The sequence below is a fragment of the Heterocephalus glaber genome, unplaced genomic scaffold (assembly GCF_053883595.1).
Source record: "Heterocephalus glaber isolate CG9 unplaced genomic scaffold, H.glaber_assembly_v1.0 deba00001737, whole genome shotgun sequence".
In the NCBI taxonomy this organism is placed as follows: domain Eukaryota; kingdom Metazoa; phylum Chordata; class Mammalia; order Rodentia; family Bathyergidae; genus Heterocephalus; species Heterocephalus glaber.
Genome location: NW_028258445.1, coordinates 5777935 through 6931367, shown reverse-complemented (window position 1 = coordinate 6931367; position 1153433 = coordinate 5777935). Strand labels below are relative to the sequence as shown.

General features: G+C 39.5%; 4 protein-coding genes, 2 long non-coding RNA genes and 6 pseudogenes across 16 annotated transcripts; 9 read left to right on the top strand and 3 right to left on the bottom strand.

The window, feature by feature from the left end:
* Positions 1-1702: 1702 nt before the first annotated feature.
* Positions 1703-2319, bottom strand: LOC147821442 (rho-related GTP-binding protein RhoQ pseudogene; annotated as a pseudogene).
* A 9635-nt stretch (positions 2320-11954) lies between these two features.
* On the top strand, positions 11955-84136 carry LOC110347540 (zinc finger protein 124-like). 2 transcript variants are annotated; one of them, XM_087200291.1, is made up of 4 exons: positions 11955-12108; positions 57942-58068; positions 58262-58325; positions 74760-84136. In XM_087200291.1, the coding sequence occupies exons 1-4, from the start codon at positions 12106-12108 to the stop codon at positions 74797-74799; spliced, it is 234 nt and encodes a 77-aa protein (XP_087056417.1). In that variant the 5' UTR covers positions 11955-12105; the 3' UTR covers positions 74800-84136. The 2 variants fall into 2 exon arrangements, with proteins under 2 accessions (XP_087056417.1, XP_087056416.1); XM_087200290.1 differs by lacking the exons at positions 11955-12108; positions 74760-84136 and adding exons at positions 51145-53871; positions 60012-63268.
* A 65962-nt stretch (positions 84137-150098) lies between these two features.
* On the top strand, positions 150099-220679 carry LOC101696781 (zinc finger protein 878-like). Its single transcript, XM_087200296.1, has 4 exons — positions 150099-150253; positions 201794-201920; positions 202114-202177; positions 219531-220679. Exons 1-4 carry the CDS (start codon positions 150251-150253, stop codon positions 219631-219633), a joined length of 297 nt encoding a protein of 98 aa, XP_087056422.1. The 5' UTR covers positions 150099-150250; the 3' UTR covers positions 219634-220679.
* Positions 204370-206914, top strand: LOC147821441 (uncharacterized; annotated as a pseudogene).
* A 46-nt stretch (positions 220680-220725) lies between the features above and the next one.
* On the top strand, positions 220726-251525 carry LOC101707039 (ral guanine nucleotide dissociation stimulator-like). Of its 4 annotated transcripts, none has more exons than XR_015447012.1 (6): positions 220726-224558; positions 225130-245353; positions 246777-249382; positions 250013-250087; positions 250675-250707; positions 250813-251525. XR_015447012.1 is itself a non-coding variant. In XM_087200293.1 (6 exons), the coding sequence occupies exons 2-6, from the start codon at positions 248196-248198 to the stop codon at positions 251206-251208; spliced, it is 363 nt and encodes a 120-aa protein (XP_087056419.1). In that variant the 5' UTR covers positions 220726-224558; positions 225130-248195; the 3' UTR covers positions 251209-251525. The 4 variants fall into 4 exon arrangements, 2 of the variants coding, with proteins under 2 accessions (XP_087056419.1, XP_087056418.1); XM_087200293.1 differs by having other exon boundaries at positions 225130-248249; positions 249308-249382; positions 251083-251525; XM_087200292.1 differs by having other exon boundaries at positions 225130-248249; positions 249308-249382.
* Positions 251526-369521: 117996 nt separating this feature from the next.
* Positions 369522-376949, top strand: LOC110343873 (neuronal acetylcholine receptor subunit alpha-2-like; annotated as a pseudogene).
* A 9953-nt stretch (positions 376950-386902) lies between these two features.
* Fstl5 (follistatin like 5) lies at positions 386903-1129090 on the top strand. 7 transcript variants are annotated; one of them, XM_087200320.1, is made up of 17 exons: positions 386949-387286; positions 401097-401239; positions 470764-470905; positions 537620-537653; positions 659092-659340; positions 765301-765497; positions 799957-800077; positions 880422-880588; positions 954614-954734; positions 989934-990095; positions 998634-998768; positions 1019789-1019815; positions 1031632-1031750; positions 1048306-1048458; positions 1061580-1061687; positions 1065112-1065236; positions 1126594-1129090. In XM_087200320.1, exons 3-17 carry the CDS (start codon positions 470774-470776, stop codon positions 1127294-1127296), a joined length of 2553 nt encoding a protein of 850 aa, XP_087056446.1. In that variant the 5' UTR covers positions 386949-387286; positions 401097-401239; positions 470764-470773; the 3' UTR covers positions 1127297-1129090. The 7 variants fall into 7 exon arrangements, with proteins under 7 accessions (XP_087056445.1, XP_087056448.1, XP_087056447.1 ...); XM_087200319.1 differs by lacking the exon at positions 401097-401239 and having other exon boundaries at positions 386903-387286; XM_087200321.1 differs by lacking the exon at positions 401097-401239 and having other exon boundaries at positions 386944-387286; positions 537623-537653.
* LOC147821440 (U2 spliceosomal RNA) lies at positions 531643-531797 on the top strand (annotated as a pseudogene).
* LOC147821439 (uncharacterized) lies at positions 695873-721132 on the bottom strand. Its single transcript, XR_015447027.1, has 3 exons — positions 720520-721132; positions 701191-701260; positions 695873-700118 (listed from the first exon to the last, which is right to left on the bottom strand). It is a non-coding gene; the product is annotated as an uncharacterized LOC147821439 (long non-coding RNA).
* Positions 846684-857329, top strand: LOC147821438 (mitochondrial outer membrane protein SLC25A46-like; annotated as a pseudogene).
* Positions 1038319-1047648, bottom strand: LOC110346436 (uncharacterized). The gene is made up of 3 exons (XR_002390488.2): positions 1047578-1047648; positions 1044896-1045048; positions 1038319-1038578 (listed from the first exon to the last, which is right to left on the bottom strand). It is a non-coding gene; the product is annotated as an uncharacterized LOC110346436 (long non-coding RNA).
* On the top strand, positions 1096728-1112949 carry LOC147821437 (cullin-2 pseudogene; annotated as a pseudogene).
* Positions 1129091-1153433: the final 24343 nt, after the last annotated feature.

Here is a 1153433-nt window from a genome sequence, read left to right as displayed (position 1 = left end):
TATAAATGTTTAGTGTTCCATTACCCAATCTGTGCAATTCACATAGCTGTAAGTACAAATCATAAAAATTAACAGAAGCCTACCAAAACCAAATCATAATTTAGGCAACAGCAAGTTAAATGTAAGGCAGGCTAGGGGAAATTGTGGATTAGATTATGCATGTCTAAACTGCATTAGGTGGCTCACACTTTGTCTGGCACTACTATCTGTTGTGTGGCATCTAGAACATGGCAGATCCACAGCAGACCAAACAAATAAGGTAGATTAGGTAACAGGACCAGTTATTAAGAATGTTCACCTCCAACACAGTCCTAAGGCCTGTCCCTCAGATGATAATGAGAAATGGCTCCTAAGTGCAAGGACCCGAGTTCGATCCCTGGCACCAAAAAAAAAAAAAAAAAGAAATGGCTCCAGTACCACATAAGCTTTACAGATGAACATGAGAAATGTTTCCTTTTTTTTTTTAAGCAGAACCTTTCACCTTGGGACAAATACGTACTGCCCCAAGATTAATTATATCAACATTATCTACTTCTGGCTTAATGGAATATTGTGAAATGTAATACAACTGGAGAGAATAGGTATTTGGAAGCCAGTAGTATTCTCTTTAACTTACATTCTGAGAGTGTACATAAGCTGTGGTTCTATAACTTCTGCTATAGTTGCAATATCTGTATCTGAAAGGTGACAACAGTTTTATTACAGAAGCAGCTGCTCTGTTTTAAATTCCACATAACATGCTTAGATTCTAGGTCTTACCTCTTTAACAGAAATCAATGTTCTCTTGTGTTTTGGTCAGCATACACAGTTTCTCATCATTTGATGTACCCAGCCAGTGTGGGAATTCTAAAAAAATTACCAGGTAATTCAGAGAGCTAAACTGAGTCCACGATTATGGCAAAGTCTTACCCCAAATTTTAATTTGTAAATTAGCATGTATCTCATGCAGTTTGGGGAGCATCAAACTAAATCTGCAATTGTCAGAAGCCTTGTTACAGTTTGATGCACATTAACTAAAATGTGTACATTTTTAGTGTTGATGATAAATTCAGTTATGACCTTATTACACTTTTGGCATTCTTTAAGAAAGCATTTTAAGCTTTAATATAGAAATATTTAGTTTACATTTAACTTGTGCTCAGGTAATATAATAAATGTCTTTTCGCTTTTGATCTCATACATTCTCTCTTCAGGTATGGCCCATCTCCTGTACACTTGGAGCAACCTTTGGCTACGTGGCTGGCCTTGTTATTTCACCACTCTGGATATACTGGAATAGAAAGCAACTTACATACAAGAACAATTAACTGGAGCAAAGGGAGAAGATATTTCTTTGTGCAGACTCCATAAGGGCTGTGCAGAAATGTATACAGTCAAAGCCAAGCAGTTCCATTTACAGCACTATTTTTTTTTAATGTAGTTTCAATATGATGTGATTGTAGCTTTTTGAACTATGAAAACCCTGAGAGATTGTACCTTCTAGTTGAAATAAAGCATTTATAATAGATTGTGGCTTCAGATTCTGTTTGCTGCTTCTTAGACCTTTAAGGAACATTCTTAATGAACTTTATAGAATTCTGAGGACAGGTTTTTGTTTTCTTTCAAATTTGAAACTGCTTCATTACAAGAGGTCTGGGTATCGCTGCAGCATTTCATATGCTTTCTGAGAGAAATTGACAGTTTTCTTGGCCACTGAAGTTTTTCACGTATTCAAACAGCAGTTTATACATCTTAATCCTATTCTTTTTTTAACTGTACGTCTCTTTGGAGTTAAAATGGCTATGATAGCCTCATCAAAAACAGTCTTCAATCCCTTCTGGGTTAAAGCTGAACATTCCACATAGCAGCATGCTCCTATCTCTTTTGCTAGTTTCTGTCCTTGTTCCACACACATAGGTTTTTCTTTCAAATCATTCAGTCTCGCTAAAGTTTTGGGGTCATCCTGGAGATCAATCTGAGTTCCTATTAATAAAAAGGGTACATTTGGGGCATATTCCTTAAGTTCCAGTACCCACTCTTCTTCCACATTTTGAAATGAGGCTGGATTGACCACGGAGAAGCATACGAGGAAGACATCAGTCATTGGGTAGGATAAAGGACTCAGACGATCATAGTCTTCCTGTCCTGCCCTGTATAGAGTCCTAGGGGGTACTGCTTGCCCCCGACAGTGACGTTGATGATGTAGTGGTCGAAGACGGTGGGCACGTACTCCTTGGGGAAGGCGTCATTGGCGTAGCTCATGACCAGGCAGGTCTTGCCCACCGCACCGTCGCCCACCAACACGCACTTGAGCATCAGTGCGCCTGGCCCGTGAGCCATGCTGTGGCCGGCCGGCCTCCAGGCATGGTCTCCGCACGCCGCCGAGCCGGCCAGGTTCAGCCCCAGCGCGCCTGGGGGGGCCGCCGCCGCTGTTCCCCCACCCCCCAGCCCCATGCAGCAGCGCCCCCCGCCGGAGGAGAAGGCGGGGGCGACGGGCTTGGAGTGCAGTCGCCACCACCTCTGCCTCGGTCGCTGCCACCCAGGTCCCCTCGCCGGTCCTGGTCCCCGCACCTGCTGTCCCTGCTGCCCGGCGCCCGCACCCTCTCCATGTCCCAGACTCCCAGGGGGCTCAGCCGGATCATAAGATCAGCCCCCCTGGGGGAGGCGGCAACTTCGCGGAGGGCGGCCACGGGGAGGGCATATCCCATTTTAGACATCATGTGTTGACCCAGTGAGGTTTCAGGGGGCAAAGTAGTCACTATGACACTCCGTTCTTCCACTAAATCTCTGCCCAATAAATTTACAGGTATGGGAGCTATGTAAGGACAAATGTGTCCCAATTGTTCATCAGACCCTTCATGAGGCAGGGGAATGGGAGCTTTACAAAACTTATTGGGGGACACCAAGGCCTTCAGAGATGTTTTAGTTGGTTTTTTCCCCCAAGATGACAGCCAAACACATGTACCAATCATGGACATGTTCGCGACCATGTCTATCAGTCCTGTAAAGAATTCAGCATTCAATTTAATTTTGCACATGGGCCAGTTTTTGAAAATCTCTTGGGTGAAATAAATCTCTTCTTGAGGAATTTCTGGCTGAGGATCTTCTTGGGAATTTTTAAAGTTAATATTATTTAATTTTGGTGTAGGCAAAAGCAACAATTGTGCAATATAATCTCCTTGTTGTATGACCCAAAGTTCTGTGGAACCAACAGGAAGAAACAATTCAGAGGTACAGTCAGAATCAACAATCGCTGGAATAACAGTAATGCCTTTCAAAGTTAGAGAGAATTTTCCAAGTATCAAACCAATTGTTCGGGGGAGGGTGTCCATGAATTCCTGTGGCGACAGATACTGCAGTCTCACCTCACAGCAGGTGAACTCTGAGCACCAGGAAGATCTATTCCCTCTTCCCCCGATGAGGGAAGAAATGTCCCTCTGGACACGCATTGCATCTGATTTTGTACTTGTGCATGGGACTGAACCGTGTACTGCTGACTCAGGGGGACTGGAGCCCCCTAGCTCTGATCTCCTATAGTCTCCTGGGCCCAATTTCCATTTTCCTGGCAGCAGTGTGCCACCCTAATCATATTTGGAGTGGCAGGCATTAGCCCAGTGAATGCTTTTTAAACAGCAAGGGCAAGGGCCAGGCAGTAACTTATTTTCTTTGGATGCATGACCTAGTAGCCTGGGATCAGCTCATAAAGCCACCTTCATTTTGCAGTGTTTTCTGAGATGCTCCGATTTTCCACAATTAAAACATTTTAAATCACAGTGTGTACTGCCTAACTTGGGAGATGCCTTGAGCCATCAGAGCTGAATTGTATAAAGGAGACCCAATATTTTGGCATGCCTTACTATATACTCCAAGATCTTTAGAGAAGTGAACAGGATTTATCGCCTGTTTGCAATCCATATTAGCATTTTCCTGTATCTCTGCTGCCTGGGAATTAGAAATCTGTCTCCCAATAATTTGTTGTAATCTCGCTACAAATTCTGTGTAATTTTCCAATGGCCCTTGCATGATTTGAGTAAAAGATTGCATGGATGCACCATCAACTGGCACAGAAGCCCAAGCTCTCCACAGGAGGTCCTCTAGCTGGTGAAAAAGTAATGGTGGGCAATAGGCTTGCCTGCTTAAACCCAAAAAGTCACCCATTCCCAATAACATATCAATGGTAACTTCTCTAGACTGAGCATCTCCCTGAACATTGTTATGAGCCTGTTCTCTGATTAATGAATGCAGTTCCACCTCAAAGTGGAGATACTGAGTGGGGGACAGGCACGTTTTCACAAAGAGAAAAACATCATGCGGAAGCAGAGAATAAGTCTGGAGTACATTGTCCGACAAACCCACTGTACAGGGGCTTTGTACTGTGAGACCAAAGCGACTGCATTTTGCTAATATCCACCATTCCCCTAGCCTCTCAAATTAATGGTTAAAATGTGTTTGGTCTGGGACAAAAGATATAATCTGTAACAAACCAAAGTTCCTAAGTTAACTACTCAACCATCTGTTTGCCCAGGAAATAAACATTCTGGGCCCCCTATCCATAGAACAATCTGTAGATGTCCTGACTGTCGGGACGTAATGTTCATGACTAATAGTCAGTGTGTCTGCTGACCATCAGTATGTGACAGTTGACCACCAACCTTTGCCCCTCATTTCCCTCAATAAACCTTCATTTAACCGCCTCTCAACCCACCCCCCCGATGCACCTGGCCAATCAAAAATATACACTTCATGCTTGCTAATTTTCAACCAATCATGTAACTGCTAAGTGAAAAATCTCCAAACCTTGCTGTAACCTCTATAAAAACCCTGCTAATTTAAAATTCAGGGCTCTCAATTCTGATCCACTGCATCGGTGACAGTTGGGAGCCCCTGCTCAAGCTTGAATAAATGACTCTCATGTGCTTGCATCGGAAATGGCTTTCTGGTGGTCTTTTTGGACTTCACAATCTGGGCACAACTTTTGGGGGCTTGTCTGGGATCCCTAACACCCTCAGGATCCCTGTACCGGAGGGTGGACACCGGTTGGTGAGTGTTTTTATGTCTGTATGGTGTCTGTAAGGTCTGGGACCCATTTTCTGGGAAGGTCAGCAAATGGTCTAGGTGGATTCGCTTCGAGGGCTGCCGACCCGGGATCCTGGAAGACATTCTGGATCCTTCTGGAGGGGATGGAGTGCCCCGTGAGTATGAGTCTGTGAGACTCCTGGAGGGATGGTGTGGGTTGCCTCCGCGGTACGGCGTGAGGCCTTTGTCCCATTTTCTGCCTCCGGTCGGGCGGAGGCCGGTTTTGTCTTGGTTTTCGTTTTTCTGTTGTGTTTGTTTGTCTGTTTATTGTGTTGACTTGGACTGAGAGGATGGGACAGACTGTGACCACACCTCTGTCCCTCATGAAGGACCATTTCAAAAACATTAGAGAGCGTGCTCATAGTCTAAGCTTAGAAAAAAAAAAAGAATTCTATATTTGTCCTTCTGTGTAGTTCAGAATGGCTTTCCTTTGGAAAGGGATGACCCCCTGAGGGAACTTTTGATTTACAGGTTATACGCAGGGTCTGTGGAGCTGTTTTCCATCCCTACACCGGACATCCTGATCAGGTTCCCTACGTTGTCACTTGGGAGAGTCTAATCTGCGACCCACCCCCATGGGTCAAGCCTTTTTGCCTCCACAGAAACAGCAGCCGGAGGTAATCCTGACAGCCTTTGAGAAGACTCCCAGAGAGCGCGATGAAAAAAAGGCAAACCGAGACCAAGCCGACCACACTGCTTTACCCAGTTCTTCAAGGAGGAACTGATGAAGAGCTCCTCTTTCCCCCTCCCTACTTCCCACACCCCGCTCCTCCACTCCCACCTCCACCAGTGGGAGTGGAGGAAAGAGCGCAGGTGGAGGCCGAAGCAGAGGAGCCACTGGAGGAGACGGCCTCACCCAAAAGACCTATAATCACTGCGAGGCCTTGCCAGTGGGGTTGGCAGATTCCACTGTCCTCCCATTAAGGGCAGCTGGATCCCCTGATGAGCATGGCAACCAGCCTCATCATTAATGGCCCTTTGCCACTAGTGACCTCTATAACTGTCATACTCAGCATGCCAAATTCTTTGATAAACCTAGGGATTTGATTAACCTGTTAGAAACTGTCTTGTTCACCCATCAGCCCACCTGGGATGATTGTCAACAACTTCTCCAAGCCCTTTTCACCTCTGAGGAGAGAGAAAAGATCCAAGGGCAAGCCATAAAATCAGCATTGGGAGGAACAGAGGGCCCACTTGATGAGCAACACTGGGCCCGTGTTAAGGTACAACTTCTGTCCACCCGTCCCCCATGGCAAGTTAATTCCTCAGGCAGGAGAGAAGCTCTCCAAAACTACCATCAGCATCTCCTAGCTGGTTTGAGGGGAGCAGCTCAAAAGCCTACCAACTTGAGCAAGGTAAGCGAGGTCCTTCAAGGACCTGAGGAATCCCCTTCTGCCTTTCTGGAGTGTCTGTTGGAAGCATACCGTACATATACTCCAATTGACCCAGCTGCCCCTGCAAATCGACAGGCAATTAATTTGGCTTTTGTTACTCAGTCGGCACCAGATATTAGAGAGAAACTGCAGCGCATAGAAGGATTTGAGGGAGAGAATAGGAAAAAGTTGATGGGTGTGGCAATGAAGGTGTTTAATAATAGGGATCGTTTTGAGGATAGAATGGCTAAAAAGATAAGAAAGGCGAACATTACAGCCTTGGCAGATGGAGGTTTTATCTGAAAGGAATACAGAAAAAATTAAAAAAGAGAGAATAAAGGTAAAGTACGGCCCTTGTTACAGAAGGATCAATGTGCATATAGCAAAAAAAAAGGGCCATTACAAGAGGGATTATGAAAAGTTAAAAAGAAAGAGAGAGAAAGAGACTAAGAAAGAAAGAGATGGGGTTCTTCTAGTAGATAAAAAAGATTGGTGAGGCCAAGGTGGGGATCTCCAAACACATCCACTGACTCCAGAAAGCCAGCATCTTGATCCCTTGCTAGACAGCCTGGAATACACCACTGCTTCCCGTGAAAAAGCCCGACACCTCAGACTTCAGACCGGTACAGAACTTATGGAAAGTAAATGGCCGGGTGGAGACTGTTCACCCAACGGTACCAAACCCATATACTCTGTTGAGTCTCATCCCTCCTGGTCATGTAAGGTACTCAGTATTAGACCTTAAAGATGCATTTTTCAGCCTGCCTCTAACACCTGTGAGCCAGCCCCTGTTTGCCTTTGAATCTAGACGTTTGATCCAGACACCAGAACAACCAGACAGCTGACATGGACCCGGCTGCCACAGAGATTCAAAAACTCCCCCACTCTGTTCAGCGAAGCTCTCAGCAAAGATCTGCAAGAGGTAAGAAAAGTGTTTCCCCAGGCGACTATTCTTCAGTATGTTGATGACCTCCTGGTGGTGATTTCAACCCATAAAGAATGCATTGCAGCCACCGAGGGCCTCCTGAAAACCCTCCAGGAACTGGGATATCAGGTGTCCTGGAAGAAAGCTCAACTCTACCGGACCAAGATAACCTACTTGGGCTATATTCTTGAAAAGGGAAAGAGGAGGCTGGCAGAATTGAGAGTATCTGCAATTCTCTAGATTATGAAGCCAGGCTCAAAGAAACAGGTGCGAGAGTTCCTAGGGGTGGTAGGCTATTGCAAGATTTGGATTCCTGGCTTTGCTGAGATTGCTAAACCCCTACATGAGGCCACTGTGGGAGGAAATACACCCCTCGAAAGGACTGAGACTTGCCAGCAGGCATTTCAATTGCTTAAGACTCCACTTGCATCGGCACCAGTCCTGGCATTGCCAGACTTAAACAAGCCCTTTACCTTGTATGTGACAGAGAAAAATGGGGTGGCTACGGGAGTGATTGCTCAGCTTTTGGGGCCATGGAAGCGGCCTGTGGCATAACTCTCAAAGAAGCTTGACCCAGTGGCCAGAGGGAGGCCTAATTGTTTGAGGACAATAGCAGCAGCAGCTGCTTTAACCTGAGAGGCTGACAAATTGACCTTTGGATAGGATTTAACTTTGACCACTCCCCATGCCATTGAGCCCTTGTTGAATAGCTCACCTAGCAAGTGGCTGTCTAATGCCAGACTGTTACAATATCAAGGACTCTTATTAGAACAGCCACACATTAAGTTTGCCACCACCGCTGGCCTCAATCCGGCTACTCTACTCCCAAAATCTGACGAACAAATGCCCATCCAGGATTGCCTCGAGACTCTCGAAAACTCGAGGGGAGGACTTCCGGACTTCATGGACCAGGCCCTCCCCTGCACAGAGATACCATTCTATACTGATGGGTGCAGTTTTGTTCGTGATGGTGTGCAGTATGCTGGAGCAGCGGTGGTCAGCCAGGACCAACAGGTGGAATGGAAGCAGGGGCTATCTCAAGGGACATCAGCACAGAGGGCTGAGCTGATTGCTTTAACTAAGGCTCTGGAATTGGAAAAAAAAAAAAAAAGGATGATGGCTGCCTTATGACCCCATTTCATCAGCCAGGGATTAGCCCAAAAGGCCCAGGACATGGTGAGACGATGCCCCACCTGCCTCAAGGTAAATGCTAATTGGGTAACCGGGCCCCCTGGGGTCCGACACAGAGGACTAACTCTAGGAGAACATTGGGAGTTGGACTTTACTGAAATGAAGCCACACATGTATGGGTACAAATACCTGCTAGTTTTTGTGGATACATTTTCAGGATGGGTAGAAGCATACCCCACTAAGAAGGAGACAGCAGAAGTAACAGTTAAAAGGCTCCTGACAGAAATAGTTCCCCGTTTTGGTTTGCCCTTAGCTCTGGGGTCTGACAATGGTCCAGCCTTTACAGCTCAGATATCTAAGTTAATTAGTAATATCCTTGGATTAAAGTGGAATCTACACTGTGCCTATAGGCCTCAAAGTTCAAGACAGGTAAAAAGAACAAATCGAACTTTAAAAGAGATTCTGACTAAATTATGCTTGGAGACTGAACTAGGTTGGGTAGAGCTTCTCCCTTTTGCCCTCCTCCAAATGAGGTGCACTCCCAAGCCTCCCTTCAATCTGTCCCACTTCCAGATTGTTTATGGGCAATCTCCCCCAATCATTCCATTAATAGATGTAAAATTGAAGGAAAAATTTTCCCACCTTTGACTCCTTAAATCCTTAAAAGCAGTTCATCAGCTTCAGTCGGAGCTACATGAGACATTACAAAAAAAAAATGAATAGTCCAAATAAAAAACTTTTACAACCTTTACCCTATAAGCTGAGATTTGGTTTTAATTCACAGGTTTGATTCCAAGACCCTGGAACCTCATTGGAAGGGACTGGTTCCTGCTGTCCTGTCAACTCCCTTGGCGGTAAAGGTGGCTGGACATTCTGCCTGGATACATCGCAACCATCTAAAAACAGGACACCCCATGGATGTCACAAAGGACAAATGGAAGGTTATCAGCCAAGTAGGCAACCAAAAGCTAAGGTTGGAGTGGGTTAGAGATGTTTCATCTTCATGATAATATTCTAGGGGACACTGACATTATTGCCCCCAAAAGGACTAGATCACACAAAAAAATGTATGGATTCAATTGACAAACTTGCTTAACTTGTCTGAATTCTGCTCAAATGTTAATGTAAATTTCCATTATTTGCTGGGAAGCTGTCTCACTCCGGTATGCACCTCTTTCGAATTAATATAACACTATACCCTATTTAAAGACATCCCAGGAAAAAAATCTTACTTACCTGGATAGTTATAATTGGGGGCATAACACCTGCCATAAACCTAAAAATGCTGTCAAATTATATACACCCAAGGTAATTATGTCAAACAAAACTAAATGTGCTATGTATAAAAATTGTACAACCAAATGTCTGAGGATAAAACGGTCAGAAAAGATGTCCTGCCATATAGAACAAAAAATTGTGTGTAACAATTGCCATATCTCCCTGCCCACAAGATGGTTTTATACCTGTGAAAAAAAAATAACCTTTAATTATATTCCAGCAAATTTAACCAAGACCTATTGCTGTTGAGTCGTCTAACTGTAGTGTTGCCAGAGTCTCGTTCATCAGAGAATGAATTAACACTGTACAGCTGATGGTACTCAGGTCCCAATACCAGCCAGTCTCTACACACCTAATAAAATTAACCCCCAGAGGCCCATGATTGGTCCTCTATAGCATCATGAGAAGGGGGGACGTGAGACCAAAGCGACTCCATTTTGCTAAAAGCCACTATTCCCTTAGCCTCTATTATTAATGGTTGAAATGTGCTTGCTCTGGGACAAAAGACACACTCTGTAACAAACCAAAGTTCTTAAGTTAATTGCTCAACCATCTGTTTGCCCAGGAAATAAACTCTGTGCCCCCTATTTGTAAAACAATCTGTCAATGTGCCAACCATCAGTACATAATGGTCGTGACCATTAGCCATTGTGTCTACTGACTGCCAGTGCTTGACAGTCAGCTACTAACCTTTGTCCCTCTTTTCCCTCCTAAAACCTATATGTAATCACCCCTCAACCCCCAATGGGCCTAGCCAATCAGAAGTATACACTTCATGCTTGCTAAATGCCAACCAATCATGTGATTGCTAAATGGAAAATCTGCAAACCTTGCTGTAACTTTAGTAAAAACCCCGCTAATTTGAAATGCGGGGCTCTCAATTCTATTCCGCTGCATTGGTGATGGTTGTGAGCCACTGCTTGAGCTTGAATAAACGACCCTAGTGTGCTTGCATTGGAAACGGCTTCCTGGTGGTCTTTGGGGACTTCGCAATTTGGGCACAACAACAGCATCACCAGATCATTGAGGTCTCAGTTGTGACTGGGAGGCCAAAATGGAATTATGTCTTGAAATGCCATAGCTAGCCTGTAGGCAGGAGTACTAGGCCTAATCAAATGATTTTTCCCTAAAATTATGTAGCATTGGTCCTGATAAGTTCACAGTGGAAAGAAATGAAGAAATACTTCTACATGAGAAGCAGGAAGCACAGAGAGAAACAGGTGTCAGAGAGGAAGGTGGAGGGAGAAGATAAGGTCCCTAATGTCACAACTCCAAGACTCAACTGGGCACACCAGCGGTGTGTTTTACTAATATCCTTTGCACCTCACATGCCAAACAAGATATTGATCAGTAGTGTCACAAGACTCCGGAAAATATTTTCCTTCTAACAATATTAGTGTGTTGAAAGACAGAGTTGCAACTTTTGAAGAGGGAATTATAGGGCACAAGGAGCTTACAGTCTGAAGTCCTTATTTTTCCCTGCCTCAGCACCAGAAAGTGTTCATTCAGCAATCATATGCCTCTCTTAGGCGTATATTTTCATAAATTAGAAGGGGTAAGTCAAGAGATACAGTATGGGAAAGCCTTGTCCATGAAGCCAAGAATCTTATTCCTAATTTTCTTCTGTTCATGACAGCAGGCCTCTCTCTTTTCCATTGTGTCCTGGCTTTCCTTGACTTATGACAATCTCTCACAGTGATTTCTCCATGGTGAGCTAACTCTGGAACTGGCTTAGCAGACTGGTGGCCCCATTTGGAAGAGCAACACACAGGAAGAGCCCACAGAGTCCAGTAAGAAGCCTGGGGTAGCCAGGCACGGTGGTGCATCCCTGTAAGCCCGGCACGGGAGAACCTGATGCATGAGGGTCACAGAGACCTCAAGACCAGTCAGAGATACATGGTGAGTTCCAGAGCAGACTAAATTACATAGCAACGCCCTGTCACAAAAACAAAAAGAGACAGAACCAGCTCTGCAAAGCCAGAGCAAACTTTACTTAAATGCAGGCTAGGACAGATCAGCATCCTGGGAGACAAACTGGTCAAGAAGTGTCTGGGTTATAATCTCCCATTTGATTTGTGCTCACACTGGTAAAGATTCTCTTCTGTTGTTGCTCTTCACTCAGGAAGAGGGCAATGGAGCAGGAGCCAATCAATGTTGAGGGGCGGGCCATATGAACTGTCCAATCAGATGTCCGGGGCGGGAGGATTTTGTTTCCTGGCGGCAAAACCTCACATCCTGAGCTCAGTGCTGAGAGCCGCCCCAACCTGGTAGACCGCCCGACTTTATGATTTCTACTGGCTTCAGGCTGCGTGGGAAGGACCCGAGAGAGCCCCCAGACCTGCAATGGTGACTTTGTGGGACGGGTGCCCTGATAGGGGTGGTCGGGGTGAGGTCTGGGAAGAAGTGTGGGAACAGCAATGGCGGCCGGGGCCTCCCGCTGCTCCGGAGTCAGAGTTCCTCCCTGTCTGGGTGCCTTGTACACTCTGTCCCTCCCACCCTGCCTCGGGCAGGTCTACTGTGTGTGCAGCACCCCATCTGTCCACTGCCACCCCGCCAGCCTGGAGTGCAGTCTTGGCAGCCGCAGCCCACAGCTGTGTCGCTAGCTGTGCACAGAGCCTGGGGATTGTGGGCAGACCCTGATTCTGCTGGTAATCGAGCTGGGGGCTGTGTTGTGCTGGATCCCTAGTCTCATTCGTCCCTCCAGCAGATCTGCAGGAGCTCAGTTTTATAAATGTGTGGGATAGAGGGTCTCAGAGCCACACTGAAGCCCCTCAGGCCAAGGCTGCTCTGTGATGAGAGTAGATTGCCAAAATTCCAACATGTGCCCTCAAGCCAAACTCAGGATAAGTGATGACTAATGCCCCGAGAATTGAAAGAAAGCGTCAGTAGGTGTGGTGGTGCACACCTGTAATCCCAGCACTCCGGAGGGTGAGACAGGAAGTTAGCTGGGAGTTGGGAGTCCAGGCTTAGCTACCCAGTGAGATGAAGGGCAGCCTAAAAACTACATATTGAGAGAAAACAATAAAAAAACAACAAAATCAAGAAAAACAAAAGAAAAAATATTTTTAAAAATAGATATCAGGTAAAAGGCCTAAAACCAGACCAGGCCAAAACAAGCCTTTATTAGGGGAACAGATTTGCCAGGCTGATTCTGAGCCAAGGAGAGACAAAAGCAATATGGCCAAGGCAGGGAGAGTCTTTAGAGACTGGGGTGGGGCTTGTATGGGCTGAGGGGGCATTGAGGGAGGTAGTCACTAGGGAATGGAGAAGCCAGTGATGTCACTAAGGGATAGGTGAGAGAGTATTAGGATACTCTGTAGGTGGGAACAGGGGCATGCTGGGAAGAAGGGTTTGTTCTTTGGTGGGAGCAACCATCTTGGCATGACGTCACACAGGGGAGGGGGCAAGGCACCATAGGAAGAGGGCAGCTACTGTTCTTAAGAGCTGCTGAGGCAGTGGGAGACCTATCAATAGATATGTCCAATATTGCTAGCGATGTGAGTTGGTGGTAGAGTGCTGGCTAAGCATGTAGTGAACTCCTGTGTTACGTACATAGAAATGCAAAAACAATTTTCATCTTAATGATTGATGTGCCACCTCTACTACCAGACCACTTAAGTGAGGCCTTCCCATGGAGCTTAGAATGCAAAGAGAAGTGGAGGGGATGTTAATTGTTAACAAGGGCAGGAGAAAGTGTTCCTGCAAAGGACCACTTCCAGTAGGAGCTGCATGTTACACAGTGTGGGAATCATTAAACTTGGGCATCTATACTGACATGTGATTTGATAGTAGAAAAAAAGCGGGATAGCACCTCAAATAATTGCTGTAGACCTTGGACTATAGACAGTTTTAAGTATTGAAATGCTGATTGATGTGGACTTTATATTAAAGGAATATTGTCGTAGGAGTGAAGCCTGAAATGTGAGATCAGGAGCAATATGAATGATTAGTGATAAGAGTTTTCTCTGCTGAGAGGAGCAAATGGGAGGAGAAAGAAAGTGGGAAGGGGGGATGGTGAAGGTTGTAAAATCCATGCCTACAACAGAGAGGGTCTACCCTTGAGGTCAGAGTGTTAGTGTGACAATGAAGAACTTTGTGTACTGCCACAGACTGGGAATGGGTGAAATATCACAGGCATTAAGGAAAGAGAAGACTTAGTAAAACTTAGATCAATATGTCTTCTGTTACTACTGATCAGGTAACATAATTAGCATTTATTTTTTTTTGAGATAGGATGATTCTATGTAGTTCAGGCTGGCCTTGATCTTACTATGTAGCTCAAGTTTGCCTCCAACTTGTGGCAATCCTCCTGACTCTGCTTCCTGGACACTGAGAGTAGAAGTGTGTGTCAGCACACTCATCCTTAATTGTTTTTGAGGAAACTTGGAAATTCTGTGTGATTGTCTGGCTTAAAAATTGGTGGCTGTCATCATCCAAGTGTAATGGAGAGGAATTTCTCCAGGATACAACACATTTAAGGTGTGGTTGATATTTTTATTGTACAGAAGATTTAACCTAGAACTTTTCTCTGAACTACTTTTTCCACACCTTTTAATAATTTTTAAATTTTGAGAGCAGGTCTCACTATGTTGCCCAGACTGCAGCAAATTTTTGACCTTGTTTCAGCCTCCTGGAGTGCCAAGATGCCAGGAATGTGCCACCATGCCTGGCTAAGATGGGGGTTCTTTCATCACCAGTCTTAAGCTGGATCACTGTCCTTGGTGAAATGAAACTTGAGTGAGGCGTGGTGCTGCCCACCTTTCATCTGAGCCACTTGGGACACTGAGGCTGGATTATTGAAATAGCAAGGCCAGGCTAGAGAATAGACCAAGACCCAGATCAACATATGGTAAAATCACTGGGGCTGTGTCTTCAATTAAAGTAATTTGTGTAACATGTGCAAGGCTCTGAATTCAGTCCAGTACTAAAGGATAAAAGAAAAAGTGATAATAATCAGTAGAAAATGTACTTTGATTTGGAATTTTATACTGTTTGCACACTAGTGGTCTGTGGTATAATACTTGCTCCAGATGCTGGGCAGCAGCAGTGAGTCCCTGCTGTCAGTGACAGGACACCAAGTGACAACATCCAGTGATCTACATTGCAGCACATTCAATAAACTACATGGGGTATTTAATATTTTATCATGAAATAAGCTATGTGTTACATACATTTTCTAACATACAGGTTAGTATAAGTGTGTTTATCAGTTTTAAAGGAGGCAAGGCTTAGCAAATTTGCTGATTATGTATGTTCAGTGCATTTTCAATATGTTATAGTTTGAAGTGCCTGTGGGTTGATCAAGATATTTCCCCTTGATAACTGAAGCAGAATGTGTAGACTCATTTCTTGAACTATTTGTAAAGTGGTTCTCTGTAGAATATGAAGCTTATCAGATAGTACCCAGTGTGGAGTGCTGTATTAATCAGGTTCTTCCAAGGAACTGAACTGGGATACACTATGAGTAATGTTTTGATATTTTAAAAAAGCAGTGCCATGGCTTTTGTGTTCTGGTTTTAGTTTGCTTGTTTATTAATTTTAGTATTATAGAGAGATGCATCACTCTGCTCACAATATCTTGCTTGTTCCATGAGGACAAAGAGATAGAATAGAAGTTTGACCACAAGACACTGCGTATGTATACTGCTGAAATGAAGACTCTTCCATTCCTAGTTCTATTTTGTGCTGATTGTGGGGACCATTCTTACTGCCTCAGTCTTAGAGTGTTTAGCTTTCTACTGTACCCTTTTCTGTTTTCCCATTACCTCTTCCTGACCTTAATGGACTGAACACTTGTCTGCCTGGAACAGTCACCTCCCAGACTTGAGGCTCTTTCTCCTTTGCAGTGACTTACATTACTCTAGGGAAAGAGATGATCAAAAGCCTTTGTTCTGTGTTCCATATGTGGCTGGAGTCTGCAGTCTCTGAAATTCTCCAGAGTTCTCCTGAATTCTCCATACTTAATAGAGAACTCTCTCATGTTGACATCCTCAAGAAGCCTGTGGGAATGGCCTCTGCAGAAGGGGCACAGCTGAGATAAAGCACAGAGCTTCACTTCACTCACCAATAGTCTGGCCTCTACCTCTCCACTGTGTGTCATCATAGCATAGCAAGCTGTGGAGATCTTTGTGAGGTTTTGCTCTAGTAGAATCTGAAAGGAGGTGGGGAGGGGTAGAAGAAGAGAAAAACTACCTGGCATGGTGGTGCATGTCTGTAATCCCAGAACTCAGGAGGCTGAATCAGAAGGATTGCCGTGATTTGAGGGCAGTCTGGGCTACATAGTAAGACCCTGTCTGAAAAAATAAATTAACTAATTCAAAATAAGTAAAAAAGCATTTAAGTACAGATGGAGAGATATTTGTGTCACTCATCTTGGATTTGTAATGCAGAGTTAGAAAAATGTCACCATGTGGGATCTTTTTGCCCTCTCAGGGTGCCACATCATCCAGGATCTTATGTGTCTGCTGGCCCTACTGAGTCAGATATTCAGCCACTGGTGGTGATTCCATACTTCAGAAAACATGTGCATGTAACATAATACCTCACTTGCCTTTTCTACAGTTTTTGGAAAGCAGGCTGTTCAAGTTCTATCAGTGATATAAATGCAGTGGAAATATTCTCTTTCCTGCTGCCCTAGAGACAAATTAGAGACCATGCTGCTGTTGCTCAGGAGCATGCTTGCTAGTGCACAGAGCATGTATCAATTTCAAATTGAACACATGCTGTCCATACTAGCACCAGGGGGCAATAATTCCTATTTCTCTTCCTGACAAATACCAAACGTTTTATTTGCTGAATTTTTTTGATTTGAATTAATATTCCATTCCATTTTTCCATTTATGCGTTCTTTTTCCCCCTTTCCTTTATAGGCCTTTCTCTATTTTATTTGCTTATATTATGTGTTCATATTTGTGTTGAGGATGGTTTTTTAAAAACCTATTTTCTCTTTTTGTTATTTATCACTTGTAGAGAATGAAAATACCTTCTATAATTTTTAATCCACAGGTTAACTTCATTAAGGATATTCTTTGCTGAACAGAAATCATGTTACTCTCTTTGTATCTTTTTATAGTCACCTTAACATTTGTGCCTTTACAAATTTGTACCTGAAGATTTCCCCACTCTCACCAAATGAGAAAATGATTTTCTTATGTTTTCTTCCATGTGTTACAATTTCTTATTTTGTATTTTTGCCTTATGTCTGCCTGGAGTGTTCCTTTGAAATTTTGTGATGAAAACTCAGGTTTACTCGGCCCATAATATATACATATAATTTACTGCCATAAATGTGGGATCAATCACCTGTTCCTCTTGATTTGTGCTGCCAATCATATCAAATTTCACTTTAGAATAAAGCAGATATATTTGTTGATATTTCTAATTTAGTGTTTAATCTAGTCTCGTGTTTAGTCTAGTCTAAATGTTGTCTCATATTCAGACTTAAATGACTGTAACTCTATACTGTGTCCCAGAAAATGGAAAGTAAAAATTCTCTTTAGTTTTTTATTTGAGATTTGAAAAGTATAATGCTATCCTTTGTGTTTCAGAAAGGGTTGCAATAGATGTTTGTCACATTCTTAATTGCTTCAGTAGTATTACAAATATGATTGTATTAAGAATATAATTTAAGTGTGCTGGAGATTTAGCTCAGTGGTTTCACTGCCTGCTGAGCAAGCACAAGAACCTGAGTTCAATCCCCAGTACCAAAAAAAAAAAAAAAGAATATAATTTAATGAATATATAGCGCATCATCAAATCTAAGTCTGTACATTATTTTCTATATATTCAGATCATCTTCTCCAATTTATTTTTCTTTTGGATTTTTGGGACTGGGACTCCTCACGTAGTTCTGGTGACCTTGAAGTCATTGTGTAGCCCAGGTTTGGAAAGAACTGGTGGTTTTCTTCTGCTCAGTCCACCCAACTGCTGGGATTGTAGAATGTGCAACAATCGTGCCTATTGAATTTTATCTGGGCATAATATTTTTCTCAATGATTATGTTGCAGATCTTCAAAGAATTTGTTGATAAGGTTTTCTAAAAGTGGATATATAACTGCTTGGAGAAATATGAGTATTTCTCATTAATGCCTTTACAGCAATATGTGAGGAGGCTTTTCTTGTGTAAAACAAAATATTGACACAGAGTGAGACAAGTCACAGGATGGACAATCTCTTAACTCTTTTTAAGGCTGGTATTAGAAATTTATGGAAACACTGATAAAAGTTCAACCTTCTCTTAAAATGTGTTTTAAAAAATGTACATTCTTCCCTAAAATGTTCACGATATTCACAAGTACATTCTTGCACTTTTGATTCTATTAATAAGAAATCATTGAAAAAACTTGCAGTATGTAAAAAACTCATCCTAAAACAAATCTAAAGCAAAGACCAGTTGTTTCTCTGTAGTTATTATGATTATACTGACATTCTTTTTTTTATTAAATTCTTTTATTGGTACATTGTAGGTATATACATAATTACATTTCTCATTGGGAATTGTACCTTTACATGATGCATCTTGGTTCTTATTTTTTCCCCATTCCTAGCCCTCCCTTCACGCCCTCCACCCTTCCCTATTTACAAAGACTTTATTTCCATTTTTTCCATTTCTCATCATTTTTTCCTTTCCCTTCTTTCCTTTCCCCTGCCCCTCCCACTACTCCTACCCCTTTGGACCTTTTCTTCCTATTTTACTTTATGAATTATTCATTCCAATAGTTGGTACATTTTAGGTATACAATATAATGACATTCATCATTAGAAATTTGCACCTTTACATAGTCTCTCTTGGTTCTTATTTTTCACCCTTGCCCAGCCCTCCCTTCAACCCCTCCAGTCCTCCCTATTTACAAAGATTTTGTTCCTATTTTTCCATTTTCTCATATTAACGCCATTCCCTTCTATCCTTTCCCCCAGCCCTTCCACTTCCTTCCCCATTGTCCCTTTTCTTCCTATTTCACATTACCTATTATAGATTTCATCCTTATTTACACTTTCAGTTTCTCACACCAGAGAAACTATTCAGCATTTACACATGTGTGTCCTATTTATTTCACTTAAGAGTATTGCCTCAGTGTGCATCCACTTAGCTATAAATGTCTTTAATTTCTAATTTTTGATGGGTGAGTAGTACTCCATTTTATAAAAAAGCACATTTTCTTGATCCAATCTCAAGTTGATGGGCATTTGGGCTGTTTCCAAGTTTTAGCTATTACAAACTGTGCTGCTATGAACATGGGTGCACATATATCACTATGGTATGATTGTTTTAATTCTTTGGGGAAGATCCCCAGGAGTGGAATAGCGGGGTCAAATGGGACTTCCAGTCCTAGTTCTTTGAGGTATCTCCATACAGATTTCCAGAGTGGTTGCACCAGTCTACACTCCCACCAGCAGTGGAGCAGAGTTCCTCTTTCCCCACAGTTCCGCTAGCCTTTGTTATTGGTTGATTTCATGATAGCAGCCATTCTTTCTGGAGTGAAGTGGAATCTCAGCATTGTTTTCATTTGCATCTCTTGAATGACCAGTGATGGACATTTTTTTCATGTATTTATTTGCTATTTCTACTTCTTTGTGTGAGAAATGTCTGTTCATTTCAGATGCCCATTTTTGGATTGGGTCTTTAAATTTGGGAGGTCTGATCTTTTTAATTTCTTTATAGATGAGATAGTAGACCTTTGTCTGAGGAACAGCAGGTGAAGATTTTTTCCCACATTGTGGGTTTTCTCTTCACACTGCTGGTGGTTTCTCTTGCTGTGCAGAAGCCTTTTAATAAGAAGAGAACCCATTTGTTGATTGTTTGTGCTAGTTCACAGGCTACTGAGGTTTTGTTCATAAAATCTTTTCCTATACCGATGTCTTCAAGGGTTCTACCTAACCTCTGTTCGAACTGGTTCAGAGTTTCTATTTTAATATTTAAATCTTTAATCCATTTTGATTTTAGTTTAGTGCATGGTGAGAGATACAGGTCTAGTTTTAATCTTTGGCAAGTTGAAACCCAATTTTTCCAGCACCATTTATTAAAGAGGCTATCTTTCCTCCGGTGAGGGTGTTTGGCTCCCTTGTCAAAGATGAGATGGCTGAGTGTGCCTGGCATTGTTTCTGCATCTTCTAATCTGTTCCACTGGTCCTCAAGTCTGTTTCTTTGTCAGTACCATGCTGTTTTTATCACAGTAGCTTTGTAGTATAGTTGCCGATTGGGGATTGTGATACCCCCTGCCATGTCTCTGTTACCTAGAATTGCTTTTGCTATTCTGGGTCTCTTGTTCCAAATGAATTTTTGGATTTTTTTCTCGAGGTCTATGAAGTATGCTGCTGGGATCTCAATTGGAATTGCATTAAATCTATATAGCAGTTTTGGAAGTATAGCCATTTTCACTATATTAATCCTTCCTACCCAGGAGCAAGGGATGTCTGTCCATTTTCTGATATCATCTTCAATCTCTCTTTTCAGAGTGCCATAGTTTTCAGAGAAGAGGTCTTTGATTTCTTTCGTTAGGATGATTCCTAGGTATTTCAGTTTTTTGGATGCTATTGTGAAAGGAATTATTTGCCCTATTTCTCTCTCAGTGAGTCTGTCATTTGTGTAGAGGAAAGCTATTGATTTTTGTGTGTTGACCTTGTAACCAGCTACTTGACTGAATTTGGTTCTTAAGTCTAGAAGACTTTTGGTGGAGTTCTTGGGGTCTTCTATATAGAGTATCATGTCATCTGCAAATAATGACAATTTGACTTCTTCATTACCTATCTTTATTCCTTTTATTTCTTTCTCTTGTCTAATTGCCGTGGCTAATGTTTCCAGAACTATATTGGAGAAGAGTGGTGATAGTGGACATCCTTGTCTTGTTCTTGATTTTAGTGTGAAGGATTTCAGTTTTTGACCATTTAGTATGATATTGGCTGTTGGTTTTTCATAGATGGCTTCTATCAGTTTGAGGTAGAGACCATCTATTCCAATTTTTTGTAGGGATTTTTATCATAAATGCATGTTGGATTTTGTCAAATGCTTTTTCTGCATCTATGCAGATATTCCTATGGTTTTTGTCCTTGGCTCTATTGATATAGTGTATTACATTGATTGATTTGCATATATTGACTCATCCCTGCATCCCTGGGATGAATCCCACTTGATCAGGGTGTATGATCTTCTTGATGATTTTCTACATTCTGTTTGCCATTATCTTATTAAGGATTTTTGCATCTATGTTCATTAGTGAGATTGGCCTATAGTTCTCTTTTCCTGTTGGGTCTTTCTCTGCTTTGGGGATCAAGGTGATGCTTGCTTCCAGGACTGAATTTGGGAGTATTGCTTCCCTTTCAATTTCAGTGAAGTGTTTAAACAGTAGTGGCAGCAGTTCCTCTCTACATGTCTTGTAGAATTCAGCAGTGAAGCCTTCAGGGCCTGGGCTTTTCTTAGTTGATAAGTTTTTAATTACATTTTCAATTTCATTGGTTGATATTGGGTTGTTCAGAATTTTTAGGTCTTCTTCGTTCAACTTTGGTAATTCATATGTATCTAAGAATTTGTCCATTTCTTCTGTGTTGTCCATCTTATTGCATATAGGTTCTGGAAGTAGGTATCGATGATCTTCTGGATTTCTGCTGGGTCTGTTGTAATTTCACCCTTTTCATTCCTAATTGCATGGATTTGGGCCTTTTCTTTCCTTTTTCTGACAAGGTTGGCTAAAGGTTTATCAATTTTGTTGATTCTTTTGAAGAACCAACTCTTGGCTTCATTGACTTTTTGTATCGTTTTCTTAGTCTCCATTGCATTGATTTCTCCTTTGATCTTTATAATTTCCTCCCTTGTATGAGCTTTGGGGTTGTCCTGCTCTTTTTCTGAAAGCTTGAGGTTCAGCATCAGGTTGTTTAATTGGGCTCATACTGTTTTCCTAATACGCATATTCACTGCTATGAATTTCCCTCATAAGACAGCTTTCATTGTGTCTCATTGATTCTGATATGTTGTAATATCATTGTCATTTAATTGAAGGAACTGTCTGATTTCTTTAATTTCCTCTGTGACTCATTGGTTATTCAGAAGTGTGTTGTTCAATTTCCACATGTTTATGAAATATTTTGAGTTTCTTTTGGTGTGGCTCTCCAATTTCATCACACTGTGGTCTGATAATATACAGGGGATTCAATTCCTTTGCACTTACTTAAACATGTTCTATATGTGAGTATATGGTATATTTTGGAGTATGACCCATGTGCAGCTGAGAAGAATGTGTATTCTGATTTTGTGGGGTGGAAGACTCTGTAAACATCTGTTAAGTTCATTTGTTCAAGAGTTCAATTGAGTTCTAATATTTCATTACTTATTTTTAGTCTATTTGATCTATCTATTTGTGACAGTGGGGTGTTGAGGTCCCCCACTAAAATTGTATTAGTGCATATATGACTTTTCATGTCTGTTAGTATTTGTTTTATATAGTTGGGTGCACTAGTGTTTGGTGCATAGATATTTATGATTGTCATCTCTTCTTGGATTCTTCCCTTTACAAGGATGTAGTGTCTTTCTTCACCTCTCTTAGTCATTGTTGGTTTGAAATCTACTCGATCTGCCAAGAGGATAGCTACTCCTGCTTTTTGTTGGGTTCCTGTCTCATGGAGTATTGTTTTCCACCCTTTAACTTTCAGTCTATGAGTTTCCTTTTGAATGAAGTGTGTTTCTTGTATGCAGCATATTGTTGGATTTGGCTTCTTGACTCATTCTGCCAGTCTATTTCTTTTGATTGGTGAATTGAGACCATTAACGTTGATGGTTATAACTGAAACGTATTGACTTGCCATTGTCATGACTTTTTCTTTTTGTTGGGTTTTCCCTCTTTACATTTAATTTCTTGTCATGCCAGATGGGTTCATTCTGCTTTGCTTCCTGGGGTTGTGATCCTCAATGTCTGATCCTAGGATATTGTGTAAAAGTCTTTGGAGTGGTGCTTTGCTATTCACGAAGTTCCTAATGTGCTCTTTGTCATGAAAGTGTCTTATTTCTCCATCAATTTTGAAAGATAGTTTTGCAGGGTACATCAATCTGAGTTGGAGGCTGTTTTCTTTTAGGGCTTAAAATATGTCACTCCAAGCTCTTCTTGCCTTGATGGTTTGTGTTGAGAAGTTTGCTGTCATTCTGATGGGCTTTCCTTTGTATGTGATTTGTTTCTTTTCTCTCACTGCTTGGAGAACTTTGTTCTTCTGCTGTGCTTCTGGAATCTTAACGATTATATGCCTATGTGTCCATTTTTTTGATCAATGCTATTTGGAGTCCTATATGCCTCACTTATCTGTATGTCAAGCTCTTTTTCCCTGCTTGGGAAGTTTTCTGCCATTATTTCTGTGAAGAGATTTTTTATGTCTTCTGCACTCTCTCCTGTTTCTTCATTGAGCCCAATCAGTCTTATGTTATTCTCCTTTGCATCATCTAGCAACTGCTGGATTAATTTCTCATGTTCCCTTATAATTTTGAAGCAATTTTTTTTTCCTGGTCACTATTTGCAGTCTTATCTTCTCTATCTGAAATTCTGTCCTCACATTGGCTCATTCTGCTGTGTAGACTTTCAATGGAGTTTTTCTTCTCCTGGAAATCTATTTGCATCTGTTTTATGGATTCCATTTGTTTCTTATGTTGGGATTCCATCATTTTCCTCAGCTCCTCTCTAGATTTATTAATCATGTCTTTCACTAGGGGCATAATTTCTCCTGTTATCTGAGAAAGTATTTGATTTCATTTTTTCCAGATCACCTTTTGTTGTCAGTTTAGTGGGTCCAGGTGTTTGAGTATCAGAGTGTTCCATCTCATTTCCCTTTGGGGTTGCTGTAGGTGATCTGCAAATCTGGTTTTGTGACTTATTTACATGTTTTCTCATTTCAACTGGGGCAGTGGACTGTTAGCACCTGCATGCATTACCTCCTCTGAGCTGGGTGAGGTGTGACAGTGGCTGGGAACAGCAGTAGGGATGGTGACCCCAAAGCCCTTTCCTGTGGGCTGGGATCAGCTGGAGGGATGGTGGCCGGGAAACCCCTTCCTCTGGACCAGGAGCACTGGGATGGTGGCTCAGAAGTCCCTCCCTGTGGGCCAGGAGCAGTGGGATGGATGGTGACCCAGAAGCCCCTTCCTCTGGGCCAGTAGCAGTGGGACAGAAGGTGGCCCAAAATCCCTTTCCTCTGGGCTGGGAGCAGCAGGAGGGATGGTGACTGGGAAGCCCCTTCCTCTGGACCAGGAGCAGTGGGACGACAGCTCAGAAGCCCCTACCTCTGGGCCGGTAACAGTGGGACTCAGTACCATTGTCTAGTGTTCTGGTGTCCTCTGTGTCTTTTTAGTGTGTAATCAGGTGGCTGCCTGTCTGAGGCAGGGTGATTCGGTGTCTTCCACGGGACTCAGGGCCTCAGTAGGGCATGCTCAGACACACCTGTCTGCAGCAGGCTCATACAGTGTGTGTTCTGCTCCACTGGGGACCTTGGTAGGGTGTGGGCAGACCTGCCCATCTGGAGTGGGTGACTCAGTGCCCTCCGCACAACTCAGGACCTTGGTAGGGTGTGCACAGACCTGCCTGTCTGCAGCGGGCTGCCTCAGCATGTTCTGTGTGACTCAAGGCCTAGATAGGGCATGAGCAGACCCACCTGCCTGCAGCAGGCTGACCCAGCATCCTCCATGTGACCCAGGACCTCACTAGGGCATGCACAGACTCACCTGCCTGCACCGGGCTGACTTGGTGTGTTCTCCTGACATTCATTTTTTTAAAAAACAGATTTGAGAGGTATTCCCTCATACTATGTCTTCTGATTGGAGAATCCCTTGGTTTTATTGCATTCATATAGTTTTAGTATTAAAACTATGAGAAAGACTTATTTTCCAGTTGATCTCTGACAAGATGGATCTTCCTCTTGTTTTAAGACATTGACACTTTCATCATCTGTGGATAACAATTTTGCCTCTTCCATTTCAATCCTATGTCACTTATTTCTCTTCCCTGTATTATAACATGACACATGAATTTTGGTCTCACATGGCAGAACAGTGGATATAGTGAATATCCTTGACTCATTTCTGATTGTAAAAGAATTCATGACAGTATCTTCATTTACAGTCCCATATGTTAATTTTGTGGTATATGAGCTTTATTTAGTTGTTAATCCCTTTTGGCTTTTTATTACAGACATTTAATAAATGATAGAAATTAAAATTTAGGAAACATGTTTATGCCAGGATTCAAATAAGGATTTTCTTTGTTGATTTCTATTTTTGATACCGAACAACCCTAATCTTTCATAAATATACAATTATCACTTAATTATGATATTATGGCAATGTGAGTGTGTATGTGTGTGAGTATATGTCTCTGTGTTTGCATATATGTAGTTGTCCCAGGGCATCACATATGTTAGGGACTGTTGCTACCACTTGGGTTCCTACCAAAATGAGAAGCTATTTTCTAATAAACCCTTGTAATTTACTATTTAATGTTTTATCCAGGCCTTGAAAATCTGTCTGCATAGGTGTTATAGGCTTTTCTTATAAACACACTGCCTGGTTTGAGGTAAAGATCACACTAACTTGATGAAATTTCTGCAGGGATTTCTTTTGATTGATTGATTGATTGATTGACTGATAGGATCTCACTATGTAGCCCAGTACTGGCCTTAAACTCACTATGTAGCCTAGGCTGGCCTTGAACTCATGGCAATCCTTCTGTCTCAGTCTTCCAAGTGCTAGAACTACATGTATATACCACCATGCCTGGCTCTCTTATGCTCCCCCCTTTTTATTAGACATAGGAGACCTTGTGTAGCTAAGCATATTTTTTAGGATAATGGTTACATTAGTTTATATTTTATACACATAACAAACATATTGATCATGAGGAATTGGTATAGATATATATCTCATCTTAATCTATATCTCAGTTTTATGGAAGCACCTGTAATCCCATCTGGAGATGAATTTATGAAGGGAAGGTTTTTAATTGCCACTTGAGATGCTTGCCAACTTGTTGAATTCTCCACAGTCCCTCTTATTCATATACCATATTTGAAATTTTACATATTGCTAGGAATGTATATCTACTATCAAAAATTCAATAAATGATCATTTAATTATACATTTTATTTTAAAATATCCTCCATTGACCAAATGCAGAGGTACAGTATACTCATGTAATCCCAGTATTCCAGGCTATCTACAGGATCAAATTTGGGTGGCCAACATGGGCTAATAGTGTCTCTTTCTCACAAATAAAAATATCAGTGGTCTTTGCAAATATTTCTCATTTTCATAGTGAGTTTTGAAGTCACACCTGTCTTATTATTTCTTGTTCATAGTTTTCAGATTATTGAATTCAGTTTCATTAATTTTGTTCTCATGAACTGTTTTGCTAAACATGTTTCTTAAAACCTCTATTTAATTGAATTTTTATTTCAAAATTTGACAATGTCCTTAAATTATCACCTAATTCTAAATATTTCAAAATTCATTTTGTGACATTTAAAACAAAAGATTATTTAAGAGGGAGGTTGGCATCAAAAACATTGGTGACCTGAATGTGGTTCAGTCATAGAGCATGTGTTTAGGGACATGGAGGCCCTGGATGCTCTTCCCTATTCTGATGCTGAGAAATGAAAGCAAATGTGATTGGTAAATCTTCATTCTCTACAATTTCTAAGTTTTCTGTATTTCAATTAAGATAATATTTATGCTTAGTAAGTGGAGGAAGGTAGCATATATTCTTACAGAATTTTTGTAAAACATCTCTTTCTTTGGAAATATTCTTGTTTTTTTGAATGATCTAAATATATCTAAATATTAAAACTGAAACACTAAACCAGCTGGAAGAGAGGTTAGGTAGAACTCTTGAAGACATTGGTGTAGAAAAAAATTTCATGAACAAAACCTCAGTTGCCCATCAACTAGTACAAAGAATCAACAAGTAGGATCACTTCTTATTAAAAAGCTTCTGCACAGCAAGAGAAACCACCAACAGTGTGATGAGACCACACTCAATAAGGGAAAAAATTTTTACTAGCTGTTCCTCAGACAAAGGGCTACTATCTAGAATATATAAAGAACTTAAAAAAGCAGACCTTCCAAATTTAAAGTCTCAACCCCAAAATGGGCATCTGAAATGAACAGACATTTCTCAGACAAAGAAGTAGAAATATCAAATAAACATATGAATAAATGTTTAACATCACTGATCATTGGAGAGATGCAAATGAAAGCAACACTGAGATTCCACCTCACTCCACAAAGAATGGCTGCTATGAAGAAGTCAACCAATAACAAATGCTGAGGGGGGGTGATGTTGTGCAAAAAGGAATCCTTCTCCACTCCTGGTGGGAGTGTAGACTAGTGCAACCACTGTGGAAATCAGTATGGAGATATCTCAAGCAACTAGGATTTGAGGTCTCATTTGACCCAGGTATTCTCCTACTGGTTATCTTCCCCAAAGAAGCAAACCACAGCAATATATTTGCACCCATGTCCATAGCAGTACAGTTTGTAATAGCTAAAAATTGGAAACACCTCAATAACCCATCAATTGGAGACTGGATAAAGAAAAAATATTTTAATGCAGTACCACTGAGCTATAAAGAATGAGAAATGAGAGGCATTTATAACTAAATGGATGCACATTGAGGCACTACTCTTAAGTGAAATAAGTAGGAGAGTAGTGTAAATACCAAATAGTTTCTCTGGTGTGAGAAACTGAACATGGAATAAGGATCAGAATGTATAATAGATAATGTGAAATAGAAAAGGTCCAAAGGGGAAGTCGGAGGGCTTGGGGAAAGCAAAGAAGGGAATGGAATTAATATGATGAAAGGAAAAAATTGAAAGACAGTCTATAAATAATGAGGGTGGAGGGGTTGATGGGAAGGGAGGGGAATGTGGAAAAATAAGAATTGGGATATATCATGTAAGGTACAAATTTCCAATGCTGAATGTCATATACCTAAAAAGTACCAATAAAATTAATTTTAAAAATTTGCAAACAAATAATGTACTTATGGAATAATTGATTTTACCTGCTGACCAGTGAACAAATCAAAGTAGTCCCTGTATTTGGTTAAGAATGGGAAGGATTTGATTAAATCTAGCAGTGAGGAGATGGAGCGGCCTCTTTTCTCAAATCATCATCTCTCCATTTAAAAGTCGGCAAAGGTAATTTAGCTTAAGAAACAGTGTGCAGGGATCACAAAGAGGTAATGCACATCTCCGCATTAGCTTTATCCCTTTGAGCCATCTTCCAGCTTGTTGTCCAGCTTCATCCCTGCCAGCTCATTGTCCCCTTGTGGAAAGGAAACCCAGGCTCTAGGCTTCCTGGGGTCATCATGTTCATATTTTGCTTTTCATCTGTTGTGAGGACGGTGGGGAAGCTGTGTATGCCCTACATCTCAGGAAGCCACTTACCTCTCAAAGGAAGAAATGTCTTCGAATGTCCTATACTTCAGCCAGGCATGGTGGCACACATCAGTGATCCCAGGAATATGGAGGCTGAGGCTGAGGCAGGTGGATCCCTTCAAGTTGGAGGCCAGCCTGGGCTACATAGCAAGACCCTATCTCCAAAACACCTAAAAAGATCTAATTAAGTGCTATATTTCAGTGCTTGTTACAATAGCATTTCATCTGTGTACAGCCTAAAATTTCTTTTTTTAGTACATTTTTGCAATTCATGCAGTTTACCACCATCTTGGGGAGTGGTTATGTTCCACAGCTTGTTTTTTTGTCTTTAATCCCCTCCCTCTTCTCTCCCCTTCCTCCCTTCTCCAATTTCCCATCCCCATTTTCTTTCTTACTGATGTCATGCGTTTAGCTCTTGTTATTGCATATAATGTTTACATTAATTGAGGATAATAAATCCTTGTACATGGCATTCTTTTTCTTATTTCCCCTTTCTGTCCTTGTCACCACTCTAACTTTCCCTTGGATCACTTCCCTATTGCAAGAGATCCATCTCCTATTCCCCTTCTATCCATTGTTTATTATTCTCTCTGATTGTCCTTTGCCTCACTCAAATGATACCATGTGGTGTTTAAGTTTCTGCGTCTATATTTTCTAGATGCATCTATTTTCCTACAATTGTCTCAAATCTGTCATTCTTTACAGCAGAATACTATGCTGTTATATAAAGATACCACATGATCTTTAACCAATGACCTGTTGATGGGTATTCAGGGTGTTTCCAGAACTTAGCTATTATGAGTTATGCTGCTATAAACATTGGTGTGCATGCATCACTGGAGTGTGATATATTAAGCTCTTTGGGGAGAGCTGGGTTGTATGGAATTTCTAATTTCAGTTCTCTGACAACTCTTCATACTGACTGCTATAATGGTTGTACTAGTTTACATTCACCAAAAATTTAGGGTTCCTTTTTCACCACAGCCTCATGAGCGTTTCTTATTGTTTGATTTCTTAATGATTGCCATTCTTTCTGGAGTAAGAATAGTAGCATTGTTTTATTTTTTGTTTCTCTAATGGCCGGAGATGGTGAGCATTTACTCATATATTTGGGAACCATTTGTATTTCTTCCTCTCTCAAGTGTCTGTTCTTTTCTTTTACCTATTTTTTGACTGGATCATTAATTTTAGGTGGTTTAATTTTTTTCTGTTCTTTGTATATTGTCAATATTCATCCTTTAAGGAATAGCTGGCATTTTTTTTCCCATTCTGTATGTTGTCTCTTCACTCTACTAGCTGGTCCTTTTGCAGTTTAGAAGCTTTTAATCTGACTTAATCCCCTTTGTTAATTCTTGCCATTATTTCTTGTGTGATTGAGGTTCTATTTAGAAAATTCTTTCCTATATCTATGTTGTCAAGTGTTTTCTCTACTTTATCTTCCAATAGGTTTAATGTTTCTGTTTTAATGTTTAGATCTTTGTTTCATTTATATTTCCAATTGTATGTAGTAAGAGATAAGGGTCCAGTTGCAATATTAGGTACACAGATAACCAATTTTGCAGGCACCACATGTTGAATAGCCTGTCTTACCTCCAATATATGTTTTTGGCTCCTTTGTTGAAGATCAAATAGTTGAATGTGTCTAGAGAAGTTTCTGTACCTTTGATTCTGCTCCATTGATCCTCATATCTATTGTTATTCTAGTACTCTGCTGTTTATTTATTTTTTATCACTATACCTTTGTAGTATAGCTTCAAGTCAGCTATTACTCTGCCTCCTACTTTGCACATTTTGCCAAAAATTGCTTCTGCTCTTCTGGGTCTCTTCTGATTTCAAAAGAATCTCAGAGTTGATTTTTCATATCTGTAAAGTGGGCTGGGGATTTAGCTCAGTGGTTCTGCTGCCTGCCTCGCAAGTGGAAGGACCCGAGTTCAATCCCCAGTACCAAAAAGAAATCTGTAAAGTATGCTGTAGATATTTTGCTAGGACTGCATGAAATCTGTATAAGAGTTTTAGGAGTATGGCCATTTTGATAATATTGATTCTGGGTATCAAAGAGTGGAAGACATCTTTTCATTTTCTGATGTTCTCCTCAATCTCTTCAGAGTACTGTAGTTTACTATGTAGAGGTCTTTCACTTACTTGGAGAGATTAATTCCTTGGCATTTCATTTTTCTTGAATCCCCTGTGAATGATAGTATTTTCATAATTTCCTTTTCATCCTATTTATTGGTAGTGTGCACAGATTCTAATGATTTTTGTGTGTTGATCTTGTATGCCACTACACTGATGAAGTTCACCCATAACTTCTAGGAGTGTTTTGGTGTAGTTCTTTGGGTCTTCTATATAGAATATCATGTCTTCTCCAAATAATGATAATTTGAGTTCTTGTTTTCCGGTGTGTATCCCTTTTATTTCTTTCTCTTGGGTGATTTCTCTGGCTAATGTTTCAAGTATTATGTTGAGTAGAAGAGGTGACAGTGGCTGGCTATTCAGTTCAGTGGTTCCGCCACCTGACTCACAATCACAAGGTCCTGAGTTTGATCCCTGGTACCAAAAAAAAAAAAAGAAAGAAAAGATGAAGAAGAAGAGGTGGCAGTGGATATCCTTGCCTTCTTCCTGATTTTAGGGGGAATGCATTTAGTTTTTCTCCTTTTAATATGATGCTGGCTATTGATTTGTCATAAATAACCTTTATCATATTCAGGTATTGCCTTTTTATACAGTGGGCCTTTGACCTATGAACTCAAGCAGTTCCTGAGTGCTTGTTCTAAGTCAAAACAGCTAAGGTCTGGATGTTTACCTTGGTACACACTACAGATAACAAGAGGTTGATAAATCTTGCATTAACCTAATTAACCCAAGTTGTTCATATGTCAGGCTAGTCATAACTTGGTGGTGCATGGTACCTGTTTTCTTCAGTTTTTATAGTGAAGGGGTGTTGGATTTTGTCAAAAGACAAAAATCTGCATCTATTTCTGAATCTATTCTCTACTTCTATTTTCTACATCTATTGATAAGATCACATGGGTATTTTTTCCCTTCTATTTATGTGATATATTACACTTATTAACATATATTCAACCATCCTTCCATCTCTGGGATGAAACCTACTTGGTTAGGATATATGATCTCTTTGATAATGTGATGTATTGTTTGCTAATATCCTATATTGAGGATTTTTGTATCTATGTTTATTAAGGAGATTGCCTCATAGTTTTGATTTTTATTTGGGTCTTTATCTTATTTGGGGATCAGGGTGATACTAGCTTCCATAAATATTTGGGAGCACTCCATTCATTTCAATTTCTTTGAAGAGCTTGAAGGGTATTAGTAATATAACATCCTTAAAGGGTTTGTAGAATTCAGCAGTGATGCATTGGGTCTTGGGCCTGTATAGTTGGTAGATTCTTTGTTACTGTATCAATTTCATTGCTTGTTATTGGGTTGTTAAATATCTTTATGTCTACTTGGGTTAGTTTTAGTAGTTTGTACATGTCTAGAAATCTGTCCCTTTCTTCAAAACCTGCTAATTTGTTGGAATATAATTTTTAAAGCATTTATTATCATCTGGATTATCAGTGTATGTTGTGATTTCACTTTTTAAATTTCTTCTTTGGGTTGTTTTGTTTTGAGACAGGGTCTTGCTATGTAGTTCAGGCTAGCCTTGAACTCATTATGCACCCCAGGTGGGCCTCAAACTCAATGCAGTCCTCTGCCTCAGTCTCCCAAGTGCTGATATTATAGGCCCCACACTGGATTCACTTTTTAAATTAGTAATTACATTGATCTGAGTCTTTTTTCATGTTTTCTTCATAAGTCTTGGGAAAGGATTATCTCTTTTATTTATTCTTTCAAAGAACCAACTCTTTGATTCATTTTTTAAATTCATTTAGTATCAATTTCACTGATTTCTGCTCTCAGCTTTATAATTTCCATCCTTAATTTTGATTTGGGGCTGGCTTTTTGTTTCTCAAGTATCTTAAGATTTTTCATAAGAATGTCTACTTGAGCTTGCTCTGTTTTCCTAATATGAGCCTTGTTTACTATGAATTTTCTGCTTAGGACTCCTTTCACAGTGTCCCCGAGTTTTCAATAAGTTGTACCATCATTGTCATTACCTTTGAGAAAATTTAAAAATTCCTTATTTCTTTTGTGACTCAGGAGCTATTTAGGAGCATATTGTTGATTTTGCTGAAGCTTTTGCCTTCTCCAAAATTTTTTCTGTTGATTTCTAGTTTCATTGCACAGTGGTCTGATAGCGTACAGGGGTTAATTTCTATTTTTTATATTTACTTAAGCAGGTTTTGTGGACAAAGCACCATGTGGACAAAGTACCATGTGCTGCTGAAAAGAATATATATTTTTGTTGTAGAGGGTGGAATACTATGTATATATTCATTAGGTTAATATGTTCAAGGGTGGTTCGGCTCGGAAATTTTTACTTTTTTTTTTTAGTTGATCTACTTCTTTGCAAATGTAGGGTTTTAAAATCCTCTACTATGATTGTGTTACTGTTTATTTGATCTTTTAATTTCAGCAGTTTTTATTTTATGAGTGCTCCCATATCTGGTGCATATATGTTTATCAGTTACCTCTTCTTGTTGATTGTTCTTTTAACTATTATATAGTGACCTTCTTTGTCTCCTCTAATCAGATTTTACTTGAAGTTTACCATGTCTGATGTTAGCATTGCAACTCTTGCTTGTTTTGGGGGTCCTGGTTCCTGAAATGTTGTTTTTGATCCTTTAATTTTTAGTCTATGAATATCTTTTTGGGTTAAACCAGTTTCTGGAATGCCACAGATTGTTGGATTCTTTTTTTGATCTAGCCTGCCAGTCTGTATCTTTTAATTGGAGAGTTGAGGCCCTTAACAATGAGAGATATTACTGAGATGTGTTGGTTATAACCATTGTCTTTTTTTATCTGTTGGTGTATACTTTATCTTCTCCCAATATTTTCATTGCTGTCTATCCTTTGGCTTCACCAGTTTTCTGTGTTTTGATCTGTGCATAATTTTTTTTTCTGTGAAGAATATCCTTGAGTATTTTCTCTGGAACTAGTTTAGCACTCATATGTCTTCCAAGCTGTCCTTCTCATGGAAGTACCTTATTTCTCCATCTATTTTGAGCGATAGCTTTTCTGGGAAAGGTAGACCTCAGTAGGCATCATGGCAAATTTTTTGAAAGGCATATTATGGGGGTGTATAATGCTCATGTGTATTTTTAGAAATATTTCTATTAATGAATTAATTTTATGAGTTTTATTATATTAAAGAATACGCACTTGGGAAAATAAAATATCAACAAAATAAAGTATCAAATATGTAATGAGTATTTAGAACAAACATCATCATTTTCAACATCAACTGTTTACCTACTTGCAAGATCTAAAAAATAACAAAAATATTCCTGTGTGAGCTATAATGCAAATACAAATAACTCTACTAGAGTAATAACCTTTGTTTCAATTATCACACCTAACATAGTCTTCACATATGAGAACAGCATGTGTCATACATAAGTCTCAGTGCACTGACAGCATGTGTGGTTAGATTTCTTTTCCTTTTTGGCAGGTCATACTTGTCACCTCTCTTGTCTTCCTCTTCTGTCAGGAGCTTCTTATTATATTATACAATGTGCACTTAACAGGAAAATAAAATACCAAATGTGTAATGTTTAGAATAAACATCAACATTTTCAACATCAACTGTTTACTTACTTACAAGATCTAAAAAATAACAGCAGAAATAATAGGAGAGCTACAATGAAAATACAAATCAAAGTGTTACAAAAATAATCTTTACTTCAGTTATCACACCTAAGGCAGTTTCCACACATGAGAACAGCATGTTCTATACATAGATGTCACTTATATTGACAGCACAGGTATGCTGTTTACCTGTCTTCTTTGGCAGGACACACTTGACATCTTGCTGCTCTTCCTGTTTCCTTAGGAAATTCTTGTTATGTTCACCTGTCTGTTCACTGGTCTGCTCCAGAATTCATTTAGTGACTTCTTTAGACAGATACACATTGTCTCCTTCCTCTGTTGTAATTGATCATTTATCAATTCCAGCACCAATCCTCTAAGAAAATTTTGCCCTGATAATTTGTGCATGTTTTTTTTTTGTAAACTATGAAACCATGCCTGACATATTTAAGATTGAATAAAACACAACCAATGGCCAACACTTTGTGTAGGAACATAAGAGTTGCTGCATAACTCATCAATAATATGTACTCTGACTTTCATGGTGTTATAAATTGTGACCATTTCTGGCTGCATTTGTGTTGATTCACCATCAATGTTTGTGTGTTTTTTGGTTGGTTGGTTTACAGAGTCTCACTAGTAGTCCAGGCTAGTCTTGAACTCACTGTAGCACAGGCTGACCTTGAGCTCACAAAATCTTCCTGGTAAAGCCTCCAGAGTGCTGGGATTACAGGTGTGCACTGCCATGCTTAGACTCACTATCAATCTTATCAGTAACTATGACAGTATTACTACTACTTTGACTTTCCAGATTCACCAGAGTGCTGAGATTGAAGGCACCATCCCCAGCTTCACCATCAATCTTATCATCATGGTGTAATGTTGACAGTATAAACACTATTTTGTTTTTCTTTGCTGTATAGGAGGCCAATGTATGTCTTTCTGAAATCCAAAGATTGTACTGTACATTTTCCTATTATGAACTTGGAACATTTTTCCAGAAATCTCAGCTTTGTTCTTGGAAATAATTTCTGTGCTGGTCATCTAGAGTACTTTTAGCAAATATAACATCAATGGGTAACTAATGAACCAATTATTGAGTATGACATTTTTTGAAATAAGTGCAAAAAGTAGTTTGACAATGTCAAATGGCTTATCACTGCACAAATAAAAGACCTGGTGGCTGAGTTCCAGATTAAATTTTTTAATTCAAGATGTAAAATGTCTTGTCATCTACCAGTGATAGGGAAAAAGTTTGAGACAGCTTAGTAGATTAACTATTAAAGTAGTTGCAGAAGAAAAGTGGGTAGTGTATCTCTTTAAAACTTACCTTAGCCCATTGCTCTGGTTGTTTAAAGCAATGGATGTATGACTTTTGACCTGTAGCCTTCCTACAGATAACATCCTAATTCTGAAGAACAAAGTTGCAATGCTTGCTCAAACTTGTGATCTATATGCTTTAACTGTCATGTGTTAATGACTGTAATCAGTAACAGAAACCACCTGTGTCTAACCATTAACCAGGAATTGGAATTTTACTTTCTTAACAAAGGCCACCAGGGATGAGATAATGACTAACAAAAGTATAAAAGGGGAAACTGAACAAAGAGCTATGCAGACACTGACCAGACCAGTTTCTGGTGGTCCTGCCTGCCTGCAAGTAAAACTTTTATGATTTTATCCAAATTCTGTGTCTCCAGGTATTTCTTTCTGCAATTTCTGGAACACCAGGGCAGGTATTTTTATACCATACTTGGAAGGTTTATTTGGCATATACTACCAAAACCTTCAACAACTACAAAATGATGCAAGTTGTTCATCAATTATCATATATTCAGATGGTGTATAAATTGCTGAACAGTTTGAAACAAAACTTTCCAAAAAATGGGTGAAAAGCAGCCAAATTGTTGGATTGTTTTCTCTCATTGGATCTTTCTGTAATTAAAATGTAGGCAATTTGGAAGGAAACCATATCTCTTGAGTATCATTGTTCAAAAAATCTCAACTTCACATCTGTCACGTCTCCATAAATCCTTTAGATACTGATGATTAGAATGATAAAGTCCTGCCATGATGGCTTTTAGTTCAGATAGGTGTCATGATAAATATATTTATGAGTATTATTCTTGATACATATAGAAAGTTTTATTTCATTATTAGTGTATTTCAAAACATCTTGTAGCATATCGTCCATTACGATTTCCAACATTGAATCACAGTGTTGGCATTCCATTCATTAGGTTTCACCCCTGGCAAGAACCAAATAACATTTTCTGACCTATTTCTAACATTGGATCATTCAGCTATACAGGACAATTTTGTAGCATTTTGACTAGTCAAATATTTATTTACATTACTGTTTTCTTCATCCGAATTAAGGTCTTCATTCTGTACTTTCTGTCTGTCCTATCTTGCTAACTTCTTTGGCTTACATGATCCAAGTCATTATCGGTAGCAGAGCCACCTGAAGACTCACTTTCAACTTCCTCTCAAAATTGTAAAAGCAGATTTACCTGTAACATTGTATTGAATTGGGCTAATTCTAAAAGAAAGCATTTAATTAAAAAAATATAAATACACAGAAATGTAACATGTCACATAGCAGGGGTAAAACTCACCTGTTTACACTTTGATCTTCATCTTACCCTTCTTGCCCTTCATCATAGCAAGTGGGTAAATACAAAGTTTGCTTCCTATATTACTCCAGCATAGCCACTGAGATGCACTGCTGGCTACCATTATGCTAAAGTGTATATTTTTGTTAGAATACTATGGTATGGGCATCTGCGAACCTGAGTGAAGAACTGAGGGATCTGGATTTGAAGTTATTTGCTCCTAGGCCTTGAAATACTTCACTGCAAACTCTTCTGGCCCTCTGGGTTGTGCTGAGAGGTGTGCCATGATTCTAATTGGTTTACCTGTATACATGATTTTTTTCCCTCTGGCTCCCTTTAAAATTCTGTTGTTTGCTGGGTATCTGGTAATTTAACAAGGATATGCCTTGGTGAGATTCGCCTTTCATAATTGTTTGGTGTCCATTTAGCATTGCTTAATTGTATTGAAAATTCTTTTCTCATATTTAGGAAATTTTCTTCCATGATTTCTGTAAGCATGTTAGTGAATTCATCTGTGTTATAGTCTAGTTTTTCTCTAATTTGATTAATCTTAGATTGCTCTTACTATCATCTAGTAGCTGCTGGATAATCTTCTCTTGTTCTCTTATTTTCTTTTTGGCCTGTTTGATCTCTTTATTGTACTTCACTATTTTGACCTCAACATCAGATACTTTGTTTTCACATTGGTCATTTCTGCAATGCACGAATCCTGCACAGTTTTTAAAATTTCAGGTATTTCTGTGACATTTTTTGAGAATTCCACATTCTTGTTGAATCTGTCATTCAAATTTCAAACTGTTTTCATTAGCTCATTCAGCTTTTTACTTATTTCTCCCAAGTTAACTGTGGGTATATTGAGTGAAACTGCTATGAATTTTGGTTCATTTCCTCCTTGAACTCATGTATTTTCTTCATCCCTTCTAAGGACATTTTGTACATTTTCTGGTGTTTGCTTTCTTCTCCTTCTGTGACACCACTCTGCCTATAGAGAGTTGAGGAAGTTTCAGAAATCTGCCCTCCCCGTTCCCCTCCCTCATGTATGTATCTACCTATCTATAGAGAGGGGAAGACAGACAGACACAGAGGGAGAGTCTTTTAAAAGTTATATATTATACATTTTAAGTTATATACTATCCCCTGTTTTCTTTCTTTTGGGGGGCCACTGCAGGTTGGTGACTGGAGAAGTGAAGACAGTTTGTGGTATATATGAAGATTTTTAGTAGGATATTGCCTCCCTGTGAATAATTTTCAGGTTTCTATGTCTAGGGCTAGTATTTACTCCTGTTGCTTACTTAAAATGATTTGCACCCTGTCCCTGCATTTTCCCAAAAAGCGACTTCTGTTTATAACAGCATCCACAGATTCAATCTGACAGCACTTCTACATGATAGGCCATGCAGCTACTCTTCCCCTCTTTGCCGATTCTCTATGCATGCTGTGACAATTTATTATTTGTTGCTGCTCTGAAATGAGGTAGGTGAGGTGGGGTGAGGAGAATAGAAGGTAGTGGGATGACTAGAGTTAGAAACTCAGAGGGAAATTTGACAGGGGCAGAGTGCTGTATGAGAAGAAATGGTTGATGTGGAGTCTGATTTTATTGGAGCACTTTTAGTTGACTTGAAGTGTGAGTATTGAGAGTTTTCAGAAGATATTTTGTGGGGGTAAGGGAAAAGCATAAAAGAAAGGAGGTTTACTTTGTGACTGAAGAAAGCTATATGGGTGTCAGAAGTAGCTGATAGGGAGGACAATAAGCTGGGCAAGATATGGAAGGGCCAAAGGCTTAGGATGGGAAAGAATGAGGAATAATACTAGTGAGGATTGGAGTTTACATATGTGAGAAAAAAATAAAACAATATGTTAGTGATATTGTCTTGGGGTGTGAAGTGAAGAGACTAGATAGAGAGCTGAGGTAAGAGAAAAGTGCAGAGGCCTATTAAATCAGCCAGGGAAAGAAAATATATGCAACAGTAGCAATGTAATACACACAGGAAACAATAAAAGAACATAACAACCCCGTTCATAAAAAACTCAATAAAAACACAAAAAGTTGAACAAATCTGGTGTCTGATGGGAGCATAGATTAACTATTCCCACAAGGCACTGTGTGTGACACCCAAGTAGCCTCTCTGCCAGAGAGCCTGGGAGCTCACACCCCAGTGATGATTCTGACCCTCCACCGCAATATTTCAGTGAACTCAGTCTCAGAGCTTCTTTTTTCCAGGTTACAGGCCTTCCTGCAGAGCATTACTGAGTCTGAGTTCTTGGGTTAGGAACTCTTGGTGTCCCTCCCTCTGCCTGAGCATAACAGTGGAGTTGACAGAGAGGTTCATGGGCACTTGATTGTCTGCTGAGTCAGGATTATTCCTATGCAATCAAATCAGCTACAGCAGTGGCAGGAGAATCTGCTCCAGTGGTATCTATCAGGGTTGCTTGAGAAACACATGCCATGAGATCCTGTTTTGAGTCTCTCTCTGACCTAGAGAAGAAATCCACAGTTATATTGTCAAGATCCTAACAATCTAAGTCTTGGCCAGCAGTAAATGTACCATAACAGCATTGAATATTAAACTGATTGAATCTATTATCTGAAGCCCAGGGATTTGGGGACAGAGTAATGCCAGAAAGGGTAGCAGAGAAAAAGGAAAAAAAGGTTTTTTAAGTCCTCTGTTCTGTGGTATAGGAAGGGTGGCAAAGGATCCTATTGATGGTAAGAGTATATTATATATTTAGGAGGGAATAACAGGAAAATCTGGGTATAAAATTGGTAGTGAGAATTTGGGATGGGAAAAGCTTCTATGATATACATAACAGAAAAAAGTTAAAGGGAAACAAATGAAAAAAGAGGAAAGAAAAAAATTGAGAATGAATAAAAGGCAAGAGAAGGAAGTCAGGCAGAGAGATGTGGATGAAAGTAAAAGTAAAAAATGAGCAAGAATTCCCTTGCCCTCTTTAAACTATATGGGAGGAAAAAGGCAGGAGGAAGAGAAGCTCACATACACAAACATGCCTACAGAAGAAGCAAGGGTAAAATAATGGAATAAAAGTGTGAGAAACATAGAGGAGAAAAATAGCAAGGAGGAAATAAAATAAAAACTTAAAAATAATAAAATAAAAATACTACAATGAAATAAAGAATAATACAAGAATGTGTTCTATTTTGGACATGTGACTCTTCTTATCAGGTGAGGGTTAAGGAGCAGAGCTCAGGCCAGGGCATGTTCCTGTTCATGCTGGAAGCCCAAGGTGGCCTATGACCCCAGAATATTGCAGATTGTAGAGTTCAGCTTACAGTGAGGACACAGTGCCAATGTGAGTGAGCTTCCCATCCTGTGTAACTCAGACTCAGCCTGGCCTATGAGTGCTGGACACAAGTCTGTGTTTATCAGCCCCTGGCTCTCAGTGGGATTCCCATAGTCTGCTTTCCAACTGTTTTCTGTCTCTTGTGACACTTTTCCCCATTTACTTGGGAACTTAGCAGTGTGAAGCAGCCAGGGGGCTCTTCTGGGACCCAGGTTCAGTCACTCCAGCTCTTCTGTACAATGGCATCCCTGCCTGCTCCTGCTCCACAACTATGGTTTCATGCACTTGTACCAAGGTCACTTAGCAACTGTTGGCTGTGGAACGGGGAGCAGTGTCTCATGTTGTCCCTGCTGGCTCCAACTGCACATGACTCCAGCTCTCCCTGAGCAGAACAGTTGCTAGTTTTACTTTGGCTTCCAGTTGGTGGCTAGCCGGCCACCACATGTGGCACTGCATGGTCTCTGCATGGTGTGACCTATTTCTTCTGTATCATTTAATCCTGTCTTCTTCCCCTCTGTCAGTTCCTTCATGGTTCCTGTCTACCCTTCACTCACTTTGATTCCTCTTGAAGGTATTCTTTTCCAGACTGTCCTGGAGAAGATGAGTTGCTGACGGCACTTACTGCTCTCAAGGTTGCCTACCTCCTCACAATCGTGTCTTCACTAGTAACCCCATTTTTAGAAACAAAACATAGGAAGAGCCCATTGAGTGTAGTGAGAAGATAGTGGCAGCTCTTAAATGCTGGAGGAAATCTGCTTCAATTCTGTGATTCCATCAGTATAAACAACTCAACATCCTGCAAGGAACCCTGGGCTGAGAAGAGCTTGGGTTGGAGTCTATCATATGGGCTCCTTCCAACTGGTAGTATATCTTTCTCTCTTGTTTCTCTTAGCTCAGAAGCCAGGAAATGAAGCAGCAGTGCATCAGTAAAGACGCACTGGGTTTCTGTGAGCTGGGCAATCAGGCACACTGGCCAGAGAAAGGAACACTGCTCTGTCAGGCACTCAAGTCAAAAGCTCCCAGTGTATTGCTGACAGCCATGCCAGCTGGCTCAGGTTCACTTTCTCTGTAGGTTCTACTGACTACATGCTGCATGGGAAAGGTACTGGGAGACTCAACCTGGAAACAGTGAATGTGCAGCCAAGACAGGAGTGAGGTTTGTGGTGTAAGATCTGCTAGAAGTGGACTGAGTCATCTTTGGGCCTCCTGTGTGAGCTGAAGTGTCTCCTTTCTGCACAGCGACTGCTTTTGATGTGCCCTTGGACTCTCAGATTGGGGCTGAGACAGCCCCTAAGACCTACACACCCTGCTTTGTCCTCTGCAATGTCCAGAGCTCCATCTCCGGCGACTCTGCCTGGAGCTGCACTTCTCATAGTGTGCAGTGACCATGGCAGGTTCGGTGCAAGTCTCCTGATGTGAAGAAGGGTAGTGTGTGGATGGCACTGTGTTGTGATAGATGCCCTGACTTTGAGCCCATCAGCAGACCTAGGGTTATAATTTGTATCTAAAATGTATTGCAAATGCCCCATGTATTTAGAAGTTGATTGGATTTTGTAAGCCTTATCCTTATCAGTGTATTGATCCATGTGTGATTTCAGTAGTTACATGTGTTCTTAGGGGGCATGGCATGGTTGGAGGTGTGTCTATGGTGGTTTGAGTTGGAAAAATACATTCTCATCTCTGGCAGCTCCCATCATTTTCTGCTTCCTTGTGGAAGAGTTAAGCACCTTTTCTTTGCCATCTTGCTTTTGCCTTGAAGCCAGTGGATCATGGACAGAAATTCTTGAGCCAAACAGCTCCTTCTTTAAGGTGTGGATGTTGGGTATATTGTCTGAGAAATGTGGAAGTGGCTAAGCTCTTGGTGATGCTAAGATTGGTAAATGTTTAGGAGACAGGGTCTCACTATATGTCTACTCAAATCTAGGCCTCATTGTGATGATGTGAATTGCTGCGTTTCCAAAAAGTATGCCACTTGACTAAGATCATTATAGGATACTTAAGAAGGCCATGAAAATCTGAAGAAAGGTTTAATGTTGCTGGAAATGAGTCTCAGTAGGAGAGCTGCAATTTTTGCTTAATGTCCTGTGCTACATCCACAGCAATGCATTCAGTCAAACAAATTATGTAATTAAGTATCTATATTGACAAAATACATAATTAAGTATTTATATCCATCTGCATAGAATATCAGAAGGGATGTTGTCTGTTTCAGAAAGAAATGAGTATGAGCCTGCAAAGGACAACTTTCAGAAAGCACTGTCTTTTAAACCCACACTAATAATCTCTTTTAAGTAAGACATTTCCATGTATATGTGGTTTGGATACTAGTAAAGAGATATTTGCAATTTCTTATATAACTGCTCTTGTCCATGGATAGTTGTCAACTTTGCTTTATAAAATGAAATGCTGAATGAGGTAAGAGTTTGTATTAAAGTAGCACTGCAGTAGGGGTAAAGACCCAAATGCCAGTCTGCAAGCACACCAATAGTTAGGCTACGAAAGATTGTCTGTCTTGGGAAGAGCACAGGGGAGTGGATGCAATGTGGGAAAGCAGGGAATGATGGAAAGTGGCAAATTCAACCAGAGATTTTCATTTGAGGTCAGAATGTTCTTAGTGTGACATTAAAAGTGGGGTTTTACACTGGCTTAGGTTGAATGTGGGCTAAAATAATCATAGGCTTCAAGGAAAGAGAGAAATTTAGAAAATGTTAAACTAATAAGTCTTCTCTCTCTACTGATGAGTTCACCTCATTTTGTGTTAGGGAAAATTGGAAAATAGAAAATTGTATCTGTCCTTGTGGGTGAACATTTGGTTGGATTGCATTATCTAAATGTCATGGGAAGAGCACCAAGGATTGAACACAGGACACTCACTGTGATCTATAGTTAAACTTTTCTATTCTTTCTAGTTTTGAAACTGGATCTTGTTGTAGATACTGGGGTTGAAATCTGTAAACCTCCTGCATTACCCTCCAAGATTGAAGTGATCCCAGGTTTGGATCACCAAGCCTAGATAGTTTGAAGGTTTCATTATCACTTCTATTCATCAAGATCACAGTGCTTGGTTAAATGAAGTATCATCAGTAGTTTCCATATCTAGAAAGTTAGCTGGGGGTGGTGGCACATGCCTGTAATCTTGGAAATCAGGAGGCTTAAGCAGGAAGATTGCCATGACTTGGACTATAAAGTGAGACACTGTCTTAAAAATAAATAAATAAAACCATATCCAGAATGTTGCAATTTTTGTCCGTTGAGAAAGTATGAAGAACAGTCTAGAATACATCCTTGCATTCTTCTGCTGTAGATATGTATTTGTAAATTTGAGATTAGTTCTGTATTTAAATGGAAATTGCCTCAAGGATATTTTTTCAAACTAATGACCTTTTTCCCATATTCTGGAACATAAAACCTGAAACTATTATAAAATCCCGATTAGTAGAAATATCTGTTTGTTTTATAAGCACTTTGAGGCAGTATCTTCATTTTTACATAGAGAGTGACTCATTGTGCTACCTTTGATAACTTCAGGATGATGACTCAAGATGAAATATTGCAAGCTTTGGACTGAATTCTGCACTTGAGGCATTATAGAAGGACTGAGTTCTGAATTTACTGTAAACCTAGGTGGTGTTAGTATTAACCTTTGTCCCTACTGTTTTCTGAGAGAGAATTTCTTGGTGTTCAGAAAGCAGCACACATCTAAGTTCAGAAGGGAAAGTGAACCTTCAAGTCACAGGGTAGGTGTTGATCTCTCTTGAGAATTCAGCCTGAATTGCTTCAGGTGTTCGTTGGCATGGTACTATCTTATTTCTCTATCAATTTTGAAAGAAAATTTTGTGGGGAAACATCAGTCTGGGTTAGAGATTGTTTCTTTTGGGGCTTGAAATATTTCAAGCTCTCCTTGACTTTAGAGTTTATGTTGAGAAGTCTGCTCTGATTCTTATGGGGTTTTCTTTTTGGTACTGAGAATCGAACTTGGGTCCTTGCAATTGCACAGCAGGTGGAAAAACCACTAAGCTAAATTCCTGGCCCCTTGTGGAGTTTTCTTTCCAAGTGATTTCTTTTCTCCAGTATCTTTTAATGTTCTGTTCTTGTGTTGAATTTCTGCAATCTTGACCACTATTTGCTATAGTGTAGTTTTTTATTTTCTGATCATGACTATTTGGAATTCTGTATACCTCATGTATCTGCATGTCAAATTCTTTTTCTATGCATGGAAAGTTTTCTACTATTTCTTCTGTGAAGAGGCTTTATAAATGCCCTTTGTGCTATCTTCAGATTTTTCATTCATTACCATTAATCTTATATTAGTGTTCTTTGCATCCTCTAGTAGCTGTTGGATTGATGTTTTATGATCCCTTGCTATTTTTAAGAAATCTTTCATTTGATGATCACCAACCCTGTCTTCTAATTCTGATATTCTATCTTCATATTGGGTGATTCTGCTGCATATACTTTCAGTAGAATTTTTAGTCTTCTGGATTTCTGTTTGATTCTGTTTTATGGAGTCTAGTTCTTTTCCATGATGGGCATTCATGGTTTCAGTGTCTTTCCTAAGCTCCTCTATTTGTTTATCTTTATCCACTGTAGATTCACTAGCCATTTCCTTCATTATGGTCATCATCTGTTTAATTATCTCTGTAATTATTTCTGCTTTCAATTTGTCAAGGGACTTATTCATCTGCTTTGTTACTTCCACTGCTACTATTTCAGAAAATTCAGCTGGCCAACTTTTAATTTCTTTCATCTCAGTGCCCCTGGAATTTGCTTTGTGGCAGTTGGAGGATTTGGGGTTCACCTTGCTTCCATGTTCTTTCATTTTGTTCGTTTATTTGTTTTCATCATTCAGGCCTGTAAATTGTTTATGTTAGGTAGCTTTACTACAAGTATCAAGAACTCTTTAGGTAATAACTACTTTTCAGAGATGTCTTCTAGGTATACCTGGCTTTGGACCCTTGAGTCTATCCCAGGATCCTAAATATTCTGTTCATTAGGGATGAGAGATTGCAGCCTCTTTGGCCTAGCACCCAGTTCTTTGGTGCTGGACTGTGATTTTTTTATGACTTTGAGACAAGCTAGGTGTTGGCATACAAAGATCAATTGGCATATAAAGATCCATTGATCATAATAACTATGTCACCTTTTCTAAATTAATCAGTAATGACAATAGCATCAAACACAAATTGGAAAATGACAGGCTGCAATTACCAATACTTGGCCACTTTTAACCATAGGTACAAGATTTATAGTTATATAACAACATCCAAGGCAAAGCAGAAAATTATGCACAGTAAATATCTACTTGATAGAGCAATATCACCTCTTTTCACTATAAAGCAGTATTTAGCTGAAGCAAGATATACTGTAGTTGAGTACTTACAGATTCACAAGGGTAAATGATATGCATATGGAAGCCTGAACAAAGAAGAGAAAAGAAATATATTATAATTACAACACAAGGGAAGATGTGAAGAATGTGGTAGGATTGACATAAAAGGTCCTGTTAAGGAGAAAAAGGAAATTAATTGTATTAGATAACAGTATCAGGGAAGACCAACTATGAAAAGTATAAATATTAGGGAGTGATTTAGCTCAGTGGTTCTGGCGCCTGCCTCACAATTGCAAGGTCCCGAGTTTGATCTCTGGTACCAAGAAAAATTAATAACAATAATAGGGAGTGGAAATTAAACTAGAGGAAAAAAACACTGAGAGAAAAAGTTGAAGTAGAAAGTGAAAGAAAGGAGAGAAGAAAATAAAAGGTGAAAGGCCTATTCAAACAAATAAAGTAACATTTGGAAAGAGGGAGGAGAAAAGTAATGGGAGGTAGAACTGCAACTTGCAAGAGAAGAAAAAAATTAAAACATAACAACAGAGGAGCAAAAACAGTGGGCAAAATGAATGGAGAAGAAAAACAAGAATGAGGAGGAGGAGAGAGACAGAGAGGTTCCTCTGTATTTCCAGAAGAATGTTCTTCCAGGCCAATAGTCTTTAATCTTACAAGACACATTCCTCTTTGCCCCTCTTTATAGTCTGTGGGTTTTTAATGGAGTTTTCTCAGTTCAAGAGAACCTCTCTCTATAATCCTGTTAGTGACAACTGTTCAAGCTGAGGTATCAGAGCAAGGGATGTGAGGCCTTGGTTCTGAGGCTCTCGTCATGGATTCCTGCTGTTTGGAGGCCAATACTGTTAACCTGATACCGATTCTGGTGTGAGTGGGAGTCTCCCATTTCTAGGTGGAGGCTCATGTCAACTGAGGACTCTCTGAGGAAACGCAGATCTGCCCAAAGCTCATGTGTGTGTGGGGGTTCCTGCAGGCCCAGTGAGGTTGCAGGGGCCTGTGTAGTGTCACATCTCGAGCACCAGGCAAAAGAGGTAGAACCTTAACCCTTGCTGTTTAACCAGGCAGGGGCCTGTCCTATTGTGTTAGGCAGAGACTGTGCATAATGCAGGGTGGAATCTCTGATGCACCCACAGTGGAGGCAGTGGCCCTGATGCTAAATGGACACTGACACAGTCAGGTGTATCAGGCAGAGATTCACAGGGGCTTGGATCACAGGTTTCCTGGGGACTCCAGAAAGATGGCTATCATCAAAGAATCCCCAATAATTGCTGGTGAGGCAGTGGGGGAAAAAGAACCCTTCTCCACTGTTGGTGGGAGTGTACATTGGTGCAACCAATATGAAAATCAGTTTGGAGATTCCTCAAAAACCTAAAACTACAGATTCCATTTGACCTAGGCATTCCTCTTCTAGGTATCTTCCCAAAAGAGTTAAAGGCATCACAGCACAGTGATATATGGAATAGGTGCACAATCATGTTTAGAGCAGCATAATTTATAATAGCTAAATCTGGGAAACACCCCATATGCCCATCAACAGCTGAATGAACAAAGAAAATGTGATAGTTATATACAATGGATTACTATTCACCCTTAAGGATAAATTTGAGACACTTTTTAGCTAAACAGATGCATCTGGGGACCATAATTTTAAGTGAAATTCCAGACACACAAGTTTAAATATTGCATTGTTTCTCATGTGAGAAACCCAAAATGTGAATAAGGAGCAAAATGGAGGACAGATATTGGGAAGTGGAAAAACTTGTTCAAATGGGAAGGGGGACAAGAAAGGTAGGAAGAGGAAGAAAAGAATAGGAAAAGGGGTTTTCAAAAGAAAATGGAAACAAAAACTTTTGTAAATGTAGAGGGGAAGAGGGTTGAAGAGAGTGGAAGGGAATAGGAAAAAAAGAATTAAAATATTATGATCAGGTACAAATTCCTCATGAAGAATGTGAGCATTATGTGTGGCAAACATGTACCTATACAAAAGAATAAACATATCGCAGTAGAACTAGTCACAATTTATTTGCAATAAAAATTTGGACATTCCGTCTTATTTTAGTAAAAAATATATATTTATTTATCTTGGAAAAAAATAAAAGCTCTGGCCTCTCATGTTACCCTTGATCACCACCTGGGAGTGAGTCACTTTGCCACCTGGGCATAATGAAAGTCATTGGTAATCACAGGAAAGTGTTCACTTTCTAAGTGTGAGATCCCTTGCAAACTGGTGAAGCAAGTTTATTCCCTGTCCTGCTTTCCTCTTGCTTTGTTAGTAGAAAGATCTTTGTATAAAAGGAAGTTACCTCAAGGATTTTTTTTCATGACCCAAAGATTGTGATTTTCTTGGAAGCTGAGCAGTGAGAATGGTTATGTGTAAAGAAGCAAATAATTTAAAAGTAAAATACTTGGTTTACATTTAACATAAATATCCAAAGATATTTATGTTAAAGATCCAAAGAATAATGGTACAGGTTCACAAATGAACGTTTGACAATTCCAGTCCATTTCCCTGAGAGGTGGCCATAGAATGGACTTCTGTGGGCCCGCCTTATAGCTTTACCATCTCAACACTAGCAGAATTGTACTTGGTTTAAATATTTTGTGCTGTTGGATAAATTCATGATTGGGTTTCATAGCATTATTATGATGATGGTGATGATGATGATGATGAAAAGATTACTTGTGGTTTCTTTGCCTCAATCTATTTCCCATGGAATTTTAGGAAATGTATTTCAGCCGCTTCACTCACTTATTCCACTGCCTCTGGATCTGGATTGTTTCCAGTTAGTTTTTTCTTTTATTTAGTTAAAAATATTGTTGACGTTTTTTCTGCAAATGATATGAAAATCTTGGAAAGAATGAATAAAATCGTTTGTGCAGATTATGTAACAATTCAGAATATGTAGAAAATGTAATATACGAATTTTTCCATCTGATGTTTTACAGATATGTGCTTTGTTGTGTGAGTTTGAAACACTTGGAATTATCTAATTTATTCATATTTATCCATCTAAGGATACAATCATTTCTTTATGATATTATTCGTGTGTTGAATGCATCTAGAATTGAGCCATTTTCATGTTTCTTTAACATATGTGAAGCTGTTTCTCTAGATATCATTCTGTGCAACATATGTTTACTATTGAGTTGTTTATACTGTATACTATATGTGTTGATACATAATTAATTGACCGACTTTTGTGTTGTTTTCTGCTAGTGATGTATAGCATTCTACACTGTCTTATTACTTCCAGCAGTTATTTATTGGTTTTTTAACTTTGCCAATACATAACATGGAATAGGACAATGAAGACAGTTTTGTGGGTTCCATCTGACAAGGATTTAGTTTTTCTTCCTTGTGTTTTTTCTACATCCATTGATATGACTTTAAGATTTCCATTTTGAAATTTAAATTTTATAACATAATGGGTGACATTAATTATTCAGTAATTCAATTTACTTTTTTTTTTGGTACTGGGGATTGAACTCAGGACCTTGCACTTGCGAGGCAGGTGCTGGAACCGCTGAGGTAAATCCCCAGCCCAATTTACATATTGTTAAGTTATTTTCATTGTGATCTATAATCCTGGGTGAATATTTATTAGCATATGTAATTTCGTTTGAGTGATTTGCAGTATTATCTTGCTGTTTCTTTGGTTTTCTGAAGTGAAAATATTTAAATATTAAGTTGACCTCTTTGTTCTTTTCTACTGCATGTGTTCATTTTTTGAATTTCTTCAGAAGTATTCCCAAAAATTATAACAAGATGTTCATTTTCATTGTTTAAAAATTTGTGTTTAAAATTTTTTTCTATTTACATTTTTATTAACACACATTTTCAGTACATATGATTACATGCCTCATAGGGAGTAAGTACATGTACATAAATGATTTTAATCCTTTTGAAAATCCCCTTTCCCTCCCCTTTTTCTGCCCCCTCTTTATCTCTTGGTCCCTTTTCCATTTGCAAAAGGTCTTTCATATTATCAGTGAAATACTTAAATTTGATGAAGCCTTCCATTTGGCAGATGTCACATAAAAATGATTTAATCTCCGATTGTTAGTAACTTTCTAAGTATGCTGCTTCTGTTATTTTCTAGTTTCATTCCAACATAGTGTGAGAGCTCACTTCACATGATTTCCCTTCTTTGGATATGTTGAGGTTTTTGTTATTTCTCTGAACCTGGTCTATGTTGGTGAGTATTTCATATGGTTTCTGAGAAGACTGGTGTACTCTGTAGGTATTAGATGTAGTATTATGCAATATCCAGTGAGTCCACATGAGGAATGATATTTCTCATTTATACTCTTCAATGAGAGATTTCTTTTTTATTAGTAGTACATGTTGGCAGTACATGCAGTTTACAGTCATCTTAGGGAATGTGTACATGTTCATAATACAGCTTGTTTCTATTTTTAATCCCCTTTCCTCCTGCTTTCCTCTCTCCTCAAAATCCCCTTTCTTCATTTTCATTCTTGTTGATATTATTAACCTTATCTCTGGTTTATGGCATACAATGGTTACATTTATTGAGGTTATTAGGCTCCTGTACTTGGCTTAATTTTTTTTTTGGTACTCGGGATCAAACTCTGGACCTTGAGTTTGTGAGACAGGCAGTGGCACCAATGAGCTAAATCCCCAGCCTGGCTTAACTTTATTCTACTCACTCCTCTCCCTTCCCTAATTCTCGTTCTTCTGCCCTTTTCCATTAGCCCAAGATCTATGTCCTTGTTTCTTTCCATCTGTCCATTATTATGCTCTTTGTATAGTAAGTTCTGAACTTACAAACAAGTCCTGTTCCCAGAAAGTGTTCATAAGTCAAATTCATTTGTAAGTTTGACAAATCGAGTCTCACACACCTTTGACACAAGTGTATAATGTGTATTGCTTTGCCCTTCCTACCAGTCCCTTCCACATCACCACTACTTTTCCTCTTGCTTCTGGACACCCTGGAAGCACTGTACTGCTGTACACTATCACACTGTATAGTAAGCACAGGGCAGCACAACTGTGACAATGCCTAGCAGACACATGAGGTACTTCTGTGTTTTGCTCACATCTATACATGTTAATAATGTGAGGTCTGTTCATACCTGTGAAAGTTTACAACTCAAATGTTTGTAAGTCGTGGACTTATTGTACTTTCCCTTACTCAAATGGGAAACACTACACAGTGTTTAAGCTTGTATGTCCGATTTATTTCTCTCAACATTGTATTTCCCAGGTGCATCCATTTTCCTACAATTGTCTCAAATGTCTCCTCCTTTACAATTGAGTAGTATTTCATTATGCCACATATTCTTTATCAATTGTCTATTGATGGATATACAGGCTGCTTCCAGGATTTGGTTATTATGAACTGTGCTGCTATAAACATTGGAATGCTTGTGTCTCCATTGTATGATGTCTTAAACTCTGTGGGAAAGATACCCAGAAGGGGGAAGGCTGAGTCATATGGAATTTCAAAGTTTAGATCTTTAAGCAATTTCTATACTGATTTCTATACTATTTGTAATAGTTTGTAGAATCTACCAAAAATGTAAGAGTGTTCCTTTTTCACCACAGCCATACTAACATTTGTTTTGTGATTTCTTGATGATTGCCATTCTTTCTGGTCTAAGATGGAACCTAGTATTGTTTTAATATGCATTTCACTAATGACTAGGGGTGTTGAACATTTTTTCATGTTTGTTGGCCATTTGGATTTCTTCCTCTGAGAAATGTCACTTTCAATTGTGCATTTCCTGATTTATTATTTTTTAAGGTGGTCTGATATTTTTGGATTCTTTATATATTGTAAATATTAGTCCTCTTTCTGAGGAATGGCTTGCAAACACTTTTTCCCATGTTGCATTTGTCTCTTCTCCATACTTAATAATTCCTGTGCTGTGCTTAAGGTTTTTAATTTGATGTAATACCGTTTATTGATTCTTGCCATTATTTCTTGTTCAATGTTACTTCTGTTAAAAAGCTTTTCCTACATCTGTGTCTTCCAGGGTTTTATTTATTTTATCTTCCCATTGGTTTAATGTTTTGGCTTTAATATGTAGATCTTTGATCCATTTTGATTTTGAATTGCTACATAGTGAGTGATACAACTTCAGTTTCAATCTTTTGCAAACAGATAACCAGTTTCCTAGCAGCACTTGTTGAATAGGTTGTCTCTTCCAACATATGCTTTTGGTTCCTTTGTCAAAGATCAAGTAGTTGACCATGTCTGGGGTTGTTTCTTTTTTCCCCATTCTGTTCCACTGATCCATGTGACTGTTTTTGTTACAGTATTATACTACTTTTATCACTACTGCTTTGTAGTGTAGCTTAAAGTTAGGTATATTGATGCCTCCTGCTTTGCTCTTGTTGCTCATGATCCTTTTTACTATTCTTTTTTGGTACTGGGGATCGAACACAGGTCCTTGTGCTTGCACAGCAGCAGGCAGTGAAACCACTGAGCTAAATCCCCAGCCCTCCTTTTGCTATTCTGAATTTCTTTTAGATCTGTATGAATTTCAAGATTATTTTCTCTAGATCTGTAAAGTACTGTATGTTCTTGATGTTTTGGATGGCACTGGTTAATTCCGTATAACATTTTGCAAGAGTATCGCCATTGTTTTATTTTGGAATGTTTGAGACACAATCTTGCTACACAGCCCAGTCTGGCCTTGAAGTGAGTATTTACAATAGACTGGGCTGAAACACACAGAGCTCCACTTGACTTAGCCTCCTGAGTGCTGGAATTATGAGCATGTGCCACCATGCTTCACAGGTATATGATCATTTTCACAGTATTTGTTCTGCCTATGAAGAAGAAGGGCACATGTTTCTATTTTCTGATGTCCTTTAAAATCTCTTTTGACAGAGTACTGTAGTTTTCTTTGAGGAGATTTTTCACTTCCTTGGCTAGGATAATGTGTACAGTAGGTAGTTGATTTTTCTTGATGCTCTTGTGACTGGTTTTGTTTTCATAGTATCCTTTTCATCAAGTTCATAATGGAGTAGAAAAATGCTAATAATTTTTGAGTTGCTTTTGTGTCCTGCTACATTGCTGAAGTTGATTATTCTAAGAATATTTTTAGTGGAGTTCTTTGGGTCTTTTATGTAGAGAGAGTATCATGTTGTCAGCAAATAATGGTAGTTTGAGATCTTCATTTCTTATATACTGCATCCCTTTTATTTCTTTCTGTTGCCTGCTTGCTGTGGCTAATGTTTCAAGTACTAGGTTGAATATAAGTGGTGACAGTGGGCATTCTTGAATTGTTTACAATTGTAGAGGGAATGCTTTTAATTTTCTCCCATTTAATATGATGTAGGCTATTGGCTTGTCCTAAATAGCTTTTATCAAACTCAGGCATGGTTCTCCTATACCTGATTTCTTCAGAGTTTTATCATAAAAGGACATTTGGATTTTGTTGAATGCCTTTTTTTGCATCTATTGATAAGATCGTGTCATTTATGAGCTTGCTGCTTTTCATGTGATGTATTACATGTATTGGCGTGTGTATATTGAACCATCCTTGCATCTCTGGTATGCAACTTATTTGGTTATGATGTATAATCTTTTTGATGACATGTTGAATTCTATTCACTAATAGCTTTTTTTAGTTTTGCCTGTATGTTTATTAGAGAGATTGGCCTACAGTTTTCTTTTTCAGTTGGGACTTTATCAGATTTTGGAGTCAGAGTGATACTGGCTGGCTTCCATAAGTGAATGTGTGAGTATTCAATCCCTTTCCATTTCTTTGCAGAGCTTGAGGAGTACAGGAGATACAACATCCTTGTGGGTTTGTAGAATTCACCAGTGAACCCACTGGGTGCTGAGCTTCATATAGTTGGTGTGTTCTTTCTTACTGTCCCTTGTTTTATTGTTGTAATTTGGTTGTTATTCAGTTGCTCAGCATTTTTTGTCTTATTTGGTTAGCTTTGGTAATTTGTATGAATTGAGGAATCTGTCCATTTCTTTAAAATTTGTCAGTATATTGAAATATTTTTCAGAGTAGTTTCTTCTTGATTTCAATAGAATCTGTTGTGATTTCTCTTTTTCCACTTCTATTTGGATTGATGTGAGTCTTTTCTCTTGGTAAGTCTGGCTAAGAGGGCCAGGAATTTAGCTCAGTGGTTCCAGTGCCTGCCATGCAAGTGCAAGTTTCTGAGCTCGATCCCCAGTACCAAAGGAAAAACTAAATGGTCTGGCTAAGGCCTTATTTATTTTGTTTAGTCTAAAAACTAGTTCTTTAAGTTGTGATATTTTGTATATTTTTAGTCCTAATTTCATTGATTTCTGCTTTAATCATAATTTCCCTCCCTAATTTTGCTATTGGTCTGGATTGTTGTTTCTCAAGTATCTTAATATTTCTCATAAAGTTATGTATTTGAACTTGCTCTGTTTTCCTAATGTGAGCATGGATTGCAGGGAACTTCTCTCTCTGGACTGTTTCATAGTGGCCCAAAGTTTACAGTGATTTATACAAGCATTGACATTAACTTCTAGAAATGTTTATATTGTGCCTTGATTTTTTGTATGACCCATTGGTTGTTTAGGAGTGTGTGATTAATTTTCCAAGTTCTACTTTTTTCTGTGATTTCTTCTGTCATTGATTTCTATTTTCCTACACATGGGCTGATTTTGATTCTTTTATTTATTTGAGCAGGCTTTGTGGATTAGTGTGTGATCTCATTTGGAAGAAGTACCATGTGCTGTAGAAGACAATGTCTGCTCTGCTTTAGTGGCATTGTCAATATCTATTAAGTAATTTCATATGTCCAAGGGTGTGGTTCATCTCTGAAATTTCTTTATGATTGTGTATTTATTTGATGTTTTATGTTCAGCATTATGTTTTATGAAGACAAGTGCTCTAGTATTCAATAAATCAATATTTATAAACATTGTTCTTGTTGGATTGTTCAGTTAACTAGTATGTTATGACCTTTATCTCTATTAATCAGCTTTGGCTTGAAGTTCACATTGTTTGAAATTAAAATTGCTACCCCTGCTTGTTTTAGGGCAAGTAATACATGAAATACTATTTTGCATTCTTTTTAGTCTATACATATTGTTTTGCATTGAATGAGTTTTTGGGAATCTTTCTTTTTTGGTACTGGGGATCGAACTCAGGACCTCGTACTTGTGAGGCAGGTGGCAGAACCACTGAGCTAAATCTCAAGCCCCTATTGAATGAGTTTCTTTAAAATGCAACATACTGTTGGATTCTGCTTTTGTTGCAACTGCTAATCTGTGTCTTTTAATTGGAGACCTGAGGCCATTAATATTGAGAAATATTACTTAGATGTTGATTGATTACTGTCATTGCATTCTTTCTGTTGGTGACTCTTGTTTTTGTTTTCCTGGTATTTTTGTTGTTGTTTACAAGTTGACCTTGCTTGTTTTCATTTCATCTGGGCTTTTTAGCTATATAGACACTGGTCATTTTGGTCCTGTGAGTAGTTCCTTAAATAAACTGGTCACTACATGAGGAATTGTTTAGAGTATATACCTTATAATATTCAGAACAGAGAAATGCTCAAAGGAAACTCCAACTTGGTGACTTTGCTTTTATTTCCATAACTCTTGCATTCAGGACTGTAATGTATAACAGAACATAAAGCTACAGTACTGTACTATATAGCACAATCAACAAATCACAGTCCTTCATTAAAGAAGGTATACTATAGAAAATACACATTGAGGCTCCACCACCAAGATGTGCAGTACTGTACAATAAGAAAAAACCAGATCACACATAAGTCTGAGCAGTGGGTTTTAAGTCTTAACTGTGTGTCTCATAAGTCTGAACAGTCATTAAACAGGGAGCTTGTTAAATGTGTAATGTATTAGACATATTATCAAATTAGTTCAATGAAAATTATTTGTTTTTCTTAAGAGCACACACTCTCCAATAACCTTTAAAATATGATAGAGCAATGACCAGCAAATCACCACATTAGCTGGGTTCAGGCAGTATTGAACCCATACATGTCAGAAAAAGCAGTAATACAAAGTATTCAGAAAACCCAGGGTATCTTACATATAGCCATGATATAGAAAGTGCTTATCAATAATCATGATTGCAAAACAGATCCAATCCAGATATGATCTTTAGCAAATCAAAACACCTAATCCTATATTTCCTCACATGCCCTCTCCATGAATTGTTCAAATTACATTGATCACATGGTTGATACTGCTAGAAGCTGTATGTTAAAATGCAATTTGGCTTATTAATAATGGAGCTTTTGCAGGTCATTACAAGGAGCCAATGAAACTAAAATATTGCTAACAAGATATCATAAAACCATGAACTTGATTCTCTCTGTAAATCTCACTGCAAATGGCAAATATCCTTGACAGTGAAACTGGCATTAATAAAGCTACTGCCCTGTCCACCTCTGCAGTAAACATCTCAGAGGATAGAAAGACATAAAGAAGTAGAGGAGCTTTCTAGCTTGGCACATAAGGTAAAAATTAAACACATAAACCATCAGAGTACCAAGAATAGCAGTGATACTTAATTTTTCAATTGTTTCCTATGGTTTGGAAGTGTATGTATAACCTCTGAGAAAATATGTGCACCCATAAGTTATGAGACATTTCTACATACCAAAAAGTTTCAAAGGTAAAATCACTTCTACAAGTTTGTTTATATCTGAAAATTTAACTCTAATGAATCATCTTTATTATCCCCCAAGGAACTGTTGGAAGTAAATAACCCTTAGACATGAGCCCAATAAAGAGTGCACTGATAAATGTTTCTGGGCCTTTGTTACAGCTGTTCTGCTTATATTGTATGCAATCAATGGGTCTCATAAAACCATGCTCCAAATCACTGCCTTCTGCATCAAAACAGAGAAACCACATATTTTTGAGGGTTTTTTTTGGTCTCAATATCCAAAATGTATAAAGTAGCTTATTTGTCCCAAGTATTAGACATTATAGACATAATACACAGTTTGAAGATATTTGTCTTCTCATGAATACTGTGCTTATTTGCAAAATGTGCTTAGTGAATGTGCCTAAAGTACAATAAAGTATGTGCATTCTTCATTTAATGATGAGTCCTGTTCCTGTGATTAGGTCACTAAATGAATGGGATGCTAAAGGAGGAATTGTATACAGTATGTACTTTACAATATTCAGGACAAAGAAACGGTCAAAGGAAACTCCAACTTGGTGACTTTGCTTTTATTTGCATAACTCTTACATGCAGCACTGCAATATATAACAGAACCTAAAACTAGAGTACTGTACAGTTCAGTCAGCAAAAATTAGAGTACTGTATAAACAAAGTATACTGTACAGAAAAGGACATTGAAGCTCTATCAATATGTGCAGAACTGTACAAAAAAGAAAATGGGTCATAAGTCTGAGAGGAGGAAACAACATGCCTCGTTTGTAGTACAAACAGTCATTAAAACACATCGATCATTAAAGGAGGAATATGTGTATTGGCTTCAGTGTTTCTGTCTAGGTTATTCTTGAGTACTTTCTGAAGTGCTGATTTAGTGTTCATTTGTTTTGAGCTGGTCTTTTTCATGAAATGTCTTCATTTCTCCATCTATTTTGAAAGACTGTTGAGTAAGTTAAACTATGTTGGAAGTTACTCACCTTAGGGTTTAAATACATCATTCTAAGCTCTTTTGCCCTTTAAGTTTTGTGTTAAGAAGTCTGTTGTAATTCTAACTAGTTTACTAATTATAGGTGATGTTTTTTCCTGCTTTAAATTTTTGTTATTGTGGGTTTTGGATATCTGACAGTAGAATGAGGATATGCCTTGTGAACTTCTTTACTTATCATACATTTTTGGTGTTCTTTAAGCCTTGCTTCTATTTTTAACTCTTCTCATCCTTGGGGATTTTTCTACTATGATTTCTGTAAGCATTCCTAATTCCATCTATTTTGTCTTCTAGTGTTTTGGTAACTCCATTAGCCTTAAGTTGGTCTTTTAATTGTTGTTTATTAGCTGTTGGGTAGTCTTTTCCTCACTTTTATTGTGGTCTCTTTGAGTATGATTTGTCCTCCATTTACCATTTGTCCTCATTTTCCAATGACTATTCTCCCCAAACTCCCTGGGCTGGCCATATGAGCCAGGGTGCATCCCATCATCTTTCTTGGGCTGGGTACATAGATGAAGCCTGTGGCTAGGGGTATGACATTCAGTTGATTGGTTCATCCCCACATTTCCCATTCTCTTACACCTCAGAAATTTTTATATCTTTGTGACAGGTAAGCATTTCATGAGCTATAAGATAATATATCTTTCTTAATCTAATTTTATTGGTAGTATTATCTAATGAATACTGTAGTACTTTTCATTAGCATTTTCAATTACCATTCATGAATATTACTTTGTGTTTAATTACAACTTTATCTATGAAACTAACTTCAAGTTTCACAATGCTGTCTAAAATCAGGAGGAAGGGATCTATTTCTTAAATAATAATTTGCAAATAGATGTATTTTCAATATTATGTCAGAGAAAGTCATTAAATATTCATCTACCGCAGTTCTTTTTACCCCACATTTGACCTAGTAGGCTCTCCCCATGATCCGTGCTTTACAGATAGTGTAGAAATAAAACTGGGGCCAACCAGCAGGAGAACCAGTCTTCCTATTCTGCTCTTTCTTTAGCAGTGAATTCCCACCTAGAATCAAAATTCCTGTGTGGCAAGTGCATGTGGATGAAGAATAAGTGTTTGATGATCAAAAAATGAAGTAAACATTTGTGAGACTCAGCCTCATTTCAGCTTTTTATGAGTAGATCAGAGATATTTTTTGTTCTGAGTCTCATTCTTCTTCCTGGGAATATATTTCTGCTGATTTAGGAGGCAGTGACCTTTCAGGATGTGGCTGTGGACTTCACCATGGAGGAGTGGGCTTTGCTGGATCCATCCCAGAAGAAGCTCCACAGAGATGTGATGTGGGAAAACTTTACAAATGTGACTGCTATAGGTAAGGAAGATAGATTTATGCAATCAGGGAGCATTGGTTATTACCCTTCAGTGCCATTTTCTTTACTGGAATATGGAAGTATTTTTGATAAATCTTCCAGGCATGGTCACTTTGTACCATGAATCTAATTGGAAGATAATAATTTGTATGTAATGTAGTAACTCATCATTACATTTCTTTTTCTACACTTTAGGAGGAAACTGGGAAAACCAGCAGCAAATTGAAGATGAGTACCAAAACTTCAGGAAAACTCTAAGGTAATATGCACTAACAAGAATATTCCTCAAAGGTCAGAAATATTAAAACCAAGCAAACTACACAAATGAGACATGTTAAAAAAAATACAGAAAGCCAGACTTGGTGACATGTGCCTGTAATCCCAGCACTTAGGCAACTGAGGCAGGAGGATTGGTAGGAATTTGAGGCCAGCCTGTGCTACATAGTGAATTTGAGACTGGCCTGAACAATGTAGAAAGACTCAAGAAAACAAATAAAATGAGGCCACGTTCAAATTCCTATCATTGCACAAAATTTCTCCAGAGATGAATACATGTTTAGTATCTAGAATTTGGCAATTGAATATTTGAAATATGTCAATATTTGAAATGTAGGGAGTATTGAACTTATGCCACAAGTGGCATCTAGTGCAGACCAATACACATTATTTTTCATGCTCAAGATTATAAAAGTCTTACATGAAACTGTATGTAGGTATGGATGAAAATTATATATATGTAAATTTCTGAGAGTCAAGTGCAACATATCTAATTACATATGTCTATTTTCAAAAGACTGCTTTTTTAAAATCAGACAAATTGTGAAAGTAATGCCATATGTATTTCAATGTGATATATGCATTCAGTATTTGCAACATTGGTAACATTGAGGAATTATTCAAAATCTAAATCAATGCTCCTGGTTTGATAATATCTGTTTTCAAACAATCCTCAAAAGCATTTAGTCTATTTATGTTCCAAAATACAGTACTCAAAGACACTGTCTCATGTTGGTGCGAATGTCATTGTAGTTTAACATCTATGGAAATGTGTATAGGGGTTGCTCAAAAAAAAGTAAAAGTAGAACTTCTGTTTTATCCATCTATAATTCTACTGGGTGTATTCCCCCAAAGTTAAAATAATCATATTAAATGGATACATGCATATCCATGTTTTCAGCAGTAAAACTTACAAAGTGAAACAGTCTAGACAGCCATTCAAAGATGAGTAGAAAGGAACAATGGGATAACTTGGCCAGGATGGAGCATGCATGGAAGCTGAGGCACATTCATACTTAGCCTGAGCAACTTAGTGATTGATAAGAATTAACCTCATAATAAAAGATAAATAACTCTGAGAATGTAACTCAGTGCTAAAACCTTGGGTTCATTCTTCAGCATTCTTCAGAAAATAATGTGGTGTGTGTATATAATGGAATGGTATTCAGCCATAAAGGAGAATGAAATGATATCATTTGCCAAAAAAATATGGATGGATCTGGAGCATTAAAGAAAATAAACACAGAATATTCAATATCATGTGTTGTATTTTGTATGAAAATTGCAAGATATGAATTAAGTAAAATAAAGGAGAGATGTTAGAGAAAAGAGAGGCAGACATTTTGGAGAGGGTAAAGAGGTTCAGTGGAAGGGGGATGGGTAGGGTGATAGAAGAAAAAGGTGTGAAAAATAATCAGCATATGGTGTATATGTACCACTTGTTCAAAATGAAAATCAACAGTATGTAGTATTATAAACATATCAATTCCAAACTCCCAAATGATACTGTTTTGGTAAAAGCTGTTTCTAAGCCATCGTTCAGAATGTACAGTAAACACATGATCAAATATGCTTAGGGTGCATCAAAGCAGATCTCCTCCTGGTAAATATTACTATAAAGACATTTTAAAATGTGACTGGTTGTTTTGTTTTTTACTTTCTTTGACAGAAGTGCAGAGGTAGATAAATTCTGTCAATATAAGTTGGGGTATCAATGTGGAGAGATAGATTTTATGACTCCTGATACAAACATGCATGTGAACCTGCTTGGTATAAACCTGGGTGAAAGCCTTGCACGCAGAAAGCCTCTGATTGGTCATTCATCACCAACTGTGCCGATCATACATAACTCTGGACTCCAATCATATGAGCTCCATGGATTTGAGCAGAAGCTGTCTTTCAGACATGGGAAAACCTCCACTGACTTTCAGTCCTTTCAGAAACATGCAGAGACAAATCCTGAAGACATCTATGCATACAAACACAGTTGGAAACTCTTAAATAGTAAAACTTCACTTGGTAGTCATGAAAGAACTCACATTATGGGGAAACCCTATGTATGTAAGCAATGTGGGAAAGCTTTCAGGACACTCCAGGTGTGTAAAGGACATGAACGAACTCACACTGGGGAGAAACCCTTTGTATGTAAGCAATGTGGAAAAGCTTTCAGCACACGGAGTAATTGTCAAATGCATGAGAGGGCTCACTCTGGAGAGAAACCCTTTCTATGTAAGCAATGTGGGAAAGCTTTTAGGAGACGTGATAGTTGTCACGCACATGAAAAGACTCACACCGGGGAAAAACCTTTTGTATGTAAACAATGTGGGAAAGCTTTTGGGACACAGGGTACTTGTAAAACACATGAAAGGACTCACACTGGAGAAAGACCCTTTGTGTGTAAGCAATGTGGGAAAGCTTTCAGGACACTCCAGGTGTGTAAAGGACATGAACGAACTCACACTGGGGAGAAACCCTTTGTATGTAAGCAATGTGGAAAAGCTTTCAGCACACGGAGTAGTTGTCAAATACATGAGAGGGCTCACTCTGGAGAGAAACCCTTTCTATGTAAGCAATGTGGGAAAGCTTTTAGGAGACGTGATAGTTGTCACGCACATGAAAAGACTCACACAGGGGAAAAACCCTTTGTATGTAAACAATGTGGGAAAGCTTTTAGAACACAACGTAATTGTAAAACACATGAAAGGACTCACACTGGAGAAAGACCCTTTGTGTGTAAACAGTGTGGGAAAGCTTTTAGGAGACATGATAGTTGTCAATCACATGAAAGGACTCACACTGGGGAAAAACCCTTTGTATGTAAACAATGTGGGAAAGCTTTTGGGACACAGAGTAATTGTAAAACACATGAAAGGAGTCACACTGGAGTGAAACCCTATTTTTGTAAGCAATGTGGGAAAGCTTTCAGGACACTCAAGGAGTGTAAAGAACATGAACGAACTCACACTGGGGAGAAACCCTTTGTATGTAAGCAATGTGGGAAAGCTTTCAGGACACAGAGTGATTGTAAAAAACATGAAATGACACACACTGGGGAGAAACCATATGTATGCAAGCAATGTGAGAAAGCTTTCAGGAGACAGAGTCATTGTCAAAGACATGAAAGGACCCACACTGGGGAGAAACCCTATGTGTGCAAGCAATGTGGGAAAACTTTCACTAAACTGAGTCATTGTAAAACACATGAAAGGATTCACACTGGAGAGAAACCCTATGTGTGCAAGCAATGTGGGAAAACTTTCACTAAGCTGAGTAATTGTAAAACACATGAAAGGACTCACACTGGGGAGAAACCCTATGTATGTAAGGAATGTGGAAAAGCTTTCACTACACACAGTTATTGGCAAAGACATGAAAGGGCCCACACTGGGGAGAAACCCTATGTATGTAAGCAATGTGGAAAAGCTTTCATTACACGCAGTTATTGGCAAATACATGAAAGGGCCCACACAGGGGAGAAACCCTATGTATGCAAGCAATGTGGGAAAGCTTTCAAGAGACAGAGTCATTGTAAAATACATGAAAGGATTCACACTGGAGAGAAGCCCTATGCATGTAACCAGTGTGGGAAAGCTTTCAGGACACAAGGTCATTGTAAAATGCATAAAAGGACTCACACTGGGGAGAAACCCTATGTATGTAAGCAATGTGGGAAAGCTTTCAGCACACACAGGAATTGTGAAGGGCATGAAAGGAATCACAGTGTAGAAACAGTGTGTATGTAAACAATATAGAAAAGGCTTTCAGTTACTCTAGTAGTCATCAAAGACATATAAAAAGAGGTGAAATTCACTTTGAATATATGAAGTGACTTGCACTGATATCAAAGGACAGTGCAGAGAAACCCTTTCTTTGTATGCAGAAAAAAGCTTTCAGTACACAGGTATTACTATATATCTGAAAGAATTCATAGAAAAGGAATCTGAGCACATAAGAACAATGTTGGCAATGTTTTATTTTTCTCTGCATTCAAAGTCATGATATAGTCACATGAGAGGGGAATCGTATATATGCAATAAATATGTGAATCCTTCCATTTTTCCTATTACCCAGAAAATTATGAGAGAACTAACAGTGAAAAGAAAGCCTATGTAAATAATGTATGAAAAGATTATTTTCATAACATCAGAAAACATGCAGAAACTCAAAATGAGATTTACTATAAATACCAAAAGTGAAAAAGCTGAGAATCAGAGTGACATAGACAGAGAAGCATGTTAAGAATGAGATACACTGTTTCAAAGCACACTTGTGGAGACAATATTCTTCCAATATATCTGTGGATTAATGCACAGATGAGGTAGGAAAGTGCATAATGTCAGATTCAAAAAATCACTACCTTGCATGTCAGTTTTTAGCACATCACCTTTAAGGGACATTTTAGGTGCAAACCATCACCCTAGTTGTATGGGTAAAGTACAGTTTATTTGTGCAATGAAATTTTATTGGGTTTTGAAATACTTCTTTTGTGACAAAGTAGATTAACCAAGGTCATTACATGAAGTCTGCCACACATAGACCAATGAAAGCTTGATTATATTTGTTGTTAGCATATAAAATTTACAACTTCAAAGAAGCAGGGAATTGGGTGGGAAAGTCGAGAGATGTTAATGAGAATGAGAAACTACAGTGTTTCTTTGTAAAGTACAAAATGGCATGGGCCCCATAGTGACTACGGTTATGGATGCAGTGCCACATAGCATTACAATTTGCTAAAAGTTGTTTTTATTGTTTCCTCCATGTATGCTACCAGGAAGAATGTGATATTTTCACAATATAAATAGTAACAAATTGTACCGAATGCTTTCTATGTATGATTTTCTTTTCTTGTTTAATAAAATGAATACAATAAAATTTAGTCAAAATAGCATGACTATAGTTTCACAATATGTCCACAGAATCTCTCTTTTCTTCTATTTTTACAAAAGTAATTTAGTTAATATTGTGTTTCTAAAGTATTCAGTATTAGTTGGCCCCAAGTTTGTAGCATATAATTAAACAAAGTATTCAGTATTTTAATGAAATTTACACTTGATTTGTGGGAAATGTGAAATAGTTTTTTGAGCATATAATATGGAAACAGTTGACATTATCATGAGTTCATTTCATCCCATTTTGACAGAAAATTGTTACATATGTGTGCAGAAAACTTTCTGCATTTTTAAAGCATTTAAGCTTATTTGATTTAATTGACTAACATTCTGTTTTCAAGGTGTATCCATCTTCCTACAAATGTCTTGAATTTATTCTCCTTTATAGGGAAGTAATATTCCATCATGTATAGATACCGTATTTTCTTCAGTCATCCTTGGGTTACAATGGACCAATGAATATCTTTGTGTGCAAACTTCAGGTAAAACAGCAGAAGCAGTCCAGAAAGGCAGCTGGGCTTCTAACATACAGTTAATATTAGTGAAATATTCAGAACAATCCAGACCCTTTATTTACAACAGCTGTGTGGCACTTTCCCAGCCAAACTGTGATTCACAATGGAAGTCTCATATAGATGCACTCTATGAATGTATAATGCAGACACTCCAGTGAGTGCACCCAGACTGCATTCCCTGTATGTAGTTTATACATGAACACTGAGTTCTAGGTTGCTTGCAATTACAAATATCTCCAAGAGTCATACACTTCCATTCAGTTCTTTGGGATACAATGGACCAGTGAATATTTTAGTGTGCAAACTTCACTTAAAAGAGCAGAATCATATTAGTGAAACCTTCAGAACTCTCCAGGGCCTTTCTTTGCAGTAGAACTGCATGGTACTTTCTATGGCAAAATGCCATTTACAATAGAAGCCTTATGAGGTGCACTGTATAAATTTGTAATGGAGATGGCAGATACTCCAGTGAGTAGAGTCAAACTCCATTTCCTGTAGGTAGGTCATACACAAACACTCAAGCTTCTTGCAGTTACACACTGCATCATAGGTCAAACAAATCCTTTCACTTCTATGGGGCACAGTGGACCAGTGAATATCATAGTGTACACACTTCACTTAAAACTTCAGAACCATTCTTGAAAGTGATTTAGGATTCTAACATAGAGTTAATATGAGTGAAACCTTCACAACTGTCCTGGCACTTTGCATCAGAGCTGCACGTCACCTTCTAGGCCCAACTAACCTTCACAATAGAAGCCTCATATAGGTGCACTCATCAAATCTGTAATGTAGATAGGCTGACACTCCAGTGAGTACAGCCAGACTCCATTCCGTGTATGTAGCTTATGCCCAAACACTACGGGCTCTAGCTGCTTCCAGTTACAATCTGCACCATAGGTCATACATTTCCATTCACTTCTCTGGGGCACAATGAACCAATGAATATTTTGGTCATATAGGGCCCAGGAGAGAGAGGCTCCATATGCGGGTCAGGACAGAGTGTCCATGGGGTTCAGGACAGACTATCAACACATGGGACCCAGGACATTGACTGTCCACATGGAGCCATGAACAGTGACTCAGCACCTGGGGCCCAGGAGAATAACTCAACACAGGGCCCAGGACAGTGACTCCACATGGGGCTCAGAATAGTGACTCAACAGGCTGAGGATTTAGCTCAGTCATTTTGCCACATGATACGCAGGCACAAGGACATGAGTTCGATCTCTGGCACCAAAATAAAGGTTCAGCACACAGGGCCTAGGTCAGCTACTCATCACATGGGACTCAAGACAGAGACTCAATACATGGGGCTCAAGGAAGTGACTCAACACACCCTGTCCTGGATAAAGAACATGGGTCCAGGACAGAGTTTCAATATGTGGGACCCAAGACATTGACTCAACCCATGGGACCCAAGAGAGCAATTCAACATATGGGAGCAAGGACAGAGACAAAATATGAGGGCCATAATAGCAACTCTACACATGAGGCACAGGGCAGTGACTCAAGACAAGGAGTTCAGGACAGGGAATCAGCACATGTGGCTCAGGACAGACAGTCTCCACATGGAACACAGAACAGAGACTCAACACATGGGTGCAAGGATGGAGACAACACAGTGAACCCAGGACAATGACTCCACACAAGGGTCCAGAATGGAGACTTGGCACACAGGGCCGAGAACAGAGACTCAACTTATGGAGCCCAGGAAAGGGACTGAACACATGGAGCCCTGGACAGAGAGACTCAACACGTGGCCCAGAAAAGTGACTCAAAATATGGGTCTGAGGAGAGTGAATGTACACATGGGGCCCTCGATAGAATCTCTCCACATGCTGTCCAGGACAGAGATTCAACCCATATGCCCAGGTTAGCGAATCAACACATGAGGCTCAGAACAAAGTCAGCACATGGTATTGGAAGCTGCACAAACTTCCAATCACCTGGCCAAGGGTACAGCAGCAGGATAACAAAAGACCAGACAGGATCCCTGCTGCACAAATGGGGAGCCCAGGGCAGTCAGAGCTCTTCTCAGGCTAAAACACTGTACCCTGGATCTTTCTTGGAACCTACAGCTTCTTGAAGGGGTAATTAGCAGTGCAGGGAACAGTGGAGTGAAAAGCACTGATGCGAGCAGGGTCCTAGCCACAAGGGAACAAAACATTCCAGCAAGAACAACTCATACAATGAGAAATTTGGTTTTTCCTATAGATTTCTGCCTCCATAGCAGTTTTCTGTGTGAGTCATGCTGCCCTTACCTGCACTATTGTCTTGCCATCCAAGACATCACAACATCACAGATCATTGAGACCTCTGCTGTGACCAGTGGTGTGGGGAATTGTTCTGTTCCCACACAACAACTGCTGGCTCTTCAGGCAAGCCATTGTGGGCTAATAGGGAGACTCAGACTTTTAATATGAAAAGCCAGTTTATGAATTTGTAACTCAGGTTGGTCTCCATCAACATGAGGCCCAGGACAACAACTCAATTCACAGGGCCCAGTACAGAAACTCGACCAATGGGGCCCAGGTCATTACCTTAACAATTTGGGTCCAAGGCAGGAATTTAACACAATAGTGCCCAGGACAGTGACTCAACACATAGGGCCTACGACAGTGACTCAACACGAGGCCCAAGACATTGAACACATGGGATTCAGGACAGCAACTCCACCCATGGGTCTAGGACAGTCTCAACACGTGGGACTCGGGCCAGCAACTCTCCATGTGGGGCCCAGGACTGTGGCTCTCCACATAGAGCCCAGGACAGTGAGTCCACATGTTCAGGGGCCCTGGGTGCTAGCTCAACAGGGAGATCCCTCTGCCTCCAATCCTAGAGGAACCTGTGAGAGTCAAGGAAGGTATCTGCATTTTTGACCAGGAACACATGGGAACTTCATGAATTCCTGAGAAAGGGTTAAGAGTTCTGCTGTAGGGTCAGCATAGGAGGGAAAGGCTAGGCCTTGCCTGTCACACCCAAGTCCCCTGGGCAGGACTCTGTCACTCCCTTGACACTCCCTTCTAACCATGGAGATCACCAATCAGCCACAGCTGCCATGAGCAAAATTCCCAACATTCAAGGACAGAAAGAACATCTGATTTTCCCATAACCCAGCTTCTGGACAGTCATCCAAGTGTGGGTAGGATCAGCATTCAACAGGGACAAGGGCCAGGCAGGGTGGTGCACACCTGTAATCTCAGAACTCTGGGAAGCTGGGGCAAGAAGATGGCAAGGTCAAGCCTGCCCTGGGCAGCTCAGTGACTTAGCAAGACCCTGTCTCAAACTAAAAAGTGAAAAAGGGCTGTGGCTATAGCTCAGAGTGAAGGTCCTGGGTTCAGTCCCCAGCATGGCAAAAAAAAGTAGAAAGGAAAAAGAGAAAAATGGAAAGAGAAAATGGGGTGTGGCCATTTGCAACCACAGCCATGATCTCCCCTGTGCTGGCCCAGTTGTCATCCCTGTGTCCAGATCCAGGACAGCCCCTTCCTGTCCATGTGGGCCATGCTTGGTGCTGTGTCCTGTGAGGCGCTGTGAGTCTTTGCTGGTGGGGAGGCAGAGAAACAGCGATAAACATGCAGTTTGGCCATGTGGGGAAGGGAGCCTGCTTCAGCCTCCCTTGGCTCATGGTCCTGGTCCCGCAGAGTCTCTCAGTTCCAGTGAACTTGAGCAAAAGTCAAAAGACCCCAGACTCAAGACCTCATCTAGCCCTTTTCTGCCCAGACCAAGGCTGAGATCCAGGAATCACCTGTGCATAACCAGCCGAGGATGGTGGGCAGCCCTCTCAGGCCACAGCCTGGCACTGTGGCAGCCCATCTGGACTGTCTTCCCATGGCTGGGTGACAAACCCACCTGCATGGCCCCATCAGGTGGCCACCCCTTGGCTGCAGCTTCCCAGCTGCAGCCACCACACAACTCTCAGGAAATTTGCAGTAATTCCTTTTATTGACCATCTCTATTGATTTTGTTTATGGCAAAAATATACTGCAGACGCGTTAAGTGGCTCTCATGGGCAAATTGTCTTTTAATGAATTGCACCAACAGACAGGATTTTACTTTAATCCTGGCTGAGACTTAGACTTTATGTTAGGGGCTGAACGGTTGTGGGTGGACAGGGTGCGAGCTTAGAATCCAAGGTGACATGCAACCAGTGATGGAGATTTTCCTGGGAACAAGGGAATGTACCAAAGCCTGCCTGGATGCCGTGCCAGATAAGAATAGGTCCACAAGTCTCATTAGAAAGTAAGATATGGCACCCTAAAATCACATGTGATCCATCCTGTAACTTCACTAATAAAGTAGGCAACTTTGCCGTTTTTTCCAATTTTAATGTTTGCCAGTTGGTCTCCCATTCAGAACTGAAGCAAAATACAGGCATTCCTGTGGATGATTTCCCTGGAACCAAGCTCTGCTCTTCAGAGATGAGGCCCAGACTTGGACATGATCAATGAGTGTGCTGCTGCCTCCTCCATATGCTTTATTAGATGATTTTCTCAAAAGAAAGAAAAAGCTGTGTGTGTGCATGAGTGTGTATGTGTGTGCATATTTGTATGCATGCATGTGTATGTGCACATGTGTTTGTGGGTGTGTGTACTGCAAAGTGCCTGTATTGTGGCAGCGATATTCAGAAGCATGCTTGGCAGCTCCAAGCTCATAGGCCAAGCCGTAGCTGCCCACCAATTGCCAAACTCTATGAGGATATGCTCCCTTGTGCCAGCCTTGATGATACTCACAGGGTGCTTTGTTACCAGAAGCCAGGCTTTGGTAATTGTTATAGCGTAATGGGGAAAAGTTGCAGTCAAAAAGTGTTATCCCTCTTGGGAAAATGATCCTTTGCCAAATTTGAAAATTGTAATTCCAGTAGTTTGGCAGGAAAAAAATATATACATTTTTGACAGAATTATGGATGCAGGCAATGAATCTAGAGCATACTTGAGTTCTAGATTTTAAGAAACAATCTTTCAAGGCTGACCAGATGAGAAAGGGCACTTTCCTTACACAATCTATGGGAAAAGGAGTGGCCTTTCCAATTCTTACTGATCACAACCTCAGAGTCCTCTTAGTGCTGATTGAAGGGTGGGCTCATCTCCAGATTAGTGGAGCCCAGGCCACAGCTTAGATTACATGCACTGCACTCCAATTCCAGACCAGGCTCCTAGCTCCCAGCTTTGGTCCTGCTCTGCCTATTCCCATCAGAGATGCCTCAGGGTGTTCTGCCTCTTAGGCACAAGACAGCTGCCTGTAGCAATGAATGTTTCCATGTTTCTTATTCCCACCTGTCAGACTCAATGACATAGAACCAACTGGAGACCAATGTAATAGTTTATGCCTCACTTTATTACTGGCTGGGACCCAAGCCAAGTAGCAGACTCGAGCCCTGACTGGGGGGAGGCAAACAGGTTTTATACACTTTTGAGGCCAGTAGTTTCCAGGCCTCCCATTTGAGAAAACTGGCAAAACAAGCAAAATGTACAAAAGCAGAATGTCCTGTGGTTAGAACACTTTAAAGCCACAACTCAGTATAGTTTATTTTTTTAAGGGGAGGAGATTTTTAAACTTTATTGGGAGGGTTTACCTAAAGGACAGGCATATGGGTCAAGCAACAATATGGAGTCTGTCATGTTAACTAAGGTCCTTTATTTTCCACTGATTTTTGTAACCAAATCAAATCTTTGGTTTTTTGTTTCAGAACCTTTTAGATATTTTTAAAGCTTTATAATGTTGTGTCAACACCATTAGTTTAACCATATCAACCCTCGGTCAGACATATTTAGTTAGAGGATTTTATTGCAAGGTCCTTGGAGGAAAAGCAGAAGTAAGATAGGTAGAGGACCTGTTAAAGCAGAAATTGGGGTAGATAACCACGGGGACCAATCAAACAGATTTTGAAACCAATTTTGATCTTTTTGTTGAGTATATTTAGTCTTTAAGATTTTTTAGTTTAGTTTTGTTTTGTTTTGTTTTTTGCCATAGCTAGGGTATCTCTAATAACACCACACTGGTTAGCATAGAAGCAATAGGTTTTTTTCAGGGCTATACATAATCATCCTTGTTTTATAAACAGAAGGTCAAGTCCCCTTTGATTTTGTAAAACCATTTTAGCTAGGGAATCAACCTGTTTTTTTAACCTAGAGATCGAGTCCTCCAGGTGGCCCAAATCTCTAGTTACTTGGTGGCTTAGGGCTTTAAAATTTGCATCCTGAAGGATCAGGGAGGAGGTTCCCATAGCCGCTGACCCAGCTATTTTTAATCCCACCAGAATGGGCATTAAAATGAGGCCAGCTCATTTATTTTCATAGTGTTTAGTGGTTAATCTCAGATGTTTGTGGCCCCCTTTCCCATTATAATATAAGACTTGTGGAGCAGCATATACAGTAACACAAAACAAAGTGGCAGATTGAGCTAAGACCAATTTGGGAATGTACCTAGTTAAGGCCTTGGTGTAAGCAAACCAAGCATTTTTTGGAGCCTTGTAATAAATTTGGGAGTGTGAAGTGGGGTGACTATGATACCTATGATTACACAGATCTCTGTAAGGTGATGTGGCTAACCTGTAACCCGGTCCCATCAGGCACATTGTTTCGTTTTGTTTTGGTTTTTGATATCTCCCAGCATAAGCCAAGGGTGATTTTAGTCACAGCCTGTTGAGGAAGTCAAATTTAGATCAGCCATGAGTCTCAAGCCCAGATAATATGGGGTCTTGGGGTTGAGGCAGAGTCAACCATCTTTAGCCTTTTTGGGCCTGGATTTGTTGAGGATTGAATGGACATTTGCCAACATTTTTACTGTTGGGGTAGGGTTTTTGTGTGTGTGGTTTTACAGTAGTTGGTTACACAGCTGGGGAAGTGGTGGGTTTTGGTCTTTGAGTGGGCTTGGGTATGGGCTTTAGCTTTGTTACGGGGATAGGTAGGGCAAAGTCATTGTTGGGTCCCATAGGTGGCACCTTTTGGGGACAACTTGGCTAGGGTGCCTGGATTTCTGACCCGCAGGCACTGAGAGTAAGAAATGTCACGTGGCTCATTTGTTACACAGCCAGCAATACCTAACACATTGGTAACTGTGCTTTTGCTTCTGAGATAACACCAAAATCACTTGAGCTGGGATTCCAAAGCATATACTTTTTTCCACAATTTCTTTTGATAGCAATTAAATTAGGAAAGTAAGACACTGAAAAATAAAATGATTTTCTTCCAAAGTTGGCAGTCTAAAACAGTATCCTTGTTCACCCCTAATCCCATGAATGCACCAACCATCTTGTCCATGATGTGACCACTTTTCTGGCTTATCCACTTGAGCTACTCTACTGTTTGCTTAGGGGTCAAAGGTCGGTCATGTTTCCATGGTTAGGATTAAAGCCTTACAGATCTAGACCCTGTTGGCTCACAAATTATTCTGCCTCCATTTAGCAGCTAATCTTTAATAGGTTGATCCGTGCAACATCATCCATATTCAATAGTTCATGACCTTCACAAATGGCATCCTTGTGTGGCTCACCTTCACACATCTCAGAAGCTGCTGGCTGCTCTGTGTTGTCCTTTCTCATAGACCACCTCTCTTCTAGGCTCTGGCAACTTTAGGCAGAGAAACCATGATTCATTTGTATCTGAATCCCTGGCATCTGGCCCAGTGTTTGCCACCTTGCTGACATCAATAAATACCTTTGGAACCAAATTGTTGATTTGTTTCCACTGTCTTGAGAATCAATTAATTAATTAACTCAAAAAACATCTCCAAAGAACCTGAGCGACTGCTCTGGGCCAGGTTCCAGGGTTACAGAGATGAATCAGTCCCTGTTCCTGCAGCGTTCACTGTCCAATAGGAGAGAGGCAGATAGCTAAACACAAAGTCACAATTTAATATGGAAAGTGCTTAAGTAAAGGTATCACCAGAGACACGGGTCAAAGATAGTTATTACAGTCATGCACCACCGAAAAACATCTCAGCCAACCCCAAAGATTATGATAGAACTGGAACAGGAATGCTTAGCTGAAGAAGAGGCAAAAGAAATGGAAACTGCTGGGGAAAAGAAAGAGTCCCCCTCACCATGTAGTTCACAGGAAGTGTTCAGCAGAGGCTCTTGAAAACTCCAACAAGCTCCTTAAAATGTGTGGAAACATGGTCCCCATCCCTGAAAGGTTTCATTAACAGAGAAGAAAGTCCAAGTTACACTCTCTGCTTCCAAGTAAGTCTGTACCTCAAGAAAGAAACAAACCTGGCAAACCCAAGGACACTAGGGTGGTTAAACTCAGCTGTGTCCTTGTCCTTGGCTTGGGAGCCACCTGGAAGATTAGCAAAGCCACTTCTGGGTGTGTCTGGGTGGGTTATGAAGGCATGGCCTCTGTCCCTGTCTCCTTCCTCCCTGGCACTGCTCCTTTGCTCTGCTTCCCATGAACTAAGCATCTTTGCTGCACCATACCCTCCACCATGAGGTTTCTGCCTTGGAGCCAGCTAACCAGGGGCTGACCTCTCCTGAAACCATGAGGCAAATGTAAGCTCTCCCGTTTTAAGTTGTGGGCATCAGGTATTGTGTCCCAGCAACAGGAAAGTGACAATTGCAGTCATCGATCTGAACAGTGGCACCTGTGCAGGAGCCTCAGGCAGCCCCTGCAGGAGGATTCCAGAAGAGACACCACCATCATAGGAAGTGACAGATCTATGTCTGTCATTGCCCTGAAGCTTTCCAGTGGACAAGAGGTGGAAGCGGCAGACAGAGCTATTGATAAACTTGACCCTGGGTAGGACTAAGTTAGTGTGTGTATTTCTGTTAAGAGTGTTGAATAAAAAGTATTTTAAGTAAAAAATCATTCTTAAATTTAAAAAAGCTTACAGAATAGATATTTTAAAAGTGGGCTGGAAGTGTAGCCCTGTAGTACTGTGCATGCCTAGCATGTGCAAGGCCCTGGGTTCGATCCCCAGCACCCCAAAAATAAATGAAAATAAAGCAAATATTTTTATACAGCTATACAATGTATGTGTGCTATAAGCTAAGTGTTATTATAATAGACTCAAGTGTTTAAATAATTAAGTTTAAAATAAAATTAAGTTGCTACAGAGTAGGCTAAGTTTAATTCATTGTTGAAAAAGCACAGTGCTTTGTGTATAGAATGAGCATCCTATGAGTGGACAGCGTTTATAAAGCCAGAGTGGCGAGCAGTAATGCCCTTGGACCTCACATTCACTCCCTGACTCACTCAGAGAGACTCCGTCCTGGTGAGTGACTGTGCACTTGTACCTTTTGTCTTTTTTTATGTTATGGGTTTGCAGTGCATTCTCTACGTTCAGATGTGTTCAGAGTTATGCTTACTGTGGTGTTAGACTTGCCGATATCACCAGGAACAGCAAGATGCAGTACAGGTTTGTAGGTGTGCAGGTAGCCTGGCTGCACAGTTGGCTGTACTGTGTATGACCCGAAGCTATATTCTGTGGCATTCACACAGTAAAGCCACCTGGACCACATTTCTCTAATGTTTTCCTGTCATTTAAACAATATGATCATGTATCTAAGATAGTTAAGGTAAATTTGCTCAAGGAGATAAAGTCAAAGCTAGCAGAGAAGTGGCTGATGATGTGGGTCCTGGGTACAGTCAGATCCAGTCTGAAGTCCCAAGCCCCTAAGAACATGATTGCACTTACTTATCTATTGCTGTGTCAAAAGTCACCAAAAATGTGGTGCCTTAAAACAATGCCTGTTCATTATCTCACAGTGCCTGTGGCCCAGGAATCTGGACCTGGTGTCTGTCCCAGGCCTCTGGTGCCCACTGGGGCTGGGGCTCCTTGAAAGGCTCCCCAAGAAGGAGCCACTTGCAAGCTCTGTTTGTGGCTGTTGGCAAGACTTGGTTCTTTGGAGCTACTCACTGTGGTTCTGTTTCCAGCTGGTGTGTGATTGATGTCTGTCTTCAGTTGTTTGCCACATGGTCACCCAAACATGGCCACTTACCCCATCAAAACCAGCAAAGGAGAAAGTCTCCAATAAGATGGACATGAACAGTTTCCTGGGATATAACCATGGAACTGATACTCTGTCAAGTGTATCAAATTCTACAGGTTCAAAGCAAGTCACTGAACAGGCCCACCACCCTTAGCCTAGTAGGAATTTATTATTTTGTTGACACGAAATTCGGTTCATTTTTCACTCCTATTTCCTCTGTTTTTAGCATTATTGCACCAGCATAGAGGATGAAGGAAATCTGACAAAGATTAAGTCATTCTTTGGGTTTGGGTATTATATACTCTTCAAAAATGGACAAAATCTACAATATTCAATATCCACTGCTGTATACATAGCACAGTGTGGTTGTCATGGCCTAAGTTCACTAACACATTTCAAAATTTTACAGGAAATATTTTTATTTTCTCTAGATTTTGAAGAGAGTTTAGGGAAATAAATATCTCTTCCCTCCTACAAAGGAGAAAAAAACAGTGCATTTTGGCATAATAAGGGTTCAGAGAAAGGGAAAATAAACTAGCTGCTATGGCTTTTATCTAGATGTCCTCCAAAAGCCTCATTCAGTCTTAGGTGGAGAGTTTCAAAGATGGCTAGATTAGGGGCTGGGGATTTAGCTCAGTGGTTCTGCCACTTGCTTTGCAAGTGCAAGGTCCCAAATTTGATCTCTGGTACCAAAAAAAAAAGATAGCTAGATTAGGGTGTGAATGTGGATTAAGGGTGTGATAGTGGGATTAAAGGTGTAGATAGTGAAAGCCTCATCCTGAGTGTGAGTGGCACCAATCAATAGGCTTACAGCCTGGATGGAATATAAAGGGAGAGCAAGAAGGCAGACTTGCTGCTGCTTGCTGCCTTCTGCCTACCCTGCCATCAACTCTTTCTCCTCTGTGATGCCCCTCTTCCATGCCACCTTGCATTGCAACCACCTGATTATGGATTGAATCCTCTACCATCCGTGAGCTGAAATAAATCTTTCCTCCTTTAACTTTGGGTGTTGGGAATTCTGTTTTGGGAACAAGAAAAATAACTAAGACAGCAGGTAAACACATGTCCCACTTTATTCCCAACAGAATCCATCATGGAGGAGAAGCCAACATATCAAGGCTGTGACCACATCACCTCACTTCATTAGTCCCAGAAAGGAAATTCAAGGCTCCTTTTTGGTTTGGGTCCTGGAGACTTCATCTCAAATTTCCCCAGAATTTTGGGCAAAATGCAGAGAAACTTGGGAAGCAAACAACTAAGTTGAGACTGTGGCTCAAAGCTGATTTTGACATTTGCCCTGGGATTCACTACAGCACAAAACAACTTTCATCCCATCCTCCCAGATTTCCCTCTACAGAGCACATGCTCCATGATGGGGAAAAATATGCACACACTTTTTTGTTCTTTACATCATGACATAGGCAGTTGGGGCCTTAGGGGATGAGCTTCCAACAACCAACAAAATGGGTCAAGGCTTTGGGACAGAAAGAATTGTGTGTCAATAGTAGAAGAGCTTCCCCAAGCTGGTTGGTCCCAGATGTTACTTGAAACATTAATCCAGGATGCTCATTGCTGCTGGATGGGCTCCTCCTGCCAAGAAACACACAGCAAACTCCAAGCCAAAATGAATCTGCCAGCTCAGCAAGTCTCTTCTGTGGGTCCAGACAGGATCCAAGACAGGATCCAAGTCAGGATCCAGAGCTTGGCTGAGGGCCCTGAGCAGCCCTTGCTGGGGCAGTGACAATACCTCGTGGTCACCACTGTGGGTTGCCTCACTTCATCATTCAGAGTGGGTTTTGGCATTTGGATTAGCATGATTTAATGCAAGCACAACAATAACTATCCTCAACCACTGTCTAAAGCCTTGAGGGCCCATCCAGTGCTGTTTATGAGCTTTGGGTTCCATCACAGGATTAAATTCTACTTAGTAGATCTTCCCTGTTCTCTTCTTTCCTCCTTTCTCAAGGAGCTTCATGTTGCCACTACAGCACCTGTGTGCCCCGTGTTTCTCTACTTCAAGCTCATGCTTTAGGAATTCAGAGGCTTGAGGGTCAAGCAGCAGCCTCCCTCCTGGTCTACATTGACCACCATACCGACAAAGAGTCTCAGGATTTGATGCTTGCACATCTGTCACCTCTCAATGGACTCTGAGCCCATCTTATATCTACAAAGTCCTGGCCAGCAGGAGGCGTTGCCATCTGTTACTGTTAGGAAAACTGACTTGTTGACTGTTTGCAAATTGTCTTCTTGTTTTGACACAGATTTATACCTACAGCTTCACCTTGCCCTTTCCCACCCTCCTCTTCTCTGCTGGGTAGAGTCTCACAGAAAGCTCAGGCTTCATCAGGGGTCATGTAATCCACAGGCCAGCAGCGCTTTTCAGTAATGGCCAGAGAGCAAGAATGTCACAACTGCAGATGCCACCCAGCTTGGTTTGACAATGGTTTGACTTATATTTTGACTTTATGGTAATGCAAGAGACACACATTAAGTAGAAAATACTTTTGAATTTTGATCTTTCCCTGGGCCCAAGCAGCACTATCTGTCCATTTGAGATCCTGGATAGCAGCCTTGACCCCAGCTCCTGTCAGCCATGTGCTCACTAGGCAAATAATTGACCCTGTATGGTGCAGTGTGTAGAGCTTGGTGTTTGGCAGGTTAGGCAGGGTAAGTACATTTGTGACTTAAGATATTTTCAGCTTGTCATGAGTTCCTCAGGACATAAACCCACGTGACCCAAGGAGCCTCTGTACCAATGCTTGGGGAGGTTTGTAAACTTCACAGAGCACTTGTGAACACATGGGTCTCTGTGTTCTAGGAAAATTCTACTTACAGAAGTAGCAGTAGGAAAGCCAGGTGTGGTGGCTCATGCCTGTGAACCCAGCACTTAGGAAGCTGAGGCAGGAGGATTGCTGCAAGTTTCAGGCCAGTCTGAGCTACAAAGTGAGTTCAAGACCAGTCTGAACTACATAGCAAGACACTGTCTTGAAAAAGGGGGAGGGCTAGGGATTTATCTCAGTGGTTCTGCTTCCTGCCTTGAAAGTGCAAGGTCCTGAGTTCAATCCCCTGTACCAAAAAAGAAAATAGTATTGGTAGGTAGGTACATTCTCAGGCAGGGGCCTCTTATACTCTTTTTTAACATGAGAAAAGCATCAGAGTAAGGTTTACTCTTCAACCAAGGTCATGCAGCCAGTAGACATGAGGGAAGAATCAGAATCAAGGTTCCAGACTCTCTGCATTGGGATTCTTAGCACCTGCCCTGTCTCCTGTAGTGTATCTTTGCCTCAGAGCCCTGAGGAATCTCTTGGACTTCTGTGATTGGCTCAGATCTGTCAACCACCCACAGGGTAAAAGCACTTTACTGCCTCCTGACAGGAAATTGTGCAGAAACACAACACTATGAGTGCTAGCATCCTTGGCTTGGCCCCTGGTAGGCAACACCAAGTCTGTGTGCAACACTGTGTAGATCTGTTGCCCTCCTGTAGCCAATAGGCTCATATCAGAACTTCATTCTGGTCACCAACTCCCGATCTTTTTCTCCAAAATGCCACTTCCAGCCACCAGGGACAGGGAAGAGAGGGTATGTGGAAGTATAGGCCACATCCATGTTCCCACCCCTGGAGAAGAACTGAAGGGGCATGCTTTCCTTTCACGGAGTTGGGAAATATATTAATTTGTCCTGCAATTAGATGAATGCTATCCTTTTATAGAGATAAGTACTCTTTGGGAGGTACCATTATTCATAAAGGAAAAAGAAACTATTTTGACAAATCCTTATGTGACTTTGAGGCAGTTCATGTCTCAGAGACTCAATTTGCAGATGTGAGCAGGGAAGTAAGATGACTTCCCCTTAAAGTGTTCTTGTTCAGACTGTACAGAGTGATGATATAATTTACCTAGCATGTTAGGACAGCTCTGCCCCAATGATGGAATGCTATTATTAATCATTCTAGATCAACAGGCAATATGTGAGTCTAGGTATTCAGCTACCTGAGGTATACAACATGGTCTCTACTGCATAGAAACTTGCAAATCTTGGTTTGCTTTTTCTTAAGAATTCAAGCAATTCTTTTTTTTAATTTATTAAGTTTATTGGTACATGATCACATTCATCATTGGGAATTTGTACCTGTACCTGATATATCTTGGTTCTTTAACTACTCAGTACTTCTGTTGTTCTTCAGTGTTTTTATTCAAATTAATTTAGATGTGTTACACATTGTGTTTTATTCTTTTTTTCATTATAGATGAAATATAGATGAATTTCATTATAGATGAAATATGGATGAATTTTTTCATTATAGATCATATTTGGAGACCATTCCCTATGAATGTATTTCATTTTCTGCTATTAAATTTGAGAGTCTATCTATCTACCTATCTATCCATCTATGCCACAGTCATGAAATAGCTTCACAGCTTGAGGCCATTATACAGCCTGCATTGAAGCCAGTTGCATGGAGCTTCCTGCTCCTTTGCTTGTGATCTTCTGTGATGACATCTTATCAGGAGGTTTACTGGACCACATGTGGTGTCTGTCTGACTCTCTCTTCTATGCTTTCTTGCATGGGTTTTACAATCCAGCTTCCAGCCCTCTAGTGCTACAGGCATCACCCTCTCTTTACAGAGTTTCCATATTCATGATGTTTCATCACTACAGATCAGTTAAATCCTCAAAGAACACAGCCCAAGTTTCCACTGCCACCGGATATCACCAGAGAAAAAGCATAAATGTTAATTGTGTATGCTAGGACAAACACTTCTCATACTCTTTCAAAATTTGAGAGAAGAAAATGCTTCCAAATTTATTTTCGAAGACACACTATGCCCTTGTCCCTAAGCCAGACAAGGGTGTACAGGAAAATTGTAAGCCAATATCCCTCATAAACATATATGCAACAATTCTAAACACAACGCTAGCAGGCTAAACTTAGCAGTATATTGTCAGGACCATTTACATGATTGTGTGGAGTTTGTCCCTGTGATGCCACGATGTCTGAATACATTCAAGTTGTGAAATGTGATGTCACACATTAACAGAATAAAGGGGTTAACACTATATGGTCATCTCACCTGATGCAGAGGAATGTGTGTTAACATTATACATCATTTTATGATAAATGCTCTAAACAAATTTGGCACGGTAATGTAAGTCAGCACAATAAAGGTCATTATCACAATCCCACAGCTGGCATCACCCTCAGTGGTGAAAAGTGGAAAGCCTTTACTTTAAGGTCAGAAACAACCCTCCCTCACCACTGCTTTTCAACACAGTGCTAGAAATGCAAATCAGCACAATGAAGCAAGAAAAAGAAATGTCATCCAGATAGAAAAATGCAGAAGAGAAGTTGTCACTCTTTTCAGATATGATCAATATCTGTTAGAACAAATTCAGTGAAGTTGTAGAATACAAACCAACATACAAAGTCACACATGCAATGGACAAAGACATCAAGACAACAATCTCATTTACAAGCCACAAAAAATAAAATAAAAACTTAGTTGTCTCTTTTCCAGGACAGTTTGTCCTGGTTTCAGGGGCTACTGTGGCTTCTGGATGTGAACAGACCTCTTGGTGCCACACACAGTACACCCATAGCACAGAAGCCACCTGAGAAGGCAGGCAGGCAGGGAAGGAGGGAGGATAATAGAATCATTCCCTACACACTTGACCTCCTGCCCACAGGGGTTGGTCCATTTTCTGGCCCCTCTCCCAGGGTGTTGGAGTCATCAGAATATTTACATCACTGAGCCAAATGCATGCAGGGATAAAGCCTTATCTTCCTGCCCAAGCTCTGAAAGTCTAGTACAAATATATCCTCTGTCAGGGTAGGAGGTACTCCACTCTTACGAGCTAGTGGGAATTTTACATTATTTTATTTGTTCTTCTTTTTAAAATTCTATTCCTTGGACAACAAGCAGGGGGCTGTGGATGGGTAGGGTAAAGAAGAACTGTGAGAGCAGTAATTTCTGGGGTGGCCTTCCTCAGGTGTTAATATCAGAACAAGTACTGCTGGGGCCATTTGTCTATTCCTATGGACTGCCTCAGCCTCCGTGACCCCACCAAGGGTCATGTGTGTGTTGCTTTGGCTCACTCCAGGCTCACCCAACCCCAAACCCTGCCCTGTTTTAGTCACTTTGTCATTACTGAGCCAGAATGCCTGACACCCATACATAAAGGAGGACAGATTTGTTTTGGCTCACAGTTTCAGTCCACGGTTGGCTGGCTTCAATGCAGAAATGGCATGGTGGAAGGTCGGAGCATGGAGCTGCTCATGTCATGTTGGCCAGGAAGCCAACACACAATGGAGGAACCTTCCAGGTCACACCCCATGTGACCTGCCTCTTCCGACCAGGCCCACCTCCTAACAGCACTCTCAGTGCTGTAATGCACTGATGACGGGATTAATGCACTCAAGAAGACAAACTCATTAGTAAATCACATTTAGTATGTCACTGGGAGTTAAGCACATTAGTGAGTAAAAGAAGATATGGAGGCACAAAATCGAGATTCCACCTGCTAACCACAAAAACATGCTGGCATCCTGTCGTATGAGACAAGGAATGGTGCCAACCATGGTCAGCTCTGGGGCCACTGAGGAGCAGCACACGTGGGAAACAGTTCTGGATTTTGCTGGTGGGGGTTTCAGGCAGCAGAAGCACCATCAGATTCTCATCCAATTGTGTTTCTTTCTGCAGTGGTGACTTAATGGAGCCAATATGTATTTACTAAATTTAAAGCAGAGACAGGCAGGTCTGCAGATGCTGTAGCAACATTGCCAGTTGTGTGGAATGTGCCGAATCAGCCTGCACCCTGGCAGCTGTACTGGGTAAGTTGGAGTCATCTTCACCTCCCATCAGGACCAGGACTATCTTCAGGGGAAGGGGAGCTGGAACCTGCAATACAACTCTGCAGAGTTCAAACCTACAGGAGGACAGGGAGCTCAAGTTCGGACTTGCAGCCAGAAATCTGCCTGAATCTCATGGGTCTGTGTCTAGTTTGCTGAGACTCATTGACTTATATCTGCACACTGCAACCCATGTTGTCTATTGTGACAGCAGAGACATACCCTGTAAGAGGCCCTTCATCTTCATGGTTATTTTTTATTCCCAAAGTTAGTTTTATTATTTTGGGGTTTTTCTTTTCTTTTGCTCTGCTTATCTTTCATTTTTTTCCGACTCTTTGCAAATATTTGTTTTTCTCTCCTTTTTTCTCTTTTCTTCTTTCTTTTCTCTTTCCTTTCTCTCTTACACTCGTTCCCTTGCTCTCCCATATTGTTCACCTTCCCTTGGTCCTCATTTGGAGTTCTTCTTTATTTTCCTATTATTCTCTTTTTCCTTTTTGCCTATATCCTCTGACCACACTGCTAACCTTCCCCTATCCTTCTTCCCATCTATCCCTCCCTCTCCAATTCCTTCTAACTCCCCATCCCAAAGGGTAAAGTTGTTATATTGAAGAGTTTATTCACTGTATGTTGTGTTGGTCCTGGTTCTTGATTTAAGTCACACAGCTAAAGGTGATAGATTAATAACTACCACAAATTGTCATTCTTTAAGAGGTATCTGATGCTATGGTGTTGCTGATTGTATGACTTGGGCTAAGGTGTCGTGATTGATCTAAACAGTTTTCCTTCCTGGTTTAATGAAAATGAGATAGCCTCAGAGTCATTATAGACTCAAAGCCTAAAGAACAGCTATATCTGGGAGACACCTCTGAGAAGCAATCATTCCATAAGGGTTTTAAATAGATCAACAAAGATACTTACATTAAACAACTTCATAATATCAACCTGGGAACTAAACCAGGGACAGTACCATAAACAAAAATGAGAAGGTGTTTAAGCAAGGCACAAACCCAGACTTCCACCCCACAAAAGGCAATTTCTGGGGAAAATGAGGTGCAAAAGTCTGATAATCAACCACCTGGACACCCTGAACTGATAGCACAGAAAGTAACAGATGAATGAGGCTCTAGAAAAATTCAAAGCAGAAATAATCTCCCAGACATCTACAGAGATGGTGAGCAGAGTGAAAGACATGATTAGAGGATCTAGAAAAGAAACAGATAAAAAAATAGATGAGTTCAGAAACATGCTGGAAGCCATGAATATCCAGCATAAGAAAGAAATGGAAACCATGATCACCCTACATAAGAAAGAACTGGAATCCATGAAACAGATTCAAACAGATATTCAGGAGATCAAAAACTCGAAAGTATCCACAGCAGATTAAGGGAATCTGAAGATAGAATATCAGATATAGAAGACAGGATCACAGTTAGACACCATGAAAATAGAGATTTCTTAAAACTAGTAAGGGACCATGAGAAATCAATCCAACAACTGCTAGATGATGCAAAGAAGAATAACATAAGACTGATAAGAGTCCATGAAAAAACAGAAGAAAGCACAATTGACATAAAAAAACTGTTCACAGAAGTAATAGTGGAAAACTTCCCAGACAGAGGGAGAGAATTGGACATACAGATAAGTGAAGCATATAGAACTCCAACTAGCCAAGATAAAAAAAAATCTACATCTAGGCATATAATAGTCAAGATCCCAGAAACCCAACAGAAGAACAAAATCCTACAAGCAGTTAGAGAAAAGAAACAAATCACCTACAAAGGAGAGCTCATCAGAATCACAGCAGACTTCTCAACACAAACCCTCAAATCAAGGAGAGCCTGGAGTGAAGTATTTCAAGCCCTAAAAGAACATAACTTCCAAACTAGACTGTTGTACCCTACAAAATTATCTTTCAAAATCAATCGGGAAATTAGATACTTCAATGACAAAGAACACCTGAGAAATTTCATGAACACTAAATCAGCACTACAAACAATTCTAAACAATATCCTAGAAAAAAGCAATGAAGGTCACAACTCCATGAGGCCCAACAGAGGGAAGCCACCAGGCAAGATAAGACACTAAAGGGAAAGGGGGAAAAAATAAGAAATAAAAGAGCCAACAAAAGTAAAACATCATGACAAGGATAAATCAATATTGATCAATTATAATCATCAATGTTAATGACCTCAATTCACCAATCAAAAGAAATAGACTGGCACAATAGATTAAAAAGGAAAATGCCACACTATGTTGTATAAAAGAAACAGAGCTAACACCAAAAGAAACTCATAGACTGAAAGTAAAAGGATGGAAAACAGTTGAAAAGCAGGAGTAGCAATCTTATTTGCAGACAAAGTAGATTTCAAACCAAAATTAAGAAAGACAAAGATGGTCACTACATCCTTGTGAAAAGAACAATCCAAGAGGAAGAGATGACAATCCTAAACATATATGCAACAAATACAAATGCCCCCGACTATCCAAAGAAATATTAATAGACATGAAAAACCAAATAGACACTAATACAATTGTAGTGAGGAACCTCAAAACCCCACTATCACAAATACACAGATCATCTAGACAAAAAGTTAACAAGGAAATTCTAGAACTGAACCAAGCTATTGAACAAATGGACTTAATAGATGTTTACAGAGTGTTCTACCCCACACAATCAGAATACACATTCTTTTTGGCTGTACATGGCTCATTCTCCAGAATAGACCACATACTAGCTCACAGGACATATCTAAGTAAATGTAAAAGAATTGAAGTTACCCCTTGTATATTATCAGACCATAGTGCAATAAAATTGGAGATCAATAGCATGAGAAACCACAAAACCCCAACAAACTGAATGGAAACTGAATAACACCCTCTTGAACAACCAATGGGTCACAGAAGTAATTAAAGAAGAAATTAAACAGCTTCTACAAGTAAATGAAAATGCCAGTACAACATACAGGAATCTATGGGACACAATGAAAGCAGTTCTACTCGGGAAATTCATAGCTGTGAATGCCCATATTAGGAAAACAGAGAAAACTCAGATAAATAACCTAATTCAGAACCTCAAGCTCCTAGAAAAAGAAGAGCATAACAAATCCAAAGCTCATACAAGAAAGGAAATTATAAAGATTAGGGCAGAAATCAATGCAATGGAGACTAAGAGAACAATAAAAAAAAATCAATGAATCAGAGTTGGTTTTTTGAAAGAATAAATAAAATCGATAAACCTTTAGCCAACCTTATCAAAAAAAGGAAAGAAAAGGCACAAATCCATGCAATTAAGAATGAAAAAGGTGAAATCACAACAGATCCAACAGAAATCCAGAAGATCATCAATACCTACTTTGAGAACCTCTACTCCAATAAAATGGAAAACACAGAAGAAATGGGCAGATTCTTAGATACATATGAATTGCCAAAGTTAAATGAAGAAAATATAGAAATTCTAAACACCCCAATTACAATGAGTGAAATTGAAAATGTAATAAAATATTTACCAACAAAGAAAAGCCCAGGTCCACATCGCTTCACTACTGAATTTTTTGTTGTTGTTGTTTTTCACTGCTGAATTTTACAAGACATTTAAAGAAGAACTAATGCCATTACTTTTTAAACTCATCAAGGAAATTGAAAGGGAAGCAATACTTCCAAATTCATTCCTGGAAGCAAGTGTTGCTTTGATTCCAAAACCAGGGAAAGACCCAACCCAAAAAGAGAACTACAAGCCAATCTCCCTAATGAACGTAAATGCAAAAATCCTCAACAAGATACTGGCAAACAGAATACAGAGGGTCATCAAGAAGACCATACACCCTGACCAAGTTGGATTTTTCTCAGGGATGCAAGGATGGTTCAACATTCATAAATCAATAAATGTAATATACCATATTAACAGAGTCAAGAACAAAATCCATATGATCATCTCAATAGATCCAGAAAAAGCATTTGACAAAATCCAGCGCCCATTCATGATAAAAACCCTACAGAAAATTGGAATAGAAGGTTTTTATCTTAACCTGATTAAGGCTATCTATGAAAAACCAACAGCCAACATCATACTAAATGGTCAAAAAGTGAAAACTTTCATGCTAAAATCAGGAACAAGACAAAGATGCCACTATCACCACTCCTGTTCAATATTGTTCTGGAAACATTAGCCATAACAATTAGAAAGAGAAATAAAAGGAATAAAGATAGGAAAAGAAGAAGTGAAACTGTCATTATTTGCTGACAATATGATACTTTACATAGAAGACCCAGCAGCTCCACCAAAAACTTCTAGACTTAATTGACTGATTCAGTAGAGTAGCCAGATACAAGGTCAACACTCAAAAAACAATAGCCTTCTTGTACACAAATAACAGACTCACTGAGAAATTAGGGAAACAATTCCTTTCACAATAGCATCCAAAAAAATGAAATATCTAGGAATCAATCTAACAAAGGAAGCAAAAGACCTCTACACTGAAAACTACAGCACTCTTAAAAAAGAGATCGAAGAGGATATGAGAAAATGGAAAGACATCCCTTGCTCCTGGGTAGGAAGAACCAATATAGTGAAAATGGCCATACTTCCAAAACTACTATATAGATTCAATGCAATGCCAATTGAAATTCCAACAATATACTTCCAGAACTAGAGAAAACAACCCAAAAATTCATTTGGAACCATAAGAGACCTAGAATAGCTAAAGCAATTCTAAGCAACAGAGACATGGCTGAGGGTATCACAATCACCAACTTGAAACTCTACTACAAAGTTACTATGATGAAATCAGCATGGTACTGGCAAAGAAACAGAACTGAGGACCAGTGGAATAGCTTAGAAGATGCAGAACAACTCCAGACATACTCAACCACCTCATCTTTGACAAAGGAGCCAACCACCCTCATTGGAGGAAAGATAGCCTATTTAATAAATGGTGTTGGAAAAACTGGATTTCAATCTGCCAAAGATTGAAACTAGACCCATACCTATCACCATGCACTAAACTAAGATTGAAGTGGATTAAAGATATATATATATATTAAGACAGAAACACTAAACTTGCTGGAAGATAAGTTAGGTGGACATCTTGAAGATATTGGCATAGGAAAAGACTTCATAAAAAACCCTCAGCAGCATGGGAACTAGCAGAAAGAATCAACAACTGGGATCTCACGTTATTAAAAAGCTTCTGCACTGCAAAAGAAACCATCAAAAGAGCTAACAGACAATCTAAAGTATGGGAAAAAATTTTTAGTGCCGTACCTCAGACAAAGGACTACTATCTAGAATATATAAAGAATTGAAAAAAAATCAGACCCCCCCAAATTCAAATACCCAGTTCAAAAATGGGCATCTGAAATGAACAGACATTTCTCAGGCAAGGAAGTGAAAGCAGCAAACAAATATATGAAAAAATGTTCAACATCACTGGTCATTCGAGAGATGCAGAAGAAAACAACACTGAGATTCCACCTCATCTGAGAAAGAAGGGCTGCTATCAAGAAATCAACAAATAACAAATGCTGGCAGGGGTGTGGGGAAAAGGAACCCTTCTCCATTGCTGGTGGGAGTGCAGACTGCTGCAACCACTGTGGAAGTCAGTATGGAGATACCTCAAAGAACTAGGACTAGAGGTCCCATTTGACCCAGCTATTCCCCTGCTGGGTATCTTCCCAAAAGAATTAAAAGGATCATACCACAGTGATATATGTGCATCCATGTTCATAGCGGCACAGTTTGTAATAGTTAAAGCTTGGAAGCAGCCAGAGTACCCATCAGCTGGAAACTGGATAAAGAAGATGGTTTTTTTTATAAAATGGAGTACTACTCAGCCATAATGAAAAACTAGAGTCATTTATAGCTAAATAGATGCATATCAAGGCAATACTCCTAAGTGAAATAAATAGGACACACATGTGTAAATACTGAATAGTTTCTCTACTGTGAGAAATTGAAAGTGTAAACAAGGATGAAAATGATTAAAATGTAATTGATAATTTGAAATAGGAAAAGTTCCTAAAGTGGAGGAGTAGTGGGAGGGGAAGGGGAAAGAGAAGAAAGGAAAGGAAAAATAATGAGAAAAAATAAATGGAAACAAAGTCTATGTAAATAGGGAAGGGTGGAGGGGGTGAAGGGCACACAGGGAATTGGGAAAAAATAAGAACCAAGACACATCATGTACAGGTACAAACACTCAATGATAAATGTAAATGAATTGCACACCTAAAATTACCAATAAAAGACCTAAAAATAAATAAATAAATAAATAAATAAATAAATTTAAAGCACATAAGTAAATCAAAAAGTAGCCCAAATATCTATGAATGATGATGCATAGTTCAAAAAGGTGCAGGGTGTCAAATCACATGCAAATCACACAATTGGCTAGCATTTAGCAAGTTTTGAAAGTTTAAACCTAATTGGCTGGGCCTTGCAGGCTGAACTGTAAATGGCTCTTCAAGTCATCGAAAAGAACATCTGGGATACTGGGGTATTGGGGTAACTATTGATTGATTAACTGTTGCAGGCCATCGAGAAGAGCATCTGGGACATTGAGGCAGCTACAGATTAGCTGTCACTAGGCTAGTTGTTAGGGGACTGTTGAACATTATCACAGGCAGGTGGCCAAAGTGCATCTTGTGGGGTTTTTTTGGAACTAGAATTTATGTCCAGGCCACCTTTACTCTAAAATGGGGCCAAAATTTTAAAATGGAGTCACTCAGGTCTCACATTCCCCCCTTCTCATGAGACTATCAAGGCCCAGTCATGGGTCTTGGAGGGTTAACTCTATTGGGTTTTCTGATATATGTTGATACTGTGACCTGAGAGTCAATATTTGTACTGTACTGACACATTTTCTAATGAATGAAGTCAATTTGTTAAGTAAGCAAGGTCTAAATATCAAGAGAAGCAGCAAAATAAGCAGAGGACCAAATAGGGTAGAAATCAGGGTGGTCAGCCATGGTGAGGAGTTAAATAGTGACTCAAACTATCTCTGGGCCAGTTTGTGTTCGTGTTTTTGTTTAGCTAGGCCCTCTCTGACTTTTGTCATGGACTCTTTGACCGCACCTGAATGATCTATATAGAAACAACATTGTTTTTTTAGGGTGGCACAGAGCCCTCCCTGTTGTAGGAAGACCAAGTCTAAGCCCCTTTTATTTTGAAGCACTATCTCTGTCAGGGAGGACAGTGACTCTTGTAAGTGAGAGATCGAACTCTTGAGTCTCTCAATGTCTAAATCAATGGCTGTTCTTAAATCATTATAGTGTTTGTTTTGTAAAATCAGGGAGGAGACCCCCGCCCCAGCTCTGGCTAGGCCTAGACCCAAGAGCACTGTCAAAGTGATGGCTGTTATGGGCTCTCGTTTAATCTTAGTTGGGGCTTTATCTAAGTATGGGGCATAAATATCTTTTTTAGGGTGATATATCAGCCTGGGAACTAATTGTACTAATATACAAAAATCACTAGTCTGGTTGAGCACTGTTTTATGTGTGCAAGGGGTGAGCCCCATGGAGCAGGCCCACCATCCATTGGGGGGGGGGATAAGATATCTTTTAGAATCAGGCCGGAGAGTCTGGCTACAAAGGTGTTGGTGAGTAGTTGGGATGTTACCAATATAAGCGTCACTCCTAACTACGGATTGTAGAGTCAGTCTATCTGTCTCCTTTTGTTGCCACCTGTATTGACTAGCATTTTTTTGATTTAGTAAGGTTTTTGGGGAAAGCTATTTTTTTATAGTAGGGGGGCTTGATATCATAGTACAGCCAACAAGATTGAGTAAGATCAGGTCGAGAGGCATTTAGGGTTTTAAAAGTCTGGACCATAAGCTCTCAGAGAGGGTCGTTTGGGATCTGGGCCTGGCTTTGTCTACTTTGGGCAGTAGGCAGAAAGGGCAGAGTAGTGGTAGTAGGCAGAGGAGTAGTAGTAGTCGTGGTAGTTGGGGGAGGAGGCAGGGCAGTAGGAGGAGGCTTTAGCATTGGGAAGATTGTAGGTAGGGGCCCAATAGGGCAAGACTATAGTGGCTTTTCTATTAGCCCAGAGTGAATAAGAGCCCGGGGTCATTGTTTGGTGTCTTAAGGTGGAGACCACAGGTCTTGTCTGTTTTTCACCCAGAGGCCTGTTTACCTGTTGGAGTGAATTCTAGCTGTATCAGGGAGTTTCCGGGAACCCAAGCCAAGGAAATAAGGTCTGGTCCCTTTTTTGGTTTTTATAATTTTCTCTACTGTGTAGCTGGATTTTTTATAACCATGGTCTCACAACCCCAACTGGTGCAGAAGTAAGTCTCGGGACCCCCACATGTGGCAGTTTTTTTACCCCCTGGGCACACATAAAATATCTTCTAAAGGCAACCCGGGTATACGTCTGTCGACTTTTGGGTATGTGTCTAAGAATCTTTGGCCAGTTGGCAGAGATCAAATATTAAGCACTCAGGGAACCAGGGGACTCTAGGTCTCATGGTTGAGGCCAAAGTCAAGTGGATCCCAGTCTTAGTATTGATAATTATCCAAGTCTGATTGAAGGGGACATGGGGATTTGTAGCTGTCACTTGGGCACTGTAGGTTATGGCCACCATCCAAATCAGGAGCATTTGAATCTGAGTTTTAGGGGGTTGTTGTTGCCTTTGGATACCTGTCATGATGGGATGAAGTCTGTTAATATGGTGTGTGGATCTGTGGGGCAGACGTGAGTGTAATGTATTTACGAGGTGATCTTGTCAACTTTGAGAGTGGTGGGCATTGCCAGAACAGTAACATAGGGTCTCTTTCAACGAGGCTTGAGGTTTTTCTGTTGATATCTCAGGATGAAGACCCAGTCTCCTGGCCATTAACGATGGGGCTCGGGGGGTGGCCCGGACTCATACAGGGCTTTTAGTTTGGGCCAGATGCTTTTATGAACATGTTGGAGGCTTTTTAAAGAGGATAACAATTTTTGGTCATCAAATTCAACAAGTACATTTGATTGGAGGCTGGGGACAATGGGAGGGGGTATTTTAAACATAATCTCAAAGGGAGTCAGTCTCATCTTATAGGGTGAATTGCGTATCTTATAGAGGGTGAAGGGGAGGAGAGCCATCCAGTCACTGCCAGTCTCTAAGGCTAATTTAGTTAAGGTCTCTTTTAGGGTCTTATTTATTCTCTCTACCTGTCCTGAACTTTGGGGCCTATATGCACAATGTAATTTTTAATTTGCCCCCAGAACTCGGGCTAAACTCTGACTCACCTTGGAGATGAAAGCAGGTCTATTGTCTGACCCTAGCATTATTGGGAAACTATACCTTGGCACGATGTCTTCTAGCAGTTTTTTTGTCACAATCTGTGTTGTCTCATATTTGGTAGGAAAAGCTTCTGTCCATCTTGAAAAAGTGTCTATAAAGGCTAGCAGGTATTTGTAACCATATTTTTTAGGTCTTACCTCAGTAAAGTCTAATTTCCAGTATCTGTCAGGTTGGTCTCTTCTCAACCTGTTACCAGGGTTAGCCTTATTTGAAGTAGCATTGGTCAGTTCGCAGGCCTTGTAAGTAGCAACAATACACTCAATTTTGGAGTTGGCATCTCGAATCTTGATTTTAGCATGTCTTAGGAGGTCTTGCATCTTGTGGACACCCATGTGGGTGGATCGGTGCATTTTGGAGAGAACCTGTTCTCCCAAGGCCTCAGGCAGAATGATTTTATAGTCAGATGATTTTTACCATCTTTTGAGATTGGGCCATGGGCAGTTGTTTTATCTAATTTAAGTCTGTCTCGGTGTACTGAGGTTTTTTTGGCAGAGCAGTGCCCCCCGGATCAGGCAATTGAGTGATCAACATCAGATCAGCCTCTAGGGCTATTTTTTGAGCCGTCTGGTCAGCCAAATTATTTTTTTGGGCAATCGGAGTATCGTTTTTTTGGTGTCTGGGACAGTGGACAATAGCCAATTTTTTTGGTAGCCATAGGGCTGCCAGTAAGGCAAGAATTTTTTCTTTGTTTTTAATAGTCTTTCCTTTAGCCGTTAATAGTCTTCTTTTTCTGTATATGGCCCCATGTATGTGAGTGGTGGCAAAAGCATATCTGCTGTCTGTGTACACATTTAGTGTTTGGCCCTTTTTTAGAGTCAGTGTCTTAGTTAGTGTTATGAGCTCTGTTTGTTGTGTTGACATTTTAGTGGGCAAGGGCTCAGCCCAAACGACCTCAGTTTTAGTGACCACAGCTGCCCCCACATACCTTTGGCCATTTTGGACAAAACTGCTCTCATTGGTGTACCAGGTGTCTTCAGTATCTGGCCATGGTTGGTCCTTTAGGTCCTTTTGGGTCCCCTGTACCTGAGCCAAGATGTCAGCACAGTCATGTAGCGGGGCTTTTAGGTTTGGGTCAGGCAGTAATGTAGCCGGGTTTAGGGCGGCCGGGGTCTGGAAGACAACTCGGGTCGGGTTTAAGAGCAGGCCCTGATAGTGGGTGAGGCAGGCATTGTTGAGCCATCTATCTGGAGGCTGTTTTAGAACCCCTTTAATGGTGTGGTGGGTGGTCACATGCAGTTTTTGGCCTAAGGTCAACTTATCAGCATCTTTGACCATCAGGGCCACTGTAGCAATCATTTTCAGGCATGGGGGCCATCTAGCCACAACAGGATCAAGTTTTTTGGACAGGTATGCTACTGGTCGGTGCCATGGGCCCAGATATTGGACTAGGACACCCTTGGCAACTCTTTTGTTTTCATCAATGTAAAGGTGGAAGGGCTTAGTAATATCAGGCAAGCCCAAGGCTGGTGTTGACAACAAGGCAGCCTTAATTTGATCAAAGGATTTTTGTAGTTTATCTGTCTATTGAAAGGCCTGATTGTCTCTAGTTGTCTCATAAAGGGGCCTCTCAAGCTCCACGAACCCTGGTATCTATAAGTGGTAGAAGCCAGCCGATCTCAGGAACTCTCTAACCTTCCAAGGGGAATCTGGTATGGGTATTTTAAGAACTGTCTCTTTTCTAGTGTCTGACAGCCATCTTTGTCCCTTTTTAAGCACATACCCCAGGTAGCTTACCTCGGGTTTGCAGATTTGGGCCTTTTTGGCAGACGCCTGGTATCCCAGTTTTCCTATGACTGTTAAGAGTTTCTTGGTTCCATCTAGGCAGTCTTTTCGCATTTCAGCTGTTATCAGGAGGTCATCTACATATTGTAACAGAGTCAATTGGGGGTTTTGGAGGCAGAACTCACCCAGGTCTTTGTGTAGGGCCTCGTCAAATATGGTGGGAGAATTTTTGAACCTCTGAGGTAATCAGGTCTATGTCAACTGTCTATTGAGGCCCTGTTTGGGGTCACTCTATTTAAATGAGAAAATATGTTGGCTTTTGGGTGTCAGCGGAAGGCTAAAGAAGGCATCTTTGAGGTCTAAGACTGTGTACCACTGATGGCTCGGGGGGAGTGAGCTCAGAAGGGTGTATGGATTAGGCACTGTAGGGTGGATATCTATGACCCTTTTGTTTACCTCACGGAGGTCTTGTACTGGTTGATAGTCACCTGAGTGGGGTTTCTGCACCGGCAACAAGGGGGTGTTCTAGGCTGATTGACAGGGCCTTAGAATACCCTGAGCAAGCAACCTCTTGATATGTGGAGTTATTTTTTTGTGGGCCTCTAGGGTCATGGGATATGGGCGAACTCGTGTAGGGTCTGCTCTTGACTTTATCTCTACGAACACAGGCATCTTGTGTGTGGCCAGCCCCCTGCCCCCAGTCTCAGCCCATGCTTGCGGGAACATGGCAAGCCATTGTTCTACATCAGGATCAGGAGGGGGCTGTCTCTGATGTAGCAGATATTCGTCCTCAAGGCTCATAGTTAACACTTGGATGGGCTTTCCCTCTTGGTTAAGGACCTCTGCATCCCCGGGCTGAAAATGGATTTGGGCTCTTAATTTAGTGAGCTAGTCTCTTCTAAGTAAAGGGTAGGGGCAGTCTGGTATAACCATAAATGAGTGGGTTACCGGGTCCACTCTCAAGTCTACCATTTTTTGGGTAGTCTATGAATATTTTTTCATGTCTGTGGCTCTTTGGACCCAGGAGGTTTTGTCAGATATGTGGCCATGTGATTTAAGCAGGACTGAATGTTAAGCACCGGTATCTATCAGGAACTCAATGGGCTCCCCCTCCACTTTAAGGGTTACCCTGGGCTTGGAGAGGGGCACCGAGCCCTGTCCCCCCAATCACTTAATTCGTTTATGGCCAGGACAGGAGCCTTTTAGCGGCCTCCCTGCTGTCTTTTGGGGCACTCTTTAGTTTTTTGGGGGTTTTTTGGTACCGGGGATCGAACTCGGGTCCTTGCGTTCTCAGGGCAGGCAGCAGAACCACTGAGCTAAATTCCTGGCCCTTGGGGCACTCTTTAGCCCAGTGGCCTTCTTCTTTGTAGTAAGCACATTGATTTTTTTCCCACCTGGGGGTGTTTCCTGCATTTCTCCTTACCTTCTCCTTCCACTGTAATTTTTTTCAGGTGACATTTATGTTCCCTCATCTCTCTCACTGTGGTGGCCAGAAGGATCCGAGCCAGGTTTTGGGTCTGGCGGTTGTCAGTTCTCACCTGTCTTTTCTCTGTGGTTTTCCGGTTGTTATACACTCTTTCCGCCACTGCCACTAAGTCCTGAATACTCTTTTCCCCTGATCTGTCTACTTTTTGTAACTTTCTCTTAATATCTAGTGCTGCCTGGTTGACAAAATGTATTATTACAGCTGCCTTTGTCTCATTTGCTTCTGGGTCCATAGGAGTATACCTATGGAATGCTTCCTGAATTCATTTTAGGAAGGCAGCGGGGCTTTCGTTTGGCCCCTGTTGTACATCCCCTATCTTAGCCAAATTGGTGGGCTTCCGAGCCGCTGTTTTGGGACCCCCCCAATAGAGCCTGGAGGTAGACCCTGAGTCTCTCCTTACCTTCTGCTGTGTAGAAGTCCCAATTGGGCCGGGACAAAGGAAAAGAAACATTGATAGTGTCAACATCAGTGGTGGGTTGACCATTGTCACCAGGAACCAATTTATTGGCTTCATTTTGGATTCTCTCTCGTTCCTCTGTGGTAAACAGGATCTGAAGAAGTTGTTGACAGTCATCTCAAGTGGGCTGATGAGTAAACAGAACAGTTTCTAATAGGTTAATTAAATCTCTAGGGTTATCAGAGAATTTGGTGTGTTGAGTATGCCAGTTGTAAAGGTCACTGGTGGCGAAGGGCCAGTAATGATGAGGCTGGTTACCATGCTCATCAGGGAGCCCTATCACTCTCAGCAGGAAAACGGTAGAGTCCGCTGGCCCTGCCGCCAAGATGGCACGCCGGTGGCAAGTGTTCTGGTCGGGGCCATCCCCACTGCCAGCACCCGGTGCTGGGCGCTCCTCCCCTGCTCCGGCTGGGGCTGGGACTTCTCTCTCCACCTGTTGTTGTGGGAGAGTAAAGAGAGAATTGTAGGGGGAGGGGGAAAGGAGATCTTCCTCAGTTCCTCCTTGGAGGACCAGGTAAAGTGGTGCAGTTTCGGTTTGCATTTTTTCGCCGCGCTCTCTGGGAGTCTTCTCACAGGCTGTCAGGATTACCTCTGGCTGCTGTTTCTGTGGAGGCAGAAAGGGCTTGACCCATGGGGGTAGGTTACAGATTAGACTCTCCCAAGTGACAATGTAGGGAACCTGATCAGGATGTCCGGTGTAGGGATGGAAAACAGCTCCACGGACCTTCTGTGTGATCTGCAAATCAAAAGTTTCCTCGGGGTGCTATCCCTTCTCAAAGGAAGGCCACTCCGAGCTACACAGAGTGACAAGTCTAGACCTTTTTATTTCTAAATTTAGACTATGAACGTGCTCCCTAACCTCTCTAAAGTGGTCCGTCATGAGGGACAGGGGGGTGGTCGCAGTCTGTCCCATCGTCTCAGTCCAAGTCGCCACAATAAACAGACAAACAACACAACAGCAGAAAAAAGCAAGACAAAACTGTCCTCTGCCCGATTGGAGGCAACACCAAAAAATGGGATTTCGGCCTCACACCATACTGCTGGAGTGACCCGCACCGTCCCCCTAGGAGTCTCACAGACTCGTACTCATGGGGCACTTTTGTCCCCTCCTGATGGACCTGGAAAGTCTTCCAGGAATCCTGGGTTGGCAGCCCTCGCAGGGTGTCTGCCTAGACCGTAGCCTGACCTATTCAGAATTGGGCCCCCCAGAGTGCAGACAAACAAGGAGACACCAGACACTCACCAGTCAGCATCGACCCTCCAGTATGGAGATCCTGGGGTCTTGGGGATCCTGGACGAGCCCCCAAATGTTGTGCCCAGATCGCAAGGTCTCCAAAGACCACCAAGGAACTGATTCTGATGCAAACACACGAGGGTCATTTATTCAAGCTTGAGCAGGGACTCTCAACTGTCATCGATGCAGTGGGTCAAGATTGAGAGTCCTGACTCTAAAACACCAGGGGTTTTTATAGAGGTTACAGCAAGGCAAGGGGTTTCAAAAAGGCACGGAGTTTCAAATCACATGCAAATTACACAATTGGCTAGCATTTAGCAAGTTTTGAAAGTTTAAACCTAATTGGCTGGGCCTTGCATGCTGAACTGTAAATGGCTCTTCAAGTCATCGAAAAGAACATCTGGGATACTGGGGTATTGGGGTAACTATTGATTAGCTGTTGCAGGCCATCGAGAAGAGCATCTGGGACATTGAGGCAGCTATGGATTAGCTGTCGCTAGGCTAGTTGTTAGGGGACTGCTGAACATTATCACAGGTAGGTGGCCAAAGTGCATCTTGTGTATTTTTTTGGAACTAGAATTTATGTCCAGGCCACCTTTACTCTAAAATGGGGCCAAAATTTAAAATGGAGTCACTCAGGTCTCACATTAGCTAACTATGAACTGAAATATGATCCAAAACAAACCCCTATTCCCTTAATTTGTAGTGTTGAGTATTGTGTCTCAGGGACAAGAAAGTGAGTAATAAAGATTTTGGTACCATTGCTGTGACTGTAACTCACCAGGTGGTTCAGAAGCCTTTGGAAGAAGTTCACAGCAGTTTGGAAAGGTTTGGAGATGCCAGCTGGAGAAGCAGGCCTAGAATGCTATAATCAGGGCTTGATGAAAGATTCTGGATAGAGCTCAGATTGATTGTAGATGATAAAGACCAGACTTAGGAGATTTCAGTTGAGAAGAAGGACACCATTGGCAGCTGAATCCAGGCCATGTATGTTACCCTGTGGCAGAAAATTTGTCTACATTTTGTTCATATCCCAAGATTTGTAGGAACCTTATACTAAGGGTGGAAGAATGATTAATCTGATGGAGAAAATTTCAAGGCAGCCTAAAGTTCAGGTTTATGGATGCTGTTTGCTACTTTTAGCCAGGTTGATGCTGAAAATAAGGAGCAACAGGCCATTTGAAAAGTTTTCAATTTCCCCCAAAAATAAAATCCTGTAAAGATGGAGCAAAAGAGAGCTTGGTTGATCAAAGATTACCATTAAAAACAATCCAAGTACTTTACAATAAGACAATAGAAAAGATGCCTTGAAGACATATAAGGAACCAGCAAGGCCCAACCTTTCCAAGGCTGAGAATTGCAAAAGTGACTTTGTTTTGAGAGGAGAGCCCCAGGGCATCCTGCTTGAGAAGGGCCTCCTCAATTGGTTCCCTGGGATTCAGTTCACAGTGCTCAGCCATCCAGGCACATGGAAGCTTCTGTAGCCATGATGCAAAAAGGCCTAACTACTGCTTGGAGCAGGTGGCAGAAATTGGTATCATTCACATGGTGCTATTTTCACAGGTATGCAGAATGCAAGAGTTAGTTCAGGAAGGCATCCACCCAGATTTCACCAGAAGGCCTGGGAGACCAGGCTGGGTGTTCCTGAGAGGGCAGTGCATGAAGGTGTGAGAGTTAAACCAGAGGTACAGTGGAGAACCCAGGGTGTTGGTGAAGTCAGGGACATGGAACACCTGAGTAAAGCCATGCACCCAAACATCTAACCCTAGTCTAATCATGAAGAAAACATCAGAAAAACTTAAATTTAGGGACATTCTATAAAATATCTGATCAGTCATCCTGAAAAGTGTCAGCTCATAAAAAACAAAAAAGGAAAAATTGTGAAACTATCAGTCAAGCAGAGTCTAAGAGACATAACCATGAAATGCAATGTGGCAGCCTGGATGGGACTGCAGATGGTTGTCAAAAACAAGGGGGAAATATGGATTTTAGTAATTTACATCAAGATTTCTTCAATACTTGTAAAAGTACCAAGCTAATGTCAGGTACTAATAACAGGAAATAGAACTCTTGTCACCTTAATTTTATAAGAATCTAAAACTCTTATACTATACAACTGTTACTTAAAATATATTTGATTAAGACATTTGCAGTTTTGAAACAGGATGTGAAACAATTTATCTGGAATCACCTCTCTCTCTCTCTCTCTCTCTCTCTCTCATTGAATTGCTTGGAATTTTGCACATTATGAGCCATAGGATCAGAATATGGTTTCCCTGAGGCCCATGAGAAAAATCCAATCTCATAGGTAAGTAGAAGCAGGGTGGGGCTGGATATTTAGCTCAGTGGTTCTGCTGCCTGCCTCACAGGCACAAGGTCCCAAGTTTAGTCCCTGGTACCAAAAGAAGAAGAAGAAGGAGGAGGAGGAGGAGGAGGAGGAGGAGGAGGAGGAGGAGGAGGAGGAGGAGGAGGAGGAGGAGGAGGAGGAAGTAGGGTATCCATGAGAGAGGATCACTTTCCCACAAAGCTAGAAATAACTGCCTTGTGCTAGATACCATGATGTTCTGAAGCAGGATGTTAAGCAAGTTCAATATATGTGATGTTTACATATCTGTTAAATATGTAAGTATATGTATACTCTTATAATTTAAGAATATTTGTTTTATCATTATCCCATAGTTAGCTTGAATCAGAACTGAGTTTAACGCTTTTTAAAACTCAAGCTGAACCTTGCAGGGTTTTCTACTTTTATCCTTGAAACAATATATTCTCCCAGACTACATATAGATTTGTGTTTTAGAAAAACTAGTACATTGAAAATAAAAATCAAACAAAAAGTTAGTACACTGAATTTTCCTGGAGCATGGTGAACTTTCGTGTTATACCTACATATGCTTCTTATCTGTATGTACAGCTTTCTTCATATTTTGACTAGTCTTTTTCTCCTCCACAAGAACATTATTATTATATATCTATGGTCAGTTCTATATTGCCAGTTTTCTGTATCTTTTTCATCCTCATCACATTTCCATAACTGTTCTTTTTTAAAATTTTTATTTTATTGGTACATTTTAGATCTACAATTAAATGACATTCATCATTGGAAATTTGCACCCCAAATCCCCTGCCCAGCATTTGTTATTGGTTGACTTCTTCATAGCAGCCATTCTTTCTGGGATGAGGTGGAATCTCAGCGTTGCTTTCATTTGCATCTCTCAAATGACCAGTGATGTTGAACATTTTTTCATGTATTTATTTGCCATTTCTACTTCTTTGTCTGAGAAATGTCTGTTCATTTCAGATGCCCATTTTTGGATTGCGTCTTTAAATTTGGGAGGTCTGATCTTTTAAAGTTCCTTATAGATTTGAAATAGTAGACCTTTGTCTGAGTAACAGCAGGTGAAGATTTTTTCCCATGTTGTGCATTGTCTCTTCACACTGCTGGCGGTTTCTCTTGCTGTGCAGAAGCTTTTTAATAGGAAGAGATACCATTTGTTGATTGTGCTAGTTCACGGGCAACTGAGGTTTTGTTCATAAAATCTTTTCCTACACCAATGTCTGCAAGAGTTCTACCTAACCTCTGTTCCAGCCGGTTCAGTATTTCTATTTTAATATTTAGATCTTTAATCCATTTCGATTTTAGTTTAGTGCATGGTGGGAGATATAGGTCTAGTTTTAATCTTTGACAAGTGGAAACCCAATTTTTCCAGCACCATTTATTAAAAAGGCTATCTTTCCTCCAATGAGGGTGAGTGGCTCCTTTATTGAAGATGAGATAGCTGAGTGTGTCTGGAGTTGTTTCTACATCTTCTAATCTGTTCCACCGGTCCTCCGGTCTGTTTCTTTGCCAGTACCATGCTGTTTTTATCACAGTCAGTTTGTAGTATAGTTTCAAGTTGGGGATTGTGATACCACCAGCCATGTCTCTGTTACCTAGAAGTACTTTTGCTATACTGGGTCTCTTCTTGTTCCAAATGAAGTTTTTGATTGTTTTCTCAAGATCCATGAAGTATGCTGCTGGGATCTAAATTGGGATTGCATTGAAGCTATATAGCAGTTTTGGAATTATGGCCATTTTCACTATGTTGATCCTTCCTACCCAGGAGCAAGGGATGTCTTTCCATTTTCTGATGTCATCTTCAATTTCTCTCTTCAGATTGGTATGCTTTTGAGAGAAGAGGTCTTTGATTTCTTTCGTTAAGTTGATTCCTAGTTATTTCAATTTTTTGGATTCTATTGTGAAAGGAATTGTTTGCTCTATTTCTGTCTCAGTGGGTGTATTGTTCGTATAGAAGAAAGCTGTTGATTTTTGTGTGTTGACCTTGTATCCAGTTACTCTACAGAATTTGGATATTAAGACTAGAAGACTTTTGGTGGCATTCCTGGGGTCTTCTATATAGAGTATCATGTCATCTGCAAATAATGACAATTTGACTTCATTTCCTATCTTTATTCCTTTCATTTCTTTCTCTTGTCTAATTGCCATGACTGTTTCCAAAACTATATTGAACAGGAGTGGTGATAGTGGACATCCTTGTCTTGTTCCTGATTTTAGTGTGAAGGATTTCAGTTTTTGACCATTTAGTATATTATTGGCTGATGGTTTTTCATAGATAGCTTTTATCAGATTGAGGTGGAGACCGTCTATTCCAATTTTTGTAGGATTTTTATCATAAATGCATGTTGGATTTTGTCAAATGTTTTTTCTGCATCCATTGATATGATCATACAGTGTCCTTGGCTCTATTGATATAGTGTATTATATTGATTGATTTGCATATGTTGAACCATCCCTGCATCCCTGGGATGAATCCCACTTGGTCAGGGTGTATGTTCTTCTTGATGATCTTCTACATTCTATTTGCCAGTATTTTATTAAGGAGTTTTGCATCTATGTTCATTAGTGAGATTGACCTATAGTTCTGTTTCTCGATTGGGTCTTTCTCTGCTTTGGGGATCAAGGTGATGCTTGCTTCCAGGAATGAATTTGGGAGTATTGCTTCCCTTTCAATTTCATTGAAGAGTTTAAACAGTAGTGGCAATAGTTCCTCTCTAAATGTCTTGTAGAAATCAGTAGTGAAGCCATCAGGACCTGCACTTTTCTTAGTTGGTAGGTTTTAATTACGTTTTCAATTTCACTGATTGATATTGGGTTGTTTATATTTTTAGGTCTTCTTCAATCAACTTTGGTAATTCATACATATCTAGGAATCTGCCCATTTCTTCTGTGTTTTCCATATTATTGGCATATAGATTCTTGAAGTAGGTATTGATGATCCTTTGGATTTCTGCTGGGTCCATTGTAATTTCACCTTTTTCACTCCTAATTGCATGGATTTGGGCCTTTTCTTTCCTTTTTCTGATAAGCTTGGCTAAGGGTTTGTCAATTATCTTTATTCTTTCAAAGAACCAACTCTTGGTTTCATTGATTTTTTGTATCACACTTATAGTCTCCATTGAATTGATTTTTGCTGCTATCTTTAGAATTTCCTCCCTTGTATGAGCTTTGGGTTTGTCCTGCTCTTCTTTTTCTAGAAGCTTGAGGTTCAGCATCAGATTGTTTAATTGGGCATGCTCTGTTTTCCTAATGTGAGTATTCACTGCTATGAATTTTCCTCTTAAGACTGCTTTCATTGTGTCCCATAGATTCTGATATGTTGTATTGTCATTGTCATTTAATTGAAGGAAATGTCTGATTTCTTCTTTAATTTCCTCTGTGACCCATTGGTTATTCAGAAGTGCGTTGTTCAATTTCCACATGTTGATGAAATTTTTGTGGTTTCTTTTGCTATTGATCTCCAATTTCATCACACTATGGTCTGACAATATACAGGGGATGACTTCAATTCCTTTGCACTTCCTTAAACATGTTCTATGAGCGAGTATGTGGTGTATTTTGCAGAACAACTTGTGAGTGGTGGAATAGCACCCTGGAAGGCTCTTCTGTGCTGGGTGCAGTGGTATGGAGGCCCTTAAGACTCTTCTGCACTGGGAGCCATGGTACAATGGCCCAGAAATCTCCTCTGCACTGGGATCAAGGGTAATGCGGCCGGGAAGCCTCTTCTGCACTTGGAGCTGTGGTATGGTGGCCCAGAAGACTCCTCTGCATTGAAAGCATTGGTACAGCAGCCTGGAAGCTTCCTCTGCCCTGGGAGCAGTGCTAGAGTGCCCTAGAAGCCTCCTCCACATGGGGAGCCATGGTACAACAGCCTGGAGACATCCTCTGCTCTGGTAGCCATGATTCATTGGCCTGGAGGCCTCCTCTGTGCTGGGAGCAGTGGTAAGGCAGGCAGGAAGCCTACTCTGTGCTCAGACCTGTGGTACAGTGGCCCAGAAGTGGCCTCCTCTCTACTAGCAATGGGGGTACAGTGACCCAGAAGGCTCCTCTGCCCTGGGAGTGGTGGTATGGAGGCCCCTAAGCCTCCTCTGCACTGGGAGCTAGGCTAAAGTGGCTGGGCAACCTCCTCTGCACTGGGAGCTGTGCTACAGCCAACTGGAAGCCTCCTCTTCTGCACTGTGAGTGGTGGTTTGGTGGCCCAGAAGGTTTCTCTGCCCTGGGAGCAGTGGTAAGGCAGCCCCTAGACCTCTTTGCACTGGAAGAGGTAGTATAGATGCCTGGACACCTCCTCTGTGCAGGGAGCAGTGGTACAGCAGCCCAGAAAACTCCTCTTTGCTCGGTGTGGTGCACTGGAAGACTCCTGTGCCCTGGGATCAGTGTTACAGTGGCCTTTAAGCTTCCTTTGCACTGGGAATGGTGGTATGGCAACTCAGAAGCCTCCTCTGCTCTGGGAGCCATGATACAGTGGCCCAGAAGCCTTCTCTGCCCTGGGAGCCATGGGTTGTCATCCTGGAAGCTTGTTCTGTACTGGAAGCAGTGTTATGGTGCCCCACTTGTCTCCTCTGGTTTGGGAGCAGTTTTTGGGAGGCCCAGAAGCCACCTCTGCACTGGAAGTCCTGGTATGGGAGCCTGGAAGCCTCTTCCTATGCACTGGGAGTGGCAGTACAGTGGGCTGGAAGTGGCCTCCTCTGCACTGGGAATGGTGTTACAGTGACCTGAAAGGCTTCTCTTCCCTGAGAGCAGTGGTACAGAGATCCAGAAGCCTCCTCTGCACTGTGTGCAGTGGTATGAGGGCCTGGAAGGCTCCTCTGCACTGGGAGCAGTGGTACAGTGACCTGGAAGTCTCCTCCATGCTGACAGTGGCAGTACAGTGGCCCCAAACCATCCACTTCCATGCTGGGAGCTGTGCTATGCCACCCTGGAAGCCTCCTGCATGATGGGAGTGGTGGTATGGTTACCCGGAAGCCACCTCCATGCTGAGAGTGGTGGTATGGCAGCCTGGAATCCTCCTCTGCACTGGGAGCAGTGGTACTGTGGTCCTGAAGCCCCCTCCTCTGTGATGGGAGTGGTGTTACAGCAGACCAGAAGCCTCCTCCATGCTGAGAGTGGCATTATGGCAGCTGGGAAGACTTCTCCACATTGGGAGTGGTGGTTTGACAGCACAGAAGCCTCGTCCATGCTAGGAGCAGTGGTATGGTGACACGGAAGCCTCCTCCACTTTGCTGGGAGCAGTGCTATGCAACCCTGGAAGCTCTGAGCTGGGAGTGGTGATACAGTAGCTTGGAATCTTCCATGCTGGGAGTGTTGGCATGGTGGCTTGGAAGAATCCTCCACAGTGGGAGCAGTGGTACAGCAACCCAGAAGCCTCCTCCTCTGCACTGGGAGCAGTGCTACAGTGGCTAAGAAGCATCTGCACTGGGAGTGGTGGTATGGTGGGCTGGAATCTTCCTCTAAACTGGGAGCAATGGTATGGTGCCCCAGAAGCCTCCTCTGCACTGGGAAACAAGGTAAGGCAGGCGAGAAGCCTACATTGCACTCAGAGCTGTAGGAAGGAGGCCTGGAAGCAACCTCCTCTGTACTGGGAAAGGTGTACAGCGACATCGAAGGCTTGTTGGACCTGGGAGTAGTGGCATGGTGGCCTCTAAGCTTCCTGTGCACTAGGAGTAGAGGTATGGTAGCCCAGAAACCTCCTATGTGTTGGGAACAGTGGTACAGCAGCCCAGAAGACTCCTCTGCATGGGGAGGGGTGGTACTGTAGCCTGGAAGGATCTTCATCAATGGAAGCATTGGTATGGAGTGTTGGAAGACTCCTTTGCACTGGAAGCATTGGTGTGGAGGCCCAGAAGCCTTCTCGGTCCTGGGAGCCATGGGATGTTGTGCTGGAAGCCTCCTCTGCCCTGGGAGAAATGGTATGACAGCCCGGATGCCACCTATGTCCTGGGAACTTTGGTGTGGCATCACAGAAGCCTCCTTCTCTGCACTTGGAGCACTGGGATGGTGGCCCAGAAGGCTCCTCTGCTCTGGGAGCCATAGTACGGCAGGTGGAAAGCCTCCTCTGTGCTCAGAGCTGTGGTACAGTGGCCTGGAGGCCTCCACTGTGAAGGGAGAAGAGGTACCATGGCCCAGAAGCCTCCTCCACTTCACCGGGAGTTGCTATTCTAGCCTGGAAGACTCATCCATGCTGGGAGCACCAATACAATGTCCTGGAAACCTCTGCTGCGATGGGAGTGATGGTATGGCATACTGGAAGCCATCTCCATGCTGGGAGTGATGGTACGGCTGCCTGGAAACCTTCTGCTCTGCTCTATGAGTGGCGGTATCATTGCCTGGAAGGCTCCTTTGCCCTGGGAGTGGTGATAAGGTGGCCTCTAAGCCTCTAAACACCAGAAGTGGTGGTACAGATGCCTGGATGCCACCTCTGTGCTGGGAGCAGTGGTACAGCAGCCTGGAAGCCTCCTCTGCTCTGCAAGCCATAGTACAGTGGCTCAGAAGACTTGTCTGTCCCGGGAGACATGATTTGTCAGCCTGGAAGTCTGCTCTGCACTGGAAGTTGTGTTATGGCGGCTCGTAAGGCTCCTCTGGGTTGGAAGGAGTGGTTGGGTGGCCCAGAAGCCCCCTCTGTGCTGGAAGCACTGGTATGGCAGCCTGGAAGCCTCCTCCTATGCACTGGGAATGGTGGTACTGTGGCCCAGAAGCCTCTTTCTATGCACTAGGCATGGAAGTAGGCTGGCCTGGAAGGCTCCTCTGCCCTGGGAGCATTGCTACTGTGGCCCTTAATCCTCTTCTGGCCTGGGATCCATGGTATGATGGTCTACAAGGGTCCTCTGTGCTGCGATCTATGGTAAAGTGGCTGAGAAGCCTCCTCTGCACTGCAGGCTGTGGTATGGCAGCCTACAAGCCTCATTCTCTGCACAGTGAGCAGTGAAAGGGTGGTCTGGAAGGCTCCTCTGCCCTGGGAGAAGTAGTATGCTGGCCCCTAAGCCTCTCTGCACTCCACACAGTGGTATGGCTGCCTGAACACCTCCGGTGCACTGGAAGTGGTGGTATGGTATCCTGGAAGAGTTCTCTGTGCTGGGCGTGGTGGTACAGTGGCCTTGAACTCTCCTCTGCAGTGGGAGCTGTGGTAAGGCATCTGGGAAACCTTCTCTGCTCTCAGTGCTGTGGAACAGTGGACCAGAGACCTCCTCCAAGAACGGAGCAGTGATATGGCAGCCTAAAAACCTCCTCCTGTTCACTGGGAGCTGCTATGCTAGCCTGGAAGCCTGATCCGAGCCGGGAGCACCTATATGGCTGGCCAGAATCCTCTTCCCCAAAGGAAGTGATGGTACAGCAGACCAGAAGCATCCTCTGTGCTGGGAGCAGTGGTACAGTGGCCCAGAATCCTCCTCGTCTGCACTGGAAGTGGTTCTATGCCCATGCAGAAACCCCTTCTGAGCTGGTAGCACCAGTACGGTGGAGCAGAAGCCTCCTCTTCAATGGGAGTGGTGTATGGTTGCCAAAAATCCTCCTCCATGCCTGGAGCAGCAGTGCACTGTCCCCAAACATCCTCTCCTTTGCTCGCAGTGGGGCTATCCTGGCTCAAAATCCTCCTCAGAGCTTCAAGCAGAGGTATGGTGGCCACAAAACCTCCTCTACAGGGGAACACTGGTATGGTGGCCTGGAAACCTCCTCCATACTAGTAGTGATATTATGGTGACACAGAAGCCTTCTCCATGCTGGGAGGGGATTTACTGTGAGGCCAAAAGTGAACCTAAGCAATGCCATCTTGGCCTGTGAGTGAACTCCCCTCATACCCCTCCCCTTGCAGAGTGCTGGAATTCTCCTAAAGATGTATTTTTGTAACCACCCTACTAACCCTCGCTATGCTTCTGTAGATATGCTTAATCACTCCCTGGGAACAGATTTTGCCTGGTGTGTCCCTGCAAGCACTGAAACCTGTAGCCAGAGAATGTCCTACCTTGAAAAGATAGGAGGGTTGAAAAAAAAAGCTGGGTTGCTAAAGACAATTTGCAGCTGGTTGAAGAACATGTTGACCTCTCCCTGAACTTCTTTGTTTGAGTTACCTAGAAAAGCTGTGCTGTCCCCTGCTTCTGGGCTTCACTCCTTTTAGAGGGTGGAGTCCACAAGCGTGAATAAACTCCTTTCAGTTTTCACTTTGTCTTTGTCCCAGTGTTTGGTGATTTTCTCGCTCACCTGGCATAACCTTTACAATGGCCCAGAAGCCTGTGCCATGCTGTTAGCAACAGTGTGGTGGTCCAGAAGCCTCCTCCATACTTGGAGTGGTGGTATAGTGGGCCGGAATCCTCCCCTGCACTGGGAGTAGTGGTACTGCATCCTGGAAGGCTCCTCCTCTTGGCTAGGAGTGGTGGTATGCTGGCCTGGAAGCCTCTTGTGTGCTGGGAACAGTGATATGACAGCCCAGAGGCCTCCGCTACACTGGGAGTGGTGGTACTGTGGCCTGGAAGGATCCTCAGATCTGGGAGTGCTGGTATGGTGCCCTGGAAGCCTCTTTTGTGCTGGAAGCATTGGTACAGTAGCCGAGAAGCCTCCTCTGCCCTGGTAGCTATGAGATGTTGTGCTGGAAGCCTCCTCTGTGCTGGGAGCAATGGTATGATAGCCTGGATGCCTTCTCTGTGTTGGAAGCTTTGGTGTGGCATCACAGAAGCCTCCTCCTCTGCACTTGGAGCACTGGGATGGTGGGCCAGAAGGCTTCTCTGCTCTGGGGGCCATAGTAATGCAGGTGGGAAGCCTCCTCTGTGCTCGGAGCTGTGGTACAGTGGCCTGGAGGCCTCCTCTGCAAAGGTAGGAGCAGTACGGTGGCCCAGAAACCTCCTCCACTTCACCAGGAGTCGCTATTCCTGCCTGGAAGACTCATCCGAGCTGGGAGCATGGATAGTGTCCTGGAATCCTCTGCTGCAATGGGCATGATGGCACGGTGTACTGAAAGTCTCCTTCATTGTGGGAGCGATGGTATGGCTGCATGGAAACCTCCTCCTCTGATCTATGAGTGGTGGTATCATCGCCTGGAAGGCTCCTCTGGCCTGGGAGTGGTCGTTACGGTGGCGTCTAAGCCTTTCCACACCAGAAGTGGTGACACAGACTCCTGGATGCCTTTTCTGTGCTGGGAGCAGTGGTATGGCAGCCTGGAAGCCTCGTCTGCACTACAAGCCATGTTACAGTGGCCCAGTAGACTACTCTGTCCTTAGAGCCATGGTTTGTGAGCCTGTAAGTCTGCTCTGCACTGGACATGGTGTTACGGTGGCCCGTAAGTCTCCTTTGAGTTGGAAGCAGTGGTTCGGTGGCCCAGAAGCCCCCTCTGTGCTGGAAGCACTGGTATGGCAGCCTGGAAGCCCCCTCCTATGCACTGGAAATGGTGGTACTGTGGCCCAGAAGCCTCTTTCTATGCACTAGGCATGGAAGTAGGGTGGTCTTGAGGGCTCCTCTTCCCTGGGAGAATTGCTATTGTGGCCCCTAATCCTCTTCTGACCTGGGAGCCATGTTATGATGGCCTGAAAGTGTCCTCTGCACTGCGATCTATGGTAAAGTGGCTCAGATGCCTCCTCTGCACTGGGGGCCGTGGTATGGCAGCCTACAATCCTCATACTCTGCACTGTGAGCAGTGAAATGGTGGTCCGGAAGGCTCCTCTGCCCTGGGACCAGTAGTATGATGGCCCCTAAGACTCTTTGCACTTGAAGAGATGGTATGGATGCCTGAACACCTCCTCTACACTAGGAGCGGTGGTATGGTTTCCTGAAAGACTTTTCTATGTTTGGCGTGGCAGTACAGTTGCCTGGAAACCTCCTCTGCAGTGGGAGCTGTGGTAAGGCAGCTGGGAAACCTTCTCTGCTCTTAGTGCTGTGGTACAGTTGACCAGAGGCCTCCTCCAAGAAGGGAGCAGTGGTATGGCAGCCTAAAAATCTCCTCCTCTTCACTGCAAGCTGCTATGCTAGCCTGGAGGCCTGATCTGAGCTGGGAGCTCCTATATGGCTGCCTAGAATCCTCCTCCCCAATGGAAGTGATGGTACAGTGGACCAGAAGTATCCTCTGTGCTGGGAACAGTGGTATAGTGCCCCAGAATCCTTCTCTTCTGCACTGGAAATGGTTCTATGCCCATGCAGAAACCTATTCTGAGCTGGTAGCACCTGTAGGTTGGAGCAGAAGTCTCCTCCGTGCTGGGATCAGTGGTATGGTGGGCCAGAATCCTCCCCTGCCCTGGGAGTAGTAGCCGTCTTCCACTACAGTAGAGGCGTACAGCAGCACAGAAGCCACCTCCATGCTGTGAGCGGTGGTATAACAGTTTGAAAGCCTCCTCCTCTTCTCTGGAAGTGATCCTATGCTGGGTCAGAAGCATCCTATGAGCTTGGAGTTTTAGTAAGCTGGGCTGGAAGCCTCCTCCACTATTGGAGCAGTGGTATGGCAGAACAGAAGCCTCCTCAGTGCTAGGAGCAGTGGTACAGTGGCTTAAAAGCCTCTTCCTCTTTGCTGGCAGCAGTCCTATGCCAGCTTGGGAGCCTCCTATGACCTGAAAGTCGTGCTATAGTGGAGTGTAAGCCTCCTCCACTATGGGAGTGGGAGTATGGTGGCCTGGAAGGCTCTTCCATGCTGGAAGTGGTGGTATGGTGGCCCAAAAGCCTCCTTCTCTTCACTGTGAGTGGTGTTATGCTGGCCCAGAAGCCTCCTCTGAGCTGGGAGTGGTAGTACACTGGCCCGGAAGCCTCCACTATGGAAGCAGGGTTATGGTGGCCTGGAAGACACTTCCATTCTGAGAGAATTGTCATGGTGGCATGGAAGCCTCTGCCCCCAAACCAGTGGTAAGGCAGACAAAAACCTCCTCCTCTTCTCTGGGAGTGGTCCTATGCTGGGCTGGAATCCTCCTAAAAGCTTGGAGCAGTGGTACAGTGGCCTGGAAGCTTCCTCCCATATGGGAGCAGTGGTACAATGGCCCAGAAGCCTCCTCCACACTGGGAGCAGAGCTATGTCAGCCTGGAAGGCTCATTCAAGCTCCGGGATCCACTGCTCCTATAATGGAAGAGGCTTCCAGGAAGCCGAAGGGCCACTCCAAGCTCATAGGAGGCTTCTGAACTGGCACATAATGGCTCCTAGTGAAGATGAGAATCCTTTTGGTCCATTGTACCACAGTTCCCAACGTGGAGGCTTCCAAGCTGCCACTCTGCCTCTCCCATCAAGGATGAGGCTTCCGGGCCACTGTACTGCTGCTCCCAGCTTGTAAGAGTCTTCTGAACTGGCTCTGAACTGCTCACAGTGAAAAGGATTCTTTCAATCCATCATACCTCATCTGCCATTGCAAAGAAGGCTTCCAGGCTGACACCCCTCCACTCCTGTAGTGGAAGAGGCTTCCAGGCCACTGTACTTGTGATCCTAGTTCATGGGAATATTCCAAACTGGCACAGAACCACTCACAGCAAAAAGGATGCTTTTGGCCCACCGCATCACATCTCCAATTGCAAAGAAGGCTTCCGGGCTGCCACCCTGCTGCTAGCATTGTGGATGATGAATCCAGGCCACTGTACTGCCGCTACCAACTCATAGGAAGCTTCTGAACTGGCACAGAACTGCTCCCAGTGAAGATGACAATCCTTTCAGTTCACCGTACCACAGCTCCCAGTGTGGAAGAGGCTTCTGGGATGCAAACCTGCCACTCCCATAGTGGAAGAGGATTCCAGGCTCCTGTACCAGTGATTCCAACTCAAGAGAATCTTCTGAACTGGCTCAGAATGACTCACAGCAAAAAGAAGGATGCTTTTGGCCCACCGCATCACATCTCCCACTGCAAAAGAGGCTTCTGGGCTACCACCCTGCTGCTAACATTATGGATGATGAATCCAGGCCACTGTACTGCCACTACCAACTCATAGGAGGCTGGCTTCTGAACAGGCACAGAACAGCTGTCAGTGAAAAGCAGCATGCTTGCAGTCCACTGTACCACAACTCCCATCATGGAGGAGGCTTCCAGGCTGCTGCCCCACAGCTCCCATAGTGGAGGAGGCTTCTGGGATGCTGTACCATAGCTCTCAGCATGTAGGAGTCTTCTGAACTGCTGCAGAACCTCTCAGAATGAAAAGGAGGACACTTTTGGTCCACTGAACCACAGCTCCAAGCCCAGAGGATTCTTCCGGGCAACCTACCTGCCGCTTCCATAGTTGAGGTGGCATCCCAGATGCCCTGCCACTGATCCCAGCTCATAGGTGTCTTCCAAACTGGCTCAGAACCGCTCACAGTAAAAATGAGGATGCTTACAGAACACCTTGCCACATCTCTCAGAGCAGAGGACGCTTCTGAGCTGCAACCCTGTTGCTGCCAAAGTGGAGGGGGATTCCGGGAAGCTGAATGTGTGATTCAAATTCATAGGACACTTCTGAACTGGCTGAGAATTGCTCACAGTGAAAATGAGGACACTTTTGATCCACTGTATCACAGCTCTGAGCAAAGAGGAGGCTTCCAGGCTTCGGCCCCGCTGCTCCAATAATGGAGGAGTATTCCAGGAGGCCGTGCTGCCAATCCAAGCTCATAGGAGGCTTCCAAACTGGCACATAATGGCTCCTATCAAAGTTGAGAATGCTTTTGTTCCACCACACCAGAGGTCCCAGAGTGGAGGAGGCTACCAAGCTGCTGCCCCGCCTCTACAATAGAGGATGAGGCTTCTGGGCCACTGTACCACTTCTCCCAGCTCATAGGAGTCTTCCAAACTGGCTCAGAACTGCTCACAGTGAAAACACGGATGCTTTTGTTCCACATTACCACATCTCTGACTGCTAAGGAGGCTTCTGAACTGCCGCCCTGCCTCTCCCATAGTGCATAAGGATTCTGGGGCACTGTACCACCACTCAACACTCATAGGAGGCTTCTGAACAGGCACAGAGCCATTTTCAGTGAAGAGAAGGATGTTTTCATTCCACCACACCACAGCTCCCAGTGTAGAGGAGGCTTTCTGGCTGCCACCTCACCAATCCCATATTCTAGGAGGCATCCAGGATGCTCTGCTGATGATCCCAGCTCATAGGAGTCTTCCAAACTGGCTCAGAACTGCTCACAGTAAAAAAGAGGATTCTTTTGATCCACCATACCTCATCTCCCACTGAAAAAGCAGCTTCCAGGCTGACACCCCACCACTTCCATAGTGGAAGAAGCATCTGAGATGCAGTGCTGCTGCTCCCAACTCATAAGAGTCTTGAGAACTGGCATAGAACTGCTCCCAGCAAAGATGAAAATGCTTTTGGTCTGCCGTTCCACAGCTCCCAGGGTGGAGGTGGCTTCAGGGCTGCTGCCCCAATGCTCCCATAGTTGACGAGGCTTCTGGGATGCTGTACAACTGCTCCCAGGTCATAGAAGTCTTCTGAATTGGCTCAGAACTGCTCACAGTGAAAAGGTGGACACTTCTGGTCCTCTGTAAAACAGCTTCAAGCACAGAGGGGCCTTCACAGATGCCTCCACACCACTATGGAGTGAGGGGGCCTCCAGGCCTCCGTTCTGCCACTCTAAGCTCATATGAGGCTTCCAAATTGGCATAGAACCACTCCCAGTGGTGAGAATGCTTTCATTCCAGCATACCACAGCTCCCAGCATGGAGGATTCCAGGTTGCCAACCTGCCTCTGCCATAGTGGAAGAGTCGTGTGGGCCTCCATACCACCCCTCCCAGTTCAAAGAAATCTTCCAAACTGGCTCACAACCACTCACAGCAAATGGGAGGATGCTTTTGGTCCTCTGTACTACAACTCCCAGGGTGGAGGAGGATTCTGGGCTGCCACGCTGCTGCTCCCATGGTGGAGGAGGCTTCTAGGCCTCCATTCTGGCCCCTCCATGCTCATAATAGGCTTCCTAACTGGCATAGAACCACTCCCAGTGAAGAGTAGAACACTTTGTGTCTGCCATATCACAGTTCCCAGAGTGAAGGAGGCTTCTGGGTTGCTGCTCCACTGCTCCCATAGTGGAGGACGCTTCTGGGCTGCCGTATTTCTGCTCTCAGCTTATAGGCTGCTTTTGAACTGGCATACAACTGCTCCCAATGAAGAGGAGGATGCTTTTGGACTGCCATACCACAGCTCCCAGTGTGGAGGAGGCTTCTGGGCTGCTGCCCTGCCACTCATATAGTGGAGTGGGCATCTAGGATACTGTACTGCCACTCCCAGCTTGTAGGAGGCTTCCAAATTAGCACAGAATGGCTCACAGCAAAGAGCAGGATGCTTTCAGTCTACAGTACCACAGCTCCCACCATGGAGTAGGCTTCCAGTCTGCCATCTAGGGCTCACAGTACATACAAGGCTTCCTAACAGGCATAGAACTGCTCCCAGAGAAGAGGAGGATGCATTCAGTCCACAGTACCACAGCTCCCACCATGGAGGATTCTGGGCTGCCACCCTGCTGCTCGCATAGTTGAGGAGGTTTCTGGGTCATTGTACCACTGCTCCAAGTGCAGAGGATGCATCAAGGCTGCTGATGCAGCCACCTCTTCCAGCATGGAGGAAGCTTCTTGGTCATGGTACCACTGCTCCCAGCACAGAGTAGCCTTCTGCATCACCATACCACCACTCCCAGTGCAGAATAGGCTACTGGGCTGCAATATCGTCACTCCCAGCACAGAGAAGACTTCTGGGCCACTGTACCGCTGTTCCCACCATGGAGCAGGATTCCAGTCTGGCATAACACCACTCCCAGCAAAGAGGAGGAGGCTTTCAGGCCACACTATCACTGCTCCCAGAACAGAAGAGGCTTCTGGGCTGGTGTAGCACCACTCACAGTGCAGAGGAGACAGCTTCTGGGTCACCTTACCCATGCTCCCAGCACTTAGGAGGCATCCAGGCTGGCTTACTGCTGCTCCCAGTGTGGAGGCAGCTTCTGGGCCACTGTACTGCTGATTCCAGAAAAAAGGACTATCCCTAGGCTGGGATAGCACCACTCCCAGTGAGGAGGAGGCGGCTTCTCAGCCACTGTACCACTGCTCCCAGCATGGAGGGTTCCCGACTGACATAGCACAGCTCCGAGCGAAGTGGAAGAGGCTTCTGCTGTGGCGTCCCACTGCTCCCAGCACAGAGGAAGCTTCTGGGACACGGTAACACCAATCCTAGCATGGAGAAGTCTTCCGAGTCACTGTATAAAAGATCCCAGTGAAAAGGAGCTTCTGGGCCTACATATCACTGCTCCCAGCAAAGAGGAGAAAGCTTCCAGGCCACTGCAACCCCACTCCCCACATGGAGGAGGCTTTTGTGCCACTGTACCCATGCTCCCAGTCAGGAGGAGGTTTCTGGGCCACCGTTCCACCACTCCCAGCATGGAGGAGGCTTCCAAACTGACCTAGACATGCTCTCAGTGAAGAGGAGGATGCTTTCAGTCTGGATTACCCCAGCTCCCATGACGGAGGAGGCTTCTGGGCTGCTGCCCTGCTGCTCCCATAGTGGAGGAGGCTTCCAGACCGATGTACCACTGCTCCCAGCTTGTAGGAGGCTTCCAAACTGGAATAGAACCACTCCCAGTGAAGAGGAGGATGCTTTTGGTCCTCCATACCATAGCTCCCAGCATGAAGAAGGCTTCCAGGGCTGAGGCAGCACTGCTCCCATAGTGGAGGTGACCTCCAGCCCATCTTACCACCACTCCCAACACATAGGAAGCTTCCAAACTAACTTAAAACCAATCCCAGTGCAGAGGAGGATGAATTCAGTCCACAGTACCACAGCTCCCACAATGGAGGAGGCTTCTGGGCTGCGATTCTGCAGCTCCCACAGTGGAGGAGGCTTCAAGGCTGACGTACTGCCACTCCAAGCTCATAGGAGGCTTCAGAACTGACAAAGCACCACTCCCATCTAAGAGGAGGAGGCATTCAGTCCACCATATGAGAGCTACCAGCATGGAGGAGGCTTCTGGGCTGCTGCCCCACTGCTCCCATTGTGGAGGAGGCTTACAGGCCACCATACCGCCACTCCTAGCTCATAAGAGACTTCTCGACTGGCATAGCACTGCTACCAGAGGAGAGGAGGACCATTTCAGTCCACCATACCACATCTCCCACTGCAAAGAAGGCATCCAGTCTGACATCCCACTGCTCCCATAGTGGATGAGGCTTCCAGGCCTCCATACCGCCGCTCCCAACTCATATGAGGCTTTTCAACTGGCACAGAATCACTTCCAGTGCAGAGAAGGATGCTTTTAGTCCACCGTACCACACCTCCCAGCATGGAGCAGGCTTCGGGGCTGCCATCTCACTGCTCCCATAGTGATGGAGGCATTTAGCCCACTGTACTGCTGCTCCCAGCTCATAGGAGTCTTCCAAACTGGCTCAGAACTACTCAAGTGATTAGGACACTTTCAGTCCACCGTACCACAGCTTTGAGTGTGGAGGAGCCTTCCAGGCTGCCACCTTGCCACTCCCATAGCAGAGGAGGATTCCAGGCCACTGTATCACTGCTCAGAGCTCATAGGAGGCTTCTGGACTAACTTAAAACCAATACCAGTGAAGAGGAAGATGCATTCAGTCCACAGTACCACAGCTCCCACCATGGAGGAGGCTTCTGGGCTGACACCCCACTGCTCCCATAGTGGAGGAGGCTTCAAGGCTGACGTACTGCCATTCCAAGCTCATAGGAGGCATCTGAACTGGCTCAGAATGGGTCACACTGAAAAGGAGGATGCTTTCAGTACACTGTACTACATCTCCCAGCACAGAGGAGGCTTCTGGGCTGCCACACAACCACTCCCATAGTGGAGTAGGCATTCCATACACTGTACCACCAATCCTGGCTCATAGGATTCTTCCAAACTGGATCGTAACCACTCACAGAGAAAAGGAGTGCCCTTTTGGTCCACCATACCACCTCTCCACTGCAAAGGTGGCTTCCAGGCTGCTGCCCCACCACTCCCATAGTGGAGGAGGCCACCGGGATGCCAAACTGCCACTCCCAACTCATAGGAGTCTTCTGAACTTTCTCAGAACTGCTTGCACACAGAAGGCTTCCAGGCTGAAGCAGCACCACTCCCATAGTGGAGGTGGCCTCCAGGCCACCATACCACCAGTCCCAGCTCTCAGGAGGCTTCTGGACTGGCATGGAACTGCTCCCAGTGAAGAGGAGAATGAATACACACTTCTGTACCAGAGCTCCCAGCAAGGAGGAGGCTTCCAGGTTGTCACCCCTCCGTTCCCATAGTGGAGGAGGCATCCAGGCTGCCATACTGCCACTCCCATCTTGTAGCAGGCTTCCAAAATGGCACAGAACCACTAGAGTGAAGAGGAGGACACTTTTGGTTGACACAAGCACAGCTCCCACCACCAAGGAGGCTTCTGGTCTCCCATCCCACCACTCCCACATTGGATTGGTTTCTGGCCTCTGTAGAGGTGCTCCCAGCTCATAGGAGGATTCTGAACTGGCATAGCACCGATCCCAGTGAAGAGGAGGATGTTTTGGGTCCACTGTACCACAGCTCCCAGTTCAGAGGATGCTTTCAGGGTGCCACCCCTCTACTCCCAAAGGAGAGGAGGCTTACCGGCCAGGGAACCACTGCTCCCAATTCATAGGAGGCTTCTGAACTAGCATAGCACCATTCCCAGCGAAGAGGAGGAGGCATTCGGCCCACTGTACTAGAGCTCCCAGCAGAGAGGAGGCTTCTGTGCTGCTACCCCACCACTCCCATTGTGGAGGAGCTATTCGGGCCACTGTGCTGCCCCTCCCAGCTCATAGGAATCTTGCAAACTGGCTCAGAAATGCTCACAGTGAAGAGGAGGTTTTCGGTCCACCCTACCACAGCTCCCAGTGAAGAGGCGGCTTCCGGGCTGCCGCCCCACCACTCCCATAGTGGAAGAGGTTTCCAGGCCTCCATACCACTGCTCCAAGCTCATAGGAGGCTTCCAAACTGACATAGAATTGCTCCCAGTGAAGAGGAAAACACTTTCGTTCCATCATACCATGACTCCCAGCATGGAGGAGGCTTCTGGGCTGCCTTACAACTGCTCCCAGCATGGAGTAGGCTTCTGGACTTCCGTAGCACTTGTCCCAGTGCAGAGGAGGCTTCTGGGCTGCCATAGCACAACTCGCAGTGAAGATCAGGAGGCTTTCAGGCAGCCGTACCAATGCTCACACACGGAGGAGGCTTTTGGGCTGCTGTACAACCACTCCCAGTGCAGAGGCTTCCAGGCTGCTAGACTGTTGCTCCCATCATGGAGGAGGCTTCCAGGCCAATGTAGTGCTGCTCAAAGTGCAGAGGATGCTTCTGGGCCTTCATAACATTCCTACCGGCACTGAGGAGGAGGTTTCTGGGCCTCTGTACTACTGCTCCCATTGCAGAGGAGGTTTCTGGGCTGGCATATCACCCATCCCAGTGAAGGGAGGCTTCTGGGCCACTGTACCACCCCTTCCAGTATGGAGGCTTCTGGGCCACCATTACACTGCTCGCAGTGTGGAGGAGGCTTCTGGGACAGCATAGAACCACTCCCAGTGAAGAGGAGGAGGCTTCTGGGTGGCCATACAACTGCTCCCAGCATGGAGGAGGGTTCCTGGCAGCCTTCCCACTGCTCACTGCATGGATGAGGCTTCTGGGCCTCCATACCATCACTCCAAGCTCAGAGGAGGACTCTGGACTGCTGCCCCACTGCTCCCAGCCCAGAGGAGGTTTCTGTTTAGCCATACAACCTCTTGCAGAACAGAGGAGGATTCTGAGCCACTGTACCAGCATTCCAAGGTCAGAAGAGGCTTTTGGGCCACCGTGTCACCACTGCCAGCATGGAGTTTTCTGTGCCATCGTACTGCCACTCCCAGATCAGAGGAGTCTTCCAGACAGCCATACCATTGCTCTGAATGTGGAGGAGGCTTCTGGGTCACTGTACCACCACTCCAAGTGTGAGGAGGTATACAGGCCACCTTACCACCTCTTCCAGTGTGGAGGAGGCTTCTTGGCCATGGTACTGCTGCTCCCAGCACAAAGGAGCCTTATGCATTACCACATCACCATTCTCAGAGCAAAATAGGCTACTGGCATGCAATACCATCACTCCCAGCACAGAGAAGACTTCTGGGCCACTGTACCACTGCTCCCAGCATGGAGCAGGATTCCAGTCTGGCATAACACCACTCCCAGCAAAGAAGAGGAGGCTTCCAGGGTGCACTATCACTGCTCTCAGAACAGACGAGGCTCCCAGTGCAGAAGGGAAGGCTTCCAGGCCACCATACCTGTGCTCCCAGCACATAGGAGGTGTCCAGGCTGTGGTACTGCCACTCCCAGTGTGGAGGAGGCTTCTGAGCCACTGTGCTGCTGATTCCAGTGCAGAGGATGATTCCTAGGTTGGCATAGCACCACTCTCAGCATGGAGGAGGCTTCTCGACTGGCATAGCACACCTCTCAGGGAAGTGGAAGAGGCTTGTTCTGTGCTGTCCCACTGCTCCCAGTGAGAAGGAAGCTTATGGGCTGGCATATCACTGCTCCCAGCAAAGAGGAGAATGCTTTTGGGCCACTGCAACTCCACTCCCCATGTGGAGGAGGCATTCATTGCACCATACCCATGCTCCCAGCCAGGAGGAGGCTTCTGGTCCACCATTCCACTGCTCCCAGCATGGAGGAGGCTACAGAACTGACTTAGAACTGCTCCCAGTGAAGAGGAGGATGTTTTCAGTCCACATTACCATAGCTCCCATGACAGAGGAGGCTTCTGGGCTGCCATCCTGCTGCTCCCATAGTGGAGGAGGCTTCCAGGCCGATGTACTGCCACTCCCAGCTCATAGGAGGCTTCCAAACTGGCATAGAACCACTCCCAGCAAAGAGGAGGATGCTTTTGGTCTGCCATACCACACCTCTCAGCATGGAGGAGGCTTCCAGGCTGAGGCACCACCACTGTCATAGTGGAGGTGGCATCCGGGCTGCTGTACCACTGCTCCCAGAACATAGAAAGCTTCTGAACTAACTTATAACCACTCCCAGAAAAGAGGAGGAGGCTTTCAGCCTGAAGTACCACAGCTTCCACCACAGAAGAGTCTTCTGGGCTGCTCTCCAGATGCTCTCACAGTGGAGGAGGCTTCAAGGCTGATGTACTGCCACTCCTAGCACATAGGAGGCTTCCGAACTGGCATAGCACTGATCCCAGCTAAGAGGCGGAGGCATTCAGTCTGCCATACCAGAGCTCCCAGCATGGAGGAGGCTTCAGGGCTGCTCCCCCACTGCTCCCATTGTGGAGCAGGCTTCCAGGCCACCGTACCACTGCTCTGACCTCATAGGAGGCTTCTCGACTGGCATAGCACCTCTACTAGTGAAGAGGAGGATGCTTTCCATCCACTGTACCACAGCTCCCAGTGCAGAGTAGACTTCTACGATGGCATAGCACAACTTACAGTGAAGATAAGGAGGCTTCCAGGTGATCATACCACCACTCTCAGCCCGGAGGATTTTTGGCTGCTGTACCACCGCTTGCAGTGTGGAGGAGGCTTCTTGGCCGTGGTACCACTGCTCCCAGCATAGACGAGGCTTTTGGGTCACCAAACCATCATTTCCAGTGCAGAATATGCTACTGGGATGCAATACCATCACTCCCATCACAGAGAAAACTTTTGGGCCACTGTACCACTGCTCCCAGTGTGGAGGAGGATTCCAGGCTGGCATAACACCACTCCCAGCAAAGAGAAAGAGGCTTCCAGGCCTCACTATCACCACTCTCAAAACAGAGGAGGCCTCTGGGCTGGTGTAGCACCACTCACAGTGCAGAAGGGAAGGCTTCTCAGCCACTGTACCACCACTCCCAGCATGTAGGAGGCATCCAGACCACCGTACCATTGCTCCCAGTGGGGAGGAGGCTTCTGGTCCACTGTACTGCTGATCCCAGAACAGAGGACAATTACTAGTCACATAACAGCACTCCCAGCAAATAGGAGGAGGCTTCCAGGCCATGGTACCACTGCTCCCAGCATGGAGGAGGCTTCCAGGATTCTGTACCACCACTCCCTGCTTGGAGTTGGCTTCTGGGCCACTGTACCACCACTCACAGCCCAGAGGAGGCTTCTGAGTCAGCATAGCTCTGCTCCCATCACAGACGAGACTTCTGGGATGCCATATCACAGCTCCCAGCATGGAGGAGACTTTCATGCTGCTGTACCGATGCTCCCAGCCAAGAGGAGGCTTCTGAGCCACTGTTCCACCACTCTCATTGCAGAGGAGGTTTCTGGACTTCCATACCAGCACTCCCAGCTCTTCAGAGGATTCTGGGCCTGCATAGCACCACTCCCATCCCAGAGGAGGCTTCTGGGCCTCAGTAGCAGTGCTCCCAGCTTGGAGGAGGATTATAGTCTTGCATAGTACCACTCCCAGTGAAGATGAGGAGGCTTCCAGGGTACCGTACCACCATTCCCAGCACAGAGGAGGCTTCCAGGCCATTGTAACCACTGCTCCCATTGCAGCTGAAGCTTCCAGGTCAACGTACCACTGATGCAAACATGGAGGAGGCTTATAGGCCATTGTACCACCACTCCCAGTGTGGAGGATACTTCCAGGTTGCAAAACTGTTGCTCTGAGTAGGAGGAGTCTTCCAGGCTGCTGTTCCACCACTCGCAGGGCAGAAGGCTTCCAGACCTCCATACCATTGCTTCCAGCATGGAGGAGGCTTCTGAGTCTACATAGAACTGCTCCCAGCACAGAGAAGGAGGCTTCCAGGCAACCGTTCCTCGTGCCTTGTGTGGAGGAGTCTTCTGGGTGGCCGAACAGCCACTCCCAGTGTGGAGGAGTCTTCTGGGCCACCATACCACAGATCCCAGCATGGAAGAAGCTTCTGGGCTACCATACAGCTGCCCCCAGCATGGAGGAGGCTTCTGGGTTGCCATACCATTGATCTCATGGTATAGGAGGTTTCTGGTGCTCCGTACCAGCTCTTCCAGCTCAGAGAATTCTGGGCTGGCATAGCACCACTCCCAATGAAGGGGGAGGCTTTTGGGCAGTTGAACCATCATTCCCAGAATGGAGGGGGCTTCCAGGCTGCCATGCCATTGCTCCCAACTTGGAGGAGGCTTCCAGGGCACTGTATGACACTCCCAGCTCAGAAGATGTTTCCAGGCCAGCATAGCACCACTCCTTGTGAAGAGGAGGAGGCTTCTGTGCCATCATACCACTGCTCCTATTGTGGATGAGGCTTCCATGTCACCGTACTGCTGCTCGCACTGCAGAGGAGGCTTCTGGGATGCTGTATCACTGCTCTCAGTGCAGAGGAGACTTCCAGGCCATTTTACCACTGCTTCCAGCATGGAGGAGTCTTCTGGGACACCAAACCACCAATCTGAGTATGGAAGAGGCTTCCAAGCCACACTTCCATCACTCCCAGTGAATAATAGGCTTCTGGGCCAGCATAGCACCACCTCCAGCACAGAGAAGGGGGCTTCCAGGTAGCGATATCACTGCACCTAGCAAAAAAGGAGGCTTCTGGGTGGCTGAACAGCCACTCCCAGTGTGGAGGAGTGTTCTGGGCTGCTGTACCATGACTCCTCGCATGGAGCAGGCTTCTGGGTTGAAGTACCACCATTCCCAGTGTGGTGGAGGCTTCTGGTCCAGCATAGCACCACTCCCAGTGAAGAGGAGTGGGCTTCCGAGCCACTGTACCACAGCTCTCAGCATGGAGGTATCTTCTGTGGCACCATAATTCCACTCCCCGCATGAAGGAGGCTTCCAGGCTGCCATACCATCACTCCCATTGCAGAGGAGGCTTCTGGGCCTCCATTCCAGCACTCTCAGCTAGGAGGAGGTTTCTCAACTGGCATAGCACTTCTCCCTCAAAAGAGGAGGCTTCCAGGCAACCATACCACTGCTCACACCATGTTGGAGGCTTCCAGGAAGCTGTACCACCACTCTGAGCATGGAGGAGGCTTCCAAGCCACCGTACCACAGCTCCCAGTGAGAAGGAGGCTTCCAGGCTGGCATACCAATGCTCCCAGTGAAGAGGAGGAGGCTTCCTAGCCACCATACTGCTGCTCCCATCACGGAGGATTCCAGGCCACCATACTGCTGTTCCCAGCACAGAGGATGCTTTTAGGCCAGAGTAGCACTGCTCCCAGAGCAGAGAAGGATTCTATGCCATTGTACCACTGCTCTCAACACAGAGGAGGTTTCTAGGCCACCAAACAGTGGTTCTCATCATGGAGAAGGCTTCCAGGCCAAAGTACCACTGCTCCTAGTGCACAGGAGGTTTCCAGGCCAGCATAGCACAACACCCAGCAAAGAGGCGAAGGCTTTTGGGCAGCCATGCCACTGCTCCCAGCATGGAGGAGACTTCTGGGCCAACATAGCACAACTCACAACAATGATAAGGAGGCTTGCAGGTAGCTGTACCAATGCTCCCAGCACAGAGAAGACTTAGGGCCTGCTATACCACCACTCCCAGCGTGGAGGTGGGTTCCTGGCCTCCTTCCTACCACTCATTGCGTGGATGAGGCTTCTTGACATCCATATCAGCACTCTGAGCTCAGAGGAGTATTCTGGGCTGCTCTCCCACTGCTCCCAGCACAGAGAAGATTTCTTGGCCATCATGCCACTGCTCTCAGTGTGGAGGAGGCTTCTGTTTAGCCATACAGCCTCTCCCAGAACAGAGGAGGATTCTGGGCTACTGTACCAGCATTCTGAGATCAGAGGAGGCTTTGGGGCCACTGTATCACCACTCCCAGCATGGAGGAGATTTCTGTGCCATCATACTGCCACTCTCAGTTCAGAGGAGGCTTCCAGATGGCCATACCATTGTTCTCAATATGGAGGAGGCTTCTGGGTCACTGTACCACCACTCCAAGTGTGAGGAGGCATACAGGCCACCTTACCACCTCTTCCAGTGCAGAGGAGGCTTCTTGGTCATGGTACCACTGCCCCCAGCACAGAGAAGCCTTCTGCATCACCATACCACCACTCCCAGTGCAGAATAGGCTACTGGGATGCAATACCATCACTCCCAGCACAGAGAAGACTTCTGGGCCACTGTACTGTTGCTCCCAGCATTGAGCAGGATTCCAGTCTGGCATAACACCACTCCCAGAAAAGAGAAGGAGGCTTCCAGGGTGCACTATCACCGCTCCCAGAACAAAGGAGCCTACCAGGCTGGTGTAGCACTTCTCCCAGTGCAGAAGGGAAGGCTTCCAGGCCACCATACCACCACTCCCAGCACATAGGAGGCATCCAGGCTGCCGTACTGCTGCTCCCAATGTGGAGGAGGCTTCTGGGCCACTGTACCACCACTCCCAGCATGGAGGAAGCTTCCTGACTGGCATAGCACAGCTTCCAGCAAAGGGGAAGAGGCTTCTGCTCCACCATCCCACTGCTCCCAGCACATAGGAGGCTTTCAGGACACCATATCACCGCTCCTAGCATGGAAGAAGCTTCCGAGTCACTGTACCACAGCTCCCAGTGAGAAGGAGGTTTCTGGGCTGGCATATCACTGCTCCCAGGAAAGAGGAGAATGCTTCCAGGCCACTGCAACCCCACTCCCTGCATGGAGGAAGCTTTCATGCTGCTATACCCATGCTCCCAGCCAGGATCAGGCATCTGGACCACTGTTCCACCACTCCCAGCATGGAGGCTTCTGGGCTCCCATACTTCCACTCCCATCGCAGAGGATTATGGGATCCATATCAGTGCTCCCAGCTCTTAGGAGGATTTCATGCTGGCATAGCACCATTCCCAGAGAAGAGGAGGAGGGTTCTGGGTGGCCTTACCACCATGCTCAGCCTGGAGGAGGCTTACGTGACATCATACTGCCTCTGCCATTATGGAGGAGGCTTCTGGGGCACCATACCACTACTACAAGTGTAGAGAAGGCTTTGGGCTGCTATTTAGGAGGAACCCACAAGTAAGAGAGGCAGCCAAAGCCCATCCTGGCAGTCAACCCCAGCCATGACCTCTTCTGGGCAGTGCTTCTCCCTTGGGCTCAGGTTATGTGAGGGAGTCTGCTTGGACGGGGCAGGCTGTTAGGTGTCAGAGCTCCATCCTGTGCACCCCCCTTCATCCAGGACTACTAGAATATGGATTATTGTGCACTAGTTTGCTTGGAGGTTGATCCACTGATCTCAAGCTGTAAACTTGCATCCCTCTTATTCTGAAGATTATATACATTATATATAACCTTATGTACCCTGATGTAGAGAGATTTTATAGAAAGTGTGCTCAGTGGGGACAGCAACAATAACTTTTGGCCCAAATGCTTGGCACTCTCTTTGCAGAGCTCCATAAACATCATCAAGCAGCCACTTGACAGCTCTTTCTCCTGGAACCAAAGGCAGCAGCACTGCAAAACCATCAGTGGCCAGTGTTGGTCTAGGGTGTGAGTGAGCATGGTATGGTCTCTACAGGTGAGAATTCAGGACAATCAGGGTGCGCCTAGACCAAGATCCAATAAAGGGGACTGCCCTGGATGGTGTCCTAGGCCTTCACCATAGGAATGACCGACAGTCCTGGTCCTAAAGGAGCCTGGCCTTCATTATTCCCCCTGAAGTCTGAATAGGTGTAAAGTTCCATACCACATATTTGCAGAAATATCAGAGAAAACCTTTTCTGAATCATTTAACTTTAAACCAAGCTGTGAGTGTCTTGGTTTAGTACCACTGTTTTTAATCAACTCCTCTAGGTGACCCATGTGCAGTAAATTCCAACATCTGTCCAGGCCTTCTACCAATTTCAACAACTCTCACTAGGGAGGATCCACAAAGAGTGGCCGTTACACACACTCACACAAAAAAATGTGCGAAGCTACTCTGAACATGTGTCAGCAGTGTCATCTCAAGAACATGTGACTGTAGCCCCACTAGGACAGCAGCTGTGCCCTCGGGTGGCTGCATACTATTCCAATACAAAGGGTAAATTCTTGCAGAAGCTCATCCTTCTCCTACTGGTGTGATGAGATGGGACTCAACTCCATTTCATCTCAGCCATGGGCAGAGAGCAATCTGTGTGTGACCTAACAGGTGGTGTCACCTTTCCAAGGCTGTCATAGCACAATGGCACAGGTGGTGGCTTTAACAAGAGAGGTGTATTTGCTCACGGTTCCAGAGGCCACATGTCAAGGTGCTTGCCAGAGTGATTTCTTCTGAGGCCACCCTGGGATCTCCCAATATCTGAGTCTTTGAGGGAACTGGGGTTTCAGTAGCAGATTCTCAAGACTCCCTCCCCTTAACCTAACAAGGGAAAACAGCTCTGTTGCTTCAGTCAAAAATGTTCTCCTGGGCCAAGGATGCAGCTCAGTGGTGCTGTGCCTGCCTGGCTAGTGCAACGTCCTGAGTTAGAGCTCTGGCAACACACACACACACACACACACACACACACACAAAGGTTCTCCTATCATTTTGTCCTAGGCAACTATCTTTACTGTGGGGAGGAAAGGTGGTCTCCCCAGATCCTTCCTGTCTGTGACAGGAGCAGACCACACGTCAAGTGCCTGAGGGGGAAGCTTACACAGTACTAGCTACTAGATATGGGTGGTTCTCACTTCTGACACGTGTGCCACTATGCAGCCACTTGTCATCCAGAAACATTTGTTTTCTCATCTCTACCCTGGGGACATTTTTGAGGATGCAGTGGGATAATGCTCTTCATGCAGGTTACTAAGAAAGGCAGGTGCTGCTGCTCCACAGGTAAGGAACTACCTTAAAAATGCTCTGAAAATACCCTTGTTTATCATTCTCTGGCCCTCACATCGAATTCTGTGCTGCATCCTCATCTCCATGGACACACACGCCCTCTCTCTGCACAAACAAAGACTTGAGTCCTCCTTGTCTGAGCTCCAGATCCCAACCCTCTGGTGGTGCATGGTGTCTCTCCTTGTTCTCCCCAGTGTGGAAATGAATCCACCCTGAACCTATAAGAGGCCTGTGTGATTTGAACACTCCAGCCAGGTACATGGGAGAGGTTGGTGGGGTTCCTGGTGCCATCCAGCCCAATTAGATCCATGTCATACTTCACCCCCTTCCTGTGTTCATCCTGGGACTTTGACCCTGTCCTGCCTTCTGTGGACAAACTCTTCAGTGGCTGAGTGTCTGTCCCCTCTAAAGCACAGTAGTGATGCTGCCACATGCTGTGTTTTGTAAATGTCACTGTAGCTCTTTGCACCTCAATGTACTCCTCTTAAAGTGGGGTGATAAAGGGATAAACCTCACAGGGTGTTGGGAAAGATAAAGAGGCATAGGACATGGCGAGCTGGTACCCACTGCCTCAGCCTCTACAAAGGGCCCTAGGCAGGCTTTCCTTCCTCTTGTTTGATTTCTCTATTTCTCCACTGAAGAACTTCTCTGCCCTGTGCCTCAATAGTCCACGTCCATCCATGTTTAAAACACATGTAAAAAGCAGACATGATTTCTGGATGCCAAAGGACATTTATGTTCTATTCTATTTGGTATTTTTTCCTTGATACAGACTAATCAAGGGAATCTTGTGTCCAGAAGGGAAGCCCCAAGATCCCTCAGATATTAGGGGAAGGTGTTTGGGGGTTTTACTCATTCAGTTACCCTATAGCCCTTATGTTGTCCAGGAACTTTCTAGATGCACAGCATAGCCCTGGGAACAAAGGAAACAATAACTACTGGGCCACAGCTCTCTTCAGGGAGGCAGACAATAACCATAGATCTCACAAGACACAGTCCAGGGCCACTTACACAGTGGGTGGACTCAGAACAGAGGTGTGGTGAGGAAGGAGGAGAGGATATGAGGACTTTGGCTGAGGAGAGAATGACAGAGCCCTGGAGCTCACATGTTTTATGATTCCTCTGGGAGAGGCATGGTCTTGGGGCTTCTCTGGCAAGAAGGTAAAGTCAGGTAATGCTGTGGGGGAAAGTTTGGCTGACCTGCAAAGGAGAAGGGAGGGTGGGGCTCAGAGCTGGCACCCGGAAGGCTCATCTTCAGCTCAGCAGCTGTCAGCCTGGCCTGTCCTCCTCCACACCAGCACATCCATCCCAACTCTCAGCGACAGGGCCCAGACTGGAGTGGTGCTCGGCAGACTGCTCTTGCATCTGCTTGGAGCCCAGCCACGAGTGCTCAGGTGCATGGAGTTTTGTGCCTGCCTCGCTCAGAAAGGATCATTAGTGTGAAGTGGAAACCCATGTTAGCATTAGCCTAGTGGGACAAAGTCAGCCAAGGCTAGGACAGTCACAGAGGGCTTGGGGTGGGGTCAGCTTTCCTCTACACCGAGGCACAGAGGACCACACAAGACACGACGCTGTCTCAGAGAGGCAGGGTGGAAGAAAAGCCCAGGACTCTGACTCTGCTGCTCACTCGTCTCTCCCCAGCACCATCTATTCAATTTTGGAATCCTGGCCAGAATGGTTCCATCCATGGTACATTCCCAAAATATATGCCCTCCTTTGATTTGGTCAGTGATAAGAAGACAAACTTGAGCCTATGAGCCTAAGTGGCTGGTAACACTCTTGGTGACCATGAAGGGACTTTAGTCCTTGCTCCTGAGAGCTGGGCATCCTAGCAAGCACTTGGGAGAAGGGACTGCTTGCTCATGGCTAGCTCAACCTGCTGTTGGGACTCCAGCACCTACTAGGGACACCTTTGAACCCTGAAAATTTTCCTCTTTTTTTCCATCTGCTGCATCAGCTGCCTGTAAATGCTTTTGTTGGTTAGAAAAAAGGTTTCAGGAGCTCTGATCTAGTAAACTTACAAGTTCCAGGTTCCATCTTATTCAGAGCTGATGGACTCTGCCTGATTTCCCCCTCAAAGTGCACTTTGAGGATCCACTCTCTTCACTTTGGACCTCTCTTAGGTCATTTGGCAGTGCCATTTGGGTGAGGCAAGGGCTTGCACTATTTGGGGCCATTCAGATCAATTGCAGGTCATTTTGGTGTGACAAGAGATTCAGAGGTAAAGGAAAAAAAAATTCCAGACATTTGTTTTGGTTTCATTTGGTTTAGAAAACAAAGAATATTCCTTTGTTTTGATATGCTTTGATATGCTTTTATTTGCTTTTGTTTCTTTTATCTTTCTCTTCTTTTCTTTTTGTTCCAGGGATTGAACTCAGGACCTTGCACCTGCCAGGCAGGTGCAGTGCCACTGAGCTAAATCTCTGGCCCTATCTTTCTCTTCTTATAACCACCTGTATTCTAGGATGAGCAGCAGGGTTTCATTCAGTACCATCTAAAATAATATAAGCCATTTGGGCTTCAAGTCATTCTGGGGTTTCTTTGTGAGCCAATGTAGAATTCAAGGTTCTTGAACCATTCCTACACACACACACACAAAACTTTACATTAACATTTTTTAAAAGTTTTTTTAAAAAACCTGATGGTGGGCCAGGGATTTAGCTCAGTGGTTTCACTGCCTGCTGCACAAGTGCAAGGACCCGTGTTCAATCCCCGGTACCAAAAATAAAAAATAAAAACAAAAACCTACTGGTATGTTTAAAAAGCTCTGTTATAAACTGCTGCTCAAAAATGAAAACGCTGCTGGGTGTGATGGCACATGCCTGTAATCCCAGCACTTGGAAGGCTGAAGCAGGAGGATCACTGTGCGTTCAAGGCCAGACTGAACTGCATAGTGAGACCCTGTGTCAAAAAACAAAACACTAACAATAAAATGAAAATTCTTGTGCTACTTTGTAGCTCCCTCATAAAGTTTTAGTTACCTGTAACTTAAAAGGGTGATTTCATTGTGATACACCATATATATGAAAGCACACTGATTTCATAGGGCTGTCTTTAAAAATATTCATTAAAATAAGATTGGCTAAGATACAGATGTTTTGCCTTTGCGTTTTTCTTTGTGAGAAATATTGTTTCTAAACTGGATTATGTTTTATATTAGATAAGACAGAAATTTCTGACCATCTATATCTAAATTTTAGCACAATAAAATGTCTTAAATTGACTAAGATCTGTAATAAATTAAGGCAAAGAATAAAAGCTTCAAAAAATTCAACTTCAGGTTAATTAGACAAGCAATCACCTTTGAAATATATATTTCCAACCTGCTTACAACCTGAGTCCTACCTTCAGATATGCAAATTTAAGATTAATATTGCATAAAACTATTCAAAAACATGAGAATGATATAACTTTCTAAAAGCTGATAAATTATAACTTTAAGTTTTTGTTTATGTGTGTTGGCATAAATATATATATTATGTTATGCTTATCTGTATACTTATATTTATATATTGTTTAAATGGTGCCTGTTTACTTTTATAAAAAGTGCTCAATAACTTAAAAAATATAAACCCAAATATTTCTTTGTTCACATGACTTTAAAAAAATGTTTTGAAAAGGTATGACATGGTGATGCATGCCTGTAATCCCAGCACAGAGGAAGATGGGGCAGGAGGCCTGCCTTGAGTTTGTTGCAACCCTGAGCTACATAGTGAGACCCTGTCTCAAAAACCAAAGGAAAAAAAAGCAGGCTGAGTCAGGAGAATCACTGTAAGTTCAAAGCTAGCCTGGACTATATAGGGAGACTGTCTCAAAAAAAAAAGTTTAAAAATATATAGCAAAGGTGTCCTCAACTGCTAACATAAATTTTCCCTGCATTAGCTAATCAAATTTATATTTGAGATGTTTTAACTTTAGAAAAAGTTTCGGCTTCACAAAAGTTAAAAAATACTAATTGTGGGCTGGGGATTTAGCTCAGTGGTGTCGCCACCTGCCGCACAAGCGCAAGGACCCAAGTTCGATCCCGGGTACCAAAAAAAAAACCAACTAATTGCTGGGTGTGGTTGCACACATCTGTAATACCAGCATTCAGGAAGCTGAGGCAGGACCTGGGAATTTGAGGCCACCTTGAGATACATAGTCAGTTCAAGGCCAGCTTGAATTACATTGTGAAACCCTGTCTCAAAAAAAAATTAAAGAGCATAAAGTATATAATTAAAAGTTTTGAGTTTGTTAGGATCTTAAATGTCAGAGTGAGTTAAACATTGAGACAACATAAATATGCCAATGTCTGGATATTCTTTTATTTTAAAGTTTAAATTATATAGCTTCTGAAACAGTGATATATAGCAATAGTCAATATAAAAGCTGTGGGTCGGGGATTTAGCTCAGTGGTCCTACCGTCTGTCCTGCAGGCACAAGGACCTGAGTTCAATCCCCGGTACCAAAAAAATAAATAATAATAATATAAAGGGTGCTTCTACATTTGTACTAGAGGTCCTGTTTTTTGATAGACATTAGTTTAAAATGTTAGACTTTATAACAAAAATGGCCTTTGAGTCCCTGATAACAAAATGAAAATCATGCTTTTTAATAAATAGGAAGTCAAGGCCCTGGTCTACCTATTTCCCACCTTTATAGTGCTCTGCATACCATGACTACAGTAGTTTCAGGATTAGCTTCTTCCAAAATGTTCTCAAGACTGCTTTCTTAACCAAGAGTGGTTTATGGAGCCTGACACCTTCTACTTGGTTATTCTACTAGGCAGACATTGAATTAGGTAGCAGGCCTCCCCTATGGTTTACTAAAATTTAAAAATGGAAACACTTTTAAAAGTTTCTATTTATTAAACATTATCTAATAAAAGTTTATTTGGGAGCTTTCTAAGTCTGTATAAAAAATGGGCAATTTTGTTGTATACACTAACGTGTGTCTAAATAAGCACTGTCCAGCCATGCTGTACTCCTTCCTAATTTCCTAAAGAAGCTGAGTCCACATTTATATAGACATTAACTCATTCAACTCTAAAATGATAATACAAAATAAATATTTCTCCCTACAATTCTTAGAAGTTTCCAGATTTTCTGAGCTATTCCATCTTCAATGAACACAATTAATAAAGTTCCTTTTATAGTCTTCCAAGTAGATTCAGCTCAGGGATTTAGCTCAGTGGTTCCACCGCCTGCCTCGCAAGCACAAGGAGCTGAGTTCAATCCCAGTACCAAAGAAAAAAAGTCTTAAAGTGATTGAGGATTACATCTGTTCATCATTTTGTTATTTATGCAAGCACAATTTATTTCATATTCTATTAACAGTTTTTAAATTTTTTTAAAAAATTGATGGATATAAAGAATTAACAGCTATAAGTTACCTGGTCTGTTAATGGGTTTGTTTATTCTGCCTGATGGTAATAGTTTTAAGACATAGTAAAAGGCTTGCTTGCTTCTCTATAATAAGTACAGTGCTATTATTTTAGGGTCTATATAGTCTTTGTTTAAATTAAGTACTTAAAATGAGTTTTTACTTTTAAGTCTCTTTGTTTCTACTAAAACTTAGAAGGTTCAAAAGCAATGATTTGGGTATTTCCAACATCAAATTTGTTATGCGTATGTTCTTGTTTAGATATACAGTGCTTACACCAATATATGACAGTTTGAGACACAAATATGATTTAATAACAATTTTAAAATACTAATGATCAAGTGGCATAATTTTATAAAAGTTATGTTTCTGTTATAAATTGATCATATATGTTAACAGTGTAACCTTTGAATAAAATGTTTCCAGAGATAGTTTGTTTTAAAAATATTTTTTTAAAATTGTAATACGCAAAAACAATGTTAAAATCTGTTTAAAACAATAAAGTTTGAAGGGCTGGGGCTTTAGCTCAGTGGTTCTGACACCTGCCTTGCAAGCACAAGGTCCTCAGTTCAATCCCTGGTACCCCCCCCCAAAAGAGTAAAGCTCAAGATAGAGATCTATTATTAATGAAATTTAAAGCAAAACTATTTTAAAAGGCTACAATTTGTCAAAATAATTTCTTGTGTTCTCTACTGTCTTGTTAAAATTAAATGTTGAAATAAATGTCTTTAAAAGTTCATTTTCCTTAAATATTATGCAAAGCAGTTTCTACTTTGTCTGCAAGTCAGTTTACACTAACTGCTTATTTTCTGTTTATACAGGAGGAACATGAAACTGAAATTTAGCTGCTCACTCTTATTCAGCTACCTCACAAATAAGCGCAAATGAAGTTCAATACTAACTCCAAACCTTGGAGAGTTGAGATAGTAGACATGATTTGTTATCTTTAGTAGATTCAACCATTTAGCCTGAACATGTTGACTTTTTCTCTTAAATATTCTTAGGACTTTCTCTCTAATTTTGCTAGACTGGGTTCCAGAAAAACTACTCATGTGAAAGTTAAGTGTGAGAACTACATTCTATTATATTATACAAATTTTTGCTAATCGCATACACCAAAGAGAGTCAGTTTACTAAAGAAATGGTACTGAAGTAAATCCTCACCTAAGCGGCACTACATGTCCAAATGTTTCTGACCAAAGAAAATTATACAACAGTATTTATAGATGGCTGACATTAAACTGTACATTTTACAGGCCAAATACATAGTCTAAGGGTTTATAAAATAAATTAATGCATGTACAAGATAAATTCCCCTTAAGTATTTGTGACAGTAGTCCAGGTGGAAGCAGTCATATATACAAAAACAATCCAGTTTCTCTGCTGTTAAACATACAATTTAAAGAAATTTCAGAGAGCACTGAGAAAATCTTAGTCCATTCATGAATGATGAAAAATGTTGATTTTTGAGATTTAAAATGTTTCCTTTAAAAAAACACCCAGAATACATAACCTCTGTACAAAGAAAAATATAAAATTCTATATGACCATACTTGATTACACTATATAACTTAAAATCAAGTCATTGGTTGAAAGTTTTTCTACTTTACTCATTCCCCTCACAGCATTGGTTTGTGAACTGACATTAAAATTTACTTCAGCTGCATTTACAGAACAAGATTTTATTTTCAAAATGGCATAAATTTTCCATTAGTGTAAAGACTATTTTTATCAGTCATTCTATCTCTAAAGGTTAACAATTTATAGAGCAAATGTTTTAACTACATATACTTTTTCTACTTTGTGCTCCCCATTTGTAATATTTGCAAAAGGCCAATGTCTACATAAAAATTTTTTCTCTCCCAACCCCACATCTTAGTCCAAGGTTTCCTCTGCTCTCATCTCTGATCTAATTGGGGAAGTGTGGGAATTCCAGACAGGGTATGTATGCACTTTGGATGGGAAGGCTGACTTTAAATGAGTATAAAGACAAGTAAAAGATGAGATCATTTTTTGTTTGTTTTGTTTTTGGTACCAGGGATTGAACTCAGGACTTTGTGCTTGTGAGGCAGGCCCTGGAACCACTGAGCTAAATCCCTGGCCTGAGATGAGATCATTATTAATTCAGGTATGTCCCACTGCCTCAAAAGGTATTTGACAAAAAAACACTTATTTGACAAACTGTACTTACTGACAATCTAAAAAAGATGAGGCATTCAAAGATGCTCTAACAATCTTAGGCCTGTAACAGCTGAAAAGCAAGAAGGTCATTTTACTCCACTGTGACAGTCATCACTGACTGGCACTTAAAGTTTGAAAGTGGTTACTGATAAACAAGAAGTTTAATCCAAGAGTGGTGGCACATGCCTGTAATACCAGCACTCAGGAGGCTGAGGCAGGAGGATCACCATGAGTTCAAGGCCAGCCAGGACTACATAGTAAGTTCAAGGTCAGCCTGAATTACAGAGTGAGATTCTGTCTCAAAAACAAATTTAGCTGGGGATTTAGCTCAGTGGTTCTGCCGCCTGCCTCACAAGCGCAAGGTCCCAAGTTCGATCCGCAGTACAAAAAAAAAAAAAAATACATTTTACCAGTAATTTAAACTGAGGGAAATATGGTTCTGAGGTATTCTGTGTAAACAGAGATTATAAATAAAAGAATTTGCAAATAAGTATGCTAAAGAAATTCCTAGAAATATAATTTTCATGACGATATATCACTTGCATTGTACTAACAATATTTCCCTAAAAATTAGCAACTCTCTAGAGTTATATTTCATGTTAAAATACTACTGACTTTCAGGGGAAATAATTATATTGGCTGATTGTGACATATGCCAGTTGTGAAAATTCAGCCAAACAATTTGACAAATTCCCAAAATACCTCATTGTAGTTTTTTGTCAAAACAGAGGAATGTAAAGAAATAGACTGAATCTGTAATTCATGAATTAAAAGTTTTCTCCTAGGCAGGGTAGGTGGTGAAAGTGAAGTAGGCCTAAGAATTATATTATCTTATAAAAATTCCACTGATTTCCTCACAGAGCTAACCTAATTGTAAGTGATAAACCTAACAATATACCAAGCAATAATACAAACTCCAACATAAATATTTCCTTACAACTTGAGGTTAGTGTAAAACTAGCCTGAACCTAACCAACACCTAACATCAGTGCTAACCCTGCAGCTCATCCTAACCTAATCCTGGCTCCTGGTTGTGGGCTGCCCTTTTCCCTCCAGCCTCCCTGTCCCTGCTGACCCCTCTCCACACATCCAGACCCCTCCTTACCTGCTGCACCTCACACTCCTTCTGCTCAGCATAAGGGACGCCTAGGGCAGGCTTGGTGGGAAGGTGAGGCCTGGAATTTGTGCAGCTGGGGTGGGCTTGGTGGGAAGGTGAAGCCTGGGACTGGTGAGGCCTAGAATCAGCTTGGCAGGAAGGTGAGGCCCACAGGTGCTCAGGCCTCAACCTGCCCAGGGGAGGAGGCCAAGGTCATGGTAGGAGGCTCCTCACCTGCTGAGGAGAGAGACAAAGCAGAGCTCTCTGCTGGACATAAAGCATGCCCAACTGCTGCGCTTTGGTCAGCAGGCGGGAAGGGTCCAGAGAGCAGGATGTGCATCTGGTAAGGTCATGGGAGGGGGTGGAGCCTGGCTACAGGAGAAGGGGTGTGGCCAGGCTCCTCAGCTAAGGGCATCCTGGGGCTGTCATGGGAGGTGCATGCAGGGGGTGGGCCTGGGTTCATGAAGAGGAGGGGCATAGCCCAGGAGCACCAGGATTGGGCACAGCAGGGCGAGTCACCAGAAGGCATTGAGCCTGGCTACAGGAGGAGGAGGGCCGTGGCCAGGCTCTTCAGCCATGGGTGTCTGGGTCAGGGTCATGGGAGGGGCAAGACCTGGGTTCAGGAAGAGAAGAGGTGTAGCCCAGGAGCACCAGGGTTGGGCCCAACAGGGCGGGTTATGGGAGGGGGAGGAGCCAGGGCCCCTCAGCTGTGGGTGTCCTTGAGCTCTAATGAGAGGGACAGGGCCTGGGTTCTGGAGGAGGAGGGGTGTGGCAGGGTGAGTCCGGATTAGGTGCAGCAGGGCCAGTCACTGGAGAGGGAACCTCTCAAGTGTGGGCATCCTGGGGGCAGTCACAGTAGTGGCCAGCTCTGATCCAGCAGGAATGCCCTACCAGCCTGGTCTTCTCAGCCCTTTTGTCCCACTGGATAGAGGGTACACAGGAGTCCAGCTCACCTGGGCAACTGAGGAGGAGGTTGGTGACAACAGCTGCTGACTCCACAGCATTGCCCGCCAGAGGTCACAGAATGAATCTTGCACTGTGATAACCCAGCCCGGAATGCTTGCTGTGCACCCCCAACTACAGTACCCAGAATTCTTGGCTTTACAGCCCACCCCCGGGACTACAGTACCCAGAACACTCTGCCTGTCCCAAACATAGAACTACACTACCCAGAAACCTTGGTGTGACCCTGGGGACTACATTATCCAGAAGATTATGAATGCCCCACAATAGGCCTAAACCTAAGCACATCCCCTAACCTGGTACCCCCTAATCCTCTGTGTGACTGTCACCCAGAAACTGTGTGCCTCAGCCACAGAACCACAGTACCCAGAAACTTCAGCGTGTCACCACCACCCATCATGCTTCACAGTAACCTCCCTAGAACACCACTTGGCCCATGCCTGTGGTACCAGAAAGGCACTCTGAAGGACTGAAATACTTGTTATAGTCAGTGGTTTGCAAAGAAATAGATTTAATCCAGGGCACACATAATTTATAGGATTACTTTATAATATTCACCTAAAAAGTCAAATGCAGAAGAGTGCAAGAGATCTGTCCATGTGCTGGAAACTTAAAGAATTCAGCCATCCTGGAGCCTGCAAAGTCCAGCCAAAGGCCTAGAGCCCACACAAATGTCCTCCAAGAGTCCACATCAAGGACCTACACTGGGAAGCCTCAAAGGCCAGTGGTGGATTTTAGAAAGTCTGTGCTGGCGCGGTAAAGGATCTGTGCCAGAAGGCTAAGGGATCTATACTGGAGCCAGGAAGTGACACTCAAGGTGAAGACCAGAGCTCCCCTGAAGAGAACAGCAGCCATCTCCTGTGACAGGGGGGACCCCAGCTCCCTCTCTAATGAAAACAGCCAAGTTCCTATCAGGAAAACCAGCCGCAGCAAGCTAATCTAGGAAAATAAACATCATGCATCTTCTCCTCCTAGTCTCCTTTTGTACCATTGGCAACTCTCTTCAGGTGGGTCTTCCACACCCAGAACCACACTGACTCAGTTCAGCTGGGCATTCCACTTCAATTGACCATTAGCCAATCCACCGCAGTAACCAAATGCCTCTGCATGCACACGCCTGTACTACAGTAGCCCTAAGTATCGCTGTAACACACACACCCCTTCAAGGATACCAGACAATTCCACATCTGGGACTGCAGTACCCAGAACCACCCCTCCCCCAACAAGAACAACAACAGGACCCAGAATCCTCTGGGTGCTCTGCAAGAACTAGGTACCCAGAATGATTCCCAAGGACTCTGCTACCCAGAATCCTCAGTGTAACCCATACAAGTACTACAATACCCAGAAGCCTCAGAGTTTCCGTCCTGGAGAAATATGATACCCAGAACCTCCCACAGCCCACAAGATTTCAGAACACAAAATCTTCATTGTACCCCCTTAAAGCAAAAGATACCCTGGATCTTTGGCAGGTTTTTTTCATGAACCAATGTACCCAGATTCCTTACTGAGACACGCCCCAGGACCATGGTATGCAAAATCCTTGGTGTGTTTTCAGGCTCCCCCCCAGTGGAATACAATATCCTGAATCCTCAGAGTGCCCCTATGGGATTACAGTATCCAGAACTTTTGGCATGACCTGTTCCCAGGACTACATTACCCAGAATCCTTGGTGTGGCCCCTGACTACAGTAAATAGGATCATCAGCCAGTCCCTGCAGATTCATTGCCCAGGGTCTAATGATGGCCCTCCACTAGTGTTTATAATACACCTAGCCCTCGATGAGATATGGTAGGGAGTCTAAGATTCCTTGGTTCAGTGGGGCAGTCCTTTTCTAGACCCTAGTTTCTATATTTTTAGGAGCATTATGGATACATTGAGAACATTTGCCATTTCTGTGCTGCAGATAAAAAATTTCCCCAGTGTCTTTGAATTTTGTTTTTCTTTTTGTTTGTTGTTTTTTGGTACTGGGGATGGAACTCAGAACCTTGAGCTTGCCACACAGGCGGTGCCACTGAGCTACAGCCTGGCTCTTCCCCAATATCTTTGGATTTTGGTCTTACTATTTTGCTATGGAAAACTTAATTTTCAACCTGATGTGGTGCCTGTAATCTCAGCACTTCGGAGGCTAAGGCAGTAGATTCACCACACGTTAGAATCTTACCTGGGCTACATAAATGAGTTCAAAGTCAGCCTGATCTACATAGCAAGACCCTGATTCCAAAAAAAATTCAGTTTAATGTATTTTATAGTTCAGTATTTTAAATCACAGGAAAACATTTACCTTCATTTTTTTTTCTACAAATTTTTGTGATGTTGTTTTTCATTTCTAGATCTCTCAGTTCTTGATTTTTTTTATGATTATATATAATGGCAGTACAAGTCCAGTTTTAACTTTTTCCTAGTGTCTATCAATATCCCAAAGCACAGTCATTACCTTCTGATTTGTGGTTTTATTAATGACTTAAGTACACTGCATTAAAGATTGTAATAGACCATTTACATATTTGCATTAATTTATATTTGGACATAGTCTTGAAATCCAATTCAGGCTGTCCTTGAACCCACTATGTACCCCAGGCTGGCCTTGAAATCACAGAGATCATCCTGCCTCAGTCCCTCAAGTGCTGGGATTATAGGCATGTGCCACCATGCCCAACTCTAGGACTTTTTTAAACATTAGTTTATCTATTGGTTCACGAACATCATCATAATCTTTTCATTATGGAGGGTTTATAATATATTTTAGGGCTAGCTGGACCACATTGACTTTATATTTCAGGATTTTACTGGCTACATTTACGATTTGATTTTTCTTTCTAAACTGCTGTGGTTTCAACATCTGCATTACAATTCATATTGAAATTTATTTTTCTTCATGAAATATTAGATACATGGTAGTTAGGGAGTCTTTAAAAGGTGGCTAAGTCATGAACGGAGTAATTCAGCCATAGATTAATGGCTTACTGAGCCATATGTAAAGTGGAACTCTTAGAAAAGCCAGTTTGGCCCAATGTTTGTAAGCACCTCTTCCTAAGGACTCAGCAGCATAGCCCCACTAGGAAGATGGTGGTTCCCTCACCAAGTGGCGCCCCTTGACCTTGGACCTCCAGAACCTCAGGCTGAATAAACCTTTATTCATTACAAATTATCCAGTCTGAGGTACACAGCTATAGCAACAGAAAATAGCTTAACTCATTGAGCATATACATAGACTTCTTTATCTCCAGAAAAAAATTAAATCTATTGACTGTTGTTGGAATCACATTAAAATCATAATTTTATTGCATGACAGTTTAACTAATCCTATTCTTTCATATGTAAGAACATTTGATATCATCTCATAGTTTGTATACGTTTGGAGTGAAGAAGAAAGTATCCTTATGAGGATTTTAAATGACAGCTCTACATAAATTGTGTAAATGCAGTCATACAATGCCAAATCCCTGGGGACAATTATCAAGAATATGATCACCTGGATGTTCCCAGATACTCGAAATTGTATATACACAAGATGAAGTTTACAAGTGTTGTTTTTTAAATTGTGCTTTGACTAGAACATCACCTGCAGAGACACCCCAGACATAAATAAATGTTTGATGAATGTTTTATACCTTATTCTACATGACACAGTTGCTAACTGAAATCATAGTAAGAAAAATTTGTAAGTAAATCGTTATGATTTTCCATCCCAATCTCGCACTGAATTCTGAATTAAAGCTTCAGCCTAAACAACTGAGGATAGAGCAAATAGCTGGCCATATGTATAGTAGACAGGAATGGAAACACTTCACATTGTTAGAACTACTGGATAGCGCTGTGGTGCATTAAGGTCTTGGGCAGCTTGCGCCCATGCATGAATTGTGTCCTCTCTACTCCCTGGTCCTGCAGCTCTTAGTAGGGTCAATGCTCACACTGCCTCCCCTGGGAAGCCCTCCCTCCTCACACAATGTAATTTGTACCCTATCTCTGCACTGTCCTCTATCCCAGTAATGTGATCTATTTTATTCAAAATACCTAATGTCAAAGGGTCTTTTTGAGTGGAGGAGGACACTGATCTTTTTTTTTTTCCCTACAGAATAATAAGGCCCATGAAGTCAGCATAGGACATGAAGTTTGAAAGAAAGCCCTTCAGTATGAATGTATTTCCTTCTTATGCCTACTACCAGCTGCACTTCCCTCAGTATGTCCAGGCCCCTTCTAGACAGAAGATGCTAAGGGAACCCAGAGATGCACCTTAGGACCAATGCAGCCTGGTGTAGAATGGATTACAGCACTGGAAGCCCCCGATGATAATATTTCCAGGCTGAGCTCTTTAAGACTGATAATAGCCATCAGCTCTGGATGACTGGAGGAGATACTGTTGCCATTAATGTGCCACCTGAGAATTTTTCTAAGCATTCTTGTGTTGGGACCACTGGCCAGACTACCTGGGGATGTCAACAGAGTGGAAATGAGTGTCTGAGGCCCCTCCAACCAGATTCTCTTATCTCCCTGTGGAATGAAGGATGAGTGCTGGGATTACAGACATGCACCAACATGCTGGCATGAGCCAATTTTTTTGGTAACAGGGATCGAACTTGGGTCCTTGTGGTTACAAGGCAGGCGGTGGAACCACTGAGCTAAATCCCTGGCCATGAGCCAATTTTTTTGTATTAGATTAATAGGGAGAAAAGAATGTGTGTCTATTGTAACCCAGTTTGACTTGAGTCCTTACAAAAGAGACACCAGTGGAGAACATCTGAAAGGCCATGTGAGGGTATGGCTGGGAGTCAGCTGTCTTCAAGTCAGAGAGAGAAGGCTCAGGAGAAATTTTACAGGCAGCTTTTGCTCATATTTTACCCCTCAGACATTTAAGAAAATAAATTTTTAAAGCCAAATCATTAATCTTTTGTCAGAATTAGCAAAATATTACACTATACTTTGTTGGACTATGTTTTATGTTTTCCTCTAAGGTTTTACAATGTAAATACTTAATTTACCACAGTATACTTGGAATAGTATTTAACTGATAAAATATAAGAAAATTTTGATGTATTTTTTCAATTATTAACCCTACTTCTATTCAAATCAAACTCAAATGCTAACCCAAACCATAACCCTAACTCAAATTCTCAAATTTACTCACCCTAGCCCCTAATCCTCACTCTCAAACTTACTTTAAACCTCAAACCCTAATCCTCTTCACAAGAGTAAACATATCAATCATGCTGGCTTCATAAAACTAAATTTTCTACTGTCTGACTAACCTTATTTTGACATCAAAAAGACAAGCCACATACTGGATAACTTCTCTAAAAAACACATATCTAAGAACACATTTGTATTCAAAATACACAAATCATTCTTAATGTCTATCAAACCAACTAAAAATGTGTACCAGACCAAAGAAAATATAATAATGGGGATAGCTCAGGATATAATTCAATAGTGTTCCTATACACTAATCATGAACCCCCTTAGACAGAAATCAAGAAGTAATATCATTCATGATAGCTTCAAAAAAAACACATAAACCTGGAAATTGGCCAAAAAATGAAGTAAAAATCCTCTACAATGAAAACTATGGCAGTTTGGAAAAAAAGAGAGATTGAAGAAGAAACTATAAAGTGGAATGGCATATCCTGTTTCTGGATAGGTAGAAACAATATTGTCAAAATGATGGCACTTCACAAATGATATACATGTTCAATGCAATTTCTAATCAATATACCATGAGCATTATTCTCAGAAATATATATCACACTCCTTTAATTTAAAAGGAATTTGTAGACCCTAGAGACACTAAAGCACCCCTGAGCAACAAAAACAAATCAGGAGGCATTACAATCCCAGATTTAAAGTTATATGATAAAAGTACAGTGATGAAAACATCAAACCAGATACGTTGATCAACACAATAGAATTCAGAATGAAGAAATGCTTTCAGGCACTTTCACCCACTGGATTTTGGAAAAAAGGGGCCCAGACAATACACTGGAGGAAAGACAACCTCTTCAACACATTATGCTGGGAAAACTGCTGGTCCCAAAGCAGAAGTTTAAATGCATACCCCTATCTCACACATGTTGTATTAAAATCAATTTAATTACAAACATGCTTAAGATCTCAGCCATTAAGGAAATTCAAATGACAATCACAGTGAGATTCCCTTTGTACAGAACCTATCATCCATATAATTAGGTAACAAGTGCTGGCCTTTATACATAGTGCAGTTTGTTAAAAAACAGTTTGCCACATCTGTTTGTCCGGACCGGAGTGGTGGGTTGGCATCATCTTTCTCTGGGCTCACAAAAGGCTCTACCTGTGCTGTAACGAGGAGTGCTCAAGCTCCTAGCCTGGTATCTCACTTGGCAGCAGTGCCTCCGTGTGGTGGTGGGTGTGCATGCTTCCCTGTGATCTTGACAGTGAAGAGCCTGAAGGATTTCATAGTTAAGTTGCTTTTACAGAATTAACAGGTCTCCAAAAACTAAAAAGAAAAGAAGTATACATATGGGAGAATTTTCACCAACTGAAAATTCATAAAAAAGAAAACTCAGTTAGGGGCATGTCACGAAACCTAGGAAGCCAATATACTAGGCTTACTCCCTAGCCTGAAGGCAACTGCAGCAGGGTATCACAACTGAAGCTCAGGAACAGAGGGATCCTTGAAGTGTGGTTCCTGGAGCAGCCTCAGTATTACTTTCAAGCACCATCTCAGACCTACTGAATCAGAAACCATTCCCAGCACAGAAGAGGCTTCTGAGTCACTATGCCACAGCTCCCACTGCAGAGTAGGAGGCTTCCAGGTCAACCTACCACCACCACTCCCAGCACAGAGGAGTCTTGCGGTTCAATGGGCCACAGCTCCCAGCACAGACAAAGAAGCTTCTGGGTCAATATGCCCCAGCTCCCACTGCAGTGTAGGAGCCATCCAGGCCAACCTACCACTGCTCCCAGCATAGAGGAGGTAAGCCACGTGGGTGCCACAAGAATCCTACCCCCCATCCACCCCACCCAACCCTGTCGAAATGAGAAGACATCCAAACAAGTCTCAGAACCAGATTTCTAGATCACCTACAGCAACCCCAAAGGGAAATGAGATGGAACATGCTCATACTCAACCACCTGGACTCCCTGAACTGTCAACAAAAGAGGATCTGGAAAAAATAAAATAAAAAATAATTTCTCAGATAACAGCAGAGATTGTGTACATAGTGGAAGGCATGATTAATAAATCTAGAGAGGACACAGATAAAAAAATAGAGGAGCTCAGGAACATGATGGAATCCTAACATAGGAAACAAATGGAATCCATAAAACAGATACAACCAGAATTTCAAGAGATTAAAAACTCCATTGAAAGCCTACACAGCAGAATGAGCCAATGGGAGGACAGAATTTCAGATATAGACGATAAGATTGCAATTAGTGACCAGGAAAAGAAAAATTGCTTTAAAATTGTAAGTGATCATGAGAAATAAATCCAGAATCTGCTAGACAATGCAAATAAGAATAACATAAGACTGATTGGAGTCAATGAATAAACAGGAGAGAGTGCAGATGATATAAAAAAACTGTTCACAGAAGTGATGGCAGAAAACTTCCCAAGCAGGGGAAAAGAATTTGACATACAGATAAGTGAGGCATATGGGACCCCAGCCAGCCTTTATCAAGAAAAATTGTACATGTAGGCATATAATTGTTAAGATTACAGAATCCCAACAGAAGAACAAAGATCTACAAGCACTTAGAGAAAAGAAACAAATCAAATACAAAGGAAAGCCCGTCAGAATCACAGCAGACTTCTCAACACAAGCCCTCAAGGAAGAAGAGCTTAAAGTGACATATTTCAAGCCCTAAAGGAAAATAGCCTCCAAATCAGATGGATGTACCCTGCAAAACTATCTTTCAAAATGGATGGAGAAATAAGGCACTTTTGTGACAAAGAGCACCTTAGGAACTTCGTGAATATCAAACCAGCATGCCAAAAAACTTTAGACAGTATCCTAAGAAAAGACAATGAGTATCACAACACCAGGAATCCCAGTTAAATGAATCCATCAGGCATGAAAAGAAATTAAATGCAAAGGGGGAGAATTCAACAAAAAAGAAAAAGTCATGACAATGACAAGCGAATAGATATCAGTTATAACAATCAACGTTAATGGTCTCAATTCACCAATCAAAAGAAATAGATTGGCAGAATGGGTCAAGAAACAAGGTCCAACAATATACTGCATACAAGTGCACATTTAATTCAGAAAGAAACTCGTAGACTGAAAGTTAAAGGGTGGAAAACAATACTCCATGCAACAAGAACCCGAAAAAAAGCAGGAGTAGCTATCCTGTTTGCAGACCAAGTGGATTTCAAACCAACACTCATAAGAGAGACAAAGAAGGACACTACATCCTTGTAAAGGGAATGATCCAACAGGAAGAGATGAAAATCATAAATATCTATGCACAAACACTAGGGCACCCAACTATATAAAACAAATACTAATGAACATGAAATATCATATAAGCACTAATACAATAGTATTGGGGACCTCAATACTCCACTGTCACAAATATATAGGTCAATTAGACAAAAAACAAGCAAGAAAATACAACTCAATTGAACTCTTGAACAAATGAATTTCACAGATGTTGACAGAGTATTCCACCCCACAAAATCAGAGTACACATTCTTTTCAGCTACACATGGGTCATTCTCCAAAATAGACTGCATACTCACTCGTAGAATATATTTAGGTAAGTGTAAAGGAACTTAAGGTATCCCCTGCATATTATCAGACCATAGTGTAATGAAATTGGAGATCAATAGCAAAAGAAACTGAAAAATTCCATAAACACATGGAAATTGAACAACACACTTCTGAATAACCCGTAGGTCACAGAGGAAATTAAAGAAGAAATCAGACAGTTCCTTCAATTAAATGACAATGACAATACAACATATTGGAATCTATGAGACACAATGAAAGCAGTCTTACAAGGGAAAGTCATAGCAGTGAATACGCCTATTAGGAAAACAGAACGAGCCCAATTGAAGAACCTGATACTAAACCTCAAGCTTCTACAAAAAGAAGAGCAGGACAAACCCAAAGCTCATACAAGGGAGGATATTATAAAGATCAGAGCAGAAATCAATGCAATGAAGACTAAGAGAATGATACAAAATATCAATGAAGCCAAGTGTTGGTTCTTTGAAAGAATCAACAAAATTGACAAACCCTTAGCCAACCTTATCAGAAAAAGGAAAGAAAAGGCCCAAATCCATGCAATTAGGAATGAAAAGGATGAAATTACAATGGACCCAGCAGAAATCTAGAGGATCATCAATCCCTACTTTAACAACCTATACACCCATAACATGGAAAACACAGAAGAAATGGACAGATTCCTAGATATGTATGAATTACCAAAGTTGAACAAAGAGGACTAAAATTTCTAAACAACTCAATATCAATCTATGCAATTGAAAATGTAATTAAAACTTAACAACTAAGAAAAGCCTAAGTCACTACTGAATTCTATAAGACATTTGGAGAGGAACTACTGAAACTACTGTTTAAATTCTTCAGTGAAATTGAAAGGGAAGCAATACTCCCAAATTCCTTCATGGAGGCAAGCATCACCTTGATCCCCAAAGCAGAGAAAGACCCAACTGAAAAAGAGGACTATAGACCAATCTTATTAATGAACATAGATGCAAAAATCCTTAATAAGATATTTGTAAATAAAATGCAGAAGGTCATCAAGAAGATCATAGACCCTGAGCAAGTTGGATTTATCCCAGGGATGCAGGGGTGATTCAACATATGCAAATCAATCAATGTAATACACTATATCAATAGAACCAAGGACAAAAACCATATGATCATCTCAATAGATGCAGAAAAAGCATTTGACAAAATCCAACACACATAGCCTTAGAGTCATTAGAGACTCAAAACTTATAGAGCAGCTATATCTGGAAGATACCTCTGAGAAGCAATAATTCCATAAGGGTTCTAATTACAAGCAACAAAGATACCCACAATAAGCAATTTCAAACTATCAACCCAGGAGTTAAACCAAGGACAGTACCAAAAACAAAAATGAGAAGACATTTAAGCAAGGCACAAACTCAGACTTCCACCCCACCAAGAGTAAATCCTGGAGGAAATGAGATGGAAAAGTCCCACAACCAACCATGTGGATACCTTAACTGATAGCACAGGAAGCAACAAAACAGATGAATGAGGTTCTAGAAAAATTCAAAGCAGAAATAATCTCCCAGATATCCACAGAGATGGTGAGCAGAGTGAAAGACATGATTAGATGATCTAGAACAGAAACAGATAAACAAAATGGATGAGCTCAGAAACATGCTGGAAACCAGGAACACCCAGCACAAGAAAGAAATGGAAACCATGATCGCCCAACATAAGAAAGAAATGGAATCCATGAAACAGATCCAAACAGATATTTAGGAGATCAAAAACTCCATTGAAAGTATCCACAGCAGATTAAGGGAATCTGAAGATAAAATATGAGATATAGAAGACAGGATCGTGGTTAGAGACCATGAAAATAGAGATTTCTTAAAACTAGTAAGGGACCATGAGAAATCAATCCAACAACTGCTAGACAATGCAAAGAAGAATAACATAAGACTGATAGGAGTCCATGAAAAAACAGGAGAAAGTACAATTGACATAAAAAAACTGTTCATGGAAGCAGTAGTGGAAAATTTCCCAGACAGAGGTAGAGACTTGGACATACAGATAAGTGAGGCATATAGAACTCCAACTAGCCATGATCAAAAAAAATCTACATCTAGATATATAATAGTCAAGATTCCAGAAACCCAACAGAAAAACAAAATCCTATAGGCAATTAGAGTAAAGAATCAAATCACCTACAAAGAAATCACAGCAGACTACTCACCACAAACTCTCAAATCAAGGAGAGCCTGGAGTGAAGTGTTTCAGTCCCTAAAAGAAAATAACTTTCAACCTAGACTGTTGTATCCTGCAAAATTACCTTTCAAAATTGATGGGGAAGGGCCGGGGATTTAGCTCAGTGGTTCTGTCGCCTGCCTTACAAGCAGAAGGACCCAAGTTCGATCCCCGGTACCAAAAAAAACAAAAACAAAACACAAAATTGATGGGGAAATTAGATACATCCATGAAAAAAACACCTGAGAAATTTCATGAAAACTGCACCAGCACTACAAGAAATTCTAAACAATATCCTAGAAAAAAGCAATGACGGTCATAACTCCATGAGGCCCAACAGAGGGAAGCCACCAGGCAAGATAAGACACTAAAGGGAAAGGGGGAAAAATAAGAAATAAAAGAGCCAACAAAAGTAAAACATCATGACAAGGGTAAATCAATATCTATCAATTATAACCATCAATGTTAATGGCCTCAATTCACCAATCAAAAGAAATAGACTGGCAGAATGGATTAAAAAAGAAAATGCCACACTATGCTGTATAAAAGAAACACAGCTAACACCAAAAGAAACTCATAGACTGAAAGTAAAAGGATGGAAAACAGCTTTCCATGCCACAGGAACCCAGAAGAAAGCAGGGATAGCAATCTGATTTTCAGACAAAGTAGATTTCAAACCAAAACTAATTAAGAGAGACAAAGATGGTCACTACATCCTTGTGAAGGGAACAATCGAAAGGAAGAGATGACAATCCTAAATATACATGCACGAAATACAAATGCCCCAACTATACAAAACAAATATTAATAGACACGAAAAACCAAAAAAAACTAATACAATTGTAGTGGGGGACCTCAATACCCCATTGTCACAAATAGACAGATCACCTAGACAAAAAGTTAACAAGGAAATTCTAGAAATGAACCAAGCTATTGAACAAATGGACTTAATAGATGTTTACAGAGTGTTCCACCCCACAAAATCAGAATACACATTCTTTTTGGCTGCACACGGGTCATTCTCCAGAATAGACAACACACTAGCACATAGGACATATCTAAGTAAATGTAAAAGAATTGAAGTTACTCCCTGTATATTATCGGACCATAGTGGAATAAAATTGGAGATCAATACCATAAGAAACTGCAAAACCACAACAAAAACATGGAAACTGAATAACACCCTCTTGAACAACCAATGGGTCACAGAAGTAATTAAAGAAGAAATTAAACAGCTTCTACAAGTAAATGAAAATGCCAGTACAACATACAGGAATCTATGGGACACAAGGAAAGTACTTCTATGCCAGAAATTCATAGCTGTGAATGCCCATATTAGGAAAACAGAGAAAACTCAGATAAATAACCTAATGCAGAACCTCAAGCTCCTAGGAAAAGAAGAGCATAATGAATCCAAAGCTCGTACAAGAGGGGAAATTATAAAGATAAGGGCAGAAATCAATGCAATGGAGACTAAGAGAATAATGCAAAAAAAATCAATGAATCAAAGAGTTGGTTTTTTGAAAGAATAAATAAAATTGATAAACCTTTAGCCAACCTTACCAAAAAAAGGAAAGAAAAGGCACAAATCCATGCAATTAAGAATGAAAAAGTTGAAGTCACAACAGATCCAACAGAAATCCAGTGGATCCTCAGTACCTACATTGAGAACCTCTACTCCAATAAAATGGAAAACACAGAAGAAATGGGCAGATTCCTAGATACATATGAATTGCCAAAGTTAAATGAAGAAGATACAGAAATTCTAAACACCCCAATAGCAATGAGTGAAATTGAAAATGTAATAAAACATTTACCAGCAAACAAAAGCCCAGGTCCGGATGGCTTCACTGCTGAATTTTACAAGACATTTAAAGAAGAACTATTCCCATTACTCTTTAAACTCATCAAGGAAATTGAAAGGGAAGCAATACTTCCAAACTCATTCCTGGAAGCAAGTGTTACTTTGATTCCAAACCCAGGGAAAGACTTAACCCAAAAAGAGACCTACAGGCCAATCTCCCTAATGAACATAGATGCAAAAATCCTCAATAAGATAATGGCAAACAGAATACAGAGGGTCATCAAGAAAATCGTACACCCTGACCAAGTCGGATTTATCCCAGAGATGAAAGGATGGTTCAACATTTGTAAATCAATAAGCATAATACACCATATTAACAGAGTCAAGGACTAAAACCACATCATCATTTCAATAGACTCAGAAAAAGCATTTGACAAAATCCCGCACCCATTCACGATAAAAACTCTACAGAAAATTGGAATAGAAGTCTTTATCTTAACCTGATTAAGGCTATCTATGAAAAACCAACAGCCAACATCATACTCAATGGTCAAAAACTGAAAATTTTCATGCTAAAATCAGGAACAAGGCAAGGATGACCACTATCACCACTTCTGTTCATTATAGTTCTGGAAGCATGAGCCACAGCAATTAGAAAAGAGAAAGAAATAAAAGGAATAAAGATAGGAAAAAAAAAGAAGTTAAACTGTCACTATTCACTGATGATATGCTACTTTACATAGAAGACACAGAAAGCTCCACCAAAAGACTTCTAGACTTAATTGAAAGATTCAGGAGAGTAGCTGGATACAAGGTCAACACTCAAAAAACAATAACCTTCTTCTACCCAAATAACAGACTCACTGAGAGAGAAATTAGGGAAACAATTCCTTTCACAATAGCATCCAAACAAATGAAATATCTAGAAATCAATCTAACAAAGGAAGCAAAAGACCTCGACACTGAAAACTACAGCACTCTGAAAAAAGAGATCGAAGAGGTTACAAGAAAATGGAAAGACATCCCTTGCTTCTGGGTAGGAAGATCCAATATAGTGAAAATGGCCATACTTCCAAAACTACTATATAGATTCAAAGCAATGCCAATTGAAATTCCAACAACGTACTTCACAGAACTAGAGAAAACAATCCAAAAATTCATTTGGAACCATAAGAGACCTAGAATAGCTAAAGCAATTCTAAGCAACAGAGACATGGCTGGGGGTATCAGAATCCCCAACTTGAAACTGTACTACAAAGCTATTATGATAAAATCAGCATGGTACTGGCAAAGGAACAGACCTGAGGATCAGTGGAATAGATTAGAAGATGCAGAAATAACTCCAGCCATGCTCGGTCACCTCATCTTTGACAAAGCAGCCAACCACCATCATTGGAGGAAAGATAGCCTATTTAATAAATGGTATTGGAAAAACTGGATTTCAACCTGTCAGAGATTAAAACTAGACCTGTATCTGTCACCATGCACTAAACTAAGATTAAAGAGGATTAAAGATATATATATATATATATATATATATACATATATATAGACAGAAAAACTAAACTTGCTGGAAGATAAGTTAGGTAGAACTCTTGAAGACATTGGAATAGGAAAAGACTTCATGAACCAAAGCTCAGCAGCATGGGAACTAGCAGAAAGAATCAACAACTGGGATCTCATTTTATTAAAAAGCTTCTGAACTGCAAAAGAAACCACCAACAGAGCTAACAGACAACCTACGATATGGAAAAATATTTTAGCAGCTGTACCTCAGGCAAAGGACTACTATCTAGCTTATATAAAGAATTGAAAAAATCAGACCCCCCAAAGTCAAAGACTCAATTCAAAAATGGGCATCTGAAATGAAGAGGTATTTCTCAGACAAAGAAGTAAAAGCAGCAAACAAATATATGAAAAAATGTTCAACATCACGCGTCATTCGAGAGATGCAGATGACAACAACACTGAGATTTCACCTCACCCCAGAAAGAATGGATGCTATCAAGAAATCAACCAATAACAAATGCTGGTGGGGTTGTAGGGAGAAAGGAACCCTTTTCCATTGCTGGTGGGAGTGCAGACTGGTGCCACCACTGTGGAAGTCAGTATGGAGATACCTGAAAGAACTAGGACTAGAGGTCCCATTTGACCCAGCTATTCTCCCTGCTGGCTATCTTCCCAAAATAATTAAAAGAATCATACCACAGTGATATATGTGCACCAATGTTCATAGCAGCACAGTTTCTAAGAGCTAAAGCTTGGAATCAGCCCAAGTGACCATCAACTGGAAACTGGATAAAGAAAATGTGTTTTTTTTAAATAAAATGGAGTACTACACAGCCACAAAGAATGAAAAACTAGTCATTTATAGCTAAATGGATGCATATTGAGGCCATAGTCTTAAGTGAAATAAATAGGCTACACATGTGTAAATACCGAATAGTTTCTCTAGTGTGAGAAACTAATAGTGTAAACAAGGGTTACAATGATTAAAATGAATAATTGATAATTTGAAATAGGAAAAAAGGTCCAAAGATGAAGGAGTGAAGGCAGGGGAAGGGGAAAGGAAAAACTGTGAGAAAAGAAAAAAAGAAATGGAAATTAAATCTATCTAAATAGGGAAGGGCGGAGGGGGTGACGGGTGCACAGGTAATGGAGAAAAAATAAGAACCAAGATATATCATGTACAGGTACAAACACCCAATGATAAATGTAAATGAATTGTATACCTAAAATGTACCCATAAAAGAACTAAAAAAAAAAAATTGTATTTGGGGTTTTGTCCTTCCAGAAGTTCTTACTGCTGACCATGGTGCTTTCTTGGGAAGTGGTTCTGATATGCAAAATGTTGCTGGAGTCACACTGAAACGTATTCATATGAAGAAGATTTATGAAAATCATTCATAGAGATAACTCATTTATATAGTATTCTAAAGCAGGTGTTGATATATTTGGCAGTTTATTTTGTTCACAAACTATTAATTTTACTATTGTTTTGTAGTGGGTAAAAAAATACCTGAAATACATGTCTTAAAAATAAAAGGATTTTTTAGCTCATGGTTTCAGAGAATGAAGTCAGTTGTTATTAGACTTGAATGGAGAAATAGTGGAAATAGTTCATAGTGGAAAGAAATGAAGAAAGACTTCTACATGAGAACCAGGAAGCACAGAGCAAAACAGGTGTCAGAGAGGAAGGTGGAGGGAGAAGATAAGGTCCCTAATGTCACAACTTCAAGACTCAACTGGGCACACCAGTGGTGTGTTTTACTAATATCCTTTGCACCTCTCATGCCAAACAAGATATTGATCAAGAGTGTCACAGGACTCCAGGAAATATTTTCCTTCTAACAATATTAATGTGTTTAAAGACAGAGAGTTGCAACTTTTGAAGAGGGAATTACAGGGCACAAGGAGCTTACAGTCTGAAGTCCTTAGGTTTCCCTTCCTCAACACCAGAAAGTGTGTTTTTTCAGCAATCATATGCCTCTCTTTGGCATGTATTTTCTTAAATTAGAATGAGTAAGTCAAGAGATACAGTATGGTAAAGGCTTGTCCATGAAGCCAAGAACCTTATTCCTAATTTCCTTCTCTTCACGACAGCAGGGCTCCCTCTTTTCCATTGTGTCCTGGCTTTGCCTGGGCTTGTGACACTCATAGTGATTTCTCCATGGTGAGCTAACTCTGGAACTGGCTTAGCAGACTGGTGGCCCCATTTGGAAGAGCAATACACAGGAAGAGCCCACCAAGTCCAGTAAGAAGACTGGGGTAACCAGGCATGGTGGTGCATCCCTGTAAGCCCAGCACGGGAGAACCTGATGCAGGGGGGTCACAGAGAGCTCAAGACCAGTCAGGGATACTGGGTGAGTTTCAGAGCAGACTAAATTACATAGCAACGCCCTGTCATAAAACAAAAAGAGACAGAACCAGCTCTGCAAAGCCAGAGCAAACTTTTCTTAAATGCAGGCTAAGACAGATCAGCATCCTGGGAGACAAACTGGTCAAGAAGTGTCTGGGTTATAATCTCCCATTTGATTTGTGCTCACACTGGTAAAGATTCACTTCTGTCGTTGCCCTCCACTCAGGAGGCTGGCAGTGGAGCAGGAGCCAATCAATGTTGAGGGGCAGGCCGTATGAACTGTCCAATCAGATGTCCCAGGCGGGAGGACTTTGTTTCCTGGTGGCAAAGCCACAGATCCTGAGCTCAGTGCTGAGAGCCGCCCCACCCTGTTGGCCGCCCTACTTTATGATTTCTACTGGCTGCAGGCTGCATGGGAAGGACCCGCGAGACCCTCCAGACACGCGATGGTGATGTTGTGGGACGGGTGCCCTGACAGGGGTGGTCGGGGTGAGGTCTGGGAGGAAGCGTGGGAACAGCAATGGCGGCCGGGGCCTCCCGCTGCTCCGGAGTCAGAGTTCCTCCCAGTCTGGGTGCCTTGTACACTCTGTCCCTCCCACCCTGCCTCGGGCAGGTCTACTGTGTGTGCAGCACCCCATCTGTCCACTGCCACCCCGCCAGCCTGGAGTACAGTCTCGGCAGCCGCAGCCCACAGCTGCATCTATAGCTGTGCACAGAGCCTGGGGATTGTGGGCAGACCCTGATTCTGCTGGTAATCGAGCTGGGGGCTGTGGTGTGCTGGATCCCTAGTCTCATTCGTCCCTCCAGCAGATCTGCAGGAGCTCAGTTTTATAAATGTGTGGGATAGAGGGTCTCAGAGCCACACTGAAGCCCCTCAGGCCAAGGCTGCTCTGTGATGAGAGTAGATTGCCAAAATTCCAACATGTGCCCTCAAGCCAAACTCAGGATAAGTGATAATCAATGCCCTGAGAATTGAAAGAAAGGGTCAGCAGGTGTGGTGGTGCACACCTGTAATCCCAGCACTCCGGAGGGTGAGACAGGAAGTTCGCTGGGAGTTGCAGTCCAGTCTTAGCTACCCAGTGAGATGAAGGGCAGCCTAAAAACTACATATGGAGAAAAAACAATCAAAAACAACAACAAAACCTAGAAAAAAAAAAGAAAAAAAATTTTAAAAATAGATATGTCCAATATTGCTCAGGTTGTGAGACAGTGGTAGAGTGCTTGCTAAGCATGTAGTGAACTCCTGTGTTACATACATAGAAGTGCAAAAACAATTTTCATCTTAATGATTGATGCGCCACCTCTACTAACAGACCACTTAAGTGAGGCCTTCCCATGGAGCTTAGAATGCAGAGAGAAGTGGAGGGGATGTTAACTGTTAGCAAGGGCAGGAGAAAGTGTTCCTGCTAAGGACCACTTCCAGAAGGAGCTGCATGTTACGCAGTGTGGGAATCATTAAACTTGGGCATCTATACTGACATGTGATTTGGTAGTAGAAAAAAAGCGGGATAGCACCTCAAATAATTTCTGTAGACCTTGGAGCACAGACACTGTTTTAAGAATTGAAATGCTGATTGAGGTGGACTTTATGTTAAAGGAATATTGTAGTAGGAGTGAAGCCTGAAATGTGAGATCAGGAGCAATATGAATGATCAGTGATAAGAGTTTTCTCTGCTAAGAAGGGCAGATGGGAGGAGAAAGATTGTGGGAGAGGAGGGGATGGTGAAGGTTGTAAAATCCATGCCTACAACAGAGAGGGTCTACCCTTGAGGTCAGAGTGTTAGTGTGACAATGAAGAACTTTGTGTACTGCCACAGACTGGGAATGGGTGAAATATCACAGGCATTAAGGAAAGAGAAGACTTAGTAAAATTTAGATCAATATGTCTTCTGTTACTACTGATCAGGTAACATAGTTAATATTTATTGGTTTTTTGAGATAGGGTGATTCTATGTAGTTCAGGCTGGCCTTGATCTTACTATGTAGCTCAAGTTTGCCTCCAACTTGTAGCAATCCTCCTGACTCTGCTTCCTGGATACTGAGAATAGAAGTGTGTGTCAGCACACTCATCTCTAATTGTTTTTGAGGAAATTAGGAAATTCTGTGCGATTGTCTGCTTAAAAATTGGTGGCTGTCATCATCTAAGTGTAATGGAAAGGAATTTCTCCAGGATACAACAGATTTTAGGTGTGGTTGATGTTTTTATTGTACAGAAGATTTAACCTGGGACTTTTCTCTGAACTAAATTTTCCACACCTTTTAATAATTTTTAAATTTTGAGAGCAGGTCTCACTATGTTGCCCAGACTGCAGCAAATTTTTGACCTTGTTTCAGCCTCCTGGAGTGCCAAGATGCCAGGAATGTGCCACCATGCCTGGCTAAGATGGGGGTTCCTTCACCAGTCTTAAGCTGGATCACTGTCCTTGGTGAAATGAAACTTCAGTGAGGCATGGTGCTGCCCACCTTTCATCTGAGCCACTTGGGATACTGAAGCTGGATTATTGAAATAGCAAGGCCAGGTTGGAGAATGGACCATGAGCCAGATCAACATACAGTAAAATCACTGGGGCTGTGTCTCCAATTAAAGTAATTTGTGTAACATGTGCAAGGCCCTGAATTCAGTCCAGTACTAAAGCATAAAAGAAAAAGTGATAATAATCAGTAGAAAATTTACTTTGATTTGGAATTTTATACTGTTTGCACACTAGTGGTCTGTGGCACAATACTTGCTCCAGATGCTGGGCAGCAGCAGTGAGTCCCTGCTGTCAGTGACAGGACACCAAGTGACAACATCCAGTGATCTACATTGCAGCACATTCAATAAACTACATGGGGTATTTAATATTTTATCATGAAATAAGCTATGTGTTACATACATTTTCTAAAATACAGGTTAATATAAGTGTGTTTATCAGTTTTAAAGGAGGCAAGGCTTAGCAAAGTTTGCTGATTATGTATGTTCAGTGCATTTTCAATATGTTATAGTTTGAAGTGCCTGTGGGTTGATCAAGATATTTCCCCTTGATAACTGAAGCAGAATGTGTAGACTCATTCCTTCAACTCTTTGTAAAGTGCTTCTCTGTAGAATATGAAGCTTATCAGATAGTACCCAGTGTTGAGTGCTGTATTAATCAGGTTCTTCCAAGGAACTGAACTGGGATACATTATGAGTAGTGATTTGATTTTTTTAAAAAGCAGGGCTATGGCTTTTGTGTTCTGGTTTTGGTTTGGTTTTTTTGGTTGTTTATTAATTTTAGTATTATAGAGAGATGCATCATTCTGGTCACAATGTCTTGCTTGTTCCTTGAGGACAAGGAGATAGGATAGGCATTGGACCACAAGACACTGTGTATGTATACTGCTGAAATGAAAACTCTTCCATTCCTAGTTCTATTTTGTGCTGATTGTGGGAACCATTGTTACTGCCTCAGTCTTGGAGAAAGTGTTTGGCTTTCTACTGTACCCTTTTCTGTTTTCCCATTACCTCTTCCTGGCCTTAATGGACTGAACTCCTGTCTGCCTGGAACAGTCACCTCCCAGACTTGAGGCTCTTTCTCCTTTGCAATGACTTACATTACTCTAGGGGAGATGACCACAAGCATTTGTTCTGTGTTCCATATGTGGCTGGAGTATGCAGTCTCTGAAATTCTCCAGAGTTCTGAATTCTCCATACCTTGTAGAGAACTCTCTCATGTTGACATCCTCAAGAAGCCTGTAGGAATGGCCTCTGCAGAAGGGGCACAGCTGAGATAAAGCACAGAGCTTCACTTCACTTACCTCTAGTCTGGCCTCTACCTCCGCACTGTGTGTCATCATAGCACAACAAGCTGTGGAGATCTTTGTGAAGTTTTGCTCTAGTAGAATCTGAAAGGAGGTGGGGAGGGGTAGAAAAAGAGAAAAACTACCTGGCATGGTGGTGCATGTCTGTAATCCCAGAACTCAGGAGGCTGAATCAGAAGGATTGCCATGAGTTTGAGGGCAGTCTGGGCTACATAGTAAGACCCTGTCTGAAAAAATAAATTAATTCAAAATAAGTAAAAAAGCATTTAAGTACAGATGGAGAGATATTTGTGTCACTCATCTTGGATTTGTAATGCAGAGTTAGAAAAATGTCACCATGTGGGATCTTTTTGCCCTCTCAGGGTGCCACATCATCCAGGATCTTATGTGTCTGCTGGCCCTACTAAGTCAGATATTCAGCCACTGGTGGTGATTCCATACTTCAGAAAACATGTGCATGTAACATAATACCTCACTTGTCTTTTCTAAAGTCTTTGGAAAGCAGGATTCTCAAGTTCTATCAGTGATATAAATGCACTGGAAATATTCTCTTTCCTGCTGCCCTAGAGACAAATTAGAGACCATGCTGCTGTTGCTCAGGAGCATGCTTGCTAGTGCACGGAGCATGTATCAGTTTAAAATCTAACACACACTGTCCACACTACCACCAGGGAACAATAATTCCTATTTCTCTTCCTGACAATTACCAAATGTTTTCTTATTTGCTGAATTTTTCTGATTTGAATTGATATTCCATTCCATTTTTCCATTTATGCCTTCTTTTTCCCCCTTTCCTGTATAGGCCTTTCTGTAATTTATTTGCTTATATTATGTGTTCACATTTGTGTTGAGGATAGTTTCTTAATAACCTATTTTCTCTTTTAGTTATTTATCACTTGTAGAGAATGAAAATACCTTCTACAATTTTTAATCCACAGGTTAGTTTCATTAAGGATCTTCTTTGCTGAACAGAAATCATGTTACTCTCTTTGTATCTTTTTATAGTCACCTTAACATTTGTGCCTTTACAAATTTGTATCTGAAGATTTTCCCACTCTTACCAAATGAGAAAATGATTTTCTTATGTTTTCATCCGTGTTTTACAGTTTCTTATTTTGTATTTTTGCCTTATGTCTGCCTGGAATGCTCCTTTGAAATTTTGTGATGAAAACTCAGGTTTACTCAGCCCATAATACATACATACAGTTTACCACCATAAATGTGGGATCAATCACCTGTTCCTCTTGATTTGTGCTGCCAGTCATGTCAAATTTCACTTTAAAATAAAGCAGAAATATTTCTTGATATTTCTAATAAATTTAGTGTTTAGTCTAGTCTAAATGTTGTCTCATATTCAGACTTAAATGACTGTAACTCTATACTGTGTCCCAGAAAATGAAGAGTAAAAATTCTCTTTCGTTTTTTATTTGAGATTTCAAAAGTATAGTGCTATCCTTTGTGTTTCAGAAAGGGTTATAATAGATGTTTGTCACATTCACAGTTACTTCAGTAGCATTATAAATATGATTGTATTAATAATATAATTTAAAGAATATATAGCACATCATCAACTCTAAGTCTGTACATTATTTTCTATATATTCAGATCATCTTCTCCAATTTATTTTTCTTTTGGATTTTTGGGACTGGGACTCCTTGTGTAGTTCTGGTGACCTTGAAGTCATTATGTAGCCCAGGTTTGGAAAGAACTGGTGTTTTTCTTCTGCTCAGTCCACCCAACTGCTGGGATTGTAGAATGTGCATCATGCCTGGCTATCGAATTTTATCTGTGCATAATATTTTTCTCTATGATTATGTTGCAAATCTTTAAAGAATTTGTTGATAAGGTTTTATAAAGGTGGATATATAACTGCTTGGAGGAATATGAGTATTTCTCATTAACGTCTTTAGAGCAATATGTGAGGAGGCTTTTCTTGTATAAAACAAAATATTGACACAGAGTGAGACAAGTCGCAGGATGGTCCATCTCTTAACTCCTTTTAAGGCTGGTATTAGAAATTTATGGAAACACTGATAAAAGTTCAATCTTCTAATAAAATGTGTTTTTAAAAATATAGTTTCTTCCCTAAAATGTTCACGATACTCATAAGTACATTCTTGCACTTTTGATTCTATTAATAAATCATTTTAAAAACTTGTAGTATGTAAAAAACTCATCCTAAAACAAATCTAAATCAAAGACCATTTGTTTCTCTGTAGTTATTATGTATATGTTGACCTTCATTTTTTAAAAAACAGATTTGAGAGCTATTCCCTTATACTATGTCTTCTGATTGGGGATCCCTTTGTTTTATTGCATTCATATAGTTTTAGTATTAAAACTATGAGAAAGACTTATTTTCCAGTTGATCTCTGACAAGATAGATCTTCCTGTTGTTCTAAGATGTGGCTACTTTCATCATCTGTGGATGATAATTTTGCCTCTTCCATTTCTATCCTATGTCACTTATTTCTCTTCCCTGTATTATAACATGACACATGAATTTTGGTCTCACATGGTAGAACAGTAGATATAGTGAATATCCTTGACTTATTTCTGATTGTAAAAGAATTCATGAGAGTGTCTTCATTTACAGTCCCATATGTTAATTTTGTGGTATATATGCTTTATTTAGTTGTTAATCCCTTTTGGCTTTTTATTACAGACATTTAATAAATGATAGAAATTAAAATTTAGGAAACATGCTTATGCCAGGATTCAAATAAGGTTTTTCTTTGTTGATTTCTGTTTTTGATGCTGAACCATCCTAATCTTTCATAAATATACAAACATCACTTAATTATGATATTATGGCAATGTGAGTGTGTATGTGTGTGAGTATATGTCTGTGTGTGTTTGCATATATGTAGTTGTCCCAGGGCATCACATATGCTAGGGACTGGTGCTACCACTTGGGTTCCTGCCAAGATGAGAAGCTATTTTCTAATTAACTCTTGTAATTTACTATTTAATGTTTTATCCATGCCTTGAAATCTGCCTGGATAGGTGTTACAGGCTTTTCTTATAAATGTATTGCTTGGTTTCAGGTAAAGATCACACTAACTTGATGAAATTTCTGCAGGGATTTCTTTTGATTGATTGATTGATTGATTAATAGACAGGATCTCACTATGTAGCCCATTACTGACCTTAAACTCACTATGTAGCCTAGGCTGGCCTTGAACTCATGGCAATCCTCCTGTCTCTTCCAAGTGCTAGAATTACACATATATACCACCATACCTGGCTCTCTTATGCTCCCTCCTTTTTTATTAGACATGGGAGACCTTGTCTAGCTAAGCATATTTTTTAGGATAATGGTTACATTAGTTTATATTTTATACACATAACAAATATATTGATCATGAGGAATAGGTATAGATGTATATCTCATCTTAATCTGTATCTCAGTTTTATGGAAGCACCTGTAATCCCATTTGGAGATGAATTTATGAAGGGAAGGTTTTTAATTGCCACTTGAGTTGCTTGCCAACTTGTTGAATTCTCCACAGTCCCTCTTATTCATATACCATATTTGAAATTTTACATATTACTAGAAATTTATATCTACTATCAAAAGTTCATTAAACAATCATTTAACTATACTTTTTATTTTAAAATATCCTCCATTGACCAAGTGCAGAGGTACAGTATACTCATGTAATCCCAGTATTCCAGAGACTATCAACAGGATCAAAATTGGGTGGCCAACATGGGCTAATAGTGTCTCTTTCTCACAAATAAAAATATCAGTGGTCTTTGCAAATATTTCTCATTTTCATAGTGAGTTTTGATGTCACACCTGCTTTGTTATTTCTTGTTCATAGTTTTCAGATTATTGAATTCAGTTTTATTAATTTTGTTCTCATGAACTGTTTTGCTAAACATGTTTCTTGAAACCTCTATATTTAACTGAATTTTTTATTTCAAACTTTGACAATGTCCTTAAATTATCACCTAATTCTAAATATTTCAAAATTCATTTTGTGACATATTTGAAACAAGAGATTATTTAAGAGGGAGGTTGGCATCAAAAACATTGGTGAACTGAATGTGGTTCAGTCATAGAGCATGTGTTTAGGGACATGGAGGCCCTGGATGCCATTCCCTATCTGGTACTGAGAAATGAAAGCAAATGGGATTGGTAAATCTTCACTCTCTACAATTTCTAAGTTTTCTGTATTTCAATTAAGATAATATTTATACTTAGTAAGTGGTAGAAGGTAGCATATATTCTAACAGAATTTTTGTAAAACTTCTCTTTCTTTGGAAACATTCTGTTTTCTTTGGAAACATTCTGGTTTTTTTGAATGGTCTAAATATATCTAGCACTTAGTGCATGAATATTATTAACTGACTTACAATGAATCATTTATACTTTGCATTTTTGAAGTTTGTTAAAATTTGTAACCGCAGCATGTGGATCAGAGCTGTGTGGGTGTGGGCAAGTCCCAGCCAGGGCCCCCCCTGACCCTAGCAGCTTGGAGGCACTGGCCCCAGTGAAAAGCCTGCCTGGAAAAGAGCTGTATAGGTGTACAAGCAACAGCCAGAGGCCCATCCAGATCCTCATGTAAGTGCCTGCAGACCCCAGCCATAAGCCTGCTCAGAAGCCAACTAGTCAGGTACACAACCCCTAGCCCAAGGCCCTCCCAGACAACAGCTACACAGTGCATCAGGCCCCAGCCAGAGGCATGCCCAGATACTATCTCAAGTGTGCACAGGCCCCACCCAGAGCACCACCTAGCAAACAGGCAGTAGAGTGATCCAAAAGAGCACCATTCTGAACCCAGGAATTAGCAAAGTAGTGAGCAGCAGAGAAAAGACCTCTCGGTGGCTTGCTGAAAATTGAAGCCCACTGGGTGAAGCAGAAAGTCACCTCAACAAAGGTGCAGCAGACTGCATCTGTTGAACTGAGAAGACACATAAACTAGTCTCAAAACTAGACTTCCAGATCACCTAAGGCAATCCCAAGGGGTAATGAGATGGAACCATCTGATATTCAACCACCAGGACTCCCTGAACTGGCAACAAAAGAGGATCTGGAAAAAATGAAATTAGAAATAATTTCTCAGATAACAGATTTTGTCCATAATACAAGTCATGATTAATAACTCTAGAGTAGACACAGATAAAAAATAGAGGAGCTGAGGGACACGATGGAATCCTAGCATAGGAAACAAATGGAATCCATAAAACAGATGCAAACAGACATTCAGGAGATTAAAAACTCCATTGAAAGTCTATGCAGCACAGTGAGCCAGTGTGAGGACAGAGTATCAGGTATAGAGGACAGGATTGCAGTTAGTGACCAGGAAAAGTAAAATTTCTTAAAAATAGTAAGGGACCCTGAGAAAGCATCCAACAGCTCATAGATGATGGAAAGAATAACATAAGACTGATCAGAGTTAATGAAAAAAAACAGGAGAGAGTGCAAATGACATTAAAAAACAGTTCACAGAAGTAATGGGAGAAAGCTTCTGAAGCACAGGAAAAGAATTTGACATACAGATAAGTGAGGCATATAGGACTCCAACTAGCCTTGAGCAAAAAAATCTACACATACACATATAATAGTTAAGATTCCAGAAACTCAACAGAAGAACAAAATTCTACAAGCAGTTAGAGAAAAGAAACAAATCACATACAAATGAAACCCCCTCAGAATCACAGCAGACTTCTCAGCACAAACCCTCAAGGCAAGAAGAGCTTGGAGTGATGTATTTCAAGCCCTAAAGGAAAACAACCTCCAACCCAGATTGGTGTACTCTGCAAAATTATTTTTCAAAATTGATGGAGAAATAAGATACTTTCTTGACAAAGAGCATCTGAGAAACTTCATGAATACCAAAGAAACATTCCAAAAAATTTTAGAGACTATCCTAGGCAAAGACAATGAGGATCACAACCTCAGGAAGCCCAGCAGAATGAATCTATGTGGCATGACAAGAAATTAAATGCAAAAGGGGAGTATCCAACTACAAGAAAAGGTCATAACAAGGATAAGTCAAGGATATGTCAATATGTATGAGTCGTAACCATCAATGTTAATGGTCTCAATTCACCAATCAAAAGAAATAGACTAGGAGAATGGGTCAAGAAGCAAGATCCAACAATATACTGCATACAAGAAACACACTTAATTAAAAAAAGAAACTCATAGACTGAAAGTTAAAGGGTGTAAAACAATACTCCATGTGACAGGAACCCCTCAAAAAGCAGGAGTAGTTATCCTATTTGCAGGTCAAATGGATTTCAAACCAACAGTAATTAAGAGACACAAAGAAGGCCACTACACCCTTGTAAATGGAGAAATCCAAGAGGAAGAGATGGCAATCATGAATATATATGCACCAAATACGAGTGCACCCAAAGCTCAGTGCCACCATGCCTGCCTTGCAAGCACAAGGTCCTGAGTTCAATCTCTGGTACAAAAAACCCCAAATATTAACAGACATGAAAAATCAGATAAGCACTAATACAATAGTAGTGGAGGACCTCAATACGCCACTGTCACAAATTGGTAGATCAACTAGACAAAATATAATGAAATATTAGAACTCAATGAACTCTTGAACAAATGGACTTAACAGATGTTTACAAAGTGTTCTACCCCACAAAATCTGAATACATGTTCTTTTCAGCTGCCCATGGGTCATTGTCCAAAATAGACCACATACTTGTTCATACAACATGTTTAAGTAAATGCAAAGGAATTGAAATTATCCACTGTATATTATCAGAACATAGTGTGATGAAATTGGAGATAAATAGCAAAAGAAACTGCAAGAATTTCATAAGCTTATGGAAATTGAACAGCACACTTCTAAACAACCAGTGCGTCACAGAGGAAATTAAAGAAGAAATCAGACAGTTTCTACAAGTAAATAATGCCAATACAATGTGTCAGAATCTATGGAACACAATGAAAAGCATAAGGGAAATTCATAGCAATGTATACTCATATTAGGAAAACAGATTGAGCTCAAATAAACATGATGCTGAACCTCAAACATCTAGAAAAAGAGCAGGACAAACCCAAAGCTCATACGAGGGAGGAAATTATAAAGATCAGAGCTAAAATCAATGCAATGGAGACTAAGGCAATGATACAAAAAAAAATCAATGAAACAAGGAGTTGGTTTTTTGAAACAGCAAACAAAATTGACAAAACCTTAGAAAACCTTATCAAAAAAAGGAAAAAAAAGAAGACCCAGATCTATGGCAATTAGGAATGAAAAGGGTGAAATTGCAGTGGACCCAGAGAAATGTAGAGGATCATCAATACCTTCTGTGAGAAACTGTATGCCAATAAGATGGAAAATACAGAAGGAATAAACAGATGAAATAACAAAGTTGATCAAAGAAGACCTAAAAATTCTAAACAACCCAATATCAATTGATGAAATTAAAAACATAATTAAAAACTTACCAACTAACGAAACTGCGGGTCCTGATGGCTTCACTGTTGAATTCTACAAGGCATTTAGAGAAGAACTATTGACACTACTGTTTAAGCTCTTCAATGAGATTGAAGGGGAAGCAATACTCCCAAATTCATTCCTGGAAGCAAACATCACCTTGATCCCCAAAGCAGAGAAAGACCCAACCAAAAAAGAACTATAGACCAATCTTACTAATGAACATAGATGGAAAAATCCCCAGTAACACACTGGCAAACAGAATGCAGAAGATCAGCAAAAAGACCATACACCCTACCAAGTGGGATTTATCCTAGGTATCCAGAGATGCTTCAACATATATAAATCAGTAAATGTATTACACTATATTAATAGAGTCAAGGACAAAAAACATATGATCATCTCAATAGATGCAGAAAAGGCATTCAACAAAATCTAGCATGCATTCATGATTTTAAAAAAACCTGCAGAAAATTGGAAGAGTATCTCAACCTGATATAAACCATCTATGAAAAATCAACAGCCAATATAATACTAAATGGTCAAAAATTGAAATCATTCACATGAAAATAAGGAAGAAGACAAAGATGTCCACTATCCCCACTCCTGTTCAGTACAGTTTTGGAAATAGCCACAGCAATTACACAAGAGAAAGAAAAGAAATAAAGATAGGAAATGAAGAAAAATTGTCATTATTTGCAAACCACATGATACTCTATATAGACGACCCCAAGAGCTCCACCAAAAGTCTTCCAGTCTTATTGACCAAATTCATAGAGTAGCTGGATACGAGGTCAACACACAATTAATAGCTTTCCTGTACATAAACAACAGAGTCACTGAAAGAGGAATTGGAAAAAACAATTCTTTCCCCAATACCATCCAAAAAAATGAAAAACCTAGGAATCGATTTAATGAAAGAAATCAAAGACCTCTACTCTGAAAACTATAGCACTCTGAAAAAAGACATCAAAGAGGATATCAGAAAATGGAAAGACATCCCTTGCTCCTGGGTAGGAAGAACCAATGTAGTGAAAATGGCCAGGGCTGAGAATTTAGCTCAGTGGCACCCTGCCTGCCTGGCAGACACCAGGTCTTGAGTTTTATCCCTGGTACCAAAAAAAATGCTCATACTTCCAAAATGGATATATAAATTCATTGCAAACCCAATTGAAATTCCAACAGCATACTTCACAGACTTTGAGAAAACAATCCAAAATTCTTTTGGAACAAGAAGAGACCTAGAATAGCAAAAAAAAGTCTTGGCAACAAAGACAAGGTAGGGGGTATCACAATCCCCAACTTGAAACTATACTACAAAGCTACTGGGATATAAGCAGCATGGTACTGGCAAAGAAACAAACCTGAAGATCAGTGGAATAGATTAGAAGATGCAGAAACAACTCCAAACATACTCAGCCACCTCATCTTTGACAAAGGAGCCAAACACCCTCACTGGAGGAAAGATAGCCTCTTTTTTTTGTTTTGTTTTTTAAAAATTTATATATTTATTGGTACATTTTAGGTCTACAATATGTTTACATTTATCATTGAGTATTTGTACCTGAACATGATGTATCTTAGTTCTTATTTTTTTCTCCCATTGCCTGTGCAGCCTTCACCCCCTCCACACTTCCCTATTTACACAGACTTTGATTCCATGTTTTTTCTTTGTCATAATTTTTCCTTTCCCTTCTTCCCTTTCCCCTTCCCCTCCTGCCACCCCCAAGCCCTTGAATGTTTCCTATTTCAAATTATCAATTATTCATTTTAATCATTATAACCCTTATTTACACTTTCAGTTTCTCACACTAGAGAAACTTCAGTATTTACACATGTGTGTCCTATTTATTTCACTTAAGAGTATGGCCTCAACATGCATCCATTTAGCTATAAATGTCTCTAGTTTCTCATTCTTTATGGCTGAGTAGTACTCCATTTTATAAAAAAACCATGTCTTCTTTATCCAATTTCCAGTTGATGGGCACTTGGGCTGTTTCCAATGTTTACCTATTGCAAACTGTCCCACTATAAACATAGGTACACATATATTGCTGTAGTATGATTATTTTAATACTTTGGGGAAGAATCCCAGTAGGGGAATAGCTGGGTTAAATGGGACCTGTAGTCCTAGTGCTTTGAGGTATCTCCATACTGATTTCTGCAGTGCTTGCACCAGTCTACCTTCTCACCAGCAATGGAGAAGGGTTCCTTTCTCTCTACACCCCCACAAGCATTTGTTATTGGTTGATTTCTTAATGGAATCCATTCTTTGTGGGATGAAGTGGAATCTCAGTGTTGTTTTCATCTGGATCTCTCAGATGACCAGTGATGCTGAACATTTTTTCATATATTTATTTGCTGATTTTATGTCTTTGAGAACTGTCTGTTCATTTCGGATGCCCATTTTTGGATTGAGTCTTTGAATTAGGGGGGTCTGATTTTTTTCAGTTCTTTATATATTCTTGATAGTTGGCCTTTGTCTGAGGTACAGGTGCTAAAAATTTCTTCCCACATTGTAGGTTATCTTTTAGCTCTGTTGGTGGTTTCTTTGGCAGTGCAGAAGCTTTTTAATAAGATGAGATCCCAGTTGTTGATTCTTTCCGCTAGTTCCTGTGCTGCTAAGTTTTTGTTCATGAAGTCTTTTCCTATGCCAATGTCTTCAAGAGCTCTACCTAACTTATCTTCCAGCTAGTTTAGTGTTTCTGTCTCAATATTTAGATCTTTAATTCACTTCAGTCTTAGTTTAGTGCATGGTGATAGGTATGGGTCTAGTTTTAATCTTTGGCAGGTTGAAATCCAGTTTTTCTAACACCATTTTTTAAATAGGCTATTTTTCCTCCAATGATGGTGGTTGGCTCCTTTGTCAAAGAAGAGGTGGCTGAGCATGTCTGGAGTTGTTTCTGCATCTTCTAATATATTCCACTGATCCTCAGGTCTGTACCTTTGCTGGTACCATGCTGATTTTATCACAGTAGATTTGTAGTATAGTTTCAAGTTGGGGATTGTGATACCCCCAGCCATGTCTCTGTTGCTTAGAATTGCTTTAGCTATTCTAGGTCTCTTATGGTTCCAAATGAATTTTTGGATTGTTTTCTCTAGTTCTGTGAAGTATGTTGTTGGAATTTCAATTGGCATTGCATTGAATCTATATAGTAGTTTTGGAAGTATGGCCATTTTCACTATATTGGATCTTCCTACCCAGGAGCAAGGGATGTCTTTCCATTTTCTTGTATCCTCTTCAATCTCTTTTTTCAGTGTGCTGTAGTTTTCAGTGTCGAGGTCTTTTGCTTCCTTTGTTAGGTTGATTCCTAGATATTTCATTTTTTTGGATGCTATTGTGAAAAGAATTTTTTCCCTAATTTCTCTCTCAGTGAGTCTGTTATTTGGGTAGAAGAAGGCTACTGTGTTTTGAGTGTTGACCTTGTATCCAGCTACTTTACTGAATCTGTCAATTAGTTCTAGAAGACTTTTCATCGAGTTTTTTGGATCTTCTCTGTAAAGTATCATATAATCAGCAAATAATGACAGTTTAACTTCTTCTTTTCCTATTTTTATTCCTTTTATTTCTTTCTCTTTTCTAATTGCTATGGCTAATATTTCCAGATCAATATTGAACAGGAGTGGTGATAGTGGTCATCCTTGTCTTGTTCCTGATTTTAGCATGAAAGTTTTCAGGTTTTGGCCATTTAGTATGATGGTAGCTGTTGATTTTTCATAGCCTTAATCATGTTAAGATAAAGACCTTCTATTCCCATTTTCAGTAGCATTTTTATCATGTATGGATGTTGGATTTTGTCAAATGATTTTTCTGCATCTATTGAGATGATGATTTGGTTTTAGTCCTTGACTCTCTTAATATAGTGTATTACATTTATTGATTTACAGATGCTGGACCATCCTTGCATCCCTGGGATAAATCCAACTTGGTCAGGGTGTATGATCTTCTTGATGACCCTCTGTATTCTGTTTGCCATTACCTTGTTGAGGATTTGTACATCTATGTTCATTTGGGAGATTGGTCTGTAGTTCTCTTTTTGGGTTGGGTCTTTCCCTGGTTTTGGAATCAAAGTAACACTAGCTTCCAGAATGAATTTGGAAGCCTTGCTTCCCTTTCAATTTCCTTAATGAGTTTCAAGGGTAATATCAATAGTTCCTTTTTAAACATCTTGTAGAATTCAGCAGTGAAGCCATCAGGACCTGGGCTTTTCTTTGTTGGTAATTTTTTTATTAAATTTTCAATTTCACTCATTGTTATTGGGGTGTTTAGAATTTCTATATCTTCATTTAATTTTGGCAATTCACGTGTATCTAGGAATCTGTCCATTTCTTCTGTGTTTTCCATTTTATTAGAGTACAGGTTCTCAAAGTAGGTATTGATGAACCTCTGGATTTCTGCTGGATCTGTTATGGCTTCACCGCTTTCATTCTTAATTGCATGGATTTGAGCCTTTTCTTTCCTTTTTTTGATAAGTTTTTCTAAAGGTTTATCAATTTTATTTATTCCTTCAAAAAACCAAGTCTTTGATTCATTGATTTTTTTCTATTGTTCTCTTAGTCTCCATTGGATTGCTTTCTGCTCAGTTCTTTATAATTTCCTTTCTTGTATGAGGTTTGGATTTCTTATGCTCTTTTTTTTCTAGGAGCTTGAGGTTCTGCATTAGGTTATTTAACTGAGTTCTCTCTGTTGTCCTAATATGGGCATTTACTGCTATGAATTTCCCATGTAGAACTGCTTTCACTGTGTCTCACAGATTCCTGTATGTTGTATCATTATCATTTACTTGTAGAAACTGTCTAATTTCTTCTTTAATTTCCTCTGTGACCCATTGGTTTTTCAGGAGGGTGTTGTTCAATTTCCATGTGCTTGTGGGTGTTTTGTGGTTTCTTTCCTTATTGATCTCCAATTTTATTGCACTATGGTCTGATAATATGCAGGGGATAACTTCAATTCTTTTACATTTACTTAGATATGTCCTATTAGCTAGCATGTGATCTATTTTGGAGAATGACCTGTTTGCAGCTGAAAAGAATGTGTTTTCTGATTTTGTGGGATGGAGCACTGTGTAAACATCTACTAAGTCCATTTGTTCAATAGCTTGGTTCGGTTCTAGAATTTCACTGTTAATTTTTTTCTATTTGATTTGTCTATTTGTGATAGAAGGATGTTGAGGTCCCCTGATACAATTGTATTAGTGCTTATTTGGTTTTTCATGTCCATTGATATTTGTTTTGTATAGTTGGGGGTATTCGTATTTGGTGCATATATATTTAGGATTGTCATCTCTTCCTCTTGGATTGTTCCCCTCACAAGATGCAGTGAACATTTTGGTCTCTCTTAAGTAGTTTTGGTTTGAAATCTACTTTTTCTGCAAATAAGATTGCTACCCCTGCTTTTTTCTAGATTCCTGTCATGTGGAAAACTGTTTTCTATCCTTTTACTTTCAGTATATGGCTTTCCTTTTGAGTTAGGTGTGTTTCTTGCATACAGCATATTGTTGCATTTTCCTTTTTAATCCATTCTGCCAGTCTATTTCTTTTGATTGGTGAATTGAGGCCATCAACATTGATGGTTATAATTGAGAAATATTGACTCATCCTTGTCATGATGTTTTACTGTTGTTGGCTCTTTTATTTCTTATTTTCCCCCCTTTCACTTTAGTGTCTTACCTTGCCTAGTGGCTTCCCTCTGTTGGGCCTCATGGAGTTGTGACCTTCATTGCCTTTTTCTAGGATATTGCTTAAAATTGTTTGGAGTGCTGGTTTGGTGTTCATGAAATTGCTCAGGTGTTCTTTGTTGTGGAAGTATCTAATTTTCCCATTGAGTTTGAGAGATAATTTTGCCAGATACAACAGTCTAGGTTGGAAGTTATTTTCTTTTAGGGCTTGAAATACTTCACTCCAGGTTCTCCTTGATTTGAGGGTTTGCATTGAGAAATCTGCCATGATTCTGATGGGATTTCTCTTATAGGTGATTTGTTTCTTTTCTCTGCCTGCAGAATTTTATTCTTCTGTTCAGTTTCTGGGATCTTGACTATTATATGTCTAGGTGTAGATTTTTTTTGGTCATGGCTAGTTGGAGTTCTATATGCCTCATTTATCTGTATGTCCAATTCTCTACCTCTGTCTGGGAAGTTTTCTACTATTACTTCTGTGAACAGATTTTTTATGCCAGTTGTACTTTCTCCTGTTTTTTTGTGGACGCCTGTCAGTTTTATGTTCTTCTTGTTTGCATCATCTAGAAACTGTTGGATTGATTTCTCATGGTCCCTATCTTTCCGAAATCTCTATTTTCATGGTCCTTAACCACAGTTCTGTCTTCTATGTCTTATATTCTGTCTTCAGATCCTCTTAGTCTGCTTGGCATGCTTTCAATGGAGTTTTTAATCTCCTGAATATCTGTTTGAATCTGTTCCATGGATTCCATTTCTTTCTTATGTTGGGTGATCATGTTTTCCATTTCTTTCTTATGCTGGACATTCATGGCTTTCAGCATGTTTCTGATCTCACCTATTTTCTTATCTTTTTCTGCTCTAGAGCCTCTAATCATGTCTTTCACTCTGCTCACCATCTCGGTATTTATTTGGGAAATTATTTCTGATTTGAATTTTTCTACAGCCTCATGCATCTGCTTTGTTATTTCCTGTGCTATCAGTTCAGGGTGTCCAAGAATTTGCTTATCAGTCTTTTCCACCACATTTCCCTCAGAATTTCCTTTTTGTGGCATGAAAGCCTGTGTTTGTGCCTTGCTTAAGTGTCTTCTCTTTTCTTGTTTTTGGTACTGTCCTTGGTTTAATTCCTGGGTTGATATTTCAAAATTGCTTAATGTAGGTATCTTTGTTGCTTGTGTTTAAAACCCTTGTGGAATAATTGTTTTTCAGAGGTGTCTTCCAGATATAGCTTGTGTTTGAGTTTTGAGAGCTCCAATGACTCTGAGGCTATTTTATTTTCCTTATACCAGGAAGGAAAACTAATTAGGTCAATCACAACATGTTAGGCCAAATGCCACAATCAGCAATAGCATAGCATGAAGCACTGTTTAGAAAATATCAATTTGTGGTAGTTAGTAATCTATCATATTTAACTATGTGAGTTAAATTAAAACTGAGGATCAACCCAACATAAGTTTATAGTGAATAAACTCTTCAATATAGCATCTTTCCCCTTTGGGTGAGGAGTTATAAGGAGTTGGGGAGGAAGGGACAGGTAGAAAGATCAGGAAAGCTTACCAATGAGGCCAGAAGACACAGGAGGATCACACAAACTCTAAGAAGTTGTTCAAGGCAAGAGGAAAAGGCAGAGTGAAAGAACAAAGATGTGAATAGAATCACCTAACAGCAACAGGGAGGCTAGATACCATGTTTACTTTCCTTTAAACCTAATGATAAGAGAGGGAAAGGGAGAAGAAAAGAAAAATAAAAGAGAAATCCAAATTCAGTGCAGAAAGGAACAAATGGGGAGATGAAGAACAATGTGGGACAGTGAGAGAACAAGTGAGGAGAGAGAAAGAAAAGATAACAGAAAGAAAAGTAAAAATTTGAAGAGTAGAACAAAGTAAAATTTAAGAATTAAAAATAAGAGAAAAAAGAAAAAGGTTTTCTTTTTTGCATATAGTGAAAAGTCAAAATTATGGGCCTCCTTCAGGGTATGTCTCTGCTGTCACAGTAGACAACATAGGAATCCTCGTGCATATACAAGTCAATGAGTTTCAGCAAGCCAGCAGCAGACCAAGTACAGAGGTCTGATGTGCCTGTATTATAGAGATTCTCTTTTCTTTTCCACTGACTTTCAGTTTTCATTGAGGAGCCTGAGAAGCCCTCTTTCTGTTACTAACTTCTGCTCTATCTTGCGCTCAGGACAAGGTTCTTTATAATCCCCTGTTCCTCTGTAGTGTGGGACCAGGTAGCAGAAAAGCCAGATGGCCAGAGGCGTGGGGGTGGGGAGAGATTGGGCCTTGGAGGCTCCTGGGCAGCTAAGTGGACCTCACTGTGGCATGGGTGGGGCCCAGGAGAGCCGTGGAGCTTGCAAGACAGCCTCTTTAATAGACAGTTTTGAAACAACTGGGTTTCAACTTGGCAAAGATTAAAATGACCCATATCTCTCACCATGCACTTAACAAAAATCAAAATGAATTAAAGATCTAAATATTAAAACAGAAACACTAAACCAGCTGGAAGAGAGGTTAGGTAGAACTCTTGAAGACATTGGTGTAGAAAAAGATTTCATGAACAAAACCTCAGTTGCCCATCAACTAGCACAAAGAATCAACAAGTGGGATCATTTCTTATTAAAAACATCCACACAGCAAGAGAAACCACCAACAGTGTGATGAGACCACCCTCAATGAGGGAAAACGTTTTTACTAGCTGTTCCTCAGACAAAGGGCTACTATCTAGAATATATAAAGAACTTAAAAAAGCAGACCTCCCAAATTTAAAGTCTCAACCCCAAAATGGGCATCTGAAATGAACAGACATTTCTTAGACAAAGAAGTAGAAATATCAAATAAACATATGAATAAATGTTTACCATCACTGATTATTGGAGAGATGCAAATGAAAGCAACACTGAGATTCCACCTCACTCCACAAAGAATGGTTGCTATTTAGAAGTCAACCAATAACAAATGCTGAGGGGGAGGGTGTTGTGCAAAAAGGAATCCTTCTCCACTCCTGGTGGGAGTGTAGACTAGTGCAACCACTGTGGAAATCAGTATGGAGATATCTCAAGCAACTAGGATTTGAGGTCTCATTTGACCCAGGTATTCTCCTACTGATTATCTTCCCAAAAGAAGCAAACCACAGCAATATACTTGCACCCATGTTTGTAGCTGTACAGTTTGTAATAGGTAAGAATTGGAAACACCTCAATAACCCATCAATTGGAGACTGGATAAAGAAAAAAATATTTTAATGCAGTACCACTGAGCTATAAAGAATGAGAAATGAGAGACATTTATAACTAAATGGATGCACATTGAGGCACTACTCTTAAGTGAAATAAGTAGGAGAGTAGTGTAAATACCAAATAGTTTCTCTGGTGTGAGAAACTGAACATGGAATAAGGATCAGAATGTATAATAGATAATGTGAAATAGAAAAGGTCCAAAGGGGAAGTCGGAGGGCTTGGGGAAAGCAAAGAAGGGAATGGAATTAATATGATGAAAGGAAAAAATTGAAAGACAGTCTATAAATAATGAGGGTGGAGGGGTTGATGGGAAGGGAGGGGAATGTGGAAAAATAAGAATTGGGATATATCATGTAAGGTACAAATTTCCAATGCTGAATGTCATATACCTAAAAAGTACCAATAAAATTAATTTTAAAAATTTGCAAATAAGTAATGTACTTATGGAATATTGATTTTACCTGCTGACCAGTGAACAAATCAAAGTAGTCCCTGTATTTGGTTAAGAATGGGAAGGATTTGATTAAATCTAGCAGTGAGGAGATGGAGCGGCCTCTTTTCTCAAATCATCATCTCTCCATTTAAAAGTTGGCAAAGGTAATTTAGCTTAAGAAACAGTGTGTAGGGATCACAAAGAGGTAATGCACATCTCCACTTTAGCTTTATCCCTTCGAGCCATCTTCCAGCTTGTTGTCCAGCTTCATCCCTGCCAGCTCATTGTCCCCTTGTGGAAAGGAAACCCAGGCTCTAGGCTTCCTGGGGTCATCATGTTCATATTTTGCTTTTCATCTGTTGTGAGGATGGTGGGGAAGCTGTGTATGCCCTACATCTCAGGAAGCCACTTACCTCTCAACGGAAGAAATGTCTTCACATGTCCTATACTTCAGCCAGGCATGGTGGCACACATCAGTGATCCCAGGAATATGGAGGCTGAGGCTGAGGCAGGTGGATCCCTTCAAGTTGGAGGCCAGCCTGGGCTACATAGCAAGACCCTATCTCCAAAACACCTAAAAAGATCTAATTAAGTGCTATATTTCAGTGCTTGTTACAATAGCATTTCATCTGTGTACAGCCTAAAATTTCTTTTTTTAGTACATTTTTGCAATTCATGCAGTTTACCACCATCTTGGGGAGTGGTTATGTTCCACAGCTTGTTTCTTTGTCTTTAATCCCCTCCCTTTTTTCTCCCCTTCCTCCCTTCTCCAATTTCCCATCCCCGTTTTCTTTCTTACTGATGTCATGCATTTAGCTCTTGTTATTGCATATAATGTTTACATTAATTGAGGATAATAAATCCTTGTACATGGCATGTCTTTTTCTTATTTCCCCTTTCTGTCCTTGTCACCACTCTAACTTTCCCTTGGATCACTTCCCTATTGCAAGAGATCCATCTCCTATTCCCCTTCTATCCATTGTTTATTATTCTCTCTGATTGTCCTTTGCCCCACTCAAATGATACCATGTGGTGTTTAGGCTTCTGCGTCTATATTTTCTAGATGCATCTATTTTCCTACAATTGTCTCAAATCTGTCATTCTTTACAGCAGAATACTATGCTGTTATATATAGATACCACATGCTCTTTAACCAATGACCTGTTGATGGGTATACGGGCTGTTTCCAGGACTTAGCTATTATGAGTTATGCTGCTATAAACATTGGTGTGCATGCATCACTGGAGTGTGATATATTAAGCTCTTTGGGGAGAGCTGGGTTGTATGGAATTTCTAATTTCAGTTCTTTGACAACTCTTCATACTGACTGTTATAATGGTTGTACTAGTTTACACTCACCAAAAATTTAGGGTTCCTTTTTCACCACAGCCTTGTGAGCATTTCTTATTGTTTGATTTCTTAATGATTGCCATTCTTTGCGGAGTAAGAATATTAGCATTGTTTTATTTTTTGTTTCTCTAATGGCCGGAGATTGTGAGCATTTACTCATATATTTGGGAACCATTTGTATTTCTTCCTCTCTCAAGTGTCTGTTCTTTTCTTTTACCTATTTTTTGACTGGATCATTAATTTTAGGTGGTTTAATTTTTTTCTGTTCTTTGTATATTGTTAATATTCATCCTTTAAGGAATAGCTGGCATTTTTTTTCCCATTCTGTATGTTGTCTCTTCAGTGTACTAGCTGATGCTTTTGCTGCTTAGAAGCTTTTTAGTCTGATCTAATCCCCTTTGTTAATTCTTGCCATAATTTCTTGTGTGATTGAGGTTCTGTTTAGAAAATTCTTTCCTATATCTATGTTGTCAAGTGTTTTCTCTACTTTACCTTCCAGTAGGTTTAATGTTTCTGTTTTAATGTTTAGATCTTTGATTCATTTATAATTCAAATTGTATGTAGTGAGAGATAAGGGTCCAGTTGCAATATTAGGTACACAGATAACCAATTTTGCAGGCACCACATGTTGAATAGCCTGTCTTACCTCCAACATATGTTTTTGGCTCCTTTGTTGAAGATCAAATAGTTGAATGTGTCTAGAGAAGTTTCTGTACCTTTGATTCTGCTCCATTGATCCTCATATCTATTGTTATTCTAGTACTCTGCTGTTTATTTATTTTTTATCACTATACCTTTGTAGTATAGCTTCAAGTCAGCTATTACTCTGCCTCGTACTTTGCACTTTTTGCCCAAAATTGCTTCTGCTCTTCTGATTCCAAAAGAATCTCAGAGTTGATTTTTCATATCTGTAAAGTGGGCTGGGGATTTAGCTCAGTGGTTCCGCTGCCTGCCTCACAAGCGGGAAGATCTGAGTTCAATCCCCAGTACCAAAAAAGAAATCTGTAAAGTATGCTGTAGATATTTTGCTAGGACTGCATGAAATCTGTATAAGAGTTTTAGGAGTATGGCCATTTTGATAATATTGATTCTGGGTATCAAAGAGTAGAAGACATCTTTTCATTTTCTGATGTTCTCCTCAATCTCTTTCTTCAGAGTACTGTAGTTTTCTATGTAGAGGTCTTTCACTTCCTTGGATAGATTAATTCCTTGGTATTTCATTTTTCTTGAATCTACTGTGAATGGTAGTATTTTCATAATAATCCTTTTCATCCTGTTTATTGGTGGTGTGCACAGATGCTAATGATTTTTGTGTGTTGATCTTCTGTACCACTACATTGATGAAGTTCACTCATTACTTCTAGGAGTGTTTTGATGTAGTTCTTTGGGTCTTCTATATAGAGTATCATGTCTTCTCCAAATAATGATAATTTGAGTTCTTGTTTTCCGGTGTGTATCCCTTTTATTTCTTTCTCTTGCCTAATTTCTCTGGCTAATGTTTCAAGTATTATGTTGAGTAGAAGAGGTGACAGTGGCTGGCTATTTAGTTCAGTGGTTCCACCACCTGCCTCACAAGCACAAGGTCCTGAGTTTGATCCCTGATACCAAAAAAAAAAAAAAGAAGAAGAAGAGGTGGCAGTGGATATCCTTTCCTTCTTCCTGATTTTAGGTGGAATGCTTTTAGTTTTTCCCTATTTAATATGATGCTGGCTATTGATTTGTCATAAATAACCTTTATCATATTCAGGTATTGCCTTTTTATACAGTGGACCTTTGACTTATGAACTCAAGCAGTTCCTGAGGGCTTGTTCTAAGTCAAAACAGCTAGGGTCTGGATGTTTACCTTGGTACACACTATAGATAACAAGAGGTTGATAAATCTTCCATTAACCTAACTAGCCCAAGTTGTTTGTATGTCAGGCTAGTCATAACTTGGTGGTCCATGGTACCTGTTTTCTTCAGTTTTTATAGTGAAGGGGTGTTGGATTTTGTCAAAAGACAAAAATCTGCATCTATTTCTGCATCTGTTCTCTACTTCTATTTTCTACATCTATTGATAAGATCATGTGGGGTTTTTTTCCCTTCTAGTTATGTGATGTATTACATTTATTGACATATATAATCAAGCATCCTTCCATCTCTGGGATGAAACCTACTTGGTTAGGATATATGATCTCTTTGATAATGTGCTCTATTGTTTGCTAATATCCTATATTGAGGATTTTTGTATCTATGTTTATTAAGGAGATTGCCTCATAGTTTTGTTTTTTATTTGGGTCTTTATCTTATTTGGGGATCAGGGTGATACTAGTTTCCATAAATGTTTGGGAACACTCCATTCATTTCAATTTCTTTGAAGAGCTTGAGGAGTATTAGTAATATAACATCCTTAAAGGGTTTGTAGAATTCAGCAGTGATGCATTGGGTCTTGGGCCTGTATAGTTGGTAGATTCTTTGTTACTGTGTCAATTTCATTGCTTGTTATTGGGTTGTTAAATATCTTTATGTCTACTTGGGTTAGTTTTAGTAGTTTGTACATGTCTAGAAATCTGTCCCTTCAAAACTTGCTAATTTTTTGGAATATAATTTTTAGAGCATTTATTATCATCTGGATTTTCAGTGTATGTTGTGATTTCACTTTTTAAATTTCTTCTTTGGGTTGTTTTGTTTTGAGACAGGGTCTTGCTATGTAGTTCAGGCTAGCCTTGAACTCATTATGCACCCCAGGTCGGCTTCAAACTCAATGTGGTTCTCTGCCTCAGCCTCCCAAGTGCTGATATTATAGGCCCCACACTGCATTTACTTTTTAAATTAGTAATTACATTGATCTGAGTCTTTTTTCATGTTTTCTTCATAAGTCTTGGGAAAGGATTATCTATTTTATTTATTCTTCCAAAGAACCAACTCTTTGATTCATTTTTTAAATTCATTTAGTATCAATTTCATTGATTTCTGCTCTCAGCTTTATAATTTCCATCCTTAATTTTGATTTGGGGCTGGCTTTTTGTTTCTCAAGTATCTTAAGATTTTTCGTAAGATTGTCAACTTGGGCTTGCTCTGTTTTCCTAATATGAGCCTTGTTTACTATGAATTTTCTGCTTAGGACTCCTTTCACAGTGTCCCCGAGTTTTCAATAAGTTGTACCATCATTGTCATTACCTTTGAGAAAATTTAAAAATTCTTTATTTCTTTTGTGACTCAGTGGCTATTTAGGAGCATATTGGCAATTTTGCTGAAGCTTTTGCCTTCTTCAAAATTTCTTCTGTCGATTTCTAGTTTCATTGCACAGTGGTCTGAGAGCATGCAGGGGTTAATTTCTATTTTTTATATCTACTTAAGCAGGTTTTGTGGACAAAGTACCATGTGGACAAAGTACCATGTGCTGCTGAAAAGAATATATATTGTTGTTGTAGAGGGTGGAATACTATGTATATATCCATTAGGTTAATACGTTCAAGGATGGTTTGGCTCTGAAAGTTTTAGTTTTTTTTTTTTTTAGTTGATCTACCTCTTTGCAAAAGTAGGGTGTTAAAATCCCCTACTATGATTGTGTTACTGTTTACTTGATCTTTTAATTTCAGCAGTTTTTATTTTATGAGTGCTCCCATATCTGGTGCATATATGTTTATCAGTTACCTCTTCTTGTTGATTGTTCTTTTAACTATTATGTAGTGACCTTCTTTGTCTCTGCTAATCAGATTTTATTTGAAGTTTACCATGTTTGATATTAACATTGCAACCCTTGCTTGTTTCGGGGTCCTGGTATCTGAAATGTTGTTTTTGATCCTTTAATTTTCAGTCTATGAATATCTTTTTGGGTTAGATTAGTTTCTTGAATGCCACAGATTGTTGGATTCTGTTTTTTGATCTAGCCTGCCAGTCTGTATCTTTTAATTGGAGAGTTGAGGCCCTTAACAATGAGAGATATTACTGAGATGGGTTGGTTATAACCACTGTCTTTTTTTATCTGTTGGTGTATACTTTATCTTCTCCTGATGTTTTTTATTGCTGTTTATCCATTGCCCTCACTAGTTTTCTGTGTTTTGAGCTGTGCATAATTTGTTTTTTTCTGTGAAGAATATCCTTGATTATTTTCTCTGGAACTAGTTTAGCACTCATACGTCTTCCAAGCTGTCCTTCTCATGGAAGTACCTTATTTCTCCATTTATTTTGAAGGATAGCTTTTCTGGGAGAGTAGACTCCAGTAGGCATCATGGTAAATTTTTTGAAAGGCATATTATGGGGGTGTATAATGCCCATGTTTATTTTTTAGAAATATTTCTATTAATGAATTAATTTTATGAGTTTTATTATATTAAACAATATGCACTTGGGAAAATAAAATATCAATAAAATAAAGTATCAAATATGTAATGAGTATTTAGAACAAACATCATCATTTTCAACATCAACTGTTTACCTACTTGCAAGATCTAAAAAATAACAAAAAAAATTCCTATGAGAACTATAATGCAACTACAAATAAAACTCTACTAGAGTAATAAAGCTTTGTTTCAATTAGCACACCTAACGTAGTCGTCACATGAGAACAGCATGTGTCATGCATAAGTCTCAGTGCACTGACAGCACATGTACTTAGATTTCCTTTCCTTTTTGGCAGGTCATACTTGTCACCTCTCTTGTCTTCCTCTTGTGTCAGGAGCTTCTTATTATATTATACAATGTGCACTTAACAGGAAAATAAAATAAAATAGCAAATGGGTAGGGTTTAGAATGAACATCAGCATTTTCAACATCAACTGTTTACTTGCTTACAAGATCTAAAAAACAACAGCAAAAATAATAGGTGACCTATAATGAAAATACAAATAAAATTATCACAACAATAATCTTTATTTCAGTTATCACACCTAAGGCAGTTTCCACACATGAGAACAGCATGTTCTATACATAGGTGTCACTTACACTGACAGCACAGGTGTGTTGTTTACCTGTCTTCTTTGGCAGGACACACTTGACATCTTGCTGCTCTTCCTGTTTCCTTAGGAGATTCTTGTTATGTTCACCTATCTGTTCACTGGTCTGCTCCAGAATTCATTTAGTGACTTCTTTGGAAAGATACACATTGTCTCCTTCCTCTGTTGTAATTGATCATTTATCAATTCCAGCACCAATCCTCTAAGAAAATTTTGCCCTGATAATTTGTGCATGTTGTTTTCTTTGTAAACTATGAAACTATGCATGACATATTTAAGATTGATTGAAACACAATCATTGGCCAACATTTTGTGCTTTGTGTAGGAACATAATAGTTGCTGCATAACTCATCAATAACATGTACTCTGACTTTCATTATTTTATAAATTGTGACCATTTCTGGCTGCATTTGTGTTGATTCACTATCAATCTGTTTGTGTGTTTGTTGGTTGGTTGGTTTACAGAGTCTTGCTAGTAGTCCAGGCTAGTCTTGAACTCACTGTAGCACAGACTGACCTTGAGCTCACAAAATCTTCCTGGTAGAGCCTCCAGAGTGCTGGGATTACAGGTGTGCACCACCACGCTTAGCCTCACTATCAATCTTATCAGTAACTATGACAGTATTAATATTACTTTGATTTTCTTAGCTATAGTGTAGTACAGGCTAGCCCTTGAACTCACAGGATCCTCCTGCCTCAGCCATCAGAGTGCTGAGATTGAAGGCACCATCCCCAGCTTCACCATCAATCTTATCATCATGGTGTAATGTTGACAGTATAAACACTACTTTGTTTTTCTTTGCTGTATAGGAGGCCAATGTTATGTCTTTCTGAAATCCAAAGATTGTACTGTACATTTCTCTATTATGAACTTGCAACATTTTTCCAGAAATCTCAGCTTTGTTCTTGGAAATAGTTTCTGTGCTGGTCATCTAGAGTACTTTTAGCAAATATAACATCAATGGGTAACTAGTGAACCAATTATTGAGTATGACATTTGGGTTACTTTTTGAAATAAGTGCAAAAAGTAGTTTGACCATGTCAAATGGCTTATCACTGCACAAATAAAAGACCTGGTGGCTGAGTTCCAGGACAAATTTTTAAATTCAAGATGTAAAATGTCTTGACATCTACCAGTGATAGGGAAAAAGTTTGAGACAGCTTAGTAGATTAACTATTAAAGTAGTTGCAGAAGAAAAATGGGTAGTGTATCTCTTTAAAACTTGCCTTAGCCCATTGCTCTGGTTGTTTAAAGCAATGGATGTATGACTTTTGACCTGTAGCCTTCCTACAGATAACATCCTAATTCTGAAGAACAAAGTTGCAATGCTTGCTCAAACTTGTGATCTATATGCTTTAACTGTCATGTGTTAATGACTGTAATCAGTAACAGAAACCACCTGTGTCTAACCATTAACCAGGAATTGGAATTTTACTTTCTTAACAAAGGCCACCAGGGATGAGATAATGACTAACAAAAGTATAAAAGGGGAAACTGAGCAAAGAGCTATGCAGACACTGACCAGACCAGTTTCTGGTGGTCCTGCCTGCCTGCAAGTAAAACTTTTATGATTTTATCCAAATTCTGTGTCTCCAGGTATTTCTTTCTGCAATTTCTGGAACACCAGGGCAGGTATTTTTATACCATACTTGGAAGGTTTATTTGGATATACTGCCAAAACCTTCAACAACTACAAAATGATGCAAGTTGTTCATCAATTATCATATATTCAGATGGTGGATTAATTGCTTAACAATTTGAAGCAATACTTTCCAAAAATGGGTGAAAAGCAGCCAAATTGTTGAATTTTTTTCTCTCATTGGGTCTTTCTGTCATTAAAATGTAGGCAATTTTGAGGAAACCATATCTCTTGTGTATCAGTATTGTTCTAAAAGTCTCGACTTCACATCTGTCACTTCTCCGTAAATCCTTTAGATTCTGATCATTAGAATGATAAAGTCCTGCTATGATGGCTTTTAGTTCAGATAGGTGTCATGATAAATATATTTATGAGTATTATTCTTGATACATACAGAAAGTTTTATTTCATTATTAGTGTATTTCAAAACATCTTGTAGCATATCATTCATTACGATTTCCAACACTGAATCACAATATTTGCATTCCATTCATTAGGTTTCACCTCTGGCAAGAACCAAATAACATTTTCTGACCTATTTCTAACATTGGATCATTCAGCTATACAGGACAATTTTGTAGCATTTTGACTAGTCAAATATTTATTTACATTACTGTTTTCTTCTTCATCCGAATTAAGGTCTTCATTCTGTACTTTCTATCTGACCTGTCTTGCTAACTTCTTTGGCTTACATGATCCAAGTCATTATTTGTAGCAGAGTCACCTGAAGACTCACTTTCAACTTCCTCTCAAAATTGTAAAAGCAGATTTACCTGTAACATTATATTGAATTGGGCTAATTCTAAAAGAAAACATTTAATTAAAAAAATATAAATACACAGAAATGTAACGTCACATAGCAGGGGTAAAACTCACTTGTTTACACTTTGATCTTCATCTTACCCTTCTTGCCCTTCATCATAGCAAGTGGGTAAATACAAAGTTTGCTTCCTATATTACCCCAGCATGGCCACTGAGATGCACAGCTGGCTACCATTATGCTAAAGTGCATATTTTTGTTAGAATAGTATGCTATGGGCATCTGCAAACCTGAGTGAAGAACTGAGGGATCTGGGTTTGAAGTTATTTGCTCCTAGGCCTTGAAATACTTCACTGCAAACTCTTCTGGCCCTCTGGGTTGTGCTGAGAGGTGTGCCATGATTCTAATTGGTTTACCTGTATACATGATTTTTTTTGTTTTTCTCTGGCTCCCTTTAAAATTCTGTTGTTTGCTGGGTATCTGGTAATTTAACAAGGATATGCCTTGGTGAGATTCACCTTTCATAATTGTTTGGTGTCCTATTAGCATTGCTTAATTGTATTGAAAACTCTTTTCTCATATTTAGGAAATTTTCTTCCATGATTTCTGTAAGCATGTTAGCGAATTCATCTGTGTTATATTCTAGTTTTTCTCTAATTTTGATTAATCTTAGATTGGTCTTGTTTTTATCATCTAGTAGCTGCTGGATAATCTTCTCTTGTTCTCTTATTTTCTTTTTGGCCTGTTTGATCTCTTTATTGTACTTCACTGTTTTGACCTCAATATCAGATACTTTGTTTTCATATTGGTCATTTCTGCAATGTATGAATCCTACACAATTTTTAAAATTTCAGGCATTTCTGAGACATTTTTTGAGAATTCTACATTCTTGTTGAATCTGTCATTCAAATTTCAAACTGTTTTCATTAGCTCATTCAGCTTTTTACTTATTTCTCCCAAATTAACTGTGGATATATTGAGTGAAACTGCTGTGAATTTTGGTTCATTTCCTCCTTGAACTCATGTATTTTCTTCATCCCTTCTAAGGACACTTTGTACATTTTCTGGTGTTTGCTTTCTTCTCCTTCTGTGATGCCATACTCTGCCTATAGAGAGTTCAGAAAATTTCAGAAATCTGCCCTCCCCCTTCCCCGCCCTCATGTATGTATCTACCTATCTATAGAGAGGGGAAAGACAGACACAGAGGGAGAGTCTTTTTTATTTTATATATTACATATTTTCATTTATATACTATCCCTTGTTTTCTTTCTTTTGGGGGGTCTCTGCTGGTTTGTGACTGGAGAAGTGAAGAGATTTTGTGGTATATATGAAGATTTTTAGTAGGATATTGCCTCCCAGTGAATAATTTTCAGGTTTCTATGTCCAGGGCTAGTATTTACTCCTGTTGCTTACTTAAAATGATTTGCACCCTGTCCCTGTGTTTTCCCAAAAGTGACTTCTGTTTATAACAGCATCCACAGATTCAATCTGACAGCACTTCTACATGATAGGCCATGCAGCTACTCTTCCCCTCTTTGCCTATTCTCTATGCATGCTATGACAATTTATTATTTGTTGCTGCTCTGAAATGAGGTAGGTGAGGTGGGGTGAGGAGAGTAGAAGGTAGTGGGATGACTAGTGTTAGAAACTCAGAGGGAAATTTGACAGGGGCAGAGTGCTGTATGAGAAGAAATGGTTGATGTGGAGTCTGATTTTATTGGAGCACTTTTAGTTGAGTTGAAGCGTGAGTATTCAGAGTTTTCTGAAGATATTTTGTGGGAGTAAGGGAAAAGCATAAAAGAAAGGAGGTTTACTTTGTGACTGAAGAAAGCTATATGGGTGTCAGAAGTAGCTGATAGGAAGGACAATAAGCTGGGCAAGATATGGAAGAGCCAAAGGCTTAGGATGGGTGTGACAGAGCCAGCCATCACTAGAAGAACAGTACCTGAGGAGAGGGGTGAGGATTAAGAAAAACAACACAAATTCGGTAGAAAAGGAGAGGAGAGGGAGAGCCTTCTCCTTCCCACTTTATTGAGCCTTTTATATATCCTCCTTCATTACAGCCTCCCTCCCTTCCTCCCCTCAGTGATCTCCTGACTAATTATTTTTACAAAGAAAAGGTCAAACATATCTTTACAATCCCGGGAATGTTACTTTCTTGTCCAGCAGTCATTATGTTCTTATCTGACTCAAGAATCTCAAAAGGCTCAGGGTTGTTTCAACTCTTCGCTCTCCACAGATGGGAAAGAATGAGGAATAATACTAGTGAGGATTGGAGTTTACATATGTGAGAAAAGAATAAAGAAATATGTTAGTGATATTGTCTTGGGGTGTGAAGTGAAGAGACTAGATAGAGAGCTGAGGTAAGAGAAAAGTGTAGAGGCCTATTGAATCAGCCAGGGAAAGAAAATATATGCAACAGTAGCAACGTAATACACACAGGAAACAATAAAAGAACATAACAACCCCGTTCCTGAAAAACTGAATAAAAACACAAAAACTTGAATAAATCTGGTGTCTGATGGGAGCATAGATTATTCCCAGGAGACACTGTGTGTGACTCCCAAGTAGCCTCTCTGCCAGAGAGCCTGGGTGCTCACACCCTAGTGACCCTTGTGATCCTCCACTGCAATATTTCAGTGAACTCAGTCTCAGAGCTTCTTTTTTCCAGGTTACAGGCCTTCCTGCAGAGCATTACTGAGTCTGAGTTCTTGGGTTAGGAAATCTTGGTGTCCCTCCCTCTGCCTGAGCATAACAGTGGAGTTGACAGAGAGGTTCATGGGCACTTACTTGATTGCTGAGTCAGGATTATTCCTATGCAATCAAATCAGCTACAGCAATGGCAGGAGAATCTGCTCCAGTGGCATCTATCAGGGTTGCTTGAGAAATACATGCCATGAGACCCTGTTATGAGTCTCTCTCTGACCTAGAGAAGAAATCCACAGTTATACTGTCAAGATCCTAACAATCCAAGTCTTGGCCAGCAGTAAATGTACCATAACAGCATTGAATATTAAACTTATTGAATCTATTATCTGAAGCCCGGGCATTTGGGGACAGAGTAATGCCAGAAAGGGCAGCAGAGAAAAAAGAAAAAAAGGTTTCTTAAGTCCTCTGTTCTGTGGTATATATAGGAAGGGTGGCAAAGGATCCTATTGATGGTAAGAGTATATTAAATATTTAGGAGGGAATAACAGGAAAATCTGAGTATAAAATTGGTAGTGAGAAATGGGGATGGGAAAATATTCTATGATATAGATAATAGAAAAATGTTAAAGGGAAACAAATGAAAAGAGAGGAAAGAAAAAAATTGAAAATGAATAAAAGGCAAGAGAAAGAAGTCAGGCAGAGAGATGTGGATGAAAGTAAAAGTAAACAGATGAGCAAGAATTCCCTTGCCCTCTTTAAACTATATGGGAGGAAAAAGGCAGGAGGAAGAGAAGCTGACATACACAAACATGCCTACAGAAGAAGCAAGGGTAAAATAATGGAATAAAAGTGTGAGAAACATAGAGGAGAAAAATAGCAAGGAGGAAATAAAATCAAAGCTTAAAAATAATAAAATAAAAAAATACAACCAAATAAAGAATAATACAAGAATGTGTTCTATTTTGGACATGTGGCCCTTCTCATCAGCTGAGGGTTAAGGAGCAGAGCTCAGGCCAGGGCATGTTCCTGTTCATGCTGGAAGCCCAAGGTGGCGTATGCCCCCAGAATAATGCAGATTGTAGAGTTCAGCTTATAGTGAGAACACAGTGCCAGTGTGAGTGGGCTTCCCATCCTGTGTAACTCAGACTCAGCCTGGCCTATGAGTGCTAGACACAAGTCTGTGTTTACCAGCCCCTGGCTCTCAGTGGGATTCCCATAGTCTGCTTTCCAACTGCTTTCTGTCTCTTGTGACACTTTCCTTCATTTACTTGGGACCTTAACAGTGTGAAGCAGCCAGGGGGCTCTTCTGGGACCCAGGTTCAGTCACCCCAGCTCTTCTGTACAATGGCATCCCTGCCTGCTCCTGCTCCACAACTATGGTTTCATGCCCTTGTACCAAGATCACTTAACAACTATTGGCTGTGGAAGGGGGAGCAGTGTCTCATGTCCCTGCTGGCTCAAACTTTAGATGACTCTCTTGGTACACTTCTCCACTTCTCCCTGAGCAGAAAAGTTGTTAGTTTCCCTTTGGCTTCCAGTTGGCGGCTAGCCAGCCACCACATGTGGCACTGCATGGTCTATCCACGGTGTGCCCTATTTCTTCTGTATCATTTAATCCTGTCTTCTTCCCCTCTGTCAGTTCCTTCATGATTCCTGTCTACCCTTCACTCACTTTGATTCCTCTTGAAGGTATTCTTTTCCAGACTGTCCTGGAGAAGATGAGTTGCTGGCACTTACTGCTCTCAAGGTTGCCTACCTCCTCACAATTGTGTCTTCACTAATAACCCCATTTTTAGAGACAAAACATAACAAGAGCCCATTGAGTGTAGTGAGAAGATAGTGGCAGCTCTTAAATGCTAGAGGAAATCTGCTTCAATTCTGTGATTCCATCAGTATAAACAACTCAACATCCTGCAGGGAACTCTGGGCTGAGAAGAGCTTGGGTTGGAGTCTATCATATGGGCTCCTTCCAACTGGTAGTATATCTTTCTCTCTTGTTTCTCTTAGCTCAGAAGCCAGGAAATGAAGCAGCAGTGCATCAGTAAAGATGCACTGGGTTTCTGTGAGCTGGGCAATCAGGCACACTGGCCAGAGAAAGGAACATTGCTCTGTCAGGCACTCAAGTAAAAGCTCCCAGTGTATTGCTGACAGCCATGCCAACTGGCTCAGGTTCACTTTCTCTGTAGGTTCTACTGACTACATGCTGCATGGGAAAGGTACTGGGAGACTCAACCTGGAAACAGTGAATGTGCAGCCAAGACAGGAGTGAGGTTTGTGGTGTAAGATCTGCTGGAGGTGGACTGAGTCATCTTCAGGCCTCCTGTGTGAGCTGAAGTGTCTCCTTTCTGCACAGCGATTGCTCCTGATGTGTCCTTGGACTCTCAGATTGGGGCTGAGGCAGCCCCTAAGACCTACACACCCTGCTTTGTCCTCTGCAGTGTCCAGAGCTCCATCTCTGGCGGCTCTGCCTGGAGCTGCACTTCTCATAGTGTGCAGTGACCAGGGCAGGCTGGGTGCAAGTCTCCTGATGTGGGGAAGGGTAGTGTGTGGATGGCACTGTGTTGTGATAGATGCCCTGACTTTGAGCCCATCAGCAGACCTAGGGTTATAATTTGTATCTAAAATGTATTGCAAATGCCCCATGTATTTAGAAGTTGATTGGCTTTTGTAGGCCTTATCCTTATCAGTGTATTGATCCATGTGTGATTTCAGTAGTTATGTGTGTTCTTAGGGGGCATGGCATGGTTGGAGGTGTGTCTATGGTGGTTTGAGTTGGAAAAATACATTCTCATCTCTGGCAGCTCCCATCATTTTCTGCTTCCTTGTGGAAGAGTTGAACACCTTTTCTTTGCCATCTTGCTTTTTCTTGAAGTCAGTGGATCATGGATGGAAACTCTGAGCCAAACAGCTCCTTCTTTAAGGTGTGGATGTTGGATATTTTGTTTGAGAAATGTGGAAGTGGCTAAGCTCTTGGTGATGCTAAGATTGGTAAATGTTTAGGAGACAGGGTCTCAGTATATGTCTGCTCAAATCTAGGCCTCATTGTGATGATGTGAATTGCTGCATTTCCAAGAACTATGCCACATGACTAAAATCATTATAGGAAACTTAAGAAGGCCATGAAAATCTGAAGAAACGTTTAATGTTGCTGGAAATGAGTCTCAGTAGGAGAGCTACAATTTTTGCTTAATGTCCTGTGCTACATCCACAGCAATGCATTCAGTCAAACAAATTATGTAATTAAGTATCTATATTGACAAAATACATAATTAAGTATTTATATCCATCTGCATAGAATATCAGAAGGGATGCTGTCTGTTTCAGAAAGAAGTGAGTATGAGCCTGCAAAGGACAACTTTCAGAAAGCACTGTCTTTTAAACCCACACTAATAATCTCTTTTAAGTAAGACATTTCAATGTATATGTGGTTTGGATACTAGTAAAGAGATATTTGCAATTTGTTAAATAACTGCTGTTGTCCGTGGATAGTTGTCAACATTGCTTTATAAAATGAAATGCTGAATGAGGTAAGAGTTTGTATTAAAGTAGCACTGCAGTAGGGGTAAAGACCCAAATGCCAGTCTGCAAGCACACCAATAGTTAGGCTAAGAAAGATTGTCTGTCCTGGGAAGAGCACAGGGGAGTGGATGCAACGTGGGAAAGCAGGGAATGATGGAAAGTGGCAAATTCAACCAGAGATTTTCATTTGAGGTCAGAATGTTCTTAGTGTGACATTAAAAATGGGGTTGTACACTGGCTTAGGTTGAATGTGGGCTAAAATAATCATAGGCTTCGAGGAAAGAGAAATTTAGAAAATGTTAAACTAATAAGTCTTCTCTCTCTACTGATGAGTTCACCTCATTTTGTGTTAGGGAAAATTGGAAAATAGAAAATTGTATCTGTCCTTGTGGGTGAACATTTGGTTGGATAGCATTATCTAAATGTCATGGGAAGAGCACCAAGGATTGAACACAGGACACTCACTGTGATCTATAGTTAAACTTTTCTATTCTTTCTAGTTTTGAAATTGGATCTTGTTGTAGATACTGGGGTTGAAATCTATAAACCTCCTGCATTACCCTCCAAGACTGAAGTGATCCCGAGTTTGAATCACCAAGCCTAGATAGTTTGAGGGTTTTATTATCACTTCTATTCATCAAGATCACAGTGCTTAGTTAAATGAAGTATCATCAGTAGTTTCCATATCTAGAAAGTTAGCTGGGGGTGGTGGCACATGCCTGTAATCTTGCAATGCAGGAGGCTTAAGCAGGAAGATTGCCATGACTTGGACTATAAAGTGAGACATTGTCTTAAAAATAAATAAATAAAACCATATCCAGAATGTTGCAATTTTTGTCCATTGAGAAAGTATGAAGAACAGTCTAGAATGCATCCTTGCATTCTTCTGCTGTAGATATGTATTTGTAAGTTTGAGATTAGTTCTGTGTTTAAATGGAAATTGCCTCAAGGATATTTTTTCAAACTAATGACCATTTTCCCATATTTTGGAACATAAAACCTGAAACTATTATAAAATCCCGATTAGTAGAAATATCTGTTTTATAAGCACTTTGAGGCAGTATCTTCATTTTTATATAGAGAGTGACTCATTGTGCTACCCTTTGATAACTTCAGGATGATGACTCATGATGAAATATTGCATGCTTTGGACTGAATTCTGCACTTGAGGCATTATAGTAGGACTGAGTTCTGAATTTGCCATAAACCTAGGTGGTGTTAGTATTAAACTTTGTGCCTACTGTTTTCTGAGAGAGAATTTCTTGGTGTTCAGAAAGCAGCACACATCTAAGTTCAGAAGGGAAAGTGAACCTTCAAATCACAGGGTAGGTGTTCATCTGTCTGCAAAATTCAGCCTGTGGGCAGGAGAACAATTTTTCCTTGAGAGAATGGTTCAGAAGGGTGTTGGAAAGACGAGTTTTTAAATTCCTGGCTTCAAGAGGGTTCTGTTTAGTCTCCATGTGTTTGTAGTTTTTGTCATTTATTTTCAATTTCATTGCATTATGATCTGATAGTATCCACAGGATAATTTCAATTCCTTTGCATTCACTTAAGCATGTTCTATTAGCTAATGTGTGGTCTATTTTGGAGAAAGTCACATGTGCTGCTGAGAAGAATGTGTAATCTCTTGTTTTGTCTACTTGATCTCTTTGTGACACTGTGTGTTGAGGTTCCCACTATAACTGTATTAGTATTAATCTGTTTTTTCATATCCATTATTATTTGTTTTATGTAGCTGGGTATGCTGGTATTTTATATATATGATTGTTATCTCTTCCTTTTGGATGGTTCTTTTAACAAGTATGTAGTTAACCTTCTTTGTGTCTTCTGATCAGTTTTGGCTTGAAATCTACTTTATCTGCAAATAGGATAGCTATTCCTGCTATTTCCCCCCTCATTCCAGTTGCATAGAGTGAATTTCTTTTTGAGTTAAACATGTTTCTTGTATGCAATGTATTCTTGGATATTATTTCATGATCCATTCTGCCAATCTGTCTCTTTTGCTTGGTGAACTGAGACCATTTACATTGGTGGTTATAACTCCTAGGTATTGACTTATCCTTGTCATTTTATTTTCCTGTTGTTGGTTACTTTATTTCCCTTCTATTTAGTTGCTTCTATTAGGATTCTTTGAATTTTTGTCTTCATTTTCTTTTTCTAGAAAATAGAACTACTTGGAGTGCTTATTTGGTGGTCCTGAATTGCTTCAGGTGTTCGTTGGCATGGTACTATCTTATTTCTCTATCAATTTTGAAAGAAAATTTTGTGGGGAAACAGTCTAGATTAGAGGTTGTTTCTTTTGGGGCTTAAAATACTTCAAGTTCTCCTTGACTTTAGGGTTTATGTTGAGAAGTCTGCTCTGATTCTTATGGGGTTTTCTTTTTGGTACTGGGAATCAAACTTGGGTCCTTGCAATTGTGCAGCAGGTGGCAAAACTACTGAGCTAAATTCCCAGCCCCTTGTGGAGTTTTCTTTCTAAGTGATTTCTTTTCTCTAGCATCTTTTAATATTCTGTTCTTGTGTTGAATTTCTGCAATCTTGACCATTATTTGCTATAGTGTAGTTTTTTTATTTTCTGATCATGACTATTTGGAATTCTGTATACCTCATGTATCTGCATGTCAAATTCTTTTTCTATGCATGGAAAGTTTTCTACTATTTCTTCTGTGAACAGGTTTTATAAATGCCCTTAGTGCTATCTTCAGATTTTTCATTCATTACCATTAATCTTATATTAGTGTTCTTTGCATCCACTAGTAGCTGTTGGATTGATGTTTTATGATCCCTTGCTATTTTTAAGAAATCTTTCATTTGATCATCACCAACCCTGTCTTCTAATTCTGATATACTGTCTTCATATTGGGTGATTCTGCTGCATATACTTTCAGTAGAATTTTTAGTCTTCTGGATTTCTGTTTGATTCTGTTTTATGGAGTCTAGTTCTTTTCCTTGATGGGAGTTTATGGTTTCAGTGTCTTTCCTAAGCTCCTCTATTTGTTTATCTGTGTCTATTGTACATTCAGTAGCCATTTCCTTCATTATGGTCATCATCTCTTTAATTATCTCTGCTTTCAATTTGTCAAGAGACTTATTCATCTGCTTTGTTACTTCTGCTGGTAGTATTTCAAAAAATTCAACTGGCTAACTTTCAATTTCTTTCTTCTCAGTTCCCCTGGGATTTGCTTTGTGGCAGTTGGAGGTTTTGTGATGCAGCTTGCTTCCATGTTTTTTCATTTTCTTTGTTTGTTTGTTTATTTGTTTTCAGCATTCAGCCCTGTAAATTGTTTATGTTAGGTAGCTTTATTACGAGTGTCAAGACCTCTTTAGGTACTGACTACTTTTCAGAGATGTCTTCTAGGTATAGCTGGCTTTTGAACCTTGAGTCTATCCCAGGATCCCAAATATTCTGTTCATTAGGGATGAGAGATTGCAGCCTCTTTGGCCTAGCACCCAGTTCTTTGGTGCTGGACTGTGATATTGTTTATGACATTGAGACAAGCTAGGTGTTGGCATACAAAGATCAATTGGCATATAAAGATCCATTGATCATAATAGCTATGTCACCTTTTCTAAATTAATCAGTAATGACAATAGCATCAAACAAAAACTGGAAAATGACAGGCTGCAATTACTTGGCCACTTTTAACCATAGATGCAAGATTTATAGTTATATAACAACATCCAAAGCAAAGCAGAAAATTATGCACAGTAAATGTCAACTTGATAGAGCAATATCACCTCTTTTCACTATAAAGCAGTATTTAGCTCAAGCAAGATATACTGTAGTTAAGTACTTACAGATTCACAAGGGTAAATGATATGTGTATGGAAGCCTGAACAAAGAAGAGAAAAGAAATATATTATAAATTATAACACAATGGAAGATGTGAAGAATGTGGTAGGATTGACATAAAAGTTCCTGTTAAGGAGACCAACTATGAAAAGTATAAATATTAGGGAGTGATTTAGCTCAGTGATTCTGGCACCTGCCTCAGAAGTGCAAGGTCCCGAGTTTGATCTCTGGTACCAAAAATAAATTAATAACAATAATAGGGAGTGGAAATTAAACTAGAGGGAAAAAAAACACAGAGAAAAAGTTGAAGTAGAAAGTGAAAGAAGGGAGAGAAGAAAATAAAAGAAGGTGAAAGACCTATTCAAACAAATAAAGTAATATTTGAAAAGTGGGAGGAGAAAAGTAATGGGAGGTAGAACTGCAACTTGCAAGAGAAGAAAAAAATTAAAACATAACAACAGGGGAGCAAAAACAGTGGGCTAAATGAACGGAGAAAAAAACAAGAATGAGGAGGAGGAGAGAGACAGAGAGGTTCCTCTGTATTTCCAGAAGAATGTTCTTCCAGGCCAATAGTCTTTAATCTTACAAGACATATTCCTCTTTGCCTCTCTTTATAGTCTGTGAGTTTTTATGGAGTTTTCTCAGTTCAAGAGAACCTCTCTCTATAATCCTGTTAGTGACAACTGTTCAAGCTGAGGTATCAGAGCAAGGGGTGTGAGGCCTTGGTTCTGAGGCTCTCGTCATGGATTCCTGCTGTTTGGTGGCCAGCACTGTTAACCTGATACACATTCTGGTGTGAGTGGGAGTCTTGCATTACTAGGTGGAGGCTCATGTCAACTCAGGACTCTCTGAGGAGATGCAGATCTGCCCAAGGCTAATGTGGGGAGGTTCCTGCAGGCCCAGTGAGGTTGCAGGGGCCTGTGTAGTGTCACATCTGGAGTACCAGGCAAAAGAGGCAGAACCTTAACCCTTGCTGTTTAACCAGGCAGGGGCCTGTCCTATTGTGTTAGGCAGAGACTGTGCATAATGCAGGGTGCAATCTCTGATGCACCGAGAGTGGAGGCAGTGGCCCTGATGCTGAATGGACACTGACACAGTCAGGTGTATCAGGCAGAGATTCACAGGGGTTTGGATCACAGGTTTCCTGGGGACTCCAGAAAGATGGTTATCGTCAAGGAATCCCCAATAACAAGTGCTGGTGAGGAAGTGGGGGGAAAGGAACCCTTCTCCACTGTTGGTGGGAGTGTACATTGGTGCAACCAATATGGAAATCAGTTTGGAGATTCCTCAAAAACCTAAAACTACAGATTCCATTTGACCTAGGTATTCCTCTTCTAGGTATCTTCCCAAAAGAGTTAAAGGCATCACAGCACAGTGATATATGGAATAGGTGCACAATCATGTTTAGAGCAGCATAATTTATAATAGCTAAATCTGGGAAACACCCCATATGCCCATCAACAGCTGAATGAACAAAGAAAATGTGATAGTTATATACAATGGATTACTATTCACCCTTAAGGATAAATTTGAGACACTTTTTAGCTAAACAGATGCATCTGGGGACCATAATTTTAAGTGAAATTCCAGACACACAAGTTTAAATATTGCATTGTTTCTCATGTGAGAAACCCAAAATGTGAATAAGGAGCAAAATGGAGGACAGATATTGGGAAGTGGAAAAACTTGTTCAAATGGGAAGGAGGACAAGAAAGGTAGGAAGAGGAAGAAAAGAATAGGAAAAGGGGTTTTCAAAAGAAAATGGAAGAAAAAATGGAAACAAAACTTGTAAGTGTAGAGGGGAAGAGGGTTGAAGAGAGTGGAAGGGAATAGGAAAAAAAGAATTAAAATGTATTATGATCAGGTACAAATTCCTCATGAAGAATGTGAGCATTATGTGTGGCAAACATGTACCTATACAAAAGAATAAACATATTGCAGTAGAACTAGTCACAATTTATTTGCAATAAATATTTGGACATTCCTTATTTTAGTAAAAAATATATATTTATTTATTTTGGAAAAAAAATAAAAGCTCTGGCCTCTCATGTTACCCTTGATCACCACCTGGGAGTGAGTCACTTTGTCACATGGGCATAATGAAAGTCATTAGTAATCACAGGAAAGTGTTTACTTTCTAAGTGTGAGATCCCTTGCAAACTGGTGAAGCAAGTTTATTCCCTGTCCTGCTTTCCTCTTGCTTTGTTAGTAGAAAGATCTTTGTATAAAAGAAAGTTACCTCAAGGATTTCTTTTCATGACCCAAAGATTGTGATTTTCTTGGAAGCTGAGCAGTGAGAATGGTTATGTGTAAAGAAGCAAATAATTTAAAAGTAAAATACTTGGTATACATTTAACATAAATATCCAAAGATATTTACGTTAAAGATCCAAAGAATAATGGTACAGGTTCACAAATGAACGTTTGACAATTCCAGTCCATTTCCCTGAGAGGTGGCCATAGAATGGACTTCTGTGGGCCCGCCTTATAGCTTTACCATCTCAACACTAGCAGAATTGTACTTGGTTTAAATATTTTGTGCTGTTGGATAAATTCATGATTGGGTTTAATAGCATTATTATGATGATGGTGATGGTGATGATGATGATGATGAAAAGATTACTTGTGGTTTCTTTGCCTCAATCTATTTCCCATGGAATTTTAGGAAATGTATTTCAGCTACTTCACTCACTTATTCCACTGCCTCTGGATCTGGATTGTTTCCAGTTAGTTTTTTCTTTTATTTAGTTAAAAATATTGTTGACGTTTTTTCTGCAAATGATATGAAAATCTTGGAAAGAATGAATAAAATCGTTTGTGCAGATTATGTAACAATTCAGAATATGTAGAAAATGTAATATACGAATTTTTCCATCTGATGTTTTACAGATATGTGCTTTGTTGTGTGAGTTTGAAACACTTGGAATTATCTCATTTATTCATATTTATCCATCCAAGGATACAGTCATTTCTTTATATTATTTGTGTGTTGATTGCAACTAGAATTGAGCCATTTTCATATGTGTTTCTTCAACATATGTGAAGTTATTTCTCTAGATATCATTCTGTGCAACATATGTTTACTATTGAGTTGTTTATACTGTATACTATATATGTTGATACATAATTAATTGACAGACTTTTGTGTTGTTTTCTGCTAGTGATGTATAGCATTCTACACTGTCTTATTACTTCCAGCAGTTATTTATTGGTTTTTTAACTTTGCCAGTACATAACATGGTATATGACAATGAAGACAGTTTTATGAGTTCCATCTAACAAGGATTTACTTTTTCTTTCTTGTGTTTTGTCTACATCCATTGATATGATTTTAAGATTTCCATTTTTAAAATTAAATTTTATAACATAATGAATGACATTAATTATTCAGTAATTCAATTTACATGTTTGTTTTTTTTGGTACTGGGGATTGAACTCAGGACCTTGCACTTGCGAGGCAGGTGCTGGAACCACTGAGGTAAATCCCCAGCCCAATTTACGTATTGTTAAGTTATTTTCATTGTGATCTATAATCCTGGGTGAATATTAGCATATGTAATATCTTTTGAGTGATTTGCGGTATTACCTTGCTGTTTCTCTGGTTTTCTGAAGTGAAAATATTTAAATATTAAGTTGACTTCTTTGTTCTTTTCTATTGCATGCATTCATTCTTTAAATTCTTCAGAAGTATCCCCAGAAATTATAACAAGATATTCATTTGCATTGTTTAAAAATTTGTGTTTAAAATTTTTTTCTATTTACATCTTTATTAATACACATTTTCAGTACATATGATTACATTCCTCATAGGGAGTAAGTACATGTACATAAATGATTTTAATCCTCTTGAAAATCCCCTTTCCCTTCCCTTTTTCGGCCCCCTCTTTATCTCTTGGTCCTTTTCCATTTGCAAAAGGTCTTTCATATTATCAGTGAAATACTTAAATTTGATGAAGCCTTCCATTTGGCAGATGTCACATAAAAATGATTTAATCTCTGATTGTTAGTAACTTTCTAAGTATGCTGCTCCTGTTATTTTCTAGTTTCATTCCAACATAGTTTCAGAGCTGACTTCACATGATTTCCCTTCTTTAGATATGTTGAGGTTTTTGTTATTTCTCTGAACATGGTCTATGTTGGTGAGTATTTCATATGATTTCTGAAAAGACTGATGTACTCTGTATGTATTAGATGCAGTATTACGCAATATCCAGTGAGTCCACATGAGGAATGATATTTCTCATTTATACTCTTCAATGACAGATTTCTTTTTATTAGTAGTACACGTTGGCAGTACATGCAGTTTACAGTCATCTTAGGGAATGTGTACATGTTCATAATACAGCTTGTTTCTATTTTTAATCCCCTTTCCTCCTGCTTTCCTCTCTCCTCTAAATCCCCTTTCTTCATTTTCATTCTTGTTGATATTATTAACCTTATCTCTGGTTTGTGACATACAATGGTTACATTTCTTGAGGTTATTAGGTTCCTGTACTTGGCTTAACTTTTTTTTTTTGGTACTCGGGATCAAACTCTGGACCTTGCGTTTGCAAGGCAGGTGGCGGCACCACTGAGCTAAATGTCCAGCCTGGCTTAACTTTATTCTACTCGCTCCTCTCCCTTCCCTAATCCTCAGTCCTCTGCCCTTTTCCTTTAGCCCAAGATCTATGCCCTTGTTTCCCTCCATCTGTCCATTATTATGCTCTTTGTATAGTAAGTTCCCAACTTATAAACAAGCCCTGTTCCCGGAAAGTGTTCATAAGTCAAATTCATTCGTAAGTTTGACAAATCGAGTCTTACACACCTTTGATACAAATGTATAATGTGTATTGCTTTGCCCTTCCTACCAGTCCCTTCCATATCACCACTACTTTTCCTCTTGCTTCTGGACATCCTGGAAGCACTGTACTGCTGTACACTATCACACTGTATAGTAAGCACAGGGCAGCACAACTGTGACAATGCCTAGCAGACACATGAGGTACTTCTGTGTTTTGCTCACATCTATAAATGTTAATAATGTGAGGTCTGTTCATACCTGTGAAAGTTTACAACTCAAATGTTTGTAAGTCGTGGACTTATTGTACTTTCCCTTACTCAAATGGAAAACACTATACAGTGTTTAAGCTTGTATGTCTGATTTATTTCTCTCAACATTGTATTTCCCAGGTGCATCCATTTTCCTACAATTGTCTCAAATGTCTCCTCCTTTACAATTGAGTAGTATTTCATTATGCCACATATTCTTTATCAATTGTCTATTGATGGACATACAGGCTGCTTCCAGGATTTGGCTATTATGAACTGTGCTGCTATAAACATTGGAATGTTTGTGTCTCCATTGTATGATGTCTTAAACTCTGTGGGAAAGATACCCAGAAGGGGGATGGCTGAGTCATATGGAATTTCAAAGTTTAGATCTTTAAGCAATTTCTATACTGATTTCTATACTATTTGTAATAGTTTACAGAGTCTACCAAAAATGTAAGAGTGTTCCTTTTTCACCACAGCCATACCAACATTTGCTTTGTGATTTCTTGATGATTGCCATTCTTTCTGATCTAAGATGGAACTTAGTATTGTTTTAATATGCATTTCACAATGACTAACGGTATTGAACATTTTTTCATGTTTGTTGGCCATTTGGATTTCTTCCTCTGAGAAATGTCACTTTCAATTGTGCATTTCCTGATTGGTTATTTTTTAAGGTGATCTGATTATTTTGAATTCTTTATATATTGTAGATATTAGTCCTCTTTCTGAGGAATGGCTTGCAAACTTTTTTCCCCTGTTGCATTTGTCTTTTGTCCATACTTAATAATTCCTGTGCTGTGCTTAAGGTTTTTAATTTGATGTAATACCATTTATTGATTCTTGCTATTATTTCTTGTTCAATTTGAGTTCTGTTAAAAAAACTTTTCCTACATCTATGTCTTCCAGGGTTTTATTTATTTTATCTTCCCATTGGTTTAATGTTTTGGCTTTAATGTTTAGATATTTGATCCATTTTGAGTTTGAATTGCTACATAGTGAGTGATACAACTTCAGTTTCAATCTTTTGCAAACAGATAACCAGTTTCCTAGCAGCACTTGTTGAATAGGCTGTCTCTTCCAACATATGCCTTTGGTCCCTTTGTCAAAGATCAAGTAGTTGACCATGTCTGGGGTTGTTTCTTTTTTCCCCATTCTGTTCCACTGATCCATGTGACTGTTTTTGTTACAGTATTATGCTACTTTTATCACTACTGCTTTGTAGTGTAGCTTAAAGTTAGGTATATTGATGCCTCCTGCTTTGCTCTTGTTGCTCATGATTCCTTTTGCTATTTTTTTTTTTTTTTTTTTTTTTTTTTGGTACTGGGGATTGAACACAGGTCCTTGTGCTTGTGCAGCAGCAGGCAGTGAAACCACTGAACTAAATCCCTGGCCCTTCTTTTCTATTCTGAATTTCTTCTAGATTTGTAAAGTACTATATGTTCTTGATGTTTTGGCTGGGACTGGTTGATTCTGTGTAACATTTTCCAAGAGTATGGCCATTTTTTTATTTTGGAATTTTTGAGACACAATCTTGCTACACAGCCCAATCTGGCCTTGACTCAGTATTTACAACAGACTAGGCTGAAACACACAGAGCCCCACCTGACTTAGCTTCCTGAGTGCTGAGATTATGACCATGTGCCACCATGCTCCACAGGCATATGATCATTTTCACAGTATTGGTTCTGCCTATGCAGAAGGAGGGCACATGTTTCTATATTCTGATGTCCTTTTAAATCTCTTTTGACAGAGTACTGTAGTTTTCTTTGAGGAGATTTTTTTCACTTCCTTGGCTAGGATAATTTCTACAGTAGGTATTTGATTTTTCTTGATGCTCTTGTGACTGGTTTTGTTTTCATAGTATCCTTTTCATCAAGTTCATAATGGAGTAGAAAAATGCTAATAATTTTTGAGTTGCTTTTGTGTCCTGCTACATTGCTGAAATTGATTATTCTAAGAATATTTTTGGTGGAGTTCTTTGGGTCTTTTATGTAGAGAGAGTATCATGTTGTCAGCAAATAATGGTAGTTTGAGATCTTCATTTCTTATATACTGCATCCCTTTTATTTCTTTCTGTTGCCTGATTGCTGTGGCTAATGTTTCAAGTACTATGTTGAATATAAGTGGTGCAGTGGGCATCCTTGAATTGTTTCCAATTTTAGAGGGAATGCTTTTAATTTTCTCCCATTTAATATGATGTAGGCTATTGGCTTGTCCTAAATAGCTTTTATCAAACTCAGGCATGGTTCTCCTATACCTGATTTCTTCAGAGTTTTATCATAAAAGGACATTTGGATTTTGTTGAATGCCTTTTTTTGCATCTATTGATAAGATCATGTCATTTGTGAGCTTGCTGCTTTTCATGTGATGTATTACATGTATTGGCGTGTGTATATTGAACCATCCTTGCATCTCTGGTATGCAACTTATTTGGTTATGATGTATAATCTTTTTGATGACATGTTGAATTCTATTCATTAATAGCTTTTTTTAGTTTTGCCTGTATGTTTATTAGAGAGATTGGCCTACAGTTTTCTTTTTCAGTTGGGACTTTATCAGATTTTGGAATCAGAGTGATACTGGCTGGCTTCCATAAGTGAATGTGTGAGTATTCAATCCCTTTCCATTTCTTTGCAGAGCTTGAGGAGTATAGGAGATACAACATCCTTGTGGGTTTGTAGAATTCACCAGTGAATCCACTGGATGCTGAGCTTCAAATAGTTGGTATATTCCTTCTTACTTTCTCTTGTTTTATTGTTGCCATTTGGTTGTTATTGCTCAGCATTTTTTGTGTCTTATTTAGTTAGCTTTGGTAATTTGTATGAATTGAGGAATCTGTCCATTTCTTTAAAATTTGTCAGTATATTGAAATATTTTTCAGAGTAGTTTCTTCTTGATTTCAATAGCATCTGTTCTGATTTCTCTTTTTCCACTTCTATTTGCATTGATGTGAGTCTTTTCTCTTGGTAAGTCTAGCTAAGCGGGCCGGGACTTAGCTCAGTGGTTCCGGCGCCTGCCACACAAGTGCAAGTTTCTGACTTTGATCCCCAGTACCAAAGGAAAAAAAACATGTCTGGCTAAGGCCTTATTTATTTTGTTTAGTCTAAGAACTAGTTCTTTAAGTTGTGTTATGTTGCATATTTTTAGTCCTAATTTCATTGATTTCTGCTTTAATCATAATTTCCCTCCCTAATTTTGCTGTTGGTCTGGATTGTTTTTTCTCAGGTATCTTAATATTTCTCATAAAGTTATGTATTTGAACTTGCTCTGTTTTCCTAATGTGAGCATGGATTGCAGGGAACTTCTCTCTCTGGACTGTTTCATAGTGGCCCAAAGTTTACAGTGATTTATACAAGCATTGACATTAACTTCTAGAAATGTTCATATTGTACCTTGATTTCTTATAGGACCCATTGGTTGTTTAGGAGTGTGTGATTAATTTTCCAAGTTCTACTTTTTTCTGTGATTACTTCTGTCATTGATTTGTATTTTCCTACACATGGGCTGATTTTGATTCTTTTATTTATTTGAGAAGGCTTTGTGGATTAGTGTGTGATCTAATTTGGAAGAAGTACCATGTGCTGCAGAAGACAATGTCTGCTCTGCTTTAGTGGCATTGTAAATATCTATTAAGTAATTTCATATGTCCAAGGGTGTGGTTCATCTCTGAAATCTCTTTATGATTGTGTATTTATTTGATCTTTTATGTTCAGCATTATGTTTTATGAAAATAAGTGCTCCAGTATTCAATAAATAAGTATTTATAAACATTGTTCTTGTTGGATTGTTCAGTTAACTAGTACGTAATGACCTTTATCTCTTCTAATCAGCTTTAGCTTTGAGTTCACATTATTTGAAATTAAAATTGCTTCCTCTCCTTGTTTTAGGGCAAGTAATACATGAAATACTATTTTGCATTCTTTTTAGTCTATACATACTGTTTTGCCTCAAATGATTTTTTTAAAATGCAACATACTACTGGATTCTGTTTTTGGTGCAACTGCTAATCTGTGTCTTTTAATTGGAGACCTGAGGCCATTAATATTGAAAAATATTACTGAGATGTGTTCATTGATTACTATCACTGCATTCTTTCTGTTGGTGACTCTTGTTTTTGTTTTCCTGGTATTTTTGTTGTTTACAAGTTGACCTTGCTTGTTTTCATTTCATCTGGGCTTTTAGCTATATAGACACTGGTTATTTTGGTCCTGTGAGTAGTTCATTAAATAAACTGGCCACTACATGAGGAATTGTATAGAGTATATACCTTACAATATTCAGAACAGAGATATGCTCAAAGGAAACTCCAACTTGGTGACTTTGCTTTTATTTCCATAACTCTTACATGCAGGACTGTAATGTATAACAGAACATAAAGCTACAGTACTGTACTATATAGCACAATCAACAAAAATCACAGTGCTTCATTAAAGAAGGTATACTGTAGAAAATACACATTGAGGCTCCACCAACAAGATATACAGTACCGTTCAATAAGAAAAAAAATCATACATAAGTCTGAGCAATGGATTGTAAGTCTTAACTGTGTCTCTCATAAGTCTGAGCAGTCATTAAACAGGTAGCTTGTTAAATGTGTAATGTATTAGACATCATATTATCAAATTAGTTCAATGAAAATTATTTGTTCTTCTTAAGAGCACACACTCTCCAATAACCTTTAAAATACAATAGAGCAATGATGAGCAAATCACCACATTAGCTGGGTTCAGGCACTATTGAACCCATACATGTCAGAAAAAGCAGTAATACAAAGTATTCAGAAAACCCAGGGTATCTTACATATAGCAATGATATAGAAAGTGCTTATCAATAATCATGATTGCAAAACAGATGCAATACAGATATGATCTTTAACAAATCAAAACACCTAATCCTATATTTCCTCACATGCCCTTTCCATGAATTCTTCAAATTATGTTGATCACGGTTGATACTGCTAGAAGCTGTATGTTAAAGTGCAATTTGGCTCATTAATAATGGAGCTTTTGCAGGTCATTACAAGGAGCCAATGAAACTAAAATATTGCTAACAAGATATCATAAAACCATGAACTTGATTCTCTCTGTAAATCTCACTGCAAATGGCAAATATCCTTGACAGTGAAACTGGCATTAATAAAGCCACTGCCCTGTCCACCTCTGCAGTAAACACCTCAGAGTATAGAAAGACATATAAAGAAGTAGAGGAGCTTACTAGCTTGGCACATAAGGTAAAAATTAAACACATAAAACCATCAGAGTGCCAAGAATAGCAGTGATACTTAATTTTTCAATTGTTTCCTATGGTTTGGAAGTGTATGTATAACCTCTGAGAAAATATGTGCACCCGTAAGATATGAGACATTTCTACATACCAAAAAGTTTCAAAGGTAAAATCACTTCTACAAGTTTGTTTATATCTGAAAATTTAACTCTAATGAATCATCTTTATTATCCCCTAAGGAACTGTTGGAAGTAAATAATCCTTAGACATGAGCCCAATAAAGAGTGCACTGATAAATGTTTCTGGGCCTTTGTTACAGCTGTTCTGCTTATATTGTATGCAATCAATGGGTCTCATAAAACCATGCTCCAAATCACTGCCTTCTGCATCAAAACAGAGAAACCACATATTTTTGAGGTGGCTTTTTTCATCTCAATATCCAAAATATATAAAGTAGCTTATTTGTCCCAAGTATTAGACATTATAGAAATAATACATAGTTTGAAGATATTTGTCTTCTCATGAACACTGTGCTTCTTTGCGAAATGTGGTTAGTGAATGTCCCTAAAGTACAATAAAGTATGTGCATTCTTCATTTAATGATGAGTCCTGTTCCTGTGATTAGGTCACTAAATGAATGGGATGCTAAAGGAGGAATTGTATACAGTATGTACTTTACAATATTCAAGACAAAGAAACGGTCAAAGGAAACTCCAACTTGGTGACTTTGCTTTTATTTGCATAACTCTTACATGCAGCACTGCAATATATAACAGAACCTAAAACTAGAGTACTGTACAGTTCAGTCAGCAAAAATTAGAGTATTGTATAAACAAAGTATACTGTACAGAAAAGGACATTGAAGCTCTATCAGTATGTGCAGAACTGTACAAAAAAGAAAATGGGTCATAAGTCTGAGAGGAGGAAATAACATGCCTCATTTGTAGTCCAAACAGTCATTAAAACACATTGGTCATTAAAGGAGGAATACATGTATGGGCTTCAGTGTTTCTGTCTAGGTTATTCTTGAGTACTTTCTGAAGTGCTGATTTAGTGTTCATTTGTTTTGAGCTGGTTTTTTTCTTGAAATGTCCTCATTTCTCCATCTATTTTGAAAGACTGCTGAGTAAGTTAAACTAGATTGGAAGTTACTCACCTTAGGGTTTAAATACATCATTCTAAGTTCTTTTGCCCTTTAAGTTTTGTGTTAAGAAGTCTGTTGTAATTCTAACTAGTTTACCATTTATAGGTGATTTTTTTTTCTGCTTTAAATTTTTGTTATTGTGGGTTTTGGATATCTGACAGTAGAATGAGGATATGCCTTGTGAACTTCTTTACTTGTCATAGATTTTTGGTGTTCTTTAAGCCTCACTTCTATTTTTAACTCTTCTCATCTTTGGGGATTTTTCTACTATGATTTTTGTAAACATTCCTAATTCCATCTATTTTGTCTTCTAGTGTTTCAGTAACTCCATTAGCCTTAAGTTGGTCTTTTAATTGTTGTTTATTAGCTGTTGGGTAGTCTTTTCCTCACTTTTATTGTGGTCTCTTTGAGTATGATTTGTCCTCCATTTACCATTTGTCCTCATTTTCCAATGACTATTCTCCCCAAACTCCCTGGGCTGGCCATATGAGCCAGGGTGCATCTCATCATCTTTCTTGGGCTGGGTACATAGATGAAGCCTGTGGCTAGGGGTATGACATTCAGTTGGTTGGTTCATCCCATTTCCCATTCTCTTACACCTCAGAAATTTTTATATCTTTGTGACAGGTAAGCATTTCATGAGCTATAAGATAATATATCTTTCTTAATCTAATTTTATTGGTAGTATTCTCTAATGAATACTGTACTACTTTTCATTAGCATTTTAAATTTCCATTCATGAATATTACTTTGTGTTTAATTACAACTTTATCTATGAAACTAGTTTCAAGTTTCACAATGCTGTCTAAATGCAATCAGGAGGAAGGGATCTATTTCTTAAATAATAATTTGAAAATAGATGTATTTTCAATGTTCTGTCAGATAAAGTCATTAAATATTCATCTACCACAGTTATTTTTATCCCACGTTTGATCTAGTAGGCTCTCTCCATGAACCATGCTTTACAGACAGTGTAGAAATAAAACTGGGGCCAACCAGCAGGAAAACCAGTATTCCCATTCTGCTCTTTCTTTAGCAGTGAATTCCCACCTAGAATCAAAATTCCTGTGTGGCAAGTGCATGTGGATGAAGAATGTGTTTGATGACCAAAAGATGAAGCAAACGTTTCTGGGACTCAGTCTCATTTCAGATTTTTTCTTTCTTTCTTTCTTTCTTTCTTTCTTTCTTTCTTTCTTTCTTTCTTTCTTTCTTTCTTTCTTTCTTTCTTTCTTTCTGTCTTTCTGGTACTGGGGATTGAACTCGGGACCTTGTGCTTGCAAGGCAGGCGCCAGAACCACTGAGCTAAATCCCCGGCCCGATTTCAGCTTTTTATGAGTAGATTTGAGATATTTTGTGTTGTGAGTCTCACTCTTCTTCCTGGGAATATATTTCTGCTGATTTAGGAGGCAGTGACCTTTGAGGATGTGGCTGTGGACTTCACCATGGAGGAGTGGGCTTTGCTGGATCCATCCCAGAAGAAGCTCCACAGAGATGTGATGTGGGAAACCTTTACGAATGTGACTGCTATAGGTAAGGAAGATAGATTTATGCAATCCAGGAGCATTGGTTATTGCCCTTCAGTGCAGTTTACTTTATTGGAATATGGAAGTATTTTTGATAAATCTTCCAGGCCTGGTCACATTGTACCATGAATCTAATTGGAAGATAATAATTTGTATGTAATGTAGTAACTCATCATTACATTTCTTTTTCTACACTTTAGGAAGAAACTGGGAAAACCAGCAGCAAATTGAAGATGAGTACCAAAACTACAGGAAAACTCTAAGGTAATATACACTAATAAGAATATTCCTCCAAGATCAGAAATATTAAAACCAAGCAAACTACACAAATGAAGCCATGTTCAAAAAATATACAGAAAGCCAGACATGGTGACATGTGCCTGTAATCCCAGCACTTAGGCAACTGAGGCAGGAGGATTGGTAGGAGTTTGAGGAGAGCCTGTGCTACATAGTGAGTTTGAGACTTGCCTGAACAATGTAGGGAGACTCAAGAAAACAAAATGAGGCCGCATTCAAATTTCTATCATTGCACAAAATTTCTCCAGAGATGAATACATGTTTAGTATCTAGAATATGGCAATTGAATATTTGAAATATGTCAATATTTGAAATGTAGGGAGTATTGAACTTATGCCACAAGTGACATCTAGTCCATACTAATAGACATTATTTTTCATGCTCAAGATTATAAAACTCTTACATTAAACTGTTTGTAGGTATGGATGAAATTTATATATATATAAATTTCTGTTTGAGAGTCAAGTGCAACATATCTAATTACATATGTCTATTTTCAAAAGACTGCTTTTTTTAATCAGACAAATTGTGAAAGTAATGCCATATGTATTTCAATGTGGTATATGCATTCAGTATTTGCAACATTGGTAACATTGAGGAATTATTCAAAATCTAAATCAATGCTCCTGTTTTGATAATATCTGTTTTCAAACAATCCTCAAAAGCATTTAGTCTATTTATGTTCCAAAATACAGTACTAGAAGGCACTGTCTCATGTTGGTGGGAATGTCATTGTAGTTTAACATCTATGGAAATGTGTATAGGGGTTGCTCAAAAAAGTAAAAATAGAATTTCTGTTTTATCCATCTATAATTCTACTGGGTGTATTCCCCCAAAGTTAAAATAATCATATTAAATGGATACATGCATATCCATGTTTTCAGCAGTAAAACTTACAAAGTGAAACAGTCTAGACGGCCATTCAAAGATGAGTAGAGAGGAACAATGGGATGACTTGGCCAGGATGGAACATGCATGGAAGCTGAGGCACATTCATGCTTAGCCTGAGCAACTTAGTGATTGATAAGAATCAACCTCATAATAAAAGATAAATAACTCTGAGAATGTAACTCAGTGCTAAAACCTTGGGTTCATTCTTCAGCAGAGAAAATAATGTGGTGTGTGTATATAATGGAATGGTATTCAGCCATAAAGGAGAATGAAATGATATCATTTGCCAAAAAAATATGGATGGATCTGGAGCATTAAAGAAAATAAACACAGAATATTCAATATCATGTGTTGTATTTTGTATGAAAATTGCAAGATATGAATTAAGTAAAATAAAGGAGAGATGTTAGAGAAAAGAGAGGCAGACATTTTGGAGAGGGTAAAGAGGCTCAGTGGAAGGGGGATGGGTAGGGTGATAGAAGAAAAAGGTGTGAAAAATAATCAGCATATGGTGTATATGTACCACTTGTTCAAAATGAAAATCAACAGTATGTAGTATTATAAACATATCAATTCCAAACTCTCAAATGATACTGTTTTGGTAAAAGCTGTTTCTAAGCCATCGTTCAGAATGTACAGTAAACACATGATCAAATATGCTTAGGGTGCATCAAAGCAGATCTCCTCCTGGTAAATATTACTATAAAGACATTTTAAAATGTGACTGGTTGTTTTGTTTTTTATTTTCTTTGACAGAAGTGCAGAGGTAGATAAATTCTGTCAATATAAGTTGGGGTATCAATGTGGAGAGATAGATTTTATGACTCCTGATACAAACATGCATGTGAACCTGCTTGGTATAAAACTGGGTGAAAGCCTTGCACGCAGAAAGCCTCTGATTGGTCATTCATCACCAACTGTGCCGATCATACATAACTCTGGACTCCAATCATATGAGCTCCATGGATTTGAGCAGAAGCTGTCTTTCAGACATGGGAAAACCTCCACTGACTTTCAGTCCTTTCAGAAACATGCAGAGACAAATCCTGAAGAAAAACTTTATGGATATAAGCAATGTGCAAAATCCTACTCTGAGTGCACTGAAGGAAATAATTCTGAAGAGAAATCCTTTGAATATAATCAAGATGTAAGACTCTTCAGTTCACCCAACTATGATAAAATCCAGGAAAGAAATGACAGTAGGATGAATACCTATACATATATAAAATTGGGGAAAAGTTTGAATTCTCACCGTGATATTCAGAAACATGAAAGAGCTCACAGTGGAGTAGACTTCTATGTATACAAACACAGTTGGAAACTCTTAAATAATAAAACTTCATTTGGTAGTCATGAAAGAACTCACATTATGGGGAAACCCTATGTTTGTAAGCAATGTGGGAAAGCTTTCAGCAAACAGAGTCATTGTCAAATACATGAAAGGACTCACACTGGAGAGAAACACTTTGTATATAAGCAATGTGGGAAAGCTTTCAACACACGCAGCTCTTACCAAATACATGAAAGGACTCACACTGGGGAAAGACACTTTGTATGTAAACAATGTGGGAAAGCTTTTAGGAGACATGATAATTGTCACTCTCATGAAAGGACTCACACAGGGGAAAAACCCTTTGTATGTAAACAATGTGGGAAAGCTTTCAGAACACAGGGTAATTGTAAAACCCATGAAAGGACTCACACTGGAGAGAGACCCTTTGTATGTGAGCAGTGTGGGAAAGCTTTCAGGACACTCCAGGTGTGTAAACGACATGAACGAACTCACACTGGGCAGAAACCCTTTCTATGTAAGCAATGTGGGAAAGCTTTCACTAAACTGAGTAATTGTAAAAGACATGAAAGAACTCACACTGGAGAGAAGCCCTATGTATGTAACCAGTGTGGGAAAGCTTTCAGGACACAAAGTCATTGTAAAACACATGAAAGGACTCACACTGGGGAGAAACCCTATGTATGTAAGCAATGTGGGAAAGCTTTCAGGACACTCCAGGTGTATCAAGGACATGAACGAACTCACACTGGGCAGAAACCTTTTCTATGTAAGCAATGTGGGAAAACTTTCACTAAACTGAGTAATTGTAAAACACATGAAAGGACTCACACTGGAGAGAAACCCTATGTATGTAACCAGTGTGGGAAAGCTTTCAGGACAAAAAGTCATTGTAAAACACATGAAAGGACTCACACTGGGGAGAAACCCTATGTATGTAAACAATGTGGAAAAGCTTTCACTACCCACAGTTATTGGCAAAGACATGAAAGGGCCCACACTGGGGAGAAACCCTATGTATGTAAGCAATGTGGAAAAGCTTTCACTACACACAGTTATTGGCAAATACATGAAAGGGCCCACACAGAGAAGAGACCCTATGCATGTAAGCAATGTGGGAAAGCTTTCAAGAGACAGAGTCATTGTAAAATACATGAAAGGATTCACACTGGAGAGAAGCCCTATGTATGTAACCAGTGTGGGAAAGCTTTCAGGACACAAAGTCATTGTAAAATGCATAAAAGGACTCACACTGGGGAGAAACCCTATGTATGTAAGCAATGTGGGAAAGCTTTCAGCACACACAGGAATTGTGAAGGGCATGAAAGGAATCACAGTGTAGAAACAGTGTGTATGTAAACAATATAGAAAAGGCTTTCAGTTACTCTAGTAGTCATCAAAGACATTTAAAATGTAAGAGGGGAAATTCACTTTGAATATATGAAGTGACTTGCACCGACATCAAAGGACAGTCCGGAGAAGCCCTTTATTTGTATGCAATATAACAGTCTTTCAGTACACAGGTATTAGTATATACCTGAAAGAATTCATAGAACAGGAATCTGAGCACATAAGAACAATGTTGGCAATGTTTTATTTTTCTCTGCATTCAAAGTCATGAAATAGTCACATGAGAGGGGAGTCATATATATGCAATAAATATGGAAATCCTTCCATTTTTCCTATTACCCAGAAAATTATGAAAGAACTCCCACTGAAAAGAAAGCCTATGTAAATAATGTATGAAAACATTATTTTCATAACATCAGAAAATATGCAGAAACTCAAAATGAGATTTAGTATAAATACCAAAAGTGAAAAAGCTGAGAATCAGAGTGACATAGACAGAGAAGCGTGTCAAGAATGAGATACGCTGTTTCAAAGCACACTTGCAGAGGCAATCTTCCCCCAATATATCTGTGGACTAGTGCATGGATGAGGTTGGAAAGTGCATAATAATGTTAAATTCAGAAAAACACCACCTTGCATTTGAGTTTTCAATACATCGCCTTTAAGGAACATTTTATATGCAAACCATCACCCTAGTTGTATGGGTAAAGTACAGTTGATTCGTGCAATTAAATTTTACTGAGTTTTGAAATACTTTTGAGACAAAGTAGATTAACCAAGGTCATTACATGAAGTCTGCCACACATAGATAAATGAAATCTTGATTATATTTGTTGTTAGCATATAAAATTTACAACTTTAAAGAAGCAGGGAATTGGGTGGGAAAGTCGAGAGATGTTAATGAGAATGAGAAACTACAGTGTTTCTTTGTAAAGTACAAAATGGCATAGGCCCCATAGTGACTACAGTTATGGATGCAGTGCCACTTAGCATTACAATTTGCTAAAAGTTGTTTTTATTGTTTCCTCCATGTATACTACCAGGAAGAATGTGATATTTTCACAATATAAATATTAACAATTTGTATTGTATGCTTTCTATATGATTTTAGTTTTTTATTTAATGAAATGAATACAATAAAATTTAACAAAAATAGCATGACTATACTTTCACCATATGTCCACAGAATCTCTCTTTTCTTCTATTTTTACAAATGTAATTTAGTTAGTACTGTGTTTCTAAAGTATTCAGTATTAGTTGGTCCCAAATTTGTAGGATATAATTAAAGTATTCAGTATTTGAATGAAATTTACCCTTGATTTGTGGGAAATGTGAAACAGCTTTTTGGGCATATGATATGGAAACAGTTGACATTATCATGAGTTCATTTCATCCCATTTTGACAGAAAATTGTTATATATGTGTGCAGAAAACTGTTGCATTTTTAAAGCATTTCAGCTTGTTTGATTTAATTGACTAACATTTTATTTTCAAGGTGTATCCGTTTTCCTACAAATGTCTTGAATTTATCCTCCTTTATAGTGAAGTAATATTCCATCATGTGTAGATACCGTATTTTCTTCAGTCATCCTTGGGTTACAATGGACCAATGAATATCTTTGTGTGCAAACTTCAGGTAAAACAGCAGACGCAGTCCAGAAAGGCAGCTGGGCTTCTAACATACAGTTAATATTAGTGAAATACTCAGAACACTCCAGACCCTTTATTTGCAACATCTGCATGGCACTTTCCCAGCCAAACTGTGATTCACAATGGAAGCCTCATATAGATGCGCTCTACGAATGTATAATACAGACACTCCAGTGAGTGCACCCAGACTGCATTCCCTGTATGTAGTTTATACCCGAACACTGAGTTCTAGATTGCTTGTAGTTAACAAATATCTCCAAAAGTCATACACTTCCATTCAGTTCTTTGGGATACAATGGACCAGTGAATATTTTAGTGTGCAAACTTCACTTAAAAGAGCAGAATCATATTAGTGAAACCTTCAGAACTCTCCAGGCCCTTTCTTTGCAGTAGAACTGCATGGTACTTTCTATGGAAAACTGCCATTCACAATAGAAGCCTCATTAGGTTCACTGTACAAATTTGTAATGGAGATGGCAGATACTCCAGTGAGTAGATCAGACTCCATTCCCTGTATGTAGGCCATACACACACACTCAAGCTTCTTGCAGTTACACACTGCATCATAGGTCAAACAAATCCTTTCACTTCTATGGGGCACAGTGGACCAGTAAATATCATAGTGTACACACTTCAGTTAAAACTTCAGAACCATTCTTGAAAGTGATTTAGGATTCTAACATAGAGTTAATATGAGTGAAACCTTCACAACTGTCCTGGCCATTTGCATCAGAGCAGCATGTCACCTTCAAGGCCAAACTAACCTTCACAATAGAAGCCTCATATAGGTGCACTCGTCAAATCTGTAATGTAGATAGGCTGACACTCCAGCGAGTACAGCCAGACTCCATTCCGTGTATGTAGCTTACACCCAAACACTACGGGCTCTAGCTGCTTCCAGTTACAATCTGCACCATAGGTCATACATTTCCATTCACTTCTCTGGGGCACAATGAACCAATGAATATTTTGGTCATATAGGGCCCAGGAGAGAGAGGCTCCATATGCGGGTCAGGACAGAGTGTCCATGGGGTTCAGGACAGACTATCAACACATGGGACCCAGGACATTGACTGTCCACATGGAGCCATGAACAGTGACTCAGCACCTGGGGCCCAGGAGAATAACTCAACACAGGGCCCAGGACAGTGACTCCACATGGGGCTCAGAATAGTGACCCAACAGGCTGAGGATTTAGCTCAGTCATTTTGCCACATGATACACAGGCACAAGGACATGAGTTCGATCTCTGGCACCAAAATAAAGGTTCAGCACACAGGGCCTAGGTCAGCTACTCATCACATGGGACTCAAGACAGAGACTCAATACATGGGGCTCAAGGAAGTGACTCAACACATCCTGTCCTGGATAAAGAACATGGGTCCAGGACAGAGTTTCAATATGTGGGACCCAAGACATTGACTCAACCCATGGGACCCAAGAGAGCAATTCAACATATGGGAGCAAGGACAGAGACAAAATATGAGGGCCATAATAGCAACTCTACACATGAGGCACAGGGCAGTGACTCAAGACAAGGAGTTCAGGACAGGGAATCAGCACATGTGGCTCAGGACAGACAGTCTCCACATGGAACACAGAACAGAGACTCAACACATGGGTGCAAGGATGGAGACAACACAGTGAACCCAGGACAATGACTCCACACAAGGGTCCAGAATGGAGACTTGGCACACAGGGCCGAGAACAGAGACTCAACTTATGGAGCCCAGGAAAGGGACTGAACACATGGAGCCCTGGACAGAGAGACTCAACACGTGGCCCAGAACAGTGACTCAAAATATGCGTCTCAGGAGAGTGAATGTACACATGGGGCCCACGATAGCAACTCTCCACATGCTGTCCAGGACAGAGATTCAACCCATATCCCCAGGTCAGCGAATCAACACATAAGGCTCAAAACAAAGTCAGCACATGGTATTGGAAGCTGCACAAACTTCCAATCACCTGGCCAAGGGTACAGCAGCAGGATAACAAAAGACCAGACAGGATCCCTACTGCACAAATGGGGAGCCTAGGGCAATCAGAGTTCTTCTCAGGCTAAAACACTGTCCCCTGGAGCTTTCTTGGAATATACAGCTTTTTGAAGGGATAAAGGGCAGTGCAGGGAACAGTGCAGTGAAAAGCACTGATGCGAGCAGGGTCCTAGCAATAAGGGAATAAAATATTCCAGCAGGAACAGCTCATACAATGAGAAATTTGGTTTTTCCTATAGATTTCTGCCTCCATAGGAGTTCTCTGTGTGAGTCATGCTGCCCTTACCTGCACTATTGTCTTGCCATCCAAGACATCACAACATCACAGATCATTGAGACCTCTGCTGTGATCAGTGATGTGGGGAATTGTTCTGTTCCCACACAACAACTGCTGGCTCTCAGGCAAGCCATTGTGGGCTAATAGGCAGACTCAGACTTTTAATATGAAAAGCCAGTTTATGAATTTGTAACTCAGGTTGGTCTCCATCAACATGAGGCCCAGGACAGCAACTCAATTCACAGGGCCCAGTACAGAAACTCGACCAATGGGGCCCAGGTCATTACCTTAACAATTTGGGTCCAAGGCAGGAACTTAACACAATAGTGCCCAGGACAGTGACTCAACACATAGGGCCTAGGACAGTGACTCAACATGAGGCCCAAGACATTGAACACATGGGATTCAGGGCAGCAACTCAACCCATGGGTCCAGGTCAGTCTCAACACGTGGGACTCAGGCCAGCAACTCTCCATGTGGGGCACAGGACTGTGGCTCTCCACATGGAGCCCAGGACGGTGAGTCTACATGTTCAGGGGCCCTGGGTGCTAGCTCAACAGGGAGGTTCCTGGGCCTCCAATCCTAGAGGAACCTGTGAGAGTCAAGGAAAGTATCTGCATTTTTGACCAGGAACACATGGGAACTTCAAGAATTCCTGAGAAACTGTTAAGAGTTGGGCTATAGGGTCAGCAGAGGAGGGGAAGGCCAGGCCTTGCCTGTCACACACCAAGTCCTCTGTTCAGGACTCTGTCACTCCCTTGACACTCCCTTCTACCATGGAGGTCACCAATCAGCCACAGCTGCCATGAGCAAAATTCCCAACATTCAAGGACAGAAAGAACATCTGATTCTCTCATAACCCAGCTTCTGGACAGTCATCCAAGTGTGGGTAGGATCAGCATTCAACAGGGACAAGGGCCAGGCAGGGTGGTGCACACCTGTAATCCCAGAACTCTGGGAAGCTGGGGCAAGAGGATGGCAAGTTCAAGCCTGTCCTGGGCAGCTCAGTGACTTAGCAAGATCCTGTCTCAAACTAAAAAGTGAAAAAGGGCTGTGGCTATAGCTCAGAGTGAAGGTCCTGGGTTCAGTCCCCAGCATGGCAAAAAAAAGTAGAAAGGAAAAAGAGAAGAAAGAAAAGAGAAAATGGGGTGTGGCCATGTGCATCCACAGCCATGATTTCCCCTGTGCTGGCCCAGTTGTCATCCCTGTGTCCAGATCCAGGACAGCCCCTTCCTGGCCATGTGGGCCATGCTTGGTGCTATCATCCTGTGAGGCGCTGTGAGTCTTTGCTGGTGGGGAGGCAGAGAAACAGCGATAAACATGTAGAGTGGCCATGTGGGGAAGGGAGCCTGCTTCAGCCTCCCTTGGCTCATGGTCCTGGTCCCGCAGAGTCTCTCAGTTCCAGTGAACTTGAGCAAAAGTCAAAAGACCCCAGACTCAAGACCTCATCTAGCCCTTTTCTGCCCAGACCAAGGCTGAGATCCAGGAATCACCTGTGCATAACCAGCTGAGCATGGGGGGCAGCCCTCTCAGGCCACAGCCTGGCACTGTGGCAGCCCATCTGGACTGTCTTCCCATGGCTGGGTGACAAACCCACCTGCATGGCCCCATCAGGTGGCCACCCCTTGGCTGCAGCTTCCCAGCTGCAGCCACCACACAGCTCTCAGGAAATTTGCAGTAATTCCTTTTATTGACCATCTCTATTGATTTTGTTTATGGCAAAAATATACTGCAGACACCTTAAGTGGCTCTCATGGGCAAATTGTCTTTTAATGAATTGCACCAACAGACAGGATTTTACTTTAACCCTGGCTGAGACTTAGACTTTATGTTAGGGGCTGAACGGTTGTGGGCGGGCAAGGTGCGAGCTTAGAATCCAAGGTGACATGCAACCAGTGATGGAGATTTTCCTGGGAACAAGGGAATGTACCAAAGCCTGCCTGGATGCCATGCCAGATAAGAATAGGTCCACAAGTCTCATTAGAAAGTAAGATATGGCACCCTAAAATCACATGTGATCCATCCTGTAACTTCACTAATAAAGTAGGCAACTTTGCCATTTTTTCCAATTTTAATGTTTGCCAGTTGGTCTCCCATTCAGAACTGAAGCAAAATACAGGCATCACTGTGGATGATTTCCCTGAAACCAAGCTCTGCTCTTCAGAGATGAGGAGCCAGACTTGGACATGATCAATGAGTGTGCTGCTCCCTCCTCCATATGCTTTATTAGATGATTTTCTTAAAAGAAAAAGCTGTTTGTGTGCATGAGTGTGTATGTGTGTGCATATTTGTATGCATGCATGTGTATGTGCACATGTGTTTGTGGGTGTGTGTACTGCAAAGTGCCTGTATTGTGGCAGCGATATTCAGAAGCATGCTTGGCAGCTCCAAGCTCATAGGCCAAGCCATAGCTGCCCACAAATTGCCCAACTCTATGAGCATATGCTGCCCTGTGCCAGCCTTGCTGATACTTACAGGGTGCTTTGTTACCAGAAGCCAGACTTTGGTAATTGTTATAGTGTAATGGGGAAAGGTTGCAGTCAAAAAATGTTATCTCTCATGAGAAAATGATCCTCTGCCAAACTTGAAAATTGTGATTCCAATAGTTTGGCAGGAAAAAAATATATACATTTTTGACAGAATTATGGATGCAGGCAATGAATCTAGAGCATACTTGAGTTCTAGATTTTAAGAAACAATCTTTCAAGGCTGGCCAGATGAGAAAGGGCACTTTCCTTACACAATCTATGCGAAAAGGAGTGGCCTTTCCAATTCTTACTGATCACAACCTCAGAGTCCTCTTAGTGCTGACTGAAGGGTGGGCTCATCTCCAGATTAGTGGAGCCCAGGCCACAGCTTAGATTACATGCACTGCACTCCAATTCCAGGCCAGGCTCCTAGCTCCCAGCTTTGGTCCTGCTCTGCCTATTCCCATCAGAGATGCCTCAGGGTGTTCTGCCTCTTAGGCACAAGACAGCTGCCTGTAGCAATGAATGTTTCCATGTTTCTTATTCCCACCTGTCAGACTCAATGACATAGAACCAACTGGAGACCAATGTAATAGTTTATGCCTCACTTTATTACTGGCTGGGACCCAAGCCAAGTAGCAGACTCGAGCCCTGACTGGGGGGAGGCAAACAGGTTTTATACACTTTTGAGGCCAGTAGTTTCCAGGCCTCCCATTTGAGAAAACTGGCAAAACAAGCAAAATGTACAAAAGCAGAATGTCCTGTGGTTAGAACACTTTAAAGCCACAACTCAGTATAGTTTATTTTTTTAAGGGGAGGAGATTTTTAAACTTTATTGGGAGGGTTTACCTAAAGGACAGGCATACGGGTCAAGCAACAATATGGAGTCTGTCATGTTAACTAAGGTCCTTTATTTTCCACTGATTTTTGTAACCAAATCAAATCTTTGTTTTTTTTTGTTTTAGAACCTTTTAGATATTTTTAAAGCTTTATAATGTTGTGTCAACACCATTAGTTTAACCATATCGACCCTCGGTCTGACATATTTAGTTAGAGGATTTTATTGCAAGGTCCTTGGAGGAAAAGCAGAAGTAAGATAGCTAGGGGACCTGTTAAAGCAGAAATTGGGGTAGATAACCACGGGGACCAATCAAACACATGTTGAAACCAATTTTGATCTTTTTGTTGAGTATATTTAGTCTTTAAGATTTTTTAGTTTTTTTGTTTGTTTGTTTTTTTCCATAGCTAGGGTATCTCTAATAACACCACACTGGTTAGCATAGAAGCAATAGGTTTTTTTCAGGGTTATACATAATCATCCTTGTTTTATAAACAGAAGGTCAAGTCCCCTTTGATTTTGTAAAACCATTTTAGCTAGGGAATCAACCTGTTTTTTTAACCTAGAGATCGAGTCCTCCAGGTGGCCCAAATCTCTAGTTACTTGGTGGCTTAGGGCTTTAAAATTTGCATCCTGAAGGATCAGGGAGGAGGTTCCCATAGCCGCTGACCCAGCTATTTTTAATCCCACCAGAATGGGCATTAAAATGAGGCCAGCTCATTTATTTTCATAGTGTTTAGTGGTTAATCTCAGATGTTTGTGGCCCCCTTTCCCATTATAATATAAGACTTGTGGAGCAGCATATACAGTAACACAAAACAAAGTGGCAGATTGAGCTAAGACCAATTTGGGAATGTACCTAGTTAAGGCCTTGGTGTAAGCAAACCAAGCATTTTTTGGAGCCTTGTAATAAATTTGGGAGTGTGAAGTGGGGTGACTATGATACCTATGATTACATAGATCTCTGTAAGGTGATGTGGCTAACCTGTAACCCGGTCCCATCAGGCACATTGTTTTGTTTTGTTTTGCTTTTTGATATCTTCCAGCATAAGCCGAGGGTGATTTTAGTCACAGTCTGTTGAGGAAGTCAAATTTGGATCAGCCACAAGTCCCAAGCCCAGATAATATGGGGGCTTGGGGTTGAAGCACAGCCAACAATATTTAGCCTTTTGGGGCCTGGATTTGTTGAGGATTGAATGGACATTTGCCAACATTTTTACTGTAGGGGTAGGGTTTTTGTGTGTGTGGTTTTACAGTAGTTGATAACACAGCCGGGGAAGTGGTGGGTTGTGGTCTTTGAGTGGGCTTGGGTATGGGCTTTGGCTTTGTTACGGGGATAGGTAGGGCAAAGTCCTTGTTGGGTCCCATAGGTGACACCTTGTGGGGACAACTTGGCTAGGGTGCCTGGGTTTCTGACCCACAGGCACTGAGAGTAAAAAATGTCACTTGGCTCATTTGTTACACAGCCAGCAATACCTAACACATTGGTAACTGTGCTTTTGCTTTTTAGATAACACCAAAATCACTTGAGCTGGGATTCCAAAGCATATACTTTTTTCCACAATTTCTTTTGATAGCAATTAGATTAGGAAAGTAAGACACTGAAAAATAAAATGATTTTCTTCCAAAGTTGGCAGTCTAAAACAGCATCCTTGTTCACCCCTAATCCCATGAATGCACCAACCATCTTGTCCATGATGTGACCACTTTTCTGGCTTATCCACTTGAGCTACTCTACTGTTTGCTTAGAGGTCAAAGGTCGGTCATGTTTCCATGGTTAGGATTAAAGCCTTACAGATCTAGACCCTGTTGGCTCACAAATTATTCTGCCTCCATTTAGCAGCTAATCTTTAATAGGTTGATCCGTGCAACATCATCCATATTCAATAGTTCATGACCTTCACAAATGGCATCCTTGTGTGGCTCACCTTCACACATCTCAGAAGCTGCTGGCTGCTCTGTGTTGTCCTTTCTCATAGACCACCTCCCTTCTAGGCTCTGGCAACTTTAGGCAGAGAAACCATGATTCATTTGTATCTGAATCCCTGGCATCTGACCCAGTGTTTGCCACCTTGCTGACATCAATAAATACCTTTGGAACCAAATTGTTGATTTGTTTACACTGTCTTGAGAATCAATTAATTAATTAACTCAAAAAACATCTCCAAAGAACCTGAGCGACTGCTCTGGGCCAGGTTCCAGGGTTACAGAGATGAATCAGTCCCTGTCCCTGCAGCGTTCACTGTCCAATAGGAGAGAGGCAGATAGCTAAACACAAAGTCACAATTCAATATGGAAAGTGCTTAAGTAAAGGTATCACCAGAGACATGGGTCACAGATAGTTATTACATTTGTGCACCACCGAAAAACATCTCAGCCAACCCCAAAGATTATGATAGAACTGGAACAGGAATGCTTAGCTGAAGAAGAGGCAAAAGAAATGGAAACTGCTGGGGATAAGAAAGAAGCCCGCCCCCCATGAAATTCACAGGAAGTGTTCAGCAGAGGCTCTTGAAAACTCCAACAAGCTCCTTAAAGTGTGTGGAAACATGGTCCCCATCCCTGAAAGTTTCATTAACAGAGAGAAAAGTCCAAGGTACACTCTCTGCTTCCAAGTAAGTCTGTGCCTCAAGAAAGAAACAAACCTGGCAAACCCAAGGACACTAGGGTGGTTAAGCTCAGCTGTGTCCTTGTGCTTGGTTTGGGAGTCACCTGGAAGATTAGCAAAGCCACTTCTGGGTGTGTCTGGGTGGGTTATGAAGGCATGGCCTCTGTCTCTGTCTCCTTCCTCCCTGGCACTGCTCCTTTGCTCTGCTTCCCATGAACTAAGCATCTTTGCTGCACCATACCCTCCACCATGAGGTTTCTGCCTTGGAGCCAGCTAACCAGGGGCTGACCTCTCCTGAAACCATGAGGCAAATGTAAGCTCTCCCGTTTTAAGTTGTGGGCATCAGGTATTGTGTCCCAGCAACAGGAAAGTGACAATGGCACCTGTGCAGGAGCCTCAGGCAGCCCCTGCAGGAGGATTCCAGAAGAGACACCACCATCATAGGAAGTGACAGATCTATATCTGTCATTGCCCTGAGGCTTTCCAGTGGACAAGATGTGGAAGCGGCAGACAGAGCTATTGATAATCTTGACCCTGGGTAGGACCAAGTTAGTGTTTGTATTTCTGTTATGAGTTTTGAATAAAAAATATTTTAAGTAAAAAACGATTCTTAAATTTAAAAAGCTCCCAGAATAGATATTTTTAAAGTGGGTTGGAAGTGTAGCCCTGTAGTACTGTGCATGCCTAGCATGTGCAAGGCCCTGGGTTCGATCCCCAGCACCCCAAAAATAAATGAAAAGAAAGGAAATAGTTTTATACAGCTGTACAATGTATATGTGCTGTAAGCTAAGTGTTATTATAATAGACTCAAGTGTTTAAATAATTAAGTTTATAAAATAAAATTAAGTTGCTACAGAGTAGGCTAAGTTTAATTCATTGCTGAAAAAGCACAGTGCTTTGTGTATAGAATGAGCATCCTATGAGTGGACAGCGTTTATAAAGCCAGAGTGGCGAGCAGTAATGTCCTTGGACCTCACATTCACTCCCTGACTCACTCAGAGAGACTCCGTCCTGGTGAGTGACTGTGCACTTGTACCTTTTGTCTTTTTTTATGTTATGGGTTTGCAGTGCATTCTCTACATTCAGATGTGTTCAGAGTTATGCTTACTGTGGTGTTAGACTTGCCGATATCACCAGGAACAGCAAGATGCAGTACAGGTTTGTAGGTGTGCAGGTAGCCTGGCTGCACAGTTGGCTGTACTGTGTATGACCCGAAGCTATATTCTGTGGCATTCACACAGTAAAGCCACCTGGACCACATTTCTCTAATGTTTTCCTGTCATTTAAACAATATGATCATGTATCTAAGATAGTTAAGGTAAATTTGCTCAAGGAGATAAAGTCAAAGCTAGCAGAGAAGTGGCTGATGATGTGGGTCCTGGGTACAGTCAGATCCAGTCTGAAGTCCCAAGCCCCTAAGAACATGATTGCACTTACTTATCTATTGCTGTGTCAAAAGTCACCAAAAATGTGGTGCCTTAAAACAATGCCTGTTCATTATCTCACAGTGCCTGTGGCCCAGGAATCTGGACCTGGTGTCTGTCCCAGGCCTCTGGTGCCCACTGGGGCTGGGGCTCCTTGAAAGGCTCCCCAAGAAGGAGCCACTTGCAAGCTCTGTTTGTGGCTGTTGGCAAGACTTGGTTCTTTGGAGCTACTCACTGTGGTTCTGTTTCCAGCTGGTGTGTGATTGATGTCTGTCTTCAGTTGTTTGCCACATGGTCACCCAAACATGGCCACTTACCCCATCAAAACCAGCAAAGGAGAAAGTCTCCAATAAGATGGACATGAACAGTTTCCTGGGATATAACCATGGAACTGATACTCTGTCATGTGTATCAAATTCTACAGGTTCAAAGCAAGTCACCAAACAGGCCCACCACACTCAAGGCCATGAGCCTCCACAAACCCTCATCATGGGCTCTGTTGTAGGGAGAACCAGTGAGTACATGCTGTGGACAGCTGCTCTCAGAGTTGTGTGTTATAGCTCCACCTGCAACCTTCCCAGAGGGATGGATGCTGCAATGCAGTGTCCAGAAGCTTCTGCTTCAGGGATGACCTCACAGGGCCATTCATCTCATCCCTCTGGACCTGCCAGCTCAGTCCCACATTCGTATCTAGAGTTCAGGGCTGAAAACCTTTGCTTCCCTGAGGCAGTGAAGTCCAGCCCCTGCTTATGCTGTGTCCTTCAGGTGCGACATCTAGAAGCCGTCATCCAACTTAGGGTGCAACCCACTCAATGAAGCCATTGTTAGGGCTGGCAGATCCGGGTTCTGCTTTTACTTGTCAGACTCAGCACTTCATTCAAATTTGTTTTTTCTTTACTCTTGTTTTTAAAATTATTTCTAAATTATCATAGATATTTTTATAAGGAACCTCAGCTTTTATTGATAAAATAGGCACTGGTTAATGAGATAATGTTACTTTTGTTTATACCTTTAATGAACTGCTCAGTTCTTCAGGAAAACATTGTACATATTTACCAACTTTTAAAATTATAATGGTTCATGTTTATTTTTGGAAATATGGTAAACAGAGAAAATAAAGGAAAATTTTCAAAATCTTACTAGGCAGAAATAAACCAAAATGAATGTTCTTCTAATCCTTTACCCATACATATATTGAAATTCACCAAAGTTATTTACTTAATTCTCATTTTATTCCCTGTTCATTTCCCCACTGAACATTATGTTGGGAAGCCATTCCTTTCTGTATCACTGAGCATTTTTTCAAAATGATGTATCCGCAGATTATTTATGCCATAATCTATTTACTACTCACTTCTGTTGGACATTTTATTTTAGTTTTTCACATTTAGAATAATGTAATGAAAATATTTTATAATATATCATCTGTATCACTGATTACATTCTTAGGATAAAGTGTTAAAAGAAGCATTATTTTGTTTATAGTTCATAAGAACTTTTGTTCAGAAGCCCATAAAAATTTGAACTCACACTGGTGATGGAGGAACACACCCATTTCCCAGCCCTGTGCCAGTATTGGGTTTACCATGTTTTTAAAAAGTGTTCTCACAGGCTCACAAAGCTAATTAGAGGAGGTGAACTTGTCTTACTTTGCTTCTCTTAAAATATCTCTCAAAAACTCTTCAGCTTCTAATTAAAAGCAAAAATGCCTGATTGAGTCAATATGTATGGACTTCCTACTTGTGTGAACAAGGACCTTGATTTTCAGTTTCTTCAAGCAGTGCCAGCTGGATCACTTTCTGTCTCAGGTAGGGAGTAAGACTTCCATGTGCCAGGAGGCTCAGAATTGCAAATGTAGCCAACAAGAAGAAAATTCACAGCTACACACCTTGGTGCAATGCCACCATCTGTCAGATACTATTATAAATAATGTCTTTGAGGGTTTTGAAGATATGCCTGGGAAATGAGGATATGGAAAGTTCCCCTGGAGTGTCAGTTCTGAAATGATTTCCAATGCAAGGTCACCACTGAAGCTAGTCTTCTCCCAGAATAGTGACTCATGGAAATTCCCATATTCCATAGACAGCTACTACTCATGGAGGGTGAGATGGTGAGATGAACATAAACCACCTCTTTGAGGTCTATGTCACTTGTAAGGTAATTAATTTAGTGGCTGGTTTGATGTCTTTGAGTTCCTTGCTTGAAGATGAGCTATAAAGGGGGAAATTTTAGTTGAATTAAGTTACCTAAGGAATAAGACATTTCCCCCCAGACTGTAGAGATGTCAAGGAACCCAGTGGGTAGGCATTCCTATGGGAAACTAGGGGCATTCCAGTGCCAAGTATTCTTGGCCAAGAGAGATGAGAGGATGTCTGGGCTTCAGGCTGGAATATCATGCAAGACCATTTTTCTCCACTTATATGCTCAAAATTTTGGTCTCTCTGACAGCTCTCATGAGAACAAAGAGCAACCAGGTCACTTTTCCTGCCTAAAATATCAGAAGTAACAGTGATTGCTTTTCCTTAGGCCATCCAAAAGAGTTCTGCAAGACAAGGAACCCACTCCCACTCCAACATCCATGAACCCAGAAGCCTCTGGCACCCACACTCCAGGCTGGCTCCCAGGCTAACTCCTCTACCCCTCACTCTACTGCATGTATGAATGGGGATATAGGCACACATGTGCAAAAGCACACATGCAAACACATGTGATGTGCCTGACACTTCCTTCATGCATGCCCTTAGCCTAGTAGGAATTTATTATTTTGTTGACACGAAATTCAGTTTATTTTTCACTCCTATTTCCTCTGTTTTTAGCATTATTGCACCAGCATAGAGGATGAAGGAAATCTGACAAAGATTAAGTCATTCTTTGGGTTTGGGTATTATATACTCTTCAAAAATGGACAAAATCTATAATATTCAATATCCACTGCTGTATATATAGCACAGTGTAGTTGTCATGGCCTAAGTTCACTAACACATTTCAAAATTTTACAGGAAATATTTTTATTTTCTCTAGATTTTGAAGAGAGTTTAGGGAAATAAATATCTCTTCCCTCCTACCAAGGAGAATAAAACAGTGCATTTTGGCATAATAAGGGTTCAGAGAAAGGGAAAATAAACTAGCTGCTATGGCTTTTATCTAGATGTCCTCCAAAAGCCTCATTCAGTCTTAGGTGGAGAGTTTCAAAGATGGCTAGATTAGGGGCTGGGGATTTAGCTCAGTGATTCTGCCACTTGCTTTGCAAGTGCAAGGTCCCAAATTTGATCTCTGGTACAAAAAAAAAAGATAGCTAGATTAGGGTGTGAATGTGGATTAAGGGTGTGATAGTGGGATTAAAGGTGTAGATAGTGAAAGCCTCATCCTGAGTGTGAGTGGCACCAATCAATAGGCTTACAGCCTGGATGGAATATAAAGGGAGAGAAAGAAGGCAGACTTGCTGCTGCTTGCTGCTTGCTGCCTTCTGCCTGCCCTGCCATGGACTGCTTCTCCTCTGTGATGCCCCTCCGCCATGCCACCCTGCATTGCAACCACCTGATTATGGATTGAATCCTCTACCATCCGTGAGCTGAAATAAATCTTTCTTCCTTTAAATTTGGGTGTTGAGAATTCTGTCTCAGCAATGAGAAAAATAACTAAGACAGCAGGTAAACACATGTCCCACTTTATTCCCAACAGAATCCATCATGGAGGAGAAGCCAACATACCAAGGCTGTGACCACATCACCTCACTTCATTAGTGCCAGAAAGGAAATTCAAGGCTCCTTTTTGGTTTGGGTCCTGGAGACTTCATCTCAACTTTTCTGCAGAATTTGGGGCAAAATGCAGAGAAACTTGGGAAGCAAACAACTAAGTTGAGACTGTGGCTCAAAGCTGATTTTGACATTTGCCCTGGGATTCACTACAGCACAAAACAACTTTCATCCCATCCTCCCAGATTTCCCTCTACAGAGCACATGCTCCATGATGGGGAAAAATATGCACACACTTTTTTTCTTTACATCATGACATAGGCGGTTGGGGCCTTAGGGGATGAGCCTCCAACAGCCAACAAAATGGGTCAAGGCTGTGGGACAGAAAGAATTGTGTGTCAATAGTAGTAGAGCTTCCCCAAGCTGGTTGGTCCCAGATATTACTTGAACCATTAATCCAGGATGCTCATTGCTGCAGGATGGGCTCCTCCTGCCAAGAAACACACAGCAAACTCCAAGCCAAAATGAATCTGCCAGCTCAGCAGGTCTCTTCTGTGGGTCCAGACAGGATCCAAGTCAGGATCCAGAGCTTGGCTGAGGGCCCTGAGCAGCCCTTGCTGGGGCAGTGACAATACCTCGTGGTCACCACTGTGGGTTGCCTCACTTCATCATTTAGAGTGGGTTTTGGCATTTGCATTATCATGATTTAATGCAAGCACAGCAATAACTATCCTCAGCCACTGTCTAAAGCCTTGAGGGCCCATCCAGTGCTGTTTATGAACTTTGGGTTCCATCACAGGATGGAACTTCACAGAGTGCTTGTGAACACATGGATCAGCTGGTTTGCTTGTTCATTTCTGATACCTGACTTCAGGAAAGATTTTTAAAACTTCCAGAATTCATCACTTTGTTCTCCTTCCTCAGACCTGGCTCCACTTCTGGGTTCTTAGGCATACCTTCTCTTAGCTATTCTGGGATCCCCTTTGGCTGTAGCAGTTCTAAGATGCTTTTCCCAAGATAAGAAGAATCTCATTTCTATCATTTCAACTAAAATTATTCATACTTGTTCCAATTGGACTTTTAAAAATGGTTTATTCATAACCAATCTGTGTGACCATGGATATGACTGCCCTTATGTGGTTTAAACCAAACAAAATCCATTCCTTAAAGTACAAATTTGAGTTCTTGGGTTAAAGGTGGAGGTGATTTCCCAAAATCACCTGGGATGTTACTACAAATACATAAGAGAAAAAAAAAAGTAGCAGACAATAAAGTGTCAGTTCCATCCATAAGCATAAATGTACACATCCAGTCCTATTCCTAAGATGATATGTTGCCTAAATCCTCACCTAATTCAGTCCCAGCTTCCATTATTTGTTATGATTCTAATTCACAAACTTAGGTGTGAAACACATCTCACTTATAGACATCCTCGACATCCACACCCAACTGATTCAGTCTGAGATCACCTAAGCTCTAATAGCCCTGATATCAACACTATTCTTGATTATCACTATTAAATGCTTATGTGAATTTCATATCTACTGCTGATATCTTAAATGCAGGTACAACTGACCAAAAAAGAAATGAGAAAAAAACAAAGTTCAGAAACTCAACTGTGCATTCATTCTGTGGTTATCAATGCTTCAAAGACCAAACTAATAGTGCCAGCAAAACAGGGTATTGGAGCAGAACATTAAAATAAAGACTCATAATCAGTCCTCACACTCTCATTCTGTGCATTATAGTGTACATTACTGAAGAGAAAAATGTCCTAAGTAAATTATAAGGTTTTATCCTCTAAATAGCTCATCAGTTTCTTATAAAAATTCTAGATAGTTATCAGGAATGGCATCCTTTTATGGTAACTACAGATTACAGATTCTATCTGAATGTCCCCACAAAGCCTCTTGCACCCAGAGGTGAGGGCTTGAAGAAGGTGATTGGTTTATGGGGGTGCTACACCAGGCTTGGTGTCAGGATGTGGGCCTGGTTGGAAGAGGTGGGTCAGGGCGAGTGTGATCTGGGAGGGTATATCTTGCTCCCTGGCTCACTCTTCACCATCTGCTCTCTCGCCACCATGAGGCAAGCAGCATTTCTATCAGTATGCCCCTCTGACATGCCATCCTGCCCTCCTGGAACTAGCTAACTATGAACTGAAATGTGAGCCAAAACAAACCCCTATTCCCTTAATTTGTAGTGTTGAGTATTGTGTCTCAGGGATAAGAAAGTGAGTGATACAGATTTTGGTACCATTGCTGTGACTGTAACTCACCAGGTGATTCAGAAGCCTTTGGAAGAAGTTCACAGCAGTTTGGAAAGGTTTGGAGATGCCAGCTGGAGAAGGACCCCTAGAATGCTATAATCAGGGCTTGATGAAAGATTCTGGTCAGAGATCAGATGGATTGTTGAAGATAAAGACCAGACTTAGGAGATTTCAGTTGAGAAGGAGGATACCACTGGCAGTTGCATCCAGGCCATGTATGTTACCCTGTGGCAGAAAATTTGTCTACATTTTGTTCATATCCCAAGATTTGTAGGAACCTTATACTAAGGGTGGAAGAATGATTAATCTGATGGAGAAAATTTCAAGGCAGCCTAAAGTTCAGGTTTATGGATGCTGTTTGCTACTTTTAGCCAGGTTGATGCTGAAAATAAGGAGCAACAGGCCATTTGAAAAGTTTTCAATTTCCCCCAAAAATAAAGTCCTGTAAAGATGGAGCAAAAGAGAGCTTGGTTGATCAATGATTACCATTAAAAACAATCCAAGTACTTTACAATAAGACAATAGAAAAGATACCTTGAAGACATATAAGGAACCAGCAAGGCCCAACCTTTCCAAGGCTGAGAATTGCAAAAGTGACTTTGTTTTGAGAGGAGAGCCCCAGGGCATCCTGCTTGAGAAGGGCCTCCTCAATTGGTTCCCTGGGATTCAGTTCACAGTGCTCAGCCATCCAGGCACATGGAAGCTTCTGTAGCCATGATGTAAAAAGGCCTAACTACTGCTTGGAGCAGGTGGCAGAAATTGGTATCATTCACATGGTGCTATTTTCACAGGTATGCAGAATGCAAGAGTTAGTTCAGGAAGGCATCCACCCAGATTTCACCAGAAGGCCTGGGAGGCCAGGCTGGGTGTTCCTGAGAGGGCAGTGCATGAAGGTGTGAGAGTTAAACCAGAGGTACAGTGGAGAACCCAGGGTGTTGGTGAAGTCAGGGACATGGAACACCTGAGTAAAGCCATGCACCCAAACATCTAACCCTAGTCTAATCATGAAGAAAACATCAGAAAAACTTAAATTTAGGGACATTCTATAAAATATCTGATCAGTCATCCTGAAAAGTGTCAGCTCATAAAAAACAAAAAAGGAAAAATTGTGAAACTATCAGTCAAGCAGAGTCTAAGGGACACAACATGAAATGCAATGTGGCAGCCTGGATGGGACTGCAGATGGTTTTCAAAAACAAGGAGGAAATATGGATTTTAGTAATTTACATCAATATTTGTTCAATACTTGTAAAAGTACCAAGCTAATGTAAGGTACTAATAACAGGAAATAGGAGAACTCTTGTCACCTTAATTTTATAAGAATCTAAAACTCTTATACTATACAACTGTTATTTAAAATATATTTGAATAAGACATTTGCAGTTTTGAAACAAGATGTGAAACAATTTATTTGGAATCACCTTTCTTCTCTACTAACCTGTTTCTCTCTCTCTCTCTCTCTCTCTCTCTCTCTCTCTCATTAAATTGTTGAATTGCTTGGAATTTTGCACATTATGAGTCATAGGATCAGAATATGGTTTTCCTGAGGCCCATGAGAAAAATCCATAAAAGAAGACTGTGCTAATCTCACAGGTAAGAAGAGGCAGGGTGGGGCTGGAGATTTAGCTCAGTGGTTCTGCCACCTGCCTCACAAGTACAAGGTCCCAAGTTTGATCCCTGGTACAAAAAAAAAAAAAAAGAAAAGCCAGGGTATCCATGAGAGAGGATCAATTTCCCACAAAGCTACAAATAGCTGCCTTGTGCTAGATACCATGATATTCTGAAGCAGGATGTTAAGCAAGTTCAATACATGTGATGTTTACATATCTGTTAAATATGTAAGTATATGTATATTATTATAATTTGAGAATATTTGTTTTATCATTATCCCATAGCTAGCTTGAATCAGAACTAAGTTTAACACTTTTTTAAAAATCAATCTGAACCTTGCAGGGTTTTCTACTTTTATCCTTGAAACAATATATTCTCCCAGACTACATATGGATTTGTTTTTTAGAAAATTAGTACACTGAACATAAAAAACAAACAAAATTAGTACACTGAATTTTCCTGGAGTATGGTGAACTTTTGTGTTATACCTACATATGCTTCTTATCTGTATGTACAGCTTTCTTCATATTTTGACTAGTCTTTTTCTCCACAGAAACATTATTATTATATTTCTAAGTTATAATAGAAATATACCACTTCTCCCAGCTCATAAGAGGTTTCCAAACTGGCATAGAACTGCTCCCAGTGAAGAGGAGGATGCTTTCAGTCTGCCATACCACAGCCCCCAGCATGGAGGCTTTCAGGCTGCCACACTGCCTCTCCCAAAGTGGAGGAGGCTTCCTTGCTGCTGCACCATTGCTCCCAGCTCATAGGAGGCTTCTGAACTGGCACAGAATCACACTATTCAAAGAGAATGGTTTTGGTAAGCCATACAACAGCCCCCAGCATGGAGGAGTCTTCTGGGCTGCTGCCCTGCAGCTCCAATAGTGGAGGAGTTTTCCAGACCACCGTATCAGTGCTCCCACCTCATAGGAGGCTTCCAAACTGGCATAGAACTGCTCCCAGTGAAGAGAAGGATGCTTTTGACCTGCTGTAACACAGATCACAGCATGAAGGAGGCTTCCAGGGGGTGGCCCAACTGCTCACCTAGTGGAGGAGGATTCTGGGCCATAGTACCACCACTCCCAGCTAATAGGAGGCTTCCGGACCTGCATAGCACCGCTCTCAGGGAAGAGGGGGATGTTTTTCATCTGCAGTACCAAAGCTCACAGCATGGAAGAGCCTTCTGGGGTGTTCCCCCACTGCTCATATAGCAGAGGAGGCTTCCAGGCCACCGTACTGCCACTCCCAGCTCATAGGAGGTTACCGAACTGGCACAGAACTGCTCACAGTTAAGAGGAGGACACTTTTGTTCCACGATACCAGAGCTCCTATCATGGAGGAGTCCTCCAGGCTGACACCTCGCCACTCCCACAGTGTAACAGGCTTCCGGGCCACAATATCTCTGCTCCCAGTTTATGGAAGGCTTCCAAACTGGCATAGATCCACTCCCACCAAAGAGGAGGATCCTTTCAGTCCACCGCTACACAGCTCCCAGCACAGAGGAGGCTTCTAGGCTCCCAAATCACCAGTCCCATGGTGGAGGAAGTTTCTGGGGTGCCACCATGCCACTCAAATAGTGGAGGAGGCTTCCAGGCCAGTGTACCACTGCTCCCAGGGCATAGGGGTTTCCAAAGCAGCATAGAACTGCTCATAGTGAAGAGGAGGATGCTTTCAGTTGACAGTATCACAGCTCCTGGCATGGAAGAGGTATCTGGGCTGTCACCCCTCCACTCCTATCATGGAGGAGGTTTCTGTGCTGCTGTACCACTGCTCCCAGCTCATAGGAGGCTTCTGAACTGGCACAGAACTGCTCACAGGGAAGAGGAGGATACTTTCGGTCTGCAGTACCACAACTCCCAGCACAGAAGTGGCTTCTGGGATGTCTTTCATCTGCTCCCATAGTGGAGGATGTTTCCGGGCCATCCTACTGCTGCTTGCAGCTCATAGAAGGCTTCTGAACTGGCATAGAAGTGCTCTCAGTGAAGAGGACTATGCTTTCAGTCTGGTGTCCCACAGCTCCCGGCTCAGAGGAGGTTTCTAGGCTCCCACCGATCCATTCTGATAGTGGAGGAGGTTTCTGGCCCATCATAATGTCCCTCCCAGCACATAGGAGACTTCTGGATGGGCATAGCACTACTCTGAGCAAATAGTAGGATGCTTTCTGTCCTCCATACCACAGCTCCAAGTGCAGAGGAGGCTTCCAGACTCCTGCCCTGCACCTTACATAGTGGAGGAGTCTTCCAAACCACCCTACCACTGCTCCCAGCTCATAGGAGGCTTCTGGATGGACATAGAACCACACCCAGCAAAGAGGAGGATGACTTTGGTCTGCCATACCACACCTCATGGTGAGTAGGAGGCTTCTGGGCTGCCAACCAGCCACTCCCATAGTGTAGGAAGTCTGCAGGCCACCGTTCCATCACTCCCAGCTCACAGAACTCTTCTAGACGGGCATAGCACCACTCCAACTGAATAGGAGGACACCTTCTGTCCTCTATTCCACAGCTCCAATTGCAGTGGAGGCTTCCAGACTGCCGCCCCACCACTCTCATAGTGGAGGAAGATTCTGGGCTGCCATACCACTGCTCCCAGCTCATAGGAGACTTCCAACTGGCATAGAATCACTCCAAGCAAAGAGGAGGACACTCTTGGCCCACTCTACTACAGCCCCAAGCATGGAGGAGAATTCCAGGCAGCCAAACTCCTGCTCCCATAGTGGAGGAGGCTTATGGGCCTCTGTACCACCACTCTTAGCTCATACCAGAGTTCTGAACTGGCACAGAAACATATTAATCAAAGAAGAGAATGACTTTGGTTCACCTTACCATTGCTTCCAGCATGGAGGAAGTTACCAGGCTGCTGCCCTGCAGCTCTAATAGTGGAGGAGTCTTCTGGGCCAGTGAAGCACTGCCCCCAGCTCATAGGAGGCTTCCGGACTGGCATAGCATGGCTCTGAGTGAATAGGAGGATGCTTTCTGTCCTCTGTACCACAGCTCCAAGTGTAGAGGAGGCTTCCAGGAGGTGGCCCAACTGTTTCCCTAGTGGAGGAGGCTTCCAGCCTGCCATACTGCCTCTCTCAGCTCATATGAGGCTTCTGGATGGGCATAGCACTGCTCCCAGGGAAGAGGGTGATGCTTTTGGTCTGCAATACCACAGATCACAGGGTGGAGGAGCCTTCTGGGCTGCTATGTTGCTGCTCATATAGTGGAGGAGGCCTCCAGGTTGCCGTAACACCACTCCCAGCTCATAGGAGGCTACCGAAATCTCACAGAACTGCTCACAGCAAAGAGGAAGAAAATTTTGTTCCACAATACCACAGCTCCCACAGCAGAGGAGGCCTTCGGGCTTACACCCTGGCTCTCTCATAGTGTAGGACACTTCCGGGCTGCAGAACTGCAGCTCCCAGTTTATAGAAGACTTCCAAAGTGGCACAGATCCACTCCCACCAAAGAGGATGCTTTCAGTCTGCCATAAAACACCTCCCAACATGAAAGAGGCTTCCACGTTGCTGCCCCACAGCTCCTATGGTGGAAGAGGCTTCTGGGCTGCCACTCCACTGCTGAAATAGTGGAGGAGGATTCTAGGCCACTGTACTACCACTCCCAACTCATAGGGGTCTTTCAAACTGTCACAGAACTGCTCACAGCAAAGAGGAGGACACCTTCAGTCCACCATACCACAGCTCCCAGAAGGAAGAGATTGCCGGTCTGCCGCCCCCACCCCTCCCATCGTGGAGGAGGCTTGCAGACTGCTGTAATGCTGCTCCCAGCTCATAGGAGTCTTCTGAACTGGCATACAACTGTTCCCAGTGAAGAGGAGGATGCTTTCTGTGTGTTGTACCATAGCTCCTAACAGGGAGGATGCTTCCAGGCTGCCACCCCACCATTTCCATGGTGAAGGAGCCTTCCAGGCTGCCACTTCACCACTCAAATAGTGGACCAGGCTTCTGGGCCACTGTACCACCACTTCCAGTTCATAGGGGTCTTCTGAACTGGCACAGAATTGCTCCCAGTGAAGAGGAGGATGCTTCCTGTCTGCTGTACCATAGCTTCCAGCATGGAGGAGTCTTCTGTGCTGCCATCCTGCTGCACCCACAGTGGAGCAGGGATGTGGGATGCCATACCACCTCTCCCAGTTCATAGGAGTCATTTGAAGTGGCTCAGAACTGTTCACAGTGAAAAGGAAAATGCTTTCAGTCCACCATACTACATCTCTTGCCACTGAGGAGGCTTCTGGGCTGGCACGCCACCACTCCCATAGTGGAGGAGGCTTCCAGTGTGTCACGACACCACTCTAAGCTCATAGGAGGTTTACAAACTGGCATAGAACCACTTCCAGTGAAGAAGCAGACACTTTTGTTTTGCCGTACCACAGATCCCAGAACAGAGAAGTCTTCTGGGTTGCTGCCCCACTGTGCCCATTGTGGAGGAGACATCCAAGATGCCATACCACTGCTGCCAGCTTGTAAAAGTCTTCCAAACTGGCTCAGAACCACTCACAGAAGAAAGGAGTATGCTCTTGGTCCACTTTACCACATCTCCCAGCATGGAGGAGGCTTCTGAGCTGCCACCCTGTCGCTTCCATAGTAGAGGAGGCTTCTGGGCCATTGTATGGGTGCTTCAAGCTCATAGAACACTTCTGAAGTGGATCAGAATTGCTCACAGTGAAAAGGAGGACACTTTTGGTCCACAGTACCACAGCTCTGAGCAAGGAGGAGGCTTCTGGGCTTCGGCTCCACTGCTCCTATAATGGAGGAGGTTTCTGGGCATCTGAAGGTCCACTCCAAGTTCATAGGAGGCTTCCAAACTGGCACATAATGGCTCCCAGTGAAGATGAGAATCCTTTTGGTCCACTGTACCACAGTTCCCAGTGTGGAGGCTTCAAAGCTGCCACCCTGCCTCTCCCATAGAGGATGAGGCTTCCAGGCTACTGAACCACTGATCCCAACTCATAAGAGTCTTGTGAACTGGCATAGAACCACTTCCAACAAAGATGAAAATGCTTTTGGTCAGCCGTTCCACAGCTCCCAGGGCAGAAGTGGCTTCAGGGCTGCTGCCCCAATGCTCCCATAATGGAGCAGGCTTCTGGGACACCATACCGCTTCTCCAAGTTTGTAAGAGTCTTCTGCATTGTATCACAAAAGCTCACATTGTAAAGGAGGACACTTTTGGTTCAGTGTACCATAGCTCCAAGTCCAGAGGAGGCTTCTGGGCTGCCTCCATGCTGCTCCCATAATAGAGGAGGCATCCCAGACACCCTGCTGCTGATCCCAGCAGGTAGATCCCCGAACTCGCTCAGAACCACTCACAGCAGAAAGCAGGATGCTTTTGGTTCACCTTACCACTTCTCCCTTAAAGGAGGAGGCTTCAGGGCTGCCACCCCACAGCTCCCATTGTGGATGAGGCTTCCAGACCAGCGTACCACCTCTCTCAACTCATAGGAGGCTTCTGAACTGGTACAGAACTGCTCCCAGTGAAGATGACAATGCTTTCAGTCCACCATACCACAGCTCCCATCGTGGAAGAGGTTTCCAGGCTGCTGTACTGGGGATTCCAACTCTAGGGCATCTTCCAAACTGGCTCAGAACCACTCCCAGCAAAAAGAAGGATGCTTTTGGTCCAGCACACCACATCTCCCACTGCAAAGGAGGCTTCTGGGCTGCCACCCCACTGCTCCTGTAGTGGATGATACTTCCAGGCTGCCGTACTGCTGCTCCCAACTTGTAGGAGGCTTTGGAACTGGCAAAAAACCACTCACAGTGAAGAGGAGGTCATTTTCTGTCCACCATGCCACAGCTCCCAGGGTGAAGGAAGAGTCTAGGCTGACACCCCGCTGCTCCCATCGTAGAGGACGCATCAGGACACCATAAACTGCTCCCAGCTCATAAGCATCTTCCCAGCTAGCTAAGAAATGTTCACAGTGAAAAGGAGGATGCTTTTGTCCCAAAGTACCCATTTCCCTGGGAGATGGGGCTTCCAGACTGCTGCTTCACCTGTTCCATAGTGGAGGAGGCTTCCAGGCCTCCATGCCATTGCTCCTAGATTGTAGAAGTCTTACAAACTGGCTCACAACAGCACACAGCGAAAAGCAGGATGCTTTCTGCCCACCTTAACACATCTCTCACAATGGACGAGGCTTCTGGGCTGCTGCCCCACTGCTTCAATTGTGGATGAGGCTTCTGGGCTGCCATACCACCTCTCCCAACTCATAGGAGGCTTCCAAACTGACACACAACTGATCACAGCAAAGATGAGGATGCTTTCAATCCACCATACCACAGCTCCCCATATGGAGGAGGCTTCCGGGCTGCCACCCAGCCACTCCCATAGTAGAGGAGGCATCTGGGATACCATATCGCCACTCCCAGCTCATAAGAGTCTTCCAAACTGGCTCAGGACCACTCATAGTGAAAAGGATTGTACTCTTGGTCTACCTTACCACATTACCCAGTGTGGAGAAGGCTTCTGGGCTGCCATAAAGCAGCTCCCAGCTCGTAGGAGTCTCCCAATCCAGCTCAGAACCACTCACAGCAAAAAGAAGGATACTTTCTGTCCACTGTACCACATCTCCTACCTCAAAGGAACCTTCTGGGCTGCCACCCCACTTCTCTCATAGTGGATGAGGATTCCAGGCCACTGTGCCACCACTCCCAACTCATAGAAGGCTTTTGAACAGGCATAGAGCCACTTTCAGGGAGAGGAGGTTATTTTCTGTCCACTGTACCACAGCTTCCAGAGTGAAGGAAGAGTCCAGGCTGACACCCCACCAATCCCATAGTAGAGGAGGCTTCTGGGACACCATATCCCCTCTTCCAGCTCATAAGAGTATCCAGAACTGGCTTATAATGGCTCACAGTGAATGGAAGGATGCTTTTTATCCACTGTACCACATCTCCCTGCATGTAGGAGTCTTTCAGAATGCCACCCCACTGCTTCCATAGTGGAGGAGGCTTCTGTGACTCTGTACCGCAACTCCATGCTCATAGGAGGCTTCCAAACTGGCATAGAAGCACTCCCAGCAAAGATGAGAACACCTTCGGTCTGCTGTACCACAGCCCCCAATGCAGAGGAGGCTTCTGGACTGCCTCCCCACCACTCCCATAGTGGAGGTGGCTTCTGGGCTGAGTTACTGCCTCCCTCAGCTCATCGAATGCTTCTAAATTGGCATAGAACTGATCCCAAAGAACAGAAGGATGCTTTTGATCCACCATGCCAGAGCTCCTGGCATGGAGGAGGCTTCCGGGCTGCCACCCCACTGCTCCCATATTGGAGGCAGCATCCAGCATACCGTAACCCCACTCCAACCTTGTGGGAGTCTTCTGAACTGGCTCAGAAACAGTGAAAAGCAGAATATTCTTGGTCCACCTTACCATATCTCCCATAATGGAGTAGGATTCTGGGCTGTTGCCCTGCCACTCACATAGTGGATGAGGCTTCCGGGCTGCTGGACTGCTACTCTCAACTCATAGGAGGCTTCTGAACTGGAACACAACCACTTCCAGCAAAGAGGAGGATGTTTTCTGTCCACCATTCCACAGGTCCTAGAGCAGAGGAGGACTCCAGGCTGACACCCTGTCACTCCCATAGTGGACAAGGCATCCAGGATGCCAAACCACTTCTCCCAGCTCACAGGAGGCTTCTGAACTGGCCAAGAACTGCTCTCAGCAAAGATGGGAATGCTTTTGGTCCACCATACCACAGCTCCCAGCGTTGAGGAGGTATCAGGGATGCTGACCTGGTGCTCCTATAGTGGAAGAGGATTCTGGGCTGTCATACCGGCAATCCCAACTCATGGGAATCTTCCAAACTGGCTTAGAACCACTCACATCAAAAGGAAGGATGCTTTTGGTCCAACATACCATATCTCCCACTGCAAAGGAGGCTTTCAGGCTGCTGCTCTTCCTCTCCCATAGTGGATGAGGCTTCCAGGCTGCTATAATGCCACTCCCAACTCATAGGAGACTTCTGAACAGGCACAGAACCACTTCCAGCAAAGAGGATGTTTCCAGTCCACTGTACCACAGCTCAGAGTGCAAAGGGGGATTCCAGGATGACACCCTACCACTCCTATAGAGGAAGAGGCATCCAGGATGCTGCACCGCCACTCCCAGCTCATAAGAGTCTCCTGAACTGGATCAGAACTGCTCACAGTGCAAAAGAGGATGCTTTTGGTTCACCGTACCACATCTGTGCAGAGGAGGCTCCTGGACTGCCACCCAGCCACTCCCATAGTGCAGGAGACTTCCAGGCCACCATACCTCCACTCCAAGCTCATAGGAGGCTTCCAAACTGGCATAGAACTGCTCCTAGTAAAGATAGGTATGCTTTTGGTACACCAAACCACAGCTCCCAGTGCTAAGAAGGCTTCTGAGCTGCTGCCCCACTGATTCCATAGTGGAGAAGGCTTCTGGGCCACCATATTTCCACTTCCAGCAAATAGGAGTCTTCTGAACTACAACAGAACCACTCACAGAGAAGAGGAGGACACAATTGGTCCACAGTACCACAGCTCCCACTGCAGAGGAGGCTTCTGGCCTGTGGCCCCACCATTCCTATAGTGGAGACCTCCAGGCTGCAATACCACCACTCCCAGCTCATTGGAGGCTTCTGAACTAGCATAGAACCACTCCCAGTGAATAGGAGGATGCTTTTCATCCACAGTACAGCATCTCCTACTGCAGAGGAGGTGTCCATGCTGCAGTACCACTGCTCCCAGCTCAAAGGTTTCCTAACTGGCATGGAACTGCTCCCAGAGAATTGGAGGATGCTTTCAGTCCCTCATACCACAGCTCCCAGCATGGAGGAGGTTTCTGGTCTGCTGTCCCAATCCTCCCATAGTGGATGAGTGTTCTGGGCCACAGTACCACTGCTCTCAACTCATAGGAGCCTTACAACCTGGATCAGAACCACTCACAGGGAAGAGCAGAATGCTTTTGGTCTACAGTACCACATCACTCACCACATAAGTGGCTTCCAGGCTGCCACCCCGCTGCTGCTATAGTGGAGGAGGCTTCTGGCTGAAGTAGTGCTGCTCCCAACACATAGGTGTCTTCTTTACTGGCACAGAACAACTTTCAGTGAAGAGGAGGATGCTTTCAGTCCACCGTACAAAATCTTCCACCATAGAGGAAGCTTCTGGGCAGATGCCCCGCCACTTCCAGAGTGGAGGAGGCATAGGGAATGCCATACTGCCACTCCCAGCTCATAGGGGTCTCCAGAACTGACTCAGAAAGACTCACAGCAAAATGGAGTATGCTCTTATTACACCTTACCACATCCCCCAGTGCAAAGGAGGCTTCTGAGCTGCTGCCTCACCTCTCCCATAGTGGAGGAGACATCTGGGCCACCATACCGCTGCTCTGAGCTCATAGGAGCCTTCCAAACTGGGTCAGAATAGCTCACAGTGAGATAAGGATGCTTTCAGTCCACCATACCACATTTCCCACACAAAAAAAGAAGCTTGCAGCCTGATGCCCCACCTCTCCCATAGTGGAGGAGGCTTCTAGGACTCTGTACCAGGACTCCAAGCTCATAGGAGGCTTCCAAATTATCATAGAAGCACTCCCAGTGAAGATGAAAACACTTTTGGTCCACCGTACCACAGCTCCCAGCATGGAGGAGGCTTCTGGACTGCTGTCTCACCACTTCCATACTGGAGGTGGCTTCTGGGCTGAGTTACCAGCACTCTCAGCTCATCAGATGCTTCTAAACTGGCATAGAACTGCTCGCAATGAAGAGGAGGATGCTTTTGATCCACTGTACCACAGCTCCCAGCAAGGAAGAGGCTTCCAGGCTGCCACTCACCACTCCCATATTGGAGGTGGCATCTGGGATGCCGTACCACTGGTCCAAGCTCATAGGAGTCTTCCAAACTGGCTCAGAACCACACACAGCAAAAAGCAGGACACTCTCAGTCCACCTTACCACATCTCCTGTAACAGAGGAGGCTTCTGGGCTGCCGCCCCACTGCTTCCATAGTGGAGAAGGCTTCTGGGCTGCTGTACTGCAGTTCCCAACTCATGGGAGCCTTCTGAACTGCACAGAATGACTTACAGTGAAGAGGAGGACACTTTCAGTCCACCATACCAGAGCTCCCAGCACTGAGGAGGCTTCCGGGCCCCATGGTTTCCATAGTAGAGGAGGCATCTAGGCCATTGTACTGCCACTCCCAGCTCATAGGAGTCTTCCTAACTGGCTTAGAACACTCACAGCAAAGAGGAGTATGCTCTTGGTCCACCTTACTACATCACCCAGCCTGGTGGAGGCTCCTGAACTGCCACACCACCACTCCCATAGCGGAGGAGGCACCTGAGATGCCATACCGTCACTCCCAGCTCATAAAAGTCTTCCAAACTGGCTCAGAACCACTCATAGTGAAAAGGATTGTACTCTTGGTCCACCCTACCACATCACCCAGTGTGGAGGAGGCTTCCGGGCTGCCGTAAAGCAGTTCCCAGCTTGTAGGAGTCTTCCAATCTGGCTCAGAACCCCTTACAGTGAAAAGAAGGATGATTTCAGTCCACTGTACCACATCAAAGGAGGCTTCCGGGCTGCCACCCCGCTTCTCTCATAGTGGATGAGGATTCCAGGCCACTGTGCCACCACTCCCAACTCATAGGAGGCTTCTGAACAGGCACAGAACCACTTCCAGTGAAGAGGAAGTTATTTTCTGTCCAGTGTACCACAGCTCCCAGCATGAAAGAAGATTCCAGGCTGCTACCCCACCTTTCCCATAGTGGATGAGGCTTCCAGGCCACTGTACCACCACTCCCAGTTCATAGGAGGCTTCTGAACTGCCCAAGAACTGCTCCCAGCAAAGATGAGAATGCATTCGGTCCACCGTACCACAGCTCCCAATGTGGAGGAGGTATCCAGGATGCTGACCTGGTGTTCCTATAGTGGAAGAGGATTCCAGGCCACCGTACCAGCGATCCCAACTCATGAGAATCTTCCGAACTGTCTTAGCACCACTTACAGTGAAAGGAAGGATGCTTTCAGTTCAATGTACCACATCTCCCACTGCAAAGGAGACTTCCTGGCTGCCACCCTTCCTCTCCCATAGTGAATGATGCTTCCTGGCCTCCATAATGCCTCTCCCAACACAAAGGAGGCTTTTGAACTGGCACAGAACCATTTCCAGTGAAGAGGGGGATGTTTTCTGTCCACCTTACTGCAGCGTGCAGTGAGGAGGAGGATTCTGGGCTGACACTCTGATGCTCCCAGAGTGGAAGGGGCTTCTGGGCTGCAGAACTGCCACTCCAAGCTCATAGGAGGCTTCTTAACTGGTATAGAACCACTCCCAGTGAAGGCAAAAACACTTTTGGTCTACTGTAACACAGCTCCCAGTGTGGGGGGAGGCTTCCGGGCTGCCACCTCACTGTTCCCATAGTTGAGGAGGCTTCTGGGACACTGTACAACTGCTCCCAGCTCATAGGAGTCTTCTGAACTGGCTCAGAGCTGCTCCCAGTGAAAAAGTGGACACTTTTGGTCCTCTGGAAAATAACTCCAAGCATGGAGGGGGCTTCATGGCTGCCTCCCCACCACTCCCATAGTGGAGGATGCCTCCAGGCCTCCATCCTGCCATTCCGAGCTCATACAAGGCTTCCAAACTGGCCTAGAACCACCCCCAGTGAAGATGAGAATGCTTTCATTCCACCATACCACAGCTCCCAGCATGGAGGAGGATTCCAGGCTGCCAACCTGCCTCTGCCATAGTGGAGGAGTCATGTGGCCCTCTGTACTGCCCCTCTCAGCTCAAAGAAATCTTCCAAACTGGCTCACAACCACTCACAGCGAAGGGGAGGATGCTTTTGATCCTCTGTACCACAACTCCCAGTGTGGAGGAGGCTTCTGGGCTGCCACACTGCTGCTCCCACAGTGGAGGAGGCTTTTGGGCCTCCATCCTGGCCCCTCCATGCTCATAATAGGCTTCCTAACTGGCATAGAACCACTCCCAGTGAAGAGTAGAACACTGTGTCTGCCATACTACAGTTCCCAGAGTGGAAGAGACTACTGGGCTGCCGCCCTGCTGCTCACATAGTGGAGTAGGCATCCGGGATACTGTACTGCCACTCCCAGCTTGTAGGAGGCTTCCAAATTAGCACAGAATGGCTCACAGCAAAGAGCAGGATGCTTTCAGTCTACAGTACCACAGCTCCCACCATGGAGTAGGCTTCCAGTCTGCCATCTAGGGCTCACAGTACATACAAGGCTTCCTAACAGGCATAGAACTGCTCCCAGAGAAGAGGAGGATGCATTCAGTCCACAGTACCACAGCTCCCACCATGGAGGATTCTGGGCTGCCACCCTGCTGCTCGCATAGTTGAGGAGGTTTCTGGGTCATTGTACCACTGCTCCAAGTGCAGAGGATGCATCAAGGCTGCTGATGCAGCCACCTCTTCCAGCATGGAGGAAGCTTCTTGGTCATGGTACCACTGCTCCCAGCACAGAGTAGCCTTCTGCATCACCATACCACCACTCCCAGTGCAGAATAGGCTACTGGGCTGCAATATCGTCACTCCCAGCACAGAGAAGACTTCTGGGCCACTGTACCGCTGTTCCCACCATGGAGCAGGATTCCAGTCTGGCATAACACCACTCCCAGCAAAGAGGAGGAGGCTTTCAGGCCACACTATCACTGCTCCCAGAACAGAAGAGGCTTCTGGGCTGGTGTAGCACCACTCACAGTGCAGAGGAGACGGCTTCTGGGTCACCTTACCCATGCTCCCAGCACTTAGGAGGCATCCAGGCTGGCTTACCGCTGCTCCCAGTGTGGAGGCAGCTTCTGGGCCACTGTACTGCTGATTCCAGAAAAAAGGACTATCCCTAGGCTGGGATAGCACCACTCCCAGTGAGGAGGAGGCGGCTTCTCAGCCACTGTACCACTGCTCCCAGCATGGAGGGTTCCCGACTGACATAGCACAGCTCCGAGCGAAGTGGAAGAGGCTTCTGCTGTGGCGTCCCACTGCTCCCAGCACAGAGGAAGCTTCTGGGACACGGTAACACCAATCCTAGCATGGAGAAGTCTTCCGAGTCACTGTATAAAAGATCCCAGTGAAAAGGAGCTTCTGGGCCTACATATCACTGCTCCCAGCAAAGAGGAGAAAGCTTCCAGGCCACTGCAACCCCACTCCCCACATGGAGGAGGCTTTTGTGCCACTGTACCCATGCTCCCAGTCAGAAGGAGGTTTCTGGGCCACCGTTCCACCACTCCCAGCATGGAGGAGGCTTCCAAACTGACTTAGACATACTCTCAGTGAAGAGGAGGATGCTTTCAGTCTGGATTACCCCAGCTCCCATGACGGAGGAGGCTTCTGGGCTGCTGCCCTGCTGCTCCCATAGTGGAGGAGGCTTCCAGACCGATGTACCACTGCTCCCAGCTTGTAGGAGGCTTCCAAACTGGAATAGAACCACTCCCAGTGAAGAGGAGGATGCTTTTGGTCCTCCATACCATAGCTTCCAGCACGAAGAAGGCTTCCAGGGCTGAGGCAGCACTGCTCCCATAGTGGAGGTGACCTCCAGCCCATCTTACCACCACTCTCAGCACATAGGAAGCTTCCAAACTAACTTAAAACCAATCCCAGTGCAGAGGAGGATGAATTCAGTCCACAGTACCACAGCTCCCACAATGGAGGAGGCTTCTGGGCTGCGATTCTGCAGCTCCCACAGTGGAGGAGGCTTCAAGGCTGACGTACTGCCACTCCAAGCTCATAGGAGGCTTCAGAACTGACAAAGCACCACTCCTAGCTAAGAGGAGGAGGCATTCAGTCCACCATATGAGAGCTACCAGCATAGAGGAGGCTTCTGGGCTGCTGCCCCACTGCTCCCATTGTGGAGGAGCCTTCCAGGCTGCCACCTTGCCACTACCATAGCAGAGGATTCCTGGCCACTGTACCACTGCTCAGAGCTCATAGGAGGCTTCTGAACTAACTTAAAGCCAATACCAGTGAAGAGGAAGATGCATTCAGTCCACAGTACCACAGCTCCCACCATGGAGGAGGCTTCTGGGCTGACACCCCGCTGCTCCCATAGTGGAGGAGGCATTCCGTACACTTTGTTGCCAATCCCAGCTCGTAGGAGCCTTCCAAACTGGCTCATACCTTCTCACAGAGAAAAGAATTACCCTTTTGGTCCACCATACCACCTCTCCACTGCAAAGGTGGCTTCCAGGCTGCTGCCCCACCACTCCCATAGTGGAGGAGGCCACCGGGATGCCAAACTGCCACTCCCAACTCATAGGAGTCTTCTGAACTTGCTCAGAACTGCTTGCACACAGAAGGCTTCCAGGCTGAAGCAGCACCACTCCCATAGTGGAGGTGGCCTCCGGGCCACTATACCACCAGTCCCAGCTCACAGAAGGCTTCTGAACTGGCATGGAACTGCTCCCAGTGAAGAGGAGAATGAATACAGACTCCTGTACCAGAACTCCCAGCAAGGAGGAGGCTTCCAGGTTGTCACCCCTCCGTTCCCATAGTGGAGGAGGCATCCAGGCTGCCATACTGCCACTCCCATCTTGTAGCAGGCTTCCAAAATGGCACAGAACCACTAGAGTGAAGAGGAGGACACTTTTGGTTGACACAAGCACAGCTCCCACCACCAAGGAGGCTTCTGGTCTGCCATCCCACCACTCCCACATTGGATTGGTTTCTGGCCTCTGTAGAGGTGCTCCCAGCTCATAGGAGGATTCTGAACTGGCATAGCACCGATCCCAGTGAAGAGGAGGATGCTTTGGGTCCACTGTACCACAGCTCCCAGCTCAGAGGATGCTTTCAGGGTGCCACCCCTCTACTCCCAAAAGAGAGGAGGCTTACCAGCCACAGAACCACTGCTCCCAATTTATAGGAGGCTTCTGAACTAGCATAGCACCACTCCCAGTGAAGAGGAGGAGGCTTCTGGGTGACCATACAACTGCTTCCAGCATGGAGGAGGGTTCCTGGCAGCCTTCCCACTGCTCACTGCGTGGATGAGGCTTCTGGGCCTCCATACCAGCACTCCAAGCTCAGAGGAGGACTCTGGACTGCTGCCCCACTGCTCCCAGCCCAGAGGAGGTTTCTGTTTAGCCATACAGCCTCTCACAGGACAGAGGAGGATTCTGGGCCACTGTACCAGCACTCTGAGGTCAGATGAGGCCTTTGGGCCACCATGTCACCACTCCCAGCAAAGAGGAGTTTTCCATGCCATCATACTGCCACTCCTAGTTCAGAGGAGGTTTCTGGACAACCGTACCATTGCTCCCAATGTGGAGGAGGCTTCTGGGTCACTGTACCACTACTCCAAGAATGAAGAGGCATCCAGGCCACCGTACCACCTCTCCCAGTGCAGAGGAACCATGGCCATGCTACAACAGCTCCCAGCACAGAGGAACCTTCTGCATCACCATACCACCACTTCAAATGTGGAATAGGCTACTGAGATGCAATACCATCACTCCCAGCACAGAGAAGACTTCTGGGCCACTGTACTGCTGCTCCAAGCATGGAGCAGGATTCCAGTCTGGCATAACACCACTCCCAGCAAAGAGGAGGAGACTTCCAGGGTGCACTATCACCACTCCCAGAAAAGAGGAGGCTTCCAGACTGGTGTAGCACTGCTCCCATTGTAGAAGGGAAGGCTTCTGGGCCACTGTACCAGTGCTCCCAGAACATAGGAGGTGTCCAGGCTGCTGTACTGCCACTCCCAGTGTGGAGCAGGCTTCTGAGCCACTGTACTGCTGATCCCAGCATAGAGGATGAATCCTAGGCTGGCATAGCATCACTCCCAGTATGCAGGAGGCTTCCTGACTGGCATAACACACCTTCCAGAGAAGTGGAAGAGGCTTGTGCTCTGCTGTCCCACTGCTCCCAGTGAGAAGGAGGCTTATGGGCCAGCATGTCACTGCTCCCAGCAAAGAGGAGAATGCTTTCAGGCCACTGCAACTCCACTCCCCATGTGGAGGAGGCTTTCATTGCACCATACCCATGCTCCCAGCCAGGAGGAGGCTACAGAACTGATTTAGAACTGCTCCCAGTGAAGAGTGTTGCACCCAGTGAGAAAAAACCAACCAGAGACTGATATTAAATCCACACAGGAGTTTATTACCGGCTGGGACCCAAGCCAAACATCAGACTCAAGCTGTGACTGGAGGGAGACAAACATGTTTTATACGCCTTTGAGGCCAGCAGTTTCTAGGCCCCCCTATGGGATAGAACTAGTAAAGCAAGCAAAAGGTACAGAAGTGGAACATCCTGCTGTTAGAACATTTGTAAAACAATAGTCAATTAATTGTTATTTCTAAAGGGACCTTTCTAAGGGGAGGAGGTTTCTAAGCTTCCTCCTTCTGAGTTCATCTAAAGAGCAAGCAGGTGGTTCAAGCAGCAATATGGAGTCTGTCTTGCTAACTAGGATCTTTCAAAGAGGATGATGGTTTCAGTCCAGATTACCATAGCTCCCATGATGGAGGAGGCTTCTGGGCTGCCATCCTGCTGCTCCCATAGTGGAGGAGGCTTCCAGGCTGACATACTGCTGCTCCCAGCTTGAAGGAGGCTTCCAAACTGGCATAGAACCACTCCCAGCAAAGAGAAAGATGATTTTGGTCTGCCATACCACAGCTCCCATCATGGAGAAGACTTCCGGGCTGAGAGAGCACCACTGTCATAGTGGAGGTGGCCTCCAGGCCACTGTACCACTGCTCCCAGAACATAGAAAGCTTCAAAACTAACTTATAACCACTCCCAGCAAAGAGGAGGCTTTCAGTCCCCAGTACCACAGCTCCCACCACAGAGGAGTCTTCTGGGATGCTGTCCAGCTGCTCTCACAGTGGAGGAGGCTTCCAAGCAGATGTACTGCCACTCCTAGCTCGTAGGAGGATTTTGAACTGGAATAGCACTGATCCCAGCTAAGAGGCAGAGGCATTCAGTCTGCCGTACCAGACCTCCCAGTGTGGAGGAGGCTTCAGGGCTGCTCCCCCACTGTTCTCATTGTGGAAGAGGCTTCCAGGCCACCATACAGCCACTCTGACCTCATAGGAGGCTTCTTGACTGGCATGGCACCACTACTAGTGAAGAGGAGGACACTTTCCGTCCACTGTACCACAGCTTCTCCCCACACCCCTTTCAGCATTTGTTATTAGATGATTTCTTAATAGCAGCCATTCTTTCTGGTGTGAGATGGAATCTCAGTGTTGTTTTCATCTGTATCTCTCAAATAACCAAGGATGTTGAATATTTTTTCATATATTTATTTGCTGCTTTTGCTTCTTTTTCTGGGTTGTCTTTCCCTGGTTTTGGAATCAAAGTAATACTTGCTTCCAGGAAGGAATTTGGAAGCTTGGCTTCCCTTTCAATTTCCTTGATGAGTTTAAAGAGTAATGGTGATAGTTCTTCTTTAAATGTCTTGTAGCATTCAGCAGTGAAGCCATCAGGACCTGGGCTTTTCTTTGTTGGTAAATGTTTTATTACATTTTCAATTTCACTTATTATAATTGGGGTGTTTAGAGTTTCTATATCTTCTTCATTTAACTTTGGTAATTCATATGTATCTAGGAATCTGTCCATTTCTTCTGTGTTTTCCACTTTATTAGAGTACAGGTTCTTGAAGTAGGTATTGATGATTCTCTGGATTTCTCCTGGATCTGTTGTGACATCACCTTTTTCATTCTTGACTGCATGGATTTGAGCCTTTCCTTTTTTTTATAAAGTTGGTTAAGGGTTTATCAATTTTATTTGTTCTTTCAAAAAAACCAACTCTTTGATTCATTAATTTTTTGTATCATTCTCATAGCCTCCATTGCATTGTTTTCTGCTCTGATCTTTATATTTTCCTCTCTTGTATGAGCTTTGAGTTTGTTATGCTCTTCTTTTTCTAGGAGCTTGAAATTCTGCATCAGGTTATTTATCTGAGTTCTTTCTGTTTTCCTAATATGGACACTGACTGCTATGAATTTCCCGCATAGAGATGCTTTCATTGTGTCCCATTGATTCCTGTATGTTGTACTGGCATTATCATTCACTTGTAGAAACTGTTTAATTTCTTCTTTAATTTCTTCTGTGGCCCACTGGTTGTTCAGGAGGGTGTTATTTAATTTCCATGTGTTTATGGGAGTTTTGCAGTTTCTTATGTCATTAATCTCCAATTTTATTGCACTATGGTCTGATAATATACAGGGAATAACTTCAATTCTTTACATTTACTTAGTCATGTCCTATGAGCTAGCATGTGGTCTATTTTAGAGAATGACCCATGTGCAGCCAAAAAGAATGTGTATTCTGATTTTGTGGGGTGGAACACTCTGTAAGCATCTATTAAGTCCATTTGTTCAATAGCTTTGTTCAATTCTAGAATTTCGTTGTTAATTTTTTGTCTAAATGATCTGTCTAATTGTGATAAAGGAGTATTGAGATCCCCCAGTACAATTGTATTAGAGCTTATTTGGTTTTTCATGTCTATTAATATTTGTTTTGTATAGTTGGGGCCATTCTTATTTGGTGCATATATATTTATGATTGTCATCTCTTCCTCTTGGACTGTTCCCTTCACAAGGATACAGTGACCATCTTTGTGTCTCTTAATTAATTTTGGTTTGACATCTAGTTTGTCTGCAAATAGAATTGCTACCCCTGCTTTTTCTGGGTTCCTGTGGTGTGGAGAACTGTTTTCCATCCTTTTACTTTCAGTCTATGAATTTCTTTTTGAGTTAGGTGTGTTTCTTGTATACAGCATATTGTTGGATTTTGTGTCTTAATCCATTCTGTCCATCTATTTCTTTTGATTGGTGAATTGAGACCATTAACATTGATAGTTTTAATTGATATTGACCCATCCTCATCATGATGTTTTACTGTTGGAGGTTCTTTTACTTCTTTTTTTTCCTTTTGCTTTAGTTTCTTACCTTGCCTGGTGGCTTCACTCTGTTGGGCCTCATGGAGTTTGATCTTCATTGTCTTTTTCTAGGATATTGCTTAGGATTGTTTGGAGTGCTGGTTTGACGTTCATGAAATTTCTCAGGTGTTCTTTGTCATGAAAGTATCAAATTTCCCCATTGATTTTGAAAGATAATTTTGCAGGATACAACAGTCTAGGTTGGCAGTTTCTTTCAGGGCTTGAAATACTTGGACTCCAGGCTCTCCTTGACTTGAGGGTTTCTGTTGAAAAATCTACCATGATTCTGATAGGCTTTCCTTTATAGGTGACTTGTTTCTTTTCTCTAACTGCCTGTAGGATTTTGTTCTTCTGTTGGGTTTCTGGGATCTTGATTATTATGTGTCTAGGTGTAAATTTTTTTTATCATGGCTAACTGGAGTTCTATATGCTTCTCTTTTCTGTATGTCCAATTCTCCACTCTGTCTGGGAAGTTTTGTACAATTATTTCTGTGAAGTTTTTTTATGTCAATTGTATTTTCTCCTGTTTTTTGGTGGACTCCTATCAGTCTTATGTTATACTTCCTTGCATCATCTAGCAGCTGTTGGATTGATTTCTTGTGGTCCCTTAGTATTTTTAAGAAATCTGTTTTCATGGTCCTTAGCCACAATCCTGTCTTCTATATTTGATATTCTATCTTCAGATTCCCTCAATCTGCTCTGCATGCTTTCAATGGAGTTTTTAATCTCCTGAATATCTGTTTGAATCTGTTTTATGGATTCCATTTTTTTCTTATGCTGGGTGATCATGGTTTCTATTTCTTTCTTATGCTGGGCATTCATGGCTTCCAGTATATTTTTGTGCTCATCTATTTTTTTATCTGTTTCTGTTCTAGAGCCTCTAATTATGTCTTTCACTCTGCTCACCATCTCTGTAGTTATCTGGGAAACTATTTCTCCTTTGAATTTTTCTAGAGTCTCATTCATCTGTTTTGTTACTTCCTTTGCTATCAGTTCAGGGTGTCCAGGAAGTTGATTATCAGACTTTTCCACTTAATTTTTCCAAGAAATTGCCTTTTGTGGGCTGGAAGCCTGAGTTTGTGACTTGCTTAAATGTCTTCTCATTTTTGTTTTTAGTACTGTCAGTTATAAGTCCATGAGTCCCAGTAAGCCAGTCACAGACCCGTGAGATTCAGATAGACTTCTGGCTGCAAGTCCCAAATTGAGCTCCCCACACTCCCACAGGGCCAAACTCCACAAGGCTCTACTACAGGTTCCAGCTGTCTTTCCCCTGAAAATAGTCCAGGATCAAATGGGAGGTGACGATCTCTCCAACTTACCAAGTACATCGGTCAGGTGTGCCTATATTGCAGAGATTATCTTCACTTTTCCAGTGGGCTTCAGTTTCTATCAGGGAGCCTGAGGGAGGCTCTTTCTCTGCTGTTCACCTCTGCAACTCAGGGCAATGGCCTTTATGTTCCCCTGTGCCTCTGTAGTGTGGAACCAGGTAGCTGCACAACCAAAAGGCCAGAGACAGGTGGGTGGGGGGCTGGCTGTTGTTACAGGTGCCTGCACACCCAAGCTGGTGGTGGTGGGCCTGTGTGTGGGGGTGTCCTCATGGCCTCCTGGATGCACGTGGATGGGGCAAGCCAGACGGAGCAGGGCGCTGATACCTGCTTCTTACCACAAGGCCAAACTGGTAGCCAATGTGCCTCCATGATGCCTTGTCTATGCTGCGCATGTCACTGGGAATTGACTACCACTGCTGAGCTTTCTTTCTTTTAGCTTCCTGCTCTGTGTCCAGAACACCATGGGCCTGCTCTGTAGCCAGAGCCAGCACCAGAGAAAGAGCTTCCTCTGGAGACAGAAGAGAAGCAGAAGCCAGCTCCACAGCACTCCTGCCTCTCTGCTGCCGCTGACGAGGACAGGTCCTTGCAGAAGGTGCTCTTAGCCTTCTCTCCCAAGCTGCTGGCAGATCAGCTGACCTTGATGGGTGTGCTGAGCAGCTGAGCTCTGTGGAGTGGGGTGGGGCGGGGGACACCCATCCTTCTCGCACTGATCTCCTCAGTCCTGACATTCCCAGTTTACCAGATCAAAGTTCCTTCTTCTACCAGCTGCATCACCTATATTCATCTCTTAGACCAAGCCACTCCTGTCCTCATGTGGATGTAAACAGTAGAGACACAGCATTCATATGCCTGCTCCACACAGTGACTATGATGTCAACTGAGAGTGGACAATTGGGAAACTGGGCAGGGACTTGGACCAACTGACAGAGGACAGTGTACACTGAGGTGCAGGCAGGAGCATGTGTCACCTTGCCATCATCCCAGGGAACCTGGCCAGCCTTATCATTTTGTAGCCATTTGAGATGCACAGGTTCCACAGCAGACACCCACACAGGGCCCCCAGTCATAGCTGTCCCAGGAAATGTGCCATTGACCTGGGCAAAGGAGCAGAGGGCAGGTGAGGTTGGAAAGAAGACAATACCTCAGAATTAGCAGATCTGAGATGTCTGCTAGTGCTGGAGTTTTGGGAGGATGTAATGAGGAAAATGCCACTGATTTTCACATGAGTGCTAGGTCCTGGGTCATGAGTTGGGCATCACCAGTGGGCAGTGGAGAAACCCCAACTATTCACAGAAGTCTCTGTCCATATCTACAGCTTGCTGATCTCCAACTCAGGCCATGGCCACCTGCCCATGGATGGCTGAAGCCATCAACTATCTGGGGTGGGTTCTGCCCATGTGGTGCTGTTTTCCTCCACAGGAGTTGTTCAAGAAGGTAGTGCCCTGGGACTGCCTGGGCTCCATCTGGACCCAGAGAAACAAAAAGGGCAAAGAACATCTGGTGCCCACTGTTTGGGCCACCATCATGCATTTTAATCATGTGGCCAACTGTGTGATCACCTCCTGCCTGGGAGGTCCAAGCATGAGGGCTGGAGACAGGGCCAGGGGGGTGGAGCACTGGATCCAGGTGGCCAGGCTAAGCTGTGAGAGGGCACTGGCAATTTCCTCTGGACATCTACAATCTGCCTCTTCTCCTCCATCAGCTCTTGGGACTGTAGGCTTTTTTCTAAGAGGTTGTATGATCCCTAGTGCCTCTCTGTCATGGGGACGCTGAACTAGACTGATATGTCATGTGCTGTGGTGGGTGCTGTCATGTGATCTAAGCTTCTTTGAGTTTAACTAAAATCTTCCTCCCTGAGAGTGCTGGCATTGGGTCACAGTTAGTCCCTCCTCTGGCTGCCTGGGTATCATCTCATCCAGGAGGGGAAAAGGCAGCTGTGGTAGCTGAAACTGGAACAGGCTGATCTCCAGCTGCCCCACCCCTACATACAATGGTTTCCTCCATTCTCTCCCTAGGAGTGCCTAAGGCTCAGGAACTTCTCCTCACTGCATGCCATCATCTCTGCTCTGCAAAGCACATCACTACAGAGGCTGAGCAGGACCTGGTGAGAGGTATCCAGGTGGGCCTGGCTTTCTCCATAACAACTCCAGGGCACACATGGGCCAGTCTATTGTAATAGATCTGACTCTGGCTCCTACATGACCCTGGGAGGGGTTTTTGAAGCCAGGGACACAGAGGGGAGCCATCACCTTGTAGGTGGGATCCCTAAGCTTCCCTGCAGTCTTAGGCCAGGGTTTCTGACTCAGGTTATTGTCTTCATTACTTTTCTCTTTGCTGAGACAAAATACCCCACATCCAAAGTTAAAGGAGGAAAGGTTTAATTTGCCTCACAGTTTGTAAACTCAGTCTAAAGTTGGCTGGCTCCAAGGAAGGGGGAATGGTACAGGAACATTGGAGAGGAGAAACAGTTGATGTCAGGGTAAGGCAGGCCTAAGGAAGCAAAACAGCAAAGTAGTGAGGATGCAGCCAGCAGCAAGCAACAACAGCAGCCCTTTCTGGTCCCTTACATTCCATCCAGGATACACACCATTCAGGTGGGTCATGCCCGCAGCCAGGGTGGGCCTTGCCCTTATGTCCACCCCAAATTATGCCAAACCAATGAGTGGACTTATTTAGTAAGCACACTCCATTGATCCCAGCATCACACCCTCTGGATCCAGCCACCTCTCAGAAGCCTGACCTGCCCCCACATAGGGCTCTGAGGGGACAAGTAGACACAAGCCATAAGAGTTACTTAACTGTCAGGCACAGCTGTACACAAGAGTCTTTCAAGTGAGCACTAGACAGCAATAGAACTGTTTGTCCAGCTGAAACCATAACTGCCAAACCTGACCAAACAGATGATCAGTGCAAATGGGGAGGGGACCCAGAAGGTCAAAGGAAAGGTCCCATCCCAGTCCTGTGGCTCTCATATGTTTTATATGAACCCAGTTTGAATTGTTCATTCAGGCAGTATGTGTACTTTGGGTTCTCAAATAAAATGAATTTGAACTCACATACCTATTATTCTGCAATTCCTCCTCACTGTTTCCCCTCTCAAACAAGAAAAGCTTCAAAAATTTCAATGAGTTGTGTGCCAAGGACACTGCAGAGAGCAGGAATCTGCTCATGAAGGTAATTTTGAGGCTCAGATCTGGGGTGAAAGTGTTTGAAACACAGAGAAAGGGGTGAAATTGGAAGAGGTTCTGTGCCAGATGCAGTTGTTTTTCTCATTTGAAGCTTTAAAATTCCAGGTGTATCTTCTGGAATCAGAGGACTGGCTGTATCTGTCCTTCCTTAGGCTGAAGGCCTGGGGCACGTGAGGCTTAAGGGATGTCACTGAGCTCTCCAGGGAGGGTGGATGAGCTGGCAGAATCAGCAGATCTCTGGCTGCCATGCTGGTCCCTCCTGCTGGAAAGTGGCTTCCCCCATGCAGTTGGCTGGAGGTGGTAAGTCTTCCTTACTCCAGCAACTTGGCCCACAATACTTTAGGAAATCAGGACCTGTTCCTCTTCAATATTCACTAAACCTCTGCCAGGAGGGGACACCCTGACTATAGCAGAGAAATCCCATTGGGACAAAGGGAAGCTCAGCTCCTGTGCCAGTGGGTACACTTGGACTGATTCATGGGTGTGCTGTCACTCTCCTCTGCTCACACTGATGGGTCTTCAGGTTCCTACTTCAGTGTCCAGTTGGCAGCAACACTGTCTCCTGACGGATGTTAGAACTATCTTGAGGATGCATGTTCAATAGTAGATCCTAACTGATCTGATTTCAGAGCCCATTTCCCAAGGAAATATGTCCTCATCACTCAGAGTTGACAACTTGGGAGGTCACATTCTCCATGGCTGAGCAGAGGCTCTGTCAAAAGAACTCCCTTGGGGGATTCACAGGAGGAGGTGAAGTTGGGCGTGGCCTCCCATCTAGCTGTGGGGCAGAGACTGCGGGGGTCCGGGACAGGCAGGAGCTTCTCAAACATGCTGTCTGAGACCCGCTGCTGTATTCCATTGTGCATGGGCATGGCAGGGTCTCCAGACACTCATCAGGAGCTCAGAGGAGGGGACAGTGGGCAGGGCTGGTGCTGGGACATGGGGTGAAAGGAGCTGAGCTTTTACTTCCAGTGGGCGAGAGGAGCTAGCTTCCCTTATACTGCTCTGGGAGAGTCTTTGTGCAGGCAGCAGTGTGGCAAGGAGCGAAAGTTGAGGTGCTTTCTCCTGGACGCTCCTCAGAGTGGTGAGGATTTCAGCAATAATTATGTAACATGGAGCCCTCAGGAGATGCTGTGGGGCAGGTGCATGTTGAGATGGGGAAGTGTGCTCAGGGTTTCCAGGCCACACACCCAGGGTGACAAAGCAAGGCAGCATGGCAGCTGGGAGTGAATGGCCAAGCATAGTCGAGTAGTAACAGAGCTGTACCAGCTGACAGGAGCCAGCTTTGTGGGGTCTCAGCTCAGGGAGACAGTTTTATAAGGGCAGAAAAGTCTCCACATCCCTGTCTAACCTGGCAGGAGGGGATCTCCAAGGAGGCCACCCTGGAGAACGACCCCCAGAGAGCCCAGATGAGGCAGCAGCAGCAGAAGAAGGTGAGTGTCCAGGGGTAGGGAAGGTCCCAGGAGTCAGAGGACAGGAGAGCCTCCCTTCCTTCAGGGACATTCCACACCCAGAGAGCAGGGTGCCTTCCTCCTCCAGCCTTTCCCTGCTGTGCTGGAGATGCCTCCATCAGAGAGGCCAGGGCAAGACCCCGGAAGGGCTGCACACAGCACATATGGGCTAGAGGTGGAGACGGGCACAGCATCATGTGACCCACACCAGTCATCCCCATGGAAGCCAGGCAGGGTGGCACGTGCCTGCAACCACAGCACTCTGGGAGGTGGAGGCACAAGGATCTCACAAGTTCACACCCAGTTTAGGCAACTTCATGCCTCAGCAGGTCCCTGTCCCTGGGTGAACAATAAAAAAGGCTGGGGATGTAGCACGGTGCAAAGGCGCTAGTTCCAGTCCTCAGTAGGAAATAAGGAAACCAGCACCAGGGAGGTAACTCGGGGTGTTCCGTGTCACAGGAAGCCCAGCAGGGAGATAGGAGGGAGAGAATTAGAAGGACTTAGTTCGGAGTCCCAGAGGGGCAGGAGACGGGTGTGTGCAGGTTCAGGGGGACTTCCACGCTCTAAGTGGGAGTGGGGCTGGGTTCTCGTCCTCTCCACCCAATGGCACAGGGTTCCATCCCCTTCCTTGGCACCTTCCTCACTGACCTGGTGATGCTGGACACGGCGATGAAGGATTACCCAGGTGTGAGTGACCCTCGCGTAGCAGCTTTGGGAACAGGATCCTGGGGCTTGGAAGGGAAGGCCCCTGTGTTGAACCCTCAGGTCCTGGCACTCGACAACCTGCTGTTATGAGTCATCCTCACACCTGGCCCTGGGTGCTGGAGGCTCCAAGTCCATCCTGCCTAGGGGTGAAGCACCCTCCACAATGACCCCAAGTCCCTCTTTTCCAAATCCTGAAGCTGTGGAGCTGCCTGGCTCCAAAGCTGCAGCGGCCCTTGACTGAGCTGGACTCAGTCTCTCCTTCAGGTGGCGTCCAAGGGAGAACAGAGAAGGTGGGGCCCCAAGGCCAGGAAGCACCTCCATGGCCAGTGCTCCCTTCCTCTCCGAGGCCTCAGTTTCCCTGTCTGACACTGACTGCCATTTGGATTTATGTCCCTCAGCCTCAGCTCCCCTGTGCTTCCTCTGCAGAGCCCAAACCTGCCCAGGGTCCTCGTCCTTCTCCATGCACTCCTGGTCCCAGGGGACCCTGCCACGATTCCAACAGGACCAAGGCTGGGGTGGGCTATTCATGGCTCAGGCTTTCTCATGCGCTTTTGCTATCTGCCTTGCAGGGCAATCTTGGCAACTTGGAGAAAATACAGAAGGTAAGCAGCTGTGTCCTGCACTTCCAGGAGGGTGGGAAGGCAGAACTCAGAAACCTCCTGGGCTGGACGCTCCTTGGCTTCACCCTCTGCATTGTGCTTTCTTAGGAGGGTTTTGTACACACAGAAAGATGGAAACCATCCCGATGGAGTGTGTGCACAGGAGATGGGACCCGACACATGGACAACTGCCTGGACATGGGGCAGTTTCGGCCCACGCCTGAGAACAGCTTAGGGCTCGGGTGGGATTGAGAGGATGGGGGGACAATTAAGGGAAAGCCCTGCAGACCATCCCTGAACTCTTCCCTCCTTGCTCACGGCCCTCAGCCCATGTCCAGTGCCAGCCCTCTCAGAAGCCGTCTGTTCCTCTTGCCCCAGGAAGCCAAAATTCTTCAGGAGATGCAGCTGTTCCCGGTGGCAGTGAGGAAATACAATTTTCAGTGTGAGGAAAATGTTGAGGTCTGGTTCCACTCGCGGGAGTGGCTCAGTGAGAATGAGGGGTGAGGCCAGGCAGGACTCGTGTGAAAGCCCAGGGTTGGGGGGCTCTCCCTGGCTGAAGGCCCGCGCCATCAGGCCCAGACAGGCTCGGCACTCAGTGAAGCCTGGGCTCTGAGCTCCCGACAGAGCTGGCTGTCATGTCCAGCTCCACTCCGACCAGCCTGGGATCAGGGTGGGGCGTCTCACCACTGTTCCTCAAGCCCCATTGTCACCAATTTGATTTGCCCTTCCAGTGCCTTTTCTTTTTTACATATCTTTAATTACTCTGTGCTTCTCTTGTTTCTGTGTTTTTATTCAAATTAATATAGATAAGTTACACATTGTGTTTTACTCTTTTTGTGATTTTTTTTCACTTTAGGCCATTTAGTCTATAGGTCACTATAGGTCAATGGAGATCATTCCTTATTTGTGTATTCCACTTTGTGCTATTAAATTTGAGAGTCTGTCTATCTGTCCACCCATCTATACCACAGTCATGAAATATCTTTCCAGCTTGAGGCCATTATAAACCCTGCATTGAAGCCAGGTGTGTGAGCTTCCTGCTCTTTTTCTTTGGGAGATCTACTGGACCACATGTGGTGTCGGTCTGACTCTTCTATGCTTTCTTGCATGGGTTTTAGAATCCAGCTTCCAGCTGTCTAGTGCTAGTGTCACCCTCTCTTTGCAGTGTTCCCACATTCATGATGTTTCAGCACCACAGATCAGTTAAATCATCAAAGAACACAGCCCAAACTTCCACTGCAACAGGGTATCACCAGAGAAAAGGCAAAAATGTTCATTGTGTATGCTAGGTCAAACCCTTCTGCCACTCTTTCAAAATAGGAGAGAGGAAAATATTTCCCACTTTACTTTAGAGGCACACTGTACCCTGATACCTAATCCAGACAAGGGTGTACAAGAAAATTATAAGCCAACATCCCTCATAAACATATATACTGAAATTCTAAAGACACTTCTAACAAGCTAAACTCGGCAGTATATTGCCAGGACCATTTACATGATCACGTGGAGTTTATCCCCATGATGCCATGATGTCTGAACACATTCAAGTTGGGAAATGTGGTGTGCACACTAACAGAATAAAGGGGCAAACACCTAAACAGTCACTTCACCTGATGCAGAAGGAACGTGTGCTAACATTATGCATCTTTTTATGATAAATGCTCTAAGCAAATCGAGTACAGGAATGTAAGTCAACACAATAAAGGTCATTGTCACAAGCCCACAGCTGGCATCACGCTCAGTGGTGTAAAGCTGAAAGCCTTTGAGGTGGGAAACAAGACAAGGATACTCACCATCAACAATTCTTCTCAACATGGTGCTAGAAATGTGAGCCAGAGCAATGAAGCAAGAAAAAAAAATAAAAGCCATCCAGATAGAAAACTGTGGAAGAGCTATTGTCACTCTTTAGACAGGATCAAAAGCTGTTCAAACAAATGCAGTGAAGGTGCAGGACACAAGCCATACACAGGACAACTGCAGTGGCAGGAAGGAAGGAAAGAAGGAAGGAAGTGAGGAAAAAAGGAAGGAAGGAAGGGGATCAATTTCCAATAAAGCTACCAATAGCTGCCATGTGCTAGATACCACGATGTTCTACAGCAGGATGTCAAGCAAGTTCAATACATGATGTGATATTTACACACATGAACATGTTAAATATGTGAGCATATGGATATTCTTAGAATTTGAGGATATTAGTCTAACATTATCCTTTAGCTAGCAGGAACCTGAACTAAGTTTAATGCTTTTTAAAAATCAAGCTGAACCTTGCAGGGTTTTCCACTTTTATTCTTGTAACAATATTTTCTCCCAGACTACATATAGATTTGCGTTTTAGAAAAATCAGTACCCTGAATTTTCCTGGAGCGTGGTGAACCTTTGGGTTACACCTACATACGCTTATCTGTGTGTAGAGCTTCCTTCATATTTTGACTCGTCTTTTTCTCTTCTCAGGAGCATTGCTATATTCCTAAGCCCAGTTCTATATTTCCAGTTTTCTGTGTCTTCCTCATCCCCATCACATTCTCATGACTGTTCTTTTTCTCTACACTGTACATATTTCCTAATCTTGGCTTCCAAATGTGTGCTCTTTATGGCCTCCAATATGAATTTCTACTCTGCCTTTATTGCTTTAGTGTTATTTATCCTTGTATACATTTAAACATATCCTAGCTTTACGCTCATTAAGATAAGCCAATTTTGGTTATGAGAAATCTGCTTCATGAGAATTTTCTTTTCATACCTGTGCATTGACTAATGAGGCAGCTCTTCAGATTTTTGTTTGCTTCTTGAAGTATCATTTAAACTTGAAATCACTCACCCTTTTTAGGTATACAGTCTTGTGAATTTTGACACATGTATGCAGCCCTTAAACAGCATCACAATACATATATTACACATTTCAATTAGTCCTTACTAGATCCTGACCCTTTACCCTCAGCTCCAGTGACCACATATCTGATTTGTCTTTATCATGTTATAGTTTCTTCCAGAATAGGATATAATTGGAATCACATAAGGTGCTACTTTTGAGTGAGTTTCTCACATAGCACAATGCCATCAAGTTATATTTTTATTCCATATGTCAATAGTTTGCTTCTTTTTCTATTTAGTAGTATTCATTTTGTGAATATATCACAATTTGCTCATCTATTCATCACCTGGTGGACATTTTGGTTCTTTCTAGTTTCTAGGGATTCTGACTAAAGCAATTACAAACATTCAGGTGTACATTCATAATTTGCCTGGTTAAAAGAACTCGGTAGCATTTCTAGGTTGTATCCCAAGTGCAGATCTGATTTTATAAGAAGCTACCAAGCTGCTTTAAAGTGGCTGGGTCATTTTGCCTTCACAGCTTCAATGTTCCTGCTGCTCCACATGCTTGTCAATGCCTGTATTTTCAGTTTATTTATCATCATCATTATTATTGTTGTTGTTGTTATTGTTGTTATTTCTTTTTGTTTGGGTTTTTGAAGCAGGAGCTCCCTTTGTAGCTTAGGCTGTGCCTGAACTCACTATGTAGGCCAGGCTAGCCTCAAAATCCCAGAGATTCTCCTGCCTCAGCCTATGGAGTGCTGGGATTACAGGCATGTACAACCATGCCTGGCTTCAGTTTATTTTTAATTATCATCCATTCTAATGTGTGTTGCAGTGATTTTGTTTATTTTTCAGTGCTAGGGTTGAACTAGGGCCTTTATGCATGGTAGCATTCAATGTGGTTTTAACTTACATTTACCTAAGGACTCCTGATGCATGGAGGTTGGTACCATACATCTCTCCATGTACTTCATGTGCTTGCTTGATGTTCCTCTTTTTATTTATTTATTTATTTATTTTCTGTGGTACTTGGGATCGAATTCAGGACCTAGCAATTGCAAAGCAGGCATGGTACCAGGGAGCTAAATCCTCAGCCCTGTTTGTCTCTTTTTTGTGTGGTATCTTCTCAAATACTTTTAGTATAGATTTATTGAGATGTCTTCCTATTAAATTTTGAAAATTTATTATATAAATTAACATATCAGAAAAGTATTTGCAAATATTTTTCTCTTGATCTAACGATTATCTTTTCATTTCTTAATAGTGCCTTTCTCCAAAGTATAAATTACAAACTTTGATGATGGTATTTTCATGATAAATTGCTTTTTTATTTTTAAATGTATTACTTTTTATTTATTAAGTCTTTATTGTCTTTTTCTTAAGTTCTACTTTATCTGATATCAATATAGCCAATACACCATTTCAAAGTATGGTATTTATGATATATTTTTTCTCTTTGGGGACTTTTCTTTCTACATTTCTATTTCTATTTTTTTCTATTTCCCTTTGCACTCAAAGTTCATCTCTTTTAAGAAGAATTGGACTTGACACTGCTCTTTTATCCAGTCTGATAATCTCCTTAACTGAATGCTGTATCATTTAAATTCAGTAAAATTACCTATATGGTTAGTTTTCAGTTTACCATTTCGTTATGTGCTGTTTCTTTGTCATATTTTTCTTTTTCTCCTTTTCCTCCATTCCTCCCTTACTCTGAACTGCTATTACATCACTTTGGATATAAGAACTTTATCTTTTCAAATTTTTGTTATTGATGTCATTAATTTTCCTTCCATGTGCATTTTAAGAAAAATTTCTGTTATTATTTTTACTTTAAGCTACAGATTGACAAATATATTCTTTTATTTTTGTACCAGGGATCGAACTTGGGACCTTGCCCTTGCAAGGCAGGCAGCAGAGCCATCGTGCTAAATCCCCAGCCCTGACAAATATATTCTGTGATAGGGAAATTAGTAGTAGACTCCTGAGGGCCAGGAAAGCCATCCTCCCTACAAGCTGCCTTCCACACCAGGATAACACTTATTTATTTAAAAACTCACTTATTTATTGCAAAGTGCCAACACTGCAATTAAACCTGAGTACTGAGGTGTTAGTTTAGAGAAAATCAACTCTTATGTGATCCTCAGCTGCCAGGGTGACTTGGCTCATGTGGCAAAGGAGAGGGTTTAGGGAGCCCATCGGCATGTGCACCACAGGTTTGCCACACATGATCTAGAGGACCTCATACAACTCACATTGCTGCAGGGAGTGGTGTGGCCTGCTTGCTAATGTGGCATGAGAGTATTCAAGCCACATTTCACCTCAGCAGAAAATTTAAATATATATCCCTACACATATGGCCCATCATTCTCTAGCTATGTTCACTCACAGTCCCCTCCACTGTAAGACTTCCACTGTAGCCTAGAGACCTCACTACAGAGCATCAGGAATGCATTCTGCATCTCAGGTCAAACTTGCTCCATGTCTGAGAAGTAGCTTGTGCCTTTTACAAGAGCCTAAATCCCTGTTTAGGATCAGTATCTGAGGTTGCCACTGAGCCATTTCTTGAAGGATGTATCTCCCTCACCCTACTCGCTTACCCTGCAGTATGGTGCACACTGCCCATCAGAGAAAGGTTAGCTCATCCAGCACCGTCATTCCCTCATGAAGATGCCAGTTGAACATAAGTGCCAGCTCTGTTTCTGGGTGGTGGCTCAGTACACTTCTCAAAGCTTCTCCTACTGATGTGTTCTAAGCCATATTCACTTGCAAGGTTTTTGGCAACTACAAAACATAAAACATTGAACTTCTTTAATTTCACATATTCATCAGTAAACCTTACTTTCAGGTTCTGGTTAATGACATCAACAACAAACTATTCTCCATATTTTTCCAACAAATTTTATAGATAAAATTCCTCATTTTACTGAATTAACAGTTGTCAAAGATCAGTTCTTATTACTACTTCAGGTTTGTGGCTGGTGGATCTGGTAATGAGCCAACTCTGTGTGTGTGTGTGTGTGTGTGTGTGTGTGTGTGTGTGTGTGGCTCTGTATGTGTTTGTTTTACAACCAAACCAATGTTTAAGTGCCTTTCCTGATTCATGTGGTAGCAAAATTCTTCAGAGCACTGCACTAATACCATGTGTACTCTCAAATATGTGTGCCATGTATTTGGCACTATGTGAAAAATAACAGTGAAGTAACCTGTTTCACTGGTTACCATTCCCGACTGTCTGTTTACAGAATCCCCACTGCACTTGGGGTAGGGCACCCTATACAGTTAATCATTTAGGAGGTAATTTTTTCATACCTAATATGATGACAGTGATTTACAGCTCATAGGCAGCTTTTCTTTGGTGACCTTACTTGATATTTTCAACAATGAAATGAGAAATCAGATTGTTGTGTCTAAATTTACTCCTTTGTTCTAGATATCAGTATTCTAGTTGTGGGGAAATATCCTCATCTCTTGACATGAAAATGACTCTTTTGTCATATTAAGAAGTTTAAATTGTCATACTTTACATCTGAATAGCTGGAACATAAGACTACTCTTTATTATCTGTGGTGACAAATTCATCTTTGACTTTGCCTTTCCCCTTCAGTCTCTATGCAGTCCTAGAAGTCTATTATTTTTCTCTGAAATATGTCCTGTTTCTCTTCTTTTCATTTTCTTCTTATTGTGAGTAACTACTCTTCATGCTGTGCTCATGACATCTTGAAATAGAACAACCAATTTTTGGAACAATTGTCTTAACAAAAACAAAAACTACAGTTCAAGTTACACAAAATGCAAACATTACAGGAGTAAAGTACACTGATGGCCTTTTCAACAATGATTAAAATTACTGATTTGCACTTTAAAATTCTTCTTCAGTTACTGGGATTGAACCCAGGACCCTGCGCATGCTAGTCAAGTGCTCAACCAGTGAATAACATCCCATGTGTTCTTAAAATTTATTTATTTTTGGTACTGGGGATTAATTTGGGACTCTGCACTTTTGAGACAGGTGACAGCACCACTGAGCAGAATCCCAGGCCCTTTAAAATTTATTTTTAAGACAAGATCTCACTAAGTTGCCCAGGATGGCCCCAAACATGCAATCCTCCTGCATCAACCTCTTGAGCCACTGGGATTACAAATATCTGCCACCACCCATGGCTGGTTTGTATTTTTTCAACTATGGTGATGCACCATTTAACAATGGGATATGTTCTTAGAAATCCATCGTCAGTACTGCTGCTAGGATGTCCATGATACAAAGAGATATTATGATTTTCAAGAACCACCACTGTGTGCATAGCTGGCATTGACAGAAGTGTCACTCAGTGTATGACTATTACTGTAGGAGTGTACATTTATAAAAGATTTAATACATTTTAAACTGATACACTCATTTAAGATATTGTTCAAAGTAAATTTTATAGTACTTTTTAGGATATTTTACTATAATTATAAGTGATAATAGTTTGTCATTTTTTCCTCTATTATATTAGTAAGGTTTTGATATCAGAGTAGTAAATTTAAAATGGATCATACAACCTATATTTTTGATCATATGAAATAAAATATATTGGGAAGATTACTATCTTTTCTCTTCCGCATCAAAAAGTTTTAAAAAATACATAAATTTGTTCCTTGACTTTTAAAACCTTTAAACCTTGAAGGTTTGATGTACTTTTTCTCCAAGCCCATTTGATCAGAAGAAGATCATATTTCTGACTGCTTTCCTGATGTGGCCTGGGTCAAGAATGTCCCTGAGCCCCATGTTACGGGCTTGGACTCAGCCCGTGGTGGTTCTATATAAGCTGCATTATTGAGGCAGCCTAGGGAGAGGTTCTACTTCAAGGCAGTGCTTCAGAAGGGGGTTGTGAGTCTCTCTCCCCTCTCTATCTCTCTCTTTCTCTCTCCTCTCTTTCACCAGCCATGAGGGGAGCAGCTTTGCTCCGCCGAGCACTGCTCATCACGATGTGCTGCCTCACCAACCACAGACTGACGGCCCCAAACTGTGAGCCCAAACAGACCTTTCCCATGATAAGTTCATATCTCAGGTGTTTGTTATGGCAATGAAAGGAAGATGGATACACTTCTTTGGGGTTATCGGTCTACTTAGGTTTTCTGTCTCTTTCTGAGTCAATTTTGATAGCTGGTTTCTGGAGGACGTACCACTGGGATTCAGAGAACCCTTGTATGCTGGAGGAAATCAGAAACATGTTCACCTGTAGTTTTCCCAAATCTTGCAGGTCCCACAATTGTAATCCTCACAGGCATAGTAGATTTAGCAGGGGGTTGGTGGACATATTTTATGAGATTCTTCATGAATTTTTCCCTAGTTTTCTTACTAGATAAAAAATAAATATCCTGATGGTGGATCACAGGATAAATTGGACTCTGCATTTCCAAGTGGCTGAAATGTTTCTCCTTCACTTACCTCCAACACACTAGAATTTATAAGTTATTTTAATGTATACATAGAGCAATTCCTCCAAGTACACTGAAAATCTGTAAAATAATAAAACAAATCTCAATTACAAAGAAATATAAGTATAAACAAATATTAATATTAGATAATTGAAAATGATTTCATAACAACACACAATCAAAATAACATTTTCTAAAGGGCTTTCAGTTTATGACAGTTAATATCTTTTCTATATACTGGATATTTATGTCAAGGAGTGGTAGGTTGTGGCATTTTTTTCCCAGACCAATTTATCCTCACAAACAGACCCATTCCTAAGGTGTTAGGGATTGAACTGTCTCCTCTGCCCTGCAATTCAGTCATTGAAGCCCTAATCCCCAAAGTGACTATATTTGGAGATAGGGCCTTTAAGGAGGTAATTAAGGCTACACGAGGTCATATGGACAGAGCTCTAATCCAACAAGGCTGTGTCCCTTGCAGAAGAAGAGACCCCAGGGACAGACCTAGAAAAATCTCCATGTGAGCACATTTTGAGAAGGTGGCCATTTCAAGCCAAAGGCAGAAGTCTCATGGAAACCACTCCTGCCAACACTGGATCTTGGACTTCCAGCCTCCAGAACCAAGAGAAAATAAATTTCTCTTGTTTAATCTTTCCTGCCTTGGGCATTTTGTTAAGGTAACTGGAGCAGACTACTTCAAGTGGGTTCTTGGGATATCTTTTGGAGTATCCTGGAAGGCCAAAAGTTTTACAGATGCTTTCCCACTCATAAACATTAGCAGTGCTCATGAGAGGGGAAAATGCCCAAAGAGGGCAGTTAAGGTGTGGGGATAGAAAAGAGAGGAAAGAGTATGGAGAGGAAAGAGTGGTCCCAGATTTCACCTTGGCGGTGATGAGGGACCACCAATTCAGTTTCAATATGTTCAGTCTGAATGTTCATGTTCAGTTTGAATATCTTTTTACGGCATCAGATGGCCAAGCATCAGCCATCCCTAGACTCGACAGAGTAGGCATAGAGTAGTGTGGTTAATATAGGTTCTCTTTTACATCTGTCTCCTTCACAGTTGCCACTGGGGAGTCATTTGTCAATATCATTGTTCTTCAGCTCGAGAGAAGTTCATGGCTAGGCATGCATGTTAGGGATAAGAAGAAACTCAAGGGTGGGGTGGGATGTCTGCTTCATCTTATATTCTTGGTAATAAAAGAAAAGCTAAGTTCCACTTAAAATCTCCAAGTATTTTTGAGCTAGTTAAGAATATTACACAACTCTTAAAATTTTTGGAATTATTTGGTCTTCTTTCCAGAAGTACCTGTATTTTATTAAAGCACTATTCAAAGAGTATGGTTTTCAGGTACATTTGATGAAATTACCTTTACAGAGTCCCAGTAGCTAAATGAGCTTGTATACTTGTAGGCAAAGGCAAGCATTTTCTGGTCAAGGTGGGCTGATACTGCATCACATGTCTCAAACAAACTCATGCAATTGTCCACCAGTGGCTTCAGTTTCATGTTCAATGTATATTGTACCATGTGGATTTTCTGAACTCCATGAATCCTCCTCCTGGGTGCTGGGAGCAGCTCACCTCTTCTGTGCTGGTAGTGGTGGTGGTTCAGTAGCCAGTAAGCCTCCTCCTGGGTTCTGTGATCAGCTCATCTCCTCTATGCTGGGGGGCAGTGGTACAGGAGCCCAGAAACCTCCTCCTAGATGCTTGGAGCAGCTCACCTCCTCTGTGCTGGGGGGCAGTGGCAGTGGTATCATGGCTCAGAAGCCTCTTTCTGGGTAATGGGAGCTGATCACATCCTCTGCAATGGGGGGGGTGGTATGGAGGCCCAGAATCCTCCTCCTGGGTGCTGTGAGTGGCAAACCTACTCTGCACTGGGGGAGGGAGGTGGTACAGCATACTGGAATCCCCCCACCCGGGTGCTGGGATCAGCTCACCTCCTCTGCACCAGTGGAGCAGTTGTGTGGAGGCCTGGAATCCTCCTCCTGGGCCCTGGGAGCAGCTCACCTCCTTTTCACTGGGGGGGCAGGTACAGCTGTCCATAAGATTCCTACTGTGTGATGGGAGCAACTAACATCCTCTGTGCTGGGGGGGGGCAATTGTACAGAGGCCCGGAATCCTCCTCCTAGGTGCTGGGAACAGTGCACCTCCTCTACACAGGAGATTGCAGTTGTATGGTGGCCCAGAAGGCTCCTTCTCAGTGTTGGGAGCAGCTCACCTCCTCTGCTCTGGGTGTGGCAGTGGTACAGCAGCCCAGAAGCCTCCTCCTGGGTGCTGGGAGGGGCTCACCTCCTCTGTGCTGTGGGGGGGGGCAGTGATATGGCAGCCAGGAAGCCTCCTCCTGGGTGCTGGGAGTGGGTCACCTCCTCGGGTTTGGGAGAAGTGTTGGTACAGTGGCATGGAAACCACTGTTTGGATGCTGGGAGTGGCTCTCCTCCTCTGTGATGGGGGGAGTAGTGGTATGGCAAACCAGAAGCCTCCTTCTGTGCCATGGCAGTGGCTTACTTCCTCTGTTCTGGGTGTGGTGGTGGTATGATGGCCTGGAAGCCTCCTCCTAGGCACTGGGAGTGGCTCACTTCCTCTGTGCTGGTGGAGGGGTGGTGGTACAAAGGACCAGAAGCATCGTCCTGGGCACTGGGGGTGGGTAACCTCCTCTGTGCTGGGGATGGCAGTGGTATGGTGGCCCAGAAGCCTCCTCCTGGCACTGGGAGTGGCTCACCTTCTCAATGCTGAGGGACGCTATGGTACAGCGGCCCGGAGGGCTCCTCCTGGGTGCTAGGAGCAGCTCAACTCCTCAATGCTTGGTGGGGCTGATGTATGGTGGCTTGGAAGCCTCCTTCTGGGCACTGGAAGAGGCTCACCTCCTCTATGCTGAGGGGGGCAGTGATAAGGAAGCCCAGAAGACTCCTCCTGGGTGCTAGGGGTGACTCACCTACTCTACCCTATGGGGGGCAGTGGAACAGCAGCCCAGAAGCCTCCTCCTGGGTGCTTCGAGTGGCTCACCTCCTCTGTGCTGGGAGTGCAGTGGTACATTGGCTGGGAATCCTCCTCTTGGGCACTGGGAGCGGCTCACCTCCTCTGCGCTGTGGGTGGCAGTGGTAAGGCATCCAGGAAGCCTATCTGAGCCCCTGGGAGTGGCTCATCTCCTCTGAGATGGGTGTGGTGGTTTCAGCAGCCCAGGAGCCTCCTCCTGTTTGCTGGAAGTGGCTCACCTCCTCTATGCTGTGTGTGTGGGGGGGTGGTATGCCAGACCAGAAACCTCCTCCTGGGCACTAGGAGTGGCTCACATCCCCTGCACTGGGGGTGACAGTGGGTATGGCAGCCCAGAATCCTCCCACTGGGAGAGGCTCACTTCCTCTACAATGGGTGTAGCAGTGGTACAGCCTCCTGAAAGCCTCCTCCTGAACCATGGGAGTGGCTCACCACCTCTGCCCTTTGGGGACCAGTGGTACAGTGGCCGAGAAGCCTCTTCCTGGGTGCTGGGAGCAGCTCAACTCCTCTGTGCTGGGGGTGGTGGTGGAATGACAGCCGAGAAGCCTCCTCCTGGAAGCTGGGTGTGGCTCACCTCCTCTGTGCTGGGGATGGCAGTTATATGGTGGCCCAGAAGGCTTCTCCTGGGTGCTGGGAGTGGGCCACCTCCTCGGGTTTGGGAGGAGTGGTGGTACGGTGGCCCAGAAACCACCTCCTGTGTGCTGGGACTGGCCCTCCTCCTCTGTGCTGGGGGGTGGGTTGTGGTACCACAGACCAGAAGCCTCCTCCTGCATCATGGCAGTGGCTCACCTCCTATGTGCTGGGAGTGGTGGTGGTGGTATGGTGGCCTGGAAGCCTCCTGCTGGGCGCTGGGATAGGCTGACCTCCTTTTTCCTGGAGGTGGCAGTGGTACAAAAGGCTGTAAACCTCCTCCTGGACACTAGGAGTGGCTCACCTCCTCAGGGCTGGAGGTGGCAGTGGTATGGCATCCAGGAAGCCTCTCCTGGCCCCTGGGAGTGGCTCACCTCCTCTGCAATGGGGGTGGCATTTGTACAGTGGACCAGAAGCCTCCTCCTGGGCACTAGGAGCAGCTCACCTCCTCTGTGCTGGGGCTGGTGGTGATACAGCAGTCCAGAAGCCTCATGCTGGGTGCTGGGAGTGGCTCACATCCTCTGCACTGGGGTTGGCAGTGGAACAGTCCTCCTGGGCCTGTCTTTCAAATGAATACCTGCCCCTTGTCACACCACCACCCTGATTGGCTGACCATACTCAGTCACACCAGACATTCTCCTATGTGTGTCTGCTGTCTGTGAATCCAACAGGGTGAAAACACATCTTTGTCCCATCAGCACACATGCTAGACTGAGCAAGGCTCTGCTATGGCCCCAGAAGGGTCTCAGTGTCTGTCTGTCTGTCTGTCTCTCTCTCTCTCTCTATTTCTTTCTTTCTTTAGAAACACATTTATTTTCTGGAATGGCTTAGGTTCATAGCAACTTTGAGCAGAAGGTAGAGAGTGCTCCCAGGTCACTGGCTCCACTGATAGATGACAGATGAATGCACACTGATAGATGACAGATGAACACACACACAGGCACACACAGCCAGAGTGGTCCGAGAATCACTGTCACCCCAGCCACCTCAGTAGTGTCCTGCCTCCAGGACCTAGCCATATTTCTACTCTGCTCTAATCTTGTTTGTTCGTCTCTGAAGATGGGAACCAGAGTTTCTGCATTCGGGAAGGCTGACCGAAAACAGTTGGATCAAAGATTGGCCTCAGCATGACCACTGAGACAATCAACCCTTCCATTCCTACCTCCCTTGGAATCCCCTATCTGCTGAACACCACAAGGCTCACCCCTTGGGGCCATGACAGTTGACAGTTGCCATGATGATGATCCAAAGGAACCAGAAGAAGAGAGGCTCTGCCAATATTCCTAGAAAACTTCCACCCCATTTTCAGAAAAGACGTGACCATTTCTCCCCTCCTTAAGCCCAGCAATGCCACCACCACCAACACCCCCCCACACACACACACACACTTCCTTTTCTCCTACTTCAATCACCTCCCAGCAAGGCCCTCCTTCCCTCCCTCTTCCCCACTTCCCTCCTGGGCCAAAAAGCACATCTGTATGTAAATGTGAATGCCCTCCCACTTCTCACATTTTAGGCCAAGAACAGAATTTTCTCCTCAGTCACTGGTTCCACAACCCCATGAGGGGTTAGAAGGACCTATTGTGGGGGTCGGAAATCCATAGCATGAAATCTGACTAACTAAACAGACCGGTCTTCACACTCCCCCAACCAGAGTTCACAAGAGGGCTTGCTCCCCTGTCCATCCCTGTCTTTCAGCAACCAATGTTGCCTGAGCCCTCTGGGATTTCAGTTCTGCCCTTCCTAGAAGGACAGACAGTGTGAATTTCATGTCACCCACAAGTTCAAGCCCAGCCTGGGCAACTCAGGGACTCAGTGAGACCCTGCTGTGAGACAGAGAGAGAGAGACAGAGACAGAGAGACAGAGACAGAGAGACAGAGACAGAGAGACAGAGACAGAGAGACAGAGACAGGGAAGGGAAGGGAAGGGAAAGCTGGGGAATGTCGTTCCATGTGGTGGAAGCCTTGGATTCAATCCTCAACTGCCCCAGAAACATACAGAAAGACAGAAAGACAGACAGAGGGACAGACTAAAAAACAATCAAATGAAAAAGACAGTGCTGGAGAAAGCCCTTGCACCTTTGCTTCATTTCACATTCATCTCATCTCAGCTCTTTGAAGTGGCACCGGGAGACAACACTCTACATTTGGTCCCAACCACCCAGAACAAAGGTCCCTCCTAGGTGCTCATAGTCCCGGTTAGGATAACAGCAAGGGGAAAACCCAAGGACCTCCACAACTGGGGGCTGAGGCTGGCTCTGTGTCTGCCTCCCCCTCCACCATCCTGCCCTCCTCTTCCCCAACAGAGGGGCTGCACTTCCCTCGCAGGTGGGTGTGGGCAGACCAGGTGGCCAGCTCCTCTCTGGCACCTCTTTCAAAGCAACTTGAAAAGCCACTCCATGAGGTATTTCCACCACCTCCCTTGTGAAGATCTCCCAGAGCATGGCCCAGGAGGAGAAGATACAGGACACAAGAAGGTATGGGTGACACTCACACACACACATACACACACACACACACACACACACACAAAACCTGGTGCCCTTTCCCTCAGTGGTTGTTCCCCCATCTGCAGAACAACAGATACCACCAGGCCCTGGGATAAGCTGGGGAACCAGGGAGCCCTAGTGCGACAGGCCAAGGCTTGCTGCCAGACAGGAGTGAGGGAGGGGCACAGAAACTGCTGCTCAAGGGTGGTCACCCCAAACCCCACCACTTCCACTCGGACCCCGTTGGGGATGTGTGCAAGTCAGGATGAATGTGTGCACACTTGGACAAAGGGGGGACTCAGCCAGGCGTGGCACATGCCCATCATCCCACCACTCACTTGGGAGGCTCAGGCAGGAGGATCGACACAAGTTGAAGTCCAGCCTAACACTAACTCTAACATTAACTCTTAACCCTAACCTCTAAACCCTAACCCTAACACTAACCCCTAACCCCTAACCCTAACCCTAACCCTAACCTCTAAACACTAACCCTAACACTAACCCCCAACCTCTAACCCTAACCCTAAACACAACCCTAACCCCTAAACCTTAACCCTTAACCCCTAACCCTAAACTCTAACCCTCAACCCTTAGCCCTAAACCCTAACACCAACCCTAATCCTACCCCTAACCCAACCCCTAATGCTACCCCCTAAATCCTAACCCTAACCCTACACTAATCCACACCCAACCCCTGAAGCTAACCTGAACCCTCACTAGAGCACAGAGCTAAACACCAACCCACACAAAACATAAACACAAACCGATACACAAACCACAACTTCAAAGTAAAACCCTTAACTCAAACAGAAACTGAACACCAAACTGTAAACCCCAAGCATAATGTGAAACACAGACCCAAACATTAACCATAATCCTAAACCAAATATATATCTGAATATATCCCAGGACATTAACCCTGTATCTGAACCAAAACAAACCCAAATCCTAACACAAACCTGAACAAAAACCCAGAATCGAACCCTAATGCAAGCCTGAACACAAATCTGCACACATACTCCAACATAAGCCCCGTACCTCATGCAACCAAAACACAAACACAAACCCCTACACAAATCTGAATACAAACTCAGAATGGAACCCAAACACAAAACTGAACATGATCCTGGACTTAAACTCTAACTTGACCGAAAACTTGAATCTGAGGTGTAACCCAAACACAAATGCCCAACCTAGTATGATGTAATTCACAAAAGTAAATATCAATTATCTTGATATATCAAATACATATATGTAAATATCAATTGTGTATCTATTATATATCAATTACATAAAATTGATATATTATGCATTACCAGAATTCCTCATTTATTGACTAGTTTCTGTTCCTGCAACTAAATCATTAAATGAATTGGCCAATAGATTAGGAATTGTATATGGTATGTACATTACAATATTCAGAACAAAGAAATGGTGAAAGGAAATTCCAATTTGATGACTTTGCTTTTATTTACATAACTCTTACATACAGCACTGTAACATACAGCAGAATATAAAATTACAGTACTATACCATACAGCACAACAAATATTACAGTACTGTATAAAGAAAATGTACTGTACCAAAAAACACATTGAGGCTCTATAAATAAGTTGTACAGAACTGTACAAAGAAAAAGACAGGCTGTAAGTCCCAACAGCAGGTCATAAATCCTGTGTGCCTCAGTCATAATGCCAATCATTAAACAAGTAAGTCATTAAATGAGGAATATCTGTATATACCAATTACACATACATATGTATACATCACATTTCTATTATATATCAATTACATAAAAATATAAATTGTATTTAATTGATATATTATACATAGGTCAATTGTTATGTACCAATTATGTAAGTGTATCACTATATCAACCATTTTGATAACCCTAAGCAAAGTAAAATTTGAACTCTATGACCTGTTTTAATATCAATAAAACAAGCCAAATACTGGATTATTCCTCTAAAAACAAATATTGGAAAATAAATTTGTATTCAAAATACAGAAATAATTCTCAATGTCAAAAATTCAACAAAAAATGGAAAATGTCTGAACCAGACAATACCACATCATACATGATGTGACAAATACAATCATGACAAATAATTCAAGGTATAAAATCAATATTGTTCCTGTGGACAAAGCATGATCCCACTGCAAAAAGAAATCAGTAAACACTCCCATTAAGGACAGCTTTAAAAAAATAACAAAATGAATGTAACAAAGAAAGTAAACATCCTATAAAAGAAAAACTGTAGTAGTCAAAATAACAGAGAGGCTGAAGAGACTAGAAAATAGACATACCTTGTTCCTGGCCAGACACAGCCAATCAATGTTGTCAAAATGTCCATATTCCCAGATTTTTTTTTTTGGTACTGGGGATCAAACTTGGGGCCTTGTATTCCCTGATATTTTTAATGCAATTGTCATCAAACTACTTTCAGTGTTCTTTACAAAACTATAAAGTATATTTCTATAATTCATAAGAAATCAGAGGGCTGGGAATTTCGCTCAGTGGCACTATGCCTGCCTCGCAAGCCCAAGGTCCTGAGTTGGAGCCACAGTACTGGAAAAGAAAATAAGAAAAGACCAAGAGTAGCCAAGGAACCCCTGAGCATAGGAGCAAAACAGGAGAAATCATTATTCAAGGTTTAAAGTTATGTCACAAACTTATAGTGATAAATGTATCATGGTACTGGCACAAAAACATACACGTGGACAGCAATAGAATTCAGATTGAAGAAACAAACCAAGACACCTTTAACCACTTGATTTTGGACAAAGGGACAAAGAACATACAATGGAGAAAGACAGCCTCTTCAAAGACTGTGCTGGAAAAACTCGTGATCCTAGTATAGAAAATAAAATCCAGACCCATTTCTCATACATTCTCCAGAAAAACCAAATAATAATAGACAAGAGAACTAGACAATAAACCAGAAACACTGAATCTGATGAAAAATAAAACAAATAAAGCTCTTGAAGACATTGGCAGGAGCAAAGAATTTCTGAACAACTCAATTGCACAAGAAATAATATCAGCAATCAACAAATGGGATTATGTCAAATTAAGATTTTTACAGCAAAGAAAACAACAGACTAAAGAGAGAAGCTCTGGGGTGGGAAAATCTTTGTCAGCTATTCCTTGGACAGAGGACTAACATTTAAATTGTATTTTAAAAACTCAAAAACATCAGACACTCAAAAATAAAAGACCAAATTTTTAAAATGAGAACTCAAAAGTGAATAGACACTTCACAAAAGAAGAATTTATGGCCACAAAATGCAGAAAAGTCTGTTCAATATCTTTGTCCATTAGAGAAATTCAAATCAAAACACACTTAAGTTTTGGCTTGTTCCTGTAAGCATGCTTCAGGAACTCAAAAATAATACAGGTGGGGTTGAGCAGAAAAGGGAACCATTCTGCAAAGTTTATTGCAAGAAGAAATAGTACAGTCACTCTAGAGATTCCTCCAAAAAACTAAAACCAGAGATCCATTTGGTGCAGGTATAACTCTTCTGGGTATCTTCACAAAATATGTAATGATATCTTACAGAGATACATGCATTCTTTATTTATAGTAGCAAAATTCGTAATACCTAAATTTTGGAAACAACCTACATATCCATCAACAGACAAATACATAAGGAAAATCAGGTATATATACAAAATGGAGTACTACTCACCATAAAGGGAGATAATTTTCACTTAGGAGGCTGAGGTGGGAAGATTACTGTGAGATCAAAGTTAGCCTGGTCTTCATAGCCAGTTCAAGACAAGCCTGAATTTTAATGAGATCCTGTCTCCAAAAAAGAGATAAATTTGATTCATTTGTGGAAAAATGGATGCATCCTGAGACTATAATGCTAAGTGAAATTAACCAGACACAAACGGTTAAATATCTAATAGTTTCCTTTATAGGAAAAACTAAACAGAATTTAAAAAGCTACATAAAAGACAGGTGAAATGAAAAAGGGATGTAGATTTTGTGAGATGAGAAAAGGACCTGGGATTAGAAAGAGGGGAAGATTGGGAGTAAAAATGATTAAGGTGCAATACGTACATGTGCCAATTCCCCAGGATAACTGTAATTATTATGAATCGTATGTGTACACCAATGAAACCAACAACAAAGAAGATGTTGGCCCAGACTACAGTGTAGGATTAACTCTGCCTATCTCTCACTGAAAATGGGATCTGCTTTTATTCTCCCATCTTTTCTACCCCCATCCTTACACAACCCCTCAGCAGTCCAAACACCTAACCTCCTTGGGCTCTATCATGGGGCCCAGACCCACAAGGCTGGAAGGTTTTGCATAACACAATGGCAACAACACACAAAACTTCAACAGCCCAGAGGATGAGTTGACCATGATTATACAGCAGTCCATGTCTCACAAAGGAAGAAACATCTTCTCAAACTGTACCCATGGCCACTAGAAATTATGGTACCTAACCCTATCCAATTAAACCCATTTATTCTGTGATCAGACTGGCTTCCCCCTCCTTGGTCAGTGCTGTCTTCCCTCAAAAGAAGCCCCAAAGTTTCACATTCCTGGGTGAGTGCCAGAAATACAGGGCTGGGTCTCTTTTCTATTCCTCTCCAATCATAGGATCCTGTCCAATCACCTATCTTCTATTATCCTCTATGGCACTCTCCTGCTTTCCCCTTTTGGTTTCTGCTCCTCACTTGCTCCTCCCTCCCCACCTGTGGGTACACTGGGGTGAAACAAAGAAGCCTCTGCCCAGAAGAGCTCACTTCCCAGTAGGGTGACAGGGAAAAGCATACTGGAAAACAAAGGCAGTGGGATGGGACTTGGAAGTCATGGACACAAAGGCTCAAGTCACTTCCCCAGGAGTAGAGGAGTCTCCTAAAATGGGGACAGAAAGGAACATGCAGGCAGAGAGGGTTCAGGAGGAGCCTGTGGCTGCAGAACCTGGGGCTGCCCTGAGCTGTGAAAGGGCAAGAAAGGAAGGGTGGGAATCCACACAATGAAAACTGAGGGCTGCCCTGACAAACCCCAGAGCAAAAAGGTCCAGGATGGGAGGCCCGGGATGATTTTAACCAGAATCAACAAATCCAGCAAGGAATTAGGAGCTGTGAAAAGGTCATGTACCCCACAGGTATAAGAGTTCAAGCAGAGGTGACTCTGGGCTGTGGAGAACAGTGTGCACTCACCTAGTGGACCTTGGGCCAGAAAATACATGTCCAGGTCAGGGGGAGATGTGGTGGAGAAACAAGGTCAAAGTGGTGTCAGTGGGTATTTTTCTCCCTATGCTGATGACGTCCTTCCAGCTGAATAAAAATGTGAAGTGTTCACATACAGCAGCTGGTCAAGGCAAGGGGCTAGTCATGGCTTGTATCTAGATGTCCCCCTAAAGCCTCATGTGGTCACAGTGGGCTTTATGGAGGTGGCTGGATGTAGTGTGTATGATGCTCTGGTGAAAGGTATGATACTCAGATTAAGGGTACATGATTACTAAACTAGTCCACTTTGTTTTAGCATAGTTCTGGGTGTGGATAATGGGAAGGCCCACCCTGCACCACCCAAAAGGCAGGTACCTGGGAAAGGATAAAGGGAGAAGCTGTCACCTCTGCTGCTGCTTGCTGCCTTCTGCCTACAGTGTTTCTCTTCTGTAATGCCCCTCTGCCCTGCCTCCCTGCCTTGGAGCCAACTGACCATAGACTGAAATGTCTCCAAGCTGTGAGCTGAAATACACCCTCCCTCCTTTAACTTCAGGAATTGGGTATTCTGTCTAAGCAAAGCAAAAAGTAACTAACACAGGCTGTTGATGATCTGTACCATGGGGAATGGCAAGGAGTGCTCTCAGCAGGTCCAGCTGTTACAAACTTAGGAATGAGAGAATTCAACAGCTGGATATGACTTTTTCTCTCTTAACTGTATGACCATGGTCCTGTGGGCCATCATCTCAGTGAATGTTGACACTGAGAACTGATGACTCAGACAAATACCGTAGTCAGAATGTGAAACAAATACCCCACCCCTTTCACATGAAAACAAAAACATGCTTAACTTCTCAGTCATTAAACAAATGCAAACTAAAACCACAGTGAGGTTCTCCTCCACTCCTACTACAGCACCTATCATCAATATAATTTAAGGTAACAAGTGCTGGTAAGGATGCAGAGAAACTGGAAACCTTACACATGGTGCAGCCTCCAGGTGAAATACTTAGCCATTTCCTCAAAAAAGTAGAATGTAGACTTATGATACTACTCAGCCTTCCCATTCCTAAGTAGATACACAAAAGAACAGAAAATATGTATTCAAACAAAAATGAATATGTTCTTTATCTCTGACAAGGTCATGGCAATGGAAAACAGTCCCACAACAAGTTTCAGAAAAGAAAGCCGGATCCAAATGGAAAAAAGAATTCTTCTCCTAAGTGAGATAAATGGTGAAACTGAAGTTGGACCATGGACTGGACATTCATACAAAACCCTTTAATTTCCTTACATGGGTGCTCTCTGGTGGTTACCTGGGAGTGCCTCTACTTTGGGTAAAATACACTGCCATTTTTCTTACAGACTTGCAAATTAGGAAAGGCAATGACCACTGGAGAAGGTGAGTGGATAAACCATGGGGTACTCATAACATGATTGCAGATGTCCCATAAGTTTGAAATTATTGAGAAATAAAATATTTTTTCTATCATCATTATTATTCCAGAAAAGAAACCTCAAACATCACTATAGCAGGGATGGGGATTTAGCTCAGTGGTTCCGCCACCTGCCTCACAAGTGGAATAACCCAAGTTTGATCCCCAGCACCAAAAAAAAATCACTATAGCAGCTAAGTGTCCTAGTGAGCTTTCTCACTGTGAAGAAACAACTCCTGACACCCACAACCTAAAGAAGGGGAGGTTCAATTTGTCTCTTATTTGTGGAGGATTCAGTCCATGGTTGGCTGGACCCAAGGAAGCAACATCATGGAGAAAGTGTGTGACAGAGTAGAGCTGCTTGCTTCATGGTAAACAAAGAAGCAGAGCATGGAAACAGTGCCAAGGATGTTGGGGTGAGGGCTGACATAGGGATGTCAAAGTCATACCTTCATGACCCATAGAGACACACAAAGAAATGTGCTCCACCAATACCCTAGGTAGATCTCCAAGCCAATCAAGGTGCCACTCAATCCTTAACTGTCACAATAACCCTACCAAAATGCAGCCCACTCAGAGTGTAAAGCCACTGTCCTTCTGTATGGAAATTAGAATGAGGAGGAAAATGAATGATAATAATATGAAACACCAATGTATGCGTATTTTGTTAAATTTAAATGCCACTCTCTTAGTTCCTTTTCTCATTGCTGAGACAAAATACCCAACACCCAATGTTAAAAAAGGAAAGGTTTATTTCAGCTCACAGTTTGCAGAGGTTTGAGTCCACAGTCAGCCGGTTACAAGGCAGGGTGGCATGGCAGAGGGCATCGCAGAGGAGAAATAGTGCAAAGCATGGCAAGAAGAAGGAAGCAAGCCCGCCTCTCCCTTTTCTCCCCTCCAGACTCCCCGCCTTGTGGGTGGCACCACCCACACCCACGGTGGGGCTTCTGTCTTCAGTAAATCCATTCAGCCACACCCAGCACCCTGCTAATCCCAATCAGTGGAATAATGTAGTACCACACACCCTTAACCCCAGCATCACACACCCTTGATATGGCCAGCTCTGAAAAGCCTCACCTACAGTGCGAGGCTTTGGGGAAACATTGGATACAAGCTGTAACAGCCGCTATCTGGAAATTATATATTCAAAGCCCATCGTGTGGACATTGCATTAGAAATGCCCCTCTCTGAATATTATCATAACATTATGAAGTGGCCACAGTGTGGCTATTACACTTAAGAGACCACTCAAAGGATAGTATATCACTACCTGAGGGCAATGTCTGAGGATTATTGTACATAAGTACTGGAGAGCACTGCAGGGATAGTATCAGAGAACACAGAAGATATATTAGTACTATTGGTTGGTGTATAGATATAAAATTAGTATTACAGGCCACACTGTGGACATTAAATGAGCACTAAAAGCCACAGTGTGGATATTACATTAAGATGCCACTTGCTGGGGATTTAGCTTAGTGGTTCTGCCACCTACCTTGCAAGCACAAGGACCCGAGTTCAATCCCCGGTACCAAAAAAAAAAAAAAAAAAATACACCAAAAGATGCCACTGGGAGCCAATGTGGTGGAATATATCTGTAATCCAAATACTTGAGAGGATTAGGGAAGAGAACTTGAGTTCCAGGGCACCTAGACTATATAGTGAGATGCTGTCCCCCCCCCAAAAAAATTCTGCTAGTTTATATTAGCCTGAAAAGTCCACAGTGTGGATATTATAAGTCACAGAAAAACTAGTATATAATTGATAAATGGCCATGGTAAGGATACTATCATAGTATTAGGGGCCAGTATGTGGATAATTTATTCATATGAAGAAGCCACTGTGTGAATGTTTTATTAGTATTAGGACTCCATATTGTGATATTATGTTGCTAAAACAGAGCTACAGTATGGATATTAAATTAGTATTAGAAGCCACAGAGTAAGTGTTCTATTAGCTTTGATGTCATTCTGTGTACATTAGTATTAGATGCTGAAGTGTGGACAACAATAATAGAGTCTGATGCCATTCCACTGCTCCTAGGGCAGAAGAGATAAGCTAATCCCAGCACCCATGAGGAGGCTACCCACCACCATTCCACTGCACCTAGGGCAGAGGAGGTGAGCAAATCCCAGAGCTCAAGAGGAGGCTCCCCCACTGCCATTCCACCACTCCTAGGACAGAGAAGGTGAGCCGTGTGGGTGCCAGCAGCACACACCCACCCTGTGGAAATGTGAAGACACATAAAAAAGCCTAAAAAATGACTTCCAGATCACCTACAGCAACCCCAAAGGGAAAGGAGATGGAACAATCTGATACTCAACAACCTGGACTCCCTGAACTAGCAACACAAGAGGATCTGGAAAAAATGAAATCAAAAATAATTTCTCAGATAACAGCAAAGATTGTGCTCATAGTGCAAGACATGATTAATAAATCTAGAAAGGACACAAATAAAAAAATATAGAAGCTGAGGAACACGATGGAATCCCAAAATAGGAAAAAAATGGAATCCATAAAACAGATGCAAACAGATTTCCAGGAGATTAAAAACTCAATTGAAAGTCTACACAGCAGAATGAATCAATGTGAGAACAGAATTTCAGATATAGAAGATAAAATTCCAGTTAGTGACCAGGAAAAGAAAAATTGCTTTAAAATTGTAGGGGGCCACTAGAAAGCAATTCAGCAGCTGCTAGATGATGCAGAGAAGAATAACATAAGACCGCTTGGAGTCAATGAAGAAAGAGGAGAGAGTGCAGATGACATAAAAAAACTGTTCACAGAAGTGAATGCAGAAAACTTCCCAAGAAGGGGGAAAGAACTTGACATACAGATGAGTGAGGCATATAGGACTCCAACTAGCCTTGATCAAAAAATATCTACACATAGGCATATAATAGTTAGGATTCCAGAAATCCAACAGAAGAACAAAATTCTACAAGCAGTGAGAGAAAAGAAACAAATCACATACAAAGGAAAGCCCATCAGAATCACAGCAGACTTCTCAATGCAAACCTTCAAGGCAAGACGAGCTTGGAGTGACATATTTCAAGCCCTAAAGGAAAACAGCCTCCAACTCAGATTGATGTACCCTCAAAACTCTCTCTCAAAATTGATGGAGAAATAAGATACTATTGTGATAAAGAGAACCTTAGGAACTTCAAGAATACCAAACCAACACTCCAAAAAATTTTAGACAATGTCCAAGGAAAAGACAATGAGGATCACAACCCCAGGAAGCCCAGCAGAATGAATTCATTGGGCATGACAAATTAAATGCAAAGGGGGAGAATCCAACAAAAAGAAAAAGTCATGACAAGGCTTTTAAAACTTAACTTCATCTCCCTAATGAGTGTATAATTCAATCTTGTTATTGTACTGAATAGTATTTTTCTGATTAAAGTATTGCACACCTTTCCTTGTGCTGTACTGGCTACTTATCATCTTCTTGTGTCGACTTTTTAATTGGGTTGTCTATCAATGAGCTGTAAGAGTTCTTTATATATTCTGGTCATAGGTTATATGCATTGCAAATATGGTCTGTTTAAGGACTACTTTTCATTTTAACGATGTCATTTAAAGTTCTAAATTTTGATGGAATCCCATTTATCAATTTTTTCTTTTATACATCATGTTTTTTGTATCCTAGGAAGTTCTTGCATACCCTAAATTCATAAACATTTTCCCTTATAATTTCTTCTTAAAGTTTCATAGATTTAGTCTTTTATATTTAGGTTCATAGATCCTTTCAAGTTATTTTTATGTGGGGAAATAAAGGGTTGAGATTTTTATCTGTATATAAGGTTTTTATATACAGATACCAGGTGTTCTAGTGCCATTTGCTAAAAGGACTATCTTTTCCTCTGCTCTTGAATTGAGTTTATATTCTATAAAATGGTAATGTTAAATAATCTTTCAAAACTCAGTGGACCATATATGTGTCGTTCTATTTCCAGATTCTCTGTTTTATTCCAATGATCTATATGTCTTTCCTTACACCAACACTGCCTTGATTACTGTAGATTTAGAAGAAGTCTTAAAATTAGGTACTAAATGTCTTACAACACTTTTTTTTCTTTTTCTTTTTACCTTCCTAGGTCCTTTGTTCTCCTACATAACTTCTAAATTTCAATATCCAATTCTTCATTTATAGCAAGTATACATAGACCTGAATTTTTACATATACCTTGTGTTTTCTAATCCTGCTAAATTCAAATTCAAGTTCTAGGGGTTCCTAGAGATTTCTTAGTATTTTCCCTGTAGAAGATCATTTTATCTACATATAAAGACTTTCCTTCTACCTTGCCAATCCTATCCTAATTGTGCAATTTTATTGCCAGACTATTTTGGTTGGGGCCTGTGTTTCAAAGTTTAATGGACAGATGAAGAGTAGGCATATCTGCCCTTGTTCCCCACCTTAAGGAGAAAGCATTGTATCTTCTCCATTCATATAAGGCATTTTTGCTGTAGGTATGGAGTACATGTCTTTAATCTGTTGAGAAGATTCTGTTCTACTTCTAGTCTCCTGATAGCTTTTATCATGAACATGTAGAATTTAGTCCAATACTTTTTCTCCAACTAGTGACAGGATCATATGGCTTTTTCCTTTCCTCTGTTAAAATGATGACTTTTGGGGGTGGATCTTCCAATGCTGAACCAACACTGCCATCCCTATAACAAAACCACTTTCTACATACTGACAGATCTGACTTCTAATAGTTTGTTTTTTAAACAAATTTCTACCTATGTTCATACTTTTTTCTTCTATTATCTTTATCCAGTTTTAGAATTAGCACAATGTTGATTTCCTAAAATGAGGGGAGAAGTGTTCCTTTTTTTCTGCTTTAAATGTTTGATATAGTTTATCAGTTAAAATGTATATGAGCCTGGTGTTGTCATATAGGTAGGTTTTCAAGCTAGGAATATACTTTCCTTAACAGGTGCTATTCAAATTTTATATTTCCTCCAGAGTTAGATTCATTAATTTGTCTTCTAAGGTACTTCTTACAAGGTGTCAAATTTATTTCAAAACAGATTTTTGTAATATGCTTTCTATATCCTTTTAAATTCTGTGAAATCTGTGGTAATGTCTCCTAGATCTTGATATTGTAATTTAAAAGATATACAATTGATATTGTGCAATAGGAAGTAAATATCTAAAGGAGCAGGGGAAGTGGGAGGGGTAGGGGAAAGGAAAAAAGGGAAAAGAAAAAATATGAGAAAAGGAAAAAAATGGAAACAAAGTCTTTGCAAATAGGGACGAGTGGAGGGGGTGGAGGGAGGGCAAGGGAAGGGGAGAAAAATAAGAACCAAGATACTCATGCAATGGTACAAGATCCCAATGATGTATGTAACTGTATTTATACCTAAAATGTACCAATAAACTTAATGGGGAAAAAATAATAGAGGCTGATCTGTGGATATTAAATTAGCATTAGAGGAAGCACTGTGGATATTAAATTACTATTAGAAGCCACTATGTGAGTATTAACTTGTGCACAGTGGAGTTATACATGCAAGACTGTCCCTACCACCCAATGATGAGACACTCATGCATGTACCACCAATGGTTCAAGCCAGCAAGAGAGGGTTAAATTATTAGTACAACCAGCTTTGTAGATACTAAGTTAGCATTACATTATACTTTGTGGCTATTCAATTTGTATTAGAGGACATTCTGTGGAAATAAAGTTAATATTAGAGGCTCTCTCCTGGATATTAAGTTACTATTAGAAGCCACTGTCTGGATATTAAGTATTAGGGGATGGGCTGTGGTCATTACATTCATATGACAGGCACTTGTGGATATAAATTTATAGTAGAGGCCATTCTGTGGATATTATTAGGCATCACCTTATGGATAGTAAGTTACTGTCACATACCACTGTGTGGATGTTAAATTAGTATTACATGCCACTATTTGGATGTAAAATTAGTATTAAAGTTTGTTCTGGCAATTTAATTACTATTACAACCTCTCCAGGGATATGGAATTAGTAATAGACAACACAGAGCGAACATTAGTAAGATTGCGTGCTACTATGTGGATATAAAATAAGTATTAGAGGCTGCTATGTGCATATTAAGTATGTGAATCCACTCTGTGGAGAGTAGTGTTAAAGGCCACTCTGTACCTTGGTCCTAGAGGCTGTTCTGTGGATATAAAATTAGTAATAGATGTCATTGGATATTAAATAAGTATTAGAGCTCATTCTGTGTATACTAAACTAGTATTAAAGTCCAAACTGTGGATGCTGAATTATTATTAGAGGCCATTCTGCAGCTATTAAATTTGTATTAGAGGTTGTTCTGTGAATGCAAAATTAGTATTAGACACTGTCATGTAGATATTAACATTATTAGATTCTGCTCTGTGGACATTAACTTACATTACAGGCTGTCCTGTGGATATAAAATTAGTGTTAGGCACCACTGTGTACATGTTACTATTAGTATTAGAGGTTGCTCTGTGGATACAAAATTAATATTAGACACTACCATGTGGATATTAACAGTACTAGATTCTGCTCTGTGGATATTACATTATATTACAGGCTGTCCTGTGGATATAAAATTAGTACTAGGTATCACTGTGCACATATTAATATTAGGGGCCCACTCTTAGTAGTATTGGTCCCTCTGTTGCTTTGACACTAGTATCAGAGGCCACTGTGTGGATAGTACTTCAGTATTGCAGGCCACAGTGGGCAAATCTCATCATTTACTCCAGGCCACAGTGTGGCATTATGTTAGGGGTGTCCAGTGGAAACAGTCATCGCTGTGAACAACTTCTGCATGAAGCCCTTCCTCTGCTGAGTTCTCTGGAGACCTGCACTCAGGCCACAGACAAGAATCTTTGCACTCATGGTTGTGCAAGAGACACAGGCACTACTGTTCCCATGCTTAAACCCTCCCCCTTAGTCCCACCCCAGGGTGAAAATGAGTCAGCCTCAAGTCCATATGAGCCCAGCAGTGTGGCGACCATCAATGCAGGCACACTGCAGAAGCTGGTGAATCACCTTGTGGCTGCCCATGGAAGAGACAACCCTCTTCTTCATGCCCACATTCCTGTACACCTACACCTACAAGCTCACCACTACACAATAGATGCTGAAACTGCTGTTCCTAAGGTGTGCTCCACATCCAAGCTCGGGGGAATTGCCACATCCTGGCAGGCCCTTGGAATGCTCTGCACCTCTCTGTGTCCCAATCTGCTCTGTGAAAGCTGGGGCGATCTGAGGATCACCATCCGAGCATGTAGGTGAGACTAAGAGGGCTGAGGCTCAGAAGCACCTGCCCCAGGCCAGGGTCTGTCAGGGTCAGTGACCCAGGGCTGTGGAACCTCCCCTCCACCATGAAGAAGCTCTCTACCTGTGTCTGCTTTAACTGAGTCCTCAGGCAATTCAGTTTCCCTATTTGAGGGGCAGGTACTGGGGATAGAACTCAGGACCTTGCACTTGGGAAGCAGGCACTGGTGCCACTGAGCCAAATCCCTGGCCCCAGTTTCCCCATTTTTGAATGAATCCCAACTCTGGAGTTCCCTACCTAGATAGAGTTAGAGTGGAGACTCCCCCTCAGAGTAGAGTGAGGGGCTCTGGTCCCACTGAGATATCTGGGTAGGAGGTGGCAGGGTTCTTTCACTGAATACATGTGTATGAAGCACCTATCGTGGGCATGCATGTTTCCAGACACTTAGCATCTAATTCTGGGAGAAACAGACAAACCTCTCAGCATTCCCCTGCTTCCATCCTCATCAGGGAAGGAGAGAGTTTCTAGACCTCCTGGCGGGTAGGGGCACTAAATCAGGATGCCAAGAGGACACCCTCTCCTGACCTCCTCTATGTATGGATTCCTTCATCCCAACTGTGAGGATGAGTAAATCAAGAAGTGAGAGGGCCCATCTGGCATGTCCAGCCAGCCCAAGCGGGTGAGCCAAGCAGTGTGAAGATCCCCAGCTCCATTCCAGCCCTGCCCAAGCCACGGTGAGGTCACAGGCACGGCTTGGAGCCCCGGCCCCAATCTGGTGCTCTGCCTAGCCATGCGGGCACCTCCAAGGCCCATTCCACCCAACCTCCCTGGCTGTGGCCTTCCGGTTCTTCTGCTACCTGGTCCCACGCTACAGAAGCACAGGGGATTATAAAGGCCCTTGTCCTGGGCGCCACAAGATAGAGCAGAAGTTAGCAACAGAAAGAGGGCTTCTCAGGCTCCGCAATGAAAACTGAAGCTCAACAGAAAAGTAAAGACAATCTATACAATAAAGACACACCAGACCACTGTACTTGGTAAGTTGGCGGGATCATCAGCTGGAACCATTACCTCCCATCAAAATCTGCACTATCGTCAGGGGAAGGGCAACTGGAACCTGCAGTAGAACTGTCCAGAGTTCAACCCTGCAGGAAGACAGGGAGCTCAACTTGGGACTAGCAGCCAGAAATCTGCCTGAATCTCACAGGTCTGCTGCTGGCTTGCTGAGACTCATTGATTCATATATGAACATGGATGCCTACATTGCCTACTGTGACAGCAGAGACATACCATGAAGGAGGCCCATCATTTTTATTTTTTGCTATTTGCAAAAAAGAAAAAAAAATTTTTTCTGTTATTTTTAATTCTTCATTTTTATTTTTTTCTACTCTTTTCAAATTTTTACCTTTTTTCTCCTCTTTCTTTTATCTTTTCTTTCTCTCACTCTCTAACTCATTCTCTCCCTGTCCCACATTGCTCATCTCCCCATTTGTTCCTTTCTGCACTGAATTTGGATTTCTCCTTTATTTTTCTTTTCTTCTATTTTTCCTTTTCTTGATCATCATTAGTTTTAAAGGAAAGTAAATATGGTATCTAGCCTCCCTGTTGCTGTTAGGTGATTCTGTTCACATCTTTGTTCTTTCATTCTGCCTTTTCCTCTTGCCTTTAACAATTTCTTAGAGTTTGTGTGATCTTCCTGTGTCTTCTGGCCTCACCGCTAACCTTACCTGATCTTTTTACCTGTCCCTCCCTCCTGAATTCCTTCTAACTCCCCACCCCCAAGGGGAAAGATGCTACATTGAAGAGTTTATTCATTATAAACTTATGCTGGGTTGGTCCTCGGTTTTAATTTAACTCACATAGTTTAAAGTGATAGACTAATAACTACCACAAATGGTCATTTTCTAAGCTGCGCTTGATGCTATGGTATTGCTGATTGTATCATTTGGGCTAACATGTTGTGATTGATCTAATCAGTTTTCCTTCCTGGTATAAGGTAACTAAAATAGGCCCAGAGTCATTAGAGTCTCAAAACCCAAACACCAGCTATATCTGCAAGACACCTCTGAAAAATAATCATTCCACAAGGGTTTTAAACACAAGCAACAAAGATACCTGCATTAAGCAATTTTGAAATATCAACCCAGGAATTAAACCAAAGACAGTACCAAAAACAAAAATGAGAAAACACTTAAGCAAGGCACAAACGCAGGCTTCCATGCTACAAAAAGGAAATTCTGGGGGAAATGAGGTGGAAAAGTCTGATAATCAACCACCTGGACACCCTGAACTGATAGCACAGGAAGTAACAAAGCAGATGCATGAGGCTCTAGAAAAATCCAAATCAGAAACCCTGAACCAGCTGGAACAGAGGTTAGGTAGAACTCTTGAAGATATGGGTGTAGGAAAAGATTTTATGAACAAAACTTCAGTTGCCTGTGAACTAGCACAAACAACCAACAAGTGGGATCTCTTCTTATTAAAAAGCTTCTGCACAGCAAGAGAAACCACTAGCAGTGTGAAGAGACAACCCACAATGTGGGAAAAAATTTTCACCTGCTGTCCCTCAGACAAAGGTCTACTATCTTGAAACTATAAAGAACTATAAAGAACTTAAAGACCCAGTCGAAAGCTGGGCATCTGAAATGAACAGACTTTTCTCAGACAAAGAAGTAGAAATAGCAAATAAATATATGAAAAAAATGTTCAACATCACTGGTCATTCGAGAGATGCAAATGAAAACAATGCTGAGATTCTACCTTACTCCAGAAAGAATGGCTACTATCAAGAAATCAACCAATAACAAATGCTGGCAGGACTATGGGGAAAGAGGAACCCTGTTCCACTGCTGGTGGGAGTGTAGACTGGTGCAACAATTGTGTAAATCAGTATGCAGGTACCTCAAAGAACTAGGACTGAAAGTGGGACTTTCAGTCCCATTTGACCCAGCTATTCCCCTGCTGGGTATCTTCCCCAAAGAATTAAAAGAATCACACCACACTGATATATGTGCACCCATGTTCACAGCAGCAATTCATGATAGCTAAAACTTGAAAACAGCCCAAATGCCCATCAACTGGAGACTGGACAAAGAAAATATGGGGTTTTTTCATAAAATGCAGTACTACTCAGCCATAAAAATGAGAAATTACAGACATTTATAGCAAAATCAATGCACATTTAGGCGATAGTTTTAAGTGAAATAAATAGGACACACATGCGTAAATACTGAATAGTTTCTCTAGTGTGAGAAACTGAAAGTGCAAATAAGGACTAAGTTGTATAATAGATAATGTGAAATAGGAAGAAAAGGGGAAAAGGAGAAGGGGAAGTGGGCAGGGTAGGGGAAAGGAAAGAAGAGAATAGAATTAATATGAGAAAATGAAAAAATGGAAACAAAGTCTTTGTAAATAGGGAGGGCTGGAGGGGTTGAAGGGAGGGCTGGGCAGTGGTGAGAAATAAGCACCAAGAGAGATTACGTAAAGGTGCAAATTTCCAATGATGAATGCCATTATATTGTACACCTAAAATGTACCAATAAAATAAAATTTAAAAAAAAATAAAAAGTTTGCTATATCCTCAAAAAGTATCGGGCCTGGGATTTAGCTCAGTATTTTTGCTACCTGCCTTGCAAGCACAAGGTCCAATGTTTGATCCCCGGTACCCTCCCCCCAAAAAGTTGAGTATATATTTGCTATTCTGCTTTATGTTTCCATTCCTAGGTAGCTATCCGGAAGAACTGAAGACATGCATTCAAACAACAATGGATGTGTTCTTTACATCTGCCAAGGTCAGGGCAATGATGAACTGTCCCAAAGTGGATTCCACAAAAAGAAAATTGTTTCCAAAAAGAAAAGGAATTTTTCTCCCAGGCAGGGCAGGTGGTGAAAGTGAAGTCGGCCTAAGGGTTGCATTATCCTGTAAAAACTCCATTGATTTTCTGGGAGAGCATTAACCTAACCTAATTGTAAATGATAAACCTAACAATACAGTGAATCCTAGCCCTAAGAACTATTGTATCCTAAGAACTATTGTATCCACTACTCTCCTCCCTCAGATTTTTTGGCTTATAGGTAGTTTGTGGGTTCCCTCTTCATACAGCTGGGCTGCTGGTTTACTAGCAAGAAGATTGGCTTTTTCTCCAGTATGCAACCAAAATGTGGAACTGAGTCACAGGGTCAGAGGCCCTCCTCCTCCTCCTCCTCATCATCCCATGAAGCAACTCAGTAGGATGGCATGCAGTGAAGCACATTCTCACACTATGGCATGTGCCAAGCATAACACAAACTCCAACACTAACACTTACTTACAAACCTTATGTTAACATGAAACTAACCCTAACCTTACCTTAACCCATAAAGACTAAACCCAAGCCCAAACCCTAAACTCTAATCCAACATCCAACACCAACGCTATGCCCTGCCGCACACCGTAACCTAACTCTGGTTGCTGACTGTGGGGTGCCCTCTCCCCACCAGCCTGCTGTCCATCCTGGCCTCTCTCCACACATCTGGACCCTTCCTTACTTGTACCTCACAGTCCAGTTGTTCAGGTCTCACCAAGGCCTAGGGGAAGCTTAACAGGAAGGTGAGGCCTGGGGTTAATGAGGCCAGAGGATGCTCATACCCAAAGGGGCTGAAGCCATGGAAGGAGGCTTCTCATGTGCTGAAGAAAGACAACACCCAGCACTGTGTGTTGACCCCACTAGGCAGCTGTTTGCAGAACATAAAGCACCGTGGACTACAGGTCCCTATCTTTGGCAGGTACCTAGAGTCCCTTGGACCTCCAAGTAGGGCTGCCTCCCTCTGCACTCTCGATCTGTTGGCATCATGGAGGTCAGCAATACACTTCTTTATGCACAGAACTCTTTTTTTTCCACCAAAATCGTGTCTTGAGCAGAGATGTCCAGCAGGGGATTTTTCGCTCCTGCCAGCTCTTCTCTCTGCAGCAAATCAGTGAGAGGGACTTGAAAACTCAAGACTGCACCTTGCTATTTTAAGATTACACTTTTCCCAAATTTTTAAAAAGAAATAGTGAGACATTTGTGTATAACTTTTCTAGATTACCACATAAACTTTTTGTTTCCCTGAAATTTATTTTTATAAATAAATGCTAACCACTGAATTTTTGTTTTCATTTTTGTTCAAATTATTAACTGTTTTGAAGGCAAAATCTTAAAATATAATATGCTTCACAAATTATAATAAAAATTTTATTGAAAATATTAGATTTGTGTGTGTGTGTGTGTGTTTATGTGTGGTATTGGGATATAAGCCCAAGGTCTTGCACTGAACTACATTTCCACCCCATCCTCCCTAAATTGTCCAGCCTGGCCTTGAACATTTGATCCTCCTGCCTCAGCTTCCTGAGTAGCTGGGATTACAGGAACCACCACACCCAGCATTAGTAGATTACTTATAGATGGAGAATATAAACACTAAACATCTCCCATTCCTAATCACATTGAAATAAAATTTCAGTGTCATTCCCATGGTTAATATTAAAAAGAAAAAACTCTTAGATAAGTGAAATTTAGTAGTATCTTTGAGAAAATAAAATAAAGGATTCCCCTACCTGGCAGCACTCAGGTGCAGAGAAAATTCAAAGAGGAGTCACGTGGAACACGCCGAATCAGCCCGCGCCCTGGCAGCAATCCACTGAACCCCCACCCCCAACCCCAGCTCCTCTGGCCTCTTCTCTGTACAGCCACCTGGTTCCACACTACAAAGACGCAGAGGACACCAGACCACCAGAACACTGTACTGGGTACGTTGGAGTCATCTTCACCTCCCATCAGGACCGGGACTATCTTCAGGGGAAGGGCAGCTGGAACCTGCAATACAACTCTGCGGAGTTCAACCCTACAGGAAGACAGGGAGCTCAACTTGGGACTTGCAGCCAGAAATCTGCCTGAATCTCATGGGTCTGCGACTAGCTGGCTGAGACTCATTGACTTATATCTGCACACTGCTACCCACGTTGTCTATTGTGACAGCAGAGACATACCCTGAAAGAGGAGCTTCATCTTCATTGTTCTTTTTTATTCCCAAAATTAGTATTATTAGTTTGTTTTTTTCTCTTTTCTTTTCTTTTGCTCCTCTTATCTTTTTTTCCCTACTCTTTGCAAATATATGTTTTTCTCTCCTTTTTTTTCTTTTCTTTTCTTCTTTCTTTTCTCTTTCCTTTCTCTCTCTCTTACACTCACTCTCTTGCCCTCCCACATTGTTCATCTTCCCTTTTTGTCCCTGTTCTGGTCCTCATTAGGGTTCTTCTTTATTTTCCTGTTATTCTCTTTTTCCTTCTCACCTGTGTCCTCTGGCCACACTGCTAACCTTCCCCTATCCTTCTTCCCATCTGTCCCTCCCTCCCCAAGATCTTCTAACTCCCCACCCAAAGGGTAAAGTTGTTATATCGAAGAGTTTATTCACTATATGTTGGGTTGGTCCTCGATCTTGATTTAATTCACACAGCTAAAGGTGATAGATTAATAACTACCACAAAATGTCATTTTCGAAGATGTACTTGATGCAGTGGTGTTGCTGATTGTATCATTTGGGCTAAGGTGTGGGTATTGATCTAGTCAATGAACCTTCCTAGTATAAGGAAAATGAGATAGCCTTAGAGTCATTAGAGACTCAAAACTTAAAGACCAGCAATATCTGGAACACACCTCTGAGAAGCAATCATTCCATAAGGGTTCTAATTACAAGCAACAAAGATACCTACAATAAGCAATTTCAAACTATCAACCGAGGAGTTAAACCAAGGACAGTACCAAAAACAAAAATGAGAAGACATTTAAGCAAGGCACAAACTCAGACTTCCACCCCACCAAGGGTAAATCCTGGGGGAAATGAGATGGAAAAGTCCCATAACCAACGACCTGGATACCCTGAACTGATAGCACAGGAAGTAACAAAACAGATGAATGAGGCTCTAGAAAAATTCAAAGCAGAAATAATCTCCCAGAAATCTACAGAGATGGAGAGCAGAGTGAAAGACATGATTAGAGGATCTAGAACAGAAACAGATAAAAAAATAGTTGAATTCAGAAACATGCTGGAAGCCATGAATACCCAGCATAAGAAAGAAATGGAAACCATGATCGCCTAACATAAGAAAAAAATAGAATTCATGAAACATATTCAAACAGATATTAAGGAGACCAAAAACTCCATTGAAAGTATCCAGAGCAGATTAAGGGAATCTGATCACAGTTAGACACCATGAAAATAGAGATTTCTTAAAAATAGTAAGGGCCCACAAGAAATCAATCCAACAACTGCTAGATGATGCAAAGAAGAATAATGTAAGACTAATAGGAGTCCATGAAAGAACAGGAGAAAGCACAATTGACATTAAAAAAAACCTGTTCACAGAAGTAATAGTGGAAAACTTCCCAGACAGATGGAGAGAATTGGATATACAGATAAGCGAGGCATATAGAACTCCAACTAGCCATGACAAAAAAAATCTACATCTAGACATACAATAGTCAAGATCCCAGAAGCCCAACAGAAAAACAAACTCCTACAAGCAGTTAGAGAAAAGAAACAAATCACCCACAAAGGATAGTTCATCAGAATCACAGCAGACTTCTCAACACAAACCTTCAAATCAAGGAGAGCCTGGAGTGAAGTATTTCAAGCTCTAAAAGAAAATAACTTCCAACCTAGCATGATGTATCCTGCAAAATTATCTTTCAAAATCGATGGGGAAATTAGACACTTCCATGACAAAGAACACCTGAGAAATTTCATCAACCCCAAACCAGCACTACAAGCAGTTCTAAACAATATCCTAAAAAAAAGCAATGAAAGTTACAACTCCATGAGGCCCAACAGAGGGAAGCCACCAGGCAAGATAAGACACTAAAGGGAAAGGGGGAAAAAATAAGAAATAAAAAAGCCAAAAAAAGTAAAACATCATGACAAGGATAAATCAATATCTATCAATTATAACCATCAATGTTAATGGCCTCAATTCACCAATCAAAAGAAATAGACTGGCAGAATGGATTAAAAAGGAAAATGCAACAATATGCTGTATACAAGAAACACACCTAACTCAAAAAGAAACTCATAGACTGAAAGTAAAAGCATGGAAAACAGCTCTCCATGCCACAGGAACCCAGAAGAAAGCAGGAATAGCAATCTTATTTGCAGACAAAGTAGATTTCAAACCAAAACTAATTAAGAGAGACAAAGATGGTCACTACATCCTTGTGAAGGGAACAATCCAAGAGGAAGAGATGACAATCATAAATATATATGCACCAAATGCAAATGGCCCCAACTATACAAAACAAATATTAATGGACATGAAAAACCAAATAAACACTAATATAATTGTAGTGGGGGACCTCAACACTCCACTATCACAAATAGACAGATCATCTAGACAAAAAGTTAACAAAGAAATTCTAGAACGGAACCAAGTTATTGAACAAATGGACTTAATAGATATTTACAGAGTGTTCTACCCCACAAAATCAGAATACACATTCTTTTTGGCTGCACATGGGTCATTCTCCAGAATAGACCACACGCTAGCTCACAGGACATATCTAAGTAAATGTAAAAGAACTGAAGTTACCCCTTGTATATTATCAGAACATAGTGCAATAAAATTAGAGATCAATAACATAAGAAAAGGCAAAATCCCAACAAACACATGGAAACTGAATAACACCCTCTTGAACAACCAGTGGGCCACAGAAGTAATTAAAGAAGAAATTAAACAGTTTCTACAAGTAAATGAAAATACCAGTACAACATACAGGAATCTATGGGACACAATGAAAGCAGTTCTACGTGGGAAATTCATACCAGTGAATGCTCATATTAGGAAAACAGAGAAAACTCAGATAAATAACCTAATGCAGAACCTCAATCTCCTAGAAAAAGAAGAGCATAATGAATCCAAAGCTTGTACAAGAGAGAAAATTATAAAGATTAGGGGAGAAATCAATGCAATGGAGATTAAGAGAACAATAAAAAAATCAATGAATCAAAGAGTTGGTTTTTTGAAAGAATAAATAAAATCGATAAACCTTTAGCCAACCTTATCAAAAAAAGGAAAGAAAAGGCACAAATACATGCAATTATGAATGAAAAAGGTGAAGTCACAACAGATCCAACAGAAATCCAGAGGATCCTCAATATCTACTTCGAGAACCTCTACTCCAATAAAATGGAAAACACAGAAGAAATGGGCAGATTCCTAGATACGTATGAATTGCCAAAGTTAAATGAAGAAGATACAGGAATTCTAAACACCTCAATTACCATGAGTGAAATTGAAAATGTAATAAAATATTTAGCAACAAAGAAAAGCCCAGGTCTGGATGGCTTCACTGCTGAATTTTACAAGACATTTAAAGAAGAACTAATGCCATTACTTTTTAAACTCATCAAGGAAATTGAAAGGGAAGCAATACTTCCAAATTCATTCCTGGAAGCAAATGTTACTTTGATTCCAAAACCAGGGAAAGACCCAACCCAAAAAGAGAACTTCAGGGCAATCTCCCTAATCAATATAGATGCAAAAATCCTCAACAAGATACCGGCAAACAGAATACAGAGCATCATTAAGAAGATCATACACAATGACCAAGTCGGATTTATCCCAGGGATGCAAGGATGGCTCAACATTCATGAATCAATAAATGTAATACACCATATTAACAGAGTCAAGGACAAAAACCATATGATCATCTCAATAGATGCAGAAAAAGCATTCGACAAAATCCAGCACCCATTCATGATTAAAAACCCTACAGAAAATTGGAATAGAAGGTCTTTATCTTAACCTGACTAAGGCTATCTGAAAAGCCAACAGCCAACATCATACTAAATGGTCAAAAACTGAAAACTTTCATGATAAAATCAGGAACAAGACAAGGATGCCCACTATCACTAGTCCTGTTCGATATAGCTCTGGAAACATTAGCCACAGCAATTAGAAAAGTGAAAGAAATAAAAGGAATAAAGATAGGAAAAGAAGAAGTTAAACTGTCAGTATTTGCTGATGATATGATATTTTACATAGAAGACCCAAAAAACTCAGCCAAAAGACTTCTAGAGTTAATTGACAGATTTAGTAGAGTAGCTGGATACAAGGTCAACACTCAGAAAACAATAGCCTTCTTGTACACAAATAACAGACTCATTGAGAGAGAAATTAGGGAAACAATTCCTTTTACAATAGCATCCAAAAAATGCAATATCTAAGAATCAATCTAACAAAGGAAGCAAAAGACCTCTATGCTGAAAACTACAGCACTCTGACAAAAGAGATCAAAGAGGATACAAGAAAATGGAAAGACATCCCTTGCTCCTGGGTAGGAAGATCCAATATAGTGAAAATGGCCATACTTCCCAAACCACTATATAGATTCAATGCAATGCCAATTGAAATTCCAACAATATACTTCTGGAACTAGAGAAAACAATCCAAAAATTCATTTGGAACCATAAAAGAACTAGAATGGGTAAAGCAATTCTAGGCAACAGAGACATGGCTGGGGGTATCACAATTGCCAACTTGAAACTATACTACAAAGCTACTGTGATGAAATCAGCATGGTACTGGCAAAGGAACAGACATGAGGATGAATGGAATAGATTACAAAATGCAGAAACAACTCCAGACATGCTCAGCTTCCTCATCTTCGAAAAAGGAGCCAACCACCATCATTGGAGGAAAGATAGCCTATTTAATAAATGGTGTTGGAAAAACTGGATTTCAACCTGCCAAAAATTAAAACTAGACCCATACCTATCACCATGCACTAAACTAAGATTGAAGTGGATTAAAGATATAAATATTAAGACAGAAACACTGAAATTGCTGGAAGACAAGTTAGGTAGAACTCTTGAAGACACTGGCATAGGAAAAGAATTCATGAACAAAGCCTCAGCAGCACAGGACCTAGAAGAAAAAATCAACAACTGGGATCTCATCTTAAAAAGCTTCTGCACTGCAAAAGGAACCACCAACAGAGCTAACAGACAACCTACAATATGGGAAAAAAATTTTCGTAGCTGTACCTCAGACAAAGGACTACTATCTAGAATATATAAAGAATTGAAAAAAATCAGACCCCCCATATTCAAAGACCCAATTCAAAAATGAGCATCTGAAATGAACAGACATTTCTCAGACAAAGAAATAAAAGCAGCAAACAAATATATGAAAAAATGTTCAACATCACTGGTCATACAAGAGATGCAGATGAAAACAACCCTGAGATTCCACCTCACCCCAGAAAGAATGGCTGCTATCAAGAAATCATCCAATAACAAATACTGGCAGGGGTGTGGGGAAAAGGAACCCTTCTCCATTGTTGGTGGGGGTGTTGACCGATGCAACCACTGTGGAAATCAGTATGGAGATACTTCAAAGAACTAGGACTAGAGGTCCCATTTGATCCACCTATTCCCCTGCTGGGTATCTTCCCAAAAGAATTAAAAGGATCATACCACAGTGATATATGTGCATCCATGTTCATAGCGGCACAGTTTGTAATAGTTAAAGCTTAGAAGCAGCCAGAGTGCCCATCAGCTGGAAACTGGATAAAGAAGATGGTTTTTTTAATAAAATGGAGTACTACTCAGCCATAATGAAAAACTAGAGTCATTTATAGCTAAATGGATGCATATCGAGGCCATACTCTTAAGTGAATTAAACAGGACACACATGTGTAAATACCAAATAGTTTCCCTAGTGTGAGAAACTGATATTGTAAACAATAGTTAAAATGATTTAAATGAATAATTGATAGTCTGAAATAGGAAAAAAGGTCCAAAGATGAAGGAGTGAAGGGAGGGGAAGGGGAAAGGAAAAGAGGGAAAGGAAAAACTATGAGAAAAGAAAAAAAATGGAAACAAAGTCTATGTAAATAGGGAAGGGCGGAGAGGGTGAAGGGCACACAGGTAATGGGGAAAAAAATAAGAACCAAGATACATCATGTACAGGTGCAAGCACCTAATGATAAACGTAAATGAATTGTATACCTAAAATGTACCAATAAAAGAACTAAAATAAATGAATAAATAAATAAATGAATAAATAAGTAAATAAACTGGTTTTCCACAGAAATCCCCAAATAAAATAACTTTATAAATGCCAAAATGGAAATAAAAACAATTGTTTGAGCTCAAAAAAAATGTTTTAAATGAAGAGCCTGTAGGTTATTTAACCAACCATTAAAACAGATGAATAGGCAGACCAACAGACCAAAAAGAAGTAAATCAACTATATGAAATGCAATTGGACTTTTATATATATTGACCATGTTCAATTCAAATAATCCTCTTTATAGTTGTAGGTTTATAACTATAAATAGACTAGTCACTTAGAAGCCTCCCCCAAAGGATTATCAATTAGCTCTTTTTTTAAAGTAAGCCACAACAGTATTTCTTTTCATAGTTTAATCTACCCTGAGTACCTTTTCTGTTAATATCACAGACTTACAACCAGTAAGTCATTACAGGAAAGAGAGAGACATCTATAAATTGTTAAGTAAGATTTTATTTCCCTTTTTTTTTTTTTTTTTTTGGTACTAGGGATCAAACTCAGGACTTTGCGCTTTCAAGGCAGGCAGTGAAACCACTGCATTAAATCCCTGGCCCTCCTTACTATAACACCAAGTTTGAGCCTTTGTCTTTTTATTTTCTAATTTACATTTAGAGAAAAATCAACCTTTTAAAATCTTTTATCTTAAATTGGTCCCAAGTTTATAGAATATAACATAAAGGTGATGTTGTGGGGCTAGACATTGAATTACCCATAATCATATAAGATTTACTGTATGCCTTTAAAATACTCTTGTGTACATTTGGGAAAAGGGAAAGAAAAGAGAGGATGGTGATTAGACTTCTCTATGCATTCCTCAGATTGTTTTGTTTTGATGTTTTTGGTTTGGGGTTTAAAACAATCCTTTCTGAAAGAGTGTGTTCTGTGAGTGCTATTAGTTCTCTTGTATTTAGCTACTGGTTAGTTTTTAGAATGCAAACCATGCTTCATACTCTATTGTGTAAACAGGTACCTATCTATACATCTGTTTACATTTTCAACAGTCTTTTAAAAATCCAATTATGGGATTTGGTGTGGAACAGGGAGCAAGTAGTTTCAACTTTCTGCTCCCCTCACCCCCAAGCTGAGAATCACTCTCACTTAAAAAGAAGCCTAAGTGGATGCACATTGAAGCAATACACTTAAGTGAAATAAATAGGACACACATGCATAAATACCGAATAGTTTCTCTGGTGTGAGAAACTGAAAGTGTAAATAAGGACTAAAATGTATAATAGGTAATGTGAAATAGGAAGAAAAGGGGCAAAGGGGAAGGAAGTGGGAGGGCTAGGGGAAAGGAGAGAAGGGAATGGGATTAATATGAGAAAATGGAAAAATAGGACCAAAATCTTTGTAAATAGGGAGGAATGGAGGGGTTGAAGGGAGGGCTAGGCAAGGGTGAAAAAGAAGAACCAAGAGAGACTATGTAAAGGTGCAAATTTCCAATGATGAATGTCATTATATTGTATACCTAAAATGTACCAATGAGTAGAATGAATAATCGATAATGTAAAATAGGAAGAAATGGTCCAAAGGGGTAGGGGTAGTGGGAGGGGCAGGGGAAAGGAAAGAAGGGAAAGGAAAAATGCTGAGAAATGGAAAAAATGGAAATAAAGTCTTTGTAAATAGGGAAGGATGGAGGGCATGAAGGGAGGGCTAGGAATGGGGAAAAAATAAGGACCAAGATGCATCATGTAAAGGTCCAATCCCAATGAGAAATGTAATTGTGTTGTATACCTACAATGTACCAATAAAAGAATTTAACAACAACAACAAAAAAAGAAGCATTTCTTCAGGCAAAACCAGGAAAGGACAAACATTTACATCTTAAAGGTCCAGAAGGAGGAAGGGACAGAGGCTCTGCAGAAGACAGCGCAGTGTCTCAGCCTTTGTGAAGCACTGGGTTCTATCCCCAGGACACACAGAAAACAAAACAACCCTGAGAAACACAAGAAAGACAGCCAGTTTTTAGAGAAAGTCATTTAGGGAGACATATTTGCTATTGATTTTCTAGGCCTGTCACTATTTTCATTTCTTTTTCTTGGACAATAGGAGCAGGAGTCTCCTTTCTAATGTCCTATTTTACCACTTCTAGTACCTCCAGTCATTCCAAGATAAATAGGTGGGGTTCAAACTGCTCAGAGTGTACATCTACACCAACAAAGAATGTGCTTTTTTTTCTCTCTCTCTATCCAGATTCCATAGATGGTGAATTGGATCAGGGAGCTCACGGGAATAACGGAGTTGGATGCCCCTGATATTAACAACTGCCTAATCCTCATGCCTGGTGTAACGATATTGGGGGGGCGGGTACCGGGAATCGAACTCGGGACCTTGTGGTTGGGAGGCAGGTGGCAGAGCCACTAAGCTAAATCCCTAGCCCCTTGGTATAATGATATTAAAATCCAGAACCACAGTAATAATTTTGGCCAAGACCGTAGAAATAGCCACAGTAAACACAACTTCAAATGTAGTCTGCCTGAAAATGCAGGTTGGATAGTGAACACTGCCGTATTGTTCTGGCATTACTATAAAAGTGTCTTTCTGTTCTCACAAAGCAATCCAAGACCTACCTATCTCAAGCACATCTCCATAAGTGATGCCTGGGACAGTCGTTAATGAGTAATCATTTATTAAGAAACCAACATAATTTACTAATTTCCAGAACATATACGATCAATAGTACTTAATATCATGGAAAGTTGTACCACCCTAGAAAAGATTGTAGTTTCCACCAAAAAAAAAAAAATTAGAAGTTTTACTACATTTGGATTCAATCGTAGATCAAACTGAAAAGTACTGTCTTCAGTTATTGAGCATTTCCACCCATGAACATACTTACTGAACCACGTCTTACAATTTCATGTTCACAAATGTTTTTCTGTAGTTTAATGATGTTATCTTCAAAACTGTTACAGGATTTATTGCTAGATATTTAATACTTTTAAGATGCAGTAAATGTCAATTTTTAAATTTTGATCTATAAATGGTTTATGAATGAACTAGAGAAATATGCTTTTATATTAATTTTGTATTCTATCCCCATTAAATTCAAAAATGAATTTAATATGAGGTGGAGGGGGTGAGGGAGGGCAGGGGAATGGGGAAAAAATAAGAACTAAGATACATCATGTAAAAGTACAAGATCCCAATGATGAATGTAACTGTACTGTATACCTAAAATGTACCAATAAACTTAATGAAAAAAATTAATTTATTATTTCTGTGGGCTTATATGTAAATACTAATACCACCAGGAATTACTATCAGTTATATTACTTCCTGTCCAGTATAATTTGCTATATTGAGTGTTTTCTTGCCTCTACTGAATTAACCAGAACATCCACTGTAATGTCTGGTGAAAGTGGTGACATAGGAAATTCTTGTCTCACTCTTGCTTTCAAAATTGAACCACAAAATGTTAGAATTGCTTTAGGATTCTAAACGGACAACTGATGGGATTTATACAGCTTCCCCTACTCCAAACAATGGTTTTTATTGTTGTTTACTTGTAATCCTAAACAAGTGTTCAATTTTATTATATTTTTCTTCATTTATTGATATCACATCTTTTTGCCAAGAAACTAGTATACTCAATTATATTTCATAAACTTAATTTTGTCGGGGTATACCCTCCTGAAAATATACATCTAACTTGAAATAGAATACAATATTAGTTCAACAAGGAAAGTAGCCTGTAAACTTTGTTTTATACAATGTCATTGCTGGATATAGGTAACAGAAGTTAGCTATTCTCTTAATATAAGTTGTTTTCCCACTTTTCCTTTTTTCTAAAAGAGTTTGAGTATTGGCATGTTCCAGATTAATTATAAACTTCTTCATCAGTAATATTATTAATTCACATAAAAATTGTGGGAAGTATTAAAATATGAAGTCAAATTTCTTAATAAACCTTGTACTATAGAGATTTTTTTCCTTAGGACTGATTTGCTTACTTTTCTTTTGATTTTCTAAATTTTAAGTCAACTTTCAAATCAACTGAAATAATACTATATTTTATTTTATTTTACTTTTTGTTTGTTTGTTTGTTTTGTTTGGTACTGGGGATCGAGCTTGGGTGCTTGCGCTTGCAAGGCAGGCGGTGTAACCACTGAGCTAAATCCCCGGCCTAATACTATATTTTATATAATAAATTTTCTGTATATCTCTACAAATGACCTACATTGTAGTCATATTATGTTGTTTTGCAACATTTTTTTCCTCTTCTTGTTAGGATATATTAAGGATTGTTAATATATTTTTAACCAGAGTCAACTTAGTTTTGTTTCTCTATGTATTTCTTATAATTTCTTAAAAATCCTTATCATATCATTTCCTATCTTCTATTTTTGCATACAATTTGGTTTTCTTTTCTTTTCTTTTTTTTTTTTTTTTGTACCAGGGATCAAACTCAGGACTTTGCACTTGCAAGGCAGGGGCTGGAACCACTGAGCTAAATCCCTGGCACTGGCTTTCATTTTATACTTTATGATGAATATTTCACAGGGAGAATGTTGGCCTTTCTTCATTTAAATATACATAAGAGCTTGTAAGTAGATATAATATAAAATGTACACTGATCTCTTAAACTTCAGCTCACAACATTCGATAGGTAATATTTTCAATTACATATCTTTAACTTGTGTTTAAATCTATGCTATAAACTACAGATTGTTGAGAATTGTATTTCATAATCCAGAAACACGAAGTAATTGACATTGCTGGATACGTATATGTAACATTTAAATAAAAGTACCATATCCCCAAACCTTAACAGTAAGCATACAAATTAAGCACATAGTACACCTAATAGCCAGTCTTGACATATTTCAAAGCAAATTTGAAATCATGCTTAGTATGTTGTTATCAAAACACGCATCAGCCATAAAAACAAATTAGGATATATCCAGTAGAAAGGCAATTTCAGCAAGTCACAACTTATCATAAATTCAACTATGTCCAAAGTGGCACTTGTAGTATGCAGAAATATTCCATATTATTTTGAGGGCTGGGGATTTAGCTCAGTGGTTCTGGCACCTGCCTTGCAAGCGCAAGGTCCCAAGTTCGATCCCCAGTACCAAAAAAAAAAAAAAAAAAAAAAAAAATCCACATTGGTTTCTGTAACATCCTACCCCGTGTCTCAAGCCCCATCCTCATATTAGCTGTGTTTTAATGACACTGGACAGCGTTTTAGGCTCTTTGAACGGAGACGAAGGCAGGGGGTAGGGAAAGGAGGAGAACAGGATAAAAAAAAAGAGTAAGGGGCCGGGGATTGAGCTCAGTGGTGCTGCCGCCTGCCTCAAAACCACAAGGTCCTGAGTTCGAGCTCCGGTACCAAAAAAAAAAGAGTAAGAGTGCATTATGTACATGTACCAACTTCCCACAAGAGATGTGGCCCTTTTGTGCTGCAAACATGCTAATAAGAACGCAAATTTAAAAAATAATATTTAATGTAGTAAAAACTAAATAGAAATTGAAAAGGGGATGCTAATCTAGCCAATTCTGCTCATTCTAAAACTGTATGCCACCTCTCGTCTTTCTGATAAAATACTAATTCTGTTGCTTCTGTAAAATGCCTTTGACACTCTCCCCAAAATTGTAGATAATCATCATTTTTAAAATATCTTTTTCTACTTATATATTATCATTGCAGAAGTATGGCACAAATCATGATTTATTATATAGGATACTCCCCATACTCACCTAAGAATTCTAGGATAGCAGAGATAAATCTCTAGTCATTGAGGTTATGCTGTACAAATATGTTGTATGCCAAAGACATGCCTTTGTCTCAAACCAAACACATTCCCTCCAAGTATCTGCTTTGTGTCCAAAATAAAAAAGTAAGGCACTGGAAAATCTTTGCCTTAAGTGTGCTCTAAGTTAATTCTAAAGCATCTAAAGAGTTGCTGTTTGACAATATTTTGTTACACTTTATGATAGGAGATGGAACTTAGAAAGCATTGGATGGGGAGAGGGTTTTTTAAAAAAATGTTTTCACAGGTGTAACAAAATGAATCAAAGTGGCTGGGTATAGGGGCTGGGGATTTAGCTCACTGGCACCGTGCCTGCCTTGCAAACACAAGGTCCTGAGTTCAATCCCCAGTACCAAAAAAAAAAGTTCTCTTCCTATAGGGCCGGGGATTTAGCTCAGTGGCTCCACCGCCTGCTTCACAAGCTAAGGACCTGAGTTCGATCCCCGGTACCAAACAATAGTGGCTGGGTATAGTTGCCCATGCCTGTAATCACAGCTAATCAGTGGGCTGAAACAAGATTACCACAAGTTTGAGGCCAACCTGGGGTAACTTATGAGATCCTGTCTGGAGATACCAAACTAAACTGGTTGGAGATGCAGCTCAGTGGTAGAGGACCTCTCAATCCAATCCCCCATATCAGGAAGAGAAATGCAAAGAAAAAGGCAGATGAGAGAAAGAGTGTGGGCTAAGGGACAGAACAGGTGCGTTTTAATGGAGGGCTGTGCCGAGTAGAGCAAACTCAGGGTAAACGAGGATTGGTCCAGAGGAGATGCTCTTACCAGTAGCATGGCAATCCCATTTTCTGGACAAGGGGTGCTATCAAAATAACAGGTAGCCTTTCCCTCCTACGGAGTTTCCCCAAATCCAGGACTGTAACTCTCACTATGTACAGAATGGAAATCTGAGGGGGAAAACATATGTTGGAAAATTCTTAGAATTTTATTTACTCCTTTAAAACAAGAGGAATAAACTAAATTTGTGTATCCACAAAATTTAATTATGTAGTTAAATGGCATATTTAGTTAATAATAAATATGTGAATTTTAAAAAATATAGTTAAATAAACATGTTCCTTTTCCATTCATCAAAAAGATGGTGAGGAAAATTTTGAGATTGAAAATTGAGTTGTTCAACTTCCATGTGACCATTTTATGACAAAAACTGCATGCACAAAACCTTCAACAAGATTTTGGTTATTTGTGGTTATCAAAGTGCAACTAGCTCAAACATACCTCTCTAACTGGCAGCCCCCATTCTAGCATATCCTTAGATATAGAAAATTGTTCAACAAGTGGAACATATGGGGGAAATGTTCCTAATTTCACCTTAAGTCTAAGACCTTCTAGAAAGTTCCAAAAGTCTAGAATGTCATACTTGCATCCAGTTTCCCTTTCTAATCCAAATTCACTAGGTATTCTTAAATTGAATGTTTTTCAGAAAAGGGTATAGCTAAAAACAAACACATCATACTATAGTGACTAGTACTCCATGCTAGAGACAGAAAACATGAATGAAGACCCTTTGTCTTTAATCCCTTTCTCATAATGCCACTTTAACCCTGACATCTAATAAACTACAACAAATAACACCCTACTGAGGACTAATATGTCAATATATTTCTCAAAAAGTCAGCTTCAGTAGAAAATATTCAATCTAAACCGATTGAAGCAAATATTGTACATGTGTGTTACACAAAAGTTCACTGTGGAATCAAAACTCCCAACATCCATTTTGCTTTATGATTTTTCCCATGTTATCTATCTGTTAAATGCGGCTATCAAGACAGAAAGAGGGTGCAGAATTAAATGAAAAAAAATTCATATAATATATCCACTGAAGGGTTTGGTGCTATTTAGGTTCATAAAGGACTAGGTTTTCCTGCTGTCCCGTAAGCACTTCTTGGGAAATGTTTAGATTTTTTTTTAAATGAAGCATTAGGTGGGTGAGGCATTGGCATCCTTTATATCAAATCATATATCTTGTCTCACATTTCCTCCTTACCACTGGTAGAAATGATGGCCATTTCTACCAAGCTCAAGATTTATCTCCTTGTCAGTGACTCTTACAATTTTTTTTTTTTGGAGTAAAGATTCTAAACTTCATGGGTAGGGCACAAGTGGAATAATTTAATAAATGCACCTTGATGATAGTCTAGTTCATACAATGGAAGAAACTACCTGCCAGGGGAAAAATACCATCACTCTGTTTCTCACATGACATTTCTATTTGTTGAAGAAGCATCTTGTGGAGGGCAAGGGCTGCCACGTACACAGCATTGTGACTCCTACTTCCTGGTCATGTCAAAATGATTCACAGGTAACCATGCCAAAGAGGCATTAGGTGTACAATTCTTCACTGTGAAATCAGAAGCAGAAAAGAACAATGAAAATTATTGAACCAGTAAGTAGTGAGGTATGAGTCTTCTGGGTAATTGAAAAGGTTAGCTACGTGGACAAAATTTTTGAAGCCTGAAATCTTCTCATAGTAGTTTGAAAAAATGAGAATCCCATGGAATGAGTTAAGTATAAATTTTTCTTTTTGGTACCAGGGATCAAACTCGGGACCTAGTGCTTGTGAGGCAGGCGGCAGCACCACTGAGCTAAATCCCTGGCCCCCAAGTATAAAATTTTTCACAGCCATGTTATTATAGACAGATGGGTTAAGTAGAAATATTATAAGTAGTCAGATAGGGCTAGGTCCTGGAGAGGGTCAAGACAAAGGTGAAACACACCACAGCTGTGACCAGAGACATATCGATTGGAAAATGGGCCTCAGATAAAGACAAGATGGCCAGACCTACATACTTCCTCAAAGAACAAACACTGGGCCTGATGAAGTCTAGATAGACATCAACCACCCTGGTGGGTGACCAGAGACCTCTGGACCCACCACTTCCTAGGAGAATCTTTGTTCTTTCTACCCACACTTGTTATGTGGCTTGTTTCCCAACTGGACCTCTATTACCTAAGTGACTGTGCTTGTAACCTTATTGGATGATCATGGCTGGGGTCCATGTTGTACCTACATGGGTTTCACCCTATAAAACATCTATAAAACTTCCACTCAGGTCCCTTCCTGTCCCTCAAAAGCTTTCCTATCAATACATATCTTCATACTCTTTACCTCTGTTGTTCCTAGAATTCATTCTTTAATTTTTAGAGAACAAGAATTCAATGTCTTATACAGCTAACAGATTGGGAAATATTTCATATTTCATATTTCATCTGTCAGCACGCCACTGTGAATTTGTGATCCAGATTCTTCATGTGGCTAAATATGGCTGTATATCATAGTCTGCACCATTTAGACAATCAATATCCTAGTAAGTTATAAGCACAATTACCAGTGATGTTTCCCCAGTCAGGATAATCTGTCTATGTGTACTTAGTATATACGATGCATTTTCACAAATGCTACACAGATTGTGTTCCTCTCCACCTCTGCTTACACATCTGAGAGAAACTGATGACTTTCGTGGCCTTCTGCAATGCCAAGTCCTACCCAGGTCCAGTTGAAATGAACCATCAAGAAAACCACGCCAGGCAAGGGATTTAGCTCAGTGCTTTCTCCACCTGTTGCCCAAGTGCAAGGACTCGAGTTTGATCCCAGGTACCAAAAAAAAAAAAAGAAAAGAAAAGAAAAGAAAACCATGCCAAGGGCCAGAGATGTGTCCTTTTGGGCCATCTCATAAAGAGAAGGAAATGGGTCATTTTCTTTCAGTACAGGATCATAAGAATCAAAAGTAACCTAAAAGGCCTGGGGATTTAGCTCAGTGGTTCCACCGCCTGCCTCACAAGTGCAAGGTCCTGAGTTCAATCCCTGGTACCAAAAAAAGAAAAGTAACCTAAAAGGAAAGAAAACTGGAAACAATATGAGGAAGAGTGTTGACATAAAACACAATCTCACACCTGAACATTGCTAAGTAAAACCTTGAAATGGTACAAAGAGATACTTCTGCTTTCTCTTTCTAATCATCTCCCTAAGACTTTTTTAAAGAAAATAACTGATCAGACTCTGACTTTCAGAAAACTTCTTTGCTTTCTTTTTCTTGGGTGCAGAAAAAGTAATTGTGAGCAACCCACTAAGTCTCTGTGTACTTACTCTTTGAGATTATACACTTTGTTTTTGTTTTGTTTTTTTGGTATCAGGGATTGAACTCGGGTCCTTGTGCTTGTGCAGAAGGCGGTGAAATCACTGAGTTAAATCCCCGGCCCTAAGATTATACACTTTGAAAGATGAATAATCCAGCCTTCTCCTTTCATTGTTATGCCCCTGAAAAGGGCACCACTAAAGCTATTTTCATTTTCCCCACTCTACTCACCCTTGCCTGTGGTAAATTTGTAGAGTTCCAGCAGTGTTCCTGTTGGAGCAGAAGCTGCCCGTGATGGTTCTGTTAATACTGCTACAGATTTGCTTTCTCCTAAGCAAGTCTAACTGGGGAATCCCATCCTGTCTTGCAAGCAAAAGAAGGAAATTCTCCAGTGACTGGTCAGGAAATTATGGAACTCATATCTTTTTAGTGGTATCTTGGGTAAAAGATGAAGATTTCTGCTAATCCTTTCTATAGCAAAAATGAAAGCTAGAAAATTCTGGTAGCTGTTGGACATAAGCCTGCACAGAGAGCATAGAGATCCGCATGAAAGGACTCAATGTATGATTATCTTTCAATCTAGTACAATATCACTTACAAACTGAATGCTACCTAAGCATGAACGTACTTGCATTAGAAGTATGGTTTGTAGAGGGCAATAGAATTAGCTGAGGTTTTGAGGGTAGATTTCTTATGAATGAAGTCAGTGTCCTTACCATTGTCCAGAGAAAGTTGCTGTATCACTTTTTTTTTGGTACTGGGGATCGAACTTGGGAACTTGCGCTTTCGAGGCAGGTGGCAGAACCACTGAGCTACATCCCTGGCCCTGCTGTATCACTTTTGATAGGTGAAGACACATTGATACTATCAAGAATGAAATAGGAAGCTGATGCTCTCCTTATTTTCTCATCCTCACAATGGTGAAAAGTATATGAGGCCAGGATGTAGCTCAGCAGCACAGCGCCTGCCTGGCAAGTGTGAGTTAGGGTTTGATCCCTGGTACCAAAAGAAAATCTATCTCACCAGCATGGTAGTGCACACCTGTGATTCCAGCACTCCAGAGGCTGAGGAAGAGGACCACATCGAGTTTGATGGCAGCCTGAGGCTAGCCTGAACTACACAGTGAGACCCTGTCTCAAAAGAAAAAAAAAATATATATATATATATATATATATATATATGATTAGACACTCAGTTGGTGATACCTTTTTGTGCAGCAGGCTGAGTTAAGATAACTCATTATTAAACAACCAGTTAATTTAATCTGCCTTGGGAAGAACTGGTCCCCATAAATTATTAGATTTTATAGTTAAACATATAACTTCAGAAGATCCTTACTAATTTCCACATACAATGAAGAAAGTTTAAAAAATGGAGAAGCAGGGCTGGGGATTTAGCTCAGTGGTTCTGGCACCTGCCTTGCAAGTGCAAGGTCCCGAGTTCAATCCCCAGTTAAAAAAAAGCAAAGTTATGCATCTGCCAATATAAAAAAAACAGGAAATTCAGGTCAATATCAGAGCCCTAAAAAAAAATAATAAAAATACAGGGACATGTGATAAAAGCATGAAGCACTGGAAGTACTGGAAACTCTTAGAAATTTACAAAATACAACCCTGTAAATTTTAAACTTGTCAACCCTAAACAAATCAAAACAACTCAGGCCGGGCCTGATGGCTTATGCTTCGAATCCCAGTACTTGGGAGGTTGAGGCACGAGGAGCACCATGAGTCTGAGGCCAGTCTGGGCTATTATATAGTGAATTCAAGGCGAGCCTGAACTACATAGCAAGACCCTGTCTCAAACTAGTGGCCCATCTAATGAGCAGGAGGTTTTGAAATCCTATTCATTAAATAATACTGGGAGCTCTTTAGACCTTCAAATACCTGTAGGGAGAACGGGGAATAAAAGAGACAGAAACAATATTCATTTTGTAATGGGGGACCAGGATTCTACCTCTAGTGGATAGGCTTCAATGAACTCTACTGGGGCCCATTTTTATTATTCTCCAAGAAGCACAGGGGAGGGGGTAGTATACTATTCCAGGAACAGGGACTGCAGTAAGTTTAGGATAGCAAGATTGGGAACAAGTTTAGCATCTCAAAGGGAAAGTTAAGGTCCTTCCCCACACCAAGATGTCTGCATTTTTTATTGTCTTCAGTAGGAGTTATCTTGTCTCTGCAGTGCAGGGATCATGGCTTTCCCACAGTCAGGAAGTCTAGGTCTTTCCCATATTTCTCTGTTCCTGAGAAAAGTTAACACTGTGGAGCCTAGAATCTGGCCCCTCACCAAGCTATGCACATCATGGCTGGTCCCCAACAAAATAACACACACACACACACAATCTCATTAAATACAAAAAGGCAGTAAACAGGTCAGATAATGCGTAAGTCCATAGTCACTCATAAATTGCCCTTAGGTTATACAGGAAATCAAAACAAGAATTAGAAATTAGTAGCAAGGGGCCGGGGATTTAGCTCACTGGTTCCCGCACCCGCCTCCCAAGCTCAAGGTCCCAAGTTTGATCCCCAGTACCAAAAAAAAAAAAGAAAGAAATTAGTAGCCAGATCCCCAGAAAAATACACAGAAAGGAAAAGGAGAAAGAAAATACTGCTCTGAGAAATAATATGTAAGCACTAGATTTCCTGACCAGAAAATGGAAAGGAATAATATGAGTATGTGAAGTAAGCCTTCACTTCAAAGCAAGGGGAAAAGGTAATTTTAAAATATGTAAAATAATTCAATATTAAGAACTAAGAATAGAAAATCAGTTCAATGTAATCAGCAAATTTGATTCTAAGAGCAGTAAAATAGATTTTATTCAAAGACTGGTAAAGTAAAACAATTTTAGAAAAATAAACATTAACAACATTAAGAGAATACAATCATGAAGAACTTCATGAAAGCAATTTAAAATTCATTACATTCATCTTTATAAAAGACCTATTTTAAGATTTTAAAATTAAAATTTAATTACTCAAAATCACCAAAATGAAAAAGAAAATGAATTTATACAAACATTGATTTCATTTCAATAGAGGTGAAATAAAAGTTCCAATATATCTGAACTGGAATGAATTTACAGATTACTTCCTTCTAAAACATAAAAATAGAAGGCAGGCATGGCAGTGTACACCTGTAATCCTAGCAGCCTAACAGTTTACCAAGTCACACACGCACTTCTGGAGATGTAGCTCAATGTGAAAGCCCTGGGTTCAATCCTTGCTACTGAAAAAAACAAGCACAAAAAACTACTAGGAATACCTTAAATAAAATAATATAGAAAACAAAATCAAAGTGTGCTTTCTATGCTGTTTACATGAACTTGCTATAAATATTCAAAACAAATTTGAGCAAAGAATATACTGACCCCTTAGAAAATTTAATAGTTTTTAAAATATCCTCATATTTCTTCAGAAAAAACCAAAATGTTTATTAGAAGACCTACATATAGGGCTGGGGATTTAGCTCTGTGGGTCCCCCATCTGCCTCACAAGCACAAGGTCCTGAGTTTGTTCCCTGGTACAAAAAAAAAAGACATACATTTAGCATTTCATACTAAAAAGCATCCATTAGAGTTGAATTTCAGTTTAGGAGAAAGCTGTTTCTTCAGGATCATTATTGTGATGTAACTGCAACAAAATCTGTCCACGTTCATCCATGTGGAGAAGTGCAAGAGGTGATGAATAGGTTAAATTGTTCGATTTAATCAACCGATAATGTAAATTTATACATCACATAACATTGCTCCCATAAATATATACAATCAGTATTAATCATTAAAAATAAAGCAAGTGGAAACTCAAGTCAAAATTTAGATATTGTTTAAAGAAAAAAAAGCAGTGAGTCACAATAAGAGTGGGAGGGGCAGGCACAGGTCACCCTCTTTCTAGGGGACGCACTGCACAGACAACTATGTATCCCTCCACTTTCCCGGACAGATCTTATATTAAGAAAACTATATGCCAGGTGTGGTATCGCATGCCGCATGCCTGTAATTCCAGGACTCTGAAGGCTAAAGCAGGAGGATCTCTGCGAGTTCAAGGCCAGCCTGGACTACTTAGTGAGATCAAGGCTAGCCTTAACTGCATAGTGAGACACAGTCTCAAACAAAACAAAGCACAACAATAACAAAAAAGAAAACTATAAAGAATACTATTGATACAGTGTAATTTCTTTCCGATATTTAGGCTCAATTTTTATTATATTCATGGACATGTTTTATTATAGCAAAAGGAAACAGATTAATATCACTCAAAGAAAGAGGTACATCACCAGGTCTAAGACAAGCTTTCAGTTGTTTTCTACCAGTGCAGCCGAGAAAATCCTAAATGCTCCTAGCAGCAATGTTTGTTACTGTGCAGAAAACAATGTCCATCAGGAAAATCTCCTCAAGCTTCATGGCCTTCCTCCAACCTCCCTCCATCTTGATCCCCTTCCTCACTGATCCATGATTTTTATTTTTTAAATTTTTTAAATTTTTAATTAATTAATTAATTAATTAATTTTTTTGAGGTACCGGGGCTCAAACTCAGGACGTTGTGCTTTCGAGGCAGGCACAGCGCCACTGAGCTAAATCCCCAGCCCAGTGACTTTTTTTTCCGTAGTTTTCTGTTGACTTTTTTGTGGTGCTGGGGTTTGAAACCAGGATCTCGCACACGCTGTTCAAATGCTGCTCCACTGAGCTATACCTCGGCCTAATTCCCTTCCCCTTTGAGAACCACCTGTCTCTCTGTTTCCTATTATCTTCAGTTTCTTTTATTTTGCTTCCTTTTTATTCTGAGTATCTTACATTAAAAAATAATGTGATATTTAAGCTTGTGTGTCTTACTTTTTCCATTTTTGTTTTGTTTTTAGTTAATATCATATGTATTCCAGGCTTAAATGTAGTATGTTGATCATCACAATATTTTAGCTGCAAAAATTAGTTCAGTACAAAATTGCATGCACATACACGTACATACATGTAGAATATGAGGATTTTTGCATACCAAGTGAGGGTACTTTTTCCATTTGTAAGAGATACGGTCTACAACTTGTAGTATTTCATAAGATCTTAACATATTTTTGACTCAAAGTAATGCAAAGTTGCAGGGTTGCTGAGCCTCCTCACCCCTAGCCCGGGAAGCAGCTGCTAGAGCGGAGACAGGCGCACACCCCACCCCTCGCTAAGGACCCCGGGTGCTCAGACCCAGCCTGTGCAGCCCGCCTTGCCTGCGCAGAAAGAGAGGGGCAGAGCCAGCGCCTACGGCGCCCTCCCGAGCGTCCTAGTCACCCATCGCTCAAGTGCGCAGGACCCCGCCCCGCGGCCTGTTCCCCTACTCCTACCGCCGGAGCTCAGCTAGCCAGAGGACAGAGGACACGTGGTTGGGGACGTCAGAAGAAAAACCCTCTCAGCACTGCCAGACTGGGGGAATCCAGATGCCCCACTGGCTGCAGAACTAAGGTACCCAGAATCCTTGGCTTGATTTCCCCCGGAGTGCCATACCCACAATCCTGAGCGAGGCCGCAGGACTACACACCCAGAATCCTCAGAGCAATTTTCCCATGGACTACAATACCCAATATCCTCTGTGAGTACGCAGGACTGCCAACCCAGAGTCCTGGGCATGATTTAAATGCTGGACTACCATACCTAGAGTCCTGCTCAGGGCAGCAGGAGTATGTACCTGTGCAGTAATTTTCCCATAGATATAGTAAACAGAATTTTACCGCGGTCATAGAACTACGGTGCCCACAATCTTTGGCATGATTTCCTTCTGGACAGTGTAGACAGAATCCTCCGACGAGTCCCAGGACTACATACTCACAATCACTTTTTCAATGGACTACACTATGCAGAATCGACCACGGGCCCGCAGGACTATGTACCAGAATACTCAGAGTAATTTTCCCATGGACTATGGGGCTTGACAATCTTCACTAGGATTTCCTCCTCCACCAGGACTACCATACCCAGAATCCTTTGGAGGGCCATAGGACTACGTACCCAGAGTCCTCCATAATTTCCCCCATAGATTACAATAACCAGAATTCTTTTGCAGCCACAGGACTACGGTACCCAGAATCCGTGGGGATAATCTTACACTGAATCCATCTCGCAGACATAGGCCTGCAATACACAAAATCGTCCTCATGTTTTTTCCAACAAGGATATTACCCAGAATCACTGGCATGCCCGCCGCTAAAATGACAATACCTGGAATCTACAGCATCCTACTCTAATGACTGTGGGTACCTTGAATTTGGGGCATGTTTCCCCAAGCACTATGTAGCCTGAATACTGTGCCACAATCTTCTCACAATATGCAGAATCCTCAACTTGGCCACAGACTGCAATATCCAGAATCCCTCTCACGTTGCCTGAGCAACGACTATCACACCCAGAATCCTCAGCATTCTCCTCCAATAAGAATACCCCTAACGCCTCCTTATGGAAGCCGGGCCATGATGTCTAGAATCCCAGATTTGTTCTCCTTACCAAAGACTACATTACCCAGAATTCTTGCTTTGACCGCCCCGGAAGACTACTATACCCAAAACTTCAGGATGGTGCGATACCAGGGATCGAACTCAAGATCTTGCGCTTGCCAGGCAGGCGTGGCGCCACTGAGCTACATCCCCGGCCCTTCAAGCAGCATCTTTAAAGACTCTGGAACTCCGAGTCCTCAGTGTATTTCGCCAAAGACTATAAGTGCCCAGTATTCTCCATGACTCCTCTTCCCCCAAACCAGGGCCAAGATATACAGAATCTTCCGCGTGCTCCACAAGGGCTGTGATAGGCAGAATTTTTTGCGTTGTACTAGACTGGAAACCCAGACTCCTCGGGAGTCTCGGGGGATCCACTGCCAAGGACCTGAACACAGGTGTTCACCCGGATGCGCAAGATCAGTCCTCTCAGATCTGCTAGGGGTCGGAAGTCCAGGCCTTGGTTTCTTTAATTTTAGGAGTTTATGCATACATTGGGAACATTTGCCATTTCTGTGATACAGGTAGTTTTCCTAGTGTGTCCTTGGACTTTTCTCTGTTTTTCCTATGCAAAACTTAATTTTTAGTTAATTTTATGTGATTGATTGATTTTGAGACGGTCTCACTCTGTAATTTAGGCTGGCCTGGAATTTGTGGCAATCCTCCTGCTTCAGCCTCCTGAGTGCTGAGATTACAGGCATGTGCCGCCAGGCCCAGCCTTATGTATCTAATTTTTAAATTCTGCATTTTGGGTCGTAGTTGAGATGTTTCCTTAGTGCTTTTTTTTTTTCCTAGAGATATGGTGACTTTGTTTCTAACATTTAGATCTCTCAGTACTTTTTATCCAGTTAGATAACAGCAGTACAAATTTAGTTTTAACTTTTTCCTAGTTTATATCAATTTCTCAAATCAGTCTTTAGGATTTTACTGACTGCTTTATATACAATGTAATAAAGTATACAATGCAGCACATTTCATTTATTTTTCAACATGGGTCAATTTCTAAGGCTTACTTTTCTTTTACATTACTCTATCTAATTGTGCACCACCAACACTATCATAATCTTTTAATTATGGAAGGCTTATAATTCTCTAATATCTTTTAGAGGTAGCCAGAGCATGTTAATATTTTCAGCATTTCACTAGTTATATCTGCTGTTTTATTTTTATAAATGAACTGCTATGGTTTTAATTTTCACATCAAAACTAATATTGAAGTTTAATCCCCTTTGTGAATAGGTAGTGTCAAGGAAACCTTAGGAGGTGATTAGGTCATAAATGGATTAATCCAGTCATAGGTCAATGGCTTTATGGGTCATGAGGAGAGTGGGCATCTCTGTAAAGCCAGTTTGGCTCAGTCTTTGCATGCACTTCTATCTTCTCTGCTCGACCTCAGGATTCTACAGTGTGCCCATAGGCAAAAGGGCCTTCACTTCCAGAACCCTGGGATGAACAAATCTTTAGTCATTAAAAATTTCCAGTATGGAGTATTCAGTAGTAGTAAGAGAAAACAAAGTAAGATGGGAATTACCATCTCTGCCTCTAGAGAAAAATTAAATTGATTGAATTTTTTTTTAAGAAGCAGATTAAAATTATACATTTGTGGGCCCAGGGATTTAGCTCAGTGGCACTGTGCCTGCCTCAGAAGCACAAGGTCCTGAGTTCAGTCCCCGGTACCAAAAAAAAAATTATATATTTGTGGCAATTGACATTAAAGTAATTTTATCTTTTTGTATGTAAGACATTTTATTTCTTTATTTAGTTGAATTTTGTGTATGTGATGAGGGGGAAAAAAAAGCATCCTTAGAAAGATTTCACTACTATTTCTTCTAAAGAGTAAGGGTTAATTCCATAATGTCAAGTCCCTGAGAACAATATTTAAGAATATGATCACCTGGATGATCCCATATGCTTGGGTCTTTATAGGATTAACATACAAATCAAAACAGGTAGTTTTTTGTTTTTGTTTGTTTGGTTTTGGTACTGGGGATCGAACTCAGGACCTCGCCCTTCCGCTGCAGGTGCTGGAACCCCTGAGCTAAATCCCTGGCCCAGGTTTTGTTTTTTGTTTTAACTTGACTAGAACATGAGATACAGAGAAGCTGCACACATAAATACTGAATGAAATTACTGAAAGGAAAGCAATTCAGTCCATGATGGAAAATAAAAGATCACAAAATGCAATATTTAATGTGATCCTCTTCACTTGCAAATGAGCAATTTATTAGTTACAAGTGTTGTAAGTGTAACACACCCATATAAATGTAGCACAGACACAAAAAAAGTCTGAAACGATATACCACAATATGTCAATGGTGCTTAAGGTGGAACATGATTTTCTTTTCTTTTTGATTATCATTTTCTGAAGTTTATTATACATATATGGGTAGAATTTTTGTAGTGTTATGATTATGATTAGAAAAAGTCTGATGAACCATCACACACACACTCACACAAAAACACATATGGGCCTGTACTGCGTATAGCTCTAATGAGACAATACTGTATGGATCAGTACTTACTGTCTGCCTTTTTGGTGAATGATGAGCTCCCTGACATCAGGGACTTTTGGATACTCAATCTCTTAAAAAAGGAAAAAGGTTGAAATTCATGTGGATGTATATTATCACTTACTATAATGACCCTGTAATTATTATTACCCTCACTTTACAGAAGAGAAATTGAAGTTTAGAGATACTGTTACCTAATTAAGAAGTGACAGAGCCCAATTCAAAGTCACATGTGTCTAACCTCCAACTGATGATAGTGTTAAATGTTAAGATCAGTTAAATGAAAGAAAGGTAAGGAGAGAGAAAATCCATGCAGACCTGGAAAATGTGTAAAGTTTAAATGTAAAGCAAATAAACAATATAAAATATACATTAAGTGATTAAAATATGTACAGAAAAATGTACAACATGAACAAAAATGTTCTCTCATGGCATATTCAGGTGATAGATAAATTGCTATCAATTAAGAAAGTTATAGAAGATATTCCTATGTTGGAGGAGATGCTCTTAAGGTGATACTAGTGCCTAACCAACTTGGATTTCATATAATATTTTACTAGGACCACTGTTCTGATTTTTAATGAAGGCTCCAAGTGATGTTGTAGGAACAGAATCTTTTTTGTTTCTTTTGGCATTGTCTTTCATTCAGCAGCAGTACATCCCAGTAGTACATGAGTAAAATAACAATCAGATGAGGTTTAGCAATGGTGAAAGAGGAATCAATCACAAGAGAAAGGCCTTTTATCACAGTGAATCAGCAAAAATTATGGATGTACATCCAGTCCCACATGTTTTGTAGAATATTTGTTAATAATTAAAAGTTATGCCGTTAGTAACATCTCTGGAGCACTCTGCTTGAGTTTTATGACATCTTTGTTAAAGAAAACACACCAGTAGGTGAATACTAGGGATGTATTAAGTAGGATAGGCTCAGGGATTTATGTGTAGATGAAGTAGTTGATTTCCTCTCTGGGGCTCATAGCTAGAATAAGTTTGATAATACCCATTATCAAGTAACTGAGGAGCGTAGATACGAATTACAGAGCTCTTACAAGCATGGAATTGAGAGCTACTTATTGTCTGAGTATACAGCTCTAATGTTATGCTTACTTTGGTACAAGACCTCATGAATAAAGTTTGGAATGAAAAATGGAAAATGCAATTTGTTCATTCTTTGACTATTTCTTGGGACATGTATCTCTAACTAATTAGTGGCAAAGGAAAGCCTAGAAGTCCAGATGATGGGGTAAATCAAGGAAGAGTCAAGCATAGAACCCAAATTCTTAACTGGCAGTCTAGTGCTAGTTGCAGGTAACAACAGTGGATAAAAATGAACATCTGATGAGTTTATAGACTTACAAATTTTAAGCCTCCAAACAGCATCTGTGGCATTGACTGATAACTAAAATTTTCAATACCGAAGATGTACTATCTTCCTTCTCTACAGAAACCAAATGCTCTGAAGTCTGAAAACCGTACTCCACAGACTGCTGGGAGAACCTGGATGACTGTGTCCAACACAGCACTGTCTCAGGCTCATCACTGCCAACAAATGTGCATGTTTATTCCTGTTAGATGTTCATTGGAAAAGTACTTCAGCTTCCTTCCAGGATGCCTATATATTGACTGTGTCTGTGATAACGTCCCTGCAAGAGTTTCCCAAATGTGTCTTCTTAGTATCCAAGCTGCAGTCCCTCTGCACCAAGATCTGTGTTGCTTTACTGACCTCAAGCCACTGAATAATGCTTGCTGATCCTCTGAAGGCCTGGTCATCTCCATGGCAAAAGTCTTTAGCTATTCATATCTGTTTCCATCTGTTGCCTCAGTCTCTCTGTGCAGCCATATGGACCTTCACAGCAGAGTTTATTAATCTCTTTAGCTTGCCTCTTTTCTTCCTCATCAGCCTAGAGCCGTGATGCACGAGGCGCAACAGGAATTTTTGTCTCTTGTCCCAACAGCAGCATATGCTTCCTTTTCAACTGGAATAAACTTATTATGATTTTTATCATGTCCCCTATAATTCATCTTTGTGTTATGGCTGAATTGAACCAAATTTTGAAAAAATGGACTTAGTAGATGTCTGCAGAGTGTTCCACCTCACAACATCAGAATACACATTCTTCTCAGCTGCACGTAGAACTTTCTTCAATAAAGACCATATAATAGCTAATAGAACATGTTTAGGTAAATGCAAAGAAATTGAAATTATCCCATGCATATTGTCATAGTGCAATTGGAAATCAATGGCAAAAGAAACCACAAGAACTTCATAAACACGTGGAAATTAAATAACACCCTCCTGAACAACCAATGGATCACAGATGAAATTAATGAAGAAATCACACAATTTCTACAATTAAATTATAACAGTACAACATACTGGAACTTATGGGATGCAATGAAAGCAGTTCTACAAGGGAAATTTATAGTGGTGAGTTCCCATATCAGGAAAACAGAGGCCTCAAATAAACAACCTAATGTTGAACCTCAAGCTTCTAGAAAAAGAAGAGCAAGTCAAGCCCAAAGCTTATATGAGAAAGGAAATTATAAAAGTCTGAGAAGAGGGCCAGGGATTTAGCTCAATGGTGCTGCTGCCTGCCTCACAAGTGCAAAGTCCCAAGTTTGATCCCCAGTACCAAAAAAAAAAAAAAAAAATCAGAGCAGAAATTGATGAAAAGGAGACTAAGAAAACAATATAAAGCAGCAATGAATTGAAGAGTTGGCTCTTCTAAAGATTAAATAAAATTGACAAACCCTTAGCCAACCTTATCAAAAAAAGGAAAGACCCAAATCCATGCAATTAGGAATGAAAAGGGTGAAATCACAACAGATCCTGCATAAATCCAGAAGATTATCAATACCTACTTTGAGAGCCTGTATCCTAATAAGATGGAAAATACAGAAGAAATGGACAGATTCCTAGATACGTATGAGTTACCAAAACTGAATCAAGAAGAAATAGAAATTCTAAATAAACCAGTATCAGCCAATGGAACTGAATATATAATTAAAAACCTACCAACAAAGAAAATCCCTGGCCCTGATGGATTCACTGCTGAATTCTATAAGAAATTTAGAGAAGTCCTAGTGCTGCTACTGCTCAAACTCTTTAATGAAATTGAAAGGGAAGCAATACTCCCAAATTAATTCCTGGAAGCAAGCAGTACCCTGACTCCAAAACCAGAGAAGGATCCAACCAAAAAGAATTACAGGCCAATCTCCCTAATGAACATAGATGCAAAAATCCTTAATAAGACATTGGCAAACAGTATTCAACAAATCATCAAGAAGGTTATACACCATGACCAAGTTAGATTCATCCCAGGAATGCAGGGATGCTTCAACATATGGAAATCAATAAATATAATACACTATATTAACAGACCCAAGGACAAAAACTGTGTGATCTTCTCAATAGATGCAGAAGAAGTGTTTAACAAGGTCCAACACCCTTTCATGATAAAAACCCTGCAGAAAATTGGTATAGATGATTTTTATCCCAATCTGATAAAAACCATCTATGACAAACCAACAGCCAACATCATATTAAATGGACAAAACCTGAAATCTTTCACTCTAAAATCAGGAACAAGATAATGAAGTCCACTATCACCACTCTTGTTCAATATAGTTCTGGAAACATTAGCCAAATCAATTAGACAAGAGAAAGAAATAAAAGGAATAAGGATAGGAAAGGAAGAAGTCAAATTATCATTATTTATGGAGGACATGATACTGTATATAGAAGACCCCAAAAACTCCACCAAAAGACTTTTAGATTTGATAACCAAATTCAGTGGAATGACTGAATACAAAGTCAACACTCAAAAATCAATAGCCTTCTGGGCCGGGGATTTAGCTCAGTGGTTCCACTGCCTGCCTGGCAAGCACAAGGACGCAAGATTGATCCCTGGTACAAAACAAACAAACAAACAAAAACATAGCCTTCCTGTACACGAACAACAGACTCAGACTCATGGAGAGAGCAATTAGAGAAATAATCCCTTTCACAATAGCATCCAAAAAAATGAAATACCTAGGAATCAATCTAACAAAGGAAGTAAAAGACCTCTACATTGAAAACTACAGTACTCTGAAAAAGATCAAAAAGGATATCAAAAAATGGAAAGACATCCCTTGTTGTTGGATAGTAAGAACCAATATAGTGAAAATGGCCATACTTCCAAAATTGTTATACAGATTCAATGCAATTTCAATCAAAATCCCAACACCATATCTCATAGAATTAGAAAAAACATTCCTAAAATTCATTTGGAATCAGAAGGGACCTAGAATAGCAAAGGCAATCAGGGCAACAAAGGCAAGGCAGGGGGTATCACAATCCCTGACTTTGAATTATACTACAAAGCAACTGTGATAAAAACAGCATGGATGGGGATTTAGCTCAGTGGTTCCGGCACCTGCCTCACAAACGCGAGGTCCTGAGTTCAATCCCCGGTACCAAAATAAATAAATAAATAAATTTTTAAAAAAACCCCAGCATGGTACTGGCAAAAGAACAGACCTGAGGATCAATGGAACAGACTCTAGGATTTAGAAACAACTCCAGACACACTCACCCTATCTTTGACAAAGGAGCCAAACACCTTCAATGAAAGACAGCCTCTTTAATAAATGGTGCTGGAAAAATTGTCTTTCCACATGTCAAAGGTTGAAACTAGACCCATATCTTCAACCACGCATTAACCTAAAATTAAAATGGATCAAAGATCTAAATATTAAAACAGAAAAACTAAATCTGCTGGAAGAGAGAATAGGTAAAACACTTCAGGACATAGGAGTAGGCAAAGACTTTAAGAACAAAACCCAGACCACATGGAAAATACAACAAAGAATCAACAACTTGGACCTCATCTTATTAAAAAGCTTGTGTACAACAAGAGAAACCACCAACAGGGTGAAGTGACAACCCACAGAGTGGGAAATTTTTTTTACCAGCTACTCATCAGATAAAGGATATCTATATATATTTAGAATATATAAAGAACTCAAAAAATCAGACCCCTCAGATTTAAAGACCCAATCCAAAAATGAGCATCTGAAATGAAAAGACACTTCTCAGACGAAGAGTTAGAAACAGCAAATAAACATATGAAAAAATGTTCAACATCACTGGTCATTCGAGACATGCAAATTAAAACAATGCTGAGATTCCATCCCACTCCAGAAAGAGTGGCTGCTATCAAGAAATCCACCAAAAACAAATGCTGGAGGGGCTGTGGGGAAAAAAGAATCTTTCACCATTGTCGGTGGAAGTGTAGACTGGTGCAACCACTGTGGAAATCAGTGTGTAACTTTCTCAAAAAACTAAAACTAGAGGGCTGGGGATTTAGTTCGGTGGTTCTGCTGCCTGCCTTGTAAGCACAAGGTCCTGAGTTCAATCTCCGGTACCAAAAAAAAAAAAAAGAAAACTAGAGGTTTCATTTGATCCAGGTATACCTCTGCTTGGTATCTTCCTGCAAGAATGAAAAACATCATACTACCATGATATATGTGCACCCATATTTGTAGCAACACAGTGTGTAATAGCTAAATCTTGGAAACAGCCTAAATGACCGTCAACTGACAAGTGGATAAATAGGTGGGGTTTTTGTACAATGGAGTACTACTCTGCCATAAAGAAGGATGAGCTTCAGACATTTATAGTTAAATGGATAGACCTTGAGACCATACTCCTAAGTGTAATAAATTGGACACACATGTTTAATTACATTGTTTCTCTGGTGTGAGAAACTGAAAGTGGAAATAAGGACTGAAATGTATAATGGATATTTGGAAATGGAAAGAAAGTGTGTAAATGGGAAGGCAACAAGGGAGAAAGGAAGGAAGAGACAAGAAAAAAAGTAAAAATAGAAGAAAAAAATGGAAACAAAGCTTTTGTACAGAGGCAGGGAAATGAGTTTGAGGGGGGAATGGGATAAAATAACATAAAATTTATTAAAACACAAAAACTTCCAGGATCCACCACTTTGTTCTCCTTCCTCAGACTTGACTCCGCTCCCAGATTCTTAGGCATTCTCCCTCTTAGCAATTCAAGGCTCCCCTTTGGCTGTAGCAGTTCTAAGCTCATTTTACCAATACTAGAAGAATCTCAATTCTATCATTTCAAATAAAATTCTTTGTATTCATTCTGATTGGACTTTTAAAAAATTATTTGTTCATAACCAAACTACGTAACCATGGAAATGATTGTCCTTGTTTGGTTTAACCCAAACAGAATAAAACTACACATTTGAGGTCTTGGGTTGAGATTGGAGATGTTCTCCCCAAATAATCTAGGATGTTCCTACCAAGAAGCGTGAGGAAATGAATTGGTGGGTGACAAGTTGCTGCAGAGTTCCAACCATCCTTAGGCACAGATGTACATGTCCAACCCCACTCCTAAGAGGAAGCGTTGTGTAAATCATTACATAGTACAGTCCCAGCTTCAGCCCAACCTCCATTCTTTGTAACAATTCTAAATAAAAATGTAGGTGTGAAATACATCTCATTTATATTCATCATTGATATCTACATCGAATGACTTAGTCTGAGACCAGTCTCTAATAGCCCCAATATCAACACTATTCTTGACTATCACTATTAAATGCTTATGTGAAACATGTATCCACTGGTGATATCTTTCTGTTTTGTAATCAATGCAGGTACATCTGACCTAGAAAGAAAGGAGGAAAGAAACAAAGTTCAGAAACTCTTTTGTGCATGCATTCTGTGGCTATCAATGCTTCAAAGACCAAACTAATACTGCCCGCAAAACAAGGCATTATACCGGGACATTAAAATAAAGAATCTGGCTGTCATTATTCCCCCTAGCAACTTGAATAAGTATAAATTTCTATATCGTGTATTTGTAGAAATATCAGAGAAAACATTTTCTGTATCATTTCACTTTATACTAAGGCATCAGTATCTTGGCTTCGTGCCACTGCTTTTAACTAGCTGCTGCACGTGTCCTATGTAGCAGTAAATCCCAATGTCCTTCCAGGCCTTCTGCAGATTTAAGCTGTCACCAGGGAGGTTACACAAAGAGTGAGGCCTACATACACCCAAAAAGATGTGTTACGTACATGTACGAGCTTCCCACAATGAATATAATCATTATGAACTGCAAACATGTAATAATAATTTTTTTTTAAAGTAGACATGTGGGCCAGGGATTTATCTCAGTGGTGTCACCCCTGCCTGAGTTCAATCTCCTATACTGAAAAAAAATAAAAAATAAAAAAAGTATACATGTGGAATGTGACTATATTGTCTTAATTTAATTATCCAAAATTGTATACATATATTCAAACATCACACTGTATTCTACAATCTTTAAAAATGTTGTTTGCTATTTAAAGTTTTTAAAAGCTAAAATTTTAAAATCAAACCTATGTATTTTATACATATATATATATATATACCCATTTATGTAGATAGAAATCTGAGTAGACTTCTATCTACATAAATGGGACTGAGCCTGAATCAGAATGAAGGAAAACAGATGAGATACAGTGCTCAATGTAGAATGATTCTGAACACAAAATCATCACATTTCTTTCAAATTACCGTAAAACTTGAAAATAAAACTGACTCCTTCTGAGTAATAATTGTCTTTCTCACCTGCCAAGTATATAAAAGATGTCGCTTGAACATCCTAAGAAGAGCCTCCTGTTTTCAAGGTTTCTCTGCCTAAAGACATCAAGGGGGCAGGAAAACCACATAGCCTCAGAGAACAAAGCAATGCAATGCCATTAAAGACTATTAGCTCCTGTGAGCATAGTTTTATCTGCTGAGGTGAATGCTCGCTCAGCATGACATGTGAATCCACTGATGGAAAAACTATCTATAGGGTGTGTTCATGAAGTTTCTAACAAGGAGATTCAATGTTTTCAGTTTTGTTTTTTTCAATCTTTCTGCCTCTATTCATTTCAAATTTTCAGACTCAATTTCTGATGTCAGGATACATTTGTAAGCTATATGGTTTGAGTGTGTCCCCCAAGCCTTCATGTATTAAAATTTAATTCCAATTATGAAGTACTAAAGGGGAGTTTATCCAGCTGATTCTCATTGGATAAGGTGAGTGGAGTGAAGCTCTCATGAATGAATATTGATGACTTTATAATAATTGGGAGAGGGCTGGGGATGTAGCTCAGTGGTTGAGTGCTGGCACAGCATACACAAGGCCCAGGGTTCAATCCCCAGTGCCAAAAAATATAATAATTGGGAGACAGACAAGATCACACACTCACATACGTTGCATTTTGTCATGTGATGCCTTGTGCCACCATGGAACTCTCTCAGCAGAAGGACCATCACCAGATGCAGCTGCTTGATCTTGCTCCTCTAGGACTGTAAGCCACAATAAAACTCTTTTGTTTATAGTTTACTCATCTGGTGATACTGTGTGATCAGCAACAGAAAGAAGACTAATAGTTGTAACTTTTTGGGAATTCACTTCAAGTAGCAAGTTTCAGGATAGGACCTGAGCATTGCCAACATTATGAAGGGACTGAGTGGCTACAATTAAGGAGAAATTACACCAGCCCAATTTTCTTACGTGTCTCTAAGTTACAGTATTTTTGCCTTACCTGCAGTTTTTGTACACATGTCAACTTCCTGGCTGAACTGGATCTGAGCTCATGATTTAAATAGACTTCTGCTTCTCTATCAGACTTACTGAGCAAATCACAATAGTACCTCTTTAAGGAAGACTCATTTGTTGTCATTTCAAAAATGTACACCTGGCTAAAATGGACCTCTGTTCTTACCTTGCCAAAATTTGCATGGTCACCAATGTGAAAGAACTAAAGCCCACAGTATAAATAGCAAATCTACCACCAAAACCTATCAAGGAAATTTAAATTCAAATGCTCCTGAAATTATGTTTACTCTCACAAGAGCACTAAAACAATAAGAGCAGCATTCTGATAGCCTCCCTTGATCAGAATCCCTGCCATAATCAAAAGAGATAGCTCCAGTCCAAAATTAAAGCTAAATAATTTGTAGCTTAAGACACTCCATTCTGATGTACAGGAATATTTGACAAATTGTTAAGTTTGATGTGTCAAGCTAAACAAGCAGTCTTCAAACCATATTTACTTAGGAATGGCACAGCATTGCTTAGGCTACACACACAATAGTAAACCCAGGCCTCTTTCCAGGAGGTTGAGGAAAGGGAACATTTTAAAGACAAAAGGGAAAACTGCTACTTTGGGTGAGAATAACCTACTATTGTCTATTGGCCTTGGAGACACGAGGCAGAAGTTGGTATCAGCTCATCAGAGGAGATGTGTTTACTGGGCGAGTGTTCTGTCCAGAGCATCTGGTCTGAATTGTTCCAATCTTGATATGTTAAAACTCTGTCAGGGCATGCCTCTCAAGTGTTCAAAGTGTGAGAAATGTGTGAATTCTGCATGCAGAATGAGAAGAAATATTTTGAGGCTTTTATCTCACATAGACTCATGAGCCCACATCCCTTCATAACCTCCCAACCCTAGGATCTGACAGCATGATTTCATGTTGGAATCAGCTCTCACCGATGTCTTCATTCAGATGTCTGCTAAATTTCAGTGCCATTGATTTATTGTATTTTCTGAGATGGAAGAAGGATCCCAGTGGAGTGATAATTGGACATCAGCTGTGTCTGTGTTCAATCCAACCAAGGAGCTGTGCAGTTTTCCTTTACCCAAAGGTGTTTCATTTCACAGGGAAAAATTCACTGAAATATTGTATTTTGTACTATATTTAATAAAATTTACATTTAATATTGAAATTTTATTTTGATTGCCTATTAGATTGAGACTTATGTACATGTTCTGCTCTTCTAATGGTTACATTCCAATTCTATATTTGATGTTTTATATTAAATTAAACACATTCACCATTTTCCACCAAATCTTGTGCTTATGTTATGTTTTTTGGTACCAGAAATCAAACTGGAATCCTTGCCTAGCGGCAGCACCACCAACTAAATCCCCACCCCACTGTGTTCTCTTCTTTTAACCTGGAAGTTTCCTGATTTCTGAAGGATATTTCATCTGAATAAATGACACAATCAAATTTATTTAAAGTCAGAGAACTTTAACTCGGAGGCTTTACTTTTATCAGTTTTCCTGTTATTTTGGGAGGTCTGTTATAGTGCATTTATTGTTTCACTGTGGACAGATATTCTTTCCACATAAATCACGACTGCCCTTGAGACGGTCTTTTTGCCCTGGTGTTCTGATTTGTGAAGATGCTGCTTGACTTTTAAGTTTAAGAGAAGTGAAGTTTAAGAAACTTCACCTGAGGATTCCATTTTTAATTACTTCTCAGTTATTTCAACTCTCCTGCAACTCTCCCCAAGGAATCCCAACTGTTCTACCCAAAGTGTAATTTTATCCTCCTTTTCCACCAGCCTTTCAGTTGTTGCATAATTTATTCTCTTTGACTGTTTTCTGGTCTGTTACTTCTTAACTTTTATATTTTCATAATGTATGTTTAATTTCTTCAAGTCCCATTTAGTTATTTTAAAAAATCTTCTAGTCTCTTTAAGTTCAATATATACCACTTATGACCTATATTCTTTATAAACCATAATAATTTTATCATACATTGTTTCCTACTATGTACTATTTGTTGAATCAATAAGTATAATGGTTTTATTGGTTTGGAAATTTTTAACTCTTTTAGTGTGTTCTAGGTACTTGGAATGCAGATATTAACAAAATAAACTACATTTTTGTCATAAATTTGACAGTTGAAGATAGTTTTGTTTTGTTTTGGTTTTTGGTACCGGGGATCGAAGTCGGGACCTTGGCTTGCGGCAGGCACCAGAACCACTGAGCTAAATCCCCGGCCGAAGATAGTTTTTTTTTTCTACTTCACTTCATCGCAAATCACCATCTTCTGACAATTTGGAGTCCAATTAGAAGACACATCTCTCCAAACAGATTCTTTGTTTAATTTCTAATTTGATCAACGTCATATTTTTACATTAAATACTCTCTTAAAATACTATAAAAGATACCTGTTTGGATTATTATTGTCCAAGTATCACTAAGAGTTGAGATAGCTATTTCAACTTCCATTTGTGATATCCCACATGTGCGAAGCCCTGTGTTGGATCCCCTAACCAATTCCACCAAAAAAGAAAAATAAATGAAATTTAAATTCTTTCAAAAAGAAAGTATCCTGGAATAACTTTGCAAGAAAATATTTCTACTTAGAGTGTATTCGTTACTATTTTATTTTTTAGTGGTAATGGGGATTGAACTCAAGGCTCTGCCGAGCTAAGCAAGTGCTTTACCACCAAGCAAATGGCAGCTGCCCTCCTCCCAGGGCGGAGAAGGACAGAAGAGGCAGTGTGGCCTGGGGAGCCCGGGTAGATTCGAACCTGTGGGAACTCAAGGCAGGTTGGCATTCAGAGCTCCTCACTGCTGCCCCCACTGCGGATGCTGGTGTGCTCAGCATCCTGGCAGACACCTCCATTCTGTGTGTTACCAGTGATTTAGGCTCATATTTTTAGGTTTGTCTGCTTGCCTCTGACCAAATTAAAGGGAGCCATATATTTGGGTAAAAAAGGAAAAAGGATTTATTAAAAGCTAGCTCTGAGGAGATGGGGGTGCTTATTTGCCTCACATAATCACCTCATCATTTATAGGCGGGCAAGGGTCCATCACAGGAAGGAACAGAGGGGAGGAGGAACACAGAGATAATCTATAGCTTTACCTTAGCTTTATCACTTCCACATATCTGTAGTTTATTGTCTCCTTTGTTGTGGAAAGAAAACTGGGCTCCAGCTCTCTGGGTGTCAGCATCTGCATATTCTGCTCTTTGGGCTGAAGAGAGGTGGTGGAAGCTGTTTCTATCCTGGGCCCTGCAAAGTCACTTGTCTCTAAAGGAAAAAAAATTCCCTAACTTTGTGCAGTGTTCCTTGCCCTCAGTAACCTATTGTGAGGGCTCATTGCTCAGAGTCAGCAAGGTAGATGGCTGGAAGTGGACTTGAGGAGGAGTCCAAGCAGATGGGGGTTGGGATGCGAGGGGCCCACGTGGCCCACATCTACCTCCCTCACCTGGCTGCCTCTGCCCCAGCAGTGGAGTGCAAGAAGCCTGCAATGAGGAAACTGAGCCTCAACTGCCTGCTGCCTTGGCTCTCCTGTTGTGTCTCTGGGGTGTCGCTTTGCCCAGGGGACTGGTGAGCTCTGGGTACCTTCCTGGTTCACCCTGCAGAAGGCAGCAACTCTCCAGCCTGATTCTGTGTGATTGCAATCTATTCACAGTGGGAATAGTTCTTGTTTTATTGAATGCCCTTCAGGTGCTGGCCTACCAGTCCAAAGGACTTTTCTATCTTAAATGCCTGATGATTAGTTTGGTAGAATTTCCACAAGGAAGTAATTTGAATTACCAAAAACAATCAAGTAATATTTCCCCTGAAGTAAAGTTGGTAGTGGCAAATTTGGAAATTTCTAGAAAAAAGGGAAGAAAATAAAATGCATGTGTTCATACTTGAAAAAATTGCTAGAATTTTGGAACATATTTGTGTGGTATTCTATTTCATCATATATTAAAATGCATCCTTCACAAAGATGGAAATGTAGTGAACATTCTATTTCTAACCTTCCTTTCTTCCTCCTTGTGCTGTCAGTATTTTTCCATATCAGTTATTCTTTCCTGCCCTTTTTTAGCAGAAGTAAGTTAATATAGCTCATAAAAAGTGAAACACATAAAAAAGTTTAGGAACAAATGCCTCATCATTTTGACTACAGACTGACTTTTGACTACAGATGACTTGCAGTCATCTGCTTGGAGTTTTTTGCATACACCAACATCCCCTAACATTCAGTTGTGATTTCTGCAGAATCTATGAAGAAAATGAAAGCAATTTTAAGCACAAAACATACCTCTTTGTATGTAAATCTTTCCAGTCTTTACTAACAAATTGGCAGGCATATGTGCTTGGAATGAACATTGCTATGTGCTCAATGGCACGTGTTGAACTTTCAAAGCAGTTACACCCTTTATCCACGAAAGTGCTGTCACCAGCTAGACTTTCTCAGGAGTGTGCCCACAGTCAGCCAATTGCACTGTGTGGATGTGCACAGGGAGTTACACAGCTTCCTCATTGTTAGATTTTGGGGCTTTCTGGCTAGGTCTAGTCAGATTAATCTTCCCCAGCCCATGATAATCCATAGGATGAGATCCTGGAGGTATAATTATGTCTATATATTTTGTATGTACACATATGTGGACATACATAAACATACCATGTTCTACCAGCATAGTGTCAGATTAATTTCCACAAAGATTTTACCTGATTACACTTCCTTCCAATGGTTTGTAGGAAAGCATCCACTTAAGGTTCCCTTTTCAAAGCTCAGCTCAGTCATAACAATTTAGGAATTGGAAAACTTGCTCAATCAAATAGGAGAGATTATAATTTTTATCATGTCTTAGATGATACTTTTTTATATAAAAATGAAATTTTCTCTTTAAAGCAATCTGTTTCTTTATGACTTGTTGACATATCATGTTAATTTTTCTCTTTATCTATTTATTTCTTACTGATTTGCATCCACTCTTTATCAACTAAAGAAATTGTCCATCATTAACAGAAAAATAGTAATTTTTCTTTCTCAATCAGTGTGGTTGTAATTACACACTCATTTTCATAGAAAGTTAAGGAAAACATATCTGAATTTTAATATTACATGTAAATAACTTTATTTATTTTTAAAAATTTAACACCTATAAGTCATTTGTGGAAAAGTTCATTAATAACATCCAGCTAACCAAAGATGAAGCAAAACAGACCCCACACATAGAATGATGAACATTTAATCCATTTAAATTTAGAACTGTAAACAAAAAATTTATGTAAATATTTTTAGGATAGAACATAAATTTTAAAACTTGCCATTAAAAATAACATGGGAAATAAGGGGCAAAAAATTAAGATTGCTGATTTCTATAGCTGGCATAGCCACTAACATCCAATACATATACAATGGGGAGGGGTGTTAAGGACTGATCCAGCTTCCTGATGTTCTTTTTCAGTTCTGGAGAAAACAAACTATTTTGTGGTAGAAAAGCTAATGGATATTTTAGCACCACTTTAGGGTGTTTTTCTAAGATTGAATAAAATTAAATTCAAACACTTAATAAGAACTGCCTCCAGTATGGGATTCTTATCAAATTGTCTGTATATCCATTTTTACATTTGTACATATATAGAGAATGGAAAGGTATTCACCATCAATATTAATAATTATCAGCTTTGGATAATAGGTATTTTTATTTTCTAAGTGGTGTTTTGTTCTATTTAGCTTAAATTCTTTAAAAGAAGCATGTATCACTTTTATAAAACAGCATAGTAGGTCTTATAAATAAATTTTTAAAGACACATAAAGAAGGGAATTTTGTATCTTAGAATAATTCTTAAGCTCTTACTGGACTTGTGAAATAGAACAGTTATGGCAAGAAGTAAAGTTGCAGCCAGAACATTGTATTATCAGGATCACTCTTCCCTAACCAAAAATCAACTTTTAAAACTATTGCTAATGGGGCCGGGATTTAGCTCAGTGGTTCTGGCACCTGCCATGCAAATGCAGGGTTCAGAGTTCAATCCCAGGTACCAAAACAAAACAAAACTATTGCTAATGAAGAAACACAAACTTTAAAACGCCCTAGCAACAAACAACCAGTATGTTATTAAAAACAGTATGTTTATTTAAACTGTTACTTTTCATAATTCATTGAATTGAATTCTTTGATTAATATCTTCACTTTATTACCCTACTGGGTGCATTAAGTAGCATTACATAAAACTTCATAAACAATTAAATTAGAATCAAAAGTACAGCTAAGAACAGAGTCAATCTCTGAGAGGATTCACCATTATGCAGTGTAGTCCCTAAGGCAGCTATTTTTTTTTTTTTTAATTTCATGGGCCTCTCAAGAGCCTCAGGCTCATTTTCATTTCATTAGAGAAAACCAAGCCTGCCCTTTAAGCTCTCCCAGAGCAGCCTTGCCTCAGTGTTACCGGTTTGAGTTGATCCAGTGGTACCCGTCCAGGCGGTGCCCAGTGACAGGCCTGTGGCGCTTGGGGATCCTACGTGCAGCTTGATAAGCAGTCAGGTTTTCTAGGACTCCTGCAGGGCCCTCTGCCACATTCTCTCAAGGGTGGTGCAGGGCCGAGACCCGCAGGGCCCTTTCAGGTTTCCAGCCTACAGCACACTTGATAGGGATCCACCCATATGGTCAGCTCGCTTGGAAGTCCCAGGTGAAAATAATTCACTTTACTCTCAGCACAAGCCCTTTTTAAAATGGGGTCATTATTCTGATAGTTTATCCTGATACACCTGAAGGCCTTTCCTTTAGAAGGGCAGCTGGGGTGCCAGTGACCTCTATATGTTTCAAACAAGATTTTCATCAGCTTTTCTGCAAAGTCATCTATTTTCTGTTTATTCAATTTTTCATGTTTTTTCACCAATCTTGTGACAAAACTGCTGCTGCAATTTCACCTCTCATGATTTAAGAACAATCTATGAGGAGTCCAGCAAAATCTCTAGTCCCGGCGAGAAGTGGGCCAGAGTTAGAATACTCTTGCACATACCACAACTTGCACTCATACCTTAACTTTACTTTAAATGTATTTGGTGATACAGCATTTATTTGTGCATACTATTTAATGAGAGCATTAAGATTCTTTGAGAACCACAGTCAAAAGACTAGTTTTTATGATAATCTGGGTACTTCTCAAGTAAAGATTATATGTTTTATGCAGAAGATAATGTTCATGAAATCTTGTCATGTTTTTCTGTAATTTTTACTTCCACTGATAAATGTATTAATGACCGATCTTGTGTGTCCTATTATAGGCAGCTAAGTTATACAGAAATTAATAGGCAGTCAGGCAGGGTTGGGCTCTCAAGAGAGTTAGTGCAAAAGATGAAAACACACCAAAACTGGCAGGAGGCATATCCTTTGAAGGCCAGGTCTTAAGATAAAGATGGAGTGACCAGGCCTGTATGCTTCCCTGAGGTATAAACAATAACTTGATATTGCACTGTGATTGATATCACCTGGTCCAATAAAGTTCAAATAAACATCAGTCACCCAGGTGGGTGAGCAGAACATCCAGACCCATCCCTTCTCAAAAATGCCTTTGTTCTTTCTGTATACCTTGCTATGTGACTAGGTTCCCTATGGATCAATATTAGCCAAGCAGCTATACTTGTGATCCTATAGGTCGATTGCAGTCTGGTCCACGTTGTACCCACGTTGGGATCCCTCCTGTTTCCCAGGAGTTATCTGTTGTTCCTTAAAAGTTATTCTTCGATTTCGGAGGACACTAATTTGGTACCGAGGATCAAACTCAGGCCCTTGCGCTTGTGAGGCAGGCGGTGGAACCACTGAGCTAAATCCCCGGCTGGAGGACACTAATTTGATTTATCTAACATCTAACAGGTTTGGAGTTACATTCCTCCTATATCATTATGAATAGATTTTGCTATCAGTTTGTGCTCTTTGTCTTGTACTTCAGAAAAATCAGGATTTGAAATAAAACTTCACTGATATATCCTAAATCCTATTTTGTAGGGAAGAAGGATGAAGGAGATATTTATGGTGAGATTTCAATCTCTAAATTTATCTGATGGCTGAGTTTGAGGACCATTTATTAATTCACAGCTCTATCTGGTACATTATAATTTTAGATTAACCCACATACTCATGACTCCAGTTATTTATTCTTTGAGGTTTTTTTTTTTTTTGGTACCTGTCAGGTAAAAGGGCTGAAAACCAAGACCAGACCAGGCCACAACAAGCCTTTATTAGGGAACAGGTCTGCCAGGCTATCTCTGAACAAAGGAGAGACAAAAGCAATATGGCTGAGGCAGGGAGAGTCTTTTATAGAGACTGGGGTGGGGTTTGTAGGGGCTGAGGTGGGGTTGAGTGAGGTAGTGACTAGGGAATGGAGGAGCCGGTGATGTCACTAGGTGGTAGGAGGTGAGCGAGTATGAGGTTACTTTCTAGGCGGGAACAGGGGCATGCTGGGAAGAAGGGTTTGTTCTTTGTTGGGTGACCTATCAGTACTGGGGATTGAACTCGGGACCTTGCACTTGCGAAGCAGGCAGCGGCACCACTGAGCTAAATCCCCAGCCCTCTTTGAGGTTTTTTATTTTCTTTTTTTGTGGTACCAGAAATTGATCCCAGAGCCTTTGCACTTGTGAGACCAAAAGTGACTCCATTTTGCTAATGTGAGACCAGAATGACTCCATTTTGTCCAAAATGGAGCAGTCTCCTTTGTTCTTTCAAATTAATGATTAAATGTGCTTAATCTGGGACAAAAGACATGATCTGTAACTCAAGATTCCTAAACTCATGACTCAGCCATCTGTGTGCCCTAGAAACAAGTGTCCCGGGCCCACTATCTCTAGGACAATCTGTTCACGAGCTGACTATCCACACAAGGTGGTCATGACCATGAGTCAAGATGTCTGCTGACCATCAGTACATGACAGTAGACCACTAACCTTTGTCCCCATTTTTCTTGTAAAAACCTATACGTAATCCCCTTCAACCCCCAATGAGCCTAGCCAATCAAAATTCGACACTTCATACTTGCTAAATGTTAACCAATCATATGGCTGCTAATGACTGAAGCTTGCTGTAACCTCTATAAAAACCCTGCTAATTTGGAACTCGGGGCTCTCAATCTTGATCCGCTGTGTCGGTGACAATTGAGAGTCCCTGCTTAAGCTTGAATAAATGACCCTCGTGTGCTTACCTCGGAAACGGCCTCCTGGTGGTCTTTGGGACTTCGTAATCTGGGCACAACACACTGACCTACATCCCCAGACATTTTTTTTTTTGTGAGACAGGGTCTTGCTAAGCTGCTAAATTGCTGACTGGGTTTGAATTTGCTCCCTCCTGCCCCAGCCTCTCGGAGTCCGTGGTGCAGGTGTGTGCCACCATGCCTGGCTTGGAGATGTTCTTCATTTTAGAGAAATTTTTCACAATCTGGTTTTGTTTTGTTTTTTTAGCTTAGAATATTTGTTTAAAATATGGGGAGGATAAAATACAAATATTTTGCCTTAATATTTTCTCAGTAAGTAGACTTAAGAGTTGAGATGACTGGTGATAGAAGGGTAGAGTCAAACTCCTTTGGAGACACTTTGGCTAAGTCCCCCCGGCCCAGCATACAGGCAGCCTGGATTGCAGGCAAGTCTCCAAATGATTTCTTACGGTGGAGACTTCACAGGTATTAAAGCTATTTTTCTATGCCTTTCTTTTGTTTATTTGGCAGTTCTTAGATGGAATCCAAGGCATTGCTTGTTAGGCAAGTATTCTTCCACACAGCTATACCCCCAGGCCCTCTGGGTTTTTAATTGCCTTTAAGATGGTGCTGAAGATTAAACAGAAGGCCTCAGGCATGGTCAGCACTCCTTTACACCCAGTCCTCGTTTCTTTTTGTAACAAACAGAAAAGTTGCACCCGCTGAAGCCTGGAGCCTCCTGCATGCCTCTGTTCTACCCATCTACAGCCTCAGCCCAGGACCAGATCACATGTTGGGTTAGAAGAGTGTGTGATAGAAAGGGATAAGGGGTCAGTGTGGAGGCAACTTTCCTTGGAGGCCCAATGACAGCATCCTGCACCTTCAGCTCCTGTTTTTGGCATTGTTGGTTCATGTGTGTTAGTCACTCTTCTGTTCTCTACATCACAGGCCCTCGCAGGGTGACGTTTATCACCTATGGACCATGATGCTAAAGATTACTTGTTTTTTGCACCTTTCCCCCTTGCCCCTGTTTTTGTTAACTGTTCAGTGAAAGGCAGCAAATGGGAAGAGAACTTACAGCCTGCCAAAATTGTTGCTCTTCTGCTACAAAGACCACCAGTCTCCAAGAGGCCTAGAGCTCTTGTCTGTGTCTGTCAGAGTGGCCATCCTTGGATGACTTCATTTTTGTTGTAATGGAATTTGAAATAATTTCAAAAGGTAAAGAGGTATCCTACAGCAATTTTTCCTGAAAAGTAGTTAAGTTAGATCCATGTATTTAATGTTAGCTGATCTGGGAGGTGAAGCGGACGTAGAAAGGGTTAAGACGTATTATGTCCATGTACCAACTCCCCATGATGAATGTTGTCATCGCACATCCCAAACATGTACTCATAACATAAAAATTAAAAAAAAACAAAGCTTGGCTGAGAAAATAGAATAGCAGAGAATGTCTCTAGAGCTAATGGGCTCTGGGGATGACATTCCTCATAGATCCCAGGCCAGGGCTCCTCCATTGCTCCTCAGAGGCTCCTGAGCCTACGATTATTCCAGCACAAAGTTCTGGGAACAGGCCTGCTTTCCTACCATAGGGTAAGGCTGCCTGAAGAAAACTGAGGACAGTGCACCTCTCAGGCCTTAGGGATCCTAGTCGGCCACCCAGGTATTTCCCTGTGATTCCAACCCATTGAATTTGCATTAATGCTTCTCATTGTATCTCTGCCTTTTCAACTCCTGCTTACCTGCTAGGCTTTAAACTTTTTGCCTGAGGAAATGGATTTCTAGAGTCAGAGTGGCAGCTCCAATAAAGTACAACATGGAGAAGGCTTCCAAGAGGAACCCATCCTCACCTTGCAGCGCAGTCTCAGTGTGTCAGCTGTCTGTCCCTCCTGCACAGGTGACAGGTGGGCTCTGACCACCCACTCCGCGGAGGAAATTCCATCGTTTCCAGCTGGATTCTGTGTGACTATTCTCAGTGGAACAGGTGAGTTTTTGTGTGACCTCTCTGTGCTGGTCTGTCACTCCAATGGGCTTTCTGTTTTTACAATCCCTTTTTGTGTAACCAGTGAGTAGAATTTCTACTTTAAAAGAATTTAAATTAATTAAAATAAATTGAAGTAGTTTTCTTCTGATCTTGAAAATGTAATTTTAATTGTGGAAAATTTGGAAATTCTAGGAAAGCAACAGGAAGAAAATAAAATCACCTCTTAGTTCACACCTGAGAAGAACTGTTAGTATTTTGTTACATATTCCTGTTGGATTTCTGTCATAAAAATATTTAAAGCATACTTAACAAAGATGTAAATGTAGTATTTGATTTCCAGTCTTATTCTTTATCAAGTGTTGTATATTCCCATGTCTGTCTTTTTCTCTGCCATGTTTTTAGAAGCTATATGTTTATTTGACATGTGGAGGAATTATTGATTGATTGCTGGTTATTGAAAAAGTAGCTAATGTGATACATTTGTACCTAAAAAATTTATTTTAAAATACAAGCAGATATATGTTTATTCCTCAGGTTGTGTGTGTGTGTGTGTGCGTGTGTGTGTGTATGTGTGTGTGTGTGGTGTGTGTGATCTCCTTTTATGGAAAGCAGGTCCATTTAACCAGTTTCTTGTGAAAACCCTACCTAATAGACAGATTTGATATCTGTAGAATGAATGGAGAGCATAAAAGATTTAACATGGCTGAAGAAACGCTCCTACATTGCACTTTATTCCAGCTGATAGTAACAAACTGCATGAACAGGTGTTTGGAGTGGGCCTGGCCAAACCTTGGGCACTCATCATGTCTTTCAGACCTGTTGATGGTTTCCAGAAAGATTGTGTCTGATTGCACTTTGCCTAGAGTGCAGGAGAGTGGCCGTTTTAATGATCCCTTTTCAACATTTAGTTTCACAATGACAATCTGAGAGCCTGTAAAACTTGTCAGTTGTTGGATAAGTGGACATTTTTTTCAGTGCTGAGGATCAAATCCAAGGCCTTGCACAAACTAGGCAAGCACCCTGTCACTGAGCTAAATCCCCAGCCCAGTGAGTGAAATTTTAACTGCACCTTGTTTTAGTTGCAATGCTTCCTACTTAGCAACAATGATTGTCTTTTCAAAACATTTCCTTTATTCTTCCGATATTTTCCTACTCTTAATTTATATCTACTCCATTAACGATATTAATCCTTTGTCTGTCACTGACAGCAAAATGTTAAAATTATGTTTATTCTTAGCATTCAGCATAGTTGGAAATATAAACTCATTTTTATAAAATCTAAGGAGAATATAACAAATTTTGACAGTTTATTTGCTCCCTCCTATATAATTCTTCATGCTTACTTAGTGTGAGCCTCAAGAGTCTTTGATGCCTAATTTTGAAATAATAGTGGGCATACCCTGGGGACTTCTCCAGTGATTCCAGCATGTCCAGAGGTATAGTTCATCTTTTCAGCTGTTACATATCAGATACTTCCTCTGCTTGGCAGTATTGATGACTTTGTGTGGGTCTCATTTTCAGATTCTATTCTTTCTCACCTTTCAGAAAAATCAAGAGTTTGAATTAAAATATCATGTGATATCTTTATGGATTGAACCTAAATCCCATTTTGCTAGGAAGAAGGATGAAGAATGAGATATTTATGATGCCACTTCAAATTCTAAATTTATCTTCATGGCTGTGTTTGAGGAGTGCTTTTAAATTGTACCCTTCTAATTTTTACTTTTTATATTTGCCACAAATTATTAGTAATAATTGTTACTAGTATGATAATAACAAAGTGCTTATTACCATTTATTTCATATTAATGTAATCATTTATTGCTCCAGTTTTCCACCAGAATCTTCAGATACACCATATAAATTGCCACTGAGGAGAGATCAGCTCTCCTTCACTCATATTTCCACAGCTATCTACAGCACAGTTTTTGGTGCACAGTTTAGATGTACCACATCTTCTCTGGAAGAAAGAAAGGAGGAAAGGAAAGAGGAGGGAGGGGTAAAGAGGGAAGGAGAGGAGAAAGGGAGGTTGGAAGGAGACAGGAAGCAAAGAAAGCAGAAAAGTCACATTTATATTCAGGAGCAGAAAATCAACAGTAATGTGCCATGGTTTTATCTGTAAGACCAGAAGTCTCCTTTGTAAATTAAAAAAAAATTGTAGTTATGCAAAATTTAAAAGAATTAGTTTTTAGCAGGTATTAAGGAATTAATATAATGGGGTTCTTTGTGACATTTCCATACATGTAGATGTGATATGGCCCAAAAATATGGTGAATGCTTATATTTTTAAAAAATGTATTGCAATAAAAAATGCATTGCCATTAATCTCCCTCAAAAGTACCCGCCACTTTGAACAAATTTATCCCATTATTCTTGCCACGTGCTGAAGGGTTCTGGAGTGATCCTTAGTGAGCATCTTTAGTTTTAATGTTATGCTGCTTCGATGTCCTGAATTGATTTACAGCATTTACCTTTCAGTCGTTTTGGTTTTAGGGAAGAACCAGAATTTGCACCATTGCAGATCTGGTTAATGAGGTGTATGAGGACTGCTGAATGACAGCAACATTCAGTGCATATGATGACACTGTTAGAATGCTTCAGGAAGTGGCCAGAATAATGAGAGAAGTGGGTATGAAGTGAGGAGAAATATTTTGAGAGGGATTAACGGCAATCGTCTATTACTATAATAAAGTTTTTTAAATTTGACACCATATATTTTGATCATTCTACACACCATAAATTGATTTTATCCACATTTCCAAATACCTTCCTACTCTCCTTCTCCTTCTTCTTTCTTTTCCCTAAGTTCCACCTTTACTTTATTTTTTAAATTTTTAAAATTTTTTTTGGTACTGGGGATTGAACTTGGGTCCTTGCACTTACAAGGCAGGGACCAGAACCACTGAGCTAAATCCCCAGCCCTCGACCTTTACTTTACTTGTTTTTTCTCCTGGATGTTACATAAAAGAAACCATGCAATACCTGCTTTATTTCGCCTAGCATTTATCTCCAGTTCCCTCCATGTTACCACAACTGACTTCTCTGCTTCCTCCTGGGCACAGAACCCACCCTGCTACCCCTAAGTTACATCTTAACCCTTTTTATACAGGGTCTCACTAACTTGCCCAGGGGGACTTGACCTTCCGATGATCCCTCAGGCTCTCTCAGTGCTGAGATTACAGACTATACCATCACATCCAGCTGATTTTGTTGGTCATGTGTACTTTTAAATTAATCAGCATATTTATTCCAGTTCTTTTTGGAGGTTATTATTATTTTGGAATTTCTTAGAAAAATCAGTCATTTTAAAATCTATACTTCTTTTTTGAAGTAAGATACAGCATGAATGTTTGCATACTATTGTCCAAATATTTAGTTTAAAGTTGGAGGTGGCCATCTACTATCGATATAGTTTCAAACTCATATTTTGTTATTTTCGTTCCTGGGGATTGAACCTAGGGCCTTTGCAATGAGCCAAATCCCCAGCCTTTAAATAAATTTTTGGGAGGCTAGAATGTGCCATCCTTCTATCTCAGCCTCCCAGAGTGCTGGGATTACAGCTGTGTGCCAGATCTGGCCCACACACATCATCTGGCATCCTACATGTAGTCCTCAACACACAAAGTTTGTGTAAGAGAAATGTTTCAAAATGGAACAATCTAACTTGGTTTTGCAACTCCAGAGAGCTTTGAAATCTCGGGTGTGGAGTCACTAGGGCACTTAAACTCTTTCTCCTCTAGTCATCCAAAAGAGCCTTCCACTGTACCTGTAAGGCTACATTGTGGAGAGGGTAAGGAATCATTAGTGTAGCTGTTGGATTTTCTTGACATCCCAAGTGGTAGCCATCTGGGCCTTCAGCATCTGTCCCCATGTGGCATGATTGAATCATGTATGGCTCTTCCCAAGTTATGAGCCATTGTTTGGGGGACATTTATCATACAGACCACGATCCTAAAAACTGCCTAATGCATGGTTTTGTTTGCTTGTTTGTCTGGAAACAGGATCTTGCTACGTACCCGGGCTGGCCTCAAACTCAGATCCTCCTGCCTCAGCGGCCCAGGTGGTAGGACTACAAGTATGTACCCTCACACCATGCTTGTCCATGGGTTTTGAGTATTCTTTGCCCTGAGCCTCTCCTTTGGTTAGTTAGTCCTGGTGCTAGGGGTGTCAACCAGGTCTTGTGCAAGCACACAACCTCAGCCACATGATCCCCGCATCTAGTTAAGATTTCAGTCCTAAAAATTAATGGTGAGGAGACAGTGCCTTCCTGATGTTGTCCTGTCCCATGCCTGCACAGGCTGCAGCAGTGTAGACTGTTACAACAACCCACCCTAGACAGTTTCTAGAGCTCACTGCGGCTCTGCTGGCTGCCCCATGTCCTGCGTTCAGACGTTCAGCAGCTTTTTGTTGCAGGCCACCTCCAGACCAGTGGGCTTCTGGAGGGCCGTGAGCAGACTGGAAGGAGTTCCAGTTGGTCGCTCTGTCATAGGGCCACCGGGCTGGGCCTGAACTTCCCAAACAAATTGCCCACTGGAGCAGGCTCATGACTCTTGTCACAGAAAAAGAATTTTCAGAACATGTCAGAAAGAGGCACTGTAGGGTTTATCAGGCAAAGACCGAGTGCATAGTACACCCTCGGGGAGTGCAGACACTCAGACATTAGACACAGTACAGTTTGGAACTGAGTATATTTCTACTTTTCTTGAGGAGCTGAAAACTAAAGAAGAATGTGCCCATTCGCCTTCTCTCAAAACTAAAATAATCCTAATATGGGGAAAACAGCTCTAATAACCTTCCCAGAAGATGAATTAGGTTAGTATAATGTTATGTTTAAAGTTACCTAGTAAAATATATGTGGCAGATGCACAGGATGCACAGAGGATGTCTCCACCAGGCCTCTCCATGGCTCCCTGGTGGTTAGTCCTGTGTGCTATTGGTGTGGGGTGTGTGTGTGTGTGTGTGTGTGTGTGATGTTAGTGCACACTTGGCTTGTTATGGAGGAATAGTTTGCTTGGGGAGGGGATTCTGGGTAGATCTACGTGGTCAGGTTTTTTTCAAGACAGAGTCTCAATTTTTGACCATTTAGTATGATATTGGCTGTTGGTTTTTCATAGATAGCTTTTATCAGATTGAGGTACAGACCATCTATTCCAATTTTTTGTAGAGTTTTTATCATAAATGCATGTTGGATTTTGTCAAATGCTTTTTCTGCATCTATTTAGATGATCATATGGTTTTTATCCTTGACTCTGTTGATAGAGTGTATTACATTTATTGATTTGTGTATGTTGAACCATCCCTGCATCCCTGGGATGGATCCCACTTGGTCAGGGTATATGATCTTCTTGATGATCTTCTGCATTCTATTTGCCAGTATCTTATTAAGGATTTTTGCATCTATGTTCATTAGTGAGATTGACCTATAGTTCTCTTTTGCATTTGGGTCTTTCCCTGCTTTGGGGATCAAGGTGATGCTTGCTTCCAGGAATGAATTTGGGAGTATTGCTTCCCTTTCAAATTCACTGAAGAGTTTAACGAGTAGTGGCAATAGTTCCTCTCTAAATGTCTTGTAGAATTCAGCAGTGAAGCCATCAGGACCCGGGCTTTTCTTAGTTGGTAGTTTTTAATTACATTTTCAATTTCATTGATTGATATTGGGTTGTTTAGAATTTTTAGGTCTTCTTCGTTCAACTTTGGTAATTCATACATATCTAGACATCTGTCCATTTCTTCTGTGTTGTCCATCTTATTGGCGTATAGGTTCTCAAAGTAAGTATTGATGATCCTCTGGATTTCTGCTGGGTCCATTGTAATTTCATCCTTTTCATTCCTAATTGCATGGATTTGGGCCTTTTCTTTCCTTTTTCTGATGATTGGCTAAGGATTGTCAATTTTGTTTTTCCTTTCGAAGAACCAACTCTTGGCTTCATTGATTTTTTTGTATCATTCTCTTAGTCTCCATTGCATTGATTTCTGCTCTGATCTTTTTTTAAAAATTCTTTTATTGGTACATTTTAGGTATACAATATGTTTACATTTATCATTGGGTGCTTGTACCTGTACATGATGTATCTTAGTTCTTATTTTTTCCCCATTACCTGTGTGCCCCTCACCCCCTCCACCCTTCCCTATTTACATAGATTTTGTTTCCTTTTTTTTTTCTTTTCTCATAATTTTTCCTTTCCCTTCTTTTTCCCCATCTCCTCCCACCACCCCTACACCTTTGGACCTTTTCCTTTTTCAAATTATCAATTATTCATTTTAATCATTTTAATCCTTATTTACACTTTCAGTTTCTCACACTAGAGAAACTATTCAGTATTTACACGTGTGTGTCCCATTTATTTCATTTGAGTATCGCCTCAACGTGCATCCATTTAGCTATAAATGTCTCTAGTTTCTCGTTCTTTATGCCTGAGTAGTACTCCATTTTATTAAAAAACCCCACATCTTCTTTATCCAGTCTCCAGTTGATGGGCACTTGGGCTGTTTCCAAACCTTAGCTATTATAAACTGTGCTGCTATAAACACAGGTGCACATATATCGCTGTGGTATGATCTTTTTAATTCTTTGGGGAAGATACCCAGCAGGGGAATAGCTGGGTCAAATGGGACCTCTAATCCTAGTTCTTTGAGGTATCTCCATACTGATTTCCACAGTGGTTGCACCAGTCTGCACTCCCACCAACGATGGAGAAGGGTTCCTTTCTCTCCACACCCCTGCCAGCATTTGTTATTGGTTGATTTCTTGATATCTTCTCTGCTCTTTATAATTTCCTCCCTTGTATAAGCTTTGGGTTTGTCCTGCTCTTCTTTTTCTAGAAGCTTGAGGTTCAGCATCAGTTTAATTGGGCTGCCTCTGTTTTCCTAATATGAATATTCACTGCTATGGATTTCCCTCATAAGACTGCTTTCATTGTGTCCCATAGATTCTGATATGTTGTATTGTCATTGTCATTTCATTGAAGGAACTGTCTGATTTCTTCTTTAATTTCCTCTGTGGCCCATGGGTTATTCAGAAGTGTGTTGTTCAATTTCCATGTGCTTATGGAATTCTTGTGGTTTCTTTTGCTGTTGATCTCCAATTTCATTGCACTATGGTCTGATAATATGCAGGGCATACCTTCAGTTCCTTTGCACTTACCTAAATATATTCTATGAGCGAGCATGTGGTCTATTTTGGAGAATGACCCATGTGCAGCTGAAAAGAATGTGTATTCTGATTTTGTGAGGTGGAACACTCTGTAAACATCTGTTAAGTTCGATTGAGTTCTAGTATTTTGTTGCTTGTTTTTTGTCTAGTTGATCTATCTACTTGTGACAGTGGGGTATTGAGGTCCCCCACTACTATTGTATTAGTGCTTATATGATTTTTCATGTCTGTTAGTATTTGTTTTATATAGTCGGGTGCATAGGTATTTATGATTGTTGTCTCTTCTTCTTGGATTGTTCCCTTTACAAGGATGTAGTGTCCTTCTTTGTCTCTGTTGTGAGTGTTGGTTTCAAATCCACTTGGCCTGCAAAGAGGATAGCTACTCCTGCTTTTTTTCGGGTTTCTGTCGCATGGAATATTGTTTTCCGCCCTTTAACTTTCAATCTATGAGTTTCTTTCTGAATTAAGTGTGCTTTTTGTATGCAGTATATTGTTGGACCTTGCTTCTTGACCCATTCTGCCAGTCTATTTCTTTTGATTGGTGAATTGAGACCATTAATTGAGACCATGGTTATGACTGATACATATTCGCTTACTATTGTCATGACTTTTTCTTTTTGTTGAATTCTCCCCCTTTGTATTTAATTTCTTGTCATGCCTGATGGATTCATTCTACTGGGCTTCCTGGTGTTGTGATCCTCATTGTCTTTTCCTATGATATTGTCTAAAATTTTTTGGCATGGTGGTTTAGTACTCATGAAGTTCCTAAGGTGCTCTTTGTCATAAAAGTAACTTATTTCTCCATCCATTTTGAAATATAGTTTTTCAGGGTACATCAATCTGGTTTGGAGATTGTTTTCCTTTAAGGCTTGAAATATGTCACTCTATGCTCTTCCTGCCCTGAGGGTTTGCATTGAGAAGTCTGCTTTGATTCTGATGTGCTTTCCTTTGTATGTGATTTGTTTCTTTTCCTGTTTGTAGAACTTTGTTCTTTTGTTGGGTGTGGGAAATTGTAGAATTTAGTTTTCTAGTTGTAAGAATATGATCACAAGAAGTTTGTTAACTGAGAAAATTAAGAAGTCATTTCTGGGAATTTCCACAAGTGTGTTTGTTAAAAGAATTCCAGGAAACTTTAAGAGATGTTGTAAAAGTTTTACAGGAGATAAACATGTTTTCCTAGCTTTCTTAGTAATCATTGTCTGGGGTCAGAGGACCACGACCCAATGACTCTACGGGTGATGAGAGAGATACGATTCACTATGCCCATCTGTGATGTCTGTGGTGGGCCGGTGGGCTTGACTTCTGCTGAGGTCGCCCTGCCATCTTGATACCATCTGATAAGAAGAGGGCTGCAGTATGCTCTTAGATGTACGGATTGGTGAATGGAAATAAGGGATGTGTAAATTCGCCTGTAGCTTTTATGAGTCACTTAGGGTCACTTGTTTATGCCAGATGTTAAAACTAAAAAGACAATGACCAGAATGACTAAGCTGCTTTCCTATATGTATAAAAGCCTTACTTCTTTCCTTTGTGATTGTCGAACAGTGTCAGGAGAATCAACTGCTGTTTGTCCCCCAGGCTGTCTCCTTTTCCTTTTTTAAAGGTTGGTGCTCTCCAGGGTCTCTGGTCTCCCTCTAGAGAGACCACTGACAGTTGGGTTTCTGGAATCTTAACAATTATATGCCTATATGTAGATTTTTTTTATATGTAGATTTTATTTTTTTAGTTGGAGTCCTATATGCCTCACTTACCTGTCTGACAAGTTCTTTTCCCCTGCTTGGGAAGTTTTCTGCCATTACTTTTGTGAATAGCTTTTTTATGTTGTCTGCACTCTCTCCTATTTCTTCATTGACTCCAATCATTCTTACGTTATTCTTCTCTGGATTGTCTCACAGTTGCTGGATTGATTTCTCGTGGTCCCTTACAATTTCAAAGCAATTTTTCTTTTCCTGGTCACTAATTGCAATCTTATCTGATATATCTGAAATTCTGTCCTCACATTGGCTCATTCTGCTGTGTAGACTTTCAGTGTAGTTTTTAATCTCCTGGAAATCTGTTTGCATCTGTTTTATGGATTCCATTTGTTTCCTATTTTGGGATTCCATCGTGTTCCTGAGCTCCTCTCTAGATTTATTAATCATGTCTTGCACTACAATCACAATCTCTGCTGTTATCTGAGAAATTATTTTTGATTTCATTTTTTCCAGGTCCTCTTTTGTTGCCAGTTCAGGGAGTCCAGGTGGTTGAGTATCAGAGTGTTCCATCTTGTTTCCCTTTAGGCTTGCTGTAAGTGATCTGGAAGTCTGGTTTTCATGTGTCTTCTCATTTTGATAGGTGGTGGGGAGTGGGGTCAGGATGGTGCTTCTGGTGCCCACACGGCTCACCTCCTCTGTGCTGGGAGCAGTGGTGGCTGGTTGACCCAGAAGCCTCCTCCTCTGTGCTGGAAGCGGTGGTACTTTGGCCCAAAAGCTGCCTCCTCTGTTTTGGGTGTGGTGGCACACTGGCCCCTCTTTTTTCTTTCTTTTTTTAAAAATTTAGTACACATTTGCAATAAACAATGTATAAATTCCTCTGGGGAGTTGGTATATGTACACAACACACCTTAATTCTTTTTATGTCTGTCCAGGTCTCTGGTCTCCCTCCTCATCTCTTGGTCTTCCTCCTACTGTTCTCTTAGTTAATTGCAGCCTGCGTTTCTGCCTGTGTGCCCACCTGCTGTGCTGAATTTGCAGGGATTCTGGTGTTCTGCTACCTTCCAAAGCACCACCCCCCAGTCTGTACTTAGCCTGTGCCTGAAGTCTGTTAAAATTCTCATTGCTTCCAAACATATATGTTGGTTCTTCTGTCTCCTCACTGAGGACCTGGATTTCTTGTGGTGGAGTCATTGGTGCTAGTTTTGTTTGTTTTGTGTTTGAGACAGGGTTTTACTATGTAGCTCTGGATGGCCTTGAACTAACTAGGTAGTCCAGACTGGCCTCGAACTTGCTGTGATTGTGATCCCCCTGCCTCACCCTCCCAAGTGCTGGGATTACAGATGTGTACCACCATGCCCACCCTTGCTGGGTTTTTACATTGCTTCAGTTTTGGTGTTTTGTTTTGTTTTTTCATTTTTGTTTGGGGACTGTTCATGGAACCCAGGGCCTCAGAAAGGTTAGACAAATACTCTCTGACTATAAAGCATCTAGGTTGTTTGCACAGATAATTTTTTTTTTTTTGGTACCAGGGATCGAACTTGAGTCCTTGCAGTTGCGCAGCAGGTGGCAAAACCACTGAGCTAAATCCCCAGCCCAACACAGATAACTTTTTATATAATCTTTAAATGTGTCCTCTGAAAGATGGCTATTAGAAATACCCAAGACAGGGCCAGGGATTTAGCTCAGTGGTGCCACTGCCTGTCTCGAAAGTGAAAGGTCCCGAGTTCAATCCCAGGTTCTGCTCCCCCTCCCTCAAAAAAGCAAAGAAAAGTAATACCCAAGACATTTTATAATGGTGTCCTAGTGGCTCAGGGCCAGCATTCCATGCTCACCCCTGGACATTTGCTCTTGGTGCACTCTCCCTGGACTGTAGCTCTCTGACCTTGTGTCCAGCTGTGCCCACGGTCTATTGTAGACTCTGGCAACCCTGACAGTGTTCAGGTCCTTAGGTCATGTCCACAGCTTCTGCTTTGTCCTCATCTGTCCCACATCATTCTTAGATCATTAGCTCAGGACTGTACCTTTGTTTAGAAGGGAAGTAGCCTTCTCCAATCATAAAAACTTATAATAGCAGCACACTGGGAAGGTGAGGCAGGAGGATCACTTGAACCCAGGAGTCTGAGACCCAATATACCTACTGTGTCTCAAAAAATTGTTTTTCTGGGCTAGGGATTTAGCTCAGTGGTTCCAGTGCCTGCCTCGCAAGCACAAGGTCCCAAATTTGATCCCTGGTACCAAAAAAAATTGTTTTTCTATTAATGAGTGTTCCCCCTATTATATTTTACTATTTATTTTTCTTGGTATTGGGTATCAAACTTGGGACCTTACACTTGTGAGGTAGGCGTGGGGTCACTAAGCTAAATCCCTTACCCTTACTACTGGTTATTACTGCCTATGAAGGTATTTACTGAGCTACATCCTCAGCCCCTTTTTTACTTTTTTAATTTTTAAAAATTTTTTAATTTTAACTTTTATTTGGTACAGGGGATCAAACTCAGGAGTTTGTGCTTCCGAGGCAGGCATGGTGTCACTGAGCTAAATCCCTGGCCCTTTACTTTCTAAAAATTTTGAGACATTTTTCCTAAATTGCCCAGGTTGGGCTCAAAATTTTGATCCTCCTGCCTCAGCCTCCCAGTGTGAGGCTGGGATTAGAAATGTGCAGTGCCACACTCAGGTTGCTTGGCTGTGTTTTCACTGCCTGTTGAACAGTATATCAAAAGCTGTAGAGGGAAAAGTATTAGACAGGATGTTATTTTGCCCAGCAGGCCTCCTGCTTCTGATTCTCCTGCCTCAGCCTGCTGAATAGAAGAGACTTAAGCACACACACTGTTGTGCCTAGCCTAAAGCATTTTCTTTTCCTTTTTGTGACCCTAAAGATTAATCCCAGAGCCTGGTGCCTGCTAGGCAAGTCCTACTGTACCACTGAGCTGGATCCCAGCCCTCAGAGGACACTGGAGGCTTGGGATGCGGCCCTCCATCAGGGTGTGAGTGCTTTCTCTGCACTCATCCACTCTGTCCTCCCTAGGCCTGTGCCCTGAGATAGTGCTCTACCACTGAGCTGCACCTCCAGGCCCATGTGGTTATTAATTCCCTTTGTAATTGTCACCAGCAGTGTGATTTTTCTGAAGCTCCATTTCTGCCATTGCTAACTTTATGCCTCCTTTTTACAATATTGGGTTTGTTCTCAAGTAGTGCTGAGGTATATCCTCAGCCTATTTGTACTGTCTATTTTGAGCAGGATCTCACTGAATTGTCCCAGGTAACCTGGAAGTTTTGGTCCTGCTACCTCGGGCTCCTAGACTGCTGGGATTATTAAGCATGCACCACCACACCTGGAATCCATGCAGGGTTTTTAAAGCAGTTTTAAATGCTTTCACACAACAGTGTAATTCTCCTGGAGGTTAGTGCTGTACACTTTCTGTTATCTAGTGATGGTATATTTTTATCCAGAGTGTATAAAAAATCAACATCAATAAAAGAATTTGAGATGTAATTTCAGAAGGAGAAACAATCACTCTATTGGAAATGGAAGAGAAATGGGGAAGCAAAACCATTTTATTGGGCAAAGGAGAGAAAATAGGTAGATAGGCAGCTACCTTATTAGAAAGGTAGGGAACTCCGAGCTGGGACTCCCTCGAGAGTTGGTAGAGCTTGACTGGCTGTTTGGGGCTCTGAGACCCCTGATTTGGCTGTTGCCCTTTGCTTTGCCTGCGTGTACCTTTTTGGATAAGCACTTTTGTGGTCTCATCGTGTTGTCTAGGTGCTTATCTTGTGAGATTTATTTCAGTTACATTCAAGGCTGAATTCGTAAAAAGGGTGCTTGTGCATTTTAGTGTATTAATAGGTGAGAGAATGACACATAGGTGTCTGAGTGTCTCCGTGTGAGGTTTTTTATAATACCCCCCCCCCATTTCCTTTGTGCTTAACTGGAGATGAGGGATGGGGAACCTTGGCATGAGGGGGGAAGGCTGCCTTGTCAGCTCTATTTCTTTAGCTGCTCTCTCCAGCAGGGGTTTAACTCTATTTGCTGGAAACCTCCCTGAGGCCCTGTAATTTTTACTGCCTGTCCCCCACCTTTTCCTACACTGTTTTCAAGCAGGAAGGAAAGTTGACAGTCACTGTTTTCTGCTCTGTTTGGGCCCCAGCCTGGGAACGAAGTGGCTCTGATGTCAGTAGTTACTGGTCCATTTGAAAGGCAGATAGCAGTGAGGATTGGAGGACAGGTAGATCCTGGGCCTTAGATAGGGAAAGGCTGACTAAAGTTCATTGTGGCTGCATGAAATTTCAGTGGAGAGTTGCACTTAACCACAGATTGGAATGAGCAATAATTTTCTTTTTGGGGGAAGAGTAAGGTAATTTATTGGATTCTTTCTGCATTTCACTATTCTGGGAGCTCAGCCAGAAAAATAACTTAAATGAGCATAACATATATTTACTTTAAACATTTTCCTAGAACTAAATGATTCTTATTTGTACATACAGCTGGAGGCAAACATCTTAGAACTTTCACCTATAATTTTTTGGAGGGGAGGGTTGTTGTTGTCTTGCTGCTGGGGGTTGAACCCAGGACCATCACACTGACAACATCCTCAGTCTTCTTTTTTTTTTTGAGACAGGGTCTCACTAAATTGCTATATTGGCAAGGCTTGAATTTATGGTCCTCCTGCTCAGCCTCCCAGAATGCTGGGATCACAAGTGTGTGCTGACCTGCCTGGCTTCTGTCAAGACTGGTGCTTGTCTGTGGATTTGCCACCATGTCTGGCTATTCTCTTATTTCATTGCCAACCAGCTTCCTTTACTTCTTGGGCCCTATGGCTTTCAACTACCCCTGGACTTGACATCCCCTAGGAGACTTTCCTGAGGTCAGGTTGCCCTCTCCTGGGCAGGTGACCCAAGGACTTCAAGGAGCATGTGGGTGAGATGAAGAAGAGAAACTTCTAAAGAGAGGGTTGTGCTGGGGGCCAAGCTGGGGCAGCCTGAGACACAGCCCCTGAGCCAGGAGGAACGTCTCCCCTCCCAAAGCAAAGCAAAGGGACAGTGGCTCCCAGAGTGGTCTCTGATACGCTCATGAGATTTCTTGGCTTGGGGTTGCCAGGTTCGCATCATAGCTGGACCTGAGCATGGAGATGATAGGATGTGAGCTGAGCAACATCTGGGGCCAACTGGCCCTGCAACTGGACATGTGAGGTGAGGGCACTGGGGATGAAGGTTCCCACGCACAGGTGGATGGTGCAGCATGGGCACTGGGCCTCAGGATGCCAGCAGTTTTCCAGCTGGCAGAAAGCAATTTGCGTTCCTGTTGCACTGCCTGTGTTGGTATGTAGAACAAAGGGATCTTGGTGGGGAATGACATGGTGCGGATTATAAACATGAGGATGTGAGGCATGACAAACTATGGTGAATGCTTCAATTTAAAACTGCGTTACAGTAAAAGGCACATGACCACTGCCCCCTACAGTCCTCATTTGACATCACTCTTGCCGCTGTCTGAAGCACTTCTGGAATCCTCTTCTGTGAGTGCCTTTAGCTGTGCAGTCGTGGCTGCCTCCATGTCCTGGATGGATTCAAAATGTTTCTTTCACGGTCGTTTTGTCTTTGGGAAGAGCCAGTGTCACATGTTGCCCGATCTGGTGGACAAGGTGGACGAGGACACACCATCATGTTCCAGTCTGCCTTTCCACTGGATGGCTCGCAGCAGCAGTATTCACTGTATTTTTGATCACCAAAGAGGACTTCCATTTCTCTGTCGTGGGCCATTTGAGTGCCCCACATCCCACCCCCTGTCCTTCTGTCACAGGGCCCGTGCTGCTGGAGTTCCACTGAGGTGAGATTCAGCATGGGCAGAAAGCAGACCCTGAGCCACCCCGTCTTCCTCTGGGCCCTGCTGCTGCTGGCAGAGGCGCAGCCCCCATCCCAGCCCCTCTCCACGACCAAGAGAGAGCCATTTTCCACCACAGGTAGCTGAGGCCTCCACCTGCAGACCCTGGCCCTGAGCATTTTCCCAAGTCTCTTCCTCCATTCCTTCTAGCGGTGATGGAGCACTGTACACAAGGAAGCCCCTGGCGACCTCACTCCTGAGAGCCACCCTGCGCAAGTTACAAAGTGAGCCTCGCCCCAGAGAGCCAGGAGGATCAGTGACTCCTGAAGACCTGGGGACAGCGTGACCTTGACTCTGAACAAGCGAGCAGGTGAGAAGGGAGCCGTCCTGACCGCTGCTGCAGCCCTAGTGAGGTGGCTGTGTCCCGCTCACTCCACTGGACCGTGAAGGGGATGACACAGAGGGCACTAAGGGGACCTGGAGTACATCCTGTGCTCTGCTGGGAGCTCTTCCCGTGTCCAGACAACTGGGGGAGACCAAAGGTTAACGCGAGGAAGCTGGGCAGAAGACACGCTGCTCTGAGCTGTGACTGCTTAGGTTTCACTCACATCTCTCAAGCTCCAGCCATGACGGCCTGAACTCACTGTCCTGGAACTACCTGGCTGTAACTCCTGACTGCTTACTCCGCCTTCCTATGGACTGAGCCTTGACCTGCTAGCCACGCCCACCTGACCTCATCTCCCTCCTGTCCTGACTCAGCTGGACTCGAGTTTTACCCACACAGCTTTGCCCATCCCCTTACTACCTGGACTTTCCCTGCTAACCTTATCCATCCAGCCTTACCTTGAGGTTTTTAACCTAAAACCTAGCTTTAGCTACCAGGTTTACTTTCTTCCTGACCCTATTCACCCACATTAAGGACTCAGCCTAAATGATCCAAGCCTAATGACTGTGGGTGTTGACCCTGGGCCAAACCACCTGTCCATGCCCTCTTCCTCCAGCACCATGTCCAAATCGGCCCTTCCCCGAGCTCCTCCTGCCCACAGAGCCATGCCTTACCTACCTTCCTTTAAACACCTGGCTTCATGTTAGGTACCAGAGCTTCTTTGGCTCTTGAATATGCTCACCTCACTCAAACCTTCACCTCATTATTTCATGGTGAACTGCCTTACCTAAGGCACTTGGCCTCCTCCAGCTGCTCCTGTACCACCATGCTGGAGTCTCCTTGTCCTGAGGGTGCCCTGCCGCACTGTCCCCTCCCAGACTGGCCCCTACCTTGGCTGCCTTACCAACCTCCCATATGCCACTGGGTTTATGCTTTGGCCTCATGACATGGCTTTATGCACTAGATCTACCTCACGTCTGATCTTCTCATCCAGTTTAACATTTTGGTTTATGTAGACCTCACTTACCTGCCTGGCCCAAGATCCTGGCCTCAGGGACCCACTTTGTAGATCCCCATGATGAGCAACCTCTTAAGCCCTGACCCTTACTGACTTCAGCTTACACACAGGGTTTGTGGTTTGGCCTCACACCTGGCCAGACCTGGGAGACCTTACTATGTTCCTAGCCTCATCCACTGAGTTTCAAGTGATGTCCCAAGTGATGCGTGGTTAACTACCATGGCACCATCGCCCCTAATTCCCTGGCTCAAGCATTGCATGTCCACAGATCCCACTGGGTCTCGGCATACCTCCCTTACACAACTACTGTTATGCATTGGCTTTCCAACCTGATGTTCGTGCTTGGCCTCATTTGGCACCTGCCTTTAACCTGGGTGGGCAAAGTCTTGGCCTCGTGATCTGCTCTTAGTGGGTTGGCCAGTGCACCTGCCCCAATATCCCTGTGCCATAGAGGGCCTGCTCCTAGTGCTCCTGTGGTGCCCAGAGCACACCACTGCCCCCAGCACCCTGCACTTAGAACCATGGTCTGCCCACCTACCTTACTACACATGGACCTATGCTCGTCTCATGCGGCCTCATCAAACAGACCAGAGCTACCTTCTGACTTGTTCACTCTGAGCCAAGTGAGGCCCTAGCTTTTTGGAAGCCCCGCCCAGCTCACCTGCCCCCCAGCACCCTGTTCCTAGAGCGCCTGCAGCCAATGCTGAGCCCTGTGACTCTGGCTCTGGTTCCCAAACCCCAGTGCTGCTGCCCTCGCACCCTCTCATCACTGACTGTGACACGCCTGGCTTTCTGCTTTGCCCAGAACCCCTGGCTTTCCCTTCCGGGCCTCCTTTAGCTCCTGATTTTGCTCACCTAGCAGGCAGCCAAGGCCTGATGAGTCCACGATTAACTGCTTGGTCCAAGCCTCTGATCCACTGCCCCCTTCCCTTCGCGCCCCATGCTCTCAGTGGCCTGTGTCCTTATTCTCATGCCTTACTCGACAGCCTTTCCACACCGGCTTTCTGCCATGTGCCTAACCCCAGATTTACCCTCCACACCTACTCTAGCCCTCGACTTTTCCTCGTGGCCTTCCAAATCCCTCCCTGGTGACTTGGCCTTGGTGTCCCAACACTGCCCCCTCTCTAGTGCCCATGTCCTTAGTGCCCCTCTTCCTGAGCTCCTGTATCTAAGCCACCAGGCCTCATTCCACTCCCTGCGCTCACCCGGTTTAAACACTGGGCCGGCAGGATCCATCCCTAACAGTTTGGCTGAGGCCCCTGCCAGAATGAACCTGTCCCTGGGCCAGGGTCCTTGATGACCCAGCCCTTGGTCATGCATGCTGAGCTTAGCCAATTCCAATAGCAGCTGCCTTTATACTGTGGCCATTCCACCTGCCTTTCACCACTAGGCCCTCCATAGCTCCATGATTTTCACCATCCAGTTCAAAATCTTAACCTGGATAGTTCATACATCACTGCCTGTTCTGGTGTGAGGTGGCTCCCTGACTTGCTGCTCCACTGTACCCTGCCTCAGCAAGCCACAGCCCTGGAGCTGCCTACCCTGGATCTACTGGTTGATGCCCTACACGATACTCCACCCACCTTCAAGTATGCTTTAGGCTGATTGGTTTGGCTCCCCCGCAGGGCTTCACACACGAGACCTCATGCAGCTCCTGCTTTTACCCTGCTGGTATAGAGTCCTGGGCTAAGCACAGCACACATAATCCCTTCATCATAGCCCTGTACTGCTGTGCCAACCTGAGCGCCCAGTTCCCTTAGTGCCCCTTCCTGTGACAGACCAAGTCAGGAGGCCACATGCTTTACCCCTGCATTTACCTAGATGGATTTAGGGTTCAGCCTAATACCTGGCCTTAACCACATGGCTTCCATTGCTCCTGATGCTGTGAATCTGCTTCAAGGCCATAACATAGGGAATCCATCCGCAACCTAGGTAATGGGTGGATAACTTGGGTAATCCATCCACAACAACTGGGGCAATGGCACTGGCCTGAAGCCCCCTGTCCTCGCCCCTTCTTCGCCCAGCACCTGTGCCACTGTGAGGCCTTGTCCGAGTGCCTCTCGCTCTCAGAGCCCATGCCTTGCACAGCAGCTTTGAAAACCTGGCTCCCTGCATTACCCTCATCACCTGCTCTCATTGCTGGGCCTCCTTGTGTCTCACATATGTTCTCCCTTTCCAGAGTCTCACCTGCCTGTAACTGCCTGCCCTGAGTCGCCTGCCACACCACGGGGGCTCCTGTGACACCATGTTCCTGTGAGCCTTGGCCCAAGTACACCCTGCCCTCACTGCCCTCTGCTCCCACTGTGCCTTCCCCTCTCTGGCCCCGCCCTGAGTGTCCCCAGCCCACTGAACCTATGACTCACTGACCTCCCTACATAGTGGCCTTGATGCTTTGGCCTTACCACAGGACCTTACTGAGCAGGGCTTATTTAGGTCTGACTTGAATCACCCAGGGTAAGGTCTTGGCCTACATAATCACGTGTAATGGCCTGGTCCCGGTGCCCCTGTCCCTAGGTCTCCATCCTCTGCTTGGGCATCCTCTTTAATCCTATACCTTACCACCTCACTTTACATAAAGCTTCATGCTTTGGCCCCATACCTGGCTGGACCAAGTGGCTTTATTTTGCTCCTGGCCTCAGCAATTTCCAAGTGCCAGCCGAGCGATGGCCGCATACCAAGCTGCTCAAAGCCCCTGCCTGCTGCATCTGCCTCATAGCAGCCTGTGCCTAGAGCCCCGCTCCCGTGTCCCTGTTCCCATGCCCTTAGAGCACAGAGCACCTGCGCCTGTGTCATCTCCACTGCATTGTCCACCCTGGCTTTGTGTTTGTGGCCTACCCCTGGCCTTAGCCACCAGGCCTGAGTTGTGTACTCATTTGTGTCTTGCCCTAAGAGATCCAGGTCTAACTTCCTGGTCAAAGCTCCCTGGCACTTTTATTCTGCTACTGGCTCCTCTTCCCTTGTGCCCACCCCCACCAGTGCCCTGTGGCAGGCACTACATTCTCATGTAAGTCATTCTTGTGGACATCTGGCTTTATGCTTTGGCTTTTTTCGTCTGGCTTTCCCTTTTAGGTCTGCTCTACTTAGCTGAGAACTGAAACTGATGGGTAAAGGCTTGTCCCCAGTAACCTGTGCTAAGCAGGTTGAGACAGGTATTTGCCAAAGCTCTCTGTCCCGATGCCCTGGTCTATAAAGGCCCTGCCCCTAACGCTCCTGTGGCTGCCCAGGCACCCCATGTCTTAGACCCCAAGGCTACCTGGCTGCACAGAGAAACCTGGCTTTATGCTTTGGTCTTCCCGTGTGGCCTTTCCCTCTGCACCTTAGTCACTTACTTGACTGCTCACCCAGTGTAAAATGTGGACTGCAGAATCCAGGGTCAACACCTTTTCAGAAAGCCCCTCCCAATCCACCTGCTCCAGAAGACTGTTGCACACAGGGAGCCCAGCCCTGGCTCCCTACCCCGTGTGCCCCTGCCCTGAGTACCCACACTTGTAGTTCCTCATGTCCTCATGCCTCTTTTCTACCCACATATTGTCACATACCTGGCTTTATGTTTTGGGCTGAATCCCTGGTATCCCCTTGCAGGCCTGCTTTAGCTCCTGATATTGCACACCAGCTATGCAGTGTAGATCTGAGGAGTCCATGCATAACTGCCTGCCCGAATCCCTCTGAATCCCTCTGCACCAATCCAGCTGCTCCCTCACTTCCTGCCCCAAGGGGCCCCTGCTTCCAATGGCCTAGGCTCTTACACCCCATACCTTGCTGAGTTACCTATATATCTGGTGTTGCCCTTTGGCTTTATCCCCTGGTTTTACCAAACAGCCATAACTTAGTCAGAGATTTTCTTTATATAATACACCGTCTTCAGCTGCATGATGCAAGTGGAATGGATTTGCCAAAGTCCTCACTACCTACTGCCCATTCCTTAAGTACCACTTTCCCTAAAAGCACATTCCGGGAGACCCAGGGCCTTACCCACCTGTTTTTCCACACTTAGTTTGATGATTTGACCTAACATCGGTGAATTGCCTCCAGGCCTTAATTTGCTCCTTATTCTCACCAAGTTGAAAGTCTCTGGCCTAAATAATTCATAGTTAGGAGACTGGTTGACCGCCCTCAACTAGTCTCATGGACCACGCCTGTACTACACCTGCCCTATCACTCCCCATTCCCATACACACCTTGGCTAAACACTCTCCATGTTGGTACCTGGCTTCATGCTTTCCCTTTTAACCTCATTTTGCACTGTGCTTACTTAACCCTTGATATATCTCCCCAGGTTAAAGTTTCTGCCTGGTAAGTCCACAGTTAACTGCCTGGCTGGTGAATAAGAGTGCTGTCATAAGGCAGCTAATCCATAGTACCCTGTCTGGTGAATCGTCCACCCTAGTGTCCCTGCCATTAGGGCCTATATGCCAAGATCATTGCCCTTATGAACCAGGTTTTCTTCAGCTTTTGAAGATGCTCATTCTGATACAGGCTCAGCAGCCTTTGGGAGCCCTGGCTGAAGACATTTGTCCCACAGAATTGTTCATCCCAGTGGGAATATGACTAATGAGCTGCCCTTTGTATCCCCACCTGCAGTAGTCACACCTGCAGCACCTAATGGTCTCATACCTAGACACTACCTGTCTGGTGTGACATAACTAAGATTAATATTGGTACAAAACTCTGACCTTCCTACTGTACCAGGCTTTCTGTACCTCCCAACTACACTGCCCAGCCAGATTGTGCAGCTGACTGCTGCATGCATAACTTCCTAAACAAAACCCTCTGAGAAGATCAGAATGCTCCCTAAAACCTGCTACTAGTGGACCCTCCTTCCAATGCCCATACCTCTGCCTTAGTGCCACTGTCCCAAGTACACCCAGCCCTAGCCCATTAGGTGTTCCTAATCCCACAACATCCACCCGCCCTTCCCAAGGAGGCCTTGTTTAGCTCCTGAGTTTGCTCACCCACCATGGAATCTTGGTCTGACCTGTGAAAACATAACTGCCTGCCCGAATCCTTGAACCAACCCATCCACACCCTTGCTTCCTGCACTGGTGGCACCTGATTCCAGTGGCCCAGGCTCTTCAGCCCCATGACTTAACAGCTACTTACACACATGCTGCTAGTTTTCCCTTTTCCCCCTGGATTAGCCAAGTAGACCTCATTCTGCTGTATAATTTATTCACCCAAGGCATTGTTTTGACCTATGAAATTCATGCTAAGTGCATTTTAAAGCCCACAGTTCCCACTGCCCATGCCTTTATGGCCACTTTCTTTAACAGTGGATTTCCTGAGACCATGGCTGGCCTTACCCAGCCTTTTCCCAGCCAGCCCGGTGCTTTGCCCAGACATCTGTCAATTCCACCAGGCCTTCTTTTCACACCTGCGTCTTCTAATGCAGTTGAAAGTCTGGGCCTAAATAACCTGCTTAACAGCCTAGCTGAGTTCTTTCCCAGTGGAACTTGTCTCAGGGGCCTGCCCTTCCATATCTGCACTTAGCTCCCTGTTCCCGTATATAACACCCTTTGTCGTATCCAGTTCCCCTGGGCACCAGGCTTTATGCCTTCCCACTCAACCAACCTCTCTTTTTCAGTAGTAGGCCTCATGTTCTCAAGATACTCTTGCCCCAGTTCAAAGTCTGGGCCACAGAGAACTGCCGGGGCAAGTGTATAAGGCTCCTCCCATCAGTTAACTGCATGGGCTGGTTCCTATGGCTCCTGCCATGGACCAGCTACCCCTTGGACCCAGTCTGGGGAACACCTCCCCCTAGTGGCCCCTGCTGAAACTGCCCTTACCCCTGGAACAGGTGCTTTACCCACCACCTCTACACTCCTGGCTTTATGTCTGGCCTGAGCCCATGGCTTTACCCACCGTGCTTCATTAGGGTCCTGCGTTTACTTACCCAATACAGAGAGTTGGTCTAAGATGTAGACTTCATTGCTTGCCAATCACTGCCCAAAGACCTGATGGTGGAGCCTTTTCCTAAGCATCCTGCCCTGTAGCTCAAGTCTTTGTACTCAAAGCCCAAGCACCCTTCCCTAAGAACATAGCCTCTGAGAACAAAGGTCTTACCATCTTGCCTTTATTTTGCTGGCTTTGGTACCTGACCCATGTTTGCTCACGACTGCACACCAACTTTAAGTTCTTTGCTTTAGTTATCCACCCTCTTCCTATAACCTGTTCATACCACCTCTTTCTCCAGCATCTTGTGCCAGAGTTAGCCCTATCTTGATTCCTCAACCTCAGTGAGGCCATGCCCTACGAGTCAGCATTAACCCCTGTCTGGCTTGGCTTTGTGCATGGGCCTTCCTTACCAGGCTGCCTTAAAGACGTGGCCTTACAAACCAGGCCTTCCTTGGGTCCTTGCTTGGTCACTGGGCCTCTCTCTATGCCTAGCCACAGGCAGGGTAAGGGTACTGTCCCTAGTACCCTGTGATCCACTTTCCTGGTATCCTCCTGCATCCAATGTCTCGCCCCCTTCATGTGGAAAAGGGGCTTGATGCCTTGGCCTCACAAGTGGAAAACTCAGCAGGGGTCACTGCGCTGCTGGCTTCACTCAGCGAATTACAAGAAGTAGCGGAGTGGAGTGAGGTCACCACCTGGCTAAATCCCCTGTCAGGTGCCCCTGGAGCATCTCTGTCCACAGTGCCCTGTTCCCAGCACCCCACTTTCCCATGCCCCAAGCCCTGAGTGCTCCAAGCCCTGGAGCCCTCGCCATGCTCACCTCATTGTTCACCCCAGGCTTTGGCCCTTGGCCCTGCACCCTGGCCTGATGGAGCTTCACCCTTCCTCACCCAGTGCCGCGTTTGGGCCTGAGAGTTCCACGCTGAACGGTCTGCCCTAAGACCCGTGCCACCCTTGTCTCGCCTTGGGGGCCCATGTCCTTGCAGCCCCACACTAGTGTTTACACACCAGTATCTCAGGTCCGTGGAGCCCATCCATTACCTCAATAGGTTGTGGCATCCGGTGTCCCACTTTGTCCCCATCCCAGGCCTTACCCAGTGGCCTGCCTATTAGGCCTGGACAATACTCCCCCAGCACTGAGTCTTGGCCTTGTAATCTATGCCAAGTGACACTCCCAATGGTCCCTGCCCCGGTGCCCCTTGGCCTTGCTGCCCCTGTCCCTGGTTCCCATGCCGGTAGGGTCCCTTTCCCAAGCTGTGCATTACATGGGACCCCGTGCCTCCCCGACCAGGGCTCTTCTTATATTGCCCCTAACTATTCTCCCCAGCTTCAGTACTTTACCTAAATAATCCATACTTGACGACTCTGCTAAAGCCCTTGCCAGAATCCAGCTGGTCCTTTGTGATCTCTTTGTCCACAAAGCCCTGCCCTGGGCTCCTCATAGCAGTAAGTGCCTGGGCTTATTCCACTTGCTGTGGCACCTGAGTTTAGGTTTTGACTCCTCAACCTCCTTTACCCTGTTGGCCTTCCTTTGCTCCTGATTTTCTTCATCCAATTCAAAATCAGGGCCTGAATAGTCCACACTTCACTGCCTGCTGTGGTGCATGGGGCTCCTGGTGCACATGCCACTCTGTTTCTCCCTGCTGGAACCCTGCTGGCACTTGGCTCCTCTCAGAATCCTCACTCGCCTCCTTAGGCATCTGTTTGTTCAATTTCCCCATGTCCCGTGGCTTCACATGTGACTGTAGGCCCCTTCTGCCTATACTGTCCTGGAGTAGAGCCCCGCACTGTGGAACACACACATGGCCCTGTCCTCTTGGGCTGCCCCTGCAGTGCAAACCCACTTTCCCCAGGCCCTCAGGGCTTCTTGCCCCAGCAGCACAAATGAGGACCACGGGCCTTACCTGCCTGCCTTCACACAGCTGGCTTCAGGATTTGACCTAACACGTGGCCTTAGCCCCAGACCTTACTTGCTCCTACTCTGGACATGTACTTGAAGGTCTTAGCTGGAGTGATTCATGGACCATGACCTGCTAAGTGAGCCTGGACGGATTCCACAGATCACCACCACCTCTTCCCCTGGGCCCACTGTTGGCCCTCCTTGTAGCTCTGCATGTCCTTGGAGCCTATACTTTCCCTGCCAAGTTTACACACCAAGTCCATGCAGTGCCCCCACCCTGGCTCTTAGGATCCGCCTTCTCTACGTGTGCAACATGGGCCTTCTGACCAGGGTCAGCAGCCTTTGTGAGGCCCGGCCTGAAAATCATTCGCTCTGTGGAGTGCTCACCGGGCCGGCCGAATTGTACTGCCCTGCCCTCTGTACTCCCTGGCCCCCTGCTCCCACCCCACACTGCCAACCCTCCTGTCAGCACCTTGGGATACTGTAGGCCTAAGGCTCTGCCTGGCCTTCCCTACAGGCCTTCCATAGCTCCTGAGTTTGCTCACCCTCCATGGACTCCATCTGCCATGTGCAGGCGTAACTGCCTGCCAGAACCCTCTGCACTGCCCCAGAGTGGCCTTGCCTGACCCAGCTATTTATACGCATGTGCTGTGAACCTTTCACCTTAGCCCTTGGACCAACAAAGTGGAACTGCTTTCCCCACAGACTTCATTCACCCCGGACACGGTCTTGGCCCATGAAATCCATGCTCAGTGGCTTTGGCAAAAGCCCAGCCCCCACTACCCATGCCTTTTCTTTTCTGCCACTTTCTTTAACAGTGCCTTTCCTGGACCCCAGCAGGCCTTACCCAACTTCCTTTTCCCACCCAGCTTAGTGCTTTGACCAGACACCTGCAAATTTCACCAATTATTGTTTGCAAATCTAATACAGCTGAAAATCTGGGCTTAAATAATCTGTGCTTGACAGCTCGGCTGAGTCCTCTGCCAAAGTAACTTGTCTCAGCACACCTGCCTTTTCCATACCTTCTGTTGGCTCCCTGTTCCCATATATAACACCCCTGTCTTATCTAGTTCCAGCTTGGAAGCTGGCTTCATACCTTCCCACTCAACCAACCTCTTTCCCACTACCAGGCCTGATATTCTTGCCCCTTTTCAAAGTCTGGGCCTGATTAGCCCACAGGTAACTGCCTGAGCTGGTATGTAAGGCTCCTGGATTGGACCAGCTGCTCCCTAGAACCCTGTCTGGAGAGCCCACTGCCCTCCTGTCCCCCGCCATGACTGCCCTTGCCCCTGGAACATGTGCATTACCCACCACTTCTATACATCTGGCTTTATGTCTGACCTTACCTCATGGCTTCACCCACTGTGCCTCATTGGACTCCTTCCTGCCTTTACTTCTCCAATGCAGAGATTTGGTGTAAAAATGCACCCTTCATTGCTTGTCAGTTGCTGCCCCAAATACCTGACAATGGGGCATTTGGGCAAGCCCTGACAGTAGGGCTATTCCTAAGCATCCTGCCCTGTAGCTCACATTCCTTGTGCCTGAAGCCCACCATCCATTCCCCTAAGAGCACAGCCTGTGAGACCAAATATCTCAGCACCGTGCCTCTACAACCCTGGCTTTGGGCTTTGGCTCAGACATGGCCTTGGCACCTGACCCAGTTTTGCTCAAGACTCTGTTCAACAACTTTAAGTTCTTTGCCTTAGTTATCCATCCACTCCCTATAACCTGCTTGATGTGACCCTGGCCCCAAAACTCCTGTCCATACCACCTCTTTCTCCAGCATCTCATGCTAGATTTGGCTCTGTCTTGGTTTCTCAGCCTCACGGAAGCCATGCCTTACCAGCTAGTGTTAAATCTCTGTCTTTATGACTTCATACATTTTCTTTTGTCTCTGCACTTACAAACTTATGCACTAGGCTTTCTCTGGGTCTTGATTATGCTCACCCCATTCAGAGTCATAGGCTGACTCCTCCAAACTTAGCAGCCCCACTCCAGGCCCCTGCCCTGCAGCACATGCTCTCATAGTACCATACCCCACTGCCTCCTGGCCCAAGTGAGGTGTAACATTATCTGTTCCGAATTAAATTCCTCCTCCCTCAGCACTGCGCCCTACCAGGCTGCCTTCCACCACTGGTGTTACAGTTTGATCTTAAGATGTGGCCTTACAAACCAGGCCTTCCTCAGGTCCTTTCTGCACCATCTAGTGTAACAGTTGGACCTCTGTAATCTACGCCTGCCCAAAGGCTGGGTAAATGTCCTGTCCCCATTGTCCAAGGTCATCTGTCCCTAGCCCTCTCCTGGCATCCTCCTACTTCCTGTGCCTCACCCACTTCCCATGACACAAGAGGCTTCGTGCCTTGGCCTCCCGAGTGGCAAAACCCTGCAGGCATCATTGCACTCCTGGCCTCACCGAATTACAAGGCCGAGTGATGTAGTTCATCCAGGTGTCCCTGCCCAAGAACATCTCTGTCCACAATGCCCTGCTCCCAGGACCCCACTTTCCAGTGCTCCAAGTCCTTAGTGCTCCCAGCCCTTGAGCCCATGCCATGCCCACTGCACTGTGCACCCCTAGCCCTGGCTTTGACCCCTGGCCTTATGGAGCTTCATCCTTCTTCACCCAGTGCTGCGTGGGCCTGGCAGTTCCATGCTGAGCTGTCTGCCCTAACACCCATGCCACCTTTGTCCCACCACTGGTGCCCATGGCCTCATAATCCACCCCTACTATCCACACTCATGTGTCTGTTGCCTAGAAAGCCCATGGTTACCTGGCTTTATGGAGACCTCTGGCATCTCACTTTGTCCTTGTCCCCAGGCTTTACCCACTACACACCTATTGGCCCTGGATATTATTCCCCCAGGGCCCAGTTTTGGCCTTTGCAGTCTATGCTGAATGCCTTTACCCGGGGCCCTTGACCCAGTACTCCCTACCCACTGCCCTTCACTACTCCATACACCCTTAGGATCCCTTTCCCAAGCAGTGCATTACACGAGACCACGTGACTCACCAACCAGGCCTCTGACATTGCCCATAACTATTCTCACCCAGCTTAAGAAGTTTGCCTGAATAAGCCATGTTCGATGGCCCAGCTAAGGGCTCTGTCTCTTTGGCCACCAAGACCTGATCTGGGCTCCCCTTGCCTGAACATGCCTGGACTGACCCAGTTCGCTGTTGGCAATTGATTCAGGCTTTGGCTTATCAACCAGCCTTTCCCTGCCTGGTCTTCCTTTGCTCGTGGTTTTCTTCATCCAAGTCAAAATCGTGGCCTGCATTGTCCACACTCTACTGTCTGCTGTGGTGCATGGGGGTCCTGCCACACACACTGCTCTATTGCTCCCTCTAGAGCCCTATGGCACATCCTTCTCCCAGAATCCTCACCCACCTTTCTCAGCATCTGTTCATTTGCTTTCCCCTTATCCCGTTGCTTCATACTTATGACCACAAGCAGCTTCTGCCTTTACTCTCCCAGTATAGAGTCTGGACTAAGGAATGCTCACATAATGGCTTCTCCATACCCTGCCCTTATGCTTGGCTTCTATAGTCCAACCATCCTCTCCATGCTCCAAGCCCTTAGTGCCCCTTCTCCCAGCAGTGTAAGTCATTAGGGTCAATCCATTGCCCACCTCCTTTACACATCTGGCTCTTTGCCTGGCCCTGTCCCATGGCTTCACCCATTACACTTTCTTCAGTGACTGTCTTTATTCTCTCAATATAGTCTTGCAAGTAATCCACACCATAGTGCTTTGCAATCTCTGCCCCAATCCCTACCCCAGTTGTCCCTTTCCTTTGTGTCCTGCCCTTGTCCTTCAACCCTTTATGCTCAATGCCCTCAGTATCCCTTCCATCTAAGCACAAACTCTGAGTCCACATGGCTCATCACCTGCCTTTAGGGTTTGGCCATGTACCTGGCCTTCCCAACTGTCCTTATTTTCTCCTGGCTCTGCAACCCAACATGAAGTTCTTAGCCTAAGTTATTCACTCAGGACAATTTGGGAGAGGGCCTAGCCTGAATCCACGTCTCCATATACCTCCCTTTTCCCCTAGTTCCCTATGGTAACCATGGGTGGTTCCTTTAGCTCCTCGTGTTCTCAGAGCTCTTGCCTGACCTATCTGTCTTTAATGTGTGGCTTCCAGCATTGCCTTTGTTACCTGCCCCCATGCAGGAGGCCTTCTTTACCTCCTAAGCATGTTCACTCCATTCAAAGGCTTGGCGTGACTACTCAGTGCTGAACCACCTGCCCTGTAGCCCCTGTCCCACACCATGTGTTCCCATAGCACCATGCCCTGGTGCCTCCTGGCCCAGCTGTGCACTAAGTGGACTGGCCCCTGCCGTGACTCTCCCCCTTCCTCAGACACTGCCTTGCAGCCTTGCTTTTGTCACTGGCTTTATTCTTTGTCCTTGCCCCATGCCCTGACCCAGCAGACCTTCCTCAGGTCCTGACTCGACTCATCCAGTTTAACTTTCGACCTGTGTAATCCATCTTATCCTCGCTCACCCAGTGTCATGACTTGGTCGGACTGTTGCACACTCAACTGTCTTACCTAAACCTGTGCCACACTGCCCTACTGCTGGTGCCCATACCCCTGCACCCCCACCCCTAGTGCCCAGGCCATGGTCATTACCTCGGCTCCTTCCACACCTGGTTATAGGCTTTGGCTCTCCTTCCTGGAATCCAGTACTTGCCTATATTTCTCTCCTGACTTTAAACTGGGTGTGTAACAGACTGGCCCAAGTGTTCTCTGCTTAGTGAGTTCACCCAACCCCTCTGTCCCAGCACACTGCCCTGCAGAGGCCCTGCCCCTTGTGCCCGTGGGCCTGCTCAGGGTGCCTGTGCCTTTTCACCCCAACCCAAAGACCAAAGACCCCCGGCCTCCCCACCTGCCCTGCCACATGTCTTTGTCAACCAGACCTCATTGATCTCCTGACCCGCTTGGCCGGTATAAAGTGTACTTTATAACATCATGGCTATCAATGTCTTCCAAGGCCCCTGTCCGTGTCACCTACCTTGTCATCCTCCTGAGTCCATTTCTGTCCCTAGAACCCGTTTCCGACCCATTTTTTTGACGTGCTTGGCTTTGTGCTATGACCTTGACCTTGGCCTTACCCAGCAGACCTCTTTTTGCTCCTCACGTGCTTGTCTTGCTCAAACATCAGCCCAGTTAGTGGATTTAATGGCCTGGCGGACGCCCTGAGTCAGTCCTCCCTAGCTCTTTTCTAACTGCCTTAGCGCATATCCCTGTGCCCCTTGTCCCTGGAGCAGCACATGCTCACTTTTCCACCCGACTGCTGCTTTCACCTTGGCCTCTAGCATTCCCCTCGAGGTCTTCCTGAGATCCCGGCTTCACCTGGCACTCCGTGTTTAATGGCTTGCCAACATCCATCATCCCATCACAGCACTGCCCTTTCCCCGTCTTTATAAACCTGGGTTTATGCCTTTGCCTTGCGACCTGGCCTTTTCTACTCTAAACCTGTGGTCTTCCTGATCCATTCTTCTTATTAATCTGACCATAACTCTGGACCCTTTGTTGCAGTGTCTCTTAGTACTCCTGCTCTGGCTCCTCTGCCTGTACATCCCTGACTACATATCGATATCTGGTCCTCGGTTTCCTGGCATTAGTTCACAGGATTTATGACACCTGGAGGTAAAGTCCATCTAATTTACCTACCTGGACTCAGTAAATTTCGTATTTCTCACCCAAGCTAAAGTACAGGCCTTACTTTTCCATTTCCAAACCTTCCCATAGTGCCCTGGACTCATGCTCTGCTTGAAGCTTCCTGGACTGAAGCTCTGCCTGTGGCATGTGGCCCACCAGCCTAACCCACCCGCCCTTTAATCTGTAGTCCTTGCTTCTGTCTTGAGCCACCTGCTTTACACACATGGTCAAACCCAGTTCTCCTCCATTTGACCTAATTTTTTTTTGTTTTTTGGTACTGGGGATCGAACTTAGGACCTTGCACAGTGAGGCAGGTTGGCGCCACTGAGCTAAATCCCTAGCCCCATCTGAGCTAATTGACAAAATTCCCTTCCCTTGCCTTGAGCCATTCACCCACGGGGTGCACTTCCTACCAGAGACTGCACAGAGGGCAGTCCTATGTCCCCTGTCTCAGGGTATCTGCCTGAGTTGTCCAGCTGTACCCAGACATTCACCTCTGCCCTGTGGTTGGGCCTTGCCATTTGGCCTTACTTATGACTACATCTAGATTTGTTCAGTGTCTAACCACCACATGGCCTTGTTTCTTGGCTTTGCAAATGCCTTTTATATCTGTCTATATTGTCATTGCCCACAGGACCCTTGGTTTTGGTGCTGGTACTCCTAGAACCTCATCTCATTAGACCCCATGCCTCATGCATGCACCTTTCACACCAGGTTTTCATTTGACCTCCCCACTTAGCCTTATTTATCTCCTAACTTTACTCAGTTTGAGGCCTTGGCTTATGTAGCCTTTGTTTCACAGCTGGCTGAATCTCCCTGCCTCAAGCTCTACCTGTAGAACCCTGCCCTTAGCACTGTGCCCTTAGCTGCATGTTTGTAGCAAGCATCTCTTCCCAGTACTAGCGGGCTATGAGTGGCTCATGCTTCTTGCTTTCCTTAATTCCGCTATATTGTTTTATGTCACAAGTCAGACCAGAGCCTTACGTGACTCAAATGGGCATGCAGGTAGCAGAGTCAGGCTACCATTGCTCCTTTGCTAATGACTGTCACCAAGACCTAAGTCCTGGTCTGTGAAGTGGCAGGGCTCTGCTGAGTTACATGCAGCTGAGGTCAGTGTGACCCCAGTTAAAACCCCTTCTCCTCAATTATAGCTTCTCACTGACTTTGTGGGTTGCTTGCCAATTGCACCTGTTCCTAGTACCAGTTTCTTCTATCCTAGCAAGATAAGCAGTGCCTACTCCCTGACAGCCCTGCCTGGAGCCATCCTGCCAGGTATACAGCAGCATTTCACTAGGTGCCTTCAAAGCTACCTAGCTCTCTAGTCCTTCCCACAATTGTATTCAATAAACTCTGGATGTGCTTGGGGGCTTTTGTCTTTGTTGCCATTGAAGGGCCCTTCTTAGCAAGACAGACTCCATATTGCTGCTTGACCCACCTGCCTGTCCTTTAGGTGAACTCAGAAGGAGGAAGCTTAGAAACCTCCTCCCCTTAGAGAGTCTCTTAGAAACAACAATCAACTATTGTTTTACAAATGTTCTAACGGCAGGACATTCCTCTTCTGTACCTTTCCCTTGCTTTATTAGCTCTATCCCATAGGGGGCCTAGAAACTGCTGGCCTCAAAGGTGTATAAAACATGTCTGTCAACCCCCAGTGGAGGCTCCAGTCCGATGCTTGCCTCAGGTCCCGGCAGGTAATAAACTCCTGTGTGGATTTAATATCGGTCTCTGGTTGGTTCTCTTTTGCTGGGTTTAACAGCCATCAGCATCACTGACCAGGTCCCAAGACCCAGCCTCCTCACTCTTAAGTCTCATTTCTGTCTGCTCCTTAATTCGCCTTGTGCTGTGGTAGCTCGCAGACCAGGACCCACGGCAGAGGTCTTGATGACCTCCCGTTCCCCGTTCCCTACACATGTCCTTCATCACTTGGCCCAACCTCACTGGACTTGTGTTTCCTTGCCTGGCCTTCCTTAGCTTTACCTTTCTTCATGACTCCCCTGGTGTTAACTATCAAACATTATTCAGATGGTGTCAGTCTCCTGTCCAAAAGTCCTTGCCATAGGATCTTTGTCATAAACATCCCTTCTCCACACCCTAACAATGCTCTGATGTAGACATTCCAGATACCTGGCTGTGGAGCTTCCTGGACTGGGCTGTGCCCAGAGTGGGCATGGCAACTCTGCTCCTCTTTCTCAATCTGTGCATCCACAAGATAGCTAAGGTCAGCCTGCTAATGTCCTGGTGCAGGAGAAGAAATTTCTGGGGATTGCTCCTGTCCATCTACAAGGATATTACGGTCAGCCTGCTAATGTCCTCATGTAGGACAGGGCAATGGGCCTGTTTACCTACAAGGATACTGAGGTAAGCCTGCTGATGACCTAGGGAGAGGGGATTACACCTGTTGATCTACAAGGATACTAAGGTAAGCCTGCTGATTTCCTCGTGCAGGAGGTGGGATTGTTGGGGATTGTCGGTCTGCTGCTATCCTCTTGCAGGACAGGGCAATGGAACCCTTTATCTACAAGAGTACTAAGGTAAGCCTGCTGATGTTCTCCTGTAGGGCAGAGGAATAGACTTCTTCATCTACATGAATATTCTGGTCAGCCTGCTATGTCCTCCTGCAGGAGAGGGGATTGCTGGGGATTGTACCTGTTTATCTACAAGGGTACTAAGGTCAGCCTGCCGATGTTCTCATGCAGGAGACAGGTTTTCATCTGTTTATGCACAAGGACACTATGGTCAGCCTGCTGATTCCTCTTGCAGCAGAGGGGATTGCACCTTTTTAACTATAAGGATACTAAGGTCAGCTGGCTGATGTCCCTGTGTAGGAGAGGGAGTTGTACCTGTCGATCTACAAGGATACTAAGGGAAGCATGCTGATGTCTTTGTGCAGGAGAGAGAATTGCCAGGGATTGCACCTTGCATCTACAAGGATGCTAAGATAAGCCTACTGGTGTCCCCATGCAGGACAGGGCAATGGATCTGTTCATTTACATGAATACTGAGGTCAGCCTGCTGATGTCCTCGTGCAGGAGAGAGGATTGCATCAGTTTATCTTCAAGGATCCTAATGGTTCCAATGTTTTGCCCCATCTGGAATTCAAACTTAATTGCCATCAGTACAGTGGAGGTGGTTAAGTCCTGAGGATGGAGCACTAGGCAAGATGTCAATGGAGGGAGCTCATCATTTTCGCATTTTTGCCTTCTGCCGTGTGAAGACAGAGGTCCTCTTCTCTGGGACAGAACATCAGGATGCTGTCTGAAAGGGAAATGCAGCCTTCAGAAGACAAGTGAGTCTACTGTCACCTGGAACTCATATGTCCCAGCCTCCAGAACCTGCCTAGGTAACCCAACCTAAATTTGCCCTTATTTACCCTTTACTGGAAGCCTGGCTGTACCCACTTTGCTTTATCTGCATTCTCTTTCCCTGCTGGTTTTTAGCTTTGATCTTACCACCTGGTGTAAACAGCAGCTATATTATCACCCTGGGGTTTTTCAAGCAGTCATAATCTGTCCCAATGGTGTAGCTTCGCCCTGCCTACTCTGCTCACCTGCCCCAAGTGGGCTCCCTCCACGTTAACACACCTGCTCTCTCCACTTGCTTTGTTTTCCTCTTAACTGACCCACCTGAACTTACCCTTGTGGTCATAGCCTTACTTACCTTACTTCACCTTACTTACCAGGCCTAGGCTACCTGGTCTTATCCTGCCAGCTTTATGTGTGGCCTTGCTTATCTGGTGATTTCGGTTCATGTGTTTGCCTCTGCTGGGGACTCCACCCATGGCCTCCACTACCACTGAGGTATCCTGCCAGCCTCTTCACTCACAATTGCTAGCCTTCATTCTTGATTCTTCATGATTGGCCACTACAGCACCCTCCCAACTCCTTCTGTCCTTGTCAGTCTGGCTTTACTCACTGACATCACTGACCTTTCCTAACAGCGTGGCCATCACCCTGGGCCTCACCCTTCTGGCCTTAATCTTTAGGCTCAACTTCTTAGCCTTACTTGCCTTGCTGTAAATGCCTTTACTCTGTCCCATACCCAGCTGACCAAAGCCCATTGGCTTTATTTTCCAAGCTGACTTTAGGCTTTGGCCTTAGGGCATGATGTCAGCCATGCAACTTTATCTGGCCTCAACCTGTGGGCCTTGCCACCTGGCCGTACACATCTGACCTTAATTATTTCCTGACCTCGTCCCTGCCCCTGCCCTCAGGGCTGCTTCTCCACCTCCGAAACTGCTGGCTTCAGCTTCTTCACCTTAGCTAGCTGGCTGACCCTTGGCCCAGCTCCTGACCCTATGCCTGATTTTAGCTCTCTCGATGTATTCCAGTGTCCTTAAAACACCAGGTCCTTACCTACCTGGCTCTAACCACAGCTGTCTTCATTTTTAAGCCTTTGCCTTGTTACTCTGTGTCAGCTACCCAGCTTCATTTAGTGTCAACTTCTTTGCTCCAAATTCACTGTCCTCCTTCAGCTTCTTCCTAACCTTTCCCACTCGGCCTCATTCACCTCAATTCCACCTCCTCCCTATGTACCTGCCTTCCCAAATGGTCTTCATCACGTGACTTTAGTCATGTCAGCCTGGCTTATTCAGCTAGTCAGCCATTCACCCTCGCTAAGCATTCTGGCCTGACTTTAAGTGTTAGTCTTGTGTGGTGTTAATCACTTTACCTTATCCCTGACCGAGACCCTCACCTTTCCATCTAACTGGCTTTTCCCACCTGTCCTCACCTACTAGCTTGCCAACCTGGTTTTAAACTACTGGCCTTATCTATCTCATTGTGTCAGCCAACTAGCTATAGCTGTATTCAATATACCACTGCAAAAGTAGCGTATCTTTTTTGCTCAGTAAAGTGTTGTGAAACTTTCCTTTAATTTTTATTAGAACTTCCAAAGATTATTAGCATTAAAGGTTCAAAACTTGTGAAAGTCACAGAGCATCCCGGCTTAATAGGAAGTAGTTGCTAGCATGGAATGCTGCATTGGGCCTTTCCTACTGAGTGCATTCAAAAGTACAAGTTTTATGGGAGAAAAGTACCAGGTTTAGTCTGATTCACTGTCCTCACCAGAACAAAAGTAATGTTGGTTTCTTGGAAATGAGTGCTTTGGAAGTTTATTTTCACGGTGTGCTCGGAGCGTGCCATAGCACGTGTCTCCTGGGGGTCAGTGTGGACGTTTCTTGTGTACATCCTTCCCCAGCCTTCCCTTCCCCTTTTACAGCACCTAGCTGGGGCCAGGGAAGTACTTGGCCGCTGAGGTATAACCCAGTCTCTTGGCAGTCACCCTTTGCTCCACTTGCTGGAATATTTACTGGGTCTTCTCCTTCGGAATTCATCCCATGCATTGGCTCTGGGTCAGTCTTCCCGAGCCACACCCAGCTCAGGATGAGTAAGGAACCTGTTTGGACTTGATAGTGTGGTGACCAAATCAACAAATTAATACAGATCCCTTTTGTGTGGCTATTCTGACAATATTCTTTGAGATATCCAGTTGCTTTGAGGTACACAGATTTACTGTATCACTGCTGTACTTTTTAAAAATACAGGGACCAATCAGACGATGCTGTCTCCAATTCTTCATGAGAACTCAGGCAGATGTTTAATAGGACACCCCAGAACTGGCCTCAGCCTGAGGAGTGGGAGATACAAAAAATGCCACCAGTAAGCTCTTGGCAAGTGTGTTTGTTCTCACCTTGCAGAGTGTGCTAATTGGTCTGTACTCACTCTGCAGAGAATGTTCATTTTTCCACCTTTAATAAATGTAAAACTCAGGCTGGGAATTTAACTCAGAGGCATAGCTCCTGCCTGGAAAGCATGAGGTCCTGAGTTTGATCTCCCATAACAAAATAATAAATAAATAAATAAATAAAAAACCTTTTGAGGCCTAAACCCACCACCCCTCCCCTAGCAGATAAAAATGTCCCTTCCACATAAACTATGCCTGGGGCTTTGCATCCTGCCTATGCCCCACAGGCTGAAATGCATCCTTCCTCCTCTACCTGCTCTGCCCCAGCAACAGCTGCAACCAGAGACCCCAGCAACCTGCTTCACCCTAGCAACAGCAACCACCAGTAAGGATCTGATGGGAGAGAGACTGCAGCACCCAGTCCCTCTCCCCAGACCTGGACTATAGGGTCTCAAGTTCCCCTGCTCCTCCTCTGCAGTAACAAACAGCCTGCTTCCTCTTCCATTCGGGGCTGCCTTCTGGACTCATGGCCACATGTATGGAGACAAGGAACTTTCCCTTTAAATTTTCTTGCAGCTGGTTATGTTGGCTTCATCATGGGTCTTTTCTGACCTAATATTTGGTGGTGAAACATGGGAGTGGGAGTGTGATAAACTGCTCTCCTTTTTGAGGTCTGACTCCCACAGAATTCTGTCTCCATCATTGGTGATTTGTCCCCAGCCTGCTCACAACCTCTTCCCAGCGACCACGGGCAGTGACTCAAAGTTATCTTGTTGCTTTTGGGGGTGCCCTTGCCTCAGTCGGATCTGTAAGTCCTGGTGCTGGGCCTAACCTTCCGACACTGGGCCTGGGGACAAACAAAGTTGCAGGTTGCACTGTTTGTCTTCCCTCACTTTCTCAGTGTCTGCTTCCTACAGTGGGGACACCTGTCCCCCTGGGTGAGCCTTCTGTTCCTCTCAGGCACCCCTCAGGTAGTCAAGACATGGGCTCCCCTCAGGCCTCCCCTGGGGTGACTTCTGGCCTTTCTTGTCTACCCTGGACCTAAAGGGATTCCATAAAGCCCCAAAACAATCCTTAATAACTTCCTCCACCACTCTGGAAAGTTGAAGAGGTCCTTATTATGTAGACCTTTTATCCTTTACTCTTAGCAGTCTGTTTATTTGGCTTGTCTTGCCTTTTATCTCTTTACAGCCTGTTCAACTCTGTGTCTCTTTGTATCTCCTTATCAGGGTTTGGCTCCCTACAACCCAGCCCTGACCCAGTGGACCAGCCCCCGCCCAGAAGGCTCCATCCTGGTCCTGCCTCAGCCTCCCACTCCCAGGCCCCTTCCCCTCAGCTGGCTGAATCTGACCCAAGCCGTAACCACCATCTCCCCTCCTGATGTCAGTCCTCAGCTTCACTTGCTCTTCCTGTCTTCAAGGGGGCAAAGCCTCCACTCAGCCTGATTCCACCGTACTTCCTCTTCGAGAAGTGGCCGGATCTGAGGATTCCCCCTGGGTTCTCCTCCACTTCTCCCTGTCATACTTATCTCATCTTGAAAAACAGTGGCTGTTTCTTCACTAACCCTTTCCATCAAAAAATTCCAATACTCAACCTAATCCTTTGGCCTCTCCTGGGGAGATGTCTATGTCATCCTCACTAACACTCTATTTTCAGAAAAAAATGTGGAGGGAAGCAGCATAGTTAACAGACGAGACACGGGCGGGCCCTGGCATTGCTGTTCTTCCACACACCGGGCGTTCTCTCTGATCCAAGCACTCCTGTCCTAGGAGTCAGGTAAGTCTCTAAGTGTCCTGCAGAAGACCTTGACATTGTCATCTTGACACTCGGTCTTGATCCTCTCTGACGTGGGGACCTTCCCCTTGGCCTGGCCCTGCTAGAGGCACTGGGCTCCTGCTGGGGGCCCCGTCCCCTTCCGTGTACCTGGGGACACCCCCCGCTCCTCTATGGGCAATTCCAATTTGGCCCTCTAAGGGCCCAAAGACCTGCCTTTTCTGTCTCTTTAAAAACCCTAAAAACCCTCCATAATCTGATGCCTTTTCTGTCTTCTAACTCTTATTGGTGTAATATATTGTTAAGATAACAAAAGGATTACAAGATCTCTATGATTCACCTTGATATAAAGAATAATAAGGTATAAGAATAAGTCAAACTACAAGGACAAATATGAGATAAAAATGGCTCCTGGGTTCAATATTTTTGTCTGAGTGAGATGCCTGAAACATTTCTTATAATCAGCTTATTTGTAAGATGATTCTTAAACTACAATTAGTGTTGACTTGACAAGTCATAGAAAGTCATAAAAGTACTGTGAACCCTAGTTAAAAGATAACATCTTTGCTCTTGTTTTATTGTGGTATATAAATATAAAGATATATATATATATAAATTTTTTTTGGTAACGGGGATTGAACTCGGGTCCTTGCACTTGCGAGGCAGGCGGCAGAACCACTGAGCTAAATCCCTGGCCCGAAAGATATATTTTTGGCATGAGGGTGTGACAGGCTTCAGCTAGAGTGACAGATTACAAAACATGTTCAAGATGTTACTAAAGACCCTGGGGTGGAGGGGTGAGGACAGTTCCCAGACATGGTCTACAGTGGGTTAGTGACCCTAACCATGGAGACTGGACACTACTTCTAGGCTTCATAGGTTATATTACAGTGAGCTTCAGCTGGGCAGCTCTCAAGTAAAAGTTCATCAGGGGACCAACAAAAATCCAGCCCAATTCATGACACAGGTCACAGAGGCTTAAAGCCCATACCCAACCTACCAGGAACCTGCCTAGTGAGCTGGGGCTCAGGAACATCATCCCACTGATCCTCCAGCTGTCTAAGGGGTTCAGGTACCTCAGCTCTAACACGACTCCAAGGAAACACAGCCTCCAGCACTGTGGTAACAAAAGTTACCAGTCCAGCCACTGTGTGGCAGGGTGGTTAGCATGTATGGTAGCGCAACTGTGATGCTTGAGATCTGGAATGTCTTACGTGTTCAGAAGTGGGGCTTTTAGAGGGAGATTGGATCATGGCAGTGCTATACTCATGAGTGGATTAACACACTGCTGAATTTATCACTAATGTGCTGTTAGGAGTTGGGGCCTGTCACTGGGGCCATGACCTGGAACTGTGTATCTTCTTCCCTCTCTGCTTCTTGGCATCTGGCTGGTTGCATTCCCAAGGGCTGGTTGGTCAATTGAAGGCTCAGCTCCTCTAAACAGCCTTCAAAGTCTCTCTCCTGTGTACAGGCAGATCTCAGGGTCCTTAGGCATTCATTGGCCCAGGATTTCTCAACTCCACACAAGAAAAGAGCTTGTCATGTTCCCTCCAGAACTCTTGAAGGGTTAAATTTGTATCTGAGACCATCAGGAAGCACAGGTGGCCTGCATGGTTGCAAGTTCCAAACTAAAATGCCATTGTTCATATGCCAGGGTGGTTGTAACTCCAGGGTCCATTGAATGTCCTTTGGGAGGAGTGTGTGGGAGGCTCTGGAAGGCTCTGGAAGGCTCTGGAGGGCTGGGTCTGACTGGACTCCTCACCTTCCCGAGCTCTGTGAGGTTTCTCCAGTGGGAGGGCTGGATTCTCAGTGGTGGCCCAGGGTTCCCACAATGACAGTTCCAGGAGACAAAGTGGAAGCTGGTCCTCTTTTATCCAGACACTGGCCCAGCCTCACTCCTGCTGTCCTTCACCGGTTCAGAGGAATCCAGCTGGATCCAGGCAAGGAGGAGCATAGATCCTGCCTCTCAGTGAAAGAGAAGGCAAAGGTTGTGTGGCGTTCTGACAGGCCACTCCTTGTACAGAGTCAAAGACCAGCCCTCAATTAGCATCCTCCCCTATCCCTCAGGATATACCCAGCCACTCCCCATCCCCAACACAGAGGAGGCTGGAGTATAAGAGAGGACCCCGACCCTGCACACAGCATCCTCCTTCTGCACACTGGTACCTGCTGTCCACAGGGCAGAGGCCAATACGCAGAAAGCCACAGAACCAGAATGTGCCCTGTGTGTCCACCTGCCTCTCTGGGCCCTGGATCGTGCTGTGCTGTGTGCAGGAACTCAGTTCTAAGTTACATGCTGGATGGAAGCTTTGGGTAGATCATTTCTGACAGTTCGCCTCTGGGCTTCTAAGGAGTCTCCAGACTTCTCTTAGCAGATGGGATAGCTGGGAGCTGGAGCAAGGAAGGCACCTGACACAGGTTTCTGGATTCCCTGGGCAGGGCCCTGTCCTAGCACCCCAGCCCCTCTGTTCTGTGAGGCTTTGGGGGCCAGCTGTGGGGCACCCTGTCTTGGCCCCAGGACCTCACTCTGGCATTGTGGTGATGAGACCCCCCCTCCCTGCCACAGAAGTGGAACTAGAAGCTGGCCCGGAACCCTGACGATTTCAACATCACCTCCCTCTGGGTCCCTTCTGAGTTGATCTGTATCCCCAGCATTGTCCTCAACAAGTAGGAAGCAGAAGAGGTCTTGGAGGGACACAGGGAACCCTGGTTGGGGTGAGTAAGAGGACTTGGGAGGGGCACCCTGCCTCCCCTCACCTCCTTAGCTTATTCCTTTACTTCTTTCACTCCCATACACCAGTGTTTAATGACCACCTCCTGTATATCAGTGCCTGGCACTGTGCTATCGGGTCAGACTTGCTGAGTGTGAGGAGTCTTTGGAAAAGTGTTCAGCCCAAGGGTGGGCACTCGGAAGGATGGCAGTGTTGTAAGGGGACAAACTCAGCTGGTAAGATTACGGTTTCGTTATGTTATTTTTGGGTGCCTCATGCGCATAAACAAGAAGGACCAATCTGACGATGACATCAAGAAGCCCATCGGCAGCAGTGAGGCATCTAAGGAGAATCCCAGTGGGCAAAAATGAGTGAAGTAAGTTAATTTTGGATAGAATAAATGGAAATCTACACTTTCATTTGTGCTATCAGGTAATTTTTTTCCACTGAGAAGTCAAGTTTAAAATGTTCTTTTAAAGCAGGGCTCTAAGGAAACCACTATTTCCTTGAGAATATATGAAGTACTTGAGCCACACAATTTTGGATAATGATGGCATCCATTGAGCCCCCTCCACCCCAGGCCATGGGGTGACATCCAAGCACAGCAGAGTCGTCACCCAGCCCAAAGCCATTGGTCCCAACTTAGGAAATGCGGTTCTTGATTGATAAAACAAAGGTGGAGAGGCCCACTTCTGGCGTGTGTGTCTCCAGACAGGTCAGAAGGAAGCAAGAAGTGATCCTAACACAGTCCAGCTCTGGGCAGGCGTGGTACCCCCCACCCAAGCTGCATAAGGAAACAGCCCTCATCACAGGGTCATCTTGCATGACCAACAGGGCAGGTGCCTGGTGTCCACTGCTGCTGCAGGACTCAAGCCCAACCCATCTCTGTGCCAAGGAGCTGATGCCAGGATCCTGTACATCTCTGACAGAGGTCACGAGCAAAGTCCTGGCTTCAGATATGCATTTCAGGACTGCCAGTAAGGCCTTGGCCAGGGCAGCTCGATTATCATAAGAAATTCTTCTGAAGGATAGGACAGAGTTTAGTCCAAACACTTGCGGACATTTAATTAAGGAGAGGCCCCTCCAAGTTAAGTCAGTGAAGCATGCTTGGTTCCTCCTCTGGAATGGGAGCTTGTCACCACCTAGTGAATGTGAAATGACCAACATGCCTTTACATTTATTTAGTTATTTACTTACTTACTTTTTGGTACCAGGGATTGAACCCAGGGCCTTCACACTGAGGGATATGCCCATCCTCTTTATTTTGAGACAGGCTCCCACAGTGTCCCTGAATTTCCCTGGCTGGGCTAACTCTTGTTATCCTCCTGCCTCAGCCTCTAAGAGTGCTGTGATTACACGCACACACCATCAAACTTGGCTTAGTTTAAACATTTTTTTGTATTTGCTTCTTAATGGAATTATTCAAACAAAAGTACAAAAGTAATATATACATTTCAACCTTTAATCTATATTAACCACATGTATTTATAATGCAAGGCAGGTATTTCTCAGCTCCCCAGAAGTAGCCATTAAAGTTTCTTCATCTTTTTTCTTTTTTGTCATGACTGTGGGGATTGGATCAGGGGTTTTGCACATTGTAAGCGACCCTGAGCCACATCCCCAGCCCTAGAAGCCGTGTTTGTGAGGTGGCTTTGGTTGGTTTTTCCTGTGTGTGCTTTTGAACATCACTTGGCAAAGTTTTGGGTGTTTTTTATCCATTAAACTTATCAGTACATTTTAGCTATACTATATATATATGTTTTTGTGGGGGGGTACTGGGGATCGAACTTGGGACCTTGCGCTTGCGAGGCAGGTGGCGGAACCACTGAGCTAAATTCCTGGCCTTGGGTGTACAATATGATGACATTCATTATCGGGAATTTGTACCTTTACGTGGTGTATCTTGATTCTTATTTTTTTCCTTAGTCCCTTGCCCTCCCTTCAACCCCCCACCCCTCCCTATTTACAAAGATTTTGTTTCCATTTTTTCCTTTTTTCATATTCCTTTCCCTTGTTTTGTGTGTTTTTAAACTGTCAGAATGCTTGGGGTCAGCAGATGCATGGGTAAAGAAGATACACAGTGTAGCATTATGTAGCCATGAAGTGCATCCTGTCTGGGGGGAAAATGGATGAAACTGGAGACTCTCCAGTCCAGTGAAATAAGCCAGACTCATTGGGATCTCATGGATGACAGGGGATGCCCTGTCATGGGGAATCTAGGGGGAATGAGGGGTGTGGATGAGGCATGAGAGTGGGATAGACTTCGAGAAGAGAGGCTGGGGCAGGGGAAGTGACCCAAGTGTGTTACGTGCATGCGTTCCTGTCTCCAGCCTTCCTGATCTCTACCCTGAAATGACTCCAGGAGGCAAAAGTCTCTTCTGTGTATTCTGATTCCTAGGCTTCAGAATTGACCATTGAAACTGGAGGGGAAGGGATGATGCTACACCCGGGCACTGAGCCCACTGTGCTAGTGCCCAGGAACAGTCAAGAGACTGAGCTTCCTGTCACTATTTTTCCAGCATCACCAGAGTCCAGGTGGGTCATTGGGTGTCCAGTCCCTCAATGCCCCAGCCCCATCTCCACTGTCTACATTAGCGCCCATCTCTCCAGCCCCAGGGCACGCTGGGTGATACCCTTGCCCCATCTGTTCCTTGTTCCTGTGTGACCCTCTGATGGTGCACTGTCCTCCCAACTCACGGCAGATCCTGCCCTGGTCAAGGCAAACCTTGGGATGATGTCTCCCATTCCTCAGGCCCTAGGCAGTGATGCTGTCTCAGAAATGCATGCTACATGTGAGCACCTTTGCCACCAAAGCACTAGGTCCCATCCCAGCAAGGACCAAAAGATCCAAAGGGAAAAGCTATGATCCTCCTCCGCCTGAGGCTGCCTCACCACCCACTAGGAGGAATAGTACAATCACTCTGAAAACAAGAAGTAATCACTGTAAAACATTAAACAAAAACAGGCCAATTGCATTTACCCCAGAAGCTCAAATACGTAAAGCTGTTACAGAATTATGGACATGACTGTCAAACATGAGGTGTGATCAAAATACACAGTGAATGTTCAGGTTTTTAAAAAAAATTATTACAGAAAAAGACCCATTGGCATTAATTCCCCTCAGAATCTTCCCCCAGCTTTGAACACACCTCGTTGTCCTTCTAACTTTCCGAAGGAGTGCTGCAGTCCTCTTTCCTGTCTTTGAAGAGTGTCCAGGACTATGGTGAATGCTGCTGCTGGGCACCATCCAGTGAAAAGTCAGGCTTGGGCTGAGGATTTAGCTCAGTGGTGCCGCCACCTGCCCCACAAGTGCAAGGTCCCAAGTTCGATTCCCAGTACCCACCCCCGCAAAAAGTCAGGCTTGCAAAATTGTCACAGTGCATCCTCACCCACCTTGTCCACTTGACCTGGCACTGTGTGACTTCCAGCTCTTCCCCAACGTCAAGATGACTGAAAGGAAAAGGTTTGGGATCAGGACATGGAAACAGCCACAAGAGCAGTCAAGGACAGCGGCAGCAACAAAGGGATAAGTGTGGGGAGGATTTTGAGGGAAATGAATGGCAGTGTCTTTTTCTATGATTTTTTATTTAAACATCATGTTTCAATACAACATTTAGATGTGCAGAATGCACACTGGTCAGTGGGTAACCCACGGTGTTTTGGGGGTTGCTCTGCCTCTGGTGGACACATAGCATAGCATCCCCAGCCTGTTTCCTCTCCCTGTGAAGATCAGAGTTGGACTTGACCCACATGACCAAGGCCGAGCTCTTCTGCATGGGCACTGTGCACTGAGTACCCCTGGCCATCTGCAAGAGCTCCTGCAGTGTTCTCATCACCTTCTTCCCCTTGGGCCTGCAGAGTGGCAGGTGATGTTCAGCTCCCTGACCTACAACAAAGCCGAAATCAACCGGTGGGCCTGAAGGATTACCGGGAGAGCTTGGAGTGAGTGGTCATCATCAAAACGCAGCACGGACAAGAGTGAGAGGTACAACTGCTGCAAGGATCTACCCTGATGTTATTCCTCACCACTGGCTGCTGCTCTTCCACACCATCACCCCATCGTCCCGTGCCTGCTCATCTCCTGCCTCACCATCTTCTACCTGTCCTCTGGCTGTACTGAGATCGTGCTCTGCATCTGTGTGCTGCTCTCCCTCAGCATCTTCCTGTTACTCATCACCGAGGTCATCCGGCCCACCTTGCTGGTCACCTCACTCATTTGCTTCACTGTGATCTCCATGGCCCTCTCCTTGGTAATCTCAACCTTCACGCCACCTGCACCACCCCTCAGCCAGAACTCACACCATACCCCGCGGGTTTGCTTGGTCCTGCTGGGCTCTGTGCCCAGGTGACTGCTTGAGAACCTATCACAGCCACCACCCCTGGAGCTCCAAGGGAACCTGGCCTGAAGCTCAGCCCCTGTTATCACTGGCTGGAGACCACAGTGGATGCCGAGGAGTGGGAGGAGGAAGAGAAGGAGGACAGGTAGGTGTGCGTGGGCCTCCCAGCCCCTTCTGTGGGTGTCTTCTATGGCTGTGGTGGCCTGCACCCCAGGGCCTCATGGGCCCATGGCTGAGGCTGCATCAGAGAAGTGGGAGGTTGTTCTGTCACCTTGCATGCAGAAGGCCCTGGAAGTTGTGCCCTACAATGCTGAGCACCTGTGGTCTGAGGATGATAACACTGCAGTTTGTGGGACAGGTGAGGCCCCTTCCTGGATGTCTCTGCCAGTTCAGCAGGGAACCATCTTTTCTCAGGGCATTAGCTTGGGCCAGCCCAGTCTCCTCCTTCAAAGACTGGTTCTCTGGAATCTGGAATCAACTGTAAAAACATCTAGCTGGCAGTTCTTGAGACACTTAAACAGGCAGAAGAGTACCAGGTGGAGAAGAGAATGCCCCCTCTAGCTCAGGTCTGTAATCCCGGCACTCTTGCAGGCTTAGGCAGGAGAATTGCAAATTCAGTTTTACCTGGGGAGCTTAGCAAGACCCTGGACCAAAATAAAAATAAAAAGTTCAGGGGATATAGCTCAGTGTGATCTGTCCTAGGTGCAATCCCCAGTACTTTTCATGAGCAATATGAAACACACACACATACACACACACACACACACACAACCCTCCCTCAGCATTTTTATCTGCATGTGGGGAGGGACAAGGAGGTGCCAGGTGTATCAGCCTGGGCATCCTCACCTTCCTCCTTTGTGTTGAAGTCACCACCTCCCTTTACTCAGGGACTCGGCATTTTGTGAATGTCACTTGTTTCCTGCAAGCCCTGCAGATTCTTGGTTGTGTGATGTGGGCTCCCCTCCCTGGCCCCAGCCATGTGTACCTGTCAGAACTGGGATTCCTGTTATCAATCTGTGGAAGGAGGAAGGGCATGTGGTGATTGCTGCATGGCTTTGTTGAGTAGATAGGAAAATCAGTCTTTCATTTTGGAGCAGCAGAGTCTAGATCCCTTGGCCTGGGCCATGAGCCCAAGCTCTATAAGTCCCCTGGCTTGCCTCCAGTGCACTGTGGGTCACAGTGACTTATGTCTTCCTTCTGTGTCTCCTGTAGGTGGATGGGAAGGCAACATGGGCAGCAAAGTCTTCACCACTCTTTAACTGTAGACTGCATGGCACACCCCAGGAGGGTCCATGCCCCAAAGTGGCTCCAGTATGTCCTTGTGTCCCTGTGGCCTCCTTTCCTGGAACCCGAGAGCAGTGGCCAGCTCTGGGCCTCATGGAGGGTGAGACAGGACACGACCATTGGGAGGTTGGGGATCCTGGAGCTAACCCTGTTCCCTCTCTCACCCCACCTCTGTACCTGCACTGACCTTGGCTTCCCAGGTCTCTGGGGGCCATTGGCTCTGCCCCTGTGTTTGTCCCTACTGGAGCTATGCACAGGAAGGCCTGGCCTCTGTCACTGTGAGCCATTTTGTTCCTGCAGGTGAAGGAAGACTGGAAGTATGTTGCCATGGTCATTGAGAGGATGTTCCTGCTGTTCATCACTATCTGTTTCTTGAAAACCACTGGGCTGTTTCTTCATCTATTCCTGGCTGGAATGATCTGACTCCATGTCTTTTTTTGTTGGACCCATGTTAACTCCCCCAACCATCTTGTGACATCTTTAACTGTCCTTTGGGGTCAGCGCCATCTGCCCATGGTTCCTCTGTGGCGTCCCTACACTGTCTCAGAGGCTGCAGCCTTCTGGGCACAGTTCACCTTGACATTGTTACTGTATCCCATATTGTGATAGCTCGACGTAAAGCCCTTCTTTGGAGGCTGCAGAGCTGGAAAAGGTGAAGGCATCTGTTGTATAAGAATGTTCTTCAGAAACATGTGAGAAAGAAAAGGGGCAGACGAGAAAGGGGGAGAGAGGAGCAAGCATAAGAAGGGAGTGGGAAAGAGGGTCAGGAAGTGGAGTGGGGAGCTTTGTGGTTCTCTGCAGTCTTGGGGTCTCCTCCTTCTGCACTCCCACACACCTCTCCCTGGCAGGCCCGGGGAAACTGTACCATGATCGTGGCCCAGGCTCCATCCTCAGTGCTCTCTTAAGACCTCTGCTTAGTGGCCCTTTCTGGCCTGGGCTCTGCCGCACCCCTGTGAGTGCAGCCCTGGCCTCCTCTGCCTGCCATCTGTTCATGCTTGTGCAGCTCCCTGGGTGTGGCCTCCTGGCACACGTCACATGCCACGTCCATGTCTCCTGTCCATCTTGCATTTAGTGAAGCAGCATGTGCTGGCCTGGCCATCGTGCGGGCCCTCCTTGCCATCCACACTTCAGTGGCTCAGGCATCACCCAGGGCTCTCCAGAACCCATGTGGTTTGGTTTCAGCCAGTAGAGATGGTCCCATGGAAAGGATGGCCCTGGGCCCCTGCTCAACGGCTGCCCTTTGGTCAGGCGATCCTACTGCCCACATAGGGGTGAAGGGCTGCAGCTCACATGACCCCACTACCAAGTATCACCACATGCCCTCTTTAGCCGAGGCTCAGGTTAACAGGTCTGCACCCGAGATGACAGCTGATGTCTTCCAGGGCTGTGCTGGTGCAAGGTCAGCAGATTAAACAATGCAGACAAACTGCAAAGCAAGGGGTACAATTTTTTATTTCAGTATCTGGGCACTGGGGATCAAACTCAAGGCAGACTTGAGGCAGGGGTGGTGCAAGTGGTACAATTTTAATTCCACCATAAGTCAAGTCTAAAGATGTTATAAGAATGTTCTTTTCAAACATGTAAGAAAGGAAAGGGGTAGATGAGAAGCAGGAGTAAGAAGGGGCTGGGAAAAGGGCAGAAAGAGTATATTGTGCTCCAGAAGCCTGTTTGGCTTCTGTCTCCTTGCTTCTTCTCCTAACACTGGCTTTGGTAATAAAACAGCATCCTGTGCCCTCGCCCCTAACTAGCTTTTTCCTGGACTGTGTCCTGTGGGTACCACCCCACTGACCATGCTCACAGTGGGCTGTACACAGTGCAAGCTGCAAAGAGTTAACCTACAATTGGCTTGTTTTAAGAAATGAGTCTGACTGAAGCCTACGTGACTCATAGGAACAATGGGGATGGTGTATGAGTCAGTATCACCCCCTCCAACCGTCATGGCAGAGGCCAGAGAAATGGTCCCTGAAGCTGTGGGACTTAATATGAGATAACACAGCTAAGGTCAGGTTGACTCTCACCCCAATTCCATTCTCAAAATTAAAACCTTAAAAAGACAAGGTTGTTTGTTAACCACAACCTATATCTGGCCTGTTTTGTTCCTAACACAAGAATGCTTTGCCTCTTCTACAAACCTTGCCTTCATCAGCAACTTATCCCTAGCAACTACATGTTGTTCCTTTACCCTAACTTAACTATGATTGTGTCACCAGTAAATATCAGTGGCTTTAGCTGACCAGGGTCTTTTCTGTTTGCTCAGCACTGGGCATCCTGGCTCCTGTCTCTCTAAATCTTTTTTCTTGCACCAAGCAGGAGATTGACATCTACTACAGGGATTGCTGATAGTGTCCCAGAGCTCCCTCAAGAGAGCTATCAGTTCCAACCAAACTCATTCACCAGCCTGCTGACCCCTGAATAAAGCCTCTTTTTGGCCCTTCTGTGCATCCAGGAAAACTTGAGGGCTGAAAAGGAAGGAAAAGAGATAGCTTGGCTCCTCAGTGGGCTTGCCTGTTCTTGCATAAAGCCATTGGGAATGATGGGGCATCACTGTGACCCTAACTAGGTGTCCCTGCACTCAGGCTGGAGTGGGAGGTAGGGCTGGTGCAGATAGCAGCACCACTTCTGAACTATGCATCACTCCCTCAGATCCATACCAGAGTCCCTCAGTCCAGCCACAGCCTGAGCAGCAGTCTGGGGCAAGCTAGGGAGTGTGTCATAGTGGGTGGGGAGGACTCCCCTCTTTCCCCAAAAGACCACATGACTAAAGGTGCAGAAGTGCTGGGGGCAGAGCTGCAGGCAGGTGAACCCCACTCTTGGTCACCGCTGGTGGGCCAGATTGGCCAGTTCTTGGCCTGGTCCATGGCATCCATGGCCAAGATGTGGGAAGCCATGAGCCTCTGCTTGCACTGCTGGCTCGGGAAGCTTGCTACCTTCTGCTGCACCAGCCACATCTTGTTGCTTAGTTCTAGCAGGCCTTTGGTGAAGTGATTGTGGGTCCCCTCAGTTTGTAGATAGAACACACCCTGGAGGGTGAGGAAGGGTGTTGACCAAGGCAATCCAAGTTCCCTGAGGACAAATCAGTCTGGACTGAGTCCACAGAACAACATGGCAGATATCCCATTCTCCAGCCAACCCACCTTGACACAGCCCGAACAGAACTCTCTTCACAGCAACATCCAGACATTAGCCAATGTTCAGGAGAATGATCAGAGGAGTAGTCAAGTACATTTAGCAAGATACTGTTTTTTTTTTTTTTTGGTACCAGGGATGGAACTCAGGACCTTGAGCGTGCAAGGCAGGCATGGTGCCACTGAGCTAAATTTTATTTAGAGTTCTTATTTTATATAACATTTAACATGTACACATAAGAGCTAGACAAATTCTAAGTCCATTTCTATTGTTCCTTTTTTCTTAGAATGTAGCTACTGTATTTCCCTTAAAATAAGATGGGGTCTTATATTAATTTTTCCTCCAAAAGATGTAATTGTGCTTATTTTCAGGAGGTTTCATGTGTTTCATGTAAAACAATCTACATTTATTCAAATACAGTCACGTTATCTTCCTCTGGAACACGGGCATCACTCTTCAAACCCCGAATACTAGTCTCAATTTCTTGTAACTCCATCTTCTGTACAACCATTGGCCCTAAGCACTCATGTCCAGCAACAGAGCTCTCCTTAGATGAGCACTTCTGTTCATGTGTTCTGCTCACAGTGCATTGGCAACACAGCTCTCCGTGATTTCACCCCATGAGTTCTTCACCCCAGTCACCACCTCTTGCAGGCTGGGCTTCACAAAGTTTCCATTAAAACAAATGTTAATTAAAGACTTGAGAGGCAGGAGTGGCAACACAAATGATGCCAATTAAGAATGATAGGGCTGGGGATTTAGCTCAGTGGTTTCATCGCCTGCTGCACAAGTGCAAGGATCCGAGTTCGATCCTCAGTACCAAAAAAAAAAAAGAATGATGGACCACACGAGGAATAAAAAATTGCAAGTACCAAAACTCAGAAAATGTTTATATTTCATACAAGTGCATTAAGTATGTCTGTTACAGCACACTGTATTGTACTATGAAGATTTATGCTAGACACAACCACATCCATTCGCTATCAAGTGCTCACATTATTCACCTGTTGTGTCTGTACTCTGGTTGATCATTCACCAATAAATCTCGAGTTCATCTGTTTGCATAGGCATTTACATCTCGTCCAAAGGCACCCATTTAGGTATTTACAAATAATTATAAGCTATACTATCATTTATTTGCAGTATTAATGTCAGCAATATTGTTTATATTTAATTATATATCAGTATTATTTTGTAATCAGTGTGTTGTGTGTTATAATGGATATACTAAATGCATGCGTTTGGCTGATGATCTTAACTGGGGCTTATTTTTGGAGTATGCTTTATGTTACAAGCCTCCTAAAAAAACATGCTAGGTCTTATTTTCCAGTTTGGTCTTATATTCAGGGAAGTATGGTGTCACATTTTTGAGAAAACTGCCTTTCCATCTGGCCAAATAAGCAGATTACAAATAAAAGACTCAAATCGCAAAATGGACAATTGAAATGAATAGGCACTTCTCAAAAGAAGTACAAATGCCAAAAATGTTTAGCATCTTTGGCTATAAAAGAAATGAAAATTAAATAACTTTGAGATTACATCTTACTCCAGAAAGAGTTTCATCAAGAACTCAAAAAACAACACATGATGGCAAAGTTGTGGGAAAAAAGAAACCCTTCTACATTGTTGGTGAGAATGTATACTAGTACAACCATTATGGAAGTTCTTCAAAGAACTAAAAGTAGAAATTCTATTCAACCCACCTATTTGGCTTTTTTCCCCAAAAGAGTTAAAGCCATCATATTACTGTGTTACAGGCATAACTATGTTAGTGGCACCACAATTCATAATAGCTCCATGTTGACAATGGCCTATATTATCCATCAACAGATGATAGAAAATATGGTACACACACATACCATACTACTCAGCCATAAACAAAGATAAATTTGAGTCATTTGTAGGAAAATGACTGCACTTGGAGACCATAATCTTGAGTGAGATAAATTAGACACAGGTTTAATGTCAAGTTTTCTCTTATGAGAAACCCAAAGAATACACATAAATACATTTGGAGAGGAGAAAGAGATCTAGGCATGGAGTAAAGGGAGATGGAAAGAGAAAGTAAAAGGGATTTAGATGTGAAAAATAAGAATTCCTTGATGAGTGATATATTATGTACTAAGCAAGCATGTACTAATAAAAACAAGCAGACTATCTCCACATTTAACATTACATTCATTTCCTTACACATTATAATCTTTCTGAACTCAAGGGTTAAAATCATTTTATCAATGTCCTTTGCTGCATTCTGATCTCAAAGATTATAATACAAATTATGTCACTGTGTGCTTCTTTTGAAATATGAAAGTAATTTTTTCCTCCTTAAAAAAAAAAAAAGTGAGGGGCCGGGGATTTAGCTCAGTGGTTCAGGCACCTGCCTCACAAGCGCAAGGTCCCAAGTTCAATCCCCAGTACCAAAAAAAAAAGAAAAAAAGAAAAAAGTTAATAAGTTCAAGAGTTTGAATAAAATGTTGACAATTGATTGAATACTGCCATAGAGTCCAAGACAATACATATTCTGAAAGTGTTAAAATGGCCAACATCAGATTTGCTTTTATGTATGTATTTACTTAGTACTTTAATAACAAACAGATTTCCATTGTGATACTTTTCATCAGCATGTATTTAAATTATTGTTTGAAAATACTGTACATTCTCAAGTGCAATACTAACATTGGCCAATAGATGCCCTAAGAGTTCAACACAAGAACTAGAAGGATGAAAATTGTATAGCTGAACATCAGAAAGCTCTTAGGCTGTATTGTTGTAGTTCAATTACGTTTGTGAAATGGCTCCATATTTTCAGATTCCAAACTCTTAAGATTACCAAACTCCAAATTACTTTCCCAAATACTGATTATCAAAGAAACTTTAATTTTAAATTAATTTTAAAAACTACAGTTAGGCCAGGGATATATCTCATCCACTTAAATGATTTCTAATTTCATAAATGCTGTCTACAGCAGTATTACTTGTTGCTATGTGCATGATGTAACTCTAGGGTTAATGGAAAAATAGAAGCAGATCTGGTTGAGTCAAATATTTTTTGAATTAGCTGGTACATTGTGTTTTTCCAATTTCACTAAAATTTCAATCTTTTTGTATAACAGGCATAGCAGAGTGTACATAGAAACCTAACTGAAGGTGTTATTTTAATTGAATTTCTCTACAGATTATTTAAACATGAAATTTATTCATACAAAATAATTATTCAGCTATATTTGCTATATAAATCTAGAAAAATGTTTTTCTCTCCACCTTTAGGTTATAAAAAATGTGTTTTCAGATGATTTTCTCTACCATGTAAATGACTAAATAACTTACTTCTAGGCTAACATCCATGTCCATGTCTACTCTATTTCTAATGAAGCTATTTCAAATTACAAAGAAATGACAATATAAAAACCATAGAAATTACTATATTATTTCATTATACCACATTGAAAAATATTTCTGTAATTAATCATTTCTAGTTCTGCTCCATTACATAGAGCAACATATTTTGAAACTATCTGTATGAGCTTGAGAATTCTCTGCATGGGGGTATTGATAGATGCAGCAATTATTGAAAGCTTTATTCCTATGCTTTACAGATGAGTATGGGAAAAGCCAATTTTATTTGCCATGCCAAAACAGAAGAACAAAATGTAGCTGTAAGAGAAACTCCAGGTAGCATTACTTGGAAGTTGAATGAAGGAGCTGAATGAATAGTAAAAATGTAAATGCATGAAATCGAGAATGGATGATAAACTTGAGTCTGCTAAGTCTGTCAATATTAATTTTCCATCGTAGGTTATTTAAAGAACAGCTGTTATGTTTTCCTTCAAGTTAGAAGGTAAGACTTACAAAGTTAATGACTGCTTATCATACAGAAAATAGTAGGCTTAGGATTTTTTCACACTCAGAATCAGTGGCACAACACTCTGTAGTAGACCATTAGTGGTTATGGTCCTCTGTGTGGTCCATCTGAATATGCCTTGGGTGTAAATCATCGGCGATAATGAACAAGTCTGTTCCTTACATCTCAATGTAGATTTCTCTGTGAATGTGGTAAATTTAAACTTTTTGGTTAAGCAAAATTTCTTGAAACACGTTTTATTCTCCCTCTATTTAATCTTGCCTCAATATAAATTGACACCTATAGAATTTAGTTAACTTACCTAAGTTCTTGTGCAACTTGAAAAGTCTATACCGTGGGTGTCAAAGTTCACATGTGCATTGATCTGAGAATTAGAGTGATAGAATAAAGTGTTTCATCTACTTTCAGGGTAGAATTTCCTGGAAAGACCTCTAATCCTTTGAGAAATGTGTCATTTTGTGGTAGATTTATAGAAACAAATACTACAAATATTCTTTTTTATTGACTGTTCCTATGTGTTAATGTGACTCATGATTGAATTTAGGAATCTCTTATCTAAAGCCAACACAATATCTGCACTATAATAGATGGTGGAGACAATTCTTAAAAACCTTAATCTCAATTTGCAACATATATTGAGAGTTTTGAACAATTAAACTAATATAATCTCATGAAAAGAATGTAGTTATTTCAAATACAGTTTAGATTAATTATGTATGTATAATGAAATAGTTTTCTCCAATGTACTAGAATGAAATTTTTATTCTATAGATCTTATGTGCATATATATTGTTTTTTGAGGCAAGGACTAGCTGTGTAGCCCAGGCTGGCCTTGAACCCGCCATGTAGCCCAGGCTGGCCTTGAGCTCCCAGCAATCACCGTGACTCAGCCTCCTGAGTGATGGGATTACAGTGTGAGTCACTGATCCTGGCTGTTCCTATTTTAAAGAAAACATTTGAAAACCTTTTCAGTGGATCCTCCCATACACACATATGCAGAAAAATAATTTTAAGGTCATGATTCTTGTTTAGCTAAGAAATTTAGCATAAATAAGTTTTATGTACATTCCGCTCAATAACTTAATAGTGCATTTAAACACATTATGGCACAGTTATACAAGTAGTAAACTTTTAAAATGGAATATTAAGATAAAATGACAAATAGGGTCAGAGGGAACAAGAAATAAAAAAAAGAAGGAAATTATGAAATTCAAACAGAAAAACAACAGGGAAATGAAAATATTTTTAAAATGTGGATATACAAATAATGTTTGATTAAACTTATTTTCAGACTTTTTTCTTCATAAACTTAACCATTAAAGAGAGCATCTACCCTTTAAAAATTTCATATATGTATATGTTATCAGGATAGAGCACCATTCTGTAGAAGCTACATTACAGGTGTGAAGGGAATCTCTAACATGCCCACAGGTATGCAGATATTGCAAATTTTTGTTCTGTTCAATTCAAAATAATTTACTTATTTATGGCTCTCAGCTGCTTCTTGGCCCTGCTTTATTTTGATCTCCCAAAAGAAAGAGAGAAAATTACCTAGCCAAAATAGTGTGTCTTTGCTTTTTAACTTAAGCTAAGTCTTTTTTTGCAGTAAACTTAATAATTCACTCAAAAAATTAACCAAACTATACACTATTATTATCTTAAGAGTATAAGTCTAATGTACTACAAATACATTAAAATAATTATAATTTCAAAAGAACTTGTAAAATCTGATGACAATAGAGTAGTTCAAAAATATATATACTCATAAAGGAATAACAATGTGCTTCATAATTCCTATATATTACATTCTAATATGGCTGTGTAAATTACTTATATTAAAATCCTTATGTAGATGGTGGTCATGCAGCTTTAAAAACATTTTCCTTAAGGGTCGGGGATTTAGCTCAGTGGTTCTGGTGCCTGCCTCGCAAGCACAAGGTCCCAAGTTTGATCCCTGGTACCAAAAAAAAAATATATATATGTATATATATATATATATATACGCATATACTTTTTTCCTTAAATAGTTCTAAATAAAAAAAATATTTTCCTTGAGTATATCTACTTAATATTGTACTCATTTTTCCAGTGGCAATTTGCCATTAGAAAGCCACTTAATCATTTTTCTCATGCCTTAAATTTTGTGCTTTCAAATCACTTTAAACATGTGGACAGTAATTATATGCAGGGCTGCATGTGATAATATTATAATGGCACTTGTATAGCAAATGATCACTTAAACAGGCCAATTGCCCCTTCCTTTGGCTCCAACATGGGTAGGTAAAATTTAGTTTTTGATCTTTCCTAGTCTCCTACTGGATCCTTGTCAGTCCTCCCTTCACCACACTTCCGAACTTAATTACACTAAGATGGCTTTCTCACAGTCACAGGAAGAAGTACACTGAAACCAGATGCCAACTTAGTCCATTGATGAGACATTTATTAAGACTTTGGATTTTCATGTAGAATTTTCAATTCTAATACATTTAATTCTAATAATATTTCTGAAGTTTTGAATTCTAAGTATAGATTCACAACAGATACGTAAAGAACTTTAGAATTTAGCACAGTGTTCCTATTCTGCTACTGACGGATGTGTTGAAAGTGGCACAGCAATGCACCCTTAGCCATACTGCCCTTTAGGAGTGGAGCACACCTGACTCTTCCAAAAGGTTAGTTTGCAGTGCTTTCCTGCATACAGGGGCACCTCTGGGGATGGCTAACAAAATCTTTTTCTTTCTTTCCCTTGGTGTGTCTCTCTCTCTCTCTGCCTCTGTCTGTCTCTCTCTCCCTTAGTCACCTCCTTCTCCTCTCTTAAAGAGACAACCAGGGATTGATCTGGTTGCCCTTTTATATTTGGAAGGTTTATGTTCCAGTTTCTCTCAGGAGTTTGAATAATATATTATGACTGCTTAAATTGAATTAATAGCCCCAACAGTCTGATGACTGAAGTAAATGAAAAAAAAGGAGTATAAATTAAATAGATGACATACGTTTTGGTGGAATTGTATAAGAATATATAATGTATCCTGTATATTTCCAAAGTTAACTACCAAGTCTGCTCTGATTGTTTGGCGTTTTGGCATAAAGCAGATCAAAGTATACACATGCCATTTCCAAAAGAAGCATGTCACAATGCAATAGTAACCTAAGTACATAATCCTCAGTGGCTGTCATTATAATTACACCATACCCACCTGATCCTGCATGTCATCTTTTGTGCTGTATGATGGTGTCCAAAATTCTTATTACAATTACTTTGGGAAGCGAAGTCCTCAATAAATTTGTGTGTGTATGTGTTCAGAATGAGCATGGCACATGTCACTTACACAGTAACAAAGTCAATAGTTTTCCGAGGAAATAAAGCATGATAGATTACTCAGAATTTGAGAATTATGACTTAAGACTTTTTGAGGGAAACTGATGAATTCCACAATAAAGTCACAAAGAATGAAGTAAAGTCCAAAGCAGAAAAAAGGCATAATGTTGGGCTGGGGATTTAGCTCAGTGGCACTGTACCTGCTTTGCAAGCACAAAGTCCTTGGTTTGATCCCTGGTACAAAAGAAAAAAAAAGGCATAGAGTTGCATGCTTGTAATCCCAGTACTCTGGTAGGCTGAAGCAGGAGGCTCCTAGGCTGGGCAATTTAGTGACTTAGGGAGACCTTGTCTGAAAAAAACTCCCACTAAAATTACACAAGCGCGGTGTATTGTTGTTCAGTGAAAAAGTGCTGGGTAGGGAGAGAGAATTCCCTCAAACACAAACCATATTTTTTCCCCTCAAATTTCCTCTTTTTTTCATAATTATAAAGAAGGAATTTAGGGTTATTATGTCCACAAAGTAAATATGTGTCAGCTTTAATACTGAATCAGATGAAATTGATTAATCATATTCCCTGATGGGGAACAGACAGATTTCTTCACTTAATCAGAACACTTAGGAGCCCACAGTATAAAATGCCAGACTCCTGTAACAGGAATGACATATGTCAGTATGTGTGCATTCTGATGGAAAGCAATCTGCTAAGTGCTATGAAATATTTTGAATAAGCAAATATTAATGAAAACAATGTATTCAATTTAGGAATAATTAAGCTGTTTTATAGGCCCATTTCTTATTAGAAGTGCACCCTGGCAGCCGCTGGGAGATGTGGTGGTCTGTGCGTGAGGCACCTTCGTGGTGCAGTGAGCCATGCCAACTGCAGGGGGCTGTGGCGGTCTGCGGATGCGGCCCCTTCCACCGCTCCGCGGCCTCGCTTGCTGGAAAGCTTGTTTATCAGCGTGAGCAGTCTGAGAGATCCGGCCTGGCAGGCCTTCTTTATGCTGCTGTCAAAGATCTTCCAGCTTCACTGGGACACGAAACATCACACATGCTAAAGAACTGCTAAAGGCTATCAAACGCTCCCAGCATATCCATCTTTCATAGAACAATTAATGTATTAAACAATGAATATTGCATGACCGTCAGTATTTTGGAAGTTGAAGCTTTCATTTTTTTTTTTTATTATGAAATGACTTTAAAAACCGGGACTCTCCAATTCCATAAATCTAGACAATATATTTAAATCATGACAGTGAGTAGGGTAGGCGCTGCACGTTTCATAGACGTAAATGCAGTTGTGTCTGTGCTCGGTAGCATTCACATTTGATTTCTGGGGAGATTCGGTTCGCGGCCGACGACAAACGCTGCCAGCGTCCACGTTTCTCCACACAAGTTTCTGCAGCAGCCACTGCCTCCGTTAGCTGGAGGCCCGGGAGGGAGCAGGAACTCCGAGCACGTCCTTTTCGGTAACCGAACTGCACGGCCGGCGCACGGTCTGGCAGAGGCTGGGGCCAGGCCGGGGCGCTGCAGGGCGGGGGGCCGCTGAGCTGGACGCGGCGGGGTCTGCCCGCGCCGCCCCGAGAGCACCGGGCGGAAGCGGCCCGGCGCCCTCGCCTCCCGACCCCGGGGGCCGCGCGACGTCAGGCGGCGGGGCGGGGCGGGGCGGGGCGGCGCCTGGAGGGGCGGGGCGGCGCCTGGAGGGGCGGGGCGGCGCCTGAGTGGCCGCCGCGGGCGGGAGGAGGCGCGGGGCGGGGCGGCGCGGCGCGGCGAGGGAGCAGCTGTGCGGCGGGCGGGCGGACGCTGGCGGCCTGGACCGGGACCGGGACCTGGACCTGGACCCAGACGCGACGCCGCTGCACCTGCGGGCGACGCCTCCGCGCCCCTCTGCTCCCGCTGCACCTGCGAGGCCGCTCAGCCTGACCGCACGCGGGGCTCTCGGCGGGCGCCCGGCGCCCGTGCAGGCATCACTTCGGAGATTTCTGTAGTTTTGCATCAAACTAGTTTGATTTTTTCCAAGCCAAGACGAGATTTCTGGAGGCTTTCTTTTTAAACTGTGATCCATATACCCGCATCGTTTAGGAGTCTTTCTGGGGGACTTTTTTTGACTTAAGGTAAGAAAACAATATGCTATAAATGATTACAAGTGGGGGAGAAAGGCAGGCTGCTATCTAAGAATTTAATAAGTTATGCTAATTTTTATAATTTGAAACAGGACTTTGGCAATGATTGCAAAAATATGTTAGCAATTACTCTGTACGTTAATGTTACAAGAGCATCTGTTGGTGGCTATGTACGTGATTCTAGTGGGGAAGTTGAGAGATTTCTTTTTTGTGAAGTTAATCCTGTTACATCTTGCTTCATCGGTATGAACGTTTTGCTATCATTTTTTGTTTTGCTTTTTGTTTGTAAGGTAAAGGTTTTAGAGCAACACTCCGAGCATGGCTCAAGGGACAGGAACCATTGGATGCAGAATTCCCAAATATGTTAGCAAATGGTATTAAATCCACCAACAAGTTATTAAAAAATATAATATTGAAAAACATGGGAATGGAATAATATCTAGTTAATATTACTTTTCTTATTTAGCACGGACTGAAAAGTGTAGAGCTCTCTCTCCACATTTCTTGGAGGGGAGGAAGTAGAGATGGGCGGATTTGTACCTTCTCCGGTTTAGATGTTTTGTTATGCAGCAGATCCGAATAAAACTTACGAAACTCAGTCTGAGAATTCTGCGCCACAAGGTTCTGTGTATTTCCAAGTTGAGGGGCTGTTCTGCTGTTGACTAGTAAATGTCGCCCCCCCCCTCAGGTTAGAGGTGGATGTACATGGGAAGCTCTGATTCCATAATACAGTACAATATTAGCTTGTATTATAGACGCCACTGCTGTTGGTAATTGGATGGAACGGGAAAGCGTGGGCTGAGGGAATGTCTGGCTGTTTCAGCAATGTGTGACCGCTTGCGTGCTTAACAGAGAGCTTTTCTCTCCTGAAGAGATTTTCTTTGGAGGCTATGTCCCCTTTGTCAATTGCCAGTGCATTCTGAACGTGTATGGAGAGAAAGAATTCAGCATGGAAAAACCACCGAACAGTACTTCCTATAGCGACCAACTTTTAGGTGATAGACGTTATCTGATGCCCCTTGTACAGTGTTTATTACTCTTTATGAGTTTACTTATCAGGGATGGTAGTTTGACTGCTAAATAAAATTGTGATCTTCATTTCTGTCATCCAGTCATGTTATATTAAGTATAGATGATGGCTGGAAAAACCAGCGTGGGAGAGTATCTTTATAGTGCAGAGAGAGGGCTCCCTCTCAGCTGCATGTCCCATTAACAGGAATGGGTAAAATACAAAGAGGTTTCGTGCTTCAGGTGTCTTTAAACTGAGAAGGGGTGTGATTCCCAACCACTGGAGAGCACACTGACTTTAAATACTTTTACATTTTAAAATACGAAAATTTCTACTTTAGTTGCATTATAGTTAAGAGGATGAAATTTAGCTTTATTGCTTATGATTTGAAATAATTACTCAGTGGAGACTTTTATTTACAGCGTAGTCCTACATGACAGGGATTGCTACAGGTGGATATTATTACAAACATTAGTGGTCATATGCAATTCCCTTAAATTATTTCTATATGTTACCCTAAATAGTGTTTTTCACAGGACTCATGTCAGTCATGCTATCTAATGTTTGAGTATTGATACAAATTTTAAAGGCCAAACAAGTAGATAGTGAAAAAAAGATTCGATCCTTGGTACCAAAAGCAGACAGACAGACAGACAGACAAAAAGATAGATGATCACATAGCCAGGAAGTTTATACCAATTAATCTCCTGGAAGTGAATATAGAATAATTTTTATTACTATTCATTTTTAATTTTCCTTTCAAAAACTGTAATTACATTTAAATATTAAGATTAGAATTTCACCCAGAATTATGGCTTCTTTTAAATTTCATTTACTTTGAAGCAAAATATATATATTTTACAATTTGCTTGAAAGGCAATAACATACACAAACTTTATACTCCTTTAAATGTATTTGAGTATCTCATTAACTTTCGTTTGCTGGAAGTTTTCCAAGATGTGTATCCATATTCAACTATGACTAGTTATCATGTACTAACAGTTTTTGGGATTAATTCTGATGAAATTTGGTGTTCACGCAATGAAAGGGTTAAGCACTACAAAACATCGTTATTGCCAATAATGTTATAGGCTGCCTTCGTGAGACTAAATATATAAATAATGGTAGCATTTTGCTTGCTTTTTTCCTACACGTTTAGTTTTAATGTCTCAGTTCTGAAGTAATTGTAAACGTGTGTTCTCATGACAAACCTAAATTTTATCATGTAGGGGATACTGTTGGGTACAGAATAAATAAATAAAAATCCCAAGTCTGAAGACACTTGTGAAAAATGTCAAATGTGGCAATTCATTCATTACTCAACCAAGAAATGACCATGTTTTGGAATTATAACTTATTTATGTGAAAGCAGAGTAAATATTGAATACCACCAAGAGTGGATAGCTTAATAAAACATTGTTTATCTCTGCAGATGTAGCCTTTTTTGATTCACAAAGATGCGTTTTGACAAAGTATGCATAGAAAATTATTGAAAAAATGTAATTATATGTTACATGACATGTTCACATTGTTGTTTTTCTCGTTTCTCAATTTGTTAGGGTAGATGGATGAAGATAAAGGGAAATTAAAATGCAGTTGCTAGCCAGATTTGTTTTACCTTTTTTATGTTTCTGAGATTTAAGATGAAGGTGGATCAGTTTGCATTTTAGGCTATCAAGGCCACGTATTAATTTCTATTTACTGATATCAGCAATAGAGAAATGCAGCAAATAATAATAAACCAGAAATATAATTTGTTGAGTAATAGTTCATTTAGAAATTTCTTTCTAATCATGACTACTTTTTATCTTTAAGACTTACTTGTAAAGAGAACTCAAAGACTTTACATGGTCTATCCTATTAGTACTTCAGAAATGCCCCAAATTGTCTCAATACCTCTACTTTTTTGTTACATAATGTATTGTAAAAGTCGAAAAACTCTTGTAAACTAAAAGGTAGAAAAAATACTTCCTGTTGTTGGCATCATTTTAACAGCAAGGTAACCAATTATCCTTTACCAAACAGACTCGATCAACTTCTGCTTCAACACCTCCAGTCCCCTTTGGGTATAGTGTGAGCTCTAGGGCCCCTTATGGATATATGTCCTGGTTTTCCGATTAAATTGGTAACCACACAACCAAGTAATTGGTCCCTTTGTGCTTTAAATCACCTTGGTATTGAAGAACTTATGTTATTATAATGGATCGATAGTGTTGGAAAATCTCAGGGTGCCATTGAGCCTAAATATGGGTTTTCTGAAAAGGAATGAATTAAATAATATTATAAGTGCTTGGTATAATGAGTGGGAAACGTGTGTGTGTGTGTGTGGTTTAACACATCTATGGTATATTTTACTCTAATAAACATACAAAGGATGATCATAACAAGCTGTAATACAATATATAAATTTGAGTGGCAAGTGTATCTCCCAGTTATCGTTATTTTTTATTTAGGCTAGCATAGTTGACCACATAACACTTTTTTGACATGAAAATGCCATTCAGAAGCTCTCATACTGATTACCAAGGGAAAGGACCTCAAAAGTGAAAATCTGTCGTGAATGAGAAAACAAAATGGATGTGTGCATAATGGAGAGTTTAAAGTACTACATAAATTCTGAGGGAACGTGAGTTCTAATAAAGGATTTGAAGATTACTGTCCATGAAAGAAATACTTACAGAAGAAATAGATTTACTTCCTTCAGATATTCTGGCAAGAAGCCATTCAGTTCTGAGGAGCAGAGCCTGAGTAACCCTGCACATACAATGCTGTTATTCCTGTGTATTAATGCTTTCACGCAAGAATTGGTGAGATGTTGATGTTAATGTTGTTGTTGTTCTTTGTACCGGGGATCGAACTCAGGACTTTGCTCTTGCGAGGCAGGCGGCGGAACCACTGAGCTACATCCCCGGCCCTAGAATTGGTGAAATGTATGGAGAACAGCTTACCTCTGAAATTTCTTGTCTTAAAATGAAGTGATTAATATTACGTTAATGTGGCTTTTGCTATCAGATTATGTAAATCTCTAAAGCGAAGTGGTTGCTTAATGAGTTCATTTGCATGTCAATACAGAGAATATTGTTCTAACTTCTAACTGGTTCATAGCAGTGCTAGTGATTCTAAAGTGCAATGCAAAACTCTCAAAAATCCTTTTCTGTTTAGTTTTCTTTGAATTTATTTGTTATAACAGACACTTATGAGAAACTACTTTAGGGATATGTTTCTTTGTTAAGTAGCACCAAGGTAGCAATTAAACCATACATATCTAACTATGTTCCCTAAAGGTGATGATGAAATGGAAGTAATTTACCTTACATATTTGGACCATTTCCACAAAACATTAGATAATGTTTGTAATTATCACAAAGATCTATTTTTAAAAAATGTCCTAAGACTCTAAAAGCAGTGCTCCTTGCATACATAAAGAGACTGGTGCTACATGTTCTCTGTGATTGTGTCTTTTTTCCCTCAAATCTTCAGAAATTGCCACAACCTTGATGTCAGTCAGACTGCACTGCCTCATTTGGGGAGAAGCAGGTGGGCCTTTCATATCTCTAAGGAACAGCAGACCCAGTGAGTTGTTCCAGTAAAACTTCATCTGAACACTGAATCTTTGAGCCTGGGTTTGCCTGTTCATCTGTGGAGAGAAGGAAGGCAGAAATAGAACCATTCAAAATACTAATAGGTAGACAGAGTGCACAGTATTTTATTCATATTGCGCCATTTTATTCATGTAAAGTCATTTAACATTTATAACTATAAAGGTTAATATTATTTTCACTTTTCATATGAGAAAGCACAAACTCACATCAAACGTCTCTACCTCTCAATCCTGTGTTCACAGAACTAGAATTAAGTGAATCAAAGAACTACGCCAGGTGCACTAGACTATTTTGCAGGCTGAGTACTTCTGTTTATGGCAGGTACTCAACTGACTGTGTCTCTATTAGGATTTTATTGCCCTATAATCTTCTCTTTACTAAGTATAATGTGAATGTCTCTTATTTCTCTGAGACTTTTTCTTAATTATTAGGTTATAGTGAAATTATTTTATTGCATATTTATTTAGTATACATTGTTTTGAATGCATGATATGAAAAATGTAAAAGAATTTTTCTCTATTTATTTATTTATTTATGGTACCGGGGATTGGACTCGGGACCTTGCACTTGCTAGTCAGGCAGTGGAACCACTGAGCTGAATCCCCAGCCCCATCTGTATTTAATGTTAAGAGAATGTTACATGGTTCGATCTCCTAGACTATCCTAAATATTAGCAGCAGCCAATGTTTTCCTTTGTGTGTCAAATAGAAGAAGAAACAACAAAATAGGGAAAGTGATTTCCTAAAAGATTTTTCATCCTAACTGAACAGCAAATTCAAGTGCAAATAGATGGTTGACTTCAGCTCACAGCAAGCAGTCAACGCTTGTCACATTTTACTCTTTGAATAGTCTACAACATCAGCTAAAATAATGAATGTAAAATAACTAGCTTTGAATCATACTACTGAAAGAATTGTCGAAGGTGAGCATTTGACTGTATAGGAAGTGAGAAATTCTCGTTTCTAGTTCTTTGTGAGGTAAAGGGGAATAGTGACCCCTGTGTGTTGTTCTTTGTTTTTGTAGCATATTCGGGTTGACTGAGGAGAAAAGGTGACTACCTTTAGCTACAATTAAAGGTCAGGTCTCAGGTGAGCTGCAGAGTTGCATCAGATTCCCCAGTGAATCGCCATTATCAAAGTGTTTGGTTGTCCTCACTAAATGGATCCCCAAGGAGGGAGAAAAGTTTGATTTTGTGGATAGAGTCAAACTTTAAAGCAGAAAGATGAAGCCGTACTCTGTCTCACAACAAAAAATAAAAATGGCACGGATGTAGCTCAGTGTTAAGAGTGACCATGGGTTTAATCCCAGAACCATGAAAAATTAGAAACATGATAGAGCCTTTTATTTATTGAATACCCTATCTGTTAGTTAGCAATATTCAGGTTGGCAGTGCCCAGTGCTTCACTTTTACGATGGAGCCTGATGTAAAAGCTGATAATCTTGGGGCTTTTGCACTGTTGTGTCTGCTGAGCTCTTCCTCCCTCTCTGTGGAGCCTGCCAAGAGGCCCTTTCCACTGATAACCACATACCGTCTTTCACAGATGCCTTGCAAATGTACAGCTCTGGGTTATACCTGGACTCATCCACGTATTCGCAAAGCCTGCTGCGTGGTTTCCTCTGCCTTCATGGTGACAACCCAAGTTTTATGAATTCATCATCTCATCTTTAGCAGATCCCATACCCTGGGTTTTATGTCTCTCAGTAAGGACACGTTCTTTTTATATTCTCTTTTCTCTGAAAATTGATACTTATCTTAAACTTAAATATCACTTCTTCTACACAAATGCAGTAACTAGAAGGTTTCGTCATTGCTCCTTTTCAATGTAGCTTTATCTGGATTTCCATTCTGTTTCCTTTCCTCTTACTACTTTTACCTTAACCCAGTCTGTCCAAACTCAACCAGAAGGATTTTGACATTCTACATTGGCCTCTCTTACTTTGTTCCTTCCTGGTGTAATAATAATTAGTAGTAATAACAGTTGACATTTTGGATGACTCACATCATATATGGTGTTAATTTTGTATGTGACTTCATTATATATTCACACACCCTAAAATGGACTTGTATAGAGCTCAAGACTTACAGACATGTTGCCTACAGAGCTGAGATTTAGACCAAATTTTGTCTCAAACCAGCTGCATGATGAGATCATAATCATTATGCTCTTCTGATACAGATTTCATGCCTCTTCTGTATTTTTCTGGATTAAGCTTTCAAATTCTACTCTGTTCCAAAAGTATTGGTTTATCTCTAGATTTACTGTATCAAGTTGAAATTATATCTGGTTTTAATTTCTTTCTAATTCTATACTCTGTAAGTAGTTATAGTTTCAGTTGTCTGAAATGTTCAGTACACTATGTTTCAAAACATAAACTATAATTCCCTATCTTTATATAAACACAGTGCCCTGTCTGAACTGTTACAGTCCCAGAATCCCAGCTTAGATCCTCCTCTTCTGTATCCACTCCAGTCTCTCATAGTTGTAGGAGAAGATTGTACTCTTATGTGCTTTCCAACCTCTGTAGTTTTTGTCACAATAAATGTCATGTCAGTGTCACCCTGGATATCAATAGGATGTCCATTTTTTTAAACAAACTTATGTGCCTGGGTTCTGTTATATAAAATGTATCACAAACATAGTGCCTTAGAGACACTTATTATCTGACTTGCTTTATGAAAACAAAGAGCCAGTGGTTAGGGTATGTTCAGGTGGGTCCTTGGTTTAGAATCTCAGAATCTTAAATTTTAGCCACAGCTAGGTTCCTCTTTGAGGCTCAAGATTTTCCTCTAAGGTCACCTGTGTTTTGGAAAGATTTCTTTCTCTGCAGCCCAGAACTCATGGAGGATTGTTACTTCATGGCCAGCGAGAGATCTGAATTTCATTCTGACCTACTTTTACAGGGCTCCCCTCATCCGTCTGGCCCTACAGACTTCTCTTAAGACCCCGTTCCCTTTGTCACATCACGTCACTTTTGCTGTGTTCTTTGTTCAAAAGGAAGTTACAGGTCTTCGCTACTCACAAGGAGAGGAGACTGTGAGCATGTGGGTCCCTGACGGAATTTTTCTGGCCCTATCTGGGAAGAATTTTACTTGAACCCAGGGCCTTTCTTTATTGTTATAATGTGTTGCTTTTCAGCCCATAATTCATGACTTTACGTTTGCAGTGGAAAGTTTGAAGTTGCTTTTGTATTTTAAAATCTTGGATTCTGTTGTTCTTAATCCATTTGAAGGAAGAAGCCTAGGAATTCTTTCCATTTGTAAAAATCTTGTGTAATTTAAAGCTAATTAATTACATTGGAATTTATTCCTGTTATGCTTGTGTTTCCATTATGTAGTGTTTTATACATGTAAGATTTAATGCCTTTCCAGAGACCTTTGTACGTGTACAATTGTTTATGCTGGTTATATTTGTTAGTATATTCTGGTTATGATAGCTATATTTGGTTAATGTTTTTAGACTTTAGATTTTGGTAATTACCATTTTCTTATTCTTGTCGTTGGTCTCTGAATAACCAAAAACCTAACAAAAGGAGTCTTATTTTTACCTTGCTTCATACAGCATCTAGTCCTTCCATGTAAAGCAAGAATTAATAATATTTTACTTACAGATGAAACAAAAAATTATAAAATAGGGGAAATGATATTTTATGCTTGGTATTTAGAAAAGCATAAGAAACCTATTTTATATTTACTTTGAAAGAAAAACTCTTTCAAGAGAATGTCAATTTTAAACGAATGTGATATTTGTGGTAGAATTTTTCCTTGTTTATTTAGGTTAAAATTGGTAAATAATTGGACAGTTACATTTTTGTGTGAGTGGTATTGTTCATGGAGCCCAGGATGCTATCCTACTGAGCTACATCTCTGTCTCTCTCTCTTTTTTTTTTTTTTTCATCCCTGGGATCGAACTCAGGTATCTCTTTCGATTTTATATTTTGAGACAGCATCTCATGCAGTTGCCCAGTCTGTTTTCTAACTTGCCATTCTCCTGCTTCAGTATCCTGAGCAGCTAGGATTACAAGCATATACACAACACCTGGCAGGCCATCACATTTACAAACGTTGATTATACAGAAGAATGCCACTGCATTTATACTTTTATAGTTTATATACAATTAAAGCAATTTTGTTTTAAGCTGAGGAAAATTAGTGCATAACCCAGTTTTAAATTTTCATATTAACATTAATTTTCTTAAAATAATTAAGACTATATTTATTGAAAATAAATTCAGTAAACATACTACTTACCTAAACATTCAGCTAAAAATAATGTTACATTTTATCTTAAGATAAATAAATTTCATACAAATACAACCAATCTACTATGTGTCATGTGCTGGGGTTGAGCCCCATCGAGGGAGGTAGAGAACATGCTCTGTCCTCTCTGTGGAAAGGGGACAATCAGTAAAACAATAAGGGCAGAGTCTAGTGCCTGCCTTTGATTATGAGTGACATCTAAAGTGTGTTATTATATGAAATAGTGCTTTTATCCATGGTTACCACATTGAGGAGAATGTTACTAAGACACTATGGAGACATCAGAAAAACTTTACCATTGAATAGGAAATTAGTTTAGGTTGGAAGAATATTGTATACTGAACATTTATTTACTCATGGATAAGAACATGAACATTGTATCAGTTTGATGTGATATAATAAAGTCATTTGGGGTGATTTTTAATTTATAAAACTATTTTAAAGTTTCTGTTACATGATTACATTCCTTGCTGAGAATTAATTTATGTACATGATGCATCTTATGCACCTTTCCCTCCCCTTTCTTCGTGATCACCTTCTCATTTGAACAGAATCTCTAGCTCTGCTTCCTATTGTCTGTTTTTTATTTTGCTCTTCATATTTTGAGTTGCTTATATAAGAGAAGCCATGTGATATTTAAGCTTGTGTGTCTGATTTACTTCACTTAACTTTATGATCTCAAGGTGCTTCCATTTTCCTACAAATGACGCATATTTATTTTTCTTTATGGCAGAGTACTACTCCATTGTATATAAATACCACATTTTCTTTATCCATTCATCTGTTGATGGACAGATAAGCTGCTTTCAAGATTTAGCTATTACACTGCAAACATGAGTATGCATGTACCAATGTAATTTGATGTCTTTGACTGCAATGAGGAAAAAACCCTAGAAGGAGAATAGCCGGGTCAAATAGAGTTTCTAGGTTTCAGCTTTTTGAGGAATCCCCATACTGATTTCCGTGGCGGTTGCACTGGCTTACATTCCCAGCAGCAATGGAGAAGGGTGCCTTTTTTCTCTGAACACTCTGCATTTTTTATTACTTGATTTATCTCTTTCTAGAGAGAGATGGAATCTCCGTGTTTTTTTAAAAAAATTTGCATCTCTCTAATGGCCAGCAATGTTGAACTTTTTTAATGTGTTTATTGGACATTTTAACTTCTTCTGAGAAAGTTAGCTTCCCACTTTATTGGACACTACAATATATTTAAAGGATGTTAATTAGTTCATTATTTCCTTTTTACATTTAAAGGCTATACAGAGCATTTTGCAACTAAATTTTAGGGGTTAACATTAATTTCTGATAAAAAGTTTATAGATTTTTCGTATTGTACAGTTTGTCAGAACTTTGCTTTTTTCATAGAAAATTTAAGTGCTCTAAAATCTGTCATCCATCAAGGGCATGATTGAGTGAGCTGGTATTTATTTCAAATGGTCCATTATCCCAGACACTATGACATTACTAGAGAAATGCTTAGGATGTTTTTTGGGTTTGTACACATGTTTGAGAAAACATAGTATTTATTACTTATTATGCAGTTATCTTCTTTTTCCTAAAAAGTATTATAGCATGGAACCATGTAATGAAAAGGCAAGTAACAGTAATAAAATGCATCTAAAACTTTGCAAAATAAATGCAAAAGTTAAAGCACAGTACTTCACTCATTTGGCAAGAGTGTCAAACATTCGTGCATTTCCAAAATGTAGGGCTTCAAAGAACATGTACACAGTATCTGAACCCTTGGCAGAATACCAAAAGTTAGTGCCTTCACAAAAAAGTGAAGCTTGAAAGAACTTGTATGAATTGTTGCAAAGTTTTGCCTGAATTGTTTTCTGTGGTAAGATTTGTCATAATGCTATCAATAATTGAGATAAAAATTTAAAACAAAGAAAAAAAATCTAGAAAACACTTTTCATTTCAAATCTATATCTTTACAACGCATGATAACAATTTCAGATAAATAACCTCTGCAACTAAGAATTTCCTTTTGGGAATTTCTTCATGTCTTTTGAGGCCCAAAGAGGGTGAAATGCTTTCATTGAATTTGTTTCCTGATTGTGAATGAATAGTATGACTTAACTGATGATATCTGCAGGAAGACCTTCCCATGTTCGTACACCACTGGACATCTCGTCAGTTATGTTTTCTGGAAATCTTGGTTAACAATTGCTTCAGAATCAGTAGAGGGAGCTCAAGAAGGCATTAAGGATATTTCAGTACTGGCTTTCTAATGCCATAATATTTTCCCAGAAAAGTTGTCTTCATGTATAGGAGAAAAGATACTTTAACATAAAATAACCTTTATGAAGTTGAGAAATTCACAGTTATTTAAAAAAGTGCAGAAACTACAGAATTTCTCTCTCAATGTGTGTGTCCTGTTTATTGCTGACTGGAAATTGGCTTGATGTATAAATTTTCAAACTGTGTGAAAACCCCCCACTGTGTGCTACTCAGGCTTTTCCATTTCAGTTTTCGGATCTTAGCATGGGTTCTTGATCCAGAAAGAACGTGAAAAGAAGATGCCTAATAATCAAGAGACTTCTACAATACATCAACCGATTTAAATCTCTGATAGTCACAGGGCTGTGGCAGGCAGGATCCCCAAAATTTGTTGGTTAGCTTAACTTCATAGTAATAATTTAATTATTATTTTATTTTATGCTACCATCTTCTAAAATTTTAAAAATTACAAAAAGCTACATATTTTAATTCTCAAAAATTGTTAAATACATCTACTCTTTTCATTTAGCAAATTCATATCAAGACCTATGTCCTAACTTTTTATAAATTTGAAAGTAGCAACTATCTCAGTCTTTTTGGGGTTTTTTTGCAGTATTGGGGATTGAACTCAGGACCTTGTGCTTGCGAGGCAGGTGTTGCATCACTAAGCTAAATCCCTGGCCCTTCAGGTTATTTTTGATTGAGATTTTGCTGCATGATTTTTTCTTTTCTTTCTTTTTTCTTTTTTTTGCAGTACCAGGGATCGAACTCAGGTCCTTGCGCTTGCGCAGCAGGCGGCGAAACCACTGAGCTAAATCCCTGGCCCTGCTGCATGATTTTTTAAAAGTCCTGCTCAAAAGATAAAATAGAATTTAAAAATTTTATTTATGTCTATCAAAGTTATCAGAAAGTATTATTTTTAGTTGAAAACTTACAGTGTTATAGAATGAGCCAACACTATTCTCAAAAAAGAATTTTGATTTTCAATGACTTCATAATATGATTTCATTGTGATAGTATTCTTCACTACTCCTGAAGTATTATTTATTTTTGTATAATGGTATGTCTAGAAATTGACTTTTTCTATGTGACATTTAAATTAAATAACATGATTTGTTAAAAGTAGATTACAGTTAGATTTTAATAAAATTTTCATATATGTTGTTTGGCAGGGAGTTTTTTTGATTGCTTAGGAGTCTACAAACTTTTGAAATACACATTTGAAATTCATTTATGCTTGCATTATCATTATACAGTTTCCCCAGAAGTTGAATTACTTGTTAAAAATCACATGGTCGCTTTTAAGTTATAGAAATAGCAATTGTATTATTTTCTGGAATGATTACATCAATACTTTTGAGATATTATTTGACCATAGCATTGTATGTTATGATTTTACTAATGCTGAAATGTACTTCTTACATTCTTATTTGCATTTTTATTAGTGAATATGATGTCTTAACATATATCTTGGGGTTAATTGTTCTGTTATAACACATCTTTGTATGACTTTTAACCATCAATCCAAGAGAAAGTTAACTTTATTTTACAGTGTCTGTGTGAATAGGCTCTATGAAAAAATAATAAAGTTTACAGAGCAGTTGTGCATCAGGCACAGTTTTAGACATTTCACTAAAACTTCGACAGGACTTTTTACAGTAAGAGGCAAGGCTGAGACCAAGGCTTCTGGGGGGTTAGGGGCTGCATTGTCCCATACGGGAAGAAAACACGGGCTCCTGGGCCCTCAGCTGCTTTGTGTCTATGTGTGGAGAGCCCTGAAACTTGTCTCATAGTTTCCAGCCATTCTCAGATTTATTCAGTGTCTGCATTAGTCTTCACTAAATCTGTGTGAGGTCCAGAATGTTTTTCTAGAAAGCACCTGGGTTTATACATTTTTCTTTGAAGTAACTTAACTCTTAAATAGTATCTCATTCTAAACAAAAGATATTATTCTGATGTAATTCTGATTATTAAATGTTCTTTAATTATAAAGTTCTAGAATATTAGTATACCTCAAAACACCATAAGTTAAAGTCTCCTATAATTTAGAAGGCAAATAAAACAAATGTCATTGATGTAATTAAATGTTTTTAATTCAAGTCTATAAAATTACTTTTTGCAGTCTTTTTGATTAATATGTAATGATTATATATATATAAACATATACATATATATCCAGCATATATATAATACAAGGTGCGAATTTGCTACATGTATACAATCCTGGTAAGTATAATTTCTATGCGTTTAAGTATTTATCTCTTTTTTATGCTGGGAATTTTTAAACTCTTCTAGTTCTTTATAAAATATATGATGTTGTGAACTATGGTCAACTGACTGTGCTATACCATGTAAGTTTTGTAACTAAATGGTAGAATATCAGAATTTCTATTTCTAGAATACTCCAAAATATTTTATCTTTGTTACAGATGTCAACTTAATGTAATATTTAGACAAACTTACAAGCTGATATCATGATGTAGCATATTTACTTAGAACAGAAATATTTTAAAATATATATATATGTGTATATATTTTATATATCTATATATCTGTATATCTATATCTATCTCTCTCTATATGTATATATCCAAATTGATTGAAATCACAATACAGGTAGATGTAGATATGTAGGCAGATTGACTGACTCTACACTGACTTTTTTTTTTTGGTACTGGGGATTGAACTTGGGTCCTTGTGCTTGTGCAGCAGGTGGCGAAACCACTGAGCTAAATCCCTGGCCCTCCACACTGACTTTTAAGTGAGAAGGGTCTTTGTTGTCATGTACTTCACCAACGAAAATAGCTACGCTGAAGCCTCTTCATTTTACTTGAGATTGAAGTAAACCATATGTGAGTCTCATTTTAATTACTATCCACTTTCAGATTTATGGAAAATCCTGAACAGTTTCCTTCTATCATTCCACTTTTGGGATAATTTAATGATAACTTTTGAATACTTGAGCTCAATTTTTGAGGCACAGAATGATTATCACACAGTCATGATACAAATATGTTAAAAGGTTCTGGTTCGGACTGCAGTATTTTCCCTCAAACCACTTTGTGTAGAATAACTTCACACATTGCTTTGTTTGCTTATTTGTTTTGTGTATGTTCATTCAAGTTGTCAAGAGTTTATATGTTGTAATCATTAAAGCACTTAAAATTAATTTCATATTATATAAACTACATTCGTTTGTAAAGAGGTTGGGCAGATGATTCCCTTTTGAAATGCGAGTTCACAAAGCCAGATTCAGAAAACAAGAGTGTAGTCATAAATCACACACACTTCTACAAATTTATAGCTTATTTTGAGGTACATCATAAAATAGTTTTCAATTTTTAAGATGAACACAATTATCCTTTCTGTGGTAAGGGGTAAACCACATAGATGATCCTTTATTATTGACAATGAATACTCTAATTATATTCCTGAAATATGCAGGATTCTATTTATATACTTTATTACATACCAAACTTCCAAAACTTTAAAATTAGGTAGAATTTTCATACTTAATATGAAGATACTATAGTTTATAGAGAGGAGTATATTGATATATTAAAAGTTGAAGTATGCTGGAATGATATATTTTGTTGTTTTGTGGGGGTTTTTTTTGGTACCAGGGATCGAACTCGGGACTTTGCGCTTGCAAGGCAGGCGCTGGAACCACTGAGCTAAATCCCCAGCCCTTGGAATCATATATTTATAATAATTGAAAATGTAATAAAACCTCAAAATTAGGAGATAAAAGGATTTTAGGACAATGATAATTATCACATTAAAAATATAAATAGTGCATTGTATCTATTCTGAACTATTTGATTTTTTGAATGAAAGGCTAATTGCAGTATTGAAAGGAAAGATTTCTTCAGCCAACTTGGAATAGTCTAAGTTGTTCACCAACTCACCAAACATGGAAAGGTTCTGATAGAGTCAATATTATTTATTAGTTTTATATTTTAAATTTCTGTAAATATTTCCTAGAAATCTGATAGCATCTAAGTAATTTAGACTATGCTTAAGTAGTAAAAGTGAGTTAGTTTACCAGGTTAAGCAACAAGAAAAATGGTTAACCTAAATAGAATACATGCTAGGTGAAACACTAATTTTACAGATACAAATCAATAGGAAATGAAGAAAAACAGGCTGGAAATTTAGCTCAGTGGTTCTGCAGCCTGCCTCGCAAGTGCAAGGTCCCAAGTTCGATGCCTGGTACCTGCCCCCCCACATAGAAGAAAATACTAGTATGGATTTTTTTATAAGTTTCTAGAATGCCTCTTCAAAACAGGATAGTGAATTGAACTCCAGTAGAATGTGAAATAGTAAATAAAAATTTGAATCATCATGGATGTTTTTACTGTCATATATTTTCTTTTAGGGTTCCTATAAATATAAATTCTGTTCTAAGAAATCTTACAGCTTTTATTATGGGATATGGTAAGAAAAATCAAACATAAAAAACTTATAGTAGTAAGATCCAACTTTTACATATTGTAGGAAGTTTTTTGTGAAATGCTTTTTCTTTTTAAAAAGTTATGATTTTTAATTACATATTAACCTGATTGTTGCATATTTTTATTGGATGTAAAGTGATATAATGTTTTTAAAATACAATTTTGGGTGATTAAATCAAGATGGTTAATCCACCCATCACCTCAAATGTTGATATTTTTGTACTGAGAAAATCTGAAATGTACTCTCTCAACAGTTGAGTGTACACTACTCAGCTATTGGCAGACTGTGCAGTACAACCTGATTGCCATTATTTGAAAAAAGATACTTCTGTGATAAATTAGGGCATCTTATATTAAAAGAAATTCACATCACTTGTAGAAACTAATCTGAGATGGATACTGTTTATAAAATTTTGAAAAAAAATAAAATTACAAAACAAGTAAGATAATAAGATCCTATAGAACTATGATGACAAAATGCTTTCTTAGGTCCTGAATGGAATATTAGGAGAGAAAGGACCTTAAATAAAACTAAGAATCTTAGAATGAAATATAAACTTCAGTTCGTATTAATGTACTGCTCTTGGCTCACCAGTTGTGATAGATGTATTGTGCCAAATTAAGATGTTTACAATAGGGGATACTAGGTGTTGCGTCTGTACTATCTCTGTGACTGTTCTGCAAATTTAAAACATACACAGCTTTTAAAAATACATTAAAGAAGACTGAAATAGATGGCACGAGACTACTTCAGCTGTAGATACAGTGATTTATTCTGTAAAGTCATTTTATACTGCATAGAAAACCATAGGTTTGAACACATTTGTGTTCATTTTTATTAGAAGCATAGAGAGTATGAAACAGTTAACATTAAGAAACAAGTCTAGAAAGGAAATTCTGTGTTTAATCTTCCCAATGGAATAGATTCATCCTCTAGTTTCAGTTGTTTCAGTTAAAGTAAACTGTGACCGTGAAAGAGATTATATATTAATATAAATACAGCCACACAAACGTTAGAGAGAAATAACATTGAGTGCCTACTGGGTTGGACTCCAGGTTCCATAAAATCCATTATTACTTCCTTTGCTATAACATGTAAAGAAAAAGTTTACAAATTTAAAATCTTAGCAATAAAAGAACATCAAAATTTTAATTACTGTAGTGACATTGAAATATTTATAGTCTGTTTATCTGCTTCTATGTAGTATTGCCTATACTACCGCTTCAACGTATTTTCACAATTTAGTTGTATATTAGTGTATGCATAATAGTTGCAGTACTCAGTAGTTACATTAGTGCTGGGAGTACTGGAACATACAAAATACAATTTTCTTCCCCTTACCTTTTCCTCCCTTGACCCTTATCCGACCCCTACAAGATTTCTAAAAGGTCTGCCTCTGTTTTCTACCATGTCTTCTTTATATTAGTCTTTAATTAATTTCTATATTTGGGTTTCTCATAGAAGAGAAACCATGCTCTGTTTAACTTTCCATGTCTGACTTCACTTAGCATTACAGTTTCAAGATGCATCCACTTTCCTGAAAACGTGAGGCTTCACTCTTCACTATAACGGAATAATCCATTGTGTGTGTGTGTATATATATACTATGGATGTATAGTGTATATATACACAAGCCACATTTTCTGTCCACGTGCCTAAAAATTTCCAATAAAATCTAGGATATTGAATATAGCCTCAAGACCGACCTTGGAGTGTCTTCGTGCACACCGAGATATCCTAAACTGTACATCGCACGTCTTGCAGTGTGGTGGAAATAAGTTCTCGCCAATCCTGTTGACTCGCCTGGCTGTGTGAGCTCTCCGAGAGATTTCACTCTCATATTCTCGGTGTTAGGGTTGACACTGCAACAAGAGAAAGGACGGCAGATCATAATCTGTCCGTTTGGAAATCTCTTAAAATCTGATGCAGGATTCTCACCGTTTGCTCCTTACTGTAGTATGGCCTGCCACCCCAGTGGGGACTAGGGGGTCTCAGCTGGGACTATCAGTTTTTTTAAAAAAAACTTGATGAGGGATATCTAGCACTGGCAAGAAACACGTTTTTTTTTGTTTTGTTTTTTGTTTGGTACCGGGGATCGAACTCTGGACCTTGCGCTTGCGAGGCAGGCGGAGGCTCCATTGAGCTACATCCCCGGCCCAAAACACGTATTTTTGAAAATTACATCCCTGAGATTGTGAAATTTTTTGTTGCGTAGCCTGCACTATCCTGACTATAAATAGAGACATATATTAGAAGTACAATAGAAACCCTATTCATGCCTGGGGCTGCCTCCTCCCAGTCCATCAGGGGCTGCGGTGCTGCTGTGGGCGGGAAAAGCAGGACGGACACAGAGTGACAACAACAACGCTAGAAAAACGTTCTTGGCCTCTACTGCAGCATTTTCAGGCATGTGAGGAAATGGCAGGTGGTGTCAGGACAGATGGAAGACACCATGCGAAATGGAGCAGAATGCTATTCTGGAAAAACAAAAATGTCACACATACAGATCTGATTCAACTGTGTAGACGAGTGCACACCCAGGACTGGAACTGGGCCACACGGCCAGCTTCCCTGTCCAAGGCCAGTTCATCCCTCTAGTAGACCCCTGCAGGAGAAACTGAGGAAACTTCTCAAACAGGAATAACTCAAGCCTTGTGATGAAGTAATCTCTCACAGAATAAAGTGCATTTCTGAGAATAACGGGTCAACTAGGCCTGGAATGAAAGCTGGTTAGCATCGCCCTTCTGCTTGCTTATGGGCAAACACTGAAATACCTTCTCTGACCTCCAGAATCGGTCTTCACCACAAGGGGCGAGTGCCCCGGCTTTGTCAGGGTCTTGCTGCTGAAGCAGGTGATGTTAACCCTAGAGGTTGTCGACCTTCATTCTCACCTGGAAAAAAGACAGGTCCTCGGGCAGTAGGCTGAGGTGTGAAGCTATCCAAGAGAATGTCATTCACCACAATTCGGATGGTTTAAAGAAAATGCCAGTCCCTGTAACTTCTTTGGGTACTCTTAACTGTATACCACCCTCAGAATATTTTTGAAGATCTTTTCCAGTTAGAGATTTGCTTAAAAGGTTCTTTGTGTGTGTGTGTGTGTGTGTGTGTGTGTGTGTGTGTGTGTCATTCTTTGTGTGTTTTGACCCCTCCAATGTTCAGAGAAACTAGTGGTCAAAATGCATCTTTGCTTAAATTTTTTTTCATGGAAATTCTGTAATTCCTCTTCTCTAGAGGCAGAAGTGTATGGTTAAATGTGTATGTTTGCCTTTCCTCAGAGCATGTGTCACTAATGATCTGAAATGCTTCCTTGACACTCACACTACATTTTTTTGCATTTAACTTTATCATAATTGAAAAGTACAGATTCCAAGCTGTCTTTCAAATTATGTCTAAACAGAAATGGGGTGAATAGAGATGAAAACACAAAGGATTTACATCCCTGCATGTCTAGAGTAGGGTGAGAATTCACTGCACATCATTTGTACGTTATTGTCATTACTTCTTACCTTCAAAGACAGCAGAAGTTGCCAGTAAGACAAATCTATACCCCTAAGTAGAAAAGAAATATTTAAATTTGTATTTAATAAAAGTTTGAAGAGTTTTTAACATTGTTACCTGGTATTAATATGCTATTAACATTGTTACTTGCCTTGCATTTAAATATACACATCGATTCGTATTTATTAAAATCTGTCAAAAACTTAGCATTTGAAATATTTCCTTTTGTTTGTTTCTTTCTTGGTACCGAGGATCAAACTCAGGTCTTTGCGCTTGCGAGGCAGGTGGCAGAACCACTGAGCTAAATCCCCGGTCTGAAAAGAGTTTATCATCGCATACATCCTTCTTAGTACCTGTTCTATAAATGTACATGCCTGTCCAGATCTACGCTTGGGTATGCTGTGTGTGTGAATGTACTGTTGATAACAGCGTGTTTTATTCAGCATGGTATTGTGTATTATGGAAACATGTTTTAATCTATTGAGGATTCTTCATTTAGTACCTAGAAAAATAACTTTGTGTGAATGTTTACCTATTTGGAATAGATTTTCATTCTAAAGTAACACTTTCATAAAATTTGTAAAGAAAATTACAAAACAAAAAATAGATTTAAAAAAGTTAAATGAAGTAGATCACAATAACGTGTGCAGACTGTATTTTACTTTTGTTCTTCTGTATGTCTTAGTTTCTTGTAATGTGCATACATGTTTTTCTTCTTGGTCAAGAATTTGTTTTTTAAATTTTAATTGTTATATATCGACAGTAGTATATTTAGGTGAACAAAGTGGTGTTATGATTTTTGAACACTGCAGAAAGTTTAAGTTAGGCTAACTAATGCATCTATCACCAGAAATATATGATATTTTTGTGGTAAAACATTAGAAATTTACTCTGAGCAACACTGACATAAATGACAGGATTTAGCATATTGTGCATTTAATTAAAAAATCAGACATACTCCTTCTAACTGAGGCTTTGTACTAATCCATTTTTCAAAATGCCATGATGTTCTGGATACTCACAATCCCGCTATTGAGAAGTACAGCTTTGCAGTGGGTGTCATCTTCCAGAGCTGAGGGTTGTTTGAAAAGTTCAGTTGACTTTGATTCCATGTAATCATGCACTTTGCAGTTGAGTGATTGCATGTAGCATAGGCTACTCTGACATGTTTGATTGTAGTGAATAGAATATAGCATAAATAGTAACCTGAAAATAAGTTTCCATTTGGAATAGTCTTGTGGGAGAAAAGTTAAAATTAAATCCTCTTAGTGCATTAAAATGCAAATATAAGAAGGCAATCCAGTTGAGTTATATCGATAATAGGAACATATAAAACAAATGGAAATTCCTCCCAAATAATGAAGTTATAGCTATATAAATCACTGATGTGTGCATTTGAATTTTTTCCTTTCCTGCATGCTTGAAAGTTCATTAGCTGTGGATTGCATTAGAATGCATTTGGTTATCTCCCACAAACAAGCCACCAGGCAAGGCCTTTGCCCCACTGAGGCCAAGGAACGCTCTGCACTTGCATTCACTGTACATCAAATAAGCTTTACACACCGCCAGCAAGTTTTGTGTTAGACTTAATCGGGGGAATGCAGAAATTGGGACATCATCCTAGGGGAAGTAGTGTCTTGAGTTTTCCCAGTAAATAGTTTTGACGCTAAAATATGCTGTAACAGCAATGCTCACACTTGCTTCAACTGTATAATCTTGAGAGCAAAGGACAACAACAACAAAGTTTAGAGAAGTCCTGCTTATAAACTCTAGAAAAGCGTGCTTTGCATGTGTGTGTGTGTACATGTGTACATGCATGTGCGTGTGTATGCGCATTTCAGGTCAAGTATGTTGTCAGCTGCTGGGATTTGAGATGTAAAGCTTTAACATTCAAAGCTGCACATAATGATGTAAAATCCTAGCACCATAAACTATGTAATTTATATCAGTTTTGGAGGCTAAGAAACTATTACAGTAAAAGAAGATAATGTGCTTTAGACATTTAATTTAGTAATTATATCAATTACATATGCACTTAAGTATATATAGAGTTTACAACTGTGTTGACTACTCAGCATACAAATCTTGACCTTAAAAAATGTGAAATAGGAAGAAAAGGCCCAAAGGAGAAGGGGAAGTGGGAAGGGTAGAGGAAAGGAAAGAAGGGAATGGAATAAATATGAGAAAAGGAAAAAAATGGAGGCACAGTCTTTGTAAATAGGGAGGGATGGAGGGGTTGAAGGGAGGGGGAATGGGGGAAAAATAAGAACCAAGAGAGACTATGTAAAGGTGAAATTCTCAATGATGAATGCCATCATACTGTATATCTAAAATGTACCAATAAACTTAATGAATAAAAAAAAATCTGACCAAATACTTAAATTATATGAGGAACACTGATAATTGAGGAAAGAAATTCATAAATAAAATAGTAACAAAATAAATTGGAACTAAATGTAAATTTAGAAAGCATAAACAAATGCTATAAAAAGTCAACAACCTTGTTTTTGGTCATTGACAAAGAAACAAAGTAACTCTCCATAAGAAAATGATAAATGTTTAAGGAGATGCTGACTTGAACATTAAAAAGTATATGCATGTATTTAAATATCAGATAATGAGCCATAAATGTGTATAGCTTTCATGTATTGGTATTTCATGTATTTTAGTTTTAAAAGTATAAATTGCAGATGGTTAATTATGAAAATAAGTGGATATGTTACACTTTCTTTGATATGATCTGTCATCACATATCAGCAGTTTTCTAGCACAAAGTGTCTTATTTGAAGAAACTGCTAAACAATTATAGGTATTACATTTGAGACTAAGTTATTAAATCAGAAAAAGTTTCAAGAATGCAGTAGTTAAGTTTCTTATTAAAAAACAGATTAGTAACACCATATTTTTTATTGTTTGAAAGGCTCATTTGTGTCTATGTATTGCATTAGATATTATGAATATATAATGTTGAGTTTTGAAACAATTTCATAAGAAGGAATGATTACAACAGGTGAAAGCTGATGTAGTGAGAGTTTAAGTAACTTGATTATCATGTCAAATAGCTAACAATTGATAGATTGAAAATGACATTCATGCTGTTACAGATCTACATCTGCCTGAGAAGGCTTATTCTTTCATCACTTGTTTTTTAATAAATTTTGGAGTATATCAATTAAAGTATCACATATTCTCTTATCACTTGTGAGGTTTTTTTCTCTTTCCTGCCTCATCACTTTTTTCAGCTCTGCTTAATCATTTTCATCAGCATAAAATAATGGTGTCATTTTCTCCATCCTTAAATACAACAAACAGAACAACTCTTTTGACAGCAATTTTCCGCCAGCTATTATTCCTTTTCTCTTTATCTTACAGCAACATTTCTTGAAACGTTGTCTCTACCCACTGTCCCAAACTCATTTCTGTACATTATCTCTCAGATCTACCCTATCAAGCCCTCAATTTGAGCAGTCCCCTGATTGACCACAGTGGATTACTTCCACATCCTTCATATATGTCCTTCCTGCCTTTCAGGACATAGCCACACCTCAGTTTCCTTTACAATATTTTCTTTGCCCCAGACTCCAAAGCAGGATTTCTGAACAGAGTTTGTGAAATTGGTATTACTGAAATTCTTCACTAATTCTTCTCCTGGCATTGGTTCATGTATGGTAGAATGTATAGCAGAATTCCTGTCCTCTACTCACTAGACATTATAACACATTATATCCCATTGCTATGAGGGAAAATATCTCTAGTATTGCTGTCGGCTACAGGATAAAATCATTTCATGTGAGGAAGAGTTGCTCCAAATGGTGGAAAACAGGATGATCAAAATATACATCCAGTGAATATTTAAAAAGTCCATTGCAAAAAAAGACCCTTTGCAATTAATTGTCCTCAAAAGCACTCTCTCTTGCTTTAACCAGTCATTCTTGCCCCTTTGGAGGCAGTTCTGGAACTTTTCTTTTGTATCTTTAGGAAGGGTGATTTAAAAAAATACAGGGAAAGGTATTCCAGAGTGGGTCCAGTGGAAAGGCGAACCTGTGAATCCTTAGGGTGCGTCCTCGTCCCCCTTACTCACCAGATTGGCACCACGTGACTTCTCACTGTTTCCCAAAGGCAAAAAGACCATGAAAGGTAAACATTTTGCGTCCACTTAGGACACAGGCCTTCCCAACAGTACAGCTAACTAGAGACACGCGTGACAAAGGACCTCCAGAACTGCTTCGGGGATGACAGGAAGGATGAGCAGCGTGTTTGAAGCTGGGGGAGTATTTTGAGGGGGACTGATACTCATGTATGTCTTACTGCAATAATTTTTTTAAACACTGAACATTTTCTGATCTTTTTGATCAGCCCTTGTATCGTCAAGTTAATCCTGGAACTATTTTCTACTGCACAATTTTTGGTACTCTCATCTAAACTCACAGGTTTAAACACCTGTTGTCCACTTGGGGCTGGATCTCTCTCTTCACCTCCAGAGCTGTAGTATGTAGGGTGGCCTCTCAGCATCCATATTTAGCACCTGGAATTAATGTGTCACTTTCAGAGCCCCTTATGTTCATTCCCACCACCACCATCAAAACTGGCTTGTCCTTCAGGATCCTCTTTTCTTTCTAAATACTTGGGTCAATCCCTTGAGCTCATGCTCGCCTCCTGATTTTCTCCTACTGGTGTCATACTACTCAGTAATCCCTTTATGTTGACTTCATTACACACACACACACAACAGTGTTTTAGCACCTTCACTGCTGTTTCCCTTGAACAATATATATTGTTTCTCTCTGGATTATGTTAGTCATTATTCTAATCTCTTTGCTTTTATCTGTTCCCTCAAGGTATTACCAACACGACTGGCTGGGTGATGTGATAAAATCCTCAGTCAGGGAATGATCCAGGCTGTTCCCTACCCCTGTTAACCTGCTGACCTCACTGAATTCTTTCCTTAGGGAGATTCTTGTACCTTTCCTGTTTTTTTCCTTTTTGTAACCAGCCAGAAAATACACCAGAGTTTCCTCACGCACTGTATTAGTGATGGTATCCAAGCTGTTTTTGGCATTTTAGTGTTGAAAACAGTGCTGCTAAAAATGTTTGTGGATACAGCTCCTCATGCACATGTGTGGGGATTTTTGCAGGGGTAGATTTGCTAAGCCTTGCTGGACAGGTTGAAGAGTTCTCTTACGTGATTATCCAGTTTACCTTCTCATCAGCAGGGTTTTGTTTTCCAGTTGTTTCACATTCTCACTAATTTATAATAAGATGAGAAAATTGTAAAAATTACTAACTTCTTGGTGTTTGATGTTTGTTTACGTTCACATGAAAACAGTGTGAACATATTTTAAAATTTCAGCGGGGCTTTATATATTCTCTACTTAAAAAAATTTCTAAAAAAATTCTATTTATAGCTATGTGTTCAACTCTCTTGAGCTTTTTGACCTCGTGCTCTGGGTACAAATCTTTTGGTAACGACGTAAGACAAGGACTCTTCAAGTTATAATCTGTCTTTTATTCTTAATAGCATTCCTTGATTTAGAGAAATCCTTTTTATCACAATAAAACTTGCCATCAATGTTTTTCTATTGCTGCATGCCTTTTTGAATTTTGAGTCATCTCCTTATACAAATTTGTAAAAAAATTCTCACATATTATCTCTTAAAAGTTTTATAAATGTTTTTCACAAATAGTGTAAATTTTGTACATTTGTGGGGAAAGACATTAAAACATTTTTATATGACTATTCAGTTTTTCTAGTGCAGCTTTTCAAGAAATACTTCATTTTTTGACATTGTGTCCAAAGACTGGTCTGAAAAAGATTACCTGATTGGGAAAATTTCTCTGCTGAGTTTTCATGAATTTTTCAGACATTCTTTACCCTTTTTCTTCCATATGCAGTTTAAAGTCAGTGTATCAATTTTATGAAAAAACCTACCCCATTGAGGGGTAGTTTTTAATCAGAATTTAATCAGGGGTAGATTTTAATCAGAATTGCATTGATTCTACAGGTCTGAGGAATATTTAGAATCCTTTCAAAAATATAGTCAGTGTTTCTTTTAATTATTATTTAACATTTTCAAAAATATTTTAATTTTTTATGAGGTGCTTCTATGTGTTTGTCTTGACACTCTCAGTTTAAGAAAGTATATATTTTCTGACATATTTCTGAAAGTACGTATTTCTGAATATTCCAGTCTAAAGATTTAGAGTACTTTATTGAATGTTGAAATTCTTTTTCTTTCAGTTCAGCTTTAAAAAAAAAATCTCAATAACAAAATGTATTAGCAGCTTCCTCTGTAAGCAATCTCTGTAAGCAACTTCATTAAAAATATTTTTCCCTCAACTTTGAAATTATTGTAGATTTTATTTTATATTAATTTTTTTTTTTTTTTTTGTACTGGGGATAGAACTTGGGCCCTTGCGCTTGCGAGGCTGGTGGTGGAACCACTGAGCTAAATCCCCGGCCCTATTTTATATTAATTTTTTAAACAACACTAACTAGGACTGCAGACCAATACTAAATAGAGTGAGTGGAGAATAGGAAACGTCTTTCCTTGCTGCTGGTGTTGTTAGACGTTATTTCAGTAAATGTAGCCTTCCTGATAGGTTTTCTTTTGATTTTTTAAAAAAAAATGTCCCATTTTATGTTAGGCAGTTGCCTCTATTCTTAGTTTGTTAACAATTTTTATTGTACATTAGCCTTAATTTTATTGAGTGAATGTAGCTACATGTGCTGTGGGGCTTTAGTTACAGTGTCAGTGTCCTTCAATCAGTAAATGTGGTAAGTTGTAGCCAATATGAATCAAATTAATGAATTCAGGTAACTACTTAATTAAAATTCTGTAACTCTGAAGAGTTCTTTCCATCATATTGTGGTTACTCAAAAAAGTGCCTCCAATTCATTTTAGAGGTGGATTTTTTTTTATTTTTTATTTTTTTGGGTGCCCGGGATCAAACTCCAATCCTTGCACTTGCAAGGCAGGTGGCAGAACCACTGAGCTAAATCCTCAGCCCAGAGGTGGATTTTTGAACTTCATGTATTACTGCATTGAAGACAGAAGACATGCTGTGTCTACATCTGCTGTGTGTACAATTTTTTGGTCACATTTTAATTGAAGAATCAGATGATAAGAATGTCAAATCATCCTCCCCTGGACAACACAGACCCCAGTAAATTCCCGTCAGCCCAGGAGGTGTGGCTCCAGGGCCTGGGGGTGGTGTGCTGTCCATACAGATATGTATACATATCCGTTCTCCTCTCCTGTCATGTGTGCCTTCATACTGCTGCTCCTTGCTCTCAGACTTGTATAAAATTTTGATATCTGCTGCACATCTTTGCTCCCTTTTCTCAGACCCTACCTCCCCATTCCCAGTGAGCACTCTCTGGAAAAAAGTTACCTGTTTGTAGGAAACCATTGTCGTGGATGTGTGTTTCAAATTTCTATTATCACTAAATCTAAGTCTTGTTCTTTTTTGAAAATTTATACTCATCAGTTTCTTTAGTTAACAAATATATTCATTTGTGACAAATTAGCTATTACTTTTCTACAGTAAGTATATTATTATCTAGAAAAATTAGTAACACTTCTGGAAAATAAAACTAATGTTTTCTCTAAATCTTAACTCATCAATAGCTATTTTAAACCTGTCTTAAATGTTATTTGTTCAAGCTGGTCATGGTGACATGCATACCTGTAATCACAGCACTCTGGGAGGCTGAGACAGTAGACACTATCTTCAGTTCAATCTCCAGTAATTAAAAAAAAAGTTATTCAAGCATTTTAAAACATATTTTTAAATAAAACCAATGACTACTGCCAAGAAACAACTCACTGAACCCACTAGTTAATAAACCTTTAGCGTGATAAGCTCTGAGCTGATCATTGAGGCAACAAGGCCAAACAAATCCCAGTGCTACAAAGATATCCTAATGTAGTACGGAGACAAACTTGAGCTGTGACTCCAAATGTCATAAAGTTTTAGGTGTTTGTGTCTGTGTCATGTGGATTTTATTTTATTTTATGTGCAAATATCTTGCTGAAATTTTTGTTCCAGATGTAGAAATTGTGTTCCATGATTTTTGTAGACTCCCCTCTATCTTGGCATATGAAATCACTAGACAAACTTTAGACTTTATTTTTAAATTTGTAATTAAAATTTACTTTTTAACTCAGAATTATATCAACATGGCACCACGTAATTTGATGAATAGATACATTGTGTAATGCTTCAATACTGTTCAATGTAGCTCCTCAAACATTTCCATTTCCATGTGCTGAAAACTAGAACATCCCCTCTTACAGCATTTTTTCATTTGCTTGGTACAGTTTAGATCTACATAATGATCACATTCGTCACAGGGAATTGGTACCTTTGATATGTCTTGATTCCTTCCCCACCATTTCCTTTCCCTCCCTTCAACCCCTCTTCCCCTTCTTTCTTTATAAAAGCCCTGTTTCCATTTTTCCTTCCTTTCTCATTTATTTCCTTCCTTCCTTTCCCTCTCCCCCCTCTGGCTCACCCTTCCTTTTGAAGTTTTTCCTTTCAATGCTTAGTACACGCTCATCATTTACGGTCACCCCTGTGCGGTAGCACACCAGAACCCCTTGCTCCCAACTGAAACTTAGCCCCACTCTGAGGTTTCTCCCTGCCCTTCCATCCCTTTACTTTCCCAGCCTTTAGTAAGCCCCATGATGTTCTCAAATTTTAAAAGATTAAGTCTTTTAGATTCCACATATGCATGACATCATATGGTATTTGTCTTTCCATGGCTTATTTTACTTAATACAAAAAAAAAAGAAGCTGAGAAAAAGCTAAAGTATATTTTAAATGTATTTTCCTTTCCTTTTGGTACCAGAGATTGAGCTCATGACCTTGCCCTTGCGAGGCAGGTAGCAGAACCACTGAGCTAAATCTCTGGCCCGATTTTCCTTTTTTTATATGATATTTTTTCCAATTTTATTTCCCTTCATACCCACTATATGTAAATAGGCTCCCTGCATTTATTTAGAGCAGCCTATTTCTAAGTTTAGTCCCAAATCTATTTAGCCTTAATATGTTGTTCTTTTAAAAATATAAATTGTTATTAAGTGTTTTAAAGGCGATATATACTATAGCTCCTCTTGGTATTTCTAATATAGTACCATATTAAAGTCTCTGATAAACCTTTACAAAAATGTTTTAAATTTTAGCTTTCTTAAATTTTATTTGGCTGTGTCTATTTCCTTCCTATATGGATCCAGTTAACTTATTGCTAGTGTTGTACAAAACACACTTTGGGAAACATTATTTTAGAAAGAAAATTATAATTTCACAATAATACTTGGAATTGAATGACTCCCTTTTGCTATATACATGGCTGTCTTTACAGGCTGGATTTTCTTGGCTTACAGACTTTTTTCTCACTTACTTGAACATTGATCCAGTCCACTGCTAGGCTTCTTGGTTCACACTCCAAGCAAGTCCCATGCTCTACCTCAACTCATTTTGAAAGTGCTCTAACATCATCCCCTTCAACTATAAAATGTGAAACCTAAATCTAACACATTGATAGTATGTAATTTGTTTGCTGGTTGAATTTTCCCCAAAAGTAGAAGCCATGACCTTGTTAGTCACCCATACTAGTCTTTAATTTTCCTCCTTTTCTGCTGCTAAATAGGGCCTCATCTTTCCTCACAACCAAACTTATTTCAGTATGATTATTTTTAAACATCTCACAGAGATAGTTTCTGGTGAGAGTTACAATGTGATAGTAAATTTTTTGACTTAAGATATGCTACTTCTAAGGTGTGTTGGTGCCCAAGTGGAAGGCTGCAGTGTGTGGTCCCTTTTATAAATCACAGAAGAGAAGATCCAAGAAGGATGTTGATTTAGGAAAGATATAATAGCAATGGACATCAAAGAGTACGTGGCTAGCCAGGTGGAATGTGCAAGTTAAAGATGTAGAACAGATTGTCACTAGCAACAGAAGTCTATAGAAATGGATACATTAAGAGAGTTTTAACACCCCCTGATAGTATTGAAAACAGTTTATTGACTTAAAATTGAAATGTTTTTAAAAAGATGTAGAACGTGATCATTTACTCAATAAAATATCCATGAAGCTACATTATTTGCCAGTTACTATGCTAGCACTGGACTGCAAAGATAAATAAAATAGATATAATTTCTGACTTTGTGGAGTTAATAATACATAACTGTAGTGAAATGCTTGTGAAAAGACAAGGCAGATAAAGTATTCAGAGGTATTTGTTAACTTTAACAACAATGAAGAAATAAAGTACTCAGGTAGATAGCTTTCTGTGAAGCAGTGGGGGAAGGCATCATATTGAAATGGATTGAAATATGTATAAGATGTTTAGCTTGGGTTATATAAGTAAGGAGAAGAAATAAATGTATCAAAATATTAAGTATTATTTCTTTTGGGTTGGTGGATTACAAAAGCATTTTTTCCTCATGTTTTTTATAAATACCATGAACGCCCATCCTTTTTACAATAAGAAAAAAATAAAAACTTACTATGTAAAAAAATTATTTTGTTCTAGTTATTTCTGTGTTTTATTTATTTTTTTAACTTTTGGCACCGGGGATTGAACTCGGGACCTTGCGCTTTCGAGGGAGGGGCTGGAACCACTGAGCTCAATCCCCGGCCCTTGCTATTTGTAGATTAATACTAGGATAAACAAAGTGCTGAACAAAATTATTCAAATAAATAATCACAATGACAGTACTTGAGTATACCCACTTTGAACGGTTCATTATTCTGATTGACACTGTAATGTTCTAATTAAGCAGGTAATTGGGAAACATTCACTCGTGCTGGGCTGACGATACACACACATCAACCTACAGGCTTATAGAAGGGTTTCAAAGTGAAAGCAAAGCACATGCTAATGCTCTGCAAATGTAGAATAGCTTCAATTCCCACCAGTTTAGCAGTTAACATGACTATGTGCATGAATCCTCTAGGAAATTGAGGAGCAGTAAAAACAATCCTAGTTAACAAGAGAAAAAGCAAAGACTGCCCAGCAGACTGTGTCAGTTTTCCCGTGCTAACACTGATTAGAGACATAGTGGTGTAAACAGCTATTCCATGAGATAGATCTCTGAACGTTTATAGGAATGAAATCAGCAGCCATAATTCCGTTCTATTAAGCAGCTCCTCTGAGGACTGTGGGCAAATATCTTTGTTTTCCCTCCCTTCTAGCGTCTGAATGGGACTGTGGGACTTCAGTCCAGGAGCTAAAAATGGGGGATTAAATTGTTCATTTCTTCCAATGTTACTGAATTGTCAAAAATACACTTTGGAAACCAATAAGCTACTAAGTTGTTTTCTAGATGCCTCACATAAATTAAAAGATTTAGAAGTATTCTCAGGCTGTCTCCATTGTCATTTACTTGAAAATAGTATGGAACTGCACCCTGAAGCCATCAACTCTCTGTAGGTTAATGTATACCTTCTGAGATGGAAATCTGAAGCAGAGAAGTCATCTGTTTTAAAATTGATGCCTTTGAGTTGCTGATACACCTCTAGGTCCCTCTGACTAAAATTATTCTTCCCTAGTGAATTTCTACCAAGTCTCAATAGGCACCGTGTTGCTTAATCTACAGGATTATTCTTATTTCTCAATACTGCAGTGCAGTAACCTGGAGAGGGACGTGAAAGAAAATAAACTGGAAAGAGAGGAAGGAGCCTGGGGAATGTGGAGTGGACATTAGAATTTTGAGTTGTAGGAAAGCATGAAGGTCGTCTATGCTGGCTTAGAAGTTTGACAGGAAATTGTGAAACCACCTCAGTGGTTACCCAGTGTGGCACCCAGTTGGGCTGGCTCACAAGCTCTTCATCTCTCGAGATTAGTTGTCCTCCCTTTGCAAGCCCGGTCTGCGTGGTCCACACAGCAGGGAATGGGGTCAGGTGAGTGGCCAGGCAGGCAGTGTCAGAGAGCTCGTGGGTGCCACTGGGTGCCCTCTTCAAGAGGTGAGTGAGCTAGGATTTCAATAAATTCCCAGTATGGTCTCTGTCCTTTATCATTTTAAAGAAGCTTACTTAATATTCCATAAAAGCAGAAGCAGAAAAACGAAGCATCACTTCATGGTACCAATTTCAAAGAACCGCATATGCTAGACTTTATTAATGTAGTTAAAAATATATTACAGTTCCACCTTAGGAATGGTGCAGTTGAAAAAGTGAGCCAGTTTGAAATCAGAGCTACATGTTTAAGTCTCCAGAAGCCATTAATTTTTTTGGGGGGTACCAGGGATCAAACTCAGGTCCTTGCGCTTGCACAGCAGGCAACGAAACCACTGAGCTAAATCCCCAGCCCCGACCATTAATATTTATATTAAAATAAAATGTCACATGTAGTTCCTCTCCCCTCCTTTCAAAAAATATAATAGAACAGAGGAGAAAAGAAGAGAAAGGGAAGTAAAAGGCATTGAGACAAAAGTCACAGTAAGCCATGGTACCAGTCTACCCTTTTTGCCTGGTATGCTGCAGAAAATCACCAGCAGGAAGCACAGGAGCTGAGTTTTAGGGTGACCTTGTAATGTACTACCTGGGTGACTTTGGAGAAGATACCTGCCTTGGCTTCTCTTACTGAATTGTGTGTTGCAAGATTGGATTTTTATTCCTCTCTTACTTTTCAGTGTTATTTAGGACCATAACTATTATAAAGAGCTCAAATACATTTGAAAATACTTAAATCAGTCCAACACTCTGAGCTTCTGAATAACTATTAGAATTCCACTATTACCACATTTTTCTGTTAAACTTTGGAATAGTTTTGGAACCATTTTTACTAATAATGTTGAGGTTTAAAATATTTATAATCTTTTGATAGCATTCAAGACCCTCTTGGAAATAAAACAAGTTTGTTTTGCAGAAGGTGGAGGTGGTCCTTCCCAAAGATCAAAGAGCAAATCTCACATACAGTATGCAGCTTGCCGGTCTAAGGTTGCAGAAAAGGGGGCGGCACAGTCAGTGGGGAAGAGCTGGCCCGGCACAGTGAAGGGCCAGTGCAGATGCCATGGTCCGGGTTGCCTTGGGCCTGAGGCTTCTGATATTCATTGTGAAGCTGCCTGAGTCCTTTCCTTTCAGGGGATCTTCTTGCAGTGAGAAGCCCCTGCTGTTGTGGGTACTATACAATTCCATGGAGTAATTTTATAGCATTGTGATGCTGGATTACTATAATCTCTGTAAATGGAGTTGAGTCATTCCCACATCCTCCAGAACCTAAGTTTACCCTGCAGACTGTGACTGGAGAGAGAATGATGCCAGCAGGTGGTCAGTTTTAGAGAAGATGAATGAACTTGCTCCTAAGTATCAGAGTCCCACAATTAGAAATGCACTGGTTTTTATGTTAAATAATTTAGATGTTATAAATACAATCCATATTTTTTCACTGTATGAGTACAGGTATGATAATGGATTTATGAAACCCATACATCTGTATTTACCCAACTAATAGCAAGATGTCCTCCTCTTATCTGTCCAGTGAGAAGTGTTCTCTGCTCACTGCTAAAGTCTCCCATGGTATCTCAGCTTCTCATCCTATTCAGCTTAAGGAATGAGTGTTCAGTAAGTGTTCTTTGTTTAAGGACATTTTAAGTCTTCTGAAGGAATTTTATTATGGTTACATAGCCATTGGGCCATCACATGTACAGTAAGCACAATGCAAGTTGTGTTTCAGTTCAATTACTATATTTACAAATGTGCTTGGGATAGAAAATGTTACTTTAAAATATTATGTTTTTAAAAGTAATATTTCCTGGGCCGGGGATTTAGATCAGTGGCACTGTGCCTACCCTGCAAGAGCAAAGTCCTGAGTTCGATCCCCAGTACCACACACAGTCATATTACTTTAATGTTATTTATATATCTAATGAGCAATATGATTTAAAGATACCATCAGTAAGGGCCGGGGATTTAGCTCAGTGGTGCTGCTGCCAGCCTCACCAGTGCAAGGTCCTGAATTCGATCCCTGGTACCAAAAAAAAAAAAGTAAAGATACCACCAGTAAGATTGACATAAGCATACAGTATTAATAAATAGTATCATAGGGCCGGGGATTTAGCTCAGTGGTTCCGGCGCCTGCCTTCCAAGCGCAAGGTCCCGAGTTCGATCCCCGGTACAAAAAAAAAAAATAGTTTCGTAATCATGTAATAAGCATTGAAATTAGCCAATTTATTATTTTACACCAAATATGTGCCATGCAAATAGTAAGTGAAAATTTTAAAGGTAAATAACCTGCTTATTTACATTTCTGATACTCAGAAATACTTTCTTAGTCATCATGAATAATGAGGGTCCACACCCCTAGTCAGTATGTTCATCTTTAGCAAACCACTGCATTTTTCTGTCTCAGTTTTTTATTTTTACTTTTTATTTTATTTATTTATTTTTTTGGTAGTAGGGATCGAACTTGGGACCTTGCGCTTATGAGGCAGGCGCCAGAACCACTGAGCTACATGCCCGGCCCCTGTCTCAGTTTTTTAAATCATTAGATTAAACTTAATTATTGCTGTAAGCTGCTTAATATGGATCCTGACATAAGTATTATCATTCACCAATTGCATGCTATTGTTATTAGTATTTCATTTCATCTGTCTAGGAAATGCTTTTGTTATGTTTGTTTTAGAGCTATAGCAGCTTATGTAAACATGAAAGGCAAGAAGAACAAAAATTCTCACTTAGAGCTTTTCTTATTAAATATAGACTATGTCATTTGTAAAACATAAAGTTGTAATGATAATAAGCCTGTTTATATAAATCATGAGTATTTAGCTTATCACTTTAAAAATCAGTTGCATAGAAAGTGTTTACACTGGGCTTGATTGAGCTTTGAAAGATTATAACTTTAAAACCCATGAATCTATTAAGTAACTGATGAGGGGTTAATATTTATCATGAAACATTTTGTAGATATAATGGTAAGCTTATGGATTTAGAAATAGGCTTTTCTAAAAATGAACTCATAGAAGAAAGAACAAAAGGAAAAATTTCAGATATTCTAAACTGTGCTTTTCCCCCCTAAACTGTCAGGTATTCAAGGATAGCAGAATACAATCATTTTACAAAACCTTCATTTTATTGTTTAAAATGTCAGTGATTTCAGAAAATAAAGATGCTCAGTGCCTGTGTGGACTTCCCCCCTCTAGGTTCTTCAGAATTTTCTTGCTCTATATTTGTAATCTCACTGTGGTGTCTTCCTAAATATAGTACGCACACATTAACACTTTGAAAAGGGAATGCTGTGCCTTGTGAGGCATGGCTGTAGAAGGAATGGATAGTTTGCTCTTAAGTGCATCCTTTCTTCCCTTCATATCACCGTTGCTTATTTAGATCCAGCATTTGCATAATATAATGAAAAATTACATTATAGTAAAGTATGCAGCAGGCAGCGAAACCGCTGAGCTAAATCCCCGGCCCTATAGTAAAGCATGATGTAAGACAAGAGAGTGTGGTCTTTTTTTCATTTTATTGTTTTAAACATGGACCTAGGAGATGTCTTGACTTATTAATACATCTTTATGGCAACTTTGAAAGTTTTCACACTTCTGTGGTGCTGTGGTTTGTACATGGCTTGTGTTCTTGGAAGCGCAGGTTGGAGTTTAATCCCCATTTTGAGGTCTTAAGTGGGTTGACGTTTCACCCAACTGTGATGTTTGCAGTGAGAAAGTTGGGTGATGATAGGGTTAGACAAGGTCAGGAAGGCGGAGCCCGGGACGGATCCCTGGTGCCTCTGTGAGAAGGGAGCCCTGAGGGTGCAGTTGTGAGCTGCGACTCTCTGCCCCTGTCCCTGTGCTTCTGGTACTCTCCTCGAGAGGAGCCCGTTATCACATGCAGGCTCAGTCTGGACCAGAACCAGGAGTCCAAATAAAGCTCTTTCTCTGCAGCAGACCGGTCTGTGTGCTGTGTAATCATCGACAGAAAATAGACTCATTGCCACAACAGTGCTTACATCCCTTCTTGGAGGCACACAGCAACATATTCCATTGATGTTTCGATTAGCATGTGGTTGCTGTTTACTGCACCTTAATTAACGATGTGCTGTGTAACGTCAGATATACTATCTGTTTACCACACATTTCTTTTGTAACAAACATGGCAATTGGTAAAGATTTATTTGAAAACATTAAACTCCAGGTGAATTATCTGGAAGACACTGTCTTAAAATTTAAGGTACAAATGATATCCAGTAAGGTTACCACCATAATATAGAAAGGATTAAACTTCATGTAAGGTGTGTGTTGTGGTCAGGATTTGCAAGGGAATAGATTTAATACAAGGGCACAGAATTTATAGGATTATTGTATAACGTTCACCCACAAAGTCAAAGGCAGAGGAGTGTAAGAGATCTTGTCTGGATGCTAGAGACCTGAAGAATCCAGCCGAGGGCCTGGATCCCACAGCAGTGTCCCACACAAGTCCAGCTGAAGGTCTGGAGCCCCAGGCAACGACTCCTGTAAGTCTATATCGAGGATTTTCTCTGGGAAGACCCAAAGTCCAGTGGTGGAAGCCAGAAAACCTGTACCAGTGGGCGAAGGATTTGTGCCACCAGGCTGAGGGATCTGCACTGGAGCCAGGAAGTGATGCTCACAGCAAAGATCAGAGCTGCCCTGATGGTGACAGCAGCCATCCCCAGCGACAGTGAGAACCCGAGCTCCTCCTATGATGAGAGAACAGCCAAGTTTGCATCCAGGAAAACCACTCACAGCAAGCTTCATCCAAGAAAATAAACAACCTGATCTTCCTTATCAGTTCTCTTTTTATGCCACTGGCAACAATCCTCAGGTGGGTCTTCCACACCCAAACCACACTTCAGCTGGGTGTTCCAGGTTGACCATTAGTTAATCCACCAAAATGTGGAATTGAACAAAACAAATGGATTGGTCTAAAAAGAGACAAATGGCTTTAACAATAAGTATTGAGGCCAGATTTAACTTGGGAATAACATACTGTCAAAACGTAACCAATCTTTTGTGCGTAAAGTCACTGTTTCCTTGAAGGTCGTTTAAAAAATATTGTAATTTATGAACACCATAACACAGGTATGTATACAAAGTAATGAAATATATTCTTAAGAAGACTCGACCCGGGGTGGGGATTTAGCTCAGTGGTGGTGAGCCTGCCTTGCAAGTGCAAGGTCATGAGTTTGATTCCCGGTACCAACCCCCCTCCCCCAACCAAACAAAAAATATGCACACATACACACACACCCACACACCCACACACAAAAGAATTTTGGACCAAAAACCAACAAACAAAACACCGCAAGTATCCTTGTTCTGTTTTCTCATTCTAGTTACCCTTCTACAGCTTCCACAGTATTGGGAGTCTGGTGAGTTATTTAATGAAAATCTTCCCCAGTCCATTTTTGCTGCTACAACAAACTGCTGTAGTCGGGGAATGTTATAAATGACAGGTGTTTTATTCCTGGAGGGTGGGATATCCAAGGTCAAGACCAGTCTGGCATCTGGTGAGAGTCATGCACTTTCTGTCTGGTAGAAGATGGTTTCGGACTTTGTGCATTTTTTCGGACCTGGTGCAAGGGGAAGACCTTCCTTAAGAGGCCACTAATGCAGATGTACGGGCTCTGTCTTTATGACCCAGTAACCTCCCAATGGCTCCAGCTGCTAATGCAGGTGTGCGGGCTCTGTCTTTATGACCCAATAACCTCCCAATGGCTCCAGCTGCTAAGGCCATCTCACCGTGGGATTAACATTTCAGCACAAGAAATGAGTTAGTATGAACCTTTAGCTCATAGCAGAATCTTCTAGTCAAATTTGAAAGGACTCCTCATGTTAGGAAACTTTATGGCTAGACATAGTCCTCTGTATGTTATTTAGATATGATCTAAACATGTCACTAAAACTAGTAAGTTATGTGCCATAGAAGTTCAGTTTATCATGCTGACTCGTCTTACTCATCATGAGAAATGTTTCTGGACTATATAAACTGTAAAGTGTCTTTCTAACAAAATTGCATGTTGTAGGACATTACTTTCTGTTGAAATCAAATTAAATTTAGCATATTGATTTCTTATGTTGTAATTTTAAAAAGTCAATACAACTAGAGGAATATCTTTTAAAAAGACATTTATAAAATCTTGTTGCATAATTTGAAATACAATGGTATAAATGCAAGGAATTAACTTGAGTAAATGTTGAAAATATTTACTCAAGTATTTTTGAAGAAATTATTTGTCAACTCCTTGATATTTATAAAAGATGCCATTTGTCAATTTCTTCCTTTCTCTTGCAAGATTTTTACCTTAAAGGTCTAGCACTACCATTTATATTTACATGTACACACATATATGTACATATGTAATATATATGAATTTTGTATTGAAATTTTATGTTTAACTGTGCCCATAAATGCACAGAAAAATAATCTATTACATTTACATCACAAAAAGTTAATAAGAAATCTATAAAATTATCAAATAATAAATCATTACAAGTTATACGTACCCAGTAAATGATTTTAGAGTAGTATTTTTTAAGATGTAGTTGTTTTTTGAGTTATTGACAACTCTTGGAATTTATTTTTTGCTCTATTCAATAAATAATTATATTTGGCCCATCCTTGCTACAGCAGTTGATACAAATGAATTTCAGTGTCAGCGTGTCTCAGGTACACTAGAAATCCAAATTTCAGGAATATGGCTGTTACCGTATGTATCCTTTGAGGTTGTTCCAAAATGTAAAAGATAAAATAGTAATAGATAAAACATAAAAGAGGAGATTGAAAGGGGCATGACCATGTAGGAATAGGAGTAGCTGACCAAAGCTGGAGGCTTCAGGGAAGCAGGTGGGACAGCCTGGAGATTTAGCTCTTTGAAGATAATGACAAAGAAAACTCTGTATGCAAATCCATGGAAGGTAACACAACCAAACTGTTCAAATCCAGGCTCTGAGAGAGTACTGATTTGAGGTAGGAGAAAGGTTGTCAGTCCTGTGGCTTAATGTTTGTGTTGAGAATGACATTTAAAAATCTTGTTATAAGGGACGCTGAGTCTGAATTCTCTTGATGCCAGACTGCAGTGCCATCTATGTGGCTACAGGAGCCCAAAGGGAAGTGTGGGGAATCCAGGTGAAACACAGGCACCCACCTTCTCCCAGGCACACATCACTTCCAGGTGTGCTGCAAACAAACAAAGTCATCCACTGCTGAAGATTATTATGTCACAGAATAGAAATAAAAAATCTGACAAAATCAATATGTTTAGGGTTGCCAGATAGGTAAAAGAAAATGTCATGTCTCCCAATAACAACAATTATTAAAAATTAGAATAAATTAAAGAAAAAATTCAAGTTAAAATTTTTATTTTATTATTTAATTACTTATATTGGTAATGTTATGTATAAGATATATAATATATAATATGCTATATTTAATATACATGTATAATATGATATACACACATGTGGATCACATTCATCATAGGGGATTTGTACCTGTACATGATACATCTTGATTCCTCTTTTTTTTTCATTCCTCTCCCTTTCCTTCAACCCCTCTTTCTGTCCTTGTTTACAAAGCTTTGTTTCCATTTTATCTTTCTTTTCTCAGTTTTTCTTTTTCCTTCCTTCCTTTCCCCTTCCTCCCTTCTTAGTTCCCCTTTTCTTTTGAACAATTTCTTCCTATTTCACAATATCTATCATACATTTCGGTCCTTATTTATACTTTTAGTTTCACACACCAGAGAGACAATGTGATATGTACACGTGTGTCTGATTTATTTCACTTAAGAGTATGGTCTTGGGGCCGGGCATGTAGCTCAGTGGTTCTGCCACCTGCCTTGCAAGCACAAGGTTCCGAGTTTGATCCCCAGTACCAAAAAAAAAAAAGAAGAGAAAAAGGAAAAAATGTATGGTCTCAAAGTGCATCCATTTAGCAATAAATGTCTGAAGTTTATCCTTCTTTATGGCTGAGTAGTACTCCATTGAATAAAAAAAATCCCATCTTCTTTATCCATTCATTTGTTGATGGGCATTTGGGCTCTTTCCAAGATTTAGCTATTACAAACTGTGCTGCTATAAACATGGGTGTGCATATATTTCTGTGGCTTTTAATTCTTTCAGAAAGATATGCAGAAAGGGAATATTTGGGCCAAATGGGACCTTTAAACCCTAGTTCTTTGAGGTATCTCCACACTGATTTCCACAGTAGTTGCACCAGTCTGCACTCCCACCAGCAGTGGAGAAGGGTTCCTTTTTCCTCACAGCCCCACCAGCATTTGTTGTTCGTTGATTTCTTGATAGCAGCCACTCTTTCTGGGGTGAGGTGGACTCTCAGTGTTGTATTAATCTGTATTTCTTGAATGACCAGTGATGTTGAACATTTTTTCATATATTTATTTGCTGTCTCTACTTCTTCATTTGAGAAGTGTGCATTCATCTCTGATACCCATTTTTTGATTGGGTCTTTAAATAAGGGGTCTAATTTTTTTCAATTCTTTATATGTTCTAGCTATATGTACTTTAAGGAAAAACTAGCTAAAAATTATTCCCCACTCTTTGGGTTGTCTTTCACTCTGTTGGTGATTTCTTTTGGTGTGTGAAAGATTTTAATAAGATGAGATCCCAGTTATTATTTGTAGCATTTCCTGTGCAATCAGGGCTTTGTTCATGAAGTCTTTGCCTGCCCCTATGTCCCCTATGTCCTACCTATTCTCTCTTCCAGGAGATTTAGGGTTTCTGTTTTAATATTTAGATCTTTGATCCATTTTGATTTTAGTTTAGTGCATGGTGACATGGGTCTAGTTTTAGTCTTCAGCATGTGGAAAGCCAATTTTTCCATTGTCATTTATAAAAGAGGCTATCTTTCTTCCAGTGAATATATTTGGCCTCTTTGTCAAAGATAATGTGGCTGAGTGTGTTTGGGATTGTTTCTCCATCTTCTAATCTGTTCCACTGATCCTCAGGTCTGTATTTTTTGTCAACACCATGCTGTTTTTATCACAGTAGCTCTGTAGTATAATTTCAAGTCAGGGATTGTGATGCCCCTGGCCTTCCCTTTGTTACCCAGAATTATTTTTGCTATGCTAGCTCTCTTCTGGTTCCAAATGAATTTTCGGAATATTTTCTGTAGTTCTGTGATGTATGGTAATGGTATTTTGATTGGGATTGCATGAAATCTGTATAACAATTTTGGGAGTATGGTCATTTTCACTATATTGGTTCTTCCTACTCAAGAGCAAGGGACATCTTTCCATTTTCTCATCCTCATTGATCTCCTTTTCAAAGTACTGTAATTTTCAATGCAAAGATCTTTTGCTTCCTTTGTGAGGTTGATCCCTAAGTATTTCATTTTTCCAATGCTATTGTTTCATTATTTTCTCCCAGTGAGTTTGTTATTTGTTTACAGGAATGCTATTGATTTTTGAGTGTTCACTTTGTATCCAGCTACACTACTGAATTTTGTTATTAAATTTAAAGTCTTTTGGTGGAGTTTTTGGGGTCTTCTATGTAAAGTATCATATCATCAGCAAATAATGAGAGTTTAACTTCTTCCTTTCCTATCTTTATTCCTTTCATTTCTTTCTCTTTTCTAATTGTTGTGCCTAATGTTTCCAGAACTATATTGAACAGGAGTGGTGATAGTGGGCATCCTTATCTTCTTACTGATTTTACAGTGGAAGCTTTCAGTTTGTGACCATGTAGTAAGATGTGGTTCTTGGTCTTTGTGTGTGTCCCAAGATCCCACCTTCCCAATGTATTAAGGAAGAGAAGTTGCTGTCTATTTGGCTTAACACACAGTCCTTTGATACTGGACTTTGGTGATGATTATGGCCCCAGACCATTGCAGGGTGGTCATACAAGGAAGAGCTACTGATTACAACAGGTAGGACATCCTAGCTAATGTAGTACAATTAGCAATAACAATAGCATCAAGCACAACCTAGAACCTGACAAACTCTCATAACTATTATTTCAGTACCTTTAACAATAGGAGCAACATCTACGATTATGTAGCAAAATCCAACATAAACGAGGACCTTTTTTGCAATGAGTTTCTTCTTAGTGGAGTGATTTTACCCTAAGTGGGAAAATTTAAGAGGGATAGGGGACAAAACAGAGATAAATGAAGAGAAAATATAGTAGAGGCAAGGCTGGAGGACAACAGATGATCGTCCAAGATTTGGGAAACTGGACAAGAGGCCAGGAGAGAAAGAATGAGTCAGAAAGCAAAAGAATATTGAAGCAGATCATAAAGATGAGATAATGTTCACTCAAAAATATAAAATCGAGAGAGTTAAGAAAGAGAGCAAGAAGATGAGTAGAACAAAGATGAAGATAAAAACCTAAACAATTAAAAAAAACCCAGACAGACAGACAGAGGAAAATGAAAGAAAGAAAAAAGTAATAAAATTCCTCTGGTGTCCACAGTTCTGTGGCAGTGTCCAAGTTAGGGCCCAGACCTGAGCTGTGTAACCCTTCCAAGCCTGCAGCAGGATTAGTGCTGGGTAGGGGGATAATCCTTGCCTCCAGATGTGGGGTCTTCAGCCAGCAGCTTTCTGGATGTCCTTTGGTGGCCTGCCCATGTCTCCTTACCATGATTGTCTGTCTCTGCATGGCTCTCCTAGTTGCTGTGGTGCCCTTAGGCAGGGACAACCTGGGCCTACTCCTGTGTGCAGTTGACTCTTCCGATCTTTGCACAGCCTCCTCTGTTCTACTCCCACTGGCATGTCTCTATCCTGTCACGCTGCTTGATGTAGGGCAGGGGATGGGATTGTGCTGGTGATGCCATGGATACAGCACAAGGCTGCTCGGTTCCCCTTCAATCCCCAGCAGGTTGAGTGCTGATGTCCCAAGGCCATTTAAATCCCATGGGTCTGTGTCCTTCTCTCAGTCCACTGATTTCCGCTCACTTCTTTTACTGCCTCTGCTGTGCTGTGGTCTCTAACTTTGTTGCTAGGGGTTCCACGTACCTGGAGGCCTGTCCCTAGAGGAGAGAGCAGTTTCTTGCTCGTTCACCTCTGTGTGTGGGGGTGAAATTTGCTGCCAGGGTCTGCATTCTCTGTGTGGAGGAAGGCAAAAGAGTCAAGGGGCCTTATAGTTTAAATCTTTTCTGGGTGGCTTGAGTCAGCCTCACTTTTTCTGTCCATCAGTTTCTTGGAGACGTCACAGTTTGGCGATTCTTGCTTGGCATGCAGGCGACAGTGCTGCTGGCCGCCCTGTAGGCGGGCACCCTGTTTTATGAAGTCCTGTGCCTATGTTTTGCTTGACTTACATGGGTCTGGTTTCAGATTGATTTTAGCATCAGGATGTATCTCCCTCCCTTTCTAGCAATTACCTGTGTTTTTAGTTGATTTTGTGTGAGTAGCTCCAGGGTGGCTCCTCTTCTATTCAGCCATGTTGAGTCCCCAAAGTTGATACTTTTAAATCTCAGAATAAATTTGAAATCTTGACAAGAACATTTATACATTTAAATAAAAATTAAATGGGACTTTATTACCCATTAGAGTATGTACAAAAAGAAAAAATGATGAATTGTGAAATAGCACTGAGAAATTTACGAAGAACAAAGTAGTGGACTGTTGATTCTTATTTTTAATAAAGGTCTCTCTTGAGGAGACCTCGAACCCGGGAGAGCACTGGCTTTTAAAGAAAGAAAAGGAGACAGCCTGGGGGATGAACAGCAGTTTAATTCCTCTGGCACTGTTCAACAATCACAAAGGAATGAAGCAAGGCTTTTATACATGCAGGAAAGCAGCTTAGTTATTCTGGCTATTGTCTTTCTGATTTTCACCTCTGATGATAACCAGTGACTTTAAGTGACTCAAAAAAGCTACAGGAGATTCACAAATCCCCTGTTTCCATTCACCAACCCAGTACATCAAAGAGCACACCACAGCCCTCTTCTTATCAGATAGTATCAAGAGAGCAGGACGACTTTAGCCAAAAATCAAGCCCATGGGCCCACCATAAACATCACAGATGTGCATAGTGAGTTCTATCTCTTACCACCCATAGAGTCATTGGATTGCAGTCCTCTGATCCCAGAAAATGGTAACTAAGAAAACTAGGAAAACCTGTTTTTCTCCCTTGAGACTTTTACAAGGTCTGAAAGTTTTCTGGCATTCTTTTAACAAACAGACTTGTGGAATTTCCCAGAAATGACTTAATTCTCTTAGTTAGCAAACTTCTTGTGATCTATTCTTACAACTAGATAGCTGAATTCTACCATTTCCCACAGTGGACAAAATGAGAAAAATTAACAATGTAATATGAAGCGACCAAAGAAAAAAGACACATTACCTAAAAAAGAATGATAATTACATTAAAATGAACTAAGATAGCAAATCGTTAATGCCACAAAATATTTGAAGTTTTAAGGAGCAAATACTACCCAGCTTAGAATGATTAACTTTGCTAACATAAGCTGTCATCTCGATTATTAATTTCAATATTAAAAGTATTTTAAGACAAAAAGAAGCAAAGAGTTTTGTTCTCATATATGGCCTATATAGGCCTCCACTAAAAATCTGTAGAAAGCTTTACTTTGGTATAAATTAAAGCCTTAGAACTGCATGGAATGTGAAGAAAAGCGGCAATCCCAGAGATTAAATAACTATTGACTTCAAGTAAAACAACAGTTGAATATACAGTACATAGATATACTATTCTCATTCAGTTCAAGTAAAGTGTGTTTTCAAAATATGCTTATGGCCCAAGATTTTATCTTGTTTTGAAGAGAGATATATTGAATATTTTAGACTTTCTAGAAATCTGATAAGTTAGATCTCACCCTCAGATTTTAAAAAGAAAAAAAAAGAACTGAAGTCATCAAACCAACAGAAACTATGAAACTGAAAGCAGAAAGATACATAAAAGGAAACAGAGATAAAAACTAATTGTAGAAATAGGTTCCATTCTTTATTCTAGATAGTAGACCTTTGTCTGAGGTACAGCTGGTAAAAATTTTTCCCACATTGTAGGTTGTCTCTTAGCTCTGTTGGTGGTTTCTCTTGCGGTGCAGAAGCTTTTTAATAAGATGAGATCCCAGTTGTTGATTCTTTGTGTTAGCTCCTGTGCTACTGAAGTTTTGTTCATAAAGTCTTTTCCTATGCCAGTGTCATTGAGAGTTCTACCTAACTTATCTTCCAGCAAGTTTAGTGTTTCTGTCTTGATATTTAGCTCTTTAATCCACTTTGATCTTAGTTTAGTGCATGGTGATAGGTATGGGTCTAGTTTTAATCTTTGGCAGGTTGAAATCCAGTTTTTCCAACACCATTTATCAAATAGGCTGTCTTTTCTCCAATGAGGGTGGTTCGCCCCTTTGTCAAAGATGAGGTGGCTGAGTATGTCGAGTTGTTTCACATCTTCTAATCTATTCCACTGATCTTCAGATCTGTTTCTTTGCCAGTACCATGCTGATTTTATCACAGTAGCTTTGCAGTATAGTTTCAAGTTGGGGATTGTGATACCCCCAGCCATGTCTCTGTTGCCCAGAATTGCTTTTGCTATTCTAAGTTTCTTCTGGTTCCAAATGAAATTTTGGATTGTTTTCTCTAGTTCTGTGAAGTATATTGTTGGAATTTCAATTGGCATTGCATTGAATCTATATAGTAGTTTTGGAAGTATGGCCATTTTCACTATATTGGTTCTTCCTACCCAGGAGCAAGGGATGTCTTTCCATTTTCTCATATCCTCTTCAATCTCTTTTTCCAGAGTGCTGTAGTTCTCAGTGCAGAGGTCTTTTGCTTCCTTTGTTAGATTGATTCCTAGATATTTCATTTTTTTGGATGCTATTGTAAAATGAATTGTTTCCCTAATTTCTCAGTGAGTCTGTTATTTGTGTTCAAGAAGGCTATTGTTTTTTGAATGTTGACCTTGTATCCAGCTACTCTACTGAATCTGTCAATTAAGTCTAGAAGTCTTTTGGCAGAGTTTTTTGGATCTTCTATGTAAAGTATCATATTGTCAGCAAATAATGACAGTTTAACGTCTTCCTTTCCTATCTTTATTCCTTTTATTTCTTTCTCTTTTCTAATTGCTGTGGCTAATGTTTCCAGAACTATATTGAACAGGAGTGGTGATAGTGGGCATCCTTGTCTTGTTCCTGATTTTAGCATGAAAGTTTTCAGTTTTTGACCATTTACTATGATGTTGGCTGTTGGTTTTTCATAGATAGCCTTAATCAGGTTCAGATAAAGATATTCTATTCCAATTTTCTGTAGGTTTTTTTTTTTTATCATGAATGGATGCTGGATTTTATCGAATCCCTTTTCTGCATCTATTGAGATGATCATATGGTTTTTGTCCTTGACTCTGTTAATATAGTGTGTTACATTTACTGATTTATGGATGTTGAATCATCCTTGCATCCCTGGGATAAATCTGACTTGGTCAGGGTGTATGATCTTCTTGATGACCCTCTGTATACTGTTTGCCAGTGTCTTATTGAGGATTTTTGCATCTGTGTTCATGAGGGAGATTGGTCTGTAGTTCTCTTTTTGGGTTGGGTCTTTGCCTGGTTTTGGAATCAAAGTCACACTTGCTTCCAGGAATGAATTTGGAAGTATTGCTTGCCTTTCAATTTCCTTGATGAGTTTAAAGAGTAATGGCATTATTTCTTCCTTAAATGTCTTGTAGAATTCAGCAGTGAAGCCATCTGGACCTGGGCTTTTCTTTGTTGCTAAATATTTTATTACATTTTCAATTTCACTCATTGTAATTGAGGTGTTTAGAATTCCTATATCTTCTTCATTTAACTTTGGCAATTCGTATGTATCTAGGAATCTGTCCATTTCTTCTGTGTTTTCCATTTTATTGGAGTAGAGGTTCTAGAAGTAGGTATTGGTGATCCTCTGGATTTCTGTTGGATCTGTTGTGACTTCACCTTTTTCATTCTTAATTGCATGTATTTGTGCCTTTTCTTTCCTTTTTTTGATAAGGTTGGCTAAGGGTTTATCGATTTTATTTATTCTTTCAAAAAAACCAACTCTTTGATTCACTGACTTTTTTGTATTGTTCTCTTAGTCTCCATTGGATGGATTTCTGCTCTGATATTTATAATTTTCTCTCTTGTATGAGCTTTGGGTTTGTCTTGCTCTTCTTTTTCTAGGAGATTGAGGTTCTGCATTAGGTTATTTATCTGAGTTTTCTCTGTTTTCCTAACATGGGCATTCGCTGCTATGAATTTCTGGTGTAGAACTGCTTGCATTGTGTCCCATAGATTCCTGTATGTTGTACTGGCACTTTCATTTATTTGTAGAAACTGTTTAATTTCTTCTTTATTTACTTCTGTGACCCGTTGGTTGTTCAAGAGGGAGTTATTCAGTTTCCATGTGTTTGTTGGGGTTTTGCGGTTTCTTATGGTATTGATCTCCAATTTTATTGCACTATGGTCTGAAAATATACAGGGGGTAACTTTAATTCTTTTACATTTACTTAGACATTTCCTATGAGCTAGCATGTGGTCTAATCTGGAGAATGACCCGTGTGCAGCTGAAAAGAATGTGTATTCCGATTCTGTGGGGTGGAACACTCTGTAAACATCTATTAAGTCCATTTGTTCAGTAGCTTGGTTCAGTTCTAGAATTCTCTTGTTAACTTTTTGTCTAGATGATCTGTCTATTTGTGATAGTGGGGTATTGAGGTCCCCCACTACAATTGTATTAGTATTTATTTGGTTTTTCATGTTTATTAATATTTGTTTTGTATAGTTGGGGGCATTCGTATTTGGTGCATATATATTTAGGATTGTCATCTCTTCCTCTTGGATTGTTCCCTTCACAAGGGTGTAGTGACCATCTTTGTCTCTCTTAATTAGTTTTGGTTTGAAATCTACTTTGTCTGCAAATAAGATTGCTATGCCTGCTTTCTTCTGGGTTCCTCTGGCGTGTAGAACTCTTTTCTATCCTTTTACTTTCAGTCTATGAGTTTCTTTTTGAGTTAGGTGTGTTCCTTGTATACAGCATATTGTTGGATTTTCCTTTGTAATCCATTCTGCCAGTCTATTTCTTTTGATTGGTGAATTGAGACCATTAACATTGATGGTTATAATTGATAGATATTGATTTATCTTTGTCATAATGTTTTACTTTTTTTGGCTCGTTTATTTCTTATTTTTTCCCCCTTTCCCTTTAAGGTCTTAACTTGCCTGGTGGCTTCCCTCTGTTGGGCCTCATGGAGTTATGACCTTCATTGCTTTTTTCTAGGATATTGTTTTGAATTGATTATAGTGCTGGTTTGGTGTTCATGAAATTTCTCAGGTGTTCTTTGTTGTGGAAGTATCTAATTTCTCCATCAATTTTGAAAGATAATTTTGCAGGATACAACAGTCTAGGTTGGAAGTTATTTTCTTTTAGAGCTTGAAATACTTTACTCCAGGCTCTCCTTGACTTGAGGGTTTGTGTTGAGAAGTCTGCAGTGATACTGATGGGCTTTCCTTTCTAAGTGATTTTTTTCTTTTCTCTAACTGCTTGTAGGATTTTGTTTTTCTATATGTCTAGATGTAGATTTTCTTTAATCATGGCTAGTTGGGGCTCTGTATGCCTCACTTATCTGTATGTCCAATTCTCTACCTCTGTCTGGGAAGTTTTCCACTATTACTTGTGTGAACAGATTTTTAAGGCCATTGCGCTTTCTCCTGTTTTTTCATGGAGTCCTATCAGTCTTATGTTATTCTTCTTTGCATCATCTAGCAGTTGTTGGATTGATTTCTCATGGTCCCTTTCTATTTTTAAGAAAACTCTGTTTTCTGGTCTCTAACCATGATGCTGTCTTCTATATCTGATATTCTATCTTCAGATTCCTTTAATCTGCTCTGGATACTTTCAATGGAGTTTTTGATCTCCTGAATATCTGTTTGAATCTGTTTCATGGATTTGATTTCTTTCTTATGTTGGGTGATCATGGTTTCCATTTCTTTCTTATGCTGGGTATTCATGGCTTCTACCATGTTCCCGAGTTCATCTTTTTTTTTTTTTATCTGTTTCTGTTCTAGATCCTCTAATCATGTCTTTCACTCTGCTCACCATCTCTGTAGATATCTGGGAGATTACTTCTGCTTTGAATTTTTCTAGAGCCTCATTCATCTGTTTTGTTACTTCCTGTGGTATCAGTTCAGGGTGTCCAGGTGTTTGGTTATGGGACTTTTCCATCTCATTTCCACCAGGATTTACCCTTGGTGGAGTGGAAGTCTGAGTTTGTGCCTTTCTTAAATATCTTCTCATATTTTTTTTTATACTGTCCTTGGCTTATCTCCTGGGTTGTTTGAAATTGCTTATTGTAAGTATCTTCGTTGCTTGTAATTAGAAACCTTATGGAATGATTGCTTCTCAGAGGTGTCTTCCAGATATAGCTGGTCTTTAAGTTTTGAGTCTCTAATGACTCTAAGGCTATCTCATTCTCCTTATACTAGGGAGGTTCATTGACTAGATCAATACCAACACCTTAGCCCAAGTGGTACAGTCAGCAACAGCATTGCATCAAGTACATCTTTGAAAATGACATTTTGTGGTAGTTATTAATCTATCACCTTTAGCTGTGTGAATTAAATCAAGATCGAGGACCAACCCAACATATAGTGAATAAACTCTTCGATATAACAACTTTACCCTTTGGGTGGGGAGTTAGAAGGGGTTGGGGAGGGAGGGACAGATGGGAAGAAGGATAGGGGAAGGTTAGCAGTGTGGTCAGAGGACACAGGTGAGAAGGAAAAAGAGAATACTAGGAAAATAAAGAAGAACTCCGAATGAGGACCAAAACAGGGACAAAAAGGGAAGATGAACAATGTGGGGGAGAGCAAGAGAGTGAGTGTAAAAGAGAGAGAGAAAGGAAAGAGAAAAGAAAGAAGAAAAGAAAAGAAAAAAAGGAGAGATAAACAAATATTTGCAAAGAGTGGGGAAAAAAAGATAAGAGGAGAAAAAGAAAAGAAAAGAGAAAAAAACTGACGAATAATACTAATTTTGGGAATAAAAAAGAACAATGAAGATGAAAGGCCTCTTCCAGGGTATGTCTCTGCTGTCACAATAGACAACATGGGTCGCAGTGTGCAGATATAAGTCAATGAGTCTCAGCAAGTCAGTCACAGACCCATGAGATTCAGGCAGATTTCTGGCTGCAAGTCCCAAGTTGAGCTCCCTGCTGTCCTGTAGGGTTGAACTCTGCAGAGTTGTATTGCAGGTTCCAGCTGCCCTTTCCCTGAAGATAGTCCCGGTCCTGATGGGAGGTGAAGATGACTCCAACTTACCCAGTACAGTGGCCTGGTGGTCTGGTGTCTTCTGTGTCTTTGTAGTGTGGAACCAGGTGGCTGTACAGAGAAGAGGCCAGAGGAGCTGGGGTTGGGGGGTTCAGTGGATTGATGCCGGGGTGCAGGCTGGATTGGTGTGTTGTATGACTCACAACCTTGCTACGGCCTCATATACATTTTAACTGATAAATTATATCAAACATTTAAAGCAGAAAAGAAGGAACACTTCTCCCCTCATTCTAGGAAATCAGCATTGTGCTAATCCTAAAACTGGATAAAGATAAAAGAAGAAAAAAAGTATGAATGTAGATAGAAATTTGTTTAAGAAAACAAACTATTCGAAGTCAGATCTGGCAGTATGTAGAAAGTGGTTTCGTTATAGGGATGGCAGTGTTGGTTCAGCATAGGAAGATCCACCCCCAAAAGTCATCATTTTAAGAGGAAAGGAAAAAGCCATGTGATCCTGTCAGTAGTTGCAGAAAAAGTCCTGGACTAAACTCTACAGCTGTTCATGGTAAAAGCTATCCGGAGACTAGAAGTAGAACAGAACCTTCTGAACAGATTAAAGAGATGTACTCCATACTTCCAGCAAGAATGCCTTATATGAATGGAGAAGATACAATGCTTTCTCCCTAAGGTGGAGAACAAGGGCAGATATGCTTACTCTTTATCTGTCCATTAAACTTTGAAACCTAGACCCCACCAAAATAGTCTGGCAATAAAATGACAGATTTAGGATAGGATTGGCAAGGAAGAAGTAAAATCTTTATATGTAGATGAAATGATCATCTACAGAGAAAATACTAAGAAATCTCTAGGAGCCCCTAGAACTTGTATTTGAATTTAGCAGGATTAGAAAACACAAGGTATGTATCAAAATTCAGGTGTATATGTACTTACTACAAATGAAGAATTGGATATTGCAATTTAAAAGTTATGTAGGAGTACAAAGGACCTAGAAAAGTAAAAAGAAAAAAAAACAATGTTGGGAGACATTTAGTACCTAATTTTAAGACTTCTTCTAAAGCTACAGTAATCAAGGCAGTGTTGGTGTAAGGAAAGACATATAGATCATTTGAATAAAATAGAGAATCTAGAAATAGAACCACACATATATGGTCCACTGAGTTTTGAAAGATTATTTAACAGTAACATTTTATGGAACATAAACTCAATTCAAGAGCATAGGAAAAGGTAGCGTTTTCGGCAAATGGCACTAGAACACCTGGTATCCGTATATAAAAAGTCAACCTCGGGCCGGGGATTTAGCTCAGTGGTTCCACCGCCTGCCTCGCAAGCGGAAGGACCCGAGTTCGATTCCCAGTACCAAAAAAAAAAATAATAACAAAAATTAACCTCAACCCTTAATTTCCATACATAAAAATAGCTTGAAAGGATCTATGAAGCTAAATATGAAAGACTAAAACTATAAAACTTTAAGAAGAAATTCTTAGGGAAAATATTTATGAATTTGGGGTAGGCAAGAATTTCCTAGGATATAAAAAACATGATGTATAAAAGAAAAAAATTGATAAATGAGATTCCATCAAAATTTAGAACTTTAAATGGCATCGTTAAGAAAATGAAAAGTAGTCCTTAAACAGACCATATTTATAATGCATATAACCCATGACCAGAATATATAAAGAACTCTTACAGCTCATTAATAGACAACCCAATTAAAAAGTAGACAGAAGAAGATGATAAATAGCCAGTACAGCACAAGGAAAGGTGTGCAACACTAGAATCAGAAAAGTACTAATCAGTATAATAACAAGATTGTATTATACACTCATAAGGGAGATGAAGTTAAAAGTTTTAAAAGAGCAAATGTCAGCTTAGGTTTGAACCAGTTAGAACTTTCTAATACTGCTAATGTGAATGCAAAATGACAAAACCATTTTGGAAAACAATACAGAAATTTCTTGTATTACTATTTAGAACCAACAGTCCTGTTATTAAGTTTTTACTTGAGAGGAATGAAAACACATGTTTACAATAGATTTGTACATACAAGTTGACTATCTCTTATGTGAAATTCTTGGGACCAGAGTGTTTCAGATTTTTGTTTGAAATCCATTTGATCTGCAAAGAGCATAGCCATTCCTCCTTTTTTTTTTTCTTTCCGGGTTCCTGTCACATGGAGTATTGTTTTCTACCCTTTAACTTTCCGACTATATGTTCCTTTTTGAATTAAATGTGTTTCTTGTATGCAGCATATTATTCTTGGATCTTGCTTCTTTTTTTGTGTGTGCTTTTTTTTTCCCCATTAAGTTTATTGGTACATTTTCGGTATAAAATACAGTTACATGCATCATTGGGATCTTGTACCTTTACAAGAGTATCTTGGTTCTCATTTTTTTTCCCCTTCCCTTGCCCTCCCTTCACCCCCTCCACCCTTCCCTATTTGCAAAGACCTTGTTTCCATTTTTTTTCCTCTTTTCATATTTTTTCCTTTCCCTTTTTCCCCCTCCCCTACCACTCCCAATTCCCCTGGTCTTTTAGACCTTTTCTTCCTGTGACACAATATCAGTTATACATTTTTTAAATTACAATATTAAGACCTAGGAGACATTACCACAGATTTTTCAGAATTTAAAAGGATATAGAAAGCATATTACAAAAATCTTTTTTGAAATAAATTTGACAACTTCTAAGAAGTAACTTAGAAGATAAATTAATGAAACTAACTCTGGAGGAAATATAAAATTTGAACAGCTCCTATTAAAGAAAGTATATTCCTAGCTTGAAAACCTACCTATATGACAACAGTAGGCTCATAAACATTTTAACTGATAAATTATATCAAACAAAGCAGAAAAAAGAAGGAACACGTCTCCCCTCATTTTAGGAACTCAACATTGTGCTAATCCTAAAACTGGATAAAGATAACAGAAGAAAAAAGTATGAACATAGATAGAAATTTGTTTAACAAAACAAACTATTAGAAGTCAGGTCTGGCAGTATGTAGAAAGTGGTTTTGTTATAGGGATGGCAGTGTTGGTTCAGCATTGGAAGATCCACCCCCAAAAGTCATCATTTTAAGAGGAAAGGAAAAAGCCATATGATCCTGTCACTAGTTGGAGAAAAAGTATTGGACTAAATTCTACAGCTGTTCATGGTAAAAGCTATCCGGAGACTTGAAGTGGAATAGAACCTTCTGAACAGATTAAAGAGATGTACTCCATACTTCCAGCAAGAATGCCTTATATGAATGGAGAAGATACAATGCTTTCTCCTTAAGGTGGGGAACAAGGGCAAATATGCTTACTCTTTATCTGTCCATTAAACTTTGAAACCTAGGCCCCACCAAAATAGCCTGGCAATAAAATGACAGATTTAGGATAGGATTGGCAAGGAAGAAGTAAAATCTTTATATGTAGATGAAATGATCATCTACAGAGAAAATACTAAGTAATCTCTAGAAGCTCCTAGAACTTGTACTTGATTTTAGTAGCGTTAGAAAACACAAGGTATATATAAAAATTCAGGTCTGTGTATACTTGCTGGAAATGAAGAATTGGATATTGCAATTTAAAAGTTATGTAGGAGTACAAAGGACCTAGAAAAGTTAAAAACAAAAACAAAAACAAACACAGTGTTGTAAGACGTTTAGTACCTAATTTTAAGACTTCCTCTAAAGCTACAGTAATCAAGGCAGTGTTGGTGTAAGGAAAGACATATATATCATTTGAATAAAACAGAGAATCTAGAAGTAGAACCACACATATATGGTCCACTGAGTTTTGAGAGATTATTTAACATTAGCATTTTATAGAATATAAACTCAATTCAAGAGCCGAGGAAGAGATAGTGTTTTCAGCAAATGGCACTAGAACACTTGGTATCCGTATATAAAAAATTAACCTCAGCTCTCTTTTTCCATACATGAAAATAACTTGAAGGGATCTATGAACCTAAATAAGAAAGCCTAAAAGTATGAAACTTTAAGAAGAAATTATAAGAGAAAATATTTATGAATTCAGGGTAGGCAAGAACTATGTAGGATACAAAAAACATGATGTATAAAAGAAAAAAATTGATAAATGAGATTCCATCAAAATTTAGAACATCATTAAAATGAAAAGTAGTCATTAAACAGACCATATTTACAATGCATATAACCTATGACCAGAATATATAAAGAATTCTTAGACCTCATTAATAGACAACCCAGTTAAATGTAGATATAAGAAGATAATAAATAGCCAGTATAGCACATGGAAAGGTGTGCAACTCTAGAATCAGAAAAATACTAATCAGTACAATAACAAGATTGAATTATACACTCATTAGGGAGATGAAGTTAAAAGTTTTAAAAGCCTTGTCATGACTTTTTCTTTTTGTTGGATTCTCCCCCTTTGCGTTTAATTTGTCACGCTGAATGGATTCATTCTGCTGGGTTTCCTGGGGTTGTGATCCTCATTGTCTTTTCCTAGGGTATTGTCTAAAATTTTTGGGAGTGCCGGTTTGGTATTCATGAAGTTCCTGAGGTGCTCTTTGTCATGAAAGTATTTTATTTCTCCATTAATTTTGAAAGATAGTTTTGCAGGGTACATCAATCTGGGTTGGAGGCTGTTTTCCTTTAGGGCTTGAAATACACCACTCCAAGCTCTTCTTGCCTTGAGCGTTTGCATTGAGAAGTCTGCTTTGATCCTGATGGGCTTTCCTTTGTATGTGATTTGTTTCTTTTCTCTCACTGCTTGTAGAATTTTGTTCTTCTGTTGGATTTCTGGAATCCTAACTATTATATGCCTATGTGTAGATTTTTTTTGATGAAGGCTAGCTGGAATCCTATATGCCTCACTTATCTGTATGTCAAGTTTTTTTCCCCCCCTTGGGAAGTTTTCTGCCATCACTTCTGTGAACAGTTTTTTTATGTCATCTGCACTCTCTCCTCTTTCTTCATTGATGCCTATCAGTCTTATGTTATTCTTCTTTGCAACGTCTAGCAGCTGCTGGATTGATTTCTCATGTTCCCTTACAATTTTAAAGCAATTTTTCTTTTCCTCCTCACTAATTGCAATCTTATCTTCTATATGTGAAATTCTATCCTCACATTGGTTCATTCTGCTGCACAGACTTTCGATGGTGTTTTTAATCTCTTGGAAATCTGTTTGTATCTGTTTTATGGATTCCATTTGTTTCCTATGTTGGGACTCCATCATGTTCCTTAGATCCTCTATTTTTTTAATCTGTGTCCTCTCTAGGTGTATTAATCATGTCTTGCACCATGAGCAAAATCTTTGCTGTTACCTGAGTAATTTTTTCTGATTTCATTTTTCCCAGATCCTCTTTTGTTGCCAGTTCAGAGAGTCCAGGTGGTTGAGTATCAGATTGTTCCATCTCATTTCCCTTTTGGGGTTGCTGTAGGTGATCCAGAAATCTGTTTTTGAGGCTTGTTTATGTGTTTTCTCATTTCCACAGGAGGGGGTGCTTCTGGCGCCCAGGCGGCTCACCTTCTCTGCCCTAGGGATGGCAGCAGGGGAGCTTCCTTCTGGGTTCTGGGATTGGCTTAGCTTCTCTGCCCTAGGAGCTTTGGATGGCAGTGGGGGAGCTTCCTTCCGGGTGCTGGGACTGGCTGAGCTTCTCTGCCCTAGAAACCTGGGATGGCAGCGGGTTATTTTCCTTCTGGGTGCTGGGACTGGCTGAGCTTCTCTGCCCTAGAAACCTGGGATGGCAGCGGGTTATTTTCCTTCTGGGTGCTGGGACTGGCTGAGCTTCTCTGCCCTAGGAGCCTGGGATGGAGGTGGGGAGTTTCCTTGGATCTTACTTCTTGACCCATTCTGCCAGTCTATTTCTTTTGATTGGTGAGTTGAGACTATTAACATTGATAGTTATAACTGACATGTATTGAGTTATCATTGTCATGACTTTTTCTTTTTGTTGGATTCTCCCCCTTTGCTTTTAATTTCTTGTCAGGCCTGTCTGATTCATTCTCCTGGGCTTCCTGGGGTTGTGATCCTCATTGTCTTTTCCTAGGATGTTGTCTAAAATGTTTTAGAGTGTTGGTTTGATATTCATGAAGTTCCTGAGGTGCTCTTTGTCATGAAAGTATCTTATTTCTTCATCAATTTTGAAAGATAGTTTTTCAGGGTACATCAATCTGGGTTGGAGGTTTCCTTTTACGGCTTGAAATACATCACTCCAAGCTCTTCTCGCCTTGAAGGTTTGCATTGAGAAGTCTCCTGTGATTCTGATGGGCTTTCCTTTGTATGTGATTTGTTTCTTTTCTCTAACTGCTTGTAGAACTTTGTTCTTCTTTTGGGTTTCTGAAATCTTAACTGTTATATGCCTATGTATAGTTTTTTTTTTTCACAGCTTGTTGGAGTCCCATATGCCTCACTTATATTCATGTCAAGTTCTTTTCCCCTGCTAGGGAAGTTTTCTGTCATAACTTCTGTGAGTAATTTTTTTATGTCATCTGCACTCTCTCCTGTTTCCTCCTTGACTCCAATCAGTCTTATGTTATTCTTCTTTGCATGATCTAGCAGCTGCTAGATTGATTTCTTGTGGCCCCTTACAATTTGAAAGCAATTGTTCTTTTTCTGGTCATTAATTGCAATCTTGTCTTCTATATTTGAAATTCTGTCCTCACATTGGCTCATTCTGCTGTGTAGACTTTCACTGGAGTTTTTTATTTTTTATTTTTTAAGAAGTGTACTGTGGAGACAGAGAAATCACAAGGCCCATCTTGACATACAAATACAAAAATAAAATTCACACATGGAGGGCATTTCCAGGAGTTAATAACATACAGTACCATGGGAAGCCCAGCAGTTGGTAGAACTGTCCATATTTTTCCAAGCGCAGGTATGCATTGTTCAGGATGTAATGCTCCTCTTCTCTCTGTTCTCCTGCATGGATTTTTTAATCTCCTGTAAATCTGTTTGCATCTGTTTTATGGATTCCATTTGTTTCCTATGTTGGGATTCCATCATGTTCCTCAGCTCCTCTATTTATTGTCTGTGTCCTCTCTAGATTTATTAATCATGTCTTGCACTATGGGCACAATCTCTGTTGTTATCTTAGAAATTATTTTTGATTTCATATTTTCCAGATCCTCTTTTTTTGCCAGTTCAGGGAGTCCGGGTGGTTGAATATCACAATGTTCCATCTCCTTTCCCTTTGTGGTTGTTTTAGATGATTTGGAAGTCTGGTTTTAAAACTTGTTTAGGTGTCTTCTCATTTCAATGAGTTGGAGGGGGAGAGCGATGCCCATGCGGTTCACCTCCTCTGTGCTCGTGGGGGGACTTGAACATTTTTTCATATGTTGATTTACTATTTCTACATTGTTGTCTGAGAAATGTGTGTTCATTTCAGATGCCCATTTTTGGATTGGATCTTCAAATTTGGGAGGTCTGATTTTTTAAAGTTCTTTATATATTCTAGATAATAGACCTTTGTCTGAGGAACAGCTGGTAAAATATTTTTTCCCACATTGTTGGTTGTCTCTTAGCTCTTTTGGTTGTTTCTCTTGCTATGCAGAAGCTTTTTAATAAGAAGAGATCCCACTTGTTGCTTGTTTGTGCTAGTTCATATGCAACTGACATTTTGTTCATAAAATCTTTTCCTAAAACAGTGTTTTCAAAAGTTCTACCTAACTTCTCTTCCAGCCAGTTTAATGTTTCTAAGTTTAGTGTTTTTTAATATTTAGATCTTTAATCCATTTCAGTTTTAGTTTAGTGCATGGTGAGAGATAATAGGTCTAGTTTTAATCTTTGGCAAGTTGAAACTCAGTTTTTCCAGCACCATTTATTAAAGAGGCTATCTTTCCTCTGGTGAGTGTGTTTGGGTCCTTTGTCAAAGATGAGGTGGCTTAGTATCTTTGGAGATGTTTCTGCATCTTCTAATCTGTTCCACTGGTCCTCAAGTCTGTTTCTTTGCCAGTACCATGCTGTTTTTATCACAGTAGCTTTGTAGTATAGTTTCAAGTTGGGGATTATGATACCCTCTGCCATGTCTTTGTTGCCTAGAATGGCTTTTGCTATTCTAGGTCTCTTCTTGTTCCAAATGAATTTTTGGATTATTTTCTTAAGGTCCGTGGAGTATGCTGCTGAAATTTTCATTGGGATTGCTTTGAATCTATATAGCAGTTTTGGAAATATGGCCATTTTCACTATGTTGGTTCATCCTACTTGGGAGCAAGGGATGTCTTTCTATTTCCTGATATTATATTTGATCTCTCTTTTCATAGTGCTGTAATTTTCAGAGTAGAGTTCTTTGACTTCTTTCATTCAGTTGATTCCAAGGTATTTTAATTTTTTGGATGCTATTGTGAAAGGAATTGTTTGCCCTATTTCTCTCTCAGTGAATCTGTTGTTCGTGTTCACAAAGCTATTGATTTTTGTGTGTAGACCTTGTATTCAGTTACTCTACTGAATTTCATTATTAAGTCTAGAAGACTTTTGGTTGAGTTCTTGGGGTCTTCTATGTAGTGTATCATGTTGTCTGCAAATAATGACAATTTGACTTCTTCATTCTCTATCTTCATTCCTTTTTGTTTTTTGATTTTTGGTACTGGGGATTGAACTTGGGACTTTGTGCCTGTGAGGCAGGAGGTAGAACCACTGAGCTAAATCCCTAACCTCACTTTATTTCTTTTATTTCTTTTTCTTGTCTAATTGCTGTGGCTAATGTTTCCAAAACTATATTGAACAGGAGTGGTGATAGTGGACGTCCTGGTCTTCTTCCTGATTTTAGTGTGAAGGATTTCATTTTTTGAACATTTAGTATTATACTGGCTGTTGGTTTTTCATAGATGGCTTTTATCAGATTTAGGGAGAGACTGTCTATTCCAATTTTTTTTTTTTGTACTGGGGATCAAACTCGGGACCTTGTGCTTGTGAGGCAGGTGCCAGAACTGCTGAGCCAAATCCCCAGCCCCTATTCCAATTTTTTAAAAGGCTTTTATCATGAATGCATGTTGGATTTTGTCAAACCCCTTTTCTGCATTTATTGAGATGATAATATGTTTTTGGCCCTTGGCTCTATTAATACAGTGTAGTACATTTATTGATCCTTACATCCCTAGGATGAATTCCACTTTGTCAGGGTGTATGATCTTCTTGATGATAGTCTACATTCTAATTGGCAGTATGTTATTAAGGATTTTTGCATCTATATTCATTAGTGAAATCGGCCTATAGTTCTGTTTTTTGGTTGGGTTTTTCTCTGCTTTTTGAATCAAGATGATGCTTGCTTTCAGGAATAAATTTGGGAGTATTGGTTCCTTTTCAATTTCATTGAAGATTTTAAATATTAGTGGTGACAGTTCCTTTCTAAATGTCTTGTAGAGTTCGGCAGTGAAGCCATCAGGGCCTGGGCTTTTCTTAGTTTGTGAGTTTTTAATTACATTTTCAATTTTGTGGATTAATATTGGGTTGTTTAAAATTTTTAGGTCTTGTTCAACTTTGGTAATTCATATGTATGTAGGAATCTGTCCATTTCTTCTGTGTTTTCCATCTTATTGGCGTACAGGTTCTGGAAGTAGGTATTGATGATCCTCTGGATTTCTGCTGGGTCTGTTGTAATTTCACCCTTTTCATTCCTAGTTGCATGGATTTGGGCCTTTCCTTTCCCTTTTCTGATAAGGTTAGCTAAGGGTTTGTCAATTTTGTTTATTATTTTGAAGAACCAACTCTTGGCTTCATTGATTTTTTTTTTTTTTTGTATCATTCTCTTCATCTCCATTGCACTGTTATCTGCTCTGATCTTTATAATTTTCTCCCTTGTATGAGCTTTGGGCTTGTCCTGCTCTCCTTTCTCTAGAAGCTTGAGGTTCAGCATCACATTGTTTAATTGAGCTCACTCTGTTTTTGTAATATAAGAATTCACTGCTAATTGTAGAAACTGATTTCTTCTTTAATTTCTTCTGTGACCCATTGGTTATTCAGAAGTGTGTTGTTCAATTTCCATGTGTTTATGAAATTGTTGTAGTTTCTTTTGCTATTGATTTCCAGCTTCATCACACTATGGTCTGATAATATACAGGGGATACCTTCTGTTCCTTTGCACTTACCTAAATATGTTTTATGAGTGTGTGTGTGTTCTGTTTTGAAGAATGACCCAAGTGCAGCTGAAAAGAATGTGTATTGTGATTTTGTGATGTGGTAACTTCATTTGTTCAAGAGTTTGATTCAGTTCTAGTATTTTTTTTTTCAGTTGATCTATTTGTGACAGTGAGGTATTGAGGTCCCCCACTACTATTGCATTAGTGTTTATTTGATTTTCCATGTCCGTTAGTATTTGTTTTATATAGTTGCACGCACTAGTGTTTGTTGCATATAGATTTATGATCATCATCTCTTCCTCTTGGATTGTTCCCTTTACAACGATGTAATGTCCTTCTTTGTCTCTCTTAATCAGTGGTGGTTTGAAATCCATTTTATCTGAAAAGAGGATAGCTACTCCTGCTTTTTTTCAGGTTCCTGTTGCATGGAGTATTGTTTTCCACCCTTTAACTTTCAGTCTATGAGTTTCTTTTTGAATTAAGTGTGTTTCTTGTATGCAGCATATTGTTGGATCGTGCTTCTTTTTCTTTTTTTTTCTTTTTTGGTACCGGGGATCAAACTCGGGACCTTGCACTTGTGAGGCAGGCAATGGAACCACTGAGCTAAATCCCTGGCCTGGATCTTGCTTCTTGACCCATTTTGACAGTCTATTTCTTTCCTTTTCTTTTTTTTTTTTTTTTTGCCAGTCTATTTCTTTTGATTGGTGAATTGAGACCATCAACATTGATGGTTGTAAATGATATGTATTGATTTATCCTTGTCATGACTTTTTCTTTTTGTTGGGCTCTCCTCTTTGCATTTAATTTTTTGTCATACCTGATGGATTCATTTTCTTGGGCTTCCTGGGTTGTCATCCTCATTGTCTTAGGATATTGTGTAAAATTTTTTGGAGTAATGGCTTAGTATTAATGAATTTCCTTAGGTCCTCTTTCTCATGAAAGTATCTTATTTCTCCATCAATTTTGAAAAATAGTTTTGCAGGTTACATCAATATGGGTTGGAGATTGGTTTTTTTATGGCTTGAAATACATTACTCCAAGCTCTTCTTGCCTTGAGGTTTTGTGTTCAGAAGTCTGCTGTGATTCTGGTGGGCTTTCCTTTGTATGTAATTTGTTTCTTTTCTCTTTAAGTGCTTGTAGAATTTTGTTCTTCTGCAGGATTTCTTGAATCTTAACTATTATATGCCTATGTGTAGATTTTTTTTTGATCCTGGCTAGTTGGAGTCCTATATGTCTCATTTATCTGTGTGTCAAGTTCTTTCCCCCTATACAGGAAGCTTTTTGCCATTACTTCTGAGAACAGATGTTTTATGTTGTCTGCACTCTCTCCTGTTTCTTCGTTGACTTTGATCAGTCTTATGGTATTCTTCTTTGTATTGTCTCGCAGCTGCTGGATTGATTTCTCATGGTCCTTTACTATTTTTAAGAAATTTTTCTTTTCCTGATGTCTAATTGCAAATCTTATCTTCCGTATTTGAAATTTTGTCCTCACATTGGTTGTTTGCTGCTTAAACTTTCCCTGGAGTTTTTAATCTCCTGTAAATCTGTTTGCATCTGTTTTATGGATTCCACTTGCTTCCTATGTTGGGATTCCATCATGTTCCTCAGGTCCTCTATTTTTTAAAATCTGTGTCTGCTCTAGATTTGTTAATCATATCTTCCACTACGTACACAATCTCTGCTGTTATCTGCGAAATTATTTTTGATTTCATTTTTTCCAGATCCTCTTTTGTTGGCAGTTCAGGGAGTTCAGGTGGTTGAGTATCAGATTGTTCTATCTCGTTTCCCTTTGGGGTTACCTTAGGTGATCTGGAAGTCTGGTTTTGAGACTTTTTTATGTGTCTTCTCATTTGAACAGGTGCAGCCTGCTGTGTTTTGTTGAGGCAACTTTTGGCTCACCTAGTGGTCTTCAATCCGCAGCAAGCCACTGAGTGACCTTTTCTCTGCTCCTCACCAGTGCACCAATTCCTGGGTTCAGAATGGTTGCTTTGTGGATCCCAGGGCTGTCCTGTTTTCCAGGTGCTGTTCTGGCTGGGGCCTGTGCACACTTGCGATGGTATCTAGGCATGCCTCTGGCTAGGGTCTTCCCCACTATGTCGCTGTTTTCTGGGTGTTCCTGGTATCTGAGTAGGCTTCTGGCTACAGTCTCTGTGCACTTACCAATGGTAATGGGGTGAGCCTGTGGCTGTTGCTTGTGTTTCTGTGCAGCTCTTTTCCATGTAGGCCTTTGGTTTGGGCCTGTTTGCCCAAGCCACTGGGGTCAGGTCTTGGCCCTGGCTGGATCTGTATACAGCTGTGCTGCTCAGGTCCCCACTGTTTGCTCACTGGGTCTTGGGAATATTTTTTCTTTAATGGGGCGGCAGTGGACAGCTTCTTCACAAAATGATAATTCTATGAATTATATACTTTAAATTGTAGACATTATAAAATTTAAAAATATCAAATTTTAAAATTTAGAATAAAAATTTCAGAAGGCCCTGTTGGTGTGAAGCTGCATGTGTCACCACAAGCCTTATTGACAGCTCTACCCCATAGGATTGGCCTTCCCTATTACCCTGCTTACCATTGGACAATTACGTAATGGTCTGACTCAAACTGTAGGTTGTTTTCTCAAGAAAACCAGTGAAATAAAAAATATCTGAGTGTACTTGAGGGAAGGTTTGATAGGTTTTCCAGCTTGCATGGGGTGTTATTTTGGCTGCTCTCTGTGTGTATCAAGTCAGTTTTACAATACATTCCTTCATTGACTAGATGCAGCAGATATTTCAGCCTCCAGCAACAGGAAGGCCCTTCGGTCCTTATGGTCCTTTCTACATATATTTTTGTAAGAACAGTGGAAAAAAGATATATTTTATTAGAAATTGAGCCTGCCCAACTATGGTGAAAATTTTATATTTATTACACAAAATATTTTTGAAAAACCAACGTTGCCAAAAATCCCTGATTGTCAAGATTAGTCTAGAATGATCGGCCCTGAAACAGGTCATCTGTTGTTTGGATGACACTGATGGATTGCAATTACCTGGCTTCAGTCCACAGAGAACATCTTGATGGACTTAACTGTAAACTCTAATTCTATGTAGTTACATTCAGTATGGCATCAATCTGTACTTTCAGTTAGAACTGTTGCGAAAATATCCATTGCGAGAGTTTCAGAAGTCAAAGAAGCACCAACATCTTGGATTCATTATTCTTCAGTAGCACTTATTTCAAAAGATTGTGTATTAGTCAGCTTTGCATTACAGAAGCAGCAAATTTAAGAAAGATAAATATTCTGCTACCTGCACTACAAGTGCAAGGACTCGAGTTTGATCCCCACCCAGTACCATTAAAAAGAAAAAGAAAGAAAGATGAATAATTTATTTAGCTCATAGTTTTGGAGATTCAAGTTCAAAGTTTTGGGACTCTGGTAAGGGAGCTGGGTGGTAATGGCAGGCATGCATGTTACAGATCTGTGGTCATTTCTGGAGCCAAAAGAGAGAGAGGGAGAAAGGGAGGGAAGGATGACAGGAGTGATGCAAAAAGGGAAGGGAGGAGAGAAAAGGAGGGAAGAAAGGGAAGGAGGGAGAGAGGCTGGAAGAGAGGGAGGAAGGAAGCAAGAATGAGAGCGAGAGGGAGAGACAGAGAGCGGGCGGAGCACGAGAGAAGAGAAGCCCAGGCTCAGGCGTCCTAGCTCCTTTCCAGCGTGCTCTGCCAGTGCCCTAAGAATCTCCCACTAGACTTGAGGCCTCACAGCTTAAAGGTAAGTAGCACCTCTTAGTATAGACCCCCTAGGAAACAAAGTCTTACATATGGACCTGTGGGGACACTCTTCAGACTACAGCACTATGTACTACAGGAAATCGTTAGCAATATGTTGACTGAACTTAAATGAGTAGTTTACTTCAATTAAAGGATTTTGTGTCCATTTTCATGAAGAATGTGGAATCCTGTGGTACACCTGTGGTTGGAACACAGTAAATATCCAGTTAGTACTCTTCACTGTTCTGTCATAAAACATATGACTGCTTTTTTTTTTTGCCTTTTCTTTTTTAAAAAAAATTGATAGAATTTGTTTAAGAAACAGCCTTTAATTTTTGTTTGTCAAATTTGAAAGTATTATAAGATAAAATCTAAGTTCTTTTTTGTTGCTTGCTATAAACTCACTCATCTTTTGCTGTATTAGTTGCTCATAGTCTGTGGTTGACATTGGCCACTGGCAGCCTCTTAACTGTATGGCATAATTCTGCCAGCTTTAGATTTTCTTGGAAAGTTTTGATTACTCTGCTTTATTCAAACCACTAGGAATGAGGTTAATTTTTCAGTTGGCTGAGCTGGCTGAAATTTATCTAAAGGGCTGGTTTATTCTCCATTTACATATTTTAAAAATGAAAACATTGAGGCTTTGATCTGAAAAGTTTGTGAGAATCTGCATTGTGCAAATAGGTAACATTGTTCTCCCTTTCCTCCTTATCCTGAACACTTCAATGTACAGATGTCTTCTTTTGTCATCTTTCTAGAAAATGTCTTGGATCACAATGGCTTCTACAAACTATAGACTCCATCTATAGATTCCCTCCAGTGTTCTGAGAATGAAACTCTGAGACTCAGGTACCCTAGTCAAGGGGCAGTTTTTCCCCAGAGCATTTCAGCATTAAATACAGAAGAAATTATGTTGCTCCTCATGCAGTATTTCATCTCTAAAATGTGACAGATTTTTTTCTAGTTTAATAAATGTAGTCCTAGATCTAAGGAGCATGGGCTGCTAGAGAACTTGGTATGGAGTAGGTTGAATTTAAAATCTGTCTGACATTGAAGAATGGCAGTGAGTTTTTAAAAATAGCAAATAAAGTTTGTAACATAGTACCTTTGGGATTTTAGGGAAAGTCAGTTCCATGAGCTGCTTGCTTCCTTAATTTCCATTTTAAGTGCTCATCAAGGTAGAATGCAATAAATGCAGAAGACAGATCCTATAATAATTTTCTTGTCTCTTGAATCAAAGCAAGATCTTCAAGGTCATACATTATTTTAAAATGTTTAAAGGCCCATTTTTCACATTATAGTAAGAAATCTTATGTGCAGCTTAAATACAAGGTAGGCTAATAGATCTTTCATGCAGAGCACATGAGAAGTACAATGAGGTACATCCATGATGCTTAGGAGAAGCAATGAAACTAGGATCAATGTGATTGGCTAGTTTTAGTTTGAATGATAAAACCTGGTTTGTACTTACTCTAAAAAAGTAAAGTATTCATCTTAGTTACTTCTCTCTTGTTTCTCAGACAAAATACCCGACACCCACAAGTTAAAGGGGGAAAGGTTTATTTAGGTCACAGTTTGTAGAGGTTTCAGTGCACAATAGGCTGGCTCCCAGGCACAGTGGCATGGCAGGCAGGCATTGCAGAGAAGAAACAGTGCATGGCAGGCAGAAAATATCAAATCAAGCAAGAGAGGGAGCAAGATAAGCTACTTTCTGTCTCTTATACTGTGTCTAGGCTACTGGGATTAGGGTGGTGCCAAATCCATCAGTGGACTGGTTTAGTAATCACCCACCCTTAATCCCAGCTCCTCACCGTGAATCAGTCACACTCTAGATTCTGCCACCTCTGAAAAAGCCCCACCTATGATTCCAAAAGATTTTGGGGAGACATCTAGACACAAACCATAACAGTATTTCCTATAATTTTAGTTCATTTCTCATAATTTTCACCATACAGATATTGTTCCTTAAATTTTATAAAAAACAGCAAAAATAAAATTTGAAAAATACAGATAAATATTCTGATTTCACTTTTTTGTGGATTGAACTTAGGAAATCTATGACGCATTGGCTTTAAAAGATGATCTGATTAAGGGAAAGTAGAAGATTACCAGAAGATGACTAGAAATGTGCAGGGAAATCATGAGAAAATGGCTCAATTGAAAAGAAAAGGCCATATACAGTGGTGACTTTTATGCAGCTATTCCCATGGGTTAGTTGGTGGTAGAAGCTCGATCACACTGCAATGAGCAGAGTGATGCAAATGTTAAGAAATTCAGTTTTTGTGCAGAGCCACAAGAAGAATGATACCTTTTATTTCTTACTCCATTGTTCTTTCTACTGTAGAGAGCATGTTGCTGCTCAACATGAAAAATATTTGTCCTGAACTTGTACAGCATTTAGAAATGGTTTTAGTTCATCAAGCACAAGAAAAAGTATCCATTTGATGTTCTGTGAAAGTAAACTAACACTCAGAAATTTGACATGTAAAATAAATTTCATACAGAATTAAGAGATCTGGGGGTGGAGGAAGAGGAGAAGGGAGTTAAAAAAGATTAAGATGATACATGGATCCATCCTGCCGCTCCTGGCCCAGAGGAAGGGGCTTCCAGGCCACCATCCCTATTGCCACTCCCGCCCCCTGTCCCACCTCTCCCAGCTAAGAGGAAGTGATCCGCACTGGCGCCAACAACACCCCCCCCCCGCCCCTGCTCCCAGTTGAAATGAGAAAACATGTAAATAAGTCTCAAAACCAGACTTCCAGATCACCTACAGCAGCCCCAAAGGGAAATGAGATGGAACACTCTGATACTCAACCACCTGGACCCACTGAACTGGCAACAAAAGGGGATCTGGAAAAAATGAAATCAGAAATAATTTCTCAGATAAGAAGAGAAATTGTGCTCCTAGTGCAAGACATGATTAATAAATCTAGAGAGGCTGGGAATTTAGCTCAGAGGTTTCTCTGCCTGCTGCACAAGTGCAAGGAGTCAAGTTTGATCCCTGGTACCCTAAAAAAAAATCTAGAGAAGAGCTGAGGAACATGATGGAATCCCAACATAGGAAACAAATGGAATCCATAAAACAGATGCAAATAGATTTCAAGGAGATGAAAAACTCCATTGAAAGTCTACCCAGCAGAATGAGCCAATGTGAGGACAGAATTTCAGATATAGTAGATAAGATTGCAATGAGTGACCAGGAAAAGAAAAATTGCTTCAAAATTATAAGGGAACATGAGAAATCAATTCAGCAGCTGCTAGATGATGCAAAGAAGAATAACATAAGACTGATTGGAGTCAATGAAGAAACAGGAGTGAGTGGAGATGGCATAAAAAATCTCTTCACAGAAATAATGGCAGAAAACTTCCCAAGCAGGGGAAAAGAGCTTCACATACAGATAAGTGAGGCATATAGGACTCCAAATAGCCTTGATCAAAAAAGAAATTTACACATAGGCATATAATTGTTAAGATTCTAGAAACTCAACAGAAGAACAAAGTTCTACAAGCAGTGAGAGAAAAGAAACAAATCACATACAAAGGAAAGCCCATCAGAATCACAGCAGACTTCTCAACACAAACCATCAAGGCAAGAAGAGCTTGGAGTGACATATTCCAAGCCCTAAAAGAAAAAAGCAATTCTAGGTAACAGATACATGGCAGGGGGTATCACAATCCCCAACCTGCGACTATACTACAAAGCTACTGTGATAAAAACATCATGGTACTGGCAAAGAAACAGACCTGAGGACCAGTGGAACAGATTGGAAGATGCAGAAACAACGCCAGACACACTCAGCCATCTCACCTTCAATAAAGGAGCCAAACACCCTCACTGGAGGAAAGAAAGCCTCTTTAATAAATGGTGCTGGAAAAATTGGGTTTCAACTTGCCAAAAATTAACACTAGACCTATATCTCTTGCCTTGCACTAAACTAAAATCAAAATGGATTAAAGATCTAAATATTAAAATAGAAACTCTGAACTAGTTGGAACAGAGGTTAGGTAGAACTCTTGAAGACATTGGTGTAGGAAAAGATTTAATGAACAAAACGTCAGTTATCTGAGAACTAGCACAAACAATCAACAAGTGGTATCTCTTCTTATTGAAAAGCTTTTGCATAGCAAGAGAAACCACCAGCAGTGTGAAGAGACAACCCACAATGTAGGAAAAAATCTTCACCCAATTTTCCTCAGACAAAGGTCTACTATCTCAAGTCTATAAAGAACTTAAAAAAAATCAGACCTCCCAAATTTAAAGACCCAATCCAAAAATGGGCATCTGAAATGAACAGACATTTCACAGACCAAGAAGTAGAAATAGCAAAGAAATACATGAAAAAATGTTCAACATCACTGGTCATTCAAGAGATGCAAATGAAAACAAAGCTGAGATTCCACCTCACCCCAGAAAGAATGGCTGCTATCAAGAAATCAACCAATAAGAAATGCTGGCGGGGCTTTGGGGCAAGAGGGACCCTTCTCCACTGCTGGTGGGAGTGTAGACTGGTGCAACCACTGTGGAAATCAATGTGGAGGTACCTCAAAGAACTAGGACTAGAAGTCCCATTTGACCCTGCTATTCCACTGCTGGGGATCTTCCCCAAAGAATTAAAAGAATCATACCACACTGATATATGTGCACCCATGTTCATAGCAGCACAATTTGTAATAGCTAAAACTTGGAAACCACCCAAATGCCCATCAACTGGAGACTGGATAAAGAAAATGTGGTTTTTTAATAAAATGGAGTACTACACAGCCATAAAAATGAGAAATTAGAGACGTTTATAGCTAAGTGGATGCACATTGAGACGATACTCTTAAGTGAAATAAATAGGATACACATTTATAAATACAGAATAGTTTCTCTGGTGTGAGAAACTGAAAGTGTAAATAAGGACTAAAATGTATAATAGGTAATGTGAAATAGGAAGAAAAGGGGCAAAGGGGAAGGAAGTAGGAGGGCTAGGGGAAAGGATAGAAGGGAATGGGATTAATATGAGAAAATGGAAAAATAGGAACAAAATCTTTGCAAATAGGGAGAAATGGAGGGGTTGAAGGGAGAGCTGGGCAAGAGTGAAAAATAAGAACCAAGAGAGACTATGTAAAAGTGCAAATTTCCAATGATGAATGTCATTATATTGTATACCTAAAATGTACCGATGATTAGAATGAATAATCGATAATGCAAAGTAGGAAGAAAAGGTCCAAAGGGGTAGGGGTAGTGGGAGGGGCAGGGGAAAGGAAAGAAGGGAAAGGAAAAATGCTGAGAAATGGAAAAATGGAAATAAAGTCTTTGTAAATAGGGAAGGGAGGGCTAGGAATGGGGAAAAAATAAGAACCAAGGTGCATCATGTAAAGGCACAAGATCCCAATGAGAAATGTAAATTTGTCGTATACCTATAATGTACCAGTAAAAGAATTTAACAACAACAACCAAAAAGATGATACATGTATAAGCACCAATTCTCCATTGTGAATGTTCATTATGTATTATATGCTAATCAAAATATTTAAAAATATAGGCCCATTGAAGCCATTTGTTTTTTGACCTTGCCACATCTAAGAGAGGCTTAGGTACAGAAGAGAAGAGCTAATTCAGCCTGCTGCCCTGCAGCGATGTCTTGGCCACATCAGGGCCTAATTTAACATCATTTCACACCATGTTACAGACCTTACCTTTTAGCAAAGTAGGAGACCAGGTACATGGCAACCTTATAATGGAGAATATTAATACAAAATATATTTTCATTAACTCAGATTATTTGTTTCAAAGAAATCAGTAAGAGATGATTTAATCAGGTTTGTAAAGAATATTTTTAAGATTATCAACTGAAAGTCATTTTAGCAATGGTGGAAATCAGTAGAGAAGATTTCTCAAAAAACTATGAATAGAAATTCCAGTTGACCCAACTCTACTGCTCCTGGGTGTATTCCCAAAAGAACTCAAGAATTACAGGCATCATGCTGTTCTGATACACATACGCCAGTGTTCATAGTAGCCCAAGTGACAATGGTTGAGCTCTGTAAACAGTCTAGGGACTACTGGTCAGCAGACAGATGGACAAAGAAAAAGTGTTCCCTATCCATATATGGAACTCGAGACAATAGTACCAAAGGAAATACGCTGACATATCACATGGTTTCTCTTATATCAGAAACTTAAAATACAAATAAATGTATAAAATAAAGGAGATGTAGTAGGAAAGAAGAAGGCTGACTTTCTGAGGTGAAGAAAGGAATCGGGAGGAGTAGGCAAAGGAGAGGGAGGTAAAGGGATCAAAAAAATTAAGATATCTTATATACATGTACCTTTTCCCCAAATCACTATTCTATATTGAAACATACAATAATAAGAAAGACATATAGAAATGATTCCATTTGAGGCTACACATAATGTACCTGTTGACTACTGAATTATATTGTATTAAAAACAAAGCCAATGCCTTTTTTTGAGAGATGGAAAATGGCACACGGTATGTTGTGGGGCTTTTTCCTGCTTAAATTTGAGGCACTGGTAAATATAATTCAAAGTCCTAGTCCACTGTAGGATTATACAACTGTAAGAAATTCTTTGCATAGATGAGCTAAACCCAGTTTTATTATGTTTCACCTTTTTCAAAGGTGCTTTAAAGAAACTCTAACCCGCACTATATATAACTATCTACATATAACAGAAGACCTACATGATTATGCAACTGTGTATGTCTACCTATATATTGAGTTAAGTATTTATACACAAATTTATATATTTATATAAGTAGCTATATACTATACCTGTATCTGTAACTTTAGGAATACCCATGTATAATCTCAGTGTAGATCATTACGATGAAACAAGTGTGCAAACAAAAAATTCTCTGTTCTACTTAGAATTTTATGTTCTAATTAAACAACATGATTCTACAAAGATAATGACTTGCTTATTTAGTTTGCTTTTGAAAATTCCAGTGACTAGTAAGTGCAAGAAAGTCAGAAATTTAACATGTAAATTTATTTAGTATGAAACATTGGATATTCACAGCTTTGGGTGTATGAGATGGCACTTCTAAACAATGCTGTGAACACCAGGGCATTTGTAAATTGCATTCTTTCTCCCATTGTACAGGGGGTTCTTCAGGTCTGTCTTAGTACCTAAACAGCAAGAGTCAGGACAGCTGTACTTTAGATCCGCTTTTTATCGTTTGGTATTTCCTTTACATATACAAAGGAGGATTTAAGTTAGATCTTTAATATCTTTTTTAGTTTTGTTATATCATGTTCTGTGTTGCATTATTTTGCATTTATGTGTAGAATACTACACATAAATTTTGTTTTCAAAATGTTTTAGTGTACCAGAGAAGTTGTCATAATTTCAGCATAAATATTTTTTATAAAGTAAAGATGGTTTTGGAAAACAAATATTTGCCACCTAACATGCTTTGAATAGTGTGGCATTTTTAAAAGTACCATTTGTTTAAACCAGAACACATACATCTTTTTTTCAAACAATTCAAGATGAATACTTTTCCTTAATGCAAGCTTAATTTATTACAATGAAATACTCCTAAATTGCTAGTGAATTTATTTTATCTATATTTAGCTTTGTTTAGCTTCAAATTAAGTTGGTTACTAAAAGGTATAATTGGTTAGAATCTGGACAGTTTTCTTCATCCAAATCAATGACTAAGATTCATTGAAATGAAATTTCCCACTTCTTTGCAAAAGTGGAGTTAAATTAATGTTGATAATTCTTTTTCCTTAATGCCTAAAATTCCATTCTGATACCACATGCTAGGAGAAAGTAAATTCTCAAAGTAGTTGCCTTTCCTCACCACAACTTTGTTTATCCTGTATCTTCTCTTACCTTGATCTAAAGCATATGTGAGGAAAAGATTCTCTCTTCCAGTAGTATTTTCTAAACTCATTTACTTGTTTTTTCTCCATGATTAAGTTTTGCATAGATGCTCTCTTTATATCTGTGTCATTATATATGTGCTAAAAGTAGACCAGAACCATGAACCAAATTTAATTGGAGTCATCTTGGGTCAGATATTAGTTTAACAGTAGTTAGTGTTCTAAACTTGGACACTTCATTTCTGTAAAGTGCCCTTTCTATGCTAGTTTTATATAAGCAACAATACCTACTGAGAAACATTTTTGGAGAATTGTGTATGATTAGTGTCTTCTGAGTATGTTTAGTAGGATATATATGATCTGTTTTTCCTTTCCTGCTTTCTTTTATTGCTGTTCAGCATGGAAGGCAGTAATTCTTAGTATGCTGTTGTTTTGCTTTAAACGATGCTGGTTAGATTATCTGAAGCCATACACTGCTGGAGATTATCCATTGGTCTGATGATAAAAGTCACTAGCTTCATGAGGAAAATACATTGTTCATGAGACTGGATCCTATGGTGAAGGTTTTAGTGTTTTTGGACAAATGCTAAATTAGAAAGAATTCAGTGCCACTGTTCAGTATATTCGTGGTAAAGTTATAGTGGATCAGAGGATGAGAACAACAGCTCTGACAGATTTGCTTATTAATTACTCTTCATTGTTATTTATTAAAAATATTGAGCTCATATTCTGTGCCATATACTTATGAAATTAACTTTGTAGGTGAATACAGAGAATGCATAAGTCAGCATATAGTACAGTGGTGGTGAACCTAGGCACAGTGCTGCAGGGGGCATGCAGAGCCCGCTGTCAACACAGGCGCCGAGTTGCCTGAGCATCACTGCAGTAGCTAAGCATTTGAGCTTAATTGCAGTGTTGGCATTTGCAAATAAATAAGTGGGTTTTGGGTTGCTATAAATAAACACTAGGTCTCTAAAAGGTTCCCCATCACTGATACAGCAAGTCAAATGATGGCAAGTGTTGTAGCCATCCAATTCGATAAAAAACTTTTATCCATAATTTTTCCAAAATTACCATTTGATGATTCTCATTTTCCTTACATCCTAGAAGCACTTAACTTCTATTGCAGTGACATGTGCCTGAGGCCTTAGTCTCTGGACCTCTTTTCTCTAATTGGACCCTCCTCCTGTCTCATAGCTGGATTAGATGGTTCATCAGTGTGAAGAGCCCCACACAGATATACTACCCCACCATCTCTTTGGTGAATTCTGGGTTCCTACACCCCAATCCCTTGTTAACATCTCCACTGGACTATGGCAAGGCATTCCACATAAAGAGTAAATTATAATTTACTCTTTTAAGTGCTTTCTAATGTTGTATGGTTTAGATCTAAGATGTCTCCAAAAGTCTCATTGTGGGGCCACGATACTCAGTAGCAGAGTCACCCCTTGATGAGTTCAGTAGATCTTTTGCTGTTAGGAGTTGGGATCTCGTTGGAAGGGGCAGGTCACTGAGGATGTGGCTAGAAAGGGTGTATTTTTGTCTCTAGTTCTTTTTTCTGCTTTAGAGCCAGCTGACCATGGAATGCAACTATAAGCCAACATAATACTCTCTTCTCTTAGGTTGTGAGTGTTGGGTATTTTGTTCCAGTTAAGGAAAAGTGTCTAAGATACATATTTTCTTCAGCTCCATAAATTTACCCAGAAGGAATAATCTGGTACAAGTGCTAGACTACTGGGTTTGTTTAGGATACATAGTAAATCACTGGATAGTCTAGAAGTCAGTTTCCCTGTCTTACAGAATTTTGGGATCTCAGAAAGAAAAAGGCTATAGTGATTATTTAGGACGCTTTGCTGCTACAGAACACAGAAAAGAGACCTAACAAAGTTAAAAAGAACTTGTACCACTACCAGTATAGTGTATTTTCTTCTATGCCTAGGTAATAATGTGAGCCCTTCTGAAACTGATAACCACAGTGTTACAGGAAATGACACATAAAAGAGACTTGTCAAAGTTACCATGGAGATCAGCAAAGACTATGTAGCATTATTAGGAAAGATCTGAGAAAAGAAGGGATTGAAAGTGTCCCTGTAAAATCTGCCATAGTTTTCTAGGGGAGAGTTAGAAGCTTTCCTAAATGGAGCAGAGATAGTTGAGTGCATGTTAGGAGGAACTGCCACGAGTTTTGATTTCTCTGAAACATTTGGTGATGTTGGGGATTTCCCTTCACTTTGACACTCTTCATTTATTGTCATGATATCATCCTTTCCTTCATTTCAAATGCTGCATTATGTTCTTAAGATAGCACTTCAACAGTCCTTCTCTGCTTCGCCATCGATTAGAAGTGAGATTTCTGAGAAACCTGTTAAATTTGAATCTGCTAAATGGCGTAGCCTCTCTAAACCCTGCCACTGCAGGCAGCGTGCATGCTATGTGATATGACCAACAACAGCACCAGCAGCAACAACAGGCTGTGGCTACTGGTGTTTGAGGAAGAGAAACCTCTGTCCACCCCTCACTGTTTTCAATTCTGACACTTTAAAGTCTAAACATAGACACAGTCTTTGTAGGTACACCTGCATTTGGTTTTCTCTGACTTAATAATGAGGTCTTCATCTGATTGTTCTAAGTAAATGTGGAGATTATAAGGAGAAATCAGAGGACCATCACTGCACCCTGTGTTCCAGCTGGCTGGTCTTATGCACATGCTTTCCAGGGTTCTCATAGAGCTATAAACAAGCTGTCAATTAATTACGAAATGTCAAAAGTTACTATACTGTGAAAGTGAGGTCATGAAACAGTGTGCCTTGGGATCGATTACTGCTCATTTGCAAACGATTTCCAGCATACCTATGTGGATGAGTTACCTTTTAATGCTGTAATATTGACATCCTTGGATCTTATGGCAGAAGAGAAAGAAGACAGTGATTCCTGTCTGAGCACGCAGTAACAAGGGCCATCTCTTTGTTCAGGTTGCTATTTGCTATTCATAGGATTGGATGCAAGTGCTTTTCTTAGAAGTATTTTAATGGAGAAAATATTGCAAGGTGCCTGTTTGCAAATGATAAACACAGAAACTGATCTTGGTCCTCTGTCTTAACCTTTCAGCTGTTCGCTCTACATCACTAAGCGGTAATGACTATCTGTAATAGAAATCGAGTTCTCCTAAGGAAGAAAAAGTTGCCTTTTAATACTATTTATGTTAGGCTTTATATGCAAATAACTTTAGTTGTAAAATAACTTTTGTTTTATAACTTTTGCTGAGATCAAGCACATATTTTTTATATAACTTCATGTTATTAAGCAATTTTAGACTTGAAAATCATAGGACTAACAATGGAAAGAGTTAACCATGATTAACATTATAAAAATGTAGATTAAAATAATATAAATGGATTGCATATCGGATCATACATCGCCAAGTGATAGGGATGCAGTCTGACAAATGCACTGTTAGATGACTGTCATTGTGTGAATGTCATAGGGTATATTTACGCAAAACCAGATGATACAGCTCACTGCAGAACTAGGCTTTGTGGCAGAATTTATAGCTCCCAGGCTATGAAACTATGCAGCATGGTACTGGATTTGAACACTATAGGCAATTATTACACAGTGGTAAGCATTTATGAATCTAAAAATACCTGAGCATAGAAAAAGTACAATGAAAATACAGATGAAAGAGAAAATGGTACACCTGCATGGGCCCTCGCTCGGCAGAGCCTGCGGGACGGGGCTGCTCAGGTGAGTCTGTGGCTGGCTGGGTGAGGAATGTGAAGGTGGGGACTTCCTGCACCGCACACTTAGGCCGGGTACATTTTACCTTTTACTGAATAATAAGCTAAACTAAGCACAATATAATTCTTTTTATTTTAATAACTTATTTACCTTTGAGCATCTTTTTTGTAATAATGCTTTCCCCTAAAGCTCAAATTGGACAGCTGTACAGACTTTTGTCTTTAAATCTTTATTCTGTAGGCTTTTCTATACTAAATTTTTAAATTTTCATTTTTCCTTCTGATGCTTTCTTTGGCTGAGAACTCAGACGCAAGCACACACACACCAGCCTAAGCCTCTGTAGGGTCAGGCTAGCACCGCCATCTCCACCTCTCATCCCACTGGAAGGTGGTCAGGGCCAAGACAAGCCTGGTGCTGCCTCCTCCTGTGACGACAAGCCTTCTGGAACAGGAAAAGGATCTTCCCGTGGTTATTTATAGTCAACTCTTTTCTTTACAAGTGGAGTACAAAGTGTAGCAAATACATAAACCAGAACCATGTTACCTGTCATTATCAAGTATTATTTAGTGTACATAATTGCATGCGCTCTTCTTTGATATGACATGTAGCACAGTAGGCTTGGTTAAATGAGAAATGGGACAAATATATGAGTCATGAGTTTTGCAGCCACAGTAAGACTTCTGTGACATCACCAGGTAACAGAAATCCTTCACTTCCATTGTAATCTAGTAGGACCACCATGGTAAGATGTATTGAGGGGAACATCGTTATGTACACAGTGACATATTTTTTGTCAACTTGTAAAATTTCAGGCAGATAATTCTAACTTACTGCCTTTGAACAGAAAATATTACAGGAGAACGTTGTCGTAATTATTAACGTGTCCACTCACCAGAGATTACTGTTATCTTTGGTACCTATTCAAATTCAATAGTTATTACTTTGCTTCATGTTTTATGCTGAGTGACGTATTTGTAGCCACGTGAAATATGAAAAGCAGCAGCACAGGGTAGAAGGGAGACAGGGAGAAGGATGGAGAACTAGAAACCCTGAATGACCTGTGTGACCTTTCCTGTGACCCAGTCGAGATGAGCCACCATTGTTTTGGTGGCTCCCTCCCTCCCTTGGTTGACGAGAGAAACAGTGTAAGTATTCAGAGCCCTGTGAAGACTTTCACTCAAGCTGTTTCTTTCTCCTTCATTATTGTGTTCTGTCTTGCGGTTAAGATATCCATCCAGTTGTCTTATAAACAGATATTTACATTTGATAGATTACACATGAAAGCCAGAAGAGAGATGGATTGCAAATAAAAATATTGAATTTTCATACGGTGTGTGCTATAATGTGCATAAAAATTGCATTCCAGACTGGGGATTTGGCTCAGTGGTTTTGCCGCCTACTACGCAAGTGCAAGGACCCGAGTTCAATCTGTGGTGCCAAAAAAAAAATTGCCTTCCACATGATCCAACTGCAAGTATACATACACGTCACCTTTGAAAGCAGGATGACATTCATTTACTCATTTGTTTGCTAAGCATCTAATAGGTGCCAGACTTAAGAGATACAATGCTGAAACAATGAAAAAAACCTAAATAAAAATAACCAAATTCCTATATTCATGAAGTGTGAAGACACATATGTACTCCAGTGCAGAGAGAAGCACACAAAGCCCAGACCCTGGGGAACTTACAGATGAGGTCAGTTTCTTCAGTTCTAAGGATACACGAGAATACGTACACTGACATGCTCATCATTAAGGCTCTTGTGTGGAGAATGGATTTGTGATGTTTGTGCACAAGTGTGAAGAACAGTGAGCATGTGGCTGGAACAGCTGAGGTTGGAAGTAGTGTGCTTATGGGTTGGAAAGGAGAGGGCACAGCAGATTTGAGGGGAACTGAGTTTTGGGAAGGTGTGTTTAGGAGGTACATCTAACGGAACTCAGCAGCTGGTTTAATGTGAATGGCAAAGGAGGGAAAAGGTGTATGATATCTGCTGTATTTCTGCCTTGGGTAAACAGGTGAACAAAAGCCTGGGAAGATACAACTTCCTGTAGTGGTGTGTATACTTTGAAGAGCTGTTTTTGAGACATGAACATTAAGCTGTTAAATAGGCTAAGAATAATGATCCAGAGATAGGATGGGAAGCAATACATGCAAGTAAAACCATAAACTATGTTTATATGGCTCAGATTGAGTGAACAGAATCTGGTTCCTAGTGGGTGGCAGTGAGATTTGATAAACAATAATATTCAGTGGCAAAATAAATGAGGGAGAACCTGGAAAAGAACTGAAAATGGTACCTACAGAAGTAGAAAAGTGAGTGTCATAGACACCAAGTGGCAGTTTCTTGACAGAAGGAATGGCAAACACAGGTCTTTTAAGAAGGGAATTAGGAATGTTCCCTGGGTTTTAACATAAATGGCACTGGATGTCTGTGCTAGTGTTAAAAGTCACCTGAATGGAGTCAGGGAGGCAGAAGCATGACTAAAGTGGACTACAGTAAGGAAATGGCAAGAATGACATATAGGACTGTCAGAAAACTCGGAAAGTTAAAAAGAGAAATTACCTTCAAATACGGATGTTTTCACCATGTTTAAAGATTGAAGAAAATAATTGAGACAGTTTAAAATATAGCAAGAGATAAGACTCCAACATGGCTAAAAAGAGGAGAAGTCAAAGACACAGAGAAGAGGAAAGACTCAGAGAAGATAAACTGAACAAAGGTGTTTGGAAGAAGGGGATGGATAGAACCTCCTGATGCACAAATCTATTTCAAGGAAGAGACTTGTAGATGAAAGAAAACACAAGCATAGGAGTTTAGAGGAGGTGAAGCAGCCTGACAGGACGGCCTGCAGGGCCTCAGCCCGTGCCCTCCATGGGAACTGCCGTTTTGAGAAGTCCCCACGTAGCTAGGAGGACCCAAGCAGTGCGGCAGAGTTGAGGTACACAGGGGAGATTTGGGTACATGGGCCCTCTGCCTCATTGCTCCCTCTCCAAACAGAGGACACTGCAGCCCGGCAGCATTTTTTGCCAGTACACACCCAGAGAGCTGCTCCCTCTTCACCTGCCCCTTCTTGCTCAGACTCTGAGCAGGAAAACAAGTTAACGCTACTTATGTGTGGAGTCCTCAAAACTGGACCCCGAGCATACCCAAGTCACCACTGGAAACCTGTAATGTATCCCGTGCAAACTAGGACATTCATCTGGCACACAGAGCTAACAGTTTTCTGATCTGAGTCCATACTCAGCATCCGGGTCTCACCTACCCTACACTGAGCTCTCACTACCCTGCTCCGATTCTAGACCCACTGAAGTCTGCCTGACATGTAACACCAGTCTTCGGGAAACTGGTGTTACACAGGGTGTTCCCGGGACGGGAGACAAAGTAGAGTCTGCCCCCTGAATTTGCCAGAGCCCCAGACATAGTTCCTGCATAACACAGTAGGACAGGCCTCTGCCTGGTAAGCAGGAAAGGTTTAGAGCTGGTTCTTCTGTCCAGCACCCCAGACACCTGTGAGATCTCCCCACCCCCCAGCGCTCTGAACCCTCCCTGGGCTTGCAGAAAAGTGCCAGCATCAGTCTTAGGCATATTTATTTCTCTGAGCATTCATAGGGCTGAAAGCCAGGTCTGAAAGCCCACAAGACATTCCACACAGTCCTGGGAGCCTTGCCACAGACTTTGGAATATACATCGGGTGACCAGCATTGGTCCCCAGTCCGAAGAAATCCACAACAGGAACCTCAGAAACAAGGCCCCACACTCTCCCAGTCCAGTTTCCCACCTTTAACAGCTGCCCCAAACAGGGGACTAAAGAAAGAGAACCTTGAATTGAGTATCCGCCATGCAAACTCACACTGTACAGTGGGAAAAGAGGACCTGTAAGATCAGTACTGGCCTGAGGAACATACTCTGCTGGAATACACAGGAAATTTCTCCTCTTTTTTCTCCATTATGGGCACATGTTTTGATTTTTCACTATGTTTTTCTTTTGGTGGATGTTGGAGTTTACCACCCATTCTCTCGTTCTTGGCTTTCAATATTATTTTGTTTTATTTGTCTGATAGACCTTCCTTTTATTCTCTCTCTTCACCTTCTTTTCTCTTTCTTTCAACCTGTTCACTTAGTGTTCTTTCTTTCTTTCCCTCTATTTTAATCTCCACTTCCTATTATTTGTCCTTTCGTAGGTGATTGTTAGTTACTGTTATCTGATACCACTAATTTCCCTTTACTACTTAACAGGTTCTTCTGCATCAGTCTTAACCACATTCTTCACATTTAGCATTGCTTTATTTTTCATAATCTATTTTCTTTCTTTTTTCCATTAAATTTATTAGTACATTTTAGGTATACACTACAGTTACATTCATCATTGGGACCTTGCCTCACACTACCATACCCATACCATTTACTTTTATGAATCTATAGTTAGTTAGCTATATCTCACTATTGCTGAATACTGCTCAGAAATCAATACAAATAACAAACTCACTGAGAGAGAAATCAGGGAGACAACAAGTTTCACAATAGCTTCAAGAAAAGTGAAATATTTAGGAATCAATGTAACAAAGGAAGTGAAAAACCTATATACTGAAAACTATAGTACTCTGAACAAGGAGATCAAAGACAACATCAGAAAATGGAAAGATATTGTTGGATAGGTAGAACAATATGGCCATACTTTCAAAACTGTTTACAGATTTAATGCAATCCCTATGAAATCCCAACAGCATACCTCACAGAACTAGAGAAAAAAATCCTAAAATTCATATACAGCTGGAAGATTCTTAGAATAACAAAAGCAACTCTGGGCAACAAAGGCAAGCCAGGGGCCCTCACAATCCTTGACTTGAAATTATACTACTAAGCTACCATGTTACAAACAGCATGACACTGGCAAAAAGCAGACCCGAGGAGTGATTCAACAGAATAAAAAATGCAGAAACGACTCCAAGCACACACAGCTGCCTTACCTTCAGAAGAGGGCCAAACACTTTCACTAGAACAACAAAGGTAGACTCTTTAGAAAATGGTACTGGAAAAATCACCTTTCTACATGCTGAAGATTAAACCTAGACCAATGTCTCTCACCATGTACTAAACTAAAAAATGGATCAAAGATCTAAATGTTAAAACAAACAATCTGTGAGAAGATAGAATAGGGAAACTGCTTGAAGACATAGGTGTAGGCAAAGACTTTATGAACAAAAGCACAATCATACAGGAAATATTATAATCAACAACTGGTATGACATCATATTAAAAAGCTTTTTCACAGCAAACAACAAAACAAAAATAACTACCAGCAGAGTAAAAAGACAACCCACATAATGGGAATAATTTTTTCCAATTATTTCTCAGACAAAAGACTAATATCTAGAATATGTAAAGAACTCAAAAAAAAAATCAGACTCTCCCTCCTTTTTTACCCAGTCCAAAATGGATATCTCAAATGAATAGACACTTTTCAAGTGAAGAAGTAGAAACAGTGAATAAATATTTGAAAAAATGTTCAACATCACTGGTCATTCAAGAAATGCATAAAACATTGAGATTCCATCTCACTCTAGAAAAAATGGCTTTTACCAAGAAATCAATAACAAATGCTGGTGTGGCTGTGGGGAAAAAGGAACCCTTTCCCATTGCTTGTCGGGTGTAAATTGGAACAACTGCTATGGAAATGAATATGGAGAGTTCTCAAAAAACTAAAATTAGAGGTTCCATTTGATACAGGTATTCCCCTTCTAGGTATCTACCCCAAAGAATTAAATTCATCACACCACAGTGATATATGCACACCCATGTTTATATCAGCACAACTTATAATAGCTAAATGTTGAAAACAGCCCATCAGTGGGTGAATGTGCCTAGCATGCATGAGACCCTGAGTTCAATCCACAGTACCCAAAAAAAAAAAAGGCAGCAAAACTACAGTACCCTGAAAAAGGAGATGGAAGAGAACATCAGAAAGTGGAAAGATGTCCCCTGCTCCTGTATAAGCAGAACCCATTTAGTGAAAATGGCCATACTCCCAAAGTGACTATACATATCCAATGCAATCCCAATCAAAACAACAACAGAATACTTCACAGACCTAAAGGCAACAATCCTAACATTCATATGGAATCTGGAGTGATCCAGAATACCAAAAGCAATCTTGGGCAAAAAGAGGAAAGCAGGACACAACACAGTACCTGACTTCAAGTTATATTGCCAAACAGCAGTGGGAAAAACAGCATGGTACTGGAACAAAAACAGACTCATGGATGAATGGAATAGAATAGAGGATCCAGAAACATCCTCAAACACATTTGATTTTTGACAAAAGGGCCAAAAACATGTATTGGAGGAAAGAGAGCCTAATGAAGATATGGTGCTGGAAAACTGGGTATCTGTTTGCAGAATACTGGGACTGGATCCGTACCTTTCACCATACACACAGCTAAAATAAAATGGATCAAAGATCTAAACATTAAGACAAAAATATTGAACGTAGTAGAAAATAAAACAGGTAAGACACTTGAAGTCTTGGGTGTAGGGAAGGTCTTTCTAAACACAATCCCAGTTGAACAAGAAATGAGAGTAAGAATTAACAAATGCGATTATATCAAACTAAAAAGCTGCACAGTAAAGGAAACAACAGAGTGAAGAGACAACCTATAAAAATGGGAATATTTTTTGGTAGCTTAGAGGACTGATATCAAGAATATGTAAAAAACTAAAAAAAATTAGGCGACCTAAAATAAAAGACCTAACCAAAAATATGGAAGTGAAATGAACAGACACTTCTCAGAAGTACAAGTGGTCAACAAACATATGAAAAAATGTTCAGCATTTCTGACCAGCAGAGAAATGGAATTTAAGAGTGCCAAGCTTTCATCTTACACTTGAAAGAATGGCGATCATCAAAAATTCAAAGCATAACAAATGCTGGCATGGCTGAGGTGAAAAAGCAACCCTCTTACATTGGTTGGTGGGAATATAAACCAGTATAACGATTATGGATATAGGTATGGAGATTTCTTAAAGAACTAAAATTAGAAATTCCATATGACCCAGTTATTTGCCTTCTAGGTATCTTTCCCAAAGAGCTAAAGATAACATATTACAACCATAAATGCATACCAATGTTTATAGCAGCAGAATTCATAATAGCTGTAATCCTGTAATCAGCCTATGTTATCTGACTAAAGACAACTGGACAAAGGAAATATGTTATCTATGCATAATGGAATCTACTCGGCTATAAGGAAAGATAAATTCAGGACATCTGGAGGAAAATGGATGCTCCTGGAAAATAAGACATAGAGTGAAATAAATCAGACATACAAGCTTATATGCAGTATGATATCTCTCATTTGAGTAAGGCAAAGTACAGACAGAGAATAATAAAGGCTGAAAAGAAGGAAACAAGGGCATAGATCTGCAAATGGGAAGGGGTCCAGAACAATGAAGGGAGACAGGAGAGGAGAAGGGGAAGGAAGAATAATTAAGATATACCTTGTTCAAGAGGAACCTAGTAAGGGCCGGGGATTGTGCTCAGTAGTGCCACCGCCTGCCTCACAAGCGCAAGGTCCTGAGTTTGATCCCAGATACAAAAAAAAAAAAAAAAAGAAAAGAGGAACCTAGTGACTGCAATGGATATAAACATTATATGTGATAAATATGAGCTAATAATAATGAGGAAAGAGTATTAGATGGGGAGGGAGGTGGGTGAGAATAGGATTAAAATAAAGAAGCTGTCCTATGTACATGTATGCACTCCCCAAGCTGAATGTAAACTTCATGTACAGCAAACATGTATTAATAAAAATAAGTTTAAAAAGAACGAGATTGGGGTGGTGGGAGGGGAAGGAGAAAAGAAAAAAGGGAAAGGAAAAATTATGAGAAAAGAAAAAACTGGAAACGAAATCTATGTAAATAGGGAAGGGTGCACAGGTAATGGGGAAAACATAAGAACCAAGATGCATCATGTACACGTACAAGCACCCAGTGATAAATGTAAACGAATTGAATACCTAAAATGTACCAATAAAAGAACTTAAGGGAAGAGAAAAAAGAACAGGGTTAATTGATCTGTTAGCTTTCTCAAGAACGTGACGTACAAATTGGCTTAGGAAAAGAACTCTACTCATTCCATTCTCGTAGAGAAGGAGGTGTGTTGGTTGAAGGTGGCAGAGTGGAATATATTTGAACTCAAAGCATAGAGTTGTATGTTTTGAAAAGTTCTTATTGTATAGACGATAATAAGTTTAACATTTTATAATTTCTAAAATACAGAGCAATGGAAATTATAGGATTTTTAGTACTTTACGGCACTTGTATAGCAATATTTAAGAATCCTTTTAAATACTACTGGGAAAAATTTATTTTTTTAATCTATCCGCATAACATCTGTTTTATTCAGTTTATTTGTTGAGCACCCACCACAAAAGACTGTCTTGTTAAACTCTCAGGAATCTTTACCAGTAAATTCTAACAGATAAAATTGTTTTGGGATTTATTCATCAAACGCATTGAAGAGGAGATGAAGATATGTAAACATATTAATAATTGTATTAGGTAGGGAGACCTTGAAAATTTACCATAGTTTATTACAGTTTCGCTTTCTTATGACCTATCTTTCATTTTTTTCCCCAATACATTGTTATGAGGCCTGTATTTCTTACTTTGTACTTTGTAAGGCTGTCTGAATAAAAAATAAATAATATTTGCTATGATGATCAAAGTGATAATCTTTATTTGGATATAATTACCTACCACATATTCAGCTGGCAACTACTAGCAAAATTTTAATGAGATCTGTAAAGATTTATATATGATTGAATATTTCAATATATTTCTTCAGTATATGATGCATTTTCTCTGATTACTTGTCATTTTAAATTTGACAGGTGAGAATCAATGAAGATGTTTCAGAGCTGGTCAGCCATTTTGGTTGTTGGATTCATTCTTCTGGAATCAGAAGGAAGGCCAATGAAAGAAGCTGGATATGGCCTTAAGTTCTATCAACCTCTGCCAAGATTGCGACATAAGGTACAGTCCACATTCTGAGTCCATCTGTCCTCTCTACCAGTTAGAACTTAAGCTTTTAGTTGTCAGGTTGTTACTTAAGAGCACTTATTTTACAACATTTTCAGTGACTTCCATTTTATAAAGCATCATATTTTCAAACAAGGAATATCAGAAAATTTGTAAATTTACTATTATTGGAATTAAATATTTATTAAGGAAGAACAAAGATGGGCCACATAAAATATGTACTTAATTTTTGCATGCAGTAATAGAAATAGACCTATATAATAAATAGATTAAGACCTCGTCAGATAATTTGTGTTATTTACGTAGTAAGTTTAAATTTGGGATATTTCAAGCTAAAAATAAAGTATCATATTCTGGAGTTTGCCATAAAGATAAAACATCTGTCTATACCTATCTCTCTTTATGTAAGTTAGCCAAAAATTGGGTTTCATACAAATTATTGACTGTTTTTACTTCATCAAAGACATAATTTTAAGTCATCTGATTTGAAATTAAAATTATGTGCTGGGAAAACACTTCATGTTAAACATTTTCAATTATAAAATAATAGTCACATTATAAATCATATAAGCACTTATAATAAATCAGACTATTGCTTTCATTTTGATAATAGACCGTAATGCTTAAAATATATGCAAGAATTATTTTTTTAGGTTCAATTAAATTAATAATACATTTTACTTTTCTTGGCAAGTACAAGAAATGACATACTGATTGTGGAAGAAAATGTTTTCAACTTGTAAAATTTCTTATACCAGTTATATTTAAAAGAGATTGAAATAAATAAAACTGACTTTCTTCCTTACAGTCATACATGATATTGACATTTACATTTCTTATATTTTTGTTAAATTTTTTCATAGCTATCATATACAATAGTTAAATTTTATTGGAATTTCTATGTGACAGTAGGATAGGTTCTTAAACATACGATTTTATTTAATTTTCAAGACAATCTTACAAAGAGGGCACATATACTTTTGTTTCAACGGAGAGATTAAAATATTAGATTACTGGTTTTCTGGATCTACATATTTATTAGATATACTAATTATCCAGCCATAATATGAAGGATAAGTTTGCTAGCCAGAGAAAAAGAAAGTGAAATGTGAATGTATACCTCAGTGACATAGATCACTGTAAAATTGTAGTCATGTGAAACTACAGGAGCCCCCTGCAAAGTTGTGGTTCAGAGTTCACGGCCTCAGTGGTTCACAGATTTTTCCTTTGAAACTAGTAATTGTTCTTGGAAACCCCCGAAATTTAATGAAAACCACAAATATCCTCTGCAATTGCTTTTTTAGGGGGAGGTTTGCAAGTAGCCAATCGGAGAGTGTTATTCAGTTCTCCTTGTTGCTGATTGGCTGCTGCCCTGCAACCCATCTCAGGCAGATACACCAGCCTTCCCACGTCATATCCAGTTGCTGTACCTTGTGTAGCTGTCTCCAGAGTTCTCGATTTTGTTCTTTTTAAAGCCCCAAGATCCCTAAAATGCCACCAAAAGATCACTAAGATGACTTCTAAGTGTTTATTAATACAGCCTTACATTACATAACTGCAGGAGACATAGCATATTTAAGAGGTTAAACTATAAAATAAGGCATTTATAGGAATTTTCTTTCCATATATGGAATTTGCTGTTTTTCACAATTTGCAGGTGTTCTAGGAACGTAACCTCCACGAATTTTGGGGATGTACTCCACATGTTTTTTCTGTTTCTGGTCTGGATGTATATAATTGGAAAATTGGCACTATTTTACTGTCTTTCAGTTATACATACTATCACCTATTTCATGAAGTAATAATCAGTTTTATCCACATCCAAAGTTAAAAAATAATTGTTCATTTTTGAATGCTCTCATAATATATTACTAATACAAGAGATTGGCTCACAATGTTGCATATCCAGTAAATACTTATTCTGTGCTGTTTGTCTGCCTTGAGTTACGTATCATGAGGTCAGAACTATGCTTTGCTCTTCCCTTTGTTCCTGGTAAAATGAACATACTACATACAGTTTAATTAAATCATTTGTAGAAAAATGACAGGTAGAATGCATACCTCTATGCTTTTGTAATTGTATCTCTGTAAAATGCAATACCACAGATTTTTATGTATCAATGTGGGAATTTATAAACAATTGTGAATTAAATTTTAATGTTAAAAGAGAAATATGTCTCACATGCAATTTAATGAAGCTTTTATTTTTATTTTTATTTTTTTTTCTGGTACCAGGGATCAAACTCGGGTCCTTGTGCTTGCAAGGCAGGCGGTGGAACCGCTGAGCTAAAGCCCCGGCCCCTGAAGCTTTTATTTTTTAAAAAAGAACACAACAGGCTAAACTTTTTTGAGAGCAGTAATACTTTCCAAATCTACATAACCTCCCAATCTTCTCTATCTCTGTGTGTTTTATTCCTTAGTTAGAAACCCTATACAATATTTGGTATTTAAGAGGCAGAGATTGTTGTGATAATACCTAAGTTTCAAACAGATTTGGACAGAAGTGAGACTAAGCTATGAAAGACAGAGAGAGAGAGAGAGAGAGAGAGAGAGACATTGACAATAAACTGGAATACAGAGGAACACTGACCTGTTCCACGTCCGAGTGCCTGCCTGCCAGCACTCCACCAGATAGCCATCCACTCATCATCAGTCTCGCCTTAATCCTCCAGAACTAACTTTCCTTCTTTAGGGATTGCATTATAGGCTTTATTTCGGTCTGTGTCAGTCACTGTTAGGTTCCCAGGAATTTCCAGTCATCATTTTGCCACATTTTCCCATCCTCAGGAGGCTCCTCTGCTGCTTTATCCCAAACTGTGGTAGAAAATTGATCAGCCATAAACTTTCCTTTTCTTTTTTTTCTGTGATTTACCTTCGTCAACAAAAGTCATCACCATTTGTGCACATATATAATTAACTTATCAGATTTTTTCTTCCCTTGGGATGTGAGCTACTATTCATCTTGCCCCCATACCTAAATCATGTGGCAAACACTCAGTAAATATGTTGAGTGAATACCTCCCCCTCATGGCTGTTGTAAGGTGGAAAATGAGACTGTATATATATTTTCAGTTATGTATCAAGTCAAAGAAAATATTCTTTTCTGTCATCAGAATAAAAGTAATAGAATACTTCAAAAATTTTAATAAATTATTCTTTTAAAACTATAGTTTTATTGAAATTGCAAAAATTAGAAATATGTATAATTTTACAAGATTGAGAAAATGTGTAAGGAGATTTTTCATTGGAATTAGGTTTCAATAATGTTTAATTTAGTTATTGACTAGAAAATTATAATATAAATACTATACACAATATATCTTCATTCATGAATAGCCATGTTTATATTTGTCCAGAAAACTATTAGTACTTTGAATCTTAGCAAATATTTATATATATGTAACTCATTTTTTCAGATATTCATGTGCCAATTGATAATGAATCCCATTTTGAGAGCAAGCTGGTGAAATGTAGGACTTACTATTAGATTGTGTATTGCAGATATAAATGTAAACATATGCATACATATTTATGTTATTTGAAACTATACGTACACAAAAATGTAATTAAAATTTATCTGGTTTATCTTGAAGTAAAACTGAATAACACTAAATTTGTCATGCTAATTATAGAACCCTAAATTACAGTATACAGATGTATATCTAAGGGAGCTGATCATGTGTTTTATCCAATATATTTCTTCAGCAGCACTTATGGAACAGCAAATGAAGAAAGTCATTAGCACTGTAGAATCAAAAAAATGCAGCCACTAAATCTAAATCCCCAAAGTGGTGTTTGATGGGTTATTACTTCGTTTAAACATTATAAACTTACATCATGCTAGGTGCTTTCACATTAGTTGTCATTTAATCATGTCATAGTTCTGGGAGGCAGGAAATAGTCTTATTTATTCATGACATTTTTAAACCCTAGAGAGATAAAGTAACTTTCTCAAGGACAAAGGAGGGGTACGGCCAGAGGTGATGAGGTGAGAGGCAGATAGAAGCAGTTAGGCCAGAGATGGGGACTGTGGTAACAGTGAAGCAATGTCACTGGCTGTGGAATCACCTGATGTTATTTCAGGTTGTCTCTCTTTCCCCTCTGGAAGCAAATCCGGAGTCTTCATATCCATTTCTGAAGTGACTGTCTTGATGGCTTCAGCCAGCCTCACAGTGTAGGATTCTTTAGTGTGGTGGATTAACTAATGCTCAACTTGGAACACCCAGCTAAACTGAATCATATGGTCTGGGCATGGAAGACTCACCTGGGGATTGTTGCCAGTGGCATTAAAAGAGAACTGGAGGGCCGGGGATTTAGCTCTGTGGTTCTGACTCCTGCTGTGCAAGCACAAGGTCCCGAGTTTGATCCCTAGTACCAAAAGAAAAAAAAAAAGAGAACTGGAGGGGGAGATCATTGGCTGTTGATTTTCTAGGAGAAGCTTGCTGTGGTTAGTTTTCCTAATATGAGCTTGGCTGTTCTTGTTGTCTTCAGAGCTCTGGTCCTTTCTGTCGTGGGGAATGGCTGCTGTTCTTGTCCGGGGAGCTCTGATCTTCACCATGAGCATCACTTCCTGGCTCCAGTGCAGATCCCTCAGCCTCATGGCAAAGATCCTTCACCCCACAGGTGCAGGTTTTCTAGCTTCCACCACTGCCCTTTGGGCCTTAGGTCCAGATCCTCCATACAGGCAAGCATGAGACATTGCAGTGGGCTCTAGGCCACTGGCTGGACTCATGGAGAACACTTCCCGGGGCTCTAGGCCTTCAGCTGGACTTGTGTGGAACATTGCTGTGGGATCCAGGCCCTCAGCTGGATTCCTTGGGTCTCTAGTGTATGGCTAGACCTCTTGCACTTGACTTTGCATTTGATTTTTTGGGTGAATATTACAAAATAATCCTACAAATTATGTGTCCTGTGTTAAATCTGTGCCCTTGCAAACCACGACTACAATTAGCAAGCAAGCAATAATGGCTTTGATAATAGGCTTGTGGAGAGGAATCTGGCTGCTGAGCAGAGCACAGTAACTGCTGAATGCTATGTTCACTTATGAGAACATTTCCTGAAGTCTCCCAAAGTTTGAGCTAGGCTATCCCAAACTTAAGTGTCATGAGGCATTGCTGAGGATCAGACACTCTGTTAGCTTTATTCTGTACATTTGATTCTTTAGTTATACAGCTATTTTCATAGGCTGTATGGTTTTATCATGATTTTATAAATAAGGAAATTGGAATTCACAGTTGTTCGGTAATTAATATGCAGCAGGCAAGTTAGGCAAGAGGGCTTAGAAATATACAGTATGAATAACTTAATGTAAATTACAAAATAGGTCCTGTGTAGGAAACTGACCTGCGGGCCACGTGTTTTCTGCTTTCCTACATGCCGGTCACATGACGGTCAGGTAAATTCACATGTCTGCATCCCTTTGTGGTTGGATAAGACCCTGTATGTAGTTTTGGCTGAAGAGTGGAGAACAGAAAAGCCCCTGAAACATGTTGAAACATCGGGACGCAATTTCTTAACAATGGTAAAATCTTCCAGAACTCTTTTTTCCTCCAGTTTGACAAACAGCATCTGTCCCAGGGGGTAAATCATGCAAAGCATCTAAAGGCCTGGGGTAAATAAGCACCCTGCTGATGGGAGATTGTCCTGGAACAGGGCGAAAGAACTTGGTCACTTCCGATTATTAAGATTTGGGGGCTGGATCTCCGCCCCCGCGTCCTGCTCCCTCCCACAGAATGACAGAACTAGCACTCAACCCACCCCCAGCCCCAGGCCCTGTGCTCCGTCATCTGCACCTCTGGGCTCCCCATTTCATTTCCATTTGTGGCTTCTCGTTTTCCCTATGTATCCCTTATTTCTTCATCCTCTCCACTTTTGGCTTGTAATTACCCATCCTAATTAACTCCTGTTGCATTTGTAATCTTACAGTATGCGTGTACCAGTATTTCACCATGTTAACATGGATTTAATTGATTGGTTGTAAATACTTTTAGGATTAGAACCTTAAACGTAACTTTTCTTACAGCACTGATCACACTGCTACATTGTTTACTAATGCAGATAAAGTCAGTGTTAAGGGAAGATCTTACAAGCTCAAAAGGAATATTCTCTGAGGTGTCTAGTAGGACCACTTAAATAATTAACATGCTTGTACTTCCTTGTGCTCGGAGAATACTATGTCCAGCTTTACAGTGAAAGCTACTCCTAATACCTAGATTGAATTATGATTATTTTATGCTCTGAATGAAAATGTTTGTGAGGGAAATCACTGTGAAAAGGGGCAAATGGTGAGCAAGTTTAATCATTTCATGGTGCTGCTGTCTACAGTAGTACAGTGTAACTCGAAAGAATTCAAGTGTGAAATGTGACATTTTTGGTTTTAGCAGGAAAAGACTGATAGATATGTCTTGATGAAGAGTAGCAGGAGAAAACTCTAGGAAAAGAGAGCAACATTAAAAGAAACATCAAAACTCTTACTGCTCAAAGGCTATGAACCTTCAGGCAAACCAAAGAGTATTTGTTATTTCCCAAAAGATGAAAAATTGTGGCATGCCTTCAGAAGTATCTGACGGCTTTAGGGGTATTGCGGGAAGGCCCTTTAAGATGTTCATGTGCTTCTCAGAGGTCAGGAAATGAGGCAGTCCACCATCCTAGCACAAGGCTGGGGAAGGGATGGGGTTAAAAGAGTAACCATGAAGAATTAAGTAATAGTGCAAGGTCCTGAGTTCAATCCCTGGTCCAAGAAAGTTAAGTAATTGAATATTCAGAAGTCCAATTTACATATATTCCAAGGCATAGTCCATACATTTCATAAAGGTTGAATATTACTAAGATGAGAATATTTCTGATCAACTAATTTGTTAAAAACCAGTATGTTTTTGAACTTTCTGAGACACACATGTGAAAACCCAGTGTTAACTGACATCAACTTCTCCCATTGTTTTTGATTGAACAAGAACTATTGAAGAAAAATTTACTATATATTTTTGAACTTTTTATTTTTATTAGTACATGTTTCAGGATGTAAGGAGTATATTCCTTTTGAAGAACTGGTACATATGCATAACATATTTTAATTTTTTCATCCTTTTCCCTTCCCTCTCCTCACTCCATCTGTTCCCTTCACTTTTTTTTTGTTCTTGGTACCAGGGATTGAACTCAGATGCAGGTGCCAGAACCACTGAGCTAAATCCCCGGCCCTGTTCCCTTCGCTTCTGCAAAAGCTGTCTCTCTTTGCTGTTACCTATGAATATCTTTCTTTATGGCAGAATAGGTCTCCATTGTGTATTCCGCATTTTTTTATCTGCTCAAAAATGAAAATATAGACTGCTTCTGAGATTTAGCTATCATTAACTGTAGGGCTGTCATCATCAGTATGCATATTTCACTGTGATATGATGTCTTGACTCTTGGAAGGATACCTAGAAGGGGAATAGCTGAGTGAAATGGAACTTCTGGTTTCAGTGTTTTGAGGAATCTCTGTATTTATTTTCATAGTGGTCTCACCAGTTTACATTCCCACCAACAATTTAAAAGGGCTCCATTTTTCCGGAAGCCTCATCAGTTTTTAATTAATTTCTTGATGATAGCTATTCTTTCTGGAGTCAATGGGAGTCTTAGTGTTTTAATTTACATTTCTCTAATAGCCAAAAATTCTGAATTTTTAAAATGTATTTACTGGCCATTTATACTTTTTTCTGAGAAGTGTCTGTTTATTGCCATTGCCCATTTTCTGATTAGGTCTTTTGTTTTGGGAGGGGAGTCCTAATTTTTTGAGTTCTTTGTACTTTGAAGATATTATTTCTCTGTCCAAGGAACAGCTTGCAAAATTTTTACCCATTCTGTATGTTGCTCTTCACTCTGTTGGTTGTTTCCTTTTTTGTGAAGGTTTTAAAATTGATATGATCTAATTTGTAGATTCTTGATGTTATTTCCTATATTATTGACTTTCTGATCAGAAAGTTCTTGCCTATGTTTGTCTTAGCAAAAGTTTTATATATTTTATCTTCCAGCAGATTAAGTGTTTCTGTTTTAACATTTAGATCTTTGATCTTTTAAATTTTTCTTTAGAACCTAGTGAGAGATGTGAGTATAGAGTGAATATTTTGCATGTAGGTAGGCAATTTTCCCAGCACCATTTATTACAGAGGCTATTTTTCCCACCAGGTATATTTTTGGCATCTTTGTCAAAGATCAGATGGCTGAATGGGCCTGAGGTTGGTGCTGCATCCTTTATTCTGTTCCATTGAGCCACACATCTTATTTTTTTTTGTCAGTACTATGTTGTTTTTATGACTTTAGCTTTGTAATTTAACTTGAAATCCAGGATTGTGATGCCTCCTGTGTTGCTTTTGTTACCCAGGATTGCTTTTGCTTTTCTGGGTCTCTTCTAGTTGCATATGAATTTTAGGATTGTTTTCTCTAGTTCTGTGTGGAATATTGTTGTCATTTTAATTGGGATTGTGTTAAGTATGTATATCAGTTTTTAAAGAATGGCAATTTTGAAAATATTGGTTCTGCCCATCCAGCAACAGGAGATATTTTTCTAGATTCTGATATCTTCTTTAATTTCCTCTTGCAGCATATTGTAGTTTTCATTATAGAGGTCTTTCACTTCCTTTGTTAGGTGAATTCCTAAATATTTAATTTTTCTTGAGGGTATTATGAAAGGTTGTTTTCTTAATTTCTTCCTTGATGAGCTCATTATTATCGTAAAGGAAAGCTATTGATTTTTGTGTGTTTGTATTCTGCTACACTACTTAATTTGGTTATTAATTCTCAGAGTCTTTTGGTGGACTATTTTGTATCTTCTATTTAAATAGTGATAATCTGAATTTTTTACTTTCCCATAGGAAGGGATTTTTTTAAATTTCTCTTTTTCATTTCTTTCACTTGTCTGATTTCTCTGGCTAGTATTTCTAGTGGTACATTGAAGAGGAGTTGTGATAGTGGACATCTTTGTCTTTTTTTTCAAGAGGGAAGACTTTCAGCTTTTCGCTATTTAATATGATGTTGGCAGAAAATTTGTCATAAAGGGCTTTTATCAGATTGAGATAAGGACTTTTAATATGTATTGTTTTAGTTTTTATAATGAAAGGATGTTTGATTTTTGTCAGAGGCTTCTTTTGTGACCTATAATATTCATAGGATAATTTTGTTTATTTTGCATTTAGTTAAGCATCCTTTATTTGCTGGTGTGTGGTCTATTTTGGAGAAGGTTCCGTATGCTGATGAGAAGAATATGTATTCAGTTGTTGGGTGGAACATTCTCTAGATATCTATTCACTGCTTTTGTTCAAAAGTTTGGTTTAACTCTGATATTTCTTTGTTGTTTCTTTGTTTATATGATCTTTATGTGACAGTGGAATATTATACACTATAAATTTTTGCGCTATAAATGTGTTTATGTTTTTGTGACCTTTTATGTCCAGTGGTGTTTGTTTTATGGTTTGGTGCATGGGTGTTCAGTGCATATATGTTTGCAATTATTTCTTGCTGTTGAGTTTTTTCCTTATCCAATATGCAGTGACTTTACCTCTTATAAGTTTTGGCTTGAAGCTCACTTTGTCTGAGAATAGATTTGCTAGTCCTGCTTGTTTTCATGTTCGTGTTTCATGGAATAATGTTTTCTATCCTTTACATTTTAGTCTATGAATTTCTTTTTGTATTAAATGTATTTATTTTTGGATTTTTGTTTCTTGATCCGTTCTATGAATCTGTCTTTTGATTGGGGAGCTGAGACCATTTATATTGAAAATTACATTGAAAATTATTTTACTTATTTTTCTATTCATAGTCTGTTTTTTTCCTTCTACTTAACTGCTCTCCCTGCCTGGTATATTCATTAGACCTTTTGTCATTGTTGGCTTCATTACCTCTTTCTAAAATACCCTGGAGAATTTTTGAGTGCTAGTTTTATGGTCATGAACTTAAGATGCTCATGGTCACAGAAAGTCCTTGATTTTCCATGAGTTTTTCAGGATATATCAATCTCAATCTGCATTAGAATTTTTTTCTTTTAGGGCTTCTAACACTTCACTCTAAGCTCTTCTGGCCTTTAAAATTTGTGTTGAGACATCTGCTGTAATTTTAATGAATTTACTTTTATAAGTTATTTATTGCTTTTAAAAGAGATCCTTTTCTTGTATTCAAGTTTATGTGTCCTGGAGGAGTTCTTTTCTGACTGTGGCTATTTGGAGTTCTCTAAGCTTCATTTATCTATATGTTAAATTCTTTCCTTATGTTTGGAAAGTTTTCTGCTATTATTGCTATAAACAGGAGTTTTATGCCATTTGTTTTGTCTTGTGATTGTACTATAGGGTATTAGCCTTACAATCTAGTTTTGACACTTTGTTCTCATAGTGATCACTTCTACTGCCAGTAATTTCAACAGAATTTTTATGCTAGTGGATTTCTCTTTGGTACCTTGCATGAACTGTAACGTTTCTGCTAAAGCATTCATTCATGTTTTACATTGTTTTGTTTAGCTTTCCTACCTTTTTGATAGTGGATTCTCACTCACTGATGGTTTTATTTATTAAGTCCACCCTCTATTTATTTATACCTTCTTTGAGCTCATTGAGCACCTTATTGATCAATTTATCTCTTTTATTTTTTCAAATAATTCAGCTGTGTAGCTTTCCATTTCCTCTACCTGACTGCCTCATGGATCAGCTTTGGGAGAGTTGGGGGTTGTTGGAGCCATTTTTGTTCCTGGTCTTGTATTGCTGAGAATTATGGGTTGATTATAGTGGAAAGACATTTTGTTAGCATGGAAATCTGTTTAGTTAGTGTCTGCTTTGGGCATGTCTAACTATAGGCCTTTGTTTCTGTCCCTAGACCTAACCATTGTATTAATTTGAGAGGGGAGGATAAATGGACAGAATTGTTAATGACACAAAGGCAATCCACATATTGGCATACAGAGAAAAGCAATTAATAACAATAACTGTGCCACCCTGGCAATAGCAAAAAAATAAGCCTCTATAATGGTGTCAAAGACAAACTGGATACTGACAGAGTATATCCATCCTTAACCATAGGAAGGAGATCTATGATTATATTGAAAACATTAAGAGAAGCAAATGTTGAAGTAGAGTAAATATCCACTGAAGGCAACACTGTATCTCCATTAGCTGTGGAAAAGTATTCAATAGTAGTAGTAGAGAGTTCACTAACCATTAATGGTGATGGGAAAGAAGGAATGCAAACTCAACAGTCCAAGGAGGTTTATTGCTAAACCTGAGCAGGACCTCTCTGTACGAGTAGAGCAGAGAAGGTGTCTCTTACAGGCTAAGAAGCTTTTTATATACCATTTTTTGGGGGGCAGGCTTTTGAGGGGGTGGGTTTGAGAAATGGTAGGCTTGTGGCTTGCTGGGGTGACCTCTGTGACCTGCTGACATGTCCTCGTGGGACAGCTTGTACCCTGCTGGACAAGTCCTCTGTGACCTGTTACATAAAGTGAAACCCACATTTCTCTAAGAGGGTGAGTGGGCTCATTTGAACTGGTGGTGTCTCTGTCGGGGCTCTATCAGATATGAGGCTAGATAAAAAGAGATTGAAAGATGTAAAACAAAAAAAATATGTAATGGAAGAGGAGAAGAAGAGAAAAATGAGATCAAGGATCATATTAAGGAGTACAAAGAAATAGAATTAGGAAAACATTAGAAAAGAAAAAATGAAAAAGAGACAAAAGAAAAGGAGAAAAGAGAAAAAACCCAACCCCCATAAATAATTTAAAAATGAGAGTCTTAGGTTTAAAAAAATCAAAATGTAAAAATAATTCCATATTCTTGTAAGTGGGAAAAACAAGTATAAGAAATCTCAGGAGTTTTAACAGCAGCCAATAACAAAAATACTTTCTTAGTTACTTAAGGAGCCTACACAAAAATTAAAAGACAAGGTTGTTTGCAAAAGTTTCAGTTATGGATGATGAATAACTTCTAGAGATCTAACGTGCAGAAAGGAAACCATAGTTAATACTGGGTTACATACAGGACATTGTACTAGTGAAAAATTCTTTATTGTTCACCTCACAGACGCAAACACACACACATAGAAATAAAATGATGAGTGTGTGATATGACAGATACATTAGCTAATTCACAGTGATAATCATTTCCCTCTGCATTTCGATATCAAAACATTAAGTTATACACGCACCTTAAATACAGTTTTTTCAATTATACCTCATTAAGGTGAAAAACTCATAAGAAAGAGAAACCCTTTTCACCAGAAAGCTCTTCTATGTGGTCAGATGATAGGATAGATTACATATATTTTCTGTCTGACTAATCGATCTACCAAACCACTGAGCATCACTGTGGCACTTTCATACACGTATGTAACATATTTGGATCCTATCTGTTTCCCCATTACCTTCTCTTAGGCCTTCCTCTACCTCTTATGCATTCTTTTCTTCTTGCCTAATGAATGTTTCCCTTCTACTTCTATGTGTTATATTTATCATGCTAAAAGCCATAAAATAATACTTTTTGTATTTTAATGATAACTGTTGACAAGGGGCAGTTTTTCTGTATTCCAGTTACTGGTAGGGCATGGAAAGATGCATCTAAGCATTGCATCAGTGATTAAAAAGTGTTAAGAATTGTGAAAGGTCTGAGACTGTAGCATCTTTCCTGTTAGTAAGTTTACTTGCCACACAGTTTCATGAAGAGTGAAATAAGATACTTTTTTTTTCCAGTTCAGAGACAGACAACACTTTATTGTTCACATTAATACCGGTAGCTGGAAATCAGTATTTGAACTGTGTCTGCGAGCCAACTTTTCACTGGATAAGTGCACATGCAAAGCCGACACAAGAAAATCTATGAGTTGGCAACAAACCTGCTGTATGGGCCATAAATATAACTATTCTTTGCAACAGAGTGAAACATCTCTATTATACTGGGCAGTATGTAGTCTTGACTTTGCTGTAAACAGGCTTGCAATCTCTTTCTTACAAGGATATAAACACACTTAGCTTTTGTTCCAAAAAAGGTGTTTTGTCTATATTCCAAAGCTATTTGCTATATAAATATTCTTGAATAGATAAACTGTAGCTAATGGCAGCCAGCCTTCCCTCCTCACAAGATGTGCAAAAACCTGAGAGCTTTAACTGAATTTTCTTCCAGTACATATTGCTAAAATCGCCTGTAGTGCCGAGAGGTTGGAGCGAGCTCTAAATATGTGTCTGAGGCCAAAGCCAAGTACTGCAGGGGCAAAGCATGGGGTTGGAAAACCCAGCACAAGGTTATAGCCTTGTCCTACCTCCTACCTAGTTAACTTTGTCTTCTTAAAATCTTCTAAGGTAATAAATAAGAGTTTTGTGGATTTTTAAATGTGTTTGCATGTTTATTCTTTCAAACCAAGATATATTTGCCCATCTGAAGAAAATATACATTCACTGGACCGAATGCTGTGCTAAACTCAAACAGTGAAATAAAGGGACATATCTGACCTTTACAATTCTCCAGAAAAGGGTCCCTACAGAAGATTATATGTTGCTCCACTTGAAAAACAAATTCTGCAGGCAGTACTCTTATTACAGACCTTAGGTGGCATGCAAAGGGATGCTTCTTTATACATGTATGGCTCTACATTAAGTTTTTTTTTTTTTGGTTAAAGATTTAAAACTAGCTATAACATGAAAAAATAGAGTTGGTTTCTTCTGAAGAATTACTTTTGAAGTGCTAAAAATACAATGCATGGTCATCCTGCTTACATCTATTCCACACAAACATTGCAAAGTAGGCAGTTCAGTGAAATTTGTATAGGACGTTGCAGCCAGGCTTGCCAGTATTCCAGAGTACTTCATATCCTCCACCTGGGCATGCGTGGTATTTTCTACTGCACAAATGTGGGTTTTCTTGTGGCATGAGGGACAACGCTTTCTCTCACCTTACTGGATATATGTATATATTATGTACATTTATCTAACTAACCTTTGAAATTAATATACTGGCAAGTTGGCATTTACAGTCACCATCAACGTATACATTAATTATAAGTTGTTCTGTGCATCATTATTAAATAATCTATTGTGGATTTGACTAGCAAATGAAAGGCAATATCCTGGTTTACGAGCTTGACATTCAGAGTAGTCAAGTGATTAAAAACCCAATTGTGGTATATAAACCACAATTGAGGAAGGTGGCACTATTTTTAGTTCCTGTTACTCACTGCTATACTTCTTGCGTATAGGTGAAACCACTGAGCTAAATACCTGGCTGGTAAAGTTCTTTTTGAATGTGATGTAAACTGATTCTTTTAGCTGAAATTAATACTCAGCTTTTCTGTCTTCAGGAATAGTTGTTTATCTTCAACACTGCCTTCAACGTGACATTTCTTTTACAATTTTAAATATTTAATTGAGAAACAGAAATATAAAAGTTGTTTATATTAATTGTAGTTTTTGCCAATAAAAAAGTAAATTTAATCCATTATTTCAGCAAATGTTTTCTAACTAACCACTAGACACAAAATATTGAACAAAACATACTGAGTTGTTCTTAAGAGCACAACTTGATTTATACTATGACTGCTGGGGAAGCACACATCGCAAATGAATTAATTGAAAATACAATTCCAACCTTATTTAAATATGTAACTAGGAGTCTGTTTTATAGGGAGAACCAGTAGAGAGTTGGCTTCATAGGAAGGTGACCACAGGCAAACACATGCAGGTGACTGAAAACAGCAACATGATTAGGGTAGGAAATTAACTAGCTAGCAGGCAGTCTGAAGGTGACTGGGTTTGATTTGGTTGCTGCATGCATTAAATGCAGTGCACCCTTAAAGATAGACCTGTCAACCATTATAGAACCAATTGGGAGAAACATTTCTCTCTGTTTTCAACAGGCAATCCAGAAGTTTGTTTATGTGTTGGAATGTGATTTATTTCCTGTCTTGAGTTTGGGCCCTTTTCTGTTTATTACTTTTTAAGAATTGACTTTAATTTTAATAGCCACTTTAGATTCATAGTAAATAAGAGAGTACAAAGACTGCCTATAATCCTCCATACCACAAATACATGGATTCTCCATTATTGTGATTATGCAACAGAATGGTATATTTTTAAACAATCAGTGATCTTGCATTGATACAGTTTTATTATCCAGTGTAGTTTCCCATAGGATTCAATCTTTGTATTGTACATTATGTGGATTTTGATAAATACATGCTGATGTGTGTATAGCCTTGTAGTATCACACAGAGTAGTTTCACTGCCCTAAAAACCTACGCTCTATCTATTCATTGTTCACTCTTCAAAACCATCTGGAAGCTACTGGTATTCTCTCCTGTCTCTACAGTTTTATCTTTTCCAGAATGTCACAAAGCTGGAATTCTATTATGTAACCTTTTATATTGGCTTCTTTCATTTATAAACACGTACTTAAGATTTCTCCACATAACTTCATGGCTTGATTGTACATTTCTTTTAGAGCTAAATGCAATTCCATGTTGTGAATGTACCTCAGTTAATGTATTAGCCTAATAAGGACATCTTTGTTGCTTCCAAGTTCCAGGAGTTATGAATAAAGCTGCTAAAACATTCACAAATAGCTTTTTCTGTTGCCATAATTTTTCAGCTCATTTGAGTAAATATGAAGGAGCTCAATAACTGGATCCTAAGGAAGAGTGCATTTAGGGTTGGAGGAAACTGTCAAACTGGTTTCCAAAGTGGCTATGCCATTTTTGATTCCCACCAGCCATGAATGAGATTTCCTATTGCTCCCACCCTAGCCAGCATCTGGTGTTGGCAATGTTCTGCATTTTGCCCATTATAGCAGTTGTGTAGTGACTTCTCAGTGTAGTTGTAAATTGCAGTTCCTGACTGACATATGCTTAACATCCTTTCGTATGCTTTTTGTCCCAGTGTATCTTCTTTGGCGATGGTATATGTTCAAGTTTTCTGCCTATGTTAAAATAGAATTGTTATCATTTTGTTGTGTTTTCAAAGTTCATTGAATAATTTGGATAATAGCTGCTTTTTGGAGGACTTTCATAAATGTTTTCTGCCAGAGTGTAGCTTATTTACTGGATAATGTCTTTTACATTGTAAAAGTTTTAAACTTTAATTAAGTATAGCTGATCAATTACTTTATTTATAGATTAGGTCTTTAGTGTTGTGTTCACAAAGTCATCACCAAATCCAAAGTCATCTAGGATTTATCTTATATTATCTTCTAGGAATTTCATAGTCATGCATTTTGCATTTAGTTCTCGGTCAAGTTTGAATTTATTTTTGTAAAAAAATTAAGGTCTATGTCTAGATTTTTTTGCATGTGATTATTCAGTTCTGAAAACTCTTTTTTTGAAAAAAAAACCCTATTTGTTCTATTGTGTTATTTCTGCTTCTTGAAAAGATCAATTGGTTATATCTGCATGGATTTATTTTTGGACATTCTATTATGTTCCTATTATTCTTTCTCCAAATACCTGTCTTGATTACTGTAACTTTATAGTAAGAAACACATTTGGGTAATATCAGTTCTCTTTCCCTGTTTTCTCCTCAAGTTCTGATTTTGGGCTTTTTTGGCTCCATATAGAATCAATTTAGTAACAATTTATTAATACTCACAAAATAACTTTCTAAGAATTGGTTGGAATTGTATTGAATGATTTTGCATTGTAATCTTGCATTCCAGGCATTTACTGTACAATGGAAAGCCTAGATTTTACCTGTGTATTCTGTTGAGGTTTAGCAACTGTGTATGTACAGTTGAGCAGCAAACCTCGCAGAGGTATGAGGAATCAGAATTTTATCACCCCGAGATTTTCCTGAAGCCGCTTCCCTGTAAATCTCTTCTTCTACTCCTTCAGAAGCCACCAGTGTTGTTCAGTGTTTTATCCACATTATGGACTTGTCAGTTCTTGAATTTCATGTAAATGGAACATGATATATTTGGATATCTGACATTTTTTTTCACTTAGAATAATGTTATTGAGATTAATCTGTATTATTCTGCCCATCAGTGTGAATCCCATTTTATTGCTGAGTAGTACTCCTGTATCAGGATATGCTATGATTTTTGTTTGGCTTTATTTTTTGTTTTCTTAACTCGATTTTACTGTTGATGGAATCCTAGTTGGACTCCAATGAGTAGAGTTGCTATAAACATACTTGCTCAAGTCTTTTCTATTTATACATTTTAATTCCCATTGGTTCAATATCAGGAGTAGACTGATGATTAATAGGTAGATTTTCAAAATATAAGAATCTGCACATTTTTTTCTAAAGTAGATGTACAATTTTATATTACCAACAGCAATATATGAAATTTCCAATCGGTCCATATTTTTGGAATGTTTGCTCATCTAAGACTTTTTAATTTCAGCCATACTGGAGAGTCTATATATTGGTAACCATCACAGTGAAATTTGATTTTTCTTGATGACTCATTGAACATGTTATTATCTGAATACTGAATTTTCAAAAATTTCCCTATAAGTATCTGTTCAAATGTTTTACCTCTTGTTTTCTTTGCTAATTCAGTTACTCAAGTGTTTTTATGTCAGTGGTAGTTCAAAGTAGATATTTATTTTATATAAATATTTGCATTAGGTGTCTTTTAAAGATTTAAACCAGATACACTACTGTTAGTCACTTTACTATAATTTTAAAGAAAACAATTTTAATTAATTCGGTAAAAGGAATACACATTTGGAATAAGTTGTAAAAGTTGTATAATAGCAGGGCCAGGGATTTAGCTCAGTGGTTCCACTGCTTGCTTCATGAGCACAAGGTCCTGAGTTTGATCCCCAGTACCTCCCCAAAAAAGTTGTATAATAAATTGAGGCTATAAATTATTTTAATATACATACTTAACATAGAATGGAGGACTCTCTTAATAAAAAGTACTTTTTTTTTTTGGTACCAAGGATTGAACTGGGGACCTTGCAGTTGCAAGGCAGGTGGAGGAACCACTGGGCTAAATCCCCAGGCCTGAAAAATACTTCTTATTTTGTCAACGTTTTGTTTTAACTTTAGCAAATTTCTTAATCACTTTCCTTGTCACTGAGACACAGTACCAGATATTCACAGCTTAATGAGGAACAGTTTACTTTGGTTCCCGTGTAGAAGTTTCAGTCTTTGCATGGTTGACAGTATGGTGGAGAGCCTTGACACAAAGGAAATCTGCTCATATCACGCAGCCAAGAAGTAGACAAAGTCAAGGGTGGAAAAGGGAAGGGAGTTATAACTTTTTCTGTCATGCCCACAGTGACTGCCTTTTCTCACAAAACCCCAACTCACAACAGCAAATCAGCTATAATGCCCTTACAATGCAATCACCTTCCAAAATTTCCCACCTAGGATCACATGAGGCCTTAGGGGCACCTAGATATAAACCGTAATACTCTGCCCCTGGCCCCTAAAAAGTCACACACATCTCTTTATACAAATTCCATTTAGTCCTTCTCAAAGAGTTGTCCAAGTCTTAACAGTTCCCAAATTGGTGACATTTCCAAGTCCAAAGTCCTCTATGAGACTTACGGCAAACTGTTAGCTGTGAGCCTTCGTAAGACTTAATCTCTGCCAACATACAGTGGCAAAGGAAAAACATTCCCATTGCCCCAAGAAAGAACGGGATAAAATGAATAGGACCAAAGCCAAACCAGAGCCCAGGACAAAAATTAAATCCTGTAGCTCTGTTTCCAGCACTCAGGGCCAGTTGTGAGATTCAAACTCCACATGGCCTGGGGAGCCCCTCCCTACTACACTGCTGGTGATTGTGTCTTTCATGGCTTCTCTCCTGGGCTGACTTTCCGTATCATTCCTTGAAGTTTTCCCCCCATGTTCCATGCTCCTGGCTCTGCCAACTTCCCAGGGACTCCACCGCACTTCCCATGTTACTCCCACAGCTTCACACACTGCTCTCTCAGGGACACACTGCCTGGCCTCCCAGGCCCTCTGAAATCTGGGTGGAAACCTTCCTGACTCCACCGCTTTTACATTCTGGATGCCTGGAAAGCCACAACACCGATAATGCCAAGTTCTGCTACCAGTTCAAGCAATAGCCAGGTCCCTTTTTATCAGGGCAACACCAGCCTGAGTGCTGGGATGGTTGAGCACTGAGCACCAAATTTAGGGAACACATCTCATAGGTAGCCATTCCTGAGCATGTTTCCTTTAGGCCTTTTCTCAAAACAAAATCTTTTACTTTTGCAATTTCACTCCTACAAGAGATATGGTCTGGGTAATTCCTGATATGCCCTTAACCCATTTTTCTTATTGTACTGATCCAAGTATTTGGCTTCTTTTTAATGGTAATATTTTCAGCAACTAAGCTCTCCTCAGCTCCAATTTTCCTTCCTTGGGAAACTGAACACTTTTTAAGTGGGCTTTTTGCTGCTGATTTCCAATATGAAAATGGGTAAAAGCAGCAAGCAGTATCAATGCCACAGCCTGAATGTTAGATTGCCTTGAAATTCCAGCCCCCCCCCCGCCCCCGACCCAGAATAATTAGTTTGTTGTCCTTCATCTTAGTCTCCTGCAATGCCTCAGGACATGAGAGGAAAATGTTGACAAATTTTAAAGCATAACATAAATGCCTGGGAGGCCAACTGCTGATAGAGTCCTGTTCCCCACTGAAAATTCTTAGTTACTTTCTCCTGTTGCTGAGACCAAGTGCTCAAATTGCAATCCAAAACCCACTTATTTATCACAAAGTACCAATACTGCAATTAAACCTAAATACTGAGGTTTTCATTTAGACAAAACTCATACATTAACGTCTTTTGTCTTAAAAGAAAAACATAATAACACATGAGCCATAGGTTCACCACCACTGGTCTATGGTATCCCATTATACAAAGTCTATGATTACTTTCTCCTTTGGCGCAGTTGAGTTGGCTCCGTGTGGGAATATCATGACATCCTTGCATATGTCTTTTGTTGGATGCATCCACTCATTTTCTTTGGAGTGTAATTCCTAGGTCATAAAGCTGGCATATGTTTAGCTTTAATGGATAATTCCAGAGTTAGGTGGTTGTACCAGCATATTTGTTTCAGTAAATGATTTCAAAATGGGTCTTATGAATTATTCTAATTTTTTCTTTCTTTTTCATCTACTGAACTAGAAACAATGAGATGCAATTGTAGAATTGCTGCTGCCACCAAATATGAAACAAGACAGTTACAGGTTGATTAGATGACTTAGTATTTATCATTCAAGTGAAAATAATCTTAAAATTGTGCTTCCAGATTTCTTACTAAGTCCTTTCAAAGTCAAATACAATGAAAATTTAATATAAAATGTAGTATGTGACATCTGACTCAGAAATAGTCATTCTTCAGTCATGAATTGGCCCAAAATGACAAGTTGTAAATCTTTGTGCAAGATGCCTGCCGAGCTCTTCAGTTAGGCGTGTTAATGGGGTTACTAGCCCTGACTTTACTTACCCTATCTCATTCCCCTTTGAAGCTTTGAAATAGGAGTAAGTTAATTTTCAGTATTTGCTGGGACATCTAATTGCCAGGTTTTTATAACATCCAGTCAAACCCCCTGATGCAATGCCTGGAAGTCTTCAGCCATTGCCTTAAACCTGCAGTTATGTTAGGTTTCAGGAAAGCAGAGCCTTGCAGATCACCCCATGCAGGCTGCCTCCCAAGTGGGAGCAGTCACCTCACAATGGGACCCTGGCTGCCCCAGATCCCAGCGCAGGAGCTGGCATCTCATGATGGCAACAGAACTGCTCTCAGAAGCAGTGAAGGCTGCCACAGGCCTTCACAGAACCTGGCCCAAGATGCCCAGAACCAAGACCACCGTGACCAAGGTTTCCTGTGCAAAACCCTACCCCTTGCCTTTGTTTCCCCTTTCTATAACTCAGAGGTTGCTGTCTGCCCCTGAAAGGTGGGTCTTGGAGCTCTAAGGGCTTCCTTCCCAGCAGAGCCACCCAGATGAAAGCTCTTTCCTCGCCCTGCACCAATGCTTGTGTCCTTGGCTGACGCCATGGATGTGGTGGTTGAGCCTGGTCTGCAGACCATGGAGCTGCGACTTGTCGCCTACAACTTTGACAACACAAAATAAAAGAACTTCCTAATTTACATTTTTATTAAAGGCATTCCTGTTTTTTGACATATGAGGAATCTTAGTACTTATCAATTTAAACATTCTCATAGCCTTTGTACATAAAAACCGTAAAGTTCCTGAGATTATTTATTTCGCATAGTCTCTCAGATACGGTATTTCATATCTACACTTTTTTTTTCTTTTTTTGGTATTGGGGATCGAACTCGGGTCCTTGGACTTGTGAGGCAGGTGGCAGAACCACTGAGCTAAATGCATGGCCCCATATTTACACTTTAAAAAAAATTAAGTTTCTTGGTACATTTTAGGTACACGTTATGATCACATTTGTCACTGGGGATTTGTACCTGTACCTGATGTATCTTAGTTCTTGTTTTTCCCCTTCCCTTTTGTTCCTTTCCACCCTGCCACCTCTCCCTATTTACAAAAGCTTTGTTTCTGTTTTTTCTTCTTTTCTCATATTTTATCTTTTGTTTCTTTCCTTTCCCCTTTGAATCTTTTCTTCCTATTTCACATTATCTATTATACATTTTGGTTCTCATATACACTTTCAGTTTCTCACACCAGAGAGACAATTTGGTATTTACACATGTGTCCTATTTATTTCGCTTAAGAATATGGCCTCAATGTGCATCTATTTAGGTATAAATGTCTCTAGTTTCTCATTCTTTATGGCTGAGTAGTACTCCATTTTATTAAAAAAAACCCCTTATTTATCTAGTCACCCATTGATGGGCACTTGGTTTGTTTCCAATCTTTAGCTATTACAAACTGTGCTGCCATTAACATGGGTGCACATATATCGCTGTGGTATGATTCTTTTAACTCTTTGGGGAAGATCCCCAGCAGGGGAATAGCTGGGTTGAATGGGACCTCTAGTCCTAGTTCTTTGAGATATCGCCACACTGATTTCCAGAGTGGTTGCACCAGTCTACACTCCCACCAGCAGTGGAGCAGTGTTTCTCTTTCCCCACAGACCCATCAGCATTTGTTATTGGTTGATTTCATGATAGCAACCATTCTTTTTGGGTGAGGTGGAATCTCAACGTTGTTTTCATTTGCATCTCTTCAATGACCAGTGATGTTGAACATTTTTTTATGTGTTTATTTGCTATTTCTACTTGTCTGAGAAATGTCTGTTCATTTCAAATGCCCATTTTTGGGTTGAGTTTTTAAATTTAGGGAGTTTGATTTTTAAAAATTCTTTATATATTCTAGATAGTACACCTTTGTCTGAGGGACAGCTGGTAAAATTGTTTCCCACATTATGGGTTGTCTCTCCACACTATTGGTGGTTTCTCTGGCAGTGCAGGAGCTTTTTAATACAATGAGATCCCACTCGTTGCTTCTTTGTGCAACTTCCTGTGCGACTAAAGTTTTGTTCATGAAGTCTTTTCCTACACCAATGTCTTCAAGAGTTCTACCTCACCTATCTTCTAGCAGGTTTATTGTTTCTGTTTTCATACTTAGATCTTTGATACATTTTGATTTTAGTTTAGTGCATGGTGAGAGATATGGGTCTACTTTTAATCTTCAGCAAGTTGAAACCCAATTTTTCCAGCATCATTTATTACAGAGGCTATCTTTCGGGCCTAGGATTTAGCTCAGTAGTGCTGTGCCTGCCTCCCAAGTGTGAGGTCCTGGGTTCGATCCCCAGTACTGCAAAAAAAAAAAAAAAAAAGATGCTATCTTTCCTCCAGTGAGGATGGTGGGCTCCTTTGTCAAAGATGAGATGGGTGAGTGTGTCTGGAGTTGTTTCTACATCTTCTAATCTGTTCCACTGGTCCTCTGGTCTGTTTTTTTGACAGTACCATGATGTTTTTACCACAGTAGCTTTGTAATATGGTTTCAAGTTGGGGATTGTGATACCTCCTGCCATGTCTCTGTTGCCTAGAATTGCTTTTGCTATTCTGGGTCTCTTCTTCCCAAATGAATTTTTGGATTGTTTTCTCCAGGTCTGTGAAGTATGTCTCTGGGCTTTCAATTGGGATTGCATTGAATCTATATAGCAGTTTTGGAAGTATGGCCATTTTCACTATATTGGCTCTCCCTATCCAAGAACAAGGGATGTCTTTCCATTTTCCTATATCCTCTTTGATCTTTTTTTTTCAGAGTGCTGTAATTTTCAGAGTAGAGATCTTTTACTTTCTTCATTAGATTGATTCCTAGATACTTCATTTTTTTGGATGCTATTGTGAAAGGAATTGTTTTCCCCATTTCTCTGTCAGTGCGTCTGTTATTTGTGTAAAAGAAGGCTATTGATTTTTGAGTGTTGACTTTGTATCCAGCTACTCTACTGAATTTGGTTATTAAGTCTAGAAGTCTTTTGGTGGTGTTTTTGGGGTCTTCTATATAGAATATCATGTCATCTGCAACTAATAACAGTTTAACTTCTTCATGTACTGTCTTTATTCTTTTTATTTCTTTCTGTTTTCTAAGTGGCTAATGTTTCCAGAACTATATTGAACAGAAGTGGTGATGGCATTTTTGTCTTGTTCATGATTTTAGCATGAAAGATTTCAGTTTTGGACCATTTAGTATGATGTTGCCTGTTGGTGTTTTGTAGATGGCTTTTATCAGGTTGAGATACAGACCATCTATTCCAGTTTTCTGTGTGATTTTATCATGAATGGGTGTTGGATTTTGTCTAATGGTTTTTCTGCATCTATTAAGGTGATCATATGGTTTATGTCCTTGACTCTGTTAATATAGTGTAGTACATATTATTGATATATGTATATTGAACCATCTTTGCATACTTGGGAAGAATCTCACTTGGTCACGGTGCATGATTCTGATGTTCTCCTGCATTCTGTTTGAGAGTATCTTATGGAGGATTTTTGTGGCTGTGTTTATTAGGGAGATTAACCTATAGTTATTTTTTTTGGCTGGGTTCTTCTCAGCTTTTGGAATCAAGATGATGATTCCAGGAATGAATTCAGGAGTATTGCTTCCCTTTCAATTTCATTAAAGTGTTTGAGATGTAGTGACATTAGGTCTTCTCTAAATTTCTTGTAGAATTCAGCAGTTAAGCCATCAGGACCCAGTCTTTTCTTTGCCAGTAAGTTTTTAATTATTATTAATTAAATTATAAATTATAATTATTAATAAAATTATAAAATTATTATTTAATCAATTTCATCGATTGATGTTTGGTTGTTTAGAATATTTATATCTTGTTGATTCAACTTTGATTATTCATATGTATCTAAAAATCTGTCCATTTCTTCTGTGTTGTCCATCTTATTGAAGGACAGCTTCTCAAAGTAGGTATTGATGATCCTCTGGATTTCTCCTGGGTCTGTTGTCATTTCACCCTTTTCATTCCTAATTGCATGGATTTGAGCCTTTTCTTTCCTTTTTATTAAGGTTGACTAAGGTTTTGTCAGTTTTATTCATTCTTTTGAAGAACCAACTCTTTGATTCAGTAATGTTTTTGGTATCGTTCTCTTAGTCTCCATTGCATTGATTTCTGCTCTAATCTTTATAATTTCTTCCCTTATACTAGCTTTGGATTTGTCTTGCTCTTCTTATTCTAGAATCTTCAGGTTCAGCATTAGGTTGTTTATTTGAGCTCACTCTGTTTTCCTAATATGGGTATCCATTGCTATGACTTTCCCTTATAGGACTGCTTTCATTGTGTCCCATAAATTCTGGCATGTGTATTGGCATTGTCATTTAATTGTAGAAACTGTCTAATTTCTTCTTTAATTTCCTCTGTAACTCATTGGAGCATGTTATTCAATTTCCATGTGTTCATGAAGTTAACTTGAATTCCTCTGCATTCACTTCGGCATGTTCAATGAGTTAGTATGTGGTCTATTTTGGAGAACGACCTGTGTGCAACTCAGAAGAATGTATATTCTGATTTTGTGTGGTGGAACACTCTGTAGACATCTATTAAGTCCATTTTTCATGAGTTTAGTTCAGTTCTAGTATTTCATTTTTTAAGTTTTGTCTAGTTGATCTCGTTTGTCTATTTGTGACAGTGGGGTATCAAGGTCCCCCACTACTATTGTATTAGTGCTTATTGGACTTTTTATGTCCATTAATATTTGTTTGATATAGTTAGGTGCATTAGTATTTGTTGTGTGTGTATATATGTGTATATATATATATATGTGTGTGTGTGTGTGTATATATATATCCATATTTGTGGTTGTCATTTCTTCCTCTTGGATTGTTCCCTTTACAAGGATGTAGTGACCTTCTTTGTCTCTTAATTAGTCTTGGTTTAAAATTTATTTTGTCTCCAACTAGGATAGGTACCCTTGCTCTCTTTCTGGTTTATGTCACATGGAGTATTGTTTTCCACCCTTTGACTTTTGATCTATGAATTTCTTTTTGAAGTAAGTGCATTTCTTCATGTAGCCTGTTGCTGGATCTTGCTTCTTGATCCATTCTGCCAGTCTGTTTCTTTTGATTGGTGAATTGAGACCTTAACATTAATGGTTATAACTGATATGACCTATCCTTGTTATAATCTTTTCCTGTTGTTGGATTTTCTTTTCTCCCTTTGCATTTAACTTCTTGCCTTGTCTGATGGATTCATTCTGCTGGGCTTCCGGGGGTTGTGATCCTCATTGTCATTTCCTAGGATATTGTTTACAATTTTTTGGAGTACTGGTTTGGTGTTCATGAAGTTCCTAATTTGTTCTTCATCATTAAATTATCTTATTTCTCCATCAAATTTGAAAAGACAGTTTGCAGGATACATCAATCTGTGTTGGAGGCTGTTTTCTTTTAGGGCTTGATACTTCACTCCAGGCTCTCCTTTCACTTGAGAGTTTGTGTTGAGAAGTCTGCTGTGATTCTGATGGGGTTTTCTTCATATGTGATTTGTTTCTTTTTTCTAGCTGCTTTTAATATTTTGTACTTTTGTTGGATTTCTGGAATCTTGACTATTACATGAGTAGGTATAGATTTCTTTTTGATCATGGCTAGCTGGAATTCTATATGCCTCAATTATCTCTATGTCAAATTTTTTTTCTCTGTTTGGGAAATTTTTGGTGATTACTTCTGTGAAAAGTTTATGTATGTCTTTTGTGCTATGTCTTACTTTTTCACTGACTCCAATCATTCTTAAACTATTCTTTTTTGTATTATCTAGTAGCTGTTGGATTGATTTCTCATGGACCCTTCCTATTTTTATGAAATCTTTGTTTTTGTGTTCATTAACTGCAATCCTATCTTCTATATTCTGAAATTCACATTCACTTACCCTGCTGTGGAAAGTTTTCAATGGAATTCTTAATTTCTTGGATAACTTCTTGGATGTGTTTTGTTTTCCAGTTCGTTTCTACACTGGATATTCATGGTTTTCATAATTTTCCTCAGCTCCTCTATTTTTTTGTCTGTGTCTGCTCTAGAGTTATTAATACTATCTTTCATTATGGTCACTATCTGTATTGTCATCTGAGGAATTATTTCTGATTTCACTTTTTTCCAAGTCCTCTTTGGTTGCCAGTTCAGGGAATCCAGGTGGCTGAGTTTCATATTCTATTTCATTGCCTGGATTTGCCTTTGGTGATCTGGAAGTCTGGTTTTGAGTATTGTTTAATTGTCTTCTTATTTTTATTTTATATTTTTTGTTGTCGTTGATGTTTTTGCTTTGATTCCTGGGTTGCTGTTTGTAAATTATTTATTTTGAATATCTTTATTGATGTTTAGAACCTTTAGTATTAGTATTTAGAACCCTTAGGGAATGACTGCTTCTTGGATTGTCTTCCTAGGTTTAGTTGGCCTTTGGGTTTTGAGCCTGTAATGAACCTTAGGCAATCTCAGTCTTGGTATACCAGGAAGGACAACTGACTAGAACAGTCATGTCACCTTGGCCAAAGTAATACCATCAGTTTCAACAATAGCATCAAACAGCCTAGAAAATGACAGACTGTGGTAACTATTAATCTACCACCTTTGACCACATGAACTAGACTTGTGGTTATATATTAAAACCTAGAAACACCCAGAAATATATTTGCAGTAAATAAGCCCTTCAGTAAAGTGAATTTTCCCTCTGGGGAGATTTAGGAGTTGGGGTGGTATAGAGAAATAAAAGGAGTGGGAAAATTTGGAAGTAAGGCCAGAGGACACAGGAAGATGACACGAACTTTGGGGAACTGGTGAAGACAGGAAAAGAGAAGGAGGAACAAAAATAAGTACAGAAAAAAATAACAGCAATAGGCAAACTAGAGATCATATTCATGCTGCTATAAAAATAAGAGCAATTGAGGAAAAAGAGGACAAAACAGGAGCCAGAAAGGCAAGGAATGAAGAAGAAGGGGAAAATACAAGAAGGAAAAAAATGTCCCCTTCGAGACGTATCTCTGTTGTCAGTGGTGGACAGTGTGGGTAGTGAACAGTCTGTGTCAGCTGATCTCAGTGAGCCAGGCACAGTTCACTGAAGTTCAGTCTGGCTTCTGGCTGCAAGCCTGGAATTGAGCTCCCTGACGTCCTTCAGGCTTGAACTCTCCACAGTTTTACTGCAGGTTCGAGCTGGCCTTCCCCTGCAGCAAGTCCAGTTCCAGGAGGAAGTGTTGACCCCAACAACTCACCAGCCATTGCAGTCTGCTGTGCCTTTATTGAGGTGACTCTCTTTGCTCTCCCAGTGGGCTTCAATTCTCAGCAATCCTTGAAGAGGCCCTCTCTCTGCTGCTCACCACCACACCATCTTCAAGGATGCAGAATGATGTCCTTCTGCATCCCTGGACTGCACAGGTGTCTGGATGGGGCTCTGGCTGGGGCTGTGCCCACACGCTGCTCGTGTCCAGTGGGGGTCCTCCATATTTACACTTAAAAAAAGCAATAAAAAGCAGTTCTTGCCTCTCCCCAATCCTCCCAGGGATGACTTTAATATTGTGGTTTTGCAATACTTTCTGGTAATTGATATAACAATATTTTATTATAGAAAATTTTACTTCTTCTAATAGACTGCACCTGGGAAGCGTAATATTTTCAGAAATGTTGAGTTTTCCCTGCAGACATTCGACCCATGTTACCAAGCAGTCTTCAGGCTAGACCAAAATTTTCCAGAAGTGAAAAGTTATCTAAGAATCTGAGGATAATAAATTAAAAACCACCAAAGCCAAATACAAAAAATAGAGGCATTGATATCATTTGGTCATTTTCATGTGTATTAACCGAAACAATAAATCTTATACTATTGTAACATTTTCCCACTGGCGTAGTTTATTCCCACTTTGAGTGACACTTGACACTCATCTTGTCACTTATTTTGTCACAATCTTGTTACCACTAGTGAAGGGGACTTTCTGAACCTAGCGTTTCACTGAAATTGCCTTAGCTTTGAAGGTTTTAAACCCTCATACAATCGAAGACATAACTCAGCTATTTTTGATTTATATGCCAATTGTTAGAATTTCCAAGCATCTAAATGAAGTGCGATATACCTTATTTAATTTTACTTATAAAATTGTAGGAAAATTATCTCAAAATTGCTGGCTTCAGTTTTTGTGTTATTGCTACTATGAGGTATGTAAGTCAGGTGAAATGATTTTTGGTAGAAAAGTGGGCATCTGTTAAGAATTCTCCCTCTCAGCCAGGCGTGCTGACACATACCTGTAACTGCAGCAGTCCTGAGGCTGAGGCAGGAGGACAGCTGTGGGTTGGAGGCCAGCCTTAACTATGTAGTGAGACTTCGTCTCAAAAAACAAAATGAAATAGAAAAAAAATTTTATTTCTTACTAGTTAAAATGATAACAAATACTCCTTCCTTTCAACAGAAAATTAACATATAGTAACCTCATGGTTAAACATTAAGTTAGCTTGCTGAAAAATATTTTGTATGCATGTCAAACATTTCTTTTAATGGTTTAAGTAATTTGAAAACTACTCAGGACATGGTCTAAGAACCTTTAAAGCCATTGTTTTCAATTTTGACAGCACGTTAGTATCACTGTGAACACACAAATACAGATAATTGGCCACTTCCAATAGAGATAAAATTAGTATTTTTAGGATTGGGCCCCATCCCCAAACCCTTCAGTCTGTTGAGAAATAAGAGAAAATATATTCGTTTAAGTCACAACTGACAGCAGTGGGATATTATGAACCAAGTTACCTGTCTGAGGTTTAGATATTTAAAAATTTCCATTATTAATATAACTATTTTAGTGTGCATTGGTGCAGAGATTTCAAATGTACATAGAAATAATGCCATAGAGACAGATAATTTATCAAGCAAAGTACTTGAGGTAATTGCAGAATGGAGTGTAGTACATAGTATGGTCACTTAATCTGGTTTTGAGGAGCAGCATAAGTCAAGGAACAACTTACTTAAACTTTAAAGAAAGAATATTGAGAAAAAATTTTCATATCATCAGGCAATGCAAAATAGTAATTAATTATTATTTCTAAAATTTCAAGTTTATATACTTTCATAACAAAATACAGAGGGAAGGGCAGTGACTCAGTTTAAAGACAAAGGAGAAAAAAACAATGGAAGGTTCTGTAAACTGTAGAGAGACTTTTGGATTTTATATTCTAAGGCTGACCAGGAGCGAGCACGAAGGGTTTAAGAAGGAACATTAAAAAGTTGGTAATTCTGTAGACGTTGTGGGCTAATAAGAAAGTGTGCTATTTGTAGTGAAACATAGTCCTGAACAGAAGCGAGTTTTTACCACACCTCAGTCAGGCATCCTGGGAAAGGTTGACCGCTTTGAGCAGCAGCCTGGAGCTCACCCTGCAGTTCCCTGGGCGGGAGCTGAACTGCTCCTGACTGTGGCGATATTGCAGACTCAGTTTCCTAAGCGACCTGCTGGGAAGTGTGGCCCAGAGCCCACCCCATCCGCGTGCGCTTGCGCCGGGAACCTGTCAGAAGAGCACGCCCTGGGGCCTCAGCGGATCTGGGCTTCCTGCGATTCCCAGGAAGCGAGTGGGAGCCACTGCCTGGGGAAAGCAGAACTCGGTGCCTTCGTTTCTTTCCTTAAGGATTTAAACAAGCAGCCTCTGTTATCCTCCACAATTAAGTCGCTGTTTTTATTAAGTATCTGAGCATCTACATTACAGCTGTTTCTTCTCTCCTAACATGAAATATTATGTCATCTGGTTGTTAAAAATCATCCCGCATACCAGGTAATTTTTTCTTCTTCTTTTTCTTTTTGATTGAATATGCCTGGAGACTACTCATCCAGTTTATAGTATGTTACTTTGAGTAATCTAGGGTGAATAAAATAAAACAAAACTTTCAGTTCATGTTATTTTTCTGGCGATGTCAATAAATTTTTTGAAAAATATGTAGATATATGGAGATACGAAATGACATCTAAGACTATTGATAATTTGCTGACTAGTTAAAAAAAATCCTGAAAAGTGAACATTTAGATTATAACCCTACAATTTGTATCATAGAAATGAATTGTAAGCATATAGGTAGGTTAATATTCTATTAGCCCAGAAACCTTAGAGTTCAAAAAGTACATATTTATTCATAACTAATCACACTTGACTTATCTTGGAATTAAAACATTTTTGCTGAAATTTAATTTGCTTGATATGACACCCAAGTTATTTAAATGTCTTAAGTAATTCACACAAGATAGGGTGGATAGAAGAAAACTAAGTCAGAAGTTAACTTATGCTACTATTCATGTCTTGGAGACATGTGTAAAATTATTATTACCTCTTGAGATTGTCCTTAAACTGTTGACAAGTGAGGAACTTTAATCAGCACATTAGTCCTAGAACAATACCAACAGTAACCACAAAAACCAAGCACTATTTTCTTGGTTGACTATGTAGTTTTAACCTCAGCTGAATATATTTCATTCACCTAGATATTTTACTAGTGATTCTGCTAATTGTCCACATTTTGATTTGTGTGTAAGGAAAGTTATAGGATTCAATTGAGGGTTTGATCTATGCAATAGCATTTAACACCTACAGTGCAGCACACAAATAGATTCATAGGCTTGATTAAGGAGTATATTTAACTATTACAAAGCAGGATATTGTTAGAAAATTTAATTCGTGCCTATGCAGCAATGCCCCAGAATTGGAAGGACAGAGGTTTAGAGCATTGCTTAATTTTAATCTGAGTGCTGAAGCACCTCCATTGTTATATTTGTCTTTATTGCGTGCGCTATACCTTTTCACTCCGTTAAGTGGAACGTACCTGCACATTTCTCCCCTTCCTTCTCATTCACTTTCGCATGAGTGAATCTGCTGTAGTGGCTGTAATTGAGATTCCTATGTTTTATAGGCCGGTAAAGAAAGTTATAAGCCAATAAACAGTTGAGCATGTCTGTGTTCAACTTTCATTACGTAGAGTACTTTCATATAAGTCTCAGTCAAAGAAATTGTTATTGCATAGTTCCATTTTGGCAGAATTTGAGTTTCTTGTTCGCATTCTCTACTTAAAGACAAAAAAAGTTTGGGTTGCTTTGTTTCTTTGGAGAGAGTAGTGGGTATGATGGAGTGAAAAACATAAAACATCTGGAGTCAGGTTCTGAATAGCTACATTTTAGGTATTAGCAAGATTGCATTTCCTCCCATACTCACATTCGGTGTATTGAGAAATTTAAGTTTTTATAGATATAAATACAATTTTGTCCAACAGAAATAAGTTACTTCTTTCAAATATTTAAATAGACTTCTTGATATTCATAGGATAATGTATGATGCTAAAATACTATTTGAGCATTTAGAGTTAATTAAACCATCAGCTCTATTTCATTTCATTTTTCTTAACTATTGAATATTATTAAAAGTTTAATTTCAGCCTTATAAATCTAAAGTTATATTATTATGTTCCTAAGTGGAAGCTTTTCTTGAGTACACAGGAATAAAGTGGTGAGCTTTTTGGAAAAATTATTTTCAAAAATCTATAACTTCTAAGATTGATAAACAGTTATAGAACCAAAATAGGAAAAATAAAACCCCCAGGCAAGGTGCATTTTGGAGAAAGCAGAAAGATTTCTACAAATTCAGCATTAAAAAGTAATAAAAAAGGAATTACATTTTAGATTGTGTCAATTTTGTAAAGCATCCCACAGAGATATAAGCCTTAATGCTTAAAAATAATAATAGCATGCAACATATTCATTATGCTAGAACTGGAGATTTTATAAATATCTTCAATATTGTTAATATTGCTGTGGAATACTAACTCCGACATAGTGAGTAAATAACATTCTTTACAAAACTTGAATTTGAGAACAGCTAGAATGAAGGAAAGGAGGACAGAAGAAGGGGGAGAGAAAGAGAGAGGGAGAGACAGAGGGTCAGGGACAATATTTCGGGTAGACATTCCTAATCTGGGTTACAAACATATTTTGGATTTAGCTTGGTACCGTGTAAAATTAAATACTTCAACCATTCATTCTGATGACAGAGTAAATGCCACATTAAGTTATTAAATATTCAGAGAGAGAGGGGAATGAATATTAGATATTTCATCTAGTTCTTACACTGACAATGCCCTATGGCTACCAAGAGATTGACCTTCAGAGACCACCTGCTTAACATGCTGTACAGTTTTCAAAACACTTTATTTTTACAGTTTGTTTTTGCATGCTCCAGGATTTCTTGCTTAATGTACCAATACGTGCAGCTTTGTGATATGTTATATTGTAAAATTTTGTAGAATAAAATATCCTAAAATTAGTTGAGTATCTCAAAAGTATCAAATGCAAAGCCCTGCACTGTAGTATGTGGGAACCTGGGTCCTGGAGGGTACACTGAACCATCACTCAAGAGACAGAGCTATGCAAGGTTGGGTTACCATGTCAAGGTGGGAATTAGAGGGGCCCCAGCCCGTACTGCACAGAAATCATGATGCTGTTTTTATGCAACCAGTCCTGATAACTCTGTCTTTTAATGATCTGGTGCCTAATGCCTGGATAATAATTGTCCATGAATATTGTGAATATATATTGGATGCTGAGCTATACATGCATTAATTCACATTTAATGCAACTGAGAATATTAACTTATATTTTGCAAATATTATTATAAATGAACATTATCTTGATCAGATTTCCTTAAAATGATGCTGAGACCTTGTGTGTTTATATTCATTAGATCTTGAATTTTCTTTGTTCTTTTTCCATGAAGTATTTTATGGCATATGTAAGGAGCACTTGATAAATTAAAGACATTAACAATCTGGTGCTACTGATTATAGAAAATGTCCCAGTCTTTTAGCCTCAAAAGCTACTAGTGATATATTTTGTCCTAAATTGGAACCACTCCATGTTTGTCATTCTTTGATTGAAGTGTGTGCATATTATTCATCCTATGAGAATTAGAATGTGTCATGTGACCATAATTCATTATTAGTTTTCAGGAACTTAGCATTTTGAATACTTGCATTGCTTCTTCTTAAATGTAGAACAATCCTCAAATGCCAGTATTTATTTGTTCTCCATGTTTATTCAATAGATCTACATTAAATCAAGATCACAAAGACCATTTCTAGCCGTTTTGCTTAGAGTACACAAAGGGAGGAAGTGGTGTGTTATCTCTGTGATGAAGATTCTCGTTTTCAAAAGATGTCTCTCAAAGCACTTGCCATTGAATGAGCACCAAATAGTGGCAGCTGCTTTGACTGACATAGCTGTGCGTAGGCTTATACAATCTCACTATGAGGTGACTTCAAAATTACCAATTCAGTTTGTGTTTCATGTTTATTTACATCGCAATGTCTACTGAAACATTTCTTTGCTGGTTAATTTGTGAGTTTGGATGTCACACCATGACAGACAAGTAAGAGTATTTTTTGGTCTTATTTAATAAAAGAGAGAAAGAAATGAAAGGAAGGAAGGAAGGAAAGGAGGAGGAAAGAAACTGGATTTATTTTTAATTTGATCCTGATATCAGAAGACATGCTTATATATTCAATAGGTGGTAACTCATATATTCCCACAAGTTACTATGTTGATATTTAGAGACTGCAAATTCAAATGATTTTAAGAGTCAAATATGTAACATAAATGAGTAAATTAGTCTTGATGAGTGTTACAGAAACTAGAATACTTAAGAGGAAAGACATATGCTTAAGTTTTCTTATCATTAAAGAGTTAGAAAAAATGTTTTTTTTCTAAAATTAGGCAAAGAATAAACCAAGTAAAAGCTGGAATAAGCAATCAATAACAGGTAAATAAATCCAAAAGTAGTTTTTTTAAATTACTCATGAAATATATAATCCTCTTGTAAGCTTGACCAAGAAAATATGTGAAAAATAACAGGAAAATACCAGGAGATAAAAAGATCATAAGTAATTCTTATAAGAAATCAATCAAAACATTTTGAAAAATTAAGGCAAAATGACAATTCTCAGGAAAAATGCAGATTCTCAAAACAACCCAAATGCAGCGGAAATGTCATTCTCCAGGTACTGCAGAATAGATTGGAAAGGAGATTAGAGGTCAACATTGACAAAGCCTCCAGAACCAGATGCTCCACATGTGGGTATTATTTATTTAATGTTTAAAACCAGGTAAGGCCAATGGTATCACAATTCTGATTTTCAAAGAGAAGCAAAAATATTGGTTCACAGAACCTCAATTTTTAATTGTTGAAATCAGTTCAATGTTTATAAAATAATTTCAGATCAAAGTAACTTTACAGATTATATTGGTCACTTATCTGAGATGTCATAGATAATGATGTCTAGAAATCTTTGAAGTTTTTATTCTTGTGAATGTATTTGCATAAAATGGCCCATGTGTGTGTGCCTGCGTGTGTGTGTGTGTGTGTGTGTGTGTGTAAGGAGAGGGAGAGTACATTTCTTCCTGGTTCCAGTTTCATATTATATGCATTGTTTAACTTACAGTATCTATGAACAAAGTACCATACTATAGACAAGCTCTTATTTATTTATGACATCCATGGTGTTATTACATAATAAATGGAATACTTGTTCCACTGCCTTCCTTAGAAATGAAGACATAATCTAACCAACTTCTTATTGCCTGATCCCATGGGAAAAAAAATCAACTTTTTTTATCCACCTACATGTATTTTGCGTTTGGAAGTGCAGAGACAAAAGATCAGCTGTTGTTGCTTTTTCTATATATTCGATTTATATGAGTTTGTTCAGTGATGAAGAGAATCGTTTTTCAAATTGGCCTTTGACTAGCCAAATGCCAGGTTAGAAATAAGTGAAAATTAAATTGTTCTGGCTGCATTTTTGCCTCTGTTCCATTTCATTAGTAGAGAGGGCCCTCCCTCAGCAAGCCCTTGAAGTTCTGGTTTCACTGTGACCCATGACTTCCTGTCAGTGTGGCCTGCTCTAATGAGAACTTTGATAGTTAAGAACATGTTCATACTGCTGACCCAGGAAAAGTTCAGTGTTGTATGAAGCACAGCATCACTGGTCCTTGAGCTGCTGGCAGTAGATGAGGAGTCATTAAACATTCCTTGCTAAATAATTAGAATGCCTCCTAAAATGAAATTATTTAGAGGGCAGGGATAAAATCTACAGTCTGAAATGAACTTTCAGGCTTGATCAACCTGGTAAATTTCAATCTTTTACATTTTAATTTTTATTTTACAGAAAATCCTACGGGTGTAATTTGTACAGCATAATACTGTACAAAGCAACAAGCCTTATTAATGATTAGTTCACAGCAATACTTTTATCCTAACCCTAATTTAAGTGTTAGTATTAAATATACCAGGTCCTTTCAGTCAATTTATTTAGGACTTGTTGGTTAAATTGTGCTTTATAAATCGAAAATTTAATGTGTTGTACTATTCCTGATTCACGTGGAAATCCTTGATGAGAAATAGAACGTGTGAGCACATCGGAAAGCAGGAGGATTCTGTGCAGACTCACTTTTAAATCATTGATACTCAACATGAACTAACATGTCCCATGTAAGGAACAAGATACTAATGGGAGAAACTATCATGCGAGAAAATAGAGAAATCTCAAAACATGTTTTTAAATTTGTTTTTATTAATACGTATTTTCAGTACATAATGATCGCATTTATCGTAGGGAGTTAGTTGTATAAAATACATATTAGTTCTTTATTTCCCCTTTTCCCTCCTGTCACCATCTTATGACACATTTAAAAGGTGTACTTTATCAGACTTCCCCAGATTCTGTGGAACTAGCCTGACATGTAGGACTCTCCAAAGCAGTCCTTACATTATTCCTACAGAGTACAGAGTATGCACAGTACATTTTCTCTCCCCCACCTCTGTTTTGTCTTTGCAGTTTGTGCACAAAGGGAACATCCCTTCTTTATACCCTCCCCAAATCAGCTTATACTCTGCAGCATGAGACTTAATTATTCCTAGCATTGTTAGCACCCACATTAAATATATTGTCAGAATAAATCCTTACACACTTATCCATAGAAAAACAAATGCTATAATAAAAATGTACATAAAATTATCCTAAAGGTGATTGTTCAGTCATATCTGAAGGGGCACAGAGAATCCATCAAGCACAATTTCAATGTTATGTTGTTTCAGGAGACATTCAGTCAGGAGAGCAAAGTAGAATATTTAAATGTTCATGTGGAAGAACACAAACAATAACCACTGTAGGCAGAGTGTTGTAGCTTTCCTCCATGCAATTTGTATTATATTATTTTTGGAAAAATTATAATACTTTTTGTACATACACATTGCCTTATCCATCAAGTAAGCCAACTTGAACCTGTGGCAATCCTTAATTATAGTTTTCTTGAAGTGTATACTATGTGTATTATGATTCAGCACTCTAATGTGTACTCAAAGCAGCAATGGTTTCTTGCTCCTTGTATCAGTCTCTACCTTTTCAGAGTATCCAAAGTCAACTTAATCATTCCAATAGCTCTTATCAATTTTGTTGTATACAATATTCTTATTATATAATTTTTTCTTGTATTATTTCATTTTGCTTGAATGAATTAGGTCTTTCCAAATCCTACTCCGTTTTTCATTTATATGATTTTTCATTTTAAGAATTAAAGTGTTTTGAGGTTCTACTCTGAAGAAGGTACTCAATACATCAAAAGATGTTTGTCACTAAGCAAGTTTAAACTAACACATATGTATCCTTCATCTATTTTTCTTTTCATGGAGTTATAAAAACTTTCAACAGGAAGCAGCAGAGAGTTGGGGAAGAGTAGGGGATGAAAAAAAGATAGGAAAAAAGAATTGAAATGTATTATGTACATAAATAACTACCCATGATAATTGTAATCATTATGTACTGTAAACCTGTACTAATGAAAATAATAGTACAGAAAAATTTATAGTAGGAAACCATGTGTTCAAACCATTTAAAAATAAATTTACAATTTTCCACATTAGTTTTATATTTCTTTTTATAACAAAAGGATCAATGACAACAAAAAGATCTAGTTAAGATCTTCTCTCCATTTCTCCATGCTTCTAAGCCTGAGTTCCAAAAGTCATTTTTCCTATATTGATATGGGCACATGAGTTCCATTAGCCATAGATTTTTTTGAGGTGATATTCATTTCATTAATACATTTAAATAATCATAACTGGCTATGCTCTAACCTGAAAGGTGAATTAGAAATGTAACTACCACCTATATGTCTTATGTAAAAATATAGGAGAAAAGTTGATTAATATAAAGAAAACTGATTGATATCTCAGTAGGCACGGAATGGAGAAAAGGCTGGAAAGTTTGATAGTGCCTACAATCTGATTTCTCAACTGGTCACAGTGTGATAGGTAATGTTTAAAATATCCTTCTTCCACCAACCACTATACGCTTTCTGGATCTCTAGATACTACTTCTGTAGAATTTTGTTGTTGTTATAATTATTGCTTTAATGTTTTCTGAGGTAGATCGTGTCCAGAGTTCTTTCTTGAAGCTTATATATCCCTAGTGATTTCCATAACCTATCAGTGTTTACCAGTGCATGAGAAAATATTATAAATCCGCTCAGAGGAACTCTTGAGATCCAGACAGATATTTTGTTCCTGTAACTCGTTTTTTTGCTAATCATAATCAGTATCACTATTTGTTTCTTGCTTCAATGGCATAAAGATAAAATTGTCCAGTGACAATTTAAACATCCCTTGAATACTGGCATTACAGAGCTCCGAAAAAGGAGCAAATTTTGAGAATAGGTTACTACTAAGTGTGACAGTCAAAAACATTTCCTCAACTTCTTCCCCTTTGCTCCTTGGTATTATGCAATATAGAAAAATGGCATTGTACATTGATTACCAATTCATAGCATCTCTAATATTTTATAACATGAACTCACTAGGATTGTTTCACCCTAACCAGTAATGCAACTGAATACACAGTGCATAGACAGCATTTGGGAAGCCAGCTGCTTCTGGTATTGAGTTTATAGTTAAATCAGTGAATTCTTTTGTCACATTTATCACTTCTGTTACCCCAAAATAATTTTTTGGTCCATAAGCAATATTGTGTAGTATGTATAGAGGTAAAAGAGTCACCTGGTGAATCCCCAAAAAGATGTCAGTTCCAGAATATTGCTTATAGAAAAGGTAAAACCACCTCCAAATTATTGTCTATTCCAATATGGAAAATTTCTACAAATCCTATGGTGGAGTCTGACCACCCTAACTCCACTTGCTGCAGGGAATTGTCTGGTCCCTCTGGGTACCCAGTGAATATACTGCATATTTTCATATGGTCTGAGTTCAGCACTTCACTAAAGGCTCAGCCTACCCAAGGTGCAGATTGTTTTAGCCACTGTCATGAATATAAACTAAATTTTGAAAGTTCAAGTTTCTTGCTTCATGGAGGGAATATATGTCAAGTTTCAGCATACCACCAGCTTATAAAATAAAACAAATTTTAAAAAGACATACAGAATGAAAAATAAGGGACTTGTTCACAAAAAGTTTATATACTAGTGGGGTAGAGACTAGATACAACAACTATGCAATAAGCACAGAGTTGAAGTAATTACATCTGATATATTTTGTGGAAATTAATATGCTAATATTTATGGTGCTGCATTTATTAATATCAATTCAATGGTTATCATTAAGTTCTGCGTATAGTGCCATTAGTATTTCATATGAACACTTTAAGTCTATACTAAAATTCATTTTATAAATTATAAAATTCATAGTGATTCATAGATAAAATTTAGGAAGTACCAAAGACTAAAAATAGATAAAAATTATATATATTTAAAGAATATCATCATTGACAATATTAAACTTTCCAAGAAAATGGCATAATCACTATTATAAACATAGTAAAGGGAGCTGATTAAAAAATCTTCTTAGAAATAGGGAAATTATAAACCTATAAAATACTAAGTGGTGAGCAAAATAGTTGTGCCTTGAGAGTTACTTGGTCACTAAAGGCATAATTTATAATCACCTAAAATTAGAATTGGTTGTGTATAATTCATCTACTCTGTTATGAGTTAATTGTGCTGAACTAATTTAATTTCCTTTAATAGTAGAATAAGGGTTTTTATAAGAGAACAACGGAGAGATGTAACAATGTAAGCTTCAAAGTTAGTTTTTAGCATATACTACTTTCTCATTGTCAAGCTGAAAAATATGCAGTGGTCTATACCTAACACTACAATAATACTTAATTTTACATATGGCCATACTACTAATTTTTAATTTAAAACAATTGAGTTCCTTACAGTTTTAACCATTACATATTATCCTGGCAAAAATTAATTCATTGAAGTGAACTGTAATCACTGCAAAATAAATACTCACTTATACACTTGCTTTTATGGTCAAATATTATATGCATTGTTTCTTATAAAAAGCATATTTAAAAATACAATTGCTTAGATCTTATTTTTCTGGTCTCTTGAAATAAATGTTTTTTCACATAAAATTTTCCAGTTTTTGCAGTGGTTAAGAATAAATCATAAATGATATGTTACAATTTGACGTTTTCGAAACAGCTTAGCTGATATTTATAATTTATAATTTATCAATTATATAATTTATTATAAGAACCATACCAACAAAAACCAAATGACTTTCTGTTGTAGCTAGGGTTTTGCAGGGGAATAGATTTAATACAGGACACATAATTTGCAGGATTATTTTATAATAGTTACTCAAAAAGTCAGTGCAGAGGAGTGCAAGAGATCAAGCCGTGCACTAGAGACCCAAAGAATCCAGCCAAGGGCCTGGTTCCCACAGTGATGTCCCACACAAGTCCAGCTGAAGGTCTAATGTCCATATAATGTCTTCCATGAGTCCATCCAGAGGCCTAGAGCCCATGGCAATGTCTCATAGTTGTCCACATAGAGGATCTGCACCTGGAAGGCCCAAAGGCCAGTGGTGGAAGCCAGAAAACTACCAGTGCTGGTGGGGTGAAGGATTTGTGCCAGGAGGCTCAGGGTTCTGCACTGGAGCCAGGAAATGATGCTCATGGTGAAGATCTGAGCTCCCCTGACTAGAATAACAGTCATTCCCAGTGATAGGGAGAACTGGAGCTCCTCCAAAGATGAAAACAACAAGTTCACATCAGGAAAAACAACCACAGCAAGCTTCTCCCAGAAAATCAACAGCCAACGATCTTACCCTCCAGTTCTCTTTTTATGCCATTAGCAACAGTACTCTGGTGGGTCTTCCACATCCAAACCACACAGATTCAGTTCAGTTGGGCATTCCAAGTTGACCATTAGTTAATCCACCACATTTTCTTAAACTAGTTTACCACTTCTCAGTTTCCCGGGTCATGGAATTTCTCACATATTACATTAATGAAAGTCTTCAAAAAATCTCTGTGTGTGTGTGTGTGCGTGTGTGTAATATCTATATTTATATCTATCTTTGTAGTTGACAAGCTAGAGATCCAGACTCTAGTTTGAGACTTGGCAGGGTCTAGACCTAAGAACAATCAAGTTTCAATCCAAGGAAAGACCAGCCTATGAGTACAGCAGTTATTCAGGACGTCTCTTACAGGCCTTTTGGTTTGATTCAAGTCTCCAGTTCAGAGGATTGGTCCATGCAAATCAGAGGGTATTATGCCGTCTCTCTCTCTCTCTCTCTCACACACACACACACACACACACACACACACACACACACACACAGAATAATGGTTGACCAGTTGTCTAGTCTGGTCATCTTGTGACTTGTGGTCAAGTTGACATGTACCGTTAATCATCATATATACATATCATCTTTGATGAAAGTTTACATCCCTCTGGTAACGCTCTATATACAGTTATTTACTGTGGAGATGTTTAAAGATTGTTTTTGGTAAGGAATTCATTACTAAATAATGTCATTAGTCTAAGTGGAAAACAAGTGGAGAAGCTCATGTGGGTTTAGGAGACGCTGTTGAGGGACTTGAGCCGGGACACTGGGACAGCAGGGTGGGAAGGCACCAAAGGGAAGACAGCTGGAAAGTCAGGAAAGAGTTGATTGGGAAGCATGACTAAGGCAACTACTTGGCAAGAATTAAAACAGAAAGTGTATTTCGTTGTTTGTTAGTTTTTTTCATTAGATCTATGTGAAGAAGGATACATTTTGAAAGTTTATACACATTTCTGATAGGAGGAATACAAGAAAGAAAAAATGCTTTCAGGAGAGCTTAAATTATTTAACCAAGTTTGTATTGATGTTGCTAATCAGAGCTATTGTTTTGATACCAGAAATGTAATTCTGATAGTTTGGAAAACATATCTCTAACATTTGAAAATAAGTACTGTGAAATCAATCAATCAGTCATTCAGTCTCTGTGTTGTTCTAAACCACAACAAACACCGTACTTTTTTTTTTTGGTACCAGGGATCGAACTCATGTCCTTGTGCTTGTGAGGCAGGCACAGAACTACTGAGCTGAATCCCGGCCCCAAACACCACACTTAGTATGATTTGAGTTATGGCAGTTATGCTCCTTCCAGTTAAACTTTCTTGCATTAACTAAGGTCCCCTTCTCATGAGTCTAATCTAGTAAGCTATTTTCACTATTTATGAAGTTAAACTTGAGCTCTCTAGAATGCATTTCTACTTTCTGGGTGCTTTTGTATTTTCATGGAAGCAGAAATCGCAATGCTAAGTTCTGCTTTCTTGCTGTCCACTCTCAGTACCATTTTTCCTCTAATTTATATCCTAGTACCTTCTTGCCTTTTGTCTCCAACTAGAACCTCTTTATTTTACTTCCAGCTAATGAAGAAACAAGCAAGCGAAATGCAGCTCAGAACCACCGAAGCATAAAATAACAAATGCTGTAGTAAATATTTAGAAGTGGAGGAACGTTACTTCTCTTCAGAAATACTCAATACTCAGTTCAGGCACAGAAAAGTTACTTTGTTACAGAGCAAAAATGGAATCTTAAGTGAATTCCCTAGATAAAAATGAACCAATAGTTTGCTTATGAGCACTTAAAAGGTGTAGTGTATCAGTTCTCAATAATATTTAAGCTAGAAATAGTGTTTTTTTTTAACCTAATGTCCGCTGGCACTAAGTGGCAGGTATCATTCAAATTCACATCCTACATGGGGAAAATGGTCACATATGTTGCTGTAATAAAGTACACCAAACTAGGTGCCTCAGAATAGTAGAAATGTGTCACGCTTTAGTTTTGGGGCTAGACAGATGAGATCGAGGTATACGCAGGTTTGGTTCCTTCTGAGGGCTGTGAAGAGAAACCTATTCTTGGACTTTCTCATGGTTTCTAGGCAGAGGTTGACATTCCCTGTGGGTGGCATTTTCTTTGTGCCTTCATGTCATATTCCTTTTATGTGTGTCTTTGTCCCTGTACTCCTCTTTAGAAGGATACCATCCATACTGGATTCCGGGTTTCCCTAATGATCTCTTGTTAAATTTATTACCTCTTTCGTGACTCACTACCAATTAAGGTCACATTCTGAAGTACTGGGTTGGCACTCTAACAGACCTCTTCATAAGTGACACAATTCAACATGGAACAGTGCCAACATAAAGGAAAGGGAAGGAAATCTTAGAGAAAAACGTTAGTGGAAAGACTTTTTAAACCTCATTATTTTTCTTATTTTAAAAGAAATAATAAAAGTAAGTAAAAGTTTTCAAATATGAAGTGATTTTATATCATTTTGGTATCTCATAATTTTGATTCTGAGAAATTGAATATGCAATATTGAGCTGAGAGTATCTCCTGCAGTTATTTTATTAAGACAATTATCAATAAAAGAGCACTTCTTACTTTGCATGATGTCAAAGTGTGTGATATATTGAAAAATATTGTAAAATAAAAAAATTAATATGTGTTATGTGAATTTACCAACTCCACATAATGAATGGAAACATTATATATGGCAACATGTACTAAGAAAAAAATCTTCAAAATTTGTGAAAGGTTATAAATTTGATTCATGATGTATCACTTGATAAAGTAGCACATATATTCCAAATCAGGCAATAAATTCAAACAGCAAAATAATAAAAATCAAATAGCAATACAGAGGAATTCAGCAACATGATAGGAAGAAGTTGGACCAAAAATGAATGAAAGTACCCAGTATTAGAATATGATATATAGAATATATTATATAGGAGCAATATGAGTATATGATTGGTTGGGAGTTCAATGAGAATCTTTTTCTTTAAAAATCGTTTCAATGATGTATTTAGAAACTTGTGTAGTTGTTTCTGTTAGTTTTAAAAACCATGACAAGATGCCTGCAGAAAGAAAGCTTCACTTTGGCTCACAGTTTCAGGGATTCCACTCATGGTCACAGGGCCCTGTGTCTCTGGCCTGTAGTGGCACCGTATGCCATCGCTGGAGCACGTGGCAGCGGAAGCTGCTCACCATGTGGCACCCAGTAAGCAAAAAGTGGGAAAAGCAGAGGCTGGGGTCCTACTGTCCTCTTCAGGGTTACACCTCCAGTGGCCTAACTGCTCCCAGCAGGTGCCAGCCCCAAAGATTCCACCACCTCCCGATAGCACGATATGCTGGTGACCAACTCTGTAACACAAGAATCTTTGCGGGACATTTGAGGTCCAAATTATCATGGTGGTATTAAGTAGTAGCAGAAACTGATGAGAATGTTCTAAAATTGTGTTAGAGAACTACAATCAGCATTCCACAGCTCAAATATGAGTCTGTGAATTATAGGGTTTCTACACTGCTGTGATGCCTACAGTTTTACAATTGATCCACTGATGTGAGTATAAATCTAAGGCCACTATTACTTATACAGTTTTGCAACAGAATATCTCAACTCTAGTTTCTAAGAAAGTGAGTGATTGTGTCAGGTTATAGAAAAAAACAGTTTAGGGATAAGAACAGTAGTATAACTGAAAACACAAGATCAATTTAATCCCAAGTAAATACAAGACAACTAACTGGAACTTTCAATTGTGATATGTTTTTCTTCCATACTTCTAATTTTGAGAGAAATAAAAGAAATGACTCCCATGGAGAATATATTTTAAAGGTATTTTAGAAGAAGTATATTGAATCAGCTCACCTATTTTCTCATAGATTCCAGGGAAATTTGCAGTTTAATGAATTCCCTAGTGAATATTTAGCACAGTAAAATTTGAGAAATTCTGAAAGATACTGTCCACATCTGACCTTTCTCCAAAGTCAGACATCTGTGATTAGCTTCTGATCTCTTAGCCTTGACCTTCTTTGCAACCCACCTTTCTCCATACCCACTTAAACCGTGAGTGGGACCTGACCACATCTTTCTTGTACTTACAGGCACAAAGGTTTCTCATTTGTCATGGTTATAGCTTGTGTTATTTACAGACTATTGTTAGCATTGTATTCTGCTGTGACTCTCGACTTTTCCTGACCTTTGTGGTTATCCATGCACTCACTTGGCAGACCTATATGATATTACAGTGTTCTGAAACAGAATGCGTGTTTCAAATTCTTCTTGAAAATATTGATAATACAGTACTCGATAAATAAAATTTTATTATTTTCATTTAAATTTTCTTCTCAATTTCCAATAATGTGGTATAACTTATGTGTCTTAAACTATATTATGCTATCATGTCTTAATTTTTATTTGACTCTGAAATAATTTAGACATTTTTGAATGCTTTAACATAACCATAGGACCCGTCTGTAGGAATGTGTGTACACTACTGTTCATGATGCACAATGGCTAGTTTTTCAGTTTTGAAAAAAAATTTGATATTAATTAAAAATAAGAAATTAGTATATCACTGCTGAGGACATTTTTTTCTCTTTTACTTCTGTGGCACCAAAAAAAATTGGCCACTGAACACCTATTTGGTTTTAAATATAAAATTCTTTTCTGTCAGAGTTCTTCTGATACTTTTTAAATTTTCTAACATTGTACTGGTATTTAAAGGATATACATTTAGTACTCTGTTAATCATTTTAAATTTGTGATTTCTAACTTATTTATGTAAGAGTTCCTTCATTTGTTTTGAAACACTTTTTCTTAAATTTAAAATCAATTTAAGCACATCTGTTTAAAAAGTAACAAATTATTAAATTTGCATTTCTAATACATTATGCCATTATTTTGGATATAATAATGAATTAAATATTTGAAAATATTTAGACTCACTGTCTTTTTCTCCTTATTTTGTGAATAATGTAAATATGGCTCACTTTCTTTTGCTTCTGTTCTTTGACCCAAAGCAAGTACTATATCCTCTCTTTATTAGTTGTAGGTCAACATAAAAAGATTCTAATTGAATAGATAATAAATTGGAGGTGTAAAGTTAATTTGGTTTATCTCACTTTTAGAAAACTGACAACAGAGTCTTATGTGTTTCCCTTTTCTTTGATACCCTGCTTTGCTACAAGACCAGAGATGCAATGAAACTTCCATATACATTGTGATTCCTTCTTCTATACCTCTGTCTTGGAAAATGACCTTCTTTCCTTATTACAGATGACAAAGAACATCATTCCCACACCTACCATCATTCTCATCTTCAAGTATCCCATTACCTCCTTGCAACCTCATGACCCTCTCTGTTATAACTAAAATTAGAATCAATTCAGTATCCACACAAATGTGCAATTAATAGATACTGAAAGGTTTTCCTAACATATCATGCTGTTCTTTAGAACGAATCTGTAGCATACCGCCTTGCCATTGGCCAATCCTTCTCAGAATTGTATTTTTAAAATTAAAAAGTGCATTGAATTCTTAGGGAAATAAGTGCTTTTTAAAAGAGCAAATGTAGGAATGCTTAATAAATTAATGGGTACATTTGATTGTCTTTTAAAGCAAAGTAGTCAAAGCAGTTTTACATTATGCATAAGTTGAAAACAAATACTGGAAAAATTAGTCCATAAACCCATTAAAATAGTTGATAATTGTATGAATGATTGCTAAATTATCCCTAGATAGGTTTTGAAAAAAATAAATTTTAGCTCTTTTTCTAATACAGTGGCATAGGATATAGAGAATTTATCAGAATAGTAGCCTTCTATTATTGAGACAAACCTCGGTTAAAAAGGAATAAGTAGAAGGAAATCTTGTGCTCTGACTTAGTAAATGAGGCTCCTAGAATTGAAAGATTGGCTAAAAATAGAAGCTGTTTGCCACCTCATTTTGGCTGTGGTGCTGATCGGGCAGATGGGCCACACACTCCAGCTGGCTGTCCCAGCCCCATGGCCCTGTGCGCCCTGCTGCACGGGCTGTTGGTGTGAAGCACCAGTCCAGACCGCACTTCGCAGTCCTCTGTGAAGACACGCGCGTCAGTCTCCACCACCAGCAGAGCCTTCTCTGCGACAGTTAAACTAACAGCATGTTTGCAGTTAAGCGCTTGTAGATCTTTTCCTTTGTTAGGTTACAAATTGGAAGTTGTCATTTCCGTACACTTCCTTTTTCTTTGATTTATTTTTAGAAAATGTTTCAGACAGAATAAAACAGAAACAATTGTGACTCCAACAGAAAAGTAAGAACACTTTGACAGTAATATTTAGTTCTTCTGTATCTCTCCAACTATAATACTTTCTTCTCTACTTATTCAAATGAAAAGATTTTCTTGAATTTTGGGCTAAGCACTCCCATTCCATTCTTTGTCCGTTTAATGTGTGTATGTTAATAAAAAATGAACAATGATTTTGCACGTTATGAAATGTTGTATAATTATAACCTATTTTATTTATCGACATTTAGTCCGGTAGCTTTAATTTATTTTCTGTATAATTAATATCACAGTTAAAAATACGCTACTATGGTCATATCAAGGACAGTTTGTACCACATTTTTGTTACTGCAAACAGTTCTGCTAGGACCACTCATATATATATATATTTCCAAATGCTGATAATTTGAAGATGCATACTGAAAAAAGTGGACTTGCTATCTAATAGGATATGCATAATTTCAAATGTAATTGATATCCACAAATAATTCTAAAAGTAGGTTACTGGCTTTCTCCAACAATATCACTCACCCTTTGGTGAAAATTGTCACCACTGATTCTCATGTCTTTGTTTGTCCTATTCATACACAAAATGCTTGTAGAGTTACCTTTGGGTATTTTGTTGATTTTTCTTTAGTGTTTTAGATACTCTGGGTACTAATGCTTTATAAATGTCTTCTCCTATTGCATGTCTGCTTTTGTAAATTATTGATGAGGAAGTACACATATTTTAAAATTTAGTAACTATCAATAATTCTGTTTTTATTTTAGTATTTGTTTATTAAAATATTTCTTACCATTAGATCATATAGAGCTTACATTATCTTTTAAAAGTTAAAATGTTTCATCATTTACATTTTGGTCTTTAAATTAAATGTAATTGCTACTGAATTCTCTTCTATTCTTAATGCATATGGTTACCTGGAAGGCCAGGCATTATTCAACTACTATATAGTTGTCTTTTTCTTCACAAATATGTGGAGCCACATCTATAACATGCATATGGCCTTCCTATTGCCTCTATCTCTGTTTTGTTTAATTTACCTAATTGTCAATCCCTGTCTATCCTTCATCATGAAAACTATAAGAAGTCTTGACACTTGATGAAATATTTTCCTCAAAATTTCTTATCAACTCTTAATTATTACATATTCAAATTTTTCAATTTTAAAAATTCAACATCTTGATTGAAATATATTTGAGGACAATTAAGATGCCTATAATATTGACATGCTATGATTTCTCATCAAGTGACTGTATATATGTGTGTATATGTATGTGTTTGTATATATTTGTACTACACATATATCTCTGTGTATCCCTAAATGTTTTGCATTGTAGATTACCATGTTTTCCATCAATAATATCTCCATGATGGCAATAAAATAATTTGATACATTTGTTTTCCTATATTATAGTGACATTTAATGGTATTATTTTTATACTTATATATTCTTTGTATATAAGAATGTACTTATTTTTATATATTGATTAAATTCCCCTTTCAATTATCTTATTTCTTATTATCATTGTTAGAAAACAGAAGTTTTAAAACTCTCACAGCAGAGAAAGCATGAGAAAAAGGAAAAGAGCAAAAGAGCAGTCCTACTGAATAACTGTAAACACAATTTGATATAAAGCACAGACAATTCACTAAAATTTGCAAAGAAATTCCATCCTTTTTTATAGCCAATATGATACAGCCATACATGTTATTAATGTAAAAAATAACTACTGTGGTTTGCAAGTAAAAAGGCAGCATCATTTTCCACAGAGTTTATTCACAGCTCAGTTGATAATTGTGTTGACTACCTGTGTTAACTAGTTGGCTTGATAAAAAAATAAATGAATTATAATTTCTCCTATCTAAGTGTCAAGAGGTGGTCTCATAACTTGGAAGTAATTCTGTAACTTCAAGCTAAATCAGGTCTGTACTCTCCCCAGGGACGCCTAGTACAGGGACATTCCCTGCTCTTCTGGTTACATTTCAAGGGGATACTTCCCGGTCCCTCAGAGAGACAGTCCTGGGTCTTACAGCTGGCTTATTCAGCTTTCATAAAGATTTATATACATTGCAAAGAAACAGAGAATGTACCAGCTTGCTAAAGTAAATGTTCCAAAGAGAAGGGTTAGTGGAAAGTCTATTCTTTGTTCTCTGCAAGGATAATTAAGCCTTTTATAGTTTTTACCTTTCCTTACATTTCCATTTTAATTGAATATTATAATTGTATTTCCTTGTATATTGACAAGCATAGACTTGGTGCTATTCATTTTTGGCTCTCATTGCATCATTTATTTCCTTTTCTTTTTGTAATATTTGGAACTGTTAGTAAAATGATTAAGAGAAGTAGGGATTGTATCATCCGGAATTTTAGTTTTAAGAAGAATGGATCCAGCATTCACCTCCAAGATTCAGTTCTTTAGTTTTCAAATATTCTAGACAGAGTCTTCCCAGTTTGCTAATGAGTTACTCATATTTTTATAGTTTGCTGATGTTTCCTTATGTATATTACCTTGCATATATTAGTACAATCAATTTCTTTTACCTCTTGAAAGGTATTATTAAAATTTCTAAAATATACTCACTCTGAATAAAATCAACTTGTATATGGTTGATGTAGATATGTATATATGTGTAAAAACAAATGTATGCATCAATGAGTTGGTATTGCTAAATATCTTATCATTTTTTATCTATAAAGTTGATCTATGATTTTTTATATTGACCTATTAATATATTTATACTAGATACTCTATTCATCAAATATTATAGGAGGCCTTCTTGTTATCTTGTTGTATTAAGCTATAAATGTTTACCTAAGTCAATAATTAATTATTTTTTAATGTTTGATTAAATTCCATCAACTTTTCTGGGACAACATTAAGTATGTATTGGCTTTTTAAGTAAAATTTAAAAAATAATTATATAATTTATCTTCTAAGGTCAGATTTGATATTATTTTCTCTCTAATACACATCATTTTTATCTGAATGTTAAAATTTTCTTGCAAATTATTGTTCATGATATTTTTGTATTAATATAAAATCATATCTAATATATTTGGGTCATCTATTTCATTTATATCTATCATCCATGTCTTTGTTTTTTATTTCTTAGTCAACTGTGCTCAAAATTTATCTATAATACAATTCCTTTATACAAAGTTGTATCTTGAATACGCTTATTTTTTGTATTGTAATTTGTTTTCTGTTTTACGAACTTCTGATTTGATTATTATTTTCTACATCTATTTTTGGGGAGATTAGTTTGTTTTTGTTTCTTTAATTTTCTTTATTAAATTCTAGGTTCAGTAATTATAAGCCTGTCCTCTTGTCTCAGTATATATAATCAGGTGTATAAATTTAGAATTTTGATGTTTTAGTTTACCTCAAAGGTTTTGATATGTAATATTGTCAGTATTATTTTAGTTCTGTTTTTCAACAATTTTCATCATAAAAATTTTCCTCTTATTGATGAGTTAGTTAGAAATGAGTTTAGAAAATGTCCTAAATTGTTTAAAGTTACCATTAATTTCTAAAGTAATTATATTGTGTTGACATACTATATTCTATATGACAATTGTTCTTTAATATAATTATTTAGGTCCATAATACAGAGTATTTTAATGAATATTTCATGAATACTTCAAAGCAATGGTATTTAATTTTTATATGAAACCTTTCATGGTTATCTGTTATGTTTTAACTTTGTTGTGCTTGTCAATCTCTATTGTATATATGAATGTTAATTATGTAACACTGATAAGCTTCTTGAATGCAGAATTTCATGAACCAACCCAATTTGTTTTGATTTTCAGAGCTTTATGTTAATCAGTGAGTCCTGCCCAGTATGAGAAAATACCATCACAAAAGATGCACAAAATTTAAGTGAAATAAATCAGACACACAAGCTTAAGTATCATATGGTTTCTCTTATATAAGAAACCCAGAGTAAAAATAAAGAGCAAAGTAGAGGATCATAGGAAGTAGGGAGAGAGATGGTTCTACAAGGGGAAGAAGTTTAAGGAGGGAGGAGAGACAGAGGGAAGGGACAAAAAAGCAGAACTGGAATGTGTCATGTACATGTACCAGCTCCACTAAAGGAATGCAAACGTTGTGTCCCACAAAAATGTGCAAAAATACAAAAGGATTAAGGGATGGGTAGAGGGGGAGGGGGGGAACGGAAAGGTGATGACATAAGGAATAAAGATGTGTTATGTCCGTGTACTGACTCCACACGGGAATTTCAACATAAAGTACTGTACACATGTACTAATAAGCTAAGATAATAAAAATAAATAAATAAAAATAATAGGTTAAACAAGGAAAATTTTATGTATTTACAGTTAACTTATCATAGAACTTTGAAGACTCATCACAGTGTTCTGGGTTCCTTTCTTATTGCTTGAAAGAAAGTTTAATAAAATTCATTTAAATAATGTAAGCTGTCTTTACTCTTTGTCTAGAAATTTTCATATTTGAGTTTCAGAGTCTCTTGACAATGTAGAGTTGGTTGTATTTTCTTATATTCTTCCTGCCCTTTGTGTATTGTAAATTAAAATAATTTTTATGTTTTGCAGTTTTTTTCCAATTGTATTTTTGAAAATTTCATCACACATGGATACACACATCTATGGCTAATAGTTCAAAAATATCATCTCCATTAATAATTATCAGTCTTGCTTTTGTCTGCTTAAAGTATCATCCATCGTTTACTCTTGATGTTTTTCTACATTTTAGTCAGATTTGCCTTCCAGTTCTCTGGCCTGTTTGATCCATAATATTTCAGGTTTTTTGGTAGCTATTTTAGTCATTTGGATAAAAATGTTTCCTATTTTGTGCATGACTTCATAATTCTTTGTGTCTCCTTAAACATCTTTAATCCCCTCAGTTTATATTTCATCACCGGAATCCCTCTGTGTGAATTCTAGTGTGCACAGTGTGGTTGAGCTGGGAAGAGCAGCTACAGTCCTCGGTCGCTGCTCCCTTAACCTGCTTTGTTCAACAGAAGAGATGACTGATTTGAGATCCTTAGGCACTAAAGATCCTCCCAGATCTCCCACTTGATACAACTCTTACATGAGCTCCTTTATTCTGAAAAGTTTACCCTGTTCTATCTTTAATGCTTGATATTTTCATAGTTTTCTGCCTTTTCTAATTTCATATTGCTAAAATATCTTAAATATATTCATTAATCTTATTCTAAAATGATCATTTAGACAATTCTAGGTTTGTGAGGTAATAAATTAGCAAGTCTGTGTAACTGGCCAGCTGTCTTCAGCTGGGAAACTGGATTTCACTGAAATTATCCTGCTGCCAGCAGCTTTGTGGTTTCTGTTAGAAATGCATGTGTTACATCACCCATGGAAAGAGCACCTGTAAGGGATGGAGTTCATTAAATGTGGAGACAATAATAAATCTCAAAACCTTTCAGCGTGTTTTCCAACCATATCCTATTGTTACCTAAACCAGTTAGGGAAGTTTTTGATCTTGCCAGAAATTTTTTCGTTTTTATCATACCTACTCACTAGCGCTTTTTATCCTCCTTTTGTAGATTACTAAAGTTTTACCAAGTATTTCATGTGCAGCTTTTTTCCTAGAGCTCTTCAAGTATCATGTCAACATCTAGTTTCCAAAACTTCAACGTGCACTGTTCCAAGTGCCTGCCCTACTGCGAATCCTATCTATCTATCATCACCTATCATCTATCTATCTATCTGCCTACCTACCTATAGAATATATCTCTAGATATCAATAGATGGACAGACATCCATAGTTTCAACGTCAGAAAACTGCTTTGATTTTCAAATACCAAATTTTACTTTGGACACTAACACTAAGAGTATAGATCATTTGGTTTTGTAATATTACCATAAATAGCTATTACACTTTTGCCTTAGTCATGGTTATCGTTTATTAGTTTCATTTTGTATCCATTTTCTTGGTGCTTTTCATTACTTGAAAACCATAGAAGCTCTAGAAAAGTATTTATATCGTGATATTAAATGTGTTTGTGAAGTAAGTTCACATTTTCCATAAGGAGAAGAAAATTCTACTGATTGGTGAAGAATTCAGGTGAGATTTTGTCCATCAAAATTGTTCTTCATCTGTGGCACCCAGTGCCACCCATGTAACTTACTCTTTGTTTTTCTTTTCGTTTGGTCTCGACTATATTTTAGTCCTTAAAGTAGACTGCAGTTTTTCAAAGGAAAGAGACATTATCATGAACAATGCCCTTGGCTTCCCTGACCTCAGTGAAATTAGTTAGGATTTTATGGTGCTGTTTCTACCTACCTGCCAAAAGAAGACTTAAAACATGTCAAATATTCCTCTGCTTACTTTAGAAAGGCCCCAGAGGGGGAAATCTTACATTCTAAATGGCCATTTATCTCATGTTTTTAGCTCCAATTTCATGAAATTGAAATTACATTTGCTTGAAAATGATGCTGCATGTGCCAAGTCAGCACCCTAACCACCTATGTGTACCTCCAGATGTGGGACCAAATGGAGGAAACTACATCCTCAGTTTGGGCAGCGCAAATGAGAAAAGATATCTAAATACCTTAAAGTTGCCTGCTATATAGTAAGAATAAGTGTTTTAATCACCATTATTATTTCTAATGTTGTCCATGTCTCAAACTTCATTCTTTTTTTCCCCTTAAATTCTTTTATTGGTACAATTTAGGTATACAGTACATTTACATTTATCTTTGGGTGCTTGCACCTGTACATGATGGATCTTGGTTCTTATTTTTTCCCCATTACCTGTGCGCCCTTCACCCCCTTCACCCTGCCTTATTTCCAAACACTTTGTTTCCATTTTTTCCTTTTCTCATAATTTTTCCTTTCCTTTCTTTTCTTTCCCCTTCCCCTCCTACTTCCCCTACTACTTTGGACCTTGTCTTCCTATTTCATATTATCAATTATTCATTTTAATCATTTTAATCCTTATTTACACTTTCAGTTTCTCACACCAGAGAAACTATTCAGTATTTATGTATGTGTGTCCTATTTACTTCACTTGAGTATGTCCTCAATATGCATCCATTCAGCTATAAATGTCTCTAGTTGGTAGTTCTTTATGGATGAGTAGTACTCCATTTTATAAAAAAGCCACATCTTCTTTATCCAGTTTCCAGCTAATGGGCACTTGGGCTGCTTCCAAACTTTAGCTATTACACACTGTGCCATTATAAACATGGGTGCACATATATCACTGTGATATGATGCTTTTAATTCTTTTGGAAAGATACCCAGCAGGGAAATAGCTGGGTCAAATGGGACCTCTAGTCCTAGTTCCTTGAGGTATCTCCATACTGATTTCCACAGTGGTTGCCCCAGTCTGCACCACCAACAATGGAGAAGGCTTCCTTTCTCCCCACAACCCCGCCAGCATTTGTTATTGGTTGATTTCTTGATAGCAGCCATTCTTTCTGGGGTCAGTGAAATCTCAGTGTTGTTTTCATCTGCATCTCTCGAATGACCAGTGATGTTGAACATTTTTTCCTATGTTTATTTGCTGCTTTTACTTCTTTGTCTGAGAAATCTCTCTTCATTCAGATGCCCATTTTTGAATTGGGTCTTTATATATTTTTTTCTTCTAAGTTCTTTTATTGGTACATTTTAGGTATACAATTTGTTTACATTTATCATTGGGTGTTTGTATCTGTACATGATGCATCTTGATTCTTTTTTTCCCCCCATTACCTGTGCGCCCTTGGGGGGGTCTGATTTTTAAAAGTTCTTTTTATATTCTAGATAGTAGACCTTTGTCTGAGGAACAGCTGGTAAAAGTTTTTTCCCACATTGTAGGTTGTCTCTTAGCTTTGTTGGTGGTTTCTCTTGCAGTGCAGGAGCTTTTTAATAAGATGAGATCTCAGTTGTTGATTCTTTGTGCTAGTTCCTGTGCTACTGAGGTTTTGTTCATATAGTCTTTTCCTATACCAATGCCTTCAAGAGTTCTACCTAACTTACCTTCCAGCAAGTTTAGTGTTTCTGTTTTCATATATAGATCTTTAATCCACTTCAATCTTAGATTAGTGCATGTTGATAGATATGGGTCTAGTTTTAATCTTTGGCAGATTGAAATCAGGTTTTTTCAACACTATTTATTAAATAGGCTATCTTTCCTCCAGTGAGGGTGGTTGGCTCCTTTGTCAAAGATGAGGTAACTGAGTATGTCTAGAGTTGTTTCTGTATCTTCTAATCGATTCCACTGATCTTCAGGTCTGTTTCTTTGCCAGTACCATGCTGTTTTTGTCACAGTAGCTTTGTAGTATAGCTTCAACTTGGGGATTGTGATACCCCCAGCCATGTCTCTATTGCCTAGAATTGCTTTTGCTATTCTAGGTCTCTTCTGATTCCAAATGAATTTTTGGATTGTTTTCTCTAGTTCTGTGAAATATATTATTGGAATTTCAGTTGGCATTGCATTAAATCTATATAGCAGTTTTGGAAGTATGGCCATTTTCACTATATTGGTTCTTCCTACCCAGGAGCAAGGGATGTCTTTCCATTTTCTCATATCCTCTTCGATCTCTTTTTCCAGAGTGCTGTAGTTCTCAGTGCAGAGGTCTTTTGCTTCCTTTGTTAGATTGATTCCTAGATATTTCATTTTTTTGGATGCTATTGTAAAAGGAATTGTTTCCCTAATTTCTCTCTCGATGCGTTTGTTATTTGTGTTCAAGAAGGCTATTGTTTTTTGTGTTGACCTTGTATCCAGCTACTCTACTGAATCTGTCAATTAAATTTAGAAGTCTTTTCGTGGAGTTTTTTGGATCTTCTATGTAAAGTCTCATATCATCAGCAAATACTGACAGTTTAATTTATTCCTTTCCTGTCTTTATTCCTTTTATTTATTTCTCTTGTCTAATTTCTGTGGCTAATGTTTCCAGAACCATTTTGAACAGGAATGGTGATAGTGGACATCCTTGTCTTGTTCCTCATGTTAATGTGAAGATTTTCAGTTTTTGACCATTTAGTGTGATACTGGCTGTTGGTTTTTCATAGAAGCCTTTATCAGGTTGAGATAAAGACCATCTGTTCCAATTTTCTACAGAGTTTTTTCATGAATGGGTGATGAATTTTGTCAAATGCTTTTCCTGCATCTATTGAGATGATCATATATGGTTTTTGTCCTTGACTCTGTTAATATAGTGTATTAAATTTATTGATTTATCTATGTTGAAACATCCTTGCATTCCTAGGATAAATCCAACTTGGTCAGGGTGTATGATCTTCTTGATGACCCTCTGTATTCTGTTTGTCAATATCTTATTGAGGATTTTTGCATCTATGTTCATTAGGGAGATTGACCTGTAGTTCTCTTTTTTGGTTGGGTCTTTCTCTGCTTTTGGAATCAAAGTAACCCTGGCTTCCAGGAATGAATTTGGGAGTATTGCTTCCCTTTCAATTTCTTTGAAGAGTTTGAATAGTAATGGCTGCAGGTCCTCTTTAAATGTTTTGTAGAATTCAACAGTGAAGCCATCAGGACCTGGGATTTTCTTTGTTGGTAAATTTTTAATTATGTTTTCAGTTTCACTGATTGTAATTGGGGTGTTTAGAATTTTTACATATTCTTTGTTCAACTTTGGTAATTCGTATGTGTCTAGAAATCTGTCCATTTCTTCTGTGTTTTCCATTTTATTAGAGTACAGGTTCTTGAAGTAGGTATTGATGATCCTCTGGATTTCTGCTGGATCTGTTGTGAGTTCATCTTTTTCATTTCTCATTGCATGGATTTGAGCCTTTTCTTTCCTTTTTTTGATAAGGTTGGCTAAAGATTTATCGATTTTCTTTATTCTTTTGAAAAACCAACTCTTTACTTCATTGATTTTTTGGTATCATTCTCTTTGTCTCCAGTGCATGGACTTCTGCTCTGATCTTTATAATTTCCTCTCTTGTATGAGGTTTGGGTTTTTCCTGCTCTTCTTTTTCTAGGAGCTTAAGTTTCAGCATTAGTCTATTTATTTGAGTTCACTGTTTTCCTAGTGTGGGCATTGACTGCTATGAATTTCCATGGTAGAACTGCTTTCATTGTGTCCCATAGATTTCTGAATGTTGTAGTGGCATTATCATTTAATTATAAAACCTGTCTAATTTCTCCTTTAATATCCTCTGTGACCCATTGGTTTTTCAGGAGTGTTATTCAATTTCCTTGTGTTTGTGAGGTTCTTGCAGTTTCTTATGCTGTTGATCTACAGTTTAATTACACTATGGTCTGATAATATACAGAGGATAACTTCAGTTTCTTTGCATTTACTTAAACATGTTCTATGAGCTAGTATGTGGTCTGTTTTGGAGAATGACCCATGTGCAGCTGAAAAGAATGTGTATTTTGATTTTGTGGGGTGGAACACTCTGTAGACTTCTGTTAAGTATGTTTGTTCAAAAGCTTGGTTCAGTTCTATTATTTTATTGTTAATTTTTTGTCTAGATGATCTGTCTCTTTGTGATAGTGGGGTGTTGAGGTCCCTCACTACAGTTGTATTAGTGCTTATTTGGTTTTTCATGTCCATTAATATCTGTTTTGTATAGCTGGGGGCATTTTTATTTGGTGCATATATATTTAGGATTGTCATCTATTCCTTTGGATTGTTCCCTTCACAAGGATGTAGTGACCATCTTTGTCTCTCTCAAGTAGTTTTGGTTTGAAATCTACTTTGTCTGCAAATAAGATTGCTGCCCCTGCTTTTTTCTGGGTTCCTGTGGCATGGAGAACTGTTTTCCATCCTTTTACTTTCAGTCTATGAGTTTCTTTTTGAACTAGGTGCTTTTCTTGTATACAGAATATTGTTGGATTTTGCTTCTTAATCCATTATGCCAGTCTATTTCTTTTGATTGGTGAATTCAGGCCATTACCATTGATGGTTATAACTGATATGTATTGACTTAATCATTGTCATATTGTTTTCCTACTGTTGTCTCTTTGTAATTTTCCCCCTTCTCACTTTAATTTCTTGCCTTGCCTGATAGATTTGCTCTGTTGGGCCTCATGGAGTTGTGACCTTCATTGTCTTTTTCTAGGATAGTGTTTAGAATTGTTTCGAGTGCTGGTTTGGTATTCATGAAGTTTCTCAGGTGTTGTTTGTTATGGAAGTATCTTATTTCCCCATCAATTTTAAAAGATAGTTTTGCAGGATACATCATTCTAGGTTGGACTTTGTTTTCTTTCAGGGCTTGAAGTACCTCATTCCAAGCTCTCCTTGACTTGAGGGTTTGTGTTGAAAAGTCTGCTGTGATTTTGATAGGGTTTCCTTTGTATGTGATTTGTTCCTTTTCTCTAACTGCCTGTAGTATTTTGTTCTTCTGTTGGGTTTCCAGGATCTTGATTATTATGTGTCTAGGTGTAGTTTGTTTTTGATCATGGCTAGTTTGGGTCCTATATGCCTCACTTATCTGTATGTCAAATTCTTTTGCTCTGTTTGGGAAGTTTTCTGTCATTAATTCTGTGAATGTTTTTTTAAAATGTCATTTGTACTTTCTCCTCCTTTTTCGTGGACTCCTATCAGTCTTATATTATTCTTCTTTGCATCATGTAGGAGCTGTTTGATTGATTTCCATGGTCTCTTACTATTTTTAAGGAATCTCTCTTTTCATGGTCACTGACTGCCATCCTGTCTTTTATATCTGATATTCTGTTTTCACATTGGCTGAGTCTGCTGTGAATATTTTCAATAGAGTTTTTAATCTCCTGGATATCTCTTTGAATCTGTTTCATGGATTTTATTTCTTTCCTGTGCTGGATATTCATGGCTTCCATCATGGTCCTGAACTCATCTATTTTTAAAGTCTGTTTCTGTTCTAGAGTTTCTAATCATGTCTTTCATTCTGCTCACCATCTCTGTAGTTATCTGGGAAATTATTTCTGTTTTAATTTTTCTAGATGCCCATTCATCTGTTTTGTTACTTCCTGTGCTATCACTCCAAGTGGTTGATTATCAGACTTATCCACCTTGTTTCCCCCAGAATTTGCATTTGGTGAGCTGGAAGGCTGGGTTTATGCCTTGCTTAAATGTCTTCTCATTTCTATTTTTATTGTTGGTACATTCCTGGGTTGATACTTTGATATTGCTTATTGTAAGTATCTTTGTTGGTTGTATTTAGAACCCTTTCAGAATGATTGCTTCTCAGAGGTGTCTTCCAAATATAGCTGGTCTTTAGGTTTTGTGTTTCTAATGACTCTGAGGCAATCTCATTTTCATTATACCAGGAAGGACAACTGATTATCAATCACAACACCTTAGTCTAAGTGATATAATCAGCAACAACAATAGCATCAAGAACAGCTTAGAAAATAACAATTTGTGGTAGTTATTAATCTATCACCTTTAATTGTGTGAATTAAATCAAAATTGAAGACCAGCCCAAAATGTGTTTATAGTGAATAAACTCTTCAATATAGCAACTTTACCCTTCAGGATGGGGATTTAGAAGGAGTTGGAGAGGGAGGGATAGATAGGTAGGATAGGGAAAGGTTAGAAGTGAGCCCAGAGGACACAGGAAGATCACGCAAACTCTAGGAAGCTGTTGAAAAGAAGGGGGAAAAACAGAATGAAAGAACAAAGACAAGAACAGAACAACCTAACAGCAATAGGGAAGCTAGAAAGTGTATTCACTTTCCTTTAAAACTAATGAAAATTGAGAGAAGGAAAAAGGGAGAGGAAAAGAAAAAGAAGAAATCTGAATTAGGGCAAGAACAGTAGCAAAAAGGGAGATGAAGAACAATGTGGAACAGTGAGAGAGAGAGAGAGAGAAAAGAAAGAAAGAAAAAAATTTGAAAAGAGTAGAAAAATAAAATAAAAATTAAAAAGAGAAAAAAATAATTTTGAAAATAAAAAACAAAATGAAAGGCGTCCTTCAAGTATGTCTCTGCTGTCACAATAGACAACGTGGGCAGCAGTGTGCAGTTATAAGTCAAGCCTCAGCAAACCAGTCACAGACTCGTGAGATTCAGGCAGATTTCTGGCTGCAAGGCCCAAGTTGAGTTCCCTGTTCTCCTGCAGGGTTGAAGTCTGTGAGGTTCTACTGCAGGTTCCAGCTGCCTTTCCCCTGAAATAGTCCAGATTCCGATGCGAGGTGCTGATCCCTCCAACTTACCAAGTATGGTGGTCTGGTGTGCCTTTATTGCAGAGATTCTCTTCACTTTTCCAGTGGGCTTCAGTTTTCATTGAGGAGCCTGAGAGAGGCCCTCTCTCTGTTGTTCACTTCTGCAGTTCAGGACAATGGCCTTTATGGCCCCCTGTGCCTCTGCAGTGTGGATCCAGGTACCGACTGGCGCAGCCAGGAAGCCAGGGGCGGTGGGGGGGGGCGGTGAAGGGGGATGCTGGGGTGCTGTAGGGACCCGAAATGCTCTGGCCCTCGCTCCGAGGCCCAAGGTGGGGGGGTGGGCCCCAACGGCAGCGCGCGCAGCTCAGCTTCTCAGCGGTCATGCAAGTCTTTTTCTTAAAAACTTGAATGCACATGTTCTTGATGAAAAACAAGGAACTTTCTGATGTCCGCACATGAATTTCAACTATAAAAATCATTGTATACCTTTCATAATGAGCAGTGATTTTCTTTTAAATTTACATGTTAATTTCCATTTTATAAAAGTTGTAAACAATATTTAAAATCAGAGTGTATATAATAGAGCAGTAATAAAATAGTACTGTACAGTGAAGGGATTTGGTAGGTAAGTTCAGTTGTAGTTTCATTTTTGATTGTCATGAGAGCCTGGTGCATGTCTTTTCATACTTGCTTTTCATCTTCAGAAACGGACACAGTACTGAGAATATCCATCATCCCAATAAGTTCTTTCTGGCTTTCTTCCTGAAGACTATAAGCGTATCAAATACAAGATGTGGGTGGGGATTTAGCCCAGTGATGCGGTATCTGCCTCTCAAGCACAAGGCCCTGAGTTTGATCCCTGGTACTGGGAAAGAAAAGAAAAAGCTGAGAAGAAAAAAATACCGCTTCTCGGCCTTTGGCTAAGATCAAGTGTAGTATCAAACATAATATGAATGTACAGTAAGAAGCAATTATAGTTTTGGCACTGGAATGAATAACTTCTCACCTATATTCAATCAAAAGAGTACTCGCTATAGAGTGATATTCTGCAGCTTTTTAAAGGCTGTAATTTGTCGATACATGCATATATTTATACATGTATGTAAAAATATATACATGTAACATGTACTGTGTATATATGTACATATGCGGTGGCAAATGTCAAATTTTATATGTGCTACATATTGGATTATTAATGAACCTGGTGATATTTCTCACACATATAAGAAAATTACTTCTCCAGGAATCATTGCCACCTGGTAGTTTGGCAACCTTGTTTAATAACCTTGGCGTTCTCTGCATCTCACTCATAGCCTGTATCTGTAACTGTGTGGCATTCTGTTGTCTGTCCAGAATGGGCTCCTTGCCTCTTCCCAGGCTCCCATCACCTGCCCTGGGGAAGGAAGTCCCTAACTGGATTTTCTGGATCTGGCCTGTAATTTCACTATCAAACGCCACATTCTTTTCCTGCTGGTTGGTTTGTGTGCTGACTCTCCACTAGGCTCTCTCTGTGTGGAGCCCAGTGTGTCGAGAGTCCCACTCCCTGGCAGATGCTCTCTGAACACCGGGCTTGCTGGTGAAGACTGTAAGCACCTTTGCCCATGGGGTTGTGGATGTCTAAATATGTTATTACAGGAGTCGTAACTTCTGTGAGGAAAGAAAAAGTTTCAGATAATAAATACAGGGGCTCTTTGAAATTGAATAGCGAGGGAAATGTATTTAAATACAAGATTAGAAGACTGTGATTGAACTAAGATGAAAATTCTCCATTACAGCTTATAGATATGCATATGTGTTACCATCATTGCATAGGCTAATGCACTGCATCACACATGCCCATCTCTTTTATTTTCCAAGCATTTTCATAATTAAATTGCCACCAGTGAAATAGATGTCTCTGACAAAATGTGTGGGAGGACTGGGGAGAAGCTCGTGTGTTAATGGGCATTCGTGAGCGTAGGGCATAGGAGAGATGTGTTCTGAGGTGAGGAACAGGCGACTTACCGAATTGGTCTATTCCCAACTTCTGTGACTTTAAAATCCACATTAGTTAATAGTTCTAATAAATATTTTAAAAACAATTCAATATTTTATATTTTCACCATCTAGCACATAGGAAGAAATGGGTAATGGATGGGAGTATTCTACTGCAAATTAGCACTTACTTCATCACTCTATTGCTGGCACTTGTCTGGAAAATAATTATATCAGAAAGAAGGGAAAAGTTCTGAGTAGAAATTTAATTAGGTAGTTAGACTTTTATGTTAGCAATTTTCATGCCATAAGGGCAAACATTGGATTATAGTCTTAATAATAACATCTTCTCTTTATAAAAACCCAGTTAAAGTAGCAACCAGTGCATTCCTGTTATTTGCTATACTCTAGTTGACTAGATGTTTTAGTACCACCTCTCTTCATTTACAAAACTATTGGTCACCCTGACTTGACTTCATTTTATATAAGTCACAAATATTTCACCGTTTAAAAATAGTTACGGGGGCCGGAGATTTAGCTCAGTGGTTTCGCCGCCTGCTGCACAAGCGCAAGGACCCGAGTTCGATCCCCAGTACCAAAAAAAAAAAATTAAATAAATAAATAAAAAATAAAAATAGTTAAGAAGTCATAAGTTTTTTATGAATCCATTCTTGTCTCCAAACTACCTTTGCTAGAGGGCTATTAGCCCTCTTTAAATGTTGGGTTAGATTTGATGGAGTCTATTTGGGTAATTAATGTTTAGCACTTTGGAAATTTTCCAAGTAACATTGTAGTAGAAAATAAACACACAAAACATTTGATATTACTTAGCTTTGACATATGGCCAGAACATATATCTTACTTTAAGACAAGATCACCATATCACAGAACTTTAGAAATAATATTAAAATTGAGTCATACAAAGATATATTGGCATTCTGCTGTTATATAGACAAGAGCTAAGTTGTAATTGTAACAGTGTTTTTCAAATATATGATGTGCGGAAAGTAACAAGCAATTCTGTCCACTCAGTGGTCTTATATAATTAAATCATCACAATTTTATTCATAACTTTCCTTATGAGAAGTTAATATTTCCAACATGAAGTGATCATTTGTAAAATAAATTTTTCAGTATATGTATTTCCAGGATAAATAGTGTGACATTTTACTCATAAAAGCGCACTGGAACACTTACTACTTTGAATATTCTCAAGAAGGTTCTATTGAAAGGGACCCATACATGTCCATAGTGACTGGAGGGCTTTTATTTCTCCCCAGTGCCTAGTCTGTCACCTTTCCTTCAAGTTCACTCATTGGATCACCAGTTCCTCTTCCCCGAATTCATGTTTCTCAACACTTTGTGTTTGTAGGACATTTGAGGATATTTCCTTTGACAAGTTGTAATTACATCCAATTGCATAGAGAACTGGGTCTGACAAACTTGTATAATGAAATGTAATATCAGAAACTGTTCAGCCTATTTGACTATAGCTAAATCACCACTAAGACCAGCATCATAAATCCACAATAACAAACTCATCAGGGGCGACTCAAGAATAACAGGCTGTATTGGGTGAGATTCTTCTGCACTGCTCTCACAAAAGCAGCACCTTTAACATCTCAGAGGGTGTTGGTTGGCCACTTGCCTGGTGTATGTGAGACCCTGGCTTTCCCACAGCATCTCAAATGATAGCAGTAATACTAACAATAGTAATAATAGTAAGCAGTGCATTCTTTGATGACTCCTAAATTTCCGAAAAATAACCCAACCCTTAGCCGATGACGTTTCTTCCTGTTACATAAAATGGTATCAGACCTACGTACCAGTTATATCTGTGACAAAGCCTTTCTGTGTCTACATGCATATTTATTACAGGAACTGATCATCACCCTATGAAATTTCTCTGAAAATGCCAGGTGAACACATCACAAGCACACTGTCTCTATGGGCAGCGCTTCACGTACCCGCTATGTGCCATTTCTAGGCTTTCCAAATCGTGCTTCTCACATTCAGTTTTTACCACTTCTTAACATTTTTTGATGTTCCTTGCATTTTTTAAAAACTTCAAGTTTTCTAAGCCCATAAGTATACCAAAAATCTGAAGGCAGTTAGTCTATCTAATTCAGTAATGTGAATGGGCATTTTTAAAGACCCGTTATACTTGCACTCAGAGAGTTACACTGTTGGGAACCCCCCTCCCCAAATAATGTGTTACCTGGGATTTCATGCTTCCCTGCCCTCCTGATTTTTTCCTGTAATTTTCCTATCTATGCATTCTCTTTTATTGGCTAATTTTCAGTTTACATTTTCTCATATTGTTCTAGTATGTAGTTCTAAGTCATGCAACTCTATGTGTGTTTTGAATACAGACTGATATATTTACACATATACTGCTGAGTTCAAAGTTTATCTGCCTTGCTCAGATATCTCCCAAGACATAACTATCTGCCTGTGAGAAAGTCCAAGGTGAATATGTGAAAAACAGCAAACCCATAAACTCTGAAGTGTATAAGGATGATTCTAGGAGTCTTAACAACTAGCAGAGTGAAATCATTAACTGCAGCTCCCATGCAGAAGACAAAGAAGAGGCAAGGGAAGACCAGAAATTCAGTTTTGAACTTGACATGTAGGCTATGTTATTAGATATCTAAACAGACATCTGAAAACCGCAAGTAGATATATGAATCTTATATGCGTCCTTGGTGAAAGGGTAGTACTCAAATCCATTATCAGTAAAGACATCAAAGGATTGAGCCATATGCAAGAAAGATAAGTGCTCCATACCTAGGAGCTTGGACTCAAGGAATTGATGAGATAAGTAGAAATCATTACAGGGCATTGAATGGGCTTGACCAAAGAATTGGAAGACAAACTGCACATGGCAGTGCTAGAGGAAAAATGAAGAAAGGGTAAAAGTATTTCTTCCTGGCCATTTTCTCCTTCAAGTTAGAGATAACTCCATTCTTCTAGCAGCTCAGATGCTTGGAATCACACTTGTCTGCTTTGCCTGGTATCACAGATACCAGCATTGAGTCCACCAGGAAAGCATGGTAGCTGTGGCAGGATATCCCCATGCTCTGTTCCTACACTGTCCCAGGCCACCTGCGCTGCCCACCTGAGTTACAGGATGCCCTTGCGAGTCCCCAGTCCTGATTGTCCCCTTGCCCCTTTCAAAGTGTTGTCAACACATACAATGGTTCTGTGCAAAGGTAATCAGATAATTGTATCCCCGAGTAGAATTTCTAGTGTTCCCTCGGCCCTCTCAGAACAAACAAAGCACAGCATCCTAGTGGATGCACCATGTGCTAGCCTGTCTCATCGCTGCGAACTTCCTGTTTGCACTTCCTACTCCACTACCTTCACTCAAGCCAGTGCAGTCCCACATTGATATTTCTAACAATGTCAGAACCTTTTTATCACAGTGTACTTGCAGGTGTTTTTCTCTCATAGATCATGGTCTCCCTGTATATGTATGCTTGTATCCTATTTTTATTGCACTTGAATTTTATTAAAAATCAGTTTAGTTTTGTGGCCATATGTTTAGTTGTCTCTCTCCAGGTCAACACTGTTACCTTTAATGTTAGATCTTTCCAAGTAGAAATCATTATCATTTACGAAACACGTTCCCTGAGGCCATTGTTTAACCATTTTGTTCACTCTTGTGTAGCGTATAAAAAGTGATTCATACATATATAGTGAAAGAATGACTGAATGACTGGCTGAATGAATGGGGGTGGAAAGAGAGAGAGAGGGAGGGATTCATTCATTAAAAAATACCACTTTGGAAAATTTAAGCCTGATAATCCTATAATTATGAAAGAATAATGTATTTGACAGAAATAATTTACATTTAAATTACCAACAGGTACTTTAAATATGAATCAGAAGTAGAAACACCAATGAACCAAGTAAGGGCAGCACAGAATATAAACTGAGAGGTTGCATCAGTTAATATGGGAGAATTAGAACTCAAAGTCTTAAAATAAGAGCATTAGGTTAGCTATTTTAATAGATATACATCTGTCAATATATATTTTTATTCTCAGGCTTGGAATTTGGGATTAATGTCTGCAATAATTTAAGTTTTTCATATTTCTTTTTATTGTTACCACAAATTATTGACATTTGTGTAACTCTACAGTTCATTATATATGTGATTACCATTTTTTATTTGGAATATCTTTTTAAATTATTTTCAGTGAGAGACCCTGAGAATTTTAGACAGATTAAACTGCTTGACTCTTAATCAAGAAGATAGAGAGGGCATGATGTCTACTTTAAAACTTGAAAGAGAGCTAATTCTTCTGAGGTTGCCTGGTAACTAAGAAGGAGTATGTCAAACTGAGAGACAGGTCTAACTGGAGCAGCCTTTGAATAAATAATAGAAGTGTTGTCAATTTTAGCCTTAGAGAAGTAAGACGGGGTCCAATTCTAAGTTAGATTGAAGGAACGACAGTTGGAAAGTCTTTTGTGTCATGTTAGTGAAATTTTCCACTGTTTGCCCTTTAACTTTCACCTTCACCAACAAGCCATGGTTAATGTAGAGCAATTCAAAGCAAATTCTGAACACGTCATTTAATATCTATTGGAAGTACAGGGAACAGCCTAAGGCGTTTGAGACGTGTGAGTATTGACTTATTCACTAACCACTTTTTATTTATTAACCCATATTTGTATGATGGAGGTTTCTTAGAGAAATATATGTCTGCCAAGTGTTATCCCTACTGCAATAAAAGATTTTGCACAGTTTTTAAGGTGAGAATTGTGTCACAGTGTCTCTAGAGTAAGTGTGCCAAAAAGGGAAATAAATTTTGACTCCTTTTGATACTCTTATTTCATAATAGAATGTTGGTCACATTTATTTACTTAAAGATTTTAACCTACTTCTGTTTTAATTCCAGCAGGAAAAAAGTCAAGAAAGTTCAAGATTCAAAGGTAAGGAATGAATGTTTTAAAATAATAGTTACATAAAATTGCTGAAAGAAGAAAGTATATGTGATGCTTCTCTGAAAATAAAGTTTAGATAAAAAGTCTTCAATTCCCTTTAAAGTCATTGTGAGCCCGCGGAGAATGCCCCTGCTCCCCAGGACTCCCGTGCCAGGTTTCTCACCCTTGTCTGGTGCTCTTGCCAATGTCAACACAACTCTGTATTTGTTCCTTGTATGGTTCTGAGCAAATTTCCCCACCAAGCACTGTCCTGTGTGTGCTGGCATATCAATGGATTGGCAGCTGGAACCTTTCAAGATGTTTCCAGAACTCACGATTTAGTCACTCTCATCCCATTTTATTTTTAAGGTAAAAGTTTGAAAATATTTATATCTTACAAGTTTATAAGTCTTAGTTAAAATAATCAGTTCTAGTGAGGCATAAGATTGCTCTTTTTTTTATACGTTTTTGTTTTGAAATTGTTCTTAGTGGAAGTTTGTGGTACATGATTACAGTCATCATGGGGAGTTGGCACCTGCTCACAGGGCCTCAATTCTTTAGGGTTATCTAGCACCCCAACCTCCCCAGTCATCTCTACAGATTCTTAATGGTTTAAAAATAGGGAGTGGTGGAGGGATACATTCTTAGTTTTAAAGTTTAGTCATTGAGACAGTTAATCCATGATATGGTTTTTCCACAAAAAAGAATTCCATGAATGTATGCTCTTGCTGACCTTCTAGTGATAAGTTATCTCAGACTCACCCATTTGGCCTGTGCATGCTTATGCTTGTCTTTATTCTGCTTTAGATTCCTTGCTTACATTTCTGTTCCTAAAAGCACCCAGCCCATGCCTGACCATGAGTGAATCATTCCTTCCCTGCTTTTTGGAAAGGAAAGTGTGTTCATTTGGGTTGTGTTGAATTCCAAAAAAACCCCTAGTAATTGTGCAGAAATTTTGCTGAGCTTATATGTAATCCTTGAATAGTAAAAAGGGCAGTTATACTTCTAAGCATCTCAGTACCATCTGTGTATAATGGTATCTATACATAATGGAAAACTATTAAGCTACAAAGAAAGATAAATTAGATATACTTGTGTGAAAATTCATACGCTTGGAAATGTAACGTTAAGTGAAATAAATCAGACACACAAGCTTAACTTCTGTATGGTATCTCTCATTTGCATAAGGCCAAGGGAAAATAAAGAGACAAATAAAGGATTTATAGAAAGAGGGAGGGAGGGAGAGAGAGGGAGAGAGAGACAGAGAGAGAGGGAGAGAGAGAGGGAGAGAGAGAGAGAGACAGAGAGGGAGAGAGAGACAGAGACAGAGAGGGAGACAGAGACAGAGAGAGACAGAGAGAGGGAGAGACAGATGGGGGAGAGAGGGAGAAACAGAGAGAGAGGGAGAGAGAGACAGAGAGAGAGAGGGAGAGACACAGAGAGGGGGAGAGAGAGGGAGAGAGGGAGAGACAGAGAGAGACAGAGACAGAGAGAGACAGAGAGACAGAGAGAGGGAGAGAGAGAGAGAAACAGAGAGGGGGAGAGAGAGGGAGAGGGAGAGAGAGGGAGAGAGAGAGAGACAGGGAGAGAGAGACAGATGGGGGAGACAGAGAGACAGAGAGAGACAGGGAGAGAGAGGGAGAAACAGAGAGATAGGGAGAGAGAGGGAGAGGGAGAGAGGAGGAGAGAGAGGGAGAGACAGAGAGACAGAGAGAGAAAGAGGGAGAGAGAGAGGGAGAGTTTTTTAAATGTGAAGGATCCAAGACACTGAATGTTCAAGTAGGGTAAAGGGGAAGGGGACGTAGAAAGATGTGCATGTGTCTTCCACACGTACCAAATGCCCATAAGGAATGTGAACATCATATGTCATAAAGACAAACTAAAAATAATACTGCAGTAGCACCGATAACAATGCAAATGGAGAGAGATTATCTAGAGACAAAGAGGTAGGTGGGGAGGTGAAAGGAAATAAAAAAGAATCGAGGTGTGTTACCTACATGGACTTACTCCCTAAGGTGAATGTAAACTTTATGTATTCAATCGTGTACCCATAAAGCAAAATTTAAAAAGTCCAACTTTACTTCTACCTAAAAATTGTATTAAAAACTGATTGATTCTCACAATATTATTTTTTTTGTGTGGGCATTTGTATGTCTACTGAGGAATAAAAAAGATACTTTTTAAAAAGTTTTAGAATCATATTTTGTTCAGATGAAGTAAGGCTGCACTTCCAAGAATTTCCAAACAATTTGTGTTCATTTTTTTAATAAACTAAAGTATGACTTGCTAGTTTATATTTGAAATTATTACATATATTTATCTTCAAAGCACTTATATTAGCTCAAAATTTTAGCCTTGTGTGTTGTGAAAGGGAATTTCTACTCCAAGATATGCTGTCTCATGTGAACTTCAGTGACATTCATTTCAGGCATGCTGTGTGTTCATCTTTCTTAGGAAGGCTTCCATTTATTGGATTAATCTCAAATCATATTTGCAACTCTGATATAGAATAAATAAGTTTAGGGTAGCTTTCTTCTTGGTGTTTTAATGCCCTGGGGGTATTAAAATCATATCAAATGAAGTAGTAAAAGTTTTTTTTCTTTCTAACTGTGGTCTAGAAACATTTTTATTTTAGAATGTCAGAAAAGTTTTGAGAGATGTTTGTCAGTGCTTTTCCTGTTTCTAGGGAAACATATGGTTGAGAACTTACACATGCATGATGGCTTCTAAATTACTGATTCAGAAATGAATCAGAGATACATGGTTACATCAGGACTTCTTGCCTATTTCTATTTAAAAGAGCTCTACATTTTTTTTTTGGCTGTGGAAATCATGAAATGATATTTCACTAGAAAATTTGTCTAAATGTCAACATTACAAGAAAAAAGCAGTTTGATCCATAAAAGTAATATTTTAGTCATTTCTAGATGATAAAATTTCTGAAAATTAAATATTTTGCATTTTTGTTTAAATAGCTACATCTTCATATGACGGTATAACTCAATCTCAGCTAATAATTTCTCTGGATTTCTTGAATAATTGTTATTAGAATCTTTTTACTATAGAGTAAAAAAATGTTTTCAGAGGAAATCTTGAATCTTCAAATTCCCTGCATTCTGTGGCAATTTCTGCTTTGACACATCTCAGTGTAACATTTCAGTGATCTCAAATTGCACGGACACATAGAGCAGTCCAATGAAAATTGATCCCTCTTTTCTTCATGTACATAGAAATATTGAAAAATTTGCAGACTTTCAACTTTGTCACTAATTGGTTAATATTTGATAATCACACATGCTCTTATTTTGAAACATTGTGCAAATCCATATTTTCCATATTCTCAAATTATATTCTTATGGACTTTAACTGACAGAATGCATGCCATTGGATTCTCAACAGATTTTAGTGTCAAGATTAATTATTTTTAATGAGTGACAAGTTTCTATCTCATACACAACTTTGGAATTTACAGTTGTTTAAGACTAAAGTCCTTCTTTAAAGTCACATGGGTGGGTGGCTTCTGATTTCCTCCACCTCACTGCTCCCTGGACTTGCCCCGGGCAAACTGGGGATGCATCTTACCCCTGCATCTTCTCTCTGTTTTTTAAAAAATTGTTTTCTGCAATGATGCTTGTAAGTTGCTTGTGGTATAGGTATCTTTATTACTAATATCCATAGCATACCTCACAGAATTAGAGTAAACAGTCCTAAAATTCATTTGGAACCAGAAGAGTCCTAGAAAATTCTGGGCATCAAGGGCAAGCCAGGGGGCAACACAATCCCTGACTTGAAATTATACTACAGATCTACTGTGATAAAAACAGCATGGTAATGGAAAAAAAGAACCCAAAAAACAAAACAAAACAGAACAATCCTGTGGATCAGTGGAGCAGATTAGAAGAGGCAGAAACAACTCCAGACATGCTCAGCCACCTCATCTTCGACAAAGGGGCCAAACACTGTCACTGGAAGAAAAATGTCCCCTTTATTGTGCTGGGAAAACTGGTTTTCCACATGCCAAAGAGTAAACCTAGACCCATGTCTCTCAGCATGTACTAGACTAAAATCAAATGGACCAAAGATTTAAATATTGAAACAAAAACACTAAATCTGCTGGAAGATAGAACAGGTACAACTCTTGAAGACATTGCTGTAGGCAAAGACTTTATGGACAAACCCTCTATCTCACAGGAAGTATCACAAAGAATCAGCAACTGGGATCTCATCATACTAAAACGCTTTTGTACAGCCAAAGAAACCACCAACAGAGTGAAGAGAAAGACAAAGAAATTTAGTCAGCTGTTCCTCAAAGGACTACTATCTAGAATATATAAAGAACTTTAAAAAATCAGGCTCCCTAAGTTTAAAGACCCACTCCAAAAATGGGCATCTAAAATTGTAAAGAAGTACAAACAGCAAATAAATATGTGAAAAAATATTCAACATCACTAGTCATTGAAGAGATGCAAATGAAAACAACACTAAGATTCCACCACTCCAGAAAGAATGACTATCATCAAGAAACCAACCAATAATAAATGTCAGTGGGGCTGTAAAGAAGAAGGAACCCTTCTCCCCTGTTGGTGGGAGTGTAGACTGGTGCAACCACTGTGGAAATCAATATGGAGACTCCTCAAACAACTAAAACTAGAGGTTCCATTTGATCTAACTATTTCCCTTCCTGGTATCATCCCAAAAGAATTAAAAGCATCATACCACAGAAATATATGTGCACCCATGTTCATAGCAGCACAATTTATAATAGCTAAATCTTGGAAAGAGCCCAAATGCCCATCAACAGATGAATGGATAAAGAATATGTGGGTTTTTTTTTATGCAATGGAATACTAGAATACCACTCTGCCATGTAAAGAAGGATAAATTTGAGACATTTCTAGGTAAATGGATGCACCTTGAGACCATACTCTCAAGTGAAATAAATCAGATGTGTAAATACCATATTGTTTCTCTTGTATGAGAAACTGAAAGTGTAAATAAGGACCAAAATGTATAATAGATATTGGGAAATAGGAAGAAAATGTTCAAATGAGAAGGGGAACAAAGGGGAGGAAGGGGGAAGGGGAAAAAAGGAAAAGAAAAGAAAGAATAGAAAGAAATAAATGGAAACAAAGTTTTGTAAATAAGGAAGGGAGGTGGGAGGGGCAGAGAATTGTGAAAAATAGGGATTAAGATATATCATGCACAGTTACAAATTCCCTATGACGAATATGATCATTATGTATATCTCAAGTGTACCAATAAAATTTATTAAAGAAAAGTAGGAAAATTAAAGTGACATGGAAGATTATTGAAAGAAAATGAAGACATTGATACAAGTTTGAAATAAAAAAAGTCAGTAATCCAGGCCACCATGTTTTCCATGGTTCTTCAGTGATTATATGGATGCAACATACTATAACATTTACATTGTGTTAAAAACCCACTAAGAATTTTACAAATATTATTAGGGAATAGTTTTCTTTGTAGAATTTCTGACATAAGAATCATAATAAATTAGGCATCTTCCAGTCTTCCAATACTTCTAAAGCAACTACCTAAATTTGTGGTTGTTTTATTCATTTATATTTAAGAACATCTCTCCAGAGTTGTCAGTGATGAAATAATAAGTTTTGAGGAAGATGTACATAATTATTGGTACCTAAATAGTTTAAAACGTCCATCAGCTCTGCCAAGTTTTAAATTTTCCAAATGGCTTTAAATATCTATTGAGATCCCAAGGATACTGACATTTTTTGAAGATTTTTGCCTGCTCTTGAGTATCCACTTCACCTTTGATCTATAAATAAAAGAATGGCTTTCTGTCCATCCACCACAAAGATCAAGTTGCTTTGTTGTAAACGCCCCCTCTTTCTTTCAGTGGACACTCTTAGTTGTTCCCACTGAGTGACAAGAACTGATTGACTGAGAGACCCTGAGGGCTAGAGTTATTCCCCATGACCACCTACCTCTAACACTTACATTTGGTTCAATGCCTAATAGTTGCTGGATGTTGTGTTGAACTATTTACACACATTTCTTTGTTTTAATCTTCAATCATACATTATTAGGTAAGGTTTAGCATCTATGCCTGCTAACATATTGGGAAATTACATCCCATTTAAATAACTTAGATCAACATTATAATTCCTGTTCTATGTTCAAATGTGCCACATTTTATTTAACCAATTACTAATGGTACACTCGAAAAATTTTGCATATTGTTACTAGAAATGCTTTTTCTCTACATCATCAGTTTGGCAGATGTGAATTTTATTATTTCTGTGTTATTTTCCTTTAAAGGCATGGGCACAAGTATTGTTTCCTCTTGGAGATTTATGTAAATATTGTTCAGTGCTTTGTAACTTTGAGTGTGGCACAGTAGTGTTCTATGAGGCATATTCAGGTCTGTTGTCAACATGCCCTTGAAATACTAGTGATCTTTGACAAATAACCTAAGCCCTTCAAATATAATTGCTCTTTTATTGTAAATATTAGCATACCAGACCCTATGATATCAAAAGCCCTTCATATATCTGAAATTTTAAGGCTTATAGTGTTCTATAAAGGCATTGAACAGTGCTATTATTATGAATCTGTATCTTTCAAAATTCTATCATTGTCAGTACGTCAAATCCTGTAATTTGATGTACTAGAAAACAGTGAGCCAAACATTTACCCCATGGAGCAATATATGTAAAACAATAGAGTGAATATTATGTTGAAATTATACCTCATAACATTAAAATTTGTGTTTGGGGGAGTCCATGCTACTGAGGAACTGTCTCAGACTTTACACACACACACATACACACACATACACACACACACATGTACACATCAACACTATTTTCTGTTTATTTTTATACAATCATGTGTTGAGTCTCCTTTATTTCCCATGTTACAAATTGACAATTTAGAGTACTGAAAATATTCTGATGTATTCAGGGATATATAGATATGGATCCTCAGATTCTTATTACTAAAGATCATTGGCTACATTGCATTAATTAATGAACGTATATAAAACTTAACAATACTAATTCACATATGTGTGATTCCTTTTTCTAAGGTCATATGTCTGTATGCTTATGAAGTATGACATAGCTATCAGCATCTGTCACACTTACAGTGGAGATTGTTACAATTATGTAAAAGGAAGAGACACAATGTTTTAGTGGATCGTAGTATCACACGTTATTATGAGTGTTGAGTTCTTTGGGTTTCAGCCAAAAAACTATTAGTGAGACTAAAAGTTATTAGTAAAATTTACAAAAGCTGTGGCTTTTCCATGTCATATTCAATTACTAAAATCCCCAGGAAGCTTAAAAACCTAAAAGACGAGAAACTTTACTCCTAAAACGTATCAACCAAAGGATTTATACCTTCTTTGTTTGCTTGCTTGTTTGTTTTATTTGCAAACAGTAATGCTGGGTAAATTCCAGACAGGTGTACTTATGGGAGACTTGTGATAATGATTCATATAATTGGTTTACTGTGTGTACTTTTTATGCCATTACAATGATATCAGAACAATTCTGAGTTCCTAGGTCACCATGCTGTCCACATATGCAAATAAGGGATGAAAACATGTTCAATCCTGATTGGTTAACTTTATGTGAAGGAGAATTCAACCCTGCCCATTCCTGTTGGGTTGCTGTTTACAGGTGCCTAGGTTGTAGTTCACTGATCCGGACTAGTAGCCCAGTGATGCTCTTTTGGGACCACTTGCCTTGGCAGATGAACCGGAAATGAGCCGCACAGGCTCCAGAGCTCTGGTTCTCTCAGGAGCCTGGAGTAGTGTGTGACCCTACAATCAGCAAAGTGCTTGCAGGTGACATTCTAAGTATCTGGGACTCCTCACGGACATTCACCTTTTCTCAGTTTGCACTAACATGTAACTAAAATAAAACCAAATGAATTAAAATATGCTAATCATAAATGGTCTGAGTGATGTCCACAGATGCTTCACTAAATTATTTTCAGGAAGTACAGATTTCAGTGTAATACATTTCTTCATTTTCTCTAGGAATTGAGGTAGTATTTTTGCCTATCCTTTAAAAAATTTATCAGAATAAGTTGTTACAGTTTTAAATGGTCTTGAACGTCCTCCGGCCATGGCAAACAGGAAGACAAACATCTTTCTTCACCTGATGATTCTGTTATCATCAGTCAGAAGTTACAGTAGCTGATCATGGTTCTCATTTATGCCAAGACAGGCTCAATTTATATTGCACCAAACATATCAATTGTGCCCCCCACTTTGCATATATTTCCTAGTTTTCAGAATGCTATGAATAAGTCATCTCATCTGCTGAGTCACTTATTTTGGTTTCAGAGGTGACAGATTTTGTGACTACTGCCACCAGGAGGCAGTGCTACTTAAAGGAGGGAAGGACAGAGTTGAGGCTGGTGGTGTTGGGGAAAATATTGCGTTTAGTTTTTTTGAATAAGCAATGATTAAACAAGTAGTGTTCAGGCATGTAAGTTGAATAATTCAATATTTTTTTTTTTGGTACTGAGCATCGAACTCAGGACTTTGTGCTTGTGAGGCAGGTGGTGGAACCACTGAGCTAAATCCCCAGCCCTGAATAATTCAATATTTTAACCAACAATTTAGCACCCCAATACTAATCTTTAACTACCCAAATATATTACAAGAAGTGCCAAGTAATATCAAAATATGTTGACTTCATTTACTTACTTTGAAGAAATGATTTTACTTACAATGGTAAGATTTTGCAAAAGAATGGTTCCTGAAATGATTATATGACTATTACTTTGGGGGGGGGCAAAACTTCAGGTTTTATCTAACAATGAAAAATTTTCTCCTTGGTTTTGCCTCTTCTGGCAATTTAAATAAGACATTATACTTTATTAAAAATTTATTTTGTTGGGCTGGGGATTTAGCTCAGTGGTTCTGCCACCTGCCTCGCAAGCTCAAGGACCTGAGTTCAATCCCTGGTACCAAAAAAAAAAAAAAATTTGTTTTTTTAGTATGTGTATGTTTTCTCCCTCATGAACTTAGCATTTAATATTATCAATTTAAATATTTTGTCCATTATTTGAATTTTTAGATAAACAAGGAGAATATAAATTTTATATGAAAAAGGTTTGCAACTGCTAAAGTAATATATGTGGTGATTTCTGTGATGCTAAGCATACATACATTTCTTTGTTTCATTATCGTGGATAAGTAGTGTTGCCTAGTATGTATGTCAAACATGGAACAATTTCACTTTTAAGTAAGTATATTTCACAATTTTAATTAATTATATGGGTAATATTTTTCAGTTACTTATATAATGTGTAAGTACAGAAAAGTATATGTCACTCTACTAAAATTGATACTATATTTTAAGTGTCTGGTTCAAGGTATCCTTAAACCAGAAAATTTGGAAATTGAGTGGAAATTCTGTCCATATAAGGAAGCACCAACCTACTGCAAGATATCTACACACTTCTTAATATTTCATACCTTTGCTTCATTACATATTTGTAGTATTTCATATATCTAAATCTATCCAGAAATCCTGTCCCCCACCACCCACCTTTCAAAAATTATTGTCATTCAAAGTATTAGAGTAAGGGGCCGGGGATTTAGCTCAGTGGTTATGCTGCCTGTCTCGAAAGTGCAAGGACCCGAGTTCGATCCCTGGTACCAAAACAACAACAACAACAAAGTATTAGAATAACAAACCCGCAGTGTGAAAAGCACTGACTCCCATACTTTTCATGATATATCATGTGGGTTTAGACCGAATAGACTCAGTTATCCTTCAGCTAACATCTCTTCATCCGCCTTTCACATTGTAATATGAGTAGAGGCCACAGAATACTGACGTAAGTGTTGAGTTACAGCATATGACTTATTTGAGTAAAATGAAAACCTTTTTATGAGTTCTTTTTAATAGGTTTTGAAATGTTTGTAATCATTTTAATAAATCCACATGTTCATTTAAAAGTCTCAAAAATTCATAAAACATTAAAATTTGAGGTCAAGCCATTTTATGCCATTCCAAGTTTCAATTCACATATTTTCCAAACTAGACGACATCTGAACTATTGAAAATGAGTGTCATACTTATTTTTAGATAAAGAATATTCTTATCACATTCCTACCATGGCGCATGGAATGCAAAGATGGGGAAAAATACAAGGCACAGGACAATACTTTGAACATAAGTACGTACGTAAACCAAATTGCTGAGTACTAACTTAACGCTGTGATGATTTATATCTGCATCTAAAGGAATTTAGTGCCAACGTGGTATTAGGTGCCCTGGAGGAGCCGAGTAAGTAGGGTACATACAGGACTCACAGCTCAGAGGCAGGCGATTCCCCCGCGGCGTGGGCGCTGGAGGGGCTGCGGAAGCCGGAAACGTGTCCGCAGGGGATGGTGAAGGTCGCGCTGCCCACAGGGGCGAGCTTTTTCCTGCCGCTTTTCATTGTGCAGCCCATGCGACCATGGGTTGGTGCCACCCCTCGTGGGGTGAGCCTTCTCTGTTTGCAGCCTCCACTTCAGTCACCCGCAGGCACCGCCGGAACAGGCCTTCAACGATCCGCGAGGCCAACCGCCATCCATTCAGGTTGATGGACCACAGAAACAGCCTCAAATTTACAAGAAGCAGTCTGTTTATTGATTACAGGTTAGCCACCGTACATTTAGAATGATGGCTGTATGTCAGAAATGCTGTGCTAATGTCATCCCACTACAATTTTAAAAAGGAGATAATAATTGTAATCTCAGCTCCGTCAGACAGAAAAATGAAACGTTTATTACTCTAAATATTAGAAACAGGAGTAAGTGCTGGTGAAATAAAAGCAGCTGTGTGTCTTGGTGTGTGCATGTAATCTCAGCATTCTGGGAGGCTGAGTCAGGAGGATCACAAATTACTTCAGTCTGGGCAATTTAAGCACTTAGTGAGGCCTTGATTAAAAAAATAGGTTGGGGTTGTGGCTCAATGTGCAGGCCCTGGGTACAATCCCCAGGACCACGAGATTAAAAATCAATCATCAATCAGAGTTTCTTCCTCTAGGAGACAAGTAATACTGACTGTAGTTTTGGAGCTAGGGAACAGGGCACATAAGCAGTCACGAGAGGAGCTGGACAAGTACTTCACCCTAAATGCCGTGCAGACAGAGATGTGACAGGATGGGGAAGATCTGGCTGTTGGCTTTTGGAAAACATTATGCTTTTTACATAGGTATCAGGCTACTGTCTGGAAGGGTGGGCAGAATAGAAAGTCATGGGATATTAGTAAACCTGAAAATGTTGAAGTTGATGAGAATTAAAGGAGAAATTATGGTATGAGGAGCATATATTCATAGAGTGCATCAGAACCAGAAAAATATCACTAGTAAATCCAGTGGGAGGAACAATGCGAGCATGAGGAGACTGCTCCCGCGAGAGAGAAGGCTGAGGCCCATGGTAACAGTGCCGGTGAGGACTGTTGGGAACTAGGTAAGCAGTTTTCCACGCTGACAAGCTGCAGGCCTTTCTCCTAGCCTTTGTAATTATTATTCCATTGCGCCGTCAGAGCAGAGCAAGTGCAGAAAGCTGCACAATGACTGTCAACGTGGCTTAGGTGGGGACTACTGTGCAGTTTCTAGCTGCAGAGGGCGTTTCCATCCTGGACCCACCACCAGGTACATATGTGACTAATGACATTATTTCAAGACAGCGAACATGAGCATCTTCACTTGTAGAAATGAATAATATTAGTTCCTTCTTGATAGGCTCATTTTGATGATTAAATACCGAACAGGTACCAATAACAGAGAATGCTGGGGTTTTAGCCTCACTGGAAATTAACTGATATGCCTCATATGGATACTGTTGGAAGCATCCAAGATCCCACCTAGACACAAGAACAGTTTATCTTTCCTAGGTGTAGCAGGGGCTAAAGTGTCAGCACTTGTGCTGGTGCTAAGGTCTGTGAGTGTGGTGGAGGAAAGCATCATGTCTGATTCCAGATCTTGGTGAAAAAGCCTTTGGCTTCTCCCACTCAGTATGATGTTAGCTGTTGGCTTGTTTTATGTCCTTCATTATTTTGAAATATGCTCTTTTTTTGCTCAGAATTTTTACAAGATGTGGTACAATTGTTGTCAAATGATTTTTCTTCAGTTGTTCAGATGAGCACCTGATATTTGTCCTTGATTCTGTTGATGTGGTGTATCATGTTTATGGATTTATGTGTATTGGAGCATCCTTCACTCCTTGGTGATTCCCATGTGGCTATGATGAGTGACCTTCCTCACATGTCACTGGATTCAGTTTACTAGTGTTTTCTTGAGAGTTTTTGCATTTATGTTCACCAGAGATATTGACCTGTGATTTCTTTCTTTCTTTTTTGGTTATGTCTTTATGTACTTTGGCTATCAGCTTACTGCTGGCCTTTCAGAATGTGTTTGGAAGAATTCAAACCTTTTCTATTTCTTTTTAAAATATTTTGAGAAAAATTATTATTAGTTCTATAAATGTTGCTTAGAATTAAGCAACAAAGCCACCTGGCCCTGAGCTCTTCTTTGATGAGAATCCTTATTACTGATTGACAGTCATGAATCACTACCAGTCTGTTCAGGTTTTCTGTTTCTTTACATTTCAATCTTAGTAAAGTGTATGTGTCCTGAAATCTGACCATTTCTTCTTGATTATCAAATTTGTTGCATTTTAGCTAATCTAATGGTTGTTAATGATTTTATATATTTATTTGGAATCTGTTGAAATGTTTCTTTTTCATCTCTAATTTCACTTACTTGAGTTTTTTCTTGGATAGACAAAGTCTGTACAAGGATTTGTCAGTTTTGTTTCTCCTTTTGAAAAAATAACTATTTCTTTTTTAAATTTTTTGTTTCTATTTCATGTACTTTTCCCCTCATCTTTATATTTCTACTAATTTTTAAATTAAGTTTATTGGTAGGTTTTAGGTATACAACATGATGACATTCATCATTGGGAATTTGTACCTTTACCTGGTGTATCTTGGTTCTTATTTTCTTCCCCATTCCCCTGCCCTCCCTTCACCCCTCTGCCCCTCCCTATTTACAAAGACTTTGTTTCTGTTTTTTCTTTTTCTAATATTTATTCCTTTCCCTTCTTTCTTTTTTCCCTACCCCTCCTGCTTTCCCTTTGGACACTTTCTTCCCATTTCACATTATTTATTATACATTTTGACCCTTATTTACACTTTCAGTTTCTCACAGCAGGGAAACGATTCAGTATTTACACATGTGTGTCCTATTTATTTCACTTAAGAGTATGGCCTCAATGTGCATCCATTAGCTATAAATGTTTCTAGATTCCCATTCTTTATGGCTAAATAATACTCCATTTTATAAAAACCCCACATTTTCTTTATCCAGTCTCCAGTAGATGGGCAATTGGGCTGTTTCCAAGTTTTAGCTATTACAAATTGTACTGCTATGAACATGGGTGAGCATATATCACTATGGTATGATTCTTTTAATTCTTTGGGGGAAGATACCCAGCAGTGGAATAGCTGGGTCAGATGGGACTTCCAGTCCTAGTTCTTTGAGGTATCTCCATACTGATTTCCACAGTGGTTGCACCAGTCTACACCAACAATGGAGCAGGGTTCCTATTAGCCCACAGCCCCGCCAGCATTTGTTATTGGTTGAATTTTTGACAGCAGCCATTATTTCAGGGGTGAGGTGGAATCTCAGCATTGTTTTCAGTTGCATCTTTTGAATTACCAGTGATGGTGAACATTTTTTCATATGTTTATTTGCTATTTCTACATCTTTTTCTGAGAAATGTTTGTTCATTTCAGGTGACCATTTTTGAATTGGGTCTTTAAATTTGGAAAGTCTGATCATTGTAAGTTCTTTATACATTCTATATAGTAGTCCTTTGTCTGAGGAACATCTGGTAAAAATTTTTCCCACATTGTAGATTGTGTCTTAGCTCTGTTGGTGGTTTCTCTTATAGTGCAGAAGCTTTTTAATAAGATAAGATCCCAGTTGTTGATACTTTGTGCTAATTCCTTTGTGACCGAGGTTTTGCTCATGAAATCTTTTCCTATGCCATGGTCTTCAAGAGTTCTACCTAAAAACCTCCCTTCCAGCTGGTTTAGGGCTTCTGGTTTAATATTTAGATCTTTGATCCATTTTGATTTTATTTTAGAGCATGGTGACAGATATAGGTTTAGATTTAATCTTTGGCAAGTTGAAACACAAATTTTCCAGCACCATTTATTAACGAGGCTATCTATCCTCCAGTGAGGGTGTGTGGCTCCTTTTGTTTGTCTGGAGCTGTTTCTGCATCTTCTGATCTGTTCCACTGATCCTCAGGTCTATTTCTTTGCCAGTGCCATGCTGTTTTTAATCACAGTAGCTTTGTAGTATAGTTTTTTTAAAAAATTCTTTTATTGGTACATTTTAGGTACAGAACACAATTACATTTCTCATTGGGAATTGTACCTTTACATAATGCATTTTGGTTCTTATTTTTTTCCCATTCCTAGCCCTCCCTTCCCCATTTACAAATACTTTATTTCCATTTTTTCCACTTCTCATCATTTTTCCTTTCCCTTCTTTCCTTTCCCCTGCCCCTCCCACTACCCCTACCCCTTTGGACCTTTTCTTCTTATTTTGCATTATTGATTATTCATTCTAATCATTGGTACATTTTAGGTATACAATATAATGATATTCATCATTGGAAATTTGTACCTTTACATAATCTCTCTTGGTTCTTAGTTTTCGCCCTTGAACAGCCCTCCCTTCAACCCCTCCATTCCTCCTTACTTACAAAGATTTTGTTCCTATTTTTCCATTTTCTCATATTAATCCCATTTCCTTCTATCCTTTCCCCTAGCCCTCCCACTTCCTTCCCCTTTGCCCCTTTTCTTCCTATTTCACATTACCTATTATACATTTTAGTCCTTATTTACACTTTCAGTTTCTCCCACCAGAGAAACTATTCTGTATTTATACATGTGTACTCTATTTATTTCACTTAAGAGTATTGCCTCAATGCCATCTATGAAAAACCAACAGCTAATATCATACTAAATGGTCAAAAATTGAAATCCTTTACACTAAAATCAGGAACAAGACAAGGATGTCCACTATCACCACTCTTGTTCAATACAGTTCTGGAAACATTAGCCACAGCAATTAGACAAGAGAAAGAAATAAAAGGAATAAAGATAGGAAATGAAGAAGTCAAATTGTCATTATTTGCAGATGACATGATACTCTATATAGAAGACCCCAAGAACTCCACCAAAAGTCTTCTAGACTTAACCAAATTCAGTCAAGTAGCTGGTTACAAGGTCAACACACAAAAATCAATAGCTTTCCTCTACACAAATGACAGACTCACTGAGAGAGAAATAGGGCAAATAATTCCTTTCACAATAGCATCCAAAAAACTGAAATACCTAGGAATCATCCTAACAAAAGAAATCAAAGACCTCTTCTCTGAAAACTATGGCACTCTGAAAGGAGAGATTGAAGATGATATCAGAAAATGGACAGACATCCCCTGCTCCTGGGTAGGAAGGATTGATATAGTGAAAATGGCCATACTTCCAAAACTGCTATATAGATTTAATGCAATTCCAGTTGAGATCCCAGCAGCATACTTCATGGACCTTGAGAAAATAATCCAAAAATTCATTTGGAACAAGAAGAGACCCAGAATAGCAAAAGCAATTCTAGGTAACAGAGACATGGCAGGGGGTACCACAATCCCCAGCCCGCAACTCTACTACAAAGCTACTGTGATAAAAACAGCATGGTGCTGGCAAAGAAACAGACCTGAGGACCAGTGGAACAGATTAGAAGATGCAGAAACAATGCCAGACACACTCAGCTTTGTAGTATAGTTTCAAGTTGGGGATTGTGATACCCCCTGCCATGTCTCTGTTACCTAGAATTGCTTTTGTTATTCTGGGTCTCTTCTTGTTCCAAATGAATTTTTGGATTGTTTTCTGTAGTTCTGTGAAATATGCTATTGGGATCTCATTGAATCTGTACAGCAGTTTTTTAAGTATGGCCATTTTCACTATATTGGTTCTTTCTACCCAAGAGCAAGGGTTGTCTTTCCATTTTCTGATATCCTTTTTGATCTTGTTTTTCAGAGTGCTGTAGTTTTCAGGGTGGAGGTCTTTAATTTTTTTCATTAGGTTGATTCCTAGATAATTTCATTTTTTTGGATGCTATTGTGAAAGGAGTTGTTTCTCCAGTTCCTCTCTCAGTGAGTCTGTTGTTTGTGTGTTGACCTTGTATCCAGCTACTCTACTGAATTTGATTATTAAGTCTAGAAGACTTTTGGTGGAGTTCCTGGGGTCGTCTATTTAGAGTACCATGTCATCTTCAAATAATGACAATTTAAAGTCTTTGTTTCCTATCTTTATTCCTTGTATTTCTTTCTCTTGTCTACTTGCTGTGTCCTGTGGCTAATGTTTCCATAACTATATTGAGCAGGAGTGGTGATAGTGAACGTCCTCGTCTTGTTCCTGATTTTAGTGTGAATGATTTCAGTTTGTGACCATTTAGTATAATATTGCCTGTTGGTTTTTCATAGATGGCTTTTGTCAGGTTAAGATAAAGACTGTCTATTCCAATTTTCTGTAGGGTTTTTATAAGGCATGAGTTTTGGAGTTTGTCAAATGCTTTTTCTGCATCTATTGTATTGATCATATGGTTTTTGTCTGTGGCTCTGTTAATATAGTACATTACATTTATTGACTTGCATACGTTGAACTATCCCTGGGATGAATCCCACTTGGTCAGGGTGTATGATCTTCTTGATGATCTTCTGCATTCTGTTTGCCAGTATCGTATTAAGGATTTTTGTATCTATGTTCATTAGTGAGATTGGCCTATAGTTCTCTTTTTCAGTTGGGTCTTTCTCTGCTTTGGGGATCAAGGTGCTGCTTGCTTCCAGGAATGAATTCAGGAGTATTGCTTCCCTTTCAATTTCACTGAAGAGTTTTTTCAGTAGTGGCAATATTTTTCTTTAAATGACTTAAGCAGTGAAGCCATCAGAACCCGGACTTTTCTTTGTTGGTAAATTTTTAATTATGTTTTCAATTTTATTGATTGTTACTGGGTTGTTTAGAATTTTTAGGTCCTATTCATTCAACTTTGGTAATTCATATGTGTCTAGAAATCTGTCCATTTCTCCTGTGTTTTTCATCTTATTGGCATATAGGTTCTCAAAGTAGGTATTGATGATCCTCTAGATTTCTGGAGGATTTATTTTAATTTCACCCTTTTCATTCCTAGTTGCATGGATTTGAGGCTTTTATTTCCTTGTTTTGATAAGTTTGGCTAAGGGTTTATCAATTTTGTTTATTCTTTGGAAGAACCAACTCTTTGCTTCATAGATTTTTTGTATCATTCTCTTAGTCTTCATTGCATTGATTTCTGCTCTGATCTTTATATTTTCCTCCCTTGTATGAGCTTTGGGTTTGTCTTGCTCTTCTTTTACTAGAAGCTTGAGGTTCAACATTAGGTTGTTTATTTGAGCTCGTTCTGTTTTCCTAATATGAATGTTCATTATTATGAATTTCCCTCATAGAAGTGCTTTCATTGTGTCCCATACACTCCTGCATGCAGTATTGGCATTGTTCTTTAATTGTAGAAAATGTCTGATTTCTTGTTTAATTTCCTCTGTGACCCATTGTTTGTTTAGCAGTTTTGTTCAATTTTCATGAGTTTATGAAATTCTTGTGATTTCTTTTACTATTGGTCTCCAATTTCATTGCACTGTGATCTGACAGTATGCAAGGGATAACTTCAATTTTTTTGCATTTACTTAAACATATTCCATGAGCAAGTATGTGGACTATTTTGGAGAACAACCAGTGTGTGGCTGGAAAGAATGTGCATTCTTTATTTTTGGTACTGGGGATTGAACTTGGATCCTTGCGCTTGCACAGCAGGCAGTGAAACCACTGGGATAAATCCCCAGCCCAAGAATGTGTATTCTGATTTTGTGAGGTGGAATACTCTGTAAACATCTGTTAAGTTCGTTTTCGTCAAGAGTTTGGTTCAGTTCTAGTATTTCATTGTTTATTTTTTGTCAATCAATTTGTGACAGTGAGATATTAAGGCCCCCCACTACTATTGTATTAGTACTTATTTGATTTTTTATGTCCATTAATATTTATTTTATATAGTTCATGCATTAGTATTTGATGCTTATATATTTATGATTGTCAGCTCTTCCTCTTGGATTATTCCCTTTACAAGGATGTAGTATCCTTCATTGTCTGTCTTAATCAGTGTTGGCTTGAAATCCATTTGATCTACAAATAGGATCACTACTCCTGCTCTTTTTTCAGGTTCCTGTGGCATGGAGTATTGTTTTCCACCCTTTAACTTTCAGTCTATGAGTTTCTTGGTGAATTAAGGGTGTTTCTTGTATGCAGCATATTGTTGGATCTTGCTTCTTGACCCATTCTGCCAGTCTATTTCTTTTTTTTTTTTTTGGTACTGGGGATTGAACTTCAGATGTTGAGCTTGTAAGGCAGGCACTGGAATCACTGAGCTAAATCCCTGGCCTAGTCTGTGTCTTTGGATTGGTGAATCGAGATCATTGAGACTGATGGTTGTAACTGACATGTATTAACCTATCCTTGTGATAACCTTTTTCCTGTTGTTGGATTCTCCCTCTTTGAATTTAATTTCTTGTCTTGCCTGATGGATTCATTCTGTTGGGCTTCCTCACTGTCTTTTCCTAAGATATTGTTTAAAATTTTCTTATGTGATGATTTGGTATTCATGAAGTTCCTAAGGTGCTCTTTATCATGAAAGTATCTTATTTCTCCATCAATTTTGAACAATAGTTTTGCAAGGTACATCAATCTGGGCTGGAAGTTATTTTCTTTTAGGGCTTGAAAAACTTCACTCCAGGCTCTTCTTGACTTGAGGTTTTTTGTTGAGAAGTCTGCTGTGATTCTGATGGGCTTTCTTTTGTATGTGATTTATTTCTTTTCTCTAACTGCTTGTAGAATTTTGTCCTTCTTTTGGGTGTCTGGAATCTTTACTATTATATGCCTAGGTATAGATTGTTTTTGATCACGTCTAGTTGGAGTCCTATAGCCTCACTCATCTAAAAGTCAAATTCTTTTCCCGTGCTTAGGATGTTTTCTGCTGTTACTTCTGTGAAAAGGATTTTTATGTCATTTGCACTATCTCTTGTTCATTGACTCTGATAAGTTTGATGTTATTCTTTGCATCATCTAGCAGCTGCTGGATTGATTTCTCATGGTCTCTTACTATTTTTAAGAAATCTTTTTTTTCCTGGTCACTAATTGCAATCCTGTCTTTTTTTTTTTTTTCCTTTGGTACCAGGGATCGAACTCAGGACCTTTTATTTGTGAGGCCAGCACTGGAACCACTGGGCTAAATCCCCGGCCAATCCTATTTTTTTGGTACCTGGGATCGAACTCAGGTCCTTGCACTTGGACAGCAGGTGGTGAAACCACTGAGCTAAATCCCCAACCCCAATCCTGTCTTTTATATCTGATATTCTGTCCTCACATTGGCTCATTCTGCTGCATAAACTTTCAATGGAGTTCTTAATCTCCTGGATATTTGTTTGCATTTGTTTTATGAATTCCATTTGTTTCCTATACTGGGAGTCCATCATATCATTCAACTCTTCTTTTGTTTTGTTTGTGTCTGCTCTAAAGTTATTAATCATGTCTTTCACTATGGACAATCTCTGTTGTTATCTGAGAAATTATTTCTGATTTTATTTTTTCCAGATCCTATTTCATTGCCAGTTCAGAAATTCCAGGTGTTTGAGTTTCAGATTGTTCTATCTTGTTGACCCTTGGGTTTGCCTTTGGCAATCTGGAAGTCTGGTTTTGAGTCTTGTTTAGGTGTCTTTTCATTTCAACCATGCAGTCTACTTTGCCTTTATTGAGGTGACTCTTTGCTCTCCCAGTGGCCTTCAATTCTCAACAAGCCTCAGAGAAGCCTTCTCTCTGCTTGCTCACCACTGTGCCAATTCCTTGGTTCAGAATCTTTGCCTTCTGAATCCCTGTACTGGGCTGTTGTCTGGGCAGGATTCTGGCTGTGGCATGCACACCTGCACAGGTATTTTCCAGGCAGGCCTTTGGCTGGGGCCTGTGTGCCCAAGCTGTTGGTGTCTGGTTGGGGCCCTGGCTGGGGCCTGCGCACCTGCTCTGCTGTTGTCCATGTGGGCTTCTGGCTGGGGGCGCTTCTACTAATTTTTATTTTGGTTTATTCTTCTATTTTCCTATTTCTTTGAAGTGCAGGAATTGATTGTTTATTAGGTCTTTCTGCTTTTCTGAAGTGGTTGTGACACTTTACAGTTTCTTCTTAGTTGCTCTTGGTATATCCATGGGTTTTTCTGAGTTATTTTTCCAGGATCACTTGTTTCAATATTTTTATTTGCTTCTAAATTATTGATCCACTGGTTGTTGAAAGATATGCTATAATTTTCATGCATTTCTAAGGTTTCCAGTATTGTTATTTTTGTTGACTTCTAGATTTGTTGCCTTGTGGTCAGAAAATAAACCTCATGTGCTTTCCATTTTTTTTTTTTTTTTTTTTTTTTAGAGACTGTAGGTTAGGAATTTAAATGTCAGAATCCAAAAGAAAAAAATATGCTTCATATTCTATAAAAAAGTTAACTAGTTGAACAGAATAAAATGAAAATCTAAAAATCTTTTTCCATAAACAAGGAATTCAGGTGCTCTGCAATTTAAATAAATAATAGCTTAATATAATTTACTTCCACACCAAAGTATACAATGAAAAGTTAAATCATGAAAAGAGTGCTCATGAATTAACTAATAAAACAATAATTATTTAGTTCACAGTAAAGGGAACACGGCAAATGTTTACTTTAAAAAGTATAATGCATATGAAGTACTTTTATGTTTGCTTGATTTTACTGTTTTCTGAGTTTATTTTTTAAATTATTAAATAATTTTATTAATAATTTCTAATTTAAGTTTATTGTTCTTTGACTGGTCAAACAGTTAATAATAATGCCATTTCATAATGAGTCAAACCACCTGGGTTAAAACCTGGATTTTCTTTTCTCACAATGGGTAAAGTTGTATTTATCATATGCAGCATGATGCTTTGAAGTACTACACATATATGCTGTGTAATGAAGAAATGTAGGTAGCATATGCATTACCTCAGAAAGCACTAAAATTCAATCTTTTAAAAAAGAATACAGTATATTGTTTTTAACGACAGTCATCCTATTGTGCAATAGATCTCCTAAACTTAATCTTTTTAACTGAAATTTTATATTCTTTGTCCAATATCTATCTGGCTTTCACATTCATTAGCTATGTGACTTTTGGCAGCTTACCTAGTTAACCCTCACTTTTCTCTTCTCTAATTGAGGAACAGCCAATTGTTCCAAGTTATTTAGACTCGTACAAGGATTAGTTATGATTATATATAGAAATGCTTGAAATGGTTTCAATTTCACAGCTGAAACTTAGGAAACCATTCAATAACTGTGTGATGAGAGCTTGTGAAAGAGGGCTCACGGGTTCCCTTCAGCACCAGGATAATGGGTAGCGCTAAACTCAATCACATGATCTTCTGGAGATTGGATCTAATTTTGGCCAAACAGATTTACTCTGAACCCACTTTCTTCAACCATCTAAGGAGTTTAGTTTTATCCTGTGTGAATTTATCCATAGGCTATCCTGGGTCCTATTGCTTTGGTAATCAAAAGCAAATGTGCAGTGCTATTTATTCAAAATGAAAAGAATAGAAAGTGTACATTTTTTTCATTTCCTGTACATTTTCTCAATTATATTATGGGTTACTTTTTGGAGTTATTCTAGTGGAGTTTAAATGCATGAATTGGTTCTTGGCACATTAGCTGGAATTTCATAGGCACAGGGTAAATGCTAATTAAATAAAAATCGAATTTTAGTTTATGAATATACAAATATTTTCATGTGTATACACACATATTATTTGCACATATATTACATATTATATAATTTATAATTATTTCTATAAATTTACATAGATACAAAGTATATTAGAAATACATGTAGGAATACATATTTACTTAGATATATAAAGATTATATAATTAAATTGCTTTCCGCTTTTTGAAAAGCTACTGGGTGTAATAACATACACTTACCTACACATACAATCAGTTTCTTTATGGCTAAAATCAAGACATACAGATTTTGTCACTTTGTACACACTCTAGCAAGTGCCTTTTTCATGAAAGTCATAAAGAAAATGTTTGTGAATAGTGACAAATGAACCAAAAAGACATGTTTATGTATAAAATGTCAGTAAAATTTCATACAAAACTATTTCATGCAGCCCATGTTTAGACAATTACTACACAAAGATGGGATTTTTTTCTCAAAATCACTTTTAACAATTATTTACATCTAAATAATAGCAAATAAAGTTTTTCAGCCATCTCTTATGTGTAATATGGAAAAACAATGTGGCATTATCTACTATTAACTTTTTATTGTTACATGTAACATTTTCATTTAATTCCAAGAGTTGAAGTTTGCAAATGTGGGAGTGCACATTTTCATTATGAATGCAGGAAACGAATCAGTATCTGGATCACAGGCCATCATTGGCTAAATATTTAATGAGGACCATGCGTATATTGTGATCACTGCACGTTCTTATTTCCTAAGCAGCTTTATGCATGTATGACCAAAACTACATTTCTCTTAGAGGTGGAATAGTATGTGCTGTTACGTTTATGTCCGCGTTCATGCTCAGAGGTAAAGCCTGGAAAGATGGGTGGACTGTGGGGTGCTGTAGTGTGTTTTCTGTGGGGGGTGGGTCGTCAGAAGAGGGGTCCCTGGGGTGTGGCCTGGAGTGGCTTCTCCCTGCCCAGCTCCTCCCCCCGTGTCTCTGCTTCCTGGCCACCAGGATGTGCAGTTCTTCCTCCAAGCTCTTGGAATGCCAGTCCTGCCTGAGCCTGTTGAGCATGGCTGCAAGTGTGAGCCAAAATAAACCTCTCCTGTTTTCATTTCTGGGCGATGGGTGCTGTGTCTCAGTGGCAAGAAAAGTGACCAAGAGATTTTCTTTATTAAGAAAAAAAAACTGCAAGTTTCAGATGCAGGGAAAATAATCTATTTTAATGTGTGACCAATAAAGTCAAATTTATAGCCACACATATTTTGGACAAGATCATGAAAGTTCTGTAGAACCAACAGTAGGTTTTTGAAGTCTGATTAGAATGAACATAGTCAGCTGGGCATGGTGACGCATGCTTGTAATCCCAGCACTGGGAAGCGAAGGCAGGAGGATTCCTGAGGCAGGAGTTCTGAGGCCAGCCTGAACTACCCAGTGAGTCCCTGTCTCAAACAAACAAACACAAAGGTATTCAAATTTCAGTGACTTAATAATTGCTATTATGCATTAAAAATACATGTACCATTTAGATTTTAACAGATTTTACTGTTTCAATGTTTTATAATTCAATATGAAATTGATGGGGACAGTTTGTGAGGAAGACAGAAGTGTCCAGACTGAAATGAGGGGAAGGAAAATATGTTGCTCTGTCAACATTGAAGTTTAACTGTGGAGTCCCAGAATGAGAACAGGATCAAAGCATAATTAGTGTAGAACCTTGCACTGGTCAGCTTCGCCCTTGTTGGATACAGTAGCAGACACTCACAGTTTAAAGGAGGTGAGGTTTAATTTGGTTCAGGGCTTCAGGCCATTATCAGGGGCTCCAAGGCAGCAACATTGTGACAGTGGGGTGTGGGAGAGCAAGGACTCTTCATCCTCCAGTCAAGGCGGCCAGGAGCAGAGCGGGGGAGCAGCAGGGCACAAGGCCAGGCGGGAGCCTTAGATCCCAAGGCCACGTCTCTGCAGCCCACCCTGAAAGACCTGAGGGTGTGCTCTGCGGGTCTCCAGGGCAGGCCGCAAAACTAGTTAGACTGAGCCTCCACCTACACATTGCAAGGATTTTCTGGTTTTCTGGTACTTGAGAAGAAACACTGAGTTACATGATGGCACTAATGTTTTCTTAAAACTACTGGATACAAAAACGCAGCAAGATTGAACAGGTATACACAAAAAGCAATTAGTGCTTTAGTGTCAGAAACGATGAAGGGAGAATATTACCATCCACAACCTTATGCTTATTAAATAACCAGTCTTATTCAATATATAACAAAAGAAAAATATTTATTTGCAAACTTAAATTGTTATCACTAACTAGTGACAACGTTAAGAATCAATAGAGTTTTGAAAATTAAATAGAGCTAAATGTTCTAACAGTATAAACTATGAGATTTTCTCAGCATGTACTAATGTCCAGTGACTTCCTTAATAAATGTACTAACCAGGCGGGTCTCTGACATGACTGGTGGCTGCACTAGGGTGCAGGCACAGCACTCCACCTGCTGACACATTCTGCCTGACTCTCCTAGTCTCTTTGATATGGTTACAGCCCCTTTCTACTCTTTTATTCCCTAGGAAAGTTAAAAACAAACAAAAATTGTTTGGCCTGGGAATGAACCATGACAAAATCTGGAAGTGAGCTCAAGGCCATTGCTAGAGAATTCCAGGGTCTAGTTACCTTGAACAAGGTAGGCAGAGGGTAAGGCATGGACCTCAGCCTAGCCCTGGGAGTGACTTCTGAGCCGGGAGCAGAGACACAGAAAGAGGGATGGACTCTGCAGGTGCCCTGGGTAGCACGGGCCTCAGGCAAGATTCCCAGCCCAGACCCAGTCCATGCTGTTGTAGAGGCAGAGTAAATTGGAAAGTCCAATTTAAGAAAGGCATAAAACCTGGAAAATTTGCACCAGTCAAATCTTCATAAGATATTACATTTAGAAGAGCTGTTGCTTATGTGAAATTAGAAAATATTTTGAAAAACTCAAGTTCAGTGAATTTCTTATCAGAAATTACCCACGTGGATAAAGGACCATGCATTCTGCTGTTCACTCATGTATTTTATAGCCATTGCAGATGCTGTCATCATCTTCTTAGGCCAATTTAGTAAGTCGCACACAGGAAGGAGTAAACAAATTATGTAAACGCCCAGAAAATCATATGCCTTCCAGTTGCCTGATTTGAACCGCTTCCAGGGGACCCTGTGATGAGTCATGGAGGCACTGCTGCGAAGCCCCTACAGCTCCTTCTTACATCTCACCGTGAGCCGCGACTTGGACAGCGTTAGTGGGATGTGGCAGTACTCGGAAGTACTAAGAATCGCTTTGTCAGAGGGAAGTGCTTTTACTCTAGGAGTCCGTTACTTAGAAAGTTTGCCTCAGAAGCACGATCAAGTGCAGGTGGAGATGCTGCAGGGTCTGGCTGCCGTGGGCACTCTGGGCCCGCACTGCAGGCTGCGGACCACGCCGCTGGGGCCACCTGTCGGCCACGGGTTCTGGGGGCTCAGTCACCGCGGAGTGGCCCTGCCCGGGGTGGCGCCCGCCCTCACAGAGAGTAACCGCGCGTGGCACGAGGTGAAGAGTCAGGCTGTGTTCGCCGGAGTCGCCAGCCTCAGAGTTTTCAGAGCAGCCGCAGAGCTTCATAAATTCACAAAGTTGGTATCGCCCAGGGCTACTGACACATGACTTATAAATACTGGAAGTTTGGTCCCTCTAAGGAGCTGAAGTGGGTCGGACAAAGTAGCATCAACCCTAAGATTACTCGCTCCTAATGTGAAACCCCTTCCAGTTCTCTTCTCATTTCCCAAATTATGTCTGCTCATGTTGTAAAGCATAATTTATCCAAAGGTCTGTATTAAGATTAGGTAACATTATAAAGGTGTTGAAAATGCCAGGAACATAGAGATATCCCAAATATAATTATAAAGCTTGTTCTTATTTGAAGCCTGGGGAAACTATTAATGAAATTTAATCAGAGGACTAAATTCTCATGTAAGAATCCAAAGTCACCAAGTCCAAAGGAATTGAAACTCAAAAGGAAATCAATTACCTAACCCTGATAAGTCCAAAGGAAATAAAATTTCCCCGCTTCATACCCTGCTCAGCAGGTAACGTCAGGCCAAGTTGCCACATTGTTTCCTTCAGCAGTTGCACTGGGCAGCTGTTTTCCCCACGGTGGACTGGACTCGCTTGCAGTATCAGAGTCTGAATTAGTCCAGCATCAAGTCGAATGCTCCTCTCATTCAGAAAACCTAAAGATTATCAAAACCTGTCTTCTTATCAAATTTTATAAAGAAACTCATTTCCAGAACCTAGACCAACCTCTTCTACTCGAAACTATGTTTGCAGAACCCAAGATTTAGTTTTGAGAAAATACTGACAGAAACTCAGTTCTGCCTGAGGGCATGAGGTTTGGAGCGATGCTGCTTCCATTCATGGAGGATGCGTTGGTAGGTGCCAGTGGTTGCCTGTATCCGTGAGCTCTGGAAATAATTTCAACCTGAAGGCTCCCAACAGAAGGTTAGCTCATGGCACAAAGATGACTGTGTCTGGGAGAACAGTGATCTTTGGTGAACACTTCAGGCTTTTCTCAGATGGTGAGGCATGAGCTGAGAAACTGAGAAAAGTACAGTGAAAACAGCTTTCCCACATCTTAGTTTGTGCAGTTTCCTTTCTCATCCAGAATATTAAACGTTGTAATCTCTAACCTCAAATGGATTGCCCTTCAAAGTGCAGCTTTTCGAAAAGCTTATGTGTTTCATGGTGAGAATAAACCCAGTTATAGCAAAGGAAAGAGCGACACAGCGGGGCGAGGACAGGCACGCCCCTGAGGCCTTCCCACTTTGTCAGTGCCTGGGATTGGGTCCTGAGCCTCTTCGGCGGAAGCACATGAAGGGGAGAGAGGACGCATTCCGTGTGTGGTTCACCCATCACTCTCCTGTGGCCCCCAGCAGAGCTGCCACGGGGTGCCCAGTGCCCTCACTTCTGGTTGCTGGTGTGCTGAGCGATGGCGTGACAGGTCGCTGCGCTGTCATGAACATCACGGAACAGGAGCACTCACGGCTGCTGTCTGGAGGGCTGTGACAACTGCCATGGGATTTAGTGGGTGAGAACAGAACAGCGAAGCTGCTGTTCAAGAGAGTTAAGCAGAAAGAAAACCAAGCAGTCATCTGGGTGGTGAACTGGACTGAATCCAGTCTCCTTCCCGTTTCTTCAGCCCGGGGTTTCTGCCACACCAGCGCTGCACTGGCCCTGTCCAGTGAAGTGGTCCTACTCTTCCACTGGACTGATGCTTGCTGTCCTTCCACAGAGGCTCATTGCACTGCCCCATTGCTGCAGACTTGTTCGAATGTAAGAATTCTCCTTACTGGGGAAGGCTTTCTGCTCTTTTGATTTTAAAGTCATGCTAAGATGATTCCTAAACTTGAACCTGTCGTATTTCAAAGACGGCTGCAGGAATGTGGTAAGCTCAAGAGGCCTGCCCAGTGTTCTCCAAGCCAGTATCCCTCCTTGTAATTTGACTTCTAGTAGCATTTCTGGCTGACATATTATATGCAGTACAAGAAGATAACACTATGTTTTTATTTTTCTATTCTTCTCTTTTCAGAAAAGCCATTGGTAACCAGTTTATAAAGTTGGTCTCTTTTCTTCTTTTCCATCTAAGAAGTCAGCTCTTTCCTGGATATAAATGCTTGCCTCTTTTACTATGTCATGTTTTTATGGACCTCTTTTAAAAATATCTTTACGTAAGCATATTCTGATTCTGCCAAATGCATCCACTGGTTGAACAGATCTTTCATGCCATGCTTTCTTGGCTTAGGCAATCCCAGTTCAGTAATCTCTCCAACCACAGTGTGGACTTAACTGACCATCAACCCATGGCCTTCTTGTGTTTTCTTTTATAGTCTCCACTCCACACATTTATCCACATTTCTCTCATGGTAAGATAATCCTTGAATAGCAACTGAATATAATTTTCTAATCTAAGATTACTGTAGCATTTTTCAAATCTTAGGCATTGGGATTCCTTCCATGTATTCGAGGTAGTTCTTCATAGTTTTCTCTTTAGCTCTGAATACAAAGTGAAATTTGAAGCATCGACTCTAGGCCTAAGAATAATAATTTAAATCCAGAATCTTGTTAGTAGTATGTGACATGGCTGGACTCCAGCAGCCTTGGCTATGAAAGTCATTCCTTGTAGAAAAGGAATGTGGAAAGTGCTGGGGAACTGGCAAATAGCTGTTGTGTTCTGTGAGTCTAAAGGGTAGGGAAGAGGGAAATTCTTTTCCAACAATGAGCTCTTGCTTCCGGCAAACCTGATGTCTGTAGTATCCGTGGTCCACGGCCCAGAGGGTGGGACACTTGGGCTGCCAGAGTTGCACCCAGGAGTCCATTTCCTGGGCCTTCCAGGTCTGTGAGGGTTTGCAGGTATGGACTGGTAGTTGTTGCCTGCATACAGTGAACTTGAGATCCATGTAGCTTCTACTTTGCCTAAATGTGGGATGCTCAGCACCTTTGTGAAGGTGTTATTAAGGCTAAGGTCAGTGCACTGTGCTTAAGGCATGGGTTCTGTAGGCATGTTGGTAACGTCGTGACAAAGACAAGGGGTATGTGGACACGTCCTTCAAAACCTGCAGTGACCAGCCAAGATAGGGAGAAGATCATACATTTGACTTAAGGCTGTTCATAACCTGACATTTATTTGTATAATAAACACTGTTTCCAAAATTAAACCCAGACTCCTGGATACCGTTTTCTGAAGTCACGCCACATGCCATGATCCCAAATGTGAAAGAGTAAGTCAGTAGGAGCAGAGAGTAAAAATAAATAAGCAAATAAAAATCAAAATAAGCAGAACACACCCATTTCCCCCCAAATCCAACTCTCAAGTAAGCCCTCCCTCTGCTCTAAGGAAGAATGAAAGGGAGACAAGAAACAGCACAAGGGTTAATTGTTGTACTAGTAGAGTTCCTCCACACGAAAGGAAACACCAGGGGAGAAAGAAATTTCCTCCATCTTATCTCCAGGCCCTGGTTCCTAACATTCCTATTCCCCAGAGCTCAGGTGGATGCACTGGATATATTTAGATGATCTTGGGGAATTTTTAAATTACAATAAATGCTTGTGAAACCATCTGAGAATGCATACTTAAATGACAATATTCACAATGCTATAAGGTTAAAAATTGTCATGAAATACAATATCATATAGAGGAAAGGGTGAAAAAATCATGATTAGAAAAATTTATATGCCTCCTCCAACTTAATATTATTAAGCACTCAGGTCTTTGGTATTCACTTGCTATTGATTTGCTATATCTAAATTTCTTCTGATATAATTTAAGAAATAGTTATAGAATAAAACTTTCTGTGAGATTTTCTAGTATTGGCAAAAAGTCACTTTTAAAACAACATTAATTAACATGGTGGAATTAAAAGTCATATTTTTAGTAGTATCTACTTTTAATTTTGCCATGGATTTTCTTAAAGAAATTGGAATACTTTGAGGTATGATTGAATTGGAATTTGGAGTATATTATTTTACTTTCACTGTGATTTTCTGTTTCACTAATGACCCACGTTTATTTGAGGAGTGCTTACATTCTTCTTAGATATCCATACAAGAGAATCAAATTCTGATACCCTGAGCATTGGAATCATAATTGCTCAAATCCAGCAAAAAATCACTCAGACTTCTTTGGGTAACATGTCCCTCAGGATAGATAACTGTTTTTGCTTGCCTGTATCTGAACGGTGACATCCGACTTTATGTCTTACCCCAGGTTTCCCACAGAGGGTTTGTGACAAACGCTTTGGACGGAGGCTGGGTTTCCCTGGCTCTTGCCCCAGAACCATCACAGTGGGACTTAGCAACAGCTACTGAACATGAGTGTGACGTTTGTGGTATTTGCCTAGCATACCGAGGGTATAAAATCGTACAACATATGCCCTGTCTTCTAGAGGCTTATGATCTATTGGGTTAGTCAGAAATATGCAGGAAGACAAATATAACACTAGAACAAACAAGGCTCTTGTGTGGAATAATAAACAGCAGGTTTCTTTTGAAACTGGAAGACTTGATACAGACCTCAAAAAATGGGCAAAGTTTGGAAAGTGTGTAAGAGACGTATACTCCCCGTCAGTGGCAGGCAACACAGAGTCGCAGCAGTGAAGTGGCGCACACAGGTTCATCGAGAGGCCTGGGCTGAGAGAGGACTAGAGTCACAAGCAGTGTCTCCCAGTTTCCAGAACAAGACTTAAAATGCTCTGTCCTGCCGTTGCAGCAGATGCTAAGCCATATGCTCTGGTCTTGGCTTTAGCGGTCTGCTCTCTCCTCTGTGGCCGGTTCTTCCTCTGGAAACCCAGGCCATGTCTTGAGGATGGAGGTCCCAGGTCAGCTCTGTGCAGCAGGGTATGCAGTACCTGGCTTGCGAGTTCCCCATCTCCGGACACCATCACACCCCGCCTTTCCCGACACACACATTTCCAGTGAAGCAGGCTTTCCTGCTGCCCTTGGGGCACCATTATTCTGCTGCTTGTGAGATTTCCGAGCTTTGTTGTGTCTGCTTCCCACAAAATCTAATTAGCTTGAACATGGAGTTACCATATGGCCCAGCCATTCAAATCCTAAGGATATACCCAAGAAGAATAAAAACATACAACCGAAGGAAAGCTTTTATACAAATGTTCATAGAAGAATTAATCATAAGAAAATTAGAGACAGTATAAACGCCCATCTCCAAGTGAGTAGATAAACGTATTTGGTGTAACAGGATGATACTCTGCAGTAAGAAATGAAGTCCTGATACATGTTAACTGTAGGAAAAAAACTCAAAGCATTATACTAAGTGCAAAAAGCCAGGCATAAAAGTCTGTGTGTTGTGTGATTGGATTTCAATGAAATGACCAGAATACATTCCTATACATTTCAAATATATTTATATGAAATGACCAGGCAGAATTATACATGTAGGAAGTATATGAGTGGTTTACTTGGATTAGATGGGTTAGGGACGAGTTGGAGCATTGCCGTCTCCAAAAAGGAAATGCCCGACACACAGATGTCACCTAGCCCTCTGGCACACTAGAGTCACTGAGCTGACTGCTGTAAATGGGTGACCTGCACAGTGATGTGCTTCTCACAGGCTCTCCTGCCATTTATCCCTTAGCGTGGTAACCACGGTGCTGTGTAGCACCGTGCATGCTATGTTGGGTCTTCTGCAGTAATACAGGTGTGTCATTTAAGAAACATTTTTAGAACTGAGCATATATTTTAGTTTTCTTTTCTCTATACTTTTCCTATTTCACTACGTCAGTGTGCTTTGCACATTTATAATTTTATAGGTATATCAGCGCATTAGAAGTGGAAAAAAATTGAAATCTATTACATGACACAGCTTTGTTAGTTTGAAATATTATTGTTTCCTGAACTCCTAAGCTTACTATGTTGAGCTCTCTAAAGATCAATTAACCTACAAGGAAAAACAAAATATTGAGAACCATTCAGAATTTATACTTATGGTTATATTATCTACAAGCAAAGGATAAAAAAATTGAGGAAAGATATAGTGGGTTTGTTTCTTGAAACAAAACAAAAGCAAACAAAAACTAAACCAGGAAACTGATTAAGATTGCCTGTCAAAGCCAAGAACTAACTCCGTGTGACCCCTGCCCTGCCACGCACAGCTGGATTGTGGAAAACAAGCTAGAAGTTTGTTGAGTTGAAAGATTATTTCCATAATGTACATAGGAAGAAACACAAAATACTAAATGATGTTGAAGTCTTTCTGCTTGCACAAAACAATGTAGGAAAAAAATCGTTATTTTCTGTGTGTAGCTGTCTTATCATTGTATTTTATGTCACCTTTTAGCTTCCAGCCTAGGAATTATTTTTCAGTATTATTAATTGTACATTAAAATGTATTATTTTCCCTTCTGTTACCTTCTGGTAACAAAGGACAATAAGATCTCATGTAACTGAAGTCTAAATCCAAGGAGTGTTTTACTGGGTGGCATATTTTGTAATCATCCCTTTTGCATTATGAAGAGTCCTATTGAAACAAGTTCATTCTCATTGTGCATTGGCCTTTTCATAGAACTATGCATTTCGGTAACAATTCAGGTCATGTTCTTGTCCACCTCAGCATACTCCTCTGCTCCTGCCCTGATCCTTGCATCTGCTGAACAGACCCCTCTAGTTAATATTTGTACTACAGTTGAGAAGAGAGAGCGCAGTGAGGTGTAACTGCAGCCTGCTAAAGTGCTGCTGTCCACAGCTAGCTGAGGGCATCAGTACCTTTTTCATTTATTTCAGGGGGTCAAGGCGATCGATTCTGATTATTGTTAAAGTAATCATTTAAAACTTTGCTAAAAGCAAACACATCTGTTACTAAAGGAAGACTGTGTAAATCGAGTCCAAGTTTAGTCAATTCATCGTCCACATTAAATGTTAGAAAAAGACCTAAAGACATTCATTGTAAAGGACATTAGAGTCCAGCAATTTCCTATCTGGTCCATTGTGTTTTGCATAATGGTGTCTATTACGTGGAACCCAGATGAAAATTTTATTTAATAACTCATTGTTTATTCCTCAATAATGTGAGTGCACCCTATCGTGATTATGTCATCATTTCTATAGAAAAAGTAAATCAAATCAGAATTTCCTGTCACTTCCCCAGGAGAATGGTGCATGAGTTACTTACCATCTATGGATTGAACATGTTTCTAGCAAATAACCCAATGACCATCCTTAATTAAATACGGCTTGTTCTTAACAAAAATGCAAGTCTCCAATCACTTTAAAGCAGAAGGCTATCAATTAGAATGAGAAACACTGAATGAGTGGAAAATAAGCAGTAGCTCTTAACGTTAATGTCAGCTGTGCTGAAGCCTTGTTGGCACATATTTTTTGATATGCAACAACCACTACTATCATTATGTAAAACACATATGTCCTTTATTCTGTAATGTATTTTGCTTTTGTGAAACTCAAGTGAACAATAAAAACCACAAAAGATGAAGCTGATTGAAAACTGGTATTTTTCTTTCTCTAATGGTCTCTAATTCATGGTCATTATATTAATCCAGGTAACCAGTTTCAGTTTCAGAATATTTAACAATCTTCATACAACACATTTTCATTGTATCTTTTAAATGAATGATTGATTACAATTTACTTAAGAAAATGAAGAAATTATAAGTACAGAATTCGATGTATACCAGGTGAATAGAGAGACTGTTACCAAACCGCCCGAAGTTCATTTTAGCCACTTTGAAAGTTAACCACTCTCATGACTTCTGACAACTAGTTTAGTTTTACCAGTTTGAACTACATATATATGCAACCATTTAATTTAGATCCTTTGTGTTTCTTCTTTTGTGAAATTTCTGCATCTGTTTTTTGAAACTGTAACTTGCTCACTTTCATTGCTGTCTAGTACTCCACTGTAGAACGTGCCACAATATAGTTATGCATTGTGCTGTTGTGCATTCTCTGCCATTCACTGAGCATGGTTTCCTGTCCTGTGCAGCTTCTTCTAGCCTTTAGCTTTTGAATAATTTGGATTTGGTGAAACAGTGTGTTTCAGGCATTGCAAAGATAACATATATATATTTAATAAAATTTACTAAACTGCATAACAATTTTAGCCCTAATATGTTTCCTAAAAATCTATTCAAAAAGTTGGGGTTCATAATACTTTTATTGTTACATTTGTTATGTTATACAACATATACAGTTATATAACATAATATATGTTATATTATACTTACTGCTATATTATATTTTAAAAATCTACATTGTCTGGATTTTAAATGTCTGAATGGATATGCTACAGTTCTTCATAGCCTCTCCAAGGTAATAACTTCTGAAGGTTGGACTGTAGAGTTATTTTATTTCTTTTGTTTTATGTATAATAACTTATATGCTGTCAGCCAGTGGCAACTACCAGGTGACTGTGGGCCTGGCGCCAGTTCCAGAGGGATGGAAACATTCGTTCAAGTCCCTTGGTGCCCAGCTGTGTGACACAGTTTTGGATATCTATCAGAAAGTCAAACTCTCCAGGACTGAAGTGGAATGTTAGCAGATGCCTTGTGGACATAATTTTTAGCCTAGAAAATAATATTTACTGGTTTGAACATTTGAAGACCTGTGCAATCCCTGGCCAGAGTCATGAAGCTATTGATTTTGCCATTGTGTATTGTCTGGAAAAAAATCTGCCACACATATAGAAAACTCAGAAATGGTTCAATTCTTTTTGTGATATTGAATAGATTCCATAGGAATTGACTGGCTGTCAAAGCAGGAAATACTACTTGAAAAGGAACATGGCAAAATAAGCAAAATTATAATTGCATATTTCTAAGCCCATTCAAGTGCAGATAATACTTGAACTTGGGAAATAGTATTTCTTTCTTGCTTCCAAAGAAATACTACTTTGAATTCTTGACTGTGAATCCAATACTGAAAAGTTGACTGATAGTTATAATTTTGTTGTAGTTGGACAACAATAACATATGCAGTTTCCTCACAAGAAACAGAGAACATGTATTGTTTATAATCACAACTTTGTACACTGGTATAACAACATATAAAAGTTCCTTACAAGAGAAACAGAGAACAGACACTGTCTGTATTTTCAATATGGTTTATTCATTCATCTAATTCACATTTCTTCATAAATATCACAATTATTTCCTACTTACTAGCCTTTCAGTTGAAAAGCAGGAAATTATTTTTAAATGCTCTATTATTACTCAATTTTCTTCTATTTTTCCTTGAATTTATAAAGGATCTAGATCATTATATTTTCAATAAAAGAGGAAAAGCCTTTAAAAATACATAAGGGATACAAGGCTTTATCATTAATAAATTAAATGTGTGATAAATCTGGAATCTACCAAATGAATGTAAAATATATACTTACATAATTTTAGTTTCATTCAGACACTCAAACATCTCTTCATATTCTTGACTTAAGTCACTCATAATGACATCTGTATCATTTGTTTTGTACAGCGAATCTGGTAACTGTCCCGATGTGTGCATGCTGCCCCTAGCTGACTGTGTGAGAAAGAGCAGTGGCTTACGTGTGTGGGATGCACTCAGCGTGAGGCCGAAACAGAAAAGTAGCTCCACTTAGAATTTTGCACATGGCCGCAGAAGGGGTAGTATGCAGTTAAGCGGAGACTAAGCTTCTGAGTTTATATGCAGGTTCAGCCACTTCTGAGAGCCTTTCCCAAATGTGGCAGCGTGCAGAAAAGCGTTAGCACTGCACGTGGCTCTCCTGCCGCTCTTCGCTACCGAAACGGGTGGCGTGAGCGCCTTGTCCCTGCTTTCCCCGCCCCTTCCTGGCCACTCCCTGTGGTCTGAGGGCCTCGGGCATGCGTGGGTTTCTGATCGGAGAATCTAGACTGCTATTCTTTATGGTGGGCAGCACCAAAGGAAAAAGGAAAGGTTACCAGGGAAGAACACAAGTGCCCCTGTGGTGTTGGCAACCGTGGTGCCAGTCACACTCGTGAGCAGATGTGGAGAGTGAGTGTGGACATCTAACACGTGGGCTGGCAGTTCAGGAAAATCGGTAAGATCTGTCCAGAGAGGAGCCAGGGTGTGCAGAGTCACTTGTCCAGTAATACAGCTATTAGCTGGTAAAAGGAGGAAAACCATGTTTGCTGACAGTTACTTCTGTTGCTATTTGTCTTGACTCAGCTGCTTAGATTTTTGGGAAGACTTCGTCTGTTTCAGGGTGTTATCATTTGCAAGGTGATCACAATAATATTTGAACTATTTACATCAATTGGATTTGTGAGAAGAGAGAGTAAAATAATGAAAGCAGTAATAAGTGTAAGAGATATTAAATTAATAAATTATATAATTTGCCTATATGCAATGGCATTCAATATTTTACTATTTTTATAATTTATTACATTTATGCCACATTTTCCAGATATATAAATTTATACTTATGCTATTAAATAGGACACGTCCCTGTGGATGATAAGGACATTCATTCTATTTGTGTCGTGCCATTAATTACAAGCAAAATACACACCCTTTCTCTCTACCTTCTTTCTGCCAAGCTGCTCTGTTGTTTGCTTCTTTCCTTCCCTTCCTTTATTATTGTACTCCTTTCTACCTGTGTAGCCTCCCCTGTTCACTAAAGCATTCATTTGTTTACTGCCAGTTTTGGTGAGGCAGCATACACAACCATGAGAGCCCAGACCTCAAAGCCAGGCCCCCAGGAGGAAGCCCGAAAGGCTGAGGTTGGTATGTTGCTCACCTCGTTTAGTGGTGATGGCATTGCTTACTTCAGAGTATTGCTGGCTTTGGGGATGAGTAGAGCATACAGAATAGCATTTGTCACGTGGATAAATGTAAATATAAGGGTGATATTCCTTACCAGAAACTGTTAGATATGAGTGAATTGAGATGAGTGAAACAGTGACTGGCAGCTGCTAGTAACTCCGAGTATCTCAAGGCCTATGGAAACAAAAGCAGAGTTAGACATGAGAGCAAGTAAAAAATGAGCTGCCAGTAGAGCTAAACACTACAGTAACAGAAAACAATCCATTCGATATACTAGGAACACACTTCACATGAAGCGAACATATTTGGGTCTAGAGGTCAATCCCGTTTACTTGGTCTGAATCTGTTCGGGTCTCTGTAAGTGTAGCACTGATGGCTGCTACTCCCTGTGTGGCTGGCACAGGGCATAGCCCGAAGCAAACTAGTAGCACATGTATTTGCACTTGTTCAGCCAACAGAATTGCACACAGCTGCCTACGTAGTTGGACTGAAACTGACAGGCAGTTGAAAAGACACAGGAGATGTGAACACAGCTGTACCGGGAGTTCCGTGTGCTCAGGTTCGGGAAGGGCTTCCTCCAGGTGGTTTGTCAGCTACTGGAAACAGCAGCAGAAGTGGACCATAGGCTCTCAGAGGACGAGTTTCACTGGCTTTAAAGTCAGCCTCTTCTTCCGGAATGATTCTGAAACGTGCCATTTTAGGGCCAGGTTGCTAGTTGGAGCTGTGCAATAATGAACCAGGTGTTCTCATTAGTTATAAAAGTTACACAGGAAATCTTCAATGAGGGCTGTCTGAGTTCGTCTTTAGAATCTGTGCATATTAGCCTGTATAACTTCTGTCTTAAAATACTTGCATTTTTGAGAAAATGGGCAAATTCATCACTATTTGGAATCTTGTAAAATTTGGAAATAGCTTTGTAATTTTAAAGAATTTTCCTAGGGAATATGCGTTTCCTCCGTATAGTGCCCATGCTGTCTGAAACCCCCACGATATGTGATTCTGCCAAGTGACAGACCTTTAAAGAAAACCATTAAGAAGACCCTGCTTTTCCTAATCTACGCCAAAGCGGTGAGAAAGGCGAAGTGGGCTCTTTGTCCGTGTCTCTGTCGGGCTGTCTCGCTGTCTCTTTTCTCTGGCTCCATTTTGGCATGTATGTGTGTGCTTCCCCAGGGCTGTGGTTCTTATTTTACATACTCCAAACCCCTGTAAAATGGTGTCCAATTATAACCGTCTTGAAGAAGATAATAGCATTTCTTTTAGAAGCAACCTTTCAGTTCCCCCTTGAGATTGGAGAGATCATCGTCCAGAGGTGACTTCGCACCATTATCCGAGAATATTGCTTGGCTTCATTATTTTATTTCATAAAGTTTAAAGAAATAATCACATATGTAGGAGCCACAGCACTTTAAGTTATTTTAAGAATGTAAGAGATTCAATAAAAAAATCCAATCTAAGTTTTAAAGTATGAGCTGTTCTACCGTTATGGATACTGTATCTGTGTACCTCACAGGCACTCGTGTAAGTGCAGAGATTCTGGCTGATGTTGCCCAAAGTCAAAGCTCTTGACATCTGTTCTCCTGATAGTCCTTAAGCAAAAGAACTTCAGATCCAATGTATCAGATCAGCTCATCAAAATCAATTTCAATCTTCAATCATTTAGTACAGGCTGACCTTATGATGCCTGCAGAATTCAGCAAGAAAAGGTTACTTGTGTTTTAAAATCTACTTGTGTTTTACTGGAGAAATCAGAGGTGAATTTGAACTCTGAAATCTTTTCTAACTTTTGACAAGAGTACTGATGACTTTTATGATTTTCATGTGAATTTTTAAAGGAAGTATGTCAGGAAGTGTATGTGTTTTACATCATAATTTCATGCCAGCTATTTACAAAACTTACAGATTATATTTCAAGTTTTCATTTCCAAAATTAAGATATGATTGAGGCATGAAAGAAATTTATTGGCCATCATGGTAGCAAATTATAATGACTTCCAAATGATCATTTGTGGATAGGTAATGCATTGCAATTCCCAGAAGAGAACACTTCTTTTAGACAGTGTGCTGATGAGTACAAACGTTCGTACAGGAAGTGATTACTAAACATAGCTAAGTAGAAAGAGATTTGCTATATTCAAAAGGAGCTGATTCCAAATAGATTTATTTTTTCATCAATATGAATTTGTATTACCAAAATAAAGTTAACATTCCTTTTTCAATTATTAAATTCAGTCTTCCAGATTTAAAAATATTTCTATCCATATTTTAAATATGGCAGATATTTTATAACTTTTAGACCACATGGCATGATTTCTGTGGGCAGATTTATTCTTTACAGCAGCACATCATCTTTCTTTTAAATAGCTATTGCCATTTCTTTTAATGTGGGAGTAAAGTAAAATAAAACCTTCATGAATAATCTGTTAAGAAATTAACCTAAGGCTTTGAAATATAATGACTTATTATCGATAGCTTGGGAATTAAACATAGTTTAACAGAATTCTCATAATTCATTTCATCAATAGGCATCATCTGTCATTTTTGTAAACAGTATTAGAAACTCATATACTCTGAATCTCTTTTTAGTACATTTGATATTAGTCCTTTTTTAGCAATATAATAAATTTGAGGATCTATTCTTTTGTCATTTTTTATGTTATCTCACACATACCTTAAAACATCTTTGTTTTTGGTATAATCAGTGTTTGTAGCCTGTGATTATTTTCACTTGCAAGATCTGTGATAGTAGAGAAAAAGAGATTTAAAGAAAAAAAGATTTGAAGGAATATAGAAATAGAGCTTTGCAAATGAGAGGGGAAGAAAGGTTAGAGGGAGAAGAAATAATGGGGAAAGAGAGTATAGGATCTATGTAAACACATGGAAATTAACCAGCACCTTCTTGAATGATCAGTGGACCACACAGGATATTACAGAAGAACTTGGCAGTTCCTGCAAAGGATAATGCCAGAACCTTTGGGACACAGTGAAAACAGTCTTAACAGGGAAGGTTAGTTTTTTGTAGTTTTTTGATTTCCACAGTGGTTGCACCAGTCTGCACTCCCACCAACAGTGGAGCAGGGTTCCTTTTTCCCCACAGCCCAGTCAGCATTTGTTATTGGTTGATTTCTTGGTAGCAGCCATTCTTTTTGCTGAGATGGACTCTTAGCATTATTTTAATTTGTGTCTCTTGAATGATCAGTGATGCTGAAATTTTTTTTCATGTATTTATTTACCATTTGTACTTCTTCATCTGAGAAATGTCTGTTCATTTCAGTTGCCCATTTTTGGATTGGGTCTTTAAATTTGGAGGAGTATGATTTTTTTGAGCTCTTTATAGATTCTCGGTAATAGTCTTTTGTGTGAGGAGCAGCTGGCAAAATTTTTTCCCACTCTTTGTGTTGTCTCTTCACTCTGTTGGTGATTTCTTTTGGTGTGCAAAAGCTAAATCCAGAAGTTCCATTTGACTCAAATATTGCCCTTCTTGGCATCTTCCTGAAAGAATTAAAAGCATCATACCACAATGATATATGCACACCCATGTTTGCAGCAGGACAGTTTATAATAGCTAAATCTTGGAAACAGCCCAAATGCCCATCACTCAATGAATGGATAAAGAAGACGGTTTGTAAAATACAATGGAGTACTTCTCAGCCATGAAGAAGGATATATCGAGACATTTATAGGTAAATGGATGTATCTTGAGACCATACTCTTAAGTGAAATAAATCAGACACACATGTGTAAATATTGCATTGTTTCTCTGAAGTGAGAAACTGAAAGTGTAAATAAGGGTCAAAATGTATAATAGATAATGTGAAATAGGAAGAAAATGTTCAAATGGGAAGGGAAACGAGGGGGGAGGGGGAAAGGAAGGAAAGGAAAAGAAAAAAGAAAAGAAAGAAAAATGGAAACCAAGCTTTTGTAAATGAGGAGAGGAAGAGAGGTTGAAGGGAGGGAAAATAAGAATGAAGATCTGTCATGTACAGGTACAAAGTCCCTATGATGAATATGATTGTTATGTACATCTAAAATGTATCAATAAACTTAATTTTAAAACCTTCAGTTAAAATAGCAGAACAACAACAAAAGACAAAAGAAGGAAATTTGTCCAAAAGAATGCCCAAATCAGAAACCAGAGCAAAGTCAGAACTCAATGATGGATATCAAGGTCTTAGAAAACCAGAGCAACCTAAATTCAATACTAGTATGAGAAAGGAAATTATAAAATCGAAGCAGAAATTAAATGGAGGTTAAAAATGATACAATGGAGTAAAATATTGAAGTTTGTTATTTGAAAGAATAAACAAAACAAACCCTTAGCCAATTTTACCAAAATGGAAAGAAAATATCTAAATTCTTGCAATTTGAAATGAAAAAAGATAAACCACAACAGATCATGTAGAAATCCACAGTCATCGTTAACTACTTGAAAATCTCTAATACAACGGAAAATTTGGAAGAAATCTATAAATTCCTAGATACATATAAACTACCAAAGCTGAACCAAGAGGATGTAAAAATCCTGAATAATCCAACATCAATCAATGAAATTAAAGAAATAACAGAAAAACCTTTCCAATTAAGAAAAGCCCAGGTCCCAGTGGAATCACTACCAAGTTCTACAAGGACTTTGAAGAAGATCTGATACCCATGCTATTAAAATTCTAATGAAATTGAAAAGGAAGCAGTACTCCCAAAGTCATTCCTGGAAGCAAGCATTAGCCTGATTCTAAAACAAGAAAAGAACACAGCCAAAAAGAACTACAGGCCAATCTCTTTAGTAAACACAGATGCAAAAATTATCAATAAGGTACTGGAAAACAATTCAGCAAATCATCAAAAATATTATACATCATGACTAAGTAGGATTCATTCCAGAGAGCAAGGGTTCAATATAAGCAAATCAATAAATGTAATACACCAAAAAAAAATGGAATAAATCCACATGACCATCTCAAGAGATGCAGAAAAAGAATTTCACAAAACCCAGCATGCATTCCTTGTAAGAGCCCTAAGCAAGTAGGTATTTATCTGAATCTGATAAAAGCCATCTGGGATGCACCAGAGACCAACATATTAAATTGAGGGAGGCTGAAGGGTTTCCCTCTGAAATCAGAAGCAAGACAAAGATGTCCTCTGTCAGCACTCCTGTTCAATATAGTTCTCGAAACATTATCTGGAGCAATTAGGCAAGAGAAGGAAATAAAAGTGATATGGATAGGGAAGAAAGAAGCTAAATTATCATTATTTGTAGATGACATGATCCTCTACATAGAAGACCCCAAAACTCCTCCAAAAGACTCCTAGAACCAGTAACCAAGTTTAGTGTCATAGCAGGACACTAACTCAACACTCAAAAATCAATAAAGGGACACTTTCCTTTACACCAAGAATAAACCCACTGGGAGAGAAATTAGGGAGACAATGCCTTTCGCAATAGCATCCAGGAAAATGAAATACTTAGGAATTAACCAAAGAAGTGAAAGATGTCTACAATGAAATTTACACTACTATGAAAAAGGAGATCAAGAAGACATGAGAAAATGGAAAGATATCCTCTATTCCTGCATAGGCAGAACCAATACAGTCAGGATGGCTATACTTCCAAAAGCATTATACAGATTCAGTGTAGTTCCAATCAAAAGAGCAATATAGCATTCCTCACAGAACTAGAGAAACCAGTTACGAAATTCATTTGGGACCAGAAGACACCAAGAACATCAAAAGCAATTCTGGGCCACAAGGACAAGCCAAGGGCCAACAATGTTGGGCTTCAAGTTATACCACAAAGCTACAGGGATGCAGCAAACGTGGTCCTGGCAAAACCCTCACAGACGTGTGGATCACTGGAACAGAACAGAGGAGGCAAAACCTTCAAGCACACTCAGCTGCCTCATCTTTGACAAAGGGGCCGAATCCTTTCGCTGGAGGAAAGAGAGCCTCTTTAAATGCTGATAAAACTGGCTTTCCACATGCTGAAGTGCCAACCTGGACCCATATCTCTTACCATGCACTAAACGAAAATCAAAATACATCAGATTTAAACATCAGAACAGAAACAATCTGCTGGAAGACAAACTAGGTAAAACTCTTGAAGACATAGGTGTAGGCAGAGACTTTATGAACAGAACCCTGGTTGCACAAGAGGTAATACCAAAAATCAACAAATGGGATCACATCAAAGTGAAAATTTTGCATAGCAAAGGGGACAACCAACAGAGTGAAGAGTTGACCTAAACGTGGTTGAGACAACCCAACAATGCAAAAACATTGTTGCCAACTACTCCTTAGACAAAAGACTAATATCTAGAAAATATGAAGAACTCAAAAAATCAGACCCCCCCAAATTTAAAGATCCAGTCAAAACACGGGCGTCTGAAATGAACAGACTTCTTAGATGAAGAAATGCAAACATCCAATAAATACGTGAAAAGATGTTCACAGTTGCTGACCTTTCAAGAAATGCAAATTAAAACAACCCTGAGATTCCGTCTTCAGAAAGAATGGCTGTCATTAAGAAAGCAACCAGTAACAAGTGCTGGTGAGGCTGCAGGGTTTATTGCTCCTTGTGGACGTGCATGTAAGTTGCTCCTGTTGTGTCTGGGAGCCTGGGCTCCCTAGGCCACCCTCTTCGGGCTTGTCCCTGTGTCCTACACAGAAGGTGGAAGAGGAGCCAGAAGGCCGGTGAACCAGTACAAAGCCACTCGGAGGAGAGGAGTAGGTGCAGGATTGGGGCATGGGCCAGTCTAGGGCTGCAGTGCTGTTCAGGGGAAGGGACCCCATATCCACCCCCTGAGGTCGACACTTGACTGATTGGCTATTGGGCTTCTTGCTAGGGGTTGGGTGTCCTGGGCTAAGAGGTGAATGTGGGTGGGTGTGGCAGCCTGCACTAGGAGGGGCGGTGTCTGCCAGAGGGAGTATTAAACCCCAGCCTGCCAGGCTCGGAAGAGAGACCACAAAACCGCCTGAGCTGTCTTTGACAGCTGCAGAAGGCTGCTCTTTCTACCCCCTAAAAAGGTCCCGAGTCTTTATTTTAACCCGACCTAAGGTTCCCTTCTGTTTCTACACTATAACCACAATGGAAATCAGTATGGAGATTCCCCACAAAATTAAAAATAGAAATTCCATTGACCAGCTATTCTCCTTGTAGATATATTCCTGAAAGAGTTAAAGACATCATATTACATATATACCCTTTTTTATAGCAGCATGATTCATAATAGCTAAATCTCAGATGCAGTCTACATTAGCAGAGGAATGGATAAATAAAATGTGGTATTCATACACAATGGAGTACTACTCTGCCAAGAAGAAGGTTAAACTTGAGTCATTGTAAGGAAATGAATGCACCTTGAGACCACAGTGTGAAGTAAACCAGGCACACAAGTTTAAATATCACATGGTTTCTATTATATGAAAAATCCAATATATCAATGAAGTGCAAAATAAAAGGCAGACAGTAAGTAGGGAGAAAAAAAGAAAAAATGAGTATTGTAATCTAGCATGACTAATGTATCTAAAAGAGAACTTTCATTTAGTATAATTGTTTTATTGTTTAATTGTTTTATTTTTTGCCTGCTAGTCTGGCTGCTAGTCTGTGTTTAGGATAAAGAAGGGAAAGGAAAAACTATGAGAAAAGGAAAAAATGGAAACAAAGTCTTTGTAAATAGGGAAGGGCGGAGGGGGTGAAAGGCGCATAGGGAATGGGGAAAAAATAAGAACCAAGATGCATCATGTACAGGTACAAGCACCCAGTGAGAAATGTTAATGTGTTGTACACCCGAAATGTACCAATAAAGGAATTTAAGGGAAAAAAGACTTAAAACTATGTAAATATGATGCTGTCAAGAAGGAAGAAAAATAACTATAAACGGGTAGAGTGTTAAGGAGAAAAAGGATTGAGATGTGTTATGCACATCGCCAGTACTCCACAGTGGACGTGGTCCTTGTGAGCTGCAAGCAGGTAACGATAAAGAATTCACAAGAATAACAGAAATTCAGAGATTCCTTCAGAATGACGGCGCGGGCAGCCACAGCTCCTGAGGCTGTGGCCGGGCTGGCGCTGTGTTTTAGACGGAATGGGCTGCGGCCCTGTGGGGCGCTGCATGGAGCAACAGGGAAGGCACGGGGGGCTTAGGGCAGGTGCCGGGATGCTGGCAGCAGCCACGAACCACGGTGGACGGTGGTCTGAGAAACAGGACCTCGGAAACGACACGGCGCAGCTGAGCGGGCGGGGGCCCTGGGTGCGTCGCGAGGGCCTGCGTGCTGGGCGTCTGCAGAGGGGCCCCAAGCCTGCCCCTGCCCTTGCCCACCTGTGCGGCCCTCACAGGCACCCGGGGCCGGGCCAGGCCAGACAGCGCGTCACGAGCTCTCCTGCCCCGGAAAGCAGGCGTCATCGCGGTGAGCACCCAGTGTTTACGGTGCCTGCAGCCACACTCGGCTCTGATCGTCCATGGGCAGCGAGCCGTCTCCCCGTGCAGGTTCTGTTACCTTGGGCGGTGCATTGTATGTCTCTGTCTAGTTCCTGTGCTGTGGGAGGAAGACTCTAGTTACTACTTCTTGGTTACTTTCCGTGTCAGATCCGTTAGCGAAAGCTCCCTCTTTCCAGGTGCGTGGCTTTGCCTCTGTTCGTCTTGCTTGTGCAGTCGTGCAGCAGCAGACATCCTCACGGGGCGAGCATTGCTTGAAGGAGGCACGTCTGGAAGGGTAAAGGGCCTTGAGGTTTTGACCAGTGTCCTGAAGAGTGGTGTGACTTGGAGACCCTTGGACTAATTCGTAGAAGAAATGTGTTTTTCTTAGATATTAAAGGCAATAAAAGTCCACATATCAAAAGTATTCATTGTGTGGTGCTAGCAGATACTTTGAGAAACCATCAGCTTATTTACAAGCATACTTAGGAAACAAAAATTAATTATGTGTTAGTTAGCTCTGTGGTGCCTTGCATCCTCCTTTACAACTTTTTTTTTTTGGTACCGGGGATCCAACGTGGGTCCTTGAGCTTGCGCAGCAGGGGCGGCACCACTGAGCTAAATCCCCGGCCCTGCAACTTTGGATGTGATGCCGTAGCTTCCCTAGGACAGTGCTGATGCGGGATGCTATTTCTGCCTTCTTGGGTGCGCAGGCATCAGTAAGCCTGCTGCATTTGCTGAAGCATCAGTGTACTAAGTGGTCTCCAGAGTGCGGGCCTGGAGGGCCATAGAAGGTGCAGGTTCTGCTGCACCAAGAGCCAGCGGGAGTCCTGACTGCTACTCCCTCCCTGTGAAGCTGGGCAGCGCTCAGGCATCTCTCTTTGCTTCTTGGAGAGAAAAGGTTGCAGACCAACTGGTACTGTGGCTGTAAGAGAACTGCTTGTGAGTGTGTGGAGCCTTACACAGGGTGCCTGCCCCGAGCACACCAAATATCACTAGTATTTTCATCCCACTCTTGTTTTAACTACAGAATGAGTATTGAATTCTCTTCCCTAGACTTGCATTCTGGCAGAGTAGATCTCTTTTAATAATCTCTCATGTTACTGTGAAAATTATTGATATTTTAAATCAATGATATATTCCTAGAGAAGCAACCATATACCTAGGCAAAAAGACATCGACTAAAGGTGAAAATTAGGTAAAAGGAAATTGCTGTTATTGTTTTTTACCTCAACTTCTCCTGACTCCAGTCAGCACAGACATTGCACCAAGATTTTTGATTCAAAGCCAGACTCTTTAAAACATTCTCCAGAGCCTGGAATGGGTGTGTTGAGTAGCCTGTGTTCATAGTTTTAAAATCTCAGTTGTCAGTATGTACTCAAAGCACAAAGATGCATCGTTTTCCCACTTCCTTTTGAGTAACTTATACTAATGTTACAAATTGAGCAAAGGTAAAACTTAAAAACAAGAATTTTCAGTTAAAGTTAAATTCTATTTTCTAATATTTACCATTTATTTATTCCCTCATAAATATTTCAAATATATATTTCTTTTTTAGTTGCTCACCTTGTTAATCAGTAATAAACTTAATTTCTGAGCCTGGCCATTTTTATGGATGCAGTAACTAGTAAGGGCCTTTGAGGAAGAGTTCAGTTATCTGACAGGATCACAATGTTTTTAACCCAGTCATATCACTGAATTATTAAAAGTGACTAATTATGGACAAATAAATATTTAAAAACAAATCTTTGTATTTGAAATTCAAAGTCATGGAGTAACTCACCACTCAATATGAAAGGCAGCATTATGTTTTATTAAAACACAAGACTGTACATGCATACATGCCGCACTTTCCTGGCGAAACCCCGAAGCACACCTTGACCTGAATCTCTGGAGGCCGGAGGGACGTCCCCAAAAGAAAACCCGCTCTGCTGCTGTCTTCCCTCCACACGGGAGGCCCCGGGTCTCCAGGGCGCTTTGCTTATTGCACTCCCAGGAAACCTGACCTTACCTTACTAAAGTGTGCACACGCGCTGGGGGTTATGCCATAGCTTCTTCTGCTTTTGGGCAGGCACTCGCATCTCTGCCGAGACGATTACCCCGTTTGTTTCCTTGTATTCTTTCCTCCCGAGACACAAGACACTTCTCAGCAGCGGCCAGGTGCTATGGTTGGTCTTCCTATGTTCGCATCGCTCTTCCCTCCGGCCCCATCTTGGCTCCACATGAAGGCCACATCCTTAGCGTGACTGCAAGATCCTGCTGGCTGGCCGTCCTTCGCTTCTCTAACCTGAAGCAGGATCAGTTTACTCTCATTCATCATTGGTCCTGCCATACCTCTCCCTGCCTCTGAGTAGAAACAATTCAAACAGCTTTGTTCTGGAATTTTAACTGTTTCATATAAGGGATATATTGTAAAATTGAAACTTTCATTGAGTATTGAGAAATCTTTCTTCTTAATAAGTATTGGCTAAATGTATGAATGAGGCTCAGTGTGGCGCTCTGATGTTTTCATACATGCACGGAGCTTACGCTGGGCGTATCCAGCCTCCCTCCCCTACACTTTCAGTGTTTGGCAGTCACTACTCTCCTTCCAGATTTACTGTCTTTTAGCTTCCGCACGTGAGATAGAGCAAGTGGTACTTGTCTGCTTGACGTAATATCCTCCGATTTGGTCCACTTTGTTGCAAACAGCAGGACTTCACTCTTCCATGCTACATGGGCCTCTCCGTCCACCCACTGATGCGTCGGCACCTGAGCCGATTGCACAGCCCAACTGTTGTGAATGTGTGGCCGTAAACAGGGGCCTGCAGGCGACTCTGCTGTGCTGACTTCATTTCCTGGGCTCCTGCTCCTGCTGACTCCCTGAAAGACTTACTTCCCAGATGTCTGCATGGTTTATCCCTTCATATTCCTGGATTTCAAAGCTCGAAGGTCATCTCTGTGAGATGTACCCTGCCCTTCTTATTTATAATGAAACGCTTTCATCCCCCTGGGAATTCCTGTCCTCTTCCCCTGCTTTCTCTTCCTTCACAGTGTCCGTGCCTTCCGACACAAGCTTGTTGGTTATCCTGCTTATCAGTACCTTGATCACTGACATATGTGCCTCCCAGGATGGAGATTCTGATCTGGTCACTGCTGTAACCCTGTCCCTAGAGCACTGTTTGCACGTAACACATCTTTGGTAAATATTTTTAAATGAGAGAGAAATATGGAGGCTTGCCATGTATTTACATCCTAAATAGTAGATAGAACACATGAGGATTTCCCTGCAAATCATCATTTTTCAGCAGAAATCCTGATGTGACCAAGCAAAAGGAGACACACTGCTGGGAGAGTGTTGGTGCCCAGCAACCAAAATAGTTTCATGACTTCGACAATTTCTAATTCTGTAGGAGCTCACTTATTTTTGCTTTCCCAGAGTTCACTTGTCCTAGGTGTAAAATTAGTTGCAGATTTTTAAATCTCGCAGTTTTTCAGAAGGTGTTAGACAAAGTAACAAGTTATGTAAATATGTTTACATTAAAATGAAATGCAAAATTATAACACCACGTTAAAACATGGTTCTTCTAGTATGACTATCTTAATAACCTTTCCATTTTTCTATTCTGATGTTATATTTCTGAATCAAAAACAGTGCGATAATTTTTTAGAAAACTAATGCTGGAATTTGGTCTATGTCTAAAGAATTTGTATTCTAGTTTATTTCCATTCACTTACGTGTACGACTGCATTGCTGACATCCTGGTAGTCACGTGTACGCTTTAACCTCCCAGGGAGTGGAGAAGAATTTGAGGGTGCGCACCTAACATCAAGCCAGAGAGTGGGTCCGCAGGCAGCCTCAGGTCTGCTTCACCCTGTGCACTGTGCCTCACACATTTCATTTGCTGTGACGAGCTCAGGTGTGGGTTCTTATTTCAGCTCATATTTTGCTGAGGTTAGGATGTCTGAGAAGGAGATAAAGTGAAAATAATTTACCCAGAAAGAAAACAAGACTGAACCTTCAGGAAAATATCTAATAGTCTTAGCAACTCTGATTTTATGATGGGTTTTCGTGACTATTTCTATGCTCATTGTATTTTCTTAAAGACTACATTAAAAAGAAATTTATGCACCGGTCGTGTAATTTAACTGCAGATAAGTTAGCATCAAGTTAACTTACAATAAAAGAAGAAATGCTATATTTTATTATATTTCCATTATGCTACTGTCACAATTGCATAACTATATACATGTGTTAAAACTAGTACTGTGTAATAATTCTGGTTTTGGGTGGTGGTACTGGGGATTGAATTCAGAGCCTTTGCAATGAGCTACATCCACGGCCCTTTTTCACTTTCTTCTTTAAGATTTTGAGACAGGTCTTGCTGGGTTTAAACCTGTCATATTCAGGTCTCAGCCCTTCAGAGTGCTGCATGTGCCACCATGTCTGGCTTATTAACTTATTTATATTTAAAAATGCTTAATTCAGTCTTAATATTTTTGTTCATGAGATTATTCATTTACTACTTTAAGATGCAACAAAAGTACTTTAAAACAAACTTGATTGGGTTCTGTTTCAAGAATGTTTAGAGAAGGCATTTTGTGTAGCGTTTACTGCCTTTCCAGTATGTATCATTGTCATAGGATACGAGGAAGATCATATAGAAAGTGCTCAAGATTGGCTGCAGAGTGCGACTTCCAAAAGCACAGCTGACTGAATAAGAACCACCGTTCTGGCTCAAAGACTCACTAGACTGTGAAGAACATGGATTTCACTTGCTGCTTTGAATTTCTGAACTTGTATTTAGTTGGCAGGGCTAGAAATAACTTCCTAGGGTTTTTGCTGTATAAGTTTATTTAATACAGCTGTACAAACAACATGATTGAGAAATAATTATACTGATATTATTCTGTGAATTTGAGCGTGTAGTCACCACCAGCTAATCATTATCTGTCTGTAACTACCTACACACACACATACGCATACATTGTGCTTTCTATTTTGATTTACGAGTTTTAAGACTTGTTAAACACCCTCTAATCCCCACCACAATCAGGACACTGAGCAGCACTCTCATGCTTACGTACTCCCTACTGCCTGTCCTTTGTAAGTAAGTCTTCCCCATGCAGCCTCTGACAAACGCAAGTCTATTCTCTGTCCTTGTACTTGTGCAGAATGTGTAGTATGTAATCTTGTCAGACTGAGTTGGCTATTTTCACTCTACCTAATGTGTTTGATAATTTGCAGAATAACATTTTTAATCTATGAAGGGACATAAATAAAAGTTAATTTATAGTCCATCTTTTTAATAGGCTTTCATTCCATAGCAGTGTTTTGGCTGGTACATAAAGCATGGTAAGTCTATGTTCATGAAAAGATATACTATTTTAAGTTGTATCTTGACTGAAAGGAACTAGGATATTTTCTCCTTTAAAATGTTAGATAAATATAAGCTGTGTATTATGTTTCTGAAATATATTAACTGTAGTACTTGGGAGATAATTGAGTGACCTTTCCTAATCTCCTCTCAGTTTATTCAAATAAAGGAAGTTTTTCATGTGTGAGTTTGTCTTTTTGAGAAGTCCTAAAGCTTTCTTACATTGAATCTCCTGAGAACATTACAAGACATGAGACATGGGTCTGTTTATTTCTTCTCAGCCTTTATTTTATGGAAAGAGACTGTGCTTTTGCAGATGATTGTTTTATTTTTTAAGTTATGGAAACGGTTTAAAGCAGAGGGGAATGAGGCATTCAAGTGGAACACACGCTTGGCAGAGGAGGCATGAAGGTCAGTGCCACATCCCACAAAATGATTATAGTTTCCCTTCAGATACTTTTTCAATCTGCTCCTCTTGCTATCAGAAAAGTCAGTATTTGCATTCTGTTGCATATGCATGACCACTAGTGTTTGAAGAAAGGGCTACTTGATATATGCACTTCTGTGATTATCTTGTTTGCATTCACAAGAAATTATCCAAAAATCCTCTAATGATTCAAAGACTGCTGTAAAGGGTTGTTTCATTATTAGAATTATTTCTAGTGCAAGTCTAAATTAAATTGACTTAGTATTTTAGATTTTTAAATTTAAAATAAATCACCAAATAAGGAAAACATTAAAACTTCTAAGAAATGACTTCTTTATAAAATGTTGGAATACGTGTGTAAATAAATTTTCAGAATTTTCCTCATAGTCCTGATTCATTTAATCTCTAGAGTATATGCATTGAAGGAATTTATTTTCTTGGGGGTTCCTGCTATTTTAATGGGCTCCAACTAGCTTTAAATAAAAAATTATAATGACAGTTTTTAACTTATAAATAATTTTAAAACTTTGTCTTCTATAGCACTTGTTATCATTGAGATTTTAGCATTTCTCTGAGAAGCCCCGACTGCTAGTTACTCTAATTCTTGCATATATTGTATTCTTTCCTTGTTGTGGTTTTATCCCTTGTCAGGTTATTTTTATTATCTATCTTTTATTTTCTATTTTTCTTTTAGCTTGAATGCAACAGAGATGCCTTTGTGTTCTTACCTATCTGTGGTTTTCATTTTAACCCTCAGTGTGCGGTTGTTTGCAGGTTATAAAAGGAAACCTTGCTAATGACTTCATGAGGCAAAACTTCTCCACTTTCTTTAGAACCTGTTTATCTTTCCAACTTTGCAGAATCAGACTATGCTTTGGCTTATCTGAGATTGGAGAAATCTTTTATCTGTCAGTTTTCTTTGTTGCTTTTTAGTGTTTCTTGAATCCAGTAGTTTGTTCTCCTGAAATATAATTTGCACTATTGTCTTTGTATCTTTAGTTTGAAATTTCATACTGATATGTAGATTAAGATCTTTCACTTTGTAAGATTTACTTTCTAAGTCTGAACAATTATTAAGAAGTTGTCCTAGATAAGACCCAAGTTTCAATAAGCCTTGGTAGTCCATTCCCTCGGTGACTACTCAGCCAAACTGAATGTGACAGGTCTCCAGCAGAGGCAATGTTTTCATGAAAGGCATGCTCAGGAACCATCCTTGTCCTTCATTGAGAACTTTGATACTTTAGGTTAGAGTTTGTTGAAGCTGTTGAGTTTGGAATATTTTCAGGAGTCCGACTTACTCTAGTAGTCTTGGTAAACTCATTGGATTTTTTTTTATAGTAAGTTGTTTTATCTATGAGTTATGAGTCTTTTTTTTACAACTGAAAAATTTCTCCTCCTTTTGTAAAATATCTTTCTTCACTGCCCTTTTTACTGTTTCTAAAATCAACTGAACAAGATACGTTTATTTGGGACATTGTAGTGCTTTTGCTGAAAGGAAACCATTAAAAAAAACACCATTAGCACAACAAAACCTCTCTGAGGTATCATATAATAAGATATCATAAGTAATGAAGAAAGAAGCTAGGATTATTTTAAAAATCAGATCTACTGTTCACGAAAGCTAATTAATTAGTTTTGATAAAGCAGAACTAGTTGTGGGAATGTGTTAGATCAGCCGGAGGAGAAATTTCACAGAATGTGAGCCTGGCTGGGAGCTGTTGCAATCGAGAGAAAAGCATTGCTTTGTTTTCCAGCACAGTGTGGAAACTGAATTCAAGACCTTACCTTCCGTGTCATATCAAAGATAATTGCAAAGTTTCAAATATCATATTTCGAGAATAGCTTTTTCATGTCTTATGGTCCATCTGTGGCAGTTTCCCCAAACTCCAGGTAATCACCAAGTCTTATCTTTGTCTTCAGCAGTTGTCTTAGCAGGAATGGCTAAAGGAAGACAGAAGTCATGAATGTCAGTCATGGTGGTCAGTGACCACCTCTGTCTTACTTTCTCTGTCTCCAGCCCTTCCTCCCTTCTACCTTTTGGTGTCATGGTGTTGAAAAATTGTCCTCCATTTTTCATAATTTTATTTTATTCTAGAAAGTAAAATGTAAATGTGATATGCCCATAATTGAAGTAGTCATGACATCTCTCAGATATATGCTTTATAATGTATTTATTCTCCACATTTTCTTCTTTCCACGGTTATTCTTTAAACAAATGTTTATTTGATATTTATGGTACAGTGTGTTGCTCAGTAAGTACCGCCCTGAAGTTGTGCACTAGAAGTAGGTCCATTTCTCTACCTCAGGAGCCTCGCATTCTGTGGTTGACTTCATTACTTAGGCAGAAGAATCTATGGAAGCCTTGGAGGAACAGAGTTACATTTTCCAGAGAAAAGCACAGAAAATTTCATAAAGAAATGAACCTTCAGTAAAATGTGACAGTTACATATGATTATGCTAAGTGGTTAGGAAAAGTTACTGCACACATGACACTATGTCCCAGGGAATGTTTACTAAAACAAGGCCTGCTTTAGATGAATAAGTACACATTGATCAAATTATTAGATATTTGTAAAGTGTAGCTAGATTGTGAATAATGATAAATATCTTAATGTATGTAAGTATTCATAAGTTGCTCTTTGCTTGGGTGATTTAATATGTTAGTTTGATTATTAAAAGGAAAGTATACCACAGCGATATATGTGCACCCATGTTTATAGCGGCACAGTTTGTAATAGCTAAAGCTTGGAAACAGCCCAGTTGTCCATCAACTGGAGACTGGATAAAGAAGATGTGGTTTTTTTATAAAATGGAGTACTACTCAGCCATAAAGAATGAGAAACTATAGACATTTATAGCTAAGTGGATGCACATTGAGGCCATACTCTTAAGTGAAATAAACAGGACACACATGCGTAAATACTGAAGTTTCTCTAATATGAGAAACTGAAAGTGTAAATAAGGATTAAAAGGATTAATAACTAATAATTGATAATTTGAAATAGGAAAAGGTCCAAAGGGGTAGGGGTGGTGGGAGGAGGTGGGGAAAGGGAAGAAGGGAAAGGAAAAATTATGAGAAAAGAAAAAAAATGGAAATGAAGCCTATGTAAATAGGGAAGGGAGGAGGGGGTGAAGGGTGCACAGGTAATGGGGAAAAAATAAGAACCAAGATGCATCATGTACAGGTGCAAGCACCAATGATAAATGTAAACGTATTGTATACCTAAAGTGTACCAATAAAGGAATTTAAGCAAAGGGGCTGGGGATTTAGCTCAGTGGTTCTGCCACCTGCCTCACAAGCGCAAGGACCGAGTTCGATCCCTGGTACCAAAAAAAAAAGAATTTAAGCAAAAAAAAAAGGAAAGTGTTATCTGCCATCTAAAACTTAGTAATTAGAAATACATATTTGGTGGATATTTAAAATATACATGTATTCAAACTTATGTTCAACTATATACTGTAAGCTTCTCATTTCGATGAAACTTTGAGTCTCTTGTATTTCTGTGGTTATTTTATTTAAAAATAATTTATCTCAACAGTTGAAATTTGTGATAAATAGGTGAAATAATAATAGATGGAGTAATCGAATAAACTATAAATTTATCTTAAGAGGCTTTCAAGGTAAATATATCTTGTTTTTTTTTTGTTGTTGTTGTTATTGTTTTTTTGGTACCGGGGATCGAACTCAGGTCCTTGCGCTCGTGGAGCAGGCATTGAAACCACTGAGCTAAATCCCAGGCCCTTTCCTGTTTTTTAAAGTGCCTCATAACTACATCATTTTAATAGAGATTTTATCAAGTTTCCATAGTGTTACTTTCTTGAATAGTCAGACTGAAGAACCTTAAACTATGTTTCCTAAATTTTATGAGATGCAAAAGTAAATTAATATTGATGGCATTCTTGATTTGTGTCTTAGTTAGCTTTCCATTACTGTGAAAGAATATCTGACAATCACCATATGAAAGCATGTGCTCCTAATGATTGATTTCATTCACATGCTCCTCAGTTTGGTAATTTTGACCACAAATATGAAAAATAGGAGCTCAAAATTAAAATAGCATGGTATAGAATATAAAAGACAAGTTAAACTACCTTTGCCACTTTTTTTTTCTTTGGTACCGGGGATCGAACTCAGGTCCTTGCGCTTGCAAGGCAGGTGGCGGAACCACTGAGCTAAATCCCCGGCCCCACCTTTGCCACTTTTAAAATACTGTATTTAGTATTAAATATCTCAAACTTCATGATGAAAAACTAGGAAAATGCTTATTGGAAAACACTTTAAAATTTAGGACTTGGATTATATTTTGAGTAAAAATTAAAGATAATGAAATACAACAATTTAATATGAAATCAATTTTTGGCAAATTTTCCACAGGTCAATTGTGGGCAGACATAGAAAATATTTAAGGATGTAATTAAAAACTCAACAGAGGCTGTTTAAGAACAAAGGAATATAGGGATTTGGGTTGTAGTACTCAGAAAACTGAGTATGATTTAGTCCAAATCACATAATTTGTGGTATGTGATTTTAAGAAGTTTGATTTGCATGCCCCAAAGCTATCTTGGTGAAAGACATAGTATAAAAAACGAGGCATTAATAAGATATATCTCACATATTTTGATACAGAAATGAGTATCCTGGGTTCTGTTTTAATCAATCCTTTGCATTTTCATGAAGTACATAGATCTTTACTGTCTAAGAGAAGACACATATTCTACATTAATATTAAAATAACAAACATGAATCTCAAACCACAGACATACTTTAAAAAATTGTTCTCACAATTGATAGTTCAAAGTCATCATATTGGATCAGCAAGAACCAGGAATTATTCTCGGTTTCTCCCAGGAGTGCTAATCCCCTCCCTTACCCTCAAAGCACCTAAATGTACTACTATCAGTGGTTTATACACTTACAATCAAAGGCCAGAAGGGGAGCATTTTGCAGAAAAAATTGCTCTCTTGTGAGCCTCAAAAGTCCGTAAACACAAGTAGACCATGCTTGATACCTGCTTGGGTACAGGTCATAATAGATGGAAAAACAGATTTAGCATATACATGCTCTTGGCATGATAGAAAATAACTTACTCCAAAATACATCTATTTCTAATTGGAGGAAACTAGGATCAAATTTATAGTATCTATAGATTTTATATAAAACAGCTGCATTCACAGTTATTGCCTGAATATGCCATTTCAACAGGTAAAGAAAAATTAAATTCCAGAGCAGATTTTAATATTAATATTTATGATAAGTATTCTGGAGTAAAGGCTCATCAGGAGAAAGTATACTCAGTGATTAAAATATCAAATTGAAGACTACGTCCAAGAACCACAGAGGCAAAACCCAAACCTATATTTACTAGCAAGCGTTTCAAAACGGAAGTAGGGAGATGGATCTCTCCCAAGTGGAGGGACCCAAGAGCTGAAGGGGCAGGAGACAGGAGAGGGAAATGGATGCAAAAGTAATGAAGGTGTGTTAGGACTTGAGGCAAGGAAGGCTAACGTTACGCACTGAAGGTACGGATTCATAAACAACAAAACAGACAGATCTGCTGCAAACGGAAGAGAACCCGCGTGTGGCGGGGGTGGGAAAAGGAGCAGAACCGGACGTGAAAGGAACCACAGTGCTGCCTGGGCCTCCACCACGCCCCAGGGTGAGTGTGCTCTGGGGTCCACTGCAGACACACACTGGTAACATTTTGTAAAAGTTTTAAAATGATGACTTAGTTATATCATTATGGAAAGACAAATAGATGGAAATGTGAGGGAAATGTAGTCAATATGCACGTAAAATTTGCAAGTGCAGACGGTGCTCTTCCTGAGTTAGCCACACATTCAGAATTATGTAACCCTGAATTAAACGTCATCAAACTTTGAAGGCTTAAAAATGTTGCTTGCTGCGTTCAAAAGGCAGAGAGCTTTGTTAGATAATCCCTAGAAGTCTTTTTGCTACTCTCCTTTCGTACTGAAAACTTATTATATAACATAAGATTTTCATTATAACAGGAGAGCTTTTTCATTATCTTTTAATGGATCTAGCTTCTGGTATAGAATGTGGGTTGTGCTTGATAGTGAATTTTACTGAGGACTAAGATTTTGTGTCTGTGTTTCAGTAGTGCATGTAATTTAGTGGTTGTTTTATTAGGTCTTTTCCTGCCCTGACTCTTCAGAAAATACCTGTATGTATCTTAAACATATAAAATGTGCCATTGCTTTTTGCAGAAGCAAAGATCTTAGGCGGGCTAAGTTTTACAAAAATTACTTGAACAAAGTACGACTACTTCATTCTTATTGAATTTCTTTTGTACTTTAAAAAAAAATGAATTGATGTCTTTAGTAGATAAATTTAGAGAACAAGTAAGAAGATTAAAAAATCACTCAATTTTCTTTAATTTTCATGGGTAGCAGATGACCACTGAGAGACAGAAGCCTGAACTGTGGTATAAAAAGAACACAAGAAGAAAGTTGTGTAGAGGAATTAAAATGAGCAAAGAGGGAACAATGGAGAAAAGGCAGGCTGCCATGGGTTGGAGTGGGGGACTGGGTGCAGGGCTTCTGGGTGAGACCTACAGCCGGTTCTGTGCTCCCAAGTAGGGCTGCTTCTTCCTCAGTGTTTCCTCTCATGTCCATCTGCCTCTTGGTAATTTATTTAGTTTCTTCGACTGTCTTCTCTTTTCCGCTTCCTTTTCTCTTTCTTTATTTTCTTATTAGATCTACCTGTCTTCAGTCACGTGTTGCCTAGTGTCAAGGATCCTTCGATTATTGCAGCTATCAGAGTAATACACAGACATGGACGTGTAGGTCAGTCACTGGACACACACACTGATGTCACCCAGAAACGTGGTAACACAAGATGTATGAGGCATACTGCCTCACAATGAGCAGACATTTTTATAAGTAGCAGCAAGACCTCAAAGATAATGATTTAGCTCAGTGGTACCATGCCTGCCTTGCAAGTGCAAGGTCCTGAATTCGATCCCTAGTACCCTCCCCCCAAAAAAAGGTTAAAAAGTAAAATATAGTAATACATAAACCAGCCACAGTCGGTTTTTATAACTATGTACTGCACATGATGCATGTGCTGTATGGCTATGGCACCAGCCTAGCAGCAGGCCCGTTCCACTGTCTTCAGCACAGACCTGTTAATAAGGTGTTGGGCCGTGGCGTGAAGACCACCACAAGGTCACTTGTTGCAGAAATCTCAGCTCCCCCATAATCTTGTGGGGCCACGGTCAGACGTGCAGTCTGACAGTGCATCCTGAGATGTCCATGTGTAGCACGTGACTTTACATATGTGTGTATGCATATATTCTCAAGCTCTGTGCTGCATCTGGGCAGCAGTGAATATGTGTTGTGTGTACATGCCTGAAAGAATTTTGAGAACAGATTATAACATGGTGAACAAAATATCAGTGAACCTATAGTGACTCCTACACATACACACACACACACACACACACACACACACAAAATGGGAAAGCAAGAGAGATATTTTTAAAGGCAAAGTAATAATAAGTGTAAAGGGTAAAACGGAAATCATTAGTTTACAAGACCCGAAGTAGTAACTAACTCAGGTAGAAGTTATCAGTGTACATTGTGATCCAGTTTTATGGAGCCTGATTTGTGTCACATACAACACCCCCCCAACTTGCAGTCCTCTGAGACTCGTTTGTGCCATGTGTGAACTGGGCTCAATCTGTGTCATACATTTCTCATCCAACACAGGCCTTCATTATCCTTGGCACACGGTTTCGTGGGAGAGGCAGGAGTGCCCAGGAGCAAGCGACTGGGGAAGCTACTCCCAGCCCTCGTTCATCCCATTCACTGAGGCCCCATTGGCCAAAGCAAGCTGTGTGCAAGTCTGGGTCCAAGAAGCAAGACTGAATAAAATTCCCCAATGATGGAGCTGCCGGACTAGCTACACCTAATGTGTCCAGCTAATAGTCTGAAAATGTGTTGGGCATCAAGACATTCAGAATCCAATATCACACTATGGATGATGAATTTTATTCAGAGAGAAAAATAATATTCTTCTTCAGTAGAGATCTGGTAGTTAATAATTAAAAATTAAAAACAAAATGAGCATTAATGAAATAGCCTGATTTTATATATTTCTAATATGATGCAAGAAGAACATGGTATTACTTATATAGAAATCTTGAAAAAAGTGATTAACTTTAACTTATTAATTAAGAGAAAGCAATGAGTTAATCTAGAATGTAGAATCTCCTAGAAGACCTAGTGCACTAGTGCTCAAAATACACGAAGGGACTGAGGTTCTATTTTACACACGCTAAGAAGCTTTAACAGCCAAATGCAGCGTCTGACATTTGATCGGATTCTAGTTGAAAAACAATCACTGGCAAATTGGAAAACCCAACAACAGTTTATATACTAGATGCTATTTAATTAATGTTAATTTTATCTAGTGTTGCAATAATGGTGAATCCATGCTGAAGTCTTTAAGGGTAAAGCTTCATGATATCCATGGCTTACGTGCAAATGTTAGATGATGGGTGAGGAAACTGGAGAAGTTTGACACTGTTCCTAGACTGAGTGCTGTATTTCGCATCTGGATGCTGCGCCCAGTCTGATGCGGTGGAAAGTGGAGGAACCCTGAGCCGTGAGCCTGAGGAGGCCTTGGGTCATGGGGCCTCTTGTTGGGGTGCGGGGACACCTCCTCTGCTCTGGAACTGGCTTCTCAGTCAGGAGACCCTCCGCGCTGTCCCGCAGGCCCAGAGCAATGGGTAATGAATCATGACCCAAGATCTCTGAAACGCTGAACTAAAATAAGCCTTTCCTCTTTTCAATTTCATTTCTCTCAAGTATTTGTTATAGTGGCAGAAGGCTAACTATGAGCAACCAATTATTAATTGAATGAAAAGAAATCATACCAATTGGCTTAATGTGAATATTTGGATATTTGTAAAAGTATCTCCGAAACCTCAAGTGCTAAATAAAAGTCTATTTTTCTATTTCTTTTTAATTTTTATTTTTTTGGTACCAGGGATCAAACTCGGGACCTTGTGCTTTAAAAGTCTATTTTTAATTGGCTTATTTTACCATTCTAGAAATGTTAACAATTTATAATCAATAAGTTCACAGGAATGTAAGAATATAAGAGTATGCACATATAAATGTATCATGAATATTTCATATTTTAATTTACTTAAATGAGGTATAAATATTATATTAGGTCTAGAAAACTATCATGACTTTTGTATAATTAATAAGACCTCTTATTAGCCACTATTTTCAATAGCTGTTAGGTATCAATTACAATAAACAGTAAAAATAGATTGCCCCTGGATGTTTACAATTTAGATAGGGGTGGAAAGGCCAAAATTATTAGTACCCATTTGATACTGCCTGGACCAAGACATGAGTAATAAAGGGATTGTGCATTGTTATAACAACATCAAGACAGCTTTCAGAGTGTGTATGGTGATTGCTTGCAGTATTGTAAACAGCTGCTTGGGCCTTCTGCATTCTGTCCTTCGGTTGAATACTGCTTCATATGCAATTTTGTATCAACAGCGTCCTCTGGTCAGCTCAGTTCTGCTTTGGTGAACTGTGGCTGAGTCTGAAGAGATAATGGGCTCATTGTAATTCAGTTAATATTCCAATATTCTGTTGAAGTCCAACCGTGGGCTTAAAATAACTTAGAGAAACTAATCATTTTAGTTAACATTTTCATTAAACTAATTTTATTTTAAAAATTGTAATAAAATAAACATAACAATATTAATCTTTAAACTAGTTTAAATTTAGGTTTCATTTGTGTTAATTATATTCATGATCGCCTTTTAAAGTTTATAAGTATGATAAATTATTTTCTTCATATATCAATTAAATTATTGATCCAACATTTCCCATTTTTACTGGAATAAGATTTTTTCAGTACTGAAATATCATTTTTCATAACTTCTTAGTTTTTAATAGTAACATATCATGAAGTATCTGTGTCATATCAATAAATTTTCTTCTCCTTTTATAACTGACCTTCTCTGCATGAATAAAATGAAGAAAACCATAGTAGGCACCATGAAAAATTCAAAAGGTGGTGTTCATTTCCAGGGAACAGTAGTTGTCTTGATAGGAATAAACTTTGAATGTGGAAATTTCTCCTTGGATGGATTTGTAATTGTTACATATTTGGAAGATTTTCCTCATCTGTTCCATAGCTCCCAGGGGCTGACTAGACTCCTCAGTTCTCAAATCGGACTGCCCCGTCAAATTACCTGGTAAACATTAAACAGCTACTCCTTTTTTGATCTTTCACTGGGGGAATTTTGGTGTTGGTGGGAGAAACTCAGTGTCCTCATCTCCCTCGTAGCCTTTGTGCATAACCTGGAGTCACTTTCAGCAAGGGTAGTCGTGGAAAGGTCTCCAGGACTCCCCGTGGTGAACACAGCAAGAAGCAGCGATGATTCCCCTTCTTCCTACTCTGCCCCTTTTGTCCCAGGGAGACGCTGCTCATGTTCGGCAGCTTTCATGTCACACGCGTCGAGGTGGCAGTGAGAGGCCGGGCGGTAATTACGTGGCTCTGACCTGGCCCAGCCGAGCTGGCTCGGAGCCCAGAGTGCGGCCCGCGGAGCGCACAGCATCGTCTTGTCCCCTGGGCCGCCTGTGGCGCCTGGCCCCAGCGGGCGCAGCTCACATCACCGAAGAGAGCTCTCGGCACTGATTGAATTACAGTTCTAACGTATTCTTTGAACTATTTTGAACATTTACTAACAGACATAAAACTAAGGGCTTTCCCCAAGTTTATCAATTTTCCTTACAACCGCCTGACGTTAGACATATGTTCAAGATAAAGTGTTGCTTTTATCGTCAGTGAAAAGTTGCTCATTTCTAATGAAGAAACCAAGGCAAAATTTTGTTGGCGCAAACTCTCCGATATTTTGAAGTGCTTTATTCGTTTGCTCGTTAATCATCTCCCTTCATTTTTGTGCTATTTGCAAATTAAATATGTTACTCTTTCTGTGACACTTGTGGTTGAAGTGTTTGATAAAATGGGACTACCGTGGTGCCAGTGATACCTCCATAGACACCACAGCTGCTCTTGACTATTACAATACGCCAGAATCAATCACAGGTTTTTGTTGTGGTTATACCTGTGTGATTAAAGTGGCCATGCCAGAAAACTTTCACTAAGTAAGAAAAAAGATACGAAAGACTTTACCAAGCGATTTGCTGCCTTTGACTGCAGGGATAATTAAGAATCTGGAAAAGCATTGCCTGGGGGAAGGAGCGGCGATTGAAGAGTAGGTAAGGCTATGCGGGCAGAGTTTTAAGGTCATCCTAGGAAAGCAGGATTTCCCGGAACCAGTGTGGTGTCTCAGGGAAGACTTGGAAGTAGGATAAATGCTTGGCAAGAGAGGGAAAGTTGTTTGGACAGAGAGCAAACGGTGCGGTTGAGTTGGCCGTGACCACGCTGTGTGAGTGTTTATGCCAGCAGAGGTCTGCGAGGAGTAGGAGACCTTTGAGCGTGACGGTGCCTGTGTTGTCTGTGTCGAGGAATGAATCACCACCGGCCAGACACATACAAGGGACATGTTTGTATGTAGCGGAGTCAGTGAGTCCAAAGATAGACCGGACCCTCGCGCGTGCGACGTCCGCCGTGGCTGGGCTCTCACGCGAAACCTTAGCTCAGAAGGACTGCGTAAGAGCTCACCTGTTGGCTGGCGGAACTCCCCGCAGTCTTGAGCTTGGCTGCAGGGGCCTTGGCTCCTTGCTGGCTCTTGGCCAAAAGACTCCTTCGGTTTCTCCTCACTCTCTGTACAACAGCTCATGGTCTGTGGGGCCGGAAATAGCAAAGTGCGCCAGAAAGACTGCAGTCATAGTGCTGTGACCCCCTCTACACTTTCCATATCTTGGTGTTAAAGTAGCAGATTTCGGCTTTCACTAGGATTGAGCGGCAGGTTGGAAGGGTGGTGGTGGGGGGGGAATACCAGAAGGCAGGGGTCGGGGAGGACCACCCTCTCATCTGCATGTGCAGTGGCTTTGACTTGGTGTAGTTACTGGTGATGTAAAGAAGCAGATGGAGTTTGAGACAGAAAGCATCACTGACTGCAATGGATGTGAGTGGGAAATGGGTTAGAATGCAGAGTGTTTCCAGAGTATCCAATAGCAAACTGGAGGGAAGACATTGTATCCACTTACGAGAGAAGAGCATGCCTTGGTGGTGTCTGTGGGGCTCTTGGGTGCAGGTGTTCGAGTTAACGCGTCAGCATAGCCAGAAGCAGGCTGTTGGCATTCTTCATGTCAGCTGATAGACCATGATTAGCTCTATGTGTTCTGACTTTGGTTTAGGAAACGTATAGTTTTCATGGAGGAAACCCATGTTATTTATATACTGTTTCCCCCAGAAACAGTATTGAGGAAATTACAAATCTTACTCCATTCTTCGGACCAGCTCATAGCAATAATGCCTTGAAGTAGGTCTGCATCAACATGGGGCACAGCTTCAAGGATGAGTACAGATCCTCATGGTGAGTCATGAACACAATTCACAAATGCATCTTATGTATTCCTAGTATTATGTGAGATGTGTTTATGTCTGTAAAAAATCCTGAGACTAATGGATATTTAAATCAATTTTCTGATATTCCAGTTTGTGACCTACCTTAAAAGGCAGTTTCATATGTTCAAGGTGATAGTACACTGCCAGGGTGACTGATAATCTATGATCAGAAGACTAATTTGAGAACATGTTTGCATGCATCTCATGAACATGACCTGAGTCACTGATAGGAATGAAATACATATAAAAATACATAAGCATTGAATATTTACCATGACTACTATAATGTGGCAGTAACTGGCATATACATCAATAGGAAATAATTACTGTTTCCTAGTCAAATAATTCCTACATGCAGATGAAAAAGTAATTTCTTACTGATGAGCCTGTTTCCTTTTATGTAATTACATCACTGAGAGAGATGCACAAATGAAATAGAGTTCATAGCTGGTATTAACTCTAATTTCTGCCTGATTCACTTGAACTTCATTGTTCAAATATAACTGATATATTCACAGTTGCTTAGAATACAAATGAATTTCCAACCATCTCTTGAAATCATATTATTCTTTTTGCATGATGGAGACTATATTCTGCATAATTGTATACTTTGCCATGGGGATTTTATTTCTAGTTATCTTTTTTTTGAGACAGGATGGCACTATATTGTTCAGGCTGATCTTGAACTCACTACGTGGCCCAGCCTGGCCTTGAACCCCCAGTGATCCTCCTGCCTCAGCCTCTGGAGGGCTGGGATTACAGACAGCCCATCTTCTAATTCTTTTTTTAAGGCTCTTTTCCTTAAAGGAGGAATAAACTTTTACACATTTTAGAAAACTTTCCACTCAGTACTCTAGCTTTACAGAGGTTTTGGGCAGAGTAAAAAAATTCTGTTTCCCCTGTACAGATGTCTTTTCCATAAGGAAGCAATGTGTTCTTTCTCTTAGTTCAGTCTTACATAGGATCACTGAAAAGTTGTAACATAATTTTAAAGGACATAAACCTTTAAAAAAACATCTATTCAATAGGATGTAATGTGCCATAATGACAAATGCATTGTGACCATATCTGTATTTGTTGCTCCTTCCACCCAGACCAGGACTCTCATTGGATACAGCTAACTTGTTTCAATACTGCAGTAGGTCCCTTCGAGTCCAGAAAACTTTACTGATTTATTTATAATAAATTTACTAAATATAGAACATGTCTGTGATTTTAAATCCATAGTGTTTTAAAAATCATTGTTTCTACCAACATGGTCTTGCTGCAGGTTCTTACCGTCTCCATATGGATTATTATTATTAGTTTTTGGTACCTGGGACTGAACTCAGGACCTTGCACTTGAGAGGCAGGCATGGTGCTCCTGTGCTAAATCCCCAGCCCCTCTTCTATGTGCTCTTAATGAAGCCAAAAAATCACTTCATCCCCTCAATGGGAAACTCATTGAATCCCCGTCAAACCTAGTTCGGAAATTTAGGTCCAGAGCATGAGAGTGGGTCCCACCTTCATCTGCTCATAGCCCACATCTAGGCTTGGAACCCTACCCTATAGCAATAAAAAATTAAATTGTTTTCCCCTAACACACAGCGAACTCTTTATCCCTTCCAACTCTTCCTCTTTTCCCCTGTTTACCTTACCATATCCTCTTCTAAGATTGATGTTATCAATGAGTTCCTTAAAAGATATGCCCTCCCTCATCCTGAGACTAAGTTCTTTTTCTTCTATTTTCCTAAAGCACCCTACAAACAATAATATTAACAGACACTATTTTTCTTAGGTCCACAGGAAACAAAAGTGTATTATGCAGCCCGTTGTATTCCAGTAAAATGCAGGAGTGCATCTTGGTGCTTTGTGCAGCTGCATTTTCCTTTGCTCAAACCTAACTTCCCACTGAGAAGAGTCACCACCTGAGTTCTTCTAAAGGAAGCATCTAAGCTGACGTTTTGATCTCTGTAACAAACTCTTTTACCCTTCTGTGTTTAACTCTTTTGCATGATCTGTATAGGTTGCTGCCCTCACCCATACAGTCTTAATTTTCAATTTCATTTTTCCAAAATGCTAAAATCTTAGGTAGTGCTGTTTACTCTTACATGTGTGTTTATTTTTGTGTGTGTGCATGTGTGCACATGTTGGTTTTGGGTGGGGATCTATTGTTTTTATTCTACCCTATGCCCTTTCACACACCCCACCTTACCAACTGTAAACATAATCTATATTACAGTACCATCCTCTATTCTGCATTCCAGTGGGTTGAGGCAGCACTAATGCAAGGGCAGCCTTTGTAAGATGCTGTGCTCAAATCATGCAGTCATCAGTTTTTTGAACGTTTTCCTTGTTCATTTCAGTTTACCGACTCCTTTATCAACAGTGTGACTGTCAAATTCTTCCTCTTTTGTTTCTTTGACCCTTTTTGTTTTTTGTTGTGGTTGTTATCTTCAAATATGCCTCTGTGTATTTGCTGTTCTTATATCTATTAGAGGTTGAGTTTCTTAAAATAACTGACAGGAACCACCTGTCTTTTATGTTTTAGCCCAGACCTCCCTGTGATAGATATGCCCCAAATACTTTATGTTATATAAGTGTATGCCTTCCAAATAAAACCAAAGCAGGGTGACTCTGTGCTGTATCCTTGTATATTACAAAATAAGCATCACATCTGTATATATTGTGCACTTTTAATACATTCAATTTCGGCATTACGCAACAATACTGAACACTGGGTAGCTTATAACAGAGGTTATTTCTCACAGTTCTGGACACTGAGAAGCCCAGGGTGAATCACTGATAGATGTGGTGTCTAGAAACAGCTGCCTCCTGGTCCTGGACAGAGCTGCCTTGTGTCCACACTCGCTTAAAGGTGCAGGGTAACTGGGAGGCTCTTTGCCAGGCCCTGACCTGCTGCCTTCCGAGAGCTCTGTCCTCCCGGCCCAGTCACCCACAGAGGCCCTCCCAATACCACTGGACTGGCAGTCAGGTTGACCGTGAGTCTGGAGGGCACAAGCGTTCGGGCAATAGCAGCAGGCAGTACAGTAGGGGCAATTCTGTGACCTTATGTGCGCCAGTACCCGGCCAATTGGCGTTAGTTTAACCAGATAAAATACGCTACTTACAACACTTGGGTGGACAGAATAACTAGGAATATGTAAAGGACGGAAACAGCCAAGTCACAGAATAAAGTATGAATTAACCTGCATTGTCCCTGCGGAGATACACGGCACGCGATGAGCTGATAGCTGCACTCTGCCAAGCCAAATGCAGTCATTTTTCCCATGAAAGTGGGGTCTGATTGCCCCAAATAAAAGCCCCCAACATTTACAGTGAATCCAGTCAATGTGGCAAAAATTTCATAGTCATATCATAAGTTTAGTACTCTGGAAATTTCTTTTATCAAGAAGAAAATGTGTGTGTATGTGTGTGTGTATGAGAGAGAGAGAGGGGAGAGAGAGACAGGGTCAGAGAATGGAGGTGTAATGATCATTGTTGGTTATTAAAAATCTAAGAGAAAGAATTTTCATCTCTTTTAGCGTCCAGAGGATTAATATGTACAAGGTAATGGGAATGTATTTAGCTTTTTGTACACCAAATATTAGCTTTAAATAATCGAGGTGCTCGAGACAGTGATGGCAGGCAGAGCGCGGTGCTGCTGACACAACAGGTGCTCCAGTGCGGAGGGAATGAGTGCTTGGCTAGAGGGCTGTGGAAGGGGTTGACTACCAGGAAAATGCTCGCTGTCTGAGGTCTCTGGGGTCCTTTTGAAACTGCAGATTACTTAGTATTTTTTTAAGTTTCATCTTCTCAAATGGCTGTTTTAAATATTGCATGTAAGATTTGTATCTTTAATTTCTTCCATGAGAAAAAATGTTATATTTTCCACATACATATATGAAGTATTGAATATATAGATTAAAGTATTGATTTATAAATGCAGTGCTTTGGATTTCCACGGGTTTTTCTCTCTTTTATGGCTTACATCATGTTTGAGGGTGGCACTGCTGACAGAGGTTATAGTTAATTGTACACTGCGTCTAATGATGTTTACGTAATAATGAAGGCATACTGCTTCAACCAATATTTTACTAACGGTTTTTCAAATATGAATTTGCCTACATATCATTTAACCTTCAGAATAATATATTTCACAGAGAGAGCACTGATGTGCAGCACAATGAACTAATTACCATAGCTGCATGACTAATAGAAGGACCTGAGTGTCTCACAAATCATAATACAGCAAATCCTTCACTGCCATGTTGTTTAAAGCAGTGAAACATCAAGAGACATCCTGTCATTGTCTTCTTGAAGCATCCATAAGCACTGAAGATGATAAAAATAAAAATTTTCTTGGGAAAAATCCTCTATTTTATATTCTATATAACATATTCTTGTGAGTAAGATTTGTCTAGAAAATGGAGGTTTGGAAAGAAATTTCCCCAGCCAGCATTTAACCATGTCTTATTTGGTCCCAGATAGGAATTTTTAGTTGGTTCCTGTTTCTGTTTTCAGAAAGTAGACATGTAAACCAGAGGCCTCTTTGAATCAATGTTTCTAATGATTTTTTAATTTTTTTGAATCAGGGATAGAACTCAGGACCTTGCACTTTCGAGGCAGGTGTGGTACCACTGAGCTAAATCCCCGGCCCTCTAATGATTATTTTAAAGACAAAAAAACCAACTTATTGTACATAAAACTATGGCTCCTAATTAATAGTTCCAGTCTTTGTATTCTCTTGACATTTAAACACTTTTCATCTCCAGTAGTTTCACATCTTTACATCACTTATTAAGAAATCAAAATCCTGCAAAGTTACTATATATAATTGATTATTTCTTTATTCTTTGTATCTAGGCACCATCCTTTTTTAAACTTTACTCTTAAGGGTGTTTTTTACTGTCTTTATTTCCATTTTTTACTTTTAATTTTCTTTCCTTGGCTCTGTTTTCTCCACTCCTCCTTCTCTCTCTGTGCGCCTTTCTTCTGTCTCTGCTTTCTTTCCTTCACTCTTTCCTTTTTCTCCCCTTTCTTTCCTTATTTGTTCTCTCTTTTTGTTTCCCTATTTCTTTTTGTGCTTTATTTTTGTCAGTTGCTTTTGTTGAGGGACTGGTCAGTTCTGTTGAGGGTATATGGAAGCAGGCTCCTGTCTTATTTCTAGCACAGTAAACCTTCAAGATGTGCCCAGGAATCCATAGGCTGGAGCTTCCGAACAACACCAGAGAGGGCTACATCAAACTTCCTACAACAGCTGTGAATCTGTCTGCAGAATTTTCAATGGTAGTAACTAGATAACTATTTCAGCTACACTAACGTAAAACTAACTGCTTTGCCTCAAGTTTCCATAGCTGAGCAATGCTCTGACACTGTGGGCCTAAGACACAAATCATAAGTCAACATCATATGTAACTACTATTTATGAACATTAAAATGTGTTGATTACCTAAATAAGTGGCTTTACTTTAAAACTTGCTTATACATGTCACTTGTAGAGAAATAAATGTTTTTTAAAAACTTCAAAACTAAAATAAAAGCCAAGGATGTTTTTCTATAAAATGTTTTTATTCACTAAATTATCTTAGATCACTAAGGCAAAATTATCAGGTAGTATAGAAATAAATCACATGAGGGAGTAATACAAGTGCTGTTGTCTTGTGTTTGGTGGCTTTCTTGACTGGTAGAGAGCAGAGTCTGTTGGCCAGTGACATTTTGAACCATGAGGTTTAGCTGGTAACTGATTTCTGTATACAGAATGAAAGTCTGGGGAAACTAGGAAACAAGTGAGTAAATCTTGTATAATTTTTTTCTGTAGAAAGGTTTAGCAAGATTGCTGTAGCTAAGGTAGTTATGCTAAGTAGATCTTGTGTAAAATATTTCTACCAAACAATGCACAGTTTTTCATGTTAAGCACGGGTTGGGCATTAATTATAGTTAAGTAAAGCGTTGCCTTTGAACGTTGTCATAGAGGTATCCAAGAAGCATCATGAAGGCAAGGTTAAGAAAGAGGTTTTGTGTTCATGTACTAAAAATGCCGAGACAGACTACCTAAGACTGACTTGCTTAAACCACAGAAAATCGTCTCCTCGCAGTTCTGGAGGCCAAGAGCTGCAGACAAGGCAGCAGCAGGCTCAGTGCGTTCTGGGCACTGCCCTCAGCTCCTGGTGAGCCCCTTCTCCTGGTGCCATCACATCATTTGCTCTCCATCTTCATTGTGTTCTGTGTCTTCGTACAAAAGCACTATTCATACTGGATTAAGTCCACGCCATTGAGCTCATTTAAACTTAGAATGCAAAAGCCATCTCCAAATGCATCCTGAAGTGGCGGGGCTTATTATGTCAGCATACAGAAGTTTTTGTGGGACACAACTTAGCCAAATAGAACTTTAGAACGTTCCTGAAGTGTCTCTAAAGATTTCCTGAATAATTGATTTAGTGTTACTTTTATCATTAGCTGTCAAAAGTAACAGATTTCATGAAATCTGGAGTGGACAGGGGCAGATCTACAAGTCAGGATATATGAGCTCAGGCTGCAGGGCAGTAAGCTAGATATCAACATAAACTGAAATGTAGGCTTTAAGAACTCTCTTGCCTGCTTACTCACAGTGAAACTGCTGTGAATCAAAGAAGATATATTGTTTTCTTCTAATAGCTCCATATTTCCTACCATGGGGTTTCATTGAGCTTCGCTGTCCTTGTGTCAGTGAGTTACACACACACACGTTTTTCACACAAGATGAGAAATTTGTCCTGTACACATATGTAACATAAAGTATCACGTCCCAGTTGCTTTGCTTGTCATCTGTCTTACGTGGCTATTCGCAGATCTTTATGTTATTAAGCTAAGAATAGCAGAACCTTATGAGCTGTGACAGTGTCCATAGTCTGCTGAGAATGAAAAGAGACGCTGTTTTCCAGGCATCACAGTTGCAATTTTAACCACGCAGATGATAGGCACAAGAGTAGGAAACTCACCCCTCAAACTCCTCATCTGGTACTTCATGAACAAGGGCCTAAGGAATACTACGCTGAGCATGAAGAAGGTTGTGAATTACGCTTTCTGAGAGATTTAAGTTCTCACCGTGAGGAAATAATCATTTGTTGAGAGAGTCTTGTCAGGGGGTCCAGACTAGCCTCAAGCATGGATCCTCATGCTTCAACCTCCTGAGAACTATGATTTCAGGGAAGAAATGATAAGTTTTCGAGGAGATAGATATGTTCACTTGAATTAAACATTAAACAATGCACATGTATTTCAAAATATCACACAGTAATATGTGCATTTTTAGGATTTCATGTCATCTTAAAGTTTTTAATAAAAAATTTAATTAATGTAAGTATTCTTTCTAAGGAGAGTAGGAAATAGAGGAATTTAAAAACCACCTCCTAGTAGATGTTTGGGTTATATTCCTTCCATATTTATTTCTATTCATTCCACTCGGGCTTTCTAGAAAATCTGTGCCAAGACACTATTTGTTTAAAATAAATATTTTACATGAATAACAAATTCTATCAAAGGGAAGAGATGCAAATTAATGGTCACTTTTTCTCTAGTTAAGCCAAAATCCCATTTACTATGCAAAGGTGAAAATATGAGTTTATTCCAAAATGGATTGCTAGGTGGTCTAAGTCCCTAAGACATGGAAGAAGTCTAAATATCGTCTTGTCCTAAGAACTGGGTGCATTTAGAAGAGTGTACAGAGAAAGTGGCCTGGTCCTGAAAATAATCCTAAAAGAAGGCTCTGAATTCTAACTGAGGCTCTGAAAACAGCTCTGAAAAGTGCTGATGAGTGCTGAATGGAAGTGAAAGTCAAGTACAAGGAGAGGGGACTCACTAGAGAGGCAAGGGTATTTAGGGTTATAAACAAAGTAACAATCAATATTGCTATGAATAAATGTACTTTAGCCAACATCCCAAACAGTTAATATGATTATTAATAATCAGTGCTGTTTTGTATGTAATAATGCTTTAGGAAAATCCTGGTAGTATTAAATCAACTGTGAATGCTTTCTTTTTTCTTTTTTTTCCCCATTAAGTTTATTGGTACATTTTTGGTATAAAATACAGTTACATTCATCATTGGGATCTTGTACCATTACATGAGTCTCTTGGTTCTTATTTTTTTTCCACTTCCCCTGCCCTCCCTTCACCCCCTCCACCCTTCCCTATTTGCAAAGACCTTGTTTCCATTTTTTTTCCTCTTCTCATATTTTTCCTTTCCCTTTTTTCCCTTCCCCATCCCCTCCCCCTCCCCCTCCCAATTCCCCTGCTCTTTTAGACCTTTTCTTCCTGTTATACAATATCAGTTATACATTTTTAAAATTACAATATTAAGATCTAGGAGACATTACCACAGATTTTACAGAATTTAAAAGGATATAGAAAGCATATTACAAAAATCTTTTTAAAATAAATTTGATAACTTCTAAGAAGTGCCTTGGAAGACAAATTAATGAAACTGATTCTGGAAGAAATATAAAATTTGAATAGCACCTATTAAAGAAAGTATAATCCCAACTTGAAAACCTACAGGTTCATATACATTTTAACTGATGAATTATATCAAACAATTAAAGCAGAAAAAGGAAGGAACACGTCTCCCCTCATTTTAGGAACTCAACATTGTGCTAATCCTAAAACTGTGTAAAGATAATAGAAGAAAAAAGTATGAACATAGATAGAAATTTGTTTAACAAAACAAACTATTACAAGTCATATCTGGCAGTATGTAGAAAGTGGTTTTGTTATAGGGATGACAGTATTGGTTTAGCATTGGAAGATCCACCCCCAAAAGTTATCATTTTAACAGAGGAAAGGAAAAAGCCATATGATCCTTTCACTACTTGGAGAAAAAGTATTGGACTAAATTCTACAGCTGTTCATGGTAAAAGCTATCAGGAGACTAGAAGTAGAACAGAAACTTCTCAACAGATTAAAGACATGTACTCCATACTTCCAGTGAGAACACCTTACATAAATGGAGAAGATACAATGCTTTCTCCTTAAGGTGGGGAACAAGGACAGATATGCTTACTCTTTATCTGTCCATTAAACTTTGAAACCTAGTCCCCACCAAAATAGTCTGGCAATAAAATGACACAACTAGGATAGGATTGGCACAGCAGAAGCAAAATCTTTATATGTAGATGAAATGATCATCTACAGAGAAAATACTAAGAAATCTCTAGGAGCCCCTAGAACTTGTACTTGAATTTAGCAGGATTAGAAAACACAAGGTATATATAAAAATTCAGGTCTGTGTAGACTTGCTATAAATGAAGAATTGGATATTGAAATTTAAAAGTTATGTAGGAGTACAAAGGACCTAGAAAAGTTTAAAAAAAAACAAAAACAAAAACAGTGTTGGAAGATGTTTAGTACCTAATTTTAAGACTTCTTCCAAAGCTACAGTAATCAAGGCAGTGTTGGTGTAAGGAAAGACATATAGATCATTTGAATAAAACAGAATCTAGAAATAGAACCACACATATATGGTCCACTGAGTTTTGAAAGATTATTTAACATTAGCATTTTATAGAATATAAACTCAATTCAAGAGCCGAGGAAGAGATAGTGTTTTCAGCAAACGGCACTAGAACACCTGGTATCCGTATATAAAAAATTAACCTCAACCCTTTTTTTCCATACATGAAAATAACTTGAAGGGATCTATGAACCTAAATCAGAAAGCCTAAAAGTATAAAACTTTAAGAAGAAATTATAAGAGAAAATATTTATGAATTCAGAGTAGGCAAGAACTACGTAGGATACAAAAAACATGATGTATAAAAGAAAAAAATTGATAAATGAGATTCCATCAAAATTTAGAACTTTAAATGACATCATTAAAATGAAAAGTAGTCCTTAAACAGACCATATTTACAATGCATATAACCTATGACCAGAATATATAAAGAATTCTTAGACCTCATTAATAGACAACCCAATTAAAATGTAGACTTAAGAAGATGATAAATAGCCAGTATAGCACAAGGAATGGTGTGCAACTCTAGAATCAGAAAAATACTAATCAGTATAATAATAAGATTGAATTATACACTCATTAGGGAGATGAAGTTAAAAGTTTTAAAAGCTTTGTCATGACTTTTTCTTTTTGTTGGATTCTCCCCCTTTGCGTTTAATTTGTCACGCTGAATGGATTCATTCTGCTGGGTTTCCTGGGGTTGTGATCCTCATTGTCTTTTCCTAGGGTATTGTCTAAAATTTTGGGGAGTGCCAGTTTGGTATTCACAAAGTTCCTGAGGTGCTCTTTATCATGAAAGTATCTTATTTCTCCATCAGTTTTGAAAGATAGTTTTTCAGGGTACATCATTCTGGATTGGAGGCTGTTTTCCTTTAGGGCTTGAAATACATCCCTCCAAGCTCTTCTTGCCTTGAGGGTTTGCATTGAGAAGTCTGCTGTGATTCTGATGGGCTTTCCTTTGTATGTGATTTGTTTCTTTTCTCTCACTGCTTGTAGAATTTTGTTCTTCTGTTGGATTTCTGGAATCCTAACTATTATATGCCTATGTGTAGACTGTTTTTGATCAAGACTAGCTGGAGTCCTATATGCCTCACTTATCTGTATGTCAAGTTTTTTTCCCCTCCTTGGGAAGTTTTCTGCCATCACTTCTATGAACAGTTTTTTTTATGTCATCTGTACTCTCTCCTGTTTCTTCATGGACTCCAATCAGTCTTCTGTTATTCTTCTTTGCATCATCTAGCAGCTGCTGGATTGATTTCTCATGTTCTCTTACAATTTTAAAGCAATTTTTCTTTTCCTCCTCACTAATTGCAATCTTATCTTCTATGTGTGAAATTCTATCCTCACATTGGTTCATTCTGCTGCGCAGACTTTCGATGGTGTTTTTAATCTCTTGGAAATCTGTTTGTATCTGTTTTATGGATTCCATTTGTTTCCTATGTTGGTATTCCATCATGTTCCTCAGATCCTCTATTTTTTTTATCTGTGTCCTCTCTGGATGTATTAATCATGTCTTGCACCATGAGCAAAATCTTTGGTGTTATCTGAGTAATTATTTCTGATATCATTTTTCCCAGATCCTCGTTTTTTGCCAGTTCAGAGAGTCCAGGTGGTTGAGTATCAGCTTGTTCCATCTCGTTTCCCTTTGGGGTTGCTGTAGGTGATCTGGAAGTCTGTTTCTGAGGCTTGTGTATGTGTCTTCTCATTTCCACGGCGGGGGGCAGTGCTTCTGGCAGCCACATGGGTCACCTTCTCTGTCCTAGGAGCTTGGGATGGCAGCGGGGTAGCTTCCTTCCGGGTTCTGGGACTGGCTCAGCTTCTCTGCCCTAGGAGCCTGGGATGGAGGCAGGGGAGTTTCCTTCTGGGTTCTGGGACCAGCCTAAATTTTTTTTTTTTTTTTTTTTTTTGCTACGGGGGATTGAACTCGGGTTCTTGTGCTTGCGCAGCAGGTGGTGAAACCACAGAGCTAAATCTCCGGCCCGTGAATGCTTTATTTTTAATAAAGTAAGCATTGTTTTGCTCTAGAATAGAATAAAAACATGAAATAATGAACCAGCAATCCAAGAAGGTCTCATTTGTTACAAAGAAAGTGCTATTTTTTTCTAGGTGCTCAGGGAAACAAAATTCAAAGAAACACATCTAGATGTGCTGTAAAATTAGGAAGCATTTTATTCCAAAATGCTACTGTTACAAATAGAAGCTAAAAATCCTGTTTCACAATTTCCTATTACTATCATGCTGTGTCCTAGAAGGCAAGCATGGTAAGTTATTAATATTTATAGATTAAGAATGAAGCAAACATTATAAATTAAGTATCACCTGTTTTCATAGAAGAGCCCAGTAAAGTAACCAAAACCTGATAGATGTTTTTCTGTGGCAACAGAAAAAGAACAGCCCAAAGGAGTTGTTTAAAATATTAACCCCTGACATCATTAAATCTCACATTTTACTACATGCAAGATCCTGAAACTTCCGGAGGTAAATTACAAACAACCACAATCTAGCACTGTGGCTAAAACCACATATCTGTTCACACAATGTAGTTTCCTTGAGTTGTGACTTTGAGGGGAAACTGTAACAACCTACACGTAATTTGTGAACCATGTTGAAGGAGCTGCAGCAAAGCTCTGTGGAATTTAACAGCAAATTTGAAAAGTGGGTTGTTATTTAAATAATCAGAACCCAGTTTCCGTTCGCTGGAGTGTAATGATGTCCTTTTCTGCTAGAGGTCTTCCTGGGGCTGCTTCACCTCAGGCAGGTAATGGTCATTTCAGAATTTGCATTTAGAGACAGACTTTAAAATGAAAGGCACCACTAATTTAGAGTTTTATTTGATCACTTTTATATTTCAGGTTCACATTAGAATTCAGCAGGGTCTCAAGTCATTGTACATGTAAATTTCTAGTATTTAGCATTGATGGATTTTGAATAAAACTAGAGAAAAACAATATTACCAATGGTTATTTTTTATCTCTCCTGAAATCCTTCATCCAGTAATACAAATCCATATGTAAATCAGAATACATGGACATATATTATTAAATGCAAGTTCTCTCAGAACATTTCCATTACAGCAGTTTCCAAAGTGTTTTATTAGATGCAGGAATTAATTAAACCATCATCCGGAATATGTACAATTTGTGCAACTACCATGCATGAGCAGAAGGTAATTCCTTTTGAATTTGTTCAGTATGACCTAGTATCATATTAACAATTAAGGCCATTAATTGGTTATGATAAGTATCTTAAAAGCAAGAATAGTTGGGCAAGTTTTTGTGAAAAATAAATTGTAGAAACTATTGAATAGCATTAATTTCTCACAAAAGGTCAGACTCACTAGAAATGGAGCATTCATAGAAGCAAACACCACAAACAAATCCCATACTGTATTTTATATTACAATTTCTTTATATAAGTGTTTAAGCACATATGTTGATTTAGCTTTTTTAGTATAGTGTCTGGGTCTCTTTAAATTGAAAATGTTTCAGAAGAGAAAAATTATCTAAGGAGGAACCAAGGCTATGGTAGCATTCCAGCTGCAGCAGGCATTATGCACAATGAATAACCTTGCGATTGAGGAAACTGGCTGAGAACGCTTTAATTGCTTCGATTTATGTTTTTTAAAAATTCAAAACTAAGATGCACAATATGTGAGGGATTTAAAATTGTATCATTTAATTAACACTGTTTTTGTGTCTAGAGGGTTAGTCTCTATGAAATCTGTGTAGCAAAAGGAAACTATTTCAGAGATAGTTTAACTAAAAAAAAAGCAGAAAAAACAGTAACTGCTATGTATTGTTGTATGCTTATTTTGTCAGGTATTGGGCACAATGTTTCCCTTAAATATTTTCATTTAAATGGTAACACATCTGTGGAATAGTTATTGCATTCTCTGTATATTAGCAGTAAATTGGGGCTAAATAAAATGCAACTACCAAATGGCACAGCTGGGATTCAAGGTAAATGTTCACCCCAGATTTGCACTTCCTTCTTCATAATAAGACCTACATATCAAACGACAGTGCAGCTAGTACACATGCATACACCCCATACCCCACAAACACTTTTTTCTTTTGTGAAAAGTCTTTTATTTTAACACCTATTTTTATTTTTAACACATTAATTGTAGCTGTTAATGAAGTTTCATGTAATGCTTGCATTCATGCCTATGGCATGGACCAGTCAAATTTAACGTCCTTTTCTATTACCAGCATCCTTCCAAATCATACTAGGAAGCACGATTCTAGGGTTTAGGGGGGGCCTCCTCATATGAAAGGGTACATGCAGAACTTACCTTCTGCATCTCACTTATTTATTTTTAAATATTTCCAGTTTCATGCATTTTACTGCAAATGATAGGATTTCATTCTTCTTTGTGGCTTACTGACTAGTATCCTCTGATACATGCCTAGCATCGCATAGCCGGATTATATGGCACACCTATTTTCAATTTTTCAAGGAACCATCATACTGTTCTGAAAAATACCTGCACTAACATATTCTATCCAATACTGTATAAATGTTCCTTTTTCTCTACATCCTTGCCAGCATTTATTTTTTGTTTTTGATAATACTGGTCAAACTGAAGTGAGATGGTAGAAATCTCCATTGAGATAAAAATCCTTTTCCCAAGTTCTAAAAATTTCAAATAATTATTTGCATAATCAACCATGCTTATTAATCACATATATCTGTTTATGAAAATATGGATTTTTTTTTAAGATTCAGCTTTTAGAAGAATGAGCAACCTTCTCCGTATTGGTTCATTACTTGAGGAAAATGCATTTCACTGAAACATTAAGTAGTTTGTATCTTCATAATGCTTTAGAAAATTTTTAATGACAGAAAATTTTCAAATATAGCATTAATTGTGATAATAATAAACTGGTTGAAAGAAAAGAAATATGGATTTTGGTTTCATATTAATCATACAAAGATTTTACGTGAATTTTCTGTATCAAGACAATAAACATATCTAAATGAGTCCTTAAACTTTCTTCAGAAATAAAAGTTGTTTAGTTTTATGAAGATTCTTGAAGTTTCAATTAGTGATTTAAATACAGTGGACCCTTGACTTACGAACTCAATCAGTTCTCAAGGGCTGGTTGTAATTCAAGTTGGTTGTAAGTCAATACAGCTGAGATCTGAATGTTTACCTGGGTGCACGCTACAGATAATAAGAGGCAGATGAATCCTCCATTAACTTAATTAACCCAAGTTGTTCATATGTATGGCTGGTCTTAACTTGAGGGTCCACTGTTAATAAACTCTCCATGACAAAACTAAATTTGACTCACAGTGCCTATTTCAGTAGGATGTTAAAGAAAAAGGCATTGACTTACTGAAAATTAATGACAGAAAGATAGCCGTGCCCTTTAAGTTTATATGACAGCACGGTCAGGGCATAACCAAGGCCACAACAGCAGCGCAGACCCCTTGAGTGACTCAAAGGGAGCAGGCTCCCTCGAGCAGCAAGTGGAGGAGGCGTTCGCTTATACCAAGATGGCGGTGCCCTGAGAACTGCGCTAGCCTCTGAGGCAAATACTTTAAAAGATTCCCAGGACTACTCGCAGAGAATCACTATTTACTTCGTAATCCTTACGTTATTATATGGTTTTATGCTGTACCTTTCATAAGCAAATATTTGGAACAATGCTGTAAGAAGTTAGTAAATTTGAGAATAGGGTAAAGAAATACTTAAATATTTTGTCAGAATTTACTCATTTGACTGTTTCTATTAGATTTTCAGATTCAAGTTTTATGTAATAAAAGAAAAATTCTATTGTAATACATATAGGTGGTATGTTACCATTTATATAAACAACACATAATATATTTACATAAATAAAATACATGTTAATTTATTTGGTAGAGAACTAGTTAATTTGTTTAAAATAACACCGATTCACAGTTTGGGACAACCAAACAATTTTCATTATATCAATATGTGCTGTATAACTTTTTGTTTTCATAGATTACATTATGGGATAAAGATAATCATGTATTTTTAAATTCAAGTTTTTAGGAGAGAGAGCTTCTTTATATATTTTTAGGTATTAACTGTATTTTACAATTAAGAAATCTACATAGCACCAAATTTTCATCTTTGGAGGCATTGGTATTTCCTGTTCATTGATGAAGAAAGCTATTACTAACAGCTTTTGGAATGAAGACAGTATATAAGTTGCTTTTCACATACTCTTTTGCTTTCTAAATTAAAGTGAAATACTTTACGCATCATTCAACCACTAATTACCTCTTGAGACCAGACCTCGTGTGCCAGTTGAATTAGTTCCTCTACGACAGTGTCACTTAGAGCCCTAAAATACATTGGTCCTTTCTGCGTTACTGTAACAAAGTGTCTGAGGCTGGCTACTGTGTGAGACGTTTCCTTAGGTTACAGTTTCAGAGGGTGAAAGTCGGAGCAGCAAAGCTGCAGCTCTTGGAAGGGCTCCCTGGTTGCATCCCAGTACGGCGGGCACAAGCGAGAGGGGGCCACACCGGGCCGGGGTCAGACTGGGCCTCGCCGGGACCGTGACCCCAGCGGAAGGCACGCAAGGGCGGCCAGGCAGCTCCCGCTCCCGAGGGCAGCACCAGCTTCTGATGCGAACCGGGCAGTCAGCCCAGGGACCTGCGGAGCATTCAACCCTTTCGCAAACCGTGGGGGTTACCGCTCGAATTGACCTTTTCTTGAAGATGAGAAGCAAAATAGAACGAATTAAACAGACAAGAATATTTATCTTTAAAAGTATAAATTAAATATTGTTCACTGTTGTTATGTTTAATGAGGTACTCATTTAGAACAAGAATTTAAATCTGAAATTCTTATTTATTACACACGAACCCTCTACATTTCTTGATTTATTTTTATTCTGGCTCTTGACACTTCTCAATCTTAACTGTTTTCCCATTCCTATCTGATATTTCTGAAATTATGTTTGCTCTAATGTGCCTTCTCTGGGGCTCATTACTGTTTTAGTGCTATTAGGCTTGCACTTGAGCAAAATAGAATGTTTAAGAGAAAATTCATTGTTGTTTTGAAATGAATAGCAAGAACTAACATACAGTAAAAGCAGCAGTACAGTTAAGTAAGTTGAAAGACATTATTTAGGAACAATGAAATATATCTAATTTAGAGGTAATATTTTTAGCAAATTACATAAAATAAATATTTCTATATAGCAAGTAAACGTATATTAACCGAATACATACTGGTTGGTATTGGTTAATTTGGGGATATATATAAAATTTCATTGATTAGAATTGTGTTCAAATTCTGTATCTTTCAATTTGTATATTTTAGTATAGAGAGAAAAACTTAAAAATATTTAAAATAGATAAATATTTTAAAACGAACTGTTAGCATTTAAAGTCTGAACTTATTTAATAATATCATTCTGTAAGTATCTACCATATTTTTCTTGAATTGGTATTTCAGCATGACTTTATTATGGGACTCAAACTACTGTAGGTTGAAAAGTTCTGATAAGCAAGCAAACAAGAAACCAGAATTCATCTTGTGTCTAAACTTCTAGCCTAGTTCATTTTTCTAGGCAACCAAAACATTACTTAGTGAATTACTGTTTGTGTTAAAGGCTAATTGCAATAAATAGCACACCCCCTGAATTAGCTTTCTCAGATAGCAGATTTTCACCCAATAAATTGTAAAGCATGGAACTGTGGAGGGTAGAAGCATCATTAAAAACAGCTCAGAAATCCTTTCCATACCAAGAAATATCTCTATTGTAAATATATTTCACACATGTTCTTTTGGTTAGTGTATTTTGAAATTGCCAATATTATTAAAATTTTTACTTTAAAAACATAATTAAATTTCTTTCCACTATCATTATTTTAATTTACTATTATTAGAAATTCTGTTGTGTAGGAAGTTTACATTTTTAAGCATAAAAATATAGTTATTCTTCATTGATTTCAAACTATTTACCTAAATATATGTAAGTAGCTGAGGTAGCAAATTATACAGAATGTAGAATGACATTAGTTTTAAGTTTTTTTGTTACTAAAAAAGTAAAATACTGTATATGAAAAATATATTAAAAGTAAATGTTAGAAATATGCTCATCCTAGAATCAGTGAAATGTTTATATTTCTTTGAAAGTTATAGTTTTGCTGATCATCACACAAATAGTCTTATCATTTTCCTGAAATAATTGTTTTCTGATAGTAAAACTTCAACCCTTTCAAGACTTGCGTTTCCAGTGTAGGTGAAGGAAATAGATGGAAAAATCTGTGGGACACGGGATGGCATCGAGGAGGTAGGATAGTTGCCTCAGATGCGGCTGTCGTGTGAGACCTATTATTTTTAACTGTTTTTTTATTTTATTGGTACATTTTAGGTGTACAACATAATGACATTCATCATTGGAAATTTGCTCTTGGTCCTTATTTTCCCCCTTCCCCTGCCCTGCCTTCAACCCCTCCATCCCTCCCTATTTACAAAGACTTTGTTTCCATTTTTTCATTTTCTCATATTAATTCCTTTCCCTTCTTTCCTTTCCCCTACCCCTCCCACTTCTCCTTCCCCTTTGCTCCTTTTCTTCCTAGTTCACATTATCTATTATACCTTTCAGTCCTTATTTACACTTTCAGTTTCTCACACTAGAGAAACTATTCGGTATTTACACATGTGTCCTGTTTATTTCACTTAAAAGTATCACCTCAATGTGCATTCATTTAGCTATAAATGTCTCTAGTTTCTTGTTTTTTATGGCATTTTTTTTAATCCAGTCTCCAGTTGATGGGCAATTGGGCTGTTTCCAAGTTTTAGCTCTCACGAATTGTGCTGCTATGAACATGGGTGCACATATATCACTGTGGTATAATTCTTTTAATTCTTTGGGGAAGATACCCAGCAGGGGAGTAGCTGGGTCAAATTTGGGAGGTCTGATTTTTTTAAGTTCTTTACAGATTCTAGATAGTAGACCTTTGTCTGAGGAACAGCAGGTGAAAACTTTTCCTACATTGTGGGTTGTCTCTTAGCTCTGCTGGTGGTTTCTCTTGCTGTACGGAAGCTTTTTAATAAGAAGAGATCCCACTTGTTGATTGTCTGTGCTAGTTCACGGGCAACTGAGGTTTTGTTCATAAAATCTTTTCCTACACCCATGTCTTCCAGAGTTCTACCTAACCTCTCTTCCAGCTGGTTTAGTGTTTCTATTTTAATATTTAGATCTTTGATCCATTTCGATTTTAGTTTAGTGCGTGGTGAGAGATGTAGGTCTAGTTTTAATCTCTGGCAGGTTGTTCTCCTAGGGCTCCACCTGGATGGTTTCCAGATGTCACAGAGACTTCGAAGCTCAGCAGCCCTGGACCAGAGCTGAGAGTCCAGATAGGCTGCAGCTGCTTGAGTTCAAGGCCAGAGGACTGGAAAGGAGTAGACTGTACAGAAAACCTCTGGGTTTCTGCAGCCGCTCCTCGCCCACCTAAGTGCTCTATGGTTGCAGTCTTTTCTTCTGCATCATCTTCTTTACAGTTAATCCCATTATGCCTCACAGCAGAAGCAGAGGAGCAAAGGATCTGTGGGGGCAGAGAGAAGGAGGTGAAAGGTTGGTGCGGTGAGAGTGATCTCTGAGCTGGGAGAGGCCTAGGAGGAGCAGCCCTGCAGCGATGCGGCTCTTCCCACAGCTGTGGGCGAGGTCAGCCCTGGGTCAAACACTGCTCTGCCCTCCAAGGCAAGCTTAGCACATACCCAAATGGATCACGCTGTTTCTAAGAAACTCAATTTCAGCTAAGAAAAATAGTAATGGTAAGGGAAATACAAAAATATGAAGTGCCGAAGAAGGTAAAATTCTCAGTGCCTTTGATCCAAGCTTCTCTAGAGTGGAATAAACAATAATAGAATCTAAAATGAAACAGAATGAGTGAACATGAGTAAAAATGAGTGAAATCAGCATTAAAGTGCTGTAGGAAAACTGTAAACAGCTATAAGTGTAATTGGAATCCCGGAAGTGGAGTGGGTGGTAGACAGAAAAATTAATTTTCAAATTTATACGAAGTATAAACCATCATATGCATGAGGTTCAACAATCCCTAAAGACGAAATGAGTAGTATATACATATCTGAACAACTGAACCTTAAACATGAACTTTACAATATCTTGTGAAACATTTTAATTGTGCAGTTTAAGTATGTGACAAATGCCTATCAATTATGCCTCAAAGCTGTTTATTTTTCAGTTGGAGAGCCAGAATCATATCTAATGGTTATCTAAAATATATTAATGCACAAGGTCTAAGCCGGCATGACTGGACATGGCTTTGGCTTTGTCCACACACTGATGGGGAACATCAGTTTGCTGTCCTCCTCATTCATGAAGAAGCAGAGTAAATGGAATTAGACTCCTTCAGATCCCTGCGTGCATCCTGACTTTTAACAATCTATTAGGTAAAGGAAGTAACACAGAAGAGAGAAAAACTTCACTCCCAATGGAAAAGCAAGGAAAGCAATGAAACATTATCTGTGTTTATCTACATACATTATCTACATTTTGAGAATGACATTAAAGCATAAGTATTACAATCAGATATAAAATGTGAGAATAATGTAAGTTTGTAGAAGAGTCTATTTAAATTAACACAAAAGTATGGTAATATATGACAGGTACTTATACATAGTATATAAATTACAAATTAAGTGAAAATTTAAGAAAAGCAAACAACACCTTCTACCCATTCTTTGCACGTCAGTATATAGAAGTCAGTTTTGTGATCATATGAATGCTGAAGATAACTTGTCACTTTCTATGAATATTTTCACCATTAAAGCCACACTCTGGTGAATATTCTGTGCTGTGTTAACAAAGCTGAACTACTTTTTTCTGCCAATAGATCTTTTAAAAATGTGCTTATTGACTTCACATATGAAAAAGTTTGCCAGGTAGCACCACATGGGTCTAGTAAGAAGTACTGAATTATAATACTGGAGACTTCCCATTTTAAATACATTTTCTTCAACATTTAGTGTTTACACATTTTGAAATTTTTCACTTATCTGAAAGGTGAAAAATCAACTTGCATTTTAAATATGCCTATATTAGAAATGACTGTGATTCTTCTATAAAGTGTTTCATCAGTACCATTTCCATCATTTCTACCAAATTATATGCTATCTAAATTTTATGCTACCATTTATTTATAAGAATATTTATTTATAAGGATAATTTATCTACCGTGGGTACATAATTTATTGTGTGCTTCATGTGTTGCAAATATTTTTCTCTATTTTTGAATTTTGTGAAATACAAAAATAACCATAATTTACATGGTCTGTTCTGTCAGTATTATCTTTTGGTAAGGCTTCCATACACTTATAAAATTGCACTTTAGTGTTTTTGTATAATAGTTGTAAAGTAAATTTATGTGCTATATATAATTTTCCCATAACTTATTTTTGTGTATTTTCTTTTATTCTTATTTTTAAGTTAGGTAACCTATTCATCTAAATTAATAAAGAACTGGACTGTTGTATTGATTTTTTAAATGTTTAAAATGTAAAATGTTTAAAAAATTAATTTTGTGTTTATCTTTCAAATGCATTTACTTTTATTTTGTTATCCTTCCCTTCCTTTGTTCAACTGGCAATGTGTAGCTGAGAATCTGTACAAACTTCAGCAGCAGGGTTTATTTTATTTCCTCATAGCAAGTGGAGGTGTTCCCTGGCCATTGGCTTCCTTGCGACGATGGCTCTCTGAAGCCTTCCTGTCTCTTTCTCTTCTTCCTTCTGAGCCCTTCCTGTCTCTCTCTCTCTTCCTTCTGAGCCCTTCCTGTCTCTCTCTCTCTTCCTTCTGAGCCCTTCCTGTCTCTCTCTCTTCTTCCTTCTGAGCCCTTCCTGTCTCTCTCTCTCTTCCTTCTGAGTCCTTCCTGTCTCTCTCTCCTCTTCCTTCTGAGCTCTTCCTGTCTCTCTTCCTTCTGAGCCCTTCCTGTCTCTCTCTCTCTCTTCTTCCTTTTGAGCTCTTCCTGTCTCTCTGTCTCCCTTCTGAGCCCTTCCTGTCTCTCTCTCTCTTCCTTCTGAGCCCTTCCTCTCTCTCTCTCTTCTTCCTTCTGAGCCTTTCCTGTCTCTCTGTTCCTTCTGAGCCCTTCCTGTCTATCTCGTCTTCCTTCTGAGCCCTTCCTGTCTCTCTCTCTTCTTCCTTCTGAGCCCTTCTTGTCTCTCTCTCTCTTCTTTCTGAGCCCTTCCTGTCTCTCTCTCTCACTCTTCCTTCTGAGCCCCTTCCTTCTCTCCTTCTTCATCCTCCTCAGCCCCATCCCAGACTCAAGGCCCCTCACACCCAGGGTCTCTCAGTGTCCTGAGAATGAGGGCTGGTAAAGAGGAAGTGTTCTAATAATGTGAACTCCTTCCTTGAAAATCTTTACGTTTCACTGGCTAAAACTTAGGAATCTTTTATGTTTCTCCTACTGTCAGTCAAAGCCTTGTCCGAGGGGCACCCCCAGCAAACTGGTGGGTGTTGGTCCTGCTAAGCTAGGTTCAGTTTCCACTCCAAAGGTTCTCATCGCTGAAAACAGTTTGTACTGTCCCTAACTAGACACGAAGGCTGTGTCCTACTGCTGTTCTTTTTTTTCTTTTTCTCCTACTGCTATTATTTCTGATAGTTTGTGTTTGGATTTTTATTCATTATACTAATATTTAAGATTAATTTTTTCCAGAGTTCAACAGCATCAAAATGCATAATAAACATTCTCCTTTTGTGGGATTTCTGCATCCCTTAACTATTGGGATGTAATATTATTGTCATATATTGATTTCTCAAAAATTCTAATTTTAGTTCTTTTTTTTACTTCAATTACATTTAGAACAGATGTTTTACTTTTCACATTATTTATTTGAGGCTAATTAGTTTATCACCTGTTTGCCTTTTTATTGCCTTAATGTTAAAGAATGTGGTATAGAAATCTTCTGCTTTCAGGATTAATTAGGATTTCTTTCTTTGTGTTTAGAAACACAATTAATTTTTTGTCACTATTCCTTAGAAAACAGTTTACGTTCTTGATATAGATAAAAAGTTTTCTCTCTTTCAATTATTGTATCATTCTTCATAAATATAAAAATAAACCTTACTAATGCAAAATGATATAGTGTATAGTTTATTAAATTCACAAAATTCTTATAATGTTAAAATTTGGGGTATCATTTATTTTAATTAAATACAGTTATGAATTATCTTGCCTCATCAATTTTTATATTGTTTTTCAGTAGAGAAAAATGTATGATAATATTTTCATTAATATCTCCCCTTAAATTCTGCATTATCTGATTTGGTATCACTATCTTGGACTTAGTTTATTATTCTACATTTATTATTTTAATTTTTATGACATTTTATGACATTTAATATTTATGAGATTTATCTGTGATATGTTTTAAAGGATAGAATAATATTCGGCTTTTATTTATTTTTGGCTGTAGACATACCTGTAACACATGTTTGTTGTAGGCAAACAAAAATTGAAAATGGAAGTGGAGAATATAGTGCATGTTTACCTAACTGCAGTGTAAAACCCGAGCGTAGTGTGGTGAGAGATAGGTGATTTTTAGACAGCGAGTGTCTTAGTCCCTCCCTGCCGCTGAGACACAAAACCCAACACCACAGCTTAAGGAGGAGAGGTTTATTTTGCTCCCACTTGCACAGGTCTCAGTCCAGGTATGTTCGGCTGACTCCAAGGAAAACTGGAGTGTGGAAGGCCTGGTGGAGGGAAGCTGCTCACATCCCGGGGGCTGGAAGCAGAGAGACATGGGAGAGAGACTTAGCCCTCCAGGACTAATGCACCGATGGTCCACTCACCTTCCAAGCATAAGAGAGTCTGGGGAGACACCCAGATCTAACCCTGACATGATAGATGACAGGTGGATTCATAGATGGTACAGCTACGGACAGAAAATACTTTCCATGTGTGCTCCAATATTGCTATAAGGCTTGAAGGGATGAACTGTCAAAATATTGTTCATGTTTAAATGTTATTTTAAAATCTATCTACAATCATATCTAAATTCTGCAGTTTGTTCTTTTGACACTATTGTCCTCATATATATAACTTCATGGAAAAATGAACATTGTTATACAAAGGCCACATCGCGTAGAATATCTGAATACGTTATGTTGCATAGCCTATCAAAAATGTTTAAATTGTTTGTTTTTAAACAATAGATGTGTATTACTTATTCTTTTTTATTTTGATTTGTTTCCAAATATAAAAAGTCACGATTCTTACACCAGTCAAATAAGACCATGCTAAGCATTTCATTGTGTACAACAATCCTCTCTCCCCTTTAGTTTTTCTGCTTTAGTTTTTCTGTGATGTAACTCACAGAAAATTGCATGTCAGGTGCTTGGTTGGAAAATGTCATCTCTTTACAAAAACATCACGCAGGGCAGTTTCTACTTTGTCTGCAAGTCAATTTCCAATAACTACTTATTTTCTGTTTATATGGGAGACACATGGAACTGAGATTTAGTTGCCCAATTTTATTCAGCTACCTCGCAAATAAGCACAAAGGACAGTATCACATGGTTAACTTTGGACAATTGAGGTAGTAGGCATTATTTGTCTTTTGTAGATTCAACCTTTTAGGCCTGAAAATGTTCGCTTTTTCTCTTAACTCTCCTTAGGACCTTCCCCTCTAGTTTTGCTACATTGGGTTCCAGAAAACTCCTCGTGAAATTGAGGTGCACAAGCTACATTCTGTTGTACTGTTTGTATACTTACAAATTTGTGCTAATTGCATGGCCTAAATATGGTTGGCTTCATTAAATAAATGACACTGAAGAAAGTCCTGACCCGAGTGGCACTACATGTCCAAATGTTTCTGACCAAAGAAAATTAGACAGAATATTTATAGTTTAACTTAAGAGATAGCTGACAAACCATATAGTTTTATGTGTCAAAAACATAATCCAAGGGTTTATAAAATAACTTCATGAGGTATTACCTCTAAGAATATCATGTGCAAGAGAAATTGCCCTAAGCATTTCAAGTAGAAGCAGCCATATATACAAACCCAGTTTCTCTCCTGTTAAATATGTAATTTAAAGAAATTTCAGAGATTACTGAGAGAAATCTTAGCCCACTTAGTAGATTAGTAGAAAAATATTGATTTTGGGGTTTTAAAATGTTTCCTTTAAAAAAAATCCTACTTTTCAGCACAACCAATTTCAAATTTAAATGCACTTTTTGGAAACTGCTGCTGGAATTTACTAACTATCCATTTTACATAGAAACAATTTCAAAGTCATTTTTAGAAGAAAATGCTCTGTGGGATAATTTCGGGGTTTGAGATACACAAAGCAATTTTGTATTGTTTTCTATGGCTTCAAAATATCTCTTCCCAGTTAAAAATGTATGTGTTTGTTTCTTCTGTGTTGGCCTGATTGTGCAAATTGACTAAAATAATTAAAATGATTACTTAACTTTATTAAGATAAAGACAGCCACTGTACTGGTTAGCTGTCCCATTTCTGGAACAGAATATCTGGCAACCTCCAGTCAAAGGAGGAGAGTTCATGTTTGGCTGGGCCCAAGACAGAACCATCATGACCAGAGGGTGGGACCCAGCTACTTAGTTTGTGGTGGCATAGACAGAGCAGGAGGAAGAAGAGAGCCAGTGGAAGGTGCACCCACCCAGGGGCATGCGCCCGCCGGGAACCACCTCTCCAGTTGGGCCCCAGGCCCCATGTTCAGCTGTGTTCAGCTATGTTGTGGATTAATCCCTCGATCAACCCCTGAGAACCATCCCTCTTCAGGAGCTTCTCACTCCCATTAAATCAACAGTGAAGACTAACTGACACACCTACCTACTTTAAGAATTAGATAAAGTCTGTGAACTGTGAAATGAATCAGCAAACTACGCTTACATTTGTTTACATATACCTTATAAAGCAGTGCTCTTTATTATATATCTTCTGTATCTATAAAATAAATGTCTACAAGGCACATTCTCATATGTTCCATACTTCTTTCAAATTAAGCAGAACTGTCACAGAATTCAGAAAATTTTAAAGTTACAATTGAGAAGTTACAGATATTTATAATGATCTATAGTTACAGAGTCATATTAAAAGATTTAGATGTGTTAACTCCATTTAATGGGCAGGCTTAACCAGACTGTTCTTGAGGTTCTGTTGTAGAACTAAATCCAAACATTCACATACTACATTGCAAATCAACATGCAAATGTTGTAAACCAGAATGCACATAGCCATACTTTAAAAGTATGTGCTGAAAGAACTTCTGCAATCGCCTTGATAATACATTGTGAAGGAAAGAAACAGAAATAGTGTTTTGATCTGTGTCCAGGGCTTCAAGGCACAGATCCTAAAACATTTCCAAGATTTGTGTATTATATCTGCGAAGATAGTCTGCCTTGCCTTGGTTGAACAGTAAATGGCCAAATAATTTAATGTATGCTTAGTTCTCCACAAATCCATTTTATTTTTGTACTTTCAGAATATTTTAATTATAGATTTTATATTTTTAAGAATAAGATGGTCCCAAAAGTTATGGCCATGATGGCTAAATTTGAGTTATATAGTATTTTTAGGAGTAGTTAATTTTTAAGTGAGATTTCATTTACCTAGCCTAATGAACACTGGAAGATATTAATATTTTTATTATCATTTAATTCCTCAGTCTAATGCTTACACATTCCTTGCATATTTGTTAAACATAATGCACTTTTCTTCAAAATTAAACGAAGACATCTCCATATTCCTTTTAAAGCCAAAAGGCATCATATGCCTGCAAGAGAATGTTGTAAATGACGATTTCTTATCCTTCCTAAGTAGGTAAGAGATTAAAGCTTATCAGAACTTTCAGATGAGGGCTGGGATGTAGCTCAGTGGTGCCACACCTGCCTGGAAAGTGCAAGGTCCTGAGTTTGATTCCTGGTACCTTAAACAAGCAGCAAACCCTTTCAGATGTACTTTGAGGTTATGGCTGAAAGCATTATGCAGTACTCAGTTCCTTGTTTAGGATGAACTACTTTCACACTTAGTCTGCAGTGATCATGTGAAAATGACCACATCACATTGAACTTTTACTGTCCATATTGCTTCCCCTCCCTAGTGCTCCAGAAATATTTTTCAACAAGTCAAAATTAGAACTGTTGATCACATCTAATGTGTCAAAGTCCTGTCAAAAAGGAAACATCTGAGACCGAAGACTCTGATCAAAGCTAATGAGACAGATGGTGACATTAATGAGGATTCATAATTTCTCTACTTAACTGCTTTAGTTGTTTGTCATATTTTTATACAGCTTCTTCATTTTCAGAGATTATTTTTAATTAATGTTCTATTAAGGGACGTATGTTTTCATTGTCTTCAGTGAGTAATCACACATCTTGAGAGCTATGGATTTCAAGTAGATAAGAAATCAGTGAATTTGGTTATAGATATAGAGTCATTCTCTCATAAATGTAGTTTGAGAATTATGAGACATTCACAGTCATTATAAAGAAACAAAATTATATATAGAAGCAAGTATAAAACTTTGTTAATATTATCAGAGAATTAAAAATATCTGTTATAAATACATTAAAAGAGAGCATAAAACAACTTGATTGAGCAGATAAGGAATTAAAGCAGAGAGTCTCAACTGTTAACAAAAAAATCAAAATGTAAATGTTATAAAAATTTCATCTTGAGCTTGCAGAAACATGGACACAGAAAGGAAAGGGTCCGTGAAATTCACTGCTGCTAAATAAAAATGACTTATACAGTGCAAGCATGGAGAAAATATGAAATGGTAACTATAAACAATACATCTGTAGTTTGTACAGGACAATAAGAAATGTTCCTCTCTTTCTGTCTTTACAGTTAACTTTGTCCTAGGTAGGTGTGTTTAGGGAAAGCTGTGTAGGTGTACAGGATTCTGTATTCCACAACCTCAGGCATCCACCAGGCATGTTGCACAGTGTCTTCTGATGGATGAAAGGGACTGTAGAGCTACTTTTCTATGGGTCCTAAAGAAGATAGGAGGCACTATGCCTTGGTGGAAACTAGTATGGTGCTTAGCTCTGACGTGGAGAATTGAAGTTGTGGCTCTACAGAAGAAGCACGGGCTGAAATTGATGTGACAGAAGTGTTACATGGATGTTTTGAGTGGTGTTCACATTAAGCACGTGCAGTGTCAAAACTGAATATTTGAGATCTGTGGATTTATTAATGTATAAATTCTATCTCAAAATAAGCTAACACAAATCAAAGTATCCAGTTGAAATTTATCATATCTCCAAATATACATCTAGAAAGAAAAAAAGCCTGTGTGAGAGAAGCAATCAGTTCTCGCCTTCCTAAACTGCTACTTAGGCCTTGCTTTTCATTTCCTACCTCCTGTCTGGCGAGACATTGCAGCCTCACAGAGGCCCCATTTCCAGGCCAGCATAGTACGGTGCTGTCTTTATTTTTTGTCATTCTCTAGATGGGATACCATACGGTGCAATCTATAGATTAACGGTTAAAAATAGGAAGTCATGAAAAGTTCCCCCTTGTCTCTCAAGACCAGCGAAGGGGAATGTGGCCCTGTCGTCCTCCCATCTCTGCCCTGGCTGATTTGCTCCTGGGAGCCTCGACGTCACCGTGGTAAAGCTGCCAAGCAACCTGCCCATGCGTCACTGGAAGCGAGGGTTGCATGCCCCTCTGCCTAAGCCATTACGTGACCCTTTCTCTGGGCATGCTGACACTCCAAGAACCGGTGTCTGACCCAAATAGGCTAATTAGAAATCTTGAAGTGACATACTCCAGTAGCTCTTCTTCTGAGACAAAACGCGAGTTCCCCATGAAAGTCTAGGGGCTTGGGCTCCTCACAGCTGGGTGGATGGACTGGTGCCCAGAGTGAGGCCAATGGGAAGGAAAGAGTTCGGGAATGACAATAGATCCACAATGACATTAATGAGCCCCTTAAAAGGGGCAGGCACAAAACCAGAGTCACCACTGGGCCTCGATTACTGTGCTGATTCTCTCCTTGTATAAAGCTAGTGTGAGTGTGGCCTCTGTCAGTTACAAATAAGACTGGTCCCATTTACACAGATTTTACTCATAACTGACACTGACACTTCTCAGGTGCTGTGTTTGTGATCTGAGTCACTGGACTCTCCGTGACAACGTCTGACACACCTGGGGCCTGTCCCTGTTTCCCCACTCCTGTGTATCACTACTAAGTATCCATTAATTACTAGATGAGTTAAACATCCCTCCCTACACATGCCAGTAAGCATAAGCCATCATTTTTAAGAAAATCAACTAAGAAACAGCAATACAGGAAAGGCTATGAATATTTACACATTAACTTTTTGTCTCTTTTCTTGGAAGAATTACTAGAAACATCGGCTTATTTGCAGCTTTAATTATCATTGGATCCTTAAATTCTGCACTTAAATAAAAACTAATATTGCATATTAAATTGTAATTTTCAGTATAAGAAATGAAAAAGGCTGGTATGAACAACTATATAAACCTATTTTCTGTATATTTATGCACTATCATGAATATATGAAATATATGGCTAAGATATATCAACATCTTTCTCACTGACGTGGTTGTAAAATAAAATCAGCTTTTTTATGAATAAGAAAATTTGCATTTTAATTTTTCAGTGCAGCTTAAACAATTGTGATGTCTTTTAGGAACTTTTAAAAAAATTTTATTTTATTGGTACATTTTAGGTATACAATATAATGACATTCATCATTGGACATTTGCACCTTTACATAATCTCTCTTGGTTCTTATTTTTCCCCTTCCCCTGCCCTCCCTTCAACCCCTGCATCCCTCCGTATGTACAGAGACTTTGTTTCCATTTTTTCATTTTCTCATATTAATTCCTTTCCCTTCTTTCCTTTCCCCTACCCCTCCCACTTCCCCTTCCCCTTTGCCCCTTTTCTTCCTATTTCACATTATCTATTATACCTTTCAGTCCTTATTTACACTTTCAGTTTCTCACACTAGAGAAACTATTCAGTATTTACACATGTATGTCCTACTTATTTCACTTTGAAGATATGAACATGGGTGCACATATATCTCTGTGGTATGATTCTTTTAATTCTTTGGGGAAGATCCCCAGGAGTGGAATAGCGGGGTCAAATGGGACCTCTAATCTTAGTTCTTTGAGGAATCTCTATACTGATTTCCACAGTGGTTTCACCAGTCTGCACTCCCACCAGCAGTGGAGCAGGGTTCCTCTTTCCCCACAGCCCCACCAGCATTTGTTATTGGTTGATTTCTTGATAGCAGCCATTCTTTCTGGGGTGAGGTGGAATCTCAGCTTTGTTTTCAGTTGCATCTCTCGAATGACCAGTGAGGTTGAACATTTTTTCATGTTTATTTGCTATTTCTACTTTTTTAAAGAAATGTCTGTTCATTTCAGATGCCCATATTTGGATTGGGTCTTTAAATTTGGAAGGTCTGATTTTTTTAAGTTCTTTATAGATTCGAGATAGTAGACCTTTGTCTGAGGAAAAGCAGGTGAAGATTTTTTCCCACATTATGGTTGTCTCTTCACTATATTGGTGGTTTCTCTTGCTGGGCAAAAGCTTTTTAGTAATAAGAGATCCCACTTGTTGATTGTTTGTGCTAGTTCACAGGCAACTGATGTTTTGTTCATAAAATCTTTTCCTACACCCATGTCTTCAAGAGTTCTACCTAAACTCTGTTCCAGCCGGTTCAGCATTTCTGTTTTAATATTTAGATTTTTAGTCCTTTTCGATTTTAGTTTAGTGTATGGTGAGAGATATAGGTCTAGTTTTAATCTTTGGCAAGTTGAAACCCAATTTTTTCAGCACCATTTATTAAAGAGGCTGTCTTTCCTCCAGTGAGGGTGTTTGGTTCCTTTCTCAAAGATGAGGTGGCTGAGTGTGTCTGGAGTTGTTTCTACATCTTCTAATCTGTTCCTCTGGTCCTCAGGTCTGTTTCTTTGCCAGTACCATGCTGTTTATCACAGTAGCTTTGTAGTATAGTTGCAAGTTGGGGATTGTAATACCCCCTGCTATGTCTCTGTTACCTAGAATTGCTTTTGCTATTCTGGGTCTCTTCTTGCTCCAAATGAATTTTTGGATTGTTCTCTCAGGGTCCATGAAGAATGGTGCTGGGATTTCAATTGGCACTGCATTGAATCTATATAGCAGTTTTGGAAGTATGGCCATTTTCACTATATTGATCCTTCCTACCCAGGAGCAGGGGATATCTTTCCATTTTCTGATGTCCTCTTCAATCTTTTTTTTCAGAGTGCTGTAGTTTTCAGAGAAGAGGTCTTTGATTTCTTTCATTAGGTTGATTCCTAAGTATTTCAGTTTTTTGGATGCTATTGTGAAAGGAATTGTTGCCCTATTTCTCTCTCAGTGAGTCTGTTGTTCGTGTAGAGGAAAGCTATTGATTTTTGTGTGTTTACCTTATAACCAGCTACTTGACTGAATTTGGTTATTAAGTCTAGAAGACTTTTGATGGAGTTCTTGGGGTCTTCTATATAGAGTATCATGTCATCTGCAAATAATGCCAATGTGCCTTCTTCATTTTCTATCTTTATTCCTTTTATTTCTTTCTCTTGTCTAATTCTTGTGGCTAAAGTTTCCTAAACTATATTGAACAGGAGTGTTGATAGTGGACATCCTTGTCACGTTGCTGATTTTAGTGTGAAGGATTTCAGTTTTTGACCATTTAGTATAATATTGGCTGTTGGTTTTTCATAGATGGCTTTTATCAGATTGAGGTAGAGACCATCTATTTCAATTTTTTGTAGGGTTTTTATCATGAGTATGTGTTGGATTTTGTTGAGTCCTTTCTCTGCATCTATTGAGACGATCATATGGTTTTTGTCCTTGGCTCCATTAATGTAATGTATTATATTTATTCATTCATGTACATTAAACCATCCGTGCACCCCTGGGATGAATCCCACTTGGTGAGGGCGTATGATCTTCTTGATAATTTTCTGTATTCTATTCTCCAGTATCTTATAAGGATTTTTGCATCTATGTTCATTAGTGAGGTTACCCTATAGTTCTCTTTTTCGGTTGGGTCTTTCTCTGCTTTGGAGATCAAGGTGATGCTTGCTTCCGGGAATGAATTTGGGAATATTGTTTCCCTTTCAATTTCACTGAAGAGTTTAAACAGTAGTGACAGTAATTCCTCTCTAAATATCTCGTGGAATTCAGGAGTGAAGCCAGCAGAACCTGGGGTTTTATTAGTTGTTAAGTTTTTAATTACGTTTTCAATTTCATTGGTTAATATTGGGTTGTTTAGAATTTTAAGTCTTCGTTCAACTTTGGTCATTCATATGTATTTAGGAATCTGTCCACTTATTCTGTGTTTTCCATCTTGTTGGCTTTTAGGTTCTCCGAGTAGGTATTGATGATCCTCTGGATTTCTGCTGGGTCCATTGTAATTTTACCCTTTTCATTCCTAATTGTATGGATTTGGGCCTTTTCTCTCCTTTTTCTGATAAGGTTGGCTAAGGGTTTGTCAATTTTGTTTATTCTTTTGAAGAACCAACTCTTGGCTTCATTGATTTTTTGTATTGTTCTCTTAGTCTCCATTGCATTGATTTCTCCTCTGATCTTTATAATTTCCTCCCTTGTATGAGCTTTGAGTTTGTCCTGCTCTTCTTTTTCTAGAAGTTTGAGGTTCAGCATCACGCTTTTTAATTGGGTTCGTTCTGTTTCCCTAATATGAGTATTCACTTCTATGAATTTACCTCATAAGACTGCTTTCATTGTGCCCCATAGATTCCGATATGTTGCATTGTCATTGTCATTTAATTGAAGAAACTTTCTGATTTCTTTTTTAATTTCCTTTGTGACCCATTGGTTATTCAGAGGTGTGTTGTTCAATTTCTATGTTTTTATGAAATTTTTGTAGTTTTTTTTCTATTGATCTCCAATTTCATCGCACTATGGTCTGATAATATACTAGGGATAACTTCAGTTCCTTTGCACTTATTTAAATATGTTCTATGAGTGAGTATGTGGTGTATTTTTGAGAATGACCCGTGTGCATGTGAAAAGAATGTGTATTTTGATTTGTGAGGTGGAACACTGTATTAACATCTGTTAAGTTCATTTGTTTAAAAGTTTGATTGAGTTCTAGTATTTCATTACTTATTTTTTGTCTAGTTGATCTATCTATTTGTGACAGTGGGGTATTGAGGTCCCCCACTAGTATTGTATTAGTGCATATATGACTTTTCATGTCCGTTAGTATTTGTTTTATATAGTTGGATACACTAGCATTTAGTGCATATATATTTATGATTGTCATCTCTTCCTCTTGGATTGTTCCCTTTACAAGAATGTAGTGTCCTTCTTTGTCTCTCTTAATCAGTGTTGTTTTGAAAGCCACTTGATCTGCAAAGAGGATAGCTACTCCTGCTTTTCTGGGTTCCTGTCACATGATGTATTGTTTTCCACCCTTTAACTTTCAGTCTATGAGTTTCTTTTTGAATTAAGTATGTTTCTTGTATGCAGCATATTGTTGGATCTTGCTTCTTGGTCCATTCTGACAGTCTATTTTTTTTGGTTGGTGAACTGAGACCATTAACATTGATGGTTATAACTGATATGTATTGATTTATCCTTATTATGACTTTTTGTTGGATTCTCCGCCTTTGCATTTAATTTGTTGTTGTGCCTGATGGATTCATTTCTCTGGGCTTCCTGGGGTCATGATCCTCATTGTCTTTTCCTAGGATATTGTCTAAAATTTTTTGGAGTGCTGGTTTGGTATTCATGAAGTTCCTAAGGTGCTGTTTGTCAGGAAAGTATCTTATTTCTCCATCCATTTTGAAAGATAGTTTTGCAGGGTACATCAATCTGGGTTGGAGGCTGTTTTCCTTTTGGGCTTGGAATATGTCACTCTAAGGTCTTCTTACCCTGAGGGTTTATATTGAGAAGTCTGCTGTGATTCTGATGGGCTTTCCTTCGTATGTGATTTGTTTCTTTTCCTGTTTGTAGAACTTTGTTCTTCTGTTAGGTTTCTGGTATCTTAACAATTATGTGCCCATATGTAGATTTTTTTTTTGATCAAGGCTAGCTGGAGTCTTATATGCCTCATTTACCTGTATGCCTTTTCCCCTGCTTGGGAAGTTTCCTGCCATTACTTCTGTGAATGTTTTTTTTTATGTCATCTCCATGCTCCCCTGTTTCTTCATTTACTCTGATCAGTCTTATGTTATTCTTCTTTGCATCATCTAACAGCTGCTGGATTGATTTGTTGTGGTCCCTTACAATTTTAAACCATGTTGTTTTCCTGGTCACTAATTGCAATCTTATCTTCTATATCTGAAATTCTGTCCTCTCATTGGCTCATTCTGCTGTGTAGACTTTCAGTGGAGTTTTTAATCTCCTGGAAATCTGTTTGCATCTATTTTATTGATTCCATTCGTTTCCTATGGTGGGATTCCATCACGTTCCTCAGCTCCTCTCTAGATTTGTTAATCATGCCTTGCACTATGGGCACAATCTCTGCTGTTGTCTGAGAAATTATTTCTGATTTCATTTTTTCCTGATCCTCTTTTGTTGCCAATTCAGGGAGTCCAGGTTGTTGAGTATGAGAGTGTTCCATCTTGTTTCCTTTTGGGGTTGCTGTAGGTGATTTGGAAGTCTGGTTTTGAGACTTGTTTATGTGTCTTCTCATTTTGACGGGGGGCGGGGGCGGGATGTGTGCTGATGGCCCCCTTGTGGCTCACCTCTGCACTGGGAGTGGTGGTGCAGCAGCCCAGAAGCCTCCTCCTCTGTACTGGGAGGTCCAGAAGCCTCCTCCTCTGCACTGTGATTGGTGGTATGGCAGCCCGGAAGCCTCCTCCTCTGTTCTGGGAGGGGTGATACGGTGGCCTGGAAGCCTCTTTTAGGAACTTTTGCAGGTTAATTCTTTTTGTGATTTTTTTTTTTTTTTTTTTTTTTTTTTTGGTACCAAGGCTCGAACTCCGGTCCTTGTGCTTGCGAGGCAAGCAGCAGAACCACTAAGCCAAATCCCTGGCTCTGCCGGTCAATTCTTAAAGTGCATAAATCTGGGACATACAACTGCATAATTATATCAATAAAACTTTGTGAAACATCTCACATGTGTTCTTTTTTAATTTATGTTTTACAGACCAGATCTTTTTTATTAATACTAACAAAACACAATGACACAATAACAGCAAAATGAACCTCTTTTCTGGTTTTGAACAGTGATGCTAGGTTTTAGATTCTGGTCCCACTCAACGTTTCCACAGACCAGAGTTTGCATTCAAAGATCACTCAGAGTGCAACTGTCCTGGAGCACTTACCTTTCCTCCCAATGAGCCTGGATGGGGCTCGGTCCTGTCTGCTTTGCCTGGTGCTGGCTCAATGGTGCTGAGGACTTCTTCACTCATTGTGCTGGATTTTCAATTATTAGCATTTTCCTTTTGGAAAGTAAGCAGAATCAGATTGAAAAATAGAGTCTAGCTATTTAAATTTCTCAACATTCTTAAGTATGCTTCAAAAGTACGAAATTATTATAAGACATTATTATTTTTAACTATAATTCAAAAGTTTCACAATTGGCTATTATAAACTGATCATCTGATTATGTGAAAATGTCTCAAATTCAATCAGCAGGCTGTCAGTTTACTCCATTTTCAAAAGCTTACCAAATTTTAAGGTAATGGGATTGGTACACTAAGAAAATGGAAACATGAAAGATGTGTGTCTGCTCATTAGATCTCTACAATATTTAATAATTTTATCAAAGCTGTGTGTCTTGTGAACCCATATTAATAGAAGCAGGTGAGAGAAAGGCAGTAATTAATGCATACAGAAGTAATCACTCATGACTCAAAGTTCACATGTTTTTGGACAAAATTAGTATAAAATTTAGAAATGCCCTTTATAAAGTAGTGAATGAACAAATTAGAGTGGCCTATAATTAGTCTGACAAAGGAATCTGAAATAAGATTTCCTTTAATATATACAAGAAATAAGTGGTGAATGTGGATGGAATCCATGGACAAACAGGTTATGCTCTTTGTGGGAATAAAATAGTTTAAATTATTTTATCAAAATATGTGTATAATATTGGTAGCACTGGTCAAAACAGGAAAAAATAGGGGTACTTAAAATTAAATTATAATTTTAAATATTTATGAAAAATATAAAAATTGTCACAGTTCTTTTTCTCTGCTTCTGTCTGTCCCCCATAACTAGAGGCCTTCTGAGTTTTCTTCTCCTTTCTTAGTTTTCTCTGACCCTAAAGTCTAAGAATTCTGTGCCATCCTGCTTCAAAATTTATTCACTTCTCATTTGTATTTTCTGTGATTGGGAGGAAGAAAAGAGATGTGGATAGACTTCTCCCTCATAAGAACAGAAATTTGGAATTCTGTTGTTTGCCATGTGAGGATTCCATCAGGAACATATAATATAATATAGAATTTGTTTTTGGAAGAGTAGAACATTTCTGTTCATCTACTAATCAGAAATGCAGTTTTACTGAGTTATTTAACAGCAGTAGCAAAGTTCCATGAAATACAAAACAAGGTCCTCCTAGATACGATAAAATTGTCACATCAGGTGAACTGTGTGGAAGGAAAGGGTATAGTAGCTGACCCATCCGCAGTCCGAGAGTCCTGCATGGTCTCCAAGCTGCTGGCCTTGTATCCAGCTCCTAGAAAACATTCTTTCCCTTTTCTCTAGGTTTCAATAGAAAACAAAGAAACAACTAAGTAAATAAGCAAACAGTAACCTTTGTTTTTCATATTCTCCATGGCATTGGTTATAAGAAATAGAAAATTTAAAATTAAAGCTTGTTAATTTTGGAGAAGAGTTGAGAAAAGAAGCTATGATATGTGAAATATTTTATACAGTGAAATACATGTAAGATACATTTACGTAACATATTTTATTAAATATAAAATATTCAAAAATGAGATTTTAACTCGAGATAATACCTTACCTACATGTAGAAATCAAAACTTAGAAGCATATGGAGTCTTCGTCAATCAGGGCCCAATTTCTGGCTCACTGGACTATGCCCGTACGTGAGAGACTTCTTTCTGGACACTTTTTATTCGTGCATGTTTCCAATACATGCAGTTTGCAGTCACCTTGGGGAGTGAGTGCATGTACATAAGACAGCTTATTGTTTCTTTTCTTTTTTTAATCTCCTTCCCCTGAATCTCCTCTAATTTCCCCGTAGTGGTTTTCATTCTTGCTGATATTCTCAATCTGAGCTCACTTTGTGGAATACAGTGTTTACATTCATTAAGATTGTTAGGCCCCGTTACACGGCATGTTTTCTACTTATCTCCCCTTCCCCTCCTTGCCCCTTGCCCTTGTTCCCTTGGGCCACTTCCCTGTTGCGAGAGAAATACCTCCTTGTCCCCTTCTGCCCACTCTTCATGACTCTGTTTGTACTTTGCCTCACTCCAATGAGAGATACCGTATGATATTTAGGATTATGTGTGCAGTTCATTTCATTGAGCATTGTATTTGAATGTTGACATATAATGTTGAAAATGCAGGTCCATTCATTTTCCTACAAATGTCTCAGATTTGTCATTCTGTGTCGCCGAGCAGTAGTCCGTGATATATAGACACCACATTTACTTTATTCAGTCATCTGTTGATGGCTATACAGGCTGCTTCCAGGATTTAGCTTTTATGAATTGTGCTGCTATAAACACTGATATGCATGTTTCCCTGTAGTATGATGACTCAAGCTTTTTAGGGAAGATACCTAGAAGGGAGACTCAAGGGCAGTACGGAATCTCTCATTTCAGTTCTTTGAAGACTCTCCATACTGATTTCCATAGTGGTTGTACTCATTTGTATACCCACCTACAATGCAGGAGAGTCCCTTTAACACCATAGCCTTACCAGCATTTGTTTTTGTTTGATTTCTTAATGATTGCCATTCCTTCCCAAATAAGATGGAATCTGAGTATTGTTTTCATTTGCATGTCACTAATGGCCAGAGATGTTGAACATTTTTTCATATATTTGTTGATCATTTATATTTCTTCATCTGTGAAGTTACTGTTCATTTCTTTTGCCCATTTATTCACTGGGCCTTTAATTTTAAGTGGTTTAATTTTTTTGAGTTACAGATTGCTTTTTGACTTTTCTATGTTTTTGTTTTCCTCAAAACCGAACTTTTTTTCCACTTGAAGTAAGTTTTTTCTATTCTAATTCTTATCCACTAAATATTGTGCTTTAATTTATAAATTATGTGAGAACCCTTACTCTGTATGTAATAAAGTATAGGCTGTTTCCTGCAAAAGATTTTCAATTACGTCAACTTCTGGAAAATCTTAGTTTGCTGCTAGTATAGGAAAACCAGTTTTTCTTATCTCACATGACCGCAACACAGAAGTCATGTAGAAAAAACAAACTCAAATGCATTTTCTCCTGCCAAACCCTGACCCCAAAATGTGTGGGATTTCCCTATACTGGCACAAGAGAAATTAGTTCTGCAGTGGAGAGGAGCTGCCTGTGCCCTCTGCAGGATTACTGTGATGACATTTACTGGGAGACAACACCAGATCCTGCAGGTTGAGGGCTCGGTCTTAGGACTCCCCCCACGCCCCCGGATGTCACTAGCAAGTCTGGGTTAACTGTGCATCTGACGCATCAGCTCTAGACTGGGGTGCCCACAGTTCTGTCCTCAGAGTTGTCAGACACTGTTAGAGCACCTCACAGAACTCAGGGCCACGCACTTACACGTTCAGTGGAAGGGATCATCCAAAGCAACACGAGAAGAGATGCCTAGGGAAGCCACGTGGCAAGGAACCGGAGCTGCTTTGCCTTGCACCCCTGCCAGGCACTCCATTGTTCAGTTCCTTGCAAGCTCTCAGAGCCCTTTCCTTCAGGTTTTTGCAGAATCCTTATTGCATGGGAAAGAGAAGCAGGACCACTGTGCGGAGTGGTACCCAGACAAGGAGGGGTGCTTTGATGGGCCAGAAATGGTGGGTAGAAAACCGAGGAGTACGGGCTTCCTAACAGCATAACTTAATTTTCTCCACTTGTGTTCTACAGATAAAAAAAGAAAACCATATTTTTGAGGGTTTTATAGTGTTCTCAAAATTCATTTTAATCAGGCAATACTATCAATAAATAAACATGTAAAATATTTTTATCATTTTACTCATTCTTCTAAGTAATTGTGTTTATGAGATCACATTTATTTCAAGAGTTGTTCACTTTCAAAATGCCCCAATAAAAGTATCTAGATAGAATATATCTAACATATGAATAGTTACATGAAAGATATATCATGTACAGGTACAAATTCCCTATGATGAATATTATCATTTTGTGTATCTAAAGGGTACCAATAAATGTTTTGCTAAAACAATGCAATCTAAAAAGAACCCCAATATGTGTGTAAAATATGTTTTCACAAGACAGCTTTAAGATTCTAATTAGATACATGTGGAACCAAATTCACAAATAATTAATGGCTTTACATTACACTATGCTAGCCTAGAACTTGGAAGTGAACAAGAGGGATAAAAGGATTTTTCTCTTTATATAGCTAAAGGCAAGTACAAACAAATCAGATAAAAGTGTGAACAGAGACTCAGTTTCCCTTTTTTACACTTTTAGTGGACTTTTAATGTGACAACTTGGGATGATGAGATAATCATTGTATAACTCCTTCTGTTCTCTAATTTCTGAGATGGTGCAATCCTAAAAATTTGGTAGATGGGTTCCTCCAAACCCATCACATTATTTTAATATAAATTTATAATGATTTATAATTTTAGCTATTCTAAATTTAAAAACCTATTCAAAATTATCAATTGAATGATGAACTATAAAACTAATAATGGCAAAATTTATAGCATTGATTTGACTGAATGGGTATTGTTTTGCAAACTCAGCACTCATTCCATATATGTATGATGCATGTTACTGTGAAAAACATTCACAGGTTAAAATACAAACATATATATAACAAATTTTCTTCTCAGCTCCCCTGTTCATACAACTATATAATAGTTAGTATTTAGTATCTGTAATATCATTATGCCTGTTTGGTTAAAATACATATTATATTCTTATGTCTGCTCCTATTCTCTAATTTGACAATACCAGATAATTATATTTCACGATTTTATTTTTATGATATCAAGTATGTCTCATTTTATGAATAACCCAAGACAATACAGAGTTAATCTTTCACATTGTCTTTTAATTTTAATTTTAGATGTAAAATAAATGTGTCTTTATACTGGCAAAATATCTAATCATGAGTCTGAGGCCAGCAGAGGAAACTGCTTGTAGTCCACATTAGGATGTAGCAGTGTGATGGTGACCATAATTAAAATGATATAATCTTGCACAGTGGTAAACTGTGTTATCGACAAGCACTTTCTAACTAAACATACACCCACTCTAGAATTAAATGCAAGCTGAAAGCAGTAAATCCCACATAGTTTCATATGCAGGTGAAACTCGGAGGCTAAGCCTTATTATTGCAGAGAAAGGAATAATTAAGTAAAAGAATGTTGTAGAAAGACTGGAGTTGTTAATTGCTGCTCTGCCTCTTAAATGAGAAGTAGAAAAATTTTACTTGTCAATTTAACACAATGTAAAAAGAAAGCTGGCCATACAAGGTCTTATAGAGAAGAGAAGAAAGTCATTTATGCAGCAGGTAGTGATATAGAGGTTTTGAGGGAAAACCCCAAAATTGATGGGGCTCATGGAAATGGCACAGAAATAATATACTCAGAATGAATCACTAATATTCCAGAATTTAAACCGTGGCATTCCTTAATCATTAAAATGACAAATAAATACAAATGAATATAAAAAATTCATAAAATATTAAAGATATAAAATAACCAAAATATCTTAAAAGCAATTACAACTATAATGTCTGTAATGTGGTATTCAAAAATATCAAAATTACCCTCTCCAAAAAGCATGTGAAACTAGGGGGCGGGGTGGGTTGAGGGAGGGGATGGCGAAAGGAATTATTGAAGTACCTTATCTGCATATGCAAAACTGCCAAAATATAACCCATTATTCTCCAATATGCAGTAATAACAATGTGGAGAAAATAAAATATATGAGAGGAAAAATCAAAATATAATCAAATAATAGTAGACGACCATAGTGAAAATCTTAGATAATATTGCAATTTTTCCAATATTTAGACTTCAGATACATGAATATATTATGCCTTTGTATTTGTACAAGTAATTTAAGTAATTTCAAACAATCTGTTGTAGTTTCACTGTACAAGATTTGAACATTCACAGCTAGAATGATTCACAAGCATTTTATTTTTTTGCATATAATTGTAAAGTGACCTTCTTAAAACATATCTATTTACATTTTGGATTATTCATTTCTAGTTTGTGGCAATAGAATATATTTTTTCATATTATTGTATCCTGCAACTTTGCTTAATGTATTTTTTTGAGTTCGTTATTGCTTCAGTATATAGCGTAGTGTTATATGTGAATATAGATAGTTTTTCTTCTTCTAATGCAATTTAAGTGCCTCTTATTTCTTTCCCTACCCAAGTGCTTTGCCTAGAACTTCTAGTGCAATGTTTAAAGAAATAAAAGTGGGCATTCATTTCCCCAGGAAAATTCCACACTAATAAGGAACAAGAACTAGATTTTTGACTTATATTCATAAGGCATTCTTATGTACAATTTTCTGTTATTGTGATACCCCGATTTAATTTTATAGTAACAGTGATTTCAGTGAATGACAGGACATGCTTCCTCCCCTTCTATTGTTGGAAAAATTAAAGAAGGATTGAGTGATTGTTTCATTTACATTACTAGTTTATCTTAGTTTGTTAAGAAAGTTTTGTGTTATTATCTGTTTCTTCTTTGTAGGAATCTTTGTGGTCTATGTCTTGTACTCTTAGTAATGACTTTGAAGATAGTGATACATGATGTATTAACTATTGTTATTCTCTTATTTTTGTGATGAAATTTTGTTTTATGTTTTCATAAAATAAAAAAGTAATTTGCCAGTGTAACTGGTAAAGTCCTCAGGTATTGACTGTTTTTTTGTTAGGCGGCTTTGGATTACTGCTCTAATGTCTTCCATAGCAATTTCAGTAAGATGGTGACCCCACTCTAATTTTAGGCTTTAATAATTTGATTCTACTCTGTCTTTTTTCTGGCGGAATCAAATTAATTTTTGTCACATGTGCTATTTTTCAAGAACCAACATTTGGTAGATCGGTCTTCTCTATTGTTTTCTATTCTCTGTTTTATTTACCTACACTCTAATGTCTGTTATTTTTTTCCATCCACTGCTTTTGATTTAGTTTTGTCTTCCTTTTCTACTTTTTTAAGTTGAAGAGTTAGTTTATTAATTTGAACTCTTCCTTTTTCTTTAACATGGGCCATTTCTAGCTATATATTTGTAGGTGTTTTCACTCTTTGGATGCCATGAATTTCAGTATGCTATATTTTAATTTTAAGTTGCCTAAAAGTATTTCCTAATTTCACTTTTGATTTCTTATTTGACCTACTTTTTGTTTATGGATGTGTTGTTAAATTTCTACATATTTGAAAGTTGCCCAGTTTTTTCTTTTTTCTTTTGTTACCGATCTCTAGTTGTTCTCCATTGTGATCAGAGAAGATGGCTTGGTCAGTTCAGTATTTCTAATGTTCTGTGGCCTAAGATAAAGTGTATTCTGGCTATTATTTTATGTGTCCTTGAGGAAAATGTACTCTATTTTAGAGTGAATAATTTCTTAAATGTCTATTGGATGTATTAGATGTGTAGGACTGCATTAGTGCTTCATTTCATCATTTATTTTATGTCTAATCATTTTTCCATTACTCAAAGTGGTATATTGCAGTTATTATTCTAGAACTTCACATTCCTTCAATTTTGTCAACGTTTGCTTCATATATTACAAGGCTAAAAGATTTGGTGCATATGTGTTTATACTTTTTCTGACTGTGGAACTGATGATTTTACTGATTTCTTTCTTTGTCTCATAACAATTTTGGACTTGTTTTACTTTGTTTAATAATAATGCATTTATTCCATCTCTTTTTTTGGTTACTATTTATGTGGAATATATCTGCTCTTTTTAGTTTTAGCCAATTTGTATATTTAATCTAAACTAAGCTTTTTGTAGACAGCATATAGTTAGGTTACCTTTTTTTATTTATTGTGCTAATCACTGCCTCTTGATCAAGTTTATTCTTTTACATTTAAAGGAATTAGTGATGAGAGTACAATTTTCTATTTTTCAGTTGTTTTCTAAATTCCTTATTTCTCTCCGCCAAGCATACTGCCTTTTCCTATGCTCAGTTGATTTTTATATTGTGCAATTTTAATTTTTTCTCCTTTATCTTTATGCATGTATTTACTTTCTTGATGGTTCCCTTATTGTTCTAATTGACCTCTTGAATTTACAGTCGTCCATTGGAATTAATACAGTTGTGTCTTTAACAGGATACAAAGTGCTGTCCTTTCTGCTTTGTCTCTTCCCACTCTCTTTTTCAGTGGTTACATACTCATATGTTATATGCATATTAATATGTATTTTAAGTTATTATTACTTTCTCTCTAATCTTATAACAACAAAAAAGTATACACCACTCACAAATGCAGTAACACTGGCTTTGTATATATGTATTTAGCTTTACCACTATTCTTTTTCTTCACATGACTTGAAGATGTTTTCAAAAGCCTTTTTTATTTCTTTTATGAAGTCTCCTTTAGCACTTCTTGGAGGGCAGGTTTACCAGTATCAGACTCTTACATCTTTGGTTTGGAATGTCTTAATTTCTCTTTTGAGTTTTGAAAAAGATTTTTCTCTGATGTCAAATTCTTGGCACTGAATTTCATTTCAACACTTTATACTTATCAGTCCACTACTTTCTGGCTTCCATGGTTTCTTTTATGGAAATCAGCCCTTATCCATGATATTGTTTACAGAGAAAGTTCTTTCTTTCTTGTTGTTTCCCAGGTTCATTTTTTTCTTTGATTTTGCCAAAGTTTTATTATAATTTTGCATGTGGTTATGTTTTTGTCTTTCTTGGAATACATTGGATATTTAAATTCATACATTTTTTTCAAAAATAGGAAGTTTTTGTGTATTCTTTCTTTACACATTTCCTCTTGTTCCCTCTTTCGGGACGACTACTCTGTGTATTGGGTATGTTCAGTGGTGTCCCATATAATTCTGTCTGTAGCTTGCTAAAACCTGCTGCTGAAAGCCGCTGGTAACTTTTTGATTTTGGTTATTGTAATTACCTGAGATAAAATGTCCCAGCTCTATCCCACCTCTGAGGGGGAAGGGAAGAAGGAAGGGGGAAGTAAAAGTTCAGTATATTTACCTGCCTTTCGTTACCTTTACACAAAGTGCAGCTTGCTCTTGGTTCGTGTAAAGTTGCTTATGACAATCGATGCTCATTTGAAGGGATCCCTTGGAGCCATTTTCCTGTGCGGCTACCTGCCACCTTGTTGTGGACATTTTGTGCATAGATTTTAAATGACCCTCTCTGATGCCCTGTTTTTCTCGTAGTGGTGATCAAAAATTCACAATTATACCTTGCTACCTGTCAAACTCGCAATAAAAACTGCTACATCTTTTTCCTTTCATAAGTAACAAATTTGTTGTGCAGTATTTCTCCTTGTATTGCCATGTTCCCACCTGAGTTTGGAGAAGGTTAGCCAGTTTAAAGAGTCCAAGTGCAAACTGAGTGAGAATCTGCTGAAGGTTTTCTAGAACATCTCCTAAAACCATTGCCTCTGTAACGCTAGAACAGAATCAATCTTGTCTTGATTATTTGAGATTCAAATAAAAAGAAAATATCCTAAAATATGTATCTACAGTGAAAGAAAGCTTTTAATAATCTCAAATATTTCGAATATGATTACAAGTCATAGATCCTCAATATAAATGAGAATATGCATTTTAAGAATTCATTATCAAGCAAGAGAGAGTCAGAGGTGGTAGGGAGGGGAGTGTAAGGAAGTTAACAGAATTTCGGTGCACTATGTACATGTACCACCTCGTGATGGTGAATATAATTATGTGCTAGAAACATGTATTATGAAAATAAAAATTAAATAAAAATATTCATTATCATTCCTGTGTTCTGTTCAAATTCATGGAAATATAATTTCATATTTATTTATTTTGGTACTGGGGATCGAACTCACAACCTTGTCCTTATGAGGCAGGCAGTGGAACCACTGAGCTAAATCCCGGCCCAGTTTCATATTTATTCTAATTAAATAAAAGAAGTTTACTTTGGAAATGCAATCTCCCAATTATTGAATGATGCCAGAATTTTCCAGTGTAATATATAATGTGGTAGCACCATGGTACAAAATTTAAATTAGACCGTCAGCTGTCTAGATGGCCTAATTTTATCACCTATAACTTAGAAGTGACATACTATGCTCACTGTGATTCTATTTTCCTGTGGAAAAAGGAAGAAGAGTTTAAAGACAGTGCTTTTCATAAGGGTGAAGCTATTACATTATTAAATTAATCTTATAATCAAAGTTCTCCAACACAATGGAAATTAAGAACGTTAAATTTGATATTTAATATACACTGCAATGTTTCTATAGTTGTGTTGCATTTTTTATAATCTATCTCTTAGTTTATTATTTTTCTGCATAACACAGTTTACTGTTTCAGCTTCCCGGTGATGTTCTGTTTAATTATCGTTATATACATAATGCTGCTGTATATATGATGATGTGATTCTTTCAAATCTTTTTTTTTTTTTTTTGGTACTGGGGATCAAACTCGGAACCTTGTGCTTGTGAGGCAGGCACTAGAACCACTGAGCTAAATCCCTGGCCCTCACATCTTCTTAAGTAATATTTCAAGAGGAAAAACTGGATGACCAATTTATGGTATTTATTATTTTATAGTATATAATTTTTCCTTAATATTTCCATCTAGTTATATCTATATAAAACTTTTAAATGTATATATATATATTTTTCTAAGTATTTCAACTGTAGTAACCTTTGATGATGGAATTTGAATATTTTTGCGTAAAATATCAACTAGTGTATCAAACACTCATTCACATATCAAAATTAATAAGGGGAGCTGTGGCTCTGAGGATACAGTTGCTCTTACAAAAAGACGGTGAATGTACTCTCCTGGAACAGATATATTCAGGCATAGATATTAAACAGAATTTAAACAGATGGATCCACAGTCGTAATTTTGTCTTTGTGTTATGCAGAAGAAAACAGAGTTCTTCATAAATCATTTACACCAAAGCATGGTGCCAGGAGATTATCTGTCTCAGCACTGAGACCATGAGGGGAAAGGTATGAAGGAAACGCTCATGGAAGAGAGCATACAAGAAACTTGGACCTTCGTAATGACTAGAGTCAGATAAACACTGGGTGTTGTTAGGGAAGGGGGTGAGATATTTCTAGAAAATCGAGAGAGAGAGAGGGAGGGAGGGAGGGAGGGAGGGAAGGAGAGAGTTGAGATTTGGTTTCTAGGGTTCAAGACTTTTGCTTCTGAGTTTCTCACTGTGCAACCTTCAGTTCTTGAGGACAAGCTGGATATGAAATACCTCCCTGCAGAGGAACGGGTATCCTGGCTGACTCAGGGATTCCATGCTAGGGCCTTTACTTTCAGGGCTTTGAGTGGATTTATGACCTTTATTTCCCCTGCCGATGCTGAGAATTCAGAAACAATTCTAGTTCCTATCAATTTGTGTGGCTGAACATTTTATTTTTCTTCCTAGAAGATTGCAGAAATTTTTTGCTTTCAATATTTTGAAATTTCATATTGTTTCATGGTATGAGTTTATTATAATTCATTTTACTAGGTGTTGGGTGATCTCTCTAAGTTTGGCAACTCATGTCTTTCAGTTCTGGGAAATATTTTAACAATTTTATTAATTATTTCCTACCATCTGCCTTTCCTCTCTCTCCATCTGCACATTCTATTATTTGGTCTTAGGAATTCTGGAAGAGATATCTGTGTTCTACATTTTCTCTCTTTTGTATTATCATTTTTTCTATTTATTTTCTTTAAGATTTTCTTAACAATTATCTAGGCTTCCATTAACATTTTCATTTAATAGCTCCTTTGATTTTTAGAAAGTTTTCTTCTGGTTTTTAGTTCAATAACTAGTTATTTTTTCATTTCTATAAGGATGTAAATTATAGGTTTTGTTTTTACAGTGTTTTTCTCCCCAGTCATTCCATTTCATATCATTTTTGTGTTGGTTTATTTTCATTTATTTTCTGTTTTAAGGAGTCTTCGCATGTCCAGTTCTCATTGGCTTTCTGCTTTGATTAAAAGATGAAGTATAAAAATATGACTTAGAATTTGTGAGGATTGAGTAAGATTTTTCAACTGCTCATGTCACTGTGAAGGACATGGGTGGATGCTTTTTAGGTAACTTCCAATATCTGGTCGGAGTCCTTCCAGAACAGTCTGAATTGTCTGCTGCAGGCTGGAGACCCTCTTGTGAGGCTCTGAAGAGCAGCAGGGTGGAGAGCTGCTCATGACTGTCTTCCAGCACTTGGTGTTCTTCAGACTTGTGCCTTTCGTGTCCTGGAGAGTAAACCTCCAGTCTGCTACCACAGTTTTGCAGGGGCGGGGATCCTGCAATTTAATGACTTACAGCATACCTTCCTTTGGGCCTCTGTGTTTTTTATTCAGTGTCATTCTGATCGCCTCAGTGCTGTGGTAGATTGTGGAACATCTTGGGAGGGTTTGTAGCAAAAAGGGTCTCAGCTTTACCCACCACACAGATGGGATTCTTCTTTCTCAGGCCACCAGGTCACTTCATAATATCTAGTCTTTCCAGGTTCCAATGTTCTGTTGTTGTCTTTTCTCCAGTCATCTTTTTCCCTATATGTACCCTTCAAAGGAATTCCTTTATAGGTGTTTTGAGGCATTAATAAAGGAACACAATGATGTCCTTGCCTTCAACATTTAATAGTAAGCCAAAACTCACTGAAGAGGAAGGCATATGTGCGACAGTGTGTGCACACACGCACATACTTAGTGCAAATACTTGTTAAAGAATCTGTATTCCTTCCTGGTGTTTACAGTTCCCAGAGTCACAACTCTAGGAAATGCATGTGTATCTCATTGAAGGAAATTATGTATTGAAATGAGGTGGCTCTTTTTTGTTTTGCTTTTGTTTTTTATTTCAAAAACTCAGGAAGTCTAAGTATTTGTCATAAACTATTTGCAAAGGATATGTATGCTCATCCTAATGATTACCATTAAGATGGTTGAGAGGCCTAGGAGGAGAACCCACTGATCAGAACTACTGAGTTATCCTTCAGATGGGGCACCTGAGGAAGACTGACTTGGAAGCAATGGAAACACATGCAAAGAAAGAGGCAGAACTTGATACCCAGCAACTTAAGCCTCTCATCTTCTTTAGAACAGTCCCGTGAATGCTCTTACCAAAATGCCCAAATTTAAGTGCCCCCTTCTGGTGATTAAAAAGCTGTCTGTGGATAGGCAGCCCAGCATGTGAGGCAGAATTTTCATGAGAAACGCGCTGCATGACACCAGCTTCTTAGCTCTGTGAGGACATCGTGACTGAGTGCGTGGAGGTAGTGCAGTAAGGGCAGCTCTCCCGAAACTGAGCAGAGTCGGCTGACCCCGAGCACCCAATGCTGAGGAAATGCAGGCAGGTCTGCCTCATCAGTATTTGCGCCTGTTACTCTTTTGCCAGGAATCAAAGCTAAGAGAAATAACTCCCAATTTTCCTTCCTTCTGCTTTGCGATTTTCATCCTTTTCTTTCCTGATCCCTTAGGACACCTTGAGAAACCGAGGTCTTAAGTGGGAAGTGGAGGGCTTCCTACTTCTGTTCTTCCATAGGTTCACAACAAGGATAGGAAATGACCTACAATAGAAAACATATTCACAGAGTTCAAAATGAAATTACTGGTTGCATTTTATTTAAAAATATTGCATACATGGCCAGGATTTAGCTCAATGGTTCCAGCACCTACCTCCCAAGTGCAAGGTCCCAAGTTTGATCCTCGGTGCAAAAAAAAAAAAATTGCGTACAGAATGATTCTTTTCTGCAGTGTCATTATTATGCACCTTACCGTTGAATGATTAAGGGCTAAGTACAGACTGTGGGCTCATTTGGGAACCTGTCATTTAAGTATTGCATCAGTGACTATTAAATGGATTACAAACTTTGCATACTTTTGGTTGTTAGAATGAAACTGTAGCAGTAGCAATTATGTTGCTCTAAATAATATCTGACCTTAAAGTTGCACTTGGATGATAGATACTCTTTAAAGGGCTTCACATGGCTTAATTTATCATAAATCTATGAGACCAGTTTTATTACTATCTCCATTTACAGTGTAGAAAACAAAAGCGAAAAGAAAGCAAAACAAATAAATAAATAATCTACAGCCAAGTGAGTGACAGGACCAGATTTCAAAGTGAGGCATTCGCAATATTTTTTATTCCTTTTCTTCTATCACATTGACTTGTGTCTTCACCTGTAATTTAATGTACATGGCTGTCAAATTCAGATTCCTAGACTGGCTACTAATCTTAAGTTTTATATTTCCAATTGTCTCTCTTATATATTCCACCAGAAAAATAGGGCAAACATCAACAGGAACAAGAGACAAAAGTTTGAAGCCTGGCTCTATAAATTATACTTCTATGAACTAGGATACAACAAATGAACATTTGGAGCTGATTTTCTCTTTTTGGTAAAATAGGAAATGAACAGTACCTATTGAGTTGTTACAGAGATCCCGTGTGGTAAAATGCTAGGAAAAAACTTTTGTCAGTGTAAACAACTGCTCATTACTATTAGAAGAGAGTTTAGTGTTTCTGTTTTAATATTTAGATCTTTAATCCATTTCAGTTTTAGTTTAGTGCATGGTGAGAGATATAGGTCTAGTTTTAATCTTTGGCAAGTTGAAACCCAATTTTTCCAGCACCATTTATTAAAGAGGCTATCTTTCCTCCAGTGAGGGTATTTGGCTCCTTTATCGGAGATGAGGTGGCTGAGTGTGTCTAGAGTTGTTTCTGCATCTTCTAATCTGTTCCACTGGTCCTTGGGTTTGCTTCTTTGCCAGTACCATGCTGTTTTTATCACAGTGGCTTTGTAGGATGATTTCAAGTTGGGGGTTGTGATACCTCTGGCCTTGTCTCTGTTACCTAGAATTGCTTTTGTTATTCTAGGTCTCTTCTTGTTCCAAATGAATTTTTGGATTGTTTTTTTCAAGCTCTCTGAAGTATGCTGTTGGAATTTCATCTGGGATTGCACTGAATTTATATAGAAGTTGAAGAAGTATGGCCATTTTCACTATATTAGTTCTTCCGACCCAAAAGCAGGGGATGTTTTTTCATTTTCTAATATCCTCTTTGATCTCTTTTTACAGAGTGTTATAGTTTTCAGAGAAGAGGTCTTTGATTTCTTCTGTTAGGTTGATTCCTTGGTATTTCAGTTTTTTGGATGCTATTGTGAAAGGAATTGTTTGCCCTATTTCTCTCTCAGTGAGTCTGTTGTTCGTGTAGAGGAAAGCTATTATTTTTGTGTATTGACCTTGTGTCCAGCTACTCTACTGAATTTGATTATTAAGTCTAGAAGACTTTTGGTGGAGTTCTTTGGGTCTTCTATATAGAGTATCATGTCATCTGCAAATAATGACAATGTGCCTTCTTCATTTCCTATCTTTATTCCTTTTATTTCTTTCTCTTGTCTAATTGCTGTGTCTAATGTTTCCAAAACTATATTGAACAGGAGTGGTGATAGTGGACATACTTGTCATGTTCCTGATTTTAGTGTGAAGGATTTCAATTTTTGACCATTTAGTATGATATTTGGCCAGTTTTTCCTATTAAGTTTATTGGTACGTTTTAGGTATACAGTATGATGACTTTCATCATTGGGATCTTGTACCTGTACATGATATATCTTGGTTCCTATTTTTTCCCCATTCCCCTGCCCTCCCTTCAACCCCTCCACCCCTCCCTATTTACAAAGACTTTGTTTCCACTTTTTCCTTCTTTTCTCATATTTTTTCCTTTCCCTTATTTCCTCTCCTCTACCTCCCCACTCTCTTCCCTTCCCCTTTGGACTTTTTCTTCCTATTTCACATTATCTATTGTACATTTTGTTTGTCATTTGCTTTTTCAGTTTCTCACACCAGAGAAACTATTTGGTATTTACACATTTGTGTCCTATGTATTTCATTTGAGAGTATGAAAAAAATGTTCAGCATCACTGGTCATTTGAGAGATGCAGATGAAAACAATGCTGAGATTCCACCTCACTCCAGAAAAGTTGCTGCTATCAAGAAATCAACCAATAACAAATGCTGGCAGGGTTCTGGGGAAAAAAGAATGCTTTTCCATCGTTGGTGAGAGTGCACACTGGCACAACCACTGTGGAAATCAGTGTGGAGATACCTCAGAGAACTAGAATTAGAAGTTCCATTGGCCCAGCTATTCCCCTGCTGGGTATCTTCCCAAAAGAATTAAAAGCATCATACCACAGTGATATATGTGCACCCATGTTTATAGCAGCATAGTTTGTAATAGCTAAATTTTGGAGCTCAAATGCCCATCAACTGCTGAGTGGATAAAAAAGATGTGGGCTTTAAAAAAATAAAACGGAGTACTACTCAGCCATAAAGAATGTGAAACTAGAGACATTCATAGCTAAATGGAGGCACAATGAGGCCATACTTTTCTTTATTGTAGGTATTAATCCTTTCATGGAAGAGTAGCTAGTAAAGCATCCTCCCATTCTGTAAGCAGTTTCTTCACTCTCGTGGCTGTTTCCCTTGTTGTGCAGAAGTTTTTTAATTTGATGTGACCTCGTGTGCCTAGTATTATTATTTCCTGTTCTATTGGAATGTAAATCAGTGCAGCCAGCATTGAGGCTCCTTCAAAAACTAGAAGTAAAAATACCTGATGACCTAGCTCTCCTCCTCCTCCTCCTGGTGTGAGCATACTGTAAGCATTCCTACATACAATAAACATCAGTGGTAAAGACAGTGTGATGGAGTACTATTCAGTCGTATGAAGAAGAAAATGCTGTCATTTGCCAGAAAATGGGCGGAACTGGAGATCATCATGCTAACCAAAATAAGCTAGACTCAGAAGACCAGTATTATGTATTTTGTCTCTTATATGGAATCTGTGGGGGGATTATATGCAAGTAGCAGGGAGATGTTTGATGAGAGCAGAGAAGGAGAAAGAAGCCAGTGACAGGAATAGTAAATGGGGGTGGATAGGATCAAATTATGTCATATGCATTTAGGAAAAGACCTCAGTGGAACCCAATATTCTGTATAGTTAAAATGCAGAAATAACAGAAAATTAAGAATGTTTTTATTGTATGCTTAATTTCTTGATTTCTTTCTCATGAGAAATACTATTTAAATTCTTGATTTTCTTTATTAACAGACTATTTTGGTTCACTTTTATTTCAATAAAGCTGGAAAGTTTTAAATGATTCAAAACAATTTAATGAAACAGAATTTAAATTTAAAACAGAAAATAGTTTTCAGTATGGGGCTCTTGATTTCCGTGATAATAGCAGACAGGGCTGCTTCCATGTCCTTCCCCATTCTCCATTGGCTATGGCCACGGCTGGCCTCTGAAATCAACACTGTAATGAATCTCAGCTGAGCTGGCCAAGCTCTGCTTCTCTATGAACATGTTTGACCCTCATATTAAAATTTTTAATTTGTGGTTTTGTACTTTTTAAAAAGCATTGTATAAATATCTACCTTATTTAAGAAAAATCTAGTAACTAGGCATTAATGAGATATTTTTAATGTGTTCAATGTACTCCAAAGCCTGAAATATTTTACTATCCCAGATGATTTGGTGTAAGTCTTCACTCTTATTACATAGGGCTGTATGAAATAAAATACTGTTATTTTATTCATACTAATTGATGTGTGTTTGTATTTGTTATGTGGATCAATATGGGGCATAGAGGAGAGTGGCAGCTAACTTCTGAGCAAAAGAAAGAAGTACTTTCCCCCTTAATGTTATGCAAATCCCTTACTGAATTAAAACACTTAAAAAAATTCTGCTTCTAATCATTACAAGTCTCAGTCTTCAGAAAGAAGGTCATGCATTGCATAAGGTCCACCAATTGTCTGTAACCCTGTAACTGTCAGCCTATCCAGGTCAGGATATTCCTCCTGCTCAGTGAAGCTATCAGAGAGTGAGGTTTCCTTGGCTCCTATCCTATTTCTATTATATAAATAAGGTATTTTTCCTTTTTTTTTTTTTTTTTTTTTACCAGACAAAGTATGTAACAGTAAGTACTACAGTAAATTCTCAATGAAAGGGATAGTCTGGTTGTGAGAGAAATAGTGGCTTGTAGATGGGACTTGCCAAAGATGAAGTTAATAACTAGAAAATGGCTTTGGTGCCGGTGGCAATCAGAGTCACACACTGAAGTTGGAAAGAGTTTGGGAATTGTATCTTAAAGGTTTTTTGTGCTTTCCTTTCAATTATGCCTCAGCAAAGACCAGTACATAAGTAATAATTGTTTCCATTTTAGGTACTGATATCAATTTATCTAACTTCTTGGAATAAGACCTGAAAAAGTATTCCCCTGGCAAACATTCACATCATTATAAAGAAAGTATAATTGGAAAGGGCTCAATACCTAAATCTCTGCTCTTATTTATTTATTCATTATGTATTTTGTACTTAACTTTTTCATATTTACCTATTCTTTAAAATATGTCAAGTGAAATACATCAGACACACAAGTGTAAATATTACATGGTTTCTTTTATATGAGAAACCCGAAGCATGAATAAAGAGCAAAAGAAAGAATAGCAACCAAAAATATATTCTTTTTAGATGATGACACACTGTGTTTACCATTGTTATTCTCTAATTTTTTTAATGAAACTTTGTTTTTCTATAGAATTGTTTTATATTTTCTTTACTAATATCTACTTGTTACATTAAAATAAAAAATTTTAAAAATAAAAATTCGCATCTTTCAACAACAGCAAAAAAGAAAAGTTAGGAAAGAGCGAGATTCTGTACATGTTTTGCAGATGGGAAGAGGAGCAAGAGATACCGGGGCAGGGAGGGAGGAGACAGGAGGAGCGAAACCGTGACAGGTCGCGTACACGCCCACGGCCCGTGACGGGGGTGGCCACTGCGCCCTGCAGACGTAGACTGACAAGAATAAAATGAGCTCTCTACAGCGAGTTAGGCAAAGGCTCCAAATTCGCGAACTGGGAACAACGGGCTGCGCAAATGGATTGTGTTCAGCCGCCGAGCTCTGAGCCCTCAGTGGGGCGGATGTGTTTTGACTGAGCTCAGAAAGTGGCTACAGGAAACGTAGGTCCCAGTCATTAAAGGTCGCAGTCTTTGTTTAAACTACCACGAAGTCTGGGAGAACTTTAGGAAGGTTAGAGTTTATAGTTTGCAACAGGAAATTGTACATGAGATTTACAGTTTTTCCATATGTGAGTAGCAAAATGTCAGCAAAATATTATACATAATCCCAAATCAAAATATGTAACTATATAACTGAGAATTTTTCTTTTCCTTTCCTTTTTTCTTTCCCTCCCTCCCTCCCTCCCTTCATTCCTTCCTTCTTTCTTTTCTTCTCTTTTTTCCTAGCTGAGAGAAATTCTAATACAGCAGATACTCAAAAATTGAAGGGAGGGCTGGGCAAGGGTGAAAAATAAGAACCAAGAGAGACTATGTAAAGGTGCAAATTTCCACTGATGAATGTCATTATATTGTATACCTAAAATGTACCAATGATTAGAATGAATAATTGATAATGCAAAATAGGAAGAAAAGGTCCAAAGGGGTAGGGGTAGTGGGAGGGGCAGGGGAAAGGAAAGAAGGTAAAGGAAAAATGATGAGAAATGGAAACAATGGAAATAAAGTCTTTGTAAATAGGGAAGGGTGGAGGGCATGAAGGGAGGGCTAGGAATGGGGAAAAAATAAGAACCAAGATGCATTATGTAAAGGTACAATTCCCAATGAGAAATGTAATTGTGTTGTATACCTACAATGTACCAATAAAAGAACTTAATTAAAAAAAATTTACAAGTGCTGCTTTAGTATATGCTTCAGAATGCCTATGAATACATTTACAATGAATTTTTTAAAATAGAATTGTGAAAGGCAGGTATTTATTTTCTCCAGTGATTTCTAGTCAATATATTCCATGTGCAAAATCCATAACAAATGCTCATCCTTTATAATCATAACCACTACCTTTGTAAGACAAGTATTTTAGACCTGACACATTCAGTGCATAAATCATGTGACTTGCTCAATAATACAGTATTGTTTTTCTCATTATTATTATCTCCATCTTATTTATGTTTTTAAATAATACTTATTAAGTTCTTACTGTTTTCTAGTTAGATGAGGACACTTAGGCTTGATAATATTTTTTTTTGGTACCGGGGATTGAACTCAGGTCCTTGTGCTTGCGCAGCAGGCGGCGAAACCACTGAGCTAAATCCCTGACCTAGGCTTGATAACTTTTTAAAAACCACATTTTTTGTGGAATAAAAATAAAATATTCTGTTTTTACAGCCAAAGTTGAAATTATTAAAAGGAAACAAAAGAAGTCAAAGTCTTAGTTTAAAAGCAGTTTTACATTTTGTAGAGTTTAATCTATTTCTAGATCATATAAATATTTTTTAATTGGAGAATTTTAACTGTATGATTGTTTAATGCAGTTAAATTACTCATGTTATGTTTTGTAGAGGAAATTCACCAAATGTATTTCTCAGAAATTAGCTTTCATCAGAACTGGGTTTTGCTAAACACTATAGATAAAAGGATTATTTGCATAGGAGAAAACCTAAACAGAGTGTGTCAGTTACTGCTCATTTGACCCCGTAATGTCACAATCACAGCCCTAGTAGCCTGGCTTAAATCAGATAAATATGCAATGAAAAAGAAGTCTTCAATCCTGTTTTATGACCCAAAACTTGTTCTTTTTTTTTTTACAAATTAAAGTTAATATTTATATTTTATACACCAACAGTACATTTAAGTGAAATGCCTAAAATAACACTATGAATCAAATGTTTATATGCTACAATAATGATTCAAAGTAGTTGCCTTACCAAAATCTAGTTCCTCCCTCCGTCCTCTGTTACTACTTTAGATGTAGTATTAGTCTTTACTCTTAGGCTGTAGATTCCCATATCCACCATCTGAACCCCAACTCTGTTTAAAAATTTAAAAATTTTTATTTTAATTCAATACAGGTAGATATTGACAAAGAAAATATAAAAGTTGTTCTATGAAAAACTAATTTTTCATAACAAAAATAATTAGAGAAGAACTGGTAAATACAATGTGTTTGGAGACCTTAAAAGGGTGTACTTTTGTTGAACCCGGGGTTCACACAGAGCCTCAGCTGCTATGGGGTGCATTGCCTGTGAGGATTAACCTGTCACTCTCCTTGGTGCCCCAAGGGGGCTCCTACTTCTTCCTGTTTTCTAGGACACATACAACCCCTGTCTCACTCCTTTTGTAAGCCACGGGAAGAAATTAACAGTGACTTTTTTTGGTACTGAGGATTGAACTCAGGACCGCACACTTGCCAGGCAGGCACTGTGCTGCGGAGCTAAATCCCCAGCCTCAATGATTTTTTAAAATTTATCCTATTACAAATAAAATAAATTACATTTCTAAAAGTTTATTTCAGTGTAGATTAATTCAATGTTAAGTACCTATCTGATAAAGTTTATCTTATACAAAGATTGAGATGTTGTAGTTAAGTAGCTAATCCCTAGGATAACTGATCAAGAATCTGAAAGACCATCCATAGAATAATATAGAATTATTTTGTCTTTAATTTTTTAATGTTTCAGCTTGTTTGAATTTTTTGATCAATTTTTATTGTGCTGGAAAGACAGGGAAGTTAGAAATGATTTACCTGTTTTAAGTATATAGTCTGTTTAGGGAGCAAATGTTATTTTACCAAGATATAAGATAGCTGCTGTCATTTCTTGATTAAAATTCAGTTAGTATGGTATCAAACTGAATGCACCTAAAAAAACTTTGACATGTTAATCTGATTAAATAGATTCAAATTCAGCTGAAAGTTAAGTTCAGCATTAGTCATGGTTAATTACTGTCAGAAAGGATATGTTCTAGCTATTCATTTATAAAATATGAACTTTGAGATTGCATGTGAATTAATTAAATTCCCTTTAATTGCAGCAGCTATATGCAACACACAGCTTGTAGCTAGCATAAAATACTTTATTAACTTCTAGAAAATGGACAGTATCCTCATACAAATCTCTGTACAGGATTTGAAGATAATCTGGGAAAGATACACAAGAACATAAATATACCAAATATGACCCAAAGTTATAGCAACACATTCCCTCTAAGAGAAGAAATTTGCAGGAATTCAGAAAGCTACATTAATTTGTAACTAACTATAAAAAGATTAAACTCTCCTAATAAACCTGAGCTTGTTACTGAATAATAAAGTAAGACACTAATTCATGCATCTTAACTTATTTGATAATTATGAAAATATATGATATGGGATTTTTATAACATACACCTATGTGAGTGAGATTCCTGTTGGAATGACAGCTACGTTTTAAGCTCTATAAATGTTACATTAATAATTTGCTTCTTTCATGTTACAAATACAAGGGAAATTTTTCCTCATTTAAATCAGTCATTTTGTAGTCATAATTGACGTAGGTAAGGACTTATTTTTAATGAGGTACATTTGGTAAAAGAAAAACTTTAGGCAAATTAAATTTGATCTTATTTATTTGGGCAAAGAATGACTCATGAATTGGGGAGCACTCAGAAGGAGGAGAGGCTCAGAGAGGTTCCATACCAGTGTGTGCATGGGATCTTTCTGGGTAAACCGTGGGCTGCGGTCGAGGAGCGGTTTTCTAGGGCCAGGTGGCGATGCGGCCTTCATGCAGGTGGACAGGGTCTGACCATGGACTACCCGGGACTACCTGGAGCCCCTGCTGCTGCTGGGCTTAAAGCCAGCTGTCTGTTACCAAACGTACACTCTTAAGTTTGGTTTTGGTTTATTAGAGCACTGAGTTTGTTTGCAGTTTTATGCGTAAGCACTCAAAGTTTGGAGACAAAGTTAGTAGGCCTCCTGCTATTTAGCTTAACCTATTGAACATTAGGAAGTAAAAAAAATAATTTTTCCACTATCATATTAATGAAGTTAAACAATGCTCGTTTCCACATATGTTTTATGGTATTTTCCAAATACTTGCATTATTTTTATGATTTTGATCATAACATTAACTTATCACCTTTTCCACTAAAGAGTATTTCGCGAATTTACTTTGTCCTTTCCTTAGTATTATACTTACTCTAATTGTAAATTAAGATTTCATTAGGTCAGGGCTCAAAAATGTGGTCTCAGAAGTAGCTGTACCAGCATCACTCAGGACCCTGTTGGAAAAAGACATTTTGGATGGCAAAATCATTTCCAATACTATCAGAAAATATAAATTAGCTAATTCAGAAACTATGCTATCATAGTGTTGGTTTTTTCAGAGTAATTTTAATTTTGCTAACTTAAATTTGATATGGAAACACATGTATCAATATGAAAATAAATTTAAGGTATGAATGTCATTTATAAAACACATAAAACTAATTTTAAAAATTTGCTTGATTTTCCATACGTATGTCCGATGAAAATTAATTTCAGAAGAGGTAATAATCATAACTAACACTGAAAGGAAACTATATATGCAAAGTCTTTCTTGCTAAACCTATGGAGATTCACTACTATTATCCTCATTTTACCTTTGAGGCGTCTGAGCTGCAGCCGTGTCGGGTGCTGACCCTGCGTCCCGAGTTTGCCAAAAACGGTGCTGCAGCGTAAACTCTGGACCAAAAGCTGTGCTCTTGGTCATCATAGAGAGAAACGTTTTAAAGCCTTGTGCATCACAGTCAGCTCTGAGGAAGGAGGAGAGGCTCAGAGAGAAAGTGAAAAAAATGTGGAGAACGTTTTGAAAAAGCTCATTTGATGCAAGCATCTTCCCCGTTAAAACATTGCTGGAACTCTGGTTACCTATAATTGTTTGAGAGCACGTTTTTATTTGATACTTTGAAATGCATGTATCATTTAAGCACAGGAGCCAAATGATTTCCTATTCGTTACTTTCAGAATTTCTGATTCCGGACGACCCTCTTGGGTCTTGTAAGAGGAAGTACTGTGGCTTAGGAAGGCACTGTGTGGTCAGCGGAGAGACCAGGCGGGCAGAGTGCGCGTGCGTGGAGCTCTGCAGCCCTCACCGCAAACCCGTGTGCGGCTCCGACGGAGAGCTCTACGAGAACCACTGCGAAGTGCACCGGGCTGCCTGCCTGAAGAAGCAGAAGATTACCATTGTGCACAGCGAAGACTGCTTCTTCAAAGGTAAGACAGGCGAGGCCGCAGTCCCGCTTCCTGTTTCCTTCATACTCTGCTTGTACCTTAATGTTTCAACCAGAGAATAGTTTCATACCAGCAAGTATCTCGCATCAGCAAAGGAGAAAAGTGAGATTAAACCAAGAAGTGTCTGAGAATCTACATGGTATCAATTCTGATTCTCAGCTGTGAGACTAAAGCTAGCCAAAATATGATTCACAGTTTAATATAGCTTTAGGCATTGCACCATATGGCTTCCCAATCATGGCTTTCTGAGGGACACAGGGCAGCCAATTCCGGCTAAATCCACCTGGTGAAAAGCACCTGGAGTGGAATTGAGAGAGAAGCAACTGCCAAGCCATGCTGCGATAACATCCCCTCTCCTCCTGATGAGAAGTGATAGTTCCAGGGCATGCCGCATGATCTAAATTAGGTGGAACCTGCAGTTGCCCCTGAAATACCTGTGGAGAACTCAGACCAAACTCAGGTAGTGAATCTGGGATGGCAGTACTTTAAAAATTGAAATACTGAAATGTACTTGAAATCAGTTCTATTGAAAAGTTCTGAAGAAATTTGATATGATTTTAACATACTTTATAAATAATCATCAGGTGGCTTTAACATTCTTTATTTATAAATCCATTATTTACTCTGGCAATCATATTTTCTTATTAATAATTATGACTTCAGTTAAAGTTCTGGAGTTCATCATATAAAACTTCCATCATTCTAGAAGGTCAGTGATCAACTGATTCCTAGCCTTGGTTCCAATACCCACTTTCTCAAAATGTTCATGCAGTGGCTTTATATTTTACATATCATGTGATTGTTCATTCTTAAATGTATGGCTGAAATGTGATGCTACTCTACAATATTTGGCCAGTTACAGTGGTACCTTGATTCATGAACTTAATTCTTTCCACGATTCTGGTCACAAACTGAATTGTATGTGAACCAAATCAAATTCAACCCTGAGGTTCAATGTCGACCTTATGGGGAAATTTGACTAAGTTCTGTCCAATTCAGTTTGTGACCAGAATCGTGGAAAGAATCAATTTCATGAACAGAGGCACCACTTATGTGGTAAACTGAAGACTAAAAATGGATTTTCAATATTGGCAGAAAACATAATATGTGATAAAAATGATACAAAGGGCTTTTCAATGCATATAATTGTGTAAAATTGTTTATTTACCATAGGGAATTATGTGCAACTTACTCATTTAGAGAATTTTTTTATACCAGATTATCTTCTTGAAGATAATCTTGAAATTCAGCTCATTCTGTTTTTCTATCAAATACATTTTATTAATACTTAAAATATGATGCTTACGGAATACTTTTTCTTAAATCTGCTGCACGATTGCAGGCGAGCCCGGGTCCCGGGCCCACGCTGGGCCCCACCTACAGCCTGCTCACCCGCTGGCCTTGCCTGGAGAGCCAGGGCCTCTCCTTTGCCCCTCCCTGACCCAGGGCGAGTGAGGCCCAGTGATAGAGACCCGAGTCCCCTCAACAGGCCTCACCCAGGGGGCGCTCACCTCTAGCCTTTGGCTCATCTGGCTTTTATTCCCCCGGACATGGGCACGGCGATCAAAGCAACACAGGAGTCGCCTGCTTTCCAATACCATGAGTGCCTCTCTGGTGAACAATTTAACCTGTCTGAACTTTCCCTAATGTGCAGTCACCCTGCGTGCAGCCTGCTCCTTTGTGCTCACAGAGAAGGCCGATTGGGCCCTAATTCTCCTCTGGTCCTTGACACACGATGTCATAACATTACGTAAATAATATGTGCTAATCTGACCATATTAACGTAGAATCATATTCTCCAGCCAAGGTCATGCTCACCTGATACCCAGCAATCACTTGTATGAAAACACATGATGTTAAATACATGTGGGAAAATAATGTGGGGTAGGTAGTGTTCAGTTTGTATGGGATGCTTGGGCGTAACGGTGCACTCTCCGCTCACTCGCTCCTAATGTACACACACAAACACGCACACAAATTTGTGTGAGTATGAAATAGATGAAAGATGAGATACATTTTCTTTATGGATTTCTTTCATAAAACTGGTTTGAAAGCTTTTATCCTTCAGGCTTACACTAAGCATAATTATTAGCTCTGTGTTTGTGTTGAGATACTTTCCTATCATACATAATATGAAAATTCTATTTATATAATGTGGGTTATTTACCAAGCATTAGCATGTTTTCCAAGTCTCAGAAATTGTGGATTTTCTTGCTGTTTTGTTTTGCTGTTTTGCCTAACACGCAGCTAACTCATGAAATTACTTTAGCATGAAAGAAGTAAACAATATGGGACAAAAACAACTGGCTATCTGGTTACTGCATTTGGCCACGTTTGGGATGTGAAAGAAGATTCTGTAAAGCTGAAGGCCTGACATTATTGTCATGGCTAAAATTAATTCTGAGATCATGCATTATTTTCTGTGAATTTTCAGGAAGTTATGTTGCTTCCTACAATAGCCCAATGGAAGAAGCAAACCAAAATATTAAATCTAAGAAGTGCAAAAACTCATAGTTAATTAGATATTGTTCAATAGAAAAATAAAACAAATCAAACAGAAAACACTTTGCTACTTTGGAACTATTTAGAGGTGTTTGTGAAAACCTTACATTGCAGCTCATCAGACAAGAACCTATTAACAAGCCCAGGGCACAGTCTTTGGTTTTTTAACCAAAGTTTTGTTTTGTTTTCTTAAACAGCTTTACCTATTTGTTTAGTACTGCTGCATTTTAAAAGGAGAGTTGAGTACTGTAATTGCATGAGAAATCTTATGGCAGACAAAGCACAAATGATTTTATCTAAATCTTTCCATAAAAACTTTGTTGACCTCTGCTTTAATAAATTACTGGTACCTTACAACTCATTGTTTAAAATATTAGCAGATCTTTACTGTTCTGTAGCTCTTTGACTATTGATTCCTATACCAGACAGATTTATGTGGTGAAATTGAGTGAAACTACCCCCCCCACACACACATACACATACACACACACACCAGGAAATCTGAATAAGGCCCATGATATTATAAAAGTCAATATCCTGCATATACAGTACTCCAGTTTCCACTGGGAGAAGCTGAGTCAGAGTTCCTAGGATCTCTGTATTATGTCTTACAAATACATATTAATTTATAATCTCAAAATAATAATAAAAACTTTTAATAAAAATGAAGAATATTAGGAAATGTCTTAAAAGTTTCAAAGACTGTAAAACTTGGTTTATTCATTACTTATTTGCACCTTAAAGTAAGCCCTATTTATTTCACATCTGATATATGTTTGGCATTAATATGTAAAGTTATTTAAATAGATTATATAACTGTATGTTCTGATTCATTGATTTAATATTAGAATTCAGGAAAGACACATCTATATCTCTATATTGAAATGTCTGTATATAACAAATGTTGCCTATTTCCTTCTTATTTGTACTAAATATTGAAATGCCTCTAAGAATTTTCTTTAATGATGAATGATTTGTAGACCTATAGATTAAATAAATAATGTTTCTATGGATACAATATTTTCCTAATTTATACTCACATTAATTTGATCGTGAAATACATAGCTGTAGGATATGGATTGTTGTAGTGTTCGTTTATTCGCATCAAATACTTTGTGATGATGTTTGGCCTAACATAAATCATTCTGTTTTTATACTGTCCTTAGTTATTTATTTTTGTGATAAGAGAACTTTGTCTTGAAGTCAGTTCTCTAACAGAAGTCTTCTTAACTGCTGAATTCACATCAGCACTCACAGCAAGTACAGTCTCCTCTCACCCTGACATCAGATCATTCTGCCAAACTGAACGGGATTTACTTACTCAGAGTGAAGATGTAGCAGGGGGAAGAAACCTCCGCATATAACCTACGGTAAATGAAGAGGGAATTAAATCTTCATGAGAAAGTCAGTTGAGCAGCAATGCTTTAGCCATTTACTCTGCCTGAATAAAAGTGCCATAAAGGCAAATGTCCTGAGCACTTAAGTGCATGTTGCAAGCAAGAACAACTTAGGAAATATGGTTGTTAAAGCTGCCTGTGCACTGCTTGGATCAGATTTGATACTGCACACAGCTGGAGGAGACATTCATATTCCATTTTTTATTTTTTTAACTTGGCTTTTTAAAGAAGAGAATTGTAGAAATTGGACTATGAAAACTGGGCTGTCAATGAGATTGGAAAATCTGTCAGTGTATATGTGCTAATCCACAGGCGCTATGTGTTGATTTTTTGTCTTAACAGCTTGTCACCCTACCATTTAAAGAAAATATCAATCTAAATCAATAATCTTTAAAAATAGTGCTAGTATCGTTGTTCTGTTTTGGTTTTAGTCAGTAGTATTAAACTGCAAGTGCTAGTTGATGGTGAGACTGATATCTTGGGGAGTGATGAATGTAGTTTATGTCCTTTAAGGCCAGAATGCTAACATCAGAAGCTGTGGTGCCTCCAAATTCAGTCATCAAACCAATTTGATTAATCTTTTAAATTACGGTTAAAATTTTCTGATTTGGATGATGTGAAATCAATATAGTTCTTTTCTTTTTATAAAAAGTTTTGAATTTAACATTTGATTAAACATTTTGTTGCCTTTTCTCTCACTAATTAGAATGAAAAACAAAAAACCCCCAAAGATAGTACCCAGTATCAGACAAACTTTAGGTTGCCTTGTTCTGTACATTTACACGGTCACCATTTGTTACAAAAATAATATCAAATCCACCCCACCCTCGGTTTCTGAAAACTCTGTAAGGCATTTGCTAACTTTTACGTGATTTTTATATGTTTGCTTTCCATTTATTAGGTACGTCCTGGATAACTGGTATGTAATCTGTCGTATGAGGAACGATGTAAATGCACGACTCATACGGAGGTTGCATAGCCACTGATGTGGGCGGTAACGCCGCTCACACGTGATCGGAAGTGTCCTCAGGTCTGGGCTGTGGCACGCGGGAGAGCACTCTCGGCCTGGCACGTGTGAGGCCCTGGGTTCGGCTCCTGACAGCATGAATGTGTGCAGAGAAGGAGACAGACAGTATCTATTGAGCACTCCTGGTAGCAGCCCAGTACCACAGAAGGTAACTAGACTAGGTTGCCTTGCCTGAAAGTCCCACCACTGTGCGTCCGTAGCACGTTGTCACGTTCCTGGCGTGCAGCGGTACCTGCGCAGGACTTGTGCTCGTGGCTCCTTCCCACGTCTTTCCTTCAGCTCCCGCCTGGCCAGCACTGGCGGGGACAGGAGCTCAGGACCCCCAGCCTCTACTGCAGCACAGGCCTGCATGTTTCTCCGCTCGGTCTCTGCTGCCATGACAACCATTCCGCGCTCATGCTCCGTAAATTCCACCTTTCGTGGGAACGTCACTGTGAATATTTGACATCGGTTGGAGACCCTTGACCTCTGCATTATTTACAAAAATCAAATCACGTGTACAGCACAGTTTAACCAATTGCATAAAGAACTGTGTGATGGGCAATTGGAGGGCTTAAGACAGACTGTAACTGCCCTTTTGATCTTAGTAAGATTTAAGACTTGAATCTGTGAAGTCACACCTTTGAGGCTTAAATTAATTCCTTGCTTCTGGTAAAATTGTCACAGAGCTAATTTGCCAAAGTGTATTAGACTTACTGATGGTTGTCCTTTTTCTGTTTTTAGAACAGTATATTTGAGGAACAATAACTCTGGAAATATATTTGTTCGATTGACATTTGAAAAGCTTTTCCACTTTTCATTACCCTTCTTTTTAATTAAAGGTTAATTTTGCTTATATCAGCAATAGAATATCTATTAGATTAATAATACACAATTTTACCCCTTTTTTATCCCCCAAATTGTGTTAGAAATCATGAAGTAGATTTATTATTACATTTAATTTCTGTCAAATTTTTCTCTTTAACATATTGAAATTAAATTTAACTTTTGAATATTTGGATAATCATTTTTTTTAGCAAATCAAAATGATACTTTGTCATTTTTCCTAGTTGCAGTTGTAGAGTAAGTAATTTAGCTACGTTGTTTCATGTTTTCTATGAATGTATTGGTTTTCTATTAAAAGTTACATGCACAATGTTCAAAAGTGACAAAAAGACTATTTCATTAGTTCAAATAATTTTTCTTCTGCCTTAAGGATTTAAAAATATGGAGCCAGGGATTTAGCTCAGTGGTTCCACCGTCTGCCTCGAAAGCACAAGGACCCGAGTTTGATCCCTGGTACCAAAAAACAAATATTGAATCAGTCATTACCTGTTTTCGAACGTGTTGAATGTGAAACATCTGTAAGTATTACTTTTTGGAAACATTGTATTGATTACTATAATTGGAGATAAAATGTTCTGGAAAATGCATTTGAAATTTTTCTCTCTTAGTATGCATTACATTTCTTTAAAAATTCTTTAAAAATTCCCTTTGAAGAGTGTCCACAGATATTTCAGAAGTATTTTAAAAACTTATTAATGGTAAAAATTTTAAACCAAGTTGGAAATGGAAAAGCTTTTCATGTTATTCCTCAGCCAGTTATATGGGAAAAGATTTGGTCAGGCTCATATTAAATAAAGTTAGGCACTTTCCATCATAATAAAAAAGCATGGATAATTGGCACTGTTGCTCTTTTGATACAGATAGGTATTTTTTGCTGATTGTAGTTAATTTAAATGCAATTCTGTGGTTTAGAACCCATAAGAGGGTGGAAATATACTTGTGGTAACCCTTGAGGATCCAAAGAGCAACTGGCTACTATTAGGTGAAAGAACACAAGGAAGATACAGCTATGGGAGATAGCAGAATCGTAATTTCCATGTGCGGTCAGAATAATAAATTAAGAATCTTGGTGATTCATAGAAAAGCAAGCAAAATGATTTCACTCGTAAGCCAGTTAAATAGAAGGATTTGACAACAAGCCTTGAGTATTTTTGTGTCTAGATTAGATTGGAATTCACCAGTTGAGAGCAGCAAGGCAGAAACATGGGGCTTAGTTGAGACCTTATTGCAGTTGCCCAGAAGAAAATAGAAATAGTACCGTGTTTTCATTCAAAATGACCCAAGAATAACTGGCAAAAAATTTTAGACCATCTGGCAAATTTTGCTATGGGTTGGATATGGAGTTAATGATAATTAAAGAAATTAGCTAAGCATAAGATGATTTGAGGATCTGTTACTGAACTGTGAAATACTATGGCCTCAAGAGTTGTAAATTTATATGAGGAGAATGTAGAGTCCTACACATAAACATTGAAGATGAATTAGACTTGAATGTTTTCCAAGCAACCAAAAGAAAATGCCAGTTGTGCAGCTGCACCTGGTTCTGGACATCAAGGTGTAGCTTGGTCCAGGAGATGCACAGTTAGGAATTGTAGGAATAATGAGGAACAAAGCCAAGGGATGCAAGTGGTTGAAGTGAAGCAGAGAATGAGCACACGCAAGCACAGCCAAGGAAGGAACTTCTGCGTATTCCATTCTTCTGAGTTCCTGAAGTCGAGGTGCAAGCAAAGCAGACAGCCACACCCTCACTAGTGATGCAGGACGTCAGCCAGGAGTGCAGATACACTCAGATAAATACAGATTGTAAAGGGGCAGATGAGGAGCTCAGTTGTGCATTGCCAAAGTCAAGCGTGATGAGGAGCAGGAAATGAGCAGTGACTTAGTACCGACAAGGCCACTGTTGACTGTGGTAAGAGTGGGTGAAGCAGAGAACAGGAACTGAAGAAAAGAGAGAGAAAGATCATTGCAAGAACGTTACTCTAAGGAGGAGCAGATATTCATGGATATGTGTACCATTATCAGGAGTGAGACGGAGAATAGTATAGGGAATAGAAAAGGGGGCAAGAGAACCAGGGGAGAGTTCAGGAGTGGACAGGTGAGAGCCTTGCACCCCAGGCCCATTGTTGCAATTGCTCTACTTTCTTATTAGTTTAATTCATAGATGAAACTTTGGTATGTGTATGTATTAGGAACATCTTATATGCATATGTAACAGGATTTGGGACCTTCTGCGGTTTCTGGACCCCTGGAGCCCTTGGAGTGTAGCCTTGTGGATAAGTGGAGACCACAGGGGACTGCGCTCAAATTACACGGGAGCTGCTCCATAGGTCTGCGTACCTCCCTGATGCCGGCGTGACATTTCGTGTAGATTTGTGCGCCAAAATCACTTATATTGGCATTTGTTTAGAGCAGTAAAGCAGGTCACGCCTTCCCGAGGTATTTGGACTGTGTACAGGGTTACATTAGCTGTTTGATGTTGATGGACTTTCTTCCTATGAGTAGTCACTGTGGTGAGCTTAGGAACAAATTAAACAAAACTTGTCCAGTTAAAGCAAAAAGGGCTGTTAACAAATAACTTCCCAAAGTAGGGTGTAAATGGACAGTTGTCTTGAAACATAGCTAATGAAGTATTCCTATCGTATTATTTCTGTGGATAGGTTGTGAGTCAACATATGACAGAAGCTTTTTCCTGCAGTTATACATTGAGAAGTGCAACTGCTTTACCTAGTTCAGCAAATTATTTGGAAGTTTGAGGCAGATAAACTTTCTCTACCTAAGATTTCTAGAGTTAAATATGTTTTACCATGTGTGTACTTTAATTTTTGATTGTTTTTTTTTGGTTCTAGGGATTGAACTCAGGACCTTGCACTTGTGAGGCAGGCACCCGAACCACTGAGCTAAATCCCCAGCTCTGTGTATATTTTAGTTTATTAAATTTAATTTATTGAAAGGAAGAATATTACTTATGCTTGATGAATTTCTTAAATGTTCAAAATGCTACATGCTTGTCAAATATTTCAGGAAAATTCATCAATAATGCATCAATAAAAATGAAAGACATGCATGTGTATATCATGAAAAGGTATGTATGAACAAATACAATGTTTTAACTGTTCACTGATGACCATTTATTAATCTTAAGGCTCTCTTCAGAGATGAAACTATGATGCAGTCATTACTTTTGTCACATGGGGGGATGATTTTCTAAATGACTCAAGTGATTGCCAATTTTTTTCCCCCTTTTTCAGGAGTGTAGGGTTCTAGTAGTTTAGACTAATGTTTGTCCCTGATACTCAGGAACTTGAGATCATTCTGTGGCAAAACAAACCTCTAACTTTTGTGCAAGTATAACATTTTCCCTTAACAGGTATGTGCCATCATATATTCAGTCATTTTTATGGTCATTTTTTTATTGACAGTTTATTATTAGTATGAGATCCAAAAGCACAAAGGGAAAAGGAATCCAATAGAACCATATATAGCAAGAAAATAATTAAATAAATAAAACAAGAATATGCAATGTATGAAGAATTAATTGCATCCTTCATCATGCATGCAAACTTTGTACAGCTTTGACGGACATTGCATGTTGTTTTAACCAGGAGGCTAGGATCCTGAATAAAAATGCATGTCTTTAAATTTATTTAATTTACACTGGGGACCTAAGGATACTGATTACTTGCCTCAATGCTCAGGAGGGTTCACAGTGACACCAGTAGCACTGTATTATGCAGGAGTTCATGCATATGTGGGAGAACTAGGGAACTCAGGTAGTGTGACACTGACTTTGAGTAGAGTGAATATTACAGAGGGAGAAAAACATGTGTAATGGAGATTTCCCAAAGAACTGAAATTAGAGATTCCAGATTGCTCAGCTTTCCCCCTGCTAGGTATCCTCCCCAAAGAGCTTACATCATCATACTACAGCGATCCATGCACACCAGTGTTTATAGCAGCACTACTCCTAATAGCTACATCCTGAAAGCAACCGTATACCCATCAACAGATGACTGGAGAAAGTAAATGTGGTGTCTATATATCATGGCCTACTACTCGGTGACATAGAATGACAAATTTGAGACATCTGTAGGAAAATGGATACACTTGGAAAATATAATGTTGAGTGAAATAAACCAGATCCATAAGCTTAAATAAGGTATGGTCTCTCATTTGAGTGAGGCAGAGTCCAAAAAAGGAAATGATAAAGGGACAAGGTTGGATCTCTTGCAATAGGAAAGTGGTCCAAGGGACCAAGGGCGCATGTGAGGGGGAGGGGAAGTGAGAAGAGTAAAGATGTGCCACGTGCAGGAGCCTACTAACCCCAGTTACTGTAAGCATGATATGCCATAACATGGGCCAAGACAGATAATATCAACAAGAGTGAAAAACTGCATACAGGGGCCGGGGATTTAGCTCAGTGGTTCTGCCGCCTGCCTCACAAGCGCAAGGTCCCGAGTTCCATCCCCATTACAAAAAAACAAACAAACAAAAAACAACTACATACAGGAAAGGGAGCAGGAGGGAGGGAGGGAGGGGTGAGAAGGGGAGGGGCTAAAAAGAAAGAAAGGACCAAATTGTGACGTGTAGGTATAATCCCTCCAGAGGAGACTGCAAGCTACAGGAACTGCAGACATGTAAAATAAAACACTGCATTTGCTATGAAGATGATCTAGCAAACCACTTATGAAACACAACAAAAACAACAACAACAGCGAAAAGGAAAACATTCATAGCTGCTTGTTTGCACTGTGTCTGCAGAGTCTTGTGCACTCATGGACTCCCAGCCAGCACAGAGCATGGACCCTGCTGCACTAGCTTGCGGTGTTCCTGTGCCCTATCAAAACCCACTCTTTCTTTTATGTGTCATCACACTTAGCTTTAAAATAGTAAGTTAAGTATGTGATGCAATTAAATGCTTATTAAATACGTTCACATGAAGGATCCGCCTCGGCTCACAGCACTGGCAGTTTGCGTGAGGTATTAAAGAATGTGTAGGTTTTAGTGGGGTGAGCTTTTCAGGACTCAGAATAATAGCTATGGCACTTAGCTGTGATGACTGTCTACAAAACATGAGTGGAATTTGGGTTTTTAATTAAATTTATGTCAAAATGACTTTCAGATCCTGGAGAAAAATATGCCTGAATAATATAGCACATGTTTTGGCCTTTAAAGATTTTACCAAGTGAAAACATTTACATGATACATTGGCACAGGCTGCATAGCTCAAAAATAGCTAGTCTATTGACACGGCAACAGCTTTGTTCATTAATTCCATAGTAAACATGCGCTTCAGCTCCGTAGGAATTTGTCACTGCTGTGTCTACATCTTCTGGAAGCAGCAGGCATGGAAGCGAGGTTCGTCGGAAAGTGTATAAAGATGTGACAGCACGGTGGTGCCATGCCCTTTCCATGTAATTCTAATTATCTCAACATCAGGGTACTCGCTGCATAGATAGATAAATGCAAATCTTCTGTAGACATCGAGACATTGCTTCATGAGCGTAGCTGCCAAGTCCGCTTAAAGACTGAAGAAGCTCACTTGCAGAGTCTTGCTTTTGTTACTCGGAGCCAAAGCGCCTTTCACTTTGCCTCTCCCCTAACTCCGTCTTGCTCTCCCCACGGAGCCCACTCCATTGCCCCGCATTTGGAAGGGACACCCTTGTGTTAGTTTTCCATCACTGCCGTAGAACAGCCGAGAACGTCGACTTTTACCGGTTTCGGACGTCCGGGTCACCTGCTGCTGCTGCCGGGCCCTGCAGGGCGGACCCGAGCACTGACTGGGAGGGGAGGCGGGCACCCTCGCCGGGCTGCGGAGCGGAGAGACGTGGGCAGGACCCCTGTCCCCGCGCGGCTGTGCCCCAGTGACCTGCTGTCCTCTGCACCTTTAACTCTTCCTTCACCTCTCAGTGGGGCCGCAGGCTGGGACCAGAGCCTTCAGCCGAGGGCCCCGGGGACACAGCGGACCCGGAGTGCAGCGTCTACCGTGGCTTCTGCGGAGGCCAAGCCCCGACCACACCAGCAGCCAGGCCAGCAGCCTGCTCTCAGGAAAAACGCAGAAGGCATAAAAGCAGTACTTTTCCTACCTTCGTTCCAATCAAATTTAGGCAAACAGATCAGTTTGAGCGGGCCGCTCCCTGTTTCAAAGCTTCATCTTCTTTTCCCCGAACAAAACTTGAAGCCCTTTGTCCTGCTGACTGGTTTCCTACCCCTGGAGGTCGGTAGCATTTCCTTGCTTCACCTGAGCTCTGCTGACCAGTGCAGAAGAAGAAAAATACGGTTCGTGCCGTATCGGCGACATTCGCGCAGGCCGGCCGGGCTCGATCCCGGCTGCTTTCTTGTCGGTAGTGGAGGGGCTCAGCTGTGGGATTTCCTCAGGATGCACATGTCACATGTCTCCTTGGCAGCTTCTGTAATGGGTTCAGGTTTTGACAAAGTAGCACTTCCGAGGAGCAGTTGTGACGTCAGAAAGCGCCTGAGCAACGGAGACTAACCCAGCTTGGGGATGGTCCCCCTGACTTGTTAGCTGGGTGTAAAGACACAGGATCATCACATTCGCTGTTGGCGCTGATGTTCATGGTTTTATATTTAAGTGCCAAGGCCTGAGAGCTTGGAGGGGCCAAATCCATTAATTCACTTATGAATCTCTTAAGTGATCAGACTGAGAAGTCCTAATGAACACCGAGAAAAACTTACTCAAGACTTTTGAATTTGTGTCTGCATAAAAGTGACGTATTATTCCACTTAAGCCTATCTTAATATATTTTGAGCTATAAAGTAATTTTTGTTTTGCCTGGTTTTGTTTTCTCACTAGTTGGGCTTGAGCTCTTTAGTAATACACCTTCTGTCACATTCATACCTCTGGTTTCTCCTTTTGCCACAGCATCGGTGAAACAGAACTAAAGACTTATGGGAGTTCTGGGAAATACTGGACCAAGCAGAGCACAGTGTGGCCCTGGCCCTAGGGCATGCAGGGTCCAACTGGTCACCAGTGAGTCATCTGTGCATTTGCAGAAAAATAGACCACATGCACTTTGGGAAATTCCTATCATATTTCCCCAAGAGGGACTTATTGCTTAAAACTAATCACCCCAAATTCTCCATGAGCATCAATTAAAATTTTATATTTAATTTGGGGGTCAAATTCAGTGGGCTCACTTCTACTATTGAGCTATCTGGCTTTGAATAATATTGTTAGAATAAAAGGCTGATACTATTGTACATAAGATTCATGTAGTTCTTAAAAATGCATTTTGCTAAAATTCTAACATAAGAAGGATATTTTAATAATTACATATAAAATGGTGCAGAGGTGGAGAAAATAGTATTTCCATGTGCAAAAGCTTGAAGAAATGAAGAAAAGTGATCTTTATATGAGAAAGGTGTGATGGGTTTTGATAGGGATTAGAAATGGAAGCCTAATTATCTCTTTATTCCAGAAGGAAATGAAAATTATATCTGAATAGAAGGCAAGGGCCAGTCACATCAGTAGTGCCTTTTAAATCTCTTTAAAGGATGGCACATAAAATGAGGGAATATTAAGTCCTATAGAGGACTTAATATCTGAGCTAAAAGAAGAAAAATGAACAACATGAAAAAGATGTTAAGGCTTGGAATTTGATATCCTTTAGGAATAACACCCATTAAAGAAATATCATTTAAAAAGTCTTGAAAAGGTGTTTGATATAGTCTCCCTTCAACCTCCCTCCAGGATGAGAACCTGACTGCTCTGATTAATGAGAGCTTACCATTTAAATATGTAAGGGCAGTTAACAAAACCTTAATGTCAGCAAGTTAGCAAACTGTAAGACAGCAGCATGAGGGTGGGCTATCATTAGGTGACCCATAGTGTTATTCTTTTGGAAATTATTGAGAAAAAAGAGAAATGTTATACTTTAATTATTTTTTCTCACTTTAGCAAAAGATAAATTCAATGAAAATTTTAAAAGAAGAAAATGAGCCACTACTATGTTCAAGTTTGGCCTTGTTACCTTCGTCCATTATTTAAATGTTAGTGTCTTCCCTTGCCTGATAATTTAAAGTACTATTAAAAAACAAAAGCTCTCTCTACTGTTGTACACAACAGGATGGTCATTTGGCTAAGTTTGCTGACTCTTAAAATCATGTCTGTAGGATTCTCTATTTTCATTTAGTGAATTTAAGTGAATATATGCTTGCTTATTTGTTAGATATCATAGAATTCTGCATATAAAACTGGTTTTACAGACTGCCTTTTTGGTAGGTATATGGCTTACTAATTTAAAGCAAGCAAAGACTTGTAAATAGCTTATTATTGGTGACAATATTAAGTTGGCCCATATTTTAAGGAATTAATCTAAATTTGTGAAGATATATGTAATAAATCTATATAAAGAAACTTTAAAAAAGGGAAAGATGAGATAGAAAATGTTTCATAGATTTACTCATTTTATTTGGTTAAATCCAGTCTTATGCTGTTTTTCCATTTATGGGATTTGAATTGAATTTATTAAATTTGTTAACTTATAAGATTACTTAGTATCTTTCTCATAAGGCCTGAAGTGAATTTTAATATATAAAACAATGTTAAGCCTTTTAGTCATGATTCAGAAGGTCTCATTTGACTGGGGAAATCATCCTATCTCAGAGTTCCTACTCTTCACTCTCCCATGTTCTTGTGCCCCTGGTTCTTGCTGCTCTTAGTCTTCATGTTCTTTTTCAAAGATACCAAAACAAGCACCTTCTTTAACAGGGCCCTGATTTGCTCCTAGTGAGGTGGTTTCTGAGGTCTGCACTTGGCTCATTTGCTCCCTTCTTTGAGGATGCTTTTTATCTTCATCACAGGCTTCTCTACAGCAAAACCTGTCTATATTTTCCCTCAAAAGAGTAATGCTGCCAGAAAGGTTGCTAGGAATTTCTGTTTCCTGATTTTTGGTGGACTTTCCATTCCTGTGAAGGTGACCATCTTATAGACTATCCTTGCTCAGCCTCTGGTGCTCAGAGGCATCTTCGGAGCTGTGAGGAGAAGGTGATGACAGTTGCACATCCCTTCCCAGGTCTTAAAAGTTAAGTTTTCTACATATCAGTAATGAACTAGCTGAGCAAGAAATCAGGAAAACAAATTCACCATAATTTCCAAGCACACTAGAGATCAAGCTAACGAAGGAGTTGAAGAAACTTTATAAGGAATATTATAAAGATTCTTTCATTCTTTTCTGAAGAAGAGAATTTGAAGATGGGAAAACCTCCTATGGTCATAGATCTACAGAATTAATAATATTAAAATGTCCATATTATGAAAAGTGATCTACAAATTTACTGATATTTCCATCATAATTCTAATGATAATGTTCACAGAACTAGAAAAATCAATCCTAACACTCATATGAAAACACAGAATACCCAGAATGACCAAAGAAATCCTAAAAAAAAAAAATTGGAGACATCGCACTACATAATTTCAAATCTTATTATATAGCCATAGGAACAAAAACTTCATGATACTTACACCAAAATAGACACAAACTGATGGAATAAAATAGAGAAGGCAAAAAGAATCTCACACAACTGCATCATCTAATTCTTGACAAAGGAGACCGAAACATACCTTGGACAGAAGTCAGCCACTGTAGCAAATGGTGCTGAGAAAATTGAATATCCTTAGGTAGAAGATTGAAACTAGATCCCTAACTCTTACTGTGTGTAAAACCAACTCAAAATAGATCAAAGACTTAGGAATAAGTCCTGAAATTTTGAAACTGCTAGAAACAAACATAGAGGAAAAAGTTTACTTAAAGCGATGGCCACTGAAAATATCAAGAATCAACGAATGGGACTACATCAAACTAAAAAATTTCTGTGCAGCAAGGGAAATAACTAACAATGAAGAGAGAGCCTGCAGAATGAGCGGTCAATGCAGCCCTCTTCCCAAAGAGGGTTAATATTCTGAGTGTATAAAGCAAGAAAAGTTGACACCAAAATATCAAAGAACCCCGTCAATAAATTGGCAAGTGAATCTGACTTTTCTCACAAGAGGAAACACAAATGCTCATAAACAGTGGTAAAGGAAATGTAATGCACATAAATATATCTGTATTACTCAAAACTATATTACATTGAATTATTCAGAACAAAATTGCTTTAATTTGTAGAGAAATGGATGGAACTGGAGATTAACATGTTACGTGACACGTACGCCAAGTTCAGAAAGAAAAGTATTCATGTTTTCCCTAATCCATGAAATCTAAAAATGAGGCCATGAAAGTAGAAGGGAGACTGTTCAGAGGAAGGAGATGGGAAGAGCATCTAAGGAGGGTAACTGGGGAGATGGATTTGTTCAAAATACATTACAGTCATGTATGAAATTACACACTGAAATCCAGTATTTTGTAAAACTAATATGCATGCATAAAATATATTTAAAATCATTTAAAATGTTATAAAGGATGACAAGAAAACAATCGAGTTTATCAAGGAATTAAAATTGAGGCAACCATAAACATATTCCTAATAATGTGGAAGTGTTACAATACTCTTTCTAAAGTACTCTGGCTTATGAACTGAGTGTGACACAGCAGAAGCCACAAGCTATATCCCCCTGACTTGAGATGCACGTGTTCAGCTCCGCCCGGAGGGGCTGTCCAGGGCTGCTGCCTTGGTCAGGGGTCTGCTTCAGCCTCTTCCTTTGCTGCTCCGAGTGCTCTTTGTGCTTCACTTACAATCAGTTTTCTCTATGTAGAGTATCATGTCATCTGCAGATAATGACAGTTTAACTCCTTTGTTTCCTATCTTTATTCTGTTTATTTCTTTTGTCTAATTGCTGTGGCTAATGTTTCCAAAACTATATTGAACAGGAGTGGTGATAGTGGACATCTTTGTCTTGTTCCTCATTTTAGTATGAAGGATTACAGTTTTTGACCATTTAATATGATGTTGGCTGTTGGTTTTGCACAGATGGCTTTTGTCAGGTTGAGATAATGACCATCTATTCCAATTCTCTGTAGGGTTTTTATCATGAATGGGTGTTGGATTTTTTTGAACCCTTTTTTCTACATCTATTAAGATGATGATAAGGTTTTTGTATGCCCTTCTTGTACATGAACAGACTCACTGAGAGAGAAACAGGAGAAACAATTCCTTTCACAATAGCATCCAAAAAAACAAAATACCTAGGAGTCAATCTAATGAAAGAAATCAAAGACCTCTACTCTGAAAATGACAGCACTCTGAAAAACAGAGACCAAAGAGGATATCAGAAAATGGAGAGACATTCTTTGATCCTGGGTAGGAAGAACCAACATAGTGAAAATGGCCTTACTTCCAAAACTGCTATATAGATTCAATGTAATCCCAATGGAAATCCCAGCAGCATACTACAGAACTGGAGAAAATAATACAAAAATTCATGTGGAACAAGAAGAGACCTAGAATAGCAAAAGCAATACTAGGCAATAAAGACAAGGTAGAGGGTATCACAACCCCCAATTTGAAACTATACTACAAAGCTACTGTGATAAAAACAGCATGGTACTGGCAAAGAAACAGACCTGAGGACCAGTGGAACAGATTAAAAGATGCAGAGACAACTCCAGACACGCTCATCCACCTCATCTTTGACAAAGGAGCCCAACACCTTCACTGGAGGAAAGATAGCTTCTTTAATAAATGGTGCTGGAAAAATTGAGTTTCAACTTGCCAGAGATTAAAACTAGACCTATATCTCTCAACATACACTAAAGTAAAATAAAAATGGATCAAAGATCTAAATATTAAAACAGAAGCAGTAAACCTGCTGGAAGAGAAATTAGGTAGAACTCTGGAAGATATTGGCATAGGAAAAGACTTCATGAACAAAACCTCAGTTGCCCGTGAACTAGCACAGTCAACAAGTGGGATCTCTTCTTATTTAAAAGCTTCTGCACAGCAAGAGAAACCACCAGTAATGTGAAGAGACAACCCACAATGTGTGAAAAAATTTTCACCTGCTGTTCCTCAGACAAAGGTCTACTATCTAGAATCATAAAGAACTTCAAAAAATCAGCCTCCCAAATTGAAAGACTTAATTCAAAAATGGGCATCTGAAATGAACAGACGTTTCTCAGACAAAGAAGTGTAAATGGCAAATAAACATGTGAAAATATGTTTAAAATCACTAGTCATTCAAGAGATACAAATGAAAACAACGCTGAGATTTCACTTCACTCCAGAAAGAATGGCTGCTGTCATGAAATCAACCAATAACAAATGCTGGCGGGGCTGTGGGGAAAGAGAAACCCTGCTCCACTGCTGGTGGGAGTGTAGACTGGTGCAACCACTGTGGAAATCAGTATAGAGATTCCTCAAAGAACTAGGACTGGAAGTCCCATTTGACCTAGCTATTCCCCTGCTGGGGATCTTCCCCAAAGAATTAAAAGAATCATACCACAGTGATATATGTGCACCCATGTTCATAGCAGCACAGTTTGTAATAGCTAAAACTTGGAAACAGCCCAAGTGCCCATCAACTGGAGACTGGATAAAGAAAATGTGTGTTTTTTTAAATGGAGTACTACTGAGCCATAAAAAATGAGAAATGAGAGACATTTATAGCTAAGTGGATGCACATTGAGGCTATACTCTTAAGTGAAATAAACAGGACACATATGTGTAAATACCAAATAGTTTCTCTGGTGTGAGAAACTGAAAGTGTAAAGACTAAAAGCCAAAATAGATAATGTGAAATTGGAAGAAAAGGTCCAAAGGGGAAGGAGAAGTGGGATGTATAGGGGAAAGGATAGAAGGGAATGGAATTAATATGAGAAAAAGAAAAAATGGAAACAAAGTCTTTGTAAATAGGGAAGGGTGGCAGGGTTAAAAGGGCAGGGGAATGGGGAAAAAAATCAGAACCAAGATACATCATGTAAAGGTGCATACTCTAATGATGAATGTCATCGTATTCATACCTAAAATGTACCAATAAACTTAATGAATAAAAAAATAAAAAGCAAAATGAAACAAAATAGAAAGGGTTTTCTCTCCCAATTAGATCTGCTTCTGTCTCTGACACTGAGCGCTTGCTCAGTGGCTCAGGTTTTCCGTGCTCACCGTGTCTCTTACTTTGCCTCAGCGGCCTGAGCTCCCACTGCTGCCCACAGTTGCTCCCTAAAGGCAGTCTGTTGTGTGCAGGCTGCCTCCCTGTGCTCTCCACACAATTGTGGCGGCCCCACAAGTTCACTGCTCTTGCTTATCTATGGGTCAACACATATTGTTGTTTTTCTCTGCCCAGCGCTACCCCCACACCAAACAATAGTCCTGAGAAGGCCATTATTGGATTTCTTCAACAGTATATCTTCAGTCCATAAAGACTTTCTGACCCATAGCAGATTTCAGAAAACTCGCACTAAGTACTCACATTACTGAGTGGGTAGCAAGTGGGAAGTTTCCTAGGACTGGTGGAAGAAGTGCAGCCACCCAGTGATGCCTGTGTGTGATTGTCCCTGTTAGCAGATTTGAGATTGTAAATGACAAAACAATCTGAAGTACTGAATGAAATAAAAGTAGCTTATACAATACTGTTCAGACTTAAAATTGCAAGAGCCGAGTACCATGGCTTCTGTTAAATCTCATGTATTTGTTCTCTCTTTCCTGTCTCTTCTGCTTATCCTCAGACAGACATTTTCTCAGTTACGTTTTTTACAGATATGCAGTTAATTTTAGTAATATGTAATAACAACACAACATTAATGTTTATTTATTATTTTGAAAATGACTTCTTTATTAAATATTCCAGTGGAATCTTTAATCACATAAACAAAAATGTTAACACATTTCACAGAATAGTATAGATTTTTTTTTTCATTTACTTTTGCTTCCACATTGGAATTAGAAATCAGAATGTCAAAATGCAAAGTAAAATGGCCATTTTCCCCAAAAGGTCTTAATTTGTAGGCACAATCTGTTTGGAGTTTTTTAAGACTCCATTGTATGAAATTATCTAAATGTATGATTACCTAATTAGAAAAGTTTTAGTTTTTTCATGTTTAAGATATGAAAGGTTCCTTGTATTATCTGCTTCTGTAGTTGTTACATTATTAGATGCAAACTCCATTGTGTACATTAAAATCATCACAATTTGTTAAGAAATGAAAAGTAATTTGGTATTATATAAAACAAAATTGAATATGTGAACCTCCACCAGTTGCCTTAGGCTGCTTTAGAACTGTGGAAGTTGTGTGTGATGAGGGAGGAACGTGAAGCCCACCTTCCTGTTGAAGCAGTGCACACTGTGGAGGTCAACAGAGGGAGAGAGATGACCTGGCAACCAAGGGCCGCGTGACCGCGTGTTGGAAATCACACCATTACTTCCAAATACCCGGAATCGCTGCGGTTCATTATTTTCACCCGTGGAGCAATAATTTTTATGTTTCACACTAACATTTTTTTTTTTTTACCATTAATGATAAAGGAAATATTTCAAGTGGTAAAACAGTGAAGATACAAAAGATGTTCGTGTAATCATTGCCAGTAGTTTTGAGAGTTTAGAAGCCTTGTGGAATCCAAAGGTAGTGACAGCATATAGAAAATACTGAGATGGAACTGCTGTTTGGAAGATTAGTTACCTAGACGTGTACCACTTATCACCTGTGCGTGCCCACGGCAACATACATGGAAGAAACACTCTTTTGTCCTGTGCTTTTGTAAAACTCAGTATCATCGGGTACATGAAAGAAAATAATTCAAGAAGGACAGCAGTGGAAGCTTTCCCCATATTTCTGTCTGCGGTTGAATCAGAGGGCGGGAATCTACGGCATCCTCAGTGCTTGCCTCTGCCACTTGGATGCCAGTGGTCCCTGGTAAATAATTAATACATGCAAAAATATTATCGTATGTGCTAATCCTACTAGGTTTGTGAGGATTAAACACTGCTATAACTGGACTCTGGAAGGTCCCAGAATGTCCAGGGGTTAATGACATGGTCCTCACCTTGGCGCTGTTGGGAGCTGATTGAACCTTGACGAGGGAGCCTACTGAGGAATCTTCGGTCCCTGGGCCATTAGGACTCCAGCCTCCCTGTGCCTCTGTTTCCTGGCTGATGTGGGGTAAACAATCCGTGCTGTCACATTGTTCCTCCACAGTGCGCTGTTTCTTCACAGTCACAAAAGGAAAAGGTCAACCTGCTATGGACTGCAGCCTTCAAAACCATGAACTAAATAAAGCTTTCCACTTTTTTGTGCTGATTATCTAAGGTCTTTTGCTACAGCAATGGAACTTAATAGATTCACTATATACATACAAGCACATTGACCACAGTGGCTGGCATAGATTTACATGCACACCAAAGTGTATTTTAAACATCAACATTATTTTTTCCACTGCTTGCTGTGATATTTCTGTCCTGACATATCATGCATAATGTCTCAGTTACGACTGGTGTGAAAGAGCCATCGTTGATGATGCTGAGAGCTCCAAAGTCAATTCCAAAAAGCTGAATATAAGTTCAGCTTCATTTTTCTCTAGGTGAAATAGCTCTGAACTTAAAATTAGAAGAGGAGTTCAATTTCTGTTACTGGTACTCACTGCTGTGTGACAACTTTTGAAACTTAATTGAGCACTCAGTTAAATGTGAATCATAAAATCTACTTCCATTAAAAAAGGACATGACATATAATTTGAAAAATTAATGCTTGACTGAGAGGTAGACAGTGAAGAACAAGTTGTTCTATAATTTAAAATAGGATAATAGAAAGCAATATAGCTACGTAGTCAGGATAACAGGTCCTGAAGGCAGGTTAAGTCCAGTCTTTGTGCTGCTGCTCCCATGAGCTGAGTCTTGGGCAAGTTACCAGTTTGTTCTTAATGTCCTAACCTGCGCAGTGGGGATAGCAGCAGTATCTACCCCGCAGGACTGCTGTGTTGACTGAGCACTCGCAAACCGCAGTACTTGTGACATAGTAGATGCCCTGCATGTGTGAGCTACTGATGTGATTGTTCCCTCAGCTCCATTTGCTTCTCACAAGTACTGAAGGAGCCGAGGAAGCTTTATACTAATAGTATAGACATTCTTGAAGAAGCTTTTTTGTCTTAAGCTTCATGTACAATAGGAGTATGTTTTTAACATGTACCACACAGATTTACATATATGTGTGCATGTGTGTGTGTACACAAATACATTTTGAAGGAAATACATAGGTTGATATATGCACTTATATAACCAAAAAAGTGTATTTTTTTTTTTTTTAGTTTTTCAAATACTACATAAAGTTGGACACTGATGGCCCTATAGCAGGCCTGAGCATGATAGGAGTCACCCAGTATGGAACCTGAAACTTCGGTCCTCACTTCTTGGGCATTATGGTGTAACTGGGGAAGAAATGAAGCTGCAGTGAGACAGGCAGCAAGCCAGCCTGAGTTCTGAGTCTCACTGTGAGAGTTTATCCAGACACTCATCTGTGATTTACATTTCCTCTGCATGGACAGAATGCTCAATCTGCGTTTAAATTCCAAACGTGGAAGTGTACCCTAGCCCTCAACTTCAGGTGTCCTATAGTACAGCCTGAAGAAACAGAATAAAACATGTACCTTTGTTTTTCAACAGAGGCTAAGATTCTAGCTCTTCTGTATGGACTTAGAAAGCCTGACTCAGGTTTGCCGAGGTAAAGTGTAGGCTTGACCTGCCAGTCTGAAACTCAATTAAAATATTTGGGCACCAGGATTACTGATTCTTTAGAGAAAAGGAAAAATGCCTATTAATGAAAATGGCTGATGTCAATTTAAAGCACTGGAAATTCTTAAGGGCGACTTCTAAGGACTTACTGCTGATATTGCAAATCCGTCAGCAGTGTTCCCTGCTCCTCTGTTCTGTTTTAATAGACCTTATACAGTGATGGAGGAATTGTGCTGTTAACAGAGACTGCAATAAATATCCAATGTCCAGAAAGAGTTTTGAATTACCTGATAAGAGAAGGAAAGTGTCTTTTGGGAAAAAGACAGTGATTTTCTTTCTATTGTTCTGCTAATTGGAAAGAGTAAGAAGCATTCTGATAATCCCAGTGGCTTAGTAGCTAAGGACAATATGATGGCCTTTGCTTGCATTGATGATGACAGAAAAATGAAGCAAAACAACAATCAAAGAATTACGGTAAGGTGACAAGTTCAAAATATTAATATGGGATGATAGAACTGGAAAACAATCTTCCTAGTGTTAAAACCTAATTATGACTTTGAAATTCTGTTATCAGTCTTAAATTTAAAACAACTGCTAAATGGATCATTTCTTTTTTGTTTAGCCATTTGAGCTTCTGTTTGATAAAGGTCCTTGCCGTTTGAATGGAACATAAAAATTTTATTGGTCCCTAATGATGCCAACTACAGCTGTACAATCATCATTTTAGGGTCTGCACTTAGATCTACTATTGCTTAATCACAATCATAGAAATATCCTTGAGTGTGTTTGCTTAACCAGATGGTAAATGGCTTTATGGCGAATACATCCATCTTTTTTTACTGTATGACTAAGTGTTAAAAGAGAAATTTTAGCTATGAAAGGAAAATGCAGACTTGTATCATACTAAAAATAGTATTTTCTTTTAATCTAGTGCAAGGAGCACATATGAATGTATGTATCAAATGAATGCAACATTATGACAAACATTTTTGAAATGTATACTTAAATATTTGAATAATGCTTTTAATTAATGATAATTAAGACATAAAATAGTGGTTTACAATATTGTTCAATTCTTAATACCTTTTTTTGAAAAAAATTTCCAAGGAATTTTCCATTTGAACTATTCTCTTTAAACTTTTAACTTAAATTCTTAAAATAATATGTCTAGAAATCATATTCAGACATATTTTGATGTAACATAATAATGTTTTATATATTTAAAAGTTTAAAAATCAGATTGTAATGTGATTTGAGATTTACTGAGTTCATGTGTGATATGTTGAGTTAATTTGGGATTGATTGTTCGATTTGAGAATTTGTAAAGAGTATCTGGATAGATAAATTCAATATATATTTGAATCTATAGATTTTGTGTAAAAAAGGTTTTACACAGTTAGAAACCCCTGGGATTAAAATTTCTTTGGCAAAGAAGAGCTTTGCTGCTGTCCCTACAGTAGTGAATGCAAAAGGAGAATACAGAGACCATCTCACAAACAGAAATATATAGAGTATTGGCCAAAAGTGTGTTCTTCTTACATTGTTTTAATATCTAACATTATACTACCAGACATTTTTAACCTTATATAAAAAATAAGCATTTAATTTGAATGGAGCTAACACAAGAAAAGGAAGCAAAAATAGTTTTAAATTGAAAATTTAACAAAAAATGAAAAAAATTATTGGTAGTCATATTCTAAAATAAGAATAAATTTAATTTTATGCAAAAAGCACTAGAGATAGAATAGATATACAATTTAAAATTATTTCTTTCACATTATCAGTTAGTGGAGAAGATATGTTTTATTCTATTTTCCATTGAAATTTGAATTTTTGATAATTTGACATGTATAATTTGACATCATCTTGCATCTAAAATCCAGGGTGCTGTCAGCCTATAGTTTTATTACGTGTACCAACTTGTGGGCATATTTTTATATGTGAACTTCCTTAGTTTTATATCAAATATCTTTTATTGAAACTACTTTTAAATACATTATATAGGTGGATTCGTTTACATTCTTTGACAGAGAAAAAAAGAGGAATTAAAGATTGTTATATTGTAAGTTTATAAATCTCACATGAATTAGAACCATAGTGGGCAGCTGGACTCTTCCCTTCAATATCTGTGTTATTGGCAGTGATTTCTGATTGTTAACACTTTTCAAAATTATGAGAACAGATTACAAAATATTATAACAATCATTACAAAAATTTTGAATTTATGTTTATAAAATTATTTTATGGTTATAGGAGGCAAGCGATATAAACAATAAAGGGGCTATTACAAAACATCACTGTGAGATGGTGGAGTGTATGTAATCTTAGGCCACTTAACTCACAAATGTCTACCAAGTTTCTCAGCTGGTTAAATTATATGTACATATATATTATACAACATATATATATATATATATATATATATAATATTACACACGAGAAACAGAACCAAGTGATCATTCTTGCATGTTAAGTAAGATTATCATACTCTTCTTCGGTTCTGCAGCCATTCCACTGTATCTGTGGGCTTCTGGTTCCAGGGCGGATAATGCAGTCTGTGGATAATCAAGTCCCTTACAAGCAATGTTATAGTGTTTTCATACAACCATATCCACCTTGTCATGCACTTTAAATCATCCCTAGATTATTTATAATACCACCTACCATGTATATTCTATTTAAATAATTGTTATACCGAATTGACAAGGGAAACTATTCTAAAAACTCCAGAAACAGTTTTTCAGATATGTTGGATCTGTGACTTGTCATATCTATGTGCATGCAAAAATTAACTGTATCAGTACAGCTGCCAGGTTATTCAAGGATAAACAAGGGCCACCATTACCTTAGCTTCTCTCCATCCACATCCTATCCAAATATCCTATAGCATTATAAGGTAAAATCTTCTATCTTCAAAAACACAAATATTGTTAAAGCAGAACATTCAAACCTCCTCTCTCTGATGATTATAAATTACTAATGAAATCCTTGCTAAATCTAACTTACTCACACTACTGTTCTGTTTGTTAATTGGAAAGAAAACATATTTAAATTTCTATGTAGCTCCTCTCTCAACCCTAAACATAAGATAGAACTCACGCGTTGTGTCTTCACACCCATAAGAAACTTCCTAATTAGTGACAACTGATTTCCGGAATGCTAATGATAACTCCTCTCGGAGCACAGGCCCAGCTCTCCTTGTGAAGTCTCTGTGGGAAGGCCGAAAACTGCTAACAGGAAGTGTATATAATGTCACCTAAAGAAGTCCCGCTAGCTTTTTAGTTTTTAAATTTTTCCCCATGAGTTTATTGGTGCATTATGATCACACTCATCATTGGGAGTCTGTACCTGTACATTATGTATCCTGGTTCTTGTTTTTTCCCATTCTCCTTCCCTCCCTTCTGCCTCTCCACCGCTCCCTATTTATAAAGGCTTTGTTTCCATCTTTTCCTTCTTTTCTCATTTTTCCTTTCCCTTCTTTCCTTTCCCCCAACCCCCCTCCCTAGTCCCCTTCCCCTTTGAACCTTTTCTTCCTATTTCACATTATTATACATTTTGGTTCTCATTTACACTTTCAGATTCTCAAATCAGAGAAACAATTCAGTATTTACACATGTGTGTCCTATTTATTTCACTTAGAGTATGGCCTCAATGTCCTGGTATTTTTTTATCAAGAAGATGTGAATCACCAAAGAAGTTTAAAATCTAAATTTAATATTTATTTTCCTGTGTTTATATTGTTTAAACCATGTTCTTATATCTTTGATAAAAGATACTATACTTGAAATATGTAGGAAATTAAATATAAGATCTATAAAGAAATTTATATCTAGTCTCTTAAGACAAACCCAATTGATGGCACTATCTTTATATTGGGACATTGTTATTTAGCTAGAGGGATAAAAGGGGGAGAGAAGGGATCAAATCATGACTAGTTTTTAAAATTTATGCAAAACAACAATCTATTAGAAAAATCCAAGTTTATATCAATATCACATTTTTGTCATCCACTGTGAGGATACTCATTGTATCTGAAAGACACTGTTTGCGTTAATGAAAATATTAGTGAACTTTTTTACTAAACCCTTTCCTAAAGCTCACCAGGGGCCCAGGTCCTCAGTGACCCAATGTGAATTCAAGTTCATTAATCAAGCGTGCTACTTGCTGGCACACAGGATTCCTCAGTCCATTGTGAGGCAGCACTGTACTAAGCTGTTTCTTGCCCTGACTCCAGACTTGCAGTCCAGACTGAGGTGAGACAGCACTCTTCGTGCGCTGGCGAGAGCCAGCTCTGCCCCTTTCTGGTTTGCTGTTCTCCTGTTCTGTGGGCTCCTCCTGTCCAGCAGAGAGTGGAGATCACATTAGGACCTCTCCTAGAAGGCTCTGCTGGCCTGGGCCGGAAGTGTCACACACTTCTTTGCCACACTGCCTTGGTCTTAAAGTCTGTCCAAGGCTCTGTCCAGCTTCCAGGGAGACAGGACTTTTCATCCAGAGTGTGTACAGGGAGAAAAGAAATGTGTTCAGTGATGGTCAGTTCCTGCTGGAACTACCATGTGGCTCCAGCTGTTTCCTTAGAGAATTAAGATGCACTCCCACCGTGATGTTGCTGAAATCAAATGAGTTAATGAGGAAGAGATAAGGGGAAAAAGATAGACTTAGGGTTAGCACACTGGGACCACAGGGTAATAGTAGGAGAAAAACAGAATCAAACTCTAGAAAATATGAAAAAGATTAATGCAAAAAATTAAAAAGGTATCTAAAGATACTAGTAAGGATATTGTAACAAAAGATGAAAAGTCTGAACAGTATTTAAAATCTGGAAAGTTAAGACACTTAGTAGTATTGCAGGAAAGGTTAGATACATAGCTGACAGAAAAATAGAGGTAACAGCAACAGCATACAGAAGGAAGCCTGCATGTTCCAATAGATGAGAATGAATTTCCAGGAGAGCAGCTTGAGGGCCATGGATAAAGCAGCATTAGTTTTCTTATTCTACTGTTGTTGTTATGTTTATTTTTCTTGGTCAGAGGTCTCAATGTTTGGTTTATTTGTGCTTTAATGACCGTGCTACTCCACAGAATATGTGATATCAATTTAGGCTAAATGACTGCCAGTCCTATCTCCTAATGCTATTAACAGACATGCTGTAAGACCTTCAGAACTGTTAGGTATCGGGCTACCTGTGAATTACAAAACAATCAAGTGTCAACAGCCATAGATCTGGTTATGGTAAAGCTTAAGTTGACAAGCTTGAAAAGTATTTTAACTACCAAAGTTTTTAATCAAGGTTTACTAACAACTGCTGAGGACAGATGGTCTCAGGTTCCTTGTGTTGACAGCTCAGAGATTCTTGAGATGCTGCAGAAATATATATGACCTATTTCTGTGTCAAATTGAACATGAGCATTTTCTAAAACAAGGGTGTGATCTTTTTTCTCCTACACTCGGAGTAGTGAATATATTACAAAGGTGTGGACCTTTTAGAAAGTACTGAGCTCTTTGATAAATGAATTATTAATGTTGACTTTCAGACACAGATAAAGGTAACGTTGCCTGCTTTGCAGTCCATTCATAACTTTAGCCATATTGGCTCCTGTGTACAGTATGGTGAAAGGTACCCGTCTCAATCCGTATTTATTGAAGTGAAGTATTTTCTTCTAATATAGAGTGGCTTCCCTCAGCTACCAGTGAAGATGGCTTCACGTCTGGAGTACGGGACTTCTGGCCCCGGAGTTTCGTTTCTTTGTTGAAAGGCGCTTGCAGCGGGCTCTGTGAGCAGCAGTGCGCACTGGCCTGGTCCCTGGGTGCCTTTGGGGCAGAGGCTGCCTGTGCAGGGCTGGGCCTGGCCGCCAGCAGGTGGCTTTCTCCCACCCTTCCACCGGGGTTCCGGCCGGCCAGAGGGTGGCACGCTGAATCTGCCCGGTCCTGGAAGGAATTCTCGAAAGGGAGACACAGCGAACCTGTTCTCCGGATAAGGTAATCGCATCGGGTATTTCCTTACAGCATTAGAAACTTGACTAACAGAAAGTAAACCTTAGTTCCACCCGTGCCGAGGAGCGACCCCGCTTCCTTGCCTACGGCAGCGCTCCCCTGGGCTGCCGGCCTCTGCCTTGGGTGCTTCAGCTGTCCAGGTGTGCAGAGAGCGCCCTCTCTTCCCGGGCTGCCCGAGCAGGCAGAGCCCTCTCCGGGGCATTGTAAGAGCCGCTCACCGGTCTCTCCCCAAGCGAGGCAGCTGTGTATTTCCAGTTGTTTCAGCAATGTCGAACCTAAGAGCTCGTGTGTATTGCTTTTAGAAAAAATTGCTTATTAAAGAAAGAATAGGAATTAAGACTGCTAGCGAATTCATTGTATAATTTTAATAACAGCATCAAACCTTTGTATTATTATGAGAGTTGAGTCACATACCAGAATTTGTGACTACGACGAACTCAAGTCCTCCTGACCAACAGTATACACACACCCCTCCCAGCGCACACACGTGGCTCTCACAACATGAGGACAGCGAACTAGTTATTTCTACTGTTGATAAACCTTTCTTGGGAGGATTATTTTGCTGTAAGGTCTCAAAATATATATATATGGTCAAAAAGATACTAAGGGAAATAATAAATGATAATTTATTCCCCTTTTACTTGTGTTAATTCTCCAGTTTATATAAATATTGATCAAATATGATATTGTGCCTGTGTAATATTTTTCATTTCTAACCCAGGATGATATTTAAATTATAAATCTTACAGAAAAGAAGATTATATGTTTAAATGTGTTGTTTTTACATTCCTGTACACCCTTCAAGTCATAATATCGAGTAAGACACTGGGTATAACTTTGAATATTTTGGAGATTAACTTTCAGTTGAGCAAAGGCTAAGCCATTTAAATCATTAACTGTGGTGGCTCGCTTGCAATCAGAGAAGTTACTCAAATATCTTAAATTGTGATGAGCAGCAAAGACTTAATTCATCAGAATAAGTTGCTCCTGCATTTTCTCAATTTTCCACTATAGAAAGTTATTTTTGTTTTATGTTAGGGATCTTAAAGGAATACAGATATAAATTTCAGACCTTTAAACAATGAGAGCTGCACGCTGACAGTCTCAGGTACTCAGGGGCCGAGGTGGGAGGAGCTCTTGAACACAGAGGCCCAAGATCAGCCTGGCAAACCACAGCAAAGAAGAAGGAGAAAGAAGAGGAGGAGGAGGAAGGTCAAAGGAGAAGGAGAAGAAAAGGAGAAAGAAAAGGAAGAAAATCTTTCTCATTTAACTGAGGAGATCACGGTTCTGGATTATTTTTACCTTTAAAAAATTGCCGCAACTGTAAATTCACCTATAGTTGTATGTTAAAATTTTATAGTTTTTCATCAATAACATATTTTTTATCATTGCATCAGTCAAATGTAAAGGTCATTTAAAAACAAAAAGGCATAGAGACTCAAACGTTTTTTCAATTTTGAACAAATTTTATAAATAAGAATATAAAAAGACAGGAAATATATTTTTTCACCATGGTGTTTTGAAATCATTAATATGTATTTTTTATAATCTGATATTTCACTTCAAAAACACATAGTATCTTGAATAGAGACAGGGACTATCTTTCAAAGATTTTAGTAGTTCCAGAACCATTTGTCATGGATATAGTAGTTCCTCATATTGCTATACAATATGTGCAAAATTAAATGTTTTGTATTTGTGAGTTAAATCCTTCTCATATTTCATTAAAACAACATGAAATTGAGTAACACACTCATCTAATCACTAACACACCTCAACTTGTATGTGTGAGGTAGATAGAAATCTTTTTATCACATAATTCAAACTTTGTCCATAATGTTTCATCTAGCAGTTATCAGGCTTAACCTGAAATGTTTAACTTAGAGGCTTGTAGCTTTTATTTCAGCATTCCTTTAAGTTTTTCCATCCTAGTTTTTCTTTTTCCCCAGTACCAGCTGTTGAACCGTGGGCCTCTCCCATTGTGGATGAGGGCTCTACCACTAAGCTGTGCTTCACCCATTTCCACTTAATCTTAACAGAGATAATTATTCCTCACAAGAGCAGCTAAAATAGATGTATACAATCAGGAATTTAAAATAATTTATAATATTCAAAATCCTAAGCATATCTTCACAGAAAAATATTGAGTGCATTCTGAAATGTGCAGAGTTTTGTGTTTAAAGTACTGAACAAAATTCGTAGAAAATGTTCCAAAAGGTGAGGTTTTGATACAGAACATTGAAAATTCCATTCTGGACTGTGAGGGAACTGTCAGCCTTTGGGAATCACCACTGTACTAGTAATGTGATTAGGTAACAGGAAGAATCTCAGACATGAAAAGCTCTTGTCTCTGATCTCAGGGAGTTTAATATATTGACTACTTGTTTTCAACCTATAAATTTTTTAATCATTTATTTTCTTTATTAAAAAGTAGTTCCTGATGTTTAATATATACACACATACATCAATAATCACATAGTACCACTTTAATATGTACAACACTTATGTTTTTATGTATCAGATAAAATTAAATTTAAAAGTTAAAATGCTAACAGTCTCTGGTTATTAAATCTAAGATCAGTCATACTGAAGGATTTTCAATATCCCAGAGAGCTGATTTTGCTTCATCTACTCAAACAGAAACTACCAGAAGAGATTTTTATTTGAATTTTATATTACTTAGCAAACAACTCATGAGACTAAGATAGGATTGACAGGGAGAGAATTAAGGTGACACTGAGAAGCCTGATGGATAAAGGACACAATTTCTACAGCTTTACAGTGATCAAATTAAGTATGACGCTAGGCACTTATAGATGCTTTCTTACTGACCACTGTTAAATGAATCAGTTTTTTTTCCCTCCGAATCTCCCTCTATTTGGGTAAAACAAACCATTATTGACAATCTCAGAAGGAGTTGAAGAAATTATGGAGCAGAGATTAATGTATTACAAGTGTGTATTCACATCAAGTCTTATCTTTTATCTGTTGTTCAAGCTACAAGCTTATGATCTAGGAAAAAATACCTCCTTAAATCATGTTTTCTAAACATCCAAAACATTTTATTGATACTGAATATGGTTGGATGATTTATATATCCTTCACCAAAGACAGACATCACTAAAACTCAGTAATTCGGTATTGATCCAAATGAAAGAGCACACAGACACGTTGGAGGAAGTGTCTTTGGGAGCAAAGTAGATCAAAACTCCGTATACATTTCAGTGAACAATTTACCAGTAATCGTATACCTATGACCCAAGGATAAGAATGATTTTGCTGCCTGCCCTGTGGGGTAGGGAGTCTGTGGCTTTGCTCTCAGCTGGAAGGATGATGCAAGTCCTTCCAGGTGATTCCTTCATGGTCAAGGGAAGGGAATGGTATAGTGTATGAGAAGACAATTAAGATGGAAGATGTTCTCAGGGTAATTTATATTTTTAAAATTAATTCTTAAATCTATTTGAATGGGAAACATCCTGGTGTATTATTCTTATTCATCATTTAAAATTTTCATTTTTCCTTAGTAAAGGACTTGGTGTGATTGTTTTGGAGTTATGGGTAATGAAACTGGGTTTAAAACGTGTAAAGATTGACAAGGAAATCTCTTAGTTGGGAGAACTGCCAAAAGCGCATGAGTGTTTTCATTTTTTCAAGTATTTCAATTTTGTTTTCTGCAACATATGAAGTTTCACAATAATCCTCTGTCAGGAATTAGTTGGAGATTTGTGGTTCCAAGTAGTAGGTCAGCAGTGATTGGAGAAAATCCTGAATTAAAGAGGAACAATTTACGATAAGAAGGTGATCAGCTTAAAGCCCATTACTTGTGGCTTAAGGCTGACAAGAGGAAAAACTGTCACTGTGCTCAGAGCCTGGGAAGAGGGTGACTGGATGGAAGGAGGGAGGGGAAGAAGGGTGCATGGCTGAGCACAGTCAGATGTCATGCGTGTGCCTGGACGTCCTCGATTTGTATGGGGAGAGTACATTTCTCAAACTGGCTGAGACTGATCACAGGAATTTTCAATGATTAGAAGAGAAAGTCGAAGAGTTGGGCCTGAAGCCCCTCAGGACATATATCAAATATTGGTTTCAGGCCACATTATAAAAGCTACTGGATGTCTGTTAACAGGATTAATAAGTAACATTTGAGGATTAATGCAATTAACATTTAAGAAATTGCTGTGTTCGGGACCACAGAATCAGGCAGGAAAAGCAATTCAGAGGCAGAAAAGTTTCTGTCTGAGCCTCACTGAATCCTGACTAGCACTGGGCTGTGTGTGCAGCTGGGCTGACTGCCGTGGAGTGTGCCAGGCACACCTGTGTGCAAAAGCAGTGTGTGTGGAGCCAGCCAAGCAGAAGGAAGTCCAGGGGCCCAGCGTTGCTTGCTGGTAGTGCAAGAGCAGGCTTTGTGCCCTTTTTGTCCTTGCAGTCTCCAGAGCTGCAGGCCAGAGCTTACATCAGGAGAAAGAAAGTCATCATCAAGAAATGTGCTGTAGCGCAAATGTTAGGATGGGATTTAGCAACAGTCTAGGGAGTAATTCCTAAAATGTAAGAGTGACGGGCAGTTGCTCAAATGCCTACTTGGTTTTCACTTATTGTTTATTGTATTCCACGGACTCCTGGGTAATTAATATAGCATGATTTTCAAAATGTAAAAAAGTTTTCCAGAGCTCTTTGATAGCGATTGGATGCAACACTGGTCCCAAAGAGCATAAATAAGAGTATTAGTGTTTGTGCATTGAATAATGAAGAAAATGTTAAATTAAAATACAGCGATCAAACTATAAGCTCTATTTATTAACTCATAAATATTAATATTAAGATATACATTATAGCTTTTGCATTCACAAATCGAATTTGTAAGGTGAAGATTTATTACAGAGAAATAAAATATTTCTAATCGTGGAACTCATTAATATTTTTTAAAACTGTACACATAGTAGAATTTATACATCTGTCATAGAGTCAGAGTGTAATTTACGCTGCCGTTAGAAAGCTGCTGAGTCCTGGGACGCTTTCGCCGGTCCAGTGTGCCTTTCTGCGGTGCGTACGCGCGTCACAGCTGTGTCTCGCCCTCAGTGCCCGAGGTCACAGGTTGTCCCTGTTCCACCCGAGGGCTGCGCTGACCGCTCGTCCCCACGGCTGCGGGTCTCCCGAGCACCGCGAGAGGACTCTGCAGCGCGGGATTCCAGGGCACGCACAGGTCAGGTCAGGCTCAGAGCTCACCCCGGGGCAGTTCGCTCTTTGCTGCTTGTTAGTGCTTAGGAACAAAGTAACTGTAAATCTCTGTGTATGGGGCATTAAGTTGTTACTTCCAAAGGCTTTTCCTAGGTAGGCCTGGCAAGGTAGGTGCTGCCTGTAATTCCCAGGGCTCGCGAAGCTGAGGCAGGAAGACAACAGTTTAAGCCTAGGCTATGCAAATTAGTGAGGTAGCCAGATTGTTTCAAAATGAAGGGGTGGCATGAGGTTGCAAATCAGGGTGAAGGCCCTGTGTTTATTCCCCAACACCCGCACGTAAGTGAATAGTCCTAGGAATGTTTATCCTGGGCAAAATCCGAAAGTGCAGGTTTAATTGGAAATTTGCAGAGCGGCTGTACACTTCCCAGACGGACAAAGAATGAGCTTCATACAGATGGTAAAGGTGTGGAGACACAGCGAGCGTCCTTTGAGTTAGCCACAGTGCATGTTGAACGGGTGCGGAAGGCTGATGATGCCGTCCTTCCGCCCACGCCCACAGGGTGTCGGGGCCCCACAGGGGACAGGAAGGCGACAGCGCAGCGCACAGACAGGCCCTGGGCGGAGCAGCCTGGGCCTTGATCTGAGCCTGCAGGCTGGAGGGTGGGGTGGGCTGCGCTGGGTGCCTGGTGCAGATTGTCATCGGCACTGCTGCAATCGGAATTGGGGTGCGGCAGGGCACACAAGGCCCGTGTCGTGTGGCCAAGCCCCCAGGCCGAGTGGACGCAGGGAGGGCAGGGCCGCTGAGGGACCGCGAGGCTGGGGCGGAGACCAGGCTGCCTGTGGCTCCTCGGGGGGCCACCGCCTCACAAGCCGCTGTCCGCGGGGTGTCCACCGCGCTGCTGCTGCGCGGGGAACCCCACCCCCAGTTTGCTCCCCGAGGACGTAGAATGTAAGGAAGCCAGAAAGATGGCTTCTTGTGTACTTAGGGCACAGGTGGTCAAATCCCTGGGTCCACCTGCATTTGTACAACCAGAGAAAGAACTGAGGATGTCTTATGGGCACCTAAGGTAAAATTAACACTACAGAGAACATAAATGTTTATATTAAGAGACGTGGAAGTGTTTTTCACTTGCTGAGCAAAGTATGTAGTTCAGCGTATTTCCACTGTAATTATTTTATAACTATAAACACCGTTACATGTGGTTTTTGTTTATAACAACATTGCTCAATTTCTCCAGTAACATATAGGAGGATGTGATAATGCTTTTATTATAAAAAATTCAGAGATGTTCTGATTACAAGTACCCTTATAAAACATCAAATTTAAACACCGGACTACTGCATAGCATTTTAAAAACCTCAGCAAGGCATTATTTTAATATTTGAATTGTTTAGCTGTCCAATACTGCTGTTCAGAAACTGACATTTAAAAGTTTAACTTATCTAAATATATCACAAAGGCATAGAGTGTTACTCCAATCGTCACTTGAAATTGACCTCTAAAGGTTAATATTTTTTTCACTGATAAAGCATAATTTAGTATTTCCTTTTGATGATAATGTAGAAAATATAAGCAAAATATTATGTAAATTATGTATATGTATTCTACAACACATTCAAACTAGAGCCATAGATTTGGCATAGAGAGATGTCATTCGGAATATTTTTGACAATTTGTTTAATAATTCCCGGCTCGCTTTTCAAATTTTAGTAGACACTTGGGAATCAATCAGACAGTTTTTTTATGTCTAATAAATTTGTTGATTTTATTAAAATATTCAATTTGCAGCAAATTGGTAACAACTTCTATATTTCTGGAGTTTCATGAGTGGGTTTATACTACATGTTAGATAGAGACTGACATTTTCTAAAACAGAAACGTCTTCCAGTTGTGGCTGTAGGATGCACTAAATGGCATAAACTATTACCAACAGAAACATAATACCGTATAAAAGCCTGAAACACTTTTGGAAATCAGTGGGTGCAATAGTAAAAATAAACATATATTAAAAAATGGAACTCTTCATAGGTCAAAAACCAAGTAAAAGTGTGGATTAAAAGTAGAAAAAAATCTTTGAAACTACTACTTTGTTTTCTACCATTGGCCAGACCTGGTGATATTTTCCATTATATCAGGCCAAGACCTATACAAAAAGAAGACTCTGCTAGAAATGAGTCATACCTTTAGTGAAATTGAAATGTATCTACTTCTCAGAGAAAACCACAGCTACATTGTTTATCTCAATCCTGGTAGTTGGAAGGGTAAGAAAATGTTCTTAAAAATAATAATCACAAACTGTCACTCCACTGAGATTTGAGTTCTAATTAACATGACATCCACACTATGAAATTTTCCTGATGCTTTTATTTAAGATGGGATTTGGGATAATAGCACCTCTTAGGCACTAGATATAGCAAGTAGAGCAAAAGTTTTCTATATAATCAAGATTTAACTTTAGGATCTAAGAGTTAAGTTTAATAAAATATAACTCCAAATTTTAAAAAATCATGTTTTACATACTATAACAGAAGAAATGAGCAATAGCAAACAGAATAATAGACAAATCATTTCTGCATATGCCAAACAAATAATTTTCATGTATATAAACAAAAAAAGATATTAACATTGAAAAATAAATACAATTTTAAAAATTATTAGACATCTAGAGTTTATGTATCTATATTATATCATAACAATAAAATAATAGAAATATTAAGAAATTTCTTGCTTGAACAGGAATTAACCTCCCAATTGGGAATTCATGCCTGAAATTCATTAAATTGCTTAAATGTGTTATACAATAAATACTATAGTTGAAAACTCAAAAAAATTAATGGGAGTAGTAAATTCAACTGAAAAGAAGATTAATCAACTCAAACATATATCAAATGTAACAAATATTAATATATTTTTAATGTAACAAATATTAATATTATTTAATATATCAAATATTAATATATAACAAATTATTAATCAGAATGTAGGATTTGGTAAAAAATGAGTATCATCATAGAAAGATTGGGAAAAATAAAATATAAGACTTGGGTTGCAAAAAAGTGAAAACATTCTAGAAGAAAGTTATGGAGAACATGAAGGATAAATAGTTCTCAAAAATATAACGTCTGAATGTTTTCCAGAATTTAGGAAAAAGTGATCATCTTCACATTTAGGTAATGTAATATTTTCTGAAGAGGGAAAAGAGATACACCCCAAAATAAATAATAGGCATATGGACAAGGAAAATAGAAGATACAGAAAGAGATAGAGTTGTAAGATATATTAACAGACACCGAATATTAATTATTAAGTAAACTCATGTCTGAGGAGTAAAAATAAAGCTAGTAGAAAAATTCCTCAAGAATACTGAGGAAAAAACAAGTATCAGTAGAGCTCAGCAAATTTACTAAAAATGTAAATTTTTGTAGGTAAATTAGCTTAGATGAGTAAGCGGGCGTGTACTTTAAGATGTCGATAAAATCTATAATTTAGAACTTTCTGAAAACCTTATACTAAGAATATTATTGCACAGGGACAAAGCTTTTGGTTTACCATGACAATTGAATAATCTATTAATAGCAAATGTTAGACAAGATATGGACAATCGCATTTCCTACTGATAAGAGGCTAAATTTAACAGCGGCTATAAAAATGTATTGTCTAATAAATTTAAATACATCCGTACTCAATAACAGAACAGTCCTACTTGTAGGCATACACCACAGAGACTAATAACCACCTTATACTAAGAGAAATGTTTAAGACTGCTCATAATAAAATGCTTTAAGAAACACACTCTAAACAGTACAAATGTAGTTTTACTGCATAATGGAAAATAAATTCAAATATAGTATAAAACTTGTACTGTGAAAAGGAATGAACTATAGACCCACTCAATAAGTGAATGAAAAAGTTGATATACCAGAAAAATATTGCAAAATATTTGTAACATAATTTCTAATTTATAGTTTAAAATGCAAAAATTAACACGTTTACATATTCATGTGTGAAAATATTTTTAAAATCAAATGAATTGAAAATAATTAGTAATAGACATTTTGAATGGGCTTCAAAATATAGAAAATTTTCTGGAGTTCTGTTTTTTAATATGAGTGACAGGCATATGGGTATTATATATTTCATTTAAACATCTATTAATGGGTATTTATAGTTTACTTAATTTTTTTAAATTAAAAAGGCAAATTTTTTTAAGTCCTAAACAAAAATAGCAAATTATTCATTAGTTCGCATTCATGATTATAGGTAAATATAGACATTCATTTCTCCATAAATTTTAATATATTAATTTTATATTTATATATTTCATAAGAAACACTTGATATATTTTAGAAAAATTAAAAGAACTAAATTAACTCTCCTCCAAGTTTAATTTTAAAAACATTGACAAAATAGCTACTATAAAATAAGAAAGGGGCATTTACATGGACAATAAAAGTCCCTGTTCTGCAGACTTCAAAGTAAATGAAATTGTAAAACCCATGACGGAAGCATCTCTCACTGTCTTTTTCTTTTTTACACCTAATTATTTTGTTCCTAAGTGAATAGTTTTTAGCAGTGTTGACTAAATAAGAAAGGATAAAAGAAGGGAAGGAAAAGGGAAAGGATAGGAAGAGAAACAGGTAAGAAATTGTGCAGAGGCAGAGTTTGGAGAAGCCTGACCTGTTTCGAGTCGGGGATGTCCGTAACCACGTTGGGCCCCTTCGCTGGCACTGTCCCCTCCCGAGTGCCCTCGCATGGCTCCTTGGCCTCTCGCACCTGGCGTGTCACTGTGGTCACTCATAGCTGCAGGCCGCTGCAGCCATCGCAGGACCTTGCTGGCCTCCCTCTAAAAAGGCCAGGCTGGGTGTGTGGCACAGCTGCTGTGGGGCAGGAGAGGACCCTCCTTACCACACGCAGCTTCTCAGTGCGAGCTGCCTGGCTTCTGCAGTCTATAAGAGGACTTAGAAAATGTAGAAACAAGTCAAAATATTCCGGCAAGCCGCATATTTCTGACTCTTGTCCTAATTTTATCTAGACTTCCAGATTTCTTTTACTTTAACACCTTTTTAACACCACTGTATATTTCCAACATATTCCAAATACAGTGTGTCTGAAGCAGAGGTCTTGTTTCCCCATCTCATTCAAAGGCATCTCGTGCTTTCTAGCCTTTTCTATCTCAATAAAATATTTACCATGAAAGTGCATATACATACAGATTCCCTTATTGTCCATAAAATAAATACTCCTGTAGTTTTGGTTCTGCAATTTTACTTAACTCTACATGCAAAAAGTAGCAGGACTTTACCTCTTCTCCCGCTTCCCATCGTGACTTACCCACCCTCAATCTTCCTTGGCCTTTTGCTTCCCTGAGAAGACTCCAGGGTACATTTTGTCTGTTTTATTCGCTACTCTAGGCACAAGTGTTGTGAAAAGTGCCTGACACATAGGTCGTGCTCCATAGTGTAGACTACTTAGGAATGAGCCAGAAAGCAGCACAGATACAGGCTTGCCCAGCGCCTTCAGAACCTACCAATGTGGAAGGAAGGAGTGTAAACTTTTAGGAAGGCCTCCAGAGGTTCCGAAGCATTGGTAAGACCGCTGCATTCAGAGATGATTATTTTTCACCTGAGCAATGTATTTCAGTGTGCAGTTGTAAAATGTGGAAACAATACTAGCTCAGTATTTAAAAGTATAACTTTATTGCTTTTCTGAAATAATAGTAATGTTTATGAGTGTGTACCTACAATGCCAAGCTCTTTCCTGTGCTTGTCAGGAGTCAGAGGGTTGCTGCCATGAGGGAGGGTGAACAGGAGGCATTTGTAGGTAAATGACGGAGACCATGGTGTCAGGTAAAATAAATCAGACCCACAGTTTAGACAGCACGAGAAACCCAAAGTATAAATAAGGAGCAAAATAAGAGGTAGATAATGGGAAGTGGGGAGATCTTTTTCTAATGGGGAGGGGAACAAAGGATGAAGGAAAGCAGGGTAGGAAGGGGAAAGGGCTTTTTAAAAGAGTTGAAGAGAAAAATTGAAAATAGAGCTTTTACAAACGTGGAGCAGAAGAGTTGGAGGTAGCAGGAGAGAAAGGGGAAGGGGACAAAAACCCACCCCAAATAAAACACACAACTCAGATATGTTATGTACGCGAGCAAGCTCCCCACGATAAATGTCAGCACCGTGCATTGCAAACATACAAACTAATAAACTAATAAATAAACTAATGAAACAGCAACAGCAGCAACAACAAGAAAACAAAGGGATTGGTTTCATGCAAATGCCTTTGAGATCAGCACTGTAGTTATCCACAGTTTACAAGTGGCAGACCTGAGCTATAGTGATGGTTATTCCCTGTCCAAAGTCAGGCAGTAGACAGAAGCATGAGTCATGATTTAACATGCTGCTTAGGGCCTGGGACTTAGCTCAGTGGCCCTGCGCCTGCCTCAGAAGTGCAAGGTCCTGAGGTCGATCCCCGGTACCAAAAAAAAATGTTGCTTAGACATAACTTCAAGATACATATGTTCATCAACAAATCAACTTGGAAAGTGGATATTGTGCTTATGGAAGGTACAATAGGTCTTAACAAGCCTTTATTTTGCTCTTCAATTTATTTATATTTTGGATTTCTCACATAAGAGAAACCATGCAATATTTAAAATTATGTTTCTAATTTATTTCACTTAAGCTCATTTGCAAATGGAGAGAGGACCAAGATATGGCAGGAGGGAGGAAGGAGACATAAAAGGAATTAAGATGTGTTACGTGCCTGTTCCAACCTCCACGAGGAATAACATAATCATTATGCACTGCAGACATGTGCTCATACAAACAAAATTGAAAAAGCGCTTATTTAGCTAGTTCCTGTCTTTAAAAATGGAGAAAATTTATGACGATGTATCCCATAATGTATAACACAACATTATGAAGATTTTATGTGGAAATACACATAGGACTATTTTTTACACAACGGATTAGCCAACTGTTAGTTTTACTGAGTTGCTATGCAAAATTTTGACAAACCAGAATATTAATTGTAATTTTTCTGATAATTAAGAAAACAACATTAAAACTGTAAAATATAGATGCTCCTCAGCTTCTGAAAGAGTAACGTTTGAGGAACCCACCTCAGGTACACTCAGTGCTTCTCAATACTGCTCCACCGCTTAGCGCTCTGCACCCTGTGGGCAGCCAGGACCGCCCGGGAGGCTGTGTTACCACACTTGCTAGCCTGGAAGAAAAGATCAGACTCACAGTTTCAACTACAATTTCTTTAGAATTCTTTTATAATTTTCACACCATTATAAATGGAAAATTATTAAATTCAACCATAAGCCTAAGAATATCTCTATTAAAATATACAGAAAATAAGTTTTCTATATAATAAAAACTATTCTTTTTCAATTTTATGAAAAAATAAAACAAAGTTCATAACCAAATAATAACAGGACAAAAACTATTCTTTAAAAATTTTTTTTCAGTAAGTTTATTGGTACATTTTAGGTATACAATACGATGACATTATTGAAAATTTGTACCTTTACATAACATATCTTGGCTCTTATTTTTCCCCCATTCCCCTGCCCTCCCTTCAACCCGTAAAAAAAACTATTCTTGATACTGAAAATTTTAAGTAATTAAATTTTAGTTACTGTGGATGACAAATTGCATGGAATGGTGCTAGACACCAAATTGCACAGGTGAAGCTATATAAAATTCTGTGGTGTATGCTAATCAGTCTTATTATGAAAACTGCATAAGACTAGAAAACTATAAAGCCTTTAGTGTCAGGAATTAGAAAGTTGTGTATTATTTGAAAAAACTGGTCAGATTTTCAAATAAAATGATCTTGACTTGAAAGAAATACAAAGAAATACAGTGGAGATGATGCTTGTTTCTAAGTCTATGGTAGTCGCTCTACTTTTTAAATAAAAACATTTTAACTTATTTTAAACTAACTGATTTAAAACCTGACTTCACATTTTTTTTTTCTTAAATTCTTTTATTGGTCCATTTTAGGTATACAGTACGTTTGCATTTATCATTGGGTGTTTGCACCTGAACATGATGCATCTTGGTTCTTATTTTTTCCCCATTACCTGTGCGCCCTTCACCCCCTCCACCCTTCCCTATTTACATAGACTTTGTTTCTGTTTTTTTCTTTTCTCATGTTTTTTCCTTTCCCTTCTTTCCTTTCTCCTTCCTCTCCCACCCCTACCCCTTTGGACCTTTCCTTCCTGTTTCAAATGCCTTCACATTATTTAGGCATTTGTGGCAGCAGTTAGCTTCTTTCTCACACTTACCATTGTGTTTGGTTGTTTCCATTATGCCAAGAATTTGACCACTTAGTAGCCTGGGTTACTGCCCAGCTGCCTGGGATGATTTTCCAGCAGAAAATTGTTTGGGAAAATAAAGATAGAAAAAAATTAAAATATATTGAACATCTGTGATGTATGTAACCCTTGGTTTATTTAATCAAATCCTAATAAAACCTTAGGTAAATATTATTATCCCTTCTACACAGTAGCAATTGTGGCTCAGAAAGGTTAAGTTGGACTTACTAATTCAAGAGAATGTATTGAGTGCCAACTATATGCCAACTGTGTCTTACTCCAGATGCTTGGAATACAGTGGTAAGCTGGAAAAATCTGGTACGCCTGAAGGGCATTGTGACCTGATATCAAATAGGGGCAGACTTAGGAGCCACGGTTAGATTAGTGTGCTCTGAAATTCTGCTGTGCCACGATACTCTTTCTCCTTCTGTGTAAAAGAATTGTGAAACATACATATGTGCACCATATATTATTGAATTGCATTTAATTTAGATGATAAAAGAAAATCCTTAAGCCACTTATATTTTTGTGAAAGAACATGTGAAAAGAAGCAAGAGAACAATTGATTAATATTTGTGTGTCACATAGTTTGTGCCAGACACGTGCTATGCACCGAGTAGTGAGCAAGGCCCACATGATCTGCTGCCTGTGTGCAGACTCCTAACAGGTGACTGCAGCCAGCCGAGGCCGGAGCCCTGGCAGCACTTTCTGCCTCTGCCCGGAGACTTTTCCTTTTCCTTTTCAGTGAGAGGACAGAGGACAGAAAAGGAGAAAGAGAGGGATGATTGCTGGGGTGGAGTCAGGGAGAAGATGGCACGGGGGGAGGAGACAGAGAATAGACGTTTTCAGTTTTTCCTTTTTGTGCCGGGGATCAAACTCAGGACCTTGCGCTTGCCAGGCAGGCGCTGTGCCACTGAGCTCCATCCCCGGCCTGAGACTCCACTCTTGAATATCAGTTTGGAACTGAAGTTGAACTGCGCCATCATAGGCCACGCGCAGCCTTGCCATGCAGAAGAATGCCATAAGCTGATGCTCCAGGACTGGCCTGGTGTCTGGGATGTGTGCGGTTGGCTGTTAGAGGAAGGGTTCTCAAACTCAGCACTCTTACTATTTTGCATCACATAATTATTTGTTATGGTGTGCTTTCCTATGCATTGTAGGGATTTAAAAATCAGCATCTGTAACCTTTATCCATTGGTGGTCTCAAGCTGTGCCAACAGAACTATCCTCAGACTTTTCTGAATATTGCCTAGAGGGCACAGCCACCTGTGGGTGAGAACTGTCGCCAGGAGCACAGTCTAGGTAACGCAGGGAGGAGCAGCAGCCAAGCATGATGCCCACAGCAGTGGTAATGCTCCCTTTCTTATCATAAGGAAACTCAAACTCAGGTTAAACTTTGTATTCACACAGCGAGCACTCTGTGTCTACCTCAGTATCCTATTCTGAGGGCTTTAAACCAACATCCTAAGGACTTGTATCTACTTTCCTTCCATCATAGTTGTCCTCACCCACTATGTTTGAAAATATTTGCATGTTACCGTATTCTCTTTCATCGTCTCTGACCTTTCCAGAGTGCGGCTTTTTGGGAGCATGTCATCACTGAGACTCTAAGGGTAGGGTATGGAAATCTTCCCTGGCTAAAGGAGATGACAGCGCGGGATGCTAATGCAAGGAATGTGGCGGGGGACTTACAGAGGAGGTGTCGAAAGCACTTCCCAGTGGAACCTTGAACCTGAGTGTCACAGGATTCGAACCCAGAATTGGTTTAGATGTTGCCCAATCAGTGGTGAGAGTTTACTGAAAATTAACAACAGTACTAAGTCTTGAGGAAAAATCAGTGACAATAGTCAGGTGAGATGGCAAAGGCGGAGTAGATTATCTGACACAGAGAAATACATAAGGCAGTAAGGGAAAGATGGAGCTCCCAACTCCGCAAGACCACCCTGACTCTGATCAGATTTTGTAATTAACCTAATCAGGAAGTAGCAACATCAGAAATGGAGATGAGTCCCTCGGGGCTCCCCCCACTGGACTCCTCCCGAGACCTAGCAGTCGCCCCCCCCCCCCATCAGGACTCGTCTCCCGTCTCCACCTGCCCTCTGCCTTTGCCAGCCCTAGCAGAGCCCTCTGGACCACCCGACTTGCCAGAGGCCTGCAGCAGGCAGCGTCCATTGCCTCTCCGTCAGCCTTGGAGTGATGCGCTGCAGATTTTGCATGGCTTCAGTTATTCCACAGTCCACCTGTGGATCTGATCTGCAGCAAGGCTTCTAACCCGAGCAGGAAATACTCAGACACTGGGCTTGGGCAGAGGAGGAACATGAGAGACTTTGTTCCTTGGCTCCCTTGGCTGGTCCATAATTGTGATTTATTGTTTTTTTACCATAGCGTATTTTTTTCACCTTTGCTTTTTAATTGAATTTAGATTAAATATTCCCTGTCATTGCCTTCTGGTTCTTGGAAAGTTCTATACACTCGACAGCAGCTTTTGCGTTTCCTTATGCTCTCTGCTCGTCGTTACAGAGGACCAGCAGACCCACTGTGTGCTTGCTGGGTTGAGCACAGTGGCCTGACCGTGTGGTTTACAGGCCAGGCAGCGCAGGGGTGCCCTGGTCAGGAAAGCTGCCTCATCCCAGGGCTCGAGGACAAAGCCCAGCTCGGAGGGACGTGGAGAGTAAGGTCTACAAGATGTTTTAACTGATCTGAAATAGAAAAAAGAGACAACACCATAATTTGGGTTGGCCTCCTCATGGATATGACAGATTGATAACAGAAAGCCAGGAAAAATGTAAGAGATAGGAAAGGTTTCAAGAAGGCACAGGAATTGAGGATAATGAACAGAAAGGGAGAAATGGTGGACACATCTCAAAATGGTTTGCCCAAGTTGTTGGTATTTCAAAAACTATGTTTAGTGAACTGTTCTCCTGATTTAAAAATATTCTTATATATTTGATTACATTTTGAATTATCTTCATGCTTTTCAAAACTTTTGTGATACTCGGTATGGAACCCAGGGGCCTTCACACTGAATCACATCCCCAACTCTTTTTAAACATGTATTTATTTATTTATTTATTATTTATTTATGACACAAATCACCAAGTCACGAAGCCGTGTGATTTAGGCTTAGATTTGCAGTCCTTCTGTCTCGGTCTTCCAGGTTACTTGGAATAAAGGCCTAAGCCACCGTACAAGCCGGGCTTCTAAAGTGAGTTCTTCCCTGAGGTAAACTCTCCTCGGTTGTTTCACTGAATCCAGTTTTCTTTATTTCTTCCCTAAAAACTTTAGTATTTTCACAAAGCAGTATTTATGTATATTAACTTACATTGAATCTTATAAAACGTTAACATATTTTTCACTGCCCATACAATAGGCAAATAAATATATATAGTTAATATATAACCTTGAATGTTTAGTATTAGTTCTAAATTCAACATAGTTTCTACATATATTTAAAATATTAATTGTATTTCTTCATTCTTACTATGCCTGGTATGTGTTTGCTTAAATACCTATGAGTCTGTCACATAGAAATTATTCATTAATTAGTAATTAATTTTAGACATTGAGAAGTTAAGCATGTTAATACTTTGAGTTCTTTAGAATTAAATTTAAAAGAGTAAATAATTTATTTGGGAAACACATTATAATTAAAAGGTTATTTCAGGACAGCAAATTAGATATTCAAAGCAATATTTTATAATGTCATTTATAAATATAAAATATGGAATAGGTATGGAACTAAGACTACTCAGAGAAAGCCCTTGAAAAAGCAAGGAATTAGAATTTGAATTCCTGGACACAATGTCTCATTTCATTCCATCTCACTCTTCCTGAATTAACAAAATAAACTTAAATATTTCCATAGGCAAAAAAGTGATGGAGAGAAGCCATTTTACTAGCCAGGTGAAAGTCATTTTTTATGTATTCTTTCATAGTCTTATGGAGGACTTTAATGATGCAGTAAAAAATTTACTTCTTAGTTGAACAAAACAAATTAGTAAATGCTAATTTCTCCATTTTCCCACCTCCTTTTCTTTTTTTACAAAGGCAATGGTTTGATTATATATTTGTTTATATGGCAGAATATACCAATTTTATTTTAGCATATAAGAAAAATGCATATATAATAAATTTCATGTTTTAATTTGATCACTAATTGTTATCAACATGAAATAGAATTTCATTAAAATTATAGCTGATGTTATGACTACATCGAACAGTAATTCATTCTTTAGATGATATCTGCTGATCTCTAAAATACTGAACAAACCGAGTCCCTATCATAATGAGTTAATACTATAGAAAGAACTTCCAGGCTGGAAGAATACATACACACATGCAAATATGTGCGCGCGCGCGTGCACACACACACACACACACACGCATTGCAGTTTTTAACATTATGAAATGTCCAAGTGAAATGTTTAAACACCTACTGGTGCCAAATAAAAAAACACGGGAGGCACCACAAAGGACATGCCCATGACAGGTATCTAGCTACACAGCAGGAAAGAGGAAATCAGGGAGGAGATCTGAGGTCTGACACACAAGCCCAGTGAGCAATGAGTGTTAAGGAGGCTGAGGGACACTGTGGAGCTTAGTGAAAAGGAAATGAGCACCACTTGATGATGGGAGTCTAGAAAGTAATTCCACACAAAGTGCCAGGCAGATTCCAAAGCATAATGTTGGGAATGCGGGAGCTCCATGTACAGGGCCTCGAGGAAGTCGGGCATGCAATTTCTACGCTTGTCGTTCTGAATGCAAACTAACAACGGGGACTGTAATTTCCTTCAGGTCCTGTATGAACTAGAAGTAAATCCTTACTCCCCTCACCAGAAAAAGATTTCTGGAAACATTTACAAACCATAAATAATTTGAATAAGTGAAGGGTTCCATTCTGCTTTTTCTAGCTACTGTATTTCCTATGACCTATACATTGTGGTGGAAAAATCTTTTTGCCATTTGGGGCTAAGAAAGAGACATGCAATAGTTGGAAATACAGGTCCATTAACTGTTCTTGTGAATCATTGCTCAACATGTTTCAAGCAAGAGCCGCCAAGGAACCTGAACATATTTTTATTGCTATCAATATGATACAGCAATTTAAAGAGAAAGTACAGCCGCATAGGTAAAGCCAGTCTGAATTTTCTTCTGGTAATTCAAATGAAAGAACATGTTCATGATTTATAAAAGACTACAAAATAAATCTAGATGCTGTAGCATGTACAATAAAAGTAATATTTTATTGGATTTTTGTCTTATAGTGACTGCTGCCATCTGGTTGTAATAAAAAGATGCTTTCAAAATTATATTTAAGTTACAATGTGATTAATAAATGAAAAATAATATGTCTTTTCACACATCATTGATTTTATGCTTTTATTTACCTAATGCAATTCATAGTGACGTTCTTTAACCTATAATTTGGTCAACTTATTTTGCAACTCATTTATAAATTCTTAAATAATCTTTAGAACAACAGTTGATTTGAAACTGGCCAGGGTATGCGAAGTTCTCCTCCTGAGGCATACACAATGCCCTGGCAGAAGTATTTTCAGCTCTTGAGCGTCCTCTTTCCCTTGGCAGTCTCTGACCTTGTGTCATTTGTCTTTCCTTGGCTTTCTTCTGATGTCTGTGTATTTTATTAAGATGGCTCTTTCTTTTTCCACGCCCTACACATGGGAGTGCTCTAGGGGAATTTTCGACACTCCCTCATGCTTTGCTCTTTGTTTGGTACATTTGTTACTTTATGTAAATCCACAGGCTCAATTCTCACTGTGCTTCTCTGTATACCTTTGTATATTTAAGAAATAGGCAGACTTCACCCCTTACCTTTGTCTTGTTGTAGATGTATTACAATATAGTTCACCAATATTACCAACATAGTACAGTCTAAGTGAACTTAGAGTTCATTCTTATTAACAATTTTGAAACAATATTTTTACCTACTTATGGGGTACATCATGGTAATTCAGCATGCCTACACTATGTGTAATAATCAAAACAACATAATAAGCATTTCCATCACTTCAGCCATAAACCATTTTTTGTGCTGAAAATTTTGTAGTTTTCTAATAATTTTGAAATACAAATAGTTTCAACCAGTAGTTATCTTCTGTGCTGAAGAAGGATGGAAATAATTCCTCATCTGTGCTTTGGTGCCCATTACTGAAGGCTGTTACATCCCCACCTCTGCTTGCCCTCCACAGCCTCTTGGGACCACTGTCCCATTCTGTTCTACAAGATTAACTTATTTTTTAGTTTCCAGAAATGAGTGAGAACACATGATATGTGTATTCGTAGTCTGGCTCATTTCATTTAGCATGGTAACCTCTATGTTGCTGCAAGTGGCAGAGTTTTATTCCTTTTTATGGCTAAATAACTTTCCTCTGTGAAAATATATTCTTCTTTATTCATCAACTTACTTAAGGGCATCTAAGTTAATTCCATATTGTAGCTGTTGTGAGCAGTGCTGCAGTGAACATGAGAGTGCAAGTATATTCTGGGTGTAATGCTTTTATTTCCTCCAATGTACACCCAGTTATGAAATTGTTGCATCATCGGTGGTTTGATTTTTGATTTTTAAAGAATCTTCACAGAGTCATGCTGAAAACAGCGAATCAGCCTGCACCCCAGCACCAATCCACTGGACGCCCCCCTCACTCCTTTGGCCTCTTCTCTGTAGAGCCACCTGGTTCCACACTGCAAAGATGCAGAGGACACTGGAGCACCAGACCACTGTACTAGAGCTAAACAAGTTCTCAGCATTTAAAGAATTCCTGCCCAGAGGTAGGGGCTTCTGAGCTGCCGTCCCACTGCTCCTGATCCAGAGGAAGGGGCTTTTGGGCCACCATCCCTACCGTCACTCCTGGCAGTTGTCCCACCTCTGCGAGCTCAGAGGAGGTGAGCCGCGTGGACGTCAACAGCACTCCCCCCACCGCCCGCAGTTGAAATGAGAAAACATGTAAATAAGTCTCAAAACCAGACTTAAAGATCACCTACAGCAACCCCAAAGGGAAGTGAGATGGAACACTCTGCGACTCAACCACCTGGACCCACTGAACTGGCAAAAAAAGGGGATCTGGAAAAAATGAAGTCAGAAATAATTACTCAGATAACAGCAGAGATTGTGCTCATAGTGCAAGACATGATTAATAAATCTAGAGAGGAGCTGAGGAACATGATGGAATCCCAACATAGGAAACAAATGGAATCCATAAAACAGATGCAAATAGATTTCCAGGACATGAAAAACTCCATTGAAAGTCTACACAGCAGAATGAGCCAATGTGAGGACAGAATTTCAGATATAGAAGATAAGATTGCAATTAATGACCAGGAACATAAAAATTGCTTCAAAATTATAAGGGAACACAAGAAATCAATCCAGCAGCTGCTAGACGATGCAAAGAAGAATAACAGAAGACTGATCAGAGTCAATGAAGAAACAGGAGAGAGTGGAGATGACATAAAAGAATTGTTCACAGAATTAATGGCAGAAAACTTCCCAAGCATGGGAAAAGAACTTGACATACAGATAAGTGAGGCATATAGGACTCCAAATAGCCTTGATCAAAAAAAAATCTACACATAGGCATATAATTGTTAAGATTCCAGAAATCCAACAGAAGAACAAAGTTCTACAAGCAGTTAGAGAAAAGAAACAAATCACATACAAAGGAAAGCCCATCAGAATCACAGTAGACTTCTCAACACAAACTATCAAGGCAAGAAGAGCTTGGAGTGACATATTCCAAGGCCTAAAAGAAAACAGCCTCCAACCCAGATTCAAAATTGATGGAGAAATAAGATACTCTCATGACGAAGAGCACCTTAGGAACTTCATGAATACTAAATCAGCACTCCAAAGAATTTTACACAATATCCTAGGAACAGATATTAAGGATCACAACCCCAGGAAGCAAAGCAGAATGAACCCATCTGGCACAATAAGAAATTAAATGTAAAGGGGGAGAACCAACAAAAAGAAAAAGTCATGGCAATGATAAGTCAATACTTTTCGGTTATAACCACCAATGTTAATGGTCTCAATTCACCAATCAAAAGAAATAGACTGGCAGAATGGGTCAAGAAGCAAAATCCAACAATATGCCGCATACAAGAAACACACTTAATTCAAAAGGAAACTAACAGACTGAAAGTTAAAGGGTGAAAAACAGTACTCCATGTGACAGGAACCCAAAAAGAAGCATGAGTAGCTATCCTCTTCAGAGATGAAGTAGATTTCAAACGAACACTGATTAAGAGAGACGAAGAAGGACACTGCATCCTTGTAAAGGGAACAATCCAACAGGAAGACATGACAATCATAAATATCTATGCAGCAAACTCTAGTGCACCCAACTACATAAAACAAATACTAACGGACATGAAAAGTCATATATGCACTAATACAATTGTAGTGGGGGATCTCAACACCCCACTGTCACAAATAGATAGATCAACTAGACAAAAATTAAGTAATGCAATACTAGAACTCAATCGAACTCTTGAACAAATGAACTTAAAAGATGTTTACAGAGTGTTCCACCCAACAAAATCAGAATACACATTCTTCTCAGCTGCACATGCGTCATTCTCCAAAATAGACCACATACACACAGAACATGTTTAAGTAAGTTCAAAGGAATTGAAGTTATCCCCATTATATTATCAGACCATAGTGCGATGAAATTGGAGATCCATAGAAAAGAAACTCGAAAAATTTCATAAACATGTGGAAATTGAACAACACACTTCTGAATAACCAATGGGTCATAGAGGAAATTAAAGAAGAAATCAGACAGTTCCTTCAATTAAATGACAATGACAGTACAACATATCAGAATCTATGGGGCACAATGAAAGCAGTCTTATGAGGGAAATTCATAGCAATGAATATGCCTATTAGGAAAACAGAACGAGCCCAATTAAACAACCTGATGCTGCAACTCAAGCTTCTAGAAAAAGAAGCGCAGGACAAACCCAAAGCTCATACAAGGGAGGAAATTGTAAAGATCAGACCAGAAATCAATGCAATGGAAACTAAGAGAACGATACAAAAATCAATGAAGCCAAGAGTTGGTTCTTCGAAAGAATCAACAAAATTGACAAATCCATAGCCAATCTTATCATAAAAAGGAAAGAAAAGGTCCAAATCCATACAATTAGGAATGAAAAGGGTGAAATGACAACAGACGCAGCAGAAATCCAGAGGATCATCAATACCTACTTCCAGAACCTATATGCCAATAAGACAGAAAACACTGAAGAAATGGACAGATTCCTAGATACATATGAATTACCAAAGTTGAATGAAGAAGACCTAAAAATTCTAAACAACCCAATGTCAACCAATGAAATTGAAAACGTAATTAAAACCTTAACAACTAAGAAAAGCCCAGGCCCTGATGGCTTCACTGCTGAATTCTACAAGACATTTAGAGAGGACTACTGCCACTACTGTTTAAACTCTTCAATGAAATTGAAAGGGAAGCAATACTCCCAAATTCATTCCTGGAAGCAAGCATCACCTTGATCCCCAAAGCAGAGAAAGACCCAACCGAAAAGGAGAACTATAGGGCAATCTCACTAATGAACATAGATGCAAAAATCCTTAATAAGATACTGGCAAATAGAATGCAGAAGATCACCAAGAAGATCATATACCCTGATCAAGTGGGATTCATCCCAGGGATGCAGGGATGGTTCAACATATGCAAATCAATCAATATAAAACACTATATCAATAGAGCCAAGGACAAAAACCATATGATTATCTCCATGGATGCAGAAAAAGCATTTGACAAAATCTGACATGTATTTATGATAAAAACCCTACAAAAATTGGAATAGATGGTCTCTACCTCAAACTGATAGAAGCCATCTATGAAAAACCAACAACCAATATCATACTAAATGGTCAAAAACTGAAATCCTTCACACTAAAATCAGGAACAAGACAAGGATGTCCACTATCACCACTCTTGTTCAATATAGTTTTGGAAACATTAGCCATGGCAATTAGACAAGAGAAAGAAATAAAAGGAATAAAGATAGGAAATGAAGAAGTCAAATTGTCATTATTTACAGATGACATGATATTCTGTATAGAAGACCACAAGAACTCCACCAAATGTCTTCTAGACTTAATCACCAAATTCAGCCAAGTAGCTGGTTACAAGGTCAACACACAAAAATCAATAGCTTTCCTCTACACAAATGACAGACTCACTGAGAGAGAAATAGGGCAAATAATTCCTTTCACAATAGCATCCAAAAAACTGAAATACCTAGGAATCATCCTAACGAAAGAAATCAAAGACCTCTTCTCTGAAAACTATGGCATTCTGAAAAGAGAGATTGAAGATAATATCAGAAAATGGACAGACATCCCCTGCTCCTGGGTAGGAAGGATTAATATAGTGAAAATGGCCATACTTCCAAAACTGCTCTATAGATTCAGTGCAATTCCCATGGAGATCCCAGCACCATACTTCACAGACCTTGAGGAAACAATCCAAAAATTCATTTGGAACAAGAAGAGACCCAGAATAGCAAAACCAATTCTAGGTAACAGAGACATGGCAAGGGTATCACAGTCTCCAACTTGCAACTATACTTCAAAGCTACTGTGATAAAAATAGCATGGTACTGGCAAAACAACAGACCTGAGGACCAGTGAAGCAGATTAGAAGATGCATAAAAAACACCAGACACACTTAGCCATCTTGTCTTCGATAAAGGAGCCACATGCTCATTGGAGGAAAGATAGCCTCTTTAATAAATGGTGCTGGAAAAATTGGGTTTCAACTTGCCATAGATTAAAACTAGACCTATATCTCTGCTATGCACTGTACTAAAATCAAAATGGATTAAAGATCTAAATATGAAAATAGAAACCCTGAACCAGCTGGAAGAGAGGTTAAGTAGAACTCTTGAAGACATCGGTGTAGGAATAGATTTTATGAAGAAAACCTCAGTTGTCCGTGAACTAGCACAAACAATCAACAAGTGGGATCTCTTCTTATTAAAAAGCTTCTGCACAGCAAGAGAAACCACCAGCAGTATGAAGAGAAAACCCGCAATGTGGGAAAAAATCTTCACCTGCTTTTCCTCAGACAAAGGTCTACTATCTCGAATCTATGAAGAACTTAAAAAGATCAGACTTCCCAAATTTAAAAACCCAATCCGAAAATGGGCATCTGAAATGAACAGACATTTCTCAGACAAGAAAGTAGAAATAGCAAATAAATACATGAAAAAATGTTCAACATCACTGGTCATTTGAGAGATGCAAATGACAACACTGAGATTCCACTTCACTCTAGAAAGAATGGCTGCTATCATGAAATCAACCAATAACAAATGCTGGTGGGGCTGTGGGGAAAGAGGAACCCTGCCCCACTGCTGGTGGGCGTGTAGACTGGTGCAACCACTGTGGAAATTAGTATGGAGATACCTCAAAGAACTAGGACTGGAAATCTCATTTGACCCCGCTATTCCACTGCTGGGGATCTTCCCCAAAGAATTAAAACAATCATATCACAGTGATATATGTGCACCCATGTTCATAGTAACACAGTTTGTGATAGCTAAAACTTGGAAATAGCCCAAATGCCCATCAACTGGAGACTGGATAAAGAAAATGTGGTTTTTTAATAAAATAGAGTACTACTGAGCCATAAAAAATGAGAAATTAGAGACATTTATAGCTAAGTGGATGCACATTGAGGCAATACTTTTAAGTGAAATAAATAGGACACACATGTGTAAATACCAAATAGTTTCTCTGGTGTGAGAAACTGAAAGTGTATATAAGGACTAAATGTATAATAAGGCATGTGAAATAGGAAGAAAAGGGGCAAAGGGGAAGGAAGTGGGAGGGCTAGGGGAAAAGATAGAAGGGATTGGAATTAATATGAGAAAATGGAAAAATAGGAACAAAATCTTTGTAAATAGGGAGGGATGGAGGGGTTGAAGGGAGGGCAGGGGAAGGGGGAAAATTAAGAACCAAGAGAGATTATGTAAAGGTGCAAATTTCCAATGATGAATGTCATTGTATTGTATACCTAAAATGTACCAATGATTAGAATGAATAATTGATAATGCAAAATAGGAAGAAAAGGTCCAAAGGGTAGGGGTAATGGGAAGGGCAGGGGAAAGGAAAGAAGGGAAAGGAAAAATGATGAGAAATGGAAAAAATGGAAATAAAGTCTTGGTAAATAGGGAAGGGTGGAGGGGGTGAAGGGAGGGCTAGGAATGGGGAAAAAATAAGAACCAAGATGCATCATGTAAAGGTACAATTCCCAATGAGAAATGTAATTGTCTTGTATACCTACAATGTACCAATAAAAGAATTTAATAATAAATAATAAAAAAAAAGTATCTTCACAGTGTTTTCCATAGTGGCTATGCTCACTGACAGAGGCACCAACAATGTATGGAGTTGTGTTCCTTTTCGTCCTTGGGACTGTTTGTTACTGTTAAATTTTTGATGTTAGCCATTCAAACCCGGATGCGATGATACCTCATTGTAGTGTTGATACATTTCTGTGATAATCAGTGCAACTGCACATTTTTTCATGGACTCGTTGGCCATTTGTATGTTTCTTTTGAGAAGTCCCTGCTTGTTTGTTGGTCAGTTTTTAATTTGCAAGCTCTGAGACCTTCTGTAGTTGTCGTGAAGAACCTGCAGGGTCACATAGGCTTGTGGCAGGACACCCATCCGTCCTGAGGTTGCAGGGCACTAGGAGGCAGCTTTCTGTCCAGCGAGGCACACAAAGCCCAGTACTATTGACAGATCCAGGGGTGGCCATCCTCTAGGCCAAGGCAAATCCTCACAGTGGCTGTTGTGGTAGTTTGAGACCTACAGGTTAGGTGAGGTCCAGAGCAATTCCTCCCTTAAAGCAGAAGAGTCCCTTTTTGACCAGTGAACTCCCTGTCTGAATTTAAATCTTGGAAAACCAAACAGTTCTGCGCTGGGACAGCAGGTCTGCTACTATGGTGAGCATTGTGGCATTTTCCTGCTGACCTTTTGCTGGCTGCGTTGAGATATTGTTCCCCAACTGGAGAACACAGGGTTGAAGTTGAGAATTGCTTTGTTCTTTTCTCTAGGTCATCTGTCCTACTTCACATGCTGTGTAGGATTCCTGTCACTTCTTTGCAGTTTCAGAGTTGTCCCTATTGCTCTCCTGTCCTGCCCTCTTTCCCATGGCAGTTATATACAGGGAGCTTAGCTCAGCTCTGTTGGTGCCAGTCCTCTCTCATTAATACTTTTTGAATAATTTCAATCTGGCTTAGGGTAGTAGCATCCTGACTGCCCCATAAGGTGCCTGGCATCTTCCATGCATCAACAGTAAACACCTTTAACACAGTGTGTGTACAACGCTCTGGAATGAGTACCACACATACGTTATGTTGTTGCATTCTCACAACCACTCAGGACATAAGTGATATACCTGCTTCACACAGAAGGATAAACCGAGCCTTGTGTGATGGGTTAATTATCTACAGCTACACAGCTTGCAAGATCCAAGGATGAAATCTGAGGTCTGATCCATCTGACTCTAAAGCCAATGAAAAACATATGAACAGAACTTCTTCACCACCACATACACCGTGAGAACCTGAAATACTGAAATGTGATTGACTGTAACATTTTTTTGTGGATTCCATTATAATTCTTAGGTTTGAGACCCTAGGTTTCATGACCAGCTGTGGAAAAAAAAGGGGAATAAAGTATTTAAGGATCTAGTTTTAAGTAATCTATGTTCTAACAATGAAGTAGTTTGTCCAATATCAATCTAACCCACAAAACATTAAAAGTTGGCATACTTCTAGGAGTCTTTCGGGTGTCCAGCTAAATGGAATTCCTTGAGTTATAAGAAATCCACCAGCAAGCAGTCACTTTTTTTTTTTTTTGCTGACATGGCTTTAGATTTATTGGCCTTAAAAATCCAGACCAGAAAATTGGCCACACAATCTCAGCAGTGCTGGAGTCCTCCAGCAAATCACAGTGCTGGCTGGTGTGTGAACTTCAGGGGACAACCAGGAGGACCCATGAGGCAAGGCTGCTGAATTATACTGTGTAAAGGTTCAGGGAAGCCAGAGAACTCTATTTCTGAGGGATGGACCAGCAGGGGAGGAGGGTGTGAGGCAGGTCGCTCTGCTTTCCAGCAAGAATAGGGAGAAGTACGTGCACACCCTGACCCCACAAATGCAGGGCGCATCTCCCTGACACACCTCTTTGCAGTGTAGTGCCCAGTCTGCGAGCCCTGACTGCATCATAACCCTCCCTCCTGCTTCAGCCTCTCACCATATGTTTCTTTCTTTTTTTTTTTTTTTCTTAAATTCCTTTATTGGTACATTTTAGGTATACAATACGTTTACATTTATCATTGGGTGTTTGTACCTGAACATGATGCATCTTGATTCTTATTTTTTCCCCATTCCCTGTGCACCCTTCACCCCTCCGCCCTTCCCTATTTACATAGACTTCATTTCCATTTTTTTTTCTTTTCTCATAATTTTTCCTTTCCCTCTTTTCCTTTCCCCTTCCCCTCCCTTCACCCCTTCTTCTTTGGACCTTTTTTCCTATTTCAAATTATGGAGATACCTCAAAGAACTAGGACTAGAGGTCCCATTTGACCCAACTATTCCCCTGCTGGGTATCTTCCCAAAAGAATTAAAAGAATCATACCGCAGTGATATATGTGCACCCATGTTTATAGCAGCACAGTTTGTAATAGCTAAAGCTTGGAAACAGCGCAATTGCCCATCAACTGGAAACTGGATAAAGAAGATGTAAGGTTTTTTTTTTATAAAATGGAGTACTACTCAGCCATAAAGAATGAGAAACTAGAGTCATTTATAGCTAAATGGGTGCATATTGAGGCCATACTCTTAAGTGAAATAAATAGGACACACGTGTAAATAACAAATAGTTTGTCTAGTATGAGACACTGAGAGTGTAAATAAGGGTTAAAATGATTAAAATGAATAATTGATAATTTGAAATAGGAACAATGTCCGTGTATTTCTTTTTGACAAAAGCAACAACCTCTGACTCTTCTGCTTTGTTCTTTTCTCTCTATCCCCCACCCCTTGATATTTGCTGACTTTCCCTATGACTTGAATACAAGTATCTATCCTGCTGCTCTTCTGCACAGGTTTGATCATAAAACCTCCATGCTTGAAACTGAAGAAAACTGGTCTATTGGTATGTAAAGTAAAAACAGTCTGCAACAAAGTTGCTTGGAATAATCTCCTTTTCTGTTGTTGTCATCCACTGTCTGCAACTAACAAGACCCGTTATTTATCAATGACAGCAAGCACACATTTCCTAATACTGAGTCCTTTCCTGGTCCTTTTTATCTTTCTGACAGAAAGATGTGAGTAGAATTTATATTTCTTTTGCAATTCAAGTGATTAAAAAGTATAACTTGTGAAATAAATGAGAGATTATTTTGTTGCAGATGAGAACATGAAACTTTGGTGTAAATGTGCTTGGCATGAAGTTCAGTATTATTGTTATGACAGATAGCCAGTTTAACCAAGTCAAATCATGGCGTTATCACTGAAGATTGATGAGAACATTTCATCTCTTATGGAGAACTGATGATACATATTTTTATTTTTATTCTGCCATAGCCTTACTGGGTGTATTCTTACAGAAGTAATTAAGTAACTTCTCTACCTTCTTAAAGAAAAGAGAGCAAAGACAAGCATTCAGCACTTACAGGTTCTTTATCATTTCCTTTGCTCTCAGTGACTTCTGTAGATCTTTTTCTTTTTCTTTGTTTTGGTACTGGGGATCGATCTCGGGTCCTTGTGCTTGCATAGCCGGCGGCGAAACCACTGAGCTAAATCCCAGGCCCTCTGTAGATCATTTTTGCATGCACTGAAGACAGCATTTGCTCAAAATCAGGGTACCAAGGCCTGATTTAGTAGTGATGCTGCTGCTTTAGAGTTAAAATTGTAATAAAAATCTTGAACTTCTTTTAGTACATAAAAACTATCAGTTGCCTAATAATTAGGCATTGATATTTGGTGCTTTATATTCACTCAAGTATGAAATATATATCTTTTCCTATTTATTGTTTTATATTTTACTGGTAAAAGTAGAGATTTTGAAATACCATTAAAGGAAGGAATATGTTTGGTAAGATTATAAAAGACAATTTATGCATAATTTGTCTTAATTTTATCTTAATTTATCTATAGATGATCTATTTTGGATGTTTTTTTTACAATTTATTGGTTAAATTGGGAGTATTTGGATAGGGAATTCATTCCCATAGAGAGTTAGTTTGATCTCAGTATTACAGTTCCTCTCCAAGGTGGAAATTGGGTAGTCCTGTGGATGCTGTGTCAGTTCTACCAGGTAAGGGAAGACTCATGATGCAGATCACTTTTCAGTGGGAGGGAACAGAGTAAATTTGCATCAAGGGAAAACTGATTTTGTAGCCACAGACATATGCATTGATTAGATTGTCTGTGGGCAGTTTATTCTATGTGTTTATATTGTTTATTTCCATCTCTCTGTCAGCTATTATTATGACACATTTATCATGTGAAAATCCAAAAGAAGCAGCAGCTTCCTCAGGCTACTTGCAGTGAGTTGAAGTTTGCACTAAATCCTTCAGTCGCTCCTCAGCGGAGCACACAGGTGTGACAGCTTGTGCCCCGAGAAAACAGCAGGGCTGCATTTCCTTCCAGTGGGCCTGAGGGATTTTTTGCACAGTGTTTAAGTGAAGATCAGTGTCCCAGTAATTCTTCTAGTTTGAATGATGTCACCCAGATAGCTTTTAATGTACCCAACAAGGAAAGAGGATTCAGTAGGTTGTAGTGGGACCAATAAAGTGTAGAATATCAGCACAGAAATTTGTAAAATGTAGGGCAAAACACAATGAAAACAAGATGGGCAGATGATACTTGAACAGGCCAGGTGCCAACTTGCAAGCCAGCACCCACTTATTTGCTGCAAAGTGCCAACACTGCAATTCAACCCGAATACTGAGGTTTTGGCTTAGAAAAGACTCTATGTTAACATCCCTTGCCTTAAAAATGCAATAATTCGAGAGCTGTAGTGTCGCCACCACCGCTGTATTCCTTCATTTGTTATCTAACCCTCGAAAGTCTCCGGACACCCGGCTGCACCCCCTGCCCTGGATTCTCTTTCCTCTGAGCAAGCTAGGAGGCGTTTGCACGTGGTGACGCAGTGCTTCCTCGGGGTGTGTGGGTCTCAGCTTCCTCACATGGCTGCATGGTCAGACAGACCTCCCTGTTCACTATGTTATCCTCAGTCATTATGGCTTCTTGGACAGCTGATCTCTTGACTTATATTTATCCCTGTTAAAGTTTAACATACGGAAGTGTTAAATACTAAAAAGCACATGATGTTGGAAAATATTGAGTCCATAAAGTGGAAGGTTCTACGTGAGAGTGAGCGTTACTATGGGGCCACCTTACAGGCAGTCTTAATTAATCGAATGAAGAAATTGAAAAATACACTGTGAGCTTAAAGAAACCTTTGGAAGATTTTGGACTGGATGTAACCCAAGGAAGCATGATGGGAAAGTGGAAGATGGATCAAATGGAAAAGATCAGAAGTTGAGAAAGCCCGCGGGGGGTTATAAATTAGCATTTGTGTAAACCGGGAGAAGGGTGTGTGTGGAAAGGGCAGGGGAGGATCACATCTGTCCCTGCAGGACAGCAATGAGGCAAGGAGGGAAGTTCCGGCTGCAGGCACCAAAGCACTAAATGAAAGGTTTGTTTTTGGTAGATCACTGTCTTGAGAATTGCAAGCGTTATCTTCAGTTAGGGAAGAGCAGGAGGAGAGCTGTGAGGGACAGCAGAGCAGGGGCAGGGGCAGCCTGCCTACTGAGGAGTGTCTGCCCCAGGCCGACGGGAAGCCACAGGCTTGCAAGGCACCCATCAGCACTGCCAGGAGAAGTTCTCCCAGCACACCCAATTGCTCCTCCAGGCATGGAGAACACAAGGTACTTAAGTGTGTTACAGAATGGGATTTTAAAAGAATGTGGGGGTGCGAGCACAGTTGAAGGAGGCAGAGAAGTGGCAGATGAGGGCTCTCTGGGATGTCAAAGGAAGAGCCAGAGGGAGCGACCACAGAGGAGGGGACTCGTCCGTCCACTAGTACAGAAATCTAGTGTACGGTGTTTCACAAAGCACTGTATTAAACTCTCTATAATGACAGAGTTATTGTGTGCACAGGAAAAAAGTAAATAATTAAACAGTATTCTTAGAAGTTGACTTTTTGTGGGGGGGTAGCAGGGATTGAACTCAGGTCCTTGTGCTTTCGAGGCAGGTGGCGGAACCACTGAGCTAAATGCCCAGCCCAGAAGTTGACTTTTTTACCTTTTCCATGACTTCCAAATATTGTGCAAGGACCACACAATTCTATACTTCTTAATTTTTTTGCATTGGTATAATGAATGACTAGGAACATATTTCTTTTGAGTTTCTCTGACTTTTCAATTTAACTATGCATTTTGTAACAAATGTAACTTAGTACTCTGGTTGCAAATAAGCATACTGACATTACATCAAAATAAATGAGTCTATTTTATGCTCAGAGGATCAGTTTATTTTGTTTCCATGTACTCCTTATTGACTTGAATATGTAATTTTCTCCTGTGAAATTTCAAGGGAATACAGAGTAGCCCTAAATGTAGGAGCTAGAAAGCTCTCCAAAGACAGCTTATGACAGTGGGCTCTATGTTTACATAGCCCAGATCATAAAACTGTGCACATCTTTATATTTATTGAAATATGATTAATTTACCCCAAACAGCACAATGAGAAGTTAATCAGACTCTCTTCTTTGTAATGTTAGCACCTGGAGTCGCATTTCCAAGAGCATTCTCAAAGTTTGTTTCCAAACTATAGTGCTTTGCAGCAGCCCAACCAGGATAAAACCAGAACATCAAAGTTGATTCTTCAGAGGAAAAGTGAAGATTGGCTGAGCCAGTGCTGTTCTTACCATGGTGATTATTTTCAGGCTTAGATTAGAAAAAAATTTGATACTATTATCATAGCATTTGGGTTTCCATAATTTGTTTATACCTGTACAGTATAGGGAATGCATGTTTCATTTTGTAAATTATGCTATATATAGTTCATTATAACATAATTGGAGGTTTTGCTGAGGTTACACAGTGACCCTTAGAGAGTTAAAACTCCTGTCCCTCACTGAGTAGTCTCTTCTTTTGCTTTCTGAGGCTGCTGCAGAGGGGCCTGGTCAGTCATCCCTAGTGCCTTGGGTACCCTCCGACAAACCTGTGCAGAGATCCTCAGGCAGCCGCCAGCAGTCCTTCCCCTGCGCCTCAGAGAGCGGAGCTTGTTCTCTTCCGTGTGAACGGCCTGCATGCCAAGGCTGCCCTGGATCCTGGACCCTGCAGAACAGGGCTCTTTTGAGGACGAGGTGCACTCTGCTGAGCAGCGGCTCGTCTCAGCTGTGAAGTGCGAGGTCTCTTTTCTTCCATAATGTGAAACACGCGGCCACAGTCCTGGCTCCTTCCCAGCATCAGCGGATTCCTCAGAATCCAGCAGAAGCCTCTCCGGGCTCCTCACCCGCAGCTGCGTGTGAGAGTAAGCTTGCTTTAATGTCACAGGGGTTAAGCAAATGGAAGTTTTCACTTCCCGATGTCACACAGCAAGAACCTGGGTAGTCTAGACTAGTTCCGGAACTGCAGTGTTACCCTGCCGGCTTCCTGTCAGAACCTCGACACACAGCATTAAAGTATGTAAGAACATTTTAAATAAATGGCTGGAGTGAGGAGGGTAAAGTACAGACCCAGGAAAATGAACTCTGCTCCCCTGACCACGTCATTTATCCTGTGACAAGTCAGCAAGCGAAAATTCTGGCAAATGTGGGCTTCGAGCCAAACTAAAAATATCAAATAAGTAATTATCCTTCAGGAAAGTTTAAAGACTTTCTCTTTTTAACATGGAGTGTGTACCTTTTTATAGAAACAATGATACCTAACATTCAGCTATATGACTGCAGTTTTCATTAGGACGTCCCTCAAGGTGAATTATACTGACATTGTTGCTAGAAAATGCATGAACTAGACAAAATGAGATAAAACTAATTTGATAGGATTCAGCTTTTCTCAGATACAAAATAGAATATTATATGTAAATTATGAGGCAAGAACAAGGCAAGGATTTTTAGTTTCACCTTTATTCTAAAAGAGAGCATGTATGGTTTTTTGGAGGGGTGCTTTGTTTTAAAGTAAATCCTATTATCTTCAACTGACTCAATCTAGATGCTTTAATAGTTGGCAGTCATTTTCCCTTAGAATTTGTATGAATAATTTCAAATACATGTACATGAGCTATTTCTGCCTGTGCTGAAAGAATGTATTCAGTGAGTACTTTGAAAGGGTGTATCACTAACTTCATTAAACAAGTGGAGAAACTGTGTGATGCTTAAATTAAAATTCTTAGATAAGTCTGGAGAATGGTATAAATTAATCAGGTAACTTTGCCCAAGCTTTCATGATCAATAAATATTAGTAAAATGAAAATGCAGATAAGTAAAATTAAATGCATGAACAAATAACTTTGTGGTTGTGCATTTGTGTGTTGGTATGTGTGTGTGAGAGAGACAAACTGAATTTTCTTTATAGCATTTTCTTATAGCATTCAAGAAAAATGCTTAATGCTAAAATAAAGTAATTAAAGTGAAAGCATCTTTAAATCAGGTAACTTGAGGAGAGACTAAATTATAGATAATAATGTATAACATGCAGAGAAAATATACTTCTCAATCAGTAGAGGAAATATATGTGACTTTGACATTCAATTTATGTCCTAAGTTACTGTAAAATATTTGCTAATGTTTAAACGTGATAATAATGCTTGTGTCAGTATTCAGAAATAAATTTTAGACATGGAGAAATGATTAAAAATAGTATAAATATATGCAAATGATGCATACATACAGATGTATATGGGTATGCATATGTGTGAGTGTATTTATGGATATGAGGGCACAAGCTCCTGTTGCATTTTAGCAGTTTGTGTAGGAGAGACGCACTGTAGCAAGTTTCCCAGTTGCTCGTGACCCTGCTTCCATCTTGGCGTGTTGGGTAGTGAACACTGCACCCCACAGATTTGTTCTTCGGATACTTAGCTGTGCACTGCAAAATCACAGACACTGGGGGAAGCTCACATCTAGATTTTCATCGTAAACACGTTTGAAGTAAGGTTTTATATGTCTATATATTTCATTTGACAGGTGTTGGCAGAATGATCACATTCAAAAATCTGCCCCTCTAGGTTTCATTATCATGACCAAAGAAGTTCAGATTTCAGCTTTAACTTTTCATGTGTAATAAGTAGAAATCCTAATTTCTAAGGTAGTCCAGAGTTTACATAAAATCATTTTTGGCTTTGGAGACATGGGTAAACCTCTACCACTCCTCCAAATTCCCATCTCCCCTCTCCAGGTTTACGAAGTGCCTGACCTCAGGTTTTCACTGTCCTCTCCATCTCCGGCTTGGTACAAGGGTACCAGCCCCTGTTGTCGGCAGCCCTGAGCACTTGCCAGTCAGTGCCAGGGAACTCTGTCTGCGGAGATGCGAGCCCCTCCTCTCAGACTCAGACTTCACATCCTCCTCAGTGCTGTGTATGGCTGCCACACAGTTTTCCTCTGCTAGGAGTCACCCAACAGTGCATGCAGCACACGCAGGCATACATGTTTCTGGCATGAGACGGCTCAGCTGTGTTGAAAACAGCTTTGTTTATCTTGTTCCATCACCTTAAGTGGCTACTCTGTTAATCGCTATGGCTAACGTTTTCAAATCCATAAGAGGACACAGTTATATGATTCATACTTTAGTTTCCCTTCCCTTCTGCCACTGCAGTTTTCATTCAACAGTGTTGATTTTAAAAACACACTTTTGTCAGTTGGTCCTTAGTAATTTCTACCATTTTCTGGCTACAACCCCTAAAGCCAAAGCATCCTTTTCCTAACATGTAGTTTATTTTTAAACTGTGTGTTTGAAATTAGTGACGAAGTACATGTTGCTTGGTTGGAGCTAAGAGACTGCTTGCTGAAAGAATTGTAGCCTGAGCCTTCTGTAATGCAGAAATACTTTTCAGCAGACACGAATGTGGCACCTTCTATCAGGTAAAATGACTTTGCCTTTATGATCCTGGTGATATTGAGCAATTCAGCTTTAAGTAGAAAGAAGTACATATTTTAACCCCAGAACTTAATTTCCCTTATTTAGTCCTAATAAGATCTAGAAAATCTTCCTTTGCTACTGATAATCTTTGACAGCTGTGGTGATATTTAAACAAATAAAGATAATAATTTTATGATGAGTAAACAAAGAACAGTATTAGAACTTAACATTTCACATTATTAAAAATTGTGTTTGATATTCATTTCTCAACTTGTAACACTCCATTCTTATATAAAAAGCATATATAATTTCATTTAGTATTTTGCCTTGTTAAATACTTCTTATTTAGCAAAGAATACATTGAGATAGAGATAAACACAGGGAAATATCCTCTGTGTGTGTGTATTTATGTGTGTGGTGTGCGCATGTGTGCGTGTTTATGTGCTTGCTGTGTGTGACAGAGAGATTGGGTTGAAAGCAGTTGAGAATTTCTGAAGTACCCTTGATGTGCTGAAGGTGATGCTTGGTGCCTATCAACAGCAAATTCTTCGAACCTGGAAGATGAACCACAGCTTTAGAGATGTGTTTCTGCAGCCTGAGCAGGAGCTTCCTCACTGCTGTGGTCCCTGAGGAGAACTCAGTGTCCCCGGGATAGGCGGGCCAGGCCTGTGCTGCTGACAGATGCACTGTCGCCCCTGGAGTCCTCCTGGCAGAGACATGAGGCTGATTCTGCTGCCAGTGGTTGCTGGGGCTCTGTTTTGAGGAAATGTTCATCTTCCTTTTCTTCTAATTTCCTCAGGTTTAAAGGTGAATGGGCAGCTTTTTCTGAAGTCTGCCCAAGAAGATTTCTTTACTGTAGAAGTAATTTTGCTTTATTAACTTTGATTCAAAATATCTACTTATCAAGTACTATGTTCAGCCAGGAACATGCTTTGTGATAATTCCTTTATCGAGGCCATGATAGACTGTGGTTCTTCTCTAAACGTTTTTTCATCCGTTCTCCCAGAGAGTTCATGTTCACCCTCCTGCCAGGTTCAGCCACATGAAGACCTCTGGCATATGGACAGTTACATTTCCTCTGCTAATGAACTCAGGGTAGCACCAAGTATATAGGGCACCAAGTAATCCAAAAATGGTATCCAAATAAGCAAAAATAATCCAAACAAGGGAAATACTTTAACTCTCAACCTGCTAGATATCTGAAACGCAAGTTCCTATTCTCTAAAATCAAAGAATGAATTCTAGGAACAGCAGAAGTTAAGAGTAGGAAAAATTTATTGAAAGAAAGATAGCTTCTGTCTAAGAGAGACAGAAGGGGGACTGGAAAGTGGTTTACCCACCCACCCCACTTTTCAAAGGTGTTTGTTTTATAGGGCAAAGCTACAAGGTGAGGCAGGTACGAAGTGAGATAAAACTATAAAACCCAATGGAAAATTACAAGGTGGGCATGAGACAGGACAAAACCATGACCAACCAATAGGATTACAAGTACAGTCACCCAGGAAATATTGATTATAATCAACAGGGGATCAAATGGGAAGACAAGTCTTGCACAAGGAATTTCCAAAGGAAAGTGGGTTAGGGAGATCGGTGCCTATCTAGAATGTCGGTCACTGCCTTTCCCAGGGGAAGTAGATGGGTGCAGTATTTTTCTCTTTATAATGCTAACCAGTGAATGTACCTCATCTTTCTATGCTGAGGGCCCAGCTTTGTCTAACTGCCTTATAATAATTTCTAACTAACTTAGCTGTCTGCAATAGTTTGACTTCCTTTGGTCAGTTAAGTGCAAGCAAAACTGATACAAATATCACTTTCCGTTAGATTCAAAACTGGACCATGGTTGTGAAGACTCATTTTCCCCCTTTTTATGAGGACCAAAAGATTTCCAAACAGAGGGAGCAACAACACTTCCAAGTCCCAAAATGAATTGAGAACTTAATCATTATTAATGTTTTTACATAACAGCATTTGGCTTTTACATTCTGCTGTATGTATCCTATTTTGTTGATCTTTGCTTTTAACCTGTTATTTCTTCTGTATACTTTAAGATAAATTTTTCAGTTATTCAAATGGAATGATACTTAATTTATATTTTTTCCTCATATAAACATTTAAACATCCAGTTTTTTCTCATAATTCTGACTTTAACTTGATCTTATAAATTTTATTTTCATAACAATAGAGTTTGAAGTGCTTCCCAAGTTTTCTTTTATTTTTGACGTGTTTTACAGTAATATAGGTTTAGTTTCCAATGATGTAAGGGTCTTTCTTGGCCTTTCCCTTCAAATTCATTTCATTCCAGAGTAAGACCTCACTATGGTTGCTAGCATTCAAATTTGTTTCAGTTTGTTTTATAGCCCAATGTGGTTTATCTTGATGAACATTCCATGCACTCTTGGACATAATTCTGGTACCTATACCATTGTAAAACTGCCTCTTAATTCAAGTTGGGGAGTCACACTGTTCACAATTCATGTATCCTTCTTCAAGGTTTATTATTTTGGCTTACCTGTTTTGTCAGAGTGAAAGAGCAAGATGAAAATATCTAACTATGTTGTTACTATTCTTTATTTCTTTCAAGTTTTATTATTTAAAAACTATTGTTAGTATGAGATACATTTTAAGTAATTCTATACCTTTTCTTCTTAATCTCCTGAAAATTTACTTGTTTTTGTTCATTTGTTTGTTTGTTTGTTTGCTTTGGTATGGAGAGGGAACTCAGGACCTTGAGCCTGCCAGGCAGGGCAGCAGCTCTGAGTTAAATCCCTGGCCCCAAAATCTATTCATTTGATAACAATATGAAGTCATTAGTCTTCTTATTCCTTACACATTATATCTTTTTTCAATATTTTTACATTTAAAGTTTATCTTTAAAATCTTCTTTTGTAGGTAGCAGGACAGTGTCAGTCTTTCTACTTTTATTTTTAATAGGAGTCCCTAGATCATTTACAAAATTTGATACAATGATTAATATGTTTGTGTTTAAATATGACATTTTACTTTTTGCTTTGCAGTTTGCCCACCTATCTTTCTTCAGTCATCTTTTGCTGCCTTTTAATATTTCTCTACTATCTACTTCACTAAACCTTCATTTTATTTTGTGCTTACTCTAGGAATTTCAATGTACCTTAAGACCTGACTTAAGAACGGGTTCTATTCCACCGCAATGTTCAAAAATTGAATTCTTTTGTGAGGCTGACAAAGTGAGTCTTACACACCTTTGACACAAATACGCAAAGTAAAGTAGAAAAAACCCAACACACACATACCGTAAGTCCTCGACTGCCACAGTACTGTGCACTGAGGGTGCCTGTGCAGAGGGCTCGCCGCAGCTCTGTGACAGAGTCTGGCAGCGACGGTTGGTCTGCTTCTAGGAATGTCCCCAATTCGAGGTCGCTCATGTCCGTGAAAGTTTGAAACTCGACTGTTCCGAAGCTGGAGACGAATTATCCATCTTCAGCTTGTCACAGTATGCTTAAACATCAGATGCTACCATACAAATGACAGATTGTACAAGTGTAATATTGCACATCTTACATTTATACAACTTATCATAACTAGGTTTGCTTTATCAGACAAATGAAGATATGGCTAAAATATATAAAATGCATAGGACAAACTTATACTCCAACATTATGTCTTGACCATCTATATTTCAAATGTAAATTAGTTCCTCTGATTTGTTTGGCAATATTAGTTTTTTTATATTTATTATATCCCACAGTATTTTGCTTTAAACTGTATTTTTATTTCAAAAATATTAAAATAATAAAAATAAAAGTGGTCAGTAATTTTTATGCAGCAATCATAAAAATGTTACATAAATCAAAACCATTGTAAATCACTATCTATAATAATCTCATAAATCTTTAATAATTTCCAGGTTTTATAGTAATATTTTTCAACAGCCTTGTATCAAAGTTGATTCTACTTTTCTGCTATTTTAAAATTATTTGATATTTCTAATTTAATTTTTATAAGTGAATATTTAATTTTCTAACTATTCCCTAAGGTATTTTAGACAGAATGCTGTTCTTCATATTTCATGTTAACATCCATGCCTTGGTGCTTAGTGATTCTATTGGTTTTAGGTAAAAACAGTTGCAAAGAAATTCATAATGGTCATCAGTGCTATCTCTTGATATTCTTTTTGTAATTGAATGAAATTTAATAAAAACAAAAAATTTTACTACGAATTATTTTTTTCATTTATGGAATTACATGGAAACATGCATACTTTCCCATCTTTACCCTTTTGTTATATCAGGGAAACAGTACGACTGTAGTGTGTTTTAGTGTGTTTGTTTGATTACTTACTTAGATTTAGTTTGACTTTTTTCATTCATGATAAGCTACCTTTTGTATGTGCTTCTGTGTGTGTAAATTCTGATATATTTTGTTGAGTAGGCCTTCATCTAAATAAATATATAATCCAAAGCATTAAAGTCAAGTAATAAAGACAAATTCATGATTCAAATGTGCAACTGCATAATTATATTTCTGTATTATTGACCCTAAATGTTAAATGTATGTATTTTGTAAATGAAGAAGTATGCAAAATTTCAGGTAAGTGGGCATTTCTTCCATGAGTAGATAAAAGGTCATCAAAGGCATAATACAGAAGATAGATCCCCTTTATGATCATTTAAATATAATCAAAGCCTCAGTGAAAGTTCAGTTTTAAGTACTATATAAAAGTTTTTTGAAGTGTTTTAGAGCTTACTGAATAATAGGGTTCTTGTCTTCATAAGTCATAAACATGTAAGCATGGAAGTAATCTTTTTATTTTACTGATTATAAAGTGTTTTATGTTACCTATATACCTTGCATGATTTCATTATTTCAAATTTTTTGCTGTCTATTCACCTGAAACTAGTACAATGACATCTCCCCAAATCTACTGAAATTTTCTTCCCTAATTCAGGGGCATTCTACTTAATTTACCATACATAACAGGCATTTTTCATAATTGATTTGACAATAACTTTCACAGTTATTTAGATCTTTGAGCTCTTTGCACAATTTGAAATTATCAAGGATATTATTTTAAAATTTTTCTTCAATATTTAGTTGACATCTTCTTAGTCTCTTTCTTGGACTTCTATTCTCCTCCCTTGATCTTTCTCAGATCACATCATTATTACTTTTATTTCACACACTATACTCTCTTTAGATGGTATAATATCACCTCTGTTGATGCTACAACTTTCTACTAATTTTAACTCCATTTTCAATAAGTAATATCTCTCTATGGCTTTAACCACAATTGCATTTAAATTAACTTTGAAATTGCAGTGCGTGTCCTGGATGTTCAGATTCTCAGGTCCAAATCTAATATTTCATTTCTTTGACTGGTTTTCCCGAAGATGGCTCAAACACAAAGGATATAGACCTCACTCATCACCTCTTCACAAAACAGTTTTTCCAGTAAAATTCTATCTCAGAATGGAGTCAGTAGCCACTTAATATTTCAAACCAAAACCAGGAAATATTCCAGAATTAAAAAAAACTTTGTTCCCTCATAAATATCTTTTTACAGACCTTTCTTTGTATCTTTATTTTTTAATGTGTAAAGAATCTGAAATGTCGCAGTATCTCAGCCTGTTTCCAGAGTGCTGTTTCTAATATTCAGATTTGGTTACGCGACAGAATTATTTAAAGTAGCAACACAGCTTGTAAGCGTTTCCCCGAGGTCCAGGTAGAGCAGCCTGACCCCCAGGCTGCCTTGTGTGGGGCCAGCTGTCCAGTCCACAGGCCCCTGGGGATGTGCCCTTCCAGGGGCCATGAAGGTGTTTCTTTACCTCCTCTCAGGCTTCCTGGCTGAAGAGGCAAATGGTTCGTTCCGCCACACACTCTGCCAGTGCCATGCTGCACCCCAGCCAGAGGCCCAAAGCAAGGGTTCTCTGATGGGAGACTGGGACCTCTGAAACCATGAACCAAGATAGCCCTTCCTCTTTACCAGTTAGCTGCCTCAGGCACTTTGTTATAGTAGTGCAAAGCTGTCCACCACAAATAGCTTCCCTGATTTGACTATCTAAATAATAGCCTTGCATTAAAGAGCTCACTCGAAGCAGCACAAACCTCTCAGCAGAGTAGAATAGAGCCTCCCGACACCTTTCCTCCTTCTGCCTTGGGAATGCTGCACTACACATGAGTCTGGGACCAGGTCTCCCTTGTGGCCAGTGCCGTTCATTTCTTATAAATCCAGTGTCTGGAGTGGTCATCTTCCCTTACCACATTATCCTTTCTCATGGCTCAAGGTATTTTATAAATTCTTCCTTTGTCCGTATCCTGGGAGTTTGAATGGTCATCTGATATCTGAAATATCTGCAAATATTGCACATAAAATCTTCTAACACTTACCAGGTTGGACTACAGTGATTTGTTTACGTGTTGGTATTTCTGTAGACGCTATCAGATATCTCTTCTCTATTACCCATCCTTAGACTGTAGTAAGAGTCTCTTGAGTGACTTAATGTTTCTAAGACTAATAAGGTCAAAAGTCATTACTTTTACAAGTCCTTAAAAATAGCTTTCAGCAAATTGTTTCAAACCCTAAGATTTTATTTTACTTTTACAATGATTTATACACATATATAAACATTATCTTATGTATTATTTTGCTATTCATAAGTACAATAAACACAATAAAATATCTAACCACATTACTTTGAGAGTCATCCCTAAACTAAAAACTGTGGGAAAAGTGATTAGAATATAACTGCACTGAATTTGAATAATAGGAGAGAATTTGAACTTTGATTAAGCTTTAATTTCAAATATGTTTGATGTAATTTTATGTTTCTATATGATTTTTCTAAAACCTTAATCTTGGAGATATAAATATTTCAATTTTATCTCCAAATTTTGCATTGTCTTCTTGAAATACTGTAGAAATTGCATTCAGGTGGAGACAATATAAATTTGAAATCCAAATAACTGATTTTTGTTTGTTCTATTAGATATATAATATGAAATATGGTTCAAAGAGAAAAAAATTGAATTTAAATGTCAAAACCAGTTTACATCATGTCCATTGATTAGGCTGAAATGGCTAAAACATAGTCAAAAATGTTTCTCAATGCTAGGACATGAAAGTCTAATTTCAATTTTTGGGAAAATATATGAGTGTGATTTTCAAATATTGTAATCCTCATACCAATTTGATATTGTTAGGGACTTATATGTCATCTAATACTACCATTTCCTTTAAAATAAGAACACAGATTCCTTTGGGTCAGAGAAATGTTCATATCTTCTTCTCCTCCAATTATTTAAAAGTACTTTGGTCGGTGAATTTGAGAGAACACAGGTTTATATTTTTGTTTCTATATATTTAGTTTTTCTAAAAAATCCTTGTAGTCCTTAATATTCAGGGGTTTATGATGTTTCTAGTAGAACTACAGGATAACTTTCCTCCATATGTTTAAAGGAACACTTTTTAATTGAATATATGATCTGTGAAACAGAGAAGCGCATCTTCAGCTTGTAATACCACAAATCCTAGTATCTTAATTTCGTAGATAGGGACATTCAGATCCAGAAGTTTTTAAGTGCCTTTCTTACACAGGCCACAAAACCAATTACAGAAATTCTAGGATTTTTCTTGCACAATAAAAAAGCAAGTAACAATTACATTTGCAAACACAATTGCATTTTTAATTGTAGAATTTTAGTAGGGCAACATGTCTGGTTAAGTTAAATGTTAAGGAAAAAGAAACACTTCCTTGTAGAAAAGCCAATTAAAGATAGCTTTATTTTATTGGAAATTACACAATAACAAATGACAATATCTCTGGAATTATTTGACAGCATGTTCTTTTATTTTCAGTGTACATACTCTGAAATGCTCTTCCAGAGGGGAAATGTTTCTGAAAGCCAGTTGTTTTACATACTGTAACCAAAGACCTTAAATAGCAATAAAATAATTTTATTTGCACAATATCAAATATTTTTACCAAACTATAATCCCTATCAATGCTATGATATCACCCAAAAAGTCCATAGATATTGATTCTTTCTTTTGTCAGTTAAGCTGTGTTCAGTGTATTTTGTAAACTCTTTCTAAACAATGATCCTGTAATTCTAACAGATCATTGTGTTCTGGTTTTCATGTACCTCAAGATCTGTTCTAATGTTTATATTTTACTGTTACAAACTTAAGTATTGTTCTTTTCTTGAGAACAAAATTGCAAAAATCTTTTTGTTCCTTGTGCTTGAGGCATACAATCTTTTGAGGGAAATTGGCAGGATGTGTCTGAGAGGTTACCTCCATGGTTTGAAAACACAGTTTATCTGCATTTGCAAAGGCAGGTGGCAAAGTGTGGACACAAACCATATCCATTACATTAATTTACTTTAACAGTTAGAAAGCACAGATGTTAACTATATGACAACAAGGTGGTTTTTATTGTAATCACCTGCTGTTAGGGTATCTCTCCACAAAGTAGCCAAATGGAGTCTTGTTCCCTTCTCATTTACACGGCGTTTGTCATTTGATGGCTCAAAACAAAACTGGAAATTATTTCCATTCGTAAGAAAACACTTAAAACAAGATAATTTTGAAGAAAAATCAGTATAAATTTGAATTACATACCATCAGAGTTAATTATGTACATTCATCATAATGTAATTTGTGCTGATTTTCAGCTGAAAAACTGTTCTTCCGTGGTTTACATTTTGATTTGATATTGTTTAGGCAGAATTCCTCTTATTCACTGATAATTCCTAGAAAAAAATTCATTAGTTCTTTCTTTTAGCTCCTACCTGTAAATTGAAATTTTAAAATATTTTTGTTTTTGCTACTTATACTAACATTTGAAGAAAATTTACTCTAAAATTACGATACACACATACGTAGTGCATAGTCTAAGATCTACGTGTACTCTGTTCTTGGAGATACAGTGGTTCCAGTTGCCTCCTGCTTTTAGTAGTATATAGCTTGCCCCGAGCTCTTTTTACTTCTTTGACCAGTTTTATTCTTCAGAGATCTATTGTATTTCCCAAGTATCTTTAATTCAACACCATTGACTCCTACAAAGCATCATGTACTAAAAGTTTGTTTCTCTTATAGTTTTAATCCACAACTTGGTCAAACACTGGGCTTTGTGTTTTTCAACCTCTGACACATTTTGAGTTTACTAGAATCAATCCCTCTGTACTTAGAACCAAATCAAATCAGTTTCCTTTCCTTGTTCATCTCTATTTGCACATGTCACACTTATAAAGCTCTTGGAAAATTAATAAACATGTATTGTTCTAATGATATGTAACAAAATTCTAACTCTTAAAGTGAAACCAGACACAAAATAGCCTGTATAATTATTCTATTAAAGTGTATGATCATCTATTAATTAAATACATTGAAACCCTAGCCCTGGAAGATTAATAATATACAACTCTAGCTCCAGAGAAACACAGAAGAAATCACATAGTCTAACGTCTTCAGATAACATTCCTAGGAAGCCAATACCTTTTTATAATTAAAAATACCCTCTTCCCGGGCCGGGGATTTAGCTCAGTGTTTCCACCGCCTGCCTCGCAAGCACAAGGATCTGAGTTTGATCCCCGGTACCCTGGTACCAAAAAAAAAAAATACCCTCTTCCTAAAAAATTTACGAATTATGAATCTTACCATGATCCAGAAAAACCACCAAATCTTCTCTACTTCTTCTTTGTTCTTTAGTAAAACTGATTTTAATTGAATACTGTTATTCACAATCATTTGTAAATGTATACACTTTCCATTTGCAAAGGTTTTTTCTTTGAAAGTCATCCTTTGAGGTCTAATTCAGAAACAAGTCAGACCACATGGTGGCAGTTCTCATCCAGATGGAGATGGGAGGGGCCTCAGACTTCTTCCTTGCTGGCCCCTTAAAGCCCCAGTTTTAACTTTCTGGAGCGAGGAGCTGAGGTCTCCCTGCCTCCCTGCGTCAGGCCTTGAAGGACGTGAACACCAAGAATCACCCAGAAAAAGCTGGCGAGGTCCAGGACTGGAACTGCCAGGATCAGTCCTACCATTTCCTCTGTCTCAGTCTCTGGCACTCACCCATATGCACCAAGGGAGCCCTGAGAAATGCACATCTCTAGCTGGCCAAGCTGACCTGTGCTGTGCTTCCAGCACCACAGGAGGCTGAGACAGGAGGAGCCCTTGAGTCCAGGGGGTCTAGGACATAAGACTCAACTTAAAAAAAAATCATACTCCTCTGACTCCAGAAGAAAAACAAGTGGATTTGGTGAACTCAGTATACATTTAGGTGAACTATTTTTCAGTTAAAATTGGTGTCTGTGTTTGTGTATTGTGTGTTAAGCTTGTGTGCTTGTCTGTGTAGAAAATGATAGCCTACGTATTGGAATTAATCCTTAAAATACATCTGCTGGAATCCAAGGGATCAGCAGAGTTCTTAATGGTGATTTTGAATTCTTACATTTTTCCTCCCTGCATGTCTCTCTGTGTTCTGTTTTGAACATGGGTGGGTGTGTAATAAACACACTTTCCCAATCTTCACCTTTCAGTAAAGATTTTGGGGCTTATTTTTCAAGTAGAAAATATTTCTATTGATTGATATTACTGAAGTTGTTAGTAAGAAATGTAAGAGGAGAATTCTGACACATTTTTGTAGCATTTTGGTCCTCATTATTGAGAACAAGCTTGGAACATACTACACAACACATTTTTCAAGTTAAATATAGCTTGTAATAAAGCTAAAGATACCAGCACTTTAATTGAACTAAAATAGTCTTCAGTATCCCTTAGAGAAGGTTATTGGCTGAGCTTTAAAACTAATGATATTTTTTTCTTTTCCCATTATATTGAGATAGAATTTGCAAATATCATGCTTTTATATGGGTATAGTAATTTGAAAAAATAGTTAATTGAGATGATGTTAACTATATTTTCCTTGGAATTACTATTACTAAAGACTAGGAATTAATTGTATATTTTATGACAATTTAATTAGCATATGTTGTTTATACTTAAATTTCAAAAATTTCAAAGGAGATAAAGTTTAAGGTGACTGAATCTCATTGTAGCTATCATTCATGAATGGGAAATTGGACTGCCTTTCCGGAGTCAAAACTTTCTTAACTAAACAAAAGAACCATTTGATGACATGGCTTAAAAATACACTATGATATATGTGATCAATGTACTTTTTTAATGTCACCTTTTAAGTCTACTACAAAAGGAGAATTCTGCATTTTGGAAATGATTTAAATCCACAGAGAAAGACAGAGGACAAAAACTGGAAACTAAAGATTAGTTTTAAGAAGGTGTAGGCCCTCTTTCATGTGTTTTACACAAAATAAAACCCCAAGGAGGTTCTTGGTCAGTCTCTGCGTGAAACGGAAAGCCACCCTCTCAGGGACAGCGTGCTGGCTTTTTGCTGAATGAGCTGTTTAACAAAGGAACCCACGTGCTTATTTCCTTGGCATCCCACTTAATAGTTAAAATTTCAAGTCTTTAAATTCTGATAAAGGAAAGCAATATATTTCACTAAGACATTACCATCCCAGTAATCGTTATATTAATACATTGCTTATTAAGATAGCAGACAGGAAACGCTAATTATGTATTTTATTACATAAGGCAAATCAATGCCTATATGTTATAAGCATTGATATTTAGAATACTAAATAGTACTACTATTAATTTCTCTCCTGATTCAGCTTGTGTATTTTGCTTACTTCTTACTATTAAATTAATCATTTATTAAACCTCAAGAATGCGAGGAACATAAATATTATTCAAATTGGCTTCAGGAGAAAAATTTATAAAATTCTAGGAAAACCTATATCCAGAAAAACAACAACTACAAAATGTAAACATATAACAAAAAAGGCACCTATCAGTAAATACAGAACTTATGTGGTAGAGGTTGTTACTACTGAGGAAAGGTTCTATAGCATCACAGTACTTGCCATTAATGCAAAGTCCAATAAAATTTTAGAAATTTCTCAAAGGAAAATGGCTTGATCCTTGGCTCCAATTTGTTTGGAAGAATTCAAATAACATTAAAATTTGATAGCAGGTGTCCACCTGAAAATAAACCAGTACAGGCCCGCACACACACACGACTTCACAGTTGATCCTCAAGTATACATTTAAAGCTCACTAGAACTTGAAGATTATGTTATAAAAGTGCTATCAAAAATTCAGAAAGGATAAAGTGGCTGGGACCTGCTTTGGGAAGATGGGGTGGGGTGCCCGCAGTCTGGGAAAGGCCTGCTCTGCGTCCTGGCTTTATCCTGGCTTTGCATTGGGACTCACACACCCTTCCTTTCCCAGTGTGCACTTTTGCAAAAACAATTTTTCACACTTTCATCCACTTAAGCAACATTTCTGCACAATTGTTTTTCATTTCATGTCTAATAATCAGGCAGCCCTATTCATTTGCTCTGATGATCCCTTACATTTATATAACTTTTTCAAAGCACATTTTAGCTTTTTTATGGCCGGTTTCTCTCATCGTTGTTAGTGAGAGCTTTTAGAGCAGCTGAAGAAATGCTTGTTCTAATTAGCTGATGGATTTCCAATTTTTTCTGGCCTTCGGACTTACTCATCCTATTTTTCTCAACCTCAGCTGTCTCTGAATATATTTCCCCTTTCTTCTTGGCATGTAGGCCTTTGATCTGGTTTTCAACTTGTTCCACTAGTCTGACTAACGTCCTGGTTATAACAGTGACACACAGGATGGCTCCACTCATGAAACATCACAGTTTCCAAGTGTCTCCTTATGAGCACTCAGACTAGGATAAACACAGTTGATAGGATCATGCTGAATAGGTTAGAACCCTTACTCATTGATGATTCTGCAATAGTTCAAATTACTTACGTGATCTAATGTAAAATTATGTATTCCAACATTGTGCCCCTCTACCCTGTCATGTAAAATGCCATCTTTACCGTGGGCCACACTATGGAAAGCACAGTGGGTGGTCTGAGGGGGGGCTGACAGGATGAGTGAGCTGTGCGTAGGAAATCACAAAGGCGGTCGTCCTGTTTGGTGCAACCCCACAGGCCCCTCCTTAGGGTCATCCCCTTCGGGAGCCCGTGCCAGCTCACACACCTGTCCTGTACTTCCTCCTCCTCATGCCTATTGGGATCATTCTGTTCCTTGGGGTTGTCTACTTAATTTCTGAAATTGTCTCTCAATTTGGGCCAAAGATTCTTGCCTCCTACTTGTATTTAATTGCTCAGATATAACCTTTAGAGCTTTTGCAACTTTGTACAGTAGAACCAAGTGATGATAATCTTCAAATTATACTAAAAATAAATATTGAAGCAATACATTTCAAACAGGCCTGATATGACTACAAGTAGATGCTAAAGTATGTGATAGGAAATAACAGATGAATACTTCAGTGGTTACCTGAATTTTTATAACATGAAGGTATAAAGCTATGGAAATTAACTTTTGAACATTACTGTCAGTCAGTAACTTTTTAAATCTTGTTTTCACCAAAGGAAAAATTGTATCTATCTATATGTGCATCATGTTAAGATTAAACATCCTGCGAAGATGGCTAGGGAAATGCTCAGTGGTTGCCCCTGTCAGCCTGCAAGGCCTAGTGCGTTTGAGCCTCTGTGCCGGCTAATGGGGGTCGTGCTGCTTCATCTCAGATCCTCTGCCTCTGTCTGGACTCAGAGCCCACGAACCCGGCTCATCTGCCCGGCTCAGTGCTGCATGTGTGTTGATCCAGCCCGCAGGCCCCATGCTAATTCCCAGGCTTCTGTGCGATTGACTGCTCAGGTTAAGCTTCTCTTTCAGCTCAAACTTTGCTTTCAATGTTCTGTATTTTCTCTTATTTCTAAGTTCTTGGTGGGAGTAGAGAGAAAATTTTTATTTGATTTATTTTCAATTGTTTAAGTTAATACAGTTAATAAACCACCACTCAATACAATATAAAATAATTGTATAGAAACTAATAACATGATGAAAATCCAGTAATCTGCTAACACTACATATCCACAACAGATTGCTAGGGAATATGCTAAGTCATTTGTTGTCTATATCTGCAGTGTAGCAGCATGGAAATGATCCACATTTTAAGCCTTCATGTACTGTAAAATGACTCTTAGGAAATTATGCTTTGGCCCGGGGATTGAGCTCAGTGGTTCCGGCGCCTGCCTTGCAAGTGCAAGGTCCCGAGTTTGATCCCCAGTACCAAAAAAAAAAAGAAAGAAAGAAATTATGCTTTAATAATCCTGAGTGACTATATAGGTTTAGTCTGTATAGCTGAATAAATAGTGATTTGTGTCATGATGAAAATAAGTGATGAATAGATGTTGCGTTGACACAAAGTACCATAAAAAAATTTTAAAAGCAGCAAAAAATTAAGGTTTTTGACATTCATTGAGCTAAAAATCTAGATTAATATTTTCTAAAAAAGAATAATACAATGAGATAGTTATTTAGGATCTAAATATTATTGTAATTAAATATAATCTTACCTCCAAGTTGATATGCATTAATGACAGGAGACAACCTGCTTCTCAGATATTTGTTAGTAAATATGGTCAATAATATCTTATTAGTGCCTCAAGGTTGAGTTCCTAAAATGAGGGGAGAAGTGTTCCTTCTTTCTTCTGCTTTAAATGTTTGATATAATTTATCAGTTAAAATGTATATGAGCCTGCTGTTGTCATACAGGTAGGTTTTCAAGCTAGGAATATACTTTCTTTAATGGGTGCTATTCAAATTTTATATTTCCTCCAGAGTTAGTTTCATTAATTTGTCTTCTAAGGTGCTTCTTAGAAGTTGTCAAATTTATTTCAAAACAGATTTTTGAAATATGCTTTCTATATTCTTTTAAATTCTGTAAAATCTGTGGTAATATCTCCTAGATCTTGATATTGTAATTTAAAAGTGTATAATTGATATTGTGTAACAGGAAGAAAAGGTCTAAAGGAGCAGGGGAAGTGGGAGGGGTAGGGGAAAGGAAAAAAGGGAAAATAAAAAATATGAGAAAAGGGAAAAAAGGAAACAAGGTCTTTGCAAATAGGGAAGGGTGGGGGGGTGAAGGGAGGGCAGGGGAAGGGGAAAAAAATAAGAACCAAGATACTCATGTAAAGGTACAAGATCCCAATGATGAGTGTAACTATTTTATACCTAAAATGTACCAATAAACTTAATGGGAAAAAATATCTTATTAGTGCCTTCTACTTATACTGTTCAAAACTTATAATAAGTTTGATTGTTTAATAAAATTAACTATGCTAGAAATGATACGGACTTTTGATTTGAAGGTCAATATTAAATTAAGTAAGTAGATGTAATCATGTCAGACAAATAATTTTTACATGCTATTTAATTTCCTGCATTCCAGCAATTATTATCTGCAACAGTACTCTTCCCACTTTGGAATAAAATTCAGAAAGTATCGCATTACCCTATAAATGGGCAGTGGTCATCTGTGATAACTTGAATTTGTCTAGTCGTATACTGTTCACAAAAAATATTATAAGCCTGCAAATCTCAGGGCTTTATCTTCTTACCCTAAGACATTGCTTAGTGTTAGGGAAACATATACATCATAGAAAAAAATTAATATACACTTAATATATTAAATGATACCAAAATAATCATTCTGATATTTAAAACTCAATGAAAGCAATATTATGTTAGTATAAATATATTAGGTAAAGGGTTTCTTTTTCAGGTCATTAGAGCCCTTTGCTCTATTTGAACCATGAGTTTTAGCAATGCAATCGGGTCTGGAGTGTGGTTGACTCAATGCCGGGATTGACTGTTGAATCAGAGCTTCACTGTAGCAGATGGAGCAGTGCTTTAGAGCAATGCTAATATTTTTCTCTGCTTGTTCTTATGCTTCAGTATCTTCTCTCTCTTCTATCTTATAAGGGAAGGGGAGGGGTCACTTGTACCTCACATATACTTGTACATCCACATGCATGTGAATATACTAAACTTTCTGTCTTTCTTTTCCCCAGCTGCTCATTTTCTTTCCATTTCCACCTAGCTTCAGTGTCATCCACTCTTTATTTCTTTCTCCACTTCTTCCTTACCAATAATAATACACAATCTTATTTGCACTCTGTACAGAATGATTTTTCAAGGAGTCGAATCACTGTTCAGACAGCAATGGAGATTAGAATTCAAAGAAATTGAACAACGTTTCTATGATTGTTTAAAAAGTATCTGATTCTGAATTCTATATTCTTTTCACCACACCATACTACCTCCAATAATATTTTATTAAATACAGAGGGCACTTCAGTATGTTTATTAAGTGGGGCCTTGGGGTTGCCTGATGTCCTTCTAAAGACTCTTCCCCTCCTGTACCTCGCTTCCCTCACTGTGACATAGTTGCAGTGAGAGTTCATGACACGTGTAACTAGCAGCACTGACCTACGAAGAATTCAGAAGCTCTTACTACTTCTGAAAAAGAATGTTCTTTGGTGCAGTTTGGTATCTACTTGGATAAAATTGTTGCCTATACCTAAAGAGCTTCAGTAAAGTGCCCAGTGTGAGCAATATCAAGAATAGTACACTGCAATGAAAATGGAGTAGGGTGGTGATGAACCATTCTGAAACAGCTTTTCCCTGGAGAGCACTGCTTCACAGACAGGTTCTGGGGAGTAATAGCTAGCTGTCAATGGGATTTACCATGTGCCAGATACTACTTTAAAGCCTTCAAGTACTATTTTAAAATTTATTTCTGTATTTTCTTGGTAAATGTTCACGGTCCATAATGATTACCTTTGTCACGGGGATTGGTACATCTCACACTTTAGTGCTTTCATTTATGCTCCCATGTCCTGGGAGGTGAACATACGTGCGTGTCAGTGGTGTTTGCTGGTCACACTTCTCACAGGGGCTTGGCGCACACACAGCACGTCACACCCCTCAATCCATCTCTTGGTGCGCTTCCTACGTGCTGAAGATCTATCTCAATATTTCCAATTGCCTATCTCTTTATTTTGCATTTTGTATTTTGGGTTTCTCATATAAGAGAAACAATGTGATATTTTAGGTTTTGTGCCTGATTTATTTCAGTTAACATTATCCTCCCAATGTACATGCATTGTCCTACAAATTACTCATTTATCTTTCAATATCGAGAGCAGTATGCAACTGTATATAAATATCACATTTATAAAATCCATTCATCTGCTGATGAACATGCAGGCCACTTCCAAGATTTAGCTACTGTAAATTGTGCTTCTGTAAACATGGGAACACATGTACCACTGTAACATGATGTCTCTCTCGGGATGATGTCTAGAGGGCGAGTAGATTGGTTGAATGAAACTTCTAGTTTTAGTTTTCTGAGGAATCTCCACACTGAATTTCATAGTAATTGTACTAGTTTACACTCCCACCAACAATGAAGAAAGTTCCTTCTTCCCAGCAGCCTCGCCAGCATTTGTCATTATTCTGTTCCTTGAAGATAGCCATTCTTTCTGGAATGAGATAGAATCTAAGCATTGTTTTAATTTTCATTTCTGGAATGGATAGTAATGTCGAACATTTTTAATGTATTCATTGACTATTTGTATTTTTCTTCTCAGAAGTGTCTGTTCATTTCAGTTGCCTATTTTTGACTGGGTCTTTTATAAGGGTGGTCTAAATTTTTTGAGTCCTTTGCCCACTGAACTTTGTAGATATTAGTCCTCTGAGGTGAAGCTGATAATTTTTTCCATAATTTGTACATTGTCTCCTCACTGTGTTGGTGGCTTCCTTTGCTGTGCAGAAGTTTTTGATTTGCTATGAACCCATTTGTTGATCCTTCATATTATTTCTTGTGCAAGTAGAGTTCTTTTCAGAAAGTCTTTGCTTACTCCTTTGTCGTTTTACCTATTTTGTCTTCCAGCAGAGTAAATGTTTATTTTTTAATACTTAGGTCTTTTATCTATTTTGATTTCAGTTTAGCAGATGGTGAGAGACACAGGTCTAGGTGAACTCTTCAGCATGTGGATAGCCCCTTTTCCTAGCAACATTTGTTAAAGAGGCTGTCTCTTCCCCAGCATAAGTTTTTCACCTTCTTCTCAAAGGTCAGGTAGATGAATGTGCCTGGAGTTGTTTCTGCATCATTTATTCTGTTCCATGGATCCACATGTCTGTTTCTTCTAATTCTATGCTTTTTTAAAAAATTAGTTTTATTGTAGAAAAAATTATATATCTCACATTCATCATAGGGAATTTGTTCCTGTAATGATGTGTCTCGATTCTTGTCTTCCCCAATCCCTTCCCCTCCCTTCTACTCCTCATCTCATTTGCAGAAGCTCGGTTTTCATTTCCCCCTCTGTCTTCCCCCACCTTGTTTCCCTTCCCATTTGAACATGTTCTTACTATTTCTCAACATCTGTTACACATCTGGGACCTTATTTACCCTTTCAGTTTCTCACACCAGAAAAACAATGTAATATTTACACATGTGTGTCTGACTTACTTCACTGAAGAGTATGGTCCCAAAGTGCATCCATTTACCGAGAAATGTCTCAAGTGTATCCTTCTTTATGGCAGAGTAGTACTCCATTGCATCTAAAAACCACATCTTCTTTATCCATTCGTTGGCTGATGGACATTTGGGCTGTTTCCAAGATTTAGCTATTACAAATGTGCTGCTATAAACATGGGTGTGCGTGTCTTCCTGTGGTATGATGCTTTTATTTCTTTTGGGAAGATACAAAGAAGAGGAATAGCTGTGTCAAATGGGGCCTCTAGTTTTAGTGCTTTGAGGAATCTCCATCCAAATTCCATGCTGTTTTTATCATGGTAGCTTTGTAGTGTAACTTGAAGTCCGGGATTGTGATGCCTCCTGACTTGCTTTTGTTGCCCAGGATTACTTTTGCTACTGAGTACTCTTATTGATCCATATGAATCTTAGGATTCTGTGAGGAATGCTCTTGGCACTTTATTGGAATACTGTTACATCTGTATATCAGTTTTGGAAGATCCCATGTTGACTGTATTTGATCTTCATATCAAGAACAAGGGTATCTTTCCATTTTCTGATGTCCTCTTAAATCTCCTTTTTCAGAGTATTGTAGTTTTTGTTGTGGGAGCTTTCACTTCCTTGGTTAGGTTAATTCATAAATATTCAATTGTTCTTGTTGCAATTGTGACAGATACTGTTTCCTTAATTTCTTTCTCAGTGACTTCATTATTGGTGTACAAGAATGCTATTGATTTTTGAGTATTGACTTTGTATTGCTATGTTAATGAATTTGGATATTAATTGTAGCACTCTTTTGATGGAATTTTTGGGTTTTCTTTGTCGAGGATCATGTCATCTGAAAATAGTGATAGTTAAATTTCTTCCTTTCTACACGTATCCCTTTTATTTGTTTCTCTTTCCTGGTCATCTGGCTAGTGTTTCTAGAATTATATTGAACAGGAATGATGATAGCAGGTACCTTTGTCTTGGTCCTGATGTTAGAGCAACAGCTTTCAACTTCTCCCTGTTAATATGATGTTGGCCATGTGTTTACCATAAATGGCTTTTAGTAGGTTAAGGCAAGGTCCTTCTAGACCATTGTTCTTCAGCTTTTTAAAATCATAAATAAATGTATTTTTCAAAGGCTTTTTCTGCATCTATTGAGATGATTATGTGATTTTCTCCTTGCTTCTGTGTATGTGGCTTATTACATTTATTAATTATAAGTATGTTGAACCATCCCTGCATCCTTGAAATGAATCCTACTTGGTCATGATGTATGATATTTTTGATGATTTGCTGCATTCTGTTTGCCAATATATTATTGAAATTTGCACCTATGTTCATTAAAAAAATTGGCCTGCAGCTTTCTTTTTCAGTTGGGCCCTTCTCTGGCTTTGGAATCATGGTAATTCTAGCTTCTAGGAATGACTTTGGGAATACTCTTTCCCTTTTGATTTCCTTAAAGATTTTGAGGAGTATTGGCATTAGATCTTCTCTAAAGTTCTTGTAAAATTCAATGAAGCCATCAGGACCTAGGCTTTTCTTATTTGGTAGTTTTAAAAAATTATTTCTTCCATTTTATTGACTGATATTTGATTGTTCAGGATTTTTATATCTTATTAGTTTTGCTTTGATTATTCATATGTATCTAGGAATCTGTCCATTTCTTCTGAATTTTCCATTTTATTAGACAACAGGTTGTGAACTTAGAACCAATGAACTTCTGGATTTCAGCATAATCTATTATGATTTCACCTTTCTCATTTCTAACTGAGTGGACTTGGGTCTTTTCTGTCCTTTTGGGGGTAAGATTGGCTAGGGTATTGTCAGTTTTATTTATAGTTTCAAAGATCCAACTCTTCGATTCCTTTATTCTTTGTATATTTTTTATTCTCAAGTTCATCCATTTCTGCTCTGATCTTTATACTTTCCTACCTAGTACTACTTTTGGATTTGGATTGTTCTTGTTTTTCTAGGACCTCAAGGTGCATCAGTAGGTTATTTATTTGGGCTCACTCTGTTTTTGTGATGTGGGCACTCACAGCTCTAAACTTCCCTCTTGGGACTGCTTTCATGTGTGCCAGATGCCAATCTTTACTCACCTTTCAATATTAATGCGGGCACTTGAAGCTTTTCTGTCCTAAGTATCTCTAAGATGCATCCTTTTCATCTGTTGCATTACCATTCTCTTCTCTATGACAGTATTTTTTTTCTTTGTTGAAATTCTTTGGTACTAAATGATTTTCTCAATATACAAATTTAGTCAGAATGCTTCTTCTTTCAAATAGCTCAAAAGAGATATTCACTGCCAGTGATTTCTATTGATTTCTATTGATTTCTTGGAAAGTATGCTTAGACGAGTTGAATTGGTATAAAACACTCTTGTAGTGCCCTTGGGATAAAGGAAGGAGAAGGTGGCCCTGCATGGATGTGAATTCCAAGGCCAGCCTTTTGCTCCAAATGGGCTGGTGCTGTGGAATTGGCCTGTGTGGAAGCCAAGCACAGGGCGTGCTGTCAGGTCCACTGTCAGGTCCACTGTCCTCACCACAGCAGGCTGACCCTGGAGGGCTTGTGCTCTGGGGAAAGATGCTCCCTTTTCATGAAGATACTTCCTGAAGTAGTCAATGGGGAAGCCAATATTTATAAATCCCAGGGACTGAGAAAAATAAGCACTTTAAGTCTTATGAGCCTATTGACCTACACTGTCATCCATTACAATTGCAATTTAGATAACACACAAATGTTTTCAATGAATTAACACTTGCTTCACTTTCTTCTCCTCTCATCTTGTACTTAACTGAATGCACAGTCAAGCTTTTTCTCTTTTAAGAAACAGAATTCAATATTTTACATTTACTTAGGCATCCCTCTTCAGAACCCCACAGCCATCTTCATAGGCATCTGTGTCCTTACTGAGTGGATATTGATGTTCACCTAAGGGTTTTATCATTAGGCAGCACCTCTATAGATAGAAAGACTTGTGCTCACAGAAACTTACCTGATGTAATAAGAGCTATCACCATGAGTAGTTTTGATATTTTAAAGTCTGAAACTTTGACATTTGACTACACTAGAAGTGAAAGAATAGCTGATCATCAGTGGTTTGCAGACTACTGGATTGCAAAGTCCACTCAGATTGCACATGATTTGCCCACAAGAGGTTGCAAATGATTGAATCCCAATGCTTTGTTTATAGGAAACATTTTATATTGATTTCTGGCATCAGTCTAAAGCTTATGCTGGAAGATTAATTTTAACTAATTAATAAATCACAAATCCAATGATAAACACTGACTTCTACCATGAATAGAAATAAAATACAATGATTTCAATAATTTTGGTTTATGTAACTCACATATTATTCCTCTGAGCCCAGCAGCAAGCTAATTCATTTTCAAATTTGCAGCGATATAAAATATTTTAGATATGAGTATAGCAGGCAAGCTCAGAACTCCATGTATATGTTTATATCTTCTGTCTGTAGCTTCTTACTAAAATAATAAAAGAAAAATAACTTCAAAAAGACAGTGACTTATTAAGTCTCAAATATTATTTTTAACCCATTGCTACAAAACAAACACAAGTCAGCTCTCTTCAAGTGCAAAACTCCAGGCGGCGCTCTCTGCTCAGTGACTTGGTGAACACTGTTATTAGTGGAACAAGATAGTCACTTGTAATCCTCTTGAGCACATATGAACAGGGTCCTCTGTCCAAGAGCAGCACTCATGTTCTTGTTCTCTCATGTTCTAGCAGCAGTAATGCTCCTTGAAATACCCCACCTGCTAACTCTTGAATTTTGCTAAAGATACAAGAAAACATCCCCAAAATTGACCTAATAATAAACATAATGAACACTGTGGAATTTGAAGAATCAAATATGCATGTTTAGTAAGGCTATTCATAGAGTAAAGCTCGTTCTCTTTTACTCTAAGTAAATGAATAGATATAGGAATTGTACAAAGTGAGTATTTTACATCATTCTTCCTGAGAGCATTGTGGATCTCATCATTTGCCAGTGACCTCTGGATTATAAGTATAAACATTGTGTTACATACAGACAGTGATTATCTATATCATGCATGTACTTATACACATATACTATATCTTGTATTGACTGATTAGAGACATGTTTGGACTAGAGTATCTATAATCAAATCCTAGAACTATCGCTTATGGGGAGCAGTTAACCTTCATTCCACTAATAAAGACTGCACTTACCTTAGACATAGCAGATGCAGTAAAGTTAGAGGTGCTGAAAACTTCAACCATACGTAAAGAAAGAATCAAAAGAATCATCATGTCCTAATAAAGATTGCTGACAGTCACCTAAAATAGTTTGCTATTCATGTAAACACTAGCACACCTCAGAAAAAAAAAAAAAAACTAGCACACCATCAGAGTGTTTTTAAAAGTAAATATAGAAATGAGATCTTTCAGTGGCTGCATGATTTCACACACTGGCTTAAGTAGTATCATCATAAAGTAAGATTTCATCCCTGGATACAGTGAAAACAAGGGAAAAGACATCTTCAGTGAATGCCTTGTCCAACAGTTTACTTGCTGAGGGAGAGAAGCATATTAGTACAAGAGATACAACAGGAGTCTCTTTTAATCTGTCCTTCACACATTTCAACCTAGCACAGCAGGGGTTCAGGAATGCCTACTAGGCAGAGAGATTTTTAAATTATTATACATACTGTACTAGCTAGGTAAAATACTTATAAATATTGATATGCAATCCAGTAATAAATTGGTACAGCTCAACTACAGTTTCACAGGAATGTATCAGTCATATTGAAATTCCTGATTGTGGTGTGTTAAAGCTGAGCACTATGCTAAATAGAGAGTTTAAATCTTGGACCTAGGATGTCTGGAGTACAGGATTTTGCTTTCCCAGTAGGAACATGAACTCTTTGAGATATCTCTCAACAGTCTAGCGATGAGGCTTGTCCATATTTCTTTGAGGAGATTTTTTCCTTAGAGAAAATTCCAGGCCATGGAAAGCACAAAGCTGAGAGGATTCTGCTAGGCGCCACTCCTTTCCTCATGGAATACATGTCTGTTGAGTAACTAAATAAACACACATGCAACCTCCTTGATTGTCAGTTACAGCTGTAAAAAGATTAAGAAGGAATAATACAGATTGTACAAAAATCATATATTTTCATATTATTCTTGACTTCCTAGAAATATCTACTCTTGAACAACAGTGAAAGAATGAACAAAAAAAATGCAAACATTAGGGTATTTACAACCATGTTTAAGACTGGGACTGCAAAATTCTGCCTTATTCGTTTGTTGTCTTCATGGCTCGCTCAACAAATGTAGCATTTTTCATAACCCAATAGTAATCCCTACAGCTGCTTAATGAAACATATCCACTGTCATTTGTCATGATTTCCTAAAGGTTCCTGATGGTTCCAAACTCCTTTCAAAGAAATTGAAATTAATATAATTCATTCAGATTATGATAAATTTACCAACTACTTAAAAATATAACCAAAATACATTTCACAAATTCACTGATGTGGTTACGTGTGATTATGTAGGTTTTTATAAGAATTAAATAAAATATCCATTCATACTGAAGATATTTATACTATCTGAAGAACACCAGTTAAAGCCATGCTTACCATTTATTGTCTATATTTTTAAGCTAACATTTTTTCATGGAATTTCTGAATTAAAACATCACCAAACGTTGAAATAAATGGACTTCCTAAATTTCCAATTACCATTTTGATCACTTAGAAGAGCTAATTTATAAAAGCTATGCCCCAACAAAATCTAAATTAAAACCTTTCACTGCTTAAGGAAAAAAAAGTCAGGGCAATTTTGTCTCGATTGAGAAACGAAAGATGGTATCAGTATACTCGTTTCTGTCTGGCAGCTTGAGGAAGGTTTACTCTTTTCAAAGATTCTTTTAAAATTTAACAGTGGTAGCTACATAGCCTCTGAAGCGTCCTTTGACATATGAGAAGGGGAAAACTGGCCAGGCTGTGTGGGCAGAAACGTGGCAGTTGTCCTTGTTCTGATGCAGCAGGGAGGAAATGGCTCTCATAGAAACGTTCCTCTTGATCTTCTCTTTAAGTTTTGCTTTTCTGTGGTTTGAGCTAATTTGTATACTACTGACTATTTTATCCCATTTAATGAAATTAACCATTAGAGGAAAAATTTGTATCATATGCTTTTGTCTTCTAACTACTCAGAAAGAAGAAATTAACTTTTTTCAAAAATGACATCTGGAAACCTAGCAAACAGTCAAGATGAAGATGGAAAAAGGATTTTTATCTCAATGATTAAAAAAATTGTAATTAGTATTTTAAAATATGACATCACTATTTGAATAATCATTTAGCTAAGTACAATTTTAGCCTTTCTGTACATCTGTATGTATCTTTGAACAGATGTTTCAGTGCTGTATGATCACTTGAATTGCCATTATGGCAATACATCAGTATTATTTGTAAACATCTGTATTTCAGGTGGCTTGCGTCTTGGCCCAGTGATTAAATATGCAGACTGGAATTTAACTCCTGGATTTCCTAGCCCAAGTCTAGCATTCAACATTTCTTAACATTCTATCACCATGGCTCACCCATTGTTGAAAAAGATACTAGTTACCTAAAAAAAAAAAAAATGACAGTGAGGGCTAACTGTGCTAGTGCTCAGCAGTGTAGTCAGGGATGCAATGAATAGCAGTGAGAACTAGCTTAGTTTTGTTCATGCCTTTCTTCACCGTGTCTTTCTTGGTGTCAGGCAAGTCCCAGATTCTATGAAAATATAGACTATATGGATGAGAAATTAGCTTGGGAATTGGGGTGGAAAGCAAGGTAATTTGACTCAATAATTTCTTGGCTTCTACTACCAACTAGTTCAGGTAAAAATCTTCCCATTTTTTTTTCTTGTATTTCATTTGCAAGCATCAGAACATCACAGAGGAATACAGTGGACCCTTGACTTGTGAACTCAATCAGTTCTCAAGGGCTGGTTGTTACTCAAGTTGGTTGTAAATCAATACAGCTGAGATCTGGATGTTTACTTGGGTACACGCCATAGATAACAAGAGGCAGATGGATTTCCTATTACCCTAATTAACCCAAGTTGTTCGTATGGCAGTCAGGTCGTAACTTTAGGGTCCACTGTATCTTAAAAGTGGATCGATACATCACTAATACCTAACTCAGAGCACTTGTACGAAGAGAAATAATATTTTTATTTGATTTCAGAACTAGATCATTACAGTGTTGATGTTTGCTCCTTTCAAGTAAAGGAGAATCTAACATTTTGTGGAAGGGAGTGGGCAGGTTACCTGCATGCTGTACTCTTCACGTAATTCCACCCTTTTAAAAGTGTGTGGACTAGGTTTGTTATTAGTATGTAACTTTAGAGCACTAAAGCACAGAAGAACAAATGACTCTTCCACACTTCACAATGAGTGAGTGTGAGGATTCATTTCTAAATCTTGGCTTTTGGTAGCTGGGAACAGCGATTGAAAAACATATAGTTCCAATGTCAAAGCTATTTTAGGGCTCATTTCCTGACCTTTATTAAAGTTTTATTACAATGACACCACAGTTCCTCATCTTTCACAGATCTAGCTAAATTTTCCCTCAGTTTCCATTTTCTTTTCTAACTCATCCAGTTTAGTAATTAAATCCTTCAGTTTTTTTCTTCTTTAAGTCATATTATTAAAACATTTTTGCACCTGAATGCATGCTATGGTAAAAGCTCAGAGCTCCTCCAAAGAGGAGGACTTGCTGAGCTCCTACCCGTTTAAGTGGGCCCTGCCCTGCATTACTTCTTTGAGTTCTAAAACAGTGATTATCCACATAAGTATTCACCTGAAGAACTTATCGAAACAGAGACTGTTGGCCAACATAACTCACATTTCTGATTAATTAAGTCTTGATTGGAGATGGGAGTTTGCAATTGGGCTACAATGTGAGAACCACTGTGTAGACTAATAGATTTTGAAATTACTTTTAATCTCTATGTTCCCATGAATGACAAATACTTTTCCTAAAATTATTGTACACATTTTTTACCCTTCACAAAATGCTAACCTAGCAAAAGATCTACAGTTAAGATAAAAGTTGATAAACTTTTCACACTAAGATTTTGTGTTTTCTCTGATTTTGGGTGCATTTCTGTATTTCATAGACTGGAAAGTAACTCCTTCCAGAACCAGAGGCTATAATAGAATGTTGTTCACAATGCCTGGCTGTAAATGGCAGAGTCTGAAATCTGCTACTTGAAATGGAATTTCAGCTCTACCATATCTTCAGCTCATCACACTGATTAAGTGATGTAATCCCTGTATGCTGAAATTACTGAATTTGCAATATGAAAGCAATAGTATCAATGGCACTAGATACTTTTAGAATTATAAAGGTTAATGTGTATGTGTGTTTGTGTGTGTAAGACACTGAGAAACATAAATATAATGAGGGATATGAGGAGTTTAGCTTTCACTTTGATGATAGGAATTAAGCCTTATGTAATATAAAATGCTTTGCCTGGAGCATCTATTAACTGCTAAGGAGTGACAGACATAATTTGGGGTCAAAGGGAATTCAAATCTCAACAAAACATATTTTCATTGCAGTTATAATTTTATTGTTTCTGTAATATTCCTGGCATCTATACAATTGAAATATTTTCAATAGAAAAACCTTCAAAAGATGCCATCTTAGTGAGCCATCAGGTAGACTTCACTATTTATGAGAAAAGTGATACCATCTCCTTCAGTGTGTTGTATTCATTAAAATATATTTGCATCCTAACAGAGCGCTTATAAAACATTATCCAGAACACACCCTTTTGTTTTAAAATCCATTTTTTGTGACACTATTCTTTGTACATTATAATTGAAATATAATTATCAGAATGGATCTGATTTGGCTGCATACGTAGTTCAATTCTTAACTTTGGAGAAACGTCATTGTTGTGCAAGAATAGCTAACAGTGCAAATATGGTAATCAGTGGTTCTTTAAGTGATTAAAACCAAATTAAAATAAACAAACTATTGCTTTGGCAGAATTAAGTGTTGTGTTGAATATAATTAAGTAGTTCCCAGGACATTAGGGAACCTTACAGTAATTGTATTATGTATATGGCTATCTAACCAATGTGAGCAAGTCTGCTGCTCACTGTGCCTCTGCAGTATGCTTTGGAGTCATGGACTTGCTGAATAGATGGACAAAATCTCTGCTAAAATAACATAGCCAAGAAGCCAATTCCACATTGAGAAACTTCAGAATATCTGAAGTAAGTACATTAGACATGAGGAGTTAATGGAATGATGAAAAGAATTACTGCACCATTGTGTTTGGACTTAATATAGAAAGAAATAGTGTTTTTCTTTAAAGGTTTTAAGGACTGAAGATATCCAAAATATTAACTTATTAGATTACTTTAACTATTATATGGAAATAGGATTGAATTTAAGTTTGAAAACAGAGTAAAGCTTTAGCTAGTTAGAAAATCGATGCTAAAATTCAGGTAAGTAGTAAAGGACACCTGAGTTAGCCAGCAGTGATTTGTGTGGAGCAAAAGCACACTTTAAATGTTAAAAAGCCAGGATAGAAGAGTGCCAATGGGGGCAAAGGTCTTCGGCCTCTGAAGGCTCTAATAAAATTAGAGTACAATAAGCTCATAAAATGTTTGGTCTGCTAATGAATAGAATTTTAAATAAATTTATCAAAGGCAGAGAAAAGAATAAAAGGTATTTATGCCACAAACGTGTATGATAAAATACCCAGAGCAAGCACTACAATAGGAAAAAGCATGTGTGAATTGCATAATAGTTAGCATGAAAGTGGAGCAATAAACAATAAGCAAACCTACAGAAACAAAGTATTTGGCAGAAGTAAGTTTGAAGGTAAGATTCCAAAGGCATCGCTCAGTATGTTGAGTGAAATAGACTGATTTTACCTCTTTTAATGGTTGGAAGATGGAGGGTAGATCTCTAAGAGTCCACTTGCAGGAGGTTAATATGGTTCACGGGGCAGCACTATCTTTCCTGGGTCTTTTCCCTGCACTCAACTGTCTCCAAATTGTACAGTCAAGTACTGAGATGACTTCACAGAAACTTTTGAGATAAACTTCATTTTTCAATTAAAGAATTTTATAATTCTTTTAAGGACCAAAATTTGTGCTTTCCAAAGAATGCTTTTGTAAAGGTAATGCAAGTGAGTGAGAAGACAGTATAAGGTATTTTTCTGTGTCTGGTTTATTTCACTCAACATAATGTTCTCCAGTTCCATCCAGTTGCTTCAAATGCCAGGATTTTATTCTATCTGGCTGACAGTGTATTTGCAAGATGTAAGCAAAATACATGGTGAATGTTCAAATAAAACATTGTTTCAGCAAAAGACACATTGCCATGGATGCCACAAACTCTCCCCCTTGCTTCAGACACACTTGTCTGTAACTGAACTGTAGTTCTTGCTGCGTTCTACAGCAGTTCTGGAAGTTCTCTTTCATGAGTTTTTACAAGGCATGACCGAAGTGCAGCAAATATACGAATGAGAGCATCCAATAGAATTGCAGGGTCCTAAGAATATTACAGGGTGTCCTCCTCCATGTCACTCCCCTGCTCTGACACCCTGCAACTTCTGGCTTTTCCTCAACATCAGACTGATTGTCTGAGGTACATGTTTCGAATCGATTTGGGACATTGAGACAGCTAGAGCAGCACAACCAGAGAGACACGAAAGAAGACTCCAGAACTGCTCCAGCAAGTGGCGAGAATGATAAGGTGTGTGTGTTAGAAGAGAGGCAAGTGTTTTGAAGGGATTTAATGGCAAGGTGTCTTACCATGTTTTTAAAAACTTAATAATTCCCTGTAGCTTTTGATCATACCTTGTATATCACATTTTCTTTATGCATTCATTTGTTTTTTGAGACAAGGTCCAGCTTTGTAGTTCAGGTTGGCCCTGAACTCATTATGTAGTCCAGTCTGGCCTCGAATTTTTGGTGGTCCTCCTGCCTCAGCCTCCTTAGTGGTGGGATTACAGGTGCGCACCACCATGCCTGGCCTGCATTCATCTATTGATAGACACTCTGACTCAATATTTTGGCGCTTTTCACTAGTGTGGCAATAAACATGGGAAAGCAGCTAACCCAGATGTAATGAGTATATCCTAAGGGGTGAGAATGCTAGATTATAGGGTAGTTACATTGTAAATGATTTGAGGAATCTTTACATATTTTTGTAATGTCTTATTAATTTGCACTTCAATCAATAGTGTATAAGAGTTGCCCATTTTCTGTATCCTTATTGGCATTTGTGGCGTTTTGTGATTTTGATAAGAAGAGCCTTTGTAACTAGGGTAAGGTAATTTCACATTGTGATTTTGATTTGCATTTTCCTGATCATTAGTGATACTGGGCATTTAAAAATATATTTTTCAGCCATCTAAATTCATTATTTTGAGAAATGTGTGTATCTTGTAGTTAGATTATTCATGGAGTTTTTGTTTTGTTTTTCTGTTGTTCTACATATTTATTCTGGGTAGCAACCTCTCGTTCAAAGGGCATTTTGCAAATCTATTCTCCAATTCTACAAGTTGTGTCTCCCTTTCTTCATTGTTTCATTTACTTCACAAAAGCATCTTAGTTTGATATGATCCTGTTAGTGTGCTCTTGGTTTTATCACCTGTGCTCTTGAATTTAGAATTTACAGTACACTTCTGTCCTAGCTTAAAAACACTGAAGGCAGGGTTGCTCTCAAAACGCACACTGCTGAAAGGCACCCGCTTAGCCCAGGATGTGGGGTGCAGTCGGGCCTGTGCCTCAGCTGTCAAGCCAAGCCAGGTACCCTACCCACTGAGGGTAGAAATGATTTCTTCTTCCACAGAGGCAATGCTTGTTTCCAAACCTTTGTATCCAATTCTTGTACCCTGAGGTACCACTTTTGAAATTCAAGACAAGGTGCCAGAAGTCTAAGCTACCCTGTTAGAAGTGCATACCAATATGAAAATTCTTTTGAATTTAACCAAATACGTTTTATCTACAGCAAATAACAGAAAATAGATCCTAACATTTTTGCTCACTGTGTGGTTTTTTAAAACCTCCCTTTTTGGGCCAGGGATTTAGCTCAGTGGTTTCACCGCCTGCTGTGCAAGCACAAGGACCGGAGTTCGATCCCCAGTACCAAACAAAAAACCAAACAACCCCTTTTCTATTTCTTCACCGTAATCCAGAAGTGGTAGTATTTTCTCCATGTAAGGATATTACAATTATTAAAAATACTAAAATAACTATTTATATAAACTGATTACATAAATATAAGAGATTTCTTGAGAAACACGAAGGGTTTTTTTCTGTCATTGAATTCTGTCATTTAAAGCTTATTTTATAGAGTATTAAAAACTGGAAAATCAAACCTAAAATGCATTCTATTTGTTTTCCTTGGTATATCATTCCTTTTTCATTATTCACCAATCAGACTGAAGGTATATACAAAATGATCTATGTGAATTCACTATGAACATTTACTTAGGTTTCATAAAAGATACACATCACTTATGTCCATAAAATCATAACCTTGAACATATATTAGTCCTCTTTCCTTCTAAGAAAAAAATGATGTATTTGGAGTGTTAAAGGATAATTTTTTAAGGTTAAATCATGCATACCATGCAGATATAAAATGAACATGCTTGAATTTTAATTAGCTCATTTATTATGAAAATGGACAGATGTCATAATTACTTCAAATAAGGAAAAGAGTCAAATTTATGTGGGGTAAAAAATTGTGAAAATAAACCTAGAATAGAAATAAACCTGTTTTTTTTTCCATAGAATGTAGTTAATTGACCTTGTCTGGTCAAAATTCATATTCATGTCTGTAGACAAAAATTGTTGTTCATCACTATCAGTTATCTAAAATTCACAGAGGAGTAAAATACCTCAAAGGTGATGAAAGGCTAGAATCAGTTAACCTTGAACGTCATGCTATAACTAATAAGGAATTTTTCATTGATGATGCTTAATATTGTTTTGAAACTTATTTATCAAACTATACTAGAAATGATGATATTGCCTGAGCAAAATTTACATCACACAAAAATCATTAGACAAAAATTCTATAAACTAATGTCATTTATCTTAATTATTAATTCTAAAGTGAAATAAAACTAATTTGAAAATACAATTTAATGAAGCTGTTATAGAATTTACATTAGCTTATAGATGCTTATACATAAATATGTAGCAGTATCAAAGAAAGTACTGTTTTGTTTCCACTCTCTGTAAATGGGCAACTAAAGCAAGAAATAAAAAAATAGTAATGTTAGAGTACACATAAACACAAAATCTTAGTTCTTCTCTCTTCTCGGAAACTTGATTGTTTTTGTTTTGTTTATTTGTTTGTTTTTTTGAGACAAAGTCTCACTACATAACCCAGGCTGGCCTCGAATTCAAGGTAATCCTCCTGCCTCAGCCCGCCCTGTGCTGGGATCACAGGTGTGCGCCACAACCCCAGGCTCCTCAGAAACCTGAAATGCAGGCATTATTTTAAAATATATTTAGGAAATAATTCTATGACTCATTTGTGAAAAATGAATGACTTCAAAAACAAAGGTTTTGTAATTCATTTTCAATTGTAGACTTATGCGAAAAGTCCAATACCTTAAATGATTCTCTTTTGCTATTTCTTCGTAAGGTGAACTTTACATTATTGTCTATATTGACATTGGAAATTTCATACATTTTCTATTAATTTTCTGAAGTAAAGATATATGCAGGTTGTATGCATTTAGATGGTGGCAAGATTGATATAAGAAAGATCAGTTAGTGAAATAGCAACATTCCATGGTACCAGTTACTCGGAAGTTGTTTTTGATAATGCAATACATAGCCTTCTATGGAAATGAAGTCCATGCGACATCAAGGGAATGCCACTTTGCACACACTCTTGCTGCGCTATTGTTCAATATAACCCCTGGCATTGTTCCGCCAGCACTTGTTGCACACACCCACGCACACATTCTTTGCCTGTGGTGAAAACTAAGCCGTAGGTCAGCTCGGACAGAAAACTTACACAGTTCAGACAAGGACACTGTCTTTATTTCGTCATGTTTGCCAAGCTAATATGCAGCAGTTAGATCATGTTGCTTCCTAATCAGGAAGTAGATTTTAGCACATAGCTCGTGTAATTAACTGCTGTCCTTCCCTCTTGCGCAGACGCGTTACTATTTTAGCAGCTTGTTTAAAGTCTGTGGCACCGTCCTCTTCAGCCGTGTGCAGGGTCACAATCGGACCCCAGTGAACCTCACTTCCCACTTCACAGGCGCCCTCCTTTATCAATGCTACTGTCACATATTCTCCGTTGACTTCCCTGTCCGATTTACCAGACTCTCATGTTCTGCTGAGCTACAGCACTTCCAAACTGCCAGACTGTCTCCTGTCCTCTAGTCAAGGCTTCTGCAACCCACACTCGCCTCATACTTATCTAATTTAAAAATTAGTTTATTGGTTCCTGTATATCTACCTGCTGCCCGTCTGATCTGCCCACTTTCAGTGAGTGGCTGTACAATCAAAGCAGTAACTTCCAAAGGTCAGTCACGCTTCTCCAGCTCATCTCCCACAGGGAGAGTTTGTCTGCTTTTTACTTCCTCGATGTCTCTGGTTGAGTTCATGGTGAGCTCTCCTTCTAATATTATTCATGATCTCAAGAGAGCGCGCATTAAGATATTCCCCATTTGTCTTTTGTGAGGAAAAGAAAATCTCAAATCGTGTCATATGTCTATGGCATGTGTAATGCCGAGGATTGAAGCTAGCAGGAAGCAGAAGCAGTGCTCATTGGCACGAAGGTTACACATAACCAGGTGTCCCCAGTATGTGGCATTTAATAATGTGAGCAGTGTTTGCAATTTCAGAGCTAACTAGGGGCTTCACTCTTGGAGATATCTGCAAATTTCCCAAGAATCATCCACTAGTAGAGAATAGCACGTATACGTCTTGCTGAGAATTTTTCCTCTTGTAACATTAACTGTTAAACTTGTTCCTGGGCGCCAGCCTGAATCTGACCTCTGACTCTGTATTCACTGGCCTGTCCAGAGATTAGACCACAGAAAGGGAAAAATTACTTTTTTTCACAGTTTGGCCAAGTTGGGAGGACTGGTAGCATCCCCTGCATCCCCAGAAAACAGAAGCACTTGAATTTGTAGAAGGGCTAGAACCCAAACAGGAAGAGTACATAGGCAGGTAAACCAGTGTTGGCCCTGGAGAGGGCCCAGAACTGGGGAGTCTGATTCTGTTGCACCCTGCAGGGACCAGATCTGGGACTGCAGCCTTGTTCTCAGCATGAGGAGCTGGAGAAGTGGCTTAATGCGGACAGAGTGGTTAAGACATTACCAGCCAAGACATGCATGAACTCTTGACTAAGATTTTCAATGACCAGGAAAGGACATATTTATGCTTATAACTGGGAGCTTTTATCTGGGAAATTCTTTCTGTTTTAAATTTTTCTAGCGCCTCATTCATCTGTTGTGTTACTTCCTGTGCTATCAGTTCAGGGTGTCCAGGTGGTTGATTATCAGACTTTTTCACCTTGTTTCCCCTTAAATTTGCCTTTAGTGAGCTGGAAGGCTGGGTTTGCACCTTTCTTAGCTGTCTTCTCATTTCTATTTTTGTTGTCGGTGCTGTTTTTGGTTTAATTCCTGGGCTGATACTTCAATTTTGCTTATTGTAAGTATCTCTGTTGCTTGTGTTTAGAAGCCTTACAGAATCATTGCTTCTCAGAGGTGTCTTCTAGATATAGCTGCTCCCTAGGTTTTGAGCCTCTAATGACTCTGAGGCTATCTCATTTTCATTATACCAGGAAGGACAACTGATTAGATCAACCCAACACCTTAGCCCAAGTGATATAATCAGTGCCAACGATGGCATCAAGCACAGCTTAGTAAATGACAATTTGTGGTAGTTATTAATCCATCACCTTTAACCATGTGAATTAAATCAAAATTGAGGACCAGCCCAAAATATGTTTATAGTAAATAAACTCTTCAAAATAGCAACTTTACCCTTTGAGATGGGGACTTAGAAGGGGTTGGGGAGGGAAGAATGGATAGGTAGAAGGATAGGAAAGGTTAGAAGTGAGACCAGGGGACACAGGAAGATCACGAAAACTGTTGAAGACAAGAGGAAAAGATACAACGAAAGAACAAAGACAAGAACAGAACAACCTAACAGCAATAGGGAAGCTAGAAACTGTATTCATGTTCCTTTAAAACTAATGACAATTGAGAGAAGGAAAAGGGAGAAGAAAGAAAAAAGAAATCCGAATTAGGATGGGAACAGGAACACAAAGGGAGATGAAGAAGAGTGTGGGAGAGAGAGTGACGGAGAGAGAGAAAGAAAAAAAGAAAAATAAGAAAAATAATTTGAAAAGAGAAGAAAAAATTCAAAAGTAAAATTTAAAATAAGAGAAAAATAACTTTGAAAATAAAAATAAAAATGTCTCTGCTGTCACAATAGAGAACGTGGGCAGCCGTGTGCAGATATAAGTCAGTGAGTCTCAGCAAGCCAGTCGCAGACCCGTGAGATTCAGGCAGATTTGTGGCTGCAAGTCCCAAATTGAGCTCCCTGTCCTCCTGCAGGGTTGAACTCTGCAAGGATCTACTGCAGGTTCCAGCTGCCCTTCCCCTGAAGATAGTGCAGGTTCGGATGGGAGGTGGTGATCCCTCCAACTTACCAAGTACGGTGGTCTGGTGTGCCTTCATTGCAGAGATTCTCTTCACTTTTCCAGTGGCTTCAGTTTTCATTAGGGAGCCTGAGAGAGGCCCTCTCTCTGTTGTTCACTTCTGCTCTGTCTTCTGGAGCTCAGGATAAGGGCCTTTATGACCCCCTGTGCCTCTGCAGTGTGGATCCTGGTATCTGTGCGGTGAAGTGGCCAGAGGTGGGTGGGGTGGGGGGCATTGCTGCTGGCCCCTGGGTTCCTCCTCTCCAGCCACTCCCTCAGCTCCTGAGCTCCTCATAACTGGGAACTTTTAACCACAAACTGGCCAAATGACCTAGAGGGTTTGGATTAACTCCAGGAAGAAATTAACCGTAACCTAAGCCTCCTTCTAAGTATGAAACTTGCATTTAAGTTTGCTTTGATTTGGCCATCTTGACCAAGATTCTATGCCTAATAGTTGCTTACTACCTGGTTTGGGGAAGGTGGATTGCACTGTGTCTCTGAAGCTGTAATTACCAAGTCTGTCTTGGAATTGGGTCACCATTTGAATGAGAAGTTTTGAAGCAGTGTTTTAAAATGCATACAAAATAGTGATCTTTAGACTTGGTGAGTCATGTTTCATTATTATGTGGTCGCTCCAGTAATTGTTAGATAGTTAAAAATCTTGTCAAGGAAAAGAAATTTCTGTACCAATATAGAAGAGAGGGAAAATATGATTACTACTGAGGATGGATATCCAATTACATACATGCAGGCAGTTCCCAGGAGATTAAAAATTCTGTTTAGAATTTACAAATATTTGGAAAAAAGAAAGAAAGAAAAAGATGAAAGAAAAATGGAATTTTTATCTTCTCACATGACAAATGGATGCACCTTGGGAGTTCTCCATACATCAAGAAATTTCAGAATTAACTTCTGATATGTGAGCCTACAAATCTAGGGTTACAAGTTCCTGAGCCCTTCATGCCAGTTCAGACACTGAGCCCATCTATTACTGGGGCCATTGTGTTTTCAAGCATATAGTATAGAGATTATAGTTCCTTCTTGGAATCAGTTAAAATGATTGAATGAACCAGTACCTGTAAAATACTTAGGACAACACCAGCACACAGTAATTACTATATAAATATTGGACTACAGCTGAGTTACATGCTTGCAATTTTATAGATGCAGAGAGCTTGCACATGGAGCTACAACATAACTGCAAATAATATTTTCATTTCCAGCCACATATTTGTGTGTAACACAATTAGTGAAAAGTTTATGTAGTGTTCCAGAGCATGTAAAGGCCTATAATTAATAGGATGAATTTTAGTTTTAACTATATTTGATGCAGTGATGGATTTACTTTTTGTAATCTGGTAAATGTTTTAAATAACTGTTGTGAAATTCTTAAAAATTAAAGATATTACATATATTCTAGAAGTAATAAAATCCAAACAAATATAAATCAAAAGTAAAAACTTCTGTGAACAATAGGCTGCTACGACCAGAACTCTGAGACTTATGTGGTGTAATATATGACTTAATGAATTCACATGTTAAGAGCAGTTGTAGAATTGTAAAAAGGAGAACCTTGCACACAGTGTACAAATTATTCATAGATAAGTTGTCCTATGGAAGCAATATTAAGTACAAAATAACTTAATCACCACCTGGTTAATAATACTGGCTCTCTTACATTCTGTAGAAGACATGTCTTTTCATATAACTATTATAGTTTCATGAATTTTACTATAAGGACAATGATTGAAATTCCATTAAATTCATTGAGCATTAAAACATGCAGTTGACCAGTTGTTGTTATGTTTAATATTGAATGTTGAAGTTGCTTGGGATAAAGCACATTTGTATTCTTCATCTAGATTCCCAGGCATATAGATTATCAACTGAAACACTGCTGTGGGTTATTTTAGTGTGTGTTTCCTGCCAGCAGCTCTACCGTTTTGCTTTGTGCCTCTGTGTTGGTGAGAATGTGGGAGGGAAGGATTAACGGCCAATCTGTACGCTGGATGCAAAGCAGGTCACATTGGATGCATGTAACCCTCAAAAGCGTTTTCATTAGTGTTCTCTCAGGGTTAAGATAGCAAAATGACCTGGATAATAAAACACCTTTACTGAAATTCGAATACATAATCGCATCTGCCAAGCTAGAAAATCTAACCCATTTTGGTTTCTGTTTGGGTAAATTTAAAGACAGTTATCAGTAGCAATGTGATATTTATATCCTAAATAACAACATGTTTTGGAGAATGGATTTATAGCTCATAATATTCCAATGCTATGTCCTGTAAGATTGGTTCTTAAAATTAATCAGTAAGCATGTCAATCAAATTAATTGTGCTTTTAGGCATCTATCTTTAACAGTTCAAGAATGTGTGTGTGGTATTACATGTAATTTTTATTTAAAAATTGAATATTTGTGTGTAGAACTTGAGGGAAGAGGATAGGAACCAAAGTCTACTGTGAAACAATCATTCACGAACTTAAAGTCCCCCAGACAACCGTGAGGTAAAGGCACATGGGTAAATAGATGTATCAGGTCGAGGGAACACTGAGACCCAGAGCACAGTGGTGCTGCCCGGATGGGAGCAAGGAGAGTGTCCATTCTCTGGTAGGCATGTCCGTGGCAGAGCCCTGAGAGGGCAGGTCGGCAGGGTCCTACAACAGTGAGCATAGTGTTTCCATGGAATCCAGAAATCCTGTTCCCTAAAATGCACCCCTGTGAGTTAAAAGCATATGTACATACCCCAAACAGCAGAGAGATTCTGAGAGCAGCTATATGAATAATTACCTAAACTGGAAAACAACCAAGGTGCATGTATAAGCTGTATGTAGTTCATCCACACAGTGAAATTCTATTCAACACAAACAAGAAATCAGCTATCAAGCCATGGATGTATGCTGGAAACTTAAATGCACACCGTTGAGTGAAAGAAGCCAATCTGGAAAAGCTACGTATTACATGGCTGCAGCTATGAGATATCCTGGCCAAGGCGAAACGTTGTAAGCCTTACGATCAGTGGTAGTCAAGGGCAGGGGAGGAAGGCGGGAGGAGCAGAGCGCAGAGGCCTTCAGGCCAGCAGTGCTGGAGTGGGAGACACAGGTCCCTGCACACCGGGCAAAGCCACAGGCTGCACAGCACCCACCGAGGACCCTACCAATCCCATGCAGCACATCAGCGGCGCACTGTGAGGGTTCCTCCTCAACGTGGCGTCACCGACGGCCCCATTCTGGCGTGGGCTCACTGAGGTGGGGAAGGCTCTGCCTGTGAAGGGCCGGGCATCTAGGCCATTCTCGAAGAGCAGTCAGTACATTGTTTTCTTAAGATAAACCGTGACTCTTGAATGTCTTGCCTCATGAGTCACCGTACGAATGTTAGCACGACCAAACCTCCCACGTGGAGTGTGCAGAGTGAGCGCGTATTAACTTTATGCATAACTGCAATACACTGAAGTAAACATCGTGAAACAGTATAATTTACCGGTTTCTATTTTACATTTAAGTAGATATTAAAGCTCTCTATTTTAACTCTGTGCAGGCTATTTTTAAATGAGCTAAGTTTAGTCCCCTCATGTGCAGTTTAACTTTTAATTGATATAACTGTTAGAGAATTAAATTTGACTCACATATACATATTAAACGAATAAACTGAAGCTTTGATATATTCTATATGCTACAAATACAAAATATTTACTTAAAATATTAACAATATTTTATTAGCAATTGTTAAGTTGCCAAAGAAAAAACACAGTTTGAATATACACTGTAATATATGAATAGGACTGAAAATGAAAACATTTAATTTGCTTTCATTCATTGAGTTTCCAGACCCCATTGCACTGGAAGCAAAGTAATCAAATTCTAAGAATATTAAAAAATGATTTTCTTACGTAATTTTGGATTAAATAATTGCATTGATGGAATCGTGCTTTTTACTGAAGGATGGCAAGAGGGATAAAAGTTTATTTTCAAAGAGGTCAGAGCAAATCACAGCCTCTGGGAGCCAGTGGCTCTAACCATAGGGAGCGCACCTGATTTTCACAGTGGCCAGGCCGCCCTGCAGAGAGGCTCTGCCGGAGCGGGCGCCTGGTCTATATGTGCGCCCTTGGGCAGGGACAGAGGGCGGCTTCTGAGCAGCCACCTGTTCTGGTCCCCAGTGGCCAGCGAGGGTGTAGTAAGTATGTAAGATTTACAAATCCGCACTTCACGTTCATTCCCTAATGCAGTGTAAAATGAAACACAACAAAAAACGTCTTTAAAGTCACCAATCACCTCCAGTAAAGAACGCATAGATGTGTTTCACTGCTTTACTTTCACTCTGAAACATTTGACTTTCACCCTACTCTCTTTCTTGAAAAATTCCTTGGCTTTTCTCCAGTGCTTGCTTGAGATTTACCTGCTGCCCCTCCGTTATTTTATTTTGTTTTTATTGTTTAGGGTGGAAGCACTTTGGCACTTCTAATATGAGCACTGATCCTGGCCGAGTTCTTATTATACTCACTCCTCACTTAAGAGATAGCCCTTGAACAAGTTTACTGAATGCAGGTGAAGATTGACTTTTAGTCATTAAATGTCAAAATCCAATTCTGATGAGTAGAGAAGTAAAGTGAGAATCTCGAAGGGAGCAAGAAATCCTCCCCCGTGCGTGGAACGCGCGCCTCTGACCTAGAGCCAGACAGGCCGGCGCCCTCCCTCACCTGTTCAGCCTCTGGGAGTCAGCGCGTCTTCCCCTGAATACATCTCAGTGCCACGCACCGAACCATTCTTTGCTCTTTGCAGCTCTGGAGTCGTGAACAAGTTATTTGTCTATGGCTTTGTTTCTCATCTGTAAAACTTTGCTTTTCTCTTTGGGTGTTATAATTGATAGGCATAAAATGATTCCGTGTGTATAAAGTTTTGCACACGCAGGAAGGCTTTGCTACACAAAATGTACTTTTCATAACAGATGAACCTTTTTGGTTACTAAAAAATTAGCGACGTTTTTATTGAAGTTGCAAATTTTATAAAGATTTGCCACATTTTATAACTGTTTCTTGCATATGTTTCATAGAATATGAATACCTTAACATCAGTAAGCTTTCTTTGCTATTTTCTTTGGATTGTCAGAAACCACCTCAAAGGCTGGAACTCAGAGGAAATCAACAATTTGGGGAACAAACTCATTAGAGAGAACATACACTGATTGGATAAACCACACGTTCTCCCATCCTCCGATCTCCAGCATTGAAGTGTTTGTTTCCAGCTGCTTCTCACGGCCATCTCCATGTGCGCTTGATGCCACCTCCACTTGGCCCATGGTCATGCCAGAGACCAGGGCCACGGAGGAGCCCACAGCACTTTCCCCCTTTCCCACGGGTCCTCAGAGTGCACAACTGCACACACATATGCACAAACACACACGTGCAGGCTGCTTTTGTACCCTTTCACAAACACTAAAATTGCTGGCAGTGGCTCTGGGTTTGATTACTTCTCTTGGCAGTGAGTTCTTTGCCATCATGAAAACCTGTTATTCTTCTTCAGAGATTTGACTTAATCTGCTCCCCCATGTTTACACTTGCGGTTAAAAAAAACACTGGACAGGATTGCTAAATGCTAAATTTGCTGAACCACAGTAGCCATTTCACTGTCTTTGATAAGGAAAATGGTCTCTCATCTCTCCAGAACAGATTGTTTTCTGCCTTCTCTTGAGAGAGAATGAGACTTCAAATACTGTTTTCAACCCCAGGTTTCTCAGACATATTTTTAAACATCTTTAGAAATCTTCTTTTAATTTTGTAGATGCTGTCAAAGCCTAATTTTCAAAATTTACAGCAATTATATGCTAGATTTTTTCTAAAAATGTTTAAAATGTTCTCAACTAATACAACACTTACTGTTTCATATCTAAATCGGATTGTACATTGTATCTTTGTATAATATATTTTATATCACACTTGCTGGCAACAGTACGCATTTGATTTCAATACACTATCTGTAAACATATCATCGCAGGACCATTGTAACCAAAATGCTCTGTAAGATAATTATGTAGAGATATTATGACATTTTAGCAGTTTTGTTTTTGTTTAATTTTTTGAGAAAAGGACAGTCATCTAAGAAATTGCTGTTGTTTGATATGATATTCTTAGTAATGCATGGGGTGTTACATGGGGACACTGAACATCTGTAATGCAGGTTGCCCACAGTATGATTATACTTTCCCCGGGATAAAAGGTTTGCAAAGTTAAAGCTTTAAGATGCAAAGTCCAAATGTATGTTATGCTGCACACTGAGTGCTGTAAAAGGAGAGAAATGAATATCAGAGCAGTAAGAATAGACTTTTGGAAGAATGCTAATATGATCTTAATATGCCACTAAGAGTAGACAGAATTTGAAGAAAAAAATGTGAGAGGAATTTCCTCAAAATAAATCCAATATCTAGAACACATTTTAGAGTTAACATATGGTATCATCTTTTGGAGCCAGATATAAATGAGTTTAATTAAATGCAGAATGAAGTACAATGTATCCCTTTGCCTTGGATGGTTCATTTCACTGACCATATTTCTGGAGAATAGAGATTTAAACTCCGGTGAAGCTATTGTGTTTTCCATGTAACCCAAATCATCAATACCTTTTAAACAGAGAAACCTCAGTAAATATGTTATTAAATTTGACAGAAATGAGAGTTTTCTATCTGTCCTTGGTAATAGTATATCTTTTTCCCTTATCCAAGTTATAAAGTATGAAAAATCAGAAAGTTCATATACTACCAACTCCTAAATATTCATGTTATTTATTTTCAAAAATATTGCTCTGAAAATAACTTAGTTCTTTTGTTACAGGGGATAACTGCAGGACCAATGTATACAGCAAGATGAAAAGCATGCTTTTAGATTTACAAAATCAAAAATATATCACGCAAGAAAATGAAAATCCTAATGGCGATGACATATCTCGGAAGAAGCTGTTGGTGGATCAGATGTTTAAAAATTTTGATGCAGACAGTAACGGACTTATAGATATTAATGAACTAACTCAGGTATGATTAATGATTAAACTAACAACCTTAAATATAGGGTCCACATTACATTTATATTGTCAGAATGAACTGTAATAATAAAATATGTTTATTCTATGTTATCAAAGAATATAGGAATATAGTTAAAAAGCAACAGCTGACTACCAGCAGTAGTAACAGTTCTATGATGTTATACAATTTGAAAAGAGATATCTACTTTGGATAGATTTTTATACCTTAAATATCTAAAGGAATTACAAGTTTTCTATCTTGCGGAATTTATCAAATCTCTCCTGATATATTCTGGAGTCTATGTAATGCAAAATTTCGATCAATGTGTAAAAGCCAGTTTGAGCATCTTCAGAGGCATTGTTGTATAGCAGAGACACACATCTCTAGTGCAATGTAAATAACTGATGTACAATGTAAGATTTGTTGATATATCCCAGCACTTTTCACTAACCAAAGATCAATTATAATGTATTCTATATGGTTTTAGTATTTAGTCAACTTTAGTCAAATATCACTTCTTAGAAATAGAAGCTATATGAAAAAATTTCTAAAAAGAAGACTTAACAGGAAGTTTCTTTTGAACAATTTTGCCAAAAGAGAACTGTTTTGTGTGTGTCATCAAGGCCTGACTGTACCTTTATACTCAGGTATGCACCAGAATCAGAGCTGTTTGTGGGTAGGGGTGGAAATGTAAATCAGAGAACACAAGTTTTCTCCAAAAAGAAATGCAGATTTTGGGGAGTAAGGGAGAGGAGAAGCCAAACTGGGGTGATAGGAAAATGGCAATAGAACTGGCAAACTTTACTAGTGTCCAGATGCTCCCCGTGAAGTAACTTGTGGTAGATTTCACTCCTGATCCAAACAGTGACTGCCGGCTGCAGGGGCGGGAGCTAGGCCATTAGTGATGTCGTGCCAGTCACCATTTGGGGTTAATTTTATAGCTTGCTTGAAAAATCTGACATTGTAGACTATTGGCCTCAGTCAGCAACCGTCTCTACAATTTGAAACAGTGTCCCTTAATTTAAAAGCTTTGTATCACAGTGACCTCACAAGTAACTGTATTATCGTCTCAAACTCAGATTAACCAAAATTGGTATCGTTTTTATTCATAAATGTTTGCAGCACGTAATGCTTACGTTTCTGGTGTACACAGCACATCTTCGTTCCTTTTTCACCCACTCCCTTTCTCCTGCTTCCTGCATCCCTCTGCCTCTTGGCCCCTTTCCCATATGCTAAAGATCTATCTTCCTACTTCCTATTATCTAACTTTTATTTTGTTCTTCATTTATATTTTGAGTTTCTCATATAAAGGAAATCATGCAATATTTAACTCTGTGTGTCTGATTTATTTCACTGAACATTATGGTCTCAAGGTTCATCCATTTTACTACAAATGACTAAGAACTAATGTTTATCCTTCTTTATGGCATAGTAGTACTCCATTGTTTATATGTGCCAATTTTTTTTATCCATTCTTCTGTCGATGGGTATATAGGCCATGTCCCAGAACTACCTGTTATGACTTGTGCTGTTGTAAACATAGATAATCCATGTAGTACAGTAATATTTAATCCTTTGGGAGGATACCTAGAAGAGAAATAGCTGGGTCAAAGGGAATTTCTGTTTTGTTTTTTTGAGGCATCTTTGGTTTGATTTTCATAGTGGTTAAACTAGTTTACATTTCTACCAACAATGTAGAAAGATTCTTTATTCCTGTAGCCTCATTAGCATTTGCTATTATTTTATGATAGCCATTCTTTCTGGAGTAAGTTGGAAGCTCAGTGATTTTTAATTTTCATTTCTCCAGTGGCTAGAGATGTTGAACAAGAATAGACTCTGACTCTGAGAAGAGTCTATTCATTTTATGTGCCTATTTTTTGACTGAGTCTTTTATTTGGAGGGACTAAGTTTTTGAGTTCTTATATATTGCAGATATTAGTTGTCTGTCTAAGGAATAGCTGCTAAAATTGTCTCCCATTCCATAGGCTATTTCTTCACTCTGTTGCTGTTTTCTTTGCTCTGCAGAAGCTTTTGAATTTGCTATGATCCCATTTGTTGATTCTTGGTAATGTTTTTGGGCACCTGGGTTCTGTTCAGAAAGTCCTTGACTGTCCCCATGTCTTCAGGAGCTTTGCCTATTTTATCTTCCAGCAGATGAATTCTTTCTGTTTAACATTCAGATCTTGGATGCATTTTGATTTTAGCTTAGTGCGTGTGAGAGAGAGTGCTCGAGACTCAGTCTTCGCCACGTGGAAGCCGCTTTCCCATAGCCCACTTGCTCCAGCATGTGGTCTTGTCGCCTCGTCGAAGGGCAGATGGCAGGCTTTGGGGAGGTCTTTCTGCATGGTGGTCTGTCCCAGTGGCCCGCAGGCTGCTTCTGTGACAACACGATGCTTTTCTTCCCTGAGCTCTGTGGTGTAGCTTGACTCCCTGGATGGTGAGGCCTCATGCTTCGCTCTTGCTGCTCAGAATCGTGTTTGCTATTCCGGGTCTCTTCTGGTTCCACATGAATTTTAGGTTTGTTTTCTCTAGTTCTGTGAGGAATGCTGTTGCTATTTTTATTGAAATTGTATGAAGTCTGGATATCAGTTTTAGTAAAATGGCAATTTTGGTAATACTGTTTCTGTATATCAGGAGCAGGGTGTACCTTTTCATTTTCCAATTTCCTCTTCAATTTCCCTTTTCTGAGTGCTGTAGTTTTTAATGTAGAGGTCTTTTACTCTTAGTATTGCATTTTTCATAGTGCTATTGTGAGTGGTATTGTTTTTCTAATTTGTTTCTTGGTGAGTTCATTATTGATGTACAGGAATGCTATTGATATTTGAGGATGGACTTTCTATCCTGCTATGCTACTGAATTTGGATATTAATTCTAGGAATTTTTGGTGGAAATTTTTGGGTTTTCTATGTAAAGGGTTGTATTATCTACAAGTAATGATAACTTGACTTTGGTCATTTCCTATACATATCCCTTTTATTTGTTTCTCTTGCCTGATTGCTCTGGCTAAAGTTTCAAGTACTATATTCCATAGAAGTGGTGGTGATGATTTTACTTGTCTTTTTCCTAATTTTTCAGAGAAAGTTTCCCACATTTCCATATATAATATGATATTGGCAGTAGGTTTGTCATAAACAGCTTTTATCAAATTAAGATAAGGTCATTCTATACATATTTTCTTCATGGTTTTTATTATGAATGGATTTGGGGTTTTTTCCATGGCCTTTTCTCCATCTAATGAGATGATCATGTAATTTTTGTTCTTATTTCTGTTTATGTGATGTCTTACACATATTGGGTTCAGAGTGGTGGCCTTCTGGATCCCTGGACTAACCTGTTGTATGGGCAGGCTTCTGTCTAGGGCCTGATCACACTTGGGATGGTATCTAGGCCTGCCTCTGGCTAGGGTCCCTACGTAGCTGTTGTCTGGGAGGGCCCTCACCTAGGTGCTGTGCACCCCAGACCCTGGTGTCTGAGCAGGCTTCTGGCTAGGGTCTCCATGCACTAACCGACATTATGTGGTGGGCATCTGGCTGATGCCTGTGGGACTGTGCAGCTCTTTTCTGGGCGGCCCTTTGGTGTGGGCTTGTGTGCTGGAGCCACTGGTGTCTGGGTGGTTCCCTGGCTGGCACCTGCCTGTAGCTGCACTACTCTGGTCCACACTGCTTCTCACTGGAATCTGTGAGCACTTACCGATGGTCAGTACCACACTGTTTTGATTATGATAGCTTTATAATAGGTCTGGAAGTTGGGTCAGGTCAATGCTTCAAGTTTGTTCTACTCTTTTAATATTGTATTGTCTCTTCTGGGTCTTTTGACTCTTTGTATAACCTATAGAATTAGTTTGTTGATATCCACAAAATAACTGGCATTTTGAGTGGGATCGTATGAAATGTATAGATCAAGTTTGTAAGAACTGTCATCTTAACAATATTGAATTCTTATCCATGAAGATAAAACATCTCTCTGCTTATTTTCTTCTTTGATTTCATTTATTAAAGTTTAATTTTCTTTAGATAAGTTTTACTTATATTTGACAAATTTACCTTTGACTATTTCTTTTTAAGCATTAATTTAAATGAGATTTGTTTGTTTTACAAATTGTCTGATTAATTACTGGTATACAGGAATGTAATTGAATTTTGTATATTAACCTTATCTCCTTTAGACTTATTTCAGTTATTTGTTCCCGAAAGACTTCGTCAATTTTTTAGATTTTCTATGTAGATAATCATGTCACTTGAATAAGGGAAATTTATTTCTTCCTTCCCAATCTGTACACCTCCCTGTCTTACTGCGCTAGCTTGGACTTCAGGACAATATTGAGAAGGAGTTGTGAGAGAGGATTCTTGCTGTGTTCCTGATTTTAGTGCAAAAATTTTGAGCTTCTAACTATTAACTATGATGTTAGCTGTAAATTATTTTATAGTTATAGATATTCCTTACTGAATTGAGAAATTATTTCTCTATTATTAGTGTATTGAGTGTATTTATTGTGAATGAGTGTTGGATTTTTGTCAAGTGCTTTTTCAACATCCATTCATGAAATCGTGAACATTTTCTTCTTTGAGTTATTGCTATGGTAGATTACATTAATTGATGTTTTTAGTGTCAACCTAGGTTTGCAACCAGATATAAATACCATTTGCTCATGTTGCATGATTTTATATGTTTTTGGATGTTAATTTGCTAATATTTATCAAAAAAATTTGCATCTATAGTCACAAATATTTGTGTGTAGATTTCTTGTCTTGTCTTGGTCTGGTTTTGTCACTGGAGATTTAGGGCAAAAGGCCCAGCTCCAGATTTCCCTACAGACTGGGATCGGCTGCCCTTCTTCTAATGAGTCAAGGAGATGAGCAATGGTGGAGGGCTGGAAATGAGTGTTGATTTGCCTGGCCAAGGTAGGAAGTAGAGATGAAGAGATTCAAGACCTACTTTGAGGGGCTGACAGAAGCTTTGGGGCTTTGTAGAAATGGAGAAGAAAGGCAGTTGTCAGGATTTTGCATAACTGGCTGCTGTTTGGCTGGAGAGCACAGATGGACACGGTCATGGTAGGGCCTGGCTGACGGGTGCCTCAGTCCTGGTTTGCAGTATTGTGGGAGAGCCTTCCCTGAGGCTGACAAGATCGCACCTACTCCGGGAAGCAGCCTTGGTTTCCATCATGGGGTAATTGCTCCCACTTGGGGGGTGACTTCTAAATGGAGTAGTCTGGGGGGGCTCACCTTTTCCTGGAATCCGAGGTGATGGCAGGTTTAGGACAATGAATGGAGACTTCTAGGCACTGCGCCAGGGAACCTGGAACTGGTCCCTGCAAATCCTGAAAATTATTTTAGTTATCTTAATGCCCTCCATCTTGCAGGAGGATGAGACAGGCTAAGTATACGTAGGCTAATAAACCTTGTTTTGTAGTCATTAGGCAGGCACCCAAATGATTAATATGCTTACTTGAAGAGCTGAGCAGAGATCTGACTCAGTCTTAAGCTGATAAAGGACATAAATGAAGGCAGAGATGCCGGGCTTTGTCCTGCCTTTCATGGCCCATTGAATGCCTGCCAGTCAGCCTCGAGGTCTCTGTTACAGTTTTGGTTCATAGAAAATGAGATCTCATAGAATACATCAATAAAATTCTCTCCACTTATATTTTCTGGAAAAAAATGTATAAAGTTGCTATAATTTTTTCTTGCATGTTTGGTAAAATTCACCATTAAATGCATCTGAGCCTAATACTTTCTGTTTTGGAAGGTTATGGATTAGTAACCTAATGTATTTAGTAGACATAGGTGTATTCAAACTGTTTATTTCTGCTTGTATAGGTTTAGAAAATTACATGCTTCAAGGATTGATCCATTCTTGTTTTCCAGTTTGTAACAGAGGTGTTCATACTAGTCCTTTATTTTTCTTTTAATGTGCACTCCATCTTTAGTGATGCTCCTTTTGCATGCACCCCCCCACCACAAATCACCTCCCTTCAGTGGGAATGTCACTGTGTCTCATCCATCAATATGCAACCCTGCAAAAATGAAGGTTTCAGTGGGCTCACTGAAAACGCACAAGAAAATTTCACTTATTGGTAACACAAATATTTTTTGACTAGTGTGTTTTTAATGTTACAAGTGCTTTTAAGATACTATATATCAAGTACTGTAAGTAATAATACATTTGATTTTATTCATAAACTTAGACACATATATGTAATATCATAATCTCATATGAAATTTAAAAATAATTTAACTTGAATGAGTAAAACTGGAAAGGATATTAATAGGTTTGTTAATAATTTAAACTACTATTAGCAAAATATGAAATATATAACTTTAAGTTACTGCTAGTTATAAGTAAAAATTTAAAAACATAACCGTGAAGTTTTAAAAATATAGAATGCAAACTGCCTGCACACATTCTGTTTGTTCTCTACATAGTGATTTATTCTAGAGTTTGTCTTATATATTTTCACATAGATTAGTGTCCAGAGCCCTGACTTGCTGGAAGAAAAGACCTGATTAAAAAACCAGTAAAGAGGGTAAGATCTTTAGCATCACAATTAACTCATCATAGCAAGAAAATATTTGCTCAAATGAATTGACCAATCATGCAAATAAACTTCATTCAACTCACCTCTTCACCATATAAGACAGAGATGGATAACTACATATTCAGTTCTTCGGGTTTATACCAATTTTAGTACATGGAAAATATCCAAAAATAAAAAACAAATTCATTACCCAGTAAATTTTTAAACATTTAGGAGAAGGCTGATGTCTCATAAAACTGATAAAACTGATGGTAGAACACTTGGTAGATTTGTCAATGACATTAGAGAAATCAACAAAGATTAAGATGGGACCTGCCTTTCAGAAGATCAAAAGAAAAGATTTCAGATAGCAAAAGAATAAGTGGCCACACAGGGATGAACATCTGGGATTAGTTTAAATAGTCATAGTGTCCTGGTTAAGAACTTTGATTACAGAGCTTGTGTTCAGATCACTGCTCTACTACTTACTAGCTGTGTGACCTTTGGCAAGTTACCCAAATTCACTGAGTCTCAGTTTTCTTATTTCTGAAACATCAATAATAACTAAGCGATGGACATAAAACTGATGAGTCACTTGTGGTTTTGAATATGGAAACCTCTTGGTGGAAGGGAAGGGGAAAGGAAAGAAGGGAAAGAAAAAATTATGAGAAAAGAAGAAAAATGGAAACAAAGTCTTTGTAAATAGGGAAGGGTGGAGGGGGTGAAGGGTGCACAGGGAATGGGGAAAAAAATAAGAATCAAGATGCATCATGTACAGGTGCAAAGCACCCAATGATAAATGTAAACGTACTGTGTACCTAAAATGTACCAATAAAAGAATTAAAAAAACAGCTAGCGTACGACATGATGTAATTGTTAGCTAAAAAATATTTCCAAATCTAACTTTCATGAGTATTCGGTGGAGTAATAATGGAGAGAAAGAGTCCACATATGTTTGAGATGCAGGGTCATTTTGCACACATTACAATCCAACTTAAGGTGAATCCTTTCCATACTTTCCTGTTCCTGTGTTCTATCCAGGATGAAACCTACATTTTCTTCACCCAAAACCCAGTTTCCAACGTTAGCTCCTAACTCCAGCCCTGAGCTTACAAGTTAATTAACATGCACAGCAGCATGTTTCCATTTTAACTTCTCCCAAATTTGTGTAACCAAGCCCATCATACTTTATAGCTGCCAATATCTAATGTCCTAAAAATTTATAATGAGTTACAAAATCTAACAATACAAACCTCCAAAAGGAGCATCCACAACATCTTTCCCTCTGGCCATAGAGGTGGTAGGACCCCTGGGCTCTGACTCATCTTTCTTTACATGTGTGCCAGACCCACTTTAACCTCATGCTCAAGTGTTTCTGCCTCCAAGCAAGGAACAGGACAACAGGTAGGATGTCCACCAAATTAGGTTTCACAGGAATATAGTGCATTCATCTTTTCCCAAATAAGTGTCTTTAATGCATGAAATAAGTAAAATTTTAATTATATTTAAAGGGGTTTTGGGGCTTGGACTTCTTTTTTTATTCTTAAATTCTTTTATTGGTACATTTTAGGTATACAATACGTTTACATTTATCACTGGGTGCTTGTACCTGTACATGATGTATCTTGGTTCTTATTTTTTCCCATTACCTGTGCACCCTTCACCCCCTCAACCCTTCCTTATTTACACAGACTTTGTTTCCATTTTTTTTCTTTTCTCATAATTTTTCCTTTCCCTTCTTTCCTTTACCCTTCCCCTCCCTTCAGCCCTACCTCTTTGGAGCTTTTTTCCTATTTCAAATTATCAATTATTCATTTTAATCATTTTAACCCTTATTTACACTTTCAGTTTCTCACACTAGAGAAACTATTTGGTATTTACACGTGTGTCCTATTTATTTCACTTAAGAATATGGCCTCGATATGCATCCATTTAGCTATAAATGACTCTAGTTTCTCATTCTTTATGCCTGAGTAGTACTCCATTTTAGAAAAACCTTACATCTTCTTTATCCAGTTTCCAGTTGATGGGCACTTGGGCTGTTTCCAAGCTTTAGCTATTACAAACTGTGCCCCTAGAAACGTGGGTGCACATATATCACTGTGCTATGATTCTTTTAATTCTTTGGGGAAGATACCCAGCAGGGGAATAGCTGGGTCAAATGGGACCTCTAGTCCTAGTTCTTTGAGGTATCTCCATACTGATTTCCACAGTGGTTGCACCAGTCTGCACTCCCACCAGCAGTGGAGAAGGGTTCCTTTCTCACCACAGCCCCGCCAGCATTTGTTATTGGTTGATTTCTTGATAGCAGCCATTCTTTCTGGGGTGAGGTGGAATCAAAGTGTTGTTTTCATCTGCATCTCTCGAATGACCAGTGATGTTGAACATTTTTCATATATGTATTTGCTCCTTTTACTTCTTTGCCTGAGAAATGTCTGTTCATTTCAGATGCCCATTTTTGAATTGGGTCTTTGAATTGGGGGGGGGGCGCATCTGATTTTTTTCAGTTCTTTTTATATTCTAGATAGTTGTCCTTTGTCTGAGGAACAGCTGTTAAAATTTTTTTCCCACATTGTAGGTTATCTCTTAGCTCTGTTGGTGGTTTCTTTTACAGTGCAGAAGCTTGTTAATAAGATGAGATCCCAGTTGTTGATTCTTTCTGCTAGTTCCCATGCTACTGAAAATTTGTTCATAAAGTCTTCTCCTACGCCAATGTCTTCAAGAGTTCTACCTAACTTATCTTCCAGCAAGTTTAGTGTTTCTGTTTTAATATTTAGATCTTTAATCCACTTCAAACTTAGTTTAGTGTGCAGTGATAGGTATGGGTCTAGTTTTAATCTTTGGCAGGTTGAAATCCAGTTTTTCCAACACCATTTATTAAATAGGCTATCTTTCCTTCAATGAAGGTGGTTGGCTTCTTTGGCAAAGATGAGGTGGCTGAGTATGTCTAGAGTTGCTTTTGCACCTTCTAATCTATTCCACTGATCTTCAGGTCTGTTCTTTTGCCAGTACCATGCTGTTTTTATCACAGTAGCTTTGTAGTATAGTTTCAAGTTGGGGATTGTGTTATCCCCTGCTATGTCTCTGTTGCTTAGAATTGATTTTGCTATTATAGGTCTCTTCTGGTTCCAAATGAAGTTTTGGATTGTTTTCTCTAGTTCTGTGAAGTATATTTTTGGAATTTCAATCGGCATTGCATTGAATCTATATAGTAGTTTGGGAAGTATGGCCATTTTCACTATATTGGTTCTTCCTACCCAGGAGCAAGGGATATCTTTCCATTTTCTTGTATCCTCTTTGATCTCTTTTTTTGGAGTGCTGTAGTTTTCAGCATAAAGGTCTTTTCCTTCCTTTGTTAGATTGATTCCTAGATATTTCATTTTTTGGGATGCTATTGTAAAAGGAATTGTTTTCCTAATTTCTCTCTCAGTGAGCCTGTTATTCGTGTACAAGAAGAGTATTGTTTTTTGAGTGTTGACCTTATATCCAGCTACTCTACAGAGTCTGTCAATTAAGTCTAGAAGACTTTTGGCAGAGTCTTTTGGGTTTTCTATGTAAAGTATCATATCATCAGCAAATAATTGGTTTAACTTCTTCCTTTCCTATCTTTATTCCTTTTATTTCTTTGTCTTTTCTAATTGCTGTGGCTAATGTTTTGGCTTGGACTTCTTCATTATTAAATGTTTATCCCTGATTTAAGCTGGTTAGATGGATACTTGGCTTATTTAATTCTGACGGTCTGTCATCTTCTCTTGAATGAGTATTTTCTGTTGGACCCTATTAAAAATGAGGAGGGAGGAGGATTTGGAATGGTCTTATTTCCTCTGCCACAACCCGCCCTGTGCACTGAAGGAAAAATTGGAACTTCTTCCTTCTCTGACACCTGTTCTGATGGGATGAGAAATCTCCACCTTTCCTCTCCTCCCCAAATCTAGCTGGTTCTCTGAGATTCATCTTTGCTCTTTGGATCTCCCTTAAAAAACTTTCCCCTACACTAAGATCTCAGCACTTTTTTTAGAATCCATTGTGAAACCTGAACTTTACTAATTCTTCCTCATGTGACAATTGTCAGCAATATGGTTTCATTTTCCAGTGTACGTCTCTGTCATGGAATAAGTGCTTGTGAAGAGGTCTCAACAGATGCTTAAAATTACACTCACAAGCTTAATGGAGGGATCTTTTCATCTCCCCTAGGCATTGCATACAGTCGTTTGTGCTCAGGCACTCACTCACATACTCTGATATTGTTGGTTTTAAGAACATACATTATTTCTTATACACACATAAGTATGTGATGCTTGAAATTACAACTTCATAATGTGATGTCCTAACACACATGGACAGTGTCCTGGGCAGACCGGAGGCATATAGCAAACAGTCATCAGAGGGGAAAGGGTGAAAGGATCTTTTGTTATGAAAAGAAGTATAGACCTCTTCTGCATGGTTTATGTACATGGATAGTGAAGTCACTAGAAATATTAAAGAATAAGAGTGGGCATAAATATTGTGAACCAGGAGCTAAAGTCATTAATGAATTATGGAAAATGATTGGAAAAAATCATGTAGTTGAATGGTTGAGGGTCAGAGGAATAGCCTCTCTCTCGTGTCTATGTATGTATCTATGTATGTATCTATGTATCTATCTATTTATCCGTCTGTCTATCTATCCTTGTTGTCTGTCTTTCTATTTATCTGTGTGGAAAAGCCTGGTTTTAGAACAGACAATAATTCACCTGTGCCCAGAGGGAGCTGTTCAGTAATCTGCTACCTTCTTTGCACTGAGGGAGAATAAATGTGGAAGTAAAATTAGCCTCCAATTAAGTTAATGAAAATTACTGAACGAAAGGTTTTATTAAGGGATAGCCAGATTTTTGTAAAGTCAATATGAAGATGAAAGATATTTTCATAAAATATTGATGGAAAAAGAGAGTTTTGTGATAAAATAGCAGGATTTCCAGAGTACAAATGATGTATTTCAGAAAAATTAGCCTCCAGTTAATGAAAATTACTGGGCAAATGGTTTTATTAAGGAACAGCCAGATTTTTGTAAAGTCAGTATGAGGATGAAGATATTTTGATGAAATATTTATCGAAAAAAAGTTTTGTGATTAGAAAAGCAGAGTTTCCGGGGTACCAATGATGCGTTTGGGTTTGGAGGAATGGGGATTGTGTCCAACAGGGAAGCAATGTAGTGAGACGTGGGCTTCACAGGCTGCGGAGCCTGGGGCAGAGAGCACAGGGGCCGCACAGTTCGCCCTTCGGGGAGTGAGCATCTGCCTGCTGGTCCTGTACCGCAGTCGCCCCTGAATTGCAAAGGCTGCTTTCCAAATCCCTGCACGGATTCCTGAAACAACTGATACTTCAGAATCCAGTGTGTACGGTGTTCTCTACACTTACCCACACGTGATCAAGTTTGACTGATCAGTCAGCCACAGGAAGAAAGTAACAGTAATAACTCATAATAAAACAGAGCACTGAAAGCAAGATGCGGTCATAGAGTTGGCATCGCAGGGCTCTTGTGCTTGGGGGAATTTGTATTACGTAAAACAGGTCACTTGAACACGCGCACGGCGCCATCACAGTGGCAGATGATAACTCAGCGAGGACTGGGAGGACAGAGTCTGGGACTCGACTCTCGTGGACAAGGGTATTTCACACACCCGGGGTGGGGATGGGGGGCAGACGAGAACAGGACGTCACCACGTGCTCAGAGTGGCACACAGTTTTGAGCTTATTGGATGTTTACTTCTGGAATTTTCCATTTAATGCTTTTTGGACCACATTGACTTTGGTTAACTGAAACTATGCCAAGCAAACCCACAGATGATGGAGGATTATTATGTTTGGTCCTGAGAGGGAGATCAGGGGATGCACAGCAGGCTTCGCTGGGCAGGGTGGCGTCCTTGACTTGGTTAGCAGCCAACACAGAGTACTTGAAGGAAAACAGCATCTCGGAAAATCGTTTTCTGGCCAAGAACCCTTGGTAAATATGCACAGAATGTAAGCAATCAAAGCCATTCCCTAGCAATTCTAATTTTAAATAAGCACCGGTACTGATACATTGGTTTAGGTTTTTCTCCATTTATATCCTGTCGTTTTAAAGCTGATTTTGCTTTAGCAATGCGTATTTGGATGAAGTGTTTTTCTAATGTGCACACAAGCCAACTCTTAGTAAAATAATAAGCAGAACTACCTATTCCAGAGGTTTAGACTATTATGTTACACGTTTGACTTGAAATGTCATTTGCTCAATGACTACTATATGTGAGTACATGTATAAGATTAAATAAAGAAGCAAAAATAGACAAGAGTAGATATTTTCAAGTTAATAGAAAAGGCATGGCAATGATGTATTTATTTGCACATTTGAATATGTGAAGTAACTATCTTAAAATGATTATAATTGTCACATAGGGGAAGGGCCAGTTAGCCTTAATTTTGAATTGATAAAGTTCATCATGATTTCGAAGGTGTTTTAGAGGTTCTGCTGTAGCCAGCATGTTTATTTACTATAAGATTTGTAAGGATTTTTGTTGTACAGTTAAAAAGCTGCTTCAATGGAAGAAACTAAATGCAAGGGAGTAAGTACTCGTGTGGATAGAGAAGAAGCCACCATAGGTGTTTCTGTTTGAAGGAGGAGGTAAAGAGAATGAGTCTCTAAATCATTGCTCACAGAAGAATGTCATTTCTTTCTTTCTTTCTTTTTAACCCATAATCCTATAGTTGTACAAAATAAGGAAGCAGGAAACCAAGTGTTATTTTAGAAAGACATAGTCAAGCCTGATAAGTGGGTCTGGTGGGTTTAGAAATTACATTGCTAGTGCTAAAAAATTCAGAATGGTAACACTAAAAATGAACATTTAACAGAGGACAACTGTTGCTTCATTGTAAGTATTATTTCTAATATGCCCAGGACACTTGGAACATTACATTGAATGATTTTTTTATTTTAAATATGTTATTTATAGCATCTTGATTTAGGATTTTAAAATCCACTTAAAAATCTTGCGTTCAGGTTTAGAGAATCCTTATGAGCCAGCTAGGATGCTTAGAAATAAAATACTTTTCTTTCTACCAGTAGTTTAATCAAATACCTCTTCAGGTAGTCTTTCAAAAGATTAACACTGGCCACTGGATTGTTTTTAAATGTTACATTGGGTACATTGGAAATATAAAAGAAAACAGGAAGATTTAATTATTCCCATTGAATCCTTTCTTGTTAATACATCTCTCACAGTATAGAATCATTTATATATGATTGTTATTAAAATTTATAATATTAGTTATAGATAATGTTCACTTTTTAAAAAAAATTAAATTCTTTTATTGGTACATTTTAGGTACACAACACAATTATATTTCTCATTGGGCATTGTACCTTTGCATGATGCATCTTGGTTCTTACTTTTTCCCCATTACTAGCCCTCCCTTCACCCCCTCTACCCTTCCCTATTTACAAAGACTTTATATCCATTTTTTCCATTTCTCATCGTTTTTCCTTTCCCTTCTTTCTTTCCCCTGCCCCTCCCACTACTCCTACCCCTTTGGAACTTTTCTTCCTATTTTGCATTATCGATTATTCATTCTAATCATTGGTACATTGTAGGTATACAATATAATGACATTCATCATTGGAAATTTGCACCTTTACATAGTCTCTCTTGGTTCTTATTTTTCACCCTTGCCCAGCCCTCCCTTGAACCCCTCCATTCCTCCCTATTTAGAAAGATTTTGTTCCTATTTTTCCATTTTCTCATATTAATCCCATTCCCTTCTATCCTTTACTCTAGCCCTCCCACTTCCTTCCCCTTTGCCCCTTTTCTTCCTATTTCACATTACCTATTATACACTTTAGTCCTTATTTACACTTTCAGCTTCTCACACCAGAGAAACTATTCAGTTATTTACACACTTGTGTCCTATTTATTTCACTTAAGAGTATCACCTCAATGTGCATTCACTTAGCTATAAATGTCTATAATTTCTCATTTTTTTATGGCCAGTTGATGGGCATTTGGGCTGTTTCCAAGTTTTAGCTATCACAAACTGTGCTGCTATGAACATGGGTGCACATATATCACTGTGGTATTATTCTTTTAATTCTTTGGGGAAGATCCCCAGCAGTGGAATAGCAGGGTCAAATGGGACTTCCAGTCCTAGTTCTTTGAGGTATCTCCACACTGATTTCCACAGTGGTTGCAACAGTCTACACTCCCACCAGCAATGGAGAAGGGTTCCTCTTTCCCAACAACCCCACCAGCATTTGTTATTGGTTGATTTCATGATAGCAGCCATTTTTTCTGGAGTGAGGTGGAATCTCAGCATTGTTTTCATTTACATCTCTCGAATGACCACTGATGTTGAACATTTTTTCATGTATTTATTTGCTATTTCTACTTCTTTGTCTGAGAAATGTCTACTCATTTCAGATGCCCATTTTCGGATTGGGTTTTTAAATTTGGGAGGGCTGATCTTTTTAAGTTCTTTATAGATTCGAGATAGTAGACCTTTGTCTGAGGAAGAGCAGGTGAAGATTTTTTCCCACATTGTGGGTTGTCTCTTCACACTGCTGGTGGTTTCTCTTGCTGTGCAGAAGCTTTTTAATAAGAGATCCCACTTGTTGATTGTTTGTGCTAGTTCACGGGCAACTGAGGTTTTCTTCATAAAATCTTTTCCTACACCGATGTCTTCAAGAGTTCTACTTACCTCTCTTCCAGCTGGTTCAGGGTTTCTGTTTTAATATTTAGATCTTTAATCCATTTTGATTTTAGTTTAGTGCATGGTGAGAGATATAGGTCTAGTTTTAATCTTTGGCAAGTTGAAGCCCAGTTTTTCCAGCACCATTTATTAAAGAGGCTATGTTTCCTCCACTGAGGGTGTTTGGCTCTTTTATCGAAGAGGAGATGGCTGAGTGTGTCTGGCATTGTTTCTGCATCTTCTAATCTGTTCTGCTGGTCCTCAAGTCTATTTCTTTGCCAGTACCATACTGTTTTTATCACAGTAGCTTTGTAGTAGAGTTGCAGGTTGGGGATTGTGATACCCCCTGCCATGTTCCTGTTACCTAGAATTGCTTTTGCTATTCTGGATCTCTTCTTGTTCCAAATGAATTTTTGAATTGTTTTCTCAAGGTCCATGAAGTATGCTGCTGGGATCTCAATTGGAATTGCATTCAATCTATATAGCAGTTTTGGAAGTATGGCCACTTTCACTATATTAATCCTCCCTACCCAGGAGCAGGGGATGTCTGTCCATTTTCTGATATCATCTTCAATCTCTCTTTTCAGAGTGCCATAGTTTTCAGAGAACAGGTCTTTGATTTCTTTCATTAGGTTGATTCCTAGGTATTTCAGTTTTTTGGATGCTATTGTGAAAGGAATTATTTGCCCTATTTCTCTCTCAGTGAGTCTGTCATTTGTGTAGAGGAAAGCTATTGATTTTTGTGTGTTGACCTTGTAACCAGCTACTTGACTGAATTTGGTTATTAAGCCTAGAAGACTTTTGGTGGAGTTCTTGGGGTCTTCTATATAGAGTATCATGACATCTGTAAATAATGACAATTTGACTTCTTCATTACCTATCTTTATTCCTTTTATTTCTTTCTCTTGTCTAATTGCTGCGGCTAATGTTTCCAGAACTATATTGAACAAGAGTGGTGATAGTGGACATCCTTGTCTTGTTCCTGATTTTAGTGTGAAGGATTTCAGTTTTTGACCATTTAGTATGATATTGGCTGTTGGTTTTTCATAGATGGCTTCTATCAGTTTGAGGTAGAGACTATCTATTCCAATTTTTTGTAGGGTTTTTATCATAAATGCATGTTGGATTTTGTCAAATGCTTTTTCTGCATCTATGGAGATAATCGTGTTTTTTGTCCTTGACTCTATTGATATAGTGTATTACATTGATTGATTTGTGTATATTGAACCATCCCTGCATCCCTGGGATGAATCCCACTTGATCAGGGTGTATGATCTTCTTGATGATGTTCTGCATTCTGTTTGCCATTATCTTATTAAGGATTTTTGCATCTATGTTCATTAGTGAGATTGGCCTATAGTTCTCTTTTTCAGTTGAGTCTTTCTTTGCTTTGGGGATCAAGGTGCTGCTTGCTTCCAGGAATGAATTTGGGAGTATTGCTTCCCTTTCAATTTCATTGAAGAGTTTAAACAGTAGTGGCAGCAGTTCCTCTCTAAATGTCTTGTAGAATTCAGCAGTGAAGCCATCAGGGCCCGGGGTTTTCTTAGTTGATAAGTTTTTAATTACATTTTCAATTTCATTGGTTAATATTGGGTTGTTCAGAATTTTTAGGTCTTCTTTGTTCAACTTTGGTAATTCATATGTATCTAGGAATCTGTCCATTTTTTCTGTGTTGTCCATCTTATTGGTGTATAGGTTCTGGAAGTAGGTATTGATGATCCTCTGGATTTCTGCTGGGTCTGTTTAATTTCACCCTTTTCATTCCTAATTGCATGGATTTGGGCCTTTTCTTTCCTTTTTCTGATAAGGTTGGCTAAAGGTTTGTCAATTTTGTTGATTCTTTCGAAGAACCAACTCTTGGCTTCATTGATTTTTTTGTATCATTCTCTTAGTCTCCATTGCATTGATTTCTCCTCTGATCTTTATAATTTCCTCCCTTGTATGAGCTTTGGGGTTGTCCTGCTCTTCTTTTTCTAGAAGCTTGAGGTTCAGCATCAGGTTGTTTAATTGGGCTCATTCTGTTTTCCTAATATGCGTATTCACTGCTATGAATTTCCCTTGTAAGACTACTTTCATTGTGTCCCACAGATTCCAATATGTTGTATTGTCATTGTCATTTAATTGAAGGAACTGTCTGATTTCTTCTTTAATTTCCTCTGTGACCCATTGATTATTCAGAAGTGTGTTGTTCAATTTCCACATGTTTATGAAATTTTTTGAGTTTCTTTTGCTATGGATCTCCAGTTTCATCGCATTATGGTCTGATAGTATACAGGGGATAACTTCAATTCCTTTGCACTTACTTAAACATATTCTGTGTGTGAGTATGTGGTCTATTTTTGAGAATGACCCATGTGCAGCTGAGAAGAATGTGTATTCTGATTTTGTGGGGTGGAAGACTCTGTAAACATCTGTTAAGTTCATTTGTTCAAGAGTTCGATTGAGTTCTAGTATTGCATTACCTATTTTTAGTCTAGTTGATCTATCTATTTGTGACAGTGGGGTGTTGAGGTCCCCCACTACAATTGTATTAGTGCATATATGACTTTTCATGTCTGTTAGTATTTGTTTTATATACTTTGGTGCACTAGTGTTTGGTGCATAGATATTTATGATTGTCATGTCTTCCTCTTGGAATCTGCCCTATACAAGGATGTAGTGTCCTTCTTCATCTCTCTTAATCAGTGTTGGTTTGAAATCCACTTGATCTGCCAAGAGGATAGCTACTCCTGCTTTTTTTCGGGTTCCTGTCACATGGAGTATTGTTTTCCACCCTTTAACTTTAAGTCTATGAGTTTCCTTTTGAATTAAGTGTGTTTCTTATATGCAGCATATTGTTGGATTTTGCTTCTTGACCCATTCTGCCAGTCTGTTTCTTTTGATTGGTGAATTGAGACCATTAATATTGATGGTTATAACTGAAACATATTGACTTGTCATTGCCATGACTTTTTCTTTTTGTTGGTTCTCCCCCTTTACATTTAATTTCTTGTCATGCCAGATGGGTTCATTCTGCTTTGCTTCCTGGGGTTGTGATCCTCAATGTTTGTTCCTAGGATATTGTGTAAAATTCTTTGGAGTGCTGATTTGGTATTCACGAAGTTCCTAAGGTGCTCTTTGTCGTGAAAGTATCGTATTTCTCCATCAATTTTGAAAGATAATTTTGCAGGGTAAATCAATCTGGGTTGGAGGCTGTTTTCTTTTAGAGCTTGGAATATGTCACTCCAAGCTTTTCTTGCCTTGATGGTTTGTGTTGAGAAGTCTGCTGTGATTCTGATGGGCTTTCCTTTGTATGTGATTTGTTTCTTTTCTCTAACTGCTTGTAGAACTTTGTTGTTCTGTTGAGTTTCTGGAATTTTAACAATTATATGCCTATGTGTAGATTTTTTTTAATCAAGGCTATTTGGAGTCCTATATGCCTCACTTATCTGTATGTGAAGCTCTTTTCCCCTGCTTGGGAAGTTTTCTGCCATTATTTCTCTGAAGAGATTTTTTATGTCATCTCCACTCTCTCCTGTTTCTTCATTGAGCCCAATCAGTCCTATGTTATTCTTCTTTGCATCACCTAGCAGCTGCTGGATTGATTTCTCATGTTCCCTTATAATTTTGAAGAAATTTTTCTTTTCCTGGTCACTAATTGCAATCTTATCTGCTATATCTGAAATTCTGTCCTCACATTGGCTCATTCTGCTGTGTAGACTTTCAATGGAGTTTTTCATGTCCTGCAAATCTATTTGCATCTGTTTTATGGATTACATTTATTTCCTATGTTGGGATTCCATCATGTTCCTGAGCTCCTCTTTAGATTTATTAATCATGTCTTGCACTAGGGGTACAATTTCTCCTGTTATCTGAGAAATTATTTCTGATTTCATTTTTTCCAGATCCCCTTTTGTTGCCAGTTCAGTGGGTCCAGGTGGTTGAGTAGCAGATTGTTCCATCTCATTTCCCTTTGGAGTTGCTGTAGGTGACCTGGAAGTCTGGTTTTGAGACTTATTTACGTGTTTTCTCATTTTGACTTTGGCGGGGGGCTGTTAGCACCTGCACGGATTACCTCCTCTGAGCTGGGAGAGGTGGGACAGGGGCCGGGAGCAGTGGTAGGGATGGTGACCCAAAAGCCCTTTCCTATGGGCTGGGAGCAGCGGGAGGGATGGTGGCTGGGAAGCCCCTTCCTCTGGACCCGGAGCAGTGGGTCTCAGTACCGTGGTCTGGTGGTCTGGTGTCCTCTGCGTCTTTGTAGTGTGGAACCAGGTGGCTGCCTGTTTGCAGCGGGGTGATTAGGTGTCTTCTGTGTGACTCGGGACCTTGGTAGGGCATGCGCAGACCTGCCTGTCTGCAGAGGGCTGATTTGGCGTGTTTTGCATGACTCCTGTTCACATTGTTTTTAGAGTACTATTATTAATGTGTGATTGTCTTGTTTAATTATATCTTTGCATTTTTCACTCATTTTTTCTAGAATAAAATCTGCATTAGGGCAGGAATTGTGTCATCGTTGTTTACAGATTTACCTCTAGCACTAACATAGCTCTTGGTACATAATAATTTCTAAGAAGGGAAAAGAGAGAGTAAGGGAAATAGAAAAGGAGGGAGGAAGGCAGGAAGGGAGGGAGTGAAGGAGGGAGACAATAAGGTGTCAGATTTATTAGGAGAACTCCTATTACAAGGAGAAGCATAAATCTAACCTCTGCAGAGTGTGTCCTATGACAAGAGTATATTTTTGACCCTTAGGCTTTTATAAAAGTCTTCACTTTTTTCTGTAGAGAAATACACTTATCTAACATCCTTCTACTTCACAAATGACTGGTAGACTTATTTAAAGAACAGAGTGCAGTGAGTGCTAGCTCTGCCAAGCTGAGCATGAACTGGTCCTGCTTAGCCTGGAAAGCGGTGTGTCAGGGCTGGGTGATTGAGCACTGGCATAATGAGCGGCGCGTGTCCTGTGAGCTGCAGATCCAGGCCCCGTCCTCACCCCGGGGGTCCATGAAGGACAGGGAGCCGAGCTTCTCCCTCTGCTGCCTCCTCCTCCTCCTTGCAGTCTCATCAGGACATCTGTGCAGACACCGGCAAAGTCACTGTCCTTCTCTCTCTCAGGAGAGTTAGAAGACAAACTTTGGTTCCTAGATCATGCTGTCCTCAAGGAATACAGTGCCATACCTCTGTAGCAGGGAGGAATCACTCCTTCACTCAGGTCCCTCACATTGTGTTTCTTTGTTCAGTTTGTGTTTACACAGCTTATTATCTGATGCATGCATACTTCTGACAACCCATATGTGTATATCTTTCTAGAGATAGAGATGCAGATTATTTGTCCTGACTTTACTGGAATATAAATACAATGTAGATGCAGTTTTATAAAAATTATTGAACTGACAAATAAAAATTGTATGCATTTATGGGATACCATGTCATGTTTTGATATATGGATACACTGTGTAATGTTCCAAGGAAGGTAGCATGTAACTCTTGAATATTTACATTTTCTTATGAGGAAAACATTCAACATTCTCTTTTCTCTTTTGAAGTATACAGTCCATTATCATTATCAGTAGTCACATAGTGTGCAATAGCACTCTTATTCTTTCTCTGTGCAGCTGCAACTTAGTTTTCAGTTTTATTCTCTAGAGCTCTGGCTCCTGCTCATGAGTAACATAGCATTGACTGACTGAACTTCCCCTACCCAGCTCTTCCATTTTCCCCTCACCCTCTGGTCACCAATATTCTACTCTCCACTACCTTGAGATAAACCTGTGCATCTTCCGACGAGCGAGACCATGCAGGCCTGTCTTCACCTCCTTGCGCCATTCCACTTAAAGAATTGTATTCCAGTTTCATCCACGTTGCAGCAGATGACAGGCTTGTCACTTGTACAGCAGAGCAGTGCTCTGTGGTGCCATAGACCAACAGTTGATGAACACTTAGATTACTTCGGTTTCTTCACTACTGTGGATAGTGCTGCAATAAACATGGAAGAGAAGATGTCTCTTCAACAGACTGACTGAATTTCCTTTGGAAATGTACACCCAGGAGAGGGATTACAGCACTAGATGCAACTCTGTTTTTATTTTATGAGGAGCCTCCACACAGGTTCCCACAATGGCTGTGCTAGTGTGAACTCCAGCCCACTGTGTGCAAGGGTTTCCTCTTCTCCACATCCTTGATAATGACTGTTCTACCTGAGTGACACCTCATTTCTGTTTTGATTTGTGGTTCTTTGATGGTTAATGACACTGAGCTTTTTCACATGTCTGTTGGTATTTAGGCTATTGTCTCATGAAAAATGTCTTTGTAGCTCAGCTGCCCACTTTTTAATTGGATTTATTTATTTTGCTACTGAATCATTTGTGTTCTTTACGTAATGTGCATACTAATGCCTTATCAGTATATATTGAAAGTATTTCCCCCATTGTTCGAGTTCTGTCTTCACTATATTGACTGTTTTCTCTGCTGTGTGGAAGCATTTTAGTTTATGATGGTCTAGTTTGCCTACTTTTGCTTTTATTTCTTGCAGTTTGTCATCTTAACAAGAGCACAGTCCCTGACCATCTGGCATCCTTAGGGGTCTCTCTGTCTTCTTTGGAAAGCTTCAGAGTTTCAGTGTTCAATCCATTTCAGCTGAATTTTGGATATGGCAAGGGCAGGGGTGTATTTTCACCCTTCCACACACACAACTGATCTCCACAGTGTCACTTATTGGAGAGGATGCTTTCTCTCCTAGGCATGTTCTCACCAAGCTGTCAAAGGCGAGTTAGTTGCCCATGGTTGTGTGGGTTTACTTCAAGGCTCTTAATTCTGTTCCACCAGTCTGCACATCTTCTCTGCTGCAGTTGGTGCCCCTGCAACTGCTACAGCTTTGTAGTTTATTTTGAAGTTGGTAGTGTAATTCTTTGTGTTTTGTTCTTTCTATTCTTTTTGTCTGTCTTTTTTTGTGTGTGTACATAATTCCTGCCTGCAAATGTGCCTGAGTGCGTGCATGTATTTGTGTAGGTGGGGTTTCCATATGAATTGTAGGATGTTTTCCAGTTCTGTGAAGAATGTTATTGGTATTTTGATAGGAAATGCATTCAATATGTAGATCGCTTTTGGTATTACAGAAATTTTAACACTATTTAGTCTTTGAATCCATAAACAAGGATATCTTTCCATATTTTAGGGTCCTTTTCAATTTCTTTCATCATCATTATTATTATTATTATCATTATTATTTTGTTGCCATTGTAGAGAACATTCACCTTGCTGGTAATATTTTTCCCCAAGTGTTTTTGGTCTTTTATAGCAGTTTTGGCTTTCTTGGTTTCCTTTTTTAAAACATGCTATTCTTGTATAGAAATGTGACTGTAAGTTAAATCCTGCATCTTTTCTGAATTTGTTTATTATTTCTAAGATTTTTTTAGTTTTATCTTCAGGTCATGTTGTCTGCAAAAAGTGAAAGTTTGACTTCTTCCTTTACAATTTGGATATCTTTGCTTTCTTTTCTCCTCCTTAATTACTCTGGCTAGAACTTCAAGTGCTATTTTGAATAAAAGTTGTGAAAGTGATGAGAGTGGACTTTCATTTTTTTCTGTCCATTGTGAGGTTCGCAGTCACTGCAAGTGGACTCTTACGTTGAGTTTTGTTCCTGCCACACCCGATTAGTTTGTTCCTGCTATACCTAGCTAGAGTTTTCATCAGGTAGGGATGCTGCATTTTACCAGATCCCTATCCTGCATCTACTGAAATGATCATGTGGGCTTTGTTTTTCATCCTGTGGATTTGGTGCATTCTGTTTAAGGATTCATCATGTTGGGTCATCCTTGAATCACTAGGTGATTATCACTTGATCATGATGAATAATTTTACATGACCTTGGGTTCTGTCTGCTAGTATTTTGTTGAGGATTTTTGCATCTGTGTTCATTTAGGATATTGACCTGCAGCTGGCTAGTTCCTTTTCCTTCCCCTCCCTGCCCCGTCCTTCCTTCCTCCCTCCCTCCCTCCCTTCCTTCCTTCCTTTCCTTGTAATCTCCTGATTAGCTTTTGATATGAAGATAAGTGACCATATACAATGAATTTAGAAGCATTCTCTTCAATTTTTGGAGTAGAGAAGTGTTGATATTGGCTCTTTAAATATTTGATAGAATTTAGCAATAGAATGTTAAATCTTGGCTTTTCTTTGATGAGTGATTTTTTTCTAATAAGTCTTATTATTTGTTATTGATGTGTTGAAGTGCTATGGTTCTTCATAATTTGGTAATATTAAGGTATTTGGGTCTGTGGATATATCCATTTTTTTTCTAGGATTTCAAATTTGTTGCCATACAGCTGTTTCTAAGAGTCTATAATTATTCTTTGTATTTATGAGGTGTAATTGTAATGTATCATTTTTAGTCTGTGATTTTAAACATTCATGTCTCCTCTCTCTACTTTTTCTTCCTAGGCTAAGGGTCTGTCCATTTTATTTACCTGACAAGAAGTGATGCATGCCAGAATAAAAATTTTTCCACCATGGGCTGTGGGTTTCTGCCTTTCACCAGGATGTGTCCAGAGCAGGGGACGCTGGGTTCTCCCCACTGCTGGGTGTCACCATGGCAGGCCCAGCTCTGAGTTCTGAGGCAAATTCCTGCTCCCATTTGTCCATTTTTTCTGACAGCCAATGAGATCTTTCTTCATACTCTGCTGACCAGGTCACGAAGGGTGGTGGACGCAGATCCTTGGTCTCTGAGGCTCGTGCTAAGCTGGGTTCTCCTGGGCTTACTCCTGCAGGGCCCGCACATTCTCCAGGATGTGCCTTAGGCTGCACCACAGCTGGAGGCAACGTGAGCTGAAATGTGAGCTCCCCTGGGGTATAGATAGCTCTCCCTCTCGCACCACGGCATCTCCATGAACTCCCTCCATGGGACTGAGCTACTGACAGGGGATTTGGGGTTACCCTTTTCCTAGGGTACCCAGCACTGAGTTTCAAGGCAAAATTATGGGTTGCCTCCTGTATCGGTCAGCTGTCCCGATGCTGGGACAGCACAGCCAACACCCACAACTTCAAGGAAGAGAGGCCCATTTCCCCCCATGCTTCAGGGGTTCCTGCCCATGGTCAGCTGGTTCCACAGCAGAAGTGTAATTGGTGGCAGGATGTGGGGGAGCAAGGGTGCTCACATCATGGTGGCCAGGAAGCAAGAACCTAAGACTGCAAGAGGGAGGACGGGACCCCAAGGCACACCCTGTGATTGTGATTATCCTAAATCCAGGTGCTCTTGTCCTCTCCTCTGGTTCCTGAGCTGTTGTGAATGCATTCTCACAGACGTAGTTCACGGTGATGTCTGTTAGGAGGCATCCCTCCCATGGTCCTGTTCCATCTGGTGCTGTCCCTGCCCTGTGGGATCTATAGCTTTGTTTTGCTATTTACTGTATTTTCAGAGCCCAGGACAGAGGATGACACATAGTAGGCAATGAAAAATGATCTGTTGAGTAAATGACTCAGTAAATAAGTGAAGAAGGATAGCTTAATTTGGGAAGAGGCAGTTCTTTTAGGGTTTTTCTTTTTGAACATCAAGAATCGAGTACCAAAGCATGTAGTCACCCCTGATTAATGACACTCCTTATGCAACTTGGGCAACTCTGTGATTTTGAAGTTGAATATGTTCCCTCTTGGGAGGCTGTTATGACCCCTCCAGATGCCATACTTTCTTTTTTTAAAAATTAATTTTATTGGCGCATTTTAGGTGTACAATATAATGACATTCATCATTGGAAATTTGCACCTTTACATAATCTATCTGAGTTCTTATTTTTTCCCCATTCCCCTGCCCTCCCTTCAACCCTTCCATCCCTTCCTATCTACAAACACTTTGTTTCCATTTTTTTCATTTTCTCATATTAATCCCATTCCCTTCTTTCCTTTCCCCTACCCCTCCCACTTCCCCTTCCCCTTTGGACCTTTTCTTCCTATTTCACATTATCTATTACACATTTAGTCCTTATTTCCACTTTCAATTTATCACACTAGAGAAACTAATCTGTATTTACACATGTGTCCTATTTATTTCACTTAAGAGTATCACCTCAATGTGCATCCATTTAGCTATAAATGTCTCTAGTTTCTCATTCTTTATGGCTGAGCAGTACTCCATTTTATTTAAAAAAGAACACATTTTCTTTATCCAGTCTCCAGTTGATGGGCAATTGGGTTGTTTCTAAGTTTTGGCTATCATGAATTGTGCTGCTATGAACATGGGTGCACATACATCACTGTAGTATAATTCTTTCAGTTCTTTGGGGAAGATACCCAGGAGGGGAATAGCTGGGTCAAATGGGACTACAATCCTAGTACTTTGAGTTATCTCCATACTGATTTCCACAGTGGTTGCACCAGTCTACATTCCCACCAGCACTGGAGTAGGGGTCCTCTTTCCCCACATCCCCGTCAGCATTTGTTATTGTTTGATTTCTTGATAGCAGCCATTCTTTCAGGGGTGAGGTGGAATTCAGCATTGTTTTCATTTGCATCTCTCAAATGACCAGTAATGTTGCAAATTTTTTCATCTGTTTATTTGCTATTTCTACTTCTTTGTCTGAGAAATATCTGTTCATTTCAGATGCTCATTTTTGGATTGGATCTTTAAATTTGGGAGGTCTGATTTTTTTTTAGTTCTTTATATATTGTAGATAGTAGACCTTTTTCTGGAAAATGCTGGTAAAACTTTGTTCCCACATTGTGGGTTATCTCTTCACACTGTTGGTGGTTTCTCTTGCTATGAAGAAGCTTTTTAATAAGAAGAGATCCCACTTGTTCATTGATTGTGCTGGTTCACATGCAACTGAGGTTTTGGTCGTAAAATCTTTTCATATGCCAATGTCTTACAGAGTTCTACCTAACCTCTCTTCCAGCCAGATTAGTGTTTCTGTTTTTGTTTAGATCTTTAATCCATTTTGATTTTAGTTTGGTGCATGGTAAGGGATAGTGGTCTAGTTTTAAGCTTTGGTAAGTTGAAACCGAATTTTTCCAGCACCACTTATTAAATAGGCTATCTTTCCTCCAGTGAGGGTGTTTGGCTCCTTTGTCGAAGATGAGGTGGCTAAGTGTGTCTGGAGTTGTTTTTGCATCTTCTAATCTATTCCACTGATCTTCAGGTCTGTTTCTTTGGCAGTACCATGCTGTTTTTATCACAGTAGCTTTGTAGTATAGTTTCAAGTTGGGGATTGTGATACCCCCTACCTTGTCTTTACTGCCTAGTATTGCTTTTGCTATTCTAGGTCTCTTCTTGTTCCACATGAATTTTTGGATTGTTTTCTCCAGGCCTGTGAAGTATGCTGTTGGGATTTCCATTGGTATTGCATTGAATCTATATAGCAGTTTCGGAAGTATGGCCATTTTCACTATGTTGGTTCTTCCTACCCAGGAGCAAGGGATGTCTTTCCATTTTTTTATAGCCTCTTCGATCTCTTTTTTCAGAGTGCTATACTTTTCAGAGTAGAGGTCTTTGATTTCTTTAGTTAGGTTAATTCCTGGGTATTTCAGTTTTTTGGATACCATTGTGAAAGGAATTGTTTGCCCCATTTCTCTCTCAATGAGTCTGTTGATCATTTACAGGAAAACTATTGATTATTGTGTGTTGACCTTGTATCCAGCTATTTTACTGAATTTGGTTATTAAGTGTAGAAGACTTTTGGTGGAACTCTTCTGTATAGAGTATAGAGTATCATGTCATCTGCAAATAATGACAGTTTGACTCTTTCATTTCCTATCTTTATTCTTTTTATTTCATTCTCTTGTCTGATTGCTATGGCTAATGTTTCCAAAACCATATTGAACAAGAGTGGTGATAGTGCACAACCTTGTCTTGTTCCTGATTTTAGTGTGAAGGATTTCAGTTTTTGACCATTTAGTATGATATAGGCTGTTGGTTTTTCATAGATGGCTTTTATCAGATTGAGATAGAGATCATCTATTCCAATTTTTTGTAGGGTTTTTATGATAAATGCGTGTCGGATTTAGTCAAATGCCTTTTCTGCGTCTATTGAGATGATCATATGGTTTTTGTCCTTGGCTCTATTGATATAGTGTATTACATTGATTGATTTGTGTATGATGAACCATCCCTGCATCCCTGGGATGAATCCCATTTGGTCAGGGTGTATGATATTTTTGATGATCTTCTGCATTCTATTTGCCAGTATCTTATTAATTATTTTTGCATATATGTTCATTATTGAGTTTGGCCTATAGTTCCCTTTTTTGATTGGGTCTTTCTCTGCTTTGGGGATCAAGGTGGTCCTTGCTTCCAGAAATGAATTATGGAGTATTGCTTCCCTTCAATTTCATTGAAGAGTTTAAACAGTAATTGAAACAGTTTCATTGAAGAGTTTAAACAGTAATTTCATTGAAGAGTTTAAACAGTTAAGCAGTAGTTCCTCTCTAAATGTCTTGTAGAATTCAGCGGGGAAGCCATCAGGAACCTGCCTTTTCTTAGATGGTAAATTTTTAATTACATTTTCAATTTCATTGATTGATATTGGGTGGTTTAGCATTTTTAGGTCATCTTTGTGCAACTTTGATAATTCACATGTATCTGGAAATCTGCCCATTTCTTCAGTATTTTCCATCTTATTGGAGTATAGATTCTCAAAGTAGGTATTGATGATCATCTGGATTTCTGCTGGGTCTGCTGTAATTTCACCCTTTTCATTCCTAATTGCATAGATTTGGGCCTTTTCTTTCATTTTTCTGATAAACTTGGCTAAGGGTTTGTCAATGTTGTTTATTCTTTTGAAGAACCAACTTTTATCTTCATTGATTTTTTTGTATTGTTCTCTTAGTCTCTATTGCATTGATTTCTGCTCTGATCTTTATAATTTTCTCCCTTGTATGGGGTTTGGGTTTGTCCTGCTCTTCTTTTTTTTGAAGTTTGAGGTTCAGCATCAGGGTGTTTAATTCAGCCTTCTCTGTTTTCCTTATGTGAATAGTCACTGCTATGAATTTCCCTCATAAGACTGCTTTCATTGTGTCCCACAGATTCCTGTATGTTGTATTCTTTCTCTAGAAGCTTGAGGTTCAGCATCAGGTTGTTTAATTCACTCTGTTTTCCTTATGTGAATAGTCACTGCTATGAATTTCCCTCATAGGATTGCTTTCATTGAGTCCTATAGATTCCTGTATGTTGTGTTGGCATTGTCATTTAATTGTAGGAACTGTCTGATTTTGTTAATTTCCTCTATGACCCATTGGTTATTCAGAAGTGTGTTGTGAAGTTCCCATTTGTTAATGAAATTCTTGTGGTTTCTTTTGCTATTGATCTCCAATTTCATTCCACTATGTTCTGATAATATACAGGGGATAATTTCAATTCCTTTGCAGTTACTTAAACATATTCTATGAGTGAGTATGTGGTCTATTTTAGAGAATGACCCATGTGTAGCTGAAAAGAATGTGTATTCTGATTTTGTGTGGTGGATTACTCTGTAAATATCTGTTGAATTCCTTTGTTAAAGAGTTTGATTGAGTTTTAGTATTTTGTTGTTTATTTTTTGTCTAGTTGATCTATCTATTTGTGAAGGTGGGGTATTGAGTTCCCCAACTATTATTGTTTTAGTGCTTATAGGATTTTTTCATGTCCATTAGTATTTGTTTTATGTAGACGGGCACATGGGTGTTTGGTTCATATATATTAATGATTGTCATCTCTTCCTTTTGGATTGTTCTCTTTACAAGGATGTAATGTCCTTCTTTGTCTCTCTTAATCAGTGTTGGTTTGAAATCCACTTGATCTGCAAGGAGGATATCAACTCCTGCTTTTTTTCACATTCCTGTCACATGAGGTATTTTTTTCCACCCTTTACCTTTCAGTCTATTAGTTTCTTTTTTAATTAAATGTGTTTCTTTTATGCAGCATATTGTTGGATCTTGCTTCTGTCTATTTCTTTTGATTGGTGAATTGAGACCATTAACTTTGATGGTTATAGCTGATATGTATTGACTTATCCTTGTCATATCTTTTTCTTTTTGTTGGATTCTCCCCCTTTGCATTTAATTTCTTGTTGTGCCTCATGGATTCATTCTGCAGGGCTTTCTGGAGTTGTCATCCTCCTCATGTTTTCCTAGGATATTGCCTAAAATTTTTTGTAGTGCATGTATTGTATACATGAAGTTCCTAAGGTACTCATTGTCATGAAAGTATCTTATTTCTCCATCAACTTTGAAAGATAGTTTTGCAGGGTACATCAATCAGGGTTTCAGTTTGTTTTCCTTTAGGGCTTAAAATATGTTACTCCATGCTCTTCTTGCATTTTGGTTTTGTTTTGAGAAGTCTGTTGTGATTCTGATGGGCTTTCCTTTGTAGGTGATTTGTTTCTTTTCTGTAAGTGCTTGTAGAATTTTGTTCTTTGGTTGAGTTTCTGGAATCTTAACTATTATATGCCTATGTGTAGATTTTTTTGATCATGGCCAGTTGGAGTACTATATGCCTCACTTATCTGTATGTCAAGTTTTTTTCCCCTATTTGGGAAGTTTTCTGACATTACTTCTGAGAACAGTTTTTTTTCTGTCATCTGCACTCTCTCCTGTTTCTTCATTGACTCTGATCAATCTTATGTTATTCTTTGCATCATGTAGCAGCTGCTGGATTGATTTCTCATGCTCCCTTACTATTTTGAAGAAATTTTTCTTTTCCTGGTCACTAATTGCAATGTTATCTTCTATATCTGAAATTCTGTCCTCACATTGACTCGTTCTGCTGAGTAAACTTTCAATGGAGTTTTTAATCTCCTGGAAATCTGTTTGCATCTGTTTTATGGATTCCATTTGTTTCCTATGTTGGGATTCCATCATGTTCCTCAGCTCCTGTATTTTTTATCTGTGTCTGCTCTAGATTTATTAATCATGTCTTGCACTATGGACACAGTCTTTGTTGTTTTCTGAGAAATTATTTCTGATTTCATTTTTTCCAGGTCCTCTTTCATTGCCAGTTCAGGGAGTCCAGGTGGTTGAGTAGCAGATTGTTCCATCTCCTTTCCCTTTGGGGTTGCCTTAGGTGACCTAGAAGTCTGGTTTTGGGACTTGTGTATGTGTTTTCTCATTTCACAAGATGCAGCCTGCTGTGCCTTTGTGAGGCGCCTTTTTGCTCACCCTGTGGTCTTGATTCCTCAGCAAGCCATGGAGCAGCCTTCACTGTGCTGCTCACGTGTGCACCAATTCTTGCATTCAGAGTGGTGGCCTCTGAATCCCTGAGCTGACCTGTTGTTTGGGCGAGTTGCTGGCTGGGGCCTGTGCATACTTGTGATGGTATCTAGGCATGCCTCTTGCTGGGGACCCTATGTAGTTTTTGCCTGGGAGGGCCTGTTTGGGGGCTTTGAACACCAGTTTCTGTCTCCTCAGACTTTGGCTAGGGTCTCCACACACTTGGCAATGGTATTGGGGTGAGCCTCTGGGCACTGCTTGTGTGCCTGTACAGCTCTGCTCCATGCGGGTCCCTGGCTGTGCCCTGTGGAATGGCAGGCCTCTGGCTTAAGCCAGTGCACACTTGCAGCCCCTTTCTTGGTAGGCCCTTGGCTTGGGCGGGTGTGCCCAAGTCTCTGGGGTTGGGGCGGAGCCCTGGCTGGGATCCACCTGCAGCCTCACAGGTCGGGGCCACACAGCTGCTCCCCAGGATCTGTGCTCACCAAGGGATGAATGGGGGCCTCTGGCTGAAGCCTGTGTGCCTGTGCAGCTCCTCTCTGGGTTGGCCCCCAGCCTGGGCGAGTGCGCAGGAGCCTCTGGGGTTGGGGCAGAGCCCCGACGACTGGGATCGCCTGCAGCCCACACTGCTGCTCCCTGGGATCTGCAAGCATTCACCAATGGAATGGTGGGCCTCTGACCGAAACCTCCAGCCATACTTTCTACTAATACTTCTGCCTCATCCTGAACCCTCTGGAGCCCAAGATTCTGGAAATCAACTCTAAACAGGAAAAAAGAGTGGCAGTGTTTATGTTTGTAGCTTTCTGGAATTTGGGAAACATCTTCACTGTTTCACCGTGGATGACAAAGGAAATTATGACTGAGTTTTCATTATATGATATTTAAATTTGGATAATTTCTGTGAATCTAGCACTGCTGTCAGCTGCTGCTCCAGAAGGGAATTGTGCATTTTGAAGAGCCTAGAATGCAGAGTTTTTGGAACCAGTGACAGAGAGTAAATGAAAAAAAATACAGGAAATTATGAAAGCCAAAAGAGTTTCAAAATCGTGTGCCAATGAATGGCTGGTTTACTGAATTAGTAGATCTACTAATATACTCTCTCTTTTTTTGGCACCGGGGATAGAACTCAGGACCTTGTCCTTGCAAGGCAGGTGTGATGTCACTGAGTTAAATCCCCAGCCCCTACTAATATACTCTATCACATTTTCTTCCAACAAAAACCAGCTATCAAAACTGGGGTAATTGAAGTATTTTTTTCATGCTGATGGAAAGATCCCACAAACGCACAAGCTAGACACATTAAATATGTGAAGTGTTTTGTAAATCAAATTTATCTGGAGCCAGATGTGGTGGTGCACACCTGTAATCCCAACACTGGAGGCAGGAGGATTGCCAGGAGTTCAAGGACAGCCCAAACTATACAACAAGACCTTGTCTCAAAAAACCAAAAAATTATCTGAACAAAGCTATTTTTAAAAAGAAAGGTGTAATAAATTATATTCTTCATTAGGGTTACAGAATGTATGTCAACACTTAGTACCAGAAAGCCTAAAGGGGGAAGCTCATTTCTAAAATTACGTTGTAAGTGAACTATTGATGAACAATAGGATAAGTGAATAAAACATTTTTGAAATATTGATGGAAGAGGCATTGAGTCACTGCTGAACATATACCCCCCAGTGAAGTTTTTAAAAAGCCAGCATGAATAATTTCTCTAACGCAAGCTGTATTCGTCAGCTTTTTTCTCTGTAACAGATCTCTGACAGGATCCACTAATAAGGAGGGAAGGGTCACTGTAGCTCGGTCTCGGAGGTGTCAGTCCGTGTTTGTTGGCTTGTCGCCTTTGGGCGTGAGGTGAGGCAGCAGAGCATGGCAGAGAGAATACGGTGAAAAGCTGCTCACCTTGTCACATCTGGGAAAGGAGACACCGGGAGGGAGCAAGGGAGGAAGGCGAGAGAGGGAGGAGGGGGAGCAGAGGAGCCGGAGGGAGAGAAAAGGACTGGACTGCCACGCTGGCCCTCCCGCCCCGCCCCGCCCCGTCCCGGTGACCTGACTTCCTCCTGCTGGGCTGCACCTTCCAAAGCCCCCTCGCTGCTGACAGCACACGGACCAGGCCCTGAGCCTCTAGCGGGTGGCCTTGGAAGGCCGCTCAGTCACTGAGGCCGCGTGCCCGGCTCAGTGGTGTGAGCGAAACTCGGTCGGGTTGCTCTGTGCCGGACGCCCCGTCAGGAAAAGAGGTAGAAATCTCTTGTCTTGGCCTAATATGTGGATTTCGTTTGAGTAAGATAGGGGACCAAAATAAACATCGAGACAGGAAAAAACCCAGCAAATCCGTTCTCCAGCTCTCTACATCATCTCTATTTGAAGTAAGTATGAGAGTAAAGGTCACCGAAACCTTCCAAAAACGCGGTGGCGCTCAGGGGTCTCGGCCGCCTGGATACTGAGGCTCCCGCAGGGAAGGTCCGCCCCCGCCCTCTGTTCCCACTGCCAGCCCAGGACGAGCCGCTTCCTGCGATGTCGCTGACAGCAGGTCGGGCAGGACCACGCTCCTGGCTCTCTCAGCAGGAAAGAAAAGCAGGGTTTGCTTGCCCCGTCTTACAGGAACGATGCCTTAGCTCTCAGGCAGCCCCGTTAATCCTTCCAGCGGGACCACGCAACGTGATTCCCTGTCCATAATACCGATTCACAAAGCCCAGTTAAACCAGATCAGCTTTGTGCCTTTTTCCTCTCTAAGGTGGCAGATATCAGCCTGGACAGAAACATTTTATAGCACACCCAGCAGCAGAGAATTCACGGCGCTGCAGCGGCGCCGTTCGCAGCCTCTGTGGCACTGTTGCTGCAGAGTGCTGCGGTGACCGGGGTGCCAGAGGCTCTGCTGACCCTGTGCTCACACTGTCCCCAGAGACCGCCAGAGTCTCCCTCATTCAGACTGGTTCTGGTAACCGGCTGGCCAGTGCGCGAGTGTGCCGGAGAGGCCTAAAGATGCCGCGCAGAAGCGTCCGAGGATCGTTGGAAAAGGGCACCTGCGACCTGCCTTTGTCACAGCAAGACTGCCTGAGACGCTCTGCGATGTTCAGAGGAGCGACAGCCCCTGGTGGGCTACAGCCAGGGCACGCACACGCCGGCGCTGGAAGCCTCAGCGGGTTATTGGAAGATGCGTGCTATCCAAAAGATCATCCCTTGTAATTGTAAAGGGTCGCTTTAAAGTACAGATGATCTCTTCTGTCTCGGACTTGACCGTGTGGGGGATGATCTCCCACTCCGTTTCTGGTTCATGAAGGTGAAATGATTTGCCAGAAATGACAGAGCTCTAAAATGGCATTGAAAGGACCTGAATACACAGCTGGCTGACTTCGGAGATTCTGCGACACCTTTCAAACAAGCCCAGGAAACCAAGGGATTCCTACTGCTATTTGGGAGATCGCAGACCCAGCTATCCAGCTGCCCACGTCCCTGTGATGTGGGGAGCCCGGTTACAGGACAGGCAGCAGTCAGGTCTGTAGAGGCTGGGAAAGCTGCAGCTTCAGCCCCAGGCCTCAGCACGGAGCTGCTCAGCACTGCTGACCCCCACACTGAAGGGTCCGTCTTCAGTCAGGGCGTGACTCAGCCTGGTGCTAGAAACAGTCGTGGCTCTTGGGTGGCCACGAGTCGTACACAACCCTGAGTGACTTAGCTGCCAGCTGGGGAGGGGTTCAGACCCAGAAGGAAAAATCTCTAACATGAGAAGAAAATGGGCACAAACTGCCACACTGTGTTTTGGGGAAAGAAGGTTGTTTTGACATAGGACACTAAGACACAGGACAAAATTTACATGCAAAGTTATTTCCTCAAATTGGTATAAGCAGAGCAAGGTAAACATGTAAAATACAAAGTGTTTGGACTTCTTGGGTCCTACACTGAGTCTATTATATCAGAAACTTTGTACAAATTCTCCATACATCTTTTAACATTATAATTTTGCCTTTGACATAGTTAAAAATGACTGGCTTTTCCTTAGTTTTGTTTCCTTGCCCCACTGCAATTTAAGTTGATTTATTATGTGATGATTGCAGTATGTAAATGATTATATTAGAGGACTGTGAAGATGCAGATATCAAAGTGTGGCTATAATTTGCTTGTCAGGTGATAACACAGGAGGACCTCGGCAAGGATCGCCCTGAATGTACTCTGTATGACCTGCTGAAGTTTGATGATCTCAATGCTGACAAGCACCTGGCACTGGAAGAGTTTTATAGAGCATTCCGTGAGTACTAGATTCAATCTCTAAATTCTGTGTGTTCTTCTTCCTGTGTCTTTACTCAGTATGGTTTGTTAGCTTCATCTCTGAGATTTCTCAGTTGTAGAATGAACAGCTGGAAATATTGATGACCTTGGACACGTCAGTTCCCTGTGCTTCTAGCTTGAGACGTCAGTTGCACAATGCTGCTTTCAACAGCATTTGGAAGTGGGCTCAACAATTGGCCTCTTGTCACCAGATAAGAGAAACAATTGGATTATTCATGCAGCAGACGATTTTTAGCTTCATTAGGAAAGCAAAGTATATTAACAGATGAGGCTTGTGTATATTTGAAGAGCTATTGCTCTTTAGGTTTGCTCTTTTGTTACAATGAAAAATTCTATTTATGTTAAGATGCACAGGAGTGATTTACATATGGATGAATTGCTTAAATATGTCCTAAAATTGATCATTGTACTTAGTAAAGCAGTTATGAAGATGACTTGGTCACCACAAATTTCCTATGAGGTTCTTCTTTAAAAATAATCCAAAAAAGAGTAAGACAGAAGAAACATAAAGCAAAAAATCAGGAGTTGTGTACAAGAGGGAGTTTTTTGAGAAAGTAAATTAAGTAGGTGGAAATCACCAAAGAAGTGAAGCGTAGTAGGCTGCAATTCAATTTGACCCAGAAAGCCAATACATTGACTGGTCCAGGAAAAATATGTCCTTCCTATAAAGATGTACAGTAAGATACTTTATATAAAATGGTCTTTTGAATTGTCCTCCTGTCTTGCCAATTATTGCTGGACTTATCCTGAGAAAGTTACTTAAATTTACTATTCTTCTTAAAAGTCTATATGAATGAAATAAATTTCTGTAAAACATTAAACTTTATGCAATATTTGATGGGACCAAATTAATAGAAGTAGTTGAAGGTTGTAAATTTCTAAGGCAAGGTATAAACATGTCATTAGAATTTAATTAAATTACATTTTCAGTCTAAATTAGAAGGTAGCATACAAGACATGTAACTCAGTTATTTGTTGAGCCTTTAAAACAGTTTTATAAGGCCAGCATTCCTTTGAAAATAACAAAAAATAAGCAGTATTATAATTCTGTGCATATCTGAATAAACTAAAACAGAGAATTTAAGAAATAAATTGTTGATTTTGTAATTAAACTTATGTCAAGTTAATTATGAGTTCTATGAGTTCCTACTAAGCTTTCCTTTGTTAAAGGCGTTCTTTTGTTGCCTTAAGGAGGTGGAGGGGCAGAGAGAAAATGATATGGTTTATCCGGCTAACCTATACTTGTATGACATTTAAATACTATAGTAAATACCATATTGTTCAATAGTATTATGCAATATAAAAGACACATGTTACAAAAAAGCCCACATGATATACTGAGTGAATTGAGAATATGATTGTCACTTCTGATAGCAAGTGAGTTAACCTTTAGGGTGACTGAATTTGACCTTTGGGAACAGTACAGTGGGCAGAACGGGGAGAATAAATAACCACATGGAAGTCAGGTGCCTGCGATTCCAGGGTGTGCAGGAAACTGCCACAGCACCAATTCTTCCAGATTCAGGATTCTTTAAAATGTGCCAACTTTTTGTTATTTTATTAAACATTTAATCTAATCTCCCATTTCCTACCCCCAATTCACACCAGGAGAATAATTTACATGACTAAGTAAACTAAAATCAAACTCTGAGTAATTAGTGAAAATAATTTTGTTTGTTTGATTGTTTTTTGGTACCGGGGATTGAACTTGGGACCTTGTGCTTGCGTGGCAGGCTCCAGAACCACTGAGCTAAATCCCCAACCCAGTGGAAATAATTTTGAAGACACATAGTTTATCAAGCACCATGAAACAGCACTAACTTAAAATGTTTGAACAGGATTTTTATACAAGTTATATTGTTCGTGTTTCAAGAGTGTCAACAAAACAAAAATAAGTGTGAAGAATATGTTATTTTTATGACAGACAGCAAAGATCTGAATAATGAACCCTAACCATGTCAGGAAGTAAGAGTCTTGCCTAGAATACTGTTGCTTGCACCTCTCATGGGGAAAAATGATACTATGCTTCAGAATAGTTTTGATGTTGCTAAGGGATTACACTGCTCTAAGAAAATTGATATTTTGGAATTCAAAAATCAAAATAGATTCAAGAAAAAGTGAAACAATTATCTGCATGAAAGTCTGATTTGTACTAGAAACCATCTAATTTAAGTAGAAGAAAATCTGTGAGTACATTAATGATTAGAAAGGAATAATAATTTTATGGAGATTATATGTAGTAAATGTAATGATTTCATGAATATTGTAATGGTTGTTCTATTAGGTCAAGTTATATACTATACAGAATTTCTACATTATCAATATTTAGAGGCATAAGAACATGGTAAGTAATAAAAACACATGGCAATTGCCAGTCATGAGTTGGTGTTTTATGTTGTTTTCATTTTTGGATAATTACAAATTATCCCAACAATGATTAAATGGTGTTCATGTCACCATTTAGAGTACATGTTTTTCTAAATATTGCTATAAATATAGGGAATTTTTAAATATTTTTGTGGTCTTATCAAGCAGTACGCATGGTATTCAATTTTAGTACTGTCCCCTTATTTAAACAAGGCCTGAAGTATTTCTTGTTCTCTTAGAGGTGAAGAAACTGATTGAATGGATTGTGTCTGCATTAGTGGGAAGGTACTTATACTGAAATGTGTATTTTTTTTTTTTTTTTTTTTTTGGTACCAGGGATCTAACTTGGGACCTTGTGCTTGCGAGGCAGGCACCAGAACCACTGAGCTAAATCCCCGGCCCTGAAATGTGTATTTTAAACATGTATTTGTTTATTTTTCTCCATGTGTAGTAATACCTTATGACCAAACACACTTGGTTCCTGTGAATTCTAGTCTTAGAATTCTAGTCTTAGAATTTTAGTCTCAGAATTCACTCAATTTCACTCAATTTCAAAATACTAAGGTATTGTGAATAACAAAAGTGTGTAAAAATAGTGGGGAATGAAATCTATTAAATAAATTAATAAATAATGAAATCTATTAAAATCATATACTATGGGGCCGGGGATTTAGCTCAGTGGTTCTGCCTGTCTGCTCTGTAAGTGCAAGGACCCGAGTTCGATCCCCGGTACCAAAAAAAAAAAAAATCATATACTATGTACTTTTGTGTATAGAGTGCTGTGATAGTCAAAGTGCTTAAAAATAAGTTTTCTTTCACCTTATGAACAAGCAATCTCAGATGGAGGACAGATGTGACAGATATAATAAGGATTTTATATCTAGAATACCTTCTCCTACATAAACTCTAAAAAAAAAAGCTCAGGAAACTTGCAAAGCACTATCAAAAGTCAGAGAATACATACCTACAATCCAAAAACTTCTAAAATATTAAAAAACACAGGACAGTTACTTAAAATCGCATAAATATTAGTGTTTATATTCAAAATGTCATTGTTCTTTAAATAAGAGATTTCTTAGTGGAATATTGTTTTGATAGTAATGACTTTAAAATGCAAAGAAAATTCATTTTTCTAGGATATCACAATTGTGGCACTAAACTGTTACTTATTGGAACCATTTAATTCCCAGAGCAATAAAATGTGAATATTACATTAACCTTTAAGGTTATTAATTTATCAATTTATTAAAGCCTTTATGTGAGGAAAACAGCCACATTTAATGATACAGGTCAGAGTTCTCCATTAAAGGTTAAGGGTGATGGGCCAGGACCACCGCAGGAGCAGTGCGGATGGCCAGAGCCAGGCTGGAGGCTGGATGGGAGCAGGTGGTCTGCACCGCCCGAAGATCAGAGGAGACTGCCAGGAGGGGGCTGGGCCAGCGGTAAGACCCGATTTCCCAGGGTACATATTAACCCGAACCGCGATGGCGTTTCCTATGCGGCGGATACAGAAAGGGAAGACGCTGCCTTAAATCGGAATATGTTTGCCAGGCGTGGTGGTGCAGGTCTGTGATCCCAGCATCCTAGAGGCAGGAGGATCGCCACGCGTTTGAGCCCAGCCTGTGCTACGGAGTGAGCTCAAGGCCAGCCTGAACTACACAGCGAGACCCTGTCTCAGTAAAACCAAAAGGAAAACCACACCAATAAAAAGTTGGACATGTTGACATAGTCAAAGAGAAAAGTTACCTGACTGCAAACATTGTGGTCCCCACCGGAGTAGAGGCCAGGGCTGGAAGTAAAGGCACAGGTTGCCAGAGAGAGCCGAGGCTGCTGTGATGAGAGGAGAAGTCTGGGGAACTGTTTTAGAAGACTGGTGGGCAGACATCAGGGACCAGGAAAGTACGGAGCAGAAATCCGCCCTCTCGGGTCCTGAGGCTGGGGGCCCTGAAGAGCTGCAGCCACACAGGGTCTTTGCCACTGACCCTTGGGCCACCAGACAGCAGCACTGCAGCCTGGCCAGCTGGAGAGAGAGGGCTGTCCTGTGTCTCTCCAGCCAGACGAGGGCCTCCCCCGGGTCCCTGCACACTCACCTAGGTTCCCACAGGGCCTCTCCCAAGGCCAGGCACCTGCAGGCTTTAGGATTCAGACACAGTGCAGGCAGGAGGGGCACAGGTAAATTCCCTCCAGCAGGACTCAAAACTGAAAAGCGGAGAGTCAGGTGGGAAGAAAACTGGAGTCCACCACTGTCCTGATGTCTTCCTAAGAAAGAAGGGACCAACGGTTCCCAGGGCTGAGTCTAAGACATTCTGGCATGTGCAGTAGAAATACTGGAGCAGAAGCAGAAGTTCCAGCAAGGGAGAGGGTGTAAGAAACTTGGAAAAACAATAACATCAAGCAAAACAGCAGAGCATATATGCATCTGTCAAGTATGAATATGTTTAGATAAAATCCAAAGCAGAGAAAACTCGTGTATGGTTTTGTAAGAGAGTGCAGTAGCACTGTTGAGGAAAGGGAGTGAGTTGGAAATAAGGCAGAGGAGGTGGGGCATCTACATCGCTAGCAATGTCCTTTTTTTGTGGAACTGCACGGTGATTTCACAGGTGTCTTGACAATGTAGTAATTCATGAATCATGATTTGTCACTTTTTAATCCATGCTCTATTAAAAGAAGAATTTGTCTCTGGGAGTAGAGCTCTTGAATGAGACCTACAAGACGACACCATACATTCAAAACACAAAAAACAAAAAACCTTGCATGTTTCTAAGCACATCTTGATTTGGGAAACATTGTGTCAGGTATTAATACAGCCCCTATTGAATAATCTCAGACACAGGTCACTGTAATATGAAACCTCAAAACAAGCTGAATGGGCTGACACCTTTGGAACAATTCTTCTACTACCTACATGGATTTCCAACCTAATAATGCACACTAGTGTTTTATGATTAAAGCTTACTATGCTAGAGGGTGCAGATATCCCCTAGTTTGGCAAATACCATCTCAGCACCACTCATTTACCAAGTTTCCGCTCTGTTACTGTTGCTGTCTAGCTTCTTGAGAACCTATAGGAAAAGAGCATCCCAGTCATAGCTGAGACCCAGCCCACAGGCATACATTCCAGAAGGACAATTTCCTGCTTTGAAACAAAATGAATTATCGTTATACATGAACTGTTAACAGAAAAGAAACAAGAGAGGAAATACCAATCTAAGTTATAATTTTGAAAAGAATGAAAGTGTCAGGTTCTTTCCATTTCAGTATGGCCCCGTCCTCCATCTTGTCATCTAATTTACCTTTGCCAGGATGACCTTAATCCGCTATGACTGCTGTCTCTACGAGTTTTTACACCTACAGCCTCTGCCATTCTCCTACACTGAGCTTTCCTTGGCAAATTCTTCCTGTTGATCTAATTACATGTGATGCTAAAGGAGAAACAATTATACATTTTGTTTTATTTTCTTCTATTTAAAGTGGAGCATTTATATTTAATTCTTAATGCGTTACCCACTCTGCCGTGCAAATATGGAAAGGGGACAATGTTCTCTGACTCCAAGTGATGGTGAAATAGAGACAATCAAATGAAAATTGACCAGTCATTCTTATCTTCCACACTGTAACAGGCCTTATCTATCATTACTCAGTGCATTGGACTTAAATTGCTTCCCACTGATTGTAGCATAACATTCTAGGTAAGGTTGCCTCAGGCTTGTTTTCAGACTTGGAAATCACTTCTGTAGATCATTGCTACTTTGGCTTTAATAAGCCCATCCTCTTTATACAAATATCTCAGACTGTCTGTGAATTGATCCCTGTGTTGCCTTTTGCGTTGTCTGAAATAATGTCTGGATGGTACCTTCTCTGCAGTGGTCAGGATGTGTGAGCTGCTTAAACCAACCCTGTGTGACTGTCATTTCCCTTGCAGCTTCCAGGGGCTTCCTGTAGAGGGCGCCAGGCACAGTGCAGCTGGAAGTGCTACCTTTAAACTGGGCAGGCTTGGAACCAAAACCTTAACTTTATTTGTTTTTATTTTTTAAATTTTAATTTTGTAAGGGGCAGGGATGTAGCTCAGTGCTGCCACCGCCTGCTTTGCAAGCTCAAGGTCCTGAGTTTGATCCCCAGTACCACAAAAAAAAACCCAACAAAAAAATTAAATTAATTTTATAAACACAGGAGATATTGGGTCAGAACTTGATACATATGTTCACAATGTAATAATCAACTCAAGGTAGTTAACTCAAGGGTTTTAACATTTAAAAGAATTAATACATAATAGTTGTGAATATTTCTATAGTACAGTGTGATATTTCAATACATGTATCCAGTAAGTCCTGATCAAATCAAGGTAATAAATTTTCCATCTCCTTATTATTACTTTGTGTTTGGAGCCTTCAAAGTTCCTTTTTTCATTTATTCATGAAATATGAAACAGGTTATTGCGAATGGTAGTCTCCCTGGTGTGCAGTAGAACACTAGAAGGCACTTTTATCCAGTCTGTGTATCGCCCCTGCCCAAGATCTTGCTAAAAATCAGTTATTCTGATCCAATTTAGGAGTGTAGGAAATTATTTTAAGTGAAATAAATCAGATATAGAAAGATTAATACTGCATTGGCCTTCTTAGTTTCATCTGAAAATGTTTCCAGTTTTCAAATGGCATTTCTCTTAATGGCATTTAATTTTAACCAATTAATTACTGTTTAACAATATAAAATAAGTTGAATGAATGTGTCATGTTTTAGTCAGTAGTTGTTTTCTGAATTCCTTTCTTTAGCTAAGTCTGAAAGAACACATTGCATTTCACTTTTTACATTGCATTTTACAATTGAAAATTCCTTTAAAGGGTTCTGCTCTGCCAAATAATCTTCCAGGGAGGCATTTACCAAATGAATGTTATTATGAATGTAAAATCAAGTGCATTTTAAATATATATGATCGTGCACATTGCTATGGTTTACATCTCGATTTTCGGCCATTGCCTCATGCTCTCACAGGTAGGGCTTTGGGAGGTAACTAGACCATGGGGGGATGAGACTCGCTGGGTTGGTCCGCTGATGAGTTATAGGTAAATGTGCATTGGGAGGTGAAATCTGCTTGGAGGAGGTGGTCACTGCGAGCGTGGCCTGGAGGGTCTATCTCTCCCCTCCCTTGATTGCTCTCTGCTTCCTGCCTGCCCTGCCACGGACTGTTTCCCATCTGCCTCCCACCCTGCCTTGGAGCCAGCTGACTATGGAATGAAACCCCTATAAACTGAGAGCCAAAATACCATCTCAGTTTGTATATTCCAGTTGTTCAACAGCCAGGTATAGCTAGTTATTGGCTCCTATCTTGAGTAGTATTAGAGTATGATAAATAGAATAATAATAATCTATGCAAAATTTCATTCTATTTATTGTAAATACGAAGTTAAGTGCAAATTTCAGTGTATATAAACAATATAGTGTGGACTTCATATTCCTATTGATGTTTTTGGGAAATCAGAAATCTCTACACCAAAGATAAAAGTAATTTGATGTAAAGAATTATATATAATGTATCTCTAATAATGTTATATAACATGTAATGTCTGAAATATACAGGTAGATATATGCTCAACAAAAATAGGGTATTTATTTTAAAAGAATTAAAGGATGAGGGTATAGCTCAGTAGTGGATGCCTGCCTAGCATGTATGAAACCCTGGGTTTAATTCCTAGGACCCTAAACAAAATTCAACACAATGCAAATAGTGCCAGCATATAATAGCATCCATTAAATGTTGTTTTATCAATGATCATTCAAATCATACATCTCCTGCAAAGAGTCAGGCCTTTTGAAACACTTTTTCTGATTTTTAAAATAATCTTGAGTTATCAACTGATGATTAATTTGTTTCCCTTGCCTAGAGGAAAAAAAGGAAAATAGCCCAATCATGTAAGTGTTAAAGGTCCTAGTACGAGACCCTATTCAGTCTGGCAATAAAAGCATTACCCCATCCCAACGTTCAGTCTTGTTGATATCATTAATCTTAGCTCATGTTTATGTCATATAATGTTTACATTCACTGAATGAAAATTAGTATAGGAGAATTAGAAGGGGAAAAGGATTTAAAAAGGAAACAAGCTGTAGTATGTACATGTACCCAATCTCAAATATGATGGTAAAATGCATGTACTGTGAACATACACTAATAAAATAAAAACATTACCATCCTGAATTATTTCAGACAATAATTGACATGGAAACAACTTTTCAAGAACTTGTGCAATCTTATATATCTCATGGATTCATGTTTTATATTCAGCTTTTTCAAATACTAAAAATAGCTCCAGATTAATGTTAGCCTCTGAGAACCCTAGGCAAATGAACCTACTACATTGAACATGATCTAAAAATTGCTTGATACTTAAAGAAACACTGACTTATTTCAGTCTTGTGGTCACAATTAAGAGAAGTGTATGTACACACATGTGTATTAATGTCCCAAATCTCCATGCACACCTTAGAATAATTCAGGGAATGATGCTTTCATGAAAATTCCATTTATACATATTCCAAAACCAGTACCAATTTTGTTCTTAAGATTTTGAGAAGCAGCAGAATACACTGCACATCCATCTTTATATTTGATTAAAGTAACTGACTTAATGACAAGTATATGATTCTGACATTCTATTGAGTAATAATCTTTTGTTCTTAATCTTTTGTTGTTTTCCTGTTTTATTGAATAACTAAGTTGAATTTCTCTAGGAAATTTGATTTTACACTGTATCCCCTAAGTTATAACTGGCATCTGTTAATGCAGTGTTAGTCAATTTTTATTGCAATCTACCATTTTGAAATAATTTTCTATAATATATAATAAAAAGTATATTATCTTAAATTTTTAATAAATATTTGTTATATCCCAGGTGACAATTTTTTTAAACGAGGTCAAAGTTAAATAAAAACCTTAAAAATGGGAACAAATAAAAAATGTTCATCTCCAGAAATTTCTTCTTATAGTAGAAGTAATTTATATATGAGATATCAATCCAAAAATGGGCATCTGAAATGAACAGATATTTCTCAGACAAAGAAGTAGAAATAGCAAATAAATACATGAAAAAATGTTCAACATCACTGGTCATTCAAGAAATGCAAATGAAAACAACGCTGAGATTCCACTTCACTCCAGAAAGAATGGCTGCTATCATGAAATCAACCAATAACAAATGCTGGTGGGGCTGTGGGGAAAGAGGAGCCCTTCTCCACTGCTGGTGGGAGTGTAGACTGGTGCAACCACTGTGGAAATCAGTATGAAGATACCTCAAAGAACTAGGACTGGAAGTTCTATTTGACCACGGTATTCCACTGCTGGGTATCTTCCCCAAAGAATTAAAAGAATCATACCACAGTGGTATATGTGCACCCATGTTCATAGCAGTATAGTTTGTAATAGCTAAAACTTGGAAACAGCCCAAATGCCCATCAACTGGAGACTGGATAAAAAAAATGTGTTTTTTTTTATAAAATGGAGTACTACTCAGCCATAAAAAATGAGAAATTAGAGACATAGCTAAGTGGATGCACATTGAGGTGATACTCTTTCGTGAAATAAATAGGACACACATGTGTAAATACCGAATAGTTTCTCTGGTGTGAGAAACTGAAAGTGTAAATAAGGACTAAATGTATAATAGGTAATGTGAAATAGGAAGAAAAGGGGCAAAGGGGAAGGAAGTGGGAGGGCTAGGGGAAAGGAGAGAAGGGAATGGGATTAATATGAGAAAATGGAAAAATAGGAACAAAATCTTTCTAAATAGGGAGGAATGGAGGGGTTGAAGGGAGGGCTGGGCAAGGGTGAAAAATAAGAACCAAGAGAGACTATGTTAAGGTGCAAATTTCCAAAGATGAATGTCATTATATTGTATACCTAAAATGTACCAATGATTAGAATGAATAATCGATAATGTAAAATAGGAAGAAAAGGTCCAAAGGGGTAGGGGTAGTGGGAGGGGCAGGGGAAAGGAAAGAAGGTAAAGGAAAAATGATGAGAAATGGAAAAAATGGAAATAAAGTCTTTGTAAATAGGAAAGGGTGGAGGGTGTGAAGGGAGGGCTAGGAATGGGGAAAAAATAACAACCAAGATGCATCATGTAAAGGTACAATCCCAATGAGAAATGTAATTGTGTTGTATACCTGCAATGTACCAAAAGAATTTAATTTAAAAAATGACGCAGAGCTAAATTTAAAAAAAATTTATATGTGGGATATTTGATAATTAAACAATTTTTCTTTGGTACCAGGGATTGAACTCCGGTCCTTGCGGTTGCGCAGCAGGCGGCAAAACCACTGAGCTAAATCCCCGACCCTAGTATGAAAGTTTTGGGCCACTAAGAAAATTTTAACTTTTTGAAGCTTTAAAGTTAGAATTTAACTATTTTTTACAGAAAGAAATCTAGGTTGAGACAATATCAAACTAGTTGAGCGAATTAAAGATACAAGCAGTGATTCTTGGGGCAGGACGTGCACAGTCCATATTCCCATTGGCGTAATTCCTTTTGTGAGACTCATCTTACACATAGGTGCAATGATTACGTCTTTGCAAGGCTGTGTGGAGGTGGAACTGTGTGTTCTGAGAGCAGGGGTTCGTTTCATTGCTATGTTCAGGTAAATATTTTGACACTTTTTTTATATAAGGGGTATTATTGCTAAGAAGTCTCATTAAAAGTGCAAAGTATTTTCCTGCCCTTTCTTGACAACTTGCCACTCAACTAAAACTGTGTAGCTAAACATTTCCTACACCCTTAACTATGTTTAAGCAACAGGCTAAAGTGCTGTATACACTGCATATGAATACTCACGGCTGTTCAGTCCCACATTGCAATTAAACAGCTTTGTCTTAACATCACTTTTGAAAACAGTGTTATGTTAGCATCTTGTTTCTGGTATTTTTAAGTAATCAATAGCACATTTTATTTTTTAAAATTAATTTTATTGGTACATTTTAGGTATATAATATAATGACATTTATCATTGGAGATTTTTGTCTTTACAAATTTTTACAAATATATTTTGATTCTTATTTTTCCCCTTTCTCTTGCCCTCCCTTCAAACCCTCCACCCCTCCCTATTTACAAATACTTTGTTTCCATTTTTTCATTTTCTCATGTTAATTCCATTCCCTTCTTTCCTTTTCCCTACCCCTCCCACTTCCCCTTCCCCTTTGGATCTTTTCTTCCTATTTCACATTATATATTATACATTTTGATCCTTATTTATACTTTCAGTTTCTCACACCAGAGAAACTATTCAGTATTTACACATGTATGTCCTATTTATTTCACTTAAGAGTATGACCTCAATGTACATCCATTTAGCTATAAATGTCTCTAGTTTCTCATTCTTTATGGCTGAATAGTACTGCATTTTATTAAAAAAAAACAACACATCTTTTTTTATCCAGTCTCCAGTTGATGGGCATTTGGGCTGTTTTCAAGTTTTAGCTATTACAAACTGTGCTGCTCTGAACATGGGTGCACATATATCACTGTGGTATGGGTCTTTTAATTCTTTTGGGAAGGTACTCAACAGAGGAATAGCTGGGTCAAATGAGACCTCTAATCTTAATTCTTTGAGGTGTCTCCATACTGATTTCCACAGTGGTTGCACCAGTCTGCACTCCCACCAGCAATGGAGAAGGTTTCCTTTTTCCTCACAACTCCGTCAGCATTTGTTATTGGTTGATTTCTTGATAGCAGCCATTCTTTCTGGAGTGAGGTGGAATCTCGGTGTTGTTTTCATTTGCATCTCTCGAATGACCAGTGATGTTGAACATATTTTCATATGTTTATTTGCTGAGGAACTTCATGAATACCAAACCAGAACTCCAAAAAATTTTTTTAAATATCCTAGGAAAAGGCAGTGAGGGTCACAACCCCAAGAAGCCCAGCAGAATGAATCCATCAGGCAAGGCAAGAATGCAAAGGGGGAGAATCCAACAACAGTAAAAGGTCATGACAAAGATAAGTCAATAAATATCAGTTATAACCATCAATGTCAATGGTCTCAATTCACCAAGCAAAAGAAATAGACTGGTAAAATGTGTCACGAAGCAAGATCTAACATTATGCTGTATACGAGAAACACACTTAAGTCAAAAAGAAACTTGTAGACTGAAAGTTAAAGGATGGAAATCAATACTCCATGCAAAAGGAACCTGAAGAAAATCAGGAGAAGCTATCCTATTTGCCAATAAAATGGATTTCAAACTAACACTAAGAGAGACAAAGAAGGCCACTACAACCTAGTAAAGGGAACAATCCAAGAGGAAGAGATGACAATCATAAATATATATGCACCAAACACTGGTGTGCCCAACTATATAAAACAAATATTAATGGACATGAAAAATCAAATAATCTCTAATACAATAGTAGTGGGGAACCTCACTACCTACCCTACTGTCACAAATAGATAGATCAACTAGACAAAAAAAAACCCTAAAATACTAGAACTCAACCAAACTCTTGAACAAATGGATTTAACAGATGTTCACAGAGTGTTCCACCCCACAAAATCAGAATACACATTCTTTTCAGCTGCACATAGGTCATTCTCCAAAATAAACCACATATTTGCTCATAGAACATGTTTAAGTAAATTCAAAGGAATTGATGTTATTCCATGTATATTATCAGATCATAGTGTGATGAAATTGGAGATCAATAGCAGAAGAAACCACAAATATTTCATGTACACATGGAAATTGAACAAAACACTCCTGAACAAACCAATGGGTCACAGAGGAAATTAAAGAAGAAATCAGACAGTTTCTACAATTAAATGGCAATGTCAGTACAACATATCAGAATCTATGGGACACAAGGAAAGCAGTCTTATGAGGGAAATTCATAGCAGTGAATACTCACATTAGAAAAACAGAGCGAGCTCAAATAAACAACTTAAAGCTGAAACTCAAGTTTCTAGAAAAAGAAAAGTAGGACAAACCCAATGATCCACACATTTTTATAAAGCATTCTTTTAAATATATTTTAAATAAGCATAAGTAAAATTAATTTTAAAAGAATAATCATATTGTAAATAAAAATGAAGTGCAAAAAATAGAAAATTCCCCTTTCTATGAGGAGCTGCCTTAGATTAAGGTCTTTAATACTACTTCCTGTTATACTTTTGGTCTTTTGTTGTAAATAGAATCGGGAGAACACACCTTAAAATCTGTCTCAGTACAACGATTTACATTCGTATTTCCTTTGATGCTGTGTTCTGTTCCTGTTATGGTTTAGAAATGGATTTCTGTAGTGTTCTTCAAGACTTGTGTGTCAAGGGTGCAATTCTTAATGCAGTGCTGTTGAGCCCTGGACCTTGGAGCACTGGCATGGCCATGAGGGCACAGAGCTCATCAGTGGCAATTGAGGTCTTAGCTGAATTGGGTGTTAGGGGTGAGGCCTAGCTGGAGGAAATGGGTTATTGGGGGTGTGTCTTAGAGGACCAGTCTCTCTCTCTCTTTCCATCTCATTCTACTTCCTGGCTTCCAAGCAGGGAGCAGCTTCCTTCGGCCACATCCTTCTATGATGCTGTTTCTGCCTCACCTCAGGCCTAAAAGCAATAGAGCCAGGTGACCATGGGCTGAAACTTCAAAAGTGTTAAGCCTAAATAAATCCTCCTTCTTTCCTATTATTTTCTCTGCTATTTGATCATAGTAGCAAAAAGCTGACTAACCTAATAACCAAAGTTCCAAAATAATACACACTTTATAATTTTGAAAAAATGCTAGTTTCATACAGAGCTCTTCTGTCAGATGATTCAGAATCTACAAACAGACACACACACACACACACACACACACACACAAAGAGAAAGTGAAGCCATAAAACACAGTAACTTGGACATGAATAAGACATAAAATAATAAAAGCATTCTTCTTAAAAAGATAAATAAAACAACCCCATACATGAATCTATTAAATGATAATTAAAACATTGGAGTCTGAAATCATTCTTAAAGTCTCATTAAAAGTGAACACCTACATAAAAAGAATTGCTACATCCTTCTGTCCACCCAGAGGTCAAAGTAAAGATCAGTGTCCTGACATGCAGAACTCCTCTGGAGTCTGGCCCTGGGTCCATCTCCCGAATCCACACAGAAGGAAGTGCCCATGCTGTCTCTGCCCCATCACCATCTGCCTGTGCCAAAAGCTCCTTGGAGTTGCATTTCAGCTCTGTCCAGCACTGCCCACCTCCATTAGAAATGCCTGTGGGGATAAGTGAATAGTTGGAAACAGAGGAATGAAGTTTTATTTGTGTGTATTTTAAAGCTAAGGAAAAGAATGTACTGTCTTCCATATTTTTCAACTAATTTTCATACTACAGAATTCCTTTGCCTAAAACACCCAGTTTTGTTCTTCCTTCCAAATTTTTACATCACTGAAAAGAATAAAAAAAAGAGAGACAGAAACCATGTATCACTGAACACAATGAAGTGGTAATTGCATCTTTTCTTTTTAAAGACTGCTGGGCCAGAAAGATTAGGAATAAGGGCAGAGCTACTCAGCAGCGTGTGCTTAAACCCGTGAAGCTTAAAATCTGACATGCTCAGCATCATAAAGTCTCCTCAACTGCTCATACCTCTTAGCCCTCCTACTTCCAAACTTCCACTCCCAGAAAAACTAACAGGAAGAGGAGAGTAAACATTCTTTGAGACCTTGTGGAGGGAAGGGTGTGTTAAAACTAGTGCAGGTGAGTACTAAAGCTAAGTGTTAAACTTTTTCAAACCTGAATTTTTACAAAATCTCCTGGGTATTCTGGCTCCAGTCTGTCCAGGCTGTCTGGCTGGTGCATCTACGAGCAGGAGGTAGGGCCAGCCCTGGAAGCTCACATGCGGCTTCCGTGCTGAGAAGCACCCACAGATCCTGCTGCTCCAGTGCCTGGTTCCGGGACTTTGAAGCCATTCCCACCTGCTGAGCTGGACCTGCAGGAGGCACAGGGGTACCAGTGCTACCTGAAGGCAGCAGCCTGCTGATCTCACATTGTCACAGAAAGCCCCAGTGCCCCTGACTGTAATGTCCTCAGGAGATCTGAAAGGAGGTACGGACTTTGTCACACGTGTTGCTCTCCACTCAGAAAACTTCCCCAACTTCTTATCATGTTTCCTATTTATACATACATTTGTAATTTCATACAGGTTTTATAAGAAACCGTTTACCTGGTGTACATTGTGGAATCATGTGAACATGCTGGTTGACGGCTGGTTGTCTTTGCCATTTAGAACTGATCTCAAGCCCACAGAGACATATGTGTTTATGATTTCATAAACTACTATGCATGTTCCCTTCAATGGCCCTGTAAGTATTCGAAGTCAAAATGAGCCAAGATTGGTATTATCCCCCGTGCAATCATTCTCATTTCTTTTATGAGGTATATACTTGTTTTCAAGGCCCACATCTTCACACTGCCCATAATTCCTTTTTTCTCCTTGTCTTCTATGGATAATCTGTTATCAGCCGTTCAAGTAGTACTAAAATTCTCCTTAACTCAATATGCTGCAGAAACATGCCCTTTCCAGCTACCTTTTTACTAATTAGTTAGGCCTTGAATATTTTTGCCTCCATTGGTCCAAAGTATCCTAATTAATGTTTCTGTTTCACAAATTCTCAGCCTAATTTTTGTTCTCTGAACTGCCAACATGATGATGTTTCTAACATTCAGAGCTACATTACCATCTTCCTAGGAGTCTGTCAAGGGATTCCTGATGTTGGCAAAGACTGTCAGCCTTCTCATAACTTGGACTCTGCTTACATTTGGGACATTATTTTATTTGCTTCTCTCTTTCCTGTAAGTAGCTCTTTCCATCCTTATAGATTTTTATCTGAGACGTTTGTAATGTGGCAAGCTGTACTTTAATCTATGGTGTTAAAAACAGCTCATCCTTTATTGAGCCTGGCTCTCTCTCCTTTGTCTACTTCATGTTTTACAGACGAAGTCATTTTCCCAAGAGCCTTCTCCGTTGGCCAGTTTTCTTTTCTTTTCTTTCTTTCTTTTTTTTTTTTTTTTTGGTTCTAGGGATCAAAGTCAAACCCTTGCTCTTGGGAGGCAGGCGACAGCACCACTGAGCTAAACCTGGCCCACTGTTGACCAGTTTTATTTGTTGTTCTTTCCCTACCGATACATTAGGAGAAGAAGCTAATGCTCAGCTCAGCATTGGTAAGGACAGAAGCCAGTAAAGGCACATTTTCAACACTCAATACAATGTACATTATATTAGGGAAAGCTATACACGATTTTATGTAAAAATACAGGGTCAGGAGCATAGACCATAGCTAGTCAAAGAAAAAAATGAAAACTTTGGAAAACTCTTCAGCAGTTTGACAGGTTGGTAATTCACTCCCATGACTAAAGTGAAATGGTATTTAGCCAATTAGCCAGTGACTTCTCTCAGCTCAGTATCTTTCTTCCAAAATTCCTGAAGTGGAATCAGAGTCTGCCTGCGGAGAGAGAAATGTGTCTGGTTCTTCTTCAATACAAATTAGGAGTAGACATGGTACCACTCAATCTCTCTCTCTTTCTCTGCCGCCGCTCCTCATTTTGGCTCTTGATTTGTGAAGAACTCATGGCAAATCAAATCATTTTAGTGTGCATTCAAACAAAGAATACTGAAAGGCAACTATTACCTCAAAAAATAGCCTTGTGATATCAACCCTGAAGGCAGTTGCCAAAGATGTTTAGAGGCCACTTCATAGCAGGGCTCCCCACCCAGGTAAAATGCTGCTGATGCAACTTTCAACTTGGATGCAGGAGGAAAATATGCTCATCTCCTTCCCTGTTCAGGATCATAATTGGTAGGCAGCACCAGAGACCATTAAATCTCACTTGGAAATAGCTCATTTTTCTGGAAATTTTAAACTGGAACTTGTGTATACAATGAAAGGCATTCTTTTAGAGTGCTGTGATGCTTTCATCCTCAGACAATAAAAATCACTTAAAATGTTTTCTCCATGTGTGAATATCTTGCTAGAGTCTTGGATGACCCTTGGCGGGTTAGATTCTTGGTAATAACTTTTTAATATGTAACACTATAAAGTTATCAGCTCCCTGAAGAACTATTTATATAGTAGTAAACTGGTTAGCGAATTATTTATGTTCAAGCGATGTACTTCTAACACTCGTGATGATGAAAGTATGCATCACTGAACATGATGAAGTGGTAATTGCTGTTTTAAAATAATAATTGCAACGTTGACAATAGAGTTAAAATCTCTATTAATGTGAAATGGTATTTTAAATATTAGCCATGATGCCTGCAGGCTTATTAACATTTTTATTAATTCTTTCTTCCAGTTTATTTTTGTATGCAAAATGTACCATCCATTATTGTTTTCAAAATTGGTTCAGAATATTTAGAGTTGTTTTTTCTTTTATTTTTTCAGTTATCATCACAACATTCTCTTGTCATTAAATAATATTTACAAGCTAGGCATAGCAACGTATGCATGTAATAGCTACATTCTGGGGGCTGAGGCAGGAGGAGTGCAAGTTTAACCCTAGTCTGGGAAATTTCAAGACTTAGGAAGACCCTGTCTCAAAAAAGGCTGTGATTGTAACTCATTGTGAAGGTCCCGGGTTCAATTCTCAGTACCACAATACTGAAAAAAAGAAAAGGTTTTCCATTTTCCATTCCATGGTGGAATGGAAAAGCTTCCTGTGCTGTGGATCTGGGGGCTCTGTTTTCCTTTCCCCTCTGCCAGTCGTGGCTTTGTGCCAGGGTGAATTATGTCACCACTTTGTTCCTCTCCTCCGCTGTAAATGGGATTAAAATTCCACTTACCTCACACAGCAGCAAGGGGGACTGAATGACTTGATCTACAAAGCACTTGGAACCATTGCCTGTATTCTGTAGATAGAGTGAATCTTTAAAAAATTTACAATATTCAAAGATATTTAAATTATAATGGTTTTTTCACACTAGAATTTTTTCAATGTCTTTGTAAAGTAACAATCCTAAGAAGAACGTATGAAGTTAATAACCCTGAGGAATCTGTAGGCACAGTGGTATGAGAGCTTTCCTCAGGGTTTTCCTCAGTCCACTCCTGGGAGTGGCTGCTTCCAGGCCCCTTCAGGAATTTCCACAGTTCTTCCAAACGTGCACCATGGCTGCGTGCTGTGGACTGTGCTATACACGGGTCTGGGGACTTCTCCTTCACTCTAGTGCAGAGAGGTTTCAAATTACATTTCCACTTTATTCTGAAAATGCTAACTATCCCTTTGCTCAAACAATTGGATCCACTCCATTTTTTCGCAATAGACCTTTAATGAAGTTGTACAGATATGACATATAAGCGGTGTATAATCTTAATTATAAATACGTTAGACTGTCTTTTCCTTATTTTTAAGCATAAAAATTAAGGCAAGGAAAAATGTTCAGCTATAAAATCATATACCAGAGGCATAATTCGTATATCACACAATTTAAAAAATTTTATATTTCAGGGAAGTCTTCAAAATAGTTCACATTCTGTTTTCATATTACACATGTTCATATACACACATAGTACCCACATGTATATTATGTGTGTTTCCTCTGTAGGTATTTTTACTAACTTTTCAATTCATTTTGACTGGAAAATTATATGTTTCCTGATCTATGTTCAAAAATGATTTTTAATTATCAAATTATTTTTGCTACTAATAAAAATATTAATTGCTGGCAATATATACTTGGTTGATTTGGTATCTACTCAGGAGCGTGAACTGTTTAAGAATTAAGGCCATGGGCTGGGGATTTAGCTCAGTGGCGCTGCAAGTCCAAGTCCTGAGTTTGATCTGGTAACCCCCCCGCCGCCCACAAAAGGAAGCAAGGCCTTCTCTCTGACCTTTTTATCTGTCACCTCATTCATTTTCGTTCTTTCTTATTTTTCCTAGAAATTTAGATTAATTTTCTCCATTTTTTCTTGACATTTATTTGATTTTTGCCAAGTCTGCTCTTACTGCCTTGAATGTAGTTTTTAATTTTTAGAGTACAATTTTCATTTCTGTGATCCTTTCTAAACACTATTCATTAGAGCTTAGAGTCCTACTGACATTTCAACTTCTAATTCTTTATAAAAGATTTTATGCTTCTTAAACTGTTCAACTTCTCCCTCATAGATTTTATGTTATGTTTACTTTTATTGAACATTGTAGTTATTCTTTTCTGTAGAATAAAATACTTCCAAATGTATGTTCCTCTTAGCTGTCTTTTTCTGCTGGCTAAGTACATTTTAAACGTGGTGGCCATTGGTTTTGTTGGTTTGGTTCTTGCATTTTCTCTTCTCAGTGAAGATCCCTGTCTAGATGTTGGTCCTGTGCTGTAAACAGTGGGGATTGCGGATTTCCACTCTCAGGTTGCAAGGTGTTTGCACTGATGTTCACAGTGCTCAGCCCATTTCTTACCTTTCCCAGCTTTCTCCCAGCTTTTCTGCAGCCACTTCCTGTCCAGGGACGGCAGGTACCTGCAGTGGTTCATCTTGCAGGTTCCTCGCAATGTCCTTCCTTTCTTTGTGGTGGGGGGATGGAATTCAGAATCGCCTGTTGGACAGACAGGTGCTCGATACACTGAGCTCCCTGTAACCCCAGTGCTCTCTTTTTAATGTACATTTCATAAAAGAATATTAATATACGTGTGGGGTGAGGGAAAGTGAAGTCACAGTTCTCAGAATATCATAGAAACATTGTCCCTGCCTAGTGTCCTGTAATATACATCCTTGATGTTTTCCAGGACAGAGTGAGAGCGAAACGAATTGCCTCATTTATAAAGTGCCTCAGTTGTCCACTGACGATGATTTCACTCAAGCTCAATGAATTTTATAATTACTGGCAAAATTTCTCTGAACTCTGCAATACATAGCTGATCAGTCTAGGGTTTAGTTTAGATAATTTCATCTTCCCAAATGTTTTAGTGAAAAAGGGAAGTTACTAATCAAGTGTGTTTAGAAAAATCTGACATTTAGATAAATACATACACATGTATTCCCTCACTTCTTTACAAATTTTAGCAGGAAATAATATACTCTAAAAATGCACATTATGTATGTATGTATATATATATGTGTGTGTGTGTGTGTTCTTATTTCAGAAATGTACTTTCTGACTGGGTCCATGGGTGACTTGGCCTTGAAGATCTCTGTTCTTGTAAATTTACATATTCTCTAGAAGCAGTGCAGCGGGTCCTCTGTGAATGTAAAGGTGACATTATAAAAAGTCACTTACCTCTCTTACTGTTTTTTTAAGGCCTGGAAGCCTCCCTGGCATTCTAGTAGCCCTAAAGGATTAACATACCTCCATGACTCCCTCCCAGTAACATTTAGCATATTTAGTTTTAAAAGCTAATCAATCATGCCTTATGAGATATGCCATTTAAAAAATAGTTTGGCTAAGAATATAATTCAATGTATCTAAGGGAATAAAAGCTGTGAGAATGATTAAAATGGAAATTGTCTAGATGGAGGAAGTAGGTAGTTGAGTGCCACAGGGTTAGCTCTGCATATAGATAGATGAACATGCCATTATAGGAAAATACATCATTGCAATTTACATACCTCAGAATATTGAAAGTGCCTCACACACAGGCAGAGAAAAACACCTAAAATAAAGTGAACTAAAAGGAGCCTGAGAAAATGTGTGCTACATCAAGTGAGATTCATTTATGAGTAGGAGAGAAACTATTTAAAATTCAATAGTTTTATAACCAAGAAAGTCTGGGGATCAACCCTTGGAAAAGACTAGATGACCTTCATTTAGAATCAGATTCATGTTGTGAATTAATTAAAACTTAATGACAGTTGTTAGAGTATTTACCATTAAAACAAATAAATGTAAGAAATTTTGACAAAAGTAGAAAGAATATTGCAGAAGTAAAGAGTTTGCATTTGCATTTAATTCTCCAGCTGTGTTTTCACTTTATTGAGAGTAAGAAGATAAAGCAACATTAACATTTCTGGAAAGTAATCCCAGATATCCACATAATTCTTGCAGCAGGGAAATAGAGAAATGAAAGAAAAATACATTTTAAAAGCTTTTCATTTACTTTTGTATCTATATTATGCAAAAGACGATATTATCTCTGTCTCTAATTATAATGTAATTTGCCAGATATCCTTTGTGTATTTTTACAAACTGAATTACTTTGACCCTGACTCATCACTGCCGCTGATTTCTGGTTATGTTCTTCAGACTGAGTCTTTGCAAGCTAATTTAAAATTCCTCAATATTTCTTCTATAATCTTTACCAAAGGAAGAGGATGAAGAATCTCTATTAAGTAGCTTTATTCCTAAGAAAAGCTTGCTTACATATGATAGTGCTTTTCATTTTTTCCTCCCTATTTTTCTGACACAATAGATGTTGCATCGCAGTGCATGAGATCAAAGTTTCTAATGTTTAAGGCTAGAAATCTTGCATTACAAGGAGATGACATAAGAGTTTGGCTTGGGTAGTAAAGGGAAACTGGTTTTGTGGGGTTTGGGCCCCCACTTTCTGCCTCAACATGAGTAGTTGAGCTCACATTTTTTCATTTTTAAAAACACTTTATTGAGAAATGAATAACACCAAAAAGCTGTATAAATTTAATGTGCACAACTTGATGGGTCTCAAGATTACATATGTATATTTTTTTCATAAAACCATGACCACAACCAATGTATTCATAAATGTATTCATCACATTTAAAAATTTCTCCTTGGGCTCTTATTAATTTTATTTATTTATTAAGACTTATTATGAAGAACACAACATAAAATCTATGCTCTTGCAAATGTTTAAATACAAAACAAGGTATTACTGACTATAGGCACTATACTCTACAGAAGATCTTTCAGATTATTACTCTTGCATGGTTCACATTTGAACCTTTACCCAAAACCTCTCATTCGTTTTCTCCTGCACCAGCCGGTAATGACCCCTGGACTCTGGCTCTAGGAATCTGACTATTTTAGTTCCCTTTTATGGGCATCATGTAGTATGCCCCTTCTGTGTCGGGCCATTTCATTCAGCACAATGTCCTCCCGAGTTATCCACATTGTTGAACATGGCAGGATTCCTTCCTTTTTGGTGTGAATAATATTCTAATCATATTCCCACATGCCTTTTTAAAGTCCATCCATCCACTGATGAACATTGAGGTTTCTTCCACGTCTTGACTAATGTATGTTACAATGCAGGAACACTGAAATGCTGATGTCTTTTAAGATCCTGAAGCCAGTCCGTTTGGATACCTACCCAGAAGTGGGTTTACTGAGTTGTATGATAGTGTTATTTGTAATTTTAGAGGGAATGCCACACTGTTTTCTCAGTGGCTGCACCAATTTACCTCTCCAGCAACAGTGTACAGGGTGTACTTTTCTCCTTCACATCCTTGATAATACTTAATACCTTTTGCCTTTTGAAATACCCGTTTTATTTGTTTTATTGATACACATTTTTTTTTTGGTACCGGGAATTGAACTTGGGACCTTGTGCTTGTGAGGCAGGCGGCAGAACCACTGAGCTAAATCCACAGCCCAAGAACACATTCTTAAAATCCATGTTATATTAAGAATAAAAAAAAATCAAAGGCCGCATTTTCACATCAAAATGATATTTAACAACTGATATCTAGCTGTCTTCTCCTTTGGGCAATTGCCACACCCTGAGGATTTGCTGCTCTTAGAGGTCACTTGTATCCACTGGATCCTGAGGAGCCATGGGTGTGGGTGGCAGGAAAGCATCCTGGTGGCCTTTTACTGTCTGTCTGTTGGCTCAGGTCCTGTCCACTCTGCCTGCACCTGACGGCCCATGGCCTGCTGCCCCTGGGAGCTGCATCAGCGTAGGCATCCGAATGCCACAGAAACACTCATAGACTCGCATAATGAGGGGAAGGACTGCCTTTCCTGCCAGCATACTCAGACAGGAGTTCCTCGGTCTTTGGAGCCAACAGTCTGTGTAGGAAATTAAATCCATTAAGAATGCGTACATTTTTGTGGTTTGTTTTTTGTTTTATGAAACAGGGTCTCGCTATGTAGGCCGGGCTGGCCTCAGACTCACTATGTAGCACAGGCTGGCCTTGAACTCTTGGCAATCTTCCTGCCTCAGCCTCCCCAGTGCTGGGGTTACAGGCCTGGGCCAGCAGTCCTGGGTACAAATTCCCTGTGATGAATGTGATCATTTATCTAAAATGTGCCAATAAAATTAAAATTTAAAAAAGAAAAACAGAAGAAAGCATACTTTGTAGACTAAGAGATCTGTCAGTTTCCATTAATAAAGACAGCATTTAGCTCCTTAATTTGGATTATGGGCATTTGGGTCTTGTAACTGCATTAATGTCTTAACCGAGAATCACTAAAGCAGTAGTCTGAAGTCTACTAAAAGCAACAGAAATTAAAAGCCCAGATGAAAACAAGTGAAGCAGACATAGCCCAGTAACTTTTCCCTGGTCTGTGAAACTTTGAAGGTACTTGGAGGTCTACATAGAACGTACTACAAACTTGTTTTTATCTGACTACTTGTCTGTATCCACAAAGCACTGACCTGAAGAAAATCAGAGTAATGCTCTTCTGAACGTCAGCAGTCATCCGGTCACACATGGAAACTATGGCACAGCAGCTGCTTCTCAATCCACCCTGCACTGAGGATGAAAGAGAGAAACACGCATAAAGTCAAACAGGCTCCATTCTGTGGGTGGGCAGAGAAAGCAAACAAGTGTCCAAAATGTCACGGGGCATGATGAGAGTTAACGGAGGGTTAGAGAACAGTAGAGAGGCACACGTTATCTAGGGCAGTTGGGAAGGGCTGTTGGGTGTGGAGACACACGGGAAAGAGACGCATGCACTGGCAGATGCTGCCTTGCACACTTCTGGGGTTCAGTCGTGGACTGCGCATGCAGCAGTGTAGAGTCAGGCGTGCAGGGAACAGCTGTGGCAGGTAGACCAGTGCTCCATGGACAGGGGCTGTGGGCAACCAAAGCAAGAAGGTGGTCAACGTGGTGCTACATAGGGGTATGGCGAGAGGTTTGTGCTTGATGTTATAAGAGCCAATTATTTATTCTTTAGTGGAACTTTTCTCACTGCTCTGTAAAGAATCGTCTGTGGAACAGGAACAGAGCAAGAACAGAAGTGAGAGGAAAAAGAGGTGGTTGCGCCTAGAGATTGGCATTTCAAAGGTATTTGTATTTCAAAGGTAGGACATATCTTTCGAGTGAGTATAGAATGGTCTACAAATGATGTTTCTTAGAACCTTGCACTGAGCACTTGATGAATGGTGTCTTGTCACCTAGATGGGGGAAGTTTGTTGGAGGAGTAGTTTTCTGCATGTTACTTTGTATATATTATATAGGGCTTAAAGATACCTAGGTGGGCATGTTGAGATGCCGTTTGGATGCAGGAGATGGGAGCATAGAAGAGCAGTCATTCTTGTAATTATAAAGTGGAAGTTATGAACTACATGTGGTTTTAAACCATGGGCCACAGTGGGTGGGAGCTGCAAAGCTCAGGTCAGAGTCCTGTTCCATCCATCCACTGTCTGAAGAGCGTCCAGGAGACATGCTGAGAACAAGGGAGCAGTGAAATTGGAGGCAACCAAACAAAACTAGGCATGCCTGTGCCATTTAAGAAGCCAATAAAGTACAGTCCTGTGCCTCCTAACAGCATTTTGGTTAAGTGACAAAAACAACATATTTGATTGTGGTCTCACAAGAGTATAATGAAGCTGAAAACTCCTATTCCTAAGTATTTTCACTGCATCTTTCCTGTGTACTTTCCGGATGTGTACTTGTGTGTCTACGAATGCTGGCCACCGTGTTACCCTCACCTCAGTGAACAGTGGCCCGCAGATCTGTGGGCTGGGAGTGTGGTCGCTGTGCCCTGTGCGTGGGGTGCTGCAATGCCCTCCTGTGAGATTGGCCAGTGATGGTGTCTTACTGCGCACCTCCGTCACTAAGTGACTCATGAGTGTATTTCAAGGAGAGAACGATCAAATGTCAAAGACGTGGGTATTATACAAACTGCTCTGAACCCTGAGAAACTGCCCTTTGTGTAAGTGAAATAAGGGACATATATTATGAGCATCACACAGCCAACTCTATTTTCCTTTTTGCCCTTTGATTTCCATTTTCAAGCAAAGAAGGAACCCTGTATGTCCACCACCCCCAGGTAGTAGGTCTTCAGTGCGTTTATTCCTTTTCTCCCACCATCTTTCTCATTTCTCATTTCTCAAGAATTCTGATTACATGATATATGATTTTAACCATTTTAAATAATTGAAATTATCATTTGTTTAACAATCTACCTAGTTTGTTTTAGTGCAAAATTGTATTTCTTTAACATTATTAAAATCTTTAAATTGATTTTTATTCTATTGGGTTCAAACTACCAAAGAAGAATGTGTAGTAATACTGATGTTGGCATCATTATTCTCTACACCAACACATGTTAGAGAAAGAAGATGCAAAGCTTTTCTGAGAAAAAAATCCCAAATCATGATTAAGGTACATACATTTGTTTTAATAATCCACACGGTGCAAAGCAAAGTTTGTTTCTTTCTGAGCAGAAACTAAGCCTTGCTATAGGAAAATATTTTTAATTAAAGCTCATATTTTCTGTGTCTTGTTTCTGGAAGAGACTGATTCATATGTGAGGTGATGCTGGGAGAATCACAGGGCTGAGCAGGTGACAGTTTCCCACTGGAAGCGGGGAGCAAGGGTGGTCAGGGGCACCTGAATCCTGCACAGAGTAAACACTCACTACAGGAAACTGGCTGTAGGATTAGAAGATTTGCTAAAGGATTAGCGGATTTGAATCCAGTTTTCCTCCTCTGTATTCCTCACACTGTATACAGAATATTGTTCTAAAATGTTTTATACCGGACAGTAAATCAGAAGGGCATGTAGAATTAAGTAAGATGAAGTTCATGTTCACATGAAGCAATCAAATAGGACTCGGAAAGCGATTTTCTCATGTTCATCCCGGTTCAGTGTAAATGGAATGCAAATTTCAGGTTTTGATTTACATTCCCTTGTTGAGATGGAGTGGTGAAGGGGCCTCAGAGCGTTTGTGTTCATTGTAATGAATGTCTGCATACCCTGGCGTTGTCCCTGTGGATGGAAACTCTTGAAACGGCTTTCTCAAAGCATTAGTGGGGAAGGACAGGAAGCCCCCAGAAAGTAGAAGTGAGTGACCCACAAATTAGGAAAAGCTCTTCATCTTACCAGTAAGAGAGAAGGGAAAATTGCAATAATGTTATTTAAATGTCATAGGCTTTAAGAGTGACAGTGCAGTTCTCACAAGGATGAGGTAAAGGATATTCACTGAGAGCGTACAAGATGCATTTCTGGAGAGCAGTCAGACCTTAGCTATTAAACGATTAAAATATAAAACCTCTGATAAACATTTCCAAGTCTAAGTAGAGAAAATGTCAAATCCAAACCCCATTAATAGAAGAATAATTAAATAAGATGTATTATTGATATCTGTGAGGCTGCTGTAAATGGAAAGATACTTACATGAAAATGTGTCTGTTTTGTAATGTTAGGAGGAAAACTGCATGAATTATGGAACGTGATTTTGAAATACTGTAACTGGTGGAAGATCCTGAACTTGTGTGGATTCGCCTGTAGGAGCAGGGGGTGATCAGTTTGTTTTTGTCACTATTATGGGATTCCACTTTTTCATTCTTGGTGTAAGGCAGGCATTGCTCTTACAGTCTGAAGTGGTTGAAGTGTGTCCGCGAGCTTCGGTGGTCGTGCATCGCGGAATAGAGCCATCAGAACCCTGAAGTGAGCCAGGAAGTAGTCTGACTGTGCTATTGCACGTCTCCCTGGGGGCTTCACCAGCTGACCAGGCCTGGCTGCCTCCCCTAGCTGCTGAGTTCAGACTGGGCGTCACGAAGAATCTCGCACAGCTCCTATGCTGTTTCGGAAGGGCCTAGCGCATCTGCAGCCAAGCCATCAATGGCACATACATGTGACAAATACGCTGTGCGTTTTATTTCCCTCACACATTGTTTACATCACAAAATGCTGTCAGATCACCTCCTAATTGCAGCAAGGTAAGCAGCAAAGAGCACTCCTGTTAGACACGGAGCTGTGCAAGGACGCTCATCCTTCTGACTTGGACTCCTCCGCCGTGCCTTACTCCGCCAAACACTCACTCTCGGACACAGCAGCTGTGTTTGATGTGAAAAGTAACCATTCCGAGTGCTTAGGCACTAACATAGGCAACCACCGGCTTGGGTTCTCTAATTTGACTTCTAAATCCCGTGGTTTTGATCAAACTTTGTAAGACCATCATTGTTTTGTGGTGCTAGAGACGAGGACCCTTAACCCAATGGTCGGAGATTTGACCTAGTGAATTTCAGCATTTACCAACAGTAATTTATTAATAGTAGGTCTTGGGCTTCCATTTTTAAAAGTTTTCTTTTATCTGTACATGTGTGTAGTACAGAAGGATCAGCTTCGCGGTAAGGAGCTGGTACATGCACACAGCAAAGTGTAGCTCTTTTCAGCCCTCTAGCCCTCCCTTTCCTCCCGCTCCTCCGGTCTCTGGATCCCTTCCCGGTTCGGTTCCCAAAGATCTATCTCCGTTTCGGATTCTTTTCATCGCCTTTCCCTTCCCTCTTGCTCCCTTCCTCCCATTTTTTGATCTCCTTCCCAATTAAAAAAAATCTCCCTTCTTCCTATTATCTTTTCTTTTGCTCTCTATTTATATGTTGAAATTCGCATATAAGAGATACCATGACATTTATTATTTATACACACCTGTATCAGGATATAATGTGTACACCATACAATTTAATTCACCCATTTAAAGTGTGTAATTCAATGGTTTTTAAAATAGGGTAGCAGAACCACCATTATAATCAATTTTTTTAAGAGTAGGAAAATTTATAGAGAGAAAGAAAGCTTCTGCCTAAGAGACACAGAAGAGGCACTGGGAAGTGGGTTGCCCACCCACCCTGCTTTTCAAAGTTGTTTTATACAGCAAAGCCATGTGGTGAGGCAGGTACAAAGTGGGACAAAACTGTAAGACCCAATGGAAATTTACAAGGTGGGCATGAGGTGGGACAAAACCACGACCAACCAATAAGATTACAAGTACAGTCACCCAGGTAACATTGATTAAACGGGGGTCAAATGGGAAGACAAGCCACATCCAAGGAATTTCCCATTTAGAATATCAATCACTGCTATCTCTAGGGGAAGTAGTGCCTCTTCTTTTTATAATGCTAACCAGTGAATGTGCCTCAGTTGTTCTCCACGTTGGTTCCTTGCTGTGTTGGCTCCTGGAGGGCTGGCGCCTTGAGGGAGGCCCTGTGTACCTGCCAACAAGGTATCTGATTAACTTACCTATCTACCATATTCTCCCCTCTGAAGAAGGACCCCTAACTTCCACGAGGGGTAAGGGGCAAAGACAGTTCTGGCTACTACGGCTGAAGAGGGTGGTAGTTGTGATCAGCAGCCGGTTACTATGGAAGGTCTATCTGAAGTCCCTGGACAGGCGCCAGGCACTGTCATCTTGGTAGCCGTATAGCTTTAAGTCGCACAGGCTAAAGGATGCCTTAATTGGGCACAGAACAAGAGGACACCTTCTTTCCTTTGTTTCTTTTCAAAATGGAAAAAAAAAACCTGTCGTAGGTGGACGTCTGCAGCACAGCAGGTTGGAGCCTTGGCAAGCCTTCTTCCTCACTGCTTGGAATTCATACTGAGCTCCAAAGAGGGTCACCTGGTCTCTTCTACACCCAAACCTGGCCTGAGCGGACCCCCCAGAGATAGATAAAACCACCTTCAACAGTCTGTCCCTTTAGAGGGAACGATTACATGCGGCTATCAAAGCAACCGTGAGAAGCCTGTGCAGCTGGGTGTTCCAGTCAGATAAACTGTCAGCTTAGGGCCCATCTTAAAACTGATTTTGCTTTCATGGGTATAAAAGGCTTTTATTCCTTTTGATTCTTATTACAAGAGATCTCTGCTAATTGACCTACAATGTTCTAACTAGTCTTATTTATAGTTACAAACCTAAAAATTATAAAATGGTTATTATAATTCAAGTTGCCAAATACATCTGAGTGCACTCTGGTTTATAAACAAGTTGTCTTATGTGTGTACTTGTCTGTTTGTTCAATTTGTTACAAGACGTACAGCTGTTTTGTTTGAGTATAATCAATTTTAGAACAATTCTACCTCTCAAAAAAGAAATCCTTACCCATTGACAGTCACTAGACAACCCTCATCCCTCCACCTTTTGAATACTGAACAAAGTAATGAGAGACAGATGTTTGGTCTTATGGCTGATCTTGGGGAGTTGCATTCAGCGTGATATTACCTGTGGACTTCTCATAGATGTGCCTTTTGCAGTGGAAGAGTACCCCTCCATTTCATTTGTTGAGTGCTTTTAATCATAAAGTTACTGTATTTGGATTATGTCAATGTTTTTATTCATCTATTCATATGATCATGTATTTTTGTTTTCATTTTATTGATAATAGTGTACTATATTAATTTTTAGGTATTAGAGCAACTATGAGATCATGAGATAAATGTCCCTTTGTCACAATAAATATTCTTCTTCCTATATTGTCTGGGTTAGGCTTTTTGAAATCTTGTTGAGGATTCTTACATTAATATTCATAAGGGATATTATTGTATAATTTTCTTGTTTGTGTTGTCCTTCACACCTTCTGGTATCAGAGTAATACTGCTTTTTTACAATGACTGAGAAAAATTTCTGAAGAATTGCTGTTCTTACTTAAAGGTGGATCATGTTAGTAAAACCAGCTGGGCCTTGGCTTGGCTTTATGTACAGTTTTTATGTTATCAGTTAAATCTCTTTCTTTTATATGAGACCAGTGAGATTTTCTGTTCCTCATTTGGTCAGTTTTTGCAGTTTGTGTCTTTCTAAGCATTTGTCCACTTCACTTATTAATCTAGTTTGTTGGCATAGAGTTGCTTATAGTAGTGTTCTCTAACAGTTCCTTTTCTTTCTTTTAGTGATATATCTTCTTTCTTTTAGTAACTTGAGCCTTCTGTTATTTTTCTTGGTTAGTTCATCTAAAATTATGAAAATTGTACTGACCTTTCCAGAAAAAAAGTTTCTGGTTTTGATAGTTGTTTTCTAATTTTCTATATTCTGTATCATTTATCTTATTCCTATTCTAATACCCTCATGACTATTTTTCCCAGGGCAAATAGGTGGATGGATAGACCTTTGATTAAAGTACCATATATATATATATATATATGGCATTTATATATATTTATATATTTTATTAAATATATATTATATGATATATATTTATATGCACTATATGTATAGACATATATATATAAACAGTCTATATATGTTAACATAAACTATATGTTTGTAATCACTGCTTTAGCTGCATTCTATAAGTTTGTAGTCTGTGTGTTTTATTTTCATTCATCTGAAAGTGTTCACCAAAATTCCTTTTGATTTCTTCTTTGATGTATTAGCTATTTAGCACTGTAAATTTTTATTTATTTTTTTGGTATCAGGGATTGAACTCCGGTCCTTCTGCCTGTGAGGCAGGCAGTGGAACCACTGAGCTAAATCCCTGGCAAAACCGTAAATTTTTGGATGTTTGTAAATATCCTTTGTTGCTGAGTTCTAACCTAATTCTACTGCTTTCAAATGCCATGTTTCTATGACTTCAGTAATTATGGGTTTATTAAGGTTTGTTTTATGCCTTGTAAATTGATCTGTCTTGGATAATATTTCATATTGCTTACAGAAAGTATGTTTGGCCACTGCAGATAGAGTTTCCATAGATATGTTAGATCTATTTTTAAAAATATTTTGAGATCTATTTTTTAAAAATCATGACCCTTAATTCCTCCATTTTATCGTTAACATTCTACCTAATGCTACCTATTTTTAAAGTGAACTATTGAATTCTTCAATGATTATTGTTGAAAGAATTCTTCTTTCTCGCTCTACTTTTTTTCAATGCTATGCATTTGGGGGCTCAGTATTTAGGACCATGCATTTGTACTTGTGAAATCTTCTCATATTGACCTGTAATAATTATAAGATATGCACCCTTATCTTAAAGTATTGTTCAACTTTATTCAATGTCTATTTTATGTAAGGGTTGCTTTTTGAGTGGTATTTGTGTTTCCACCCTTCTCTATTCAACCTCCTATCTTTGAAATTAAGTGTCTTTCTCCTATAGACAAATGTTTGGACCTTGTTTTCAAACCCAGTCTGTCTCTGCCTTTTTATTGTATTTAATCATTTCCATTCAGCGTTATTACTAAACAAGTGAATGTACATGTGCTGTTTAAATTTATTTTTCTGCATATATCATATCTTGCCTCCTTTCTTGATTTCTTTTACATTGTGTAAGTATTTTTAAGTTATACTTTAATTCTTTAATTACTTTTCACTTTTTAAAAAGCTTTTCTCTCAGTGATTGTTCCAGGACTTCTAATTTCCTATTCCTCTCTAGAGGTTTAAAAATAAAACACACGGGCCAGGGATTTAGCTCAGTGGTTTCAGCGCCTGCTTTGCAAGTGCAAGGTCCCGAGTTCAATCCCCAGTATCAAAAAAAAAATAAATAAAATAAATAAAACACATGACACATATGTCCTATAGAACACATTAAAAAAGGTAGTGGAGTTTAATTAATATGTTTGATAATGCAATAAGATTGTCTTGTTAAATAATCCAATGCAATTTTCCAGATTTATATTCATCTAGCAATAATAAATGATAAATACCAAATGATTTTATGTAAAATAATGAAAGTCAAATACATTTTATTTAAAAATTAAAGGCTTATTCAGGACCATTAAAATATTTAAATTATTTTACAAAGAATGACAACAAACATATTAGTGTTGAAACAGTGGTGGTCTTTATGTTGTTTCAGATTGTAGACAATCATATGTTTGATTACTATGTATTGAAGTGATCTGACCACGGATATGATACTCTGCACTGAAAGATGAAATTGGCAAATTACTAGCATTATTTAATATTTCATAAATATTTTATATAATATTGTATCTTTTTGTGTAAATGTTACATATCCAAAAATATATTTGAAAGAAAGCCCTTAATATATGCTCCCACTGAATGAGAATTTGCCTCGTATCTGTCCAAGGTAGAAAACAAAGAGTCAGATAAACTAATTTATTCTTTCTATACCTCAAATAATTTATCAATCCCAATTACTGAAACAATGACCCCACTATCTCATTTCTGGGTAAAAACACTGAGGAAATGAGCTCACAAGCCACAGAGATCCCCCAAGCCCAGGTTTATTGCCGCATTGCTCAAAGCAGCTCAGATGTGGAATCACCCTGTGGGCCATCTCCAGATGGGTGGATAAAGAAAATGTTATATTTATGTGTGTACACATGTGCATCCCCCACAGAAGTATTATGCAGCCATAAAAAAGAACAGAATTCTGTTATTTGTAACAGCATGGATAGAAATGAAGGGCATTATGTTTAATGGAATCAGCCAACACAGAAGGTGTCTATCTGGAAGTAGAACAATGGTTGCTAGAGATTGGTGAGGTTGTAGCTGTTTGGGTGGAAAAGGGAGGTTGGATTTGCTGTGTGCACCCTATGTGCATGTATGGAGATTCCACACTGCACCCCAGGATTATACACAATTAATAATAAGAAATAATGGACAAAGGTGTTCAACAAATGTGTGATCACAAGAAAGAGTCAGAGAAAACGACAGTATTTTTTATTTGGAAATTTTATGAAAAACCATATATATGAGCTTATTTGATATAAAGGCTGAAAAGTTTGGAATTGAGTAATCTGCATAGCATGAAACAACTCTAAGAGAGACCGCCAGGACAAGAACTGTTTCCTCTGGACTCACCAAGAGGGACTTTTAAAAATGGATTTCTGATTTGATGATCTATTATTTGTTAGTGTATGAAGTGCGCTGAAGTATAGCTATGCTTTACTTAAAGGTAATATTCTGTTAGTAATTGTTGTTACAGAAAATCTTAAAGGCAAATGTCAACTGTAAGTACCTCTTATTTTAGTCAAAATAAAAACAGGAGATAATTCAAAGGATTAATTCACATTATAAAAGCTTCGATTTTGAGAAGTTTGTAGTTTTTAGCCTGAAGGAGAAAAGGAGAAAGAAAATATAATAGAAAGGAGTTCTTTGATATACTACATGAAGACAAGCTTTACAATGTTTTGTTTGTCTCTGAAATTTCATGTGACCTTGGATGCCTAATGCATGTAAGATTTCATGACAGTTTGGAAGCTTCCGGCTTTCCAAGTTGTGTATACAATTCCACCTGGAAATGATACACACTCACTTGAACCATCTAGTCTGAAATTTAGTGGAGAGTTATCCAGTTATTTTTTATTTGAAAAACTATACTTTAAAAAAACTCGAAAGCTATTTTACGGGAGAAATCTGTATCAGTTGATTTCTATTGTTTCCTTCCTTGTTTCCTCTCTGTTCATTTCAATGTTATCAGGTTTAAATCTGAAATTCCAATGAAAAGGAGGCACTGAGTATTTAGAGGTCAAATTCTGTTAAAGAGGTTTTAATCTTCTCTATGATACAACCTTTTTATTTTGGATCACCATTAAATAAAAATTGAGTGTACAAAATCAGGACAAGGAAATGTTAGCAAATGAAGCATTTGCATACATCAATGTAGTTGGCATAACTGTATTGAAATGGCAGGGTGTATGGGCAACTTTTAAGTAAAATTCTACTGGACTTCAAATGGCTGCGTTTTCATTTGTGAACATTGTTAGTTTCTGTTGAAGCATGCTGTGCAGTACTTCTTCAGTCTTTGTGCTTCAAAAGTGTCATGCCACGTCATCTATTGGACAGCGAACTAGGTACAGTGCCAGACTTTGTGATTTTTAAAATCTTTGTGTCTTCTAATGAATGCACTACAATATTTTTAGGTTTCTAATAACAAAATAAGAGAGTAATAAATTGCACAAACATTATTTCTCAATAGTGTATGTCTCGTATCTACAATAGCAATTTTTTTTTTTTTTTTTTTTTTGTACCAGGGATCGAAGTCAGGACTTTGCACTTGCAAGGCAGGCAGTGGCACCACTGAACTAAATCCCCGGCCCTATAATAGGAATTCGATGCAAAAATAAGATTTAAAATTCATTTCAATACAATATTCTTCTGACGTGTAAAATATCTTTTTTCAGAAGTGAAAAGTATCATGTAAATATTTGTTATTATAATCAATTTGTATTGCCAGAAACATATTTCTCTCTGAACAAAATAATATATATATATATAGAAATATAAATTGATCATTCTCCGGGTGATGTTTGTGGTGCATAAATGCGTTATATCATTCAAATAGTAAAATAAGAAATACCAGGTATTGCAGGCTGTAAAAAATAATGGTTTAGGGCTGGGGATTTAGCTCAGTGGTGCCGCCGCCTGCCTCATAAGCACAAGGTCCTGAGTTCGATCCCCAGTACAAAAAAAAAAGGTTTAAAAATGGTGTAAAAAGTAATAATTTAAGATTAGATGGTGAATGTCTGTATGCTTAAATACTTAATTACTTTATGTCTGTTTGGATAAAGTATTGTGATTAACTCAACCTGCAAAGACTGGGCTGAGGACCTGGCTGGGCATCAGGAATTGAATTCTCCTGGGTGTTGACATTCATTTAAGAAAGATGCTTTTCAGATTTCTCACTTTGTGATCCCTCAAAACTCACAAGGTGTAAATTTTCTTCCTTTAACTTTTGAAAAAACTTCAGTTTAAATACTATACTATATATCTACATTTATATTTATGCCTATCTATCTCTCCATCTATCTATATATATTTGTAAACCACATTTAATCTACCAAAATATTTAAATGACATATACATTAGAGGAAGATCAAAAGGTACACTTCAGCAATAAACAAATATACTGTAATATTGCCCATTATTTTTATTTTATTGTTTAGGGTCCAAGTTATCCTAATATGAAAAGCATTAAATTGATAAGTAGATATTAGTTTTCCAGTCTTCTTTGTAGAACTAATTAAGTAGCCATTCTGAGTAAGTGAATAAGATTTTTAATATTACCTATGATAAAAATTAAAAAGTGATAAATGATAAAGATTGCATTATATCTATTTACAATTGAAGTAATGATTACTTCCTTTACTATTTAAAGTATTCAAATGGTTTGCCACTTCCTTATACTTCCTACAAGCTAAGAGCTTTTCGTTCTCAAAAAATGTACTTATCTAATATTTTATAGATATTCACAATTATCAGCAGGCACCAGGGGACTAAGATATTGTTTCGCTTTTCTATCCTCTTTTAATCCCAAATTACACTAACTCACTGGCATACAGCCAACAACTTGACAGATAGATAAACCTGATATAAAAATAAGTAAGAGGTAGAGACCTTCACCTACAGTACAGAATAATTACCAACATAATTATCATTTTATTAAATATTTCATGGTATTTTATGATGTCTTTTTCACACCTTTCACTTCTTGATATTTGAACTAACTATCAGAAGGTTGGCAAAGCAAGTGTTATCTTTAATATTTTGTAGGTGAGGAAACTGAAACTCGCAAAGGAAGATTTGACCAAATTACAAAGCACAGTGTGGTGCATCCAGTGAAAACGAAGGTCTCCAGGTGGTGAACACACGCAACCCTGAGTACTTGAGGGGTTGAGACCAGAGGATTGCAAGGTCTGAGGTCAGCCTAGGCATCTCAGTGAGAATCTGTCTCAAAATAAAATCGGGATCGCTGGAGGTGCAGCTCAGTGATAGAGCACTTGCACAGTGTGTCCGGTAGCACAGACACACACACACACACACACACACACACACACACACACACACACCATGTTTTTCTAAGACTTGCCTTTTCTCCTTTCCAATTTGAGTTTGTCAGTTCAACACGGATATTTCTCTCTTTCTTTTTTTGTTGGTACCGGGGATCAAACTCGGGTCTTTGCGCTTGCGCAGCAAGCAGCGAAACCACAACACAGATACCTCTTATAAAACACTAAGGACACTTTTTGTATGATTTCTTACATAAATTTTCTTTGAAAATTAACGTCCATGCTCTGTTGCCTTTTATTTGTTTTTTTCTGACAGTACTCATTAAGAACTCAAAGAAGTACATTTTTAAGACAAAAACATTTCTTACAGCTCCTCTTAAAGATATTTAGGGCTGAGGATTTAGCTCAGTTTCTCCGTGCCTGCCTCACAAGTGCAAGGTCCTAAGTTTGATCCCCAGTATTGGAAAAAAAAAAATTAATCGTCTCTGATGAGTTGGTAATAATGAGTTTAGTTCATCTCAACATTTATTTATTTATTTTAGTATCTTGTTTTATTAGTGCGTGTTTGCCTTATATGCAGTTTACAATCATCTTGGGGAGTGGGTACATGTCCATAACGCAGACTGATTCTTTAATTCCTTTCCCCTCCCTCCCTTGCCTCCATCCTCTAAATCCCCTTTCCCCATTTTCCTTCATGTCGACACTATTAACCTTCTGTTTATGATGTGTCATGTCTACCTTCACCGGGGTTATCAGGGGCCTGGACGTGGCATAACTTTGCTGATGACCCCGTTCCCTCGCCCGCATTCCCTTAGGCCCTTTCCCATTTGCAGCAGATCTATCTGCTTGTCTCCTTCCACTCCTCCTTTATTGTGTTCTGTGTTTGTATTTTACCTTTCTCAAGTGAGAGTTACTGTACAGTATTTAAGCTTGTGTGGCTGATTTATTTCACTCAAGATTGTGTTTTCCAGGTGCATGTATTTTCCTACAAATGTCTCCAATTTGTCTTACCTTATTGCCGAGTGGCATTCCATTATATATAGATGCCGGATTTTCTTTATCCAGTCATCTGTTTATGGTAGACAGGGTGCTTCCAGAGTTTACTTATTATGAATTGTGCTGCTAAAAACATTGATATGCATGTATTGCTGTAGTATGATGTCTTTAGCTCCTTTGCGAAGATTCCTAGCAGGGGGATAGCTGGGTCCTATGGAATCTCTAAGATCAGTTCTTTGAGGAAGTTACATACTGATTTCCATGCTGGTTGGACTAGTTCACATTTGCATCAGCATTTTAGGAGAGTTCCTTTTTCACACAGCCATGCCAGCATTTGTTATTTTTAAACTTCTTGGTGATTGTCATTCTTTCAGGTGGAAGATCAAACCTTAGCATTTCCCTAATGGCCAGGGATGTGGAATATTTTTTCAAGTATTTGTTGGTCAGTTGTATTTCTTCCTCTGAGAAGGGTCTTGCATCTCTGGGATGAAACCTACTTGGTCATGATGTATGATCTTTTTGATGATATACTATATTTGCTTATATCTTGAAGATTTTTGCATCTATGTTCATTAAGGATACTGTCATGCAGCTTTTTTTATTAGTTGGGTCTTTATCTCGTTTTGGAATCAGAGTGATGCTGGCTTCTATAAATGACTTCTATCCTTTTCATTTTCTTTGCAGAGCTTGAGAAGTATGGGTAATATAATACCCTTAAAAATTTTTGTAGAATTCAGCAGTGAACCCTTCAGGTCCTGGGATTTTTTAGTTGTAGATTCTCTACTACTGTCTTTCCTTGCTTGGTATCGGGTTGTCGCCATTCTTGTGCCTTCTGGGGCTAGCTTTGGCAGATTGTCTGAATCTAGAAGTCTGTCCATTCCGCAAAGTTTTCAAATTTGTTGGAGTGCATCTTTTTGTGGTAGTTGTTGACCATCTTCTGGGTTTCGGTGTCTGTTGTGATTTTGCCTTTTTCATTTCTAATTGAGTTGACGTGAGTCTTTTCTCTCTTTCTCTTGGTATATTTAGCTAAATGTTGATTTTATTTGTTGATTCTTTGTAATTTTTTGTCTCAATTTCATTGATTTCTGTTCTGATCTTTCTGATTTTCCTCCTTAATTTTGGTTTGAATCTGAATTATTGTTGTTTCCGAAGTATCTTAAGGTTCCTCTTATAGTTATTTATTTGCACTTGCTCTGTTTTCTTAATATAAGCGTTGATTGCAGTGAACTTCCCTCTTAGGCCTGCTTTCATATTGTTTCAGAGGCTCCATTAAGTTTTACAGGCCTTGTCATTAACTTCTACAATTTTAAAATTTCCTCCTTGATTTCTTCTGTGACCCATTAGTTGTTCAGGAATGTGTGTTGATTTTCCAGGTGCTTCTACATTTTCCTTGATTTCTAATTTCATTGTGCAGTAGCAATAGTATACATGGGGTGATTTCAATTCTTCTGTATGTAAGCAGGGGTGGTAGACTAGTATGTGATCTATTTTGGAAAAAGTATGCTACAGAAAAGAATATATTCTCTGTTATAGCAGAGTGGCATACTCTGTAGATATCTAGTGAGTGTGTAAGTTCAAGGGTGTGGTTTACCTGTGATATTTCTTTATTATTTTTGTTTGGTTGATCTATCTCTTTGTAAAAGTGGGATATTAAGACTTTCATTAAGATCGTGTTAGTACTTACCTAATCTTCTGTGTTCGGCAAAGAAGCATATTTGTTTTGAAGGAAATCTTTGCTGGGAATGTTAATCTGAGCTGTAAGTTATTTGCTGTTAGGGCTTGAAATAAATACTTCACTGCAAGCTCTTCTCAACTCTAAGGTTTTTGTTTAGAAGTCTGCTGGAGTTTCAAATGGTTTACCTTTATATGTGATTTTTTGTTTTCTCTGACTGCTTTAAAAATTCCGTTTATGCCGGGGATTTAGCTCAGTGGTTTCGCTGCCTACTGCGCAAATGCAAGGACCTGAGTTCAATCCCCGGTACCAAAAAAAAAAAAAAAAAAAAAAAATTTTGTTTTTGTTGGATAACTCAATTTAATAAGGATGCATTAGGTGAGCTTTTTTTTCATCATAGTTACGTGGTGCTTTGGAGGCCTCACTTATTTGTATGTTAAACTGTTTTCTCATATTTGGGAAATTTTTCAGCTGTGATTTCTGTAAACATAGCAGTATTTCCATTTGTGTAATTTCTTGCTTTTCTCTAACTCCAGTTAGCCTCAGGCTGTTCTTTTTAGTGTGATCTAAAAAGTAGCTGCTGGATGCTTCTCTCTTCCTCGCTCTTTCTCCCTTCTCTCTGAGTACTTCTTCATAATTTACCATTTTGTCCTCATTTTCAAATACTTCTTCACATTAGTCATTTCTGAAATTTATGAATTCTATATAGTTTTTTATTTCAGACATTTCTGTCTGCTACCTTTTCAAGGATTCTGTGTCTTTGGTGAATTTGTTATTCATGTTTTGAACCGATTTGCTCAGCCCTTGCAATTTGTCACTGATTTCCATGAACTTTTGGTCCATTTCCTCTTTGAACTCACCTAGTTTCTCCATATCTTGTGTAACCTTTTTATAGAGTTATGCTGCCTGGTATTTGCTTCCCTCTCCATTTGTGCCCCCTCGGGAGACCTTGGGATCTGCCTTGGGAGGGTTGGGAGAGCTCGTGGTCCGAGGCCGCCTTACATTCCCATGTTCCATGTGTTTATATACCCTTTCCGTATTACTTATGTCCCCGGGAATCCCCATGCTGGTATGGAGGGCAAACCATTTGTTTGTCACTGCTGTGCTGCCTTGGCCACAGTGGTAACCGCAGCAAGCGTCACCGGGACATCGACCGACCCCACGAACTGCTCAAGCCCCCTCCCCGGGACAAAGGGTCGCTGTGACGGTGAGGACGATTCCAGCGGCCGCACGTCGGCCTGCAGCACTTCGGAGCTCGGACTTCCGCCGCACGTGGGGAGCAATGCCAGAGCTCACGGCGTCACGGGACTAAGTCTCCCCGTGAGGACCACCCCGTCCCCCGATTTCAGGCCCAAACCGGCCCCCTGGCATGGACACGGGCCCGACAGGCTGTCTCGTCTGACCTTGTGCCCCCCAGGGGCCCTGGAGGTCCCCGTCTGGCTGTCTCCGGGCTGCGACCCTCGGTCTCTGGCAGGCAGCGCTTCAGTCCGGAAGTGAAGCTCTGGCCCGGGCGCGGGCCTCGCCCACCGCCAGGCGGGTGGGTTGCTGGCACCTCTGGTGCCCTGAGCCTCGGCGACCTCAGGAGCAGGGCGGCCTCAGCTGTGGTGGGCACCGTGCGGGTCAGGCCGGGACCCCCTTGCACAGGGTGTGCGGCCCGGCGCGAGAGGCACGGGCGGCAGCGCGGCTCGGCAGGCTGCAGCGCTTGGTCCCAGCGTTTATTTCATGTCCACATGTTGTTGATTTTGAGCCATAATGTGAGTATGTCAGTGTGACTTTAGGTGTACAATTGTTTACACACATGGACTGTTCAACATAAATACCATGTGATGCCTGTGCCTGAGGAGTGTATAACTTATTGGGAGAAGTCATTTCGAAAGAACATTATTCATAAACCTGTGACAGAGTACTTGAAATATAAAAATAGAAATATGAATAGAATATAATTAGCACAAATGAATGAACTTGATCTGGAGCTTGAAGGACTTTCTCAAGTGATAGAGATGCCTGAATCCGAAGGATATGTGATGTTTAAATCTTAAGGATAGAAGTAAATGAGTCACATAAGAAAGTGCCGGAGGGAATGGTTTGAACAGTGCAGAGAGGAGTGAAAGTCAAGGGTTTCAGGAGGAGAGAGGAGGTGTCTCACAGCTAAGAAAAATATGTGGGTGAATTCTGCTGTCTAATGTTGTCAACGACCCCCTATAGGATGTGGGCAGCATTTCTGAAATGGAACTGAGGAGCTGACGGATGTGCTCTTTAAACCCTCAGGTGATTGTCAGTTTGCAAGGAGCCTTATAATCACCTTTTCTCGATACACTATGCTTCTCAGAAGAGAAGTTGTTAGCTTCCTTTTACCGTAACAGAATCCTGTGACAATGAAAACACAGAGAGATGGTTTATCTTGGCCGACACTGTGGAGGTGGCAGGTCGTGGTCAGCAGTTGGCCGGAGCTTTGTGCTCTGGTGCAGCCGCGCATGTGGCAGCAGCACTAGGTGGAGCACAGCTGCTCACAAAGAGCAGAGGGGAAGGTATGAAGACGCCAGAGTCCACAGCCCCTCAGCAGCATGGCCTGCACCAGCGGACCTCCTGCCAGGCCTGCCTCGTGTGCTCCCACGTCTTGGTGCTGCCAAGGAGGCCAGGCAGCAATCCACAGGGCTTTGGGGACATTCAAGATCCACACCACAGCAGAAATCTTGATTTGTCTTCCATGGAAACTGCCTTTTGTTGTTACTTGAAAAAACATTCTCAAGAATGAGAAGACAGCTCTTTTAAGAATTGAGCATTCCTGACCTGTGTTTTCAAAGGTTGTTGATAAGTAACCAGAGGAAGGAGTTTTGTTATCATTGAATTGTTTTAGGATTTTTTTTTAGGATATTGCTATGCTGGCACACACAGGTAATCTCAGCTCTCAGGAGGATCACAAGTTCGAGGTCAGCATGGACTCCATTAGGAGACTCAGCCAAACAGAAAAGAAAAGAAAAGAAAAAGATAAGGGAAAATTGGGGATTAGATAGAAATAAAGATGTTCATTTCTTGTGAATATTTGATTGTGATTTTAATATACAAAGGAAACCATACATTTCCAAGTTTAAAAGAGGAGAGGGCATATGACTGGAACGAAAACAGAATTAAATAATCATATCCATTAAATGTCTCAATATTATAGCAAGTGATTGAAAAATTATTTTATGTTCTATGTGTGTCTGTCTTGTATTCTTATCAGGATGTTTTAAAAGGTCTCTATCATGTCTCTTATCAGTTTTCAGTACTACCAAATGTGACATTTTCAGAACTCAGTTTCATGTCTGGAAAATAAAATACTTGCAAGGGACGATCAGTGCCTGATAAAGCAGCCATAAATGGGCTGTTGTTACCCAAATCCACACAAGTGGAGGGAATAAAACTCTCTCAGGGAGGGGCAGTAGATGCTTCATCATAGGAACCTCTTGAGCTTCAGGATGATTTTGCTTCTCAGGAATTAATACAGCCTGTCAGAGAGAGGAGGGAAGAGGGGAAGGGGGAGGGGAGGGGAGGGCAGGACAGGAGCGGGGAGGAGAAGGAAATAAGAGGAGAAAGGGCAGACAAGCTGGCCCTACACTCCTGCAGTTCAGGGTGTTACAGTCTGTGTTTGGAGGGCACCATTCAGCCACCACAGCTGCCTTGGTTTGGAATTTCCCCTAAAGGCCCACGTCTAAGGGCTTAGTCTCAACCCGGAGCTACACTGGGTTAAGCCTTGGGAAGTGGGGCCCAGCAGTGGGCTGTGGGTCATGGAGATGTGCTGCTGAAGGGGCCTGTGGGATTCTGGGTCACCTACACCTCCTTTTCTGCTTCCTCTCCATGAGGTGAGCAACTTTAGTTTTTCCACACACTCTTGCCTGCCATGATGTGCTCTCACCGCAAGCCCAACGTAGCAGTCAGCTGACCAGACTGAAATCTCTAAAACTGTGAGCCAAACTAAACCTCCATTCCTTAGAGGTTGATTGTATCAGGTATGTGTTAGATGACAGAGCTGACTAATTCAGGAGCTATGTGTCATCCGAGACAGGACTGGAGGAAGTGGCGATCTGTATTTTACTGGTTGCTGCCATGAAATAGGGAGTCCAAGCAATCAGCTGAGTCAATGATCTTGAGCAGAAACCAGCCAAGTGGGGCTGGAAACACTGAAGAAGTCCTTCACAGAGAGTGGCTGTTACTGCATTGCACTGTGGTGCCCTAAAAACCTGTCTGCTGTGGAGCTGCTCACATCTGTAGTCCTCACAATTACCAGCCTGACTATCAGTACGGCTGATTTGACTCTATCGTATGTCAGAAGAAATGGAATGTGTAGAAAGGAAAACATCCTCTTTCCTCTAAAGAGACACCTGGTGCTTTAAGGTCACCAGTAGATAAACGGACGTCACTGTGTCTGTGGGAGACTCCACAAAGTCTCCGTGAGCAACACTGAAGGCTGAGGAGATAGTAGGAGAGACACCTTCAAAGCAGTGGTAAACAAACCAGACTGACCAGAAAATACAAAGTATTTGTCCTCATCCAGTGTTCCAATTACCCTTCTCATAAACATCATGCATACTCTTTCATTCAAAAATAACTATAAATTTTAATGTGGTTTTATGTGTTAAAAAAAGTTAATTCCAATGATGTAATTTGCATTTTTCCTGGTAAATCAAGAGAAGCCATTAGTCAGAAAAGGTTATAGTCAATTTTTGAAAACGCCACTAGTGCTGCAAATGTCAGAATGTATCTGTGTTCCCTTTGAAATGTGATTAAATGTACGCCAAAGTAATATATTATATACTATCATATCAATCATCATATTTTATTAAAACATATCATTCTATAAATAGAACACATGTGTAAATACAGAATAGTTCTCTTGTGTAAGAAACTGAAAGTCTAAATAAGGACATACTTTGTGTTATGTAAAACTTGCTATGATTTTGTACTACATGGTAAACATAACTTACTGGTTTCTTCTTGATTTTTATAATCTGATATTAAATAGTACTCTTTCTTTTTAGGAAAAAAATAGTATTTTTTTTAACCTGTGAAATATTTTTACTTGTGAAAGTTATTTTATTAAGATATTTTGACATATATTTGGTATTTTTTTCTAAGTGATAATAGCATTTTAGAAGATGTATATTAAAGTGGATACAAAGTATCATCGTCATTAATGTGAATGACGATTGAAATCCTTGAGAACAGATATTATTCTATTAAAGCATACGACATTTTTTCTTTTCTTGATACTTTAATGTATTAAAATGTATCAAATATATATATATACATGGGATGAAATGCTCATTAAAGTGGAAACATAGAATGTAGTCTTAAGGATGTTTTGTTTGGATTAAAAAGTGGTTGCTTTAAAATTAAATTCTGACAAGATAAATGAAATATATGCAAGCTTAATTTTGTCTTAATTTCAGATATAAAGAATATGTCTTCAAAAAGTTCATAAGGTTATAATTTTAGTATAATATTTGAAGAAACTATAAACTAGAACTTGAAAAGGCAATGAGAAGCTCCAAACTATGAGATTGTTAATAGAATAACTTCAGTGCATATTTTAAATAGAAGTCTTTCTGTCTGAATGATTTTGTTATTTATAGCATGGTATATGCATTATAAGAAATAGAAGCATATAAATGTAAAAATTAATATAATTTACATAACTGTAGTCCACAGAAATTCAGTATAAATTTTGTCTTTCCAAATTCTCAGTAAGTTCTCTTACTTTTTTTTATAGACAAGAAAAATTTACTCATTTTTCTCAAAAATTAAGATATCTGGCACCTGGGTATATGACGTTTAAATTTTTAACTCCTTATTTAGTATTATATTTTTAATCACATATACAGTGTTATGGCCATAAGCAGACTCAGGAGTTGGACTACCTTGATCCAAATGATGGTACCATTTATTAGACATGTTGGCTCTGGGCTGGACATTTCACTTCTCTTTAGCATGGTATCTTTCTCAGGAGAATGACCATATGAATGGACCCCTTTTTGTACTATTTTGATGATTAGGTACATTGATATTGGTAAAATTTGACTAGTAGCTAATATATAGATACACGTACTCATGAACTGTCATAATAATGCTATTACTGGATGCAGCAAGAATGTTGTCATGTTTATGTAAAATTTCATAAAATGCTATAAAGATAGGATTCTGCTATTAGAAATTCAAAGAAATGCTTACAAACTGGGATTCTGAATGGGATGACAGGAATCCAAAGATCATGCTTACACTAGATATTCTGAACACTGGTAGATTTTGATATTTTAAAAAGAAACCCATGCAGAGGATGGGGCTGTATGGTTGCTCTCATTCTCTGTTCCATGTTTGGAGCAGCTCTTTGTCCCCATCTACCCACTGTCAGCTGCAGCTCCAGACCCCACTGCGGTGATAAGCAGCAGTCTGACAGTAGTCTCAGATCCAGGCTTACGATGGATGGTGGAGGACCACTCTCACCCCAACAGTCAATATAATTCACGCATCCGGGTTTACGATGGATGATGGAGGACCACTCTGATCCCAGAAGTCAATGTAATTCACGCATCCCAGCTTACGATGGATGATGGAGGACCACTCTGATCCCAGCAGTCAATGTAATTCATGCATCCCGGCTTACGATGGATGATGGAGGACCACTCTGATCCCAACAGTTAGTATAATTTATGCACCATAACAAATGGGTTAATCTACATTCTCATTGTCAATCTTAAGTGAAAACTTATAATAGTTTTATAGGGTCTGTTAAATAATGAAAAACGAATCTGACAATATCCTGCAGCTCACATAAGAGAATTCACAGCCTCCCATCATCAGCTGCTGCTGGGGGCAGACTGTGCCATCTCTGGAAAACACAGGAGAGGAGGTTGGGGAAGGACAGCAGGGGAGATTTGTCTTGCTTTGAAATGAAAAAAAATTTATGATTCCACGTGGCTAGAGCTGAATAATACTATTTCAGAAAATATGGAATATTGTATGCTAAGGAATAAAAAATTTATATAATCCACTTATATAAAATATTGTTAACCTATAAAGCAAAGTTTACAGTAAGACTGGATTTAACATGAAAGATTTACAGCCAAGTGTTGTCCTCTGTTTCCTGCAATTCCAGCAATCTGGGAGGCTGAGCCAGGAGGATTGCCAATTCCAGCCCACAACAGACAACTTAGTGACTTTAGGAGAACTTGTCTCTAAATTTAAAACAAGGTGGGGCTACAGGTCAACACGAAGGGTCCAGATTCAGTCTCCAGGACTGTAAGAAAGGAAGGGCAAAAGGAAGAGAAAAAGAAAACTTTAAAAATGTGACATTCTTGGTTTTCATGTACTTGAACTTCAAAATTTAAGAGATGTAAAAACCATAATTCTCTTATCCTGAAAGTAAAGAAATAATATTTTCAAACTTTAAATGATAAGTTAAAACCATTCATCTAAAGATGGGCTCAGAACTTGAAATTCTCTTTCTGATTTATTTTGCTATTTCTCATGCTTTGTACTTTTCTTTCATTGTTTTTTGAAGCATTAAACTTTCCATCAAATTATTTCTCCTCTTTGTATTAACTCTGACTTCCTGTCCTCCTCACGAACTTTCAAGGTTATTGTGAATTTCAAGGTTAGATTTTCTTCTTAGTTGGTGTGTTTCAATACTAGCCTCAGCATATCCTCAAGTGTCACTGACATGATGGAGAATAGATCTCCACCAACCATCTTCTTTGCTAAACAAATATGAGGCACGAATGAAGTTTCAGAACCATGAAGTCTGGCTCCATGACTGTAGTGACCAGGAAGAACCTGCTAGATAAGATCCTGGTGAACTTGAGGTTCGGTTTCAAACAGCAGCTGCAGCTCCCACCACCAGGCCCAGGCAGCGGCCTGGGAAGCAGCATGGTCTGGGTCCTGGTTGGGTCCTGGTCTGGGTCCTTGTTGGGTCCTTGTTGGGTCCTGTTTGGGTCCTGGTCTGGGTCCTGGTCTGGGTCCTGGTTGGGTCCTGGTTGGGTCCTGTTTGGGTTCTGTTTGGGTCTTGGTGTGGGTCCTGGGTGAGTCCTGGTCTGGGCCCTGTTTGGGTCCTATTTGGGTCCTGGTCTGGGTCCTGGTTGGGTCCTGGTTGGGTCGTGGTCTGGGTCCTATGGGTCCTGGTTGGGTCTTGGTTGGATCCTGGTTGGGTCCTGTTTGGGTCCTGTTTGGGTCTTGGTGTGGGTCCTGGGTGAGTCCTGGCCTGGTCCTGGTTGGGTCCTGGCTGGGTCCTGGTCTGGGTCCTATGGGTCCTGGTCAGGTCCTGATTGGGTCTTGGCGTGACTTCTGGTGTGGCTTCTGATGTGATTCCGGTGTCTGAGACAGGAGGCCTGTGTTGAGGGTGCAGCCAACTCCCGTGGCTTCCCAGGGAGCACTATGATGCCTCCTTTAGTCCAGAATTACTAATATGCAAGCCAGACAGAGATACCACCCAGAAAAGAACCTACAAAAGAATACCCCTTAATAATAAATGTGAATACCTTTAACCAAATACTAGCAAAAAAATTCAACAAAATGGTAAACAATTTACACCACACACAGCCGAGAGGGATTTATCCCAGAATGCAAGCACAGCTCACTAGGCTATCACAGTGACATATCACAGACCAGCAGCTGAGACTGCAGGGTGTTTGTTTTTCCCTACAGATCTGCAGGCTGGGTCCGAGGTGATGGTGAGCAGCCGGTGTCTTGGGCAGTCTTCTGCCTCTCAGCACCCAAGACCGGACTCTTCAGCCTCGTTCTAACTTTGACCACACTCTTAAATATTTGAAAGAGTCTGAGAAGGCAATATCTCCACACACAATTGTATTCTGAGATTACAGTGGTTAAGGGCTTTAGCAATGAATTTTAAAAGAGTGTAATTCTACCAATGACAGGTGACCAAACATAAGAAAATAGATCAGTATAACAAACTATATCAATAGGATTCAGGAGAAACTACTGCACAGTGCAGTCTTACAAAACATTTGATAAAATTCAGCCACTTGTACAATAAAAGCACTCAGCAAAGTAGGTAGAGATGGGAACTTCTTCGACATGGCGTGAAGCACATAAAATTTTTTCATAAGAAAATTTCACTGCTAACATCATAATCCATGGTGCAAGATTGAAAGCTTTTCTGCTAATATCAAAAACAAAAAATTCCCATTTACTCCAGTGCTATTTAGGGTCCCACTGTAAGTCCTGCCTAGGCTAGGAAGGCAAGGAAGATAAAGGCAATAGGAAATAATGCATAAAAACTTTCTTGTCTGCAAGTGACGTGATTCTATAAAATTTTAAAGAATACACATTGAGAGCTAGCCAATAAATTTCGCATAGCTGCAGGATAAAAGATCAAAGCATGGAAATGAGTCATGCTTGTAAACACCAGGAATGGACACACTAACAGATGTAAAATAATTTCACTTATTGCAACATCTAAATAATAAAATACCTAGGCAAAAATTTTATCTAAGATCTGAAAATATCATACCCTAAATACTACAACATATTTCAAAAAGAAATTGTGAAAGACCTGAGTAAATGAAAAGATATCCAATATTTATTGGCCAGAAGAATTTAATATTGTTAAAATGGCAACAGTATACAAAACAATGTGCAGATTTAATGTGACTACTATCAAAATTCAAATGGCCCTTTTCAGACAGTTCTTCAAATTCACATGAAATATCAGCATTCTACCAGTAGCCAAAACAAAGCTAAAAAGAAAAGTATTTGAAAGACACTGCCCTCAATTTCCAAACTACAAACCCACCCCAATCAAAAATCATGGTATTGTGAAGCTAGACAAATAGACGAATGCAACAGCATTAAAAGTCCAGAAATAAACCCCAACAGCTCCAGCCTGTTAATTTTAGACAAATCTGCCGAGACTATTCAATGGGAGAAAGAATTGGATTAACAAATGGCTTTGGAACAACTGGATTAAGAAATGTGGAGGAAGGAAGTTGGGCCTTCATTCCATGCACGAAAACTGACTCAAAGTGGGTAAGCGGGCTGCAAGTAAAATACTATTAGAAGAAAATGGATTCCAGTTTTAACCTTGAATTTCATAACGTATTCTTCAGTTGACCAAAACATCATGAAGTACAAAAAATAAGATAAATTTGACTTTGTAAAAATAAAAAACCTTTTTGCACACCGGTAGACATGATCAACAAGTTGAAAAATTCACGTACAGAAGAGAACAGTCACAAATTATATATTTAATCATAATGCATCTAGAATTCAGTAAGAATCAAATTTTTACAAGAACAGGAGCTGGGATAACAAACGCAATAATTATTTTGACCCCTTTTTAAATTAAGATACCCGGGAGTGGAAGAACAAGGAGAATCTTGCTAATATTTAAGGCATAATGAGCTTCTCTTTACTGAGACTACGTGGTAGAAATTTTACTTGAAAAAAACCCATCACGGAATGTTTGGGGGCTTTTCTTTGTTCAAGTGTGGATTGGTCCTGCCAGAGGACTGAAGAAAGAAGACCAGAGGAAGACTCCAGCAGGCCTCTCAGATGTCTGCCTGTGCCCAGGGTCTGCAGGAACGGAGTCAGAGAGCACCGGGACGTCGGGGTGAAGACGCGCTGAGAGGGCCAGCACCACAGAGAATCTACCTCTTTCTACGGGGTGCTTTGAAGAAGCAGACCAGGAAGCGCCCGTAGTCACATGCCTGGGAAGAAGAGCCAGTGCAGCGATGAAGGAAATCGTGTGTCAGCCGCCCACTTCGGGTGTTCTGTGACTGTGGCCTTGGGGATGGATGCCCTTGCCACTGCCAGTTGGTAGGAGGGGAGAGAGGATGACTGTGCTGGCTTCGTGGGGAAGATGTGGAGTGTGTTTGGGGCGTTTGTTGGTGCGGGAGACACATTACCGCAAATGCCCAGCAATGTCCTCCCTCACTGGGATTAACGGCAACTAACTGACAGATGGCCGAGTGTCCTTTGCTCCCGTGGACTTTGTGAACATTCACCTTGTGTCTCCCGGGCACCTTGCGCAGACAGCCGCAGGACCCCTCCCTGGCCTTCCTCTCTGCAGTTCTTGTGAGCCCTGGTGGAGAGCTGACGGGGCACGGGGAGTCGTGGAGCAGAGTCCCCAGCAGCGCAGCTGCCAGGCTTCTCAGGGCAGTGGCTTTGGGCTTTCTTATTTCAGGAAACTCTTCCAATTGTTGTCCCCAAGGACTCCATTAGTTTATTTTATATTCATGGCCCTTTCTCTGCTCTCTGGCCTTGGAGATTGCACTGGTCCATCTCCTCACCTAGGAATAAATTGCAGCTTTGCAACCAGGGCAGAGGGATAGCTCTAAAATCCGACGTGCCTCTTCCTTCATTTTACCTGCTCACTGGTATAAGTTGCTTACAACCATGTCGTCTTGTAGTCTGCCATCAAATGGACTTTCTCTTCCACAAACTAGCTTGTTTTAGATTGTTTCTTATCAATCACAGGGAAACTGTCATGTCAGATTGTCCTTTTCTAGTCCTAAAGGATGCATTTTTAGTTACAGGATACATTAATGTTTCTCTAGGAAGTTATTTCAGGGTTAGCTGCAGTTTCTTCCTCCCTCTCAGACACATGGCCCTGCTTGTCTAATCCTAATTAGCTCTTGGACCTCTGTGTTCACAGCACTCTTTCCCGACAGTGGTCACCTCAGCCACAGGTGTGATGACTCCCATTGAGGCTCCTAGGAATCCGCGTGTATCTTCGGTGTACACCATATGAAGCCATCAGAGGACATACTACTATCCAGGCTTAAAGTGTCTTTCTGGAAGAAATTACTTCTCTGCTTCCAAAAATAACAGTTTAGCTTTTTTCTTTAATATTAGCAGGTAGAAAATTACTCACCCAATTTTAAGCATAGAAGAAAATAGTTGCCAAGGTTCTTTAATGGCTGCCCCAGCCTGTTTGCCTAGATAGACTTTCATTACTTAATGTGAAGAGTTGGTCAGTGTTGCTGTGAACTGACTTGGGATTTCCATTGGTACTTCCACTTGTCAGATTCTGACAGGGAAACTGTGACCCTAAGGTGCTGTGGCCCCCAGGGTGGTAGACTTTGGGTGGCCTAGCTTCATCCTGCTAGCTGTGATGTATCCATGGTGCGTGAAGGAACCCATGGCTTGAGTTATAGGGTGGTGCCCAGGATGAAGAGGGCTTTGGCGGTACTTTCCTTGAAGGGCCCCCAGCTCCAGGTTGGATGTGGGACCCTGGGTGATGACCCACAGACATCCTGGGCAGCTGCAGTGTGACAGGCCCTCAGCTTCCTCCCCTTGGGAGGGCCTGGTTGAGGAACCTTTCCTGTGTGACAGCAGTGACAGGGGTGTGAAGGCCCAGCAGAGAAGCGTGGAGCAGATCTGCTGGACTTGGTATTGGACTTGCAAGTCTCTATCCAAAATACACTGGCCCATCCTTGCATTATTCACTGCTACCCGTGTCAAGTGGATTACCACGCTCAGCATTATCTTCTTATCCCATTTACAGTCCTCAACGTTATGTACGGCGTCAACAAAACTCAGGGACCAAGAGCCCCGTGGACAGGAATGGAAAACACATTTATTGTCCGAGAAATCACACTTGGAGCAGAAGGCATAATTAGTGAATTCACATCTTTGCCAAAAGAGATTCCACTCAAATGAAATGCTAAGCCCATATGTGAGCACCTTCTACTGATATCCCTCACATACAGGGTGGCAGTGCTTTTTCCTCAGGTATAAGTGAGACAGTACAAAGGGAGATAGCTTGACACCATCCTGGCATTGGTGAACATGTTAGAGAAGGACCTGGGGGAGGGAGGGCAGGCTCGGGAGAGGACTCCTCGCACTGCTGTCCTTGGCCTTCCCTACGCTTTGCGTGCATGGAACTTCTTACACCGTTGGCTCAGGCGTTGGGAAGGTTTGGGCCTGTGATCCTAAAGAGAAAGCCTGGTGAGAGCGCCTTGCTGGGAGCCCAGCCCTGCGTGGCGGACGCAGATGCCAATGTTCCAGAGCTTATGCTGGCTCCCCTGCCAGTCTGCTATGACGCTGTCTTTTACCCGCTGGTGACACCACAGTCACGTGCCAGGGACACGCAAGATAACCACAGTGCAGACCTTCGCTGCGAAGTGCTTCTGCTGAATGCCAGCATGAGGGGTAAGAGGCATCAACACCTTAAAGCCTCTGCGTTTACACGAGGTTTGGTGCTGCTATAGTACAGTGGGCACTGCACGCGGCTGTCCTCCAGATTACCACAATCATTCACACTTCAAAATAGCATTTGAAATTTAGCTTCTGCCACTGGCTACTGCAGCAGACACAATCTGGACTATTTGCTATGGAATTATGAGGCATACAAGTGAGATACTGGGAAAAATGGAATAGAAAATGAAACTAGTAGAAGAGGCCCATGCTGATTGTATTGGCTCTTCTTTAAAAAATTATTCCAAATTTAAAAATGCCATAGAATTAGCACTTAGATGAATTAAATTTTATCTAGTGTAGCACTCATGCTGAAGTAAAAGTGATCCTGGATAGAAGCAAACGTATCAAATATAAAATGAAATTCACTGAATTGAATTCATTGTGTCCGACCTTAATATGTGTTAAGCAATTTCGCCATCTAGGTGGAAGTCAGTGTATTACCCTTAATGCAGTACGGGGGCGCTGTATCAGTGAGGTTTCACTTTACGTCACTTACAGCATCACTGAAAAGGCAGTCACTTATGTACACACATGTACCCTTCTTTCATCCTGCAGAAACTCCACTCGTAGATCAGCCAATTGCATAACATGAAATCATGCACTTTCTTCTTGAACATCAGAGTAAAACATCAAAAGCCAAGGTACCCAGAAGGTTTAGTTCGAATATAGGATAGGCGTCTACATCCACACTGAGCAGGTCATTGCCAGCCACCTAGAATGTCTTATACATTCACAGAATTTGGTTTGCTTAGTTGTGTGAGTCATCAAGCTATGTTTAGAGTCAGACTTAAAAAAGAATATAAAATAATCATGACAGAAATCACTGTTTCCACATTTATAAATCATGTAAAGAAATCTCATTTTCCTTGCACTTCTGCATGACTTAAAGGAGGCAAATTCACCTGGGAACCAGTAGGTTTTGCCTAACATATACTCAACATTAAGTAACACCTTCATGTTTTTTTTCTCTCAGACGTGCTTAAAATGTCATTCTCCAAATTAGAAATACTTACAGGCAAAACGAAAATGTCCTTGTCACTTTTTATTTAAATATATTTGAGTTGATATTGAAAAAAGACCTTAAAGGAAATTTGTGCACACATTTTTCATAGGTAGGATAGGGTGTGGGAGAACATTATGGCAAATTTTAATCAGTTTAATAACATCTCTGTTCCTAAATTTAATTTGGTAGCTTATACTCTGTATAGTAAAGTATATGCATTTGGATCATCGTTGAATATTATAGAACGCCCTCTTCGTGACAGCAAGCAGGGCCTTGCTGCAAGCCATGCAGCACTTTGAAGAGTGCAGACTTGGCATGGGATCTCCCAAGAGATGCTTTCAAACGGAAATGTGGGCTGCTTGTTAGTGTCTCGGAGAGGGTTACTTTTGTGACTAATAGTGTCAGAGCAAAAAATTATATGCAAAAAGTGCAGAAATATTATAAAGTAGCGACTTTGTTTAAGGAAACATTGCTGTGAAGTATAGTGCTGTATGATTGGAAGACAGCTCATGGCATTGCTAGTCCATCAGTCTGTAATGTTCATTTGACCAGCGCTCTAATTGGAACGCTTTGAAGCTGTCTAATACATCTGGACAAATTTCATTACCATATGTTACATAATAAATGTGTATTTCGGTACATGAAGAAACCACTGTTAACTTTTAAAATTGTTTGATTTTTCAAGGTACTAGTAATAGATAAGATGTACTTTAAATTAAATACAATTCTGCAGCATTAAAGAAAATGAGTAAAAGGCCCCTGAATCCCTACTGGAAATATAAAATGTTCACATGAGAAGGGGAGTGAGGTAGGGGTGGGGGAAAGGAAAAAAAGGAAAAAAGAATGTAAGGAAAAGATGGGAAAGAAGGCTTTTGCAGATGAAGAGAGGGGTGGGATTAGGGTAGGGCAGGCAATGGGAAAAAGAAGCAAAATATATCACATGCAGGTACAAATTCCCTCTGACAAATGCTATCATTATGTATACCTAAAATGTACCTGTAAATAATAAGTAAAAAATAAATAAAATGAAGTTTGGATGTGCTAAGTATTAAAAAAAAGAAATATAAGGTAATCCAAGGGCATTATTTCTATTAGCCATGTAAAAAAATGTAAAAGAGAACAGATGCCTTTAAATTTAAAATACATTTCATTTATAGCAATATATCAAAATTATTTAAATATATGATTAAAAACATCGCTCACAAGATCTCTCATAATTTTTGTGTTGTCCACAACCCCACTTTTCATGTGCTCTGTGTTCATTCCCAGGTGGATTTTTGCATACCATTTGGAAAGTGAAACTAAAATTCTCGAAGAAACTGAACAATCTCCTACTTATGAAGAGAATAATAATTTATTCTCACAGTTTATTCTGTCAGATTTCGTTATGCATAGAAAAGAAAACTCAGTCCTTGTATTCTGGAAAATTAGAAAGGACTTTCAGAAGCAAATAATTTTTTCTATTAAATATAGTTGCTCCCTCTTTCCAAAATCTTTACTTGTAAAGTGTGAATGTATTTTGCAGTAGGGACAGAATATATATAGCTTTGTGAAATGACATGAATGCTTCCCAGCAGAAGCCATTTCCGCATGAAATGAAGTAGTTCATGACTTCAAGTAATTTGTTTATTTTGAAATTAACCATAATAAGGCTAATAAGATCAGTAAGAACCAGGGCTAGAAATGTCAATTATTATTTGCAAAAGATGTTAATGGATATCTACAGTGCCTCAAGATCTCAATTTAAAATTGTTATAATAAAAAGGGCAAGAGGAATACACAACTGCTACTATTTCTAGTCCAGGGAAGGGATAAACATTAGAAAGTTCTATGAAATAAAGATAACTTTGATTAATTAATGATGTATTGAAATATTTTCTATTAACTTATCCATAAAATGTCATGAAAGGGAAAATTTTGTGGATTTGTAAGCATACAAGAATATTTCTGCAACAGAGAAGCCAGAACAGACCTTTGAAAGGGGTGGTGACCCTCCAGCGGCCGTAAGCCTTTCCAGTGGCCCTCTGCAAGCCAGGACGGGTATTTCCCATTGAAGCAGCGCCCCCCCCCCCCACCATCGGCCTGACCACTCATGTGTGCTAGAAGCGCTTCTGGGGGACTTCTGAGGTCAGGGCTTTGGGGAATAGGTTGTTTGCTCTCCCTCTCCGGATGTTTGCCTTCGGGAAGTTAATCCTGCACCTGACAGCTTGCATATCTGCTGGGAGAAGGCAATCAAGCAACCCTGAGGCAGCACAGAAACCGCCCAGGTGACCGGAGGCTGAGATACTGAACTCTGGAACCGCAAGTGGAGTCAGAGTTGGTCTCCCAGAGCCACTAAGTTTGAAGGTAGCTTTGTATGTAAAATCTAATTAAAAACTTAAATATATGGATATACAATTTACCAACTAAAATAATTTATTAAAATACATGCATGAGGATACTAAAAATATCAAAAGAAAAATAAGCATAAGGAAGAGGTTAGTTGAATAATGTAGTGCATTCCAGCACTAATCCAATTGTGATTACTTTTCTGTACTTGCATGTGGATGTGTGTGTGTGTGTGTTTGGCTTTAGAAGAACATAGAGAACCTCCAGACGTTCACTTCTCTCATTCTATTTTCCCTCCTAGTCACGTAGAATACTAACACTGGTTTAATAGTTACCTTGTCCTTCTAATGAGATAGTCGTCAGTGCATGCTTTTGGTGCATGATACCCGCGTTCACCATGGGGAGCTTGCAGCTGTGCACATCTCATCTTCCTCCCTTCACTTCCCCTTTCCCCCCTGCCTTCCAGTCTCCTCCAGACCCAGCCCTCTTCCCATCTCGTCTGCCTCCTGGTTTCCTGTCATCGGTACTTTATTTTGCTTTCTAAGTTATATAAATGACTCAGATCAAAATGTGACCTGAAAGTGGAAGCCAGAGTTGGTTACGGAGAGGTAGAGTCCTCAGTTTTGGTGATAGTTTCAAGCCATCGACTGTGGCCTACTCCCCAGTGCCATCTTATTTGTGCTTAAAGCCAAGCCTATTCAATGTGACGTGGAAGATTAACTATTTACACAGGAACATTACATTCTCATAGTCTCATCTCTCAGGAGACATTTAATATAAAGTGATTCAAATACAAAAAAGAAGCTAGCAGAGAAAGAATAAGTGATTTTAACAAGTTGAAAAGAGTTTGTTTAAGAAAAGCACCAACGGGACAGACATGGAAGCAATGTTAAGGTGTAAGGCAGATTATTATGCACAGCTCTGTGACATAATTCCCATAAAGCTGATTCGGAACATGAGTGACACCTAAATAAATGCCCCTAAATACTGTCCTAAACCATCAGAGATGTAATAGAAATCAGTGCTTATCGTGTCATCAGACACCGAGTTTATTTCAAATCTTTCATTATAAGTGATGGCAATGCAAATTACAGCAATGATACACACATTTTCACTCTACTTGTCAAAGCTCTGTATGTAGGGTGCATGTATTTTGCCTCACAAAAATACATAATGTTGGCAGCAGCCAGATCAAAAGATGTGTTTGGTTCAATTTATTATATTTAAAATTCCTCCTTTCATTTTGCCAAATCAAATTTTAAATGTGAACCAAAGTTTGAAATGTGCCATGGCGTTATTTCAAATGTTCTCCTTCTAGAAATTTAAACTAAAAGTTAACTAACTTGATCAAAAAGTATATATTGCAAACAATTTGTGATTTATTTAGAATAAATTATAATAGAGATGGAAAAGGCCAAGAAGTCAAAAACCATAAAAATGACTAAATGAATTGTATATCTTTTATATCTACAAAGTGTAATACAGTCCACTTATCAAAAGGAGGGCAAATAATGGTAATCATATAAGGTATCACTAGTATACAGATATTTTTGTTGGTTTTCTGGTCGTTGCTGTTTGAGGTACTGGTGCTGATCTCTTGGCGTTGGATTGAGCCTTTGCTTTCGACAGGTGCTCCTAAGTCATGCATTTGCTAGGCTGACTCATACCTGAGGCCTTCCTGCCTCAGCCTCCCAGAATGCTGGGATTACAGGTGTCTATCAGCAGACCCAGTTCTCTACTGTATTTTTGAAAATGGTCAAAAACCTACAGGCAACTTATCCATGTTGTACACTATTAAATGCATGCATGTACTTATATATAAGATTGTATATAAAAGAAGTGGTCAAATAGTGGAAGTTTAAATCAAAACCTTTATTTATAGTAGAACACTGATTGTCATTAATCCCCTCGGGATGCTCCCATTCACTCTGAACATATCTGTCCTATTGTTCTTGTCGTGTCTGAAGCAGTTCTGGAGTCCACTTTCAGGAGTGTCTTCATGATGTGCAATCAAAGGTACCGAAAAACAGGCTGTGAAAATCCAACAGTGCCTCTCCACCTCACTGGTGGGGTCTGGCACCGGGCCCCTTCTGGCTCTTCCTCAAAGTCAAAATGACCACAGAAGGTAAATGTCTGAGATCAGTTCAGGACTTCAAAGCAGTCAAAACAGTGAGGCGAAAGCTGGAAGGAGAGTCAAGGGGAGCTTCAGAAAGAGGCAAGGATGTTGACAGAGATGAAAGGGTTCAAAGCCAGGGCTGATGGCCACAGTAAATGACAGCGTTTCTTTTACTGTAGCAGTGGCGTCTATTTAGACACGGTGTTTTTCAATCAGACTCTATACACACACAAAAGCACATATTCTGTACTCATACGTACACTCAGCAACATTTAAGTCCCACTATATAATTCTATGATGTGTTTGACTTCCCTACGCTTTAGAAAATTATATACATTGTATGCTTAATTTAAAAATGATCACAGTGCTAATGTGAAAAAAGTAGCAAATTCAATCAGCATTGTTCCTTTGGGGAAAACAATGCCAAGGTGACAGGTATAATTCATTATATTAGTAGATATGAAGTCTTTAATTATTTCTCTTTAGGGAAGCAATTTGGCAGTTTGTCTAAGGATCTTTGACATAGTCTTGAGTTTAGCTAATATCTCCTGTTTTGAAATGAAGATGAGATAATGTGGGGAAACAGACATGCACATGTACCTTACTGTAGATTGATTGTGCTAGAAGACTTATCTAAATGAATTGTATTCGGTATGACCATCCACTTTCCCTGGTGGATATGGATAACATGTCAACTCTGCGAATTCTGGTTGTCACCAGGACTGGTCCTTATCAGCCTCAGGCAGCACTGCCAGCGTGCTGTGTACTGGCTGTTCTGGTTGCCCAGGGCCAGTAACGTACTACTATGAAGCTTGTGTAGTATGTGCCTGGTTAAATAATGCAACCTAATCATAAGCATGTTTGAAACCCATAAACCTTTGTAAAAATATAGGCAGAAAGAAATCTACTGAAAGCTACTGATGTTTGCTAATTTTTTCTTTAAAAATTTTATATTTTGCAATTTTTCTGTGACATAGTCTTTTGTTCTTTTTGATTTTCCTTTTATAGTAGAGAAAACAAAACTAAAAGTGCGGTCATGTCCTAATGTGTTCTTGGTCTCAGAATTTAAACCTTTTTAGTGGGTTAATTTCTATAAAGATCATTTTTAAATAATACAGACATGCACACCTTCAGTCACACACATGCACACACGATTTTTTTTTTTTTTTTTGAGACAGGGTCTTGCTATGTAGTTCAAACTTGCCTGGAACTCATTATGTAGCCTAGACTGGCTTCGATTTCACAGCAATCCTCTTGCCTCAGCCTCCCAAATGCTGAGATTACAGATGTGCGCCACCACACCCGGCCACACAGTTATTTTTAATTGAGTCCCAAGACTGGATTTAGCTACTTCATTAATTGATGTTCTCAGCTTTCTCTCATGTAATGAAACTTGACTCTGACTCTGTGATTAACTTTGAGTTCTACACTGCATCCTTGGCTGACCATCTGCAGTGCTGCAGCTTCCCCGAGCTGATGCTGTGTGCATCCACCTGTATGTGCGTACTTTGTTGCTGTCGGAGAGAGCGTTATATAGAGTGAAGACAGAAGACAGAATTCCTTTAAACCTTCCTATTTTCAACATCTTAATATCTGCTACAGTTAATGTGTCATGTAAAATTTTCACTGAAACTTTTGTAAAATTTCTTGTTTGACAAAATGCTTTCCAGATATTTTCTTCCATGACAAATTTAAAATTACATATCAAAATGTGTATTGTGCTATAATTCTACCTAAATCATACTTATGTAATAGAAAAGAGAAAACAATTAAATGTTTCCTGTTTCATTAACCCTAATATTAAAATGAAATAATTCTATCTCATAAGTTTCTGAGAACTAAATACATCTAAACATACAAGGCAAAGCGTGAAAATAGTGTGTAGTAAATAGCAGTAGTCAGTGTGTGTTGCTATTTATTGTGGCTTTTGAAAATTATATTTTACCAAAGCTCTTTGTTTCTATGTATTATGATCAGTTCTTTGGTATGCTCTACTTTTCTTCTTCCAGAATTATAATATAAAATTTCAAATTTGACATCATCTTTGATCCACCAGTTATAAAGGTACAATTCTGAGAAATTACTGGGTGCTCTGAAAACTGACTTCTTCGTCAGTAAAATGGGCATAATAACAGCACGTTACAATATTCGTTCCAGTGATCAACACTAACACAAATAATTTAATGTATTTAATTAAATTATTTATTTAACAAACATGCACTTTATTTAGTAAATTTCAATGATCGTAATTGTGGTTCTTAAGTTACATATGTTTAAATCATCATTTGCTAGAATCCCTAAAGGAAAAGGTAATGGTTCCCCTGCAGCTCCCAGTTTATTACTTGTTCTTCATTCTTACGGAGCTCCCCCCGCTCCCCCCCCCCCGGAACCCGGAACCCGGAACCCGGAAACCAGAACCCGGAACGGTCATCAGTCTCCCAAGGGTGTGCTCTGACCAGGCGCTTCGGTTTGTAAACCAGGTCCCAGCCTGCAGCCGCTCTTCCACCCCTCACTTTTCCTGCCCGGAAGCTCTGCGCCTGCCCGGAGTTTGCAGAGCTGCTGGCGATGCAGCTGCAGGCCCAGCACAGACGGTCCGCAAATCCAGTGCAATTCATTTAACTTGCGGCACATTTCCAAAGATGACCTCCTGTACTTTATTTTATCAGAAGTCGTCGTGATAATCAAGATGAACAAATCCATATTTGCATGCCTTGGAAACTACAAAGTTTGACTTGCTCTTTTTTTTTATGGCTCTGATCTCAGATGTTTGAGAAATGGAGACAAAGAAAGTCAGCAATATTCTATATTTCTTGATGCGGAAAAAGCAAGCATAGACGTGTAATTATTTCCTTCATGCCTTTTATCACCCTCACCTGCATACCTTTACTTAATTAATTGATTTCTGTGCGCGTAGTTGCTGTGGTTTATATATCTCTGTGATATACATATGCCCCATGCAGTGTTTATTATTATACAGCAACTTAAATATCGTAAGTGTTCCTCTTTTTCTACTCATGTTACACTTCCATGGATAAGATATAGTTACAGTCATCAGCCTGTCTATGAAGAGTCACATTTTAGTATGTTCTTCGAGTTATTTAATTGTAGTCTTTTCTTGTTCATAATTGTAATATTTTTTGTGCTGGGAATTGCACGGAGGGCTGTCGCACTGAGCCTTTGTTGTTGGTGGTGGTGGTACGAGGTATCGAACTCGGGACCTTGTGCTTGCAAGCCAGGCAGCGGCAGCACCACTGAGCTAAATCCCCAGCCCACACTGGGCCATTTTTAGTTTTATTTATTTTTAAATTTAGAAACACTACAAGTTGCTCAAGCTAGACTAAAACTTGCCTCCTGCCTCAGCCTCTCAGAGAGCTGGGATTACAGGCATGAGCCTGCACACTCTGCCATTAATTACTGATCCACAAACACAACTCGTCTGTATCTACATGTGAAATTTGACATTTTGCAAAATGTAGACCTTGTGGAGGGGCTAATATAAGTAATTAATGAAAACATTACTTCACATACTTTGTGATGAGAGGGAATATTTGTCAACAGATACAGAATTTCAGGTAGGAGAAATAAGTTCCAAAACTCTATGCACCACACGGAGAGGATAGACTAGATTTGAATTACAGTCTTCTGAATCTCGAGAGCCGAACATGCAGAGGATAACATTGCTCCTTAGCAAAGATGGACCACAGCCTCTCAGCCCCAGCCTGGCCGCAGTAGGGTGTGAGTTCAGCTTTTAGATATGCGACTTGCAGCAAGTACTTCTGTCCTGCCTCCCAACGTATTAGCGGGATTGTCAGAAGATGTAATGAGACTTCATTAAAAAAACATATGATGCATACGCAGCACACATTTAGTATGTTTACTGTGAAAGGAAACATTCACTATTGTGCAGTGGGATCTATTGATTTAAATCTTAATTTATATATTTTTCCCTGAGATGCAATATTTTGTTGATTTTTTTTTTTTGCTTACTTTGGTTGACTTCTCTCCCTCCTATTTTCTGTCTTTACTTCTGTCTCACTCCCCACTTTCCACCCCTCTACCCCTTTCCATTCTTTAAATTAATTAATTGTTAATGAATAAATGGTTTAAGTGAGCATTTCTCAAAGAAATATAGTCTCAATTTCAAAAAACATACTTTTGTGATCAAAATTGGGCATCGGTTTCATATAAATTCACTACATTGAGCTTCTTTAATTCAAAAGGTAACTTTTCAACATTTATAAAAGTATATTTTCCAAAAGGGGAATGAAATATTTTACTGGGAGTTGAATCTCAGGCCTTTGTACTGCACTACATTCCCAGCCTTCAAATTATGTATATTTTGAGATAGTCTCCTACATTCGTTAAATTTCCCAGGGTGGGCTTCAGTTTGCCTCAGCTACCTAGAGTACTGGGATCATAGTTGTACATCACCAAACATTGCTTTTACAATCAATATTTTAAATATATATCTTTACAATAGTATCTTAATATGTTTTCTAGAATTAAAAGGCAGTTTGATTCCTTAATGTTCAAATGAGTTGATGTGTGGAATCAAAGGTGAATGAGTTGATGCTTGGTTATTGCACTTCTTGGATAACATGAAAATCAGCACAAAACTACACAAATCCAAAGGAAAACAAGTGTTTTCCTTTTATACTGATATGTTTGTGTGTACATAGATGTAGACATACAGACCTTTTCAATTATTGCTGTAAATAATTATAAGATCACTTTAAGCAAACAAAGTGTCACACCATAAAGGTGGACTTTAGGAAGTTCATAGAGTGGTAATGTTTTATAGTTTAATAATAATTCCCATTTGTGGAATGCTTACTAACCATTTTGTATAAATTAGTCCTGACAAGGCTTCTGTGATATTGCCATTACCATTACTCCTATTTTCCAGATGAGGAGTCCTATAATTAGCAAGCTCATCAAAATTCAAATTCAAAATTAGGGCCAGGGAATTAGCTCAGTGATTCTGCCAACTGCCTCAAAAGCACAGGGTCCTGAGTTCAATCCCTGGTAACAACAACAACAAAATAAACAAAACCAGAATCACACCATGAACCAGTTTCCAGTTTGGTTGTGATTTGTTCCCTACAATTAGATCAAAACATTATTCTACACTGGGTAATAAGTCACATAGCAAGATGATAGGTCCTGCATAATACATTCATGCAGTGGAAATATGATGTTTGCTTTGCAGTGTTTACTTACCCCAGAAAAGAAACTTTATCATTCGTATAAAATGTACATTAATAACTTTCAAAGATTTTCCATCAAATGACATGTCATTAATATGAACTGCACCATCTCCAGGTTCCAGTTTTCAAAATATTTCTCTTTAAAACATATTTATATTTCTTAAAAATGCACTAAAATCTAATTATGTAACATGGCTTAAGGAAAAAACATTACAGTTTCTTGTGGTCTTACTTGAGTTTTAAATATTTGAGAAAATATTTATATTCATTCATATACTGAGAAAATTAAAGCATCTAGGTTGATGCTTTCGTGATAACACAGTAAGTTGGTTTCTTTTTTATTAATATTATTGGTACATTTTAGGTATACAGTACAATGACATTCATCATTGGGAATTTGTACCTTTACATGATATATCTTGGCTTTTATTTTTTCCCCATTCCCCTGCCCTCCCTTCAACCCCTCCACCCCTCCCTATTTACAAAGACCTTGTTTCCATTTTTCCATTTTCTCATATTAATCCCATTCCCTTCTATCCTTTCCCCTACCCCTCCCACTTCCCCTTCCCCTTTGCCCCTTTTCTTCCTATTTCACATTATCTATTATACTTTTTAGTCCTTATTTACACTTTCAGTTTCTCACACCAGAGAAACTATTCTTATTTACACATGTGTCCTATTTATTTCACTTAAGAGGATCGCCTCAGTGTGCATCCATGTAGCTATAAATGTCTCTAATTTCTCCTTCTTTTGGTTGAGTAGTACTCCATTTTATAGAAAAACCTTATTTTCTTTATCCAATCTCCAGTTGATGGGCAGTTGGGGTGTCTCCAAGTTTTATCTATTACAAACTGTGCTGGAGTTTTTGGGTTTTCTATTATGCCATCAGCAAATAATGACAGTTTAACTTCTTCCTTTCCTATCTTTATTCCTTTTATTTCTTTGTCTTGTCTAATTATTGTGGCTAATGTTCCCAGAATTATATTGAACAGGAGCGGACATCCTTGTCTTGTTCCTGATTTTAGCGTGAAGGTTTTCAGTTTTTGACCATTTAGTTTGATGTTGGCTGTTGATTTTTCATAGCCTTTATCAGGTTGAGATAAAGACCCTCTATTCCAATTTTCTCTAAGGTTTTTATCATGAATGGGTGTTGGATTTTGTCAAATGCTTTTTCTGCATGTATTGAGATGATCATATGATTTTTGCCCTTGACTCTGTTAATAAAGTGTATTACATTTATTGCCTTACGTATGTTAAACCATCCCTGTATCCCTGGGATAAATCTGACTTGGTCAGGGTGTATGATCTTCTTGGTGATCTTCTGTATTCTATTTGCCAGTATCTCATTGAGGATTTTTGCATCTATGTTCATTAGGGAGATTGGCCTGTAGTTCTCTTTTTTGGTTGAGTCTTTCCCTGCTTTTGGAATCAAAGTAACACTTGCTTCCAGGAATGAATTTGGGAGTATTACTTCCCTTTCAATTTCATTGAAGAGTTTAAAGAGTAGTGGTAATAGTTCTTCTCTGAAAGTCTTGTAGAATTCAGGAATAAAGCCATCAGGACCTGGGGTTTTCTTTGTTGGTACATTTTTTTTTCCATTTAGTCTATTGGTACATTTTAGGTATACAATACAGTTACATTCATCACTGGGGACTTGTACCCTTACATGATGTATATTGATTTTTATTTTTTGCCCATTCCCCTGTCCTCTCTTCAACCCCTTCAGCCCTCCCTAGTCTTTACAAAGACTTTGTTTCCATTTCTCAAATTTTTCCTTTCTCTTCTTTCCCTTCCCCTACCCCTCCCACTTCCTCTACCCCTTTAGACCATTTCTCCCTATTTCACATTATTCAATTATACATTTTGAGCCTTATTTACACTTTCATTTTCTAACACCAGAGATACTATTCAATATTAACACATGTGTGTCCTATTTATTTCACTTAAGCAGATGGCCTCAATGAGCATCCACATAGCTATAAATGTCTCTAGTTTCTCATTCTTTAGGGCTGAGTAGTACTCCATTTAATTAAAAAAACACATCTTCTTTATCCAGTCTCCAGTTGATGGGCACTTGGGCTGTTTCCAAGTTTTAGCTATTACAAACTGTGCCGCTATAAACATGGTTGCACATATATCACTGTGGTAGGATTCTTTTAATTCTTTTGGGAAGATACCCAGCAGGGGAATAGCTGGGTCAAATGGGACCTCTAATCCTAGTTTTTTGAAGTATCTCCATTCCACAGTGGTTGCACCAGTCTGCACTCCCACCAACAATGAAGAAGGGCACCTTTCTCCCCACAACCCCATCAGCATTTGTTATTGGTTGATTTCTTGATAGGCGCCATTCTTTCTGGGGTGAGGTGGAATCTCAGTGTTGTTTTCATCTGCATCTTGCAAATGACCAGTGATGTTGAACGTTTTTTGATATGTTTATTTGCTGCTTTTCCTTCTTTGTCTGACAAATGTCTGTTCATTTCAGATGCCCATATTTGAACTGGGTCTTTATATTTGGGGCGTCTGATTTTTTTGAGTTCCTTATATATTCTAGATAGTAGTCCTTTGTCTGAGGCACAGCTGCTAAAATATTTTTCCCAGATTGTAGGTTGTCTCTTAGCTCTGTTGCAATGCAGAAGCTTTTTAATAAGATGAGATCCCTGTTGTTGGTTTTTTGTGCTAGTTCCCATGCTAATGAGATTTTGTTCATAAAGCTTTTTCCTATGCCAATGTCTTCAAAAGTTTTACCTAACTTATCTTCTAGCAAGGTTAGTGTTTCTTTTGTAATATTTAGGTCTTTAATCCACTTTGATTTTAGTTTAGTGCATGGTGAAAGATAGGGATCTAGTTTTAATCTTTGGCAGATTGAAATCCAGTTTTTCCAACATCATTTGTTAAAGAGGCTATCTTTCCTCTAGTGAGGATGGTTGGCTCCTTTGTCAAGGATGAGGTAGCTGAGTATGTCTGTAGTTGTTTCTGCATCTTCTAATTCAGTCCACTGATCCTTGGGTCTATTTTTTTGCCAGTACCATACTGGTTTTTTTCACAGTGGCTTTGTAGTATAGTTTCAAGTTGGGGATTGTGATACCCCCTGCCATATCTCTGTTGCCTAGAATTGCTTTTGCTATTCTGGATCTCTTCTGATCCAAATGAATTTTTGGATTGTTTTCTCTAATTCTGTGAAATATACTGTTGGGATTTCAGTCAAGATTGCATTGAATCTGTATAGCAGTTTTGGAAGTATGGCCATTTTCACTATATTGGTTCTTCTTACCCAGGAACAGAACATTTTCTGATATCCTCTTTGATCTCTTTTTTCACAGGGCTGTAGTTTTTAATGCAGACATCTTTTTCTTCCTTCATTGGATTGATTCCTAGATATTTCATTTTTTTGGATGCTATTGTGAAAGGAATTGTTTCCCTAATTTCTCTCTTACTAAATCTGTTATTGGTATACAAGAAGGCTATTGATCTTTTTTTTTTTTTTTTTTTTTTTTTGGTACTGGGGATCGAACTCGGGTCCTTGCGCTTGCGCAGCAGGCGGCAAAACCACTGAGCTGAATCCCCGGCCCTAAGGCTATTGATTTTTGAGTGTTGACCTTGTATCCAGATGCTCTACTGAATCTGTCAATTAGGTCTAGAAGTCTTTTGGCAGAGTTTTTTCAGTCTTCTATGCAGAGTATCATATGGTCAGCAAATAATAATGCTTTAACTTCTTTTCCTATCTTTATTCTTTTTATTTCTTTCTCATGTCTAATTGCCATGGCTAATGTTTCCAGAACTGTATTGAACAGGAGTGGTGATAGTGGACATCTTCATCTTGTTCCTGATTTTTGCGTGAAAGTTTTCAGTTTTTGGACATTTAGTATGATGTTGCCTTTGATTTTTCCTAGGTAGCCTTTATCATGTTGAGATAAGGACCATCTATTCTAATTTTCTGCAGGGTTTTTATCATGAATGGGTGTTGGATTTTGTCAAATGCCTTTTCTGCATCTATTGAGATGATCATATGGTTTTTGTCCTTGACTCTGTTAATATAGTGTATTAAATTTATTGATTTACAAATGTTGAAACATCCTTTCATCTCTGGGATAAATCCAACTTGGTCAGTGTGTATGATCTTCTTCATGACCCTCTGTATGCTTTTTGCCAGTATCTTATTGAGGATTTTTATATGTATGTTCATTAGGAAGATTGGCCTGTAGTTCTCTTTTTGGTTTGGTTGGGTCTTTCTCCGCTTTTAAATCTAAGTTGACACTTGCTTCCAGGAATGAATTTGGAAGTATTGCTTCTCTTTCAATTTCATTGAAGAGTTTAAAGAGTAGTGGCAATAGTTCTTCTCTAAATGTCTTGTTGAATTCAGGAGTGAAGCCATCACAACATGGGTTTTTCTTTGTTGGTAAATTTTTAATTATATTTTCAATTTCATTGATTGTAATTCGGGTGTTTGGAATTTTTATCTTCTTTGTTCAACTTTGGTAATTCATGTGTATCTAGGAATCTGTCTATTTCTTCTGTGTTTTCCATTTTATTAGAGTACAGTTTCTCAAAGTAGGTATTGATGATCCTCTGGATTTCTGCTGGATCTGTTGTGATTTCACCTTTTTTCATTCCTAATTGCATGGATTTGGGCCTTTTCTTTCCTTATTGGATAAGCTTGGCTAAGAGTTTGTCAATTTTATTTATTCTTTCAAAAAGCCAATTCTTTGATTCATTGATTTTCTGTATTGTTCTCTTAGCCTCCATTGTATTGATTTCTGCTCTGATCTTTATAATTTCCTCACTTGTATGAGCTTTGGGTTTGTCCTGCTCTTCTTTTTCTAGGAGCTTGCAGTTTGATATTAGGTTGTTTTTTTGAGCTCGCTCTGTTTTCCTGGTATGGCCATTCATTGCTATGAATTTCCCTCGTAGAACTGCTTTTATTGTGTCCCCTAGATTCCTGTATGTTGTATTGGCATTAACATTTAATTGTAGAAAATGTCTAATTTCTTCTTGAATTTCCTCCATGACCCATTGGTTGTTCAGGAGAGTGTTAGTCAGTTTCCATGTGTTTGTGGAGTTCTTGGGGTTTCTTATGCTATTGATCTCCAGGTTAATTGCACTATGGTCTGATAATATACTTGACATAATTTCAATCCCTTTGTGTTTACTTAGACATGATCTATGAGCTAGTATGTGGTGTATTTTGTAGAATGACCCATGAGCAGCAGAAAAAAATGTATATTCTGATTTTGTGGAGTCGAACACTCCATTTGTTCAAAGTCCAAGTCCATTTATTCAAAGGCTTGGTTCAGTTCTAGTGTTTTGTTGTTGAGTTTTTGTCTACATTATCTGTTTATTTGTTACAGTGTGGTATGGAGGTCTCCCACTTCAATTGTATTAGTGTTTATTTGGTTTTTCATGTCCATTAATATTTGTTTTGTATAGTTGAGGGGGATTAGTATTTGGTGCATGTATATTATGATTGTCATCTCTTCCTCTTTGATTGTTCCCTTTACAAGGATGTAGTGACCCTTGTTAACATTGATGGTTATAACTGATATGTATTGAGTTATCCTTGTCATGTTATTTTCCTGTTGTTGGCTCTTTTATTTTTTATCCCCCCCCCCTTTTTAATTTCTTCCCTTGCCTGATGGTTTTGCTCTGTTGGGCCTCATGGAGTTGTGACCTTCATTTTCTTTTTCTAGGATATTATTTAGAATTGTTTGGAGTGCTGGTTTGGTATTCATGAAATTTCTCAGGTGTTCTTTGTCATGGAAGTATCTTATTTACCCATCAATTTGGAAAGATAGTTTTGTAGGATACATCAGTCTAGGTTGGAGGTTGTTTTCTTTTAGGGCTTGAAATACCTCACTCCAGGCTCTCCTTGACTTGAGGGTTTGTGTTGAAAAGTCTGCTGTGATTCTGATGGGCTTTCCTTTGTATGTGATTTGTTTCTTTTCTCTAACTGCTTGTAGTACTTTGTTCTTCTGTTGGGTTTCAGGGATCTTGATTATTATATGTCTAGGTGTAGGGTTTTTTTGATCATGGCTAGTTTGGGTCCCATATGCCTCACTTATCTGTATGTCAAATTCTTTTGCTCTGTTTGGAAAGTTTTCTGTCATTAATTCTATGAACAGTTTTTTATGTCATTTGTACTTTCTCCTGCTTTTTTGTGGACCCCTATGAGTCTTATATTATTCTTCTTTGTGTCATCTAGGAACTGTTGGATCAACTTCTCATGGTCCCTTACTATTTTTAAGAGATCTCTCTTTTCATGGTCACTGACCACCATCCTGTTTTGTATATCTGATATTCTGTCTTCACATAGCTCCAGTCTGATGAGAATACTTTCAATAGAGTTTTTAAGCTCCTTTATATCTGTTTGAATTTGTTTCATGGATTCCATGTCTTTCCTATGTTGGCATTCATGGTTTCCATTTCTTTCCTATGCTGGGCATTCATGGCTTTCATCATGGTCCTGAGCTCATCTATTTTTTTCATCTGTTTCTATTCTAGAGCCTCTAATCATGACTTTCATTCTGCTCACCATCTCTGTAGTTATCTTGGAAATTATTTCTGTTTTGAATTTTTCTAGAGCCTCATTCATCTGTTTTGTTATTTCCTGTGTTATCAGTTCAGGGTGTCCAGCTGGTTGATTATCAGACTTTTCCATCTTGTTTCCCCTAGAATTTGCCTTTGGTGATCTGGAAGGCTGGGTTTGCACCTTGCTTAGCTGTCTTCTCATTTCTATTTTTGTTGTCGGTGCTATTTTTGGTTTAATTCCTAGGCTCATACTTCAATATTGCTTATTATGAGTATCTCTGTTGCTTGTATTTAGAACCCTTTCAGAATGATTGCTTCTCAGAGGTGTCTTCCAGATATAGCTGGTCTTTAGGTTTTGAGTCTCTAATGGTCCTGAGGTAATCTCATTTTGAGTATACCAGGAAGGACAACTGATTAGATCACCCACAAGAGCTTAGCCCAAGTGATGCAATCAGCAACAACAATAGCATCAAGCACAGCTTAGAAAATGACAATTTGTGGTACTTATTAATTTATCACCTTTAACCATGTGAATTAAATCAAAATTGGGAACCAGCCCAAAATACATTTATAGTGAATAAACTCTTCAATATAGCAACTTTACCCTTCAGGATGGGGATTTAGAAGCAGTTAGGAAGGGAGGGATAGATAGGTAGGATAGGGAAAGGTTAGAAGTGAGCCCAGGGGACACAGGAGGATCAGGCAAACTCTAGCAAACTTTTGAAGACAAGGGGGAAAGAAGGAATGAAAGAACAAAAACAAGAACATAACAAATCAAGAGCAATAGGGAAGCTAGAAATTGTATTCACTTTCCTATAAAACTAATGACTGACTATCGAGTGAAGGAAAAAGAGAGAAGAAAAGAAATAGAAAGGAAAAAAATCTGAATTCAGACAAGAAAAGGAACAAAAAGGAAGAGAGAAAGAACAATGTGGGAGAGAGAGAGAAAATAAATGTGAAAAAAAGTAAAAAAAAAATTAAAATAAGAGAAAAATAACTTTGAAAATAAAAATAAAAAATAAAAATGAAGGGCCTTCTTCAGGGTATGTCTCTGCTGTCACAATAGATAACGTAGGCAGCAGTGTGCAGATATAAGTCAATGAGTCTCATCTACCCAGCAGCAGACCCCTGAGATTCTGGCTGCAAGGCCCAAATTGAGCACCTTGACCTCCTGCAGGGTTGAACTCTGCAAGGTTCTACTCCAGGTTCCAGCTGCCCTTCCCCTGAAGGTAGTGCAGGTTCCAATGAGAGGTGATGATCCCTCCAACTTACCAAGTATGGTGGTCTGCTGTGCCTTTATTGGAGAGATTCTCTTCACTTTTCCAGTGGGCTTCAGTCTTCATCAAGGAGCCTCAGTGAGGCCCTCTCTCTGTTGTTTACTTCTGCTCTATCTTCTGGAGCTCAGGATAATGGGCTTTATGACCCGCTGTGCCTCTGTAGTGTGGAACCAGGTAGCGGCACAGGCAGGAGGCCAGAGGCGGATGGGCGGGGATTGGCAGAGGCCTGGGGTGGTGCTGCAGGTGCTTGCATGGCTCAGCTCCTCAGAGGCCGGGGCAATACTATTTTATTTTTATTAAAAATGAGAAATTAAGTAATCATTGATCAGTTGTTCTTTTTTAAAAATTATTTTATTGAAGCAATTAGAAATGTACCTTTTTTGAGTTATATCTTTTTAGTGAATAAGAACTATTATAAGTATCTTGGTTTGGTTTTGGTTTTGCCTTTAAATCTGTATGTGTGATACTAATCTTGCAACAGACTTTTCAACTGACTCCAAGCAGGATGCAGAGTCGATCTCAGACACTGACAGAATCAGAACTCTGTAGGACAGAGGGAGGCTGCCTTCCCTCGGAGCCCTGGAAATACAACGTCCCAGGGTCACAGAGCCCCCCGGGCAGTGGATTTGGATGCACCTCTCTGTGAAGTGGACATGCCTGCATCTTAACTGAAAAAATTTCTCAGGCAGAGTTCTGGTCCCTCACTGCGCCTCTTTTTTCTTATAAACTGTTCAGTTGCAGTTTAACTGGCAAGAGCCTGGCAAGATTTATATTCGAAAGGGTACAGAAAGTATTAAAAATAAATCCTCTAAGAGAGCAGAGGCTAGAAGTAGAAATAAACTTGTCTACATTTTGTGCAAACCGAGGGAAACAGACTAGTTCTGATCTGGGTTACTCTGACTTTCTAGAAAGTGGTGGCAGAGTTGAGAAGGATTACTGGAAGCTTTTTCTCCATCAAAGCCTATCTGTTCAGCATTTTAGTGGCTAAAGACACATTTGAATTAAAATGTTCTCTATTAGAATGTAAATACTCCTTGGAGAATCAAATGTGTTCAGATTAGCCCTGTGGATGGTTTACATGAGATAATCATAAGCTCTTCTTCTGGCTGAGAATGTGCCCTAGGAATTTGTATTTTGATTTGATGTTCAGAAGAGAGAAGAAATGATAATTGTTCTATATGATATAACTGAAAAAGATAGGCCTGGTAGGATGCTACTACTTGGGACCAGAAACTGCACTCAGACTGGGCAAAGGACTTACTTTTTTATGTTGCACTCTACTTTTAGAGTAGCACCTGCCGTATGTGTTGTAGGGACTCACTCTGTGATGTTATTTCCAGAGGGCTCAAGCAGGTTTAAAAAACACAAACATAGTTTTGGAACACATATGCATATAAACTAGAGCAACTTTTGTGCATCATCTATGTAATTATCTAGTGTTCAGTGTTCTAAACCTAAAGAATAAGCAGAATGTAATAGATCATATTTAAATAACAATATAGAAAGAATGTAAAGTGTCAAAATAGTTTTCACTGAATGGGCAACTTTCTATAAAGGGCAAGAATGAAAATAATATCTTAGGTGTGTTGCACTGCGGAAGGCCTTGGTGGTAACTATGTTTGTGTAGCTGAAAGCACCCGTAGGCAGCAATATAGAAAATGCAGTAATGAATGAATGTGGTTGTGTTCCAATAAAATTTCCTTTACAAAAACAGGTGGGAGGTCAGCTTTGGGTCATAGGCCTGTGGTGCCCAGCCCAAGACTCTGGGAATATTTGCCAATATGAAGAAGGCTCTGATAAACGAATTTTTCTACCTGGGTTAATGCTCTAGTTGCATACAATGTGTTATAAATAGTGCTAGAAAAAAAGAGCTAAGAATTTGTCAATAAACTGGAAAGTGACAAGAAAGAGAAAGGCTCTTTAGACAGAAATGTCTTTAGAGTAGAAAAGGGCAATTCATTAGCTGATTGCACTTTGACTGCCTTGGGAATAGCCAGTTCCCTTTTTTGTAATTTTTTGCTCATCAATCTTGTGAGCTTCTGACTTTTGCCTTAGAAGGGGGATTCCCAGGCTCACAGCTGGCACTGTGTCCAAACCTGATGCTTCCCCATTGTTAATGAATACGCTGGTATCTAGCATAAACAGAGGTGCCTCGTGCTTCTGATTAGCTCAGTAGGCCCTCAACGGCCTAATTAATTACGGGTGACTTGCTGGACTTATTTCTGGATTCCCATACCTGAGGCCAGGTCCTCAGACGCCGTGAAGACCTGCAGAGGCACAGTCAGCTCCCAGGATGCATCTCTCACAGCCTTTGCTGTCACAGGCCGGCTGTCCCCATGGCGCGGGCAGTGTTGGTCCTGTCCGCTACAGCACAGCACGGCAAGGCCGGTCGCGCACACTTTCCGGGACTGTCTTAAGTAGGTGAACATGGTGATACAGGACCACGTGTCTCAATCTGATACACTCAAACTCCACCTCACCACATGCAAGGAATTAGCAATTTAACTCTCTCTACAATCCCCTCAAAAGTGAAAATTTAAAATTTACCTGCTCTTGAACTCTGATGCTGACATGCTGGATTACCTCAGGAACACTGCAGGAATGAGCGCGGATCACCCCATTTCCTCACTCTGTGGTAGCTTCCTAACACTGTGCTGAGCGCATTGCTGAGACTCAGGAAGCGGGTACTGAGGTGGTCCTCAGCTGCTTTATCCAGACTGACAAACAAGAGTTCTTCTCCACAAGCTCATGCCAGTCTTTTTCCATAATATGAATAAGTAATTCCTTTTCCCAATCTGCTACACTGAATTTAATTTGTAAGTGGCCATACTAAAATTTTAAAGGTACATTAAATATCTTTAACAAGGTCACTTTAATATCAATTTTTGACCAATCACACATGGTATTTCTACCAACAAATTATATGGAAAAAGGATTCATTTCCATATTTCAAGGATATTTTTTATGATTTCCTTTAAAGTAGAAGACTGATTGTCATACTAGTTAATGTCTTTTTATGTACATATATTTAAGTACAATTTCAAGGGCACTTAGTTTTTATGTGAGATTAGAGCCAAAGCAAAGTAGGAGTAGCCCTAGGACCATGAGCCTGAATTTTCTTCTGTGATTTATTGTTATCTTAGAAAATGAAACAATATGATTTTCCTTTTGCTAAGTTTTTGAATGACATAATATTGTTATATTTCTAAACATGGTAAAATTTTGCCAATCTTAACTTAGAAGTATGTAAATAACTCTTCATTTTTAATTCAATCTTGAATGTATTTATAATTTATTAGGGCCCAAGCCCAGAATAATTATTCTAAGAAGCATTTAAAAATATCATATTTAACCTCTACATGAAACTTAAGTTAGGCAACATCTTTAAAAGTGGGAAAAGCAACACTAAGCGATAACTTGCTGAATAGCTTGCTTAATAACTTGCTGAAAGTCACCCAAACATGTCTGTTAGGCTGGTTTCAGTGTCATACAGTGGACCCTCAAGTTACAACTAGCTTGACATATGAACAACTTGAGTTAATTAGGTTAATGGAAGATTCATCTGCCTCTTGTTATCTATAGCGGGTACCAGGTAAACATCCAGATCTCGCTATATTGATTTAGCTACAGCCAGCCCTCAGGAACCAGTGGAGTTCACAAATCAAGGGTCCACTGTATTTTTAATCCAGTCTTGATCATGTAATTCATGCTGTTATTTTCCATGATATTCTGACTGAAGTTTTGGTGGGATGTATCTTTTACATAATAGATACAGTTTTTAGAACACTTGTAGCAGTATCTCAAAATCAAAAGGAAGGCGTAGGGAGATTTCCCATCTGCCTCCAGTTTTGCTCACTCATCACTCCTTCCCTACCAGGGTCCCCACCAGGCTTTTTGTTTGTTACAACTCTGTCCTACAAAGCCTAGAGCTCACACTGTGGTTCCTCTTGGTACTAGACAGTTGACACGTTTAGAGATGTATCCTCCATCACTGTATCGTGTAGCGTAGTCTCACTGCCTGAGGCCCTCTCTGGTCATCCCTCACTCACCGTAACCCCTGCAACAAGCTGATCATCTGACATCCTCCCCGGCTTTGTCTTTTGGAAGCCACATAGTTGTGATCATACCTATGTTATGTAGCATTTTCAAACTGGCTTCCTTTACTCATTAAAATGCACCTAAGGGTCCTCCATGGTTGTTTTTTTGTACTGTGGATCGAACTCAAGACCTTGCGCTTTTGAGGCAGGCGCAGTGCCACTGAACTAAATCCCCGGCCCCCTCCATGTATTTTTATGTTTTAATAACTTGCTTATCTAATTGTTTGCATTTGCTATCCTTAGTGTCTTGCAGAATATTATCATAAGATCACAGGAAGGATACTGACTCTTCATTTATCACTTCCTCACCCAGTGTAATCACAGATAGAAAACATTTTAAAAGTGAATACTTAGAAAGCAATTTAAAAATGAATACTTAGCATATGCTCAACATTGTAAATATTCAGTAAGTGTTCCCAATTATTTCCTTTTGCCCCTGTCTTACAAGGAGTAACTCCCTTCTATAGACGTTTTTAAATTTGACATTATGTGCCTTGCCTTATCAATACCTTATTATTCCAGCCTCTGTATTACAATAGTAAAATTATTCAGCTGTATGTACCTTTGAAATTTTATAAATAATACAGTTCAAATTAACTTGACCTATTTGAGTGGCCACCCAGTTTTTTCTGCCAGATACAATTTTTATTAGGTCAGATTTACAATGGAAACTATTCTGCTAAAAAGAATTATTTTTCAAGTTATTAATGTCATACTTGTCACTGATTGAATAGGCTAATTCTTCACATATTTTTAGTTTAAAATGAGACTTACTGGGCCGGGGATTTAGCTCAGTGGTTCTGCCGCCTCTCTTGCAAGCGCAAGGACCCGAGTTCGATCCCCAGTACCAAAAAAAGAAAAAGAGACAGTATTATTAATATGTAAAGCTGCTTATAGTATCACAACACAGACCTGTCTACAGGATTTACTATGCTCATTTCAGAGTTGTAAAGAAAATAATAAATGAAATTCCAATTATGCACAAGAATCTTTCCTTTATTACTTTACAAGAAAAGCTTTTATTGAAGTCTTTTATTCATTTTTCTAAAACTTCTCAATGCCACCAATGCTACAGAAAGAATTACCTTTCACTTTAGCTGCTAAATACTTTTATTTATACTTATTAGTGTTCCTTAATACTTTCATAATTTTGGTAGAAAAAACTTCATTTTCTATTTTGTCTTCAAAATATTTCTGGCTCTCCTTTTGAGAGTAGGTTCATGATTCATGTATCTAATCAGTCTCTGATTCCCCTTGGGTCTCTGTTTTCTTCCCATCCGGTACATATGTTAGAAGTACCATAAGAAGTCAAGCAGCACCTGTGTGCTGTGTGCTGTTGCTTCACAACACCCGATCGCTCCTGCTGGCGAAGCACAGGGCTGACATGGGCTTCGAATCATGCATTGATGTGGATGTGGCTTTATTCACTAGTGGAGAAGGAAAATTGATGTACGAATTTACTCTCTTGTTCAAGACTCGTAAGAACTTATGTTTCTCCATATTCTTTCCAACACTTACTGTTACTAGACTTTTAAATTTATGCCAATTTGAAGGGTTTTGGATTTAACTTCTATCACTCTGATCTTGCCGATGTTTGAGCACTTTTGAAAGATTATGTTTAGCAGTATGGATGGGTTAACATCTAAAGCATTTATAAAAGTTTGGCTGTTTTATTTCTGACTTTTTTATTGACCTATCAGAGATCTTCATTTTACATGTGAGATCTGTATAAGTTTTGTGGGTGGCAGATATCCTGCTAGCTGTGTTGTGTTTTTGTTCACTTAATACCATATTTTGATGAATAGATATAAACTATAATATGGTCAAAGTCAAACATGATTTCTTTCATGGTGAGTTCTTTGGCACTCTAAGAAATCTTTTTCTGTTCTAAAGTTGAAGAAAAATACACATTATCAGGCATTATTGAAATATCAAAATTTAGTGTTAAGCTTTGACATTTATATTAAAACATGGTCATCGCTTTCCTTCTTGCATCTTTAAGATTTTACAAGGACAGTTTTCCTTCTGCCTGAGGAACATCCTCGAGAAGTTGCTGTGAGACAGTGTTGCTGGAGGTCCTTTCCGTTCCTCCTTTTCTCTGTCCACCCTGCCTCCCTGCCCCACTGTCTCTCTCTCTCCCTCCTTCCTTCCTTCCTTCTTCTTTTCTTTCTTTTTTGCTTTTTTCCTTCATTCTAAAAAAGTTATGTTTTATTGTATTTAAATATGTGTATAAAATTCTAAGATTAATTTTATTATTTTGTGTCTTTGCTTTGAGGAAATCATACCATTGTCTTTTTTATTATTTTTGTAAAATGTTGGCTATTTCTCCTTACTGTAAAGTCAATTTGTATTTCTAAATTTGCATAATTGTGGTATTTCTTTTTGCATCATTTTCTTCAATTTCACTTCTAAGTGTCTAGATAGGAATTAGTCCAAAGTTCTGTCTGTTTTGCTTGGGACTTAATGAACTTCTTTAGTCTGCTCTTCGCTGGTAACTTTTATATTTATGAAAAGCCTCTTATCCGATATTTTTTCAAACATTATCTCTGTCATGTTTTCTCTGTTCTCTCATTCTGGGATTCCACATAAACCTATCTTCATTGACTTCCTATTTTTTTAAACCTGTCTTTTGGCTCTTGTGTTTTCTATAAATGGTCACTTAATCACTGCTCTAGTATACTAAGCCCCCTTTCTTTTTTATATAATTTGATTTTAAAAATACAAATTCAATAATTAGCTTCAATTATTATAATTTCTACTTCTATAATTTCTGCTTAGTTCCTTTACAAACTTACAATGTGATTTTATTAAAGGATTTGAGTTCTTTGCAAACGTTTCTGTAATGGTTTTTATTTTCATAACATAGTATGTTTTACAGTACATACTGGTAGGGTTGCTGCTGCTCCTCTCATTATCCTGTCTCCACTTTTTTGTGCCACATTACAAGTGATGTTTGGTACGTATGGTTGATACATGCAACAGTGCTTAGATGTCTGTAATGATATCAACTTACTCCAGAAAGGAAAGTTTTCTTTTTCATGAGACATCTGGGTAAAGACGGTCTGCCACCACCACTGACTTACCACGTGTGGAGGCGGAGCTACGTGCTTTTCCTATCTCAGGTCCCTGGTGGAAAATGACAGAAGCACACCTAAGCTCACAGCCATCAGCCAGGGTGTGGACAAACCTCCCAAGCAGTGAGCAAGTGGTTTCAGCTCCCAGCTCCGATTCTCCTCAGCATGCAGGCGGAAAATAACTTATTGCCTCCTTGAAGATTGAGTTTAGGAGTTGTTTGTTAATAACCTTACAGATGATTAAAGATAGGCATGGCCATCTTGTATGAAAATAACTGTCTTTAAGGGAGAGCCACTTAATTTAACTTTTTATCAGTTACAGTTAAAATAATTGGTTTTGCCTGTGTCTTTTTTTTTATTTTTTTGGCACCAGGGATCAAACTCAGGACCTTGCGCTTGTGAGGCAGGCGTGGGGCCACTGAGCTAAATCCCAGGCCCAGCGTCTATATATCTTGTTATATGTCAGGGAATATGCAGGTGAAATATGAAGAAAAAGGCCTAAGTAATTTTCAAAAGATATATACAATTATTCAGTGAAACATATGACCAAGATATTTTAAAAATAATTTTGAAATGTGTTTTTCAAGCTAAAGAAGAATTTTCTGTGCATTTCCTGGGTGGCTTAGCACTTTTATTCTATAACCTCTCAAAAATATATTTGGGAGCACTGCCCCACACAATGTTATGACAATTCTCAGCACTTATTTTAGGATGAGCATTATTGAATCAGTATTATAGTATGTGCCTTTAAAATGAAAAATAATTTCAGTGCCTGGAGACTCAATCCCAGACACAGGAGTGTAGAGGGGTTCCAGGGTGTGCCCGAGTGGCAGTGGGTCTGTAAATGTCAGAGCAGCCAGTGTGCTGTCATGCCTGATTTAGCACCAGAGATCCCATCATCTCCTGCAGGAATCAATGTGGAATTAGAAGCTGTAATTCAGGAATGTAAATGAAAAGTAATAATTCTCAAATATTATAAACATAATAATCCTCGGCTTCATGACACTACTACTTTTATAATCTTCACTCTTTCTGTAAATTTGTAATTTTTTAAAAAGCCAAGCACTTTATCTGCAAATTTGAAACTTCACATTCTTCACATTAGTAATTGGTCAAATTTTTTTAGTTACACATACTGATGTGTGTAACGTATGTGTATGTGTGTGAATATGTGCATGAGTGTGTGTATTCATTCAAACACATATATTAAAGAAAAGCAGACTGAAATTATTATCTATGTTGGTATTACTCAGGGAATATTGAAATAAAGTGCAAATATGAACTATGAGCAACCATTATGAAGGGAACATTAAACTAACCATACATAGACGTTAACAAGGTGCTTGCTACCCATTTCAAGCATGTTACCCATTTTGGGTGAATGTGATAACCCAAAAAACAAGTTTTGGTCGAGCCTCTCCCTAGTTGGATTTTTTGGTGTCAAGAGCATCCCTAACCTTCTTCGACATGAAGCAATCATGACTTACATAACTACTCTTAGATTTGAAAGGGCATGCTGATAACAGAATCAAGTGTCAAGTGTCAATCCAGTCCTGCTTATTTTCATGAATAATGATCTGGCAGCCAGGGCTGAAGGTCACACAGAGCACTTGAGCTCAGACCTGGAGAAGACCCCAGGGAGCTGTGAACTTCATGCTCATGCTGACCTCGTGATGCCAACAGTGACATTTTCTACACTGCAATCTACGATGGCACCAAACACCAAAGAACCTTGATTGAGTAGTTATACTCTGTGATGTTACTTTCACTAGCACCTTTCTCCTTGAGAGGAAGGCCAGATTAAGAATAAGAAAAACAGGACAGAATGGAGGTGGGAGGAGAGGCATCTGTGGATGACCTGCAGCGACTAGGTGCAATCGTGTTTATTCCGATTTAGAAGACACAGTCTTCTCCACTCAACTCCCCGTGAAAAATACCACCAGTACATTTAGGGACAAGAGACAGTTATACCAGCCTCCATATCAGAATTTAAATTAGAAGAGCCACGTGTTGATATAGCTAATGTGGGTAAGTCCGATGGCAGTCCCAGTACAAAGCTGAGTGGTGGTGCACAGGAGCCACTGTCTGTGAGTGTCAGCTGCGAGCCAGGGGCCAGGTTCCTGGGATGCAGATTTGTGAGGCCAGAATCTCTCTTGATAGTTGGTAGAGATAGCTGTTAATTTTCACTGTTGTGCAGCTTGTTGAACAAGGGAAAAGAAAACCATACCCAGATTTCAAATGATATGTTCATGGTTCAGCATAGTTGTTGGCAGAAATGTGCATATTGGTTAGTTAAAACTATACTTCAGTGTAAGGAATGGTGCACGTCTTCCCCAGCCCTGTGGAAGGTGGGTGGCGGAATTTCCCTTCATTGCGGTTGGCCTAGTGTTTCTCTCTCTGTCTCTCTGTCTCTCGCCCAGTTTCCCAAGCATGTCACCTTTCTGGGGTCCGTTTACATTTTGCACATGATGATGCGTCTGGCCAGGCAGCTGCCAGCAGTGAGCCGGCCCACCCGCCGTAGCAATCTGTCAGAGAACAAGCATCATCGGCTTCCTCTGCGGGCCATGCCGGGCTAGATGTCCACTTCATGTTTCATAGTTCCCTGCCTTATGAAATGCTTGCCATCAGCTCAGTTGAAATGCCCTGATCTTTCACTGGGGTCATTGCGAGCCTTTCCTGCCTTGTTTCCGCAGAAGTCACCCGGCTGCACCTGCCCCGCGACCAGCGGCTGCGTGTCTCAGCGGCCACCGTGGGCCAGAGCGCTGTGCTGAGCTGCGCTGTGCAGGGCGACCCACGCCCGCCCATCGTGTGGGAGAGGAACCGCGTGGTGCTCAACGCCCTGGACCTGGAAGACATCAACGTGAGTAGCAGAGGCGCCCGGCCGAGCGTCCCTGCAGGGGCCAGCGGGAGGAGCAGGCACTGCGCCAGGGCCCCGGTGTCTGCTAGGCGTTAATGCAAATGCTCTTCCAGGTAGATGCAAGTTTAGAAATGAGTCCTGCAGCTGCTCGTAGGAGCTGAGTCAGGAATGGCGGGTTCGCTCACCTTCGTGATTTTGTAAGAGCTATACCAGCCTGGGGAGTGCGAGGTGACAGACCTTACTTAGCTAGGGGTATCTGTGAATCAGGGAGGGGAATTCACCCATGCTGATGTGAAAATACACCCTAATGCAGAATGCTTCTACACAGAGTGCCTTTATAAATATACATTTATAAACTTTCATGTATAAAGTTCATTAACATCTCCTTATTTATATAAAATAAGAAAATTCATGCATGAAAAATTTCTAGGGCCATACGCATGAACCAAATCACAAGACGAAGTAGTTCTAAGGCCCTGGAGAGTCAGGGAAGGAATTCAGACCTATAAGACTTATCTTTTTCTACTTTATGTATTTCCAATATGTGCTTGTCCTTCTAATTTAAAATGTTCTCAAAAGTAATCCCGTGGTGTGGTTACTTCAGTGTCTTGGTACCTATGAAACACATCCTAGGAAGGACACAGGCCTGCGTGTCGCCGGAGCATGCCGCTCACTGGAGTAGTTCCTCCTGAGAGATCCTGGCATCCTGACTGGGGCTCTGTGACCCAGGGGCAAGCACATGGCCCCGACTGATATTATTACCGCTGAAAGAGGGTCGGGCAGTTTCCCAGCAGCTGGGTAAGGCGTAAGGACTTGTACTCAGCAATCCTTGCTCAGTCATCTCTGGAAATCGCGTTTGCATGTCAAAAGTCAGGCTGTCGGAGTTTCTTTAGACTGTAACAATCAATACCTATGGAATGTTCCTCTGGTGGAGCCCAGCCTTAAAGACTGTGAGAAGTTAGAACAGTGCAAAGACAATTTTTGCTTCAGATATTTTGTAATGTATTTGAAGCAAGAAATATCAATTAAAAGAAATAAATGGTTCATTTTTCTAGACCAGAGAGCACATGTTTCTCCACTGAGGTATTTTCCTAGGATTTCAGGATCTAAGTTCAGTGGGGATTCCTCCAAAGCTGACATCCAAACAGGAGTACAATCCAGTTCATCCAAAATTGAACATCACCCCAGGAGATGAAGATGCAAAAACGGTGTGCATGTGGAGTATTTGTGGGGTGGAGGTGAAGAAACTTCTGCCTTAGAGCCTCTGGACTTTTATGGTTCCTTGGCACATTTTTGATCATTACTAAAAAAGTTGTTTTGCAGCTTCATAAAGAATCTCTAAAACAGAGGTCCAAGCTACAACCTAAATTATGTGTTCCTTCTACCTAATGTTCTTATTTTGGCAAAACATTTATTGGTACATTTTAGATATACATAATGATAACATTCATCATAAGGAATTTGTGCCTGTACAAGATATCTTGCTTCTTTTTTCCCCTTTCCCCCCATAAACCCTTTTCCCCTCCTTATTTACAAAAGCTTTCTTTTTTTTTTGTCTTCTATTCTCTCCTTTTTCTTGTCCTACCCCTCCTCATTCCCCTTTCCATTTGAACATTTTCTTCCCATTTCCTAATATCTATTATACATTTTAGTCCTTATTTCCATTTTTGGTTTCTTGTACTAGAGAAACAACGTGGCATTTAACATGTGTATCCAATTTATTTCACTTAAGAGTGTGGTTTTAAAGTGCATCCATTTAGCTCAAATTGTCTCAAGCTCATCCTTCTTTATGGCAGAGTAGTAATCCATTACATAAAAAAACACAACTTTATCCATTTGTCAGTTGATGGATATTTGAGGTGTTTCCAAGGTTTAGCTATTACAAACTGTGCCCTTATAACCATGGGTGTGCATATATCACTCTGCTATGATTCTTTTAATTCTTTCGGGAAGATCCCCAGCAGGGGAATAGCTGGGTCAAATGGAACCTCTAGACCTAGTTCTTTGAGGAATCTCCACACTGATTTCCACAGTGATTGCACCAGTCTACACTCCCACCAGCAGTGGAGCAGGGTTCCTCTTTCCCCACAGCCCCGCCAGCATTTGTTATTGGTAGATTTCTTGATAGCAGCCATTCTTTCTGGGGTGAGGTGAAATCTCAGAGTTGTTGTCATTTGCATCTCACAAATTAGCAGTGATGTTGAAGATTTTTTCATATGTTTATTTGCTGTTTCTACTTCTTCATCTGAGAAATGTCTGTTCATTTCAGATGTCTATTTTTGAATTGGGTCTTTAAATTTGGGGTGTCTGATTTTTTGAGTTATTTATACATTCTAGATAATTGTCTTTCGCCTGAAGAACAGCTGGAAAATAATTTTTCTCACACCCTTGGTTGTCCTTCACTCTGTTGGTGGTTTCTCTTGCTGTACAAAAGCCTTTTAATAAGATGAAATCCCAGTTGTTGATTCTTTGTAATAGTTCCACTGCCACCAGGGTTTTGTTTATGAAGTCTTTGCCTATATCATTGTCTTCCAGAGTTCTACCTGTTGTATCTTCTGGCACATTTAATGTTTCTGTTTTAGTATTTAAATCTTTGATCCATTTTTATTTTAGTTTAAGGATGCAGGGATGGTTCAACATACGCATATTAATATTAACAGGGCCAAGGACAAAAACTGTATGATCATCTCAATAGATGCAGAAAAAGCATTTGAAATCCAACACACATTCATGATAAAAACCATACAGAAAATTGGAATAGACGGCCTTTATCTTAACCTGATAAAAGCCATCTATGACAAACCAACAGCCAACATCATACTAAATGGACAAAAACTGAAAGCTTTCACTCTAAAATCAGGAACAAAACAAGAATGTCCACTGTCACCACTCTTATTCAATATAGTTCTGGAAACACTAGCCAGAGCAATTAGATAAGAGAAAGAAATAAAAGGAATAAGGATAGGAAAGAAAGAAGTTAAATTATCATTATTTGCAGATGACATGATACTCTATATAGAAGACCCCAGGAACTCCACCAAAAGTCTTCTAGACTTAATAACCAAGTTCAGTAGCACAGCTGGACACAACATTCAAAAATCAATACCCTTTCTGTCCATGAATAACAAACTCACTGAGAGAATTTAAAGAAACACCTTTCAAAATAGCATCCAAAAACATGAAATACATAGGAATCAATCTAATGAAGGAGGTAAGACCTCTACATTGAAAAGTACAGAATTTTAAAAAAGAAGATCAAAGAGGATATCAGAAAATGGAAATATATCCCATCTTCTTGGGCAGGAAGAAAGAATATAGTGAAAATGGCTATACTTTCAAAATCATTACACAGATTTAATGCAATCCCAATCAAAATTCCAACAGCATATCTCACGGATTTAGAGAAAATAATACTAAAATTCATTTGGAACCAGAAGAGACCTAGAATAGCAAAGGCAATTCTGAGCAACAAAGGCAAGGCAGGAGGCATCAAAATCCCTGACTTGAAATTTAACTACAAAGCTACTGTGATAAAGACAGTATGATACTGGCAAAAAAATCAGACCTAAGGATCAATGGAATAGATTAGAAGGTGCAGAAACAACTCCAGACACACTCAGCCACCTTATCTTTGACAAAGGAGCCCAACACCTTCACTGGAAGAAAGATAGCCCATCAACTGGAAACTGGATAAAGAAAATGTGGGTTTTTTTAATAAAATGGAGTACTACTCCACCATAAAAAATGAAAAACTAGAGTCATTTATAGCTAAATGGATGCATATCGAGGCCATACTCTTAAGTGAAATAAATAGGACACACATGTGTAAATACCGAATAGTTTCTCTGGTGTGAGAAACTGATAGTGTAAACAAGGGTTAAAATAGTTAAAATTAATAATTGATAATCTGAAACAGGAAAAAAGGTCCAAAGACAAAGGAGTGAAGGGAGGGGAAGGGGAAAGGAAAAGAATGAAAGGAAAAACTATGAGAAAAAAAAAATGGAAACGAAGTCTATGTAAATAGGGAAGGGCAGAGGGGGTGAAGGGCACACAGGTAATGGGGAAAAAAATAAGAACCAAGATACATCATGTACAGGTACAAACACCCAATGATAAATGGAAATGAATTGCATACCTAAAATGTACCAATAAAATGTACCAATAAAATTAATTTTAAAAAAAGAAAAAAGAAAGATAACCCTTGTAATAAATGGCACTGGAAAAACTGGGTTTCTGCATGCTGAAGATTAAAACTAAACCCTTATCTTTCACCATGCACTAAACTAATGTTCTTTCTTAATGTCTCAGAAGATATCAAAAGCAGGAAACTTGTCCAGTTTTCATTATTTTTTGTTTTGATGGAAGTTTTCCAAATTTGCTTACATGTGAGAGCTGTTCTTGAAGTAGTTTTGAAGAACTACATTGAATTCTGTAAGGTATCAAGAACCTAGTATTTAAACTAAGTAGTGGTGCATGCCTGTGATCCAAGCACTGGCAGGCAGAGGCTGGGAATTGCAATTTGAGACCAGTCTGGGATACAGAGCAAGTCCAAAACCAGCCTGCAATGTACTGAGATCCTATATCAAAAGCAAAATAAAACAAAATGAGACAAATTATCCTTCATGTCACAGAGAAGCAATGGCAATTTGTGCCATTCTTTCTGAATAATATGTGTATCGGGTAGAATTCAGTATGTATTTATGTATTCTACATTTACATTCATATTACAAAATATTCAAGAAGCATAGATATATTTTAAAAACATAACTACCTCTCATCTTTTTTATCTACTTCCCATTGCTAAGTACAAAAGAAACCCTGTGAGTGTGCTCCTTTAATCATTTTCCTTGGGTTGCATACAAAATTTTATTTCTTTAATGGGATGGGTTCATATCATTACACATTGTCGCATCACCTCATTTTCTCACTGGTCCTAAAATCAACTCCATGGAGCAGGTAATCCAGTGATGAGTGTTCTAAGATCACGGAGCTAACGAGTGGAACCAAGGGCTCAGAGTTTTTTGAGGCCTGCTTGATTCTAAATCAAGAGTGCAGACCCAGAAGGAAGCTCCCCGCCTCCATCCCAGGCTCCTAGGGCAGAGAAGGTGAACTAGTCCCAGCGCCCAGAAGGAAGCGCCCTGCCTCCATCCCAGGCTCCTAGGGTAGAGAAGCTCAGCTGGTCCCAGCACCTGGAAGGAAGCTCCCCCGCTGCCATCCCAAGCTCCTAGGGCAGAGCTGTGCAGGTGCCAGAAGCACCCCCCCACCCCCATGGAAATGAGAAAACACATAAACAAGCCTCAAAAACAGACTTCCAGATCACCTACAGCAACCCCAAAGGGAAACGAGATGGAACAATCTGATACTCAACCACCTGGACTCTCTGAACTGGCAAAAAACGAGGATCTGGGAAAAATGATATCAGAAATAATTACTCAGATAACAGCAAAGATTTTGCTCATGGTGCAAGACATGATTAATAAATCTAGAGAAGACACAGATAAAAAAATAGAGGATCTGAGGAACATGATGGAATCCCAACATAGGAAACAAATGGAATCCATAAAACAGACACAAACAGATTTCCAAGAGATTAAAAATTCCATGGAAAGTCTGTGCAGCAGAATGAACCAATGTGAGGATAGAATTTCACATATAGAAGATAAAATTGCAATTAGTGAGGAGGAAAAGAAAAATTGCTTTAAAATTGTAAGGGAACATGAGAAATCAATCCAGCAACTGCTAGACAATGCAAAGAAGAATAACATAAGACTGATTGGAGTCAATGAAGAAACAGGAGAGAGTGCAGATGACATCAAAAAACTGTTCACAGAAGTGATGGCAGAAAACTTCCCAAGGAGGGGAAAAGAACTTGACATACAGGTAAGTGAGGCATATAGGACTCCAGCTAGCCTTAATCAAAAAAAAAAAATCCACACATAGGCATATAATTGTTAGAATTCCAGAAATCCAACAGAAGAACAAAATTCTACAAGCAGTGAGAGAAAAGAAACAAATCACATACAAAGGAAAGCCCATCAGAATCACAGCAGACTTCTCAATGCAAACCCTCAAGGCAAGAAGAGCTTGGAGTGATGTATTTCAAGCCCTAAAGGAAAACAGCCTCCAACCCAGATTGATGTACCCTGCAAAACTATCTTTCAAAATTGATGGAGAAATAAGATACTTTCATGATAAAGAGCACCTCAGGAACTTCATGAATACCAAACCGGCACTCCAAAAAATTTTAGACAATACCCTAGGAAAAGTCAATGAGGATCACAACCCCAGGAAACCCAGCAGAATGAATCCATTGGGTGTGACAAATTAAACGCAAAGGGGGAGAATCCAACAAAAAGAAAAAGTTATGACAAGGCTTTTAAAACTTTTAACTTCATCTCCCTAATGAGTGAATAATTCAATCTTATTATTATACTGATTAGTATTTTTCTGATTCTAGAGTTGCACACCTTTCCATGTGCTATACTGGCTATTTATCATCTTCTTACATCTACATTTTAATTGGGTTGTCTGTTAATGAGGTCTAAGAATTCTTTATATATTCTGGTCACAGGTTATATGCATTGTAAATATGGTTTGTTTAAGGACTACTTTTCATTTTAATGATGTCATTTAAAGTTCTAAATTTTGATGGAATCTCATTTATCAATTTTTTTCTTTTATACATCATGTTTTTTGTATCCTACATAGTTCTTGCCTACTCTGAATTCATAAATATTTTCCCCTAGAATTTCTTCTTAAAGTTTTATACTTTTAGGCTTTCTTATTTAGGTTCACAGATCCCTTCAAGTTATTTTCATGTATGGAAAAAAAGGGTTGAGGTTAATTTTTTATATACAGATACCAGGTGTTCTAGTGCCATTTGCTGAAAACACTATCTCTTCCTCGGCTCTTGAATTGAGTTTATATTCTATAAAATGCTAATGTTAAATAATCTTTCAAAACTCAGTGGACCATATGTGTGTGGTTCTATTTCTATATTCTGTTTTATTCAAATGATCTATATGCCTTTCCTTACACCAACACTGCCTTGATTACTGTAGCTTTAGAGGAATTCTTAAAATTAGGTACTAAATGTCTTCCAACACTGTTTTTGTTTTTGTTTTTAACTTTTCTAGGTCCTTTGTACTCCTACATAACTTTTAAATTTCAATATCCAGTTCTTCATTTATAGCAAGTATACACAGACCTGAATTTTTATATAAACCTTGTGTTTTCTAGTCCTGCTAAATTCAAGTACAAGTTCTAGGGGCTCCTAGAGATTTCTTAGTATTTTCTCTGTAGATAATCATTTCATCTACATATAAAGTTTTGCTTCTGCCATGCCAGTGCTATCCTAATTGTGTCATTTTATTGCCAGACTAGTTTGGTTGGGCCTAGGTTTCAAAGTTCAATGGACAGATAAAGAGTAAGCATATCTGCCCTTGTTCCCCACCTTAAGGAGAAAGCATTTTATCTTCTCCATTTATATAAGGCATTCTTGCTAGAAGTATGGAGTACATGTCTTTAATCTGTTGAGAAGTTTCTGTTCTACTTCTAGGCTCCTGATAGCTTTTACCATGAACAGCTGTAGAATTTAGTCCAGTACTTTTTCTCCAACTAGTGACAGGATCATATAGCTTTTTCCTTTTCTCTGTTAAAATGATGACTTTTGGGGGTGGATCTTCCAATGCTGAACCAACACTGCCATCCCTATAACAAAATCACTTTCTACATCCTGCCAGATCTGACTTCCAATAGTTTGTTTTGTTAAACAAATTTCTATCTATGTTCATACTCTTTTCTTCTATTATCTTTATCCAGTTTTAGGATTAGCACAAGGTTGATTTCCTAAAGTGAGGGGAAAAGTGTTCATTTATTTTTTTTTCTGCTTTAAATGTTTGATATAATTTATCAGTTAAAATGTATATGAGCCTGCTGTTGTCATATAGGTAGAATTTCAAGCTAGGAATATACTTGCTTTAATAGGTGCTATTCTAATTTTATATTTCCTCCAGAGTTAGTTTCATTAATTTGTCTTCCAAGTTACTTCTTAGAAGTTGTAAAATTTATTTCAAAAAAGATTTTTGAAATATGCTTTCTATATTTTTTAAAATTCTGTAAAATCTGTGGTAGTGTCTCCTAGATCTTAATATTGTAATTTAAAAAATATATAGCTGATGTTGTGTAACAGGAAGAAAAGGTCTAAAAGAGCAGGGGAATTGGGAGGGGTAGGGGAAGGGAAAAAAGGGAAAGGAAAAAATATGAGAAGAGGAAAAAAAATGGAAACAAGGTCTTTGCAAATAGGGAAGGGAGGGCAAGGGAAGGGGAAAAAAAATAAGAACCAAGAGACTCATGTAAAGGTACAAGATCCCAATGATGAGTGTAACTGTATTTTATACCTAAAATGTACCAATAAAGTTAATGGGGGAAAAAAAAGAGTGCAGGCCCTGTACAAAGTGAGATGCCCTACAGTGTCCTCTGTCTTTGGAAAACACACCCTAGATAGTTCTGCAGCCTCTTCATTAAAAGCTGACTTGTATGGGATGGGTAGAAATTCACCTGATGTTTGAAGTCTTCATTTTGCCTCTGTTCATTTTCACATCAAATAAATAAAAAGTGCCTGAGCTGCAGGAGCCTCCATGGGGATGGTCTGCACGCTGGGCTGTGGACTCAGACTGTCTGCCCTGACTCGAGAGTGATGACTTCGATCAGATACTAAAGTCCCTGCCCAGCAGCTGTGTGTAGAGTGAAGATGATGTGATAATGAACCTATTTGGTGAGGAGGGATGAGGGAGAACAGGAAATGCTTCACGGGGCCCTGGGGACATGGTGCACTGCGCTGGGACTCTGCTCGGTGTTCTCTCTCCTCCTCCTCTTTTTCTCTTTTCCTCTTCCTCATCCACGCGAGAGAACACAGGTGCCAGCAACCTGTCTAGCACAACAGGAGCTTCCTGGTGGAATACACTGACACAGAGGAGCGACCATTCACAGGAAACTCGGGCCCAGATCTGTCTGGTTATAAGAGCCACCAGTATTGGGTGCAAATTCCGTGCAGCTTTAGGAATCATGCCATCTTTCATTTCTGCCAGTGCTCTTTTATTAATTCCATCCCTAAATATGCCATTGTGTTCACTTGGCTGAAGGAGCTGGTCTAATGTGTGCTCTCAATCCTTTATCTGCTCAAATTTGTAAAAAAGATAATTGGCTTCTTAAAAATAGGATTCCTGGTTTGCAAGTTACTCATGTCAGGGAAGCTGAATTAAGGAAGGAGAGGCAAGTCTGGAGACAAAGATACATTTTTGCGATAAATATGAGGAAAGAAAGTAAAACTGATTTACAGGATTGGCAGTCAGTAGTGAAGAAAGGGAGAATGTGAAATATGGCACTGTTTGAGATACATAGACTTTACTAAGGAAATCACAAGTATAGTAATCTTCACGAACGTTCATGAACACTTCTCTTCACAAACAATTCGGTTCTCAAACAAGTGTTCAATGAAATTTTTCTTCCACTCACGAAATCCACATTGGGTGACAAACATGACCACGGCCATCATCCCCCAAATTGTAAGACACATTGCAGTGGACCCTCGAGATACGACAGGCCTAACATATGAACAACTTTGGTGACAACTGGAATTTTAGTTTTAACTTATGACCAAAGTCTTGAGTTGTGACCCAAATGCCAGATGCTTGTGCTTCCAGATGGTCTCAGATACAGACTGCACCCTTAAAGAGTTCTGGAAGGATCATGACAACAGCCTTTTCTGTGTGGGGTTCCCTGAGAAATCCTGAGCCGGTGTCTCTCTAAGGACACTGAGATCTGCCTGTACACAGGAGAAAGACTGTGAAGACCGTGTAGAGGAGCTGATCCTTCATTGACCAACTTGAGTTACAACCTCCCTTGAGGATGAATTGAGTTTGTGAGTCAAAGCCCACTGTAAATTCATGAACGGAGGTAACTCTAAGTGGTTGGACATTAGAATTTTTTTTGTTTCTGGTTTTGTTGTTTTGATTTAGGAAAAATTAGATCTAAAAATTCTAGACATTATTGCTTTTACCTTACTTATAATATCCAGAGATATGCAGTACTTATTAACACATAACATGGTCCAAATTCAATATTGAGATTAAATTATCTTGTGTTATCATAATTTCAGGTCTACTTTGCCCTTTCGTGGCTATGAAACTATAATGAATTTGTTAAAAAGTTTTAAACTTCAGTTTTTTCACCTGTAATAGGGAGGTTATTATATAATTCAATGACACATATCAGATGAAATATATCAAATAAAATATAATAAAATATTATTTCTATCAGCATAAGCATCTTAATTCAGTATGACAGTGTTGCCCATATGTAATTCCAAATGCAAAGCTCCTATGGAAATATAATCTCCTTGACAACATGAGTTAATTTATAATATGATGACTTTCAACTACTTCACAGGTACATTTGCAGTTAAAATACAGGTTTCTCAGATAAAATTTAGTTTCATGTGTACTGTAAGTATTTTATTTTATTTCATTAAGTTTATTGGTACATTTTAGGTATACAATACAGTTACATTCATCACTGGGAACTTGTACCTTTACCTGTTGTATCTTGGTTCTTATTTTTTCCCCCTTCCCCTGCCCTCCCTTCTCCCCCTCCACCCTTCCCTATTTACAGAGACTTCATTTCCATTCTTTCCTTTTCTCATATTTTTTCCATTCCTTTCCCTGCCCCTCCCACTTCCCGTACCCCTTTAGACCATTTCTTCCTATTTCACACTATCTATAATACCTTTTAATCCTTATTTACACTTTCAGTTTCTCACACCAGAGGAACTATCCGGTATTTACACATGTGTGTCCTATTTATTTCACTTAAGAGTATGGCCTCAATATGCATCCATTTAGCTATACATGTCTCTAGTTTCTCATTCCTTTTCTAGTACTCCATTTTATTTAAAAAAAAAAACCCACATCTTCTTTATCCAGTTTCCAGTTGATGGGCACATGGGCTGCTTCCAAGCTTTCACTATTACAAACTGTGCCACTATAAACATGGGTGAACTTATATAGCTGTGCTATGATTCTTTTAATTCTTTTGGGAAGATACCCAGCAGGGGAATAGTGGGGTCAAATGGGACTTCCAGTCCTAGTTCTTTGAGGTATCTCCATGCTGATTTCTACAGTGGTTGCACCAGTCTGCACTCCCACCAGCAATGGAGAAGGGTTCCTTTCTCCCTACACCCCTGCCAGCATTTGTTATTGGTTGATTTCATGATAGCAGCCATTCTTTCTGGGGTGAGGTGGAATCTCAGTGTTGTCTTCATCTGTATCTCTCAAATGACCAGTGATGTTGAACATTTTTTCATTTGTTTATTTGCTGCTTGTACTGCTTTTTCTGAGAAATGTCTGTTCATTTTGGCTGCCCATTTTTGAATTGGGTTTTTAAATTTGGGGGTCTGATTTCTTTCAGTTCTTTACATATTCTAGATAGTAGTCCTTTGAGGAACAGCTGCTAAAAATTTGTTCCCACATTGTAGGTTGTCTCTCAGCTCTGTTGGTGGTTTCTCTTACAGTGCAGAAGCTTTTTAATAAGATGAGATCTCAGTTGTTGATTCTTTGTGCTAGTTCCCATGCTAGTGAAGTTTTGTTCATAAAGTCTTTTCCTATGCCAGTGTCTTCAAGAGTTCTACCTAACTTATCTTCCAGCAAGTTTAGTATTTCTGTTTTAATATTCAGATCTTTAATCTACTTTGATTGTAGTTTAGTGCATGATGATAGGTATGGGTCTAGTTTTAATCTTTGGCAGGTTGAAATCAGGTTTTTTCAACACCATTTATTAAATAGGCTATCTTTCCTCCAATGAGGATGATTGGCTCCTTTGTCAAAGATGAGGTTGCTGAGTATGGCTGGAGTTGTTTCTGCATCTTCTAATCTATTCCACTGATCCTTGGATCTGTTTCTTTGACAGTACCATGCTGTTTTTATCACAGTAGCTTTGTAGTATAGTTTCAAGTTGGGGATTGTGATACTCCTGCCATGTCTCTGTTGCCTAGAATTGTTTTTGCTATTTTAGGTCTCTTCTGGTTTCAAATGAATTTTTGGATTGTTTTCTCTAGTTCTGTGAAATATACTGTTGGGATTTCAATCGGGATTGCATTGAATCTGTATAGCAGTTTTGGAAGTATTGTCATTTTCACTATATTGGTTCTTCCTACCCAGGAGCAAGGGATTTCTTTCCATTTTCTGATATCCTCTTCAATCTCTTTTTTCAAAGTGCTATAGTTTTTAATGTAGATGTCTTTTTCTTCCTTTGTTAGATTGATTCCTAGATATTTCATTTTTGGGGATGCTATTGTGAAAGGAATTTTTCCCTAATTTCTCTCTCTGTGAGTCTGTTATTTGTGTAGAAGAAGGCTATTGATTTTTGAGTGTTGACCTTGTATCTAGCTACTCTACTGAATCTTTCAATTATGTCTACAGGTCTTTTGGCGGAGTTTTTTGGGTCTTCTCTGTAAAGTATCATATCATCAGCAAATAATGACAATTTAACTTCTTCCTTTCCTATCTATATTCCTTTTATTTCTTTCTCTTTTCTAATTGCTGTGGCTAATGTTTCCAAAACTATTATGAACAGGAGTGGTGATAGTGGGCATCCTTGTCTGGTTCCTGATTTTAGTGTGAAGGTTTTCCATTTTTGACCATTGAATATGATGTTGACTATTGGTTTTTCATAGATAGCCTTTGTAAATTGCAATAAAGACCATCTATCCCAATTTTCTGCAGGGTTTTTATCCCGAATGGGTGTTGGATTTTGTCAAATGCTTTTTCTGCATCTATTGAGATGATCATATGATTTTTGTCCTGGGCTCTGTTAATATAGTGTATTACATTTATTGTTTTATGTAGGTTGAATCATCCTTGCATCCCTGGGATAAATCTGATTTGGTCAGGGTTTATGACCTTCTTGTCGACCTTCTGTATTCTGTTTGCCAGTATCTTATTGAGGATTTTTGTATCTGTGTTCATTAGGGAGACTGGCCTGTAGTTCTTTTTTTTGGTTTGGTTGGGTCTTTCTTCGCTTTTGGAATCTAAGTAACACTTGCTTCCAGGAATGAATCTGGAAGTATTGCTTCCCTTTCATTTTCATTGAAAAGTTTAAAGAACAGTGGCGATAGTTCTCTAAATGTCTTGTAGAATTCAGTAGTGAAGCCACCAGGACCTGGACTTTCCTTTGTTGGTAAATTTTTAATTACATTTTTAATTTCACTGATTGTAATTTGAGTTTTTAAAATTTTTATATCTTCTTTGTTCAACTTCGTTAACTCGTATGTATCTAGGAATCTGTCCATTTCTTCTGTGTTTTCCATTTTATTAGAGTACAGGTTCTCGAAGTAGGTATTGGTGATCCTCTGGATTTCTGCTGGATCTGTTGTGACTTCACCTTTTTCATTCCTAATTGCATGGATTTGAGCCTTTTCTTTCCTTTTTTGGATAAGGTTGACTAAGGGTGTATTGATTTTATTTATTCTTTTGAAAAACCAAGTCTTCAATTCATTGTTTTTCTGTATTGTTCTCTTAGTCTCCATTGCATTGATTTCTGCTCTGATCTGTGTAATTTCCTCCCTTGTATGAGCTTTGGGTTTGTCTTGCTCTTCTTTTTCTAGGAGCTTGAGGTTCAACATTAGGTTGTTTTTTTGAGCTCATTCTGTTTTCCTTGTATGGTCATTCATTGCTATGAATTTCCCTCGTAGAACTGCTTTCATTGTGTCCCATAGATTCCTGTATGTTGTATTGGCATTTCCGTCTAATTTCTTCTTTAATTTCCTCTGTTATGCCATTGGTTGTTCAGGAGAGTGTTGTTCAATTTCCATGTGTTTGCGAAAATCTTGTGGTTTCTCATGCTTTTGATCTCCAACTTATTTGCACAATGGACTGATAATATACAGGAGATAACTTCAGTTCCTTTGCATTTACTTAACCATGTTCTATGAGCTACCATGTGGTCTATTTTGAAAAATGACTGGTGTGCATACAAGTATTTTATTATGACACACAGAAGCATTCTTATTCATCTGAAATTGAACTTATATATGGTTCCTAATTTGGTTTCTCTCAATTAGCATGGAGTTCAAATTTTTCTGAGTACTTTATTAAGCCACTTTTCTATGAAAGGTACATTGGCTTGCATCACTGAGTTGAAATGCTTTAATTGCCATGATTTCTTTTGAGTTTTCTCCATGCCCTTATGGATTTCTGAGTGCAGTTTGGAGCCGTCTCTGTGGTTGCAACATCCAGCATGGTTTGTACTCAGGATTTTGCTCTTTGCATCTCTGACTTCAGTGGTGGATCTTTAATTAGTATTCTTCACCCTCACCTGCTGATACCTTTGTTCCTCAGAGCTCTTTTATATCTGTGGCAGGTTTGCAGCATTGCTGGAAGGACCAACCTTCTGACTCCTGGCCCCTCTCATGTGTGGCCTGGCTCACACTGAAGAGCCAGAGTAGGAAAGTGTATTGAGTGTGACGATGTGGATCCCCATCCCCAGAGAAAAGTTCCTAATAGGTCAGGACAGGAGACAGCATCCCAACTCTTTTCCTAGCGCGGCTCATTTGCACAGATCCTGCACACACTCTGAAGAGGCTCTAGGGATTGTGTATCACAATCTGGTATTATTTCCCAGAAAGATAATTCAAGCCAAACCACATACTGCAGACCATTCAAATGCTGCTTTTCTCCCTGCCTTACATCACTCCTTATCATATGCCATGTTTAAAATCATGAGAATTAGTGAATATGAGAGGAAGTGCTAAAGAGATGTCTTTCTCCCTAATTCACTTTCTTTTTCTTTTTTCTCTTGTGGTGAGAAAATTTAATATATAAATAAAGAGCAAAATAAAATAAATTATAGGAAGTAGACAGATCTTTCAAATGCGAAGGGGATGAAGAGATAGAGGGAGAGAAAAGGAAAAAGGGATAGAAAGGGAAAGTAAGCTGTGTTATGTACACCCATGTACCAACTCCACACTAGGAATGTAAGCACTATGTAGTAATAAAAAATAAAGAATTGTGTTCCAGCAAATATAGGTCCATTTTCAACAGAATCCTGTTAGGCTCTCATATAAGACAACTCAAAATGGATTAAAGATTTCAATAGTGAAAACTCTTAGAAGAAAACATATGGGAAAAAATTCATGACTCCAATGTTGGCATTGATGACACCAAAATCCAAACAGCAAAAGCAAAAATAGGTAAATGACAAGATGGTGCATGATCTGCAGGTCTTCAGCAGAACAAAGGAAACACTCAATAAAGGAAAAGGGAGCAGAAACATTTGCAAACAATGTACCTGAAAATTAGTTAATGTGCAAAATGTGTAAGGAACTCTTACAACTCAAGGACAAAAATCAGCACAATAATACTGATTACCCATGCCCTACCGAGGTCCTAACTTGGACAGAACATGCCAAATCAGCCCACTGCAGACAGGCAGGTCTGTGCACGCACTACCAAGGTCCTGAGTTGCACAGAACACACTGAATCAGCCTGCTGCAGACAGGCAGGTCTGCCCATGCCCTACCAAGGTCCCGAGTCACACAGAACATGCTGAATCAGCCCGCTGCACACAGGAAGGTCTGCGCATCCCCTACCGAGGTCCTGAGTCATGCAGAAGACACCGAATCACCCTGCTGCAGACAGGCAGCCACCTGGTTCCACACTACAAAATGCAGAGGACACCAGACTACCAGACCAAGGTACTGGGTCCCGCTGTTCCCAGTCCAGAGGTAGGGGTTTCTGAACTGTCATCCCACTGCTCCTGGTCCAGAGTAAGGGGCTTCCCAGCCACCATCCATCCTGCTGCTCCCAGCCCACAGGAAAGGGCTTTTGGGTCACCATCCCTACCGCTGCTCCTGGCTCCTGTACCACCTCACCCAGCTTAGAGGAGGTAATCCGTGCAGGAGCTAACAGCCCCCCATCCCAGTCAAAATGAGAAAACACATAAATAAGTCTCAAAACCAGACTTCCAGATCACCTACAGCAACCCTAAGAGAAATGAGATGGAACACTCTGCTACTCAACCACCTGGACCCACTGAACTGGCAACAAAAGAGGATCTGGAAAAAATGAAATCAGAAATAATTTCTCAGATAACAGGAGAAATTGTGCCCCTAGTGCAAGACATGATTAATAAATCTAGAGAGGAGCTGAGAAACACGATGGAATCCCAACATAAGAAACAAATGTAATCCATAAAACAGATGCAAATAGATTTCCAGGACATGAAAAACTCCATTGAAAGTCTACACAGCAGAATGAGCCAATGTGAGGACAGAATTTCAGATATAGAAGATAAGATTGCAATTAGTGACCAGGAAAAGAAAAATTTCTTCAAAATTATAAGGGAACATGAGAAATCAATCCAACAGCTGCTAGGTGATGCAAAGAAGAATAACATAAGACTGATTAGACTCAATGAAGAAACAGGAGAGAGTGGAGATGACATAAAAAATCTCTTCAGAGAAATAATGGCAGAAAACTTCCCAAGCAGGGGAAAAGAGCTTGACATACAGATAAGTGAGGCATATAGGACTCCAAATAGCCTTGATCAAAAAAAATCGACACATAGGCATATAATTATTAAGATTCCAGAAACACAACAGAAGAACAAAGTTCTCCAAGCAATCAGAGAAAAGAAACAAATCACATACAAAGGAAAGCCCATCAGAATCACAGCAGACTTCTCAACACAAACCATCAAGGCAAGAAAAGCTTGGAGTGACATATTCCAAGCTCTAAAAGAAAACAGCTTCCAACCCAGATTGATGTACCCTGCAAAACTATCTTTCAAAATGGATAGAGAAATAAGATACTTTCATGACAAAGAGCACCTTAGGAACTTCATGAATACCAAACCAACACTCCAAAGAATTTTACACAATGTCCTAGGAGCAGACATTGAAGATCACAACCCCAGGAAGCAAAGCAGAATGAACTCATCTTGCATGACAAGAAATTAAATGTAAATGGGGAGAACGCAACAAAAAGAAAAAGTCATGGCAATGACAAGTCAGTATGTTTCAGTTATAACCATCAACGTTAATGGTCTCAATTTACCAGTCAAAAGAAATAGACTGGCAGAATGGGTCAAGAAGCAAAATCCAACAATATGCTACATACACGAAACACACTTAATTCAAAAGGAAACTCATAGACTGAAAGTTAAAGGGTGGAAAACAATACTCCATGTGACAGGAACCAGAAAAAAAGCAGGAGTAGCTATCCTCTTTATTGATCAAGTAGATTTCAAACCAACACTGATTAAGAGAGCTGAAGAAGGACACTACCTCCTTGTAAAGGGAAGAATCCAAGAGGAAGAGATGACAATCATAAATATCTATGCACCAAACACTAGTGCACCCAACTATATAAAACAAATACTAACGGACATGAAAAGTCATATATGCACTAATACAATTGTAGTGGGGGACCTCAACACCCCACTGTCACAAATAGATAGATCAACTAGACTAAAAATAAATAATGAAATACTAGAACTCAATCGAACTCTTGAACAAATGAATTTAACAGATGTTTACAGAGTCTTCCACCCCACAAAATCAGAATACACATTCTTCTCAGCTGCACATGGGTCATTCTCAAAAATAGACCACATACTCTCACATAGAACATGTTTAAGTAAGTGCAAAGGAATTGAAGTTAGCCCCTGTATATTATCAGACCATAGTGCGATGAAATTAGAGATCCATAGCAAAAGAAACTCAAAAAATTTCATAAACGTGTGGAAATTGAACAACACACTTCTGAATAATCAATGGGTCACAGAGGAAATTAAAGAAGAAATCAGACAGTTCCTTCAATTAAATGACAGTGACAATACAACATATTGGATACTATGGGACACAATGAAAGCAGTTTTACGAGGGAAATTAATAGCAATGAATACACATATTAGGAAAACAGAATGAGCCCAATTAAACAACCTGATGCTGAACCTCAAGCTTCTAGAAAAAGAAGAGGAGGACAACTCCAACGCTCATACAAGGGAGGAAATTATAAAGATCAGAGGAAAAATCAATGCAATGGAGACTAAGAGAACAATATAAAAAATCAATGAAGCTAAGAGTTTGTTCTTTGAAAGAATCAATGAAATAGACAAACCTTTACCCAACCTTGTCAGAAAAAGGAAAGAAAAGGCCCAAATCCATGCAATTAGGAATGAAAAGGGTGAAACTACAACAGCCCCAGCAGAAATCCAGAGGATCATCAATACCTACTTTCAGAACCTATACGCCAATATGATGGACAACACAGAAGAAATGGACAGATTCCTAGATACATATGAATTACCAAAGTTGAACGAAGATTACCTAAAAATTCTGAACAACCCAATATCAACCAATGAAAATGAAAATGTAATTAAAAACTTATCAACTAAGAAAAGCCCAGGCCCTGATGGCTTCACTGCTGAATTCTACAAGACATTTAGAGAGGAACTGCTGCCACTACTGTTTAAACTCTTCAATGAAATTGAAAGGGAAGCAATACTCCCAAATTCATTCCTGGAAGCAAGCATCACCTTGATCCCCAAAGCAGAGAAAGACCCAACTGAAAAAGAGAACTATAGGCCAATCTCACTAATGAACATAGATGCAAAAATCCTTAATAAGATACTGGCAAACAGAATGCAGAAGATCATCAAGAAGATCATATACCCTGATCAAGTGGGATTCATCCCAGGGATGCAGGGATGGTTCAATATATGAAAAACAATCAATGTAATACACTATATCAATAGAGCCAAGGACAAAAACCATATGATTATCTCCATAGATGCAGAAAAAGCATTTGACAAAATCCAACATGCACTTATGATAAAAACCCTACAAAAAGTTGGAATAGATGGTCTCTACCTCAAACTGATAGAAGCCATCTATGAAAAACCAACAGCCAATATCATACTAAATGGTCAAAAATTGAAATCCTTCACACTCAAATCAGGAACAAGACAAGGATGTCCAGTATCACCACTCTTGTTCAATATAGTTCTGGAGACATTAGACATGGCAATTATACAAGAGATACAAATAAAAGGAATAAAGATAGGAAATGAAGAAGTCAAATTGTCATTATTTGCAGATGACATGATACTCTATATAGAAGACCCACAGAACTCCACCAAAAGTCTTCTAGGCTTAATAACCAAATTCAGCCAAGTAGCTAGTTACAAGGTCAACACACAAAAATCAATAGCTTTCCTCTACACGAATGACAGACTCACTGAGAGAGAAATAGGGCAAATAATTCCTTTCACAGTAGCATCCAAAAAACTGAAATACCTAGGAATCAACCTAATGAAAGAAATCAAAGACCTGTTCTCTGAAAACTATGGCACTCTGAAAAGAGAGATTGAAGATGATATCAGAAAATGAACAGACATCCCCTGCTCCTGGATAGGAAAGATTAATATAGTGAAAGTGGCCATACTTCCAAAACTGCTATATAGATTTAATGCAATTCCAATTGAGATCCCAGCAGCATACTTCATAGACCTTGAGAAAACAATCCAAAAATTCATTTGGAACAAGAAGAGACCCAGAATAGCAAAAGCAATTCTAGGTAACAGAGACATGGCAGGGGGTATCACAATCCCCAACCTGCAACTCTACTACAAAGCTACTGTGATAAAAACAGCATGATACTGGCAAAGAAGCAGACTTGAGGACCAGTGGAACAGATTAGAAAATGCAGAAACAACACCAGACACACTCAGCCAACTCATCTTTGACAAAGGAGCCAAACACCCTCACTGGAGGAAAGATAGCCTCTTTAATAAATGGGCTGGAAAAATTGGGCTTCAACTTGCCAAAGATTAAAACTAGACCTGTATCTCTCACCATGCACTAAACTAAAATCAAAATGGATTAAAGATCTAAATATTAAAATAGAAACTCTGAACCAGTTGGAACAGAGGTTAGGTAGAACCCTTGAAGACATTGGTGTAGGAAAAGATTTTATGAACAAAACCTCAGTTGCCCATGGACTAGCACAAACAATCAACAAATGGGATCTCTTCTTATTAAAAGGCTTCTGCACAGCAAGAGAAACCACCAGCAGTGTGAAGAGACAACCCACAATGTGGGAAAAAATCTTCACCTGCTCTTCCTCAGACAAAGGTCTACTATCTCGAATCTATAAAGAACTTAAAAAGATCAGACCTCCCAAATTAAAAGACCCAGTTGAAAAATGGGCATCTGAAATGAACAGACATTTCTCAGACAAAGAAGTAGAAATAGCAAATAAATACATGAAAAAATGTTCAACATCACTGGTCATTCGAGAGATGCAAATGAAAACAACGCTGAGATTCCACTTCACTCCAGAAAGAATGGCTGCTATCATGAAATCAACCAATAACAAATGCTGGTGGGGCTGTGGGGAAAGAGGAGCCCTTCTCCACTGCTGGTGGGAGTGTAGACTGGTGCAAGCACTGTGGAAATCAGTATGGAGATACCTCAAAGAACTAGGACTGGAAGTCCCATTTGACCCTGCTATTCCACTGCTGGGGATCTTCCCCAAAGAATTAAAAGAATCACACCACAGTGATATATGTGCATCCATGTTCATAGCAGCACAGTTTGTGATAGCTAAAACTTGGAAACAGCCCAAATGCCCATCAACTGGAGACTGGATAAAGAAAATGTGCTTTTTTTATAAAATGGAGTGCTGCTCAGCCATAAAAAATGAGAAATTAGAGACATTTATAGCTAAGTGAATGCATATTGAGGTGATACTCTTAAGTGAAATAAATAGGACACAGATGTGTAAATACCGAATAGTTTCTCTGGTGTGAGAAACTGAAAGTGTAAATAAGGACTAAATGTATAATAGGTAATGTGAAATAGGAAGAAAAGGGGCAAAGGGGAAGGAAGTGGGAGGGCTAGGGGAAGGGATAGAAGGGAATGGGATTAATATGAGAAAATGGAAAAATAGGAACAAAATCTTTCTAAATAGGGAGGACTGGAGGGGTTGAAGGGAGGGCTGGGCAAGGGTGAAAAATAAGAACCAAGAGAGACTATGTAAAAGTGCAAATTTCCAATGATGACTGTCATTATATTGTAAACCTAAAATATACCAATGATTAGAATGAATAATCGATAATGTAAAATAGGAAGAAAAGGTCCAAAGGGGTAGGGGTAGTGGGAGGGGCAGGGAAAAGGAAAGAATGGAAAGGAAAAATGATGAGAAATGGAAAAAATGGAAATAAAGTCTTTGTAAATAGGGAAGGCTTGATGGGGTGAAGGGAGGGCTAGGAATGGGGAAAAAATAAGAACCAAGATGCATTATGTAAAGGTACAATTCCCAATGAGAAATGTAATTGTGTTGTATACCTACAATGTACTAATAAAAGAATTTAATCAAAAAAAAAAAGATGCAAGCAGAACAGGCAGAGGCAGGGCACAGCCCCGGGCCAGGGCAGGTGCCAATGGGACACAGCCATGGCCCTCAATCTGGGCCACATCTGGCGGAATTCAGTCTCCAAGCCAGCAGCTCCAAGGCTCAGATGGTCCAAGCTAATTAGCTACTATGTGACATGACTCACGTCATCTTGTTCTCAAACTCATCCAGGCTTGAGGGCCAGTGTGGGGCTGGGAACTAACGAGAACACCTGCAGCTGGAAGTCCAGATGTTCAGGGACTTCTGTGTGAACTTCACTGTATTAAAAATAAAATCAAAAAGTTAAAGAGAAAAAAATAATAATACTGATTAAACGAGACTGATCATTCTTAGGTAGTTCTACTCCTCAACTTATTTTATGTGCTTCTCACCATGAATAGTTAATCTCTGTTTAGGAAAAAGAATTCTGATAAAACAGATCCACAGGCAAATAATAAAAAATTTACATAATCATTTAAAATCAAACCAGAATTCAGTTCCAGTTTGGCAGCCTGATATATTACAGAGATGGCAAAATTAACAGTTGTGGATAACATATCATAACATAAACACAATAAATGGAATTTCCACTATGTGCTGGGATTTTAAAAGCCTTTAAATATTTAACATAGTAGATTATAGCTTATTCAAAACTGGTTTCAGAATATGTACAGTGATTTAAATTTTTTAGTGAAGGTAGGGGAAATGAAAGAAGGGAAAAGAAAAAATACGAGAAAAGGCAAAAAAGGAAACAGAGTCTTTGCAAATAGAGAAGGGTGGAGGGGGTGAAGGGAGGGCAGGGCAATGGGGAAAAAATAAGAACCAAGATACATCATGTAAAGGTACGAGATCTCAATGATGAATTAACTGTATTGTATACCTAAAATGTACCAATAAACTTAATGGAAAAAAAATAAATTATGAGTGAAATTCCTAAATCATGCCTTGCTTCTCAAGCCTGGAAAGAATGATTTTTATCATAGATCATTCTAAGCATGCTGTGTAATTTTAACATTTAAGCAGAAAATGTAACATTCCCCTTATGAGTATAAAATTTAAAATTTTTGCATATATATATAGAGGCTATTATCTATTAAGCTATTTATTGGTAGAAAAATTTTATATCACTAATAATTTAATTAAGCAAGATATCACTTTAACTTTTTAGAAAACAGTAATATTATTTTCTACTACAAAGCATATTAGAAAAGACTGTCAACTCTAGTTGTAATCATGTTCTTGTGGTTGAGTCACCATATCAGATATCCACAAATTAAAGGATGCAGTCCTCAGTCATGTGGCTACAAGCAAGGACCTCATGGCAGAGTAGCAAGGCCTATGGAGAAAGTCAAGCCCTAGCCTGAGTAGTAACAGAAGGCCCGTCCTGAGGAGAAGCTGCCTCTCTTGTGCTCAAGTCAGTGCCTTTTGCATGAAGCAGGAGAGATCAAGGGAGAAGCCAGGAGGGAGATGAACTGGTCAGGCCACACCCCAGTGACCTTGTGACCAGACCCTGGCTCCTAATAGCAAGTCAGCTGTGAGCCCCGGAATCTGCTCCAGGTCTGAAAGCACTACCAGTGAGCGCAGGAGGCCCTGGGGACACCTGAATGTGAACCATAACCCTGGTTATTTTAAAAGAAAGTCAGTGACTTTTCTTCTCTAGACTCTCAACAATCCGTTTCATTTTTCTCCTTCAACTAAAAGATTAATGTTTGTAATAGACTGTGATGCTGGATGTCACTCTCCGTGTAATTTATGACTCGTTGATTTTTAGAAGCTGTTTCCAGTTCCAAATTTCTGAAGCCCAGTAGGAAAGTGGCCATGGGACAGCCTGTGTTCACCCTAGACCTTTGTTATGGAGGTTCAGCACTAACTGTTAAGTTGGAGCAATTAAACGCTTTGATAGATGTTCTTTCCAAATCACTTCATCTCTGCTGACGTATTAGACCACACGTAATGTGTTATGGACAGGTACCAGCTCCCCGCCATACATGCAGTCATTATGTCCTACAAACATGTACTAAATTTTTAAAAAATAATAATCTCATTTTAATGCAACAATACTGTAAGCAAATTGCTTCTCAAAAAAACTTAGAAATTCGCAAGTAGATTCCCAAATGTCTTTATCCATATTTCTTTGGAAGTTATTCCACAGAGCATAATACAGAAAACTGAAATGTCCAAGTGTGACTGAGTTGCAGAAACATTCACGGCCAGTTTGTTGACTACCTGGTAATCTTAAACTCAGTTTCTAAAATTATGAAAAAAATCATGTCATTTAAGTGCCTACGGGAAATGTTAATATGGATACATACCTCATTTATAAATTTTCTTTTTCCTTTCGATAAGACTGTTGACTGAGTAACTATGTATATGCTAAAATGGACGAAGTGTGTTTTCACTATCTTTGTGAACCCATACAGTAATTGCAGATACCAATTTTAAACTGAGAAATTTTAAAATTATAATTATACTTTAAATTTCTCTTCTAAGTTCCAGTTTTTCTGTGCATGTATAAAACTCACAGGAATATTTATCCTCCAACCCAGCGCATTTGTAGTATTCAGTGCAGGCACCTAGGTCCTACTAGGTCTGTCCAAAACTTTTCTCCTCCAGCCTACTGTGTCGCTAAGCCCAGTGAACAGGCGTCGTTCCTCGCCTCCCTCCTGGCCTCCTGTTTGCATCACAGCTGACCCCAACCCGCTCCTTTCCCCTCAGACGTCTTGCCTTGGTGCCTGTCCTCCGCCTCCCACCTGCAATTCCTGTGACCGAGACTGCCCCTCGTGACATTCACAAATGCCCGATTCTTCTTTAAGGGCTTGTAGTTTTCAACAGTAAAATAAAATTCTTTACCTTATTCTAGAGCGCTTATTTCTCTACTAAATCCGTCCTCTGATTTGCTTGTATTCGCCTTCTGACAGAGTTCCAGAACGTTTCCTGACCCCACTGAACGTTGCATTGTTTTATTGCTGCCATTCTTCCACATATTCTTCTCACAACTGGAAAATCTCCTTTGTTCTCTTGATTTATCTAAATCTCGTGTGTCATTTAAGAATAGACATGCACATCTCCTGATGAAACTCGCTTTTCTTTTTTAAAAAAAGTTCTTTGTCTCTGGGGCAGGGAATTCAGGTCAGTGGCCTCATTGCCTCCCTCAAAAGCTCAAGGTCCTGAGTCCGATTCCAGGTACTGCAAAGAAAAAAAAAAAGTTCTCTGTCTAGTACAGTATCGTTGCATTATAATAAGATTATTTTTAAAAAAATTAGTGCATGTTTGTAGTGCACAGTGACTGCATGTACTGTGGGGAGCTGGTACCTGTCCCTAACACATCTTCATTCTTCTTTGGTCCCCATGCCCTTCCATCACTCTCTATTCCTTCAACTCTTGTGCCCCTTTCCATTTGAAAAATATCTATTTCCACTGTTTTCTTTGATTCTCTCCTTGTCAACCCTTTCCCCTCCTGCACCTTTTGTTCCCCATCCCATTTGAAAAAGATCTCCCTACTTACTAGTATCCATCCATTATTTTCTCTTTATGTGTATTTTAGATGTCTCATATTCTTGCCTTTCTACTGTAGGTAAGAACTAGGCACAAACACCTTTACCCGTCCAAGGTTGTAGTAAGATGTCAGCACTCCAATGACATTTCATATGATCGTTTTTGATGCATAAGTAATAAGTGACACTGATATTTCTTGTATATGCAATTGTGCATTGCTGAATTCTTGGTGGACTTTTAAAATTTTAGACCTTGCCAGTGGTTATTTTCTTACTGTAGCTGCATGCAAAATTATCAACCAATGTATGTTTACTGACAATCAATCATCTGACCCAGACTACCTCAACAATTTCTAGATTTAATTGTTTGAATAACAATTTTCATTCATCATATTGATTTATACTGGTGTTTTAATTCAACTCCAGTCATACGCAATAAGGTGGGCAAGAAAAGGAGGAAAGGAGCATACACAGTAATGCTTTGGTTCATGAATGAATGCTTCTGTTTGTGAACAATTTGGTTGGTGAAGAAGCATTCAGCAAAATTTTACTTCCTTTGTGAACTCATCTGGTGCCAACCTTGACCATGAGCACACGAACATGAACGTGGCCATCTTCCCCAGAATAGTGGAGCAAATTAAATTCATGAATCAGTTAATCATCTTTTAACAAATACTGATTTATCGCTACACTTTTCTAGGCCCTCAGCTAATCTAAGCTGAACCTTATAAGAACTTTTAAGAGACATTATTCTCTTCTTCAAAATCTCACTGATTGAAGAAGTAAAAAAGAAAAAGAGAAAAAGTAAAAAGCAAAAAGAAAACAGCTGTATTACATTCGATAAGGTAGTATGAAATAGATTCTTAAATAATATGCACCATGAAGGAATAGAAGTCAGTGCTGAGTCTTGCAGGCCCCAGCACTTCCAGGAAGGTGCTCTTCTTGTAGCACGGTAGACAGGACTGAGTGACAGGCGACCCTGGGAGAGAGGACGCAGCCTGAGCGAGCACAGTGCATTGTGTCCAGGGAGGCCCAGTCCCTCGTTTTGTTTGAGAATAAGCAGCGACACTGGATAACAAAGGGTGTGAGTATGAGAAATAAAAGCAGCTATTTGTGTTTCATTATTAATTATGTTTTAAATATCCTTATGACATATAAAATTATAGCATTTAATGAATAAAGTTTTATAGACATTGTAACTTGCTAATTAAAAAAATATATGAGCTTGAAGAAAAAGTCCAAAGGGGTAGGGGTAGTAGGAGGGGAAGGAGAAAGGAGAGAAGGAGAAGGAAAAACTATGAGAAAAGGAAAAAATGGAAACAAAGTCTATGTAAATAGGGAAGGGTGGAGGGGTGAAGGGCGCACAGGGAATGGGGAAAAAATAAGAACCAAGATGCATCATGTACAGGTACAAGCACCCAATGATAAATGTAAACATATTGTATACCTAAAATTTACCAATAAAAGAATTTAAGAAAAATATATGAGCTCATTTATTTCTTGAAACAAGACCTGTGTAAACTAATATATTTATATAATATACTATACTTATATTTATATTTACTTATACTTATATTTATATAATATACTAATACACAAAATAATGCTTAGATTGTTAATTTATTCCAATTTTTACTGTAGTAAAATACACATTATGTACAATTCATCATATTAACCATCTGAAGGGCACATCTCTAAAAATTAATTTTGTCCGTACATTCACATTTTAGTGGTGTAAATATATTTAAAATGTGGCACAGCCACCACCACCTGCGCAACTCCATTTTACAAAGCCACCTTATGCCCATTAAACAATTGCTTGACAGCTTCCTCCCTGTGTCCCAGGCCAGCCACCACTTCAGTGTCTACCTGTCTGATTTTGACTTTTGAAAGTGCTTCCTATAAATGAAATCATGAAGTGTTTTCTCTTTTGACTGACATATATCATTTACCAATTGTGTTCAGTCAGTTCCATTGTAGCAGCATTTACTATGTCATCCTGAAATACTGAGCTTTTGTCAACATACGGTGTCTTTCTTCACCACTTGTAACCTTTTAAATTTAAATTTTATTTCCTCTAAAATTAATACAGCCATTGCTGCTGAATTGTGTTTACTGTTTTCAGACTTCCACTGTCAATCTATTTGTAATCTACTAAAGTAAATGTCTTATAGAAAGCATATAGTTAAATTTTATTTATAGAAAGCATATAGTTAAATTTTTTTTACTCTTTCAACTTATTTCTTTTTCTAATTAGTTCTATTAGTATGCTTTGGATGTACGTAATGTCTATATTCATCATGGGGAATCTGTACCAAAAAAGGAAACAAAGCTTTTATGTATAAGGAGGGGAAAAAGGGTTGAGAGGAGAGAAAGGAAATGAGAAAAAGGAAGAGTAAAAGTTTTGTATTCTGCGAATCTGCTTTTATTGGAGAGTCTAATCCAATTTACATTTTAAAATAATTGCTGATGGGATCAGGGGTAAAATGCCTCTGTTATGCAAGATGAACACATTCTTAGAGAACATTTTTGTACTTTAGTACAATGATATAAATACAGATAATATTTTATTGTATACTTGAAGTTTGCTAAAAGAGTAGATTTAAGAGATTCTATCATAGGCAAGGAAGATGGGACACAGGGAGAGAAGGACATTGGTTGGAGTTGTACCTGTGGCACAGAAGGGCAATTGTGGCTCAATCTGTGATACATGTTTCAGTCAGATGACTGCAAGAGGAGAATATGGTGATCTGAACACATAAAAAGGATCAGTATTGAAGAAATGGAGAGAATGCTTACCCTGCTTTGATGAAAACACGTTGTATACACTTATGGAATTAGCATAATGTGCCCCGTAAAGCTCCACAAATACTCTGTCTTAATAAAAATCTTACAACCCTCCCTCTCAGAAAGGCACTGTGTGAGATGATGAATACCTTAACTAGCTTGATTGTAATGAATATTCCACAAGGTAAGCATATCACATCATAATCTGTACACCTTACATATGTTCGTTTTTAGTAGTCAGTCACCTTCACTCACTAAAGTGGAAATAAATAAAGTAATGAGTGATAAGAAATGACCTACCATTCTGCTGTGTGCTTTCTGTATGCCTCATATCATTTGTGTCCATTTCTTGCATTATGGAAGTTTATTTTGTTTTTATTTGTTTGGTTAGTTGACAATTTTGGTAGTAAAATCTGTAATTTCCTTTCATATTATATTTTTTACATATTGTGGAAATATTTTTGGTTACCATGGAAATTACACCCCACGTCCTAAAATTATAACACTAACTCGAGTGCCTGCCAGCTATGCTTCAATAACATGTGGACTGCTCTGTTGCTTGCTCTTCCTTGTTCTTGATGCCATAAAATTACCCTTTGATACATTGTGCACCCTGAAACCTAAACTAATAGTTCAGTGCAGCAGTATCTTAAACTATATGGAAAAGAAAATGCAGTTACAAGCCGAAATTATAACACCAGCAACTTTTAGGGTAATGATTTCTTCTTATTGTATTATTCTTAAACCATATACAAATCAAAAAGTGAAATTACAAACCATTGGTATCATTGTACCAGCTTTCGTAATTATCCTCATATTTGCCTCTAGTAAGATCTTTATTTCTTCATATGCCTTTGAGTTACTGTTCAGTATCCATTTATTTCACCCTGTGAAACGTGAGTATTTCAGGTGTACAGGGCAGGTATAAAGATCTTAATTTCTTTCAGACTTTATTTATTTGTGACAGTCTTAATATCGCCTTCACTTTGAAGGACACTTACTAGATAGAGGGCTCCTGGTTAACAGTTTACTTTTGTTTAGCACTTTGAATATATTGATCTACTGGATTTTAGCTTCCGAAGTTTCTGATGAGAAATCTGCTGATAATTTCCGTTAGCATCCTTTGGATGTGATCGGCCACTTTGCTCTTGCTGCTTCCAAGTTTCTGTGTCTTGACTTGTAAAAGTGTGATTATAAAGTGTTGGGATGTGTGTCTCTTCGAGTTCATCTTACATGGACTTTGAAAATTTGTGGGTGTTAACATTCTTGCCTTTTCTCAGGTTTGGGAAGTGTTCAGTCATCGTCTGTTCACATATTGACTCTGCCTCTTTTCCTTCCTCAGTTCACTCAGCACCTCCAACAGTGCATGTGTTAGTTCTCTCCATGTCTCAGCACAGGCCCCTTCGGGTTGGTGCACTTTTCCTGTGTCATTTTGTGTGTGTGTCCTCAGACTTGATAGTTGCTGCAGTCCCTTCTTCACATTCACAGACTGCTTCTTCTGCCTGCTCAGTGTTCCTGTACATCATGATCATTACTGTACTTTCATCTTCATAATTTCCCTTTTTCCCAGAATTGAGAATTTTATAAAAAGGTATTTTTCTTTTCTATTAATAAAAAGATATAACTTCTGCAAGTATAGAAATGTGTCATAAATTATATGTTCCCTAATTACAGCTCGATGCATCTTGGTACTGTACTTTCCTCCCACCCTAAAAACTGAGAGAATAAAAATATTATATATAAAACATATATATATATATGGTTTGCAGGCAAACCAAATTTTAAAAGTCATTTCCTCTCTGATATAAAAATCAGATTCTCCCCTTGAGAGATGAACAGACACGATCATGGATTTATAAGTCATAGGGACAGGGATGTCTTGGCAGGAAAATCCCTTTTGGCCAGAGTTTACATCTTCATAATTTCTTTTCTTTTTTTTTTTTTAGGTTTCCTAACCATTGATATTTATAATTTGTTTACATATTATTTTCCTGAATTGTTTCACTTTTTCCCTTAATTCTTTTGGCAATCTTTGTTGTTTGAAGTCTTGCAATCAGTCTTTTTCAGGAAAAGTTTCTGTTATTTATTTTTTCATTGCAATTGGGTCACATGTTCCTGGTTCTTTGTATGCATAGTAACATTTGTTGTTGAAAACTAGACATTTGACCCAATGATGTAACTCTGGAAGTCAAATTTTCTCCCTTCACAAGGATTTCCTGATCGATGTTACATGTCTTTGGTTATTCTTTTTGTTTTTGCTTTTTTTAGGTTGTCTTTGTGCCAGGGATCTGCCTGAGTGAAAATTCGAGGTTTGTCCCCAGTCTTTTTGCAATCTGTGTATATTTCTGGGCACTTTTAATACCTTCTTATTTTAAATTAGTGTATAAGTGGTTTTTAATGTACTAGGCTTTTATGTCTTGGTTCCAAAGGAGGGGAAAGAAAATAAGTAGAGTTAGAGAGGACCGGGGAGGAGGAGGAGGGAGAGGAGAGAAGCTCGTCAGCGTCAGCCCTCGGATCTACCGCACGTCACTCGGTGTCCTGTTCACGGGTCCCTTCCCAGGCGGCCTGCAAGGCGGAGCAGCTGCTCTCGGGACAGCACAGCTGCCTGCCCGGGGCACAGACGGCCACGGCGTGCACAGCCGAGACCAGGAGTGAGCGCGCTTTACCTCCCTGGCCTTTCCCTGGAGACTCCCAGGTCCAAGGCAGATCCATCCTGTGCTGGACCCGTTGCTAAGTAACAGACTATTGATGTTCTCTGCCATCTGTCCAGAGTTCTCCAAACTTCATTTTTAAATGGAAAACTTCAATAATAATGTTTTACAGCAAAGATTTCTCTTGTCGACTTCAAAATCTACAGCTATATCTATATACGAAACTGTAAACAAATAACACATCCATAAAGTTCAAACGTATTTTCAGTTCCATGGCATAAGAGAATAAAACTATTCAAAACATAAAACTTCCTCAAAGTGACCTTGGCTGCCCCAAAATGCATCACATCCATTTCACAGGACACTTCTCACTCTGCTCTGATTTCAGCTCATTCTTTTCCTCACTTTTAAAAATAATGTCCAGCCTATGAGGATGTATTTATTTTCCAAAAAGTCAGCAGAAGCTTATACTGGTTGATTGCTTCACAATCTCCAGAACTCACAGGGTTCAAGATGAGGCACCATTTCCTTGACTGAATGCACAGCAGATGCTGGCAAAATAGATAACTTTTAACAAAGACAACGAATCAGTTCAGTAAGGCTTGATTCTTATTTGCCTTATCTTGCACGTTTGTTCAAGGAACAAGTTAATTTGACGAAGAAACAGCATCATAGTTATTTCTGTCCTGTGGCAATATTACCATAACCTCTCTATACTTCTCAGTATTCCATGCTTTAGAAAGAAAAAATTTAAGATTGTTAGAGGCGGCTAATCAAACAGCAAGTCATAAATGTCATCCAGTTTTACTGTTCCAAGATTTTTTTCCTGTTCTATTAACAGGTTTTGGAAATTTGTGGTAACTTTTCTTCCTAACCACATATACCTTTAAAATTAGATAAGGAAATAAAGAACAATTACTAAAGAAGTTTTTTATTGTTGTTTAGTTATGGTCAGTGGAGGAACTTATCGATGCAAGGGTAATGTGAAACCAACATTGTATAGGTAAAGCATATCAGTTTGAAATTTCTTATAAAATACATTGGCTCCAGGCCTGAGGATGGAGCTCAGTTGTGCAGCACCTGCCTGGCAAGCACAAGGTCCTGAGTTCGATCCCGGGTACTGCATATATTCATTCCATCATGGCTCATAAAGTTCTTTCAGAGGGGAATATGCTTTGTGATTTTACTACAACTCTGACCTAAAATATTGAATCAGCTTTTGTCCATAAGGAAGATATTAATCCATCTTTCATTCTATCAATTTTATTCTACTATTGCACAGTGAAGCCTTATGAATTAACTTGACTGTTCTTTTTAGCCAGTTTATCAATAAGTTCTTATAGAGTCAGCAGATAAGGGTGAGTATGGGAAACACTTTATATTGTGTAGACTTATAAGTGAAGATTTATTCTAGTTTGTGGCAAGGACATCCCTGACAGAGAGAGAGAGGGAGGGAGAGAGAGAGAGAGAGAGAGAGAGAGAGGGAGCAGTCTTTATCAGATTGACATCATATATGTGTAGTAAAGAATTTTGTAGAGAGAAATGACCTGGGACAAATAGGGTCTGAATAACATGATCTTTTTCCATATGTTAAACCACAAATATAAGGAACAAATAAAATTTTGTATATTTGCGGTGTACAATGTGACATTTGTTACACATATCTATTTTGAAATGATGACCACATTCCAGGCAATTAACATACCCATTATATCACATAGTTGTCATCAGGTATGCTTATGTGTTATTTAAAGTATATTCCCTAGAAAATGTCTGGTGTACAGTAGATTGTTATTAACTATGATCACCACTCTGTACATTAGAAAATTCAGTCATTTTGTATAGTGGAGGCTTTCTCCCCCTTGGGCTATGATCTTTCCATTTCTCTCATCTCTCCCCTACCTCCTGGCCCCTGAGTATGGCTGTTCCACTCTCCATACTGAGGAGTACAGCTTTTGTGGTAAACATGTCAGATCATGTGTACTGTCCTCCATGACCACACACATTGTCACGAAGGGTAGAGTGTCATTCTTTTTACAGCTAAACAGCATTCCCTGTGGTGTGTGTCTGCTCCTTTATCTGTTTGAGTGTTGGTGAACACTTAGGTTGGTCCCATTTCTGGCTATTGTGACTAGTGTTGCAGTGAATGTGACACCAAGTAAATAGTAAAAGTTTAATAACATTTAGCTTTCCTTCCCTCACAGGGCCTTTTTCTCTATTCTTTTTGTTCTCACTTAAATTCCCTTGCTCCTTTGCTAATAAGATTTCAACTATATTTGAATGTTTTATTAATCAAAGGATTGAAAGATCAACTTTTAAGTGCATTAGGAAAAATCTATATGAGCCAAATTAAAATTTCATAGGACTATGTAATATTCACCTTCTAACTCAAAAACACAAAATAATTGCCAAAAAAGTATTTCTTATATCCCAAACTCTTAATATTACATAAAAATGTCTTCTTGACATAAATTCAGAATGGAATGAGCAAGTTACCATTGTAGGAGAGCAATGAAAGGAAGACAGTTCCATTAATAGGAAAAAATATATAGTCAGATTATTTACTAATTTTAAAACTATTATTTGTTTTAAATGTTACAACTTTAGCACACTGCAGAAGTACATGCCACCGCCTGAACATATAATTGCTACCATCTTTATGTGAATCAAATCTCTCCTAAAAAATAACAATGACCCTATGCAGTATGAGATCATTCAGTTGAAAACCTTTGCTTTTGTTGAAATTGGAGATCTACGAACCCACTGTAGCTTCTCTGCATTTCTAAATTGAAAGGAACTTTAAACCAGAAGCAACAGGACAAAGCTGCCCCAAGTCCCCACCTAACTAGATGCAGAGATTTCTTATGTAATTTTCTTTATCAGATTTATGAAGGTGCTAAAGCAAATTTGAACTAGTCTTCTCAAATGAATGATAAAGTCATTCTTAAGGGTTTTTGTTTTGTTTTGTTTTGGGGTTTTTTTTGTACTGGGGATTGAACTCAGGACCTTGTACTTGCGAGACAGGTGGCACCACCACTGAGCTAAATCCCTGGCCCACTTAAGTTTTGATTTGTAATTAATTTTGATTTTTTGTTGGTGTATAGTCAAAATATTTTGCTATTTTCTAGGCCAAAGAAGGCTGTATTGAATATTGGTAATATTGTTGTATAAATATAGTATGGCAACATCAAATAGCAAATTAATATGATATAATACATGAATTATCACTAGAATTATAGACTAAAAGATAAAAAGGAAGTTTTTACTTTATCCAGAATATGAGAATATTAAGTCTAAAAGGATACGATAAAATTTAATTGTAAAGCCATTCTCAGGAGAGTACAATTGGACACAACCTAATCAGGAGAAATAGAACCAACCATCACCATTATAATAGTCTTGGGCTAAGGCAGAAGGGGAGAACAAAATTTTCTTGAATTACCTCAATTCTTTAAAAAGTATGTTGCATCAGGGCTGGGGATTTAGCTCAGTGGCACCATGCCTGCCTCCCAAGCACAAGGTCCGGAGTTCGATCCCTGGCACGAAAAAAAAAGTATATTGCATTTGGTCACTTATTAACTTGGCCTGTAAGCAGTTTAATTCATTAAGTTTTGCTTATTTGCATATTATTAACCAAATATATTATGGAAATATTGAAAAGAAACAGAACAGTATTTTGTGTCAGATTCCTATTCAGAGACTAGTTACAGGTGAAAGGTGAGGGCCCATTCTTTCCCTAGTTTGTATGAAGCTATCTTCTGTCGACAGATGAAGGAAAAAGCAGGAAGAAAATATCCGTCAAAGTTTGGGTCCACTACATGAATCAAAACATTGCATGATTTTTATATAGACTTGGTTCAGTTTTGGTGAGTCATATGTGTCTAGGAGTTTATCCATGTCTTCCAAATTCTCCAATTTATTGGAGTATACGTTTTCAAAATAGTTTCTTATAATCCTCTGTATAAAACCAGTGTCTATTGTAATCTTACCTTTTTCATTTTAATGGCAGTAAAGGGTCTTTTCTTTCTTTCTTTTGGTAAGATTGACTGAGGGATCATCAATCCTGTTAACCCTTTCAAAGAGCCAGCTCTTTGATTCATAGTCAATGATCCTTTATATATTTCCTCTCAATTTCATTGATTTCTTTCCTGTTCTTTATAATTTTTTCCTTTTACAAGCTTTGAGTTTGGATTGCTCATGCTTTTCTAGGACATGGAAATCCAGCTGTAGTTTACTCACTTGGGTTGCTCTGACTTTCTAAAGTTGTGTTACCATGATCACTTGATGTAGCAAACTTTTTAATTTCTTCCCTGATTGCTTCTGTGACTCACTGATTATTTCATCTCCATCTATTTAAACTCCATGTGTTGGTGAAGTTTATGTAGTTTCATTTGCCTTGATTTCTAGTCTCATTGTATTATGATCTCATGGGATCATAATAGATTGTTTCAATATCTTTATTTATTTGGGCATATTTAATGGACTAAAATATGATGTTTTTGATAAAGCTCCATGGGCTGCTAAGAAAAGTGTATATTTTGTTGTCATTGGAAAAAATCAGAACACCATGGATTCACTGATTATTTTACCAGAGCATCAGAGAACTAATGGCAATACTTCCCAACTTCTTCAATGGAAAGGGTATGAACACATCATATTGATTGCATAAGGCAACGTGACCCTGATACCAAAAACAGGCAGGAACTTAAAAAAAGAAAGTTATAGGTAATTATACAATACTATACTATATTATAAATATAGATGTAAAAACTTGAATAAGACACTTGTAAGAGAATATAACACTGTACTAAACATATCATACATCATGACCAAGTTGGCTTAATCCCAGAATGCAAAGGTGATTCAACATAGTAAATCAATAAATGTAATATACCATATAAATAGAAATAGAATTAAAGACAAAAATCACATGGTCATCTCAGTTGTTTCAGAAAAAACCTCTGAGAAAATCCAACAGCAGTCGTGATTCAAAAAAAAAAAAACATGAAAAAAGTTATAGAAAGACCTTATCTCAAACTGATAAAAGCTACTTATGACAAACCCACTGCCAAAATCACACTAAATGGGGAAAAACTTAAAGCATTTTCTTTGAAATGAAGAAAGAGTGATGCGTATCCATTCTCACCACTCCTGGTCAATATAGTACTCAAAACTGCAGCCAGAGAAATCAGGTAAGAGAAAGAAATAAAAGGTATTCCAATAGGAAAGGAAGAAGTCAAAATATCTTCTTTTGCATATAGTCCTTTACATAGAATATCCAAAAAACTTCACTGGAACACTCATAGACCTACTACACAAACATAGGAAAGTGGGATACAAAATCAATAATGTTTCTGTACACCAACCATGAACCTAGAAAAAATAAATTACAAAATGAATCCCATTCATAGTAGCTTCAAAAAGAAAAATCAAATACCAAGGAGTCAACCTAACCAATGAAGTTAAAAGGCCTCTGTAAGAAAAACTAATATTTTGGGGAAAAAAGAGATTCAAAGGACATTAGAAAATGAGAAGACATCCCCTTTTCCTAAATAGGCAGAATCATTATTGTAAAAGTGGTCACATTACAAAAATGAGAATAGATTTAATGTAGTTTTAATTTCCTATGAAAATACCAACAACATTCTTCCCAGAACTAGAAAAACCAATCCCAAAATTTATATGAAGCAAGAAATGACCCAGAATAATCACAGTAATCCTGAGCAAAAAGAGCAAATTGGGAGATACTACAATCCCAGGTTTCCAGTTATGTCCCAGAGGTACAGTGAGCGAAGGTCTCGCACTGGCTCAGAAGTAGGTGGACCAGAGGAAAGGGCTGAGGGGCTTTCACAAAGGGGCTAAAAACACACAATGGAGGAAAAACATCCTCCTTAACTGGTCGGCATTGGGCAACGGTTACCTACAGGGAAAAGAATAAATTAGACCCATGTTTCTCACCCTGTAACAAAGTGAAATGAAAACGAATCAGTGGCATAGATATAAAAACATGAACACTGAAAGCGATGGAATGTGCAAAAGGGAAAACACTGAAAGAGACAGACACAGGAGAAGAGTTCCCGAATAGAATTCCAGTAGTAGAAGAAATAATACCAAAAATCAACACGTGTGACTATTTTAAATTAGAGAGCTTCTGTACAGCTAGGGAAAGAACCTAATAGAATGAAGAGACAATCTGCAGAATGGGAAATTTCTTTGCCAGGTGCTTCTTAGAGGACTAATAGCTAAAAAATATGAAGAACTGAAAAAGTGGACTCCCCAAATAAAAGACCAAATCAAAAATAGCCATTGAAAAAAGAACTACAGCTGACCAATAAGTACATGACAAATATGATCAGCATCTTTAGCCACTGGGGAATGTAAATTGAAACAGCAGGGAGATTCCACCTTCCTCCACTGAGGGTGTACGAAGCAAGAAATGCCAGTAGGGATCAGAAAAATGCAGCCGTTCTACACTGCTAGTAGGAGTGCAAAAGTATGCAACCACGGTGAAAATTAGTATGGAGATTTCTCAAAAAACAAAACAAAAGAAAACACTATTACTTTTCTGAGTATTTTACCTGGCTGTACTTCTTGGTATAATGATACATGCATACTCATGTTTATGGCAGCACAGTTTACAACAGCAAAGCTGTTTGGTACGACTGTTTGGTAGTACCAAGATCAAAGCTGCATAGGACATCTGAGCACACCACCGCTGGGCAGATGAGTGGAGAGCTTTGCTTTTCCTGAGGACCCCTGGCTAGTGAGTGTCCTTCCCACCAGCCAGCCCAAGTTGTGCAGGATTAGGCTGAACCTTGATGCTAGGAAGGGAAGTAAAAAACTATGACCAAAGGAAGAAATTGGCAAGGCTAACCTTATAGGATGTTAAAGAAAAAATGACTAATTAGGAATGCAGATTTCAGATGGAGATGGATTGTAAGATTCAAATTTAAATTTTCTTGGAATTTTAAGTTATGGTCTAAAGTGATTTCAACTGTACTTTTTGGTATCTCTCTGTACATTAAAATGATATCTCTTGGTCACTCTGAAGAGGTAGAATAATCTTAGTCTGATATTAAATTCCGTGTATTAATTTTTAATTAGACATAGTTTTAAATGGAGTTGCTGTGTTTCCCTTAAATGATGATTACCATTGCTGTCTTATTACTGGTTGAAGTATAGCATTTCCACCTAAAAAGAACATTAGACTCTTTAGGGCTTCTTCATCTACTTCTTCTTCTTCTTCTTCTTCTTCTTCTTCTTCTTCTTCTTCTTCTTCTTCTTCTTCTTCTTCTTCTTCTTCTTCTTCTTATTGTTATTATTATTATTATTATTTTGGTACCAGGGATCAAACTCAGGACCTTGTGTTTGCGAGGCAAGCGTGGTACCACTGGGGTTTCATATTATTTTAAATTCATTTTTTTGTTATTTTGCTACAATTGGTAAAAACATCCTAAGAACTCAGAGTATAAAGATTATATGTTTACAAGTTGAATCTGTAAAATAAAAGTCGAGAAGAGAGTAAGCACTGGTCCATCAGTCGCCAAAGATGACCACCCTGAACTGCCATTGCTTCGGTCAACCCTGAGAACGTGGTTTCTTTCCCAATTCAGCAGGAAGAAGCTGAGGTTAAGAGATTGACTTAATCACAATCCCACAAAAGAGGCCCACAAGTAAACCATGAGTTTAAAACTATGTTTTTGGGTGTTTTAAAGTCATCCTATTTTGTTTGTGTGGAAAAGTTTTCTTTCTTGTCTAATTCTTGTATACTAGATTTGAACTAAATATGAGTTATTTAAGCACATGTGCCACAGTAAGTCTATTTCAAAGTTTATATCTATATGAAAGGACCAATATAACAAAAATCTTAATAATAATTTGTATATTAAATGTGAGATTATACGGTTTTTATATAGAGACTAGAAATGATTTCATTTTATTCAATTTTCACTTTAATACTCCAGGAAAAATTTCATAATATCCAGAGTCATAATATGGGAAATTATCTGATTACGTACTACTCAGAACTAAGCAATATGGTAATGGATATAAAATATGATGAATTACTGAAAATATTATGTTGAGTTAACCATTAAGATTTTTGAGTGTGTAGGGCTGGAGTATTGTTCAGTGGTAGAGTCCTTGCTAACAAAAACATAATCTGGCTTCCCTGTCCAACAGTGAAAGATAAGAACAAAAGCAAAACAAAGCAGCAAAGTAAACCACACACACACACACACATACACACAAGCACACACTCACACTCACACACTTTTGAGACAGAGTTTTCTGAACAAAAATGCATTTCTTAATTCTTGAATACGTCATTAAAAACTGGCACATACACTAAACTGTCCCTTTATTAAGGTGTTAAATTTGCATGTGAATAAAAAGAATTTTTTGAGACTACTTTTTCTCAAGATGGACATGTCCTTCTCTCACATGGTTGTCACAGAGGAGTGGAATGGCAAAGCAGTATTTCCTCCAGAATTCCCACTGCAGCCATTCCCGCAGTGCCTGCTGCCCGCTGCCCACAGGAGGGCTTCTGCCTAGGATTTGGAAATGAAGTTTTGTTTACAGCAGTATGCCCAAACTCAGCTTAGGCGAGGTACTGGCATTAGCATCGCTGCAGCAGAATGCCTGCCCCTTGCAGGTAAAGGGGGACAGGGGTCTTGGCTCCTGGCTTCGGAGGTTCCAGTCCCTGTCTTGGCTCCATGGCAGGGACATCGAGGTGGCAGGGGGCAGAGCTGCTCTCCCCATGCTGGCAGGGGGCAGGGCACAGCGCCAGCAGGAGGCAAACTTCCCGAGCCGGCCAGGGACCCCAGCAGCTCCCAGCGGGCCCCACCTCTGACAGCACCTGTGGGTGTGGACACCGTGGATAAATCCACTGAGACTTGTAGGGCCCGTGTCCTGGCCATCTCCCCAGGAACCCCTTCGTTGAGTCCAGGTGAGAATAAGATGAACCGGAGCAGCCTCGTGCTTTCCCGTTCTCATGGCTCGTTGACTGCAGAGAAGTCAAGGGGATTTTATTTTCTGCTTTTAAAAATCACACTTTCAGCATATTAATTTATGTAATGAGCATATGAAATTTTATGTTGAAAAGTGAAAATAATAGCTACCCATTGATCTCAATCTGTAGTTTATGTGCCCATAATTTTATTCTCTAAATTATTATATCAGATGTCCCAAATCTGATCTTTAAAGCAAACTACACTGCTATAACCATAGGTATTTACAAGCAGAAAAAAATTTTAAAAAACAAACTGAAAGTGGTTTTCAAAATTTGAGGTCAGGCAAAGGTTCAAAAATTAGCACATATTTCTATGAATATAAGAGGAGAAGCAAATTTAGTTCAGTGTATTATGAATGAGACATCCACACTTCAATTTGGGAGCAAGAGAAGTTCAGAACACGAAAAGGTGTCTGCTGTTTTGCAACTGCTTCCTTGGCAGTGTCTTCACTGGCTTCCCTCTGCCCATCGTTTAATAGAACAGTGAGTAAACCACCCTGCAAGGCTTCACCCAGGACCTTTCGCAGCACTTAAGATTTCTCTTGCAAATGTAATATCTTAAGAGCTATCTATTTCAAATACATTAAACTAAAGTGCTGTGGTTTAAGGATACAAAATATTCTGCACAATTCTGTGAAGAATAGGTGTAATCTGAGGTAGAAAATTGTAGCTTCTTCAATAGAAATGTATAGATAAAATAACTGACTTAAAGTGTAGTGTCATACCAGAAATCAGTCGTTATAGATAGGAAATACAATACATTAATTCATTTTATTTTTTAAACAGGAAAAACAAGAAGACGTGTACTTGTAAAAGATGAACCTAAAATTACGTTAAAGTAAAATATTATTTTAAACATAGAGAATAGTTTCACTGATGACACATTCATTGTCAAATTCTACCAAACAGGGACTCAACATAACCAACATGAAAATTTAGGTAATCTTTAGAAATAACAGTAATTAAAACATATATTTAAAAGAAGGCAGGAGTATTTTTCATGAAAATATTTAAATCTTATTCTTTATAAAATATGTTGTAATTATTGTTATATATTATACACAATGTATATTACTTATATAAAATATAATTATTTTCAATCTAACATAAATTTTGAAATAAAATTGAAATGAACATAAGTTTATAAATACTTATAATTTAAAAATTTTAAAAACTCCAGTTTACCTCCTGGCCCCGGTTTTTTCTTTCTGTCATTCCACTGAAGCAGGACCTGGTGGTGGCATTTGAGCATTTAGTGTGAACCTTGAATTGGATCTGACGCATCATAAAACACAATTAGTTGGCCAAAAAGTTCAGAAATTTCTTGTTCAAGAATCACCTCCGGATACAACTCAAAATACTCGTGTGTGTGTGTGTGTGTCTGTGTGTGTGTGTGTGTGTCTGTGTGTGTGTGTGAGAGAGAGAGAGAGAGAGAGAGAGAGAGAGAGAGAGAGAGACTCACATTTCTCTGGCGGAGGTCAGGTAACAGACAGGGGAGTGGCCCTGAGCTTTTCCGTCTCTGCCTGCCTGCATCCGATCCGGGTTCCTTCCTCCGAGGCGGCTTGGCCTGCAGCATCCTGACCTGTGCTTCGCTCCGCCCCATCACCACAGCGCCTGTGGCCGGGCCCAGCTACCCCCGGACCCCCGGACTTACTGAGTCTCCTACAAACCGCATAAGACGTGAAGGGAGGGATGAAGCTGGGATTTTTCATTCCTTAAAAGAAAGGGTTTAGGGTTTTACCCTTAAATATATTTATTCTGAACATATTAAATATACCTGTTGGGAGATAATGGATGTTTATTTTATTCTTACTGTGCTAAAAACATTATCAATGATTGTTTTTCCGAAAGTATTATTTTTTCAACAGCAATGGATTTGCTCTTGGAGTTTTTCCTTATGAGTAGCTGGTCTGTGTAATATAAAACGACTTTGGTCTCTTGGATTCAACGCAACGGGCCATGGTTTATCGTTATGGCCAAAATGTTCCTTTTTAGATTGATGTAGTTATCTTCTACCCCTAGAGTGCAGAGAATGGTGTCATCAAGGATAGCTGAAAAGTGCTTTCCTGAGACAGTTAACCTACTTACACCAAATGGTTTTTTCACTATTAAGAATGGCATAGTATTTTGTTAACATAGTCAGTTACATTGTTCAGTTTCTGAGAATTACTTTTTGATTCTTGATCCTACAAATCTTAATACATTACCATTTAAGTATCATTAGTTATGTTTGTTGCTTTCAACTGCTAACATTTTATTCAGGTTCTTTATATTTATATTCAGGAGATATAGTCAGAGAGACTCTAATTTTGTATTTTAGTGTTTTGTCATGTTTTGATATCAAGATTTTCTTGACCTTATAAAATATGATCTGAGGTGGCTCTGAAAACCTTGTGTAACATGAGAACATTTGTATTCCTTAGTGCTTCTAGGATTTAGTAGCAAAACTTATAACCTAAAGTTTTTGATGAGGGCAAAACTTATAATAAAGACAATTACTTTGAAAGATAAAACACCATTTAGATATCCATATTTTAACTTATGTTGATTGAATTAACTTGAATTTTTACAAGGAGTGTTTTTATTATTCTACATTCCTGTTTCTAAAATATTGACATTGAAATGTTTATAGATTGAATTATTATCACAGTTAATGTCTTTAGGACACATAGTGATAACGACTGTTTCAATTCTGATGTTGCAAATTTCGAGTTGTCTTTTAATAATCTTTTCAAGTAAACAATTTGGGCTTAGTTAAGTTTTCATGTTTTCATTCTGTTTTATTGGTTTCTATTCTTGTGTTCATTATTTCTCTTATATTTACTATGGATTTGTTTTTTCGACTTTCTTAAAATAAGCTCTTAGCTAAATTTGTTAAACTTTTTTTTGCTTTTCTATAAACCACTTAATCTATTTATACTATGTTGCTACTCAACATTCAAATCTTGCATTTTAATAATCATTTAGTTTGAAAGATGTTCTAACTTGTGACTGATTTCTTTTGTCCAATGGAGTAATTAACAAATATTTCTTAGTATTTGGGACATTTTCCAGGCTAGTGTCTCAAAGTAGTTTGTCATTCAGGTCCTCCAAAGTCAGGGAATATTATTTGAAAGATTTAATTGTTTAAAATTTATTGATATTTGCTATGTAGTCTATTTGGTGAATAACCTGAATACATTTAAAGTAGTGTGTAGACTCCATCAATTGAATACTATGTTCTATAAATAAAAGTCACTTCAAATTCGTGAGAGAATCTTTCAAGTTTTTTTTCATAATTTTTCTTTGTGTTGTTCACTTGTATTATTATAAGGGATGAGGTGATACAAATCTGTGATATATGTGGATTTGTCTCTCCTTAAGATTCTGTTTGTTTTGGTGTTATTTCATATACTATGAAGTCTATAGTAAGGTTCATAAATATTTGTAATTGTCAAATCTTTCTGATGTACCAATCATTTAACACTATAACTTATATTTACCCATGTTTACTCTTTAGTAAACTTCCTTTATTCTGTAGACTCCTCACCACTGGTGCCTTTTACTTTCTTCCCTTAGTAATTCCTGCCGCGCAGGTCAGCTGGCTGCCTGGTGCAGGGTTTGCAGCCCCGAAAGAGTGCTGTGGTGTGTGGATCTGTTAGGAATCAGGCGCTCGCTGTGTAGACCCGTAAAGGCCCTGCTTTTGCAGCTCTAAGAAAGCTTCACAGTTGCTGCCTCAAAAATGTTTCCATTTCACTCTCACTTCTAACTGTATTTTGCTTTTACATATACTGTATATAATTCTATGTTGCAGTTTTATTTTCATTTCTTTCCATGATTCATAGAGGTCATTCTAGCCCATTGTTCTCTGACCTTTGTCTGTGTGTGTGTGTGTCAGATGCAATGGTCAGTCCCACTGCTGCTCACTCTGTATCTGTGCTATTTGTTTGCTCCAGCTGTTTTGAATATTTTCTCTTAATTTTAAAATTTTTAGCAGTATGATTATGTGTTGTGATATTCTTTGCAGTTATCCAGCTCCTGTTTAATGTAGTTTCTTGAGCCATCAGCAGGCATTTTCCTCCAAATTTGGAGCCACTACTGATTTCCTCTGTTTTCTCCATGACATCACAATGATTTGGATGTTAACATTGACAGCACCCAGTTGGCTTTGCTGTAAGACTTTGCTCTTCATGAAAATAACTTCTTTGAGGCTCAATTTCTGCTTATCTGCCTTTGGGTTTGCTGAGCCTTCCTTAACTCTTTAACAACCTGAAGCTAACACTACCCAGGCTACTGATACTTCCTCATATTTATTGAAGCTTCCACTGCACAGATTACTTATGGAAGTTTCTCAGTGGAATTCTCCTTCAGTTCATTCTTTTTGTCTATATTTTCCTTGAACCTACTCAATGCCCTTATTTACTTACAGCAGTAGCTAAGTCATCTAAGTCTTGATTTTTACTGAGAATTTGTTTTCCTTTTCTACTGAGTTTGATCACATTCTCTTGTCTGGGTATCTGATTGAATTTACTTACATATGGACAATAGGACAGCATGGAGTCGACTCTGGTTCCTGTATTCTTCCTCTAAAGAGTATTTAGCCTTTGTCGAAGAGACACACTTTGGTAGGAATTGAACCCAAGGTCTTCTGCAGGGTCCATTTGCTGTAGGTGTGGAAAACTCTGTCTTCTTTATAGTGCAGTCCACAGTGAAAGACAGAAAAGGGGTTGAGACATGGGAAATAATGATCACCAGTTACAGAATGCAACTTAGACAATGTATGATGACGGTGAATTAATAAAGTATTGCAAATAGAATTTTAGAAAGAATCAGTAATGAACTATTGCAAACAAATATAGATTCAGAGCTGTGATAGTAGTAGAGGGGAAAGAAGTGTATTTCTTTCTTTTTAATTTTACTCTTTTGAAAATTTTTATTAGTACATGTTTTTGGTACCTAATGATTCTATAGTACATAACGATTACATTCACTGTAGGGAATTGATACATGTAAATAGCATATCTCAATGTTTACCTTTCCCTCCACACCTTTTTATTTTGCCAGCATCAGATTCATTTATTTATAAGTCATTATAAAGTTAATTATCATGTATACAGATTAATAAACAGACTAGTAGGCCAAAAACCATGTAAAATGCATAAGATAATTCTTATAAATCAAGGTATATTTTTAGTTATATTGTCCATCCTGAATAACAATAACTTTTTTCTCCCTTTTTCTATTATCTGTCTTTAATTTCTACTTTATTTATATATTGATTTTTTTCATCTAAGAGAAACCATGCAATATTTAAGCTTATGTGTCTGAGTTACTTCACTTAATATTATGGTCTCAAGGTGCATCAATTTTCCTACAAAAGACTCACATTTGTCCTCCTTTATGGAAAAGTAGTACTCCATTATGTATGAATACATTTTCTTTACCCCTTAATCTGTTGATGGACATATAGACTGTTTCCGACATTTGCTATTATGAATTATGCTGCTATAAACATGGGTAGATATACATCAACAAGGTATGATGTCTTTAACTCTTTGGGGAATATACCTAGAAAGGGAATAACTGGGTCAAATAGAATTTCTGTTTTCATTTTTTTGAGGAATCTTCATTCTGATTTCCGTAGTGGTTGCACCAGTTCACACTCCCACAAACAATAAAGAAAGGTTCCTTTTTCCCCACACCTTTGCCAACATTTGTTATTGGTTGATTTCTTGATAGAAACTATTCTTTCTGGAGTCTGATGGAATCTCAGTGTTGTTTTAATTTGTACTTCTCAAATGGCCAGTGATGGTGAACACTTTTTAATGAATCTATTGGCCATTTGTATTTCTTCATTAGAGAAATGTCTATTTATTTCACATGCCTATATTTAGATTGGGTCTTTAAATTTGAGAGGTCCAATTTTTCTGAGTTGTTCATATATTCTAGATATCAGTCTTCTGTCTGAGGTGTAGCTGGCAAAATTTTTCCCATTCTGTGGGTTGACTTTCATTCTATTGGTGGTTTCCTTTGCAGGAAAGTTTCCATCAGAAACTTTCTAATTTGACATGATCCAATTTATTGAGTTTTGCTATTATTTCTTGTGCAACTAGGTTTTTTTTTTTCCAGAATGTGTTTGCCTATACCTATGTCTTCAAGTGTTTTACCTATTTTGTCTTCCAGGAGATTAAGTGTTTCTGTTCTGATGTTTAGATCTTTGATCCATTTTTATTTTAGTTTAGTGTATGGTGAGAAATAAAGGTATGGGTTCAATCTTTGACATGTTTGGCCAGTTTTTCCAGCACCATTTGTCAAACAGGCTCTCTTTCCTCCAGGAAAAGTATTTGGGCCCTTTGTGAAAGATAATATAGTTGAATATGCCTGGAGTTGCTTCTGCATCTTGTATTCTGTTCCATGATCCATAAATCTGCCCCCCCATACCATGATGTTTTTATCACTATAGCTTTGTAGTATAACTTGAAGTACAGAATTCTGATGACCCCTGCCTTGCCCTAGTTGCCTAGAATTGCTTATGCTATTCTAGGTCTCTTCTGGTTCCATATAGATTCTAGGATTGCTTTCTTCAGTTCTCTAAGGAATGCTTTAGGTATTTGGTTTGGATTGCATTAAATGTATATAAGTATGACCATTTTGACTATATTGGTTCTGCCTATCCAGGAACAGGGAATAGCTTTTCATTTACTCATGTTCTCTTTGACTTCCTTTTCCAGAGTATTCTAGTCTTCATTGTAAAGGTCTTTCATTTCCTTGGTTAAGTTAAATCAAAAGTATTTCATTTTTTCTTGTTGCCATTGTGAAAGGTGTTATTTTCCTAATTTCCCTCTTAGTAAGTTCGTTATTGGTGGAAAGGAACACTATTAATTTTTGAGTGTTGACTTTGTATTCCATTACACTACTGAATTTGGTTATTAGTTTTCGAAATGATCGGTGAAGTTTTTTGGGTCATGTATGTAGAGAATTGTGTCATTTGTAAGTAGTGATAATTTAACTTCTTCCTTTCCCATCCATATGCCTTTTATTTTGTTCTCTAGTCTAATGGCTGTAGCTAATGTTTTGTGAGCCATCTTGAGCAGAAGAGGTGATAGTGGACATCTCTGTCTTTCAGAGCTTTCAGCTTCTCTCCATTTAGTAGGATGTTGGCCATCAGTTTGTCGTAGATGACTTTTATCAGATTTAGATGAAAACATTCTATTCCTATTTTCTTCAGAGTTTTTTTATCATAATGGATGTACGATTTCATCAAATGCTTTTACTGCAGGTGACATTTATCATTCTAGACTATCTCTCCCTTGTTATGCACACAGTCATTTGAATGAAGTTGTTCTTATTCCCAGCTTCAGAGGGACACATGTAAACCAGTCAATCCAATCAAAACACTTTTTCTTGCTCAACATTAACTTTTCAAGATTTTCAACTTTATTGAAGTATGATTTATAAATAAGTGTTATGTACTTAAGGTGTACAATGTAGCACTTTAATATGCCATAATGCACATTGTGAAATCACTACCACAATCAAGCTAATTACCCTATTATAACTATGCATAGTTTGTGTGTGTGTGTACTAATATGTAATATTTAAATCTGGAGAAAGGGAATGGAATAAATTCCTAATTATATAAAAGAATTTTGTTTATTTTGCCCAATTATTTAATATTTCCTGATTGATTCTAATTTCTGTCCTGTAAATGAATCTCTCCGTTTTAGGTTTCTTAAGACATAGAAAAGAAAGACAGATAGTGATTATACATTAAATTAATTATTTCATTTACATCAATGCTTTTCAGATTTGCAAGAGAGTTATTCACGCATTTTTACCATTGTGACTACTTAGTGGGTAGGAATGAAATTGTTTCAAACATAATGCTCTGAATGATAGATGGAATATGAGTGTTTTGCTATGAAATTCTAGGAAGAAGATATACATTAGTGAGAAGAGACCGTAGGAATGCCAATGAGAGTGACAGCAATAGTGATAACTTGTTGTTTACCAGAGATTTGTGTGCATGTCATACAGCTTAAGCATTTTTATTTTCCATAATCAATTCAGTTAACTATGGTACATATAAAGTAAGTATGTAGTAGAATTTAAATTTTTTCAAAGTTTTGCCACTCTGCTAAATTACTTCATGTAATTCTGATTTAATGAAAGCCTACTCTATGACCAAAATTATATTAGATGATTTACTGATTGAAATTATATTATCAAAATAAGTTTTAGTAGTGTCATTTAAAATGTGAGAAATCTAAGATGTAAGGACCTCAGGTACTTCCTGAGAATGATACATTTTTAAATACTAGGCCATTTGGTTTATACTAGAACATGAATCTATACAGCACACATGAGCTGATTATAAACATTTTTGCAACCCCTAGATACAATAATTACTAAACAAGTGTGTCAGAATATGAGTTTGATCCCTAATATAAAAACAATAGAGTGAAAACACTTTCAAGGGAGTTCAATTCAGTGGCACGCAAAAGTATTTTAAACACCCATAATTCATTTGAAGCCCATATTGTGTTTTAAAACATAAATCATAAGATATTTTACTTATTTAAGTGTAAAATAATTTGGAGGTATAATATACATAATGCTAGAATGATTTAAAATAAACATAAAATGATTTGTTTAGTCAGTGATATGCAATACATAAGCTACATTAGCAATTTATCTTTTTTTTTGGTACTGGGGATCGAACTTGGGACCTTGTGCTTGCAAGGCAGGCATGGGCACCACTGAGCCAAATCCCCAGCCCTTCATTCTTCATGTTAGTTAAAGACTTTAGCAAAAGCTGAGTGTGTCAACTTGTGTTGTACAAAGGATAAAACGGCAAGGGAATGATAAACTCCCCATCCATGTTAAGAAAGTTACTTCTGGAGGGAGAGAAGTAAGATTAGGAAGGGGTACAAATACCATTGTGTTTATAGTATTGTGTTTCTCAAACTGAGCAGTAAGTGCCTGGATGTTTGTTATATTATCCAATAAACTTTTTAAATTCATAAAATTAAAAAAAAATTGAGTATGCCAAACAGACCTGCAGACTCGCTTGTATTTTCTGCACTCTCCATACGTACATCATTAGGCAGTCCATAGATAACCTTGCTGCAGAGTGCTGCCCATGAAACAAAGCTTCTTATTTATAATTAAGGCTGCCGAGGGAGGGAACGTGCTCCTCAAAGCGAGACCAGGTGAACAGTTTTGACACGTAAATGTGGCGTTTCGTGTCTGGATCACCCACTGTTTTCTCACTGTGGACAGGACTGGAAAACTGTCGGGGATTGCTCCCCTCCTCTCTGTCTCAGCCTCCCTCATTCCCACCGGATCCCCCGGCCGCGCCTGCAGGCCTTCCTGGAGTTTGCACCGCACGTCACGGTCTGAGGGTGGCTACGTGACCAGGCCATCCGGGTCTGCACTGCGAGCATGGTCCTAAGTGAACTGATGTTTTGCGGTTCTATGAACTGTAATTTCCATGACATTCTGCAGTTACCTTTGGGTTTCAATGCACGTAGACTTCCTACGACGGACTGTAAAGATCTCTTCTCTAGCTCCAAGCTTGTTTGAATTCTAGTATTAATGTATGTAAGATATAAACTCCTATAAAGCTCTAAAAAGTCAAAAATTTACCTCTGTGATACACGTACAGCATTGCAGACACATTTACAAAAATTTTATACACGATAAATCTTTTCATCTTACATACCGTTAATGGCCACCTTTCAATGATAATTCCGAGACAGATGTGTTCATATGACTTTCTTGTGAACATAATTTTTGTTTCTCTCATATATCCTATTTAAACTTTTCCTACAACTGTCTGATTTGCAGGCAGGCGTCCCCTCTGCAGTTTTACATCTTTGTAGGCACTCTCTGAAGTGATGCTATAACCAAGTATTTGATTCTCCATACTTCTGACTCCAAGTGAACTACATGACCTTTCATTCTCATTAAAAGAATGTTAAAATCCTGTCACAAGTGTATGTTAATGTGCTAATGAGGCTGATGAAGATCACAGCACCAGGGCCAAATGAAATACAGTGTGAACTTCAAGCACGGAATCGATTTATCCTGATCATAGAATCGTTCTGTTGAAGGGCAAGTAGAGATCTTACTTTTCTAAACCTCTAAAATGTCACTCATTTTATTTCATTTGAGTCAACAACACGTTTCTATATATGTAATATATTTATGTAGTATGTATATCCTTCATCTTTTATTACATTGAAATTGAACTACATTCTGTTATCCTGAAAGTTAGTAGGAAAGCATTTCCATTTGTTAACATGAATACAAATTTTAACTCAAATTTTCTTTTTCTGTAAACTTCATCTTACTGCTTTCTTGTCATCCTAAAATTAAAGTTAAAATTTATCTTTTTAATTCCTCCTTATTTCCTTCTAGTGTTTTACAACTAATTAAATTCTGCAATGCTAGTTGACCATTATTACTAAGAAAACAAGGTGAAAGACCTCCCTTCTCTCTTGACTTCCAGCACATTGCTGGTTTTCTTTCTGCTGTATTGCTTCTTAGGTTTCTGTCTTGCCAGTTCATCCACTAACCACTTCTAGATTTTGGATGCTTTAGCATGACACCTCTTCTCCTTTTGCTCTTTTTGTCAGATGAACACATCCAACCCTTAACTGAGAGCTAGTGGAGATACCCATAACCTATCCATCCATCATCTATCAATCAGTCACCTATCATCTATCACAATCACTATCTATCTGTCATCTGATAGACATCAGGCTGATGTCTCACTTTTCTCTTCGCTGGTATAAAGATGCCTGCCTGTTAAATGAGGGCAGGCTTATTTTACCTTGCAGTTTGTAGAGTGTTCACTTTGTAGTCGGCAGTCTCCAAGCCAGGGCAGCATGGTGGTGGAGAAACAGCCCGTGGCATGAAGCAGTGTGCTCTCGAGATAGGAGGACAGATTATATATCTAGACCTCAGCCACAGTGACCACCTCTTCCCCTGGCTTCACCTCCCAGTGTCACAACCAGCTATGATCCGTCTGTGGACTAATTAAGCCTCATGCACCCATGGTCCAGTGTCACCCATGATCCAGCCTTTCATACACCCATGATCCAGCGTCACACATCCATGATCCATTGTCTCACACCCATGATCCAGCCACTCCCCAAAGCCCCACCTATGAGTGAATGAGGCTTTGGAGGACATACAGACACAAGTCCTCACAGCTGGTGAAGAAACTCAGGGGCCTGGCATGTGCGAGTTAGCAATCTCCCACTGAGCTTCAACCCCAAGCAGGTAGAACAGTTGTCAAGTCCAGCATCTTCGACATTTCTGTCCGTGGCTTTCTTTGAGGGTTTGAGGTTGTATGTCCATTTCTTTTGTGACCCCTACTGGGGCTCATTCTTTTTCAACATCCATACTTCTGTTAAAAACTAACTTTCCTCTAGAGGAAGTGCCACTCTCATGACCACCCTATCTCCAAATTCCCTACCCTGATTTCCCTTCTGTAATTTTTACACCCTTAAATTAGTCTTTATGCATTTGGTGTGTATTTATGAATGAATGAAAAATGGCGTGAATAATATGAAATATGTAACATACTGATAATTCTTAGATAGCTAGTGACATAAGCTTTAGTGTAATAGCATTTACAGTAGGTTATAAGTAAGCTTTTGTGTGAATATACAATGGATTAATTGATAAATAAAAATACAAAGAGCTAAATTTTCTGGATCAATTAATGTTTTCAGTTACAGGCATAGACATCTGTCCTACGATGAATGGCATAAGCTACTTATATAGGAAGTTATGTTGGCATCTTTTCACTTTTGACATCACGTGCTCTGAGACTGGCCAAATCATTCGCATCTGCTGTGTCTCACTTTATTCTGTGATGGAGTAAAATGCTGAATCGAGTTACATTTAATTATGCATGTGCTTTCTATAAGTATAAATTTTAATTAAGGTACCCATTTTGTCTTAGGATTGAGGAAAAAGATTAATAGAAAATAGAGGTAATACCTCTGGGAATCTAGACCTAGCATGGCCTATTTTTTATTACATCTGCACTGACATTTACCACCTATAAACTACGACATAAAAATATCCACAGAAAAATTCCATCTACAACTGAAGTGTGAGGGAAATAAATTACAGAGGAGATTGATTTAAGTATGCTAACAAGTCCATGTCAGTGTGCCAGCAAGCTGTCTTATCACTTTAAAAGAGGCCTACTTTCCCATTTCAGCTTCGCTTGCTTCCATTTTTATTTGGTTCTCACGGGGAAAGGAAAGGTTTACCCTGCAGCAGTGGCCTCCTGTGCCCTGGGCCTCCCATGTATTGCACACATTGGCTCAGTGATGCCACCTTTTCACCTTCCCCATTTAAATCCTGGTGTGCACGCAGAGAGTAAGAGGCAGTTCTCTCTGAGCTACCAGCAGAGGTCTGGCTGGCGTCCGGTGTTATAGGGTTTGTGCTATTTTGACCGAGCCCTCATCACTACTGCTGTCAGCTTAAAGATTCTCTAATAAAGACCGCAGTTTTGTGTTTAAAACACATTAAATTTTAGCACTCCAACAGTGTATTTTACAGATATACAACATTTTTTAATCCAGAAGTACAGTCCAAAAAAATGGAATACAACATTTGATTTATTCAAACCCTTTCCTTGTTAGCCTTTTCACTAGCAGTAAGAGTTTCAGTAAGCAGCATACTATCTCACTGGCACAGTACGTAGTAGCAGGTTCAATAAAATTTTCTGAATGACACACATGTGCTGTTGTGACAAAATGAGTAAACTGATTATTCCAGAGTGCAAAGTGAAAAATTCACATGGGGAAGAGACATGTGCTTTAGGAGACAGTTCTCCATGGATCTGTTGTGTTTTCATATATAGTTATCTGGCCGTCTGGGTGGCAGTCTTTCAGAATGAAAATAGCACCCCCAGTGGGTCGGAGTCCGGCTTGCTGACCGCCAGCTCCGTTCCCTAGGGCTGCTCTGCACACTGGTTCCCTGGAAATAAGACCTCGCCCGAAGGGGGTCAGCCTTGAAAACTAGATACCAACACTCCCAGCCCCGTTGGCCCGCCTTGGCCTCGCCTGCCGGATAGGGAGGGCAGCTGCCCAGCAAAGGACAGGGATGCTGGTAAAGTAGGCTGACGGAGGCCGGCACGTGTGACCTCCAGGCTTTGAGGCCGCTTACTTTCTGGCCGGGTCTCATTTCCGGGAAGAGGGTTGGGAGAGAGGACACAGCACGCGGCTCCGGGCCCTGACGATGCTGTGGGCGACCAAGTCCTTCTCTGGCCCAGGATGTCTTTCTTCTGTCAGCGTCATGGCGGAGGGAGGATTAACACCTTCAAAGTGTGGGCAAACATCAGGCAGCTGGAACTCAGGTCATCTAGCAAACTAACCACACAAGGTGTGAAGTTGAGTTTAATTTGGATGATCATCTCTAAATAAAATTTTGTTCCATAATCCAATGCCATGATTTACATTTTTATATGCACTTGTGGTTTTAAAATTGCAATGCTACAGCTTGGCATTACATAATAATAATCACACAAATATCTACAGTTTTTCATATTGCCTAAGAAAATTGGATAAACCTAAATGGCAAAACTTAATGATGCCTCACTAATAAATTTAACCAAATAAAAAAATAAGTGTTTCAAGAATTGTATATTTTTACAATGTGATTTATAATGAATTATTTTTGCAAATAATTTGCTGAGAGCTAAAGGTACAGTAATTACAATTAACATACTGATTAGTTCATTTAGATGCTACTGAACAGTGCCTGCATGGCAGGCGTTTTGCTGGCACAGTGAACTAGACAGCGTTGGCATTTGGGGCTAAGGCCGTGTGGAGGGCCAACTAACAGATAATCACCAAAACTGGGAAAGCTGTGTAAATTTATCAACAACGAAGAATAAGCGGAATACAACGGTGAGAGCAGAGAGGACTTGTTACCAACAACAGGTTTCATGCACGCCCGAGCACGGTGGAGACGTTCTGCAGCGCGCGCACCAGTGCGTCGGGGAAGGCCAGGACTGCGGGAGCACGCGAGGCTGCGGACTGAGCCTGCTGTGGCGAGGGCTGAGGGAGCCAGCGGGGAGCAGGCTTGGGCACGGAAGTGAAACTCTGGCTTCTTTCCCTCTGTAAATGTCAGCCTGTCGTGTAAAATAGTCTAGAGGATATTTTCTAAATATTAATGATTGCAGAGTTTAATGTGTTTGTTCTCTCAAATCTGTTTTTGGGGTTTTTTTTGGTACCGGGGATCGAACTTGGGTCCTTGCGCTCTCGAGGCAGGTGGCAAAATCACTGAGCTACATTCCTGGCCCTAAAATCTGTTTTTTGAAGAAGCACAATCATGACTTTTAATTTAGCATCTTTTCTTCATTTTACAAGTATGTAGAAATTTTCCAAATTAGGAAATATAATCTGTTTTCAGTTACTCTTTTCCATTTTTAAAAACTCATTAAGTTTATTGGAACATTGCAGGTCTACAATATAGTGACAGTCATCGTTGAGAATTTGGACCTTTACACGATGCATCTTGGTTCTTATTTTTCCCCTTCCCCTGCCCTCCCTTCACCCCTTCACCCTCCCTATCTACAGAGACTTTGTTTCCGTTTTTTCCTTTCTCTTCTTTCCTTTTCCCTGCCCCTCCCACTTCCCCTTTGGATCTTTTTGATCCTCATTTACACTTTCAGTTTCTCACACTATCATGAAATCAGCCAATAACAAATGCTGGTGGGGCTGTGGGGAAAGAGGAGCCCTGCTCCACTGCTGGTGGGAGTGTAGACTGGTGCAACCACTGTGGAAATCAGTGTGGAGAGACCTCAAAGAACTAGGACTGGAAGTCCCGTTTGACCCAGCTATTCCCCTGCTGGGGATCTTCCCCAAAGAATTAAAAGATTAAAAATATGAAAATTTTGTCTGAAAGGTGAAGGTTTCATTGCCTCCTATCCCAAAGCGAGGAGGCACTAGAAAAATAGCCTTTCCACGAAAACAAAAGAATACCCATCTTCACTTACAAAATAACTGTAGAACATCTTCATTTAGTCCTACAGGAAAGCAAACAGATGGACTCTTGGTACTTTGACAAGTGCTGTCTTAGAAGCGATAAAAGGCTTCTCTCCTTCTTATCAGGTCGGCCCAGTCAGAACCCCCCCCCCCCCGGCCACGACCATCAGGTACCACACACCGATACCTCAGTTGTCTAGGGGCTCCGAGCCTGAACTTTCCACTGCTCAACAGCAGTTTGAACACAATCTGCTCAGTGTCCGTAACTCTGATGGACTTGAACAGAAAAGCGGACTTGAGAGAGCCTGTGTGGGCTGGGAGTGAGTCACACCAGCGTCTCCGGGACACAAAGCGTCAGCTTCAGGGTCAGCATGCTCTTGCCAGGCAGCATACAGTGCTGCTGTGCATTAAAAAATCACCATTGGGCTGCTTTTGCACTTTACTTGCATCAAAAATAGTAACCATGGCTCCAAAGAAAGTTAGTGATACCTGCGGTAAAGCTAAGAGGAAAACTGAGAACCAGGATAGAGTTAAAGAAAGAAGTCATTGCGAAATTTGCTAAGGTCCTGGAAAAATGAATTCATAAGTGCAGTTTTGGGGCCAGTTGTTTGGTTTTCCATTATTTCTTATGGAGAAAATATGTTCAGTACTTGAACTTTTCAGTGTTTAAACACAAATTGAGAATGAATCCAACAACCAAGGTATTATGTATACCGAGACACGGATATTAATTCCATGCTTTAATAGAACTATGCTTCACATTTTATTTTAATTTATAAATTGCCTCCCAAGCCATCACTTCATTTGTTCTTGTGGAAAAAAGTGAGAGAATGTTTTAATTCTCATTTCATGTATTTGGAAATTGAGCATACATGAAAGATGTCACATTCTCTGATTTCTTGAAAGTACTCAGTGACAAAGCTGTGCTTCAAATCCAGGTCTTTAGTTTCACATCTTAATGATCTAAATAAGTAATTACATGTATGTTCTGCTAAAGATCACAAAAGCCGCAAGACTTTTTTTCTTTTTTCTGTACCAGGGATCGAATTCAGGACCTTGCACTTGCAAGGCAGGCAGCAGAACCACTGAACTAAATCCCCGGCCCCACAAGACATTTTTAGTTTTTATTTAATTTTAATTTTATTTTGTGTTTTTGGTACCGGTGATCGAACTCGGGTCCTTGTACTTGCGAAGCAGGTGGTGGAACCACTGAGCTAAATCCCCAGCCCTCCACAAGACCTTTTTAAAGGAGCTCAATTTAATGGAAAAATATTATGCACATGTGGAAATACAATATCATCTGACATAGATGGAGGAAAGAAAGGGAATAGAGAAGTAAACATGGAAAGATGGTAAATACCAATATCCTGTGAACACTATCCTTGTGCTTTGCTGGGCACAAGTGCACTAAATTAGAGTTGGCAAAAATTTCAGATTAGGAACAGGTCAAGAGCAAGCTGGTACTATTCTAGTCCTCAAAACCAGTGATTTTTTCCTTTGTGATCAGTTGGAAAGGAAATTATGCCTGTCTGTAGGACATCTGAACAGATAGGCCATCTTGGCCTGAAATTCACAGTGGCTGCTAAAGAAGTGCTCTGTAAGCATTTTCTGAAAAATGAATTGTCATAGGGAAGGTTTTAATACTTCACGTTTTTAGTCTGTCTATTCTTGTCACAGAATGACAGGATAAAAATAAGTCATTTGTTTGGGAGTGGCGCTTTTCAGCTGCCACGTGGTGCCCTGCAGCAGAAGGCCCAGCGCTGTCAGACCTGGAGAGGCACAGGCACGGCAGCCCTGGTGCGATCGGCCGCTCCTCACCCCCCCCCCCCCCCATCTGGCGTGGCACCGTCCTTGACATAGGACACGCATTTCTTGGCTGTGACCTATGCCTTGCAAGACACAGGCTCCCTCCCTAAATTTCAGGACGGTGTGGAAGGCACAGTGCGGGCGTCTGCTTGTGAGGCTCACAGGCCCATTTACACTGAGCTGGAGCCCGTGGGTGGTCCGAGCATTCTGCAGAGCGCCGGCTGTAGGGCTTCAGTTATTGAGTGATCACTAGTTTTACCGAACAGTGTTTCCAACTGATTTTCAGAACACTTTAATTTAACCCCTGCAACCATGTAATAGAGAAATTGGATCGCCAGTGCTGGATCATTATTTATTTAATCTGGATGCCTGGGATTGAACCCAGAGGCTCATGTATGCTGAACCCATGCCCTGCCACTGAGCTAAACCTCCAGCATTTCCTTTTTAAAAACACCTTATCTCATCTGGCAGGCTCAGCCTTTATAGGCTTTAAATGTAGGCTTTTAACTCCTGCAGCAGCACTCTAAGCATGGACGGTTCACGGCTTCTCGCCTTGGTTCCGGTGCTCGGAGGTTAACAGTCTCCACTGCTGGGCCGAAGAAAGCTTCCCCGGCTCGGGTAGGCCCGGTGCCCCTTTCCTAAGAAGGGTCTCCACCTTTCAGTGTGGTCCTCAGCTCAGTCTCCTCTGCGCTAGTTAACTGCCATGAGCGTTCTCTTTTATAAGAAAACAATAAAAATTAAACGTAAATTGTAAACAGTCATCAAAGTGAGAGTCCACGTCACCTCAAGGTAAGACATGACCTGGACGTGGCTCCAGCGCACACACCCTCCTGTGACACCTGCCCTCGGAGTGCGGTCGCGCGGCGAATTCTGCTGTCCTGCGGCTTGAACGAAGCCTTACATCGGCCGCGTGGGAAAGCCCTTTGTCCCGTGTGTGCCCTGGGTGGGCAGCTCTGTAACACCACCCCACACAGCTCCGCAGCCGCCAGGGTCTGTTGTGTCTCATGACTCTCGAGGTTTACGGAAGCGTGTGCTAGAATCTTTCCTTTGATTCTTCCTCTACATATTGTGTGTCTTTTCTCATTTTCTTTGGGCTTTAACGATCTGGACATATTTCTAAATGTCTACATTTTTACTTGCTGATTGTTAGTATCGGTGTTGTTGGTGTATACTGTAGACACACATGATGATCACATTCATCACGGGGAATTTGTACCTGTACTGAACTTATCTTTATTCTTCTTTTTTCCGCAATCCCCTCCTCTCCATGCAACCCTCCCCTCCCTATTTACAAAAGTTTTGTTTCTACTTTTTTGCTTGCATTTTCATTTCCCTTCCTTCCCTTCCCCCTGCCCCGTTCCACTTTCCATCTGAACATTTCCTTCCCACTTCCCAACATCTATTATACATCTCAGTCCTTATTTACCCTTTTGCTTTCTCACATAAGAGAAACAATGCTATATTTAAGCATATATGTTTGATTTACTTATATGCCTATCGATGGATGAATGGATAAAGAAGATGTATGTTTTATATATGGTGGAATATTGCTCTGCCATAAAGAAGGATAAACTTGAGACATTTCTAGGTAAATGGAGGCACTGTATGTTTTTTATATGACAACTTTATTGATATTTAGTTTATATATTGTACAATTCATCACCTCAAGGTATACAAATTGATAGTTTTCCATATATTCAGAGAATTGTCCTACATCACCAAATCAATTTTAAAGAATTTATTAGTACATGTTTGCAGTACGTGAAGTTTACATTCGTCTTAGGGCGTAGGTGCATGTACATAACACATCTCCATTATTTTTTGTTCCCCTCCACCCACATCCCTCCATTTCTAGACCTCCTTTCCCCATTTCCATGATTACTGTCAATACTACTACTTTTAGTTCGTATTTGCACGTTTGCCTTCGCTCTGGGTGTCCGCAGGTATAAGTGGCACACCCTAAGCCCTTTGCTTCCCCTCCCTCTCTGCCCTCGCCCTAGCCCCTTGGACTCTTCCTTGGGACGAGGTGCGTCTCCCTGTCTCCTTCTGTCAGTCCCTTGCCTAGTTCTTTCTGGAATGTTACTGTCCGTGCATTTTCACACTTGCCTCCCCACGGCCCCTCCTTCCCATCAGTGCTTCTCATGGCAGTGGTGGTTTAGCCTGATACGGAATGACTTTCTTGTATAATTTGCGCTTTTTCTTTCTAAGTTATGTTCCAGTCTGTGTCTCAGTTGCAGTGGGGTCAGCTGATGGGCATCCCCAGATCACTGAGTTCCTCCCTGAGCAACGTCCAAGGTCATCCTCAGCTGAGAGCGTATGCGTGTCTCTGTGCCCCCCTTTAACATGTCCTTCAACTCACGCCCATTGTCCCCATTTCTTTGCCGAAATGACCAAGGAATGCTTTCAAGTCTTCGCACTAGAGCCTTCACCGTCTTGCTCACCACCACTTTCTCCTTGCAGGGTGACAGCATTCACCCTGGACTCAGGCCTGCCTGCTCACCCCTTCCCTGAGGAGCCGCTGTGTTCTGCTCTGACTGGTCCCTGTGATCAGAGTCACCTGCTCCTCCCTCTGCTGTAAGCTGGTGCTTGGTAGGAGCTGGTTGTTGGATGTTGACCAGTCCTCGATTGGGCGTCATGCACCCTCACTGCCAGGCTTTCCCTGTGAGTCTGCGTCTCCTCCTGTGCTCGCTGTCCTTCCACCAGCAGCTGTGTGGCTCTGCTGTCGTTCTCCAGACAGGAGGGCAGAGCACGTAGGCGGCCACGTGCGTCTTGCTCAGTGTTAGCCCAGCAGTGTCTGCGCTTCAGGAGCATCTGGTCTTTCCCCTGTTCACAGGTCAGGCTCCTTTCATCTGGCACCAAGGTGCAGTGCAGGTGGAGGGTTCCATGTGTCTAACCCTTTACAGAAGTTCAAGCTTCTTTTTCTTTTTGCTTAGATTCTTTTATTGGTACATTTTAGGTATACAAATACGTTTGCATTTATCATTGGGTGCTTGTATATGAGATGTCTTGTTTCCTATTTTTCCCCCATTCCCCTGCCATCCATCACCCCCTCCACCCTTCCCTATTTACAAAGACTTTGTTTCCAGTTTTTTCTTTTCTCATAATTTTTCCTTTCCCCTTCCTCTCCCACTACCCCTACCCCTTTGAAACTTTTCTTCCCATTTCAAATTATCAATTATTCTTTTTTTTTTTTCTGGTAACAGGGATCGAACTCTGGACCTTGAGCTTGCGAGGCAGGCGGTGGAACCACTGAGCTAAATCCCCGGCCCTATCAATTATTCATTTTAATCATTTTAATCCTTATTTACACTTTCAGTTTCTCACACTAGAGAAACTATTCGATATTTACACATGTGTGTCCTATTTATTTCACTTAAGAGTATGGCCTCAATATGCATCCATTTAGGTATAAATGTCTCTAGTTTCTCATTCTTTATGGCTGAGTAGTACTCCATTTTAGATATAAAAAAACCCCTCACATCTTCTTTACCAGTTTCCAGTTGATGGGCACTTGGGCTGTTTCCAAGCTTTACCTATTACAAATTGTGCTGCTATAAACATAGGTACACATATATCACTGTGGTATGATTCTTTTAATTCTTTCAGGAAGATCCCCAGTAGGGGAATAGCTGGGTCAAATGGGACCTCTCGTCCTAGTTCTTTGAGGTATCTCCATACTGACTTCCACAGTGGTTGCACCAGTCTGCACTCCCACCAACAATGGAGATGGGTTCCTTTCTCCCCACACCCCCACTAGCATTTGTTATTGGTTGATTTCTTGATAGCACCCATTCTTTCTGGGGTGAGGTGGAATCTCAGTGTTGTTTTCATCTGCATCTCTCAAATGACCAGTGATGTTGAACATTTTTTCATATATTTATTTGCTGCTTGTACTTCTTTGTCTGACAAATGTCTGCTCATTTCAGATGCCTATTTTTGAATTGGGTCTTTGAATTTGGGTGGTCTGATTTTTTTCAATTTTTTATGTATTCTAGATAGCAGGCCTTTGTCTGAGGTACAGATGCTAAAAATTTCTTCCCACATTGTAGGTTGTCTTTTAGCTCTGTTGGTGGCTTCTCTTGCAGTGCAGAAGCTTTTTAATAAGATGAGATTCCAGTTGTTGATTCTTTGTGCTAGTTCCCACACTACTGAGTTTTTTCTTCATAAAGTCTTTTCCTATGCCAAGGTCTTCAAAAGTTCTACCTAACTTATCTTCCAGCAAATTTAGTGCTTCTGTTATAATATTTAACCCATTTCAATTTTAGTTTAGTGCATAGTGATAGATGTGGGTCTAGTTTTAATCTTTGGCATGTTGAAATCCAGTTTTTCCAATACCATTTATTAAATATGTTATCTTTCTTCCAGTGAGAGTGGTTGGCACCTTTGTCAAAGATGAGGTGGCTGAGTATGTCTGGAGTTATTTCTGCATCTTCTAATTTATTCCACTGGTCTGTTTCTTTGCCAGTACCATGCTGTTTTTAATCCCAGTAGCTTTGTAGTACAGTTTCAAGTTGGGGAATGTGATACTCCCTGCCATGTCTCTCTTGCTTAAAATTGCTTTTGCTAATCTAGGTCATTTCTGGTTCCAAATGAATTTTTGGATTGTTTTCTCTAATTCTGTGAAGTATATTGTTGGAATTTCAATTGACATTGCATTGAATCTATATAGTAGTTTGGGAAGTATAGCCATTTTCACTATATTTGTTATTCCTACCCAGGAGCAAGGGATGTCTTTCCATTTTCTTGTATCTTCTTCCATCTCTTTTTGCAGAGTGCTGTAGTTTTCAGTGTAGAGGTCTTTTGCTTCCTTTGTTAGATCAATTTCTAGATATTTCATTTTTTGGTTGCTATTGTAAAAGGAATTGTTTCCCTAATTTCTCTCTCAGTGAGTCTGTTATTTGTGTACAAGAAGGCTATTTATTTTTGAGTGTTGACCTTGTATCCTGCTACTCTACTGAATCTGTCAATTAAGTCTAGAAGTCTTTTGGCAGAGTTTTTGGGTCTTCTATGTAAAGTATCATATTGTCTGCAAATAATGACAGTTTAACTTCTTCCTTTTCTGTCTTTATTCCTTTTATTTCATTCTCTTGTCTAATTGCTGTGGCTAATGTTTCCAGAACTATATTGAACAGGTGTAGTGATAGTGGGCATCCTTGTCTTGTTCCTGATTTTAGCAGGAAAGTTTTCAGTTTTTGACCATTTAGTATGATGTTGGCTGTTGCTTTTTTATAGATACTCTTAATCAGGTTGAAATAATGACATTCTATTCCAATTTTCTGTAGGGTTTTTATCATAAATCGGTGTTGGGTTTTGTCAAATGTTTTTTCTGCACCTATGGAGACGATCATATGGTTTTTGTCCTTGGCTCTGTTCATATAGTGCATTGCATTTATTGATTTACTTATGTTGAACCATCCCTGCACCCCTGGGATAAATCCGACTTGGTCAGGGTGTTTGATCTTCTTTATGACCCTCTGTATTCTGTTAATCAGTATCTTGTTGAGGATTCTTGCATCCATGTTCTTTAGGGAGATTGGCCTATAGTTCTCTTTTTGGGTTGGGTCTTCCCTGGTTTTGGAATCAAAGTAACACTTGCTTCCAGGAATGAATTTGGAAGTATTGCTTACTTTTCAATTTCCCTGATGAGTTTAAAGAGTAATGGCAATAGTTCTTCTTTAAATGTGTTGTAGAATTCAGCAGTGAAGCCATCAGGACCTGGGCTTTTCTCTGTTGGTAAATTTTTTATTATATTTTCAATTTCACTTATTGTAATTGAGGTGTTTAGAATTCCTGTATCTTCTTCATTTAACTTGGCAATTTGTGTGTATCTAGGAATCTGTCCATTTCTTCTGTGTTTTCCATTTTATTAGAGTATAGGTTCTCGAAGTAGGTATTGATGATCCTCTGGATTTCTGCTGGGCCTGTTGTGACTTCACCTTTTTTTTTCTTAATTGCATGGATTTGATCCTTTTCTTTCCTTTTTTTGATAAGGTTTGCTAAAGGTTTATCACTTTTATTTATTCTTTTGAAAAACCAACTCTTGATTCATTGATTTTTTTCTATCATTCTCTTAGTCTCCATTGGATTGATTTCTGCTCTGATCTTTATACTTTCCTTTCTTGTATGAGCTTTGGATTTGTTATGCTTTTCTTTTTCTAGGAGCTTGAGGTTTAACATTAGGTTGTTTATTTGAGTTCTCTCTGTTTTCCTAATATGGTCATTCACTGCTATGAATTTCCCTCCTAGAACTGATTTCATTGTGTCCCATAGATTCCTGTATGTTGTACTGGCATTATTATTGACTTGTAGAAACTGTGAGATTTCTTCTTTAATTTCCTCTGTTTATCATTGGTTGTTCAGGAAGGTATTATTCAATTTCCATGTGTTTGTGGGTGTTTTGTGGTTTCTTATGTTATTGATCTCTAATTTTATCGCACTATGGTCTGATAATATACGGGGGTAACTTCAGTTCTTTTACATTTACTTAGACATGTCCTGTGAGCTAGCATATTGTCTATTTTGGAGAATGACCAGTGTGCAGCTAAAAAGAATGTGTATTCTGATTTTGTGGCGGGGGGAACACTCTGTAAACATCTATTAAGTCCATTTGTTCAATAGCTTGGTTCAGTTCTAGAATTTCATTGTTAATTTTTTGTCTAGATGATCTTTCTATTTGTGATAGTGGGATATTGAGGTCCCCCCCTACAGTTGTATTAGTGCTTATTTGGTTTTTCATGTCCATTAATATTTGTTTTGTACAGTTGGGGGCATTCGTATTTTGTGCAATATATTTATGATTGTCATCTCTTCCTTTTGGATTGTTCCCTTCACAAGGATGTAGTTACCATCTTTGCCTTTCCTTAATTAGTTTTGATTTGTAATCTACTTTGTCTGCAAATAAGATTGCTACACCTGCTTTCTTCTGGGTTCCTGCAGTGTGGAGAACTGTTTTCCATCCTTTTACTTTCAGTCTATGAATTTCTTTTTTAGTTAGGTGTGTCTTCTACATCTGATATTCTATCTTCACATTCCCTTAATCTCCTGTGCATACTTTCAGTGGAGTTCATAATCTCCTGAATATCTGTTTGAATCTGTTTCATGGATTCCATTTCTTTCTTATGTTTTATGATCAGGGTTTCTATTTCTTTCTTATACTGGGCATTCATGGCTTCCAGCATGTTTCTGAGCTCTTCTATTTTTTTTTTTTTTATCCATTTCTGTTCTAGAGCCTCTAATCATGTCTTTCACTCTGCTCACCATCCCTGTAATTATCTGGGAAATTATTTCTGTTTTCAATTTTTCTAGAGCCACATTTATCTCTTTTGTTACTTCCTGTCCTATCAATTCAGGGTGTCCAGGTGGTCGATTATCAGACTTTTCCACCTCATTTCCCCCAGAATTTGCCTTTAGTTGGGTGGAAGGCTGAGTTTGTGCCTTGCTTAAATGTCTTCTCAGTTTTGTTTTTGGTATTGTCCTTGATTTAATTTCTGGGTTGACACTTCAAAATTGCTTATTGTAAGTATCTTTGTTGTTTGAATTTAGAACCCTGATGGAATGATTGGATCTCAGAGGTGTCTTCCAGATATAGCTGGTCTTTAGGTTTTGAGTCTCTAATAGCTCTGCGGCTATCTCATTTTTATTATACCAGGAAGGACAACTGACTAGATCAATACCAACACCTTAGCCCAAGTGATACAATCAGCAACACCATAGCATCAAGTACATCTTAGAAAATGACATTTTGTGGAAGTTATTAATCGATCACCTTTAACTGTGTGAATTAAATCAAAATTGAGGACCAACCCAACATATAGTGAATAAACTCTTCAATATAGCAACTTTACCCTTTGGAATGGGGAGTTAGACGGAGTTGGGGAGGGAGGGATAGGTAGGTAGAAGGATAGGGGAAGGTTAGCAGTGAGGCCAGAGGACACAGGTGAGAGAAGGAAAGAGAGAAGAAAAGAAAAATAAAGAAGAAATCCGAATTAGGGCCAGAACAGGAACAGAAAAGGAAGATGAACAGTGTGGGAGAGCAAGAGAGTGAGTGTGAGAGAGAGAGAAAGGAAAGAGAAAAGAGTAAAAATAGAAGAGAAAAATATTGAAAAGAGTAGAAAAATAAAAATAAAAATAAGAGCAAAAAGATAATAATAATTTTGAAAATAACAAAAAATAAAAATGAAGGGCCTCCTTCAGGGTATGTCTCTGATTTCACAATAGACAACGTGGGCAGCAGTGTGCAGTTATAAGTCAATGAGTCTCAGCAAGCCAGTCACAGACTTGTGAGATTCAGGCAGATTTCTGGCTGCAAGTCCCAAGTTGAGCTCCCTGTCCCTCTGCAGGGTTGAACTCTGCAAGGTTCTACTGCAGGTTCCAGCTGCCCTTTCCCTGAAGATAGTCCAGGTTCCGATGGGAGGTGCTGATCCGTCCAACTTACCAAGTATGGTGGTCTGGAGTGCCTTCATTGCAGAGATTCTCTCCACTTTTCCAGTGGGCTTCAGTTTTCATCAGGGAGCCTGAGAGGCCCTCTCTCTGTTGTTCACTTCTGCTCTATCTTCTGGAGCTCAGGACAATGGGCTTTTTGACCCCCTGTGACTTTGTAGTGTGGAACCAGGTAGCGGCACAGCCAGGAGGCCAGAGGCGGGGGAGTGGTTGCACGTGGCTAAGCTGGTCATTGGGAGAGTCCTTTCCTTTTGATTTTAAGCTTCTTGGTTCCCCTGAGAAAGCAGCACTCTGGGATGTTCCAGAAAATACGATTCTGTAAAGCGTGTAGCTTCATCTTATCATTTGGATAGAAATGGGATTCTTTCCATCTGCACCTAAACTAAAGCCATCACCGTGCAGTACGTGTTATTAATTCACTGACCATACGAGATCTGCCAGACTCTGGGTTCCTTTGGCCGTTATGTTACGAAACCCCTAAAATATCTAACACTGCCCAGGAGTCTGGAGCTCCTTTGTCTCCTCCCCACTGCATCCTCCTTTCCCCTCTTCTGTGACTTTTAACAAGCACTGCGCGTGTCATGCACTGCCTTGCTGTTTTTAAGAAATGTGTACCGTGAGGCGCGGACTCCCGGAGCCCACAGCGACGGCGGTGCCCGCCCAGGGGTTGCCCTGCCGGTTGTGCTCCCTGTCCTGAGTGTCGCCCTTCTGGCCCTGCCCCGGCCGAGTCCCTTCGGCTCCCATGCCAGTGTGATGCTCCCGTGCCTGGGCCCCGGCTGCAGCCTCCAGCTGCACTTGGCCTGTGGATGCCTGGCAGCCGCTGTCCACAGTAACCAAGAAACGCCTGTCGCTTAGCGACAGGCCGCGAGCTCATTTCTGCGGCCTTTGCTCTTCTCCAACCCCAGTTTGCCTCGCCTTGCTGGACGGCACAGCTCACAAAAGCCCGCGTGCTGATGGCCGCGGAGCTTCCCTCAGCGGTCTGCTCAGGCTCGTGCTCCCGGGAGAGTTCGTCCTGCCTCTCCCTACTGAGAGAGGACGAGAGACGTGTGGTGAAGAAAAGACCAGGCCGCTACCCCGGAGATACGGCCGAAGCTCCTACTGGCTTATTTTATTAACTAAAGACAAAGCATGACTTATTATTTTACATCTACCAACAAATAATGTTGTTCCACAAAGTTCTCGTGTTTTTTGTGTTTGTTTCAGTTTTCCTACCAAAGCGTGTTGTTGCCTGATTTTCCTTTGCTTATCAACTGGAAACAATTTCCATTCATGTTAGCTGGCTTTCCTATTGTGCATCTTTAAATTAATTTATGAAATGCTTTGCTTTAAGAAAAAGATATCTTAAAATAACTTATTTGCTAAATTTGAACTTGCATTATTCATTTTTTTCACAGTGCTATTTGTTGGTTATAGATTAAGAGTGTTAGAAAAAAGGCAAGTGAGAAACATTGAAAGAGTCTAGAAAAATCATACAAATCATAAAATGGTAGTATGTAAGTCAATTTCAATATGTAGCTGTTTGCTTAAATTACTTTTATGGCCACTTTACAAAATGTATTTTGTATACATAACAAGCCCAGGCATATCTTTTACAATATTACAAAGAAAAAGCATACTAGAATAATCAGAATTAAAAGCAAATTACTTGAATGTCAGTATATATCAAAACAATATATTTTATATAGAAAACTGCCTTTAAAGTTTAATAATACTGGTACCAGATAATTTAGAACTATTAGAGAAATGTTATATAAAAAGGGAATTAAATTTAAAATGTACAGTTTTGTAATAGACTGGGTTTACCTCTTTTAATAGAATGAGCTGCACAATCATCTGGTTAAACATGGGTCAGAAGGCGAGCTCATGCCTGACCTTTGCTGCTTTCCAATTTCTGATTGGCCATCAGTCAGTGCTTACTAGAGAAACAGATTTAAGGCGAGGCTTGTAAGAATGGTTTACAGAGGCTGCTGAGAGAGTCAGGTGAGAGTGTGAAGGAAGGACCAGGTCCCCTGTGCATGCCCGTCAGAGGCTGAAGGGTCTGCATGGGAAGCCAGGAGAGGACGTCCAAGGTGCGCGTGAAGACACTGAGCTCCTCCAAGGAGCAGAAACAAGCCTCTTTCTTCCTTTGCCCTTTACACCCTCAAGGCAACAAGCCCATCGGTTGCTGTCACCCACACCCAGGAAATCCCAGTAAATCTTCTGTAAGTCCCCTCAGCCACACCCGGAACTATTCTGATCCAATCCAGATGAGGTTTCTTAGTCAAATTGAGGCAGCCAGTTAACCATCACAGTGCTCATCTTCTATGGGTTGTAAAGTGTTTTATTTCTCCTACATGATTGAGTATAGTCATCTGGTAGCTACCATAAACATTTTCAAAATTTAGAAATGTGCTGCAGATGTTCTTTTTCCAAATTCCCATTTGCACTGCCTTGAAGAGAGTATCAGCAATCAGTTTAGCAGAATAAGTGATTTTGGGTTTTTCCATCAACTCTTCCTGGATACCAGTGCCCTGAGGCAACTCTGTAATAGTCTAAAGGCTCATGAAGATTTAATCGCTGGAGAAATATTTATGGAGCATCTTGGCTGTAAGATTACAATGTGCTGGGGATTCGGGGAAAGTGCACTGTGTCCCTGAATCCGAGTGTCTGTTCTGAGGTCATAACCCGAGCTGTGGCTGAGCTGCACAATCACACCTTAGATTTGATCCAGACAGATCAGAAAAACGCTAAGACAAATAAGAGGATGGTGAGACTGGAAATGGAAATCAGAAAGAAAGTAAAAAGTACATTTGATGTATCTCTATGAGACAATCAACAGCTAATTTTGAACCGTGTCTTAAATTAAGGAAGAATCTGGAAAAAGGCAAATACGTTAAGAAGTACTCATCAAGAGTGCCTAAATTCTGCCGTCTGGATGCAAATCTGAGGCCTCTCATCCTGTATGCTAACCTCAACAGACACACGTAAAATTTATCGGTGTAAAGCAGCCTAAGGGAGCTTCATTTTAATGGGCTTGTTTAAAGGGTGAAGTCTGATCATTTTTCTGAAACATACAGCATAGTGCTTGATGTATATTAATGCTCTGCATAGTTATAGGGTTTCACTGTAAGTTCACTGCCACACTTTATCCAAAGTCTTACTTATTCAAGAAAAGCTGCAATAAGAGCTGTTTATAAAGTCGTATATTAAAGGACACGGCTGGAAGATTTTCGGTTCCACTTAGAAAAAAGGAGTGAAGACATGAACAGAAGCACACAGCTTTGAAGGGGTCCAGCATGCGCTACTTTGGAAAGTAGACTGTTTTGAACTAAAAGGGACTTCACATCCTAGAATAACACACACTACAGTAGGACACTTCAAACCCTTTCAAGGTGCATTTTTCGTAATTTTCACCTCACTGGTGAGTGAATCTGTCACTTTTCATCAACTCGATTGTACCTCAGATTGCATTTGTGGAACTTGAGCAAACTCAGCAGGCCTCAGGAATCCCAGAAGAGGAAGGGCCGCCCTCTTGGGGAGCAGTAGACAGCTATTGGTTTCTGGTGTTATGGAAGTTCAAAGGGGATTATATGACAATCCCCCTAAAAAGAGCTTAACACATGTGAATATAAACATAACTATAAATGTCAGGTGTGCTTTGGGTTTGCTGTTACTTAGAATTAGGTCTTTGCTGTTATCTTTGTCTGCTTTGCTCTGGGTGCAAGTGTCTGTCCTGGGTCCACGTCTAATGATGAACACTGGATGTATTGATCTCGTATTTCAGGTTATCGTTAATTATTTTTGTTCATATTCTTTTGCAAAGAATTTTGGCATTGACCTTTCAACTGTTTTTTTGCAGAAGTTTGGCTTTCTCCCATTAAATTCTGCAACAAATCACTACCTACTCAATGTTCACTTAAGACCCGTCTTTATCCTTTCCTTCACATTTTAGTTTTCTTATCAGTGGTCTGCGGTTATGAGCTTTGTTTGCTGTTGGTTTCTGGAGACAGAGCCTTGCTCCGTCTGTAGTCCAGGGTGGGCTTGAAGTCGCTGTGTAGCCCAGGCATCCTCAGACCTGGACCCTCCAGCCTCAGACTCCTGACAGCGCCACCAGGCCAGGCCTCTGCTGCTTTTCAGTGGTTCCTGTGCTGCTGAGTCAGGGAGTTCAATCACAGCCTCCATCACCGCCGGTCCTTACTGCAGTTTGAGCTCCATCCGGGTTCTGTCCTGTGTGCAGGACATGAGGCTTGTTTGTGAGGCTCTGACATTTCCTGGGAGTTGTAGGGATGAAGTGTGATCCATACTATCAGTAAGAAGGTACAGGACTGATATTGTACCTGGCAGCTATTAAGCAAATATTCTTCAGTTAGGTAGTGTGATGGCCAGTGTGGGACATGTTTCTTCTTTCCTTCAGCCCTCTCCGGGCCCTCCTCCTCCCTTCCCTTCCTCCTTCTGCCTCTCTTCTGACTCTTCTGTTTGTCTCGTTGGCCCTCTCTCTCCCTCTCTCTCTCTCTCTTTCTCTCTCTCTCCTCATTCTCTTTCCCCCACCCCTTCCTCTCTCCCACCCTCACTCTGTGGTTTTTCTCTATTATAACATTTTATCATTTTTTTCAAGGCTAGGTTCACTGGCCTCACAATAATTTTCTTGATTTCAATCTGTAGTGAGTATCACCAGGGAGAAGCTATTTTTAATACATGTATGAGATACAGATAAAGTCACAAACATGTATGGTGCACTTTTGGAGCACTACTACATGAATATTGGTAAGTCATTGACTACTATTAGATTGTACAGATTTAAAGACTTAAACACAATACGGAAGGAAAATTTCCCTTGAGCAAATGACACTGACAAAATTAGGTACATTTTACCAAAAGAATTAAAGACGAATGCCCAGTTTGAATTCATAAATATTGTACATAGCACTAAGAATTTGAGAGTCAACTAGAAACATTAAATGCAAAATTAAAAGTGGGAAGAGTCAGTAGACAAGCGATTCTTCGAAGGTTTCTTAGTTATTATAAAACAAATATTGGTGGCAGGCTAGTTTGGAAGAAAGGAAGTTTGTGGGGTGGGCACTCTGCCCTGAGGGCTCTGGAGTCCCGGATGGGAGGGGCTTGTGCCTGATGGGTGACCCCGCAGCCCGGCAGGAGGCTCGGCTGGGCCTGTCCTTGGAGCTGCTCATCCTCAGAGAGCTCAGGGGGCCTTGGGGCAACGGGGCATCACCACTCCAGTGACCTGACGACTTCCCACCAGACCCCAGCCCTGCGGCCCCCACTTCTCTGCAGACCAAGCTTCTAGCACATGGAGCTTTGGGGGCTCTCCAAAGACTTACTTTGTATTTATTTGCACAGATAATCTGCAGGTTAGTAATACCTTTGAAGGCTTACCTGTTTTGAAATGCAAAGGAATTTCCTTGTAACATAAATGTGTCAATTATTCTTTATCGAGTTCTAAATTTTTTTATTCTGAGTAAAGATTCCATTAACCAAAATGATATGTGGTTTTGTTATAGCATATCTGATTTTTATATGTAAGGATTTCATAAGGATTTTCTTGTGATATAACCCACACACTACGAAAGCGACCCTTTTAAGTGCGTAGCTCAGTGGTTTATAGTACATTAGCCAATTTGTGACCATTACAGCTATCAAAGTTGAGAATATTTTCATCATTCTTAAGTGACTTACTATTCCTACTAGCAGTCATTTTCCTGCCTGACCCCTGAGTCTTTAGTTATGCATAATACGTTTTGGTGTAATGGTGTGTCCATAGTGGAGATTTCATGTAATTGAATTCACAATGTGTGACTTTTTGTGTCTGGCTTTTTTCATTTATCATAGCATTTTCAAGATGTACCTATGTCATGTATAAACCAGTACTGTCTTGGTGTTTACTGCTAAGTAATATTCCATTGTGTAGATATAACACGTTGTATTTATCAGTGGATAGACATTTAGAGTTTTTCACCTTTTGCCTATTAAAGGCAGTACCAGCATTTGCATGCAGTTTGTGTGAAGAGAGTTTTATTCTTTTGGTATATAGGTAGGAGTAGAATTGCTAGTTGTCAGTAATCGTGTGGCTTTGGGAGGGATCGCTAAGCTGTTACCTGAGGCCGATGTGCCATGTAGTATTTTTTCAGCAGCTAGAGACTCCAGAGCGTCCTTCTCTTTCCTAAGGGAGGGTTATGTTGCTAGTTTTTAATTTTTGACACCCTGGTGAGCGTGCAGTTGAATTTCACTGTAGTCTTTATTTGCGTGGCTGTATTGCTAAGATGTTGCACATCTTTTATGTGCTTATTGCCTGTCTGTGAGCCTTTTGAAAAAAGTGTCTATTTGAATTCTTACGCTGTTTTCATTGAACCATTCTCTTTGTTATTGTTGAGTTGTGATAGTCCTTTATGTAAACTGGACATAGCACCCTTACCACACATAAATGATTTCTGAACTATTTTCTCATTCTGTCAGGTGTCTTTTCACTTTCTCGATAGTGTCTTTTGGTAAGAAAACAGTGTTTTCCATATGGATTAAGTCCCATTTACTTCTCTTTTCCATGTGTTTCTTACACATATCCACCCACCCTGAAGTCACTGCCCGGCACTCTTGACGGGGAGGCGGGTTACGTGACTGGAGTCAGCGCACTCTCCCTGGCCTGCAAGTGTTTCTTCCCGTCGGGAGGCGCAGACGGGCCCCGCCTGAGCTGAGGACTCTGCCTTGCCCTTCACTTCCTGTTGTTCAGGGCACCGTGGCCTTCCAGCCCAGCCCCGACCTGCACGTCGGGGTCCTCCACATTCCCAGGGGCATCCGGCCACACACTGCCGGTTGGTTCCCCCGTTTTCCTTTTCCGGTTTTGGGGTTTAATTCGTTTGTTTTGCTTTGGCTGGTTTCATTGTCTCTTGTCTCAGGAGAAATGTGGAACAGGTGCTACGGTTTCTCTTTGACGGGGCTGTAGTGATAGCACTGCTCACACGAAGAGAGAAGTCCGGGAATGTGAGCCTCTGACCAGCGGCCCTCTGAGCGGCGGGGGCAGCGCTGAGCCCGTGCCCACCCGAGTCGTCTCCGATGCAGGTTTTCACAGCTGGTGTCTTCACCAGGCGCTCTGTCCAAGGTGATCCTGCAGCTGGGAGACAGGATGGGGAGCTGAGTTAAAACGACAAGTCTTCCCCTTCCTACTGAGTCCCATTCACTCATTTTCAGAAATACGATGCGGATTGGTAGAAGCATTTGTCTCTTTCCAGAATTCAGGACAAAAAATGAATTTTGACAACTTTTTCCCCAGTGTATTCATTGCCTTTAATGGCAGAGATTTTTCTTGTTTTTAAGCTGCTGTTCCAAGGGGCTTCTTCTTTTTAAAGTTTATTGGTTCATTTTAGGTATACACTATGATGACATTCATCACTGGGAACTTGTACCTTTACCTGATGTATCTTGGTTCTTATTTTTTCCCCATTCCCCTGCCCTCCCTTCTCTATTTACGACCTTCCCAACCCTTCTACCCTTCCCTATTTACAAAGACTTTGTTTCTTTTGAAGAGTTTCTTCCTATTTCATATTATCTACTACATTTTGGTCTTTATTTACCCTTTCAGTTTTTCACATCAGAGAGACAATGTGAAATTTAAACATATGTGTCTAATTTATTTCACTTAAGAGTATAGTCTCAAGTTGCATCTATTTACCTAGAAATGTCTCAAGTTTATCTTTCTTTACGGCTGAGTAGTACTCCATTGTATTTTTTTTTTTAAACCACATCTTTTTTTGTCCATTCATTAGTTGATGGGGATTTGGACTGTTTCCAAGTTTTAGCTATCACAAATTTTGCTGCTATGAACATGGGTGCACATATATCACTGTGGTAGGATTCTTTTAATTCTTTTGGGAAGATCCCCAGCAGAGGAATAGCTGGGTCAAACGGGACTTCCAGTCCTAGTTCTTTGAGGTATCTCCATACTGATTTCCACAGTGCTTGCACCAGTCTACACTCCCACCAGCAGTGGAGCAGGGTTCTTTTCTCTCCACAGCCCAGCCAGCATTTGTTATTGGTTGATTTCATGATAAGAGCCATTCTTTCTGGAGTGAGGTGGAATCTCAGCATAGTTTTCATTTACACCTCTTGAATACCAGTGATGTTGAACATTTTTTCATGTATTTATTTGCTATTTCTACTTCTTTGTCTGAGAAATGTCTGTTCATTTCAGATGCCCATTTTTGGATTGGGTCTTTAAATTTGGGAGGTCTGATTTTTTTAAGTTCTTTATATATTCGAGATAGTAGACCTTTGTCTGAGGAAGAGCAGGTGAAGATTTTTTCCCACATTGTGGGTTGTCTCTTCACACTGCTGGTGGTTTCTCTTGCTGTGGAAAAGCTTTTTAGTAATAACAGATCCCACTTGTTGATTGTATGTGCTAGTTCACGGGCAACTGAGGTTTTCTTCATAAAATCTTTTCCTACACCAGTGTCTTCAAGAGTTCTACCTAACCTCTGCTCCAGCCGATTCAGTGTTTCTGTTCTAATATTTAGGTCTTTAATCCATTTTTATTTTAGCTTAATGCATGGTGAGAGATATAGGTCTAATTTTAATCTTTGGCAAGTTGAAACCCAATTTTTCCAGCACCATTTATTAAAGAGGCTACCTTTCCTCCAGTGAGGGTGTTTGGCTCCTTTCTCAAAGATGAGATGGCTGAGTGTGTCTGGAGTTGTTTCTGCATCTTCTAATCTGTTCCACTCATCCTCAGGTCTGTTTCTTTGCCAGTACCATGCTGTTTTTAATCACAGTAGCTTTGTAGTATAGTTTCAAGTTGGGGGTTGTGGTATCCCCAGCCATATCTCTGTTGCCTAGAATTGCTTTTGCTATTCTGGGTCTCTTCTTGTTCCAAATGAATTTTTGGATTATTTTCTCAAGGACCATGAAGTATGCTTGTGGGATTTCAATTGGGATTGCATTGAATCTATAGAGCAGTTTTGGAAGTATGGCCATTTTCACTATGTTGATCCTTCCTACCCAGGACCAGGGGATGTCTTTCCATTTTCTGTTATAATCTTCAGTCTCTCTTTTCAATAAGATTTTCACCTTTCAGACAAAATTTTCATAATTTTTATCTTTTAATTCTTTTGGGAAGATATCCAGCAGTGGAATAGCGGGGTCAAATGGGACTTAAGTCCTAGTTCTTTGAGGTATCTCCATACTGATTTCTACAGTGGTTGCACCAGTCTGCACTTCCACCAACAGTGGAGAAGGGTTCCTCTTAAGCAAATGATATTGTACAATGGTTAGCCAAGGTCCTGGACAATTATAAGGATCATTTTGATAATATTAAGACAATACTTTAGTCTATTTATTTTGCCAATTAATGTACTTTTAAAAAGTAAAATTTTGAAAATGCCAACACCTTTATTTTATTTATTTTAATTTCTCTAGGACTTTGGAGATGATGGGTCTTTGTACATCACTAAGGTCACCACCACGCATGCGGGCAACTACACCTGCTATGCAGCTGGCTACGAGGACATCTACCAGACGCACATCTTCCAAGTGAATGGTGAGCAGTGTGGCGTCACCACAGCCCTCCCCACCTCCCCTCCTTCCTTCCCTCCTTCCTTTCTTTATTTTGGCTTCCCTTGATATTCAAAGATCATGGCTTCAATATTTGAACTTTGGCAAGACTCTCACTTTCTGTTTTGGACTTCATGTAGGAGCTTTTTAAATTAAAAAAGTGCCCAAGTGAATAGACACTATAAATTAGTAATCATTTTCACATTATAAAATATTATAGTCACTCATTTTAATTGGAAAACTATACAATTTAACTTTTCAATATATCAACAATTCTGCAAACAACATAGATTTTAGAAACTGAAAAAGTTACAATTTAAACTTTCATCAGATAAACTGTGTAGTTGGTCTTACTAATATTATAGGAGGTACTTGATTTTATGTAGCACAGTTTATATTGTTAATGGTTTATTTAATGGTCACAGTGTTCACCAGCTATGCTGTCACTCACACACTGGAACTTTGCTGTATTCCTGATTTAATTCAGATTTCAGCTATTAACTTGAATTGACATTGGGCGGTATGTTTATTTATTAATAAACAGTATGATTTTTTAATGAATACCAGTTCATTTCCACAACTGAGGGTGCCATATATGTTTACTCTGATCTATAAGAATGAGACAGAGACTCACACGGCTTTCTGTAAGAAGAGAAAGACGGCTCGTGTGATTTTCATGAAGAAGGGAGAGCAGATCCTGGTTTTGGGAAAGTGGCCTGGGATGAGCTCACACGGAGCCCTGTGGACTTCAGTCCACATCTGGATCTCAATTATAACTGCAATGCAAAACATCTAAAAGGATGAGTCTACTGGAGAGCATGTTCTGATTTGGTTTAAAATGAATAGTTTGTTTAAAGACTATTTTATTTTTGCGGTGAGAGATAGTGGTTACTTAGAACTTAGTGGTAATGGAGTTACATGGGGTAGTCCAATTTGGAATATATTTTGAAGTTACATCTGACGTGCACTGAAAAATATCACGTGAGCACAAGGACAAAAGAGTTTTTAAAACTTGAGCATAAGGAATTTGAAGGACGCAGTTAGTATGTGCTTGTGCAATTCACTGGGTGAAGAAGGAGCAATTTGGAGACTGAGCAAGAGGTGTTCTTATCAAGTTAATATTTATGCAATTATCGGTGGAAAAGTCAAGTGCTGAATTGAGTGAAAACCCAAAGTTGTACATTTAGATAACCTCAATGTGGACAGATTGCACTTAAAGCCACACTGTGAGCTTGATGAAGGCACCTTAGGAAAGCATGTGCATGGACACAAGGCCCGAGGACTGAAGCTAGGGTCTGGAATTGACAGACGGAGTGGCAAACCCTATGCCCTGGACATTGAATAAGAAAATGTCATCACAAACTTGGAAACCTTATGGAGTCATGTTTTACCACCTTAACCCTCAACAGACACAGATCTGGGCCTGGCTAGGGGCTAACCCCAAAGTCCACCAGACTGGGTGAGTTCTTTGATCTCAGCTTTCCTGGAAGCTAGTGAAGAAAGCAGCCGGATGTGAAGGAATTCGTACGAGCTGCTCCAGTGGCCTTGGGTGTTTGGAGCTGGACTTTTAAGGCAGCTGCCCGTGAGTCAGCCGGGGATGCTTCCTGGCTAGACGCCGTACCCACCGGAAATGACCGCAAGTCTGGCCCTCACTCCTGTCTTGTTGGTGACTGTTTACTCACCTCTGGCCAGTTTGACAAGTCTAATGCCCTGTGTTTGTGTTTTCTTTTGATAGTTACAGTTATTCTTTGCTTTGTCTATTGCTAATCATTCTTTTTTCTCTTAACCTTGCTCTCTCTCCTAGTTCTGGTCTCAGAACTTGGTAATTTTTTAAAACTACACGGTTCATGTTTAGTCTGCATCAGAGTCATTTGAAAATCAACAAAAATGCAGATTTCTCGGTTTCATCTGTGCTCTTTGGAAGTGTGGCTTGCAATGTGCGCTTTGACAAGCTGCCCAGGTAGTTGTGGGAGTGGGACAGTGTGAGAATCCCCACAGTGGCCGCTGTTCAGGGCAGTGTGCTCCTTGCTTGTGTCTGGGGCAGTTGCTGACATTGCTCACTCACCTGTGAAGCTCCGGTGGAGAAGCCTGGGGAGGAGCCTGTGTCCAAGGACAAGCAGGTCTGCACGGGAAACACGGGCATGCCTCATGTCATTTCACCCCCGTGAGTGAACTGCTTGCAGTCTGTGAACATCTGTGAGTGATCTCTGGCTTTTTGTGAAGATGCAAAATAGAATAATGAGATCTTGGACAAGGTCTCCGCTACCAGTCTTCACATTAATTGGGAGGAACTCAGTACCAGCAATGACTGTGTGTGCCACATTCTAGCTCTTCTCCTTTCCTAGGACCAAAGATCTCTGCAAAGGTCACTTGCAAGGAGTAAAAATGGTCTTGCTATGGAGTTCTCGGACACTAAAACTTCTTGAGTGCTTTTGTATCAAGGTTTTCTTGTATAGTTGGGGTTTGGGGAAAAGAAGAGCCATGTTATCATTGCTAAGAGAGCAAACAGGATGAGGCGGTAATTTAAGCACCACACTTTCAGTACTTGGGTGTAAGCATTATGCTTTGTAAGATGACTCGATATCAAGTACTGAAAAGAAACTATGATTAAAGAAAACTCAAGAAAGAATGGACTGAGAAAGGAATAATGCTGGTATTGTCTCCCCTGCAGGAGAATGTCAGCTGACGGTAAGCAGGTACCTGTGACAGCTCCAATGCATGGGGTCCAGGGAGGGACAACCACAGTAGTTCCAAGTATAATCATTTATGCTGATAGAAATGACCCAGTCATGGTGAAAAGCAGATGATACAGGAGGAGAAGGACAATTGCAGTCATAAAACACTTAAATTAAAAAGTTGCTGTGACTGAAAGTACAAATGGAGGAGCGGGTCTCCAGAAGATGAAGAAACAGTTTATCAGTGCAAACAGAAGGGGCTGGAGAAAGACACTGGGCGTGGGACAGTGAGGTGACTCCTGGCATCATTTGGATTATTTCTCAGTAGAAGCGAGATTGCTGAAAGTGAAGTTTGTGAGGGTGCAGTGGTTGAGGAGGAATACGAAGCGATTATCTCACAGAGCAGGGCAGTGAAAAGAGCAGCACGTCCTTGGTCTTTAGACAGGACGCAAGGTGCCCTGGAGGTGGTGGCTGTTGGTCCGCTGCCTTCCGTTGCCCTTGACTTGGGAGTGCCAGGCAGACAAAGAGGAGATCGGGCTTAACAAACACCATTTGTCAGGTGGGTGAATAGGAGAGAAGGGGGTGAGTTAGTCAACTCTACAAATACTGTGATTACCCTGGTGTACCGCAGAGCCAGTGGGCAGTTAGAACTGAGCCAGGAGGAAAGTGAGATGGCGTGACAGCTGAGTGGGCTCACAAGATGGTCAGTTATTCGTAGAATGAAGTACTGGGGGGAAGCGAGGCAGTGGCTTTGCTCCAAATATTTCTCAAAGCATCTGGCAATTTCTGTTTGTAAGAAGTGCTTATAATTAGGTCAAGTCTGTGCAGAGGAGTCTTTGCCCCATTAAGATTCCCTAAGTGCTTAGACAGCTCAACTTTACTTCTAATGAAATTCTTCAGCTTTGACCTTGGTGACACAGGAGAAATGTGGTATAGAATCCTATGGATTCATAAATTCATCCATCATAGATCAAAATGTATCCTATTGCATTTGTATCAAAAAAGAAAGACAATAATTGCATCTCAAGAATTATTTGTAATGTGTAAACCTATTTGAAGAGCTAGACAACAGAGTAGAAGCAAGGGATTATCTTTTAACTCCTATCACAGAGCTCCAAATCAGTGGGAGTTGAAGATACAGGTATACTTTCTTGACACATTAGAAGGGAGGTTGTGATATGGGGGAAAATATAACTCCTAACCTACTAGATGTCAGGCACATGGAGTTCCTGTCCTCTGAAAGCGAAGAGTGAATTCCAAAGGACAGAGGAGCTGAAGAGTGGGAAAGGGTTACTGGGGAATGGGAACGGCTCCTGGGAGACAGGAGGAGTCCTGGAAGGGGGTGGCCACCGGGCCCCTCGTCAGGGGTAATTTACACAGCAGAGCCACAGTGTGGGCACAACATGAATCAGACTGCCATCAGCCTGTAGGGTCACAGGTATAGCTGCTTGGCTGACATTGGTCCGGTAGGAAAGCACAGCACATAGAAAGGGGACACGGAAGGAACAGAGGTGTTTTGGGAAGGGTCCAGTCTGGATGCTATGGTCACCCACCCGGGAGACTGATGCCTGTCTAGACTTCCGGGACCTGCTGGTGCTGATTACAGTATAATTCCAAGTTGCTGCTTATCCCTCAGGGAAGCAGATAGCCCTGGCCATTGGATCTTCATCTTGGGCCTGGCCTTCTTCAGATGCTCCTCCAGCCACAACTCTGACGTCTTTATTTTTTCAAGGGCTTCCTTGAGAGCCCAGTCCCCCCCACCCCCGACTGTATATTAATGTACCTCTAATTAGCTGCCTATAATCATTGAACATGGCAACCACTATATGATGTCCTCAATAGCATAAGCGTCTCTCTTATGATTAGCTGATGGATTATCCTCTTCATGGCATCCAGTGTTTGCAAAGTGGCTGTGGGAATGCTGCACATGTTTCAACAACAAGAAAGGGAGGAAGAGGAGAAATACCACTGATTGATGAAAAAGCACTCTCAAGAGAGCTTTTCAAAAGCCTCAAGAAGAACTCCACTGAGCCTATCTGAATGCAGGAAAGTTGCAAAGTACATTTCTTTGATCTTTATGTATTACTACTTGCAACAATAAAAAGGTTCAGTTAATCAGGAGGGCAGAGATAAATATTGGGTGGCTAACTAGTGATCACTGCCACAAAAGTTTCTGGCATAGCTAAACATTTTGCAATACAGTCATGGAATATTTACTTTCTACACTGAAATATCTAGAAATAGCGTGTCAGTTGCAGAAAGGCAGCCCTAAAATTAATTTGCTCTACTATGCCTATTTTTTAGCATTTTCCTTTCCTTTGGTTTTATGGTATTCTGTGCTAGGCATAATAACTAGAAACATGTTTTGCGTATAATGAAGTATAGTAAACTTAGGATTGCTCAACTGAAGAATGGCTAGGAGTGAGGAATGATACTGGAAAAATACAATGAAGTGCAAGAAAATGTAAATTAGTGGCACATTTATGGACTCAATAAATCTTTAAAACTAGCTCAACCAATTTTCCTTTTTGTATACTCTTTCAGCAAAAGTTGAAAGACTTTTAGAAAGTCACAGTTGTAGGTGGAATTTAAAACACTTATATTAGCAATTTATCAATTAATAATAGAAATAAAATATATTATTGAATACCTTGAAAATCCCTGAAAATACAAAAAGATATTGGAATTTGTTAGTGTTTTTGAAATGCAAAGTTTATTTAAATAACCTACCCAGGGAGCAAACCAAATAAAAGTCTATCAATAGTCTTGTTTCTTTTCTAACAATGCAAAATTAGATTATTGAAATATAAGAGCGTTTCTGAACCCTTATTTGAGAAAGCACTACATATAAATCAAAGGAGTTTGACTCCACCAGTGGAATTCATTTTATGCATTTCCTTTTCTTTTACATAAAGCAAACTGTCTCTAGATCTTAAGCTTATGATGCAGACTGATATTTTTAAGGGCCACTCAGTGTTTGTAATTCCCTCCGGGCAGAGAGTGTGTCCATATGCATAGGAGACACACAGTATACATGCTGCTACTGCTCTCACATTCAAATCATTTAAGCCCTCAAACAAAATTGCATGGATTTTTCCCTACTTATGTCAAACATTTTGGCATAAAATTGTTGGTTTTATAGAATGTCTATATTGAACTTTCTTATATTTCTCCTTCAGTTTGGACATATGAAAAAAGCCCAGTATGGACACAAAGCATCACCTTCATGGTGACAAAGCGCTCTCTGTAAATGGCTGAGGTACAGGACACTTGGGGTAGATAGGGTTGGGTTCTGGCCCCGTTTCGGCAGGGTGCTGTTAGGGTTGCAGCAAGGTTCCTTCTCGCTCTCCCCAGCATGGGAGCTTTCTGCATGGCCACAGAGCCAGGGAAATGAAACCACTCTGTGTCCTTGTCGCTCTCCTCCCCCACTGAGCTAATAAAGGATGGGAGAGTAGGGGCCTGATGGGCCTCTGGCTCAGTGATGCTGTGGCTCCTGGGCAGACAGCACCCCAACTTGCTGAAATGTGAATTCTCAGGGCTCCCCCTCGCCCACTGAGAGCTGAGCACGCAATGTGCAGCCTGGTCCTGGCAAGTCTTCCTGATGCTTGTGGTGATAAAGTCAGGGAAGCACTGTTCATGAAGTTTACCCCTTATAGTGACAAGTACCATGTGCTTTTTCCTCATTTAGTTCATTGCTCAGCTTTTTAGTCTTTTAATTTTGACTGAAATTGTCTCACTCTGGTGATCTAGGAGAATGGCTGTCCCTCCTGAGCCTAGAGGCAGAGAAGTTCCTGGCTGGCCCCTGGCCCACCAGATCCCTCGTCGTGGTGGGCAGCCTCTGTAGCTTCGTACTGCAGGAGCCTCTCACTGTCGTGCCTTGAGGGTTTAGCAGCAGCACTTGAGGCTCCCAGCTGGCCAGGAGCTCAGTGGCCCCTGTGACTGTCCTCAGCCAGTGAGGGTCAAGTTCAGCAGGAAAGAGGCAGAGCTTCAGATTCACTCAGCAGGAAGCTTCCAGAGAGACAGCACGTGATTGTTTTAGGGGCGCTCCAGCAGAGTGCTCCAGTTTACCCATTCGGATAGCATGCTCTCCAGCTTGAGCGCCAAGCCACTTCTTTCTTTCAGCTGTTCCTGTTTTCTTCTTTTTGGTTTCGCTTTTCCCACTGTCTCACCCGTGCTTTCCTAGATCAACCCTGAGCTCGAGTTCCTTTCTCAGAGATGCTTTTGAAGATGCTGTGAGACAGCATCTGTGTCCAGGGCAGTATTTTTGTGGCTGCTCCTGAGACCCTCTGGTGGGTGCTGCATGCTTTTTTTAGAAGGCTTTGAAATACGACAGAACAGCCCATTGGTTCCAAGGCCTGGAAATTCCTTTTCCACGTTGTGTCCCATAGTAAATTGTGTCCAGTTACATCTTGCAGTAGAGTTCTTTAGGGGCTTTGGGACTAGATTAAATCTTGACATTAGGATATTCCAGTTATGCAATAGCAAGCATATAGATATGCTAGAAATGTACTATGTACATCTTCTGATTGTTAAGGTCCCAGAGAAGAATGGATAAAAATTACAAGATTGAAGATTTGAAGAAATTAAATTGCAATGTCGAAAATTTAATTGTAAGTTAAAGTCTAAAACCCCAAAAATAAAGTACAAAGACTCAAGTTCATTCCCCAATTCCTTGTTTTGTCCGCTTTCAGTGAAGGAGGCTCTTGATGCTTGGCTTTGGGCTAACAGCAGTGTCAGCACCTGGGGTTTGTTTGCACTGGGCTGAAGCACACCTGCTTGCCATTTGCTTCCAAATCTTCACACCTGTTCTTTCTCCACTGCTTCTTTCTGTATTGCCTTCTGCTGGCTTGGAAGACTTGTAGAATCCCATTCTATTGCCACCACTGATTTACTCACTATATGTTTTTTTTAAGACGCTGTAAGCTATATTTATAAAGGAAAAATTTTCAAATAACTCAAAATAATGTTTTGCCATTTCATATGTAAAAAACTATAAGACAATATACTAAATCTCTCCCTTTCACACTCATCGAAATAATATTGTAAACTATTTTTCTTTTACATATTGTGAACTAAATAATGTATTTTTGGCTTTAAATACTGACCCAGTTCTCCCTATTTACTGACCATAGTATCACAAGGCAATATTCCATAAGCTTATTCCAGTCTTATTTATTACCTGTCCATAAAATATAGAAGTAATGAGATGGTTCTGAAGAAATTTCATTGTAAGTTCATATTCCCATGTCACCTATCTAAGAGACTGTACTTTCTACTGACTGGAGAAATGGGAGGAGGGAGCTCCACCTCAGGTAGGTTTTGAATTACTTTCCTGAAGCCTTGAAGCCTTCCGCTGAATATTCTGTGTTTATTTGGCAATCAACAGAGGGGACGAAGTGGGAAGGACAGTGTTGGGGATTTAGAGCAGCCTTCTGGGGGCCAGTAGCACTTTCGCCCAATCACCAGGGCTGCTAATTAATGCTTCTGAGTAGTGTAAGTTAGTACTGGTAGCGTGCATTTAGGGTGAGCTCACCCCTAAACCCATTGGGAGCAGGCAATTTCTGATCCAGCGCTAAGCCAGTGCCTGTGTCGGTGCTACAAGGGAACAGGGATGTCAGCAACCCCCCATTGTTTCAGCTGCAAAATAGCCGTTAGCTGATTCAGAGCCTAATATTGAGATTAACGGTTCTGAATCCTCTACCGCCAGGAGTCATCTGCAAACGCGTACCTCACTGAGTGCAACATGACATCATTTCCTCAGTTTGTAAAGGTCGCAGACCTTGTTCTGTATTTACTTTATTTTGCTTTTGTTACATTTCCTTCTGCTTGTTCCATTGCTCGGAGTTATTTTGCTCTTTCTCCCAGGAGAGGTCAGTCACTTTCTGGCAGTTTAGCTGCCCTCTCCAGCTGCGCTCTCCCTCTCAGTCTTTGATAGGGCAGCTTGGTAGATCTTTTTCTTCTCCTTTTTTGTCACTTTTCTGTTTTCAGGCTCAAGCATTTCTGTACTCCTGTATTTCTCTCTGTTGTCTTATGGGATCTGTCACAGTGAGACAGATGAAAATATTGCATCTGTCTGCCGGAAGCATTCACAGTTCAAGGACATATTTTGCACCTTCTCCTGAGTGATTTGGCTAGTCCCACACAGAGCAGCACCTAACTTATTTCCAGACACAGCCCACTGTCTTCTTGCCTAGGTTTCTCCTGGGATGTTTCACCTTGGCGACCCCTCCCCACAGAGTCCTAATTCCATAGATTTCTTGGTCGTGAAATGCCCTTCAGTCCAGGAGATGGCTTCATGCAAACTTGTAATCACTGTCACTCTGCAGTGTTTTCAGAGATACATACAAATGCAAATAATTATCTTCTTTTTAGTTCTTCCACAGTTCTGTCCAAATTTATGGAAAAGTTTGAAAGAGATATTTGAAAAAATAGAGCTTATTTGCAATTGTTCTTTTGATTTTTGTGTATCTCCAATTTCACATTTATGAAGTCATGTTCTCCTCTGCTGAAATCCTACAGTAGTTCCTACTGTCCAAGTTCAGTAGTTCCAGCACTGCTAAAAAGCTCAGGTGCAAAACTTCCTCTAAGACTCCAGGCAAACTTACAGTAGCTGTGAATCCCTGAAAAAAATAGTTAAAAACTGACAATATGCAATGATACAAGGTAAATATTACCATTCCAAGGGGAAGAAATGGGGGAATAGAAAGAAATTAGACCAAAGCAAGACTGCAGCCCTGTAGGGCAAGCATTAAATCCTATTGTTCTGTAACCAACACCCAGGCAAGTTGTGATGAGATGTGGATACAAGTTGCTTCCGGGGCCCTGTCCTTGTAGCGAGCCAGTTGTGGCCATCATGGCCCCTCTTTTGGGGTGGCTCCATTCACTGCCCGTGTCCTTCCTTAGAAAAAAATCCATGTTCCTGGCATCTCCAGCTTTCTGTGGTATGCCTTGCACCTTTGTATTCACTCTCATCTTGATGGCAAACTTCCTGGTGACCCAAGTCTTCTTATAAAATCTAGGTAGAATCTTCCCTTACCAACAACTCTTGCATTCTGCATGCTTGTAAAACCAACTCCCTGTGGTACGCCAATGTCTGATGCCAGTGGAACAATAGCCAGACCCCTTTGGATCATGACTATAGTAGCCTTTGAGCACCTGGATGACTGAGCATTGCAAAGCAAATCCTAGGAAACTTCCCTAGAATGACCTTCTTGATCTGTGGACTCCAAGACTCTCTTCTCAAAGCAGACTCCTTCAAAAGCATTTATCTTTACCATTTCACATTCTTAAACTTGTGAAGGGTGGGGTCTTGCTGGTTCCTGGGATGCCCTCAAGACATCTTTTCTATTGTCCTCTTGCAAAATACTTGGCTTCTTTTTATGTTGTTCTTGGCAACTGAGTTCTCCCTTGTTCTAACTTTGCAGTTGTTTCCTTTTTGGCAAAATAATCAAACTTTTCAAATGAGCATTTTGCTCCTGATTTTCACTGTAAATCTCAATAAAGCAGATAGCAGTACTCATTCCACAGAGTGAATATTAGGTAGCCTTGAAATTTCCTCTTTCAGATTAATTGGTCCACTGTCATTCATCTCAATTTCCTCCAAAGTCTCAGGATATAGGCAGAATGTAGATGAATTTTTCTGCCAAAGCATAAAACACATGGTTCTGAGCCCAACTGCAAATGGAGTCCTTATGCCCTATTGACTCTTTCCAAGCCTTGTCTTTACCATCTGCATTTCTATCAGCATTCTGATCTTCTGAGCTCTGAACAGAATCACTTGTCACATTAGGCTTACAACATTCTAAATTTTCCTATTCAACATCTCCAGACCTTTCCAAACTCCTCCTGAAAGCCAGTTAGAAAGGCTTCTGAGCAACATGGTTAGGAACAATTACAGCAACAACCCCACTCCTGGCACAAAAATCTGCCTTAATAATTTTTTTCTTGCTGAGACAAAATACCAAACCCCCACAACTTAAATGTGGAAAGGTTTATTTTGGCTCAGTCTCAGTAGGTTCACTCCATGGTCTGCAGGCTCTAAGGCAAGAAGACATGGTAGAGCAACCTTCTGAAGATGAAAACTGATCATATCGCAGAAGCCAGGAAGCAGAGAAGGAAAAGAGGAGCTGGGGAAGAAGATATGACTATCTACACCACACCCCCAGTCACCTACTGGTGCTTACCAGATCCCACCTCCTAACATCAAATATGTAGTGTCCCAACCCTCTCTCCCTCTCTCTCTTTCTCTCTCTCTCTCTCTCTCTCTCTCTCTCTCTTTCTGTCTGTCCCTGTCTCTATCTCTTCTTCTCTTCCTCCTTTATCTTCCTGTCTCTCTCTCTCTCTCTCTCTATCTCTTCTCCTCCTCCTTTTCCTTCTCTTCCTCCTTCATCTTCCTGTCTCACTCTCTCTCTCATTGCTTTTAGGGACCTAGAATATATCTTTGTGCATAGCTATGACTCAATAAACATTTTCTAGACACATACATATAATAGATAATAGATGTTCTTCATCCATTCGTGGTCATGGATACTCCTGCCAACTCTGTGTTATCTGCCCCCAGAGCTTTTCCACGCTGCTGCTGTCAGATTACTGACCCATACCAAGGCTGTCATTAGCAAGATGACTAAAATTTGCCCTGAACTTTGCATGACACCTTCCTTAAGAGTTTTGGTCTCCCAGGCTGCCGCTCCAGAGTGTGTGTGTGTGGGGGGGGTGGGGGGGCTGTAAGATTTAAATTTCCCTTTCCAATCTGGTTGCCTTGATTATGACAATGTCCCCTTAAGCGATTCTTCCTCTAGAATCCATCTTTCTTCCATTATTTTGCTTTCATTGTCTACTGCTCATGTTCTCATAGAAAGATGAGCATATCTGAAACCCCCTTCACTTTCTGCTTTTGATCCTGAGAAAATCCAGTTCTTAAAGACAGAACTTAACTTTCATTTCTGTTTTACACTTTTAGTTTGCAATACTTTCACTGAGTTCTCTATCAAAGCCTTGAAACTTATTTCTTCAAAGTAAGATTTTTAAAAAATAGTGTAGCAGTTTGGAACATTCCTTGTTTATTCAGATGCATCCTTAGTGGTGGCCTTCAGAATGCTCATGGAATGGTTCCTGGATCTTGAGGATGAAGCAATCTTTAGGACAGCCATGGTTTTGTACTTTATATTTGCTCACCAATAAAATGCATAGTCATCCCATGGGTGAAGATGTCTATGCAATTTAAACCCCGAATAAAATCTTACATAAAAGACAAAACCAGAATACCTGTCACTGCACAACAGTGGCCTGGTGTGGAAGAGCCTTTGAATGCTTTGAATGCAACTCTCTACAGTGAAGCAACCCTATGGGAACCCCCTGTAAAACAGAATTTGGGTAGTTATTTTAGTTCTGCCTACCTAGAGCTACTACTAATAATTGAAAGCATTAACCTATGCTTTATGTTTTCCGGGTCTAATGGAAATTAGCTGCATGCGCATTAGTAAAACAAAGACAAAACAGGAAACCAAACAGCACCCTGCCTGTGGGTGTGGTTGAGAAACACAGCAACGTGTACTGCCTGATACCTGCAGAAGGTCTATTTCTGCCTCATCCTTGACTGAAATACAGAACACACTGCATCTGTGTCATGCAAAACTAGGCAAGGCCGTCCTTATATGAGGCGACTGCTTTCTGAGGTCTGTACTGGTTAGACAGCTCTGCCTGCATGCACAGCTGTTCCCTGCTGGGAAAGGTAGGCCCCTGGTATCAGACCAAGTGACATCCTTTGCTGAGGTTGTGGCACACAGAAGCCAACTCCCCTGGCTGTAGAGAGAGCACTGGGGCATCCACTGCCAAGGATATGTTACGCACGGGAACCTTTAGAAAGTGTTGATTTCTCCCAGTTATTGTTTCAACCATACTTTAACTGTTGACGAATTTCTCAAGGTTTCCTACAGTATCATGTGTTGGGGCTTTAGAGATCATTTAGGTGCAGGACACTCTTCCCCTCCTGACGCTATCTTCAGAATTCACTAAGGGAAAATACAAAAGTGAGTTAGATATACTGCAGATTTTTGTTTGCATCATGGATAAAGCTATCCAGGTGCTGTAAAATTGACCAAGTCACGGCTGTCCCTGGACACGCACAGCCTCAGTAGAGAGGCAAACCAGCACTGTGGATCTGCTCTCAGGAGGGGAGCAGCAGCATCCTCTGTGCAGGCAAGAGATGGGCTGGAAGTGCTCATCTTCTCCAGGCAGGAAGCGGATCCCTTCTTCCCTTCTCCTGCTCTGAAGACTTGGTGAGGGCGAAGGAGAGAATCAGTGTCCCAGTGAACAAAGATGTGTACAGTCGTGTTATTAGAAGCAGATGTCTCAGGTAGGCGCCTCGTTCTCAGATTCTGTTACTTTGAATTGGCCGTGATTGGCTTAGACTTAAATTCATTCAGCCAGAATTTTTTAACATGGGTGAGTGTAGTGAATCCTTTTTAGGTGTTTGAAATTATAAAACTATTTTCTTCATAACATTATAATCTGATTCTATCTACATTTATATTTAAACTAGCATAGCATGGTTTACTGGACCAGTTTACAGTAGTGCTTAGAAGAAATATTTCCCAGATTTCTTCTGTGTGTATATGTGCTGAGAAATGTTCAGAACAGCCGTGAGGTGGCCAGCCCTTAAAGAACAGTATAATGACCAATTATTGTAATGATACTTGTATAGCAAGAGAGTCAAAAGAAGGTTAATGTGATAATGAGGTTTACTTGATCTTAAAGATTTAACACGAGGGCACTCTCAAGATAGCTTAATTACATTTTAAGTACCTTTTGCAAATTCACATGTGTACTTGTTACTCCACATGTTCTAAAAATAAATTTTATTTCATTTAAATTAATGAATTTATCTAATATATTCCTCTGTGTTGTTTTGCTGTTATTTGTGGTAGCATTTTCTCAAATTTTTCATTTAATGAACATACTTTATAAATATATCTTCCATATCATTTTTGGATAATTCAAAATAGTACAGTGACTAAATCTTTAATATTCAAAATGAAAGCACAGTGTGATTCAGGCAGTCATGACAACATAACTAGACTCATCTAATTAATCTTTATATCTTTAACTTATTTTATTGTACTCTATCAATATATTTGATTTTTTTCTTTGATAACTGTGTCATTTTTAAACTTGACAAAATGGGGAAGTTTTAGAAATTAATATAATAATAAAACAGAATATCACTGTAGCAGGAATTCATCCAATGTATAATTCAGTAGTATTGCTGCCATTTGACGCCCTGGGAAAATGCAGAGTACATTTTCACATTCAATGTAGATGTTTTATAAATCCTTCAAGTTAATATTTTTTATGATTTTCTTATACTTTTCAGGCAATATTAATATTGTACTCCTATCAGCTTTACTACTCTTTAGATGCCATCTCACAAGGTCTAGGATTTCTCATGCAGCTTGCTCTGGTAGCAGGTAAAGTCTCAAAGTCATCAGACCACAGGGCTGGTGGGGCTGGTCTCCCCCCTGCTCTGGCCTAAGTCTTCTTCTTTTTCTAAGGACAAACTCATCTTTCGTTTTCTACTTTGCAGACACCAAAGAGCACTGCAGCCCACAGTAATCTCTTCCACCCCCAACTGCCTGCACTACCAGGTGTTTTCGACTGAATCACTAATCTGGTATTCACGCCACCTTTCCTTTCTTGTAGGTTTTTAATGTATACATTAACTTGGAATTAGATATGCAATGGTGAAGGGCCTTATCTCATAAATTATTTGTTTTCTCTTTTACATTTAATTTTGTGTTTTGGAAATTGTAGCTAGTAAAAAAATCCTTAATCCTCTGTGTTTATTGAACTGAAGGAATTTTAGTATAATGAAGTAAATAATCAACTCAATGGCTGTAGGAAGACTGAAGTTACAGTCAGTCTCCAAAGGCCTTCTCATGGGGACAAATCAGCACTCAGGTTAATCTTACAGCAGGTTAGGTTATCAATCAAATGCTCTGCTGGGATAAGTGGGAAGATAGCTCTGACCCATAGAGGAGCTTGAAACTGGAGGAGACTGCTCGGTCCAGAAAATAGTGTGCCAAGAAAACATCAGCCCTGCTTAATTTTTCTGTGAAAAAACAACATTACAACTGATCAATGTAATTATAAATGACAGCTGAGAAATGTCAGCATGGAGCCATCCAAACAAGTTTTTCTTTAAAATCTACATATACATTTATTTTAATATATTTCTTGAGATTGTATTAAGCGTAAGAGGGTTTCAGTTCAGTACGGATATTTAGATTAACGCACTCCTAAGGGCTCAGTGATAAGCTCCATACTGACGAAGTGCAAAATGATGTTCTTGAGCAAATTACGATGGAAAGCATGGCGAGCATGACCATGTTGATACGCAAGTGACACCAAGGGAAAAAGCAAAATCAGTGTGGCCGAGGGGCTCTGGTTATTTTGTTGTTATGGAGGAGGCTTGAGAAACGTTGTGTAGTCTTTGCTGACTCCACATTTCCAGGGAACATTCAGTAACCTGAGAGCTTCTCCAGAGGGACAGGGCAAGGCCGCTTACACCACGGTGCGCTTCCTCACGGAGCAGACAACTGCCGCTGTCCCCGAGTTGCACCCGTGGCTAACGGGAGAAAGCAGCTGACTGTGTGCAAAGCGCAACCTTGAAATCTGAGCTGCTGTGGAGTCTGACGGTCGGTCCCGGGGCAGATGTGAGCCCCAGCCAGGCGCCTGCTCGGTCACAAAGTGGCAAAAACACGGCGTGGAGTCACCGCCAGGCTGCCTGTGCAAGGAGGTGAGAAATCAAGTGAATTTCACATCGGGTCCGTCCTCAGTTACTTCACCGTATTCCTGCAAGTTACCTATCCCAAATCCAACAAAAACCAAGCTGAACCCAGAACTGCTTCTAGTGCCAAGCCCTTGGATGAGGGATGTGAGGCTGTATCCAGACATCACTTGTAAATATCAGTAGTTATCTATCAGTATAAATAGGTAGTTTATGCTCTTAGATTATAGGTCTTTCCTCTGACTCACTTTTTTATCTAAGACCATTGACTATTTTTAAAAAGCAAGCAAAATACTCAATGATAGTAACACTCCTAAAAACTATAACCTCCACAAAAATGCTCTGGTCAAATTGTCTTAAAAATAATGATGATAATAATAAAGGTGTCTTAGAAATTGTGGACATTTTGAAATGATGAAGATATATTTTATGCTACTTAGCAAGTTGCATTAGGAAAAATTATAAGTATTATTTTTGAAAGTGAATACTTCAAAATACTCTATGACTGTTTCAAAGAAAGAAACTGTTTAATGAAAGTATATTTTAGCAAAATAAACAAAATAAATATTTAATTAGATTAGATAATTTATCATTTGATATATTTTAGCAAACATGTTAATTTTTTTTTAAAAAAATGGTAAATAGTAATGCCATCCATTGATAAAACTGAAAACTGCAGTTTCCTCCTAAGCATAAATATATTTTTATACTAGTAAGATTTCTCATTGTTGTGAGCATTAATTTCAGCTACTGTGTCAGGCCAAATATTAGAATTCTATTAAAAATCATGTGTTAGTGTATACGCATATGTGTATATCAATTTATATATGTATGTGTACATAGATGTATATGATTAGTGATGTGATGCTTCTGATATTAAATGTTAATTGTTGTTTCAAGTATAATTAAGTTGGCTATGATTAACTTCAGTAATAAAAATTTGAGCCAGGGATTTAGCTCAGTGGTGCTATGCCTGCCTCACAAGTGCAAGGTCCTAAGTGCAACCCCTGGTACCGAAAAATAAATAAATGAATAAATAAAATTTTGAATAATGATGTAATCACTCTGAAGAAAATAAAATTTAATGTTAGATACCTTTTTTTCTTCTAAAGTGAAAGCAATAATTATTTTATATGGTAGATGGTAGATGATAAATCAGTATTATTTATATTTTAATTGTGAATAATATTTTAAAAGTAGATATTTGCATATTTTCACTTTTAGCATTCTACCTATTTTTGTATTTCTTTTTCTTTTTAATTGATTATATATAATGGACTGCAATTGAGAAAGTTCTTGAATTAGGTTAGTACATTGAACTGTTTTAGAGTACAGTAAACTCATTCCCAGTTATTCAAAATGATTCCTCTAACTTATCCAAATTTGTTATTATACACTTGACAAGAACAGTATTATGCTTTCTGGACACATTGTTGGGGAGAACCTGAATGATTTGAGTCAGATTTTTAAAATACATGCAAAAAAAGGACCCAGAAGAAAGAGGGAGATGTAATGTGTGCGGATGCCTGAGGTGAAGCCTTTCTCACTGCAGGAGACCCATGACTGTCCTTAGTGACACACGTGCAAGAACACGAGCCTGTCCTCAGTGCAGCTCCTCTCCAAATCCCAGGTGTCTTCACAGAAATTGCCAAGCTAATCCTAAAATTCACTCGGCAGTGCAAGGGATGAAGAGGAGCTAAACCAGCTCGAAAAGAGTAACAAACTTGAAGAACTCACAGTTCAAGATTTCAGCACTGACTCTGAAGCCATAGTAATCAACAGGGTGATACTGGCTTTGGGTAGACAGGGAAATGAACAGAAAGAAGGAAAAGAACAGGACATGAGCGTGAAATGGAGAGTGAGGAAATTACAAAGCTGTGAGGGTAAACGGGAACCCATGAGATGACTGGTAACTCTTAAGCCAACGTTGAAGAAGTGAGTGTTGTGAGCTGACTCCTTTTGCACAGAACTGAATGCACATCACACCCCGGAGCTGGACAGCTGGGCCCCTGCCCAGTTGACGATCAGCACTGCAGTATTGTGCACTCCAAGATCTCATGGCGACTTGCCCCAGTGTTCACAAGCTGCTTTTGCTTTGTTTCTGCCCTCCAAACCTTGGACAAAATCAAATGTAGTCCAACCAAACCAGATACACAGAATGTGAATCTGGGACAGACAGTCCTGCCTACTAGCTGAGTTGAGACCTTACAAACCCACTACCATTACTTTTTACTTTTTGTTTACATGAATGAAAATACATTTGCCTGCACTTCTTTTCCTTTCTTTTTTTTTGAGCTATAATTTATAGCTTATAAAATTTATCCTTGTGAATTGCAGTCTGTGTTTCCTTAAATCTCATATTCATACAACTACCATCCCTATCTAAATCTGTTCCTTTCACCTGCCTCAGAAAGTGCCTTTGAACAAATTACAGGTCACTTGGCATTCCACTCCCACCCCTGACCCTGCAGTCTCCAATCTACACTCTGTTTTCCTGGATTTGCATTTCCTTCACTTTCCAGCCACCTTCTCATTATGGTTTATATCTAGATGTCCCTCCCCAGAAGGCCCTTTGGGAGGCAACTGGATCTTGGGAGAGTGATACTCTTTGAAGAGTTTACAGCTAAATGTGAAGCTGAGAGGTGGAATGTGGTTAGAGGAGAAAGGGTCTGGGGGCTTAGGCAGGAAGGATTTATCTCCCTTGCCAGAACGTTCCCTCTCTGTTTCCTGCCTGCCCTGCCATGGGCTGTAGATGTTCTGAGGTGATTTATACAGCCCCTACAATAGAATTGAATGAGGGAAAATTCCTGTAACATTGCTTGTAACAAATTACACATGTATATGCCCATATCTGTGCTATTATATATACGTATGTATATTTTTGTATAATTTTACATGTGTACCCAATACAGATGCTCCTCAACTTACAATGGAGGTAGGTCCTGATAGGCCCACTGTAAATTGAAATATAATAAGTTAAAATTGCATTTAATTAACATACATGACCTAGCAAATTCATAGATGAGCCACTCAGTGCACTGCAGACTCTGCTGAATGAGAGTTTGGTTTGCTGCCTGGCTTCTATTGCACTGCTGATCTGTAGACTAGCCTAGAAAAAAGGATCCAAAGCCCAAGCAGTTGATTGCCTCCCACCATTTAAAGTTGAACCATTTTAAATCAAGGTATGAATTGGGGATCATCTCTCTCTCTGTGCGTGTGTGCGTGTGTGCTACTTCTCTCTCAGCGTACCTGAGAAAGTGCAAACATCTGCTATTTGCTACTGGGAGAGAGGACAGCTAGAAAACCAGGCTGTGCTAAGAGAAGGAAGGCTTTTCAGAGGCTGTACCTGTTATCTTTTGAATTTTCAACCCTGGGAATGCATCGTCTATTCAATAATAATAACATTAAAACTGAAAGTTTTAAAACTAGAATGTCAGAGAAAGAGAGAGAGGAAGGAGTAGAGGATGAAGAAAGAAAAATAATGACAGAATGGAGGGAGAGGGGGAGGAAACAGAAGGGAGACCCCTGGAATCGAAAAGGAAAGGGGAGGAAGAGGAGCATCAGGAGCGGAGCAAAGAGGGAGACACAGGAGGCAGGGCGTGCACACAGGGCGTGCACACAGGGCGGGAGGGACCCCTGGTGCTTTAGAGGAACCAGCACCGGTGTTGGAGATGGCATGGAAGGCACGGCGGTCTCCAGGGACCAGTGCAGCTCCGGTTGGAAGGACTTCCTGGGCGACGGAGCTTGATCTGTGTCTGAAAACGGTGACTGTAACAAAAGGCTGTAAGTAGGTTACTGAACATCACACTTTCAATTTTAAAACGATTTTGGTAGCTGTGTGGAGAATGATTTGTGAAGAGGACGGACAGTTAACAGGTGAAGGCCTAAACTGAGGGTAGAAAAGAGAAGGACTGGGAGAAAATCAACATTAAATGGGTTGTTCTGAACAAATGGATTGCGGATTTTCCTTTTGAATCGCGGGGAGGATCGCTAATGAGCCAGAGAGAAAAAGCAGAAGACCCAGCCGCACGCAGCGAGGTCCCTGCCGCAGCGTGGCGTCCAGGAGAGCAGGGGAGCTGCCAGTCCTGGCTGGAGACTGCACGGCCCTGGGAGAGGCCCTGCATGGGCTGAGGGGTGCGGAGGGTGGGCGCAGGCGCTGCCGGTGCCGCCCCCGCAGGGGCTCCGAGGGCTGAGGCCTTGGACGGAAATAATCGCATCTTACTGAGAAAGGGTCGGCAGCATTTTAATTTCAAAAGCTTTTCTGGTACCAGCGGTTGAGCCAGCCTCCTCCCTGAGCTACACCCCAGCCTTTTTATTGTGTTTCCTTTGAAGCGGGGTCTCACTAAGTCGCTCAGTTGCTCAGAGTCTGAACTTGATGTTCTCCTGCCTCAGCCTGCCAGGGTTCTGGAAGGACAGGCATGTGCCAGCAGGTCCGGCAAGTTAAACTTTTAAATATGAGATAACTGTGATTCTAATGAAGTTTTACAAAGCAGTATAGGAAAATTTTTCAACAATCTTCCTGCTTTCTCCCATTAATAACGTCTTGCGAAACTGTAGTACAACCTTAGAGCAGAGTACTGACCGACAGCCACCACGCCGAGCATTTCTAAGCGACTGTCCCGCAAAGCCTGCTGTCCTGCGCGCTCACTCCGCTCCCCTCCCCGGGCACCACAGATCTCGTCATTTCAAAACCGTGATACAAACGGAATCAGACATTCGGGATTGGCTCTTTGTAAGTTTTTCGACGGGCACAGTTACCGAGAGAGTCACCCGCACTGTAGCATGTGTCACTAGTTCCTAGTTTCCCTTCCGGAGAAGGCATGCACCAGATGTTGTCCATCCCTTCACGGAGGAAGGACAGCGGTTCTAGCTGTTGTCTGTGGTTCGTAAAGATGCAAGCCAACTTCCACGCACGTTACTGAGTGACTTTTCATTTCTCTGGTATACTTAGGTGTTTGATTAATAAGCCTATGGAAATTTCCTGTATTTTTCCTGTTTTTTATTTTCTTTTTGAGAAACTGACAGAATAGCTGTACATTAAGGTGAATCCCCTCGGACAGTGTAGGGATGATTCAGGTTCTCTCTGTCCTCATCAGCTTTTGGAATTGTTGTAGGTTTTTAGCCATTCTGCTAAGTATATAGCTTATTGTCATCCTGCTTCCCAGTTACCCAATAGCTAAGGAAACTGAGTATCTTTTCATGTAATTATCAACTAAAAATCTCAGCCCACTTAACAATGAAAAGTGAAGAAAATTTATATAACAGATTTTTGTAATGAGGTGTAGCCATATGTTTGCTCTTTGTTCAGTAAGATCCAGGCTTCATATATAATTTTAAAGCTGATGTTTCATTTGTAGTTTTCACAATTTGAGAATTTCTTTTGGAAGTACTTGTTGGTTAAAATGTAGGGAAAGTGATATCTCCTCAGAGGCATCAGCAGCCTTCTTCAAGAGTGCCTTTTTAAACCAGATATGCACATTTCTCCAAACTGATATTCGAGCTATTTCTAAGTGCAGCTAGATTCATTTCAGTGCTTATTAAGATTTTCATTCTGAAATTCTATTTATAAATCCCCAATATTAGCTTACATACAAATTTTTAAAGAGGAATGAGGTAATTTCTAAATAAGTCATTTCACGTTGATGAGTTCAGCCTGTAATAAGAAAGATATGTACTTGGAATTGTATACTAGCTAAGTGGGTATAATTATGGACTTAACCAAAAGCTCTAGATTTTTCATGCATCATTTAAGTTAATTTGCAATATAACCCTGAGAAGAAAGCTATCTAACATCAGCTGTCCGCATGCTCTGCTCTGTTGCAAAGGTTTTCATCAGCAGCAAGGCAAGTGGTGTTACCCGTACTTCATTTTTGTCTTTCTGGGTAGTACTTAGGGTGTTATCAGATGTTGTTCCATTAGAATGTTCCCTTTAATAACAAGGAAATAGGCCCTGAAAAAGTTGGCATCAGTCTCTCCAAATTACGTGAAACTGGCCTGAGTAATCCTGTCTGACACGGTGTTTTGTTTTATGTCCTTCCCTATTGTTAAATTTCTTCAGTTTCTTTAAAAGTGGTGGAAGGAGATATGGAAAACTAGAGAACTAGCTGCGACAAAAGTTGTGGCCAATAACTTGCAGAATCACATATATTTTGTTATAGATTTTAGCATAATATTGAATGATATATGAGGTGTCATCAAAGTATACAATGAATTTTTAAGTGCAATAAAAATTATTACAGTAAAAGATATGGTGCTATTAATCTCTCTCAAAATTCTCCCCTTGCATCAAAAATACTCATCCCACATTGCCACTTTCTGAATCAGTTCTGGAAGTCATTTTTCTGTTTTCATGAGGTGTGATCAAAAATATACTGAAAGCTATGCCAAGTGCCATCCAACAGAAAACCAGGCTCAAAAAATATTACAGTGTATGCACAAAGCTAAAATCAAACTGGATTAAACATCTAAATATTAAAACAGAAACACTAACCTTGCTGGAAGATAAGTAGAACTCTTGAAGACACTGGCATAGGCAAAGACTTTATCAACAAATCCTCATTAGTATGGGAACTTGCACAAAGAATCAACAACTGGGATCTCATCTTATTAAAAAGCTTCTGCACTGCAAGAGAAACCACCAACAGAGCTAAGAGACAACCTACAATGTGGGAAAAAAATTTTATTAGCTGTTCCTCAGACAAAGGACTACTATCTAGAATATATAAAGAACTGACTCAGACTCCCCAAATATAAAGGTCCATTTCAAAAATGGGCATCCAAAATGAACAGACATTTCTCAGACAAAGAAGTAAAAGCAGCAAATAAACACATGAAAAAAATGTTCAACATCACTGGTCATTCAAGAAATGCAAATGAAAACAACACTGAGATTCCACCTCATCCCAGAAAGAATGGCTGCTATCAAGAAATCAATAACAAATGCTGGCGGGGGTGTGGGGAGAAAGAAACCCTTCATTGTTGGTGGGAGTGCAGACTGGTGCAACCACTGTGGAAATCAGTATGGAGATACCTCAAAGAACCAGGGCTGAGGTTCCCATTTGACCCATCTATTCCCCTACTGGGTATCTTGCCCAAAGAATTAAAAGAATCCTACCACAGTGATATATGTGCACCCATGTTTATACCAGCACAGTTTGTAATAGCTAAAGCTTGGAAACAGCTCAATTGCTCATCAACTGAAGACTGGATAAAGAAGATGTGTTTCTTTTTATAAAATGGAGTACTATTTAGCCATAAAGAATGAGAAACTAGAGACATTTATAGCTAAATGGATGCACATTGAGGCCATACTCTTAAGCGAAATAAATTGGACACACGTGTAAATACTGAAGAGTTTCCCTGGTGTGAGAAACTGAAAGTGTAAATAAGGATCGAAATGTCTAATTGATAATGTGAAATAAGAAGAAAAGGCCTAAATGGGGTAGGGAAATTGGGAGGGGAAGAGGAAAGGAAAAAATGGAAACAAAGTCTTTGTAAATAGGGAAGGGTGGAGGATTTGCAGGGAGGACGGGGGAATGGGGAAAAAATAAGAACCAAGATACATCATGTAAAGGTAAAAGATCCCAGTGATGAATTAACTATATAGTAGACCTAAAATGCACCAGTGAACTCAGTGAGAAAAATATTACGGGGTGTCCTCATTCAACTTCTTCACCAGGCCCAGCACTGCGTGACTTGTGGCTCTTCACCAAAGCCAAAATGACCAGGAAAGATAAACCTTTCAAACTGATTCCCACAGGACACTGAAGCAGCCAGCACAGCACAACTAAAGACACTCATGAAAGAGAACTTCCAGAATTGCCTCAGAAAGTGGCAAGACAGATGGGCTCGATGTGTCAAAGGAAACGGCAGGGCAAATCGTGAGGGAGATTAATGGTAATGCATCCTTCAATGTAATAAATTATTTTAAATTTAAACATTTACCATATTTTGCCATTACACTGACTGTGTTCTTTGTCTTTTTAAACCCTAATTAATGCGATTATGTGTATATTTCCCAGTCACAAAATTATCTGTGTAGAAGCCACGTTTATATCTCCAAGCAAGGTGCAGATGTAAATGGAAAGAGCTCATGAGCTGTGTCCGTGTGTTTAAACAGCCTAAGAGACAGCTTTGAATGAATCTGCACGGGTGTCCCTTACATCTTAAACACGTGGCTGGTGTGGAGGGTGTCTTGGTCCTGCTTCCTGCTCTGGAGCCCCTGCAACTATTGCTGATCAATTAGACCCATTCCTGGACATGAGCAATTTCCTCTCCTATCTCCAGGAATTTCACTTTTACTATAGTTCACATTGACAAGTGAAAGCAAACACATTAGTCATTCTTCCTGTTAAGCACTGGACGTTCTGTGTCTATACCACACATGAAACCATGACAGGTTTTTTCAACTTTATGATAGACCATAAGTGGAATTTGTCCATTTGCCATTCAGAAAATCCCCATGATTTCTGGAGAGCACTGTGTTTGAGAGATGCATAACACTTTCCTGTTGACTTGTGCCCAGCAGTGGGCAGGAGACTTCCATATATTGTTTCCTTTAATCTATTTTCTCCTAAGAAGGTCTGCTAGTGAGTTTTCCATCACTGTGAGAAAATGCCTGAGAAAAACAAATTACAAAGAAAACTTATTTTGGCTCAGAGTTTCAGTGGCTGCAGCCTTGGTCATTGCCTGTGATGTTTTGGTTCATGCTGGCCTGGGGTCACGGCAGGAGGGCATGGCACAAGAGCTGCCCACGGCACGGCAGATGAGAGCTGAGAGAGGGAGGGCTCAGTTGTCTGATGACCGCTCACAGGCACCCCGTCCACCCCTCACCTTCCTGGCACGTGGGCCAGCCCCACAGCAAGGGCCTCTCGCAGCAGCACTACAGGCTGGTGACCACGCTCTCAGGACATGGGCCTTGCAGACGTTTAGCACAAACTGTAAGAGAAGTCTCCAAATTTTATGAATGGGGAAATCAAGTCTTAGAAATGGGATGTTTACACCCAAGAGCACAGCTGTGCTTTTGAGAGGTACATTTACACGTTCTGGTTTGTAGGTGAGTTATTAGACATATTTACTTTACAGTCTTTGCTTCACATAGCTAACTTGAAATCTTCTAACAATTTATTTAAATCATGTGTATGTTAAGTCAATGAAATAAAGGCTATTAAAACAAAAACTCAGCCAACCAACCAACCAACAAAAAAATGGTGTCCATAATCTGCCAGGTTATGCATTTGTTCTCATTCTTGTTTTCTTTCGTGGGGCAGAGAAGCAAAATCTTATGTATCACTATCTAAATGCCATTGTTGTATGTGTGTGTGTGTGTGTGCACCTGTGTTTGCACCTGTGTGTGTGTTTCACATTGCAATTCTGAAAGTAGCAGTTTTGATACAATGAAATTTGGGATTAAAAAGACCGCTAACTCTAAGGATTAGTTGAGTAGATCTCAGTTAATTAAACTGAGCTTAATTGTCCCTTTTGAAATAGTTTAAAATGTGATGCTTCACAATAGCAAAGGATAAAGAGAAAGACCTAAAAAAAAACTCATAAAAGTTTATCAGCATAGGTATGTTGCTGGTAATTTATATTTTCTCTCCAGCATTTGTTACAGCTTCTACACTGTAGTGAAGCCTGCAATAATGTGATCAGAGAGTTTTGTAATATTGACAAGAGGCAGTGTGAAAGTCATGAATATAGAAAGACTGCTTTGGGACAAAGTTAAGGAGAAATTGATGGCTTTAATAACGTCAGAGACAAAAGGCATTGGACAAGCTCAGTAGCATTTAAAATATTTATTAAACCCCATCTGTAATTTTTCATAGGAAAGTTGCTTTAATGACAAAGGAAGTCATAACACAAACACCACAATCCAGATGCTGCTGTGAGTCAGCAGACATTTATACGTTTGGAGACATTTATATTCCTACCCTCCAGCTTTCTCAGGCTCTTGCCTAACAGTTGCAGCTGTGTGAATAATTTGTGGAAGAGCCATGATAGAATTCTTCAAAGGAATACAAGATTATGGAGTTGAGCAAACACAGTAGTCAGGGGTTCACCATCTTACGAGTGACCTGACTGTCCACCTTAAATTATTACTGCTTTCTGCTAGAATGAAGTCACTGTGCAGGTTTAGGGATCACTGCTCAGATTAAAATCAGCCTTCTCAGCATCCAGGCTGGGCTGCTTCCAAGCTTTCTGAGGATAATGAGGCCACTTCTAAAGAACAGCAACAGTTTGGAAGAGTGAAGTTTGAGAAGAAAGCAGGATTTAGGGTTATAGGGATATTCCTGTCTCATTAGATATTTCTTAATATTAGATTAGAATGATAATTAGATTAAAAGGATTCAATTACATCTTTCAAAACAGAAAAGCGGCATTGGTCTGTTTTAATACAGTGAAGATGTTGTAAAATGTACTCACCTGGCTTTACAGTTAAATGCCTGTTACCATCATTAAATACTTATGTTAAGATTTTGAGTTGAGAAGCATCTTCAGTTCCATATAAAAACCAAAGTTCCTAGTAAATGTAATTACACTAATACATTGTATTTTCTTTAAATTATCTACTTTCCTTGATTTCTATTTATTTCACGACCAGAATGCTACCTCCATTAAAAAATTTCTGGAGCAACTGAGCATCCGAGTACAGTGTCTGATTGTTTATAATCTATGCTTTGAGATAATTAGAACTACGATTCAATTATATTTGTCCAATACATTTTCATGGTAATATTTATTAGTAGCTCAAATTCCTTGAAGAATTACTACTTATAGAGATGAGTTATAAATACCTCTCTAAAGTTTGATAAGTGCACTGGTGACCGATTTCTACACTGCAAAATACAATTGGCGAAGATCTCCAGTATGCCTTATTTGCTGCACCTAGCAGTATAATTCACTTTCAATCTGTGTGCCTGCTGGTCAGGTTACAGTAGAGGTGGCTGTGAAGAGGTACACTGGGTGACTGGGGAGAGATGAGGCAGCTCAGGCGGGGACTATGTCTCATTTCGTTTGGCGAATTTCAAACTCAGCAACCACCCAGTATGCTAATTCAGAAAAGGGAAAAAGAGGGAGGGAAAAGCGACACTGTAATATATGACGTGGAGAAGTTGCTCAAATACATATTTCTATATATCTTAAAATTCAAAAATAAATTTAATTTTATACTTTAGGTATTATTCATAAATAAAATTCATACATATATATCTATATCTATATCTATATCTATAGTATTCCCTTCCAGTCTAAGTTACAGAAGCATTTATGCTCTGTTCAGTAGATTTTAATAATATCCCATCTCACCGATTTCACGTGTTTGCACTCCTAAGGACCACGGCCTTATGTGATATTATATTATTAGAATTTAATAATATATCAAGCAATCAACCAGTTGAAACTGTCAGTTGAAGACAATTTCTGAATTATTATATCAAATATCTTCACAAAATATTCAGCTTATGGAATTAAATATCTTTTGCACAAAACATTGGAAGGCTCTAGAGATTCTCAGATGGCGCATGCAGATTGGGTTTCCAGTCCAGTGTGGAAGGGCTGCATGGTCTCCATCAGCTTCTCTCCTCATCCACTGGGACCAGAAAGGAAGACAAGCTTGTAGAGTGCATTTCCTAACTACAAATGACCGTAACACGGTGATTTGAAATGTTCTCTGGAGGATTACTGACTTTTCAATCCAGGCTGCCATCAATCCTTATTTATATTTCACAATATATATCTCAGGAAAGACAGCCTGCTTTCATAGGCCATAGGTGTAGCTTCTCTCTAAGGTTACGTCATTGTGCCAATCAGCTCTCCTTCAGTTTTGTTTTAGGCCATCACTTAAGACCAGCAGACTGAAAGAGACACACGTCATACAAGGGAATTAGTATTCCAAAATATTTCTTATCTATATGAATTTTGGTTTGTGCTTTGATTTGTTTACCAGTACTGGGGATGGAATTTTGGGCCTTGTAGATGCTATGCAATTCCTCTACCACGGAGCTATATCACAGCCCCTATTTGAGTTATTGATCAAACTATCGATCAGTGATTTCCTGTCCATCTATGTGTATCTCAATAAAGCAGAAAAGCAGCTAGGGATACATAGGAAAACTGAACATCCTTGGAAATGTTTTCACTTGGGGACCACCAGTAAAAGTATAAGTGGCCATGCACTGTCTACCTTTTCCACTTTGAAGAATGTAGATACTATTGTTTTCATCCAGTCAATTGATGTGCTTCCTTCTCAACTAATTCTGAAGTATATTTAAGTTGTCTCAATTCTTTTGCTGTTCCAAGCAGATTGCAAGAAGCATGGATCCTCACTTTGGCCATAAATCCTGTGACAAGATACACACTTTCTTTTATTAGGTATTTAGTGAATTGTTATCCATTCTGTTTTTTTCATATGTCTTTTTTTAAAAGCTCATCTGTGAGGTTTTGATGTAAAGATATTAGAGATTTGGTCTGAGAACTTGAAAGATTGTTTTCCACTCAAGATCTTGTGTAATGTGGGTTTGCCGTAAGTATACAAACATATCTTTTTAAAAAGTTATTTGTTTCAAACACTAATAAAATACACCTTTGGAAAACTACTCAGTGCTATCAGATGAGCCTAAACATTTGTCTTATGGCACCAGGAAAGCAGGCATAGAAATATTTTGGGAGGTCCTGTTGAAAATGTGTTTCCTATTTCAAAACAAACCATTTAAGCAGTCATCAAAAGAAAACATCAGACTGTGATGTTATGCCATCACTCTGTGTGTACATATTTCTTTTGTATTACATTTAGGAGAGGGAGGGGTATTGCAGATTTCAGCTGTTTTCATTTCTTTATTTTTCTTTATTAGTTCGTATTTGCAGCTCAGAATGTTCGCATTCCTTGTGTGGAGTTAGCACGTGTACATAGCACATCTGGATCCCTTTTACCTCCCACCCTCCCTGCACCTCTCTATGTCTCTTGACCCCCCTTCCCTTTGAGAAGGGTCTCTCTCCATGGTTCCTGTCTCCTATGTTTTATTTTGCTCTTATTTATACTTTGGGTTTCTCCAAGGTAAGCCATGTGATGTTTAAGCTTGTGTGTCTGATTTACTTCACTTAACCTTATGGTCTTTAGAGACATCCATTTTCTTACAAAAGACTGAAGTTTATCATTCTTTGTGGCAGAGTAGTACTCCATTGTGTACAAATACCACATTTTCTTTGTCCATTCATCTGTTAATGGGCATATAGGCTGCTTCCAAGATTTGTCTGTTATGAATTGTGCTGCTATGAACATGGTGTGTATGGATCACTGTAATGTGATATTTTAACACTTTTGAGACACTTGGGCATCTATTATTTTTCCAATCCTGAGAATATTAAAGGCAATGCATAAGGTATAGTGCTGGCTGTACACTTGCAGGACTAGTGAGTCTTTATGAAGCTATTCCCCTCCTTTCTCCGTTACAGTTGTTATGAGCCTGACTTAATATCTCTGGAGTATTGCTGTTATGACATATGTAAATGTCCCACCAAAAGTGTATGTGCTCATAGGTGGGATTTGGGGAGTGACTGGATCATGAGTGGGTGATACTGAATCAGTGCATTGACTGGTTTAGGGTAGTTTTGAGTGTGGGCAATAAATTTACTGAAGACCGAATACCCATCCTGGGAGGGAGTGGTATGAGCCAATATGCTTGCAGCCTGGATGGAATAAAAAGAGAAAGAAGAGGAAAGTTCACTGCTCACTGCCCTTTAGCCTGTAAGCTGCTACTCCTCTGCGGTGCCCTGTGCTATGCTCCCTGCCTGGGAGCCAACCGTGGAGTGAAACCTCTACAAACTGTAAGCTAAATAAACCTTCCCCCTTTAACTTGTGGGCATTGGATATTGTTTCACAGCAATGAGAAAATAACTAAGATGATTGCCCCAAAGGGAACTGAGGAGCCAGTAGGGTGGGAGGCACATGTGTTGGGTGATCGGATGTTTTAGCTGTTCTTAGGATTTGCACTGCCTGTCCAGCTTTGGTGCATCTGGAAACCAACATATCCCTCAGATACACTGGCACCTCCAGGCACTAGAGAGAAGAGTGACAAAATTAACTTTGGGCTGGATTTAGATCACCAAGGACATCCTTGGATTAGTTTTATCTTTAAATTTTTGCCATTCTTAGGAGTGAACACAAAAGATATAAGGTGGTTCAAAGTGTATATGTAAACCAAACAGAAGAAGACTAGAAAAAACTTTTCTTCCCATTGTATTTTCTGAAATATCTTCTGTAGAATCTTCTTCACCTGAGAACTAGGGTCTTTTTCCCTGATTGCCAATCCTATTCTAAGGCAAATGCAGGACACTTGTGTTCTCATGGCTGTCCTGATATCAGGTGTCAAAGTGTGAGTGTACAAAAGGAATGGGTGTGATAAACCTGCAGTGTACACCCCACGGACCACTCCCCAGACTTAGGTACTTCCATCACTGAGCTATGTGTGGAGACACAATGATTAAATAAGATAACCTACACACACACACACACACACACACGCACGCACGCACACACACACTTCTAGCTTTAGAATATACAGAGTTTCTTATTTTTACAAAATGAGTGCCAGGGCTTTAAAAGACTTGAAAACATGCTCAGTACTACATAAGCATTGAATAGCAGAGTGAGCATTCAAATTCATCATTTGTTTCAGTCTAAATATCATTGAGCAACAAGGAAAACTGCTTTCATTTTCTCAGAGGTTTCAAAATCTGAGATCCTTGATTCACTTACGTCTTTCAAAAATCAAATATATATGTTAAAAATTGAATATATAAAAGAATCATTGGCAACAATTAAGAAAATGTAGCTATCTATGAGGCTCATTTTAGTGTGAATAAATGTAATATTTATTTTAAAGTGTATATTGCTTTTTCTTGAAAAGAACAATGGACATTTATGTAGTAGAATTAAAATGTCTAAAAACATTGCTCTAATGTATTATCATTTTTATCTTATCTCAGAAGTCTGTGTTCCACTGAATTAGTGCATGTTGTGCTAAATACCTAAAGGTGCATAATAAAAACAAAGAAAAAACATTTACCAGATCACAGTTTTAGCTGTGGAAAGCTTAAGTGGATCCTTAATTCTGCTTCTGGTGAGGACCACCATATACAGCATCTATGTCAGATGGCATCTGAAATGTTAGGACTTTGGCTAAATGCATTTTTCACAAAGGGATGTATGTGACTCTTTTGGGCTCCAGGGGGAGAATCTCATGGCCTGTACCTAGATGTTCCCCCAAAGCCTCATGTGCTCATGGGTAGGGCTTTTCATAGGTGGCTGGATCTAGGGTGTGTGCAAATGGATTATGGGCACATGTTAACTGAACATACAGCTATGAGATACTATTGGCATTACTTTTATATTTTGGGAGAATACAGTTTTCTTCGATCAAATGTTTTCATTTATTAAATTTATTTAAATACTATAATACTTTTGTGTAGGTTCCATTCTTGTGTTTCTAGAAATTTATTTATTTCATATAAAATAAAGAATTGGCATTAAGTTGTTTACAGTATGTTGTCTTAGTTTAACTTGTATTTCTTTCTTTTGTTTTCTGGGCTGCTGCTTCTGATTATTCTCTTTTCCTTCAGTGTTCTACAATTTCACTATTATGTGTACATTATATTTGAAAGAGAGGGAGAGAAAGAGAGAGAGAGAGAGAGAGAGAGAGAGGGAGGGAGGGAGGGAGGCCGGGCCAGCACACCTGCCTATTTTTGGGGTTGCCTGGAGGCAGAAGAGATAAACCAGTGCATGTGATTCAGTGGAAGACCAGGCCCAGACTTATAAAAACACAGTCTAAATGAATCAGTGGTTAATAACAAAAAAGCCTCTCAAAATTTCCAGCTGTATTCATGTCTAAAATTGCACTTATTAATCGCACACACATGCCATAATGGATAGCATAACAGCGCTTCATCTTTAAGTTAGATTTATGATGTCACACACAGAGTCACTAGAAACTCCTAGCTTACTTCCATGGCCTTTGACACTCCCGCTTTCATACTGCTTACTCTGGTTTTCGTTATATTCTTGGGTTACGGAACCTTCAAAAGTTATTTTGCCAACTTTTAGGGTTGCAAGTTTAATTCAAGGGTGTGATGTGCATCTGTGTGCATTGCTTTCCACTGCTGATGGCAGGGAGTGCCACTGTCACCCACCTTGGGTCTTCAGTTGTGGAGACGCTGTGCTCTGCAGATGGAAACCTCACATCCCAGGCAGTCACGAAGCTGTGCTGTGCTTCAGTCAATCACTGTTAATGTCAATGCTTCTGATGTATAATTGAGAATAAATTTAAGATTTTTGCTTTCAGTCACTAGCTAATTCAGTGAGTGAGTTTAAGGAAAATTGTCTTAAAAACAAAATTTGATTGTTACTTAATCAAAATATAATTATCAAGCCTGGAAATGTAACATAATAGAATCTCATTGTTTAATGCCCAGTCCCCATGCAGTGTCTGCCAATTTTCCCACATGCTATGTAGCTCATTTTCCCTGGACCGGGATCCAGTCTAGGTGTACTCACTGCGGTTAGTTATCAGGACTCTTAGTGTCTTTTAATCCACAACCTTTTCTCAGGCTCTTTGATTTTTTCACTGAGGTAAAATTCATGTGCTACTGAGCCACTTAAAGGTGCACAGTACAGTGCGTGCACAATGTTGTGTGGCTACTTGCTAATCTCAAATATTCTTATCACTACCAAAAACCTTCAAGTGCATTAAATACATTTCTCCTTTGCTCTCTTCCCCCCCAGTCCACTAATCCTTCTGCCTGACAAATTTACCCATCCCATCCCGGACACTGTATGGAAATGGACTCTTCAGTTTCGGGTCTTTTGTGTCACACCTCTTTCACTCAGCATTGTGTCTTCCATGTTCCTTCTGCAGCTTGTATAAGTTCTTTCTGTTTTTTTTGCTAGAAATATTATGTTGTGTAACAAAACCACATTTTATTATCCATCAGCAGTGGATGATCGTTTATGTTCTTTCCACTGTTTAGCATCATGCATATTCATAGACACTTCTTTTTTACCCTGTCTCAATGACCTCAGTGACATGGAATTCCTTAACATGGCACAGTAGAACCTTGGTTTGCCAGCATAATTCATTCAAGAAACATACTTGTGGGCCAGGGATTTAACTCAGTGGTTATGCCACCTGTCTCAAAAGCACAAGAACCCAAGTTCGATTCCCAGTACCAAAAAAAAGAGAAAAAGAAACATACTTGTAATCTAAAGCACTTGTACATAAAAGTGAATTTCTCCATAAGAAATAATGGAAACTCAGACAATTCATTACACTACCCAGAATATTCATATAAAATGACAACAATACTGTAATATAATACAAAACAATAAAATATAAAATATGATGAAAAATAGACAAATTAGCCTTTGCTTAACTTTGAAAAACTTCATCACTGGTCTGAGAGAGACAAGAGAGAGGAGGGTTATTTTGTAGAGCGACTTTCACTATCACTACGAAATCTGCTCTCCATTGGCTCAATGGAATCTTTTTCTTTTCGTGCAACTTTAACAAGGAACCTATCCAGTGACACTTGCTTTTGGCCCCTTTAGAGGATTTCTTGGAAATGTGACATTGCATTGCTGTTAAACAGATTCATTGCTTGCACTGCTACAGCCTTATTTGGGTGGTGCTGTTCTTCAGAATTTTGCACATCGCATCTCCCTAGTCTCATTTGAAGGAGAGATTTTTCTTCTCTTTCTCTGCAGAAGAGATCTCCATAACCTCTTGCTTTTGTGAGATGATTGCTCATAGTCCCACAGCCACAATCCAAGAGAGGGAGAGAGAGAGCAAGCACACGCGACCAGGGAGGGGGAACCATTGGCTCAGTTGTGATCACGTGATGTTCGGCATCATGTACTACTGGTTTAGCAAGACATCACTCGCTTATCAAGTTAAAATATGTTTGATTTGTTGGTCCTCTTGCAGAAAACTCACAGAACAAATTACTGTAATATAATATGAAATAATGAATAAAATGCAAAATACAAAGAAAAGTAAACAAGTTAACCTGTGGAAAAACCCAAGGTTTTACTGTATTTCTACATTTAATATTTTGAGAACCCACCAATATCTTCTTCACAGTGGCAGAGTGATTACATGGTTTTACATTCCCACCAGAATGTGAAAGACTTCCAATTTCTTCATGTTCTCTTATTGACACGTTATTTTCTGTTTCTGTTTTTTATATCCATGTTAGTAGGCATGAAGTGGCATCATGTTGTGGTTTTATTTGCATTATCATCTTTTTGACACCTTTTCATGTGCTTATTATCTATTTGCATTTCTTAGAAGAAATGTTTATTCAAGTCTTTTGCCTGTAATATAACAGAGCACTTTTTCTGTTGTTAAATTGTAACAATTTCTTTATACATTCTGGATACTAGTCTCCTATCCAATATAATTTGTAAATATCTTTTTATTTTGTAAGATGATTTACTTTTTATTGAGTATTGTTTTAGGCACCAAAATTTTTAATTTGGATGAAGACAAATTTATCATGGTGTTGTTACTTGTGCTTTTGGGGTCATATTAAGAAATCATTGTCAAACAAATGTCAAAGGGATTTGCTCCTATTTTTTAAAAGATACAGTGTTTAGCTCCTATGTATAGGTCTTCATTTGGTTTTGAATTAAACTTTAGATATGATGTAAGGTACATATTTGAGTTTATTTTCCTGTTCTGGTTTGCAGTTTTCTAAGATTTTCTTAACAAAATATCTATTTCTGGGCATTCTCATGAAAAATCATTTGACCATAAATATATATTTCTGTATGCTCAGCTCTATATTCTATATATTTATCCTTGTATTTGTATCACATTATTTTATATTGTGGATTTATTATAAGTTTTCAAATCAAGAGGTATGAGTCCTATAGTTTTTTTCTCCTTTTTCCTAGTTATTTTGGCTATATGGGGCTGCTTGTGATTCTGTATGGTTCTGAGGATGAGCTCTTCCATTTAGGAAGGAAATGGATTTAGAGTTCTTGTAACAAGGACATCATATCTCTGTCAGTTAGAAGTACTACCTTCTCACCAATAATTCTGTCTCATCAGTTAATATTTCTATTCGTGAACACAAGTTTGTTTTTTGAAAAATCCTTTCAAAATATTCTGCAGTGTTTAGTATAAAAGTCTTGCATTTTTTGAATAAAATTTATTCCCAAATATTTTAAGTTTTGGATGCCTACTGTACATGGAATCATTGTCTTAATTTCTAATCATGTTATGGTTTGGAAAGGCTTTCCTTTCTCTCTGGATTTATTTATTTATTTTCTTATTTGATTGGATTAATAGGCTTGTAGTTACCTATACTTCTTTATTATTGTTAATTATTCTGATGCTCAAGTTGTTCCATATTTAATATAAGAATCCCTTTTGATCTGTTTCTGTGACTATTTTTATATCTCTGTCATTATGAAGCTTTATTTAATTTTTGAAATAAAATGTTCCATCCAGACATATATTGCACTTTTCCTAGCACAGTTCCAGAGTTACTTTTCTTCAAGTGCCACTGGGACACTTTAGTTCATAGTGATTCCTGGAAACTAAGATCTTTAAAACTGCATGATATGGTTAGAGCGTGCAGCTCCTGATTTCCCCACTGCACTTGCTGCTTATTTGTCCTGGGAGATCGAGCGGTCAGTGTGGCTCCTAATCCCCTCCCTCTGCTCTCCTCACAGTGCCTCCTGTTATCCGTGTGTATCCCGAGAGCCAGGCGAGGGAGCCCGGAGTGACCGCCAGCCTTAGGTGCCACGCCGAGGGTATCCCAGACCCGGAGCTCGGCTGGCTGAAGAACGGGATGGACATCACACCGAAGCTGTCCAAGCAGCTCACCCTGCAAGGTGGCTTTCTCCTGCATTCTTTTCTCTTAAAGGATCATGAATAACTTTTATGCTAAAATTATTTATAACACATTTTACATTATTTGGGATGAAGGGAAAAATGAGTGTTAGTGGCAACAGAATGTCATCCATATAAAACAGGTTATATCTAAGACATATTTGAAATAGAGTCTGTTAATACTTTAATACTCTAAATAATAGTCCTGTCATAATGATTCATTATGTTATTATTTTGGTTGTAAGAAAAATGTTAAATTATATATGTTTAAAGCACTTGTGAATTACAGTAGATGTGCTGAACAGAGTAATTGGATAGAAAGACACTTTTGAAGTTAGTTTTTAAATGTTTAAGTAAAACAAGTATTTTAGAGGGCTTTAATAATGTAGAAATTTAAATGAATATTTTCAGCATATTTTGCAAATGAGATTAATAAATTACTAAATGTGTAACATTTACTTTCTTTTAAAGATATTAATTTAAATATTCTGATATGGATATGTGGTTAATCCATTATAAACATTACAGCAATTACAAATAATTAGAAAAGAAATAATGAAAATATAATTTTTGTGGGCTGGGGATTTAGCTCAGTGGTGCCACTGCCTGCCTTGAAAGCACAAGGTCCTGAGTTTGATCACTGCTACCAAAAAAAAAAAAGAAATATATATATATATATATATATATATATATATATATATATAAAAATATATAATTTTTGTAAGGCTAAATAATTAAGATAGTGCAAAAGCAGTTACATATTATAAGCTGATTATGCTATCATTAAAGAAATTTATAGATCTGATTTCCATTGCTAGAGCACACATGTCATTTTATTAAGCTATTTGTTACATGGGCATTATATTTCTTATTCTATGTCTTTACATTCCTTCTATTAAAATTCATAGTAATTTGTATATTTTCATTTTTTTTCTCAGCATAGATTCCTATATTATTCTACATAAATAGTGAAAACATTTAGCCATAAAACTTCTTCAAAATTGTACCTACTTATTATTTTTGTCTGTCGATAGTGTTGAGCCTGAAATATTCTTGACCTTTACATTTTATGGTTTAGTGGCTATTCATTCATGACTCAGATATTTGTGTGTGAGATCCAATTCTAGGCTCTAATGGAAAAATATGGCCATATATGGCATAATATGTGAATGAAGGGAAATAAAATCCCCAAACAGTACAAATTGTTTTCTTAATAAGTAAATGAAGATAAATAGTGCAAGGAAACTAGAAATCAGCAAACGCACAAGACACTAAGAGATGACTCCATGGAGAGAAGACACAGGTTAAAAGGAGGGACGAGTTTGTCAACGACTGACATGTAGCAAAAGACAGAAAAGAATGCTAACATTTCCCAATGGAATTTTTAAAGAGTTTCAGCGCGATGAGTCTTTAGTGGTATTAGAAATGAAAAGGAGGTGATAAGTGTCAGGTAAAAGGCCGAAGACCAAGACCAGGCCAGGCCACAACAAGCCTTTGTTAGGGAACAGATCTGCCGGGCTGTCTCTGAACAAAGGAGAGACAAAAGCAATATGGCTGGGGCAGGGAGAGTCTTTTATAGAGACTGGGGTGGGGTTTGTAGCGGCTGAGGTGGGGTTGAGTGAGGTAGTGACTAGGGAATGGAGGAGCCCATGAGGTCACTAGGTGGTAGGAGGTGAGCGAGTATTAGGTTACTGTCTAGGTGGGAACAGGGGCATGCTGGGAAGAAGGGTTTGTTCTTTGGTGGGAGCAGCCATCTTGGCATGATGTCACACAGGGGAGGGGGCAAGGCATGATAGGAAGAGGGCAGCTACTATACATAATAGCTGCTGAGGTGGTGGGAGACCTATCATTCCAGGCTTTTGTTGTATGATAGTTGGGTGAAGGTCTCTTCTTCTGGAGCTGCTTCCTGCTGACAAGGGGCGCAGATTGGGGCTAGACCTGGATCTGATGAGGCCCGTGGCAAGTGGGGGCCTCTTCCTTTTGTCCTACTGGCTGGTACCCTGCCATGATGAACTCCATGACTGATTGGTGCTGAATGCCCTCAATCATTCCTGCAAGAAATTTTGAATACAGCAGACCAGGCATGGTCCAAATCAGAGAATTAAACAGATAATACTGAGGGGTCCCAAGAGTAGGAATAGCCAGGGCAGCCATGAGCTCTAGGAACCAAATGTACCCCACCATTGATTAGTACCTTGGGGGGCATATCTATCTGGCCCATTGAGTTTTAATTTTTTTCATTTGACATGTAATATTTTTATTCATTATTTACATAGGTTTTACAGAGACAGCTGGATGTTTAGGGGCTCATTTGTTATAGAAGTAAGAGACTGTTATGGAAGAGATCATAGCTCCTGATCTAAGGGCCCCTGTGTCATGTCCTTGCTCTTAGAGAATGAGTGGAAAAGTGATAAACACAATTTATATAATCTTTATAATCCTTTTTTTTTTTTTGAATATAAAAGGTGTATGTAACTGAGCAAATGTCTTTTGGAGGCCAACATACCGATGAGTGTAGTGTTATTATGAACCTGACTTATCCTTTAAATTCAAGGCCATGAAAACACACATTTTAGGTTGACAGTTCCAGCAAAGCCATGGAATAGTTGTGTAAAGGACAGCTTTATTCCTGTATCTCTCAGCTTTTGGAGGCCTCCTAGATATATTTAAAAATAAAGAGAACTGATAACCTCCACAAGGACCCTGGCCAACTTAAGGTGATCAAGTGTAACATAAAAGGCTTGATCTTTTTAGACACGGGTAGGTATCCAGGAAATATGAGCACAATGAGAAGAGGCATCATAAACAGAGAACAAGGATGTACATTATTTTAAAAGGAATAAATCTTGTAGCTGCTTGGTATAGAACTTATCCTGACTGTGGCTGACAAGCAGGTGATTTTTTCCCAATACTCTTACTTTATGGTTTTTTGTTTTTTTGTTTTTGATCACTACACGATAGTTAATTAGTTACCACAGAATCAGAAAAACACTTATCTAAAAGGAGAGATCTGGAGACCAGTGGTTTCTAGGATTGGATACCTGTAAAGAACTTATTTTAATTTTTCTGAAAAGAATCTATACACGCTTGTAGCTAATTAATGATTTTCCCTTCTATTTAGTACCCAAAGTTTTGTCTTTTTGAAATGGCTGTGTCATGAGTGAACCAAAAGATTTTAATGGGTGGGCTATGTCTTAATTTTTCTGAAGTCTAGCTTTATTATTATGTCATTGTTTTATACCTCTTTTGGTTATTTTTTCTGCTGGGTGTTTAAGACCAAGTTAAAGTGAGACCTGTGTCAATCAATATGAACCTCTTGTTATCTGTTAAGGTCAGTTATGTCTCCCCAGGCCATTACTTTGGAACCATGCATAGTGCCTCTCTGCTCCTCTGTCCGTGTCAGCCATCTGGATGGATCATGGCCTTACTTGAACAAGTTGCTTTCAGTGAAAGCACTGGAGATATTTTTCTTGGTGACCTTCCTTTGGCACACAGTACGTTGTCCTCTGGTGCCCAGCAATCTCCCTGTTTAGGAGGTTGAGTGACTTACCAAAGATGTAGGACCCTGTAGAGAAGGTTCCCTCATGTCCTGGAACTTTGTTGACCTTGAGGGGCCGGGGCCAAAGTATTGGCTGTCCTCATAGCCCAGTTACCTTTATAGTTTTGGTCTCCAAACTTTAGTTGTTGAACACCCAGAAGAGAAGGTCAATAGCATTAGCACTGTAACAAGAGTAATGAACTTAACTATTATAATTTAACCTGAATAACAAGCATTTTGGAATTTAAAATATAGAGAACTGTTACTGTTATCAGTCATGGTTGTTTTAGTAGTTGAATTCCTGTAGAATATTAACAGAAAAAGAGCCACAAATAATATTTTAACATGACAATTATGATGACTTTACCTTTGTAACACATTTAAATGTCCATCTTGATATAAAATAGCCATTGTTAAACACTCATTTTAAAAAAAAACACCAAAAGTTTTTACCTAAATTACAATATTTTAAAAAATAAATAAATAAACAAAATTATTATCTTTTGATAGGATACCATCTAAAGAAAATACCTCAGCCCATATATGTATCTGTTGTCATAAATAGCTGGAGTGTGTGAAAAAGGCAAATACCTGAAGCAGAAAGAGGTTATTATCACAAACAAATATTAGAAAACCTGTACACCCAGAAAGTCTAAATACATTTAGTACATTTAGTACACCAGAAAAATTAAAACCTTGTTATTATTGTTTTTACAGGATATTTAGTCCTTTGAAAATGACCAGTGTAAGCATACCATAAAAACATATTTAGAATTTATCCCTTTGATGACAACTGATGTAAACAGAGTATAATAATATATTTAAGTAATATTTTTTGCTGTAAGTCTTTTATAAGGCTATGAAAACTATAGGGTCAGCCTGTTGTAAGATGAAAACTGTTGAGGTCACCCTAGTGAACAAAGACTGGAAAATATTTCCATGTAGCCACTCCTTTGTTCACCAAGGGGAGCATGCCTTGAACTTAATAACCTTTATCTATAAACAAAACAGCTGTACAATTGGACAAAAAGCAAAGATATAAGACAATTTCCAAAACTAGAGTGCACTTAAATATGTTTAGCCCAATGGAATAATAATCTCTTTATAATTTTAGGTTTATAATTATAAATAAGACTATTTAAAACTTTTTGTAAGTCAATTAACAGAGATTTCTTGTAGAATTAAAATCAGAAGGAATGAAACCTCTATCCCCGTAAACCTTTTATAACAAACTTGAAACCAACAAGTAAACATATATATTTCCTTTATAAATCACTTCCACACACCTTCTTGATGTACTTAGGCCTTTTGGTCTTGTCCTGCTAATAAGACAAACATATAAAATCCTTTTATATCAAAAATATGTCTTTTACTTATAGCTTTTTAAATATTTGGTCTCCGACTCACTATAAATATTTTATACTTTTGTCCATCATTATCTCATCCTTAGTGGTCTTTGTTAAGTAAATAAAGTTCCAATTCCTGTTCAATGGTTAGACACAGGTGGTTTCTGCCACTGATGACAGCCCTAAACACATGACAGGTAAGGCACATGTCTCACAAGTTTGTTCAAGGATTCCCACTTTGTTCTTTAGTTAGGATGTTATCTATAGTGGAGCTACAAATCAAAGAAGCTATATAACCTTTACTTTAAACAGCAGAAGCAATGGGCTAAGGCAAGTTTTTAAAGGGATATACTACCTAGTTTGCTTCCACAACTACTTTAATAGCTAACCTATTAAACTTTAAAACTTTTTCCTATCAACAGAGTTATAAAGTAGGGGAGGTATGAGCGGTGAGTGATTGGCTCAGGCTAGGAGTACTTGAGAAGGAGAACAGGTTTGGCAGAGGGAGGGCTAAGAGCGTAGGTAGAAAAGGCTTGTATGTAGGGGATTTCTGACCATTTGCCATTGCATTGACAGAAGTTGTGTAAATCACACAGTATGTTAAAATTGAAAGGGCCATTTTGGGGCATGGAAACCCATTATCTAATTTATACTGGGGCCAAACCTGATTACGATAGAAAACAAGTATTTTTGGCTTAAAGTCTGGTCCCAACAATCTGAGGGGTTTGAGTTGTGCCAGAAGGCAGCCCAGAGGCGTTGAGGGGCGGGGTTTGGATTGTTGGGCCCCCTGATTAGAGCGGGTGAGGAGGAGGCAGCCCCTGGGGAGAAAGACAAAGGGGAGAAGCGTCCTTGTCTCCTTTGACAATCTCCGAGTGAGTCTCCCAGAGGGAGAGAACGAGAGGAGGCGGGCCGATGGGACTTCTCCCGGGGGCACGGTCCTGGGCCCAGAGGCCGTGGGGGTTTCTCTGACCAAACACTTGGATTTCTGAGAAGTCCCCGGAGGGAGAGAGAACGAGACAGAGAACCCGACGAGAGGGAGGCTGAACTCCCTACTCACCCAGACATTGGTGACTGGTGTGGATGTGTAGCGTCAGCAATGGCAAAGGTAGAAAGCCCCGGAGGGTCCTGGCAACGGCAGATAGGTCCGTTGGAGATGGCCAAAAGGTCAATCAACCCCGTCCTGCGGGGGATCGTCCCTTAATGGACCATCTACCATCCGAGTCACGGCACCAGAAATGTCAGGTAAAAGGGCCAAAGACCAACACCAGATCAGGCCACAACAAGCCTTTATTAGGGGAATAGATCTGCCGGGCTGTCTCTGAACAAAGGAGAGAAAAAAGCAATATGGCCGGGGCAGGGAGAGTCTTTTATAGAGACTGGGGTGGGGTTTGTAGGGGCTGAGGTGGGGTTGAGTGAGGTAGTGACTAGGGAATGGAGGAGCCCATGAGGTCACTAGGTGGTAGGAGGTGAGCGAGTATTAGATTACTCTCTAGGCAGGAACAGGGGCATGCTGGGAAGAAGGGTTTGTTCTTTGGTGGGAGCAACCATCTTGGCATAATGTCACACAGGGGAGGGGCAAGGCACCATAGGAAGAGGGCAGCTACTATACATAATAGCTGCTGAGGTAATGGGAGACCTATCAAAGAGGACTTGAAGGAAATGGTTGAAAAGCAACAGTCAGTAGCTGCTGGTGTGAAGGGTTAGGACTGAAAAGGAGGCTCTTTGAGGATAATTTATCTGTCAGAAGGAAGTATCAGTAGAAAGAAAGCAGAGGTGAAAGGATGCAGAAAGTGTCCTAGAAAATGGTGAAAAGGAGGAGAGATTTGCCCTGAAACAAAAAAGGAACTTTCTTGAGAATAAAGAACAGTGACGCTGGAAACATGAAGCACTGAGATTATTTTCTGATCATTTATTTTATCCCATGCTTTCCCAAGGAAAGCCCCCTGCTCAGAGTGAGGTCCTCGATGCTCCAAGGGGAAACAGCACACAGAGCAAAGACCAGAAGGAACAGTGGATCAGGGCATGAGGAAATAATGTCTGATGGTCCAGGCCAGGTAGAAGGAATGCCAAGTGGCACTGACTGTCTTGTGACTACAAAAGCAGAAGTGACATTTTGCAAACTTGCCTGTACCATGCCCTTGTGACTTACGCAAGAGCAGGCCCTGGGAAAGCAGGTGTGGATGCAGTGTGGCCCTGCTGGCAGGAGGAGCCGGGCAGCATGTCAGGTGATGCCCGAGAGGGGCCCGGAGCTCGGGAGAGGGTGGGACTCACTTTGGGACAGCAGACCGTGGGAAGGAGGGAGACGACGGCCAGGCAGGCGCGCAGAGCGTAAAGGCATCAGCAGACGGCGTTTGAAGGGGACACATCGATTGGAAGTATCAGTAAAATTGTAGGGAGTTTAGGTTAAGTGTGTGGATTTTGAAAGAAATGGTGCGACCTTTGGTGGAAACCATATTCCGTGCAAAACTAGAGGTTGATAAACTTCATTCTGCATTTTAAAGCCGGGGTCTGCACATTCATGCTCACAGATCATGTCTAGACAGTAGACAAATATTTTTACATAAAAGGCTGCGTGTCCTAGGTCTTTTCATTTGTTTGTTTTCGTGGTTATTCTTGTGCTTAGCACACAGCAATATTCATTTAAATATTTCCTGTGTGGCTGCTTTAACCCTGACATGGCAGAGGTGAGTCAACGCCGAGGCCACGGTGCAGCCCACCAAAGCTAAACCCTGGTCTCTGGTGTTTTGTAGCCAAGCAAAAACCAAGACTGGGACTGAGCGGGCATTTAGTGGCGTTCGTCCGCTGAGAGCAGTTTGGGTGATTCCGAAGCTCAGTCCTCGCAAACCTCCCTGCCTCTCCTGCCGCTGGCAGGCCCGGCCCTGCCTCTGGCGCCCTCCTCAGCCGTGGGGCTCGGGGCTCGTGCTGCCCTGAGGGCCTGGGAGGAAGCACGGGACGCACAGGAGGGCAAGGGAGGTTGAGCGAGCGGAGCGGCCGCAGCAGGCGCAGGGCTTTCAGGCGACCTGTGTCTCACCAGGGTGAGGCTGCGACTACGCTCCCCGCGGCCCTGGACGCTGCTGCGGGCTGTCCGCGTCCCCACTGTCCCTAGCTGAGCTAAGCGGTTGGGTTAGGTTAGCTCAGTCCAGTTCCTGGCAAGACTGAAACTCACCCACTATGGGTCCCAACCTCCCAGCCCTCCTGCGCTCACACTCAGATCGTGGTGCGCGCTCAGCCAGACCCTGGGTGGACAGGGGCGGTGCAGCTGCGTGGGGGAAGTCGCGCCACTGTCTGTGGCAATGTCGCGGCACAAGTGAGCGCCACTTGCTCTTCAGATTTCTGTCAAAACTTAGGAAAGAGTGGATTCTGAACACAGGTGAACGCGCCGCTCCCAGTTGTCCCCAGGTGAGGCCGCCTGGTGAGGTGGGAGGCAGAAAGGCAGAGAGCACGCTGCAGTGCGCCCTGTGTCCCGCTGCCTGGCTCGCGGGGACGACAGGAGGCCCAGTGGGCAGGACACCTGAGTGCCTGGGCCTGCCGCCTCCAGAGGACAGGAGGAGGGGGAGCAGTCTGCTTAGGACAAGCTGAGAGCCGCTTAGCTGTGTGATCGGAAAGCACTGTACCAAGGCTGAATTGTCACAGTTGCCTCTGCCTGCTTTCTGCAGCCAACGGCAGCGAGGTTCACATAAGCAATGTGCGCTACGAGGACACAGGAGCCTACACCTGCATCGCAAGGAACGAGGCCGGCGTGGACGAAGACATCTCTTCTCTGTTTGTGGAAGATTCGGGCAGGAAAACCTGTACGTATTAAACACAACTCACACCTAATTTCAACGTTATAGCTCTTTAGATTACTATAATCTCATAGCTTTTCAAAGAGCCAAGCACCAGAAAACCGCGAAATGCACAGCACATTAAAACAGGCAATTTTCACGTGTGGGAAGGACGGGACTCTTGCAAAACTGAAAGTGAATTTAAAGTTTTTAAAAGTTTGTGAAATGTTCACTACCACTTTGGAATAATTTCCTTTCCTTTCCAAGTGTACGTAATGTTTCAGGTCCTGCTTTCCATTTGCTTGTGGAAGAATTTTAATCCTTTGAAGTCCTTTTTCCAATAATATTTGGGCGATTCAAGGCCCTCAAATACCCCGCATCTCTTGCTGTAGACTGAGTAAGGTCACGTCTTTGCTCCATGCTGACTGCAGTGCCGGAAGCGGCAGTGTGGCCCCTCCCTGTGCAGGCACCGAGCTCCCAGCTGCAGAAGGCAGACCCAAGCTGTGACTGTCCTCGGTTGAATGGTACAAATCCTGGGCAGTTTGGTTTTCTCCTGAAGTTATAAGAAAAATGTGCAGTTTCTTTAAATTTTTGTAAACGTTTACAGATAATACTTGCACCTACCTGGGAAGTATGAGCGGATGTTTGGATTCTCGCATGCCTTGTAAGTCTGCAGCACAAAACATCTCTCACTCCAGCTTCCGTCACTTGTTTTGATGCTGCACTCGGATTCCACTCTGGGCTGCTCTGAGGTGTGAAACGTGCTGCAGCTGGTTACACTCTCCTGCTATGCCTAATGCGCCGGAACTTGATGTGGGGCCTGGGCGGGCCAACGCGGGTCGCTCTGGGTTATAGCTCCGGGGCTGCACCTCCATTCTGCGGCGGGGTCAGCAGTGCATCCCCCAAGGCAAGCACAGCACTTGCTCTTCCCCGCCCTTCACTGGGCCCCTGGCTCTCAGTCAGGGACTGGCTCGGGGGTTGCGTCTTTCCCTGCCCTCTGCTCTTCAGTTTGATCAGTTGCTCTTCAGTTTAATCCAGTTATGCCTGGATTAATGTGTTTTAAAAGAGTCTGACATTTTAGGACCACCTAGTTTGCCAGGCCCATTTCTCTGCACTCGGATTTTGAATGTGATTAAACCGTTGTTGCCCCGAAAGTAAGATTCCTTCTTAAACCAACAAGTGCATAGAGATATGAATGATCTAACGAAGCAGAAGATCTTTACCCAAGTCCCAACTATCAATATGGCTTTACCTATATTTTGTCTGGTTAGAAGAAGGATCAGTATAGGTAAATATGTAAAAGGCATTTTAGGGTAAAAAAAAAAACAACAAAAAAGAAATCTGATTTAATGACCTAAATAAGGTCCGAGATAATTTTTTCTTCCTCTTTTGAATGAAGTGTGATCAAAATATGCAGTGTTTCAGTTTTCAAAACTTACTGCACTAAAACAGCCACTGCCATTGATCTCCCCCAAATTCTTCCCCTTTTCTTGGAACACACTTTCCACGTCATTCTGGCCACGTCCTGAGGCAGTTCTGGATGTCTCTTTCCTGCGTGTGGTGCGATGAGAACTATGCTGCCTGCCTCCGGGTGCCATCCAACAGCAAAGCAGGGCCATAAATACCTTACAGCAAGTCCTCAGCCGCCTGTCCTGTGGACTTGATACTGTGAACCTTCTGGTTCTGCCCCATGAAATGAAAAATTATGAATAAGCTGAGAACGCTGAGGCAGAACTGAAAAAGACACCCAGGAAAGAGGACTTCTGGAACTGCTCTAGGAAGTGACAAAAATAATAAGTGGATTTGAAGTAAGGGAGAGTGTTTTGAGAGAGATTAATCCCAGTGTACTTTTGCTGCAATAATTTTTAAAAGATTTAAGCATTCACTGTATTTGTTAATGACACCTCATATTTCTACAATCTTGCAATTTTTTTCTTCTTTTAAAGATTAATTTTAGGAAATAAATGAGAGCTTCAGTTTTGTTCTTTATAATGTTTGTGAAATATTTTAATTTCAATTTTATTCAGATTTTTAATGTTTGTCATATATTGTTCTATATATTTTCAAGTGACATTCAAAATATCTAACCACAGTTTATCAGTGAGGCATACAACTTTCCTGCATGTAAATTCTAGTAAAATTTTAAAGAGAGGTTTAATAAAATTTTATTTATATACTTAACATATAAAATGTGTTTGATTAAAAAATATTTTCTAAAAATCATGTTTTTATTTTAATTGACATTATTGTTTTCAACTCATAAAAGTCAAAATAATGCATTTTAAATAATTTTTGAGAGTACTAGAGAACCTCACATGATATTTTAATGAACTATACCCATGAAGACCGTACCGCCCGTATTCATGTAACTTTCTGAATGGCCCTCTCAGGAAGAAACAGAAGTGAAAGGCTGGGGGGTGATTTTCCTAGATGGGAAATGATCTGCATATGGAAATACTTGCGTGTTGGCACTGTGTAGCCTTTCCTAGGATGGGGGTGGAAGCCAAGATCTCAAGAGCAACCCTGAGGTGTCCAGCACCCCGAATTCATGTTCATGTTCCACTCCATCTAGACATACAAATACAACTCTGGAGGGGGGCTAACAAACTTTACTTCTGATTTATAAACACCCTTAGGTCTGCTAACTGCATGTTACTAACTGGTAATTAAGAACATTTCACATATATGTCACTGAGATTGAGGTGACCAGTTTTAGAAAGTAGTGTACATAATGAAAATCAAGACAATATTAAATTGATAAACTGAGTAGAATAATAGGAGGTACAGGAGAGTACAGGCTGAAACTGTGGAGGGTACAATATATATCCAAAGAACTGACTCGCAAGAGGAAAGTATGAATTTTGCAGAAAGACAAGGGTTGTAATAACCTAACAGCTCTGTGCTTTGAGGCTATCACATAGCAACTCTGAGCTTTAATTTCCCTATCACTAAGACAGAATCAACACTGAAACACTAAGAATTTCTGTTTATGGTTTCTATACAGCTTTATCAGAGCAGTAGACATAAATAGCTCTTTTCTGACTCAGACTTATTTTATGAAAATTGTTTGTTGTTCCATGGTAGAAATTTTGGCAAAGATTTTTTAAAATGTAAAAAATACCAGGAAACTTAGTAATTGCTAGAAATCAGTTTCCAAACTGAAAGATGAATGTAGGTATAGAAACAGATGCAAACAGACATAATTATAGATATATGTTAGTGTGTAGGACATGTATACAAATATGAAATGTTATTTCTCATCGCATTTTAAAAAATAATTGACTCAGGGCTGGGGATTTAGCTCAGTGGTTTCGCCGCCTGCTGCGCAAGCGCAAGGACCCACGTTCAATCCTCACTTCCAAAAATAATAATAATAATAGTAATAATTGACTCAATTGGGCATGATAATGCACACCTATAGTCCCAGCAGTCTGAGAGGCTGAGGCAGGACAATCACAGGTTCTAGCCCAGCTGGGCAACTTAGCAACTTAGTGAGATCCTGTCATCTCAGAAATACAAAATAAAATGGGATGGGGGATATAACTCAGTGCAAGATCCTGGGTTCAATCCCCAGAACATAAATGAATAAATAAATAAAAATGAATACATTCAGCTAATTGGAATGTACATATGTTTTCTTTAGTGTAGCTATTAAGATATATTAAATAAAGGCCACATTCTCTTGCCTGAATTCACCTGGCTACAGGGGACCCAAAGCAAAAGACACATTTCTGTTCCCTTTTAAATTTACTCCATTTACAGTCTTATATTTTGAAAATTCTTCTGCAATGCACTTTCTTCTGTTTGCCTTTTGAAAGATACCGAGAAGTGTTAAATCTCATGTCTACAGTGCAGTAATGGGCAGATTTACAAGTTGTGCGGTAAATACTGCGGTACACACTCCATTTAGCTCTGCTTCACCACAGTCATTTGGCTGTTTCCTACATAATAGAGCAGTGATCGCAGCTTTTCTTGCACTACACTTCCCTGCAGTATAACACAGCTGAGAGAAAGACTTCTGCAAAGCACACTGTGACTGAGGAGCTCGAGTTTCACTTCTATCCTAACCTCAGCAGGGGAAAACGTGGAGCTGGAGTATCCCACTCTGTCTACAAACCTCACTGGAAGTTTTCTCACATGACAGACGGAATATGACAAAGTGCATTGAAATTACATATTCTACCATTATTTTAGGGTAGACTTTGGCAATTAGTGGAGTCGTGTCTGGGGAGGACTCACGTTCAAAGTGCAGGAGAGAGAGGGGTCACAGGGAATGGGGGCGGTGCCTAGACAGGACGTGAGAGGAAAGGAAATGCATGCGGTGGGAAAAGCCTTGCTTACTTGAAAAGACAGGCACACAGCGTGGTCACTTGGCACGTTTCCTTTATCTGGGGAATCAATTCTCTGACGATAATGCTTTATCCTCAGAATCAAGGCAAATGAAAAGTGACATAAGCACAGGCTGTCATGGAAAGCTTTTAAGCTCCCAGCTGCATTAAACTCTGAGCACCGATTATGTCATCTCTGGCCAGGAATGTGGAAAGGAACACGGTCAGTTCACCTCTCCAGAGTACTGAGCTGTTATCTAGGTATCGGTAATGATTGCTACACAGTTATAATGTACGTACATATTACGTGTAATGTATACACATTAGAATACATTGCAAGGGTGCATACGCCTTCTGTCTTTATCATTGTCACAGCAGCATTATAGTTGGAGGTGTTAGCCTATCACAGTCTTTAGTTTAGAATGAACTTCAACAAGTGAACAGCTGGCAACTACATTGTTTAAAATTTATGCTTCATTTTTTCACAATTGCTTATTATAAAAATTTAATTTTAAGATTCCTTAAAAGAAGATTTTATTTTTAGACATAAAGTTATTTCATTTAAGTGGATACCCAGCCCCTTAGTGAGTGTTGCTGTCCCCCGGTGATCTGGAATGGTAGCTCTGTCACAGCCTTTCCGACAATGCTCCAGGTCTGCTTTGAGCTCCTCTCTCTGATCCATCCCTAGTCTGCTCCTGTTTTGGGTGCATCCTGCATCCTGATGGAAGAAATCCCCCCTTCCTCCCGCCCTCCCCTCCTTAGCATGGTGTGGCAATCATTTTCTTTTCCATGGGAAATTTCCCTTTCCAAGGGTTAATGTTTTAAGTGTATTAAATTCTACAGAATTACTTGAATAAGTGGATTATTTGAACATAATGCTCAGATAAGTTAATGATTATTATGAAACTACAGTAAGTGTAATTTACATGAGAGATCTAGAAATATAAATGTGGCCATTTGTAGCCAAAATTTCTAAAGATATATGAATTATTGTAATGTATGTGCACATTTTAGTATTACAGAAGTCTAAAAATACTTTAAAACATGGTCTTTTTGCATATGCAGGCAGTTTACATAGGACATTGGAAATGTTGAAAAGAGAACAGATTCTGGCCACACAAACCAATTATCTTCTCTAGTCCTCCTTTGCTTCCTATTTTTAAAGAGAGCAGGTGATTCTTACTTCAGAAGAGAGGGTGTATATATTTAATAAGATCACTTAATGCAGACCTTATTAATGGCCAGAGAGATGGAGAAGATAATATAATAGGTAAAGCAGTCATCACTTAATAATTATCTGTCCCTCAATCAACGCGACATTGGTATGGCAAGTGATAGGACTATAGTAATTGTCCTACTTATTCTCAACAAGGGTGAAATAGTTATAATAAAAAGAAGTGGGGAAAACACCTCTCACGAAGGGTACAGTGCAGACATCACAACCAGGCTGGGGTTTTAATCTTGACAACTATCTCAGCCCTGCAGTTAAATAGCACTACTAAAGCAAGTACCTTCGGTAAAATGAAACCAATAGCTTGCAAAAGACTAATATTTATTTATTTATTTATTTATTTATTTATTTATTTTGGTACCGGGGATCGAACTTGGGCCCTTGTGCTTGCGCAACAAGCGGCAAAACCACTGAGCTAAATCCCCAGCCCAAAAGACTAATTTTTATTTAATATTTACTGGATATTATTCAATAGAGTTGCTATATTGATTATATTTGAAGTTAGTGAACAATTCATGTTTCTTTTTGAAAATACAAAAACTATTTGTTTAATACTTGTCACCTATATTCATGCAGTAATAAGCTTCTTATAAAATAAAATGCACTTAAAATAATCAGACTCATGGCTAACCATGCTTGATAAGCATTTATTATTTTATGAGCTTTTTATTATTCATCATAAATTCTAATATTTATGTTTGTTGATTGGCCAATGACATCGTCACATCCATGAAGTAACTTGTTCCACAAATCTATTCATTTGTTGACTCAGAACATGCTAAAATTATCTGCCTCATGATTTCCCATCTGAAGGCCATACTTTAAAAGCAATAACTTTTTTATTGCCATTAATTAGGTCTCTTCCTATCATGCTGCCATTCTTGCATGGTAGCAGCGCTATGTTACCTTGTTAGATGCTGTGTATTCTAAAAGTCACTAAATTATCAGGTTTACAGCAGTCATAAACAAAGAGTGGCTCTATTGCTTACACAACAAAATAAGACTAAAAGCTTTACTATTTTGATTATCTAAATTTCCTCTGTGAGGAATTGTACACCTTTAGTGCAGTATCCTACCTAGTCTAATATAATAAGTGCCAATTTGACTAATTTATTTTTTGTCAAGTAAGGATGACATTTTATTTATGTTACTTTATTATACAGACTAAATAAACTTATATATAGTGACAGCATTGATTACAAAATCTCTATATGAAATTAAAACAACAAAAAGACAAATCAAGGCACTAACAAGACACCGGTATCTGTATATGCTAATGAAACAATGTATACTTCTTTCACAGAATTATCTGAATAAGTGTGTATAGCTGTGCATGAAATATATACTTTTCATTAGTAAAATTAATGTAAGAGTTTTATATTTATTAATATTTAAAGATAATACAGTATTTTATTGAACAGAAAAAAGTATATGTACCATGTTTTCACCATTGGATTAAAAAGTCAATAATTCTGGAATATATCGTGTACCAAAATGTTCATAGTTCTATTGTTCAAAATGTTCTAGAAGCTATTTCAGATAATTTTCAGGTTTTTAATTTTAATGTTATCCAATCTTTTCTAATAAGCACTATAGAATATAATAAGCTTTTTCTGGTTAGAAATGAAAATCTCCATAAAATTTTGAAATATATTACATACCAATATTTATTATTTTGTTAGTGGTGTTGAGGAGAAAATATTAGAACTCCCTTTGATATTCCACAATACTGGAGTCATTTTATTAAACGTCTGTGTTTAATTTTGAAACGCAGACTGGCCATCACTCCATAATTTTCTTAGAGTCCTCTGATAAAGAAATTCAGTCAGATGGTAGTACAAATATGTGAAAAGTTGAACAAAGGTGTCTTTGAAGAGCCCTGGCTCTGGAGAGGCTGAAGTGAGGAGGGATCTCGAAGTTTTGTGAAATCTAAGCTATGCCACACATTTTTATCAGCTATGTACAGAGAGCTGAGATTATACAGCTATGTGTCCTGCTGACCTCTATTTCCTGGAAATATGGCTTGTGATAAGGGCTGCTAACAGAGGAATATGCCTGAGACAGTGAGTCGGATGGCTTGATTATTATTCTGCCTTCTTGCTTTCCAACTACGTGTGCATTTTCATATTTGTGTCCTGTGGGCCAGGGATGTAGCTCAGTAGTTCTGCCACCTGCCTCGCAAGCACAAGGTCCCGAGTTCGATCCATGGTACCAAAAAAAAAAAAAAAGAGTGGCATATTTTTGTCATATAAGAAACATTAAATGTAAAATTTCTTAAAAGATGTTTCCCATCTTGTGCAGTAAAACTGTACACAAACTGGAACAAACTTTCCCTTAAATCAATCTATTTTCTTGTCTAATACATACGCTTATACACAACTCTGGAATAAGGAATGATAAATTTTTGGAAACATTCATGCAGTCGTGAATTTGTTATTCAGACTGAATTATTAATAAATAAAATATTTATGTTTTCATCTCAAACATGTCCTAATAGAAAGTTAAAATATGTTTCTAAATATAATTTGGATTTAGAAGACTGAGGTTATATTAAAAGGAAAAATGCATTTTCTGATATTGTTATTAAAATATATTAAAGATTATGTATACATATATTTAGTACAACCATCAGTGTACTAATTATGATTATACTAATATATCAGAATGGAATTTTAGTGTTATCTTTCATTAGGCGGAATAAAACAGTGTAGAAAACAGCTTGATTAAGGTAAATCATAACGTGTTTGGTTGTTTTTGAGCTAGGGACTCACTGTGTTGTCTAGTTGGCCTCAAACTCCTAGGTTCAAGGAATATTTCTGCCTCGGACTCCTGGGTAGCTGGGACTGGAAGGGTATGCTGCTACTCTGGCCAGGAGTCTGGTCATAAAAAATTGCCCAAGGACACTGTCGACGCAAATAACTGACCGTGAGATATCACTGGGAAAGAAAGACCGCAAGTAAAGATGGAGGCAGGGAGAGAGAAAGGGAGACACGCAGCCCGAAGCAAACTTACCCGTCGTTTTAAAAAAACGAATTCCAGTGAATTGTTCTGAAATTCTGGTTTCTACGCCATCCTAAAGAAAAAGTTTGTGAAGAGATTTTGATATAGGAAAAAAGTTATTAAAAAAGTTAATTTGTAAAAATAGCCAGTGTCAAAGTTCTAAAGGCAGAGCTCATTTTGTGGAGTGAACATAAGTAGAGACTACTGTATAGTTTTTCTTTTGTTCCTTTATTTATTTTAATTTCTAGGTTTATTTATTTAATTTTTTGCAGTACGGGGGATTGAACTCAGGACCTTGCACTTTCCCCGCAGGTGTGGCACCACTGAGCTAAATCCCTAGCTGTTCCTTCCTTTTAAATGAAGAAAACTGCTGCCTCAGGGTTGGGCACCCTTACCGCGGTCAATCTGAGTGACCCTACGCTTGTGGAGTAAGTCTACTGCTGACTTGTCTACAATCGTATTTAGCTTCTGGTTTTAACTGGAACAAAATGAAAACCGAAATAAAACGGGTGTGAGTTCTCTGACTATTCAGGTGAACACACACACATGGGCACCCCTACTTCAGAGACAAGGACAACTAATGTCCCAATATATATTATACAAAGACATTTGTCATCATTAGTTATTAAGTAAACATGTTTTAAAACTACAGGAAAATATATTAGTTTACATTCCCTAGAATAACAAAAAGCTGCAGAGTAAAACACTCGAGGTTTGGGAAAAAGGAATTGTTACAGATTGCCAGTATTAGTGTTGTTTTACCACCTTTGAAAACAATTTTGGCGTTGCCTCTTAGGCTTGATTTTGAATATTACTTGGGAGACAGAAATCACACATTAGAGAAACAATGAATTACATTACGCTCCCAAATTATTTAGGAAGAACACACCATCTTCTGAATATTGAGTTGTAATTTTAAGTTTTTAAAACTTCCTTTTAATTCCTTCTGCACTTCTATTACAAAATGGTGTAATTTATACTCCTCACAATGGCTATAATTTGATTTATGTAATTTTTATGTGCATGAAGCTCATTACCTTGCAAAACATATGAATTTTACTATGGTATTACTCTGAGCTTAACTGTTCATTAAACAACCATTAGATAAAAAGATGTTCACAAAATTTACAAAATGAATGAGAATTGTCAGTATCCTAGACTTGTCTACAGGGAACAATAGTTTTGCTCGTCTGTGCTTTCAGATCTCAGGGAGAAACAAACACGTTGTCAATGTGTGGCCAACACCGACTAAATCAATGTTATGGACTCAGAAAGGCTCAAAATAGGTCAGTGCAGGTGGAAAAGTAGGGCAAATACGTAGTTGAACAAGACAATTTCCAACATAGATAAATGAGCCAAGTGCATTAGGATTGTAAACACACAAACTCCAAACAAGCGCACAACTGGGCTGTCCCTCCTGACGGGGAAATGGAGCTGCAGCGCGATGTCAGCAGAATGTCAGCAGAAGCAGAACTGAGAGACTCAGGCACAGGGAGGAGCCATGAGCTGCCTGGCACACTGGGTTAACTCTGTGATCCTGCGTCAGTGTGACCATAGGAATATTTACCTGGAGTCCACAGTGGCAGGTGAAAATGGATTCTTTTACAGGAGACCTTGAATTGCAGGAGTGGAAAACCCAAACTAGGAAAGACAGGTATGCTATTTATCTGCAAAGGCAAAACTTACTTTCTTCAGATTGATTATTTAGTGTTGATCCAGGAGATATCACAGTGTGTATTTTTTTCATTTTATTGGATTTTATTTTTAACAGAGTAGGCATTTGAATACTTCTTTCTTACTGGGTATGAGTAAGCTGACTTCCACTTGGCAACACAGTTTATATGACAAACTGCCTTGCACATTCACTATTTAATCTGAAGGTGGAACATGCATGGGGGGAATCATTACCCATGCTGCTGGGACACAATTAATGTGAGACTGAATTATCTTCTTTTATTCATCTTTTGAAACACCTTAGGCATAACAGAACTTCCCAAAAGATGGTGTTGGTTTATCAGCCCACCCGAACTTCTAAAAAGAAAATATGTGCATTCAAAAATTGCTTTTCATAAAACAAATATTTATTAAATTAACAAGGGCTAAAATTATGCCTTAGGCTGCTTATGATTATTAATTGTGCAAATTAAATTGGAACAAAACTGACACTGGAAAGAATCTATTATGAAACTATATAAGACAATCTACTCTGGAACCCTGTCATGTTTTGTGGCTCCTTCAGCACATATTTTCCATTCCAGCATACAATTCAAATATATATACACACATACACACGACACACACACACACACACATAGACATACGCACACACATGTGATCACTAGAGAGCTAGCCAGAAAGACAGCTGGGCCCACAGCCTAACCTGAAACATTTTGTGTAACACTTGAAAAAAATGGATGCTCTGCATGTCTACTGCTTTCAGAGCATTACTTGACTTCAGATTGACTACCATCTTGTATTTTGTACACATCCTCCATGTATTTTTGCTTTTTAGATTAAGCTATTATAGAAGTTGACTCAATTACAGATATTTGTAGAAATTTTGGTGAATCCAATGTTCTGATACTTGGCAGTGTCTACACAAGGAGGCCTCAATAAGGGTTTCTCCTAAATAACCATTGTTGTTACTGTTTTCAATGATTATTAGCTTTAATTTTTTAAAATATTAAAATGGATAAAAACTATTAAATGGATAAACGATTAACACTGCAATCTATATATAGGACTATTCAAGTAAGGGCAAAAACTGAGGTGTTTTATATTTATATTTAATATCAAAGTACTTGAAAGTTCAATATATATATATATATATATATATTTTTTTTTTTTTTTGGTACCGGGAATCAAACTTGGATCTTTTCGCTTGCGAGGCAGGTGGCAGAACCACTGAGTTAAATCCCTGGCCTGAAAGTTCAATATATTTAGGAACTATTTACCCCTTTATATTAGGTGGTTTAGCAACTATTTAGTTCTTTAACATCTATTTTAGGTATTCTTATCACTACTCATGAAAAGAGCTTAATTCCGTTTTTATATCTCATATTTACACATTTCTTCCTCAAGTCTGAAAAACGCTTGAAGAACATAAGATTTATAGTTCTATTAAAATCTGATACTATTCCTTTCTTGTGCCTTCTGGTAGGGTTAGGTGAGAAAGATAATTTAGTTTTGAAGGTGTTTTCATACCACATTTTCAAAGTCATTTCCAGTCCTGTGTTTCTCTCGAGCACGACCAGCAGTCATGAGTGCTCCTGGGCGGGTTCCTGCCTTAGTCTGGGCTGCATCTGCACCCGGGGCACCTGGCTGCCCTGTCCTGGGCACTGCCACTCAGCATCTTCTGCTCCTTGCTGTGCTGGCTGTGGAGCGCTGCCCTGTCCTCAGTGTTGACGCTGGGAGAAGAGCCCAACACTGCTGTCTGCGAGTGGAGACGGGAGCAAGGGGGAGAGGACAGGCGGTAAGAGGGACGTGGGATCCCACTCCTACTTATGTTTCAAAGGAAGGAGACCAGCAGGGGCAGAGAGCGTGACAGCGACTCTGCCTTCGCAGTCAGTTCCCGGGATAAGGCCCTTTCTCTTTTCTGGTTTTAGACAGTGAGTTCTGCTCCGACTTGAATGCCCCTCGCAAAACCTGCGTGGACCTTTACCAGTAGCCTGGGTAGCCTTGATCATATTATGCAGCACAGTTTTGTGGTTTATTTTAAACAGACGCGCTTGTTAGAGTGGTAAGAGTGCTTTACAACAGGACTCTAGTGACCAGGAAGTGCCTCACTGACGCGAGCCTCAAGCCAGCAGCGTGCATACATTCCATCTTCTGTGAACGCACTCCTGTCCTGTCCAGTGCACACGCCCTGCTCGGACCCAAGCAGCCCAGGATCTTCTTTCTTACTGTCACTGGGGCATGCTGCCCTCAGAAAGCCCCAGATGGAACTGCGAAGTCCTGGCCCACTCCTGTCCCCTTCTCTCAGGTACCCAGGGTCTGGTGCACATAGTCTGGCCAGGATCTTCCAGAACACAGCGTGTGTTGGGAGACGCCCCGCTAAAGGGCAGATTAGCGCTGCTGTCCGGGAAGCGGGTTGGTGGTGGTGGAAGAGTGCGGTGTCACCAGACCGAGCCGCTCTGCTCCCCTCCGTGTGTGACACAGCGGGAGGGCCCTTGTCAGGTGCCCTTCCTGACAAGGAACTTCCCAGACTCCGGAAGTATGAAAAATCAAGTTTGTTTCCTTCTAAGTCACTCAGTCTGTTGCATTCTGCTATAACAACAGAAGACAGACCATCTCATTTCTTCATGCTTTAATGTTCCCTTCTCACCTGATGAGGAGGAACTGTGCTTCTCACAGTTTACAGAACCCTGAGCTCACTCCCAGCAGTGGTCAGAAACGCTCTCTCGCCTCCTCGTGGTCTGTGCAGGCTGCTCTGTCTGACCTCTTCCTGAGCCTTGCTCTACGTTGCTTCAAGTTGCCATGATCCTGGTTATGCACAGGGTACCTGCTGCTTCTTGTTCCTACAATTCCTCTTCTCTCTGAACCCCATTTCCTAACACGATTTCTTGATTCCCTTTAACCCCTGGAGGAATCTGATCATCCCATCTCATCGTGTTATGGAAATTAAGATCGTAGTTTCCTGGCCAGTCTGATTATCTCCCCTGCTATAACCTGGGCTCTGTGCAGTTGTCTGCTGTTGGTGGACGCGAGGGCCATCACAGAAGGTCACACCTGCTTGGTGCTGACAGGGATAGGCTACTTCTAGTGACACAGAGTCTGGCACATGGCAGCCATGGATTGACTTGGCTCCTTTCTTTCTCCATATGTACATTCAGAGAAATTTCAACTATCATAACACTAACCATATATTTTTCAAATACATTAAAATTTTATCTACATTTCCTTTTAAGGTTGCCCTTTTTCATTTACCTACTGAAATTAAGTCATTTTTGTAAATCCAAAAGGGAAGCAGTCAATAAGACCTGGAGCTTAAATGCTATCCTTACATAAATTCACTTTATCAAAAATGTGTTTCAGCATGAAAAACTTAAGCTATCAGACAAAGCGAAGGACAAGTAAAAAAAATTACTTTGTTGAAACCCAGGCTGCTTACACATGAGTAGCCAAGGAAAACAGCTGTTCAGTGCTATAGCATGCTGATAGGTAGTTAACTATATTATGCTGTTTCATGTGTAATATCATTCAGCTCTGCAAATGTATTTGCTCACAGAGATAGGAAATTTAATATGAGATTCATCACTTTTAATAAAATCATAAGATCTAAATACATAAAATATAGTGACTTGTTAAAAGGCATTAGGAAAAGACTTAGTCACTACCATCAAGCATGCATTTCATTGAAGCATATTCCATTAAAAGCTGTATATAATGGATGGAAAGAATTTTACATTCCAGTTATGTAATAATTATGTATTTAATTACAAGGTCTATGACTGTGAGGCTTTTATTATTCATATGAATAAAAAAGATCTGGACAGACCATTTTTATAATACATTTAGAGCATGTTAGGTGTTTCACAGGATTATATCTGGAAGAAAAATATATTCAATCAAAACTCTTGATTCCATTTGGACTAATTATATATAAAAAGCTAAGACTAGGGAAAGATTGGGTGGAGACATTTGAGATTCAAAAAGATTTGGTGTTTAGAAATTAAGCTTATATGACTTAAGGCTTATCAAGGAAGCTCACATGTGCATTTTAAGGACACAGTATATCTGTGTGTTATATTTATGTTTATATTTGGTAGCTTTTTATATTGTATGAAGGACAAATTAATATGATACAAGAAAACCATGCCACCACATATACAAACACCAGTTAAAATTTGACATATACATATGTCAATTATATATAAGGATGATATATTTATATTATATATACATAATCTATAATATAACAAATTTTCAGCACACCTATAGAAATAATGAGTTAAGGACCTAAGTAAAAGAAGAAAGTTGTCTTGAAATATTTACTATCACTAATAAACTAATTGGCATATTATCCTATATATGTGTTCATATTTAGTAAGCTTGTACACATTCGCAAGCACACACACATGCACAATAATAGATAACTATGAGTGAGATGGGATGAATAATCGCATAGATTGCCAGAGACAGCCAATCTGGAAATGGACTAAAAGCACTAAAGATTCCCATACCTCTTGCAGGAATGTGTACTGATGGAAATAGGTGAGTAGAAGACTGCATATCATGGTAACCACACAAACAAACTGATGTAGAGACACGGACAGCGCACATCCATCTAGAGAACTGATGAAATCAGTGATGCTTGTTGAGCCCCATGACTTACAGTAACAGGTATCAGTCAGTGTTTACTAGAGAAACTGATGCAACACAAGCTATACAGATGCAGAAGAACTTAGAAGATTGGCTTACAGCGGCCACCCAGAGGGTCGGATGTGGAAGACTCTGCACACTGGAGACTGAAGGATGCAGTCGGAGGTCTGAGCTCACTGCAGGGTCCCCTGCGAGTCCACATCAGGAGGCCGATGGATCCGAGATGGGGGCTGAAGCGTCTACACCGGAAGCGGAAGGGTCTGCACCGGAAGCGGAAGAGCCTGTGCAGGAAGCTAGGAGATGACGTCCAAGGTGAAGGCGGAGACTGGAGCTGCTCAGTAAAACAGGAGCAGATCTGTCCTCCTTCATTTCCCCTTTACACCGTCCAGGCGCTGAGCCGCCCTCGGCTGCGGAATTGCTGGGCCCATTCAGTTGAGCTGCTCTTACTCAAACTGACACCGTCAGTCAACTGTCACATAGCTATTGATCTAGGTGCTAGGTTTAGATTGATAAATAGGAAGAACTTTTTCAAATGAGGAAAATAAGAAAACAGGAGAGAGGAAAGAGGAAGAAAGGAAAAAGGGATTTAAAAAAGAATTTGAAAAAACGAAAATAGCACTTTTGCAAATGGGGAAGGGAAGAAAGGCTGGGGGGTGATGGGGACAAAAGAAGAAATAAGGTGTGTCACATGCAAGGACACATTCCCCACGATGGGCATGAGCTCTGTGTGCTGCCAACCTGGGCTGATCAGAACAAAGGCAAAACTGCAAACGACTGAGCAGAGAAGATGAAAAAATTAAAAAGCAGAAATCCTTATGAGGACACAGCTATGAAAGCTATGTATGTGAATACAAAGACAAGTTAAAACCTATAAAAGAGAAACGCAGCAACATCGACCCGTGTACATTTATATATTCTGTGAGGTAGATACATTCTTGCACATGTGTACTTTCTATGAAAATCAGGAAAACATCAAAAAGACATCTAAGATAAAGAGACTTGGCTCTTCTAACAATGTAATTCAATTCAAAGTGTTTTTTCTCAGAGTATATTTTAGAAATGTTTAATGCACATTCTACTTCATAAAATGAAATAAAATACTTTCTACACAGATAATCTGGTAATTTTTATGTAATGTCTAAATGAATTCTAACACTCACTGTGTAGATCTAGTAATAATTTAGCTTTCCACTTAGCATATTTTTAGGAACTGTTATACTGCTTGTTTGCCATATTTTTATATTTAGTACATTATCAATACATTATGTTTTCAGACCGTTGTAAACAAAATCTTATCTTGTGTAATCTAATTCTTTTTTAAAAATTAACTTCATTGTAAACTTTAGGTATGCATTATGATCACATTCATCATTGGGAATTTGTACCTGTACATGATATATCTTAGTTCTTGTTTGTTTCCCATTCCCCTTCTCTCCCTTCCATCCCTCCCTATTTACAAAAGCTTTGTTTCCTTTTTTTCCTGCTTTTCTCATATTATTTCTTTCCCTTCTTTTCCCCACCCTCATTACTTTCTCTTCCCCTTTGAACTTTTGCTTCCTATTTCACATTATCTATTATACATTTGGGTCCTCATTTACACTGTCAGTTTCTCACACCAGAGAGACAATTTGGTATTTACGCTTATGTGTCCTATTTGTTTCACCTAAGATTATAGCCTCAGTTTGCATGCATGTAGCCATAAATTTCCCTAGTTTCTCGTTCTTTATGGCTGAGTAGTACTCCACTTTATAAAAAAACCACATCCAGTCACCAGTTGATAAGCATTTGGGCTGTTTAAAAGATTCAGCTATTACGGACTATCTGCTATAACATGGGTATGCATATATCACTGTGGTATGATGCTTTTAATTCTTTTGGGAAGATACCCACCCCTGGAATAGCTGGATCAAATGGGACTTCTCATCCTAGTTTTTTGAGAAATCTCCATATTGATTTCCACAGTGGTTGCACCAGTTTACACTCCCACCAACATTGGAGAAGGGTTCCTTTTTCCCCACAACCTGCCAGCATTTGTTATTGGTTGATTTCTTGATAGCAGCCATTCTTTCTGGGGTGAGATGGAATCTCAGCATTGTTTTCATTTGCATCTCTGTAATGACCAGTGATGTTGAACAATTTTTCATGTTTATTTGCTGTTTCTACTTCTTTGTCTGAGAAATGTCTGTTATTTCAGATGCCCATTTTTGGATTGGGTCTTTAAATTTTGGGGGTCTGATTTTTTAATGTTCTTTATATATTATATATAGTAGGCCTTTGTCTGAGGAACAGATGATAAAATTTTTTTTCCTAATGTATTCTTAAGTATGAAAAATCCTTGAAATTTTATTTTACATCTGGCTACTAATTAACCTATCTTGCTAACTTTATGCACTCTTTTGGAAGGTTTATTTCATCTTACATTCAGATTCTTTTTTCTTCTACTTTTCACCATATAACATATATATTTTTGGCTTAGTTAATTGTTCACTTATCAAAAACATAATTTCAATTAATGATCACAATCCACATTTTAATTCTCCATTTATTATTTGTGTCTGTTAATCTTTTATTGATTTATATATACCTCTACTTTTAGTTTGTTAGCTCACAAAGAGTAATTATTTTAGACTTAGTAATATGTCATTCACCTTAGTAGATTACATTTTATTTAAATTATACTGATGACTCGTTACTGGTATATTAGATACTAATATGATATAATAAAATGATTTCATTAGGTTTTTAACATATAACTATTTCATTCCAGGAAGATAAATATCTGGTCAATCTTTAATATTCTAGTGAATTTCTGCTTAAATTTTATTTACAATTTTGGCCTTTAATAAGATTGTCATATAGTTTTTATTGTGTATCATCATCATCATCATCATCATCAGCCATTGGCATCAGTTTTAAGTGTTATAAGTACAGTATTTCTATATTGTTCTAAAATCTAAAAATATAAATATCAAGAATATATGATTTTTGAAAATTTATAAACTTTGGGATAAAGATCTTAGACTCTAAATATTTTAGGAAATTATTTTTAAAATGTTTAAATTGGTGCACACCTATTTTCATTTTTTATTTCTTTATGTTCAGTTTGGAAATTTGAATTTCCTTTGAGATTTTTTTGAATCACATTCAGATTGTCAAATTCACTAGCAAACACCTCTTCATTCAAAACTACCACAATGTGCTCATCCCTTTCTCCTCCTTCCTCTCCGCCTTTTCCTCCAGTCTATTTTGCACAGAAGTGTGGTGGTTAAGACCTCACCCTTTGCCTAAGTCCCTCTGTGTCCTCGGTCTCAGTTCTCTTTTTTGGTTGCTGTTGTGTTTGATATAAATTGTACTTACATTTAGTTTTTATATCTTCAGTTTGCCAACAAATTTTGTGATTTTAAATACTTGTCTACTTGCCTGTTTAAACAATTTCAGCTTTTTGGAATACAACTGTAAAACAAAGATAGGCTTTTTATTTTAGAGTTTACTTTGTGGATACTCTTGAAAGTCTCCAAATAAAACTTGAAAATGGTTGCTGATTGTGTGGTAAACATTCATTATAAATATAGTAATTAAATCCTGATAATTATACTGCTGAAACTTTGTTCACTGCTTTCATTTTTGAAACACTGACAATAATGTGTTAAAGAAACAAACTGTGATTTTTAATTTACCAATTTCATATCAAGTCTGACATTTTTGCCTTGTATTTTAATAGTATGATTTTAACTTATATAATTTTAGGTTCAATATGTAGTGCCTTGAATTCTACCTCAACTGATAATTACAATGACAAGCCTATATTGTTTTGTATTTATTCATAAATGAATGTCTAGCTTAAAAATATCTCTGTCCATAGCTAGAACCAACAGTCGTGCTTTGACATACCACTAGAATCTTTGTGCATTCTTTTCACTGTATCTGGAAATATAATCTTTATATTTCTCACTTAGTCATAAACATCTTCCAACTTTTTTTTTTGGTACTGGGGATTGAACTCAGGTCCTTGTGCTTGTGCAGTGGGCTGTGAAACCACTGAGCTAAATCCCCGGCCCTTCCAACGTTTATTTTAACCTTTACCATTAGGGAGTTTTCCCTATTTCACCCATTATCTAGTCCATACAAGACCAGCAGGAGTGTTGGCTTTGTCCTGTTCCTCTCTTTCCTTGCCCGTTGCCTTTGTAATCCTGAGTATGTTCCTGAGGTGATCTGAATGATGCCTTCATCCCTTCATTGCCCTAGCTAGGATGCAAGCTCTTCTTGCAGAGGGACCGGTGTCATTTTTCACCTGTGGATCATAGCACTGACTGCAGCGTCTGACGAGTGTGTTTTGTTACTGTCGCTGTAAATCTGAAAATTATAATTTCATCAGGAATCAGCCTTTCCTAAGGCTACAGAGGGAAATGTAATGCTTTTTGCGTGGCAAACTTGCTTGACCATCTCCTGGACAAACTTGTCTTTGGTTTCTTTTGTCTGCTTTACTTTCCAAACTGGATCGAAGCTCTCCGAATAGCCATGCTGCTTCTCAGCGGTACACTGTCATCTCATGTGTTGTTGTGTGTAGAAAAAGCTCCCCAGCTCCCTCCATCGCTCCATGTCCCGTGAGCTCAGCACCTGCAAGCTCCTCTGAGCTCAGCATCACAGCAAAGTCGTCCTTTCACTGCACAAACCCCACCCTCGGGGACCCCGTCCTGTCCTCTCTGAACTTAGGAAATTCGTGTCTGCTTCTTCTGCCTTTCTTACATACCTGCAACTGTTTCCACGGTCCTCTTTCCTCCCAGGGCTGTAGCTTCTCCCTGAGAACGAGATCTGCCCTTTCATTTTATCACCACATGTAATTGGCAAATAAAGATGCTGCGTGTCGCAAGTGTGTAGGCCGGTGGATGGTGCACATGCGCTCCGTGTGGTGAGTGCCACACCAGGGAGTCAGTGACCCACACGGCCACGCTGTGCCCGAGGCCCAGCTGGCTTCTCCTGCAGGTAAAAGCACCTACTCTGCACATTCGCTCCAACTGCACTGGAGGCCACAAGAAGCCAGCACCGCATGCTGAGGAAAGCACCCGGTGTGCGCACTGTGCATTGTGAGCAGACATTGTGAAGGCGGGAAAACACTGAAAAATTGCCAAATATGCTTACCTAGAATGAGTCACTCTTTAAACAGATACCGCTGGAGATGAAACCCACCCGTGTTAGGCCTTAGCCTCCGGCAATTCTGGCCTCCATCAGCTCTGCTCAATGGATCGGGTTCAGATTCTTTTAAAAGGTGACACGGGCACCATCCCAAGGGAGTAATTAATACAGTGAAATATCCTATTAGTTAACCTTTTTTATTTTTAACTACAATGGTTTGCTTTGCAAATATGCAGATTTTGTGTCACTTTGAATTATGAAAGCGATGGATATTTTCTTGAGAATATCAACAATTGGTATTTTTATTTGGCCTTAATATTATAAATCTCTACTGATTTAGTCTGTGTATAGAGTTTACCATAGCTACTATCCAGAAATAAGTAGGTACACTGAAACAAGCAAGATATATTTAGATGTATTTTTCATTCTGTCTGGTTTAAAATACTGAATACACATATTGTTTAAAAATAGGGACTGTGTGTGGTCAGGAAAGTATATTTCTAAGATCTCTTCCTGTTCAGAACCATCTCATACTATGTAGGAATATTACATATTGTGATTATTGAGAATTTAAGGGCTGGGGATTTAGCTCAGTGGTTTCGCCGCCTGTTGTGCAAATGCAAGGACCTGAGTTCAATCCCCAGTACTCCCCCATAAAAAGAGAATTTTAAAAATTATAATTTTTTTATTGGTAACTTAAACTGTCAACTGGCTCATCAACCAGTGCTTATTTTGAAAATATCTTTTAATACATATTCTGTTCTCTTCACTGATGCAGGGAGTTTTTTGTTAACACATCTCTATTCTAAAAAATAATTGACTATCTCAAGAAATGTACAGACAGCATTATTAGGAGGGACAAACATTTAATTGCTTTTTATTTTAAAATGACTTGTTGAATTTCACTGTTACTGTTTTTACATGTGGGTTTTATCCTGGAGATTTTGACCTCCTTAATAGTTATTTATACTATTAATATAAAGTTCATTTTACTCATTTTCTTTCTCTTCTCTTTTCTTTTTAACATGCTGCAGTAGCTAACATATTATGGAGAGAAGAAGGTATTAAATTCAATTATTTTTGATATACTATTTTGCTTGATTCTATTAATTTGTTGATTGTGATTAGTTTCAATATTTAGCTTAATCTTATAATATATTGATTTAATATATCATTTGATTATATTATAATATTCTTATAAGAATCTGTTACCATTAATACTTTCACTTTGTATCACCTCGATGCACTATCGATACCAATTTCGTTACAGTACAGGTATACCGAAATCCTTTTACTAGCCTAAAATAAGGTCAAAGAAACAGAAGCACTTGCACTTAACATGATTTACATAATAACCCCAATTAAGTCTGAGTAAGAATGATTATAAAACCCATTGCCTTATCAAGGGCTTTTGGATTCTGTAAGAAACAGAGCCATGCTCCAAGGGCCTTGCTTCAGCACAGTTGTAGAATCTCAGATTCTTTAAGGTTAACAGAGTGGAATATGTTTGTAAGAAAGTACATATTAAATTCAAGAAAATTTATTTAGATTACAAATTCCTTAGATGTTGTATGTTCTGTTAAAATGATAAAATGAAATCAATTTTTTAAATGCCCAGAAAAACATTTATTAATAAAGAGGCAGGACAGTGTATTTAATAGATGCAACATTTTAATTACTTTAAGTGTTAAAATTATAGGCTAATATTTAGTCTTTAAAAACTATATAAGCCCTGGAATATAGCTTAGCAAGAGTTTGTAACTAAATAAATTTCACTGAATTTAAAATGCATTATCCTATCCATCACACCAATATTTAAATTTGGAACACTGCCCCTTCTACCCTGAGTTCTACTTTCAGTTCTTTTCTACTCATTTGAGTCTCTAGAGATGTAGGAAGACCAGGTTAAGAAAGGAAATATCTCACTCACTTGATGACACACATTTTAAACATCTTATCAATGTAAACACTTCGAAAAGTTTGTAAATTCCAAGATATATAAGATCTAATATCCACCCTAAAGAAATTTTTAACTTTCAAAGAAACTTTTCAGTAGCAAGCTAAATCATACCTACCAGCAAGTAAGCTCACTGGATGATTTTTATTTTTTATTTATGTTTATTTATTAATTTTTTAATTTATATATTAATTGGTACATTTTAGGTATACAATACATTTACATTTATCATTGGGTGCTTGTACCTGAACATGATGCATCTTGGTTCTTATTTTTTCCCCATTACCTGTGCACCCTTCACCCCCTCCACCCTTCCCTATTTACATAGACTTTGTTTCCATTTTTTTTTCTTTCTCGTAATTTTTCCTTTCTCTTCCTTCCTTTCCCCTTCCCCTCCCACCACCCCTGCACCTTTGGACATTTTCCTATTTCAAATTATCAATTATTCATTTTAATCATTTTCATCCTTATTTACACTTTCAGTTTCTCACACTAGAGATACTATTCGGTATTTACACGTGTGTCCTATTTATTTCACTTAAGAGTATTGCCTCAATGTGTATCCATTTAGCTATAAATATCTTTAGTTTCTCATTCTTTATGGCTGAGTAGTATTCCATTTTTTTTAAAAACCACATCTTCTTTATCCAGTTTCCAGTTGATGGGCATTAGGGCTGTTTCCAAACCTTAGCTATAACAAACTGTGCTGCTATAAACATAGGTGCAGATATATTGCTGTAGTATGATTCTTTTAATTCTTTGAGGAAGATACCCAGTAGGGGAATAGGTGGGTCAAATGGGACCTCTAGTCCTAGTTATCTGAGGTATCTCCATACTGATTTCCACAGTGGTTGCACCAGTCTGCACTCCCACCAACAATGGAGATGTGTTCCTTTCTCTCCACACCCCCGCCAGCATTTGTTATTGGTTAATTTCTTGATAGCAGCCATTCTTTCTGGGGTGAGGTGGAATCTCAGTGTTGTTTTCATTTGCATCTCTGGAATGACCAGTGATGTTGAACATTTTTTCATGTGTTTATTTGCTGCTTTTACTTCTTTGTCTGAGAAATGTCTGTTCATTTTGGAAGCCTATTTTTGAATTGGGTCTTTGAATTTGGCGGGTCTCATTTTTTTTCAATTCTTTATATATTTTAGATAGTAGACCTTTGTCTGAGGTACAGCTGCTAAAATTTTTTTCCCGCATTGTAGGTTGTCTCTTAGCTCTGTTGGTGGTTTCTCTTGCACTAAAGAAGCTTTTTAATAAGATGAGATCCCAGTTGTTGATTCTTAGTGTTAGCTCCCATGCTACTGAAGTTTTGTTCAAAAAGTCTTTTCCTATGCCAATGTCATTGAGAGTTCTACCTAACTTATCTTTCAGCAAGTTTACTGTTTCTGTCTTGATATTTACCTCTTTAATCCACTTTGATCTTAGTTTAGTGCATGATGATAGGTATGGGTCTAGTTTTAATCTTTGGCAGGTTGAATTCCAGTTTTTCCAACACCATTTATTGAACAGGCTATCTTTTCTCCAATGAGAGCGATTGGCTCCTTTGTCAAAGATGAGGTGGCTGAGTGTGTCTGGAGTTGTTTCTGCATCTTCTAATCTATTCCCCTGATATTCGGGTCTGTTTCTTTGCCAGTACCATGCTGTTTTTATCACAGTAGCTTTGTAGTATAGTTTCAAGTTGAGGATTGTGATACCCCCAGCCATGTCTCTGTTGCCCAGAATTGCTTTTGCTATTCTAGGTTTCTTCTGGTTCCAAATGATTTTTTGGATTGTTTTCTCTAGTTCTGTGAAGAATATTGTTAGAATTTCAATTGGCATTGCGTTGAATCTATATAGTAGTTTTGGAAGTATGGCCATTTTCACTATATTGGATCTTCCTACCCAGGAACAAGGGATATCTTTACATTTTCTTATATCCCTTTCGATCTCCTTCTTCAGAGTGTTGTAGTTTTCAGTGTAGAGGTCTTTTGCTTCCTTTGTTAGGTTGATTCCTAGATATTTCATTTTTTTAGATGCTATTGTAAAAGGAATTATTTCTTGAATTTCTCTCTCAATGGGTCTGCATGTAAGAAGGCTATTGTTTTTTGAGTGCTGACCTTATATCCAGCTACTCTACTGAATCTGTCAATTAGGTCTAGAAGTCTTTTGACTGTGTTTTTTGGGTCTTCTATGTAAAGTATCATATCATCAGCAAATAATGAAAGTTTCACTTCTTCCTTTCTTACCTTTATTCCTTTTATTTTTTTCTCTTTTCTAAATGCTGTGGCTAATGTTTCCAGAACTATATTGAACAGGAGTGGTGATAGTGGGCATCCTTGTCTTGTTCCTGATTTTAGCATGAAAGTTTTCAGTTTTTGACCATTTAGTATGATGTTGGCTGTTGGTTTTTCATAGATAGCCTTATTCAGGTTAAGATAAAGATCTTCTATTTCAATTTTCTGTAGGGTTTTTATCATGAATGGGTGCTTGATTTTGTCAAATGCCTTTTCTGCATCTATTGAGATGATCATATGGTTTTCGTCCTTGACTCTGTTAATATAGTGTATTGCATTTATTGATTTACAAATGTTGAACCATCCTTGTGTCCCTGGGATAAATCTGACTTGGTCAGTTTGTACGATCTTCTTGATGACCCTCTGTATTCTGTTTGTCAATGTCTTGTTGAGGATTTTTGCATCTATGTTCATGAGGGAGATTGGTCTGTAGTTCTCTTTTTGGGTTGGGTTTTTCCCTGGTTTTGGAATCAAAGTAACACTTGCTTCCAGGAAAGAATTTGAAAGCCTTGCTTCCCTTTCAGTTTCCTTGATGAGTTTAAAGAGTAATGGTGATAGTTCTTCTTTAAATGTCTTGTAGAATTCAGCAGTGAAGCCATCAGGACCTGGGCTTTTCTTTGTTGATAACTTTTTTATTACATTTTCAGTTTTACTCATTGTTATTGGAGTGTTTAGAATTTCTATATCTTCTTCATTTAACTTTGGCAATTTGTATGTATCTAGGAATCTGCCCATTTCTTCTTTGTTTTCCATTTTATTAGAGTACAGGTTCTCAAAGTAGGTATTGAGGATCCTCTGGATTTCTGCTGGATCTGTTGTGGCTTCACCTGTTTCATTATTAATTACATGGATTTGAGCCTTTTCTTTCCTTTTTTTGATAAGCTTGACTAAAGGTTTATTGATTTTATTTATTTCAAAAAACCACCTCTTTGATTCATTGATTTTTTGTATTGTTCTCTTAGTCTGCATTGCATTGATTTCTGCTCAGATCTTTATACTTTCCTTTCTTGTACGAGCTTTGGGTTTGTTATGCTCTTCTTTTTCTAGGAGCTTGAGGTTCTGCATTAGGTTATTTAAATGAGTTCTCTCTGTTGTCCTAATATGGGACAATTCACTGCTATGAATTTCCCACGTAGAACTGCTTTCATTGTGTCCCACAGATTCCTGTATGTTGTACTGGCATTATCATTTACTTGTAGAAACTGTCTCATTTCTTCTTTAATTTCCTCTGTGACCCATTGGTTGTTCAGGAGGGTGTTATTCAATTTCCATGTGTTTGTGAGTGTTTTGCAGTTTTTTATGTTATTGATCTCCATTTTTATTGCACGATGGTCTGATAATATACAGGGGATAACTTGAATTCTTTTACAGTTACTTAGATTTGCTCTATGAGCTAGCATGTGATCTATTTTGGAGAATGACCTGTGTGTAGCTGAAAAGACTGTGTATTCTGATTTTCTGGGGTGGAACACTCTACAAACATCTATTAAGTCTATTTGCTCAATAGCTTGGTTCAGTTCTAGAATTTCATTGTAAATTTTTTTCCTAGATGATCTGTCTATTTGTGATAGAGGGGTGTTGAGGTCCCCCACTATAATTGTATTATTGTTTATTTGGTTTTCATGTCCATTAATATTTGTTTTGTATAGTTGGGGGCATTTGTATTTGGTGCATAAATATTTATGATTGTCATCTCTTCCTCTTGGATTGTTCCCTTCACAAGGATGTAGTGACCATCTTTGTCTCTCTTAATTAGTTTTGGTTTGAAATCTACTTTGTCTTCAAATAAGATTGCTACCCCTGGTTTTTTCTGGGATCCTGTTGTGTGGAGAACTGTTTTCCATCCTTTTACTTTCAGTCTATGAATTTCCTTTTGAGTTAGGTGTGTTTCTTGTATACAGCATATTGTTGGGTTTTGCTTCTTAATCCATTCTGTCAGTCTGTTTCTTTTGATTGGTGAATTGAAGCCATTAATATTGATACTTATAATTGAGAGATGACTCATTCTTGCCATGATGTTTTATTGTTGTTGGCTCTTTTCTTATTTTTCCCCCTTTTCCTTTAGTGGCTTACCTTGTGTGGTGTCTTCTCTCTGTTGGCTCTCATGGAGATTTGACCTTCATTTCTTTTTCTAGGTTATTGCTTAAAATTGTTTGGAGTGCTGGTTTGGTGTTCATGAAATTTCTCAGGTGTTCTTTGTCGTGAAAGTATCTAATTTCCCCATCAATTTTGAAAGATAATTTTGCAGGATACAACAGTCTAGGTTGAAAGTTATTTTCTTTCAGGGCTTGAAATACTTCACTCCAGGCTGTCCTTGATTTGAGGGTTTGTGTTGAGAAATCTGCCTTGATTCTGATGGGCTTTCCTTTGTAGATGGTTTGTTTCTTTTCTCTAACTGCCTGTAGAATTTCATTTTTTCTTTTGGGTTTCTGGGATCTTGACTATTATATTGTCTAGATGTAGATTTTTTTTTTATCGTGGCTTGTTGGGGTTCTATATGCCTCACTTAACTGTGTGTACAATTCTCCACCTCTGTCTGGGAAGTTTTCTACTATTACTTCTGTGAACAGTTTTTTATTTCAATTGTACTTTCTCCTGTGTTTTCATGGACTCCTGTCAGTCTTATGTTATTCTTCTTTGCATCATCTAGCAGCTGTTGGATTGATTTCATGTGGTCCCTTACTATCTTTACGATATCTCTGTTTTCATGGTCTTTAACTGTGATCTTGTCTTCTATATCTGATATTCTGTCTACAGATTCTCTTCGTCTGCTCTGCATGCTTTCAGTGGAGTTTTTAATCTCCTGAATGTCTGTTTGAATTTGTTTCATGGATTCCATTTCTTGCTTATGTTGGGTGATCATAGTTTCCATTTCTTTGTTATGCTGGGCATTCATGGTTTCCAGCATGTTTCTGACCTCATCTATATTCTTATCTGTTTCTGCTCTAGAGCCTCTAATCATGTCTTTCACTCTACTCACCATGTCTGTATTTATCTGGGAGATTATTTCTGCATTGAATTTTTCTAGAGCCTCATGTATCTGCTTTGTTACTTCCTGTGCTATCATTTCAGGGTGTCCAGGTGGTTTATTATCTGACTTTTCCACCTCATTTCCCCCAGAATTTCCATTTCGTGGCATGGACACCTGCATTTGTGCTTTGTTTAAATGTCTTGTCATTTTTGTTTTTGGTACTGTCCTTGGTTTAATACCTGGGTTGATATTTCAAAATTGCTTAATGCAGCTATCTTTGTTGCTTGTGTTTAAAACCCTTGTGGAATGACTGCTTTTCAGAGGTGTCTTCCAGATACAGCTTGTGTTTAGGTTTTGAGGCTCTAATGACTCTGAGGCTATTTTATTTTCCTTATACCAGGAAGGAAAACTTATTAGATCAATCACAACGTTAGGCCAAATGTTACAATCAGCAATACCATAGCATCAAGTGCAGCTTGGAAAATGACAATTTGTGGTAGTTATTAATCTATCACATTTAACTATGTGAAGTATAATCCCCTGTGCCTCTGTAGTGTGGGACCAGGTAAGCAGAAGAGCTGGAAGGCGGGGGGTGGGGGGATGGAACTGGGCCTTGGAGGTGCCCACACAGGTATGTGGAGCACCGGATGAAGGCAGGGCTCCAAGCCGCTCCTGGGACCTCACCGTGCCATGGGCGGGAACCAGAACACAGCCCAACTGGATGATTTTTAAATGCACACTTATATCTTCAGTACTACTGATCTTCTACAATGTTTTTATGTTATAATGAAGTATAATTTAACACTATGATTTAATAAAATATTCCCTAATATTTATTTAGTGGGGAATAGATTGGGTGTATTCTTAAGACCAATTTAATAAGTGTATATATAGCAAAAACACTGAATTAAAGAAATTTAAACCATTTTATTCTCTGAACGTCTCAACTTACATTAATACTCAAATAATAATATCATTAAATTATATTACTCTACTTATTATTATATCTGAATATTACCATTCTGGCCAACACACATCGTAGTCAAACAGTACCCACTTTCTAGATGTTTTTGTGTGGTGGTAGGGATTGAATCCATAAGCAAGTCTTAATTTATTTGAACATAGCCTAGTATAACAAGCTTATTGCAGTGTACTGGTATTATTTTACTCTTTGCATACAGATATCTTTAGCTGCAAAGATAGGATATTAAAATGGGAACAGTCATAAACTGAAAATCTGTCCTTGCTAGGTTATTCAAGGTGAGAAATGTAATGTAGATTATGTAGTCTTGCTTGTATTGTTCTTTAGGTTAAAAGTTATATATGTATATACTTACATATGTATACCCACTGAAAATGAAGAGGTTAATGAAGAGGAAAACTTTGTATAACATCAAAACTATTAACGTACTTGGATTATCAACATCATAGAATTATAACTTGCTATTGACACATTGTAAGTATTAAAGTAAGGACAATTTAAGTCAGAGGAAGAAAAATGTCTTAAAATCTGTTTAGTAATTCACTTAAAAAACACATATCAATGATATGTTAACTGACTTTTAATATTGATACAAATTATATAAAATGCATTCCTTACATAATAAATGATGCAACTATATGAACAAAGCAGGCCACTGTTCTTGAGCATCTGCCTCTCCCCAAAGGACTGGGCCAGGAATGCACTTCCCATCCATTTTTCCTCAGTCCATTTCATGTATTTAAAGGTGTAGTATTGATTAGAAAATCCTCTGGGAAATACTTTTCTCTGGTGAGACTGCAAGTAATTCTTACATGCTGCTTCTGGAAAACAAAGCAAAGAGAATGCATGCAAGGAACAAATAAATTATGGATTCTCTCTGAGAGCCACTGTACTGCATTAGATTAACAGTCCAAAGTAGGGAGGGGGAAGAAGGGAAAGAAAAAGTATGAGAAAAGAAGGAAAAAACAAAGTTTTTGTAAATAGGGGTGGAGTGGTGGAAGGGAGGGAAGGGGAATGGGGAAAAATAAGAACCAAGCTATACCATGTACAGGTCCAAGTTCCCAATGATGAATGTGACCATATTGCATACCTAAAATGTACCAAGAAACTTAATGGAACAACAACAGCAAAAACCAACCGACCCAGAAAAGACAACGTACACGTGTCTGTCCTCATCAGGCATGGACACTGAGGCAAAAGCCCGTCCAGTCTTGGCTGTGACAGGAGGGCGGAAGCTGGCCCAGGAGCAGGCGTGTTGCCACGTAGTGCAGGCACCACCTTAAGCAAGTGTGACTGAGACATGGGTATCAAACCGGAGATTCAGGACCCTGCACGCCTAGCAGTGTCACTGGAACTCGCAGAGCTTTTGTCTGTGTTGATTGTTTCTATCATACTAAGATATTATAAATGAAAGCAGAAAATGTTAAAATGGATGTTATTAACTCGTTAAGAATATCCATGGTGTGAGGGTGTAGCTCAGTGGGAGAAGACATTCTTAGACCATGTGCAAGGGGCTGGGATCGATCCCCAACACCGGACACAAAGCCACCAAAATCCTATTACACATTCCCATAAATAGCACGTATTTGTAAAAAGATGATAAAAAATAGCAGACTCACATCATTTTTCATATCCTTAAAATTTCTGGTATAATAGATGGTGCTAGATTTCCATACCTGCTTTGCAACTGAATTGTGGTATCACTGGCAACATCACACTTCATGTTGCCTATCAAAAACTACATCTATGTTTGTGCAAAATGAGAGGGAAAAATGGGAATGACACATAGTTTTGAATTGGCAGACCTCGAAGGACCAAGACTGAAAAATTTTCTATGCAAGTTAAGTTTTTTAGCAGAATTAGAGATTTGGGGGTGTAAAATCGATAGCATCAAAACTTGAAATTTAACAGAAAATAATCATGCATATGAACATTCCCGTGGTTAAAAAAAATAGTGCTCTAGCTATGATTCCTCTCTGAATGAAGAAATAATTTGTCTGAATGGTTATCTCTCCTTGTGTATTGCCTTATCTCTCCCTCCAAAAGAAGATAGGATGTAGAAAATGAGTAGTTAGGATAAATGTATACAAATACGTTTTTCTGTTTGCATTGAAAGCTAATGAATGTCCAAATGAGAATTGACAGGTATCATCAATTTCCATTTTCTACATCAGGCAATTTCATCTGTACTAAGCATATGTTCATGAGTTTAGATATACACAGTATTATAGAAAATTTAAGAAGAATAACATTTGAGTCACATGTTCAGGCAATTAATTTTGCTGATAAAATTAAAACTTTTGAGGTGCAACATATGCTTACAAAAAATGACAAAATATTACCTCTTTTGGGTGAGGAAAGGGATTCACAGAAAGCTCTAAAAGTATAGTTTTACTTCATTAGCAAAGTGATTTATGCATGGATATTTATTTTAAAGAGTTATAATTAATATAGTTATATACAGTATTTTGTTGTCATTACATTTTCATAAATACAAGCACTACAGTCAAACTGAAAGCAATCAAATGAAAAGACAAAATAAACTAAACTTTGGATAATTGTATCTGTATATCATCTATAACATGCAAAGCAGTTCAGTTTATGCTTTATGAAAATCTTGGTGTGTAATTCATATTTTAAAATCAAGAAAATAGACTCAGATTTGGAGGAGTAATTTGGATGAATTAATTGGTTTTTAAAGGAAAATATAGCTCAGAAATTTCATCAGTGCAACTAATCATAGTGGGATTTCACTGACTGTTGTGTTTAAAGTATAGTGAAATAACATAATAAAAGTATCCAGAGGAGTGAGGAGGAAGCGTTTCAAAAATTTTGCAGAAAATGTGGAATCTGGAGTGGTTGTCAGTTTCAAACACATTCAAATTTAGGACTGTAGACCAGAACTTCAGAGGTGTTAAGGAAGGATAGGTGTGTTCATTTGAAAATGGGAAGAGTTTTGTAGTAAACATCAAATACAGTGTGAAGCAGACCCAAGTGGAAATCAGACACTCTGACTTACTCATGTCTATAAGTTTCAACAGTAATGTTGAAATTGATAGTTATTGAATGAATAATATCAACTGAATATTCCTTTATACACAATTATAATTAAAAATAACAGCTTACAATTACTAAATTTTATTTTAAGAAAGATTTGAATTTTGTTTTGCCACTTCTGCTACTGCTCAGGAATATTCCACCTTAATGTAATACTCTGGAAATATAGTGCATAATTAACTAATAGTGCTTATTAATATATTAACATTGTAAATTGTTTATAAAAAATCATGATAAGCTATATTAAACAATCCAGAGCCTTTTATAATGTACATATGTAAGATTGAAATAATTTCATGTGCTATCAGAAAAACTATTTACACTATGTAGAAATACCAGTGAAATTATATTTGAGTATATTTCCTTCTAAGTCAAGAATAGATATGGTTAGGTCAAAATGCATGATTTTGATATTCACCAAGAACATATTTATAAAATTAAATATGACAAGTTCAATAACCAAATATTTGTATGGACACTTGATTATGATCCTCCATCAGTGGGCAACCTGAGGCTGGACTTAGTAGGCCTTGCAGGTAGTTTCAGTCAGAAAAATATTTTGCTGGGGAAGCTTTATTTTTGGATTTAATTAAGTTATCTTTCTCCTCATGGATGGTTTTGGCATTTAAACATTTTAAGGAACAATCATTTGGCTTTCTTATTATCAAGATTGCAGTATTACCCATCATCTTTCAAAGATCATGTGTTACTACTGAATAATGGAAGATATGTTTAGGCTGAATAATTCGATTGATCAAATCAGCACAGCTGGAAAAAGAAGCTATGCAAGTGAGCGTCAGAGAAGGAAGGCTTAGTCTTTGAGCTGAGCATGTGCAAAGAGAGCGGAGTGGCAGCCAGGCGACAGGGGTGCATGAAATGTGGAGACCCCCCAACTCCCACCCCAGCCCCTGTGAGTCCCAGGTGTTAGTTAGTTGTGCAGCTCCTTCACTCACGCGTGAAGATGGGCAGAGCAAGGGAGGACGATTTCTGAAATGCCACACACCCAAATCTGCACTGGGGAAAGAACTGAGAGTATGATTTAAATTATTACGCTGATATTTTTCTAAGATCTTAAATCCATTCATTTTTACCTGTAGAAATAGAAGCTCAAAAATTCTCATATAAAAACTAATATTAGTTTTCTTTGTAGGATGATTTTATCAAAATATAGATCAGGGAAATACATATTCTCCAAAATCTGGTGGTCTCTTGAAGCCTTTATGTAAAGTCCCACAAAAACTAAAATTTCATTTTACCCAGTGAACTCTAAAAATATTAGAATAAAGTTAATTCTTGGCAATTACTTTTATTCCTTAACACCTACATTAAGCAGGGAAAGAATCAAAATAATTTATATGTTAAAGAGAGTTATAGTTCTATTTAGAGTTATTTAAAAACATGTGAAACACTTGCTAAAGGACCTACTGACTTGAGATTAGGAAAAATAAAACAGAATGTTTGCATAGCCTGCAAAGTGGCCTGAGAATGCAAGGCCATCCAGCAGGAATGGCATTGGTAACATCATACAGCTCCCAAATTGATCTGCTAGAGATAAAAGGCACTGCGGGTTTTTGTTGTAAAGCTTTCTGACAATTTTATCTTGAACTTTTGAATATGTTTCTCTTCCTAAGGTCTGGGAATTGGGAACATGTTCTATGTTTTTTATGAAGATGGAATCAAAGTGATACAACCTGTGGAATGTGAATTTCAGAGGCACATTAAGCCCAGTGAAAAGCTCCTCGGATTTCAGGTAAGTACTGTATCTTAAGAATTCCTTCATGATTTCATGCAGCAATTTTGTTAAGTAGAATTACATTTTGGAAATACAATGAATCTATACACACATGAAACTGGTGTTAGAAAGAAAATATTGAATCTGTGGTACTGACTGTTAGGCCGTGAAGATTTTTATATCTAAGAAGGAAAACAAAGTAACATATTGTAGATTTCTAAATAGTAGTTTAACGTTTAAAAGGGACAAAGTATCATGAACTTTGGCAGTGGTGACCCCTTAATTAGGTTCCTTAATTTAAGAGGGCATCCATTTTCATAGACGGTCATTACTGTAATAAAATGAAGGACAATGACATGGAAGCACTTTGTACATGCATCACAAATACTGACCATTTCATTTTTCAGGAGGTCTCAGTGAATGGAAAATTTCAATTTAGCTTGGAAAATATCAATTTTCATATTTATTTATACCTCACTTTTGTCATAATGATTTTCATCTGTAAAATTTGGGCACCAAATTTAGGAAATCAAAAAATATCTGATAACAGGCATATTGATTACAGGTGAGGGATACTGATTAATGCTAGGGATTATGTGGGTAATTTTATGAGATAATAACCCATTACAATTATGTTCATGTTGTCATAGTTATATGTATCACCGAAAAAAAAATATGCATACATCAACACATGTAACTCTGAAGTCATCCATTACTTTGTTCCCACACAAGCTCAGACACACATTGGACACTCACGGTGAGGTGAATTCTAAGGAAGACCTCACTGACCCACCCTCTCCTGAGACACCTGGCTACAGCGTCTGAGCTCCAAACAATATTTCTGCCGACCCCACACTGTCATCTCCGGCCAGGCGGAGGGAGCTGGTGCACAGACCGACACACGAAAGCACTTTACCCCGAAAGTCTGCCCTGGAATGAAAACTAGGCAACACTGAGAGCACAAAAACACCTGCCAGATTCCCCCCGATAGTCTGTGGAACAAGGATATTTTGTGTTCTTTTATTTAAGTAAAGAAAAGCATTTAATTCAATATGTCCATGATTGTTTTAAATGAATAAAATCACTTAATTTAAAAGTATTTCAGGCATAAGCTAAATTACTAAATAGAATTATCAACATTTTTGATATTTATAGTTTTACTACAAGTACAAAAACATTCTAAATAGTACATGTAATTTCATTTTCTTTTATAATTCTATTTCATAATACTAAATCCATTTTAATAAGGTGTTTATGTGTATATATATATGTCATAAATACATGAATAAAAACATAGATTTTGCTTCTACTAAACCAAATGATTTAATTGTATACCAGATTTATATCTTTGGAAAACATATAGAACACATAGAAATCTGTTAAAATTATTATTTAAATCAGAGCATAATTATTTTATATCAGAATGCTTCTTTGCAACCACTATAAAAGTTTGTAGTTAACTGACACAACTGTATCACAGAACTTCAAACTTTAGTTCCTAGTACAGTACTAAGAAGATAATGTATGAAGTTAATTCTCCGTATCACAAAACTATCATCTCACAAATGTGATTTAAAAATTAAAAAAAAGAACCTTCCTGTATCACATAGCATTCAAGGGTGTCAGCTAATAATTCAGTGCTGTGGGACACAAGAAGAATTTAAAGAATGAGTTTTTCAGAAATAATTTTGATGGCCCTTAATGGGTTAATTTAGCCACTTGCAATCCAAAACGGAAAACACAAGCATTCAATCTCGTAGTTCTGTGCCATGTCAGCAACAGAATGTGGACTGTAGTTGGCTGAATTTCTATCTTTAAGAGCTTGGAATACTTAGACGTCCTTCTAAAAACACAAAAGTAAAAACAGTATAGAGCTTTGTACAGTGCATTTATTTCTCCCTATCCATACACTGGCAATTCTAAGTAAGGTGTCAGATGACTATATAGATCAAAGCAAAATATGAATACATTTCTATGTATTAATAGACACAAATATGTAATACAGAGAAAGATGCATACAAACTTTATGTAATTCTCTATAAAAATAAAGACTGAAGAGAAGTTAGAAATGAAGAGAGCCTTCACGTACTGCCTTCAGCCAGAGGAGCCTTATCCATGGTACACAGCAGTAACCAGCTACTAAGAATCACAAGAAATCCCTAACGGGTTACATTGTAATCTTTACCTCAGATTCTCCAAATCACAGTTCATGAAAATCTACAGTCATAGTGTATGTGGACTCATCTTAGAAATGCATATTTTAAAATGAAAATAAATTTAAGGGTAGGAAATTTGCTACCCAACATTAAATAAAACAAAAGTTAATGGAAATTTCTGTACTCTTGTGGAAAAGTAAACAACAAGAGTGAGAAAGAGGTTTGTATTTTTCAGTATTAAATAACTGTCAAATACTGTTGTTTTTAAAATTTCTGACATTTTTATCGCTTTGGATCTTGAAATTAAATTTCAGCTATGCATTATTTTAAAATCATAAAAATAATATAAAAAGTGAATTGCTGAAACTAATTCCTGCTTATAATTTTAAATATAAAATATAAAGGTAATCATTTATAGCAAAAAAAGACATTTATCATTTATTATATCTTACATATACGAAATAAAATCTAGGGTGCACAAATTAATTTTTACTGCTGGTTATTTTCATTTCTTACTGCAAAATAAATTTAAATATTTGGGACTTGCATACCTTTAACTGATGAGATGGATGTCAGCTCTGACAACCAGCTGTTCATCTGGTCCACCCACAGAGGAAGGCGCAGGTGGTATGAACAGAAGGCGAATACCGGTCCCTCCACAGTCCCCTCCACACTATGGAGAGCAGCGTTTGACCAATGAGACAGGCGCCACAGCCCGCCCTGGAACATAAGAAACCCACCCGTGCCTCTTCTGTCTTGTAGTCAGGGCTTAATTTAATGATGTCTGTGTTCCCACGCCCTCAGCACAATGCCTTACACGTGATTCAGTGAAGGTAACAAAATCCCATTGCTTCTAGCCTTGGGTCTTCCTTCTCTTTTGCACACTCTAAAGATGTATACTTCTAATTCTTTCCCTACCTTGATATTTCTAACTTTCCAATTCCCTCAAAACAGTGTTCTTCTTTCAGTGTTTGTGAAATGTTTCATACATAATTCATCTTTGAATTGTTTCAGTGTAACCTCAAGGGTCCATTAGCTGAGGATCACATGGTCTAAAGGTCCTGTGTGGATATACTGCCTTGGGTTTCTAGTGTAGAAAAAAGCTAGTTTATTTGATTTTAGAAGACAAATCTCTTGAGTATAAGTGGTTGAAGTGTGTCTTTTGGAATCACTTTCTTCCCACAAGTAAGGATTAAGCATAAATACCATACTCTTCCCCTTCATGGTTAACTTGAATAGAATATCAGTGCAATTCCAAATATAACTTGTGATCAGAAAAGTGTAGATTAAAACTGAGAGAATATGTAATCTTTTTTCAGACCTCTTAAAGATGCTGTTTGGCTGCTCTAAATAAAAATTCAATTTCGGTGCGATGTTGGATTACATTGTGATGCAGCTTTTGGGATGTGTTGCTGAGGATTCCATCTCTTTTTCTGACTTTTTGTTTTGTGGTCTGCTAGATTCTTGCTACATTAATCTTAGCTATGCACACGGTTTCATCTTGTCACTTAGACTGTGAACATGAAACCAGGTGAATCCTATTGGGGACTTACAGATTCAGAACTCAAACTGAAATGAGTTTGGAAAATATGTTTAAAATCACAAACTCAGGGAGACAAGCTTTCCGAACATTACTAACTTTTTCATTCTTCTGGTTTCAACTACTGTGTCTTCCTTGTCTACTGGGCGGTTGGTCTTCAGTGCTTTTCAGTTCAGTCATCTGCTACATTTATAGATCTAACTACCTTCTCCAAAAATATCCTGGTGTTACATATTCTGTAATGGATATTAGGAGAACTAAAAAGAAAGAAAAATGCATAGGTCTGGTACTATGGAACTTGAAGGTTCTTTTCCTGCTTTTCAGGCTGATTTAAATGATACCCAGCTAGATAACCTAACTGACTTCCTGTTGTGCAGGAAATCTGATGTGAATCTCTAAAATGTTTGTATTGTAGTTTTGGAAATTCCACTTTGGAAAATTATTTTTCATTTGTAAATAAGTAGCATCCATATGCTGTTGGAACAGAATTCGTGTGTGGGAATGGATTGTCCACAGGGTGCAGAGTTCGTAGGTAGTGAGAAACTGAGATTATGAATGGGGGCCAGTGCAGGCTTCGTGCCTTTCACTCCCCCCATAATTCTTTGCGTTTCCCTTTTGGGTGCTTTTTTCCCCCCCTATTTCTAATCCAAATACTAGTTTTTCAAATTTGGTCCACAAAAATACTCCTTGAAACACCAGCCCTTTTACACAATATGGACAACCCATTCCCCCAGGAACCCAGTGAACAACCTCTTGAATTCAGCATCATTGTGTGTTTCAGAGGGGCAATCGAAGTGCTTCCCACTTATTTTTCTCCCTGTGGGTCTCTATTCAAATGTGGTTTAACTCACAGCATTATAGAGTGATAAACATTTAAGCTTTTGTCCCTTTGTGCTTCCAGTGATATCCTGCGAAGTTTCCTAAAGAGGGTAATGTAAGCTACTTCTAAATATTCCTAGGAGATTATTCCGTACCTTTCAGAAGAAAAACACATGAGGTTGGTGTAACATGGTCTTTAGGGTTTCAATATAGATCATGCTGTTTGCAGTTCTTACTGTTTCTCTTAGATTTTAGCTGGACACTAGAGGACACAGCAGTGGGCCCACTTGTGACACATGCACTAGCACTGTGGTGGGGGAGTCACACAGCTCCCCGGCTGCTCTGGAAGCGACCCTAGATAGCACACTGCACCCCTCCCGGGAGCCCAACCAGAACCAGGCGAGCTGTTTGGTGACAGCAGAGCATATGTGTCCACTGCCAGTGTTGTGGAATGTTTTCACATGAGCAGTCAGGACCCACGCTGGAGAGCCATGTGCTTAAAACCTTTAAAATCTTTTTCAACAGACAAGTTCCTAAGGGGGACCTGAAAAATTAAGCTGATAAAAAAGTTAGTGATACAGTTATCATTCAACATGGACAAATTTTACCTGAGCCTACAAAGTGACACTGTCATATCATGTATGACTTACACTATTGTCTTCTACGTCTAAATGTGTTTTTGTCCACAGAGTGTGCTGGCTTTGTAAATTAATGTATTTTACAAGTACAAAATAATATGAAAGAGTTTATGATAGAATAGTCATGTCTTCCCCAGTACCCCTCTCATCACCTGGTTGTCAGTTAGTCACTTTAATAATGTGCTCCACAGTGATATTTCCTGAATTATCAATATTAAGTATTTTCTGTTGCTATTCTTTCGTTAAAGCTCATAATTTTGCTTTAAAAATTATTAAATATTCTGTTTTCAATGTATTGAAAACCACATAATTGTTTCTGTTTTGTAAGGTTTGCTTTTTGATTGTTTAATCTATAATCCTCTTTTTTTCAAAATTTCTTAAAATTCACATTTCTCTAACTTTTTGAGCACTCAATTGATTTCTTATTACTTTTTATATATCTACAAGAAACTTTTATATATACACAACTTTTTATCTCCATAATATTTCAATTTACCAGTGAGAATTCTTTCATTCTTTTCTGTATTTTAGAAAGGTCACAAATATCAATTTTTGTAAACAACAGAATTGTAGCAGCTACTTATTCATACAAATACATCATATGTAAACACATATATACAACTTAGTGCAAAGTTATATCAGAATTTAATTATACAGATACATAAATTTATGTTTTTAAATGTATTTTTACATAAATATTTCAGAGAGAATAACTCATACCGTAATACGCAGTAACTTTTCATTGGGGTCTGTGATCATTTGCCGATGTAATCTAAGTTGTTTTTAGTTAAATTTACTTTGCCCGATGCATAGAAACATAGATACTGCACGTACGCATGAAGGCACCCTGTGGTTCTGTGACGCGCGTGGGCGTTGTGCAGGCTGGGACCACAGTCCAGCTTGGACTCTGGGGGAGACACCGAACCCTCCCTGTACCCTCCTGCCCCGCCCCTCAGCCCTCTCTCTCCTCGCTACACGCGCCCTCTCCCAGCCTCCAGCCTCAGGAGCACTGCTGTACTCAGCTCTATGGGATACCTTTCTTAGAGTCCACATAGGGCTGAAGTCGCTTGGTATTTGTGTTTTTCTCCCTGGTTTATTTCACTTAACCACATCCAATTCCATCCCTTATGTCACAAATGCCAAGTGTCATCCTTTTTTGTGGCTGAATAATATTTTGTTGTGTATGTGCCACATTTTCTGTGTCCATTCATCATCCACTCAACGCTGACTTCCGTGTTGTCCATACATTGCTTAAGTGAGGTTTGTTTTCTTGCTGATCTGCATACTGTATTGGGGTTTTCTTTGTGGCGGGCTTTTCATAGGTAGATAGGTCCTAAGGTGCAAAGCAAGAACGCCACAGATCTACAAAGACCAAAGAGAATGACGGCTGCTCTTAATGACACATTTACCCCGGATGGCACAGGAGGGAATCCTATTGCCGAACTTGTCTTACCTTTAATATTTTTCTGAAGTTCAGAAAACTGGATCATCTTAAAGATACAGAAGGGTAAACAGGAAAAGATACTGACCTATGGCTGCCTATGAATTGCTTTACTTTAAGTCTCTCTGTTCAGATAGGGCCCATGTGAGAAGCATAACTTTGGGCAGCAATTCTGGTTGTCTGAATACAGGGTGCACTATTTCTGCAGGGTCAGGATCAATTTGCTGGCGTGTTCGGAACTGCTCTTCCATCCTAAAAAATAAAGAAGCAACTGCTCCTATCTCTCCTGTATTTCAAGACAAAAATTTACACTTTTCGATGGGAACAAAGGAGAATGAGATTCACATGGTCAAAAATCTACATATCTTTTATTCATATATAGCTAATTCTTCAATCTATAATTTCAACATACAATTGTTTACTAATATAATTGCACAAAGTCTGTCTCACATTGGACAACTCCTGAAATTCTTTCAGAGGTTAAAAAATGGTATTACATTGTAGAATACTAATGGTATAATACTTGCATGTTTCTAGCTATTTGAATTCAACTAAGTCATACAATCAAGTTTGGTCAATTCTCAGTATTGTTTTCATTTTTATACTCTGAAGAATTTGCCTGAAATGGAAGAATAAATGGACTCCTAGTTAACTTGCCTGTGAAAAAGAGGCGAGACAGAATGCAACTCATCAGAAAATATATTAAATAATGCAGGTTTAAAGAGAGTGTACAAAACAGTACTCCTCCGCTGTACATTTCCACTGGCAAAACTTTTCTCTTGAAATAATACTTCTAGATATTTAAAAAGATAGTTTAATAAAACAGATTTTTAATAATTTTTCTTTAATTGATAAAAACTTAGCAGAATTTATCTCTGTATATAACATGTATCTAGTATCCTTTTACACAGTGATAAAAACGTCAAATGAAAGTTTATTTGTAATAATAATTAACAGATAAATAATATAAATCATGTAGAAGTTGTTTTTAGACAATGCTGCCTTGGGCAGCATGGTGGAAAGTGTGTGTCCGGCTTCATCCCCAGCACTGCACGCACGGTGCACAGAAAGGCTGAGCAGTATGACTCTGGTCATTCCTGCGGCAGTTCCTTTGTGTGTGATTAACAAGGAGACGTGAATATATTGTCTCAGTAAATGGATTTATAATATTTTGAAGATCACCCTATTACAAGTAAGAGTTATTCTTTTCAATCACCAACAGCCTTGCACGAGCTGTTAAGCTTGTCTCCTGCACAAGGAGGCTTTGGGCTGGTCAGGCTGAGCAGATGGAGCACTTGACCGGAACCGCAGGGCCCATGTGCACTGGGAGACCTGTGCTAACAGAACCACGAGCCCATGCTGGCGCTGCATGTGCCGACCCAGGTGCAGATAGTCCTGTAACCCCAGATGACCACCCATGCGTGTGTGCACAGTTTGTAGGGACAGGGCAGCATGAGCCGACACTGACAAGGAAAAGCCTCACACGTGCAGAAAGGTAACCTCCCTCCTCCAGCAGGACCCCAAGGGAAACCAGGGAAGAGCACATCATCAGAACGCTTGTGGTCAGAGAGGAGAAGCAGCTGGCGGGAAGGGGAATGTATTGTACCTAACATTGCACCTTGCTCAAACTGTTTCCTCCCTTTTCCTTAAAGGAGTGTTTCTCTTTTTGTCTTTTATGGATTTGTAATGATGAGAAATAAATTACTCCCTAATAATATAAGAAATTCAGAGCACCAAGGTGAGATAAATCCAACTAGGGTTCATGTAATAATGACTAGAAATTTTATTTCAGTGGACTTCACATCTATATTTTCTGGTCATATTAATAAAACAAATATCATTTTTGTGGTATTGCGGATGGAACTATCATGGGCAGAGACAGGGGAAGAGTCCCCACAGCCCCAGTCCTGACTCTCTGATGACACAGAAGGTTGTGGAAGAATCAGACAGAGATCAAAAGCGTGGAAGCAAAGTTGTACTTTTATTCAGCAAGCATGCAAGAGTACAGCTGCCTTCTCTCAGAGAGACAGACGGGGCTGCCTGAAATGGAGCCACCATTGCAGGTGGGCTCAAGATGCTGGTTTTATAGTAGTTGGGGGCTATCCTGCCTCTGGGCTGAGGTGCCCCTACTTGATTGGTTAATGATTAACTTAATTCATTACTAGGGACAACAGGGAAGGGTCTTTTCAGGGGTCTTTTAGATCTTAGGGTCAAGGTTTTTTCCTTTTGATCTTAGCAAACCAAGCTTGGCAGGGTGCAGTGTGAAGAGGAGGTGGAACTGCAGACTGTCAGCTTTTCATGGGGGCTTAAGCCTGTTCTGCCAGCTACCTGAACTCCTTGGTGGGGTCTCTCATCTCTCCTGCCTATGGGTCTCTCCCTACAGAACCCAAGACCTTCACACTGATCTCCATACCCAGCCTCTTTTTTTATTTTACTTGCAGAGACAGGATCTTCCCAGTCTCTAAAATGCCCAGGGAAGGCTGGAATTTGCAGTCTTCCTGCCTCAGTTTCCAGAGTGCTGAGACTACAGGTGTGCCCCAGCGAGCCCAGCCCAATTGTTAAGCAAATAATCCCTAAGAAACAGGTTAGTGGGCAGGCAAAGAAAGTGACTTCCATAAGTAGCCCTGAACTCAAACAAACAAACCTGAATTCCTTAATATTAATTTGTGGGGGTGAATTAAAAGCAGTGTTACCAAACTACTGAGCACTCTCTCTTTGCAGTTTTTTATAATGCTGTATTTTACTTTCATTTCTAAAACAAATGTTTTATTAATTTTTAAAATCATATCAACTTGTTAGTGGCTGAAATGGACAATTTGAGAAAATCTCTCTGGAGGATGCACCTGACAGGAAGGGAGTGTGGGCTCCCCCAGGGCTGTATTTACTGGTGTGCTAGTGACACCGCCTTGGTAAACGCCTTCGGTCACTTTAGGGAAGGTTGCATACTTATTGCAGTGATGTGTGAGTGTGTGCGTATGTGAGGCCAATGAATTACATGTTTCATTGTGATGGGTTTTTTAAAATCTTAATTTTTTCCTTTCTAGTGAACAATCTGTGAAACAAAATTAGGAAAGAGTATCATTGGTCCTGTACAATAATATCTTCATGACATCGGGGAACCGAATTAAATGCACTTTGCTCTTCTTTCCAGCTGGACACACTATGTGATACCAGGCTGATCCCACAGGAGCCTTCCAGGTTTCCGAGAGCCACATCACTGCCAGATGTCCTCAATGTTTCACTGTTAGCTTTCAGTTCAGCTAGCTTTTGCCAGACACTATCTACTGCTTGTTTGACCTAACTCAAGCCTTTCAGCCTTGACATTGGGCTTGGTGTCCCTGATATTCCGGTGTCTGCCTTCCTGATAAACTAAGCGCCTGCCCTGTGGCTCTTGGAAACCACTGCCCGACCTCTGGCCAAAATCTAGCTCCTTCACAAAACCAGGATGGCCAGGGCATCGCTGACCCAGTCCTCCATTTGCTTCTAAAGAGTTTCCCTTGGTGTTCTCCTGGCATGTGAAATCGAATACTTCAATGTTACTTTTAAATAAATTATTCATATCTAATTCCAAAATTTTATTAGTTGGTATAACATTCCACACTTAAACAAAATTGAAATAATTGAGCACACCTTGATGTTTTTCTGTTTATGAAAACAGTTTACGGAGTGCTAATGTCGTTTCCAGATGAAGAAGCATGGGGTCTCCCACACGCTCAGGCGCAGGAGGGCCGGTGTGGGCGCTGCGTGTGTGCAAAATCACACCGTGCTCAGCATCACTTGGAAATCCTTAAATACACTGTAAACTTTTCTCCAAACCTTTTGGGAATGTTGAAAGCAAAGTCGGTGTCAAAGCATGTAAATTAATGTAGATTTGGGAAATGCCATTCACAGGCTCCTCTCGCCATGGAAATAGCAGGTAACGTGTGTTGGTCATCTGAACTTCACGGTCAGGAGTTTCTTTAATCAGACCGCTAGCTCTCTGTGAACGGTGATGCCACTTTCACCCATTTTGCCCGAGGCCACAAGGCTGAATGGCAGAGCTTGTACTGCTCCTGTCGGCTTGCAGTTGCTCGGGTGTCCGCTGTGGCCTGGCCGCCTCACTTGCTCTTCACGTCTCTTCCAGGCATCAGAGAAAGAATCCTCAGCTTACGGCCACACAGTGGCACCACCATTGAAAGACAAATACAGTCTTATTTTTCAAAACAGGATACATTTTGTATAATGTAACCTTTAATTAGCTTTGATACTCCCCAGATCAGAGTCGTGCTGCTAGACACTGTTCTAGTGTAGCCCAAGTCAAGGTGAATACAGCCCCTAAAACTGGGGTCACTGCATTGCTGTGACCAACATGAAGATGACCATGCACAGTATTTTATGAAGCGCATGGCGGGCTGGGGATTTAGCTCAGCGGTTCTGCCGCCTGCCTCCCAAGTGCAAAGCCCCAAGTTCGATCCCCAGTACCAAAAAGAAAGAAAGAAAGAAAGAAAGAAAGAAAGAAAGAAAGAAAGAAAGAAAGAAAGAAAGAAAATGGCAAACTATATGCAATAAACTGAATATAATCCATTTGATTGATTGATGATTGATCAATTTCAGTACTGCTGATTAAAACCAAGGCCCTCACACTGATATACAACCCAAGTCCTTTTAAAAAAATTTATTTTGAGTAAAATAAAATTTAAAATTTCAGTAAATTATCCAGGCTGGGCTTCCACTTGTGATTCTTCTGCTTCAGCCTCCCAGAGGCTGGGGTTGTAGCCATGCACTACCACACCTGGCTTATATGCTTCATTTTCAAAAACAATTGTATTGCTTTGTTTATAAGCAGTGACCTCAATTAAAAATGGATGAAAATACTTTAATTCCAGTGTCTTTAAAATGGGTAAATAATGAAGATGTTAGCTCATTTAGTGCATTATTATTAAATAATTCTTCTTACTCTTGCTTTGTGCGTGCATACCTGTATGTGTGTTTGTGTATGTGTACACATCCATATATATGTATGTATATATGTATAAGAAAAATTGAAAGAGAAAGAGAAAAATCAGAACTAGAAAAGAAAGCTTAATCAGTGCTTCTTAAACCCTCTGGGAGAAAGAATCACTTTGCTCTTTGCTCAATCTATTCCTTCCAGACTGGTAGGTTGTTTTCACCACATGAAATCCTCCAGACGAATTGGACAGTACTCAAACTGGTACGTATCCTGTCCAAGATGAGTCCGCTGATCACATACATAGATGCCATGCAATACCAAATGGCTGTAAAAGTTTTTCAATGGCTATTTTCAACTTTGTTGTTTTCAGCATGGTAACTAGTGGTAGGCCGATCAGCAGCAGTCCTCGAGCCACACTGTGCTTAGTGCTGCTCTGGAACTGAGGGTCTCAAGGACTGAACAGGAAAGGGTGGCGTGTAGCAGCATGACTGGGGATGTACACTAGTTCTTGACTCTTGCTTTTCAGCTGTAATAAATGGGATTTAAACATGTGTTTACTGAGAAAATATTGCATTACTAATTTTCACTATTGCATTTAGAAAATGAGAAACAGGAAGAGCACAGCCTAACATTTCATTTTGGAATGATAGAGAAATATTAGATGACCAGTCATGTGGCTCACAATATAATCTATGAAAATTTAGACCTGAGGAAAACCGGTATGACCCATACTGGTCCTTAAGGAGGAGTTGCTACCAACCACTCGGTTCATGCACTCAGGTTCACTGCTTGGTGCTGACCAAATCAAAGGAGACCATTTATTTTGGTAAAAAGGAAAAAGGATTTACCCAAAGCTAGCTCCGAGGAGGTGGAGGGGCCATCTGCCTCAAATCACCACCTCCCCACTTACAGATGGGCAAGGGTCTGTTTTAGTTATTTATCTGTTTGATTTTGGGGTCACGCTTAGTATTTCCTTTCAAGGCTAGAAATTCATCTTTGGTTCATGTAATCATGACATTAATTGGGTAGTCTAGATGGAAGAGCCACCCAAAGTGTTTAATATGAAGGAAACAGAGCAGGAAAGTAGAGTCTGAGCCTTGGCTTTCCTGAAGCTACAATTAAGCAACAGAAAATAAAGAAGCCACTATAGTCAGAAAGAATTTAGTAAGAGGACTAAGATCACATCTAGATAGAGCTGCAGAGTGAAATAGGCAACATTTTTCGGCCAATGAATGTCCACATGATCAGTTTCCTCTGCTTTGAAGTCTCGATGGCCATGGTCAGTACAGTGATGAAAATAGCCAGTGGCAACATTTAAATGGATGTGCAGCTGTGTCCCTGTAACCTTTTGTCTACATAAATCTGATTTTGTATGCTATTTTCATGTCATGAGATGGCAGCCTTCTTTCTGTTGTTCTCCAGTCACCAAAAGATGGAGAAAACACTCTAAGCTCCCAGATTATATCAGAGCAGACACTGCACTAACTTTGGTCTTTGGGCTCTCATTTGTTGGCCTCTACCTTAAAGAACATTTCACAAGAACTCAAATATCTGAGACCGCCGAAACCAGTGGAAATTATAAGCGACTTGAAATTGCAATGCAATGATGACGCTCTCTCTCTATGCATATTTTACTTACATACGTAGCTCACGCAGCAGGGTTCTTCATGAAGTAAGTCCTCCATGATCCCCAAGAAAAGATGAAATTGGGTTATTGGAAATTCTGGGCCCACGGGTGACTTTGAAGACATCAATTTGGGAAAAGATGACACAATGAAAGCCACTTGAAGGTCTGATAGGTTTAGAACGAAAGATTGAGAAATAAAGATGAGGTTCTAGAAAGCTTTTCAAATTTCTAAAGAAAAATAGATAAATGACTTAAAGGTAAAGCAGATGAATCCAGTTAATGTTTTGGAGTTTATTCCTCAAGTTTGAGGGCAAGGTGTATGTTTGAATGATTTGAGACTTGATGAGCTGTATTGCAAATCTTTCTGAGAGTAAAGAATAATGGGTGAATCTTCTAGACTAGAAAGAAGGAGCCAGGCCAAAAGCTTACTGAGTTGGGTTGCAAGGAAAATGGAGTTGCTCCTGCAAATACTGCTGCATTCTTCAAAAACGGGCAGGATGTGCTAAGATATGAACGAGGGAGCAGTGCTGGGAAACTGGAGATTTGAGGGCAAAACATTTTGATGCGTAATCATTGTAATAAATAAAACTGGCAAAGTACTAATAGAAGAGGAGTGAATATGTTCTTGTCTTTGAGCTACTTAGCAAACCAGGTACGATTCACATTATTGTAATTGTAAACTTAAAACTTTTACTTTCAGTAGTAACATGTTTTGTAATCCTTTAAAATTTTGGGAGAGGGTAATATATATGCACAAAATGTGATTTAACATGGAATAACCCCGTGAGAATAAGTTCTAATTATGAGCTAGAGTTATCTTTTTCTATTGACTCTCATCTTCATTAGCCTTAGTATCTTATTAATTCCTTTCACTCTAAGTGGAGTTTGTTCCTACAGAATGTGATTTAATGACACTCTTTGATATAATTTCTGACAGTTTTCTTCTTCAGTTTGTATTATCATAATCTTATTTTTGTCTCTGATATTTTTTATCTTCTTTTTATACATTAAGTGTCTAATGCAGGAGACAAAAACATTTTTCTTCAGTTCCCATCCACAGAAATAAATATTAATCTATGTAATCTGAAAACTATGCATGCTATTATTAAATGAGATTTAATAGGCTATTATCAGAAATAATGACATGAAACAAAGGAAGGAAAATCCAGTGTGTCTGTCAGGAAACTTTTTATAGCTCCATGGCAGTGGTTGAAAGTCAGGCCAGGGCTATCCTATGGCAGCAGCCTGCAGACAGAAAATAATTCCCAGCAAAGCAGTGCATTTTACTGGTGAATGGTTTCGCAGCAAACCAAGGGGTGGAAATTGTTCCCGGTCCCCTGGTTATTTGGCTGACGGTTATGTCTCAGGCCACTCACACTTTTCATTATTTTGGCAGGGTTTGTTCCTAGATTTTACACAACAGCAAATAATTTGATGGAATTTTCCCTATATTCCAAGCCTGTCCTCAAACTTAGGCCCCACTTTCCCACCTCTGCCTGCCTCTCGAGTGCATATTTCGTCCAGTGCTTCTGAAGTAGGCTCTCATCACCCGCATTCAGCACACTTCTGAAGAGAAGGTTGTCAGCAAGAAGCGGTTTTGAGAGACTCAAGTGGACTTCAGTGCTGAGCTGTCCTGAACAGGTGCAGGTACAGACTTCTTCCCGTGCTGAGTGTCACTTCCCAAGGCCCGAGTCCCCCAGGAGACCCCACTTCTGGCCCTGTGGGTTGGCTCTGATACATGCCACGTGATGGGCCCATCCCCTCACTCCAGCTACCCAAGCCTTTCACACCCGGGCAGCAGTGTGCAGATGCTGGGCTGCTGCTCCTAGAGGGGAGGGGAGCACAGTGCTACAGGGGGTGAGGACGGAGCCCAGAGCCTGCACTGGACCAGAAACCTTAGTGGGCGCATCAGTCTCTTCTTGAATTGGCCCTGACATTTGGAAAACATAAACAACAGGCCACAACTCTCAAATTCCTCTTGTATTTAGATTATTTTCCAAATTTTATGCAAACAGAAAAACTACCTATAGCTGTGCTGGTTACAATTTTGGGTATTCATGTAATTATTAGGTATCACGTGTGGTATATCTGCTGTCAGCATTAGTTTTAAATAAAAATGAATACTTGGCGCAGTTTACAATGAAAGTAGGGTGGTGGTTTCTTTGTAAGATGGTCTTGCAATGCTACCCAGGCCTGTGTTGAACTCCTTGGCTCAAGAGATTCTCCCACCTCAGCCTCCCCAGTAACTAGGACTATGGGCATGTGATACTGTGGCCAGCTTTGAAAGTGTTATTAACTTTGTTTCATGTTTATTAAATATATATATATATATAGAGAGAGAGAGAGAGTGTAAATGGGCTCTTACAGAAGAAATAGTGTTCTCTATAAACTAGAGAAGAAAAAATTTAGCTTATGAGATAATAACTGGGTTGCACAAATCAAATAAATTAGACATTAATCCTTAATATTCAGACCTAAACAATCACCAGGTGAAACATTGAAATAATTGTTTATTATTGTATCATTACTGTTATGTAGATAAATATTTATCATTGCACATTTATGGGCAGCTCACCAACACTTCCCTAGTAGATTTTCTAACTATCAGTAAATTGTGAGGATCACTGATGAATTTTAAAAAAATGAAGATATAAATCATGAGTTAAATGTTATTTTTAATTTGCTTCTACTTACAAGATGTCTCCCAGCATGAGTCACAAAGACTTATGAATCCCCTGAACAATACTTTATTGACAACATGAAAAAAGAAGGCGTTGGGATTGCCGTGCTCGTGTCTGCTTTTGAGACCGCGTGGCCATGTCAACGGACTGCGCAACCGTCAAGCAGCAGGCAGAGCTGGAGTAAAGGGCAAAGGCCCCGGGAGGGTGAGGAGACTGTAGAATTGAACCTGGATACAGAATGGAAGAGGGAGTGGCCACCAACGAATGCGTTGCTCCCCTTTCTCCGGGCTTCTCAGACAGAGGCCCAAGTCTGCGGTCCCGGGGCTGGGGCTCTGCCCAGGCCACTGCCGAGCCGCCGGGCAGGCACCGTCTCGGGAGGCTGGCCACGGTCGAGGGCAGCCTGTGTTGTATGAAAGAAGCGGGAGGCTGGGAGCACTGGGAGACGCTGGGTTCACTATGCATTTCTGAAACTGCCCAGGTATAAGTAAGTGGAGGGAAATAAAGGGGAAAATTGGTAAGTAAGGACACGAAGTTCGCCAGACAGGGCTCTCGTTCGCCGTGATTTCTCTATGGAGAAGTGGAGATGCATGGGCTGTTTTCAGATCACCTTCCGTAGACATGTTTAACACTTAGGGTTGAAGGTAATGAGGCACCAAAGGAGGAGGGCACTGTCCCTGCCTGCACGGTGGCGACCTGACTGTCCTGCTCTGACCGCCGTGCGCTCTCTTCTTTCGCACACAGGGCGAGGTCTGCCCCAGGGCCGAGGGCGAAGAGGGGCAGCAGCGCTGCGTGTGGGCCTCCGCCGTGAACGTCAAAGACAAATTCATTTATGTCGCTCAGCCAACTTTGCACAGAGTCCTGGTTGTGGATGTGCAGGCCCAGAAAGTGGTTCAGGTATGAATTTTTGCTACTTTAGAAGACATTCACACGAATCCAGTGGTTCTTCCCGGGTAACTTGTTCATTGCCGTGTGCTTGCTTGCCTTGCTCATTATTTGCATCCATGGAACTGTTCACATCTTCTGCAAACTCTCTTCTCATTCTGCTGGTTGAGGCTGGTGGATCAAGGAAGTTGATGAAGTGTCTTTTGCTGTACAAAGCTAGACTCAGGAGCACCTCATAATATTGACGTCTTGATGTACAGGGTGAGCTTTGCTTCTGTCCCAAGCAAAGAGAGGCTACTCAGAGGACAATTAAGCTATTCTTAGGCATCTTTATAGAGCCAGAGTGAAGTCTCCCTTGTTTTTATTCTTAACAAAAGCTGAGACAAATGTAGGCTTCCTAGAAAATAGCCACTTGGTCGAATTTGCTAACTAGTGGCAAAGCAGGTAGTGTAGAAGTAGGGTGATGACAGGGAAAATGCTCACTGAGTCCCCGACCACGGCCTAATCTCTCAGTGCCTCTCCTCTTGCTCTCTTGTGTTGGAGTTGCCAGGCTACGCAGGGAGTGCAGTAGGGGATTTGCCTCCAGGGCGGGCCTGACTCTTACCATCTGCTGCTTCTCAGTGCAGGGGAAATAAACTTATACTAGCTTTGGGACATCTGTAAAAGTCTGTTAAATTGCAATGATAACAGTCTATGCCTTATGAAGTGATGTTAAGGATTAAATGAATTATGCATGTAAAGCGTTTCTTGGCATATAAAATACTATTTATTCCTGCTTTTTACCAGAATCTCTTCGAGACAAGGGATCCAAGCCATCCCTTATAATTTTAGAGAACGTTTTGAGTCAATTTGGGTTTGAAATTGATGTTCTAATACTGATTTCTGACTAGAACAGAAAGTGCTAAGAAACTCAGAGTTCAGGGACTCATTTTAAGAACCATTAACAACTTCACATGAATACATCCATCCTTCCATCCATCCATGCCTCTGTCTTCCCATCAACCCTTCATCCACTCAGACTTTTACCTCTTCATCTTCTATCGGCTGACAGATAGTATGATGTATGTTCAGTATCACAAACGGAAGAGTGAAAATATTTCTACTAAAAGCTCTGGTGTCCCCAGGGCTGCAAATTCACAGTGGACAATTGGTCTAACAGTTCGGTTTCTAACATGAGAATGACAGTACACTGCTAAGTGAAAGCGTGAATTGCTGTTCCACTAGAAAATGCCAGGGCTTTCTGGCCTACACATCTGTCATGAGCATCCAATGTAATGGTCCCTTATGTATTGTGAGAATAAATATTGCTCTATGATTCGCCTCTTTTGCATCTGATTTTGAGACTGCTGACTCTTCGGTGAATTGGTTTCATTTTGTTTTCCAGTGCAATATAGGCCAGTACAAATTACAGGCACTTAGTTCGGGGTGATCAAAATTCTTTGCCAGCAGTTTAAAATTAGGTATGTTTCAGGAAAAATCAAGCTGGTTTTAAATTCAGATTTAACAAGAAACCTACACTCACTCCATACATATTTCTACTAAATATTCAAAGGAGAGAAAAGCTAATATCACTTATTATTCATAGAACTTCACCTTCAGATGATGATGTCAAATTTAAAAATAACTGAAAGTTGATCATACAGTCTTCAAATGATATAGTAATGATCACATAAATTGTGTCACTTTCAAAGTGCCTATTACAATCATGAAATTCTGTGACAGTATGAAAGACTTCATACAATGCTAAAACAGGTATAAATTTTATTTGGATACAATTATAATTGTGCAGATGTTTCAGCTTAGAATCTAGTATGTACATTTTTGCAGGTTATAGAATTGGGCCTCAGTAGATCTCCTCATAACTTTGTTATCAAAATCATAATATTGTAGGGCTGAAGATTTAGCTCAGTGGCACTGTGCCTGCCTCGCAAGTACAAGGTCCTGAGTTCAAACCCTGGTACCCCCCCAAAGAAGAACTATGGAAACCATATTTTATTACTGCTAAATATCATCCACTGAAGAAAAGAGTTATGTAGATTTTTGTTACCAATACAACTAATGCCAGATTTTGAAAATTATATAAATGGAAATATATATTATTCACTATTTGAATATCACTATTTATGCTCTGCATTACTATTGCAAGCCATATAGTTTGTACTAGCATTATTCTTTCTTTATTGCTGTAAGAAAATTGATTGTAATTGGTTATCAATATTTGTGGGTTCTGTATTTATGACTTCATCTGCTCTTTAAACATTATAACTTCATAGTTGACATTCATAGGACCTGTAGTCATGTGTGGACAGTCACAGAGTAGCACAGCATTGTCACTAGACACACTCACGGCCAGCTGCTCCCCAGGTACCTCGTTCTTGGCCTGCTTGTGCTCTGTTAGCTGTTCTGCTGTTAGAAGTGGCTCCCGAGCATAGCACTGAGGTGCTGGCTGCGGTGCGGCCCCTCTCAGTCTTTTTCCCAATATTCTCCTCTAGAGAACCAGACATTAGAGAATAAGCAATTGAATAGCAATCTAATACATGTGGATAAAGAAAGTGCACACCCAGTTAGAGGCTTAAAAATGGACTCAGGCAGTTCACATCTCCACCTGACTGTGGGCACAGAAATAGTCTACAACATTAAAAGTAAATAAAAACCATTAGACAAACATCAAACTTTGAGGAAGAAGAGTAAGATTTTCATAGTTAACATTATAATATTTGAATGTTCAGTCTTCAGCAAAAAGTCACTGGGCAGACAAAGAAAGAAGAAAGCCTATGTTTTAAGAAGAAAAAATAGAATGAAACAATACAAGCTTTCTCTTAAAAATACCTGAGGTAGGTCTACTAGGCAAAGACATGAAAGTAACTCTTAAAAATGTTTAGAGAAATAGATATGAAGGTCAAGAAAACCATATATAGAAATGTCAATAGGTGAAGAAAACAAAACAGAAATATCAATAAAGGGATAAAAAGCCTAAAAAGAAAAAGGAAGGAAAAAGAAAAGGAGGAAGGGAGAAAGGAAGGAAAGAAGGAAGAAAGGAAGGAGCTGGAACCAAGAAGTGCAGTAATCGAAATGAACATTTCACTGGGTGTGGTGGTTCAGGCACCCAGCATTGAGGCAGGAGGATCGCCATGAGTTTGAGGCCACCCTGGGATATACAGTGAGTTTAAGACCAGCCTGAACTACGTGGCAAGACTCTCAAAAAACAAAACAAGAACAAATTTCACTAGAGGAATTAAAAAACAGGTTTTTACGGGCAGAAAATAAACACGAAGATAGGATGGAAACCATTCGGCCTGAGCCACAGAACGAAAAAATACTGAACAAAAGTAAATAGAGCCTAAGGGACCCGTGGAACATTGTTAGTCTCTTGGGCTTACAGTTTATGGAAATTCCAGAAGAAGACAGACAAAAGAGGACAGAGAGAATATTTGGAGAAATAATGGCTGAAAACTTTTCAGATTTGATGAAAGACATAGGTATAAACATTCACAAAACTCAATGAACCCCATGTACGATGAACTCGAAGTAACCAACATCCAGACACATTATTATTTAATTTTCAAAAAAACAGAGTTTCTTGAAAGAGAAATAACACACACACACACACGGGATCCTCAGTAAGTTTGTTAGCAGGTAGTTTCTCATCAGAAACTATGGAAGCCAGATGGTAGTGGGCCAAAATAGAAAGTGTTAAAAGACACAAATAAAACAAAACTCTCCTATACCTAGCAAAAATGTCCTTCAAAAGTGAAAGATGATTTAAGTCATTCCCAGATAATGGGAAGTGAGAACATTCATGGTCTTGCTGTGCTGGAAGGAGCCCTGTGGGCTGAGAGCAACGCACATGATGCAGGACTGTAAGGTGAGTGAAGAAAGAGTCGAATAAAAGTGAAACCGTGGGCGATTATAAAGCTAGGAGTATTTTAATATTTTAACATTCATTTGTGGGTTTCTCCTCCTTTGTTTTTCTTAACAAAATTTAAGAGAACAGTGCATTTAAAAGAATTATTGGCTTATATTTTGGGGCAAGCAGTGTATAAAAATGCACTTTGTGACATCAACAACTGAAGGATGGGGAGGAGCTACAAAAAAGAATAATTTTTCCATGTCATTGAAAATAAACTAACATAAATTCAAACTGATGCCATAACTTTAGGGTGTTAATTTTAATTCTTATGGCTAACATAATGTAGTTCTAGAATAAATATAAAATTATTTGGAAATTAATTAGAAAGAAAGTTTAATGTTTTACCATAAAATCAAGTAACCATGAAAGAAAGTAGTAATATAGGCAATGGGGAGTTAAAAGGCCTATAGAAAACAAATGTCAGGGCTGGGGATTTAGCTCCGTGGCGCTGCACCTGCCTCATAAGCACAAGGTCCTGAGTTCGATCTCTGATACTGAAAAAACAACAACAACAACAAAACAAATGTCAAAATGATAGCAGTGTATCAATAATCACTTTAAACATGAGCAGAGTAAGTCAAAGGACTTTAGTCAAAGGACAGATACTGGCAGAATAGCCTTTCAAAACTTGGTCCAACTACTCACTTAAAGTACAAGTAAAAGATTGTATTTATTTTAGGGACAGTTGAAATGCAAAATACAAATAAAAGATTCACTTAAGAAACAGTGACTCTAAAAGACTGAAAATGAAAGGATGGAAAAATATATTCCATACAAATACTATAGTAACCAAAAAAAGAGAAATAATGTCTGTTCTAAAATCAGTCTCAAGAAACAAAGATGAAAATGTATTAATAAAAGATCCTATTACAGTGAGAAGATATGACAATTATAGACATTTCCATATCCAATAACTGATCACCAGAGAGTATGAAGCAAAACTGACAGAATAAATGGGAGAAATAGACAGGTTCACAGAAAATTAGCTGATGCGTTCTGTCCTCTGCTATCAACAGTGTTTAGAATAACCAGAGAGGTCGGTTAGGAAATAGTGCACCAGGTGGGTCCACAGATGTGAGGTGTGCTCTCTTCAACTGCACACGGGATATTTTTGAGTATAGACTGTGTCAGACCACAAATTACGTCTTAATAGACTTGATTCATTGAAAAGATCCAAACATTGACCAACCTTTAGCTACATGGATGAAGAAAAAATTAAAATGAAAATGAAAGTCTAAAATTAGAAATGAAAGTCATGACATTGCTAATGATTCTACAAAAATAAAAAAAGGTATCAAATACTATAAACAGTTTTATGCTGAAAAATTGTATAACCCAGATAAAATGGAACATGGTTCTTTGACCAACTTCCCAAATATTTTTGTATTTTATTAGCTATTTTTTTGAAATTTCTGTTATATGCGTGTAAAATTTACCATTTTAAGTGTACTTGAATACAGCCATGATGCTGTTAAACTGGCACTATCAGGCAGCTCCGCTAACCTTTGCATGCTGTAAAACCGAACCTGTTCCCATCAGACAGTAAGTCCCTCTGCAGTCCCCCTGGCAGCCACAGTCTGCCTGCACCCCATGACTGTGGCTGTCCTGAGTGCCTCACACACAGGGACCTGTGCAGGACAACACGGAGATTCCTCAGCACACTAAAAACGGAACTCCCTTAAGCCCTTCCACAGTTTTTCCTAATTTAAAACAACATGTAAAATGGTAGATTAGAGACTTCAATATCGAACCCTCTGTGTACTAAGTAATGATACCAATAACAAATTTGAAAACCATTTAAAGAACAAATATACGTAGCCATTAAAGGACTAAATTTTCAAAACTTTTGATTTAAAGCTTTTTTCATGTCCAGGGACAGAAATCATTTGATGTCATTTTGAACTGTGAACTCTAAAGTTAATTTTGTAAAAAAGCATCCTGTCTGAATTTGATCATTTTTCTTGACTGAGGTCAAATTTCAAGTCAGCTCTTGTACCTGACTACTGTTTATTTCCTGTCTGTGTACCTCTTTGGTTTTTTTCTAACCTGTATGTGAATGTACTGAGGCAACTAAGAAAAATAACTCTAACAAGTTAGTTAATTATCTCCTGAATGTATAGAAAATACAAGAGAATTATCTACACTGAGGGTATAGAAATGGAACATTGAAGTACAAAAGCAAATGCTTCATTCCTGAAAACATTCAATAAACCCCAGAGCTATTTACATTTGATTCCTCCATCTTTTTTATCAGCCGAATTCATTATCCTGATGTAATGTATGAAATCATATTTCTCACATTGTCCTTTGCTTTATTTAACTGGACTGGTATTAAATATATATTTTAGGTCTGCACATTTTAAGCTGTAATCTTCATTATTACTTTACTATTTTCAAAATGACAAATATTTCCTTGGCAGTCAAGATTTGCCACGTTTTGTTATCACTGTTAACATCAGGAGAATGCTTGCCTCATTCTGACCCTCAGCTCAAAAGCGTCCCAGTTTGTTAGTGGAGTCTGTGAACTCGGTATTGCCTTGAGCGACAAATGATTTCAGTTGTTTCCTCACTGCTACATTTCTGTGGGAAAAGCACCAGATGTCTTGCTATAGAGAAGAATTAGTAAACAACTGACCCGTTTTGTGTTCCGTGGTGGAGGAGACCAGGCTCTGCCTGGATGCGGAGTGGCTTCCTGGGAAGACCCTCAGGGGGTTCTCAAGCACTGGCAGCGGCTCCTCCAGCCCTAGCACATTACTTTGAGAATCCGCGTCATTAGGTTAAATTAGCTGCGCTTAATTAGCCAGCTGTGCTCTCCTCCAGGGCCTGGTAAGCAGGCTGTGCACTACTAACCTGCAGGCAGGGCTCACCCCGGTTCTGGACCTCTCCGCTGCTCATACTAGTATTACAGTTTTTAAACATGAGCCATCTTTATAACATTTTACACAGCTGGTTCATGAGAAGTGTAGCATACATTTTAATTTTTTAACTTTTTGTACTTCCTGCAGGAATATTGATGAATTTGTATAATACTATGTTTGTGGGGTGTATGAGGAAATTAATGTTTGATCACCAAAGATAAAAATGAGTAAGCGAATAAATCCTCAGAGCATACGTAAATTGTGTCCCTAAAATTTTTTTAAATTGTTAAAGATAAATGCTTTTACCAGTGTCTTTATAAAGTCACAGCAAGTGAAAACCCAACTTTAATATTAGACTGTAGTATTTCAATCCATGTTTATAAATGGGGTAAAATGTTATTTCATCACAATAGTATAACAAACACTGAAAATAGCACTTAATGTGGGAAATGAAGAAATTTGACTTCTAGCCCTTGAATATATAGAGTGATGCTATTAAGTACAAGAATAAATGTTATTTGATTTTTTCAGAAAGTTTTACTCATTCAATAGAATTGGATAAGAAGGATAGTGATGTGTAATTACCTGAGTCCCATCAGGCCAAGTAAATAGATTGTGTGTGCACAAAATCTAGTAGGGTTTATTTTCTGGGGCAGAAATTTACAATCTATAGTGTCAGAAATGTTATTTAAATAAAATCATAGAATTACTGAATAGATCAAAATTAAACTCTTCTAGTATAATGTAGGTTCCAACCTTTATCTACGAGTAAGTCTTACTCCCATTGGCTTCTTAAGGTGGAAATTGAAGACAATTTTTCTAGCAAAATTAATATCGACAATCAAATGTAAATTATACCAAGCCACCAATGAGAATTCAATATAGGTTCATTTTGAAGTGAAAGATAAGCACAAAACCAATATGTTTTCCAATCACTTCTTCCTGAATATTTTCTCTTCAGCAATATCATTTTTCCTGAATTAAACCAGTGTTGATGACAGAAGAAACAAAAGCGTACTGTGTATCCCAGTGGTCTCCAAAGTAGAGCCTGTGCCCTAGGAGGGAGCAGAAATGTGACTAATGTGGAGAGGGAATCCCAGGGAAGAATCACATTACATTTTATGAGCATTTAAAGTGGGGACCAGTATTGGACCACTGGCTTAATCTGCATGGTTAAATTGTCATATAAAATAAAGTAGGTGTGAGTATTTTGAATGAAAAATAGGAATACAAAGGGGTCAACTTTGATTACTATGTTTTTGTTCCCCTTTTATCTGTAAAAAAGACAATAGTGCTTGTGTTGACAACATGACTATTATGAGGATTAAATTTTTAAAATTTGTATCTATGTAATACATTAAAATGCAGCCTGTTACAGAATGGTTTCTGTAAATAATTGTTTTTGTTAAATTAAATAATAATGATCTTAATAGTAATCATTTGGTGTGCTGTATAATTTTCAGTTAACTTTTCCAGATTCATGGATGTAGAGGTGTATAAGCTATTCCGACTTTCACAGGGCTATTCTAAGTGCACGAGTCATGTCACTTACAAAGCAAACTGAACACCTGGCTTCTTGGAGCCCAGAATCCTCTGGAAAGAGACAGACAATAAAATGCGAATACCACATAATAAGATATAAACTGTAAAGTGACCAGATGTTGAATGCAGCAGAAAGGAAGGGGAACAGAGGCCGAGTGGACAGAGCCGAGGCTGTGGGAGGCTGCAGGGCCAGGCCGGTCAGTGCCCATGACTTACGCCCAGCGGTCAGTGTCACTGGTCAGCGATTAGGGGTCGGTGCCCAGGGGTCAGTCCCCAGTGGTCAGAAGGCAGTAGGCAGCAGGCAGCAGAGGTGAGGGCGCAGTGTCCAGCACTGTCAAGTGTCCAGAGCACCCTCAGTCAGTGTGGCTCCAGTGGCAGAGGAGGCCGTGGCAGGATCGGGAGATCAGGAGCGAGGCCACTGCAGAAGCTGCAGTGTCCCTGGGGAGGAGCTGGGACACCTCTGCTCTGTGTGCACCGGGCCCCACCCAGGGCCTTGACGCTCTGATCCCGAGGGGCTTCCTGTCCTGTCCTGTGCCAGGCTCCAGGTCTTCTTGTGGCAGAAGGAAGGATTAAAGTGTCCAAAATACTGCTCTTCCTGTTGCACTAAGCAAGCAGTCTCAGCTTACGGATCCTTCCAGGTCAGTTTCAGAATATACTTGCAGATGTATTGTAAAATTCATACATGTGATTATTCCTTCCCAAGGCTGATGGTGCAAGTAGGAAAACATCCACTGTTGACAGAAAATTAGGTTCTAGAAGGGTTGTGAGGGTGGTCGTGTGGCAATATTTCTACCCTATTTGTTGCTGAAAACCCTGTAATGTTCCCTCTGTAAAATGTGCTGTTTTATTCTCAAACACTTGCAAGCAGATTTTTTCCTAAGAATTAATTTTTTCTAAATTAATTATATCATATTACTTTTCTTCTCTTTGAGTTACATGATCTTTTCCCATTCTGTTGATCTTTTATAACCAACATCAAAATCCTGCACAGTAGCTGAATTCAGGAACAGTCTTTTGAAATGCTGAACACAAAGCACTTCATGGTTCCATAGCTCACTGCACATTTTCCAGTTCTGAAGGTTTTTGAAACTTGGTTGATGCCCCCTCCTCCGAATAGGCATCCTGTTATACTCAAAGGCAGTTGATCCAGCACTGTCTCCTGGAACCTCCTGTGAAATATTCTCATAGTTAACTAAAATATTATCTGCCTTCTCAAGATAAAAGTGTTCACGCTGGAGGCCGAAATTAAAATGCCTCTGCCTCTGTCCTTCACCTGTGTTGTGCTTCATTCTCTGAACTCCCATAGCGTCTGTTCCCTGTTCTACTTCATGATGCTTGTCATCTTATTTTAAGCGCTTCTTTCGCCCTCTGTTCTATGTTCTTTAAGTAAAGAGACTTTATTTATTGACTTTCTCTCCTAGGTTTTCCTTTGCTAAATAAAGGTATTGCATCTCTAAATCTTTACACATCGTAATGGTAGCATACTCGCCAATAGATGTTAAAATGCTAATAGGAGGATAACGCCCGTTCCATTAGTTTTCTTCTTTCTTTTCCTCTATGGTTTTGGAGAAGGAACCTAGAAATGTACATGTGCTAGACAAGCACAGCCGTGGAGCCACACCGTAGCCCCTTTTCTGTGGTGGTAGCAGTCCTGAGTTAGGCGAGCAATGCTTGACATTCGCACTCTGCGCCTGCACGTGCCTGGGAGTGTTACATACTAGGTCTTGCCTCTCCTACTGCCTCACAACAACTTTTGGAAGTTGATATTCATCATTTCTACTTAAACATAGGGGAACCTGAGCCAAAGATTGTTTTGTTACTGTCAGCGTAGGTGAGATTTGAGGTCGGCTCATGAGCAGCACACCTTCTGCCTTTGTGGTCCTCCACTGCCCGGCACTGCTTCTGGAGGCAAATCTGCATAGATCTCAGCCCCTGTGGGTTTCCTTCCACCCTCCAAAGGCAGCAGAGCCCCAGAAGAGTATTTTCACGTGAAGCTCAAATGGGAGGCAATTAACTCGTATATTATCAGGAATGAAACTATCAGCCAACAAGGTGAGGCTCTTTTGTGGGAGGGGTCCAATTGGATGATCCCAGACAGGACAGCCTGGGGTCTCTTACGGCCCTGAATGGGCCGATATGTGTCCTGCAGTGCATCGTATAGAACAACACTTAGGAAAGTCCTGGTGAGGAGAAAAGTCACCTTGAGATAACTGGCAAACTGGAAATTTTCACTCCAATAGGTCTTTTGTAGTTATTTACAGAATTTTGCTCATTTTATTATTATGTTCTTACAATTGAATAACCATGAGGTTTTGTTAGGGTTTCTTTTCTTTATGTGGAGATATTCTATTTTCAACATTTCAAGCTTATTGCATTTTAAACTGTGTGCAAAATATGCTGACTATAACAATTACGCAGAGATCAAGGTCAACATGTAAAGGACAAAATAGGAAAAATCAAAGGACTCTTACTGCTTTGTCATTAGTTCATTGACCGATGAAAGGTGGATATGCACTGAAAGTATTGATCAGTCCGTGCAGAAATTTAGATGAAACATCTGCCATTCATTCAAACACAATTAACAAAATACTAGACTATTTCTTCAGCGGTAAACCACTGAATTACCTTAATAACACCAAATACAGGGATAGGTGTTCTGGCTTTGTGCAGTAACTCAGTGTTATTACCAAGAATTCAGTCTCCTTTTTTTTCTCCTGCTGCATCCTTAAATCATTGGCCTTTTTAAGATTATTGTATTACAGCCTCAAAATGGCTTTGGAAACTGGGCGCTGAAGTCCTCACACTCGGGTTTGAACACAAGAAGAAAGGAGTGAGGCGGGAGGCCTTCTCCTGCTGCCATCTAGGTGGAGATGCATCTCCACCCTCAGAAAGCTCACAGCAGGCTGGCCCCCCAGAGCAGGCGCTGGCATGGCTCATGTCACTGCTCCTGGGCTCTGGAGTGACTGGGAAGCCTGGGTGCATCGGGGGTGCCTGGCGTTGCTGCAAACCAGTGCCACTGAGGGGGTGCTTGCTAGCAGTGAGCTCTGCTGAGCCGCGTGCAGACTGCACTGTGTCTCTGGGGGCAGGAAGAGGGGAGACTATGGACACAAAAACGGTTCAAGAGGTCTTTCGGGAGTTCATGAATTATTTCAGTAATGCATGAATATAGGGAATTTTAAACAGGGAAAATGCATGGGGAAGTTTTAGAATACAGGCAGTAGTAAGTCTAAATTTCCAATAATTAAAATATGAATTTCCATACATCCAAGCACAAATGTAGTTTACCTGTTACTAATCCAATGAGAATAGTACTGCATTGCAAATTAAGACTTGGAAAATTCTGTAATTACAGAGACTTTGAAAGGCTTCCATTATTGCATAAAGTTTACTTTAGTGGATACATGTATTTTCTGCTATAAATTTGGAAAATATATGTTACTATAGGAAATTATTTTTAAAAAGTATTAACTTGCATTATAAATAGCTTGAAATTAAGGTGAGTAAAATAATTTCTGGGCAACAGTTTTCTTTCAGGAAGTTGTATTTTAAGTAAATCCTTAATACTATAAATATTATCAGAAAAAAACACATTTACCCTACCAAGTGTGGTAAATATTTTTTTACCTTTATTAGTCCATATATGCAGTTCATAATGATCACACCCATTGTAGGGAATTAGTATCTGTATAGAACACATTCCAGTTATTTTTCCCCTTCCCTCCACCCCCTTCTATTTTTTCAGCATCAGATGAATTTATCTTATAAAACATTATAAACTTAATTATCATTTATGCAGATTGAAAACCAGTCTAATAGGCTGAAGAACATACAAAACATGTAAGACAATTGTATGAAGTCAAGGTACACATTTAGATTTATTGTCCTCTCTGAACTATAATACTTTTCTCTCTCTTCTCTATCAGTCTTTTTTTTTACTTCATAATATATATTAATATTTATAAATATATATTTATTTCTCTCTATATATGTAGTTCCTCACATAAGAGAAAACACGTGATATTTAAGCTTGTATGTCTGACTTACTTCACTTAACATTATGGTTTCCAGGTGCATCCATTTTCCTACAAATGACTTAAGTTTATCATTTTTATGGCAGAGTAAAACTCTGTTGTGTATAAATACCACATTGGAAATCAGTATGGAGTTTCCTCAAAAAACTGAAACTGGAAATTCCATTCGACTCAGCTATTGCCCTTCTAGAAAGCTTCCCAAACGAGTTCAAGACATCATATTCCAGTGGTGGATGAGTGCCCATGTTCATAGCAGCACAATTCATTTTAGCTAATTCTTGGAAACAGCCTCTATGTCCATCCACAGGTGAATGGATAAACAAGAAAACATTTTAATTGCTACTTTTTCCCCCTCTCTAATTTTGGATTTCTTATTAAAGAAATTACATTAGATAGGCAGGTACTAACATTATAGCCATACGTCAGATTTTTGGCATTTTCACGTACAGGGCATGGTCAGCCTGAAGACCCAAACCCTGGCAGTATAACGATGGTTCTCACCTGTGTCTAACACTGGGCAAACACGAGCCTTTTCATCCCTCTCGTCCTGGATTTCTAAATGGCTTCTCTGTGACTCGTGATGTACAGGTCGTGAATCAACAGAAGACGACATATGATTACACAGTGATGAAGAAAAATGGGCTGTGTAAAGGATCATGTTTCCAAATGAATCAAATAGGGAACAGAAAGCTGGACAGTTGGCAAGATGCTCTTTTAATGTGACCTCAAGGTTCGGGGACGTCCTGTAGTCTGGGCCCGTTTTCATCCGAACTCCTTTCCCTCTCCTCGCAGGCAGTGAGCACGGACCCGGTCCCCGTGAAGCTGCACTACGACCGATCGCACGACCAGGTCTGGGTGCTGAGTTGGGGCAGCATGGAGAAGACGTCCCCCACCCTGCAGGTGGGTGCCGGGCAGGCGCTGGGGGCGCCCCGGAGGCCTCGTGGTCACTCGGTTTTCCCTTCTGAGCACGTTGGGTTCGCTGACACAACGTCGGCCCAGAAGGGACGGAAAAGGCTGATACTCGGAGGGGTTTGGGATCGGAAGGGCCTGGTCCTATTCCTCACAGCCATATTCACATGCAGACCAGGATGTCCTGACATAGGGAAGGTCACGGTTTGCACCCATCCCTGCCGCTGACCCACGTCCCGGGACTCGCTCGGGGTGGCCTCAGCCCATGCTGGCTGCGTTCATCGGGGTCCTCCCACAGTGCTCCCTCGGCCGGCGACGCTGCTTCCCTACCCGGCCCTCGAAGAGAACCAGAAAACCCCCTAAAAAGGGGAAAGTGAATTTATTCACAGCTTGGCCTCATTGGCAGGGCAGCAGCCTCAGCCCTGCTACTGACTGAGCACAGAAGCACCTGAGTTTACCCCTGTTCGATGTCTCACGTCAGTTTCAGGCTGACCCACCCCTCGCAGTCCTGTGGTGTGGCCCCAAGGCGGTTCGGTTCTGAGGGTGGGTGTCACAGCGGGGTGCGGCCCAGGCCCGAGCGTCCGCTCGGCCCCCCAGGCTGCCCTGGGCTGGTGCTCGTCCGGGAGCTCTCCTCTCTCGCGGGCATCTTCCCAGCACAGCGGCTCAGGCTGGGAGGAATCCACGTGCAGTCACCTCTGCCACAACCCACGGACCACAGCCAGCCCACTGGCTTCCCGGCACACGTGGGTGGGGGCAGAGCCAGGGTCTGCAAGGAAAGCAGTGTTCTGGGTGGGCGGTCGTCAGAATGATCCATCACAGTCGGGCGCTGTGGGCCACTGGCTTGGCACTTTGTGCTTAGATCTAATCTTGACAAGGTGAAACAGACCAATAGAGATGTTTCAAAAATGCTATTGATATAAATTGTTTTAATACTATTTCCTTTATCTTAAGAAAAGCTTTTTGAAGCTTAAAAAGGTTTTAAAAGTAAGTTTCCTTTCTTTTCAAAAAATTAAGACTGCGCTATATTCTTCAGAACCAATCCCTGCCTCTTTTCTTATCCAAGGCACTTTGGGAACAGTGGTCTAAGGGTTGCTATATTTTCACTAAACTGTTTAGACAATCTGCTTTAATTTTGCACAGGAAAAAAGGCTCTATAGAGGTCCTATGTAACTTCCCACACATTATCTAGGCATGCAAAAATATATTGTTTAGTTTTTTTCTGAATGCCTAAAGAAGTTGTGCAAATAGAACGTAGTGACTTTTAAAATATTTACTGAGTGGGAGTGAAAGGTAACTGTTATACATGAAAACATTGCATGAAATGTAGAGGTGAGGATGATGAGGCTGGCGGAAGAGCTGTCTGAACAACGCTCCATGGTGGGGAGATGCGAACCAAGGCACGGCCGAGCCCGGAGCAGGCTCTTTTGACCCCTGCAGGGTCCTGCTGATCCCCAGCCGTCAGCGGGCGGCCGGGCCGGATGCAGGACTGCACTGTGGGACAGGTGGCTGGGACATGAGAGGCTGCAGGTGGCAGAGCTGTCCTCCGAGTGAGGCCGGCCTTGCTCTGGGCTGTGTGGAGTCTCCTGGGAGGGCAGGGCTGGCCAGTGCCAGCCTCTTGAGCACTTGGCTTGGTTGAGGTAAAGGCTCTCCTCCGAGCTCACTGGCCCTGTGCTCGCAGCACTGTTGTCAGAACGTCGTGCTTTAACCAGGCTGGCCGGGCCCTTTGCTCAGATGTTCGTGGGTAATTGTCTCCCTCGAGGGTTATTATGAAATATCAACAAATGTTTGCAAAAGGAAAAGGTATTCTAAGGAAATGCAGTGCCCAAGACCTCCTTTTGCTCGAGTGCTCCGGGGCCGTAAAATTGGAGGAGACTTGGTAACAGGCTGAGACAGTATATATATATTTGGCCCTCACACAGCATATTTTATAATGGTGCCCACTGACCTAGGAAGACTTTTCTCAAGAAAGAAAGCCTTATTTCCATTTCATGCTTGTAATTTAAGCTATATATCTTTGACAATTTTGAATACAAAATATAAACTTTCTGTGATAGTTTTCATTAATAAAAAATTCATATACGGTCACAATGTTAGGTATGTATGGCAATGACTTTCCAATTAGTATTTCTAGATAAATTCTCTAAGATTTATCATAACTATCCTTTTCCTTTCTGACATCTATCCCTTATAAAAATTTAAGAATTTCTACTCCAAAACGTGTGTGTATTCTGCAGTTTTATAATTGGTATGTGATGTCTTTACAAATGCCCAAATTTTAGGGATGACAATATTCCCACGGGACGGTGGGGCATGAAGTCTTTTCACTTTCTGCGATCCAGGAATTGGGGCTTAGGGGGAAGGTGAGAGGTGCGTGGGATGTGTGGAGGGGTCAGGGCACCCACAGGGTGTGCCCGGGGCTGCCGCCAGCCTGGGTTTGTGGACGAAGAGGAGGTGGAGTCCTGTTCCTCTCGGCCCCACAAGTGCCAGTCCTCATCCTGCTCAATGACAGCAGGAAAAAGGACCCAGAACCACCAAGGCCAAGACCCAGAATTCAAGGCTACTTATTTCTGCCATAAAAAGCCAAAGAAAAGACATAGTTTTGAGAGAGAGGTATCACATAATTCACAGAGCAGGAAGTTAATTTGGTGGCCCTTGGTAGGAAGGATTTGAAAGTGAAATTTTATAGGCAGGAAAGAAGGCTCTTTATTTTTATTTATGTATTTATTTTGGTGCTGGGAATGGAACCCAGAGCCTTGGCCTTGCTAGAAGAGTACTCTACCACTGGGCTACGCTCCAGCCCCGAGAAAGCCCTGTAGGTGCCTGGGCAACTTTGTGCATGTGTAAACATCATCAGACACAGTTGCAAGGCCAGCTGGCTGCAATCAGTAGGTGGATTTGATTCACATTCCAGGATCTGCTGTTTATTTGCTATCAGTGAGTGACTAAAAGGTGGTTATTTTGCCGAAGGCAAATACATTGTTTATTTCTTTGATTGAAATTTACCTCAATTGATTATTTTCAATTTACAGAAAGAAATGATTTTAAGATATGGTTTCATGTAGTCTAAGCTTTTTAAAGAGGTCTCATATGACTTGTTTTGGAGTTTTCATGCTTACATTTCAAGGTTTGCGATAAAGAAGGGATTCTGTCCTGATGAAGCCTCAGATCTCCTATACTTGCTCTTATTATCTCATTACAGCAGTTAGTTTTCAAAATTCAGAAGTTTTTTAATAGAGGTAAAAATTTCCTTATTTAAAGTACATAAAGCATACAAATTGACATTTCATTAATGACAGAATAATTTTCAAGAGGGCAAAATGAGTGTACACGTAAATTCCAGAAACATTAATATTTTTTTAAACAACACGGAAGCGGGGCTGTGCATGGCCTCCCATGACTGCATGTGCTCTTGCAGGTGGTGACCCTGGCCAGCGGGAGTGGACCGCACCACACAGTGCACACGCAGCCCGTGGGCCGCCAGTTCGACAGGGTGGATGACTTCTTCATCCCGGCCAGTACCCTGCTCATCACCCACGTGAGGTAAGCGTCTGCCGGCTCCAGCCAAGCTGTGAAATCCATGTCCACTCATCAAGTGATTTGTGTCTAGAATAAATGGAGGATTGCATTTGGTCTGACTCTGTCTCTTGTGGATATATTTCCATTGGTCAATATTAGTGATGAATTTCTCATTATGTGTTTCTTTTCATGCCTAGGAAGTAGGTGAATTTATCACGAATGCAGTTGTACTTTGCTATTTTTATCAATTTAACTGTTAATATTTTTCCAAATTGTCATTATGATTATTCTTCCTACTCACTTGCAAAATCCTGGCATTTCTTTGAAAGAATAATAATTTAAATGACAGAATCACATCTCACATGGAGAGAATGTTCACTTGAAGGTGACATGATGAATGATCCACAGTTACAGAAATCTGTTCGGCATACAACACTCTTGTATCAGCTTTTCTTTATCTTGGAATTGATGTAAAAGTGCATTAAGGATACAGTATAGGGAGTTGATGTGGAACCTTTGGGGACTGCACTGTGTCTGATAAAGCATGTTAGGGTTTTCCGTGTCTCCGCCTGGCACCAGGAGTGAAGGCGCAGAGCTAACATAGGTGGAGCAGTTCCGAGGCTGTCCAGCTGTGGTAACCTCCTCCAGGGGCACCGGGGAGCCCAGCCTGGCTGCACACAGCGGGCCTGTGCTCTGGGTGTTCTTGGAGAGAGCTGATATGTTCCCACAGCATGGCGTCACTTTTGACTCGAAGGGTTTACAACTTGGCTAATCGTTAAAAAGCATCCAAATAATAGGAATCAATAAAAGGCACTATTTTATTTTAATTGTTTCTATGTATTATGAAAAAGGCTGCAAAGAATGTTTGAGGCTTTTTTTTTGTACAGGGGATCGAACTCAGGCAGGCATGTGCAAAGCAGGCACAGTGCCACTGAGCTAAATCCCTGGCCCTGTGTTTGAGGATCTTTCTAAACATCCTTGTTCCTTTCAGGATGTGTGGTAAAATACATGAGAATCTTGCCAACACTTCATGGGGATTTAACTGAGCAAGAATGAAAAATTAAATGATAGCTATCTGACCTGTATATACAATTAATTCCATTTTCATTGGCACGAATGATCATCAAATTTCATGTTGCAGCTCAAACTAATTATCTCTGTTTTTGCAGTGAATGGTGAGACTGGAAATTAACTTGCATTTCCAAAAATAAACTGTTAGCTGTGTAAATTGTTGTTAATATAGTAAAGATTCATTCTGCATCAGAAACACCTGAGCAACTGATAGGGTCCGTTCTCCTTCCAATGTCATGAAATCCAGTTCTAAACAAGTCCGGCTTGTGTGTAAATATGTGTGGCTGAGCATCTGTGTTGTTGGATTTTCATGACGCGCGTTCTTCCTGTGTTGATGCCACCTCCTGTGATACCTTTGGCGGGTGCCGTTGCCTGGCAGGTTGAGGGCTGACGCACACGTTGTCCTTGATCAATATTCGTTTCCCTCCTGGGACCTAGCATCACCCCACCCCTCTTCTCTCAGCTGACATCATCCTCATTTCAAATAAGTCATAAGGACAGCATCTGAAAAGCGCCTGGTCCAGGGTCAAGGTTTCACGTCCTTAGGGCCTAGGAAAACAGAGGCCACGCTTCTCGCAGGAATGAGCGTGAAGACGGTGGAAGGGCCGTACCGTTCCCCGTGGCCCGGGCGGGATTGCTGTGGAGCACGCGCGCGGCTCTGGGCACAGGGGGTCGGGCGGGCAGCAGCCGTCTGGGAGCCCCTCCTCTGCTTCAGACCTGAGCCTTGGGGTCCTAGCAGCACTGCCCGTTCCCGGGGGCGAGGGCGCCCTCAGCCGTGTACTGCACCTGGCCTTGGATAAACAATGTCGAGCATTAAGTGCGCAGGAAGAGTTATTTCGTAGAATGTTCGCAATCTACTCAGCCGCGCTGGTTTCTTTGTAATTTTGTACCATTTTGCTAAGAATCTGTATTCTTGTCCTGCCTGCTTGCTCCTCAGTTTTGCCTGCAATTCTCCTTTTTCTTTCTCCTTTTCTTTTTCCTCTGTTTTGCTTCTCTGCCTCTCATGCTCCTGCTTCTTTGGTGTAGTCTGTAAGGTAAATCAAGGGTGAGGAGTTTAAAAATACCAAAATACGTATGGCAGTTTGCTTGATGGTACTAATGATTTCACTGTGCCTGTGTGTGTGCCTGTGTATCTTGAGATATTTGCACACATTTATGTGCATATATATAAACACATATACTTCTTTTGAGACATAATACATAAAGCATCATGTCATACATGCCTTAATATACACAATAAAACACTAAAAAGGCTTTACAAATTTATATTAAAAATTTGACCAAGATAGTTTTTTTAAATTAATATTTTTGTAAAATTTTGGGAAATGCATTTTTTCAGAGCATCTGAAGTTCTCAACACTTCAAAGATTCTTGCATTCCTTGCTTGGGTTCTGTTTTAATTTTCTTGAGTGCCTGAGAGGGAAGAGACCTGGTGCCACCAGTGATTCAGCTCCTCTCCTGTCTCCGCCCAGATCCCCACCCATGCGGCTTCCACCATATACATTAGTCCTCTAGGGCAAGGGCTAATGAATGAAAATATCCTCTTAGCCTTTAATAAACTGAAGAATGAATTCTCTTTCTTCTCCATAAAATCAAAAGATTCTGCGGGCCTTGGGCTTGGGATGACCAGACACAGCCATGCTATCCTACGTTTGATCTGAATCAAAATATTCCTTACACCATGAAGCTCTGGTTACTGGACCAAGCTTGAGTCCTTACCCTCTTCTTTCCTGAAGGAGTTAAAGTGGGTGAAATTTTCTGGAGGATGAGAAGGGTATATTACACTTCTGTCCCTTGGAAAGCTCCCACTACTTGCTGAGCTTTTCAAAGGCCCTGACTAAATGCGGAACAAAAGTCCATTTTCAAAACTTTAGTAATTAACTCCATAGAATGGGCTTTCAATGTACTAAGGTATCAGCTGGTTAATTTCCCTTACTCACTGAAGAGGAATTTAAATAACTTGAAATTTGACTAATAACACAGAAATGCTTTTTTGATATTTATTGAAAATGATATTCATTTAATAATTTTATGCCTTGTGTTTTTAAGAAAAAATAAAATTATGGTAGCTTATGATCTCTTAATTTATACAGAAGCAGTTCCATTGAGTAGTTAATAGTGATGTATTTTTTGCATTAATGATTCATTCTACTTCTCGGTATTAACCAAACATTCATTATCAGGCTTAGTAGTCTGAGAGTAGAGAATTTTCTTTAAAAATCTTAAACTTCAGCAAGAAGTTAACAAATTGTTAAATATAGTTTTAGAGTTGACAACATTATATACTACAAAAGGAGTATATTTTGCAATGACCTAAAAATTATAAATTGTTATATGAAAAATTTCATTCTACATTTTTATAATATATACACAAAATATAGTACAACTGAGACTGTTAAAATTGAGGATGTGTATGATTCTTATAAGAACCCATTGTGTGCATTTAATGTAATACACATTGAAATGAAAATTCTCCTCTTTGTAACACAAATGTATTCTACAAATATAAATGTTAGGAGAGAATGAAGGTAGGGGAGCTCCATCACAGAGGACAGCCTTTAATGGAGTCAAAACCTGAGAAGGACCTTTTGGCATGAACCAGAATGATCCTGTCTCTTCCAGGCTGTAGCTTTTACAGAGATAGCAGCTGTCTTGGGTCAGGGTTTCTCGGAAACCTTTGATCCCCGGCTGTTGTGCCTACCTGTGTTTACCTGCCAGGGCTCGTTGTTCTAATAGGGTTGGCAGATCCTGTTCAGCCGGGGGGCTGGCAGATCTGGCCCCTCATTTTTGACTCATAACCAGAGCCTTTAAATCTTGAGGCTTAAACTAGTCCTGACCTGGCTAAGATAGTAGTGATCTAATTCCTTCATCAGAGAAGCCTGTTGTGCAGCCCTGTTTTCAGGTTAAAATGAAATAACTATCGTCGCATGTAAACATATTTCTGGACATGGTCATGCTGCTGCTCTTCACTTTTTATGACATGGCAAAGGCATGGGAGATGAAATGTCTCTTGTAATCAATCTTTTGTAATTAACCAAGAAATTAGAAAGTAATTAAAAATAAGCTTATTACTTTTCAGGAACATTCTTGTGCTTGTTTTCATCTTCAGAGGAACAAAATCTCATATGGCATAGGGATTTACATAACTGATGGTTTTATTCTCAGTATTATAGAGAGAAAAATTTAAAAGTCGATGTCTAGTTGTAGAATATGCAAACAGTGCAGCTTGCTATGCAGGTGCTGCCAGAATCGGCATAAAGGAAATGAGAAACAATGGATTTGGCAGTGATATGTCATGTTATCATATTTTCTTTTTCATGTTTCCCTAAAGATGAGAGGGGTAAAGAGAACTGACAGAATGAGAGGAAAATAAAGAAGTTGACAGGTATCAAGGAATGAGTGATGAAATTTTTCATAGCAATTTTCTAAAAAAACAAAAAAAATCAACCCTTCCTAATTCTTACGGAGAGTGATGTATTTTTGATAGGGCAGGTGAGGCAGGAGATTAGAGCATGGCAGAGCTGGCTGGGGAAGGAGGCGTGACCTGTTAATTACAAGATCTGAGGATGCATGTGCAGAACTGTTCCCAGAGCCCTGGAGAACTCCGGCAGGTTTTCAGTAGGACACCCAGACCTGACATCAGCCTCTCAGGACCGGATGTAGAAGTTCTTGCATGTTTCCTTGAGATTTGACAGCATAAAAGACACACCAATGCCATGAAGAGCTTGCGATAGTGGCTTTCCTCACGATAGCCTGCCCTGCTTCTCCAGGGTGTACTTTTACCTTGTTTCTTCCTCTTTTACTTATCTTCCACTCAGCCCAAGCTCTTTCTGTGGAGCCAGTTTCTCCCTCACACTTCACTTTGAATTTTTCAAATCAACATCACCACTGCTCTTTGCTTGTTTTGTTCAATTCTGTGTTGGATAGAAGAACAAACTGGAATCTAACTCTAGAAGGAGAGGGGAGTGATCCAAATTCCATAAACATTTATTTGGGGCTGCTTTTGAGAAGGAGCCACCCAGTAACCAGGGGCTGGTGCGAGGTATATTTGGAGGCCCACAGAGAGAGGAGCAGGACTCAGGAGACAGCACAGCAAGGCAGCAGTTAATCCAGAATGAGGGCAAGAGCGAGCTCTCCTAGAGTTTGGACTCATCCTGGGAGCAACGTGTGCAGGAGCACAGCGGGGGGCTGTTCTCACCCGGACTGCAAGGAGCAGCTGGTACTTGGTGCAGCGGAGTCACTGGTGGAAATTTGTCATGGCTTTCACAGGCTGACAATACTGTTGGTACAATTTAAACTAGTGCCATTAGGTGAGGAAAAGAAGAAGCATGTTTAAAGTTTGCCTTTGGTGTCACTGCATGTCGTGCCTCTTCATCTCCTACCTGTCCATGTTACAGGTCAAGTTGCAATAAACTGACTCCGACCTGGCTGAAATATGATGTCAGTCGGTGCCGAGGGCTCTTAAGTAAACGCAGGAGGGAGGGGGCCTTCCAGTCAGGCCCTGACCGTCAGGGAGAGTCCTGTAGGTATGCAGGGGAGGAAGAAACCAGGTGTTGTTCTGTGAGATACCTGGAAAGGTCTCCCCACCCTTGAAGCCATGCCCTACTGCAGTTGGATCCTATTTCCAGGGCTTTTAAGACGTATATCCCATGCTTTGAATTACACTTCTGCAGAAATAGATCTTTAAAATGTACCTAATTCTTGAGAGAAAAACGGAGCAGTTAGAAAATTGATATCTTTATTATTGTCTTTTTCATTATAGATATGCAGTGTTTTAAAATCTAAAGATGTCCTTGGGAGTTGGGAGAGTGTGTGTGTGTGTGTGTGTGTGTGTGTGCACGTGCACACATGAAAATAGGCAAGAGTGTTGGTTCTGATCACTGTTAGGCGACAAACAGTGAGTGGCGCTATCTGTAATCCCAGGGGCAAGGCGATCTGGAAACCACACACGTAAAGACAAACTTCTCAAAGTGCCCATGGCCACACCTTTCCTCTCCTCTAGCAGGGGCTGCCAATCAAAGCAAGGAACAAACACAGGGCTGCCCTCCAGGTGCCCTGGACGTTCCCCACCTCCCCACCTCAGGTCCGGAGATGGTCCGGGCTGGATCCAGCAGCGCTGACTGGGTTACTCATCTGTCCTTTCTGTGGGCTGGAAAGGACACGGTCAGTGGAAAGCCTTCCCTCTCTGCGCTCAGAGCCAGATGAGCGCTCAGAGTCAAGCGCTTGCTGGGCAGAAATCCCCCGGGGACGCAACTGTCCAGGTGATCAGAGTCAGCACAGCACAAGGCTGGGCCCATGCCAGCAATGCGGAGCCCTGAGATAGGAAGGGGCAGGGGCCGCTGCAGGCTGCAGTGGTCTACAGTGCTCTTTTTCTGTTATAAATTACAGCAAGCAATGATTAAGAAAGGATTGGGTTTGATATATGTTTCCATAAAACTCCTCCAAGGGAAAAATAAACACTCTGTGAAAGTGAAAGTGAAAGTATATCATATCCCCTCATATTTCATCAACTCTGTTAAAGCAAAAATTATATATATTGCTAGCCATATATCAAAACATCTCTACTCTTGCAACTTGATTCATGGATAGGCCAAGCGTATGGAGATACAAGTTAGCACTAAAATGGTCTATTTACACTGAAACCTTACCATATTAGAAATTGAAGATAGCAGGTCTTCAATGCTATTTTAAGAAAAATCTAATCTCACTATGATAATTGACAAAATTTCTTCAAAAATGTTTTTGGATGGAAATCTAAGTTGGTTCTTTTTTTACTACATTCATCCTAACATGCTCATTAAACTCACAAAGAGAAATAAAGTAAAAAAATAATCTAAATATCCCAGGAACCAGAACCCTTTTTATATACTTTAAGTAGTGAATATCTAAAACATTTAGGAGTTCTGAAACCATGACATCGTTCTTCCCCAGCTTCTGGTAACTTCTTTGGTCCATTTATCTGCTCCAGGCAAGAACAAAGTTTAGACTGGCAGAGCAGTTGTCTCATGGATCACTTATGCCAACTGATCCCGGGGCTGCATACATTACCTGGACAACAGAAGATTTGCAAATTGTTCACGATGAAACAAAGTGCACACGTTATGTGTGTGTACGTGCCTACATCTACAGATCATTGTTAGCAAATCACCCAGTATTCTTACTCGTGTGCAAAGCTCAGATTCATGAACACTGAGTAACTTGTTTTAATTCTAAAGAAGTAAAAACATTATATCCTTCAAACTTTGATCAATGATGCCATTCTTCCTCATTTTCATTGTCTACTGGATTTGCTTTTACTTTAATCAGTACTTTCAACATTCGTTAGCACATTAACACAGATCACACATTGACTATGAAATGCTTAGAGACAAAGAAACACTGAGCACTTGCAGAACAACTGGGTATGTGTGTGTAGTTCGCTACCTTCCTTTCTTCTTCAGTCAGAGAGCCCTGCCTGAGTCCTGTCAGTCTGGCTGTGCACAGACTGGGGCTGCTCTCTCTGAGCCTTTTTCTTTTGCAGAAAAGTGCAGAGCCCCCAGTGGTTGATTCAGAAAGATCAGCACTCTTTCTACATGTGTTTGGTTTTCAGAGCCACGCCATTTGCCATGGAATATTTTTGTTGTATGAGGAAACAAGGTTGGATTTAAAGAGCAAACTATTATTCAAATATGGAGATTTAAATATTTTTTAAATGGAGGCATTTATGCTGGTATTATAAGTAGACTCTAAGCTCCAGGATTTAATAAAGCCTCTAAATAGACTGATTCTACAACCCTTTTTACTGAAGGAATCAGCAGAGCACTAATAACAAATAATTTAGAAGCACTTCACATTGAAGAGCTGACTCGAGTTTTATTGTACAAAGTAAATTCTCGACATAGGGCCTTGCCTGTAATAGGACCTGGTGTTCCAAGAGACAGCTGTGGTATGCATAGATAAACTTCTGGATATAGATTTTCTCTTTCTCACACATTATTTGGGGTTTTATTCTAAATGGTAAATTAAATTTATTTTACCCCAAACAAGTAAACTATATGGTTGCAGAAATGGCTTGGTTTTTTGCTTAGTAGTGAAAACATTCAGGTAAAATTGAAGCATATGAAGAAATACAACTGTTCCTCGACTTACCATGAGATTTTGTCCACATAGAATCGTGGTAAATTGAAAAATATTTTAAGTGAAAATGCGTGTCACACCCCAACCTGCAGAGCACCGTGGCTGAGCGCCCTGCAGAGGGCGCTCTCACCTCCTGATCGCGGGGTGGAATCGGGGCTGCGCTCAGGGCTTCGGCCCAGCATCGCAAGACAGTGTCCCGGGACTCACCCCAGTGTGGCCAAAGCTCAAAATCCACAGTCTGAAGTAGGTTTCTACAGAATTCGGAAGGGGTTCACGTCATCGTGAAGCTGAAGGTGCAACAACAGAAGTCAGGGGACAAAGGTGTATCAGAAACTCAGATGCAAAGCAATTGACACGGCACGAAAGAGGAGCAGAGCCCATTATGAGAAGCCAGAGTTTCTTATGTGGATTCAGTGTGCACACTGCATGGCCCATTTCATACATATGCTTGACAGCATGTAACATTGAGTCAAGTACTAAAGCCTTAACAAGTTCTCCTAAAATTTGTGTAAAGACAGAATCATGCATACTGAGGTATTTAATTCCTCAGATCTTTAAATATATGTATTATTTTTCTATGAAGGAAAAGGCATATGATATATTTTACAACAGCATCTTCTTTCAACGTTTCTTTCTTTCTTTCTTTCTTTCTTTCTTTCTTTCTTTTCTTTTTTTTAGTACCGGGGATCGAACTCAGGTCCTTCTGCTTTTGAGGCAGGCAGCAGATCCACTGAGTTAAATCCCCAGCCCTTCAATGTTTCTTAATACAATTTTCATTAAAATGTTAAACCTCTAAATACAAAGGTATATAACACAAAACAAACTCTTTTGATTTAAAGACGCCTATTGTGGCTCAGCAGAGCAAAATACTAAATAAATAAATTTCTTTTTCAGAACACATGCATAAATTAATGATTGTAGAACATTTTGGCAATTTCCTACGAGTGTGACTACATGTTTATTTTATACATACATCACCTTTTAACTTTGCTTAACTGCAAATGCACGGCTAATACAAACCCTAAGTCAGCTGCTGGGCGGTCTGAGCAGGCAACCATCATGGGACTGGTGCCGTCCTTGCAGGGACCTGAAACTTCGAAGTTACTCGCTGCAAATCCAACTGAATTGGTATTTTCCCTCATTTAAATTTAGTTGTAAGTCGTTGAATGTAGTCTCACCATGAAAAAGAGAAATTATTAGTCACTGCAAGTCAATCCAGAGTATTTAGATCAGCTTAGGCCTTTTTTTTTCCTAATTTTCATTTTATTTCATCCAAGTATGTTCACTTGCTAGCATTTATTATTTTGCGGTGTTTCAATTCTTGCTTCACTTTTTGAAAAACCAATCAAGCAGTAAGGAAAATGTCGAGTTTTAGAATTCTTAAGATTTGATTTAAAGAATTAAACACGTGAAGGATGTCAGGAAGCCCTTAAAATTAACTTACTCCAGGTGTTCATTGGCTCTGTCTGTTATCCTCACCCCAGACTTCAGTCTGGATGTGGAGAACACTGGATCCCCAGAGTGCGGACCCACTGCCCGGCTGCCCTCACCTGGACTCAGCTCATAGAGCAAAGATAGGAGATTTCAGATGAAATAAAAATGACAGTTGCTCTAAAGCAAATTTTAAAAATTCTTAGCTGAGTTCGTTATGCTCAGCGTCTCCTCTGTAGATGTTTAGACTAGGGTTAGCTCCACATCTGAGTTGTGATGCTTTGCCTATCTGTGGCCGGGGTTGTTTGCTGGGGGTGGAGGAGGAATGCATGATATTTAAAGAGTTTTCTTCTATACTGTAAACTGATTTAAAGGAAAGCCAGATAGAAATTACAGTCATTTATTTTAATGCTATGGTGTCAAAGCTAATTTTTCTGTTTATGTAACTTTGGATACATAAATATAGCTTTCAGTTTTCTTTTTGATAATATCACAAGCTGTAATAAAAGAGCAGGGTTTACATATCCTGTGAAAGTAGTTACTAATTCACGCATCTGAAAGCCAGAAAATAATAAATAACGTAGATAATAATAATGCATGTCAGGCTATCCATCAATTTTGAGTGAGGGAAACTTTATATTTTTAATCAGTTAATGCATATGCTGCCTAATTTCCATTAAAAATGTAGTTACATGTATCAATAGCAAGCACACAAATTATCTTAAATTTCTGAAGACTTTAAGAACTTGATAAAAGTCATTTAATTAGTGCAGGAGAATAATTTGAAAGTAGATTATTGAGGAAGGCAATGTAAATGATATCTTTACATTGGCTATGCCGAGCCACTTCTTTGCTTATTACCTTAATTTGAACAGCAGAGATTTACATCACAAACCTCTTCTTCCATCTAAATTATTATTCACACCAAGAAATAGTGTAATCTAACTCACAGAGATCTTGTTGAACACAAATGACTTTCTTAAGAGCACAAGTAGACTGGTTTGGTAGCAAAGAGTCAGTGGAAAGTACATTGTTTGTTAATTTATGATTTAATGTTTTGGAAATTTTCAGGATACATCCCGTACATGCAATCATTATCAGAAATTAGTAAAAACAGAAGTATAGGGGCCGGGGATTTAGCTCAGTGGCACCGCACCTGCCTTGCAGGCACAAGATCCTGAGTTCGATCTCCAGTACTGCAAAAAAAAAAAAAAAAAAAAAGAAATACATTCATCTATTTATTATATTTTTTGTTTCCTGACTTTGCCCAGTTCCCTGTCAATATATATGTCTAAAATACATTGATAGTCTTTTAATTAATAATCTAATTTTAATTGATTAAACAATCTAATATTATAATATTATAATTAATATATCATATAATATAATGTTATAATTAATTAATAATCTAATTTTAATTGATTGTTTTTACCATCCTTTAACATGTTAAAATACTGGGAAAGATTTTTGGACCAGTACAACATTTGGGTTAACAGAAGTGAAATAAATTATATATATTCTTCTGATTCAAAATGTCATTATTGAAACTTCAAAATCATTTGGAAATGTTTTTCCTTTCAGTATTTGTGCAAGTAAGACAGATAATGAAGTTCAGTTTGTACATTGATAATGTAAATAAAAGAGATTCACTTTTTTACTATTAAAAATTCAGATTTATTTCGTAAGTTGTGTACTGAAATAGGCCAGGAACTTCAGCAGGGGATAAATGAGTGAAAGTATTAAAGTGGACCACTTATATGAGAAATGTATTGGAAAGGCAGATAGTATATTACTGTGTATTGTCATTGTCTAATACAGAGCTTCACCAGCAATTCCTTTCTTGTCTCACATTAGTAATCGTTTAAAGTGTTTCTCTAATTTTCTTATTTTAATGCACAGGTAAAAGTTTGTAAGTTTATAAAGTTCATCTGAATTTATATGCTGGTAGCTAGGTTGCTTTGTAATTTTTGTTCTTATTATTACAGTTATTTATATTAATAGTAATTAACAAACACTAAGCACTATGTCAGACACTGAGCCAGGCAATTTTTATGCCTCATGTCTCCTGGAACAGCAACATAAATTCTTACCCTTATTCTGTATATAGCATAGTAAGTGTTCAGCTTGGAACTCACTTCTGTCTGGATTCACTCCTCACACTTAACTCATGGTCCTCCCCTGGTCCCTTCTTCGGTCTGGGGTGCAGCTGGGCACCATGCAGCCCTGGAATCATCCAGAGCCACCTTCCGGCCTCCCTGCTCCAGCTCAGGAAGCTCTGCTGTGCTTGAGGCTAAGTGAGCTCTTCCTGACAGGCCTGCTACGTGTGTTCTCCTCTGCCCATATTTATTTTCAGAATTCACTGCCTAATAAATCATTCAAGGCTCCTCTCTAAGATACCGCTTAGAAAATATGATACAATTTCCTTAATTGCACTGTCCTTGGTATTGTGAATTTGCATTATTTCACATTGGGTGAGAACCAGACGGAAGTGAGGATTTCAAACTACACAGATCTCGGTTGGAAAGTGGCTCTTCAGCTCCCATGAGTCTATTACCAGAGTATCTAGTATCTGCTAGATCAGTTTACTTTTCCTCTGCCAGAGGGGAAAAATGTAGTGTGATGTCTGCAGTCTTGCAAGTCCTGCAGCAGTTCCTGCTGTCTGCTCAGGTCTAACTTCATGAAGTCGCTTGCTTCTTAATCTTCCTCTCTAGCCTCCCGGACAGAGCCCTAGCTGAGCCCTTTTTCTCTCATTTTGCTGATATAATTAACTCTTTTCGTTTCTTTCCCTACTTCTTATTTTCCCCATTTCTCCAAATCAGACTCAGGAGGTTCTGCCTCCTCGGGTGTTCCAGTGACAGCGCAGCTCTGCCCTGGGAAGAAATGTCGTCCCTGTTGCCGACTGCGCTGCCCCCTCCTCGGGCAGCCCTACCCCTTACTCATCTGCAGGTGGCTGAAGGCGCCGTGTGCCCGGGCTGCTGGAGGAGCCTCGGTGTTTTCTGCTTTCACCCCACTGCTCCCGTTGTCCAATATGCACTTTCTGAGTTGGCGCCTCGTCATTTTATTTCAGTTCCTTCACGGTAACGGTGCCCAGAATGCGCCTCTTGTGAGCAGCCAACCTCACCTCACTTGTGAGTTCGTTCCCTGTTTATTCGGTAAGGTTGCGCAGGCCCTGACTGTGCACTTGCTGTGTTCTGCTCCAGGGTCCAATGGGAAGATGAACAGATTTTGTCCTGTTTTACAACAGTGCTGTCAATATCATTATGATTTAATAAAGATTTAAACATACAATGATTTTTAAAAACTCATACCTTGGAATTCCAAGTTTTAGGTTGAAATTCAAGTTCTCGCCCGTACTGAAATGTGTTCCATGTTGCGTAAGCCGTGGGCGAGCTTGTTTAATAAGCTCTGAGTGCCGAGGATGACCGAGGGACTGAGAGGCAGACCCCAGGCCAAGGAGAGGCTCAGATTTCTCTCTGGCCCAACGATTAGTCCAGACAAAGGCCCGTGGCCCACCGAGAGTCCCTCTGTGCCCGTAAGGCTTTCTGGAAGAGGCGCCTTCTTGCACGGTACGAACCAGGCCTTCCGAAGGCGGCTCTGCAGGGCTAACCACGCCTTCACTTCACAGAAATCCTGAATCTGACACCACAGTTGAGGTAGAGCCATCTTTCTTTCAGGTGTAGGTGATTGCACTAGTGTGTTTAAAAATTCACCTGTGATTGAGCTCTGCCTGCCTGTGAGCCCCCAGATGTCTTTTGGTTTGAAAAGTTTGGATTGGACTCTGGCATCATTACAAGGTTAGGAGGCTAAGATCGGTCCCTTGGTTTCAGATGTGTCTTAGCCCCTCAGGCTGTATCGCAGCGCCCTGCACAGTCGCTGGCACCCAGCAGGCTCCTGACAAATGGTGTCTTTTCCTCGTGGGCTGATGGACCGTTTGTTGTTCTGCCTCGCATAGTTTTCTTAGTTTCCACGGAGGGAGGGAGGGACTGGTTGGCTTCCAGCCACCTGAGTCTCCATCAGGCGGCAGCGGCAGCGCACGGAGCATCTTCGGTCTCCAGGGGCCGCTCCTGGGCAGCACCGCGGCCCTCTGGAGATTTCTGTGTCTTCCAAGAGGCAGCGGGGACCGACCGGGCTGCTGGTTACTCAACCCGGACATCTGTGCCAGTGACTTGTAAATTCGATATTTTTTCCTGAGACTTGTTAGAAAACTAGTTCTTCTGGTAAATGGAGGCACAAAATCAGTTTTAAACACTTTGCAAAAGCAGCGATTGATAAATTTAGAAGCACCAGACTCGCGTCTTGCTGAGAGGATACAAGGAACGAACGTTTTAGAGGATGAACAGGAAGCAGACTCAGTACTGGATTGCTACCATTGTGAATGCCACACTTGGCTTATCCATGTGGAAACGTGCTAGTTGTTTAAGTGACTTGGTTTCTGAGTCGAGGAACTTGTTTTATTTATCTTTCATATGGCCATTACAAACACGTGGCCCAATGTAGGCTTCTCCCGAGGTGTTGGCTAATGGCCTCGGGCAAGTTTTGCAAATGTTTTAAGTGAGTCGAGGTTGCCCCCCTGGTGGCATGGGCCTTGTGTGCTCAGGGCCCAAGGGCCAGGTCTCCACTTCATTCATGAGAACAGTGCCCAGAGGAGAAAACTCAGCAGGACTTTTCTCAAAGGGAAATTTTTAAACTTCCTTTAAAACTTGTGATTGAACAAAACTTTGAACACTGGGAATACTAACTTTTAGAGTTAATAGTAACTTTTTTTCTGTCATTAGGTAGAGTCAGTAATAAATGTCTAGATCAGTGCTTTGAGATTTATGTCTTTCATTTAATTTTGAAAATTCTCTGGGAGACATTTCCTTGTAGAACTTTTCTGGTTCACAAAAATAGATAGTGGAGTTGATACTTCACTGGCTTCTCAGTTTTTATTTAGTATCAACCTAGGGTACACAAATGTTGAATGATGTGTTAGGTTTATAAATAAATGTATAATTCAACCAGGTTATGCTAATACTTCTGGAAAATCTTCAGTATTTTCATAAAATTAAATTTATTAAATTGTTACACAAGGAAGAAAATATCACCTAAAATTTACTTTGAATGCTTTTACCAAATACTCAATGAGCCTTAGGAAGCTTGGTTAATTTTAACTTGGAGTTTTCATGTTTGTGCTATATAAAAAGAAAATCATACTTGAATTCTAAATAAATACCTGTCAAATGGAATAGTGGGGTAAGTGTTAAAATATCATCACCAAAGTAGCCAAAATAATAAACCTGTGTGTTTACTAGTTAGTAAATATCAGGAAGGTAAGTCTTAGTTAGTTTAATGAGAATTTCAATATGTGCTCAAAACACATAAATGAGAGGTATCTCAGTTGCTTCAGCTGCCCTTAGTTATTTGTGCTGCTGATCCAAGCAGTGAAAGTCAGTCCTCTCGTGGAATTCACCTCAAATCTTTTGAGACAGACAAACCAACAAGCAAACAAAAACAGTGGTTGAAGTTGCAGCTGTGTTGGAGACTTTCATTCCTTTAAGGCTGAAAGGAAAGTAGAGCTAAGCCAAAGATCTCTAAAGCAAGGAGACACTGACACACAGTTTCAGGCAGGGCAGTGTCCTCCAGAGACTGGCTGGGGCGGCATCGTGGTGGATGTTCCTTTGGTAATTCAGAGCAGCACAAGGAAGAGCCACATTCTGCTGGAACGGGAGGTGCTGGAGACTTTCACATGTGTAGGGAGGAAACAGTAATCAAGTTCAGATACCTTGGATCATTTGCACTGTGTTCTCTGCAAAAATGAATGTAACAAGACCTGTTAGGTTGATGAATTGCTTACATGCTCGGTGGTGCCATCCTCTTTCTTTCTAGCTTTTAAGCAATATTATGACCTTTCTGTTTTCTGCTCAAAAAGGAAAAATAAATAGTAATGTTGTTGTTGAGAGGTAACCCATGAAATGTGTTCTCTAGGACTCTAGTAACAGTAGCAGTCATTGTGTTGTTTGGCCACTATCTGCTCCTGGTGGGATGTGCAGCTTCTGAAATCACTTGCAAGAATTATGTCCAAGTGGGGCCAAGACAGTGCCCACTGTGGCTACCTTTGGGGAACTTACTTGAAAGTCTCCTTATATGGACAAAAAGGTAGCTTGGTGCCCGGTGCTTACTTTTTTCTGAGCTCGTACTTTCCCTTCTGTTCTTGGCAATCTCCGTGATGCATAACTGCACTCATCTTGGGGAAGTGGTAAATACACACACCGAAGCTCAATCGTTTTCACTTCCCTGCCCTCCTCATGTGCCTGTCTCTCCCTCACCACAGCCCCTTCCCATCTCACAAACTCCATCGCCCTATTTCTTCCACCCCTCTTTCATTTTTCTCTTTATATTATTTACCATTTGGATTTGTTATACAATTGAATTCTCAATGTTTAGCCTTCAGTGATGGATTCATTTAACTTACCATTATGTTCTCAAGATCCAACCATTTTGCATGAATTACTCCAGTTTATGTTTTTATGACTGAATAGTACCCCACTGTGTATATAAACCCCATTGTTGTACCCATTCATCTATGGATGATTATATAGCCCACATTGATAATTTACCTAGTCTTTTGGAAAGATACCCAGAAAACATAGATGGGTCAAATAAAATTTCTATTTTTGGTTTTTTTGTGGAATCTCCATACTTATTTTCATGGTGGGTGTAGTAGTTTACAATCCCATCACAACAAAGTAGACAACTTCCTTTTTCTTTTTTCCCAAGAACTTTACCAACATTTATTGTTTTATGAGTCTTTCATGATAGCCAAGATGGAATCTCAGTGTTGTTATGATTTGTAGTTCTCTAATTGGCAAAATTACTGAAGGTTTTTTCATGTACATTGGTGTGGTTTGGGTCTAGATTTCCCGCAAAGCCTCAGGTGGTCATAGGCTTGATCTAGAGTCTGTGAAGCTGGAATTGATTAACGATGCAATGCTAGGCTCAAGGGCACTAGGATGAAGGGTGTGAGTGCTACCCGCCCTAAGTAGTCTGAATAAAATTAAAGGGGCAGAGAAATACTGTTAAATTCCTCTTGTTTGTTAATTTTGCTGCCTTGTGTGCACCGTGTTTCTCCTCTGTGATGCTTGTTTGCCATCCCGGCCTGAGAGCCAGCTGATTATGGACTGAAACCTCTAGGAACGGTAAGCTAAATATACCCTTTCCCCTTCAACTTTGGGTGTCAGGTATTTTGTCTCAGCAACAAGAGAAAAGTAACTAACACATACATATTGGCCATTTATACTTCTTCTGAGAAGTATGTATTCATTTCTATTGCTCATTTTTATTGACTCCTTTGGGGTGTCTCATTTTTGTGTTCTTTATGTATTCTACATACTAGTCTTCTTCTAAGGAGTAACTAGTAAATAGTTTTTTCCTGTAATGTTGATTGTATCTTCAATCTGTTGGCTGCTTCATTTGCTATACAAATGCTTTTTAATTTGATGTGATCCCATTTGTTGATTCTTAGTGTCATTTCTTGTGCATCTGGTGTTCTGCTCAGGAAACCCTTGCCTCGTTTATTAGTCATAAGTGTCTTTTCATGGAGTTTCTTTGGTCTTCTATGTGAAGGATCACACCATCTGCAAATGATGATAGTTTAACCTCTTCATTTTTTGCTCAAATTCCTTTTTGTTTTCTTGCCTGATTGTTCTGGTTGAAACTTCGAGTACTGTATTGAACAGCAATGGTAAGAATGTACACTGTTCTCTTCTTCCTGATTTTAGAGGAAATGTTTTCTGTCTTTCTCCACTTGTTGTGATGTTCACCATGGGTTGGCCTTAAGTGGCTTTTATCAGTTTATGATCATGTCCTTCTATTTCTAATTTCATTTGAGTTTTTATTATGAATACATGCTGGTATTTGTCAAAGGCTTCTTCTGCACTTGCTGAGATGATTGTATGATTTTTATCCTTCTGTTTATGTGGTGTATTATATTTATTGATTTATGTATGTTAAGTCATCGCTGGGATGAAGCCAAATTGATCATAATGTTTGATTTTTTTTTTTGAGACAGAATCTTGCTATATAGTTCAGGCTGGCCTCAAACTCACTATGTAGCTAGGTCTGGCCTTGAACTCATGGTGATCCTCCTGCCTCAGGCTCCCGAGTGCTCGGATCACAGGCATGTACCATCATGTCTGGCTATGTTTGATCTTTTTAATGATTTCACATTCTGTTTGCCGGTATCTTATTGAGGATTTTTGTGTCTGTGTTCATTGAGGAAATTGACTGGTAGTGATCTTTTTTGTTGAGTATCAGGATAATGGTAGCTTCCAGGAAAAACTGTTCCTTCTCTCTCATTTTAATGTAAGAGTTTGAGGAACACGGGTGTTCATTCTAATCTGAAGACCTGGCAAAATTCAGCAGGGAATGTGAGTCTTGGGCTTTTCTTAGTTGTTAAGTTTTTTATTTCTGGCTTTATTTCATTGCCTATTTTTGCTCTGTTCAGGGTTTTTATATCTTCTTGATTCAGTTTTGGTAATTCATATGTGTATATGAATTTATTCATTTCTCCTAGGTTCATTGGAGTTTTGTAGTGTTCTTCGTGATTTTACCTTTTTAATTTCAAATTGTACTGACATGAGTCTTTTCTTCTTTTGGTAATTTTTGTTGAGAGTTTGTCAGTCTTGTTTATCCTTTCAAAGAACAATCCATTGATTCTTTGTATTGTTTTTTAGTCTCAATTTTATGAATGTCCACTTAGATTTTTATAATTTCTTACATTCTACAACTTTTGGATTTGGATTGCTCTTGTTTTTGTAGGACCTTGAGATACATCATTAAGTTATTTTAGATTGCTCTATGTTTTGGAGGCCTTTATATCTATAAAGTTCCCTCTTAGGTCTGCTTTCAGTTGTATACCATACATTTTAGTGTGTTTTGATTCCAGTGTCATGTGATCATAGAAACTTTGTAGTTTCATTTCTGATTTCTTCAGATTGATTTTTCACTAATGCTTTATTTAATTCCTAGGTGTTGTATAGTTTCTGTGGTTTTGATTTCTACTTTCATTCTGTTATGATCCAATAGGATGCAATTTATTATTTTAATTATTTTGCATTTATTTAAGCAAGTTTTATGGCATTAAGATATGTTTCATTTTGGAGAAAGTTCTGTGCACTGCTCAGAAAAATGTGTATTCCATGAAATACTCTGTACTTACCTGTTAAGTCCATGTGTTCTGTGGTGTAGTCCAACTCTGATATTTCTTTGTTGATTTTTTGTCTGGTTTAACTCTCTATTTGTGAGAGTGGGGTATTGAAGTCCCCCACTGTAATTCTATTGGTGTGTATCTGTCTGCTTAAGTCCAGTAGTTTTTGTTTTATGAAATTGGCTGTGTTGACATTGTTGCATTTACAGTTGTCTCTTCCTGATTCCTGCTTAATTGTTCTCTTGACTGGTGTCTAGTGCTGTCTTTGTCTCTTCTGATCAGTTTTGGTTTGAAGTGCACTTCATATCAAAGTAGGATGGCTGCTCCTGCTTGCTTTCAGGGTCCAGTTGTATGGAGCATCGTTGTCATTCCTTACATGTTCGATTCATCCATTTCTTTGTAGATGAGGTATCTTGCACACATGATATGGCTGCATTCTGATTTTTGATCCAATCTGCCAGTCTGTCTTTTGATTGGGGAGTTAAGAACAAGGCCACTAAGTGTTCTTATTGAAAGGTATTTACTGAATTCTATCATCGCATTATTTTTCTGTTGCTGATTCCATTATTTTTTTCCTTTGCTTAACTCCTATTCCAGATAGACATGTTTTTTCCTATGGGATCTTTGGTGATGCTGGTCTCACTGTTTCTGTCTAGAATTCTTTTAAGTACTTTTTTCTGCAGTGCTGGTTTGGTGGCCATTTATTATTTTAAGTTCTCTTTCTCGTAGAAATCTATATTTCTCCATCGATTTTGAAGCACAGTTTTATATATTATAATCTTGATTAAAAACTATATTCTTTTAGAGCTTGAAAAACTTAGTTCCAAGCTCTTCTGGCCTTAAAGATTTGTGTTGACAAATTTTGTGTTATTCAGATAGGTTGGGCCTTATAGGTTACTCAATGTTTTTCTAACAGCTTTTAGTATTCTCTCTTTGTACCAAGTGTCCAGGATTTCGACTATGATCCTTAAGGAGCATGCATTTCTTTTGTAATTGTTGCTACTTGGGGTTCTATATGCCTCTTTACAGGGATCTTGAATTCTTTTCCTAGATTTGAAAATGTTTCTGCTATGATTTTAGTGAATGAATTTTTCATATGTTTGGTATCATCTGACTGTTCTCTCACTCCTACAGTTCTTAATTTTGGTTTTTTGTTTTGTTTTGTTTTTGTTTTTTTATCTAGCAGCTCCAGATCCAGCTTCCACTGTGTCTTATTTTTAGGGTGTAGCTGAGCACATGATCTGCTATCCCAACCTTGTCTTCAGTTTCTGGTAGATTCCCCTCAGACTGGTTATTTCTGTTACCATACTTTCATTTGAGTTTTTCATATCCAGAATTTCTGCTCAGTTCCTTTGCAGATTCTGTAATTCTTTATAAAACTTGTCATTGATCTTTTGCATTGCTCAATTCAGTCAACTATTTTGTGCCTTATTTAAGCTCATTAAACATTTGTATTAATTGGATCCTTTATCTGTTTATTTACATCCTCTTTAAGCTTACTGCATGTCTTATGGATTTGCTTATTAGTTTCTTCTTTGAACTCTTCAAATATTTCAATCATTTGGTTTTGTAAGTTCTTTATCTGAAATTTATTCCACTTTAGTGTCTCTGAGGTTTGCTTTTCAGGAGTTAACAGTTTTTAGTGGCATGTTCTGTTCTTCTTTTGTCACATTTTTTTCTTTTTTGTGTTGAGGGTTGACGGTCAGTCAGGATAGAAAAATTATGTTGCTACTGTGCAGATTTCCTTAGTGAATATGCCTCTCTGTGAGATGACCTTGGTGCTGGTTATATTTTGGTGATCGTGCAATTAATCAGCCTACTCAGTGCGTTAAGGATCGGGCCTGGTGACTGCTGCCAGGAGAGAACTACTGGTTATATTAGTAGCTGCAGTGTCTACAGTGTATCCATCACACAAGTTAGAAGTTGCCTTCCATTTGTGTGAGGTACAGACCCTTCTGCAAATCCACAGGCTCTGTATCTATGGACTCAACCAACTTCAGACGGAAAATAGTTTTAAAAAATCCTTTCTGGGGCTGGGGATTTAGCTCAGTGCTTCTGCTGCCTGCCTCGTAAGCACAAGTTCAATCCCCGGCACAAAAAAAAAAGAAAAAGAAAAAGAAAATTCTTTTTATACTAAAGAACAAAGTTATTTTAAGTAACAAGTTCACACTTCTTTCATTATCCCAGGAAGACAGTAAAATTGTGTGGATAGGAAGCAGGCTGAGATATATAGGACCGGGGAGGCAGAAAGGAAGAACGAAGCTGGTTCACAAAGAACAGAAGGAGAAAGAAGCGATGACCGCGAATGAACGAAAGAAAAGAGATTGGACTTCGGTGACATTATTTTAAAGCTTAGAATGGAGGGAGGGGAGAGGAAGTTTGAGAGGTTATTTCCGGGAATGGGAATAATTGGAGATGGGGGAAAGCTGTAAGGACAAAACCAATGAATGAGCGAGTGGAAAGCCTGTGTTCGGATCCTCTATAAGCATACTTTACCGAGGGTTACTCTGACGTGTCCACGTGATAGGTCACCTAAACTACAGCACTCATCTTTATTGCTTCACATATACAAACTACACACACACACACACGTATACCAGAAGAGAGGCGAAAAAGGAAAAAAGCAACACACGCACGCACGCGCACACGCACACGCACACGCACGGACTGCTAAGTGTCCTGTGTGTTCTTCGGCCTGGGCTGCCGCGCCTGCTTCACCTCTCGGTGGAGACCTGAGGACCAGCTCTCGCAGTGGCTGCGCTGAGCAGCAGTCTGGTGCCCGCGCGGGAGGCCAGGGCTGGAGCTGCTCCCCTCCCAGGTTTGCTCTTGTCTCCCTGTGAGTAGGGGCCCGGGGGCCCAGGAAGCTGCTAGCCGCCTCCTGTTAGGTGTTGGCTGCAACCCCAGGGGTGTGACGAGCGAGCCAGACGCCTTCAGTGGTGTCCCGGAGAAGCGGCCCTGGCAGTCAGCACAGCCCGCTCTGCTCTCGGGCCTCGCCGACTGCGCACTCTCCGCTCCTCTCCGTGGCCTCTCGCAGCTGCTCACGGCTGCCGGTTTGCGCCTCTCTGGTGGGTGAGCCCGCGTGCTTCGGCCCCTCTCCGGGGTTCCTCTCACTCCCAGTGCTGCCTGCCTCCCCAGTCCCCTCATCCAGCCCAATGCAATGGGCTGAGGACTCCGTGACTGTCGGGGCCCACGGGAGGGCTTCAGGGGCCACGCTCGGCCACGTTAGGGGCCGAGGCCCACGCCCTGGGCTGTGGAGCGCAGGAGGCCGGCAGGGACGGCCTGGCACTGAGTGTGCCCGGCCCTGCCCGAGTCTGCAGCCGGGTCCGGAGCTTGCCGTCCAGCCTCTGGCTCCCGTTCCTCTCACTGCCCGACCGCGTCCCTGGAGGCCGCTCTCCCTTCGAAGAGTCACTGCTCTCTGAGGGGCCCGCGGCTCCCTCGGTGACCTCAGCTGAGGAGTCCCTTTCCTGCGAACGTCCCTCGCCCTCCGTCTGCCCATGCAGGCTCAGGACAGGTGTACACACTCCTGTCTGCGGTGTCTTCTGTGAGCAGGGTGCAGGCACTCATGCGGTGACCTCCCAGTTGTCGGAAGTTTGAATTCATGTCACAAATACCAGATTCTTATTTTTTATTTTTATTTTTTTTTGCTTAGATTCTTTTATTGGTACATTTTAGGTACACAGTACGTTTACATTTATCATTGGGTGTTTGCACCTGTACATGATGCATCTTTGTTCTTATTTTTTCCCCATTCCCTGTGCGCCCTTCACCCCTCCGCCCTTCCCTATTTACATAGACTTCATTTCCATTTTTTCCTTTTCTCATAATTTTTCCTTTCCCTTCTTTCCTTTCCCCTTCCCCTCCCACTTCCCCTACCTCTTTGGACCTTTTCTTCCTATTTCAAATGATCAATTATTCATTTTAATCATTTTAATCCTCATTTACACTTTCAGTTTCTCACACTAGAGAAACTATTCGGTGTTTACATGTGTGTCCTATTTATTTCACTTAAGAGTATGGCCTCAATATGCATCCATTTAGCTATAAATGACTCTAGTTTATCATTCTTTATGGCTGAGTAGTACTCCATTTTATTAAAAAGAACACATTTTCTTTATCCAGTCTCCAGTTGATGGGCCCTTGGGCTGTTTCCAAGCTTTAGCTATTACAAACTGTGCCACTATAAACACAGATGCACATATATCACTGTGGTATGATGCTTTTAATTCTTTGGGGAAGATCCCCAGCAGGGGAATAGCTGGGACAAATGGGACTTCCAGTCCTAGTTCTTTGAGGTATCTCCATACCGACTTCCACAGTGGTTGCACCAGTCTGCACTCCCACCAGCAGTGGAGAAGGGTTCCTTTCTCTCCACACCCCAGCCAGCATTTGTTATTGGTTGATTTCTTGATAGCAGCCATTCTTTCTGGGGTGAGGTGGAATCTCAGCATTGTTTTCATTTGCATCTCTCAAATGACCAGTGATGTTGAACATTTTTTCATGTGTTTATTTGCTGCTTTTACTTCTTTGCCTGAGAAATGTCTGTTCATTTCAGATGCCCATTTTTGAATTGGGTCTTTCAATTTGGGGCATCTGATTTTTTTCAGTTCTTTATATATTCTAGATAGTAGTCCTTTGTCTGAGGTACAGCTGCTAAAAAATTTTCCCCACACTGTAGGTTGTCTCTTAGCTCTGTTGGTGGTTTCTCTTGCACTACAGAAGCTTTCAATGAGATCCCAGTTGTTAATTCTTTGTGTGAGTTCCCGTGCTACTGAAGTTTAGTTCATAAAGTCTTTTCCTATACCAATCTCTTCAAGAGTTCTACCTATCTTCCAACATATTTAGTGTTTCTATCTTAATATATATATATCTTTAATCCACTTTGATCTTAGTTAATGCATGGTGATAAGTATGGGTCTAGCTTTAATCTTTGGCAGGTTGAAATCCAGTTTTTCCAACACCATTTATTAAATAGGCTATCTTTCCTCCAGTGAGGTGGCTGAGTATGTCTGGAGTTGTTTCTGCATCTTCTAATCGATTCCACTGATCTTCAGGTCTGTTTCTTTGCCAGTACCATGCTGTTTTTATCACAGTAGCTTTGTAGTATAGTTTCAAGTTGGGGATTGTGATACCCCCTGCCATGTCTTTGTTGCCTAGAATGGCTTTTGCTATTCTAGGTCTCTTCTGGTTCCAAATGAAGTTTTGTATTGTTTTCTCTAGTTCTGTGCAGTATGTTGTTGGAATTTCAGCTGGCATTGCATTAAATCTATATGGCAGTTTTGGAAGTATGGTCATTTTCACTATATTGGTTCTTCCTACCCAGGAACATAGGATGTCTTTCCATTTTCTGACATCCTCTTTGATCTCTTTTTTTGGAGAGCTGTAGTTTTCAGTGTAGAGGTCTTTTGCTTCCTTTGTTAGGTTGATTCCTAGATATTTCATTTTTTTTGGATGCTACTGTAAAAGGAATTGTTTCCCTAATTTCTCTCTCAGTGAGTCTGTTAATTGTGTATAAGAAGACTATTGTTTTTTGAGTATTGACCTTGTATCCAGCTACTCTATTGAGTCTGTCAATTAAGTCTAGAATACTTTTGGCTGAGTTTTTTGGGTCTTCTATGTAAAGTATCATATTGTCAGCAAATAATGACAGTTTCACTTCTTCCTTTCCTATCTTTATTCATTTATTTCTTTCTCTTTTGTAATTGCTGTGGCTAATGTTTCCAGAACTATATTGAACAGAAGTGGTGATAGTGGGCATCTTTGTCTTGTTCCTGAGTTTAGCATGGAAGTTTTCAGTTTTTGACCATTTAGTATGATGTTGGTTGTTGGTTTTTCATAGCCTTAATCAGTTTGAGATAAAGATCTTCTATTTTAATTTTCTGTAGAGTTTCTATCATGAATGTGTGTTGGATTTTGTTGAATGTTTTTTCTGCATCTATTGAGATGATCATATTGTTTTTGTCCTTGACTTGGTTGATATAGTGTACTACATTTATTATTTTCCATATGTCGAAGCACCCTTGCATCCCTGGGATAAATCTGACTTGGTCAGGGTGTATGATCTTCCTGATGACCCTCTGTAATCTGTTTGCCAGTATCTTTTTGAGGATTTTTGTATCTATGTTTATTAGGGAGATTGGCCTATAGTTCTCTTTTTGGGTTGGGTTTTCCATGGTTTTGGAATCAAGGTAACACTTGCTTCCAGGAATGAATTTGGAAGTATTGCTTCCCTTTCAATTTCATTGATGATTTTAAAGAATAACAGTGGTAGTTCTTCTTTAAATGTCTTGTAGAATTCCACAGTGAAGCCATTAGGACCTGGGCTTTTCTTTGTTGGCAAATTTTTTATTACATTTTCAATTTCACTCATTGTAATTGGGGTGTTTAGAATTTCTATATCTTCTTCATTTAACTTTGACATTTCATAAGTATCTAGGAATCTGTTCATTTCTTCTGTGTTTCCCCTTTTATTAGAGTACAGGTTCTTGAAGTAGGTATTGATGATCCTCTCTATTTCTGCTGGATGTTTTGTGATTTCACCTCTTTTGTTCTTAATTGCATGGATTTGAGCCTTTTCTTCCCTTTTTTTGATAAGGTTGGCTAAAGGTTTATTGATTTTATTTATTCTTTCAAAAAACCAACTCTTTGATTCATTGATATTTTTGTATTGTTCTCTTAGTCTCCATTGCATTGATTTCTGCTCTGATCTTTATAATTTCCTTTCTTATAAGAGCTTTGGGTTTGTTATGCTCTTCTTTTTCTAGGAGCTTGAGGTTCAGCATTAGGTTATTTATCTGAGTTCTCTCTGTTTTCCTAATATGGCCATTCACTCCTATGAATTTCCCGCATAGAACTGCTTTCATTGTGTCCCATAGATTCCTGTATGTTGTACTGGCATTATCATTTACTTGTAGAAACTGTCTAATTTCTTCTTTAATTTCTTCTGTGACCCATTGGTTGTTCAGGAGAGTGTTGTTCAATTTCCATGTGCTTGTGGGAGTTTTGTGGTTTCCTTCATTATTGATCTCTAATTTTATTCCACTATGGTCTGATAATATACAAGGGGTAACTTCAATTCTTTTACATTTACTTAGACATGTCCTATGAGCTAGCATGTGGTCTATTTTGGAGAATGACCCATGTGAAGCTGAAAAGAATGTGTATTCTGATTTTGTCAATACTGGATTTTTATTAAATCTTATTCTGCAGGAGGCAGCCTTTTTTCCTTTGCATGTGTTAACTCGGTGTTAACCAGAACAGCCATATTTTCCATCCCAAGCACTGGGAAGGGAGATGGGAGAAGCTAACTGGCCATGCAGTGCTGTGTGGGCACTGGGTGTGGTCTCAGGAGACAGACCCGGTCCAGGTGCCGGGAGTGCCAGGTCCCTTCTGTCCACCTGCAAGGCTGGCACCTCCTCAGCTCCTCCCCTGCAGTCACACACATGTCCTTGCCCTCATCAATAGTGTGGCCTCGATTGGCTCACAAAGCAGCACGCACTTTGCTTGCTTGTTTCTGTTTTGTTGATGCACACTGAAATGATTCTTTACTCAGATGTATTCCTTAGGCTTGTTTTATTGGCAGTAGTTTGAATTACATCCATTTTTAATGTGCAAAATCACCATGTCCTATTATAAGACTTTGGGTCAATGAAACTATCTTGTTTCTAATGTGTTATTTAGTAGCTCGATAGTTGCCATGTTCTGGCATTTCCAGTGCATATGCCATTGCCAGAGTGCCTGCTCACTCATTATTTTCATCATCACCCAAGAGCATCCTCTGTAGTTGTCAGTGTATGAAACAAGATTACAGTTATCCACATTTGCATTCGCAATAGTGCCAGCATGGAATTTAGAAAACAGACAGATTATATTTCAATTTGAATGATAAGGAAAAGGAATAAATATAAAGTAAATTTTCATTTTTGTTAATTATATCAGAGGAGATAGTTTGTTTCAATATATTACTTCATATATGATAGTCTACAATAAACATTTGATGTTGTTAATTCACTGCATTAGGTTCAGTGATTTAATTTCACTTTTGAATTCTTATACAATAATGATGTATTTTAATCCTACTCAATCATATTTTTGTCATTTATATTTATGAAGTGCAGAACTTAAAAATAATCCCAGGTGTTCTTTAGACTTTTATAAATACTTTCATTATAGGGAATTGCAAAAGCACCATTCTGTAGCCATATAAAAAGCTAATTATGTTGCCTTTTAAAAACCATCAGCAAGAGATAAAAGGAGAAATTAAAAGAGAGCATATTAAAGATTTTAGATAAAATGCTTTTGCTGAGTGGGATATCCATTTTCATCATCAGTACATCTAGTATAATGAGCTGCTCGCTTGTTTCTAAGTAGCCATTGTTATTTTCTTTTTGCTACATTATGTACATATTGGCAAAAAAAATAATAAGTCTAAGCTTTGGCCCACTTATAGATAAATGGGAAAAACCTCAAGTACCCAGGTGGGTTTATAGGCAGAGAATCGCTTCAGGTGGCTCAGTATTATCACTCTTTTATAGGCAGTTATTTCACTGGAATTTTCCTACATCCATAGACATTCACCCTCATTTTTCTTTGCCCTTCTTGCTGTTCATAATCCATTCTCCTTACTAAAGACTACATTGTGGATGTTCTCCCTCTAAACAGCACTGATGTGCATGAGCATGAAAAGAATGTCTGCCTTGCCCATTTTTGCCTACACGGTCATTTGTAGACCACTTGTCCTCCACTAAGATGAACAAAAAATGGAAATGTCTTCTTTAGAAATAGACCATCTAGGGCCGGGGGTTTAGCTCAGTGGTTCCACCACATGCCTTGCAAGCACAAGGTCCCAAGTTTTATATATATATATATATATGTTATCTTCCTTCTCAATTGTAACTCTCAACTCTTCATATTTGTTCTTGTCTAACAGCATCTAAGCTATGCTTTGTCAACATGTTTATTGACAACTTTATGTATCACTTTTCACTCTGTACCAAGTCCTGCTAAGTGAATGCTTCTTCCATGTGGACAGCTGTCTTAATTACTTTCTCACTGCTGGGAAAAAAAATGTACCCCACAGGCAAAGTTGACAACTTAGCAGTTCACTCTAAGCATCACTCAGGCAGTGCATTTGTTTATGTACTATCCTGAGATTCACTCAGGCAGGTGTCATTTCAACCAGTCCATTCTTATATTGAGTAAATTTGATAAAATAATAAATAAATAAATAAATTTGATTAAATTGTTGTTTTTATATTTCCTGTTACATTATCTTACAAAAATATTCAATTTTTGGTCATCATGTATTTAAATAATTGGACTGGTATTAAAAGAGGAGAGGTTTATTTTGGCTCACAGTTTTTAAAGGTTTCAATCCATAGTCAGCTGTCCCCAAGGCAGAGTGGCATGGCAGAGGGGTATCACAGAGGAGGAACAGTCCATAGTGTGGCACGCAGGAAGTAGTGTGTGGCCAGGCTTCCTGTCCCTTTTTATTCCATTCAAGTTGCAAGCCTACCTTTTGGTGCTACTCACAACCAGAGTATGCCTTCCCATTATCCACACTCAAAGTCGTGCTAAACCAGTCAGTGGACTAATCCAGTAATCACAGGCCCATCATCCAGTCACACACACCCATGATCCAGCTACCTCCTTGATGTTTCTGGGGGACATCTAGATATAAGCCATAATGTTCTGGCCCCTGGCCCCCAAAAGACTTAAGCACATCCCTTTATGTAAAGTGCATTTATTTCTTAGTTCATCTCTAAGAGTTGCCAAACTGCTAACAATTTCAGCATTGCTGAAAAGACCAAGTTCAAAGTCTCCTATGGGATTTAAGGCAAACTCTTAGTGGCAGGCTCCTCTATAAAGAAAAAGAAAGTTAAACACTTCCAACACTCGATGGCACAAAATAAACATTCCCATTTCGAAAGGTATAAATAAGGGGGATGGAAAAGAATGGGGCCAAAGCAAGATAAAAATCCATCAGGGCAAACATTAAATCCATGTCTACCACTTGAGTCAATCTGTGGCAAGATGTGAACCCTAAAGTGCTTGGGTGGCTCTGCCCTGTGGCACTGCCTGGTGTTGTAGCTCTCAGGGCTTTCCTCTTGTGCTGACTGTGTTTATCCTTGTAGCTTTTCTCAGATTATCCATATCGCTGGCTTCTTTAACCTTCTGGGGTCTTCACTGTACTTTTGGCTTCACACAGATTCACACACCGCCCTCTCAAAGGTACACTGTCTGACCTCCAATGTCTTCTGAAATCTGGGTGGAAGCCTTCCTGACCCCATGACTCATGCATTTTGCATCCACCTAAAAGCAGCACCATGTTGAGGTCGCCAAGTCTGCTGCCAGCTGGAGCAGTAGCCAGGCTTCCTTCTCTTTTGGCCGTAGGGGTCAAGCATCTAGATTGCTGAGCATTATGAACCCAATCCTAAGACACATTTCCTAGGCCACCGCAAGTCTGGAACATGGCACTTTGGAGCTCTCTTCTCAAAGCAGTCTTTCACCTTTCCAATTTTTCTCAAAGCAAAGTCTTTCACCTTTGCAATTTCTCCAAAGCAAAGGGTGGAGTCCTCTGGTTCTTATGATGCCATCAGGTTATCTTTTCTCTTGTTCAGTTACTTTGCTTTTTATTGCTAATGTTTTCAGCAACCAAGTTCTCCTCTGTTCCATCTTTGCAGGCCACAGCTTTACTGGAGCTTTCTCTCTAGCAAAATTCAAAGCTCTTTAAAGAATTCTTCTGGGCCCTTTGCTCTTGATTCTCAACATAGATCTGACTAAAAGGCCCCAACAGGAGCCATGTTACTGCTTTGATATTATACTACCTTGAAATTTCTTCCACTCAATGAGTTAGTCTGTTGCTCTTAATCTCAGTCTCCTGCAAAGTATCTGGGCATGAGCAATATGCAGATAAACTTTCTGCCAGGAGATAACACATATGGTCTGGAGTACAACTGCCAATGGAGTCCTTGATCCCAGTGGCAACCCCTTGATTCTGGTCTGTACCACCTGCCTTTCTATCAGCATTCTGGTCTTCTGAGCGCTGACAAAAACTCCCATCAAGTCTAGCTTACAGCATTCTAGGGCTGCTTCTTCAGCTGGCAACTCCAGTCCTTTTCAACCTCTTCCCAGAAGCCACTTCCAAAGACTTCAGAACCACATGGTCAGGTGGTGTCACAGCAGTGATCCTGCTCTTGGTACCAAAACCAGCCTTAGTTACTTTCTCATTGCTAGGACAAAATACTTGACACCAGAAGTTAAAAGAGGAAAGGTTTATCTTAGCCAATGGTTTGTAGATATTTCAGTCCATAGTTGGCTGCCTCCAAGGCAGAGGGGCATAGCAGAGGAGAAACATTCCATGGAGTGACAGACAGGAAGCAGCAAACAGGGAGCCTTCCTTTCCCTTTTTAGTCCATCCAGGATCCAAGCTTGTGTGTTGGTGCCACTCACAGGCAGGGTGGGCCTTCCTGTGACCCACACCCAGAATGATGCTAAACCAACCAGTGGACTAACCTAGTGTCACACACCCATAATCCAGCCACCTCCCCAAAGCCCCCATGAGCCCCTGAGACCCTAGGGAGACATCAAGATATAAACAGTAACCACAGTCCACCCACTTCTCACATTCACGAAGTCACCAAGTGTTCATAGTTATGTCACCAAAACTGGTTTGAAATTTTTCTACTTGTCACTTACATATTATATTTAGAATCAAGTTATTGCTTCAAATGGTTCAATAAACCATTATCATCAAATAAGTAGCAAAATACTTTTCACGGGAATAAGGCCTGTTATGACCTCATTACTCTCTGTTCTCCTCCTTTGTGGCTGCTTCCCAATGTTCTCCTCTTATTCTGCAACTACTCACAGTGACACTGCTGCACCAGTGCCATGTTTCTGTGTCTACCTGGCTGGTCTCCTCTGCTGCACCCCGCCAGCCCTCAGATGGCCTTCCTGAGACTTCTATGAAAACTCTTACACGATCCTCCAAATACTACTTGCTCCTTGTTCATCGTTACCACGAGGATGCAGCCCTTATAGCAGACGAGTAATCATTGCATCCTTGCCTTCAGGGCACAACTCCTTACTGGTCCAGGGTCCAAATTCAGAAGGGTAAGTGAGGGACTGATTAAAGAGACTTGGTTGAAGTTTCTTGCAAATGACTTCAAAAAATGTCTTCTGTAATTTTGAAGCTACTGAAGAGAAGATTTTATTTTCTCAATCAGGGGAAAAGTAATTATAATTATTCTGAATGATTTAAATATCCCAGGTTTTTCAGGATGACTCTGATCATCTGCAAATAAGAGATAGATGGAGAGTTTTGATGCAGGGAGTATAATATGTGTACTTTAAGAAAGACCTCGGCTTCTTTGTGAGCTCATTTGGAGTAAAGTCATACCTTGCTGCATTGTGGAAATCTTGGGACAATGCCCCCCAACATCAGTATGCCCCGTACAGATGGGACTCAACCCGCTCTGGGGGCAGAAGCGATGGTGCAGACAGCAGCCTGCAAAGAAATGGCAGAAAGTGAAGCCGGAATGCAGAGATGTTAGGGGGAAGTTTGCCCAGCAAGAAGCCGAGCATTAGCTCACCCTTTCTAGGAAACATTCAGGAATTAGTTTTTTTGTTTTTGCTTTTGTTTTTTACAGTAGGCAAGCAAGCAGGCAACTGCTAAACTCTCCCAGAGAGCTGAGAGAAGTCAGGAGGATGTGAAGATCATCTGAGATTACAGGCAAGAAACACAGCAAAAGGCTGGCTGAGATCTTCATCAAGTTAGCAGCAGAGACTGGAGGGGAGACTGGAGGGCCATGGCATTGCTCCTTCGGGGAGTTTCTGCTGCATCCCCCTGCCTGCCTGCTCAGAGATCTGGTCTTAAACCCTTGATGTTCTTAGCACAATCAGTGTCTTTTGCTTGTGTCTACTTGTAGGAGTTTAATCAGTCTTTCTACACTGTGACAACTCCAAAAAGCCCCATGGAGAGAGGTTGTCAGCCAATCATGGCAAAACTGATGCAATGCATAAGTAGAGGAAATAGCACCTAAGGCAGTATAAATGAAAAAAAGCATCCAGCATTTATTCCTATTATGAACAAATAAAATAAGCTGTTAAAAAAGTGTTTTAGGTTTTTTACAAATTAAACATGAAATCCTGCATTCATTGACCAATTTAAATAGTGCTTTTGAGAGCTGCCAAAGCATACTGATTTTGATTGCTTACATGACAAGTATACTTCTTGGTTAAAAATCATTTATTTTTTTGTGAAAAATTTGTCATATTCCTAACATGGCTTGTTATCATCAGACAGTGCCCTTAATCACATGTGAACACATATGTTGTGTTCTGGATCCTTCCCAAGCAGACACCAGACACGTTAATAGGAGAAACACCTGGAGGAAAATGGGCCAGAGTCGACAGGGCAGGAGCTGTCTGGCCATGGAGCACGTCAGACTCTAAGGGAAGATGGTGGGAAAGGAAATCAGTTTGGATGAAAGTGTCTAAGATTGGCCTGCAGCGTAAGGAAGATTTAACGAAGTTGCTGTTAGTCCTAGAGTCGAGAGCTCTGTTCTCAGCAGCCTCTCATGGAGGGTCTGCTTTCGAAGCAGGGTCCAGTACTCAGCTCCGAGCATCTGGGGAAGACAGATGCATGTCACAAATGCAGGTACAGATCTCCACACCCAGAGGTCGGGACCGTCAATGCAAGTTCCATAACAGAAGGCCTGACAGGCTCCTGTCTTTGTCTGTTGCAGCCAGCATAGCTCCTGGAGAAAGTAGACATCCATCAGAGTTTAACAGTACTAAACTGGATTAAATGTAACATACCCCGGCAGAACAGCACATGCCTGTGACACTGGGAGGCTGAGCCAGTGGGATCTCAAGTTTGCTCCCCACCTGGGCAATTGAGTCATACCACATCTCAAAATAAAAAATAAAAAGGGTCAGAGATGTGGTTCAGGGTGAAGACTTGCGTTCACTCCCCAGGACTGCCAAAAAACCCCCAAAAACTAACAATAAAAAAATAAGATGCACACTTAGGTAAAGAAATACACTGAGATTGGGAAGCCTTTTAAAGTTAGCTTCTACTGGGCATTTAATGTGTAATTTTGGTTTATCTAATTCACGCTGAACCTGATTTTGTGTACTTGTAGTGTCTGCATATTACTGACACTTGGTTTTCTGTACCACAGCATATATGACTTATACTTTAATCTCCATAGTTGATAAGGAATTGAAATGTTGTGAGAATATTGACATAATTTTCACTTAACGTGATTTTGCTAAGAAATATAAATTCTTTCCAAAGCCATTTTTGTTGAGTTCTCTGAGACAGCAAATACTTTAAGTATGGACAGAGATCATTAGGCAACTAATTAAAGATTATGTAAAATTATTCTAGGTTATTCACAGCTGGAGATCAGACAAAGTGGGTTTGTGTTTCTCTTCCTCCTAATTAACATAAAAATTCCTGTGCTTCGGTCACATTTGTGCCCTGGAAATGGAAGAGAAGGGGGGCACGTGGTAGTGGTAGAGGGAATCAGAGGAAGTGGCTTGCTGAAATGCTCGCCTTCACACCTGCTTGCCCAGTTCTGCCTTTTGTTGAAGCTCACCCAGTCCTGTCTGTCAGTGACAAAGCACCCTTAGTGCCCTCCTCACCTCAGAAGCTGCTGCACGTGCTGCATCGGGACTGCCCTGCCTTGTAACCCTGTGGCAGCATTTATCAAACTGCATCTAGATCAGAACATTTCACCTTTGCATTTGCCTCGATATTAACCTTTGAATGTAAAATAATATCTTAGAATTTCTTCAGCTGTTTACTCAGTGCATTAACTGCCTGAAAATTTTTGTTGAGTAAATGTTATTTGAATAAATTTCCATGTTGGTTAACCAAGTACAGTGAACTTAATATTTTGTCAGTACATGTAGTGGAGGGTATGCAGGGAGCCAATGTCTATACATCATACATCATGAATAATACTGATCATATGCCCCAGATGGAGATACTGACTAGAAGATGGTACTTTTTCTAGCCCCTTCCCCTTCTCTGGTTTAGAATCTTCAAAACTAAAGAGTAGCATTTGTTTCTCTCCATGTACCAATTAAGAAATGAAAAGAAATTCTCCTCAGTAGCTTTAAGCTCTGTCCTTGATTACGGGGAGAGAGAGAGAGAGAGAGAGAGAGAGAGAGAGAGAGAGAGAGAGAGAGACAGAGAGAGAGAGAAGTGAAGAGAGAGAAATAAAGGATTTAACCCAAGCTCTTCTGTAAGCTGTGTGACTTCCTGGGTATCCTTTAATTCTGGGTTTCAAGGTTTCATCTGTAAAATGGAGGGATGGAAACCCATCTGCTCCACAGTCTTCCAGCTGCAACGCACACTCACAGGCTGTGATTTCCTCAGGCCGGGACACCTGGCTGTCCGTGCTGCTCCTCTTTGGGGTGCTATGAGAGCAGAAACTCCCATGTCTTAGGGTTCTCTTAGAGGAGGCAGCACTCTTTGGAGTGGGAAAGTCCTGGGCAATGAACAGCTTTTAAAACACAGTCGACGGTCATTCAGAGGTGCACAATGTCCAGGCTAGCTCAGGTCACCAGTGCCAGGTACACCTTTCACACAGACAAGCCCACGCTCGGTCTGTCTCCCCTACGTTCTCCCAAAACCGGCACATCGGGGTTCTTTGAGTCTGGTGTCCTTCAGGCCTTTGAGCAGCAACATCTGAACAGGGGAAACATGGACAGTAAAGCCAGATAGTAATATTTTCTTACATGGTTTTTCTTTTCAGTCTCGTTTCTCTCCAGCTTCAGTGATTGACCCTAAACCTTTGGACATCACACAAACTTTCTGCTAGTTTCAATGTTTAGAACTGAATCTCATTTGCAGAGTGTTACTGTAAAGATGCAGAACCATCCTACCACTTTCTGACTTGACATTCCAGCTCTACCCTGAGAAACCAATCATTCACTACATCTTCACAGCCGGGTGAGGCTCAGAGAAAAGTGGGAGAGGAGCACTATTTCCCTTACAGAGGAAACCATGAGGAAAGAGACAGAGAAGAAGCATAGTGCAAAATAACCAATAATTCAAAAGCCGAAGAGAATAAGCTATTATGTCAATAAAATGATAATGCACGTCTTCTGAAGAACTGCTTAGGAAATTATCTCCCTGATCCACAAAGAATAAAAACACATTGTGAAATGCAAACTAGCTGCCCCAGAACATTAGATCATTTAATACTATGACCTATGTCCCTAGTCAGTACTAAACAAATATTTTGAAGAAATAAATGATACATTTCTGGAGAAAAACAATTGATTACACTAGAACTGCCATGAGAATCATTCTCAGTACATGGACAATTTGGACAGTCTTTCAAGTTAACATGAATCTTACTGCTCCCTCTTCTCCTCTGTCTGGTGAGAGGCAGCATGAAACCCTGGCGGAGGCCAGGCCCGCCACTGCCCGGCCACCTTCGGCTGACTTGGCTCAGCTGCTGGGCGGCCTGTGTGGAGTGCATCAGTCCTGGGACAGAGCTGTTTTCCTTCTCCCTCTGGGTGTGGTCTGTCAGCTACTTGGATGGGAAGGGATGCTCAGACTCCTCTCACCATGCTGTAGACTCGAGAAAATGAAGTGCTACTGAAGGATGGCCATAGAAGACCTAAACGAAACAAAGACTTCAATCTGGAAAAAACAAAACAGAAATAAGCTATCTTGTGCAAAACGACATAGTGGATGCTGTGATGCATTTGCACTTCAAAGACAAAAACAAAATGTGTAAATGTGGGGCCGGGGATTTAGCTCAGTGGTTCCAGCACCTGCCTCACAAGCGCAAGGACCTGAGTTCGATCCCCAGTACTGCCCCCCCAAAAATCCAAAATGTGTACACGTGTAAATACAGTCAGCGGAAGCAGTCCAGAGGGTTATTGACCTGAAAGACTCAGTTCATTGCTCCTGTAGATGAACCATATTTCTGGTACAAAGAATGATATCTTTTACTAGAAATTATTCTTCAGGAGAATATTTTCAGAAAATCCTTAAAGAAGATTATAATATTTTATACTGAACTCAATGTTGTTTTTATTTATTTTTTAGTAGCCAAAGAGCTTGGAAAGGGCTTTCCATAGGAGGGAAGTGGTGATTACTCCATATGCTTCTGAAATCTGTTTCATGTGAACAAATGGAGTTTTGAGCCTCATCAATTTTTAAACACAAAGTACTTGACATACTGTAGTGAAAAAAGTTATAGTCTTTCATTATTAATTCACAGATCAGCTGCTCAAGCAAAATTGTTTCTGAATTTATAGCGAACTAAAAGGGACATAAAAATTATTCCTTCCTCTTGGTTTCCATAAACATCTTTAGCAGGTATGAGGCAGTAAGTGCAATATAAATTCCATTCCAAGGAGATCAGTGGAGCGTTGGTCTGGCTGTAATGCACTGGAACATGCTTTCCATCTACAGGTCCATTCCCAGGCCACACGATGGCTCCTGCCATGGTCTCCTTTTCTAAGAAAGAAGTGTGTTGCCTTCTATTATTACTGATTTCAGGAAAGTAAAACAAACTCCCTAGGGTACTTTGCAGAGTAGCATTTAGGTGTCCTGCAGGGAAGTGCAAAGAACTAGTTATTTTTGTTGTTCTTGTACCATCTGCTAGAGGAAAACAAGGGCACACAGTGCAGGCACCCTGTAGGTGCTGTTACTCTGAGGGCCTGGGACCCCCATGCACATGTGGCCCCTGAGGAACACGGCTTCACTTTCTCCACCAAGATTCCAAGCCTCTCTGGTTTCTGTAATACCCCAAGGCAATCTGAAGAAGAAAATCAGTCTGATGAAAGACGCTTATTAGCTCAGTAGGAAAAAACTAAGTATCTCTCTTGAGAAATCTCATGAACCTCAGTAGAATTATCAATAGTAATAGTGGTAATATATGCTGTTCACTATTTTAGACAGTCTACTGGGCACTTTCACTTAATACAGAGTTCTCAACAACCCTTCAAGATGGAAATTTATAAATACTAATAGATGATGAAATATCTAGATTACATAATACCAGCGATATTACTGTGAGATCTCTGGAGAAACCCAGCCGATAGTATATATAATAATAGATAGAGACAGGGTTGAGTATGCTGGCTCATGCGATGACAGGGGTGAGGAGACCTGAGATTTTCCATCTCTGAACTGCAGACCTAGAAAAGCTGGAGGTGCCAAGGCAGGAGTAGGTGCAGTGCACTTCCAGAGGTGTTGGCATCGGAGCTCTGAGGGGTCCCATTTTCCTCCCAGGGTTCACAGTACCCAGACCCTCATTCGATGGTACATATTCACTTTCATGGGCAGAAGGGGACATCTGCTTTCCTCAGCCTGCTGTTCAAAAGCCAATCTCCTCTAGAAACGCTTTCTTAGACACTCCCAGAAATAGTCTTTAATCAGATATCTGGACATCTTACGGACTGGTGAAGTCAAACCTAGTTATCTATCACAAGCACACTCTTGCCAACATCGCATGCACCCATACTCAAGCAGCACTTAACACTTTGACAAGGATTGACTTATTGAGCCTGTGACCCACGCCCTGTCCCCTTCCCTCAGGAGGGCAGTGGCCTGGGTCGGTGGCGGGGCTCCTGGCGGAGACGCACGAACAGGCTGCCGGCAGAGGCGGCCTCGCGCTCAGTAATGGCAGCGTGGTGAGCGGGAAGCGAGCTGACAGCCGCCGCCTCCCGCCGTCCTGGCCGGGCTGGTCCTTCACGCCTCTGAGTGCCTCCCCTGTCCTTGTCCTGCTTCTGCAGAAGATTTCAACACCAGACTTGCACAATGTCTCTGAAACCAAGAGCAGCAGATTTTGATGAAACATGGAACAAGCTCCTGCTTACAATCAAAGCAGTTGTTATGTTGGACTATGTCAAGAGAACAACATGGAACGATCGCCCCTCATTTATCTATGCTGTACGTGTGGCCTATTCTGAACCGCTTGGAGAAAGACTATACACAGAAACTAAGAACTTTCTGGAAAACCACGTTCGGAATTGCACAAGAGTTCTAGAGTCTGAAGAACAAGTACTTGTTATGTATCATAGGTATTGGGAAGAATGTACAAGGGTGCAGATTATATGGACTGCTTGTACAGGTGTCTCAACACCCAGTATATTAAAAAGAGTAAGTTGACGGAAGCCGACCTTCAGTATGGCTATGGTGGTGTAGATACGAATGAGCCACTCACGGAAACAGGAGAGCTAGCACTGGAATGTGGAGGAAACGGGTGGTTGAGCCTCTGCAAGCCGTCCGTCCTCATCTGAATGCTGCTCCAAGAAGTCAAAAATGATTGTGGTGAAGATGCAAACCAGAAGCTAATCCGTGGGGTTATTAACTCCTTTGTTCATGTTGAACAGTATAAGAAAAAATTTCCTTTAAAGTTTTATCAAGAAGTCTTTGACTCTCCCTTTCTGACCAAAACAGGAGAGTATTACAAACAAGAAGCTTCAAATTTGTTACAAGAATCAAACTGCTCACAGTATATGGAAAAGGTTCTAGATAGATTAAAGGATAAGAAATTCAATGTCGAAAATACTTACATTCACATTCATTTGGTAAAGAAATTCATGAATGTGGGCAACGAATGGTAGCAGACCACTTACAGCTCTTACATGCAGAATGTCATACTATCATTCATTCGGCAAGAGAAAAAAAATGGCATGGCAAATAGGTCTTACTCCGTGCTGTGTGGATGGGGTTATCTCATATGATTCAGGAGCTACAAAACCATATCCATGATGAGGCCCTCAAAGCAACCAGTAACCTTACTCAGGAAAATATGCCAACACTATTTGTGGAGTCAGTTTTAGAAGTATATGGCAAATTTGTTCAGCTTATCAACACTGTTTTGAATGGTGATCAGCACTTTCTGAGTGCACTGGGTAAGGCCCTTAAGTCAGTGGTAAATTACAGAGAACCCAAATCTGTTTGCAAAGTACCTGAACTGCTTGCTAAGTAACTGTGACAACTTACTAAAGAAGTCAGCAAAAGGGATGACTGAGAATGAAGTAGAAGACAAACTGACGAGCTTTATTACTGTTTTCAAATATATGGATGATAAGGATGTTTTTCAAAAGTTCTATGCAAGAATGTTGGCAAAACACTTACTTCATGGATTATCTATGTCTATAGATTCTGAAGAAGCTATGATCAATAATCTATAGCAAGCCTGTGGTTATGAGTTTACCCGCAAGCTACATCGCATGTACACAGATATGAGTGTCAGTGCTGATCTCAACAATAAGTTCAACAATTTTATCAGAACCCCAAGACACAGTAATAGATTTGGGAATTAATTTTCAAATGTATGTTCTACAGGCATGGCCTCTCACTCAGGCCCCTTCGTCTACGTTCACAATTCCCCAGGAATCAGAAAAAAGTGTACAGATGTTATTTTATAGCCAGCATCTCAGTGGCTGGAAACTGACATGGTTACATTATCTTTGTACAAAATGAACTCTTTGGGCAAACCCTATGTAGCCATGGTCATGACGTACCCAATGGCAGTTTTTCTTGCCTTAACAACAATGAAACGGTCAGCTATAAAGAGATTCAAGACAGCACTCAGGTGAAGGAAAAGGAACTGACAAAAACAAACAAATCATTACTTGATGTGAAAATGATTAGCTATGATTCAGAAAAGGAAGGCATTGATGCATAGTCTTCGTTTTCATTAACTATGAACTTCTGCAGTAAAAGAACAAAATTTAAAATTACTACATCAATGCAAAAAGATACACCACAGGAAGTGCGGCAGACTAGAAGTGCTGTAGATGAGGACCGGAAAATGAATCTCCAAGCTGCTATAGTTCATATAATGAAAGCACGAAAATTGCTTTGGCACAATGCCCTTATTCAAGAGGTGATCAGCCAGTCGAGAGGAAGGTTAACCCCGGCATCAGCATGATTAAGAAATACATCGAGGTTCTGATCGACAAACAGTACATGGAGCGCAGCCAGGCGTCTGTGGATGAATACAGCTACGTTGCGTGACGTCACCGCCCAGGTGTGGATGCGGATCATTGCCATCAGTTCCGGTGTGTGCCTGTGGGAGAAGCAGGCCTTGCCTCCACGATTTGGTCATTCAGCAGCCCGTTTTTCTGCTGTTTACAATGTCACCAGTGCCACGTCATGAGCGTCAGAGAAAATGCCTAGAGATACTTCAAGCTCATGTCATCATGACATTTCTTAAACCTTCTCACAGAGTGAAGTGTTCTGGAATCTGGAAATTTGGTTGAGTACCATGCGTTTCTCCTGTTCACATCTGCAGTTGATGTGTTGTTTTTTTTTTTAATGTATCTTAAAGGACATAAAATAAAAACTTAAATATTGTAATATGACAGATGACCTAATAATTGTATCTACATCAAAATGACAAACATGATATTGCTGCTTGTCAAATAAAAAATAAAGAAAAAAAACTTCAATAAAAGACAATAACAAGGTCATAATTTCAACTATATAGTATAGTTATCCTATATAAAACTGAAATTGTGCTAACCCTTCCCCAGGACAGGAAGTGAAGCACTTCAACGATGGTTATTCTTCTCATTGATGTCCTGTAACGTAATACTGTGATGTAAAATTAGCAGCTCTTAAATATTCATCACCGATTATATTAATACACCCTATGTTACATGATAAAGAAATGAGAGGAAATAAAACAAATATATGTAGATATTTGCTTCATACCCACATATCCCTAGCAAACTGAGAAAAATGCTGATGACCATTACTGTCCTCATTCCTGTAGTCACAAGGTCACAGATGTCATTTGTAACTGCCCTCTCCTCTTTCCATTCTGTATAGCACCTGACCTCGTTGTGCTTATCTAACTTGTGTGATGACCCAAACTTTCATTTTGGTGAGGGTCTGGATCTTCAGTAATTCTGCCTGGCTGAGTTTTGTGTTTTCCCTTGATGCGTGGGGATGCCAGGCCTCCCTCAGATTGCCTGAGCCCGGGTCCCAGTCCTCATCCCGGACACGCAGCTGGCCTGCTTCCCGGGGAGCTGCAGTCCGCCTCCGGCCAGCACCGGGGTCCCCTTCTTCGCCTGTTCGCTCGAAGGAGGGGCCCAGCATGTGGGTGGTCGTCCAGGCCTGGTTCAGCGGAATCACCTGCTCTCCTGCCAGAAGTGCTCTGGGTGGAGCCAAGGCCTGCAGGCCAGCAGGGCAAAGTCGGGAGCGGGAAACAGTGGTGACGCCCACGTCCTCCTGGACGCCCAGGCATGGGGACCCAGCTCCGGGGTGAGCATGGGTTTGGAGAGGTGGTGGGTCGTTCTGCTTTGTTCTGGGTGAGGCGAATGCCGTCCGAGGTCTCGGTCACAGATGTGGCTGGAGCTGATTTTCGCGGCGAAGGTCACTACTGGTTGCAGATCGGATTTGCAGATGTGTGGGGCCAGCAGTCAGTCAGCTAACACCATGGGAAGCTCCGCAGGGCCCGGGCGAGGCCTGTTGGGAAGAACGGCCAGGGTCCCGGTGCTCGTCCCTCTGGGGGAGGCTGGCCTTTGCTGCTGTTTCCCCCGGTTTCCCGCTGCGGTTTCAATCTCTATATGTGAAGAACGAGACGAGAAAACACATGCCCTACTCGCGGAAAGACGCGCTTGGCCGGGCGCCTCCTTCCTTCCGCTCTTCCGGTGCGCAACTACGCGCCTGCGCAGCACGCACGGGGACGGGCTGACGGGCCAGCGCAGCGGGCGGGCGGCCTGGAGCTGAGGCCGCCGAAGAGCGCCAGGCTCACTTCCGGGAGGGGCGGCCGGACGCGTTGCCTTGGACACCGCACCTGTGCTGCGGGCCGCGTCCCGGGCAGTCCCTGCGTTCTGGCTCCCTGATTGGTTTAACCCGGAGAGATTTTCATAAACCCCATGCCTATGTGCAAGTCGCTTATTTTCCCGGGCCTTGCATGCCTAAACAGAACGTAAAGCATGCTTATTAAAGTAGTTTGAGTATAGTGACCTCCTTTAAAATATTTATTTTATGAGCGTATATGGGAGTCCCTGTGCTCAAGACCGTTTTATTTGCACTAAGGAGTCTTCATAAAGCCACTATCAGGAAATCCCATCTCACAGATCAGCAAGCTAAGTCCTGGAGCTATAGGGCAGGTCCCGATGAGACGTGAAGCTCAGCGCCCGAACTCAGGCCGGGCTCCCAGTCCTCAGCCGCGGCCTCTTCAGGAGCAGCCCTGGTCTGCGTTCAGGGATGGGCGACGGCTCTGGGCAGTCCTTTAAGAGGATACCATGAGAAATGGAAATAAGAAATAAATTAGATAAGCTATTAACTATAAAATTTAACCGGAACGTGAGGTGGCATTATTTAATAGTCATCTCGCACACCAGTCATTCTAGACACAAATGCTAGGAAATGCTTTCCGGAAGAATAATTTTAAGACTAGCAGAAACTGCTTCAAAAAAGTGCCGGTGAATTCCCACTTTGCATACCACTGAAAGTGTCACATGAGGAGAGAACAGCGGAGGAGGTCAGCAGTAGTTCAAGTGAAATGGACAGAGAATGAGGAACTGCTGTGGTCTGAAGCTGCATCCCTTCTGGAGTTCACCCTGGTGACATCCCCAGGAGGTGCAGCCTTTGACGTAAGAAAGGCGAAGCCGCTGCCCTCACGAGTGAGAGTTGGTGCCCTAGGAATGGGCAGGAGTTCGCACCCTTCCCTGCACGTCCTTCAGTGAGGTGAAGCGAAGGCTTCGCCAGGTACGCAGCCTGGATGACAGACTTCCCAAGGGCGGAACGGTGGGAGCGCGCGTCTGTTCTTCAAGTGTTGTAATGACAGAGCAAGTGGACCAAGACAAAAAGAAAGCCTGGAGGAGAAGCCAAGAAAACAAATTTTAGTTTTAAGAAATAGCAATTTAACGTTCGATGTGGTGGTCCAAACCTGTAACCTCAGCCTTCTGGAAAACTGAGGCAGGAGGATTGCAAATTCAAACCCAATGTGGGCAATTTAACAAGTTAGCAAGACCCTCTCTCAAATTAAATAAAAACATTTAGAAAGGAGTTAGGCTGTAACTCAGTGCAATCTCCAATATTGAAAAAACATCAGCTCTAACAGTTTTTTGTAGATTTTTCTAAGGACTTTCATATGGAATAGTGTGTCACTTACACTGAGATAGCTTTTACTGTTTCCCACCTCATCTATAAGCCTTTCTTTTTCTTTTTATGAAGAATGTGTGATGAACACCCGTTGTAGATTGAGGAGACTCCAGCTCTTCCTCGCTTGCCGCATGCTGTGTTCATGAATGGGTGCTGGGTTTTCTGACACAGTTCTTCGCTTGCTGCCTCCCTGTTTGTCTACTCACATGAGGTCACCGTGATTGGTTTTCTTGTATGCACTGACGTCCCCACTGTTGGGATTAATCCCACTTGATCATGACAGGTAATCTTACTCAGCTTTAGAATTCAGCTATGTTTTGTTAAAGATTCTCCTATTTACATTTACGGAGAAATTGAACTATGGTTTTGTTTAATGTCTGGTCTTGGTATGAGGATAATGGTGACCTCCTATAATGAGCTGGGCGTTGATTTCTATGAGCTTTGAGGACTTTTTTAGAAGGATTAGTGCTAATATTTAAATATTTAGCAGAATGTACCAGTGAATTGGTTTGGCCCTGGACTTTTTCTTCTCAGGAGGTTTTTAATTACTGATTCAATCTCCCCACGAGTCTTTTTAGGGTTTATATTTTTTCTTGGGAGAGATTTGGAAGGTGCATAAAGGAATTTGCCATTTTCATCTACATTTTCTATTTTCTTGGCATAAAATTATTTATAGTATTCTATCAAATCCTTTTTTTCCTTTAAGACCCATAATAATGTCCTCACTTGGATTAGTTATTTTAGTAATTTGAGTCTTCTAGTTTATCTTAGTTTAATTAATTGGTTATCATGTTTATTTCTCTGCACAGAATAACTTTATATTGTTTTATTCTCTCTATTCATTTTCTATTCTCTATGTCACTTATTTCCATGCCAATCTTTCATCGTGTCCATCTGTTGATCTTGTGCTTAGTTTGCTCTTCCTTTCATGATTCTTTAAGGTGCAATGGTAGGTGATCACTTTGAGATCTGTTCTGCTTACAAGTGTAAATTGTGTCAGATCACGGACTTAACTTCATGTAATAAGATGTAGTTATGGTATTGTGTGCAACGCTTTTCTTGTTTCAAGGAATTTCTTAACTGCATTTTAGATTTTGTCATTTGCTTATAGATTGTTTGGCATATATTCCTTAAGTTCCATATATTTGTCAAGTTTCCAACTTTCTTTCTAATATTTATTACCAATTGTGTTCCATTGATGTTGGAGAAGATACTCTGGATAATTTCAGTTTTGCAATTTGCCAATTGTATTCAATGGTTGAGCATGTTCTGTCTTGGAGAATGTTCCATATATTTTTGAGAAAAATGTGACTTCTACGGTTTTGGAAGAGTGTTGTCTAAACACATCTGTTGGGTTAGTGGGTGGTAACACTGAAGAACTCTATTTGCTAATTGAGAATTGGTCTGGTTATTCAATCTGTTATTATAAGTGGAGTGCTGAAGTCTCCAGCTACTATTGCAGGACTATTGTAAGTCTATTTCTTTTTTCTTTTGGTACCGGGGATTGAACTCTGGTCCTTGCGCTTGCGCAGCAGGCGCCAAAACCACTAAGCTAAATCCCCAGGCCTGTAAGTCTATTTCTATTCTTGGTTTTGTTAGTGTTTGCTTCAAATGTTCTAGAGCTAGATGTATGTGTTTGTACTGATTAAATCTTTTTTTAATAATCTAGCTTTTATCGTAATACCCTTTTTTAGTCTCATAACAACTTTAACATAAAACTTTATTCTGACATTATTATAGCCAACCCATCCATTTTGTGGTGACAATTTTCATGGAGTATCTTTTTCTGTCTTTTCCCTTTTGGTCTATTTGTGTCTTTGGACTCCAGTCTTTTATGCATAGTATAGACTTGATCATATTTGTTTGTTTTACTCTATTTTGACCATATGTGTCTTAAATCCATTATATTTAATATTTTCCATCTGCCTTGTATCACTTTTTATTCCATGTTTCCTCCACTATTACTTTCTTTTTAACTGCATTTTTGTAGTGAAGTTTTGATATCCTACTAAATTTCTTACCTATGCACTTAATAAAGTATTTAATTTATAACTGCCTTTAGAATTAAAATTAGTATCTTTTACTTAAAATCACTTAGTTGGCTTACCTCTTGAACTTCAATAGCATACAAAAAGCCCTGTTCTGATGTTACTTAGTCCTTTATATTGCAGTTTATACAAATTACATCTTCCTACATTGTGTTCTAAATAACTTAGATGAATCATTATTTTATACTATATCTTTTAAATCATGCAGAAAATTAAAGAAGAGTTACAATAATGTTAACTTCTTTATTAAATTTATGTGTTTTATATATTCATATCACTTTTTACAAATTATGTAAATATGGAGAGTTTGTGTTACCTAGGATTTTTGTCCAAATTCTGTCTAGTGTTTTCATTTCAACCTGAAATATAGCCGTAAAGATTTCTCACATGTTTAGTCTAGTAGCATGAACTCTCTCCACTTTTAAAATCTGGGGATGCCTTAATTTTTTCCTTAACGTTTAAAGGATAGTTTTGTGGAATACAGAATCATTGGTTCAGAGATTTTTCACTTCCAACATTGGGTCTGTCATGTCCTTGTTTGGCCCTCACTGTTTCTATCAACAGGACTACTGTTAAAAGGACTGAGGGTCCTCTACATGCTGGGCCACTTCTGTCACATGCTGAGTTTAGAGAACTAGAAGGACAATCTGATGAACACTGTGATCTCATGGGAGTAGAACGCATTCATTTCTATTGGTACCATGGAAGTATGTCCTGGGGTACCTTGCTATCTGTTAGAATCACAACTATGAGCACGTTTCTCCTGGCAAACTATTTTTTTGAGGTAGGGTCTTCCTGTGTAGTCCAGGATGGGCTGGAACTCATGGCAATCCTCCTGGCTCAGCCTCCTGAATGCTGGGATTACAGGCGTGTGCCACCACATCCAGCTCCTGGCAAACTTTTAGTTTTATTTTCATTCTACTATGAAATTGTTTATATTACAGATGAGGCCATTTCTTATGATCCTTTGTTAGCATTTACTAGTTATATTCTTTCTTACCTCTCATATTAGTTTACCATTTATCATCTTGATTGATTCATTTGTGGGACAAGTAATCTTTGTAATAACTAATCCTTTTCATTTAATGAAATATCCAAATGTATTCTGGTTTTAAAAAATATTTCACTATATCTATCTCTGAAGATGAATCTTTACATGGATAAATCTTTTTACTTAAACACAAATTCCAGGCTGTACATGTATATAGAAATGCATTTTCAAGATTAAAATGATGACCCATAGTTATTGTGAGAGCTAATATATTTTTGTATTTCTACCTATATATTGACTACCAATGCATGTATCTATATTTTTCTTCTTGCAGAAGTAAACTATGCTCATTGAACAAATATTGGAAACTTAAAACAAAATATAACAAAATAAGCTTAATCTGGTATCCCAACATGACTGCAGTTAAACTTTGAACATTTATCTCTTCAGTTTGTGTTTATTTTACTTTTAAAGTTTTAATCATACCATTTACACATTGGGCTATTTTCACATGACTTTATTGGGCAATCATAAGTCCAAAATCAGTGTTTTCTAAATAGCTTTTTAGCATGTGTATTCTATTGCACCATGTGGCTATGTTAGCATTTCCATAAATATTCACTTACCCTTGAGCTTTTAAATTAGTTATAAATATTTGCTACTGTACATAAAAAGGTTAAAATGAATTTGTGCATAAAACTTGATCCATATTCATTACTATTATTTCCTCAGAAAAGTTAATCAGGAAATGAAGTGTTATCACAGGGCAGAAATATGGGAAAGACCTTAATGCTAATTGCTAATTATTTTCTGTATACAAGTTGCATTGCTATTAGCAATAATAGAAAGTGACAGTTCCACTGAACACTTTTTAATATTATGAATATTATGTATTTCTAACTATAGGATTAAAGTGGTATTTCTCTACTGTAATTTTATTTAGTTAGAAGATACAGAGTTTTCATGTTTTCTTATATATTTTAATGCATTTATGCTGTATCCAACCTGAAGTGTATACTGCAATAAATAATGCCTTCTCTGAGAAGGACACATAGCAATTTTATCCTTAGAAGAATAGTACACATTGTTAAGTAGTCTTTGAGAGACTTTATAGAAACAATTAGAATAAACCCATGAAATTATATGCCATTCTTTCATATCTAGGGTGTGCTTTTAAATATCAACAACTTTTGAAATACCTCTGTCAGTATACTAGTACGCTACATTTTATAACTTCAGTTCCTAGCTGGTTTGACCATTTCTCTACTGTTTGACCATTAGAGAGTTCTAAACTTCCTCACTGATCCAGCAGCAGTGAATGAATGTCCTTATGCAGGCTGACCTGCTGTTGGTGATCATTCATTGAGGAAAGAGACCAAGAGACATCGCTGCCTCCAACACAGATTCAAACTTCAAGTCCAAGAGACAATCCCACCTTCTCTAAAACCCCAAAACAATCAGGCCTCCACCAATAATAACGTAGAGAAAATTTTATTCATGTCATTACTGCTCTTGGACCCTAACACACTTTATTGTTCTTTTTCATAAATGGCTTTTAATTTACATTCACCTAATTATTTATAAGATGGTGAATCTCTTGATGTTTATAAACCATTAATATTCCCTTGCTGTGTGAAAAACAGCCATTTATTTACTAAATTTACTTTGCAGTTTTTTCTTTCTTTGACTTTTAGTAATTTATAATCCAGTCAGATACTGATCAATTTCTGTTGTATTTTTCTCATTTATAGATTACATTAATATTATTTATTGAGTAATATAGTCACCTTCGCAAGCTTTACTTTTTGAATTTAAAGAATATTGTATATTACTTAACAAGACCTCATGTTCCTCAATACTTATATTTGCTGCTCTGAGTACTTTCATGATACTATTTATATTATTCTTTAATTCTAATTTTTAATATATTATAATTTTAATCTTAACTTTATTCCTTGCATCTAAATACATATTATTCCCTGTAAAAATGACATATGAGCATTTTTTGTATTAAATAGATGATTTTCTCAACACAGTATTGTATGTTATATTATGTATAAAGTGGTACCTCAAGTCATGAACTTAATTCGTTCCACAATTCGGAGGAAGACAGCCCCATTCATGTTCATCAAGTAATGTGGAGTTCGTGAATGGAAGCACAGTTTTGCTGAACACTTCTGTTTATGAACCAAATTGTTCGCAAACAGAGGCATTCATGAACCAAGGTATCACTGTACGTTCACTACTAACATGAAATTGAACTTTATTATGAAATTAGTTTTTATGTTTGACCTGAGTCTACATTAGGAAGCTTATTCCACCAGCGCTTTTCTAATTTGGTAAAACATCATTATATTGTTAAATTCCTGTGTGCATTTATAGTTATGTCTGTGTAGTTGCTTACATACATATTTACCATAAAATTTATAAAAATTTTTATTTTCTCAAACAAAATGCCACTAGTAGTTTTTCTTTGTGCCTGTGCCCTAGAACAAATTTTGTTGTGGGTGAGAAGTTCACATGTTTAAACCCTACATGCAGAGACTTGTGGAAAGGGGACTCACTCAGACCCTAAGTTGCAGCTCCTCTGCCCTGAGTGCCAGGCAGGCACTGGGGATTGCAGCTCTGAGTGAGCCAGGAGGGAAGGTGCAAAGGGTTGAGTCACCTGCTCTCACCTCCTAGCCCGCAGCACAGAACAATGATTAATTTGTAAAGATTGCTTCCTTACTGATGCATTCATGCCTTTTATCCCTGCTTTACATTTTAATCCTTTCTCCAAACACTAGAAACCAAAACATTTCCTTTTTTGTATTTCCTTGAGCTTCTTTGTTTTGTTCTTATAAATTGGATATTGGGTTTTTTGTTTTTAATGTTTCTCAATTATGTAAATGACAATATAGCACATACCTCATACTGTGCCTCATTTTTTCTTATCAACATTACATTTTAAAGACAAGTTCATGTTGTTCTGTGTACATTTAGTTCACTGTTCTATAATTAAAATTGGCCATAGGAATCCACGATGTGCTCTGCCACGTTTTCCTCACTCGGGAACGTGTGTGGCTCCATTCAGTGTGCTGGCTGGTGGCTGAGCTCGGACAGGACACCCCGGAGCAGGGCACCTCCCAGCATGCCCGGGGCCCAGGAGGCTCCACTCAGTTTCTTCAATGGGAAGCCAGACTGAGGCGAGTGTGTAGACTCCACCACCAGGTCTTCATCTACTGATGAAGGCGGACAAGCCAAAGTTGAGTGTCAAAGTTCGCAGCTGTACACAAAACACAGTCCCCATATCAGTTGCCCCTGGCAGGCCTCAGCAGTGGTAACGGCCCCATTCCATGTCCCCATATTGTTGCTCTGGCTTCACGGCCTGTTTGCCCTGCTGTGCCAGCAGTTGCTTTAGTGTGTTCTCCTTATTTGTTCCCATGGTAACTTGCCCTTTTCTTTAATACTCTCTCATAGCTATGTCTGTCCTTTCTCCATCTGCCCGGCTCCCCACACACCCCTTGCCAGCCAAGACACAGTTAGGAATCCTCCCCCTGCCGACTGCAATCTGAGTTGGGATCCTCCTTCCTCTCCCTTCCCTTCCTGGGGCCCGCATAGCGTAGTGACTGCACGGTAACTCACGTTGCTCACAGAGCATTTGGAGCCCAACTCGAGCCACATCTGGCTCCCTAGTGGGAGGAGACAATGGTTTTCCACCCGTTATTGATTTCGGTCTCACAGGCACGATATGCACAATTTGGTAATAGTTATTGATTAACACATTTCAGCTAGCTTTTTCCTCCTCCCTCCCTCCCTCCCTTCTCTAGTTCCCTCTCTGTCCCCATAAAGTGAATCTCCCTGTCACTCCGTGCCCGCTGGCTCACCTGTGACCCCAATCCACCCTGCGGGCTGCCTCCTATCAGGAAGACAGTAGGACGGAGAGGGCTGCTCTTCCAATACTAACCACAGTTTTCCAGATCCACGTTAGGAAGAACAACTGCTTAAGGCATAGTCATCAGTTTTATGTCCTAAACTTTTATGTACTTCAAAAGTAAGTCCAGGGCTTTCATAGTGAAAACACTGTGTAGAATACACAGCGTATGCAGAATTCCCAATAAATCTCATTTCTCCATGTCTCAGTTACTCACTGGCAGTTGGTGATTAGAAACTCTGCATATACTGTAGTTAAATTATGCATTCATTTCTCAATTTCTCCCTGGGAGAATCAGACTCCTTATGGTTCATGACAGTTTGATAAAAGAGAAGAAAAAAATCAGGGAATTTAATATTAAGAGACATATTGTACTTCTCTTTTAATGAAAAATTTTCTAAAAATGAAAGCTAGGAAAGAAATAATGAAGCTACAGTTTCCATGTGAAATTGTGTATTATACGTAGATCAGATAGCTCCTGTTTCCTTAGGTTTTTCACCTCCATCTTGGAAACAGAAAACTTCACAGTGATGAAATTTCATGAACAGTTCTAGGCACTGAGATTACTCAGGGTTATCCTTACTCTAGTTGTAAATCTTTACGAAATACAGCAGTTCTAATTGTCTGTGCTTTACCTCTCTCTAGGATTAATGTGACCTCTCTTTTGAAGTTGTGTGTTTTACTGAGCTACTTATGTAAAGTTCAGATAAAAACTAAATCTGCTGGTACGTAGGTATAAACAGAACTCAGTCTTTTCTTACAAGGGTCAGTCTGGGATAACAGAAAACAACTAAATATAAAAGAATTCATAAAACTGGTGAATGATGGCTCATGGCAGATTTCTGGTTTACATCCATGAGAATTCTGTGTGGGTTGTAACTAAATGGAGGAAGTCACTGAAGTGGCATATTATGTTGTAGATTTATGTATTAGCTATGTGAGGAAGCTTTGATTTCAATGTCTTATCTGTTTAACATTTCTTTCTAGTTGGAAGACTATAATCTAATTAGAAAAACAAAATATAAATAATACAGCCCTCTCCTATTTATGGAGCAACAGCCGCCTGACCACATGTTTCCAATGTAGGTTTTATATTTGAAAAAAAAAAAAGAAACTCCAAACAACAAATTCCTAGGGCTGTGTAAGTATTCTTCGTCCTGGAATTTTATTTAAACAGACATGGTTTCAATGGTTGGCACACTGAAGGGCTTTTGAGGAATGGGCTGCAGCGAGCTTGCTTTTCTGATGCATCTGGCACCTCGCTGGCCTGGTCACCACCTCCACCTGCCGCTCCCCTGTCACCCCTGACACACTCGGGAGACTGGCACTGAGGCCCCTGAGCTGGCTCTGTCAGGCTTCAGCGAATCCCAGCCATTTTCTCTCTAAACACGGGTTCTTTTTCTTTCTCAGGCAAATAGTTCCTTTGGAAGGCTCTTGAGTTACCATGACAGTAACACTGGCTACAACCCTTTGAACCTTATATATCCTGGTCCAAAATTCACCCACAAAATTCTTCTGTGACTTTTATGACAAAATTCTTAAGTCTGACGCTCTCCCAGCTGAGCTATTTCGGCCATGCAGCAAGAGAAAATTCTTACGCAAGCCATGGTCTGTACAACGTTCAGGCCCATCAGTGCATGCATGCATTGTCGTTGTGATCTCTTTAGTGTGCATGAATGGAAAAGTCGAGTCAAGCATACCAGTCCATTTCCTGACAGTGTAATGAAATACCTGAATAGGCTACCTCTGGGAAGAAAAGAGGTCTATGCAGCTCACATCTTGGAGGCTGGATGTCCAGGGTCAGAGTCCCATGGGTCAGGCCTCTGGTGAGCGCCTCTGGTAGACCTCGCAGGGCTAGGGGCCGAGGAGGAGAGCTAGGTATCCAAGCACTTCCGAGGACACAGCCAGCGGCCCAGTCTTCCCTCCAGACTCACACTCTGCAATCTCCACACCAGCTCTGCCCCGCTAAACTGAGGACCACGTTTCCACCACAGGAACCCCTGGGGACAAGCCAGGTCCCACTGCAGCATGAGACTTGGGGACCACTACAGGTTTAACATTGAAGAAGTACTACCTATGCAGAAAAGTTGACAGTAGGTTTGTGTTTGTCTTTCCTTTCCGTGGATCATAATAGTTTGTTTTCCCAAAGAAATTATTTTATGTGATTCGTAACAGAAAATAATACTCATTTAGTTGTAAAGAACTAGCAGTTTTGTGTTTGATAATACACGGTCATTTCCTCTCATCCTCAAAGCAGGTAATACTTTCATCCTCTTCTGGCTGATGAGGGGATTGAGAGCTGTGTGTGTAAGGGCTTCACAGAGGCCAGATTTGCATAAGGACTGTCACACGGGAAAGCTGACTCCGGAAACCAAGCTAGCCTGCGTTGACAGACATTACCTCATCTGAAACAATGCCTTCACATATGAACAATTCCATATTTAAAAACATAAAAGTAGCAATTAAAGTTGAACTTTGGTTTGCACTATATAATAAACTACATTGATTCAGAAAAAAATTCAAGGTGAGAAAAATTGCTCTAACTCTCCACACCAAATCTGACAAATTCGTACAATGCCATACTGAGAACACTTTTCTAGAGGCAATAATTTTCTAGTAAAAGAAGTGGCTTTGAGGGTAACTTTTAACTCTCTTGTTTCTCAGTTTGCAACTTCCTATACATATTCTGAAAAATACTAGACAGACGGTGTTAGGCCTAGAACTGTGCAGAATTTTATTATACTAAGCTGGCCTGAACGTTGAGAGCCCGTCAATATTAATCACCGCCTATGAACAGTGGGAGACTTCTGAACATCAACCTGTACTAGAGGGAGATTTTGAATTAAAGAGACTGCTTCCTAACCACTAAATCATGGGTGAGAATGGAAGGCCTTCTCGTGCATCTGCCTGTGCAGTGAGCTGCCCGTGCCTGAGGAGCAGACAGCAGGGATGTCAGGTAGAGGCCGTTTATAACCCCACATGAAACGGCTACATTTTAACTGGATGATTTTCAAAATTTTTAAGTATCTTCAAAAGAGGCTGGATTGTATCACACCCAACTTGAGAATATTCTTTAGCGTCAGAGTAAAAATAGCTCAGGAGGCAAGGGAACTTGTCTTGTAATTCACTGCCCAATGGGACCAAAGACTCAGGGTTAAGAGGGGACCAGAAAGGCCAAACGTGGCTGGCTTATTGCCTTTATTAAATGCTTCCTTTCTGACTTCATGTAAAATTGACTTCAGAAAAGGATATTTCCATCACAATTTATGATTATTTCATAAATAATACCAACACATTGATACACACCTACATATCCTTAATTATTATCCACTAACAGAAAATTATCAATTTTCTTTCCCTTAGATGGACCTAATTGCTTATTAAGACATGTCCGAGAGTGATATTAACACATAGTTTTATATTATTCATGCTGGGAAACAAACTATGGGACTCAGTTAAAACTTTGAGAGTTTTTTAATATTCAGTATTTAGAAAGAATTAAAAATCTACAGCATGCTTCTGCACCAGGCATTAATATTTTAATGAGAATACTTAGAAATGAAAGTTACGGTTTGTGTGTTTCTTGGTGTCATCAGAATCAGCAGTGAAATTTTATTCTGATAGGTGCAGTGTGAGCTGTGTTTACTGAAGGAGCAAAGAAACAGGAATCAAAGCACCAGGAGTCAGGAACACTGGACATCATTGAGAAATACACGAGAGATATTACTTCTGAGCAATATTTATGGCATTTCAAATTCATAGGGAAGTTAATGCTGACTCTTCAGGTGATGATGCAGCAGAATCCTATCACTAAGCATGAATCACTACCAATTTTTCCAGTTATTTCACTTAAACTTCCTTCTAAGGCAGGGAAAGTTATGCTGATCCTCAAAACAACCCCAGTGCCTTGTATTTAGTGGTTCAATGAATATTTAAGAAATGTTTCTAAGATTAGCTTTTATATAAAAGAATGTGTGTGATGTTTTGTGACAACAAATAGTTTTAAGACAAATATTTCGAGACAGCTCAAATTAGAATATGGTTTTCCAACTATACGCAATGTAATAAAGTGGAAGGCGCTGTAAATATGTGCACATTTCAGTGAATTCATATGTAGGCACTGCATGTCAGTCACAGTCACGGCAGGTCATTTCTTCCCTATGACATTAAATCTATGAGTTTAGATATTCCTTGGAGCTTGCCAAATACTTCTATTTAGAAACTTTGAGGGGCTAGTGCCTTGGGTGTGAAATATTCTTCATAATGTGTTCATGATCTTATTTTACATCAATAAATTTTGTGTAACAATTAGTATATGTGAAATAAATTACACAGGGGGCAATATCATAGTTGGCTGTCTCTAGGGTTCTTGTTCTGTTTTACTTCATCTCATACTTACAGTAAGGTCATCTTGGCTTTCCACTGATAAGAACAATCAGTGAAACACTTTCTTTAACACTTAGAGGTTTTAGATGATGCAACCAATATTATTCACAGAAACAAAAATGAAAGCCCTTCACAATCCTATTGGCAGTGTTCATTTTTGGATATTTTTGTTTGCTATTTGCTATCTCATTTTATCTTACTTAACTTACTTATTTTTGCTGGGAATACTTTTGTTTTGCTATAGGTCAGAGTTTCAAAATATATCGCAGGCAATGCTGATAATTTCCAGTCAGGACTCTATTGAGGACTGAAAAGCACTGCATTGATGAAGGAGGAAATAAATTAGCTGGATTTAAGAGAAAACTACTCTAAATTGCCAAAGTTCTTCACTGTTCAATATACAGTAACATTACCAATGCCGTGCTTGTACATCATGAGAATAACAGTGGAGGAATTGGGAAGGTTGAAAATGAATCTATATGTAAAATTTGTGAGATAAGGGTAAAATAAAAAGATAGCTCATGAAGGTGATCCGAGAATATAATAAACAGAATTCTAATAGTTCTCTACCAGAAAACAAACAGAAGCTTGAATCTATGAAGACAGTCCTTGAATGTAAATTAAAAGGAGAAGGATCCTGGTAATTATCTGAGGGTGGTCAGTGTCACTTATGCCAAAAAGTGACATACAAGAGAAAGGGCTGGGGAGTGCTCCATGGGGGATGTGTATCTGGCTTGAGGGGCTAGGTTCCATCCATGTACTGCAAAGCAAGGGAAAATGGAGAGAGTGGGTATGTGTGTGCATGTATTTTTCCAAGCCTTTCATTCGTGCGAGGTTTAGTATCAGGCAGCCACTGCAGAAGACTTAGAGATGTCCAAAGCAACGTTTAATTTTTCCACTCCATGTTAAATGCAGAATTTGTAGTTTCCATGAACTAGATGCATTTCTTTGCCTTTTTGTAGCGTGAGTTGTCATTATTTGGATGTCAGGAGGGACGGCTGAGAGAGGCTAGGAGTGTGGTGCATCCCATGGCCAGTGCTCAGGAACGCGCGACACTGTGCAGTAGCTGGTTCTGCTTCCTGGGCTGGCAGGGGACCTTTCTGCTATTCATATTACAGTTACCTTTTTTAAATTTGCTTTTTCTTATTAGTACAGGTTTGCAGTTCATGTGGTTTACAGTCTTAGGGAGTGGTTACATGTACATCCTCTTTTCAGTCTTGTTGATATTATCTGTCTTGGCTCATTTTTTGGCATATAATGTTTACAATAACTGGGGCTATTAGGCTCCTGCACATGGCACATCTTTATTCTTCTCACTTCCCCTCCTCCTCCTCACCCCTCACCCTTGGTCCCTTGGACAGCTTCCCTATTGCAAGAGATCCAACCTTGTCCCTCTCTATCCATCCTGTATCATTTTCTTTGTTTATACTTTGCCTCACTCAAATGAGAGATACCATACAATATTTAAGCTTATGTATCTCAATGATTTCACTCAACATTATATTTTGCCAGGTGCATCCATTTTTCTAAAAATGTATAGAATTTGTCATTTTTATGGCCAAATAATAGTCCATTATATATCAATGCCACATTTTCTTTATCCAGTCATCTGTTGATGGCTATACAGGCTGTTCCATGGATTTAGCTGTTAACAGTGCATGTATCACTGTAGTATGATGACTTAAGCTCTTTGGGGAAAATATCTAGCAGAAGAATAGCTGGATCTTATGAAATTTCTAATTTTAGTTCTTTGAGAAATCTCCATACTGACTTCCATAACGGTTGCACCAGTTTACATTCCTGTCAACAATTCAGGAAGGTTCCTTTTTCTCCACAGGCGTGCCAGCATTTGTTGTTTGAGTTCCTAAAGATTGCCATTCTTTTTGGAATAAGATGGAATCTTAACATTGTTTTAATTTGCATTTCTCTAATGACAAGAAATGTTAAGCATTTTTTCCATACATCTGTTGACCATTTGTATTTCTTCCTCTGTGAAGTGTCTGTCCATTTCTCTTGACCATTTATTAACTGGGTCTTTAAGTAGTTTGATTTTTTTGAGTTCTTTGTATATTATAGATATTAGTTCTCTGTCTGAGGAATCGATGATGAAAACGTCTTCCCATTCTGTAGGTTGTCTCTTCACTCTATGGATTCTTTGGCTTTACAGAAGCTGTTTAGTCTGTGATAATCACATTTGTTGATTCTTGCTATTTCTTCTGCAACTGAGGTTCTGTTTAGAAAATCCTTTCCTACACTTATGTTTTCAAATGTTTTACCTATTTTATCTTCTAGTAGGTTTAATGTTTCTGTTTCAAAATTTAGATCTTTGATCTGATTTCATTTTAATTTCGTATGTGGTAAGAGATAAGGGTCTCATTTTATTCTTCTGCAAACAAATATCCAGTTTTCCCAGCACCACCTGTTGAATAGGCTATCATTCCTCCAATGTGTACTTTCTGGCTGCTTTGTTAAAAATCAAATAGTGAATACATCTGGGGAAGTGTCTGTGTGCTCAGTGCTGTTCTGCTGATCCATGATGTGTCTGGTTTGGGTCCAGAACCCTGACATTTTTACCATTATTGCTTTACAGTGGTGTGTGCTTTATAGCTTGAAGTCAGATATTGCTACGCCACCTGCTTTGGTCTTACTGCCCCAGTTAAGTTTTCTATTCGGAGTCTCTTCTGGCTCCATATGAATTTTGCGATTGTTTTCTTTAGATCTATAAAGTATGCTGTTGGTCTTTTGATTGGGGTTGTTTTGGATCTGTGTACAAGTTTTGGGAATATGGCCATTTTGACAATATTGATTCTGCCTATTCAGGAGCATGGATCTTCTTTCTGTTTTCTGATGTCCTCCTTAATCTCCTTCACAACACTGTAGTTTTCTTTATAGACGTCTTTTACTTCCTTGATTAGGATAATTCCTGGATATTCCATTTTTCCTGGAGCTGCTGTGAATGGTATTGTTTTCATAATTTCCTTCTCATCCCGTTCATTGTTGGTATATATAAATGCTAATGATTTTTATATGTTGCTCTTATATCCTGCTCCTTTGCTGGAGTTGATTATTAATTCTAAGTGTTTTTGGTGGAGTTCTTTGAGTCTTCTATGTAGAGTACCATATCATGTGCAAATAATGATAATTTGAGTTCTCCCTTTCATATATATATATATATATATATATATATTCCTTTTATTTCTTTCTCTCACTGAGTTGCTCTGGCTAATGTTTCAAGTATTATGTTGAATAGAAGAAGTGATAGTGGACAGCTTTGTACTGTTTCTGAATTTAGGGGAAATGCTTTTACTTTTTTCTCATTTAATATGATGCTGGCTGGCTGTTGGTTTGTCATATGTGGCCTTTATCATCTCCAAGTGTGGACCTTTTATGACTGTATTTCTCAGGATTTTTATCATGAAGCGGTGTTGAATTTTGTCAAAAGTCTTTTCTGTATCTATTGATATGATTATGTGATTTTTGATCTTGCTACTTTTTATGTGATGTATTACATTTGTTGACTTATACATGTTGAATTGTCCTTGCATCTGTGGGATAAAACCTACCTGATCATGATATATCATGTTTTTGATAATGTCCTGCATTCTATTTGTCAATATCTTATTGAGGACTCTTGCGTCTATGTTCATTAAAGAGATTGGCCAACAGTTCTTTTTTTCATTTGAGTCTTTATTTGGTTTGGGGATTAAGGTGATACTGGCTTCCTTAAATGAGTTTGTCCTTTTCAGTTTCTTTGAAGAGCTTGAAGAATTTTGGTGGTACAACATCCTTAAAGATTATGTAGAATTCTCCAGTGAACCTGTTGGCTCCTAGACTTTTTCAACTGATAGATTATTTCTGTGTCAATTTCACTGCTTGTTTTTGAGTTGTTCAGCACACTGAGGTCTTTTAAAAAATTATATATGGTCTCCTCTTTTTTCTCCTCCCTTTTTGTGAGGGGGTTACTGCAGGTTGGGGACTAGAGAAGTGAGGAGAGTTTGTGGCTCATATGGAGATTTTTATTAGGATATTGCCTCCTCTTTAAAACATGTTTCAGTGTTATACATCCAGTGCTAACATTTACCCCTTCTGTTATTTATTTTAAGTAATTTTTTACTCTGTCTCTATGTTTTGCTGAAAGAATTGCTGCTATTTATAACAACACCCAGTGATTCAATCTTACAGCTCTTCTACATGGCGGTCTGTGCAGTTACTCTCCCCCTTTGTCTATTCTGTATGCACACTATGACAGTTAATTAATTGTTGCTCTGCAGTGAGGTAAGTGACGTAGGGTGTGAAGAACGGCAAGTGGTCGACTGAGTAATGTTGGGCACTAAGGGCGAAGTTGGAAGGGGGCATAGTGGTAGAAGAGAAGAGATGTGGATGTGGGCTCTGATTTACTGGAGTACTTTTGGTTGAGTTGAAGGTTTAGTATTGAGAGTTTTCAGAGGATATTTTGTGGGAGCAAGGGCAAGACATGGAAGGAAGGGGCTCACTTTGTGGTATGGAAAGCTATGTGGTTGTCCGAACTTGCTTACAAGGAGGGTGGTAAGCTAGGTAAGAGGTGGAAGAGCCAAAGGCTTAGGATGGGGAGGGTGGAGGAATTATGGAGTGAAGGTAGCAGTGAGTGAGGGGGATAAGAATGAGGAACTTAAAAACTTGGGGGTGGAGTTTATATTTTTGGAAAAAGAATACAGAAATATGTTAATAATGTTGTCTGGGAGTTGAGAAGAGGAAACTAGATAAAGAGCTGAGATGGGGAGCACCTAGACACCTATGAAATTGGAGCCAGTGGACCAACAAATATGCAAGAGTAGCAACCTAATAAACATATGTAATCATCAGAACACAAAATAACCCCGTGTTACTAAACAAATCACAACACATGCAAAAACCTAATAAGATGCCCGATGGGAACACAGATTAGACATTCCAGTGAGACACTGCATATGTGATTCCCAGGTGGCTTCTTCTCTGGAGAGTCTGCATGCTCACCCCATTTACATCCCTGATTCCTCCGCTGCAGTACTGAAGTTAACTCAGACCAGGACCTCTTTCTGCCAGGTTGTAGGTGTCCTTGCAGAGTTTGATGAAGTCTGAGTCCTTGGGTTAGGAACCCTTGCCGTCCCTCTCCCTGGGTGTGATGTTGGCTTTTGCAGACACATGGTGGCATTTAATTGTCCACTAAGTCAGGATTACTCCTGTGGAATAAATTCAACTACAGCCGTCACAGGCTAACCCTATTCAGTGGAACCTATCAGGGATAGCTGAGAAATGCCATGCCATAAAACCCTATTTTGGGTCTCTCATTAGCCTAGAGAAGAAATCCACAGCCATAGTGTAAGCATTGTAACATCCCAAGTCTTGACCCACAGCTCTGGGTGCTAATATGATGACTGTGTCTTTCCTACTGGTGAAAAGGAGCATTCAAGCATAATTTTTAAAATCAGTTATCTAAAGCCCAGGGAGCTGGGGGCCAGGTAATTCTAGAGGGGGAAGAGAAAAGAAAAAGGAAAACAATATTTGTAAGGCCTCTCCCCTGTGATATGGCAAGGAGGGCAGAGGAGGAGGCAAAGGGTGCTATCGATGTTAGGGGGATGTTCTTATGTGTTTAGAAAGGGATAACAGGGAAAACTGCAAAATTGGTAGTGGGGAATGGGGGTGGGGAAAATTCTGTGATTGACATAAATATTAGAGAAAAAGGAAACACCTGAAGAGGCGGAGAGGAGAGACAAGTGAAAGCGAGAATGAATAAGACTAGGAAGAGGTCAGGCGAAGAGAGAAGAGTGAAAGCAGGAGGGGTAAAGGCGAGCAGGAGAATCCCGTGCTGGCCACAACGTTTCTAGGAGGAAGAAAAGGGAAGGCACAGCACCCAGACCAGTCATGAAAGAAAAAAGTGTACAGCAATGGAATAAAATTGTGAGGGGAAAGGCATATTGAGGAGGAAAACAGCAAAGAATCAATAAAAATCCCAACAAGTACAAAATTACAATAAAAATAAAAATGCAGTCAAATGAAGAATGGATTTTCAATTTTTGGACACGTGGCTGCTTTCCTCGCTCAGGCTCGTGGCAGGGACAGAGCTCAGGGCGGACACGTCCTCGTTCCCGCTGGATGTCTGGGTGCCTGGACCGCGCTGAGAGCAGAGATCCGCCTGCAGGGGAGAGCACACGGGTGCGCTTGCATCCTGCGGAGCTCAGGCCGAGGCTGGGACCTCTGACCCTGGGCGCCGAGTCTGGGACCCCGGCCCCTCCTCTCAGGGGGACCCCAAGTCTGCCCTGGCGCCGCGGGCGTCTCCCCTGACTGTCTTCTCCCGCAGTCTGGGAACCTGGCAGTGTGAAGCAGCCGAGCTAGCACCTGTTCTGGGGCCCAGGCACAGAGCCAGCCCCTCCTACCTATGGTGGGATCCCGCCAGCCTCTGGTGTGTGCGGCCGTGTGCAGCAGCCTCTTGCCAGCCTCGGCTGGAGGGCCGCTGGGGAGGCAGCGTCTGCTCCCTCACCGCTGTCTTCAGCCGCGCAGGGCCCTCCGGAGCGCGCAGGTCCCTGGGTCTCTGTGAACAGAACAGTCGTTATTCCCACGTGGCCGCCCAGCTGCTGACTGCAGCACCAGACGTCTCCCCTGCTCAGTGGTGGTGGGAGAAATGGTTCCTCTACATCACTTCATCCTCTTTCTTCTCCGCCAGTTCCCTGCAGGTTCCCAGGTACCTCCCGCCCACTCCAGTCCTCTCCACGATGCCGTTTTCCAGACTAGAACCTTGTCCTGGAGAAGCTGAGTTGCTGACGTTCACTGCTCCATTTTCTCCATGTCTAGATGTCTTTCCTTTTTAACCTTGCATGCTCCATGCTCGGGGGCCTCTCTGTAGAGGAGAACGTACCCTGCATTGGGCACCAGAGATGTAACCAGATCCCTCTAGCTCTCCAGCTCTCGTTTTGGGGCAATGAAGTTTGAAGCCGACGAAACAGTGAGCGGCCCGTGGAGGGCTGTGGCCAAAGGCATGCGAATAGAAAGAATAAAAGAAAAGCACTCCCTGCTCGCGGGGGCCACGGTTAAGTCCACTGGGCTTTTGCACAGTTCTGTATGCAATTCTTAGGCAGCTGCTCTGCAGTGTCCTGTCTGACTGTAGCTCTCATCTTTCCAGGTTCGGATTTATTCTCCACAAGGATGAGGCTGCCTTACACAAAATCGACCTGGAGACCCTGTCCCACGTGGGTGTGGTGGACCTGGGGGCGCACGGCTGTGTGCCCCACGCGCTGGCCTACTCGCACCTGGGCGGGTACTACTTCGTGGGCTGCAGGCCCGACGCCTCAGGCGTGGCGCCCCGGCAGCTCGTGGTGGACGGCGTCACCGACGCGGTCCTCGGGCCCAACGGGGACGTGAGGGGCACGCCTTACGTGTCCCCCGACGGCCACTTCTTGGTCAGCATCAGCGACGCCGAGGGCCTGGTGCGCGTGCAGCACATCTCCGTCCGCGGCGAGGTGCGCGAGGCCTTCGCGGTGCACACCACGCTGCACGTGGCCGACCTGGCCTTCCAGCCGTCCTTCGCGGCCTCTCGCCAGTACACGGCCTACGCCAGCTCGGGCCGCGGTGCACACGTGCTGGCCGTGGACCTGGCCTCGGGCCGGGTCCAGATCATCGAGGGCCTGAAGGAGCCGCTGGCGCCCGAGCAGTGGCCCTGGGACGCGAAGACCAGGCCGATCCGGGCCAGCGGCCTCTTCGGCCAGTACCTGATGACGCCGTCCAAGGACTCCCTCTTCGTCCTGGACGGGCGGCTCCACAAGCTGAACTGTGAGATCACCGAGGTGCCGAAGGGCAACACCGTGGTCTGGGTGGGCGAGGCCTAGGCGCCTCCGTGGGCCCTGCTGGGAGCACAGTCTTTGCCCTTAACCCGTGGGTCAGGCCCGTAGCTTACCTTTCAGAGCCTGTGTCCCGGTCAAGCAGAAGGCACTGGCAGGCCCACGTGAGTAGATCGCTTCTGACAAACACATTGGCGGAAACATTGCCTGATTAGACACGCTGGACACAGTGTCTAATGAGAAATGATATTACCTAGAAGATTCACACGTGTACTTAGGTTTTCGGCCCATAAAATACTATTTAAATGCTTTAAAAAAAAGTAACCTGCAGGGAATTTCAGATGATGTGAACATCATTTAATTTTGAGGGTAGTTTGTCTAATATTTCCCTCTATTTTTCTGGTATAGTAAAGCCAGAAATGAAAGGTAGTGTGGAACTTTAAAATTCTTAATTCAAAATATTCTGTCCACCGTTTATAATCTTTTGTGCCTTGAAGGGAATGTCACAGGAGGAACAGGAAGACCGAAAGCTGCGCACTGAACACCCTCATAGCTATAAATCTGTTGTTGATTAAAAATGCTTAATATCTCTTGGGCCAAATCCTGCCTTCAGTTGTCTGCTGGGCCCTCTGTGAAATTTCTTTTGAAGGCACAAACTGGCCTGAGGTTGCACACAGGTGACAAACCGTATCTGACACTTACTGTATAATCTGCAGCATGCTAGAGAAAGTGGAGAAGTAGGGAGGGAAAATAAACATGATAAAAATGTTTGCAATGTATATCCCACTCATTTTGCTTTCAATCACTAGAGTGCATTATATTTTTAACACTAGTTTGTCTGAGATTCCAGCTGCATACAGATGTTTTCTTCACTGCTAGCAGAATAGATTCTTTTCGTGTAGCTCAGTGTTCCACAGTCAGGAGCTTTCCATCTAAAAAAGAAGCATCAGCTGTGTCTGCTTAGAATAAATCAAATATAGGGAATTAACACCAGCGAGGAAAAGCCCAGCAAGGGTCTCATGCTGGAAAGAGTTCGTGATTGGAATTAGGAACCAGGGGATAGCTCCATGGTGGTCAAGGAAGGTGCACTTCTCCATTGCTTTCGCTATTTAAATATAATGCATCAAAGAACTTCATTCTTGACAATAACCTTCAATGATGTCTTCTATCCAACTCCTACATAATCCTAAAACTATCTTCTCACTGTGTGCTGCTGTTGGAAACCTAACTAATCCTTTTATGGAAGACACTGCAGAGAAGTAAAAATTATTGCTTCTTCCATTTTTTTTAAAGAGGGAAAGGGGAGAAGGCCCGTAGTAGATTAACACTAGAGAGTTGGCTTGTGGAGATAAGCAGCTGATTTTCCAGGCTTAAACTAGCAGCTTACATGGTTGAAGACATTTCTTACTTCTAACTATTGCTAAAAATGCTACTGGGCTGTTGAAATGACCTCCACTTACTGAAGGTAATCCAATAAGGTCTTTTTCTAAATACAAATTTTACTCAAGTTAAAATTGTGTAAAACTGCATAGAAACCTGAACTTTTATAGTGTGTAATATCTTATGTGTATATAGCACCCTGAGCTGTGTGAGGCAGTAGGTTCTTCTTAGCTTAAGAAAACATGGGAGGTAAATTTAACAACTAAAATCAGCCTCTGTTTCTACTTATTGAATCTGCTTTACTTTCTAGTAGTTTTCTCCTGTGTGAACACGCACCAGAGAAAGTGTCTGTGACTCGATGATTAATATGTCTGTCGCATACATCCTTCTTCCGTAACGTACACCACGTGGCTGCTGTCTGTAGACATTGCTTGATGAACTAATAAACCTCTTACATTTTAAGTCTTGTGCCTTTGGTCAGTGATTTTGTGTGCATCGCATTCCTCTCAAACACTTGAACCTGGTCTGGTGCTCTGTGTTACTTTGAAAGTGCTGTGATGAAACAGAAGTAGAGGAAAACTAAAGCAAAAGTTTCCTCTTTATAGGGAATCTGAATTGCTGTATATTTTTAATGTTCAGAAAAGCACAACCCTATGATGTCTATTTCTTTAGAATTTATATGTTAAAAGAATAATATCAGAAAGGAATAGCAGGATTACATTCGAAAGCTGGTGCTTTCCTTTCCATACCCTTATACATTGAACAACACACTGAGGAATTTTTGTTTTATTTTTTTTTTCAGTGCTGAGGATTGGACAGAGCCTTACACATGCTAGCCAGTTACTCCACCACTGAGCCACACCCTTAGCCTGAGCTGGAGTATTTAAAAAATAGTTGATGAATCCTGACTTGAGAACCTAAGCAGATGCAGTATTTATGGTACAGTTATTCCTGACATGGATTTGTCTCTTCCAGGATAGGGTAAAGAGTAAGAGGTGGCATTGGGGTGTCAGCATCCCTCTGTGCACACTTGGGTGTGAAGTACATTGCACATGGTTATCTCATCAGTAATATATGTGTGCAAAGTCAAAGTGAAGAAAAACCTGTGTACAGTGATGAGCAGCCTGCATTAACAGAAGCTGTAACAAGCATGAGTGGATGTTTAACAGACAGAGGGACAGGTGAAGCTGTAGCCGTGAAAGGTGGGAAATGAGGAAAGGTAAGAAAGAAAGAGATGGGAGCAGGCTGCGGGCAGGGGACTGGAAGAAGTGAGTAGCTGTGGAAATCAGTGGAAATGGGGGAGTAAGCTACAGAGAGAGAGTGAGAGAGAGAGAGGTAGGGAGGCTGAAATCAGCCTAAAGAAATTGAATTTAATCAGAGCCTCAACAACAATTTAAAAAAATAAATGTTAGTAAAAACAGCATTTTAAAATGTTATTTTTTTTTGATGGGATGAAAATTTAACTGAATAAAAGGGAAATTAGAGGGAAAGGTATCAGGCAACTATTGCAAAAATCTAAGTTTTCTGGTCTTTAATATAGAGAAATTAAATTGAAGGTGCTTATTAAAAAATAAGACTTCTCAGGGTACTATATCCTAAATGACAACTAAATAAGAAGAGATGAAAATGGCAGATCACACATAGAACATCACTGATGGAAACAAGAAAGCCATGGGGGAGAACAGGTTCAGGTGAGAGACAGGATTCAAATAAAATGCAAATTAAATTACAACAAAGGATACACTTTCAAGATGTCCCATCACGCTCAGCAAATCAATGTAATTTTCAAGGGCTGTTCCACTGTCCATTTAATCATATCAGTGCGAATCTGAAAGACTGAAAAACCTTCTGACCTTTCAGACTCTCTCTCAGAAGTTCTCAGAATCTTCTTTTATGAAATAAATTAATTTCACTGAATTTTACATCCACTAAGTTAAGATTTCCCAGGGAAAGTGCTATGTTGAATCATATCACCTTATTGTACTGCATACACTTTTAACTTGAGAGCAGTCTTAAGGACAGTCTTCCTATTCATGGAAACCATAAAACTCTACCATCAGATGAACCCAATGTTACAAGCGCAAGAAATGGGAAAGGACCACGCCTAATGTCACTGGCCCTTATGCTTACCATGCAGATGTTCCAGTGTGAAAGGGAAACAGGAATACACAGCTACCAAAAGGCTATTTTCTCTTTTCTTCCTGCAGACCGTGACTAATATCATTTACCTCTCCTGACAAATTTCACAGATAGAAATACCACCTGGAAGTCATGCTGGATAAATTCTCACCTACTGTGTTAAGTCCTGGTAAATGTCTTCATCTTTCTAGAACAAAATCCCACCCAGATGACATGATTTTTATTTGCATCTAGTAAATTACACAGTACTTTTAGTAAATTTAAAAAGACAACTTCAGGAATAGTTAACAGTAAAATTAATGTGTTTCTGGCATTTAATGTGTATGACATAGCTATTTTATAGCAATTTACAGCTAAGTTGGTGATGTAGAAAAGTTTTAACAATTGTTTATGCCTGAGTGTAGTAATGATAAAATTCTCAATGTTTTAGGATATATTCAAGTTCAAAATTGAGTTTTGCACTGAATATAAGGTAGCAGAAATTGAGAAAGAACACACAGAGATACTAAACATTCTGTTTAAACATTTGATAAATGTTTTAAAAAATTACCTTCAAATTCATGCTTTGACATTTCAAAAAACATTTTAACAAAAGCCAAGATCATCTCAGAGTTGAGAAATATATTGCCATTTGAACAAGAAAAAAATGTACATGGTGTTCATATGTATGATTTCTTTTCACATATCCTTGAAAAGTACAATGTTTCTTTACACGTGAATTCATAAATGTATCTAAGGACAGTTAAGTGAGATACGTTAAAATTGATAGAGATTAAAATTGTTAAACATTGATTTATTCTACAATGCTTTTGCTCACCTGTCTGCTTTCAAAGCACTTTTGTTCTTAATTCAGTTGCTGTAATTTGTTTAGAACCACTAGCAAAGAAGATTAAACAATCCATTTGCTCTTGCGAGTAAAGTATACTTCACCACTTTAGATCACCAAACATCATTTCTAAACACTAATTATCCTTTAGGGTAATAATTATTTCAATTTGAGTAAAAGTGAGTATACTAATCACATTAAAAATACAAACATATACCACATTAATATTATATTGTTTTGAACGCTGATTGCTGATAGAAGTGTCATATTCTGTCTATTTTTACAGCAATTAAATACTTCACTGGTTTGGTGTGTATATTTTAATATGTACATATTCAAAAATGAAAACATAAGTGGGTATATTGGATAATTCAGTTTTAATCCTTAAACATAGTTCATTATTACTTTGGAAGGGTCATCACATTTTGAAACAGTATTGTTTTACATTTAGATGTATTAAAACAAAATCCTTGTGTACGTATGAATACTGGTTCTAGATTGCAGAATCTCACATTTACTAGAGTGTGGATGAGCACAAAATTATAAACACAGAGAACTAAAAAGAAATCAAAGAAACACAATAATGAATATCAACACTGGAAACGTCACTAGATCAAATAAATTAAGGATGTGTAATTCTATACAAATCAGAAAAAGAAGCTAAACTGTAATTAGTACTTATGCATATGTAAATTTGTACAAAAATCACATCCATACTTTTCAAGATTATTAATACATATTTTAAATCAATTAAAAACACAAATCCAATAAAGAAATCTAATATGGAAAAAGGTCTCAATTAAAATAAACAAATTAAAATCAATCAATGTATACAGAAACAAGCACATACATCAGAATATCACAAATAGGTTTCAAAGAAGAAATAAAATCAAGATCTTTACAAACTATTTGTATTCCAGATCATCATGAAAATAAGAACAATATGCTTCAAAATTAATGGGAGTTTGTTCCGCTGCTCAGAGGAGAAGCGTCCTCCAGAGCGGCAGAAAGTCGCCCTGCTCCGAAGCTGGAAAACCCGGCGGCTGGGCCTGCAGCGTCTCTAGGCAAAGTGAGGTTGGACGAGAGACCGGAGACCGCTCAGCGTGCGGCGCAGCTCGGAGCCAGAAGGGCGCCTGGTGTCCACCGAGGCCCGCGGCTGCGCCGGGGCTGCCTGGAGGCGGAGGGCTGAGGCCTGGGACCCAGAGGCTGCAGCCCGGCCTCTCCTGCACCCCTGTGCCGCGCTCAGGGCAGGGAGGTGCCGGCCCGCTGGGCTGCGCCGGGAGCCAGCGGCGCCCACCCCGGCCGGCCCGAAGGCCAAGTGCTACGCCGCCGACCGCGGCTCCTGGAGGGCCGCTGTTCCTGCAGGTGAGCGGGCCGCTTTGCTGCTGAGAGAGGAGCAGCCGCTCGGCCCAGTCCAGTCGTCGGACGCAGGTGGAGACGCTGTTGGCCCCAGGAGCGAGGGCTTCGGGCGGACGGAGCCTGCGACCCGACCCGGCTGGCGTCCGGAGCTGCCGCCAGGGCCCAGGGCAGCCCGCTCGGCGGGGTCAGCCCCTGCCTAGGGTCCTGCTCTGTCCCGCTCTGTCCGTTTACTTTCCATTTGACCCTCAGATCTTCAGGGAAGCTCCTTGAAACAGCACATTTCCACCTCTTTCTTTAGCTGCACCTGCCTGTATGAGCTTTATGATTTGAGTTTTAGTCCATTTCCATTCAATCTGTCGCTGCTGGAGTTGAGTTTACCATCTTCTGTGTCATTTTTATGTAAGTCTCATGTGTTTTGAGTTCCTCTATTTTTCATTTACGGCTTCGTTTTAAATTGAATGAGCAATTTCCAGGACAAAATTTGAATTCCTATAGTGCTGTTTTCTTTTAAGAATTACAGCTGTGGTTGTTGCACTAGGGCTTACCATATAAACCTTAACTTACCAGAATCAAATTCAGATCTCTGCCAAGGTAATTAATTCTAGTAGACAAATGTCACTGCTGCATAACTATGTGCTTGCCCTTTATTTTCTATTGTTTTTCTGAAATACATAATAATTATAACTTTATATCATTTTATATTTTACAAAGCAGAAGTAGAATGAGCCAGTATTTATGTTGTTGAAAACATCTTATTTACCATTTCTGGGTCTTTGATTTAAGGCTAACATTTCCTCATTTCAATACAGCTTGGTTGTTGCTCATTACCTTTTCCTTTTATTGCCGAATATATTGCACAACTATATGTGACAGGTCTAACAACAAAGTATACAAATTGTTTAAAGAAATGTTTTTAAAAATGCATAATTATCTTTATCGGTGCTATGTGTGCATGAATATATATGTTCAAATTTCTAACTGCGGTTGCTTGATTTCAGCCTGGAAAAAGTTGTTTAGCATTCCTGTAAGGTGGATCTGATATCACATTTTCTCAATTTTTGTTTGTCAGGTAATGTAGAATTTTGCTTTCCTTTTCCTTTTTATATTTAACAATTACTTAGTTATTTTTTCTACACCAGTATATTCCATTTTCAACTTCACAAATATTTTTTCTTCACAAACAGGAGAATTCTTACCAAACAGACTTTCTAAACTAAAACTATTAAAATACAACTTCAAAACACATTCTATACAAAGGAAATCTGTGGTATCATTTTAAAGATCATTTTGCCCAATAGGAGAGTCAACACTGAAAAGTGTTCTTCTTGTAGCAGTTTGAGCAGGTCGTGCACATTCCATCCCAGTTGCATTGTTTTGATGCTGCAGCTGTAACATTTACTGGGACTGTGAGGAGTGTGACCTGTTTTTACTGCATTTAGGATGATCTTTGAAAATTCTGTCTCTGTATTTTAGTATTTTGTTGTAATAATATGTCTGGGTTTGGGTCCCATCTTTTCTCTACAATTTGGGAATAAAACGTTGTCAATGTTTAGTTTACTATTTTTTTTTCAAGTTTGATAAGTAACCATTGTCCTTGTTAAAAATTTTTTTGTTCCTTTATGCTGTCTCACTCTTCGGTGCTGATTCTACATATGTTGACAGGGTTAATAGGACACATGTCTTTGAAGGTTTGAAGTTTGAATATTTAAGAATTATTTTTCTTTTCTTTTGGATTGCTTATGTTTATTCATGTAGCTTCCTGGTTTAAAGTTCTTTGATTTTGGCTTCTGCCAGGGAAAATTTCTATTTAACTACTGTAGTGAATCCTTTTCCTTTATGATAACTTTAAACTCCAGAATTGTCGTCTCTTTTTATCAATTCTACCTTTTAAATGATATACTGTTTTGATAAGATGTTGTCATCAGACCTTCCTTAAACATAGTTTCCATTTGTTCTTTGAAAACACTTACAACAGCTGCTTTGAAGTCTCTCCTCTCAATGCCAGAACCAAATCCTCCAACAGGCAGTTCTGGTGTCTGCTCCCTCAGTCTCTCTCTCCCTCTCTCTCTCTCTCCCCCACCCCTTTCTTTCTCTCTCTCCTTTGATAATTCATACTATTCAGTTTATTTGCATCGATCACACTTTTTGTTAAGTACAGCGCCTTTTAGGTAAGATACTGTAGCAATGGTGACATTCTCTGGCATCTTCTGGTTGCCATGGTATCCCCATTTATCTGCTGTTCACTTAGCTGAATGATTAATGTGAGACACGGATCCCCATGGGGCGGAGCCTTTGTGGTCTCCTCAGAGACCACAGGATCAGACCTGTGCACAGGTACTCTGGGCTGAGACTAGTATTAGCAGAGCTTTCTCTGTTAGTTTGTCTGATTGCATTATTAAATTGTCAGTCTCTGCTGTCATTGTACCCCACTGGCAGGCTATGCAAAGTGCTGACTGAATTTGTCATTGTTTTGAAGTGCATCTTGGGAGACAAACCACTCCACGGTCTTCTCCAGTTTCATCCAAACTCCTATTTAGGGATAGTTTTGAAGTCTGCCTTACAGGTTTACTCTGACTTAGCCTAGTGTGCTTTTCTTGTCTGATAAATTAGCTGACCTGTAATTGCCCCTGCTTACACATAAAGCCACTACCTTCTTCAATTGATTGCCACCCAAGTCTCTATGGGTTTAAGTGTACTTAAGCTTGAATTTCTTCACGATCTAATCAAGTAAATTGCAGTGGATAGTGTAATAGATTTGTTACTCTCTGTGTACTTGCTCCTCCCTCTGTTGTACAAAATATCTGACCCAGGGCTCTGGGACTGGTGACAGAGATGGCTAGCCTCACTCTTGAAATTATCACAGACAGCTAAGTTAGGCAGAAATTAATGTGCACTCAGAGGGATTGGACCCTCCAGGAAGCCAGCACAGACCAGATAAACCAAGACGGTGGCTAGAGGGGAGTCTGAGGAGGGCCAGGCCTCCGGGTGGAGACCCAAGAGCCAGGCCCGCAGCCTTGCTGGCGAGAACAGCTTGAGACTGGACTCTGGTTCCCACCTCCTGCCCAGGGCCCCAAGTGGGCCTGTGAGCCACAAGGTGGACTCCCTTCCTTTTCCAGGAATGCCTTTGCCCTTTCCGTGTGCCCTTGCTACGTGACCCGCTTTCCAGTGGGTCAGTATCAGCTAGGCAACTGTACATGTAACCCTACAGGCTGATTGAAGTTTGACTCACATTGAAATTTTGCTGTGTGAAACATTCTTCCCAAAGCCTCAGCATCACTCACTCAGGTAGAATCCAGCTGTTCTTCTCCTTATTTCTAATAAAATTCTCCTAACCTCCTTTCATTGTGAGATCATGAACTCACCACGTGTAACATCTGATAGGTTGATAGTTATTTTTCCCATCACAAAATGATGCTCCAATTTGATGAGAAGTGTAGCGCCTGAGATGTGGTCACTGTCTGTTCTTCTACATGTGCTTCTCTGGTCCTAAAACTGTCTACACAGAACTATGTTATATAACACCCTCTTCATTCTCCAGTCACCTTCTGCCTCACTAACAGCTCTCCAGTTGTATATCTTTCTTTCTCTCCTCTTGAAATATTATTTGTACTGCTTAGTTTGGCCTTAACACTTCCTGTTTCTTCCATGTGGGATAAATGCTTTCTTTACCTACTTCTAATACCTTCCCACCATAAGAATTCCTGACCCTGCGCAAAATTCAAAAGGATGATAAAAATATACATTGAATATTTAAAAATAAGTTTATTATAGTAGAAGACATATTATCATTAACCCCCCCTTGAAATACTCATCTTTGTTAGGAAGACACTTATCATTCTTGCCACTGAATGGCATCCAATAGAAAGGCAGGCTCATAAAAACACGGCGTGTCCTCAGCTATCTTATTCACGGGATCTGGCACCATGTAACTCCTGGCTCTTCCTCATAGTCAAATTGACAGGATACAGAACATCACAACTAAAGACACTCAGGAGAGGACTTGCAGAATGGCTTAAGAAAGTACCAAAATGATGGGAGAAGTGTGTTCAGAGCAATGGAGAAGATTTTGAAGGAAGTTAATGTCATTGGGTCTTTTAATGTATTTTTTTCCCATTTTTCAATCACACCATATGGAAATCCTTGTCTAAGATCCAAAATACACATATCCAAATTTGATGATTATTTATTTCCATGAGTTTCTTTTTACTGTCCACTTAGGTGTGAGGTAGTAAAACAGTTAATTTTATATAAACTGGAGATATTTGTCTCACTGATTTGAATAATAAAACTATGGACAGAACGGAAATTTAAGAGAATGTTTATTAGAAAAAAATAAGAAGAAAAAAGCTCTGGGTGAATACCTATACCAAGAGGGGATGGAAGCCCAGCTTGCTTTCTTTATTTTGGCCTTATAGAGATAAGCAGAGCTCTGGTGTTTGTTTTAAACAGACGGCTTTGTGGGTTTAGGGTTTAAAGGAAGTTAGTTATTATTCTGGTTCACAGCAAACTGAGTTCAAAGAAAACTTGCTAGTCTCTATTTCTAAGTCCAGCCCTGAGGTTACAGAGGAGCTGCCAACTAACTTAGCACACCTTATTCCTGGGAGAAAAGGTCCTTATTTCCCCTCTTATTTTAACTTTAGCCAGTGTTCCTGTGCTTTCTTTTATGTTTCTAAACTTGGCTTGAATTAGTTTTTAACCCAATGAGGTTATTTTCTTTTATCTCTCCCATGCTATCTTAGGCTCATTCCCATTACACTAGGCTAGAAGAAGTAAAAGGCAGGTAGAAAGCAGATGAGGAAATCATAATTAAAAATTGGACTTTAAGGAGACTGCATAATGTTAAGTGAAATGAATCAGACACAGTGCTTAAGTATTACATTATTTCTCTTAGAAACCCAAACTACAAATAAAGAACAAAATATAAGATAGATACTAGGATGTAGGGAGATAAATGTTTCTCAAATGGGCACTTCCTCTTGGTGAGCCAGTGCAGGAGATAAAAGTGACATCAGCACCGTGACTTGGCTAAGTCCAGCTAACACTTTTTATATTCCTAACTCCTTCCCCTAACTCCTTGTCCTCTGAAGTGTAACCTATTTCTTTGTTTTCTCTACTCTCTCTCTCCTGTCTATAAACATCTACAGCCTTAGGTCTATGTTTTCTTTTTCACCATTCACAGGCTCCCACATCCCTAGAGAATGAATACTTACTCTTATAGAAGCCCCAAAGGCAAGAGCACTCACTCCCCTTAACCAGAAGTGGAAAGAGGTATTGGAGGTGTAGTGGCCTCATTGGCAACTCCTCAGGTCTGCATACCCCATTCCTGGGTCAGATGCAACTAAAATTTGCTCTCCAGGGAGACACAAATGAGGATTACAGCATCCAGTGCATGAGCAAAATCTCCCATGCAGTTGGCAAACCAGTCTCGGTGATACAGGAAAAGGGTAACTCCCAAGCTGTTAAATGTCAGCTCTGCAAATTTGTGGTCTCACAATGATGAGGAATGAAGTCAAAACCAAGGGAGGAGGATAGGAGAGTTTTACTGGAAGTAAGGAGCAGAACAGCTCCTAGATTTCCAGGAGGGGCCAAGTGTGTGGCCACTGAGGCCCTTTGTCAGGGGCAATTTATACAGCAGTCACAATGTGGTGCAACATGGGTCAAACTACAGTCAACCTGCAGGATTTCAATATAGCCACATAGCTAATATTGATCCAGTATGGAAATGAGTCACAGAGCAAGGGCACATGGAAAGAACAGGGGTGTTTTGAAGAAGGAAGGGAAGTATGGGTCCAATATTCTGGTCACCCAGCTATGTGCCTGATACCTATCTGGGCCCACTGAACCAGGTGGTGCTAATTGCGGCATAATTTCAAGCTATTGTTTATCTCTAAAGAGGCTTGCAGGCCTGACTGTTGCTTCTCCATCCAGAGGCTGGCTCTCTTCAGATTTGCTTCCAACCACAATCCTGGATCTTTACTTTTTTGTACTGACTTCCTTGAGGGTCCAATCCCTCTCTGACTGTGTATTAATTTCTATCTAACTTTGCCTGTAGCACTGAAACACCATGGAGAGGATGGGCCCTAGAGGTGACACCCAGGAAGACAAGCTCTTTAAACCACATGTATTGCTGGGTCCTAAACATTAGATAAAAGGAGATCTTCACTAGGACTTTGGGGAAGATTGGAGAATGGTAAGCAGCAATAAATAAGCCTCTCCACAATTCAGAATCCAAACACTGGAAAGTACGAACTTGGGGAAGAGAAGAAAACTGGAGGTGGATCCCTCCAGGCCAGGAAGGATCTGACAGTAATGCTGGAGCTGAAGAGAACTTGAAGAGAGGAAAAAGAAAGGGGCAATATGCACTTTCTGCCTGGCTCCTGACTCCTGGCTTACTAGAAAAGAGGGTGGAATCTACAGAGACATGGAGAAGCAGGAAACTCCTGAGAATTTCAGGGAGAAACAGCAATGGAACAGACTAGGGCATGCTGAGTCCTGCAACAGCTGCTGAGTGACTCCACTCCACGCATCTGCTATATCCTCTGAAGTGAGTGGTCGGATGCCATACCAGCGTGGGGTCAGCTGAACTCAGGACTTGGAAAGGCCACAGGTTGGCTTCATTTCAGAGCTCCCAGACTCACGTTCCCAGTGTGACTGGATAGGGCATCAGCCATAGGAGAGATCATGGTCAAGAAGCTGTGGTCAGGCAGGCAAAGGGCATCCAGAATTTTAAGCTAAACAATCCAGGAGTAATCCCCATAGTCAGAGGCCAGGTTCAGCTTGAATCTCCATGGGTTTGAAATTCTCAGCATAGGCACCCCACCCTAATCCTATTGCATGCTTGCTGGTGACTGTATCCAGCACAGATCTGGGCTGTGACTGTCTTCATTGTCTACCATCCAAAGCAATGGTACATCTTGAATTGGACAGTGCCCCAAAACTGTAGCCCCAGGAAAATAACCACATGTTCAAAATCAGAGAGTAATTTCATTAAAATTTTTTTTGTTTCTGTTCAGTTGGTTAGGTTTTTTTTAAAAAGAAACATCATTGTCTTTAGTTTTGCTTTTGTTTTCTTTTTCTCTTCACTCTTTTTCTTTCTCAGTTTCTTCATTTTTTGCAGATTTCTTTCCAATCTTTTCTTGTTTTATTTTCTCAACTTTTTCCTCTTTTGCCTCTTAATTTTCCTCCCCTTAAGTATTACTCTCCCACTTCTACTCTCTGTATACTTTCTTTCTTTTGTCCTTTTATATTTTATTTATTGCCATGTTTTTGTCTTCACATCCTTCTATTTCCTAATAAATCTTTGAACAAATGGAGTTAATGGATATCTACAGAAGGTTGCATCCAACAACAGCAGAGTACACATTCTTCTCAGCAGCACATGGACTTTCTCCAAAATAGACTACATACTATTCAATAAAGCATGCTTAAATAAATGCAAAAGAATTGAAATTGTGCCATGCATATTATCAGACTATAGAATGAAGCTAGAAATCAATGACAACACCACAGAAACTACACAAACACATGAAAATTTAATAATACCCTACCCTTTGAATAATGTATCACAGATGAAATTTTACAATCAACCATAATGTCAGTATGACACACCATGGTACAGAACCTATGGGACACAATAAAAGTTGTCCTAAGAGGCAAGTCTTTAACAGTGCATTCTCACATTAGGAAAATAGAATGAGCTCAAATAAATATCCTAATGATGCACCTCGAGTTCCTAATAAAAGAAGAACAATCCAAACCCCAAATTAGTTTGATGAGTGAAATTGTCAATATCAGGGCAGAAATTAATGAAATTGAGACTGAAAAACTACAAAAAATCAATGAAAGGTGTTTTTTTTTAAAGATTAAACAAAATAGACAAACCCTTAGCCAATCTTACCCAAAATGAAAGGAAAAACTGAAAGTCATGCAATTAGAAATGAAAAATGTGACATCAGGGTGGATTCTGCCAAAATCCATAAGATCTCTGGTAACTACTTTGAGCACCTGTACTCTAACAGACTGGAAAATTCAGGAGGAATGGTTAAATCATTAGACACATATGAACTACCAAAGCTGAACCAAGAATATATAAAAATTCTGAATAAGCCAATATCAACCAGTGAAATTGAAGAAGTAATAATAATAATTTAATAATAATAATAATAATAATTTTTTAAAAATCAGCAAAGAAAAGCCCAGGTCCAAATGGTTTCACTGCCAAATTCTACAGGATATTTAGAGAAGATTTAATGCCAATACTATTTAAATACTTCAATGAAATCAAGAGAAGCAGTACTCCTAAAGTCATTCTTGGAAGCAAAAATTATCCTGATTCCAAAACCAGAAAAGAACACAACAGGGAAAGAGAACTACAAGCCAATCTCTTTAATGAACTCAGTTGAAAAAAATTCTCAATATGATAATGGCAAAAAAAATGCAGCAAATTATCAAAAAGATCATACATTGTAGGATTCATTTCAGAGATGCAGTGATTGTTCAACATATGCAAATCAATAAACGTAATTTAACTCATAAATAGAAGAACAAACAAAAAACATATAGTCATCTCAATAGACTCAGAAAAAGCATTTGACAAAATCCAACATCCCTTCATAATAAAACCCTGAAAAAACAAGAATAGAAGGTCTTTATCTCAATCTAATAAAAGCCTTCTTTGATAAACCAATGGCCAACATCATACTAAATGGAAAGAAGAAGAAAATATTTTCTTCAAAATCAGGGAAAAGACAAAGATATCTGCTATCACTATTTCTGTTCAATGTAGCTCTTGAAACATTAGCTAGAGCAATTAGACAAGAAAGAAATAAAAGGGATGTAAATAAGCAAGTAAGAGGCTAAATTATAATTATTTGCAGGTGACATGATTCTCCATGTAGAAGGCTTTAAATACTCCACCAAAAGACTACTAGAACTAATAACTATATAGTTAGTAATAACTGAACTCAATAGTACAGTAGAATACAAAGTCAGCATTCAAAAATTAATGGAGTCCTTGTACACCAGTTTCAAACCCACCAAGAGGGAAATTAGGGAAAAAATACCGTTTACAATAGGATCAAGAAAAATGAAATACTTACAAATTAACCTAACTAAGGAAGTGAAAGACCTCTACAATGAAAACTGACAAAGGAGATTGAAGAGCATGTCAGAAAATGGAAAGATATGCCCTATTCCTGGACTGGCAGAACCAATATAGTCAAAGTGGTCATATTCCAAAAACTGTTATAGAGAATTAAAGCAATTCCAGACAAAATACCAACATTCTATTCACAGAATGAGAAAAAACAATCCTAAAATTCAATGAAACCAGAAGAAACCTAGAACAGCAAAAACAATTCTGGGCAACAAGGGCAAGGAATAGGGCATCACAATCCCAGACTTCAAGTTACTATCCAGCTACAGTGATAAAATCATCATGGTATTGAAAAAGAGACTTGGGGACCAATGGAACAGAACAGAAGATACAAAAACAACTCCAGGCACAATCAGCTATGCTACCTTTGACAAAGGGTCCAAATCACTTCACTAGAGGAAAGAGAGCCTATTTAACAAATGGTGCTGGGAAAACTGGCTTTCCACATGCCATGGGTGGAACTTAGACCCATGTCTCTCACCAATCTTTAAACTAAAAATAAAAATGGATCAAAGATCTAAACATCAGAACAGAAACACTTAATCACAGGAAGATAAAATAGGCTAAAGACTCAAAGACATAGGTGTAGAAAAAGACTTTCTGAACAAAACCCCAATTGTATAAGAAATAATAACAACAATCAAATAATGTTTTATCAAAAAAAAAAAAAGCTTTTGTACAGCAAGGGAAACCACCCACAGTGAAGAGACAACCTACAGATTGGGAAAGAAATTTTGCTGGCTACTCTTCAGACAAAGGAGTAGTATCTAGAATATATAAAGAACTCAAAAAAATTAGGTCCCCTAAATTTGAAGACTCAATAAAGAATAACCATCTTAAATAAATAGACACCTGTCAAATGGAGAAATACAATTGACCAATAAATACAAGAAAAAAAGTTCAGCATTGCTGGATCTTCAAGAAATGCAAATTAAAACATTAATATTCCAGGAAGAATGGCCATCATCAAGAAATCAACCAGTAGTAAGTGCTGGTGAGACTGTGGGGAGAGAGAAATCCTTCTTCTTTGTAGGTAAATGTATACAACCACTGTGGAAATCAGTATGGAGACCCTCAAAGAACTAAAAGTAGAAATTCCATTGATCCAGCTATTGCCCTTCTATGTATCTTCCCAAAAGAATTAAAAACATCGTAACACAGTGATGTATGCACACCCATGTTTTGGTAGCACAATTCATAATAGCTACATCTTGGAAACAGCCTTCATGCCCATCAACAGAAGAGTGGATGTTTTTAAATGTGATATTTACACAATGAAGAATGACTCTGCCATAAGGAAGGATAAACTTGTGGCATTTTTAGGAAAATGGATGCACCTTGAGACTGTAATGTTAAGTGAAGTAATACAAATTGAAACATTGGTTTCACTTATATGAAATACTTAGTACATCAATAAAGTATGAAAGATATAGGATAGAAGAGACAGAGGAAAAAATTATTGTATTCAAAGTATGTTTCTGCTGTCAGTTTCCAGATTCACACCAATGAAGTGTGAGAGCTTACACTGCAGGATTTCCATTTCTTCGGATAGGCTACGGTGTTGATTGTTGCTATGCACATGGATTATTTGGGTGAATATTCCTCATGACTGAAAGGACTGTGTGCTCTTCAGTTTTTCATACAGTGTAATGCTCCACCTGAGGCATGATGCTGCTAATTTTGACTGTTCTATTACAGATTATTTTTAACCTTCTTTAGCTGTCAGTTACTCAGGGAGGTGTTGAAATTTTCGGTAGTATTTGTGGCCCTATGATTTTTCTTCAGTTTGATGCTTTCCCCTTTTGTTGTTGGGTGCTTTGTTGAGTGAATCATGTATTGACAGCTGTTCTTGTTAGAGAATTGTCTTTTCCATCCTCGTATGATCAGTGCGATCCCTGTGTACTTTGAAGTACTAACTAGACAGTGTCCAGTTAATATAGTTTCAGTATGTTTTGTTATCAATGCAAGATTAGTGTGTCTGTTTCCATTTTCTATTTAATGTAATGTTTTATGTTTACTTTATATTTATTATATTGTTTGAAGTATTTGTATACTTTTCAATTGAAAAATAAAATATTAATTTCAAAAAAAAGAGATCCTCTAAACCACTCTTGAAATCTTCTCTGGAAACCAGAGGGCATAAGCTGGGTACACCTGACGCCATGACCTCCCCTTTTTGGGTGGCTGGGGATGTCCTAGGCTGTGTGAGTACAAGTAGTCATCCAGAGGATAACTGACGCTGTCTTTGTGAGCTGGTGACGTCTACGGAGTCAAATCAGGGAGCCCAATTGTTTACTTTATTCCTTCTCTGTCCCCTGAAAACGAAGAATCCCCTTCCTGTCCCTCCTCTCCTCCCGTTCCGAGGGTCTCATCTGTCAGAGGACTGAAACCCTTTAGCAACTTCTAATGTTATTTACTAGGGAGAGGAAGGGAGCTGGAGGGAGGGTGATTACTGGGAGGGGCGAAACTCAGGAAATGGCCTCATGGTTTGGGGTGATTCCCGTGCCCCCACTCAGCCCAGCCCGTGCACCGCAGGGCTGAGTCGCTGTCAGGCAGGAGAGGCGCACAGGCGGGTGGGAGGGCTCTTCTCAGACCTGGTTCTGGTGCTTTATACTAATCCTGGCCTCTAGTTTATCTTCCGATCTAAAATGGTACATGATTTGCAGTTGCTAAGTGGTATTTCCAGACTTTTAAAACCCTCTATGATTCCATGAATGGTACAGGTCCCTAGATATAGAAATCTCTGGGACAAAGTTTTGAGTAAAGCTAGCTGCTGTGAACAACTTGCTTTTCCTGCTTTCCTTATTAAAGGTTGAGTAGCTATGTGCCAGGAATAAGGACACTTGTGCATGACGCGAGCAGCAGATGTCTCCATGACTAGAAGGGTTGCCTTCACGAGTTATGACAGGAAACAGGGCTGAGCTCCTCCCTGGCAAGTTCCGACGCTGGGAAACACTGGAAAACAAATCTTCTGTTTGGGACCTGGGACCCTGTATCCCCCAACACACACACATTTGTTCCCTCTGTACCTCTTTCCAAAAGTACAAAAAGGTGTGCAATGCATCTGAAATGACTTGAGTAACTCAATGTCTGTCCCCAAAAACAACACCTTTAAGTTATATTTTATGAACTGGGGAACAATTTAAGATAGAGTATTTTAGATATCCTTTTTTTTTTGGTACCAGGGATCAAACTAGGGACCTTGCGCTTGCGAGACAGGTGGTGGAACCACTGAGCTAAATCCTAGGCCCAAGATGGAGAATTTTAAAAGGTTGATTTTCATCCAAGTGTAAGTTAAAGAATGAAGAGATAAGGCTCAGACTTGGCTTTATAATAGGGAAAGAAAATAAATATCCCATCTAGCAATTTGCAACCCTTCTGTCTTTCCCCTTCCAACTCATACAGGTTATGTCTATAGTGTTAAGGAACAGGAAAAGGTACTCAGAGTAGCAGAAAGCATTAAAGGAAATACTGCACTGATACGTTTGGGGTACACTGTAATCTCCAGGGAAAATTCTGACTACTTTACTTATAGTGATAAATCTAATATATACAAATGTATATGTATATAATGGCCAACACATCTCAATGTGCACTCTGACTTAATGTTATTGTTTAATTTGTTCTGTGTTTTCCTGTTGGTTCATCTGCCAGTTAATCTGTTTTATTATAAAATACCTGCAGTTGTTTCATGAAAAAATATTTTTGAGCTCATATTAATTTCTTTTTTTTTACTCTTAGACTTCCGGCTGTTAGGGTTTCCCATTAACAAATGGTTATACAAATATTCAAGGGTACCCAAAGTGACTTAAAATATTAGAGGGTAAAAACTGCCAGGTTTGAGGCTCATGTAAGAAGCTTAACTTTCAGTATCATAAAGTTTATGTATTTACATTAATTTACATTAATATATACTGTATATCTTTCCAGGTGTTAACTTTCAGGAACATATTATCCTCTAAAAGTTTTATTTAACTTAGCTCATTTATAAATGGACATTCATAATACTAATAATATTAGTTCAAATGCATTTAGCTCTCATGGCTTAGTAGTGAGCTAATTTAAATTGGTTGGTAAGATAAGAGTAAAAATGTCTTTAAATCTGGTAATATATTTTTGCCCACATCATTAGCTGATGAAAATAATATTTATCTTAAAAAATTGGTTTTATAAGTGCAATGTCCATTTTTTTCTGTGTATAATTATTTAGGTCTTTTTGCTTGGTTAAAGATAATGTATTTATAACATAAGAATGTTAATGATACCATCTTTTCATTCTCATGAACCATCTAAAGTAATTGTTATGGTGAAAAACTAAGTAAACTTTAAATAGAATTAATGTCTATAAATGTTTAAAACAACATATAAGTCATCAGTTGTTCAATATAAATTCAAGTATTCTTAGCTACTTAAGCCTTTAAAAAGGTAATATATTTGTTAGATGTATTTTTCATAAAATCTTAACAAATAAAGGCTTAAAATGGTTACCTTAAGTTGAATTAAATTAATTATTCATAATATAATTATTCTGTTAATCAGTTAATTATTATATTAGTTAATTTCTGAGAAGCACCTGATGAAGCTCCCCACTGTGCCTATAAAAGCAGCTGCCTCAGCCACGCATCTTCAGTTTCCTCCAATACTCAGTGGCTTCTCTGGTTTTCCTTCAGTCTTATTGATTCTCACCTTAACAAATGCTATTAAATAAATCAACAAACATACATATAGTTATGCTGGATATAATTGAAATTTTAAGTTTTCTATGTGTAAAGCAAAAAGATTTTCTTAAAATATTAAAATGGTCTTGGCTAAACTTACAAAACCTAGATAAAAACAAAGATTTTATATTTTGCTAAGATAATTTCTTGTTTTCCATTGTTAGGTTTTTGGTTACTTAAAAATCTTAGATTGAAGAGCTATCAATTATTTAAATATTGACTTGTAAACATTTTTCCATAATCAGTTTGTGATTGGTTTAATATATATATGTGTATATATATATGTGTGTGTGTATATATATATATATATGTGTGTGTGTATATGTATATATGCTACAGAGCTATGGATCTCAGCTTTAAAGTGAAGTTTGGGCAGCAAGGGCAAAGCAGAAGGCATCACAACACCTGACTTCAAGCTATACCACAAAGCAGCAGTGATACAAACAGCCTGGGAAAGAAACAAAAGCACACATGCACATCAATAGGACAGAACAGAGGAGTCAGAAACACCCCAGCCACATTCACCTATTCGATCTTTGACAAAGGGGCCAAAACATATGTAGGAGAAAGACAGCCTCTTCAACAAATGGTGCTGGGAAACTGGGTATCTGTTCTCAACAGATTGAAACTGGACCCATATCTCTCACCCTGTACCAAACTCAAATCAAAATGGATCAAAGATCTAAACATTAAAACAGAAACTTTGAAACTACTGGGAGATAAGTTAAGTAGAACACTTAAAGTCATAGGTGTAGGAAAGGAGTTCCTAAACTGAACCTAAATTGCACAAGAAAAAACAGCAAGAATTAACAAATGGTATTCCATCAAATTTAAAAGCTTCTGCACAGCAAAGAAATCAATTAATAGAGTGAAGAGACAACATACAGAATGGGAAAAATTTCCCAGCTATTCCTTAGACAGAAAACTAATAACTAGAATATATGAAGAACTCAAAGAAGTAAAATAAAAGACCCAATCAAGAAATGGGAAAGTGGGAAGGAAGCTCCCCCGCCTCCATCCCAGGCTCCTAGGGCAGAGAAGCTTAGCTGGTCCCAGCACCCAGAAGGAAGCTTGTCCACCTCCATCCCAGGCTCCTAGGGCATAGAAGGTAAGCCAGTCCCAGAACCTGGAAGGAAGCTCCCCCGCTGCCATTCCAAGCTCCTAGGGCAGAGAAGGTGAGCTGTGTGGGTGCCAGAAGCACCCCCCCTCTGTGGAAATGAGAAAACACATAAACAAGCCTCAAAAACAGACTTCCAGATCACCTACAGCAATCCCAAAGGGAAACGAGATGGAACAGTATGATACTCAACCACCTGGACTCTCTGAACTGGCAAAAAACAAGGATCTGGGAAAAATGATATCAGAAATAATTACTCAGATAACAGCAAAGATTTTGCTCATGGTGGAAGACATGATTAATAAATCTAGAGAGGACACAGATAAAAAAATAGAGGATCTGAGGAACATGATGGAATCCCAACATAGGAAACAGATGGAATCCCAACATAGGAAACAAATGGAATCCATAAAACAGATAAAAAACAGATTTCCAAGAGATTAAAAACTCCATCGAAAGTCTGCACAACAGAATGAACCAATGTGAGGATAGAATTTCACATATAGAAGATAAGATTGCAATTAGTGAGGAGGAAAAGAAAAATTGCTTTAAAATTGTAAAGAAACATGAGAAATCAATCCAGCAGCTGCTAGACAATCCAAAGAGGAATAACATAAGACTGATTGAAGTCAATGAAGAAACAGGAGAGAGTGCAGATGACATAAAAAAAAAAAACTGTTTACAGAAGTGATGGCAGAAAACTTCCCAAGGAGGGGAAAAGAACTTGACATACAGATAAGTGAGGCATATAGGACTCCAGCTAGCCTTAATCAAAAAAAAATCTACACATAGGCATATAATAGTTAGGATTCCAGAAATCCAACAGAAGAAAAAAATTCTACAAGCAGTGAGAGAAAAGAAACAAATCACACACAAAGGAAAGCCCATCAGAATCACAGCAGACTTCTCAATGCAAACCCTCAAGGCAAGAAGAGCTTGGAGGGATGTATTTCAAGCCCTAAAGGAAAACAACCTCCAACCCAGATTGATGTACCCTGCAAAACTATCTTTCAAAATGGGTGGAGAAATAAGATACTTTCATGATAAAGAGCACCTCAGGAACTTCATGAATACCAAACCGGCACTCCAAAAAATTTTAAACAATACCTTAGGAAAAGACAATGAGGATCACAACCCCAGGAAACCCAGCAGAATGAATCCATTGAGCGTGACAAATTAAACGCAAAGGGGGAGAATCCAACAAAAATAAAAAGTCATGACAAGGCTTTTAAAACTTTTAACTTCATCTCCCTAATGAGTGTATAATTCAATCTAATTATTGTACTGATTAGTATTTTTCTGATTCTAGAGTTGCACACCTTTCCTTGTGCTATACTGGCTATTTATCATCTTCTTATGTCTACATTTAATTGGGTTTTCTATTAATGAGCTCTAAGAATTCTTTATATGTTCTGGTCATAGGTTATATGCATTGTAAATATGGTCTGTTTAAGGACTACTTTTCATTTTAATGATGTCATTTAAAGTTCTAAACTTTGATTGAATCTCATTTATCAATTTTTTTCTTTTATACATCATGGCTTTGTATCCTAGGTAGTTCTTGCCTACTGAATTCATAAATATTTTCCCTTATAATTTCTTCTTAAAGTTTTATACTTTTAAGCTTTCTTATTTAGGTTCATAGATCCCTTCAAGTTATTTTCATATATGGAAAAAAGGGTTGAGGTTAACTTTTTATACACAGATGCCAGGTGTTCTAGTGCCATTTGCTGAAAACACTATCTCTTCCTCGGCTCTTGAATTGAGTTTATATTCTATAAAATGTTAATGTTAAATAACCTTTCAAAACTCAGTGGACCATATATGTGTGGTTCTATTTCTAGATTCTCTGTTTTATTCAAATGATCTATATGTCTTTCCTTATACCAACACTGCCTTGATTACTGTAGCTTTAGAAGAAGTCTTAAAATTAGGTACTAAATGTCTTCCAACACTGTTTTTGTTTTTGTTTCTAACTTTTCTAGGTCCTTTGTACTCCTACATAACTATTAAATTTCAATATCCAATTCTTCATTTATAGCAAGTCTACACAGACCTGAATTTTTATATATACCTTGTGTTTTCTAATCCTGCTAAATTCAAGTACAAGTTCTAGGGGCTTCTAGAGATTTCTTAGTATTTTCTCTGTAGGTGATCATTTCATCTACATATAAAGATTTTGCTTCTGCTGTGCTAATCCTATCCTAGTTGTGTCATTTTATTGCCAGACTATTTTGGTGGGGCCTAGGTTTCAACGTTTAATGGACAGATAAAGAGTAAGCATATCTGCCCTTGTTCCCCACCTTAAGGAGAAAGCATTGTATCTTCTCCATTCATATAAGGCGTTCTCGCTGAAAGTACGGAGTACATGTCTTTAATCTGTTGAGAAGGTTCTGTTCTACTTCTAGTCTCCTGATAGCTTTTACCATGAACAGCTGTAGAATTTAGTCCAATACTTTTTCTCCAACTAGTGACAGGATCATATAGCTTTTTCCTTTCCTCTGTTAAAATGATGACTTTTGGGGGTGGATCTTCCAGTGCTGAACCAACACTGCCATCCCTATAACAAAACCACTTTCTACATCCTGCCAGATCTGACTTCTAAGAGTTTGTTTTGTTAAACAAATTTCTATCTATGTTCATACTTTTTTCTACTATTATCTTTATCCAGTTTTAGGATTAGCACAATGTTGAGTTCCTAAAATGAGGGGAGAAGTGTTCCTTCTTTTTTCTGCTTTAATTGTTTGATATAATTTATCAGTTAAAATGTTTATGAGCCTGCTGTTGTCATATAGGTAGGTTTTCAAGCTAGGAATATACTTTCTTTAATAGGTGCTATTCAAGTTTTATATTTCCTCCAGAGTTAGTTTCATTAATTTGTCTTCTAAGGTACTTCTTAGAAGTTGTCAAATTTATTTCAAAATAGATTTTTGTAATATGCCTTCTATATCCTTTTAAATTCTGTAAAATCTGTGGTAATGTTTCCTAGATCTTAATATTGTAATTTTAAAAATGTATAACTGATATTGTGTAACAGGAAGAAAAGCTCTAAAAGAGAAGGGGAACTGGGAGGGGTAGGGGAAGGGAAAAAAAGGAAGAGAAAAAATATTAGAAGAGGACAAAAATGGAAACAAGGTCTTTGCAAGTATGGAAGGGTGGAGGGGGTGAAGGGAGGGCAAGGGAAGGGGAAAAAAATAAGAACCAAGAGACTCATGTGATGGTACAAGATCCCAATGATGAATGTAACTGTATTTTATACCTAAAATGTACCAATAAAGTTAATGGGGAACAAAAAAAGAAATGGGAAAGTGAAATGAATAGACATTTCTAGAGGAAAATGTACAAGTGGCCAAGAAATACATGAAAAAATGTTCAACATCTCTGGCCATTAGAGACATGCAAATTAAAACAATGCCAAGATTCCATTTTACACCAGAAAGAATGGCAATCATCAAAAAATTAAAAGATAACAAAACATGGCGTGGCTGCAGTGAAAAAGGGACTTTCCTACATTATAGCAGGAACGTAAATGACTATAACTGTTACGGAAACAAGTATAGAGATTCCTCAAATACCTAAAACTAGAAATTCCTTATGGCCCAGCCAGCTATCTCCCTTCTAAGTATCTTCCCCAAAGAGCTAATGACATCACGCTACAATGATGCACCCATACCAGTGTTTATAGCAGCACAATTCATAACAGCTAAATCCTGGAAGCAGCCTGCCTACCAATCAACAGAGGATTGGATAAAGAAAATGTGGTGTCTGTACATAATGGAATACCAGTCAGGTTTAAAGAATAAAAAAACTGAGACATTTGTAGGAAAATAAATGCACCTGGAAAATATAATGTTGAGTGTAATAAATCAAACACATAAGCTTAAATACCACATAGTATATCTCATTTGAGTGAGGTGAAGTACCAAGAGCAAAATTAAAGAAGGGTAGGAGAAGACAGGAGGTTGGATCTTGTGCAAATGGGAAGGCATCCAGGAGACTGAGGATGGAGGGAGAGGGGCGGGAAGGGGAAATAAGCAGAATAAAGATGTTTTATGCACAGGAACCCAATAATCTCAATGAACGTAAGCACTATAGGTCTTCAATGTGAGATCAGATTAATAATTTCAACAAGAATGAAAATGGGGAAAGGGGATTTGGATGTAAGGGAGGTGGGAGGGAAGGGGAAAGGATTTAAGAAAATAAGCTGTGTTATGTACGTGTGCCCACTCTCCAAGATGACTGTAAACTGCATGTACCTCAGACACATACTAATAAAAAATTAAAAATTGAATTACATTTAATACATGCAAGTAACTAATAAATGCTCTCTTTTATACAACTATACATTAAATCTAGACCTTACACATATAAAGTGATAAAAATGTTTAGCATCTCTTTAATTTGGTCCTGCCATTTAACACTTGATCCAAATCTACTGGATTTGATTAAATGACCATTTTCTTAATGTACAAGTGAGATGCACTTGATACTGGGCAATCAGTCTATTTTGGTCGTCAACAGCTTCCTAAATCTCAGATGGTGCCTTAATTCTTGTCAATGCAGTTACACCTCATGAACCTGTTAAAGGAATCTACATTTTGCCTTAAGAATAAAAATTAAGCAACTGTAGGAAGATTTCTATATAGTTGTGATGCTAATTACTACTAACAGTGTGGTGCTTTGAGCACATTTGTGTTTCCCAGGTGTTCAGGCCTCTGGGGGGAGACAGGAGACTTGCTGGTGACCTCCAGACTAACGCTGTTGCGGATGATGGGCCTGTGCAGCTGGGTTTATATGATTGTTGTGCAAATGCCTGTGATAGTTAGATGTGCCTAAATAGCACGTAGTCCAGGCGATGGCACTGTGAAGAGGACTGGGCGTTAGTTATCTGTAAAGTACAGCTGTGAACAATACATTCTACTTCACCTCTTTATTCTTTAAAAGTAGCAACTTCAGATTAGAATTTATTATGTAATATTTTATTATTGGATAAAAGTAACGTACGGATAAGTTATTGCTACTAAATTGGGGATTTATATATATATATAATAAAAACGAATGGTTCTAGTACAATAATGACATAATTATTATGCTAAAATGCTGTTTGCTCTTGGTTTTAAATTTGCCTTGTAAAACTTTGTAACTGGTATATAATAACATGCTACAAAAATACAACTTCGAAGGACAAGTTAACATCATGTTAAAAGTGTAAGTCATCCCCTGCAGTACAAATAGAATATGACAACTAATTCTAATGGTAACCATGATTAATAGCAGTGGTAGCTATTCGCTAGTCATATTTCATATTTTCAAAGTACCTGATATATTTTTTAAAAGATTAGGATATTTAAGACTAAAGCCCACTATTCCTACTTCAAGAACAGTGGAACTGACTTTCAGGGTATTTAACAACTGAGGCTGAGAGACCAAAGCTTGTCAAGCTCACTGGGCTATGGAGAGAAGGCAGCGTGTGGGCCTTTGCCCGTCGAGGT

Coding starts and splice junctions, on each gene's coding strand:
- LOC101696781 (XM_087200296.1), top strand. Junction 201,921..202,113: donor TACGAATGTGACTGCTATAG/GTAAGGAAGATA, acceptor TCTACACTTTAG/GAAGAAACTGGGAAAACCAG. Junction 202,178..219,530: donor AACTACAGGAAAACTCTAAG/GTAATATACACT, acceptor GCTTTTCCTTAG/GCCATCCAAAAGAGTTCTGC.
- LOC110347540 (XM_087200290.1), top strand. CDS start 57,981: ATGGAGGAGTGGGCTTTGCTGGATCCATCCCAGAAGAAGCTCCACAGA. Junction 58,069..58,261: donor TACAAATGTGACTGCTATAG/GTAAGGAAGATA, acceptor TCTACACTTTAG/GAGGAAACTGGGAAAACCAG. Junction 58,326..60,011: donor AACTTCAGGAAAACTCTAAG/GTAATATGCACT, acceptor TTTCTTTGACAG/AAGTGCAGAGGTAGATAAAT.
- LOC101707039 (XM_087200292.1), top strand. CDS start 248,196: ATGCTGGTCCCTCCTGCTGGAAAGTGGCTTCCCCCATGCAGTTGGCTG. Junction 249,383..250,012: donor GGCAGCAGCAGCAGAAGAAG/GTGAGTGTCCAG, acceptor CCAATGGCACAG/GGTTCCATCCCCTTCCTTGG. Junction 250,708..250,812: donor ACTTGGAGAAAATACAGAAG/GTAAGCAGCTGT, acceptor GTGCTTTCTTAG/GAGGGTTTTGTACACACAGA.
- Fstl5 (XM_087200319.1), top strand. CDS start 470,774: ATGAAGATGTTTCAGAGCTGGTCAGCCATTTTGGTTGTTGGATTCATT. Junction 765,498..799,956: donor ATATTAATGAACTAACTCAG/GTATGATTAATG, acceptor TTTGCTTGTCAG/GTGATAACACAGGAGGACCT. Junction 800,078..880,421: donor AGAGTTTTATAGAGCATTCC/GTGAGTACTAGA, acceptor TTGTTTCCGCAG/AAGTCACCCGGCTGCACCTG.